The 1,153,433-nt window shown below is 34.1% G+C and overlaps 4 protein-coding genes, 1 long non-coding RNA gene and 1 other non-coding gene across 16 annotated transcripts; 1 reads left to right on the forward strand and 5 right to left on the reverse strand.

The window, feature by feature from the left end:
- Positions 1–57,898: 57,898 nt before the first annotated feature.
- LOC118201316 (uncharacterized) lies at positions 57,899–608,375 on the reverse strand. Of its 4 annotated transcripts, XM_085827080.1 has the most exons (18): positions 608,170–608,374; positions 570,237–570,338; positions 555,873–555,992; positions 542,126–542,224; positions 238,381–238,485; positions 234,600–234,704; positions 114,589–114,687; positions 113,015–113,119; positions 110,332–110,433; positions 107,456–107,557; positions 97,422–97,532; positions 92,574–92,681; positions 87,918–88,031; positions 84,141–84,251; positions 77,810–77,920; positions 71,354–71,464; positions 69,451–69,561; positions 57,899–58,150 (listed from the first exon to the last, which is right to left on the reverse strand). In XM_085827080.1, the coding sequence occupies exons 1-18, from the start codon at positions 608,300–608,302 to the stop codon at positions 58,137–58,139; spliced, it is 1,863 nt and encodes a 620-aa protein (XP_085683206.1). In that variant the 5' UTR covers positions 608,303–608,374; the 3' UTR covers positions 57,899–58,136. The 4 variants fall into 4 exon arrangements, with proteins under 4 accessions (XP_085683206.1, XP_085683208.1, XP_085683210.1 ...); XM_085827082.1 differs by lacking the exon at positions 113,015–113,119 and having other exon boundaries at positions 608,170–608,375; XM_085827084.1 differs by lacking the exons at positions 555,873–555,992; positions 570,237–570,338 and having other exon boundaries at positions 608,170–608,373.
- Positions 608,376–624,933: 16,558 nt separating this feature from the next.
- On the reverse strand, positions 624,934–666,202 carry LOC146994236 (uncharacterized). Of its 3 annotated transcripts, none has more exons than XR_015044091.1 (4): positions 665,689–666,191; positions 645,217–645,318; positions 632,065–632,130; positions 624,934–627,757 (listed from the first exon to the last, which is right to left on the reverse strand). It is a non-coding gene; the product is annotated as an uncharacterized LOC146994236 (long non-coding RNA). The 3 variants fall into 3 exon arrangements; XR_015044090.1 differs by having other exon boundaries at positions 624,934–627,760; XR_015044089.1 differs by lacking the exon at positions 632,065–632,130 and having other exon boundaries at positions 665,689–666,202.
- A 52,964-nt stretch (positions 666,203–719,166) lies between these two features.
- On the forward strand, positions 719,167–774,137 carry LOC118183989 (uncharacterized). Of its 6 annotated transcripts, none has more exons than XM_085827087.1 (7): positions 719,167–719,361; positions 719,891–719,991; positions 734,663–734,723; positions 738,971–739,016; positions 749,108–749,158; positions 754,981–755,504; positions 766,437–774,137. In XM_085827087.1, exons 2-7 carry the CDS (start codon positions 719,899–719,901, stop codon positions 767,546–767,548), a joined length of 1,887 nt encoding a protein of 628 aa, XP_085683213.1. In that variant the 5' UTR covers positions 719,167–719,361; positions 719,891–719,898; the 3' UTR covers positions 767,549–774,137. The 6 variants fall into 6 exon arrangements, with proteins under 6 accessions (XP_085683213.1, XP_035209513.2, XP_085683211.1 ...); XM_085827085.1 differs by having other exon boundaries at positions 719,169–719,361; positions 734,663–734,729; XM_035353620.2 differs by lacking the exon at positions 719,167–719,361 and adding an exon at positions 719,369–719,634 and having other exon boundaries at positions 734,663–734,729.
- Positions 774,138–804,147: 30,010 nt separating this feature from the next.
- Positions 804,148–839,105, reverse strand: LOC118183990 (uncharacterized). The gene is made up of 5 exons (XM_085827088.1): positions 838,951–839,105; positions 822,681–822,788; positions 812,803–813,005; positions 806,891–806,982; positions 804,148–804,376 (listed from the first exon to the last, which is right to left on the reverse strand). Exons 1-5 carry the CDS (start codon positions 839,036–839,038, stop codon positions 804,352–804,354), a joined length of 516 nt encoding a protein of 171 aa, XP_085683214.1. The 5' UTR covers positions 839,039–839,105; the 3' UTR covers positions 804,148–804,351.
- Positions 839,106–1,022,048: 182,943 nt separating this feature from the next.
- LOC146994237 (uncharacterized) lies at positions 1,022,049–1,025,154 on the reverse strand. Its single transcript, XM_085827089.1, has 2 exons — positions 1,024,859–1,025,154; positions 1,022,049–1,022,465 (listed from the first exon to the last, which is right to left on the reverse strand). The coding sequence occupies exons 1-2, from the start codon at positions 1,025,042–1,025,044 to the stop codon at positions 1,022,049–1,022,051; spliced, it is 603 nt and encodes a 200-aa protein (XP_085683215.1). The 5' UTR covers positions 1,025,045–1,025,154.
- A 68,240-nt stretch (positions 1,025,155–1,093,394) lies between these two features.
- LOC146994238 (U5 spliceosomal RNA) lies at positions 1,093,395–1,093,512 on the reverse strand. The gene has a single exon (XR_015044199.1). It is a non-coding gene; the product is annotated as a U5 spliceosomal RNA (small nuclear RNA).
- Positions 1,093,513–1,153,433: the final 59,921 nt, after the last annotated feature.

Here is a 1,153,433-nt window from a genome sequence, read left to right on the forward strand (position 1 = left end):
TTTTAGATAATCCCTTTGAAGGTGGAATCCTACCGGCTTTCTGAAATGTAATTTCTCATACATTATTTGTTTTGTGCAGCCGGGGCAACAGGAATGAGACAAATTTTGGAATATAAAGTGGTAGGTTTATTTTAGCATCCATCTCGTAAGCGTTCTCTTCGTACCTTGAGCAGAAGCCCAATTTATACATATGTGTACGTCACGAGACTCCTCCAATCAGCGATATTAATTGAAATCACGAGGTGACGCTATCTTCTCATCAGGAGTGTTCTTAAGTACTTTATGTAATATGACAGATTTATGAGTTTGGCGATTTGGCGGGCGCCAACAGGTTAATATATTTTATACTAAAGAAAGGATTTCGCCAAAATTTAGGAATAGGGATGCAATTTAGGTAGAGAATCGCCAACACATTATTAAGCAATATTAATAGAATTTAATTTAATCAATTGCTTTAAAAATATCATTACATATATATATAATAGGGCAAGGTTGATTGAACCTTTCATCCCTTGAGCGGGTCTATAAAATGAGTACCAAGCTCGTTTGGGCACTAAACACCGGAGGTCCTGCGACAAACTGGCCATTTGTCCAGGTCATATGCTAATGACCTGGACACTCAAGGTCCGGAGATCAAGGTCAAGAAAGCAGATTTCGTGGCACTACAGGCCGTGGCCCACTAGGGCTGTTGCGTCACTGAGTTTAGTTTATATATATTTGTAATAATAAAATTCCATAATCAAGAATACACTTAAAGTTCTAACTGTATGTTCTTTTCATTTTTTAATGGCGACGTTCTCTTATTTGAAAGCACGTGGAATTAAATGCACAGCCCCGTAGTCAAGTTGTTTTTCCCGCCTTTTCTACACGTACAGTTTTAGAATGTTCTGGAAATATTTAAAGCGAACTGGATTGGCTGACGTCACTTCTTTGCAGCTCCGCCTTTCCAGAGGCTATAAAAGGACTCGCAAAAGGAATATCGGGAGCTTTTCTTAAATGTCACGATGCAGTAAACTTCATACAAAAAGTTATTAGTAATTCTTTTTTATTTACTCCGGAGATCAGATTTTTGTAATTGCTATTTTCTCCTGAAATATAATAAATAGATCTTGTTTTTTAAACTTATCGTCTGATAATTTAATCTACGACTATATCTATATTTCTTCAACAATCTATTTATTCAAGACAAAAGCTGGTACATCACATACATATAGCCAAAAAGAAAGAAATTTAGAAACAAGTACACAAAGACATGAAAGAAATTAAATTCAATGCAATAAAACCCCAAATTCTCTATACATATGTAAAAATGAACCACTAGTAATAAAATATCACCAATAGTCAAACAAAATTCAGCAGCACTTGCGCAGAAATGGTATTGGGATAATTTGTTTTAAAATATGAATTTATGATATTGTTATATTTATATATTTAAATACACTGGATTCTTGAATACGTGGTATTTACTTAGACCGATCTACCATTACTGAGAACAATTTCCTTTTCTCTGATGAAAACATGATTTAATTAAACATAGGTCAACAGATATTATAAGTAAAGCTTTTCGGATGCTTTTTACTTCCTTGTACGAAGTATTGTAATCGTGAAAAGTTTCAGGCAGCGTATTTCAACGAAAATATCCATTCTGACTCCTATCGAATGCAATTTAACGATGTTTTTGTGTGACATCTGTACATAAGGACAGAATAAAAGACTCTTTTCCTCCAAAAAAAGTATAAAACTGCTTTAAAATAAATTCTGAAGAAATGAGAAAAAAAAAAAAAAAAGTAGCCTCAGAAGGTTGAAATTTTGTTTATAGGACTGCTATAACATGTAGATGCGCACCTCGTATTTTGGTTGCAATCGGCAGCACCAAACGTATCTCTTACCCAGCTCAGTAATCTCAGTTTCTTTGCTCTTATATGTTAGTAAATTGTGCATATTTTGCTTTAAAATAGATTGAATTATGTTGTTTTTATCTTCCGGTTAAGGTTTTTATGCCTTTAGTACATCTGCAAGCAATATTTGTTCAATTATCAACAATTTAAAAGCTGTTTAAGTGCGGTTAAGCCTAATTTTTAAATAACATGGCGAATATATTTGTTTACATTTGAAACAACAGAATAGTAGATTTGTTGCCAATCTAGAGAGACTAAGCTTCGCAACAACAAAGATAACTTCTTCATTTATTATTGCGAATTAAATCACGCTTAAACCTTTCTGGAAATTTTTCGAGGAAATAAGTGTTTAAGATTTACTTCGTAATTTTTAATATAGATATTTTGAGTTTTTATGTATTTTTGCTTTGTCACGAAATGAGAATTGAATTAATTGAATGAGAAATACAAAAACGTCTATGAAAAACTGTTTCTTTTTTGTTTTGTTTGCTTAATTTCTTTTATACATCTTTCTATATTTATTACAGTATTTGAATGGAACATGTGGCGACGATTAGATAATTCTTAAAGATATAAATTTTGTGCATTCTGAGTTATAATATGAACGAAATATAACGCTTTTAAGCGAACCTAACGCCAGAGTTTTGCTATCGTAAACAAATATAGTGAATTTTGAAGAGTGCAATAGTTTGTAGTTTATGCGATATCGACGAAGTAGATTTAATTCAATCCAATAAGTTTTTGAAATGCAAGAAAAAATGCTTATTCCGTACAAGGAAGTCATGTGGTACACACAGCAGATTTTTCTTTAATTTTAAAGATTTTTTTTTAAATAAGTGTTATGCATGCTGAGTTAAAAAAATTTCCTTGAAAATATTTTCTAAATCTCTTGTGTAAAAGGAAATTGTTAATTCCACAAAATGTTTTAAAGGAAATTACACTTTTAATCATAAAAATTAGAAATAGGGACTTTTAAATTTAAAATTAATCAATAAAGTAAGTAATTATTGTCATTGATCGGCAAATGGTTGATTTTGAAGGGGAACAAACCAATTCAATTAACAATAATTAATAAATGCGAAGGTGTTTCGTCTTTTACTCAAGTAAGAAGTAGGATGCCAAAATGGTATGTTGAGTTTAATCTAATTAGTGAGATGAAAGTGATATGAATTAAAGTGAAGGACTATAGAATTCATTATGAATATAACAATTCCGTTATGCTCAAGAATTTTTATATATCTTGAGATATTATTGATAAATTGAGTAGTAGTTAAAAAATTTTCTTTGCTAATTTAATTATTAGTAAAAAATGTTTTCTCTTTTATTTGAGTAAAGTGTTTCCCGACACCCTCGCTTTTCTGCATGTTAATTAAAAGTCATTTTTATAAACATAATAAACAGAATGAAATCTTTGCAAAAATTTATGAAATATAATTCAAAGTAATCATTATAAACATAATAAAACATAATAATGCAATTTTTGCAAAATTGACCAAATTTACTTAAGTAAAAGATGAAACACCTTCGCATTTATTAATTGTTGTTAATTGAACAGGAGTTAGTTTGTTCCCCTTTAAAAGTCAACCACTTTCTGATCAATGACAATAATTACTTATTTTATTGATTAATGTTCAATTTAAAAGTTTCGATTTTTATTTTTCATGATTAAAATGGAAATTTCATTAAAAAAATTTTTTTGGGATTAAATTTTAAATGCCTCTAGGTAAATTTTACTAACTTTATAAGGAGATAATACGCTCAATATTCCATTAGTAAATAAATAATTATTTTATTACTTTCAGCTATTGCACAATTATTAGGAAATTTATATCTATATATCAAATGTATTTCAATTATTTAATTAATTTAATCTTTGATACATATATATACTATATATTATTAGAATTTAATTACGGCCTGCTAGGATTAGTATTTCAATATATTGTAACTTAAATAAATTAAATTTAATTAATATACAACTAAACTAATTTAGATTTGTGAGAATAGGCTGATGATTGCCATTAAAAATATTATTAAAGGTTACCCGAACGCACGTATGATACATTAAAAAATTATACAATGAAATGGGTGTTCGAAACCTTTTTACAATAAAACAAAATGTGAAAACGGAAATTAAATTATTGTTTACCTGCCAAAGGAGACGTGACTTTTCAAAGAGAAGTAATTTTCCATTAGTCGATGGACTATATATACATATATATATAAATTAAAAATAAAAGGAATATGGAGTGTTTTATTATGGTATATGGTATATGGTATATTTACGGGGCGCAGCCCCCAGCCCACCTAACCAAGACAAACTTGGACATATGACTGTACACGGGAGCTAGCCCATCCAACAACAAACGACGAGCCAGCGATCCATCTGTGCTCAAAACACTCAACAAGAGAACAAAAAACAAAAAGCAAAATTTACAAGCACCGGGAAACCAAAACATCAGGAACCGAGTACCAAAAAAGTTAGTAAAACGAAAACGAAAAGAAATAATAAATACGACCAGGGAAATTCACTTTATCCCTGGACCTAAGACATTCATACAAACGAACAAAAACAAATAATAATAATAACTGTTAGAAACAAAAATAAGATGACGTAAAACATATAAACACATATACATACAGCATTCACACAAAAATGCCTATGGCTTCTTTTGACGAATTTATAATCCTCATAATCTCTCTAGAATATTCTTGAAGATTCTTATAATTTTTCTTAAAATCACTGTGAAGTTGTTTTCTATATTTAACCCTTGCACTCCCGGTAATACTACAGTTCTCAAAAAAATGCCTTGAGTCTCCCAGATCGTTACAAACTTTGCATTTATCATTATCCTGTAATCCGAATCTTTTTAAGTAAGCTGGAAAACGACCGTGTCCTGTTAGGATCTGATTGACATCAATATCTATATACATTTCCATTTTTTTTCCTAAATATATATTTTTTAACAAACCATAGTTTCTACTAGAGTGTTCCCAGCTGGTTCTCCATTCATACAGAACATGATTAAATAAAGCGGAGGTGGCCCTTCTTTTAGAATATGGTATGTACTTCACAATAACATTCTTATCCAATATCGCAGCTTTTGCCAATTCATCAGCCCTCTCATTCCCATCATAACCAGCATGTGCTTTCACCCAATGAAGTTTAATATTATGTATGTTTTTCAATTGTAAAAATAAATTTTTTATATCAAATACTAAACAATTTTTATTTTCCAGGCTCGAGAGGGATTGCAGTACCGACAAGGCATCGGAATAAATATTTATACAATAACCAACTCTTAAGGTTCTTTTAATCCAATTCAACGCTTCAAATATTGCGTACATCTCAGCTTGATACACAGAATTCATAACATGAAGTTTAAATTTCCAATTATGGATCTCAATGCCATAAAAGAAGACAACAAATGCTCCTCCAATACCACCCTCGAGCCCCGAACCATCTGTATAGATATCCAGTTCTTGATGTTTCAAATAATTACAATCATATAAAATCGAAATTCTATTAGCAGGATGTATATAGCTATCATCAAAACCTCGGAAAGCATCGCTGTTAATACTGCAATTATCAATCTCTGTTTCCTCAACCAAATCATTTAAAAGTAAAAACTTTTGAAAATAAAATCTATATTGGGAAGAGAGGGGAGGAATTCCTGCAAGAATACAGACCACCTCCGTAGAAACAGTCCTGAAGACTCTAGTAATAGCCAGCATCCAGCTCCTCTGCAAAGAACTTAATTTATCTCTTAGTCTGATCAACTCCCCTGCCCTAGCACCCCAAGCACCTATACCATAAAATATTTTCGGTAAAATGACACAATTAAAAATTTTCTTCAATATTGGTGCTTTCTTTTGTAATATCTCCACATTAAAAGTACTCCTATAAAAATGTAAAATCTTATCAGTATCTCTGTGTAAAAGTTTAAAATGTTCAATAAAATTCAATTTTTCGTCAATAACTACACCAAGATATTTAATATTTTTCTGAAATCTAATATTTTTCCCATCAAATTTCAATTTCGGTACTCTAGTCTTGGCACCTCCCCTAGGAAAAAAGAGTCCAAAAGTCTTATCCACATTAAATTGAATGTTTTCACATTGACTCCAATTAAGCATCTGTTTTTCAACTTCAGTAAAAGTATCCTGAATTTTCTCCAAAGAGGTGCCCTTGATAAGAAGCAAGATATCATCAGCGTAGCATATAATTTTTGCATTAAGAACATTAAAACTAGTCAGGAGTGGGTTAACTATAAGGGCCCAGAACAGGGGAGCACTACATGATCCCTGCGGACATCCTTTATACAATTGCAAATTTATATCAATATTTTCTGATACACCCTTAAAAACTATACTTCTATTGTTAAAATAATCTTTGATAAGCATATACAAATTTTTTGTTACCTTTAACTCAATCAATTTATTCAACACGGAGGACCATCGTACAGAGTCGAAGGCAGCTTTGACATCAAAAGAGACAATAGCAACATGTTCAGTGCTTTTCAATTTTCGTATTTCATCCACAACCTTAAAAAGTGCCAAATTAGCTGATCTTCGTTTTCTAAAACCATACTGGCTATCCGCTAGATGATGTTTACCATTCAAAACATATAATAGTCTATTAACAATCAATTTGTCCAAAACTTTGGCAAATACCTTTAGCAAACATATAGGACGATATTTTTCTTCATTTTTTGGTAGCAAAATAAGTTTACCAACTTTCCAAGCATCCGGAAAGACATTTAGGGACAGACACCTATTGTAAAGAATAACAAAAAAAGAAGGGTAATTTACAAAAAGTCTTTTTACTACTCTTGCACGAATCTCATCAAGTCCTGGAGCAGCTTTATCTCTGAGATTTAATATAACTTCTCTGATTTCTTCATACGTAAAATCTACTTCATCCTCCAAACTTTCACTACTAAACTCATTCTCATTATTATCAAATCTATCCATTTCATCTTCCCCAATATTAAGTGTCTCTCTAACAATTCGTCGATATTCTTCTTTAACATCAATATCTGTTTTATTCTCATCATCTCGCAAGATAATCTGCCTCCTAGTTTTATTTGTTGCGATTTTAAATATCCCTTCGTAATATTCTTTATTCTGAATAAAAATCTTATTTTTAAAATCACCCCTAACTTTTTTAATTTTCTTTTTATACAAAGCCAAGCACTTTTTATATTCTACGTTATTTAACACTGCAGAAACACTGCAGAATCTGAGATCACGTCACTAAGCATTTCGCGCCATTCAAGCAAATAGGGCGAAATGCTTAGTACCGGCCTAGTATAACCAGTAAACTCTAACGTCTAACAATGAAGTCACGCATACTAACATGGTGAACAAATGATACATACACTGGAGATTTACCCACCTCGAGTAGTGACTGAGAGTCGCTGATTACTAGGAAAATCGACGGCAAAGAAGTCAAGATCCTGATAACTTTGCTTCATTCAAGCGGAATGACGAATGCAGGAGCATTTATAGAAAGAAAACGTGCTGGATCTCCGGGTCAAGTTTGGTTGATTTAGAAGTAATCTAAGCACCATAATTTGCTTTAGATGCATGCGCTACGGCCACGGCCAGTTATTTTGTAAAAACGCGCCAAGTTGCCTCAAGTGCGGACAGGGCCGCCTGACCTGCACCTGCGAACTTGCTAATGAACTAGAACGTACCTGCGCGAACTGCAAAAAGTTTACTCGCTCTTCTCAGCAGGACTTTTCTCTACGTCGCCTTGCTGATAGCCAGATAGAGTTAACTTTCCGTTTTGTCCCGAAACACGAATTGAGTAATTGAAGAGTTAGGTTTCGAGGCAACTTCCTCTTGATAAATCTGTCTCCTGTTAGTTTAACAATTATTCACTTATGCATATTTATTTGGTAAAACTTTTTTGAGATTAATTTTTGTAAAAATTTAATTTTTCTTGGTTTTAGATATGTTCATTAATTTACATATGCTTTTAGAATTTAAATGATATTTTAAATTATTTCGCAGCAGTAATTAACCTTTTATTTTTTATTTTTGCAATTAAAATTTCTTAATTCAATTTTAAATTTATATTAGCCTTTTACGAATGGAGAATATTTGTTAAATTCAAATTTCATTCCTTGCAGCAATGGCGCAAGAGAATTATTTAAATTTTTATCTAACTTTACTATATTCTTGTGAAACAATATATATATATATATATATATTTAAACAAATTTAAATTTAAATTTTAACAAACACATATAAAAGTAAAAAAGCAAATTTAAAGCCAAAATTCATTTTTTTAAAATATTAAAAATAATTTAAACTTATAAAAGATTTAATTCTCTAACTAATCTACAATATCATTTTAATTCAGAAGCGTAAGCAAATCAAATGCAAAACAAATCAATGAAAATAAATTCACTAATTTAGCAAATTAAAATTAATCCAAACAATTTTTTTTTAAAATGCATAAGTGAATGACTTGTTGAGCAGGCAGGAGACAGACTTATCAAGGAGAAGTTGCCTCCAAACCTAACTCTCCAATCATTGAATTCGTGTTTCGTCATTCATGCAGGCAAGGGTAAAAGTCAAAACCAAAAGTAAAAAGTGAAGAATGCCCAAAAAGAAATACCATTAAAGTGGTACCCTTAGAAATTAGCATTTAAGAATTAAAGTACTAAAAAGAAAATACTAATGAAATATTTTGAGAAACAAGCAAGTAAAGTCAAGTATTAAATTAAACTTTTTTTTTCAAATACTTTTTTCAAATACATGATTTCAAAAAAATTAATATTCAAATTTTGGACATTGTGCCTGAATACAAAATTAGATTATTTCAAGAGTCACTCTACATGCTTAAATTTAAAACACTTTACCCTTATGGACTCAATACATTCAACCAATACATTAAATTAAATTCTGAAATTCCAACTTACAGCCATTTTAAATTATTCAGTAAAAAAACATTACAAGGAACCAGAGCAGGTAAAAAGACCTTATTATTGACTTTTGCAATTATAAGTTCTCTACAAATAACAAATACAATAAATATTACTGCAAAATCAATTTCCTTCAGCCTAACTATGATCATATTCAGTTTAGCAAAATTTTCAGAAAAAGTCAACAACTTTTTCCAACTACTAAAGTACAGATCTCACCAGCTTTCAAGTATCAATTACCTCTTAGTAAATTGCTAATTAACCACCATGAATTAGCCTCTGCAGCCCATTGATACTGCAAAGAGCTTCAATTCAAAGATTTCATAGATAAATTTCTTCAACATATTATTACAGGCAATTTAGCATTAGTTCAAAACCAAAATTTAAGAATTTTAATGGAAAAAGGTACCAAATTTAGACCAGTACTAAAAATTAACAAACCTCACAGTTTTAAAAGTTTCGTAAAAAATATAGACGAATTTATAGTTAAAACTAGTTTCAAATTAAATATTCCAAATTCTACCTTTATGGCTTGGAAACATGCAGTATTAGAAGAATTCAAGCAAAGAATTCGAAGAATTGAATTTAATAGCAATTTACAGTGGAATATTCTCTTTCCTCTTTTACAGGATTTAAAACAAAAGTTCATAATCACCAAAATTGACAAAGCCAATAATAATTTTAGCATAATATGAAAATTTTTTATGTCTCATTAATTAATACTGAACTAAATAATGCTATTACTTACAAACTCACCAATATACAAGAAAATGTTATTGCCAAAAAGCTTAAAGCATTTCATAAGAAACTGCAAATTTCACAACCATCTAGCTACAATTAATTAGCAAATCTATATGCTCTCCCAAAATTTCATAAATCACCACTCAAATTTAGATTTATTGCTAATGGTACAAATAATTATAAAAAGAATACAGATTACATATTTTCAATTATACTTAAAAAAATCTGTAATTTAATCCAACAACTCGTTAACAAACAACACAATTATAGTTGGATTATTTATAATAATGCTCCAGTTCTCAGCAGTTTTAAAAGTTTAACAATCAAGAACATTAATTGCTATGACTTTGAAAACCTTTATACTTCTCTACCATTAGAAGAAATTTCTACTAGTTTAATGCAACTCCCACAACTTTTTCCTGACATAGTTGACATCCTTTGTATTGAAAGATAGAAAAATTATCTGAATTTTGCATTATTTAATAACTACATTAAATTCAATAATAAGATCTTTCAGCAAGTTACTGGAATTCCTATGGAAGCAAACAGTTCTACAGAAATTTGTAACCTATTTCTTTTTACTTTTGAATATAGATTCCAACTAAGTTTAAATAAAAATGAATTAAAGCTATTTGCTCATACTTTTAGATACATAGATGATATTATAACTTTCAATAATAATTCTAATTTTGAGCAATTCAAAATTTACCCAAATAGTTTAACACTTAATAAAACGAATACGAATCAAGATTCTATTGAATACCTAGACCTGCAAATTATTAAACACAGCAAAATTAAATTATATGATAAAAGAAGGAATTTCCATTTTCATACTATTAAACTAATTAATTGGAACTCTAATATCTCTAGAAAAGTAATAGAAAACACGTTTCATAGACAAATAATCAGAATAAAAAATATATGTACTGAAATAGACGATTTAAAGGAAGAAATAATAAAGCTAATTAATGTTCAAGTTGATAACCAAGTACCACCAAAATTTATTAATTTATATATTAAAAAGGCAGGCATTAACTTTACTTTATAATTTTTTGGCTCTTTTTGATATGATAACATTACCTTAAACCTTAGCTGGAGGGTAATGAAGGATAAAGAAGAGTAGAGAAATTATTTGTAAATTTTTACTGTAAATAAATTTGTAAATATGTATATTTAATCAACACTGGATTCTTTCCTTTTACTAATAAAGTGCCAACTATTTTCAAAAGCCTCAATTATAGCCCGAATTGAGTGAAGATTTTAATCTTCTTCTTCTAATTTTCCATACTTATAGTATAGCCAGTATTTAGTTAAGTTTTGATATACCAGTTGAAATCAAGTTAATTAAACTTACAATATTTTCTTTCATTAAATTTAACTTCTTTAAGGAATTTTTGAGAATTTTCTTGGAATTTTTTAGAGCTATTTTAAGGACTTCGTTTCAGAAAATTTTGAAAATTTTTAGACATTTTAAATTTTGCTTTAAAACTTAAATTTTAAAACATTTTATTTTTACTTTAATTATTTGCATTACAATATATACACGATTTTTCAACAGAACACACATTTCACATTACAAACAGTTTACATTTCTTAATTCACAATACCACTTTACACTATTTTACTTCCAGCAACTTGATTGGCTTTACTCCCTAAATTGATCGTTAAAATTAAAACTTGAATTACATACCTTTAGGATTTTTAAGTTTTAATTTTATTTAATTTTTTCTAGATTTATTTTTTTTTTACATTTTAATTAATGTTTGCAAAAAAAATTTTAATATAAAAAAGATACCAGCTTGGCACTCAAATTTATCTACATAAGCGCCATCTATATAATTAATCTGAAGAACACACTTACTTCTCTTTAAAAACACTTTTGCAAACCCCAACGCTCACATAGTAGGTAAGTTAGAATTAAAACTTGCTATTTACTTGCTTTAAGTATTTTTTTAATTTTTTTAATTTTTATGCAGTATTTAAGTATTTTCTAGATATGAAATTATATTTTTAAGTATATATTTGTTTTTAAAAATTGTGAATTAGCTCTTTTTGTTTCTTATTGCTTTATATGGATTATGTATAATTCTTTTTTAGTTTCTTTTTATTGATATGCATATTCGTCTCGGGGAGGTTTCTGTAGACAAGGGTTTCTAAAATATATTGGTTTCTAGATTATTTTTTATAAAAATTAATTTTTTAAAAAATATAATTTAAAAAAAAATGTTTAATTTAATACTTGACTTTACTTGCTTGTTTCTCAAAAGACTTCATTAGTATTTTCTTTTTAGTACTTTAATTCTTTAATGCTAATTTCTAAGGGTACCACTTTAATGGTATTTCTTTTTGGGCATTCTTCACTTTTTACTTTTGGTTTTGACTTTTACCCTTGCCTGCATGAATGACGAAACACGAATTAAATGATTGGAGAGTTAGGTTTGAAGGCAACTTCCCCTTGATAAGTCTCTCTCCTGCCTGCTCAACATGCATTCACTTATGCATTTTTAAAAAAATTGTTTGGATTAATTTTAATTTGCTAAATTAGTGAATTTATTTTCATTGATTGGTTTTGCACTTGATTTGCTTACGCTTCTGAATTAAAATGATATTGTAGATTAGTTCAAGAATTAAATCTTTTATAAGTTTACATTTTTTTTTAAATACTTAAAAAAAATTAAATTTTTTTTTAATTTGCTTTTTTACTTTTATACGTGTTTGTTAAAATTTAAATTTAAATTTGTTTAAATTTAAATTTCATTCCTTGCAGCAATGGCGCAAAGAATTATTTAATTGAATTTGTTTTTAAATTAAATTTAATTAAATTCAATTTCTTCTTATATATATATATATACAGGGTGTCCATAATTAAACTTGAAATTTGGGAGCAGTCTTTAGCAAAAACTATGCAGCAGAATTGCATGAAAATTGTGTAATGGCAGAATGAAATGATGGGAATTTTATCCAGAAAAAAAGAGTTTCAAAAACCACCACTAAATGGCGTTGTGCAATGTAAACTATTGGCATATGCAAATGTGGTAACTAGTAAACCTGTTCGTGCACAACAACCCTTTAAAAATGCGAGAGGCGCACCGCAGTCATACTCCTTTCCAAGTCAAGGAAAATCACCTTGACTCTCCAGGAACGCGCTTTATTAGTCAAATTGTTTTACCGAATTGGAGACTCTGCTACAGAAGCTTTGTGGAAATTTCAGTCTTTGAAGCGGTTACGAAAAAGTCCACTTGTAGTCAATGGCTAATAAACATGATTAGGAAATCTGAAGCAACGGGAACATTGGGGATTCAGCCAGGAAGTGGACGAAAGTGTGTTGTAGCACAGGCAGTGGATACGTCGCTGTTTTTTTTTGCGCGAGTTGAGCTCCAGGATAAATGGCCATGGAAAATTTTATGGACCGACGAGGCCCACTTTCCTATGGAAGGTGCGGTTAACACGCACAATTGCCGTATTTAGTCTGCCCAAGAACCCACATCAATTCCTAAATATTCCATCGCACTCTTAGCATGTAACGGTTTGGTGCGGCTTTACTGCAACCTTCCTTGTGGGTTCGTTTCTTTGGTAGAGCGTGCCGCAGGGCCTGTGACATACACCTTCACCGGTCAACGATACGCTTCATTATTAGATCAGTCCGTTATTCCGGCTTTTCAGGCAAGGTGATGTGACACAACCACAGTGCTTATGCAGGATCGTGCTCCTCCACATATCACCCGTTGTGTGAAATAAGTGCTCCGCCGCCATTTTGGGCGACGACGCAATCATCAGCCGGCAATTTCTACACCTTGGCCTCCTAGATAACCCAACTTGAATCCTTGCGAATTTTGGCTGTGGGGATACCTCAAGGCCATAGTCTACTGTAATGCCATCCCATCTCTATCCGACTTAAAGAAAGCGTTGAACGCCATGTGCGTGAAATTCCCCAGTTCATGTTGCTTTCAACAATCGAACATGTGATTTTACACTTCCAGGTAGCACACAATGGTGGACATCATTCCAAACATTTTTGTAAACTTTTGTAGATTATTTATATGTCCCCAATAAAGCTCTGATACGCCACCTAGGGGTGGTTTTTGAAACTCACTGTTTTTTAACCCCTTACTTAAATTCCCATCATTTCATTCTGCTCTTACCAAATTTTCATGTAATTCCGCTGTATAGTTTTTGCTACAGGCTGCTCGAAAATTTCAAGTTTAATCATGGACACCCTGTATATATATATAATGTTTTTAATACACACACGTGTACACATACACATAAATAAACAAACTATCGCTCTTAACTTTCATTCTGTTGTTCATATGTTATGTGCAACAGCTAATTCACTTAAAACGTTTACTTAATTTAATTAAATCATTATATTATAGTTCTAGAAGTCTGTGATGATTTGAACACTACTTAATCTTACTTCTGCAAGCGTATCCTTTAGGAGCAAATCCCTCAAGACATTTGCAAACTTCTTGCCGGTCAACCAATTCACATGTCCCTCCAAAGCAACGTTTCTCCTTACACTAAATTTCTAAAGTATTTGAAGAAAATAATTCTTTAGAAATCAAACATTTTAAATCGAAATATAGATATTTCAGTGTTTGTACATTCTGAGTATTTTAAATTATATGTAAGAAAATAGCACACATTCAAGGCGGCTACATTGAAGTTTTCTTGTTCAGAGTCCTTAGTTCATCTCAGTCAATATAATACAATAATGAAACCTCCAATTTAGGTTATTTATACCGCGAGGAAAAGAAGCACGAAGAAAGAAAAGTATTTCCAGTTTTTGCTACTAGTGATTCTTAAAAAGTACGCTTCCGCAGAACAAATTTAAAAAATACTCTCCTGTTTAAAAAACGAATCATCATTACTAGAAAATTTACCTATTTACACTAGAATTTCTTTAGAAATGGAAGAACATGCTTTGGTCATCAAGTTACTTCATGATAACAGCAGCAGTTGCTCAACTGCACTGCGAGAATATCATCATTCGGAAGGATCTAAGAGAGCCAATGACAAGACTTAGATTAAGAAAGAGCAAGAAAACGTTTGAGCTGATTGGAGACTTCGGCAGAGCAGCATACCACGATGCAGTTCACCTTTGATACTTCAAAATACTGTTTTTTGTGCCCCTTGATCCGAGTCTTGGAATGAAAATAGATAGCAATAAACAAATAGGTACACGCAGAATCCTTATTTGCATAAGCGTACTCATCTATGAGTTTTATTGAGAATATATATAAATAAGGTAAACGTATGCAAAATAAAATCATAATTTAAATTAGCAACAGCCTCTTAATTCCTCTTTTTAATTTGGCTATTTCCCCTCTCTATTATAAAAGGAGTAATAATTACTTCTGGACTTCGTCATTTCTAGACCAATCCACATCATGTCACTTGCATAAGATTGATAACATAGTCGGAACTTGAACGCAAAATTTCCAGAACCAAAACTTTCTCTTGGTGAGCTTTCATATTGGATAACTACGCACTTTTGCTTCGACCTGTGTTCTCGCTACGATATTATCTCGCTACTCTCTTCCTATCGCAATAGCATCAAAAATTTAAATGCTCTTGAATAGGCACGATTGGAGTGCCAACTGAATTGTGGCTCAAAATGTCAGTTGAAATAAAGATAATATTTAATATGCCTCGAATGCCAAGGTTACTGTTCACTGCGGATTCAACATTGTACGTTGTACGTCATCAATATAGCAAAGCCTTTCTTATTACATATATATATATAATTATGGGCAAAACTGCGCACTATAACTACGCAGATTATTCACAGAATAAAATCAGTTTCAACGAAAACAAACTTCATTATCACCACAGAAAACAATTACGCTTTCATAAACCCCAACTCCATCATCTCCCGCACTTAGTTGGGATTCGATGAAATAACTGAACTACTTATCAAATCCTATGTATCATCGAAAACAATAGTACTAATGTTAATTATAAAGAATGCTCGCAGGAGGTTTTTTTGACATCGAAAAAGCGTTTGACAAAGTCTTGCATCCCGACATTATCTACAAACTTATCAATTATAATTTCTCTCCTTCCGTGATCAAAATTACCACCTTAACAGAAAACTCGTGATTAAAATCAATAATTTTTACTCCTCATCTAAATTAATTCAAGCTGGCCTTCCTCAAGATTCATATTTTTCAACGCTTTCCTTCAGTGTTTCTATCAGTGTTAAGCTCAATATTCTTCGAACTCTACTGGACAAATTCGCTGATGCGACGGTATTAATACGCAAGTCTAGAAATCTTGATATTACGTTTCTTATCTATTAAAGCATCCTGGATGAAGTGGCAAAATTGGTGCATTTATGGCGAGTTAAAACCAACCCTTCCATATCAGTTTCCATCCTTTTCCGATTTTATTAAACCAGACTGCCTGTTAGCTCAATAATACTCAATTGTCAACTCGGTAATACTCAACTGCGTCTCAAACACACTGCATTTCTGCTCCACAGCTCTCTGCGCGTTTCTCTAGACCAGGGACAGTCAACCTGGTCCCTACCGCCCACTAGAGAACGATATGAGTGTTAGTGATGGGCGGTAGAACCTGGTGTCCATTCGATGACGAAAGCGCAATTATCTTTTCTATTTCCATACATTTTTAGGGCCTTTGCCACTTCTCTTAGGTGTTCTTTTTTGACTATACCTCACATAATGGGATTATAACATCTTAAAAAAGTGTGAGGTTAGGAGATATTTTTTCGAAAAACGAACTTCTGCTTTACGTGCCATTGAACGTTCCCTAGCCGAAACAGCTTCGCTAGAACAGATGTCCCGGGTCAGAAATTTTCTGAGAAAGTATGAATAAATGAATAAATTTAGCTATATAATTACTAATCCTCCTTTTGGATACTTCTGTGATTATACTAGGCTTATACTGCATTAAAGTAATACCTTCCAGTAACCGGAGCAAAATCTCCAAAAGACCTGATGGTGAAGAGGAATGAGGTGAATCCCAGAACAGGAGAATATCTGTAGAATATAAGAAGATGCAAGAAAAGCTATGAAAGCAGCGAAGATGCTTTCATGCTTTAGTTGCGTATACTGGTGTTCAGCAGGAAGTTATCCTGTCTTTAACAGAGCTTATCACGGAATCCCATTAGGGGCCTCACACATAACGGCTCTTCATAATTGTTTCATTGTAAAGATGTGAACACTTGACATTAAAAAATTTGACATCTCGTCTCTGCAAACTCCCTGGCCGGTAACAGTATGATCAGCTGAAATGAAAAGTGTGGGGGGGGATGAGTATAAAAAAGTTGACTACCCCTGCTCTAGAGTTAAAATTAGCTTTCAGTAAAGATATAAACAATATCTTCCTCAAAGCGAACAAAGCATTTATGACCATCTGTCGTCTGTTTAAAGAAATTCTCAACCTACCATAGAAAGCAAAGGTTTACGTATCTTAGCATGATCTGCCCCAAATTTTATATACAGCTCCAGCACTGGCCCGAACTTCAAACCGAAACCGAAAGGAATTTACGTATTGTTTCCTATGATTCTTGCTTCCTGCAGAACAATATTATTCACACAGAACTAAAAATTCCAACCGTCGAAAAGAAATTGCAAGACTAGCTGGCAATTGCTTCAATACCATGTTCACCTCTAATATCTCAGAAAATCTCAGAAATACTAAAATATGTTTGACTTAGTTTTGCAGCGGTATAAACGATACTACACTCTGCTTCATGACTCTGCATGAGTCTGGAAGTCAAGTTTTCTCACTGAATTTTCTTTTTTTATTTTTCTTCCTCGTGTATTTACTCAAGATTCTTATCACATATTTAATTAGTATTCTTCGTAATTTTCATCACCTGTACATATATGCATATTTTTATCGCCGCGAATGCTACATTCTGGGTTCTCCATTAACGCGAATTGTTGTTATCCCTCTCTGAGGCGGCTATACTATGCCTCATGAGAAATGTGAGGTTGTCGTCTTCGTGTCTTCGTCTCTGAGCCTAGCGATGCGCTGACACGCGTGAGAAAAAATTGCAAATTTTTAATGATTAATTTACGAAGAAAAAAAAATGCATTTTTGCTTTTGGTTAAGAATGTCCCTTTAGAATCACTTATCAGAAATTAAAATCTGAACTGTGCCGCAAGCTTAATTAAAACTTTGACCTATTCTTCGGTGGTTTGGTGTTTTTAATTATGGCAAAGCACAATAGGGCTATCTGCCTAAGGGGAGGGATGCCTTTCGTGGAGGACGTTCTAAGGGAAACTGGCTCGTATACACATTACACATGGAGAAAACCACGAAAACGCCCATGCAGCCAGCCCGTTCGCGGGATTCGAACCTCAGACCGAACTACCAGTGTTCAGCGTCTTTACTGCTCGGCCGCTGGTGGGCCAGAAATGAAGAAGGAGCCACAAAATAAGTTGCAGTGTTAAATCGATTATCCCATATTTTATTTTTCAAGCCGTTTTGCTTTCTAGATTTTTAAAAGTTTCTGTCTTCTTCCGATATAAGAATCTTCCGGTATACTTTGTCAATATCAACCTTAAATGCTACAGACTGTGTTTTTGTTAAATCTGAAATTCCGTTGTAAAGCTTTCGCTGTATTTTTTGGCAAGAACATTGTTTTTCTTATGTTTATCTTCTATTAATATGTTTCAGCGGCATGTGTTGCCTACGATTTTGTTATTACTTTTATTTTACATTAAGCTTAAATATATTTATTTAAACTAGTAATTTGAACAAGTTTATATCCACTTTAGCAAAAAGTAACGATTTACGACTGTAAGCCAATCGACTGTATTTTCATTTTGGAATACAGAAAACAGAAATTAGCATGGCCAGTATAGATGTGTCACCTAGAAACAAATTCAACAGACAAAATTATTCATAATAGAAATTTCAAATTACTTGTTATTTCAAGGCAAAAGGATTATTTTCTGTTGCCAACGGAATTAAGATGAAATAGAACATTTATTAAAATTAACATAAACGCACAACAAAAGAAACACAAAGAGGTGGCCCGCAGCAAAGTGGATCCTACAGTAAAGCCAGTATTGGGCGTTTTATGGAATTGTAGCTATATAGCCATAACAGTGTGGGTATTTGCTGTGCGTTATCTGAGGCATAAAGTGAAACTTGGATATTTGTAATACCACTAACACCTTAAATTCCCAGCTTGGCATTAGTGTCAGACAAAATTACAGGCACCACTCCCAAGTAACACTCCATTATCAAGTTAACTACCGTGCAGCACACCATGAGATTGTTTTAAAATGCACTGATGGTTGCCGAATTCCATGTGAAAAATTTTTGCAACATTTATTCAGTGTAGTGATTGATTTAATTCCTGTTCATTAGAAATGTGAGTCTGAAATTCACAGATTATATTGTCATACAGACACTGCCAAATCTGTCTCGGGCTGTGTAATGACTACATCAATTTTGATAAAAACCGGAGTTGGCGCGCTACTTGTCTATGGCCTGAAGAGCGTAGGTTTGAGATCCTTCTCTGGCTCCATGTGTGTTTGTAGATTATAACTTTTAATATCATAGCTGGCTGTTTTTCCTCTGATTTCGGACAAAGTCAAACAAGGTCCAAAAGACAGTTGAGCACAAGGAGGGGATTGAAGTAAATATCCTTCCTAGAGAGGCCCAAGCAGCCTAATATGTGCTTGTTACACACCCGATATTCTAGGCACGTGGAGCATGTGGCAAAGGTTTTTATGCCCTCCTTGAAAGAAAGGCTCATAATATGACCTCCGACAATACGTGAGAGCACAGTTCGGGAGCTCCTGTCACACTCAAGGGTTGGAGTCCAATCAGGCTCGACAACAAGTAGCAGAGATGGGTGGGGGCATCAACCACTCTACCATGATTTGTGATGCTTTCAGAGAATATAATTCTAGAAACAGGTAAGGACGGAAGAGGAGGGAGTTAAAAAGCCTCATCCCTCTTTTGCTAGCTTGTCCGACGTTTCGTTGCCATAAAGATCCACATGAGCTGGGATCCAATGGAAATAAATATCACGATGGGCTGAAAAATTAGGCATAGTTTTTGTAGGACAGAGATAGTAGTCTTATCGCCTACGTAAATCCAATTACTAAGATGTTGGAGTGTACTTCGGTTATCACATCAGATCCATAGATATTCAAATTTCTTTCTCTTTAGTATAACCTCGAGTCCGAAATTGATTGTTATCAGTTCACTTCTGAAAACTGAACTGTGACCTGGATTACGTTGACGGAGTGTCATTTTTCCTCGAGAGGTTTCACTATAAATGCTGCTACCTGCATAGCCAGCAATATTGCTGCCGTCTGTGAAGATCTTGGTAGCATATTTGGAGATATCGTCTATTATCTCTTAGGCCAACTGTCTAAGGTGGTAAATAATACAATATTTCTTATTTAGTGCAGTGCAAAAGCTAAAGTGAACTCTGGACAATCCCTACGATAGGTTTAAACAGCATGCAGTGAATGGAGTTTAATATTGCAGAGTAGAGGCACTTGGCATTAATTGAACATAAAAGGGTATTTTTCTTTAGTCTTTGTCAGTTTTCCCTCTTGTTAAGATGAGCAGAAATTTTGTTGTATTTGGCCATAACTAGAGAATTTGTTGAAGTATTTAACAAGACCAGCTTCTAGTCTGAAGAGGTTGTTGATCGGCATCAGAAAGAGCTTTTTCCACCTCTTTTACATCTGTTACTTAAAGGGCTTGTTTTCTTTATAACGCGGTACAAACAATAGCGCTGTAACAATAATGACGTGGAAATACTCAACAAACAACTTAATATCAATGTATACAGACAAAAATTTTCTACGGGAATTATTTAATGTAATGGAGCAACAATAAACCTTAGAAACAATTATGGTAAAATACAAGGCAGCACTGTACAAAATACGGCAAACTCTTGCAAAGTGTGACTTCTCAAACATTATATGCATCAAATTCTAGAAGGCCTGGAATTAGCTATCGTTACTGAAATTTAAATAAATGTGCTAATGAAGCAGGTAGCCCAGTTTAAATCCAGCACAAATTCCCTTCACCGTCCTGAATATATATTTATTTCAATGTACATATATAATAGTCCTACTTGTGATTCTATTCCGTTACCTTCCCCTGGGCACTGATTAACTTTGATTACAGCCTTGCCCTCTTGCTCCACATTATTACCAAAGCCATATTGAGGAAAAGGCCCAATCCAAAGAGGTTCTCCCCTGCTGTGACGTCACGAGCGAGGGCAATCGTAGTAAGGCCATCTCCAAAACAGTGTGAGTGTAAGCAGACCGTACGTACGATTAAAATCTAGAAGGTATGTAGCATTAACTATTCCTTAACTGTAGTAAACTTAACTTTTAGCAAGATGAATCGAAAGTTTATATTTACTAGCTCACTTTAATGTTTTCTTTTAATTAAATCTGTTTGACCTGTACTTTTTAAAGTTAGGTAATGATTCAAAATAAACACTTTTATGAAAAATGAAAGCTATAGAGATCCCCCCATTTTTATTCATGGTCTAATACATATTTATTACATACGCCTTAACACTCATGTTAAATATTATAACAATCTAGTAAATTTCTCTTGTATCTTTCATTTTCAAACTATGCATCAAACGCGAATCTCGTAATGCTTTATTGGAATGATTCCTTCTTCTAAATTAGACAAGAATAATAGTATTAAAAAAAATTCTTGAAAGTTAAAAAATATTGAGCTCGAGTTGGTACATATATTTTGTACAGTCACTAAGCTTTAATAGGAGTGTATTAATAATTATAATCTACAGTATATTTATTATATAGCATTAAACAATTCACTTTAATTCCTTTCCCTTTAGTTATTATTTAATTAAGATGCATCATACAGTGTTAATTGAATTTTTACAGATGCCGCGAAAATGTAGGGTTCCGAGATGCAAGTCAAATTACTATGCAAACGAAGATCATATTACATTTTTAAGTTCCCCGAAGATGATATGCTGTGTAAAACATGGATTAGTAAAATTAATACGAAAGACTTTGTACCGGAATCATGTGCTTATGTATGCATTTAGCATTTTGATAAACGTTTCATCTTAAGAGACGATAGAGCAACACGACCTGATGGGACAGTATTAACAGTTCAAAGAAAAGTGCCAGTTTTATCGAAAGATGCATGTCCTACTATTTTTTACGGTCAACTTAAATATTTATCTTGTCCTTTACCACAAAAGCGAAAGACACCAGAAGACAGGACAAGAGAAATAAACGAATGGCGTGAAAATAATTTTAAAAAATTGTGTGCTGCAGACAAAATAGCCTCCTTTTCAGAATTTTTGAAACTTTACAGCAATAAATTACCAAATACATGGGCAATTCACTTTAATTCCTTTCCCTTTAGTTATTATTTAATTAAGATGCATCATACAGTGTTAATTGAATTTGAATATTGAATTTAATAAAAATATATTGCACAATATATTTTTCTCTTCCTATAAGCATTAGTAACAAAATATACTGAAGAACTGAGTACTAATCTTTTACACTTAGACGACAGGGGTGCATCTAAGGGTACTTTCTAAAATAATATTAATTTTTGCTTGCTAATAGTAACATTTTTTACAATACTATACTTTTGTTACATAACATTATGCGCAGTTTAATAGCATTAAGTACTGCAAAATCAAATAGTTCTACACCGGTTAAAATGGAAAATTATACCAAATTTTTAACCGCAGTGTGAATTGCATTCAAAATTAAATCATAACTAAATATTTTCACTTATTTCCAAGCAATACAAAAAACTATGTTTTTGCTCTCTCATATAAAAAAATTACCCAGAAATTCGAAAGCTTCAAAAATTTATGTTTCAGATTTACTCAAAGGATTGACATTCAACAGAAAGTTATGCTTCTCAGATAAGTTTTCTCATTATTTACATATAATTGTTTATATTATATAATTTTAAGATGAAAACATGTTACTTTTTAATTAATCTGGAAACATAGCAAAATAAATGCATTCCGTTTCTTCATTATAAGAAACAAATTTAATTTAAACATAGATTTTCATTCATATAAAATGAATACAAAATCTGAGGCCATCTTTTAGATGTAACTTCATAATATACAATACACATTATTCTCATTTCTTCAAATTTTGACATTCACAAATGCATGCAGAAATATGCACACACACACATATATATATAATGTTTTCCAGAATCGTAAATATGCGTATATTATGAAACAATTTAAAATCCAATATACTTATTACTTCATACTGAATATCAAAATAAAAACAAATTGTCTGTTTGAAATTTTCCATACAACACATACTGGAATTTTAAATTCTTTAATAAATAATCCGAAAGCTGGATAAAAGTTGTGGTTGTATGTTAATGTTTCTGTGCATGATATGTTTCTCTGGTGAGTCGACCAACAGTTTTTCCGGACTTTTTCCTGTCATCACCATTCCATTTTATCAACCACGTACAAAAATTTTCGAGAAATTTAATTTTATCATCATTAATTGAAAATACTGGTTCACGATTCGGATCAAGTGAAAAATATTGCATGTGATTATATACTTTTTTTGCGTATTGAGATGGAAGATTGTCCATCAGTCACTGTGTCATTTAAAGACGAGCATGATTTAACTGTTTCAGTTTTTCGTGAAGGTTTAAACATAACAAGTATGTTTGAATGGCTTTTGGGAAAAGATCTATTATGTAATAAATGGTTAAAATTTGAAAAACCTTTCAAACCATCTGTACAGTTATGAGAAAACCTCACAAACAGTCGAAGAAATGCTGGATTTGGTAACTGAAACTCTTCAGAAGTGTTCTAAACATACATCAGAACAGATTATGATTTACCGATTAAATGTTTTTTAGGGAACAGATATCATTACTGAAAGCTTTAAACGCCCAACCTACACAGCTGAAATGATGATATGGGCTTGCATATTATATTATAGCAGCCCTACGTGTTATTCTCGAATACGAGAAAGCTCGCCCTTGATTTTACCACATTCTTCCTACTTAAAAAAGTTAGCATTAAATGTTGGGTCGACAATGGGGTTAAATGCAAAGTATTTATCTCATAAATCTTCACAACTACAAAATCATGAAAAGGCTGTGAATCTTTTACTTGATGAGATTTATATTAAACTTAGTGTTGCATATAAGAATGGTAAAATTGAAGGCTTGTCATGTACAAATATATCTCAAGAAGCTTCTACAATTCTAACCTTTATGATTTCTTCAATCTTATCTTCAAATAAAGAAGTTGTTGCAATTTTTCCTGTCCATAATCTCAAGCCAAACGATTTAAAAATTCAAACTTTACAGGTGTTAAAATTTGTTCATGATTGTGGCTTCGAGGTTGTTTCCATAATTTCGGACAACAACTATGTTAACCGAAAAATGTTTGAAATGCTATGCAATGATCATATGGTGTCTGCTATTGAAAATGAATTTCGTTTGGGAAAAAAATTTTTCCCATACGAAATTTTATTATTTGATTCAGTTCATTTACTGAAATGTATAAGGAATAATTGGTTAAACCAAGCTGAAACCAATCAAACCTTTAATATTCCATCTTTTGATGATACAGATAATAAGTTGTACTGTTCAAGTCTATTGCATCTGAAAAAATTATATAACATAGAGCACCAGCATTCTATAAAAATAGCTTCAGCTCTTTCGAAAAAAGTTCTATATCCAACGGCAGAATGTTTCTACTGCCGTTAAACTTTTTGATGAAAAGACTGTTGCAGCATTACATGTCGAAATAAAAGAAAACCAAACAGGATATGGAGAAACTGTTAGAGGAACAAAATATTTCATATAATAATATTATACAATAGTCCTACTTGTGATTCTATTCAGTCATTACCTTCCCCTGGGCACTGATTAACTTTGATTACAGCCTTGCCCTCTTGCTCCACATTATTACCAAGGCCATCTTGAGAAAAAGGCCCAATCCAAAGGGGTTCTCCCCTGCTGTGACGTCACGAGCGAGGGCAATCGTAGTAAGGCCATCTCCAAAACAGTGTCAGAGGCCATCTCCACCATTTCAAAATCATAGAAATAATTTTGAAATGGTGGAGTATTGTCAATGTTAAACATACACGACTACATTTAGCAGATCCGAATCGTGAGCCAGTATTTTCAATTAATGATGATAAATTTAAATTTCTCGAAAATTTTTGTACGTGGTTGACAAAATGGAATGGTGATGACAGGAAAAAGTCCGGAAAAACTGTTGGTTGACTCACCAGAGAAACATAGGATTTTACAGAATTACGCAAATCGGAACCCGGAAGTGTGTTCTACGTCATCACCGGATATGTACCTTTCATATCTCTGTTGGCAACGAAGCTTGGCGAGCATTTGGCGTTATTTTTTTTTTCCTTAAATTTTTCCGCGAGGTCAAGAATTGGCGCCAATTTAGTTGACGTGTTAATTAGAGGGTGTGAGGTGTATATTTTTTGCGCCATTTTTCTCGCTTCAGCTATTTACCTTCTTTTTTTTCTATTAATAATTATTTGTATTTTGTTATATTTTTGATTAGTGTTTGATTTTCATTTAATTTATAGTTGCATTTTATTTACAGCATATATAATTATTACTAAATTATTGATCTGTGTTTCGATTTGTAGTTGTTTGTTTTGCCGATATGCAACCAAAATAGATGAAATTACTTATAATTGGAGTGTAATGACCTTACGGATTAATAAGGCACCATAAGGAAAACGACACCAACCTTTATTAAAAAATTAACTTTCAAAGAATAATAGAAAAAAAATTAACATTTAAAGAATAAAGGCAAACTCGGAGCACTACCTCGCTCCTACAACATAATTAACCTACAACCTGCCTCCTCTGAGGCTAACATGCAACTGGCCTCTCTCACTTGCTGGGCTCTGCCAGGCAGCTGATTGGCTGGCTCACCGCTGCCAGATACATGACACCCCCCCCGGTAAGATTGTGCTACGCCAAAGCGAAGCAGAATCTGAAAACTGAACCAGCAAATACAAACTTAAATTGTATACTCCACATACCAAATTAATTCAAGATATATGAACATGTATACATGATGTAATAACATACTTTGAAATAAATGCAATAAACATTCATCTCACAACAGATGAACAGATGGCTTGATACAATACCGGAGTTCTGTAATAAAACATATATGCAATACTATTTCAAAACACACTATTATAATGCAATATTAAATGGAAACCAGTAATTTGATTTTCAAAACAGATGGAAAGTAGCTCTCGTACAATTCCGGAACGAAAGAAAGTAACTAATGTAAAGTTTTAAAACATATTAGTTCATACTTAGTTCACACCTATTTCATTCACCCACTAGTCTTGAAAGACCATCTGCATTTTTTAATTGTGCACCAGGGCAATGAGAAATATGAATATTATAGCGCTGAAGTGCCATTGCCCACCTCTGTAATTTGGCTGAATGCGGTGCCGACTTATACAAATATAATAATGGATTATGGTCTGTAATCAGCTCGATATTCGATCCAAACACCCAACACTCGAACTTTTTTAATGACCACACAACGGCATAAGCCTCGCGTTCAATAGTTGACCAGTTCTGCTGAGTTTTCGAAAGTTTTTGACTGGCAAAGCTGATAGGGTGCAAACTGCCTTTGCTGTCTCGTTGTGACAAGCAAGCACCAACACCATATGAACTAGCATCACACTGTATGGTGTAAGGTTTTTCTGGTTCTGGAGTGTACAGTTTTGGTGCTTCACACAGTCGACGTTTCAGTTCTTTAAATGCTGATTCCTCAACATCAGTCCATGGAATTATCTCAGGAATTTTCTTTTTTGTAAGCTCCGTCAATGGGCGAGCTATTTCTGCATAATTCTTTATGTAATCACGATAATAGTTGAATAAGCCTAATGCACTCTTTAGAGCAGTCTTTGTTTTAGGACTTTTTATAATTTCAATGGCTTGTAATTTTTCAGGATCAGGTTGATGTCTTCCAGCACCTATTATATGTCCTAAATACTTTATCTCCGAACGTGCAAAAACACATTTCTTCACGTTCACCGTAAACCTGAGATCACTTAATGTAGTTAGCACAGCATCTAAATGTTTGAGATGCGAATTCCAATCTGGTGAAAAGATAGCAATATCATCAATATATGCTTTGCAAAAATCACTATGTTTTCTTAAGGCATCATTCATCACTCGCTGAAAAGTAGAAGCTGCATTTTTTAATCCAAAAGGCATCACTTTCCAACGATATTGGGAACGATGTGTCTTGAATGATGTTAAATCACGACTTTCTTCTTCTAAAGGTATTTCCCAGTAACCTTTCAAAACATCTAAACAGGTGATAACATTCGCGTGTCCAATTTTATTGATTAGATCAGTCACATGCTCCATTGGAAAATCAACAGGCTTGGTTACTTGATTCAACAACCTGAAATCAATACATAACCTCATACTTCCGTCTTTCTTGGCAACACATACGACTGGGTATGCTGTTTCAGCTTCACTTGGCTCAATAAGACCCAAGCTCTCCAATTCCTCGATCTGTTTATCTACTTCAGGTTTCAAAGATTCTGGGATCTTATAAATGTATGGCTTTTTTCTTTCAGCTCCGGGTAACAACCGAATTCTATGTTCACCAACTCTGGCTATTTGGATCTCCCCAGAAAATAACGCGATGTGCTTGAGTAAGAGCTCGTGTAATTCCTTTTGTTTGCTATCCTCTAAATGACTAATATCCACCTCGATGTTCCTTCTAGTTACTGCGCAATCTCCTTTATTTGGAGTGGTATGAATTTCCCCAAACTCAGAATCATCTTCAAATATCACTCCCACAGTTTGTGCTCGAACATAAAATTTTCTTATTTTGTTCACATGAACATGCCTCACACTCCCATCGGGTAATTTAACTTTGTAAGAATGAGGATTCACTCTTTCAACAATTTCACCTGGACCTGTCCACCTAGCATATAGCTTGTTGCTAGAGTCTGGTATAAGTAAATATACTAGATCACCATTTTTAAATTCTTTCAAACTTTTGCGACGGTTAAAATAACATGCATAAGCTTCTTGTTTTTCCGCGGCAGATAAAGAAGCGAGCTCAGATGCTTTCTCCAAATTTATCTTTAATTCTTGTAGATAATCAACTGCTGAATTACTCAGATTAAGAGGTAATGGTATTTCACCGGACCATGATGATTTTAACACAGCTAAGGGACCTCTAGCTTCACGACCGTACATAAGCATAAATGGAGATACACCGGTAGTGCAATTTGGAACTTCACGATACGCAAAAAGTAAATAAGGTATGTGCTTGTCCCAATTAACAGGATCTGTGCGAATTACATGATGCAACATTTGTTTAAATACCCGATTCCATTTTTCCACTGAGCCGTTTAATGCTGGATAACCAGGTGTCGAAAAACGAGGATGAGTTCCTAACCTTTTTTCGAATTCTTGAGTTAATTGTGAGGTAAAATTAGTGCCTTGATCGCTACAAATTATTTCTGGAATACCGGTTCTCATAAAAATATCTAAAAGAGCCTCACAAGTAGCTTTAGCAGAAAGACATTTTAAAGGTATGACTTCTGGCCATTTTGAATGATTATCTATCAAACACAAACAATATTTATGTTTCCTTCCTGAAGGAGGTGAAATTTCACCAATAATATCTATATTTACTGTATGAAAGGGATATGGCGCACAAACAATAGGAGTAATCGGAATTTTATCCGATTGTCTTTCCGGACTTTTTAATTGACATCTTTCGCATGTTCTACAATAATTTTCTACATCTTTGGATATGTTCGGCCAATAAAATGAAAGCTTAATTCTTTCTTTAGTTTTCCTCATACCTAAATGATTTCCGAATATAGAATCATGAGCTAATTGAAGGACTTTATTTCGATAATTCTCGGGCAAAACTAACTGTTGTATGTTTTCCCCACAAATTTTTTCTTTATGAAATAATAATTCGTCCTGTAAAAAGAAATTATTCTTTCCTACTTCTGCATCCTTAAAAGAATTTATTAACGTTTGGCAGTTTCTCTGATCGACCTTAAATTTATTCGATTCCGAATAACTGTTTAGTCTTTCATCATTCTGATTCGCAACTGAGCTATAAAAAAGATTTACATTTGACAGTTCAACGGCGCCAACCTCAAGTTGTTTTTGTTTATGAGTTTCCGGTTTCGTCTCGGGGAAGACTGTTGATTCATTCTCGTCTTCAAATATGCGATCCCATACATCTGGTGTAATTAAACATTGAACATTTAGCTTATCTGTCAACGCGAAAAGAGCTTCTACGCGCGAATATAGACAACTGTTTGGTTTTTTGTAATAAATGGGAATAGTTGCTAACGTTGCCTCTATGACGTCGCCAAATGCGGAACTTAAAATGATTTTACCCTTACTTTCTATTTTTAAATCAGGAATTAATGTAGTGTTCAAAATTGGTATTTCCGTACCTGAATCTTTTATAGCTTCTACTTGCTTCCCTGCAATGTAAATAGTAATCTTTTCCAAGGAATAAAAATTAAGTTTTCCGTCGGAACACTCGGGTTTTTATAAATGTTTAGAATTTACATTTGTAACAACCGCATTGTCCTTCGACTTACTTGAAGTGTTAACTTTCGGTTTGACCGGGAAATTATCGTTCTGTTTATTGGACCTCTCAAATTTATTTCGCCTGTTCGGGCAATCCTTAGCCAAATGTAAACTGCTACTACACACATAACATTCTCGCGGTTTAAACGAATGTTTCTGTTCATTTACCACGAAATCTTTTCTTAGCGCTGGTGGGATATATTTAGAGTTTTTGTTGTATGAATCACGAAAATTAGCGCGTTTTTCACCTATTATGTCATCAAAAGATTTACCTTTCGCGATGAAGTAAGTGTCGCATTCCTTCGCATGTTCTTCTGGACGTAGCCAACTTTCACCTTGTCGAACTGCAACATGGCACGCTAAATCACTATCCAATGTTTGAAAAAGTTTGTCAGAAATTATTAAGTTAATTAAAGACTCAAAATCATTGACGTTTCTACTTTTACAATAATGGATCCAACATGATCTTAAACGAGAGGCGAACTGCAAATGAGTTTCCCCCGTCAACCTTTGAGCTTGGCGAAAATTTTCTAAACATATAATTGGTGATGGTTCATATTCCTTAAGAATTAAAGATTTAATTTTTTCATAATCTTTCAAATCATCATCTTTAATATATACTAGAATATTAGAAGATTTATCACCTATCAGTTTAAGTAAAATTTCAGACTTAAACTCATTTGGTACGTTCTTATGCTTAAAAGCCCTTTCTATGGAATCAAAAAATAAGTTCCATGCTTCACCCTTTTTAGGTACAGAAATCGATAATGCCTGTACAGCTTTCAAAAGCTTATCTAATGAAAGTGTATTTTCTACGTTATTACTAGATTCGTTGCTACTTTCAATTTGCATTAAACGCAATTTCACAATTTCTTCTGACTTTTTCCTTTCTTCAACCGTAGTATTAAGAAATTCAATAACAAAATCTTTATCTTTCAAATATTCTTTAGAACTTAAAAGCTTACCTTTTAATTCTACAACTTTTAAACTAGAATCGGCTTCTTCACCTAGTTCCTTCAACACCGAAATCAAATCACTTTTAACTACTCCTTTAAACATATTTAGAAGAAATTTTCCTTAAAGTTACAACAAAAATTTCTCACCTTTTCTCCAAAATCCAGCCGGCTTCGTTAGCTCTGGTTCTCGAAAAAGAGCGTGCTGTAATGACCTTACGGATTAATAAGGCACCATAAGGAAAACGACACCAACATTTATTAAAAAATTAACTTTCAAAGAATAATAGAAAAAAATTAACATTTAAAGAATAAAGGCAAACTCGGAGCACTACCTCGCTCCTACAACATAATTAACCTACAACCTGCCTCCTCTGAGGCTAACATGCAACTGGCCTCTCTCACTTGCTGGGCTCTGCCAGGCAGCTGATTGGCTGGCTCACCGCTGCCAGATACATGACATGGAGATTCAATGGTTAAATATTTGGATGAATATTTACCGGCTAATCTTCTGAATTATGAAGTAAATTTAAATTCTTTTCCTGGTGCAACGATAGAAAGGTTAAGACGTAAGATATCCTTTTTGGACAACTGATACCGTTTGATTTTGGTACATGTTGGTACCAACAATTCGAATGACAGTGTTGAAGATATTCTTAAAAAGTACGATTGCCTCTTTAAGGATATTAAACGTTTGAACCCGAATATCAATGTTATCATTTCAGATATCCTACCACGTGGTGAAGATTTTTTCACAACTTTAAATCAGCGAATAGCAGCTTTGAACCGTTTACAGGTAATTTATAGAAAGATTGTAGGGCTAAATCGCAGAATAGGCTGCATCAGTCGATGCTGTGTTTACTTCTCTTATGCTTGGACACGCCTTTTTATGACGTAATATTGGTTACGTCTCTTCTTCAAAACAAGTTATAAGTATGCTATAGCTTCGTATTTAAAGAAAACTTATATTATATTTTAACTGAGTTGAAATAGTAGGTTTATAATGTTCTGCGCGAGATTTTTTAAATTGTAAATCTACTTTTGTGTGTTGTGTGGTATTGTTAGCATTTAACGCAACGAATTATCTCTCACAAATGTATTATTAAGATACCAAACGATTGAAAACGATCATTAGCAAACGATTGAAAATATTGAATGCATGAATTAAAAATTATAACCGTAACTTCTGAAAATACAGAAAAGAATTCGAATGTTTTGATTATTCATGAGTGTGTTTAATTCGGTGCTTACTGCAGAATGGATGAGTATTTGAATCTGGATTTCTTTTATCAGTTGGAGCGAAGAGATAAAAAATGTGTTATTGAGTGGTGTATGGAGAAAGGTTTGATTGCAATATCGTATAAGTGACCGATTTGTGGAACAAATATGAAACTAGTAGAGCGAAAAAACCGTATAGACGGTTTTGAGTGGATGTGCAGAGTTACTGGAGGCGAATGTAGGCATCGAATTTCAAGATCAATTCGAAAGAACTCCTGGTTTGCGAAGAGTAAATTGAGCATTTGTGATGTTTTGCGAGTTACTTATATGTGGTTGGGTAAGTGCGGAAATGATTTTATACGAACGGAATTACGTATTGCTAAAAATACGGTGACAGATTGGAAAAGTTTTTGTAGAGAAGTATGCATGGAGTTATGTTTGAAGGAGAATGTTAAATTGGGTGGGGAAGGTGTCATTGTCGAAATCGACGAAAGCAAGTTTGGCAAGCAAAAGTATCATAGAGGGAAAAGAGTCGAAGGAAAATGGGTTTTTGGTTTGGTTGAGAGAGGAACAGATAAATGCGTCTTTAGAGTTGTTGAAAACAGAGGTGCCGAAATATTGCTAGAAATCATTAAAGAGAATGTTCTACCAGGATCGATTATTATATCCGATTGTTGGAAAGCGTACGACTGTCTCGAGTTCGAAGGGTATGCGCACCTGAAAGTCAATCATAGCTTGAGTTTTAAAGATCCAGAAATGTGGTGCGCAATGCCGAGTTTGTGCAATTCTGGGATGTTTTTTTAAGTGAAAATAGGTTGATGTGCACATGGGCAAAGCCAATGTGGTGCGCTATGCCGAGTTTGTGCAATTCTGGGATGTTTTTTTAAGTGAAAATAGATGGATGTGCACATGGGCAAAGCCAATGTGGTGCGCGATGCCGAGTTTGTGCAATTCTGGGATATTTTTTTAAGTGAAAATAGGTCGATGTGCACATGGGCAAATCCAATGTGGTGCGCAATGCCGAGTTTGTGCAACTCTGGGATGTTTTTTTAAGTGAAAATAGATCGATGTGCACATGGGAAAAGCCAATGTGGTGCGCAATGCCGAGTTTGTGCGCGATGCCGAGTTTGTGCAATTCTGGGATGTTTTTTTAAGTGAAAATAGGTCGATGTGCACATGGGCAAATCCAACGTGATGCGCAATGCCGAGTTTGTGCAACTCTGGGATGTTTTTTTAAGTGAAAATAGATCGATGTGCACATGGGAAAAGCCAATGTGGTGCGCAATGCCGAGTTTGTGCGCGATGCCGAGTTTGTGCAATTCTGGGATGTTTTTTTAAGTGAAAATAGATCGATGTGCACATGGGCAAATCCAATGTGGTGCGCAATGCCGAGTTTGTGCAACTCTGGAATGTTTTTTTAAGTGAAAATAGATCGATGTGCACATGGGCAAAGCCAATGTGGTGCGCAATGCCGAGTTTGAGCAATTGTCTGATTTTTCTTTAAGTGAAAATAGATAAATGAGCACAAGGACACCGAGTTTGTAGAATTCTTTAATGTTTTTCGAGCGAATACTGATCGTTGTGTAAAAGGGAAAACGAGGTTGTGCGTGATGTCGAGGAGTAATGTGACTTTATTTATGTGCAATGTTTAACATATCGTTTGTGTATTTTAAATTTGTATTGTTGTTTTAATTGTGAATTATATTTAAGACATAATTTTTCATTTAAACTGTATTTTTAATTTTTTGTTTTTTGATATGTTTATAACGCTTTCCGATTTACGATATATATGGATAGTCCGACGATCGACTCAACAGTAGCAAAACTGTAAACTTTAACGGTTGAAGTAACGTTTACCTCATATTTTAATACGTAGTGTTTGGTATCATAATTGCAAATAATATGTGTGTGTGTGCGTATGTGAAGCATTGCTTAGTGTTCCAAGTTTGTAGTATTTATTTTATTATATTATTTTCTTTCATTCTGAGAAATTAGATTTTTTTATTTATTAATGCGTAGAATTCTAGCATGCCTGCACAGAATATAGCGTGATTTAGGAATTTTAGAAACTGATATGAAAGCTGTGTAATGATGTTCATATGCAATAAAAAATATTCTTTTTTTATTAACGTAAAGTTTAAAATTTTTAGAAATAATGAAAATTGTCTAATTATTGGTATGTAAGGAATTATGTCGTTACGTAGCAAGAAGGTAATTTGTAAAAATGATAAAATTGAAATGTTCCACAATATGAATTTAAATTTAAAAAAAAATAGTTTATTTGTATAAATAAAAAAATTAATAAAAAAAATAATAATTTAATATTGAAGCTCTACAACTATTAGAGACTGCGACGTTGTTTATCGTTTTAATAATTGGTAGAATTCGCTCACTGTATCATGGTAATTTTATAAACGATTTATTATACTTATTATCAGTAACGCCTAAACTTAAATGTTATAAATGTAAATTAAAAGTAAAGAATTTGATATTAATTTACAATAATAAACAATTTATTATTGTTATTTTTAAGAGAAAATAGAAAGTACACGTAGTGTAAATGCGAGACTACATTGTGACGTCATAAGCTTAGTCCCACCCATTTAATGACGTCACGCAGCTCCTCATACTGAACTTTGTTGATGCAGCCTATTCTGCGCTTTTACCGATTGTAGAAATTAATTCTCAACTTGAAAAGTACTGCCAAAATCGAGAAGCTTTTTTTATTTGCAGGTCGTCTCATCATTTTGGAGCTAGGTTATTGGGGCAGTTTTCGGATAATATCAAGATTGTTTTGACTTCAAAGCCAGTTTCTACAAAGGTAAGTCCTTTTGTATTGCCTTGTGTTTCATTTACTGCATTGGATTTTCCACCTCTGAGTGATTCTTTTGTTCCTGCAAGCCCTTCTTATCCTCCCTATTCAACTGTTTTGAAGCATGGTTGTGCTGTAGATGCTACTAAGAAGGCTAATTCTGATTTGAGAAATGATTTGTGATTTTATTTATTTGTGAACCATAGTATAAATTTTCTGGATAGTGTGTCTGGCTGTCATGTAAATACGATAGTGATTACGTGGCGGCATGTTAAAGGCGGTATGAAATTTATATTTCTGCTATTCGAAAACGCATTAATTCATGGTAAGTGCATTTTATTTTATCCTTGTTCTTATTTTGTAGAATGTTATGTTCATTGGTTCTTTAGTATGAATTTCTGTCGTTATTGTTGTTTTTTTAAATTGTTTGAAATCTAATTTAGTTTATTTTGTTGTTTAGTGTCTAGACTGTGCAATTCGTAGATGTTTTTTATAGTTGAAACAGAACGCTGTGTACATGGTATTATTTGAAATTTATTGTTATGTTATTTTATTAAAGCGAGGAGTGCGTAGATCGTAGATTCCGTCCTTGCCTAAATTGTGCAATTCGTAGAATTTTTTTTTAAGTTTAAACAGGATGCTGTGTACATGGTATTCTTTGAAATTTATTGTTGTTATGTTAATTTATTAAAGCGAGGTGTGCGTAGTTTGTAGATTCGTTCGTTGCCTACATTGTGCCATTCGTAGATGTTTTTTTAAGTTAAAACATGTCGCTGTGTACATGGATTCTTGTCAAATATTTTTGGTTAGAAACTTTACGTTTTTGCTATCTAAATTTTTTGTTTTTGGATTTTTAGCTAAATTGTATGTTGAAAACGTAGTTTTTGCATGTGCGAAAACCGAGTTTTTGGAGACATTTTAGGCTAAAAGTTCGAAATGTAGACAAAAAATTTAGATAGTAATATGGCAGAGTGAAGTTTCTCGCCAAAAATATTTGGCGCGAAATTTGGCGACTTGAGGACGCATATCAGAGTAGTTCCTTAATACCCCTCAACAGGATAGCCACAATGATATTTCCTTTTGCCGAACTTCAATTCAACAACTACCATTTTATCTTTCCCTCCCATCTTCTCAGACACAGAGGCGAATCAACGAGCTCCAGCGAAAGATTTTTCAACGTCAACAGGGTTGCCATAGAACACGCAATCGTGCCAAAAACCAGCGCAGAACACATATCGCCGTATTTGGTGAAATTAGGGCGTATATTAGAGTTGTACCGATATGGAAAAATATTCCAGATATGGTTTTTGAATTTTATGATCCACAAAATAAATCATGCGGGCAAGAGTATCAAATTTTAATTCATACATGGTGTGAGGTTTTAGCTAAAATATTTGCTACTAGCACTAAATGGAAAATAATTTGTCCTTCACATATTTTGCAAACTGATAATATGAGCTGTGGTGTTTTAGTATGTTACTATGCTTATCAGAGGATTAAAAATCAAAGTTTAAATACGCCAGTTGATGTAACTGAATTCCGGAAATTGATATATGAGCATATAATTTTAAGTGATTGATATATTTAAAGAAATTTAAATTAAGAAATGTTTTTCAGGACAGCATTCCATTCCTTTGGTAATGCTTGAAAAATATAAAGTATAATGGGCAAAAATTTTGCAATTCATCTGTTGCCATACAGTTTCTAAAAAAAAACTTTTTTTTTTCTGAGTTTGCTTTATTTTGTAATGATGTTATATGCTAATAAACAAATAAAAATGCTTATTTTTGTATGTAACTTGGTAGTATAAGAGAAAATTGTTAAAGTAGGCAATTGAGCCCTTTTGGCCAGGGTGATACCCCCAATTGTGAATAATAGAGAATAGTTCATTTTATGTTACCAATGCATTCTCGGGGACCTACATGCCAATATTTTCTCTTATTTTTAAAGAAAAATCAGAAAATTTGTACTTAACACTTCATCCCATTGACTGTGAAGGATTTCCTCAGGAATGATTGATGGTTCTGCACCAATTTTCATGGCCAATGGGATTGTATGCAAGTACTGCAAATTTTTCTGTTCATAAATAATCTCATAACATATCTGATCATTTTTAATATTTCAGGCTTATGTTTGCAAAATGAATAGTGCATTGTTTTCAGTGATCTTGGCTGTTTCGCAATTGAATTTAGTCTTCTTTATTTTTCAGTAAACGATTGGCAAGAATCTGGTACGTATTTAAAAGTCAAAAGCAAGCTCTGCCAGCAGAATTTTCTGAAACTGAAACTAGTACTCATAAATTTTTAAGTGATATGGTTGAATAATAATAATATTTATACTCTATTCAAGGAATTTTATCTGATATGTCTTTATTTTCAGAAATAAAAGATGAATAAAAACTATGTAAAATAATTATTATGTATTCTGAATAAAGTCTGGGAAAAAATTATCCATTTTTGAATTATTTTTTACTGAAAATTACTCCACATATTAGGAATTAGTCATGTCTATGAAGCATAATATAAGTAGTGTTTCTTACAAGACATGAATAATACATTATCCCAATTCCTTCTTAAATAAAATATATTTTCATCCTTTATTTCATCATCCATGATATCAGTTGATTTTCAATGAGTAAGATTAAAAAACATTATAGTCACTTAAAAATGTGGACATTTTTTTTTCCTGGTTAATAAGAGTACTTGCATATTTGTAAGTTTCAGTACGTAAAGCTGTATACAAATTAAACTTTCACACATTCCAATAGCAAAAGAGGTCCAGCTACCAATAATTAGATATTTAAATTTTTCAACATTCAGAAGCAAAGAAATACAAGTGAACTTGCTGCTAATGGAAAAGATGAATATACTGGTCTTATAATAATTATGAAAAATGAGTGCTAAAGTTACAGCCCATTTTTTAATTTTTAACTATTGCAAAATGAGGCTGAAAAGTTTGTAGCCAGACTTATATTAAAGCATTCAAGGAATTAAATATCTTGTAATTTTAATTCTAGAATAAGTCTTATCATTACTTAATAGTTAGATAATGCCTATTATTATCTCCCGTCATTACAGAAGTACTTGCTGAAATTTATTTCCCATTTGCATATATGGTTTCAAAGAGTTGAATTTTCTGCAGAACTCCAATATCCATAAATTGTTTGACACATTAAAAATAAGTGAATATTTGCTCTAAGCATACACGTGTATTTCATTTAAATTTAATAATAATAGCATATACATAAAATCCAGATTTGATTTAAACATTCATAACTAAAGAACAAACACTGCTTTTACAAAGGCCATGTTTTCTCCCATTTTGCATCAGTTACAATTATTTTCATGCACATGAGTATATTTTGAAGTGTTAAATTAATTATCATTTCTATTCTTGGATGCTCTATGCCTGAGAAAATAAAACTTAATGCTAATCTGTATCCAAAATCTGATATCTAATTATTAATCTACTAAACCAAAATAATGAGGTTTTATAGTGCATGAATAGGGCAAAAGTGGGCAGTTAAATTCAAACTTGTAATATTCTGTAGCAACCATTTAAAGTCACATTTCCTAATGTTTTCATTAAACGGAAAACTTTGCAATTCTAACACATTTATAAATCTCTTAAATTTGTATCATAATATATTAGGAATGATTCTTGGAATTTAAGTTTCCATTAAATTCCAAGAATCATTCCTAATATATTATGATAATATATATGTTTAAATTAATCGTAATTCAATTAATCCTAATATATATGTTTAAATTATTTCATCAATGTTGAACTGTGCTGTTTTTCTCTCATAGCATGAATAAATGTGACTGATTATAACAGCAACTAATATTGTGATATGCAGAATAGGAGTGTAAAAAAGGCCTACAACAAGCAAGTCTAAAAATTGGGTCTAGTTAAGCACTATTACAGATAAAAAGCATCAAAGTGTCAGAAGTATATGGAATAAAACCTGCATTTTTAGAAAATGAGAGGCTTCATAAATGAATACTGTAATGATATACGTAAGGAACCAAAAAATATTTTTTAGATACGAGATACTGTTCTGTATTGGTGTGTATGATTTATACTGAGAAACGTGACACAAAAATTTAGATCATTTCAGATAGGATTTCACCAGAATATTTTGTGTTATGGTACATCATTTGTGTATGTGGAAGTGATCTGTTCAAGATATAACTTTGTATTTTCATGCCAAAGATTACACCTACAAAACATGAAACATATCCTATGAAATTTGCAAGTATGAGCGAAACAAAAATCAGAATTGGTTTTATTGGTGCAAATTAAATGCATTATACAGTATCAAATATTTACCAAACATTTTCCAGATTTTCTAAACTGGTAAGTAAAGACAAGAATACAACCAAGTACAGTTTTAAAATACTACTACATATAAATAAAATTGTTGTGAACTGTTGAAAAAACTACAGAAAAATTTTAGATTTTACTATGTTAAACCACATTGCTGTGTTTATGGAAGTATAAAAATTAACCGTGGCTTCATCACAAACTTAATATATCTATAAAAAAGATTTTGTACTTTTTAAAAACATTACCATAGGTTCAGTGCCATATAAGCTAGTTAAAGTAGTGTTGTATTATACATAACAGCCAAACAGATGTGATTAGGAAACCTAGAAACATTTGTATATACTGGGATATAATTATTATATTCTTGTCTGTATTCATAAAAATGCTACAGTTAATAACATCACTGTTATCTTTAATAAAATTCTGAAATAATTCAAAAGTTTCATATGTGCAGAGGGGTATTTCTAGATCTTCTATTCAGGCATAATAATAGTTGTGTTACCTTTTGGACGTGAGATCCGAAGGCAGGAGTGCAGAATGGATGCATTTAGTACCAAGAATGATAGTTACTGGACGATCAGATTTCTAAAAAATTTTAAAATCAAAGAGAACTTTTTGTACCTTAGGTGCAGTGACTGTTAGAAGCAAACCACGTAGTCTATGAATAGATGTTTCAAATCTTCAGGTAATGTGAGGTTGTTTCCCTGAGAAAGGTAGCCCATACATAATTTATAACATTCGATCCAAAAAAAGGTTAAGGCTTGGTTGTCACTTGTTAACAAACAGATTCACTAGTACAGTGAACTAAATGCACTAAATTTAATGTGAACTTAGTGAACTTTGATTTAATGTGAACTCAGTGAAAACTTAGTGCACTAAATTTAAATAGTATTTTTAATTAAAATTATATGAAGAACATATATGCCTGCCAATGTTGTTGATCGCCAGAGACCTACAAGTTAAAGATCACTGATATGTGATATTGCTGTAAAATTAGATACTTTTTAAAATTAAATCCAAGAATACTTGTACCCATGAAGATCACTACTGGCCTATGAATTGGCAGCCAGTGGAGATGAACGCCTAGCTAGCTTACCAGTGTAAGACAGTGGAAAAAAGACTGAACAGATTTTAAAACTAAACTAAAGAACAGCAGTGCCCATCAAAACTATTGATAGTTATTGGCAATCAGCCAAAAGGTCACTGGTTTCGGACACTACAGATAATTTAATCAGCTACGTGTTATAACGTAACATAACACTCCAAAAATTTTAGAAAGAGTTAATGACTTAAAACAACAAAGTACCAGTTTTTATGAGAAACAGCCAGTCCGAGAAATTTTTGTTTAAAAATTGGAAGGTCTCTCTCTGTAAACGACAATGAACAGATTTTAGAGAACTCCAATTCATACACTTTTTTCTTTGTCACAAAAATATTGACATCAAGTGATTCCTCTTAAAAAAAGCAGAACATAAGCTCTGAACAGAAGTACGTTTTCAGTATTGATCTCCTTTTCTAGAAAACCATTGTGATTAGGAAAGGTATTATCTATCATTTTCTTCTAAATAACGATCAAGGCTGCAGTATGCCCTCCTCCCCCAGAAGTTTGCGTAGGTGGTTCGTTAGTGCAAAATTCTGGCGATTTGTTTGATTGCAGCTAAAAACTCAAGGACTATCTGACTAAAGGGAGGGATGCCTTCTTGGAGGACTCTTTAAAGGAAACTGGCTCGTATATACGCTACACATGGAGAAAATCAAGAAAACAACCATGCAGCCAGCCCATTCTCCGAGATTCGAACCACGCGCCGAACTATCAGTGTTCAGTGATTTTACCGCTCGGCTGCTGATGGGCAAATACACTGGTGTGCAAAAATTAAGCACGAAGTCGAAAAATTAGCAAATCAGCTGAACGAAGAGGCAGAGCGGACAGAAAGACCAATCAGGAGATTAAGTAAGGTGATGTACGGTAGCACATGCGCAGATATGCAGGTAGACGTAATGGGGGAGTGTCTGAGTAGTATAAAGCATGTTGTCGGTGTAAGATCAGTATTTCTGGCAAAGAGATTGCACGCCGTATAGCAGTTAAAATCACACCGAGTTGCTGCCTCAGCGAGAAATGGCGAATAATCTTACCCGAGATCGAATCATTGGGAAGTTGGAGGAAGGCCGCAGTGTGACAAGTGTGGCTGCAGAGTTCGGAATTGCTCACAGCATCGTTTCACGACTTTGGAGACAATTTCAAACTACAGGAACAGCTATCCGGGGGTTTAATAGTGGTCGTCCACGAGGAACCACACCCGCAGATAACCGGTATATTGCCTTACAGGCCAGAAGAAACAGGCGGGAGAAATCGCTAGACACACGACACAGGCGACTGGACGACCGATATCGCGTTTTACAGTGGCCAGAAGACTGCACGGTGGTGGTCTGTTTGCACGACGCCCTGTACGGTGTGTACCTCTAACGCCTGCCCATCGAAGAAGGCGTTCTCTGTGGTGCCGGGAACACCGGAATTGGAGAGACAATGAATGGGGACGAGTACTCTTTACAGATGAGAGCAGATTCAGTCTGAGTAGCGATTCTCATCGCATACTCATCTGGAGAGAGCGGGGAAGCCGCCATCATCCCTCGAACATCATTGAAAGGGACAGGTATGGAGGTGGCGGTGTTCTCGTTTGGGGAGGCATCATGCTTGGTAGTCGTACAGACCTTCACATCTTCGACGCAGGTTCAGTCAACGGGACCCGTTATTGCAACGAGATTCTTCTTCCATATGTGCGTCTTTTTAGAGGCGCTATGGGTCCGCAGTTCCTTTTCATGGACGACAATGCACCATGTCATCGCACAGTAGCTGCCGAACAGCTCTTAGAGAGTGAGGATATTGAACGTATGGATTGGCCGGCACGATCTCCGAATCTCAATCCTATCGAGCATGTATGGGATTTTCTAGGCAGACGCTTGGCAGCTCGTACCTTACCACCAGTAACGATTCCGGAGCTTCGATTGGCGCTGCAAGACGAATGGGCAGCAATGCCTCAACAACTCGTTGACACCCTCATTCTCAGCATGGGCAGACGCTGTGAAACCTGCCTAGCAGTCAGGGGAGATCATATCCCCTATTAAAGACCGGATGTTTCTTGCTGGACACCCATCACAGGGATGTTTCGGCCTTCAGTCGCATTGCGTTCCATGCTACTTTTTCAATAAAGCTTCTTTTTATGCCTCTGATTTCTCTTTTAGTAAGTGTTGCTTACATTACTCATGTCCTTACGTATTGGGGATCTTACGGTATTAAATGTGTTGATTTGGAAAGCTTTTGTACAAAGTTATATTGAAAAAACCGTCTCGTCCTTAATTTCTGCACACCAGTGTATAGTAAAAAGCATCTTTTAATATATAACGGAACATTATTGAAATTCTGGCTTTTCCAAGTTTTGTTTTTTGGATTTCTCTATGCCAAACATTAAATGCCTTGCTACAACCTCTATTACAAAAAGTAAGAAGGGAAACTAATAAAAGACTCAGTCAACGAATGCTTCAGCATGGAATTGCTAATATTATGAGACTAGGGTTTGTCTTATATGTCTTAACTAAAGTTCTCTTCGTAGGGTTCTGTTATGATTTTAGATATGTATCTAGGAAGTCTGTCTGATGGCGTAGGAATACAGATTTGTGGTTTCTGAAAGCCTGGACCACAGATCAGTAACGGCCTGCACAGTATCATCTATTTTTACACACCTTACTTTTTCATTCGTAAGAAAGGCTAGAGATGGAAACAAGGTCAAGTCTCTCACTCTTAAAGAAACCTTGGAATTCTAAATATGTCCGACACTCATATTCCTTTAAAAGACGCAAATATTGGGAAATATTCAGTATTAAATGGATCACGCTAGATTCTAAATGTATAAAATGATAGATGTAATGGCGTACATATAATCAGATCAGTGTTGTGAAGTAGCCTTTTAAGTTGGTAGATATGGGTTTGCTATCGATCGTTATGGAGGCATACGCAGTGACATACTTAGTAGCTCTGTTTACATATTTAATCCTTATCCTTACTTCCTCAAAGAGGATTGTCGTCATTAAAATCATCGGTTAGAACAAATGATGCAGATAAGTGCTATCTACAGCGTTTTCGGTTGATATTATCTAGTCCATTAGAAGGCAGGTAAAATCGATACCAGATATATAATATCAGTCTGTACAGGTTGAAGACAGTAGTGAGCCAAACACATAGATGTTCCAGAAGGAAAGCATTTTTTCGTCGGACATCGAAATGCACAATGTACTGGCAGTCAGCCTGTCCAGTTCTGTAAGAATTGATAGGTAGTGTATCTGTGGAGCCTGCCTTAGCAACCATACAGAATATAGTAAATTTAAAAAAATCGAGAATTTACAATGAATAAAATCCATTTATTTTTCAAATAATTCTTATACCTGAGTAGTACCGTCTTCGCGAGATGTCAGAAGACAGAGAGGGATGGTGAGGATGTCAAAAGGATTTGGAGTAGACACCTCATTTCGGAAACTGCACCACTATGAAATGGAAAGCAAAGGCGATGAACATAGGTCATTGAGAAAAAGGGAGTAGGCAAAGAGGTAATTAGGATACGTGTAAAACGGTACAAAATTCTTAGACTGATCCGTACTACCTTTTGAAAAGCGACCTGCTGTGTCACCCAATCACATGTGATGCTGATGCAGTTCAATTACCTGAGCAGTTTAGGGTAGATAAATACAGATTTCGGAAGCTTTTTGTTGGTCTTATAAGATAGATGAGAATCACATGCAAAACCACATTAAAACCTCTATCTTGGATGATTGGCCAGAAATGACTTCTAGCTTCTAAAACTTAAATTATGGCTGATTCTAAATTGTTATGGACTAATTTGTCTCTTTATGAAAACAAGAGGCATAAAGTAATAATATCAGACGAAACATGTTACTAAGAATTTCACTAAAACAGAGGGCTGGAAATTCGGATGAGGCGACAAAGGTGCTCAGTTCTTTCCACCTGCACTTTGGAGGTTTTATGAGACTTTCACAGGCTGAATGATTAAGACTACTGAATACTAGTAGTATCACCCAAGTTCGAACCCATGTGAACGCTGGTTGTATGATAGGTTTTCACAGTATTTACATCTGCAACATGAATTTGATCCAGTTTTCTTTAGAAAGTCCTCATTTCCCCTCAGCAGATAGGACTAGTATGCTTTCTCGTATTCAAATAAGCTATCCTATTCGTCAGGAGGTCTGTCATCTCTTTTACATTATATAGATGGATCAGTGAATGCTCATGAGTATTTCTGAATACACACAAGTATTTTTCTGTAAGTACATGACCGGACTGACATGTTTATAAGATTACATTTCTGTGGTAGGTAAATAAATATTAATTGTTGCAAATTTCTATAAATATTTAAATTCATTTTATTCTTATATAGATATATTTCTTACATGCAATTGTAGATATTTCAATTCTGAGTTCAAAAATATTTAAACTGTAAAAATAGCTTAAACAGAACATCCTTGAAATATATGCTTGAAAGATTCCTATGCGGCCATTGGTCGTAATTCCTCCCCAAAGCATTAAACCGCGGAAACGGTATATTTCACGGACAAGAGAAGGGCAGTTGTGTGTTCCTTCCTCTTTCCAGATCAACACACTTATTAAGTATGAACAAGTACGCTTCTAACGCGTCTTGCTGCTGGCTTGCTTGATTGCTTTTGAAGCCCTATGACCAAATTTGTTACAGAACTCGTGCTGCACCATATACACTGGTCATCAAAATTAAAGGAAAATGAGGAAAAAATATGCTCACGAATTTAATGTTGCAACTAGTGCCCGATGCTATAATTATTTACGTTAATTAACAGTTGCGTAGCTAAGGTGGGGCAAGGGGGACATCCGTCCCCGGGCGCAGCATCCAGGGGGCGGCAAATTGATGATATACATTTCAGAAAGAAATATTTTCCATTCTTGGAATACAGAAAGGGGCGCAGAATCTTTAGGTGTCCCCGGAAGCTGAAAACCTTAGCTACGCCTCTATTAATTAAATACAATTGAACACAAAATTGCACTTCCGCGCATACGTTAACGCCAGAAATATGCAAATTCGGGGACTGACAATGTGGTGCGCAATGGATGCATGTTGGAATTCCGGTCTGTTGTACTGTTTAAATTAAATATGGTTCCTGAGAGTAATCAGTATTCAATAGTTATGGCTCAAAGCATCATTTAAGTGAAGGTCAAAAGTGGCGAAAAATTGGTATAATCGAGAGAAGTCAAATACAAATGGAAGTCACAAAAGATTTGAATCTGAAGCTGCTTTTTTAAGCAATGAATCGGTTGACAGACAGCCTTGGTCAATGGCGACCAAGAGCAACAAGTGCATCAGAAGAGCGTTTTATATCCTTGTTGGCGCGAAGAAACTGCAAGGAATTTGGTTTTAGAGCTTCATGTTGCCATAGGAACTCGAATTAGCCGTTCTGCTGCTGCACGAAGGCTTAACAACTGTATGCAAGAAAACCAATGGTTTGTGTCCCATTCACTCCATCTTCCAGATAGGCCCGTTTAAACTGGTACCGTCGTCATGTTTAGTGGAGCCAAAACGACTGATCCCAAGTATTGTTTACTGAGAAGTCCACACATAGTCTAAACAGTGATTCTAGACGTGTGTTGATCTGGAAAGAGAAAGGAACACACAACTTCCCTTCTCTTGTCCGTGAAATATACAGTTTCCACGGTTTAATGCTTTGGGGAGGAATTACGACCAATGGCCTCATAGGAATCTTTCAAGCATATCTTTCAAGGAGGTTCTGTAACCGCTCGGAGATATGTTGACGAGCTACTGGAACCCCAAGTTAGACTGTTTAGGAGTGCTATTGGCCCAGAAGTTTTGCTGATGGATGAAATTTTTTGGCCTCGTCGAGTATATGTGGTATAAGAATACTTGTAAACAGAAGATATCACTCAAATGTATTGACCACTTTACTCACCCTACTTGAGCATGTGTGGGATGCCTTAGCACGCCGAATTCGTCCGCGGACCTTCCAAGAGCTGACAAATCCACTTTTAGATCACTGGCGTGCAATTCTACAAGACTTCATCAACACTTTGGTAGAGTCTATGAAATCAAGATGTCAGATATGCAAACTTGCCCTAGGTGACCATACACCATATTAAAGAAAAAATTGTTCTGCAAGAGGGGCTTAATTTTCCCATCAATTTGGTTTTAATTTAATTATTTTGCGAATAATCAACTGCCAAATATTGTAATTTATGTTAACTAATGCTTTTGTACAAATTTCTATTAATAATTTTTCATTAAGTATCAGCTACTTTTATTTCTGTCATTATCCTTAAATTTTGATGACAGTGTAAATACGGCTCTGAAAGACGGGACGAATTAGTTGTTAATCAGCTGTAAGACTTTGAAGTTTAAAATAATGTTAGCGTTTTATAGTTGATTCATGAGTGATTTGGGAATATGTAATATTTCTTATGCACTAAGGGGGATAGTTTAATGTCCACATTCTCCTTCAGCTATTTAATTTCTTGCTGCTCATCTGAAGTTACTGTTTAAAGAGACAACCATATGTATTCATATGTATATGATAAATGAGATTCTCATATGTATTATGGCATATGAGACAGATGAGTATTGCCAAATGTATATGACAAAGATCAGTTTCTTACAGTTGTTTATAGACCAGAAGACTGGCCTGACAAGTAGTTAAAGCCACAAACACTTGTAATTTTTCCTGAAGTTTATTCTGGTAGCTGGAAGAAACTGCTTGCATGCATTTCTGTAGATTTTATCTTGTGTAATGATGTATCAGATAGTTTTTCTTAGAAAAATCTTCACAAAGCCATTCTGCTTGATAAACAAATAACAGTATATTTTGTCATACTAAAAGAAAATTAGACTAATCAGTTCTTTCCTTTCGGACCCAGAAGTAAAAGCTGGGATCATAGTGTTTCCTACATACAACATGAATATGAGACAGTTTCTTTTAGAAATTCCTCCACGAAGGCATCCCTTCATTTAAGCAGATAGCTATAATGTAATTTGCTATATTCGAACAAATAAAACAAACAATTTAATGACTTCTGTTTCTACAGCATCTAGTCCCTCCCAATAGTTAGAATTTGCTGAATATTTTTTCATGATGCATTCAACAGTGTCTCTAGTTTCCTTACAAAGGTCATTTCAAAAATAGACATTGCGCATAGTACCTTTCAGCAATTCGCAGAAAACCATTTAGTTTTTTTTTTTCATATTAATGATGAATTTTGAGATTTTTAGCACATTTTATGCATTAGTCTGAATGAAGCAGGCGGATAGATAATTTATTGTGACAAATTTTATAAAAGATATGCCTTCATGAGAAATTTTTTAAAGACAGTTAGCCTAAATTTCTATAGGAATAAATGCAGCTTTTTTGAAGTAATTTGTATTTTTATGGGAAAGCCATGAAAACCATGTGTTTCCAATCTATTTATCTACTGGTTATTGAATCTGGAACAAACTAATAGCATTCCATGGCTTCAGACAACATTCGACCCATGATGAGCCTTTTTTTCTAATACAGTAAAACATGGGTAATTTTATTAATGGGTAATGGTAAATGATGACCTTTCAGTAAATTTATGAAAATTAATACATGTATGTGTACAGTCGGTTGAATACAAAATGAAGAGCAAAATATTAATGTAATTTATTGTATACCAGACATATACAAAATGTTATAGCTATTTCACAATAAAAAGGAATGGAAAAATTTATTTGAATAAACATTTTAATTTTAAAAATGCATAAGCCAGGCTATTTTCCATATAAACGTTCATAGTACTGAGCAACTAACTGAACTGGGAGACAAGAGTCCATATCTACTTTGTAATATACTTCTGTCACCAGTCTATTGATTGAACAATAAACAAGTGACAATCAAAATCATCCATTATCAGTCAATGATGTGTGCTAATTTAAGTTTGTATTTATATAAAGCGACAACTGCTTGATTTTTACTCACTAGAAATACTCTTTCATGTGAAATTAAATATCAAATTATGGAAGTTTATGAAGTTGACCTGTTAAAAAATCAAAAATGAGACAGTGACATGGAAAGTTCTTGGGTGAAAGAGATGACATGCATGATTAAGAATGTCCTGGAAAGACATCTATTATTTTGAATGAATTATAACATAGAATAGATAAAGTTGAACTTAGTGACTAGCATTACACCATTCATGAATTCCATACACTAATAAGAATCATCTCATATATGTTATATGAGAATAGTGATATAGGAATCATCTCATATGTGTTATATGAGAATAGTTCTATGAGCATTATGTGTTATATGAGAATCATGAATTCCATACACTATTCTCATATATCCATTATGCATGATATCATTGCCTGCCATCTGTTTTAGTGAAAAAGTGTGTGCTAAGTAATAACAATATATGCTTACCAAAGAATATACCAAATGTAAAGTGTGGGGGAGGAACCCCTCATTTAGAGCTGCACTGATATTGGCACAATAAGCAAATAAAGATGATTATTTACTTTCTTATATCATGACTGAGAAAAAAAATCGAGTTGTCTTTTACACCCAAATGCAAACAATGATGTGTAGCACGTTAGATTAAAAAATAACTTATGACATGGCATCATGCACACTATTAATCAAGCCAAAGTGCAGCTAAGCAGATGACCACTGCATTGTGGTACAATAATTGCTCCACTTCTGTTCGTGAAACATTGAATACACTGAGCAGAACCTTTTGAAATTACAAGAAATGCTTCTTGGCTGACAGCATGAACTAAAGGCTAAATTCATAACAGCTACTTCAGAAATTGTGATTACAGGTTTGGGAGCAATTGGTTAATAACCTCAATCTCATCCTCAATATTTACTGTTTTTTCAAAAGTTATTTTGCAACTACAAAGTATTCCAGAAAATAGTATCTTCATTTCTAAATGAGCTGCTAACAAATGTGTATGATTAGCATTACAGAATCTTGTATCCTTGTAAAATAAATATCTCAGTGCCATACATACCTACATGGAATGATGGCCAAATTTACTTTAATATAAGGTGGAGTGGTGTGGTGTATTTAATTATGGCAAAGCACACTAGGGCTATCTGCCCAAGGGGAGGGATGCCTTCGTGGAGGACGTTCTAAGGAAAACTCACTCGTATACACGTTACACATGGGGAAAACCACAAAAACACCCATGCAGCCAGCCCATTCGACTTTAATATAAGATTAGGTGCTTTAAATATAAAAAGATTTTACTAAACTAACAGTCTCTATCTTTTTCTTTTAAATATTTTATTCCTAAATGGATACTGCTTTTTGGATTTTTTTCATGTATTCACGAATAAATATTTTTATGCTTCAGTTTTACATGCTTGGATACTGAGCTGTTATTTTTCAAAGTTAATTAACTAAACCATAATTTTTCATTTTTAGGTATCTGACATATAAAATTTTAGTAAATTAAAAAAAAAAGAAAAACCACCCTAATATTATCATAGATTTGTTTAATGGATAAAGTCATGAACAGGTTTAAGAAATAATTATGTCTATACTTCTCATAGTATATAAAAAAGATAAAAGTCTATTAATCAGACCTTAATATAGAAAATGCATAATTTTTGTAAACTCACCAAAGGTTCTTCACTAGTTGTTAAACAAATAAAATCTGTTCATAATTTTAATTCAAAATTCAGAAAGAAAATTAAATTTTGTGTGGTTTCTGCAAAAATGTGATTCATGCATATTAATGATTCTAACTGAAACTTAAGAAAATCCACCATTAAGAATGCAGTCAAAAGTCGTTAATCCGGACTCGTCGGAACTTCGGCGATTCCGGATTATCGATTTTTCCCGATTATAGATCATCAGTTTAAATCTGGTAAGATGACATGCAGAAATTACAAAATTAAAAATATGAAACCGTAATTTATGAAATAAAGAACAATTATGATCTAAAGGGTATTAAAATTTAGAAAAAAAAGCTTAATATTTATTTGCTTACATTATTAAACATTTCTTTCAATGTAAGTTGTTTAAGTTGCTTCCTTTCATGTGATAATACTTTCTCTTTAATTCTATTAAACAGACATAATTTCTTGTTTAGTTACAAAGTTCCGCTGTTCAAGTTCTATAATTGCTTTAAATCATATCAAAGACGTAGTACATCGACATGAAATATTACATTTAGTAAGGAATTATAAGCCAAATAAAATAAAAACATCTGCCGTGAAGATAAGGATAGTGCTGACAGATCAACTTCCAATTCATTACGCGTCACGGCGTTTCTCCCCCTCCCCCCGCCGCATAGCAGCGTGAAATTGATAAACAGATTTCAGATTTCGAAACATACTTTCGCTTTGTAAATCCTTTACATATTAGTAAATATATATCGGAAATTCTATTTGACATAATCGAAAGTTCAAGCTTACTTTTATAAAATTGCTCTAACAATCTGCAAAAAATAATAAGCTGGATCCAATTCGAAGATTAAGGAACAACGCAATCTGCAACATTAACTGAATTAGATAATTTTAGCTTACCTTTTACCCTCCGTTATACATTAAACGCGCATGCGCACACATATATTTGCAGCTGTAAAGGTCTTACGCGCACGCGTAAACGCCTATGCGCTTGCGTCAAAGCGACGCATGCGCAGAAAGTTTGCAGCTTTGAGGTCCGGATTATAGATCATTCCGGATTATGGGTGTCCGAATTAACGACTTTTGACTGTAATAATGATGAACTTTATCTCTTACAAGAATCTCAAAGATAAATTTTACTATTTTATTACAAAAGTGTTACTTCATAACAGCTGCACATTTAAATAACCCCCATGTTTTCAACAATTTTAGTACAGAAATTATCTTTAAAGTAAGAACCCTGAAATTAATCTCTAAGAATTGGTAATTCAATCCAGGTTAGACTATTGGCGCACAATTTGTCTTCATAATTTTTCCTATGTGCACAGTGAATATGAATGTTACATAATCTTTCATGATGGAAAGATTCCTCTTAAGCAGATAGCTTCATACGCTTTGCCATAAATTGACTAATAAATACAGCTTCGTAAAATAAGTAATTAGGGAAATATGAATAAAATAGCCATCAGTAAATTTTTTAATGAAGTTTTTCTTAAAAAATAATTATATTTTCAATTTTAGGACAAGTACATTTCTGAAAATATTGAATGAACTGAAATATTGTAATGAAGGTTCATTGTGTTCTCAATGAAATTAAATAATGCAGAATTTTTAATCTAATACTATATTGAATGCTTTAAACTCTTTAATTAAGTTAGCATAAAAATATTCAAATTAATTGCATTTTTATTTCAAATTCCAACAAGCAAACTTAAAACTGTAGTTACTTAAACTGTTTTTAAGTATTTTAAAATTTTAAATGCATTTATTCGCAACAAATATTTTAATTGTAGTAATTAGCTTTATAAAATTGAATTTTTATTCTTGTTTTTAATGGAAAATCAAAATCCTTAAAGAAGTATAGAAACAGACATCTATGTATAAATATTTACAGCACTAGAGAAAAGTACTCAAAGAAACTCTGTTTCACATTAAATTTACTGGGAGTTAATAAACAGTAACTAAATTTTGACAAAACAAATAAATTTACATTAATTGATGTAATAAATAAACAGAATATCAGAATGAAATGAGTAACAATGCAAAATTTACGAAAATATGCATATCAATACATGCAAATTATAAAAATAATGAACAGTAAATGAGAAATATATACACTGCATGAATTACAAAAGAGGGAAAAGAAGAAGATGCATGAAATATGCTTTAATTTCTTCCTTTATTTACCTTTACTATTACAGTTTTTCAGTTATACAATGAATATTTAAACAATGTCTGGAAAGAATTAAAAAACTCTAATTATCTGAGCCAAAACTGTTAGTATTGTGACAAGCAATATAAAATTATATAATCAAATTAATAAATCTGAATCAAGATAAGACAAAATATAATAAGAGAATAGATAGAATTACAGGAAAATTAGTTTATTTGAAATATGAAAACAGCCTACAGTATAGCATCACATTAAAACATTAGAAGGGTACCTTGGATTGTAAGAAGTTATTAATATAAATTAGAATATAGAGGAAAGGATGAAATGATAAGACTGGAATTTTAGAAAATTTGTTATTCAGTGACAGATTACATTCTTTTGATAAGATGGACAGAGAACTATTTTGAAGTAAGATCTTATTTGTTCAAAATGTTCTCTAAATCTGGAACACTGCACCATTAAGTAAGGTTTGAGACTGTATATACCAGAAGGAAAATACTACGAGTAATTAAAATGTAACTGAAATAATAATACAGTAATTTTATTATAATTCAATAAATGCACAAAATTGTAAGATAATTACCTCAAAGTACATCAAATTTAGAACTACAGTATACAAAAGTTTGGAATACAAAAGATCCCAAGTGTGAAAAGTGTGAATGAAAAGAGTAACAGCTACACAAAATTCTTTGCTGAACCTAGATGTATACAGACATTTTATAATGAAAAAATGATTTTAAAAACATTCTGACAGAAAAATATGAAACTCTTTGATGAGATCTAATGAAAATATCAACAGAATCAACTTGAAGATGTTTACAAGTTTTTGCAAAACAGTACGTTTTCTATGAAAAATTAAATAATATTTCTTAATTTCTTGTAGAATTTTAACCCATAGAAATAAAAGTCAAATATTATTGTCCCAGCAGTTCGTACATGTGGCATATAAATATTGTTAAGAATTACCTCGATTTTCTATTCCTTTTTGTTCATTACATCAGTTAATGAGAAATAACTGTTTTGCTAATAACTGAAATATGAAATGTACTGTGACCCAAAATGTTTTTCGATGTTTTTTAATTACTTTTTCTTACTGTTATTTATTTCACTTAGAGTGCAAGTAGATGCGTAGCAATACAATAACAACAGTATTCAAATTAAAATTTAATTCAATATAAGTCACAGAGTAATATCACATGTAAATTTTCTGTCAAACATTGTCAATTATATGTAATAGGGAATGTTTACAAACTAAGAACAATATCTGTGAATTTAAAAATATTCTGCCTAAAAAACACTGAAGATGTATAGTTTTCCTATATCCTTAAAGTTCAAATGCATACCATATAACAGCGATAGCAAATTTTTACCGATAACTACTGTGCTTGTTTACGATATTATTTACCTATTGTAATTGCCAAGCAGTGATAAACCAAAGAGTAGGACAACCACTGTTAGAACTATATTAACCCTGCTCGTATGCCATTGGTCAGCAAAGATAATGTAACGATGACGTAGGTACACTTCTGCACAGCCGACTGTATATTATATGTATGTTATAGAGTTGGCTGTGCACTTCTGGTTATGACGTACAACACACTTCCGGGTTCCGATTTGCAGAATTGTAGCTCGTTCAGAAACATATCATGCACAGAAACATTATCATACAACCACAACTTTTATCCAGCTTTCGGATTATTTATTAAAGAATTTAAAATTCCAGTATGTGTTGTATGGAAAATTTCAAACAGACAATTTTTTTTTTTTTATATATATATATTCAGTATGAAATATATAAGTATATTGGATTTTAAATTGTTTCATAATATACGTATATTTACGATTCTGGAAAACATTATATATATATGTATGTGTGTGCATATTTCTGCATGCATTTGTGAATGTCAAAATTTGAAGAAATGAGAATAATGTGTATTGTATATTATGAAGTTACATCTAAAAGAATGGCCTCAGATTTTGTATTCATTTTATATGAATGAAAATCTATGTGTAAATTAAATTTGTTTCTTATAATGAAGAAACGGAATGCATTTATTTTGCTATGTTTCCAGATTAATTAAAAAGTAACATGTTTTCATCTTAAAATTATATAATATAAACAATTATATGTAAATAATGAGAAAACTTATCTGAGAAGCATAACTTTCTGTTGAATGTCAATCCTTTGAGTAAATCTGAAACATAAATTTTTGAAGCTTTCGAATTTCTGGGTAATTTTTTTATATGAGAGAGCAAAAACATAGTTTTTTGTATTGCTTGGAAATAAGTGAAAATATTTAGTTATGATTTAATTTTGAATGCAATTCACACTGCGGTTAAAAATTTGGTATAATTTTCCATTTTAACCGGTGTAGAACTATTTGATTTTGCAGTACTTAATGCTATTAAACTGCGCATAATGTTATGTAACAAAAGTATAGTATTGTAAAAAATGTTACTATTAGCAAGCAAAAATTAATATTATTTTAGAAAGTATCCTTAGATGCACCCCTGTCGTCTAAGTGGAAAAGATTAGTACTCAGTTCTTCAGTATTTTTTGTTACTAATGCTTATAGGAAGAGAAAAATATATTTTTTCTTATATACTATCGGAAAAAAGAAAGCACGCTGATCGAAGATAATCTTGGCTGACCGCCCCTGGCTGTGACGTCATCAAACATTAGCCATGGACCTTATAAGAAATAGACTAACCCACGCGGCTCCCTTACTCACCTACATTTCACAAAATTTGACAAGTTTCGCCTAGTTGGCGCGGCGTAAATCGCCTTAATTAAAAACTTAAGTACCAACGCCTTAGGGCAATTTACCAACAGAGACGGTTAAAGTAGCGGTTGGCTACTAATTGCCGCCTAGCCATTGACTCGATTTCGATTTCGATTTCAATTGCGTTTTTTCCCTTGTCTGGCGCGTTCCCGACTGTCACCTTGATCACATCCGGAGGAGTAGGGACGACTTCCAGAAATTAGCAATGGTTGGCTATTGCAGCGCGTACAATTGTCACGAAAAAGCTGGTGGTAGTGCCTCATTTCACAAGAATTTTTAAATATTTTTTTTTTGACACTGAGATTGCTTTTTAAATACTTAGCATGTTTTTCAAGCATAATTAACGTTCTAAATAATTATAAAGCTGTTGCATGCTTTCAGGCTTGTATATATTTTTAGCTTTTCCTATGATGTAAGCAAATTTGTAACTTCTTCTTTTAGAAAATAATATTTTTAATCTGAATTAACAGAAAAATTCAACTAAGTAATTTTCTCTTACAATTACTAAAACTATAACTAATACTAAACTATAACTAAATACTAAAATGCCTAAAAATGAATTTTTGAAAGTTTTTCTTTAAAATTTATAATTTTTTGCTGCTTTTTTAAATTATAGGTAAATTTTAATTCCTAGCATTATAACTAATCAAAAATAAGAATATTTAAGAACGAAAAGTATAGCGCTAATTACCTGGTTTGTTTCTCTTTTTATTATAAATTTTAAATACAACTCTCTTATTCTAATAGTTTTGTTTTCATTTTAATTAATTCTAATTTTAAACTCGCTCTCTAAATATTTAGTTTAATTAATTTAAATAGTTTAATACAATAGTTCATTTTTTATTAATTAATTTAGTGAATTAATTAGCAATAACATTTAAATTCCCAGTTTTTTAAAATTTTCCTGTCCAAAAATTGAGTTAAGAATTTTTACTTTAAAAATTCACTGAGGTTAGCTCCCTCTTTACTTTTATAATGGCTCGTATCAATCACATAAATTTCCATTGGTTTTGCACTTGATTTGCTTATGCTTCTGAATTTAAATGATATTGTAGATTAGTTCGAGAATTAAATTTTTTATATGTTTACACATTTTTTAAAATTTTTGCTTTAAATTTGCTTTTTTACTTTTATACGTGTTTGTTAAAATTTAAATTTAATTTGTTTAAATTTAAATTTCATTCCTTGCAGCAATGGCGCAAAGAATTATTTAATTAAATTTGTTTTTAAATTTAAATTAAATTTATATAATTAAATTCAATTTCTTCTTATGAACATCTTATATAGCTGGTTTTGTTGTTAAAAGCTTAGCTTATAAAGTAAAATATAATATCTGTTTCTCAGCTTTAGTTTCAACAGAACCATATGCTGGTTTGCTAGGTTTCAAATATTATAAATCTGGATGTAAAGCTTTGAGTTCTCCTTCCAGTGACGTCCGAATGATCTGCAAAAATGCAGAAATAATTTTTAGGCAGACTGAAAAGGAGTTTAAATTGAATGAAAGAAATATTATAAATTTCATGACTCTAAAAGTCTTTAAAAGCATAGGAACACATATATTTCCTTCTCTTCAAGACCATATTTATGATGATGAGCCAGATAAAAACCACCTGATTAAATTAATTAAAGCAGTGATATTTCAATATTTAAAAATCAGAATGCATCATGCAGTTGCATGTTACAATGAATTTAAACAGAGAGAAAATATTCGAAGCAGATTTAATAAATTAATTTTATTTAAGCATCAATAAACCATATATTATCTGTTTCTCTTTCTCTCTCTCTCTCTAAATATATATATATAGGTGCGTGTATTTACATTAATAGATAAATAGATATAATCTTGTTTTCACAAATATTTGAAATAAAAAGTGAAGTAAGCAAATTTTTCAATGCAACAAATATCCTAAATTGTTTACTTTTATACATATGTATTTATGGATGTATAGTCATTCTGCTTAAAGTATTTACAGGTAAATAAAATTACAAGGTTACTTTAGGCGCATTAATAAAAATTTAAGATTGGACATATAATATCTTGTATTTTATAGTAATTATTTTTTAATTAATTTCTAGTTCCGCATAAGATTTTTTTATTTACTGTGAATTGTTTTTAAATTTTTCATTACACTCAGAAAAGTTTATGCTCCGAATTTTATGAGTTATTAATATTGTCATAAATGATCATCTTTTAATACAATAATAATTTTGAAAACAGAAAAATAAATTAAACAGTCCTTGGTTTCTATAAACATTTGAAATGATAAATATTTGCTACTACTACCTGAAAATGTTCATAAAATTAAAAAAAAATTACCAAATCTTGTTTAAATTTACCTTATTTGTTTCATAGCATCATGTACAATCTTACTTAATTTTACTTTATTTGTAGGCAAAAGTAAATTCATAAATTTTTTGTTTAGAGTTTTTAACGTTTTATCAAAGTAATGATGTTTAGACAAGAATTACGCTTATGCTCAAAATGCAGTAAAAAAAATACTCAAAATGCACTAAAAAGTGGTTTCATGAGATATATAAAATCTTATTAGCAAAAACTGTGATTTTTATTATCTCATCATTTATACAATGTATCACATTTAATAATTAAAAAGAGTTATGTGATACAAACGCCATATGTTTCAATGTTACGATAAACTAAATCGTCTCTACTCTCTCTTCTCGACATGTGTGTGACGCACGCCCCGCCCACTGGGTTAGTCTATTTCTTATAAGGTCCATGACATTAGCTCCGGCCCTTTCTTCAAGATGGTCTTAATTATTACGCCGCAGATTGACGTTAAGTGCATAACAGGTAAAACTTTATGATTGGAACTCGATCTGTTTGACGGTAAAATGACTCAAACATTACAGACACACGACATTTTCAAATTGTTGCTGCAAATATTGTGGGCATTCACACTGATGTGGCTGTTTCTGACGATCCTTGAAATACTGTTTTGTATATGTTATTTTGTCTACATGGTTGATCTTATTTGAAAGATTCGTAGTGACAATCATCGAGAAGTTGAGAAACTTCCAGATGATTATTTACTAATGCACTTTTTAATTTATTTTTTGCGCTTTTAGCTAATCAGAGTATCATACAACGTGTAGTTCCACAAAGCGGCCACGTATTAAAAACCGTATAATACTGATAGTTCTGCCTGGTTTGAGATCTATCCCAGATAAACTCGCTGGCTGCATGATTATTTTTTGTGGTTTTACCCATAAAATGGGGATGTGTAACGTGAATATGAGCTTATTTTTCTCAGGGTGTCCTCCACGAAAGTATCCCTCCTGTTAGGCAGATAACCCTCGTGGCTTTGCCAAATTCAAATAAGTTAATCCTAAATCCTGCAACGTGTAATCTATCATTCTTAATACGTAATCAATAAGTGTCATAAAGTTTCGATGAGCGTGTAACCATTCCATGTGGATAAACAGATATAAAGTCGGAAACTTTTTCGACGATGAAATAAAATGAAGAGTTAGCTTTTCTTGTTACAGCAATCAATTTGCCAAATAAGTTTAGTGATTTTAACGACTAGTTCGCCGAAATTCAACTATTTTGCGAAGCGATTATGATTCAATATTTTTTCAGAGAGGCAATGAGAAAATTATTTTTTTCCTGAAAGAGCCGAGTTCTACCGCTTGCTAATGCCATTTATAGAAATATTTTTTTTTATTTACTATTAATATTTAGTTTTTCAGTGTAAGCATACACTGAAAAAACTTTCAGTACATGCTTTAAAAAGAAGAAGTACGACAGGGTTAAAAATATTTATTTTAATTTTATTGAACAGTTACATTGATAGAATTTTAAATTAACAAATAATATTCCTTTTTGTCGTGCGGCATTTATAGAACATGCGGCATTTATAGAACTGTTGTTTCAAACAATCAGGCATCCAAGAGCATGTACTAGAATATTCCTTCATTTTAAGTATCCAAGTTGTAATCAGTCTGATTCCCGTCGTTATGACATGCTTTGAAATGATTTCATTCAGGGATAAATTCCTGAAAGAGAGAAAATTTTTTCATTGTAATATACAGTAAAAGGATTTGCACTTTCTGGAACTCCTTGCATGGGAAAACATGTATGTGTAACGGACATATATTGATTTCTCGAATTAAGTTATGACATAAATTCCTTTATACTGACATGTGAAACTTTTGATAATGATGCTCATCCATATATATATATATATATATATATATATATATATATATATATATATATATATATATATATATATATTTTTTTAATCTGCGTATTTTGTGGTTGGCAATGTGGAAACCATAAAGTTTGTTGAAAGCTTATGAATATAATTTTTGTATACAAATATGCAAGAGTACATATGGCTTTGGATATTAAGTTTTAAGCACATTGGCAGAATACTGAAACTTGTGAAGAATGATTTCTGTTTGCGAGTCATCGAATGGTGTGAATGTTTTGGATAGTTTTAAGAAAGACACTAAAGACGGATTAACAAATGGTCATCCTTTACAAGGAAGTTGCAAACAGTAACTATGCAAAGATCTTAGTTAAAGCGTTGATTGTTTTTTCTTCTTTTAAAACACAGAAAATATTTTTCATCTTGAATCTGAGGAGTAAATCAGTGAGTCTGGCGTTACACAAATGATTACAGATTTCTTAAAAGTCAGAATTTCGTGTTCTCCCACACATACAGTATTCCAACAATGTGTATTTCTATGTGACTACTAGTTATTTCTTATGCTATAACGTCGAATTAAGGATATCATGCTTTTTGGAGAGAAAGAGATGTAAACATTCATTGAACAGAAGCAGATTTCAAGGTATAAGCTCGAGATGTGCTTCAAGGACAACAAGAAGAGGCAGGAATAAAATGTTGCGAAGGATTTTACGTTATAAGGTAATGGGCATAATAGATGTATTTAACGTTCCAGCCTTAGGACATCGAATTTAGTTCCTGAACGCATCAACTTACAGTATGTACTGTAAATTTTCAAAAGTATTTGTAATTACGTTTTGATTGATTGATTTGTATGCTTTTTCGCAGCACTGAGTTTTTTTATTTTTTTTTTTTTATTTTTATTTATTTATTTATTTATTTATTTTTTAAATTCTTTGCTTGTTGCATTTTGTTTGATGATTACTGGGTATTTCATTTAATTTTGAATTTGCGTGTTTCTAGGTGCTTATTTAATATATTACCTTCTAAGACTCACAATTTTCTGTCGATTGATGTTGGAATTGTAAAACTAGAGATAATAAACAGAAGCAAAAATACCTCTACTGGATCTTGGCTGACGGTTTTTGTTGCACAGCTGAATTTTCAACAACTCAGAACATTCTGAAAGCTTCCCTAAATCATAAGAGCGATTTCTTTCTAAGATGCTTGTTTTGGCAGTGTGCTTCTCGTTTGGTGATTGCTATTACTTCCTGCAAAAGCTTTGGTCAGCTGTGACATTCCTTACTTGTTACGAGGAATTTCGCCTTGTCTTGTTTAGAGTGTAAACAATATGACAGTATGTTTGAGAGGTAATGCTACTAATACAGTATGAAAGTAAAATAAAGCACGTCAAAAATATTCCGTCTTATATATCGAGTGTGCTTCAAGGGCTACAAGAAAAGGTAGGAATAAAATGTTGGAAAGAATCTTACGTTATAAGGTAATAAGCATAATAGAGGTATTCAGCGTTTCAGCCTTAGGACATCAAATTTAGTTCCTGAACGCATGAACTTTCAGTACTTACTGTAAATTTTCGAAAGTATTTTCGAAACACACACACACACACATGTATACATATATATATACTATATACAGAAATTAGAAAAACAGGAAAAGTGCAATTCATAAAAGTTACGAAAGAACTAACAAGTTCAAAATTAGCATCTAGTGCTGCTGAATTTTATAAATGAAATTTAAAAGTTTAAGATTAAAATACCTAGTAAAAGCCGTAAGAATATTCGGACTCTACCTATCCCTAAAAACACAAACAAACAAAATTATAAATTTTATAAACAAAATTTTATTTATTTAAAATTTTTCTTTTTGGATGTAACTCGGAAATAGGGATAGGTAGGGACCAAATATTCTTACTGCTTTTACTAGGCATTTTAATCTTAAACTTTTAAAATTCATTTACTTATATATATATAATAGGGCAAGGTTGATTCAACCTTTTTTCAACCCTTGATTGATTCAACCCTTGAATGGACCCATTCAAAATGAGTACCAAGCTCGCTTGGGGACTAAACACCGGAGGTCCTGCGACAAACTGACCATTTGTCCAGAGCATACGCTGATGCCCTGGACGCTCAAGTTCCGGAGATCAAAGTCAAGAAAGCAGATTTCGTGGCACTGCAGGCCGTGGCACACTAGGGCTGTTGCGTCACTGAGTTTAGTTTATATACATATATAGCCAAAAAGAAAGAAATTTAGAACCAAATACACAAAGACATGAAAGAAATTAAATGCAATACAATAAAACCCAAAATTCCCCATACATAAGTAAAAATGAACCAATAGTAATCAAATATCACTAATAGTCAAACAAAATTCAGCAGCACTTGCGCAGAAATGGTATTCGGATAATCTATTTTAAAATATGAATTTATGATATTGTTATATTTATATATTTACATACACTGGATTCTTGAATACGTGGCATTTACCTAAGACCGATCTACCATTACTGAGAACAAATTCCTTTTCTCTGATGAAAACATGATTTAATTAAACATAGGTCAACATATATTAAAAGTGAAGCTTTTGAGATACTTTTTACTTCCTTATACGAAGTAAAAAGGAAATATTGTAATCGCGAAATGTTTCAGGCAGCATATTTCAACGAAATTATGCATTTTGGTCGCTATGGAATGCAATTTAACGATGTTTTTGTGTGACATAAATTTTTTGTGTGAAATTTTGTACGTAAAGACAGAATCAAAGACTCTTCTCCTCCCAAAAAATATAAAACTGCTTTAAAATGAATTCTGAAGAGACAGAAAAAGAGTAGACTCAGAAGGTTGAAATTTTGTATATAGGACTGCTATAACATGTAGATGCGCACCTCGTATTCTGGTTGCAATCGGCATCACCAAACGTATATAAATGTATTTATGTACATACTCAGTGATCGCAGTTTCTTTACTCTTATATGTTCGTAAGTTGTGCATATTTGCTTTAAAAATGATTGAATTATGTTGCTCATTTCTTACGGTTAAGGTTTTTATGCCTTTAGTAAATCTGCAAGTAATATTTGTTCAATTATCAACAATTTAAAAGAAGTGCGGTTAATCATAATTTTTAAATAACATGGCGGACATATTTGTTTACATTTGAAACAACAGAATAGTAGATCTGTTCCCAATCCAGAGACTAAGCTTCGCAACAACTAATTTATTATTGCGAATTAAATTTTGCTTAATCCTTTCTGGAATTTTTTCGAGGAAATAAGTTTTTAGGATTTACTTCGTAATTTTTAATATAGTTATTTTGAGTTTTTATGTATTTTTGCTTTGTCGCGAAGGGAGAATTGAATTGATTGAATGAGAAATAGAAAAACGTCTATGAAAAACTGTTTCTTTTTTATTTTGTTTGCTTAATTTCTTTTACACATCTTTCTAGATTTATTATAGCATTTGAATAAAACATGTGGCGACGATTAGATAATTCTTCAAATGATATAAATTTTGTGCATTCTGAGTTATAATATGAACGAAATATAACGCTTTTAAGTGAACCTAGAGACAGAGTGTTGCTATGGTAAACAAATAGTGTGAATTTTAAAGAGTGCATTTTTTCTATTGTGGTTTATGCGCTATTGACGAAGTAGATTTAATTTAATCCAATAAGTTTAAATGAAATCCATGAAAAAATGCGTACAATTTAATATTCCGTACAAGAAAGTCATGTGGTGCACACATCAGATTTCTTTTAAATAGAATCATTTCGCATGTATGAGTTTGCTTTGAAAGTGTTATGCATGCTGAGTTTAAAAAAAATCTGCTTGAAAATATTTCCTAAATCTCTAGTGTAAAAGGAATGTGTTAATTCGAGAAAAATTTTTAAAGGATATTACACTTTTAATCATGAAAAATAGAAATGGAAACTTTTAAATTGAAAATTAATCAATAAAGTAAGTAATTATTGTCATTGATCGGAAAATGTTTGACTTTTCAAGGGGAATAAACCAATATCTGTTCAATTAACAATAATTAATAAATGCGAAGATGTTTCGTCTTTTATTCAAGTAAGAACTAGGATGCCAAACTGGTAGGTTGAGTTTAAGCCAAACTTGAGTGGAATCTAATTAGTGAGATAAAAGTGATAGGAATTAAAGTGAAAGACTATAGAATTCATTATGAATGTAGCAATTCCGTTATGTTCATGAATTTGTATATATCTTGAGATATTATTGCCAAATTGAGTAGTAGTTAAAAAATTTTCTTTGCTAATTTAATTATTAGTAAAAAATGTTTCCTTTTTTTATTTGAGTAAAGTGTTCCCCGACACCCTCGCTTTCCTGCATGTTAATTAAGTTAAAGTCATCTTTATAAACATAATAAACAGAATGAAATCTTTGCAAAAATTTATGATATATAATTCAAAGTAATCATTATAAACATAATAAAACGTAATAATGCAATCTTTGCAAAATTGACGAAATTTACGATCGCATCGTTACTGGTGACGAAACATGGGTGAAACATGTGAACTGTGAAACGAAATTGCAATCAATGCAGTGGGAGCACACAAGTTCTCCCCAAAAACCCAAGAAATGCATGCAAACAATGTCGGCAAGGAAGATGATGGCGACTGTTTTTTGGGACAGAAAAGGTGTAATTTTGGTGGACTTCCTGGAAAGAGGCACTACAATAAACTCTCAAAGGTATTGCCAAACTCTCCAAAAACTCAGAAGAGCAATTCAAAACAAGCGCAGAGGAATGTTGAGCTCTAAGATCTTGTTGATTCACGACAACGCCCGGCCCCACACGGCAAATGTCACTCGTAAAGTTCTTGAATCTTTTAAGTGGGAGTTGTTTCCTCATCCGCCGTACAGTCCCGACCTGGCACCGAGCGACTTCCACCTATTCCCAGCAATGAAGAAGTGGCTGGCTATGCAGCGTTTTGATGACGACGCACAGCTGCAAGAAGAGGTAACGAAGTGGTTGAAGGCGCAGGCGGCCGAATTTTTCGACGAAGGAATTTCCAAGCTCGTACATCGCTACGATAAATGCCTTAATTTGTATGGTGACTATGTAGAAAAGTAGTATTTGAGTGTGGCTTTCATCTGTATATAATAAAATTTGTTTCCTATACTTTGTTTATTTTTTTATTCCAAAACGTAATCTACTTTCTGGATAGCCCTCGTACTTGAGTAAAACATGAAACACCTTCGCATTTATTAATTGTTGTTAAATGAACGGAAGTTGGTTTGTTTGAAGTTGTTTGATTTATACCCCAATTCCATTTTTAATTCTATTTTTTCCTTTACTATATACGGTCTTTCAGGGTTACTAGACAGCCCAGTCAGTTTTGCATTGACTTCAGATATATTCCCGTTTTTTCTCCTTTTATTTCTGGAAGTTTCACCTCTTGTCTATTACGGCGCGAAGGCGCTATTTATCAGAGGAAGAATACCCTCGTATGGTTAATGAACCATTTACTAACGCAGATGAGAGTGATGATTCTTTTTCTAAAGATTTAAAAAATGATTCTTTTTCTAAGAGTTGGAAAGTGATACTTCTCCGTGATTCGAGATTTACCACACTCAGTCTTCATTTTAAATTTTGTTACTTCTTACTCTAAATAGGCTTTATTGTGTTTTTTTTTTTTTTTTATTAATTTTAGACTGTGTTGATAGATTTTATCAATTAAAACTTTGGAATCATTTGAATAACGCTTCCGAAAATTATTTTACAAAATAAGGAAATTTTTAAGTATATTTTCATGTAAAATAACGAAAAAAAAAACGCTAATAAGTGCTAATTTTAACATATATATGAGTTCAAGTAATAACCTAAAATGATACCAAAAATTACGAGGCTAGAAGTGAAACTTTTTTTTTTTTTTTCTGATTTTTTTTTTTTTATAAAATTAGGCTTAGCGATGCAAAACTTCCGTCCTGTACGGTGACTGCATTCGATTCCCTTCCGTCCCGCACGAGCGTCTTAAACAAAGATGCGCCGTCGCGAAAAGGTTAAAATGCACTGAGGGTTGCCGAATTCCATGCGTAAAATTTTTGCAACATTTATTCAGTGTAGTGATTGATTTAATTCCTGTTCATTAGAAATGTGAGTCTGAAATTCACAGATTATATTTCAAGGAAGATATTTTTTGTGCTTTGTGTTAAAAATGGCTGAAAATATAACATTGAAATTTTCACATATGCATAACAGTTATCGCCAACTAAGTGAAAAGTTATAAACATATAAAACAATTCATGAAATAAATATTGGCTGGTATGTTTTATCTACCACTATTTTCATGCGGAATAAAGTCGAGTGTATAGATTAAGAACTAGAGCGGGAGATATTGGCTGTTCTTCGGTGTCTTGCAGGTGTCCGTGTGTGTTGTCCGCAATGGGCGGCAATTAAAGCGCTGTCACTAACCTGCTGTAAACACTGTGGCGCGGGAGGTACCGCCAAAGAATCTCTAAGGAGAAGAATGAAAGCTTCCATAGACGCAATGTAAACCTGTTTCGCCTCTGCGCCGCTGTACGAAACACCAGCGCAGGGTGAAATTTAAACAACGCAGTTCGAGGAGATAGTAAATTTTTTACTTTAAATAACTCAAGTTTTATTTTCATACATTTCTGAAGTTTTATGAGCAAAAGGATGTTAGTTGGAATTTTGGGCGAATTATACAAATCCTGTCCAATTTTTAATTTGAATTTAAACAATGAGCCATACGAAGACAAAATTTAAATGAAATAAACTTCTTAATTTTTTTCTTCTGTAAACTTAAAAAGGGGGAAAAACACATGCCATACAAAACGTAATAAATTTTTTATGAATCCATAGTTAAAATTTTACAGTGAAATTTTAAAAGCAAAATTTGCAATAACTAACTGAAACAGAAAAAATAATTAAAGGCACCCCTAAATAAATTGAAAACACTGAAATACATTATAATTATCTGACAGCAACTTTAAAAACAAATTACCATGAAAGCTTTTAGACAATTATTTGGAATGACTATTGTGAAAGGCAAGAGCAAAGTTTTCACCCAATACCCAAAACCATTTTACATTACATTTAAAAAGTCTTTAAAAGAATTTCACATAACTAACACCAAGTATATCTGACTACAACAACAAACAACCTTTTCGAACAACGTGGTAAAAGACTGCTAATATGGCCGCCGGCATGCTGCTTTTTTGCCTCCTGATGTTATTTCGCACATGCGCAGTGAGGTACGGAGGGTGATAGCTTTGGGATGGTTTACCCCTTTAAAGTAAGCTTCAGGGATATACATAATGTGTCTCTTCGGTCTGACGGAGCCACATTTGCCTCGGGGAACCTTTACTTCTTCTCCTTAGAGATTCTTTGGTACCGCGGAATGGCCATTTTGCTCCATTTTGAACTGTGTATTTTAGTATTTCATTAATGAAGCCGTTGATAAGTGCTAGATTCAAATAGGACTTTTCCATCATTGACATCTATGGTTCAGCGTAGTTAGTCAGTTTGAGTTGAAGTAAAATAAGCTTAATTATCGCTATCTTCTTCATTTTATTTATGGAAGGCAATTGTCTTTTAACTTGCTATTCTGTAAGGTTAGTGTAGCTTAACTTCTCTTCCTAACAGTGCCGTGTTCTATAGTTTTTAAATACCACTGAATTTCTGGTGGGAAATCTAGTTATTCAATTCAGTTAATTCCAAAAAGAGCAAAATCCCCGACGTGATTTTTTGGAATAGGAGAGTTACGTGATACATACGCCGTAGGTTTCAGTGTTAAAGTAAATCAGATAGTCCCTACTCTTTCTTGGCGATATGTCGGTGACGCGCGCCCCGCCCACTGGGTTAGTCTATCTCTTATAAGGTCCATGGCCGGAACACGTCCTGTTTTCTCGCCCGATAATCGCGGTATACAAGTGGAACAAGGAACAAGGCTCGAGTAGCGACTGAGAATCGCCAGATGGTTGACTTCTAATCACTAAAATAAAATGAAGTCTCGCCTACAATGAAGTCACGCCTACGTGGCGGACAAATGATACATATACTCAAGGAGGTTAGAACTGATGGAGATGCCCTCCACGCAGTCCAAGCCAAAAAAAGGTGGAAAGAATTCCCTTAGTAGTCGTGGCTTAGAAAGATTGACGTACTCTAACCACACCCAATTTTGTTCCCAGTAGTCGTAAAGGATCGCAGATTCTTCACGCCCTCTTTCCGTTACCTTTCTCGCCATTTCATTTTATTTCTACATTATGTAACTGCTATACTTTCTACATTACGTAATTGCAATAATTTCTACATTATGTAATTGCATCCTCTAATCAATCCAGTTTTGAGCACAAAATAAAATGTAGGTAAAAAAGGTAAGACCTTTTTTAGTAATGTAGGTAAAAGGTAGACCTGTAATGTAATCATGATCAGGCATCAAAGTAAACTGTTTTCTTTTCCATGAAGAGCTAGCCACGCCCCCTCTCCTTGTTTACTTATCGTTTTGCCATCACATATAAGTTAATTACGAATATCACTTTTATTATTATTATGAAAAGGTAAATCTGAGAACTATATATGTTTCTTCGTGTACTTTACACAAAGAAAATACTCAAACTCTTTCTTAAAGGCCATTCAAACACACATTTCGATTATTCTACTTTTTTATACACGTTCTAAAACATTATTTTACATGGACATGAAGTCGGAACTGTAGACATTATTTCGCTGTAACAATTCAGTGCCTTTTAGGCCTTTCGCATCTAGGCATACAAAATCAGAAAACACACAGAACTTGAAACCAGCTGGCGTTTTACCTCACTTCGCTTAGTAAGGTAACTGTTTTCTTGCCCTCACTTGGCGTGGCTTCACTTTCTTCGTACTGCAATAGCAGAGACGCCATCTCCATGTATTCTAACCTCCTTGCATATACTGGAGATTTACCCAGCTCGAGTAGCGACACTGCCAGATGGTTGACTTCTAATCACTAAACACTAACTAAAAACTCTGGACGCCTCCATTTGGGAACTGCTCCCTGTGCGGCGGGAACCACATCTTGGGAAACACTGCGCAATCTCGCTCTATTTGTTGGCTCTTCTCGGCAGGACTTCTTTTTTCTCTGCTTCGCCTTGCTGATAGCCACGCAGAGTTTACTTTCCGTTTTGTCCCGAAACACGAATTGAAAAATTGAAGTGTTAGGTTTGGAGGACACTTTACCTTGATAAGTCTGTCTCCTGCCCGTTCAACAATTATTCACACATGCGAAATTATTTGGTCTTAAAAAATTCATTAAAAATTTTTTTGAGATGAATTTTTTAAAATATTATATTTTTTCATGGTTTTAGACATGTGCACTTAATTTACATATGCTTTTAGAATTTAAATGATATTGTAAATTAGTTCGCAGCAATAATTAATCTTTTATTTTTTATTTTTGCAATTAAAATTTTCTTAATTAAATTTTAAATTTATATTAGCTTTTTACGAATAGAGAATATTTGTTAAATTCAAATTTCATTCCTTGCAGCAATGGCGCAAGAGAATTATTTAAATTTTTATCTCTAACTTTACTATATTCTTGTGAAACAATATATATATACAAACAGGGTGTCCAGAATTAAACTTGAAATTTGCAAACAGTCTGTAGCAAAAACTATGCAGCAGAATTGCATGAAAATTGTGTAATGGCAGAATGAAATGATGGGAATTTTATCCAGAAAAAAGGTTTCAAAAACCACCACTAGATGGCGCTGTGCAATGTAAACTATTGGCGTATGCAAATGTGGTAACTATAGTAATCCTGTGCGTGCCGAGCAACCCTATAAAGATGCGAGAGGTGCACCGCAGTCATACTCCAAGTCAAAGATGATTACCATGACTCTCCAAAACGCGCTTTATTAGTGAAATTGTTTTACCGAAACGGAGACTGCTACAGAAGCTTTGCAGAAATTTCAGTCTTTGAATCGGTTACGAAAAAGTCCACTTGTAGTCAAGGACTAACAAACATGATTAAGAAATCTGAAGCAACGGGAACATTACCAATTCGGCCAGGAAGGGGACGAAAGTGTGTTGTAGCACAGGTAGTGGATACGTCGCTGTTTTTTTTTTGCGCGAGTTGAGCTCCAGGATAAATGGCCATGGAAAATTTTATGGACCGACGATGCCCACTTTCATATGGAAGGTCCGGTTAACACGCACAATTGCCGTATTTGGTCTGCCCACGAACCCACATCAATTCCTAAAAATTCCATCACACTCTTAGCATGTAACGGTTTGGTACGGCTTTACTGCAACCTTCCTTGTGGGTTCGTTTCTTTGGTAGAGCGTGCCGCAGGGCCTGTGACATACACCTTCACCGGTCAACGATACGCCTCATTATTAGATCGATCCGTTATTTCGGCTCTTCAGGCAAGGCGATGTGACACAACCACAGTGTTTATGCAGGATCGTGCTCCTCCACATATCGCCCGTTGTGTGCAATAAGTGCTCCGCCGCCATTTCGGTAACGACACAATCATCAGCAGGCAATTTTCTACAGCTTGGCCTCCTAGATCCCCCGACTTGAATCCTTGCCACTTTTGGCTGTGGGATACGTCAAGGCTATAGTCTTCCATAATGCCATCACATCTCAATCCGACCTTAAAAAAAGCGTTGAACGCCGTGTGCGTAAAATTCCCGAGTTCATGTTGCTTTCAACAGTCGAACTTGAGATTTTACGCTTCCAGATAGTAGCAGACAATGGTGGACATCATTTCGAGCATGTCTCTGATACGCCACTTAAGGGTGGTTTCTGAAACTCATTGTTTTTTAATCCCTTACTTAAATTAACATCATTTCATTCTGCTCTTAACAAATTTTCATGTAATTCCACTGTATAGTTTTTGCTACAGACTGCTCGCAAATTTCAAGATTAATCATGGACACCCTGTATATATATATGTATATATATATATATCGATATATATATATATAATGAATATATATATATATACACACATGTACACCTACACATAAATAAACAAATACTATCGCTCTTAACTTTCATCCTTTTGTTCCTATGTTATATACAACAGCTAATTCACTTAAAACGTTTACTTAATTTAATTAAAAGATTAAATCATAGTTCTAGAAGTCTGCGATGCATTTGAACATTACTTAATCTTACCTCTGCAAGCGTCTCCTTTAGGCGCAAATCCTTCAGGACATTTGCAAACTTCTTGTCCGTCAACCAATTCACATGTCCCTCCAAAGCAATGTTTCTCCGTACACCGAACTTCTAAAGTATTTCAAGAAAATAATATTTTAGAAATGAAACATTCTGAATCGAAATATAGATATTTCAGTAATTGTACATTCTGAGTATTTTGAATTATATGTAAGAAAATAGCACAATGCAAGGCGGCTATATTGAAGTTTCCCCGTTCAGAGTCCTTAGCTCAACTCAGTCAATATAATACAATAATGAAACCTCCAATTTAGGTTATTTATACCGCGAGGAAAAGAAGCACGAAGAAGGAAAAGTATTTCCAGTTTTTGTTACTTAGTGATTCTTAAAAAATACGCTTCCGCAGAACAAATTAAAAAATACTCTCCTGTTTAAAAAACGAATCATCATTACTAGAAAATTTATATATTTACACTAGAATTCCTTTAGAAATGGAAGAATATGCTTTGCTCATCAAGTTACTTCATGAGAACAGCAGCAGTTGCTCAACTGCACTGCGAGAATATCATTCGAAAGGATGCGAGAGGGCCAATGACAAGACTTAGATTAAGAAAGACGAAGAAAAAGTTTGAGCTGATTTGGAGACTTCGGCAGAGCAGTATATAACGATGAAGTTCGCCTTTGATACTTCAAAATTCTGTGTGCCTTGATCCGAGTCTTGGAATGAAAATAGAAAGCAATAAACAGATAGTTACACGCAGAAACCTTATTTGCATAAGCGTACTCATCTATGAGTTTTAATGAGAATATATATAAATAAGATAAAAGTATGCAAAATAAAATCATAATTTAAATTAGAAACAGCCTCTTAATTCCTCTTTTTAATTTGTGTATTTCCCCCTCTCTATTCTAAAAGTAGTAATAATTATTCCTGAACTTCGGCATTTCTAGACCAATCCACATCATATGACTTGCAAAAAACTGATAACGTAATCGGAACTTGAACTCAAAATTTCCAGCACTAAAACTTTCTCTTGGTGAGCTTACATATTGGATAACTACGCACTTTTGCTTCGACCTGTGTTCTCGCTACTCTCTTCCTATCGCAATAGCATCAAAAATGTAAATGCTCTTGAATAGGCACGATTGGAGTGCGAACTGAATTGTGGCCCCAAATGTCAATTGAAATGAATACAATATTTAACATGCCTCGAATGCCAAGCTTGCTGTTCATTACGGATTCAACATTCTACGTTGTATGTCATCAATATAGCAAAGCCTTTCTCATTACACACACACATATATAAAAAATCTAATGAAATTGTTTGTAAAAATTTATATGTATTATTTATTATTTACAACTAGTAATGCATTTGTGTTCAATTCAGTGTTTCTTTTTACTTTTATAACAATTCTACAAGAAGTGGCATATTTTTGTTTTCTGATACCGAACTAATAAATAACTCTGGAAAGAAAGCAAGAAATTTGAGGTTCGGAAACTGCGACTGCAGTGAAGTTTGCAATCATTTTAAAGTATTTCTTTTAAACTTAATTTGAGGATTTCTTTAGAAGAGTTTAATGATTTCTTTCTGTTATTTCCCTGAAAAGAAGTTAGGTAAACAGAAATATTGAAAGGTTTCGTAATATGGAACACTTATTAATTAAAAAAAAAACAGGAAATAATAAAAGAGGATGAACACAATGTACCAGTTTAAAGATTTTGTGAAAGTAACTCGAGTACCTTTGAACGTTCCGTATTCCTAGGGTTATTCATATCACAGTTTGATAACCATTTATTAGTCTAAAGCATGAGTTAAATAACATTAAAAACAATTTACCTAGTTAAAAACAGGGTAACAATAATAAGTTATTGCAGCTGCATTAAGAGAAAACTTTTACTGACTTTTACAAGTGTTTCCTTGTAGAACATATCCCTCCAGACAGGTGCAAATCTCTTCGCCATCAATTACACGGCAATGACCACCAAAGCATTTGTTGATTTCGCAGATGGTTTCTATCATGGAAAAAGTATTTCGTCAGTTAAAGAAACAATCATAACACAAAATAAGCTATTTTTTTTAATATTTTTTCATCAGCTATGTAGATTTAGTTGTGTTTTATATGCCCTTGTTATTTAATGAAATACATGCTATGAAACCAGTGACAATCTTAATACTGCTAAGAACCAATCTTTTTGAAGACTCAGGCAGTCACCTAATAATAACTAACTTTTGGCAATTATATTATTATCAAAAGTTAATCACCTTATGTCAAGGATGTAAAGAAAGCTTTACTGTACGCCATGCAGAGGTGTATCCTGAGTTTTCAGAAAGGGCACACTGCTGATCACCAGATTTTAAAAATGTGTATTTATGAATTTAAGGGAAAATTACATGTATTCAAAAGTTGGCTATAATATTTACGTATTAATGTATAGTTACATTGTAAGGATTATGTTAATTTTATTAACAGTTAAATTTTGAGTTAAAAGTTCCCTACCTATCGATTTCTTAACTTCAACTTACATTTCCGGCTAGAACGTAGTTTAGAATTACGTCTGAATACATAATGAGGAAGAACGGTATTTAACCGCGAAGTTCTTCAGTCTTAGGGAGAGAGATGTCAGGTACTCTGGCTGTACGCGTCCGCTTTTATAGGCTACTCTCTGGTAAGCTATTATCATGCTCGGCCGTACTTTAGGCCCTTGATAGCTTCGGAGTCTATTAACATTAAGGGGCCAACTCTGTTAGAATTTTGATAGCCTCGGTTATACCTCTTTAGTGTAGATTAGTTTAGGTTAATACTTAGTATCTTAAGTTCAAGCTGAAGTGTTTGCTTTATTGTACACTCCAAAACGGAGTTTTGTTAAACTTTAGTTGGAATAATAAAGGGTTAGTTTACCCCTCTATCGTGTAGTTTCCTGTCCCACGAACTCAAGCGATTATTTGCTTATCAGTTCTTAAGATTCTTTACTTCCAACAGTAACTTAATTACAAAGTGAGGAACTCTACAGCATATAAAATAATTAAAAATTCATAAGACTTAAGGTATGCTGATATAGAATTTTTTTCATATAAAGTTCGGGAACAGTTTCAGATAAAGTTTGCAAACATAATTCAAATTTTGATTGATTGATGCATGTTGCACAATAATTTATTTCCAATTCCAATAAATAAATTATGTTAATTGATTATTAATTCAGCCTACCGCCAGATAAAAGTTGAACACTAGTACAGTTTATGTTGATACTGACAAGGTCAGTGATTCAGTCTTTTAAATTTCACTTATCATGTTACGAAAACTAATGGTATTTACACATGATTTAAATTTATGTGCAAGGTTATTTTCAGTCCCAAGAGAAAAATAGAGAACATTCAGTTAAAATAATTTGCAAGACTAGTGTTGATATATTAATTAAAAGTTCGTATTACACATTACAGTTTCACAATACAGGTAAGTCTGCCTATTTCTAGGTAGCCAGAGGTAAACTATATGAGGCCTGGAGGAGCATCAGTTTCTGAGTAGTTGGGTAAGAGCTGAATCCGAAGTATTGACATATCCGTGAGAGTTTTGCCTTTTAGATGCGCTTTGCATTACGTTGTAATTAATGCTTTTAGGAGTCTGAAATGTATCTACTGATTGTGGTATGTGATTCTCAGAAGAGCTGTACGAGTATTTGTGTCGAAAGTTCCAGAACTGTAAGGTGTTTCTTTTAAAATAAATTTTATCAATCCATCATCGATTCGAATTTCATTCAATTCGTTATGAAGGCATACGCACGCAACAGTATTTCACGCAGAAAGTTTGCAAATTAATTTCCCTCAAAAGTAATCTAATGAATTTACTATATTAATGGGTAAAACATTATTTGAAATAATATTCAGCTGAATGTGCATGAACATTTTTAAACCAGGGAAAATTATTTTATCCGAGCAATTTCATTAGAGAATTAAGTTATTAGATGCGCGTAGAGTCACCTGTGCATTAGATGCAAGTTTTGATCGGAGGACGTGAGTCACAAGTTATACTGAATAATTTTAAACTCTAACCAACAGCAAATGAAGCGATGGAGTAAATACGGGGGCTGAAGATTGTCAAAATAACTTCCAGGTTTAACGGTTTAAAATGACATGCCGTAACAGTTTAAAATGACATTCCGTAACAGTTTAAAGTGGCATGCTATCAGATAGTGTTTGTGTACAAGAGATAATAGAGATAATACAGCTGCAGGGCAATAATACAGCTGCTGATTGCAGCAAGATTTATCAGGTGTCAGACTGATTCCAACACTGATTTCAGATTAAGTCAACAATGATTTCAGAAATTTCAATTCGGAATACTGACATTTGGTACACAAACCATTCATGTTCTAGACGTTCATCAGTAGCTTTTGAAGACATTCAAGGGAACGTTTTACAAGCTAGAATCTCATTTAACATACCACAAGTTAATAGAAATGTTTTCGGTAAGCAGAACATAATGAAGGATGAATGAGTCATCAAAACATTCGATCATTGTTTTTCACACCAATTATCTGAGAAGCAACGAGATGAGAGAGCAGGTATCTGTGCTGCTTTCACCTTACAGGAACGAGCCATGTTTAGAATGAACTGTAATATCTGGCAAAAACAATAGATATTGTACTGCAATATAGACGATTGGAAGACTGATTGTTTGTCGAGTTACTAAACTACGTCATCAACTTCAGAAAGAAAACTCCATAATAACCAGATTTTGTCAAGTTCATAAAAAGATATAAAAGAATGTTGATGAGATGTAAGCAAACGATAAGCAATTACTCCTGGCATCAATATTGCTCACATTCAGAGAACCAGTAATATTCACTTATTAGCCATAAACGCATTGTCTTTTAAACATTCTTAAATTCGGCTCTGCAGTATTTACACTATTCCTCTGACTTAACCGGAACCGAAATATTATTTCATCCAATCATTGCACACACTTTCAGTCTCCAAATTTTTGAATTGTGAAAAACCACAGCATCTAATTTTTTTAACTCCAAGTCAGAGAGTTTCATTGGTAAGAAATAAACCTGCTAACAGGTAGGGGTCAACAGGTCATATGTAATGCTGGCAGTTTAGTGCAATCATAGCTACTTGTCAGACTTTCTTTTTTGTTTGTTTTTTAACCAAAAAAAAAAAAAAAAAAAAAAAAAAAGGAGAGAGCTTTCACGCACATCTAACAATTAATTAAATATAGCATCTTTAGAATAAAAATTTCATTTTTATATGATAAAGCTGATTGATTGTAACTCATGTATTATTGACGAATTCAGTTATATAGCAAATGATTACTAAGTAATTATGCGTATGATCCGCAGCACCAAATAAAGTGTGACAGCTATTTATGAATTTAAATAGGAAAACCTAAATATATTTATATTAAAGCGCCATATTTTATTAAATTTATATAAAAATAAATAAGCAGATTTAAATTAGCTCGTAATCTGATTTAACGATTCAGTTGAATGAAAATCACAGTTAAACATTCGGATATACAAACGTGGCTAAATTCTGTCAATTTCTTTCTTGCAAGTCATTCAGGGTTGAATTACAGTGAAAAATTAGAGTATTATAGAGAGGAAATTTCATCTTTACGTTATGAAATCCAATAAAATATCTTGAAATTTCGAATCATCCTCTTAATCATCTCTTAAATTTTAGCAAAATCAACTTTTTTTTTTCATTGCAAAGAATGAGTGTTCGGTGAAATTTTAAACTATGACACCCCAATTTATTTAATGCCTATAAAATATTTTGTTTATTTTCAGCAAACGGATTTCGTGTCCTACCAGAATTAAAAATTTTATTACCTGAAAGAATATTTTATGTTCTACATTTTGAATTTCTGGTAAGTTAATTCTTAAACCAGCATCCTAACCGCTTATCTTAAAACTGTTTCAGGCGTTAAATTTAAATCTCCATTCGATATTTCAGGTCCCTTTTTAATTTTATAATACACTAATGCTTGTGAAAAATGCAACACCATGTAGCAACTGTCGGAAATGAATGAAAGTTGCTGATAGATTACACATTACTGATAGTGGTACAAATAAACGAAAAAAATTGCAAGACAAAAAAGAATGTCGGAAATCAATAATTTGTGTGTCCACCACGTTGAGTGATGAGAGCCTGTACGAGTAGTGGCATTGAATCATACAGATTCTGAATGTAATCCTGGGGAATGGAATTTCATATGGCTTCGATCTGACGCCAAAGTTCAGGCTCAGTGTGTGCCCCACCAGCTAGACGAGCACATCACCGACCAATGAAATCTCAGATATTCTCATTGGGCTATGTATCGGGGGAATAAATAGACCATAGATGAAGCGAAACTTGTTGTGTCCTAAAGAAGTCTGAGAAACATGTGCACGGGCATTATCCTGCTGAAGAATCGGTAGGACCTCTGGCTACACACTTCCGATAAGTAGAGCTCACTGTTGAGGTTGCCTACAATGTGCACTAGACCAGTACCTCTTACATACATGATACTATGTAGGAGGTACTAGACGGGATAGAGAGTTACTAGACGGAGGTACTAGACGGGATAGAGAGTTATACACAATAGCTCCCCACATCATGAGGGCAGGCGTTTGCGTGGTATGACGCTGTATAACACACCGCCGGAGCAGACGTTTCTCTATGCAATGTCTGACGCGTACTCTTCCATCATTGTACTCTAGATTGTAGCGAGATTCATCGAAGAAAACAACTTGTTGTCACAAAGCACGCCACGCACTATGTTCCTGGGTCCATTGAAGTCGGAAACGTCTGTGATTCAGCGATAGGGGAATCCTGCGTAGAGGAAACATTGTACGCAGTTCATGATGCAGCAGACTCGACGAACCATGAAGCTACACAAAACACCTGTATCCATGCGCCAAAGTTGTGCTAACACACGAGAGGTCGCTGTACGTTCCGCGGCATATGAGGTGTGTGTCGTCTCGTGTCGTTGTGCTATTGCATGCCCCACTACCAGAATTTTGCCTTGTTTGGTTCTCCTCTGTCCATTTCTTCAAAACATGCATCACTGTTGTAGTATTACGCTGCGTACGACCTGCGATTACTCGATACGAAACTCCATCCTCTCGCATATCAGGACGCGACCTCTTTCGAACTCCGTTAGTTGTTGGCATGACCCCCTCCACTGTTGACGAGGTATACTGACAACTAATTAAACGTTCATTGCAAAGAATGAAGCTGAGTTGAACGCAACTTTACAGTACTTCACGGAACAAGCGGCCGGTTCTCATTCCACGCATGCGCATTCGCTTTGTATTTCTAATTATTTGCATGTCTTACCTCACTTTACTACATTTCCTACAAGTTTGGTTCAAGTTGCATAATCTTTCATGATGTTGCAATTTCCACAAATATTGGTGTATTTTATATTTTTGTTGGAGGACTAGGAACTAAGGAAAGAGTGGGACATCGTTAAATCTGATGAGGTTTCACTTTCATGCTATAACAATCAATTGGCATTTCTGCTGGGAATTACCCCGGGAAGGCGTTCCAAGTGTAGAAGTGGATCAAGCTTTGAAATGAGAATGTGAAACGTCAGAGACATTTAGTCACTTTTCGAAGCATTAAGATAGCTTAAATTCATATGAGAAGTGATCTGCTGTTAAATCTAATAGCACCACATATAACAGTGGTGGTTCTTGGTGCACAATGCCAGGTATGATGATAATCGTCTCCTCGTCTCTCATAGATTCTACGGTGGATTCATTTTCAACCACAATTTTGGTTTAACATAGCCTTGATTCAGCAGATAAGATGATAAGCCGGTAATATCTGGTAGTGCCTTGCTAAGATGTCAGAAGAAATCGAAGCTGTTAACGCACTTATAACCAGAACGTAATAAATATTGGTACTCTGCGGTTGACTACATTAGCAAGCCCATTACCGTTGGTTAATGCTGCGTTAATTCCGTCGAGAACGGTAGCCCAAACCGTCAAAATGAGATGGTAAACTTTCGTTGGACTTGAATAATTATAGTTGCTTAATATAATATCAATATAAACAAATATCAATCGCTTAATACAACAAAATTACATGATGTAACAAAATAAATAATAATATTATATAAAACTGACTATAAAATAAATAAATAAAGTATAATACTGAAATCTAATATTTTTTTCGTACATAAATATTTAACATGACTTTTTTAGAAAGTATTCTTTTGTTGCTGTATTGGTGTACTGACGGTATTAAGATTTGCATTCCCAGTCTTTTTATTAACTCTTTATCGAAAGCTGCATTATAACCTTAAAATATGCATAAAACGTAACCTTAAATTATACATGAAAAGCTTGGCGTAGAATTTCTATACTTGCCTTGGCATCCAACACCTTTCAAGTGAAAGCCCTCCGGACATACACAAACTTTAACTCCATCTTTTAGTTCACATTTGCCTCCGTAGCAAGTTCGAAGTCCACACTCACCCTCTAAAACAAAGTGCAAATTGGAAAGGTTAAAATCATTACTGAATGTTTCCTTCAGTTATTGACAATGATGGCAACCATCTCCTTAGATGATGATCTCTGACAGAGAAAACGGGATTTTTGAGAGCTTAAGTAAATAATGATATCGAACATAGAAGCCTTAAAGAGGTCATCTCCATAGAAGACCAGAACTGCAAGTTTTGTCTTATAGAGGCTTTGTTGTATTTCTAAAGAGATTTCTCTAGGCGTTTAATAATAGAGTTATAATAAAAGACGTATAGTAAGTTACCTGCACATGGGTTGCTTTATTTGGGAGATCAACTGTATGAGAGTCTTCGTAATTAAACAATATTTTTATTTCTATGCAAAATAAATTTAATTTAAATTTATATTATACTTTTAACTTGCCCTAATAGTTTAATAAACTGAATAATGAGCAAATTGAAGAAGCCCTAGTACAGTTTAAAGACTAACTTATTTTGAAAACTGAAACATCACTTTTAGCATACTGTAAGACACGTGATGTCCACGCTCGTGGTGATAGGTTTCATATGAAGCGTAAACTTGTCTTATGACTTTGAATGACTAAAAATGCACGATTTTTAAGCATTTTTCATTAGTTCAAAATGCATAGATTAGACAGTTTCAACATTAACTACCGAATTACACTGAAATAATTTATTGTGGGAAAATTTCTCCTATTATTAGGCAACATTTTCCAACGATTTGCTGAGAAAGATGTGCTAATGTTGCGGACACGCTAACACTTAGTCACTTCCCCAACACAGATTTACCGTGTCTTCAGCGCATTGCCAAAGTGCTTGTATAGAATGATAATTGCGTCTTCTATTGGCTATGTTGAGAAATAAATACCTTACGACATTAATTGCTTCTTGCTCAAAATCCATTATAAAGTACTTCGGTTTTCACCCCACATTTTTCCTATAATAACTGAGAGATTTTATAATGAAGCCATTTCTTTCTGCAGTGCATCCCAGCATGTGCGACAGTTACCATATTATGTTCGTCCACTGAGATATCCAAATCAACGTGAAGGAATATAACTGCGAAAATTATTTGCAACTTCTTTTGAATATTTCAACCACGAAACAATCTCTGCTGTCTTCGTTCTTGAGAGCTAAAGATAAGAACTCTGCCTAGGTCGGTGCTATAGTACAAAAGAAAGCTGGTAAATTTGATAGGAACAGTTAAATCATTAACGCAATTTCGTTCCACTGTGAAATCTTGAGCTTTATTCCTTATTCCATGAAGAGATGACTTGCAATTTTGAAGCACTGGTGTATTGGTTAAAAGTCAGGAACTTTGTCAAACTGTTCATAGATTTCATTGAAAAAATGTTTGGTATCTAGCCATCTTCTTATCTAGCTCGTTTCTAAGCATTCGGCAGGTGGACTTCACCTTTGTCAGACTTACAAATATAGCCTGTAACTTTCAAAAACTACTTCATTTTATGTCGCTATCCACTGTCTGCATCTTACAGTTTCGATTTTAATGCATCTCTCATGTTGTCACTTAATTTGCATTGAAACAAAATTGTTGATACCGAGTGCGCCTGGTTTCCTTTTACACTGCTCGACATTGAAAATGCAACACCAAGAAGGAGTGGTCAGAAATTTAAGCAAATTTTAGAGTAGACGCACGTCACTGAGTTATGCGAATGATGTGAAATGCGCAGCTCTCCGACGCACGTGAAGTAAGATATAAGGGAAGGAACGTGTAGAATGAGCAATATTCGTGTCATTATTTCTGCCAGACGAATTATGGAAAAAAGCTGGGTTTTATCACGGAGGATACGTGTAATAGGAAAGAATGCCAGGCCGCCGCTAACGAAGGCACTTCCAGCAGATAGAAGATTTTACCAAGGGTATAGTGATCAGGGAAAAAAGGGCGGGTTTGTCCGTACGTCAAATCGCAGCTGATACCCACATGGATGCGAGCACGGTGTACCGGCTATGGCGAACATGGTTGGAACGAGGAAATGTGGGAAGGGGTGCAGGTGCAGCCAGAGTGACGCCAGCACGCGTGGATCGACGCATCCGCCGACAAGCTGTGGCGGTCCCGCAAGTCACTTGTACCGCGATTCTGCAGCATGTGCTAGATACCCTAGATGTTCCCGAGTCGACCAGAATCATTTCCCGTCGATTGGTTTAACGTGGCCTGCACTCACGGCATCCGTTAAGAAGACTGCCATTGACCCCACAGCACAGACGCCAACGTTTAGAATGGTGCCGGAGTGGAGCGATGTGGATGACAGAATGGCGAAATGTCGTGTTCTCAGATGAGTCAAGCTTTTGTTTATCCAGTGACAGTGGCCCCATACGTGTGTAGCGCCGACCTGGAGACAGATCTAATCCGGCAGTAACTGTGGAACGCCCCACCGCGCGACAACGTGGCATAATGGTTTCGGGGGCTATTGCCTACGATTCCAGGTCACCTCTAGTTCGTATTCAGGGCACTATGACGGCCCAACGATACTTGGAAAATGTACTGCGGCCGGTGGCAATCCCCTACCTTCAGGGGTTGCCTAATGCAAGTTTTCAGCACGATAACGCCCGACCACACAGTGCTGGCATTTGCCAACATGCTCTGCAAGGTATACAGATGCTTCCCTGGCCACCGTACTCTCCTGACCTGTCACCAATCGAAAATGTGTGGGATGTGATTGGACGCCGTTTGCAGACTCTGCCCCTGCCTCGTTCAAATGATTCGTTCAGAAGACGAACTGTGGCAAATGGTTGAAAGAGAATAGAGAGCAATCCCTCAAGACACCATCCGCACTCTTATTGACTCTATGCGCCTAGACGTGTTTCTTCGTGCATCGCTGTCCTCGGTGGTCCTGCATCCTACTGAGCCGACGCCGTGCTTGCTCTGTATTCTGCCTATCATTTTGAAATAAAAATCACTTATTGCTTTCTCTGTCTTTTTTCCAAATTTCCTCACTTTCTGGTCACTCTTTCTTGGCGTTGCATTTTCAATGTCGAGCAGTGTATATGTGTCAATAAAGGTGAAATTCATTTTAGGTAATGATCTAAAAACAACGCGAGATAATTATCTTCTATTATTAAGCAACATTTTCCAACAATCTGCTGAGAAAGATGTGCTAATGTTGCGGACATGATAACACTTAGTCACTTCCCCAACACAGATTTACCGTGTCTTCAGCGCATCGCTAAAGTGCTTGTATAAGAATGATAATTGCGTCTTCTATTGGCTATGTTGAGAAATAAATACCTTACGACATTAATTGCTTCTTGCTCAAAATCCATTATAAAGTACTTCGGTTTTCACCCCACATTTTTCCTATAATAACTGAGAGATTTTATAATGAAGCCATTTCTTTCTGCAGTGCATCACAGCATGTGCGACAGTTACCATATTATGTTCGTCCATTGAGATATCCAAATCGACGTGAAGGAATATAACTGCGAAAATTATTTGCAACTTCTTTTGAATATTTCAACCACGAAACAATCTCTGCTGTCTTCGTTCTTGAGAGCTAAAGATAAGAACTCTGCCTAGGTCGGTGCTATAGTACAAAAGAAAGCTGGTAAATTTGATAGGAACAGTTAAATCATTAACGCAATTTCGTTCCACTGTGAAATCTTGAGCTTTATTCCTTATTCCATGAAGAGATGACTTGCAATTTTGAAGCACTGGTGTATTGGTTAAAAGTCAGGAACTTTGTCAAACTGTTCATAGATTTCATTGAAAAAATGTTTGGTGTCTAGCCATCTTCTTATCTAGCTCGTTTCTAAGCATTCGGCAGGTGGACTTCACCTTTGTCAGACTTACAAATATAGCCTGTAACTTTCAAAAACTACTTCATTTTATGTCGTTATCCAGTGTCTGTATCTTACAGTTTCGATTCTAATGCATCTCCCATGTTGTCACTTAATTTGCATTGAAACAAAATTGTTGATACCGAGTGCGCCTGGTTTCCTTTTACACTGCTCGACATTGAAAATGCAACACCGAGAAGGAGTGGTCAGAAATTTAAGCAAATTTTAGAGTAGACGCACGTCACTGAGTTATGCGAATGATTTTAATATTGTTAAGAACTAATAATGCAAAAGAAACATTCAGAACATGAATGGACGCTGGCTGCTTTAAAACAAAATATCAATAAACACAGGCTGATTGATTGTTTTTACGTGTAAGCACTTGTTCATGATTGTTGACAGCAATTAGAAAATTTACTGCTTCCCACCAGCGGTGATGAGAGGAAATGCTATTTGAGCGGAAGTGTCACATCTTTCCTATAATCACCAGAACTCCTCCTGTGATTTGTGGTGATGGAGTTCCTTGAAAGATAATTTAGTTAAAGAGATGTGTCCTCCATGTCAATGCTGAAAGGCAGCATAGAGCAAAATGCAACCCGGATATCTCCAAAAATATTCTGTGCAGCAACTGAAAACTCGAAATTAACACTTAATTGCTTGAAAAGCAATGAAAGTTCTCTCGCTGAGCACATAATTTTGCAACTTCATTCTTGGAATAAAATGTTTTTATCTGTCTTACAATTGTCCCTTTACTTGCCGCACACACACACATATATATATATATGGTATAGGCATATAATATTATATGGTATATAATATATATATATATATATATATATTTAAATTTAAATTTTAACAAACACGTATGAAAGTAAAAAAGCAAATTTAAAGCCAAAATAAAGAAAAAAGCCAAAAAAAATTTTTTTATATTAAAAAAAATGTGTAAACATATAAAAGATTTAATTCTCGAACTAATCTACAATATCATTTAAATTCAGGAGCATAAGCAAATCAAGTGCAAAACCAAACCATGAAAATAAATTCACTAATTTAGCAAATTAAATTAAAATTAGACCAAACAAATTTTTATAATGCATAAGTGAATGACTGTTGAGTAGGCAGGAGGCAGACATATCAAGTGGAAGTTGCTTCCAAACCTAACTCTCCAATCATTCAATTCGTGTTTCGTCATTCATCCAGGCAAGGGTAAAAGTCAAAACCAAAAGTGTAAAAAGAAATACCAATAAAGTGGTACCCTTAGAAATTAACATTTAAGAATTAAAGTTCTAAAAGGAAAATACTAATGAAGTCTTTTGAGAAACAAGCAAGTAAAGTCAAGTATTAAATTAAACTTTTTTTTAAATGAAATTTTTTTTTAAATTTTTTATAAAAAATAAAAAATAATCTAGGAACTAATGTATTTTAGAAACCCTTGTCTACAGAAACCTCCCTGACACGAATATGCATATCAATAAAAAGAAACTAAAAAAAAAAGAACTAGACATAATCCATATAAACCAATAAGAAACAAAAAGAACTAATTCACAATTTAAAAAAAAATAAACAAATATATATTTAAAAATATAATTTCCTATTTAGAAAATACTTAAATACTACATAAAAAATTTTTAAAAATACTTAAAGCAAGTAAATAGTAAGTTTTAATTCTAATGTATATATATATATGGTGTCAAATGTTAAACTAGATTTTTTCATGTATATTATTTCTCCATGACACGTACTGGATTTCATTCAAATCGATTGATTAGAGAAGCATATACTAAGCATATACTCTAAATACCATCAGTTTAAGTACTCAATTAAACATAGTGACATCGAGTAGTGGAATCACATATCAGTGCAGCATATATTATCATAATATTGTCACTGTTGGTGCAAGAGTCTTTTGTCTCTATACTACAGGATCAATGTCTTTAGAATAAGTAAATACACATGGGCACTCTGCTGCTCATGCTTTTATTGCAACAGCATGCATACCAGTTTTTTTAAATACAATGGGTATATAGCGCAATTCATTACATCGAATTGGAACAAATAGGATTAAGGAAAATAAACAAATGTTAAAAGTAAATCTTTTCTATTTAGTCATCTGCGTAAGCATTCTTAGTAAGTGATAGATAAAACAATCATTAGAAATGTCTCTCTCTATATAAATGTGTTTAAATTGAAATCTGAAGTAAATTCAATCTATTCATATGATCAGGTTGACTAATATTTCTTGTCTCTTTTTACAGTAACTGGATAGGGAAAGAAAAATTTCAACGCTTTGTTCTTATACATAAACTTTTGCAACAGAAGTAAATTCATTGACTTAAAATGTTACAACAAAATGCGGTCAAAGTTACAAAAATAATAACTGACGCCAACATTCTCGAAATAGGTAAAAGAAAAGATTGCCTTACGCTTGCAAGTATCACCATCAAGAACAAATCCCGGAGGACAGAAGCATTCCAAAGTATTGTCTGACGTTTCTCTGCAAGTTCCACCCTTGCAGCTACTCTTAGTGCATCCATCTGCAAATAAGAAACGTTAGGCGAAATATCACGATTCATTCTTTAAATGATTTATAACACTATGCGCCTAAGATCCAGTTGCTATCAATTGAAACGCCTATTGTCTACACTTGTTACTATATTAATCAACCTTCCTCCAGTTTCTCTCCTTATTATTATATCTTCTATTCAAATCCTAATTGCAGGACACTTAGCAAGTTAAGAAGAAGATGCTGCCCGATTTTTGCATTATGCGTACATTGAATTATTGGCATGTATGTAGCATGTATGAAACTAGGAACTGCTTCGTAGATGTTAATGAATGGTACAAATTATTATGAAGGAGAATATTTATTCTTATGTTTGAATTCGGTATTATTTCGAAATCATTCACTGCACATATTCGTCGAGTCAAGAAGACCCGTCGAGTTAAGCCTAATTTTATATGTTGTTTAGCTTTACAAGCTAGTTCCCACTACCAAGATTTTTGCTAGAATTTCTCAATTACATTTCCTAACAACTTCAGTTCTTTTCAAAATAGTTGATTTTACTCGTATTGTTCTACTAATGTAGCTGGAAAAATTAATAGACATAGCCAATTATTGCTAAATGAACCAAGATAAATGCTTTCATACCATAAGTGTTACCACAGAACATATGGGCTAGAGAACAAGTACAGCATTGTAAACATACTCGGCGAATGAATCATATTCATAACTTCATTGTAAGCGGCTCTTCTCTGTAAGCATTCTAATGTTTAAAGTATTAATTCTTCATAAAAATTAATACTTTAAACATTATTTAATCATTCAAAAGATTCTACCTGCAAAAGCTCAACTCTGTATAGAAAGGAACTTTGGGAAGGTGAAGTTATCCTCTGCATTCACACTCGCATGAGATGCATATAAGTTCTCTTACAAAAAGAGCAATTTGAAACTATAGGTATACGATGCTTACAAAAGCAATTTTCTTATTATTATGAGATTAGAAATTAAAATTGATTAACTTAACGTGTTGTTCTTCCTAGGTCGAGCCAAGTGGAATTGAATGTCATCATAGTGGACAATTTTAATAGAGTGGGGGGGAAAATGAGATATCACTGGTGCGCAAAACTTCAGCAACTTTTTTGATGCTGCCCGTTATTCAGCAAAACATCAACAGGGAGACATAAATTCATACTACAGAAGCACGATGTACTACATAAAGGACGAGGAAAATAGTTGCATAAAATGAATAGGACACATACAGTACGGAGCGAATAGAAAACGGCTTTATTTACAGAATAATGTTGGTACAAAAAACTGTCCAGCTAAGATGATAACAAAACAAAGAGACTTTATAAAAGATATAATCTTCCCTAACTGCAACAGTTGCATTATATCGTCTGTCAATAACAGATTACCTAATAGTTCTTGGGGTAAGTGTTCCCGTCGTTCAAGGAACATCTGTTTCAATTGTGTGGTGTTCTCCGTTCGTGCCGCTAGGGGTCTTCCTAAAGTATCCAACGAGATTGAAATCAGGGAAGCACGTTGCAAAATCCATTCTGTGGATATCATTAATTTCCACAATCTCCTCAACAACATGCGTCTCGTGGGATCGTGCATTGTGATGCATAAAAACAAAGCCGGGACCAACGGCACCCTGGAAAAGACAAAGGATAACTTCATCATGGTAATGATTCTCCGGTAATTGAACTTATGTCGAAAATGCGGAGTTCTGTCCGTCCATTTGCCACAATATTTTCCTATACAAGTACGCCAGGACCACCTCAATGGTCTCTTTCCCTGATGTTCGTGGGAAGGGTGTCTGTAACTCTCTCCATATTAACTGGTGCGGAAAATCATGTATCAGACGGAAACAAATCTCATCGCTAAAGATGGCGTAATTCCATTAAAGAGGTGTCTAGTCTTTATGTTCTATACACCACCGCAAATAGGGCCGCTAACAGGCTGGTGTCAATGGTATGCAGCGTTCAAGCGAGCGAATAAGGCAACCTTTATGAATTCCTCTATGAACCTTTATGAACTGGTACAATTGTCTTTCCGTTTCTGTGTGTTACTGTCCATAGTAATGCTGCCTACTGACTTGTTTAGATCTCTTTTCGCTTGCAGAGCGATGTATCAGTCGTCAGTCACCGTTGACCTTTCTCACAATTGTACCTGTCGTTTGGAAAGCTTCCTAAAGCTCATGAGAAAACACTTTTATCAGCTCCAAGTGCTTGGGTGACATACGTTAAACTATGCCTTCCTCAAGCTTGCCAATCCTTCTACCATGTGCATAAGGCTTCCAAATGTTTTCCTGGTTCCTCCTTGATGTTTAGTCATACTGCACGAACAATCTTACTATTCCTTGCCCACGCGCTGACTCCTTGCGTTTTGCGTGTCCCGAAGTACCCTCGGACGTCATGGCGTTGATTAGTTGTATAACTTTCTAGTGAGTTGGGTTTTCATTGTACTGATCGCAAAAAAAAATCCCTTTTTGACAATTTCATGTTTATATTGCTGAAAAATGAATTTTTTGTTTAAGTCTCGAGCACTAGTGTATATAAATATGCAAAAAATTAATAAGATAGCATGAAAATTACATGCATAGATTCTGCAATGCTTCATAACAACGGCTAAGTTAACGTAATCATCCTTATCAATGATATTAATCTCATGTTAGAGTACTGGCATGATTTACGCATATGATTACGCATAGTTTGAAATACAGCACTATCATACATATTATAGGCATTTATTTCGTCTCAGGATATATATGTATATATAAAGGATTTTCTATAAAATCTGTAAATATTTTTAAAAACTCATAAAAATTGAAAGAATTAGTAGAACTGATTTAAAAACTCATAAATTTGAAAGAATTAGTAGAACTGAAAGAGAAAAAAATTATTCTCATGACGGGGGATTTATTTTTGGTAAAGGCAAAATTAGTTAAAATTTTCGTCGATAGTACAAATGACACATTTCAAGGAAAACTATATTTATTTCCATTCAGGAAAATGTTTAAAGCATATCAGCATATCAGTCTGATTCTGTGTGTCCGCCATCACTACAGATTACAGTTTGCAAACGAGTTACAACACCGTTAACTGCAGCACGTAGCATATCCGAATAAATGCAAGAGATTTCGTGATGAATGGCGTCCCTTAACTGCACCGAAGAAGATTGGGGGTCCTGCAACAAGCTGACCACTTGTCTAGGGTATATGTTAATGCATCCCAGGGCCCAAGCCAAGAAAGCAGATATCAGGGCACTGCAGGCCATGGTTTACTAAGGGTTGCTGCTCTATTGAGTTTACATGAGCTATGACACAATATTTATGATAAATAAAGGAAAACATAATCATACAAAATACATAAAATTAGATAAATGGTGCGTAGGGAGTATTATACATTTATAATTATTTATTTATTAGATAGACACATTTCCTAAAAAGGAGTATTTACTTTGGATGTGAAATTCTTCCATATATGTAAGTACAGTAATTAATGGTTGTTTCAGTTCTAAGCTGTACAACTTTACTGGACAACGTATTCTCTGCCCAAACCGTCCAGCGTTCAGGAGCAAGTAATTTTAAATGGGGATCCCAAATAATTACTACAGTAAAGAGTTCCATGTACACAGATTTTTACTATATAACCAAATTTTAAACTATTTTTTTAATCAATAAAATAATTCAAATCACCTCTTTTGCAAAATTCCCCAATAAGTGTAAAGCCTTCCGGACAAGTACATATTTCCTCATCTTCAACCACTTTGCAAATTCCGCCATAGCAACCTTTATCAACACAGTATCTTTCTGGAAAGAAACAAGAAAAATGTATCCATAAAATGCTCAAACGAAACTGATTGCTTCCTGAATAAAAGCAAAGTGGCTAAAGTAATTATTTAGAACGACATAGTTTTATTTTCTAATGGCACATTAATTGATGCAAGAGTGTTTAAAAATAATTATCAACTGTGATAATTATTTATAAACACTGTTGATTATTTTGTAATAAGACCGGACTCAAAACGTACATTGTATTTGACCATTTTAAATTGAGAAGATTTTCTTGAGCGGTGCACTGCAGTATGATGCAAAAACATCACATTATTCTGCATATTAAAAAGGTTAAAATTAGGAACTCATTGCGAGCACAGTTTAAAACAATAAAAATAAACTGGGACAATGGAATTAGCATTGTCTTTCAAGATGATAAATTCCTTTAATGTTTCATAGGCATTCTCTCTTGGTTTTCTATGATTTATTCAATAATATTTAGTACCATGTCTTCTGTGGTTGATATTGATGATCTTCCCTGCTTATTACCACTAATAAAGTTTGTGTGTCCGTGTTTGAATTGCTGGCACCATATGCTAAAGACTGGACGTGACTTTGTCCCAAACATTATCTTAATTTCATACTGAATTTTCATAATATTCGGAACTTTTCTTCGAAACAATTCTACTACTTCTCGCAACTCAACCTTGGAGTAACTATGCAGTTGACACAACTTTTTGCTTACGTGCTAGAATGTACTTCTTGTAGGTACCGCAGTGAAATTATATCCGTACGAAAGTGTGGCAGATATTTCTGTTCTGTACATGTGACGCTTCTCTTAACGCAATTTTAACAGGTCTTGGTAACAATTGCAACTTACGTTTTGTGTGTCGTGTATAACTTGACCTTTCTTGAAATTATTTTTTTAAAAATTTGAATCGCATTCGATATTTGACAAATGAAAAAAATGAAAAGCAGTTTTAATGGAATCCAAGAAAACACTAAATCTGGTTCGTCAGTAAATTTAATTTTTTCCTGCATTCTACGAATTCTATGTGGAGTATCACTATTTATGAAAAATAAATTCATAGGTATTAAAACTAAACATATAGGCCACTGGCTTGATGCAATGAATCAAAATAAGAGTGACATCCACTAAAAATTGACATTGTTGTGAATAAAGCTGCCTTTATTCAAAGGTGAGAAAAATAGTGAAAGAATAAACTGAAAAAAATTCAAAGAATTAAGAGAAAACAAAATCCTTGGAAAATATATTATGCACCATATCCAGTGTTGCATGTTAGCTATGCTCAAAATATGAGAAGTTGAAAAACTGATGCTATAAGTATTTTATCAAAACGTCATCGACGAAGAAAGCTCTTTTTTTCTATTAAAGTATGCATAAAAACAAAGACCCTCAAAATATTATTCTATGGGGATGGTGGAGCCTGATTGTATGAAGATAAAAATAAAAGCGATAGTTGAAAGAGTTCTATCGAAATCATCTATAACGTATAATGTTTAATATACCTCCCGTTTTTTATTTATTAGTTTCCCATCTTAGATATTAGAAAGAACATATGTCCTAGGTTTCGAAAACTCGAAGAAAAATTGAGGATTGAATCACGAAAGAAAAAAAAACGAGGTTATTTATTTGAAAGTTTCTTCCTCTTATTCAGTTGATGGAAAAGTGATACATGGGCCTGGCTAGAAAAGACAAGATGATTAAATATACATCTTGCACGCAAGAAAAAGGACAGTTTTATATTTCCCGTTCTACTGGGCCGATTGATAAAATTTAACTTGCGCTTTTGATGTATCGAAAGCGCGGCTTAGAATATACAGGGTGATCTTTTTTAAAGTGACAGTGTTTGGAGCGCCCTGTAGCGCGATCTAATAGCCGAAATGGCACCAAACTTGGTATTTAAACTAATCAAGACATACAGTCGTACAGTTAAATTATTAATGTTTATTTACTACATTAACTTCCTCGGTGAGGAATTAGATCACATTCAATGTGAGCACCGTTCTCAGAAATAACACCGTGCATTCTGTGCACAACGTTCTCCACAGCCGTATGTAACATATCACGAGGAATATTCCGCACTGTGTTTGTTATGTTGTCCTTTAGAATAGCTAAATCTGATACTCCACCAACTTAAACTTGAGATTTCAAATAACCCCAGAGCCAAAAATCGCATCGCGTGAGGTCAGGGGAACGAGACGACCATGCAACTGGAAAACTGCAACTTATGACTCTATCATCAGTGAAGTTTTGGCGAAACAGCTGCTTTACCTTATTCCAAATGTGTGGCGTAGCACCATCCTGCATAAAGATTGTCTGTTGGAGACGGTTCTTTTGCTGAAGTTGTGGAATAACAAACGTTTGCAGCATTTCGCGGTGCCTTTCTGCATTTATGGTGCACGTCTGGGGTCCTGTCGGAGTGATGGTCTCAAAAAGGAATGGCCCAATTACAATTCGGCTGTGAAACCACACCAAACAGTGACTTTTGGAGAATTTAATGGGATTTCGTGCACGTTGTGGGGCTGCTCAGAAGCTCAAATTCGGCTATTTTGTGTGTTTACGGACCCATTGAGATAAAAATGGCACTCATCTCCCCACAGAATGTGCCATGGGAAAGCATCATCAATTTATGCCCTGGCAAGAAACGATAGAGCGAATGTCACTCCCTTATCATAATCACTTGGTTTCAGTTCAAGCAAGCGGCTGATTTTGTAGGGGTAAAATCCAATAACGCGCCGCAAAACTCTCCATACCGTGGAATAATTCATGTCCTGTTGTCGAGCTACACCCCGGGCGCTGCTAGTACCAGCAATGGTTCCCTGCGATCCTTCGACAATTGCAGTTGCCACATCAGTTATTAAATCTTCTGGTACTGGTTTGCGTCCTCTCCAGCGCGAATGGTCAATAAGCCCGTTTCCTCGAAGTTCTTAATCGTTTTCTTAAGACGATTCAGCGATAAAGGCCCCTTTCGTAAATTTTTTCTGGTTCGTAAATCCCGAAAAGCTGCGGATACATTACATTGATTCATGTAATACAGCTTCACCAGTAATGCACGTTCCGGTAACGTGAGAGGCATGTCTAGGCATGAGCTCGTTTACTTCAGCTGAGATTATTTATCGGAGCTGTCTACTACTTGCTTTTATAGGCCCTATTATTGGCGCTGTCATCGCACAACATTTGCATTTTTCTTTGATACCCGTGTTTTATGCTAATTCTCGCTATTGTAAGCTACAGCAGCGCCACAAAATGCCCTAGCGGCGATTTTTTGGAACTAAATTGTTTTTCACGGAATCCTTTTTCCCATGTCTTGATTAGTCTAAATACCAAGTTTGGTGCCATTTTGGCTATTAGATCGCGCTACAGGGCGCTCCAAACACTGTCACTTTAAAAAAGACCACACTGTACATTAGATTTATCTATAGCAATTGTTCTAACATATGTATTCTGACACAAAATCGGACATTTTTCAATGTTTTTCCCATATTTTGGTTCTACGATATTATGCCAAAGTGTCAAGTTTTATAAAAATCGCACAAGTAGTTTTTAAAACATTTAGTTTCAACCCAAATAAAATTCGCTGATATTTTATAATTTCTTTTAAAATTTGTATTTTTATAAATTTTTCGAAAATCTTTTTTAATTATAAATTCTTATCATCACCATAAGTACATACACATCTAGGTGTACACGGAAAACATTAGAACGTTTTATTCAAAATTACTAAAAATATACGTGAATATATATATTGAGGCGTTTTGTAATTTGGTATATTTATTATAAGCGATAATAACTCAAATGTGCTTTACGCACTTTGTTAAATTATTTAAAAGCGTGAAAGATACACCTTTTTTTCGTCGTCGCGCTTTCGAGAGATTGTAAAGAGGTTATCACACATGGCTACAGTATCTGCTAGACGGGACTTTTCTGAGAAACGAGATTCTGGTAGCACTGGTTTAAACTGGAGGATTCTTAGAAAAAGAGCCCCACCTAAAGCGAAGTCCCGCCTAGCTACGGAAGCAATGTTGCGGATACGAGGGATTTTTTTCAAACCTCACCGAAAATGTCTCGGGTTCCGAGTAGAGACAAACCAATCAGACGAATGTTCTGCTTCCGAAGGATCACGTGATCCCGATTTGAGCGATAATCGATTACTGTTTAGCCTTCAAGTCTTTGTAGTAAGTGAGAATGGTAACCTAACTAAGTGTGTTTGCTGGAATTCTGCGGGTTCTGAGAATTCTCCCTTTCGACGTCAAGTCCCGCGTAGTCGAAACATAATGTGATTGGGATCTAAAACGCAAGTTAAATTTCGTCTATCGGGCTAGTAGAACGGAAGATATAGAATTGTCACCCCTCCCCCCGTTTTTTAGCAAGGTGTACATCAATATTCGTTTTTTCTTTTCCACTTTAATAAAGGCAACTTTTGCAAATAAAACTTTAGAGATTATATTCAGACTAGCATGAAAATATTGTTGCAAATTAAAAAAAAAACCTCTATTTATAAATAAAATTAAAGTTACTTTAAGGACATACATTACCCTATTTAGGTTACTTACTCGTACATGTTCCGTTTTCCAGCGAGTATCCGGCAGGACAGATACAATATTCCCTGCCATCATAAACTCTGCATTTTCCTCCCCAGCATTCAGTTTCAATACAAGAATCTGAAGTAATAAAACATATATTAAAAGTATAATTTCTACAAAAACGTATTTATGTATTTACGATACGTATTTACAGTTAATACGTATACAAGGATATTTTGCATTTCGTCTTATTATAAGACTTATTTTCCACGAACCTGAATTGCTTGTTGTTGAATTGCTTGTTTTTATGAACTACTGATTTGGTTCCGAAGGGTATCGTATAAAATTCATTCCGCTTAGATTTATCACCTAAATTAACACATTCTCCTTTTTTATGAGTATCAGCGCTTTCTCTCTTTATTCTCTTTGAGCGTCGGAATTAGTGTGGGGTAAGATCAAACTCTCTTAAATTAAGTCAATGATAAAATTTCCTTAGACCTGCGCATCTCCTGCGCTGGTAACAGAGACAAAACTCTTTCTGTGTGACAACACATTTCTTATGATTCGATATGTTTGCTTTGAAGGCATCGAAGAAATGGAGTTATAATCAAAGAATGTAACTTTTTAAATATCTCTATGAAATAAACAAGTACAGAAGGTGGTAGCTGTACGATAGCTTTAGAACGATTTTTGGGCTGTTTAATTAATATTTAAAATATAAAGAGTATTATTTATATATTTGATATGATAATCTTTTTGTTCTGCGCTATAAGTCTGCATCGTGATTTCTGTGATAGAAGAACATTTCGTAAAATTACCATCGCTATTGATTTCCATTACTCATCTACTGTTTCCACAATTCATCGATGGTGGTGGGTTTGGCCTTAGAAAAACCTCTTTTCAAGAGATCAAAGGCATAACAGTCCATGGGGGAAAATCAGAGGACTTCTTCGTAGGAATACGTTGAAAAGTAATATATCAATATTTGATTTTTCAGCATGTCAATCTTCATTTTTGCAAGGAATGCAGCGGTTTTAAGTATGACTTGTTGCTCTGTCTTGATAAAGTTTCACTCTTTTAAAGTCGTTAGGATAAAGAAATGGAATTTCTTCTGTAAATATCGGACTTAAAACTTTCTCTTGGTAGTACGTTGAGTTAATTTTAACATTTTGCCCACTCTACTTAATTTTTATTTCCCACTATAAAAGAACCCTGCGATAATATTAAACCTTTTAATAAAACTTTTTTTTCATTGATGGAGCCAGGTTTGCATATCTTTACTTTTCGTTTTCAATAGCAAATAGATCTTACTTTCAGTCAATTAGGTAAACTCATGCTCCATCAAAGGGTTACGATGTATTTCAGTTTATCTTCTTACTTCCATTTAGTTACCATATTCCGAGTATTCATTTGGAATCTTCTTTTCATGTAGAAGTAATCATTAGTGACTTTTCCCTTTCCGGTTAATAATGTTGCTTATTTTCCACTTAGAAATTTGAGTACCTTGCATTACAGGTTTTTGTGTTATGAAACAGGAATAATTTTCTTCGGAAAGCGTAAAAACCTATTCTTTAATCCACAGCTTGTTTACAAGTGACATTTTGAAAGAAGAATAAAGTTAACATTAGCAGACGATATTTCTAATTTCATATAATAACATGCTGCCAAAATTTTTATTCCAAAACACTTGGTTTTTTTTTCAATTCCTTATCGAAATCGTTCAAAAAATGAGTAAACACCCTGTGTACAAGGCCATCCTATAAGCGTAGAACACTGTCATTTGTACTGTAAAACAATTCAGATATCTATATTTTCACACATTTCAATAATTTAAAGTTAGTACATTATTCACATTTTCGTTAATAAGTTTTTACGTTTTTAACTGCGTCGAGTGAAACGAAAAGAGTTTAAAAAAATGTGAAAGAATTGGATAAGTTTATCTAGACTAAGGCTGCAATCGCCAAAACTGTGGGTTTCCAAAGAATTCACTATGTACACTTATCAATACCTTACAGGAGATTTCTGCTATGAGCCAGGAAGTGCTGTTTCCGAAGGTAGACGAATTTCTAGCTAATAATTCGAGATATAAAAACAAAAATATCCCATCAACAGCCAACTCCTGAGGGGAAGAGGAGTTCCTTTTTACTTCCTTGTACGAAGTAAAAAGGAAGTATTGTTTTATTTAATAATGGGCATGAAAATGTTCAAGAGATTATATAAATGTTTGTCAAATTTCAAGTTGCGAAATGGGTTGAATTTCCATAATCTTAACAGAAAAGATCAAATTGGTATGTTTATCTCTACAACTCTTGAACAGTCTCTACTTTCTGAATACTAGTTTCCCCCAAGGAATGCAAAGGTACCTTCAGTAAAAATGATTTTTAAAAAATTGCCGGTAAAGGACGCAGGAGTGGTCAAAGAACTAAGCAAATTTTTGAAATCTTAATTGGAGTTAAGATTTTAGATTAAATAAAGTTCTTACTTTCATTCATCGGAAAATGCAAAAAGCCAAGAAACATTCTTATCTCTACCCATTACGTTAATAAGATGGACCAATATTTTTTAGAAAAGTAATCTTATATCCATTCAGATTATCATCGGCGAGCCGAGAGCATTGGGCGAGCCGAGAGGGTTAAAATAATTTTTCGAATAACGATTATTGGCGAAGTTAAACAACCAGAAATCAACAACAAACATTACGCTGATTCTTGTTGTTTATCTTCTCCAATAATAATTGCTTAAAAGCTGAGGCACTGTTATGCATATGAACCGTTTTAACTTTATTTCACTCCTCATTTAATAAATTGATCGAAATACCAAATTTAAAGAATTACTTTCGTAACAGTGATTTGACATAGAGCTAATGGCACTTTGTAAGGATTCCTTGTTTCAAGTTGAAAAGGCAGGTAACTTTATGCTGGACTGCAGTTCTGCCGGTTAGGAAGCCTTCAAGTGGGTGCTGAGACCGTTATACACTTCTTGTTCGAGAGATGATAGTGTAGAAAACGTACACGTTCCTGATATTTCACTATAACACGATCCGATCTGAAATTGCCAAAGTTCTCTTTATTTATAAATGCTTTTTATGTCGTTAAATTTTGCTGAAAGACCATAATCGTCGATACTAGCGTAAGATCGCAGTTCCTTACTTATAGAGTTAAATATTCATTACTAAATAACTGATAATTGCATTACTAAATAACTGATACTTCCAATCTATTTTTACTTAGCATAATTAAAAATTATCATAATTATTAGGGTATTATTTCAGTTATTGCACTAGCCAGAAACTATTAGTTCATTGTTTTCCTCATCTTTGAAAAGTTTACTGGATATGTCGACCACTGGAAAGTGCATTTTAGCCTAATAAGTTTAGTTGACAAAGCTATTAAACTATATTGGTGAGAGTCCAAGCATGTGTTTACATACTTCTAGAACTATTTTTTCGTAAAAAGAACTGACGTACATATCTTCTTTTTCAGTTGCATTACAGCCTATTACAGGCCACGGCCGTCTCAATGAACTTCCTGGATCGGATCCGATCAGTCGCTATGGTACCCCACGAATGATTTTTAAAGTCTTTTAAAGTCCAGCACAGTTTATCCATCTTGTGTGAGGTCTTTCTCTTTTCCTGGTGCCCTCTACACTTGCAAAAATCACCTTTTTAAGAAGGATCAAGTTGTCACATCTACAAATACGTCCAAGCCATCTGATACGATAAAATTTGGTAACTCGTACAATATTAGGCTGTTTGTATCTTCTATACATTTAATGGTCAAGCAAAATTCTTCATCTATTACTTTCACTAATTAGATCATATATTTTTCGGAATATTTTTCTTTCAAAGATTATAACTCTTTTTTCATCTGTTTTTGTAAATGACCAGCATTCGCTATTATACAGTGTGAGAGGTGAGTTGTATAAAGATTTATTTTTGTCTTGAAGTTTAATAATTTAGACATTGATACATTCTTTATACCATGATAAGATTCGTATTGGTACCATCCGTATAGGTATGGGACTTCGTTAAATTTATATTAGCTATATATTGCTTTAAGTAATGTTTAAATAAAAATGTATATTTAAGTCTGAAATTTTTACAAATTCTAATTTCTATTTCGGAAGAGTATTTGATTGCATTCGCGGGAGCTCTGGGCGGATATTTCATCAAGAAACGAAATTAGAAAATGAGTGCTAGTTATTAACAGGATAGCACCCTCCTTTCATATATATAAACAAATAAGAGTATTGTAGCTTTTAATTTCGTATAAAAATATTGATTCATTTGCTTTGAGAAATTCAAACTGTTTTTAAAGACGAAAATTTAGTTCCCTACAATACGATAGGTCTAACAAGAGTTGTATAAAGATTTATTTTTGTCTTGAAGTTTAAATAATTTAGACATTAATACATTCTTTAAATACCATGACAACATTTAATAACTCCAAATATTCTATTGTCAATTTCAAGTTTAATGTTCTTATCATTCCTGACGCACGTATGCCTAATGTTATGGAGGAGGATAGTTTGGAAATTTTATTTAGTGAAATCGGTACAGATAACTTTTGTTTGCTTTATCTGTATTATTTTACAGAAACTGAAAGAAAATTAATTGCTTCATCTCCCATCGATTTACCGAAGCTTTCGAAAGAAGCTTCAATAAATCTGCAGGATGCTTGGTAAACAGCAAACGAAATTAATATAATGAAGCAAGATAATCTGTTAGTTATTCCACAAGCGACAAGTGAAAAATTCTGAATTCAAGGCGTTTATTCAAATGTAAAAAATCTGCGACATAAATTTCAGAGACTATTTTTTAGAATGAACTACAAACAGAGAATGTCGCATTATACAGTGTAAGAATGGGAAGTATCTTACTTATTTCGCAATGTCTGCCAGTATATGGATCATCACAGTGACAAAAGAAATCGTGATTCGTGACTTCGCATTTCCCATGAACACATGGATTTGGATCGCAAGGATCTTTCTCTGAAAAAAATGGATGAATAACAATAAACAAAAAATAAAGAAAGAAAAGAAAATCTACAGTGTTGCCACTGCTCGGTTTAAAATTGTTGAGTTTTTTAATCAAAAATTCGTTAAAGTTTTACAAAATATGAAATAGATAATGAAACAAATTCCAAATTTGGATTTCCAGGTGCTCGTATTCGGGTGTAGGACTACATAATTCAAAATTTAGTCAAAACATACATACATTCATGCAGACTCTTCACTATATAATTTCTTTAAATATAATACAAGGCGATAATATTTAGTGGCCGCAATTTAAAAATTGATTCAACGCTTTTAGTCGTTCGATACAAAATGCGGTTTCAAAACTACCATTTGGACTAAAAATGTAATCTGAAACCTTCATATTGCAGCACGCTGAAACGTTTACCATCAAAATATCATAAGATTAAAAATATTTAATAAATTTTAAAATATAAAAATCATAAGATTAAAAAAACTGCAATCTAATCTTGGTAAACAAATTTTACTTTAATATCTAAAATAAAGTTTAACATCTGAAAGTAATTTAACATTTTAAAGCGAAGCACCTGCGATGATATGTCCACTAGCTGAAGAACTATCTACTTGAAATTAAAATTTTTGACATAAAATCGTATGTTTGAAATGATCTGTTTGAAAGAGCAAAATAATTAATAGTAAAAAAGTGGGTGCTTACGCACTATCGTTATCAGGTTCAATGTTCCGTCTTACTTTCTTCGGGAACATGCAAGGACCTGACTCGGAACAGAGAGCTTACTAAAGCTATGTTCAATAACTGTGGGAAGTAGACAGGATACACAAGAAGGGTATACAAAACCCTTTATTTTTCTCTATTTATAATAACTTCCGTACTTCGGAATACAAAGACCCACTACTTGTGGTCTAAACGTAAAAATATAAAAATAAAACTAAACTCTAATTTAACTTTAAAATAATTAACGTGGAAGATTGTCCTTATATTAACAGGAAGCCGTATGTAGTACAGAGAACTGTGAACACTACAATACGTTTGTTATCAAGAGGATTAAACCTCTGGCCTGGAAGGCAACCAGCAACTGAGTAAAACTTCTAAGGTAAGCGGCCTGCTTCGACTAACTGCTTCCTCTCTCTCGCTTGGCAAAAAGCCACAACTTAAGTACTTGGCGTTCGCCAGACAAACTTTGCATAAATACGTTAACGCTTATAATTCTGGCCGGAAGTAGAAAATAAGAAGTGATAGTAAAGATTTAAAATAAAATAAACGTTAGTAAAACTTAAGATCCTTACATACTTCCCGCCAGAGTTAATTAGTTTGAAACTGAGGTCTAAAACGACCTTGTTGAAAACTTTTAGCTCTAGAAGCTAACGCGAGGCCAATCTTTTACAAACATTTTTCGCTAGAAACTAGAAATTTTAAAGAAAGAAATTTTTACAATAGCAGCTCCCAGGACACGCAATTTTTTCATCTGTACTGCATCTAAACAGGACCTTTTATTCAAATCTAGTTCCTTCCAGAGATCTGGAAGGAAAACTAGTTTAATGAAATGTTACACAATGAAATGGCAAGTAACATGTATAATTATATTTCTCTTAACATTCTTATTTCATTCATGACTATTTTAATTATCTCTCCCCGTGCTCTCTGACATGTGTTGTAAAAGAACACCAAACACGAATGTGTTTGTCTATGTGTTCAACACTTCCTCCCACAATCAAAGTACTAACGTGTTAAAAATTCAACATACCAAGACCTCGTAACACACCCTAACTTCAACTCTAAACCCTGAGGTACTATTCTGAAAGTGGCTAACTCTGAAGTGTAGCGTCAGAGAGCCTAACTACATTCATTCAACCTTTAACACATATTCACCATGATTTAGTCTTTTTACAGTCACACGAATAAAAAAAAAATTTTAACATTACTTTCACTTTTACCATAGCACGGTATTTCTTAACATTTGAAATAACAGTTCACATTGTATATAAGAACATATTAACATGCCGTTAATTTTACGCATTTGACAACATACATTAGTAGTACATTGTTAACTTCTATTCTTTTCAAAGCAAATGCCAATTTTTCTACATTGAAATACTAAATTTCAAAAAGTCTTTCAGACTAAAACTTCTTTCTTGCCAGAATGTTTTAAATAAAATTTACACAATAACTTTTACAATATTTAAGTCTTTACACATCGCTATTATACATCAACTTTAGTTTTACACGCGAGTAATTGAAAAACATAATACCAAAATCAGTAACAACTCATTTCTCGCCCTTTTGGCGATAAAGGTAGACCTCGCATGAGGTAAAACTTCTTGAAATCTGCCACTTGCAGTACGAATGAAAGATTAACTTAAGTTTGCAAAGTAACATAAAATTTTACTTATCTTTGTGATATTCGGACATTCTTTTCTGAGCCCAGTCCTGGAAAGTAGCGTAGATTGTTGTTTGATTTATCCTCCTTCGTGTGCGGGCTCGCCCTTCAGTGCCTTCCTCTAGAAGCTTTCTTTTTTTTTCAGTTCAATCACATTTGAATACCTTCTTTTTCGCCTCTGCCTGTTGTCTTGGCCGTTTGATGGCAGCTGGTCTTGGCGGAACCGGGAAACTTCTTTCGTGTTCCTGCTTGGACCTCGTTGCTGGCCGTTCAAATTTTCCTTGTAACTTTTCCTCCGCCGCTGATGGCCCTTCCGCAGTTCGGCGACATTTGCTGCGGAGAGTCCTGTCGGATGAGTAGATCTTCCGTTTTAGAGCCGGGTTATAGTTGCCGTCATTTCTCCTGGCTCTCTTTGCATTCGTCGTCCTTCTCCCTTCTTCATTCTGGGGGTGTTCGTGAGCTCTCTTTTCTGGACGGTGGAACGGCTTCTTTTTCTTCAATTTTCCCGCGGGGAAACTTTCTTTCACTTGCTCCTGCCTCTTAATGGCTTGCCCTTGTACTTGTCGTTGTTCCACCTCTGGAGCTTGTGCCTGCGGTGTCTGCCGTGCCGGATCCTGCAAAAGATCTTTGAAAATTTGCATTTTATTACAATCATAGTAGGGTTTGATTTGATCAATGTTTGCGGAGCAGGTTTCCCCATTTCTGGCTTTTAACACTACTACAGCGTGAGTTATTTTTTCTATGACATATGGTCCTTCAAATCGTGGAAAAAATTTGGCAGTTTTATCTTCTCGTGCTGAAGAAAGTGAATGCTTAATTTTTAATACTTCATCCCCTACTTTATAAGTTACTCCCCGTCGTTTCAAGTCGTAATACAGCTTTTGTTTTCTCTGTGCTACTTCCGTATTCTTTTTTGCTTCTTTAATTAGTTTTTCTATATCACCCATTTTAAATTCTGGGACTCTTTGTTGCACATAAAATAATTTATCTAACGGCGTTGTAATCTTTCTGCCTAAAAATAACTCAGCAGGAGTTTTGCCCGTTGTATCATGTTTTGCGGTCCTAAGGGCGAAAGCAAATTCATTGACATAGTTATCCCAGCTTTTATGAAAATTTTTAACAAAACTACGGATAATTTTCACTATATTTCTATTGACCCGTTCCGCTATATTTGATTGCGGCCGATACGGGACCATTTTTAAATGACGTATGCCCAGTTTTTGGCACATGTCTTCAAATACATTACTTACAAATTGAGGACCATTATCCGATATAACTTTTAGGGGCGCTCCGTATTTTAAAATATATTTATTTAAAATAGAATCAGTAACTAATTTCGCGGAGGCTCGTTTTAAGGGAACAATTTCGGTCAACTTACTAAAATGATCAACCATAACAAGGAGATAGCGACTTTTATTTAACTGACTTTTTGGGAAAGGGCCCAATAAATCGATGCGAATTATTTCATTTGGAAATTCGGATTTATAATATAATTAACTGCTTGACATGTTGGGCAGGACTGGACATACGCCCTTGTTAACTTTTGCAGTTCAGGAAAATAGACTGCCTCGCGTACGCGTTGGATAGTTTTTCGAATACCAGCATGAGAAGCTAATGGGCTGTCGTGTAACTCCTGCAGGATATTTAATCTAAGACTAGCTGGGATAACAGGTCGAAATTCGTTGTTGGAATTCGTAGTTTTTGTATAGAATAATAGACCATCTATTAGTTCGTAATGGGCCGCCCTATTTCTTATCGCCACAATATCTTCGTGGCTAAAATTTTCAGGATCCTTTAAATACTCATAAATGCTTCCAAACTCAGGATCCTTACCCAGTTCGGTTATTACAGTTTCTCGGGAATTTATTGTACATGCTGTGAGCATTGCCACCTCTACGGTATTACCTTCTTCATCTATTTTAATTCTGGATAGGGCATCTGCTACGATATTTTCCTTTCCGGGGGTATGCTTGATTACCAGATTATATTCTTGTAGCTTGAGTGCCCATCTTATTAACCTTGGGGATACGTTTTTCCCTGAATACAATCTAGTTACCGCCGCATGATCAGAGTACACTGTTATTGGCGCCTTTCCAAAATAGACTCTGAACTTTTGCACTGCTAACAGAACTGCAAGTGCTTCTCTCTCGGTCGCGGAATAGTTTCTTTGTGTTTGATTTAAAGTTCGGCTAAAAAATGCCACGGGCTGCTGATTTTGCGAAAGTACCGCTCCTACCGCATAATCCGAAGCATCCGCTGAAATTTCTAAATTCTCATCCTTTTCAGGAAATTTCAACACAGGGGCTTGCGTTAATGCTTGTTTTAATTTTTCGAAAGCACTATTGGCTTCGGCCGTCCACGAGAATCTTGCCTTTTTCCTTTTTAATTTTAACAATGGTTCAGCAATAGCTGCAAAATTTTTTATAAAGGACCTATAATATGAACAAAGTCCTAGAAAAGAAGAGAGCTTCTTCGCCGTGGTTGGAGTCGGATACTTTTGTACAGCAATTATTTTTGATTCGTCTGTCTCGATTCCTTTCTGAGATATTTTGTAACCTAAATATTTTAATACAGGGGCTGCAAATTTGCACTCTTCGACATGAACTTTTAGACCGGCCTCATTTAATAAAGAAAACACCTGTCTTAAATCCTGTACATGTTGGTCGAGATTATCACTAGTAATAATGATATCGTCTAAATAGATAAATGTGGACTTTCCAAGAACAGGTCGTAACACAATGTCCATACATCGCTGAAATGTTGCCGGCGCCCCTGAAAGGCCAAACGGCATACGCAAAAATGCATAAGTGCCAGACTTGGTTATAAAAGCAGTCTTAAGCAGGTCCTCAGGCCTAACCCCTATTTGAAAATAACCAGTCGTTAAGTCTAAAGTCGTCATATATTTGGTGGATGTTATGTTCCTTAGAATTTCTTCAATAATAGGTAACGGATATACCGGATATTTAGTTATGGAGTTTAATTTACGGTAGTCAATTGCGAATCTCCACCTTTTTGGATTTGTCAAAGGATAGTCATTATTTTTCTTACATAAAACCACCGGGCTAGCATAACTACTTGAGATGGGCGTTATGATCTTTTTACGTAGCATATCGGTGATATGCCATTCTGTAATTTTTTCCTTATTCTTATCATACCGGTATGCTTTGTGGCGAACTGGCATTGAATCTCCGGTGTCAATACTATGATTAGTAACTTGAGTAAATCCTGGAATATCACTAAATAACGAAGCAAATTCACTTACCACTTGTCGGATTCTTCGCTGTTCTTCATTAGGCAGGTGGTCAAGATTTAACATCGGCGGTTCAGCCTTTTCTCCACGAACTGGTTTCATTGTCAGCTTAAGGAACGCTTCATTAAAATCCAGCGTTGCTTGTGCCTCTGAAAGAAAATCTATTCCTAAAATAATATGTGCTTGCAGATTCTTTACTATGAAAAACATCACCTTTACTTGTTCGTCCTTGATACGGACATACAGCGGTAATTTACCTATGCACTTACATTTTTCTCCTTGCGCCGCTAACACTGTCGTATTATCCGAATTATATATGCGGTATTTCCGAAAATACTTCCTAAAAAAATCTTCTGCCACACAGGAACACTGCGCGCCTGTATCCAGGAGTGCGGTGGCTGGGATATTATTCACCAACACTTCAATCTTCGGAAGAGTCAAATTTTTCACCATTACTGTATTTAACTTGAAGGAAGAGGGGTTTTCGTGGCCTTCGGATTTCCGCACCCTCCCGTCAGCAGAAATCCGTTTTAGTTTAAATTATTTTTCATTTCCGTGCTTTCCTTCTTTTTCCACTGGCCTTGAGACTTTTTTCCTGGATTGCTATTGAACTGTCGACGTTCGCCGGCTGTTTTTGAATGCTCGGGTTTCCTTGCCCACTGATTCGCTTTGCTTCCGTAGCCGTGTGCTTGAGTTTGCTGTAGTCTTGGCGCACCAAATTGGTTTCGTTGTTGATATTGGCGTCTTCTTTCAATGTCCGCCGTTCTTCTACTTTCAAACTGGATTGCTAGCTCAAATAACTTTTCCAGTGTAGTCGGATTTCTTAATTCAATAAAGTCTTGCACTTGGGGCAGTAACCTCGGCAAAATCACTTGAATTATCTCAGGATACGGACGGTTTCCATACAAGAGTTTGAAGACGTGAATTTTTCTTAAAATAAAGCTTGAGAGATTTCCGTTTCTAATTTCGCACGATCCCTTACAACAGGGAAGGCTTTTAGTAGGGCAGTCTTGAAATTTTCGTAAGTATAGGTGGAACTTCCTGCTTGACCCAAGAGACTTCTGCCTATAGATTTGAACCAATTAAACGCTTGGCCTCCCAAAGCGCTGGTAGCTAAGGTAACTTTTTGAAATTCGTGCACGGGGTAGAGCATGAAGTGGTCATCCAATTTTTCCAAAAAACTGGTTACCGGTGAGTTTCCATTAAATGTTGCTTCTGGTTTCATCGAAGCGCGCATGGTCTGGACGATGTAACAAAATCCTTCCAGGGCGGCAGCTGGCATTTCTGGATTCTGAGCCGCTTCTGCAGGCAGCACAGGTTCTTCTTGAAATTCGGCCATGGTTATTCTTCTTCGTTGGGCGCCACTATCAGGTTCAATGTTCCGTCTTACTTTCTTCGGGAACATGCAAGGACCTGACTCGGAACAGAGAGCTTATTAAAGCTATGTTCAATAACTGTGGGAAGTAGACAGGATACACAAGAAGGGTATACAAAACCCTTTATTTTTCTCTATTTACAATAACTTCCGTACTTCGGAATACAAAGACCCACTACTTGTGGTCTAAACGTAAAAATATAAAAATAAAACTAAACTCTAATTTAACTTTAAAATAATTAACGTGGAAGATTGTCCTTATATTAACAGGAAGCCGTATGTAGTACAGAGAACTGTGAACACTACAATACGTTTGTTATCAAGAGGATTAAACCTCTGGCCTGGAAGGCAACCAGCAACTGAGTAAAACTTCTAAGGTAAGCGGCCTGCTTCGACTAACTGCTTCCTCTCTCTCGCTTGGCAAAAAGCCACAACTTAAGTACTTGGCGTTCGCCAGACAAACTTTGCATAAATACGTTAACGCTTATAATTCTGGCCGGAAGTAGAAAATAAGAAGTGATAGTAAAGATTTAAAATAAAATAAACGTTAGTAAAACTTAAGATCCTTACATCGTAACCACCTTAGTACAAGTAGCCAAAGTTTTAGAAAATTCAGGCAAATTGTTTCACTTTCCAAACTCTGGCAACCATGCTCATAACAATCGTTTCAGTTAAGCAACGTCACCATTTTCATATGCCTTCTATTTTTGTTATACTCCAACAGTTTTTATAGATAAATTGTGATAGATATTTTTTGCCTTAGTTTTAAAATATGAGCTTGTGGAATTCGCCATCAATGGAAGAAACTGCAGTAAAATTTCCGCAGTAATACATAATTTTGCCGAAAATTCTCTAAAGGGAACAACAAGGAAATGCGTTTTCTGTATAGCCGCTGTTGCCGGAGATTGCATGAAGCCGAGTCTCTGCAATTCTCTGATATTTTTTTAAGTGAAAACAGATCGCTGTACACTTCGTGAGAAGAATAACGAAAAAAAAAAAAAAAAAAAAAAAGATTGGAAGAAGAATATGTGTTTTTGTGCATATTTATGATGTTTTGAATCATTTTTATTTATTTATTTATTTTGCATTCTGGCCTCTGGAGTCATTTTAGGTGAGTTACTCAATGTGTTTCAAGTGTTCCTTGTATCTGGAACTACGTTGTAGAGATTACTCTGTGAGGAATATCGGTTATTTGCAACGTTTCTCAAGTGTTAAGGCAACGTTTACTCAACGCAACGTTTCTCAAGTGTTCTCAAGTGTCTTATTTGTGTTATCTCTGCATCCTGTTTTACTCACTTACAGCCATTATTTTGTTGTGTACTGTTATTATTGCAATTAATTTTCGTTTTCATCCTAGTTATTTAGAGTAACAGTTAAAGTGATTTCTAAAAACGCCTGTTTGCAACAGTATGTATCCACTTAAATTTTAAATTGCATTTATATTTTTTCAATTTTAAAACGCATCTCTTAATTCTCATGCGTTGCTTTCAAAACATCGAAGCAAAGGGCTTCTTCTTGTATCACCTCTTCAATTCTACCTCGTATAGAGAACTTTCATCTTCAGACTTCATCATATACAGGCTTAGTCGGGATACTCTGAGGATACTGGCAAGAGCAGGAACGAATCATCCTGCTGAATGCCAGGAAAAACACCAACGTATCAAAGTTAACTTTTAATTTGAATAACAAACCCGAAAAGATACCTAGGTCCTATGCAAATAAAATAAATGAAATAAAAAGCTAAAACTTACTTGGCAAATGTTTTTATAATAGATTTTCATTTATTAACATCACCCACCAGCGGCCGGTCGTTGAACATTGATTGTTTGTTCCGGGTTCGAACTCCGGCGAACGGGCTGGCTGCATGAACATTTTCGTAGTTTTTCCCATGTATATATATGCGAGCCAGTTTCCCTTAAGACCTCCAGGAAGGCACGCCTCCTCTTAGGTAGGTAAACCTCAGGTGGTTTGTCAAATAAACCAAACCAACCAACCATTTATTAACATTAAAACACTTCTTAATATTAATAATTTGAAAAAATGATTATTTCAGAATAGTGAGTTAGATGGAAAAAAATAACTGTGATTTAAATACGCATCCGACTATTAGAGATGTTTATACGGCAGATAAGACATGTCCTGGAATCGAAAAAATATGTTAAACCAAAAAAAAAAAAAAAAAGAAGAAGAAGTAGAAGAAACAAACAAAAAAAACATTGCATATGCTGAAGATTGAGAAAATTAACAGTTTACATTTATCATTAAAAATAATGCTTGAAATTCTTAAGAAAAATAGACGGTGCAGGGCTAGAAACATAATAGGTATCCTTCTACGATTAGCTTAACAATCGGATGAAAGCATAACCGTTATATTCCGGTTATATATTTGTTATATAGTACAAATCAAAGATATGAATTCTCTAAAACTTAACGAATTTAATCATACGTAAAAACTGAGAACACTGCAGGTTCCCATTCATTATTTACAGCATATTATTTATTATATATTTAATCTTTACAATAGTTTTTAACTAAAACCTTATTTCAGAATGAATGATATCTCGCTTTGCTGTTAAATTGAAATGATATATTTGAACAAATTATTTTATTATATTTCAGCGCTTTGAACTTTTGAGATAACACTGTTTGTTTCATAGCGCTTCCTCCTCTGTCAGTTAGGTTTGAAACTTCGACAAATATATTGCTATGCGGCTATTCTGAACAGAAAAGGGCAATATAAATAATGCGGTGAATTAAATCCGAGATAAAGGTGCGTATAAATGAGTGAAGTATAAATAGGGTTTGATTGCATGAGAAAGAAGAGAATTACACTCACAGGTTAAAATTGAAAAGCGAAGAAATTCTGTTAAACAGCGTTCTATTGAGTCTAGAAGTTTAAGTTCATATACGTACTTACTTTCACACTTTCCATATCTCTCGATGTACTGATCTTTGCAAGTGCATAGTTTTTCTTCCTCTTTGAAATCACATCCTACAGAATTCTCTCCACAGTCGCAAACTAAGAAAAATTAAAATGTAGCAGTTATTAATTCCAAAATTGAATAAAGAAAATAAGTGAATATTTGTAACAGATTTGATATAAGAGCAGGAATTAATCGTTTCTTTACAGGGCAGATGAATTAACTGTAGCAGGGTTAAAACTGAAGGAACTTAAAATATATGAACTGTAGTCAAAGCGGAAAGAAATATTATCACATTTATTTTTAAATCTAGGAATATCAAAAATTGGAAAGACCTTGCACGTGAAGTTCGACGATCATATCAACCAAGTTTCAATTAAAACGCATAAAGAATATATAGCAGTTTACCCTCTACTTAAAAGAGACTCCCAGCTCAGTATTGGAAACAAAAAGTTAATCTATTTAAGCATGATCCATCGTGTTATCTTCTACGCTGCCCCAGCAGGGTCGGGACTTCAAATCGAAACAGGAAGAAATTGCAAGTAATTCAAAACAAATTTCTACGTATCATCGCTGATTCATCCTGGTTTCTTCGAAACATTATCCATGCCGACTTGAAGGTCAGGACAACAGGACAGTGGCGTAGCTAGGATTCTAGCGCCCGGGGACAACTGAAGAATTTGCGCCCCTTTCTGTGTGCCAAGAATGGAAAACATTTCATTAAAAAATTTCGTTGCATCAATTTGGCGCCGCCTGGATGCTGCGCCCGGGAACAGATGTCCCCCCTTTCCCCACCCTAGCTACGCCACTGCAACAGAATAGCTCTCAAGATTCTCCAAAAACTGTTTCAACTCCATGCCTCCATCTAACTTTGTGGAAATTTCAGAAATACTCAACTACGATCATACAGTTTTGCAGAAATTTAAAAGACCGTGCACTGTGTTTCACAACCCAGCTTGTAGCCCGAATATCTAACCTGCATTCGGTTTTGTAAATAATGTACATAGCTATTTATCCAAGACTTTTTTTTTTTACCCAAGACATTTTTCTTTTCGAACTGCATTTCCGAATTTCTTCAATGATTTGAAATTATTTCTCAAGATTTCTCATTTTCGAATAGAAAAAGTCCTAAGTGTCAAAATATTCTGTGTGCAAGTCAATCTGGCCATAATTTCTTCCATGTCGAAGTGATGGCCCTTGCTAAGTTCGTTAATGAGACTTAAGCAATGGAAAACTATATTACAATGACTTTCCAGAAAGCCCTGAATGTTAATTATGTGGCACAGATTACCTCAAAACACCTTCGGTAGTTATACGTTGCCGACTTGAGTTTCCTAACTCGAGACACCGTTCTCAATCAGAAGCGTTTCTTGATCAAACAATTTTTTCGTGAAGTGAGGCATTCGTGATCCAAGATTTCACTGGAATGTCGAAATAAACTGAAACCGATACACTGATTATGTTTTATTCAAATATCTCGATGTTATTCTTGATGCTGATGTAAAATTTATCAAGTATGAGGTTTGACATATATAAATATTCTCTCATACGCATCAATGCTAGGCATGTCAACTTCGCAACTCTCGACTCATTTTTCTGCGACCCTCGAATTGCTTAGAGAAAATAACAAAAAAAGTTGTGATTATAAAAGAGTAACAAGAGGGAGCCAAATTTTTATAAAACACTTGCCGAATGAATTTCAGCGTCTAAAGACTGAATTCAAAGAAATGTTTCGCGATATAAAACCTATCGCAGATGAGCTCTTCTGTTTTCTGCCCCTTTTTCAAATGCCGTTGAGACAGTGCCAACCCATTTACAAATGAATCGAAAGAAGTTCGGTGTGACTCAACTCCACAACAAAAATTCAGTTAAATTGACATTCCTGAATTTTACAGATACTTGCCTGCACAACTCCCAAATAACCGCAGATTTACATCGTTTGTGATTTCCGTTTAGATGTTCAGTGACATGTATGAGAGTGAATAATTTCTCTCACTTGTAAAAAATGAACTAGTCCTCAGCTGGATCCAGCTTTACAGACATTTATCTGATCTCTGTTCTGAAAATAGCTAGTTTGACCACTATGTCTCCAGACATCCGAAAGCTGGTTGCAAGAAAAATATGTTTCGGGAAAGAAACAATGTCTCATGCCATTATTTCTTTATGTTCTTTCCCTTTTCTAACAGCTTCATTATTAGATAAAGTTTTATGTGCTTACTAATTTTTTAAATACATTATTATGCACGAAGTGCTTTTTTCTTCTTGCGGCGATGCATTACTGTACACTGGTAACTACTCGGCCCATTTGAGATACTAAGTTTGGCACGTCTAATCTACGCAATTATGCCACAAAAGTAGAAGCTTTCATTAGAAGCAAACATGCTTTATATCTCAATATAATCAATAATCTTCTGTATCTCAATATAATCTTATGTATAAACTGAATGAGAATGCCACAGCAAGAATTTGCTGACCTTACATTCTCCAGGCATCGAAAAAACTCCGAATGACCCGAACACTTGCCCAGTGGATTCAGATACATTTAACCTCATTCATAATTTACATCCAGGCTTTAAACTTTCAAATTAATTCAAATGGAAGTTAAAACTGCCAGTCATAATTCTACTCTAGACTATTATAAAAAGCAAAAAAGTTGTACAAAGCAGCTTTTATAATGGCTGATGGTAATCATAGTTCCCTCTCTTGACACATTTATACGCTTTAATGTTATATGTTTTAAGACCCCGTCTCAGGATTATGTTATACAAGTCACCAGAGAAACTTACCGATGTTTAAAAAACAATAATTTATGATTTAGTAGTTTGAACTGTTGATGAGAAATATTATTACGTTGCGAATTTTTGTTACTTACCTACACAAATCGAATCCAGTTGGGCATATCCTTCCTTACAGATACATTTCTGTAGTCCATTACTGAACCAACAATCTTTGCTATTTTCACCACAGTTGCACTCTAGCACATAAACAAATATATAGAAAATTACGTATAAATGCAACTAGCCGGTACATAAAAGAATATGCAAAACATTAACTAGATTTAATTAAAATATTGGATAAAAAGTGTATTTTAGGAATCTTATCATAAATTTCGAAATTTATGGATTTTCTGTCTAATGTTTATACAGCTAATTCACCACATTTATCCTTTTTAGCAATAGTCTCTAAATGGTAAAAAATAATCAATTATATATATAAATTAAAAATAAAAGCAAGTAGTCATATATTCTTATGAATACAGTCATGTGATTTGTTACCATTTACACTTTTTCTGACTAATGTACATACTAAATTAATTTGGAAATGAAACACAAATGCTCAAAATAAAATTTCGGTTTTTAACATGAGATAATCTTAGGTTTATGAGAATCAAATTATTTCAAACTCAAAACATTGTAGCTATTATAGGTTAATGCATCGAATCTGAATAGACTATTTCTCTTTGTTACTAGTGCTGTCTTTATGTAGACTATGTCTCCCAGGTATTTTGGTGATTTGGAACTCTTATTTATGCCTCCTGTTCCCAGAAATACAATACATTTTCCCAAAATAAACCTCTATACTAGCGGGGTTCCAGGGAAGTACCCATAAAGCTCCATAGCACTGGTTTTCCTATTCCCTAACCATCGCTTCTGTGCTTAGGTAGAGATGCCGATTGTTGTCTCTTGAAATGTTATTACATGACTTATGAATCTAAAGATCCACTGTTAAAACTAAAAAAAGTTGAAAGCTTGCTGCCCAGGACAGATCATGAATGCGTAGCACGGGAGGTATATGACTCATGTTTATCTTACTGAAGTAAAGCATTTTATATATGATGCAGAATGGGTAGTACTGCGAGAAAAATTGCTTAGACGCACCAACATACTTAATCATATATCATAACTTAAACTCTCTATTCAAGAAAACACTCGTCTAAAGTTATATAACGTTGCAGCGAGGTTGATGAAAACTGGCATTCACAGTTTTCAATAAGCATTAGTATGCTTAAATCACATTCACTTTTGAGGATTCAATAAAATAATCCGCCTTTTGTTTGTTCCATCAGTGAGTTATCCGCTAGATTAACACTACATTTAACTAGATTAAAGTAGATTTGATACTGAGCAATTCAACAATAGGAATCTTATAGAGATACACATGCATCCTCTTCTCCTTTAGAATTTGAGTCCGGGCAATTGTTTTGCTTCTGTAATTAAATGGAGATTTTATATTTTATTCCCAACATGATATCTGTCGTGTCCCGGGTAACAAGCTGGCTGCATGGGCGTTTTCGTGGTTTTCCCCATGTGTAACGTGGATGCGAGCCATTTTCCCTTAAAAAGACCTCCACGGGGCATCCCTCCCTTTCCGTGTAGTACCTAAGGGTAGAACACGTAATAATAAAAAAAGGGGGGATGGCTATTTATTCAACTAAAGCTCTTTTTTATATATGGCTCCTCCGGGGGATTGACGGCGGAAAACCGGTGAAACTACTGGCTAGGATCTGTAAACAGCCTCGGCCACGGTGGTATATAATCTCTCTTCACAGGACTAGAACCTCCGTTCATTCGGAGGATGGTTCGGACTCGGCAGAGACCATATGGTACTGTCTTGTCTGCCCCTTGGCTGTGGAGGCGTTACATAGTTTGGTATCGAAGGCTGTGCTTGGGAGTTTGTCTCCCTTTGGTCAACACTGTGGGACAATCGATGTCTAACTATGTTCTTGGTTTTCTACAGTGAATGCGGGCCTTGCCGTCTATCATTGACTTCGTATGTATGTATGTTATGGCTGTGTGAAACAAAAATTGTCTCCCTGGGTTGACCGAGGGGTTAGTCCTCCTTGGATCACCTCTAGGTGATTGGGGCGTTTAACTGTGTTAAAGCAGCCTCGTGCTTTCTAGGTCTTGATGCCTCTTCCTCCTGCATTGTTTGTATATGGCCAGTTTCAGATTCTCCACAAGATTCATTTGTCCCAAACAGATATTCATAATCTTTCCTCTATTTTAAATACTTTTCTACAACTTTCTTAACCACGCTTACCCGTGTCTTATTCTTCGGTTAACATTTCAAAACGCCGATACAGCTTCTATTCGGCATTTTGTTCACGTTCCGCCAAATGAATAGAAGACATATGTATTCGTCACCTAGGCATAGACTTTCAAAAGATAACTGCAAACAGCGAATGACATCAAAGATATTTTACTTCTTCAAAATGTTAGATAATCTAATTCACATCACTTGGTTGTGAGATTTGCTTAAGAGCATTAAAACTTGAATCAAGACATCTATTATTCTACTAGATTTCTCTAGTAAACTTTTGTTTATCTAATTATTTTTTGTATTCCATTTTATAGTTTTCGTCAGTATATTTATTATTTTTATATAATCAGTCTCACATTTTGCAAAGTGTTATTAAATATTTTCCCACATTTATTACTTTTATGATTTGTAAACTTATTATTGAATCTCTGCTTTTCAGTTAATTTTATCTTTCAACTGATATGAATCAAAGCTTCATACTCCAATCTGCTTATCTTTCATAAATATGCACTTACTTCGACATTTTCCAATATTAGCATCGTAACTGTATCCAGTTAAGCAATTGCAGGCCTTCGCACCTTTAATGAAATGACATTCCGAACCTTCGCCACAGTCACATTCTATGGAAATAAATATTGATATGAATATTTAATTGCCATTCAATTATGATCGAATTATAATATACTAAAGTACGGTTGATTGGCTAATTAAAAACTTTGCAAAATAATTTTATCTTAAATAGCACAAACGTCTGGAGGATATGATAGAAGTATGGATTTTTGGATTATATAAATATGTATAAATGACTCAAAATTAACAAATTGAGTGCTGAATCAGCTTTCAAACGCATTGCTTCGTTAAAAAAATTAAAAAGATAATTTACGAAAAGTAATATACTTTTCTCAATCTTTCAGTTTATTCTTTTTAAAATTTTCACCTGCTTTAAAATTTAAATTTAAACCTCCATTTTCTCTCGAACCTTTTTCATTTTAGGGTTCATCTGATCTATTGATATTGACTAAAACTGATAGACTGAAACTACTGATATTGACCAAAGCTTCATTTTCAGACTTCGAAAACATTGCTAGAAACATAGAGCAAAGTTGTAGAAATTGAATAATTGTTTTTCAGCATCGATTTCTGATTAGGGTTGCAACAGCAACTCCATTGTTAAGAATCTGAATAGTGGTTGCAGCCATCCTGAAAATTCGTAGAAAAGAAAATGGTATACCGAAGGCAATATCATTCAGCAAGAAAGCCAATGATTTACTGTTAGAATAAATTAGTATAACTTTTTCATAATGAAACTCGGCAACATCAAAAACAAACGAGCGCCAAACAATACACTGGTTGAAGAGGATTTTGATTTAGTTCAGATGCAGAAGTCTTAAAAATATTTTGTGATAACGTTGCACTTGTAGTTTATTCTTTTCAGCATGTTAGCTTATTTTATGGAATACACTCCGGATAATATTGCCTAATAGGTAATCCTGACGATATATTAAACTTATAAATGAGTATCTTGTAAGTTCTTTACTTTCAACACTTCGATTTAAATGTTTGTAAAGACTGTTAACTTTGATTTGTATTCCATTTGTGTTCTATTTGAGCTAAGCAAACTCTCTAACTTGTTAAATAAAGATTTCGTAGTTATTTTAACTTATGATTCTTTAATAAAACTGTGCTAAATGGAGGATAGTGTACTCAAGAGTCTTAACTGTATTAAATTCACGACATGTCATTTGCATTTCACAGATCTATCAATAAGAGGTCTACTTGAACTGGGAGGTGGCGAGGATGCCAATTCTGAGTCTACAACAATTGGGCTTCGTTGTGTTCTTTCACACAAAAATAGTTAGGTTTTTCTCCTTAAAAATTCTTCCAGCATTGAAGAAAGAAATTTAAATTGTCAGATGAAAAGATAATATATATAATAATCTAAATTCAATTAAATACATTTTCTCAGTCTACATCACCAAACATCGGTACATTTTGTCAATTATTAGCGTTAAAAAAGAGAACAGTTAAATACCTCAGTATATAAAAGTAATGATTTTATAATTAGGTATGTCATGTTTTTCAATTTTACCTGCACATTTTCCAGAATTTTCTGCAAATCCTTCATCACAGATGCATTTTTTAGAATCACTTTCTATAACACACTTTGAAAAAGGTCCACAGTCGCAATCTAGAAATATCAAAGCATTACGTTTACTACAAGAGCAATGTGATAAGTATATAATTAACAATTTAAAAATGCATATTTCTTTGCTTTGTATGACAGTTATAAATCCGAGGCTTACGCAATGAATTAAGAGAGCAATTTAATTATTCGAGAATCTTCTTTTGGAATACAGGTGAAACTCCGATTTAACGTCTGTCAAAGGACTAAAGAATATTTCGACAATTCATTCATGATTTTGCATTTTTTACAAACCATTAGTGTATTTGAAAGCATCAGTTCATATTGTGCAGAAGCCCAGAATAATATCATGACAATCGTTTTCATTTCCATTGTTTTCTTGTTAATCCTGTAGGTAATGTAATATTATTCATCCTCATCTTCTAATACCTGTTATCAAAGTTATTTGCACCGACATTTAATGACATATAAATCTCCCATTTAAACATAATTTAGATTTCTTCCAGTGTTTTCCATAACTTTCTGATTTAACTGGGCTTCGAAGGACAAATAACTGGACATTCAGATGATAGCCTTTCTTATAGGATAAACAATCAGTAACTAAACGTTTAGTTTTTATTTAGATAGTTAATTTCATAATGAAAACTCATTTTGTTATTTTTAGTTTGAAAGTTGTAATGGTTTAAACTTTCTTGTCATTAATTAATTATTAAGTTGGTTCACCTTTTTACATTCAGTTGCTGAGATTGACCAAATTAAGTTTAACAAGTCATCTTCACTATTTTACAATATTTTTGTAAAAGCATACCAAAGTATCATGGCGTCGGGAAGTTAACTTAAACTGGTTCTCATATTTATAGAAATTAGCAAATCAGCTCGTAAACTTGAACGAAACCAAAAATCGGACCTTTTCTTTTCAGTGTAAGAAAGGTCCTAATTGGTAGGTAGAAAATTTCACATGTAAAATTATTTCTCGTTACCCATTCATTTACTTTTCAGAAACAGTCAATGTGCTTATCATTGGCATTTGAAAAACGACTCTTAGTCGTCTCTAATGTACTTTCTGTTAAGGCAACTGAGTGTTATCTCTCGAGCACCAGAAATCAGTATCTGTGTAAAGACAGTTTGCTTAAAATTTCAGTTTCTTTTCTTGCTCTTATAATAAAGAAAGCTAAGTTCTGTTTCAACTTACCCACGCACTTTCCGTGGAGTTCAATGAAGCCATCATTGCAGTAACATACTTTACTTCCATCCTTATCAATTTTACAATTGCCATATTCTCCACAATCGCAAGCTAAAACAATTGTAAACATTATGGTAAACTTTATATCAACATATGTATAAGTTGAAATTATTCTGAAAACCAATTCACTACTTATTTACCAATAAAACACATTCTTTCAAAAATCGGGCAATATTATTTACTTGTAGTAAAACAACATTATGCTGCGCGTAGTCTAGAAAAGAATTTTTAACAAAACAATTCTGTTTGAACAAACTCAAAGGAAAACGTAAAATAAAATGCCATGTAAGCAGAAATCAAGTAACAACTTTCAATATGCAAATGATGAATGGGCGTTTATGATTCTGAATTAAAGAGGGTACTATTAAAAGGGGTTAAAAGGGCAAAACTATGAGTCTGGTGGTCATTTTGAAAACGAGGTACAGTAAGACCCCGCTTAACGAGGGGGATACTTTCCATCGAAGTAGAGCGTAATGCGAAACAGCGCTAAGCGAGGCTATCTTAACATGTAAATAATGGGGTTAGGGGAAGACGGATAAAAAATGGTTATCATTGGCATTTGAAAAACGACTCTTAGTCGTCTCTAATGTACTTTCTGTTAAGGCAACTGAGTGTTATCTCTCGAGCAGCAGAAATCAGTATCTGTGTAAAGACAGTTTGCTTAAAATTTCAGTTTCTTTCTTGCTCTTATAATAAAGAAAGCTAAGTTCTGTTTCAACTTACCCACGCACTTTCCGTGGAGTTCAATGAAGCCATCATTGCAGTAACATACTTTACTTCCATCCTTATCAATTTTACAATTGCCATATTCTCCACAATCGCAAGCTAAAACAATTGTAAACATTATGGTAAAGTTTTTATCAACATATGTATAAGTTGAATGTATTCTGAAAACCAATTCACTACTTATTTACCAATAAAAAACATTCTTTCAAAAATCGTGCAATATTATTTACTTGTAGTAAAACAAAATTATGCTGCGCGTAGTCTAGAAAAGAATTTTTAACAAAACAATTCTGTTTGAACAAATTCAAAGGAAAACGTAAAAAAAAATGCCATGTAAGCAGAAATCAAGTAACAACTTTCAATATGCAAATGATGAATGGGCGTTTATGATTCTGAATTAAAGAGGGTACTATTAAAAGGGTTTAAAAGAGCAAAACTATGAGTCTGGTGGTCATTTTGAAAACGAGGTACAGTAAGACCCCGCTTAACGAGGGGGATACGTTCCATCGAAGTAGAGCGTAATGCGAAACAGCGCTAAGCGAGGCTATCTTAACATGTAAATAATGGGGTTAGGGGAAGACGGATAAAAAATGGTTATCATTGGCATTTGAAAAACGACTCTTAGTCGTCTCTAATGTACTTTCTGTTAAGGCAACTGAGTGTTATCTCTCGAGCAGCAGAAATCAGTATCTGTGTAAAGACAGTTTGCTTAAAATTTCAGTTTCTTTTCTTGCTCTTATAATAAAGAAAGCTAAGTTCTGTTTCAACTTACCCACGCACTTTCCGTGGAGTTCAATGAAGCCATCATTGCAGTAACATACTTTACTTCCATCCTTATCAATTTTACAATTGCCATATTCTCCACAATCGCAAGCTAAAACAATTGTAAACATTATGGTAAAGATTTATCAACATATGTATAAGTTGAATGTATTCTGAAAACCAATTCACTACTTATTTACCAATAAAAAACATTCTTTCAAAAATCGTGCAATATTATTTACTTGTAGTGAAACAAAATTATGCTGCGCGTAGTCTAGAAAAGAATTTTTAACAAAACAATTCTGTTTGAACAAACTCAAAGGAAAACGTAAAATAAAATGCCATGTAAGCAGAAATCAAGTAACAACTTTCAGTATGCAAATCATAAATGGGCGTTTATGATTCTGAATTAAAGAGGGTACTATTAAAAGGGTTTAAAAGGGCAAAACTATGAGTCTGTTGGTCATTTTGAAAACGAGGTACAGTAAGACCCCGCTTAACGCGGGGGATACGTTCCATCGAAGTAGAGCGTAATGCGAAACAGCGCTATTATCTTAACATGTAAATAATGGGGTTAGGGGAAGACGGATAAAAAATGGTTATCATTGGCATTTGAAAAACGACTCTTAGTCGTCTCTAATGTACTTTCTGTTAAGGCAACTGAGTGTTATCTCTCGAGCACCAGAAATCAGTATCTGTAAAAAGACAGTTTGCTTAAAATTTGAGTTTCTTTTCTTGCTCTTATAATAAAGAAAGCTAAGTTCTGTTTCAACTTACCCACGCACTTTCCGTGGAGTTCAATGAAGCCATCATTGCAATAACATACTTTACTTCCATCCTTATCAATTTTACAATTGCCATATTCTCCACAATCGCAAGCTAAAACAATTGTAAACATTATGGTAAACTTTATATCAACATATGTATAAGTTGAAATTATTCTGAAAACCAATTCACTACTTATTTACCAATAAAACACATTCTTTCAAAAATCGGGCAATATTATTTACTTGTAGTAAAACAACATTATGCTGCGCGTAGTCTAGAAAAGAATTTTTAACAAAACAATTCTGTTTGAAAAAACTCAAAGGAAAACGTAAAATAAAATGCCATGTAAGCAGAAATCAAGTAACAACTTTCAATATGCAAATGATGAATGGGCGTTTATGATTCTGAATTAAAGAGGGTACTATTAAAAGGGGTTAAAAGGGCAAAACTATGAGTCTGGTGGTCATTTTGAAAACGAGGTACAGTAAGACCCCGCTTAACGAGGGGGATACTTTCCATCGAAGTAGAGCGTAATGCGAAACAGCGCTAAGCGAGGCTATCTTAACATGTAAATAATGGGGTTAGGGGAAGACGGATAAAAAATGGTTATCATTGGCATTTGAAAAACGACTCTTAGTCGTCTCTAATGTACTTTCTGTTAAGGCAACTGAGTGTTATCTCTCGAGCAGCAGAAATCAGTATCTGTGTAAAGACAGTTTGCTTAAAATTTCAGTTTCTTTCTTGCTCTTATAATAAAGAAAGCTAAGTTCTGTTTCAACTTACCCACGCACTTTCCGTGGAGTTCAATGAAGCCATCATTGCAGTAACATACTTTACTTCCATCCTTATCAATTTTACAATTGCCATATTCTCCACAATCGCAAGCTAAAACAATTGTAAACATTATGGTAAAGTTTTTATCAACATATGTATAAGTTGAATGTATTCTGAAAACCAATTCACTACTTATTTACCAATAAAAAACATTCTTTCAAAAATCGTGCAATATTATTTACTTGTAGTAAAACAAAATTATGCTGCGCGTAGTCTAGAAAAGAATTTTTAACAAAACAATTCTGTTTGAACAAATTCAAAGGAAAACGTAAAATAAAATGCCATGTAAGCAGAAATCAAGTAACAACTTTCAATATGCAAATGATGAATGGGCGTTTATGATTCTGAATTAAAGAGGGTACTATTAAAAGGGTTTAAAAGAGCAAAACTATGAGTCTGGTGGTCATTTTGAAAACGAGGTACAGTAAGACCCCGCTTAACGAGGGGGATACGTTCCATCGAAGTAGAGCGTAATGCGAAACAGCGCTAAGCGAGGCTATCTTAACATGTAAATAATGGGGTTAGGGGAAGACGGATAAAAAATGGTTATCATTGGCATTTGAAAAACGACTCTTAGTCGTCTCTAATGTACTTTCTGTTAAGGCAACTGAGTGTTATCTCTCGAGCAGCAGAAATCAGTATCTGTGTAAAGACAGTTTGCTTAAAATTTCAGTTTCTTTTCTTGCTCTTATAATAAAGAAAGCTAAGTTCTGTTTCAACTTACCCACGCACTTTCCGTGGAGTTCAATGAAGCCATCATTGCAGTAACATACTTTACTTCCATCCTTATCAATTTTACAATTGCCATATTCTCCACAATCGCAAGCTAAAACAATTGTAAACATTATGGTAAAGATTTATCAACATATGTATAAGTTGAATGTATTCTGAAAACCAATTCACTACTTATTTACCAATAAAAAACATTCTTTCAAAAATCGTGCAATATTATTTACTTGTAGTGAAACAAAATTATGCTGCGCGTAGTCTAGAAAAGAATTTTTAACAAAACAATTCTGTTTGAACAAACTCAAAGGAAAACGTAAAATAAAATGCCATGTAAGCAGAAATCACGTAACAACTTTCAGTATGCAAATCATAAATGGGCGTTTATGATTCTGAATTAAAGAGGGTACTATTAAAAGGGTTTAAAAGGGCAAAACTATGAGTCTGGTGGTCATTTTGAAAACGAGGTACAGTAAGACCCCGCTTAACGCGGGGGATACGTTCCATCGAAGTAGAGCGTAATGCGAAACAGCGCTATTATCTTAACATGTAAATAATGGGGTTAGGGGAAGACGGATAAAAAATGGTTATCGTTGGCATTTGAAAAACGAGTCTTAGTCGTCTCTAATGTACTTTCTGTTAAGGCAACTGAGTGTTATCTCTCGAGCACCAGAAATCAGTATCTGTAAAAAGACAGTTTGCTTAAAATTTCAGTTTCTTTTCTTCCTCTTATAATAAAGAAAGCTAAGTTCTGTTTCAACTTACCCACGCACTTTCCGTGGAGTTCAATGAAGCCATCATTGCAATAACATACTTTACTTCCATCCTTATCAATTTTACAATTGCCATATTCTCCACAATCGCAAGCTAAAACAATTGTAAACATTATGGTAAACTTTATATCAACATATGTATAAGTTGAAATTATTCTGAAAACCAATTCACTACTTATTTACCAATAAAACACATTCTTTCAAAAATCGGGCAATATTATTTACTTGTAGTAAAACAACATTATGCTGCGCGTAGTCTAGAAAAGAATTTTTAACAAAACAATTCTGTTTGAACAAACTCAAAGGAAAACGTAAAATAAAATGCCATGTAAGCAGAAATCAAGTAACAACTTTCAATATGCAAATGATGAATGGGCGTTTATGATTCTGAATTAAAGAGGGTACTATTAAAAGGGGTTAAAAGGGCAAAACTATGAGTCTGGTGGTCATTTTGAAAACGAGGTACAGTAAGACCCCGCTTAACGAGGGGGATACTTTCCATCGAAGTAGAGCGTAATGCGAAACAGCGCTAAGCGAGGCTATCTTAACATGTAAATAATGGGGTTAGGGGAAGACGGATAAAAAATGGTTATCATTGGCATTTGAAAAACGACTCTTAGTCGTCTCTAATGTACTTTCTATTAAGGCAACTGAGTGTTATCTCTCGAGCAGCAGAAATCAGTATCTGTGTAAAGACAGTTTGCTTAAAATTTCAGTTTCTTTCTTGCTCTTATAATAAAGAAAGCTAAGTTCTGTTTCAACTTACCCACGCACTTTCCGTGGAGTTCAATGAAGCCATCATTGCAGTAACATACTTTACTTCCATCCTTATCAATTTTACAATTGCCATATTCTCCACAATCGCAAGCTAAAACAATTGTAAACATTATGGTAAAGTTTTTATCAACATATGTATAAGTTGAATGTATTCTGAAAACCAATTCACTACTTATTTACCAATAAAAAACATTCTTTCAAAAATCGTGCAATATTATTTACTTGTAGTAAAACAAAATTATGCTGCGCGTAGTCTAGAAAAGAATTTTTAACAAAACAATTCTGTTTGAACAAATTCAAAGGAAAACGTAAAATAAAATGCCATGTAAGCAGAAATCAAGTAACAACTTTCAATATGCAAATGATGAATGGGCGTTTATGATTCTGAATTAAAGAGGGTACTATTAAAAGGGTTTAAAAGAGCAAAACTATGAGTCTGGTGGTCATTTTGAAAACGAGGTACAGTAAGACCCCGCTTAACGAGGGGGATACGTTCCATCGAAGTAGAGCGTAATGCGAAACAGCGCTAAGCGAGGCTATCTTAACATGTAAATAATGGGGTTAGGGGAAGACGGATAAAAAATGGTTATCATTGGCATTTGAAAAACGACTCTTAGTCGTCTCTAATGTACTTTCTGTTAAGGCAACTGAGTGTTATCTCTCGAGCAGCAGAAATCAGTATCTGTGTAAAGACAGTTTGCTTAAAATTTCAGTTTCTTTTCTTGCTCTTATAATAAAGAAAGCTAAGTTCTGTTTCAACTTACCCACGCACTTTCCGTGGAGTTCAATGAAGCCATCATTGCAGTAACATACTTTACTTCCATCCTTATCAATTTTACAATTGCCATATTCTCCACAATCGCAAGCTAAAACAATTGTAAACATTATGGTAAAGATTTATCAACATATGTATAAGTTGAATGTATTCTGAAAACCAATTCACTACTTATTTACCAATAAAAAACATTCTTTCAAAAATCGTGCAATATTATTTACTTGTAGTGAAACAAAATTATGCTGCGCGTAGTCTAGAAAAGAATTTTTAACAAAACAATTCTGTTTGAACAAACTCAAAGGAAAACGTAAAATAAAATGCCATGTAAGCAGAAATCACGTAACAACTTTCAGTATGCAAATCATAAATGGGCGTTTATGATTCTGAATTAAAGAGGGTACTATTAAAAGGGTTTAAAAGGGCAAAACTATGAGTCTGGTGGTCATTTTGAAAACGAGGTACAGTAAGACCCCGCTTAATGCGGGGGATACGTTCCATCGAAGTAGAGCGTAATGCGAAACAGCGCTATTATCTTAACATGTAAATAATGGGGTTAGGGGAAGACGGATAAAAAATGGTTATCGTTGGCATTTGAAAAACGAGTCTTAGTCGTCTCTAATGTACTTTCTGTTAAGGCAACTGAGTGTTATCTCTCGAGCACCAGAAATCAGTATCTGTAAAAAGACAGTTTGCTTAAAATTTCAGTTTCTTTTCTTCCTCTTATAATAAAGAAAGCTAAGTTCTGTTTCAACTTACCCACGCACTTTCCGTGGAGTTCAATGAAGCCATCATTGCAATAACATACTTTACTTCCATCCTTATCAATTTTACAATTGCCATATTCTCCACAATCGCAAGCTAAAACAATTGTAAACATTATGGTAAACTTTATATCAACATATGTATAAGTTGAAATTATTCTGAAAACCAATTCACTACTTATTTACCAATAAAACACATTCTTTCAAAAATCGGGCAATATTATTTACTTGTAGTAAAACAACATTATGCTGCGCGTAGTCTAGAAAAGAATTTTTAACAAAACAATTCTGTTTGAACAAACTCAAAGGAAAACGTAAAATAAAATGCCATGTAAGCAGAAATCAAGTAACAACTTTCAATATGCAAATGATGAATGGGCGTTTATGATTCTGAATTAAAGAGGGTACTATTAAAAGGGGTTAAAAGGGCAAAACTATGAGTCTGGTGGTCATTTTGAAAACGAGGTACAGTAAGACCCCGCTTAACGAGGGGGATACTTTCCATCGAAGTAGAGCGTAATGCGAAACAGCGCTAAGCGAGGCTATCTTAACATGTAAATAATGGGGTTAGGGGAAGACGGATAAAAAATGGTTATCATTGGCATTTGAAAAACGACTCTTAGTCGTCTCTAATGTACTTTCTATTAAGGCAACTGAGTGTTATCTCTCGAGCAGCAGAAATCAGTATCTGTGTAAAGACAGTTTGCTTAAAATTTCAGTTTCTTTCTTGCTCTTATAATAAAGAAAGCTAAGTTCTGTTTCAACTTACCCACGCACTTTCCGTGGAGTTCAATGAAGCCATCATTGCAGTAACATACTTTACTTCCATCCTTATCAATTTTACAATTGCCATATTCTCCACAATCGCAAGCTAAAACAATTGTAAACATTATGGTAAAGTTTTTATCAACATATGTATAAGTTGAATGTATTCTGAAAACCAATTCACTACTTATTTACCAATAAAAAACATTCTTTCAAAAATCGTGCAATATTATTTACTTGTAGTAAAACAAAATTATGCTGCGCGTAGTCTAGAAAAGAATTTTTAACAAAACAATTCTGTTTGAACAAATTCAAAGGAAAACGTAAAATAAAATGCCATGTAAGCAGAAATCAAGTAACAACTTTCAATATGCAAATGATGAATGGGCGTTTATGATTCTGAATTAAAGAGGGTACTATTAAAAGGGTTTAAAAGAGCAAAACTATGAGTCTGGTGGTCATTTTGAAAACGAGGTACAGTAAGACCCCGCTTAACGAGGGGGATACGTTCCATCGAAGTAGAGCGTAATGCGAAACAGCGCTAAGCGAGGCTATCTTAACATGTAAATAATGGGGTTAGGGGAAGACGGATAAAAAATGGTTATCATTGGCATTTGAAAAACGACTCTTAGTCGTCTCTAATGTACTTTTTGTTAAGGCAACTGAGTGTTATCTCTCGAGCAGCAGAAATCAGTATCTGTGTAAAGACAGTTTGCTTAAAATTTCAGTTTCTTTTCTTGCTCTTATAATAAAGAAAGCTAAGTTCTGTTTCAACTTACCCACGCACTTTCCGTGGAGTTCAATGAAGCCATCATTGCAGTAACATACTTTACTTCCATCCTTATCAATTTTACAATTGCCATATTCTCCACAATCGCAAGCTAAAACAATTGTAAACATTATGGTAAAGATTTATCAACATATGTATAAGTTGAATGTATTCTGAAAACCAATTCACTACTTATTTACCAATAAAAAACATTCTTTCAAAAATCGTGCAATATTATTTACTTGTAGTGAAACAAAATTATGCTGCGCGTAGTCTAGAAAAGAATTTTTAACAAAACAATTCTGTTTGAACAAACTCAAAGGAAAACGTAAAATAAAATGCCATGTAAGCAGAAATCAAGTAACAACTTTCAGTATGCAAATCATAAATGGGCGTTTATGATTCTGAATTAAAGAGGGTACTATTAAAAGGGTTTAAAAGGGCAAAACTATGAGTCTGGTGGTCATTTTGAAAACGAGGTACAGTAAGACCCCGCTTAACGCGGGGGATACTTTCCATCGAAGTAGAGCGTAATGCGAAACAGCGCTAAGCGAGGCTATCTTAACATGTAAATAATGGGGTTAGGGGAAGACGGATAAAAAATGGTTATCATTGGCATTAGAAAAACGACTCTTAGTCGTCTCTAATGTACTTTCTATTAAGGCAACTGAGTGTTATCTCTCGAGCAGCAGAAATCAGTATCTGTGTAAAGACAGTTTGCTTAAAATTTCAGTTTCTTTCTTGCTCTTATAATAAAGAAAGCTAAGTTCTGTTTCAACTTACCCACGCACTTTCCGTGGAGTTCAATGAAGCCATCATTGCAGTAACATACTTTACTTCCATCCTTATCAATTTTACAATTGCCATATTCTCCACAATCGCAAGCTAAAACAATTGTAAACATTATGGTAAAGTTTTTATCAACATATGTATAAGTTGAATGTATTCTGAAAACCAATTCACTACTTATTTACCAATAAAAAACATTCTTTCAAAAATCGTGCAATATTATTTACTTGTAGTAAAACAAAATTATGCTGCGCGTAGTCTAGAAAAGAATTTTTAACAAAACAATTCTGTTTGAACAAATTCAAAGGAAAACGTAAAATAAAATGCCATGTAAGCAGAAATCAAGTAACAACTTTCAATATGCAAATGATGAATGGGCGTTTATGATTCCGAATTAAAGAGGGTACTATTAAAAGGGTTTAAAAGAGCAAAACTATGAGTCTGGTGGTCATTTTGAAAACGAGGTACAGTAAGACCCCGCTTAACGAGGGGGATACGTTCCATCGAAGTAGAGCGTAATGCGAAACAGCGCTAAGCGAGGCTATCTTAACATGTAAATAATGGGGTTAGGGGAAGACGGATAAAAAATGGTTATCATTGGCATTTGAAAAACGACTCTTAGTCGTCTCTAATGTACTTTCTGTTAAGGCAACTGAGTGTTATCTCTCGAGCAGCAGAAATCAGTATCTGTGTAAAGACAGTTTGCTTAAAATTTCAGTTTCTTTTCTTGCTCTTATAATAAAGAAAGCTAAGTTCTGTTTCAACTTACCCACGCACTTTCCGTGGAGTTCAATGAAGCCATCATTGCAGTAACATACTTTACTTCCATCCTTATCAATTTTACAATTACCATATTCTCCACAATCGCAAGCTAAAACAATTGTAAACATTATGGTAAAGATTTATCAACATATGTATAAGTTGAATGTATTCTGAAAACCAATTCACTACTTATTTACCAATAAAAAACATTCTTTCAAAAATCGTGCAATATTATTTACTTGTAGTGAAACAAAATTATGCTGCGCGTAGTCTAGAAAAGAATTTTTAACAAAACAATTCTGTTTGAACAAACTCAAAGGAAAACGTAAAATAAAATGCCATGTAAGCAGAAATCAAGTAACAACTTTCAGTATGCAAATCATAAATGGGCGTTTTGATTCTGAATTAAAGAGGGTACTATTAAAAGGGTTTAAAAGGGCAAAACTATGAGTCTGGTGGTCATTTTGAAAACGAGGTACAGTAAGACCCCGCTTAACGCGGGGGATACGTTCCATCGAAGTAGAGCGTAATGCGAAACAGCGCTATTATCTTAACATGTAAATAATGGGGTTAGGGGAAGACGGAGAAAAAATGGTTATCATTGGCATTTGAAAAACGACTCTTAGTCGTCTCTAATGTACTTTCTGTTAAGGCCCCTGAGTGTTATCTCTCGAGCACCAGAAATCGGTATCTGTGTAAAGACAGTTTGCTTAAAATTTCAGTTTCTTTTCTTCCTCTTATAATAAAGAAAGCTAAGTTCTGTTTCAACTTACCCACGCACTTTCCGTGGAGTTCAATGAAGCCATCATTGCAGTAACATACTTTACTTCCATCCTTATCAATTTTACAATTGCCATATTCTCCACAATCGCAAGCTAAAACAATTGTAAACATTATGGTAAAGTTTTTATCAACATATGTATAAGTTGAATGTATTCTGAAAACCAATTCACTACTTATTTACCAATAAAACACATTCTTTCTAAAATCGTGCAATATTATTTACTTGTAGTAAAACAAAATTATGCTGCGCATAGTCTAGAAAAGAATTTTTAACAAAACAATTCTGTTTGAACAAACTCAAACGAAAACGTAAAATAAAATGCCATGTAAGCAGAAATCAAGTAACAACTTTCAGTATGCAAATGATGAATGGGCGTTTATGATTCTGAATTAAAGAGGGTACTATTAAAAGGGTTTAAAAGGGCAAAACTATGAGTCTGGTGGTCATTTTGAAAACGAGGTACAGTAAGACCCCGCTTAACTAGGGGGATACGTTCCATCGAAGTAGAGCGTAATGCGAAACAGCGCTATTATCTTAACATGTAAATAATGGGGTTAGGGGAAGACGGATAAAAAATGGTTATCATTGGCATTTGAAAAACGACTCTTAGTCGTCTCTAATGTACTTTCTGTTAAGGCAACTGAGTGTTATCTCTCGAGCACCAGAAATCAGTATCTGTAAAAAGACAGTTTGCTTAAAATTTCAGTTTCTGTTCTTCCTCTTATAATAAAGAAAGCTAAGTTCTGTTTCAACTTACCCACGCACTTTCCGTGGAGTTCAATGAAGCCATCATTGCAGTAACATACTTTACTTCCATCCTTATCAATTTTACAATTGCCATATTCTCCACAATCGCAAGCTAAAACAATTGTAAACATTATGGTAAAGGTTTTATCAACATATGTATAAGTTGAATGTATTCTGAAAACCAATTCACTACTTATTTACCAATAAAACACATTCTTTCAAAAATCGTGCAATATTATTTACTTGTAGTAAAACAAAATTATGCTGCGCGTAGTCTAGAAAAGAATTTTTAACAAAACAATTCTGTTTGAAAAAACTCAAAGGAAAACGTAAAATAAAATGCCATGTAAGCAGAAATCAAGTAACAACTTTCAGTATGCAAATGATGAATGGGCGTTTATGATTCTGAATTAAAGAGGGTACTATTAAAAGGGTTTAAAAGGGCAAAACTATGAGTCTGGTGGTCATTTTGAAAACGAGGTACAGTAAGACCCCGCTTAACGCGGGGGATACGTTCCATCGAAGTAGAGCGTAATGCGAAACAGCGCTATTATCTTAACATGTAAATAATGGGGTTAGGGGAAGACGGATAAAAAATGGTTATCGTTGGCATTTGAAAAACGACTCTTAGTCGTCTCTAATGTACTTTCTGTTAAGGCCCCTGAGTGTTATCTCTCGAGCACCAGAAATCAGTATCTGTGTAAAGACAGTTTGCTTAAAATTTCAGTTTCTTTTCTTCCTCTTATAATAAAGAAAGCTAAGTTCTGTTTCAACTTACCCACGCACTTTCCGTGGAGTTCAATGAAGCCATCATTGCAGTAACATACTTTACTTCCATCCTTATCAATTTTACAATTGCCATATTCTCCACAATCGCAAGCTAAAACAATTGTAAACATTATGGTAAAGTTTTTATCAACATATGTATAAGTTGAATGTATTCTGAAAACCAATTCACTACTTATTTACCAATAAAAAACATTCTTTCAAAAATCGTGCAATATTATTTACTTGTAGTAAAACAAAATTATGCTGCGCGTAGTCTAGAAAAGAATTTTTAACAAAACAATTCTGTTTGAACAAATTCAAAGGAAAACGTAAAATAAAATGCCATGTAAGCAGAAATCAAGTAACAACTTTCAATATGCAAATGATGAATGGGCGTTTATGATTCTGAATTAAAGAGGGTAATATTAAAAGGGTTTAAAAGAGCAAAACTATGAGTCTGGTGGTCATTTTGAAAACGAGGGACAGTAAGACCCCGCTTAACGAGGGGGATACGTTCCATCGAAGTAGAGCGTAATGCGAAACAGCGCTAAGCGAGGCTATCTTAACATGTAAATAATGGGGTTAGGGGAAGACGGATAAAAAATGGTTATCATTGGCATTTGAAAAACGACTCTTAGTCGTCTCTAATGTACTTTCTGTTAAGGCAACTGAGTGTTATCTCTCGAGCAGCAGAAATCAGTATCTGTGTAAAGACAGTTTGCTTAAAATTTCAGTTTCTTTTCTTGCTCTTATAATAAAGAAAGCTAAGTTCTGTTTCAACTTACCCACGCACTTTCCGTGGAGTTCAATGAAGCCATCATTGCAGTAACATACTTTACTTCCATCCTTATCAATTTTACAATTGCCATATTCTCCACAATCGCAAGCTAAAACAATTGTAAACATTATGGTAAAGATTTATCAACATATGTATAAGTTGAATGTATTCTGAAAACCAATTCACTACTTATTTACCAATAAAAAACATTCTTTCAAAAATCGTGCAATATTATTTACTTGTAGTGAAACAAAATTATGCTGCGCGTAGTCTAGAAAAGAATTTTTAACAAAACAATTCTGTTTGAACAAACTCAAAGGAAAACGTAAATTAAAATGCCATGTAAGCAGAAATCAAGTAACAACTTTCAGTATGCAAATCATAAATGGGCGTTTTGATTCTGAATTAAAGAGGGTACTATTAAAAGGGTTTAAAAGGGCAAAACTATGAGTCTGGTGGTCATTTTGAAAACGAGGTACAGTAAGACCCCGCTTAACGCGGGGGATACGTTCCATCGAAGTAGAGCGTAATGCGAAACAGCGCTATTATCTTAACATGTAAATAATGGGGTTAGGGGAAGACGGAGAAAAAATGGTTATCATTGGCATTTGAAAAACGACTCTTAGTCGTCTCTAATGTACTTTCTGTTAAGGCCCCTGAGTGTTATCTCTCGAGCACCAGAAATCAGTATCTGTGTAAAGACAGTTTGCTTAAAATTTCAGTTTCTTTTCTTCCTCTTATAATAAAGAAAGCTAAGTTCTGTTTCAACTTACCCACGCACTTTCCGTGGAGTTCAATGAAGCCATCATTGCAGTAACATACTTTACTTCCATCCTTATCAATTTTACAATTGCCATATTCTCCACAATCGCAAGCTAAAACAATTGTAAACATTATGGTAAAGTTTTTATCAACATATGTATAAGTTGAATGTATTCTGAAAACCAATTCACTACTTATTTACCAATAAAACACATTCTTTCTAAAATCGTGCAATATTATTTACTTGTAGTAAAACAAAATTATGCTGCGCATAGTCTAGAAAAGAATTTTTAACAAAACAATTCTGTTTGAACAAACTCAAACGAAAACGTAAAATAAAATGCCATGTAAGCAGAAATCAAGTAACAACTTTCAGTATGCAAATGATGAATGGGCGTTTATGATTCTGAATTAAAGAGGGTACTATTAAAAGGGTTTAAAAGGGCAAAACTATGAGTCTGGTGGTCATTTTGAAAACGAGGTACAGTAAGACCCCGCTTAACGCGGGGGATACGTTCCATCGAAGTAGAGCGTAATGCGAAACAGCGCTATTATCTTAACATGTAAATAATGGGGTTAGGGGAAGACGGATAAAAAATGGTTATCATTGGCATTTGAAAAACGACTCTTAGTCGTCTCTAATGTACTTTCTGTTAAGGCAACTGAGTGTTATCTCTCGAGCACCAGAAATCAGTATCTGTAAAAAGACAGTTTGCTTAAAATTTCAGTTTCTGTTCTTCCTCTTATAATAAAGAAAGCTAAGTTCTGTTTCAACTTACCCACGCACTTTCCGTGGAGTTCAATGAAGCCATCATTGCAGTAACATACTTTACTTCCATCCTTATCAATTTTACAATTGCCATATTCTCCACAATCGCAAGCTAAAACAATTGTAAACATTATGGTAAAGGTTTTATCAACATATGTATAAGTTGAATGTATTCTGAAAACCAATTCACTACTTATTTACCAATAAAACACATTCTTTCAAAAATCGTGCAATATTATTTACTTGTAGTAAAACAAAATTATGCTGCGCGTAGTCTAGAAAAGAATTTTTAACAAAACAATTCTGTTTGAAAAAACTCAAAGGAAAACGTAAAATAAAATGCCATGTAAGCAGAAATCAAGTAACAACTTTCAGTATGCAAATGATGAATGGGCGTTTATGATTCTGAATTAAAGAGGGTACTATTAAAAGGGTTTAAAAGGGCAAAACTATGAGTCTGGTGGTCATTTTGAAAACGAGGTACAGTAAGACCCCGCTTAACGCGGGGGATACGTTCCATCGAAGTAGAGCGTAATGCGAAACAGCGCTATTATCTTAACATGTAAATAATGGGGTTAGGGGAAGACGGATAAAAAATGGTTATCGTTGGCATTTGAAAAACGACTCTTAGTCGTCTCTAATGTACTTTCTGTTAAGGCCCCTGAGTGTTATCTCTCGAGCACCAGAAATCAGTATCTGTGTAAAGACAGTTTGCTTAAAATTTCAGTTTCTTTTCTTCCTCTTATAATAAAGAAAGCTAAGTTCTGTTTCAACTTACCCACGCACTTTCCGTGGAGTTCAATGAAGCCATCATTGCAGTAACATACTTTACTTCCATCCTTATCAATTTTACAATTGCCATATTCTCCACAATCGCAAGCTAAAACAATTGTAAACATTATGGTAAAGTTTTTATCAACATATGTATAAGTTGAATGTATTCTGAAAACCAATTCACTACTTATTTACCAATAAAACACATTCTTTCTAAAATCGTGCAATATTATTTACTTGTAGTAAAACAAAATTATGCTGCGCATAGTCTAGAAAAGAATTTTTAACAAAACAATTCTGTTTGAACAAACTCAAAGGAAAACGTAAAATAAAATGCCATGTAAGCAGAAATCAAGTAACAACTTTCAGTATGCAAATGATGAATGGGCGTTTATGATTCTGAATTAAAGAGGGTACTATTAAAAGGGTTTAAAAGGGCAAAACTATGAGTCTGGTGGTCATTTTGAAAACGAGGTACAGTAAGACCCCGCTTAACGCGGGGGATACGTTCCATCGAAGTAGAGCGTAATGCGAAACAGCGCTATTATCTTAACATGTAAATAATGGGGTTAGGGGAAGACGGATAAAAAATGGTTATCATTGGCATTTGAAAAACGACTCTTAGTCGTCTCTAATGTACTTTCTGTTAAGGCAACTGAGTGTTATCTCTCGAGCACCAGAAATCAGTATCTGTGTAAAGACAGTTTGCTTAAAATTTCAGTTTCTTTCTTCCACTTATAATAAAGAAAGCTAAGTTCTGTTTCAACTTACCCACGCACTTTCCGTGGAGTTCAATGAAGCCATCATTGCAGTAACATACTTTACTTCCATCCTTATCAATTTTACAATTGCCATATTCTCCACAATCGCAAGCTAAAACAATTGTAAACATTATGGTAAAGTTTTTATCAACGTATGTATAAGTTAAATGTATTCTGAAAACCAATTCACTACTTATTTACCATTAAAAAACATTCTTTCAAAAATCGTGCAATATTATTTACTTGTAGTAAAACAAAATTATGCTGCGCGTAGTCTAGAAAAGAATTTTTAACAAAACAATTCTGTTTGAACAAACTCAAAGGAAAACGTAAAATAAAATGCCATGTAAGCAGAAATCAAGTAACAACTTTCAGTATGCAAATGATGAATGGGCGTTTATGATTCTGAATTAAAGAGGGTACTATTAAAAGGGTTTAAAAGGGCAAAACTATGAGTCTGGTGGTCATTTTGAAAACGAGGTACAGTAAGACCCCGCTTAACGCGGGGGATACGTTCCATCGAAGTAGAGCGTAATGCGAAACAGCGCTATTATCTTAACATGTAAATAATGGGGTTAGGGGAAGACGGATAAAAAATGGTTACCGTTGGCATTTGAAAAACGACTCTTAGTCGTCTCTAATGTACTTTCTGTTAAGGCAACTGAGTGTTATCTCTCGAGCACCAGAAATCAGTATCTGTGTAAAGACAGTTTGCTTAAAATTTCAGTTTCTTTTCTTGCTCTTATAATAAAGAAAGCTAAGTTCTGTTTCAACTTACCCACGCACTTTCCGTGGAGTTCAATGAAGCCATCATTGCAGTAACATACTTTACTTCCATCCTTATCAATTTTACAATTGCCATATTCTCCACAATCGCAAGCTAAAACAATTGTAAACATTATGGTAAAGTTTTTATCATCGTATGTATAAGTTAAATGTATTCTGAAAACCAATTCACTACTTATTTACCAATAAAAAACATTCTTTCAAAAATCGTGCAATATTATTTACTTGTAGTAAAAATATATTGTGCTGCGCGTAGTCTAGAAAAGAATTTTTAACAAAACAATTCTGTTTGAACAAACTCAAAGGAAAACGTAAAATAAAATGCCATGTAAGCAGAAATCAAGTAACAACTTTCAGTATGCAAATGATGAATGGGCGTTTATGATTCTGAATTAAAGAGGGTACTATTAAAAGGGTTTAAAAGGGCAAAACTATGAGTCTGGTGGTCATTTTGAAAACGAGGTACAGTAAGACCCCGCTTAACGCGGGGGATACGTTCCATCGAAGTAGAGCGTAATGCGAAACAGCGCTATTATCTTAACATGTAAATAATGGGGTTAGGGGAAGACGGATAAAAAATGGTTATCGTTGGCATTTGAAAAACGACTCTTAGTCGTCTCTAATGTACTTTCTGTTAAGGCAACTGAGTGTTATCTCTCGAGCACCAGAAATCAGTATCTGTAAAAAGACAGTTTGCTTAAAATTTCAGTTTCTGTTCTTCCTCTTATAATAAAGAAAGCTAAGTTCTGTTTCAACTTACCCACGCACTTTCCGTGGAGTTCAATGAAGCCATCATTGCAGTAACATACTTTACTTCCATCCTTATCAATTTTACAATTGCCATATTCTCCACAATCGCAAGCTAAAACAATTGTAAACATTATGGTAAAGTTTTTATCAACGTATGTATAAGTTAAATGTATTCTGAAAACCAATTCACTACTTATTTACCAATAAAAAACATTCTTTCAAAAATCGTGCAATATTATTTACTTGTAGTAAAACAAAATTATGCTGCGCGTAGTCTAGAAAAGAATTTTTAACAAAACAATTCTGTTTGAAAAAACTCAAAGGAAAACGTAAAATAAAATGCCATGTAAGCAGAAATCAAGTAACAACTTTCAGTATGCAAATGATGAATGGGCGTTTATGATTCTGAATTAAAGAGGGTACTATTAAAACGGTTTAAAAGGGAAAAACTATGAGTCTGGTGGTCATTTTGAAAACGAGGTACAGTAAGACCCCGCTTAACGCGGGGGATACGTTCCATCGAAGTAGAGCGTAATGCGAAACAGCGCTATTATCTTAACATGTAAATAATAGGTTTAGGGGAAGACGGATAAAAAATGGTTATCGTTGGCATTTGAAAAACGACTCTTAGTCATCTCTAATGTACTTTCTGTTAAGGCAACTGAGTGTTATCTCTCGAGCACCAGAAATCAGTATCTGTGTAAAGACAGTTTGCTTAAAATTTCAGTTTCTTTTCTTCCTCTTATAATAAAGAAAGCTAAGTTCTGTTTCAACTTACCCACGCACTTTCCGTGGAGTGCAATGAAGCCATCATTGCAGTAACATACTTTACTTCCATCCTTATCAATTTTACAATTGCCATATTCTCCACAATCGCAAGCTAAAACAATTCTAAACATTATGGTAAAGGTTTTATCAACATATGTATAAGTTGAATGTATTCTGAAAACCAATTCACTACTTATTTACCAATAAAACACATTCTTTCAAAAATCGTGCAATATTATTTACTTGTAGTAAAACAAAATTATGCTGCGCGTAGTCTAGAAAAGAATTTTTAACAAAACAATTCTGTTTGAACAAACTCAAAGGAAAACGTAAAATAAAATGCCATGTAAGCAGAAATCAAGTAACAACTTTCAGTATGCAAATGATGAATGGGCGTTTATGATTCTGAATTAAAGAGGGTACTATTAAAAGGGTTTAAAAGGGCAAAACTATGAGTCTGGTGGTCATTTTGAAAACGAGGTACAGTAAGACCCCGCTTAACGCGGGGGATACGTTCCATCGAAGTAGAGCGTAATGCGAAACAGCGCTATTATCTTAACATGTAAATAATGGGGTTAGGGGAAGACGGATAAAAAATGGTTATCGTTGGCATTTGAAAAACGACTCTTAGTCGTCTCTAATGTACTTTCTGTTAAGGCAACTGAGTGTTATCTCTCGAGCACCAGAAATCAGTATCTGTAAAAAGACAGTTTGCTTAAAATTTCAGTTTCTGTTCTTCCTCTTATAATAAAGAAAGCTAAGTTCTGTTTCAACTTACCCACGCACTTTCCGTGGAGTTCAATGAAGCCATCATTGCAGTAACATACTTTACTTCCATCCTTATCAATTTTACAATTGCCATATTCTCCACAATCGCAAGCTAAAACAATTGTAAACATTATGGTAAAGGTTTTACCAACATATGTATAAGTTGAATGTATTCTGAAAACCAATTCACTACTTATTTACCAATAAAACACATTCTTTCAAAAATCGTGCAATATTATTTACTTGTAGTAAAACAAAATTATGCTGCGCGTAGTCTAGAAAAGAATTTTTAACAAAACAATTCTGTTTGAACAAACTCAAAGGAAAACGTAAAATAAAATGCCATGTAAGCAGAAATCAAGTAACAACTTTCAGTATGCAAATGATGAATGGGCGTTTATGATTCTGAATTAAAGAGGGTACTATTAAAAGGGTTTAAAAGGGCAAAACTATGAGTCTGGTGGTCATTTTGAAAACGAGGTACAGTAAGACCCCGCTTAACGCGGGGGATACGTTCCATCGAAGTAGAGCGTAATGCGAAACAGCGCTATTATCTTAACATGTAAATAATGGGGTTAGGGGAAGACGGATAAAAAATGGTTATCGTTGGCATTTGAAAAACGACTCTTAGTCGTCTCTAATGTACTTTCTGTTAAGGCAACTGAGTGTTATCTCTCGAGCACCAGAAATCAGTATCTGTGTAAAGACAGTTTGCTTAAAATTTCAGTTTCTTTTCTTCCTCTTATAATAAAGAAAGCTAAGTTCTGTTTCAACTTACCCACGCACTTTCCGTGGAGTTCAATGAAGCCATCATTGCAGTAACATACTTTACTTCCATCCTTATCAATTTTACAATTGCCATATTCTCCACAATCGCAAGCTAAAACAATTGTAAACATTATGGTAAAGTTTTTATCAACGTATGTATAAGTTAAATGTATTCTGAAAACCAATTCACTACTTATTTACCAATAAAAAACATTCTTTCAAAAATCGTGCAATATTATTTACTTGTAGTAAAACAAAATTATGCTGCGCGTAGTCTAGAAAAGAATTTTTAACAAAACAATTCTGTTTGAACAAACTCAAACGAAAACGTAAAATAAAATGCCATGTAAGCAGAAATCAAGTAACAACTTTCAGTATGCAAATGATGAATGGGCGTTTATGATTCTGAATTAAAGAGGGTACTATTAAAAGGGTTTAAAAGGGCAAAACTATGAGTCTGGTGGTCATTTTGAAAACGAGGTACAGTAAGACCCCGCTTAACGCGGGGGATACGTTCCATCGAAGTAGAGCGTAATGCGAAACAGCGCTATTATCTTAACATGTAAATAATGGGGTTAGGGGAAGACGGATAAAAAATGGTTATCGTTGGCATTTGAAAAACGACTCTTAGTCGTCTCTAATGTACTTTCTGTTAAGGCAACTGAGTGTTATCTCTCGAGCACCAGAAATCAGTATCTGTAAAAAGACAGTTTGCTTAAAATTTCAGTTTCTTTTCTTCCTCTTATAATAAAGAAAGCTAAGTTCTGTTTCAACTTACCCACGCACTTTCCGTGGAGTTCAAAGAAGCCATCATTGCAGTAACATACTTTACTTCCATCCTTCTCAATTTTACAATTGCCATATTCTCCACAATCGCAAGCTAAAACAATTGTAAACATTATGGTAAAGGTTTTACCAACACATGTATAAGTTGAATGTATTCTGAAAACCAATTCACTACTTATTTACCAATAAAACACATTCTTTCAAAAATCGTGCAATATTATTTACTTGTAGTAAAACAAAATTATGCTGCGCGTAGTCTAGAAAAGAATTTTTAACAAAACAATTCTGTTTGAACAAACTCAAAGGAAAACGTAAAATAAAATGCCATGTAAGCAGAAATCAAGTAACAACTTTCAGTATGCAAATGATGAATGGGCGTTTATGATTCTGAATTAAAGAGGGTACTATTAAAAGGGTTTAAAAGGGCAAAACTATGAGTCTGGTGGTCATTTTGAAAACGAGGTACAGTAAGACCCCGCTTAACGCGGGGGATACGTTCCATCGAAGTAGAGCGTAATGCGAAACAGCGCTATTATCTTAACATGTAAATAATGGGGTTAGGGGAAGACGGATAAAAAATGGTTATCGTTGGCATTTGAAAAACGACTCTTAGTCGTCTCTAATGTACTTTCTGTTAAGGCAACTGAGTGTTATCTCTCGAGCACCAGAAATCAGTATCTGTGTAAAGACAGTTTGCTTAAAATTTCAGTTTCTTTTCTTCCTCTTATAATAAAGAAAGCTAAGTTCTGTTTCAACTTACCCACGCACTTTCCGTGGAGTTCAATGAAGCCATCATTGCAGTAACATACTTTACTTCCATCCTTATCAATTTTACAATTGCCATATTCTCCACAATCGCAAGCTAAAACAATTGTAAACATTATGGTAAAGTTTTTATCAACGTATGTATAAGTTAAATGTATTCTGAAAACCAATTCACTACTTATTTACCAATAAAAAACATTCTTTCAAAAATCGTGCAATATTATTTACTTGTAGTAAAACAAAATTATGCTGCGCGTAGTCTAGAAAAGAATTTTTAACAAAACAATTCTGTTTGAACAAACTCAAACGAAAACGTAAAATAAAATGCCATGTAAGCAGAAATCAAGTAACAACTTTCAGTATGCAAATGATGAATGGGCGTTTATGATTCTGAATTAAAGAGGGTACTATTAAAAGGGTTTAAAAGGGCAAAACTATGAGTCTGGTGGTCATTTTGAAAACGAGGTACAGTAAGACCCCGCTTAACGCGGGGGATACGTTCCATCGAAGTAGAGCGTAATGCGAAACAGCGCTATTATCTTAACATGTAAATAATAGGGTTAGGGGAAGACGGATAAAAAATGGTTATCGTTGGCATTTGAAAAACGACTCTTAGTCATCTCTAATGTACTTTCTGTTAAGGCAACTGAGTGTTATCTCTCGAGCACCACAAATCAGTATCTGTGTAAAGACAGTTTGCTTAAAATTTCAGTTTCTTTTCTTCCTCTTATAATAAAGAAAGCTAAGTTCTGTTTCAACTTACCCACGCACTTTCCGTGGAGTGCAATGAAGCCATCATTGCAGTAACATACTTTACTTCCATCCTTATCAATTTTACAATTGCCATATTCTCCACAATCGCAAGCTAAAACAATTCTAAACATTATGGTAAAGGTTTTATCAACATATGTATAAGTTGAATGTATTCTGAAAACCAATTCACTACTTATTTACCAATAAAACACATTCTTTCAAAAATCGTGCAATATTATTTACTTGTAGTAAAACAAAATTATGCTGCGCGTAGTCTAGAAAAGAATTTTTAACAAAACAATTCTGTTTGAACAAACTCAAAGGAAAACGTAAAATAAAATGCCATGTAAGCAGAAATCAAGTAACAACTTTCAGTATGCAAATGATGAATGGGCGTTTATGATTCTGAATTAAAGAGGGTACTATTAAAAGGGTTTAAAAGGGCAAAACTATGAGTCTGGTGGTCATTTTGAAAACGAGGTACAGTAAGACCCCGCTTAACGCGGGGGATACGTTCCATCGAAGTAGAGCGTAATGCGAAACAGCGCTATTATCTTAACATGTAAATAATGGGGTTAGGGGAAGACGGATAAAAAATGGTTATCGTTGGCATTTGAAAAACGACTCTTAGTCGTCTCTAATGTACTTTCTGTTAAGGCAACTGAGTGTTATCTCTCGAGCACCAGAAATCAGTATCTGTGTAAAGACAGTTTGCTTAAAATTTCAGTTTCTTTTCTTGCTCTTATCATAAAGAAAGCTAAGTTCTGTTTCAACTTACCCACGCACTTTCCGTGGAGTTCAAAGAAGCCATCACTGCAGTAACATTCTTTACTTCCATCCTTATCAATTTTACAATTTCCATATTCTCCACAATCGCAAGCTAAAACAATTCTAAACATTATGGTAAAGTTTTTATCAACGTATGTATAAGTTAAATGTATTCTGAAAACCAATTCACTACTTATTTACCAATAAAAAACATTCTTTCAAAAATCGTGCAATATTATTTACTTGTAGTAAAACAAAATTATGCTGCGCGTAGTCTAGTAAAGAATTTTTAACAAAACAATCCTGTTTGAACAAACTCAAAGGAAAACGTAAAATAAAATGCCATGTAAGCAGAAATCAAGTAACAACTTTCAGTATGCAAATGATGAATGGGCGTTTATGATTCTGAATTAAAGAGGGTACTAGTAAAAGGGTTTAAAAGGGCAAAACTATGAGTCTGATGGTCATTTTGAAAACGAGGTACAGTAAGACCCCGCTTAACGCGGAGGATACGTTCCATCGAAGTAGAGCGTAATGCGAAACAGCGCTATTATCTTAACATGTACATAATGGGGTTAGGGGAAGACGGATAAAAAATGGTTATCGTTGGCATTTGAAAAACGATTCTTAGTCGCCTCTAATGTACTTTCTGTTAAGGCAACTGAGTGTTATCTCTCGAGCACCAGAAATCAGTATCTGTGTAATGACAGTTTGCTTAAAATTTCAGTTTCTTTTCTTGCTCTTATCATAAAGAAAGCTAAGTTCTGTTTCAACTTACCCACGCACTTTCCGTGGAGTTCAATGAAGCCATCATTGCAGTAACATACTTTACTTCCATCCTTATCAATTTTACAATTGCCATATTCTCCACAATCGCAAGCTAAAACAATTCTAAACATTATGGTAAAGGTTTTATCAACATATGTATAAGTTAAATGTATTCTGAAAACCAATTCACTACTTATTTACCAATAAAACACATTCTTTCAAAAATCGTGCAATATTATTTACTTGTAGTAAAACAAAATTATGCTGCGCGTAGTCTAGTAAAGAATTTTTAACAAAACAATTCTGTTTGAACAAACTCAAAGGAAAACGTAAAATAAAATGCCATGTAAGCAGAAATCAAGTAACAACTTTCAGTATGCAAATGATGAATGGGCGTTTATGATTCTGAATTAAAGAGGGTACTATTAAAAGGGTTTAAAAGGGCAAAACTATGAGTCTGGTGGTCATTTTGAAAACGAGGTACAGTAAGACCCCGCTTAACGCGGGGGATACGTTCCATCGAAGTAGAGCGTAATGCGAAACAGCGCTATTATCTTAACATGTAAATAATGGGGTTAGGGGAAGACGGATAAAAAATGGTTATCATTGGCATTTGAAAAACGACTCTTAGTCGTCTCTAATGTACTTTCTGTTAAGGCAACTGAGTGTTATCTCTCGAGCACCAGAAATCAGTATCTGTAAAAGACAGTTTGCTTAAAATTTTAGTTTCTTTTCTTCCTCTTATAATAAAGAAAGCTAAGTTCTGTTTCAACTTACCCACGCACTTTCCGTGGATTTCAATGAAGCCATCATTGCAGTAACATACTTTACTTCCATCCTTATCAATTTTACAATTGCCATATTCTCCACAATCGCAAGCTAAAACAATTGTAAACATTATGGTAAAGGTTTTATCAACATATGTATAAGTTGAATGTATTCTGAAAACCAATTCACTACTTATTTACCAATAAAACACATTCTTTCAAAAATCGTGCAATATTATTTACTTGTAGTAAAACAAAATTATGCTGCGCGTAGTCTAGAAAAGAATTTTTAACAAAACAATTCTGTTTGACCAAACTCAAAGGAAAACGTAAAATAAAATGCCATGTAAGCAGAAATCAAGTAACAACTTTCAGTATGCAAATGATGAATGGGCGTTTATGATTCTGAATTAAAGAGGGTACTATTAAAAGTGTTTAAAAGGGCACAACTATGAGTCTGGTGGTCATTTTGAAAACGAGGTACAGTAAGACCCCGCTTAACGCGGGGGATACGTTCCATCGAAGTAGAGCGTAATGCGAAACAGCGCTATTATCTTAACATATAAATAATGGGGTTAGGGGAAGACGGATAAAAAATGGTTATCGTTGGCATTTGAAAAACGACTCTTAGTCGTCTCTAATGTACTTTCTGTTAAGGCAACTGAGTGTTATCTCTCGAGCACCAGAAATCAGTATCTTTGTAAAGACAGTTTGCTTAAAATTTCAGTTTCTTTTCTTCCTCTTATAATAAAGAAAGCTAAGTTCTGTTTCAACTTACCCACGCACTTTCCGTGGAGTTCAATGAAGCCATCATTGCAGTAACATACTTTACTTCCATCCTTATCAATTTTACAATTGCCATATTCTCCACAATCGCAAGCTAAAACAATTCTAAACATTATGGTAAAGGTTTTATCAACATATGTATAAGTTAAATGTATTCTGAAAACCAATTCACTACTTATTTACCAATAAAACACATTCTTTCAAAAATCGTGCAATATTATTTACTTGTAGTAAAACAAAATTATGCTGCGCGTAGTCTAGTAAAGAATTTTTAACAAAACAATCCTGTTTGAACAAACTCAAAGGAAAACGTAAAATAAAATGCCATGTAAGCAGAAATCAAGTAACAACTTTCAGTATGCAAATGATGAATGGGCGTTTATGATTCTGAATTAAAGAGGGTACTAGTAAAAGGGTTTAAAAGGGCAAAACTATGAGTCTGATGGTCATTTTGAAAACGAGGTACAGTAAGACCCCGCTTAACGCGGAGGATACGTTCCATCGAAGTAGAGCGTAATGCGAAACAGCGCTATTATCTTAACATGTACATAATGGGGTTAGGGGAAGACGGATAAAAAATGGTTATCGTTGGCATTTGAAAAACGATTCTTAGTCGTCTCTAATGTACTTTCTGTTAAGGCAACTGAGTGTTATCTCTCGAGCACCAGAAATCAGTATCTGTGTAATGACAGTTTGCTTAAAATTTCAGTTTCTTTTCTTGCTCTTATCATAAAGAAAGCTAAGTTCTGTTTCAACTTACCCACGCACTTTCCGTGGAGTTCAATGAAGCCATCATTGCAGTAACATACTTTACTTCCATCCTTATCAATTTTACAATTGCCATATTCTCCACAATCGCAAGCTAAAACAATTCTAAACATTATGGTAAAGGTTTTATCAACATATGTATAAGTTAAATGTATTCTGAAAACCAATTCACTACTTATTTACCAATAAAACACATTCTTTCAAAAATCGTGCAATAATTTTTACTTGTAGTAAAACAAAATTATGCTGCGCGTAGTCTAGTAAAGAATTTTTAACAAAACAATTCTGTTTGAACAAACTCAAAGGAAAACGTAAAATAAAATGCCATGTAAGCAGAAATCAAGTAACAACTTTCAGTATGCAAATGATGAATGGGCGTTTATGATTCTGAATTAAAGAGGGTACTATTAAAAGGGTTTAAAAGGGCAAAACTATGAGTCTGGTGGTCATTTTGAAAACGAGGTACAGTAAGACCCCGCTTAACGCGGGGGATACGTTCCATCGAAGTAGAGCGTAATGCGAAACAGCGCTATTATCTTAACATGTAAATAATGGGGTTAGGGGAAGACGGATAAAAAATGGTTATCATTGGCATTTGAAAAACGACTCTTAGTCGTCTCTAATGTACTTTCTGTTAAGGCAACTGAGTGTTATCTCTCGAGCACCAGAAATCAGTATCTGTAAAAGACAGTTTGCTTAAAATTTTAGTTTCTTTTCTTCCTCTTATAATAAAGAAAGCTAAGTTCTGTTTAAACTTACCCACGCACTTTCCGTGGATTTCAATGAAGCCATCATTGCAGTAACATACTTTACTTCCATCCTTATCAATTTTACAATTGCCATATTCTCCACAATCGCAAGCTAAAACAATTGTAAACATTATGGTAAAGGTTTTATCAACATATGTATAAGTTGAATGTATTCTGAAAACCAATTCACTACTTATTTACCAATAAAACACATTCTTTCAAAAATCGTGCAATATTATTTACTTGTAGTAAAACAAAATTATGCTGCGCGTAGTCTAGAAAAGAATTTTTAACAAAACAATTCTGTTTGACCAAACTCAAAGGAAAACGTAAAATAAAATGCCATGTAAGCAGAAATCAAGTAACAACTTTCAGTATGCAAATGATGAATGGGCGTTTATGATTCTGAATTAAAGAGGGTACTATTAAAAGTGTTTAAAAGGGCACAACTATGAGTCTGGTGGTCATTTTGAAAACGAGGTACAGGAAGACCCCGCTTAACGCGGGGGATACGTTCCATCGAAGTAGAGCGTAATGCGAAACAGCGCTATTATCTTAACATATAAATAATGGGGTTAGGGGAAGACGGATAAAAAATGGTTATCGTTGGCATTTGAAAAACGACTCTTAGTCGTCTCTAATGTACTTTCTGTTAAGGCAACTGAGTGTTATCTCTCGAGCACCAGAAATCAGTATCTGTGTAAAGACAGTTTGCTTAAAATTTCAGTTTCTTTTCTTCCTCTTATAATAAAGAAAGCTAAGTTCTGTTTCAACTTACCCACGCACTTTCCGTGGAGTTCAATGAAGCCATCATTGCAGTAACATACTTTACTTCCATCCTTATCAATTTTACAATTGCCATATTCTCCACAATCGCAAGCTAAAACAATTGTAAACATTATGGTAAAGTTTTTATCAACGTATGTATAAGTTAAATGTATTCTGAAAACCAATTCACTACTTATTTACCAATAAAAAACATTCTTTCAAAAATCGTGCAATATTATTTACTTGTAGTAAAACAAAATTATGCTGCGCGTAGTCTAGAAAAGAATTTTTAACAAAACAATTCTGTTTGAACAAACTCAAAGGAAAACGTAAAATAAAATGCCATGTAAGCAGAAATCAAGTAACAACTTTCAGTATGCAAATGATGAATGGGCGTTTATGATTCTGAATTAAAGAGGGTACTATTAAAAGGGTTTAAAAGGGCAAAACTATGAGTCTGGTGGTCATTTTGAAAACGAGGTACAGTAAGACCCCGCTTAACGCGGGGGATACGTTCCATCGAAGTAGAGCGTAATGCGAAACAGCGCTATTATCTTAACATGTAAATAATGGGGTTAGGGGAAGACGGATAAAAAATGGTTATCGTTGGCATTTGAAAAACGACTCTTAGTCGTCTCTAATGTACTTTCTGTTAAGGCAACTGAGTGTTATCTCTCGAGCACCAGAAATCAGTATCTGTGTAAAGACAGTTTGCTTAAAATTTCAGTTTCTTTTCTTGCTCTTATCATAAAGAAAGCTAAGTTCTGTTTCAACTTACCCACGCACTTTCCGTGGAGTTCAAAGAAGCCATCATTGCAGTAACATTTTTTACTTCCATCCTTATCAATTTTACAATTTCCATATTCTCCACAATCGCAAGCTAAAACAATTCTAAACATTATGGTAAAGTTTTTATCAACGTATGTATAAGTTAAATGTATTCTGAAAACCAATTCACTACTTATTTACCAATAAAAAACATTCTTTCAAAAATCGTGCAATATTATTTACTTGTAGTAAAACAAAATTATGCTGCGCGTAGTCTAGTAAAGAATTTTTAACAAAACAATCCTGTTTGAACAAACTCAAAGGAAAACGTAAAATAAAATGCCATGTAAGCAGAAATCAAGTAACAACTTTCAGTATGCAAATGATGAATGGGCGTTTATGATTCTGAATTAAAGAGGTTACTAGTAAAAGGGTTTAAAAGGGCAAAACTATGAGTCTGATGGTCATTTTGAAAACGAGGTACAGTAAGACCCCGCTTAACGCGGAGGATACGTTCCATCGAAGTAGAGCGTAATGCGAAACAGCGCTATTATCTTAACATGTACATAATGGGGTTAGGGGAAGACGGATAAAAAATGGTTATCGTTGGCATTTGAAAAACGATTCTTAGTCGCCTCTAATGTACTTTCTGTTAAGGCAACTGAGTGTTATCTCTCGAGCACCAGAAATCAGTATCTGTGTAATGACAGTTTGCTTAAAATTTCAGTTTCTTTTCTTGCTCTTATCATAAAGAAAGCTAAGTTCTGTTTCAACTTACCCACGCACTTTCCGTGGAGTTCAATGAAGCCATCATTGCAGTAACATACTTTACTTCCATCCTTATCAATTTTACAATTGCCATATTCTCCACAATCGCAAGCTAAAACAATTCTAAACATTATGGTAAAGGTTTTATCAACATATGTATAAGTTAAATGTATTCTGAAAACCAATTCACTACTTATTTACCAATAAAACACATTCTTTCAAAAATCGTGCAATATTATTTACTTGTAGTAAAACAAAATTATGCTGCGCGTAGTCTAGTAAAGAATTTTTAACAAAACAATTCTGTTTGAACAAACTCAAAGGAAAACGTAAAATAAAATGCCATGTAAGCAGAAATCAAGTAACAACTTTCAGTATGCAAATGATGAATGGGCGTTTATGATTCTGAATTAAAGAGGGTACTATTAAAAGGGTTTAAAAGGGCAAAACTATGAGTCTGGTGGTCATTTTGAAAACGAGGTACAGTAAGACCCCGCTTAACGCGGGGGATACGTTCCATCGAAGTAGAGCGTAATGCGAAACAGCGCTATTATCTTAACATGTAAATAATGGGGTTAGGGGAAGACGGATAAAAAATGGTTATCATTGGCATTTGAAAAACGACTCTTAGTCGTCTCTAATGTACTTTCTGTTAAGGCAACTGAGTGTTATCTCTCGAGCACCAGAAATCAGTATCTGTAAAAGACAGTTTGCTTAAAATTTTAGTTTCTTTTCTTCCTCTTATAATAAAGAAAGCTAAGTTCTGTTTCAACTTACCCACGCACTTTCCGTGGATTTCAATGAAGCCATCATTGCAGTAACATACTTTACTTCCATCCTTATCAATTTTACAATTGCCATATTCTCCACAATCGCAAGCTAAAACAATTGTAAACATTATGGTAAAGGTTTTATCAACATATGTATAAGTTGAATGTATTCTGAAAACCAATTCACTACTTATTTACCAATAAAACACATTCTTTCAAAAATCGTGCAATATTATTTACTTGTAGTAAAACAAAATTATGCTGCGCGTAGTCTAGAAAAGAATTTTTAACAAAACAATTCTGTTTGACCAAACTCAAAGGAAAACGTAAAATAAAATGCCATGTAAGCAGAAATCAAGTAACAACTTTCAGTATGCAAATGATGAATGGGCGTTTATGATTCTGAATTAAAGAGGGTACTATTAAAAGTGTTTAAAAGGGCACAACTATGAGTCTGGTGGTCATTTTGAAAACGAGGTACAGTAAGACCCCGCTTAACGCGGGGGATACGTTCCATCGAAGTAGAGCGTAATGCGAAACAGCGCTATTATCTTAACATATAAATAATGGGGTTAGGGGAAGACGGATAAAAAATGGTTATCGTTGGCATTTGAAAAACGACTCTTAGTCGTCTCTAATGTACTTTCTGTTAAGGCAACTGAGTGTTATCTCTCGAGCACCAGAAATCAGTATCTTTGTAAAGACAGTTTGCTTAAAATTTCAGTTTCTTTTCTTCCTCTTATAATAAAGAAAGCTAAGTTCTGTTTCAACTTACCCACGCACTTTCCGTGGAGTTCAATGAAGCCATCATTGCAGTAACATACTTTACTTCCATCCTTATCAATTTTACAATTGCCATATTCTCCACAATCGCAAGCTAAAACAATTCTAAACATTATGGTAAAGGTTTTATCAACATATGTATAAGTTAAATGTATTCTGAAAACCAATTCACTACTTATTTACCAATAAAACACATTCTTTCAAAAATCGTGCAATATTATTTACTTGTAGTAAAACAAAATTATGCTGCGCGTAGTCTAGTAAAGAATTTTTAACAAAACAATCCTGTTTGAACAAACTCAAAGGAAAACGTAAAATAAAATGCCATGTAAGCAGAAATCAAGTAACAACTTTCAGTATGCAAATGATGAATGGGCGTTTATGATTCTGAATTAAAGAGGGTACTAGTAAAAGGGTTTAAAAGGGCAAAACTATGAGTCTGATGGTCATTTTGAAAACGAGGTACAGTAAGACCCCGCTTAACGCGGAGGATACGTTCCATCGAAGTAGAGCGTAATGCGAAACAGCGCTATTATCTTAACATGTACATAATGGGGTTAGGGGAAGACGGATAAAAAATGGTTATCGTTGGCATTTGAAAAACGATTCTTAGTCGTCTCTAATGTACTTTCTGTTAAGGCAACTGAGTGTTATCTCTCGAGCACCAGAAATCAGTATCTGTGTAATGACAGTTTGCTTAAAATTTCAGTTTCTTTTCTTGCTCTTATCATAAAGAAAGCTAAGTTCTGTTTCAACTTACCCACGCACTTTCCGTGGAGTTCAATGAAGCCATCATTGCAGTAACATACTTTACTTCCATCCTTATCAATTTTACAATTGCCATATTCTCCACAATCGCAAGCTAAAACAATTCTAAACATTATGGTAAAGGTTTTATCAACATATGTATAAGTTAAATGTATTCTGAAAACCAATTCACTACTTATTTACCAATAAAACACATTCTTTCAAAAATCGTGCAATATTATTTACTTGTAGTAAAACAAAATTATGCTGCGCGTAGTCTAGTAAAGAATTTTTAACAAAACAATTCTGTTTGAACAAACTCAAAGGAAAACGTAAAATAAAATGCCATGTAAGCAGAAATCAAGTAACAACTTTCAGTATGCAAATGATGAATGGGCGTTTATGATTCTGAATTAAAGAGGGTACTATTAAAAGGGTTTAAAAGGGCAAAACTATGAGTCTGGTGGTCATTTTGAAAACGAGGTACAGTAAGACCCCGCTTAACGCGGGGGATACGTTCCATCGAAGTAGAGCGTAATGCGAAACAGCGCTATTATCTTAACATGTAAATAATGGGGTTAGGGGAAGACGGATAAAAAATGGTTATCATTGGCATTTGAAAAACGACTCTTAGTCGTCTCTAATGTACTTTCTGTTAAGGCAACTGAGTGTTATCTCTCGAGCACCAGAAATCAGTATCTGTAAAAGACAGTTTGCTTAAAATTTTAGTTTCTTTTCTTCCTCTTATAATAAAGAAAGCTAAGTTCTGTTTCAACTTACCCACGCACTTTCCGTGGATTTCAATGAAGCCATCATTGCAGTAACATACTTTACTTCCATCCTTATCAATTTTACAATTGCCATATTCTCCACAATCGCAAGCTAAAACAATTGTAAACATTATGGTAAAGGTTTTATCAACATATGTATAAGTTGAATGTATTCTGAAAACCAATTCACTACTTATTTACCAATAAAACACATTCTTTCAAAAATCGTGCAATATTATTTACTTGTAGTAAAACAAAATTATGCTGCGCGTAGTCTAGAAAAGAATTTTTAACAAAACAATTCTGTTTGACCAAACTCAAAGGAAAACGTAAAATAAAATGCCATGTAAGCAGAAATCAAGTAACAACTTTCAGTATGCAAATGATGAATGGGCGTTTATGATTCTGAATTAAAGAGGGTACTATTAAAAGTGTTTAAAAGGGCACAACTATGAGTCTGGTGGTCATTTTGAAAACGAGGTACAGTAAGACCCCGCTTAACGCGGGGGATACGTTCCATCGAAGTAGAGCGTAATGCGAAACAGCGCTATTATCTTAACATATAAATAATGGGGTTAGGGGAAGACGGATAAAAAATGGTTATCGTTGGCATTTGAAAAACGACTCTTAGTCGTCTCTAATGTACTTTCTGTTAAGGCAACTGAGTGTTATCTCTCGAGCACCAGAAATCAGTATCTGTGTAAAGACAGTTTGCTTAAAATTTCAGTTTCTTTTCTTCCTCTTATAATAAAGAAAGCTAAGTTCTGTTTCAACTTACCCACGCACTTTCCGTGGAGATCAATGAAGCCATCATTGCAGTAACATACTTTACTTCCATCCTTATCAATTTTACAATTGCCATATTCTCCACAATCGCAAGCTAAAACAATTGTAAACATTATGGTAAAGTTTTTATCAACGTATGTATAAGTTAAATGTATTCTGAAAACCAATTCACTACTTATTTACCAATAAAAAACATTCTTTCAAAAATCGTGCAATATTATTTACTTGTAGTAAAACAAAATTATGCTGCGCGTAGTCTAGAAAAGAATTTTTAACAAAACAATTCTGTTTGAACAAACTCAAAGGAAAACGTAAAATAAAATGCCATGTAAGCAGAAATCAAGTAACAACTTTCAGTATGCAAATGATGAATGGGCGTTTATGATTCTGAATTAAAGAGGGTACTATTAAAAGGGTTTAAAAGGGCAAAACTATGAGTCTGGTGGTCATTTTGAAAACGAGGTACAGTAAGACCCCGCTTAACGCGGGGGATACGTTCCATCGAAGTAGAGCGTAATGCGAAACAGCGCTATTATCTTAACATGTAAATAATGGGGTTAGGGGAAGACGGATAAAAAATGGTTATCGTTGGCATTTGAAAAACGACTCTTAGTCGTCTCTAATGTACTTTCTGTTAAGGCAACTGAGTGTTATCTCTCGAGCACCAGAAATCAGTATCTGTGTAAAGACAGTTTGCTTAAAATTTCAGTTTCTTTTCTTGCTCTTATCATAAAGAAAGCTAAGTTCTGTTTCAACTTACCCACGCACTTTCCGTGGAGTTCAAAGAAGCCATCATTGCAGTAACATTTTTTACTTCCATCCTTATCAATTTACAATTTCCATATTCTCCACAATCGCAAGCTAAAACAATTCTAAACATTATGGTAAAGTTTTTATCAACGTATGTATAAGTTAAATGTATTCTGAAAACCAATTCACTACTTATTTACCAATAAAAAACATTCTTTCAAAAATCGTGCAATATTATTTACTTGTAGTAAAACAAAATTATGCTGCGCGTAGTCTAGTAAAGAATTTTTTAACAAAACAATCCTGTTTGAACAAACTCAAAGGAAAACGTAAAATAAAATGCCATGTAAGCAGAAATCAAGTAACAACTTTCAGTATGCAAATGATGAATGGGCGTTTATGATTCTGAATTAAAGAGGGTACTAGTAAAAGGGTTTAAAAGGGCAAAACTATGAGTCTGATGGTCATTTTGAAAACGAGGTACAGTAAGACCCCGCTTAACGCGGAGGATACGTTCCATCGAAGTAGAGCGTAATGCGAAACAGCGCTATTATCTTAACATGTACATAATGGGGTTAGGGGAAGACGGATAAAAAATGGTTATCGTTGGCATTTGAAAAACGATTCTTAGTCGTCTCTAATGTACTTTCTGTTAAGGCAACTGAGTGTTATCTCTCGAGCACCAGAAATCAGTATCTGTGTAATGACAGTTTGCTTAAAATTTCAGTTTCTTTTCTTGCTCTTATCATAAAGAAAGCTAAGTTCTGTTTCAACTTACCCACGCACTTTCCGTGGAGTTCAATGAAGCCATCATTGCAGTAACATACTTTACTTCCATCCTTATCAATTTTACAATTGCCATATTCTCCACAATCGCAAGCTAAAACAATTCTAAACATTATGGTAAAGGTTTTATCAACATATGTATAAGTTAAATGTATTCTGAAAACCAATTCACTACTTATTTACCAATAAAACACATTCTTTCAAAAATCGTGCAATATTATTTACTTGTAGTAAAACAAAATTATGCTGCGCGTAGTCTAGTAAAGAATTTTTAACAAAACAATTCTGTTTGAACAAACTCAAAGGAAAACGTAAAATAAAATGCCATGTAAGCAGAAATCAAGTAACAACTTTCAGTATGCAAATGATGAATGGGCGTTTATGATTCTGAATTAAAGAGGGTACTATTAAAAGGGTTTAAAAGGGCAAAACTATGAGTCTGGTGGTCATTTTGAAAACGAGGTACAGTAAGACCCCGCTTAACGCGGGGGATACGTTCCATCGAAGTAGAGCGTAATGCGAAACAGCGCTATTATCTTAACATGTAAATAATGGGGTTAGGGGAAGACGGATAAAAAATGGTTATCATTGGCATTTGAAAAACGACTCTTAGTCGTCTCTAATGTACTTTCTGTTAAGGCAACTGAGTGTTATCTCTCGAGCACCAGAAATCAGTATCTGTAAAAGACAGTTTGCTTAAAATTTTAGTTTCTTTTCTTCCTCTTATAATAAAGAAAGCTAAGTTCTGTTTCAACTTACCCACGCACTTTCCGTGGATTTCAATGAAGCCATCATTGCAGTAACATACTTTACTTCCATCCTTATCAATTTTACAATTGCCATATTCTCCACAATCGCAAGCTAAAACAATTGTAAACATTATGGTAAAGGTTTTATCAACATATGTATAAGCTGAATGTATTCTGAAAACCAATTCACTACTTATTTACCAATAAAACACATTCTTTCAAAAATCGTGCAATATTATTTACTTGTAGTAAAACAAAATTATGCTGCGCGTAGTCTAGAAAAGAATTTTTAACAAAACAATTCTGTTTGACCAAACTCAAAGGAAAACGTAAAATAAAATGCCATGTAAGCAGAAATCAAGCAACAACTTTCAGTATGCAAATGATGAATGGGCGTTTATGATTCTGAATTAAAGAGGGTACTATTAAAAGTGTTTAAAAAGGCACAACTATGAGTCTGGTGGTCATTTTGAAAACGAGGTACAGTAAGACCCCGCTTAACGCGGGGGATACGTTCCATCGAAGTAGAGCGTAATGCGAAACAGCGCTATTATCTTAACATATAAATAATGGGGTTAGGGGAAGACGGATAAAAAATGGTTATCGTTGGCATTTGAAAAACGACTCTTAGTCGTCTCTAATGTACTTTCTGTTAAGGCAACTGAGTGTTATCTCTCGAGCACCAGAAATCAGTATCTGTGTAAAGACAGTTTGCTTAAAATTTCAGTTTCTGTTCTTCCTCTTATAATAAAGAAAGCTAAGTTCTGTTTCAACTTACCCACGCACTTTCCGTGGAGTTCAATGAAGCCATCATTGCAGTAACATACTTTACTTCCATCCTTATCAATTTTACAATTGCCATATTCTCCACAATCGCAAGCTAAAACAATTGTAAACATTATGGTAAAGTTTTTATCAACGTATGTATAAGTTAAATGTATTCTGAAAACCAATTCACTACTTATTTACCAATAAAAAACATTCTTTCAAAAATCGTGCAATATTATTTACTTGTAGTAAAACAAAATTATGCTGCGCGTAGTCTAGAAAAGAATTTTTAACAAAACAATTCTGTTTGAACAAACTCAAAGGAAAACGTAAAATAAAATGCCATGTAAGCAGAAATCAAGTAACAACTTTCAGTATGCAAATGATGAATGGGCGTTTATGATTCTGAATTAAAGAGGGTACTATTAAAAGGGTTTAAAAGGGCAAAACTATGAGTCTGGTGGTCATTTTGAAAACGAGGTACAGTAAGACCCCGCTTAACGCGGGGGATACGTTCCATCGAAGTAGAGCGTAATGCGAAACAGCGCTATTATCTTAACATGTAAATAATGGGGTTAGGGGAAGACGGATAAAAAATGGTTATCGTTGGCATTTGAAAAACGACTCTTGGTCGTCTCTAATGTACTTTCTGTTAAGGCAACTGAGTGTTATCTCTCGAGCACCAGAAATCAGTATCTGTGTAAAGACAGTTTGCTTAAAATTTCAGTTTCTGTTCTTCCTCTTATAATAAAGAAAGCTAAGTTCTGTTTCAACTTACCCACGCACTTTCCGTGGAGTTCAATGAAGCCATCATTGCAGTAACATACTTTACTTCCATCCTTATCAATTTTACAATTGCCATATTCTCCACAATCGCAAGCTAAAACAATTGTAAACATTATGGTAAAGTTTTTATCAACGTATGTATAAGTTAAATGTATTCTGAAAACCAATTAAATACTTATTTACCATTAAAAAACATTCTTTCAAAAATCGTGCAATATTATTTACTTGTAGTAAAACAAAATTATGCTGCGCGTAGTCTAGAAAAGAATTTTTAACAAAACAATTCTGTTTGAACAAACTCAAAGGAAAACGTAAAATAAAATGCCATGTAAGCAGAAATCAAGTAACAACTTTCAGTATGCAAATGATGAATGGGCGTTTATGATTCTGAATTAAAGAGGGTACTATTAAAAGGGTTTAAAAGGGCAAAACTATGAGTCTGGTGGTCATTTTGAAAACGAGGTACAGTAAGACCCCGCTTAACGCGGGGGATACGTTCCATCGAAGTAGAGCGTAATGCGAAACAGCGCTATTATCTTAACATGTAAATAATGGGGTTAGGGGAAGACGGATAAAAAATGGTTATCGTTGGCATTTGAAAAACGACTCTTGGTCGTCTCTAATGTACTTTCTGTTAAGGCAACTGAGTGTTATCTCTCGAGCACCAGAAATCAGTATCTGTGTAAAGACAGTTTGCTTAAAATTTCAGTTTCTTTTCTTCCTCTTATAATAAAGAAAGCTAAGTTCTGTTTCAACTTACCCACGCACTTTCCGTGGAGTTCAATGAAGCCATCATTGCAGTAACATACTTTACTTCCATCCTTATCAATTTTACAATTGCCATATTCTCCACAATCGCAAGCTAAAACAATTGTAAACATTATGGTAAAGTTTTTATCAACGTATGTATAAGTTAAATGTATTCTGAAAACCAATTCACTACTTATTTACCATTAAAAAACATTCTTTCAAAAATCGTGCAATATTATTTACTTGTAGTAAAACAAAATTATGCTGCGCGTAGTCTAGAAAAGAATTTTTAACAAAACAATTCTGTTTGAACAAACTCAAAGGAAAACGTAAAATAAAATGCCATGTAAGCAGAAATCAAGTAACAACTTTCAGTATGCAAATGATGAATGGGCGTTTATGATTCTGAATTAAAGAGGGTACTATTAAAAGGGTTTAAAAGGGCAAAACTATGAGTCTGGTGGTCATTTTGAAAACGAGGTACAGTAAGACCCCGCTTAACGCGGGGGATACGTTCCATCGAAGTAGAGCGTAATGCGAAACAGCGCTATTATCTTAACATGTAAATAATGGGGTTAGGGGAAGACGGATAAAAAATGGTTACCGTTGGCATTTGAAAAACGACTCTTAGTCGTCTCTAATGTACTTTCTGTTAAGGCAACTGAGTGTTATCTCTCGAGCACCAGAAATCAGTATCTGTGTAAAGACAGTTTGCTTAAAATTTCAGTTTCTTTTCTTGCTCTTATAATAAAGAAAGCTAAGTTCTGTTTCAACTTACCCACGCACTTTCCGTGGAGTTCAATGAAGCCATCATTGCAGTAACATACTTTACTTCCATCCTTATCAATTTTACAATTGCCATATTCTCCACAATCGCAAGCTAAAACAATTGTAAACATTATGGTAAAGTTTTTATCATCGTATGTATAAGTTAAATGTATTCTGAAAACCAATTCACTACTTATTTACCAATAAAAACATTCTTTCAAAAATCGTGCAATATTATTTACTTGTAGTAAAAATATATTATGCTGCGCGTAGTCTAGAAAAGAATTTTTAACAAAACAATTCTGTTTGAACAAACTCAAAGGAAAACGTAAAATAAAATGCCATGTAAGCAGAAATCAAGTAACAACTTTCAGTATGCAAATGATGAATGGGCGTTTATGATTCTGAATTAAAGAGGGTACTATTAAAAGGGTTTAAAAGGGCAAAACTATGAGTCTGGTGGTCATTTTGAAAACGAGGTACAGTAAGACCCCGCTTAACGCGGGGGATACGTTCCATCGAAGTAGAGCGTAATGCGAAACAGCGCTATTATCTTAACATGTAAATAATGGGGTTAGGGGAAGACGGATAAAAAATGGTTATCGTTGGCATTTGAAAAACGATTCTTAGTCGTCTCTAATGTACTTTCTGTTAAGGCAACTGATTGTTATCTCTCGAGCACCAGAAATCAGTATCTGTGTAAAGACAGTTTGCTTAAAATTTCAGTTTCTTTTCTTCCTCTTATCATAAAGAAAGCTAAGTTCTGTTTCAACTTACCCACGCACTTTCCGTGGAGTGCAATGAAGCCATCATTGCAGTAACATACTTTACTTCCATCCTTATCAATTTTACAATTGCCATATTCTCCACAATCGCAAGCTAAAACAATTGTAAACATTATGGTAAAGTTTTTATCAACGTATGTATAAGTTAAATGTATTCTGAAAACCAATTCACTACTTATTTACCATTAAAAAACATTCTTTCAAAAATCGTGCAATATTATTTACTTGTAGTAAAACAAAATTATGCTGCGCGTAGTCTAGAAAAGAATTTTTAACAAAACAATTCTGTTTGAACAAACTCAAAGGAAAACGTAAAATAAAATGCCATGTAAGCAGAAATCAAGTAACAACTTTCAGTATGCAAATGATGAATGGGCGTTTATGATTCTGAATTAAAGAGGGTACTATTAAAAGGGTTTAAAAGGGCAAAACTATGAGTCTGGTGGTCATTTTGAAAACGAGGTACAGTAAGACCCCGCTTAACGCGGGGGATACGTTCCATCGAAGTAGAGCGTAATGCGAAACAGCGCTATTATCTTAACATGTAAATAATGGGGTTAGGGGAAGACGGATAAAAAATGGTTACCGTTGGCATTTGAAAAACGACTCTTAGTCGTCTCTAATGTACTTTCTGTTAAGGCAACTGAGTGTTATCTCTCGAGCACCAGAAATCAGTATCTGTGTAAAGACAGTTTGCTTAAAATTTCAGTTTCTTTTCTTGCTCTTATAATAAAGAAAGCTAAGTTCTGTTTCAACTTACCCACGCACTTTCCGTGGAGTTCAATGAAGCCATCATTGCAGTAACATACTTTACTTCCATCCTTATCAATTTTACAATTGCCATATTCTCCACAATCGCAAGCTAAAACAATTGTAAACATTATGGTAAAGTTTTTATCATCGTATGTATAAGTTAAATGTATTCTGAAAACCAATTCACTACTTATTTACCAATAAAAAACATTCTTTCAAAAATCGTGCAATATTATTTACTTGTAGTAAAAATATATTATGCTGCGCGTAGTCTAGAAAAGAATTTTTAACAAAACAATTCTGTTTGAACAAACTCAAAGGAAAACGTAAAATAAAATGCCATGTAAGCAGAAATCAAGTAACAACTTTCAGTATGCAAATGATGAATGGGCGTTTATGATTCTGAATTAAAGAGGGTACTATTAAAAGGGTTTAAAAGGGCAAAACTATGAGTCTGGTGGTCATTTTGAAAACGAGGTACAGTAAGACCCCGCTTAACGCGGGGGATACGTTCCATCGAAGTAGAGCGTAATGCGAAACAGCGCTATTATCTTAACATGTAAATAATGGGGTTAGGGGAAGACGGATAAAAAATGGTTATCGTTGGCATTTGAAAAACGACTCTTAGTCGTCTCTAATGTACTTTCTGTTAAGGCAACTGAGTGTTATCTCTCGAGCACCAGAAATCAGTATCTGTGTAAAGACAGTTTGCTTAAAATTTCAGTTTCTTTTCTTCCTCTTATAATAAAGAAAGCTAAGTTCTGTTTCAACTTACCCACGCACTTTCCGTGGAGTTCAATGAAGCCATCATTGCAGTAACATACTTTACTTCCATCCTTATCAATTTTACAATTGCCATATTCTCCACAATCGCAAGCTAAAACAATTGTAAACATTATGGTAAAGTTTTTATCAACGTATGTATAAGTTAAATGTATTCTGAAAACCAATTCACTACTTATTTACCATTAAAAAACATTCTTTCAAAAATCGTGCAATATTATTTACTTGTAGTAAAACAAAATTATGCTGCGCGTAGTCTAGAAAAGAATTTTTAACAAAACAATTCTGTTTGAACAAACTCAAAGGAAAACGTAAAATAAAATGCCATGTAAGCAGAAATCAAGTAACAACTTTCAGTATGCAAATGATGAATGGGCGTTTATGATTCTGAATTAAAGAGGGTACTATTAAAAGGGTTTAAAAGGGCAAAACTATGAGTCTGGTGGTCATTTTGAAAACGAGGTACAGTAAGACCCCGCTTAACGCGGGGGATACGTTCCATCGAAGTAGAGCGTAATGCGAAACAGCGCTATTATCTTAACATGTAAATAATGGGGTTAGGGGAAGACGGATAAAAAATGGTTACCGTTGGCATTTGAAAAACGACTCTTAGTCGTCTCTAATGTACTTTCTGTTAAGGCAACTGAGTGTTATCTCTCGAGCACCAGAAATCAGTATCTGTGTAAAGACAGTTTGCTTAAAATTTCAGTTTCTTTTCTTGCTCTTATAATAAAGAAAGCTAAGTTCTGTTTCAACTTACCCACGCACTTTCCGTGGAGTTCAATGAAGCCATCATTGCAGTAACATACTTTACTTCCATCCTTATCAATTTTACAATTGCCATATTCTCCACAATCGCAAGCTAAAACAATTGTAAACATTATGGTAAAGTTTTTATCATCGTATGTATAAGTTAAATGTATTCTGAAAACCAATTCACTACTTATTTACCAATAAAAAACATTCTTTCAAAAATCGTGCAATATTATTTACTTGTAGTAAAAATATATTATGCTGCGCGTAGTCTAGAAAAGAATTTTTAACAAAACAGTTCTGTTTGAACAAACTCAAAGGAAAACGTAAAATAAAATGCCATGTAAGCAGAAATCAAGTAACAACTTTCAGTATGCAAATGATGAATGGGCGTTTATGATTCTGAATTAAAGAGGGTACTATTAAAAGGGTTTAAAAGGGCAAAACTATGAGTTTGGTGGTCATTTTGAAAACGAGGTACAGTAAGACCCCGCTTAACGCGGGGGATACGTTCCATCGAAGTAGAGCGTAATGCGAAACAGCGCTATTATCTTAACATGTAAATAATGGGGTTAGGGGAAGACGGATAAAAAATGGTTATCGTTGGCATTTGAAAAACGATTCTTAGTCGTCTCTAATGTACTTTCTGTTAAGGCAACTGATTGTTATCTCTCGAGCACCAGCAATCAGTATCTGTGTAAAGACAGTTTGCTTAAAATTTCAGTTTCTTTTCTTGCTCTTATCATAAAGAAAGCTAAGTTCTGTTTCAACTTACCCACGCACTTTCCGTGGAGTGCAATGAAGCCATCATTGCAGTAACATACTTTACTTCCATCCCTTTCAATTTTACAATTGCCATATTCTCCACAATCGCAAGCTAAAACAATTGTAAACATTATGGTAAAGGTTTTATCAACATATGTATAAGTTGAATGTATTCTGAAAACCAATTCACTACTTATTTACCAATAAAACACATTCTTTCAAAAATCGTGCAATATTATTTACTTGTAGTAAAACAAAATTATGCTGCGCGTAGTCTAGAAAAGAATTTTTAACAAAACAATTCTGTTTGAACAAACTCAAAGGAAAACGTAAAATAAAATGCCATGTAAGCAGAAATCAAGTAACAACTTTCAGTATGCAAATGATGAATGGGCGTTTATGATTCTGAATTAAAGAGGGTACTATTAAAAGGGTTTAAAAGGGCAAAACTATGAGTCTGGTGGTCATTTTGAAAACGAGGTACAGTAAGACCCCGCTTAACGCGGGGGATACGTTCCATCGAAGTAGAGGGTAATGCGAAACAGCGCTATTATCTTAACATGTAAATAATGGGGTTAGGGGAAGACGGATAAAAAATGGTTATCGTTGGCATTTGAAAAACGACTCTTAGTCGTCTCTAATGTACTTTCTGTTAAGGCAACTGAGTGTTATCTCTCGAGCACCAGAAATCAGTATCTGTGTAAAGACAGTTTGCTTAAAATTTCAGTTTCTTTTCTTGCTCTTATAATAAAGAAAGCTAAGTTCTGTTTCAACTTACCCACGCACTTTCCGTGGAGTTCAATGAAGCCATCATTGCAGTAACATACTTTACTTCCATCCTTATCAATTTTACAATTGCCATATTCTCCACAATCGCAAGCTAAAACAATTGTAAACATTATGGTAAAGTTTTTATCATCGTATGTATAAGTTAAATGTATTCTGAAAACCAATTCACTACTTATTTACCAATAAAAAACATTCTTTCAAAAATCGTGCAATATTATTTACTTGTAGTAAAAATATATTATGCTGCGCGTAGTCTAGAAAAGAATTTTTAACAAAACAATTCTGTTTGAACAAACTCAAAGGAAAACGTAAAATAAAATGCCATGTAAGCAGAAATCAAGTAACAACTTTCAGTATGCAAATGATGAATGGGCGTTTATGATTCTGAATTAAAGAGGGTACTATTAAAAGGGTTTAAAAGGGCAAAACTATGAGTCTGGTGGTCATTTTGAAAACGAGGTACAGTAAGACCCCGCTTAACGCGGGGGATACGTTCCATCGAAGTAGAGCGTAATGCGAAACAGCGCTATTATCTTAACATGTAAATAATGGGGTTAGGGGAAGACGGATAAAAAATGGTTATCGTTGGCATTTGAAAAACGACTCTTGGTCGTCTCTAATGTACTTTCTGTTAAGGCAACTGAGTGTTATCTCTCGAGCACCAGAAATCAGTATCTGTGTAAAGACAGTTTGCTTAAAATTTCAGTTTCTTTTCTTCCTCTTATAATAAAGAAAGCTAAGTTCTGTTTCAACTTACCCACGCACTTTCCGTGGAGTTCAATGAAGCCATCATTGCAGTAACATACTTTACTTCCATCCTTATCAATTTTACAATTGCCATATTCTCCACAATCGCAAGCTAAAACAATTGTAAACATTATGGTAAAGTTTTTATCAACGTATGTATAAGTTAAATGTATTCTGAAAACCAATTCACTACTTATTTACCATTAAAAAACATTCTTTCAAAAATCGTGCAATATTATTTACTTGTAGTAAAACAAAATTATGCTGCGCGTAGTCTAGAAAAGAATTTTTAACAAAACAATTCTGTTTGAACAAACTCAAAGGAAAACGTAAAATAAAATGCCATGTAAGCAGAAATCAAGTAACAACTTTCAGTATGCAAATGATGAATGGGCGTTTATGATTCTGAATTAAAGAGGGTACTATTAAAAGGGTTTAAAAGGGCAAAACTATGAGTCTGGTGGTCATTTTGAAAACGAGGTACAGTAAGACCCCGCTTAACGCGGGGGATACGTTCCATCGAAGTAGAGCGTAATGCGAAACAGCGCTATTATCTTAACATGTAAATAATGGGGTTAGGGGAAGACGGATAAAAAATGGTTACCGTTGGCATTTGAAAAACGACTCTTAGTCGTCTCTAATGTACTTTCTGTTAAGGCAACTGAGTGTTATCTCTCGAGCACCAGAAATCAGTATCTGTGTAAAGACAGTTTGCTTAAAATTTCAGTTTCTTTTCTTGCTCTTATAATAAAGAAAGCTAAGTTCTGTTTCAACTTACCCACGCACTTTCCGTGGAGTTCAATGAAGCCATCATTGCAGTAACATACTTTACTTCCATCCTTATCAATTTTACAATTGCCATATTCTCCACAATCGCAAGCTAAAACAATTGTAAACATTATGGTAAAGTTTTTATCATCGTATGTATAAGTTAAATGTATTCTGAAAACCAATTCACTACTTATTTACCAATAAAAAACATTCTTTCAAAAATCGTGCAATATTATTTACTTGTAGTAAAAATATATTATGCTGCGCGTAGTCTAGAAAAGAATTTTTAACAAAACAATTCTGTTTGAACAAACTCAAAGGAAAACGTAAAATAAAATGCCATGTAAGCAGAAATCAAGTAACAACTTTCAGTATGCAAATGATGAATGGGCGTTTATGATTCTGAATTAAAGAGGGTACTATTAAAAGGGTTTAAAAGGGCAAAACTATGAGTCTGGTGGTCATTTTGAAAACGAGGTACAGTAAGACCCCGCTTAACGCGGGGGATACGTTCCATCGAAGTAGAGCGTAATGCGAAACAGCGCTATTATCTTAACATGTAAATAATGGGGTTAGGGGAAGACGGATAAAAAATGGTTATCGTTGGCATTTGAAAAACGACTCTTAGTCGTCTCTAATGTACTTTCTGTTAAGGCAACTGAGTGTTATCTCTCGAGCACCAGAAATCAGTATCTGTGTAAAGACAGTTTGCTTAAAATTTCAGTTTCTTTTCTTCCTCTTATAATAAAGAAAGCTAAGTTCTGTTTCAACTTACCCACGCACTTTCCGTGGAGTTCAATGAAGCCATCATTGCAGTAACATACTTTACTTCCATCCTTATCAATTTTACAATTGCCATATTCTCCACAATCGCAAGCTAAAACAATTGTAAACATTATGGTAAAGTTTTTATCAACGTATGTATAAGTTAAATGTATTCTGAAAACCAATTCACTACTTATTTACCATTAAAAAACATTCTTTCAAAAATCGTGCAATATTATTTACTTGTAGTAAAACAAAATTATGCTGCGCGTAGTCTAGAAAAGAATTTTTAACAAAACAATTCTGTTTGAACAAACTCAAAGGAAAACGTAAAATAAAATGCCATGTAAGCAGAAATCAAGTAACAACTTTCAGTATGCAAATGATGAATGGGCGTTTATGATTCTGAATTAAAGAGGGTACTATTAAAAGGGTTTAAAAGGGCAAAACTATGAGTCTGGTGGTCATTTTGAAAACGAGGTACAGTAAGACCCCGCTTAACGCGGGGGATACGTTCCATCGAAGTAGAGCGTAATGCGAAACAGCGCTATTATCTTAACATGTAAATAATGGGGTTAGGGGAAGACGGATAAAAAATGGTTACCGTTGGCATTTGAAAAACGACTCTTAGTCGTCTCTAATGTACTTTCTGTTAAGGCAACTGAGTGTTATCTCTCGAGCACCAGAAATCAGTATCTGTGTAAAGACAGTTTGCTTAAAATTTCAGTTTCTTTTCTTGCTCTTATAATAAAGAAAGCTAAGTTCTGTTTCAACTTACCCACGCACTTTCCGTGGAGTTCAATGAAGCCATCATTGCAGTAACATACTTTACTTCCATCCTTATCAATTTTACAATTGCCATATTCTCCACAATCGCAAGCTAAAACAATTGTAAACATTATGGTAAAGGTTTTATCAACATATGTATAAGTTGAATGTATTCTGAAAACCAATTCACTACTTATTTACCAATAAAACACATTCTTTCAAAAATCGTGCAATATTATTTACTTGTAGTAAAACAAAATTATGCTGCGCGTAGTCTAGAAAAGAATTTTTAACAAAACAATTCTGTTTGAACAAACTCAAAGGAAAACGTAAAATAAAATGCCATGTAAGCAGAAATCAAGTAACAACTTTCAGTATGCAAATGATGAATGGGCGTTTATGATTCTGAATTAAAGAGGGTACTATTAAAAGGGTTTAAAAGGGCAAAACTATGAGTCTGGTGGTCATTTTGAAAACGAGGTACAGTAAGACCCCGCTTAACGCGGGGGATACGTTCCATCGAAGTAGAGGGTAATGCGAAACAGCGCTATTATCTTAACATGTAAATAATGGGGTTAGGGGAAGACGGATAAAAAATGGTTATCGTTGGCATTTGAAAAACGACTCTTAGTCGTCTCTAATGTACTTTCTGTTAAGGCAACTGAGTGTTATCTCTCGAGCACCAGAAATCAGTATCTGTGTAAAGACAGTTTGCTTAAAATTTCAGTTTCTTTTCTTGCTCTTATAATAAAGAAAGCTAAGTTCTGTTTCAACTTACCCACGCACTTTCCGTGGAGTTCAATGAAGCCATCATTGCAGTAACATACTTTACTTCCATCCTTATCAATTTTACAATTGCCATATTCTCCACAATCGCAAGCTAAAACAATTGTAAACATTATGGTAAAGTTTTTATCATCGTATGTATAAGTTAAATGTATTCTGAAAACCAATTCACTACTTATTTACCAATAAAAAACATTCTTTCAAAAATCGTGCAATATTATTTACTTGTAGTAAAAATATATTATGCTGCGCGTAGTCTAGAAAAGAATTTTTAACAAAACAATTCTGTTTGAACAAACTCAAAGGAAAACGTAAAATAAAATGCCATGTAAGCAGAAATCAAGTAACAACTTTCAGTATGCAAATGATGAATGGGCGTTTATGATTCTGAATTAAAGAGGGTACTATTAAAAGGGTTTAAAAGGGCAAAACTATGAGTCTGGTGGTCATTTTGAAAACGAGGTACAGTAAGACCCCGCTTAACGCGGGGGATACGTTCCATCGAAGTAGAGCGTAATGCGAAACAGCGCTATTATCTTAACATGTAAATAATGGGGTTAGGGGAAGACGGATAAAAAATGGTTATCGTTGGCATTTGAAAAACGACTCTTGGTCGTCTCTAATGTACTTTCTGTTAAGGCAACTGAGTGTTATCTCTCGAGCACCAGAAATCAGTATCTGTGTAAAGACAGTTTGCTTAAAATTTCAGTTTCTTTTCTTCCTCTTATAATAAAGAAAGCTAAGTTCTGTTTCAACTTACCCACGCACTTTCCGTGGAGTTCAATGAAGCCATCATTGCAGTAACATACTTTACTTCCATCCTTATCAATTTTACAATTGCCATATTCTCCACAATCGCAAGCTAAAACAATTGTAAACATTATGGTAAAGTTTTTATCAACGTATGTATAAGTTAAATGTATTCTGAAAACCAATTCACTACTTATTTACCATTAAAAAACATTCTTTCAAAAATCGTGCAATATTATTTACTTGTAGTAAAACAAAATTATGCTGCGCGTAGTCTAGAAAAGAATTTTTAACAAAACAATTCTGTTTGAACAAACTCAAAGGAAAACGTAAAATAAAATGCCATGTAAGCAGAAATCAAGTAACAACTTTCAGTATGCAAATGATGAATGGGCGTTTATGATTCTGAATTAAAGAGGGTACTATTAAAAGGGTTTAAAAGGGCAAAACTATGAGTCTGGTGGTCATTTTGAAAACGAGGTACAGTAAGACCCCGCTTAACGCGGGGGATACGTTCCATCGAAGTAGAGCGTAATGCGAAACAGCGCTATTATCTTAACATGTAAATAATGGGGTTAGGGGAAGACGGATAAAAAATGGTTACCGTTGGCATTTGAAAAACGACTCTTAGTCGTCTCTAATGTACTTTCTGTTAAGGCAACTGAGTGTTATCTCTCGAGCACCAGAAATCAGTATCTGTGTAAAGACAGTTTGCTTAAAATTTCAGTTTCTTTTCTTGCTCTTATAATAAAGAAAGCTAAGTTCTGTTTCAACTTACCCACGCACTTTCCGTGGAGTTCAATGAAGCCATCATTGCAGTAACATACTTTACTTCCATCCTTATCAATTTTACAATTGCCATATTCTCCACAATCGCAAGCTAAAACAATTGTAAACATTATGGTAAAGTTTTTATCATCGTATGTATAAGTTAAATGTATTCTGAAAACCAATTCACTACTTATTTACCAATAAAAAACATTCTTTCAAAAATCGTGCAATATTATTTACTTGTAGTAAAAATATATTATGCTGCGCGTAGTCTAGAAAAGAATTTTTAACAAAACAATTCTGTTTGAACAAACTCAAAGGAAAACGTAAAATAAAATGCCATGTAAGCAGAAATCAAGTAACAACTTTCAGTATGCAAATGATGAATGGGCGTTTATGATTCTGAATTAAAGAGGGTACTATTAAAAGGGTTTAAAAGGGCAAAACTATGAGTCTGGTGGTCATTTTGAAAACGAGGTACAGTAAGACCCCGCTTAACGCGGGGGATACGTTCCATCGAAGTAGAGCGTAATGCGAAACAGCGCTATTATCTTAACATGTAAATAATGGGGTTAGGGGAAGACGGATAAAAAATGGTTATCGTTGGCATTTGAAAAACGACTCTTAGTCGTCTCTAATGTACTTTCTGTTAAGGCAACTGAGTGTTATCTCTCGAGCACCAGAAATCAGTATCTGTGTAAAGACAGTTTGCTTAAAATTTCAGTTTCTTTTCTTCCTCTTATAATAAAGAAAGCTAAGTTCTGTTTCAACTTACCCACGCACTTTCCGTGGAGTTCAATGAAGCCATCATTGCAGTAACATACTTTACTTCCATCCTTATCAATTTTACAATTGCCATATTCTCCACAATCGCAAGCTAAAACAATTGTAAACATTATGGTAAAGTTTTTATCAACGTATGTATAAGTTAAATGTATTCTGAAAACCAATTCACTACTTATTTACCATTAAAAAACATTCTTTCAAAAATCGTGCAATATTATTTACTTGTAGTAAAACAAAATTATGCTGCGCGTAGTCTAGAAAAGAATTTTTAACAAAACAATTCTGTTTGAACAAACTCAAAGGAAAACGTAAAATAAAATGCCATGTAAGCAGAAATCAAGTAACAACTTTCAGTATGCAAATGATGAATGGGCGTTTATGATTCTGAATTAAAGAGGGTACTATTAAAAGGGTTTAAAAGGGCAAAACTATGAGTCTGGTGGTCATTTTGAAAACGAGGTACAGTAAGACCCCGCTTAACGCGGGGGATACGTTCCATCGAAGTAGAGCGTAATGCGAAACAGCGCTATTATCTTAACATGTAAATAATGGGGTTAGGGGAAGACGGATAAAAAATGGTTACCGTTGGCATTTGAAAAACGACTCTTAGTCGTCTCTAATGTACTTTCTGTTAAGGCAACTGAGTGTTATCTCTCGAGCACCAGAAATCAGTATCTGTGTAAAGACAGTTTGCTTAAAATTTCAGTTTCTTTTCTTGCTCTTATAATAAAGAAAGCTAAGTTCTGTTTCAACTTACCCACGCACTTTCCGTGGAGTTCAATGAAGCCATCATTGCAGTAACATACTTTACTTCCATCCTTATCAATTTTACAATTGCCATATTCTCCACAATCGCAAGCTAAAACAATTGTAAACATTATGGTAAAGTTTTTATCATCGTATGTATAAGTTAAATGTATTCTGAAAACCAATTCACTACTTATTTACCAATAAAAAACATTCTTTCAAAAATCGTGCAATATTATTTACTTGTAGTAAAAATATATTATGCTGCGCGTAGTCTAGAAAAGAATTTTTAACAAAACAGTTCTGTTTGAACAAACTCAAAGGAAAACGTAAAATAAAATGCCATGTAAGCAGAAATCAAGTAACAACTTTCAGTATGCAAATGATGAATGGGCGTTTATGATTCTGAATTAAAGAGGGTACTATTAAAAGGGTTTAAAAGGGCAAAACTATGAGTTTGGTGGTCATTTTGAAAACGAGGTACAGTAAGACCCCGCTTAACGCGGGGGATACGTTCCATCGAAGTAGAGCGTAATGCGAAACAGCGCTATTATCTTAACATGTAAATAATGGGGTTAGGGGAAGACGGATAAAAAATGGTTATCGTTGGCATTTGAAAAACGATTCTTAGTCGTCTCTAATGTACTTTCTGTTAAGGCAACTGATTGTTATCTCTCGAGCACCAGCAATCAGTATCTGTGTAAAGACAGTTTGCTTAAAATTTCAGTTTCTTTTCTTGCTCTTATCATAAAGAAAGCTAAGTTCTGTTTCAACTTACCCACGCACTTTCCGTGGAGTGCAATGAAGCCATCATTGCAGTAACATACTTTACTTCCATCCCTTTCAATTTTACAATTGCCATATTCTCCACAATCGCAAGCTAAAACAATTGTAAACATTATGGTAAAGGTTTTATCAACATATGTATAAGTTGAATGTATTCTGAAAACCAATTCACTACTTATTTACCAATAAAACACATTCTTTCAAAAATCGTGCAATATTATTTACTTGTAGTAAAACAAAATTATGCTGCGCGTAGTCTAGAAAAGAATTTTTAACAAAACAATTCTGTTTGAACAAACTCAAAGGAAAACGTAAAATAAAATGCCATGTAAGCAGAAATCAAGTAACAACTTTCAGTATGCAAATGATGAATGGGCGTTTATGATTCTGAATTAAAGAGGGTACTATTAAAAGGGTTTAAAAGGGCAAAACTATGAGTCTGGTGGTCATTTTGAAAACGAGGTACAGTAAGACCCCGCTTAACGCGGGGGATACGTTCCATCGAAGTAGAGGGTAATGCGAAACAGCGCTATTATCTTAACATGTAAATAATGGGGTTAGGGGAAGACGGATAAAAAATGGTTATCGTTGGCATTTGAAAAACGACTCTTAGTCGTCTCTAATGTACTTTCTGTTAAGGCAACTGAGTGTTATCTCTCGAGCACCAGAAATCAGTATCTGTGTAAAGACAGTTTGCTTAAAATTTCAGTTTCTTTTCTTGCTCTTATAATAAAGAAAGCTAAGTTCTGTTTCAACTTACCCACGCACTTTCCGTGGAGTTCAATGAAGCCATCATTGCAGTAACATACTTTACTTCCATCCTTATCAATTTTACAATTGCCATATTCTCCACAATCGCAAGCTAAAACAATTGTAAACATTATGGTAAAGGTTTTATCAACATATGTATAAGTTGAATGTATTCTGAAAACCAATTCACTACTTATTTACCAATAAAACACATTCTTTCAAAAATCGTGCAATATTATTTACTTGTAGTAAAACAAAATTATGCTGCGCATAGTCTAGAAAAGAATTTTTAACAAAACAATTCTGTTTGAACAAACTCAAAGGAAAACGTAAAATAAAATGCCATGTAAGCAGAAATCAAGTAACAACTTTCAGTATGCAAATGATGAATGGGCGTTTATGATTCTGAATTAAAGAGGGTACTATTAAAAGGGTTTAAAAGGGCAAAACTATGAGTCTGGTGGTCATTTAGAAAACGAGGTACAGTAAGACCCCGCTTAACGCGGGGGATACGTTCCATCGAAGTAGAGCGTAATGCGAAACAGCGCTATTATCTTAACATGTAAATAATAGGGTTAGGGGAAGACGGATAAAAAATGGTTATCGTTGGCATTTGAAAAACGACTCTTAGTCATCTCTAATGTCTTTTCTGTTAAGGCAACTGAGTGTTATCTCTCGAGCACCAGAAATCAGTATCTGTGTAAAGACAGTTTGCTTAAAATTTCAGTTTCTTTTCTTCCTCTTATAATAAAGAAAGCTAAGTTCTGTTTCAACTTACCCACGCACTTTCCGTGGAGTGCAATGAAGCCATCATTGCAGTAACATACTTTACTTCCATCCTTATCAATTTTACAATTGCCATATTCTCCACAATCGCAAGCTAAAACAATTCTAAACATTATGGTAAAGGTTTTATCAACATATGTATAAGTTGAATGTATTCTGAAAACCAATTCACTACTTATTTACGAATAAAACACATTCTTTCAAAAATCGTGCAATATTATTTACTTGTAGTAAAACAAAATTATGCTGCGCGTAGTCTAGAAAAGAATTTTTAACAAAACAATTCTGTTTGAACAAACTCAAAGGAAAACGTAAAATAAAATGCCATGTAAGCAGAAATCAAGTAACAACTTTCAGTATGCAAATGATGAATGGGCGTTTATGATTCTGAATTAAAGAGGGTACTATTAAAAGGGTTTAAAAGGGCAAAACTATGAGTCTGGTGGTCATTTTGAAAACGAGGTACAGTAAGACCCCGCTTAACGCGGGGGATACGTTCCATCGAAGTAGAGCGTAATGCGAAACAGCGCTATTATCTTAACATGTAAATAATGGGGTTAGGGGAAGACGGATAAAAAATGGTTATCGTTGGCATTTGAAAAACGACTCTTAGTCGTCTCTAATGTACTTTCTGTTAAGGCAACTGAGTGTTATCTCTCGAGCACCAGAAATCAGTATCTGTAAAAAGACAGTTTGCTTAAAATTTCAGTTTCTGTTCTTCCTCTTATAATAAAGAAAGCTAAGTTCTGTTTCAACTTACCCACGCACTTTCCGTGGAGTTCAATGAAGCCATCATTGCAGTAACATACTTTACTTCCATCCTTATCAATTTTACAATTGCCATATTCTCCACAATCGCAAGCTAAAACAATTGTAAACATTATGGTAAAGGTTTTACCAACATATGTATAAGTTGAATGTATTCTGAAAACCAATTCACTACTTATTTACCAATAAAACACATTCTTTCAAAAATCGTGCAATATTATTTACTTGTAGTAAAACAAAATTATGCTGCGCGTAGTCTAGAAAAGAATTTTTAACAAAACAATTCTGTTTGAACAAACTCAAAGGAAAACGTAAAATAAAATGCCATGTAAGCAGAAATCAAGTAACAACTTTCAGTATGCAAATGATGAATGGGCGTTTATGATTCTGAATTAAAGAGGGTACTATTAAAAGGGTTTAAAAGGGCAATACTATGAGTCTGGTGGTCATTTTGAAAACGAGGTACAGTAAGACCCCGCTTAACGCGGGGGATACGTTCCATCGAAGTAGAGCGTAATGCGAAACAGCGCTATTATCTTAACATGTAAATAATGGGGTTAGGGGAAGACGGATAAAAAATGGTTATCGTTGGCATTTGAAAAACGACTCTTAGTCGTCTCTAATGTACTTTCTGTTAAGGCAACTGAGTGTTATCTCTCGAGCACCAGAAATCAGTATCTGTGTAAAGACAGTTTGCTTAAAATTTCAGTTTCTTTTCTTCCTCTTATAATAAAGAAAGCTAAGTTCTGTTTCAACTTACCCACGCACTTTCCGTGGAGTTCAATGAAGCCATCATTGCAGTAACATACTTTACTTCCATCCTTATCAATTTTACAATTGCCATATTCTCCACAATCGCAAGCTAAAACAATTGTAAACATTATGGTAAAGGTTTTACCAACATATGTATAAGTTGAATGTATTCTGGAAACCAATTCACTACTTATTTACCAATAAAACACATTCTTTCAAAAATCGTGCAATATTATTTACTTGTAGTAAAACAAAATTATGCTGCGCGTAGTCTAGAAAAGAATTTTTAACAAAACAATTCTGTTTGAACAAACTCAAAGGAAAACGTAAAATAAAATGCCATGTAAGCAGAAATCAAGTAACAACTTTCAGTATGCAAATGATGAATGGGCGTTTATGATTCTGAATTAAAGAGGGTACTATTAAAAGGGTTTAAAAGGGCAAAACTATGAGTCTGGTGGTCATTTTGAAAACGAGGTACAGTAAGACCCCGCTTAACGCGGGGGATACGTTCCATCGAAGTAGAGCGTAATGCGAAACAGCGCTATTATCTTAACATGTAAATAATGGGGTTAGGGGAAGACGGATAAAAAATGGTTATCGTTGGCATTTGAAAAACGACTCTTAGTCGTCTCTAATGTACTTTCTGTTAAGGCAACTGAGTGTTATCTCTCGAGCACCAGAAATCAGTATCTGTAAAAAGACAGTTTGCTTAAAATTTCAGTTTCTGTTCTTCCTCTTATAATAAAGAAAGCTAAGTTCTGTTTCAACTTACCCACGCACTTTCCGTGGAGTTCAATGAAGCCATCATTGCAGTAACATACTTTACTTCCATCCTTATCAATTTTACAATTGCCATATTCTCCACAATCGCAAGCTAAAACAATTGTAAACATTATGGTAAAGGTTTTACCAACATATGTATAAGTTGAATGTATTCTGAAAACCAATTCACTACTTATTTACCAATAAAACACATTCTTTCAAAAATCGTGCAATATTATTTACTTGTAGTAAAACAAAATTATGCTGCGCGTAGTCTAGAAAAGAATTTTTAACAAAACAATTCTGTTTGAACAAATCAAAGGAAAACGTAAAATAAAATGCCATGTAAGCAGAAATCAAGTAACAACTTTCAGTATGCAAATGATGAATGGGCGTTTATGATTCTGAATTAAAGAGGGTACTATTAAAAGGGTTTAAAAGGGCAAAACTATGACTCTGGTGGTCATTTTGAAAACGAGGTACAGTAAGACCCCGCTTAACGCGGGGGATACGTTCCATCGAAGTAGAGCGTAATGCGAAACAGCGCTATTATCTTAACATGTAAATAATGGGGTTAGGGGAAGACGGATAAAAAATGGTTATCGTTGGCATTTGAAAAACGACTCTTGGTCGTCTCTAATGTACTTTCTGTTAAGGCAACTGAGTGTTATCTCTCGAGCACCAGAAATCAGTATCTGTGTAAAGACAGTTTGCTTAAAATTTCAGTTTCTTTTCTTCCTCTTATAATAAAGAAAGCTAAGTTCTGTTTCAACTTACCCACGCACTTTCCGTGGAGTTCAATGAAGCCATCATTGCAGTAACATACTTTACTTCCATCCTTATCAATTTTACAATTGCCATATTCTCCACAATCGCAAGCTAAAACAATTCTAAACATTATGGTAAAGGTTTTATCAACATATGTATAAGTTGAATGTATTCTGAAAACCAATTCACTACTTATTTACCAATAAAACACATTCTTTCAAAAATCGTGCAATATTATTTACTTGTAGTAAAACAAAATTATGCTGCGCGTAGTCTAGAAAAGAATTTTTAACAAAACAATTCTGTTTGAACAAACTCAAAGGAAAACGTAAAATAAAATGCCATGTAAGCAGAAATCAAGTAACAACTTTCAGTATGCAAATGTTGAATGGGCGTTTATGATTCTGAATTAAAGAGGGTACTATTAAAAGGGTTTAAAAGGGCAAAACTATGAGTCTGGTGGTCATTTTGAAAACGAGGTACAGTAAGACCCCGCTTAACGCGGGGGATACGTTCCATCGAAGTAGAGCGTAATGCGAAACAGCGCTATTATCTTAACATGTAAATAATGGGGTTAGGGGAAGACGGATAAAAAATGGTTATCGTTGGCATTTGAAAAACGACTCTTAGTCGTCTCTAATGTACTTTCTGTTAAGGCAACTGAGTGTTATCTCTCGAGCACCAGAAATCAGTATCTGTGTAAAGACAGTTTGCTTAAAATTTCAGTTTCTTTTCTTCCTCTTATAATAAAGAAAGCTAAGTTCTGTTTCAACTTACCCACGCACTTTCCGTGGAGTTCAATGAAGCCATCATTGCAGTAACATACTTTACTTCCATCCTTATCAATTTTACAATTGCCATATTCTCCACAATCGCAAGCTAAAACAATTGTAAACATTATGGTAAAGTTTTTATCAACGTATGTATAAGGTAAATGTATTCTGAAAAGCAATTCACTACTTATTTACCAATAAAAAACATTCTTTCAAAAATCGTGCAATATTATTTACTTGTAGTAAAACAAAATTATGCTGCGCGTAGACTAGAAAAGAATTTTTAACAAAACAATTCTGTTTGAACAAACTCAAAGGAAAACGTAAAATAAAATGCCATGTAAGCAGAAATCAAGTAACAACTTTCAGTATGCAAATGATGAATGGGCGTTTATGATTCTGAATTAAAGAGGGTACTATTAAAAGGGTTTAAAAGGGCAAAACTATGAGTCGGATGGTCATTTTAAAAACGAGGTACAGTAAGACCCCGCTTAACGCGGGGGATACGTTCCATCGAAGTAGAGTGTAATGCGAAACAGCGCTATTATCTTAACATGTAAATAATGGGGTTAGGGGAAGACGGATAAAAAATGGTTATCGTTGGCATTTGAAAAACGATTCTTAGTCGTCTCTAATGTACTTTCTGTTAAGGCAACTGAGTGTTATCTCTCGAGCACCAGAAATCAGTATCTGTGTAAAGACAGTTTGCTTAAAATTTCAGTTTCTTTTCTTGTTCTTATCATAAAGAAAGCTAAGTTCTGTTTCAACTTACCCACGCACTTTCCGTGGAGTTCAATGAAGCCATCATTGCAGTAACATACTTTACTTCCATCCTTATCAATTTTACAATTTCCATATTCTCCACAATCGCAAGCTAAAACAATTGTAAACATTATGGTAAAGTTTTTATCAACATATGTATAATTTGAATGTATTCTGAAAACCAATTCACTACTTATTTACCAATAAAACACATTCTTTCAAAAATCGTGCAATATTATTTACTTGTAGTAAAACAAAATTATGCTGCGCGTAGTCTAGTAAAGAATTTTTAACAAAACAATTCTGTTTGAACAAACTCAAAGGAAAACGTAAAATAAAATGCCATGTAAGCAGAAATCAAGTAACAACTTTCAGTATGCAAATGATGAATGGGCGTTTATGATTCTGAATTAAAGAGGGTACTAGTAAAAGGGTTTAAAAGGGCAAAACTATGAGTCTGGTGGTCATTTTGAAAACGAGGTACAGTAAGACCCCGCTTAACGCGGAGGATACGTTCCATCGAAGTAGAGCGTAATGCGAAACAGCGCTATTATCTTAACATGTACATAATGGGGTTAGGGGAAGACGGATAAAAAATGGTTATCGTTGGCATTTGAAAAACGATTCTTAGTCGTCTCTAATGTACTTTCTGTTAAGGCAACTGAGTGTTATCTCTCGAGCACCAGAAATCAGTATCTGTGTAAAGACAGTTTGCTTAAAATTTCAGTTTCTTTTCTTGCTCTTTTCAGAAAGAAAGCTAAGTTCTGTTTCAACTTACCCACGCACTTTCCGTGGAGTTCAATGAAGCCATCATTGCAGTAACATACTTTACTTCCATCCTTATCAATTTTACAATTGCCATATTCTCCACAATCGCAAGCTAAAACAATCGTAAACATTATGGTAAAGTTTTTATCAACATATGTATAAGTTGAATGTATTCTGAAAACCAATTCACTACTTATTTACCAATAAAACACATTCTTTCAAAAATCGTGCAATATTATTTACTTGTAGTAAAACAAAATTATGCTGCGCGTAGTCTAGTAAAGAATTTTTAACAAAACAATTCTGTTTGAACAAACTCAAAGGAAAACGTAAAATAAAATGCTATGTAAGCAGAAATCAAGTAACAACTTTCAGTATGCAAATGATGAATGGGCGTTTATGATTCTGAATTAAAGAGGGTACTAGTAAAAGGGTTTAAAAGGGCAAAACTATGAGTCTGGTGGTCATTTTGAAAACGAGGTACAGTAAGACCCCGCTTAACGCGGAGGATACGTTCCATCGAAGTAGAGCGTAATGCGAAACAGCGCTATTATCTTAACATGTACATAATGGGGTTAGGGGAAGACGGATAAAAAATGGTTATCGTTGGCATTTGAAAAACGACTCTTAGTCGTCTCTAATGTACTTTCTGTTAAGGCAAATGAGTGTTATCTCTCGAGCACCAGAAATCAGTATCTGTGTAAAGACAGTTTGCTTAAAATATCAGTTTCTTTTCTTGCTCTTATCATAAAGAAAGCTAAGTTCTGTTTCAACTTACCCACGCACTTTCCGTGGAGTTCAATGAAGCCATCATTGCAGTAACATACTTTACTTCCATCCTTATCAATTTTACAATTGCCATATTCTCCACAATCGCAAGCTAAAACAATTGTAAACATTATGGTAAAGTTTTTATCAACGTATGTATAAGTTAAATGTATTCTGAAAACCAATTCACTACTTATTTACCAATAAAAAACATTCTTTCAAAAATCGTGCAATATTATTTACTTGTAGTAAAACAAAATTATGCTGCGCGTAGTCTAGAAAAGAATTTTTAACAAAACAATTCTGTTTGAACAAACTCAAAGGAAAACGTAAAATAAAATGCCATGTAAGCAGAAATCAAGTAACAACTTTCAGTATGCAAATGATGAATGGGCGTTTATGATTCTGAATTAAAGAGGGTACTATTAAAAGGGTTTAAAAGGGCAAAACTATGAGTCTGGTGGTCATTTTGAAAACGAGGTACAGTAAGACCCCGCTTAACGCGGGGGATACGTTCCATCGAAGTAGAGCGTAATGCGAAACAGCGCTATTATCTTAACATGTAAATAATGGGGTTAGGGGAAGACGGATAAAAAATGGTTATCGTTGGCATTTGAAAAACGACTCTTAGTCGTCTCTAATGTACTTTCTGTTAAGGCAACTGAGTGTTATCTCTCGAGCACCAGAAATCAGTATCTGTGTAAAGACAGTTTGCTTAAAATTTCAGTTTCTTTTCTTGCTCTTATCATAAAGAAAGCTAAGTTCTGTTTCAACTTACCCACGCACTTTCCGTGGAGTTCAAAGAAGCCATCATTGCAGTAACATTTTTTACTTCCATCCTTATCAATTTACAATTTCCATATTCTCCACAATCGCAAGCTAAAACAATTCTAAACATTATGGTAAAGTTTTTATCAACGTATGTATAAGTTAAATGTATTCTGAAAACCAATTCACTACTTATTTACCAATAAAAAACATTCTTTCAAAAATCGTGCAATATTATTTACTTGTAGTAAAACAAAATTATGCTGCGCGTAGTCTAGTAAAGAATTTTTTAACAAAACAATCCTGTTTGAACAAACTCAAAGGAAAACGTAAAATAAAATGCCATGTAAGCAGAAATCAAGTAACAACTTTCAGTATGCAAATGATGAATGGGCGTTTATGATTCTGAATTAAAGAGGGTACTAGTAAAAGGGTTTAAAAGGGCAAAACTATGAGTCTGATGGTCATTTTGAAAACGAGGTACAGTAAGACCCCGCTTAACGCGGAGGATACGTTCCATCGAAGTAGAGCGTAATGCGAAACAGCGCTATTATCTTAACATGTACATAATGGGGTTAGGGGAAGACGGATAAAAAATGGTTATCGTTGGCATTTGAAAAACGATTCTTAGTCGTCTCTAATGTACTTTCTGTTAAGGCAACTGAGTGTTATCTCTCGAGCACCAGAAATCAGTATCTGTGTAATGACAGTTTGCTTAAAATTTCAGTTTCTTTTCTTGCTCTTATCATAAAGAAAGCTAAGTTCTGTTTCAACTTACCCACGCACTTTCCGTGGAGTTCAATGAAGCCATCATTGCAGTAACATACTTTACTTCCATCCTTATCAATTTTACAATTGCCATATTCTCCACAATCGCAAGCTAAAACAATTCTAAACATTATGGTAAAGGTTTTATCAACATATGTATAAGTTAAATGTATTCTGAAAACCAATTCACTACTTATTTACCAATAAAACACATTCTTTCAAAAATCGTGCAATATTATTTACTTGTAGTAAAACAAAATTATGCTGCGCGTAGTCTAGTAAAGAATTTTTAACAAAACAATTCTGTTTGAACAAACTCAAAGGAAAACGTAAAATAAAATGCCATGTAAGCAGAAATCAAGTAACAACTTTCAGTATGCAAATGATGAATGGGCGTTTATGATTCTGAATTAAAGAGGGTACTATTAAAAGGGTTTAAAAGGGCAAAACTATGAGTCTGGTGGTCATTTTGAAAACGAGGTACAGTAAGACCCCGCTTAACGCGGGGGATACGTTCCATCGAAGTAGAGCGTAATGCGAAACAGCGCTATTATCTTAACATGTAAATAATGGGGTTAGGGGAAGACGGATAAAAAATGGTTATCATTGGCATTTGAAAAACGACTCTTAGTCGTCTCTAATGTACTTTCTGTTAAGGCAACTGAGTGTTATCTCTCGAGCACCAGAAATCAGTATCTGTAAAAGACAGTTTGCTTAAAATTTTAGTTTCTTTTCTTCCTCTTATAATAAAGAAAGCTAAGTTCTGTTTCAACTTACCCACGCACTTTCCGTGGATTTCAATGAAGCCATCATTGCAGTAACATACTTTACTTCCATCCTTATCAATTTTACAATTGCCATATTCTCCACAATCGCAAGCTAAAACAATTGTAAACATTATGGTAAAGGTTTTATCAACATATGTATAAGCTGAATGTATTCTGAAAACCAATTCACTACTTATTTACCAATAAAACACATTCTTTCAAAAATCGTGCAATATTATTTACTTGTAGTAAAACAAAATTATGCTGCGCGTAGTCTAGAAAAGAATTTTTAACAAAACAATTCTGTTTGACCAAACTCAAAGGAAAACGTAAAATAAAATGCCATGTAAGCAGAAATCAAGCAACAACTTTCAGTATGCAAATGATGAATGGGCGTTTATGATTCTGAATTAAAGAGGGTACTATTAAAAGTGTTTAAAAGGGCACAACTATGAGTCTGGTGGTCATTTTGAAAACGAGGTACAGTAAGACCCCGCTTAACGCGGGGGATACGTTCCATCGAAGTAGAGCGTAATGCGAAACAGCGCTATTATCTTAACATATAAATAATGGGGTTAGGGGAAGACGGATAAAAAATGGTTATCGTTGGCATTTGAAAAACGACTCTTAGTCGTCTCTAATGTACTTTCTGTTAAGGCAACTGAGTGTTATCTCTCGAGCACCAGAAATCAGTATCTGTGTAAAGACAGTTTGCTTAAAATTTCAGTTTCTGTTCTTCCTCTTATAATAAAGAAAGCTAAGTTCTGTTTCAACTTACCCACGCACTTTCCGTGGAGTTCAATGAAGCCATCATTGCAGTAACATACTTTACTTCCATCCTTATCAATTTTACAATTGCCATATTCTCCACAATCGCAAGCTAAAACAATTGTAAACATTATGGTAAAGTTTTTATCAACGTATGTATAAGTTAAATGTATTCTGAAAACCAATTCACTACTTATTTACCAATAAAAAACATTCTTTCAAAAATCGTGCAATATTATTTACTTGTAGTAAAACAAAATTATGCTGCGCGTAGTCTAGAAAAGAATTTTTAACAAAACAATTCTGTTTGAACAAACTCAAAGGAAAACGTAAAATAAAATGCCATGTAAGCAGAAATCAAGTAACAACTTTCAGTATGCAAATGATGAATGGGCGTTTATGATTCTGAATTAAAGAGGGTACTATTAAAAGGGTTTAAAAGGGCAAAACTATGAGTCTGGTGGTCATTTTGAAAACGAGGTACAGTAAGACCCCGCTTAACGCGGGGGATACGTTCCATCGAAGTAGAGCGTAATGCGAAACAGCGCTATTATCTTAACATGTAAATAATGGGGTTAGGGGAAGACGGATAAAAAATGGTTATCGTTGGCATTTGAAAAACGACTCTTGGTCGTCTCTAATGTACTTTCTGTTAAGGCAACTGAGTGTTATCTCTCGAGCACCAGAAATCAGTATCTGTGTAAAGACAGTTTGCTTAAAATTTCAGTTTCTGTTCTTCCTCTTATAATAAAGAAAGCTAAGTTCTGTTTCAACTTACCCACGCACTTTCCGTGGAGTTCAATGAAGCCATCATTGCAGTAACATACTTTACTTCCATCCTTATCAATTTTACAATTGCCATATTCTCCACAATCGCAAGCTAAAACAATTGTAAACATTATGGTAAAGTTTTTATCAACGTATGTATAAGTTAAATGTATTCTGAAAACCAATTAAATACTTATTTACCATTAAAAAACATTCTTTCAAAAATCGTGCAATATTATTTACTTGTAGTAAAACAAAATTATGCTGCGCGTAGTCTAGAAAAGAATTTTTAACAAAACAATTCTGTTTGAACAAACTCAAAGGAAAACGTAAAATAAAATGCCATGTAAGCAGAAATCAAGTAACAACTTTCAGTATGCAAATGATGAATGGGCGTTTATGATTCTGAATTAAAGAGGGTACTATTAAAAGGGTTTAAAAGGGCAAAACTATGAGTCTGGTGGTCATTTTGAAAACGAGGTACAGTAAGACCCCGCTTAACGCGGGGGATACGTTCCATCGAAGTAGAGCGTAATGCGAAACAGCGCTATTATCTTAACATGTAAATAATGGGGTTAGGGGAAGACGGATAAAAAATGGTTATCGTTGGCATTTGAAAAACGACTCTTGGTCGTCTCTAATGTACTTTCTGTTAAGGCAACTGAGTGTTATCTCTCGAGCACCAGAAATCAGTATCTGTGTAAAGACAGTTTGCTTAAAATTTCAGTTTCTTTTCTTCCTCTTATAATAAAGAAAGCTAAGTTCTGTTTCAACTTACCCACGCACTTTCCGTGGAGTTCAATGAAGCCATCATTGCAGTAACATACTTTACTTCCATCCTTATCAATTTTACAATTGCCATATTCTCCACAATCGCAAGCTAAAACAATTGTAAACATTATGGTAAAGTTTTTATCAACGTATGTATAAGTTAAATGTATTCTGAAAACCAATTCACTACTTATTTACCATTAAAAAACATTCTTTCAAAAATCGTGCAATATTATTTACTTGTAGTAAAACAAAATTATGCTGCGCGTAGTCTAGAAAAGAATTTTTAACAAAACAATTCTGTTTGAACAAACTCAAAGGAAAACGTAAAATAAAATGCCATGTAAGCAGAAATCAAGTAACAACTTTCAGTATGCAAATGATGAATGGGCGTTTATGATTCTGAATTAAAGAGGGTACTATTAAAAGGGTTTAAAAGGGCAAAACTATGAGTCTGGTGGTCATTTTGAAAACGAGGTACAGTAAGACCCCGCTTAACGCGGGGGATACGTTCCATCGAAGTAGAGCGTAATGCGAAACAGCGCTATTATCTTAACATGTAAATAATGGGGTTAGGGGAAGACGGATAAAAAATGGTTACCGTTGGCATTTGAAAAACGACTCTTAGTCGTCTCTAATGTACTTTCTGTTAAAGCAACTGAGTGTTATCTCTCGAGCACCAGAAATCAGTATCTGTGTAAAGACAGTTTGCTTAAAATTTCAGTTTCTTTTCTTGCTCTTATAATAAAGAAAGCTAAGTTCTGTTTCAACTTACCCACGCACTTTCCGTGGAGTTCAATGAAGCCATCATTGCAGTAACATACTTTACTTCCATCCTTATCAATTTTACAATTGCCATATTCTCCACAATCGCAAGCTAAAACAATTGTAAACATTATGGTAAAGTTTTTATCATCGTATGTATAAGTTAAATGTATTCTGAAAACCAATTCACTACTTATTTACCAATAAAAACATTCTTTCAAAAATCGTGCAATATTATTTACTTGTAGTAAAAATATATTATGCTGCGCGTAGTCTAGAAAAGAATTTTTAACAAAACAATTCTGTTTGAACAAACTCAAAGGAAAACGTAAAATAAAATGCCATGTAAGCAGAAATCAAGTAACAACTTTCAGTATGCAAATGATGAATGGGCGTTTATGATTCTGAATTAAAGAGGGTACTATTAAAAGGGTTTAAAAGGGCAAAACTATGAGTCTGGTGGTCATTTTGAAAACGAGGTACAGTAAGACCCCGCTTAACGCGGGGGATACGTTCCATCGAAGTAGAGCGTAATGCGAAACAGCGCTATTATCTTAACATGTAAATAATGGGGTTAGGGGAAGACGGATAAAAAATGGTTATCGTTGGCATTTGAAAAACGATTCTTAGTCGTCTCTAATGTACTTTCTGTTAAGGCAACTGATTGTTATCTCTCGAGCACCAGAAATCAGTATCTGTGTAAAGACAGTTTGCTTAAAATTTCAGTTTCTTTTCTTCCTCTTATCATAAAGAAAGCTAAGTTCTGTTTCAACTTACCCACGCACTTTCCGTGGAGTGCAATGAAGCCATCATTGCAGTAACATACTTTACTTCCATCCTTATCAATTTTACAATTGCCATATTCTCCACAATCGCAAGCTAAAACAATTGTAAACATTATGGTAAAGTTTTTATCAACGTATGTATAAGTTAAATGTATTCTGAAAACCAATTCACTACTTATTTACCATTAAAAAACATTCTTTCAAAAATCGTGCAATATTATTTACTTGTAGTAAAACAAAATTATGCTGCGCGTAGTCTAGAAAAGAATTTTTAACAAAACAATTCTGTTTGAACAAACTCAAAGGAAAACGTAAAATAAAATGCCATGTAAGCAGAAATCAAGTAACAACTTTCAGTATGCAAATGATGAATGGGCGTTTATGATTCTGAATTAAAGAGGGTACTATTAAAAGGGTTTAAAAGGGCAAAACTATGAGTCTGGTGGTCATTTTGAAAACGAGGTACAGTAAGACCCCGCTTAACGCGGGGGATACGTTCCATCGAAGTAGAGCGTAATGCGAAACAGCGCTATTATCTTAACATGTAAATAATGGGGTTAGGGGAAGACGGATAAAAAATGGTTACCGTTGGCATTTGAAAAACGACTCTTAGTCGTCTCTAATGTACTTTCTGTTAAGGCAACTGAGTGTTATCTCTCGAGCACCAGAAATCAGTATCTGTGTAAAGACAGTTTGCTTAAAATTTCAGTTTCTTTTCTTGCTCTTATAATAAAGAAAGCTAAGTTCTGTTTCAACTTACCCACGCACTTTCCGTGGAGTTCAATGAAGCCATCATTGCAGTAACATACTTTACTTCCATCCTTATCAATTTTACAATTGCCATATTCTCCACAATCGCAAGCTAAAACAATTGTAAACATTATGGTAAAGTTTTTATCATCGTATGTATAAGTTAAATGTATTCTGAAAACCAATTCACTACTTATTTACCAATAAAAAACATTCTTTCAAAAATCGTGCAATATTATTTACTTGTAGTAAAAATATATTATGCTGCGCGTAGTCTAGAAAAGAATTTTTAACAAAACAATTCTGTTTGAACAAACTCAAAGGAAAACGTAAAATAAAATGCCATGTAAGCAGAAATCAAGTAACAACTTTCAGTATGCAAATGATGAATGGGCGTTTATGATTCTGAATTAAAGAGGGTACTATTAAAAGGGTTTAAAAGGGCAAAACTATGAGTCTGGTGGTCATTTTGAAAACGAGGTACAGTAAGACCCCGCTTAACGCGGGGGATACGTTCCATCGAAGTAGAGCGTAATGCGAAACAGCGCTATTATCTTAACATGTAAATAATGGGGTTAGGGGAAGACGGATAAAAAATGGTTATCGTTGGCATTTGAAAAACGACTCTTAGTCGTCTCTAATGTACTTTCTGTTAAGGCAACTGAGTGTTATCTCTCGAGCACCAGAAATCAGTATCTGTGTAAAGACAGTTTGCTTAAAATTTCAGTTTCTTTTCTTCCTCTTATAATAAAGAAAGCTAAGTTCTGTTTCAACTTACCCACGCACTTTCCGTGGAGTTCAATGAAGCCATCATTGCAGTAACATACTTTACTTCCATCCTTATCAATTTTACAATTGCCATATTCTCCACAATCGCAAGCTAAAACAATTGTAAACATTATGGTAAAGTTTTTATCAACGTATGTATAAGTTAAATGTATTCTGAAAACCAATTCACTACTTATTTACCATTAAAAAACATTCTTTCAAAAATCGTGCAATATTATTTACTTGTAGTAAAACAAAATTATGCTGCGCGTAGTCTAGAAAAGAATTTTTAACAAAACAATTCTGTTTGAACAAACTCAAAGGAAAACGTAAAATAAAATGCCATGTAAGCAGAAATCAAGTAACAACTTTCAGTATGCAAATGATGAATGGGCGTTTATGATTCTGAATTAAAGAGGGTACTATTAAAAGGGTTTAAAAGGGCAAAACTATGAGTCTGGTGGTCATTTTGAAAACGAGGTACAGTAAGACCCCGCTTAACGCGGGGGATACGTTCCATCGAAGTAGAGCGTAATGCGAAACAGCGCTATTATCTTAACATGTAAATAATGGGGTTAGGGGAAGACGGATAAAAAATGGTTACCGTTGGCATTTGAAAAACGACTCTTAGTCGTCTCTAATGTACTTTCTGTTAAGGCAACTGAGTGTTATCTCTCGAGCACCAGAAATCAGTATCTGTGTAAAGACAGTTTGCTTAAAATTTCAGTTTCTTTTCTTGCTCTTATAATAAAGAAAGCTAAGTTCTGTTTCAACTTACCCACGCACTTTCCGTGGAGTTCAATGAAGCCATCATTGCAGTAACATACTTTACTTCCATCCTTATCAATTTTACAATTGCCATATTCTCCACAATCGCAAGCTAAAACAATTGTAAACATTATGGTAAAGTTTTTATCATCGTATGTATAAGTTAAATGTATTCTGAAAACCAATTCACTACTTATTTACCAATAAAAAACATTCTTTCAAAAATCGTGCAATATTATTTACTTGTAGTAAAAATATATTATGCTGCGCGTAGTCTAGAAAAGAATTTTTAACAAAACAGTTCTGTTTGAACAAACTCAAAGGAAAACGTAAAATAAAATGCCATGTAAGCAGAAATCAAGTAACAACTTTCAGTATGCAAATGATGAATGGGCGTTTATGATTCTGAATTAAAGAGGGTACTATTAAAAGGGTTTAAAAGGGCAAAACTATGAGTTTGGTGGTCATTTTGAAAACGAGGTACAGTAAGACCCCGCTTAACGCGGGGGATACGTTCCATCGAAGTAGAGCGTAATGCGAAACAGCGCTATTATCTTAACATGTAAATAATGGGGTTAGGGGAAGACGGATAAAAAATGGTTATCGTTGGCATTTGAAAAACGATTCTTAGTCGTCTCTAATGTACTTTCTGTTAAGGCAACTGATTGTTATCTCTCGAGCACCAGCAATCAGTATCTGTGTAAAGACAGTTTGCTTAAAATTTCAGTTTCTTTTCTTGCTCTTATCATAAAGAAAGCTAAGTTCTGTTTCAACTTACCCACGCACTTTCCGTGGAGTGCAATGAAGCCATCATTGCAGTAACATACTTTACTTCCATCCCTTTCAATTTTACAATTGCCATATTCTCCACAATCGCAAGCTAAAACAATTGTAAACATTATGGTAAAGGTTTTATCAACATATGTATAAGTTGAATGTATTCTGAAAACCAATTCACTACTTATTTACCAATAAAACACATTCTTTCAAAAATCGTGCAATATTATTTACTTGTAGTAAAACAAAATTATGCTGCGCGTAGTCTAGAAAAGAATTTTTAACAAAACAATTCTGTTTGAACAAACTCAAAGGAAAACGTAAAATAAAATGCCATGTAAGCAGAAATCAAGTAACAACTTTCAGTATGCAAATGATGAATGGGCGTTTATGATTCTGAATTAAAGAGGGTACTATTAAAAGGGTTTAAAAGGGCAAAACTATGAGTCTGGTGGTCATTTTGAAAACGAGGTACAGTAAGACCCCGCTTAACGCGGGGGATACGTTCCATCGAAGTAGAGGGTAATGCGAAACAGCGCTATTATCTTAACATGTAAATAATGGGGTTAGGGGAAGACGGATAAAAAATGGTTATCGTTGGCATTTGAAAAACGACTCTTAGTCGTCTCTAATGTACTTTCTGTTAAGGCAACTGAGTGTTATCTCTCGAGCACCAGAAATCAGTATCTGTGTAAAGACAGTTTGCTTAAAATTTCAGTTTCTTTTCTTGCTCTTATAATAAAGAAAGCTAAGTTCTGTTTCAACTTACCCACGCACTTTCCGTGGAGTTCAATGAAGCCATCATTGCAGTAACATACTTTACTTCCATCCTTATCAATTTTACAATTGCCATATTCTCCACAATCGCAAGCTAAAACAATTGTAAACATTATGGTAAAGTTTTTATCATCGTATGTATAAGTTAAATGTATTCTGAAAACCAATTCACTACTTATTTACCAATAAAAAACATTCTTTCAAAAATCGTGCAATATTATTTACTTGTAGTAAAAATATATTATGCTGCGCGTAGTCTAGAAAAGAATTTTTAACAAAACAATTCTGTTTGAACAAACTCAAAGGAAAACGTAAAATAAAATGCCATGTAAGCAGAAATCAAGTAACAACTTTCAGTATGCAAATGATGAATGGGCGTTTATGATTCTGAATTAAAGAGGGTACTATTAAAAGGGTTTAAAAGGGCAAAACTATGAGTCTGGTGGTCATTTTGAAAACGAGGTACAGTAAGACCCCGCTTAACGCGGGGGATACGTTCCATCGAAGTAGAGCGTAATGCGAAACAGCGCTATTATCTTAACATGTAAATAATGGGGTTAGGGGAAGACGGATAAAAAATGGTTATCGTTGGCATTTGAAAAACGACTCTTGGTCGTCTCTAATGTACTTTCTGTTAAGGCAACTGAGTGTTATCTCTCGAGCACCAGAAATCAGTATCTGTGTAAAGACAGTTTGCTTAAAATTTCAGTTTCTTTTCTTCCTCTTATAATAAAGAAAGCTAAGTTCTGTTTCAACTTACCCACGCACTTTCCGTGGAGTTCAATGAAGCCATCATTGCAGTAACATACTTTACTTCCATCCTTATCAATTTTACAATTGCCATATTCTCCACAATCGCAAGCTAAAACAATTGTAAACATTATGGTAAAGTTTTTATCAACGTATGTATAAGTTAAATGTATTCTGAAAACCAATTCACTACTTATTTACCATTAAAAAACATTCTTTCAAAAATCGTGCAATATTATTTACTTGTAGTAAAACAAAATTATGCTGCGCGTAGTCTAGAAAAGAATTTTTAACAAAACAATTCTGTTTGAACAAACTCAAAGGAAAACGTAAAATAAAATGCCATGTAAGCAGAAATCAAGTAACAACTTTCAGTATGCAAATGATGAATGGGCGTTTATGATTCTGAATTAAAGAGGGTACTATTAAAAGGGTTTAAAAGGGCAAAACTATGAGTCTGGTGGTCATTTTGAAAACGAGGTACAGTAAGACCCCGCTTAACGCGGGGGATACGTTCCATCGAAGTAGAGCGTAATGCGAAACAGCGCTATTATCTTAACATGTAAATAATGGGGTTAGGGGAAGACGGATAAAAAATGGTTACCGTTGGCATTTGAAAAACGACTCTTAGTCGTCTCTAATGTACTTTCTGTTAAGGCAACTGAGTGTTATCTCTCGAGCACCAGAAATCAGTATCTGTGTAAAGACAGTTTGCTTAAAATTTCAGTTTCTTTTCTTGCTCTTATAATAAAGAAAGCTAAGTTCTGTTTCAACTTACCCACGCACTTTCCGTGGAGTTCAATGAAGCCATCATTGCAGTAACATACTTTACTTCCATCCTTATCAATTTTACAATTGCCATATTCTCCACAATCGCAAGCTAAAACAATTGTAAACATTATGGTAAAGTTTTTATCATCGTATGTATAAGTTAAATGTATTCTGAAAACCAATTCACTACTTATTTACCAATAAAAAACATTCTTTCAAAAATCGTGCAATATTATTTACTTGTAGTAAAAATATATTATGCTGCGCGTAGTCTAGAAAAGAATTTTTAACAAAACAATTCTGTTTGAACAAACTCAAAGGAAAACGTAAAATAAAATGCCATGTAAGCAGAAATCAAGTAACAACTTTCAGTATGCAAATGATGAATGGGCGTTTATGATTCTGAATTAAAGAGGGTACTATTAAAAGGGTTTAAAAGGGCAAAACTATGAGTCTGGTGGTCATTTTGAAAACGAGGTACAGTAAGACCCCGCTTAACGCGGGGGATACGTTCCATCGAAGTAGAGCGTAATGCGAAACAGCGCTATTATCTTAACATGTAAATAATGGGGTTAGGGGAAGACGGATAAAAAATGGTTATCGTTGGCATTTGAAAAACGACTCTTAGTCGTCTCTAATGTACTTTCTGTTAAGGCAACTGAGTGTTATCTCTCGAGCACCAGAAATCAGTATCTGTGTAAAGACAGTTTGCTTAAAATTTCAGTTTCTTTTCTTCCTCTTATAATAAAGAAAGCTAAGTTCTGTTTCAACTTACCCACGCACTTTCCGTGGAGTTCAATGAAGCCATCATTGCAGTAACATACTTTACTTCCATCCTTATCAATTTTACAATTGCCATATTCTCCACAATCGCAAGCTAAAACAATTGTAAACATTATGGTAAAGTTTTTATCAACGTATGTATAAGTTAAATGTATTCTGAAAACCAATTCACTACTTATTTACCATTAAAAAACATTCTTTCAAAAATCGTGCAATATTATTTACTTGTAGTAAAACAAAATTATGCTGCGCGTAGTCTAGAAAAGAATTTTTAACAAAACAATTCTGTTTGAACAAACTCAAAGGAAAACGTAAAATAAAATGCCATGTAAGCAGAAATCAAGTAACAACTTTCAGTATGCAAATGATGAATGGGCGTTTATGATTCTGAATTAAAGAGGGTACTATTAAAAGGGTTTAAAAGGGCAAAACTATGAGTCTGGTGGTCATTTTGAAAACGAGGTACAGTAAGACCCCGCTTAACGCGGGGGATACGTTCCATCGAAGTAGAGCGTAATGCGAAACAGCGCTATTATCTTAACATGTAAATAATGGGGTTAGGGGAAGACGGATAAAAAATGGTTACCGTTGGCATTTGAAAAACGACTCTTAGTCGTCTCTAATGTACTTTCTGTTAAGGCAACTGAGTGTTATCTCTCGAGCACCAGAAATCAGTATCTGTGTAAAGACAGTTTGCTTAAAATTTCAGTTTCTTTTCTTGCTCTTATAATAAAGAAAGCTAAGTTCTGTTTCAACTTACCCACGCACTTTCCGTGGAGTTCAATGAAGCCATCATTGCAGTAACATACTTTACTTCCATCCTTATCAATTTTACAATTGCCATATTCTCCACAATCGCAAGCTAAAACAATTGTAAACATTATGGTAAAGGTTTTATCAACATATGTATAAGTTGAATGTATTCTGAAAACCAATTCACTACTTATTTACCAATAAAACACATTCTTTCAAAAATCGTGCAATATTATTTACTTGTAGTAAAACAAAATTATGCTGCGCGTAGTCTAAAAAGGAATTTTTAACAAAACAATTCTGTTTGAACAAACTCAAAGGAAAACGTAAAATAAAATGCCATGTAAGCAGAAATCAAGTAACAACTTTCAGTATGCAAATGATGAATGGGCGTTTATGATTCTGAATTAAAGAGGGTACTATTAAAAGGGTTTAAAAGGGCAAAACTATGAGTCTGGTGGTCATTTTGAAAACGAGGTACAGTAAGACCCCGCTTAACGCGGGGGATACGTTCCATCGAAGTAGAGGGTAATGCGAAACAGCGCTATTATCTTAACATGTAAATAATGGGGTTAGGGGAAGACGGATAAAAAATGGTTATCGTTGGCATTTGAAAAACGACTCTTAGTCGTCTCTAATGTACTTTCTGTTAAGGCAACTGAGTGTTATCTCTCGAGCACCAGAAATCAGTATCTGTGTAAAGACAGTTTGCTTAAAATTTCAGTTTCTTTTCTTGCTCTTATAATAAAGAAAGCTAAGTTCTGTTTCAACTTACCCACGCACTTTCCGTGGAGTTCAATGAAGCCATCATTGCAGTAACATACTTTACTTCCATCCTTATCAATTTTACAATTGCCATATTCTCCACAATCGCAAGCTAAAACAATTGTAAACATTATGGTAAAGTTTTTATCATCGTATGTATAAGTTAAATGTATTCTGAAAACCAATTCACTACTTATTTACCAATAAAAAACATTCTTTCAAAAATCGTGCAATATTATTTACTTGTAGTAAAAATATATTATGCTGCGCGTAGTCTAGAAAAGAATTTTTAACAAAACAATTCTGTTTGAACAAACTCAAAGGAAAACGTAAAATAAAATGCCATGTAAGCAGAAATCAAGTAACAACTTTCAGTATGCAAATGATGAATGGGCGTTTATGATTCTGAATTAAAGAGGGTACTATTAAAAGGGTTTAAAAGGGCAAAACTATGAGTCTGGTGGTCATTTTGAAAACGAGGTACAGTAAGACCCCGCTTAACGCGGGGGATACGTTCCATCGAAGTAGAGCGTAATGCGAAACAGCGCTATTATCTTAACATGTAAATAATGGGGTTAGGGGAAGACGGATAAAAAATGGTTATCGTTGGCATTTGAAAAACGACTCTTGGTCGTCTCTAATGTACTTTCTGTTAAGGCAACTGAGTGTTATCTCTCGAGCACCAGAAATCAGTATCTGTGTAAAGACAGTTTGCTTAAAATTTCAGTTTGTTTTCTTCCTCTTATAATAAAGAAAGCTAAGTTCTGTTTCAACTTACCCACGCACTTTCCGTGGAGTTCAATGAAGCCATCATTGCAGTAACATACTTTACTTCCATCCTTATCAATTTTACAATTGCCATATTCTCCACAATCGCAAGCTAAAACAATTGTAAACATTATGGTAAAGTTTTTATCAACGTATGTATAAGTTAAATGTATTCTGAAAACCAATTCACTACTTATTTACCATTAAAAAACATTCTTTCAAAAATCGTGCAATATTATTTACTTGTAGTAAAACAAAATTATGCTGCGCGTAGTCTAGAAAAGAATTTTTAACAAAACAATTCTGTTTGAACAAACTCAAAGGAAAACGTAAAATAAAATGCCATGTAAGCAGAAATCAAGTAACAACTTTCAGTATGCAAATGATGAATGGGCGTTTATGATTCTGAATTAAAGAGGGTACTATTAAAAGGGTTTAAAAGGGCAAAACTATGAGTCTGGTGGTCATTTTGAAAACGAGGTACAGTAAGACCCCGCTTAACGCGGGGGATACGTTCCATCGAAGTAGAGCGTAATGCGAAACAGCGCTATTATCTTAACATGTAAATAATGGGGTTAGGGGAAGACGGATAAAAAATGGTTACCGTTGGCATTTGAAAAACGACTCTTAGTCGTCTCTAATGTACTTTCTGTTAAGGCAACTGAGTGTTATCTCTCGAGCACCAGAAATCAGTATCTGTGTAAAGACAGTTTGCTTAAAATTTCAGTTTCTTTTCTTGCTCTTATAATAAAGAAAGCTAAGTTCTGTTTCAACTTACCCACGCACTTTCCGTGGAGTTCAATGAAGCCATCTTTGCAGTAACATACTTTACTTCCATCCTTATCAATTTTACAATTGCCATATTCTCCACAATCGCAAGCTAAAACAATTGTAAACATTATGGTAAAGTTTTTATCATCGTATGTATAAGTTAAATGTATTCTGAAAACCAATTCACTACTTATTTACCAATAAAAAACATTCTTTCAAAAATCGTGCAATATTATTTACTTGTAGTAAAAATATATTATGCTGCGCGTAGTCTAGAAAAGAATTTTTAACAAAACAATTCTGTTTGAACAAACTCAAAGGAAAACGTAAAATAAAATGCCATGTAAGCAGAAATCAAGTAACAACTTTCAGTATGCAAATGATGAATGGGCGTTTATGATTCTGAATTAAAGAGGGTACTATTAAAAGGGTTTAAAAGGGCAAAACTATGAGTCTGGTGGTCATTTTGAAAACGAGGTACAGTAAGACCCCGCTTAACGCGGGGGATACGTTCCATCGAAGTAGAGCGTAATGCGAAACAGCGCTATTATCTTAACATGTAAATAATGGGGTTAGGGGAAGACGGATAAAAAATGGTTATCGTTGGCATTTGAAAAACGACTCTTAGTCGTCTCTAATGTACTTTCTGTTAAGGCAACTGAGTGTTATCTCTCGAGCACCAGAAATCAGTATCTGTGTAAAGACAGTTTGCTTAAAATTTCAGTTTCTTTTCTTCCTCTTATAATAAAGAAAGCTAAGTTCTGTTTCAACTTACCCACGCACTTTCCGTGGAGTTCAATGAAGCCATCATTGCAGTAACATACTTTACTTCCATCCTTATCAATTTTACAATTGCCATATTCTCCACAATCGCAAGCTAAAACAATTGTAAACATTATGGTAAAGTTTTTATCAACGTATGTATAAGTTAAATGTATTCTGAAAACCAATTCACTACTTATTTACCATTAAAAAACATTCTTTCAAAAATCGTGCAATATTATTTACTTGTAGTAAAACAAAATTATGCTGCGCGTAGTCTAGAAAAGAATTTTTAACAAAACAATTCTGTTTGAACAAACTCAAAGGAAAACGTAAAATAAAATGCCATGTAAGCAGAAATCAAGTAACAACTTTCAGTATGCAAATGATGAATGGGCGTTTATGATTCTGAATTAAAGAGGGTACTATTAAAAGGGTTTAAAAGGGCAAAACTATGAGTCTGGTGGTCATTTTGAAAACGAGGTACAGTAAGACCCCGCTTAACGCGGGGGATACGTTCCATCGAAGTAGAGCGTAATGCGAAACAGCGCTATTATCTTAACATGTAAATAATGGGGTTAGGGGAAGACGGATAAAAAATGGTTACCGTTGGCATTTGAAAAACGACTCTTAGTCGTCTCTAATGTACTTTCTGTTAAGGCAACTGAGTGTTATCTCTCGAGCACCAGAAATCAGTATCTGTGTAAAGACAGTTTGCTTAAAATTTCAGTTTCTTTTCTTGCTCTTATAATAAAGAAAGCTAAGTTCTGTTTCAACTTACCCACGCACTTTCCGTGGAGTTCAATGAAGCCATCATTGCAGTAACATACTTTACTTCCATCCTTATCAATTTTACAATTGCCATATTCTCCACAATCGCAAGCTAAAACAATTGTAAACATTATGGTAAAGTTTTTATCATCGTATGTATAAGTTAAATGTATTCTGAAAACCAATTCACTACTTATTTACCAATAAAAAACATTCTTTCAAAAATCGTGCAATATTATTTACTTGTAGTAAAAATATATTATGCTGCGCGTAGTCTAGAAAAGAATTTTTAACAAAACAGTTCTGTTTGAACAAACTCAAAGGAAAACGTAAAATAAAATGCCATGTAAGCAGAAATCAAGTAACAACTTTCAGTATGCAAATGATGAATGGGCGTTTATGATTCTGAATTAAAGAGGGTACTATTAAAAGGGTTTAAAAGGGCAAAACTATGAGTTTGGTGGTCATTTTGAAAACGAGGTACAGTAAGACCCCGCTTAACGCGGGGGATACGTTCCATCGAAGTAGAGCGTAATGCGAAACAGCGCTATTATCTTAACATGTAAATAATGGGGTTAGGGGAAGACGGATAAAAAATGGTTATCGTTGGCATTTGAAAAACGATTCTTAGTCGTCTCTAATGTACTTTCTGTTAAGGCAACTGATTGTTATCTCTCGAGCACCAGCAATCAGTATCTGTGTAAAGACAGTTTGCTTAAAATTTCAGTTTCTTTTCTTGCTCTTATCATAAAGAAAGCTAAGTTCTGTTTCAACTTACCCACGCACTTTCCGTGGAGTGCAATGAAGCCATCATTGCAGTAACATACTTTACTTCCATCCCTTTCAATTTTACAATTGCCATATTCTCCACAATCGCAAGCTAAAACAATTGTAAACATTATGGTAAAGGTTTTATCAACATATGTATAAGTTGAATGTATTCTGAAAACCAATTCACTACTTATTTACCAATAAAACACATTCTTTCAAAAATCGTGCAATATTATTTACTTGTAGTAAAACAAAATTATGCTGCGCGTAGTCTAGAAAAGAATTTTTAACAAAACAATTCTGTTTGAACAAACTCAAAGGAAAACGTAAAATAAAATGCCATGTAAGCAGAAATCAAGTAACAACTTTCAGTATGCAAATGATGAATGGGCGTTTATGATTCTGAATTAAAGAGGGTACTATTAAAAGGGTTTAAAAGGGCAAAACTATGAGTCTGGTGGTCATTTTGAAAACGAGGTACAGTAAGACCCCGCTTAACGCGGGGGATACGTTCCATCGAAGTAGAGGGTAATGCGAAACAGCGCTATTATCTTAACATGTAAATAATGGGGTTAGGGGAAGACGGATAAAAAATGGTTATCGTTGGCATTTGAAAAACGACTCTTAGTCGTCTCTAATGTACTTTCTGTTAAGGCAACTGAGTGTTATCTCTCGAGCACCAGAAATCAGTATCTGTGTAAAGACAGTTTGCTTAAAATTTCAGTTTCTTTTCTTGCTCTTATAATAAAGAAAGCTAAGTTCTGTTTCAACTTACCCACGCACTTTCCGTGGAGTTCAATGAAGCCATCATTGCAGTAACATACTTTACTTCCATCCTTATCAATTTTACAATTGCCATATTCTCCACAATCGCAAGCTAAAACAATTGTAAACATTATGGTAAAGGTTTTATCAACATATGTATAAGTTGAATGTATTCTGAAAACCAATTCACTACTTATTTACCAATAAAACACATTCTTTCAAAAATCGTGCAATATTATTTACTTGTAGTAAAACAAAATTATGCTGCGCATAGTCTAGAAAAGAATTTTTAACAAAACAATTCTGTTTGAACAAACTCAAAGGAAAACGTAAAATAAAATGCCATGTAAGCAGAAATCAAGTAACAACTTTCAGTATGCAAATGATGAATGGGCGTTTATGATTCTGAATTAAAGAGGGTACTATTAAAAGGGTTTAAAAGGGCAAAACTATGAGTCTGGTGGTCATTTAGAAAACGAGGTACAGTAAGACCCCGCTTAACGCGGGGGATACGTTCCATCGAAGTAGAGCGTAATGCGAAACAGCGCTATTATCTTAACATGTAAATAATAGGGTTAGGGGAAGACGGATAAAAAATGGTTATCGTTGGCATTTGAAAAACGACTCTTAGTCATCTCTAATGTCTTTTCTGTTAAGGCAACTGAGTGTTATCTCTCGAGCACCAGAAATCAGTATCTGTGTAAAGACAGTTTGCTTAAAATTTCAGTTTCTTTTCTTCCTCTTATAATAAAGAAAGCTAAGTTCTGTTTCAACTTACCCACGCACTTTCCGTGGAGTGCAATGAAGCCATCATTGCAGTAACATACTTTACTTCCATCCTTATCAATTTTACAATTGCCATATTCTCCACAATCGCAAGCTAAAACAATTCTAAACATTATGGTAAAGGTTTTATCAACATATGTATAAGTTGAATGTATTCTGAAAACCAATTCACTACTTATTTACGAATAAAACACATTCTTTCAAAAATCGTGCAATATTATTTACTTGTAGTAAAACAAAATTATGCTGCGCGTAGTCTAGAAAAGAATTTTTAACAAAACAATTCTGTTTGAACAAACTCAAAGGAAAACGTAAAATAAAATGCCATGTAAGCAGAAATCAAGTAACAACTTTCAGTATGCAAATGATGAATGGGCGTTTATGATTCTGAATTAAAGAGGGTACTATTAAAAGGGTTTAAAAGGGCAAAACTATGAGTCTGGTGGTCATTTTGAAAACGAGGTACAGTAAGACCCCGCTTAACGCGGGGGATACGTTCCATCGAAGTAGAGCGTAATGCGAAACAGCGCTATTATCTTAACATGTAAATAATGGGGTTAGGGGAAGACGGATAAAAAATGGTTATCGTTGGCATTTGAAAAACGACTCTTAGTCGTCTCTAATGTACTTTCTGTTAAGGCAACTGAGTGTTATCTCTCGAGCACCAGAAATCAGTATCTGTAAAAAGACAGTTTGCTTAAAATTTCAGTTTCTGTTCTTCCTCTTATAATAAAGAAAGCTAAGTTCTGTTTCAACTTACCCACGCACTTTCCGTGGAGTTCAATGAAGCCATCATTGCAGTAACATACTTTACTTCCATCCTTATCAATTTTACAATTGCCATATTCTCCACAATCGCAAGCTAAAACAATTGTAAACATTATGGTAAAGGTTTTACCAACATATGTATAAGTTGAATGTATTCTGAAAACCAATTCACTACTTATTTACCAATAAAACACATTCTTTCAAAAATCGTGCAATATTATTTACTTGTAGTAAAACAAAATTATGCTGCGCGTAGTCTAGAAAAGAATTTTTAACAAAACAATTCTGTTTGAACAAACTCAAAGGAAAACGTAAAATAAAATGCCATGTAAGCAGAAATCAAGTAACAACTTTCAGTATGCAAATGATGAATGGGCGTTTATGATTCTGAATTAAAGAGGGTACTATTAAAAGGGTTTAAAAGGGCAATACTATGAGTCTGGTGGTCATTTTGAAAACGAGGTACAGTAAGACCCCGCTTAACGCGGGGGATACGTTCCATCGAAGTAGAGCGTAATGCGAAACAGCGCTATTATCTTAACATGTAAATAATGGGGTTAGGGGAAGACGGATAAAAAATGGTTATCGTTGGCATTTGAAAAACGACTCTTAGTCGTCTCTAATGTACTTTCTGTTAAGGCAACTGAGTGTTATCTCTCGAGCACCAGAAATCAGTATCTGTGTAAAGACAGTTTGCTTAAAATTTCAGTTTCTTTTCTTCCTCTTATAATAAAGAAAGCTAAGTTCTGTTTCAACTTACCCACGCACTTTCCGTGGAGTTCAATGAAGCCATCATTGCAGTAACATACTTTACTTCCATCCTTATCAATTTTACAATTGCCATATTCTCCACAATCGCAAGCTAAAACAATTGTAAACATTATGGTAAAGGTTTTACCAACATATGTATAAGTTGAATGTATTCTGGAAACCAATTCACTACTTATTTACCAATAAAACACATTCTTTCAAAAATCGTGCAATATTATTTACTTGTAGTAAAACAAAATTATGCTGCGCGTAGTCTAGAAAAGAATTTTTAACAAAACAATTCTGTTTGAACAAACTCAAAGGAAAACGTAAAATAAAATGCCATGTAAGCAGAAATCAAGTAACAACTTTCAGTATGCAAATGATGAATGGGCGTTTATGATTCTGAATTAAAGAGGGTACTATTAAAAGGGTTTAAAAGGGCAAAACTATGAGTCTGGTGGTCATTTTGAAAACGAGGTACAGTAAGACCCCGCTTAACGCGGGGGATACGTTCCATCGAAGTAGAGCGTAATGCGAAACAGCGCTATTATCTTAACATGTAAATAATGGGGTTAGGGGAAGACGGATAAAAAATGGTTATCGTTGGCATTTGAAAAACGACTCTTAGTCGTCTCTAATGTACTTTCTGTTAAGGCAACTGAGTGTTATCTCTCGAGCACCAGAAATCAGTATCTGTAAAAAGACAGTTTGCTTAAAATTTCAGTTTCTGTTCTTCCTCTTATAATAAAGAAAGCTAAGTTCTGTTTCAACTTACCCACGCACTTTCCGTGGAGTTCAATGAAGCCATCATTGCAGTAACATACTTTACTTCCATCCTTATCAATTTTACAATTGCCATATTCTCCACAATCGCAAGCTAAAACAATTGTAAACATTATGGTAAAGGTTTTACCAACATATGTATAAGTTGAATGTATTCTGAAAACCAATTCACTACTTATTTACCAATAAAACACATTCTTTCAAAAATCGTGCAATATTATTTACTTGTAGTAAAACAAAATTATGCTGCGCGTAGTCTAGAAAAGAATTTTTAACAAAACAATTCTGTTTGAACAAATCAAAGGAAAACGTAAAATAAAATGCCATGTAAGCAGAAATCAAGTAACAACTTTCAGTATGCAAATGATGAATGGGCGTTTATGATTCTGAATTAAAGAGGGTACTATTAAAAGGGTTTAAAAGGGCAAAACTATGACTCTGGTGGTCATTTTGAAAACGAGGTACAGTAAGACCCCGCTTAACGCGGGGGATACGTTCCATCGAAGTAGAGCGTAATGCGAAACAGCGCTATTATCTTAACATGTAAATAATGGGGTTAGGGGAAGACGGATAAAAAATGGTTATCGTTGGCATTTGAAAAACGACTCTTGGTCGTCTCTAATGTACTTTCTGTTAAGGCAACTGAGTGTTATCTCTCGAGCACCAGAAATCAGTATCTGTGTAAAGACAGTTTGCTTAAAATTTCAGTTTCTTTTCTTCCTCTTATAATAAAGAAAGCTAAGTTCTGTTTCAACTTACCCACGCACTTTCCGTGGAGTTCAATGAAGCCATCATTGCAGTAACATACTTTACTTCCATCCTTATCAATTTTACAATTGCCATATTCTCCACAATCGCAAGCTAAAACAATTCTAAACATTATGGTAAAGGTTTTATCAACATATGTATAAGTTGAATGTATTCTGAAAACCAATTCACTACTTATTTACCAATAAAACACATTCTTTCAAAAATCGTGCAATATTATTTACTTGTAGTAAAACAAAATTATGCTGCGCGTAGTCTAGAAAAGAATTTTTAACAAAACAATTCTGTTTGAACAAACTCAAAGGAAAACGTAAAATAAAATGCCATGTAAGCAGAAATCAAGTAACAACTTTCAGTATGCAAATGTTGAATGGGCGTTTATGATTCTGAATTAAAGAGGGTACTATTAAAAGGGTTTAAAAGGGCAAAACTATGAGTCTGGTGGTCATTTTGAAAACGAGGTACAGTAAGACCCCGCTTAACGCGGGGGATACGTTCCATCGAAGTAGAGCGTAATGCGAAACAGCGCTATTATCTTAACATGTAAATAATGGGGTTAGGGGAAGACGGATAAAAAATGGTTATCGTTGGCATTTGAAAAACGACTCTTAGTCGTCTCTAATGTACTTTCTGTTAAGGCAACTGAGTGTTATCTCTCGAGCACCAGAAATCAGTATCTGTGTAAAGACAGTTTGCTTAAAATTTCAGTTTCTTTTCTTCCTCTTATAATAAAGAAAGCTAAGTTCTGTTTCAACTTACCCACGCACTTTCCGTGGAGTTCAATGAAGCCATCATTGCAGTAACATACTTTACTTCCATCCTTATCAATTTTACAATTGCCATATTCTCCACAATCGCAAGCTAAAACAATTGTAAACATTATGGTAAAGTTTTTATCAACGTATGTATAAGGTAAATGTATTCTGAAAAGCAATTCACTACTTATTTACCAATAAAAAACATTCTTTCAAAAATCGTGCAATATTATTTACTTGTAGTAAAACAAAATTATGCTGCGCGTAGACTAGAAAAGAATTTTTAACAAAACAATTCTGTTTGAACAAACTCAAAGGAAAACGTAAAATAAAATGCCATGTAAGCAGAAATCAAGTAACAACTTTCAGTATGCAAATGATGAATGGGCGTTTATGATTCTGAATTAAAGAGGGTACTATTAAAAGGGTTTAAAAGGGCAAAACTATGAGTCGGATGGTCATTTTAAAAACGAGGTACAGTAAGACCCCGCTTAACGCGGGGGATACGTTCCATCGAAGTAGAGTGTAATGCGAAACAGCGCTATTATCTTAACATGTAAATAATGGGGTTAGGGGAAGACGGATAAAAAATGGTTATCGTTGGCATTTGAAAAACGATTCTTAGTCGTCTCTAATGTACTTTCTGTTAAGGCAACTGAGTGTTATCTCTCGAGCACCAGAAATCAGTATCTGTGTAAAGACAGTTTGCTTAAAATTTCAGTTTCTTTTCTTGTTCTTATCATAAAGAAAGCTAAGTTCTGTTTCAACTTACCCACGCACTTTCCGTGGAGTTCAATGAAGCCATCATTGCAGTAACATACTTTACTTCCATCCTTATCAATTTTACAATTTCCATATTCTCCACAATCGCAAGCTAAAACAATTGTAAACATTATGGTAAAGTTTTTATCAACATATGTATAATTTGAATGTATTCTGAAAACCAATTCACTACTTATTTACCAATAAAACACATTCTTTCAAAAATCGTGCAATATTATTTACTTGTAGTAAAACAAAATTATGCTGCGCGTAGTCTAGTAAAGAATTTTTAACAAAACAATTCTGTTTGAACAAACTCAAAGGAAAACGTAAAATAAAATGCCATGTAAGCAGAAATCAAGTAACAACTTTCAGTATGCAAATGATGAATGGGCGTTTATGATTCTGAATTAAAGAGGGTACTAGTAAAAGGGTTTAAAAGGGCAAAACTATGAGTCTGGTGGTCATTTTGAAAACGAGGTACAGTAAGACCCCGCTTAACGCGGAGGATACGTTCCATCGAAGTAGAGCGTAATGCGAAACAGCGCTATTATCTTAACATGTACATAATGGGGTTAGGGGAAGACGGATAAAAAATGGTTATCGTTGGCATTTGAAAAACGATTCTTAGTCGTCTCTAATGTACTTTCTGTTAAGGCAACTGAGTGTTATCTCTCGAGCACCAGAAATCAGTATCTGTGTAAAGACAGTTTGCTTAAAATTTCAGTTTCTTTTCTTGCTCTTTTCAGAAAGAAAGCTAAGTTCTGTTTCAACTTACCCACGCACTTTCCGTGGAGTTCAATGAAGCCATCATTGCAGTAACATACTTTACTTCCATCCTTATCAATTTTACAATTGCCATATTCTCCACAATCGCAAGCTAAAACAATCGTAAACATTATGGTAAAGTTTTTATCAACATATGTATAAGTTGAATGTATTCTGAAAACCAATTCACTACTTATTTACCAATAAAACACATTCTTTCAAAAATCGTGCAATATTATTTACTTGTAGTAAAACAAAATTATGCTGCGCGTAGTCTAGTAAAGAATTTTTAACAAAACAATTCTGTTTGAACAAACTCAAAGGAAAACGTAAAATAAAATGCTATGTAAGCAGAAATCAAGTAACAACTTTCAGTATGCAAATGATGAATGGGCGTTTATGATTCTGAATTAAAGAGGGTACTAGTAAAAGGGTTTAAAAGGGCAAAACTATGAGTCTGGTGGTCATTTTGAAAACGAGGTACAGTAAGACCCCGCTTAACGCGGAGGATACGTTCCATCGAAGTAGAGCGTAATGCGAAACAGCGCTATTATCTTAACATGTACATAATGGGGTTAGGGGAAGACGGATAAAAAATGGTTATCGTTGGCATTTGAAAAACGACTCTTAGTCGTCTCTAATGTACTTTCTGTTAAGGCAAATGAGTGTTATCTCTCGAGCACCAGAAATCAGTATCTGTGTAAAGACAGTTTGCTTAAAATATCAGTTTCTTTTCTTGCTCTTATCATAAAGAAAGCTAAGTTCTGTTTCAACTTACCCACGCACTTTCCGTGGAGTTCAATGAAGCCATCATTGCAGTAACATACTTTACTTCCATCCTTATCAATTTTACAATTGCCATATTCTCCACAATCGCAAGCTAAAACAATTGTAAACATTATGGTAAAGTTTTTATCAAAGTATGTATAAGTTAAATGTATTCTGAAAACCAATTCACTACTTATTTACCAATAAAAAACATTCTTTCAAAAATCGTGCAATATTATTTACTTGTAGTAAAACAAAATTATGCTGCGCGTAGTCTAGAAAAGAATTTTTAACAAAACAATTCTGTTTGAACAAACTCAAAGGAAAACGTAAAATAAAATGCCATGTAAGCAGAAAACAAGTAACAACTTTCAGTATGCAAATGATGAATGGGCGTTTATGATTCTGAATTAAAGAGGGTACTATTAAAAGGGTTTAAAAGGGCAAAACTATGAGTCTGGTGGTCATTTTGAAGACGAGGTACAGTAAGACACCGCTTAACGCGGGGGATACGTTCCATCGAAGTAGAGCGTAATGCGAAACAGCGCTATTATCTTAACATGTAAATAATGGGGTTAGGGGAAGACGGATAAAAAATGGTTATCGTTGGCATTTGAAAAACGACTCTTAGTCGTCTCTAATGTACTTTCTGTTAAGGCAAATGAGTGTTATCTCTCGAGCACCAGAAATCAGTATCTGTGTAAAGACAGTTTGCTTAAAATATCAGTTTCTTTTCTTGCTCTTATAATAAAGAAAGCTAAGTTCTGTTTCAACATACCCACGCACTTTCCGTGGAGTTCAATGAAGCCATCATTGCAGTAACATACTTTACTTCCATCCTTATCAATTTTACAATTGCCATATTCTCCACAATCGCAAGCTAAAACAATTGTAAACATTATGGTAAAGTTTTTATCAACGTATGTATAAGTTAAATGTATTCTGAAAACCAATTCACTACTTATTTACCAATAAAACACATTCTTTCAAAAATCGTGCAATATTATTTACTTGTAGTAAAACAAAATTATGCTGCGCGTAGTCTAGTAAAGAATTTTTAACAAAACAATTCTGTTTGAACAAACTCAAAGGAAAACGTAAAATAAAATGCCATGTAAGCAGAAAACAAGTAACAACTTTCAGTATGCAAATGATGAATGGGCGTTTATGATTCTGAATTAAAGAGGGTACTATTAAAAGGGTTTAAAAGGGCAAAACTATGAGTCTGGTGGTCATTTTGAAGACGAGGTACAGTAAGACACCGCTTAACGCGGGGGATACGTTCCATCGAAGTAGAGCGTAATGCGAAACAGCGCTATTATCTTAACATGTAAATAATGGGGTTAGGGGAAGACGGATAAAAAATGGTTATCGTTGGCATTTGAAAAACGACTCTTAGTCGTCTCTAATGTACTTTCTGTTAAGGCAACTGAGTGTTATCTCTCGAGCAGCAGAAATCAGTATCTGTGTAAAGACAGTTTGCTTAAAATTTCAGTTTCTTTCCTTGCTCTTATAATAAAGAAAGCTAAGTTCTGTTTCAACTTACCCACGCACTTTCCGTGGAGTTCAATGAAGCCATCATTGCAGTAACATACTTTACTTCCATCCTTATCAATTTTACAATTGCCATATTCTCCACAATCGCAAGCTAAAACAATTGTAAACATTATGGTAAAGTTTTTATCAACGTATGTATAAGTTAAATGTATTCTGAAAACCAATTCACTACTTATTTACCAATAAAAAACATTCTTTCAAAAATCGTGCAATATTATTTACTTGTAGTAAAACAAAATTATGCTGCGCGTAGTCTAGAAAAGAATTTTTAACAAAACAATTCTGTTTGAACAAACTCAAACGAAAACGTAAAATAAAATGCCATGTAAGCAGAAATCAAGTAACAACTTTCAGTATGCAAATGATGAATGGGCGTTTATGATTCTGAATTAAAGAGGGTACTATTAAAAGGGTTTAAAAGGGCAAAACTATGAGTCTGCTGGTCATTTTGAAAACGAGGTACAGTAAGACCCCGCTTAACGCGGGGGATACGTTCCATCGAAGTAGAGCGTAATGCGAAACAGCGCTATTATCTTAACATTTAAATAATGGGGTTAGGGGAAGACGGATAAAAAATGGTTATCGTTGGCATTTGAAAAACGACTCTTAGTCGTCTCTAATGTACTTTCTGTTAAGGCAACTGAGTGTTATCTCTCGAGCACCAGAAATCAGTATCTGTGTAAAGACAGTTTGCTTAAAATTTCAGTTTCTTTTCTTCCTCTTATAATAAAGAAAGCTAAGTTCTGTTGCAACTTACCCACGCACTTTCCGTGGAGTGCAATGAAGCCATCATTGCAGTAACATACTTTACTTCCATCCTTATCAATTTTACAATTGCCATATTCTCCACAATCGCAAGCTAAAACAATTGTAAACATTATGGTAAAGGTTTTATCAACATATGTATAAGTTGAATGTATTCTGAAAACCAATTCACTACTTATTTACCAATAAAACACATTCTTTCAAAAATCGTGCAATATTATTTACTTGTAGTAAAACAAAATTATGCTGCGCGTAGTCTAGAAAAGAATTTTTAACAAAACAATTCTGTTTGAACAAACTCAAAGGAAAACGTAAAATAAAATGCCATGTAAGCAGAAATCAAGTAACAACTTTCAGTATGCAAATGATGAATGGGCGTTTATGATTCTGAATTAAAGAGGGTACTATTAAAAGGGTTTAAAAGGGCAAAACTATGAGTCTGGTGGTCATTTTGAAAACGAGGTACAGTAAGACCCCGCTTAACGCGGGGGATACGTTCCATCGAAGTAGAGCGTAATGCGAAACAGCGCTATTATCTTAACATGTAAATAATGGGGTTACGGGAAGACGGATAAAAAATGGTTATCGTTGGCATTTGAAAAACGACTCTTAGTCGTCTCTAATGTACTTTCTGTTAAGGCAACTGAGTGTTATCTCTCGAGCACCAGAAATCAGTATCTTTGTAAAGACAGTTTGCTTAAAATTTCAGTTTCTTTTCTTCCTCTTATAATAAAGAAAGCTAAGTTCTGTTTCAACTTACCCACGCACTTTCCGTGGAGTTCAATGAAGCCATCATTGCAGTAACATACTTTACTTCCATCCTTATCAATTTTACAATTGCCATATTCTCCACAATCGCAAGCTAAAACAATTGTAAACATTATGGTAAAGTTTTTATCAACGTATGTATAAGTTAAATGTATTCTGAAAACCAATTCACTACTTATTTACCAATAAAAAACATTCTTTCAAAAATCGTGCAATATTATTTACTTGTAGTAAAACAAAATTATGCTGCGCGTAGTCTAGAAAAGAATTTTTAACAAAACAATTCTGTTTGAACAAACTCAAAGGAAAACGTAAACTAAAATGCCATGTAAGCAGAAATCAAGTAACAACTTTCAGTATGCAAATGATGAATGGGCGTTTATGATTCTGAATTAAAGAGGGTACTATTAAAAGGGTTTAAAAGGGCAAAACTATGAGTCTGGTGGTCATTTTGAAAACGAGGTACAGTAAGACCCCGCTTAACGCGGGGGATACGTTCCATCGAAGTAGAGCGTAATGCGAAACAGCGCTATTATCTTAACATGTAAATAATGGGGTTAGGGGAAGACGGATAAAAAATGGTTATCGTTGGCATTTGAAAAACGACTCTTAGTCGTCTCTAATGTACTTTCTGTTAAGGCAACTGAGTGTTATCTCTCGAGCACCAGAAATCAGTATCTGTGTAAAGACAGTTTGCTTAAAATTTCAGTTTCTTTTCTTCCTCTTATAATAAAGAAAGCTAAGTTCTGTTGCAACTTACCCACGCACTTTCCGTGGAGTGCAATGAAGCCATCATTGCAGTAACATACTTTACTTCCATCCTTATCAATTTTACAATTGCCATATTCTCCACAATCGCAAGCTAAAACAATTGTAAACATTATGGTAAAGGTTTTATCAACATATGTATAAGTTGAATGTATTCTGAAAACCAATTCACTACTTATTTACCAATAAAACACATTCTTTCAAAAATCGTGCAATATTATTTACTTGTAGTAAAACAAAATTATGCTGCGCGTAGTCTAGAAAAGAATTTTTAACAAAACAATTCTGTTTGAACAAACTCAAAGGAAAACGTAAAATAAAATGCCATGTAAGCAGAAATCAAGTAACAACTTTCAGTATGCAAATGATGAATGGGCGTTTATGATTCTGAATTAAAGAGGGTACTATTAAAAGGGTTTAAAAGGGCAAAACTATGAGTCTGGTGGTCATTTTGAAAACGAGGTACAGTAAGACCCCGCTTAACGCGGGGGATACGTTCCATCGAAGTAGAGCGTAATGCGAAACAGCGCTATTATCTTAACATGTAAATAATGGGGTTACGGGAAGACGGATAAAAAATGGTTATCGTTGGCATTTGAAAAACGACTCTTAGTCGTCTCTAATGTACTTTCTGTTAAGGCAACTGAGTGTTATCTCTCGAGCACCAGAAATCAGTATCTTTGTAAAGACAGTTTGCTTAAAATTTCAGTTTCTTTTCTTCCTCTTATAATAAAGAAAGCTAAGTTCTGTTTCAACTTACCCACGCACTTTCCGTGGAGTTCAATGAAGCCATCATTGCAGTAACATACTTTACTTCCATCCTTATCAATTTTACAATTGCCATATTCTCCACAATCGCAAGCTAAAACAATTGTAAACATTATGGTAAAGTTTTTATCAACGTATGTATAAGTTAAATGTATTCTGAAAACCAATTCACTACTTATTTACCAATAAAAAACATTCTTTCAAAAATCGTGCAATATTATTTACTTGTAGTAAAACAAAATTATGCTGCGCGTAGTCTAGAAAAGAATTTTTAACAAAACAATTCTGTTTGAACAAACTCAAAGGAAAACGTAAACTAAAATGCCATGTAAGCAGAAATCAAGTAACAACTTTCAGTATGCAAATGATGAATGGGCGTTTATGATTCTGAATTAAAGAGGGTACTATTAAAAGGGTTTAAAAGGGCAAAACTATGAGTCTGGTGGTCATTTTGAAAACGAGGTACAGTAAGACCCCGCTTAACGCGGGGGATACGTTCCATCGAAGTAGAGCGTAATGCGAAACAGCGCTATTATCTTAACATGTAAATAATGGGGTTACGGGAAGACGGATAAAAAATGGTTATCGTTGGCATTTGAAAAACGACTCTTAGTCGTCTCTAATGTACTTTCTGTTAAGGCAACTGAGTGTTATCTCTCGAGCACCAGAAATCAGTATCTTTGTAAAGACAGTTTGCTTAAAATTTCAGTTTCTTTTCTTCCTCTTATAATAAAGAAAGCTAAGTTCTGTTTCAACTTACCCACGCACTTTCCGTGGAGTTCAATGAAGCCATCATTGCAGTAACATACTTTACTTCCATCCTTATCAATTTTACAATTGCCATATTCTCCACAATCGCAAGCTAAAACAATTGTAAACATTATGGTAAAGTTTTTATCAACGTATGTATAAGTTAAATGTATTCTGAAAACCAATTCACTACTTATTTACCAATAAAAAACATTCTTTCAAAAATCGTGCAATATTATTTACTTGTAGTAAAACAAAATTATGCTGCGCGTAGTCTAGAAAAGAATTTTTAACAAAACAATTCTGTTTGAACAAACTCAAACGAAAACGTAAAATAAAATGCCATGTAAGCAGAAATCAAGTAACAACTTTCAGTATGCAAATGATGAATGGGCGTTTATGATTCTGAATTAAAGAGGGTACTATTAAAAGGGTTTAAAAGGGCAAAACTATGAGTCTGCTGGTCATTTTGAAAACGAGGTACAGTAAGACCCCGCTTAACGCGGGGGATACGTTCCATCGAAGTAGAGCGTAATGCGAAACAGCGCTATTATCTTAACATTTAAATAATGGGGTTAGGGGAAGACGGATAAAAAATGGTTATCGTTGGCATTTGAAAAACGACTCTTAGTCGTCTCTAATGTACTTTCTGTTAAGGCAACTGAGTGTTATCTCTCGAGCACCAGAAATCAGTATCTTTGTAAAGACAGTTTGCTTAAAATTTCAGTTTCTTTTCTTCCTCTTATAATAAAGAAAGCTAAGTTCTGTTTCAACTTACCCACGCACTTTCCGTGGAGTTCAATGAAGCCATCATTGCAGTAACATACTTTACTTCCATCCTTATCAATTTTACAATTGCCATATTCTCCACAATCGCAAGCTAAAACAATTGTAAACATTATGGTAAAGTTTTTATCAACGTATGTATAAGTTAAATGTATTCTGAAAACCAATTCACTACTTATTTACCAATAAAAAACATTCTTTCAAAAATCGTGCAATATTATTTACTTGTAGTAAAACAAAATTATGCTGCGCGTAGTCTAGAAAAGAATTTTTAACAAAACAATTCTGTTTGAACAAACTCAAAGGAAAACGTAAAATAAAATGCCATGTAAGCAGAAATCAAGTAACAACTTTCAGTATGCAAATGATGAATGGGCGTTTATGATTCTGAATTAAAGAGGGTACTATTAAAAGGGTTTAAAAGGGCAAAACTATGAGTCTGGTGGTCATTTTGAAAACGAGGTACAGTAAAACCCCGCTTAACGCGGGGGATAATTTCCATCGAAGTAGAGCGTCATGCGAAACAGCGCTATTATCTTAACATGTAAATAATGGGGTTAGGGGAAGACGGATAAAAAATGGTTATCGTTGGCATTTGAAAAACGACTCTTAGTCGTCTCTAATGTACTTTCTGTTAAGGCAACTGAGTGTTATCTCTCGAGCACCACAAATCAGTATCTGTGTAAAGACAGTTTGCTTAAAATTTCAGTTTCTTTTCTTCCTCTTATAATAAAGAAAGCTAAGTTCTGTTTCAACTTACCCACGCACTTTCCGTGGAGTTCAATGAAGCCATCATTGCAGTAACATACTTTACTTCCATCCTTATCAATTTTACAATTGCCATATTCTCCACAATCGCAAGCTAAAACAATTGTAAACATTATGGTAAAGTTTTTATCAACGTATGTATAAGTTAAATGTATTCTGAAAACCAATTCACTACTTATTTACCAATAAAACACATTCTTTCAAAAATCGTGCAATATTATTTACTTGTAGTAAAACAAAATTATGCTGCGCGTAGTCTAGAAAAGAATTTTTAACAAAACAATTCTGTTTGAACAAACTCAAAGGAAAACGTAAAATAAAATGCCATGTAAGCAGAAATCAAGTAACAACTTTCAGTATGCAAATGATGAATGGGCGTTTATGATTCTGAATTAAAGAGGGTACTATTAAAAGGGTTTAAAAGGGCAAAACTATGAGTCTGGTGGTCATTTTGAAGACGAGGTACAGTAAGACACCGCTTAACGCGGGGGATACGTTCCATCGAAGTAGAGCGTAATGCGAAACAGCGCTATTATCTTAACATGTAAATAATGGGATTAGGGGAAGACGGATAAAAAATGGTTATCGTTGGCATTTGAAAAACGACTCTTAGTCGTCTCTAATGTACTTTCTGTTAAGGCAACTGAGTGTTATCTCTCGAGCACCAGAAATCAGTATCTGTGTAAAGACAGTTTGCTTAAAATTTCAGTTTCTTTTCTTGCTCTTATAATAAAGAAAGCTAAGTTCTGTTTCAACTTACCCACGCACTTTCCGTGGAGTTCAATGAAGCCATCATTGCAGTAACATACTTTACTTCCATCCTTATCAATTTTACAATTGCCATATTCTCCACAATCGCAAGCTAAAACAATTGTAAACATTATGGTAAAGTTTTTATCAACGTATGTATAAGTTAAATGTATTCTGAAAACCAATTCACTACTTATTTACCAATAAAAAACATTCTTTCAAAAATCGTGCAATATTATTTACTTGTAGTAAAACAAAATTATGCTGCGCGTAGTCTAGAAAAGAATTTTTAACAAAACAATTCTGTTTGAACAAACTCAAACGAAAACGTAAAATAAAATGCCATGTAAGCAGAAATCAAGTAACAACTTTCAGTATGCAAATGATGAATGGGCGTTTATGATTCTGAATTAAAGAGGGTACTATTAAAAAGGTTTAAAAGGGCAAAACTATGAGTCTGGTGGTCATTTTGAAAACGAGGTACAGTAAGACCCCGCTTAACGCGGGGGATACTTTCCATCGAAGTAGAGCGTAATGCGAAACAGCGCTAAGCGAGGCTATCTTAACATGTAAATAATGGGGTTAGGGGAAGACGGATAAAAAATGGTTATCATTGGCATTTGAAAAACGACTCTTAGTCGTCTCTAATGTACTTTCTGTTAAGGCAACTGAGTGTTATCTCTCGAGCACCAGAAATCAGTATCTGTGTAAAGACAGTTTGCTTAAAATTTCAGTTTCTTTTCTTGCTCTTATAATAAAGAAAGCTAAGTTCTGTTTCAACTTACCCACGCACTTACCGTGGAGTTCAATGAAGCCATCACTGCAGTAACATACTTTACTTCCATCCTTATCAATTTTACAATTGCCATATTCTCAAAAATCCCAAGCTAAAACAATCGTAAACATTATGGTAAAGTTTTTATCAACGTATGTATAAGTTAAATGTATTCTGAAAACCAATTCACTACTTATTTACCAATAAAACACATTCTTTCAAAAATCGTGCAATATTATTTACTGGTAGTAAAAGAAAATTATGCTGCGCGTAGTCTAGAAAAGAATTTTTAACAAAACAATTCTGTTTGAACAAACTCAAAGGAAAACGTAAAATAAAATGCCATGTAAGCAGAAATCAAGTAACAACTTTCAGTATGCAAATGATGAATGCGCGTTTATGATTCTGAATTAAAGAGGGTACCATTAAAAGGGCAAAACTATGAGTCTGGTGGTCATTATGAAAAGGAGGTACAGTAAGACCCCGCTTAACGCGGGGGATACGTTCCATCGAAGTAGAGCGTAATGGGAGACAGCGCTAAGCGAGGCTATCTTAACATGTAAATAATGGGGTTAGGGGAGGACGGATAAAAAATGGTTATCATTGGGATTTGAAAAACGACTCTTAGTCGTCTCTAATGTACTTTCTGTTAAGGCAACTGAGTGTTAAATCTCGAGCACCAGAAATCAGTATCTGTATAAAGACAGTTTGCTTAAAATTTCAGTTTCTTTTCTTGCTCTTATAATAAAGAAAGCTAAGTTCTGTTTCAACGTACCCACGCACTTTCCGTGGAGTTCAATGAAGCCATCATTGCAGTAACATACTTTACTTCCATCCTTATCAATTTTACAATTGCCATATTCTCCACAATCGCAAGCTAAAACAATTGTAAACATTATGGTAAAGTTTTTATCAACGTATGTATAAGTTAAATGTATTCTGAAAACCAATTCACTACTTATTTACCAATAAAAAACATTCTTTCAAAAATCGTGCAATATTTTTTACTTGTAGTAAAACAAAATTATGCTGCGCGTAGTCTAGAAAAGAATTTTTAACAAAACAATTCTGTTTGAACAAACTCAAAGGAAAACGTAAAATAAAATGCCATGTAAGCAGAAATCAAGTAACAACTTTCAGTATGCAAATGATGAATGGGCGTTTATGATTCTGAATTAAAGAGGGTACTATTAAAAGGGTTTAAAAGGGCAAAACTATGAGTCTGGTGGTCATTTTGAAAACGAGGTACAGTAAAACCCCGCTTAAGGCGGGGGATACGTTCCATCGAAGTAGAGCGTAATGCGAAACAGCGCTATTATCTTAACATGTAAATAATGGGGTTAGGGGAAGACGGATAAAAAATGGTTATCGTTTGCATTTGAAAAACGACTCTTAGTCGTCTCTAATGTACTTTCTGTTAAGGCAACTGAGTGTTATCTCTCGAGCACCAGAAATCAGTATCTTTGTAAAGACAGTTTGCTTAAAATTTCAGTTTCTTTTCTTCCTCTTATAATAAAGAAAGCTAAGTTCTGTTTCAACTTACCCACGCACTTTCCGTGGAGTTCAATGAAGCCATCATTGCAGTAACATACTTTACTTCCATCCTTATCAATTTTACAATTGCCATATTCTCCACAATCGCAAGCTAAAACAATTGTAAACATTATGGTAAAGTTTTTATCAACGTATGTATAAGTTAAATGTATTCTGAAAACCAATTCACTACTTATTTACCAATAAAAAACATTCTTTCAAAAATCGTGCAATATTATTTACTTGTAGTAAAACAAAATTATGCTGCGCGTAGTCTAGAAAAGAATTTTTAACAAAACAATTCTGTTTGAACAAACTCAAAGGAAAACGTAAAATAAAATGCCATGTAAGCAGAAATCAAGTAACAACTTTCAGTATGCAAATGATGAATGGGCGTTTATGATTCTGAATTAAAGAGGGTACTATTAAAAGGGTTTAAAAGGGCAAAACTATGAGTATGGTGGTCATTTTGAAAACGAGGTACAGTAAAACCCCGCTTAACGCGGGGGATACGTTCCATCGAAGTAGAGCGTAATGCGAAACAGCGCTATTATCTTAACTTGTAAATAATGGGGTTAGGGGAAGACGGATAAAAAATGGTTATCGTTTGCATTTGAAAAACGACTCTTAGTCGTCTCTAATGTACTTTCTGTTAAGGCAACTGAGTGTTATCTCTCGAGCACCAGAAATCAGTATCTGTGTAAAGACAGTTTGCTTAAAATTTCAGTTTCTTTTCTTGCTCTTATAATAAAGAAAGCTAAGTTCTGTTTCAACTTACCCACGCACTTTCCGTGGAGTTCAATGAAGCCATCATTGCAGTAACATACTTTACTTCCATCCTTATCAATTTTACAATTGCCATATTCTCCACAATCGCAAGCTAAAAAAATTGTAAACATTATGGTAAAGTTTTTATCAACGTATGTATAAGTTAAATGTATTCTGAAAACCAATTCACTACTTATTTACCAATAAAAAACATTCTTTCAAAAATCGTGCAATATTATTTACTTGTAGTAAAACAAAATTATGCTGCGCGTAGTCTAGAAAAGAATTTTTAACAAAACAATTCTGTTTGAACAAACTCAAAGGAAAACGTAAAATAAAATGCCATGTAAGCAGAAATCAAGTAACAACTTTCAGTATGCAAATGATGAATGGGCGTTTATGATTCTGAATTAAAGAGGGTACTATTAAAAAGGTTTAAAAGGGCAAAACTATGAGTCTGGTGGTCATTTTGAAAACGAGGTACAGTAAGACCCCGCTTAACGCGGGGGATACGTTCCATCGAAGTAGAGCGTAATGCGAAACAGCGCTAAGCGAGGCTATCTTAACATGTAAATAATGGGGTTAGGGGAAGACGGATAAAAAATGGTTATCATTGGAATTTGAAAAACGACTCTTAGTCGTCTCTAATGTACTTTCTGTTAAGGCAACTGAGTGTTATCTCTCGAGCAGCAGAAATCAGTATCTGTGTAAAGACAGTTTGCTTAAAATTTCAGTTTCTTTTCTTGCTCTTATAATAAAGAAAGCTAAGTTCTGTTTCAACTTACCCACGCACTTACCGTGGAGTTCAATGAAGCCATCACTGCAGTAACATACTTTACTTCCATCCTTATCAATTTTACAATTGCCATATTCTCAAAAATCGCAAGCTAAAACAATCGTAAACATTATGGTAAAGTTTTTATCAACGTATGTATAAGTTAAATGTATTCTGAAAACCAATTCACTACTTATTTACCAGTAAAAAACATTCTTTCAAAAATCGTGCAATATTATTTACTTGTAGTAAAACAAAATTATGCTGCGCGTAGTCTAGAAAAGAATTTTTAACAAAACAATTCTGTTTGAACAAATTCAAAGTAAAACGTAAAATAAAATGCCATGTAAGCAGAAATCAAGTAACAACTTTCAATATGCAAATGATGAATGGGCGTTTATGATTCTGAATTAAAGAGGGTACTATTAAAACGGTTTAAAAGGGCAAAACTATGAGTCTGGTGGTCATTTTCAAAACGAGGTACAGTAAGACCCCGCTTAACGAGGGGGATACGTTCCATCGAAGTAGAGCGTAATGCGAAACAGCGCTAAGCGAGGCTATCTTAGCATGTAAATAATGGGGTTAGGGGAAGACGGATAAAAAATGGTTATCATTGGCATTTGAAAAACGACTCTTAGTCGTCTCTAATGTACTTTCTGTTAAGGCAACTGAGTGTTATCTCTCGAGCACCAGAAATCAGTATCTGTGTAAAGACAGTTTGCTTAAAATTTCAGTTTCTTTTCTTGCTCTTATCATAAAGAAAGCTAAGTTCTGTTTCAACTTACCCACGCACTTTCCGTGGAGTTCAATGAAGCCATCATTGCAGTAACATACTTTACTTCCATCCTTATCAATTTTACAATTGCCATATTCTCCACAATCGCAAGCTAAAACAATTGTAAACATTATGGTAAAGTTTTTATCAACATATGTATAAGTTGAATGTATTCTGAAAACCAATTCACTACTTATTTACCAATAAAAAACATTCTTTCAAAAATCGTGCAATATTATTTACTTGTAGTGAAACAAAATTTTGCTGCGCGTAGTCTAGAAAAGAATTTTTAACAAAACAATTCTGTTTGAACAAACTCAAAGGAAAACGTAAAATAAAATGTAATGTAAGCAGAATGTGTGCCATGTAAGCAGAAATCAAGTAACAACTTTCAGTATGCAAATGATGAATGGGCGTTTATGATTCTGAATTAAAGAGGCTACTATTAAAAGTGTTTAAAAGGGCAAAACTATGAGTCTGGTGGTCATTTTGAAAACGAGGTACAGTAAGACCACGCTTAACGCGGGGGATACGTTCCGTCGAAGTAGAGCGTAATGCGAAACAGCGCTATTATCTTAACATGTAAATAATGGGGTTAGGGGAAGACGGATAAAAAATGGTTATCGTTGGCATTTGAAAAACGATTCTTAGTCGTCTCTAATGTACTTTCTGTTAAGGCAACTGAGTGTTATCTCTCGAGCACCAGAAATCAGTATCTGTGTAAAGACAGTTTGCTTAAAATTTCAGTTTCTTTTCTTGCTCTTATCATAAAGAAAGCTAAGTTCTGTTTCAACTTACCCACGCACTTTCCGTGGAGTTCAATGAAGCCATCATTGCAGTAACATACTTTACTTCCATCCTTATCAATTTTACAATTGCCATATTCTCCACAATCGCAAGCTAAAACAATTGTAAACATTATGGTAAAGGTTTTATCAACATATGTATAAGTTGAATGTATTCTGAAAACCAATTCACTACTTATTTACCAATAAAACACATTCTTTCAAAAATCGTGCAATATTATTTACTTGTAGTAAAACAAAATTATGCTGCGCGTAGTCTAGAAAAGAATTTTTAACAAAACAATTCTGTTTGAACAAACTCAAAGGAAAACGTAAAATAAAATGCCATGTAAGCAGAAATCAAGTAACAACTTTCAGTATGCAAATGATGAATGCGCGTTTATGATTCTGAATTAAAGAGGGTACCATTAAAAGGGCAAAACTATGAGTCTGGTGGTCATTATGAAAACGAGGTACAGTAAGACCCCGCTTAACGCGGGGCATACGTTCCATCGAAGTAGAGCGTAATGGGAGACAGCGCTAAGCGAGGCTATCTTAACATGTAAATAATGGGGTTAGGGGAGGACGGATAAAAAATGGTTATCATTGGCATTTGAAAAACGACTCTTAGTCGTCTCTAATGTTCTTTCTGTTAAGGCAACTGAGTGTTAACTCTCGAGCACCAGAAATCTGTATCTGTATAAAGACAGTTTGCTTAAAATTTCAGTTTCTTTTCTTGCTCTTATAATAAAGAAAGCTAAGTTCTGTTTCAACGTACCCACGCACTTTCCGGGGAGTTCAATGAAGCCATCATTGCAGTAACATACTTTACTTCCATCCTTATCAATTTTACAATTGCCATATTCTCTACAATCGCAAGCTAAAACAATTGTAAACATTATGGTAAAGGTTTTATCAACATATGTATAAGTTGAATGTATTCTGAAAACCAATTCACTACTTATTTACCAATAAAACACATTCTTTCAAAAATCGTGCAATATTATTTACTTGTAGTAAAACAAAATTATGCTGCGCGTAGTCTAGAAAAGAATTTTTAACAAAACAATTCTGTTTGAACAAACTCAAAGGAAAACGTAAAATAAAATGCCATGTAAGCAGAAATCAAGTAACAACTTTCAGTATGCAAATGATGAATGCGCGTTTATGATTCTGAATTAAAGAGGGTACCATTAAAAGGGCAAAACTATGAGTCTGGTGGTCATTTTGAAAACGAGGTACAGTAAGACCCCGCTTAACGCGGGGGATACGTTCCATCGAAGTAGAGCGTAATGGCAAACAGCGCTAAGCGAGGCTATCTTAACATGTAAATAATGGGGTTAGGGGAAGACGGATAAAAAATGGTTATCATTGGCATTTGAAAAACGACTCTTAGTCGTCTCTAATGTACTTTCTGTTAAGGCAACTGAGTGTTATCTCTCGAGCAGCAGAAATCAGTATCTGTGTAAAGACAGTTTGCTTAAAATTTCAGTTTCTTTTCTTGCTCTTATAATAAAGAAAGCTAAGTTCTGTTTCAACTTACTCACGCACTTACCGTGGAGTTCAATGAAGCCATCACTGCAGTAACATACTTTACTTCCATCCTTATCAATTTTACAATTGCCATATTCTCAAAAATCGCAAGCTAAATCAATCGTAAACATTATGGTAAAGTGTTTATCAACATATGTATAAGTTGAATGTATTCTGAAAACCAATTCACTACTTATTTACCAATAAAACACATTCTTTCAAAAATCGTGCAATAATATTTACTTGTAGTAAAACAAAATTATGCTGCGCGTAGTCTAGAAAAGAATTTTTAACAAAACAATTCTGTTTGAACAAACTCAAAGGAAAACGTAAAATAAAATGCCATGTAAGCAGAAATCAAGTAACAACTTTCAGTATGCAAATGATGAATGGGCGTTTATGATTCTGAATTAAAGAGGGTACTATTAAAAGGGTTTAAAAGGGCAAAACTATGAGTCTGGTGGTCATTTTGAAAACGAGGTACAGTAAGACCCCGCTTGACGCGGGGGATACGTTCCATCGAAGTAGAGCGTAATGCGAAACAGCGCTATTATCTTAACATGTAAATAATGGGGTTAGGGGAAGACGGATAAAAAATGGTTATCATTGGCATTTGAAAAACGACTCTTAGTCGTCTCTAATGTACTTTCTGTTAAGGCAACTGAGTGTTATCTCTCGAGCACAAAAAATCAGTATCTGTGTAAAGACAGTTTGCTTAAAATTTCAGTTTCTTTTCTTGCTCTTATAATAAAGAAAGCTAAGTTCTGTTTCAACTTACCTATGCACTTTCCGTGGAGTTCAATGAAGCCATCATTGCAGTAACATACTTTACTTCCATCCTTATCAATTTTACAATTGCCATATTCTCCACAATCGCAAGCTAAAACAATTGTAAACATTATGGTAAAGGTTTTATCAACATATGTATAAGTTGAATGTATTCTGAAAACCAATTCACTACTTATTTACCAATAAAACACATTCTTTCAAAAATCGTGCAATATTATTTACTTGTAGTAAAACAAAATTATGCTGCGCGTAGTCTAGAAAAGAATTTTTAACAAAACAATTCTGTTTGAACAAACTCAAAGGAAAACGTAAAATAAAATGCCATGTAAGCAGAAATCAAGTAACAACTTTCAGTATGCAAATGATGAATGCGCGTTTATGATTCTGAATTAAAGAGGGTACCATTAAAAGGGCAAAACTATGAGTCTGGTGGTCATTTTGAAAACGAGGTACAGTAAGACCCCGCTTAACGCGGGGGATACGTTCCATCGAAGTAGAGCGTAATCGGAAACAGCGCTAAGCGAGGCTATCTTAACATGTAAATAATGGGGTTACGGGAAGACGGATAAAAAATGGTTATCATTGGCATTTGAAAAACGACTCTTAGTCGTCTCTAATGTACTTTCTGTTAAGGCAACTGAGTGTTATCTCTCGAGCAGCAGAAATCAGTATCTGTGTAAAGACAGTTTGCTTAAAATTTCAGTTTCTTTTCTTGCTCTTATAATAAAGAAAGCTAAGTTCTGTTTCAACTTACCCACGCACTTACCGTGGAGTTCAATGAAGCCATCACTGCAGTAACATACTTTACTTCCATCCTTATCAATTTTACAATTGCCATATTCTCAAAAATCGCAAGCTAAAACAATCGTAAACATTACGGTAAAGTGTTTATCAACATATGTATAAGTTGAATGTATTCTGAAAACCAATTCACTACTTATTTACCAATAAAACACATTCTTTCAAAAATCGTGCAATATTATTTACTTGTAGTAAAACAAAATTATGCTGCGCGTAGTCTAGAAAAGAATTTTTAACAAAACAATTCTGTTTGAACAAACTCAAAGGAAAACGTAAAATAAAATGCCATGTAAGCAGAAATCAAGTAACAACTTTCAGTATGCAAATGATGAATGGGCGTTTATGATTCTGAATTAAAGAGGGTACTATTAAAAGGGTTTAAAAGGGCAAAACTATGAGTCTGGTGGTCATTTTGAAAACGAGGTACAGTAAGACCCCGCTTGACGCGGGGGATACGTTCCATCGAAGTAGAGCGTAATGCGAAACAGCGCTATTATCTTAACATGTAAATAATGGGGTTAGGGGAAGACGGATAAAAAATGGTTATCATTGGCATTTGAAAAACGACTCTTAGTCGTCTCTAATGTACTTTCTGTTAAGGCAACTGAGTGTTATCTCTCGAGCACAAAAAATCAGTATCTGTGTAAAGACAGTTTGCTTAAAATTTCAGTTTCTTTTCTTGCTCTTATAATAAAGAAAGCTAAGTTCTGTTTCAACTTACCTATGCACTTTCCGTGGAGTTCAATGAAGCCATCATTGCAGTAACATACTTTACTTCCATCCTTATCAATTTTACAATTGCCATATTCTCCACAATCGCAAGCTAAAACAATTGTAAACATTATGGTAAAGGTTTTATCAACATATGTATAAGTTGAATGTATTCTGAAAACCAATTCACTACTTATTTACCAATAAAACACATTCTTTCAAAAATCGTGCAATATTATTTACTTGTAGTAAAACAAAATTATGCTGCGCGTAGTCTAGAAAAGAATTTTTAACAAAACAATTCTGTTTGAACAAACTCAAAGGAAAACGTAAAATAAAATGCCATGTAAGCAGAAATCAAGTAACAACTTTCAGTATGCAAATGATGAATGCGCGTTTATGATTCTGAATTAAAGAGGGTACCATTAAAAGGGCAAAACTATGAGTCTGGTGGTCATTTTGAAAACGAGGTACAGTAAGACCCCGCTTAACGCGGGGGATACGTTCCATCGAAGTAGAGCGTAATCGGAAACAGCGCTAAGCGAGGCTATCTTAACATGTAAATAATGGGGTTACGGGAAGACGGATAAAAAATGGTTATCATTGGCATTTGAAAAACGACTCTTAGTCGTCTCTAATGTACTTTCTGTTAAGGCAACTGAGTGTTATCTCTCGAGCAGCAGAAATCAGTATCTGTGTAAAGACAGTTTGCTTAAAATTTCAGTTTCTTTTCTTGCTCTTATAATAAAGAAAGCTAAGTTCTGTTTCAACTTACCCACGCACTTACCGTGGAGTTCAATGAAGCCATCACTGCAGTAACATACTTTACTTCCATCCTTATCAATTTTACAATTGCCATATTCTCAAAAATCGCAAGCTAAAACAATCGTAAACATTACGGTAAAGTGTTTATCAACATATGTATAAGTTGAATGTATTCTGAAAACCAATTCACTACTTATTTACCAATAAAACACATTCTTTCAAAAATCGTGCAATATTATTTACTTGTAGTAAAACAAAATTATGCTGCGCGTAGTCTAGAAAAGAATTTTTAACAAAACAATTCTGTTTGAACAAACTCAAAGGAAAACGTAAAATAAAATGCCATGTAAACAGAAATCAAGTAACAACTTTCAGTATGCAAATGATGAATGGGCGTTTATGATTCTGAATTAAAGAGGGTACTATTAAAAGGGTTTAAAAGGGCAAAACTATGAGTCTGGTGGTCATTTTGAAAACGAGGTACAGTAAGACCCCGCTTGACGCGGGGGATACGTTCCATCGAAGTAGAGCGTAATGCGAAACAGCGCTATTATCTTAACATGTAAATAATGGGGTTAGGGGAAGACGGATAAAAAATGGTTATCATTGGCATTTGAAAAACGACTCTTAGTCGTCTCTAATGTACTTTCTGTTAAGGCAACTGAGTGTTATCTCTCGAGCACCAGAAATCAGTATCTGTGTAAAGACAGTTTGCTTAAAATTTCAGTTTCTTTTCTTGCTCTTATAATAAAGAAAGCTAAGTTCTGTTTCAACTTTCCCACGCACTTTCCGTGAAGTTCAATGAAGCCATCATTGCAGGAACATACTTTACTTCCATCCTTATCAATTTTACAATTGCCATATTCTCCACAATCGCAAGCTAAAACAATTGTAAACATTATGGTAAAGTTTTTGTCAACATATGTATAAGTTGAATGTATTCTGAAAACCAATTCATTACTTATTTACCAATAAAACACATTCTTTCAAAAATCGTGCAATATTATTTACTGGTAGTAAAACAAAATTATGCTGCGCGTAGTCTAGAAAAGAATTTTTAACAAAACAATTCTCTTTGAACAAACTCAAAGGAAAACGTAAAATAAAATGCCATGTAAGCAGAAATCAAGTAACAACTTTCAGTATGCAAATGATGAATGGGCGTTTATGATTCTGAATTAAAGAGGGTACTATTAAAAGGGTTTAAAAGGGCAAAACTATGAGTCTGGTGGTCATTTCGAAAACGAGGTACAGTAAGACCCCGCTTAACGCGGGGGATACGTTCCATCGAAGTAGAGCGTAATGCGAAACAGCGCTATTATCTTAACATGTAAATAATGGGGTTAGGGGAAGACGGATAAAAAATGGTTATCGTTGGCATTTGAAAAACGATTCTTAGTCGTCTCTAATGTACTTTCTGTTAAGGCAACTGAGTGTTATCTCTCGAGCACCAGAAATCAGTATCTGTGTAAAGACAGTTTGCTTAAAATTTCAGTTTCTTTTCTTGCTCTTATAATAAAGAAAGCTAAGTTCTGTTTCAACTTACCTATGCACTTTCCGTGGAGTTCAATGAAGCCATCATTGCAGTAACATACTTTACTTCCATCCTTATCAATTTTACAATTGCCATATTCTCCACAATCGCAAGCTAAAACAATTGTAAACATTATGGTAAAGTTTTTATCAACATATGTATAATTTGAATGTATTCTGAAAACCAATTCACTACTTATTTACCAATAAAACACATTCTTTCAAAAATCGTGCAATATTATTTACTTGTAGTAAAACAAAATTATGCTGCGCGTAATCTAGAAAAGAATTTTTAGCAAAACAATTCTGTTTGAACAAACTCAAAGGAAAACGTAAAATAAAATGCCATGTAAGCAGAAATCAAGTAACAACTTTCAGTATGCAAATGATGAATGGGCGTTTATGATTCTGAATTAAAGAGGGTACTATTAAAAGGGTTTAAAAGGGCAAAACTATGAGTCTGGTGGTCATTTCGAAAACGAGGTACAGTAAGACCCCGCTTAACGCGGGGGATACGTTCCATCGAAGTAGAGCGTAATGCGAAACAGCGCTATTATCTTAACATGTAAATAATGGGGTTAGGGGAAGACGGATAAAAAATGGTTATCATTGGCATTTGAAAAACGACTCTTAGTCGTCTCTAATGTACTTTCTGTTAAGGCAACTGAGTGTTATCTCTCGAGCACCAGAAATCAGTATCTGTGTAAAGACAGTTTGCTTAAAATTTCAGTTTCTTTTCTTGCTCTTATAATAAACAAAGCTAAGTTCTGTTTCAACTTACCCACGCACTTTCCGTGGAGTTCAATGAAGCCATCACTGCAGTAACATACTTTACTTCCATCCTTATCAATTTTACAATTGCCATATTCTCAAAAATCGCAAGCTAGAACAATCGTAAACATTATGGTAAAGTTTTTATCAACATATGTATAAGTTGAATGTATTCTGAAAACGAATTCACTACTTTTTTACCAATAAAACACATTCTTTCAAAAATCGTGCAATATTATTTACTTGTAGTAAAACAAAATTATGCTGCGCGTAGTCTAGAAAAGAATTTTTAACAAAACAATTCTGTTTGAACAAACTCAAACGAAAACGTAAAATAAAATGCCATGTAAGCAGAAATCAAGTAACAACTTTCAGTATGCAAATGATGAATGGGCGTTTATGATTCTGAATTAAAGAGGGTACTATTAAAAGGGTTTAAAAGGGCAAAACTATGAGTCTGGTGGTCATTTTGAAAACGAGGTACAGTAAGACCCCGCTTAACGCGGGGGATACGTTCCATCGAATTAGAGCGTAATGCGAAACAGTGCTAAGCGAGGCTATCTTAACATGTAAATAATGGAGTTAGGGGAAGACGGATAAAAAATGGTTATCATTGGCATTTGAAAAACGACTCTTAGTCGTCTCTAATGTACTTTCTGTTAAGGCAACTGAGTGTTATCTCTCGAGCACCAGAAATCAGTATCTGTGTAAAGACAGTTTGCTTAAAATTTCAGTTTCTTTTCTTGCTCTTATAATAAAGAAAGCTAAGTTCTGTTTCAACTTACCCACGCACTTTCCGTGGAGTTCAATGAAGCCATCATTGCAGTAACATACTTTACTTCCATCCTTATCAATTTTACAATTGCCATATTCTCAAAAATCGCAAGCTAAAACAATCGTAAACATTACGGTAAAGTGTTTATCAACATATGTATAAGTTGAATGTATTCTGAAAACCAATTCACTACTTATTTACCAATAAAACACATTCTTTCAAAAATCGTGCAATATTATTTACTTGTAGTAAAACAAAATTATGCTGCGCGTAGTCTAGAAAAGAATTTTTAACAAAACAATTCTGTTTGAACAAACTCAAAGGAAAACGTAAAATAAAATGCCATGTAAGCAGAAATCAAGTAACAACTTTCAGTATGCAAATGATGAATGGGCGTTTATGATTCTGAATTAAAGAGGGTACTATTAAAAGGGTTTAAAAGGGCAAAACTATGAGTCTGGTGGTCATTTTGAAAACGAGGTACAGTAAGACCCCGCTTGACGCGGGGGATACGTTCCATCGAAGTAGAGCGTAATGCGAAACAGCGCTATTATCTTAACATGTAAATAATGGGGTTAGGGGAAGACGGATAAAAAATGGTTATCATTGGCATTTGAAAAACGACTCTTAGTCGTCTCTAATGTACTTTCTGTTAAGGCAACTGAGTGTTATCTCTCGAGCACCAGAAATCAGTATCTGTGTAAAGACAGTTTGCTTAAAATTTCAGTTTCTTTTCTTGCTCTTATAATAAAGAAAGCTAAGTTCTGTTTCAACTTACCTATGCACTTTCCGTGGAGTTCAATGAAGCCATCATTGCAGTAACATACTTTACTTCCATCCTTATCAATTTTACAATTGCCATATTCTCCACAATCGCAAGCTAAAACAATTGTAAACATTATGGTAAAGTTTTTATCAACATATGTATAATTTGAATGTATTCTGAAAACCAATTCACTACTTATTTACCAATAAAACACATTCTTTCAAAAATCGTGCAATATTATTTACTTGTAGTAAAACAAAATTATGCTGCCCGTAATCTAGAAAAGAATTTTTAGCAAAACAATTCTGTTTGAACAAACTCAAAGGAAAACGTAAAATAAAATGCCATGTAAGCAGAAATCAAGTAACAACTTTCAGTATGCAAATGATGAATGGGCGTTTATGATTCTGAATTAAAAAGGGTACTATCAAAAGGGTTTAAAAGGGCAAAACTATGAGTCTGGTGGTCATTTTGAAAACGAGGTACAGTAAGACCCCGCTTAACGCGTGGGATACGTTCCATCGAAGTAGAGCGTAATGCGAAACAGTGCTAAGCGAGGCTATCTTAACATGTAAATAATGGGGTTAGGGGAAGACGGATAAAAAATGTTTATCATTGGCATTTGAAAAACGACTCTTAGTCGTCTCTAATGTACTTTCTGTTAAGGCAACTGAGTGTTATCTCTCGAGCACCAGAAATCAGTATCTGTGTAAAGACAGTTTGCTTAAAATTTCAGTTTCTTTTCTTGCTCTTATAATAAACAAAGCTAAGTTCTGTTTCAACTTACCCACGCACTTTCCGTGGAGTTCAATGAAGCCATCACTGCAGTAACATACTTTACTTCCATCCTTATCAATTTTACAATTGCCATATTCTCAAAAATCGCAAGCTAGAACAATCGTAAACATTATGGTAAAGTTTTTATCAACATATGTATAAGTTGAATGTATTCTGAAAACCAATTCACTACTTTTTTACCAATAAAACACATTCTTTCAAAAATCGTGCAATATTATTTACTTGTAGTAAAACAAAATTATGCTGCGCGTAGTCTAGAAAAGAATTTTTAACAAAACAATTCTGTTTGAACAAACTCAAACGAAAACGTAAAATAAAATGCCATGTAAGCAGAAATCAAGTAACAACTTTCAGTATGCAAATGATGAATGGGCGTTTATGATTCTGAATTAAAGAGGGTACTATTAAAAGGGTTTAAAAGGGCAAAACTATGAGTCTGGTGGTCATTTTGAAAACGAGGTACAGTAAGACCCCGCTTAACGCGGGGGATACGTTCCATCGAATTAGAGCGTAATGCGAAACAGTGCTAAGCGAGGCTATCTTAACATGTAAATAATGGGGTTAGGGGAAGACGGATAAAAAATGGTTATCATTGGCATTTGAAAAACGACTCTTAGTCGTCTCTAATGTACTTTCTGTTAAGGCAACTGAGTGTTATCTCTCGAGCACCAGAAATCAGTATCTGTGTAAAGACAGTTTGCTTAAAATTTCAGTTTCTTTTCTTGCTCTTATAATAAAGAAAGCTAAGTTCTGTTTCAACTTACCCACGCACTTTCCGTGGAGTTCAATGAAGCCATCATTGCAGTAACATACTTTACTTCCATCCTTATCAATTTTACAATTGCCATATTCTCCACAATCGCAAGCTAAAACAATTGTAAACATTATGGTAAAGTTTTTATCAACATATGTATAAGTTGAATGTATTCTGAAAACCAATTCACTACTTATTTACCAAAAAAACACATTCTTTCAAAAATCGTGCAATATTATTTGCTTGTAGTAAAACAAAATTATGCTGCGCGTAGTCTAGAAAAGAATTTTTAACAAAACAATTCTGTTTGAACACACTCAAAGGAAAACGTAAAATAAAATGCCATGTAAGCAGAAATCAAGTAACAACTTTCAGTATGCAAATGATGAATGGGCGTTTATGATTCTGAATTAAAGAGGGTACTATTAAAAGGGTTTAAAAGGGCAAAACTAAGAGTCTGGTGGTCATTTTGAAAACGAGGTACAGTAAGACCCCGCTTAACGCGTGGGATACGTTCCATCGAAGTAGAGCGTAATGCGAAACAGCGCTAAGCGAGGCTATCTTAACATGTAAATAATGGGGTTAGGGAAAGACGGATAAAAAATGGTTATCATTGGCATTTGAAAAACGACTCTTAGTCGTCTCTAATGTACTTTCTGTTAAGGCAACTGTGTGTTATCTCTCGAGCACCAGAAATCAGTATCTGTGTAAAGACAGTTTGCTTAAAATTTCAGTTTCTTTTCTTGCTCTTATAATAAAGAAAGCTAAGTTCTGTTTCAACTTACCTATGCACTTTCCGTGGAGTTCAATGAAGCCATCATTGCAGTAACATACGTTATTTCCATCCTTATCAATTTTACAATTGCCATATTCTCCACAATCGCAAGCTAAAACAATTGTAAACATTATGGTAAAGTTTTTATCAACATATGTATAAGTTGAATGTATTCTGAAAACCAATTCACTACTTATTTACCAATAAAACACATTCTTTCAAAAATCGTGCAATATTATTTACTTGTAGTAAAACAAAATTATGCTGCGCGTAGTCTAGAAAAGAATTTTTAACAAAACAATTCTGTTTGAACAAACTCAAAGGAAAACGTAAAATAAAATGCCATGTAAGCAGAAATCAAGTAACAACTTTCAGTATGCAAATGATGAATGGGCGTTTATGATTCTGAATTAAAAAGGGTACTATAAAAAGGGTTTAAAAGGGCAAAACTATGAGTCTGGTGGTCATTTTGAAAACGAGGTACAGTAAGACCCCGCTTAACGCGTGGGATACGTTCCATCGAAGTAGAGCGTAATGCGAAACAGTGCTAAGCGAGGCTATCTTAACATGTAAATAATGGGGTTAGGGGAAGACGGATAAAAAATGGTTATCGTTGGCATTTGAAAAACGACTCTTAGTCGTCTCTAATGTACTTTCTGTTAAGGCAACTGAGTGTTATCTCTCGAGCACCAGAAATCAGTATCTGTGTAAAGACAGTTTGCTTAAAATTTCAGTTTCTTTTCTTGCTCTTATAATAAACAAAGCTCAGTTCTGTTTCAACTTACCCACGCACTTTCCGTGGAGTTCAATGAAGCCATCACTGCAGTAACATACTTTACTTCCATCCTTATCAATTTTACAATTGCCATATTCTCAAAAATCGCAAGCTAGAACAATCGTAAACATTATGGTAAAGTTTTTATCAACATATGTATAAGTTGAATGTATTCTGAAAACCAATTCACTACTTTTTTACCAATAAAACACATTCTTTCAAAAATCGTGCAATATTATTTACTTGTAGTAAAACAAAATTATGCTGCGCGTAGTCTAGAAAAGAATTTTTAACAAAACAATTCTGTTTGAACAAACTCAAAGGAAAACGTAAAATAAAATGCCATGTAAGCAGAAATCAAGTAACAACTTTCAGTATGCAAATGATGAATGGGCGTTTATGATTCTGAATTAAAGAGGGTACTATTAAAAGGGTTTAAAAGGGCAAAACTATGAGTCTGGTGGTCATTTTGAAAACGAGGTACAGTAAGACCCCGCTTAACGCGGGGGATACGTTCCATCGAAGTAGGGCGTAATGCGAAACAGCGCTAAGCGAGGCTATCTTAACATGTAAATAATGGGGTTAGGGGAAGACGGATAAAAAATGGTTATCATTGGCATTTGAAAAACGACTCTTAGTCGTCTCTAATGTACTTTCTGTTAAGGCAACTGAGTGTTATCTCTCGAGCACCAGAAATCAGTATCTGTGTAAAGACAGTTTGCTTAAAATTTCAGTTTCTTTTCTTGCTCCTATAATAAAGAAAGAAATTTAGCTCTTGCTCTTATAATAAATAATTAAATTTAATAATGTTTTTTTAATAAAATTAAAATCAAACATTTATTTCTTACAAAAATAAAAACAATATAAACGCATATACTTTTAAAAACAAATAAATTTCTCAGTCAGATCATTCAGTCTATTGTGGGTTTCCAATTTTCTGCCTTTTTGTGAAGAAGGCATTATGATAGATTGGCTTAATGGCATATTGCGTTCAATTTCGTCGTCAATCCATATGGACAGTCGTTTTTCCATTTCCTCTATAATGTTATTTTTAGAACGGGTAATTCTAGTTGCAGAGCTTGACGTAGTTGCAGTTGCCGATGACAGTATTTTTTTCTTTATTCTTAAGAATTGTCCTTATTGTTGAAGTTGCCAAAATCAATGCAGCACTAATTTGAGATTGACGTTCACCAGAATCTAATCTTCTAATCACTTGCATTTGAGTTTCCAGTGAAATGCTTTTTCTGGTTGCTTTCTTTTCTTGTTTTTTATTATCACCCATGATAAAAACTAAAGATCATAATATTTGTCACTGTATTAATCGTTATAGTATTATACAAATTTAAACTTACAATAATGTCAACAAATGTTTCAAATGATAAAAATGCGTCCACCAAGCAAGAAACACAACTACACTGTTTCGGATATGTTATTTGGAAACCTAGCGCGGCGCAGAATTTCGGAGAATCCCCGGGTTGAAATAAAAGAGCGCTAAACTGAAACAGCGCTAAACGAAACAGCGTTAAGCGGGGTCTTACTGTACTAAAGTGGATTGTTTATCATCGATATGTTTTCAAATTCGCGTGACATTAGAGTTACACCTACAAATCAGAAAACATTAATTTTTTGTCTTTTCTACATTATCGCGGATACGTATGTGTAGCAACCGCATTTGGGGATATCTGAGGTGTCGGAAATAGCACGATATCTTTCATGCTTAACGTCGTATCACTAATATGTTTCTTGGTTCGTCGAGTATGGAGCTGTAGTGAAATTCGTGAGTCAGTGCATTTCTGTATCTTTATTATTTGATAAAGGAATTTATGAAGCTTACAAGCGCGTAGCTAACTTAACTAAAAGCAAAAATTATCGTGAGTTACAATTCTGCTGATTGCGCTCAGTTGGAACTTTTTAAATCCATATTAATTAATGTAATGTCTTAAATTTCGGATATTCTTACTAACATTTTTGTAGTTTGTGTAGAGAAAGATATTGATGCTTTTATTGAAGATTAGTAAGATATGCAAGATACTGCTGATGAGTTATTTTTAATAGTAACCAGAGTTAATGTTAAAGCTATGGCTAAATCTTGTGGAGGCTGAATCTTGTGAAATAGCGAGCATTCGCTTAGCTAACTCTTCCTATATTTAACGGTAGTGCTGAAGAATTGTTATCCTTCAGTGACTTATTTAAAACGGCGATAGTGGATATCGATCGGTTATCGTGTGCACAAAAGCTACAACACTTAAAAGGAGCTTCATTAAGGATTGTTCAAGCTTTAACTATTTGCGATAGAAATTTTGAAATTGCATGGAAATCACTGTGTCAAAGATTTTTCACGTAAGAGAGATTTACGTTCATCGTTGTTAAAGAAAATCTTATATTTATCAAATTTACAAACTGAAAATCCTAGTCAAGTTTTGGCGTCCGTAGATAAAGAATATGTATGTTCATTTGAATTTGAGAATTTTGGGTTCAAAGCTGAAGAATTCGTGAATACTATTTTGATGTTAATAGTACAATTTAAATTAGATTCTTTTACGAGAGGATGATAGGAAAGAACGTTAAAGCGAGAAGAAATACCAACCCTTAATGACGTGTTAGAATTCTTAAAATCTCATACAAGAAACTTTGAAGCAGGTAAGCATACTCTGAAAGCAGATAAGCAACAAAGTGTTAAGAAACAAACTGTGAAAGACAACCTCATTGGAAATTCACGCTCAGTGTACGCATTGTAAAGCCAGTCATTCAGTATTAAAATGTAATAAGTTTTTACATCTGAATGTTCAGGAACGTGTTCATGTTGTCAAGAAAATTAATCTGTGTTTTAATTGTTTAGTTTCAAATCATAAGCTTTCGAGAGCAGAAGAATTCGTAAATCTAAAAAGTATTTTAAAAATCATCAGAGATTACATCATTTCTAAAGAGTTCAAAAGGAGCCAAAAACGCCTAAAGGAGTTAAGAACATTTCGAACGAATTATCGGTGACGACCAAGTCATTTTTCCTCGGAACAGAACTTCGTATTCAATCGACTAAGTAGGGAAGGATTTCATGAATCCAGTAATTAAATTGTGTGTATCAGACTTTACTTTTCAACGTAAAGTTTTATTATGCATGGCTGTTATTAAAGTGTTAGATTCATCTGGTGAATACCAATTGTGTAGAGCAAGGATGTCAAACTCGCGGCCCGCGGGCCGCATGCGGCCCACAACAAATATTTTTGCGGCCCCGCCAATATATCGGCAAATAATAATATATAATAATAAAATAACATATCGACGAAGAAAAAAATAAAATCTTTACTGCTAAGTAATTAACGATAATTTATTCAGTGTTGTTAGATTACTCACAGCGAGCTGACACACACACTACTTAAATTACAAATGCGTGTGAGTAGCTTGCTTTCACCTACCTTCGGCTTTTGGGGGACACGTGCACTCAGAACTTGTACGCATGTGCATGCACTTTGCTTTATTATTAATTATTACTTAATTTATATTGTTACGGATTTCATAGTTATTTATTTAGTTAGTTTTTTTTTTAAATTTAGAATTGTAATTAGATTTGCTTCATGTTGCCTTAGCAACGCAGACGATTTTTGAAAAGACAGCTGCGTTGGAAGGTTAAAAATAGAACAGGGCGTGCATTTAATACCTAATAAATAAATATCTCGTAATTGTTGTTGCCATCCACAAAAATACAGATATTTATAGATGTTTCCAGTATATTCGAGAAATTAATTATAAAGCTTATAAAAGCCGAGAACAAACAACTCATCTCAGTAGTAGCTGTAGTTCTAGCGAACTGTTTGTTTACTTAATGCTGTGATTGATTTGTAGCGTTTTCGCTGTGAGATAGAATGAGTTTCTCGGTTTTGAATTGATTTTTGCTAAACGTTTGACATTTTGTGATATTGTTAGAATATTTTTGAAGAAATATTTCAGCATTTTGATTTATCTCTTGTGGAAAGAATAAATTTTTGTTAACTTTTTAACGTTAACCGTGTTTATTCCAGCCCTTTGTATTCAGTATGTCTATATCAAAACCAAGTGGTAGTAAAATTAAACGAAAAATCGCTGACGAACATAGAATATTCCAAGTAAAATGGAAATTAGAATATTTTTGCTGTGAAATAAAAGATAAAATAATCTGCTTGATATGTAATAATACTATTAATGTACCAAAGTTATATAATATTAAACGTCATTACGAACAACACAAATCGAAATATAACAATTACGAAGGATTAATGAGAGAACAAAAGTTGAAAGAGCTCAAGTTAGGAGTGAAAAAGCAACAGTCCATGTTTAGTAAAGTATTGCAAGAAAGTGAAGCGGCGGTACATGCAAGCTACGTCTTGTCCGAGTTGATAGCTAAACATTCGAAGCCTTTTATTGACGGTGATTTCATCAAGGAATGCCTAATGAAAGCTGGAGAAATTGTTTGTCCTGGAAATGTGAAGGCTTTTCAATCAATTTCATTGTCTCCAAATACAGTTGTGGAAAGAGTTAATGATTAAGCCGCGAATTTAAGTGATCAGATCAAAGCCAAATCATCTAGTTTCGAAAGTTTCTCCATTGAATGTGGCAAAGCTCATTAGTGGCAAAGCTCAATTAGCAGTGTTTCTTCGTTCTTGTGACAAGAATTTTAACATTTTTGAGGAATTACTGGAACTAATACCGATGCCTGGTACTACCACAGGAGAAGATATATTTACTTGTGTTTTTGGACTTCTGCAGAAATATAATCTACCTTTGGCAAAATTAAATTCTGTAGCTACAGATGGCGCTCCATCAATGACCGGTAAAAACAAGGGCTTCGTAGCATCACTAAGAAAAAAAACTTAGTGAAATTCACGGTTCAAACATTCATCATATGCATTGTATTATACATCAAGAAGTTCTATGCACGAAAATAATAAATATGGAGAATGTTTTGTCATATATAAAAAAAAGTTATAAATTTTATAAGATCTCGAGGTTTAAATCGGCGTCAATTCACTGCTTTCTTAAGTGAGTTAGATAGTGAATATTCGGGTTTGTCCTACTATACCGAGGTACGTTGGTTATCTTGCTCCAAGATTCTCAAACAATTCTGGGATGTGAAAGAAGAAATATGTCAGTTTTTAAAAACGAAAAGTCAAGACGTAAGTTTGTTTTACGATCCAATATGGATATAAGATTTATCTTTCTTGGTTGATATAACCAAACACTTAACCGATTTAAATTTATCGTTACAAGGAAAAGATCATATCATTACGAACATGTTTGACATAATTAAAGCATTCAAATGTCAACTAGTTCTTTGGGGAAAACAACTTAAAAATGAAGATTTGACGCACTTCCCGACGTGCAGCATGAACAAATCAAGTTTAGATGATACTTGTTCGTATCAAAAATACTCAGAGAAAATTACAAATTTAACAACTGAATTTGAAACGAGGTTTAATGATTTTAGTTCCCTCGAAGACAATTTTTTTTTTGTTGTTTTCTTCGATTTTCTCAATAAGTATTGACTCAGTACCCAGCCATATGCAAATGGAGGTGATCGAGATTCAATGCAACTCAAATTTGAAAGCAAAATTCATTGAAGTGGGCATGCCTGAATTTTACAAATATTTACCAGCCAGGTTTGAAAATACTCGAAAATTCGAATATGAAATTATTTCCATGTTTGGTAGCACTTATCGGTGCGAGCAGTTATTTTCAGTCATGAAAGGTAATAAGTCTCCTATTAGAAACCGTATTAATGATGCTCACCCTTGGATCAGCGTTGAAAGTTATCACTGCAAACAAAATTTCTCCCGAAATAGGAAAGATAATAGCAGAGAAGAGATGTCAAGTATCAGGATGTAAACATTAAATTTTTCTTGTTCTTTTCTATATAAATATATGTTTATTATTGTATTATTCGAAATAAATCTACGTTTCTATAAATATTGCTTTTTTTTTTTTTTTTTTTTTTTTTTTTTTTTTTTGCGGCCCGCCTACAGTTAAACCTTGTTTGTTTGGCCAAGTGTACCTATGAGTTTGACATCCCTGGTGTAGAGCATTGATTGATCCAAGCAGCCAAGCTAGTTTGATTACAGAAAAATGTATACAGAGATTCATTTACACAGAGATACAGATTATGGTTACTGAGAAGAAATGCGAAAGTTTTTCATGTTTAGGAGGGTTGAATATGAAGACTAATGGAATTGCACAAATAAATTTCATCTCGTATTTTCCAGCGAAAGTGTCATTTACAACACCAGTATTTATCATCAATAGAATAATTGGAACATTGCCGCATTTTACATTGAATAAGAACATTGAGGTATATAATGATTTAATGTTGGCGGATCCAATATTCTACTAGAGTGAAGCCTGTTGATATACTTTTAGGCGTAGATATCTCTTTACCTCTTTTGAAGGGGTAAACCAGTAGTTTCTCGTTCTGAACTAGGATGGATTATTTCGGGTAGTGTGAATACTTCAACACAGGTTAAACCCCACTATCTGTGTGAATAACATACAGGTGGAAATGGAGCAGTTGCTGTTTAGTTTTTGGAAATTATAATTCTGTACCTACTTTGATATGGTTAAACAATTCGGAGAGAGCATGTGAAGATTACTTCAAATATACATTTACGAGAGAGGAAAGTGGTGTATATATTGCGAAATTACCGGTTCATTCTTCACCTTCTCAGTTTGGAGATTTGAGACAGTTAGGCTATGCGTAAATTCAAGTCTTTAAGAGAATTCAGTTTTAAAACGGCTTCAGATACATGACAAATATAAGGATTTCATGAGGGAATACCTTGAGCTGTGACATTTGGAAAGAATGCCTGAGAGAGAGATTTTTACTGATTCTGCGTACTACATGCCTCATCATGCTGTCTTGAAGGAATCAAGTACTACTCCTAAGCTGAGAATAGTATTCGATGCTTCAGCTAGAACAACGTCGGGACTTTTATTAAATGTCCATTAAAGTAAATTATTAAAAATTTCATGGTTGTGCCAAGAGTTCAGCAACAGCTGTTTCCAATTCTTCTACGGTTCAGAACTTACAAAGTTGCGGTATGTACCGATGTAGAGAAGATGTTGAGACAAATTCGAGTCACCTAGAAGATATGAATTGGCAACGAATACTATGGAGGGATAGTCCTAGTAAGTCCTTGAGTCATATTCATTCACATTAGTAACAGTTACGTATGGGACTGCCTGTGCACCATATTTGTCTACTAGAGTAATGAAACAACTTGCATTAGATGAAAAAGTCAGATTCCCTTTGCCATCAAGCCCACCAGCGGCAAAGGCGCTGAACACTGGTAGTTCGGTCCGAGGTTCGAATTCCGCGAACGGGCTGGCTGCATGGGCGTTTTCGAGGTTTTCCCCATGTGTAACGTGTATACGAGCCAGTTTCCCTTAGAAAGTCCTCCACGAAGGCATCCCTCCCCTTAGGCAGATAGCCCTCGTGTGCTTTGCTATAATTAAATACACCACACCACCCTTTGCCATTATAAATTGTCCTTCGTGACTTTTATGTAGATGATTTACTTTCAGGAACACGAAGTGAAGAGGAAGGAAAAGTTTTAGTGTAGCAGTTAACTGGAATGACGGGAAGGAATGGATTTCGCTTAAGGAAGTGGATTTCGAATAGTTCAGCTATTTTAGAGAATATTCCTGAGTGGTTCTGAAAACCCAGTACCTCTATGGAAATAAAAGGTGATAAGAAAGAGAAGGTATTGGGCATTAATTGGAATACCTCTAGTGATAAATTTCATCTTTCAGAGTGCATAAATGCTAAGGAGTTCACCAAGATAACTATTTTATCAGAGATAACAAAATTCTTTGATCCAATGGGATGGTTAGCGCTAACAATGATATACGCGAAAATACTATTACAAGAGTAATGAAGTTTACATCTTGGTTGGGATGAAATCGTTGAAAAGAGAATAAGCAAAAAAGTTGAAGCGTTTCTACTTAGAATGACCCTTTTTATCAATCTTGCAAATTCCGAGTTATGAATTGAGTTCGAAGGCAATAATTATAGACATTCCTGTTTTTTGTGAGAATTCATAAAAAGCTAATTGTACAGTCATCTACTTCAGGACAATCAGCTCTTATTCTTCAGTTAAGGTAAGCCAAACTAGAGCTGCTGCCTTAAAAACCCGTCTCTTCCACGACTACAGTTGTATGTTGCGTTACTTTTAACCAAGAATGGTTGGAAGAGATGGAGTCGTGAGTATTTGTCTAGGTGTCATAAGAGACCTAAGTGGTGTAAGTTGCATTAAGATCTGAAAGTTGGCGATATAGTCCTCATTAAGAACGAGAATCCACCTCCACTATGCTGGAAATTAGGTAGAATTGTTAAAGTGTATCCTAGTCTAGATGACAGAGTTTGAATGGTGATTTTACACACTTCCAATTCTGAAATAAAGAGAACTATATCAAAACTATGTCCTTACCCATTTAATTATTGGAATTACAGACTTCAATTTTTTTATTTTTCAGGTCTACTTAGTTTTGATAATTTACAGGTCTATTTAGTTTTGATATTTATTTTTCGAACCCACTTGGGATTTCAAGGCTAGGGTATGTTTGTTGCTTTGCAAATTGTATTTCTAGTCATTGACCTGAAGAGCGGCGCAAATGCAAATTAGTGAAGTTCTTAAGCGTGCGTTGGAGCTTCAAGCGGTTACTCAAGTTCCAACGACGCAGATGTTATCTTGAGACGCACTTTTAAAGCAAACGGTTTGCTGTGTCCTTGAGTCGCTATTCCTCAGCCAACGTAATATTTAGAAAGCCAATAAACGAAATTCGGTCAAGTTATGTAGAGATTTCTTGAGTCCTATTGAAGGCACAATCGCAAGTCAACCTTGTAATCCACTAACCATTAACGACTGATTATATATCTTAGTTTCGTGTATTTCTACAGAAGAAACACAATTTATTTTATTGCATTTCGCTTATGATTAATTAATACATTAAGATTTTATACTTCAACATTATTTTTACACTTCGTTCTATCACGTACTTTATCAGTCCAAAGGACTATCTGGCTATAGCATCTAGGTCGAACACGCCGCGGGGATAACGACGCAAGGAGAAAACTTCGACGTAAAATGCATTATGATGAAAGGAAGATAAAACTTTGCAGATTTAAAACATCGAACATTGTCGTCGCAAATAAATTTGGCAAAATATCGCGCTTTAAATGTATCGTCCTAAAGAAAATTCGCGATAAGAATTTAGGAAAAATCATTTTCTAAAACAATCATTTATTTAAACGTACTGAAATAACTGAACTAAGATGAAAAAAATAATTTTTCGTCTTGGTTAAACGCAAACAATACATTCAACAATAATCTTTACTAAAAAAAACACAAATCTGTATTAGGGGTAATAAAAACATATGACTTCTGTATAAATTTATAGATGTAATGTTTTATATACAAGACAGTTTAATATTTTTGACAGTGCAGCTGAATCAAGCGATTCCCCCCCCTTTTTTTTTGTCTTCCGATATAATTTGAAATACGAAATCAGCACGTTTAAAGCACTTATTTTGAAGTATAATGTTTCTGTTAAACACTGAACTGTACACTCTTCAAATGGACGCGTTAGTGAATAATTTCGATGGCTTAATGTGAATAATCATTAATGCTTTTGAGTGAAGTATCGTTGATACCAAATTTGAATAGGGAAGGGACCTCGCATATTTAAAAGCGTAAAGCAGTCTCAGTGGCTTTGGGGCTAACAGAATACTGGTGGGCTGGAAGTACTTTGCATTGGAAATGAACGTTCCCATTGTTGGACTTGTCAGATCGGTCGCCTGAAACTTGATAAATTTCACCATCATGAGACGGCAATCTGTTATCTTGCTCCTATTCCATTAGAATGTGTTAAACTTCAAGTATTCGTTTATTTCAAATTGCAACATAATTATTTTCAATTTTAAAGCAAAACTGAAGTCGTGACATATTTAATCAGAAGTCAACGGGCAAGATAATGTTTCGGATAGTCAAAAGTAAATTAGAAGTTCAAAGAAATTATATAACCCTATATCGATTCAAAATTAATACCTCTTCCCTGGATTAAACAAAATTAACACAAAAGCATCAATTTAATAAAAAAAAAACTGCAAATTGTTAGAACGAAATTTTAGAATATGAATTTCTAAGAATTACTGCTGATTGAGACAAATGCTACTTGAAATATTTACTCTGCATCCGTCTACTTATTTCATTGGAGCTCGTATATACAGGTTTGCTACTAATATTTCAATTTCTATGTTGAAAAGATATGTAAACTAAGAACACAAAATTGTAAATACTTCAAAAGAATTCCCTACGATGATAGGGAAAGAAAATATTTTTAGCATTCCCTACCTGTACATTTCCCGTCATTATTCACTGAATATCGTTTCGCACAGTCACACTTCTTTTTGTCATTTTTATCAAATGAGCACGTTCCCTTTTCTCCACAGTCACATGCTAAGAGAAAATAAAAATTATTTTATTACACTGCTGAGATTAAAGTTACGCAATATTTTTTATAATTGATATTAAAGACAAGACTGCTATAAAAATGTATAAATATTCTATAAGACAAGAAGCGTTTAAGATAGTATGTGTATTTAAGAACAAAAATTGTGTAAATTTGTTGAAACAATTTATGGAAATATTTTGAGCGATCGTTAACTACAAGGAATCCAGTAATCCTGCTTTTCATAAGGCTATCCAGGCGCAGTATTAATAATGCTGTTTCTGAGAAATGAAAGTTCGCCGCATTTGCCAAATAATCCAATCAATGAAATGCTGTATCTGACATTGCAGATTGTCCATCTTTTTTTTTTTTTTTTTTTTTTTTTTTTTTTTTTTTTTTTTCGGGGGGGGGGGGCACTGCTGAAGGCAAAACTTCTGTTAGAGTTTGGTTTTTCAGGCAAACAAAATCCGCTGTTTCATTTTTTCACAACAGTCCCCTTTCAAACTTTATTTTAATGATCCTTTAAAAAAAAAAAAAAAAAAAACTTTTTTAAAGTGGTTTTCTGAACTTTGATCAGAAACTGAATTGAAAACTCAAATTTAACGGATTCCGACTTCCTTAACTTTAAAACATTAAACGCCTTCTCCAATCCGCCATAAGTACTTAGTTTGACTTATTATAACTTACATGAGATGCAACGGTTCCCTCTATTGCCGCAGTGAATGCTTGAAAGCAAACTAATACCTACACGTACAAAATACTTTAACTTTCATCTCGACACCTTTTTATAGGCACTTGACATACGTCAAACAGTAAATTTCCTTCGTAAGAGTCTTTCTTGTGCTTTAAATATTTCCGTACTAGCACAATTGCATATTTCATGCTCGCTTTAGGCCGTTTACACGTCTATGGTTTCAACTAGTAATTGACAATAATTTATATTTTTATGTCATAAATATTAACCGTTAATGACTCAAAATTATAAATCTATTCTATACTTTCAGAACACGCTATGTGATTTTTACTCTAAATCGCACCTTAATGTCGTCTTTACGCTCTCATGTTGAAAATTATTTTCATACGTTAAAATAATATTTATCTAAATGAAATACTTTATCTACAATGATATGTAATTAAACATGATTTTAAATAGTAAGTTCTAAAGAAAGGACAGATCGGATGCTAGGGAGGGAGATTTGGATAGGTAGAAATCTACATCAAATGAAAAATGTCTAATACAAATAGGACGTTTAAAAAGAAATATAATGTTTCATGTATTTTTCCCAAACACTGCCTGAAATCACAGGCGAATAAGGAATTAAATCTTCGTTTCGTAAATTTCTACAGAAGAAACACAATTTATTTTATGGCATTTCGCTTAAGACTAATTATTAGATTAATATTTTATACTTCATTACATTTACGCCTTGTTTTACCACATATTCTTTCACTCCAAAGGACTGTCTGATGGTAACATCTAGAAACGCAGCCGAAATAACGACGCAAGGACAAAATTTTGACGTAAAATGCATTGTGATAGAAAGGAAGATAAGGAAAGCTTCGCAATTTTAAAACGTAGCTGTACAAATCATCATGGTCGCAAATAAAAACTTCGCAATATATTGTAGTTTAATGTATCGTCATAAAATATTCGCGATAAAAACTTAGGAAAAATTATTATCGAAAACAATCATTTGTTTAAAACTGTTAAAATCATAACTGAACTAATTAGGAAAAAATTATTTTGGTACTTTTCCGTTTTGCCGGCGCAAGCGATAAAGTCGCCAATAATGGTACAACCGATGCCAAACGGAATATTCTCGCTGGTAACCTTTTACGCCTCATTTTCAAAACAAGTCGCAGCTTTTTCGAATCAGATTGATTGTTTCTTTCAATACTGGCATAAAATTACATAGAATTTTTATCAGATATTTCAGTTTTATGTCTAAGGCCATTTTCGGATATTAAGTCAATTAGGATGCAATCACAGCGCTTACACGAAGCCGAAAATATAGAAAAGTCAAGGGTTAAATTCATCAATTCTAATGAGAATACATTAGCGAAGTAAAGCAATGCAGTTTTACATAATTTCTGAGTAAGCTATTCGTACGAATTGAAATATTTCTTGCATTTAAACTTGTGTTCCAAATTAAGATTTAACTTGAAATTAATGTAATGTACAAAAGGTATACATAAGTCACGTGATCTATGAGGTCAGCGGAATGTATCTCATTACTGAGAGCATTAGATTTTTGTAGAGTAGTTTACGTGAGATGAGATCGCTTGGGGTCACGTGATATGAACCAGCGAATCAGGATGTTGAACCATGAAAGCATAGTAAATTCTTAATTTAATGTCTTTTTACAAATTTATTGTCTTTATTTATTGGCTTTTTATAAAATTTTTAGCGATATTAAAATGTTAATGCCTTAAACATTTTACTTCAAAAAAAGAATTCTTAGAAGTAACATTTTTTTAATAATTTTTATGTGTATACTGTATGTTGTCGCCAATAAAGTCTGCTTGGCGAGATTTGCGTCGGCGAAACGGAAAAGTACCATTATTTTTTATGGTTTAATAATAAGAATACATTAAATAATAATCTTTACTAAAAGATCTACAAGTCTGTATCGTGATTAATAGAAACATATGACTTCTGTATAAATTTTTAAAGTAATGTTTTATATTCTTGACAATGCAGCTCAATCATTCGATTTCCCTTTTTGGTCGTTCGACATGATTTGAAATGCGAAATCAGCACGCCTAAAACACTAACTTTTACGTGTAATGTTTCTGTTAAACATTTAGCTTGTAAATCGTCAACTGGACGCTTTAGTGAATAATTTCGATGGCTTAATCAGAATAATCGTTAACACTTCTCCAGTGAAGTATTGAAGTATCGTTGATACCGAATTTGAATAGGTAAGGGGCTCGTATATTTAAAAGCGTATTGAGTCTCAGTGGCTTTTGGGGTAATACAATAAATACTGTTGCAATGGAAGTACCCTGCTTTGGGAATGAATGTTCGCAATGGTGGATTTGTCAGATCGGTCACAAGCAACTTGAAGAAATTTAACCATTATGCGACAGCAATCTGCTTTTTTTGCTCGCACTCTATTAGAATATGTTAAACTTCAAATATTCGTTTATTTCAAATTGCAACATAATTTTTTTTTCCAATTTTAGGCAAGTACTTAAGTCGTGACACATGTAATCAGAAATTAAGTGGGACGAAAATTAGTTTCATAATATTTCGGATCATCAAAAGTGATTTAGATGTTTAAAGAAATTATATAACCGTATATTAATTCTTATAAAATTATTTTAAATATTAAGTATATAACCGTGTATTAATTCCTATCCCCCGAACTAAGGAAAATTATCATAAGAGCATCAATTTGAAAAACGAACTGCAAATTGTTAGAAAACATTTTAGTTTATGAATGTCTAAGAGTTTTTTTTTTTTTTTTTTTTTTTTTTTTTTTTTTTTTTTCTGATTGAGACATATACGGTGTATTTGTGTGCTTGTTTCATTGTAACTCTAAAACACAGCTTTGCTACTCATATTTCAATTTCTATTTTGAAAAGATATCGAAACTAAGAACAAAAAATTGTAAATAATTCAAAACAATTTCCTACTATGATAGGAAAAAGAAAAGGAAAATATTTTTAGCATTTCCCTACCTTCACATTTATTGTCTTTATTCACTGAATACCCTTTCTCACAGTCACAGTTCTTTTTGTCATTTTCGTCGAATGAGCACTTTACCTTATGTCCACAGTCACATGCTAAGAAAAAATAAAAATTAATTTATTATACTAGTTAGAAGTTACTTAATAAAAAGAAAAATTTTTTGGTACTTACTTATTAACGCAACCAGGCCAAAATTCGCATAAATCGCCAAATTTGGCGACCCTACTTACGGCAACCTTATGTTAGTTTATTAAAGCGAGGTGTGCGTAGTTCGTAGATTCGTTCGTTGCCTACATTGTGCCATTCGTAGATGTTTTTTTAAGTTCAAACATGTCGCTGTGTACATGTCTATATTTCGAACTTTAAGCCTAAAATGTCTCCAAAAACGCTGTTTTCGCACATGCAAAAACTACGTTTTGAACACACGATTTAAGCTAAAAATCCGAAACAAAAACAAAAAATTTAGATAGCAAAAACGTAAAGTTTCTAACCAAAAATATTTGACAAGAATCCATGTACACAGCGACATGTTTTAACTTAAACATCTACGAATGGCACAATGTAGGCAACGAACGAATCTACGAACTACGCACACCTCGCTTTAATAAATTAACATAAGGTTGCCGTAATTAGGGTAAACAAATAATATCAAAAACTGAATTAAAAATTATCTGTAATTAATAAATGTACATTTTCTTTCTATTCATACTTTTTTACTCAAACTTACGAATCGCACCAACCTGGTTGCGATAATACGTAAGTACCAATTTTTTAAATAATTTATGTTAATGACAAGTCTGTTACCAAAATATGTAAATATTCTATAAGACAAGAAGAGTTTAAGAAAGTATGTGTATTTATTTACTAAAATTTGTAAGTTTGTTGCAGCAATTTATGAAAATATTTTGATCGATCGTTAGTCACAGGTCAGAGGTGATGTAGGACGTGGACGCTTGATGTGTCCCATGCCCTCCACTGTCTAGTGGCAACAACTCCTAGGGCGTTAATTCAGATCTTAAGTTAAAAAGTGGGTTATATTACCATACAAGTGCGTTAGTTGTTTTACAGATAATTGTGACTTAACAGTGGTGGTTGATTGGCTGCACTGATACAATAAAATGCACAGAAATATAAATATGACACTTGAATATAACATATACAACACATAAATAAATAAATCACATAAATTCAATTATAGACATTTATAGACATAACTTACCAATTATATATAATCATATGAATACAGCACAAGGTACAGGCTAGGACCGGAATACAAAATGGTAAATAAGGAATGCTTAATACATCCTATGGGCTAAGTGCTAAAAAGGTGGCGTTTTTTACAGTATGATAGACGATACAAAATTGTGTTCCTAAATGCAGACACTGATACAATAAAATACACATAAATGAAACATTGATACAATAAAATATGCATAAATACAAATATGACACATAAATATCGCATATATAAATAAGTACAGCGCATAAATACAACTTATTACTAGAATTACGAGCATTTATAGATATAGCTTGCTTAAGATATGTAATCACACGAATATATATTAGAACGTGAGTACGAAATGCTAATTACGGAATACTTAATATTTGCAATATGCTAAGCGCAAAAAGGTTGCGTTATTTACGATATGAAACACAACACAAAACTTGTGCTCTTAAAATGCAGACAATAAAATTCATATAAATACAAATATGACACATGCAACACTGCATAAAAGCAACACATAAATGAAATACGTAAATATAATTACAGACATTATAAACATAACTTTCCTACGAATATAATTACCAAAGAAATATAAATATATGAACACAGTTCGTTGCCTATGTCTAAGCATAAAGTGCATACTAGAATCGGAATACAAAATGCTAAATACGGAATTCTTAATACTTGCTACATGCTAAGTGGTAAAGGCTCATAACAATCCTGTAAAGCTGTTGCTCATAAGAATATCAGACACAGTAGTAATAGCGCAGTTTCTGAAAAATGAAAGTTTGTCCCTATTACAAACGTACCCAATCAATAAAATGCCGTATCTGACATTGCAGACTCTTCCATTGTTTTTTCATTTCCTTCGGCACTGCTGAATGTGAATCTTATGTTCGACTTTGTTATTCAGGCAAACGAAGTCCGCCATTTCACTTTCCAATATTAGTAATCTTTCAAAATTTATTTTAACAATAATTGATAAATCCCATATTTTGAAGTGATTTTCTGAACATTGATCAGAAACAAAATTGAAAACTAAAAAATTAACGGATTCTGACTTAATTAACTTTAAAACATGAAATGCCTTCTCCATTCCGGAAGTAGTTATTTTGACTAGAGTTATCATAACTAGTTATCATCATGGGAGGCAACGGTCCCTATATTGCCGCAATGAATGCTTGAAAGAAAACTAATAACTACAGTTACATACTACTTTAATTTTCATTCCGACATCTTTTCATAGGCCCCTTGAGTTTTGCAAAACTATATATATCCCTGGTAAGAGTCTTTAAATATTTCGGTACTAGCAAAACTGCATATTTTATGGCCGCATACGGCGTTTACCTCGTGCATGCTTTTAACTATTAATTGACAATAATTTATATTTTTTGTCTTAAAGATTAACGTCTAATGACTAAAAATTAAAAATCTACTCTATACTTTCAGAACATGCCATGTGATTTTTACTCTAAATCGCATCTTAATGTTGTCTATACGCTGTCGTATCGAAAATGATTTTCCTACGGTAACGTAATATTTAAATGAAATGTATCCACAATTATATGTAGTTAAATATGATTTAAATAATACATTCAGAAGGAAGGCCAGAGCGAATGCTAGGAACGGAGATTTAGATAGGAAATCTACGTCAAATGAAAAATGTCTAATACAAATAGGACATTTCGAAAAACATTACCTTATTTCCACGTACGAAACTTAATGTTTCGTGTATTTTTCGAAACCACTACCCGAGAACGCAGTCAAAGTACTAAACTAAATCTTCTGCTTGTTGTTATGCAAATTGTGTTTCTAGTCATTGAGCTGATTAGCGATGCAAAATAGTTTAGTTAGTTAAGACACAATAACACGCCGAATAAATACTAATTCAGAAGTCAAACAACAAAAATCAGCGTTATATTTTCAAAATTTTCACAGGACTAGTTTTGATGGTTTTATCGAACCACCATCCTCAGCTGCAAAATTGCAAATGAACAAGATAGGAAATAATGATTAGATAAGATAAGAAAGCCTGGACAGGAATAAGCAAGTGGCGCCATCTGTTGATGAAACCAGAACTAAAACATAATTTCTTTAAAGGCCGAAGGCAAAGATGGATTGGAATTAGGATCGTTAACTAAAACAGAAAGATTTTTTTGAATGTGAAATGCTTCTAGAAGATCCAATTCTCCAATGGAAGGTGTTTTTTGAATAATTTTGGCAGCAGAAAAATTGAAAGTGTGATTTTCGGACCAACAATGTTGAGCAACAGAAGACTTCTGTGTTTCCTTTTTTCTAAAAAAGTTTTAAAAATTAGTGTCTAAAAAAATTAGTTTAGTTAGTGTTTTTAAGCTTGCACTGGGAGCTTCAGGGAGAGTAACTAGAACGTCGCAGGTGTTCCTTAGATCTGCAAGGTAATATTCGAGGTTTTTCGTGTTTGGTGATTCGCCGTTCTTCAGCCAACATGACGTTTAGTAATGAAATAAAGGAGGTTTACAAGGTTACGTTTAGTAATGAAATAAACGAACTGAATGTGGAGACCGCAAGTAAGCATTACAGTCCACTAACCATCAACGACAAATCATGCATCAACCTCGTAGCAAATAGAAAGTATATTAATAATTAATGATATTTCAAGCTATGGAATTTACTGATTTGATATCATTATCAGTCCTTGTTCCAAATTTATCAAACTTAATCCTAGAAATTATCATATATCAAAATTAGATTTTAGAAACAGTTTTAAATTTTTCTGTTGAAAACATCCAACTATTTTAAGTATTGTATTTTACGGTATAGTGGTTAGTATAGTGGTTACGGTATAGTGGTTAGACCGTCGTAGCGATGGGCCCGGGTTCGAATCGTGGCGTAGCTGTCCGTCCCTTCATAGAAGCTGCGTGGCTGTAGCTGTCCGTAGCTGTAGCTGTCAGCTTCATAGAAGCTGCGTGGCTGTAGCTTCATAGAAGCTGCGTGGCTGAAGCTGCGTCCAGCAAAGCGTGGCTGTAGCTGTCCGTCCCTTCATAGAAGGTAACGGTGGCCACATGTTAGCTGTTTCCATAATGAAATGGCCACAATTTTCTGCCCTTGTAGAGGCGCAAAGCTAATAGGTATTAAATAAAGCGTCCGTCTATTAAAAAAATGTATATTTGCGCTGCACGCATATTTATAATTCTTTAGAGCATACTGAGATAAGTGGCATTTTATAAAAGAAACGAAATAAACAATTATAATGCAATAATCACGATTTGCAAAATGTAATTCATAATGGTATTAAAAAAAAGAAATTTAAAAAAAGTTGTGATAATTTTTTACACTTTTATAACTGATAAAAAATATGAACCCTTAAATTTTACTGAGATCCATCAGCTGTCAAGCGGTAAAGAAGAGGGGTAATTCAACCTGGGTTCGATTTCATGCGAACAGGCCTGCTGTATGAGCGCTCTCCTGGATTTCCTCGTGTGTAATATGAGGACATCCATATGTAATATGGGGAAATCCTGACTCCCTTAAAAGGTCCTACACGAAGGCATCCGTCCCCCCTTTGGCAGATAGTCCCGGCGTGCTTTACCATAATGCGATAAATGAATCCAAACCAAATTCTATTAAATATTCATATTATGGTCTGTCCAATGAAGTGCAAAGGATTTTGAAGTCAATTTCGAGAGCAATCAGACACAAGAACCAAGTGATTTTACGTGGAAAATAATAATGAAATCTGTGAAAACTAAGATATTAGAATTTTGAAAGCAGTGAAAAATTAATGGCATTAGCTAAAGTAGAAAAATTTCTGTTAATGTTGTTAATGCGAAAGGGTTCAAGGAAATACAGTTTAATAAAAAAAAAAAAAAAAAAAAAGCTCTATGGGTAATTTTTGTAGATCGAAATTCAAAATCAGAAGAGTGTGCAGATGTGATTTGCTATTAAAAATTTATTTATTTCTCCTTCCAAACACAAGATTCATGTTCTCTGACGAGATACTCAACGATCTTTCAGTTTGAGGATATATATGCCAAATCACATTGACATGACTAAAATTCAACAAGTAGTAAAATCAAAGATAGGGTAAAGGACTGAACATCTAATTTAAAAATGACATCAAAGTTCAAATTATGGAGAATCCGGGCACTTTCTTAATTAATAGAAAGATTAAATAGTATTATGGCAGTTTGTTAAAATTGTTTTTAATCTCGAAATGGGCTTTATGATGACAAGAGGTAATTTTTAGTTGCCTATTACGTACTGTAATTGGCCTTCCCTTTTGTTAACTGCGATGCATTTTTAATATAAATATCTATTAAACCATGTTTTAAAATTTTCTTATTATATGCGAAAGACTCATAACTAACTAACTATACATGCAATTAAAAAATTAAAATAAATGTAATATTTATCAAAACTGTAAATTTTGAACAAATAAATCAAAAACTGTGTATATGTTAGCTATTTTAATCATGCTTGATTTTTAAGACAAATAATTAAGTTAGCTAAATTTATAACAATAAGAATAAAATAAATTTTTAATGTAACTCGTATTTTTTGCAATTAATATATTTTTGGCTTGTTAGAAGCCTGGTAGCTGCAAAATGAAGCTATTTATTTGTTTTAACAAATTGCTCTGCGTTAGCAGCAAAATCTAGCGGACGTAACAGCAGATGAAGTAAAAGCAGGACTCTTTTACTGCAAAATACTCATAAATATAATTTCAAAATTTTCAGAGTTAAACATTCTACTTCGTAGTATTTCCTATACATAGTATGTTATATTTTTCACTTGTAGCACACGCCTCGTAGTTCATTAAATTCATCATGGGTAGAACTGGTCTCATATTTCAGTAAAAAAAATTCCGCAATTTATTACTGAAAGCCCTATTTACATAAGGTCTTAGGAACATTACATTTCATCCGTTAACAGGCATTTTTCGAGCTGACAAACATGGTCGCCATTTACTAGGACAGACAGCTTTCATTTGCATGTAGCGTAAACTGCCAATTCGACTTCTAATGTTTTATATATTGATCGAAATTATTGGTCTAGAACCAAAATTTTTTTTACCGCAAATCTATTTCTGTTTGCTTGCTTCGCCTTTCTAAAATGTTCCTCTTTCTGTCAAAAATCACCTTAAGCTATTAAAAATAATCCTAACAATTTTGTCGTTGTAATGTTTCATGTCAGTTACAAAATTGCTCGGATTCTCCATAAAGTCAGTTTTCAGGTTATGTTTGAAACCATCAATAAACTTGTTCTTCAGTTTTTAAAGATTTCATCACTAATTCAAAATCTTGTGGAATTTTAGGTATCATATCAGTGTGGTCTGACATATCGACCAGACTGAAAGCTTGTTGAAACTGAAGAAGTTGTTGAACAAGAATCGTCTGAAATCTGAAGTCATTATTTAATGACTGGCATCAGCCTTATGAGTTTGATACATTTCGTCTTGTGGATTAAGTACAAAGTGACCCCAAGAGGAGAAAATCGTGAATCATCATAGGAATCATGTGGGATAAACTTGGGAAAGGAAAACAGTAAAAAATTCTGGAATAACATACAAGACTAGAAACATTTAAAGGAGTATAAAAAGTATTCTAAAATTATCTGAATTAATTAGTGCATAAATAAAAAATAATTTTAGAATAAATTAGTTGCGAGCGAGAATCGTAATCTCAAACTAAGCAGACAGAACTCTAGGTCTTATCCACTACAACACTGAGACAACAGGAAGATGAGACGAAAAACACTTTATCTGCCAAAGTCCATAAGCCTGTATTCTATAATGCAAAATCTGAATGATCTCATACTTTTTTAATGCTTTAATGCATTTATCACTATATCTTTATTGGAGAAAATTTGAATGTTTATTACTTCAATTTCTAAACATATTACTGGAACTATTACATGTTCATGTAATTGTGCCGGCTCCAAGACAAATAAGCCTTAGGCATATGACTTTAAAATGTTTCTGGCGTAAGTTTATTACTTAAAAAATGCTTGGAATATATTTATGAAATTTTAATTTTAATAGAGACACATGTTTTCGCCATGTTGAATTTACACATTTTTACCATGATATTTTTTAAGCAGAAATTCGGGTTGTAAACTAAGAATATTTAGTATCAAATTAGAAAAAAGACAAAGTTACAAAGACAGTAAAGATCCTTTAACTATCCAATTTGCTACGTTTTTTATTTTTACGAACTATGAATATTACCATTTAGAAATTTAATTTCACGTTCCTCTAAGAAATAAAAAATTATCATTATCAGAAATATTAAAATTAACTTGAATCAATCAAAGAAGGTGCATTAAAAAAGTATAGAATTTCAATTACAGTACAACTCGGATAATTGGATAGTCAAATAATTATCCGAACTGTGACTATCCGAAGCGCTGATTATCCGAATCGCTTTCAGAATTTATGAAAAAAATTAAGACGGAAACGTACTGCAGTTCGAAAAATATTGATTCTGTCTACGCACGCTATTGTTCTTCTCTCCACGAATATAATTTATTTATCACCACTGAGCAGGCTTCTGACCTACGGTGTATACCAAACACAATAGTACCTGCTCCGCAGAAGATCAGGTACAATCCAGCAGCTGCCACCACCACTGGCTAGGGCTGTACTATTTTTTAACAAAATCAGAGAGTACATATAGTAGCAGTATTTCATAAACAAAAACAACTTACATTCATATGCTATACATAATTCGAAGTTATAAGTTGGTACTTAATATAATAAAAACAAAGTTGCTGATTAAATTTTACAAATACTTAGTATAATAAACAAAACAAAAAATAAAAACCAAAATAAAATAAATGAAGAAAGAAATAACATAAATAAAATGAATAAATATATATAAATAAATAAATGTGAATATAAATAATAAATAAATGAATGAATATATAAAAGAAAGGTTTATACAACGAATTACTTAGCTAGTTGATGAATATGAATATCGCTATGGAATGAGAATTTAGCTAGTTGATGATTATGAATATCTTTCTTTACAGAATTTGTAATATTTTAGTCAGTTTAATAAGAACTCCCTTAGTTTTTAAGAGGTATGAAGTCTATTATTCCAAGTATTGATCAGATGGCTTGGTCAAGTGAAAAGGTTTCGTGAGACAACAGGAAAAGTCTTAATGATCCGGAGCTCTTTGCTGGCCACATTCACAAGTGTTCAGTTCTGTAATATCAAATCAATGAAGATATGTTATGAAAGGTTCATGGCCTGAAAGAAAGTTTGTCAATGCAGAGGGAAATGTAAGCATCTCAGTAGACGCATGGAGACAAAAACCAAAGTCCGTCTTCCTATTTATTGCTATATTCTATTCTAATGCAACAATGAAATCCCGCGAAGATAATGTAGGCGCAGCGCGCACATTATTAAAGATGATGAGTCACCATATTTGATACTTTGATACTTTTGATATGCCTGTTTCAGCAGGAATTATATCCCGCTATTACAGGCACCTCTAATAACCCCGGTTAGAGGAGACATACAGTGCTTCGCAGGAATACCTTGACGAGGAACTGCAGGAAGATTATGTAGATGTGGCCAGGCCAGTGTAAATGAAAATGTCATACTTTGAAACTTCGGAATTGGCTGCAAGAAGTTAAGCTTATTTATGGTGGGGGGCTTCCGATAAATGTGGGTTGTATAGAGCCTTAAATTGATGTCAATTTCTAGGAGTTCGTACTTAAAATTGTCTGAATAATTTACCTCTGCGTTGGTGGTGGCTTTGTTGGAAATTTTTTTATTTAATTTAATGATGAATAACGTCAGACTTTGGAGTTTAAGGTCTCTGTGTAGCTGTTCATTGCCAACGAATCAGGGGGCTCCTGTGATTTTTCGTAAGTAGTTGTTTTGGAAAACTTGTAATTTATTTAATACGGAGGTGGGAACAGAGCACCATGCAGGGGAGGGAGTCACCGTATCACAATACAGTTCTATTTATTGGCTACAGTACTGTCGTCTGTCGCTTGGTGGCCTGTACGGTGCACCTGTTGCTGTTCGTTTTGACTAGTCAGTTAGAGTGTCGTTGACCTGCCACAGTACTGTGAAGGTCTCTTTCGCGTCTGTGCGTTGTTTTGTTTGTGAGTGCGTTTCGTCGTTCACGACGGCTTCTAATAGAAACGTACTGTGTTATCGTTAGCGGATAAACTAAAAATTATAGAGTAATCAGATAATAGAGTTTAGGGTAAAAAGTTGGCTGAGATGTACGGTGTTTGGACGTTCAACGATTTCAGACATTTAAAGGAGCAAACCTACACTTTTAAACTTCGTGTCAATACTTGAAAACGAAGATAGAAGTTCTTCAAGAAAATCAATGAAGGTAGGAACAAACAAAAATTTAGACGCAGACACGGGACCATCAGCTAAGTGAAGCGTTTTCAGGCCTTGAAACTGCGTTGAAGTGGATGGAGCGTCAGGCCGAGTGTGACCACGAGCAACTTCTCATGGTCAAGCAGATGCGTGACTTGGCTTCCTGAAAACGGATGAAGACAGTCAATCAGCTTACTTTGACCGAGATTTTCAGCAAGCAATGACGTTCAGCACTTGTGAATACTGTGCAGTACGCTATATAACATATACGTAAAAGTGCTGCTTTTCATTTTAATTAATTTAAACCTCTTTTTCTTTAAAAATAGTTTCTTTCTCCCATTTTCAACATAATTAATTAAAGTGTACGCAGACCCTTTCTTCGGAAAAAATCCGGATATCCGAACGGGGTCCGGTCCCAATTGGTTCGGATAATTGGAGTTCTTACTGTATATATGCAAGCAAATAAAAGAAACCCTCTTCTTCTTTACATCAATTAAAGGTGTCATAAATTTAAAAAAAAAATCCTTCTTTCAAAAGAAAATGCCTATTCAATAAGTCCTTTAAATAGATTTGAAATTGCAGTAAATATCTGGGATTTTAAGGGAAAGGCGTGTTAACAATTAATTAGTTCCTTTATTCAAAACATTTCCGTCAAACATTACCGTTCAAACATTAATTGTTAGATACTTGCTTTATTCAGAAACATTACCGTCAACATTACTGCTCAAAAACATTACAGTTCAAATGATTACCGTTCTAAAAAAATGTTGTTGCCAATTGGGAAAATGCATTTTAAATAAAATCAATACGTTGCGTTTACATTCAGGCATCCTGACTTCGTTACGACCTCGGAACATTAAGAACTTATACTTAAAAAATTAAATCTGTAATATTAATGTTTATAGTTCGAATGTCATATAGATTCACCGTCGTTTTCTATTCTTTTTCCGTGTCCTAGTTTTAGTAATATGCGGCATGTTGTTATCGTTATCCTCAGTAACACTAATTTCATCACCATCACCATCGTCTTCTTCTGATTCAGCTTGACACTGCCATGATTTTAATTCTAATTTGCTTGAATGATAATTATTTTCTGTTTCTGTTGTTTCTTTACTTACATAATAAACTTAATGCCACTTTCTATCTTCACCCTTTTGCAACAGCATTCCTGCCAGCCCTTTGCTGCTCGCGTCTGTGTGCAGTTCAATCTCTGCTTATCCGGATTATATAACGCTAGTATTGGTTCATTAGTTAAATGATCTTTTAAAGTACTGAATGCTTCTTGCTGATCTTCGTTCCAACGAAATATTTCATCCTTCCTCGTCAGTCTCGTTAGCGGCTCAGCTTTCTCTGCTTATTTCGGTACAAACCTTCTAAAGAAACTTAGTCCTTAGTAAAGTCTTAAAAATTGTTTAACTTCATATTCATTGGTTGGTTTAGGATAGTTTAATGTGGCTCGTACCTTTCTTGGTCCAGGTTGCATACCATTTGATTTTATTAGAAATCCCAAATACTCAACTTCATCTTTTCCAAATTTGCATTTTGTCGGTTTCAATATCAGCATTGCTTCTCTCAATCTACCAAACACTTTTCTAAGTTTTTCCATCATTTCTTCCCAAGATTTAGCCGTAATTAATATGTCGTCCAAATAGCACAATACTTCTTTATTAAGCAATGGACCTAAAACTTGATTTATAAGTCTCTGAAATTCTGCAGGAACATTAGCTAACCCAAAGATCATACGTTCAAATTGACCAGTATCATCTGGAGTGATGAAAGCTGTTTTCAGTTTCGCTTCTTCGGTTAAAGGAATCTGTAAATATCCATGAGCTAAGTCCAATGTAGTGAAAACTTTACACTCACTAAGACATTAAAGAAGATCATCTATCCTAAGGAGTGGAAATTTATCTTTAACAGTTTGCGAATTCAACTTTCTATAATCTATCACTAATCGTAATTCACCTGTTTTTTTCCTTACGAGTAAAACTAGACTAGCATACGGAGATTTTGTTTCAGTAACAATTCCACATTTCTTCCATTCATTTATTATCTTCTTTCTAGAAGCACGCTCTTCGGCATTGGTTTTATACGAATTCATGCAAATAGGCTTACTCCCTTCAATTTCTTTAATATCCATTTTTGTTACGTTTGTCACCCTAATTCCTCTATATTTAATGCAAAACAATCTCGATACTCATTTATCAAATATAAAACTTCTTGTGTTCTCTCTGGCATAATATTGTTATTAACATTAATTTTTTCTAAAGTAATCGGTCTCTTAAACTTCTTAATTTCATTCATTATCATTATTTCCTTTTGACTTGAATTTTCAGTTCTCTGATCTGAACTTGGTTCAACTAATTCTGTTACTTCCGCTCTACCGATACATTGATTCTCTTTCAAAATTAGTTTTCGATCGCTGTAGTTAGTGACTGGTATCACTGTTTCTCCCTGTATTACTTCCAATAATGAGCCCAACTCATCTTCCGATCCACTTATTAAAACATAACCGTTATTTATTTCATCAATTTTAGCTTTCACAAAATTAACCATATTACTTTCGATTTGAGTTTCTTGGGAAGCCTTCAGTTTAATTCGCAGAGTGTTACTATCATTTTGCAACTATGAAAATGGGCAATCATTAGCATAGCGTATGTGCAAGGTATTACCTATTTTGGCGTATGCAATATGTGGTAAACCAATCCATGTTCGACCAACTAATAAGTCGCATGGTTGCGTTTCATCTCCTACAATTAGAACTGTAATGTCCTTTCCTTCCACATTATCAATCTCTAAGTTAACAGTTACTTTTCCCAATGTTCTAGCGGCTGGTTTACTCTGGTTCCCAAAGCTAAACAATTCCTCCAGATCAGGTTTTATAATAAGATTCAGTTTCTTAGCCGCAGACTGTTTCAATAAACACGAACTAGAACCCGTATCTGTGACTGCAGTAATTTCTTCTCCATTATTGATGCGAGCATACTTTAAATATACAGTTGGTGAAACACCTGAGTTCTGGTCCACGGATAAATTATTTTTAACATTTGTCAAGTCTGAACTCTTAGACGTACACTTTTTAAAAGTATGACCCTTTTCATTACATGTCCTGCAAATAATTTCTTTTTTAGGTTGAGGACAATCCGTCGCTATATGTCCATATCATTACAATTGAAGCATTTCGGCTCACCCTTTTCATTGCGGATGCCAGAATTATATTCTCTTTTCCTTTCATCTATTTTATAAAATTTATCTCTCAGATTGTATTTATTATCAAAACTGTTTTTAAAACCCACTTGGAAATTACCATCTGTCTGCATAGAATCGTTAACATTTCTGTGTCTTGAATACTGATTATAGGATCCTTCATAAAATTTAGAACCAAATTTAGGCTTAGAATCATGCCTAAAAGTTTTATTTTCTACTTGAAGTACTTTTATCCCTGCTCGAATATTTTCATATTCATCTAGTTTTTCAGTCAACTCTTCAGGATTAATGAATTTAGACCAATCATCAATGAAATGGTCTCGAATAGCAGCGGGGACCCTTTTCTTTAATTATTCCGTAATAATAAGTTGTTTAAAAGAGTCAAACTCTGTTACATTTAATCCAGCAAGCCACTCTTCAAAATAATTTTTTAATTCAAACCTGAAGTCCTTCCACGTATTTCGCAACGTTTTAATATGATCAACGAACTTTTGCCGAAACTCTTCAGGGCTTAAATTAAATTTTCTCAGTAGCAGTTGTTTAACGTGCTTATAGTCGTTAGCTTTTTCTTCTGATTTACGGGCAATTAATTGAATTATTCCATAAGATAACAGACTCAACAGCTGAGAAACCCAGTTTTGTTCTTCTTACCCAATACGTCGTGCCTGTCTTTCAAATAAAACTAAATAAAAACTTATGTAACCTTCATTCAAATCATACTTATGCATTAATTTACTCATATCACAAATATCACTTCTACTAACATTAGAAGGAATAGAATCATTTACATTACTACTTCTGATTTCCGTTTCTATTTTCAATTTTTCAAGTTCAAAAGTTCTTTGCTTATCTTTTTCTAAAATTTCCATTTCAAATGCTCTTTGCTTTTCTAAAATTTCTAACTTTTCCTTATCTAAACGATCATTTGTAATTCTATCTAGCATTTGCTTAGTAAAGTCTTCGTTATAGTTCTTACTATTCAAAATCGTATCCCTTAAGCCTACAATTTTAATATCAGAAGGGACATCTACATCAAGTTCCAAAGCAAGTTCGTTTAAGTCACATTTCTTGCCTCTTACCAAATGAGCACCTAAGACTTCAATTTTCAAATAATAATACAATAATTATACTTAAGTTATTTCTGTTTAATACTTATACATAAGATAAACAGTTTATAAATTCACGTACCTTTCTACTTTCAGTTTTGGCGAGCTTCCGCATTCAGTTTAGGCTTAACGTACATTAAGGCAATACGTTGTTCAATCTAGATAATATTTCTAGTTAATCCCACTTCTGAAATGTTAGCAATTAATTAGTTCCTTTATTCAAAATATTTCCGTCAAACATTACCGTTCAAACATTAATTGTTAGATACTTGCTTTATTCAGAAACATTACCGTCAACATTACTGCTCAAAAACATTACAGTTCAAATCATTAAAATCTAAAAAAAAAAGATTACAACGACATCTAACGGAAGGTCAAAATTCGATGACCGAACGCAGCCTCGATATTTCTACTATATCTGCCAGTACATTACATTAGGAGCAATGCCAACTTTGGTAAGAGAAAGGTGTGTTAACGACATTTTTGTTCAACACGGCTATCGTTTAAGTTATTACAAAGGAAGGCAAATCTGACACGCTGTTTTCCGTTTGTCTCACGATAAAGATGCCTAAAATGACTACGAAAGTAAAGTCTGTCATGTCAGAGAAATTTTCAAGAGAGAGAGAGAGACAGATATAAAAAAGGGCCCATCAATTTGCCAGAGAGAAGCGACTCCTATGCTGCCTGTTTACAGATGTGTCTTCTCTGTTTTTCACAGCTATTTTAGACGCTAATCTTTGATTCTACTGATTTCTTTTGGTCCAGGATTCATCTCCTTCATTTTCAACAACAGGCCCTTCGGGAATTTCACTTAGGTTACTGGGAAGTACTGCTTAAATGCAGTAGAAATCCAATATAACTACTGTATTCAATGCCAATGATTAAAAATTACAGAGTGCCTATTGTTCAAAATCTCCACGTCAGAAAAATATCGAAGTAGTGCAAGGAGATTAGAATACAACCTCCTTGCGTACCCCAGATAGTACAAGCGTACATAAATATGGGTCTTATAACAGAGGTTTAGAGAATGAATTTGTTTTTAATTGACAGATGACTCTTTCGAGCTAAAAGAGGGTAAAGTTGGGATCTGGCAGCCTTCGTTTTATTCAAAGTATGAACAATGTGAAGGTACCAAAGTAATTTTGAATCAAATAACACATTTAAGTACTTATAAGAATTTGACCAGGGAACATAGTCGTTGAAAAACCTTAAATTAATGGTAGGGTACGGGAGGGGGCCTCGTTTAAAGATCATAGCAGCACATTTAGCAACATTAATTTTGATTTTCCAAGTAATGAGCCAGTGCTCAAGGATTGAGAGATATCTTTGAATGTTGTGAACCAAGTTTTCAAGGTGTTTGTTTTGAGATAGGATGGCTGTATCATCTGCATAAAGTGCTAGAGTGACACCAGGTCATTTTGGTATGTCATTTATAAAAATGTTGAACAAAGTCGGTCCTAGGAGACTACCCTGAGCTACACCGCTGAGGATTGGACGGGGAGCCGAAATGATAGAATTAACTCGTACAGAGAAAGATCTATTGGCAAGATACGAATTAATTATGTAAATTAACTGAGCCGAAAGATCAAGTCGTATGAGCTTGATAATAAATGCCTGAATGATTTTCTCCGAAATCACAACGTACTGATTGATGAACAATTTGGATTTCGAGCAAAACACTGCACCACGCACCAGCTGCTGAGGACAGTGAAGTTCATTCATGAAGGGTTTCGTAGCAAAATGCTTACTGGCGCACTTTTTCTTGATATTGCAAAAGCATTTGCTAGGACTTAGCATATGAGAAAGGAATTATGAAGATGTACTTAACTTCAGCTTCTTATGTAACATGGCATTACTTACAAAATAGTGACCATTTGTGATCAGTCTAAGAATCTTATTTTGCAGTGTCTGCAGCTTATGTAAGTCATTCTTGTTGGCCGTATTCCAGGCGGGTGATGCATAAGTTATAATCGGCCTTATGTTCATGATGTAAACAAGCCGTTTTGTGCGCAGAATATTTGCTCAGCACGGGCTTCAAGCTATTTATTACTGTGAAGGCCTTTTTTCTGACGTTTGTGATATGGTTTTTCTAAGTCAGTTATTAATTATTGATAATGATGGTTTTAAGTTACCTGTAAAAACTGCTAAGCAACAAAAATTAGATAAAGTTCCATTAAATTTAGAAACTGTTAATCGATACTCTGTATTAAATGAAAATTCTAGTAATGAGGAAAATGTTAATGCTGGTAATAACCCAGACGGACAGGCCGTGCAGCAGCAACCGACCAACAGCCAATCACAGGCTATTCCCCCCATAATGGTTAATCCTGGAAAACTGACCCACGAGACTTTTCTCAAGGAATTAGCTCTGCAAACTGAAGCCAAATTTTTGGGAAAGGTTAATGGTGAACTTTTGAAAGTCCTACCACGCACTGCAGACGACCACAGAATCCTGACATCTCTTTTCCTGGAAAAAAAGTTGAGCACTACGTCATCAACGCAAATTAATTATGTAATCAAAGTGGTTCTCAGAGGACTGTCTATAACCACAAAACCGGAGGATATAGCCACTGCCTTATCGGACAAGGGGTTCGGAATAAGTAAAGTCACACAACTTACAAGACGAAGAACCAAAGCTCCCATGCCTTTATTCCTTGTCCAAATCATCAAAAATGAAAAAGTGGACGAGATATATCAAGTCACCGACCTCCTTCTCTTTTCTGTTTCAGTAGAGAAATATATTTCAAATAATCAGGTGCCACAGTGCTATAACTGCCAAAAGTGGCACCACTCTTCTGAAAATTGCCACTTTGCACCACGATGCGTTAAGTGCTCACTGGAACACAAAACCATGGATTGCCCGACCAAAGGAGGGATTGAAGAGCCCAAGTGCGCCAATTGCCTCAAAAACCACGTAGCCTCATACCGTGGGTGTGAGAAATTCCCACGAAATAGACACGAAAACCCAGCAAAAAAAGGACAGCGTTCTCAGAAAAGGCATCTCCTACGCAGATATGGCAAAAAAACATAACAATATGCTTAATGGAAATGCTAATATTTATCCCACAGAATCGGCTACTACTGCACAAAATATGCACTCAATGACAAATGAAAATATTAAGCTCAGTGATCTAAGCAATGCTTTATAAAATCTAAATATGACTAATAGTGATAACCCCAATAGTAAAAGAAAAGAAAATGTTATGGATAGCCAGGAGAAGCCACAAGGCTCTGAATTCCTTAATTTCATGAAAAACATCGCCGAATTTAACAGTATTCTAGGAATCAATAATATTAGATTGATGAATAAAATCTTTAAAAATTATTTACCAAACATGAAAACCTTGTCTGACCCTGTAGATAAGCTATTTATGTTCTACGAAATTGTTAGTGAGATCAACAATCATGTTTCAGAACAACCCTAATATGCCTCTCACTCTTGTCACGTGGAACGAAAATGGATTGCTCTAAAAAGCCTATCAGCTTAAGGAGTTTTTACATGAAGTTTCCCCCGATATTTTACTCCTACAAGAACACATGCTTGGTACCCAAAATTATTTCAGAGCTTCCAATTATATTACGCATCGATGGAATAAGCCTATCGAAGGTAGATTTGCACAAAGAGGAAATGCACGAGGAGGTCTGCTAATCTTAGTTAAGCGCTCCATCCCTCATCATGTCACTCCACTACCACAGCTTTTAGCGGTCGAAGCCCTAGCTATTACACTCACGCCAAACACATCACGACCAATCACTATTATCTCCACCTATTTTCCTATACACTCACCTACTAATTCTGTCAGGACAGATTTGCAAACACTTTTAAATACTAACAATCGAGTCATCATAGGTGGAGATTTCAACGCACACCACCGCGAGTAGAACTGCTGGGATATCAATCAACACGGACGAGTCATACACGACATTGCCCTAGCGGCCAATATTCACCTGGCAGTACCAGATAAACCAACACACTGTGGGATAGGTATACCATCAATTATGGATTTTTTCATTTTAAAAAACATCAAACCCCCGAGTTATGTCGAAAGTCTGACAGAATTGTCTTCAGACCACAATCCGGTGATGATGGAAATATTTACCGATTCCTACAGTACACCACACAAAAGAGCCCTTTTCACAAACTGGGCAGGTTATGCCAAAGCTCTAAACAACACTCAGGACCCCACCACCACGATACACTCAAGGGATGCGTTAGACGCTTACACTAAAGAATTTACAGATGAGCTTCAAGATGCCTTACTCAAAAACAGCAAAGCAATGAGAGCTGATAGAAGATTCAAGAACAGTGCCATCCGGGAGATGATCCGAAACAGAAACCGCATACGAAAGCAATGGCAGCATTTCAGATGTCCCACGGACAAAATTCTACTTAATCAATTAAACGAATAAGTCAGGACTCTACTGAAAAAATATGCACAACTTGACTGGGCCAGACACTTAGAAGCATTATCCACAGATGATAACTCACTGTGGAGTGCTGTATCTAAATTTAAAAGACGCAACACTAATATTCCGCCCATTAATGGCCCCAACGGGATCGCATACACCGATTTTGAGAAAGCTGAGTCTATTGCAGATCACTATGCATCTCAATTTCGCACTCACAACATTTCTAACCCTCATACAGAACATTCGGTTTCGGCACTCATCACACAATTCCAAACAAAAACACACACAAACAACACACCCTTAATTATGCCATCAGAGGTTATTAGATATATCGAGAAGAGAAAGAACCGAAAAAGCCCTGGTATTGACAAGATCAGTAACAAGATAATTAAGGAAATGGGAGCAAAAATGCTATGTAAATTCTCCAAATTCTTGAACGCTATGCTCCGCCTACATCACTTTCCAACCAATTGGAAAACTGCAATCATCGCACCGATCCTGAAACCCGGAAAAGACCCTACGCTGGCTTCCTCCTGCAGGCCGATCAGTTTACTGTCGACCTTAAGCAAAATCGCCTAGGCAGTCATTCTAAATAGGATCCAAGAATTCCTCGAAGAAAATCAAATTCTCATCCCACAGCAATACGGATTCCGGAGCAAACACTCTACTACTCATCAATTGTACAGAGTCACAGAAATGATTGCTGAAGGATTCCAAAAAAGACACATCACTGGAGCACTCTTTCTCGATATTTCGAAAGCCTTTGATTGTGTATGGTTACAGGGCCTCACATACAAGCTAATCACTCTGGGTTTCCCAGATTACATCATTAACATCATTAATTCCTATCTATACGATAGACACTTTGTCGTTCGTTATAACAACACTCACTCTACACGGAAAGTAACCCTTGCGGGCTTACCGCAAGGAAGTTTACTTTCGCCTACATTATTTTCTATTTATACGAACGACATCCCTCACAACCCTCTCACCACACTAGCACTCTATGCAGACGACACTGCGATCCTCTACCAAGCTGCGTCTATGGCCGCAGTCGTACAGGCACTACAAGAACACATCCATGCATTAGAGTCCTGGATGATTAAGTGGAAAATCAAGATAAATGTTGAAAAGTCGGAAGCTGTCTATTTCACGAAGAAAAAGATTTTCGACTTAAGTATCACCCTCAAAATGTACGACATCAGCATTCCCTGGGTCAAGCAAGCCAAATACCTCGGTGTCATTTTAGACCAAAAACTCACTTGGGCCCCACACATAACATTTGTTTTGAACAAGTTTCGGGGTACTAAAGCTTTACTCAACCCCCTAATTGCCCGAAACTCCGTTTTATCTATACAAAACAAAGTTCATGTATATAGATCCATGCTGCGACCTATTATCAACCTATGCCTGCCCAGTGTGGATTTATGTGTGCAAAACTCACATGCTGAAAATTCAGCAAAGTCAAAATGTTATGCTGAGGATTATATCCAATAGTCCTTGGTTCTTCAGGAACACATAACATTTGTTTTGAACAAGTTTCGGGGTACTAAAGCTTTACTCAACCCCCTAATTGCCCGAAACTCCGTTTTATCTATACAAAACAAAGTTCATGTATATAGATCCATGCTGCGACCTATTATCAACCTATGCCTGCCCAGTGTGGATTTATGTGTGCAAAACTCACATGCTGAAAATTCAGCAAAGTCAAAATGTTATGCTGAGGATTATATCCAATAGTCCTTGGTTCTTCAGGAACACATAACATTCAGAACGAGTTAAATATTGAAAGCATTAGCATACACATAGCAAAAATAGCACGGAAATTCTTCAACAACATCGAAAAGATCAACAACAGCTCTATCCCAAGACTAAATTATGATTATACCAGCGAAACTAACAAAAAAAGACCCGGAGCAGTTCTCCGGCACTTAATTTAATTTTTTTCTACTGTTTTAAGTACTGTTTTTATGCATTTCCATTTTTGCTTTATGTTTGCATACCCTCACCCTACATATGCAACTCTTAAAAGCACACGCTCATGTGTCGCCATCTGTCTTGCAGAATAAGAATCACTAATTCATTTCACCAACACCTTGTATGTTACAATCTATCTTATTTTAATACTTAGTCCAGAACGCATTAAAATTAGGCCAACTTATTTCAGTCCAGGATCCCTTTACTTCTCAGTATTGTATTGTATCTTGATAACTTTCCTTTTATTATATCAAATAAATGTACTCAGGATTTCAACCAAGTTTAAACTTTAAAATTCTCCCCCACCAATGCCTGTCGAGCAAGAAAATGCACTCTCTTTCCAGGACTCCCATTGGATCACATGACCAGTAGCTCCTCCCATCCAGCCATGGACCTGCCCTGTTAGCTGTTTCTCACTCATTTGAGCGCCGGATGTCGAAGAAGTAACTGTTACGCCTATCTCTCTTGACGGACGTTCTGACTTTACGATTTGTAGGTACGCAAGGCTCATGAATTGACTATCGCTCGGAATTGCTTATCTTTACCTATGCCATAATACAACAACCACTGAATTATCTTGAGGAAAAATTATTCTTCCTCTGTTATACTCTCCAATATGTTATGCCAGGAGAGATATGCCTATCTACAATGAATTCTGCACAGGATATGGCTGTCCCAGCCTAGGAGCCTGCTGAAGTGCCCAGCACCTGAGCCTTCTGCATTTAACTTGCCTTGCCACTTTCTGACAATGCCCGACGGCCGAGCGGACTTAGCCTACGACAGTTGCTTCTGTTTACGTGATGGACCTCAGTCGATCTCGGAAATGTAACTAAATGGGACGTGTATAGTTTTTCTTCTTAGCTACTTTTCCTTATTATTTTGCGATTTTAGAAAACTTTTTGCATATTTTATATACTTTTCTGAAATTATTGTCACTACTCAAAATAAGGACTTGTGAATTTTGTTATGCATTATTTTAAGATCTCGCTTACTGTTTACTAGATCTGCTAGTGCCTCCAGTACAAAATGCTATTAAAGAGAAATGCTAATATGTAGAAAAGCTAAACTTCTGCAATAATTGCTTATACCATCAAAGTTTGCTCGGCTGATCCGGAATTGTACGAATTACCACAGGTAGCTCAAATGGAAAAGTGAAATAAGGAAGTAAAGGGCGTAGACTTCTGGTACGAATGCCTATCTACCATTAATCATAATTTTTTTGTTCATACCGCAAAATTTTACAATAATTATGAAGCACATTCTGTAAATATCATTAAAAAACTTGGTAACTATGACTACATTGAACGTTTTGAACCTCCTCGTACCATTCATCATGACTCAAATTGGTAACCACTTTCTATACAGTGTATATAGTATTTATTTACTCAAGGTTTATATTTATACAAGATTGTATTTATTCTAGTATACCCAAAGTCTTCTCTGATTTCCACTTGTATTTACTGGTGTATCACGTAATCAGCTTATCCGCGCAGTAACGCACGGGATTGCTACACTTGGAATCCAAAGTTTTAATTCCAAAAATATTGTACTTCAATTTTGAATACTCCTACAGCTCCAGTCTATACACTTTACTTTTATATTTTTGAATCCTAAGGAATTGTAAGAAAATGTGGAAGTTAAGACTCTTCAAAGGCCGATTACTTGCGGGCACATACCAAAATTATAGTAGAGGTAGAACGTGCTATGGCATTTGGGCAGAACTCTAACAGAAAATAAATAATGAATGGAATATAAAGAACTAAACGGAAGTCTATTTAATCTATAATAATGAAGCATTTGGGGGATCCGTTATTAGTAGAGGATACGTTTAACTAAGTGCTCAAGAGCACCCACATAGCTATACAATGAAACCCCGAACAACTAAAATGTTTTGATCCCAGAAAACTGTTATAAAGTTCAAAAAGGACTCCTTGATCTTATAAAAATATACCTATTGCTGCAACAGAACCCTAGAAGCAGAAGGAAAGCGAGGTTTGGTTTCATTTGGTTTATTTGATTACTTCAAAGCATACGAAAGTTATCTGTCTAAGGAAATGGATGCTTTCGTGGAAGATTTCTTCCACCTAGTATAATGACAAAATTCGTTTACCAAAAATAGCGCCGATAGTTTCACTATACTTTTAGTGCAGCACAGAAGGATAGGTATTCTGGAAAGAAGGCATGTTCTAAAGATCTTTAAATGTTCTAAACCAGACTTGATGGGTTTCATGCTTGATTCCCCCCTTTCGACGTATGAGTGACCGAGTGATAAAGTCAATACTGGAAGTTTGATTTCATATGAACGGAGCGGCTGGTTTGGTGATTTCGCTGTTTTCCCAATTTGTAATGCAGGTATGGGCCAGTTTCATTTAAGAAATCTTCCACGAAAGCATCCATTTCCTTAGACAGATAACTTTCGTATGCTTTGAAGTAATCAAATAAACCAAATGAAACCAAACCTTGCTTTCCTTCTGCTTCTAAGGTTCTATTGCAGCAATAGGTATATTTTTATAAGATCAAGGAGTCCTTTTTTAACTTTATAACAGATTTCTGGGATCAAAACATTTTAGTTGTTCGGGGTTTCATTGTATAGCTATGTGGGTGCTCTTGAGCACTTAGTTAAACGTATCCTCTACTAATAACGGATCCCCCAAATGCTTCATTATTATAGATTAAATAGACTTCCGTTTAGTTCTTTATATTCCATTCATTATTTATTTTCTGTTAGAGTTCTGCCCAAATGCTATAGCACGTTCTACCTCTACTATAATTTTTCAAAACGGCATTCTAGTCATGTTATTCTATGAATGTAAAAATTTAACGACTAATAATTTAGATATGAAAATAGATTTCACATGTTTTAATCTAAACAACACTCACAAGTTCTTGAAAAGATAAGCGAAACGCAAATGTGACTGCTATGCTTCGTCTTAACATGTAAGAAAGTTCAATTATTATAATTATATAAAGCATCTTAAATGTTTCTTAGTGGCATACATCTGCTTCAGTAACATTAAAGTGTAAGTTTCAAAAGACCAATGAGCTCATCATGAGTATAACTACTACTTATTTCCTGTGTAATAAATAGCCAAAATCTATCTTTAAAAAGTCTAGAAAGCCACAATTATAAAACCGACAATTTTTTATAGACATAAATATCATAGTCAATAGTACATACAAATACAAAGTCAATAGCTTATCCCTTACAATAATGCGCAGTTTCTGTAAAAAATTGCAACCGTCTTAAAGTTCGCAGGCTCTTCATACCGTGACCAACCGTTCTTCGGAGGAGTTTTATAATTCGTATTGGTAGAAGTTCCGCTACAAGTTTGGTTTGGTTTATTTAACTATGGCAAAGCACACTTGGACTATCTGCCTAAAGGGAGGGATGCCTTCGTGGAGGACTTTCTAAACTGGCTCGTATACACGTTACCCATAGTTCCGCCACAAGATGTGTGCTTTTTGTAACACAGAAGAAATACGATCTTTCTGAGGTTGAAACACTTCATCCACTGAGAAAAATTTATTAACCTATAAAGCTTTCACGAAAAATGAAAATGAAAATCGTCCTTTCATAGTCTAGGTTCAGTGGCGGCTCGTAATAAGCACTGTGGAACTGCAGCACCCCCTATTTCCAGTTATTATTATTTTTAATATTTAATATATCGTGTCCTTTAGTCTATAATTCTTTCTTTATACTTTTACAATACATAATATGCTTAATATGCTCCTTAAGCTTAATGTCAGTAGCCATCCCCCAGTTTGTGAAAAAGGTACGAAAGTCCTTGTTTGAAACTGCGCGCTTCACAGTTCCAGCAACGTGGTGTTTGGCTGTTCTGCGCATGCGCACACAGAAAGCAGCACGAGAGTCGGGTAGAGAGAAGAGCATTGTCGCTCTTGCAGTGCCGAAATTCTGGCATGTTGTTAAAAACGTGATTTCTTTTTATTCCGCGCGTGTGGTATTCCTTCAAAAGGTGGATTTTCATCATACGGACCATAAACAGAGTTCATGAAAATTTGCAACTTTTAAAAAATTGCCTTTCTGAAATTCAGTCAACATCAAATGCAGATCAAACTATTGCAAAAGCAACAAGAATTTTAAAATATCTAAATGATGATAATTTCAAGTTTTGGTTAGAGATTTTTTATCAGATACCGCATGTTGAAATAATATACAACTAAATGCAATGCAGAGAAATTAGTGTGTTTAAAGTTTTCAAAACTGCTATTTTGGAATTAAGAAACTCAAAGTACTATGCGAATTTTTCAAAGACACTGATGGCAGAAGCTAAGCAAATATGCGACTTTATACTATGTATTGATATAATGCACAGATATTCTTCCACTAAACACTTGGCAGCTGCTAAATTGTTTAACAAGAAATGCTTAGTTTTAGGAATGAACATTCTACAGAAGAAATAATACTGACCACTGAAGCATATCCAATGATTGGCAAAGAAAAGCTTAAAACTGAACTGAAAAGTATTCTACTGTAGGTCTCATATCCATGAATACTGCAAATTAATTGAGCTATTGAAATTTATCTTCGAAAATAATCTAGATGATGTTCTTAGTGAAATTACGGAACTGATAAAAATTCTCTTGAGAGTTCCCATTTACTACATCAGAGGCAGAACGCCGCTTTTCAAAATTGAAAAGAATGAAATCTTTTCTAAGAAGCACTAGGAATTCGGAGAGACTAAATGCGATTGCATTGCTTTCAATAAGAAAAATTTCCTCAGTTGTCATCCAGAGATCAAGGAGAAAATTATTGATCTTTTCGCGCAAATTAAAACAAGAGGAATGGATTTCATTTTTAAATGACTAGACAAAGATTGAACAGTAATAATTTTGGTTAAAGTAATTAAGAAATGTTTAATTTTTTTCTTGGAAGATTTCATGAAGTTTCAAAATAAATTTTCTTTTTATACATGTTTGTTTCCTTTTACACAATTTTAAAACAAGGATTAAACTTTTTTGGAACAGCACCCCCACTAATTTTAGCCACGAGCCGCCACTGTCTAGGTTACAACTACATAAGAGATTTAGTCTATAATTCATATAAGGCCGGAGGCCGCTCGCATTTTAAAATTAAGTTCAGTAAGGTGCTGTAGCACAGCGCCTGCAGGCGAAATTCAAGAGGTGGCAAGTCATACGGGGAAGGCATTCGTAATTGTTGAATTAATTCACATTAAAACATCAGTAAATGGTCGTAAAAATTATGCGTAGGTGCTGGAGCAGTTTATCTTAACGAGGAACTTCGTCGACTGAGAATGAGCATGGATTTAAGCTTTCACTACCTTGCAATTCTAAGTAATATGAAAAAAAAAAAAAAATAAATAAATAAATAAAAAAAAAATAAATAAATAAAGTAAGTAACTATTTCAGTAACGACATTATATAATTCGGTAGAAAATGCTCATCTTATCACCTTTACGGAAAATGTATCCCTTAAAGGCATGGTCCTATCAGCATATTTTAATTTTTAGACAGTTTGATAAAAATTATTTTTACTCAGTATCAGTAAAGTCGCCCAAACAGAAATGCTATTGTGAAAATAATCTTTTGTATTTTCGGCAACCCAACATGACCTTCTTACTTACGGCAAGATGGCGCGGCTCTTCTGCTATACTTGGCTTTATTTTACAATCGGCACAAATGTACCAGAAACTAACTTGAAACTTCTAAAAGAGATTAAATTCCTAGCAGACAAATAGTCTGCTTTTCATTTTTAGCAGAAGTATTTTTCGTAAGGAAACAAGTACTTTGAACTTATCCTACTATTTCCAACCTTAAGCAGCTGCTACTTGGCACTTGACCCAAATTTTAATTTCTGTCTTACATTGAAATATCAGATAACTTGATTCGCATTTGCTAGAACTATTTCTTTCACTTAAAGGCAATTTAAAGCATAAATGTTTGAAGATTACTCATATAATAAGAAATTAGCAGACGTCTATAGATCATCTGTGCTATTTCAGGGCAAATTTTTCAAAAGATTTCCATCGTCTGCTGTCAAAACAATTAACTATCGCCCATTAATTATGTAAATAACATATTAATGGATTAGAATCTAAAATCTTTTTTTCCGATTCTAATACATTCTAATACAAAATTCCAAATTAAAGCTGCTTGTTTGTTTAATTAAAATATCGCTTTGGAATGTCTTGTTTCCATTAACAATATTGTATTTGATATGTGTTCAGATTAAAACTATTAGAAATTGATATTGCAGGAACTTACGTTTTGTAACTTTTATACATAAAAACAATTAGAAGAATAATTACATCAATTTTCTACCATTTCAAAATTTACAATTCATCATGGAACAACTTTAAAAGCACAATAATAGTGCGTATCACTCTGAAGTCGGGTCCCTGTAGACTGTCAAGCGTCTTTATAGGCGGGGTTTAAAATATTATGACTTTAAAATTAAGTTCCCTTTTCTAAATACAAGGCATACAGATTTTGTTTTCTCAAAATTTAAAGCTACGATATTAATGATAGCAGTAAAATAATTTTTATTAAATCTAAAGAAGCATTTTATTATACTTTGCTCTTTCAGTATTAATTTTGAAAGTAATACCTTAAGTCAGGAAAAAAGTAAAAGGCGTGTGCGATGTCAACGCATAATCCACTGGTGGTTAGAAGGATTGTATTAAAATGTATGATACAGTCATTCTGTGGGCTAAGCAAGTAAAATACCTAGGTGTTACGTTGGATAGGAGCTTAACATGGAGGCCCCACACTACACAAGTAATTATTAAGTTCCGAGCTGATAAACAAAACTTGCCCCCTTAATTTCTCGGAACTCAGTTTTATCTCTAGACAATAAATTGGTTCTTTACAAAGCGATGTTGTGTTCCATTATTATCTTTACTTGTCCTGTTTGGGGCTTTGCCAATACAGTACACATGAAAAAATTGCAAGTGTTACAGAATGCTACTCTTAGACAGATAACCAAGAGTCACTTACTAATTCAGAAGTCAAACAACAAAAATCAGCGTTATATTTTCAAATTTTCACAGGATTAGTTCCGATGGTTTTACCGAACTACCATCCTCAGCTGCAAAAACGCAAATGGATCAATTAAACCAAGAGTCACTTGCATCACAAAATACTTGTCATTTTCAATCTTAAATATTTATTTTAGGACTTTCATGATTTTCTTGGAATTTAAGTTATGGTACACAAATATAAAAGATATGCACACCACATTACGTTGCTACATACAGGATAGGGAAGTGTCCCAAGAACTTGACTGCGTAACTTCGTCACTTAAACAACGTTAGAAGGATTAATCCATTTTTTTAATTAAATAATATAATATACTTAATTAGTTTCATCCCTCATGAATAAACTTATAAAAATTTCAATAAAATATAGCCTTTAAGTTTACAAGTGCACGTGTAAATTTATTATTATTATTATTTTTTTTTTTTTTTTTTTTTTTTTTTTTTTTTTTTTCAATCTTTGGTGAGGAAAATAAACGAGCGGTAAAAAGAGATAATATGCATATCTGTAGATTAAAAATAGAAAAATGCGATGGCTCCCTTTTACATGACACCTATTGCTAGTATGTATTCAATCATTTATAAGGATGACTCGCAATTATATATTGTATTTTTCAATGATAGTATCAAAATTAGATACGGCTACTTTCTAAGCGCCGACTCCTACGAATATGCTTTTGACCCCTTTTGGCTACACCATAAGATCACTTTGTTCAGGCGGGTTGGGGCGTTCTAGCAAAAACAAAAACAAAACAACCTCGGCATTGCACACCACTCAAAACCGTCTATAAGTTTTTTTCGCTCTAGTATTTTCATATTTGTTCCACAAATTGGGCACTTATACGATATTGCAATCAAGCTTTTCTCTATACACCACTCAATAACGGTCTTTTTACCTCTTCGTTCCAACTGATAGGAAAAAAAAAAAAAAAAAATCCAGATTCAGATACTCATCCGTTCTGCAGTAAGCACCGATTTTGACACACTCATCAATAATCAAAACATTCTTTAAGCAAAAGAATTCTCTTCTGTATTCTGTATTTTCAGAAGTTACGGTTATAATTTTTAACTCATGCATTCAATATTTTCAGTCGTTTGGTAATGATCGTTTTCAATCGTTTGGTATCTTAATAATACATTTGTGAGAGATAATTCGTTGCGTTAAATGCTAACACTACCACACAACACACAAAAGTAGATTTATAATTAAAAAATCACGCCCAGAACATTATAAACCTACCATTTCAACTCAGTTAAAATATAATTTAAGTTTTCTTTAAATACCAAGCTATAGCATACTTATAACCATGGACCTTATAAGGTCCATGGAGACTACATTGTGACGTCACAAGCTTAGTGCCATGGACCTTATAAGAAATAGACTAACCCAATTGCGTTTTCAGTCCAAATACTTAAAGAAAAACAGGTTGAACACCACTCGTACATCCTCCCGGAAGACCGATATTTAAAAGTTGTCCTTCGTGGACTTACTAAACATACTCTGATCGATGACATCAAATCTGAACTTGAACAACTTGATTATCAAATCAAAGATGTTAAACAGATGACAAGACGGCGTAACGGAGAGGTCACCAAGCTTCCCCTGTTTTTAATTTCACTACCTAAAAGTGACAAGTCCAAGGAAATATACAATGAGAGATTTCTGTGTCACATGAAAATTAAGATCAAAGAGTATTTAGGTCGACAAGGACCCCTGCAATGTTTTCGTTGCCAGGGGTTTAATCACACACAAGCGGGCTGCAATTATGCATCCAAATGTGTCAGATGTGGCAAAAGACATTTTGTTAAGGAATGCCCTGATAAAGATAACAATGGCAAGCCTCCAGTCTGTGCCAATTGCGGGGGTTCCCACACTTCTAGTTTCAGGGGGTGTGAGAAGTTCCCCAAAAGAAAATCTGAGAAACCAATCAATTTCCCCAGTAGGGTGATTGAAAATAAATCCTATTCGCAGGCGCTCTCCACAGGCCTTTACTCGGATATATTGAGTGAAGCTAAACAAGTCTTCACGGACCTTGCGGAACTAGTTTCCGTAATAAAAAATGCGGGATTTCAGATCTCGCAACAAGTCAAAGAAATAAAAGATAATAACCAAGAGAAAAATACTTCTACTACTATAGATAATGGGTCAAACTAGACCAACAAAAATTCCCATTTCTATCATGACTTGGAATGCCCGTAGCATTCATTATAAGCTCACTGAACTGTCAAACTTCATCTCGTGTCATAATATTGACGTGGCGCTCATTACTGAAACCTTCGCTACGCCAAGCACCCCGATGAAGATTCCAAATTATTCATGTTATCGATGCGACCGTCTAAGTCACCGAGGTGGGGGTCGCGATTTTTGTACGCAACTCTCTCCAATCTTGTCTGATCTGCGAAGAGCGACATAATGGGCATGAAATTGTGACTGTGTCGGTATTTCTGCCGCATTATGGTAACGTTTACTTCACTTCTATGTACAATCCTCCTCAGAATATGCTTGATATAAATTATCTCGCAAAAATACTTGACATCAATAAACAAATCATCCTTGCAGGGGATTTAAATGCTAAAAGCCAGGAATGGAATTGCAGGAGAACAAATAAAAACGGAAAAAAGCTTTCAGAATTCGTTAATAATCATCCTATTTATTTTCATGTACCAAGTGACTACACGTATTTGCCGAATAATCCCAACACAGGGGACATTTTGGATATTTTCATTTCAACCATCTCCCTCTCTTTCAATCTAGAGGTTATTCAAGATTTAGACTCAGACCACTGCCCGGTCATTGCGACCCTAGGTACAAACAAAGATATTATGGAAGAACAAATTAATTCTACTAACTGGAAAATTTTCAATGAAATTCTCTCAAAATGTAATACTAACAGTACTTTACGCACTCCGGAGGATATTGAGATTGCGACCAAGCATCTTACAAATGACATACAAAGTGCCTACCATGCGGCCACTAGAAAAATTCCTAGAAGACAGGTTACTAATAAACTACCACAAAGGATTAAAAGTCTCATCAGAGATCGAAATAAGCTCAGGAAAAGGTTTCATCTCACGTGCAATCCTGATACCAAAAAAGAGATGAATAGATTTGGTAAAGAGATTAAAAAACAGATAAACTCCCACCGTAAAGAGCTCTGGGATGAGAAAATTGAGAGTTTTAACGAGCCTAGTAGCTCATTCTGGTCGTTTGTAAAACGTCTCAAAAATAAACCCACAGTTAATAGACCGATTTACCATGAGCATGGCATTGCGCTCACAAATATTGAAAAATGCAATACACTCGCTGAGCACTTTGAAAAGCAATTCATCACAAACTCTTATCCATGTAATCAGGATTTTACAACTCATGTGAACTCCACAGTGTCTGAATGGCTTTGCAAAAATAATTTACAAAATCACTTAGAACTTACCTCACCACATGAAATCATGAATATTATTAAAAAGCTCAGGAATAGAAAGGCCCCCGGGCAGGATAATGTTAATAATGTAGCACTAAAATGGCTGCCAATAAATATGATTAATCGACTTACAGGTATTCTGAATGCTTGTCTGTACAATAGTTATTTTCCAAATATATGGAAGTCTGCTAAAATGATTGTGATCCCAAAGCCGGGTAAGAATCTGACGAAAACGGATGGGTACAGGCCCATTAGCCTACTGCCCAGTATGGGAAAAATACTCGAAAGAATTATCCTCAGCAGAATTCAACCACATCTAGATAAATTACCACTTGAACAGTTTGGATTCCGGAAAGCCCTATCCACGACAAAGCAACTGGTTAGACTTAATGAGTTTATAGGTAGTGCACTGCACAACAAAAGATATGTTGCCTTACTCATGTTGCCTCATGCTAGACGTGGCGAAGGCGTTCGACCGCGTCTGGCATGAAGGGTTAATCTATAAATTAATCGGTTTGCAGTTCAGCACCGAGCTAATCAAAATTATTCACTCGTTTCTTTCACATAGAACATTCAGCATTCACATTGATGATAGCACCTCAGATAAAAAGCAAGTGCATGCCGGGGTCCCTCAAGGATCTATTTTAGGGCCCGTGCTCTATTTATTCTACGTGGCAGATCTACCTGCAGAACATCTAGATCCAAATTTCTTCATGAGCTGCTACGCAGACGACACAGCTTTTGCCATCAAGTCTGGGTCACCAAATTTTGCGATTAAGAAACTACAAAAATTTATGCCGAAACTTGAAACCTGGTGTACCAACTGGAAAATTGCAATTAATGCAGATAAATCTAAGCTTATGATTTTTAAAAAGAACAAAATGAATCACCCTTTAACTGTACAACTTTTGTTATTTAATACTGTAGTACCAGTTGTAAAAACTGCTACTTACTTAGGTCTAAAATATAGTACTAATTTCCTTTGGAAAGAGCATGTAAAATGTGTCAGAGGTAAGACTATTGGAGTAATTCAAAGTCTAAAGCTGCTTCTGTCTGCGACCTCCAAATTAGACATCAAGAGGAAAAGACATATTTATAACTCCATCATACGCCCTATTTTTGCGTACGCTTCTCCGGCCTGGGCAACAGTTCAGAAAAAGGAGTTGAACACGCTACAAATTATTCAGAATAAAGTACTTAGAATGATAGCAAATGCGCACTACTATGTCTCAAATCAAACCCTGCACAATGATCTAAAAATGGAAACGGTAGAAACTTATCTACACAAAGCAAATGATAAATTCTTCAATAAAGCACAAGAATGCAATCATATGTCAGATTTAAATGTATTAGATTATGTTATTCTCGAAGAAGATGCTTCACTTAGAGCGCTCGCGGCCCACCTCGCCCGGGACTTAAATTTTCCCACATAAAATTATCTTGATGGGAATGCACAGTGCCTGTATATATATTGTATTTAGTGTATAGTGTATTTTATTTTATTTTACTTCTCATTTATTATATTGTATGCTTTTTGTATGTTCTTTTCACTTGTTTTATATACTTGTGTATGATTATGTTTAATTGTTATGATTTATATGTATTCAGATATAGTGATTGAATCTACTGGATTATGTCTATGATCTCTTATATAATACAACGCAAACATATGATACAGACCCTCACGGCTCCTGCTTTGCATATTTCTTGATGCGCGCGCCACTCATTGTCGTTGCGACTCATGGTCGCCCCCTGTAGCCACCTTTGACCTCCTGTAACTTGTCATGAAAAATTCAAAGTCTTGCGCCCTCCGGGCTTATTTTTCAAGAGCCGGATAAGTTGCGTGCTGCGCGACACTTCGGCAATAACCGTGCAGACTAGACAGACTAGATTGCGTTTTCTTCCTTGTCTGGAGCGTTCCTGGCTGTCACCTTGATCACATCCGGAGGAGTAGGGACGACTTCCAGAAATTAGCAATGGTTGCCTATTGCAGCGCGTACAATTGTCACAAAAAAAAACAGGTGGTAGTGTCTCATTTCACAAGTAAGAATTTTTAAATATTTTTATTTTTGACACTGAGATTGCTTTTTAAATACTTAGCATGTATTTCAAGCATAATTAACGTTCTAAATAATTATAAAGCTGTTGCATGCTTTCAGGCTTGTATATATTTTTAGCTTTTCCTATGATCTAAGCGAATTTGTGACTTCTTCTTTTAGAAAATAATGTTTTAAATCTGAACTAACAGAAAAATTAAACCAAGTAATTTTCTCTTACCATTACTAAAACTATAACTAATACTAAACTATAGCTAAATACTAAAATGCCAAAAAATGAAATTTTGAACGCTTTCTTTAAAATTTATAATTTTTTGCTGCTTTTTTAAATTATAGGTAAATTTTAATTCCTAGCATTATAACTGATCAAAAATAAGAATATTTAAGAACGAAAAGTTATATAGCTTATATAGCTGGTTTTGTTGTTAAAAGCTTAGCTTATAAAGTAAAATGTAATATCTGTTTCTCAGCTTTAGTTTCAACAGAACCATATGATGGTTTACTAGGTTTCAAATATTATAAATCTGGATGTAAAGGTTTGACTTCTCCTTCCAGTGACGTCCGAATGATCTGCAAAAATGCAGAAATAATTTTTAGGCAGACTGAAAAGGAGTTTAAATTGAATAAAAAAAATATTATAAATTTCATGACTCTTAAAGTCTTAAAAAGCATAGGAACACATATATTTCCTTTTCTTCAAGACCATATTTATGATGATGAGCCAGATAAAAACCACCTGATTAAATTAATTAAAGCAGTGATATTTCAATATTTAAAAATCAGAATGCATCATGCAGTTGCATGTTACAATGAATCTAAACAGAGAGAAAATATTCAAAGCAGATTTACTAAATTAATTTTATTTAAGCATCAATAAACCATATTATCTGTTTCTCTTCCTCTCTCTCTCTAAATATAGGTGTGTGTATTTACATTAATAGATAAATAGATATAATCCTGTTTTCACAAATATTTGAAATAAAAAGTGAAGTAAGCGAATTTTTCAATGCAACAAATATCCTAAATTGTTTACTTTCATACATATGTATTTATGGATGTATAGTCATTCTGCTTAAAGTATTTACAGGTACATAAAATTACAAGGCTACTTTAGGCGCATTAATAAAAATTTAAGATTGGACATATAATAACTTGTATTTTATAGTAATTATTTTTTTAATTTATTTCTAGTTCCGCATAAGATTTTTTTTTTTTATTTACTGCGAATTTTTTTTTTAAATTTTTCATTACACTCAGAAAGGTTTATGCTCCGAATTTTATGAGTTATTAATATTGTCATAAATGATCATCTTTTAATACCATAATAATTTTGAAAACAGAAAAATTAAATAAAACAATCCTTGGTTTCTATAAACATTTGAAATGATAAATATTTGCTACTACTGCCTGAAAATGTTCATAAAATTTTTAAAAAATTACAAAATCTTGTTTAATTTTACCTTATTTGTTTCATAGCATCATGTACTATCAATCTTACTTAATCTTACTTTATTTGTAGGCAAAAGTAAATTCATAAATTTTTTGTTTAGAGTTTTTAACGTTTTATCAAAGTAATGATGTTAAGACAAGAATTACGCATATGCTCAAAATGCAGTAAAAAAATACTCAAAATGCACTAAAAAGTGGTTTCATGAGATATATAAAATCTTATTAGCAAAAACTGTGATTTTTATTATCTCATCATTTATACAACGTATCACATTTAATAATTAAAAAGAGTTATGTGATACAAACGCCATATGTTTCAATGTTACGATAAACTAAATCGTCTCTACTCTCTCTTCCCGACATGTGTGTGACGCACACCCCGCCCACTGGGTTAGTCTATTTCTTATAAGGTCCATGCTTAGTGCCACCCATTTAAGGACGTCACACATCTCCGCCTACTGAACTTTGTTGATGCAGCCTATTCTGTGCTTTTACCAATAATGACTAACATGGCATTAATCACAATGAGTTTTATATAAAATTTTAAGCCTGTTAATGATGAATACCAAGTATTTCAATATCACCTACCGCAAATTTACTATCAATCAACAACAACTTTACTTACCAAACTTTCCCTCCTTAAATCAGTTCCAAATTAGTTTCAAAAAATCCAGCTTTAGCACACCCACCAGCAAGAACAGTTCAAAATCCAAATTTGCCAATGATACCAGCAATTTCCAACCAAAAAGCATTGACGAATTTCAGTCTTTTATAACAAATTTATATGAAATTTATGTTAAATTCAACCAAGCTCGGGATATGCCTGCACGACTGAATATGGCTCTAGAAGCCCTTAAGATCTTCTCCCAATACCATAATGTATAATACAAATACAAGAGTTAACAGCAATAATTCCCTTCATCTTTACTATGCAAAGTTCATGTTTTTTAACTGTAACGGCCTCAAAAAACAAGACATAGAAGTCCGAGACTACATAAACAAACATGGAATTGATATTACCTTCCTTAACGAAACCCATCTTAAAACCACTGATAAATTTAAAATGGCAAACTATGACTGTTTCAGGAAAGACTGCACTACCAATAGAGGAGGAGGTACTGCCATTCTCACGAAAAGACATCTAAATTGCACAGAATTTTCACTCCCACCCTTCAAAAGTATTGAAGCCTGCGCCTGCATCCTCAATAGTAACAACACTAATTATCTTCTAATTTTCATCTACAAACCTCCCTCTACACCACTGGATAACCAAGACCTGGATATTATATGTAATTTCAACTACCCTACTCTAATTGCCGGAGATGTAAACTGCAAACACACAAATTGGAACTCCAAAATTAACAATTCTGAGGGGATGACACTTAATAGCTATATTCTCCCCCACAATATCATAGTCCATGCTCCAAATGAACCCACCAGAATTCACTCGACTACCTACGGCTCACCTGATGTTCTAGACATTCTTCTTACAATCAATATCAAGCAAACTCCTTATTTATACGTCAGCAATGACCTTTCGTCGGACCATCTACCTGTCCATTTTACTATGTATGGCCTTCGCCACGGACTCCTTCCACTAAATTTCCGTATTAATTGGAATAAATTTACATCTATTTTAGACTCCAGCATATCTTCAAAACCTCCTCTCCAAAATAGACAAGAAATTAATGAAGCAATAGATAACTTTAACATCAGTATCAAGCATGCACTTGATAATTCGAAATCTGCTATCAACAATGAAACCTTCACGCTACCTCATCACATCCGGCAAAAAATTAACCAAAAGAACCGCCTTCGAAAGGAATTTCAACGCATTCAAAACCCTGCTATTAAATCCAGATTAAATGCTGCCCAACGTGAACTCAGAATTATCATGCAAAATTATCGCAACGAAAACTGGCAAAATTTCATCCTAAGTTTATCACACAAAGACCACTCTGTTTGGAAATTAGCAAAATCCCTGCGCAATAACTTCAATAAAATCGGACCTCTCAAGAAAAATGACATCCTGATTCACAACTCCCAAGAAATCACTGAGATATTCGCCGAAGACTACGAAAATCAATATAAAACTAACAGTGATCCTCAAATCTCTAACCTCACTTACTCCATCTCCGACCATTTGAATAATTTCCTTGACTCCCATCATTTCGTCACCAACAAGCCTGTTTCTCCTAAAGATATCAATAATATAATCCTGAAACTAAACCCCAAAAAATCTGCAGGTTTCGATAACATCTCAAATAAGGCTATTAAAAACCTTCCACGCAAAGGAATTGTACTTCTCACAAATATCATCAATAGCTGCCTTCGACTCTGCATTTTTCCCGATAAATAGAAACATGCATTAATCACAGTCATCAAAAACCAGGGAAAGAAAGCACCATATAAAAAAATTACAGACCCATCAGTCTTCTGCCTACTGCGGCTAAAATCTATGAAAAAATTATTCTCAAACGCATTCAAACATTCATCCAAGAAAATAGCATCCTGAGAGATCACCAGTTTGGTTTCCGTACTGGGTTTTCTACTACCCATCAAATTACAAGACTTACAGAATACATTGGCGAATGTATGAACAAAAAAGAAACTGTCGCTGCACTCTTCATAGACGTAGAAAAAGCATTTGATAAGGTATGGCACGATGCTCTCCTTATCAAACTTATTCAACAAAACTTCCCAGCCGAAATTATCATACTCATAGCAGACTTTCTTAAAAAGCGGACCTTTCAAACCAAAGTTAATAACCATCTCTCCAGCATCCAAAAAATAAACGCAGGAACGCCTCAGGGAGCGAGTCTCTCACCAACCCTCTACAATATTTTCACAAATGACCTGCCAACAATTGATTGTGCACTCACTGCGTGTTACGCAGATGATACTGCTATCCTCTGTAAATCACTCAATCCTAAAGCACTAAGAAAACTTCAAGCTTCTACTGACGCACTTACAAAATGGTTCGAGAAATGGAAAATTTAAATTAACGCAGAAAAACCTTCAGTAATCATCTTTAATCGCAAAAATAATCAAGACAACCTTCAAGACATCAAAATTAACAACACAGTCATCAAAAAAGAACCCCATGTCAAATATCTAGGCGTACATCTGGACAGAAAACTAAATTTTGGATTTCATATCAACTACATTAAACATAAAGCGCAGAAGGCATTTATGTCTCTCTACTCAATAGTACGCAGGAATTCACAGTTAAATTTAACCACAAAAAGGCTAGTTTATCTCCAGACAATCCGTCCAATTATCCTCTATGCAGCACCAGCCTGGGCAGCCACTGCAAAAACTAATCGACTGCTCCTTCAGAAACAAGAAAATATCCATCTAAGAATAATTTCGAATTCCCACTGGTACGTGAGAAATTCAGTCATCCGGAGAAGTATCAGAATTAATCTACTTAACGAAGAAATCCTTAAAACTTCAAAAAATTTCCACCATAAATGTGATCATCACGTCAACCAAGTCATTAGGAATCTTGGAAACTATGACAGCAAAATTATTCAAACATTCAATAGACCTCGCTCCATTTTCCACAATAATAACTGGAATTAACTTCATCTAACTTCAAAATTCATCATGTATATTGTGTATATATTCATTAATCCTGGGCAAGCTGGAATAGACTTTCCGCCTGATCAAGCAGGCATATGGACTTGTTATGCACCAAATTTTTCCTTATCTTCAAAAAAATTACTCATCTATTTAATCACGTATTTAATCAAGAATTTTTTAATCTAGTTTCTTAATCCTTCAAATTGTATTTTATGAAATCGTCCAAGTCCTTTTCCAAAAGTGATCATGTGACCAACGAATAAACTTCTGATTGGCTTTCGTGCTCTCACGAATTCAAATAATTAGAGACTTGTATATATTTTTATTTTACTACTTTTAGCATCCTACAAATGTTTTTATCACTGAGTTTTCCAGTATAATGTGCTATCAACTTTCATCCTCATCTAAAATATGCTTCTTCGATAATTGCTTATCAAATAATTGCTTCAAAAATTGCTTCATTCAACCAACGTTACTCTCAGCGACTACTTGCAGCTTTGCCAAAAGATGGAGCCACCGCACCAGAACCAAGCATCCTCTCTAGAAATTTTCCACTTTAGTTATTTCACCACTAAGACGTACCCCGTAGGGTTACTAAATTCTGAGTCAAAGTCCCGAGGACTATATACTCATCATCACCTCAATTCATGCCAATTAGCACACCCTTTAGTCACGCCCCATTTTTTTAAGGACTCGTCTATCAGTAATCGCATAAAATCTTCAGACTAATTAAAAAATTCAGTGATCTGCCTCGTCTACGCAAGCCTCGCTGCCTTGTCCTCCTCTACGCGAGCGTCAGAAATATTTCCACGAAGGCCTCCCTCACCTTCGGCAGGCAGCCCTAAGCTTTGCCTTAATCACATAAATACGATCTTTCTGAAATACGGGCGGTACCTTTCAAAATGGGGCGTGGCTTAGGAGCGTGCGAACCCTCTAAATTTTCGTCGATAAAATTGTTCCAAAATAAGTGCTAAATTTGTGGAAAGTGAAAACTGAGAATGAAAACCTAATATACAGCGTTACATTCCTTGTAGTACACCTTATAATTTTACTGATGTCCCTCTACTAAACTGCATCGAAAGTTATTTATTACTCCACCTACTTGAAATGTAGCAGCTAGTTTGGGACAAAATTTTCGACCGAAGTGTAGCAACTAGTTTGGGACGAAGGGAATAAAAAATTTGGAGATTAAGTATTTCAATATACAATATTCAATATTCAATTTAAAAAATAAAGCCATATTCTCTAAAACGAAAAGTATTACCTCTATTAATTACATATATGGATTAATTATATATATGGATTCGACATGAATCTCTGTTACTTCAAATGCAACCACAAAACACTCAACCAGGTAGACACAAATTCATGCACAACATATTGATACATCACACTAATTAAAATGAGATATGCGCTTTAAAGTTTTCAAGCTAGTACAGACAGCATTCAAATGTTTCTGGATCAAAGATAACGAATATGGCAGCTAAAAAGTAATAAATTTCGTAAAAAAGCTAACGCAATTAGCATTTCTTATAAAATATATACATGGATGCATTCTTAAATGTTAATGGCATTAAATTCATATATATATATATATATGATAGGTTAAAGTACGATTTATGCAGAAAATAGAGATTATCTCCAGTAGGATAAAAAAAATTTATAATGTTTGTATTTCAGGAAGACGAAAAAATAACATGAAGCTGAATACACGTACACACACATATTAAGAAGCTTGTTTATATGCAAAAGCTGAGCGAAAGAAGCATATCAAAAGAATTTTAAAGCTTTAAAATTTTACGCGATGATGGTTTTTGTTTAAGAAATTTTGTATTATTGTATTAAATCTGTATTACATGAAACTGATGGAAATGCTATTCGTCCAACAGTTACATGTTGGAAATAATTATTTAAATACAATCGTAAACAGTTTTTTAAAAGGAAGAAAACTTTGCAGTATAGCACGCAGCAAAATATAGCATCCTATGTTACTATTAGTTTCAGTGGCACGTTTAAGTGTATTTTATTATACACTTTTTGTTAATAACGAGGCACATTAAAGAACTTATAGCAAAAGTGTAGCAGAATGCGAGCGCCACCTAGTGTTGAATTTTGCGAAAGCCACTGTAAACTGGAATTTCTTTCAGTCTGGCAGGCCTTGAGTATTAACCTAAAGCTTAATATTTATTTGTATGCTTTATTAAACATTTCTTTCAATGTAAGTTGTTTAAGTTTCTTACATAAAAAATAAAAAAAGTCCCCTTTTTATTAACAGTTGCCTTTCCAATGCCATACTCCTCACATAATTTTGAGACAGATATGCCTTTATTCATTCTTTGCAGGAATTCCACTTTTTGCTTAATGGACATCGAAACATGGTTCCGCTTTGTAGATCCTTTGGCAGCTCCAGAACTGGAAACTCTTTTCGATATAATAGTTCAAGCTTAGTTTTTTAAAAAAAAATTGCTGTAATAATGACAATCTGCAAAAAATAATAAGTTGAATCAAATTAGAAGATTAAGGAACAACGCAGTTTGCTACATTAACTGAACTGCCTTACAATCGGTTAAGACTTAGATACTTAATTTGTTTGATACTGGGCTTCTACTGCACTGGGGCAGTACTTCCCAGTAGCATGAAAGAGATCCCGAGGGAACCTGGCATTGATGGGAAATCATGTAGATCCTGAAGCAGGAAGTCTTGAGAGGATGCTAGGGAGAGAAAATGTGATGTGGATTTCAGCATGTGCCGCCATCTGGTGGCGGTGAATGTGGTGACAGAGTCAGAGTATTCTGCACGAGATGTAAATAATTTATTTTGTTGCATTTGTTGCAGTTGAATGTTTTAATTAATGACATAAAAAATATTTTTATTTTATGCGGGTCCTTATAATGTGCGTCCAAGGGTTTCGCGTAAGTTTCGCAAAACGTTTTACGGCTGGGTATCGAACTGCGGACCTCCTAATCAGTAGCTGCGTGCTTTACCACAGGGCTATGCCTTCTGCATGTAAAACAGGTGGGAAATGGAATATCTTCGTGGTTGACGGGGTGATTTCTTGTGAATAAGAGTGTGGTTAGATGTCTGCATTTATCATGTTAATGATGTGTGCAGCATATGGTCGAGTGAAATAATCATCTTCGAATATTTCATAGTCGAGGATGTTTGAAAAGTTTGCATGGGTATTTGCCATAGCTTTTCTGAAGAAGTTTGCATTTAGCTTGTTGATGTAATCCTGTATGTATGCGATGTGTAGATCGTGATGAAGGTTTCTGTTTCTTATGAAAAAGGAGCTCCGGTAATTAAACGGAGAAACTTATTTTGGACGATTTGAAGTTTATCTATTTCCGAACTTTTTGCATTCGCCCATACTGGCGAAGCCTACGTGAGCATGGGACGGATTATTGAAATGTAGATTTTCTTTTTTCTTGCGAGAGTGAGACCTGAAGAATTTGATAGGAGACAGTTGAGTTTTCTGATGATGCCGAAAGTTTTCCTTTTGATTTCATTTATGTGGTTTGACCAAGTGAAGGTTCTATTGAAGATAATGCCAAGGTATTTAGCCTTATTTACGATGGGGATTTGTTGGCCGAAAAGGGAAACAGAGCTGGTGATTCTGTCTTTATGTTTATATTTTCTAATCAGTAAGATTTCAGATTTTTCAGGGTTAATGTTGATTCTCCATTTGGTGCACCATGTTTCAACTGCAGACATTTTTTCTTGAAGTTTGATGATGGCCTGATTTGGGCGGCGTGATCTTTGGATCAGTGCCGTGTCGTCCGCATAACAGGCAAGGAGGAAATTGTGATCTGTGTTGAAGTTCGGGAAATCATGTGCATAAATTAAGTAGAGAATTGGTCCAAGGATGCTGCCTTGTGCTATTCCTCCTCTGATGGGGTAGGAGCCCGAGGTGTAATCACCTTGCTTGACCGAGAAGGTTCTATGATCAAGGAAAGATTTTAAGATGAGAACCAGCTCTCGAGGAATCTGTTGCTGTATGAGTTTGTAAATAAGTCCCTCATGCCAGACGCGGTCAAAAGCTTCGGTTAAGACAGTAATTTTAGACTAGCTTAATAGCGTCCCTTATACATTATTGGCTGTGTATCACAAGATTGGCGACAAAAGCCCTCTGGGGCACGTCACCCGGAGGTTCTGTCCTTCAAAATTGGGGGCGGAACTAAGAAAAGTTGTGCTTTCGCCTACATGGTGCTCAAGCCTCTTGCCAACGATTACAGCAATCGTGCCTCCTTGCATGATGAATTTCATGGACTTGTCCTGAGGTGAGACAAAGAAGTAACTTGCAAGCCATAAAATAAAGTTTAAAATTATAAGAAATAACTTCCAGTAATATTTTAATGAAAAAGGTATCAGTATTTAATTTGTATTTAGTTTGATGTTTTTAGTACTTCTACCCTAACTTTTAAAATTAAAGGCTGTCTCATACCAGGATGAGCCGCCTTTGTTAAAAAGAAGTGTGTGTTCGTCTCAGGCAAAGAAAGAATGTCTAAAGAGAAGTAGTAAAGGTTACCCGGGGCAAATGTGGCTCCGTTAGACCGAAGAAACACATTATGTATATCCCTGAAGCTTACTTTAAAGGGGCAAACCATTCCAAAGCTATCCACCCTCCGTACCTCACTGCGCATGTGCGAAATAACATCAGGAGCAAGGAGGTTAGAACTCATGGAGATGCCCTCCACGCAGTCCAAGTGAAGCCAAAAAAGGGGGGAAGCATGCCCTTAGTAGTCGTCGCTTAGAAAGATTGACGTGCTCTAACCACACCCAATTTTGTTCCTGGTAGTCGTAAAGGATCGCAGATTCTTCACGTCCTGTTTCCCTTACTTTTCTCGCCATTTCCTTTTATTTCTAGATTATGTAATTGCAATAATTTCTACATTATTTAATTGCATCCTGTAATTAATGAATGCTAGCATTAAAAGTATTGTGAACACAGAACAGTAACTATGTACTCAAACTATTATTTGATTATAATTTACTTATTCTATCTATATATAATTCTCAACTTTTTCATGTTATAAATATTACTTATATTACGAAAAAACTTAATTTGAATAAACAATGATAGAAATATGTAAACTTTAAGTTGTTATTTTAAAACTCACACAACAAATGTGACTAAAAATCAAATTTAGTTATTATATATCTTCTTGAGCACAAAATAAAATGTAGTTAAACACCTAAAAGGTAAGACCTGTAAAGTAATTATGATCAGACATTAAAGTAAACTATTTTCTTTCCCATGGAGAGCTAGCCACTCCCCCTCCCTATGTTTACTTATCGTTTTGTTATCACATATAAGTTAATTACGAATATCGCTTTTATTATTATTATGAAAAGGTATATCTGAGAACTATATATGTTTCTTCGTGTACTTTACAATAAGAAAATACTCAAACTCTTTCTTGAAGGCCAATGAAACACAAGTTTCGATTATTCTACTTGTGTATGCAGGTTCTAAAACATTCTTTTACATGGACATGAAGTCGGAAATGTAGACATTATTTCCCTGTAACAATTCAGTGCCTTTTAGGCCTTTTAGATCTACGCATACAAAATCAGAAAACCCACTGAGAACTTGAAACCAGCTGGCGTTTTACCTCACTTCGCTTAGTAAGAAAATCGTTTTGTTGCCCTCACGTGGCGTGGCTTATTTCCTTCGCCCTGGCTTCACTTTCTTCGTAATGCAATAGCAGAGACGCCATCCCCATCTATTCTAACCTCCTTGATCAGGAGGCATCAAAGAATGCAGCATGCCGTCGGCCATGTTAGCAATCTTTTACCACGTTGTTCGAAAACGTTCTTTGTTGTTGTAGTCAGAGGTACTTGGTTTTAGCTATGTGAAATTCTTTTAAAGACTTTTTAAATGTAATGCTGTAAGTGAAATGGTTTTGGCTATTGGGTGAAAACTTTGCTCTTGGTTTTCACAATGGTCATTCCAAATAATTGTCTAAACGTTTTCATGGTAATTTGTTTTTAAAGTTGTTGTCAGATAATTATAATGTATTTCAGTGTTTTCAATTTATTTAGGGGTGCCTTTAATTGTCTTTAAATATTTTTTTCTGTTTCAGTTAGTTATTGCAAATTTTACTTTTAAAATTTCACTGTAAAATTTTAACTATTATTATAATTTAAAAAGTAATAAAAATTTATTACGTTTTGTATGGCATGTGTTTTGCCCTTTTTTAAGTTTACAGAAGAAAAGAATTAAGAAATTTATTTCATTTAAATTTTGTCTTCGTACGGCTTGCTGTTTAAATTGAAAGTAAAAATTGGACAGGATTCCTATAATTCGCCCCAAAATTCCAACTAACAAACTTTTGCTCATAAAACTCCAGAAATGTATGAAAATAAAACATTTTGATTTATTTCAAAGTAAAAAATTTACTATCTCCTCGAACTGCGCTGTTTAAATTTCACCCTGCGCTGGTGTTTCACTGCATAGCCGTGGCTCTTCGATACAGCGGCGCAGAGGCGAAACAGGTTTACATTGCGTCTATGGAAGCTTTCATTCTTCTCCTTAGAGATTCTTTGTCTCAGGCAAACTCGATGAGGTTCGTAAAACGGGTTCCCGGGTGTAGACGCTATCCTGGCGTAATGAATCCTACTTTCGAATATTTGCAATTTCGAACAGTTTATAATTCGTGTGGAAGAAAAATGAAAGTTCAGAACACTTCATAATCTGGGTGAGCATGTAAAAAAGTTCAACAGAAACACACCTGCGGTGCAGGCCATGACGAAGGTAAATGCGCAGATAAGCAATGGTGTGGAAAAAGAAATGCCTTAAGCTCACAGAATTTGAGTCTCTCATGTGTGAAGTTTACATAATAGGAGTAAATAACATAAAATAGCAATGGACATAAAGGCATAGTGAAAAATATAATATATACATTATATACAGGTCAGTATATACAACAAAAGCAGTAACACCAGAAAAACAATCAGTATGAGATGGTGTGTAGATATAATTAAGTTGGGACAAATAGGTGAATGAGTGATTTGAAGGACAGTAGAGCCAGTAATGTTGAGTAGTGTCTGCGTTCTGCGGGCTAACGCTTCACGCATGCGCAGTGATATGATTGGCTAGCATAATAGGCTGGCATCTGTTATACACTATTGGCGATGTACTATCATAAGATTGGCGATTAATGTTTTGTTCCGTTAAATATTGTCACCACTAGAGTTACACCTGACTTATATTTAGTGTGATTATTATTTATAAATTTGAGTCAGATTTTTGTGCTTTGCATATGTAGACTAAAAAGTTCTTCAACATAAACAACACCCATTTTTTTTTTTTTTCTACTTCCAGCTATTGACAGAATACTTGAAATTTTATTTCACAAAAGCATTTTGAAGGGATGATAAAAAAAAATGTATTGAAATGTACTATTTATGGTTTGTACAAGGGCAACTCAAATTATTTAACAAAGCGATGTTGATTATGGAAAGTACAAAAGCAACTGATATTGTCAATGAAATTGGAAAAAATTGTGAAGGAAAATGGATGCAAAATTTCAGTCATTTCAAAGAAAAGACATTTCATTTCAAAGTGCCATTTAAATCATAGAATACACTTTCAAGCATGGATACACACTGGCAGCAATCAAAAGAATATTGTCAATTATGAGCATCATAAAAAATTGTTTGAAGAAAGAGGTAAACTGGCTGATTCAAAAGTAAAAGCTTTATTAATTTGCGAAATTAATAACCATCTAAATTGCAGTGAATGTTTTCGATACTTTTAAAAATAACAAAGTTCACACAAGTGATAAAAACGGTGTGCGGAAAAAATGTCACCCGGAAAAAAAAGAAACGGAAAGAATGTCCCCAGAAAATAAGGAATGGAAAAAATGTCACCCGGAACACGTCAAGAAGCCTTCTTGACGTGCTTTCGTGGTGTAGTGGTCTGTACGCTGGGCGCGTATTCCAGAGCTCCGCGGTTCGATTCCTGGCGAGGGCGTTGCTCATTTTTCAAATCTCCTGCTTCCAAAAAATATCAAATGTCTCTACAATATAAGTAAAGAAATATTCAATATAACTGACATTTAACTTTTTCTTATAATATAAATTTTGCGTGGGAACAGTTTTACATTGAGCTGGAAATACGTTTATGTATTCTGCAGTAAAAATTTAATTCATTCAATTAATTATTTATGTATACTGAAAATTGATTTTTCATTTTATGCAAAATTTATCTGGCGAAATTGAATTTAGAAATGTTCTTCATTGGCTATAATTTTCTTCCTTCTGCAGAGATTGGTATATAAACGAGACATATTTTGTCGAATGCCATAGCACAGTCTCCATTTATTTTATACGATGTTCCAATCATCGCATTTTTTTGTGATCCTTTTGTGCTAATATATTCAAAAACTTAAAGTGCTATTACGTAAATTACAGCATTATATGTTACATGATTAAATTGAATCCAAATTCAAAATATTTACATTTCTTTTCAGTCATATTTCTAGCAATTTTATTTTCATAGGGAAAGTTACCAAACACTGATGATATACGAGTAATAAGATTGACAGTCATTTGTGTTCTATATTCTTAAGCAGAATACATAATGCAGCTCATCAGCGCTCCAGCGGTCGCTTAACACTCATACTTCGACAGGGGCTCAAATCCCAGCAAACAAGCTGGTTGCAAGATAATTTAGTTATTTCTTCATGTGTAAGGTAAATACAATCAAGTTTCCTTTACTCATACTTCGTGAAAACCTCCACGAAGGCATCCCTTCTCTTAGACAGTCAGTTCACGTGCTTTGCCATGATTCAAATAACCAAAGAAGAAATGAGGAGAAAATGCACTAGATATTAGCTATTCAAGGGATAGAACAATTAATAATAGATGTAGAAGAGCATTTTTGAAATCATTTCTTGAGTATCAATTAACTTAACCGCTCGGCCGCTTTTAATTTCCATAAGCTTTACACGTAATTGTAATTAATATAACTACTATGAGTAAAAATTCTTTCTAAGATATCCATCCATGTTTCAGCCTATCAGCGGCCGAGCGGTAAAGACGCTGAACACTGGTAGTTCGATCCGAGGTTCCAATCCCGCGAACGGGCTGGCTGCATGAGCACTTTCGTGGTTTTACCCATGTGTAATATGTATACGAGCCAGTTTCCCTTAGAAAGTTCTCCACGAAGGCATCATTCCCTTTAGGTAGACAGCCCTCGTGCGATTTGCCATCATTGAATAATCCTAATCCATCCATGTTTCTAGTAGATTTTTGGTATTCTGTGAAGATCATTACCCTAGAAAGATGATATTCAGTGCAAGTGTTTGTTTATACCTATAGAAATGCCGGTCACTTTTGGAAGTGATCGTTTTAGGGAGATGGTCGCCAATCGTTTATGGGCTACTAGATGGTCCGCTCTGAGTGGATTACGCATTGATGCATTGTAAAATGTATTAAATCCTCTCTAAGACGATCATCCACGTTTCTGATTATTTTGATCTTTGGTGGAAGTCGTCGTCTTAAAGAGATAATGCTCGGCAAAAGTGTTAATTTCTACTCTGGGAAATTCTTTTGGAAGAGGTCGCCATAAGAGGGGTTCATTGCATATTAAATGTTTAAATCCAGATCACGTGGTTATAGGATCCATTTTAATTAGATTTTAAAATTTTAGTAAAATAAAAAATCTGAAAGGTTTCAGATTTTAAATTTCGTCCAAAGGGGCCTTTTTTTAAACATTTTGCGTGTTACCTTTATTTATTAAATATCATGTTCTTCGCACTTAAACCATAAAATTCAGTTCAAGAGCAGTATCGCAAAATAATTTTAAATTGAGCACATTTTTAGAATTTCCGATTCACAGTCTCACGCTCTGGAGATAAAAATGTTTTTTCTGTCCAACGCTGCCATGGCTCGCTTTGAAATTCTTGAGTTTTTTAATCAAAAATTCGTTAACGTTTTACAAAATATAAAATCGATAATAAAACAAATTCCAAATTTCAAATTTGGGCTTCCGATTGCGCATATTCGCAGTAGGATTACGTCATTCGAAACTCGATGGCTCTAGGTACCTTTGTTTTATCACAATATTTGGTGGCGACAGTTTGAAAAGTGAAACGGACATTCAGATTGATTCAACGCAAAATCGCAAAATGAAAACAATAGTCCCTCAGGGACTAATAATTTTGAAATAAACCTCTTAATTTTAATAACTGTGGTATTCTTGTTTTCAAACTTAAGTGCAAAATTAAACAATTTTTCCCTGTGCAGATACGTTACTTTTAATTAAAATCAAATGAGAAAAAAAATTATGCGAAAATTAATTAGCTAAAAAATTTAGTCCTATTCTTATCGCAAACCGTAACTTGAAATTGCATCTACAACTCCTTCTTATACCAAAGCTCAGGATGAATTCGTTTTCTGTTATGCGTTAATCAATGTTTCACTAACCCGCAGCTTAAGGCTATAACTACATGCGGTGCGAGGAGAGTAATTACTAAAGACCTGACAATGACCGACGCTGGACAACCCGCCTACCTCGTTGGTTTCCATCGCGAAAGCTTCTCCCGCTAAACACCCCTCTATTTTTAACCTTAACAGAAACAGCAGCTGGCAAATCTTCTTGCTTCTACTCGCATATGTTTCCTGTAATCCGAAGTTACGGTTGTTGAGATAAAACTTTTATCACCCAGCTTTGCGATCTTTCTAAACATGCCTTATATTTCCCATTGCAAACGAAGGGTGACATTTTTTCCGTTCCTTATTTTCCGGGGACATTCTTTCCGCTTCCCTTTTTTCCGGGTGACATTTTTTCCTGCAACCAATAAAAACACCAGACACTAATGGTATATACTAATGAATAATATATTGAGTTACTAAAAATTTATTTTAACTGATAGAAGCGTCAGCCCACTTGCAGCTCACACCTTCATGGGAGGAAACGACAATTTTTTCACTTAGCTCCTGAATCGGTAGCAGTTTATACTTTAAATGCATCTGATTTTGACTGAAGTTCTTCTGTAGCTAAAATATTATTCTTGGTGAATTATAAAACTAATGCTGTGAGATTTTTCGCGTTGTGATGATATAGTAGTGTTGTAAATAGGTTGCTTAGGTTGTTGTTGAGTTGCTGTAGTGTATTGCGTTGAATAGTTGTATTAAAATTGTGTTGTATAGTTGTATTATATTTAGCACTATTGATTGAGGTTGTTTAGTTGTATTTGAATTTGTCATTGGAACTATTGCTGTAGTGTATCTTCTCATATTGTTGTCATTGATTTGCATTGTCTTGGGTCCTCCTTAAAAGCTATGATTGCTCGTCACTTTTTGCGAACTTCTCCGATTGGATTGTCTTGCTCCTTTTGGTACTTCTCTTCTTCCCCTTTTCTCCATTTTCTCATCTGAGATTTTCTCCCGGTCCGGATTTCTTTATATCAAGTGCCCTTGGGCTTTAATTCTGGAACCGGCAACATTGCTCATCGTAATAGCTCGGTCAATTATAGAGTCTAAGTCTTATTTTAACTCATTGTTATTTTTTGTTAAGAAATTCTTTATTTAGGCTTTTCAATCTTTCTTTATTTTCCTTTTTTCTTAGTAGTTGGTTTTTCAGGTTTTATTTTCTGTGCGAGTATTTTCTCAAAATTCGTCTGGTTTCAGCAAAAAATATTATGGTAAGCCAGCCATTACAGGATCGATGATAAATAAAGTGTACGCGTTTTAATCAACAAGAAGAAAATATAGATATATAATATAGAAGATATAGATATATAGAAGAAAATATAGATATAAAGATAGATCTAAAAACTGCTTTAGAAAAAAATGGAAAAATGAGTTCCAATTAATTGATTATGGCAAAGCACTCAACAATCATTTAGATGAGAGATGAAAAATATGAATTTAAATAAATTTCAAAAGAAACTTTATAACAGTAAATATACGATGGAATATCAAACAAAAATACATTCGGAAATAAATATAAAATAAGGATAAGTGAAGCGTTACAGAAACCTACAGTATTAATTTAAAGCAATTCAAAAAAATCAGCACGTCAACAAAGAACAACGTAAGCTTCCGCATAAGTTTTTTAGTGCCGAGTAAATAAATTCCACATTTCTACAATGAATTACGGTAGTCTGAAGTATTCGGCCTATCGGCCTTTACTCGAAAAATTACTATCTCTACTGTGCCGTCTTAGTGAAAATCTTAAACAGTACAATTTGTACGTCTTCCTTGGCGAAGCAAATAGATGACGACGAGACTTAGCGAGATTAAATACAACCTAGTGCTTTCTGTTTGATTGAACATGCAGAGTAGTCAAGTGAAAAATAATGACTTTCAATATCATTAAAAATTGTCCGAGTAATAAGGTTTTTGTATTTTTCGTAAGATAAATATTCAAAGTTCATGGAAAAATACCAAAATTTTAAAAAAGATGAAGTCGAATTAATGAAAATAAAAAATTGTGGGCAGAACTTAGCCTTGATCAATGCTATGATGTCCAATAGTCATCTGACGAAAACCATTCTGAGTAACTTCAGCAAAGACTATTTACAATACGATACGGTTTCAATAAAACTTGAACTTCTGGGATAAATATTAGCAATTTGAACTAAAAAGATTTAGCAAAGATTATTTACAACACGTTACGAGTTCTAATTAAACTTGATCTTCTGGGATAGATAGCAGGATAAATAACGAAATTTCTTGAGTAAATATATACAAATGCGTACATAGATGTTTGTCTACTTCCAATTATTATTATAGAAAATTGTCCCAGGACGTTTGAAGGGCTGGTTAATGCGGTGAATTGTGATTAATGTCATATGTCATACATGTTATTATTATATGCTGTAGGTGATATTGAAATACTTGGTATTCATCACTAACAGGCTTAAAATTTTATATAAAATTCATTGTGATTAATGTCATGTATGTCATTGTTATATACTGTCGGTGATATTGAAATGCTTGGTATTATTTCGAATATCTGTAGTGTTACGTTTACACTTCAGAGCTCTTAATCTGCATTATTTAAAATTTTATATTTTAATATTTCCTAAAAATGTATTTTATATTAATTAAAAAAGTGAAAAATTTTCAGTACCTAAAACCAAATTTCTTTTAGAAATACTTTTTCTCTTATGTATTAACAAATTTTAGAACATTATTTATTAATTACATATTTAATAGTGGCTCCAAATTATTTTGTTGCACAGCACAACTGATATTAATACGATGAAAAATTTGCGCTGAAATAGTTTATGTTCTGAAGCTACCTGCTAACTTCATACTCTATAAATAATTTTAAAGTAAAACATGTACCCTAAATTACCCTTAAATTAGAATAGGTGATTCTAATAAGTACAATTAAAAATAGCGTATATCTAGATGGAAGCAGGAATTAAAATCAGAATCAAGTATCCGACGGTTATATATGAAAAAAGAATAATGGGATAACCTGAAATTTCATGCTTTCTTTCTGAATAAAAATATTTTTACTAAAAAGAAATGTATAATTTCTGACTACTACAGATTAATCGTTTTAAAATTTTGCATATATTTATACAATTATTTGACATAATATCTTATAATATTTATTATATAAGACAATTATTCGTCTCTGGTACTATTCTGCTCGTTGTTAAAGCGTAGCGGAATAGTAGCGCCATCTTGCGGTCAGTAGAAAACACAAAAGAATATTTTCACACTGGCAGGCCTTGAGTATAAGTTGGCCTTGAAATGACAGATTTAGTTACCCCTATACTCGGCAGATGGCACAACATTACAGAGACTTCTTTTCATTCACAAAAATGACGTCTAGCTTTCTCTCCGCCCCAAGGAGGTTAGAATAGATGGAGATGGCGTCTCTGCTATTGCATTACGAAGAAAGTGAAGCCAGGGGGAAGGAAATAAGCCACGCCACGTGAGGGCAAGAAAACGATTACCTTACTAAGCGAAGTGAGGTAAAACGCCAGCTGGTTTCAAGTTCTCAGTGGGTTTTCTGATTTTGTATGCGTAGATCTAAAAGGCCTAAAAGGCACTGAATTGTTACAGGGAAATAATGTCTACATTTCCGACTTCATGTCCATGTAAAAGAATGTTTTAGAACCTGCATACACAAGTAGAATAATCGAAACTTGTGTTTCAATGGCCTTGAAGAAAGAGTTTGAGTATTTTCTTATTGTAAAGTACACGAAGAAACATATATAGTTCTCAGATATACCTTTTCATAATAATAATAAAAGCGATATTCGTAATTAACTTATATGTGATAACAAAACGATAAGTAAACATAGGGAGGGGGAGTGGCTAGCTCTCCATGGGAAAGAAAACAGTTTACTTTAATGTCTGATCATAATTACTTTACAGGTCTTACCTTTTAGGTGTTTAACTACATTTTATTTTGTGCTCAAGAAGATATATAATAACTAAATTTGATTTTTAGTCACATTTGTTGTGTGAGTTTTAAAATAACAACTTAAAGTTTACATATTTCTATCATTGTTTATTCAAATTAAGTTTTTTCGTAATATAAGTAATATTTATAACATGAAAAAGTTGAGAATTATATATACATAGAATAAGTAAATTATAATCAAATAATAGTTTGAGTACATAGTTACTGTTCTGTGTTCACAATACTTTTAATGCTAGCATTCATTAATTACAGGATGCAATTAAATAATGTAGAAATTATTGCAATTACATAATCTAGAAATAAAAGGAAATGGCGAGAAAAGTAAGGGAAACAGGACGTGAAGAATCTGCGATCCTTTACGACTACCAGGAACAAAATTGGGTGTGGTTAGAGCACGTCAATCTTTCTAAGCCATGACTACTAAGGGCATGCTTCCCCCCTTTTTTGGCTTCACTTGGACTGCGTGGAGGGCATCTCCATGAGTTCTAACCTCCTTGCTCCGCCCAGTGGTTTCACGCCTTCCTCTGATTATTGCCTAGTTAGATAGCTACGTTTGGAATTCTTCAATTTTACGCGCCTTCACGTTCACAGTACAAACTTTTATATATATAACAAAAAAGCGCATCAATGATTAATCAAATATTTTTATTTATAGCTTTACATATTTTTTTATTTCAAACACCCTGTCGTAAAAACCTTCCTGTGTAAACCTTCTGTTCCTTAGCCTTCATAATATTTAGCTTTAAATGAAAAGGTGACGGTGTTGCTTTATTTCAATTCATTTGCTACATCATTCGATAGGAGAGTACAGTCAGAGGGCTTAATCCTAGTATACGGTGCACATGAGAAAAGGAGATCTTATGACAATTGTCGCCAACACCAAAATGATGCGTTTATGTTTGTAGCCAAATTTTTGGCAACCTCAAAGTAAAGCGTCACCACAAGTTTGAGTTGGCAAAAAAAGTAAACAAAATGATAAATCATAAGATAATAAATCCTAAGCTTACGGTGAGACACAAGAAAAAAAGCAAGCATTTAGAAATTGAAAATAATTTTTAACAGACTTTATAACACATAAAAATATAACTTTCAACATGCATCGCAACAAATACAAAACATTTACATATCAAATATAATAAATTAAATACCATGGCTCAGTGTCACATATGTTTTAGGGTCTATATCATAACTCAAATGCCATGGCCCTCAAACTCGGGTGGCGGATATATTGCTTTTATTGCATATATAAAGTCTTACATTTTTTCGGATGACGATTTATTATTTTTCAGGCGCCGCCACATATATTCCACGAAATAAGAGTCAAACTCTTCGCTTACCTTTTTCGTCCCCTTCATCCCACGCTTAACAGCACTCCACGTTCCTTCCAAATCCTAGTATACGGTGTGCCCATGCCGCGATTTTTAAAATTCGGCAGCAATCCGGCATCTACTGCCCATTGAATTACAGCAAGCTTTCCTTCCAGTTCTAACTTCCAAAAAAAAATTCGTGTTTAAATATTCGCAATTCATAGCACTGCACATCATAATCGAAAGGTAACGTTATCCAACTGTAGAACAAAATACGTTAGCAACTCGAACTGTAGAATAAAAGACGTTATCAAACTAAAATCATATTCAGTATCTGACCAAAAACCGATTAATTAAAAAATATTAACCAATCAGAAACTCAGCGGAACCACTACTATTATTTTAAAAGATACAAAAAATAAAAGATAAATAAATTTTACCTGAACATACGTTATAATTTCTTATTCAGTGCAGCCGAAGACAGATTAACGGAACTTCAAACAATGGTTTGAAATAATTCTTCTCTTCCACCTGCACCAATCAAAACTTCTCATTTTAAAATATTTAATGAGCATGCGCGGAAATGCTCCCAAGTGCACTCTCCTCCAGAGCAGCAAAAATCGGCTTGGTTACCACAATTGGCGCGCTTATTAGTCTCTTAAACCCGAATTTCGCCAACTCTCATGTGCACCGTATACTAGGATTAAGGCAAACAGGGTAGGATAGCACACAATACAAACATTTCTGAGAAAGTATGACTCGCCTAATCGGTTCTCACATTGAAAGAGAGCTAAGACATAACTTAATCAGAGGGACGCTTGTCTTGTCTTTTGAATGGTTAGGAGGCAATTAGCAGCCTCTGCTGCTTTAACCACCGCTTTTGAAAAAAATGCCCTTAGGCGTTGGTATATATAATTGCAAAAAATGGGCGTGTAACGCCGCGCCTACTAGGCGAAGCTGAAGCAAATACAAAGGTATGTAGAGTGAAAAAGCATCTGGGAGCTGTTCGAGCTGTGACGAAAGATATAACTAACTGAAAAGTTTGCTTAATAAAGCATTTGAAAAAATAAACATTAAGTAATTTAAATTAAGTACGCTTTTGAAACAGGTTCAGAATGAAATGGATCGTAATTATACTGGTGGGAGTGGCTCAAATGAGGAATAAGTCAACAGTAACATATTTCTGGTGAATTTCAAGAGTTCTCGTACGAGAAATGTTAAAGTCATATAAATTAACAGTATTCACAAACAGTTCACACTGTACAAAGTTCTGGAATAAACACACTTTTTAAGAAACACTTGTAATTTTAAAAGACACAATATTTCAGCATAAGTCACAGTTTAGAAGGCGGGATGGTGAAACACACATAATTAAGTCAGTTTGTGTGTCCCTAACAAAGTCTTTTTATAGGAACACTAATAAAATATAAAATTCTTGAAAATAATGATATAAAGTAGTAATCCACTGAGCTTTTTTAAGTCCTAAATAAGTTGAAAAAAACACAAAAGTCTCTAGTGGGGAAATATTTACAGTATGTACAGCTATTTACAAGTTTCACCACCTTGGATTATGAAAAATGCTCCTAGGACGCTTAGCAGCATTTTCAAGTGTTGGGTCATAATTGATTAGTTCCTTAATATGATCATATTGAGACTGTTCAATTTCACTATAAAAGTTGTGGCAGGTTGAAATAATTTGGTCAGCAATTGGTCTGATTTTTAATTCTTTGTGTATTTGCAAATTTCTAACGAACCAAGGAGAATTAACTATTTCTCTTAGAATCTTGTTTTGAAAGACTTGTAACTTGTGTCTGTACGTTTTGAACACTGTAGCCCATATGGGAATTGCGTAAAGTAGTGTCGGTCTAATCAGCATCATGTAAACTCTTTTCTTTAATTGAATGTTTAATTTTGACTCTCTTTTGATGAGAGGGTACAGAGCCATTTTTGCGACTGTAGCTTTCCGTAAGGCATATGCAGTCTGTTCCTTAAAGAGGAGTTGTGAATCGAAAATGACACCCAGGTATTTAATACTATTGACGACGGGGAGTGGCTGATCTTCTATCTTTATATTCACGTTTACTGGAGTAAATTTTCTATACCTTCTAAAGAGCAGAATTTGACATTTAGCCGGATTGACTTTAAGTTTCCAAGATTTGAGGTAATATGCGATGATGTTAACTGCTGCTTCTAATTTGTCTACGGCAAACTGTGGTTTTAAAGATTTTGTAAAAATAGCGGTGTCATCTGCATATTTCACAAGTTTTGAATTTAGTGGGATTGGCATATCATTAGTAAAGATATTAAAGAGAATTGGCCCCAAAACACTTCCCTGGGCGACGCCGCTTTTGATTCAGAGGGACGCGGTGCGTCCATCATTTTTAACCTGAAAATAAAGCCTCAACCTCACCTCCTAGGAAGTCTGGAAATTTCTTTTATTGACCACGCCTTCTGCTTAAAATATCTAAAAAAACATTAAGAGAACTAAACTGTTATGTTATAATGCTATTTTAGGCTAAGAAACGATTTTTACCTTATTAATTAAGAATGTAGCTTGAATTTCTACAAAACTTATATTTGTATTCTCAAAGAGAATACGACATCAAAGTCAAGCTACACTTACTTTTATATCTAAGCCCCGCCTACTTACGAAAGTTGAGCGAAGCATTTATAGCAGACAAATTTAAGAATGTTTAAAACTTCAAGCTTAATACTGAGACCAGTATAATATCTTCTACAAGGTAGATAAATTTGTGATATAAACATTAGGAATGACATCAAATTACTAAATTTCAAATAGCTCGTATTTCGTTTAATTATTCTTGTTTTTGTTTAAAAAGAATTAGTGCTCTTTTTTAGTATATTACTAACTACAGCTTACTATTAACTTGGATAGGAGAACGCAAATGAAAAATGTTTGCATAAACTCGTTATAAAATTAATTAAAATTATTTAATGTTGCACATCGAACTTTGAGATTGCACATTTCCACAACGTTATGTATACGCGATACGTTATAAATTTTCAACCAGGCGGTAGGTTATTCAGTTTAATAGCAATTAAGATGGCTTTCTATAATTTTAGAGCAGAAAGGGCTTTTTATAATTTTAGAGCTGAAATAGCTTTTGTGTACTCATTTCATTCATTCTGCTTTTCTACTTTCTTGTTTCTTCGTTTTGTTTTTCTGTCTCATATACACTCAGTTATCTCTCAGTTCTCAGTCTCATATACACTCAGTGTCTCACATACTGTCTCATATATACTCAGTTATACGAAATTTTCACTTATCCAGCATTTCGTCAGCTGTCCGGACAGTTGCACGTTTACCGTAAACAGAGTCGTAGCTAGGGTTTTCAGCGCCCAGGGACAACTGAAGATTTCGCGCCCCCTTCTGCTTGCCAAGGATGGAAAACATTTAATTCTAAAATGTCGTAACATCAGTTTGGCGCCCCTTGGATTCTGCGCCCGGGGACAGATCCCCCCTTGCCCCCCTCTGGCTAGGCTCCTGACCGTAAATAACAATTCCTATGGAATGCACTGATTTTGTATAGTGAAAATACCTAATCAAATATTAAAATGAACTTCGGAAATTTTATGATGAATTTATTTATCGTTTACTTCATAGAGTGTTTGGAACACATTTATTAAATCTTTTATAGAGCCTTTAGTATTTACGTAATATCCCGCAGACCGTTGGCTGGAATTTCAGCCACAGTTGTCGATCGTCAGTCGTTGCTGCGTAATTCTAAAGGCATGGTCATCTATAATTGGTGCTAAATCTCGCTGCTTGGCCGACAAGCAGAATAACACGTAAGTACATAGCTTTTTACAGGCAAATTAAGCCACAGTTTAAGTTTTAAATTAAGAATATTCAGTATCAAATTCAGGAAATGAAAAACTTACAAAAGCAATAAAGATATCTAATTGTACAGTTTCTTCCATTTTTACTTTTTTTGGACAATTTATACATATTGTTAATTATTAGTTTAATATCACTTTTCTCTGCAATATAAAAGATATCATTATCAAAAATATTAAAACTAAAGCGAATTAATCAAAGCAGTAGCAATGAAATATATAGAAGTTGCATTAAAAATTATAGAATTTGAAAAATATATATATGAAAAATATATATATGAAAGACCTCTTCTGTAGAATACTTAAAGGCTAATAAAGTTAAATAAATGTATTCCTTGGAAAAAAAAAAAAAAAAAATCCGTGTAGTGGCTTAAACGAAATCTCAAAGCTTTCAGATTCATATTACGCTCAAAAGGGCGGTTTTTTTTTTTTTTTTTTTTTTTTTTTTTAAAATTTACATACACATACTTAATTCCATACTTCTATAATAATACATCAGCTAAAGCAACTCTGAGCTAAAAATGTTTAAATCCAGCACATCTTTAGAATTTCCGATAGAGTGTCTCGGGCGTTGGAGATAAAAATATTTCATTCCGCACAGTGTTGCCACATTCTCTTTCAAATCCTCGAGATTTTTAATCAAAAATTCATTAGACGTTCACAAAATATGAAATATATAATAATACAAATTCGAAATTCAAAATTAGGCCTTCCAAGTACCCATATTCTGGTAGAGGACTAGGTTTTTGAAAATCTGATGGCTCTGGGTATAGTTGTTAGTCCAAGCCGACAATTTGCCCAGAAAGAGTATAAATTTCGTTTTGCAATGGTTCACTATAAATGTCTCTTCACTTTTCAAATTGTTGCCACCAAATATTAGAGCCCTGTATTATATTTAATGAAATTAAATAATGAAGAATCTGCATAAATGTATGTATGTTTCTCGCATTGTGATAAAACAACGGTACCTACAGTCATCAAATTTGAATATTGAACGTTTCCACGCGCCTATGGGCATCTGAAAGACCAAATTTTGAATTAGTTTTAATATCTATGTCATATTTTGTAACACTTTAAGGAATTTTTGGTTAACAAACTCAACGATTTCAAAGTAAGCAATGGCAACACTGTACAGAAAAAAATAATTTTATCTCCAAAGCACGAGACTGTGTATCGGAAATTCTAAAGCTATGCTCATTTTAAAACTATACTGCGATATTGCTGTGGAACTGAATTTTGTGGTTTAAGTGCGAAGAACATGATATTTAATAAATAAAGGAAAAACACAGACATCGATTAAAAAAACGCTCCCCTTGGGCGTAATGTGAGATCTAAAAGCTTTCAGATTTTATTATTATTATTATTATTATTTGAATATGAATGTGTGCTGCTTAGAGAGGATAGCACTTTTTTTTTTTTTTTTTTTTTCCAGCGAGAGGAACATGCATCAGATGATAATGATTCTTTATTATTTAATATTTTTAGTACAATATAATATAACACCATAATATTACAGGCGATAATGTTATGGTTAAAAACAATCTGAAAACTGAAAAATTTCAGTGATTTGATGCAAAATACTGTTTCGATATGATTTTCTTAGATTTCATTTGCAGAACAAACATTCAAAAGTAACGCATATCACACGTTTTGTGAATTCTCTCACGAACCGCTGGTTCAACATCTGAAATCCTAAGAAATACAAAAATTCCTGTTACAGCATTAGAGTAGCGTCTCCGTTCTGTGGGCCTTATGCTTCACGCACGCGCAATACACATTTTTTAGCACGGCAACCTTCGTCGATTGGCAATAAAAGTAGACTAGACACGCATTATAAATTTCTGCGAAGTGTGTGCTGTGTTAGTAATCCATATACAAAAAATAAATGTTTAAAAGTATTCATATTCCAAAAGATAAATATTCAGTACAGTTTGCATTAAGAATCACTGATTTGTTATTCAGCTAAACCCAACCCAGAAATGTGAACCAGAAGATCAAGTTTAATTAGAGCTCGTAACGTGTTGTAAATAATCTTTGCGAAATCTTTTTAGCTCAAATTGCTAATATTTATCCCAGAAGTTCAAGTTTTATTGAAATCGTATCGTATTGTAAATAATCTTTGCTGAAGTTACTCAGAATGGTTTTCGTCAGATGACTATTGGACATCATAGCATTGATCAAGGCTAAGTTCTGCCCACAGTTTTTTATTTTCATTAATTCGACTTCATCTTATTTAAAATTTTGGTATTTTTCCATGAACTTTGAATATTTATCTTACGAAAAATACAAAAACCTTATTACTCGGACAATTTTTAATGATATTGGAAGTCATTATTCTTCACTTGACTACTCTGCATGTTCAATCAAACAGAAAGCACTAGGTTGTATTTAATCTCGCTAAGTCTCGCCGTCATCTATTTCCTTCGCCAAGGAAGACGTACAAATTGTACTCTTTAAGATTTTCACTAAGACTGCACAGTAGGGATAGTAATTTTTCGAGTAAAGGCCGATAGGCCGAACACTTCAGACTACCGTAATTCATTGTAGAAATGTGGAATTTATTTACTCGGCACTAAAAAAGCTTATGCGGAAGCTTACGTTGTTCTTTGTTGACGTGCTGATTTTTTTGAATTGCTTTAAATTAATACTGTAGGTTTCTGTAACGCTTCATTTATCCTTATTTTATATTTATTTCCGAGTGTATTTTTGTTTGATATTCCATCGTATATTTACTGTTATAAAATTTCTTTTGAAATTTATTTGAATTCATATTTTTCATCTCTCATCTAAATGATTGTTGAGTGCTTTGCCATAATCAATTAATTGGAACTCATTTTTCCATTTTTTTCTAAAGCAGTTTTTAGATCTATCTTTATATCTATATTTTCTTCTATATTATATATCTATATCTTCTATATTATATATCTATATTTTCTTCTTGTTGATTAAAACGCGTACACTTTATTCTTCATCGATCCTGTAATGGCTGGCTTACCATAATATTTTTTGCTGAAACCAGATTTGCATTGTCTTGGGTCCTCCTTAAAAGCTATGATCGCTCGTCACTTTTTGCGAACTTCTCCGATTGGATTGTCTTGCTCCTTTTGGTACTTCTCTTCTTCCCCTTTTCTCCATTTTCTCATCTGAGATTTTCTCCCGGTCCGGATTTCTTTATATCAAGTGCCCTTGGGCTTTAATTCTGGAACCGGCAACATTGCTCATCGTAATAGCTCGGTCAATTATAGAGTCTAAGTCTTATTTTAACTCATTGTTATTTTTTGTTAAGAAATTCTTTATTTAGGCTTTTCAATCTTTCTTTATTTTCCTTTTTTCTTAGTAGTTGGTTTTTCAGGTTTTATTTTCTGTGCGAGTATTTTCTCAAAATTCGTCTGGTTTCAGCAAAAAATATTATGGTAAGCCAGCCATTACAGGATCGATGATAAATAAAGTGTACGCGTTTTAATCAACAAGAAGAAAATATAGATATATAATATAGAAGATATAGATATATAGAAGAAAATATAGATATAAAGATAGATCTAAAAACTGCTTTAGAAAAAAATGGAAAAATGAGTTCCAATTAATTGATTATGGCAAAGCACTCAACAATCATTTAGATGAGAGATGAAAAATATGAATTTAAATAAATTTCAAAAGAAACTTTATAACAGTAAATATACGATGGAATATCAAACAAAAATACATTCGGAAATAAATATAAAATAAGGATAAGTGAAGCGTTACAGAAACCTACAGTATTAATTTAAAGCAATTCAAAAAAATCAGCACGTCAACAAAGAACAACGTAAGCTTCCGCATAAGTTTTTTAGTGCCGAGTAAATAAATTCCACATTTCTACAATGAATTACGGTAGTCTGAAGTATTCGGCCTATCGGCCTTTACTCGAAAAATTACTATCTCTACTGTGCCGTCTTAGTGAAAATCTTAAACAGTACAATTTGTACGTCTTCCTTGGCGAAGCAAATAGATGACGACGAGACTTAGCGAGATTAAATACAACCTAGTGCTTTCTGTTTGATTGAACATGCAGAGTAGTCAAGTGAAAAATAATGACTTTCAATATCATTAAAAATTGTCCGAGTAATAAGGTTTTTGTATTTTTCGTAAGATAAATATTCAAAGTTCATGGAAAAATACCAAAATTTTAAAAAAGATGAAGTCGAATTAATGAAAATAAAAAATTGTGGGCAGAACTTAGCCTTGATCAATGCTATGATGTCCAATAGTCATCTGACGAAAACCATTCTGAGTAACTTCAGCAAAGACTATTTACAATACGATACGGTTTCAATAAAACTTGAACTTCTGGGATAAATATTAGCAATTTGAACTAAAAAGATTTAGCAAAGATTATTTACAACACGTTACGAGTTCTAATTAAACTTGATCTTCTGGGATAGATAGCAGGATAAATAACGAAATTTCTTGAGTAAATATATACAAATGCGTACATAGATGTTTGTCTACTTCCAATTATTATTATAGAAAATTGTCCCAGGACGTTTGAAGGGCTGGTTAATGCGGTGAATTGTGATTAATGTCATATGTCATACATGTTATTATTATATGCTGTAGGTGATATTGAAATACTTGGTATTCATCACTAACAGGCTTAAAATTTTATATAAAATTCATTGTGATTAATGTCATGTATGTCATTGTTATATACTGTCGGTGATATTGAAATGCTTGGTATTATTTCGAATATCTGTAGTGTTACGTTTACACTTCAGAGCTCTTAATCTGCATTATTTAAAATTTTATATTTTAATATTTCCTAAAAATGTATTTTATATTAATTAAAAAAGTGAAAAATTTTCAGTACCTAAAACCAAATTTCTTTTAGAAATACTTTTTCTCTTATGTATTAACAAATTTTAGAACATTATTTATTAATTACATATTTAATAGTGGCTCCAAATTATTTTGTTGCACAGCACAACTGATATTAATACGATGAAAAATTTGCGCTGAAATAGTTTATGTTCTGAAGCTACCTGCTAACTTCATACTCTATAAATAATTTTAAAGTAAAACATGTGCCCTAAATTACCCTTAAATTAGAATAGGTGACTCTAATAAGTACAATTAAAAATAGCGTATATCTAGATGGAAGCAGGAATTAAAATCAGAATCAAGTATCCGACGGTTATATATGAAAAAAGAATAATGGGATAACCTGAAATTTCATGCTTTCTTTCTGAATAAAAATATTTTTACTAAAAAGAAATGTATAATTTCTGACTACTACAGATTAATCGTTTTAAAATTTTGCATATATTTATACAATTATTTGACATAATATCTTATAATATTTATTATAAGACAATTATTCGTCTCTGGTACTATTCTGCTCATTGTTAAAGCGTAGCGGAATAGTAGCGCCATCTTGCGGTCAGTAGAAAACACAAAAGAATATTTTCACACTGGCAGGCCTTGAGTATAAGTTGGCCTTGAAATGACAGATTTAGTTACCCCTATACTCGGCAGATGGCACAACATTACAGAGACTTCTTTTCATTCACAAAAATGACGTCTAGCTTTCTCTCCGCCCCAAGGAGGTTAGAATAGATGGAGATGGCGTCTCTGCTATTGCATTACGAAGAAAGTGAAGCCAGGGGGAAGGAAATAAGCCACGCCACGTGAGGGCAAGAAAACGATTACCTTACTAAGCGAAGTGAGGTAAAACGCCAGCTGGTTTCAAGTTCTCAGTGGGTTTTCTGATTTTGTATGCGTAGATCTAAAAGGCCTAAAAGGCACTGAATTGTTACAGGGAAATAATGTCTACATTTCCGACTTCATGTCCATGTAAAAGAATGTTTTAGAACCTGCATACACAAGTAGAATAATCGAAACTTGTGTTTCAATGGCCTTGAAGAAAGAGTTTGAGTATTTTCTTATTGTAAAGTACACGAAGAAACATATATAGTTCTCAGATATACCTTTTCATAATAATAATAAAAGCGATATTCGTAATTAACTTATATGTGATAACAAAACGATAAGTAAACATAGGGAGGGGGAGTGGCTAGCTCTCCATGGGAAAGAAAACAGTTTACTTTAATGTCTGATCATAATTACTTTACAGGTCTTACCTTTTAGGTGTTTAACTACATTTTATTTTGTGCTCAAGAAGATATATAATAACTAAATTTGATTTTTAGTCACATTTGTTGTGTGAGTTTTAAAATAACAACTTAAAGTTTACATATTTCTATCATTGTTTATTCAAATTAAGTTTTTTCGTAATATAAGTAATATTTATAACATGAAAAAGTTGAGAATTATATATACATAGAATAAGTAAATTATAATCAAATAATAGTTTGAGTACATAGTTACTGTTCTGTGTTCACAATACTTTTAATGCTAGCATTCATTAATTACAGGATGCAATTAAATAATGTAGAAATTATTGCAATTACATAATCTAGAAATAAAAGGAAATGGCGAGAAAAGTAAGGGAAACAGGACGTGAAGAATCTGCGATCCTTTACGACTACCAGGAACAAAATTGGGTGTGGTTAGAGCACGTCAATCTTTCTAAGCCATGACTACTAAGGGCATGCTTCCCCCCTTTTTTGGCTTCACTTGGACTGCGTGGAGGGCATCTCCATGAGTTCTAACCTCCTTGCTCCGCCCAGTGGTTTCACGCCTTCCTCTGATTATTGCCTAGTTAGATAGCTACGTTTGGAATTCTTCAATTTTACGCGCCTTCACGTTCACAGTACAAACTTTTATATATATAACAAAAAAGCGCATCAATGATTAATCAAATATTTTTATTTATAGCTTTACATATTTTTTTATTTCAAACACCCTGTCGTAAAAACCTTCCTGTGTAAACCTTCTGTTCTTCATAATATTTAGCTTTAAATGAAAAGGTGACGGTGTTGCTTTATTTCAATTCATTTGCTACATCATTCGATAGGAGAGTACAGTCAGAGGGCTTAATCCTAGTATACGGTGCACATGAGAAAAGGAGATCTTATGACAATTGTCGCCAACACCAAAATGATGCGTTTATGTTTGTAGCCAAATTTTTGGCAACCTCAAAGTAAAGCGTCACCACAAGTTTGAGTTGGCAAAAAAAGTAAACAAAATGATAAATCATAAGATAATAAATCCTAAGCTTACGGTGAGACACAAGAAAAAAAGCAAGCATTTAGAAATTGAAAATAATTTTTAACAGACTTTATAACACATAAAAATATAACTTTCAACATGCATCGCAACAAATACAAAACATTTACATATCAAATATAATAAATTAAATACCATGGCTCAGTGTCACATATGTTTTAGGGTCTATATCATAACTCAAATGCCATGGCCTTCAAACTCGGGTGGCGGATATATTGCTTTTATTGCATATATAAAGTCTTACATTTTTTCGGATGACGATTTATTATTTTTCAGGCGCCGCCACATATATTCCACGAAATAAGAGTCAAACTCTTCGCTTACCTTTTTCGTCCCCTTCATCCCACGCTTAACAGCACTCCACGTTCCTTCCAAATCCTAGTATACGGTGTGCCCATGGCGCGATTTTTAAAATTCGGCAGCAATCCGGCATCTACTGCCCATTGAATTACAGCAAGCTTTCCTTCCAGTTCTAACTTCCAAAAAAAAATTCGTGTTTAAATATTCGCAATTCATAGCACTGCACATCATAATCGAAAGGTAACGTTATCCAACTGTAGAACAAAATACGTTAGCAACTCGAACTGTAGAATAAAAGACGTTATCAAACTAAAATCATATTCAGTATCTGACCAAAAACCGATTAATTAAAAAATATTAACCAATCAGAAACTCAGCGGAACCACTACTATTATTTTAAAAGATACAAAAAATAAAAGATAAATAAATTTTACCTGAACATACGTTATAATTTCTTATTCAGTGCAGCCGAAGACAGATTAACGGAACTTCAAACAATGGTTTGAAATAATTCTTCTCTTCCATCTGCACCAATCAAAACTTCTCATTTTAAAATATTTAATGAGCATGCGCGGAAATGCTCCCAAGTGCACTCTCCTCCAGAGCAGCAAAAATCGGCTTGGTTACCACAATTGGCGCGCTTATTAGTCTCTTAAACCCGAATTTCGCCAACTCTCATGTGCACCGTATACTAGGATTAAGCCAAACAGGGTAGGATAGCACACAATACAAACATTTCTGAGAAAGTATGACTCGCCTAATCGGTTCTCACATTGAAAGAGAGCTAAGACATAACTTAATCAGAGGGACGCTTGTCTTGTCTTTTGAATGGTTAGGAGGCAATTAGCAGCCTCTGCTGCTTTAACCACCGCTTTTGAAAAAAATGCCCTTAGGCGTTGGTATATATAATTGCAAAAAATGGGCGTGTAACGCCGCGCCTACTAGGCGAAGCTGAAGCAAATACAAAGGTATGTAGAGTGAAAAAGCATCTGGGAGCTGTTCGAGCTGTGACGAAAGATATAACTAACTGAAAAGTTTGCTTAATAAAGCATTTGAAAAAATAAACATTAAGTAATTTAAATTAAGTACGCTTTTGAAACAGGTTCAGAATGAAATGGATCGTAATTATACTGGTGGGAGTGGCTCAAATGAGGAATAAGTCAACAGTAACATATTTCTGGTGAATTTCAAGAGTTCTCGTACGAGAAATGTTAAAGTCATATAAATTAACAGTATTCACAAACAGTTCACACTGTACAAAGTTCTGGAATAAACACACTTTTTAAGAAACACTTGTAATTTTAAAAGACACAATATTTCAGCATAAGTCACAGTTTAGAAGGCGGGATGGTGAAACACACATAATTAAGTCAGTTTGTGTGTCCCTAACAAAGTCTTTTTATAGGAACACTAATAAAATATAAAATTCTTGAAAATAATGATATAAAGTAGTAATCCACTGAGCTTTTTTAAGTCCTAAATAAGTTGAAAAAAACACAAAAGTCTCTAGTGGGGAAATATTTACAGTATGTACAGCTATTTACAAGTTTCACCACCTTGGATTATGAAAAATGCTCCTAGGACGCTTAGCAGCATTTTCAAGTGTTGGGTCATAATTGATTAGTTCCTTAATATGATCATATTGAGACTGTTCAATTTCACTATAAAAGTTGTGGCAGGTTGAAATAATTTGGTCAGCAATTGGTCTGATTTTTAATTCTTTGTGTATTTGCAAATTTCTAACGAACCAAGGAGAATTAACTATTTCTCTTAGAATCTTGTTTTGAAAGACTTGTAACTTGTGTCTGTACGTTTTGAACACTGTAGCCCATATGGGAATTGCGTAAAGTAGTGTCGGTCTAATCAGCATCATGTAAACTCTTTTCTTTAATTGAATGTTTAATTTTGAGTCTCTTTTGATGAGAGGGTACAGAGCCATTTTTGCGACTGTAGCTTTCCGTAAGGCATATGCAGTCTGTTCCTTAAAGAGGAGTTGTGAATCGAAAATGACACCCAGGTATTTAATACTATTGACGACGGGGAGTGGCTGATCTTCTATCTTTATATTCACGTTTACTGGAGTAAATTTTCTATACCTTCTAAAGAGCAGAATTTGACATTTAGCCGGATTGACTTTAAGTTTCCAAGATTTGAGGTAATATGCGATGATGTTAACTGCTGCTTCTAATTTGTCTACGGCAAACTGTGGTTTTAAAGATTTTGTAAAAATAGCGGTGTCATCTGCATATTTCACAAGTTTTGAATTTAGTGGGATTGGCATATCATTAGTAAAGATATTAAAGAGAATTGGCCCCAAAACACTTCCCTGGGCGACGCCGCTTTTGATTCAGAGGGACGCGGTGCGTCCATCATTTTTAACCTGAAAATAAAGCCTCAACCTCACCTCCTAGGAAGTCTGGAAATTTCTTTTATTGACCACGCCTTCTGCTTAAAATATCTAAAAAAACATTAAGAGAACTAAACTGTTATGTTATAATGCTATTTTAGGCTAAGAAACGATTTTTACCTTATTAATTAAGAATGTAGCTTGAATTTCTACAAAACTTATATTTGTATTCTCAAAGAGAATACGACATCAAAGTCAAGCTACACTTACTTTTATATCTAAGCCCCGCCTACTTACGAAAGTTGAGCGAAGCATTTATAGCAGACAAATTTAAGAATGTTTAAAACTTCAAGCTTAATACTGAGACCAGTATAATATCTTCTACAAGGTAGATAAATTTGTGATATAAACATTAGGAATGACATCAAATTACTAAATTTCAAATAGCTCGTATTTCGTTTAATTATTCTTGTTTTTGTTTAAAAAGAATTAGTGCTCTTTTTTAGTATATTACTAACTACAGCTTACTATTAACTTGGATAGGAGAACGCAAATGAAAAATGTTTGCATAAACTCGTTATAAAATTAATTAAAATTATTTAATGTTGCACATCGAACTTTGAGATTGCACATTTCCACAACGTTATGTATACGCGATACGTTATAAATTTTCAACCAGGCGGTAGGTTATTCAGTTTAATAGCAATTAAGATGGCTTTCTATAATTTTAGAGCAGAAAGGGCTTTTTATAATTTTAGAGCTGAAATAGCTTTTGTGTACTCATTTCATTCATTCTGCTTTTCTACTTTCTTGTTTCTTCGTTTTGTTTTTCTGTCTCATATACACTCAGTTATCTCTCAGTTCTCAGTCTCATATACACTCAGTGTCTCACATACTGTCTCATATATACTCAGTTATACGAAATTTTCACTTATCCAGCATTTCGTCAGCTGTCCGGACAGTTGCACGTTTACCGTAAACAGAGTCGTAGCTAGGGTTTTCAGCGCCCAGGGACAACTGAAGATTTCGCGCCCCCTTCTGCTTGCCAAGGATGGAAAACATTTAATTCTAAAATGTCGTAACATCAGTTTGGCGCCCCTTGGATTCTGCGCCCGGGGACAGATCCCCCCTTGCCCCCCTCTGGCTAGGCTCCTGACCGTAAATAACAATTCCTATGGAATGCACTGATTTTGTATAGTGAAAATACCTAATCAAATATTAAAATGAACTTCGGAAATTTTATGATGAATTTATTTATCGTTTACTTCATAGAGTGTTTGGAACACATTTATTAAATCTTTTATAGAGCCTTTAGTATTTACGTAATATCCCGCAGACCGTTGGCTGGAATTTCAGCCACAGTTGTCGATCGTCAGTCGTTGCTGCGTAATTCTAAAGGCATGGTCATCTATAATTGGTGCTAAATCTCGCTGCTTGGCCGACAAGCAGAATAACACGTAAGTACATAGCTTTTTACAGGCAAATTAAGCCACAGTTTAAGTTTTAAATTAAGAATATTCAGTATCAAATTCAGGAAATGAAAAACTTACAAAAGCAATAAAGATATCTAATTGTACAGTTTCTTCCATTTTTACTTTTTTTGGACAATTTATACATATTGTTAATTATTAGTTTAATATCACTTTTCTCTGCAATATAAAAGATATCATTATCAAAAATATTAAAACTAAAGCGAATTAATCAAAGCAGTAGCAATGAAATATATAGAAGTTGCATTAAAAATTATAGAATTTGAAAAATATATATATGAAAAATATATATATGAAAGACCTCTTCTGTAGAATACTTAAAGGCTAATAAAGTTAAATAAATGTATTCCTTGGAAAAAAAAAAAAAAAAAATCCGTGTAGTGGCTTAAACGAAATCTCAAAGCTTTCAGATTCATATTACGCTCAAAAGGGCGGTTTTTTTTTTTTTTTTTTTTTTTTTTTTTTTTAAATTTACATACACATACTTAATTCCATACTTCTATAATAATACATCAGCTAAAGCAACTCTGAGCTAAAAATGTTTAAATCCAGCACATCTTTAGAATTTCCGATAGAGTGTCTCGGGCGTTGGAGATAAAAATATTTCATTCCGCACAGTGTTGCCACATTCTCTTTCAAATCCTCGAGATTTTTAATCAAAAATTCATTAGACGTTCACAAAATATGAAATATATAATAATACAAATTCGAAATTCAAAATTAGGCCTTCCAAGTACCCATATTCTGGTAGAGGACTAGGTTTTTGAAAATCTGATGGCTCTGGGTATAGTTGTTAGTCCAAGCCGACAATTTGCCCAGAAAGAGTATAAATTTCGTTTTGCAATGGTTCACTATAAATGTCTCTTCACTTTTCAAATTGTTGCCACCAAATATTAGAGCCCTGTATTATATTTAATGAAATTAAATAATGAAGAATCTGCATAAATGTATGTATGTTTCTCGCATTGTGATAAAACAACGGTACCTACAGTCATCAAATTTGAATATTGAACGTTTCCACGCGCCTATGGGCATCTGAAAGACCAAATTTTGAATTAGTTTTAATATCTATGTCATATTTTGTAACACTTTAAGGAATTTTTGGTTAACAAACTCAACGATTTCAAAGTAAGCAATGGCAACACTGTACAGAAAAAAATAATTTTATCTCCAAAGCACGAGACTGTGTATCGGAAATTCTAAAGCTATGCTCATTTTAAAACTATACTGCGATATTGCTGTGGAACTGAATTTTGTGGTTTAAGTGCGAAGAACATGATATTTAATAAATAAAGGAAAAACACAGACATCGATTAAAAAAAACGCTCCCCTTGGGCGTAATGTGAGATCTAAAAGCTTTCAGATTTTATTATTATTATTATTATTATTTGAATATGAATGTGTGCTGCTTAGAGAGGATAGCACTTTTTTTTTTTTTTTTTTTTCCAGCGAGAGGAACATGCATCAGATGATAATGATTCTTTATTATTTAATATTTTTAGTACAATATAATATAACACCATAATATTACAGGCGATAATGTTATGGTTAAAAACAATCTGAAAACTGAAAAATTTCAGTGATTTGATGCAAAATACTGTTTCGATATGATTTTCTTAGATTTCATTTGCAGAACAAACATTCAAAAGTAACGCATATCACACGTTTTGTGAATTCTCTCACGAACCGCTGGTTCAACATCTGAAATCCTAAGAAATACAAAAATTCCTGTTACAGCATTAGAGTAGCGTCTCCGTTCTGTGGGCCTTATGCTTCACGCACGCGCAATACACATTTTTTAGCACGGCAACCTTCGTCGATTGGCAATAAAAGTAGACTAGACACGCATTATAAATTTCTGCGAAGTGTGTGCTGTGTTAGTAATCCATATACAAAAAATAAATGTTTAAAAGTATTCATATTCCAAAAGATAAATATTCAGTACAGTTTGCATTAAGAATCACTGATTTGTTATTCAGCTAAACCCAACCCAGAAATGTGAACCAGAAGATCAAGTTTAATTAGAGCTCGTAACGTGTTGTAAATAATCTTTGCGAAATCTTTTTAGCTCAAATTGCTAATATTTATCCCAGAAGTTCAAGTTTTATTGAAATCGTATCGTATTGTAAATAATCTTTGCTGAAGTTACTCAGAATGGTTTTCGTCAGATGACTATTGGACATCATAGCATTGATCAAGGCTAAGTTCTGCCCACAATTTTTTATTTTCATTAATTCGACTTCATCTTATTTAAAATTTTGGTATTTTTTCATGAACTTTGAATATTTATCTTACGAAAAACACAAAAACCTTATTACTCGGACAATTTTTAATGATATTGGAAGTCATTATTCTTCACTTGACTACTCTGCATGTTCAATCAAACAGAAAGCACTAGGTTGTATTTAATCTCGCTAAGTCTCGCCGTCATCTATTTCCTTCGCCAAGGAAGACGTACAAATTGTACTCTTTAAGATTTTCACTAAGACTGCACAGTAGGGATAGTAATTTTTCGAGTAAAGGCCGATAGGCCGAATACTTCAGACTACCGTAATTCATTGTAGAAATGTGGAATTTATTTACTCGGCACTAAAAAAGCTTATGCGGAAGCTTACGTTGTTCTTTGTTGACGTGCTGATTTTTTTGAATTGCTTTAAATTAATACTGTAGGTTTCTGTAACGCTTCACTTATCCTTATTTTATATTTATTTCCGAGTGTATTTTTGTTTGATATTCCATCGTATATTTACTGTTATAAAATTTCTTTTGAAATTTATTTGAATTCATATTTTTCATCTCTCATCTAAATGATTGTTGAGTGCTTTGCCATAATCAATTAATTGGAACTCATTTTTCCATTTTTTTCTAAAGCAGTTTTTAGATCTATCTTTATATCTATATTTTCTTCTATATTATATATCTATATCTTCTATATTATATATCTATATTTTCTTCTTGTTGATTAAAACGCGTACACTTTATTCTTCATCGATCCTGTAATGGCTGGCTTACCATAATATTTTTTGCTGAAACCAGATTTGCATTGTCTTGGGTCCTCCTTAAAAGCTATGATCGCTCGTCACTTTTTGCGAACTTCTCCGATTGGATTGTCTTGCTCCTTTTGGTACTTCTCTTCTTCCCCTTTTCTCCATTTTCTCATCTGAGATTTTCTCCCGGTCCGGATTTCTTTATATCAAGTGCCCTTGGGCTTTAATTCTGGAACCGGCAACATTGCTCATCGTAATAGCTCGGTCAATTATAGAGTCTAAGTCTTATTTTAACTCATTGTTATTTTTTGTTAAGAAATTCTTTATTTAGGCTTTTCAATCTTTCTTTATTTTCCTTTTTTCTTAGTAGTTGGTTTTTCAGGTTTTATTTTCTGTGCGAGTATTTTCTCAAAATTCGTCTGGTTTCAGCAAAAAATATTATGGTAAGCCAGCCATTACAGGATCGATGATAAATAAAGTGTACGCGTTTTAATCAACAAGAAGAAAATATAGATATATAATATAGAAGATATAGATATATAGAAGAAAATATAGATATAAAGATAGATCTAAAAACTGCTTTAGAAAAAAATGGAAAAATGAGTTCCAATTAATTGATTATGGCAAAGCACTCAACAATCATTTAGATGAGAGATGAAAAATATGAATTTAAATAAATTTCAAAAGAAACTTTATAACAGTAAATATACGATGGAATATCAAACAAAAATACATTCGGAAATAAATATAAAATAAGGATAAGTGAAGCGTTACAGAAACCTACAGTATTAATTTAAAGCAATTCAAAAAAATCAGCACGTCAACAAAGAACAACGTAAGCTTCCGCATAAGTTTTTTAGTGCCGAGTAAATAAATTCCACATTTCTACAATGAATTACGGTAGTCTGAAGTATTCGGCCTATCGGCCTTTACTCGAAAAATTACTATCTCTACTGTGCCGTCTTAGTGAAAATCTTAAACAGTACAATTTGTACGTCTTCCTTGGCGAAGCAAATAGATGACGACGAGACTTAGCGAGATTAAATACAACCTAGTGCTTTCTGTTTGATTGAACATGCAGAGTAGTCAAGTGAAAAATAATGACTTTCAATATCATTAAAAATTGTCCGAGTAATAAGGTTTTTGTATTTTTCGTAAGATAAATATTCAAAGTTCATGGAAAAATACCAAAATTTTAAAAAAGATGAAGTCGAATTAATGAAAATAAAAAATTGTGGGCAGAACTTAGCCTTGATCAATGCTATGATGTCCAATAGTCATCTGACGAAAACCATTCTGAGTAACTTCAGCAAAGACTATTTACAATACGATACGGTTTCAATAAAACTTGAACTTCTGGGATAAATATTAGCAATTTGAACTAAAAAGATTTAGCAAAGATTATTTACAACACGTTACGAGTTCTAATTAAACTTGATCTTCTGGGATAGATAGCAGGATAAATAACGAAATTTCTTGAGTAAATATATACAAATGCGTACATAGATGTTTGTCTACTTCCAATTATTATTATAGAAAATTGTCCCAGGACGTTTGAAGGGCTGGTTAATGCGGTGAATTGTGATTAATGTCATATGTCATACATGTTATTATTATATGCTGTAGGTGATATTGAAATACTTGGTATTCATCACTAACAGGCTTAAAATTTTATATAAAATTCATTGTGATTAATGTCATGTATGTCAGTGTTATATACTGTCGGTGATATTGAAATGCTTGGTATTATTTCGAATATCTGTAGTGTTACGTTTACACTTCAGAGCTCTTAATCTGCATTATTTAAAATTTTATATTTTAATATTTCCTAAAAATGTATTTTATATTAATTAAAAAAGTGAAAAATTTTCAGTACCTAAAACCAAATTTCTTTTAGAAATACTTTTTCTCTTATGTATTAACAAATTTTAGAACATTATTTATTAATTACATATTTAATAGTGGCTCCAAATTATTTTGTTGCACAGCACAACTGATATTAATACGATGAAAAATTTGCGCTGAAATAGTTTATGTTCTGAAGCTACCTGCTAACTTCATACTCTATAAATAATTTTAAAGTAAAACATGTGCCCTAAATTACCCTTAAATTAGAATAGGTGACTCTAATAAGTACAATTAAAAATAGCGTATATCTAGATGGAAGCAGGAATTAAAATCAGAATCAAGTATCCGACGGTTATATATGAAAAAAGAATAATGGGATAACCTGAAATTTCATGCTTTCTTTCTGAATAAAAATATTTTTACTAAAAAGAAATGTATAATTTCTGACTACTACAGATTAATCGTTTTAAAATTTTGCATATATTTATACAATTATTTGACATAATATCTTATAATATTTATTATAAGACAATTATTCGTCTCTGGTACTATTCTGCTCATTGTTAAAGCGTAGCGGAATAGTAGCGCCATCTTGCGGTCAGTAGAAAACACAAAAGAATATTTTCACACTGGCAGGCCTTGAGTATAAGTTGGCCTTGAAATGACAGATTTAGTTACCCCTATACTCGGCAGATGGCACAACATTACAGAGACTTCTTTTCATTCACAAAAATGACGTCTAGCTTTCTCTCCGCCCCAAGGAGGTTAGAATAGATGGAGATGGCGTCTCTGCTATTGCATTACGAAGAAAGTGAAGCCAGGGGGAAGGAAATAAGCCACGCCACGTGAGGGCAAGAAAACGATTACCTTACTAAGCGAAGTGAGGTAAAACGCCAGCTGGTTTCAAGTTCTCAGTGGGTTTTCTGATTTTGTATGCGTAGATCTAAAAGGCCTAAAAGGCACTGAATTGTTACAGGGAAATAATGTCTACATTTCCGACTTCATGTCCATGTAAAAGAATGTTTTAGAACCTGCATACACAAGTAGAATAATCGAAACTTGTGTTTCAATGGCCTTGAAGAAAGAGTTTGAGTATTTTCTTAAAGTACACGAAGAAACATATATAGTTCTCAGATATACCTTTTCATAATAATAATAAAAGCGATATTCGTAATTAACTTATATGTGATAACAAAACGATAAGTAAACATAGGGAGGGGGAGTGGCTAGCTCTCCATGGGAAAGAAAACAGTTTACTTTAATGTCTGATCATAATTACTTTACAGGTCTTACCTTTTAGGTGTTTAACTACATTTTATTTTGTGCTCAAGAAGATATATAATAACTAAATTTGATTTTTAGTCACATTTGTTGTGTGAGTTTTAAAATAACAACTTAAAGTTTACATATTTCTATCATTGTTTATTCAAATTAAGTTTTTTCGTAATATAAGTAATATTTATAACATGAAAAAGTTGAGAATTATATATACATAGAATAAGTAAATTATAATCAAATAATAGTTTGAGTACATAGTTACTGTTCTGTGTTCACAATACTTTTAATGCTAGCATTCATTAATTACAGGATGCAATTAAATAATGTAGAAATTATTGCAATTACATAATCTAGAAATAAAAGGAAATGGCGAGAAAAGTAAGGGAAACAGGACGTGAAGAATCTGCGATCCTTTACGACTACCAGGAACAAAATTGGGTGTGGTTAGAGCACGTCAATCTTTCTAAGCCATGACTACTAAGGGCATGCTTCCCCCCTTTTTTGGCTTCACTTGGACTGCGTGGAGGGCATCTCCATGAGTTCTAACCTCCTTGCTCCGCCCAGTGGTTTCACGCCTTCCTCTGATTATTGCCTAGTTAGATAGCTACGTTTGGAATTCTTCAATTTTACGCGCCTTCACGTTCACAGTACAAACTTTTATATATATAACAAAAAAGCGCATCAATGATTAATCAAATATTTTTATTTATAGCTTTACATATTTTTTTATTTCAAACACCCTGTCGTAAAAACCTTCCTGTGTAAACCTTCTGTTCTTCATAATATTTAGCTTTAAATGAAAAGGTGACGGTGTTGCTTTATTTCAATTCATTTGCTACATCATTCGATAGGAGAGTACAGTCAGAGGGCTTAATCCTAGTATACGGTGCACATGAGAAAAGGAGATCTTATGACAATTGTCGCCAACACCAAAATGATGCGTTTATGTTTGTAGCCAAATTTTTGGCAACCTCAAAGTAAAGCGTCACCACAAGTTTGAGTTGGCAAAAAAAGTAAACAAAATGATAAATCATAAGATAATAAATCCTAAGCTTACGGTGAGACACAAGAAAAAAAGCAAGCATTTAGAAATTGAAAATAATTTTTAACAGACTTTATAACACATAAAAATATAACTTTCAACATGCATCGCAACAAATACAAAACATTTACATATCAAATATAATAAATTAAATACCATGGCTCAGTGTCACATATGTTTTAGGGTCTATATCATAACTCAAATGCCATGGCCTTCAAACTCGGGTGGCGGATATATTGCTTTTATTGCATATATAAAGTCTTACATTTTTTCGGATGACGATTTATTATTTTTCAGGCGCCGCCACATATATTCCACGAAATAAGAGTCAAACTCTTCGCTTACCTTTTTCGTCCCCTTCATCCCACGCTTAACAGCACTCCACGTTCCTTCCAAATCCTAGTATACGGTGTGCCCATGGCGCGATTTTTAAAATTCGGCAGCAATCCGGCATCTACTGCCCATTGAATTACAGCAAGCTTTCCTTCCATTTCTAACTTCCAAAAAAAAATTCGTGTTTAAATATTCGCAATTCATAGCACTGCACATCATAATCGAAAGGTAACGTTATCCAACTGTAGAACAAAATACGTTAGCAACTCGAACTGTAGAATAAAAGACGTTATCAAACTAAAATCATATTCAGTATCTGACCAAAAACCGATTAATTAAAAAATATTAACCAATCAGAAACTCAGCGGAACCACTACTATTATTTTAAAAGATACAAAAAATAAAAGATAAATAAATTTTACCTGAACATACGTTATAATTTCTTATTCAGTGCAGCCGAAGACAGATTAACGGAACTTCAAACAATGGTTTGAAATAATTCTTCTCTTCCATCTGCACCAATCAAAACTTCTCATTTTAAAATATTTAATGAGCATGCGCGGAAATGCTCCCAAGTGCACTCTCCTCCAGAGCAGCAAAAATCGGCTTGGTTACCACAATTGGCGCGCTTATTAGTCTCTTAAACCCGAATTTCGCCAACTCTCATGTGCACCGTATACTAGGATTAAGCCAAACAGGGTAGGATAGCACACAATACAAACATTTCTGAGAAAGTATGACTCGCCTAATCGGTTCTCACATTGAAAGAGAGCTAAGACATAACTTAATCAGAGGGACGCTTGTCTTGTCTTTTGAATGGTTAGGAGGCAATTAGCAGCCTCTGCTGCTTTAACCACCGCTTTTGAAAAAAATGCCCTTAGGCGTTGGTATATATAATTGCAAAAAATGGGCGTGTAACGCCGCGCCTACTAGGCGAAGCTGAAGCAAATACAAAGGTATGTAGAGTGAAAAAGCATCTGGGAGCTGTTCGAGCTGTGACGAAAGATATAACTAACTGAAAAGTTTGCTTAATAAAGCATTTGAAAAAATAAACATTAAGTAATTTAAATTAAGTACGCTTTTGAAACAGGTTCAGAATGAAATGGATCGTAATTATACTGGTGGGAGTGGCTCAAATGAGGAATAAGTCAACAGTAACATATTTCTGGTGAATTTCAAGAGTTCTCGTACGAGAAATGTTAAAGTCATATAAATTAACAGTATTCACAAACAGTTCACACTGTACAAAGTTCTGGAATAAACACACTTTTTAAGAAACACTTGTAATTTTAAAAGACACAATATTTCAGCATAAGTCACAGTTTAGAAGGCGGGATGGTGAAACACACATAATTAAGTCAGTTTGTGTGTCCCTAACAAAGTCTTTTTATAGGAACACTAATAAAATATAAAATTCTTGAAAATAATGATATAAAGTAGTAATCCACTGAGCTTTTTTAAGTCCTAAATAAGTTGAAAAAAACACAAAAGTCTCTAGTGGGGAAATATTTACAGTATGTACAGCTATTTACAAGTTTCACCACCTTGGATTATGAAAAATGCTCCTAGGACGCTTAGCAGCATTTTCAAGTGTTGGGTCATAATTGATTAGTTCCTTAATATGATCATATTGAGACTGTTCAATTTCACTATAAAAGTTGTGGCAGGTTGAAATAATTTGGTCAGCAATTGGTCTGATTTTTAATTCTTTGTGTATTTGCAAATTTCTAACGAACCAAGGAGAATTAACTATTTCTCTTAGAATCTTGTTTTGAAAGACTTGTAACTTGTGTCTGTACGTTTTGAACACTGTAGCCCATATGGGAATTGCGTAAAGTAGTGTCGGTCTAATCAGCATCATGTAAACTCTTTTCTTTAATTGAATGTTTAATTTTGAGTCTCTTTTGATGAGAGGGTACAGAGCCATTTTTGCGACTGTAGCTTTCCGTAAGGCATATGCAGTCTGTTCCTTAAAGAGGAGTTGTGAATCGAAAATGACACCCAGGTATTTAATACTATTGACGACGGGGAGTGGCTGATCTTCTATCTTTATATTCACGTTTACTGGAGTAAATTTTCTATACCTTCTAAAGAGCAGAATTTGACATTTAGCCGGATTGACTTTAAGTTTCCAAGACTTGAGGTAATATGCGATGATGTTAACTGCTGCTTCTAATTTGTCTACGGCAAACTGTGGTTTTAAAGATTTTGTAAAAATAGCGGTGTCATCTGCATATTTCACAAGTTTTGAATTTAGTGGGATTGGCATATCATTAGTAAAGATATTAAAGAGAATTGGCCCCAAAACACTTCCCTGGGCGACGCCGCTTTTGATTCAGAGGGACGCGGTGCGTCCATCATTTTTAACCTGAAAATAAAGCCTCAACCTCACCTCCTAGGAAGTCTGGAAATTTCTTTTATTGACCACGCCTTCTGCTTAAAATATCTAAAAAAACATTAAGAGAACTAAACTGTTATGTTATAATGCTATTTTAGGCTAAGAAACGATTTTTACCTTATTAATTAAGAATGTAGCTTGAATTTCTACAAAACTTATATTTGTATTCTCAAAGAGAATACGACATCAAAGTCAAGCTACACTTACTTTTATATCTAAGCCCCGCCTACTTACGAAAGTTGAGCGAAGCATTTATAGCAGACAAATTTAAGAATGTTTAAAACTTCAAGCTTAATACTGAGACCAGTATAATATCTTCAACAAGGTAGATAAATTTGTGATATAAACATTAGGAATGACATCAAATTACTAAATTTCAAATAGCTCGTATTTCGTTTAATTATTCTTGTTTTTGTTTAAAAAGAATTAGTGCTCTTTTTTAGTATATTACTAACTACAGCTTACTATTAACTTGGATAGGAGAACGCAAATGAAAAATGTTTGCATAAACTCGTTATAAAATTAATTAAAATTATTTAATGTTGCACATCGAACTTTGAGATTGCACATTTCCACAACGTTATGTATACGCGATACGTTATAAATTTTCAACCAGGCGGTAGGTTATTCAGTTTAATAGCAATTAAGATGGCTTTCTATAATTTTAGAGCAGAAAGGGCTTTTTATAATTTTAGAGCTGAAATAGCTTTTGTGTACTCATTTCATTCATTCTGCTTTTCTACTTTCTTGTTTCTTCGTTTTGTTTTTCTGTCTCATATACACTCAGTTATCTCTCAGTTCTCAGTCTCATATACACTCAGTGTCTCACATACTGTCTCATATATACTCAGTTATACGAAATTTTCACTTATCCAGCATTTCGTCAGCTGTCCGGACAGTTGCACGTTTACCGTAAACAGAGTCGTAGCTAGGGTTTTCAGCGCCCAGGGACAACTGAAGATTTCGCGCCCCCTTCTGCTTGCCAAGGATGGAAAACATTTAATTCTAAAATGTCGTAACATCAGTTTGGCGCCCCTTGGATTCTGCGCCCGGGGACAGATCCCCCCTTGCCCCCCTCTGGCTAGGCTCCTGACCGTAAATAACAATTCCTATGGAATGCACTGATTTTGTATAGTGAAAATACCTAATCAAATATTAAAATGAACTTCGGAAATTTTATGATGAATTTATTTATCGTTTACTTCATAGAGTGTTTGGAACACATTTATTAAATCTTTTATAGAGCCTTTAGTATTTACGTAATATCCCGCAGACCGTTGGCTGGAATTTCAGCCACAGTTGTCGATCGTCAGTCGTTGCTGCGTAATTCTAAAGGCATGGTCATCTATAATTGGTGCTAAATCTCGCTGCTTGGCCGACAAGCAGAATAACACGTAAGTACATAGCTTTTTACAGGCAAATTAAGCCACAGTTTAAGTTTTAAATTAAGAATATTCAGTATCAAATTCAGGAAATGAAAAACTTACAAAAGCAATAAAGATATCTAATTGTACAGTTTCTTCCATTTTTACTTTTTTTGGACAATTTATACATATTGTTAATTATTAGTTTAATATCACTTTTCTCTGCAATATAAAAGATATCATTATCAAAAATATTAAAACTAAAGCGAATTAATCAAAGCAGTAGCAATGAAATATATAGAAGTTGCATTAAAAATTATAGAATTTGAAAAATATATATATGAAAAATATATATATGAAAGACCTCTTCTGTAGAATACTTAAAGGCTAATAAAGTTAAATAAATGTATTCCTTGGAAAAAAAAAAAAAAAAATCCGTGTAGTGGCTTAAACGAAATCTCAAAGCTTTCAGATTCATATTACGCTCAAAAGGGCGGTTTTTTTTTTTTTTTTTAATTTACATACACATACTTAATTCCATACTTCTATAATAATACATCAGCTAAAGCAACTCTGAGCTAAAAATGTTTAAAACCAGCACATCTTTAGAATTTCCGATAGAGTGTCTCGGGCGTTGGAGATAAAAATATTTCATTCCGCACAGTGTTGCCACATTCTCTTTCAAATCCTCGAGATTTTTAATCAAAAATTCATTAGACGTTCACAAAATATGAAATATATAATAATACAAATTCGAAATTCAAAATTAGGCCTTCCAAGTACCCATATTCTGGTAGAGGACTAGGTTTTTGAAAATCTGATGGCTCTGGGTATAGTTGTTAGTCCAAGCCGACAATTTGCCCAGAAAGAGTATAAATTTCGTTTTGCAATGGTTCACTATAAATGTCTCTTCACTTTTCAAATTGTTGCCACCAAAAATTAGAGCCCTGTATTATATTTAATGAAATTAAATAATGAAGAATCTGCATAAATGTATGTATGTTTCTCGCATTGTGATAAAACAACGGTGCCTACAGTCATCAAATTTGAATATTGAACGTTTCCACGCGCCTATGGGCATCTGAAAGACCAAATTTTGAATTAGTTTTAATATCTATGTCATATTTTGTAACACTTTAAGGAATTTTTGGTTAACAAACTCAACGATTTCAAAGTAAGCAATGGCAACACTGTACAGAAAAAAATAATTTTATCTCCAAAGCACGAGACTGTGTATCGGAAATTCTAAAGCTATGCTCATTTTAAAACTATTCTGCGATATTGCTGTGGAACTGAATTTTGTGGTTTAAGTGCGAAGAACATGATATTTAATAAATAAAGGAAAAACACAGACATCGATTAAAAAAACGCTCCCCTTGGGCGTAATGTGAGATCTAAAAGCTTTCAGATTTTATTATTATTATTATTATTTGAATATGAATGTGTGCTGCTTAGAGAGGATAGCTCTTTTTTTTTTTTTTTTTTTTTTTTTTTTTTTTCCCCAGCGAGAGGAACATGCATCAGATGATAATGATTCTTTATTATTTAATATTTTTAGTACAATATAATATAACACCATAATATTACAGGCGATAATGTTATGGTTAAAAACAATCTGAAAACTGAAAAATTTCAGTGATTTGATGCAAAATACTGTTTCGATATGATTTTCTTAGATTTCATTTGCAGAACAAACATTCAAAAGTAACGCATATCACACGTTTTGTGAATTCTCTCACGAACCGCTGGTTCAACATCTGAAATCCTAAGAAATACAAAAATTCCTGTTACAGCATTAGAGTAGCGTCTCCGTTCTGTGGGCCTTATGCTTCACGCACGCGCAATAACATTTTTTAGCACGGCAACCTTCGTCGATTGGCAATAAAAGTAGACTAGACACGCATTATAAATTTCTGCGAAGTGTGTGCTGTGTTAGTAATCCATATACAAAAAATAAATGTTTAAAAGTATTCATATTCCAAAAGATAAATATTCAGTACAGTTTGCATTAAGAATCACTGATTTGTTATTCAGCTAAACCCAACCCAGAAATGTGAACCAGAAGATCAAGTTTAATTAGAGCTCGTAACGTGTTGTAAATAATCTTTGTGAAATCTTTTTAGCTCAAATTGCTAATATTTATCCCAGAAGTTCAAGTTTTATTGATATCGTATCGTATTGTAAATAATCTTTGCTGAAGTTACTCAGAATGGTTTTCGTCAGATGACTATTGGACATCATAGCATTGATCAAGGCTAAGTTCTGCCCACAATTTTTTATTTTCATTAATTCGACTTCATCTTATTTAAAATTTTGGTATTTTTCCATGAACTTTGAATATTTATCTTACGAAAAATACAAGAACCTTATTACTCGGACAATTTTTAATGATATTGGAAGTCATTATTCTTCACTTGACTACTCTGCATGTTCAATCAAACAGAAGGCACTAGGTTGTATTTAATCTAAGTCTCGCCGTCATCTATTTCCTTCGCCAAGGAAGACGTACAAATTGTACTCTTTAAGATTTTCACTAAGACTGCACAGTAGAGATAGTAATTTTTCGAGTAAAGGCCGATAGGCCGAATACTTCAGACAACCGTAATTCATTGTAGAAATGTGGAATTTATTTACTCGGCACTAAAAAAGCTTATGCGGAAGCTTACGTTGTTCTTTGTTGACGTGCTGATTTTTTTGAATTGCTTCAAATTAATACTGTAGGTTTCTGTAACGCTTCATTTATCCTTATTTTATATTTATTTCCGAGTGTATTTTTGTTTGATATTCCATCGTATATTTACTGTTATAAAATTTCTTTTGAAATTTATTTGAATTCATATTTTTCATCTCTCATCTAAATGATTGTTGAGTGCTTTGCCATAATCAATTAATTGGAACTCATTTTTCCATTTTTTTCTAAAGCAGTTTTTAGATCTATCTTTATATCTATATTTTCTTCTATATTATATATCTATATCTTCTGTATTATATATCTATATTTTCTTCTTGTTGATTAAAACGCGTACACTTTATTCTTCATCGATCCTGTAATGGCTGGCTTACCATAATATTTTTTGCTGAAACCAGATTTGCATTGTCTTTGGTCCTCCTTAAAAGCTATGATCGCTCGTCAGTTTTTGCGAACTTCTCCGATTGGATTGTCTTGCTCCTTTTGGTACTTCTCTTCTTCCCCTTTTCTCCATTTTCTCATCTGAGATTTTCTCCCGGTCCGGATTTCTTTATATCAAGTGCCCTTGGGCTTTAATTCTGGAACCGGCAACATTGCTCATCGTAATAGCTCGGTCAATTATAGAGTCTAAGTCTTATTTTAACTCATTGTTATTTTTTGTTAAGAAATTCTTTATTTAGGCTTTTCAATCTTTCTTTATTTTCCTTTTTTCTTAGTAGTTGGTTTTTCAGGTTTTATTTTCTGTGCGAGTATTTTCTCAAAATTCGTCTGGTTTCAGCAAAAAATATTATGGTAAGCCAGCCATTACAGGATCGATGATAAATAAAGTGTACGCGTTTTAATCAACAAGAAGAAAATATAGATATATAATATAGAAGATATAGATATATAGAAGAAAATATAGATATAAAGATAGATCTAAAAACTGCTTTAGAAAAAAATGGAAAAATGAGTTCCAATTAATTGATTATGGCAAAGCACTCAACAATCATTTAGATGAGAGATGAAAAATATGAATTTAAATAAATTTCAAAAGAAACTTTTCAACAGTAAATATACGATGGAATATCAAACAAAAATACATTCGGAAATAAATATAAAATAAGGATAAGTGAAGCGTTACAGAAACCTACAGTATTAATTTAAAGCAATTCAAAAAAATCAGCACGTCAACAAAGAACAACGTAAGCTTCCGCATAAGTTTTTTAGTGCCGAGTAAATAAATTCCACATTTCTACAATGAATTACGGTAGTCTGAAGTATTCGGCCTATCGGCCTTTACTCGAAAAATTACTATCTCTACTGTGCCGTCTTAGTGAAAATCTTAAACAGTACAATTTGTACGTCTTCCTTGGCGAAGCAAATAGATGACGACGAGACTTAGCGAGATTAAATACAACCTAGTGCTTTCTGTTTGATTGAACATGCAGAGTAGTCAAGTGAAAAATAATGACTTTCAATATCATTAAAAATTGTCCGAGTAATAAGGTTTTTGTATTTTTCGTAAGATAAATATTCAAAGTTCATGGAAAAATACCAAAATTTTAAAAAAGATGAAGTCGAATTAATGAAAATCAAAAATTGTGGGCAGAACTTAGCCTTGATCAATACTATGATGTCCAATAGTCATCTGACGAAAACCATTCTGAGTAACTTCAGCAAAGACTATTTACAATACGATACGGTTTCAATAAAACTTGAACTTTTGGGATAAATATTAGCAATTTCAACTAAAAAGATTTAGCAAAGATTATTTACAACACGTTACGAGTTCTAATTAAACTTGATCTTCTGGGATAGATAGCAGGATAAATAACGAAATTTCTTGAGTAAATATATACAAATGCGTACATAGATGTTTGTCTACTTCCAATTATTATTATAGAAAATTGTCCCAGGACGTTTGAAGGGCTGGTTAATGCGGTGAATTGTGATTAATGTCATATGTCATACATGTTATTATTATATGCTGTAGGTGATATTGAAATACTTGGTATTCATCACTAACAGGCTTAAAATTTTATATAAAATTCATTGTGATTAATGTCATGTATGTCATTGTTATATACTGTCGGTGATATTGAAATGCTTGGTATTATTTCGAATATCTGTAGTGTTACGTTTACACTTCAGAGCTCTTAATCTGCATTATTTAAAATTTTATATTTTAATATTTCCTAAAAATGTATTTTATATTAATTAAAAAAGTGAAAAATTTTCAGTACCTAAAACCAAATTTCTTTTAGAAATACTTTTTCTCTTATGTATTAACAAATTTTAGAACATTATTTATTAATTACATATTTAATAGTGGCTCCAAATTATTTTGTTGCACAGCACAACTGATATTAATACGATGAAAAATTTGCGCTGAAATAGTTTATGTTCTGAAGCTACCTGCTAACTTCATACTCTATAAATAATTTTAAAGTAAAACATGTGCCCTAAATTACCCTTAAATTAGAATAGGTGACTCTAATAAGTACAATTAAAAATAGCGTATATCTAGATGGAAGCAGGAATTAAAATCAGAATCAAGTATCCGACGGTTATATATGAAAAAAGAATAATGGGATAACCTGAAATTTCATGCTTTCTTTCTGAATAAAAATATTTTTACTAAAAAGAAATGTATAATTTCTGACTACTACAGATTAATCGTTTTAAAATTTTGCATATATTTATACAATTATTTGACATAATATCTTATAATATTTATTATAAGACAATTATTCGTCTCTGGTACTATTCTGCTCATTGTTAAAGCGTAGCGGAATAGTAGCGCCATCTTGCGGTCAGTAGAAAACACAAAAGAATATTTTCACACTGGCAGGCCTTGAGTATAAGTTGGCCTTGAAATGACAGATTTAGTTACCCCTATACTCGGCAGATGGCACAACATTACAGAGACTTCTTTTCATTCACAAAAATGACGTCTAGCTTTCTCTCCGCCCCAAGGAGGTTAGAATAGATGGAGATGGCGTCTCTGCTATTGCATTACGAAGAAAGTGAAGCCAGGGGGAAGGAAATAAGCCACGCCACGTGAGGGCAAGAAAACGATTACCTTACTAAGCGAAGTGAGGTAAAACGCCAGCTGGTTTCAAGTTCTCAGTGGGTTTTCTGATTTTGTATGCGTAGATCTAAAAGGCCTAAAAGGCACTGAATTGTTACAGGGAAATAATGTCTACATTTCCGACTTCATGTCCATGTAAAAGAATGTTTTAGAACCTGCATACACAAGTAGAATAATCGAAACTTGTGTTTCAATGGCCTTGAAGAAAGAGTTTGAGTATTTTCTTATTGTAAAGTACACGAAGAAACATATATAGTTCTCAGATATACCTTTTCATAATAATAATAAAAGCGATATTCGTAATTAACATATATGTGATAACAAAACGATAAGTAAACATAGGGAGGGGGAGTGGCTAGCTCTCCATGGGAAAGAAAACAGTTTACTTTAATGTCTGATCATAATTACTTTACAGGTCTTACCTTTTAGGTGTTTAACTACATTTTATTTTGTGCTCAAGAAGATATATAATAACTAAATTTGATTTTTAGTCACATTTGTTGTGTGAGTTTTAAAATAACAACTTAAAGTTTACATATTTCTATCATTGTTTATTCAAATTAAGTTTTTTCGTAATATAAGTAATATTTATAACATGAAAAAGTTGAGAATTATATATACATAGAATAAGTAAATTATAATCAAATAATAGTTTGAGTACATAGTTACTGTTCTGTGTTCACAATACTTTTAATGCTAGCATTCATTAATTACAGGATGCAATTAAATAATGTAGAAATTATTGCAATTACATAATCTAGAAATAAAAGGAAATGGCGAGAAAAGTAAGGGAAACAGGACGTGAAGAATCTGCGATCCTTTACGACTACCAGGAACAAAATTGGGTGTGGTTAGAGCACGTCAATCTTTCTAAGCCATGACTACTAAGGGCATGCTTCCCCCCTTTTTTGGCTTCACTTGGACTGCGTGGAGGGCATCTCCATGAGTTCTAACCTCCTTGCTCCGCCCAGTGGTTTCACGCCTTCCTCTGATTATTGCCTAGTTAGATAGCTACGTTTGGAATTCTTCAATTTTACGCGCCTTCACGTTCACAGTACAAACTTTTATATATATAACAAAAAAGCGCATCAATGATTAATCAAATATTTTTATTTATAGCTTTACATATTTTTTTATTTCAAACACCCTGTCGTAAAAACCTTCCTGTGTAAACCTTCTGTTCTTCATAATATTTAGCTTTAAATGAAAAGGTGACGGTGTTGCTTTATTTCAATTCATTTGCTACATCATTCGATAGGAGAGTACAGTCAGAGGGCTTAATCCTAGTATACGGTGCACATGAGAAAAGGAGATCTTATGACAATTGTCGCCAACACCAAAATGATGCGTTTATGTTTGTAGCCAAATTTTTGGCAACCTCAAAGTAAAGCGTCACCACAAGTTTGAGTTGGCAAAAAAAGTAAACAAAATGATAAATCATAAGATAATAAATCCTAAGCTTACGGTGAGACACAAGAAAAAAAGCAAGCATTTAGAAATTGAAAATAATTTTTAACAGACTTTATAACACATAAAAATATAACTTTCAACATGCATCGCAACAAATACAAAACATTTACATATCAAATATAATAAATTAAATACCATGGCTCAGTGTCACATATGTTTTAGGGTCTATATCATAACTCAAATGCCATGGCCCTCAAACTCGGGTGGCGGATATATTGCTTTTATTGCATATATAAAGTCTTACATTTTTTCGGATGACGATTTATTATTTTTCAGGCGCCGCCACATATATTCCACGAAATAAGAGTCAAACTCTTCGCTTACCTTTTTCGTCCCCTTCATCCCACGCTTAACAGCACTCCACGTTCCTTCCAAATCCTAGTATACGGTGTGCCCATGGCGCGATTTTTAAAATTCGGCAGCAATCCGGCATCTACTGCCCATTGAATTACAGCAAGCTTTCCTTCCAGTTCTAACTTCCAAAAAAAAATTCGTGTTTAAATATTCGCAATTCATAGCACTGCACATCATAATCGAAAGGTAACGTTATCCAACTGTAGAACAAAATACGTTAGCAACTCGAACTGTAGAATAAAAGACGTTATCAAACTAAAATCATATTCAGTATCTGACCAAAAACCGATTAATTAAAAAATATTAACCAATCAGAAACTCAGCGGAACCACTACTATTATTTTAAAAAATACAAAAAATAAAAGATAAATAAATTTTACCTGAACATACGTTATAATTTCTTATTCAGTGCAGCCGAAGACAGATTAACGGAACTTCAAACAATGGTTTGAAATAATTCTTCTCTTCCATCTGCACCAATCAAAACTTCTCATTTTAAAATATTTAATGAGCATGCGCGGAAATGCTCCCAAGTGCACTCTCCTCCAGAGCAGCAAAAATCGGCTTGGTTACCACAATTGGCGCGCTTATTAGTCTCTTAAACCCGAATTTCGCCAACTCTCATGTGCACCGTATACTAGGATTAAGCCAAACAGGGTAGGATAGCACACAATACAAACATTTCTGAGAAAGTATGACTCGCCTAATCGGTTCTCACATTGAAAGAGAGCTAAGACATAACTTAATCAGAGGGACGCTTGTCTTGTCTTTTGAATGGTTAGGAGGCAATTAGCAGCCTCTGCTGCTTTAACCACCGCTTTTGAAAAAAATGCCCTTAGGCGTTGGTATATATAATTGCAAAAAATGGGCGTGTAACGCCGCGCCTACTAGGCGAAGCTGAAGCAAATACAAAGGTATGTAGAGTGAAAAAGCATCTGGGAGCTGTTCGAGCTGTGACGAAAGATATAACTAACTGAAAAGTTTGCTTAATAAAGCATTTGAAAAAATAAACATTAAGTAATTTAAATTAAGTACGCTTTTGAAACAGGTTCAGAATGAAATGGATCGTAATTATACTGGTGGGAGTGGCTCAAATGAGGAATAAGTCAACAGTAACATATTTCTGGTGAATTTCAAGAGTTCTCGTACGAGAAATGTTAAAGTCATATAAATTAACAGTATTCACAAACAGTTCACACTGTACAAAGTTCTGGAATAAACACACTTTTTAAGAAACACTTGTAATTTTAAAAGACACAATATTTCAGCATAAGTCACAGTTTAGAAGGCGGGATGGTGAAACACACATAATTAAGTCAGTTTGTGTGTCCCTAACAAAGTCTTTTTATAGGAACACTAATAAAATATAAAATTCTTGAAAATAATGATATAAAGTAGTAATCCACTGAGCTTTTTTAAGTCCTAAATAAGTTGAAAAAAACACAAAAGTCTCTAGTGGGGAAATATTTACAGTATGTACAGCTATTTACAAGTTTCACCACCTTGGATTATGAAAAATGCTCCTAGGACGCTTAGCAGCATTTTCAAGTGTTGGGTCATAATTGATTAGTTCCTTAATATGATCATATTGAGACTGTTCAATTTCACTATAAAAGTTGTGGCAGGTTGAAATAATTTGGTCAGCAATTGGTCTGATTTTTAATTCTTTGTGTATTTGCAAATTTCTAACGAACCAAGGAGAATTAACTATTTCTCTTAGAATCTTGTTTTGAAAGACTTGTAACTTGTGTCTGTACGTTTTGAACACTGTAGCCCATATGGGAATTGCGTAAAGTAGTGTCGGTCTAATCAGCATCATGTAAACTCTTTTCTTTAATTGAATGTTTAATTTTGAGTCTCTTTTGATGAGAGGGTACAGAGCCATTTTTGCGACTGTAGCTTTCCGTAAGGCATATGCAGTCTGTTCCTTAAAGAGGAGTTGTGAATCGAAAATGACACCCAGGTATTTAATACTATTGACGACGGGGAGTGGCTGATCTTCTATCTTTATATTCACGTTTACTGGAGTAAATTTTCTATACCTTCTAAAGAGCAGAATTTGACATTTAGCCGGATTGACTTTAAGTTTCCAAGATTTGAGGTAATATGCGATGATGTTAACTGCTGCTTCTAATTTGTCTACGGCAAACTGTGGTTTTAAAGATTTTGTAAAAATAGCGGTGTCATCTGCATATTTCACAAGTTTTGAATTTAGTGGGATTGGCATATCATTAGTAAAGATATTAAAGAGAATTGGCCCCAAAACACTTCCCTGGGCGACGCCGCTTTTGATTCAGAGGGACGCGGTGCGTCCATCATTTTTAACCTGAAAATAAAGCCTCAACCTCACCTCCTAGGAAGTCTGGAAATTTCTTTTATTGACCACGCCTTCTGCTTAAAATATCTAAAAAAACATTAAGAGAACTAAACTGTTATGTTATAATGCTATTTTAGGCTAAGAAACGATTTTTACCTTATTAATTAAGAATGTAGCTTGAATTTCTACAAAACTTATATTTGTATTCTCAAAGAGAATACGACATCAAAGTCAAGCTACACTTACTTTTATATCTAAGCCCCGCCTACTTACGAAAGTTGAGCGAAGCATTTATAGCAGACAAATTTAAGAATGTTTAAAACTTCAAGCTTAATACTGAGACCAGTATAATATCTTCAACAAGGTAGATAAATTTGTGATATAAACATTAGGAATGACATCAAATTACTAAATTTCAAATAGCTCGTATTTCGTTTAATTATTCTTGTTTTTGTTTAAAAAGAATTAGTGCTCTTTTTTAGTATATTACTAACTACAGCTTACTATTAACTTGGATAGGAGAACGCAAATGAAAAATGTTTGCATAAACTCGTTATAAAATTAATTAAAATTATTTAATGTTGCACATCGAACTTTGAGATTGCACATTTCCACAACGTTATGTATACGCGATACGTTATAAATTTTCAACCAGGCGGTAGGTTATTCAGTTTAATAGCAATTAAGATGGCTTTCTATAATTTTAGAGCAGAAAGGGCTTTTTATAATTTTAGAGCTGAAATAGCTTTTGTGTACTCATTTCATTCATTCTGCTTTTCTACTTTCTTGTTTCTTCGTTTTGTTTTTCTGTCTCATATACACTCAGTTATCTCTCAGTTCTCAGTCTCATATACACTCAGTGTCTCACATACTGTCTCATATATACTCAGTTATACGAAATTTTCACTTATCCAGCATTTCGTCAGCTGTCCGGACAGTTGCACGTTTACCGTAAACAGAGTCGTAGCTAGGGTTTTCAGCGCCCAGGGACAACTGAAGATTTCGCGCCCCCTTCTGCTTGCCAAGGATGGAAAACATTTAATTCTAAAATGTCGTAACATCAGTTTGGCGCCCCTTGGATTCTGCGCCCGGGGACAGATCCCCCCTTGCCCCCCTCTGGCTAGGCTCCTGACCGTAAATAACAATTCCTATGGAATGCACTGATTTTGTATAGTGAAAATACCTAATCAAATATTAAAATGAACTTCGGAAATTTTATGATGAATTTATTTATCGTTTACTTCATAGAGTGTTTGGAACACATTTATTAAATCTTTTATAGAGCCTTTAGTATTTACGTAATATCCCGCAGACCGTTGGCTGGAATTTCAGCCACAGTTGTCGATCGTCAGTCGTTGCTGCGTAATTCTAAAGGCATGGTCATCTATAATTGGTGCTAAATCTCGCTGCTTGGCCGACAAGCAGAATAACACGTAAGTACATAGCTTTTTACAGGCAAATTAAGCCACAGTTTAAGTTTTAAATTAAGAATATTCAGTATCAAATTCAGGAAATGAAAAACTTACAAAAGCAATAAAGATATCTAATTGTACAGTTTCTTCCATTTTTACTTTTTTTGGACAATTTATACATATTGTTAATTATTAGTTTAATATCACTTTTCTCTGCAATATAAAAGATATCATTATCAAAAATATTAAAACTAAAGCGAATTAATCAAAGCAGTAGCAATGAAATATATAGAAGTTGCATTAAAAATTATAGAATTTGAAAAATATATATATGAAAAATATATATATGAAAGACCTCTTCTGTAGAATACTTAAAGGCTAATAAAGTTAAATAAATGTATTCCTTGGAAAAAAAAAAAAAAAAAATCCGTGTAGTGGCTTAAACGAAATCTCAAAGCTTTCAGATTCATATTACGCTCAAAAGGGCGGTTTTTTTTTTTTTTTTTTTTTTTTTTTTTTTTTTTAAATTTACATACACATACTTAATTCCATACTTCTATAATAATACATCAGCTAAAGCAACTCTGAGCTAAAAATGTTTAAATCCAGCACATCTTTAGAATTTCCGATAGAGTGTCTCGGGCGTTGGAGATAAAAATATTTCATTCCGCACAGTGTTGCCACATTCTCTTTCAAATCCTCGAGATTTTTAATCAAAAATTCATTAGACGTTCACAAAATATGAAATATATAATAATACAAATTCGAAATTCAAAATTAGGCCTTCCAAGTACCCATATTCTGGTAGAGGACTAGGTTTTTGAAAATCTGATGGCTCTGGGTATAGTTGTTAGTCCAAGCCGACAATTTGCCCAGAAAGAGTATAAATTTCGTTTTGCAATGGTTCACTATAAATGTCTCTTCACTTTTCAAATTGTTGCCACCAAATATTAGAGCCCTGTATTATATTTAATGAAATTAAATAATGAAGAATCTGCATAAATGTATGTATGTTTCTCGCATTGTGATAAAACAACGGTACCTACAGTCATCAAATTTGAATATTGAACGTTTCCACGCGCCTATGGGCATCTGAAAGACCAAATTTTGAATTAGTTTTAATATCTATGTCATATTTTGTAACACTTTAAGGAATTTTTGGTTAACAAACTCAACGATTTCAAAGTAAGCAATGGCAACACTGTACAGAAAAAAATAATTTTATCTCCAAAGCACGAGACTGTGTATCGGAAATTCTAAAGCTATGCTCATTTTAAAACTATACTGCGATATTGCTGTGGAACTGAATTTTGTGGTTTAAGTGCGAAGAACATGATATTTAATAAATAAAGGAAAAACACAGACATCGATTAAAAAAACGCTCCCCTTGGGCGTAATGTGAGATCTAAAAGCTTTCAGATTTTATTATTATTATTATTATTATTTGAATATGAATGTGTGCTGCTTAGAGAGGATAGCACTTTTTTTTTTTTTTTTTTTTTTTCCAGCGAGAGGAACATGCATCAGATGATAATGATTCTTTATTATTTAATATTTTTAGTACAATATAATATAACACCATAATATTACAGGCGATAATGTTATGGTTAAAAACAATCTGAAAACTGAAAAATTTCAGTGATTTGATGCAAAATACTGTTTCGATATGATTTTCTTAGATTTCATTTGCAGAACAAACATTCAAAAGTAACGCATATCACACGTTTTGTGAATTCTCTCACGAACCGCTGGTTCAACATCTGAAATCCTAAGAAATACAAAAATTCCTGTTACAGCATTAGAGTAGCGTCTCCGTTCTGTGGGCCTTATGCTTCACGCACGCGCAATACACATTTTTTAGCACGGCAACCTTCGTCGATTGGCAATAAAAGTAGACTAGACACGCATTATAAATTTCTGCGAAGTGTGTGCTGTGTTAGTAATCCATATACAAAAAATAAATGTTTAAAAGTATTCATATTCCAAAAGATAAATATTCAGTACAGTTTGCATTAAGAATCACTGATTTGTTATTCAGCTAAACCCAACCCAGAAATGTGAACCAGAAGATCAAGTTTAATTAGAGCTCGTAACGTGTTGTAAATAATCTTTGCGAAATCTTTTTAGCTCAAATTGCTAATATTTATCCCAGAAGTTCAAGTTTTATTGAAATCGTATCGTATTGTAAATAATCTTTGCTGAAGTTACTCAGAATGGTTTTCGTCAGATGACTATTGGACATCATAGCATTGATCAAGGCTAAGTTCTGCCCACAATTTTTTATTTTCATTAATTCGACTTCATCTTATTTAAAATTTTGGTATTTTTTCATGAACTTTGAATATTTATCTTACGAAAAACACAAAAACCTTATTACTCGGACAATTTTTAATGATATTGGAAGTCATTATTCTTCACTTGACTACTCTGCATGTTCAATCAAACAGAAAGCACTAGGTTGTATTTAATCTCGCTAAGTCTCGCCGTCATCTATTTCCTTCGCCAAGGAAGACGTACAAATTGTACTCTTTAAGATTTTCACTAAGACTGCACAGTAGGGATAGTAATTTTTCGAGTAAAGGCCGATAGGCCGAATACTTCAGACTACCGTAATTCATTGTAGAAATGTGGAATTTATTTACTCGGCACTAAAAAAGCTTATGCGGAAGCTTACGTTGTTCTTTGTTGACGTGCTGATTTTTTTGAATTGCTTTAAATTAATACTGTAGGTTTCTGTAACGCTTCACTTATCCTTATTTTATATTTATTTCCGAGTGTATTTTTGTTTGATATTCCATCGTATATTTACTGTTATAAAATTTCTTTTGAAATTTATTTGAATTCATATTTTTCATCTCTCATCTAAATGATTGTTGAGTGCTTTGCCATAATCAATTAATTGGAACTCATTTTTCCATTTTTTTCTAAAGCAGTTTTTAGATCTATCTTTATATCTATATTTTCTTCTATATTATATATCTATATCTTCTATATTATATATCTATATTTTCTTCTTGTTGATTAAAACGCGTACACTTTATTCTTCATCGATCCTGTAATGGCTGGCTTACCATAATATTTTTTGCTGAAACCAGATTTGCATTGTCTTGGGTCCTCCTTAAAAGCTATGATCGCTCGTCACTTTTTGCGAACTTCTCCGATTGGATTGTCTTGCTCCTTTTGGTACTTCTCTTCTTCCCCTTTTCTCCATTTTCTCATCTGAGATTTTCTCCCGGTCCGGATTTCTTTATATCAAGTGCCCTTGGGCTTTAATTCTGGAACCGGCAACATTGCTCATCGTAATAGCTCGGTCAATTATAGAGTCTAAGTCTTATTTTAACTCATTGTTATTTTTTGTTAAGAAATTCTTTATTTAGGCTTTTCAATCTTTCTTTATTTTCCTTTTTTCTTAGTAGTTGGTTTTTCAGGTTTTATTTTCTGTGCGAGTATTTTCTCAAAATTCGTCTGGTTTCAGCAAAAAATATTATGGTAAGCCAGCCATTACAGGATCGATGATAAATAAAGTGTACGCGTTTTAATCAACAAGAAGAAAATATAGATATATAATATAGAAGATATAGATATATAGAAGAAAATATAGATATAAAGATAGATCTAAAAACTGCTTTAGAAAAAAATGGAAAAATGAGTTCCAATTAATTGATTATGGCAAAGCACTCAACAATCATTTAGATGAGAGATGAAAAATATGAATTTAAATAAATTTCAAAAGAAACTTTATAACAGTAAATATACGATGGAATATCAAACAAAAATACATTCGGAAATAAATATAAAATAAGGATAAGTGAAGCGTTACAGAAACCTACAGTATTAATTTAAAGCAATTCAAAAAAATCAGCACGTCAACAAAGAACAACGTAAGCTTCCGCATAAGTTTTTTAGTGCCGAGTAAATAAATTCCACATTTCTACAATGAATTACGGTAGTCTGAAGTATTCGGCCTATCGGCCTTTACTCGAAAAATTACTATCTCTACTGTGCCGTCTTAGTGAAAATCTTAAACAGTACAATTTGTACGTCTTCCTTGGCGAAGCAAATAGATGACGACGAGACTTAGCGAGATTAAATACAACCTAGTGCTTTCTGTTTGATTGAACATGCAGAGTAGTCAAGTGAAAAATAATGACTTTCAATATCATTAAAAATTGTCCGAGTAATAAGGTTTTTGTATTTTTCGTAAGATAAATATTCAAAGTTCATGGAAAAATACCAAAATTTTAAAAAAGATGAAGTCGAATTAATGAAAATAAAAAATTGTGGGCAGAACTTAGCCTTGATCAATGCTATGATGTCCAATAGTCATCTGACGAAAACCATTCTGAGTAACTTCAGCAAAGACTATTTACAATACGATACGGTTTCAATAAAACTTGAACTTCTGGGATAAATATTAGCAATTTGAACTAAAAAGATTTAGCAAAGATTATTTACAACACGTTACGAGTTCTAATTAAACTTGATCTTCTGGGATAGATAGCAGGATAAATAACGAAATTTCTTGAGTAAATATATACAAATGCGTACATAGATGTTTGTCTACTTCCAATTATTATTATAGAAAATTGTCCCAGGACGTTTGAAGGGCTGGTTAATGCGGTGAATTGTGATTAATGTCATATGTCATACATGTTATTATTATATGCTGTAGGTGATATTGAAATACTTGGTATTCATCACTAACAGGCTTAAAATTTTATATAAAATTCATTGTGATTAATGTCATGTATGTCATTGTTATATACTGTCGGTGATATTGAAATGCTTGGTATTATTTCGAATATCTGTAGTGTTACGTTTACACTTCAGAGCTCTTAATCTGCATTATTTAAAATTTTATATTTTAATATTTCCTAAAAATGTATTTTATATTAATTAAAAAAGTGAAAAATTTTCAGTACCTAAAACCAAATTTCTTTTAGAAATACTTTTTCTCTTATGTATTAACAAATTTTAGAACATTATTTATTAATTACATATTTAATAGTGGCTCCAAATTATTTTGTTGCACAGCACAACTGATATTAATACGATGAAAAATTTGCGCTGAAATAGTTTATGTTCTGAAGCTACCTGCTAACTTCATACTCTATAAATAATTTTAAAGTAAAACATGTGCCCTAAATTACCCTTAAATTAGAATAGGTGACTCTAATAAGTACAATTAAAAATAGCGTATATCTAGATGGAAGCAGGAATTAAAATCAGAATCAAGTATCCGACGGTTATATATGAAAAAAGAATAATGGGATAACCTGAAATTTCATGCTTTCTTTCTGAATAAAAATATTTTTACTAAAAAGAAATGTATAATTTCTGACTACTACAGATTAATCGTTTTAAAATTTTGCATATATTTATACAATTATTTGACATAATATCTTATAATATTTATTATAAGACAATTATTCGTCTCTGGTACTATTCTGCTCATTGTTAAAGCGTAGCGGAATAGTAGCGCCATCTTGCGGTCAGTAGAAAACACAAAAGAATATTTTCACACTGGCAGGCCTTGAGTATAAGTTGGCCTTGAAATGACAGATTTAGTTACCCCTATACTCGGCAGATGGCACAACATTACAGAGACTTCTTTTCATTCACAAAAATGACGTCTAGCTTTCTCTCCGCCCCAAGGAGGTTAGAATAGATGGAGATGGCGTCTCTGCTATTGCATTACGAAGAAAGTGAAGCCAGGGGGAAGGAAATAAGCCACGCCACGTGAGGGCAAGAAAACGATTACCTTACTAAGCGAAGTGAGGTAAAACGCCAGCTGGTTTCAAGTTCTCAGTGGGTTTTCTGATTTTGTATGCGTAGATCTAAAAGGCCTAAAAGGCACTGAATTGTTACAGGGAAATAATGTCTACATTTCCGACTTCATGTCCATGTAAAAGAATGTTTTAGAACCTGCATACACAAGTAGAATAATCGAAACTTGTGTTTCAATGGCCTTGAAGAAAGAGTTTGAGTATTTTCTTATTGTAAAGTACACGAAGAAACATATATAGTTCTCAGATATACCTTTTCATAATAATAATAAAAGCGATATTCGTAATTAACTTATATGTGATAACAAAACGATAAGTAAACATAGGGAGGGGGAGTGGCTAGCTCTCCATGGGAAAGAAAACAGTTTACTTTAATGTCTGATCATAATTACTTTACAGGTCTTACCTTTTAGGTGTTTAACTACATTTTATTTTGTGCTCAAGAAGATATATAATAACTAAATTTGATTTTTAGTCACATTTGTTGTGTGAGTTTTAAAATAACAACTTAAAGTTTACATATTTCTATCATTGTTTATTCAAATTAAGTTTTTTCGTAATATAAGTAATATTTATAACATGAAAAAGTTGAGAATTATATATACATAGAATAAGTAAATTATAATCAAATAATAGTTTGAGTACATAGTTACTGTTCTGTGTTCACAATACTTTTAATGCTAGCATTCATTAATTACAGGATGGAATTAAATAATGTAGAAATTATTGCAATTACATAATCTAGAAATAAAAGGAAATGGCGAGAAAAGTAAGGGAAACAGGACGTGAAGAATCTGCGATCCTTTACGACTACCAGGAACAAAATTGGGTGTGGTTAGAGCACGTCAATCTTTCTAAGCCATGACTACTAAGGGCATGCTTCCCCCCTTTTTTGGCTTCACTTGGACTGCGTGGAGGGCATCTCCATGAGTTCTAACCTCCTTGCTCCGCCCAGTGGTTTCACGCCTTCCTCTGATTATTGCCTAGTTAGATAGCTACGTTTGGAATTCTTCAATTTTACGCGCCTTCACGTTCACAGTACAAACTTTTATATATATAACAAAAAAGCGCATCAATGATTAATCAAATATTTTTATTTATAGCTTTACATATTTTTTTATTTCAAACACCCTGTCGTAAAAACCTTCCTGTGTAAACCTTCTGTTCTTCATAATATTTAGCTTTAAATGAAAAGGTGACGGTGTTGCTTTATTTCAATTCATTTGCTACATCATTCGATAGGAGAGTACAGTCAGAGGGCTTAATCCTAGTATACGGTGCACATGAGAAAAGGAGATCTTATGACAATTGTCGCCAACACCAAAATGATGCGTTTATGTTTGTAGCCAAATTTTTGGCAACCTCAAAGTAAAGCGTCACCACAAGTTTGAGTTGGCAAAAAAAGTAAACAAAATGATAAATCATAAGATAATAAATCCTAAGCTTACGGTGAGACACAAGAAAAAAAGCAAGCATTTAGAAATTGAAAATAATTTTTAACAGACTTTATAACACATAAAAATATAACTTTCAACATGCATCGCAACAAATACAAAACATTTACATATCAAATATAATAAATTAAATACCATGGCTCAGTGTCACATATGTTTTAGGGTCTATATCATAACTCAAATGCCATGGCCTTCAAACTCGGGTGGCGGATATATTGCTTTTATTGCATATATAAAGTCTTACATTTTTTCGGATGACGATTTATTATTTTTCAGGCGCCGCCACATATATTCCACGAAATAAGAGTCAAACTCTTCGCTTACCTTTTTCGTCCCCTTCATCCCACGCTTAACAGCACTCCACGTTCCTTCCAAATCCTAGTATACGGTGTGCCCATGGCGCGATTTTTAAAATTCGGCAGCAATCCGGCATCTACTGCCCATTGAATTACAGCAAGCTTTCCTTCCATTTCTAACTTCCAAAAAAAAATTCGTGTTTAAATATTCGCAATTCATAGCACTGCACATCATAATCGAAAGGTAACGTTATCCAACTGTAGAACAAAATACGTTAGCAACTCGAACTGTAGAATAAAAGACGTTATCAAACTAAAATCATATTCAGTATCTGACCAAAAACCGATTAATTAAAAAATATTAACCAATCAGAAACTCAGCGGAACCACTACTATTATTTTAAAAGATACAAAAAATAAAAGATAAATAAATTTTACCTGAACATACGTTATAATTTCTTATTCAGTGCAGCCGAAGACAGATTAACGGAACTTCAAACAATGGTTTGAAATAATTCTTCTCTTCCATCTGCACCAATCAAAACTTCTCATTTTAAAATATTTAATGAGCATGCGCGGAAATGCTCCCAAGTGCACTCTCCTCCAGAGCAGCAAAAATCGGCTTGGTTACCACAATTGGCGCGCTTATTAGTCTCTTAAACCCGAATTTCGCCAACTCTCATGTGCACCGTATACTAGGATTAAGCCAAACAGGGTAGGATAGCACACAATACAAACATTTCTGAGAAAGTATGACTCGCCTAATCGGTTCTCACATTGAAAGAGAGCTAAGACATAACTTAATCAGAGGGACGCTTGTCTTGTCTTTTGAATGGTTAGGAGGCAATTAGCAGCCTCTGCTGCTTTAACCACCGCTTTTGAAAAAAATGCCCTTAGGCGTTGGTATATATAATTGCAAAAAATGGGCGTGTAACGCCGCGCCTACTAGGCGAAGCTGAAGCAAATACAAAGGTATGTAGAGTGAAAAAGCATCTGGGAGCTGTTCGAGCTGTGACGAAAGATATAACTAACTGAAAAGTTTGCTTAATAAAGCATTTGAAAAAATAAACATTAAGTAATTTAAATTAAGTACGCTTTTGAAACAGGTTCAGAATGAAATGGATCGTAATTATACTGGTGGGAGTGGCTCAAATGAGGAATAAGTCAACAGTAACATATTTCTGGTGAATTTCAAGAGTTCTCGTACGAGAAATGTTAAAGTCATATAAATTAACAGTATTCACAAACAGTTCACACTGTACAAAGTTCTGGAATAAACACACTTTTTAAGAAACACTTGTAATTTTAAAAGACACAATATTTCAGCATAAGTCACAGTTTAGAAGGCGGGATGGTGAAACACACATAATTAAGTCAGTTTGTGTGTCCCTAACAAAGTCTTTTTATAGGAACACTAATAAAATATAAAATTCTTGAAAATAATGATATAAAGTAGTAATCCACTGAGCTTTTTTAAGTCCTAAATAAGTTGAAAAAAACACAAAAGTCTCTAGTGGGGAAATATTTACAGTATGTACAGCTATTTACAAGTTTCACCACCTTGGATTATGAAAAATGCTCCTAGGACGCTTAGCAGCATTTTCAAGTGTTGGGTCATAATTGATTAGTTCCTTAATATGATCATATTGAGACTGTTCAATTTCACTATAAAAGTTGTGGCAGGTTGAAATAATTTGGTCAGCAATTGGTCTGATTTTTAATTCTTTGTGTATTTGCAAATTTCTAACGAACCAAGGAGAATTAACTATTTCTCTTAGAATCTTGTTTTGAAAGACTTGTAACTTGTGTCTGTACGTTTTGAACACTGTAGCCCATATGGGAATTGCGTAAAGTAGTGTCGGTCTAATCAGCATCATGTAAACTCTTTTCTTTAATTGAATGTTTAATTTTGAGTCTCTTTTGATGAGAGGGTACAGAGCCATTTTTGCGACTGTAGCTTTCCGTAAGGCATATGCAGTCTGTTCCTTAAAGAGGAGTTGTGAATCGAAAATGACACCCAGGTATTTAATACTATTGACGACGGGGAGTGGCTGATCTTCTATCTTTATATTCACGTTTACTGGAGTAAATTTTCTATACCTTCTAAAGAGCAGAATTTGACATTTAGCCGGATTGACTTTAAGTTTCCAAGACTTGAGGTAATATGCGATGATGTTAACTGCTGCTTCTAATTTGTCTACGGCAAACTGTGGTTTTAAAGATTTTGTAAAAATAGCGGTGTCATCTGCATATTTCACAAGTTTTGAATTTAGTGGGATTGGCATATCATTAGTAAAGATATTAAAGAGAATTGGCCCCAAAACACTTCCCTGGGCGACGCCGCTTTTGATTCAGAGGGACGCGGTGCGTCCATCATTTTTAACCTGAAAATAAAGCCTCAACCTCACCTCCTAGGAAGTCTGGAAATTTCTTTTATTGACCACGCCTTCTGCTTAAAATATCTAAAAAAACATTAAGAGAACTAAACTGTTATGTTATAATGCTATTTTAGGCTAAGAAACGATTTTTACCTTATTAATTAAGAATGTAGCTTGAATTTCTACAAAACTTATATTTGTATTCTCAAAGAGAATACGACATCAAAGTCAAGCTACACTTACTTTTATATCTAAGCCCCGCCTACTTACGAAAGTTGAGCGAAGCATTTATAGCAGACAAATTTAAGAATGTTTAAAACTTCAAGCTTAATACTGAGACCAGTATAATATCTTCAACAAGGTAGATAAATTTGTGATATAAACATTAGGAATGACATCAAATTACTAAATTTCAAATAGCTCGTATTTCGTTTAATTATTCTTGTTTTTGTTTAAAAAGAATTAGTGCTCTTTTTTAGTATATTACTAACTACAGCTTACTATTAACTTGGATAGGAGAACGCAAATGAAAAATGTTTGCATAAACTCGTTATAAAATTAATTAAAATTATTTAATGTTGCACATCGAACTTTGAGATTGCACATTTCCACAACGTTATGTATACGCGATACGTTATAAATTTTCAACCAGGCGGTAGGTTATTCAGTTTAATAGCAATTAAGATGGCTTTCTATAATTTTAGAGCAGAAAGGGCTTTTTATAATTTTAGAGCTGAAATAGCTTTTGTGTACTCATTTCATTCATTCTGCTTTTCTACTTTCTTGTTTCTTCGTTTTGTTTTTCTGTCTCATATACACTCAGTTATCTCTCAGTTCTCAGTCTCATATACACTCAGTGTCTCACATACTGTCTCATATATACTCAGTTATACGAAATTTTCACTTATCCAGCATTTCGTCAGCTGTCCGGACAGTTGCACGTTTACCGTAAACAGAGTCGTAGCTAGGGTTTTCAGCGCCCAGGGACAACTGAAGATTTCGCGCCCCCTTCTGCTTGCCAAGGATGGAAAACATTTAATTCTAAAATGTCGTAACATCAGTTTGGCGCCCCTTGGATTCTGCGCCCGGGGACAGATCCCCCCTTGCCCCCCTCTGGCTAGGCTCCTGACCGTAAATAACAATTCCTATGGAATGCACTGATTTTGTATAGTGAAAATACCTAATCAAATATTAAAATGAACTTCGGAAATTTTATGATGAATTTATTTATCGTTTACTTCATAGAGTGTTTGGAACACATTTATTAAATCTTTTATAGAGCCTTTAGTATTTACGTAATATCCCGCAGACCGTTGGCTGGAATTTCAGCCACAGTTGTCGATCGTCAGTCGTTGCTGCGTAATTCTAAAGGCATGGTCATCTATAATTGGTGCTAAATCTCGCTGCTTGGCCGACAAGCAGAATAACACGTAAGTACATAGCTTTTTACAGGCAAATTAAGCCACAGTTTAAGTTTTAAATTAAGAATATTCAGTATCAAATTCAGGAAATGAAAAACTTACAAAAGCAATAAAGATATCTAATTGTACAGTTTCTTCCATTTTTACTTTTTTTGGACAATTTATACATATTGTTAATTATTAGTTTAATATCACTTTTCTCTGCAATATAAAAGATATCATTATCAAAAATATTAAAACTAAAGCGAATTAATCAAAGCAGTAGCAATGAAATATATAGAAGTTGCATTAAAAATTATAGAATTTGAAAAATATATATATGAAAAATATATATATGAAAGACCTCTTCTGTAGAATACTTAAAGGCTAATAAAGTTAAATAAATGTATTCCTTGGAAAAAAAAAAAAAAAAAATCCGTGTAGTGGCTTAAACGAAATCTCAAAGCTTTCAGATTCATATTACGCTCAAAAGGGCGGTTTTTTTTTTTTTTTTAATTTACATACACATACTTAATTCCATACTTCTATAATAATACATCAGCTAAAGCAACTCTGAGCTAAAAATGTTTAAAACCAGCACATCTTTAGAATTTCCGATAGAGTGTCTCGGGCGTTGGAGATAAAAATATTTCATTCCGCACAGTGTTGCCACATTCTCTTTCAAATCCTCGAGATTTTTAATCAAAAATTCATTAGACGTTCACAAAATATGAAATATATAATAATACAAATTCGAAATTCAAAATTAGGCCTTCCAAGTACCCATATTCTGGTAGAGGACTAGGTTTTTGAAAATCTGATGGCTCTGGGTATAGTTGTTAGTCCAAGCCGACAATTTGCCCAGAAAGAGTATAAATTTCGTTTTGCAATGGTTCACTATAAATGTCTCTTCACTTTTCAAATTGTTGCCACCAAAAATTAGAGCCCTGTATTATATTTAATGAAATTAAATAATGAAGAATCTGCATAAATGTATGTATGTTTCTCGCATTGTGATAAAACAACGGTGCCTACAGTCATCAAATTTGAATATTGAACGTTTCCACGCGCCTATGGGCATCTGAAAGACCAAATTTTGAATTAGTTTTAATATCTATGTCATATTTTGTAACACTTTAAGGAATTTTTGGTTAACAAACTCAACGATTTCAAAGTAAGCAATGGCAACACTGTACAGAAAAAAATAATTTTATCTCCAAAGCACGAGACTGTGTATCGGAAATTCTAAAGCTATGCTCATTTTAAAACTATTCTGCGATATTGCTGTGGAACTGAATTTTGTGGTTTAAGTGCGAAGAACATGATATTTAATAAATAAAGGAAAAACACAGACATCGATTAAAAAAACGCTCCCCTTGGGCGTAATGTGAGATCTAAAAGCTTTCAGATTTTATTATTATTATTATTATTTGAATATGAATGTGTGCTGCTTAGAGAGGATAGCTCTTTTTTTTTTTTTTTTTTTTTTTTTTTTTTTTTTTTTTCCCCAGCGAGAGGAACATGCATCAGATGATAATGATTCTTTATTATTTAATATTTTTAGTACAATATAATATAACACCATAATATTACAGGCGATAATGTTATGGTTAAAAACAATCTGAAAACTGAAAAATTTCAGTGATTTGATGCAAAATACTGTTTCGATATGATTTTCTTAGATTTCATTTGCAGAACAAACATTCAAAAGTAACGCATATCACACGTTTTGTGAATTCTCTCACGAACCGCTGGTTCAACATCTGAAATCCTAAGAAATACAAAAATTCCTGTTACAGCATTAGAGTAGCGTCTCCGTTCTGTGGGCCTTATGCTTCACGCACGCGCAATAACATTTTTTAGCACGGCAACCTTCGTCGATTGGCAATAAAAGTAGACTAGACACGCATTATAAATTTCTGCGAAGTGTGTGCTGTGTTAGTAATCCATATACAAAAAATAAATGTTTAAAAGTATTCATATTCCAAAAGATAAATATTCAGTACAGTTTGCATTAAGAATCACTGATTTGTTATTCAGCTAAACCCAACCCAGAAATGTGAACCAGAAGATCAAGTTTAATTAGAGCTCGTAACGTGTTGTAAATAATCTTTGTGAAATCTTTTTAGCTCAAATTGCTAATATTTATCCCAGAAGTTCAAGTTTTATTGAAATCGTATCGTATTGTAAATAATCTTTGCTGAAGTTACTCAGAATGGTTTTCGTCAGATGACTATTGGACATCATAGCATTGATCAAGGCTAAGTTCTGCCCACAATTTTTTATTTTCATTAATTCGACTTCATCTTATTTAAAATTTTGGTATTTTTCCATGAACTTTGAATATTTATCTTACGAAAAATACAAGAACCTTATTACTCGGACAATTTTTAATGATATTGGAAGTCATTATTCTTCACTTGACTACTCTGCATGTTCAATCAAACAGAAGGCACTAGGTTGTATTTAATCTAAGTCTCGCCGTCATCTATTTCCTTCGCCAAGGAAGACGTACAAATTGTACTCTTTAAGATTTTCACTAAGACTGCACAGTAGGGATAGTAATTTTTCGAGTAAAGGCCGATAGGCCGAATACTTCAGACAACCGTAATTCATTGTAGAAATGTGGAATTTATTTACTCGACACTAAAAAAGCTTATGCGGAAGCTTACGTTGTTCTTTGTTGACGTGCTGATTTTTTTGAATTGCTTCAAATTAATACTGTAGGTTTCTGTAACGCTTCATTTATCCTTATTTTATATTTATTTCCGAGTGTATTTTTGTTTGATATTCCATCGTATATTTACTGTTATAAAATTTCTTTTGAAATTTATTTGAATTCATATTTTTCATCTCTCATCTAAATGATTGTTGAGTGCTTTGCCATAATCAATTAATTGGAACTCATTTTTCCATTTTTTTCTAAAGCAGTTTTTAGATCTATCTTTATATCTATATTTTCTTCTATATTATATATCTATATCTTCTGTATTATATATCTATATTTTCTTCTTGTTGATTAAAACGCGTACACTTTATTCTTCATCGATCCTGTAATGGCTGGCTTACCATAATATTTTTTGCTGAAACCAGATTTGCATTGTCTTTGGTCCTCCTTAAAAGCTATGATCGCTCGTCAGTTTTTGCGAACTTCTCCGATTGGATTGTCTTGCTCCTTTTGGTACTTCTCTTCTTCCCCTTTTCTCCATTTTCTCATCTGAGATTTTCTCCCGGTCCGGATTTCTTTATATCAAGTGCCCTTGGGCTTTAATTCTGGAACCGGCAACATTGCTCATCGTAATAGCTCGGTCAATTATAGAGTCTAAGTCTTATTTTAACTCATTGTTATTTTTTGTTAAGAAATTCTTTATTTAGGCTTTTCAATCTTTCTTTATTTTCCTTTTTTCTTAGTAGTTGGTTTTTCAGGTTTTATTTTCTGTGCGAGTATTTTCTCAAAATTCGTCTGGTTTCAGCAAAAAATATTATGGTAAGCCAGCCATTACAGGATCGATGATAAATAAAGTGTACGCGTTTTAATCAACAAGAAGAAAATATAGATATATAATATAGAAGATATAGATATATAGAAGAAAATATAGATATAAAGATAGATCTAAAAACTGCTTTAGAAAAAAATGGAAAAATGAGTTCCAATTAATTGATTATGGCAAAGCACTCAACAATCATTTAGATGAGAGATGAAAAATATGAATTTAAATAAATTTCAAAAGAAACTTTTCAACAGTAAATATACGATGGAATATCAAACAAAAATACATTCGGAAATAAATATAAAATAAGGATAAGTGAAGCGTTACAGAAACCTACAGTATTAATTTAAAGCAATTCAAAAAAATCAGCACGTCAACAAAGAACAACGTAAGCTTCCGCATAAGTTTTTTAGTGCCGAGTAAATAAATTCCACATTTCTACAATGAATTACGGTAGTCTGAAGTATTCGGCCTATCGGCCTTTACTCGAAAAATTACTATCTCTACTGTGCCGTCTTAGTGAAAATCTTAAACAGTACAATTTGTACGTCTTCCTTGGCGAAGCAAATAGATGACGACGAGACTTAGCGAGATTAAATACAACCTAGTGCTTTCTGTTTGATTGAACATGCAGAGTAGTCAAGTGAAAAATAATGACTTTCAATATCATTAAAAATTGTCCGAGTAATAAGGTTTTTGTATTTTTCGTAAGATAAATATTCAAAGTTCATGGAAAAATACCAAAATTTTAAAAAAGATGAAGTCGAATTAATGAAAATCAAAAATTGTGGGCAGAACTTAGCCTTGATCAATACTATGATGTCCAATAGTCATCTGACGAAAACCATTCTGAGTAACTTCAGCAAAGACTATTTACAATACGATACGGTTTCAATAAAACTTGAACTTTTGGGATAAATATTAGCAATTTCAACTAAAAAGATTTAGCAAAGATTATTTACAACACGTTACGAGTTCTAATTAAACTTGATCTTCTGGGATAGATAGCAGGATAAATAACGAAATTTCTTGAGTAAATATATACAAATGCGTACATAGATGTTTGTCTACTTCCAATTATTATTATAGAAAATTGTCCCAGGACGTTTGAAGGGCTGGTTAATGCGGTGAATTGTGATTAATGTCATATGTCATACATGTTATTATTATATGCTGTAGGTGATATTGAAATACTTGGTATTCATCACTAACAGGCTTAAAATTTTATATAAAATTCATTGTGATTAATGTCATGTATGTCATTGTTATATACTGTCGGTGATATTGAAATGCTTGGTATTATTTCGAATATCTGTAGTGTTACGTTTACACTTCAGAGCTCTTAATCTGCATTATTTAAAATTTTATATTTTAATATTTCCTAAAAATGTATTTTATATTAATTAAAAAAGTGAAAAATTTTCAGTACCTAAAACCAAATTTCTTTTAGAAATACTTTTTCTCTTATGTATTAACAAATTTTAGAACATTATTTATTAATTACATATTTAATAGTGGCTCCAAATTATTTTGTTGCACAGCACAACTGATATTAATACGATGAAGAATTTGCGCTGAAATAGTTTATGTTCTGAAGCTACCTGCTAACTTCATACTCTATAAATAATTTTAAAGTAAAACATGTGCCCTAAATTACCCTTAAATTAGAATAGGTGACTCTAATAAGTACAATTAAAAATAGCGTATATCTAGATGGAAGCAGGAATTAAAATCAGAATCAAGTATCCGACGGTTATATATGAAAAAAGAATAATGGGATAACCTGAAATTTCATGCTTTCTTTCTGAATAAAAATATTTTTACTAAAAAGAAATGTATAATTTCTGACTACTACAGATTAATCGTTTTAAAATTTTGCATATATTTATACAATTATTTGACATAATATCTTATAATATTTATTATAAGACAATTATTCGTCTCTGGTACTATTCTGCTCATTGTTAAAGCGTAGCGGAATAGTAGCGCCATCTTGCGGTCAGTAGAAAACACAAAAGAATATTTTCACACTGGCAGGCCTTGAGTATAAGTTGGCCTTGAAATGACAGATTTAGTTACCCCTATACTCGGCAGATGGCACAACATTACAGAGACTTCTTTTCATTCACAAAAATGACGTCTAGCTTTCTCTCCGCCCCAAGGAGGTTAGAATAGATGGAGATGGCGTCTCTGCTATTGCATTACGAAGAAAGTGAAGCCAGGGGGAAGGAAATAAGCCACGCCACGTGAGGGCAAGAAAACGATTACCTTACTAAGCGAAGTGAGGTAAAACGCCAGCTGGTTTCAAGTTCTCAGTGGGTTTTCTGATTTTGTATGCGTAGATCTAAAAGGCCTAAAAGGCACTGAATTGTTACAGGGAAATAATGTCTACATTTCCGACTTCATGTCCATGTAAAAGAATGTTTTAGAACCTGCATACACAAGTAGAATAATCGAAACTTGTGTTTCAATGGCCTTGAAGAAAGAGTTTGAGTATTTTCTTATTGTAAAGTACACGAAGAAACATATATAGTTCTCAGATATACCTTTTCATAATAATAATAAAAGCGATATTCGTAATTAACATATATGTGATAACAAAACGATAAGTAAACATAGGGAGGGGGAGTGGCTAGCTCTCCATGGGAAAGAAAACAGTTTACTTTAATGTCTGATCATAATTACTTTACAGGTCTTACCTTTTAGGTGTTTAACTACATTTTATTTTGTGCTCAAGAAGATATATAATAACTAAATTTGATTTTTAGTCACATTTGTTGTGTGAGTTTTAAAATAACAACTTAAAGTTTACATATTTCTATCATTGTTTATTCAAATTAAGTTTTTTCGTAATATAAGTAATATTTATAACATGAAAAAGTTGAGAATTATATATACATAGAATAAGTAAATTATAATCAAATAATAGTTTGAGTACATAGTTACTGTTCTGTGTTCACAATACTTTTAATGCTAGCATTCATTAATTACAGGATGCAATTAAATAATGTAGAAATTATTGCAATTACATAATCTAGAAATAAAAGGAAATGGCGAGAAAAGTAAGGGAAACAGGACGTGAAGAATCTGCGATCCTTTACGACTACCAGGAACAAAATTGGGTGTGGTTAGAGCACGTCAATCTTTCTAAGCCATGACTACTAAGGGCATGCTTCCCCCCTTTTTTGGCTTCACTTGGACTGCGTGGAGGGCATCTCCATGAGTTCTAACCTCCTTGCTCCGCCCAGTGGTTTCACGCCTTCCTCTGATTATTGCCTAGTTAGATAGCTACGTTTGGAATTCTTCAATTTTACGCGCCTTCACGTTCACAGTACAAACTTTTATATATATAACAAAAAAGCGCATCAATGATTAATCAAATATTTTTATTTATAGCTTTACATATTTTTTTATTTCAAACACCCTGTCGTAAAAACCTTCCTGTGTAAACCTTCTGTTCTTCATAATATTTAGCTTTAAATGAAAAGGTGACGGTGTTGCTTTATTTCAATTCATTTGCTACATCATTCGATAGGAGAGTACAGTCAGAGGGCTTAATCCTAGTATACGGTGCACATGAGAAAAGGAGATCTTATGACAATTGTCGCCAACACCAAAATGATGCGTTTATGTTTGTAGCCAAATTTTTGGCAACCTCAAAGTAAAGCGTCACCACAAGTTTGAGTTGGCAAAAAAAGTAAACAAAATGATAAATCATAAGATAATAAATCCTAAGCTTACGGTGAGACACAAGAAAAAAAGCAAGCATTTAGAAATTGAAAATAATTTTTAACAGACTTTATAACACATAAAAATATAACTTTCAACATGCATCGCAACAAATACAAAACATTTACATATCAAATATAATAAATTAAATACCATGGCTCAGTGTCACATATGTTTTAGGGTCTATATCATAACTCAAATGCCATGGCCCTCAAACTCGGGTGGCGGATATATTGCTTTTATTGCATATATAAAGTCTTACATTTTTTCGGATGACGATTTATTATTTTTCAGGCGCCGCCACATATATTCCACGAAATAAGAGTCAAACTCTTCGCTTACCTTTTTCGTCCCCTTCATCCCACGCTTAACAGCACTCCACGTTCCTTCCAAATCCTAGTATACGGTGTGCCCATGGCGCGATTTTTAAAATTCGGCAGCAATCCGGCATCTACTGCCCATTGAATTACAGCAAGCTTTCCTTCCAGTTCTAACTTCCAAAAAAAAATTCGTGTTTAAATATTCGCAATTCATAGCACTGCACATCATAATCGAAAGGTAACGTTATCCAACTGTAGAACAAAATACGTTAGCAACTCGAACTGTAGAATAAAAGACGTTATCAAACTAAAATCATATTCAGTATCTGACCAAAAACCGATTAATTAAAAAATATTAACCAATCAGAAACTCAGCGGAACCACTACTATTATTTTAAAAAATACAAAAAATAAAAGATAAATAAATTTTACCTGAACATACGTTATAATTTCTTATTCAGTGCAGCCGAAGACAGATTAACGGAACTTCAAACAATGGTTTGAAATAATTCTTCTCTTCCATCTGCACCAATCAAAACTTCTCATTTTAAAATATTTAATGAGCATGCGCGGAAATGCTCCCAAGTGCACTCTCCTCCAGAGCAGCAAAAATCGGCTTGGTTACCACAATTGGCGCGCTTATTAGTCTCTTAAACCCGAATTTCGCCAACTCTCATGTGCACCGTATACTAGGATTAAGCCAAACAGGGTAGGATAGCACACAATACAAACATTTCTGAGAAAGTATGACTCGCCTAATCGGTTCTCACATTGAAAGAGAGCTAAGACATAACTTAATCAGAGGGACGCTTGTCTTGTCTTTTGAATGGTTAGGAGGCAATTAGCAGCCTCTGCTGCTTTAACCACCGCTTTTGAAAAAAATGCCCTTAGGCGTTGGTATATATAATTGCAAAAAATGGGCGTGTAACGCCGCGCCTACTAGGCGAAGCTGAAGCAAATACAAAGGTATGTAGAGTGAAAAAGCATCTGGGAGCTGTTCGAGCTGTGACGAAAGATATAACTAACTGAAAAGTTTGCTTAATAAAGCATTTGAAAAAATAAACATTAAGTAATTTAAATTAAGTACGCTTTTGAAACAGGTTCAGAATGAAATGGATCGTAATTATACTGGTGGGAGTGGCTCAAATGAGGAATAAGTCAACAGTAACATATTTCTGGTGAATTTCAAGAGTTCTCGTACGAGAAATGTTAAAGTCATATAAATTAACAGTATTCACAAACAGTTCACACTGTACAAAGTTCTGGAATAAACACACTTTTTAAGAAACACTTGTAATTTTAAAAGACACAATATTTCAGCATAAGTCACAGTTTAGAAGGCGGGATGGTGAAACACACATAATTAAGTCAGTTTGTGTGTCCCTAACAAAGTCTTTTTATAGGAACACTAATAAAATATAAAATTCTTGAAAATAATGATATAAAGTAGTAATCCACTGAGCTTTTTTAAGTCCTAAATAAGTTGAAAAAAACACAAAAGTCTCTAGTGGGGAAATATTTACAGTATGTACAGCTATTTACAAGTTTCACCACCTTGGATTATGAAAAATGCTCCTAGGACGCTTAGCAGCATTTTCAAGTGTTGGGTCATAATTGATTAGTTCCTTAATATGATCATATTGAGACTGTTCAATTTCACTATAAAAGTTGTGGCAGGTTGAAATAATTTGGTCAGCAATTGGTCTGATTTTTAATTCTTTGTGTATTTGCAAATTTCTAACGAACCAAGGAGAATTAACTATTTCTCTTAGAATCTTGTTTTGAAAGACTTGTAACTTGTGTCTGTACGTTTTGAACACTGTAGCCCATATGGGAATTGCGTAAAGTAGTGTCGGTCTAATCAGCATCATGTAAACTCTTTTCTTTAATTGAATGTTTAATTTTGAGTCTCTTTTGATGAGAGGGTACAGAGCCATTTTTGCGACTGTAGCTTTCCGTAAGGCATATGCAGTCTGTTCCTTAAAGAGGAGTTGTGAATCGAAAATGACACCCAGGTATTTAATACTATTGACGACGGGGAGTGGCTGATCTTCTATCTTTATATTCACGTTTACTGGAGTAAATTTTCTATACCTTCTAAAGAGCAGAATTTGACATTTAGCCGGATTGACTTTAAGTTTCCAAGATTTGAGGTAATATGCGATGATGTTAACTGCTGCTTCTAATTTGTCTACGGCAAACTGTGGTTTTAAAGATTTTGTAAAAATAGCGGTGTCATCTGCATATTTCACAAGTTTTGAATTTAGTGGGATTGGCATATCATTAGTAAAGATATTAAAGAGAATTGGCCCCAAAACACTTCCCTGGGCGACGCCGCTTTTGATTCAGAGGGACGCGGTGCGTCCATCATTTTTAACCTGAAAATAAAGCCTCAACCTCACCTCCTAGGAAGTCTGGAAATTTCTTTTATTGACCACGCCTTCTGCTTAAAATATCTAAAAAAACATTAAGAGAACTAAACTGTTATGTTATAATGCTATTTTAGGCTAAGAAACGATTTTTACCTTATTAATTAAGAATGTAGCTTGAATTTCTACAAAACTTATATTTGTATTCTCAAAGAGAATACGACATCAAAGTCAAGCTACACTTACTTTTATATCTAAGCCCCGCCTACTTACGAAAGTTGAGCGAAGCATTTATAGCAGACAAATTTAAGAATGTTTAAAACTTCAAGCTTAATACTGAGACCAGTATAATATCTTCTACAAGGTAGATAAATTTGTGATATAAACATTAGGAATGACATCAAATTACTAAATTTCAAATAGCTCGTATTTCGTTTAATTATTCTTGTTTTTGTTTAAAAAGAATTAGTGCTCTTTTTTAGTATATTACTAACTACAGCTTACTATTAACTTGGATAGGAGAACGCAAATGAAAAATGTTTGCATAAACTCGTTATAAAATTAATTAAAATTATTTAATGTTGCACATCGAACTTTGAGATTGCACATTTCCACAACGTTATGTATACGCGATACGTTATAAATTTTCAACCAGGCGGTAGGTTATTCAGTTTAATAGCAATTAAGATGGCTTTCTATAATTTTAGAGCAGAAAGGGCTTTTTATAATTTTAGAGCTGAAATAGCTTTTGTGTACTCATTTCATTCATTCTGCTTTTCTACTTTCTTGTTTCTTCGTTTTGTTTTTCTGTCTCATATACACTCAGTTATCTCTCAGTTCTCAGTCTCATATACACTCAGTGTCTCACATACTGTCTCATATATACTCAGTTATACGAAATTTTCACTTATCCAGCATTTCGTCAGCTGTCCGGACAGTTGCACGTTTACCGTAAACAGAGTCGTAGCTAGGGTTTTCAGCGCCCAGGGACAACTGAAGATTTCGCGCCCCCTTCTGCTTGCCAAGGATGGAAAACATTTAATTCTAAAATGTCGTAACATCAGTTTGGCGCCCCTTGGATTCTGCGCCCGGGGACAGATCCCCCCTTGCCCCCCTCTGGCTAGGCTCCTGACCGTAAATAACAATTCCTATGGAATGCACTGATTTTGTATAGTGAAAATACCTAATCAAATATTAAAATGAACTTCGGAAATTTTATGATGAATTTATTTATCGTTTACTTCATAGAGTGTTTGGAACACATTTATTAAATCTTTTATAGAGCCTTTAGTATTTACGTAATATCCCGCAGACCGTTGGCTGGAATTTCAGCCACAGTTGTCGATCGTCAGTCGTTGCTGCGTAATTCTAAAGGCATGGTCATCTATAATTGGTGCTAAATCTCGCTGCTTGGCCGACAAGCAGAATAACACGTAAGTACATAGCTTTTTACAGGCAAATTAAGCCACAGTTTAAGTTTTAAATTAAGAATATTCAGTATCAAATTCAGGAAATGAAAAACTTACAAAAGCAATAAAGATATCTAATTGTACAGTTTCTTCCATTTTTACTTTTTTTGGACAATTTATACATATTGTTAATTATTAGTTTAATATCACTTTTCTCTGCAATATAAAAGATATCATTATCAAAAATATTAAAACTAAAGCGAATTAATCAAAGCAGTAGCAATGAAATATATAGAAGTTGCATTAAAAATTATAGAATTTGAAAAATATATATATGAAAAATATATATATGAAAGACCTCTTCTGTAGAATACTTAAAGGCTAATAAAGTTAAATAAATGTATTCCTTGGAAAAAAAAAAAAAAAAAATCCGTGTAGTGGCTTAAACGAAATCTCAAAGCTTTCAGATTCATATTACGCTCAAAAGGGCGGTTTTTTTTTTTTTTTTTTTTTTTTTTTTTTTTTAAATTTACATACACATACTTAATTCCATACTTCTATAATAATACATCAGCTAAAGCAACTCTGAGCTAAAAATGTTTAAATCCAGCACATCTTTAGAATTTCCGATAGAGTGTCTCGGGCGTTGGAGATAAAAATATTTCATTCCGCACAGTGTTGCCACATTCTCTTTCAAATCCTCGAGATTTTTAATCAAAAATTCATTAGACGTTCACAAAATATGAAATATATAATAATACAAATTCGAAATTCAAAATTAGGCCTTCCAAGTACCCATATTCTGGTAGAGGACTAGGTTTTTGAAAATCTGATGGCTCTGGGTATAGTTGTTAGTCCAAGCCGACAATTTGCCCAGAAAGAGTATAAATTTCGTTTTGCAATGGTTCACTATAAATGTCTCTTCACTTTTCAAATTGTTGCCACCAAATATTAGAGCCCTGTATTATATTTAATGAAATTAAATAATGAAGAATCTGCATAAATGTATGTATGTTTCTCGCATTGTGATAAAACAACGGTACCTACAGTCATCAAATTTGAATATTGAACGTTTCCACGCGCCTATGGGCATCTGAAAGACCAAATTTTGAATTAGTTTTAATATCTATGTCATATTTTGTAACACTTTAAGGAATTTTTGGTTAACAAACTCAACGATTTCAAAGTAAGCAATGGCAACACTGTACAGAAAAAAATAATTTTATCTCCAAAGCACGAGACTGTGTATCGGAAATTCTAAAGCTATGCTCATTTTAAAACTATACTGCGATATTGCTGTGGAACTGAATTTTGTGGTTTAAGTGCGAAGAACATGATATTTAATAAATAAAGGAAAAACACAGACATCGATTAAAAAAACGCTCCCCTTGGGCGTAATGTGAGATCTAAAAGCTTTCAGATTTTATTATTATTATTATTATTATTTGAATATGAATGTGTGCTGCTTAGAGAGGATAGCACTTTTTTTTTTTTTTTTTTTTTTTCCAGCGAGAGGAACATGCATCAGATGATAATGATTCTTTATTATTTAATATTTTTAGTACAATATAATATAACACCATAATATTACAGGCGATAATGTTATGGTTAAAAACAATCTGAAAACTGAAAAATTTCAGTGATTTGATGCAAAATACTGTTTCGATATGATTTTCTTAGATTTCATTTGCAGAACAAACATTCAAAAGTAACGCATATCACACGTTTTGTGAATTCTCTCACGAACCGCTGGTTCAACATCTGAAATCCTAAGAAATACAAAAATTCCTGTTACAGCATTAGAGTAGCGTCTCCGTTCTGTGGGCCTTATGCTTCACGCACGCGCAATACACATTTTTTAGCACGGCAACCTTCGTCGATTGGCAATAAAAGTAGACTAGACACGCATTATAAATTTCTGCGAAGTGTGTGCTGTGTTAGTAATCCATATACAAAAAATAAATGTTTAAAAGTATTCATATTCCAAAAGATAAATATTCAGTACAGTTTGCATTAAGAATCACTGATTTGTTATTCAGCTAAACCCAACCCAGAAATGTGAACCAGAAGATCAAGTTTAATTAGAGCTCGTAACGTGTTGTAAATAATCTTTGCGAAATCTTTTTAGCTCAAATTGCTAATATTTATCCCAGAAGTTCAAGTTTTATTGAAATCGTATCGTATTGTAAATAATCTTTGCTGAAGTTACTCAGAATGGTTTTCGTCAGATGACTATTGGACATCATAGCATTGATCAAGGCTAAGTTCTGCCCACAATTTTTTATTTTCATTAATTCGACTTCATCTTATTTAAAATTTTGGTATTTTCCCATGAACTTTGAATATTTATCTTACGAAAAATACAAAAACCTTATTACTCGGACAATTTTTAATGATATTGGAAGTCATTATTCTTCACTTGACTACTCTGCATGTTCAATCAAACAGAAAGCACTAGGTTGTATTTAATCTCGCTAAGTCTCGCCGTCATCTATTTCCTTCGCCAAGGAAGACGTACAAATTGTACTCTTTAAGATTTTCACTAAGACTGCACAGTAGGGATAGTAATTTTTCGAGTAAAGGCCGATAGGCCGAATACTTCAGACTACCGTAATTCATTGTAGAAATGTGGAATTTATTTACTCGGCACTAAAAAAGCTTATGCGGAAGCTTACGTTGTTCTTTGTTGACGTGCTGATTTTTTTGAATTGCTTTAAATTAATACTGTAGGTTTCTGTAACGCTTCATTTATCCTTATTTTATATTTATTTCCGAGTGTATTTTTGTTTGATATTCCATCGTATATTTACTGTTATAAAATTTCTTTTGAAATTTATTTGAATTCATATTTTTCATCTCTCATCTAAATGATTGTTGAGTGCTTTGCCATAATCAATTAATTGGAACTCATTTTTCCATTTTTTTCTAAAGCAGTTTTTAGATCTATCTTTATATCTATATTTTCTTCTATATTATATATCTATATCTTCTATATTATATATCTATATTTTCTTCTTGTTGATTAAAACGCGTACACTTTATTCTTCATCGATCCTGTAATGGCTGGCTTACCATAATATTTTTTGCTGAAACCAGATTTGCATTGTCTTGGGTCCTCCTTAAAAGCTATGATCGCTCGTCACTTTTTGCGAACTTCTCCGATTGGATTGTCTTGCTCCTTTTGGTACTTCTCTTCTTCCCCTTTTCTCCATTTTCTCATCTGAGATTTTCTCCCGGTCCGGATTTCTTTATATCAAGTGCCCTTGGGCTTTAATTCTGGAACCGGCAACATTGCTCATCGTAATAGCTCGGTCAATTATAGAGTCTAAGTCTTATTTTAACTCATTGTTATTTTTTGTTAAGAAATTCTTTATTTAGGCTTTTCAATCTTTCTTTATTTTCCTTTTTTCTTAGTAGTTGGTTTTTCAGGTTTTATTTTCTGTGCGAGTATTTTCTCAAAATTCGTCTGGTTTCAGCAAAAAATATTATGGTAAGCCAGCCATTACAGGATCGATGATAAATAAAGTGTACGCGTTTTAATCAACAAGAAGAAAATATAGATATATAATATAGAAGATATAGATATATAGAAGAAAATATAGATATAAAGATAGATCTAAAAACTGCTTTAGAAAAAAATGGAAAAATGAGTTCCAATTAATTGATTATGGCAAAGCACTCAACAATCATTTAGATGAGAGATGAAAAATATGAATTTAAATAAATTTCAAAAGAAACTTTATAACAGTAAATATACGATGGAATATCAAACAAAAATACATTCGGAAATAAATATAAAATAAGGATAAGTGAAGCGTTACAGAAACCTACAGTATTAATTTAAAGCAATTCAAAAAAATCAGCACGTCAACAAAGAACAACGTAAGCTTCCGCATAAGTTTTTTAGTGCCGAGTAAATAAATTCCACATTTCTACAATGAATTACGGTAGTCTGAAGTATTCGGCCTATCGGCCTTTACTCGAAAAATTACTATCTCTACTGTGCCGTCTTAGTGAAAATCTTAAACAGTACAATTTGTACGTCTTCCTTGGCGAAGCAAATAGATGACGACGAGACTTAGCGAGATTAAATACAACCTAGTGCTTTCTGTTTGATTGAACATGCAGAGTAGTCAAGTGAAAAATAATGACTTTCAATATCATTAAAAATTGTCCGAGTAATAAGGTTTTTGTATTTTTCGTAAGATAAATATTCAAAGTTCATGGAAAAATACCAAAATTTTAAAAAAGATGAAGTCGAATTAATGAAAATAAAAAATTGTGGGCAGAACTTAGCCTTGATCAATGCTATGATGTCCAATAGTCATCTGACGAAAACCATTCTGAGTAACTTCAGCAAAGACTATTTACAATACGATACGGTTTCAATAAAACTTGAACTTCTGGGATAAATATTAGCAATTTGAACTAAAAAGATTTAGCAAAGATTATTTACAACACGTTACGAGTTCTAATTAAACTTGATCTTCTGGGATAGATAGCAGGATAAATAACGAAATTTCTTGAGTAAATATATACAAATGCGTACATAGATGTTTGTCTACTTCCAATTATTATTATAGAAAATTGTCCCAGGACGTTTGAAGGGCTGGTTAATGCGGTGAATTGTGATTAATGTCATATGTCATACATGTTATTATTATATGCTGTAGGTGATATTGAAATACTTGGTATTCATCACTAACAGGCTTAAAATTTTATATAAAATTCATTGTGATTAATGTCATGTATGTCATTGTTATATACTGTCGGTGATATTGAAATGCTTGGTATTATTTCGAATATCTGTAGTGTTACGTTTACACTTCAGAGCTCTTAATCTGCATTATTTAAAATTTTATATTTTAATATTTCCTAAAAATGTATTTTATATTAATTAAAAAAGTGAAAAATTTTCAGTACCTAAAACCAAATTTCTTTTAGAAATACTTTTTCTCTTATGTATTAACAAATTTTAGAACATTATTTATTAATTACATATTTAATAGTGGCTCCAAATTATTTTGTTGCACAGCACAACTGATATTAATACGATGAAAAATTTGCGCTGAAATAGTTTATGTTCTGAAGCTACCTGCTAACTTCATACTCTATAAATAATTTTAAAGTAAAACATGTGCCCTAAATTACCCTTAAATTAGAATAGGTGACTCTAATAAGTACAATTAAAAATAGCGTATATCTAGATGGAAGCAGGAATTAAAATCAGAATCAAGTATCCGACGGTTATATATGAAAAAAGAATAATGGGATAACCTGAAATTTCATGCTTTCTTTCTGAATAAAAATATTTTTACTAAAAAGAAATGTATAATTTCTGACTACTACAGATTAATCGTTTTAAAATTTTGCATATATTTATACAATTATTTGACATAATATCTTATAATATTTATTATAAGACAATTATTCGTCTCTGGTACTATTCTGCTCATTGTTAAAGCGTAGCGGAATAGTAGCGCCATCTTGCGGTCAGTAGAAAACACAAAAGAATATTTTCACACTGGCAGGCCTTGAGTATAAGTTGGCCTTGAAATGACAGATTTAGTTACCCCTATACTCGGCAGATGGCACAACATTACAGAGACTTCTTTTCATTCACAAAAATGACGTCTAGCTTTCTCTCCGCCCCAAGGAGGTTAGAATAGATGGAGATGGCGTCTCTGCTATTGCATTACGAAGAAAGTGAAGCCAGGGGGAAGGAAATAAGCCACGCCACGTGAGGGCAAGAAAACGATTACCTTACTAAGCGAAGTGAGGTAAAACGCCAGCTGGTTTCAAGTTCTCAGTGGGTTTTCTGATTTTGTATGCGTAGATCTAAAAGGCCTAAAAGGCACTGAATTGTTACAGGGAAATAATGTCTACATTTCCGACTTCATGTCCATGTAAAAGAATGTTTTAGAACCTGCATACACAAGTAGAATAATCGAAACTTGTGTTTCAATGGCCTTGAAGAAAGAGTTTGAGTATTTTCTTATTGTAAAGTACACGAAGAAACATATATAGTTCTCAGATATACCTTTTCATAATAATAATAAAAGCGATATTCGTAATTAACTTATATGTGATAACAAAACGATAAGTAAACATAGGGAGGGGGAGTGGCTAGCTCTCCATGGGAAAGAAAACAGTTTACTTTAATGTCTGATCATAATTACTTTACAGGTCTTACCTTTTAGGTGTTTAACTACATTTTATTTTGTGCTCAAGAAGATATATAATAACTAAATTTGATTTTTAGTCACATTTGTTGTGTGAGTTTTAAAATAACAACTTAAAGTTTACATATTTCTATCATTGTTTATTCAAATTAAGTTTTTTCGTAATATAAGTAATATTTATAACATGAAAAAGTTGAGAATTATATATACATAGAATAAGTAAATTATAATCAAATAATAGTTTGAGTACATAGTTACTGTTCTGTGTTCACAATACTTTTAATGCTAGCATTCATTAATTACAGGATGCAATTAAATAATGTAGAAATTATTGCAATTACATAATCTAGAAATAAAAGGAAATGGCGAGAAAAGTAAGGGAAACAGGACGTGAAGAATCTGCGATCCTTTACGACTACCAGGAACAAAATTGGGTGTGGTTAGAGCACGTCAATCTTTCTAAGCCATGACTACTAAGGGCATGCTTCCCCCCTTTTTTGGCTTCACTTGGACTGCGTGGAGGGCATCTCCATGAGTTCTAACCTCCTTGCTCCGCCCAGTGGTTTCACGCCTTCCTCTGATTATTGCCTAGTTAGATAGCTACGTTTGGAATTCTTCAATTTTACGCGCCTTCACGTTCACAGTACAAACTTTTATATATATAACAAAAAAGCGCATCAATGATTAATCAAATATTTTTATTTATAGCTTTACATATTTTTTTATTTCAAACACCCTGTCGTAAAAACCTTCCTGTGTAAACCTTCTGTTCTTCATAATATTTAGCTTTAAATGAAAAGGTGACGGTGTTGCTTTATTTCAATTCATTTGCTACATCATTCGATAGGAGAGTACAGTCAGAGGGCTTAATCCTAGTATACGGTGCACATGAGAAAAGGAGATCTTATGACAATTGTCGCCAACACCAAAATGATGCGTTTATGTTTGTAGCCAAATTTTTGGCAACCTCAAAGTAAAGCGTCACCACAAGTTTGAGTTGGCAAAAAAAGTAAACAAAATGATAAATCATAAGATAATAAATCCTAAGCTTACGGTGAGACACAAGAAAAAAAGCAAGCATTTAGAAATTGAAAATAATTTTTAACAGACTTTATAACACATAAAAATATAACTTTCAACATGCATCGCAACAAATACAAAACATTTACATATCAAATATAATAAATTAAATACCATGGCTCAGTGTCACATATGTTTTAGGGTCTATATCATAACTCAAATGCCATGGCCTTCAAACTCGGGTGGCGGATATATTGCTTTTATTGCATATATAAAGTCTTACATTTTTTCGGATGACGATTTATTATTTTTCAGGCGCCGCCACATATATTCCACGAAATAAGAGTCAAACTCTTCGCTTACCTTTTTCGTCCCCTTCATCCCACGCTTAACAGCACTCCACGTTCCTTCCAAATCCTAGTATACGGTGTGCCCATGGCGCGATTTTTAAAATTCGGCAGCAATCCGGCATCTACTGCCCATTGAATTACAGCAAGCTTTCCTTCCAGTTCTAACTTCCAAAAAAAAATTCGTGTTTAAATATTCGCAATTCATAGCACTGCACATCATAATCGAAAGGTAACGTTATCCAACTGTAGAACAAAATACGTTAGCAACTCGAACTGTAGAATAAAAGACGTTATCAAACTAAAATCATATTCAGTATCTGACCAAAAACCGATTAATTAAAAAATATTAACCAATCAGAAACTCAGCGGAACCACTACTATTATTTTAAAAGATACAAAAAATAAAAGATAAATAAATTTTACCTGAACATACGTTATAATTTCTTATTCAGTGCAGCCGAAGACAGATTAACGGAACTTCAAACAATGGTTTGAAATAATTCTTCTCTTCCATCTGCACCAATCAAAACTTCTCATTTTAAAATATTTAATGAGCATGCGCGGAAATGCTCCCAAGTGCACTCTCCTCCAGAGCAGCAAAAATCGGCTTGGTTACCACAATTGGCGCGCTTATTAGTCTCTTAAACCCGAATTTCGCCAACTCTCATGTGCACCGTATACTAGGATTAAGCCAAACAGGGTAGGATAGCACACAATACAAACATTTCTGAGAAAGTATGACTCGCCTAATCGGTTCTCACATTGAAAGAGAGCTAAGACATAATTTAATCAGAGGGACGCTTGTCTTGTCTTTTGAATGGTTAGGAGGCAATTAGCAGCCTCTGCTGCTTTAACCACCGCTTTTGAAAAAAATGCCCTTAGGCGTTGGTATATATAATTGCAAAAAATGGGCGTGTAACGCCGCGCCTACTAGGCGAAGCTGAAGCAAATACAAAGGTATGTAGAGTGAAAAAGCATCTGGGAGCTGTTCGAGCTGTGACGAAAGATATAACTAACTGAAAAGTTTGCTTAATAAAGCATTTGAAAAAATAAACATTAAGTAATTTAAATTAAGTACGCTTTTGAAACAGGTTCAGAATGAAATGGATCGTAATTATACTGGTGGGAGTGGCTCAAATGAGGAATAAGTCAACAGTAACATATTTCTGGTGAATTTCAAGAGTTCTCGTACGAGAAATGTTAAAGTCATATAAATTAACAGTATTCACAAACAGTTCACACTGTACAAAGTTCTGGAATAAACACACTTTTTAAGAAACACTTGTAATTTTAAAAGACACAATATTTCAGCATAAGTCACAGTTTAGAAGGCGGGATGGTGAAACACACATAATTAAGTCAGTTTGTGTGTCCCTAACAAAGTCTTTTTATAGGAACACTAATAAAATATAAAATTCTTGAAAATAATGATATAAAGTAGTAATCCACTGAGCTTTTTTAAGTCCTAAATAAGTTGAAAAAAACACAAAAGTCTCTAGTGGGGAAATATTTACAGTATGTACAGCTATTTACAAGTTTCACCACCTTGGATTATGAAAAATGCTCCTAGGACGCTTAGCAGCATTTTCAAGTGTTGGGTCATAATTGATTAGTTCCTTAATATGATCATATTGAGACTGTTCAATTTCACTATAAAAGTTGTGGCAGGTTGAAATAATTTGGTCAGCAATTGGTCTGATTTTTAATTCTTTGTGTATTTGCAAATTTCTAACGAACCAAGGAGAATTAACTATTTCTCTTAGAATCTTGTTTTGAAAGACTTGTAACTTGTGTCTGTACGTTTTGAACACTGTAGCCCATATGGGAATTGCGTAAAGTAGTGTCGGTCTAATCAGCATCATGTAAACTCTTTTCTTTAATTGAATGTTTAATTTTGAGTCTCTTTTGATGAGAGGGTACAGAGCCATTTTTGCGACTGTAGCTTTCCGTAAGGCATATGCAGTCTGTTCCTTAAAGAGGAGTTGTGAATCGAAAATGACACCCAGGTATTTAATACTATTGACGACGGGGAGTGGCTGATCTTCTATCTTTATATTCACGTTTACTGGAGTAAATTTTCTATACCTTCTAAAGAGCAGAATTTGACATTTAGCCGGATTGACTTTAAGTTTCCAAGATTTGAGGTAATATGCGATGATGTTAACTGCTGCTTCTAATTTGTCTACGGCAAACTGTGGTTTTAAAGATTTTGTAAAAATAGCGGTGTCATCTGCATATTTCACAAGTTTTGAATTTAGTGGGATTGGCATATCATTAGTAAAGATATTAAAGAGAATTGGCCCCAAAACACTTCCCTGGGCGACGCCGCTTTTGATTCAGAGGGACGCGGTGCGTCCATCATTTTTAACCTGAAAATAAAGCCTCAACCTCACCTCCTAGGAAGTCTGGAAATTTCTTTTATTGACCACGCCTTCTGCTTAAAATATCTAAAAAAACATTAAGAGAACTAAACTGTTATGTTATAATGCTATTTTAGGCTAAGAAACGATTTTTACCTTATTAATTAAGAATGTAGCTTGAATTTCTACAAAACTTATATTTGTATTCTCAAAGAGAATACGACATCAAAGTCAAGCTACACTTACTTTTATATCTAAGCCCCGCCTACTTACGAAAGTTGAGCGAAGCATTTATAGCAGACAAATTTAAGAATGTTTAAAACTTCAAGCTTAATACTGAGACCAGTATAATATCTTCTACAAGGTAGATAAATTTGTGATATAAACATTAGGAATGACATCAAATTACTAAATTTCAAATAGCTCGTATTTCGTTTAATTATTCTTGTTTTTGTTTAAAAAGAATTAGTGCTCTTTTTTAGTATATTACTAACTACAGCTTACTATTAACTTGGATAGGAGAACGCAAATGAAAAATGTTTGCATAAACTCGTTATAAAATTAATTAAAATTATTTAATGTTGCACATCGAACTTTGAGATTGCACATTTCCACAACGTTATGTATACGCGATACGTTATAAATTTTCAACCAGGCGGTAGGTTATTCAGTTTAATAGCAATTAAGATGGCTTTCTATAATTTTAGAGCAGAAAGGGCTTTTTATAATTTTAGAGCTGAAATAGCTTTTGTGTACTCATTTCATTCATTCTGCTTTTCTACTTTCTTGTTTCTTCGTTTTGTTTTTCTGTCTCATATACACTCAGTTATCTCTCAGTTCTCAGTCTCATATACACTCAGTGTCTCACATACTGTCTCATATATACTCAGTTATACGAAATTTTCACTTATCCAGCATTTCGTCAGCTGTCCGGACAGTTGCACGTTTACCGTAAACAGAGTCGTAGCTAGGGTTTTCAGCGCCCAGGGACAACTGAAGATTTCGCGCCCCCTTCTTCTTGCCAAGGATGGAAAACATTTAATTCTAAAATGTCGTAACATCAGTTTGGCGCCCCTTGGATTCTGCGCCCGGGGACAGATCCCCCCTTGCCCCCCTCTGGCTAGGCTCCTGACCGTAAATAACAATTCCTATGGAATGCACTGATTTTGTATAGTGAAAATACCTAATCAAATATTAAAATGAACTTCGGAAATTTTATGATGAATTTATTTATCGTTTACTTCATAGAGTGTTTGGAACACATTTATTAAATCTTTTATAGAGCCTTTAGTATTTACGTAATATCCCGCAGACCGTTGGCTGGAATTTCAGCCACAGTTGTCGATCGTCAGTCGTTGCTGCGTAATTCTAAAGGCATGGTCATCTATAATTGGTGCTAAATCTCGCTGCTTGGCCGACAAGCAGAATAACACGTAAGTACATAGCTTTTTACAGGCAAATTAAGCCACAGTTTAAGTTTTAAATTAAGAATATTCAGTATCAAATTCAGGAAATGAAAAACTTACAAAAGCAATAAAGATATCTAATTGTACAGTTTCTTCCATTTTTACTTTTTTTGGACAATTTATACATATTGTTAATTATTAGTTTAATATCACTTTTCTCTGCAATATAAAAGATATCATTATCAAAAATATTAAAACTAAAGCGAATTAATCAAAGCAGTAGCAATGAAATATATAGAAGTTGCATTAAAAATTATAGAATTTGAAAAATATATATATGAAAAATATATATATGAAAGACCTCTTCTGTAGAATACTTAAAGGCTAATAAAGTTAAATAAATGTATTCCTTGGAAAAAAAAAAAAAAAATCCGTGTAGTGGCTTAAACGAAATCTCAAAGCTTTCAGATTCATATTACGCTCAAAAGGGCGGTTTTTTTTTTTTTTTTTTTTTTTTTTTTTTTTTTTTTTTTTTTAAATTTACATACACATACTTAATTCCATACTTCTATAATAATACATCAGCTAAAGCAACTCTGAGCTAAAAATGTTTAAATCCAGCACATCTTTAGATTTTCCGATAGAGTGTCTCGGGCGTTGGAGATAAAAATATTTCATTCCGCACAGTGTTGCCACATTCTCTTTCAAATCCTCGAGATTTTTAATCAAAAATTCATTAGACGTTCACAAAATATGAAATATATAATAATACAAATTCGAAATTCAAAATTAGGCCTTCCAAGTACCCATATTCTGGTAGAGGACTAGGTTTTTGAAAATCTGATGGCTCTGGGTATAGTTGTTAGTCCAAGCCGACAATTTGCCCAGAAAGAGTATAAATTTCGTTTTGCAATGGTTCACTATAAATGTCTCTTCACTTTTCAAATTGTTGCCACCAAATATTAGAGCCCTGTATTATATTTAATGAAATTAAATAATGAAGAATCTGCATAAATGTATGTATGTTTCTCGCATTGTGATAAAACAACGGTACCTACAGTCATCAAATTTGAATATTGAACGTTTCCACGCGCCTATGGGCATCTGAAAGACCAAATTTTGAATTAGTTTTAATATCTATGTCATATTTTGTAACACTTTAAGGAATTTTTGGTTAACAAACTCAACGATTTCAAAGTAAGCAATGGCAACACTGTACAGAAAAAAATAATTTTATCTCCAAAGCACGAGACTGTGTATCGGAAATTCTAAAGCTATGCTCATTTTAAAACTATACTGCGATATTGCTGTGGAACTGAATTTTGTGGTTTAAGTGCGAAGAACATGATATTTAATAAATAAAGGAAAAACACAGACATCGATTAAAAAAACGCTCCCCTTGGGCGTAATGTGAGATCTAAAAGCTTTCAGATTTTATTATTATTATTATTATTATTTGAATATGAATGTGTGCTGCTTAGAGAGGATAGCACTTTTTTTTTTTTTTTTTTTTTTTCCAGCGAGAGGAACATGCATCAGATGATAATGATTCTTTATTATTTAATATTTTTAGTACAATATAATATAACACCATAATATTACAGGCGATAATGTTATGGTTAAAAACAATCTGAAAACTGAAAAATTTCAGTGATTTGATGCAAAATACTGTTTCGATATGATTTTCTTAGATTTCATTTGCAGAACAAACATTCAAAAGTAACGCATATCACACGTTTTGTGAATTCTCTCACGAACCGCTGGTTCAACATCTGAAATCCTAAGAAATACAAAAATTCCTGTTACAGCATTAGAGTAGCGTCTCCGTTCTGTGGGCCTTATGCTTCACGCACGCGCAATACACATTTTTTAGCACGGCAACCTTCGTCGATTGGCAATAAAAGTAGACTAGACACGCATTATAAATTTCTGCGAAGTGTGTGCTGTGTTAGTAATCCATATACAAAAAATAAATGTTTAAAAGTATTCATATTCCAAAAGATAAATATTCAGTACAGTTTGCATTAAGAATCACTGATTTGTTATTCAGCTAAACCCAACCCAGAAATGTGAACCAGAAGATCAAGTTTAATTAGAGCTCGTAACGTGTTGTAAATAATCTTTGCGAAATCTTTTTAGCTCAAATTGCTAATATTTATCCCAGAAGTTCAAGTTTTATTGAAATCGTATCGTATTGTAAATAATCTTTGCTGAAGTTACTCAGAATGGTTTTCGTCAGATGACTATTGGACATCATAGCATTGATCAAGGCTAAGTTCTGCCCACAATTTTTTATTTTCATTAATTCGACTTCATCTTATTTAAAATTTTGGTATTTTTTCATGAACTTTGAATATTTATCTTACGAAAAACACAAAAACCTTATTACTCGGACAATTTTTAATGATATTGGAAGTCATTATTCTTCACTTGACTACTCTGCATGTTCAATCAAACAGAAAGCACTAGGTTGTATTTAATCTCGCTAAGTCTCGCCGTCATCTATTTCCTTCGCCAAGGAAGACGTACAAATTGTACTCTTTAAGATTTTCACTAAGACTGCACAGTAGGGATAGTAATTTTTCGAGTAAAGGCCGATAGGCCGAATACTTCAGACTACCGTAATTCATTGTAGAAATGTGGAATTTATTTACTCGGCACTAAAAAAGCTTATGCGGAAGCTTACGTTGTTCTTTGTTGACGTGCTGATTTTTTTGAATTGCTTTAAATTAATACTGTAGGTTTCTGTAACGCTTCACTTATCCTTATTTTATATTTATTTCCGAGTGTATTTTTGTTTGATATTCCATCGTATATTTACTGTTATAAAATTTCTTTTGAAATTTATTTGAATTCATATTTTTCATCTCTCATCTAAATGATTGTTGAGTGCTTTGCCATAATCAATTAATTGGAACTCATTTTTCCATTTTTTTCTAAAGCAGTTTTTAGATCTATCTTTATATCTATATTTTCTTCTATATTATATATCTATATCTTCTATATTATATATCTATATTTTCTTCTTGTTGATTAAAACGCGTACACTTTATTCTTCATCGATCCTGTAATGGCTGGCTTACCATAATATTTTTTGCTGAAACCAGATTTGCATTGTCTTGGGTCCTCCTTAAAAGCTATGATCGCTCGTCACTTTTTGCGAACTTCTCCGATTGGATTGTCTTGCTCCTTTTGGTACTTCTCTTCTTCCCCTTTTCTCCATTTTCTCATCTGAGATTTTCTCCCGGTCCGGATTTCTTTATATCAAGTGCCCTTGGGCTTTAATTCTGGAACCGGCAACATTGCTCATCGTAATAGCTCGGTCAATTATAGAGTCTAAGTCTTATTTTAACTCATTGTTATTTTTTGTTAAGAAATTCTTTATTTAGGCTTTTCAATCTTTCTTTATTTTCCTTTTTTCTTAGTAGTTGGTTTTTCAGGTTTTATTTTCTGTGCGAGTATTTTCTCAAAATTCGTCTGGTTTCAGCAAAAAATATTATGGTAAGCCAGCCATTACAGGATCGATGATAAATAAAGTGTACGCGTTTTAATCAACAAGAAGAAAATATAGATATATAATATAGAAGATATAGATATATAGAAGAAAATATAGATATAAAGATAGATCTAAAAACTGCTTTAGAAAAAAATGGAAAAATGAGTTCCAATTAATTGATTATGGCAAAGCACTCAACAATCATTTAGATGAGAGATGAAAAATATGAATTTAAATAAATTTCAAAAGAAACTTTATAACAGTAAATATACGATGGAATATCAAACAAAAATACATTCGGAAATAAATATAAAATAAGGATAAGTGAAGCGTTACAGAAACCTACAGTATTAATTTAAAGCAATTCAAAAAAATCAGCACGTCAACAAAGAACAACGTAAGCTTCCGCATAAGTTTTTTAGTGCCGAGTAAATAAATTCCACATTTCTACAATGAATTACGGTAGTCTGAAGTATTCGGCCTATCGGCCTTTACTCGAAAAATTACTATCTCTACTGTGCCGTCTTAGTGAAAATCTTAAACAGTACAATTTGTACGTCTTCCTTGGCGAAGCAAATAGATGACGACGAGACTTAGCGAGATTAAATACAACCTAGTGCTTTCTGTTTGATTGAACATGCAGAGTAGTCAAGTGAAAAATAATGACTTTCAATATCATTAAAAATTGTCCGAGTAATAAGGTTTTTGTATTTTTCGTAAGATAAATATTCAAAGTTCATGGAAAAATACCAAAATTTTAAAAAAGATGAAGTCGAATTAATGAAAATAAAAAATTGTGGGCAGAACTTAGCCTTGATCAATGCTATGATGTCCAATAGTCATCTGACGAAAACCATTCTGAGTAACTTCAGCAAAGACTATTTACAATACGATACGGTTTCAATAAAACTTGAACTTCTGGGATAAATATTAGCAATTTGAACTAAAAAGATTTAGCAAAGATTATTTACAACACGTTACGAGTTCTAATTAAACTTGATCTTCTGGGATAGATAGCAGGATAAATAACGAAATTTCTTGAGTAAATATATACAAATGCGTACATAGATGTTTGTCTACTTCCAATTATTATTATAGAAAATTGTCCCAGGACGTTTGAAGGGCTGGTTAATGCGGTGAATTGTGATTAATGTCATATGTCATACATGTTATTATTATATGCTGTAGGTGATATTGAAATACTTGGTATTCATCACTAACAGGCTTAAAATTTTATATAAAATTCATTGTGATTAATGTCATGTATGTCAGTGTTATATACTGTCGGTGATATTGAAATGCTTGGTATTATTTCGAATATCTGTAGTGTTACGTTTACACTTCAGAGCTCTTAATCTGCATTATTTAAAATTTTATATTTTAATATTTCCTAAAAATGTATTTTATATTAATTAAAAAAGTGAAAAATTTTCAGTACCTAAAACCAAATTTCTTTTAGAAATACTTTTTCTCTTATGTATTAACAAATTTTAGAACATTATTTATTAATTACATATTTAATAGTGGCTCCAAATTATTTTGTTGCACAGCACAACTGATATTAATACGATGAAAAATTTGCGCTGAAATAGTTTATGTTCTGAAGCTACCTGCTAACTTCATACTCTATAAATAATTTTAAAGTAAAACATGTGCCCTAAATTACCCTTAAATTAGAATAGGTGACTCTAATAAGTACAATTAAAAATAGCGTATATCTAGATGGAAGCAGGAATTAAAATCAGAATCAAGTATCCGACGGTTATATATGAAAAAAGAATAATGGGATAACCTGAAATTTCATGCTTTCTTTCTGAATAAAAATATTTTTACTAAAAAGAAATGTATAATTTCTGACTACTACAGATTAATCGTTTTAAAATTTTGCATATATTTATACAATTATTTGACATAATATCTTATAATATTTATTATAAGACAATTATTCGTCTCTGGTACTATTCTGCTCATTGTTAAAGCGTAGCGGAATAGTAGCGCCATCTTGCGGTCAGTAGAAAACACAAAAGAATATTTTCACACTGGCAGGCCTTGAGTATAAGTTGGCCTTGAAATGACAGATTTAGTTACCCCTATACTCGGCAGATGGCACAACATTACAGAGACTTCTTTTCATTCACAAAAATGACGTCTAGCTTTCTCTCCGCCCCAAGGAGGTTAGAATAGATGGAGATGGCGTCTCTGCTATTGCATTACGAAGAAAGTGAAGCCAGGGGGAAGGAAATAAGCCACGCCACGTGAGGGCAAGAAAACGATTACCTTACTAAGCGAAGTGAGGTAAAACGCCAGCTGGTTTCAAGTTCTCAGTGGGTTTTCTGATTTTGTATGCGTAGATCTAAAAGGCCTAAAAGGCACTGAATTGTTACAGGGAAATAATGTCTACATTTCCGACTTCATGTCCATGTAAAAGAATGTTTTAGAACCTGCATACACAAGTAGAATAATCGAAACTTGTGTTTCAATGGCCTTGAAGAAAGAGTTTGAGTATTTTCTTATTGTAAAGTACACGAAGAAACATATATAGTTCTCAGATATACCTTTTCATAATAATAATAAAAGCGATATTCGTAATTAACTTATATGTGATAACAAAACGATAAGTAAACATAGGGAGGGGGAGTGGCTAGCTCTCCATGGGAAAGAAAACAGTTTACTTTAATGTCTGATCATAATTACTTTACAGGTCTTACCTTTTAGGTGTTTAACTACATTTTATTTTGTGCTCAAGAAGATATATAATAACTAAATTTGATTTTTAGTCACATTTGTTGTGTGAGTTTTAAAATAACAACTTAAAGTTTACATATTTCTATCATTGTTTATTCAAATTAAGTTTTTTCGTAATATAAGTAATATTTATAACATGAAAAAGTTGAGAATTATATATACATAGAATAAGTAAATTATAATCAAATAATAGTTTGAGTACATAGTTACTGTTCTGTGTTCACAATACTTTTAATGCTAGCATTCATTAATTACAGGATGCAATTAAATAATGTAGAAATTATTGCAATTACATAATCTAGAAATAAAAGGAAATGGCGAGAAAAGTAAGGGAAACAGGACGTGAAGAATCTGCGATCCTTTACGACTACCAGGAACAAAATTGGGTGTGGTTAGAGCACGTCAATCTTTCTAAGCCATGACTACTAAGGGCATGCTTCCCCCCTTTTTCGGCTTCACTTGGACTGCGTGGAGGGCATCTCCATGAGTTCTAACCTCCTTGCTCCGCCCAGTGGTTTCACGCCTTCCTCTGATTATTGCCTAGTTAGATAGCTACGTTTGGAATTCTTCAATTTTACGCGCCTTCACGTTCACAGTACAAACTTTTATATATATAACAAAAAAGCGCATCAATGATTAATCAAATATTTTTATTTATAGCTTTACATATTTTTTTATTTCAAACACCCTGTCGTAAAAACCTTCCTGTGTAAACCTTCTGTTCTTCATAATATTTAGCTTTAAATGAAAAGGTGACGGTGTTGCTTTATTTCAATTCATTTGCTACATCATTCGATAGGAGAGTACAGTCAGAGGGCTTAATCCTAGTATACGGTGCACATGAGAAAAGGAGATCTTATGACAATTGTCGCCAACACCAAAATGATGCGTTTATGTTTGTAGCCAAATTTTTGGCAACCTCAAAGTAAAGCGTCACCACAAGTTTGAGTTGGCAAAAAAAGTAAACAAAATGATAAATCATAAGATAATAAATCCTAAGCTTACGGTGAGACACAAGAAAAAAAGCAAGCATTTAGAAATTGAAAATAATTTTTAACAGACTTTATAACACATAAAAATATAACTTTCAACATGCATCGCAACAAATACAAAACATTTACATATCAAATATAATAAATTAAATACCATGGCTCAGTGTCACATATGTTTTAGGGTCTATATCATAACTCAAATGCCATGGCCTTCAAACTCGGGTGGCGGATATATTGCTTTTATTGCATATATAAAGTCTTACATTTTTTCGGATGACGATTTATTATTTTTCAGGCGCCGCCACATATATTCCACGAAATAAGAGTCAAACTCTTCGCTTACCTTTTTCGTCCCCTTCATCCCACGCTTAACAGCACTCCACGTTCCTTCCAAATCCTAGTATACGGTGTGCCCATGGCGCGATTTTTAAAATTCGGCAGCAATCCGGCATCTACAGCCCATTGAATTACAGCAAGCTTTCCTTCCATTTCTAACTTCCAAAAAAAAAATTCGTGTTTAAATATTCGCAATTCATAGCACTGCACATCATAATCGAAAGGTAACGTTATCCAACTGTAGAACAAAATACGTTAGCAACTCGAACTGTAGAATAAAAGACGTTATCAAACTAAAATCATATTCAGTATCTGACCAAAAACCGATTAATTAAAAAATATTAACCAATCAGAAACTCAGCGGAACCACTACTATTATTTTAAAAGATACAAAAAATAAAAGATAAATAAATTTTACCTGAACATACGTTATAATTTCTTATTCAGTGCAGCCGAAGACAGATTAACGGAACTTCAAACAATGGTTTGAAATAATTCTTCTCTTCCATCTGCACCAATCAAAACTTCTCATTTTAAAATATTTAATGAGCATGCGCGGAAATGCTCCCAAGTGCACTCTCCTCCAGAGCAGCAAAAATCGGCTTGGTTACCACAATTGGCGCGCTTATTAGTCTCTTAAACCCGAATTTCGCCAACTCTCATGTGCACCGTATACTAGGATTAAGCCAAACAGGGTAGGATAGCACACAATACAAACATTTCTGAGAAAGTATGACTCGCCTAATCGGTTCTCACATTGAAAGAGAGCTAAGACATAACTTAATCAGAGGGACGCTTGTCTTGTCTTTTGAATGGTTAGGAGGCAATTAGCAGCCTCTGCTGCTTTAACCACCGCTTTTGAAAAAAATGCCCTTAGGCGTTGGTATATATAATTGCAAAAAATGGGCGTGTAACGCCGCGCCTACTAGGCGAAGCTGAAGCAAATACAAAGGTATGTAGAGTGAAAAAGCATCTGGGAGCTGTTCGAGCTGTGACGAAAGATATAACTAACTGAAAAGTTTGCTTAATAAAGCATTTGAAAAAATAAACATTAAGTAATTTAAATTAAGTACGCTTTTGAAACAGGTTCAGAATGAAATGGATCGTAATTATACTGGTGGGAGTGGCTCAAATGAGGAATAAGTCAACAGTAACATATTTCTGGTGAATTTCAAGAGTTCTCGTACGAGAAATGTTAAAGTCATATAAATTAACAGTATTCACAAACAGTTCACACTGTACAAAGTTCTGGAATAAACACACTTTTTAAGAAACACTTGTAATTTTAAAAGACACAATATTTCAGCATAAGTCACAGTTTAGAAGGCGGGATGGTGAAACACACATAATTAAGTCAGTTTGTGTGTCCCTAACAAAGTCTTTTTATAGGAACACTAATAAAATATAAAATTCTTGAAAATAATGATATAAAGTAGTAATCCACTGAGCTTTTTTAAGTCCTAAATAAGTTGAAAAAAACACAAAAGTCTCTAGTGGGGAAATATTTACAGTATGTACAGCTATTTACAAGTTTCACCACCTTGGATTATGAAAAATGCTCCTAGGACGCTTAGCAGCATTTTCAAGTGTTGGGTCATAATTGATTAGTTCCTTAATATGATCATATTGAGACTGTTCAATTTCACTATAAAAGTTGTGGCAGGTTGAAATAATTTGGTCAGCAATTGGTCTGATTTTTAATTCTTTGTGTATTTGCAAATTTCTAACGAACCAAGGAGAATTAACTATTTCTCTTAGAATCTTGTTTTGAAAGACTTGTAACTTGTGTCTGTACGTTTTGAACACTGTAGCCCATATGGGAATTGCGTAAAGTAGTGTCGGTCTAATCAGCATCATGTAAACTCTTTTCTTTAATTGAATGTTTAATTTTGACTCTCTTTTGATGAGAGGGTACAGAGCCATTTTTGCGACTGTAGCTTTCCGTAAGGCATATGCAGTCTGTTCCTTAAAGAGGAGTTGTGAATCGAAAATGACACCCAGGTATTTAATACTATTGACGACGGGGAGTGGCTGATCTTCTATCTTTATATTCACGTTTACTGGAGTAAATTTTCTATACCTTCTAAAGAGCAGAATTTGACATTTAGCCGGATTGACTTTAAGTTTCCAAGACTTGAGGTAATATGCGATGATGTTAACTGCTGCTTCTAATTTGTCTACGGCAAACTGTGGTTTTAAAGATTTTGTAAAAATAGCGGTGTCATCTGCATATTTCACAAGTTTTGAATTTAGTGGGATTGGCATATCATTAGTAAAGATATTAAAGAGAATTGGCCCCAAAACACTTCCCTGGGCGACGCCGCTTTTGATTCAGAGGGACGCGGTGCGTCCATCATTTTTAACCTGAAAATAAAGCCTCAACCTCACCTCCTAGGAAGTCTGGAAATTTCTTTTATTGACCACGCCTTCTGCTTAAAATATCTAAAAAAACATTAAGAGAACTAAACTGTTATGTTATAATGCTATTTTAGGCTAAGAAACGATTTTTACCTTATTAATTAAGAATGTAGCTTGAATTTCTACAAAACTTATATTTGTATTCTCAAAGAGAATACGACATCAAAGTCAAGCTACACTTACTTTTATATCTAAGCCCCGCCTACTTACGAAAGTTGAGCGAAGCATTTATAGCAGACAAATTTAAGAATGTTTAAAACTTCAAGCTTAATACTGAGACCAGTATAATATCTTCAACAAGGTAGATAAATTTGTGATATAAACATTAGGAATGACATCAAATTACTAAATTTCAAATAGCTCGTATTTCGTTTAATTATTCTTGTTTTTGTTTAAAAAGAATTAGTGCTCTTTTTTAGTATATTACTAACTACAGCTTACTATTAACTTGGATAGGAGAACGCAAATGAAAAATGTTTGCATAAACTCGTTATAAAATTAATTAAAATTATTTAATGTTGCACATCGAACTTTGAGATTGCACATTTCCACAACGTTATGTATACGCGATACGTTATAAATTTTCAACCAGGCGGTAGGTTATTCAGTTTAATAGCAATTAAGATGGCTTTCTATAATTTTAGAGCAGAAAGGGCTTTTTATAATTTTAGAGCTGAAATAGCTTTTGTGTACTCATTTCATTCATTCTGCTTTTCTACTTTCTTGTTTCTTCGTTTTGTTTTTCTGTCTCATATACACTCAGTTATCTCTCAGTTCTCAGTCTCATATACACTCAGTGTCTCACATACTGTCTCATATATACTCAGTTATACGAAATTTTCACTTATCCAGCATTTCGTCAGCTGTCCGGACAGTTGCACGTTTACCGTAAACAGAGTCGTAGCTAGGGTTTTCAGCGCCCAGGGACAACTGAAGATTTCGCACCCCCTTCTGCTTGCCAAGGATGGAAAACATTTAATTCTAAAATGTCGTAACATCAGTTTGGCGCCCCTTGGATTCTGCGCCCGGGGACAGATCCCCCCTTGCCCCCCTCTGGCTAGGCTCCTGACCGTAAATAACAATTCCTATGGAATGCACTGATTTTGTATAGTGAAAATACCTAATCAAATATTAAAATGAACTTCGGAAATTTTATGATGAATTTATTTATCGTTTACTTCATAGAGTGTTTGGAACACATTTATTAAATCTTTTATAGAGCCTTTAGTATTTACGTAATATCCCGCAGACCGTTGGCTGGAATTTCAGCCACAGTTGTCGATCGTCAGTCGTTGCTGCGTAATTCTAAAGGCATGGTCATCTATAATTGGTGCTAAATCTCGCTGCTTGGCCGACAAGCAGAATAACACGTAAGTACATAGCTTTTTACAGGCAAATTAAGCCACAGTTTAAGTTTTAAATTAAGAATATTCAGTATCAAATTCAGGAAATGAAAAACTTACAAAAGCAATAAAGATATCTAATTGTACAGTTTCTTCCATTTTTACTTTTTTTGGACAATTTATACATATTGTTAATTATTAGTTTAATATCACTTTTCTCTGCAATATAAAAGATATCATTATCAAAAATATTAAAACTAAAGCGAATTAATCAAAGCAGTAGCAATGAAATATATAGAAGTTGCATTAAAAATTATAGAATTTGAAAAATATATATATGAAAAATATATATATGAAAGACCTCTTCTGTAGAATACTTAAAGGCTAATAAAGTTAAATAAATGTATTCCTTGGAAAAAAAAAAAAAAAAAAAAATCCGTGTAGTGGCTTAAACGAAATCTCAAAGCTTTCAGATTCATATTACGCTCAAAAGGGCGGTTTTTTTTTTTTTTTAATTTACATACACATACTTAATTCCATACTTCTATAATAATACATCAGCTAAAGCAACTCTGAGCTAAAAATGTTTAAAACCAGCACATCTTTAGAATTTCCGATAGAGTGTCTCGGGCGTTGGAGATAAAAATATTTCATTCCGCACAGTGTTGCCACATTCTCTTTCAAATCCTCGAGATTTTTAATCAAAAATTCATTAGACGTTCACAAAATATGAAATATATAATAATACAAATTCGAAATTCAAAATTAGGCCTTCCAAGTACCCATATTCTGGTAGAGGACTAGGTTTTTGAAAATCTGATGGCTCTGGGTATAGTTGTTAGTCCAAGCCGACAATTTGCCCAGAAAGAGTATAAATTTCGTTTTGCAATGGTTCACTATAAATGTCTCTTCACTTTTCAAATTGTTGCCACCAAAAATTAGAGCCCTGTATTATATTTAATGAAATTAAATAATGAAGAATCTGCATAAATGTATGTATGTTTCTCGCATTGTGATAAAACAACGGTGCCTACAGTCATCAAATTTGAATATTGAACGTTTCCACGCGCCTATGGGCATCTGAAAGACCAAATTTTGAATTAGTTTTAATATCTATGTCATATTTTGTAACACTTTAAGGAATTTTTGGTTAACAAACTCAACGATTTCAAAGTAAGCAATGGCAACACTGTACAGAAAAAAATAATTTTATCTCCAAAGCACGAGACTGTGTATCGGAAATTCTAAAGCTATGCTCATTTTAAAACTATTCTGCGATATTGCTGTGGAACTGAATTTTGTGGTTTAAGTGCGAAGAACATGATATTTAATAAATAAAGGAAAAACACAGACATCGATTAAAAAAACGCTCCCCTTGGGCGTAATGTGAGATCTAAAAGCTTTCAGATTTTATTATTATTATTATTATTTGAATATGAATGTGTGCTGCTTAGAGAGGATAGCTCTTTTTTTTTTTTTTTTTTTTTTTTTTTTTTTCCCCAGCGAGAGGAACATGCATCAGATGATAATGATTCTTTATTATTTAATATTTTTAGTACAATATAATATAACACCATAATATTACAGGCGATAATGTTATGGTTAAAAACAATCTGAAAACTGAAAAATTTCAGTGATTTGATGCAAAATACTGTTTCGATATGATTTTCTTAGATTTCATTTGCAGAACAAACATTCAAAAGTAACGCATATCACACGTTTTGTGAATTCTCTCACGAACCGCTGGTTCAACATCTGAAATCCTAAGAAATACAAAAATTCCTGTTACAGCATTAGAGTAGCGTCTCCGTTCTGTGGGCCTTATGCTTCACGCACGCGCAATAACATTTTTTAGCACGGCAACCTTCGTCGATTGGCAATAAAAGTAGACTAGACACGCATTATAAATTTCTGCGAAGTGTGTGCTGTGTTAGTAATCCATATACAAAAAATAAATGTTTAAAAGTATTCATATTCCAAAAGATAAATATTCAGTACAGTTTGCATTAAGAATCACTGATTTGTTATTCAGCTAAACCCAACCCAGAAATGTGAACCAGAAGATCAAGTTTAATTAGAGCTCGTAACGTGTTGTAAATAATCTTTGTGAAATCTTTTTAGCTCAAATTGCTAATATTTATCCCAGAAGTTCAAGTTTTATTGAAATCGTATCGTATTGTAAATAATCTTTGCTGAAGTTACTCAGAATGGTTTTCGTCAGATGACTATTGGACATCATAGCATTGATCAAGGCTAAGTTCTGCCCACAATTTTTTATTTTCATTAATTCGACTTCATCTTATTTAAAATTTTGGTATTTTTCCATGAACTTTGAATATTTATCTTACGAAAAATACAAGAACCTTATTACTCGGACAATTTTTAATGATATTGGAAGTCATTATTCTTCACTTGACTACTCTGCATGTTCAATCAAACAGAAAGCACTAGGTTGTATTTAATCTAAGTCTCGCCGTCATCTATTTCCTTCGCCAAGGAAGACGTACAAATTGTACTCTTTAAGATTTTCACTAAGACTGCACAGTAGGGATAGTAATTTTTCGAGTAAAGGCCGATAGGCCGAATACTTCAGACAACCGTAATTCATTGTAGAAATGTGGAATTTATTTACTCGGCACTAAAAAAGCTTATGCGGAAGCTTACGTTGTTCTTTGTTGACGTGCTGATTTTTTTGAATTGCTTCAAATTAATACTGTAGGTTTCTGTAACGCTTCATTTATCCTTATTTTATATTTATTTCCGAGTGTATTTTTGTTTGATATTCCATCGTATATTTACTGTTATAAAATTTCTTTTGAAATTTATTTGAATTCATATTTTTCATCTCTCATCTAAATGATTGTTGAGTGCTTTGCCATAAACAATTAATTGGAACTCATTTTTCCATTTTTTTCTAAAGCAGTTTTTAGATCTATCTTTATATCTATATTTTCTTCTATATTATATATCTATATCTTCTGTATTATATATCTATATTTTCTTCTTGTTGATTAAAACGCGTACACTTTATTCTTCATCGATCCTGTAATGGCTGGCTTACCATAATATTTTTTGCTGAAACCAGATTTGCATTGTCTTTGGTCCTCCTTAAAAGCTATGATCGCTCGTCAGTTTTTGCGAACTTCTCCGATTGGATTGTCTTGCTCCTTTTGGTACTTCTCTTCTTCCCCTTTTCTCCATTTTCTCATCTGAGATTTTCTCCCGGTCCGGATTTCTTTATATCAAGTGCCCTTGGGCTTTAATTCTGGAACCGGCAACATTGCTCATCGTAATAGCTCGGTCAATTATAGAGTCTAAGTCTTATTTTAACTCATTGTTATTTTTTGTTAAGAAATTCTTTATTTAGGCTTTTCAATCTTTCTTTATTTTCCTTTTTTCTTAGTAGTTGGTTTTTCAGGTTTTATTTTCTGTGCGAGTATTTTCTCAAAATTCGTCTGGTTTCAGCAAAAAATATTATGGTAAGCCAGCCATTACAGGATCGATGATAAATAAAGTGTACGCGTTTTAATCAACAAGAAGAAAATATAGATATATAATATAGAAGATATAGATATATAGAAGAAAATATAGATATAAAGATAGATCTAAAAACTGCTTTAGAAAAAAATGGAAAAATGAGTTCCAATTAATTGATTATGGCAAAGCACTCAACAATCATTTAGATGAGAGATGAAAAATATGAATTTAAATAAATTTCAAAAGAAACTTTTCAACAGTAAATATACGATGGAATATCAAACAAAAATACATTCGGAAATAAATATAAAATAAGGATAAGTGAAGCGTTACAGAAACCTACAGTATTAATTTAAAGCAATTCAAAAAAATCAGCACGTCAACAAAGAACAACGTAAGCTTCCGCATAAGTTTTTTAGTGCCGAGTAAATAAATTCCACATTTCTACAATGAATTACGGTAGTCTGAAGTATTCGGCCTATCGGCCTTTACTCGAAAAATTACTATCTCTACTGTGCCGTCTTAGTGAAAATCTTAAACAGTACAATTTGTACGTCTTCCTTGGCGAAGCAAATAGATGACGACGAGACTTAGCGAGATTAAATACAACCTAGTGCTTTCTGTTTGATTGAACATGCAGAGTAGTCAAGTGAAAAATAATGACTTTCAATATCATTAAAAATTGTCCGAGTAATAAGGTTTTTGTATTTTTCGTAAGATAAATATTCAAAGTTCATGGAAAAATACCAAAATTTTAAAAAAGATGAAGTCGAATTAATGAAAATAAAAAATTGTGGGCAGAACTTAGCCTTGATCAATGCTATGATGTCCAATAGTCATCTGACGAAAACCATTCTGAGTAACTTCAGCAAAGACTATTTACAATACGATACGGTTTCAATAAAACTTGAACTTCTGGGATAAATATTAGCAATTTGAACTAAAAAGATTTAGCAAAGATTATTTACAACACGTTACGAGTTCTAATTAAACTTGATCTTCTGGGATAGATAGCAGGATAAATAACGAAATTTCTTGAGTAAATATATACAAATGCGTACATAGATGTTTGTCTACTTCCAATTATTATTATAGAAAATTGTCCCAGGACGTTTGAAGGGCTGGTTAATGCGGTGAATTGTGATTAATGTCATATGTCATACATGTTATTATTATATGCTGTAGGTGATATTGAAATACTTGGTATTCATCACTAACAGGCTTAAAATTTTATATAAAATTCATTGTGATTAATGTCATGTATGTCATTGTTATATACTGTCGGTGATATTGAAATGCTTGGTATTATTTCGAATATCTGTAGTGTTACGTTTACACTTCAGAGCTCTTAATCTGCATTATTTAAAATTTTATATTTTAATATTTCCTAAAAATGTATTTTATATTAATTAAAAAAGTGAAAAATTTTCAGTACCTAAAACCAAATTTCTTTTAGAAATACTTTTTCTCTTATGTATTAACAAATTTTAGAACATTATTTATTAATTACATATTTAATAGTGGCTCCAAATTATTTTGTTGCACAGCACAACTGATATTAATACGATGAAAAATTTGCGCTGAAATAGTTTATGTTCTGAAGCTACCTGCTAACTTCATACTCTATAAATAATTTTAAAGTAAAACATGTGCCCTAAATTACCCTTAAATTAGAATAGGTGACTCTAATAAGTACAATTAAAAATAGCGTATATCTAGATGGAAGCAGGAATTAAAATCAGAATCAAGTATCCGACGGTTATATATGAAAAAAGAATAATGGGATAACCTGAAATTTCATGCTTTCTTTCTGAATAAAAATATTTTTACTAAAAAGAAATGTATAATTTCTGACTACTACAGATTAATCGTTTTAAAATTTTGCATATATTTATACAATTATTTGACATAATATCTTATAATATTTATTATAAGACAATTATTCGTCTCTGGTACTATTCTGCTCATTGTTAAAGCGTAGCGGAATAGTAGCGCCATCTTGCGGTCAGTAGAAAACACAAAAGAATATTTTCACACTGGCAGGCCTTGAGTATAAGTTGGCCTTGAAATGACAGATTTAGTTACCCCTATACTCGGCAGATGGCACAACATTACAGAGACTTCTTTTCATTCACAAAAATGACGTCTAGCTTTCTCTCCGCCCCAAGGAGGTTAGAATAGATGGAGATGGCGTCTCTGCTATTGCATTACGAAGAAAGTGAAGCCAGGGGGAAGGAAATAAGCCACGCCACGTGAGGGCAAGAAAACGATTACCTTACTAAGCGAAGTGAGGTAAAACGCCAGCTGGTTTCAAGTTCTCAGTGGGTTTTCTGATTTTGTATGCGTAGATCTAAAAGGCCTAAAAGGCACTGAATTGTTACAGGGAAATAATGTCTACATTTCCGACTTCATGTCCATGTAAAAGAATGTTTTAGAACCTGCATACACAAGTAGAATAATCGAAACTTGTGTTTCAATGGCCTTGAAGAAAGAGTTTGAGTATTTTCTTATTGTAAAGTACACGAAGAAACATATATAGTTCTCAGATATACCTTTTCATAATAATAATAAAAGCGATATTCGTAATTAACATATATGTGATAACAAAACGATAAGTAAACATAGGGAGGGGGAGTGGCTAGCTCTCCATGGGAAAGAAAACAGTTTACTTTAATGTCTGATCATAATTACTTTACAGGTCTTACCTTTTAGGTGTTTAACTACATTTTATTTTGTGCTCAAGAAGATATATAATAACTAAATTTGATTTTTAGTCACATTTGTTGTGTGAGTTTTAAAATAACAACTTAAAGTTTACATATTTCTATCATTGTTTATTCAAATTAAGTTTTTTCGTAATATAAGTAATATTTATAACATGAAAAAGTTGAGAATTATATATACATAGAATAAGTAAATTATAATCAAATAATAGTTTGAGTACATAGTTACTGTTCTGTGTTCACAATACTTTTAATGCTAGCATTCATTAATTACAGGATGCAATTAAATAATGTAGAAATTATTGCAATTACATAATCTAGAAATAAAAGGAAATGGCGAGAAAAGTAAGGGAAACAGGACGTGAAGAATCTGCGATCCTTTACGACTACCAGGAACAAAATTGGGTGTGGTTAGAGCACGTCAATCTTTCTAAGCCATGACTACTAAGGGCATGCTTCCCCCCTTTTTTGGCTTCACTTGGACTGCGTGGAGGGCATCTCCATGAGTTCTAACCTCCTTGCTCCGCCCAGTGGTTTCACGCCTTCCTCTGATTATTGCCTAGTTAGATAGCTACGTTTGGAATTCTTCAATTTTACGCGCCTTCACGTTCACAGTACAAACTTTTATATATATAACAAAAAAGCGCATCAATGATTAATCAAATATTTTTATTTATAGCTTTACATATTTTTTTATTTCAAACACCCTGTCGTAAAAACCTTCCTGTGTAAACCTTCTGTTCTTCATAATATTTAGCTTTAAATGAAAAGGTGACGGTGTTGCTTTATTTCAATTCATTTGCTACATCATTCGATAGGAGAGTACAGTCAGAGGGCTTAATCCTAGTATACGGTGCACATGAGAAAAGGAGATCTTATGACAATTGTCGCCAACACCAAAATGATGCGTTTATGTTTGTAGCCAAATTTTTGGCAACCTCAAAGTAAAGCGTCACCACAAGTTTGAGTTGGCAAAAAAAGTAAACAAAATGATAAATCATAAGATAATAAATCCTAAGCTTACGGTGAGACACAAGAAAAAAAGCAAGCATTTAGAAATTGAAAATAATTTTTAACAGACTTTATAACACATAAAAATATAACTTTCAACATGCATCGCAACAAATACAAAACATTTACATATCAAATATAATAAATTAAATACCATGGCTCAGTGTCACATATGTTTTAGGGTCTATATCATAACTCAAATGCCATGGCCCTCAAACTCGGGTGGCGGATATATTGCTTTTATTGCATATATAAAGTCTTACATTTTTTCGGATGACGATTTATTATTTTTCAGGCGCCGCCACATATATTCCACGAAATAAGAGTCAAACTCTTCGCTTACCTTTTTCGTCCCCTTCATCCCACGCTTAACAGCACTCCACGTTCCTTCCAAATCCTAGTATACGGTGTGCCCATGGCGCGATTTTTAAAATTCGGCAGCAATCCGGCATCTACTGCCCATTGAATTACAGCAAGCTTTCCTTCCAGTTCTAACTTCCAAAAAAAAATTCGTGTTTAAATATTCGCAATTCATAGCACTGCACATCATAATCGAAAGGTAACGTTATCCAACTGTAGAACAAAATACGTTAGCAACTCGAACTGTAGAATAAAAGACGTTATCAAACTAAAATCATATTCAGTATCTGACCAAAAACCGATTAATTAAAAAATATTAACCAATCAGAAACTCAGCGGAACCACTACTATTATTTTAAAAAATACAAAAAATAAAAGATAAATAAATTTTACCTGAACATACGTTATAATTTCTTATTCAGTGCAGCCGAAGACAGATTAACGGAACTTCAAACAATGGTTTGAAATAATTCTTCTCTTCCATCTGCACCAATCAAAACTTCTCATTTTAAAATATTTAATGAGCATGCGCGGAAATGCTCCCAAGTGCACTCTCCTCCAGAGCAGCAAAAATCGGCTTGGTTACCACAATTGGCGCGCTTATTAGTCTCTTAAACCCGAATTTCGCCAACTCTCATGTGCACCGTATACTAGGATTAAGCCAAACAGGGTAGGATAGCACACAATACAAACATTTCTGAGAAAGTATGACTCGCCTAATCGGTTCTCACATTGAAAGAGAGCTAAGACATAACTTAATCAGAGGGACGCTTGTCTTGTCTTTTGAATGGTTAGGAGGCAATTAGCAGCCTCTGCTGCTTTAACCACCGCTTTTGAAAAAAATGCCCTTAGGCGTTGGTATATATAATTGCAAAAAATGGGCGTGTAACGCCGCGCCTACTAGGCGAAGCTGAAGCAAATACAAAGGTATGTAGAGTGAAAAAGCATCTGGGAGCTGTTCGAGCTGTGACGAAAGATATAACTAACTGAAAATTTTGCTTAATAAAGCATTTGAAAAAATAAACATTAAGTAATTTAAATTAAGTACGCTTTTGAAACAGGTTCAGAATGAAATGGATCGTAATTATACTGGTGGGAGTGGCTCAAATGAGGAATAAGTCAACAGTAACATATTTCTGGTGAATTTCAAGAGTTCTCGTACGAGAAATGTTAAAGTCATATAAATTAACAGTATTCACAAACAGTTCACACTGTACAAAGTTCTGGAATAAACACACTTTTTAAGAAACACTTGTAATTTTAAAAGACACAATATTTCAGCATAAGTCACAGTTTAGAAGGCGGGATGGTGAAACACACATAATTAAGTCAGTTTGTGTGTCCCTAACAAAGTCTTTTTATAGGAACACTAATAAAATATAAAATTCTTGAAAATAATGATATAAAGTAGTAATCCACTGAGCTTTTTTAAGTCCTAAATAAGTTGAAAAAAACACAAAAGTCTCTAGTGGGGAAATATTTACAGTATGTACAGCTATTTACAAGTTTCACCACCTTGGATTATGAAAAATGCTCCTAGGACGCTTAGCAGCATTTTCAAGTGTTGGGTCATAATTGATTAGTTCCTTAATATGATCATATTGAGACTGTTCAATTTCACTATAAAAGTTGTGGCAGGTTGAAATAATTTGGTCAGCAATTGGTCTGATTTTTAATTCTTTGTGTATTTGCAAATTTCTAACGAACCAAGGAGAATTAACTATTTCTCTTAGAATCTTGTTTTGAAAGACTTGTAACTTGTGTCTGTACGTTTTGAACACTGTAGCCCATATGGGAATTGCGTAAAGTAGTGTCGGTCTAATCAGCATCATGTAAACTCTTTTCTTTAATTGAATGTTTAATTTTGAGTCTCTTTTGATGAGAGGGTACAGAGCCATTTTTGCGACTGTAGCTTTCCGTAAGGCATATGCAGTCTGTTCCTTAAAGAGGAGTTGTGAATCGAAAATGACACCCTGGTATTTAAAACTATTGACGACGGGGAGTGGCTGATCTTCTATCTTTATATTCACGTTTACTGGAGTAAATTTTCTATACCTTCTAAAGAGCAGAATTTGACATTTAGCCGGATTGACTTTAAGTTTCCAAGATTTGAGGTAATATGCGATGATGTTAACTGCTGCTTCTAATTTGTCTACGGCAAACTGTGGTTTTAAAGATTTTGTAAAAATAGCGGTGTCATCTGCATATTTCACAAGTTTTGAATTTAGTGGGATTGGCATATCATTAGTAAAGATATTAAAGAGAATTGGCCCCAAAACACTTCCCTGGGCGACGCCGCTTTTGATTCAGAGGGACGCGGTGCGTCCATCATTTTTAACCTGAAAATAAAGCCTCAACCTCACCTCCTAGGAAGTCTGGAAATTTCTTTTATTGACCACGCCTTCTGCTTAAAATATCTAAAAAAACATTAAGAGAACTAAACTGTTATGTTATAATGCTATTTTAGGCTAAGAAACGATTTTTACCTTATTAATTAAGAATGTAGCTTGAATTTCTACAAAACTTATATTTGTATTCTCAAAGAGAATACGACATCAAAGTCAAGCTACACTTACTTTTATATCTAAGCCCCGCCTACTTACGAAAGTTGAGCGAAGCATTTATAGCAGACAAATTTAAGAATGTTTAAAACTTCAAGCTTAATACTGAGACCAGTATAATATCTTCTACAAGGTAGATAAATTTGTGATATAAACATTAGGAATGACATCAAATTACTAAATTTCAAATAGCTCGTATTTCGTTTAATTATTCTTGTTTTTGTTTAAAAAGAATTAGTGCTCTTTTTTAGTATATTACTAACTACAGCTTACTATTAACTTGGATAGGAGAACGCAAATGAAAAATGTTTGCATAAACTCGTTATAAAATTAATTAAAATTATTTAATGTTGCACATCGAACTTTGAGATTGCACATTTCCACAACGTTATGTATACGCGATACGTTATAAATTTTCAACCAGGCGGTAGGTTATTCAGTTTAATAGCAATTAAGATGGCTTTCTATAATTTTAGAGCAGAAAGGGCTTTTTATAATTTTAGAGCTGAAATAGCTTTTGTGTACTCATTTCATTCATTCTGCTTTTCTACTTTCTTGTTTCTTCGTTTTGTTTTTCTGTCTCATATACACTCAGTTATCTCTCAGTTCTCAGTCTCATATACACTCAGTGTCTCACATACTGTCTCATATATACTCAGTTATACGAAATTTTCACTTATCCAGCATTTCGTCAGCTGTCCGGACAGTTGCACGTTTACCGTAAACAGAGTCGTAGCTAGGGTTTTCAGCGCCCAGGGACAACTGAAGATTTCGCGCCCCCTTCTGCTTGCCAAGGATGGAAAACATTTAATTCTAAAATGTCGTAACATCAGTTTGGCGCCCCTTGGATTCTGCGCCCGGGGACAGATCCCCCCTTGCCCCCCTCTGGCTAGGCTCCTGACCGTAAATAACAATTCCTATGGAATGCACTGATTTTGTATAGTGAAAATACCTAATCAAATATTAAAATGAACTTCGGAAATTTTATGATGAATTTATTTATCGTTTACTTCATAGAGTGTTTGGAACACATTTATTAAATCTTTTATAGAGCCTTTAGTATTTACGTAATATCCCGCAGACCGTTGGCTGGAATTTCAGCCACAGTTGTCGATCGTCAGTCGTTGCTGCGTAATTCTAAAGGCATGGTCATCTATAATTGGTGCTAAATCTCGCTGCTTGGCCGACAAGCAGAATAACACGTAAGTACATAGCTTTTTACAGGCAAATTAAGCCACAGTTTAAGTTTTAAATTAAGAATATTCAGTATCAAATTCAGGAAATGAAAAACTTACAAAAGCAATAAAGATATCTAATTGTACAGTTTCTTCCATTTTTACTTTTTTTGGACAATTTATACATATTGTTAATTATTAGTTTAATATCACTTTTCTCTGCAATATAAAAGATATCATTATCAAAAATATTAAAACTAAAGCGAATTAATCAAAGCAGTAGCAATGAAATATATAGAAGTTGCATTAAAAATTATAGAATTTGAAAAATATATATATGAAAAATATATATATGAAAGACCTCTTCTGTAGAATACTTAAAGGCTAATAAAGTTAAATAAATGTATTCCTTGGGAAAAAAAAAAAAAAAAAATCCGTGTAGTGGCTTAAACGAAATCTCAAAGCTTTCAGATTCATATTACGCTCAAAAGGGCGGTTTTTTTTTTTTTTTTTTTTTTTTTTTTTTTTTTTTTTTTTTTTTAATTTACATACACATACTTAATTCCATACTTCTATAATAATACATCAGCTAAAGCAACTCTGAGCTAAAAATGTTTAAAACCAGCACATCTTTAGAATTTCCGATAGAGTGTCTCGGGCGTTGGAGATAAAAATATTTCATTCCGCACAGTGTTGCCACATTCTCTTTCAAATCCTCGAGATTTTTAATCAAAAATTCATTAGACGTTCACAAAATATGAAATATATAATAATACAAATTCGAAATTCAAAATTAGGCCTTCCAAGTACCCATATTCTGGTAGAGGACTAGGTTTTTGAAAATCTGATGGCTCTGGGTATAGTTGTTAGTCCAAGCCGACAATTTGCCCAGAAAGAGTATTAATTTCGTTTTGCAATGGTTCACTATAAATGTCTCTTCACTTTTCAAATTGTTGCCACCAAATATTAGAGCCCTGTGTTATATTTAATGAAATTAAATAATGAAGAATCTGCATAAATGTATGTATGTTTCTCGCATTGTGATAAAACAACGGTACCTACAGTCATCAAATTTGAATATTGAACGTTTCCACGCGCCTATGGGCATCTGAAAGACCAAATTTTGAATTAGTTTTAATATCTATGTCATATTTTGTAACACTTTAAGGAATTTTTGGTTAACAAACTCAACGATTTCAAAGTAAGCAATGGCAACACTGTACAGAAAAAAATAATTTTATCTCCAAAGCACGAGACTGTGTATCGGAAATTCTAAAGCTATGCTCATTTTAAAACTATTCTGCGATATTGCTGTTGAACTGAATTTTGTGGTTTAAGTGCGAAGAACATGATATTTAATAAATAAAGGAAAAACACAGACATCGATTAAAAAAACGCTCCCCTTGGGCGTAATGTGAGATCTAAAAGCTTTCAGATTTTATTATTATTATTATTATTATTTGAATATGAATGTGTGCTGCTTAGAGAGGATAGCACTTTTTTTTTTTTTTTTTCCAGCGAGAGGAACATGCATCAGATGATAATGATTCTTTATTATTTAATATTTTTAGTACAATATAATATAACACCATAATATTACAGGCGATAATGTTATGGTTAAAAACAATCTGAAAACTGAAAAATTTCAGTGATTTGATGCAAAATACTGTTTCGATATGATTTTCTTAGATTTCATTTGCAGAACAAACATTCAAAAGTAACGCATATCACACGTTTTGTGAATTCTCTCACGAACCGCTGGTTCAACATCTGAAATCCTAAGAAATACAAAAATTCCTGTTACAGCATTAGACTAGCGTCTCCGTTCTGTGTGCCTTATGCTTCACGCACGCGCAATACACATTTTTTAGCACGGCAACCTTCGTCGATTGGCAATAAAAGTAGACTAGACACGCATTATAAATTTCTGCGAAGTGTGTGCTGTGTTAGTAATCCATATACAAAAAATAAATGTTTAAAAGTATTCATATTCCAAAAGATAAATATTCAGTACAGTTTGCATTAAGAATCACTGATTTGTTATTCAGCTAAACCCAACCCAGAAATGTGAACCAGAAGATCAAATTTAATTAGAGCTCGTAACGTGTTGTAAATAATCTTTGTGAAATCTTTTTAGCTCAAATTGCTAATATTTATCCCAGAAGTTCAAGTTTTATTGAAATCGTATCGTATTGTAAATAATCTTTGCTGAAGTTACTCAGAATGGTTTTCGTCAGATGACTATTGGACATCATAGCATTGATCAAGGCTAAGTTCTGCCCACAATTTTTTATTTTCATTAATTCGACTTCATCTTATTTAAAATTTTGGTATTTTTCCATGAACTTTGAATATTTATCTTACGAAAAATACAAAAACCTTATTACTCGGACAATTTTTAATGATATTGGAAGTCATTATTCTTCACTTGACTACTCTGCATGTTCAATCAAACAGAAAGCACTAGGTTGTATTTAATCTAAGTCTCGCCGTCATCTATTTCCTTCGCCAAGGAAGACGTACAAATTGTACTCTTTAAGATTTTCACTAAGACTGCACAGTAGGGATAGTAATTTTTCGAGTAAAGGCCGATAGGCCGAATACTTCAGACTACCGTAATTCTTGTAGAAATGTGGAATTTATTTACTCGGCACTAAAAAAGCTTATGCGGAAGCTTACGTTGTTCTTTGTTGACGTGCTGATTTTTTTGAATTGCTTCAAATTAATACTGTAGGTTTCTGTAACGCTTCATTTATCCTTATTTTATATTTATTTCCGAGTGTATTTTTGTTTGATATTCCATCGTATATTTACTGTTATAAAATTTCTTTTGAAATTTATTTGAATTCATATTTTTCATCTCTCATCTAAATGATTGTTGAGTGCTTTGCCATAATCAATTAATTGGAACTCATTTTTCCATTTTTTTCTAAAGCAGTTTTTAGATCTATCTTTATATCTATATTTTCTTCTATATTATATATCTATATCTTCTGTATTATATATCTATATTTTCTTCTTGTTGATTAAAACGCGTACACTTTATTCTTCATCGATCCTGTAATGGCTGGCTTACCATAATATTTTTTGCTGAAACCAGATTTGCATTGTCTTGGGTCCTCCTTAAAAGCTATGATCGCTCGTCACTTTTTGCGAACTTCTCCGATTGGATTGTCTTGCTCCTTTTGGTACTTCTCTTCTTCCCCTTTTCTCCATTTTCTCATCTGAGATTTTCTCCCGGTTCGGATTTCTTTATATCAAGTGCCCTTGGGCTTTAATTCTGGAACCGGCAACATTGCTCATCGTAATAGCTCGGTCAATTATAGAGTCTAAGTCTTATTTTAACTCATTGTTATTTTTTGTTAAGAAATTCTTTATTTAGGCTTTTCAATCTTTCTTTATTTTCCTTTTTTCTTAGTAGTTGGTTTTTCAGGTTTTATTTTCTGTGTGAGTATTTTCTCAAAATTCGTCTGGTTTCAGCAAAAAATATTATGGTAAGCCAGCCATTACAGGATCGATGATAAATAAAGTGTACGCGTTTTAATCAACAAGAAGAAAATATAGATATATAATATAGAAGATATAGATATATAGAAGAAAATATAGATATAAAGATAGATCTAAAAACTGCTTTAGAAAAAAATGGAAAAATGAGTTCCAATTAATTGATTATGGCAAAGCACTCAACAATCATTTAGATGAGAGATGAAAAATATGAATTTAAATAAATTTCAAAAGAAACTTTATAACAGTAAATATACGATGGAATATCAAACAAAAATACATTCGGAAATAAATATAAAATAAGGATAAGTGAAGCGTTACAGAAACCTACAGTATTAATTTAAAGCAATTCAAAAAAATCAGCACGTCAACAAAGAACAACGTAAGCTTCCGCATAAGTTTTTTAGTGCCGAGTAAATAAATTCCACATTTCTACAATGAATTACGGTAGTCTGAAGTATTCGGCCTATCGGCCTTTACTCGAAAAATTACTATCTCTACTGTGCCGTCTTAGTGAAAATCTTAAACAGTACAATTTGTACGTCTTCCTTGGCGAAGCAAATAGATGACGACGAGACTTAGCGAGATTAAATACAACCTAGTGCTTTCTGTTTGATTGAACATGCAGAGTAGTCAAGTGAAAAATAATGACTTTCAATATCATTAAAAATTGTCCGAGTAATAAGGTTTTTGTATTTTTCGTAAGATAAATATTCAAAGTTCATGGAAAAATACCAAAATTTTAAAAAAGATGAAGTCGAATTAATGAAAATAAAAAATTGTGGGCAGAACTTAGCCTTGATCAATGCTATGATGTCCAATAGTCATCTGACGAAAACCATTCTGAGTAACTTCAGCAAAGACTATTTACAATACGATACGGTTTCAATAAAACTTGAACTTCTGGGATAAATATTAGCAATTTGAACTAAAAAGATTTAGCAAAGATTATTTACAACACGTTACGAGTTCTAATTAAACTTGATCTTCTGGGATAGATAGCAGAATAAATAACGAAATTTCTTGAGTAAATATATACAAATGCGTACATAGATGTTTGTCTACTTCCAATTATTATTATAGAAAATTGTCCCAGGACGTTTGAAGGGCTGGTTAATGCGGTGAATTGTGATTAATGTCATATGTCATACATGTTATTATTATATGCTGTAGGTGATATTGAAATACTTGGTATTCATCACTAACAGGCTTAAAATTTTATATAAAATTCATTGTGATTAATGTCATGTATGTCATTGTTATATACTGTCGGTGATATTGAAATGCTTGGTATTATTTCGAATATCTGTAGTGTTACGTTTACACTTCAGAGCTCTTAATCTGCATTATTTAAAATTTTATATTTTAATATTTCCTAAAAATGTATTTTATATTAATTAAAAAAGTGAAAAATTTTCAGTACCTAAAACCAAATTTCTTTTAGAAATACTTTTTCTCTTATGTATTAACAAATTTTAGAACATTATTTATTAATTACATATTTAATAGTGGCTCCAAATTATTTTGTTGCACAGCACAACTGATATTAATACGATGAAAAATTTGCGCTGAAATAGTTTATGTTCTGAAGCTACCTGCTAACTTCATACTCTATAAATAATTTTAAAGTAAAACATGTGCCCTAAATTACCCTTAAATTAGAATAGGTGACTCTAATAAGTACAATTAAAAATAGCGTATATCTAGATGGAAGCAGGAATTAAAATCAGAATCAAGTATCCGACGGTTATATATGAAAAAAGAATAATGGGATAACCTGAAATTTCATGCTTTCTTTCTGAATAAAAATATTTTTACTAAAAAGAAATGTATAATTTCTGACTACTACAGATTAATCGTTTTAAAATTTTGCATATATTTATACAATTATTTGACATAATATCTTATAATATTTATTATAAGATTTATTATAAGACAATTATTCGTCTCTGGTACTATTCTGCTCATTGTTAAAGCGTAGCGGAATAGTAGCGCCATCTTGCGGTCAGTAGAAAACACAAAAGAATATTTTCACACTGGCAGGCCTTGAGTATAAGTTGGCCTTGAAATGACAGATTTAGTTACCCCTATACTCGGCAGATGGCACAACATTACAGAGACTTCTTTTCATTCACAAAAATGACGTCTAGCTTTCTCTCCGCCCCAAGGAGGTTAGAATAGATGGAGATGGCGTCTCTGCTATTGCATTACGAAGAAAGTGAAGCCAGGGGGAAGGAAATAAGCCACGCCACGTGAGGGCAAGAAAACGATTACCTTACTAAGCGAAGTGAGGTAAAACGCCAGCTGGTTTCAAGTTCTCAGTGGGTTTTCTGATTTTGTATGCGTAGATCTAAAAGGCCTAAAAGGCACTGAATTGTTACAGGGAAATAATGTCTACATTTCCGACTTCATGTCCATGTAAAAGAATGTTTTAGAACCTACATACACAAGTAGAATAATCGAAACTTGTGTTTCAATGGCCTTGAAGAAAGAGTTTGAGTATTTTCTTATTGTAAAGTACACGAAGAAACATATATAGTTCTCAGATATACCTTTTCATAATAATAATAAAAGCGATATTCGTAATTAACATATATGTGATAACAAAACGATAAGTAAACATAGGGAGGGGGAGTGGCTAGCTCTCCATGGGAAAGAAAACAGTTTACTTTAATGTCTGATCATAATTACTTTACAGGTCTTACCTTTTAGGTGTTTAACTACATTTTATTTTGTGCTCAAGAAGATATATAATAACTAAATTTGATTTTTAGTCACATTTGTTGTGTGAGTTTTAAAATAACAACTTAAAGTTTACATATTTCTATCATTGTTAATTAAAATAAATTTTTTTCGTAATATAAGTAATATTTATAACATGAAAAAGTTGAGAATTATATATACATAGAATAAGTAAATTATAATCAAATAATAGTTTGAGTACATAGTTACTGTTCTGTGTTCACAATACTTTTAATGCTAGCATTCATTAATTACAGGATGCAATTAAATAATGTAGAAATTATTGCAATTACATAATCTAGAAATAAAAGGAAATGGCGAGAAAAGTAAGGGAAACAGGACGTGAAGAATCTGCGATCCTTTACGACTACCAGGAACAAAATTGGGTGTGGTTAGAGCACGTCAATCTTTCTAAGACATGACTACTAAGGGCATGCTTCCCCCCTTTTTTGGCTTCACTTGGACTGCGTGGAGGGCATCTCCATGAGTTCTAACCTCCTTGCTCCGCCCAGTGGTTTCACGCCTTCCTCTGATTATTGCCTAGTTAGATAGCTACGTTTGGAATTCTTCAATTTTACGCGCATTCACGTTCACAGTACAAACTTTTATATATATAACAAAAAAGCGCATCAATGATTAATCAAATATTTTTATTTATAGCTTTACATATTTTTTTATTTCAAACACCCTGTCGTAAAAACCTTCCTGTGTAAACCTTCTGTTCCTTAGCCTTCATAATATTTAGCTTTAAATGAAAAGGTGACGGTGTTGCTTTATTTCAATTCATTTGCTACATCATTCGATAGGAGAGTACAGTCAGAGGGCTTAATCCTAGTATACGGTGCACATGAGAAAAGGAGATCTTATGACAATTGTCGCCAACACCAAAATGATGCGTTTATGTTTGTAGCCAAATTTTGGCAACCTCAAAGTAAAGCGTCACCACAAGTTTGAGTTGGCAAAAAAAGTAAACAAAATGATAATCATAAGATAATAAATCCTAAGCTTACGGTGAGACACAAGAAAAAAAGCAAGCATTTAGAAATTGAAAATAATTTTTAACAGACTTTATAACACATAAAAATATAACTTTCAACATGCATCGCAACAAATACAAAACATTTACATATCAAATATAATAAATTAAATACCATGGCTCAGTGTCACATATGTTTTAGGGTCTATATCATAACTCAAATGCCATGGCCCTCAAACTCGGGTGGCGGATATATTGCTTTTATTGCATATATAAAGTCTTACATTTTTTCGGATGACGATTTATTATTTTTCAGGCGCCGCCACATATATTCCACGAAATAAGAGTCAAACTCTTCGCTTACCTTTTTCGTCCCCTTCATCCCACGCTTAACAGCACTCCACGTTCCTTCCAAATCCTAGTATACGGTGTGCCCATGGCGCGATTTTTAAAATTCGGCAGCAATCCGGCATCTACTGCCCATTGAATTACAGCAAGCTTTCCTTCCAGTTCTAACTTCCAAAAAAAATTCGTGTTTAAATATTCGCAATTCATAGCACTGCACATCATAATCGAAAGGTAACGTTATCCAACTGTAGAACAAAATACGTTAGCAACTCGAACTGTAGAATAAAAGACGTTATCAAACTAAAATCATATTCAGTATCTGACCAAAAACCGATTAATTAAAAAATATTAACCAATCAGAAACTCAGCGGAACCACTACTATTATTTTAAAAGATACAAAAAATAAAAGATAAATAAATTTTACCTGAACATACGTTATAATTTCTTATTCAGTGCAGCCGAAGACAGATTAACGGAACTTCAAACAATGGTTTGAAATAATTCTTCTCTTCCATCTGCACCAATCAAAACTTCTCATTTTAAAATATTTAATGAGCATGCGCGGAAATGCTCCCAAGTGCACTCTCCTCCAGAGCAGCAAAAATCGGCTTGGTTACCACAATTGGCGCGCTTATTAGTCTCTTAAACCCGAATTTCGCCAACTCTCATGTGCACCGTATACTAGGATTAAGCCAAACAGGGTAGGATAGCACACAATACAAACATTTCTGAGAAAGTATGACTCGCCTAATCGGTTCTCACATTGAAAGAGAGCTAAGACATAACTTAATCAGAGGGACGCTTGTCTTGTCTTTTGAATGGTTAGGAGGCAATTAGCAGCCTCTGCTGCTTTAACCACCGCTTTTGAAAAAAATGCCCTTAGGCGTTGGTATATATAATTGCAAAAAATGGGCGTGTAACGCCGCGCCTACTAGGCGAAGCTGAAGCAAATACAAAGGTATGTAGAGTGAAAAAGCATCTGGGAGCTGTTCGAGCTGTGACGAAAGATATAACTAACTGAAAAGTTTGCTTAATAAAGCATTTGAAAAAATAAACATTAAGTAATTTAAATTAAGTACGCTTTTGAAACAGGTTCAGAATGAAATGGATCGTAATTATACTGGTGGGAGTGGCTCAAATGAGGAATAAGTCAACAGTAACATATTTCTGGTGAATTTCAAGAGTTCTCGTACGAGAAATGTTAAAGTCATATAAATTAACAGTATTCACAAACAGTTCACACTGTACAAAGTTCTGGAATAAACACACTTTTTAAGAAACACTTGTAATTTTAAAAGACACAATATTTCAGCATAAGTCACAGTTTAGAAGGCGGGATGGTGAAACACACATAATTAAGTCAGTTTGTGTGTCCCTAACAAAGTCTTTTTATAGGAACACTAATAAAATATAAAATTCTTGAAAATAATGATATAAAGTAGTAATCCACTGAGCTTTTTTAAGTCCTAAATAAGTTGAAAAAAACACAAAAGTCTCTAGTGGGGAAATATTTACAGTATGTACAGCTATTTACAAGTTTCACCACCTTGGATTATGAAAAATGCTCCTAGGACGCTTAGCAGCATTTTCAAGTGTTGGGTCATAATTGATTAGTTCCTTAATATGATCATATTGAGACTGTTCAATTTCACTATAAAAGTTGTGGCAGGTTGAAATAATTTGGTCAGCAATTGGTCTGATTTTTAATTCTTTGTGTATTTGCAAATTTCTAACGAACCAAGGAGAATTAACTATTTCTCTTAGAATCTTGTTTTGAAAGACTTGTAACTTGTGTCTGTACGTTTTGAACACTGTAGCCCATATGGGAATTGCGTAAAGTAGTGTCGGTCTAATCAGCATCATGTAAACTCTTTTCTTTAATTGAATGTTTAATTTTGACTCTCTTTTGATGAGAGGGTACAGAGCCATTTTTGCGACTGTAGCTTTCCGTAAGGCATATGCAGTCTGTTCCTTAAAGAGGAGTTGTGAATCGAAAATGACACCCAGGTATTTAATACTATTGACGACGGGGAGTGGCTGATCTTCTATCTTTATATTCACGTTTACTGGAGTAAATTTTCTATACCTTCTAAAGAGCAGAATTTGACATTTAGCCGGATTGACTTTAAGTTTCCAAGACTTGAGGTAATATGCGATGATGTTAACTGCTGCTTCTAATTTGTCTACGGCAAACTGTGGTTTTAAAGATTTTGTAAAAATAGCGGTGTCATCTGCATATTTCACAAGTTTTGAATTTAGTGGGATTGGCATATCATTAGTAAAGATATTAAAGAGAATTGGCCCCAAAACACTTCCCTGGGCGACGCCGCTTTTGATTCAGAGGGACGCGGTGCGTCCATCATTTTTAACCTGAAAATAAAGCCTCAACCTCACCTCCTAGGAAGTCTGGAAATTTCTTTTATTGACCACGCCTTCTGCTTAAAATATCTAAAAAAACATTAAGAGAACTAAACTGTTATGTTATAATGCTATTTTAGGCTAAGAAACGATTTTTACCTTATTAATTAAGAATGTAGCTTGAATTTCTACAAAACTTATATTTGTATTCTCAAAGAGAATACGACATCAAAGTCAAGCTACACTTACTTTTATATCTAAGCCCCGCCTACTTACGAAAGTTGAGCGAAGCATTTATAGCAGACAAATTTAAGAATGTTTAAAACTTCAAGCTTAATACTGAGACCAGTATAATATCTTCAACAAGGTAGATAAATTTGTGATATAAACATTAGGAATGACATCAAATTACTAAATTTCAAATAGCTCGTATTTCGTTTAATTATTCTTGTTTTTGTTTAAAAAGAATTAGTGCTCTTTTTTAGTATATTACTAACTACAGCTTACTATTAACTTGGATAGGAGAACGCAAATGAAAAATGTTTGCATAAACTCGTTATAAAATTAATTAAAATTATTTAATGTTGCACATCGAACTTTGAGATTGCACATTTCCACAACGTTATGTATACGCGATACGTTATAAATTTTCAACCAGGCGGTAGGTTATTCAGTTTAATAGCAATTAAGATGGCTTTCTATAATTTTAGAGCAGAAAGGGCTTTTTATAATTTTAGAGCTGAAATAGCTTTTGTGTACTCATTTCATTCATTCTGCTTTTCTACTTTCTTGTTTCTTCGTTTTGTTTTTCTGTCTCATATACACTCAGTTATCTCTCAGTTCTCAGTCTCATATACACTCAGTGTCTCACATACTGTCTCATATATACTCAGTTATACGAAATTTTCACTTATCCAGCATTTCGTCAGCTGTCCGGACAGTTGCACGTTTACCGTAAACAGAGTCGTAGCTAGGGTTTTCAGCGCCCAGGGACAACTGAAGATTTCGCGCCCCCTTCTGCTTGCCAAGGATGGAAAACATTTAATTATAAAATGTCGTAACATCAGTTTGGCGCCCCTTGGATTCTGCGCCCGGGGACAGATCCCCCCTTGCCCCCCTCTGGCTAGGCTCCTGACCGTAAATAACAATTCCTATGGAATGCACTGATTTTGTATAGTGAAAATACCTAATCAAATATTAAAATGAACTTCGGAAATTTTATGATGAATTTATTTATCGTTTACTTCATAGAGTGTTTGGAACACATTTATTAAATCTTTTATAGAGCCTTTAGTATTTACGTAATATCCCGCAGACCGTTGGCTGGAATTTCAGCCACAGTTGTCGATCGTCAGTCGTTGCTGCGTAATTCTAAAGGCATGGTCATCTATAATTGGTGCTAAATCTCGCTGCTTGGCCGACAAGCAGAATAACACGTAAGTACATAGCTTTTTACAGGCAAATTAAGCCACAGTTTAAGTTTTAAATTAAGAATATTCAGTATCAAATTCAGGAAATGAAAAACTTACAAAAGCAATAAAGATATCTAATTGTACAGTTTCTTCCATTTTTACTTTTTTTGGACAATTTATACATATTGTTAATTATTAGTTTAATATCACTTTTCTCTGCAATATAAAAGATATCATTATCAAAAATATTAAAACTAAAGCGAATTAATCAAAGCAGTAGCAATGAAATATATAGAAGTTGCATTAAAAATTATAGAATTTGAAAAATATATATATGAAAAATATATATATGAAAGACCTCTTCTGTAGAATACTTAAAGGCTAATAAAGTTAAATAAATGTATTCCTTGGAAAAAAAAAAAAAAATCCGTGTAGTGGCTTAAACGAAATCTCAAAGCTTTCAGATTCATATTACGCTCAAAAGGGCGGTTTATTTTTTTTTTTTTTTTTTTAAATTTACATACACATACTTAATTCCATACTTCTATAATAATACATCAGCTAAAGCAACTCTGAGCTAAAAATGTTTAAAACCAGCACATCTTTAGAATTTCCGATAGAGTGTCTCGGGCGTTGGAGATAAAAATATTTCATTCCGCACAGTGTTGCCACATTCTCTTTCAAATCCTCGAGATTTTTAATCAAAAATTCATTAGACGTTCACAAAATATGAAATATATAATAATACAAATTCGAAATTCAAAATTAGGCCTTCCAAGTACCCATATTCTGGTAGAGGACTAGGTTTTTGAAAATCTGATGGCTCTGGGTATAGTTGTTAGTCCAAGCCGACAATTTGCCCAGAAAGAGTATTAATTTCGTTTTGCAATGGTTCACTATAAATGTCTCTTCACTTTTCAAATTGTTGCCACCAAATATTAGAGCCCTGTGTTATATTTAATGAAATTAAATAATGAAGAATCTGCATAAATGTATGTATGTTTCTCGCATTGTGATAAAACAACGGTACCTACAGTCATCAAATTTGAATATTGAACGTTTCCACGCGCCTATGGGCATCTGAAAGACCAAATTTTGAATTAGTTTTAATATCTATGTCATATTTTGTAACACTTTAAGGAATTTTTGGTTAACAAACTCAACGATTTCAAAGTAAGCAATGGCAACACTGTACAGAAAAAAATAATTTTATCTCCAAAGCACGAGACTGTGTATCGGAAATTCTAAAGCTATGCTCATTTTAAAACTATTCTGCGATATTGCTGTTGAACTGAATTTTGTGGTTTAAGTGCGAAGAACATGATATTTAATAAATAAAGGAAAAACACAGACATCGATTAAAGAAACGCTCCCCTTGGGCGTAATGTGAGATCTAAAAGCTTTCAGATTTTATTATTATTATTATTATTATTTGAATATGAATGTGTGCTGCTTAGAGAGGATAGCACTTTTTTTTTTTTTTTTTCCAGCGAGAGGAACATGCATCAGATGATAATGATTCTTTATTATTTAATATTTTTAGTACAATATAATATAACACCATAATATTACAGGCGATAATGTTATGGTTAAAAACAATCTGAAAACTGAAAAATTTCAGTGATTTGATGCAAAATACTGTTTCGATATGATTTTCTTAGATTTCATTTGCAGAACAAACATTCAAAAGTAACGCATATCACACGTTTTGTGAATTCTCTCACGAACCGCTGGTTCAACATCTGAAATCCTAAGAAATACAAAAATTCCTGTTACAGCATTAGACTAGCGTCTCCGTTCTGTGGGCCTTATGCTTCACGCACGCGCAATACACATTTTTTAGCACGGCAACCTTCGTCGATTGGCAATAAAAGTAGACTAGACACGCATTATAAATTTCTGCGAAGTGTGTGCTGTGTTAGTAATCCATATACAAAAAATAAATGTTTAAAAGTATTCATATTCCAAAAGATAAATATTCAGTACAGTTTGCATTAAGAATCACTGATTTGTTATTCAGCTAAACCCAACCCAGAAATGTGAACCAGAAGATCAAGTTTAATTAGAGCTCGTAACGTGTTGTAAATAATCTTTGTGAAATCTTTTTAGCTCAAATTGCTAATATTTATCCCAGAAGTTCAAGTTTTATTGAAATCGTATCGTATTGTAAATAATCTTTGCTGAAGTTACTCAGAATGGTTTTCGTCAGATGACTATTGGACATCATAGCATTGATCAAGGCTAAGTTCTGCCCACAATTTTTTATTTTCATTAATTCGACTTCATCTTATTTAAAATTTTGGTATTTTTCCATGAACTTTGAATATTTATCTTACGAAAAATACAAAAACCTTATTACTCGGACAATTTTTAATGATATTGGAAGTCATTATTCTTCACTTGACTACTCTGCATGTTCAATCAAACAGAAAGCACTAGGTTGTATTTAATCTAAGTCTCGCCGTCATCTATTTCCTTCGCCAAGGAAGACGTACAAATTGTACTCTTTAAGATTTTCACTAAGACTGCACAGTAGGGATAGTAATTTTTCGAGTAAAGGCCGATAGGCCGAATACTTCAGACTACCGTAATTCATTGTAGAAATGTGGAATTTATTTACTCGGCACTAAAAAAGCTTATGCGGAAGCTTACGTTGTTCTTTGTTGACGTGCTGATTTTTTTGAATTGCTTCAAATTAATACTGTAGGTTTCTGTAACGCTTCATTTATCCTTATTTTATATTTATTTCCGAGTGTATTTTTGTTTGATATTCCATCGTATATTTACTGTTATAAAATTTCTTTTGAAATTTATTTGAATTCATATTTTTCATCTCTCATCTAAATGATTGTTGAGTGCTTTGCCATAATCAATTAATTGGAACTCATTTTTCCATTTTTTTCTAAAGCAGTTTTTAGATCTATCTTTATATCTATATTTTCTTCTATATTATATATCTATATCTTCTGTATTATATATCTATATTTTCTTCTTGTTGATTAAAACGCGTACACTTTATTCTTCATCGATCCTGTAATGGCTGGCTTACCATAATATTTTTTGCTGAAACCAGATTTGCATTGTCTTGGGTCCTCCTTAAAAGCTATGATCGCTCGTCAGTTTTTGCGAACTTCTCCGATTGGATTGTCTTGCTCCTTTTGGTACTTCTCTTCTTCCCCTTTTCTCCATTTTCTCATCTGAGATTTTCTCCCGGTCCGGATTTCTTTATATCAAGTGCCCTTGGGCTTTAATTCTGGAACCGGCAACATTGCTCATCGTAATAGCTCGGTCAATTATAGAGTCTAAGTCTTATTTTAACTCATTGTTATTTTTTGTTAAGAAATTCTTTATTTAGGCTTTTCAATCTTTCTTTATTTTCCTTTTTTCTTAGTAGTTGGTTTTTCAGGTTTTATTTTCTGTGTGAGTATTTTCTCAAAATTCGTCTGGTTTCAGCAAAAAATATTATGGTAAGCCAGCCATTACAGGATCGATGATAAATAAAGTGTACGCGTTTTAATCAACAAGAAGAAAATATAGATATATAATATAGAAGATATAGATATATAGAAGAAAATATAGATATAAAGATAGATCTAAAAACTGCTTTAGAAAAAAATGGAAAAATGAGTTCCAATTAATTGATTATGGCAAAGCACTCAACAATCATTTAGATGAGAGATGAAAAATATGAATTTAAATAAATTTCAAAAGAAACTTTATAACAGTAAATATACGATGGAATATCAAACAAAAATACATTCGGAAATAAATATAAAATAAGGATAAGTGAAGCGTTACAGAAACCTACAGTATTAATTTAAAGCAATTCAAAAAAATCAGCACGTCAACAAAGAACAACGTAAGCTTCCGCATAAGTTTTTTAGTGCCGAGTAAATAAATTCCACATTTCTACAATGAATTACGGTAGTCTGAAGTATTCGGCCTATCGGCCTTTACTCGAAAAATTACTATCTCTACTGTGCCGTCTTAGTGAAAATCTTAAACAGTACAATTTGTACGTCTTCCTTGGCGAAGCAAATAGATGACGACGAGACTTAGCGAGATTAAATACAACCTAGTGCTTTCTGTTTGATTGAACATGCAGAGTAGTCAAGTGAAAAATAATGACTTTCAATATCATTAAAAATTGTCCGAGTAATAAGGTTTTTGTATTTTTCGTAAGATAAATATTCAAAGTTCATGGAAAAATACCAAAATTTTAAAAAAGATGAAGTCGAATTAATGAAAATAAAAAATTGTGGGCAGAACTTAGCCTTGATCAATGCTATGATGTCCAATAGTCATCTGACGAAAACCATTCTGAGTAACTTCAGCAAAGACTATTTACAATACGATACGGTTTCAATAAAACTTGAACTTCTGGGATAAATATTAGCAATTTGAACTAAAAAGATTTAGCAAAGATTATTTACAACACGTTACGAGTTCTAATTAAACTTGATCTTCTGGGATAGATAGCAGGATAAATAACGAAATTTCTTGAGTAAATATATACAAATGCGTACATAGATGTTTGTCTACTTCCAATTATTATTATAGAAAATTGTCCCAGGACGTTTGAAGGGCTGGTTAATGCGGTGAATTGTGATTAATGTCATATGTCATACATGTTATTATTATATGCTGTAGGTGATATTGAAATACTTGGTATTCATCACTAACAGGCTTAAAATTTTATATAAAATTCATTGTGATTAATGTCATGTATGTCATTGTTATATACTGTCGGTGATATTGAAATGCTTGGTATTATTTCGAATATCTGTAGTGTTACGTTTACACTTCAGAGCTCTTAATCTGCATTATTTAAAATTTTATATTTTAATATTTCCTAAAAATGTATTTTATATTAATTAAAAAAGTGAAAAATTTTCAGTACCTAAAACCAAATTTCTTTTAGAAATACTTTTTCTCTTATGTATTAACAAATTTTAGAACATTATTTATTAATTACATATTTAATAGTGGCTCCAAATTATTTTGTTGCACAGCACAACTGATATTAATACGATGAAAAATTTGCGCTGAAATAGTTTATGTTCTGAAGCTACCTGCTAACTTCATACTCTATAAATAATTTTAAAGTAAAACATGTGCCCTAAATTACCCTTAAATTAGAATAGGTGACTCTAATAAGTACAATTAAAAATAGCGTATATCTAGATGGAAGCAGGAATTAAAATCAGAATCAAGTATCCGACGGTTATATATGAAAAAAGAATAATGGGATAACCTGAAATTTCATGCTTTCTTTCTGAATAAAAATATTTTTACTAAAAAGAAATGTATAATTTCTGACTACTACAGATTAATCGTTTTAAAATTTTGCATATATTTATACAATTATTTGACATAATATCTTATAATATTTATTATAAGACAATTATTCGTCTCTGGTACTATTCTGCTCATTGTTAAAGCGTAGCGGAATAGTAGCGCCATCTTGCGGTCAGTAGAAAACACAAAAGAATATTTTCACACTGGCAGGCCTTGAGTATAAGTTGGCCTTGAAATGACAGATTTAGTTACCCCTATACTCGGCAGATGGCACAACATTACAGAGACTTCTTTTCATTCACAAAAATGACGTCTAGCTTTCTCTCCGCCCCAAGGAGGTTAGAATAGATGGAGATGGCGTCTCTGCTATTGCATTACGAAGAAAGTGAAGCCAGGGGGAAGGAAATAAGCCACGCCACGTGAGGGCAAGAAAACGATTACCTTACTAAGCGAAGTGAGGTAAAACGCCAGCTGGTTTCAAGTTCTCAGTGGGTTTTCTGATTTTGTATGCGTAGATCTAAAAGGCCTAAAAGGCACTGAATTGTTACAGGGAAATAATGTCTACATTTCCGACTTCATGTCCATGTAAAAGAATGTTTTAGAACCTACATACACAAGTAGAATAATCGAAACTTGTGTTTCAATGGCCTTGAAGAAAGAGTTTGAGTATTTTCTTATTGTAAAGTACACGAAGAAACATATATAGTTCTCAGATATACCTTTTCATAATAATAATAAAAGCGATATTCGTAATTAACATATATGTGATAACAAAACGATAAGTAAACATAGGGAGGGGGAGTGGCTAGCTCTCCATGGGAAAGAAAACAGTTTACTTTAATGTCTGATCATAATTACTTTACAGGTCTTACCTTTTAGGTGTTTAACTACATTTTATTTTGTGCTCAAGAAGATATATAATAACTAAATTTGATTTTTAGTCACATTTGTTGTGTGAGTTTTAAAATAACAACTTAAAGTTTACATATTTCTATCATTGTTTATTCAAATTAAGTTTTTTCGTAATATAAGTAATATTTATAACATGAAAAAGTTGAGAATTATATATACATAGAATAAGTAAATTATAATCAAATAATAGTTTGAGTACATAGTTACTGTTCTGTGTTCACAATACTTTTAATGCTAGCATTCATTAATTACAGGATGCAATTAAATAATGTAGAAATTATTGCAATTACATAATCTAGAAATAAAAGGAAATGGCGAGAAAAGTAAGGGAAACAGGACGTGAAGAATCTGCGATCCTTTACGACTACCAGGAACAAAATTGGGTGTGGTTAGAGCACGTCAATCTTTCTAAGCCATGACTACTAAGGGCATGCTTCCCCCCTTTTTTGGCTTCACTTGGACTGCGTGGAGGGCATCTCCATGAGTTCTAACCTCCTTGCTCCGCCCAGTGGTTTCACGCCTTCCTCTGATTATTGCCTAGTTAGATAGCTACGTTTGGAATTCTTCAATTTTACGCGCCTTCACGTTCACAGTACAAACTTTTATATATATAACAAAAAAGCGCATCAATGATTAATCAAATATTTTTATTTATAGCTTTACATATTTTTTTATTTCAAACACCCTGTCGTAAAAACCTTCCTGTGTAAACCTTCTGTTCCTTAGCCTTCATAATATTTAGCTTTAAATGAAAAGGTGACGGTGTTGCTTTATTTCAATTCATTTGCTACATCATTCGATAGGAGAGTACAGTCAGAGGGCTTAATCCTAGTATACGGTGCACATGAGAAAAGGAGATCTTATGACAATTGTCGCCAACACCAAAATGATGCGTTTATGTTTGTAGCCAAATTTTTGGCAACCTCAAAGTAAAGCGTCACCACAAGTTTGAGTTGGCAAAAAAAGTAAACAAAATGATAATCATAAGATAATAAATCCTAAGCTTACGGTGAGACACAAGAAAAAAAGCAAGCATTTAGAAATTGAAAATAATTTTTAACAGACTTTATAACACATAAAAATATAACTTTCAACATGCATCGCAACAAATACAAAACATTTACATATCAAATATAATAAATTAAATACCATGGCTCAGTGTCACATATGTTTTAGGGTCTATATCATAACTCAAATGCCATGGCCCTCAAACTCGGGTGGCGGATATATTGCTTTTATTGCATATATAAAGTCTTACATTTTTTCGGATGACGATTTATTATTTTTCAGGCGCCGCCACATATATTCCACGAAATAAGAGTCAAACTCTTCGCTTACCTTTTTCGTCCCCTTCATCCCACGCTTAACAGCACTCCACGTTCCTTCCAAATCCTAGTATACGGTGTGCCCATGGCGCGATTTTTAAAATTCGGCAGCAATCCGGCATCTACTGCCCATTGAATTACAGCAAGCTTTCCTTCCAGTTCTAACTTCCAAAAAAAATTCGTGTTTAAATATTCGCAATTCATAGCACTGCACATCATAATCGAAAGGTAACGTTATCCAACTGTAGAACAAAATACGTTAGCAACTCGAACTGTAGAATAAAAGACGTTATCAAACTAAAATCATATTCAGTATCTGACCAAAAACCGATTAATTAAAAAATATTAACCAATCAGAAACTCAGCGGAACCACTACTATTATTTTAAAAGATACAAAAAATAAAAGATAAATAAATTTTACCTGAACATACGTTATAATTTCTTATTCAGTGCAGCCGAAGACAGATTAACGGAACTTCAAACAATGGTTTGAAATAATTCTTCTCTTCCATCTGCACCAATCAAAACTTCTCATTTTAAAATATTTAATGAGCATGCGCGGAAATGCTCCCAAGTGCACTCTCCTCCAGAGCAGCAAAAATCGGCTTGGTTACCACAATTGGCGCGCTTATTAGTCTCTTAAACCCGAATTTCGCCAACTCTCATGTGCACCGTATACTAGGATTAAGCCAAACAGGGTAGGATAGCACACAATACAAACATTTCTGAGAAAGTATGACTCGCCTAATCGGTTCTCACATTGAAAGAGAGCTAAGACATAACTTAATCAGAGGGACGCTTGTCTTGTCTTTTGAATGGTTAGGAGGCAATTAGCAGCCTCTGCTGCTTTAACCACCGCTTTTGAAAAAAATGCCCTTAGGCGTTGGTATATATAATTGCAAAAAATGGGCGTGTAACGCCGCGCCTACTAGGCGAAGCTGAAGCAAATACAAAGGTATGTAGAGTGAAAAAGCATCTGGGAGCTGTTCGAGCTGTGACGAAAGATATAACTAACTGAAAAGTTTGCTTAATAAAGCATTTGAAAAAATAAACATTAAGTAATTTAAATTAAGTACGCTTTTGAAACAGGTTCAGAATGAAATGGATCGTAATTATACTGGTGGGAGTGGCTCAAATGAGGAATAAGTCAACAGTAACATATTTCTGGTGAATTTCAAGAGTTCTCGTACGAGAAATGTTAAAGTCATATAAATTAACAGTATTCACAAACAGTTCACACTGTACAAAGTTCTGGAATAAACACACTTTTTAAGAAACACTTGTAATTTTAAAAGACACAATATTTCAGCATAAGTCACAGTTTAGAAGGCGGGATGGTGAAACACACATAATTAAGTCAGTTTGTGTGTCCCTAACAAAGTCTTTTTATAGGAACACTAATAAAATATAAAATTCTTGAAAATAATGATATAAAGTAGTAATCCACTGAGCTTTTTTAAGTCCTATTAAGTTGAAAAAAACACAAAAGTCTCTAGTGGGGAAATATTTACAGTATGTACAGCTATTTACAAGTTTCACCACCTTGGATTATGAAAAATGCTCCTAGGACGCTTAGCAGCATTTTCAAGTGTTGGGTCATAATTGATTAGTTCCTTAATATGATCATATTGAGACTGTTCAATTTCACTATAAAAGTTGTGGCAGGTTGAAATAATTTGGTCAGCAATTGGTCTGATTTTTAATTCTTTGTGTATTTGCAAATTTCTAACGAACCAAGGAGAATTAACTATTTCTCTTAGAATCTTGTTTTGAAAGACTTGTAACTTGTGTCTGTACGTTTTGAACACTGTAGCCCATATGGGAATTGCGTAAAGTAGTGTCGGTCTAATCAGCATCATGTAAACTCTTTTCTTTAATTGAATGTTTAATTTTGAGTCTCTTTTGATGAGAGGGTACAGAGCCATTTTTGCGACTGTAGCTTTCCGTAAGGCATATGCAGTCTGTTCCTTAAAGAGGAGTTGTGAATCGAAAATGACACCCAGGTATTTAATACTATTGACGACGGGGAGTGGCTGATCTTCTATCTTTATATTCACGTTTACTGGAGTAAATTTTCTATACCTTCTAAAGAGCAGAATTTGACATTTAGCCGGATTGACTTTAAATTTCCAAGATTTGAGGTAATATGCGATGATGTTAACTGCTGCTTCTAATTTGTCTACGGCAAACTGTGGTTTTAAAGATTTTGTAAAAATAGCGGTGTCATCTGCATATTTCACAAGTTTTGAATTTAGTGGGATTGGCATATCATTAGTAAAGATATTAAAGAGAATTGGCCCCAAAACACTTCCCTGGGCGACGCCGCTTTTGATTCAGAGGGACGCGGTGCGTCCATCATTTTTAACCTGAAAATAAAGCCTCAACCTCACCTCCTAGGAAGTCTGGAAATTTCTTTTATTGACCACGCCTTCTGCTTAAAATATCTAAAAAAACATTAAGAGAACTAAACTGTTATGTTATAATGCTATTTTAGGCTAAGAAACGATTTTTACCTTATTAATTAAGAATGTAGCTTGAATTTCTACAAAACTTATATTTGTATTCTCAAAGAGAATACGACATCAAAGTCAAGCTACACTTACTTTTATATCTAAGCCCCGCCTACTTACGAAAGTTGAGCGAAGCATTTATAGCAGACAAATTTAAGAATGTTTAAAACTTCAAGCTTAATACTGAGACCAGTATAATATCTTCAACAAGGTAGATAAATTTGTGATATAAACATTAGGAATGACATCAAATTACTAAATTTCAAATAGCTCGTATTTCGTTTAATTATTCTTGTTTTTGTTTAAAAAGAATTAGTGCTCTTTTTTAGTATATTACTAACTACAGCTTACTATTAACTTGGATAGGAGAACGCAAATGAAAAATGTTTGCATAAACTCGTTATAAAATTAATTAAAATTATTTAATGTTGCACATCGAACTTTGAGATTGCACATTTCCACAACGTTATGTATACGCGATACGTTATAAATTTTCAACCAGGCGGTAGGTTATTCAGTTTAATAGCAATTAAGATGGCTTTCTATAATTTTAGAGCAGAAAGGGCTTTTTATAATTTTAGAGCTGAAATAGCTTTTGTGTACTCATTTCATTCATTCTGCTTTTCTACTTTCTTGTTTCTTCGTTTTGTTTTTCTGTCTCATATACACTCAGTTATCTCTCAGTTCTCAGTCTCATATACACTCAGTGTCTCACATACTGTCTCATATATACTCAGTTATACGAAATTTTCACTTATCCAGCATTTCGTCAGCTGTCCGGACAATTGCACGTTTACCGTAAACAGAGTCGTAGCTAGGGTTTTCAGCGCCCAGGGACAACTGAAGATTTCGCGCCCCCTTCTGCTTGCCAAGGATGGAAAACATTTAATTCTAAAATGTCGTAACATCAGTTTGGCGCCCCTTGGATTCTGCGCCCGGGGACAGATCCCCCCTTGCCCCCCTCTGGCTAGGCTCCTGACCGTAAATAACAATTCCTATGGAATGCACTGATTTTGTATAGTGAAAATACCTAATCAAATATTAAAATGAACTTCGGAAATTTTATGATGAATTTATTTATCGTTTACTTCATAGAGTGTTTGGAACACATTTATTAAATCTTTTATAGAGCCTTTAGTATTTACGTAATATCCCGCAGACCGTTGGCTGGAATTTCAGCCACAGTTGTCGATCGTCAGTCGTTGCTGCGTAATTCTAAAGGCATGGTCATCTATAATTGGTGCTAAATCTCGCTGCTTGGCCGACAAGCAGAATAACACGTAAGTACATAGCTTTTTACAGGCAAATTAAGCCACAGTTTAAGTTTTAAATTAAGAATATTCAGTATCAAATTCAGGAAATGAAAAACTTACAAAAGCAATAAAGATATCTAATTGTACAGTTTCTTCCATTTTTACTTTTTTTGGACAATTTATACATATTGTTAATTATTAGTTTAATATCACTTTTCTCTGCAATATAAAAGATATCATTATCAAAAATATTAAAACTAAAGCGAATTAATCAAAGCAGTAGCAATGAAATATATAGAAGTTGCATTAAAAATTATAGAATTTGAAAAATATATATTAGAAAAATATATATATGAAAGACCTCTTCTGTAGAATACTTAAAGGCTAATAAAGTTAAATAAATGTATTCCTTGGAAAAAAAAAAAAAAAATCCGTGTAGTGGCTTAAACGAAATCTCAAAGCTTTCAGATTCATATTACGCTCAAAAGGGCGGTTTATTTTTTTTTTTTTTTTTTTAAATTTACATACACATACTTAATTCCATACTTCTATAATAATACATCAGCTAAAGCAACTCTGAGCTAAAAATGTTTAAAACCAGCACATCTTTAGAATTTCCGATAGAGTGTCTCGGGCGTTGGAGATAAAAATATTTCATTCCGCACAGTGTTGCCACATTCTCTTTCAAATCCTCGAGATTTTTAATCAAAAATTCATTAGACGTTCACAAAATATGAAATATATAATAATACAAATTCGAAATTCAAAATTAGGCCTTCCAAGTACCCATATTCTGGTAGAGGACTAGGTTTTTGAAAATCTGATGGCTCTGGGTATAGTTGTTAGTCCAAGCCGACAATTTGCCCAGAAAGAGTATTAATTTCGTTTTGCAATGGTTCACTATAAATGTCTCTTCACTTTTCAAATTGTTGCCACCAAATATTAGAGCCCTGTGTTATATTTAATGAAATTAAATAATGAAGAATCTGCATAAATGTATGTATGTTTCTCGCATTGTGATAAAACAACGGTACCTACAGTCATCAAATTTGAATATTGAACGTTTCCACGCGCCTATGGGCATCTGAAAGACCAAATTTTGAATTAGTTTTAATATCTATGTCATATTTTGTAACACTTTAAGGAATTTTTGGTTAACAAACTCAACGATTTCAAAGTAAGCAATGGCAACACTGTACAGAAAAAAATAATTTTATCTCCAAAGCACGAGACTGTGTATCGGAAATTCTAAAGCTATGCTCATTTTAAAACTATTCTGCGATATTGCTGTTGAACTGAATTTTGTGGTTTAAGTGCGAAGAACATGATATTTAATAAATAAAGGAAAAACACAGACATCGATTAAAAAAACGCTCCCCTTGGGCGTAATGTGAGATCTAAAAGCTTTCAGATTTTATTATTATTATTATTATTATTTGAATATGAATGTGTGCTGCTTAGAGAGGATAGCACTTTTTTTTTTTTTTTTTTTTTTTCCAGCGAGAGGAACATGCATCAGATGATAATGATTCTTTATTATTTAATATTTTTAGTACAATATAATATAACACCATAATATTACAGGCGATAATGTTATGGTTAAAAACAATCTGAAAACTGAAAAATTTCAGTGATTTGATGCAAAATACTGTTTCGATATGATTTTCTTAGATTTCATTTGCAGAACAAACATTCAAAAGTAACGCATATCACACGTTTTGTGAATTCTCTCACGAACCGCTGGTTCAACATCTGAAATCCTAAGAAATACAAAAATTCCTGTTACAGCATTAGAGTAGCGTCTCCGTTCTGTGGGCCTTATGCTTCACGCACGCGCAATACACATTTTTTAGCACGGCAACCTTCGTCGATTGGCAATAAAAGTAGACTAGACACGCATTATAAATTTCTGCGAAGTGTGTGCTGTGTTAGTAATCCATATACAAAAAATAAATGTTTAAAAGTATTCATATTCCAAAAGATAAATATTCAGTACAGTTTGCATTAAGAATCACTGATTTGTTATTCAGCTAAACCCAACCCAGAAATGTGAACCAGAAGATCAAGTTTAATTAGAGCTCGTAACGTGTTGTAAATAATCTTTGCGAAATCTTTTTAGCTCAAATTGCTAATATTTATCCCAGAAGTTCAAGTTTTATTGAAATCGTATCGTATTGTAAATAATCTTTGCTGAAGTTACTCAGAATGGTTTTCGTCAGATGACTATTGGACATCATAGCATTGATCAAGGCTAAGTTCTGCCCACAATTTTTTATTTTCATTAATTCGACTTCATCTTATTTAAAATTTTGGTATTTTTCCATGAACTTTGAATATTTATCTTACGAAAAATACAAAAACCTTATTACTCGGACAATTTTTAATGATATTGGAAGTCATTATTCTTCACTTGACTACTCTGCATGTTCAATCAAACAGAAAGCACTAGGTTGTATTTAATCTCGCTAAGTCTCGCCGTCATCTATTTCCTTCGCCAAGGAAGACGTACAAATTGTACTCTTTAAGATTTTCACTAAGACTGCACAGTAGGGATAGTAATTTTTCGAGTAAAGGCCGATAGGCCGAATACTTCAGACTACCGTAATTCATTGTAGAAATGTGGAATTTATTTACTCGGCACTAAAAAAGCTTATGCGGAAGCTTACGTTGTTCTTTGTTGACGTGCTGATTTTTTTGAATTGCTTTAATTTAATACTATAGGTTTCTGTAACGCTTCATTTATCCTTATTTTATATTTATTTCCGAGTGTATTTTTGTTTGATATTCCATCGTATATTTACTGTTATAAAATTTCTTTTGAAATTTATTTGAATTCATATTTTTCATCTCTCATCTAAATGATTGTTGAGTGCTTTGCCATAATCAATTAATTGGAACTCATTTTTCCATTTTTTTCTAAAGCAGTTTTTAGATCTATCTTTATATCTATATTTTCTTCTATATTATATATCTATATCTTCTATATTATATATCTATATTTTCTTCTTGTTGATTAAAACGCGTACACTTTATTCTTCATCGATCCTGTAATGGCTGGCTTACCATAATATTTTTTGCTGAAACCAGATTTGCATTGTCTTGGGTCCTCCTTAAAAGCTATGATCGCTCGTCACTTTTTGCGAACTTCTCCGATTGGATTGTCTTGCTCCTTTTGGTACTTCTCTTCTTCCCCTTTTCTCCATTTTCTCATCTGAGATTTTCTCCCGGTCCGGATTTCTTTATATCAAGTGCCCTTGGGCTTTAATTCTGGAACCGGCAACATTGCTCATCGTAATAGCTCGGTCAATTATAGAGTCTAAGTCTTATTTTAACTCATTGTTATTTTTTGTTAAGAAATTCTTTATTTAGGCTTTTCAATCTTTCTTTATTTTCCTTTTTTCTTAGTAGTTGGTTTTTCAGGTTTTATTTTCTGTGCGAGTATTTTCTCAAAATTCGTCTGGTTTCAGCAAAAAATATTATGGTAAGCCAGCCATTACAGGATCGATGATAAATAAAGTGTACGCGTTTTAATCAACAAGAAGAAAATATAGATATATAATATAGAAGATATAGATATATAGAAGAAAATATAGATATAAAGATAGATCTAAAAACTGCTTTAGAAAAAAATGGAAAAATGAGTTCCAATTAATTGATTATGGCAAAGCACTCAACAATCATTTAGATGAGAGATGAAAAATATGAATTTAAATAAATTTCAAAAGAAACTTTATAACAGTAAATATACGATGGAATATCAAACAAAAATACATTCGGAAATAAATATAAAATAAGGATAAGTGAAGCGTTACAGAAACCTACAGTATTAATTTAAAGCAATTCAAAAAAATCAGCACGTCAACAAAGAACAACGTAAGCTTCCGCATAAGTTTTTTAGTGCCGAGTAAATAAATTCCACATTTCTACAATGAATTACGGTAGTCTGAAGTATTCGGCCTATCGGCCTTTACTCGAAAAATTACTATCTCTACTGTGCCGTCTTAGTGAAAATCTTAAACAGTACAATTTGTACGTCTTCCTTGGCGAAGCAAATAGATGACGACGAGACTTAGCGAGATTAAATACAACCTAGTGCTTTCTGTTTGATTGAACATGCAGAGTAGTCAAGTGAAAAATAATGACTTTCAATATCATTAAAAATTGTCCGAGTAATAAGGTTTTTGTATTTTTCGTAAGATAAATATTCAAAGTTCATGGAAAAATACCAAAATTTTAAAAAAGATGAAGTCGAATTAATGAAAATAAAAAATTGTGGGCAGAACTTAGCCTTGATCAATGCTATGATGTCCAATAGTCATCTGACGAAAACCATTCTGAGTAACTTCAGCAAAGACTATTTACAATACGATACGGTTTCAATAAAACTTGAACTTCTGGGATAAATATTAGCAATTTCAACTAAAAAGATTTAGCAAAGATTATTTACAACACGTTACGAGTTCTAATTAAACTTGATCTTCTGGGATAGATAGCAGGATAAATAACGAAATTTCTTGAGTAAATATATACAAATGCGTACATAGATGTTTGTCTACTTCCAATTATTATTATAGAAAATTGTCCCAGGACGTTTGAAGGGCTGGTTAATGCGGTGAATTGTGATTAATGTCATATGTCATACATGTTATTATTATATGCTGTAGGTGATATTGAAATACTTGGTATTCATCACTAACAGGCTTAAAATTTTATATAAAATTCATTGTGATTAATGTCATGTATGTCATTGTTATATACTGTCGGTGATATTGAAATGCTTGGTATTATTTCGAATATCTGTAGTGTTACGTTTACACTTCAGAGCTCTTAATCTGCATTATTTAAAATTTTATATTTTAATATTTCCTAAAAATGTATTTTATATTAATTAAAAAAGTGAAAAATTTTCAGTACCTAAAACCAAATTTCTTTTAGAAATACTTTTTCTCTTATGTATTAACAAATTTTAGAACATTATTTATTAATTACATATTTAATAGTGGCTCCAAATTATTTTGTTGCACAGCACAACTGATATTAATACGATGAAAAATTTGCGCTGAAATAGTTTATGTTCTGAAGCTACCTGCTAACTTCATACTCTATAAATAATTTTAAAGTAAAACATGTGCCCTAAATTACCCTTAAATTAGAATAGGTGACTCTAATAAGTACAATTAAAAATAGCGTATATCTAGATGGAAGCAGGAATTAAAATCAGAATCAAGTATCCGACGGTTATATATGAAAAAAGAATAATGGGATAACCTGAAATTTCATGCTTTCTTTCTGAATAAAAATATTTTTACTAAAAAGAAATGTATAATTTCTGACTACTACAGATTAATCGTTTTAAAATTTTGCATATATTTATACAATTATTTGACATAATATCTTATAATATTTATTATAAGACAATTATTCGTCTCTGGTACTATTCTGCTCATTGTTAAAGCGTAGCGGAATAGTAGCGCCATCTTGCGGTCAGTAGAAAACACAAAAGAATATTTTCACACTGGCAGGCCTTGAGTATAAGTTGGCCTTGAAATGACAGATTTAGTTACCCCTATACTCGGCAGATGGCACAACATTACAGAGACTTCTTTTCATTCACAAAAATGACGTCTAGCTTTCTCTCCGCCCCAAGGAGGTTAGAATAGATGGAGATGGCGTCTCTGCTATTGCATTACGAAGAAAGTGAAGCCAGGGGGAAGGAAATAAGCCACGCCACGTGAGGGCAAGAAAACGATTACCTTACTAAGCGAAGTGAGGTAAAACGCCAGCTGGTTTCAAGTTCTCAGTGGGTTTTCTGATTTTGTATGCGTAGATCTAAAAGGCCTAAAAGGCACTGAATTGTTACAGGGAAATAATGTCTACATTTCCGACTTCATGTCCATGTAAAAGAATGTTTTAGAACCTGCATACACAAGTAGAATAATCGAAACTTGTGTTTCAATGGCCTTGAAGAAAGAGTTTGAGTATTTTCTTATTGTAAAGTACACGAAGAAACATATATAGTTCTCAGATATACCTTTTCATAATAATAATAAAAGCGATATTCGTAATTAACTTATATGTGATAACAAAACGATAAGTAAACATAGGGAGGGGGAGTGGCTAGCTCTCCATGGGAAAGAAAACAGTTTACTTTAATGTCTGATCATAATTACTTTACAGGTCTTACCTTTTAGGTGTTTAACTACATTTTATTTTGTGCTCAAGAAGATATATAATAACTAAATTTGATTTTTAGTCACATTTGTTGTGTGAGTTTTAAAATAACAACTTAAAGTTTACATATTTCTATCATTGTTTATTCAAATTAAGTTTTTTCGTAATATAAGTAATATTTATAACATGAAAAAGTTGAGAATTATATATACATAGAATAAGTAAATTATAATCAAATAATAGTTTGAGTACATAGTTACTGTTCTGTGTTCACAATACTTTTAATGCTAGCATTCATTAATTACAGGATGCAATTAAATAATGTAGAAATTATTGCAATTACATAATCTAGAAATAAAAGGAAATGGCGAGAAAAGTAAGGGAAACAGGACGTGAAGAATCTGCGATCCTTTACGACTACCAGGAACAAAATTGGGTGTGGTTAGAGCACGTCAATCTTTCTAAGCCATGACTACTAAGGGCATGCTTCCCCCCTTTTTTGGCTTCACTTGGACTGCGTGGAGGGCATCTCCATGAGTTCTAACCTCCTTGCTCCGCCCAGTGGTTTCACGCCTTCCTCTGATTATTGCCTAGTTAGATAGCTACGTTTGGAATTCTTCAATTTTACGCGCCTTCACGTTCACAGTACAAACTTTTATATATATAACAAAAAAGCGCATCAATGATTAATCAAATATTTTTATTTATAGCTTTACATATTTTTTTATTTCAAACACCCTGTCGTAAAAACCTTCCTGTGTAAACCTTCTGTTCTTCATAATATTTAGCTTTAAATGAAAAGGTGACGGTGTTGCTTTATTTCAATTCATTTGCTACATCATTCGATAGGAGAGTACAGTCAGAGGGCTTAATCCTAGTATACGGTGCACATGAGAAAAGGAGATCTTATGACAATTGTCGCCAACACCAAAATGATGCGTTTATGTTTGTAGCCAAATTTTTGGCAACCTCAAAGTAAAGCGTCACCACAAGTTTGAGTTGGCAAAAAAAGTAAACAAAATGATAATCATAAGATAATAAATCCTAAGCTTACGGTGAGACACAAGAAAAAAAGCAAGCATTTAGAAATTGAAAATAATTTTTAACAGACTTTATAACACATAAAAATATAACTTTCAACATGCATCGCAACAAATACAAAACATTTACATATCAAATATAATAAATTAAATACCATGGCTCAGTGTCACATATGTTTTAGGGTCTATATCATAACTCAAATGCCATGGCCCTCAAACTCGGGTGGCGGATATATTGCTTTTATTGCATATATAAAGTCTTACATTTTTTCGGATGACGATTTATTATTTTTCAGGCGCCGCCACATATATTCCACGAAATAAGAGTCAAACTCTTCGCTTACCTTTTTCGTCCCCTTCATCCCACGCTTAACAGCACTCCACGTTCCTTCCAAATCCTAGTATACGGTGTGCCCATGGCGCGATTTTTAAAATTCGGCAGCAATCCGGCATCTACTGCCCATTGAATTACAGCAAGCTTTCCTTCCAGTTCTAACTTCCAAAAAAAAATTCGTGTTTAAATATTCGCAATTCATAGCACTGCACATCATAATCGAAAGGTAACGTTATCCAACTGTAGAACAAAATACGTTAGCAACTCGAACTGTAGAATAAAAGACGTTATCAAACTAAAATCATATTCAGTATCTGACCAAAAACCGATTAATTAAAAAATATTAACCAATCAGAAACTCAGCGGAACCACTACTATTATTTTAAAAGATACAAAAAATAAAAGATAAATAAATTTTACCTGAACATACGTTATAATTTCTTATTCAGTGCAGCCGAAGACAGATTAACGGAACTTGAAACAATGGTTTGAAATAATTCTTCTCTTCCATCTGCACCAATCAAAACTTCTCATTTTAAAATATTTAATGAGCATGCGCGGAAATGCTCCCAAGTGCACTCTCCTCCAGAGCAGCAAAAATCGGCTTGGTTACCACAATTGGCGCGCTTATTAGTCTCTTAAACCCGAATTTCGCCAACTCTCATGTGCACCGTATACTAGGATTAAGCCAAACAGGGTAGGATAGCACACAATACAAACATTTCTGAGAAAGTATGACTCGCCTAATCGGTTCTCACATTGAAAGAGAGCTAAGACATAACTTAATCAGAGGGACGCTTGTCTTGTCTTTTGAATGGTTAGGAGGCAATTAGCAGCCTCTGCTGCTTTAACCACCGCTTTTGAAAAAAATGCCCTTAGGCGTTGGTATATATAATTGCAAAAAATGGGCGTGTAACGCCGCGCCTACTAGGCGAAGCTGAAGCAAATACAAAGGTATGTAGAGTGAAAAAGCATCTGGGAGCTGTTCGAGCTGTGACGAAAGATATAACTAACTGAAAAGTTTGCTTAATAAAGCATTTGAAAAAATAAACATTAAGTAATTTAAATTAAGTACGCTTTTGAAACAGGTTCAGAATGAAATGGATCGTAATTATACTGGTGGGAGTGGCTCAAATGAGGAATAAGTCAACAGTAACATATTTCTGGTGAATTTCAAGAGTTCTCGTACGAGAAAAGTTAAAGTCATATAAATTAACAGTATTCACAAACAGTTCACACTGTACAAAGTTCTGGAATAAACACACTTTTTAAGAAACACTTGTAATTTTAAAAGACACAATATTTCAGCATAAGTCACAGTTTAGAAGGCGGGATGGTGAAACACACATAATTAAGTCAGTTTGTGTGTCCCTAACAAAGTCTTTTTATAGGAACACTAATAAAATATAAAATTCTTGAAAATAATGATATAAAGTAGTAATCCACTGAGCTTTTTTAAGTCCTAAATAAGTTGAAAAAAACACAAAAGTCTCTAGTGGGGAAATATTTACAGTATGTACAGCTATTTACAAGTTTCACCACCTTAGATTATGAAAAATGCTCCTAGGACGCTTAGCAGCATTTTCAAGTGTTGGGTCATAATTGATTAGTTCCTTAATATGATCATATTGAGACTGTTCAATTTCACTATAAAAGTTGTGGCAGGTTGAAATAATTTGGTCAGCAATTGGTCTGATTTTTAATTCTTTGTGTATTTGCAAATTTCTAACGAACCAAGGAGAATTAACTATTTCTCTTAGAATCTTGTTTTGAAAGACTTGTAACTTGTGTCTGTACGTTTTGAACACTGTAGCCCATATGGGAATTGCGTAAAGTAGTGTCGGTCTAATCAGCATCATGTAAACTCTTTTCTTTAATTGAATGTTTAATTTTGAGTCTCTTTTGATGAGAGGGTACAGAGCCATTTTTGCGACTGTAGCTTTCCGTAAGGCATATGCAGTCTGTTCCTTAAAGAGGAGTTGTGAATCGAAAATGACACCCAGGTATTTAATACTATTGACGACGGGGAGTGGCTGATCTTCTATCTTTATATTCACGTTTACTGGAGTAAATTTTCTATACCTTCTAAAGAGCAGAATTTGACATTTAGCCGGATTGACTTTAAATTTCCAAGATTTGAGGTAATATGCGATGATGTTAACTGCTGCTTCTAATTTGTCTACGGCAAACTGTGGTTTTAAAGATTTTGTAAAAATAGCGGTGTCATCTGCATATTTCACAAGTTTTGAATTTAGTGGGATTGGCATATCATTAGTAAAGATATTAAAGAGAATTGGCCCCAAAACACTTCCCTGGGCGACGCCGCTTTTGATTCAGAGGGACGCGGTGCGTCCATCATTTTTAACCTGAAAATAAAGCCTCAACCTCACCTCCTAGGAAGTCTGGAAATTTCTTTTATTGACCACGCCTTCTGCTTAAAATATCTAAAAAAACATTAAGAGAACTAAACTGTTATGTTATAATGCTATTTTAGGCTAAGAAACGATTTTTACCTTATTAATTAAGAATGTAGCTTGAATTTCTACAAAACTTATATTTGTATTCTCAAAGAGAATACGACATCAAAGTCAAGCTACACTTACTTTTATATCTAAGCCCCGCCTACTTACGAAAGTTGAGCGAAGCATTTATAGCAGACAAATTTAAGAATGTTTAAAACTTCAAGCTTAATACTGAGACCAGTATAATATCTTCAACAAGGTAGATAAATTTGTGATATAAACATTAGGAATGACATCAAATTACTAAATTTCAAATAGCTCGTATTTCGTTTAATTATTCTTGTTTTTGTTTAAAAAGAATTAGTGCTCTTTTTTAGTATATTACTAACTACAGCTTACTATTAACTTGGATAGGAGAACGCAAATGAAAAATGTTTGCATAAACTCGTTATAAAATTATTTAATGTTGCACATCGAACTTTGAGATTGCACATTTCCACAACGTTATGTATACGCGATACGTTATAAATTTTCAACCAGGCGGTAGGTTATTCAGTTTAATAGCAATTAAAATGGCTTTCTATAATTTTAGAGCAGAAAGGGCTTTTTATAATTTTAGAGCTGAAATAGCTTTTGTGTACTCATTTCATTCATTCTGCTTTTCTACTTTCTTGTTTCTTCGTTTTGTTTTTCTGTCTCATATACACTCAGTTATCTCTCAGTTCTCAGTCTCATATACACTCAGTGTCTCACATACTGTCTCATATATACTCAGTTATACGAAATTTTCACTTATCCAGCATTTCGTCAGCTGTCCGGACAGTTGCACGTTTACCGTAAACAGAGTCGTAGCTAGGGTTTTCAGCGCCCAAGGACAACTGAAGATTTCGCGCCCCCTTCTGCTTGCCAAGGATGGAAAACATTTAATTCTAAAATGTCGTAACATCAGTTTGGCGCCCCTTGGATTCTGCGCCCGGGGACAGATCCCCCCTTGCCCCCCTCTGGCTGGGCTCCTGACCGTAAATAACAATTCCTATGGAATGCACTGATTTTGTATAGTGAAAATACCTAATCAAATATTAAAATGAACTTCGGAAATTTTATGATGAATTTATTTATCGTTTACTTCATAGAGTGTTTGGAACACATTTATTAAATCTTTTATAGAGCCTTTACTATTTACGTAATATCCCGCAGACCGTTGGCTGGAATTTCAGCCACAGTTGTCGATCGTCAGTCGTTGCTGCGTAATTCTAAAGGCATGGTCATCTATAATTGGTGCTAAATCTCGCTGCTTGGCCGACAAGCAGAATAACACGTAAGTACATAGCTTTTTACAGGCAAATTAAGCCACAGTTTAAGTTTTAAATTAAGAATATTCAGTATCAAATTCAGGAAATGAAAAACTTACAAAAGCAATAAAGATATCTAATTGTACAGTTTCTTCCATTTTTACTTTTTTTGGACAATTTATACATATTGTTAATTATTAGTTTAATATCACTTTTCTCTGCAATATAAAAGATATCATTATCAAAAATATTAAAACTAAAGCGAATTAATCAAAGCAGTAGCAATGAAATATATAGAAGTTGCATTAAAAATTATAGAATTTGAAAAATATATATATGAAAAATATATATATGAAAGACCTCTTCTGTAGAATACTTAAAGGCTAATAAAGTTAAATAAATGTATTCCTTGGAAAAAAAAAAAAAAAATCCGTGTAGTGGCTTAAACGAAATCTCAAAGCTTTCAGATTCATATTACGCTCAAAAGGGCGGTTTATTTTTTTTTTTTTTTTTTTTTTTTTTAAATTTACATACACATACTTAATTCCATACTTCTATAATAATACATCAGCTAAAGCAACTCTGAGCTAAAAATGTTTAAAACCAGCACATCTTTAGAATTTCCGATAGAGTGTCTCGGGCGTTGGAGATAAAAATATTTCATTCCGCACAGTGTTGCCACATTCTCTTTCAAATCCTCGAGATTTTTAATCAAAAATTCATTAGACGTTCACAAAATATGAAATATATAATAATACAAATTCGAAATTCAAAATTAGGCCTTCCAAGTACCCATATTCTGGTAGAGGACTAGGTTTTTGAAAATCTGATGGCTCTGGGTATAGTTGTTAGTCCAAGCCGACAATTTGCCCAGAAAGAGTATTAATTTCGTTTTGCAATGGTTCACTATAAATGTCTCTTCACTTTTCAAATTGTTGCCACCAAATATTAGAGCCCTGTGTTATATTTAATGAAATTAAATAATGAAGAATCTGCATAAATGTATGTATGTTTCTCGCATTGTGATAAAACAACGGTACCTACAGTCATCAAATTTGAATATTGAACGTTTCCACGCGCCTATGGGCATCTGAAAGACCAAATTTTGAATTAGTTTTAATATCTATGTCATATTTTGTAACACTTTAAGGAATTTTTGGTTAACAAACTCAACGATTTCAAAGTAAGCAATGGCAACACTGTACAGAAAAAAATAATTTTATCTCCAAAGCACGAGACTGTGTATCGGAAATTCTAAAGCTATGCTCATTTTAAAACTATTCTGCGATATTGCTGTTGAACTGAATTTTGTGGTTTAAGTGCGAAGAACATGATATTTAATAAATAAAGGAAAAACACAGACATCGATTAAAAAAACGCTCCCCTTGGGCGTAATGTGAGATCTAAAAGCTTTCAGATTTTATTATTATTATTATTATTATTTGAATATGAATGTGTGCTGCTTAGAGAGGAGAGCACTTTTTTTTTTTTTTTTTTTTTTTCCAGCGAGAGGAACATGCATCAGATGATAATGATTCTTTATTATTTAATATTTTTAGTACAATATAATATAACACCATAATATTACAGGCGATAATGTTATGGTTAAAAACAATCTGAAAACTGAAAAATTTCAGTGATTTGATGCAAAATACTGTTTCGATATGATTTTCTTAGATTTCATTTGCAGAACAAACATTCAAAAGTAACGCATATCACACGTTTTGTGAATTCTCTCACGAACCGCTGGTTCAACATCTGAAATCCTAAGAAATACAAAAATTCCTGTTACAGCATTAGAGTAGCGTCTCCGTTCTGTGGGCCTTATGCTTCACGCACGCGCAATACACATTTTTTAGCACGGCAACCTTCGTCGATTGGCAATAAAAGTAGACTAGACACGCATTATAAATTTCTGCGAAGTGTGTGCTGTGTTAGTAATCCATATACAAAAAATAAATGTTTAAAAGTATTCATATTCCAAAAGATAAATATTCAGTACAGTTTGCATTAAGAATCACTGATTTGTTATTCAGCTAAACCCAACCTAGAAATGTGAACCAGAAGATCAAGTTTAATTAGAGCTCGTAACGTGTTGTAAATAATCTTTGCGAAATCTTTTTAGCTCAAATTGCTAATATTTATCCCAGAAGTTCAAGTTTTATTGAAATCGTATCGTATTGTAAATAATCTTTGCTGAAGTTACTCAGAATGGTTTTCGTCAGATGACTATTGGACATCATAGCATTGATCAAGGCTAAGTTCTGCCCACAATTTTTTATTTTCATTAATTCGACTTCATCTTATTTAAAATTTTGGTATTTTTCCATGAACTTTGAATATTTATCTTACGAAAAATACAAAAACCTTATTACTCGGACAATTTTTAATGATATTGGAAGTCATTATTCTTCACTTGACTACTCTGCATGTTCAATCAAACAGAAAGCACTAGGTTGTATTTAATCTAAGTCTCGCCGTCATCTATTTCCTTCGCCAAGGAAGACGTACAAATTGTACTCTGTAAGATTTTCACTAAGACTGCACAGTAGGGATAGTAATTTTTCGAGTAAAGGCCGATAGGCCGAATACTTCAGACTACCGTAATTCATTGTAGAAATGTGGAATTTATTTACTCGGCACTAAAAAAGCTTATGCGGAAGCTTACGTTGTTCTTTGTTGACGTGCTGATTTTTTTGAATTGCTTTAAATTAATACTGTAGGTTTCTGTAACGCTTCATTTATCCTTATTTTATATTTATTTCCGAGTGTATTTTTGTTTGATATTCCATCGTATATTTACTGTTATAAAATTTCTTTTGAAATTTATTTGAATTCATATTTTTCATCTCTCATCTAAATGATTGTTGAGTGCTTTGCCATAATCAATTAATTGGAACTCATTTTTCCATTTTTTTCTAAAGCAGTTTTTAGATCTATCTTTATATCTATATTTTCTTCTATATTATATATCTATATCTTCTATATTATATATCTATATTTTCTTCTTGTTGATTAAAACGCGTACACTTTATTCTTCATCGATCCTGTAATGGCTGGCTTACCATAATATTTTTTGCTGAAACCAGATTTGCATTGTCTTGGGTCCTCCTTAAAAGCTATGATCGCTCGTCACTTTTTGCGAACTTCTCCGATTGGATTGTCTTGCTCCTTTTGGTACTTCTCTTCTTCCCCTTTTCTCCATTTTCTCATCTGAGATTTTCTCCCGGTCCGGATTTCTTTATATCAAGTGCCCTTGGGCTTTAATTCTGGAACCGGCAACATTGCTCATCGTAATAGCTCGGTCAATTATAGAGTCTAAGTCTTATTTTAACTCATTGTTATTTTTTGTTAAGAAATTCTTTATTTAGGCTTTTCAATCTTTCTTTATTTTCCTTTTTTCTTAGTAGTTGGTTTTTCAGGTTTTATTTTCTGTGCGAGTATTTTCTCAAAATTCGTCTGGTTTCAGCAAAAAATATTATGGTAAGCCAGCCATTACAGGATCGATGATAAATAAAGTGTACGCGTTTTAATCAACAAGAAGAAAATATAGATATATAATATAGAAGATATAGATATATAGAAGAAAATATAGATATAAAGATAGATCTAAAAACTGCTTTAGAAAAAAATGGAAAAATGAGTTCCAATTAATTGATTATGGCAAAGCACTCAACAATCATTTAGATGAGAGATGAAAAATATGAATTTAAATAAATTTCAAAAGAAACTTTATAACAGTAAATATACGATGGAATATCAAACAAAAATACATTCGGAAATAAATATAAAATAAGGATAAGTGAAGCGTTACAGAAACCTACAGTATTAATTTAAAGCAATTCAAAAAAATCAGCACGTCAACAAAGAACAACGTAAGCTTCCGCATAAGTTTTTTAGTGCCGAGTAAATAAATTCCACATTTCTACAATGAATTACGGTAGTCTGAAGTATTCGGCCTATCGGCCTTTACTCGAAAAATTACTATCTCTACTGTGCCGTCTTAGTGAAAATCTTAAACAGTACAATTTGTACGTCTTCCTTGGCGAAGCAAATAGATGACGACGAGACTTAGCGAGATTAAATACAACCTAGTGCTTTCTGTTTGATTGAACATGCAGAGTAGTCAAGTGAAAAATAATGACTTTCAATATCATTAAAAATTGTCCGAGTAATAAGGTTTTTGTATTTTTCGTAAGATAAATATTCAAAGTTCATGGAAAAATACCAAAATTTTAAAAAAGATGAAGTCGAATTAATGAAAATAAAAAATTGTGGGCAGAACTTAGCCTTGATCAATGCTATGATGTCCAATAGTCATCTGACGAAAACCATTCTGAGTAACTTCAGCAAAGACTATTTACAATACGATACGGTTTCAATAAAACTTGAACTTCTGGGATAAATATTAGCAATTTGAACTAAAAAGATTTAGCAAAGATTATTTACAACACGTTACGAGTTCTAATTAAACTTGATCTTCTGGGATAGATAGCAGGATAAATAACGAAATTTCTTGAGTAAATATATACAAATGCGTACATAGATGTTTTTCTACTTCCAATTATTATTATAGAAAATTGTCCCAGGACGTTTGAAGGGCTGGTTAATGCGGTGAATTGTGATTAATGTCATATGTCATACATGTTATTATTATATGCTGTAGGTGATATTGAAATACTTGGTATTCATCACTAACAGGCTTAAAATTTTATATAAAATTCATTGTGATTAATGTCATGTATGTCATTGTTATATACTGTCGGTGATATTGAAATGCTTGGTATTATTTCGAATATCTGTAGTGTTACGTTTACACTTCAGAGCTCTTAATCTGCATTATTTAAAATTTTATATTTTAATATTTCCTAAAAATGTATTTTATATTAATTAAAAAAGTGAAAAATTTTCAGTACCTAAAACCAAATTTCTTTTAGAAATACTTTTTCTCTTATGTATTAACAAATTTTAGAACATTATTTATTAATTACATATTTAATAGTGGCTCCAAATTATTTTGTTGCACAGCACAACTGATATTAATACGATGAAAAATTTGCGCTGAAATAGTTTATGTTCTGAAGCTACCTGCTAACTTCATACTCTATAAATAATTTTAAAGTAAAACATGTGCCCTAAATTACCCTTAAATTAGAATAGGTGACTCTAATAAGTACAATTAAAAATAGCGTATATCTAGATGGAAGCAGGAATTAAAATCAGAATCAAGTATCCGACGGTTATATATGAAAAAAGAATAATGGGATAACCTGAAATTTCATGCTTTCTTTCTGAATAAAAATATTTTTACTAAAAAGAAATGTATAATTTCTGACTACTACAGATTAATCGTTTTAAAATTTTGCATATATTTATACAATTATTTGACATAATATCTTATAATATTTATTATAAGACAATTATTCGTCTCTGGTACTATTCTGCTCATTGTTAAAGCGTAGCGGAATAGTAGCGCCATCTTGCGGTCAGTAGAAAACACAAAAGAATATTTTCACACTGGCAGGCCTTGAGTATAAGTTGGCCTTGAAATGACAGATTTAGTTACCCCTACACTCGGCAGATGGCACAACATTACAGAGACTTCTTTTCATTCACAAAAATGACGTCTAGCTTTCTCTCCGCCCCAAGGAGGTTAGAATAGATGGAGATGGCGTCTCTGCTATTGCATTACGAAGAAAGTGAAGCCAGGGGGAAGGAAATAAGCCACGCCACGTGAGGGCAAGAAAACGATTACCTTACTAAGCGAAGTGAGGTAAAACGCCAGCTGGTTTCAAGTTCTCAGTGGGTTTTCTGATTTTGTATGCGTAGATCTAAAAGGCCTAAAAGGCACTGAATTGTTACAGGGAAATAATGTCTACATTTCCGACTTCATGTCCATGTAAAAGAATGTTTTAGAACCTGCATACACAAGTAGAATAATCGAAACTTGTGTTTCAATGGCCTTGAAGAAAGAGTTTGAGTATTTTCTTATTGTAAAGTACACGAAGAAACATATATAGTTCTCAGATATACCTTTTCATAATAATAATAAAAGCGATATTCGTAATTAACTTATATGTGATAACAAAACGATAAGTAAACATAGGGAGGGGGAGTGGCTAGCTCTCCATGGGAAAGAAAACAGTTTACTTTAATGTCTGATCATAATTACTTTACAGGTCTTACCTTTTAGGTGTTTAACTACATTTTATTTTGTGCTCAAGAAGATATATAATAACTAAATTTGATTTTTAGTCACATTTGTTGTGTGAGTTTTAAAATAACAACTTAAAGTTTACATATTTCTATCATTGTTTATTCAAATTAAGTTTTTTCGTAATATAAGTAATATTTATAACATGAAAAAGTTGAGAATTATATATACATAGAATAAGTAAATTATAATCAAATAATAGTTTGAGTACATAGTTACTGTTCTGTGTTCACAATACTTTTAATGCTAGCATTCATTAATTACAGGATGCAATTAAATAATGTAGAAATTATTGCAATTACATAATCTAGAAATAAAAGGAAATGGCGAGAAAAATAAGGGAAACAGGACGTGAAGAATCTGCGATCCTTTACGACTACCAGGAACAAAATTGGGTGTGGTTAGAGCACGTCAATCTTTCTAAGCCATGACTACTAAGGGCATGCTTCCCCCCTTTTTTGGCTTCAATTGGACTGCGTGGAGGGCATCTCCATGAGTTCTAACCTCCTTGCTCCGCCCAGTGGTTTCACGCCTTCCTCTGATTATTGCCTAGTTAGATAGCTACGTTTGGAATTCTTCAATTTTACGCGCCTTCACGTTCACAGTACAAACTTTTATATATATAACAAAAAAGCGCATCAATGATTAATCAAATATTTTTATTTATAGCTTTACATATTTTTTTATTTCAAACACCCTGTCGTAAAAACCTTCCTGTGTAAACCTTCTGTTCTTCATAATATTTAGCTTTAAATGAAAAGGTGACGGTGTTGCTTTATTTCAATTCATTTGCTACATCATTCGATAGGAGAGTACAGTCAGAGGGCTTAATCCTAGTATACGGTGCACATGAGAAAAGGAGATCTTATGACAATTGTCGCCAACACCAAAATGATGCGTTTATGTTTGTAGCCAAATTTTTGGCAACCTCAAAGTAAAGCGTCACCACAAGTTTGAGTTGGCAAAAAAAGTAAACAAAATGATAATCATAAGATAATAAATCCTAAGCTTACGGTGAGACACTAGAAAAAAAGCAAGCATTTAGAAATTGAAAATAATTTTTAACAGACTTTATAACACATAAAAATATAACTTTCAACATGCATCGCAACAAATACAAAACATTTACATATCAAATATAATAAATTAAATACCATGGCTCAGTGTCACATATGTTTTAGGGTCTATATCATAACTCAAATGCCATGGCCCTCAAACTCGGGTGGCGGATATATTGCTTTTATTGCATATATAAAGTCTTACATTTTTTCGGATGACGATTTATTATTTTTCAGGCGCCGCCACATATATTCCACGAAATAAGAGTCAAACTCTTCGCTTACCTTTTTCGTCCCCTTCATCCCACGCTTAACAGCACTCCACGTTCCTTCCAAATCCTAGTATACGGTGTGCCCATGGCGCGATTTTTAAAATTCGGCAGCAATCCGGCATCTACTGCCCATTGAATTACAGCAAGCTTTCCTTCCAGTTCTAACTTCCAAAAAAAAATTCGTGTTTAAATATTCGCAATTCATAGCACTGCACATCATAATCGAAAGGTAACGTTATCCAACTGTAGAACAAAATACGTTAGCAACTCGAACTGTAGAATAAAAGACGTTATCAAACTAAAATCATATTCAGTATCTGACCAAAAACCGATTAATTAAAAAATATTAACCAATCAGAAACTCAGCGGAACCACTACTATTATTTTAAAAGATACAAAAAATAAAAGATAAATAAATTTTACCTGAACATACGTTATAATTTCTTATTCAGTGCAGCCGAAGACAGATTAACGGAACTTCAAACAATGGTTTGAAATAATTCTTCTCTTCCATCTGCACCAATCAAAACTTCTCATTTTAAAATATTTAATGAGCATGCGCGGAAATGCTCCCAAGTGCACTCTCCTCCAGAGCAGCAAAAATCGGCTTGGTTACCACAATTGGCGCGCTTATTAGTCTCTTAAACCCGAATTTCGCCAACTCTCATGTGCACCGTATACTAGGATTAAGCCAAACAGGGTAGGATAGCACACAATACAAACATTTCTGAGAAAGTATGACTCGCCTAATCGGTTCTCACATTGAAAGAGAGCTAAGACATAACTTAATCAGAGGGACGCTTGTCTTGTCTTTTGAATGGTTAGGAGGCAATTAGCAGCCTCTGCTGCTTTAACCACCGCTTTTGAAAAAAATGCCCTTAGGCGTTGGTATATATAATTGCAAAAAATGGGCGTGTAACGCCGCGCCTACTAGGCGAAGCTGAAGCAAATACAAAGGTATGTAGAGTGAAAAAGCATCTGGGAGCTGTTCGAGCTGTGACGAAAGATATAACTAACTGAAAAGTTTGCTTAATAAAGCATTTGAAAAAATAAACATTAAGTAATTTAAATTAAGTACGCTTTTGAAACAGGTTCAGAATGAAATGGATCGTAATTATACTGGTGGGAGTGGCTCAAATGAGGAATAAGTCAACAGTAACATATTTCTGGTGAATTTCAAGAGTTCTCGTACGAGAAAAGTTAAAGTCATATAAATTAACAGTATTCACAAACAGTTCACACTGTACAAAGTTCTGGAATAAACACACTTTTTAAGAAACACTTGTAATTTTAAAAGACACAATATTTCAGCATAAGTCACAGTTTAGAAGGCGGGATGGTGAAACACACATAATTAAGTCAGTTTGTGTGTCCCTAACAAAGTCTTTTTATAGGAACACTAATAAAATATAAAATTCTTGAAAATAATGATATAAAGTAGTAATCCACTGAGCTTTTTTAAGTCCTAAATAAGTTGAAAAAAACACAAAAGTCTCTAGTGGGGAAATATTTACAGTATGTACAGCTATTTACAAGTTTCACCACCTTAGATTATGAAAAATGCTCCTAGGACGCTTAGCAGCATTTTCAAGTGTTGGGTCATAATTGATTAGTTCCTTAATATGATCATATTGAGACTGTTCAATTTCACTATAAAAGTTGTGGCAGGTTGAAATAATTTGGTCAGCAATTGGTCTGATTTTTAATTCTTTGTGTATTTGCAAATTTCTAACGAACCAAGGAGAATTAACTATTTCTCTTAGAATCTTGTTTTGAAAGACTTGTAACTTGTGTCTGTACGTTTTGAACACTGTAGCCCATATGGGAATTGCGTAAAGTAGTGTCGGTCTAATCAGCATCATGTAAACTCTTTTCTTTAATTGAATGTTTAATTTTGAGTCTCTTTTGATGAGAGGGTACAGAGCCATTTTTGCGACTGTAGCTTTCCGTAAGGCATATGCAGTCTGTTCCTTAAAGAGGAGTTGTGAATCGAAAATGACACCCAGGTATTTAATACTATTGACGACGGGGAGTGGCTGATCTTCTATCTTTATATTCACGTTTACTGGAGTAAATTTTCTATACCTTCTAAAGAGCAGAATTTGACATTTAGCCGGATTGACTTTAAATTTCCAAGATTTGAGGTAATATGCGATGATGTTAACTGCTGCTTCTAATTTGTCTACGGCAAACTGTGGTTTTAAAGATTTTGTAAAAATAGCGGTGTCATCTGCATATTTCACAAGTTTTGAATTTAGTGGGATTGGCATATCATTAGTAAAGATATTAAAGAGAATTGGCCCCAAAACACTTCCCTGGGCGACGCCGCTTTTGATTCAGAGGGACGCGGTGCGTCCATCATTTTTAACCTGAAAATAAAGCCTCAACCTCACCTCCTAGGAAGTCTGGAAATTTCTTTTATTGACCACGCCTTCTGCTTAAAATATCTAAAAAAACATTAAGAGAACTAAACTGTTATGTTATAATGCTATTTTAGGCTAAGAAACGATTTTTACCTTATTAATTAAGAATGTAGCTTGAATTTCTACAAAACTTATATTTGTATTCTCAAAGAGAATACGACATCAAAGTCAAGCTACACTTACTTTTATATCTAAGCCCCGCCTACTTACGAAAGTTGAGCGAAGCATTTATAGCAGACAAATTTAAGAATGTTTAAAACTTCAAGCTTAATACTGAGACCAGTATAATATCTTCAACAAGGTAGATAAATTTGTGATATAAACATTAGGAATGACATCAAATTACTAAATTTCAAATAGCTCGTATTTCGTTTAATTATTCTTGTTTTTGTTTAAAAAGAATTAGTGCTCTTTTTTAGTATATTACTAACTACAGCTTACTATTAACTTGGATAGGAGAACGCAAATGAAAAATGTTTGCATAAACTCGTTATAAAATTATTTAATGTTGCACATCGAACTTTGAGATTGCACATTTCCACAACGTTATGTATACGCGATACGTTATAAATTTTCAACCAGGCGGTAGGTTATTCAGTTTAATAGCAATTAAAATGGCTTTCTATAATTTTAGAGCAGAAAGGGCTTTTTATAATTTTAGAGCTGAAATAGCTTTTGTGTACTCATTTCATTCATTCTGCTTTTCTACTTTCTTGTTTCTTCGTTTTGTTTTTCTGTCTCATATACACTCAGTTATCTCTCAGTTCTCAGTCTCATATACACTCAGTGTCTCACATACTGTCTCATATATACTCAGTTATACGAAATTTTCACTTATCCAGCATTTCGTCAGCTGTCCGGACAGTTGCACGTTTACCGTAAACAGAGTCGTAGCTAGGGTTTTCAGCGCCCAAGGACAACTGAAGATTTCGCGCCCCCTTCTGCTTGCCAAGGATGGAAAACATTTAATTCTAAAATGTCGTAACATCAGTTTGGCGCCCCTTGGATTCTGCGCCCGGGGACAGATCCCCCCTTGCCCCCCTCTGGCTGGGCTCCTGACCGTAAATAACAATTCCTATGGAATGCACTGATTTTGTATAGTGAAAATACCTAATCAAATATTAAAATGAACTTCGGAAATTTTATGATGAATTTATTTATCGTTTACTTCATAGAGTGTTTGGAACACATTTATTAAATCTTTTATAGAGCCTTTACTATTTACGTAATATCCCGCAGACCGTTGGCTGGAATTTCAGCCACAGTTGTCGATCGTCAGTCGTTGCTGCGTAATTCTAAAGGCATGGTCATCTATAATTGGTGCTAAATCTCGCTGCTTGGCCGACAAGCAGAATAACACGTAAGTACATAGCTTTTTACAGGCAAATTAAGCCACAGTTTAAGTTTTAAATTAAGAATATTCAGTATCAAATTCAGGAAATGAAAAACTTACAAAAGCAATAAAGATATCTAATTGTACAGTTTCTTCCATTTTTACTTTTTTTGGACAATTTATACATATTGTTAATTATTAGTTTAATATCACTTTTCTCTGCAATATAAAAGATATCATTATCAAAAATATTAAAACTAAAGCGAATTAATCAAAGCAGTAGCAATGAAATATATAGAAGTTGCATTAAAAATTATAGAATTTGAAAAATATATATATGAAAAATATATATATGAAAGACCTCTTCTGTAGAATACTTAAAGGCTAATAAAGTTAAATAAATGTATTCCTTGGAAAAAAAAAAAAAAAAATCCGTGTAGTGGCTTAAACGAAATCTCAAAGCTTTCAGATTCATATTACGCTCAAAAGGGCGGTTTATTTTTTTTTTTTTTTTTTTTTAAATTTACATACACATACTTAATTCCATACTTCTATAATAATACATCAGCTAAAGCAACTCTGAGCTAAAAATGTTTAAAACCAGCACATCTTTAGAATTTCCGATAGAGTGTCTCGGGCGTTGGAGATAAAAATATTTCATTCCGCACAGTGTTGCCACATTCTCTTTCAAATCCTCGAGATTTTTAATCAAAAATTCATTAGACGTTCACAAAATATGAAATATATAATAATACAAATTCGAAATTCAAAATTAGGCCTTCCAAGTACCCATATTCTGGTAGAGGACTAGGTTTTTGAAAATCTGATGGCTCTGGGTATAGTTGTTAGTCCAAGCCGACAATTTGCCCAGAAAGAGTATTAATTTCGTTTTGCAATGGTTCACTATAAATGTCTCTTCACTTTTCAAATTGTTGCCACCAAATATTAGAGCCCTGTGTTATATTTAATGAAATTAAATAATGAAGAATCTGCATAAATGTATGTATGTTTCTCGCATTGTGATAAAACAACGGTACCTACAGTCATCAAATTTGAATATTGAACGTTTCCACGCGCCTATGGGCATCTGAAAGACCAAATTTTGAATTAGTTTTAATATCTATGTCATATTTTGTAACACTTTAAGGAATTTTTGGTTAACAAACTCAACGATTTCAAAGTAAGCAATGGCAACACTGTACAGAAAAAAATAATTTTATCTCCAAAGCACGAGACTGTGTATCGGAAATTCTAAAGCTATGCTCATTTTAAAACTATTCTGCGATATTGCTGTTGAACTGAATTTTGTGGTTTAAGTGCGAAGAACATGATATTTAATAAATAAAGGAAAAACACAGACATCGATTAAAAAAACGCTCCCCTTGGGCGTAATGTGAGATCTAAAAGCTTTCAGATTTTATTATTATTATTATTATTATTTGAATATGAATGTGTGCTGCTTAGAGAGGATAGCTCTTTTTTTTTTTTTTTTTTTTTTTTTTTTCCAGCGAGAGGAACATGCATCAGATGATAATGATTCTTTATTATTTAATATTTTTAGTACAATATAATATAACACCATAATATTACAGGCGATAATGTTATGGTTAAAAACTATCTGAAAACTGAAAAATTTCAGTGATTTGATGCAAAATACTGTTTCGATATGATTTTCTTAGATTTCATTTGCAGAACAAACATTCAAAAGTAACGCATATCACACGTTTTGTGAATTCTCTCACGAACCGCTGGTTCAACATCTGAAATCCTAAGAAATACAAAAATTCCTGTTACAGCATTAGAGTAGCGTCTCCGTTCTGTGGGCCTTATGCTTCACGCACGCGCAATACACATTTTTTAGCACGGCAACCTTCGTCGATTGGCAATAAAAGTAGACTAGACACGCATTATAAATTTCTGCGAAGTGTGTGCTGTGTTAGTAATCCATATACAAAAAATAAATGTTTAAAAGTATTCATATTCCAAAAGATAAATATTCAGTACAGTTTGCATTAAGAATCACTGATTTGTTATTCAGCTAAACCCAACCCAGAAATGTGAACCAGAAGATCAAGTTTAATTAGAGCTCGTAACGTGTTGTAAATAATCTTTGCGAAATCTTTTTAGCTCAAATTGCTAATATTTATCCCAGAAGTTCAAGTTTTATTGAAATCGTATCGTATTGTAAATAATCTTTGCTGAAGTTACTCAGAATGGTTTTCGTCAGATGACTATTGGACATCATAGCATTGATCAAGGCTAAGTTCTGCCCACAATTTTTTATTTTCATTAATTCGACTTCATCTTATTTAAAATTTTGGTATTTTTCCATGAACTTTGAATATTTATCTTACGAAAAATACAAAAACCTTATTACTCGGACAATTTTTAATGATATTGGAAGTCATTATTCTTCACTTGACTACTCTGCATGTTCAATCAAACAGAAAGCACTAGGTTGTATTTAATCTAAGTCTCGCCGTCATCTATTTCCTTCGCCAAGGAAGACGTACAAATTGTACTCTGTAAGATTTTCACTAAGACTGCACAGTAGGGATAGTAATTTTTCGAGTAAAGGCCGATAGGCCGAATACTTCAGACTACCGTAATTCATTGTAGAAATGTGGAATTTATTTACTCGGCACTAAAAAAGCTTATGCGGAAGCTTACGTTGTTCTTTGTTGACGTGCTGATTTTTTTGAATTGCTTTAAATTAATACTGTAGGTTTCTGTAACGCTTCATTTATCCTTATTTTATATTTATTTCCGAGTGTATTTTTGTTTGATATTCCATCGTATATTTACTGTTATAAAATTTCTTTTGAAATTTATTTGAATTCATATTTTTCATCTCTCGTCTAAATGATTGTTGAGTGCTTTGCCATAATCAATTAATTGGAACTCATTTTTCCATTTTTTTCTAAAGCAGTTTTTAGATCTATCTTTATATCTATATTTTCTTCTATATTATATATCTATATCTTCTATATTATATATCTATATTTTCTTCTTGTTGATTAAAACGCGTACACTTTATTCTTCATCGATCCTGTAATGGCTGGCTTACCATAATATTTTTTGCTGAAACCAGATTTGCATTGTCTTGGGTCCTCCTTAAAAGCTATGATCGCTCGTCACTTTTTGCGAACTTCTCCGATTGGATTGTCTTGCTCCTTTTGGTACTTCTCTTCTTCCCCTTTTCTCCATTTTCTCATCTGAGATTTTCTCCCGGTCCGGATTTCTTTATATCAAGTGCCCTTGGGCTTTAATTCTGGAACCGGCAACATTGCTCATCGTAATAGCTCGGTCAATTATAGAGTCTAAGTCTTATTTTAACTCATTGTTATTTTTTGTTAAGAAATTCTTTATTTAGGCTTTTCAATCTTTCTTTATTTTCCTTTTTTCTTAGTAGTTGGTTTTTCAGGTTTTATTTTCTGTGCGAGTATTTTCTCAAAATTCGTCTGGTTTCAGCAAAAAATATTATGGTAAGCCAGCCATTACAGGATCGATGATAAATAAAGTGTACGCGTTTTAATCAACAAGAAGAAAATATAGATATATAATATAGAAGATATAGATATATAGAAGAAAATATAGATATAAAGATAGATCTAAAAACTGCTTTAGAAAAAAATGGAAAAATGAGTTCCAATTAATTGATTATGGCAAAGCACTCAACAATCATTTAGATGAGAGATGAAAAATATGAATTTAAATAAATTTCAAAAGAAACTTTATAACAGTAAATATACGATGGAATATCAAACAAAAATACATTCGGAAATAAATATAAAATAAGGATAAGTGAAGCGTTACAGAAACCTACAGTATTAATTTAAAGCAATTCAAAAAAATCAGCACGTCAACAAAGAACAACGTAAGCTTCCGCATAAGTTTTTTAGTGCCGAGTAAATAAATTCCACATTTCTACAATGAATTACGGTAGTCTGAAGTATTCGGCCTATCGGCCTTTACTCGAAAAATTACTATCTCTACTGTGCCGTCTTAGTGAAAATCTTAAACAGTACAATTTGTACGTCTTCCTTGGCGAAGCAAATAGATGACGACGAGACTTAGCGAGATTAAATACAACCTAGTGCTTTCTGTTTGATTGAACATGCAGAGTAGTCAAGTGAAAAATAATGACTTTCAATATCATTAAAAATTGTCCGAGTAATAAGGTTTTTGTATTTTTCGTAAGATAAATATTCAAAGTTCATGGAAAAATACCAAAATTTTAAAAAAGATGAAGTCGAATTAATGAAAATAAAAAATTGTGGGCAGAACTTAGCCTTGATCAATGCTATGATGTCCAATAGTCATCTGACGAAAACCATTCTGAGTAACTTCAGCAAAGACTATTTACAATACGATACGGTTTCAATAAAACTTGAACTTCTGGGATAAATATTAGCAATTTGAACTAAAAAGATTTAGCAAAGATTATTTACAACACGTTACGAGTTCTAATTAAACTTGATCTTCTGGGATAGATAGCAGGATAAATAACGAAATTTCTTGAGTAAATATATACAAATGCGTACATAGATGTTTGTCTACTTCCAATTATTATTATAGAAAATTGTCCCAGGACGTTTGAAGGGCTGGTTAATGCGGTGAATTGTGATTAATGTCATATGTCATACATGTTATTATTATATGCTGTAGGTGATATTGAAATACTTGGTATTCATCACTAACAGGCTTAAAATTTTATATAAAATTCATTGTGATTAATGTCATGTATGTCATTGTTATATACTGTCGGTGATATTGAAATGCTTGGTATTATTTCGAATATCTGTAGTGTTACGTTTACACTTCAGAGCTCTTAATCTGCATTATTTAAAATTTTATATTTTAATATTTCCTAAAAATGTATTTTATATTAATTAAAAAAGTGAAAAATTTTCAGTACCTAAAACCAAATTTCTTTTAGAAATACTTTTTCTCTTATGTATTAACAAATTTTAGAACATTATTTATTAATTACATATTTAATAGTGGCTCCAAATTATTTTGTTGCACAGCACAACTGATATTAATACGATGAAAAATTTGCGCTGAAATAGTTTATGTTCTGAAGCTACCTGCTAACTTCATACTCTATAAATAATTTTAAAGTAAAACATGTGCCCTAAATTACCCTTAAATTAGAATAGGTGACTCTAATAAGTACAATTAAAAATAGCGTATATCTAGATGGAAGCAGGAATTAAAATCAGAATCAAGTATCCGACGGTTATATATGAAAAAAGAATAATGGGATAACCTGAAATTTCATGCTTTCTTTCTGAATAAAAATATTTTTACTAAAAAGAAATGTATAATTTCTGACTACTACAGATTAATCGTTTTAAAATTTTGCATATATTTATACAATTATTTGACATAATATCTTATAATATTTATTATAAGACAATTATTCGTCTCTGGTACTATTCTGCTCATTGTTAAAGCGTAGCGGAATAGTAGCGCCATCTTGCGGTCAGTAGAAAACACAAAAGAATATTTTCACACTGGCAGGCCTTGAGTATAAGTTGGCCTTGAAATGACAGATTTAGTTACCCCTATACTCGGCAGATGGCACAACATTACAGAGACTTCTTTTCATTCACAAAAATGACGTCTAGCTTTCTCTCCGCCCCAAGGAGGTTAGAATAGATGGAGATGGCGTCTCTGCTATTGCATTACGAAGAAAGTGAAGCCAGGGGGAAGGAAATAAGCCACGCCACGTGAGGGCAAGAAAACGATTACCTTACTAAGCGAAGTGAGGTAAAACGCCAGCTGGTTTCAAGTTCTCAGTGGGTTTTCTGATTTTGTATGCGTAGATCTAAAAGGCCTAAAAGGCACTGAATTGTTACAGGGAAATAATGTCTACATTTCCGACTTCATGTCCATGTAAAAGAATGTTTTAGAACCTGCATACACAAGTAGAATAATCGAAACTTGTGTTTCAATGGCCTTGAAGAAAGAGTTTGAGTATTTTCTTATTGTAAAGTACACGAAGAAACATATATAGTTCTCAGATATACCTTTTCATAATAATAATAAAAGCGATATTCGTAATTAACTTATATGTGATAACAAAACGATAAGTAAACATAGGGAGGGGGAGTGGCTAGCTCTCCATGGGAAAGAAAACAGTTTACTTTAATGTCTGATCATAATTACTTTACAGGTCTTACCTTTTAGGTGTTTAACTACATTTTATTTTGTGCTCAAGAAGATATATAATAACTAAATTTGATTTTTAGTCACATTTGTTGTGTGAGTTTTAAAATAACAACTTAAAGTTTACATATTTCTATCATTGTTTATTCAAATTAAGTTTTTTCGTAATATAAGTAATATTTATAACATGAAAAAGTTGAGAATTATATATACATAGAATAAGTAAATTATAATCAAATAATAGTTTGAGTACATAGTTACTGTTCTGTGTTCACAATACTTTTAATGCTAGCATTCATTAATTACAGGATGCAATTAAATAATGTAGAAATTATTGCAATTACATAATCTAGAAATAAAAGGAAATGGCGAGAAAAGTAAGGGAAACAGGACGTGAAGAATCTGCGATCCTTTACGACTACCAGGAACAAAATTGGGTGTGGTTAGAGCACGTCAATCTTTCTAAGCCATGACTACTAAGGGCATGCTTCCCCCCTTTTTTGGCTTCACTTGGACTGCGTGGAGGGCATCTCCATGAGTTCTAACCTCCTTGCTCCGCCCAGTGGTTTCACGCCTTCCTCTGATTATTGCCTAGTTAGATAGCTACGTTTGGAATTCTTCAATTTTACGCGCCTTCACGTTCACAGTACAAACTTTTATATATATAACAAAAAAGCGCATCAATGATTAATCAAATATTTTTATTTATAGCTTTACATATTTTTTTATTTCAAACACCCTGTCGTAAAAACCTTCCTGTGTAAACCTTCTGTTCTTCATAATATTTAGCTTTAAATGAAAAGGTGACGGTGTTGCTTTATTTCAATTCATTTGCTACATCATTCGATAGGAGAGTACAGTCAGAGGGCTTAATCCTAGTATACGGTGCACATGAGAAAAGGAGATCTTATGACAATTGTCGCCAACACCAAAATGATGCGTTTATGTTTGTAGCCAAATTTTTGGCAACCTCAAAGTAAAGCGTCACCACAAGTTTGAGTTGGCAAAAAAAGTAAACAAAATGATAATCATAAGATAATAAATCCTAAGCTTACGGTGAGACACAAGAAAAAAAGCAAGCATTTAGAAATTGAAAATAATTTTTAACAGACTTTATAACACATAAAAATATAACTTTCAACATGCATCGCAACAAATACAAAACATTTACATATCAAATATAATAAATTAAATACCATGGCTCAGTGTCACATATGTTTTAGGGTCTATATCATAACTCAAATGCCATGGCCCTCAAACTCGGGTGGCGGATATATTGCTTTTATTGCATATATAAAGTCTTACATTTTTTCGGATGACGATTTATTATTTTTCAGGCGCCGCCACATATATTCCACGAAATAAGAGTCAAACTCTTCGCTTACCTTTTTCGTCCCCTTCATCCCACGCTTAACAGCACTCCACGTTCCTTCCAAATCCTAGTATACGGTGTGCCCATGGCGCGATTTTTAAAATTCGGCAGCAATCCGGCATCTACTGCCCATTGAATTACAGCAAGCTTTCCTTCCAGTTCTAACTTCCAAAAAAAAATTCGTGTTTAAATATTCGCAATTCATAGCACTGCACATCATAATCGAAAGGTAACGTTATCCAACTGTAGAACAAAATACGTTAGCAACTCGAACTGTAGAATAAAAGACGTTATCAAACTAAAATCATATTCAGTATCTGACCAAAAACCGATTAATTAAAAAATATTAACCAATCAGAAACTCAGCGGAACCACTACTATTATTTTAAAAAATACAAAAAATAAAAGATAAATAAATTTTACCTGAACATACGTTATAATTTCTTATTCAGTGCAGCCGAAGACAGATTAACGGAACTTCAAACAATGGTTTGAAATAATTCTTCTCTTCCATCTGCACCAATCAAAACTTCTCATTTTAAAATATTTAATGAGCATGCGCGGAAATGCTCCCAAGTGCACTCTCCTCCAGAGCAGCAAAAATCGGCTCGGTTACCACAATTGGCGCGCTTATTAGTCTCTTAAACCCGAATTTCGCCAACTCTCATGTGCACCGTATACTAGGATTAAGCCAAACAGGGTAGGATAGCACACAATACAAACATTTCTGAGAAAGTATGACTCGCCTAATCGGTTCTCACATTGAAAGAGAGCTAAGACATAACTTAATCAGAGGGACGCTTGTCTTGTCTTTTGAATGGTTAGGAGGCAATTAGCAGCCTCTGCTGCTTTAACCACCGCTTTTGAAAAAAATGCCCTTAGGCGTTGGTATATATAATTGCAAAAAATGGGCGTGTAACGCCGCGCCTACTAGGCGAAGCTGAAGCAAATACAAAGGTATGTAGAGTGAAAAAGCATCTGGGAGCTGTTCGAGCTGTGACGAAAGATATAACTAACTGAAAAGTTTGCTTAATAAAGCATTTGAAAAAATAAACATTAAGTAATTTAAATTAAGTACGCTTTTGAAACAGGTTCAGAATGAAATGGATCGTAATTATACTGGTGGGAGTGGCTCAAATGAGGAATAAGTCAACAGTAACATATTTCTGGTGAATTTCAAGAGTTCTCGTACGAGAAATGTTAAAGTCATATAAATTAACAGTATTCACAAACAGTTCACACTGTACAAAGTTCTGGAATAAACACACTTTTTAAGAAACACTTGTAATTTTAAAAGACACAATATTTCAGCATAAGTCACAGTTTAGAAGGCGGGATGGTGAAACACACATAATTAAGTCAGTTTGTGTGTCCCTAACAAAGTCTTTTTATAGGAACACTAATAAAATATAAAATTCTTGAAAATAATGATATAAAGTAGTAATCCACTGAGCTTTTTTAAGTCCTAAATAAGTTGAAAAAAACACAAAAGTCTCTAGTGGGGAAATATTTACAGTATGTACAGCTATTTACAAGTTTCACCACCTTGGATTATGAAAAATGCTCCTAGGACGCTTAGCAGCATTTTCAAGTGTTGGATCATAATTGATTAGTTCCTTAATATGATCATATTGAGACTGTTCAATTTCACTATAAAAGTTGTGGCAGGTTGAAATAATTTGGTCAGCAATTGGTCTGATTTTTAATTCTTTGTGTATTTGCAAATTTCTAACGAACCAAGGAGAATTAACTATTTCTCTTAGAATCTTGTTTTGAAAGACTTGTAACTTGTGTCTGTACGTTTTGAACACTGTAGCCCATATGGGAATTGCGTAAAGTAGTGTCGGTCTAATCAGCATCATGTAAACTCTTTTCTTTAATTGAATGTTTAATTTTGAGTCTCTTTTGATGAGAGGGTACAGAGCCATTTTTGCGACTGTAGCTTTCCGTAAGGCATATGCAGTCTGTTCCTTAAAGAGGAGTTGTGAATCGAAAATGACACCCAGGTATTTAATACTATTGACGACGGGGAGTGGCTGATCTTCTATCTTTATATTCACGTTTACTGGAGTAAATTTTCTATACCTTCTAAAGAGCAGAATTTGACATTTAGCCGGATTGACTTTAAGTTTCCAAGATTTGAGGTAATATGCGTTGATGTTAACTGCTGCTTCTAATTTGTCTACGGCAAACTGTGGTTTTAAAGATTTTGTAAAAATAGCGGTGTCATCTGCATATTTCACAAGTTTTGAATTTAGTGGGATTGGCATATCATTAGTAAAGATATTAAAGAGAATTGGCCCCAAAACACTTCCCTGGGCGACGCCGCTTTTGATTCAGAGGGACGCGGTGCGTCCATCATTTTTAACCTGAAAATAAAGCCTCAACCTCACCTCCTAGGAAGTCTGAAAATTTCTTTTATTGACCACGCCTTCTGCTTAAAATATCTAAAAAAACATTAAGAGAACTAAACTGTTATGTTATAATGCTATTTTAGGCTAAGAAACGATTTTTACCTTATTAATTAAGAATGTAGCTTGAATTTCTACAAAACTTATATTTGTATTCTCAAAGAGAATACGACATCAAAGTCAAGCTACACTTACTTTTATATCTAAGCCCCGCCTACTTACGAAAGTTGAGCGAAGCATTTATAGCAGACAAATTTAAGAATGTTTAAAACTTCAAGCTTAATACTGAGACCAGTATAATATCTTCAACAAGGTAGATAAATTTGTGATATAAACATTAGGAATGACATCAAATTACTAAATTTCAAATAGCTCGTATTTCGTTTAATTATTCTTGTTTTTGTTTAAAAAGAATTAGTGCTCTTTTTTAGTATATTACTAACTACAGCTTACTATTAACTTGGATAGGAGAACGCAAATGAAAAATGTTTGCATAAACTCGTTATAAAATTAATTAAAATTATTTAATGTTGCACATCGAACTTTGAGATTGCACATTTCCACAACGTTATGTATACGCGATACGTTATAAATTTTCAACCAGGCGGTAGGTTATTCAGTTTAATAGCAATTAAGATGGCTTTCTATAATTTTAGAGCAGAAAGGGCTTTTTATAATTTTAGAGCTGAAATAGCTTTTGTGTACTCATTTCATTCATTCTGCTTTTCTACTTTCTTGTTTCTTCGTTTTGTTTTTCTGTCTCATATACACTCAGTTATCTCTCAGTTCTCAGTCTCATATACACTCAGTGTCTCACATACTGTCTCATATATACTCAGTTATACGAAATTTTCACTTATCCAGCATTTCGTCAGCTGTCCGGACAGTTGCACGTTTACCGTAAACAGAGTCGTAGCTAGGGTTTTCAGCGCCCAGGGACAACTGAAGATTTCGCGCCCCCTTCTGCTTGCCAAGGATGGAAAACATTTAATTCTAAAATGTCGTAACATCAGTTTGGCGCCCCTTGGATTCTGCGCCCGGGGACAGATCCCCCCTTGCCCCCCTCTGGCTAGGCTCCTGACCGTAAATAACAATTCCTATGGAATGCACTGATTTTGTATAGTGAAAATACCTAATCAAATATTAAAATGAACTTCGGAAATTTTATGATGAATTTATTTATCGTTTACTTCATAGAGTGTTTGGAACACATTTATTAAATCTTTTATAGAGCCTTTAGTATTTACGTAATATCCCGCAGACCGTTGGCTGGAATTTCAGCCACAGTTGTCGATCGTCAGTCGTTGCTGCGTAATTCTAAAGGCATGGTCATCTATAATTGGTGCTAAATCTCGCTGCTTGGCCGACAAGCAGAATAACACGTAAGTACATAGCTTTTTACAGACAAATTAAGCCACAGTTTAAGTTTTAAATTAAGAATATTCAGTATCAAATTCAGGAAATGAAAAACTTACAAAAGCAATAAAGATATCTAATTGTACAGTTTCTTCCATTTTTACTTTTTTTGGACAATTTATACATATTGTTAATTATTAGTTTAATATCACTTTTCTCTGCAATATAAAAGATATCATTATCAAAAATATTAAAACTAAAGCGAATTAATCAAAGCAGTAGCAATGAAATATATAGAAGTTGCATTAAAAATTATAGAATTTGAAAAATATATATATGAAAGACCTCTTCTGTAGAATACTTAAAGGCTAATAAAGTTAAATAAATGTATTCCTTGGAAAAAAAAAAAAAAAAAAAAAATCCGTGTAGTGGCTTAAACGAAATCTCAAAGCATTCAGATTCATATTACGCTCAAAAGGGCGGTTTTTTTTCTTTTTCTTTTTTTTTTTTTTTTTCTATTTACATACACATACTTAATTCCATACTTCTATAATAATACATCAGCTAAAGCAACTCTGAGCTAAAAATGTTTAAAACCAGCACATCTTTAGAATTTCCGATAGAGTGTCTCGGGCGTTGGAGATAAAAATATTTCATTCCGCACAGTGTTGCCACATTCTCTTTCAAATCCTCGAGATTTTTAATCAAAAATTCATTAGACGTTCACAAAATATGAAATATATAATAATACAAATTCGAAATTCAAAATTAGGCCTTCCAAGTACCCATATTCTGGTAGAGGACTAGGTTTTTGAAAATCTGATGGCTCTGGGTATAGTTGTTAGTCCAAGCCGACAATTTGCCCAGAAAGAGTATTAATTTCGTTTTGCAATGGTTCACTATAAATGTCTCTTCACTTTTCAAATTGTTGCCACCAAATATTAGAGCCCTGTATTATATTTAATGAAATTAAATAATGAAGAATCTGCATAAATGTATGTATGTTTCTCGCATTGTGATAAAACAACGGTACCTACAGTCATCAAATTTGAATATTGAACGTTTCCACGCGCCTATGGGCATCTGAAAGACCAAATTTTGAATTAGTTTTAATATCTATGTCATATTTTGTAACACTTTAAGGAATTTTTGGTTAACAAACTCAACGATTTCAAAGTAAGCAATGGCAACACTGTACAGAAAAAAATAATTTTATCTCCAAAGCACGAGACTGTGTATCGGAAATTCTAAAGCTATGCTCATTTTAAAACTATTCTGCGATATTGCTGTTGAACTGAATTTTGTGGTTTAAGTGCGAAGAACATGATATTTAATAAATAAAGGAAAAACACAGACATCGATTAAAAAAACGCTCCCCTTGGGCGTAATGTGAGATCTAAAAGCTTTCAGATTTTATTATTATTATTATTATTATTTGAATATGAATGTGTGCTGCTTAGAGAGGATAGCTCTTTTTTTTTTTTTTTTTTCCAGCGAGAGGAACATGCATCAGATGATAATGATTCTTTATTATTTAATATTTTTAGTACAATATAATATAACACCATAATATTACAGGCGATAATGTTATGGTTAAAAACTATCTGAAAACTGAAAAATTTCAGTGATTTGATGCAAAATACTGTTTCGATATGATTTTCTTAGATTTCATTTGCAGAACAAACATTCAAAAGTAACGCATATCACACGTTTTGTGAATTCTCTCACGAACCGCTGGTTCAACATCTGAAATCCTAAGAAATACAAAAATTCCTGTTACAGCATTAGAGTAGCGTCTCCGTTCTGTGGGCCTTATGCTTCACGCACGCGCAATACACATTTTTTAGCACGGCAACCTTCGTCGATTGGCAATAAAAGTAGACTAGACACGCATTATAAATTTCTGCGAAGTGTGTGCTGTGTTAGTAATCCATATACAAAAAATAAATGTTTAAAAGTATTCATATTCCAAAAGATAAATATTCAGTACAGTTTGCATTAAGAATCACTGATTTGTTATTCAGCTAAACCCAACCCAGAAATGTGAACCAGAAGATCAAGTTTAATTAGAGCTCGTAACGTGTTGTAAATAATCTTTGCGAAATCTTTTTAGCTCAAATTGCTAATATTTATCCCAGAAGTTCAAGTTTTATTGAAATCGTATCGTATTGTAAATAATCTTTGCTGAAGTTACTCAGAATGGTTTTCGTCAGATGACTATTGGACATCATAGCATTGATCAAGGCTAAGTTCTGCCCACAATTTTTTATTTTCATTAATTCGACTTCATCTTATTTAAAATTTTGGTATTTTTCCATGAACTTTGAATATTTATCTTACGAAAAATACAAAAACCTTATTACTCGGACAATTTTTAATGATATTGGAAGTCATTATTCTTCACTTGACTACTCTGCATGTTCAATCAAACAGAAAGCACTAGGTTGTATTTAATCTCGCTAAGTCTCGCCGTCATCTATTTCCTTCGCCAAGGAAGACGTACAAATTGTACTCTTTAAGATTTTCACTAAGACTGCACAGTAGGGATAGTAATTTTTCGAGTAAAGGCCGATAGGCCGAATACTTCAGACTACCGTAATTCATTGTAGAAATGTGGAATTTATTTACTCGGCACTAAAAAAGCTTATGCGGAAGCTTACGTTGTTCTTTGTTGACGTGCTGATTTTTTTGAATTGCTTTAAATTAATACTGTAGGTTTCTGTAACGCTTCACTTATCCTTATTTTATATTTATTTCCGAGTGTATTTTTGTTTGATATTCCATCGTATATTTACTGTTATAAAATTTCTTTTGAAATTTATTTGAATTCATATTTTTCATCTCTCATCTAAATGATTGTTGAGTGCTTTGCCATAATCAATTAATTGGAACTCATTTTTCCATTTTTTTCTAAAGCAGTTTTTAGATCTATCTTTATATCTATATTTTCTTCTATATATCTATATCTATATCTTCTATATTATATATCTATATTTTCTTCTTGTTGATTAAAACGCGTACACTTTATTCTTCATCGATCCTGTAATGGCTGGCTTACCATAATATTTTTTGCTGAAACCAGATTTGCATTGTCTTGGGTCCTCCTTAAAAGCTATGATCGCTCGTCACTTTTTGCGAACTTTTCCGATTGGATTGTCTTGCTCCTTTTGGTACTTCTCTTCTTCCCCTTTTCTCCATTTTCTCATCTGAGATTTTCTCCCGGTCCGGATTTCTTTATATCAAGTGCCCTTGGGCTTTAATTCTGGAACCGGCAACATTGCTCATCGTAATAGCTCGGTCAATTATAGAGTCTAAGTCTTATTTTAACTCATTGTTATTTTTTGTTAAGAAATTCTTTATTTAGGCTTTTCAATCTTTCTTTATTTTCCTTTTTTCTTAGTAGTTGGTTTTTCAGGTTTTATTTTCTGTGCGAGTATTTTCTCAAAATTCGTCTGGTTTCAGCAAAAAATATTATGGTAAGCCAGCCATTACAGGATCGATGATAAATAAAGTGTACGCGTTTTAATCAACAAGAAGAAAATATAGATATATAATATAGAAGATATAGATATATAGAAGAAAATATAGATATAAAGATAGATCTAAAAACTGCTTTAGAAAAAAATGGAAAAATGAGTTCCAATTAATTGATTATGGCAAAGCACTCAACAATCATTTAGATGAGAGATGAAAAATATGAATTTAAATAAATTTCAAAAGAAACTTTATAACAGTAAATATACGATGGAATATCAAACAAAAATACATTCGGAAATAAATATAAAATAAGGATAAGTGAAGCGTTACAGAAACCTACAGTATTAATTTAAAGCAATTCAAAAAAATCAGCACGTCAATAAAGAACAACGTAAGCTTCCGCATAAGTTTTTTAGTACCGAGTAAATAAATTCCACATTTCTACAATGAATTACGGTAGTCTGAAGTATTCGGCCTATCGGCCTTTACTCGAAAAATTACTATCTCTACTGTGCCGTCTTAGTGAAAATCTTAAACAGTACAATTTGTACGTCTTCCTTGGCGAAGCAAATAGATGACGACGAGACTTAGCGAGATTAAATACAACCTAGTGCTTTCTGTTTGATTGAACATGCAGAGTAGTCAAGTGAAAAATAATGACTTTCAATATCATTAAAAATTGTCCGAGTAATAAGGTTTTTGTATTTTTCGTAAGATAAATATTCAAAGTTCATGGAAAAATACCAAAATTTTAAAAAAGATGAAGTCGAATTAATGAAAATAAAAAATTGTGGGCAGAACTTAGCCTTGATCAATGCTATGATGTCCAATAGTCATCTGACGAAAACCATTCTGAGTAACTTCAGCAAAGACTATTTACAATACGATACGGTTTCAATAAAACTTGAACTTCTGGGATAAATATTAGCAATTTGAACTAAAAAGATTTAGCAAAGATTATTTACAACACGTTACGAGTTCTAATTAAACTTGATCTTCTGGGATAGATAGCAGGATAAATAACGAAATTTCTTGAGTAAATATATACAAATGCGTACATAGATGTTTGTCTACTTCCAATTATTATTATAGAAAATTGTCCCAGGACGTTTGAAGGGCTGGTTAATGCGGTGAATTGTGATTAATGTCATATGTCATACATGTTATTATTATATGCTGTAGGTGATATTGAAATACTTGGTATTCATCACTAACAGGCTTAAAATTTTATATAAAATTCATTGTGATTAATGTCATGTATGTCATTGTTATATACTGTCGGTGATATTGAAATGCTTGGTATTATTTCGAATATCTGTAGTGTTACGTTTACACTTCAGAGCTCTTAATCTGCATTATTTAAAATTTTATATTTTAATATTTCCTAAAAATGTATTTTATATTAATTAAAAAAGTGAAAAATTTTCAGTACCTAAAACCAAATTTCTTTTAGAAATACTTTTTCTCTTATGTATTAACAAATTTTAGAACATTATTTATTAATTACATATTTAATAGTGGCTCCAAATTATTTTGTTGCACAGCACAACTGATATTAATACGATGAAAAATTTGCGCTGAAATAGTTTATGTTCTGAAGCTACCTGCTAACTTCATACTCTATAAATAATTTTAAAGTAAAACATGTGCCCTAAATTACCCTTAAATTAGAATAGGTGACTCTAATAAGTACAATTAAAAATAGCGTATATCTAGATGGAAGCAGGAATTAAAATCAGAATCAAGTATCCGACGGTTATATATGAAAAAAGAATAATGGGATAACCTGAAATTTCATGCTTTCTTTCTGAATAAAAATATTTTTACTAAAAAGAAATGTATAATTTCTGACTACTACAGATTAATCGTTTTAAAATTTTGCATATATTTATACAATTATTTGACATAATATCTTATAATATTTATTATAAGACAATTATTCGTCTCTGGTACTATTCTGCTCATTGTTAAAGCGTAGCGGAATAGTAGCGCCATCTTGCGGTCAGTAGAAAACACAAAAGAATATTTTCACACTGGCAGGCCTTGAGTATAAGTTGGCCTTGAAATGACAGATTTAGTTACCCCTATACTCGGCAGATGGCACAACATTACAGAGACTTCTTTTCATTCACAAAAATGACGTCTAGCTTTCTCTCCGCCCCAAGGAGGTTAGAATAGATGGAGATGGCGTCTCTGCTATTGCATTACGAAGAAAGTGAAGCCAGGGGGAAGGAAATAAGCCACGCCACGTGAGGGCAAGAAAACGATTACCTTACTAAGCGAAGTGAGGTAAAACGCCAGCTGGTTTCAAGTTCTCAGTGGGTTTTCTGATTTTGTATGCGTAGATCTAAAAGGCCTAAAAGGCACTGAATTGTTACAGGGAAATAATGTCTACATTTCCGACTTCATGTCCATGTAAAAGAATGTTTTAGAACCTGCATACACAAGTAGAATAATCGAAACTTGTGTTTCAATGGCCTTGAAGAAAGAGTTTGAGTATTTTCTTATTGTAAAGTACACGAAGAAACATATATAGTTCTCAGATATACCTTTCCATAATAATAATAAAAGCGATATTCGTAATTAACATATATGTGATAACAAAACGCTAAGTAAACATAGGGAGGGGGAGTGGCTAGCTCTCCATGGGAAAGAAAACAGTTTACTTTAATGTCTGATCATAATTACTTTACAGGTCTTACCTTTTAGGTGTTTAACTACATTTTATTTTGTGCTCAAGAAGATATATAATAACTAAATTTGATTTTTAGTCACATTTGTTGTGTGAGTTTTAAAATAACAACTTAAAGTTTACATATTTCTATCATTGTTTATTCAAATTAAGTTTTTTCGTAATATAAGTAATATTTATAACATGAAAAAGTTGAGAATTATATATACATAGAATAAGTAAATTATAATCAAATAATAGTTTGAGTACATAGTTACTGTTCTGTGTTCACAATACTTTTAATGCTAGCATTCATTAATTACAGGATGCAATTAAATAATGTAGAAATTATTGCAATTACATAATCTAGAAATAAAAGGAAATGGCGAGAAAAGTAAGGGAAACAGGACGTGAAGAATCTGCGATCCTTTACGACTACCAGGAACAAAATTGGGTGTGGTTAGAGCACGTCAATCTTTCTAAGCCATGACTACTAAGGGCATGCTTCCCCCCTTTTTTGGCTTCACTTGGACTGCGTGGAGGGCATCTCCATGAGTTCTAACCTCCTTGCTCCGCCCAGTGGTTTCACGCCTTCCTCTGATTATTGCCTAGTTAGATAGCTACGTTTGGAATTCTTCAATTTTACGCGCCTTCACGTTCACAGTACAAACTTTTATATATATAACAAAAAAGCGCATCAATGATTAATCAAATATTTTTATTTATAGCTTTACATATTTTTTTATTTCAAACACCCTGTCGTAAAAACCTTCCTGTGTAAACCTTCTGTTCTTCATAATATTTAGCTTTAAATGAAAAGGTGACGGTGTTGCTTTATTTCAATTCATTTGCTACATCATTCGATAGGAGAGTACAGTCAGAGGGCTTAATCCTAGTATACGGTGCACATGAGAAAAGGAGATCTTATGACAATTGTCGCCAACACCAAAATGATGCGTTTATGTTTGTAGCCAAATTTTTGGCAACCTCAAAGTAAAGCGTCACCACAAGTTTGAGTTGGCAAAAAAAGTAAACAAAATGATAATCATAAGATAATAAATCCTAAGCTTACGGTGAGACACAAGAAAAAAAGCAAGCATTTAGAAATTGAAAATAATTTTTAACAGACTTTATAACACATAAAAATATAACTTTCAACATGCATCGCAACAAATACAAAACATTTACATATCAAATATAATAAATTAAATACCATGGCTCAGTGTCACATATGTTTTAGGGTCTATATCATAACTCAAATGCCATGGCCCTCAAACTCGGGTGGCGGATATATTGCTTTTATTGCATATATAAAGTCTTACATTTTTTCGGATGACGATTTATTATTTTTCAGGCGCCGCCACATATATTCCACGAAATAAGAGTCAAACTCTTCGCTTACCTTTTTCGTCCCCTTCATCCCACGCTTAACAGCACTCCACGTTCCTTCCAAATCCTAGTATACGGTGTGCCCATGGCGCGATTTTTAAAATTCGGCAGCAATCCGGCATCTACTGCCCATTGAATTACAGCAAGCTTTCCTTCCAGTTCTAACTTCCAAAAAAAAATTCGTGTTTAAATATTCGCAATTCATAGCACTGCACATCATAATCGAAAGGTAACGTTATCCAACTGTAGAACAAAATACGTTAGCAACTCGAACTGTAGAATAAAAGACGTTATCAAACTAAAATCATATTCAGTATCTGACCAAAAACCGATTAATTAAAAAATATTAACCAATCAGAAACTCAGCGGAACCACTACTATTATTTTAAAAAATACAAAAAATAAAAGATAAATAAATTTTACCTGAACATACGTTATAATTTCTTATTCAGTGCAGCCGAAGACAGATTAACGGAACTTCAAACAATGGTTTGAAATAATTCTTCTCTTCCATCTGCACCAATCAAAACTTCTCATTTTAAAATATTTAATGAGCATGCGCGGAAATGCTCCCAAGTGCACTCTCCTCCAGAGCAGCAAAAATCGGCTCGGTTACCACAATTGGCGCGCTTATTAGTCTCTTAAACCCGAATTTCGCCAACTCTCATGTGCACCGTATACTAGGATTAAGCCAAACAGGGTAGGATAGCACACAATACAAACATTTCTGAGAAAGTATGACTCGCCTAATCGGTTCTCACATTGAAAGAGAGCTAAGACATAACTTAATCAGAGGGACGCTTGTCTTGTCTTTTGAATGGTTAGGAGGCAATTAGCAGCCTCTGCTGCTTTAACCACCGCTTTTGAAAAAAATGCCCTTAGGCGTTGGTATATATAATTGCAAAAAATGGGCGTGTAACGCCGCGCCTACTAGGCGAAGCTGAAGCAAATACAAAGGTATGTAGAGTGAAAAAGCATCTGGGAGCTGTTCGAGCTGTGACGAAAGATATAACTAACTGAAAAGTTTGCTTAATAAAGCATTTGAAAAAATAAACATTAAGTAATTTAAATTAAGTACGCTTTTGAAACAGGTTCAGAATGAAATGGATCGTAATTATACTGGTGGGAGTGGCTCAAATGAGGAATAAGTCAACAGTAACATATTTCTGGTGAATTTCAAGAGTTCTCGTACGAGAAATGTTAAAGTCATATAAATTAACAGTATTCACAAACAGTTCACACTGTACAAAGTTCTGGAATAAACACACTTTTTAAGAAACACTTGTAATTTTAAAAGACACAATATTTCAGCATAAGTCACAGTTTAGAAGGCGGGATGGTGAAACACACATAATTAAGTCAGTTTGTGTGTCCCTAACAAAGTCTTTTTATAGGAACACTAATAAAATATAAAATTCTTGAAAATAATGATATAAAGTAGTAATCCACTGAGCTTTTTTAAGTCCTAAATAAGTTGAAAAAAACACAAAAGTCTCTAGTGGGGAAATATTTACAGTATGTACAGCTATTTACAAGTTTCACCACCTTGGATTATGAAAAATGCTCCTAGGACGCTTAGCAGCATTTTCAAGTGTTGGATCATAATTGATTAGTTCCTTAATATGATCATATTGAGACTGTTCAATTTCACTATAAAAGTTGTGGCAGGTTGAAATAATTTGGTCAGCAATTGGTCTGATTTTTAATTCTTTGTGTATTTGCAAATTTCTAACGAACCAAGGAGAATTAACTATTTCTCTTAGAATCTTGTTTTGAAAGACTTGTAACTTGTGTCTGTACGTTTTGAACACTGTAGCCCATATGGGAATTGCGTAAAGTAGTGTCGGTCTAATCAGCATCATGTAAACTCTTTTCTTTAATTGAATGTTTAATTTTGAGTCTCTTTTGATGAGAGGGTACAGAGCCATTTTTGCGACTGTAGCTTTCCGTAAGGCATATGCAGTCTGTTCCTTAAAGAGGAGTTGTGAATCGAAAATGACACCCAGGTATTTAATACTATTGACGACGGGGAGTGGCTGATCTTCTATCTTTATATTCACGTTTACTGGAGTAAATTTTCTATACCTTCTAAAGAGCAGAATTTGACATTTAGCCGGATTGACTTTAAGTTTCCAAGATTTGAGGTAATATGCGATGATGTTAACTGCTGCTTCTAATTTGTCTACGGCAAACTGTGGTTTTAAAGATTTTGTAAAAATAGCGGTGTCATCTGCATATTTCACAAGTTTTGAATTTAGTTGGATTGGCATATCATTAGTAAAGATATTAAAGAGAATTGGCCCCAAAACACTTCCCTGGGCGACGCCGCTTTTGATTCAGAGGGACGCGGTGCGTCCATCATTTTTAACCTGAAAATAAAGCCTCAACCTCACCTCCTAGGAAGTCTGGAAATTTCTTTTATTGACCACGCCTTCTGCTTAAAATATCTAAAAAAACATTAAGAGAACTAAACTGTTATGTTATAATGCTATTTTAGGCTAAGAAACGATTTTTACCTTATTAATTAAGAATGTAGCTTGAATTTCTACAAAACTTATATTTGTATTCTCAAAGAGAATACGACATCAAAGTCAAGCTACACTTACTTTTATATCTAAGCCCCGCCTACTTACGAAAGTTGAGCGAAGCATTTATAGCAGACAAATTTAAGAATGTTTAAAACTTCAAGCTTAATACTGAGACCAGTATAATATCTTCAACAAGGTAGATAAATTTGTGATATAAACATTAGGAATGACATCAAATTACTAAATTTCAAATAGCTCGTATTTCGTTTAATTATTCTTGTTTTTGTTTAAAAAGAATTAGTGCTCTTTTTTAGTATATTACTAACTACAGCTTACTATTAACTTGGATAGGAGAACGCAAATGAAAAATGTTTGCATAAACTCGTTATAAAATTAATTAAAATTATTTAATGTTGCACATCGAACTTTGAGATTGCACATTTCCACAACGTTATGTATACGCGATACGTTATAAATTTTCAACCAGGCGGTAGGTTATTCAGTTTAATAGCAATTAAGATGGCTTTCTATAATTTTAGAGCAGAAAGGGCTTTTTATAATTTTAGAGCTGAAATAGCTTTTGTGTACTCATTTCATTCATTCTGCTTTTCTACTTTCTTGTTTCTTCGTTTTGTTTTTCTGTCTCATATACACTCAGTTATCTCTCAGTTCTCAGTCTCATATACACTCAGTGTCTCACATACTGTCTCATATATACTCAGTTATACGAAATTTTCACTTATCCAGCATTTCGTCAGCTGTCCGGACAGTTGCACGTTTACCGTAAACAGAGTCGTAGCTAGGGTTTTCAGCGCCCAGGGACAACTGAAGATTTCGCGCCCCCTTCTGCTTGCCAAGGATGGAAAACATTTAATTCTAAAATGTCGTAACATCAGTTTGGCGCCCCTTGGATTCTGCGCCCGGGGACAGATCCCCCCTTGCCCCCCTCTGGCTAGGCTCCTGACCGTAAATAACAATTCCTATGGAATGCACTGATTTTGTATAGTGAAAATACCTAATCAAATATTAAAATGAACTTCGGAAATTTTATGATGAATTTATTTATCGTTTACTTCATAGAGTGTTTGGAACACATTTATTAAATCTTTTATAGAGCCTTTAGTATTTACGTAATATCCCGCAGACCGTTGGCTGGAATTTCAGCCACAGTTGTCGATCGTCAGTCGTTGCTGCGTAATTCTAAAGGCATGGTCATCTATAATTGGTGCTAAATCTCGCTGCTTGGCCGACAAGCAGAATAACACGTAAGTACATAGCTTTTTACAGACAAATTAAGCCACAGTTTAAGTTTTAAATTAAGAATATTCAGTATCAAATTCAGGAAATGAAAAACTTACAAAAGCAATAAAGATATCTAATTGTACAGTTTCTTCCATTTTTACTTTTTTTGGACAATTTATACATATTGTTAATTATTAGTTTAATATCACTTTTCTCTGCAATATAAAAGATATCATTATCAAAAATATTAAAACTAAAGCGAATTAATCAAAGCAGTAGCAATGAAATATATAGAAGTTGCATTAAAAATTATAGAATTTGAAAAATATATATATGAAAAATATATATATGAAAGACCTCTTCTGTAGAATACTTAAAGGCTAATAAAGTTAAATAAATGTATTCCTTGGAAAAAAAAAAAAAAAAAAAATCCGTGTAGTGGCTTAAACGAAATCTCAAAGCTTTCAGATTCATATTACGCTCAAAAGGGCGGTTTTTTTTTTTTTTTTTTTTTTTTTTTTTTTTTTTTTTTTAAATTTACATACACATACTTAATTCCATACTTCTATAATAATACATCAGCTAAAGCAACTCTGAGCTAAAAATGTTTAAAACCAGCACATCTTTAGAATTTCCGATAGAGTGTCTCGGGCGTTGGAGATAAAAATATTTCATTCCGCACAGTGTTGCCACATTCTCTTTCAAATCCTCGAGATTTTTAATCAAAAATTCATTAGACGTTCACAAAATATGAAATATATAATAATACAAATTCGAAATTCAAAATTAGGCCTTCCAAGTACCCATATTCTGGTAGAGGACTAGGTTTTTGAAAATCTGATGGCTCTGGGTATAGTTGTTAGTCCAAGCCGACAATTTGCCCAGAAAGAGTATTAATTTCGTTTTGCAATGGTTCACTATAAATGTCTCTTCACTTTTCAAATTGTTGCCACCAAATATTAGAGCCCTGTATTATATTTAATGAAATTAAATAATGAAGAATCTGCATAAATGTATGTATGTTTCTCGCATTGTGATAAAACAACGGTACCTACAGTCATCAAATTTGAATATTGAACGTTTCCACGCGCCTATGGGCATCTGAAAGACCAAATTTTGAATTAGTTTTAATATCTATGTCATATTTTGTAACACTTTAAGGAATTTTTGGTTAACAAACTCAACGATTTCAAAGTAAGCAATGGCAACACTGTACAGAAAAAAATAATTTTATCTCCAAAGCACGAGACTGTGTATCGGAAATTCTAAAGCTATGCTCATTTTAAAACTATTCTGCGATATTGCTGTTGAACTGAATTTTGTGGTTTAAGTGCGAAGAACATGATATTTAATAAATAAAGGAAAAACACAGACATCGATTAAAAAGACGCTCCCCTTGGGCGTAATGTGAGATCTAAAAGCTTTCAGATTTTATTATTATTATTATTATTATTTGAATATGAATGTGTGCTGCTTAGAGAGGATAGCACTTTTTTTTTTTTTTTTTTTCCAGCGAGAGGAACATGCATCAGATGATAATGATTCTTTATTATTTAATATTTTTAGTACAATATAATATAACACCATAATATTACAGGCGATAATGTTATGGTTAAAAACTATCTGAAAACTGAAAAATTTCAGTGATTTGATGCAAAATACTGTTTCGATATGATTTTCTTAGATTTCATTTGCAGAACAAACATTCAAAAGTAACGCATATCACACGTTTTGTGAATTCTCTCACGAACCGCTGGTTCAACATCTGAAATCCTAAGAAATACAAAAATTCCTGTTACAGCATTAGAGTAGCGTCTCCGTTCTGTGGGCCTTATGCTTCACGCACGCGCAATACACATTTTTTAGCACGGCAACCTTCGTCGATTGGCAATAAAAGTAGACTAGACACGCATTATAAATTTCTGCGAAGTGTGTGCTGTGTTAGTAATCCATATACAAAAAATAAATGTTTAAAAGTATTCATATTCCAAAAGATAAATATTCAGTACAGTTTGCATTAAGAATCACTGATTTGTTATTCAGCTAAACCCAACCCAGAAATGTGAACCAGAAGATCAAGTTTAATTAGAGCTCGTAACGTGTTGTAAATAATCTTTGCGAAATCTTTTTAGCTCAAATTGCTAATATTTATCCCAGAAGTTCAAGTTTTATTGAAATCGTATCGTATTGTAAATAATCTTTGCTGAAGTTACTCAGAATGGTTTTCGTCAGATGACTATTGGACATCATAGCATTGATCAAGGCTATGTTCTGCCCACAATTTTTTATTTTCATTAATTCGACTTCATCTTATTTAAAATTTTGGTATTTTTCCATGAACTTTGAATATTTATCTTACGAAAAATACAAAAACCTTATTACTCGGACAATTTTTAATGATATTGGAAGTCATTATTCTTCACTTGACTACTCTGCATGTTCAATCAAACAGAAAGCACTAGGTTGTATTTAATCTCGCTAAGTCTCGCCGTCATCTATTTCCTTCGCCAAGGAAGACGTACAAATTGTACTCTTTAAGATTTTCACTAAGACTGCACAGTAGGGATAGTAATTTTTCGAGTAAAGGCCGATAGGCCGAATACTTCAGACTACCGTAATTCATTGTAGAAATGTGGAATTTATTTACTCGGCACTAAAAAAGCTTATGCGGAAGCTTACGTTGTTCTTTGTTGACGTGCTGATTTTTTTGAATTGCTTTAAATTAATACTGTAGGTTTCTGTAACGCTTCACTTATCCTTATTTTATATTTATTTCCGAGTGTATTTTTGTTTGATATTCCATCGTATATTTACTGTTATAAAATTTCTTTTGAAATTTATTTGAATTCATATTTTTCATCTCTCATCTAAATGATTGTTGAGTGCTTTGCCATAATCAATTAATTGGAACTCATTTTTCCATTTTTTTCTAAAGCAGTTTTTAGATCTATCTTTATATCTATATTTTCTTCTATATTATATATCTATATCTTCTATATTATATATCTATATTTTCTTCTTGTTGATTAAAACGCGCACACTTTATTCTTCATCGATCCTGTAATGGCTGGCTTACCATAATATTTTTTGCTGAAACCAGATTTGCATTGTCTTGGGTCCTCCTTAAAAGCTATGATCGCTCGTCACTTTTTGCGAACTTCTCCGATTGGATTGTCTTGCTCCTTTTGGTACTTCTCTTCTTCCCCTTTTCTCCATTTTCTCATCTGAGATTTTCTCCCGGTCCGGATTTCTTTATATCAAGTGCCCTTGGGCTTTAATTCTGGAACCGGCAACATTGCTCATCGTAATAGCTCGGTCAATTATAGAGTCTAAGTCTTATTTTAACTCATTGTTATTTTTTGTTAAGAAATTCTTTATTTAGGCTTTTCAATCTTTCTTTATTTTCCTTTTTTCTTAGTAGTTGGTTTTTCAGGTTTTATTTTCTGTGCGAGTATTTTCTCAAAATTCGTCTGGTTTCAGCAAAAAATATTATGGTAAGCCAGCCATTACAGGATCGATGATAAATAAAGTGTACGCGTTTTAATCAACAAGAAGAAAATATAGATATATAATATAGAAGATATAGATATATAGAAGAAAATATAGATATATAATATAGAAGATATAGATATATAGAAGAAAATATAGATATAAAGATAGATCTAAAAACTGCTTTAGAAAAAAATGGAAAAATGAGTTCCAATTAATTGATTATGGCAAAGCACTCAACAATCATTTAGATGAGAGATGAAAAATATGAATTTAAATAAATTTCAAAAGAAACTTTATAACAGTAAATATACGATGGAATATCAAACAAAAATACATTCGGAAATAAATATAAAATAAGGATAAGTGAAGCGTTACAGAAACCTACAGTATTAATTTAAAGCAATTCAAAAAAATCAGCACGTCAACAAAGAACAACGTAAGCTTCCGCATAAGTTTTTTAGTGCCGAGTAAATAAATTCCACATTTCTACAATGAATTACGGTAGTCTGAAGTATTCGGCCTATCGGCCTTTACTCGAAAAATTACTATCTCTACTGTGCCGTCTTAGTGAAAATCTTAAACAGTACAATTTGTACGTCTTCCTTGGCGAAGCAAATAGATGACGACGAGACTTAGCGAGATTAAATACAACCTAGTGCTTTCTGTTTGATTGAACATGCAGAGTAGTCAAGTGAAAAATAATGACTTTCAATATCATAAAAAATTGTCCGAGTAATAAGGTTTTTGTATTTTTCGTAAGATAAATATTCAAAGTTCATGGAAAAATACCAAAATTTTAAAAAAGATGAAGTCGAATTAATGAAAATAAAAAATTGTGGGCAGAACTTAGCCTTGATCAATGCTATGATGTCCAATAGTCATCTGACGAAAACCATTCTGAGTAACTTCAGCAAAGACTATTTACAATACGATACGGTTTCAATAAAACTTGAACTTCTGGGATAAATATTAGCAATTTGAACTAAAAAGATTTAGCAAAGATTATTTACAACACGTTACGAGTTCTAATTAAACTTGATCTTCTGGGATAGATAGCAGGATAAATAACGAAATTTCTTGAGTAAATATATACAAATGCGTACATAGATGTTTGTCTACTTCCAATTATTATTATAGAAAATTGTCCCAGGACGTTTGAAGGGCTGGTTAATGCGGTGAATTGTGATTAATGTCATATGTCATACATGTTATTATTATATGCTGTAGGTGATATTGAAATACTTGGTATTCATCACTAACAGGCTTAAAATTTTATATAAAATTCATTGTGATTAATGTCATGTATGTCATTGTTATATACTGTCGGTGATATTGAAATGCTTGGTATTATTTCGAATATCTGTAGTGTTACGTTTACACTTCAGAGCTCTTAATCTGCATTATTTAAAATTTTATATTTTAATATTTCCTAAAAATGTATTTTATATTAATTAAAAAAGTGAAAAATTTTCAGTACCTAAAACCAAATTTCTTTTAGAAATACTTTTTCTCTTATGTATTAACAAATTTTAGAACATTATTTATTAATTACATATTTAATAGTGGCTCCAAATTATTTTGTTGCACAGCACAACTGATATTAATACGATGAAAAATTTGCGCTGAAATAGTTTATGTTCTGAAGCTACCTGCTAACTTCATACTCTATAAATAATTTTAAAGTAAAACATGTGCCCTAAATTACCCTTAAATTAGAATAGGTGACTCTAATAAGTACAATTAAAAATAGCGTATATCTAGATGGAAGCAGGAATTAAAATCAGAATCAAGTATCCGACGGTTATATATGAAAAAAGAATAATGGGATAACCTGAAATTTCATGCTTTCTTTCTGAATAAAAATATTTTTACTAAAAAGAAATGTATAATTTCTGACTACTACAGATTAATCGTTTTAAAATTTTGCATATATTTATACAATTATTTGACATAATATCTTATAATATTTATTATAAGACAATTATTCGTCTCTGGTACTATTCTGCTCATTGTTAAAGCGTAGCGGAATAGTAGCGCCATCTTGCGGTCAGTAGAAAACACAAAAGAATATTTTCACACTGGCAGGCCTTGAGTATAAGTTGGCCTTGAAATGACAGATTTAGTTACCCCTATACTCGGCAGATGGCACAACATTACAGAGACTTCTTTTCATTCACAAAAATGACGTCTAGCTTTCTCTCCGCCCCAAGGAGGTTAGAATAGATGGAGATGGCGTCTCTGCTATTGCATTACGAAGAAAGTGAAGCCAGGGGGAAGGAAATAAGCCACGCCACGTGAGGGCAAGAAAACGATTACCTTACTAAGCGAAGTGAGGTAAAACGCCAGCTGGTTTCAAGTTCTCAGTGGGTTTTCTGATTTTGTATGCGTAGATCTAAAAGGCCTAAAAGGCACTGAATTGTTACAGGGAAATAATGTCTACATTTCCGACTTCATGTCCATGTAAAAGAATGTTTTAGAACCTGCATACACAAGTAGAATAATCGAAACTTGTGTTTCAATGGCCTTGAAGAAAGAGTTTGAGTATTTTCTTATTGTAAAGTACACGAAGAAACATATATAGTTCTCAGATATACCTTTTCATAATAATAATAAAAGCGATATTCGTAATTAACTTATATGTGATAACAAAACGATAAGTAAACATAGGGAGGGGGAGTGGCTAGCTCTCCATGGGAAAGAAAACAGTTTACTTTAATGTCTGATCATAATTACTTTACAGGTCTTACCTTTTAGGTGTTTAACTACATTTTATTTTGTGCTCAAGAAGATATATAATAACTAAATTTGATTTTTAGTCACATTTGTTGTGTGAGTTTTAAAATAACAACTTAAAGTTTACATATTTCTATCATTGTTTATTCAAATTAAGTTTTTTCGTAATATAAGTAATATTTATAACATGAAAAAGTTGAGAATTATATATACATAGAATAAGTAAATTATAATCAAATAATAGTTTGAGTACATAGTTACTGTTCTGTGTTCACAATACTTTTAATGCTAGCATTCATTAATTACAGGATGCAATTAAATAATGTAGAAATTATTGCAATTACATAATCTAGAAATAAAAGGAAATGGCGAGAAAAGTAAGGGAAACAGGACGTGAAGAATCTGCGATCCTTTACGACTACCAGGAACAAAATTGGGTGTGGTTAGAGCACGTCAATCTTTCTAAGCCATGACTACTAAGGGCATGCTTCCCCCCTTTTTTGGCTTCACTTGGACTGCGTGGAGGGCATCTCCATGAGTTCTAACCTCCTTGCTCCGCCCAGTGGTTTCACGCCTTCCTCTGATTATTGCCTAGTTAGATAGCTACGTTTGGAATTCTTCAATTTTACGCGCCTTCACGTTCACAGTACAAACTTTTATATATATAACAAAAAAGCGCATCAATGATTAATCAAATATTTTTATTTATAGCTTTACATATTTTTTTATTTCAAACACCCTGTCGTAAAAACCTTCCTGTGTAAACCTTCTGTTCTTCATAATATTTAGCTTTAAATGAAAAGGTGACGGTGTTGCTTTATTTCAATTCATTTGCTACATCATTCGATAGGAGAGTACAGTCAGAGGGCTTAATCCTAGTATACGGTGCACATGAGAAAAGGAGATCTTATGACAATTGTCGCCAACACCAAAATGATGCGTTTATGTTTGTAGCCAAATTTTTGGCAACCTCAAAGTAAAGCGTCACCACAAGTTTGAGTTGGCAAAAAAAGTAAACAAAATGATAATCATAAGATAATAAATCCTAAGCTTACGGTGAGACACAAGAAAAAAAGCAAGCATTTAGAAATTGAAAATAATTTTTAACAGACTTTATAACACATAAAAATATAACTTTCAACATGCATCGCAACAAATACAAAACATTTACATATCAAATATAATAAATTAAATACCATGGCTCAGTGTCACATATGTTTTAGGGTCTATATCATAACTCAAATGCCATGGCCCTCAAACTCGTGTGGCGGATATATTGCTTTTATTGCATATATAAAGTCTTACATTTTTTCGGATGACGATTTATTATTTTTCAGGCGCCGCCACATATATTCCACGAAATAAGAGTCAAACTCTTCGCTTACCTTTTTCGTCCCCTTCATCCCACGCTTAACAGCACTCCACGTTCCTTCCAAATCCTAGTATACGGTGTGCCCATGGCGCGATTTTTAAAATTCGGCAGCAATCCGGCATCTACTGCCCATTGAATTACAGCAAGCTTTCCTTCCAGTTCTAACTTCCAAAAAAAAATTCGTGTTTAAATATTCGCAATTCATAGCACTGCACTTCATAATCGAAAGGTAACGTTATCCAACTGTAGAACAAAATACGTTAGCAACTCGAACTGTAGAATGAAAGACGTTATCAAACTAAAATCATATTCAGTATCTGACCAAAAACCGATTAATTAAAAAATATTAACCAATCAGAAACTCAGCGGAACCACTACTATTATTTTAAAAAATACAAAAAATAAAAGATAAATAAATTTTACCTGAACATACGTTATAATTTCTTATTCAGTGCAGCCGAAGACAGATTAACGGAACTTCAAACAATGGTTTGAAATAATTCTTCTCTTCCATCTGCACCAATCAAAACTTCTCATTTTAAAATATTTAATGAGCATGCGCGGAAATGCTCCCAAGTGCACTCTCCTCCAGAGCAGCAAAAATCGGCTTGGTTACCACAATTGGCGCGCTTATTAGTCTCTTAAACCCGAATTTCGCCAACTCTTATGTGCACCGTATACTAGGATTAAGCCAAACAGGGTAGGATAGCACACAATACAAACATTTCTGAGAAAGTATGACTCGCCTAATCGGTTCTCACATTGAAAGAGAGCTAAGACATAACTTAATCAGAGGGACGCTTGTCTTGTCTTTTGAATGGTTAGGAGGCAATTAGCAGCCTCTGCTGCTTTAACCACCGCTTTTGAAAAAAATGCCCTTAGGTGTTGGTATATATAATTGCAAAAAATGGGCGTGTAACGCCGCGCCTAATAGGTGAAGCTGAAGCAAATACAAAGGTATGTAGAGTGAAAAAGCATCTGGGAGCTGTTCGAGCTGTGACGAAAGATATAACTAACTGAAAAGTTTGCTTAATAAAGCATTTGAAAAAATAAACATTAAGTAATTTAAATTAAGTACGCTTTTGAAACAGGTTCAGAATGAAATGGATCGTAATTATACTGGTGGGAGTGGCTCAAATGAGGAATAAGTCAACAGTAACATATTTCTGGTGAATTTCAAGAGTTCTCGTACGAGAAATGTTAAAGTCATATAAATTAACAGTATTCACAAACAGTTCACACTGTACAAAGTTCTGGAATAAACACACTTTTTAAGAAACACTTGTAATTTTAAAAGACACAATATTTCAGCATAAGTCACAGTTTAGAAGGCGGGATGGTGAAACACACATAATTAAGTCAGTTTGTGTGTCCCTAACAAAGTCTTTTTATAGGAACACTAATAAAATATAAAATTCTTGAAAATAATGATATAAAGTAGTAATCCACTGAGCTTTTTTAAGTCCTAAATAAGTTGAAAAAAACACAAAAGTCTCTAGTGGGGAAATATTTACAGTATGTACAGCTATTTACAAGTTTCACCACCTTGGATTATGAAAAATGCTCCTAGGACGCTTAGCAGCATTTTCAAGTGTTGGGTCATAATTGATTAGTTCCTTAATATGATCATATTGAGACTGTTCAATTTCACTATAAAAGTTGTGGCAGGTTGAAATAATTTGGTCAGCAATTGGTCTGATTTTTAATTCTTTGTGTATTTGCAAATTTCTAACGAACCAAGGAGAATTAACTATTTCTCTTAGAATCTTGTTTTGAAAGACTTGTAACTTGTGTCTGTACGTTTTGAACACTGTAGCCCATATGGGAATTGCGTAAAGTAGTGTCGGTCTAATCAGCATCATGTAAACTCTTTTCTTTAATTGAATGTTTAATTTTGAGTCTCTTTTGATGAGAGGGTACAGAGCCATTTTTGCGACTGTAGCTTTCCGTAAGGCATATGCAGTCTGTTCCTTAAAGAGGAGTTGTGAATCGAAAATGACACCCAGGTATTTAATACTATTGACGACGGGGAGTGGCTGATCTTCTATCTTTATATTCGCGTTTACTGGAGTAAATTTTCTATACCTTCTAAAGAGCAGAATTTGACATTTAGCCGGATTGACTTTAAGTTTCCAAGATTTGAGGTAATATGCGATGATGTTAACTGCTGCTTCTACAATGCCAATGATTTAAAAATTTCGGAGTTCCTATGGTTCAAAACCATCTACCTCCACATCAGAATTAATAGTGGTGTAGTGGTGGTGTATTTAATTATGGCAAAGCACACTAGGGCTATCTGCCTAAGAGGAGGGATGCCTTTCGTGGAGGACTTTCTAAGGGAAACTGGCTCGTATACACGTTACACATGGGGAAAACCACGAAAACACCCATGCAGCCAGCCCGTTCGCGGGATTCGAACCTCGGACCGAACTACCAGTGTTCAGCGACTTTACCGCTCGGCCGCTGGTGGGCCCATCAGAATTAATAAAAGCGAGCAGAAATAAGAAAAATTTGGCATAAGTGATTTACTTGATGCACACTAGAGGGAGCCACAGGCTCGAGAGAGTTTAGGGATAGAGATGAGAAATAAAAACTTAAGTTTCATAATTAAAAATTTTTTTGTATTTTATATTTTATACTTTTTTTGGTTTTTTATAATTTTATATACACAGTACAAACACTAAAGCAAAAAGCGGATAGGAAAGATTTTACGATTAATAGGCTCATTGGCATGTGGCTTGTGTTAGGGAGTGCAAATAATTATAGAGATCGCGATGAAAATATTCTTAGGCAGATTTGAAATCTGCGGGAGATGTGATTCTTAAGTAAACAGATTGATAACTTTGCTTGAAGATCTTGATAGTGGTTGCAGAAGATGTAATAAGCAATGATATGGCAGCTCGCTGAAGAAACGTCCTTCCTTCGTGGCGCGGGAGCTGGAACTGGTGTTGAGAGGGCGTGTCTTGCCCTTTTGGATGGAGGGTAGACGCCGAACTCTCGGCCAATCACTGCTCTCGGTCTCTTCTGTGAGCTGCGAATAGCAGGATCGTATGCAGGAATCCGCTGAAGTGCTCGGTTATCAATCTGTTCAATTTTGAGGAATAAATTTTGACTAAGCTTTTTAATATGGTAATCTACAGGTTTAATATTTAGGTCCGAATGAATCACATCTGTACGGACGTACCAGGCTGCATTCAGGGCCATACGTAGGGTCTTACTTTGAAAGGATTGAAGTTTTTTCACATGAGTTTTTGCAGCAGTACCCCAGATTGTACATGCATACATGAAGACAGGTCTTATAATTGATGTATAGAGAAGAATTTTGTTTTTAATTGACAGTTGGCTCTTCCGAGCTAAAAATGGGTAAAGTTGGGCTCTAGCACCTTTCGCTTTATTGAGAACACTTTCAATGTGAAGGCGCCAGGTTAATTTAGAATCAAGTACAACTCCTAGGTACTTGTAAGAATTTGACCAGGGAACATAGTCGTCAAAGAATTTAATATTAACGGAAGGGTACGAGAGGGGGCTACGTTTGAATATCATAGCAGCACATTTAGCAACATTAATTTTTATTTTCCAAGTGATGAGCCAGTGCTCAAGGCTAGAGAGATAACTCTGAATATTTTGGACTAAGTTTTCCAGGCGTTTGTGTTGAGCTAGGATGGCCGTATCATCTGCATAAAGTGAAAGAGTGATACTTGGTGATTTTGGTATGTCATTTATGAAAATGTTGAACAAAATTGGGCCTAAAAGTGACCCTTGGGGGACGCCGCTTAGTATAGGACGGGGTGTCGAAATGATAGAATTAACTCGTACAGAAAAAGATCTATTAGTGAGGTACGAATTAATTATATGAATTAAATGGGCCGAAACGTCAAGTCGTATGAGCTTGATAATAATTCCTATATGCCAAGTCCTATCAAATGCTTTGGCTATGTCAAGAAATAAAGCGCCAGTAGGCATTTTGTTACGAAACCCTTCGTGAATGAACTCCACTGTCCTCAGCAGCTGGTGCGTGGTGCAGTGTTTTGCTCGAAATCCAAATTGTTCATCAATCAGAACGTTGTGATTTCGGAGAAAATCATTCAGGCGTTTAAGTAACACAAACTCGTATATCTTAGATAACGAGGATAGGAGGCTGATAGGTCGATAATTTTGAGGGTTAGAAAGGCTTTGGCCTGGTTTTGGAATAGGCACAATAAGTGCTTGTTTCCAGCTCTGAGGAAAATAGCAATGCTGTATCATAAAATTTATAAGCATTACTAAGAAAAATAGATAATGGGTGGGTAAATTTTTAATCATACGATTAGAAATAGAGTCCATACCAGGGGCTTTTTTGGGTTTGAGCTTGGTGATGTATTCACTTACCTCGCTCATGGATGTATATTGTATTTCTCTCGCAAAAGGCGAGGAGAGGAAACGTTCAACATCTTGTGGGTAAGAACTTGCGTTGTTCGCAAAAATTCCTTCATTATGTGGTGTAAATTGAGTTTGAAGAGAATCCGCAATTAATTCGGATTTCTCAGCGTCTGTGTGAGCCACCGCTGCGTCCGTAGCTAAGGACGGAATGTTAGATTTGTGTTTGCGTAGGCGGGCTGATGCGCGCCAAAGACTGTTATCATTGGTCGTTAAGGACTGAATGTAATTCGTGTATTGTGATTGGAAGAACTGGTCACATGATGCCTTGATCTCATTTTGGAGAGTACGGAGTTGAATTTTTAAGCCAGGATTTCTATTTCTTTGCCAAAGTCTCCGTACTTTATTCTTTTCTTTAATTTTGAGTTTAATTTCTTGAGGTATTTTACGAAAATTGGGTCTGAGGGTGGGTTTTGATACTTCCTTATAAGTATCAGTTAGGGTGTTCGTTAACTGATCTACTGCTTTGTCAATATCATGGCTGGATTTAATTTCGAGGGAGGGTATGCTTTTAGAATTTAATTTAAAGCGAAAATTGTCCCAATTTGTAGAGACGAGTGCCGGAAAATTTTGAGTAAAAATAGTACAGCTAAGGTCAATAGTTACGGGGTTGTGATCTGATGATAAACAATTTTCAACAGTCACTTGATATCCAAAAGGGATGTTTCTAAAGAGTGCCAAATCTATAAAAGAGGGGGCACCCCGTGAACCATATCTAGTGGGGGAATCCGGCGCAATGATTTTAATTTGGGCGCACTGAGCCCATTTTAGGAGGCCACGACCAGCAGGGTTTGATCTATGGCAACGCCAATGCTGGTGGTGACAATTTAAATCACCAGCTATGATAAGATTATTTGAAAAATTGAGCAGTTTATTAAAATCGACCACAGGAAAATTTCCACCTGGTGGAAGATAGGCAGAGATCAGGACTAGAGATGGTGAATTTTGAATAAAAATTTCGATAATTGTTGCTTCAAGTTTGCTCATATTTGGAGTGTCAATTCTGCGATGCGGGATTGAATTTTTTATGTAGATACAAGTGCCACCATGATAAACATCACGTGTATTCGAAGCTTGCCTGTCATTTTTATAAAGTGCATAATTTACAAGCTTGGGAGCTCTCCCTGGCTGGAGTTTGGTCTCTTGGACAAAAATGATATCAAAATCCTTCTCTTCTACATAGTCTCTAAACTCATGGAATTTGGAAAGAATGCCATTTGCATTCCAGGTGCATAGTTTTAGATTTTTCAACCCTTTCAAGGTATTGAATTTTAATGAATGTGGGAATCAGAGAATTGGAGAGTAATATAACTCTCAAAGATATAGTAGGCCGCGTCAGCACCAGATGGAGCCACTCTGAGCTGCGGTAAGGCGTTTTTGAATGCCAGAAGTAATTTGCTCTGGTCAATGCCAGGCTGATTAGAAATTTGGATTATAGCCAAAAGGATCTCGGTACAATTTAGAGTCGAATTTGCTCCTAAGGGGACCGATAAATTTGGAATAAGTGGGGGTGCAGTCTGTTGCATACCCGTAAGGGCAGCAGAGTAGGATACTCCAGGATGAGTATTATTTGCACTGGGAGTGTGTGCAGCCGGCAGTGTTGGAAATGAGTTATGTTGTATACTAAATTTGTTCGTGTTGCCAACGGTCTGACTGGGTTTTGTACTTGGCTTTGGTGGTTGACGATTTTTGGATCCAGGGAATTTTGGACAGGATCTCCAGTTTGCTGCGTGGCTTCCAGAACAGTTAGCACATTTGTTGGGTTCCTCGAAGGGCTTGATGCATTCCTTCGCCTGATGCGGACCAGCGCATCTGACACATCGTTGAGGTAACGTACAGACCTCCGAAGAATGAAAGAATCCCTGGCAACGCCAGCATTGCGAGGGACCTTTCTGCCCTTTGAAGTGTTCCATCACCACTTCTGTGCCAAGGAGTTCAGTAACTGAATATATTTCTGAAGCTTTGAGGCTGTTATGTATCTGGAGGTAGAAGAGTGGCATTGGCATTTTTGTCTTGAATTTCTTCAGCTGCGATATCTTATGGATTTTAAAACCAAGTACTTCGACCGCAGTCTGCACAACGTTGATCGGAGTGTTGGAGGGTAATCCCCTAATGACCACTTTGAGTGGTCTGTCAGATTTTAGTGTGTGAGACTTAAATTGAATGTTGTTTTCTGTGAGAAATCTGACGACTGTCCGATAGTCTGTTTCATTAGTGGTAGTGAGTCGTAGAAATTCGATGTCTTGTTTGGATTGGACAGTCGTTGCGTGTCTGCGTAGCTGATTCAGTAAAAAGAACCAATCAGCTCGCGGTTTAATGAAGATGGGTGGTGATGTCTGAGTTTTGGGTGTTGTAGTTTCAGCCGGCTGCTGCGTTACGTTTTCTGTGGTTTCTGTGACGTTTTGTATGTTAGTGTAAGAGTTTGTAATTGTAATGTTGTTAGAGTTTTCTTTTGTGTTGGGTGGTTTCTTTGCAATCAAATGTTTAGGGGGGATTGCAAAGCCGTCGCTGTCGACTGGCCTGGATCTTTTTTTGGTATCATTTTGAGAAGTTTCTTTGGGTGGGTTTGAGGATGAGGGTGAGGTAGTTTTTGGATTACTATTTTCAGGTTCAGAGGTTTTGGTGGTTTTTTGGAATTCCTTTATGAATTCGTCTTCAGTAGCTGGTAAAGTGAAGAGGTTAATGTTGAGGCGGGTACAGAGTGCGTGTAAGGAAAATAAAATTTTCTCACCCTCATCCTGTAGTTGTTTCATCATCAGGTCCTTGTTGGGTGTTTCAGATCTCTGCAGACGCTGAATATCGAAGAGAAGATCAGTGTGCCGGGTCTTTAGCGCGTATATTTGAAGTGCACTTTTTGAGAGTTCTTGAGCTGAAGGAGAAGCAGGAGGAGTAGAGTTAGTAATTTCCATGTCTGTAAGAACTTGCAAAGGTTGCGAAGTCGAGTGATTGCCTGCTGGCGGCGCCGTATTCGTGGTATCCTTTTTCGCATGTCGGAGCTCAGAGCTCGAACGTCCATCACTGTTGGCGTCCATGACGCGAAAAAATCTGCTGCTTCTAATGCCAATGATTTGAAAATTACGGAGTTCCTATGGTTCAAAACCATTTACCTCCTCATCAGAATTAATAAAAGCGAGCAGAAATGGGAAAAAATTTTGCATAAGTGAGTTACTTGATGCACACTAGAGGGAGCCACTGGCTCAAGAAAGTTTAGGGATAGAGATGAGATAATAAAAACTTAATAATCATAATATTTTTTTATAAGTTTTTAGGTTTTATAATTTTTTTTTGTATTTAATATTTTATACTTTTTTTGGTTTTTATAAATTTTTGTACACAATACAACACTAAAGCAGAAAGCGGAGAGGAAAGATTTTAAGATTAATAGGCTCATTGGCATGTGGCTTGTGTAGGATAGTGCAAATAATAAATATGAACGCGTTGAATATATTCATGGGCAGATTTTAAAAATCTGCGGGAGATGTGATTCTATGCGAACAGATTGATAACTTTGCTTGAAGATCTTGGTTGCAGGTAAAGATGGTAATAAGCAATTATATGGCAGCTCGCTGAAGAGACTTCCTTCCTTCATGGCGCGGGAGCTGGTACTGATGTAGACGACGAAGATCATATGCTTTGTAATAGTGTCAGAGCGCGAAGCGCTCTTTTACTATGTTTCATATTAAAAATATCAGGAGTTAGAGTTCGTTAATGAGCTGTCCGAGACTGGTGTTTGAGCATAGAATTGAGGTGAGCCGTTCTTCAACCGGCGAGGCGGTGGTGGCGGGGCCACACTAGTCTAGCAGTGACGTGAAAGGTAATGTAGTGCTTTTGTATAGTGGTAGCTGTAGTGACGGTGTCAGTATTAAAGCCTGTGTTATGGGGCAAGTATATGTGCTGGGTACCTGTGTTTTTCAACAGGGATTGGAGTATATCGAAGGTTTGATATTTCTGGATTATGATGAAATTGGACTGATTGAAAGAAGTTGGTGGAGAGTTTGCGTATATATTCTGCAATGGTATTGATATTGAGATCTGTGTGAATGGTGTTATTTGGGATAAACCAAGGTACATTTACAATTTCACGAAGCATTTTGTTTTGAAGAATTTGTAGTTTTTTGATGTGCATTTTTGCCGCTTGTCCCCATATAGGGCAGGCATATAGTAGAGCAGGTCTGAGTATCATTTTGTAAAGTATGACTTTGTTGGATATGGAAAGTACACTGTGTCTGCCTAAGAGAGGCCGCATAGTGGCCGCTGTCATTTTAAATTTTTCTGTGACAGCACTGAAGTGTTGCCTAAAGGTGAGTTTGCTATCCAGAGTGATCCCTAGGTATTTCACCTCGGAGACCCATTCTATATCATCATCAAAAATTTGGGGTGGTGCTGGGGTGTAATTCGAGGTACCTTTACGAAAGATGATTGCTTTTGATTTATTTGTGTTGATTGCTATTCTCCAAAGTGTGAACCAGTGCTCGAGTGCTATGAGGTAATGCTGTAATTGAAGTCGAATGTGATTTGTATGTATTGCCCTCGTGAGAATGGCTGTATCATCAGCGAAGAGTGCTAGTGTGATAGTGTCATCTTTGGGTATGTCATATGTATAGATATTATAGAGTAGGGGGGAAAGAACTGCTCCCTGGGGGACGCCAGCTGTAATGGGTCGTATGGAGGAGTGCGTATTGCGAATTTTGATGGTAAATGTGCGATTACTAAGATATGAAGCTATAAGTCGAATAAGATGATCTGGGAAGTCCAACTTGATAAGTTTGTAGATGAGTCCTTTATGCCATACTCTGTCAAATGCTTTTGACACGTCTAAGAAAATTGCTCCTGTGGGGATTTTGGCATTGTAACCATCTGTAATGTAATTGATGACTCTTAGAAGCTGATGTGTAGTGCTGTGTGAATGACGAAAACCAAACTGTTCTGAGGGTGTGTAATGGCTGACTGGAATGTTTTCGTGAATGAAATACAAAATAATTTTTTCCGTGATTTTAGATAGGCTGCTAAGCAGGCTTATTGGCCTGTAGTTCTGTGGAAATGTATTATTCTGTTTGGGTTTTGGGAATACTATGATAGATGCATTTTTCCAGGCTGATGGGAAATATGAGTATTTGATAATGGCATTGATGAGTTTAGTAATGTATGTAATTCCATTTATGGGGAGATTTTTAATGCCTTATTTGGGATCCTGTCTTGGCCAGAGGCTTTCTTATTTTTAAGTGCACTGATAAATTGTGCAACAAGTGTTGGTGTGGCAAGAAAGGTGAAATTTAGTGGAGCTGGAATGCCAAGATAGCTATCAACCACTGTGTTGACGTGATCAATATGATCATTGTCATAAGGGACTGGATTTGGTGTAAAAGAGTCTTGAATGATATCTGCTATTGTGTTGGCTTTGTCAAGATCAGAGTAAACCATTCCCGACGGTCCATGTAAGGGGAGGATTTGCTTATAAGAGTTTTTGAGTTTACGAGAGATGTCGTACAGTGAGTTATCTTCAGTGGATAGTGTATTTAGAAAATTTGTCCATTTGCTGCTTTTGTACTCCTTGATTGCTCTTTTTATACTGTTTTGGAGTGAATTTAGTCTGCGTCTGGCCTGAGGGTCTCGGGTGTTTTGCCAGAATTTGCGTACTCTATTTTTTATGATAATCTGCTCCCTTATGTTGCGTGGAAGGGGTTGGAAACGTCTGTTGACATAGAATGTATTAGTAGCGTCATTAATGGCTGCTTTGATCTGAGTGGTGAATTGTTCAACTTCCTTATCAATATCCTCTTTATTATTAATGACGGGGTTGCCTGGGACTGTACTGGAAATAATATTAGTAAATTTGGGCCAGTTTGTAACACCAATTGAGCGTAGTAGTGAAGGAGGGCTAGCATTTGTAAAAATTTTCAGTAATACTGGATTGTGATCTGAAGAAAGTGCTGGGATTGAGGTAATTTCATGCTGGTATGGAAAATCCCTTGCGATGAAGAAATCAATAATTGTAGATCTGTTTAGGGAGAAATGCGTGGGTTCTTCTGGTGCTATCAGTGAGTAATGATTTTGATTAATGAGATCAAAAAGTAAGTTGCCGTTTCTGTTTGCTCGTCCAGGATTCCAGCTAGGGTGCTTTGCATTATAGTCACCTCCTGCTATTGATTTGGGGTGTATAGTGATCAGGCTATTGAGTTCTGTAATGTTAAGGTGATTTGTGGGTGGTATGTAAATATTGGTAATTGCAAATGAGGTATTGTCAATTGTGATAATGACGTTGACGTTTTCAAAGCTGTTTGTGAGCACTGGCTTGTGGAAGTGTGAGATACTGCTTTTAACATACGTGATGACCCCGCCGCCTCGTCCTGAGAGTCTATCACATCTGTAGGCAAAGTAATTTGGAAAGAGGACCGTCCTGGCTGGCTTGAGATGAGTTTCCTGCACTAAAATAACATCCGGCTCGAATTCTAATATGAGATCGCTTAATTCATCTTTTCTGGAGTAAAGTCCATTGGCATTCCAAGTGAGAATGCTGTAGTATCTGTTATTATTTGCTGCTGGAGAGTTAAATGTGACTAGTGATTTTTTCAATAATGTCCACTATTATTTCTATTTTGTCAAATATTGAAGTTTTTTGTTTGATTGTTTTTATTCCGTTTTTGATGTCATTCCATATGACTTTTAGCGATTGGAGACTGAAGAGGTCATCAGAGCTTTACATTGTCTCTGAGGTTTCTGTCTGGGCTGCAGCAGCTGGTTCTGTGAGTGGCGGGAAATTTTCTGAATTGCTTGTCCAGGGGTTATTGGCAGGCGGCTGGCTTGGGATGAAATTGTCAGTTTTCCTTTTTGTCTTTGGTATAGCCGGGCAACCGGAAAAGGACGCAGGATGTGGTCCCCCGCAGTGACAGCACCTTGCAGGTTCTTCTGGTTTTAGTTTACATTCGCCGGACGTCGATCGATGTGGGCCCCCACATCTCACACACACCCATTCTCTTGTACATAATAATGAGTTGTGGAAGAACCCCTGGCACCTATAGCACTGTGGAGGTCCTGGTTTTCTTTTAAGTGCCTCTACGGTAACTCTGAGATAGCCAATGTAAGTGAGGTTGTAAATGGTTTTGTTTTGCTCGTTTCTTGGCAAATGCACTAGAAAGAGCGGCATTGGTTTGTTCTCACGTCTATTTCTAAGATTAGATATATAGGTAGCTCCATATCCTTGATTTCTTAATTCTTGTACTATGTACTGATGGTCCATAGTAACAGGAAGTCCTCGTATGACAATTTTTAAAACCTTTTCATCTTGAAGTTGGTAAGTGTGTGATTTTAACTTTTCTCCTTAATGACTTCTCTCACATATCTGTGAGCATCTGCATCAGGGAGAGTCACATGCAATTTGGTGCCTTTTAATTGGCTTGTAATTGTTTTCCCTGTTTGAACACTAAGCTCAGCCAGGAATTTATCAGCTTGAGGGATATCATCTATAATAATTGGCGGGACTCTGATTTTTCTACTGTTCGAGGGCTCAGGGGCCGCCGGATTATGTGTACCCTCACTTTCATTATCCATTTTTTCCTCATTGTTGTTTATATTAATTTCGCTCATTTCTGTTTCTAGTCCACTGTATCTGTTAGCGGTTTTAATGGCAGGTTCAAGTTGTTCTGTGTCGGAGTTTGTAGAAGCCGAAGAACGGCGCCTATGTCTTTTACGTTGCTCCTTATATGGTTCTCCATGTAAGGCGTTCATTAAGTGGTCGACTTTTTGTTCTAATTCTTTAATTTTTTGGTCACGATATTCAATTTCAGTAATTGCTTGGTTTTCTTCTAATACACGTGTTTTGTTTAAGATGCATATTAGGAAGTGTTGCAGTTTATGTGAAGCATGATACGTAATTGTTTCACTAGTTAATATGTCTTGAGCTAGTGCAGAGAGTCTAGCGCATTCCTCAACAGTGGAGAGGATGTGTAATTGTTTTTCCAGATACGTGATGAACTGATCAGTTTCTGCTTCATTTTGGAAAAGCTTTTTTCTTTCTTCCGGATAAGCAATGATCTTTGAAATTGGTGAGCTAGGTGGTGAGTGCGACATTTTTTCTCTATTCTTTTCTGGGCTGATATCTGGTGGAATTGCAGCAGAATTCTTAAAATGATCTGTCATTGTGTATCATGTAATACTCAAAGAGATAATCGACCGCAGGAACAGGAGAAAAAAAAAATCGAAGAGCCACTTTGCCCGCACCGCGCCGGGTGTGCAATAGGTGGAATCTCCGATGAATACAACCAGTGCCTCTGTCAAACGCCGACACGCAAGCCTGGAGGGTACTCTGGTTGCAGAACGACCAAAATTCTAAGATATTTCTTGTTAATCACAAGAAATTATTTGCACAGAGTGATTCTGTGCGATAAGCAAATATGGCACAATTGCTTCGTCGATACCAAAGCTGCCACGTGTTACTCCTAGTAACTCCACGAGACGAGCGAGGGGACGGAGCACCTTCACGCTCGGAAGTCAGGAGACGAATGACCTGATGTTGAGAGGGCGTGTCTTGCCCTTTTGGATGGAGGGTAGATGCCGAACTCTCGGCCAATCACGGCTCTCGGTCTCTTCTGTGAGCTGCGAATAGCAGGATCGTATGCAGGAATTCGCTGAAGTGCTCGGTTATCAATCTGTTCAATTTTGAGGAATAAATTTTGACTAAGCTTTTTAATATGGTAATCTACAGGTTTAATATTTAGGTCCGAATGAATCACATCTGTACGGACGTACCAAGCTGCGTTTAGGGCCATACGTAAGGTTTTACTTTGAAAAGATTGAAGTTTTTTCACATGAGTTTTTGCAGCAGTACCCCAGACTGTACATGCATACATAAAGACAGGTCTTATTATGGAAGTATAGAGAAGGATTTTGTTTTTAATTGACAGATTGCTCTTTCGAGCTAAAAATGGGTAAAGTTGGGCTCTGGCACCTTTTGCTTTGTTGAGAACATTTTCAATGTGAAGGCGCCAGGTTAATTTTGAATCAAGTACAACTCCTAGGTACTTGTAAGAGTTTGACCAGGGAACATAGTCGTCAAAGAATTTAATATTAATGGAAGGGTACGGGAGGGGGCTAGTTTGAATATCATAGCAGCACATTTAGCAACATTAATTTTTATTTTCCAAGTGATGAGCCAGTGCTCAAGGCTAGAGAGATAACTCTGAATGTTTTGGACTAAGTTTTCCAGGCGTTTGTGTTGAGCTAGGATGGCCGTATCATCTGCATAAAGTGCAAGAGTGATACTTGGTGATTTTGGTATGTCATTTATGAAAATGTTGAACAAAATTGGGCCTAAAAGTGACCCTTGGGGGACGCCGCTTAGTATAGGACGGGGTGTCGAAATGATAGAATTAACTCGTACAGAAAAAGATCTATTAGTGAGGTACGAATTAATTATATGAATTAAATGGGCCGAAACGTCAAGTCGTATGAGCTTGATAATAATTCCTATATGCCAAGTCCTATCAAATGCTTTGGCTATGTCAAGAAATAAAGCGCCAGTAGGCATTTTGTTACGAAACCCTTCGTGAATGAACTCCACTGTCCTCAGCAGCTGGTGCGTGGTGCAGTGTTTTGCTCGAAATCCAAATTGTTCATCAATCAGAACGTTGTGATTTCGGAGAAAATCATTCAGGCGTTTAAGTAACACAAACTCGTATATCTTAGATAACGAGGATAGGAGGCTGATAGGTCGATAATTTTGAGGGTTAGAAAGGCTTTGGCCTGGTTTTGGAATAGGCACAATAAGTGCTTGTTTCCAGCTCTGAGGAAAATAGCAATGCTGTATCATAAAATTTATAAGCATTACTAAGAAAAATAGATAGTGGGTGGGTAAATTTTTAATCATACGATTAGAAATAGAGTCCATACCAGGGGCTTTTTTGGGTTTGAGCTTGGTAATGTATTCACTTACCTCGCTCATGGATGTGTATTGTATTTCTCTCGCAAAAGGCGAGGAGAGGAAACGTTCAACATCTTGTGGGAAAGAACTTGCGCTGTTCGCAAAAATTCCTTCATTATGTGGTGTAAATTGAGTTTGAAGAGAATCCGCAATTAATTCGGATTTCTCAGCGTCTGTGTGAGCCACCACTGCGTCCTTAGCTAAGGACGGAATGTTAGATTTGTGTTTGCGTAGGCGGGCTGATGCGCGCCAAAGACTGTTATCATTGGTCGTTAGGGACTGAATGTAATTCGTGTACTGTGATTGGAAGAAATGGTCACATGATGCCTTGATCTCATTTTGGAGAGCACGGAGTTGAATTTTTAAGCCAGGATTTCTATTTCTTTGCCAAAGTCTCCGTACTTTATTCTTTTCTTTAATTTTGAGTTTAATTTCTTGAGGTGATTTACGAAAATTGGGTCTGAGGGTGGGTTTTGATACTTCCTTATAAGTATCTGTTAAAATGGTCGTTAAGTGATCAACTGCCGAGTCTATATCATGGCTGGATTTAATTTCAAGGGAGGGCAAACTTTTACTTTTAAGTTTGAAACTAAAATTGTCCCAGTTTGTAGAGACGAGTGCCGGAGAATTTTGATTAAAGATAGTGCAGTTAAGGTCTATGATTACGGGGTTGTGATCTGAGGATAAACAGTTTTCCACAGTCACGTGATATCCAAAGGGGATGTTTCGAAAAAGTGCCAAATCGATGAATGAAGCGGCACCCCGTGAACCATATCTAGTAGGGGAATCCGGCGCAATAATTTTAACTTGGGCGCACTGAGCCCATTTTAGAAGGCCACGACCAGCAGGGTTTGATCTATGGCAACGCCAATGCTGGTGGTGACAATTTAAATCACCAGCTATGATTAGATTGTTGGAAAAGGTGAGCAATTTGTTAAAATCAACCACAGGTAAATTTCCACCTGGTGGAAGATAGGCAGAGATCATTACAAGGGAGGGCGAATTTTGAATGAAAATTTCGATGATTGTTGCCTCGAGTTTACTCATACTCGGAGTGTCAATTCTTTTGTGTGGTATTGAATTTTTAATATAGACACATGTGCCACCATGATAGACATCACGAGTATTAGAAGCTTGTCTGTCATTTTTATATAATGCATAATTTGCAAGCTTGGGAGCTCTCCCTGGCTGGAGTTTGGTCTCTTGGACAAAAATAATGTCAAAATCCTTCTCTTCCACATAGTCTCGAAACTCATGGAATTTGGATAGAATGCCATTTGCATTCCAAGTGCATAGTTTTAAGTTTTTCAATCCTTTCAAGGTATTGAATTTTACTGTCTGGGGATATCAGAGAATTGGAGAGTAATATAACTCTCAAAGATGTAGTAAGCCGCGTCAGCACCAGATGAAGCCACTCTGAGCTGCGGTAAGGCGTTTTTGAATGCCAAAAGAAGTCTGCTCTGGTCAATACCAGGCTGGTTTGAAATTTGAATGATTGCCAAAAGGATTTCGGTGCAATTTAGCGTCGAATTAGCTCCTAAGGGGACCGATAAATTTGGAATAATTTGGGGTGCAGCTTGTTGCATACCAGTAAGTGCTGCGGAGAAAGAAACTCCAGGGCGAGTTTTATTTGCACTGGGTGTAGGTGCAGCCGACAGTGTTGGGAATTGTGTGTTGTTTTGGATATTAATTTTGTCTGCGTTGGTTTTTTCAGCGGTCAGACTGGGTTTGGTGCTCGGTTTCGAATTTGATCTGTTTTTGGAGCCTGGAAATCTTGGGCAGGAACGCCAGTTTGCTGCATGGTTTCCTGCGCAGTTTGCACATTTGTTGGGTGCTTCAAAAGGTTTCGGACAGTCTTTTGCTTGGTGTGGACCTGCACACTTCACACATTTTCTAGGGAGAGTACACACTTCTGATGAGTGAAAGAACCCTTGACAGCGCCAGCACTGTGAAGGGCCTTTCTGTCCTTTAAAGTGCTCCATGGCAACTTCAGTTCCAAGGAGCTCTGTGATATTGTAAATTTCTTCTGCTTTAAGGCTATTGTAGATCTGGACGTAGAATAGAGGCATCGGCATTTTTGTCTTCCATCTTTTTAGTTGTGATATCTTATGAATCTTGAAACCGAGTACTTCCACCGCAGTCTGCACAACACTGAGTGGTGTATTTGAGGGTAATCCCCTAATAACTATTTTTAGTGGCCTGTCGGATTTAAGGGTGTGTGATTTAAATTCAATAGTGTTGTCTGTTAAAAATCTAACGACAGTCCTGTAGTCGGTTTCATTTGAAGTGGTTAATTTTAAAAAGTCTATGTTCTGTTTTGATTGGACTGTCGGTGCGTGTCTTTTGAGTTGATTTAGGAGGAAGAACCAATCAGCTCTAGGCTTAATAAAAATTGGTGGGGGTGCCTGTACTTTTGGAATTGGAATGTCTGTCGGCTGCTGTGTAGACTGTTCTGTTGTATTTGTTTGGATGACATTAAAAGAATTTGGAGTGGTTATATTATTAGATTCAGTAGAGATGGGTTTGGTTTGTGGTTTTTTTGCAATTAAATGTTTAGGTGGTATTACAAAGCCTTCAGAATCAGTAGGGCGTGTGCGTTTTTTTGGGTCAGATTTAGGAGTTTCTATTGGGGTTTTTGGTTTTTCTGTAGGGGTGGTTTTAGGAGAATTTCGAGTGGTGTGTTCCGAAATAGGGGGTTTTGAAGATTTAGCCTGACACTCTTTAAAAAATTCATCTTCAGTGGCAGGAAGGGTAAAGAGGTTTACTCCGAGGTTTGTGCATAAGGTGTGGAGAGAAAATAAAATGCGCTCACCCTCGTCGGTCATTTGCTTGATCATCTGGTCCTTGGCTGGGTTGTCCGATCGCTGCAGTCGCTGGATATCAAAAAGCAAATCAGTATGTCGATTCTCCAAGGCGTAGATCTGTATTGCGCTTTTCGACAATTCCATCGCTGAGGGAGAGGCAGGTGGAGGAGTAGTCGTGTCCATATCGGTGGAGATCCTTAATTGAGATGAGGCAGCGGTAGAATTACCAGCTGGCGGCGCCGTATTCGGGTTCACATTGCTTTGCAGGAGCTCTGAGCTCTTACGTCCTTCACTCTCCTCGTTCATGACGAGAATAATGAGCAATCTGCTGCTTCTAATTTGTCTACGGCAAACTGTGGTTTTAAAGATTTTGTAAAAATAGCGGTGTCATCTGCATATTTCACAAGTTTTGAATTTAGTGGGATTGGCATATCATTAGTAAAGATATTAAAGAGAATTGGCCCCAAAACACTTCCCTGGGCGACGCCGCTTTTGATTCAGAGGGACGCGGTGCGTCCATCATTTTTAACCTGAAAATAAAGCCTCAACCTCACCTCCTAGGAAGTCTGGAAATTTCTTTTATTGACCACGCCTTCTGCTTAAAATATCTAAAAAAACATTAAGAGAACTAAACTGTTATGTTATAATGCTATTTTAGGCTAAGAAACGATTTTTACCTTATTAATTAAGAATGTAGCTTGAATTTCTACAAAACTTATATTTGTATTCTCAAAGAGAATACGACATCAAAGTCAAGCTACACTTACTTTTATATCTAAGCCCCGCCTACTTACGAAAGTTGAGCGAAGCATTTATAGCAGACAAATTTAAGAATGTTTAAAACTTCAAGCTTAATACTGAGACCAGTATAATATCTTCAACAAGGTAGATAAATTTGTGATATAAACATTAGGAATGACATCAAATTACTAAATTTCAAATAGCTCGTATTTCGTTTAATTATTCTTGTTTTTGTTTAAAAAGAATTAGTGCTCTTTTTTAGTATATTACTAACTACAGCTTACTATTAACTTGGATAGGAGAACGCAAATGAAAAATGTTTGCATAAACTCGTTATAAAATTAATTAAAATTATTTAATGTTGCACATCGAACTTTGAGATTGCACATTTCCACAACGTTATGTATACGCGATACGTTATAAATTTTCAACCAGGCGGTAGGTTATTCAGTTTAATAGCAATTAAGATGGCTTTCTATAATTTTAGAGCAGAAAGGGCTTTTTATAATTTTAGAGCTGAAATAGCTTTTGTGTACTCATTTCATTCATTCTGCTTTTCTACTTTCTTGTTTCTTCGTTTTGTTTTTCTGTCTCATATACACTCAGTTATCTCTCAGTTCTCAGTCTCATATACACTCAGTGTCTCACATACTGTCTCATATATACTCAGTTATACGAAATTTTCACTTATCCAGCATTTCGTCAGCTGTCCGGACAGTTGCACGTTTACCGTAAACAGAGTCGTAGCTAGGGTTTTCAGCGCCCAGGGACAACTGAAGATTTCGCACCCCCTTCTGCTTGCCAAGGATGGAAAACATTTAATTCTAAAATGTCGTAACATCAGTTTGGCGCCCCTTGGATTCTGCGCCCGGGGACAGATCCCCCCTTGCCCCCCTCTGGCTAGGCTCCTGACCGTAAATAACAATTCCTATGGAAGGCACTGATTTTGTATAGTGAAAATACCTAATCAAATATTAAAATGAACTTCGGAAATTTTATGATGAATTTATTTATCGTTTACTTCATAGAGTGTTTGGAACACATTTATTAAATCTTTTATAGAGCCTTTAGTATTTACGTAATATCCCGCAGACCGTTGGCTGGAATTTCAGCCACAGTTGTCGATCGTCAGTCGTTGCTGCGTAATTCTAAAGGCATGGTCATCTATAATTGGTGCTAAATCTCGCTGCTTGGCCGACAAGCAGAATAACACGTAAGTACATAGCTTTTTACAGGCAAATTAAGCCACAGTTTAAGTTTTAAATTAAGAATATTCAGTATCAAATTCAGGAAATGAAAAACTTACAAAAGCAATAAAGATATCTAATTGTACAGTTTCTTCCATTTTTACTTTTTTTGGACAATTTATACATATTGTTAATTATTAGTTTAATATCACTTTTCTCTGCAATATAAAAGATATCATTATCAAAAATATTAAAACTAAAGCGAATTAATCAAAGCAGTAGCAATGAAATATATAGAAGTTGCATTAAAAATTATAGAATTTGAAAAATATATATATGAAAAATATATATATGAAAGACCTCTTCTGTAGAATACTTAAAGGCTAATAAAGTTAAATAAATGTATTCCTTGGAAAAAAAAAAAAAAAAAATCCGTGTAGTGGCTTAAACGAAATCTCAAAGCTTTCAGATTCATATTACGCTCAAAAGGGCGGTTTATTTTTTTTTTATTTTTTTTTATTTTTTTAAATTTACATACACATACTTAATTCCATACTTCTATAATAATACATCAGCTAAAGCAACTCTGAGCTAAAAATGTTTAAAACCAGCACATCTTTAGAATTTCCGATAGAGTGTCTCGGGCGTTGGAGATAAAAATATTTCATTCCGCACAGTGTTGCCACATTCTCTTTCAAATCCTCGAGATTTTTAATCAAAAATTCATTAGACGTTCACAAAATATGAAATATATAATAATACAAATTCGAAATTCAAAATTAGGCCTTCCAAGTACCCATATTCTGGTAGAGGACTAGGTTTTTGAAAATCTGATGGCTCTGGATATAGTTGTTAGTCCAAGCCGACAATTTGCCCAGAAAGAGTATTAATTTCGTTTTGCAATGGTTCACTATAAATGTCTCTTCACTTTTCAAATTGTTGCCACCAAATATTAGAGCCCTGTATTATATTTAATGAAATTAAAGAATGAAGAATCTGCATAAATGTATGTATGTTTCTCGCATTGTGATAAAACAACGGTACCTACAGTCATCAATTTTGAATATTGAACGTTTCCACGCGCCTATGGGCATCTGAAAGACCAAATTTTGAATTAGTTTTAATATCTATGTCATATTTTGTAACACTTTAAGGAATTTTTGGTTAACAAACTCAACGATTTCAAAGTAAGCAATGGCAACACTGTACAGAAAAAAATAATTTTATCTCCAAAGCACGAGACTGTGTATCGGAAATTCTAAAGCTATGCTCATTTTAAAACTATTCTGCGATATTGCTGTTGAACTGAATTTTGTGGTTTAAGTGCGAAGAACATGATATTTAATAAATAAAGGAAAAACACAGACATCGATTAAAAAGACGCTCCCCTTGGGCGTAATGTGAGATCTAAAAGCTTTCAGATTTTATTATTATTATTATTATTATTTGAATATGAATGTGTGCTGCTTAGAGAGGATAGCACTTTTTTTTTTTTTTTTTTTCCAGCGAGAGGAACATGCATCAGATGATAATGATTCTTTATTATTTAATATTTTTAGTACAATATAATATAACACCATAATATTACAGGCGATAATGTTATGGTTAAAAACTATCTGAAAACTGAAAAATTTCAGTGATTTGATGCAAAATACTGTTTCGATATGATTTTCTTAGATTTCATTTGCAGAACAAACATTCAAAAGTAACGCATATCACACGTTTTGTGAATTCTCTCACGAACCGCTGGTTCAACATCTGAAATCCTAAGAAATACAAAAATTCCTGTTACAGCATTAGAGTAGCGTCTCCGTTCTGTGGGCCTTATGCTTCACGCACGCGCAATACACATTTTTTAGCACGGCAACCTTCGTCGATTGGCAATAAAAGTAGACTAGACACGCATTATAAATTTCTGCGAAGTGTGTGCTGTGTTAGTAATCCATATACAAAAAATAAATGTTTAAAAGTATTCATATTCCAAAAGATAAATATTCAGTACAGTTTGCATTAAGAATCACTGATTTGTTATTCAGCTAAACCCAACCCAGAAATGTGAACCAGAAGATCAAGTTTAATTAGAGCTCGTAACGTGTTGTAAATAATCTTTGCGAAATCTTTTTAGCTCAAATTGCTAATATTTATCCCAGAAGTTCAAGTTTTATTGAAATCGTATCGTATTGTAAATAATCTTTGCTGAAGTTACTCAGAATGGTTTTCGTCAGATGACTATTGGACATCATAGCATTGATCAAGGCTAAGTTCTGCCCACAATTTTTTATTTTCATTAATTCGACTTCATCTTATTTAAAATTTTGGTATTTTTCCATGAACTTTGAATATTTATCTTACGAAAAATACAAAAACCTTATTACTCGGACAATTTTTAATGATATTGGAAGTCATTATTCTTCACTTGACTACTCTGCATGTTCAATCAAACAGAAAGCACTAGGTTGTATTTAATCTCGCTAAGTCTCGCCGTCATCTATTTCCTTCGCCAAGGAAGACGTACAAATTGTACTCTTTAAGATTTTCACTAAGACTGCACAGTAGGGATAGTAATTTTTCGAGTAAAGGCCGATAGGCCGAATACTTCAGACTACCGTAATTCATTGTAGAAATGTGGAATTTATTTACTCGGCACTAAAAAAGCTTATGCGGAAGCTTACGTTGTTCTTTGTTGACGTGCTGATTTTTTTGAATTGCTTTAAATTAATACTGTAGGTTTCTGTAACGCTTCACTTATCCTTATTTTATATTTATTTCCGAGTGTATTTTTGTTTGATATTCCATCGTATATTTACTGTTATAAAATTTCTTTTGAAATTTATTTGAATTCATATTTTTCATCTCTCATCTAAATGATTGTTGAGTGCTTTGCCATAATCAATTAATTGGAACTCATTTTTCCATTTTTTTCTAAAGCAGTTTTTAGATCTATCTTTATATCTATATTTTCTTCTATATATCTATATCTATATCTTCTATATTATATATCTATATTTTCTTCTTGTTGATTAAAACGCGTACACTTTATTCTTCATCGATCCTGTAATGGCTGGCTTACCATAATATTTTTTGCTGAAACCAGATTTGCATTGTCTTGGGTCCTCCTTAAAAGCTATGATCGCTCGTCACTTTTTGCGAACTTTTCCGATTGGATTGTCTTGCTCCTTTTGGTACTTCTCTTCTTCCCCTTTTCTCCATTTTCTCATCTGAGATTTTCTCCCGGTCCGGATTTCTTTATATCAAGTGCCCTTGGGCTTTAATTCTGGAACCGGCAACATTGCTCATCGTAATAGCTCGGTCAATTATAGAGTCTAAGTCTTATTTTAACTCATTGTTATTTTTTGTTAAGAAATTCTTTATTTAGGCTTTTCAATCTTTCTTTATTTTCCTTTTTTCTTAGTAGTTGGTTTTTCAGGTTTTATTTTCTGTGCGAGTATTTTCTCAAAATTCGTCTGGTTTCAGCAAAAAATATTATGGTAAGCCAGCCATTACAGGATCGATGATAAATAAAGTGTACGCGTTTTAATCAACAAGAAGAAAATATAGATATATAATATAGAAGATATAGATATATAGAAGAAAATATAGATATAAAGATAGATCTAAAAACTGCTTTAGAAAAAAATGGAAAAATGAGTTCCAATTAATTGATTATGGCAAAGCACTCAACAATCATTTAGATGAGAGATGAAAAATATGAATTTAAATAAATTTCAAAAGAAACTTTATAACAGTAAATATACGATGGAATATCAAACAAAAATACATTCGGAAATAAATATAAAATAAGGATAAGTGAAGCGTTACAGAAACCTACAGTATTAATTTAAAGCAATTCAAAAAAATCAGCACGTCAATAAAGAACAACGTAAGCTTCCGCATAAGTTTTTTAGTACCGAGTAAATAAATTCCACATTTCTACAATGAATTACGGTAGTCTGAAGTATTCGGCCTATCGGCCTTTACTCGAAAAATTACTATCTCTACTGTGCCGTCTTAGTGAAAATCTTAAACAGTACAATTTGTACGTCTTCCTTGGCGAAGCAAATAGATGACGACGAGACTTAGCGAGATTAAATACAACCTAGTGCTTTCTGTTTGATTGAACATGCAGAGTAGTCAAGTGAAAAATAATGACTTTCAATATCATTAAAAATTGTCCGAGTAATAAGGTTTTTGTATTTTTCGTAAGATAAATATTCAAAGTTCATGGAAAAATACCAAAATTTTAAAAAAGATGAAGTCGAATTAATGAAAATAAAAAATTGTGGGCAGAACTTAGCCTTGATCAATGCTATGATGTCCAATAGTCATCTGACGAAAACCATTCTGAGTAACTTCAGCAAAGACTATTTACAATACGATACGGTTTCAATAAAACTTGAACTTCTGGGATAAATATTAGCAATTTGAACTAAAAAGATTTAGCAAAGATTATTTACAACACGTTACGAGTTCTAATTAAACTTGATCTTCTGGGATAGATAGCAGGATAAATAACGAAATTTCTTGAGTAAATATATACAAATGCGTACATAGATGTTTGTCTACTTCCAATTATTATTATAGAAAATTGTCCCAGGACGTTTGAAGGGCTGGTTAATGCGGTGAATTGTGATTAATGTCATATGTCATACATGTTATTATTATATGCTGTAGGTGATATTGAAATACTTGGTATTCATCACTAACAGGCTTAAAATTTTATATAAAATTCATTGTGATTAATGTCATGTATGTCATTGTTATATACTGTCGGTGATATTGAAATGCTTGGTATTATTTCGAATATCTGTAGTGTTACGTTTACACTTCAGAGCTCTTAATCTGCATTATTTAAAATTTTATATTTTAATATTTCCTAAAAATGTATTTTATATTAATTAAAAAAGTGAAAAATTTTCAGTACCTAAAACCAAATTTCTTTTAGAAATACTTTTTCTCTTATGTATTAACAAATTTTAGAACATTATTTATTAATTACATATTTAATAGTGGCTCCAAATTATTTTGTTGCACAGCACAACTGATATTAATACGATGAAAAATTTGCGCTGAAATAGTTTATGTTCTGAAGCTACCTGCTAACTTCATACTCTATAAATAATTTTAAAGTAAAACATGTGCCCTAAATTACCCTTAAATTAGAATAGGTGACTCTAATAAGTACAATTAAAAATAGCGTATATCTAGATGGAAGCAGGAATTAAAATCAGAATCAAGTATCCGACGGTTATATATGAAAAAAGAATAATGGGATAACCTGAAATTTCATGCTTTCTTTCTGAATAAAAATATTTTTACTAAAAAGAAATGTATAATTTCTGACTACTACAGATTAATCGTTTTAAAATTTTGCATATATTTATACAATTATTTGACATAATATCTTATAATATTTATTATAAGACAATTATTCGTCTCTGGTACTATTCTGCTCATTGTTAAAGCGTAGCGGAATAGTAGCGCCATCTTGCGGTCAGTAGAAAACACAAAAGAATATTTTCACACTGGCAGGCCTTGAGTATAAGTTGGCCTTGAAATGACAGATTTAGTTACCCCTATACTCGGCAGATGGCACAACATTACAGAGACTTCTTTTCATTCACAAAAATGACGTCTAGCTTTCTCTCCGCCCCAAGGAGGTTAGAATAGATGGAGATGGCGTCTCTGCTATTGCATTACGAAGAAAGTGAAGCCAGGGGGAAGGAAATAAGCCACGCCACGTGAGGGCAAGAAAACGATTACCTTACTAAGCGAAGTGAGGTAAAACGCCAGCTGGTTTCAAGTTCTCAGTGGGTTTTCTGATTTTGTATGCGTAGATCTAAAAGGCCTAAAAGGCACTGAATTGTTACAGGGAAATAATGTCTACATTTCCGACTTCATGTCCATGTAAAAGAATGTTTTAGAACCTGCATACACAAGTAGAATAATCGAAACTTGTGTTTCAATGGCCTTGAAGAAAGAGTTTGAGTATTTTCTTATTGTAAAGTACACGAAGAAACATATATAGTTCTCAGATATACCTTTCCATAATAATAATAAAAGCGATATTCGTAATTAACATATATGTGATAACAAAACGATAAGTAAACATAGGGAGGGGGAGTGGCTAGCTCTCCATGGGAAAGAAAACAGTTTACTTTAATGTCTGATCATAATTACTTTACAGGTCTTACCTTTTAGGTGTTTAACTACATTTTATTTTGTGCTCAAGAAGATATATAATAACTAAATTTGATTTTTAGTCACATTTGTTGTGTGAGTTTTAAAATAACAACTTAAAGTTTACATATTTCTATCATTGTTTATTCAAATTAAGTTTTTTCGTAATATAAGTAATATTTATAACATGAAAAAGTTGAGAATTATATATACATAGAATAAGTAAATTATAATCAAATAATAGTTTGAGTACATAGTTACTGTTCTGTGTTCACAATACTTTTAATGCTAGCATTCATTAATTACAGGATGCAATTAAATAATGTAGAAATTATTGCAATTACATAATCTAGAAATAAAAGGAAATGGCGAGAAAAGTAAGGGAAACAGGACGTGAAGAATCTGCGATCCTTTACGACTACCAGGAACAAAATTGGGTGTGGTTAGAGCACGTCAATCTTTCTAAGCCATGACTACTAAGGGCATGCTTCCCCCCTTTTTTGGCTTCACTTGGACTGCGTGGAGGGCATCTCCATGAGTTCTAACCTCCTTGCTCCGCCCAGTGGTTTCACGCCTTCCTCTGATTATTGCCTAGTTAGATAGCTACGTTTGGAATTCTTCAATTTTACGCGCCTTCACGTTCACAGTACAAACTTTTATATATATAACAAAAAAGCGCATCAATGATTAATCAAATATTTTTATTTATAGCTTTACATATTTTTTTATTTCAAACACCCTGTCGTAAAAACCTTCCTGTGTAAACCTTCTGTTCTTCATAATATTTAGCTTTAAATGAAAAGGTGACGGTGTTGCTTTATTTCAATTCATTTGCTACATCATTCGATAGGAGAGTACAGTCAGAGGGCTTAATCCTAGTATACGGTGCACATGAGAAAAGGAGATCTTATGACAATTGTCGCCAACACCAAAATGATGCGTTTATGTTTGTAGCCAAATTTTTGGCAACCTCAAAGTAAAGCGTCACCACAAGTTTGAGTTGGCAAAAAAAGTAAACAAAATGATAATCATAAGATAATAAATCCTAAGCTTACGGTGAGACACAAGAAAAAAAGCAAGCATTTAGAAATTGAAAATAATTTTTAACAGACTTTATAACACATAAAAATATAACTTTCAACATGCATCGCAACAAATACAAAACATTTACATATCAAATATAATAAATTAAATACCATGGCTCAGTGTCACATATGTTTTAGGGTCTATATCATAACTCAAATGCCATGGCCCTCAAACTCGGGTGGCGGATATATTGCTTTTATTGCATATATAAAGTCTTACATTTTTTCGGATGACGATTTATTATTTTTCAGGCGCCGCCACATATATTCCACGAAATAAGAGTCAAACTCTTCGCTTACCTTTTTCGTCCCCTTCATCCCACGCTTAACAGCACTCCACGTTCCTTCCAAATCCTAGTATACGGTGTGCCCATGGCGCGATTTTTAAAATTCGGCAGCAATCCGGCATCTACTGCCCATTGAATTACAGCAAGCTTTCCTTCCAGTTCTAACTTCCAAAAAAAAATTCGTGTTTAAATATTCGCAATTCATAGCACTGCACATCATAATCGAAAGGTAACGTTATCCAACTGTAGAACAAAATACGTTAGCAACTCGAACTGTAGAATAAAAGACGTTATCAAACTAAAATCATATTCAGTATCTGACCAAAAACCGATTAATTAAAAAATATTAACCAATCAGAAACTCAGCGGAACCACTACTATTATTTTAAAAAATACAAAAAATAAAAGATAAATAAATTTTACCTGAACATACGTTATAATTTCTTATTCAGTGCAGCCGAAGACAGATTAACGGAACTTCAAACAATGGTTTGAAATAATTCTTCTCTTCCATCTGCACCAATCAAAACTTCTCATTTTAAAATATTTAATGAGCATGCGCGGAAATGCTCCCAAGTGCACTCTCCTCCAGAGCAGCAAAAATCGGCTTGGTTACCACAATTGGCGCGCTTATTAGTCTCTTAAACCCGAATTTCGCCAACTCTCATGTGCACCGTATACTAGGATTAAGCCAAACAGGGTAGGATAGCACACAATACAAACATTTCTGAGAAAGTATGACTCGCCTAATCGGTTCTCACATTGAAAGAGAGCTAAGACATAACTTAATCAGAGGGACGCTTGTCTTGTCTTTTGAATGGTTAGGAGGCAATTAGCAGCCTCTGCTGCTTTAACCACCGCTTTTGAAAAAAATGCCCTTAGGCGTTGGTATATATAATTGCAAAAAATGGGCGTGTAACGCCGCGCCTACTAGGCGAAGCTGAAGCAAATACAAAGGTATGTAGAGTGAAAAAGCATCTGGGAGCTGTTCGAGCTGTGACGAAAGATATAACTAACTGAAAAGTTTGTTTAATAAAGCATTTGAAAAAATAAACATTAAGTAATTTAAATTAAGTACGCTTTTGAAACAGGTTCAGAATGAAATGGATCGTAATTATACTGGTGGGAGTGGCTCAAATGAGGAATAAGTCAACAGTAACATATTTCTGGTGAATTTCAAGAGTTCTCGTACGAGAAATGTTAAAGTCATATAAATTAACAGTATTCACAAACAGTTCACACTGTACAAAGTTCTGGAATAAACACACTTTTTAAGAAACACTTGTAATTTTAAAAGACACAATATTTCAGCATAAGTCACAGTTTAGAAGGCGGGATGGTGAAACACACATAATTAAGTCAGTTTGTGTGTCCCTAACAAAGTCTTTTTATAGGAACACTAATAAAATATAAAATTCTTGAAAATAATGATATAAAGTAGTAATCCACTGAGCTTTTTTAAGTCCTAAATAAGTTGAAAAAAACACAAAAGTCTCTAGTGGGGAAATATTTACAGTATGTACAGCTATTTACAAGTTTCACCACCTTGGATTATGAAAAATGCTCCTAGGACGCTTAGCAGCATTTTCAAGTGTTGGATCATAATTGATTAGTTCCTTAATATGATCATATTGAGACTGTTCAATTTCACTATAAAAGTTGTGGCAGGTTGAAATAATTTGGTCAGCAATTGGTCTGATTTTTAATTCTTTGTGTATTTGCAAATTTCTAACGAACCAAGGAGAATTAACTATTTCTCTTAGAATCTTGTTTTGAAAGACTTGTAACTTGTGTCTGTACGTTTTGAACACTGTAGCCCATATGGGAATTGCGTAAAGTAGTGTCGGTCTAATCAGCATCATGTAAACTCTTTTCTTTAATTGAATGTTTAATTTTGAGTCTCTTTTGATGAGAGGGTACAGAGCCATTTTTGCGACTGTAGCTTTCCGTAAGGCATATGCAGTCTGTTCCTTAAAGAGGAGTTGTGAATCGAAAATGACACCCAGGTATTTAATACTATTGACGACGGGGAGTGGCTGATCTTCTATCTTTATATTCACGTTTACTGGAGTAAATTTTCTATACCTTCTAAAGAGCAGAATTTGACATTTAGCCGGATTGACTTTAAGTTTCCAAGATTTGAGGTAATATGCGATGATGTTAACTGCTGCTTCTAATTTGTCTACGGCAAACTGTGGTTTTAAAGATTTTGTAAAAATAGCGGTGTCATCTGCATATTTCACAAGTTTTGAATTTAGTGGGATTGGCATATCATTAGTAAAGATATTAAAGAGAATTGGCCCCAAAACACTTCCCTGGGCGACGCCGCTTTTGATTCAGAGGGACGCGGTGCGTCCATCATTTTTAACCTGAAAATAAAGCCTCAACCTCACCTCCTAGGAAGTCTGGAAATTTCTTTTATTGACCACGCCTTCTGCTTAAAATATCTAAAAAAACATTAAGAGAACTAAACTGTTATGTTATAATGCTATTTTAGGCTAAGAAACGATTTTTACCTTATTAATTAAGAATGTAGCTTGAATTTCTACAAAACTTATATTTGTATTCTCAAAGAGAATACGACATCAAAGTCAAGCTACACTTACTTTTATATCTAAGCCCCGCCTACTTACGAAAGTTGAGCGAAGCATTTATAGCAGACAAATTTAAGAATGTTTAAAACTTCAAGCTTAATACTGAGACCAGTATAATATCTTCAACAAGGTAGATAAATTTGTGATATAAACATTAGGAATGACATCAAATTACTAAATTTCAAATAGCTCGTATTTCGTTTAATTATTCTTGTTTTTGTTTAAAAAGAATTAGTGCTCTTTTTTAGTATATTACTAACTACAGCTTACTATTAACTTGGATAGGAGAACGCAAATGAAAAATGTTTGCATAAACTCGTTATAAAATTAATTAAAATTATTTAATGTTGCACATCGAACTTTGAGATTGCACATTTCCACAACGTTATGTATACGCGATACGTTATAAATTTTCAACCAGGCGGTAGGTTATTCAGTTTAATAGCAATTAAGATGGCTTTCTATAATTTTAGAGCAGAAAGGGCTTTTTATAATTTTAGAGCTGAAATAGCTTTTGTGTACTCATTTCATTCATTCTGCTTTTCTACTTTCTTGTTTCTTCGTTTTGTTTTTCTGTCTCATATACACTCAGTTATCTCTCAGTTCTCAGTCTCATATACACTCAGTGTCTCACATACTGTCTCATATATACTCAGTTATACGAAATTTTCACTTATCCAGCATTTCGTCAGCTGTCCGGACAGTTGCACGTTTACCGTAAACAGAGTCGTAGCTAGGGTTTTCAGCGCCCAGGGACAACTGAAGATTTCGCGCCCCCTTCTGCTTGCCAAGGATGGAAAACATTTAATTCTAAAATGTCGTAACATCAGTTTGGCGCCCCTTGGATTCTGCGCCCGGGGACAGATCCCCCCTTGCCCCCCTCTGGCTAGGCTCCTGACCGTAAATAACAATTCCTATGGAATGCACTGATTTTGTATAGTGAAAATACCTAATCAAATATTAAAATGAACTTCGGAAATTTTATGATGAATTTATTTATCGTTTACTTCATAGAGTGTTTGGAACACATTTATTAAATCTTTTATAGAGCCTTTAGTATTTACGTAATATCCCGCAGACCGTTGGCTGGAATTTCAGCCACAGTTGTCGATCGTCAGTCGTTGCTGCGTAATTCTAAAGGCATGGTCATCTATAATTGGTGCTAAATCTCGCTGCTTGGCCGACAAGCAGAATAACACGTAAGTACATAGCTTTTTACAGACAAATTAAGCCACAGTTTAAGTTTTAAATTAAGAATATTCAGTATCAAATTCAGGAAATGAAAAACTTACAAAAGCAATAAAGATATCTAATTGTACAGTTTCTTCCATTTTTACTTTTTTTGGACAATTTATACATATTGTTAATTATTAGTTTAATATCACTTTTCTCTGCAATATAAAAGATATCATTATCAAAAATATTAAAACTAAAGCGAATTAATCAAAGCAGTAGCAATGAAATATATAGAAGTTGCATTAAAAATTATAGAATTTGAAAAATATATATATGAAAAATATATATATGAAAGACCTCTTCTGTAGAATACTTAAAGGCTAATAAAGTTAAATAAATGTATTCCTTGGAAAAAAAAAAAAAAAAAAAATCCGTGTAGTGGCTTAAACGAAATCTCAAAGCTTTCAGATTCATATTACGCTCAAAAGGGCGGTTTTTTTTTTTTTTTTTTTTTTTTTTTTTTTTTTTTTTTTTAAATTTACATACACATACTTAATTCCATACTTCTATAATAATACATCAGCTAAAGCAACTCTGAGCTAAAAATGTTTAAAACCAGCACATCTTTAGAATTTCCGATAGAGTGTCTCGGGCGTTGGAGATAAAAATATTTCATTCCGCACAGTGTTGCCACATTCTCTTTCAAATCCTCGAGATTTTTAATCAAAAATTCATTAGACGTTCACAAAATATGAAATATATAATAATACAAATTCGAAATTCAAAATTAGGCCTTCCAAGTACCCATATTCTGGTAGAGGACTAGGTTTTTGAAAATCTGATGGCTCTGGGTATAGTTGTTAGTCCAAGCCGACAATTTGCCCAGAAAGAGTATTAATTTCGTTTTGCAATGGTTCACTATAAATGTCTCTTCACTTTTCAAATTGTTGCCACCAAATATTAGAGCCCTGTATTATATTTAATGAAATTAAATAATGAAGAATCTGCATAAATGTATGTATGTTTCTCGCATTGTGATAAAACAACGGTACCTACAGTCATCAAATTTGAATATTGAACGTTTCCACGCGCCTATGGGCATCTGAAAGACCAAATTTTGAATTAGTTTTAATATCTATGTCATATTTTGTAACACTTTAAGGAATTTTTGGTTAACAAACTCAACGATTTCAAAGTAAGCAATGGCAACACTGTACAGAAAAAAATAATTTTATCTCCAAAGCACGAGACTGTGTATCGGAAATTCTAAAGCTATGCTCATTTTAAAACTATTCTGCGATATTGCTGTTGAACTGAATTTTGTGGTTTAAGTGCGAAGAACATGATATTTAATAAATAAAGGAAAAACACAGACATCGATTAAAAAGACGCTCCCCTTGGGCGTAATGTGAGATCTAAAAGCTTTCAGATTTTATTATTATTATTATTATTATTTGAATATGAATGTGTGCTGCTTAGAGAGGATAGCACTTTTTTTTTTTTTTTTTTTTTCCAGCGAGAGGAACATGCATCAGATGATAATGATTCTTTATTATTTAATATTTTTAGTACAATATAATATAACACCATAATATTACAGGCGATAATGTTATGGTTAAAAACTATCTGAAAACTGAAAAATTTCAGTGATTTGATGCAAAATACTGTTTCGATATGATTTTCTTAGATTTCATTTGCAGAACAAACATTCAAAAGTAACGCATATCACACGTTTTGTGAATTCTCTCACGAACCGCTGGTTCAACATCTGAAATCCTAAGAAATACAAAAATTCCTGTTACAGCATTAGAGTAGCGTCTCCGTTCTGTGGGCCTTATGCTTCACGCACGCGCAATACACATTTTTTAGCACGGCAACCTTCGTCGATTGGCAATAAAAGTAGACTAGACACGCATTATAAATTTCTGCGAAGTGTGTGCTGTGTTAGTAATCCATATACAAAAAATAAATGTTTAAAAGTATTCATATTCCAAAAGATAAATATTCAGTACAGTTTACATTAAGAATCACTGATTTGTTATTCAGCTAAACCCAACCCAGAAATGTGAACCAGAAGATCAAGTTTAATTAGAGCTCGTAACGTGTTGTAAATAATCTTTGCGAAATCTTTTTAGCTCAAATTGCTAATATTTATCCCAGAAGTTCAAGTTTTATTGAAATCGTATCGTATTGTAAATAATCTTTGCTGAAGTTACTCAGAATGGTTTTCGTCAGATGACTATTGGACATCATAGCATTGATCAAGGCTATGTTCTGCCCACAATTTTTTATTTTCATTAATTCGACTTCATCTTATTTAAAATTTTGGTATTTTTCCATGAACTTTGAATATTTATCTTACGAAAAATACAAAAACCTTATTACTCGGACAATTTTTAATGATATTGGAAGTCATTATTCTTCACTTGACTACTCTGCATGTTCAATCAAACAGAAAGCACTAGGTTGTATTTAATCTCGCTAAGTCTCGCCGTCATCTATTTCCTTCGCCAAGGAAGACGTACAAATTGTACTCTTTAAGATTTTCACTAAGACTGCACAGTAGGGATAGTAATTTTTCGAGTAAAGGCCGATAGGCCGAATACTTCAGACTACCGTAATTCATTGTAGAAATGTGGAATTTATTTACTCGGCACTAAAAAAGCTTATGCGGAAGCTTACGTTGTTCTTTGTTGACGTGCTGATTTTTTTGAATTGCTTTAAATTAATACTGTAGGTTTCTGTAACGCTTCACTTATCCTTATTTTATATTTATTTCCGAGTGTATTTTTGTTTGATATTCCATCGTATATTTACTGTTATAAAATTTCTTTTGAAATTTATTTGAATTCATATTTTTCATCTCTCATCTAAATGATTGTTGAGTGCTTTGCCATAATCAATTAATTGGAACTCATTTTTCCATTTTTTTCTAAAGCAGTTTTTAGATCTATCTTTATATCTATATTTTCTTCTATATTATATATCTATATCTTCTATATTATATATCTATATTTTCTTCTTGTTGATTAAAACGCGTACACTTTATTCTTCATCGATCCTGTAATGGCTGGCTTACCATAATATTTTTTGCTGAAACCAGATTTGCATTGTCTTGGGTCCTCCTTAAAAGCTATGATCGCTCGTCACTTTTTGCGAACTTCTCCGATTGGATTGTCTTGCTCCTTTTGGTACTTCTCTTCTTCCCCTTTTCTCCATTTTCTCATCTGAGATTTTCTCCCGGTCCGGATTTCTTTATATCAAGTGCCCTTGGGCTTTAATTCTGGAACCGGCAACATTGCTCATCGTAATAGCTCGGTCAATTATAGAGTCTAAGTCTTATTTTAACTCATTGTTATTTTTTGTTAAGAAATTCTTTATTTAGGCTTTTCAATCTTTCTTTATTTTCCTTTTTTCTTAGTAGTTGGTTTTTCAGGTTTTATTTTCTGTGCGAGTATTTTCTCAAAATTCGTCTGGTTTCAGCAAAAAATATTATGGTAAGCCAGCCATTACAGGATCGATGATAAATAAAGTGTACGCGTTTTAATCAACAAGAAGAAAATATAGATATATAATATAGAAGATATAGATATATAGAAGAAAATATAGATATAAAGATAGATCTAAAAACTGCTTTAGAAAAAAATGGAAAAATGAGTTCCAATTAATTGATTATGGCAAAGCACTCAACAATCATTTAGATGAGAGATGAAAAATATGAATTTAAATAAATTTCAAAAGAAACTTTATAACAGTAAATATACGATGGAATATCAAACAAAAATACATTCGGAAATAAATATAAAATAAGGATAAGTGAAGCGTTACAGAAACCTACAGTATTAATTTAAAGCAATTCAAAAAAATCAGCACGTCAACAAAGAACAACGTAAGCTTCCGCATAAGTTTTTTAGTGCCGAGTAAATAAATTCCACATTTCTACAATGAATTACGGTAGTCTGAAGTATTCGGCCTATCGGCCTTTACTCGAAAAATTACTATCTCTACTGTGCCGTCTTAGTGAAAATCTTAAACAGTACAATTTGTACGTCTTCCTTGGCGAAGCAAATAGATGACGACGAGACTTAGCGAGATTAAATACAACCTAGTGCTTTCTGTTTGATTGAACATGCAGAGTAGTCAAGTGAAAAATAATGACTTTCAATATCATTAAAAATTGTCCGAGTAATAAGGTTTTTGTATTTTTCGTAAGATAAATATTCAAAGTTCATGGAAAAATACCAAAATTTTAAAAAAGATGAAGTCGAATTAATGAAAATAAAAAATTGTGGGCAGAACTTAGCCTTGATCAATGCTATGATGTCCAATAGTCATCTGACGAAAACCATTCTGAGTAACTTCAGCAAAGACTATTTACAATACGATACGGTTTCAATAAAACTTGAACTTCTGGGATAAATATTAGCAATTTGAACTAAAAAGATTTAGCAAAGATTATTTACAACACGTTACGAGTTCTAATTAAACTTGATCTTCTGGGATAGATAGCAGGATAAATAACGAAATTTCTTGAGTAAATATATACAAATGCGTACATAGATGTTTGTCTACTTCCAATTATTATTATAGAAAATTGTCCCAGGACGTTTGAAGGGCTGGTTAATGCGGTGAATTGTGATTAATGTCATATGTCATACATGTTATTATTATATGCTGTAGGTGATATTGAAATACTTGGTATTCATCACTAACAGGCTTAAAATTTTATATAAAATTCATTGTGATTAATGTCATGTATGTCATTGTTATATACTGTCGGTGATATTGAAATGCTTGGTATTATTTCGAATATCTGTAGTGTTACGTTTACACTTCAGAGCTCTTAATCTGCATTATTTAAAATTTTATATTTTAATATTTCCTAAAAATGTATTTTATATTAATTAAAAAAGTGAAAAATTTTCAGTACCTAAAACCAAATTTCTTTTAGAAATACTTTTTCTCTTATGTATTAACAAATTTTAGAACATTATTTATTAATTACATATTTAATAGTGGCTCCAAATTATTTTGTTGCACAGCACAACTGATATTAATACGATGAAAAATTTGCGCTGAAATAGTTTATGTTCTGAAGCTACCTGCTAACTTCATACTCTATAAATAATTTTAAAGTAAAACATGTGCCCTAAATTACCCTTAAATTAGAATAGGTGACTCTAATAAGTACAATTAAAAATAGCGTATATCTAGATGGAAGCAGGAATTAAAATCAGAATCAAGTATCCGACGGTTATATATGAAAAAAGAATAATGGGATAACCTGAAATTTCATGCTTTCTTTCTGAATAAAAATATTTTTACTAAAAAGAAATGTATAATTTCTGACTACTACAGATTAATCGTTTTAAAATTTTGCATATATTTATACAATTATTTGACATAATATCTTATAATATTTATTATAAGACAATTATTCGTCTCTGGTACTATTCTGCTCATTGTTAAAGCGTAGCGGAATAGTAGCGCCATCTTGCGGTCAGTAGAAAACACAAAAGAATATTTTCACACTGGCAGGCCTTGAGTATAAGTTGGCCTTGAAATGACAGATTTAGTTACCCCTATACTCGGCAGATGGCACAACATTACAGAGACTTCTTTTCATTCACAAAAATGACGTCTAGCTTTCTCTCCGCCCCAAGGAGGTTAGAATAGATGGAGATGGCGTCTCTGCTATTGCATTACGAAGAAAGTGAAGCCAGGGGGAAGGAAATAAGCCACGCCACGTGAGGGCAAGAAAACGATTACCTTACTAAGCGAAGTGAGGTAAAACGCCAGCTGGTTTCAAGTTCTCAGTGGGTTTTCTGATTTTGTATGCGTAGATCTAAAAGGCCTAAAAGGCACTGAATTGTTACAGGGAAATAATGTCTACATTTCCGACTTCATGTCCATGTAAAAGAATGTTTTAGAACCTGCATACACAAGTAGAATAATCGAAACTTGTGTTTCAATGGCCTTGAAGAAAGAGTTTGAGTATTTTCTTATTGTAAAGTACACGAAGAAACATATATAGTTCTCAGATATACCTTTTCATAATAATAATAAAAGCGATATTCGTAATTAACTTATATGTGATAACAAAACGATAAGTAAACATAGGGAGGGGGAGTGGCTAGCTCTCCATGGGAAAGAAAACAGTTTACTTTAATGTCTGATCATAATTACTTTACAGGTCTTACCTTTTAGGTGTTTAACTACATTTTATTTTGTGCTCAAGAAGATATATAATAACTAAATTTGATTTTTAGTCACATTTGTTGTGTGAGTTTTAAAATAACAACTTAAAGTTTACATATTTCTATCATTGTTTATTCAAATTAAGTTTTTTCGTAATATAAGTAATATTTATAACATGAAAAAGTTGAGAATTATATATACATAGAATAAGTAAATTATAATCAAATAATAGTTTGAGTACATAGTTACTGTTCTGTGTTCACAATACTTTTAATGCTAGCATTCATTAATTACAGGATGCAATTAAATAATGTAGAAATTATTGCAATTACATAATCTAGAAATAAAAGGAAATGGCGAGAAAAGTAAGGGAAACAGGACGTGAAGAATCTGCGATCCTTTACGACTACCAGGAACAAAATTGGGTGTGGTTAGAGCACGTCAATCTTTCTAAGCCATGACTACTAAGGGCATGCTTCCCCCCTTTTTTGGCTTCACTTGGACTGCGTGGAGGGCATCTCCATGAGTTCTAACCTCCTTGCTCCGCCCAGTGGTTTCACGCCTTCCTCTGATTATTGCCTAGTTAGATAGCTACGTTTGGAATTCTTCAATTTTACGCGCCTTCACGTTCACAGTACAAACTTTTATATATATAACAAAAAAGCGCATCAATGATTAATCAAATATTTTTATTTATAGCTTTACATATTTTTTTATTTCAAACACCCTGTCGTAAAAACCTTCCTGTGTAAACCTTCTGTTCTTCATAATATTTAGCTTTAAATGAAAAGGTGACGGTGTTGCTTTATTTCAATTCATTTGCTACATCATTCGATAGGAGAGTACAGTCAGAGGGCTTAATCCTAGTATACGGTGCACATGAGAAAAGGAGATCTTATGACAATTGTCGCCAACACCAAAATGATGCGTTTATGTTTGTAGCCAAATTTTTGGCAACCTCAAAGTAAAGCGTCACCACAAGTTTGAGTTGGCAAAAAAAGTAAACAAAATGATAATCATAAGATAATAAATCCTAAGCTTACGGTGAGACACAAGAAAAAAAGCAAGCATTTAGAAATTGAAAATAATTTTTAACAGACTTTATAACACATAAAAATATAACTTTCAACATGCATCGCAACAAATACAAAACATTTACATATCAAATATAATAAATTAAATACCATGGCTCAGTGTCACATATGTTTTAGGGTCTATATCATAACTCAAATGCCATGGCCCTCAAACTCGGGTGGCGGATATATTGCTTTTATTGCATATATAAAGTCTTACATTTTTTCGGATGACGATTTATTATTTTTCAGGCGCCGCCACATATATTCCACGAAATAAGAGTCAAACTCTTCGCTTACCTTTTTCGTCCCCTTCATCCCACGCTTAACAGCACTCCACGTTCCTTCCAAATCCTAGTATACGGTGTGCCCATGGCGCGATTTTTAAAATTCGGCAGCAATCCGGCATCTACTGCCCATTGAATTACAGCAAGCTTTCCTTCCAGTTCTAACTTCCAAAAAAAAATTCGTGTTTAAATATTCGCAATTCATAGCACTGCACATCATAATCGAAAGGTAACGTTATCCAACTGTAGAACAAAATACGTTAGCAACTCGAACTGTAGAATAAAAGACGTTATCAAACTAAAATCATATTCAGTATCTGACCAAAAACCGATTAATTAAAAAATATTAACCAATCAGAAACTCAGCGGAACCACTACTATTATTTTAAAAGATACAAAAAATAAAAGATAAATAAATTTTACCTGAACATACGTTATAATTTCTTATTCAGTGCAGCCGAAGACAGATTAACGGAACTTCAAACAATGGTTTGAAATAATTCTTCTCTTCCATCTGCACCAATCAAAACTTCTCATTTTAAAATATTTAATGAGCATGCGCGGAAATGCTCCCAAGTGCACTCTCCTCCAGAGCAGCAAAAATCGGCTTGGTTACCACAATTGGCGCGCTTATTAGTCTCTTAAACCCGAATTTCGCCAACTCTCATGTGCACCGTATACTAGGATTAAGCCAAACAGGGTAGGATAGCACACAATACAAACATTTCTGAGAAAGTATGACTCGCCTAATCGGTTCTCACATTGAAAGAGAGCTAAGACATAACTTAATCAGAGGGACGCTTGTCTTGTCTTTTGAATGGTTAGGAGGCAATTAGCAGCCTCTGCTGCTTTAACCACCGCTTTTGAAAAAAATGCCCTTAGGCGTTGGTATATATAATTGCAAAAAATGGGCGTGTAACGCCGCGCCTACTAGGCGAAGCTGAAGCAAATACAAAGGTATGTAGAGTGAAAAAGCATCTGGGAGCTGTTCGAGCTGTGACGAAAGATATAACTAACTGAAAAGTTTGCTTAATAAAGCATTTGAAAAAATAAACATTAAGTAATTTAAATTAAGTACGCTTTTGAAACAGGTTCAGAATGAAATGGATCGTAATTATACTGGTGGGAGTGGCTCAAATGAGGAATAAGTCAACAGTAACATATTTCTGGTGAATTTCAAGAGTTCTCGTACGAGAAATGTTAAAGTCATATAAATTAACAGTATTCACAAACAGTTCACACTGTACAAAGTTCTGGAATAAACACACTTTTTAAGAAACACTTGTAATTTTAAATGACACAATATTTCAGCATAAGTCACAGTTTAGAAGGCGGGATGGTGAAACACACATAATTAAGTCAGTTTGTGTGTCCCTAACAAAGTCTTTTTATAGGAACACTAATAAAATATAAAATTCTTGAAAATAATGATATAAAGTAGTAACCACTGAGCTTTTTTAAGTCCTAAATAAGTTGAAAAAAACACAAAAGTCTCTAGTGGGGAAATATTTACAGTATGTACAGCTATTTACAAGTTTCACCACCTTGGATTATGAAAAATGCTCCTAGGACGCTTAGCAGCATTTTCAAGTGTTGGGTCATAATTGATTAGTTCCTTAATATGATCATATTGAGACTGTTCAATTTCACTATAAAAGTTGTGGCAGGTTGAAATAATTTGGTCAGCAATTGGTCTGATTTTTAATTCTTTGTGTATTTGCAAATTTCTAACGAACCAAGGAGAATTAACTATTTCTCTTAGAATCTTGTTTTGAAAGACTTGTAACTTGTGTCTGTACGTTTTGAACACTGTAGCCCATATGGGAATTGCGTAAAGTAGTGTCGGTCTAATCAGCATCATGTAAACTCTTTTCTTTAATTGAATGTTTAATTTTGAGTCTCTTTTGATGAGAGGGTACAGAGCCATTTTTGCGACTGTAGCTTTCCGTAAGGCATATGCAGTCTGTTCCTTAAAGAGGAGTTGTGAATCGAAAATGACACCCAGGTATTTAATACTATTGACGACGGGGAGTGGCTGATCTTCTATCTTTATATTCACGTTTACTGGAGTAAATTTTCTATACCTTCTAAAGAGCAGAATTTGACATTTAGCCGGATTGACTTTAAGTTTCCAAGATTTGAGGTAATATGCGATGATGTTAACTGCTGCTTCTAGTTTGTCTACGGCAAACTGTGGTTTTAAAGATGTTGTAAAAATAGCGGTGTCATCTGCATATTTCACAAGTTTTGAATTTAGTGGGATTGGCATATCATTAGTAAAGATATTAAAGAGAATTGGCCCCAAAACACTTCCCTGGGCGACGCCGCTTTTGATTCAGAGGGACGCGGTGCGTCCATCATTTTTAACCTGAAAATAAAGCCTCAACCTCACCTCCTAGGAAGTCTGGAAATTTCTTTTATTGACCACGCCTTCTGCTTAAAATATCTAAAAAAACATTAAGAGAACTAAACTGTTATGTTATAATGCTATTTTAGGCTAAGAAACGATTTTTACCTTATTAATTAAGAATGTAGCTTGAATTTCTACAAAACTTATATTTGTATTCTCAAAGAGAATACGACATCAAAGTCAAGCTACACTTACTTTTATATCTAAGCCCCGCCTACTTACGAAAGTTGAGCGAAGCATTTATAGCAGACAAATTTAAGAATGTTTAAAACTTCAAGCTTAATACTGAGACCAGTATAATATCTTCAACAAGGTAGATAAATTTGTGATATAAACATTAGGAATGACATCAAATTACTAAATTTCAAATAGCTCGTATTTCGTTTAATTATTCTTGTTTTTGTTTAAAAAGAATTAGTGCTATTTTTTAGTATATTACTAACTACAGCTTACTATTAACTTGGATAGGAGAACGCAAATGAAAAATGTTTGCATAAACGCGTTATAAAATTAATTAAAATTATTTAATGTTGCACATCGAACTTTGAGATTGCACATTCCACAACGTTATGTATACGCGATACGTTATAAATTTTCAACCAGGCGGTAGGTTATTCAGTTTAATAGCAATTAAGATGGCTTTCTATAATTTTAGAGCAGAAAGGGCTTTTTATAATTTTAGAGCTGAAATAGCTTTTGTGTACTCATTTCATTCATTCTGCTTTTCTACTTTCTTGTTTCTTCGTTTTGTTTTTCTGTCTCATATACACTCAGTTATCTCTCAGTTCTCAGTCTCATATACACTCAGTGTCTCACATACTGTCTCATATATACTCAGTTATACGAAATTTTCACTTATCCAGCATTTCGTCAGCTGTCCGGACAGTTGCACGTTTACCGTAAACAGAGTCGTAGCTAGGGTTTTCAGCGCCCAGGGACAACTGAAGATTTCGCGCCCCCTTCTGTTTGCCAAGGATGGAAAACATTTAATTCTAAAATGTCGTAACATCAGTTTGGCGCCCCTTGGATTCTGCGCCCGGGGACAGATTCCCCCCTTGCCCCCCTCTGGCTAGGCTCCTGACCGTAAATAACAATTCCTATGGAATGCACTGATTTTGTATAGTGAAAATACCTAATCAAATATTAAAATGAACTTCGGAAATTTTATGATGAATTTATTTATCGTTTACTTCATAGAGTGTTTGGAACACATTTATTAAATCTTTTATAGAGCCTTTAGTATTTACGTAATATCCCGCAGACCGTTGGCTGGAATTTCAGCCACAGTTGTCGATCGTCAGTCGTTGCTGCGTAATTCTAAAGGCATGGTCATCTATAATTGGTGCTAAATCTCGCTGCTTGGCCGACAAGCAGAATAACACGTAAGTACATAGCTTTTTACAGACAAATTAAGCCACAGTTTAAGTTTTAAATTAAGAATATTCAGTATCAAATTCAGGAAATGAAAAACTTACAAAAGCAATAAAGATATCTAATTGTACAGTTTCTTCCATTTTTACTTTTTTTGGACAATTTATACATATTGTTAATTATTAGTTTAATATCACTTTTCTCTGCAATATAAAAGATATCATTATCAAAAATATTAAAACTAAAGCGAATTAATCAAAGCAGTAGCAATGAAATATATAGAAGTTGCATTAAAAATTATAGAATTTGAAAAATATATATATGAAAAATATATATATGAAAGACCTCTTCTGTAGAATACTTAAAGGCTAATAAAGTTAAATAAATGTATTCCTTGGAAAAAAAAAAAAAAAAATCCGTGTAGTGGCTTAAACGAAATCTCAAAGCTTTCAGATTCATATTACGCTCAAAAGGGCGGTTTTTTTTTTTTTTTTTTTTTTTTTTTTTTTTTTTTTTTTTAAATTTACATACACATACTTAATTCCATACTTCTATAATAATACATCAGCTAAAGCAACTCTGAGCTAAAAATGTTTAAAACCAGCACATCTTTAGAATTTCCGATAGAGTGTCTCGGGCGTTGGAGATAAAAATATTTCATTCCGCACAGTGTTGCCACATTCTCTTTCAAATCCTCGAGATTTTTAATCAAAAATTCATTAGACGTTCACAAAATATGAAATATATAATAATACAAATTCGAAATTCAAAATTAGGCCTTCCAAGTACCCATATTCTGGTAGAGGACTAGGTTTTTGAAAATCTGATGGCTCTGGGTATAGTTGTTAGTCCAAGCCGACAATTTGCCCAGAAAGAGTATTAATTTCGTTTTGCAATGGTTCACTATAAATGTCTCTTCACTTTTCAAATTGTTGCCACCAAATATTAGAGCCCTGTATTATATTTAATGAAATTAAATAATGAAGAATCTGCATAAATGTATGTATGTTTCTCGCATTGTGATAAAACAACGGTACCTACAGTCATCAAATTTGAATATTGAACGTTTCCACGCGCCTATGGGTATCTGAAAGACCAAATTTTGAATTAGTTTTAATATCTATGTCATATTTTGTAACACTTTAAGGAATTTTTGGTTAACAAACTCAACGATTTCAAAGTAAGCAATGGCAACACTGTACAGAAAAAAATAATTTTATCTCCAAAGCACGAGACTGTGTATCGGAAATTCTAAAGCTATGCTCATTTTAAAACTATTCTGCGATATTGCTGTTGAACTGAATTTTGTGGTTTAAGTGCGAAGAACATGATATTTAATAAATAAAGGAAAAACACAGACATCGATTAAAAAGACGCTCCCCTTGGGCGTAATGTGAGATCTAAAAGCTTTCAGATTTTATTATTATTATTATTATTATTTGAATATGAATGTGTGCTGCTTAGAGAGGATAGCACTTTTTTTTTTTTTTTTTTTTCCAGCGAGAGGAACATGCATCAGATGATAATGATTCTTTATTATTTAATATTTTTAGTACAATATAATATAACACCATAATATTACAGGCGATAATGTTATGGTTAAAAACTATCTGAAAACTGAAAAATTTCAGTGATTTGATGCAAAATACTGTTTCGATATGATTTTCTTAGATTTCATTTGCAGAACAAACATTCAAAAGTAACGCATATCACACGTTTTGTGAATTCTCTCACGAACCGCTGGTTCAACATCTGAAATCCTAAGAAATACAAAAATTCCTGTTACAGCATTAGAGTAGCGTCTCCGTTCTGTGGGCCTTATGCTTCACGCACGCGCAATACACATTTTTTAGCACGGCAACCTTCGTCGATTGGCAATAAAAGTAGACTAGACACGCATTATAAATTTCTGCGAAGTGTGTGCTGTGTTAGTAATCCATATACAAAAAATAAATGTTTAAAAGTATTCATATTCCAAAAGATAAATATTCAGTACAGTTTGCATTAAGAATCACTGATTTGTTATTCAGCTAAACCCAACCCAGAAATGTGAACCAGAAGATCAAGTTTAATTAGAGCTCGTAACGTGTTGTAAATAATCTTTGCGAAATCTTTTTAGCTCAAATTGCTAATATTTATCCCAGAAGTTCAAGTTTTATTGAAATCGTATCGTATTGTAAATAATCTTTGCTGAAGTTACTCAGAATGGTTTTCGTCAGATGACTATTGGACATCATAGCATTGATCAAGGCTATGTTCTGCCCACAATTTTTTATTTTCATTAATTCGACTTCATCTTATTTAAAATTTTGGTATTTTTCCATGAACTTTGAATATTTATCTTACGAAAAATACAAAAACCTTATTACTCGGACAATTTTTAATGATATTGGAAGTCATTATTCTTCACTTGACTACTCTGCATGTTCAATCAAACAGAAAGCACTAGGTTGTATTTAATCTCGCTAAGTCTCGCCGTCATCTATTTCCTTCGCCAAGGAAGACGTACAAATTGTACTCTTTAAGATTTTCACTAAGACTGCACAGTAGGGATAGTAATTTTTCGAGTAAAGGCCGATAGGCCGAATACTTCAGACTACCGTAATTCATTGTAGAAATGTGGAATTTATTTACTCGGCACTAAAAAAGCTTATGCGGAAGCTTACGTTGTTCTTTGTTGACGTGCTGATTTTTTTGAATTGCTTTAAATTAATACTGTAGGTTTCTGTAACGCTTCACTTATCCTTATTTTATATTTATTTCCGAGTGTATTTTTGTTTGATATTCCATCGTATATTTACTGTTATAAAATTTCTTTTGAAATTTATTTGAATTCATATTTTTCATCTCTCATCTAAATGATTGTTGAGTGCTTTGCCATAATCAATTAATTGGAACTCATTTTTCCATTTTTTTCTAAAGCAGTTTTTAGATCTATCTTTATATCTATATTTTCTTCTATATTATATATCTATATCTTCTATATTATATATCTATATTTTCTTCTTGTTGATTAAAACGCGTACACTTTATTCTTCATCGATCCTGTAATGGCTGGCTTACCATAATATTTTTTGCTGAAACCAGATTTGCATTGTCTTGGGTCCTCCTTAAAAGCTATGATCGCTCGTCACTTTTTGCGAACTTCTCCGATTGGATTGTCTTGCTCCTTTTGGTACTTCTCTTCTTCCCCTTTTCTCCATTTTCTCATCTGAGATTTTCTCCCGGTCCGGATTTCTTTATATCAAGTGCCCTTGGGCTTTAATTCTGGAACCGGCAACATTGCTCATCGTAATAGCTCGGTCAATTATAGAGTCTAAGTCTTATTTTAACTCATTGTTATTTTTTGTTAAGAAATTCTTTATTTAGGCTTTTCAATCTTTCTTTATTTTCCTTTTTTCTTAGTAGTTGGTTTTTCAGGTTTTATTTTCTGTGCGAGTATTTTCTCAAAATTCGTCTGGTTTCAGCAAAAAATATTATGGTAAGCCAGCCATTACAGGATCGATGATAAATAAAGTGTACGCGTTTTAATCAACAAGAAGAAAATATAGATATATAATATAGAAGATATAGATATATAGAAGAAAATATAGATATAAAGATAGATCTAAAAACTGCTTTAGAAAAAAATGGAAAAATGAGTTCCAATTAATTGATTATGGCAAAGCACTCAACAATCATTTAGATGAGAGATGAAAAATATGAATTTAAATAAATTTCAAAAGAAACTTTATAACAGTAAATATACGATGGAATATCAAACAAAAATACATTCGGAAATAAATATAAAATAAGGATAAGTGAAGCGTTACAGAAACCTACAGTATTAATTTAAAGCAATTCAAAAAAATCAGCACGTCAACAAAGAACAACGTAAGCTTCCGCATAAGTTTTTTAGTGCCGAGTAAATAAATTCCACATTTCTACAATGAATTACGGTAGTCTGAAGTATTCGGCCTATCGGCCTTTACTCGAAAAATTACTATCTCTACTGTGCCGTCTTAGTGAAAATCTTAAACAGTACAATTTGTACGTCTTCCTTGGCGAAGCAAATAGATGACGACGAGACTTAGCGAGATTAAATACAACCTAGTGCTTTCTGTTTGATTGAACATGCAGAGTAGTCAAGTGAAAAATAATGACTTTCAATATCATTAAAAATTGTCCGAGTAATAAGGTTTTTGTATTTTTCGTAAGATAAATATTCAAAGTTCATGGAAAAATACCAAAATTTTAAAAAAGATGAAGTCGAATTAATGAAAATAAAAAATTGTGGGCAGAACTTAGCCTTGATCAATGCTATGATGTCCAATAGTCATCTGACGAAAACCATTCTGAGTAACTTCAGCAAAGACTATTTACAATACGATACGGTTTCAATAAAACTTGAACTTCTGGGATAAATATTAGCAATTTGAACTAAAAAGATTTAGCAAAGATTATTTACAACACGTTACGAGTTCTAATTAAACTTGATCTTCTGGGATAGATAGCAGGATAAATAACGAAATTTCTTGAGTAAATATATACAAATGCGTACATAGATGTTTGTCTACTTCCAATTATTATTATAGAAAATTGTCCCAGGACGTTTGAAGGGCTGGTTAATGCGGTGAATTGTGATTAATGTCATATGTCATACATGTTATTATTATATGCTGTAGGTGATATTGAAATACTTGGTATTCATCACTAACAGGCTTAAAATTTTATATAAAATTCATTGTGATTAATGTCATGTATGTCATTGTTATATACTGTCGGTGATATTGAAATGCTTGGTATTATTTCGAATATCTGTAGTGTTACGTTTACACTTCAGAGCTCTTAATCTGCATTATTTAAAATTTTATATTTTAATATTTCCTAAAAATGTATTTTATATTAATTAAAAAAGTGAAAAATTTTCAGTACCTAAAACCAAATTTCTTTTAGAAATACTTTTTCTCTTATGTATTAACAAATTTTAGAACATTATTTATTAATTACATATTTAATAGTGGCTCCAAATTATTTTGTTGCACAGCACAACTGATATTAATACGATGAAAAATTTGCGCTGAAATAGTTTATGTTCTGAAGCTACCTGCTAACTTCATACTCTATAAATAATTTTAAAGTAAAACATGTGCCCTAAATTACCCTTAAATTAGAATAGGTGACTCTAATAAGTACAATTAAAAATAGCGTATATCTAGATGGAAGCAGGAATTAAAATCAGAATCAAGTATCCGACGGTTATATATGAAAAAAGAATAATGGGATAACCTGAAATTTCATGCTTTCTTTCTGAATAAAAATATTTTTACTAAAAAGAAATGTATAATTTCTGACTACTACAGATTAATCGTTTTAAAATTTTGCATATATTTATACAATTATTTGACATAATATCTTATAATATTTATTATAAGACAATTATTCGTCTCTGGTACTATTCTGCTCATTGTTAAAGCGTAGCGGAATAGTAGCGCCATCTTGCGGTCAGTAGAAAACACAAAAGAATATTTTCACACTGGCAGGCCTTGAGTATAAGTTGGCCTTGAAATGACAGATTTAGTTACCCCTATACTCGGCAGATGGCACAACATTACAGAGACTTCTTTTCATTCACAAAAATGACGTCTAGCTTTCTCTCCGCCCCAAGGAGGTTAGAATAGATGGAGATGGCGTCTCTGCTATTGCATTACGAAGAAAGTGAAGCCAGGGGGAAGGAAATAAGCCACGCCACGTGAGGGCAAGAAAACGATTACCTTACTAAGCGAAGTGAGGTAAAACGCCAGCTGGTTTCAAGTTCTCAGTGGGTTTTCTGATTTTGTATGCGTAGATCTAAAAGGCCTAAAAGGCACTGAATTGTTACAGGGAAATAATGTCTACATTTCCGACTTCATGTCCATGTAAAAGAATGTTTTAGAACCTGCATACACAAGTAGAATAATCGAAACTTGTGTTTCAATGGCCTTGAAGAAAGAGTTTGAGTATTTTCTTATTGTAAAGTACACGAAGAAACATATATAGTTCTCAGATATACCTTTTCATAATAATAATAAAAGCGATATTCGTAATTAACTTATATGTGATAACAAAACGATAAGTAAACATAGGGAGGGGGAGTGGCTAGCTCTCCATGGGAAAGAAAACAGTTTACTTTAATGTCTGATCATAATTACTTTACAGGTCTTACCTTTTAGGTGTTTAACTACATTTTATTTTGTGCTCAAGAAGATATATAATAACTAAATTTGATTTTTAGTCACATTTGTTGTGTGAGTTTTAAAATAACAACTTAAAGTTTACATATTTCTATCATTGTTTATTCAAATTAAGTTTTTTCGTAATATAAGTAATATTTATAACATGAAAAAGTTGAGAATTATATATACATAGAATAAGTAAATTATAATCAAATAATAGTTTGAGTACATAGTTACTGTTCTGTGTTCACAATACTTTTAATGCTAGCATTCATTAATTACAGGATGCAATTAAATAATGTAGAAATTATTGCAATTACATAATCTAGAAATAAAAGGAAATGGCGAGAAAAGTAAGGGAAACAGGACGTGAAGAATCTGCGATCCTTTACGACTACCAGGAACAAAATTGGGTGTGGTTAGAGCACGTCAATCTTTCTAAGCCATGACTACTAAGGGCATGCTTCCCCCCTTTTTTGGCTTCACTTGGACTGCGTGGAGGGCATCTCCATGAGTTCTAACCTCCTTGCTCCGCCCAGTGGTTTCACGCCTTCCTCTGATTATTGCCTAGTTAGATAGCTACGTTTGGAATTCTTCAATTTTACGCGCCTTCACGTTCACAGTACAAACTTTTATATATATAACAAAAAAGCGCATCAATGATTAATCAAATATTTTTATTTATAGCTTTACATATTTTTTTATTTCAAACACCCTGTCGTAAAAACCTTCCTGTGTAAACCTTCTGTTCTTCATAATATTTAGCTTTAAATGAAAAGGTGACGGTGTTGCTTTATTTCAATTCATTTGCTACATCATTCGATAGGAGAGTACAGTCAGAGGGCTTAATCCTAGTATACGGTGCACATGAGAAAAGGAGATCTTATGACAATTGTCGCCAACACCAAAATGATGCGTTTATGTTTGTAGCCAAATTTTTGGCAACCTCAAAGTAAAGCGTCACCACAAGTTTGAGTTGGCAAAAAAAGTAAACAAAATGATAATCATAAGATAATAAATCCTAAGCTTACGGTGAGACACAAGAAAAAAAGCAAGCATTTAGAAATTGAAAATAATTTTTAACAGACTTTATAACACATAAAAATATAACTTTCAACATGCATCGCAACAAATACAAAACATTTACATATCAAATATAATAAATTAAATACCATGGCTCAGTGTCACATATGTTTTAGGGTCTATATCATAACTCAAATGCCATGGCCCTCAAACTCGTGTGGCGGATATATTGCTTTTATTGCATATATAAAGTCTTACATTTTTTCGGATGACGATTTATTATTTTTCAGGCGCCGCCACATATATTCCACGAAATAAGAGTCAAACTCTTCGCTTACCTTTTTCGTCCCCTTCATCCCACGCTTAACAGCACTCCACGTTCCTTCCAAATCCTAGTATACGGTGTGCCCATGGCGCGATTTTTAAAATTCGGCAGCAATCCGGCATCTACTGCCCATTGAATTACAGCAAGCTTTCCTTCCAGTTCTAACTTCCAAAAAAAAATTCGTGTTTAAATATTCGCAATTCATAGCACTGCACTTCATAATCGAAAGGTAACGTTATCCAACTGTAGAACAAAATACGTTAGCAACTCGAACTGTAGAATGAAAGACGTTATCAAACTAAAATCATATTCAGTATCTGACCAAAAACCGATTAATTAAAAAATATTAACCAATCAGAAACTCAGCGGAACCACTACTATTATTTTAAAAAATACAAAAAATAAAAGATAAATAAATTTTACCTGAACATACGTTATAATTTCTTATTCAGTGCAGCCGAAGACAGATTAACGGAACTTCAAACAATGGTTTGAAATAATTCTTCTCTTCCATCTGCACCAATCAAAACTTCTCATTTTAAAATATTTAATGAGCATGCGCGGAAATGCTCCCAAGTGCACTCTCCTCCAGAGCAGCAAAAATCGGCTTGGTTACCACAATTGGCGCGCTTATTAGTCTCTTAAACCCGAATTTCGCCAACTCTTATGTGCACCGTATACTAGGATTAAGCCAAACAGGGTAGGATAGCACACAATACAAACATTTCTGAGAAAGTATGACTCGCCTAATCGGTTCTCACATTGAAAGAGAGCTAAGACATAACTTAATCAGAGGGACGCTTGTCTTGTCTTTTGAATGGTTAGGAGGCAATTAGCAGCCTCTGCTGCTTTAACCACCGCTTTTGAAAAAAATGCCCTTAGGTGTTGGTATATATAATTGCAAAAAATGGGCGTGTAACGCCGCGCCTAATAGGTGAAGCTGAAGCAAATACAAAGGTATGTAGAGTGAAAAAGCATCTGGGAGCTGTTCGAGCTGTGACGAAAGATATAACTAACTGAAAAGTTTGCTTAATAAAGCATTTGAAAAAATAAACATTAAGTAATTTAAATTAAGTACGCTTTTGAAACAGGTTCAGAATGAAATGGATCGTAATTATACTGGTGGGAGTGGCTCAAATGAGGAATAAGTCAACAGTAACATATTTCTGGTGAATTTCAAGAGTTCTCGTACGAGAAATGTTAAAGTCATATAAATTAACAGTATTCACAAACAGTTCACACTGTACAAAGTTCTGGAATAAACACACTTTTTAAGAAACACTTGTAATTTTAAAAGACACAATATTTCAGCATAAGTCACAGTTTAGAAGGCGGGATGGTGAAACACACATAATTAAGTCAGTTTGTGTGTCCCTAACAAAGTCTTTTTATAGGAACACTAATAAAATATAAAATTCTTGAAAATAATGATATAAAGTAGTAATCCACTGAGCTTTTTTAAGTCCTAAATAAGTTGAAAAAAACACAAAAGTCTCTAGTGGGGAAATATTTACAGTATGTACAGCTATTTACAAGTTTCACCACCTTGGATTATGAAAAATGCTCCTAGGACGCTTAGCAGCATTTTCAAGTGTTGGGTCATAATTGATTAGTTCCTTAATATGATCATATTGAGACTGTTCAATTTCACTATAAAAGTTGTGGCAGGTTGAAATAATTTGGTCAGCAATTGGTCTGATTTTTAATTCTTTGTGTATTTGCAAATTTCTAACGAACCAAGGAGAATTAACTATTTCTCTTAGAATCTTGTTTTGAAAGACTTGTAACTTGTGTCTGTACGTTTTGAACACTGTAGCCCATATGGGAATTGCGTAAAGTAGTGTCGGTCTAATCAGCATCATGTAAACTCTTTTCTTTAATTGAATGTTTAATTTTGAGTCTCTTTTGATGAGAGGGTACAGAGCCATTTTTGCGACTGTAGCTTTCCGTAAGGCATATGCAGTCTGTTCCTTAAAGAGGAGTTGTGAATCGAAAATGACACCCAGGTATTTAATACTATTGACGACGGGGAGTGGCTGATCTTCTATCTTTATATTCGCGTTTACTGGAGTAAATTTTCTATACCTTCTAAAGAGCAGAATTTGACATTTAGCCGGATTGACTTTAAGTTTCCAAGATTTGAGGTAATATGCGATGATGTTAACTGCTGCTTCTACAATGCCAATGATTTAAAAATTTCGGAGTTCCTATGGTTCAAAACCATCTACCTCCACATCAGAATTAATAGTGGTGTAGTGGTGGTGTATTTAATTATGGCAAAGCACACTAGGGCTATCTGCCTAAGAGGAGGGATGCCTTTCGTGGAGGACTTTCTAAGGGAAACTGGCTCGTATACACGTTACACATGGGGAAAACCACGAAAACACCCATGCAGCCAGCCCGTTCGCGGGATTCGAACCTCGGACCGAACTACCAGTGTTCAGCGACTTTACCGCTCGGCCGCTGGTGGGCCCATCAGAATTAATAAAAGCGAGCAGAAATAAGAAAAATTTGGCATAAGTGATTTACTTGATGCACACTAGAGGGAGCCACAGGCTCGAGAGAGTTTAGGGATAGAGATGAGAAATAAAAACTTAAGTTTCATAATTAAAAATTTTTTTGTATTTTATATTTTATACTTTTTTTGGTTTTTTATAATTTTATATACACAGTACAAACACTAAAGCAAAAAGCGGATAGGAAAGATTTTACGATTAATAGGCTCATTGGCATGTGGCTTGTGTTAGGGAGTGCAAATAATTATAGAGATCGCGATGAAAATATTCTTAGGCAGATTTGAAATCTGCGGGAGATGTGATTCTTAAGTAAACAGATTGATAACTTTGCTTGAAGATCTTGATAGTGGTTGCAGAAGATGTAATAAGCAATGATATGGCAGCTCGCTGAAGAAACGTCCTTCCTTCGTGGCGCGGGAGCTGGAACTGGTGTTGAGAGGGCGTGTCTTGCCCTTTTGGATGGAGGGTAGACGCCGAACTCTCGGCCAATCACTGCTCTCGGTCTCTTCTGTGAGCTGCGAATAGCAGGATCGTATGCAGGAATCCGCTGAAGTGCTCGGTTATCAATCTGTTCAATTTTGAGGAATAAATTTTGACTAAGCTTTTTAATATGGTAATCTACAGGTTTAATATTTAGGTCCGAATGAATCACATCTGTACGGACGTACCAGGCTGCATTCAGGGCCATACGTAGGGTCTTACTTTGAAAGGATTGAAGTTTTTTCACATGAGTTTTTGCAGCAGTACCCCAGATTGTACATGCATACATGAAGACAGGTCTTATAATTGATGTATAGAGAAGAATTTTGTTTTTAATTGACAGTTGGCTCTTCCGAGCTAAAAATGGGTAAAGTTGGGCTCTAGCACCTTTCGCTTTATTGAGAACACTTTCAATGTGAAGGCGCCAGGTTAATTTAGAATCAAGTACAACTCCTAGGTACTTGTAAGAATTTGACCAGGGAACATAGTCGTCAAAGAATTTAATATTAACGGAAGGGTACGAGAGGGGGCTACGTTTGAATATCATAGCAGCACATTTAGCAACATTAATTTTTATTTTCCAAGTGATGAGCCAGTGCTCAAGGCTAGAGAGATAACTCTGAATATTTTGGACTAAGTTTTCCAGGCGTTTGTGTTGAGCTAGGATGGCCGTATCATCTGCATAAAGTGAAAGAGTGATACTTGGTGATTTTGGTATGTCATTTATGAAAATGTTGAACAAAATTGGGCCTAAAAGTGACCCTTGGGGGACGCCGCTTAGTATAGGACGGGGTGTCGAAATGATAGAATTAACTCGTACAGAAAAAGATCTATTAGTGAGGTACGAATTAATTATATGAATTAAATGGGCCGAAACGTCAAGTCGTATGAGCTTGATAATAATTCCTATATGCCAAGTCCTATCAAATGCTTTGGCTATGTCAAGAAATAAAGCGCCAGTAGGCATTTTGTTACGAAACCCTTCGTGAATGAACTCCACTGTCCTCAGCAGCTGGTGCGTGGTGCAGTGTTTTGCTCGAAATCCAAATTGTTCATCAATCAGAACGTTGTGATTTCGGAGAAAATCATTCAGGCGTTTAAGTAACACAAACTCGTATATCTTAGATAACGAGGATAGGAGGCTGATAGGTCGATAATTTTGAGGGTTAGAAAGGCTTTGGCCTGGTTTTGGAATAGGCACAATAAGTGCTTGTTTCCAGCTCTGAGGAAAATAGCAATGCTGTATCATAAAATTTATAAGCATTACTAAGAAAAATAGATAATGGGTGGGTAAATTTTTAATCATACGATTAGAAATAGAGTCCATACCAGGGGCTTTTTTGGGTTTGAGCTTGGTGATGTATTCACTTACCTCGCTCATGGATGTATATTGTATTTCTCTCGCAAAAGGCGAGGAGAGGAAACGTTCAACATCTTGTGGGTAAGAACTTGCGTTGTTCGCAAAAATTCCTTCATTATGTGGTGTAAATTGAGTTTGAAGAGAATCCGCAATTAATTCGGATTTCTCAGCGTCTGTGTGAGCCACCGCTGCGTCCGTAGCTAAGGACGGAATGTTAGATTTGTGTTTGCGTAGGCGGGCTGATGCGCGCCAAAGACTGTTATCATTGGTCGTTAAGGACTGAATGTAATTCGTGTATTGTGATTGGAAGAACTGGTCACATGATGCCTTGATCTCATTTTGGAGAGTACGGAGTTGAATTTTTAAGCCAGGATTTCTATTTCTTTGCCAAAGTCTCCGTACTTTATTCTTTTCTTTAATTTTGAGTTTAATTTCTTGAGGTATTTTACGAAAATTGGGTCTGAGGGTGGGTTTTGATACTTCCTTATAAGTATCAGTTAGGGTGTTCGTTAACTGATCTACTGCTTTGTCAATATCATGGCTGGATTTAATTTCGAGGGAGGGTATGCTTTTAGAATTTAATTTAAAGCGAAAATTGTCCCAATTTGTAGAGACGAGTGCCGGAAAATTTTGAGTAAAAATAGTACAGCTAAGGTCAATAGTTACGGGGTTGTGATCTGATGATAAACAATTTTCAACAGTCACTTGATATCCAAAAGGGATGTTTCTAAAGAGTGCCAAATCTATAAAAGAGGGGGCACCCCGTGAACCATATCTAGTGGGGGAATCCGGCGCAATGATTTTAATTTGGGCGCACTGAGCCCATTTTAGGAGGCCACGACCAGCAGGGTTTGATCTATGGCAACGCCAATGCTGGTGGTGACAATTTAAATCACCAGCTATGATAAGATTATTTGAAAAATTGAGCAGTTTATTAAAATCGACCACAGGAAAATTTCCACCTGGTGGAAGATAGGCAGAGATCAGGACTAGAGATGGTGAATTTTGAATAAAAATTTCGATAATTGTTGCTTCAAGTTTGCTCATATTTGGAGTGTCAATTCTGCGATGCGGGATTGAATTTTTTATGTAGATACAAGTGCCACCATGATAAACATCACGTGTATTCGAAGCTTGCCTGTCATTTTTATAAAGTGCATAATTTACAAGCTTGGGAGCTCTCCCTGGCTGGAGTTTGGTCTCTTGGACAAAAATGATATCAAAATCCTTCTCTTCTACATAGTCTCTAAACTCATGGAATTTGGAAAGAATGCCATTTGCATTCCAGGTGCATAGTTTTAGATTTTTCAACCCTTTCAAGGTATTGAATTTTAATGAATGTGGGAATCAGAGAATTGGAGAGTAATATAACTCTCAAAGATATAGTAGGCCGCGTCAGCACCAGATGGAGCCACTCTGAGCTGCGGTAAGGCGTTTTTGAATGCCAGAAGTAATTTGCTCTGGTCAATGCCAGGCTGATTAGAAATTTGGATTATAGCCAAAAGGATCTCGGTACAATTTAGAGTCGAATTTGCTCCTAAGGGGACCGATAAATTTGGAATAAGTGGGGGTGCAGTCTGTTGCATACCCGTAAGGGCAGCAGAGTAGGATACTCCAGGATGAGTATTATTTGCACTGGGAGTGTGTGCAGCCGGCAGTGTTGGAAATGAGTTATGTTGTATACTAAATTTGTTCGTGTTGCCAACGGTCTGACTGGGTTTTGTACTTGGCTTTGGTGGTTGACGATTTTTGGATCCAGGGAATTTTGGACAGGATCTCCAGTTTGCTGCGTGGCTTCCAGAACAGTTAGCACATTTGTTGGGTTCCTCGAAGGGCTTGATGCATTCCTTCGCCTGATGCGGACCAGCGCATCTGACACATCGTTGAGGTAACGTACAGACCTCCGAAGAATGAAAGAATCCCTGGCAACGCCAGCATTGCGAGGGACCTTTCTGCCCTTTGAAGTGTTCCATCACCACTTCTGTGCCAAGGAGTTCAGTAACTGAATATATTTCTGAAGCTTTGAGGCTGTTATGTATCTGGAGGTAGAAGAGTGGCATTGGCATTTTTGTCTTGAATTTCTTCAGCTGCGATATCTTATGGATTTTAAAACCAAGTACTTCGACCGCAGTCTGCACAACGTTGATCGGAGTGTTGGAGGGTAATCCCCTAATGACCACTTTGAGTGGTCTGTCAGATTTTAGTGTGTGAGACTTAAATTGAATGTTGTTTTCTGTGAGAAATCTGACGACTGTCCGATAGTCTGTTTCATTAGTGGTAGTGAGTCGTAGAAATTCGATGTCTTGTTTGGATTGGACAGTCGTTGCGTGTCTGCGTAGCTGATTCAGTAAAAAGAACCAATCAGCTCGCGGTTTAATGAAGATGGGTGGTGATGTCTGAGTTTTGGGTGTTGTAGTTTCAGCCGGCTGCTGCGTTACGTTTTCTGTGGTTTCTGTGACGTTTTGTATGTTAGTGTAAGAGTTTGTAATTGTAATGTTGTTAGAGTTTTCTTTTGTGTTGGGTGGTTTCTTTGCAATCAAATGTTTAGGGGGGATTGCAAAGCCGTCGCTGTCGACTGGCCTGGATCTTTTTTTGGTATCATTTTGAGAAGTTTCTTTGGGTGGGTTTGAGGATGAGGGTGAGGTAGTTTTTGGATTACTATTTTCAGGTTCAGAGGTTTTGGTGGTTTTTTGGAATTCCTTTATGAATTCGTCTTCAGTAGCTGGTAAAGTGAAGAGGTTAATGTTGAGGCGGGTACAGAGTGCGTGTAAGGAAAATAAAATTTTCTCACCCTCATCCTGTAGTTGTTTCATCATCAGGTCCTTGTTGGGTGTTTCAGATCTCTGCAGACGCTGAATATCGAAGAGAAGATCAGTGTGCCGGGTCTTTAGCGCGTATATTTGAAGTGCACTTTTTGAGAGTTCTTGAGCTGAAGGAGAAGCAGGAGGAGTAGAGTTAGTAATTTCCATGTCTGTAAGAACTTGCAAAGGTTGCGAAGTCGAGTGATTGCCTGCTGGCGGCGCCGTATTCGTGGTATCCTTTTTCGCATGTCGGAGCTCAGAGCTCGAACGTCCATCACTGTTGGCGTCCATGACGCGAAAAAATCTGCTGCTTCTAATGCCAATGATTTGAAAATTACGGAGTTCCTATGGTTCAAAACCATTTACCTCCTCATCAGAATTAATAAAAGCGAGCAGAAATGGGAAAAAATTTTGCATAAGTGAGTTACTTGATGCACACTAGAGGGAGCCACTGGCTCAAGAAAGTTTAGGGATAGAGATGAGATAATAAAAACTTAATAATCATAATATTTTTTTATAAGTTTTTAGGTTTTATAATTTTTTTTTGTATTTAATATTTTATACTTTTTTTGGTTTTTATAAATTTTTGTACACAATACAACACTAAAGCAGAAAGCGGAGAGGAAAGATTTTAAGATTAATAGGCTCATTGGCATGTGGCTTGTGTAGGATAGTGCAAATAATAAATATGAACGCGTTGAATATATTCATGGGCAGATTTTAAAAATCTGCGGGAGATGTGATTCTATGCGAACAGATTGATAACTTTGCTTGAAGATCTTGGTTGCAGGTAAAGATGGTAATAAGCAATTATATGGCAGCTCGCTGAAGAGACTTCCTTCCTTCATGGCGCGGGAGCTGGTACTGATGTAGACGACGAAGATCATATGCTTTGTAATAGTGTCAGAGCGCGAAGCGCTCTTTTACTATGTTTCATATTAAAAATATCAGGAGTTAGAGTTCGTTAATGAGCTGTCCGAGACTGGTGTTTGAGCATAGAATTGAGGTGAGCCGTTCTTCAACCGGCGAGGCGGTGGTGGCGGGGCCACACTAGTCTAGCAGTGACGTGAAAGGTAATGTAGTGCTTTTGTATAGTGGTAGCTGTAGTGACGGTGTCAGTATTAAAGCCTGTGTTATGGGGCAAGTATATGTGCTGGGTACCTGTGTTTTTCAACAGGGATTGGAGTATATCGAAGGTTTGATATTTCTGGATTATGATGAAATTGGACTGATTGAAAGAAGTTGGTGGAGAGTTTGCGTATATATTCTGCAATGGTATTGATATTGAGATCTGTGTGAATGGTGTTATTTGGGATAAACCAAGGTACATTTACAATTTCACGAAGCATTTTGTTTTGAAGAATTTGTAGTTTTTTGATGTGCATTTTTGCCGCTTGTCCCCATATAGGGCAGGCATATAGTAGAGCAGGTCTGAGTATCATTTTGTAAAGTATGACTTTGTTGGATATGGAAAGTACACTGTGTCTGCCTAAGAGAGGCCGCATAGTGGCCGCTGTCATTTTAAATTTTTCTGTGACAGCACTGAAGTGTTGCCTAAAGGTGAGTTTGCTATCCAGAGTGATCCCTAGGTATTTCACCTCGGAGACCCATTCTATATCATCATCAAAAATTTGGGGTGGTGCTGGGGTGTAATTCGAGGTACCTTTACGAAAGATGATTGCTTTTGATTTATTTGTGTTGATTGCTATTCTCCAAAGTGTGAACCAGTGCTCGAGTGCTATGAGGTAATGCTGTAATTGAAGTCGAATGTGATTTGTATGTATTGCCCTCGTGAGAATGGCTGTATCATCAGCGAAGAGTGCTAGTGTGATAGTGTCATCTTTGGGTATGTCATATGTATAGATATTATAGAGTAGGGGGGAAAGAACTGCTCCCTGGGGGACGCCAGCTGTAATGGGTCGTATGGAGGAGTGCGTATTGCGAATTTTGATGGTAAATGTGCGATTACTAAGATATGAAGCTATAAGTCGAATAAGATGATCTGGGAAGTCCAACTTGATAAGTTTGTAGATGAGTCCTTTATGCCATACTCTGTCAAATGCTTTTGACACGTCTAAGAAAATTGCTCCTGTGGGGATTTTGGCATTGTAACCATCTGTAATGTAATTGATGACTCTTAGAAGCTGATGTGTAGTGCTGTGTGAATGACGAAAACCAAACTGTTCTGAGGGTGTGTAATGGCTGACTGGAATGTTTTCGTGAATGAAATACAAAATAATTTTTTCCGTGATTTTAGATAGGCTGCTAAGCAGGCTTATTGGCCTGTAGTTCTGTGGAAATGTATTATTCTGTTTGGGTTTTGGGAATACTATGATAGATGCATTTTTCCAGGCTGATGGGAAATATGAGTATTTGATAATGGCATTGATGAGTTTAGTAATGTATGTAATTCCATTTATGGGGAGATTTTTAATGCCTTATTTGGGATCCTGTCTTGGCCAGAGGCTTTCTTATTTTTAAGTGCACTGATAAATTGTGCAACAAGTGTTGGTGTGGCAAGAAAGGTGAAATTTAGTGGAGCTGGAATGCCAAGATAGCTATCAACCACTGTGTTGACGTGATCAATATGATCATTGTCATAAGGGACTGGATTTGGTGTAAAAGAGTCTTGAATGATATCTGCTATTGTGTTGGCTTTGTCAAGATCAGAGTAAACCATTCCCGACGGTCCATGTAAGGGGAGGATTTGCTTATAAGAGTTTTTGAGTTTACGAGAGATGTCGTACAGTGAGTTATCTTCAGTGGATAGTGTATTTAGAAAATTTGTCCATTTGCTGCTTTTGTACTCCTTGATTGCTCTTTTTATACTGTTTTGGAGTGAATTTAGTCTGCGTCTGGCCTGAGGGTCTCGGGTGTTTTGCCAGAATTTGCGTACTCTATTTTTTATGATAATCTGCTCCCTTATGTTGCGTGGAAGGGGTTGGAAACGTCTGTTGACATAGAATGTATTAGTAGCGTCATTAATGGCTGCTTTGATCTGAGTGGTGAATTGTTCAACTTCCTTATCAATATCCTCTTTATTATTAATGACGGGGTTGCCTGGGACTGTACTGGAAATAATATTAGTAAATTTGGGCCAGTTTGTAACACCAATTGAGCGTAGTAGTGAAGGAGGGCTAGCATTTGTAAAAATTTTCAGTAATACTGGATTGTGATCTGAAGAAAGTGCTGGGATTGAGGTAATTTCATGCTGGTATGGAAAATCCCTTGCGATGAAGAAATCAATAATTGTAGATCTGTTTAGGGAGAAATGCGTGGGTTCTTCTGGTGCTATCAGTGAGTAATGATTTTGATTAATGAGATCAAAAAGTAAGTTGCCGTTTCTGTTTGCTCGTCCAGGATTCCAGCTAGGGTGCTTTGCATTATAGTCACCTCCTGCTATTGATTTGGGGTGTATAGTGATCAGGCTATTGAGTTCTGTAATGTTAAGGTGATTTGTGGGTGGTATGTAAATATTGGTAATTGCAAATGAGGTATTGTCAATTGTGATAATGACGTTGACGTTTTCAAAGCTGTTTGTGAGCACTGGCTTGTGGAAGTGTGAGATACTGCTTTTAACATACGTGATGACCCCGCCGCCTCGTCCTGAGAGTCTATCACATCTGTAGGCAAAGTAATTTGGAAAGAGGACCGTCCTGGCTGGCTTGAGATGAGTTTCCTGCACTAAAATAACATCCGGCTCGAATTCTAATATGAGATCGCTTAATTCATCTTTTCTGGAGTAAAGTCCATTGGCATTCCAAGTGAGAATGCTGTAGTATCTGTTATTATTTGCTGCTGGAGAGTTAAATGTGACTAGTGATTTTTTCAATAATGTCCACTATTATTTCTATTTTGTCAAATATTGAAGTTTTTTGTTTGATTGTTTTTATTCCGTTTTTGATGTCATTCCATATGACTTTTAGCGATTGGAGACTGAAGAGGTCATCAGAGCTTTACATTGTCTCTGAGGTTTCTGTCTGGGCTGCAGCAGCTGGTTCTGTGAGTGGCGGGAAATTTTCTGAATTGCTTGTCCAGGGGTTATTGGCAGGCGGCTGGCTTGGGATGAAATTGTCAGTTTTCCTTTTTGTCTTTGGTATAGCCGGGCAACCGGAAAAGGACGCAGGATGTGGTCCCCCGCAGTGACAGCACCTTGCAGGTTCTTCTGGTTTTAGTTTACATTCGCCGGACGTCGATCGATGTGGGCCCCCACATCTCACACACACCCATTCTCTTGTACATAATAATGAGTTGTGGAAGAACCCCTGGCACCTATAGCACTGTGGAGGTCCTGGTTTTCTTTTAAGTGCCTCTACGGTAACTCTGAGATAGCCAATGTAAGTGAGGTTGTAAATGGTTTTGTTTTGCTCGTTTCTTGGCAAATGCACTAGAAAGAGCGGCATTGGTTTGTTCTCACGTCTATTTCTAAGATTAGATATATAGGTAGCTCCATATCCTTGATTTCTTAATTCTTGTACTATGTACTGATGGTCCATAGTAACAGGAAGTCCTCGTATGACAATTTTTAAAACCTTTTCATCTTGAAGTTGGTAAGTGTGTGATTTTAACTTTTCTCCTTAATGACTTCTCTCACATATCTGTGAGCATCTGCATCAGGGAGAGTCACATGCAATTTGGTGCCTTTTAATTGGCTTGTAATTGTTTTCCCTGTTTGAACACTAAGCTCAGCCAGGAATTTATCAGCTTGAGGGATATCATCTATAATAATTGGCGGGACTCTGATTTTTCTACTGTTCGAGGGCTCAGGGGCCGCCGGATTATGTGTACCCTCACTTTCATTATCCATTTTTTCCTCATTGTTGTTTATATTAATTTCGCTCATTTCTGTTTCTAGTCCACTGTATCTGTTAGCGGTTTTAATGGCAGGTTCAAGTTGTTCTGTGTCGGAGTTTGTAGAAGCCGAAGAACGGCGCCTATGTCTTTTACGTTGCTCCTTATATGGTTCTCCATGTAAGGCGTTCATTAAGTGGTCGACTTTTTGTTCTAATTCTTTAATTTTTTGGTCACGATATTCAATTTCAGTAATTGCTTGGTTTTCTTCTAATACACGTGTTTTGTTTAAGATGCATATTAGGAAGTGTTGCAGTTTATGTGAAGCATGATACGTAATTGTTTCACTAGTTAATATGTCTTGAGCTAGTGCAGAGAGTCTAGCGCATTCCTCAACAGTGGAGAGGATGTGTAATTGTTTTTCCAGATACGTGATGAACTGATCAGTTTCTGCTTCATTTTGGAAAAGCTTTTTTCTTTCTTCCGGATAAGCAATGATCTTTGAAATTGGTGAGCTAGGTGGTGAGTGCGACATTTTTTCTCTATTCTTTTCTGGGCTGATATCTGGTGGAATTGCAGCAGAATTCTTAAAATGATCTGTCATTGTGTATCATGTAATACTCAAAGAGATAATCGACCGCAGGAACAGGAGAAAAAAAAAATCGAAGAGCCACTTTGCCCGCACCGCGCCGGGTGTGCAATAGGTGGAATCTCCGATGAATACAACCAGTGCCTCTGTCAAACGCCGACACGCAAGCCTGGAGGGTACTCTGGTTGCAGAACGACCAAAATTCTAAGATATTTCTTGTTAATCACAAGAAATTATTTGCACAGAGTGATTCTGTGCGATAAGCAAATATGGCACAATTGCTTCGTCGATACCAAAGCTGCCACGTGTTACTCCTAGTAACTCCACGAGACGAGCGAGGGGACGGAGCACCTTCACGCTCGGAAGTCAGGAGACGAATGACCTGATGTTGAGAGGGCGTGTCTTGCCCTTTTGGATGGAGGGTAGATGCCGAACTCTCGGCCAATCACGGCTCTCGGTCTCTTCTGTGAGCTGCGAATAGCAGGATCGTATGCAGGAATTCGCTGAAGTGCTCGGTTATCAATCTGTTCAATTTTGAGGAATAAATTTTGACTAAGCTTTTTAATATGGTAATCTACAGGTTTAATATTTAGGTCCGAATGAATCACATCTGTACGGACGTACCAAGCTGCGTTTAGGGCCATACGTAAGGTTTTACTTTGAAAAGATTGAAGTTTTTTCACATGAGTTTTTGCAGCAGTACCCCAGACTGTACATGCATACATAAAGACAGGTCTTATTATGGAAGTATAGAGAAGGATTTTGTTTTTAATTGACAGATTGCTCTTTCGAGCTAAAAATGGGTAAAGTTGGGCTCTGGCACCTTTTGCTTTGTTGAGAACATTTTCAATGTGAAGGCGCCAGGTTAATTTTGAATCAAGTACAACTCCTAGGTACTTGTAAGAGTTTGACCAGGGAACATAGTCGTCAAAGAATTTAATATTAATGGAAGGGTACGGGAGGGGGCTAGTTTGAATATCATAGCAGCACATTTAGCAACATTAATTTTTATTTTCCAAGTGATGAGCCAGTGCTCAAGGCTAGAGAGATAACTCTGAATGTTTTGGACTAAGTTTTCCAGGCGTTTGTGTTGAGCTAGGATGGCCGTATCATCTGCATAAAGTGCAAGAGTGATACTTGGTGATTTTGGTATGTCATTTATGAAAATGTTGAACAAAATTGGGCCTAAAAGTGACCCTTGGGGGACGCCGCTTAGTATAGGACGGGGTGTCGAAATGATAGAATTAACTCGTACAGAAAAAGATCTATTAGTGAGGTACGAATTAATTATATGAATTAAATGGGCCGAAACGTCAAGTCGTATGAGCTTGATAATAATTCCTATATGCCAAGTCCTATCAAATGCTTTGGCTATGTCAAGAAATAAAGCGCCAGTAGGCATTTTGTTACGAAACCCTTCGTGAATGAACTCCACTGTCCTCAGCAGCTGGTGCGTGGTGCAGTGTTTTGCTCGAAATCCAAATTGTTCATCAATCAGAACGTTGTGATTTCGGAGAAAATCATTCAGGCGTTTAAGTAACACAAACTCGTATATCTTAGATAACGAGGATAGGAGGCTGATAGGTCGATAATTTTGAGGGTTAGAAAGGCTTTGGCCTGGTTTTGGAATAGGCACAATAAGTGCTTGTTTCCAGCTCTGAGGAAAATAGCAATGCTGTATCATAAAATTTATAAGCATTACTAAGAAAAATAGATAGTGGGTGGGTAAATTTTTAATCATACGATTAGAAATAGAGTCCATACCAGGGGCTTTTTTGGGTTTGAGCTTGGTAATGTATTCACTTACCTCGCTCATGGATGTGTATTGTATTTCTCTCGCAAAAGGCGAGGAGAGGAAACGTTCAACATCTTGTGGGAAAGAACTTGCGCTGTTCGCAAAAATTCCTTCATTATGTGGTGTAAATTGAGTTTGAAGAGAATCCGCAATTAATTCGGATTTCTCAGCGTCTGTGTGAGCCACCACTGCGTCCTTAGCTAAGGACGGAATGTTAGATTTGTGTTTGCGTAGGCGGGCTGATGCGCGCCAAAGACTGTTATCATTGGTCGTTAGGGACTGAATGTAATTCGTGTACTGTGATTGGAAGAAATGGTCACATGATGCCTTGATCTCATTTTGGAGAGCACGGAGTTGAATTTTTAAGCCAGGATTTCTATTTCTTTGCCAAAGTCTCCGTACTTTATTCTTTTCTTTAATTTTGAGTTTAATTTCTTGAGGTGATTTACGAAAATTGGGTCTGAGGGTGGGTTTTGATACTTCCTTATAAGTATCTGTTAAAATGGTCGTTAAGTGATCAACTGCCGAGTCTATATCATGGCTGGATTTAATTTCAAGGGAGGGCAAACTTTTACTTTTAAGTTTGAAACTAAAATTGTCCCAGTTTGTAGAGACGAGTGCCGGAGAATTTTGATTAAAGATAGTGCAGTTAAGGTCTATGATTACGGGGTTGTGATCTGAGGATAAACAGTTTTCCACAGTCACGTGATATCCAAAGGGGATGTTTCGAAAAAGTGCCAAATCGATGAATGAAGCGGCACCCCGTGAACCATATCTAGTAGGGGAATCCGGCGCAATAATTTTAACTTGGGCGCACTGAGCCCATTTTAGAAGGCCACGACCAGCAGGGTTTGATCTATGGCAACGCCAATGCTGGTGGTGACAATTTAAATCACCAGCTATGATTAGATTGTTGGAAAAGGTGAGCAATTTGTTAAAATCAACCACAGGTAAATTTCCACCTGGTGGAAGATAGGCAGAGATCATTACAAGGGAGGGCGAATTTTGAATGAAAATTTCGATGATTGTTGCCTCGAGTTTACTCATACTCGGAGTGTCAATTCTTTTGTGTGGTATTGAATTTTTAATATAGACACATGTGCCACCATGATAGACATCACGAGTATTAGAAGCTTGTCTGTCATTTTTATATAATGCATAATTTGCAAGCTTGGGAGCTCTCCCTGGCTGGAGTTTGGTCTCTTGGACAAAAATAATGTCAAAATCCTTCTCTTCCACATAGTCTCGAAACTCATGGAATTTGGATAGAATGCCATTTGCATTCCAAGTGCATAGTTTTAAGTTTTTCAATCCTTTCAAGGTATTGAATTTTACTGTCTGGGGATATCAGAGAATTGGAGAGTAATATAACTCTCAAAGATGTAGTAAGCCGCGTCAGCACCAGATGAAGCCACTCTGAGCTGCGGTAAGGCGTTTTTGAATGCCAAAAGAAGTCTGCTCTGGTCAATACCAGGCTGGTTTGAAATTTGAATGATTGCCAAAAGGATTTCGGTGCAATTTAGCGTCGAATTAGCTCCTAAGGGGACCGATAAATTTGGAATAATTTGGGGTGCAGCTTGTTGCATACCAGTAAGTGCTGCGGAGAAAGAAACTCCAGGGCGAGTTTTATTTGCACTGGGTGTAGGTGCAGCCGACAGTGTTGGGAATTGTGTGTTGTTTTGGATATTAATTTTGTCTGCGTTGGTTTTTTCAGCGGTCAGACTGGGTTTGGTGCTCGGTTTCGAATTTGATCTGTTTTTGGAGCCTGGAAATCTTGGGCAGGAACGCCAGTTTGCTGCATGGTTTCCTGCGCAGTTTGCACATTTGTTGGGTGCTTCAAAAGGTTTCGGACAGTCTTTTGCTTGGTGTGGACCTGCACACTTCACACATTTTCTAGGGAGAGTACACACTTCTGATGAGTGAAAGAACCCTTGACAGCGCCAGCACTGTGAAGGGCCTTTCTGTCCTTTAAAGTGCTCCATGGCAACTTCAGTTCCAAGGAGCTCTGTGATATTGTAAATTTCTTCTGCTTTAAGGCTATTGTAGATCTGGACGTAGAATAGAGGCATCGGCATTTTTGTCTTCCATCTTTTTAGTTGTGATATCTTATGAATCTTGAAACCGAGTACTTCCACCGCAGTCTGCACAACACTGAGTGGTGTATTTGAGGGTAATCCCCTAATAACTATTTTTAGTGGCCTGTCGGATTTAAGGGTGTGTGATTTAAATTCAATAGTGTTGTCTGTTAAAAATCTAACGACAGTCCTGTAGTCGGTTTCATTTGAAGTGGTTAATTTTAAAAAGTCTATGTTCTGTTTTGATTGGACTGTCGGTGCGTGTCTTTTGAGTTGATTTAGGAGGAAGAACCAATCAGCTCTAGGCTTAATAAAAATTGGTGGGGGTGCCTGTACTTTTGGAATTGGAATGTCTGTCGGCTGCTGTGTAGACTGTTCTGTTGTATTTGTTTGGATGACATTAAAAGAATTTGGAGTGGTTATATTATTAGATTCAGTAGAGATGGGTTTGGTTTGTGGTTTTTTTGCAATTAAATGTTTAGGTGGTATTACAAAGCCTTCAGAATCAGTAGGGCGTGTGCGTTTTTTTGGGTCAGATTTAGGAGTTTCTATTGGGGTTTTTGGTTTTTCTGTAGGGGTGGTTTTAGGAGAATTTCGAGTGGTGTGTTCCGAAATAGGGGGTTTTGAAGATTTAGCCTGACACTCTTTAAAAAATTCATCTTCAGTGGCAGGAAGGGTAAAGAGGTTTACTCCGAGGTTTGTGCATAAGGTGTGGAGAGAAAATAAAATGCGCTCACCCTCGTCGGTCATTTGCTTGATCATCTGGTCCTTGGCTGGGTTGTCCGATCGCTGCAGTCGCTGGATATCAAAAAGCAAATCAGTATGTCGATTCTCCAAGGCGTAGATCTGTATTGCGCTTTTCGACAATTCCATCGCTGAGGGAGAGGCAGGTGGAGGAGTAGTCGTGTCCATATCGGTGGAGATCCTTAATTGAGATGAGGCAGCGGTAGAATTACCAGCTGGCGGCGCCGTATTCGGGTTCACATTGCTTTGCAGGAGCTCTGAGCTCTTACGTCCTTCACTCTCCTCGTTCATGACGAGAATAATGAGCAATCTGCTGCTTCTAATTTGTCTACGGCAAACTGTGGTTTTAAAGATTTTGTAAAAATAGCGGTGTCATCTGCATATTTCACAAGTTTTGAATTTAGTGGGATTGGCATATCATTAGTAAAGATATTAAAGAGAATTGGCCCCAAAACACTTCCCTGGGCGACGCCGCTTTTGATTCAGAGGGACGCGGTGCGTCCATCATTTTTAACCTGAAAATAAAGCCTCAACCTCACCTCCTAGGAAGTCTGGAAATTTCTTTTATTGACCACGCCTTCTGCTTAAAATATCTAAAAAAACATTAAGAGAACTAAACTGTTATGTTATAATGCTATTTTAGGCTAAGAAACGATTTTTACCTTATTAATTAAGAATGTAGCTTGAATTTCTACAAAACTTATATTTGTATTCTCAAAGAGAATACGACATCAAAGTCAAGCTACACTTACTTTTATATCTAAGCCCCGCCTACTTACGAAAGTTGAGCGAAGCATTTATAGCAGACAAATTTAAGAATGTTTAAAACTTCAAGCTTAATACTGAGACCAGTATAATATCTTCAACAAGGTAGATAAATTTGTGATATAAACATTAGGAATGACATCAAATTACTAAATTTCAAATAGCTCGTATTTCGTTTAATTATTCTTGTTTTTGTTTAAAAAGAATTAGTGCTCTTTTTTAGTATATTACTAACTACAGCTTACTATTAACTTGGATAGGAGAACGCAAATGAAAAATGTTTGCATAAACTCGTTATAAAATTAATTAAAATTATTTAATGTTGCACATCGAACTTTGAGATTGCACATTTCCACAACGTTATGTATACGCGATACGTTATAAATTTTCAACCAGGCGGTAGGTTATTCAGTTTAATAGCAATTAAGATGGCTTTCTATAATTTTAGAGCAGAAAGGGCTTTTTATAATTTTAGAGCTGAAATAGCTTTTGTGTACTCATTTCATTCATTCTGCTTTTCTACTTTCTTGTTTCTTCGTTTTGTTTTTCTGTCTCATATACACTCAGTTATCTCTCAGTTCTCAGTCTCATATACACTCAGTGTCTCACATACTGTCTCATATATACTCAGTTATACGAAATTTTCACTTATCCAGCATTTCGTCAGCTGTCCGGACAGTTGCACGTTTACCGTAAACAGAGTCGTAGCTAGGGTTTTCAGCGCCCAGGGACAACTGAAGATTTCGCACCCCCTTCTGCTTGCCAAGGATGGAAAACATTTAATTCTAAAATGTCGTAACATCAGTTTGGCGCCCCTTGGATTCTGCGCCCGGGGACAGATCCCCCCTTGCCCCCCTCTGGCTAGGCTCCTGACCGTAAATAACAATTCCTATGGAAGGCACTGATTTTGTATAGTGAAAATACCTAATCAAATATTAAAATGAACTTCGGAAATTTTATGATGAATTTATTTATCGTTTACTTCATAGAGTGTTTGGAACACATTTATTAAATCTTTTATAGAGCCTTTAGTATTTACGTAATATCCCGCAGACCGTTGGCTGGAATTTCAGCCACAGTTGTCGATCGTCAGTCGTTGCTGCGTAATTCTAAAGGCATGGTCATCTATAATTGGTGCTAAATCTCGCTGCTTGGCCGACAAGCAGAATAACACGTAAGTACATAGCTTTTTACAGGCAAATTAAGCCACAGTTTAAGTTTTAAATTAAGAATATTCAGTATCAAATTCAGGAAATGAAAAACTTACAAAAGCAATAAAGATATCTAATTGTACAGTTTCTTCCATTTTTACTTTTTTTGGACAATTTATACATATTGTTAATTATTAGTTTAATATCACTTTTCTCTGCAATATAAAAGATATCATTATCAAAAATATTAAAACTAAAGCGAATTAATCAAAGCAGTAGCAATGAAATATATAGAAGTTGCATTAAAAATTATAGAATTTGAAAAATATATATATGAAAAATATATATATGAAAGACCTCTTCTGTAGAATACTTAAAGGCTAATAAAGTTAAATAAATGTATTCCTTGGAAAAAAAAAAAAAAAAAATCCGTGTAGTGGCTTAAACGAAATCTCAAAGCTTTCAGATTCATATTACGCTCAAAAGGGCGGTTTATTTTTTTTTTATTTTTTTTTATTTTTTTAAATTTACATACACATACTTAATTCCATACTTCTATAATAATACATCAGCTAAAGCAACTCTGAGCTAAAAATGTTTAAAACCAGCACATCTTTAGAATTTCCGATAGAGTGTCTCGGGCGTTGGAGATAAAAATATTTCATTCCGCACAGTGTTGCCACATTCTCTTTCAAATCCTCGAGATTTTTAATCAAAAATTCATTAGACGTTCACAAAATATGAAATATATAATAATACAAATTCGAAATTCAAAATTAGGCCTTCCAAGTACCCATATTCTGGTAGAGGACTAGGTTTTTGAAAATCTGATGGCTCTGGGTATAGTTGTTAGTCCAAGCCGACAATTTGCCCAGAAAGAGTATTAATTTCGTTTTGCAATGGTTCACTATAAATGTCTCTTCACTTTTCAAATTGTTGCCACCAAATATTAGAGCCCTGTATTATATTTAATGAAATTAAAGAATGAAGAATCTGCATAAATGTATGTATGTTTCTCGCATTGTGATAAAACAACGGTACCTACAGTCATCAATTTTGAATATTGAACGTTTCCACGCGCCTATGGGCATCTGAAAGACCAAATTTTGAATTAGTTTTAATATCTATGTCATATTTTGTAACACTTTAAGGAATTTTTGGTTAACAAACTCAACGATTTCAAAGTAAGCAATGGCAACACTGTACAGAAAAAAATAATTTTATCTCCAAAGCACGAGACTGTGTATCGGAAATTCTAAAGCTATGCTCATTTTAAAACTATTCTGCGATATTGCTGTTGAACTGAATTTTGTGGTTTAAGTGCGAAGAACATGATATTTAATAAATAAAGGAAAAACACAGACATCGATTAAAAAAACGCTCCCCTTGGGCGTAATGTGAGATCTAAAAGCTTTCAGATTTTATTATTATTATTATTATTTGAATATGAATGTATGCTGCTTAGAGCGGATAGCTCTTTTTTTTTTTTTTTTTTTTTTTTTTTTTTCCAGCGAGAGGAACATGCATCAGATGATAATGATTCTTTATTATTTAATATTTTTAGTACAATATAATATAACACCATAATATTACAGGCGATAATGTTATGGTTAAAAACAATCTGAAAACTGAAAAATTTTAGTGATTTGATGCAAAATACTGTTTCGATATGATTTTCTTAGATTTCATTTGCAGAACAAACATTCAAAAGTAACGCATATCACACGTTTTGTGAATTCTCTCACGAACCGCTGGTTCAACATCTGAAATCCTAAGAAATACAAAAATTCCTGTTACAGCATTAGAGTAGCGTCTCCGTTCTGTGGGCCTTATGCTTCACGCACGCGCAATACACATTTTTTAGCACGGCAACCTTCGTCGATTGGCAATAAAAGTAGACTAGACACGCATTATAAATTTCTGCGAAGTGTGTGCTGTGTTAGTAATCCATATACAAAAAATAAATGTTTAAAAGTATTCATATTCCAAAAGATAAATATTCAGTACAGTTTGCATTAAGAATCACTGATTTGTTATTCAGCTAAACCCAACCCAGAAATGTGAACCAGAAGATCAAGTTTAATTAGAGCTCGTAACGTGTTGTAAATAATCTTTGCGAAATCTTTTTAGCTCAAATTGCTAATATTTATCCCAGAAGTTCAAGTTTTATTGAAATCGTATCGTATTGTAAATAATCTTTGCTGAAGTTACTCAGAATGGTTTTCGTCAGATGACTATTGGACATCATAGCATTGATCAAGGCTAAGTTCTGCCCACAATTTTTTATTTTCATTAATTCGACTTCATCTTATTTAAAATTTTGGTATTTTTCCATGAACTTTGAATATTTATCTTACGAAAAATACAAAAACCTTATTACTCGGACAATTTTTAATGATATTGGAAGTCATTATTCTTCACTTGACTACTCTGCATGTTCAATCAAACAGAAAGCACTAGGTTGTATTTAATCTCGCTAAGTCTCGCCGTCATCTATTTGCTTCGCCAAGGAAGACGTACAAATTGTACTCTTTAAGATTTTCACTAAGACTGCACAGTAGGGATAGTAATTTTTCGAGTAAAGGCCGATAGGCCGAATACTTCAGACTACCGTAATTCATTGTAGAAATGTGGAATTTATTTACTCGGCACTAAAAAAGCTTATGCGGAAGCTTACGTTGTTCTTTGTTGACGTGCTGATTTTTTTGAATTGCTTTAAATTAATACTGTAGGTTTCTGTAACGCTTCACTTATCCTTATTTTATATTTATTTCCGAGTGTATTTTTGTTTGATATTCCATCGTATATTTACTGTTATAAAATTTCTTTTGAAATTTATTTGAATTCATATTTTTCATCTCTCATCTAAATGATTGTTGAGTGCTTTGCCATAATCAATTAATTGGAACTCATTTTTCCATTATTTTCTAAAGCAGTTTTTAGATCTATCTTTATATCTATATTTTCTTCTATATTATATATCTATATCTTCTATATTATATATCTATATTTTCTTCTTGTTGATTAAAACGCGTACACTTTATTCTTCATCGATCCTGTAATGGCTGGCTTACCATAATATTTTTTGCTGAAACCAGATTTGCATTGTCTTGGGTCCTCCTTAAAAGCTATGATCACTCGTCACTTTTTGCGAACTTCTCCGATTGGATTGTCTTGCTCCTTTTGGTACTTCTCTTCTTCCCCTTTTCTCCATTTTCTCATCTGAGATTTTCTCCCGGTCCGGATTTCTTTATATCAAGTGCCCTTGGGCTTTAATTCTGGAACCGGCAACATTGCTCATCGTAATAGCTCGGTCAATTATAGAGTCTAAGTCTTATTTTAACTCATTGTTATTTTTTGTTAAGAAATTCTTTATTTAGGCTTTTCAATCTTTCTTTATTTTCCTTTTTTCTTAGTAGTTGGTTTTTCAGGTTTTATTTTCTGTGCGAGTATTTTCTCAAAATTCGTCTGGTTTCAGCAAAAAATATTATGGTAAGCCAGCCATTACAGGATCGATGATAAATAAAGTGTACGCGTTTTAATCAACAAGAAGAAAATATAGATATATAATATAGAAGATATAGATATATAGAAGAAAATATAGATATAAAGATAGATCTAAAAACTGCTTTAGAAAAAAATGGAAAAATGAGTTCCAATTAATTGATTATGGCAAAGCACTCAACAATCATTTAGATGAGAGATGAAAAATATGAATTCAAATAAATTTCAAAAGAAATTTTATAACAGTAAATATACGATGGAATATCAAACAAAAATACATTCGGAAATAAATATAAAATAAGGATAAGTGAAGCGTTACAGAAACCTACAGTATTAATTTAAAGCAATTCAAAAAATTCAGCACGTCAACAAAGAACAACGTAAGCTTCCGCATAAGCTTTTTTAGTGCCGAGTAAATAAATTCCACATTTCTACAATGAATTACGGTAGTCTGAAGTAATCGGCCTATCGGCCTTTACTCGAAAAATTACTATCCCTACTGTGCAGTCTTAGTGAAAATCTTAAAGAGTACAATTTGTACGTCTTCCTTGGCGAAGCAAATAGATGACGGCGAGACTTAGCGAGATTAAGTACAACATAGTGCTTTCGGTTTGATTGAACATGCAGAGTAGTCAAGTGAAAAATAATAACTTCCAATATCATTAAAAATAACGAGTAATAAGGTTTTTGTATTTTTCGTAAGATAAATATTCAAAGTTCATGGAAAAATACCAAAATTTTAAAAAAGATGAAGTCGAATTAATGAAAATAAAAAATTGTGGGCAGAACTTAGCCTTGATCAATGCTATGATGTCCAATAGTCATCTGATGAAAACCATTCTGAGTAACTTCAGCAAAGATTATTTACAATACGATACGATTTCAATAAAACTTGAACTTCTGGGATAAATTTTAGCAATTTGAGCTAAAAAGATTTAGCAAAGATTATTTACAACACGTTACGAGCTCTAATTAAACTTGATCTTCTGGTCCACATTTCTGGGTTGGGTTTAGCTGAATAACAAATCAGTGATTCTTAATGCAAAGTGTACTGAATATTTATCTTTTGGAATATGAATACTTTTAAACATTTATTTTTTGTATATGGATTACTAACACAGCACACACTTCGCAGAAATTTATAATGTGTGTCTAGTCTACTTTTATTGCCAATCGACGAATGTTGCCGTGCTAAAAAATGTGTATTGCGCGTGCGTGAAGCATAAAGCCCACAGAACGGAGACGCTACTCTAATGCTGTAACAGGAATTTTTGTATTCCTTAGGATTTCAGATGTTGAACCAGCGGTTCGTGAGAGAATTCACAAAACGTGTGATATGCGTTACTTTTGAATGTTTGTTCTGCAAATGAAATCTAAGAAAATCATATCGAAACAGTATTTTGCATCAAATCACTAAAATTTTTAAGTTTTCAGATTGTTTTTAACCATAATATTATCGCCTGTAATATTATGGTGTTATATTATATTGTACTAAAAATATTAAATAATAAAGAATCATTATCATCTGATGCATGTTCCTCTCGCTGAAAAAAAAAAAAAAAAAAATAGCTATCCTCTCTAAGCAGCACATATTCATATTCAAATAATAATAATAATAATAAAATCTGAAAGCTTTTAGATCTCACATTACGCCCAAGGGGAGCGTTTTTTTAATCGATGTCTGTGTTTTTCCTTTATTTATTAAATATCATGTTCTTCGCACTTAAACCACAAAATTCAGTTCAACAGGAATATCGCAGAATAGTTTTAAAATGAGCATAGCTTTAGAATTTCCGATACACAGTCTCGTGCTTTGGAGATAAAATTATTTTTTTCTGTACAGTGTTGCCATTGCTTACTTTGAAATCGTTGAGTTTGTTAACCAAAAATTCCTTAAAGTGTTACAAAATATGACATAGATATTAAAACTAATTCAAAATTTGGTCTTTCAGATGCCCATAGGCGCGTGGAAACGTTCAATATTCAAAATTGATGACTGTAGGTACCGTTGTTTTATCACAATGCGAGAAACATACATACATTTATGCAGATTCTTCATTATTTAATTTCATTAAATATAATACAGGGCTCTAATATTTGGTGGCAACAATTTGAAAAGTGAAGAGACATTTATAGTGAACCATTGCAAAACGAAATTAATACTCTTTCTGGGCAAATTGTCGGCTTGGACTAACAACTATACCCAGAGCCATCAGATTTTCAAAAACCTAGTCCTCTACCAGAATATGGGTACTTGGAAGCCCTAATTTTGAATTTCGAATTTGTATTATTATATATTTCATATTTTGTGAACGTCTAATGAATTTTTGATTAAAAATCTCGACGATTTGAAAGAGAATGTGGCAACACTGTGCGGAATGAAATATTTTTATCTCCAATGCGCGAGACACTCTATCGGAAATACTAAAGATGTGCTAGTTTTAAACATTTTTAGCCCAGAGTTGCGTTAGCTGATATATTATTATAGAAGTATGGAATTATGTATGTGTATGTAAATGAAAAAAAAAACCGCCCTTTTGAGCGTAATATGAATCTGAAAGCTTTGAGATTTCGTTTAAGCCACTAGACGGATTTTTTTTTTTTTTTTTTTTTTTTTTTTTTTTTTTTTTTTCAAGGAATACATTTATTTAATTTTATTAGCCTTTAAGTATTCTACAGAAGAGGTCTTTCATATATATATTTTTTAAATTCTATAATTTTTAATGCAACTTCTATATATTTCATTGCTACTTCTTTGATTAATTCACTTTAGTTTTAATATTTTTGATAATGATATCTTTTATATCGCAGAGAAAAGTGATATTAAATTAATGTAGTTTCGCTTCAGTTCCGTTAAGTTTCTAATTAAATTTAGTTAAAGCGGAATGGCAACACCTTCTAGTCTCCGCGAAGAACGAAGTAAACAAACTTCGAGTTTTTGTCACGCGATGCTACGTGCATGTAAAATGTAAATAAATCTTATGAATAAGAATCTATAAGTTCGTAAGGAATAAAATATTGGTTCCACTGGAGTCAGAGAAGTGTTATTTTCCTGCATTTGCACACCAGACACTTCACTGGTGTATCCCGGCGTGATCGAATTCTACAATGGCTGACGAAGACGAAACCGAAATTAAAGCAACAACCCCATCTGTCGCCAAGGTAAGCGTTAAAATTCCTCCTTTTTGGAAGCCAGATCCTAAAATATGGTTTATTCAACTAGAAGCACAATTTAGAAATGCAAAAATAAATGCAGATCAAACAAAATATGATTATGTTATAAGGTCCATTGAACCCGATATTTTGTCACAGGTATCTGATATTTTGCTAAGTTCACCACAAGATAATAAATATGAGGCAATTAAAAATAGACTAATTTCATAATATGCTGATTCAGAGACTCAAAAAACCCAAAAATTACTGAGTTAGAACTGGGTGACAAAAAGCCATCTCAATTGCTATTTGAGATGCGTAATTTGGCTGGCGATAAAGTAACAAATACTTTCCTAAAAACATTGTGGCTACAACGTTTACCCGTTAATATGCGTAGCATTATATCTGTTAGTAGTGAAGATTTGTCAAAAGTGGCTACAATGGCCGATAAGATTTGGGAATTAAACCCTGTTACTCCCCAAATAGCTGCTGCATCATCCATAACGGTAAAAACGGAAGTGATCGAAAGTTTATAAAAACAGGTTAGTGAACTTAGCTTACAAGTTTCTGCTTTAAACAAGCAACGCCGCAGTCGTCCCTATTGTCGTAACCGATCCAAATCACGAGATAGGAGTTACAGTGGTAACAGATCTAGTGATATTTGTTACTATCATAAAAAATTCGGTGATAAGTCATTTAAGTGTAAACAACCCTGCAACTACTCATCAACATCACAGACAAATAGTCCGGAAAACCAGCTCCCGGTCTCTCATTGACGACGGAGGGACAAGGGGTGCAGCTGAGTCGTCTTTTCATCAGCGACAAAGAATCGGCTACCCAATTTTTAATAGATACTGGGGCAGAAATTTCTGTCATTCCTCCCTTGCCTGCAAATAAAAAAAAACATCTCAAAATTAGAACTCTTTGCTGCAAATGGTACGAAAATTAAAACATATGGCCAAAAATTACTCAAGCTTGATCTTGGGACTCAGACGATCAATCACATGGCCTTTTGTAATTGCGGACGTAAACAAACCGATAATAGGCATGGATTTTCTTGCAAATTTTAACCGTTTGGTAGATTCTAAAAATCGCAAGTTGATTGATGGTACTACATTCTTAACAACCAATGGAACTCCTTGTTTTCAAAATAACAATAATAATATTCCGATTTTAAATGCCGTAAATGATCCATATAAACGTATCATTAATGACTTTCCGGATTTCTTAAAACTGAATGTAGTTAATAATAAAGTTAAAAATCATAACATCGAACATTATATCGAAACCAGAGGTCCACCAGTTTTCGCTAAAGCCAGGAGACTATCAGCTGAGAAACTTAAAGCGGCTAAAAAGAGTTTGAATTTATGTTCCAAATGGGTTTATGCAGGCCATCCAAAAGTAACTGGTCGAGCCCACTACATCTCGCTATGAAGAAATCAGGTGATTGGATACCTTGAGGAGACTATGCTTAACGTTGGTACTAGTTTGAAATGTAAGTACTGATTGTACTTTGCTATAATAAGAAGAACTGTACAAGTACTTTGTGGAATGTTTCAGAACTGTAAAGTGTTTCTTTGCGGAAAATAAATTGTATCAAGTTATCGTCGTAATTTTATCAAGTATGTGTGGTTTCAATCTATTGAAAATACGTTCGAACGCAACAATATGTATGCACACAGATTTAAAATGACATATTGTTACGAAATGCTCAGCCGCGGTTTTAGGGTTACCAGAAGAAGGCAGGGTTCCCATATTTGGCACGAAATCGCCTGTTTGGCGGTAAAATTGACGATATGCCATGGACGGATGGAGAATATTTTAGAATGAATTCTTACCGGTTTGGCTCAGAAAGCTCTCGAAAGTAAGCTATATAAACCTTGCCGGTACGCGGAGTAAGAGTCGATCGCGAGTATCTTGAGTGTGTTTCGGAGTCTAGTTGAGTTGATCGTCAACTTAGTGTCGAGTTGGTCATCGAGTGTATTGCGAGTTAGTGCATCGCGAGAGTGACTCGTCAGTGTATCGTGAGTTGGTGCATCTAAACCGTTCATTGCTGAGGCTATCGAGTGCATCGCGAGTTGTAGCGTGGAGAGTCTCGAGAGTATGTAGAGTTCCGACAACGACCGAGACGAGTCGGGAGCTGTACTCTGGTGCATTGCCATGATCACCGTTATAGCCTGACGCCCGTGTTGCTGATTGTTTCAGCGTGTTTGTCACAGTTTTTCGACGACTGTAAACGTGTTTTTGGAGCTGCTCCGAGTAATACTGTCTAAAAATTACGTTTACATGCTCCGTCAAGTGCTGTTGTCATTATTCACTCCAAATCCAGAACCTGTTCAGAAACGCAACAATATATTTGTCTCTCTTTATTAGTAGTATAAAGAGAATAATGTGCATTTACAAGATTTCAAGGTACTTTTAACCTAAGGTTTCTGAAAACCTTAAATAATCTGTTTGCGTGAATGATTTCTCTTAAACCGTTGATCATACCCTCAATTTTGATCCAATGTATAGATCCTCTTATGGATTTAAAATCACTAGCTATTATGCTTCTCACACTAAACTCCTTAGAAAGTGCGTTTAAGAGTATATTAAAAAACAGTCGAATTTGGTTTCTCAAATTAAAATGTTTCTTTTTTAAGAAAATATGAATCGATTATTTTTAAAGTAGGTCATTTTAATTATACATTGTTTTTCTAACTAGGAAAAAATGTAACTAAAAATTTAGTGGTTTATTTATCTATAATGATATCCATTTTATGCTTTAATTTTATGTAACGTATTTTAATGGCCGGAACATAAGATAAAACTAGCAAATGCAATATAAGAGATATCAAAATATGTACACAAAAACTCCGATTATAACCCAGTTATAAAGATATAAAGATATTGAGCTTAAGTGTGTGAAAACGTTTGGCATAGTTTGGTATTTTAAAGATACTGACTTCTTAAAAATGTTGACAACAACCGTTAATGGAGGAAAAGTTAAATGATTAGAAAAAATTACAATGGATGAAAGACAGAACTGCAGCTTTGATTTATGTGCAGATCCGTCACAAAAGATTTACATGTGACTATATTGCGTTAGTGCTCAAGCCAAGTCTTGATAAGCACGCTTAAAGAAGAGAAAGAGATCTGAGTTCATAGGATAACACAAAGCGCATTCGTTCACATGTGGGAAAAAATATAGGCTGTTGCAATGTGAACAACTCACAATGCAACTGAAGAAGTTGTTTAAGTACTCATCGTTGGGTGTCATATTAAACTCCACTGCATCTTGAACGTGAAAAGAAATTTCTTTACTTCGAACTCGAGCGAGCTATCATTACAATTGGTTCGGCAAGTATAATTAACCCGAAGCTAATTTTATAAAGCTAACATTTACTGTAAAACGTTAAAGTGGTTAAAATGAACAATCCGAATAGGTTTCTTCTGAGACTGTGACGTATTGTGCCAAACAATACACTTTCCTGAGGCATATAAAGATGCTAAGCTTTTCATTGGATTTTAATTTACTTAATGCAAAGTAAATTTATTGCGCAGTAAACTTTAATATCCTGGAAAAAGTTAGCTAGTCAGAATGTCTGGCCGAAGTCAGTGGAACTTCGACTTAAATACTGCTCGTACTCATTTGCATTAATCGCGATTCTAAAACCACATTCTGGTAGGAAATTGTAAGCTGAAATTAAGAAGGATAGGAAAGCAGCTTAAACTAAAGATAACTGTTAAAAACTTAAGGTAAACCTTGCAAGTCTTTTATAGGACTTTAATTCCCGTTAATATAAAGCTTGACATTTATTACGAAATGAACTTTAATATCCTGTCTCCCCTTTACATTCTAGGCCATATATAATCTTGAAAACTGAATAAAAAATTCCTCAGGCACATGCAACTAGCGCTTTTATAGTTGTATCCCGAGAATAGGAAAAAACTTAGATTTTTGTAACTCTACTTATTTACACTCATGTTCATAAATTAAGGATAATTCGGAGTCACGCGGAAATCAAACTCTAAAATAAATATATCACCTGTAAAATCACTACACACATCTTCAAGAATCATATGCAAATTTCAGGAAAGAACCAGATCACAACGATGGTACGTCACAATGACGAGAGTGTAAGAGAGTGACATGTAAGGAATACAGGCAAAGAAGTAAAATTGTTCGCAGGCGCTTTATAAGCATTTCATTGCAATAACCGAATAGTTATGACACAAAGGACGCATTTGGATGATTTTTTACGTGGTAGAATTATCGACAGTCTGGAATGTGGGCGTACCCAACTGGAAGTATCAGACCAACTTGGAATTGCCCAGAGTGTCAACGATTCCAAGATAATGGTAATGTGAGTAGACGTTACAGCACAGGTCGCCCCAGAGTTTCAACGCTGAATAAGGACCGGTATTTGGCAGTTACTGCCAAAAGAAACAGGCGGAGCACAGCCTCAGACCTGTCTCGTCAGCTCTCTTCAGCCACTGGTACGACAATTTCAAGGCAGACTGTGTACAGACGCTTAGGGCAGATTGGTGTATATGCTCGTAGACCTGTCAGATGCGTTCCACTTACTGCAACTCACTGTCGCCTGCGGTTAGCCTGGAGTAGAGAGCATGCATTGTGGACACCGCAACAGTGGGCTTGTGTGATGTTTTTCGACTAGTCCAGATTTAGCTTGCAGTCTGATTCTCCCCGGACTTTCATATGGAGAGCTCCAGGTACCCGTTACCACCAAGAAAACAATATTGAACGACACGGTTACGGTGGTGCAGGAGTGCTTGTTTGGGGTGGAATTATTCTGGGTTCCAGAACTGACCTGCATGTTCAAATTGGAACCATGACAAGCCAAATCTATCGGAACGTCATTCTGGAACAACATGTAGGTTTGTTTCGGGGCGCCATGGACGCACAATTTGTGTTTATGGATAAAAACGCCCGTCCTCACCGTGCAAACATCGTAAGCAAATGCCTTCAATCGTAGGATATCACCCGTATGGACTGGCCAGCATTCTCACCGGACTTGTATCCAGTAGAGCACGTGTGGGACATGCTTGGCCGACGAGTTTCAGCCCGTCAACCTCCTCCTACATGTCTACCGCAACTTCGGAGAGCACTGCTTTTTGAGTGGTGTAATATCCCCCAAGATCAGATCGATAATTTGATACTCAGCATGCCTAGGCGTCGTACGGACAGTATTGCATCGTCTGGGAGACATACAATGTATTAACAATCATACCAACCATGTAATATTGGTTTTTTTTATAAATAGGATTTTTTTTTTTTTTTTGTAATTTGCTCCAGGGAGAAAAAGTCGGTAATTTTTTTAATAATATCAAACATATAGCATCTTTTTTTTTTCTCTTTACCTTTTCTTTAATAAATAAGCTTTACAAATAAGTCATATTTGTTTTGCTTCTAACTCTTCCTTTGCCTGATTTTGTATTATCCTTAATTTATGGAAATGAGTGTATTTATGAAACCATTAAAGGAGAAAGAATTGCTACCACTTACGTTTGCATTCACGTTCTCCTTGGGGTGCATATCCTCGTTTGCACATACATTTTCTGTTAGCTCGGGAGTCAAGTACCCATCGACCGTTTTTACAACCACCTGAAATGTAAGAAATGCTTTGATTATAAAAGATAATCATAAGTAAGCTAAAAAGCTCTTAAAAATCAAGATGTTTGCAGTAAATTTCTGTAATTTATAAATCTATACGGAAATTTGCAATTTAATGTCGAAAATATGCATATAGTACAATACAGTAAGGGTAGCCATAGCGCGGCGCGCAAGTTGCTTTAGAAGGCGAGTGGTGCGGGTCTTATGTAAATAAAATATGGTTAACTGTATGGTTAATATGGTACTATAAACTGTTTGGTAAATATGGTTATGTATGAAATATGGTAAACTGAAACTACTCAATGCCAAAAAGAAATTCATTTCTTTCATATCTTTCTAGAAAGTTATTAATAAACTCAAACTGATCAATGTCCAAACGTATGCCGCGCGGACGCACAATTCATAAGTGCACATCAGTATCGCCACTGAGGGGTTTCAAAAATGGACCAATGAGCTTCTATTGCTGTTGTGACGCTGAATCCTTCAAACTGAGTATATGAGCCGCATGGCTGTTTGCGTTTTGTTTTACATTTGTTTCGCAGTTATAAATATATCGTGTATAAATACTGCTATCATTTTAGTAGAAAATCTCGTAGTCCTTTTCTTTTACAAGTTTATTTAATCGTCAGCATTTCACTTTCGCAAAGCTTATTATACACTGAAATTCGGATTAGTGTTCGTGGCATATAATCGCTTTTTATATTGAGATAATGACTCAAGCTACAATTAGCCTCGAATATTATGAATTTATTAACACATGCGTATTAAAACAATTCATGTGTATAATTTTTTTACTGAAGTGTTTCAACGAATCTAGTATTTTCTTATCTCAATTTTTTTATTCCTTTGATTTTGGAAGATATTTGTAAGATTCAAAATATATATTGTGAATGATCTAATTATATCTATTGTTATTATTAAACGTTATATATGAATAAATTAAATATATTCTTTTGGAATAAGATAAATTCATCATGTTTGAAGGGTATTTCTTGTGCAGGCAATACATTTAAGCAGAAACAATTATTAATGTGAAATTTAGCACACTAAATGTGTAGGAATGCAAATTAAAGTTCACTTTGAATAAACTGTGCATTGGCTATTATTATAGAATATTTTTTTCATACTGACTGCAGTAAAAAATGCTAAGACATCTACTGTATAGCCCATTAGTCAATTCTAGAAGCCGCTCCTTTCGTGGCGATAGAGATGTACACTTAAGAAATATGCAAACAGAACATTCCAACCTGATTTATAACACACAAACCTCCCTTGTCAGACTCAGAGCCGCCTAAATTGATAGATCAGAAACAGATGCGGAAAACTATCAGGAATTCTATTATTGAGGTTTACAAGGAAGGCACGCTCTTGCAAACAGTTCGAGCAAATATTAGATTAACAGTAAGAACTCCATTTAGGAAATGCGCATATCAGTCGACTGGACCTTGGACTGCAAAAGAGTTTCATCAAAGAAAATCGTTTCCCAAAGAAGGCATTTGCCGATTATAGGTAGTAAATTTATGACTATTTATGCCTTCATAAACCACAAACAGAAAAAAAGAAATCAGTTTCCTTTTTGGCTCACCCTATTAAATACGAGAATAAAAAATATAGAAGCTTTAGAAACAGAAATAGTTAGTGACACTACAGTGCCAATACCTAATAAAAAGACTGCAGATCTATATAGAAATAAAGGGTTACAATTAACAGATATACTTCATATTTAATAGGACAAATGAATTTTCATTACGTTTTGAGTCAGTTATGTATTGGAAGATTGTGACAGGCATTATCTGCTGAATTTCTGAATGATTGTTAGAGGTAGAAACTAAATTGGGATTGCCTGTGAACGAATCAGAAAACTCATGTAGTACATCAGGAGCATGCAATATCATACAGAATTTGGTACAAATTAAAGATAATTTAGAAGTTGATTCGACGTCCGAATCGATTAGATTTTCACAGCAGTTAGAAGCTTTGGAATTTCTAATAAATCTAATGAGTCACGGCTTAGAAGACAATGTTATCTTTAGAAAATTTCGAGTGAAGTTTTGAGAGAGGTATCCCCGGATACTAAAAATTCATGGGAAGCAATTTTCACCATTCTCAGCTTCGTACGACTTTAATCAGCGGATGTTATTACAATTAACTCATCTAACTTCCGCTTATCTAGGTTACATTACTTAATTTGCCTTTTTACTTCCTTGTACGAAGTAAAAGGAAGAATTGTAATCGCGAAAAGTTTCAGGCAACATATTTCAACGAAAATATCCATTTTGACCGCTATCGAATGCAATTTAACAATGTTTTTGCGTGATATCTGTACGTAAGGACAGAATAAAAGACTATTTTCCTCCAAAAAAAAGTTATAAAACTGCTTTAAAATGAATTCTGAAGAGAATTTTTCCTAGCGTCTGTACGAACGTATGTACGTATGTACGTATCTCGCATAACTCAAAAACGAGTAGCCTCAGAACGTTGAAATTTTGTATATAGGACTGCTATAACATGTAGATGTGCATCTCGTATTTTGGTTGCAATCGACCGCACCAAACGTATATAAATATATTTGTATATATATCCACTCTGTTACCCGGCTCAGTGATCTCAGTTTCTTTACTCTTATATGTTTGTAAATTGTACATTTTTTGCTTTAAAAATGATTGAATTATGTTGTTTTTATCTTCCGGTTAAGGGTTTTATGCCTTTCGTAATTCTGGAAGCAATATTTGTACAATTATGAACAATTTAAAAGCTGTTTAAGTGCCGTTAAGTTTTATATAACATGGCGGACATATTTGTTTAGATTTGAAACAGCAGGATTGTAGATTTGTTGCCAATCTAGAGAGACTAAGCTTCGCAACACAAAAATAACGCCTGCATTTATCATTGCGAATTAAATCATGCTTAATCCTTTCTGGAATTTCTTCGAGGAAATAAGTGTTTAAGATTTACTTCGTAATTTTTAATGCAGATATTTTGAGTTTTTATGTATTTTTGCCTTGTCGCGAAGTGAGAACTGAATTAATGGAATGAGAAATACTAAATAGCCTGTGAAAAACTGTTTGTTTTCTGTTTTGTTTGCTTTATTTCTTTCATACGTCGTTTTAGCTTTATTATAGTATTTGAATAGAACATGTGGCAACGATAATTCTTCAAATGATATAAATTTTGTGCATTCAGAGTGTCGTTATAGTAAACAAATATAGTGAATTTTAAAGAGTGCATTTATTCTATTGTGGTTTATGCGCTGTCGACGAAGTAGATTTAATTCAATCCAATCAATTTAAATGAAATTCAAGAAAATAATCCGTATAATTTACTATTCCGTACAAGGATGTCATGTGGTGTACACATCAGATGTTTTTCTTTTCGTTTCTTTTTTTTAACACTACTTTTGTTTCAAAAATCAGCAAAATAATTTCTTTTCACATTTTTAGAAATACTGTAAAAGTTTGATTATCCGACGTGCAATGGTTCCGGCGCATCCGATAATTCTGCATCCCTCTCATGAATGCTTCTACTGCAGATGACCTTCTGCAGTCCGTTACTTTAAAATAGGCAATTAAGGGAATAACGATGACTCGGAACATTTTGAATTCTTTTGTTTTATTTAAGAACTTTCATCTATTTTTGGTGAATATTATCAAATGTTTTGTGAGACCAAATTCTATTAAGCTGAGAACAATGTTTTCGTTTGTGTTCTTTTTTGAATTAAAACTTTTTGATGAAAAATTTAACAATTAAAATATCTTTCTTCTGCAGTTTTTAATTTTTCTCCCCGAATTTTTTATTGTATATATTGCAATGTTCTTAATAACTTTAAGAATCGATTTTGAAATTAATGATTTAGTTTCTGAGAAAACAACAAAAAATACTTTTTATGTAAAACATTTGAAAAAGTATGATCTCAGTTACATTTTTACTTCAAACGTTTTCTTTACAGTATTTTCCAAAACCCATCTTTGTTTCTATTAAGTATATAATTTTAAACAAGCAGTAAAAATATTAAATAATTTAGTCCATATATGTATAATAAGTTTTAGGACTTTAAGTAAATAAATTTATCGAAAAAATTCAAACTGGGAAAAGCGCAGTTTAAAGAATGTAAACAGTCTAAATGGTCATTAAACCATTTCAAATTTCTTTAAAATGTTACTACTGAATTCCAGTACATGTATATCAAAAATAAAACCTATTATAATTCAATTCGTTAACCTAAACATAAATTGCAGCTTTTATTTAAAACCTTATATGGCCCGAAATATTGCAAGAAAAATCCTAAAATGCAAATAGAGTTTTCCTTTACCTGTTTTTGGCTTGTAAAACACGTCAAAAATATTTTGTAATGTGAATTAATTATAATATATTATCTAAATTATTTATAATCAGTAATATTAGTTTGTCATTTTATTCCTTTTTTCAAAAGCAAAATTTGAAATTCGAACAGCCGTAAAACATTTTATTTAACCGTTAGCCTGTCGAGTGATTTTCTGCGAATCCCTTTAAAACTGTCGCTAGTTTTGGACCGAACCTCCCGTAAAATTTCGCGAAAATAGCCCTAAACCTCTGAAAATTGTCAAGCAGTTCTTTTGTTATTTCCCATCCCTCCCAGAATTTTACTTCAATGAATCCGCTAAGTGAGATTGATTACTATATATACTGTGAGCTCTCAAGAGAATTGCAAAAGGCTAGACACTCCGTGATGATCGTCTTAATGCCGCAGGCTACAGCTGCAAAACTTGAAAGTTTCCTTCCCTTAAACAATCTTATCTCTACATATCTTCTCTACATATAATAAAAGAAAGAGTCTGTCTGTGTGTGTTCGCCTTTCGTTCGCGCTGCGCGTAAGCTAATAGACCCACGGCTACGAAATTTGGTACATAGGTACATCTACACAAGAGCCAGTGCACTTCGAAGCGATTTTTTCGAAATTCGAATTCGAATTTTTTTTATTTCATGTTTTGTGACGAAATTGTGTCATTTTGAAACATAATGGGCTATAGGAAAGCGAGATTTTACTCTACACACTCCATTTTCACATCGTCATGAAACGTAGGCACGTAGCTATTTTACGAACTTAAAATAAATTTTGTGTTTCAATAAATCGATTAAATACGAATTTATTTAACAAAGGGAGCATAACACTTTTTCAATGGGATTTTTTTCTAAAAAAGTTTATTTTTAAAAATGTACAGTTTATTTTATTTTTTTTTTATTTTTTTTTTATTTTTATTTATTTGTTTATTTATTTATTTATTTTTTTTTTTTTTTTTTTTTTTTTATACATTTGTGCACGTTAAACTTTCATCCTTGCGAATGCTTTTACAAAAAGAATTTTGGAAAAATGATAATTTATTTTGTATTTTTAAAAGATTTTTTAAATGAAGCTTCCGAGTACATTTCTCACATCTAACATCCTTAAAAATGTGATTTTGGCAACAATTTTCCTGTCTTATTGTTGTTGATAGATTTTTTATGAAATCGCATCATTTTGAATAGTTTCATTCTTTTAGAAATATGGGTTTGGCAACAATTTTTCATCGTATTTCTTATGTCACTGTTTTTAAGAGATTGGCATATTTCATTGTCATTTTTATATAAATATAATATATTTTTATTGATTTTTTTTTTTTTTTTTTTTTTTTTTTTTTTTTTTTTTGATAAAGTTGTTCTGTGGAGTAAAATTCTGCTCGGAATTTTATGTTTTTTGAGTTGCTTTCATGTTATTTTTTTTGCTTATTTCACTGTATATAAGATATTGAAAGGTTTTGCATGATTTTTGTTCTTCTACGGAAAGTTGGTTAATTTTTTAATTAGGATAATAAATATTTGTATTAAGAGATATAGCTTATTTCATTGTAATTTTTTTCTCTTGAACATATAAGATAAAATATCATTAATCATAATTTGCTTTTCAGAATTTTTTGTTTTTTGCATTCCTTTATTTTATTTATTGCTCATTTCACTGTTTTTAAGATATTGAAAAGTTTTGACTGATTTTTTTTAGGAAACAAAGTTCTTGACCTCCTTTATACCATTTGAGTTCTTAAGATTTTGCAAAGGGAATTTGGTTAATTTATTTATTAGGATAATTAATATTTGTATTAAGGGACATTCCTTATTTCATTGTAATTTTGTTATACATAATAACTTTTTTTATGAAGTTGTTCTGTAGAGTAAAATCCTACGCAGTTTTTAAATTTAACGTTTGGAGTTCCCTTCAGCCATTTTTCCGGTACATTTAAAAGCCAGACGAAGGCTCGCAGCGAAGCTGCTAGTTTTCAAATAAATTGGTTTTAAAATTTACCCGGTTAAATTTTAAATTATTAAGCATTTTTAACCTAAGTAACCTAAATCTGTATGTCACTGATTATCACCGGAATTTCAATGCAGACTGATTAAACTGCTATCACTAAAATTATATTCTAACAAATATCTGGTGCAACTTTCATTCCTTCTGAGATATTGCTGAAACATTTCGTATTATTTCCGATTTTCTGTATTTTTGTCATTAATTAAAAATCTTTAAAACCTTCAGCATTTTCCTATATTCTTCAACTGCAGGCAACTAATAATTATTTTAAATAATTTCTTTTTTCCTTATTTATTAGGTAGTTTTAAGAGAGTAATAAACGAAATATTTGGGTGTTTTTAAGGGTGATAATATTAATATTAAATTTGCATTTTACTTTTTCATATACATTCAAGATATTCAGAAAGGGAATTATAACATGAAACCGTTTTCAGTGTATCATAAATTTATTGATTCAAATTAAAAACTCTTGCTTTCCTGTCCAAGAAACACTAGTAAATTTTATCTGAAATAGGAAAGTTGAGACATATTAATAACAAACAAAGCAATTAATTTGGAAGTCAAAGAACAAAAATCAGCGTTATATTTTCAAATTTTCACAGGACTAGTTTCGATGGTTTTACCGAACCATCATCTTCAGCTGCAAAAGCGAAAATGAACGAGATAAGATATAATGAAAATTCGATTGTGAAAATTTGAAAATATAACGCTGATTTTTGTTGTTTGACTTCCAATTTAATGTTTGTTCGGCTTCTTATTGTATCTTAATTAAACAAAGCAATGTTGTTACTTATTAGCTTACAATATAATTTATTCAATATGGTATTTTTGTAAAGAAAGAGTGTTGCTGTACATTTGGTAAAGTATAAATAAGTATTTAATTTAATAATTATAAAAGTTATTAATTATTTAATAATTAATCATAAGAATATGAATAATTAAATATTTTTTCGGAGATATATTTTCCGGCGATATTTTTTTTCTAGGGATCCCAGCATACATTTTTGAAGCATTATGCTCTAAATATATGTCTCGTTTAAAAATAGCATTTATTGTTGACAAATCTCCAACCAAAGGAAATACCTTACTAGGAAGGATATTCAAACAAAAATTTTTATTAGAATAAATATTTTCGTTATTTTAATACTACTAATAATATACAAACATTAGTTTAAGTTCACTATAGTTGAGTGAATAAGATTGCTGGATGTTGGTATTTTGTTGTTGGCAACCGAACAGTTTAGCTGCTTGTGGTCTTTATGATTTTCCCGATGCGTAACGTGAATTCAAGCCAATTTTATTTAAAAAATTCCCCACGAAGGTGTTCTCTTAAAGCAGATAACCCATTAAAAACTGTAAAATATAATCTGTGGATATTTCCGTTATAGAATAACACGAAGAAAATGATTTACTATACGAAACATATCAGCGCTGTTATTGCCCGCCGTTTAATTAAATGCATCCATCTTATTCCTTACAATTAATTTTCCTTTTTCAAAGAAAGTTTGATTTCAGTAAAATGTACTATTTACAATGTGTCATTTTATTTTGCTCGTTTTTTATGCAAGTATTCAAATTCGGATAGGTATTGCGTAAGTTCAGAAAGCCAACTAGTCTCCAAGCTGTAAGATAGCTGAGCACCGGTAAATTCTAGCGGCTGCATGGGGGTTTAGGGGTTTTTCATACGTACAATTGATTGTGAATTAACAGTTTGTTTCCCACAAAAAAAATCTACCCTGAAGACTTCCTTTCCCTTAGACAAATAGGTCCTGTGTGCTTTATCATAATCCAAAATCTTAAGCGTAAAAATCTTTCATCATAGTCGATGATGACGATAAAATATTTTCTATCTGATGTGTCAAGTTACCATAATTGTATATTTCTAACGAAAATTGTTTGGCTCATGTTACCCTATAATGAAAAAAAGATTCAAATCAGTTTTTAGCTTAAACAGTATTTTCATTATTAATTATATCACGAATTTTATCAATAGTATTCTTAGTATTAATTGCAGGCATGTATTCAAGAATATAATATACACAAAGCTGTGTCTAATGATTACGGCTAATTTTTATATAAAATTTTATATTATAAAAATTTAGGTTCATAGGTCAGCCATATTTGAAAGAGTACTTGTGTATTATAAAATAAGGGAGAGAGAAATTTAAGAATAAAAAAATTTACCACGAAGTAATATAAAAATGCAATAGAATACAAAAGAGTACAATACTATTTCATGTTTTGTGGATATACTTGAAGACAGAAACATGTTTCAGCTATATTCGTTCATCGGAGAAAAAATTTTCATATGAAGCTATTTTTTTTTTTCAAATCTTTCACTATACAAGTAATACAAAAGCAGTATAGGAATTTCTCTTCTTAATACCCAACCGAAGAGCTGAGGGGACGTACAATGATTAACATACAATAGGTGCCTTGAATTATTTTGCTTTACATGCAGTTTTCTTATATATTTAAAACAAAATAAATTTTCACCCATTCCAAGATTTCAAGAACTCACAGAGAGAGAGAGAAATATCTACAACAAATTTTATTGCTGTTTGAATGATTGCTTCGGGAACAATAAGTCTTGAAACTCAAGCTTTCAAGCTTCAAGCTATTCAAATACGAACGCTTTTCAGCAAATCAGCTTTGGGGGTAAAATCATCCACTTCATCGGGTTTTTCAAACAAAGCAGTCAGTGGTCCTGTTACAACCTGCTGACCTAGAGAAATTTCTCAGAAACTTTTGTTCAAAAAATAAACGAGTTTTATATTTTTAAGAATTTCCATTCTGACAGCAAGATTCTGTTATTTTTCATATATAGATGAAAAGAAACTACTTTGTTTTTAATAAAGAAGAAAACAAAAATTAATAAGCTTATTTAAATTTTTTACACAGCACCGAGTAAGGAGACGAAATTTAATTTTCTTTATAAATATTTTTCTCAGACAATACTTTAGTGTTTTTCAAATTACGGGAATAGCGCGTTAGTGCATGCATTTTCAAACCAGATTTATTTAATTAATATATATGGATATGCCGAACAAGCACACTTTCGCACACATACACTGTATATTAGTACATACATAAAAATGAAATAAAATTTGAAAACAAGCAATTTAAAAACTACTGTATTGAAAAATTATTGAAAATTTGTTTTTACCTAATTTTTTTCGTTATATACATTTACTACATTTTTTTATATGCATTTACTTAATTTTATTTTCTTATATGCATTTACTTAATTTTATTTTGTTATATGCACCTGTTAGTGTTTTTGAAAAATTTTTAGATATTTTGAGTATGGCAAAGAAAACGAGATCTATCAGCCGAAGGCAATGAATGTCTCCATGGACGACTTTCTAAGTAAAACGTACTCATGTTCATGTTACACATAGGGGGAATCACAAAATTCAACCAGTTCGTGTGTTTGGGTTCGAATAGGAGTCGAAATAGCGATAATCAGATATCTTAGCCAGGAGGGCATTGATTGGGTTTGACAGATTTGGAAACCTAATAAATAGTATTTAATAAATATAATATTATTAAAGAATCGAATTTTTATAAACCAAATAAAATTCTTATATCGAACACAACTAAAACTCGATATAACTTACACTGATAAATTGATGTGTAATTACACTGATAAATTGATGTGTAATAACACTGATAAATTGAAATACTAAACGGAATATACATTAATTCTACATAGATAATTTTTTGTAATGTATTTCGCTGGGAATGTCTGGCCGCAAAATCCTGATTATATATATATACCCTTATTTTAAGGTTATCACATATCTGATGGTTTGACTTTTACCTCAAAACACAAAGAATCCACAAAATTCAGTAAAATTAATAACTTTATTTCCCTGTTGAAAATTCTCTGAATCTTTTCAAATATAAAAGCACACGCGCCAAACAGTTTGCTTTAAATAAATACATGCAGCAACGAGAAGATGCGCTTTTGACAGCAACTCGTTTCGAAAATCGAAAATTTTTCTAAATGTAAGAGATTTGTCGCTTAAATTAATTTTTCATTAAACAAAAAAACAAAATAGAATCTCATATTATTAAAAGAATTTTATTGATAACTCAGATTCTGAAAACAAGAACCTTGTTGTTATAAAAAAACAAAGAAAAAATAAACAACATATTTCATTCAACGGGGGCCAAATTTGGCGCATGAACTTTTCAACATAAAAATATTTGAAGCATGTTATGGATAAAGGTTTATTTGATTATGGCAAAGTACTCGATGGTTATTTGCCTAAGGTGAAGGATGCCTTCGTTCGAGGATTGCCTAACGGAAATTGGCTTGCATACATGTTACACATATGGAAAACTAAGAATATCATCCTGGCAACCAGCCCGTTTGCCGGGATTCGAACCCCGGACAGAACCACCAGTTGTTCCGTTAGACTCCGCTCAGTCGCTGGTGGGCTGTCCGATAACGGAAAAGTTCAAAATTTCAAATTAGAGAAAAAGTGGTAGCATAGTATAATTCGAAGTTATTGCCATTTCAGTAATGTGAAGAGATTTCAAGAATGTTTAATTATTTTATTTAGCTTATGACAAACTAAATAAAATAATTAAATATTCTTGAAATCGCTTCTCTTAACATAGTGGTAGTTTGACCTGCATTCAAACCCCGTGAACAAGCTGATTGCATGGGCGTTTTTATGGTTTTAACTTTTTGTAGTTCGAGATTGTGTCCCTTAGAAAATCTGTCACGAGAGCATACCTCTCCTTAGACAGATCGCCTTCACGTGCTTAATAATTTAACAAGCCAAACCAAACACAACCCGAGCGAGGACTCGTAGTCAAGGCACGTCATCATTAAAAGCTAACTAAAATTGGCTCATATTCACGTTAAACATGGGCAGCAAACATTCGCTAAAACTGGTATGCAGGCAATCCATTCGTCAGGATTTGAACCCGCTTCAAACTATTAGTATTCAACGATTTTACCGCTACTTCGTTGGCGGACTTTTGTAGTACCTATAAGAAAAATAATCGCAAAGACACAATCATTGCATACCGACGGATGAATTAAGTTCGGAATTTAAAGAATAACTTTCATTCGTGCTATTGCTGTTAGCATTGACATTTGGACAGATGTTAATTTATTTTAAATTCTTTTAATGTAATTAATTTATATCTTTAAATAATTGATCTTCTGACTGTAAATTTTTGTGCGGAGTAGATCTAACCCTTACGTACACTAACTGTTTTAATTAATTTACACTTTATTTCGATAGATTTCTTTCTAAAAATGTTTCAAGGATTACATATTTTTTTCTTTAGATTTCAAAAGATTTTGGATTTAAAGTCTTAATAATAAAATTTTTAAAACAAATATTTCTAGAAATTCCTTTGGCGTATTCATTTATTTCATTTAGTTGAAGTTTCGAGTAGAATATCTTCCTTTCAACATTCATACAATTTTTATATGTCAGTTCGCCATTTCTAAGGAGCATAGAGCCACACATACGAGTACAAAACTCAGGCATGCTGAAAGCACAGTTTTAACATTTAAGGATGTAAAAAGAAGAATATACCATTATAATAACGCGCTTTTGAAATACAAAGGCAAACAAGAAAACTGGTTGCTACATTTTATATTTTTTTCCTGACGAATCAGAAATTGTAATCATTTTTCAGTACAAAAATAAAATATTTGATTCTATAACATATAGGCATAAAGGCGTCCTCCGTTACAATTCTTATTTTTTCTTGTTTCTACTAAAATTCGGCAATGTACTATAACAACATCGGATCCTGTTTGACTTTCATTTGTATAAAGTACCACAAGGCAAACAGTTGTAAAACGATTTATCTTCTTTCGCAAACTTTTAGTCGGCACACAGATAATACATACCTGCTGTCTGACAAAGATATTTCACTCTAAGGACTTTCTCCTAAAGTGCTCTTTTCAAAGACACTTCACACCATATTAAGACCTTTGTGTCAACTGACAGCCGCCTGCAGAAAGGTAGGGGAAGGAAGACCAGATCGCGTCGTCTAAACACATCTTAAGCAATCTTCGCGAAATTCGGGCTTCGTGTATACACGTCTTAAGCATTTTTCGTGCGATTTGAAATTCGTGTAAAGACGTCTTAAGCATTTTTAAAGAAATTCCAAAAACGTTTAAACACGTCTTAAGCAGTTAAAGGGTTAAAACCGCTCAGCAGATGCCATTTCTTCTCTTCGTTTAGCCATTTGGTCCCGTATATATATATATATATGAGCCACAGCTCCTGGTAACGTTTTGGCGAGCTCACTATAATATATCTTCTTATTATATATATATATATATATATATATATATATATATGTATATATGGGGATTAAAAAAACTGCAAGTTCAAAGGTGAAAAAAACTGTTTTCCCCCAACCTCACTTAGTATCTAAAATAAATCAATTTATACATATAAAAAGAGTTTTCTGATATTTTAAGTCATATTTAATTATATTTCTCTTCTTTTAGACTGATTTTTAGAAAGTTACTGAAACAATTAAAAAATAAAGCACATAAATACCAAAGGGGGAGCATTTTAAGGTCTGTGAAAAATTTTAAAAGCCTTTTTAAACCATTTATTATCGTCAAATCCGTTTCAAAATTTCTCTTTAGTGCGGTAAGGGTATTAAGGTAATCCTTTAGCAAAATTTTAAAAATCGGTAATTTCATATATTTTTAGATACCAAGTCCCCTTATCTCTTTAATGACGATAGTAATGTGTGTCGCCGTCATCGCACAGAGCGAATTTGGAGGTTTTAGCAAATAATAGGATTTGACGTTTTTTCCGAGATAGACGTTGCTATAATTATGTATGGTTTGGGAAATATCCGGCAAGGCTCAGTAGTCTCTTTACATCTTTTTGCCATTTTCAGTTAGCCCTTTTGATAAAAAATTTAGTTTTACGTATCATTTATTTACATATAATGTATTTTAAACTGGATAAAAATATTAACAAAATAATAAAACAGGAAAATGTGACTTTAATAATTCACCTAACGCTGGATATTATTAATCAACTCAAAAGCGAAAATAGAAGTAATGGAAGGGGGCATTCTATACTTTTTATCAACTGGAAATTTTATAGCCTTCCTTTCTGCTTTTCTACTTCTAAAAGTACTGATACGTTTGTCAAACTGAGTAAAAAAACAGATAATTATCGTATTCTATGGAGTGATTTAAAAAAAAAAATCTTGAACGATTTCAGATTTTAAGACTGCCGAAAAGGCCCGAAAAATTTTTGCTCTTGTTGAATTGAATGTTTGAATTCTGAAATTGAATGTTTGAAACATTGAACTTACTTATGCAATCGCCATCTTTCTCAGCAAATCCCTTGTCGCAAATGCATTTCTTCTTATAACCATCGTCTTGCAAAGCGGTTTCGATGAAAATACATTTTCCTCTCCTGCCACAGTTGCAAGCTAACACAAAAAAGACAAAAAAAGCTATTGTACTATAAAAAAAACATTATTTTATGCAAGCAAGTAATTTTATTCAGTATGCATTTATTATATTTACTTCTAATAAAGGCATCATTTCAAAAACATGTACATATCATACACATGTAAGCAGTAGAGTAGCAAGCATAACTGGGGCCTGGGGCAAATTATTTTTTGGACTCCCCCCCCGAAAGAAAAACACAGTGATATGATGAAAATCTTGTTTGGAGACCATTTGACGCCCATCTGCGAGCGGCACCGGGGCATCATAAACCCCCTTGCCCCCCTCGCTACGCCACTGCATGTACGGACACACATATGATACAGAGGTGCACAAAAACATGCACAGCAGTACATATCATACACATGTACAGCACACCTTCACTTACAATACTCTGATATCAATATATATTTTAGAAAGAGATGGGTGGGAATATTATTTATATAGCCTTCATTTAACAAGCAATAAAACTCACAAAAGAGTAGAGAAATAAAAGGGATTGCTTTAAAGACGTTTTGAGAACCACTTAAAATAAAAACAAAATGCTACCGTTTCATAGCCTGAAGGACCACGAATAGAGACAAGATGAATATGTACTACCAGTTTTACAAAATTTCACGAATTTTGAGGAGAATTTTAAACCAAAAATGAAGAATTAGATATTCTTCATTTTTGAAAGAATAGATAATGAACACTCATCATGAATAAAATGAAAGTTTATATTATTTATCAGAGAGAAGAAAGATCAAACACAACTGATAAAGGGTACACTGTACTCATAATCTTAATTCAAATTATTATTCAAATTATTAGTGAACTGAAATTATTGATTCAAATTATTAGAGAACATTATTAAGTGTTCTTTAGTAGATTTTAGAACAACTGCGCAAGAAAATTTAACATTATTTAAAAATTTATGAACACCAAAAACGCAAAACAAGTTGTTAATTTTTTTGTAATAATGTGTTTGACGAAACAATTGATATAGGATATGACATACGGTATGTATCATGGGAGTATGTTTTTGGGCAAAAAATTACGAGTTTTTGCTCATCTAAAATTCTTATCAAAGCTGTGGATAAAAAGCAAAGCTTTTCGTACTGGAAATGTAATCACTGGATTATATGCTCAAATGCGTAACATCAATGCTTTATCGAACGTGCTATTGTATTTTATAACTGTGTTTTAATCCTTATTCATGCTTAAAATAAAATTAATTTTTCTTAAGCCTTATGCTTGACAAATATACACGAGTTAACCTTACTGAGGCGGATTTACACCTACCACCAAATTAGGAATTACATTCCATGAATGAATGAGAGATAGTTTGGTTTGATTTATTTGGCAAACTACTCAATCTGCCTAAGCTGAAGGATGCCTTCGTGGAGGTCTTCCGAAGAGAAAGTACATTGTAATCATGTTACATATGTGGAAAACTACGGAAACTCCCATGCAGTATGTTCGTTAATTTTACTCTAAATCGGATCGAAGTTCAGCCACTTTACAGCTCGGCCAATGGTGTGCCTGAATGGAATGTAGAGAAGTAATTTGTGCGAAAAGGGAAGGATGCCATCACATCGTGCGGAATGGTCAATCAGGAAATAGCATGCCAGAGAACAGAAACTGACAAATGGTCGATGGTGTGAGAATAAAGAGAAGTGGAAAATCACGCAAAACATGTGTAAGAAAATATAAATTAACAACTCAACAGCACAGAAACTGATACTCTCTTCTGTCTTGCATAGTTTTGCCCCAGCCGCCGAGAAATCTCTAAGTTATAGTTGTACAGGGACTGAACCTAAATGTCCCCAAATGGTCAAGTTTGGCATCTTTTGTCGATTTTTCGCCAAAACCCATCGCCAGCTTGGCAATACTTCGCCATTTTGGCGAGATAGCCATTTACCTTAATATTAATTAGGCTTGCAACTGTAATGTTAACTGTAATATTATTTTTGCGACACAGCTTCATCTCTTTCAAGCATTTCATGTTACATTATACAAAAAAAAAAAAAAAAAAAAAAAAAAAAAAAAAAAACACTGCAATTTCACATATTTTACTAAACTTATTTACATATATGCAAAATTCGTAACATTCATATTAATAATGCGCTTACAAGATTCCAAGGTAATTTCGTTTGCAATATAAGATTTCATAGAAATCTGATATTCCTGATGCGTGTATGAGTTCTCTTAAATAGCTGAATAAACTTTCAAACAATTTTAATGAATTATATGAATTTCATATTTGTACAAAATTACTAATTATTATGCTCCGACATACGAACTTTTAATACTCTTATTCAATTCGAAATTGTGTGAAAATTTTGATGAGTCACTTTGCTTGTCTCAAAAAAAAAAAAAATATGGTAATGGTGTATGCAATGTTGTTTAAATATGCAATTAATGTTACGGATTTTGTATTTACGTAAATAACTTAAGTGAAATTACATGTGAAAATGTAGTATATTTTGCATAATGTAATATGAAATGCTTAAAAGAGACAATGCTCAGCCGCAAAAATAAGATTACATGGGCCAAGGCTATTTAACATTAAGTAAATGGCTATCTTGCTAAATTAGCGAGAAATCCCCCATTTGGCGACAAAATTGGCGCTATGCCATGGACGGATGGAGACCTTCTGGAACGAATTCTTACCGGTTTAGCCCAGAATGTCCTTGAACATAAGCCGAAAGCTATATAAACCCTACTGGTCCGCAGTCAGTCAGTGTGTGCCTCGTCTAGCGAGCTGATAGTCAGTCATTGAGCGAGTGTCTCGAAATCTAGCGCAGAGTTGGTCGTCGAGTGCATCGAAGAGTCTCTTAGTGTATCGCGGTTAGTGCCTCGTCGAGAGAGTGTGTTGAGCTCCAGGAACGACTGAACCGAAGAGTCGGGAGCTGTGCTCTGCTTGTCGTCGAGTGCATCGCGAGTTGTAGCGTCGAGAGTCTCGAGAGTACGTGGGGTTCCGAGAACGACCGAGCAGAGTCGGGAGCTGTACTCTGGTGCTTTGCAGTGAAGCTGTCTCCACCGTTATAGCTTGATAGCGTGAAGGCTGTGTCGCTGATTGTGTCAGCGTATTTATAGTACTTCTTCGACGACTGTAACGTGATGTTGGAGCTGTCCTGATTAACATTGGCTAAATAAAGTGTGTTTCGATATTTCATCAAGCAGTGTCGTCATTATTCACTCCAAATCGATACAAATTCCGTGTGAACGTGAAGGAAGAAAAAATCGTAACAGTATCCTGTTTGTTAGTTCAGAGCTGAATTCGGAGTGTTGAGATATCCGTGAGAGCTTCGCTTTTTAGATGTGCTTTGCATTGCACTATGCTTAACGTTGGTACTAGTTTGAAGTGTAAGTACTGATTGTACTTTGCTATAATAAGAAGAACTGTACAAGTACTTTTGTGGAATGTTTCAGAACTGTAAAGTGTTTCTTTGCGGAAAATAAATTGTATCAAGTTATCGTCGTAATTTTATCAAGTATGTGTGGTTTCAATCTATTGAAAATACGTTCGAACGCAACAATATGTATGCGCACAGATTTAAAATGACATATTGTTACGAAATGCTCAGCCGCGGTTTTAGGGTTACCAGAAGAAGGCAGGGTTGCCATATTTGGCACGAAATCGCCTGTTTGGCGGTAAAATTGACGATATGCCATGGACGGATGGAGAATGTTCTAGAATGAATTCTTACCGGTTTGGCTCAGAAAGTTCTCGAAAGTAAGCTATATAAACCTTGCCGGTACGCGGAGTAAGAGTCGATCGCGAGTATCTTGAGTGTGTTTCGGAGTCTAGTTGAGTTGATCATCAACTTAGTGTCGAGTTGGTCATCGAGTGTATTGCGAGTTAGTGCATCGCGAGAGTGACTCGTCAGTGTATCGTGAGTTGGTGCATCTAAACCGTTCATTGTTGAGGCTATCGAGTGCATCGCGAGTTGTAGCGTGGAGAGTCTCGAGAGTATGTAGAGTTCCGACAACGACCGAGCCGAGTCGGGAGCTGTACTCTGGTGCTTTGCCATGAAGCTATCTTCACCGTTATAGCCTGACGTCCGTGTTGCTGATTGTTTCAGCGTGTTTGTCACAGTTTTTCGACGACTGTAAACGTGTTTTTGGAGCTGCTCCGAGTAATACTGTCTAAAAATTGCGTTTTCGTGCTTCGTCAAGTGCTGTTGTCATTATTCACTCCAAATCCAGAACCTGTTCAGAAACGCAACAATATATTTGTCTCTCTTTATTAGTAGTATTAAGAGAATAATGCGCATTTACAAGATTTCAAGGTATTTTTAACCTAAGGTTTCTGAAAACCTTAAATAATCTGTTTGCGTGAATGATTTCTCTTAAACCGTTGATCATACGCTCAATTTTGATCCAATGTATAGATTCTCTTATGGATTTAAAATCACTAGCTATTATGCTTCTCACAGTAAACTACTTAGAAAGTGCGTTTAAGAGTATATTAAAAAACAGTCGAATTTGGTTTCTCAAATTAAAATGTTTCTTTTTTAAGAAAATATGAATCGATTATTTTTAAAGTAGGTCATTTTAATTATACATTGTTTTTCTAACTAGGAAAAAATGTAACTAAAAATTTAGTGGTTTATTTATCTATAATGATATCCATTTTATGCTTTAACTTTATGTAACATATTTTAATGGCCGGAACATAAAATAAAACTAGCAAATGCAATATAAGAGATATCAAAATATGTACACAAAAACTCCGATTATAACCCAGCTATAAAGATATAAAGATATTGAGCTTAAGTGTGTGAAAACGTTTGGCATAGTTTGGTATTTTAAAGATACTGACTTCTTAAAAATGTTGACAACAACCGTTAATGGAGGAAAAGTTAAATGATTAGAAAAAATTACAATGGATGAAAGACAGAACTGCAGCTTTGATTTATGTGCAGATCCGTCACAAAAGATTTACATGTGACTATATTGCGTTAGTGCTCAAGCCAAGTCTTGATAAGCACGCTTAAAGAAGAGAAAGAGATCTGAGTTCATAGGATAACACAAAGCGCATTCGTTCACATGTGGGAAAAAATATAGGCTGTTGCAATGTGTACAACTCACAATGCAACTGAAGAAGTTGTCTAAGTACTCATCGTTGGGTGTCATATTAAACTCCACTGCATCTTGAACGTGAAAAGAAATTTCTTTACTTCGAACTCGAGCGAGCTATCATTACAATTGGTTCGGCAAGTATAATTAACCCGAAGCTAATTTTATAAAGCTAACATTTACTGTAAAACGTTAAAGTGGTTAAAATGAACAATCCGAATAGGTTTCTTCTGAGACTGTGACGTATTGTGCCAAACAATACACTTTCCTGAGGCATATAAAGATGCTAAGCTTTTCATTGGATTTTAATTTACTTAATGCAAAGTAAATTTATTGCGCAGTAAACTTTAATATCCTGGAAAAAGTTAGCTAGTCAAAATGTCTGGCCGAAGTCAGTGGAACTTCGACTTAAATACCGCTCGTACTCATTTGCATTAATCGCGATTCTAAAACCACATTCTGGTAGGAAATTGTAAGCTGAAATTAAGAAGGATAGGAAAGCAGCTTAAACTAAAGATAACTGTTAAAAACTTAAGGTAAACCTTGCAAGTCTTTTATAGGACTTTAATTCCCGTTAATATAAAGCTTGACATTTATTACGAAATGAACTTTAATATCCTGTCTCCCCTTTACATTCTAGGCCATATATAATCTTGAAAACTGAATAAAAAATTCCTCAGGCACATGCAACTAGCGCTTTTATAGTTGTATCCCGAGAATAGGAAAAAACTTAGATTTTTGTAACTCTACTTATTTACACTCATGTTCATAAATTAAGGATAATTCGGAGTCACGCGGAAATCAAACTCTAAAATAAATACATCACCTGTAAAATCACTACACACATCTTCAAGAATCATATGCAAATTTCAGGAAAGAACCAGATCACAACGATGGTACGTCACAATGACGAGAGTGTAAGAGAGTGACATGTAAGGAATACAGGCAAAGAAGTAAAATTGTTCGCAGGCGCTTTATAAGCATTTCATTGCAATAACCGAATAGTTATGACACAAAGGACGCATTTGGATGATTTTTTACGTGGTAGAATTATCGACAGTCTGGAATGTGGGCGTACCCAACTGGAAGTATCAGACGAACTTGGAATTGCCCAGAGTGTCAACGATTCCTTTGGCAACGATTCCAAGATAATGGTAATGTGAGTAAACGTTACAGCACAGGTCGCCCCAGAGTTATAACGCTGAATAAGGACCGGTATTTGGCAGTTACTGCCAAAAGAAACAGGCGGAGCACAGCCTCAGACCTGTCTCGTCAGCTCTCTTCAGCCACTGGTACGACAATTTCAAGGCAGACTGTGTACAGACGCTTAGGGCAGATTGGTCTATATGCTCGTAGACCTGTCAGATGCGTTCCACTTACTGCAACTCACTGTCGCCTGCGGTTAGCCTGGAGTAGAGAGCATGCATTGTGGACACCGCAACAGTGGGCTTGTGTGATGTTTTTCAACTAGTCCAGATTTAGCTTGTAGTCTGATTCTCCCCGGACTTTCATATGGAGAGCTCCAGGTACCCGTTACCACCAAGAAAACAATATTGAACGACACGGTTACGGTGGTGCAGGAGTGCTTGTTTGGGGTGGAATTATTCTGGGTTCCAGAACTGACCTGCATGTTCAAATTGGAACCATGACAAGCCAAATCTATCGGGACGTCATTCTGGAACAACATGTAGGTTTGTTTCGGGGCGCCATGGACGCACAATTTGTGTTTATGGATAAAAACGCCCGTCCTCACCGTGCAAACATCGTAAGCAAATGCCTTCAATCGTAGGATATCACCCGTATGGACTGGCCAGCATTCTCACTGGACTTGTATCCAGTAGAACACGTGTGGGACATGCTTGGCCGACGAGTTTCAGCCCGTCAACCTGTAACGTTGCGCGCCTCCAACTTGCACGCAACCAAGAGGTGACTGTGAAAACTGGATAAAATACAGTCTTGTGAAGGGTTTAAGTCCCTTTTTATTCAACGTAATAAATTACAATTGCGTGCTCTTGACGCTCACAGACTGCGCCTACTCGGCGGTCAAATAAAAATAATAACCTGAAAAGAAACTAAAGAGAAGACTCTAACTACGAGGCTCTCTAAAATAACTAACTCACCGCGTTTCACAATACCGCTGCTAATTCAGCAGACTTGAAGCTCACTTGAACGATTAACACTACTTCCCGCCAAGCACATAGGCCGAAACGCGGGGTTCTTCAATTTCTCGCTAACTACCTCCGCGCTCGTGAAGTAAGAATATCACACACCGAACTCGTTTCCCTTCTATTTAAATCATAATACTTCCGCTGATAATTTGAATCCTTGCGCGTTCTACTAAAATTTACATATTCTGGCATTGGCAGTTCCAGGGGAAAGTAAGGCTTGACAGGAAAGATAGTTTAAACTTATAATAAATGTTAGTTAAAATAAATATAAACCCTACATTTGCCGCTGCCAGAATTTGGAAAACTTGGAAGCAGGTCCTACAAACGACCTGTTGTAAGTTTCTCTAATTCTGAACTAACTGGCGAGAACCTCGTTTACACAAAAAAATCTTATGTAACAATTTGTATACTATAATTCTGTTGATCGTTATAAAGCTCTCTTCTCACAGCAACTTTTCTGGACTTCATCAATCAATCTTGGTCTTTCCTTCCAGCATCTGGAAGGTATAAGTATCAGTATCTTTCTAAATACATTATAATTTACACTTTCTTGACACAATAAATTTTTGTTTTTAAAGATTCGTTTTTCTTAGTTATTGCTTACTTCACATTCATTCAATTTTTTCAAGCATTAATTTAACTTTACCCTGGCTCTCCACCGTGTGTGGTGTCAAACGGGAATATTCGTGTTCTAGTCTTACAACACTTCCCCTAACCACCATGATTTGTTAGAATTCAACGACCAAATAGACACACCTTACTCGACATTCTACAACTCAATGAGCTACTTTAATATTCTTAAAAATTCAAATGTAGGTGGAGAACCCTACAAAACACATTCATTCTAACTTCCCCCTCATTCATCTTTAAACATGCAGGCTTTTGCTCTAAAGCATGACTTTATCTACAATTTAATACTTAAATTTTGATTTCATTGCTTTTAAGCATTCACTTTTAGCATCTACAATTTTATGCTTCTAGACTAAATTCTACTTTTACATAACATTCAAGTATTTACGTACATTTACAAAATTTTAATACATATGATTTTTACAATTTACCATAAAATGAATAAGAGAAAATAAATTTTTACTTTACTCATTCTTCGCCAAGCTGGCGGCATTGAAACTAAAATTCTTATTAATACAAGAATACGAAGTTATTTTTATCTTCGGCCAAATTTTGGCTTAACATAACAGAATTAGTCTTTCGACCAACAGAAAATGCTTGTTTTTAGCTTTTACACTTAAAGAAAATAATACTTTTGCCTTAGGTAAATAAAGTAACACAAAACTAAGTCTCAACCGAGACATATTGACTTTCGTCAAAACATAGAACTTCGTACTTATGCATAACATTTCGGAACAAAAGAGAAAAAAAATTTATAGAAGGTTTTAACTTATCTTTGAGTTTTCGATGCTTGAAACTCCGTCATTCGTTTTTGGCAAAATTGGTCCCAAGTTAGAGGTTTCATGGATGTTAATCTTCTCCTTACTGACCTCCGAGTGTCGTCCACATTACTTTTTCTTTTGCGTCCTCTACATGCTGGCCTCTTGGCGGAGTAATCGTCTGGTGGTTGGCATTTCCGTTTTTCCTTGGGACGGCTGGTCTTGACGTCCTCCGGTCTGGAGTCCTTCTTGAATTTCTTCTGTTCCTCGTATTTTTGTGCCTCCTGTTGCCGTTTCAGTTTCCGGAACGGCGGCCTTGCTGGCACCTGACTCTGTGGCCGTGTGCGCGTTCTCCTTGATGTATAATTTTTCCTGCAATCCTTTGTAGGTGGTGCTTTTCTCTTTACCACGGTTTCTTTACCCGGTGCATCTGTATTTTTGTTTTTCTTAAATGCTGAAGTCTGAAAATTATTTTTTCTTTTTGATACCGACGTCCGGGTTGTACAAGGGCTAGGTCTCTCTTCAGTTCTCTGTTTCTTGGGTGGTGGAATAGTTGTTGTTATCTCTGGACCTTCTATTTCGTTTAGACTTGAGTCCTGCAAGAAACTTTTAAGGATTTCAAAATCATTTGGATTATAGTATTTTTTCACCTGGTCGGGACTTGCTTTACAGATTTCCCCTCTCTCGTTCTTAAGATATAATACTACTCCTTTGATTTCCTGAATTACATAGGGTCCTTCAAACTTTGTAGCTAGCTTTGCCGTAAAATTGTCTGGGGCACTTGATAAAGAAAATTTCCGCTTCAATACTTTATCCCCAACTTTAAAATCTGCTTCACGGCGTTTTCTATCATAATATATTTTCTGCCTATTTCTTGCCGTATCCGAGCTTTTAAGCGCCTGATCAATCAGCTTTTGCACATCTTTTTGTTTAAACTCCTGCTCTCTTTGTTGCACAAAGAATAATTTATCTAAAGGCGTAATTAACTTTCTGCCTAAAAATAATTCTGCTGGAGTTTTTCCCGTAGTATCATGATTTGCCGTTCTTAAAGCATAAGCTAATTCATTTATGTAGCCATCCCAGCGCTTGTGATGTGTGCTCACGTAACTGCGAATTATTTTTACTATGTTTTTATTAACTCTTTCTGCTATGTTAGCCTGTGGTCTATACGGAACCATTTTGATATGGAATATGCCAAGTCCATTGCATATGTTTTCAAATATTTGACTAATGAATTGTTTTCCGTTATCGCTAATGACTTTTATCGGTGCACCGTATTTTAAAATGTATCTGTGTAAGAATGCATCTGCGACTGTTTTGGCTGACGCGCGTTTAAGTGGAACAATTTCTGTCCATTTTGAAAAATGATCTACTATTACTAAAAGAAAACGATTTTTATTTAACTCGCTCTGGGGGAAGGGACCAAGAAGATCTATGCCTAAAATTTCATTCGGAAATGTAGCGCGAATGCTATTTAAGTACCCGGCCGGGCTATGATTAATATCATTTATTAACTGACATTGATATCAGGACCTGACATACGCCGTTACTATTTTGTATAATTGCGGGAAATATACCGCCTCGCGTACCCTTTTTAAAGTCTTTCTGACCCCTAAATGGCCCGCTGTTTTTGCTTCGTGTAATTCCTTCAAAATGCTTAATCGAAGCGAGGCTGGGATGACTGGTTTATACTCAAGATTTTCGTTTGTTGTTTTCGTATAGAATAATAAATTATCTATTATTTCATAGTTTTTTGCTCTATTCCTTATCGCATCGATATCTGTGTGCTCAAAGCTTTCGGGGTCTTTCAAATAAGCATAGATATTTCCAAATTCAGGATCAGCTTTCAGTTCAGTAATAACCGTATCTCTAGAATCTAAAATTTTTGAAGTCAACACAGCGCATTTAAGTTCATTTCCTTCATCGTCCAGTTTTATACGAGAAAGTGCGTCAGCTACATTGTTTTCCTTACCCGGTTTATATTTTATTGTGATATTATATTCTTGGAGTTTTAAAGCCCATCTTATTAACCTGGGCGTTAGGTTTTTCCCCGAGTAAAGTCTACCAACAGCCGCATGATCCGAAAAGACTGTTACTGGCGATTTGCCGAAATAAACTCGAAATTTGTGTACAGCCATTAATACGGCTAATGTTTCTCTTTCTGTAGCTGTATAATTCCTTTGTGTCTGATTCAATGTTTTACTAAAAAATGCCAGAGGATGGTTATTTTGCATAAGAACCGAACCCACCGCATAGTCTGATGCATCTGCCGCAATTTCCAGGTTTTCGTCCCCCTCCGGGAATTTTAAAACAGGGGCATTAATGAGCGCTTCTTTTAATCTTTCAAATGCTGTGTTAGCTTCCGCTGTCCACGTAAATTTACCCCTTTTTCTTTTGATTACTAAGAGTGGTTCAACAATATTAGCGAAATCTTTTATAAAAGATCGATAGTAAGAACATAATCCAAGGAAAGAAGAAAGTTTCTTGGCGGTGTTGGGCGGTGGGAAATTCTTAATAGCTTTTATTTTTGAATCTTGCGTTTCTATACCCTTTTGCGAAATTTTATAACCGAGATATTTAAGTTCTTTAGTTGCGAACTTGCATTTTGAGGCGTTAATTGTAAGACCGGCCTCTTTTAATAATTTAAAAACTTGTTCTAGATCATTAATGTGTTGTTCCAACGTACTACTCGTTATAATTATATCATCTAGATAAATTAAAGTTGATTTTCCTAGGACAGGCTTTAGAACAATGTCCATAGCTCTCTGGAATGTTGATGGGGCCCCACACAACCCAAAAGGCATGCGTAAAAATGCATAAGTGCCCGATTTTGTTATAAACGCGGTTTTATGTATATCTTCGGGTCTCATAGCTATTTGATAGTAGCCAGACGTTAAGTCCAAAGTAGACATATATCTTGTCGATTTGATCTGTCTAATGATCTCGTCTATAACCGGCAAAGGGTAAACTGGAAATTTGGTAATACTATTTAGTTTTCTGTAATCAATAGCAGACCTCCAAGCCCTTTTATCCGAAGGAGGAAACTCGTTCTTTTTCCTACATAGTACGACTGGACTCGCGTACTCACTATTTATGGGCGTTATTATTTTATTCTTTAAAATCTCCTGAATATGTTCTTCGATGATTAAGTCTTTTTGTTTGTCATAACGGTATGGTTTAGTCCTACAAGGTTTTTCGGCATTTAATTGAATCTTGTGCGTCACTATTTGGCAGTTTCCTGGTTTTTCTGAAAACAAATGAGAAAAATTACTCACCACTTGCTGTATTGCTTTCCTTTCATGGTCATTCAGATGGCTAAGGTCCACTTGAGGTGTCTCCACAGGTTCCACCACCCTCTGGTCCATCTCCAACACCACGGAACTATCTTGAAAATTTAATTTGGCCCTCGCGGCCCTTAAAAACTCCATACCTAAAATAAGAGAATTTTGCAGGTCTTTCACTACAAAAATTAATACTTTGAGACTTTCCTCTTTTACCTGTAAGTTTAATGATAATTTTCCGATGCAGTGATATGTTTTTCCTTGCGCCGCTATAATTTCCGTATTTTTGGTTTTAAATAATCGTACCCTATAAAAATTCTTTTTGAAGAAATTTTCACTCATAAAATTTCCTTCTGCTCCTGTATCGATGAGGGCTTCTACTGGTACATCGCCAACCAGGACTTGTATAATTGGTAGCTGTGAGTTTTTTACGATGACCGTATTTAAATGTCTATTTGAGGGTTTTTTTAAAACTTCCGGGGTCTGGACCCTCCCTTTCACAGGCCCCTCTACTCGTTTAAAGCTTTCCTTTCAATCTGTGCCTTCTGGGTACGCGGATGTTTATTTTCAAATTTTCTTTTTGGGCCTTGACCTTCGAGTTTCGATGAGTTAGCTTGATAGCTCTTTCCCCCATAAGAGCGATTTCCATTTCTGGTTTCCTCATTTGAAGATTTCCTTCGGGTACTTTGAGAATACGTTGAACCTCTCGCTTTTTCCGCTATTCTGCGATTTTGAAACTTCACCGCCAATTCGAAGAGTTCCTGCAATGTGCTTGGGTTTCTAATTTCAAAGTAGTCTTGAACAGCGGGTAACAATCTTGGTAATATTATTTCAATAATCTCCGCATCGGGTTTCTTTCCATACAGCATATCCGTTAGCTTAATTTTTCCTAGAATAAAGTCCGTCAATTCTGCTATATCCCGTGGATAGAAACTATATAGTTCGGCTTCCAGCCGTGCGCGATCGTTCACTATGGGGAAGGCCTTTACTAACGATTTTTTGAAATTTTCAAATGTATATGTCTGGCTTCCAAATTCCCCTAATAAAAATTTGCCTATATTTTCCACCATAGCGCGGCCTGTCCTCTTAGTGCTGATGTGGCGATAGCAACTTTTTGTCTTTCAGGACCAGGGTAGAGCTGAAAGTGGTTTTCTAGACCTTCTAGAAATACCGCTACCGAATTTTTTCCGTCGAAATGGACGTTTGGCTTGATTGACGCTCTCAAAGTCTGGACCAGGTATCCAAATCCTTCCAACTGATTTGTCATTTCTTGGTGTTGTCCAGCGGCCTCCATCCAATTTTCGGCCATTTCAGTTCGATAAGTGTTCCGGCGCCAATGTAACGTTGCGCGCCTCCAACTTGCACGCAACCAAGAGGTGACTGTGAAAACTGGATAAAATACAGAGTCTTGTGAAGGGTTTAAGTCCCTTTTTATTCAACGTAATAAATTACAATTGCGTGCTCTTGACGCTCACAGACTGCGCCTACTCGGCGGTCAAATAAAAATAATAACCTGAAAAGAAACTAAAGACAAGACTCTCTAAAATAACTAACTCACCGCGTTTCACAATACCGCTGCTAATTCAGCAGACTTGAAGCTCACTTGAACGATTAACACTACTTCCCGCCAAGCACATAGGCCGAAACGCGGGGTTCTTCAATTTCTCGCTAACTACCTCCGCGCTCGTGAAGTAAAAATATCACACACCGAACTCGTTTCCCTTCTATTTAAATCATAATACTTCCGCTGATAATTTGAATCCTTGCGCGTTCTACTAAAATTTACATATTCTGGCATTGGCAGTTCCAGGGGAAAGTAAGGCTTGACAGGAAAGATAGTTTAAACTTAAAATAAATGTTAGTTAAAATAAATATAAACCCTACAAACCTCCTCCTACATGTCTACCGGAACTTCGGAGAGCATTGCTTTTTGAGTGGTGTAATATCCCCCAAGATCAGATCGATAATTTGATACTCAGCATGCCTAGGCGTCGTACGGACTGTATTGCATCGTCTGGGAGACATACAATGTATTAACAATCATACCAACCATGTAATATTGGTTTTTTTTATAAATAGGATTTTTTTTTTTTTTTTGTAATTTGCTCCAGGGAGAAAAAGTCGGTAATTTTTTTAATAATATCAAACATATAGCATCTTTTTTTTTTCTCTTTACCTTTTCTTTAATAAATAAGCTTTACAAATAAGTCATATTTGTTTTGCTTCTAACTCTTCCTTTGCCTGATTTTGTATTATCCTTAATTTATGGAAATGAGTGTATTTATGAAACCATTAAAGGAGAAAGAATTGCTACCACTTACGTTTGCATTCACGTTCTCCTTGGGGTGCATATCCTCGTTTGCACATACATTTTCTGTTAGCTCGGGAGTCAAGTACCCATCGACCGTTTTTACAACCTCTACCTGAAATGTAAGAAATGCTTTGATTATAAAAGATAATCATAAGTAAGCTAAAAAGCTCTTAAAAATCAAGATGTTTGCAGTAAATTTCTGTAATTTATAAATCTATACGGAAATTTGCAATTTAATGACGAAAATATGCATATAGTACAATACAGTAAGGGTAGCCATAGCGCGGCGCGCAAGTTGCTTTAGAAGGCGAGTGGTGCGGGTCTTATGTAAATAAAATATGGTTAACTGTATGGTTAATATGGTACTATAAACTGTTTGGTAAATATGGTTATGTATGAAATATGGTAAACTGAAACTACTCAATGCCAAAAAGAAATTCATTTCTTTCATATCTTTCTAGAAAGTTATTAATAAACTCAAACTGATCAATGTCCAAACGTATGCCGCGCGGACGCACAATTCATAAGTGCACATCAGTATCGCCGCTTAGGGGTTTCAAAAATGGACCAATGAGCTTCTATTGCTGTTGTGACGCTGAATCCTTCAAACTCAGTATATGAGCGCATGGCTGTTTGCGTTTTGTTTTACATTTGTTTCGCAGTTATAAATATATCGTGTATAAATACTGCTATCATTTTAGTAGAAAATCTCGTAGTCCTTTTCTTTTACAAGTTTATTTAATCGTCAGCATTTCACTTTCGCAAAGCTTATTATACACTGAAATTCGGATTAGTGTTCGTGGCATATAATCGCTTTTTATATTGAGATAATGACTCAAGCTACAATTAGCCTCGAATATTATGAATTTATTAGCACATGCGGATTCAAACAATTCATGTGTATATTATTTTACTGAAGTGTTTCAACGAATCTAGTATTTTCTTATCTCAATTTTTTTATTCCTTTGATTTTGGAAGATATTTGTAAGATTCAAAATATATATTGTGAATGATCTAATTATATCTATTGTTATTATTAAACGTTATATATGAATAAATTAAATATATTCTTTGTGAATAAGATAAATTCATCATGTTTGAAGGGTATTTCTTGTGCAGGCAATACATTTAAGCAGAAACAATTATTAATGTGAAATTTAGCACACTAAATGTGTAGGAATGCAAATTAAAGTTCACTTTGAATAAACTGCGCATTGGCTATTATTAAAGAATATTTTTTTTTATACTGACTGCAGTAAAAAATGCTAAGACATCTACTATATAGCCCATTAGTCAATTCTAGAAGCCGCTCCTTTCGTGGCGATAGAGATGTGCACTTAAGAAAAATGCAAACAGAACATTCCAACCTGATTTATAACACAGAAACCTCCCTTGTCAGACTCAGAGCCGCCTAAATTGATAGATCAGAAACAGATGCGGAAAACTATCAGGAATTCTATTATTGAGGTTTACAAGGAAGGCACGCTCTTGCAAACAGTTCGAGCAAATATTAGATTAACAGTAAGAACTCCATTTAGGAAATGCGCATATCAGTCGACTGGACCTTGGACTGCAAAAGAGTTTCATCAAAGAAAATCGTTTCCCAAAGAAGGCATTTGCCGATTATCGGTAGTAAATTTATGACTATTTATGCCTTCATAAACCACAAACAGAAAAAAAGAAATCAGTTTCCTTTTTGGCTCACCCTATTAAATACGAGAATAAAAAATAGCTTTAGAAACATAAATAGTTAGTGACACTACAGTGCCAATACCTAATAAAAAGACTGCAGATCTATATAGAAATAAAGGGTTACAATTAACAGATATATTTCATATTTAATAGGACAAATGAATTTTCATTACGTTTTGAGTCAGTTATGTATTGGAAGATTGTGACAGGCATTATCTGCTGAATTTCTGAATGATTGTTAGAGGTAGAAACTAAATTGGGATTGCCTGTGAACGAATCAGAAAACTCATGTAGTACATCAGGAGCATGCAATATCATACAGAATTTGGTACAAATTAAAAATAATTTAGAAGTTGATTCGACGTCCGAATCGATTAGATTTTCACAGCAGTTAGAAGCTTTGGAAATTCTAATAAATCTAATGAGTCACGGCTTAGAAGACAATGTTATCTTTAGAAAATTTCGAGTGAAGTTTTGAGAGAGGTATCCCCGGATACTAAAAATTCATGGGAAGCAATTTTCACCATTCTCAGCTTCGTACGACTTTAATCAGCGGATGTTATTACAATTTAATTAACTCATCTAACTTCCGCTTATCTAGGTTACATTACTTAATTTGCCTTTTTACTTCCTTGTACGAAGTAAAAGGAAGTATTGTAATCGCGAAAAGTTTCAGGCAACATATTTCAACGAAAATATCCATTTTGACCGTTATCGAATGCAATTTAACGATGTTTTTGCGTGATATCTGTACGTAAGGACAGAATAAAAGACTATTTTCCTCCCAAAAAAATTATAAAACTGCTTTAAAATGAATTCTGAAGAGAATTTTTCCTAGCGTCTGTACGAACGTATGTACGTATGTACGTATCTCGCATAACTCAAAAACGAGTAGCCTCAGAACGTTGAAATTTTGTATATAGGACTGCTATAACATGTAGATGTGCATCTCGTATTTTGGTTGCAATCGACCGCACCAAACGTATATAAATATATTTGTATATATATCCACTCTGTTACCCGGCTCAGTGATCTCAGTTTCTTTACTCTTATATGTTTGTAAATTGTACATTTTTTGCTTTAAAAATGATTGAATTATGTTGTTTTTATCTTCCGGTTAAGGGTTTTATGCCTTTCGTAATTCTGGAAGCAATATTTGTACAATTATGAACAATTTAAAAGCTGTTTAAGTGCCGTTAAGTTTTATATAACATGGCGGACATATTTGTTTAGATTTGAAACAGCAGGATTGTAGATTTGTTGCCAATCTAGAGAGACTAAGCTTCGCAACACAAAAATAACGCCTGCATTTATCATTGCGAATTAAATCATGCTTAATGCTTTCTGGAATTTCTTCGAGGAAATAAGTGTTTAAGATTTACTTCGTAATTTTTAATGCAGATATTTTGAGTTTTTATGTATTTTTGCCTTGTCGCGAAGTGAGAACTGAATTAATAGAATGATAAATACTAAATAGCCTGTGAAAAACTGTTTCTTTTCTGTTTTGTTTGCTTTATTTCTTTCATACGTCGTTTTAGCTTTATTATAGTATTTGAATAGAACATGTGGCAACGATAATTCTTCAAATGATATAAATTTTGTGCATTCAGAGTGTCGTTATAGTAAACAAATATAGTGAATTTTAAAGAGTGCATTTATTCTATTGTGGTTTATGCGCTGTCGACGAAGTAGATTTAATTCAATCCAATCAATTTAAATGAAATTCAAGAAAATAATCCGTATAATTTACTATTCCGTACAAGGATGTCATGTGGTGTACACATCAGATGTTTTTCTTTTCGTTTCTTTTTTTAACACTACTTTTGTTTCAAAAATCAGCAAAATAATTTCTTTTCACATTTTTAGAAATACTGTAAAAGTTTGATTATCCGACGTGCAATGGTTCCGGCGCATCCGATAATTCTGCATCCCTCTCATGAATGCTTCTACTGCAGATGACCTTCTGCAGTCCGTTACTTTAAAATAGGCAATTAAGGGAATAACGATGACTCGGCACATTTTGAATTCTTTTGTTTTATTTAAGAACTTTCATCTATTTTTGGTGAATATTATCAAATGTTTTGTGAGACCAAATTCTATTAAGCTGAGAACAATGTTTTCGTTTGTGTTCTTTTTTGAATTAAAACTTTTTGATGAAAAATTTAACAATTAAAATATCTTTCTTCTGCAGTTTTTAATTTTTCTCCCCGAATTTTTTATTGTATATATTGCAATGTTCTTAATAACTTTAAGAATCGATTTTGAAATTAATGATTTAGTTTCTGAGAAAACAACAAAAAATACTTTTTATGTAAAACATTTGAAAAAGTATGATCTCAGTTACATTTTTACTTCAAACGTTTTCTTTACAGTATTTTCCAAAACCCATCTTTGTTTCTATTAAGTATATAATTTTAAACAAGCAGTAAAAATATTAAATAATTTAGTCCATATATGTATAATAAGTTTTAGGACTTTAAGTAAATAAATTTATCGAAAAAATTCAAACTGGGAAAAGCGCAGTTTAAAGAATGTAAACAGTCTAAATGGTCATTAAACCATTTCAAATTTCTTTAAAATGTTACTACTGAATTCCAGTACATGTATATCAAAAATAAAACCTATTATAATTCAATTCGTTAACCTAAACATAAATTGCAGCTTTTATTTAAAACCTTATATGGCCCGAAATATTGCAAGAAAAATCCTAAAATGCAAATAGAGTTTTCCTTTACCTGTTTTTGGCTTGTAAAACACGTCAAAAATATTTTGTAATGTGAATTAATTATAATATATTATCTAAATTATTTATAATCAGTAATATTAGTTTGTCATTTTATTCCTTTTTTCAAAAGCAAAATTTGAAATTCGAACAGCCGTAAAATATTTTATTTAAAACCGCTCAACAGATGCCATTTCTTCTCTTCGTTTAGCCATTTGGTCCCATATATATATATATATGAGCCACAGCTCCTGGTAACGTTTTGGCGAGCTCACTATAATATATCTTCTTATTATATATATATATATGTATATATGGGGATTAAAAAAACTGCAAGTTCAAAGGTGAAAAAAATTGTTTTCCCCCAACCTCACTTAGTATCTAAAATAAATCAATTTATACATATAAAAAGAGTTTTCTGATATTTAAGGTCATATTTAATTATATTTCTCTTCTTTTAGACTGATTTTTAGAAAGTTACTGAAACAATTAAAAAATAAAGCACATAAATACCAAGGGGGGGAGCATTTTAAGGTCTGTCAAAAATTTTAAAAGCCTTTTTAAACCATTTATTATCGTCAAATCCGTTTCAAAATTTCTCTTTAGTGCGGTAAGGGTATTAAGGTAATCCTTTAGCAAAATTTTAAAAATCGGTAATTTCATATATTTTTAGATACCAAGTCCCCTTATCTCTTTAATGACGATAGTAATGTGTGTCGCCGTCATCGCACAGAGCGAATTTGGAGGTTTTAGCAAATAATAGGATTTGACGTTTTTTTCCGAGATAGACGTTGCTATAACTATGTATGGTTTGGGAAATATCCGGCAAGGCTCAGTAGTCTCTTTACATCTTTTTGCCATTTTCAGTTAGCCCTTTTGATAAAAACTTTATTTTTACGTATCATTTATTTACATATAATGTATTTAAAACTGGATAAAAATATTAACAAAATAATAAAACAGGAAAATGTGACTTTAATAATTCACCAAACGCTGGATATTATTAATCAACTCAAAAGCGAAAATAGAAGTAATGGAAGGGGGCATTCTATTCTTTTTATCAACTGGAAATTTTATAGCCTTCCTTTCTGCTTTTCTTTTTCTACTTCTAAAAGTACTGATACGTTTGTCAAACTGAGTAAAAAAACAGATAATTATCGTATTCTATGGAGTGATTTTAAAAAAAAAAATCTTGAACGATTTCAGATTTTAAGACTGCCGAAAAAGGCTCTTTAAAGTTTAACGTGGTTTATCAATAGAGATTATCTAGACATATCCAAGGTGGACCAGCGAAACATTTTGCTGGATAATAAATGAATATACATTTAGGCCTACATGGGAAGGTTATATATCTTTTGTACATTTGAAAAACGAAAAAATATGTAACGTAATTCTATATTAATTTTTAACGATTTTAATTAGATAAATTATGAATTAACTGCGTTTTAATTTAAATCAGCCAGAATAATATTCTTAGAAATTACATTTATTGCTTTTAAAGAGCTTAGTTCGTCAATAAATAACAGACAGATTAAATTTAAAAGATAAACATTTTGCTGCGTGTTAACAACCTCGAATGAAAAATGAAAATGCGCTTTTACAGAGGCCTACGCGAAATCGCGTTTCGAAACTAACAGACCTTTTGAACTAAAAATAGCAGATCATATGAAGCCTTTACTGGAATTTTCGAACTTAATCATTGGAACTTTCGAAAAGACTTCTTGGAATGGCAATAATAATGTATTCAAACCAAAAACTGATTAAATACAGTTAAACTATGAGTCAATTTATTCATTAATAGTTTTTTTTTTTTATTATTATTAATGCGGTTGAAGAATTATTCTGAAGAACTGAAATGAAGTCACAACAAATTTGTTTTTCAATATTTAATTAGCACAGAGTGGCAACCGTAAGATAATTTCAGAGAATGCAAAATAACTTGAGATTATAATTTTGACTTTTAGAAACGAAATTAAAGTGACATTTTATGTATATTCTTATTTTCTAAAGTACAAAAATAAAGCTGATTGTACATTTAGCTGCCTATTAATTGGCTTCCAATCCGTAATTACTATATGAAATTTTTTCATGTATCAGTAGCGCCAAAAAATCATATAGCAGTGAAATATATAATTTTATTCCAATAATATGGCGTAAATCATAATTTGACATAGCTAGAATTCCGAAGTGTCAAACTGACGTATTCTTATTTCGGTTCAGCAATAAAGTAATGTGATAAGAAACTGTCTTCTTATCTCAATAGAGTGTAAAATGCATTTTTGTGCATATCACTTCCCTACTAAAAATGCCCCATAGAAACCAGTAAAACTTTTTATGGGTACCCACAAGATTTTATGGGTTTCTATTGACTTTTACTGGTTTCTGTTGGTCTCTGTGGGTTTTTTTTACTGGTTTCAAAATGACCCATAGAAACCAGTAAAACTTTCTACTCGTACCTATAGAATTTTTGATGGTCTCTATTGACTTTTACTGGTTTCTATTGATCTCTGTGGGTTTTTCTTACTGGTATCAATTGACACCCATACAACCAACATCAATGGCAGAACTTTGTACTGGTTTGTATAGGTTTATATTGACTTTTACTGGTTTTCTTACTGGTATCAATATAATAATAAATCTTCTGTTGGTTTATATGGGTTTATGCTATTTTTTTATCTGACGTTAATATACTTCTTGTAAACAATAAAATTAACAGAATGAAAATATGATCTCTTTAAGACCACCAGAGTAACCTGGAAATGCAGGTGGTCGTTTTAGAGAGGGTTTTTTACTAAATATGCTTATTTATTTGATTTAATTTTTTTTCGGAAACAATAACAGCAATCATATACACCACACACAACGAGGTCTCTCCAAGGCGACCAGCCGCAAATAAAAATTCATATTTGCAAGTGGTCGCCTTAGAGAGGTGATGCTCAATACCAATAGATACTCACGTTCTCAGAGATACGTTTATCTTTTAGAAGTGATCGTCTTAGGGAGATTGCATCTACGGAATGAATCTCTCTAAGGCGACCAGACACACTTGCAGAATTTTCTTTGTGAATGGTCGCCTTACAGAGTCAATATTCAATACCAAAGTATACTTATGTTTTCAGAAATACTGGTTTCTTTCAGAGGCGGTCGTCTTAGGAAGGTGGTTTTTGTTACGAGTTGGTTCTCTGAATACACACACATAAGCACTTACATTTCTGATATTACAAATAAACACCGGTATCAACCAACATCTCTTTAACGCGAACAAGTTCATTCACAATCGCAAAACTTTTCCCCCTGTTTAACGCATGGAGGTAGGAAGAAAAAATTCCCCCTCCCTTCCCCACTCTCAGAAGTTTCCCAAACAAGCAATATGGCGCCGCTCTAGTTATTGTTGTGCGATGGTGGTGTTATTTTCTTCGTGGTTGTAGTAATGCAATATATTATTTACTAGGATTTACTGTATTACAAATTTTACTATGTTTTACTGTTTAGAAATTAGTAATAAATAATAAAATACCAGCACTGACTATGAATATACAACTAAAGCGATGCACGTGTAATCGTGTCTAATGTTTGAGAGAACGTTGCTGATAACTGACTAGTTGTGAAATGGAGTTTCTGAGCGTGAAATTGATTTTCCATCTTTACTTTTATCCTGAAAAACAATGTGCTTAAAGACTGAAAAGTGATAATTTCAGGCTTGATAATTTGTTTCAGTGTGCAGATGCAGAAATGTAGTTTTTGCATTCTACTGAAACTGTATTTTGGAAAATTTATTTTTTTAATTACAGTTTAGAAATACTTTTTTAAAGCTTGTTCATGTAGATTGCTTTATCATTTGAATATTATGTACTAATAAATTTGAGCATACCTTACTTAAAAATGATCTTGCATGATTGAATTTTCGATTTTTCGACTAATGTGATGTGGCCGAGCAAAAAGAATGTTTTTTTATGTTTTAAAAAATGTACTAATTATATTTCGCGAGCAAAAAAGGTAAGTTTTATTAATGAAATAAACATTGAAGTATTTAATGTGTTTATTACTTATTGAATGGGGTAGACAAGACATACGAGCTTAAGAAATCTTTTTTCCACTACTAAAATTATGTGAAAATTTAGATGATCATAGTAGCTTACATTGTTTTTTCTTTTTGGTCTATTTTTCTTTACAAGTATGAGATTAGAACCACATTTTTACATTAAATATTTTGTGCTATTTTGTTAAAACACATATAATCATTTTTATGCATACTTTAATTTTCATCATTATTAGTTTGATGAAGAAAATTTCAAATGTGTTTTTCATAAATTAATTTTGAAATAGAAATAGATTTGTGAATAAGATTTATGTAATATTAAATGTACTAGTCTTAGGAGTATAAAAAGTGAATTATTTATTTGAAAAAAATTACATTAAGTTGAAACCTCATATAGTGGTTATTTTCTTAAATGACCACCTCTGATAATGGCACATTTGTCAGGACAATAATTAAATAACAGGACTTAAAAATCATTCATAGTTTTGTCAGGCTACAGGAAACTGGCATTATCTCGAATTGTGGAGTTGATTGTTTTAGGAACGTTTTGCTGTATAATCAATTGACTTCGGTGTGGGAATTTTTACGTGGGTATGAATTTTGCAGAAGTAATTAAAAGTTTTTACGAGACATTTAAAACCAAAGCTTTTCGGATCATGAGAATTATAAGGACACTGTTATAGCATTGCTTTCAAATATAGTTAGAGTAATATTTAAACATTATTTTCGGAAGCACTTCCACAGGGAATCCGGTTGTTCTCTGCGGATGAAAACCCATATAAATAAATCTTCTGTACAGCCTTATACAAATGCAGTTAAAATTACTGTCATTACAATTAAGCGAATATAGCTACATTTGTTTACAAAAAGTTATTATTGCTAAATACTGCACTATATCAATTTTATTTAGCATTGTAATATCAGAAAATGCTCAGCATGAGGTATTTTTATATTATATAATCTACTGTCAAAAACAATAGCTACCTTTTCAGTACTTTAAATTTTACTATTGAGAATTTTTATGGTTCAAAATAATATTTCTATACATTATTTCAAGTATTCTTTCTACAATAGAAATCTAAATAACTTGCACCTAAACCACTGACTCAAATTTATTCCAATAATGCATCGCTTTAATTAAATATATGTTCCTTTGAAATGATATATGAAAAACCTTGTGTAATAATAAATTATTAATATATATAGGTAAATGGTATTTTTATATATTTTTTCGGGTAAAGTGCAGAATCGCCCACTTATTTATTTGGCACTTTGTACAAAAGTAAAGGAATTGGATTTTTGTGAATTTTCTTTTGACTTTTTAAGTGAAAATAGGTTGATGTGTACATGAATAAAGTCAAAGGAGTGCACAATCGCATTTTTGTGCAATTCTTAGATGTTTTTTAAGTGAAAATAGGTCTATGTGTACATGGATTCCGAGTATGTGCAATTCTTAAAAACACGCCAAGCAGTGGGCGATTCTACACTTTCCCCATTTTTCTATAGGAATTTAGTTTCATTAAATTAGTTATTTAGTATAATTATGTGTATATGAGTATATTCATACTTATTCACATAGATGGAATTTTTACAGTACGAAAGTTGATCTTTTTTACATCAAGAACTACATATACTATAAATACCCATTATGTTATAGATTTTATTTATATAAAATCTGTGGAAGATTATATAGCACTAAAAGTGAGATACGGAATAAAACATTATACGCTATGAGATATTTTCTTAATTCCCGAACTGTGCGTTGAGAATTGGTATTTGTTGAAACTTGTAATTTTTTTTAAATTCATTTTGTTACAATATAATTTATTGTATTTTGGGTACTATTAAGTTTATTATATGTTATCTTCATGTTTCATTTATCTTTTGAGAGATACAGGTAACATTCAAAGTATTGTAATAAGGGGTCGACACAGTGTTTGTATATTATTATTTCTTCACTACATTATATTCTTGGATTCATCCTTTCCTCCACGCAAAACATCTTTGTGTATGCATGTCATAATAAGCTGCAGGGTGTTACTATCATTGGTAAGCGAGCTTTAAGGGAATAGCAAGTATGCTAAATTTGAACTCTATGTTAAGTTTCTAATTTGCAAGTCCCGTATTCTTTTTGCTTGCTTGTTAATAATGTTTCTCTTCCTGAAAATTTGGGTTTCTTCTAGTTTTGTTTTTTAATTTGGTTTAGTGCATTGTAGGTAACTTAAAATTTAAGCAAATGCTAGAAAGTACCATCCTTCGGCAATACATTTCTCATTAGGTATCAAATTGTTAAACAAGCTGATGTGATTAAATAGAATTGTTCGATTTCCCAATTAAAGAACTGAAATACAAATATATGCAGTGAGGTACAGTACTATATGTATATATTTATAATGAAATCAATAATATATATACAGTCAAAGTAATGATCCGCAACCATCAAATGAAATGATATTATATATATATGTAATAGATTCTGTAGTCGAATACAAGCAGCTGAATCCCTAATGAACAGCAAGAATTTTGATGGCTTAGAGATGTTGAAACTCCAATCCGCAATGAATAAGAAATTTGGCAGTCGAGGTAGATTTAATTCAACTTTTCTTTCAGAAAATATGTTGCAGCCACAAACAAGTTGGCACATTATTTATGCCTATTCCAAAAATTAACATTTTTGATAAATGTGTAGTAAGAAACAAGGAGCAGACAGACTGCAATCCAGCTAATACAAAGCGTAAAAAGCAAATGCGTTATGTTAAGGGTGAAATCTAAATTCAGACCGAGTTAATTTTGGTTCTCGATGCATTTTTACTCGTCTTTGATAGTTAATACTGCTGTAAAATTACTATTGGCTGTTTGAGTTTTAGTTTCTTTTACAACATCAAATTATGTAAGAGTCATATGACATGAATTAATCTCGAAATGATGCAGTGCAGAAAGATTACTGTTTTTAGAATAGAGAAGGAAAATTAATTTTACACTGCTAATTTAATCTTTTGCATATTCCTTATTTTTCTTACATATATATATGTACATATATCATTCGATGGTTGTGAATCATGACTTTGGTTATTATCTTTCTATTCATTTTATTTTCAGAATTATATAAAGGTAGTTTAAAATTTTGTAAAGAGAATTTATACAAATATTTTGTAATATGTTTATAGATATTGACGTGCATTAAGAAGGACGGGCTTGTAGGCTTCTAGATATTTTAAAATTTTTATTTATTCGCATTGAGTTTTATTTAAAATTACTTTACATGCTTTCTCCGCAATTTAGTTCTGTATATTTCATCAGTGCTAATTATGTACTTCTGCTGGTTTATGTTTTTATGGAAATTTTATTTACAGTTCTATTTTTGTGTATTGTTTTTTATAGGGATTCTGTATATGGATATCCGTTCTATGTACGGTTCTATGTATGGATACTCCACTATGGTATAATGCTATTGGTTCTGTTTATGGGTTTTGTGCAGCAATTTTTCCAAGAGGCACCTTTATTGGTCTGTGGATTTTTGTGTAGTGGTTTTTACAGGATTTGGCATATGGGTGCCTGTATAGGTGTACATGCTTTTGTTTACTGGTTTTTACAAGGCATAGACCTACGGAATATCCATTTTATTAATGGAAATTTGGCCAATGGATATGCATATAAAGTTTTGATTTTTGGCTATGGGTTTTTACTGGGATTTTGTTTATAGTGCCTACAGTTCTACAGAGATTTGGCCTACTCCTATCCATACAGTCATACGGGTTTCTGTTTACAGGTTTTTTATAGGTATTTGGCCTACAGGTACTTATACAGCCGTGCAGGTTTCTTTCTGTGGGTTTTTACGGGTATTCGGCCTTTGGGTACCTGTACAATCGTACTGGTTTCTTTTTATGGGTTTTTACGGGAATTAGGCGTATGGGTACCCGTACAACCGTACAGGTTTCTTTCTATGGGTTTTTACGGGGATTTGGCCTACGGGTACCCGTACAGTTGTACGGGTTTCTGTCTGTGGGTTTTTACGGGGATTTGGAACTGTACGGGTTTCTTTCTATGGGTTTTTACGGGGATTTGGCCTACGGGTACCCGCAGAGCTGTACGGGTACCCGTAGGCCAATTCCCCGTAAAAAATTTTATGGGTTTCTACGGGGCATTTTTAGATATTTGTCTCATATCTAAGCTTATAACAATGATAAGTTGATTTCTTAAGTATCCATATGAAAATAATAATTTTATCTTTTGTTATCACTTATTTGTGTCATTCATTCAATTTCATCAATTTTCCTCTTCCTAGCTTTCAAAATTTTTTCTGCTTTTTTATTATTCTGTCATTTGTATTTTTTCTAAGTTTTACTTTCGATTGCACTCTTTCCCTTGCTTGCAGATAACATAAAAAGCACTCCGGATAAGAATGAGACATACTGATCAAGTACGAGCTAAAAAAGATAATTATGCTTGTTTTTCGAGTTACTATGGTTCCAGCGTTTCAATTTTTCCAACAATGGCATTTTTAGTTAAATTCCAGAAACATTTATAAAACGGCACGTCATAACAAAAGCTAATAGAACTTTGCGCTTTTCTTTGTAATTGAGATGCCAAAAGAAGTAAAATTGCTGTCCTGTACAGAAATAATCAAATTTCTAACGATTTATCGAATTTTAAAACAATATGAAGAGCATGAGCAATTTAATATAAATGAATTTTTTTTTTTTAAATTCCAGAAAAGAAGCAAGAAAGGAATCTGAATAGTTAAACGTAACTTTGTCAAGAAACTGGAAATTTGCATCCCTCTAATCGCTCAAAATTTGAAGCCGAAAAACTCAACTGTTGCTTGAATGAAAGAAGAGAGCGGTGTTTGAAATCTTAGATCAGGACTGCTGCTGTAAAATACACATTAGATCACGAAACGTGAGCAAATATACTGCCTTGAAAATTCTAAATAGTTGATGCTATCAGGATGGGCCCAAAAACTAAACATATATAGATGGTGAATCAAATTTTAAGTTTAATCTTAACCTGAATGTTGGTACTAAATATCATCAATGAAGCTTTACTAATTACCTTTGTACTTAAGCTTGAAGCCTTTAGAGAAATTCCTTTAGAAATCATCATCTATATCTTCAAGGTCTACGTAATTAAGGAACGTTATTATACTACTGATGCATTTTCTAGAGTGAGTGGCCGCCTACTTGGGTCATGTTCTTGCACACATAGAAACGTATCTGTATCTAGAAAATTAACTGTATGGCACTGAACACACTAAGAGAACAATGTTTGTAAGATAATCGTTTTTTAGCAAACTGTAAAAGGCTCCTCTATTTACTCAAATCAGTGCATTAAAAAGTGAATAATTCCTTTCATCAAAGAACATCACCAAAGTAAAGATATTTCGTTAGCTACCAGCCATTACAAGAAAGATATTACCAATTAGTTGAATAGTCAGAAAGTGGATTTAGTATCTAAACAAAAAAACGCCCCCCCCCAACGCACCCCAGTCTAGAAGTTTGAAACATCTGGGGGCATTATTTAAAGTAAGCACTCCAGTGAAAGAAATAATCTAAACGCTTAATTTTTAAGAGAATTTATATTGGATACTTTTCATGACCGGTCTGTTATATCCGGCATACTCTAAACGCGACGCATGGGCTTAGTACACTTGCAGCAACAATACTCAAAGTATATGCCACGCATAGAGTATAAGAAAAAGTTCTTCACACGGAGTAAAGTGTATTTTATATTCTATCTTTCGTGGACTGTCATAAATGAAAAATTTAAGCAATTGATTAACTGTAACATTACTTACAAAAAAATAGATGAACCAGGCAAGTTGTTACATCCAGAAGATTTTTAATTCCATCTGAAATTTCTGATTGAAATGTTAATATGTCTGTCAGCTTTTGTTAACTTTAAGATGGAGTATTAAAATCTGAAAACTGCCATGTAGTGAACAAGGCTGATTTGGAAAGCTTTGATGAAAATGAATCATATATACGCTCAGCACATCGAAGGCAATTTGATGTACTGGGGAGAATCTGAAACAACTGATAATGTCAACAGTGTTAACGTAGTAACTCGTGGAATTCATCAATGGCGTATTGTTTACCGAATAGTTACGCCGCTATGAGGGAGTTAAATTTAGTGTGATAGTGTACTTGTTAAATTTACTGAAATTACGGTCAAATTTACTGTGATAATAAATATAGTGTACTTGAAGAGAGCTATAACAAATATTCACATGATAGGCCAGAAAATAATTTATGCAGCAATTAAATTGTGCACACAGCGAAATAATTAGTGTGTATATTGTAAAAGAACATATTCTAGTGTAAGTTTTAATTTTGCTTGAATAAGATTTATAACTTTAAAAATTCTCGAATTTGTGTTATTAATATTCAAAACGTTCTTCCAATCCTGGAAACTAAGGAATCTCTTAAAATAAGCACATTCATTGCTGACATTAAATTACAAAAATATCATAAAAATACTTGTACAGCTGTATCGTCATAAGCAACTGTATCGTCATGAAGACTTAGCAGCTTAGTTGCTTATTACGTTGCTTATTGCCGCTGTTTATTATAAATTTTTCAATATTTACATGATAAGGACAATATTGCACAATTTAGTTGCATAATAGTATCGGTGATATATCAATAGCATAGGAATTGCATAATAGTTATTTTTGGTAACATTTTGGTAATATAACAATTAATTTTGATTAAGTAAATACATAATAATATTTTATTTCGTAATTATATCATATAGTATTTATGCTACCTTCAAATTGTCGCAGTTTATTGATAAATAGTTTATTAGATTTTGGAGCTTTAGTGTAAGGATGTTACTTTTTAGTAGTTGTTTGAACCATAATTTGGCATTTTCTGATGTGTATAGTGGTTGGCATAGGTAAAAGTATGGGCGACACCAGCGATGTACCGTGGGTCAGCTGGTCATGCCTTCCCATACTAACTAACTCAAAAACAAATGCTTGCTTTATAAAAATTTACAAAGAAAGTTTGAATGAATGGGAAGCTGAAACTTTCCAAATGATCTAGAATAGCGATTCTCAACAAGGGTACGCATACCACTGGTGGTACGGAAGAAAAAAATAGGTCGTACTCAAAGAAACAAAGTATTTTTAAATATTAAATTCAAACAAAGTATTTTTAAATATTAAATTCAAACAAAGTATTTTTAAATATTAAATTCAAACATTAAATACCCCAACATCCTGTTGAAGGTTTTTCTCTAATACTCGGAAATTTATGCGATCTGAGCTTTGTTCAAGGTCATTAGCCACTCATTGACATCAGCAAAATAATCCGTTTTTATTTTCACGAATATTCTTTCAGCCATATACATTACAAAATTTGCCATGAAAGGTTATTTAAAAGGAGTAATAAAATGGATTTTGTATTTAATAGAAAATAAAAATACGTTTCTAAAAAACATAATAGTATCTCAATAATTATTTTAGAGTTGATCGTTTTATTAGCATGTCTGCATTTTATACGCCACCATTTCCAGGCTCACATTGCTCTATTTTCAATGAGAATAATTTTTTACGTCGATTTTCTGTCTCTAACAGCAGGTAATTTCATTTCTTTTTGAAGGAATCGTAATATATTGTGCATTTAAATATTTGTGAAAAAGTAATGAAACTAACCTAGACTTTTAAAATGGAAAAATGGCTAAGATTATCTAAGTGGAAAAGTAGTTCACAGGAGGTGGATCCAGAGCAATCTACTAGCACTAAGATTATTGAAAGGAAAAGAAAAATTGTTTCTAGAAAATTTAATGAAAGTTATTTATCATTTTGGGTTTATTTAGAATGGAAATGAAAAGGACTCTGAACCTCAATGTGTTGTTTGCGGTGAACTGTTATCCAGTCAAAGTATGAAACCATCGTTTCTTAAAAGACATCTTGAATCTAAGCATGTCACTTTAAAGGATAAATCTGAAGAATATTTTAAGAGGAAATCGGAGTTCTCAAATTGTAAACAAATAATGAAAGGTGTTGTTACTTCAAGTGAAAAAGCTTTGGAAACTAGTCACCTAATAAGCCTAAGAATTGCCAAGACTGGGCAGGTTCACGCTATGGAAGAAAAACCTTTTATTATCAGCAGCTAAAGATTACGCTTTAGCAACAAATTCCATAAAAGAGACACTTATTCCAAAAATAAAACACAGTGAGTATTTCGCATTGCAATTCGATGAAAGTACTCATATAACGAACTGAGCCGCAGCAAGCTTCGAGAGAGTGAAGGTTGTATTTTTTTTTAGCTCCGCCGATTCAGTCTATAACTACGGAAATAATTATCCTGCAGTCTTAAAAGTAGTTGATTTAGATAACAGAAGCAGCAAGGATTACGGTGATACAAGATTTTCGGCTGTATGACAATTAGGCATTTAATAACGGAATTTTTCAAGATTTTACTAATTGTGTTAGCATTACAGTGCCATTTTCACCGTCCTGACCAGCTTTGTGGACCGCTACAAAACAACTGCAAGTCGGATCAGCTCATTTTTAATACCATCGAATAGCCCAGGTTTTTCACTTTAATTTGGAATAAGTTTAACGTCATTTGGTTAAGTAGTAATTTAAATATGAATTAATTACTGTTTTCAAATAGTGTATTTGAAGCAGCTTCAACGCTAGCGACCGTTAGAATACCGTTGGGTGATTCACCACCCAAAGGAATTCGCATCCCACTGAAAAAGGAGGTAGTGGCCTAATTACCACCATCTGCCTAATTAGACTCCTAATTACTGGATCAACTTAATTCCAACAGCAAACGTCCTTTCTACTAATAAGAAGTAAAGGTTCCAAATTTCATAAAATTCGACCAATTAGAACCAAAGTTACTAATTTGAGGCATTAATTATTGGACTTACAAAAATTCAAGAAGTTAGTATGAAAAACTGAAGAAGATAAGCGTCTAATATATACACAGAAGATAAGCGTCCAAGTGCAGTGTGAGTTGTGTTTGTGCAAGTGCTATTCTGGTTCATTAGTGCTAATTGGATTACTGTTCCTGCTTTACAGATGAAAAACAGAGAAGATAGCAGCCAAGGTAGGACAGCCTGACATTATAATTAATTTATTAATCGCAGATTAACCAACAGGTTGGCTTCAGCCAATACTTGACACTATTTACTACTCAAAATAGGTGTCTAGTATCCTCAGGTTTTACACCGGAAACTCGATTAATTATAAAGGTGTTTACGTAAATATGTGTTAATTAATGATGTATTGTTATTCACATGCTGATTAATTACCGCTAAATTTTTCATAACTTTGCACAAATTGTGCGATTTTAATAATTCTCAAATTGCCTAGAAGGCTCTTGTTAACCATCCCATTGACTTGACTGTGTATTTAAGTATAGTGCTTAAATTGGTAATTGCGTTAATTACCGGTATAGTCTTATTGCACCCTTGTATTTGATAATTTTATAGGCTTCTGTATAGACAGCAGCACTTTAATTGTACTCTAGGTCCCCGGCACCTTTGAACAATGTTAATTGCAATTAATCTAATTACCATATTTTAAGTCTTTAATTATTGATTTAATTAAGTTATTTATAATTTGTATACATTTCACTGCTAATTTGATTAATGTCCTTTATACAACTTAAAAGGCTTCTTCAAATGTTTATTAGTAAGTGTAAATTAGTGTGCAAAGTAGTGCTAGTAGTGACTGTGTTCAATTCAGTGATCAGCATTCTCAACAGGCCTCAACACCACCACCAACTGCCACCCGACCGACATTTGCTGAGATCGTCAGGAAAACAAAGACACAAAGCCTTTTCATATGGCCGAAACCCGACATTACAGAAGCGGAACTAAGAACGCAGCTCAACGCCAAAGTACCCCTCACGAAGATTCAGGTTGGAATAGACAAGATTATCAGAAGTAAAAAAGGCGGCATTGAAGTAATCTGTAACACCAGCGACGATGCCACAGCTCTCGAGCAGCACATCAAGCAAAAAGAAATCCCGGCGGAAATCAGTAGACCTCGGAAGCGCAAGCCAAGATGTGCAATTCACGACCTGCCAGAGTCTACAAAACCCGAGGAAGTGCTTGAGGAAATCAGCGCTGCTACAAACATGCCCAATAACACCTTCAAGCCCCTCCACCGTCTCAGAGAACGACGTAAAGGAAAAGTCAAGTGGGTATTCGAATGTGAGCCCACAAGCTTTAGTGCCATTATGCAGCAAAGGAAGATCTTCTTGGGATGGCAGGCCCACAAAGTCACGGAGTACTCTGGCATCAAGAGATGCTACAGATGTCAGCAGTACGGGCATACGCAGGCAGACTGCAAAAGCCAAAAGCAATACTGTTCATTCTGCGCTGGAGAACATGGGGTTTGGGAATGCAATGCACATCAACCGCAGTGCATTAACTGCGGGGACGCAAACTCACGCTATGGATCAAGACATAATTTTACCCACTCAGCCTACCACCCCGACTGTCCGCAGTACCAGCGAAGAGTGCAGACCATCAGAGACAGTACAGAGTACTAGAAGCCTGCCAGCGCCTTTAATGCGCTCAACAGCAACCTCACGTCCCGACGAAAGTTTTCAAAAAATAAATACGGCTAATATAGCACAGAGCCCAATTGCATTCCTACAGATAAATTTACAGAGGGCACAAGCAGCGACAAATAGAGCAGTAGCATTTGCCATCGAGCACAGTATAGACTTCATTCTAGCACAAGAACCGTACACACGAAATGGCCAAGCAGTGGGATTCCCACTTAAATGGACGATATATCAGCAGCAAGAGAAGACGCAACCGCCCCGTGCTATCCTAGTACGTTGTCAACCTAACTGGACTCCTCTGATTATTGAGCAGCAAAGAGACTTAAGTGCAGTCCTTCTTCAAGCCAGCAACTTCTCACTTCTTCTCATTTCGCAATATGCTTCCCCAGCTGAGGATTTAGAAACCACGATTGAACTAGCACAGTCAGTTCTCCAACGAACCAAGCTGTCAAACGTCATCATAGCTGCAGATTACAACGCTCATCATACCAACTGGGGCTACAACAGTACTGACACCAGAGGAAGACAACTTGAGGATTTCATATCAACACATAATCTCATTCTCCATAATTCCATAGATTCTCCACCAACCTTTGACAGAATTTTTGCTGTTGGCTGGCCGGATTTGACCCTCTCTACGGTGCCGATAGCACAGCATGTGCAGGACTGGAAAGTAGAAGAAGCTGATAGCTTATCAGACCACAAATTTATCACCTTCAAAATCAATAGCCTACCACAAATAGAAATTATTAAACGTTATAACATGCCATCAAATAAGAAGCGACAGTTCTCTCCGAAAATTGATCAAAGATTAAGCAATCTAACCCCAGTCCTAAAAAATGCCAATACACAAAGTGATATGGAATCGCTAACCGACGACATCATGAAAATTCTTCATGACACCTGCGAAGAGCTCTTATCAACAAGATCCAAAAAGAAATTAAACGCCACTAACTGGTGGAACACAGAGCTCACCATCCAATGGAAAAAATGCCGTGCGCTCAGACGCAGATTAAAGCACGAACGGCGTAATGAAATCCAGAGTACTACCCTACCTATCTTTCAAAGAGAGCGAGCATTATATAAACGACTAATAATCAAGGCCAAGATCCATTCCTGGCAAAAATTTTGTACTGAAACGGAAGGAATTTACGGGCTGCACCACAAAATAGCCACTAACAAGCTCTTTAAACCCGTGCGTCTTCAATTCATACCATCAGAGCAATCACTAATTACGGAAGAATCCACCAAAAATACGCTAGAAAATATCCTGGACCATGTCTTTCGTCAAGATGACAATTCTGACGACTGGGAATATCATAAATCTCTACGCAGTAACAAATCTACTCCGTCTACTGCAGACGATCCAGACTTCACCATGCAGGAAGTTTCACAAGTCCTGAAACTCCTTCCCAATAACAAGGCACCGGGACCAGACGGGATAAGCTATCAAATCATCAAAACAGCAATAAGAGCATCTTTGCCACTTTTTATAGCCTTCTTTAATAAGCTGCTACAAACAGGTACGTTCCCAAAAGCATTCAAGGTCGGCCAGGTCGTATTATTCCTAAAAAAGGATCGCGACCCTTCAGATCCATCCTCGTACCGACCGATCTGCTTACTTTCGGCTCTCGGAAAAGTATATGAGAAGCTTCTAATGAATCGCTTACGACACCACTTAGAAAGAGGCGAATATGGATTTCGAACAGGGTCATCAACACTGTATGCACTCCACGATATACATTCAGCTATACACGATAATCGCAACCACGGCTATCATACTGCACTAATCAGTATAGACCTGAAAAGTGCATTTGATATGCTGTGGTGGCCCTCAATTTTAGAAGCACTCAGAACAGTTCAATGTCCATGCAATATTTTCCTTACTTTGCGACATTACCTAACGGACCGTTGCCTTCTAATAGTGCACGACAGTGGGATTATCAAGCGTACCCAAACCAGAGGATGTCCACAGGGGTCCTGTGCAGGCCCCCATTTGTGGAACACAACCTTCAACTCAGTCCTAAAATTCACACTGCCAACGCATTCCTCCATATTCGCATATGCAGACGATGTTGCTCTACTTGTCCGAGGACGTACTAGAGCAGAATTGGAGGCCAACTCAAACGAAGTTTGCAATCTATTCTACCAGCAATGCAACAGACAAAAACTCCAAGTAGCAGAGCACAAATGTCAAATTCTACTAATCGCAAAGAAGGGAGGATCACTGACTAGAAGACCGACAATCCGCATCAACAATCGTCGAATTAAAATTGTCCGTGTCCTGAGATACCTCGGTCTATACATAGATGAAAAACTGACATGGATGCCGCACATACTTAATTTAAGGAAGCGTACAGCAATCATAGCACAGCATTTCAGAATGCAACGCGGATTTCATTGGGGGATTAATTCTCGCATACAAAATGCGTTATATCTTACTGTCGTCGAGAAGATGGTGTCCTATGGAGCGGCCATTTGGGCCTTCCCTATGCAGGGAAGGAAAATCCGGCACCTGTCTGCACTACAGAGGCCCTTCCTACTCTCAATTACAAGAGCCTTCAGGACAACATCTACTGATGCACTAAACATCTTGGCAGGAGTGCTACCACTTCATCTACGCATAGAAGAAGAAGCGGTGACACAACAGGTTCAGCAGTTAAGACTTTCACTTACTTATGATTACGTTACCTTCTCTCAAGAATAGTTTGAGAATAAGACCTCACAACTTCATATACATCCAGCAATCAAGGGTATTGGAATTCACCTCACGAAGAACCCAGCATATGTGGCACCATCCGGCTACATCTCCATCTACACAGATGGTTCTCGTATTGACGAAAAGGTAGGCAGCGCCTTTGTCGTGCTCAGTGAACAACAACAACCCCTTCACCAATGGCAGATGCAGCTCAGCACTGAAAACAGCGTTTTCCAGAGTGAAGCACTCGTCATTCACGAGGCCATACGCTATCTAACGAATAATAAAATCTCCAAAGCCTTAATACATACAGATAGCCTGTCTTCTATGCAAGCAATTGCCAATTCAGAACATACCTCCCCGCAAATAGCAGGCATTCAAAAAAGTCTACGTGAAAATGCTCACAATCATTACGTCATAAAATGGATTAAAGCGCACACAGGTATTTATGGCAATGAACTTGCAGACGGCCTGGCAAAAGATGACGCCACTGGGAACAACATTACTACAGTACAGATCCCATGGCCTACCTCATATCTAAAAAAGACCTTACGGCAAATTGTTTGCAATAAATGGCAGCAGGAGTGGACGAACAGCTTAACCGGCAGAAGAACTTTTTACTTCAAGCCAAAAGTAGATTTACAAAGACTTATCGCCAGTCCCCTCTTGGTACGTTACATATCCGGTCATGGCCCCTTCCCACAGTACTATCATCGACACGCTATCACCAGCACTGACGAATGCATCTGTGGCGAAGAGGGCACAGCAGACCATTACATCACTGCATGTCCCCTTACAGAGGACCACCATATTGCCATTCCTATAACGGATAGGCAGGCCTTCTGCAGGTTCCTCGTTATGCATAAGCCAACAATACGCCAAATCACTGCCGTCATGTCAAAGCTAATGACACTTGGCACAGAATTGTGTCAAACTGCTTAATGTAACTTATGGTGTCAAGCAGCATAGTGACTACTACATAGGAATCACAAATTTATGCATGTACTATGTCTATTTTTCACATCAGACTATTTATATACAGACTGCAACCCAATCTGCAGATTACCTTTACTTGTGCAATTAGTAATGTTACAATATTTCAACATAGTGACTTTTTCTGCATGTATATTACATGCAAATTAATATAACCTGCATTATATAATGTGTGTAGTATGTGAAATGCAGGTTTGTAATATGCACTATGTAAAACTTGGCACAGAATTGTAAGAAACTGCTTAATGTATCTTTCAGTAATTGTAAACTGTACTACTTAATGTGTGTAATATGTACCATGCTAATATTGTAGTAATATGTACCATGCTAATATTATTATAATATGTACCATGCTAATATACTAAGTAATTGTAAACTGTAAATGCGTGTAATATGTACCATGTCTCAGTAATTGTGTGTAATATGTACCATGCTAACACTCTCAGTACTTAAACTTAAGTACTATTCAATCTCTCACTAAATGTTAAATGTACTATGAAATGTGTGTTATATGTACCATGCAAGTATTAATTAATATTATTAACTATTAATGAACTTCTTAGTAAATGTAATCAGTCTTATGTAATGTATGCACTATCTATCATGCAAGCCTGTAAATAATAATGAATGCATAATGTTAACCTAAGTACTTAATTAAGTATGATTACGTAAATATGAACTCAACGGATGCAACGTACCTTAAACATAAGTTATATTCAATTTCCAGGTAAACGCAATATGTAGTATGTAATGTGTAAAATATATACCATGCAATATGAATGTTTATGTATCATACAAGCCTGGATTTGCAAGTCTGAACGTATTAAGTACTTTAAAGACAAGTATTCATCAATCACTCAATAAATGTAAACTGTACTATAATAAGCAAGTAATATGCACCATGCAAGTATTAATTAATATCATTAACTAATTTCTTAGTAAATGTAATCAATATTATGTAATGTGTGTACTATGTACCATGCAAGTCTGTAAACAATAATGAATGCATAATTATGTTTAATTAATATTAAAATATTGAACCTTGCGGATGCAACATACCTTAAACATAAGTAAAAACAATTTCTGAGTAAATGCAATATATAGTATGTAACGTGTGAGAATATGTACCATGCAATATGAATGTATATGCATCAAGCAAGTTTGAATAGGGTATAGAACATATAATAGTCATGCAAGTCAGAATATGGTAATAGGTAAATGCAATTCTGCAAGTCTGAACATAACGAAATTAAGTACTATTAAATTTCTCAGTAATTGTAATCTGTACTATTTAATGTGTGCAACATGTACCATGTTAATATTATTGTAATATGTAACATGCTAATATTCTCAGCAATTGTATTTTTCTTTTTTTTTTTTGTAACTGTAAATTGTAAATGTGTGTAATATGTACCATGCAAATATACCCCATGTCTCAGTAATTGTGTGTAATATGTACCATGTCAATATTCACAGTACTATTTAATGTGTATAATATGTACCATTCTAATTAATTAGCATGCACTATTTAATGTGTGTAATATGTACCAATGTATGTAATATGTACTATGCAAACTGTAAATAATAATTAATGCGTAAAGCCAACTTATGTGCTAACCTAAGAACCCAACTATACATACTTATAGTAAGAATTGAATCAAACAGGTGTAAAGTACCTTAAACATAAATATTAAGTACCCTAAACAAAAGTATTAATCAATCTGTCAGTAAATGTAAACTGCACTATGAAATGTGTATGATATGTACCATGCAAGTATTAATTAATATTATTAATTAATAATTAAATTCTTAGAAATGTAATTTGTATTATGTAATACGTGAACTATGTACAATGCAAGTCTTCTCAGTAAATATAAGCTGTACTATGTAATGTATATAATATGCACCATGCAAACCTGTAAACAATAATGAATGCGTAGTGTTAAACTATGTGTTAACCTAAATACCTAAGATGTAAAGTACCTTTAACATAAGTATTAATCAATCTCTCTGTGTGTAATATGTACCATGCAAGTCTGTAAATAATAATGAATGCATAGAGTTAACCTAAGTATCTAATCATGTATAATTAACATAAATATTGAACCTTACGGATGCAAAGAACCTTAAACATAAGTCATAATCAATTTCCCAGTAAATGTAATGTGTAATATGAAATGTGTGAAATATGTACCATGCAATATGAATGTAAATGCACCATGCAAGTATGAATAAGCAAGTCCGAATATGGTACGGCATGTGTAATAGTCGTGCAAGTCAGAGTATGGCAATATGTACCATGCAAGTCTGAATGGGTAGCGATAACCTAAGTACCCAATTATGTCATTCTAGATAAGGGCGGGCGTGGTGCTCATACCAATTAACCGTAACGGTAGAGGGATGGTGCCCACGTCCTCCGTCACTCACTCACTCATATAACGAACTTTATTAGTTTACATACGTTAGTTCAGTTACTACTTTATTAGTTCAATTATTAGTTTACATACGTTTTTGAAGAAGATAAACGAATTGCCGAAGAATATTTATTTTGTGAATCTTTTCATGATACAGCAACTGTAAATGAGAATTTTAAAGTAATTGACAATTATATGTCTAAGAATAACGTTCCTTGGAATAAGTGCCTTGTATATGCAGTTACTGAGCTCGGGCTTTGACAGGAAAACATTCCGTTGCTGCTGCTCAAATAAAAAAATCGCACCTATAAAACTAAATTTACTCATTGCTCTATTCATCGTGAAGCTTTAGTAGCCCAAACAATCCCCGAAAACCTGAAAATCGTTTTCAATTAAACTGTGAAAATTAATAATTTTATTTAAATCCGAACTTTAAATTCAGGAATATTTATGATTTTATGCCAAGAGATGGGCAGTGAACATGAAACGCTTTTGCTACGTTTCCGAAGTAAGGTGGTTATCCAGAGGAAAAGTTTTAAATCGTCTCTTTGAACTTGGATGAGATATTCAAATTTTCCTCTGTGATTCAAAATTTGAATTGCAAAAATGCTTATTTGGTGAATTATGTTTGGCGCATTTAGCATATTTAGCTGATATTTTTAGAAATTTAAATGAATTAAATTTTAATATTACAAGAACAAAGCGTGAATCTTCGAATTATAGTAACTTGGTGATTTTTTGGCAAAAATTTGGTGACCAACCCTGCTACAGCAACCTGCTAGTTCTTTTTTTGGACGCCATTTTGTTTTCACAAAGCATGAGCTTTTTTTTTTTTTAACTCAACATTTTTTCGAACAATCTGCTAGCCGAATCACGCTTATGCTAGAACTTTTATGGAATACTAGCTGTACCCGCCCGGCGTTGCCCGTGCATTTAGAAAATGCAGATAAGTGAATAGCGCAGGAATAGTAGTGTAGGACATGTAGACTGTCTCTCTCTCTTCCCCCCCCCCACAAGCTACAAAAAAGAAATGAATTGTAATTAATCGATTTAATGTATCGTCAAAACAGCAAACTAACGCTAGAATAAAGAAATCAATTGTTACAATCGAACGTTATTTGAAAACAAATAATAATATCAGTGAGTCAAAAAAACCGTGAATTAATTATAAATAATTTTTTTAAAATTTTTCTAATTCAAAAATCGAAAATCGGGCTTCGAGGTCTGGTGGCCAGCCCCTTTGTGCTTCTGTATAAAAAATTCCAGGTCCCTGCGTGCGATAGATTTGGCTGGAGAGCTCGGTCAGACAGATAATTATAAATAATTTTTTTAAAATTTTTCTAATTCAAAAATCGAAAATCGGGCTTCGAGGTCGGGTGGCCAGTGCTTCCGTATAAAAAATTCCAGGTCCCTGCGTGCGATAGATTTGGCTGGAGAGCTCGGTCAGACAGACAGACAGACACATTACACTTGCTTTTATTATTATAGAAAAGTGCTTAATCATGACGAAGATCAGGTGCGAAATTGGGAGAAAGTGCAGAATCGCCCACTGCTTCGCGCGTTTTTAAGAATTGCACATACGCGGTATCCATGTACACGTCGACCTATTTTCACTTAAACTGAAAACATCCCAGAATTGCACAAAAATGGCATTGCGCACACGCTTGACTTTATCTATATACACATCGACCTATTTTCACTTAAAAATCAAAGAAAATTGACAAAAATCCATTTCTTCTTACTCCTGTAAAAAGCGCCAAACAAATAAGTGGACGATTCTGCACTTTAGCAGCGAAATTGTTTCTAAGTGTGCTTATTAGCTAAAATCACGATCGGAATTTTCCAGAAAATGTCACATGACATGTCTCACGATCTCTCATTTCTCTGAGACAAATTAATCTGTGATTCGAACTGTGTACTTCTCAGATTATTGCTAAAGTCCTACCTAGTAACCTTTATCACCTTACCAAAATGTCGCCAAACTACCTGTTACCATATTCCAAAGATTAGCTGAACAAAGTGTTAATTTGCTTACCATTAGAGATAAAATAAATGCAATGATAAAAAAACTCGAGCTAATTATCAAAGAATTGGTTATTGAAAATAACATAAGAATTAGCATCCGATTAAAATCATTGTTTTTCATTGACAAATAATTTCAACTTGTATTTTCCTGAAGATTATGGAAAAGAAAATTCGATTGAAAATCCATATTGCTCATATGTACCTGAAATTTTATATCGTGAAGTAAAACAACAATTGATAAAAAGAATTTAAAGGTATTTCAAATAAAGCTATTAAATTTTTATTGCCTTTTTTCAAACTTATTTGTGTAAACAAGGATTGTCTTCCATTGTTATATTTGAAAAATAAATACAGACCAAAATTAAAATGATCCTAATTTACGGTTAAATCTAAGTGAAATAAGACCAGGCATAAAGAAATAGATCTCTCTTAAACAGGTGCAAATTTCGCACCAAATTTTAGAATTAAAAGTATTATAACTTAAATTTTGATGATTAACATGGTAACCAATTTTTTATCTAATATTTTTATGTGTGCATATTTAACGGAAATAGCCAATAGATTATGCAAAAAGCAATGGATATATATAATATTTCTAATGAGAAATTGAAAAATAATTATTGTAAAATGTAGTGGTGGTACTAAAGTTTTTCAATTTTTGTTTAGATGGTAAGTATTAGTCAAAAGGTTGAGAACTGCTGATCTAGAGTTTACCTATTATGGTACATCGCGCAATCCCACCCTAGGTCGCCCATCCAGTGTTTATTAAAAATAATGATCTAGGGCACAGAGATATTACAATATAGTCTCAATACAATCTGAAATTCACAAATTAAATTGAACAACTACTTTGGGGTAATAAAATAACAGATAAACGTAATTAGTATACAGATAAACATAATGAGAAAACTGAAATAAATATTGAGAGCACAATGTTATAATGAACTGTAATAATAATAATACTAAGGACGTAGGTGTTCGTGATGTTATTTCAGTTATAAAAAGTTATTGCAGTTTAATTGTTCACAAGTTGAGTCATTTTGCCATATTCATAGGATGTTAAAAATGCACTAAATTTCTGCAGCATGAGATCTTATACTTGACAAAGATCTAGGCCGTAGGAAGAGAGCTCCGTTGCATAATTTTTTGAAACTTCGGATGCTGATGTTTATCTTTAATTAGAAATCTTAGCCTCAGAACGTTCAGTATTTTTATTCTTTTACGTTGGTAAATTGTGTATTTTTTGCTTTAAAAATGATTAAATTATTTTGTTCTTACCTTCTGGTTGGGGATTTTATGCCTTTAGTTAATCTGTATGCAGTAGTTGTGGAATTATCAACAATTTAAAAGTTGTTTAAGTGGGGCTAAGCCTACTTTTTTTACCATAGCAGCTATATTTCTTTGCATTTGAAATTAGCAGAATTTTGAATTAAGTCAGCTTCTGCACCTTCATTGTCTTTTTGCCGAGTAGGACCGAAAGTAAACTTTTAGTTTTGTGCACCGAAAATTCTGCCTTCTTGCCCGTTGGCCGAATAGCATGTTTTTTAATATAAACTCCAATTTTAATTCTACAAATTGTTTTTAATCATTTTTAACTGCATTTGAAGTTTTATATTCTTCTATATTTTTCAATTTTCAATAAAGATATTTTGAGTTTTATGTATTTTTGCCTTGCCGCGAAGTGAGAACTGAATTAATTGAATGAAAAATATATCTTTAATGAAATTCGAGGAAATAAGTTTAAGTGAAATGCAGGAAAAAATGTGCATAATGTAGTATTCCATACAATTAAGTCATGTCGTGTACACATCAGATTTTTAACTTTGTTTTCCTCTTTTCCGAAGGTTTAATGCACTTAATTTTATTTACATTTCTCACATTAAGCTTAACAAAACTACATAAACGCCGTTTTCTCACCAAATGTTTTGGCGATAACTTTTTGTTAACGAGTGCATCTGGCACATCTGTTCCTAAGAATGCACACAAAATCAAATAATTAAAATGATCTGTTCAAAATAACAGTGCCAAATGATAAGGAAAAATGCTTGCTCTGATCTTGTTCCATCCTAAATTAATGCAAAAGAGGACTTCTCTAATAATAAAACAATTATTCGGGGTTTAGATGTGAAGTATTTAACTGTATCACTTGCATACAAAGCTGCTAACAAATATTTTCGACACCTGAAATGGCAAGAATTTATATTTTCCCAGGATAAATGCTTCATATTAGGAGAACAGTAACACTTTCTTCGATATGTTAACAACAACAGACTCTTCGAGATGATATTCTTCCATTAAAGAAAACGTTGAAAAACAGAGTAATAAAATATTACATGTCTTTAAAAAGTGCATATCTACTTATAAGATTTGTTTGAAATTTTTGCTGAATGCAGCAATAAAGACCTAACCATAACTTTTGAATGAAATTGTACTTAAGTATAAGAAACTTAAGCAAATCTTTGCAATTTTTAACATGTTGAAAGGCAGCGTAATAAAATATTCAGCGACATTAAAATGTGCATGTTTAATTATAGGATTTCTGAAATTCATGCATAATACAGGACAAATAATAACCAAAACTTTTCCAAAAAAAGTTTCCTAGTTAATAAGAAAGTTACATAAAATATACAAAATCCTTAAGAAACGTTACGAGCAAATTAATTTAGAGAAACAGTTAAAATACATTATTAAGGGAAAATAATCATATTTGTTCATTAGAACAAAAATGAACAAATATAGTAAGTATACATAGTAGTATTTAGCAAACATCCCTGCTAAAAATGCCCCGTAGAAACCCATAAAATTTTTTTACGGGGAATTGGCCTACGGGTACCCGTACAGCTCTGCGGGTACCCGTAGGCCAAATCCCCGTAAAAACCCACAGACAGAAACCCGTACAGCTGTACGGGTATCCGTAGGCCAAATCCCCGTAAAAACCCATAGAAAGAAACCCGTACGGGTACCCGTAGGCCAAATCCCCGTAAAAACCCATAGAAAGAAACCCGTACGGGTACCCATAGGCCAAATACCCGTAAAAACCCATAAAAAGAAACCTGTACGTTTGTACGGGTACCCATAGGCCGAATACCGTAGAAACCCATAGAAAGAAACCTGCACGGCTTTATAGGTACCTGTATGCGAAATACCCGTAAAAAACTTGTAAACGGAAACCCGTACGACTGTGCGGTTACGAGTAGGCCAAATCTCTGTAGAACTGTAGGCACTATAAACAAAATCCCAGTTAAAACCCATAGCCAAAAATCAAAACTTTATATGCATATCCATTGGCCAAATTTCCATTAAAAAAATGGATATTCCGTAGGTCTATGCCTTGTAAAAACCAGTAAACAAAAGCATGTACACCTATACAGGCACCCATACGCCAAATCCTGTAAAAACCACTACACAAAAATCCACAGACCAATAAAGGTACCTCTTGGAAAAATCGCTGCACAAAACCCATAAACAGAACCAATAGCATTATACCATAGTGGAGTATCCATGCATAGAACCGTACATAGAACGGATATCCATATACAGAATCCCTATAAAAAACAATACACAAAAATAGAACTGTAAATAAAATTTCCATAAAAACATAAACCAGCAGAAGTACATAATTAGCACTGATGAAATATACAGAACTAAATTGCGGAGAAAGCATGTAAAGTAATTTTAAATAAAACTCAATGCGAATAAATAAAAATTTTAAAATATCTAGAAGCCTACAAGCCCGTCCTTCTTAATGCACGTCAATATCTATAAACATATTACAAAATATTTGTATAAATTCTCTTTACAAAATTTTAAACTACCTTTATATAATTCTGAAAATAAAATGAATAGAAAGATAATAACCAAAGTCATGATTCACAACCATCGAATGATATATGTACATATATATATGTAAGAAAAATAAGGAATATGCAAAAGATTAAATTAGCAGTGTAAAATTAATTTTCCTTCTCTATTCTAAAAACAGTAATCTTTCTGCACTGCATCATTTCGAGATTAATTCATGTCATATGACTCTTACATAATTTGATGTTGTAAAAGAAACTAAAACTCAAACAGCCAATAGTAATTTTACAGCAGTATTAACTATCAAAGACGAGTAAAAATGCATCGAGAACCAAAATTAACTCGGTCTGAATTTAGATTTCACCCTTAACATAACGCATTTGCTTTTTACGCTTTGTATTAGCTGGATTGCAGTCTGTCTGCTCCTTGTTTCTTACTACACATTTATCAAAAATGTTAATTTTTGGAATAGGCATAAATAATGTGCCAACTTGTTTGTGGCTGCAACATATTTTCTGAAAGAAAAGTTGAATTAAATCTACCTCGACTGCCAAATTTCTTATTCATTGCGGATTGGAGTTTCAACATCTCTAAGCCATCAAAATTCTTGCTGTTCATTAGGGATTCAGCTGCTTGTATTCGACTACAGAATCTATTACATATATATATAATATCATTTCATTTGATGGTTGCGGATCATTACTTTGACTGTATATATATTATTGATTTCATTATAAATATATACATATAGTACTGTACCTCACTGCATATATTTGTATTTCAGTTCTTTAATTGGGAAATCGAACAATTCTATTTAATCACATCAGCTTGTTTAACAATTTGATACCTAATGAGAAATGTATTGCCGAAGGATGGTACTTTCTAGCATTTGCTTAAATTTTAAGTTACCTACAATGCACTAAACCAAATTAAAAAACAAAACTAGAAGAAACCCAAATTTTCAGGAAGAGAAACATTATTAACAAGCAAGCAAAAAGAATACGGGACTTGCAAATTAGAAACTTAACATAGAGTTCAAATTTAGCATACTTGCTATTCCCTTAAAGCTCGCTTACCAATGATAGTAACACCCTGCAGCTTATTATGACATGCATACACAAAGATGTTTTGCGTGGAGGAAAGGATGAATCCAAGAATATAATGTAGTGAAGAAATAATAATATACAAACACTGTGTCGACCCCTTATTACAATACTTTGAATGTTACCTGTATCTCTCAAAAGATAAATGAAACATGAAGATAACATATAATAAACTTAATAGTACCCAAAATACAATAAATTATATTGTAACAAAATGAATTTAAAAAAAATTACAAGTTTCAACAAATACCAATTCTCAACGCACAGTTCGGGAATTAAGAAAATATCTCATAGCGTATAATGTTTTATTCCGTATCTCACTTTTAGTGCTATATAATCTTCCACAGATTTTATATAAATAAAATCTATAACATAATGGGTATTTATAGTATATGTAGTTCTTGATGTAAAAAAGATCAACTTTCGTACTGTAAAAATTCCATCTATGTGAATAAGTATGAATATACTCATATACACATAATTATACTAAATAACTAATTTAATGAAACTAAATTCCTATAGAAAAATGGGGAAAGTGTAGAATCGCCCACTGCTTGGCGTGTTTTTAAGAATTGCACATACTCGGAATCCATGTACACATAGACCTATTTTCACTTAAAAAACATCTAAGAATTGCACAAAAATGCGATTGTGCACTCCTTTGACTTTATTCATGTACACATCAACCTATTTTCACTTAAAAAGTCAAAAGAAAATTCACAAAAATCCAATTCCTTTTACTTTTGTACAAAGTGCCAAATAAATAAGTGGGCGATTCTGCACTTTACCCGAAAAAATATATAAAAATACTATTTACCTATATATATTAATAATTTATTATTACACAAGGTTTTTTGTATATCATCTCAAGGGAACATAAATTTAATTAAAGCGATGCATTATTGGAATAAATTTGAGTCAGTGTTTTAGGTGCAAGTTATTTAGATTTCTATTGTAGAAAGAATACTTGAAATAATGTATAGAAATATTATTTTGAACCATAAAAATTCTCAATAGTAAAATTTAAAGTACTGAAAAGGTAGCTATTGTTTTTGACAGTAGATTATATAATATAAAAATACCTCATGCTGAGCATTTTCTGAAATTACAATGCTAAATGAAATTGATATAGTGCAGTATTTAGCAATAATAACTTTTTGTAAACAAATGTGGCTATATTCGCTTAATTGTAATGACAGTAATTTTAACTGCATTTGTATAAGGCTGTACAGAAGATTTATTTATATGGGTTTTCATCCGCAGAGAACAACCGGATTCCCTGTGGAAGTGCTTCCGAAAATAATGTTTAAATATTACTCTAACTATATTTGAAAGCAATGCTATAACAGTGCCCTTATAATTCTCATGATCCGAAAAGCTTTGGTTTAAAATGTCTCGTAAACACTTTCAATTACTTCTGCAAAATTCATACCCACGTAAAAATTCCCACACCGAAGTCAATTGATTATACAGCAAAACGTTCCTAAAACAATCAACTCCACAATTCGAGATAATGCCAGTTTCCTGTAGCCTGACAAAACTATGAATGATTTTTAAGTCCTGTTATTTAATTATTGTCCTGACAAATGTGCCATTATCAGAGGTGGTCATTTAAGAAAATAACCACTATATGAGGTTTCAACTAAATGTAATTTTTTTCAAATAAATAATTCACTTTTTATACTCCCAAGACTAGTACATTTAATATTACATAAATCTTATTCAAAAATCTACTTCTATTTCAAAAGCAATTTATGAAAAACACATTTGAAATTTTCTTCATCAAACTAATAATGATGAAAATTAAAGTATGCATAAAAATGATTACATGTGTTTTAACAAAATAGCACAAAATATTTAATGTAAAAATGTGGTTCTAGTCTCATACTTGTAAAGAAAAATAGACCAAAAAGAAAAAACAATGTAAGCTACTATGATCATCTAAATTTTCACATAATTTTAGTAGTGGAAAAAAGATTCCTTAAGCTTGTATGTCTTGTCTACCCCATTCAATAAGTAATAAACACATTAAATACTTCAATGTTTATTTCATTAATAAAACTTACCTTTTTTGCTCGCGAAATATAATTAGTACATTTTTTTAAAACATAAAAAAACATTCTTTTTGCTCGGCCACATCCCATTAGTCGAAAAATTCAAAATTGAATCATGCAAGATCATTTTTAAGTAAGGTATGCTCAAATTTATTAGTACATAATATTCAAATGATAAAGCATCTACATGAACAAGCTTTAAGAAAGTATTTCTAAACTGTAATCAAAAAAATAAATTTTCCAAAATACAGTTTCAGTAGAATGCAAAAACTACATTTCTGCATCTGCACACTGAAACAAATTATCAAGCCTGAAATTATCACTTTTCAGTCTTTAAGCACATTGTTTTTTAGAATAAAAGTAAAGATGGAAAATCAATTTCACGCTCAGAAACTCCATTTCACAAATAGTCAGTTATCAGCAACGTTCTCTCAAACATTAGACACAATTACACGTGCATGGCTTTAGTGGTATATTCATAGTCAGTGCTGGTATTTTATTATTTATTACTAATTTCTAAACAGTAAAACATAGTAAAATTTGTAATACAGTAAATCCTAGTAAATAATATATTGCATTACTACAACCACGAAGAAAATAACTCCACCATCGCACAACAATAACTAGAGCGGCGCCATATTGCTTGTTTGGGAAACTTCTGAGAGTGGGGGAGGGAGGGGAATTTTTTCCTCTCGTCAGCGTTAACAGGGAGAAAAGTTTTGCGATTCTGAATGAACTTGTTCGCGTTAAAGAGATGTTGGTTGATACCGGTATTTATTTGTAATTCAGAAATGTAAGTGCTTATGTGTGTGTATTCAGAGAATCAACTCGTAGCAAAAACCACCTCCCTAAGACGGCCGCCTCTGAAAGAGACCAGTATTTCTGAAAACATAAGTATACTTTGGTATTGAATATTCCCTCTGTAAGGCGACCATTTACAAAGAAAATTCTGCAAGTGTGTCTGGTCGCCTTAGAGAGATTCATTCCGTAGATGCAATCTCCCTAAGACCTCTAAAAGATAAACGTATCTCTGAGAACGTGAGTATCTATTGGTATTGAGTATCAACTCTCTAAGGCGACCACTTGCAAAGATGAATTTTTATTTGCGGCTGGTCGCCTTGGAGAGACCTCGTTGTGTGTGGTGTATATGATTACTGTTATTGTTTCCGAAAAAAAAATTTAAATAAAAAAAATAGCATATTTAGTAAAAACCCTCTCTAAAACGACCACCTGCGTTTACAGGTTACTCTGGTGGTCTTAAAGAGATCATATTTTCATAATTTTATTGTTTACAAGAAGTATATTAACGTCAGATAAAAAAATAGCACAAACCCATATAAACCAACAGAAGATTTATTATTATATTGATACCAGTAAGAAAACCAGCAAAAGTCAATATAAACCTATACAAACCAGTACAAAGTTCTGCCATTGAATGTTGGTTGTATGGGTGTCAATTGATACCAGTAAGAAAAACCCAGAGATCAATAGAAACCAGTAAAAGTCAATAGAGACCATCAAAAATTCTATAGGTACCAGTAGAAAGTTTTACTGGTTTCTATGGGTCATTTTGAAACCAGTAAAAAAACCCCACAGAGACCAACAGAAACCAGTAAAAGTCAATAAAAAACCCATAAAATCTTATGGGTACCCATAAAAAGTTTTACTGGTTTCTATGGGGCATTTTTAGTAGGATAGTATTTTACTAACAAATATAGTAGTATTTTTCCATTAGAACAAAATGTGTAAACCATAGTAAGTTATGCTGAGACATATGTATATATTTTGTGTGGTTGACATGTGATTAACTTTCTGCTTAATAAGTAAAATACTGAAGTGAACATTTAAACTAGTAGTTTGATTAATTTCAGCATCTGATAATGTTACTTTTAACTATTCAAATAAATGAATTAAAAGAAATCATTGTTTTTACTTCTTTGTACGAAGTAAAAAGGAAGTATTGTAATCGCGAAAAGTTTCAGGCAGCATATTTCAACGAAAATATCCATTCTGACTGCTATCGAATGCAATTTAACGATGTTTTTGCGTGATATCTGTACGTAAGGACAGAATAAAATACTCTTTTCCTTCACAAAAATTATAAAACTGCTTTAAAATTAATTCTGAAGAGAATTTTTCGTGGTGTCTGTAGGAACGTATGTACGTATCTCGCATAACTCAAAAACGAGTAGCCTCAGGACGTTGAAATTTTGTATATACGACTGCTATAACATGTAGATGTGCACCTCGTATTTTGGTTGCAATCGGCCGCACCAAACGTATATAAATATATTTATATATATATCCACTCTGTTACCCGGCTCAGTGATCTCAGTTTCTTTACTCTTATATGTTTGTAAATTGTTCATTTTTTGCTTTAAAAATGATTGAATTATGTTGTTTTTATCTTCCGGTTAAGGATTTTATGCCTTTAGTAAATCTGTGTGCAATATTTTTAGAATTATCAGCAATTTTAAAGTTGTTTAATTGCCGCTAAGCCTGTTTTTATTGGCGGCCATTGATGTTTACATTTGAAACAGGAGACTAGTGGATTTGTTGCCAATCTAGGGAAACTTAGCTTCGCAACAACAAAGACAACGCATTCATTTATTATTGCCAATTAAATCATGCTTAATTCTTTCTGGAATTTTTTCGAGGAAATAAGAGTTTGAGATTTACTTCGTAATTTTTAATATAGATATTTTGAGTTTTTATGTATTTTTGCTTTCTCGCGAAGTGAGAACTGAATTAATTAAATCAGAAATACTCAATCGTCTGTGAAAAACTGTTTCTTTTTTTTTTTTTTTTTTTTTTTTTTTTGCTTAATTTCTTTTATACATATTTCTAGCTTTATTATAGTATTTGAATAGAACATGTGGCAACTGTTAGATAATTCTTTAAATGATATACATTTTGTGCATTCTGAGTTATAATATGAACGAAATATAAGACTGTTAAGTAAACCTAGCGCCAGAGTGTCGCTATGGTAAAGAAAGTGAATATTAAACAATGTATTTATTCTATAGTGGTTTATGCGCTGTCGGCGGAGTAGGTTTAATTCAATCTAATAAGTTTAAATAAAATGCAAGAAAAAATGCGTATAATTTAATATTGTTTTATACATAGTTCTAGCTCTATTATAGTATTTGAATAGAATATGTGGCAACGATTAGATAATTCTTTAAATGATATACATTTTGTGCATTCTGAGTTATAATATGAATGAAATAAAATACTGCTAATTAAACCTAGCGCCAGAGTGTCGCTATGGTAAACAAAGTGAATTTTAAAGAATTCATTTATTCTATTGTGGTTTATGCGCTGTCGGCGAAGTGGGTTTAATTCAATCTAATAAGTTTAAATAAAATGCAAGAAAAAATGCGTATAATTTAATATTCCGTACAAGGAAGTCATGTGGTGTACTCATCAGATTTTTTATTTTTAAGAAATGCTCATTTCACAAACAAAAACATAATTTTAATTGTGTGTATTAGTTTATTATACTAGCTATTAACAAAAAATAACTACATACTACATTATAATTTACATGCTCTTCTTATTAGGTATTTATAATTTTCAAAAGACATATTTTTATAATTTTTAATTGATACTTCCTTTCTATTTTTACAATCTTAATTAACGCTGGCATAATTATACTGCCGTATAATTGTCTATTTATATCTACGTAAGGAAATATTTTACAGTTTCTATTCATCGCAAAATGTTTTCTTTCGATTAAATTAAACATAAGTAAATTAGTTTAGTTAAAGACATAAAATTTTCAAATTAGTGAGCTGCTCTGGTCAGAGACTGGCGAATTTCTGATGATGTGTATAATAGCGAAACACGAAAGTGGTATTTAAAGCTTACCCGCATAATTGAAGCCATCTTCCAGAACATCATGAGGTTGGATTTCAAACGTTTGAGGAATGACATCTTTTTGGACAATGGTAAAAGCACAAACGGAGAATGTTAACACAAAGAACTGCAAAGTGAAATACATCTTTTACGGTACGCCTATAGCATGGTTTAAGAGCTAGCGCAAGAAATGCTTTTAAATGTTCGTTGCCGTGGTTTCCAAAGCGAAAATGGTTTGAACATCCACTAAATGATTGCTGCGGTATGAAAAATGAGATAAAAAAGAGAACTCTTGAAAGGCTGATAAAATCTTGAAATCTTTTGAAGGAAATTGATTCTAATGGTCGAGTGCTTTTACTGTTTGTTGATAAAACTAACCCCTTTGTCTTATGGAGAAATATTCGAAGTACTTAGATTCTTTATGCTCTTTTATTCCACAATCTACCAGTTTCTAATCTCAAACTGCATTATTTTACTTTACAGCTAATGGAAATCAGGGGTTTTCCACGATGCGGATAATATTTTGTTGTGCGTCTCCGAATTTGTTTACGTGTCTTGAGAAAGTTGCAATATATTCGTCTAGAGCATCTCTGTCAAAAAACAATTTTTTTTTGGCGCATAAGTATGATTTTCAGGCTAAAATTTCAATCGTTTTGGGGAATTAATTCCAGTTACTTTGAAAGAAATTTTGGTTCAAAGTTTTTAAAGTTTTTCTTCTGTACCCTACATTTATACAGCATTAATTAAACCATCTCGCCTGTAACTTGTTATTTTTTATATCTGCAACCACTTTTGAGGTAGAAACAGTTAATTTAACTTCCAGTTCTGAGAGTCGTCTCCAATTTTGCAACAGAGGTCTTTTAATTTATCTTTCAAATTACAAACGCGCATTGCATTTCAGTGCATTACACAATGTATCCGTTTCTGACAGATGTCTCCAATTTTGTAACAGAAGACTTTTAATTTATCTTTCAAATTACAAAAGTGCGTTGCAGTTTACTACAGTACACGGAGAAATTTTAAAATCAGTATATGTTTTTCACGTATTTTTGCCTTTATATCATTTCTGAATGATCAGTTTAATATTTTAATCATAGTAGTAAATTTGTGTTTGTTAACCTTACTGATAAATTTAACCTTACTGATAAATTTTGGCTTGAACACCATCAAAGTAACTAATAGAAAACAGTGCAAATTACGTAAATCACTACAGAATGGAAGATTTCGTATCTCCAAGGAAGGAGTTTGCTAGAGTTTAGAATTTATTTAGTTAAAATTTTAGCTTTACTTCATTGTTTCTTATTTTTAATAAATGCTCATTTCCCAAATAAAAACATAATTTTAATTGTGTTTATTAGTTTAATACTAGCTGTTAACAAAGAATAACTATATACTACATTATAATTTGCATGCTCTTCTTATCAGATACTTATGTTTAAATGATATATTTTTATAATTTTTAATTGATACTTCATTTCTATTCTTACAGTTTTAATTAACACGGTCATAATTATACTGTCGTATAATTTGCCTATTTATATCTACGTAAGGAAATATTTACAGTTTTTATTTATCGCAAAATGTTTTCTTTCGGTTAAATTAAACATAAGTAAGCTAATAATGTAGACAATCTTATAAGCTTTGAAAATAATATTTGAAACCTAATAGTTCTGAATAAATATATATTATCCTCTGCAACAGAGATTTGAGTTCAAAAACACATTATTATTGAATATTTCAGACAGTTTATAAGGTATTTCCCCTCCTTTCCGCATGTCCTGCTGGTGTAACTGGAAGCACATTCGAAGTGTACATGGTAGGTCTGGAGTTGGAATCTCGGCGAGAGAATTGTACATAAGTCTAGCATTTTCTGATTTTATAAAATCACAGAAAATCAGTAATTTAATTCGAATTTTAACCGTCATCAGAATGGGCATTGTCGTAGAGAATTTATCTTTATTTTCTTCGTTTATGATGGGGATACAAGTCACTTTCCCTGAGAAAATCTTCCACGAAGCCATTTGTCGTATTGCAGATGTAGCTCAAAGTTCAATGTCTACTATAATTTGCTTTAATACTACAGCTTGAGTATATTTTATATAGCATCATAATTATTCCTTAAAATGTTGGGAAGTCGTCATTGAAAGATTTTTCAAGTCAGTTACAAGAATGTATAATGCTTGGAATCGATACGCATAGAGGAATCGCTATGCAAAATCGGTTTTCATCATTAACTTAATTAAATTTTATTTTGAATATGTTACTTTCCCTATTCTATTTATTCTTCATACAGAGGGCGTTATATTGATAGTAGGTGCCATGCTTTTATCAACTATTCAGTCAAAATTTAATATATATTGTATGCAATCACGCAAATTCGTTTCTGTTTTGCATTCTAAAAACTCTATGTTCATGAAAAATATTAATTTATTATCATTCGATGCTTATAATTTGTTTGCTCTTTTTACCAAACCAGCAAGTCTTAAAATGTCAAAGTACATCTCAACCTTTACTTACAACTCAAATTTTCACTATAATGCAAATTATTTTCACATTATTTTCACTTCTGTGTCACAGTATTTAATTGGTATATCTATTTACAAAATTCGTAACTTTTCCCCTTCCCAATGACAGCACGTCCCGGACAGTACAAACCGTAGCTAGAAAGCCATAACTACAACTCAATCACACAAGAAAATCATTGCAATACTAATAAACTCAGTAAATAATATAAAACAAATCAAATAATGAGAGCATAAATTTAGATGTAAATAAGACCGTGCTCTTAGTATCATATTTACATTATATCCACTAGGGGCATTACGTACTATGACCATAGTAAGAAAGTGAACGACTTAGAATTTGAGGATTTACGGATACGAACTAATATAACGTCGTTCAGCCTATTAAGGACCGCGTAAAAGCCGTCCCAAGGTAACTGTTTGGAAGAGCGTCCTTTCCGTTGAATTGTATTCCATAATTACACCTTGTCATCTTCGCAAATCAATGTGCTGTATCTCTCGTGTCGTATCGGGTCTTCTTCTTCTCCGTTGTCACGCTGACTCACTCTCGTGCAAAATTGTACATCATTTCAAATCGCATCTGGAGATCTCGGATGCAGTCCTCAGGCAAAGGAGCATTCCGAAGGCGACCAAACAAAAGATCACAAGGCAGACGAAAGTCAAGACGACATATGCGATAAAGAGTAGCTGGTAGTCTTGTGGACAGCGCTGGAATACGCTAATAGGAAGAGTGGTAACTTCTTGTCCCAGTCCTGTTGGTTTCTGGAAACCACCCGCGAGACGTTATTAAGCATGGTTCGATTAAACCTCTCTAGCATTCCGTCTGACTGGGGATGCAAAGGTGTCGCTTGGGTTTTGTTGATGCCGAGTTGCCTGCAGAATTCTTTAATTACAGCCGAGGTAAAATTTCTTCCCTGATTAGAATATAACTCAAGAGACACTCCTAATCTGGAAATCCAGTGTATCATTCCAGTGATGAATCCAATCGCACGACAGGTTACAACTTCAACATCAGCTGATCCAGACTTATGGAGTGATGAAGAAGTCAGGAACGACCAGTTGGCAGACGGTGACATTAAACCCATACTTGATTTAACGAAACGTTACCATGACACCTCTTGATCCGAAATAGGATACGTTTCAGGACACGTTTTGAAGTAATCAATGACAACGAGGATGCAGTTCGTGGCAGAGGCCCCAGGATATAAAAGACGATACATTCAGGCGCTCTTACAGTGTATTGTTGCAGCTTCCCTCAGCTGCGTTTTTTCTTCTCTTACCGACACAAACATCGTATGATTGGCACAAATTTTGCACATCAGTTCTTGCATCATTGTAGTAGAAGAGCTCTCTATGCAAAGTCTTCATTATTCCGAAGTAGTCTCCGGTAGTACTGCTGTGCAATTATTTAAGGACCTCCAGTATTCGGAGTCTTGGGAGTATCAGCTGCCATCGGAATGCCTTTCCATCATCCGATTCAATCTTCCGGTGCAAGACGCCGTTTTGAATATGGAGTGAGTCCCGGAGAACACAATATTGTTTGTCGTAGGACTCTAAATCGTAGTTTCCTGCTAGGTATGTTTTAGTTTGAAGACTTCATTTAAAACAATTATGGCGTTAATGTCGCTGCCTTTCATTTGGTCTTTCCTGATATCTTCGTTACTCCATGGATCTGGGCCAGACGATATTGCATTCGTAACTTGACGTGCAACCGGACTAAGCAGCTCGTATTGAGCTTTGACCCTAGGATAATACCGCCAACTTTAACGGAACAGCCTCCTAAAAAGGCATATGGAAGTGTCTTGAAATGGAAGAAAAGTTATTCACAAATCTGCTATAGTAAATGCAAAGCCCTAGGAAACTTCTCAACAAATGAATATTTTCGAGGCATCTCCAGTCTTTAACGTACTTTATTTGGATTCATATCGACACCTACGGCAGAGATGACACCTTTAATTGGATTTATATCGACACCTTCGCAGAGATGATATGTCCGAGGTAATTCACTTCCTGTTTGGACAATTTACTGTTTGCAGGACTTAATTTTAGATCGGCTTCTTTCAATTTCTGAAGCACCTTCAGAATATGTTTTTCTTGAAAACTTCTCCCGACGATGATGATGTCATCGACATGTACCAGACAGGCTTTGTAAGAAAGACCTTCTAACACGGTCTTCATGAGGCTTTTGAATGTTGCCAGCGCGTTATATAATCCTAAAAACATCACCTTGAACTGGCAAAGTCCTTGTCCTGTAGTAAATGCCGTCTTTTCTCAGTCATCTGAGTCTATATCTACCTCTAAATCATAATATCTACTCTTTAAATCAAGCGTCGAAAACCACTTATTTTCAGAAAATGTCTCCAGAATGTTGTCAGACGAGGGTAGCTCTCTTCCTTCATAACCTCGTTCAACGACAACAGTCAAGTCAAATTCTAGTTGAACCACTGTCGTTCCGACCAGGACGATGGGAGACGGCCCATGGACATCTGAATGCTCGATCACGTCGCTTTCTTGCATGTCCTTTATAAGTTCTCTTTCCATTCAGCAATATGTAGATGTCTCGGACGTTGCTTGTTTGGTGGATAATCCCCGGTATCAATTCTGTGCTATGCCAAACTGGTTTCACCTACGTCAAAAGACAAGCAATAAAAAAAGTCTCGAAATTCTTTGAATGACACGTTCGACAACACTCCTCTCTTCAACGCTTAGTTGTACATTCTGCAATAATTCCGATGTTAGCTCTCTGAAGACGCGGATTCTGGAGGATCTGGTTGTGCTTAACGCAGGTCATTGGAGCACATTCTGCAACCACTTCATCTTTGCTAATGACTTTCGCCCTATCAGTTACATAAGCAACTTTCCTCAAGACAACGGTCCTCGATAGGTCGACCAGTGCAAAGGTTACTAGTACTGTTCGTGGGGTGTTACAATTCTTAGGCTGTTCCTTATACCATACTGGAAATTTCTGTTTTTTGCTATGGATGTAGGAAGTAAAATTTCTGTTCTTGCTGCTACTGTGATATCGGCTATGACATAGCTGACATATTTTACACCTTCATCATTTATTCCGAATAGAGTTATGACCCCAAAGGCATGATGCAGTTTTCTATATTTTTCAATGCCAAAATCTTCCAAGGAAAAATTGTATTTCCGTAGAAAGTATAGTCCGAGTATGCAAGGACCTGTTATATCTGCCACATATGACGTGTGATGATAGGCGGCAGTTCCAAACGTGATGTTAATGTTTAAGTTTTTCTCGAATGTAGATCTTCTCTCCGGACACAGTCTGGAGAGTAACGCAGATCCGTTTGCTTCCAGTTGCGCTTTAAAATCGCGCTTCTCATTTTCTTTCAATCTTCCCTCCGAGAGATGGCCACTAATTTGTTTCTTGTCTCCTTGCTGCGGAGCGGCCTTATTTTTCATGCCCTGGGGTGTTCTCGGGTTCCTTCGTACATTGCCTTTAACACCGCAATTCTAGTACTTTAGAGTCGATTTCTCGTCACTCTTATGCCTGTAAAGGAATTGCTTGAATTTCAGCAGCTTTGATTGCGTGCTAGTCTCTGATTGGGTGTACCAGATACTTCTGATTGGGCTGCCTAAAGACCACGTAGAATGAAACTGCAGAAAACTCCAGGGCACGGAAATGTAAGACCACTCCTCACCAACGACGCAGGCAAGAACTTAATGGCCATATCGCATGCGGTATTTGAAAGATACTTAGAAGCCCCTTTTTGAAAGAGCTCCAGATAGCTGCAGTTCGTGTCGGCAGTAATGGACTCGTCAGCATGGGGCATATCAATGGAGTTCTCTACAATATATACAGAGGTCAACGTTTTATCTCAACAGTTTAAAGATGAACTCATCTGAACGCCATTCTGTTGTATCTTCCTGATTATGTTCTGGTGATAAAATCAAAATTTGTGGGAAGTTAAACATGAACGTCACGTTTGGAAGTTGCTCCTATCATCTCACGGCATATGTAGTAGATGTTACGGATCGTTGCATACTCGGATTGGACTTTCTAAGGAAATAAAAATTTGCCTTGGACTTCAAATACAAGGAACTGCATTCAGACTCCGAGGACATAACTATCCGTAATCCGAAGGAATCCTCACCTGGAAACGCCGACGCCTTTGTCTAGAAGACCCTGCCCATAATGCTGCTGATATTGTACCAGGGTCGAAGCGAAATTCGAGCTGATGGATCCAATCGCACGACAGGTTACAACTTCAACATCGGCTGATCCAGACTTATGGAGTGATGAAGAAGTCAGGAACGACCAGTTGGCAGACGGTGACATTAAACCTATACTTGATTTAACGAAATGTTCGAATAGAAAACCAACCTGGCAGGACATTTCGAGCTATAGTCCTACGGCAAAATAATACTGGCTTCTCTCCCAGGCAGCACGCCTCCAAAAATATACGTATAATTTTGTTGAAATAAGGTAACGGTATTTTTTGCAAGCTATTTTTACGAAATTTATACGAATAAAAAAGATGAAAATACTGTCGACTCTTTTTCGTATTTTTCACACGTTATTTTTACGAAAATTATACGAAACCAAACGTACTGAAAAAGAACTCCCGCATTCATAGTATATTTCATTCGAATATTATACGAATTCCAAAAATTGAAAATAAAGTTTATGAATTCAAAATATCTGGTGTTTTTCTGGCATTTTACTTTGTTTTCCTTTTTTCCTGAACTCGAAAAAAGGGGTATGCAAATATGTTTTTTCAACAGCATTTTAATAAATTACGAAAATTATTTCTGCGTTTAAATTGTTTTTAAGTTTAAAATTAATTTTCCTCTGGTTAAGAACCTCTAGGAATTTGAAAACAATTTTGGTATTTTACCTAAATTTAAGTTATTTTAATCATTATTCTAACATTCATATATGAAGCTAAAATTTGTAATGAACTTTAACAGGCGAACTAAATTTTTATATACATTTGCAAAAAAAATATATTTACTTAGTTTAAAGATTTTCAAAATAACTTTATTTTCTTACATCAAATTTGTCGTTTTCATTCATATTAGCACTATCGTTTCAATTCAGTAAAAAACAGATCATTCAAAATTCTAGATAAGCAAATGAAGAAAGGTTGCTTACCTTTATGATCCGCGTTCTTCGATTCTGGTCCGCCGCTTTTGTAGACTCCGATTTGGTTTCATACTCATCTAAAATTGGCACTGTTTTGTATGAATCACTTTATTTGACATTTTACATAAAAGGGGAAAAATATCTAAATCATTACACTATCGAAAATCACTTCTAACTACTTAGCATCATTGTTCTACATATCTAACAGCGTCATTAGTCTACTGCGTCACTGTTCTAAAAGCATACACTATCGTTGCCAGTTCCCAAAAAAAAACAAACTTTCTTTTTCAATTCTCGTCGGTCTGGAGGCTCAATCCGTTCCCCAAAAGCGGAGCGTGCGTCGTTCGCGACACACTCCCCCCGATGAGTTTCACCAAGTTGAAACTCAGCCACAGTCTGGTTGAAAGTTCATGAGGTTTAATCGTTCAGGAGTTCGAATCACTCGTCCACATCTGGTTGTTTTGAGGGGATTCTGATTGAGTTCATCTGACTGATCTTTGTCAGTGGCACGAAACTCTGTAGATCCAATAGAAATTGTAGGCTTATCACACATTTTTTGATCAGAATGCTTCTTTCTCAAACAGTCTCCTATATTATCCGTTTGTAAATGGACTTCCAACGGATAAATTCGTTGTATGGGTCGAAGGATTTCGCCACTTTTGGTGCGTAATTTTACTAAACGAACTACACCATCATTTCCTGGGATGAGTGTTATAATTTTTCCTAGAGGCCACTTAATTCTTTTCTCAGGTGTTTCTATTAACACAATGTCTCCAACCGATAGTTTAACATATTTCTCTGTTTTTAAAATATGGTTTTTCAGTTGTCCTAAGTATTCAGTTCTGAACCGTTTTCTTAGATCTTCTCTAACCTTCATCTGATATGCATACCTTTTTTGTAAGTATTTGGCATCAATAATATCTAGATCTGGAACGCCACTTTCTTTTAGATCACGAAAAAACATTGCAGGTGTCAAGGGTTCCAGTTCCAAGTCCTCGGAAATATAAGTTAATGGTCTGCAATTTAAGATATTTTCGCAATCACAGAGGATCGTATAGAGTTCTTCATATTTCAGTGAGGCATTACCTAAAACTTTTCTGAGAATGTTTTTCATCAGGCCAATCATTCTTTCCCAAAATCCACCCCACCAGGGAGAAGCTGGTGGGATAAATTTCCACTTAATGCGGTTGACAACATGATTTTTAATAAGTTTATCCCAGTCAATCATTTTTAAGAGCGAATTTGTACCAATAAAATTACTACCGTTATCAGTGTAGACAATTTCAGGTCTTCCTCTGCGTGCTATAAAACGTCGGAAAGCCAATAAAAAGTTATCTGTTGACAAAGATGTTAAAAGTTCAAGATGAATTGCCCTGTATACAGCACATGTAAATAAAACGATCCACGTTTTCGATCCCTTTTTTAAAAACAAAGGGCCAGCTAAGTCGATACCTGTCACTTCAAAAATAGAAGAATCTTTAATACGGTCCTTTGGCAAAGGTGCGGATTGTACCGTGGAGGGTCTCGAATCAAATCTTCTACATTTAGTGCAGTTTTTCAACACTTTACGAATAGTTTTACGACTTTTCAAAATCCAGAAATTTTCTCGTAGCATTGCCATTAAAGTCTGAGTTCCGCAATGCATTTGTTGTTCATGTTTTTCCATAATCAGTTTAGAGACAACTGGATGTTCAGAAGGTAGGATTACAGGTGTTCTAAAATTTTCGAAGTCTTGTCTCATTAATATTCTTGACTTTACTCTTAAAAGACCAGATGAATCAACAAATGGTTTTAAATTTCGTAAGCGTTTATCCTTTTCTGTTTTAAAGGAGACCCTTTGCACAATTTTCCAAACAAGAACTTCAGCTGCATTCAATTCTTCGATTTCTAAGTTCTTTGACGTTGTTCTGTTTTTATCTCTGCAGTTATCAATATACCTTTTTATCCAAGCTGTAACTCTAATTATTTTCTCAAAAGAAGAAATTCGTGAGAAATGCGAAAATTCTTCATCTACATTTGTTAACGAGGATACAACTGTTTTTCTTCTTTCTCGATCAATCATATCTTTGTCAGGAGAAATATCACAAGTAGGCCAACAGTCTGGATTCAACTTCAACCATGCTGGACCTTCATGCCATCTTTTGGCTTTAATAGTTTCAACAGAACATCCTCTTGACGGAATATCCGCCGGATTCAAGTTGCCAGGAACATAATTCCATGCATCAGGATTAGTAAGAGCTCGTATTTCTTTCACTCTATTCATAACAAATACACCCCAATTTTCTTCATTCTTAATCCAGTACAATGTGTTCCTTGAATCTGTCCAATAAAACGTAGGTATATTTTCTTCCTTCAAATCTTGTTTTATAGATTTCATTAATCTTGCACCAACAACACAAGCTAATAATTCTAGTCTACAAATTGATGTGGGTTTTAGAGGAGCAACTCTAGATCGTGCTTGAACTAAATGACACGAAACTTTATTTTCATTTTCATTTCTTAAATAAACGCAGGTTGCATATGCCATTCGGGATGCATCACAAAATATATGAAAGGATAATTTCAATTCAGAATCAATATTAAGCATCATCTGTCGAGGAATTTTTATTTCCGTTAAACGATTTGCATCATTTTTCCATTTCATGTATTTCCTTTGAATTTCTTCAGGAAGAGCTTCATCCCAAGTTACTTTTAATTCCCAGCAGTTTTGTAACAGAATTTTAGGAATTAAAATTATAGGGCAGGTGAATCCAATAGGGTCATAAATTTTATGAATTTCAGACAAAATTGTTCTTTTAGTAACAGGTTTGTTTTTTGATTCATTTAATCCCTTAATATCACAACTTAATGTGTCATCATGCAAATTCCAAAGAAGTCCCAAAATGTTGACCGTTTTAGCTTCACAAGGATCATCGAAAAACTCATTCTCATTTAATTTATCAAGCTTCGACTGTTCTAAGATGGGTTCAACAACAAATGCATCCGTTTTATTTCGAGGATAGTTATATGCCCACTCTTGTAATTCAAATTTAGCACTTGCCAAAATTTCAGTGGCATCATTTTTTAACTTCTTTAACTCTGATTCATCATTCACACTTGTAACTAAATTATCAACGTACCAGGATTCTACTAATTTATTAGCACTCGCACGATAATTTTCTGGTACTTCATTCATTAATTTCGTTAGTGTTGCATTTAAGAGAAATGGACTGCTGGTTATTCCAAAGACCACTCTTCTATGCCTGTATATTTTCAAACGCTCAGAATTTCCCTGTTCCCACCATAAAAATCTTAAATAATCTCTGTCTTTAGGATTAAGTGCTATCTGCAGAAAAGCCTTCTTAATATCAGCGCTAACGCCAATTTTTCCCAGTCGAAATCTATTTATTATAGCTGGAACAGTATCAATCAAATTTGGACCCTTTTCCAAACAGTCATTTACGGAGGGTGATCCTTTAGTTCTTACGGATCCATCGAAAACCGGTCTTATTTTTGTCGTGGTGGAATTCATTCGAATAACAGCACGATGGGGTAAATAGTGAGAGGGGTTATTAACTTCTTCCTCAGGAACAATCTCTATTATTTTATCATCTTCCCAAGATTTAAAAATTGCGTTGTAATCTTCTAAAAATCCCCCATCCCTTAAATTCTTCACTGTACTCTTTAATCTCTTTTCTGCTATTTCTCGATAGTTTGGAAGTAGGGAACGATTTTCAATCCAAGGTAAACAAACTTGAAACCTTCCTTCTTCATCTCTTTTCACATTGGAAAGAAAATGTGTCATTGTTTGTTTTTCTAATTCCCTTTTAGTTTGACTTTCTGAAGGGTCTAATATCCCAAGAGTATCAAGTTTCCATAAATCAGAAATTTTACTATCTGATACTAACATAGAAAATGCATAAGAACAATCATATTTATTTTCTATTTCTACGGGAATTTTCCCCATGATACTCCAGCCTAAATAAGTTTCAATGCAAACTAATCCACATTCTAACTTCTTTATTTTCCCTGTAAGCAATTTTCCCGCTATGTCTGCGCCTATGAGGATATGAATTTCAGAAGGAGAATGCTCGAACAACAATTTTTTATGCCTACCTTCAACATCATTCAAAAATATGTTATGGGTTTTTAACTCATTTAAATAAGGCTTGATGTTCAATTGTGGAATATCAGAACAAATATTCGCTTGATCAAAAGCTTTGAAGTTACAATGATAATCGTTTTTGATACTACTTAAACGTACAACGAACTGTTTATGAGTTTCAACCACTTCAGTTCCTCCGAACAGACTATGAATCACACTGCTTTCGTTAATACATTCGTACTGCATAGCATTAGCTAAGAATTTAGATACATAGCTTCGTTGACTCCCAGAATCAATTAAACAGCGGCAGTATTTTTCTGGACCATTGCCACGCACTCTTACAACTAAAGTTTGTAATAAAACTTTCTCTAAACATGATTTGTTCGTCAAATTGAGATCCTTCTTATTTGATTTTTTCTCATCTAAACTATTTCTGTCACAGATTAAACTGTTGTGTTTCCACCCACATGAATCACACTTTATCTTCGAAAAGCAATTTTTTGCCAAATGGTTACCCCTTTTAAGGCATAAATAACACATTCCGAGTTTCCGAAGTGACGCCTTTCTGTCTGTTACAGACTTCGGGCAAGCTTCGGAAGTATGTTTTTCTTTTTCTGAATCCTCGCAAAATATGCAGCTGTTAATTGAAACCTTTAACACAGCAGCCGTTGGAATAGAAATTTTATTTATTCTTTTTTCTTTAGGAAAGTGGCTCGAATTATGGTTGTTTATTTTATCTTGAATTTGTAGCATGGATTCGCGGCACTCAATTTCCGTTTTCAAGAACTCTAATAATTCGTTTACATCAAAATTATCTTTCGATTTCCTTTTTCTTTGGAAATCAAGATTCAGTTCATTCGGAATTAATTTTAATAAAACTGGTGTCAATAACGTGCCATATGTGCCAGAAGTTACATTAAGTGATTTTAAACTTCTTATCTGTATTTCGATATCATCATACAACTTACGTAATGCAAATATGTTGTTAGCATTCCTAACAGGTTCTAAATTTAACAGTTTTCCCATATGTGCATTTATAATTAAATCTGTTCGACCAAAGCGTGTTTTAAGTAACTCGATTGCGGCAAAATAATTTTCACTTGATAATGAAAAACCACTAACAGCATTACAAGCAGCACCTGATAAAAATGATATCAAATAATTAAATTTGTCTGTATCTGTTAAATCACTATTCTGATGTATCGCATTGTCAAACTGGTTCCAAAATGATAACCAATTAACAGGATCGCCATTAAATTTATTGATCGATAATTTAGGCAATTTAATTTTTGAATGAGATACAGAAATATTTGAAATATCATTATTCACAATATTACCAATTGTATTCGAAACAGGAATTTCAGGTTTCCTATTCTCTTTTAACATAAATGTTAGTTTTGATTTCATGGAAATTATTTTCTCGGAATAAACTTCACAAGTTTCAAATTCCGATTCATATTCAGTAGCCTCAATTAATTCTTGTATTTGTTTATCTAATTCTTTTAGGCTGTTATATTTTGAATCTAATAAATCAATATTTTCATTAAGAATACACAAATCGTGTTCTGTTTCTTGGAGGTATTCTTTACAATTATTTATCAACTTTGTTGTCATACTCCTAACTACAGTTCGTCTTTTCTTTAATTCTTCTATTTTAGTAGACATGTTTAAATATTTCAGACAGAAAATATTTCAAATTAAAAATCAGTACTCTCAAATCATAAATAAACTTCTCAAATCAAAAGGAGATATTTTTTAAACATTCCTAAATCTTTCACTTCAAGATAGTCTACATCGGCGGTCCCTGTTCGGGCGCCAAAAAATTTTATATCGTTTCAATTCAGTAAAAAACAGATCATTCAAAATTCTAGATAAGCAAATGAAGAAAGGTTGCTTACCTTTATGATCCGCGTTCTTCGATTCTGGTCCGCCGCTTTTGTAGACTCCGATTTGGTTTCATACTCATCTAAAATTGGCACTGTTTTGTATGAATCACTTTATTTGACATTTTACATAAAAGGGGAAAAATATCTAAATCATTACACTATCGAAAATCACTTCTAACTACTTAGCATCATTGTTCTACATATCTAACAGCGTCATTAGTCTACTGCGTCACTGTTCTAAAAGCATACACTATCGTTGCCAGTTCCCAAAAAAAAACAAACTTTCTTTTTCAATTCTCGTCGGTCTGGAGGCTCAATCCGTTCCCCAAAAGCGGAGCGTGCGTCGTTCGCGACAAGCACTTACAATCAATCAATAATAATTCAATCAATTCATATCAATAAGTTAGTCTTACATTAACTTGCACACAATTCTCTTATGAAAATCTCATTACTCATTTAACTAGAATAAACTGTATTATTTACTGCATTTGGTATAATATTGGCCTTACTTCATTAAGTAAATGTTGGCAATTAAATTGGAACAAGACTTCAGCAAGTCGATGCTTGAAAATTTTAACTTCTTGAACAATAGTTTAATGTAGACCAAACAGATATGCTTCGGATCGTTAATTGTAATCAAAGTTGATGCTGTTTAGGTACGCATAAAAGTAATCTTTTAATTTATTTACCTAAACTCATTTTCGAAGTGCTCTGAGAGAATTTTTTTCTGCCCGCAAAATTTCACTTTTCATAAGGCTCATTTAGATGACTTATTTTCGGAAATAAGTCATGTTTTACTCTATAGTTTGCATGTTTTACTCTATAGTTTGCATGCGAATCCAAATGTTGGAAGTGTCCGCGTACAAAAAAGTACTGTGGCCTTTCTCAAAATTGCTTAGGGACATTGTGGTGGCAAATGCTAATCTTTGGACACTTTGTTTCCGACAAAACAAACTTTTCTCAACTATCCTTGCGTTAACGGTTATTTCACTTTCACTCGGTCTCGGGAACAGTAATGCTTTTATGCACTGTTAAAAGAAAGCAGCAACCAGGCAATCCATAAAACATCAGTTTTTCATTTTAACAACGGATTTCGTTGGTGCAAGATTTCTACTACATTTCAGTTAATCTGAAGATCTTTCATTCTTTTCTATGATTATATTTATTTAAGCTCTTTATTATTATAATTTTTAACATTATACTAGAACTCCAATTATCTAGACTATGAAACCTAATTGTTTTCCTCTAAACCAAAATGTTTGGTTTCGGTTTTAAAGAAAGAAAACTTTATGATCTCTTATGAAATAAAATTAGGATAAGTAAAAAAATTTCTTCACATACTGATGAGCAAACGTATTTAGCCTACAGAAAAATGATTAAAAGAATTATTTGGATTTTGTTATAGTACGGTTTTGGCGTTAGTCTAGATTCTTTGTCCAGTTTGTCCCCAAGAGTTCTAATACAGTTTCGTGCAAAATGTTACAGACTTCTGAAATATATATTGCTAAAGTATGTATTGCTAGGATAAAGAATGATTTTTTATACATTAATTACAGTTAATGATCTTTCCAAATGAATTTTCGCATTTTAAGCAATTTTAATAATTTCAGTTCTTAATATAAGGTTCTTTGGCTTTTAATAATTTTTTCGAGAATTCCTTTTATCAACGACTGCAGTGCTTCAGTAGTCTTCCCATAATAATCCCATATTCCCCGGGCTCTTTGAATTAGTTTATGTAGCTTTCCTATATCTTCTTCGTATATTTTATGTTTGAAAATTTTCCATATTACTTCAGTGGGACTCCTTTCAGGACTATTTCCAAGCCAAGCTAGAATCTGAAGTTTTTAGATGTAAAGTAATTTATCAAGATCCTAGATGTGTCACTCATCAGATTTGTCTTTAAGTAGTTGGGCTGAAGTGTCATTAAGGAGAGGGAATAAAAGATAAAAGAATAAAATAAAAAAGTTTTTTTTTTTTTTTTTTTTTTTTTTAAATGAGCTCTGACTTAAAACTTTTAAAATAATTACTGAACTAAAAGACAAAAACTAATTTGTCATATAGTTTAGTAAGAACTAAGGATTAAGTAATTGTTTTCGCAAAATTCATCTACAGTTCTAGAACACAAACAATAAAAGCATGAGGCGTCCTTGATAAAATTTTTAAAGATAACGGCTGATATGCTCGACAATTAATTAGATTAATAGATTCCGTTATATAGACATCAGTACTATATTATTATAGTACTTGCTGCTCTCCTTTTTTGAGAAAATGTTTAGCTGCTAAAGAATAGGGATGCGCTTCTGATTTCACTTGAAATTAACAGTTTTGTGTTTTGTTGAATATCTACGCCAAAAGAAGAAGGTCGCTGTTTTGCCCAATTTTGAGTATGCAGACCATAATATAGAAGTGAAATCCCTACTTGCACAAAACTGTACTTGATAAAGATCAATAACTAGTTTCATGCATAATAAGAGTAAAATGTTCTTTTCATGTGCTAATTTTGAAGTGTTATTTGTAAAACCCATAGTCAGAAATATTACTTTTCAAATGTGCATGTACTGTCTTGTTCAATGACTAAAATTTAAAATGCCAGCAAAATGAATTAAGTGATTAGAAGAAAAGGAACAATATCTTTTTGGTAACGTGATAGATGCATTTAAAAAAAGTCTGTTCTCTGTTTAGATAAACTAACTAAAGTAATGATTGCTCAGCAGCTTAATTAATGTTAAATCATTGTGTATTACCTTTGTAGAACTTTATTTAGAACTAATTAAAATTTAGAGGAACATTTTCTAAAAACATTTATTGCTGAAAGATTAACGTAATAAATGTAAAAAATTTAGAAAAATTGGAAAAATAAACTGATATTTAAATGGTACATAACATTTTTAATTTTTAATCACGTGCAGAGAAAAACTTCAAATAAATATTCAAAAACTACTATGTTAAGTTAAAAAAATCCTCTTTCGACTATTTTAAATTACTGCACAATAGTTCTATATGCATACACATATCAATATTCATAAACCAATTAAAAATTTCTGAGCAATTGTTTTATTATAAAAATTATAATTTTATTTTAAGAAATCTAATCTCCTCCTAAAAATTGCAATTTAACATCTAATGCGAGTTTGCAAAACAGAAGTTTCCAAAGTGCGATTAATCAGGAGACAAATGTTGAACAATTTTTTATTTTTATTTCGCTACAATAGTGATACATAGCTATTCACAATTATTAATTTATTTATAAAAGGCAACTGACTTGTTAATAGTTTTGCACATTTATTTATTAGTACAGCATTTTGTTCTCTTTCTCATTCTTCCTCAGTTTCTCAATTTTCGTGGGGTGCCATGCTAAAACGTTTGGGAACCACTGACATAGAAAATGCTAATCTTGATGTTCCTACATGCCAGTCTTAGGTAGGAATTTTAGAAATTTTGCAGCCGAGCTAATGTAATATGTGACTACAGAAGACGTCTTTTATCTTATTATGACAAAGAAAGGTCTGCTATACTAAACGTATAAGAACCAATCTTCATAAAAATTAACACACTGACAACCTTTTCACAAATAATAATGAAAACTGTGTACCAAATGTTCTGTTAATCTTGCAACTACTGCAGAGCATGAAAATAAATTAAATTATTTACGATACTTTAACTGACATATTTTTATACTGATATATACATTTTCTTAATTTGGGAGATTAAAGAGCTATATGAATCAGATAAATCAGAAACCACATTCTTGGACATTATTAGAATATCCTGAAGGTATAGCGTTACTCTTAATTCGATGTTAGGTCGGAGGTTGAAATTCAAATCAAAATTTTATAATAGCGAAGCCAAATTTAATAGGTAATTTCTTGTTGAGAATGCTGAAAAGTCTTTCCTATTAATACAATTAAGAATTACTACTCTCATTTGTTCTTTCGTTTTTCTTTAATGTTATCGATTATTTTTAAATTTGTTTCTTATTTTGGATTTTTTTATTCTGTTTATCATCTTTCTACGTGTACACAATTAAAAGAATATAACAATGACTGTTTAAGATAGATTACAGCACTATTAACGCTGATATTTTAAGAGATGGAAAGAAATAGTTTTCTTGGATTCAAATAATTATCATTCAAAATAACTTTAGGTACAACGTTCAACTCAGAAAGATTTAAATATGTGCTATGAAAAAGGAAAAGCTTAAAAATCTGAATTGTGAGTGCATAATGGAAATAAAAAATTTCAATACAAAAATAGAATACTTTCATGTTACTCGATTTCACTGCTGTCAGGAATTAAAAATAAATGATAGGATTTGCTTGTCTTATTGTGTGTGTTAAAAAAATAAGATATGCGTGCCAATCACAATATTTACTTAATGTTAGTTGGCAACAGTAGTGTTGTTATCACGTTGTCCTTATCTGGTGTGCATTGCTGTGGTTGCTTGTTTTCATGTAACCAAAATATTCTCAATTTATTTGATTGTTCAACCTGGACTATGTCATTTCTTTACCCACGAATAATTTAAATTTTAACAGTGTGCCTCTCATATTTAATCTATATTTTTAATGAGCTATAATACTGTCAAATGGATAGAAATAAAATTTCATAACTGTTAAAAATGTGGCAGATTTTAGTCAATAAATAAAAGTCATCTCCAAAGCTTCCAGTTACGTTAATAAACTAGCAATGCCTTTCAAATAATGCAGTCGCTCAATTAATCACAGCAGCAAGTTCTTCATATGAACAGAATGCGACGTGCACTGAATTCATGAGTAAAGTTAATGATTTTATTCTGACTTGTCAGTATATAAGTTCTATCCTTATTCAGAATTTAAGATCAGGATGCCTTAGCTAAAAGTCGATATCTAATTTTTAAGCAAAAGTTATGCATTGTGAAAAGTTTAGCTTCACAGATTCAATTTGATAGAAAAAAAATTCTTCTCAGGTTAACTAAAAAAAATTAAACATATTTTAAATCTTTAAACAATGAAAAGATTATTAAGCTTATAAATTTAATATTCTTTTAAAACCTTTTTGAAATTTTTAGAAGTTGACTCATTAATGAAGTTAAAACAAAGTTCTAAAATCAAGAATAGGCATATGTGAATACAATAATTTAAAAGCTATTTTATACTTTCTTGTGTTTTAATATGAACAGGAAAAGTTTCTTTTTATTTATTGATACGCTTTATGTTCATTTTCAAACTGAATTTCGATATTATTCCTCGATAGGCTGATTTTATTTTATTTCATTTTAGCATGTTCTCTGTTCTAAAATTCTAACTCCGCAAATGTAACCCTTGTATGTGTTGCCGTAAACAACTGCAATAATATATCCTAATGCATTCTTTACCTATTTTTCGTTTTCTTACGTATTGGGAAATATTTAATTAGAATTTAAAGCACTAATTTTTTTAATATATATTTTAAGTAAACAGGTAAACTGCTCATTGTCTTTCATAATTCATAAAAAAGTACGATTAATGTAATTACAAACTAAGCTAAGAAACTGAAATTCTATTGCATTAATATTGAGAGAGGGAATATATGTAAAATGATAAATAATATTATTAAAATAATAAGGAAAAATAATACATTTAAGAATATAAAAGATTTTCACTAGACTCATATTATAGGAAACGAAAGGTTATAATAAGTAGCAGACTTTTACACCAGCTAGCCTCTATTTGCAGTTTTATTCGTAAATTATCTTTGTTTCAAATTATATCTCAGTTCTCAGTCTTCTGTGAATTTTTTAGCTTTAGTAGCTTCTGCACATTTGTGTTAATGCAAAATTTAATGTGACATATTTTTCACATTTTCAAGAAATTATTTAAGAAATTCGCAGAAATAAAAAATATAGAAGAAGAAAACAATGGGCGTCTAAAACAAGTTATGTTTCCGGAATGCAGACCGCAAAGAGAGCAGGATTTGTCACAAGATATTCCTCAGCTTCCATTAAATTCTGTATCGGCTGTTGCTGAATTAGAGATGCGGCTTTCTGCTAAAGGAAATAAACAGTGATTAATAAGTAATAATATTTTTTAATAAATAACATTTTAGAATAATTGACTGAGCTGCTGCAGACCAAAAAATATTAAATGAAATAAATAATTTTAAAATATCACTGAGTAATAAGATTTTTTACTGAGAATATGTATCTTTACAGGAGAAGTATTGGGCTGGTAGAGAGAAAATTTGCTTTTTTCTCAACTGAAACTGAAAGACGTAGTGTTAGGTACGTATGACGAAACTAGAAATTCTGTTTTCAGAAATAAAAAGAAAATAGAAATTCTGCCTGTTTTTAAGTACAGAATATTTTAAAATGAAGAGATTGGAATGTTAAATGGTGCAATGAAAGTCATAGTCATAAACTATCTTACTATAAATCAAAATCAATATCTTACCAGAAATTTATCAAGTATGTGTTATTTAAATATTAAACAGAATAAATTACTGCATTTTAGAAACAATAATTTACAGACTTGCAGAACGCGTCGAATTCCCTTTTGTTTCAGGATACTTCATATAGATGTTGTGATAGACATTTTGTTGTCTTATATGAAGGGAATGGTTCTTCTAATATGCTTTGATACGAACGTGATTATGCAGGGTTTCTACTGCGGCAATAGTACTTCCCTGCAACCTGAGATGTTTCCACGATGGGCATGGTGATGAGGTTTACATGAGTACATCCCAAGATGGGGTATCAGCATTCAAAAGAAAGAAAACGGCCCACAAACATGGCTTGGGGAAGCGAAGAATCTGCTGGAGATCTTGAAGGGAATTTCAGAGTTACATATTAGTGATTAGGATGAATATAGTTGAAAAGACCAGTGTACGCCGATACGTATAATTAAGATAAGTACACTTAACTTAAAACTACTGAATAATATTTGATTATTTTCAGTATTAGAATTTTAATTGATACTAAGTTTTGAAAAATGTGTGAATTGTAAGTAATGTGAGGCAGTAGTACTTATAACCAATTATTGCGAAGTTGATTTCTTTTGTATGATCCCAAGTGCTTCAAATTATCAATGATATCTAAGAACTGAAGGACGAATTTAAATACATTTAAAATTCAAACAAGTATAAAATTAGAACATTAAGCTTTTACAGTCATAGTTTGAACTTTAACTGAGTCTTTGCGATAGTGTTTAAATTTCGCAAAAAGACAAAATTTCCTTTTTGGTTAAGGGGAGATAAGAAGATTTAAAGCTTCTTGCCCTTGAACTGGAGTCGGTCGTGACAGGCAATCTAAAGGTAATACGATTAAAAGAACTCATAACAAAATACGATAATTATGATGAAGAATTAGTGAAACATATGTTGACTAATATAATACAAGAAATACTTGAGAAAGAGAAACAAGCTGAATTAGAACTGATTGCTCAAGAAGAAGCTGCTAAAGAAGAGAAAATAACCAAAGAAAACGAAGCAGAGCGAGCTTATGAATTGGAACGCTTGAAACTTCAACTTGAAGTTCAGAAGACATCCCTCTCCACTACATCAAGTCCTGTTGTTCAAGTTGAAAAAAGCAACTGGGATCTTGAGAGAATTTTACCTAAATATGATCTTAAGGATAGGATAATGATATGGCCTTGTTCCTAAATCTTTTCGAGAAACAAATGAAGTTTTTAAAGGTAAAAGAAGAAACTTGGGTTCCGTATTTAATGGGATCGTTATCAAGGAAAACTGATTGCTAGTGAAGCAGAAGAGTAATCAAGAGATTACTAAAAGATGAAGGAAATGCTCCTGAAAAGGTATAAGCTTACCGTTGATAAATTCCGACATTTGTTCGCTCTACATCAGAGGAAAGCAGAAAGTGCTTAACGTGATTTCTACTTTGAACTGACCAGTTATTTTGAAAATTGGCTTAGGGAATTAAATATTACAAAACTTGATTATTTAAAGACGCTCATTACAGCTGACGAGATGAAAAAAAGAGTTTCTCGAGAAATAAAGAGATCACTCTTTAGATGTTTGGTCGAACTTAAACTCCCTTGCAGAAATAGCAGAAACGTTGGACACTTACGATTGTTTACATAATAATCAAAGCAAAGTTGCAATCTCACAAACTCCAAAGAAAATTTCCAGTTCTGAAAGTAGTATCCCAAACTCCACGCCAGTGAGGAATACATATACCAATGTAAGAGACAATCCAACCCTCTTTTACTGTGGTTGTGACAAAGCTGGATTTTCTGAATCAAAATAGCCAGATTGTCAGCACTCCACAAGTTCCACCTCCGCTCGTTTTGACAATATTTGTATACAAAAGTTAGGTAACACTAAGACAACTGCAATGATGAACATTTCCACCAATGAAATATATGGCAGAGCTTGTGTGGATAGTAGATCAAGGTCATTCAATCGCTAACGAAAAACTGTACCAAATCTTGAAAGAAGATGGGGTAAAATTCGAGATATCCTCTTGAAATGTTTGGCTCACTGATGGCAGCCAAACAACGAAAAACGTTTGCACAACTTGTGTGAAACTTGACCTCGAAGGACGGACCTTCCCTTTGACACCGACAGCTGTTCCTGATGCTACAGGTAATCGAACACTGTTTGGAGAAAACTCCCTAAAGTTCTCCAACTCCAACTTGCTTTATTTGCCGCGATTAACCTGCGAAATCGCAGGTTGTGTTCCGGCTATCGAACTTTGGTGCTTCTAGGAGCGCTGCAGGTAAGGAAATGCCGAACGTAGTTCTCGTGGAGACAGGATAGCAGATGCAGGGGGTATTCCCTAAAGGTAGTTGGAGTAGTTTTAAATATTCGACAGCAAAAGTGGTTTTCTGGTGACAATCCAAATTATTATTTTCCATTTACTGAAACAGTTCAAGTCCAAACCTGTGACCATGTTAACAAATATTTACCTACTACGTCTAGACGAAGGTGAAAATCTAACTGAAGAGCAACGAAAACGATTGAATGACTTATTCGAAAAATACGAAACTACGTTCTCTCCGGGGGGGGGAACCAACTCCTTACATCCAGCACCGAATCGATACAGGTTATTCACCTCCAGTAGCTACAACCCCCTACAGGCTCTCCAGCAAGAAAGGAGATTTCGAAGAAAGAAATCGATGCACTTCTTACATTAGGCATAATCGAAGAGCGCTGATCCGCAGCACCCGTTGTTTTAGTTCCCAAGCCGAACGGTGAGTTTCGATTATGTATTGATTACAGGAAACTGGATTCTGTGACTAAGTCTGATCCATACCCGCTGTCTCGTATGGATGAACTTCTTCACAATGCAAAGCAAACTTGATATACATCTAACATAGACTTAAAACTAGGGTATTATCAAGTTAAGATGTTCTCTCTGGACAAAGACCAAACTGCCTTTGTGTGTCAGTTTGGAGTCTATAGATTCACAAGGAAGTCTTTTGGATTGAAGACGGCACCAGCCACTTTCCGAAGATTAATAGATATATTTTCTGGAATGCGTTAAAAGTAATAAGTAAAAGGTCAACACTTTTACTTATCTCGACGATATTATTGTGATGTCTTCTACTGAGGAGCATCTCGAAAACTTTCGCTTAGTATTTGATCGATTCTTGAAATTCAAACTTCTTGCCAATCGAAACAAATGTCATTTTGCTTGTTCTAAAGTGAAATATGTCAAACATTATATCACAAGTTCTGGAATTGAAGTAAACTCTGCCAAAGTAAAAGTCGTTCAACAAATTCTCCAACCAAAGAATGTGAAGCAAGTGCAAAGTTTCCTTCAGACTTGCAGCTGGTATCGACGCTACATTCCTAATTTTGAACAGATCTCAAGACCGTTGAGTAATTTCACGAAGAAGCACTCCACTTGGAAATGGAGACCAAGAAAGTACATTTCTATGAATGCTGCGCAAAAGAACCAGGCACACAATTCTTCCTCTGGCTACACACCGAGACGTCTTCGTAGCCAGGGGGAAGACTGCAATGAATGAACATCGTTGGCAACGCCCTCTAACGACAATATAGAGAAAATACTCAATTCAGTGCACGCGAGCTGCAGAAGTGAGATGTTATTGTTTGCAATTCAGTGCACGCGAGCTGCAGAAGTGAGATGTTATTGTTTGAACTCACGCCCTAAACTTTAAACTATTTTATGTAATTCCATTTCCCGTTTATCGTTTTCTGTATGTTATTGTTTGAACTCACGCCCTAAACTTTAAACTATTTTATGTAATTCCATTTTCTGTTTATCGTTTTTTGTATGTTATTGTTAGGTGTTAATACAACGCTATTTCAGATTAACTCCTCATTGATTTTTAAGCGTTAATACAGCTGTAAGAATGGAAAGTATCTTACTTATTTGGTAATGTCTCCCAGAATATGGATTATTACAATGTCAATTTGGATCGCACGGTTCTTTCTCTGAAAAAAAAAAAAATCAATGAATAAAAATAAAGAAAAAAAAATAAAAAAAGCTTTGGGATTTTATATTACTCCCAAACGGGCATTTTTTTTCTTTTACAAACACATACACATATTTCGAGAGCATTTTGGCTAAAAATGTTTAAAAACAGCATATCTTTAGAATTTCCGATAGGCAGTCTCGCGCGCTAGAGATAAAAAGGTTTTTAAATTGTTGAGTATTTTAATCAAAAGTTTGCTGAAGTTTTACATAATATGAAACAGATAATAAAAGAAATTCCAGATTTTAAATTCGAGCTTCCAGGTGCTCATATTCGGGTGGAGAACTATATTATTCAAAATTTTATGACTCAATAAATACTTATTGAATCAAAAATTATTTATGAAGTTTCCCCCGGCAAGGAAATAAAATCTAATGTTCTAATTTTAATTCCTGTTTCTGGATCAAAAAGTCTAAAGATTTTGGGAAATAATTTTAAATATTTGTGGTTGGAAGCATCATAATATATGGATATAAATGTGCATTTAATCTAATTCTTTATGCAATTGCGAAAACGAATATAGTGAAAAAGCATTACAAATAATTGCTTCGGTTTTTGTCCTTGCACATGCAAATTTTTTGTAGTACAGTGTTTTGATCATTTGTGACGTACAATCAATTGATCTGAAACTTTGATTGTGGTTTATGGTGTGGAAAGCAAATAGCCCTTCAGCTAATGCTAGCTGTTCCCTCCTTAATAATACATATTCCTTGACGAGACGTAACGGCAATGATCGAACACCACCGAGTAAATCTAACTCGTTACATCGCCTAATTTAGTTTACTTTGCATGTATTTTATGTGTTTTTATTAATGTATTTTTATTTATTTATATTTACTATAGTAATTAATAAATAATAGGTAATATATTTTTACAGTACATTTAAAATAAGAAATGCAGATGTTTTCTAAAAAGCGGGACATTTTTAAAAATCAGCTGCACGCGGGAAAGTCCTCCAAAAAACGGGATTGTCCGCCAAAATCGGGACGTGTGGTCGTTTTAAGTAAAGCCTCTTTAAGTTATTATGACGCAAAGAACCACTGCCAATCCATTGTAGCTAAGTCATCCTCTTACATACATATATGTAAATGATGATTTGGTTGTGAACGAGAAAAGCACTCATTAACTTTTTTTTCACGGCCGAAATTGTGATAAAAATGACAGACATACGGATTCCTTATTAGATGCATGGAACTTCAGAAACACAACTAGCTGGATAGTCACAACATGACTTTTCCTATTTATTTGACAAATAATTTTTGGACATATCTTAAGACATCTCTTCTTGGCGTACACAACACTCCACAAATTTATATAGTGCTATGAACATTCCACGAATTTATGTACGCGTATCACGTCTTTAAACAATACAGGAAAGCAGCAAAGCGATTAATTACATACTTGCGAATTGGGGGGGGATAATGGATAAACGTAATGCGTATTTGACAGCTGGGATATTTATAAACTCGGCTTCTTCGTTTCAATTCTGAATGGTGATTGGACGAGAGTTCTACAGTGCGGATCATTGCAGATAAAATAATGGCGTATGAATTAAATGAGAAAAACTATGACTCATGCCTTGAACTTTTAAAACAAAGATTTGGTAGAACTGACTCTATTATAAATTCTTTCATAACAAAATTATTAAACTTAGCGCCCGTGAAAAGTTCCAATGTTAAAAGTTATCGTAAATTATGCTATTAAATAGAAGTTAATGTAAGAAATTTACGTTCATTAAATATATTGGAGAGTTCATATGGGCATCTAATGGAATCCAATATTATTAATTAACTAATGGAATTCAATATTATATCGCTACTACAAGATTTAGTTTTAGATTTTCAACAAAAACGAAATAGGAAAGTGAATTGTGAAGTTTCAAACATTGCTACGTTTTTTAGAAATGAACTGGAATCTAGGGATTTTGCCGAAAGTGTGATGAGTCCTTCCAAGAGTAACAAAATGAAACGATCCTTTTCTCAAAATTACCAAAACGGTCAAACTTATCAAAATAACTATTCAAAACCTAAAACTGTATCAACTGCTTCAACATTAAATACACAAATAAAACATTTTTGCTAATTGTAGTTTTTGTTTATTCATAAAAAAAATTTTCTGAAAAAGGTTGCATGTAGAACAAATAAATAAGATAGAGATTGAAGATAAGTGCTGGTATTTTAGAAAACATTACGTCTCGCGAATATAAAGCAAAAGTTGCCTGAAAAAATTGTGTTACCAAATAACATTACGAGTCAGTTTTTCGAAAAAAATAATCCCGTTAATACTACAATGAGAGGTTTTTGAGACGCAAAAAAGGGCGAAATTGTAAAAAAAATATCCCAGCCTTGGATGGCACATTGCGAGAAGCAAGCGAAACGGTTTTGAATGACTAACAATCTAAAACTAATCAAAATTCCGAGAATATTTCTCTAATCAAAATTCCGAGAATATTTCTCTGTCTCATGGTAATATTGATACCAAAAATAAGGCATTCTTTCAAACTTGTACAGCTTTAGCCTGTTAGAATAAAGAATCGGTTTTAACTAACGTTATTTTAGACAACGGCAGTCATCGAAGTTTTATTTTATCTCGATTAATTAAAGAATTAAAACGGATAGCCATTTTGGGTTTCGGAGACAAAATAGTACATCAGAAGTATACGATATTCTTTCATTGACGTTGCGCAATGGGGATCAAAGTTCGATGTCGTATGAATTAGAGGGTGTATGTAATTTGTCCTTGAAAATTCCAGATGTAACTTTTCGGAATGCGTTCCCAAAAGGAAAAAAAAAAAAAAAAAAAAGGATTACTTTAGGCTGATTCATATTCGGGCGACTATCAGCCGGATATACTCGTAGAATGTTTTGAGACGTTGTTTATGATGAAAGGGTGAATGAAGTTAAATGAAAACATTACCGCGATAAATTCTTGCTTCTCTTGTTAGTGGGTGTAGATGGAAGTAATAAATTAACTGCTAATTAGAAAATGTATGTTTATTTATAGATCCTTTTTTCATTTTATGCAATTCGAAAAAAAAAAATGTAGACATAGAATTCCAGTCAGAAAAAAGAAATTCATTTTATGCAGTTTGGAAGAAAAAAAAATGTACACATAGAAGAATTCCAGTCAGAGAAAAGAACTTTTTTGAAATTAATTGTTTGAAAAATTTAAAAATTCCGTGGAATTTAATTGGGAAAGGTACGTTTGCAGATTGATGTGGAAAGAAAACATGGGACCCGCACTTAGGTTCAAATCTTAGATTACACGTATGAGGTTGCGAAAAAACATTACAAGTCAAGGCACAAACTAAATAAAATCAGGAAATTTATGATCAATATAAACAAATTACATCGAATCAATTAAAATGTAAGATTCTTGGGAAATGTGTTAGTGAAGATAAAAACTTAAAGACATTATATGTCACCCAGAGCTATAATTAGAGATGAAAAGGAAATAACTGGAGTTGCAATTGTTTATGACTATAGCAGTAAGGTAAATGAAAATAATAAATCTCTAAATGAATCTCTAAATCGGTAGTTTATCTTTGCGCAAATTTATTGGTTACAATTCTTGAATTTCGGAAAAATCAAATTGCATTGTGCTCTGTTGCCGTAGTTTTGGGAAAGCTTTTCTTATGATAGACATTTCAGAGAAAGCTAGAAAATATCTTTAAATTTTTGTAGTTTAAAGAGGGTGTAAGGGAGTCAACCCAAACTAAGGCAAACTAACAAATTAAGGCAAATTAAATCATCTCCCGTTTGATTTAACAAATCGTCTATTTTTCTTGGCTTGTGTTTTGAAATTTCATATAAGAAATTTATCGGAAATGTTAAATTATTTTCTTTATGTTTTTTTTTTTTTTTTTTTTTTTTTTTTTTTTTAATGTTGGCAATATGTGTTATGGAGCTAGTACGGCTTAGGATGCCTAACAATTAAGCTCTACGGCAACAGAGGTATTCAAAGCAGCGGGATTTCATTTGAGGAAATTTAAAACTAGATAATTGTTCGGAACTGTATAAACTTTGAAATGAAAACAGATATTAGTACAATACAGATTTCGGGCAAGAGACAGGTTTCTTAGGATTGAAGTGGGATCCGACTGAGAATAAAATTAAATTAGATTTGAGCGATGTTAGGTATTTCATTGACAATCGCCATACGGACCTTTCCGAGAGTTTTTTCAAAGATTCCTTGCAGAATGATTAGTTTCTTTGTGAACGCAGTGAAAATTCTCTTACAGGAGATGTGGGAAAGTGGTCTAAAATGGGACGAAGATTTGCTAAATGATATCTAAACTTTGTGAACTTGAATCAATGTCTATGGAAGGAAAACTTTTTTATGCGTTCCAAAGCTACGTAGAATGCAATGTCCAAATAAAGGCGAGCTTTATCATGTCAAAGAGTAAGTTTTCTGCTTTAAATAGTTAACTTGCAAGATTAGAATTTATGTCAGCACGTTGCACGTTTAGGAAATTATTTACAAGGCCTTTTTCCCGATTTCGTGAAACACATTTTCTTATATGGAATGACTCTCAAATCGTCCTTCATTGGTTGAATATATTATACAAACAATGGAAACAATTTGTCGCGAACTGAGTGGCTCAAGTGCAGTCACTAACTTTACCAGAAGCTTGCAATCATTGCAGTGCTCTGACAATCCTGCGAACTTTACTACAAGAGGAAAATCGGCCAGAAGGATCCTGACGAGTTCTCTCTGGTGTTCAAGCCCTAACTGGTTACCTAGATCGCTTCACTCGCGGCCTAGTGAAGAATCGCTACATATTCTTAATGTCATTTGTGACAAAGCTACTACAGTAAAACAGCGACGGATTGCGGCGGTTAATTCAATGGTCACCAATTTAGGTGGTGGAAACTTACCTCTGTCGTTAGTGAACTTGTAGAGACATTAGGTATTTTGGAAGCAGGCAAGGTAAAAAAGGAGTAACGCCTTCGCCGGGAATCGAACCACGGACCTTTGGAATACGCGCCCAGCGTGCAGGCCACTACACCACGAAGGCACGCTAGGAAGGCAGGAGAAATACCTTACAAACTTAAATGACTTCAGTGAACTAGGTAGTTGCAGCGTACATTAAAAGGTTTGTGCACAATTCTAAACCTAATTCTGCAAAATTAAATGGACCTATATGTGCTTCAGAATTTAAATAAACTTTGCGTTTTTTGGATAAAGCCACTCAGTTCAAAAATTATGGTCAGAGGTTATCCAACTTCTTTCTAAAGGTACTATCAACAAGAATTCAATCCTGAACTTGATGACAATGACTTACTCTGTTTGAAGGGACTTTGACAGTTCTCATGTAACGATATGAGAGCCAAGCATCCTTAGCTTCTTCCATCTAATGATACATTTGTTGAGCTACTTATCCATGATTCTCATGCTGAAATGTGCCATTCAGGTGTCGATACAACTTGAGTGCGTTTACGAAAACAATTATGGATTCTCAAAAGTTGTCAGTAGATGAAAAAAGTGCTAAAACGGTCTAATTTGAGGACGATTCAAAGTGAAGCGAACACTGGTGGTTGCCAGTTTACCACCTGATACAGTTTCAGAGTATGCCCCATTTGATATAAGTGATGTTTATTTCGCCGGACCTTTTTTTGTACATGGTTTTAATTCAAAGTATTATTTACTTACATTCAGCTGTGCAGTGACAAGAGCTTTCCACTTAGAATTATTTCTCAGCGTAAGTGCTGGCACTTTTTTCCTAGGATTCCGACGGTTTGTTTCTCGTCGAGGATTCTTTCCAATATATATTTTGATGATGCCAAAGTTTCAAAAAAAGGCAATTTTAAATTCAGAAAATGGCGGAATCAGATAGATAATAATCGAGTTAAAAATATGTCTGTTTCCAAAGGTATAGCTTGGGATTTTATAGTTGAAAAAATTACATGGTGAGGCGGTTTCTGGGAGAGAGATACGAACAGTTGAAACGTGCTTAAAGAAAATATTTGGATGATTATCTCTTTCCTTGAAAGAACTGAACACTTTTCCTTGAGACTAAAGCCATTGTTAATTCCAGGTCTATCAGGTATCTGTACAACGAACGCTCTGCACTCATCTCATTTTCTCATTGGCAAAAGTTTAGTGTCTTTACCTGTAACAAAGAATGAAACAAGAATGAAACTGAAGATTTAAATGTCGGGTTTTCATCCGCAGAGAACCCGTTGGCGCCGTTGCATTTTTCCTCGCCAAGCTCGCCGTTCATCGACGATGAGCCGTGATATTTTGTAAACGTGATTTTTAGTGCATGTAAATTCAAATTAGCAGACAAAACAATATATTAAGCATATGGTAGTAAAAATTCACAGATAATAAGCATGTAGATGTAAAACTAACCGGTTAAACGTGATATACGAAAATAAATTTGTATTAAATTCAAATTAGCACAGAAAAGAATATAGCACAGAAAAGAATATATTAAGCATAAGACAATATATAAGAATATATAACGGAAATAAAAGTTCATTTAAAAAATATAAATTAACCGGTTAAGCGTGATATACGAAAAAAAATTGTCTTAAACTCCAGTTAACATAGAAAACAATATATTCCTTACACCAACAGTGGTTTGCCAATTTTGATCATGGTGATGCCGAACTATTCTGTCATCTTAGATAATCAATGATATTTTTTATTTCAATTTAATCATCTACTTATTTCATACCTGCCATCCTCTGAAAGGTTATTGTTAGAAAAAAATTAACAATATATTACCTTGTTAAGATTTTGCGCCATAAAAACTGATTTATTCTCATAATTTTAGATGACAATAACCAATAATAAAAATAAAAGCATTTCTTAATTATTTAAAATGCACATGCACATTTTTGCGGCCTACGAAATTATTTTAGAGGTTGGAAACCTCATGGTTCTTAAAGCTGTTAATAATTAAGAACACAACGTGAACAGCCGTGTTACAAATTAGCATTCACCCCTCCCGCCGTATTTTCTTCCTTTCATCGAGAACCGGCATATAACTACGAAAATATTTCTAGAACCGGCATATATCTACGAAAATATTTCTATCTATTCGTTGTTAAAAAATTCAGAAAAAATAATAATAAATAAGAGAAGAATAATATAAATCTGCAAATGTGAACAACGACAGTGATAATTCAACAAAATGAACGCATGAGGAATGGTTGCAAATTTCGAACAAGCGAATAGATAAATCCGATGGGTTACCAGGTTTGAACTGTTATAGCCAAAGTTGGCGATGTTTACATTTACCGGGTTCTCTGCGGAAGTGCTTCCTAAATGTCAATAGAAATTCTTTGGTAAAGAAATAATAAATATCAGTTAACTCTTTCAAATCGCTCATGGAAACTGGTACAGGAACGAGTATCAGCCTACATTTTTCCTCAACCAGGTAAAATAGTTTCATTTAAAGTAGGAGTCTTCAACCTTTCACGCCCGAGGGCCACAACATCAATAAATTCACAAAGATCCGCGGGCCACAAGTCTGTCAAAAAACCAGTGTAGTCAAAAAATTTATATAAAAACGGGGAGCTTCTTTTGCAAGACTACAAATAATTCTAAGCGAAGAGATAGTGTTACAAATTTGTATATACATACACTGGTTCTAAAAAGTCAAACGGAAATAGAATTAAAATGTTTTGCAACTTTTTTTAACTATGGAGAAAAGTATAAAGATGATTGTACAGAACGATGTTACAAAATACAAAAAAAAAAAAAAAAAAAAAAAAAAAAAAACTTATATTATTGTCTGGAGATGGTAGTTACTTTAGTTTTACTGCGAAATTTAACATTGTTTTTGCCTGATTAAAGCTTCAATATCTGGATTAATCTCTGTTGTTGCAATTCGTAAAATTTCCTCCAAATATGTCTGTCTGTCAGCCATGTTCTTGTTTTTGATTTTAGGATTTTCATTTTACTAAAAAGCTGTTCCCATACGTAGGTACTGCTAAAGATAGAAGAACATGAAGAGTGCATGTTTACAAATTTCTGGATACTTGTCTTCGGTCACGTACTTCGAATAAAAATCAATTAATGTAGAATTTTCAAGAAACTTGCATTTTACTACAGAGTCACACTGTAAATCTATAAATTCTAGCTGAAGTTCGGGTGGAACACTTCCAACATCTACTGAAAATGGCAAGGAGAACATTCTCATATTTCATTTTCACGAAAATCGGAAAATTTGTTTTTGAATTTATCTTCCAAATTTGAAATGCCTTGTACATAATTACTCTAATTCCATGTTGTAGAGTTCTTCATAACTTCATCAATTTTGAAATGTGAATGGAATTCTTATTTAGCAACTGAATTCCCCACAAGATTAATTTTGTCTCAAAAGCTTTCATAAAGTAATAAAGATTATGAATATGTTGATCTTTTCCCAGTAAGCGGTAGTTGAAATCACTGAGATGACCTATAATATCGACAGAATTTGCAAAGCCTCTCAACCATTTCTCAACACTGAAACCATGAATAGATTTCTCTTCAAATTCCATGAATTGCTGAACTTCGCTCTTCAAAGAAAACAGGCGCTGAAGCATCTTTCCTCGGCTCAACCAACATTCTTCAGCGTAATACGTAACATGACCATCTTCAGCTTCTAAATCACTCAAGAACTATTGAAATTGCCCGTGATCAAGTCCTTTAGACCGAATGAAATTAACCACTTTTACAACATTCATCACATGTTCAAAGCTTGAGAAGGACTTCTTACACAAATTTTCTTAGTGAATGTTGCAGTGGAAAGTCATCATACTATTATTTCCGCTTGCCTTCACATCCGATTTGAACAATGTTATTACTCCTATTTTCTCTCCAGTCATAGATTTAGTACTATCCGTTGTTATAGCAGATAACTCACATTTATCCGAAGTTTGCGTTAGACTCGAATATACGTCTGTTCCTCGTGTTGTACCTTTAAGTGCAACGACATTGGTTAATTCCTCTATCATTGTGAAGTCTGTATCAACGCCAGGAATAAAAATTACTACTTATACAGTATCTGTTGCATCTGTTGATCCATCCATCGCTACAGAATAAAACCTTCTTTTTTTTTTTTTTTTTTTTTTTTTTTTTTTTCTCCCCATTTGGATTTTAATTTACTGAAGATATCTGTTGAGAGATCCTCTACGCTATTTTAGCGTGAGTAACCTAGCTTAAATTCAACTGTAGAAAATCTCCTTATCATCAAATCAAACAGGATGTTTACGATCACCTTTCCCTTTGACAATTGATTGCACCATTAGGTGTTGGTGTTGGTGTATTTAATTATGGCAAAGCACACGAGGGCTATCTGCCTAAGGGGAGGGATGCCTTTCGTGGAGGACTTTCTAAGGGAAACTGGCTCGTATACACGTTACACATGGGGAAAACCACGAAAACGCCCATGCAGCCAGCCCTATTGCACCATTAGGAGAAATAGAATTCTGTTAATTTATTCCCTCTCTGCTCTATAGTAGCGGCACGCTCAAGGTCACCTTTGGCGATGTATTGACGAAAGATTAACATCTGTTAGAGATAAGAATCTACCCTTTTTATGGAATGGAGATTTTATGCATAGTCAAATTTTTTTAGTTTTAAAATTACAGAAGATAAAGTGAAATTTTTGAAAAATTCGTAATTTTCAGAAAATTTGATCGCAAATAGTATCACGCATGTAAATAAAATGTTTTAAATATGAAGAATAACAGAAAAAAAAAAGTTTTTTTACAACAAAAAGCTGACAAGGCAATTTTTCTTAAAATCAAAATTTCTTAAAAGTCTTCAATTTTTCTTCAAATTCGCCACTAAAATGCCTTCAGCGGGTCATTCGTGGTCCGCTGAAGACCCCTAATTTAAAGTAAATTATATTGTTTTGATTAATGATGAGCGTTATCCAAGAAATATGTGCATGATGGAAACGATTTTAGACCTGTATCCAGGACGAGATGGAAAAATTCGTTCTCTTCTTATTCAAAAGCCTAAAAGAACTATAAAACGTTCAGCACAACTTGTGTATAACTTGGAAATTAATCCTTAAATTATATTAGTTCAGTTTGAAGTGTAAGACTATTAATTTTCTTTCTGTGTATTAATGATTATAGTACTTTTGCTTATATTTTTAAAGCCTGGTTAATTTTATTTAGAAGTTAAAAAACGTAATTTGTGTTTGTATATCAAGTGATTGTGAACAATTTTGATGCTTTGTATGTGATGTTGTAGAGTCATTAGGTTTATTGCGGAAGCAGGAGAAATGAAAAATATCTAACGCCTTCACCGGGAATCGAACCGCGGAGCTCTGGAGTACGCGACCAACGTGTAGACCACCACACCACGAAGGCATGCCAAGAAGGCGAGAGAACTACCTTAACCTGTAATATTCTATTTGTGTTTTTTCTTCATGAACTTTAAATGCCTGCTGAGCGTAAATTTTGTTGGAATCAATGGTAAGTGAACTCAAGTAGTCTTATGTTGAATCCACTAGAATGGAAAGTACTTGTACACATACTGTGCTAAAATTCAGATATTTTTAATCAAGTGAGTTCACGTGGGGAGTGTTATATAATTCCCGCGCTACTCGGCTAGAAGGCGTTACAAACGTTACAATAGCCGGTGGCAAGCAGGATACAAAAGATATACGACGCGGAAGGCCTAATAATATATCTTCAACTGTTTCATTTTTTTGTATATTTTTCTTGTAAATAAAGTTTGTTGCTATTTTCGAAAGCCTCTTTGGTGCACGATTAGACACACTGTACCATCAGATGCAAGTTTCAGAACGTTTCCCAAACTTTTGGCCACTGATGTGTCATTGTTTATTGCGAAATTCCGTAGGATTTGGTTAATGATGAAGTAAAGGGAAAATTATTGCACTGGTAACAGGAAAATTAGACCTCACCATTTATATCAGCCTGAAGATTAACACAGTTCAATTTTCAATATTTCATGATTGTTAAACATTTTCTACTTAAAATTTAATTCAGTTTTAGTGTAGGGAATAATGAAATACCAATTATGTTTTTTATACTCAAATAGCTATGTGGAAACTTCTTCAGTTCCGGTGGCAAATATATCTTAATGTTTCGATGACAAGAGCAAATCTGCATAAAGCTCTTTTTATTCTTATGAAAACTTATCGTCACATTCCCAAAAATTACAAAGAAAAGCCTTTCATCCTTATCTATCTTTTCTATGCCTACTCGGATGCGTCTTGCAACCGTGAGTTCACATAAAGTGCTTTGTGCTGTCTTATCAGATGAAATTTAAAAAGGCATTAGGTGATGAAACACGATGAATAATTGCTTCCATGACAGGCAATCGGATACTGCATAGAAGCTTTAGAATTCAGCATGCAAATAAAGACAAGTCCCAATCACATTATGTTTCGGCTACGCGGGACTTGACGTCAAAAGGGACAATTCTCAGAATCCGCACAATTCCACGAAAACCACGTAGCTACGTTACCATTTTCGCTTACTGCAATACGTGAAACCTAATCGATCAGATTGGCATCACGTGAGGCTTCAGAAGCAAAACTTTCATCTGATTGGTTGTCTCTACCCGGGACTGAGGTCCAGCCGAGATATTTTCGATGAGATTTGAAAAAATCCCGCGTTGCCGCGACATTGTCTCCGTAGCTAGGCGGGACTTCGCTTCAGGCGGGGCTCTTTTTTCTAGGAATCCTCCCGTTTAAACCAATGCTAACAGAATCTCGTTTTTCAGACAAGTCCCGTCTAGCAGGGACTGTAGCCATGTGTGATAACCTCTTAAGAAGAAAATGAGGCCAGACCCCTGCACGATACTTCATAAAAGTTGGATCTCATTAAACAGCTTTATGTATGTACATGGAGATATATATATACACGCGTGAAGCCTCGCTTAATTGAAACGCACGAAGATGAAACTGTGACGAAAATTTGAACTGAGCCAAGTGGGTTTGAAAAATAGCTACCTCTATGTTCTTTAGAAACAGTTTTCTTTATTTAATTTTTTTGGTGAAATAAATATTTCATAAATGATTAAATGAAAAACCATTGTGAACGTAAAAGATTAAACAAAATTACAGAAAAAGTTTATACCAAGTAAACTTCTGCGAACACAGGCCAATTTCATTAAGAAGTCCTTCATCCCTCGCTTGAGATATCTCTCAACTTACCGTAGTTAAGTCAATGGAGAACCAATTTTCTCCATTATTTAAAAATATTTGTCTATTAACACTATTATCACTCCTGACAGAAGATTTTTCAAGCTAGAAGCTTACGATTATTCACGAGGTGTAATGAGACTTCTTTTACTTTCACATTTTTTAAAAACTGCGATTTTTGGAAACATTCGTGTACTCATCTTTAATGGTCTTAAAATTTTTTTTTATCATGTTTTTTTTTTTTTTTTTTTTTTTTTTTCGTCGTCAAAGACACCCCAGATGGTACTGTGGCTAGCAAATGCAGATTCTTCCCCACTGAGGTTAGAATCCCAAGTGCAGTATGAAGAATATCATAAGTGTGGTGCCTCTTTGAGGTATAGAGAGATTTAAACTGCGTCGAACTGAAAGTTATCTCAAGGAGTAACAGTAGCTGAAGCTTGATACGAGGTTATCCGATTCCATTCCCTTTATGTTCTCAATCATAATTCGCAGAGCTTAAACTGGCAACATTTAAATGCTTTACTTAAATTAATTAATATGATCCAGTCAGTTTCCCTATATAATCCTTGACACATTTCAATCTTTTAAAAATTATGGACAAAAATGCTACTAAAAATTTAATTTTTTTTATTTATTCAGTTCTTCACTTATTTTTCTTTTTGGTAATATGTTATTTCCTAAGCTAGGACTTTAATTCCCGTTAATATAAAGCTTGACATTTATTACGAAATAAACTTTAATATCCTGTCTCCTGTTTACATTCTAGTGCATATATAATCTTGAAAACTGAATAAAAATTTCCTCCAGCACATGCAGCTAGCGCTTTTATTGGTATGTCCCAAACATAGGAGAAACTTAGATCTGTGTAACTCTGTTACTTATTTTATTTATATAGCCTTTAAAGGAAAAAGAGTAACTACTACTTACGTTTGCATTCACGTTCTCCCTGGGGTGCATATCCTGGTTTACACATGCACTTTTTATAACCTCTGGAGTCGGTTACCCATCGACCATTTTTACAGTCACTACCTGAAATGTAAGAAATACTTTCATTATAAAAATCAATCACTAGGTAAGCTAAAAACCACATAAAAATCATGATGTTTGCAGTAAATGGCTGTAATTTATAAAATCTATATGAAATTTTGCCATTTGGTGAAGAAAATGTATATATAATACAATATAGCATGGGTAGACATACCGCGGCTCACTAGTTGCGTGCGGCTGTCATTGGCGAGTGGTGCGGTTGTTATGTAAATAAAATTTATATATGAAATATGGTAAACTAGAACTACTCAATGCCAAAAAGAAATTAATTAATTAATTTAATTTCTTTTTACAAAGTTATTAGTAAACTTAAACTGATTCATGTCCAAACGTATTGTTACGAAATGTACAGGCGCGGTAAGATGGCTTCCCCGCAAAGCAATTTTAGGGTTGCCATAAAATGACAAGGGAAGGCATGATTGCCACATATGGCGAGAAATCTCTCATTTGGCGACACTTGGCAACAAAACTGGCGATATACCATGGAGGGTTGGAGAACCTTCTGGAACGAATTCTTACCGGTTTAGTCCAGAATGTTCCAGAACACAAGCCGAAAGCTATATAAACCGTGCTGGTCTGCAGTCAGTAAGTGTGTGTCTCTCATCGAGAGTGTGTGTGCCTCGTCTAGCGAGCTGATAGTCAGTCATTGAGTGAGTGTCTCGAAGTCTAGCGTCGAGTGCATCGAGAGAGTCTTTTAGTGCATCGTCGCGTTTCGTCATAGACTGTGCTGAGTCGAGAGCTATACTCTTCTGTATCGTCGAGTGCATCGTGTGGAGAGTCTCGAGAGTACGTGGAGTTCCGAGAACAACCAAGCAGAGTTGGGAGCTGTACTCGGGTGCTTTGCAGTGAAGCTGTCTCCACCGTTATTGCCTGACAGTGTGAAGGCTGTGTCACTGATTGTTCCAACGTGTTCATAGTACATCTCCGACGACTGTAAAAAGTGTTTTTAGAGCTGACATGATTAACATTGGCTAAATAAAGTGTGTTTCGATACATCATAAAGTGTCGTCGTTATTCACTCCAAATCTACACGAACCCCGTATGAACGTGAAGGAAGAAAATAACGTAACAATTGGTGTCAGAAGTAGAAGTAAGAATAACAGTATGCCGCCATTCGGTATAGTGGTTAAGAAGGTGTACTGCGATACCGAAGAGCCCAGGTTTGAACCCGAGGAAAGGCATAGATGATCCTAACTGTATAGTGTCCGTACGGCATAGGGGCACTATAAAAATATGCGGCGCGCCCAAAATCCTCTCAAGAGTTTGGTAATAGGGTGAGAGGGGTGGGAGACACTCAGACCCATTCCCCCGGTGTGCTTTCCTTCAAATTTGAGGACGGAACTGAGCGAAGTCGTACTGTCGTCTTGATGAATTTCGTGGGCTTATTCAGGTGTAACTGTCAGACAAGTGAGATAAGTCACAACATATGTCCAAACGTAATTATTTTATTTCTTGTTAGGTAAGAAACTTAGTAATGTTATCAGGTTCAATGTTTCTTCTAACCTTCTTCGGAAACATACAATGACCTGACTAGAACAGAGAGCTTAATAAAGCTATGTTCACTAATTGTAGTAAGTAGACAGGATACAGACGAAGGGTATACAAAACCCTTTATTTTTTCTTTATATACAATGACTTCCGTACTTCGGAATACAATGACCCTCCACTCGGGGTCTAACGTAAAAGATATCAAAATAAAACTAAACTCTAATTTAACTTTAGAATAAGATTGGCCTTATAATAACAGGAAGCGTATGTAGCACAGAGACTGTGAACACTACAATACGTTTAATTTATCAAGAGGATTAATACCTCTGGCCTGGAAGGCAAATAGCAACTGCGTAACTTCTAAGGTAAGCGGCCTGCTTCGAACTCACTGCTTCCTCTCTCTCTCGCTTGGCAAAAAGGCCACACTTAAATACTTGGCGTTCGCCAGACAAACTTTGCATAAAATCCTTCACGCTTATAATTCTGGCCGGAAGTAGAAAATAAGAAGTGATAGTAAAGATTTAAAATAAAATAAACGTTAGTAAAACTTAAGATCCTTACATACTTCCCGCCAGAGTTAATTAGTTTGAAACTGAGGTCTAAAACGACCTTGTTGAAAACTTTTAGCTCTAGAATATAACGCGAGGCCAACCTTTTACAATCATAACTTCGTTAGAAACTAGAAAATTTAAAAGAAAGAAATTTGTTACAATAGCAGCTCCCAGGATCTACAACAATCTTTTTTTTTCATCTGTACTGCATCTAAACAGGAGCTTTATTCAATTCTGGTTCCTTCCAGAGATCTGGAAGGAAAACTAGTTTAATGAAATGTTACACAATGAAATGGCAAGTAACATGTATAATTATATTTCTCTTAACATTCTTATTTCATTCATGACTATTTTAATTATCTCTCCCCGTGCTCTCTGACATGTGTTGTAAAAGAACACCAACCACGAATGTGTTTCTGTCTACGTGTGCCACTCTTCCTCCTACAATCAAAACACTAACGTGTTAAAATTCAACATAACCAGACCTCTTAACACACCCTACTTTCAACTCTAAACCCTGAGGTACTATTCTAAAAGTGGCTAACTCTAAAGTGTAGCGTCAGAGAGCCTAACTACATCATTCAACCTTTACCACATATTCACCATGATTTAATCTTTACAGTCACACGAATAACAAATTTTTAACATTACTTTCACTTTTACCATATCACGGTATTTCTTAACATTTAAAATAACAGTTCACATGTATATAAGAACATATCAACCTGCCGTTAATTTTACACATTTGAAAACATACATTAGTAGTACATTGTTAACTTCTATTCTTTTCAAAGCAAGTGCCAATTCTTTCTACATTGAAATAATACTACATTTCAAAAAGTCTTTCAGACTAAAACTTCTTTCTTGCTAGAATGTTTTAAATAAAATTTATACAATAACTTTTTACAATATTTAAGTCTTTACACAACGCTATTATACATCAACTTTAGTTTTACGCGCGAGTAATTGAAAAACATAATAAGAAAATCGGTCACAACTCATTTCTCGCTCTTTTGGCGATAAAGGTAGACCTCGCATGAGGTAAAACTTCTTGAAATCTGCCACTTGCAGCAAGAATGAAAGATTAACTTACGTTTGCAAAGTAACATAAAATTTTACTTATCTTTGTAATATTCGGACATCCTTTTCTGGGCCCAGTCTTTAAAGGTACTGCAGACCGTAGCCTGGTTTATCCTCCTTCTTGTACGGGCTCGCCCTTCAGTGCTTTCCTCTGGAAGCTTCCGTTTTTCACCAGTACGGCCACCCTTGAACACCTTCCTTTTCCCCTCTGCTTGTGGTCTTGGCCGTTTGAAGGCAGCTGGTCTTGGTGGAACCGGGAAACTTCTGTCGTGATCCTGCTTGGACCTCGTTGTTGGCCGTTCAAATTTTTCTTGTACTTTTTCCTCCGCCGCTGATGGCCCTTCCGCAGTTCGGCGACTTTTGCTGCGGAGAGTTCTGTCGGATGAGTCGATCCTCCGTTTTAAAGCCGGGTTATAGTTGCCGTCATTTCTCCTGGTCCTCTTCACATACGTCGTCCTTCTCCCTTCTTCATTCTGGGGGTGTTCGTGAACTCTGTTTTCTGGACGGTGGAACGGCTTCTTTTTCTTTTTACCTTCAATTTTTCCGCGGGGCAATTTTCTTTTCACTTGCTTCTGTCTCTCATTGGCTTGCCCTTGTACTTGTCGTTTTCCCACCTCTGGAACTTGTACCTGCGGTGTCTGCCGTGCCGGATCCTGCAAAAGATCTGAAAAGATTTGCATTTTATTACGATCGAAGTAGGGCTTGATTTGATCAATGTTTGCGGAACAGGTTTCACCATTTCTGGCTTTTAACACTACAACAGCGTGAGTTATTTTTTCTATAACATATGGTCCTTCAAATCGTGGAAAAAATTTGGCAATTTTATCTTCTGGTGCTGAAGAAAGTGAATGCTTAATTTTTAAAACTTCATCCCCTACTTTATAAATTACTCCCCGTCGTTTCAAATCATAATATAATTTCTGTTTTCTCTGTGCTACTTCAGTATTCTTCTTTGCCTCCTTAATTAGTTTTTCTATATCACCCATTTTAAATTCTGGGGCTCTTTGTTGCACATAAAATAATTTATCTAACGGTGTTATAATCTTTCTGCCTAGAAATAACTCAGCAGGAGTTTTGCCCGTTGTATCATGTTTTGCGGTCCTAAGGGCGAAAGCAAATTCATTGACATAGTTATCCCAGCTTTTATGAAAATTTTTAACATAAATACGGATAATTTTCACTATATTTCTGCTGACCCGTTCCGCTATATTTGATTGCGGCCGATACGGGACCATTTTTAAATGACGTATGCCCAGTTTTTGGCACATGTCTTCAAATATATTACTTACAAATTGAGGACCTTTATCCGATATAACTTTTAGGGGCGCCCCGTATTTTAAAATATATTTATTTAAAATGGAATCGGTAACTAATTTCGCGGAGCCTCGTTTTAAGGGAACAATTTCGGTCCATTTACTAAAATGATCAACCATAACAAGGAGATAGCGACTTTTGTTTAACTGACTTTTTGGGAAAGGGCCCAATAAATCGATTCCGATTATTTCATTTGGAAATTCGGATTTAATACTATTTAGAAACCCTGCCGGGCGGAAATTAATATAATTAACGGCTTGACATGTTGGGCAGGACTGGACATACGCCCTTGTTAACTTTTGCAGTTCAGGAAAGTAGACTGCCTCGCGTACGCGTTGGATAGTTTTTCGAATACCAGCATGAGAAGCTAAAGGGCTGTCATGGAGCTCTTGCAGGATATTTAATCTAAGACTAGCTGGGATAACAGGTCGAAATTCGTTGTTGGAATTCGTAGTTTTTGTATAAAATAATAGACCATCTATTAGTTCGTAATGGGCCGCCCTATTTCTTATCGCCACAATATCTTAGTGGCTAAAATTTTCAGTATCCTTCAAATACTCATAAATACTTCCAAACTCAGGATCCTTACCCAGTTCGGTTATTACAGTTTCTCGGGAATTTATTGTACACGCTGTCAGCATTGCAACTTTTACGGTATTACCCTGTTCATCTAATTTAATTCGTGATAGGGCATCTGCTACGATATTTTCCTTTCCTGGGGTATGCTTGATTACCAGATTATATTCTTGCAGCTTGAGTGCCCATCTTATTAACCTTGGGGATAAATTTTTCCCTGAGTACAATCTAGTTACCGCCGCATGATCAGAATATACTGTTATCGGCGCCTTTCCAAAATAGACTCGGAACTTTTGCACTGCTAACAGAACTGCAAGTGCCTCTCTCTCGGTCGCGGAATAGTTTCTTTGTGTTTGATTTAAAGTTCGGCTAAAAAATGCCACGGGCTGCTGATTTTGCGAAAGTACCGCTCCTACCGCATAATCCGAAGCATCCGCTGAAATTTCTAAATTTTCATCCTTTTCAGGAAATTTCAACACAGGGGCTTGCGTTAATGCTTGTTTTAATTTTTCGAAAGCACTATTGGCTTCGGCCGTCCACGAGAATCTTGCCTTTTTCCTTTTTAATTTTAACAATGGCTCAGCGATAGCCGCAAAATCTTTTATAAAGGACCTATAATATGAACAAAGTCCTAGAAAAGAAGAGAGCTTCTTTGCCGTGTTTGGAGTCGGATACTTTTGTACAGCGATTATTTTTGATTCATCTGTCTCGATCCCTTTTTGCGATATTTTGTAACCTAAATATTTTAATTCAGGGGCTGCAAATTTGCACTTTTCGACATTAACTTTTAGACCGGCCTCATTTAATAAAGAAAACACCTGTCTTAAATCCTGTATATGTTGGTCGAGATTATCACTAGTAATAATGATATCATCTAAATAGATAAATGTGGACTTTCCAAGAACAGGTCTTAACACAATGTCCATGCTTCGCTGAAATGTTGCTGGGGCGCCTGAAAGGCCAAACGGCATACGCAAAAATGCATAAGTGCCAGACTTGGTTATAAAAGCAGTCTTAGGCACGTCCTCAGGCCTCACCCCTATTTGAAAATAACCATTCGTTAAGTCTAAAGTCGTCATAAATTTGGTTGATTTTATGTTCCTTAAAATTTCTTCTATGATCGGTAACGGATATACCGGATATTTCGTTATGGAATTTAATTTACGGTAATCAATAGCGAATCTCCACCTTTTTGGATGCTCCAAAGGATAATCATTATTTTTCTTACATAAAACCACCGGGCTAGCATAACTACTTGAGATGGGCGTTATGATCTTTTTACGTAGCATATCGGTAATATGCCATTCTATAATTTTTTCCTTATTCTTATCATACCGGTATGGTTTTTGACGAACCGGCAATGCATCTCCGGTGTCAATACTATGGTTAGTAACCTGAGTAAATCCTGGAATATCACTAAATAAGGAAGCAAATTCACTTACCACTTGTCGGATTCTATCTTGCTCGTCATTAGGCAGGTGGTCAAGATTTAACCTTGGCGGTTCAACCTTTTCTACACGCACTGGTTTCTTTGTCAGCCTAAGGGACGCTTCATTAAAATCCAGTGTAGCTAGTGCGTCTGAAAGGAAGTCTATTCCTAGGATTAAATGTGCTTGCAAATTCTTTACTATAAAAAACATCACCTTTACTTGTTCGTCCTTGATACGGATATATAAAGGTACTTTACCTACGCACTTACATTCTTCTCCTTGCGCCGCTAATACTGTCGTATTATCCGCATTATATATGCGGTATTTGCGAAAATACTTTCTAAAAAAGACTTCTGCCACACAGGAACACTGCGCGCCGGTATCCAGGAGTGCGGTGGCCGGGATATTATTTACCAAGACTTCAATCTTCGGAAGAGTTAAATTTTTCACCATTACTGTATTTAACTTGTAGGAAGAGGGATTTTCGTGGCCTTCGGATTTCCGCACCCTCTCGTCAGCAGAAATCCGTTTTAGTTTAAATTATTTTTCCTTTCCGTGCTTTCCTTCTTTCTCCACTGGCCTTGAGACTTTTTTCCTGGGTTGCTATTGAACTGTCGACGTTCGCCGGCTGTTTTTGAATGCTCGGGTTTCCTTGCCCACTGATTCGCTTTTTCTCCGTAGCCATGTGCTTGAGTTTGCTGTAGTCTTGGCGTACCAAATTGGTTTCGCTGTTGATATTGGCGTCTTCTTTCGACGTCCGCCGTTCTTCTACTTTCAAACTGGATTGCTAGCTCAAATAACTTTTCCAGTGTAGTCGGATTTCGTAATTCAATAAAGTCTTGCACTTGGGGTAGTAACCTCGGCAAAATCACTTGAATTATTTCAGGATCCGGACGGTTTCCATACAAGAGCTTGAAAACGTGAATTTTTCTTAAAATAAAGCTCGAGAGGTTTTCCATTCTTTGTTGATATATACTGAAAAGTTCTGTTTCTAATTTCGCACGATCCCTTACAACAGGGAAGGCTTTTAGTAGGGCAGTCTTGAAATTTTCGTAAGTATAGGTGGGACTTCCTGCTTGACCCAAGAGACTTCTGCCGATACATTTGAACCAGTTAAGCGCTTGGCCCCTCAAAGCGCTGGTAGCTAAGGTAACTTTTTGAAACTCGTGCACGGGGTAGAGCATGAAGTGGTCATCCAATTTTTCCAAAAAACTGGTTACCGGTGAGTTTCCATTAAATGTTGCTTCTGGTTTCATCGAAGCGCGCATGGTCTGGACGATGTACCCAAATCCTTCCAGGGCGGCAGCTGGCATTTCTGGATTCTGAGCCGTTTCTGCAGGCAGCACAGGTTCTTCTTGAAACTCGGCCATGGTTATTCTTCTACGTTGGGCGCCACTATCAGGTTGGTTCAATGTTTTTTCTAACCTTCTTTGGAAACATACAATGACCTGACTAGAACAGAGAGCTTACTAAAGCTATGTTCACTAATTGTAGTAAGTAGACAGGATACAGACGAAGGGTATACAAAACCCTTTATTTTTTCTTTATATACAATGACTTCCGTACTTCGGAATACAATGACCCTCCACTCGGGGTCTAACGTAAAAGATATCAAAATAAAACTAAACTCTAATTTAACTTTAGAATAAGATTGGCCTTATAATAACAGGAAGCGTATGTAGCACAGAGACTGTGAACATTACAATACGTTTAATTTATCAAGAGGATTAATACCTCTGGCCTGGAAGGCAAATAGCAACTGCGTAACTTCTAAGGTAAGCGGCCTGCTTCGAACTCACTGCTTCCTCTCTCTCTCGCTTGGCAAAAAGGCCACACTTAAATACTTGGCGTTCGCCAGACAAACTTTGCATAAAATCCTTCACGCTTATAATTCTGGCCGGAAGTAGAAAATAAGAAGTGATAGTAAAGATTTAAAATAAAATAAACGTTAGTAAAACTTAAGATCCTTACAATGTTACTCAAAAACATAAAAAATCAAAATATTGTAAGGATTCCCTCACATAAATTTGTAAAGAAAAATTCTAAGAGTATTTGCTTGTGACTAATGATGCCTGTCCCTAGCTGCCGAAAGTTTGGTTGATGACTTGTTAGGGCTGTCCCCACAAGCTCAGTTAAATGTTGATTAGTTAAAACAATACATAAGTTGTGTTGAATACAAAGACTTAACAACAGTACGAAGTAGGGAAAACTGGGTGTAGTCTTAACGCATACTCTTTGAATTTAGAATAATTTCCTCCCGGAGCTTATTTCTAAACCTCAGTAGCTGACCCACTGCTTTATTTTACATGTTTCAATCTTTTATCTTCTTGAAGCTCCAGCAGCTCCAATTTTACAGCCTTAATTCCCCAGTATTTGGCGGTGAAACAGGTCAGCTATTCTTCAAAATGTCAACAAGAAAAGGGTTTTCTAAAATTGAGAATGATGGCTTCAGTACTCTTAAATCACTAAGAATACTTTCCAAGTACAGTAATATCTTCAACCACTCTGCAGCTTTCATACCCAAGTAAACTTTCCAATCTTTTAGGGAGACAGAAGAAGTGAGTTAAGGTTCAAGGAACCATGCCTTTCTCGAAGAATGTAATTATGGTAGATGAAGACATTCTGAGCTAATCAAAAATGAGTTTATCATATCCTTGCAGTGATAAATATAACGATTGTGAGTATATCACTGCATCTGTTAAACCAATTGGCATCCTGCTGCTCTGAGAAAAATGTCCCTTTTTCAGTGGTGAACTGCTTGATTAGTTCTAGCAAATTAAAGAATTTTGTTGGCACAGATACACCTTACTTGACAAAATCACGATGCCTCGTCTGGAAGCTCATCGTTTTCTGTTTCTTCTTGTATGAGGGCTTTGAACTTTCTATAAGTTTCGGCGCTTGGCCACGTAGCTAGTAGATTTTAAAACTGCAATTATTAATGTGAACATAAGTAAAACATTTAGCTACTAGGTTTTGGCTATGAACAATACAATGGACAGCGATAAAATTAAGACACAATGCGGCGGTATTTAAAATTACCTAAAGTCCTTTAATAGGACCTCTCACTGCTGGAGCGCAGTGAGCTGCTACCTTTTCATTCGGTACAGAATACTTTCCAAGTACAGCATAAAAGGCGCTTTTTTTAAATCTGTACCTTAAGTTACTTTAGTGCAGTGGTGCCCAACCTTTGGCCTATCCCGAGCACATTTTGGCCTATCGCGAGCACATTTCCAAAACATCAAGATTTTTGTTAAGCATATTTGCAATCGTATGTGATACATCTGAACTATTAATTTCAGCAAATGGGTTTGAGATGAATAATAATATTGGTTGAACTTTATGGAAATCAGAGAAGCGGAGTTCAAAATTATTTTTCAGTGCATTTAGGTTTTCCGAATATTTCTCTGTTTCAATTGCCTTGTGGTTATTAATATGGCTTGATAAATGCTAAAAATGCGTGAAATTTTTTCTTTCATCTGATTTATCCACAAATTTAAAGCAATTACAGACCCAGTCAGTTGAAAAAGGTTTTTTTTCCTTTTCCCTGGAGATATTCGTTCAGTTTAGCTGTTATGTCCGTGAGAAAATACAGATCGGATAACCAATTATTATCATCCAATTCTTTATAACCTTCGTTTCCGAATTCCAAAATTTTAGTAAACTTAAATATTGCTTTATTGGCGAAAGAAGTTCTACAAATCGTTGAAGTACTTTACCCCTGCTGAGCCATCTGACATCGGAACGAAGCGATAAGATTCCATATTCGCTATCAAGTTCATCAGTCAGCAATCAATTACTTTATAACGTCTTGCAAGATATCTCTTATGATTATAAATGCTTACCATATTTTAACAATTAAGAAATATAAATGAATGGTTATTTTTAAAATATTTTTTGGTCATAGTAAATAATCCGGCTGGTGAGCACAAGTAAAACGATCGGCGAGCACAAGGTTGGCCATCACTGCTTTAGTGCAATAAAGTCTAATAAATCTTCTTTCACTTCTCAGTTATTTACTCTTTTTACTGTTGCATCATGTTTTTTTATTTTGAATCCATTTATTGCATTTTCCTGAATATACTTGTATCTGAAGTTACACCACCCCACGATGACATTTTCTTTTCAGTGGCAAAGTGCCACCTCTCTTTTTAAATTTTTCACATCTTGTCACTGTGACATGTTTTACGACTCTTTTACTTCCAGGTCCCCATAAAGGATGACAACTGGCAAAAAGCCTGCAGTTCCACGCAGGCTAGACCCAGTATAATAGCGGTAAATGGAATGGAATTATTTACTACGTAAGGAAGAAATATAGATACTTGTGGTTTACCTCCAAATTTCGTAGTAGTAAAGAAATATAGATACTTGTGGTTTACCTCCAAATTTCGTAGTAGTAAAGAAATATAGATACTTGTGGTTTACCTCCAAATTTCGTAGTAGTAAAGAAATATAGATACTTGTGGTTTACCTCCAAATTTCGTAGTAGTAAAGAAATATAGATACTTGTGGTTTACCTCCAAATTTCGTAGTAGTAAAGAAATATAGATACTTGTGGTTTACCTCCAAATTTCGTAGTAGTAAAGAAATATAGATACTTGTGGTTTACCTCCAAATTTCGTAGTAGTAAAGAAATATAGATACTTGTGGTTTACCTCCAAATTTCGTAGTAGTAAAGAAATATAGATACTTGTGGTTTACCTCCAAATTTCGTAGTAGTAAAGAAATATAGATACTTGTGGTTTACCTCCAAATTTCGTAGTAGTAAAGAAATATAGATACTTGTGGTTTACCTCCAAATTTCGTAGTAGTAAAGAAATATAGATACTTGTGGTTTACCTCCAAATTTCGTAGTAGTAAAGTATCTAAAGTAGATTCGTTTAAGGCTAGACTTCGTGCTGAGCTGTTCTCCAAATCGTTTCGCAAGTTACTTATGACATCATCAGAAGTGACAGCAATTCGTCTTTCTATAGAATGATTAGATGAAGGCATCTGTTCTATTAATTTCAGCCATTTTTTTTTTATTTTCCGATTTTAAAGCGGGTGTTACCTCCGTAATATTTCTTTTCATGAGCTCTGTTTCAGGCCAAGGGCGTTTTGCCTGAGCAATATCCAACCCCAGTTCTTACATCTGGCTCTTTAAGGCTCATATCACACGGCGTTTGTTTCACACGAACAACTGTTTCGGACAACTTTCTGCCTTGTTTACTATTGAAAGAAAGACGTGTGACTTTTTCCTTCCGTTCCAAAAAAATTGCAAGTTGTTCGTTTTCAACCCATCAGCTATCAGCTTCGAATGTTATCAGCTTGTTTGTAATAGGGAACCAGTTTCCCCTGTGCGAACCCCAAAGCGATCTATGGTGATTGGCTGTGGTGACAAAGCAGAAAAATTGTTCCAAACAGTTGTTCTTCCGAAACAAACCGACGTGTGATAGCAGCCTAAGAAACACTGACATAACCTTCATTTGGTTATTATAATTTTTCTTTTAAATACAATATTTTAGTTCACCCTAAGTATCAAGAAGTAGGAAATTATTGGTTCAAGGAACTACGACAATGTTACTAGAAGTAAGACACACCCATTTTCTCCCCTATAACCACACTCTTCCCACTCCGCGTAATTATTCTGTTCTCCTTTTCAGATTTATGATTTCCAGAGAGCATAATTACTTACTTTAAATGAAATATTACACAAAAACTTCTAATTTTGTTTTCACGAACTTACGTACGCTCCGAATGTTTACTTTTGTTCCCACTGAGCAAAACGACACTGAATTTAGTACACGAACTGAGTAATTATCTATTCTACTACTAAGAGTTTCAAATGTAAACAAATGGCGACGTCGTCAGGTTAACACCTATTTTAAATTGTTCATATTGCATGCAGATTGACTAAAGCCTTAACAGAAACATAACAATCACATAATTCAATTATTTTTAAAAGGAAAAAAAATGCACAATTTACCAACATAGAATAATAATAATAATAATAATAAAAAAAAAAAAAAAACTGAGCTCACCTAGCCGGGAGTGCGTATAGAACGTTTGGAGAGGCCAATTGAATCGAAAATGGGAGTTGCGCAACTACACAGAAGTCCCATATACCAAATTTCAACGTTGAAATGCTACTCTTCTTTGATTTATGCGAGACACATATGTATGTATGTACAGACGTCACGAAAAAAAAATCTCTTCGGAATCCATTTTAAATTCCAGCTTTAGGGAAAAAATAGTCCCTTACTCTTTCCGTACGTATAAATGTCACGCAAAACCATCCTTTAAATGGATTTGAGAGCGATCAAAATGGATATTTTCGTTGAAATATGATACCCAAAAGTTTTCGCGATTAAAGTACTCCATTCATTAAGGAAGTAAAAAAGAGTAAACAGAGGCTTTGTCCTTGCCACTGTATGCTTGTACGCCAGGTTACATAATTAGGATAGGATGTAAGAATTTCTCACGTTGGTATAGTAGGTAAATTTAGTTTGCCAAGTTGCTTCAATATTCCGGAAATACCATTTTCCCGTTTAAGTAATTTATTTAGTGGTTAGTTCAACACACTGAAATTATCTGAACTTACAGTGAGTTCCAAATTTTATATTTAGCTGTAAAGACGTTTGAATTAAAAATTATAACCAAATAAGCATTTCTTGCTAGACCAACTTTTAGATTTTGAGATAGAAAATAAATTTTAATTAGAATGTTTTCCCCTTTGTGCTATTATTATTATTATTATTATTTATGTATGTTTTGATAAACCCTCGGTAACTGAAATTAAAAAAGCAATATCCTATAAAAAAAGCTTTAACATTAAAAAAAAAAAATTTAAAAGAATTTTGTTAAAAAAAGTATATTCTGGCCAGTCAGCTTCTTTCAAATCGCGTATTCAGCAAACATGCTATTTAAGACCACTAAATTACGTCATCTGCGGAGAAAACCGGAATGAATTGCAATAATTGTCAAGGCAAATTCTGGATATTGTGATGAAGAGCATGGCAAGTAAGTTCAAAACGTAACGGCAGATGTTTTTATGCCTTCAGAAATATAGAAGTTTAGTTATGTACAACAACAGATCAAAGAAGCGATGCTTAATATATAAACGGAAACATTCCAGCCTGATTTATGACCTCGAAACTTCCTGTGCCAGACTGAGAGCCGCCTATATTGATGGATCATAAACAGATGTGGAAAACTGTTATGAATTCTATTAATGAGGCTCTCTTATAAACAGTTCCAGTAAATATTAAAAACAACAGCAAAAAAAAAAAAAAAAAAATCCATTTCCGTAATACGCGTATTAGGCGACTGTACCGTCGATTGCAAAAAATGTTTCATCAAGAGAAGAGTTTCCAAAAGAATGCTAATCATCCACAGTGAATTTGTGACGCTTATGCATTCAATCAGGTAAATCACAAACAGAAAAAAAAAAAAAAAAAATCAGTTTCCTTTTTGACTCACTAATTAAATACGAGTATAAAAATTAGAAGCTTTAAAAAAAGAAAAAGTTAGTGGCATTACAATACCAATGCCCAATAAAAAGACTGCAGATCTATGTATAAATAAAGGGTTTCAGTTAACGAAATACTTCATTTTTAATAAAACAAATTAATTTTCATAACTTCTTGAGTCTTATGTATTGGAAGATTGTGACAGGAAGGATCTGCTGAATTTCTAAATCATTGGTAGCAGTAGAAACTAAATTGGTGTTGTCTGAGAAGGAATCCAGAAAATGCATGTAATCAACCCTCAGTTGCTGTGTTTCATTCATAGTTTGACATTGTAAGAGTGGTAACCTTCTGGTCTTTGTGTTAGTTTGTTGTTGCCTTACAGATTTGAAAAATAAACATATCATTTGTCTTACAACGTATTATTTGGTAAGTTATGTTTTACATTTTTATCGTAATTAATTTAAGATGATTTGTACTATTAGTTATTATTATTATTATTATTTATCCGACCACTTTCATCAAAATTTCCAGTTAAGTCCTAGGCTGCAAAAAGTTATGCGATTTTGATTTTTGATCGCATTTGATATATCAGATATTGCATTCCCTTCCATAGAATCAACCATCAGCATTTATGACTATTTATGAAATATTTCTTTAAAGCTAAAAATACGAGATCATTATTCCAAATATCAAATTTCTCTCCCAAATATCATGCCCACTTAATGTTGCACATGATATTTGGGAGAAATTTTTATAACGGTTCCGAAAATACACTTTTTTCATGAAATTGTTATTTGAGTTATTAATAAAATTTACGTTTTGATAAACCATCATTTATTCAATGCAACTGTCGCTATGTCAGTATTTTATATTTTGAATGTTATACTATTTTGTGGTATATTTCGAATGTTAAAAATTTAAATGTGATAAGCCATCGTTTATCCCATGTACTTGATAGTACTACTATATATCTAAAAATTTATGATAAATTATCTATAAATAAATGTATTTAAAAGTCCAAAACATTAAAAAAATTAAATGATAAATTACTTTTTTGTACGAAATTTCCATAGTGCTTTAGTTTTTTTCGTTTTGCGTCAAATTTTTTCAAATAAAATAATGTTAGAAAGAATAAATGCAATCCATTAGAAAACAGTACTTTCGTGGTAACAGGATTTGAACCTGTAGCTTCATGTTAGTTGAACCGTGCGATGCCACCGTATTATTCAGGGCGCACTGGCGAACAGAAAATTAAAATTACATAATTTTTGCTTTCTTTGATTTTTACTTCTTTGCACGAACTATAAGAAGCGTTGTAATCGCAAAACAGTTCAAGTATCATATTTCATCGAAAATATCGATTTTGACTACTCTCAAATCCATTTGACATTTGTACATCTGTACGTACGGACGTGACATCTGGACGTACGGGCAAAATAAAAGACTCTTTTTTTCTAAAACGAATTTTAAAATGGATTCGGAAGAAATTTTTTCTTGACGCTTGTACTTATGCATAACTCAAAAGCCGTAGAACATTGAAATTTTGTATATGTAATGTATTTTGTCACTAATATCTAGTTTTGCACTTCCCTTTTTCATTGGAATCGGTCGAAGCAAACGTATATATGTCTTCCCACTCAGGGGACGTCACACTGTGAACATCACTGAGCTTGGTGAGTTCAGTGCTTTTTGTTCTTATATGTTGGTAAATTATGCAATTTTTGCTTTAAGAGTGATTGAATTATGTTGCCCTTATGTTCTGGTTAAGGTTTTTATGCCTTTAGTTAATCTCCATGCGATAGTTGTAGATTTATCAACAATTTAAAAGTTTAAGCGGCGCTAAGCCTAGCGAGGCAGCTATTTGTTTACATTTGAAACTCTTAGTGGAACGAAGAATCACGTCAGTTGGTGCGCGATGTCAGTGTCTTTTTGTGAGTAGGACCAAGAGTTAATTTTCAATTTTGTGCACCAATAATTTTGTCTTCCTGCTTTCTGGCCGAATTGCTTGTTTTTTCTTCGAAATTCTAATATTAAGTACAAAAATTATTTTTTAACTATTTTTAACTGTATTTGGTGTTTTAGGTTTTTCTGTAGTTTGCAATTTTTAATGAAGCTGTTTTCAATTTTTATATATTGCCTTGCCGAGAAGTGATAACTGAATTAATAGAATAAGGAATATATCTGTAATGAAATTCGATGAAATGTGTTTGAATGAAATGCAGAGGATAAGTACATATAATTTAATAGGTTGTATAGGGTCATGTGGTGTTTAGGTCAGATATTTTTTGTGCATTTTGAGAAAAGCGCCTTTTCTCTTTGCGCGCGAATTTATTTTAAGTTCCTCGACATGTAGAATTCAGGAGAAATCGGCAAGACCAAAGCCACGGACTGTTCTTGTTAGATTTTTTTTTTTTTTTTCCGTGATTATATGTCTACGCCGGTATTGTTATAATTAAGGAATAATTTTATTACGCTGAAGAAAGGGAAAATTTAGATGGACGATCATTGCGTAAGTAGTGATTTTTCGCGAAACTTTCGCAGTTTAGGATTTACACTAACAATATCTCGAAACGTTTTGCAAGTGCCACTAATACTGATATTTTACGGAAAGAGGCGATGTCTGCCAAAAAGAAAACAGTAACACAAATAACTAGTACTCGTACCTATCTAAATAAGCATAACATTATACTTTTGAAATTTAGGATTATAATTAAGTTCAGCTCTGAAAACGTATTCAGCATCGATATTTTCTATCCAGGTTATCATTTAATTAGACTATGACATTATACCAGAGGTGGCCTTTCTTTATGGGAAGAGTGCCACAATCTGAAAAACAAAAAATCTGTCCTCTGCCACTTCCAACCTCTCCAACATACTAAAATATTAAAAGATTAAAAAAATATTTATAAGCTGGTTATTACATTTATTAGGTTGTCATTTAATTAGACGATGACATTATACCAGGGGTGGCCAGCCTTTTGGGGAAGAGTGCCACCATTTGAAAAACAAAAACACTATGCCGCTTCCAACCTCTTCAACATACTAAAATATTAAAAGATTAAAAAAAATATTTATAAGCTGGTTATTAGATTTATTATGTTATCATTTAATTAGACGATGACATTATACCAGGGTTGGCCACCCTTTTTGAGAAGAGTGCCACGATCTAAAAAAAAGCTATGCTCTGCCACGTCCAAACTTTCCAACATACTAAAATATAAAAAGATTTTAAAAAATTATTTATAAGCTGGTTATTGGATTTATTAGGTTATCATTTAATTAGACGATGACATTATACCAGGGGTGGCCACCCTTTTTGGGAAGAGTGCCACGATCTAAAAAAAAGCTATGCTCTGCCACGTCCAAACTTTCCAACATACTAAAATATAAAAAGATTTTAAAAAATTATTTATAAGCTGGTTATTGTATTTATTAGGTTATCATTTAATTAGACGATGACATTATACCAGGGGTGGCCAGCCTTTTGGGGAAGAGTGCCACCATATGAAAAACAAAAAAACTATGCCGGTTCCAACCTCTTCAACGTACTAAAATATTAAAAGATTAAAAAAAAATTATTTATAAGCTGGTTATTAGATTTATTAGGTTATCGTTTAATTAGACGATGACATTATACCAGGGTTGGCCACCGTTTTTGGGAAGAGTGCCACGATCTAAAAAAAGCTATGCTCTGCCACGTCCAAACTTTCCAACATACTAAAAATATAAAAAGATAAAAAAAAATATTATTTATAGGCTGATTATTAGAATTTTTATGCAAATAGCGCCTTTTATTGTGTAAAGTCAGAGCAGAGCCGTGCCAATATATTTTTGGCTGATCTTGAATGGCTTGAATATGGTAACTGGTAGTTTGGCGACATTTTGGAGGCGATAAAGGTTACTTACTACCTGGGACTTTGGTAATAATGTGAGCAGTACTCAGTTCCGATTACGCATTATTTTGTGTGAGGGAAATGAGTAATCATGGGATATGTCATGTGATATTAATGGACGAATTACGGTTCTTTAATCGGAAAAGGGGGGAAATCGGGAAAAAATCTGGAAAATGTGTATTTGGCTTTATTCTGTGTTGTGTGAAACAGTGTTCGTTAATTTTTGGATCCCACGGCCCTAACTAAAGTGAATTCGAAATGGGTATTTAGTGGGATTGAAAGGTACCCCTTTCAATAATAAGTGTTTCTTTAAGTTTGTGCGAGATAGAAGTAAAGATGTTTTATTAAGTTATTTATTTTACTTGGTACCTTGGTGTGAACTATAAGTATGATTTTAAAGATCCTGAAAAAGAAATAAGAAAAGTTTATCGGACATGTAATCAAGATTCTGAAGAAGAATAGGTAAGTTAGTATTTTTAATTATTTGAGGATATTATTTTTATGCATTGTTCTAAATGTAAGGTGGAAGTAAAGTAATTTGCGTAAACGTGCATGGAAATAATTTAAATATTTGACACTAAGTATTTATAATGTTTGCGGTATAAATTAGTTAGTGACGTTTGTAATATAATAGATAATGTAGAGGTAAAAGTTTTTGGGTATTTTATTTATTTTATACGGGGAAATGTTCATATTTGGAAAGGGTATAAACTTTTTCGCGATCAGGTAATTTCATACATGTTCTTTTTACCGGGTTTAATTTTCGTGAAATTTTTCTAATTTATGAGAAAAAAGCAGTGTTCATGGATATAGTGTGCGCAATGCCATTTTTGTGTAATTCTGGGATGTTTCTTTAAGTAAAAAAAGTCGGCGTGTACATGGTTTATGTGTATGTGTTATTTTGAAAAACGCGTAAGGAGTATGGTATTGTGCACTTTTTCCCAATTTTGCAGAGAATATTTGTCATGATTAAGCAGTTTTGTTAGATAAAATTTCTAGCATAAGTGTAATTCGGCTAGTAGATTGTTGCAAGAAGTGTTCAGTAGATAAAAAGAAAAGAAACATGTCTTTACTTCGTGAAGACAAAATGGCGCCGGGAAAAAACAAATAGAGGGTTGCTGTAGGAGAGTTGGTCGCCAAATTTTCGCCAAAAAAACGCCAAGTTACCATAATGTAAAGATCAACCATATTTTTTCACTCGAGGGCAAAAAGGTAAATGCGCGCTCCTATATATATATGTATATAAATCAAAATATAATTCTTATAACGTAATTATACCATAATTCTTAAAGTATTTTTAATCGTAGCTTTATAAATTCAGAAAAATAATATAATCAATTATTTATAACTTTCAAATGAAAATGTTCAAAAATTATTTTTTGATAAATAAGAAATAACACGGAAATGCACAATTTGCAGGTTTTTCTTGCAATTCTGCCTATTATTTTATTAATTTAAAGTTCCCGAAGCTTATTTCCCCTAATAATAACCGAAAAATTTAAAAACATTATTAAAAATAATTTTCGATTTCATATTGCCAATTTGGCGCCCCTTCTAGTGATGCACCTGAGGCAAGTGCAGCACTTGCCTCGCCCTTGTCCCAGCTCTGAGTCTGAGTAGTGAACATTTAAACGATAATATAATAAGTAAATCAAACGAATAAACTAGTTTTTTTTATTAATAAGCATTTTAAAGGGTCAGTCAGTTAGGTAATATATAAAATAAAAATTAATAATTTGAAACATTTAACTGTAAATAACTATTAAACTACTTTTTTTCCACGGTTCAAGCTTCATATAAGGAGAATAGTAACATTTTCTTCGTTATGTTAATAACATAGTCTTCTGGATAATATTGTTGCATTAAAGAAAACGTTGAAAAACATAGTATTAAAATACACGTCGTTAAAAAATGCAAATCTGATTATAAGATTTGTTAAATTTTGCTGAATGCGGCAATAAAAACCTAACCATAACATTTGAATAAAATTGCTCTTAATTATAAAAACTTAAGCAAATGTTTGCATTTTTAAAAATTTTGACAGGAAGCGTAATAAAATATTCAGCGACGTTAAAATGTACAGATCTAATTATAGGATTTCTTAAATTCTTGCATAATACAGCACTGAAACTATAATCAAAACTTTTGCATAAAACTGTTCTTAGTTAATCAGAAAGTTATATAAAATATACAAAAATTCTCAAATAACGTTAGGAGTAAGTTAATTTAGAGAAGCAGTTAAAATATGTTATTAAAGAAAAATTATCTTATTTGTTCAGTAGAACAAAAAAAGGAAAACGTGGTAAGTTATGCTCAAATTTAAATTCGCATATTTGAAATATTATGCAATGGGCATATAATTAGCTTTCTACTTAATAAGTAAAATACTAAAGTGAACATTTAAACTAGTATTTTGATTAATTGCAGCATCTAACAATGTTACTTTTTATTCATTAAAATGAATGAATACAAAGAAATGTAAAATTTTCAGGTTAGCGAGATGGTCTGACGAGAGACTGGCGAATTTCTGATGTTGTCTAGAATAGCAAAACACGAAAGTGGTGTTAAAGCTTACTTGCATAATGGAAGTCATCTTTCAGAACATCATGAGGTTGGATTTCAAAAGTTTGACGACTGCCATCTTTTTGGACAACGGTAAAAGCACAAGAGGAGAATATTAATGCAAAGAACTGCAAACTGAAATAGTACATCTTTTACAGTACTGTCATAGAACAGTTTTAGAGCTAGCGCAAGAAATGCATTTATATTTTCATTGTGTGGATATTCCAAAGCGAAAATGGTTTAAACATCAACTAAATTATAGCTGTGGAATAAAAAATCCGATAAAAAAAGAAAGACCTCTCGAGAAAGTGATAAAATCTTGAATTCTTTTGAAGTAAACTGATTCTAATGATGGAGTTCCTTTGCTTGTTTGTTCATAAAACCAACCCTTTTGTCTTACGCAGAAATATTCCAAGTACGTTCTTTGTTGTGCTCCTTTATGCCACAGTCAACCGGTTCCCTAATCTCAAACTGCATTATCTTTAGGTTACAGCTGATGGAAATCAGAGGGTTTCCATGGTACGGATAATATTCTGTTGTACGGTTTCGAGTTTGTTTACATATTTTGAGAAAGTAGTAAATTTATATTTGTTATTTTTTACCTTACTGATAACAGGGCCCTTCCTAGGTCATTGACTGCCAGTGTACTTTCCTAACATTGCCGCTCCCCCCAAAAGTGCTCAATGATTAATAAAACTTTTATTTCATATTCACTAAGTACTTACATATGACAAACTGCAGCAAAAGTACTTACATATAACAAGTACGTACAATGAGCTCAAAACATTTGGGAATTGTATCGCGAGAGTACTTTAACGCACAGCACCCCCGCTAGGAACTGCGGTAAATGTTGGGAAAAATTTATACCATCACTGTAACTAACAGAAAACACTATATATTATTACGAATTTTCTATTTAGATAGATAATTTTAGTAGAATGATAATTAAAATTGCTGTATTCCCCATGCAAAGCATGTTGGAAAAGTAAAAATAGTAAAAATACAGGTAAACAGGTACATTTAACACTGAAAAAATAGAATTGAATAAATGGCCATCTCGGCAATTTGTATTGAAACTGAATAAATGTAATTGCCCACTATGTTAGCTGTAACCGTAATTACATCCTTTTATTACTTTCCAGAAATCTCGAGAAGCAGAAATTACTAGAAATTTCTCGCGACCGATTGAAAGCTATAAAAAGCCAAAGAGTGAACATCTCAGCTCAGTTGTTTAGTTAATTGCTTAGTTATTTTTATTGTGATTTAATTAGTTAGTTCCGCATGAACTGATATCTATGAATTAACTTTCGCTTTCGATAACATTTTGCATTGCGTTGTATTTTAACGTTTTTAGTAGTTTGAAATATAACTACTGATTACATTGCGTGATATTGCGAACACTTACGAATATCTCTGAGAAAAATTGCAGCGTTTTGTTATATTTTTTTGATAAGAATAAATTTCATTCATCTTTTATCGGACTTGTGCATTCAATCTATTACGAACCCGTACGCACACAAAACTTGTGGGTGTCAGAAGTGCGGTAGAATGCCAGCGACAAGAGCGATGGATGAACAATTAAGGTAGTTGGTCGCAGCCTTTGCTGCGATATCACAATAGTTTTTTCCTTCCTGGATCCATAGCCGAAAATAGAAATTTACGAGACGGCGTCATGAACCAAGAACTGTAACAGCCCGAAATGAGTACTAGTAGCCTCCGCACTCGTCTACCTATCGAAGACCATTATCCCGATAAGAGTTGCTAGTATAACTGACAAGGCGAGAGTACTTAAGAAAGGTGAAGTGCTTGTAGCATGTACTCTAGTAACAGCGTTAAACTAAACAGTAACACCCCAGAATCTGTGTCTTTAGAGCATTGCATCAGAGTTATTGCAGAATACTCAATTAACCGATGAAGAGAGGAATGCTGCGAAACGCGTCATTCATGCAGCTCTGGAATCTCTTTTAGCTCATAGAGCTTTTCCCCCTGAAGCAGAAAGTGAGAAGTGATGACGTAGCCATGATGACACTCAGCGCGCCAATATAATTCACAGCTTGGAAATTAGCGTTTTTGAACCAGCGTTTAAAATGAGCTGTGTGTGAAAGATAGCTATAATTTGGAAGAGGCAATGTTACTGCTTTATGCATTTTAGACTGAACCATTAAAAAATTTAATAATGCTTACTCAATTTTAAAATAATAGATAAAATGTGCTACTCTTTTAACGTTAAGTTCCGAGGTTTTTTTTTTTTTTTTTTTTTTTTTTTTTAATTTTTATTTGCAAGTTTTTTTATTTAATGCACGTTTATTTCTAATCATTTCTTTATTTGCATGCTAACTGAGAGAATTTTTATACTGCTTCTAAGATAACTATAATAGCAGCTATTTAAATTTACTCAAAAAACAACTTTACATTGACATTTAAACATATATGACATATATGGCAACATTTCTGCTAACCTACGTTTGATTTTTTGCCTAATTGTAAATTTTACATTGTTATAATTCTCTTCCGATTCAATATAATAGATATTTTTTAAATAATTTTGTAATTTATACTTATATCTATATTACAATTAAATATATGTATATAAGATTGTTACCTTAATTTTCACAAAATAGCTTTATTCAGAGTACCTAAAACAGTTATTTAATTTTTCAAAAGTGTGAGTAAATGAAGCAGGTCTTTTTATGCCAATTACTTTGATGTTTTATACTATTATATTTTATCTAGAATGCTAATCTAGCACAAAATCTAATCAATAATTAGTTACAAAGGATACATAAGAATAACTTTAACAAGTACTTAACAAAATTAGTTTGTTAAATACTTGTTATTCTCGTTGGTACTATTTTAGTACTATTCATAATACCGAAGATATTATCGATTAACTCATAGAAGTCAGATGCTTTCTGATTTCCTGTGGGGTAGAGTATACCTTTTGCGGTACTTTTTGAAAATAATGTTTTCTCTGGAGCGACTTTTTGTTTCTCGTTTTCCTTGACCATTAAATAATTTGGTTTTAGTTTGTGACACAATTTGATTTCTTCTCAATCTCTATTTAAAACCTCTTTAATAATATCAAAATTTAAAGCAGTTACATCTTCTAAAACAAATCCTCTATCTAAAACGCGGTTTCTCAGTAATTTGAGGCAGAGCGCGAAATGAGACTTCTGATTAAAACAAACTGCACATTTTGAAAGGAACCAACTTAGTCCAGTTTAGAGTCATAGCAGAGTTTTCAATCTATATGCATTTCGTCGAAACTGAGAACGCATATTTTTTCTACAGAATACAAATATTCGCATCTTTCCTTCTTTAGAGTAAGAACATTACTTTGAATTCTTGGACTACACTAAAATTTAGAAAACACTATAAAAAATAAAATAAACACCATTTCTTTAATTTGATAATACTAGGTAAAGTTATTCCAATTTTTTTTTTTTTTTTTTTTCTTAATTTTTTTTCTTTCCAAAAATCATAGCTTTAAGATGACAAGAGCTCTTATGACAATGCAACGTGAAATATTTTCACTAGTCCACCTGATTTTTTTCTTTTTCAGTAATGCATTAATCTGCGTATTTATAAAAATAGACTTTAGACATTTTTCCAAATTCTCCCATTTGTGCTCCCCCCCCCCCAAATTTCGCTATTTGAGATTTTAATTTCTGATACCAATTTCTGTCTAGATGTCGTCCACCTTCTTTGTCGCTGAACAAACATTTTAAAATTTTTCTTTTCTCTATTTTTCGATACTTTAATACAATTTAATACAATTTTCTGAGGATATTATTTTGTTCTTCAAATTATCAATGCATTCTTGTTTATCCTTAAACATTCAGGATGATCTACATTTTCATTTGTGAGTTTTATTTCAAAATCATTAAAATTTGATTTATTATTGTCATCATCAATTTCGATTTATTATTGTCATCATAATTTACTTTCGGCACAGCATTCCATTTCAACAGTTTCTTTTTGTGGCTATCCAAACAAGCGATTTTTCATAGCTCTTCACATTAATAGAATCTTCTTTTGACATTTGTGTATCCATTCTTTCGTCAAAAGCAAACTCTCATTTGGATTCTTTGGTCCTATGAAATAAAATATCTCATCCTTTCATACTTCTGTAAGTGCTACGGCACATTACTGCAGCGCAAAAAGCCATATTACGTAAACGATACTTTACAATATAGAATTTAAAATAAAAACTGACTAAAATTACATATATATAAATTATTTTAAATATATACATTATTAGAAAACAGATATATATATTATTAAAATTAATTTGGGATATGTAACCTCTAGAAAATCGTCTCGCAGCTCAATGAAACTACTGTTTTAAACGCGGGAAATCAGGACAGGTAGCATCACAGTGACGTCAGATTATTGCCTGTTACTTCCCCCCCATTAGGCTCGCGTCGGCGAGGAGTCGAACAAAGAAATGAGCTAACCCTTCTATTTATCCCTGACTTTTACAAACATACATGTCTGTCAGCGTGACACCACATTACATTTCATGTTTTTCAATGTATGTCCTTCGTGGTTATCATCAGCTTATTCAATTGACAGCAATGTATAAAATTTAACTAAACCTGGTTCTTACCGCTCACTGATGGGCTATTTAATCTTTCACGGTAGAGGTTTGTCTGATGCTGAAGATCAAAGATACAGTCGTGAAAGTTTAGTTCTCTACTTGATCATTTCCCCTCGCGCAGCTCTTCTCTATTTACATACATTTATACTGCTTTGCTGTTTCTTAATTAATTTTCTATTTATTATAAATATGCGCAAAGTATAAATAAATGGATAAATTTAACTATATATTAACCTCCACTCAAAAAATGACTTTGCTCTAAATTAAGTGACGGTGGCTCAGTGAGTGGTGAGGAGATCTTACTGCCTACAAAGTGGTAGTAAATATATCAATGGTTTTATGAGAATACAATAGGTATGAGATGGTTGGTTTAATTATTTTACTACGACAAAGTTTTCGAGGCCTTTCATCCTAATAGGAGAGATGCTTTCGTGAAGAATTTTCAAAGAGTATACATGTTACACAAGCTTACGAAAATGCCTATGCAGCCAGCCCATTCTCATGGATTCGAAGCCTGGACCGAACTACCAATGTTTAGAGACTTTACCATTCGGTCGATGGTGGGCTATAAAAAGGTTGACTACCCCTGAACTTACCTTTTCGGTACTTTTCCGTTTGGCTGGCGCAAATCTGGCCAAACAGACTTTATTGGTGACAACATACAGTATACGCATAAAAAGTTATAACAAATGTTAGTTCTAAGATTTTTTTTATTTTGAAGGCATAAACATTTTAATATCGTTTAAAATTTGGTAAAAAGCCAATAAATAAAGACAATAAATTTGTAAAAAGACATTAATTTAAGAATTTACTATGCTTTCATGGTTCAACATCCTGATTCGCCGCTTCATATCAGGTGATTCCAAGTGATCTCATCTCATGTAAACTAATAAAATCTAATTCTCTCAGTGATTGTCTACATTAATTTCAATTAAATCTTAATACAAGTTTAAATGCAAGAATTATTTCAATTCGTACGAATAGCTTACTCAGAAATTATGTAAAACCGCAGTGCGTTATTTTGCTAGTTACTTTACTTACTATTCTCATTAGAATTAATGAATTTAACCCTTGACTGTGCCTTTTCTATATTTTCGCCTTCGGGTGAGCGGTGTGATTGCATTCTAATTGACTTAATTACCATGAATGGCCTTGGGGCATAAAATTGAACTATCTGGTAAAAATTCTATAAAATTGTATGCCAGTATTGAAAGAAACAATCAAATTGATAAGAAATGGCTGCGACTTGTTGAGAAAAAGATGTTTGGTATTAGTTGTACCATTATTGGCGACTTTATCGCCTGCGATGGCAAAACGGAAAAGTACCAACTTTTCTTAGTTATGACTTGAAAACTTCTTTCTGATGATATCAATTTCGAGCTGAAAACATATAATTTCCTTCACTACTGCTCACCGAAACTGGGACACTACCTGCTTATGCATAAAGTAGCTTTAATTCAGGGATTCTCAACCCTTTCCTTGCATTGATCCTCTTTAAATCAATGGTTTTTGTCACTGACCCCCGTATAATTTTATCTATATATTCTACAGCATAGAATATACTCATAATACTAGCATTTGAGCATGAATAACTTAGAGATATAAAGACTGCTGTGGATATTAGCAAAAGTTTAGGGAAAAAAATTGTTTATTTAGATTTATGTTTTTAAGTATTGTTATTATTATTAGTATTAATTTTAAAATATAAACAAGTTTTCAGAAACAAAAATCACAGATTCTAATTGCATAAAAGTTCGATTTTACTTATGTGGCATAAAATCACTTCATTCAAAAACATTCAATTTTTTGTTTTCTGTTCTAATTTTGCATTCTTCATATTTTTTATTGTTTTTTCTTGTTATATCTTTTTATATTGGATTTATTGCATTAAAAATTTATGGATTTTACAAAAATATTATTGATTTAAAAACATGTTAAATAATTTTAGTGCATATTTTCTGTTAAATTAATTTATATGATTTCTTTCGTACTATCACATCATATAGCTTTATATCAATAAACGTTAATTATCAGTTTTATTAATAAATTTTTGGTAGTGAATGGAATCTTGATTATGTCGATCAATTGCCTTGGCATATTCAGTTATTGACCTCTTTAAAAGTTTATCGACCGCCCATGGAGTCAATAGCCAGCCCGCTAAGGGAACACCTGCTTTGAGTGATACTCTTCTAAATTAGCCTACTTATGGCATAATTGGACGGTTCTCTACCAGTAGCAAAGTGAGCGAGTGAATGTATTTTCTCAATGACACAATGCCTTCAGTTCGTCTTCTGAACGCGGCAATGGCAGGGTATGTCTGTACATCTTGCAGCGTTGGATGATGTGAGCAGTGTGTGATCGGACGCTATCTTGCTGATAAAGGAATTGGGCACTCCCTGAAGGTAGGGAAGCGTCACCGGGGGCAGCGCACATCCACGTAATCGTTCATCCGTCATAGTGCCCTGAATACGAACTAGAAGTGAATCGTACGCAATTGCGCCCCAAAACATCATGCCGCGTTGTCGCTCGGTGGAGCGTTCCACATTTGCTGTCGGATTGGAACTCTCTCTACATCGACGCCATACTCGTACACGACGACTATCACTGGAGAAACAGAAGCGTCACTCATCTGAGAAGACGACCATGTACCATTCCGTCGTCCATATTTCTCGAGTCCGGCACTATTGCAACCGTTGGCATCTATGATGTAGGGTCAGTGGCAGTCTTCTTAAAGGACGGCATGAGTGCATGCCATTAGCCAACAGATGGCAAAGTTTCCGGTTGATATGGAAGCATCCATGGTACCTTGAACATGCTGCAGAACGGAGGTAGAAGTGGCCTGCGGGTGCTCCACCGTCTGTCGGAAGCGTCGATCCACGCGTGGTGCCGTCACTCTGGCTACATCGGCTACCCCTCGAACTTGCCACATTTCCTTGTTCCAACCATTGTCGCTACAGCCGATGCACTGTGGAAGTGTCCAGGTGTGTGTCAGCTGAGATTTGCCCTATGGACCAAACTGCCCTTCTTAGTCCGACCTCCATGCCCCTCGTCAAATCGTCTGTCTGCTGGAACTGCCTCCGTTGACGATGGCTTAGCATTCTCTGCTGTTACACACTCTTCTTTACACCTTCACATTTTAAAGATATTACACCAAACAGATGTGTAAAATATATTATCATATGGGGCGGCAATCTGGGCCATTCCAATGACCACCAGGAAGGACCGGATCCTCTACAGTGCGCAGAGGCCTTTTGCACCAGCGATAACAAGAGCCTATTGCACAACTTCGACTGTGTCTGCCTTGGTGCTGGCAGGACTTATTCCACTTCCACTAAGGGCAGTCCAGGAAGCAGTTGTCTCAATAGTGTTGCAGCTCACGGCAAGCATCACACATGGAGATGTAGCCTATGACCCCTTAAACTATGAAATCAAAAGCTCAAGGCCCATCCCAGTATGAATTCACCCATCCCAGTATGGATTGGAAGTAGAAGTTTTCTATAATTCGGTTCTCACTCCAAGTGTTGAACTAATTTTAATCTTTACAGATGGATCGAAGATAGAAGAGGAAATTGGAAGCGCCTTTGTAGCCTACGAAAAAGGTGCAGTCATGGGTACATGGAAAGGCCATCTTAGCCCTGGAAACTTTGACAGCTTATCGGCAATTCAGGCCATAAAAAGTACAACACATCCAGCATCACTAATTAACGGATGTGCAGAATTTGTCAAGGAGTGCAAATACAACAACAATACGCATTTCCTAGGTAAAAGCTCATGCTGGTACCCAGAGCAATGAGAAAGCAGATGCCTTGGCTAAGGAGGCGGCAACAAAGTATCAACACAATCCATATTGCAGTCCCGCTTCCTAAAATCCCATCTGGAAAAAAAAAAAAAAAAAAAAAAAAAAAAAAAAAAAAAAAAAACAGCGAGATCAACAGCACTAAAGATGTGGTAAAAGGACTGGGCAACGACACAGAAAATCCGAGGGATCTACGAATTTGTTCATAAAGTAAGCACAGATCGGCTTATTTCAGCTCCTTTTCTTAGGAGATTCATTACGGGACATGGCTCTTTCCATTCTTACTTTGCGGAAAGTGGTATAAGCAGAACAGATATCTGCATGTGTGGCGACACAGGACTTCCAGACCACTACCTCACCAAGTGCCCTCTCACTAAGGATTGGCACATTAAGTTGCCCACAACCGGAGGTAGCCCTTTTCAAACGCTTCCTGATTAAGCAGCCCCTCATTGCTTAAAAAACTGCATAGTATCATGACGAAGCCAGAGGCCCTGGGGCAGGGCCTTTGTCGTCCAGAATAATAGATAATAATAGTAGTATGTTTGTCTTGGAATTTGCTGACATTCTTGTGTACTAGTGATACCACAAAGTCTTCTAGACACGACCTGTATACATGAAAGCTCTTTCTAACTTTAAAGCAATGTACTATTTCCATTAGTAACAATGTAGATATTAACTCCTAAACAAGTCACCGTACATAATTAGTATAGCTACTCTAAACAGTGCGAAATCTGTATTGTAGTATAATAGTAAAGAATAGTTGCAGGGTTCGGACAACACCCGGGTAGTCTTAGAAAGCCGTCCGGCCCTGCTGTCACCTGTTACACGCTCCTCTGAGACAAATTTTCTACTATGATTTCCCTAGCAGAAATAACGACACGAAAATTGAACATTCTGTAGGTTCCGTCTCTTATATCGTCTTCAACATGCTCTGAAGAGCTGCGCATTTCACATCATTCGCATAACTCGGTGACGTACGTCTACCCTGAAATTTGCTTAATTTTCGGGCTACTCCTTCTTGATGTTGCAATTTCAATGTCGGGTACATTGAAAGCAATCGACCGGATTAGACTTTACACCTGATACCCCTAGTAATAGAAGAAATAAAGACAACACCAAGTCGATAACTTATTTTCAAAGTGATCATCTTCGATCTCCGATGACGTGAGGAAAATATCGTGATTGGAATATATGAATAACATTTGTACTAAAATAAATACGCATCGGGTTCCCATAGCATGACCGTACGGTTCTAAGAAAAGCTTTAGAGTATTTAGATATATATAGTCACTTATTGCTCAACGTTTATTATTTCACCGTTATTACTCAGCACAATTAGAAGCATTTAGATTCTGCTGTAATATAAAAGTAAGAATTCTGCTGTAAGAATGTAAAGGCCCGTGAACATGAAAGTTAGTATTTAAGTACAAGACCTTGATTAAGTACAAAGTATGAAATTTGCAAAAATACAAAAATCTGAGCCAGATTTATAAATTCTTAATGTCTAATCTTTCAACAGAAACCACGCCTTTTTGCTTCTGATTAGATACGCCTGCTTTCAAATTAGATATAGATTTTGAAACACTTTTACTTAATTCATTTGAGATTCCACAAGGTTTGTAAATAATTTGCATCATTATGAAATATATAAAATCTATTATTATGAAACGTATGTAACAAGTAAGAATGTGAATAATTTAGAAAGGATCTATCTCTACTTTGGAAATATTACAGTAATAAAACAGGTCTGTTACAAGACATCGGAATTACTACGTCCACGTCGTATACAGATTTATTGATTAATAGTTATGGATTAATTAATTATTAATTATGGAACTGTCTTTGGAGAATAAAAGGATTAAGTGCATTGTTTTATTTATAATATAAATCTGGATTTAGAACATTCTAATTATTGGTTATTTAAACAGCATACCTTTCCCTTCAGTTTAAAGAAACAACTAACATATCAAAATGAGGTACTTAAGCGATCATGTTGGAAATTAACGTAATTAATTTTCAAAACAATCGCTTAAATTAGACATGGAAATTAAAATAGAATTCATTCCATACGATATGAATTCAAAGATTATTTCGCCCCAACAGCGGCTGAGCGGTAAAATCGCTGAATACTGGTAGTTCGGTCTGAAGTTGAAATCCCGCGAACGGGCTGGTTGCATGGGCTTTTTCGTGTTTTTGTCCATGTGTAACGTGTATACGAGCCAGTTTTCATTAAAAAGTCCTCCACAAAGGCATCTTTCCCTTTAGTCATACACCTTTCGAGTACTTTGCCATAATCAAATAAACTAAACCAAAGATTATTTCTGAACGTTTGCAGCCTGAAAATAATTGCAGGGATATTTAAACTAAATGGTTTTAACAGTTACTTTTCAAAGAATCGAAGTATTGCATATAATTAGATGAAACATTTAGTATTTGCTCTATGTATTTCTTACTGTAAATAAATGCTGAAACACGATTAAAAAATATTTTATGATGAAAGAGAAAAAGTGTGCTAAATAAAACTACAAATATTCTTCATGTTGGAAGAAGAGTTAGGAGTGCCACCAGCGCACAAGCTACTTAGCTGTTGTACGCTCTACGAGGCTCATAGTACTGTGATAGCGAGCTACTGCAACCGTGGGTGGTAACGCTTATCCCTCTACAATTCAAATCATCCAAAATGCTTATCAAGCTGTGTCGATGCTACCTAAGACAACCTGATCTGCTGATATTTTGCCAGTCAAAATCAAGGCAGAACATCTGGATGTCAACTTAAGGGTCTCAAACGGAAATAAAATTTGGACACATTTTAATACAATATGGTCTATGATATGCCAGAACATTATGAGGAAAATCATCGAATCAATACCAATAAAAAGGATTTGGCAATTGCCCAAAATTGAGATTCCACCGTTTAACCCTCTGCGGCACAGTGTGTCCGGTCTGGACACACCTAAAAATTTCCTTCTGTATGCACAGAAAAATTGAATGAAAAGGATTTATAGGTTACTATAGGTTACTCTGAACCTTCTTTGTTTATAGTAGATGGCAGCTCAACACAAACCAGTCCATATATTTTAACCATGTTTAGTTTTTTAAGACCCTCATTTTTCAAAGAAATCTTCCGGATTTCTTTTTAGAGTATAAAAGGAATTGTTTGAAAAGAAATTTCTATGTTATTTTTCTGGCTGTATGCTAATCTCCTTATTCTATATTAGTTTTAAATTTTTAACTTGAAATCTTGCTTAAAACCAAACGGCGAACCCGAGGTGTGCCCAGACCGGGCTCACCGATAACCTAGGACAACTGAGAGTCTGTATTCTTTGGTTCTCCGCATCTCATCGATCAGTTCATTGACAACAATGCCCGTTTCAGCACTCTTTTCGAAGCGCTATTCAATCAGTGTGCCACTTTGGGCACACCCACAGAATTAAAACAGGTGCTATCTTCACAAAATTTGTGTACTCCTCTAGTCCTAAATTGTGTACAAAATTTGTGTACTATCTAATTGGATAGCCTACTTTTTTTTTTTTTAATCAAAACTCCGACTTTAAAAGGTAGCGTGCCGGAAAGGGTTAATGATCATCCTGTATTTTTTAGGTCATCGGAGGATTTGTATGGGAGTGTTAAACCATTTGCTCTGCAGCTGTTTCGCTATTATTCGTGCAGTTTGGTTTGTTCTGCAGCATTTTTTAATGGTGTAGTATTTTTCTAAGTCAGTATGTAATTAGTGATTATAATTAATATTCCTAGAAACTTGCGAAGCTATTATTTATATAATAGTAATAAAAATTCGATTTACAACTAGTTTTTAAATAATATTAAATTAATTATAAGAAATATATTTTATAATATCATAATCTCTTCTTATGGACATCCGTTAAATTATTACAAACGTCGAATGCACTTATCGAAGCTGCAAGCGACAAGTTTTGCATTTTATTCTTGTACTTAATTAATTATATGAGGACAATACAGAAGTGCGGGAAGATGTAGCTTACGGTAAAGGATATTTTAATGCTATTTTTGTTTTTTCCGTGATTGGCTGTTTTGTTTTAGGTTTTCAAGTTCGTGAATGCCAGAAAAGTAAAATTTCGAAGTTAAACTTATGAATATTTCTGCTATACATTGTAAATAACATAAAATCGCTAAGTAGCTAGTACATTCATCAGCTGTTCCAACTTCGCAATATTCAGAGCTTTCGTGAATACTATATTATTTTTAATTTTACTGTTAAGTTTTAAAATTAATAATTAATAGGATCATAAATTAGCACATATTTTGTCACCTATCAAAGTGGTTTCATATCAAAATTTGAGAATACAGTAAAGACGTTTCCTATTAAAATAAAACAATGTATTTTGGTTCATAAGTGCTCATTTAACTAATTGTTTCAGGATTTTCTGTATTTTGATTTCAGTTGAAATAAAAAATGGTTTAGCATTTTTTTTTCATATTTCCTGTAATTTCCTTTACTTTTTTATACTACGAAAATATTCATTGCAAATCAATTTGCATTTTAGTTTCAGGTTTTTCAAAAGAGAGGAACACCTTCCTTATTAAACGTGTTTACAATACTTTTAGTTATTATCCATTACTTTTATCCACCACATTTATTAAAACTAAAAATCATAGATTGCACTGGGTTGCAAACATTCAACCTGACAAATATAAATTAATAATTAATCAAGGTACAATTAATTTTAAATGATTTAGAATTTCTATAAAAGAATATCTCAGTGTTGTGAGATGTTTTAAATTTCAAGAATTTTGTCATTTTCATAAAAAATGCACGAAAGAATTAACATGTGCTGGATTGTAAAAATAATCCTGAATGTATTAATTGTACTCTAGCGAACAACAGATATAAAATTGGGTTTGGACACTAAACACTCAAGCCTAGGTAAGAATTGTGTATGTTTGAAAAGGCAATATGATCAGATGATGTTAATCAGAAGAACCAATTATAGTTAATAGTTCTTTTCAAGAATTACGAGGCATTCAAATTAATCTTCATCATGCTAGAACTGCGGTGTCCCAGCTTCAACAAAGATCGATTGAGCAAAGTTATTTTTTTTGCTCTTCTGCAAAAGCCTTAATTGTGTAAATAATAAAGTTAAAGGATTTTCTTCCCAATTTCGTGTTTTTCAATGGAATCCAGGTATTTACCTAGCGGGAATTACTATATTTGATAACACTATATCTGTAACAGAAACTATTGTTTCAGAATCAGTTGTGGCACTGAAGATTAATTTTCGTCAAAAAGACTAACTTTTAATTTCAGCTTATTGTTCTCCTCATGCTGAAATTAATGAATGTTTACTTCAGATAGCAAGAATTGTGATACAATAACACGCTGAACAAGTGTTAATTTAGAAGTCAAACAAAAAAAAAAAAAAAAAAAAAAAAAAAAAAAAAAATCAGCGTTATATTTTCAAATTTTCACAGGACTAGTTTCGATGGTTTTACCGAACCATCATCCTCAGCTGCAAAAGCGCAAACGAACGAGGTAAGATATAATGATTAGATAAGATAAGAAAGCCTGGTCAGGAGATAAGCTGTTGGCGCCATCTGTTGATGAACCAGAACTAAAACATAATTTCTTTAAAGGCTGAAGGCAAAGATGGATTGCAATTAGGGTCGATAACTAGAACAGAACGATTTTTTTTAATGTGAAATGCCTCTAGAAAATCCAATTCACCAATGGAAGATGTTTTTTGAATAATTTTGGCAGCAGAAAAATTGAAAGTGTGATTTTCGGACCAACAATGTTGGGAAACAAAAGATTTCTGTGTTTCCTTTTGAGCTTGTCTCCTGTCCAGGCTTTCTTATCTTATCTAATCATTATATCTTATCTCGTTCATTTGCGCTTGTGCAGCTGAGGATGATGATTCAGTAAAACCATCGGAACTAGTCCTGTGAAAATTTGAAAATATAACGCTGATTTTTGTTGTTTGACTTCTAAATCAAGAATTGTGCTAGATGAAAATTTAGAGATTTTTATTGCAGCTGATTTTAAAGCAAAAAGTGATATTTAAGGAATGAAGAAGACGATTCTAGACGAAAACATGTTATTGAATTTTTAAATTCCCATTGTTTAACTTTATTGAATAATCTAGATTCCCCACCAACCTTTGAGGATGTGCGGGGGTGTTCTTGGATTGATCTGACTATTGCAAGGATCGACATTTCTACAGAATGGAAAGTAATAACTGACATTTCATGTAGTGTTCATAATTATATTGAACTATTTTTGCGAATATTAAAAGTGCTATTATTGGAATAAAGAAGTTTAGTTTGAAAGACTTAACTTGTTTAGACATAACTAAATTTTGTTTTTGAAAACGTCAAACTTTGTTTTTGAAAGACTTGTTAAAAAAGATTTTCTCTATTTCTAGAAGATTTTAAGAATAAAGATTTGAATGCTTCTAATATTGAAGAGAATATGGACTTATTAAAAGAATTTAATTAGTATTTGTGAAAAAATAAGATCAAGAAAGTTTCCTTACAGAGTAGTAAAAATACTGTTTGGTGGAATTCCAAATTAGCATTGTTAAAAGCGAAATTAAAAATTGTTAAGAGAACGTATTCACAGTGCGTGCATAATGAAAATGATAAAAACATTCTTTAACTAAGTTATAAGAAATTGAGAGCTTCTGGATTGTATGCACTCATAACCAATGATAGCCTGATAAAATTTATTTTACCAGAAGAAATACTTTACAGTCTGGAACTTTCCACAAAAATACTCTTACCGTTCTTCTCAGAATCACACAACTCAATCAGTAGTTACACTTCCGACTACCAAGAACGTTAAACACAACACAATGCAAAGGCATGCAAACCTCACACGGAGATATCTCAGAACTCCGAAGTGTAGTCTTAATTGAAAAACTGAGAACTGAAGCTCTCTCGGGAGTTGTATAGTTTTACACCGGCCACCGAGAAATCTCTACTGCGGTTAAAGTTACATACAAGGTCCGAATATGGTTACAGTTACACATAGGGATCAATTAGAGTTATTAAACTACAGTACTAATTAGGGACTGGACGAAAATGGCGCCAAATGGTCCCCTATGTTGCGACTTTCGGCAATCTTTCGCCAAATTTGGCGGTAAAATTTAGTCGCCGAAACCATTGCCAGCTTGATCAAGTCATCGCCAACCATTTACTCAATGTTAAATAGGCTTGCTCCTGTAATCATATTTTACCTACAAAGCTTCGCTGCTTCAAACTTTACATTATATAAAATGTTACATTATATAAAATTCAATAACAATGTAATACAATGTAACAGTAAACGTTGACCAAAATGGTTTGATTCTCTACAAGAGATTCAGCGTGAGTGCTTGCTGATGGCTGTGGGATGTTTAAATATAACTGACATAAAAACCCTTCGTCTCTTATACTGGGATTTTAGTATAGTATATTAAAAAACAAGTTGGTATTTAATTTTTGTTGTCATAAAATTCTTTATAGTATCTACTTGTAAAAAATAAATGTACGAAAAATCATAATTCATGTTAAAATGAATCACTTTTTCAATCAAATTATGTCTTAGAAATTTAGTAAATGTAGTTTTACATTACAGTAATAATTTTAAGAAAAATATTTCGTTAAAAGGAAGCCAAATAGAGAGAATGAATCAAATTTGGAAGCAGAATGTGATATTTTAAGTATAAAACTTTTGAATACATCTATTAATAACTGAACATGATCACGACACATTTCAAAATTTTATAACTAATTCTCATTCCATTTAATATCATTTGAATTAGTTTCATTGGCATTATGCCTTTTATTAAGACATATGAAATTAAAATGGAAGACCCCACAGCTTTCTCTAATACTAACATATTTATCTTATGGGCAAATGTACATTAGCGAACTGAATTATGAATTCAACAATGGTTAATACGGTTGCTGGCACTTACTTCTGAAAAGCCTCCGTCCTGGTTTAAAAAGGGTTTGAAAAGGTTTAAGAGGTTTGAACTGCGCTGAAACATTCCATTACTCTGTTATATGAGAAAATAAAAATAATTCTATTGAAAAAAATTGCATTTTTTCATAATGTGAGAGCCTTTAAAGTTTTAATTCACTTCAATCTTAAAATAATTAAATACATAGAATTCGAATTTTTAAATAATAAACTTATCGTTAAAATAATTCAAAATATTATTTCAAAGGTATTTAAACAATAAGGCAAAAATAGATTAATCATGTTAATGACTTTCCCTAAATAAAATCTTAAAATTCTTTACTCTGTTAAACATAATTAGGAAAATTCGATTTCCTAAAACCATATAATTTTTAATCTTTATTTTTCATAAAACTATTCTGCACTTTCCAATATACGAAGACACAGCATTATGTAATCAGATTTTCAGTTTAATAATAATGGTTAGCAATTTTATATGATATTTCTAGTTGCAATATTTTTAAAACCTTACATTTTTTTTTTTTTTTTTTTTTTTAAATCCATGGTATAAAACTCAGAAATAAAATGCACATGAACAAACGGCGCGAGAAAAATAATCACAATTTTTTACTGAGCTGAGGGGAAAAAAATCATTTTGAACTTTCTTTGAATGAAGAAGATTGCTGAAGCATAATTTTTCTACGACGGAATAGCTGTAGTAATGAATTATTCACCAGAAAGGGCGATAACCTTGATAACCACTAGACTGCGTAGTTGAAATTGACTCGGGTTGTTCGTACGCATTAATTCACTTTCATTTCGGTAGATTTGTTTTCGAAGAATGGATTTCATTTCACCTTAAATGCTTACACTTGTTTTAGATTTTTCTTTTCACCTTAAATGCTTGCACTTGTTTTAGAAACACTATTCGATGACAAGAAATGTGGCGAGGCACAATGATTTTGCTGGTGGAAATATTATTCGACGGCTTGTAATCACAAAAAGACCATTACCCTTGATTCACGGTATCAACACACATTTCGCTGACGTCGAATTTTCGCATTTCTATTTTTGGATCGGGGTCATTGCTTAACAGAAAGATATGACCTACATTGAGTTATAACCAGTTCATCTCAAGTTTTGCCTTAGGGCTACTTCACCACCATCCCCGTAGGCGAGTATGCAAGGAAAAGTCAAGTTTGGAATAAGTAAAAATTTGGCAAGTTTTTACACGGACGAATTAGGATTTAAATATAAGCTACACAGGGGCGCAGCTAGAGTTTCCAGCCCCCGGGGACAACTGAACATTTGAGCCCCTTTCTGTGTGCCAAGAATGAAAAACATTTCATTAAACAATTTCGTAGCATCAATTTGGCGCCCCTTGGATGCTGCGCCCGGGGACAGATGTCCCCCCTTGCCCCACCCTAGCTACGCCACTGAAGCTACATAAGCTGTAGCGTAGGTCCCCTCCCCAAAAAAATTAAAATATAGTATAGATATAGTGTTAAAATATAGTATAACAGAATTATTAAGGGCCCCATAATCTCAAATAGCTTAGGTCAAATCTCAAATAGGTTATCAAATCTAAATCCGGCTCTGGACGAGTTTGAGACTGACTGGTGCATTTTTGGGCCCCTACTGCGCATAAGCATTTCTTTAGTAGCAATCCAATAGCATTTCTTACATAGATACTGTAAATTTTTTGATTAGATAAATGAATTACACAACATTCGAGTTATTAAATACATAAAGTTCAGATATCTTGAATTAAAACGAATGAGAACAGTGCTTGCGATCATGTAATCACTGAAGTCCAATCGTTAAATTTCTCATAAACATTTTAAGTGAATTTAAGTTGGCTTAAAATGAAGAATTGGTGTACTAAGCAATGAAAACAAAGACCAATTATGGCTTTCCCAGGTAAAATCAAAGTCCTTATTCGGCTTTGTCAGGAGAAATGATAGTAATGAAAAGAACTAATTATGAAGAATAAAATTTGTTGAAAAATTATGAACAACAAAGTCTTGCACTATCTTTGCCAAATAAATCAAAGTCCTTATGCTTTGTCCGGGGTAGTAATCATGAAAAAAAGATTTACATTTAGCAAACATTCTCAGTGACACGCAGTTCTTGATTCCGAGACTCTAAATATAATTAATGCTTTCACTTATGCAATTAATATAATTAATGCTCTAAATCTAATTAATGCTTTCACTTATGCAATTACCACTTAGCATAGTGGTGAACGGTGCGAGGCCGCTTCAATACGTTTCCTATTGTTGAGTCGTAATCAGTGACAGATCGGATTTCAGTATAAATGGAGTGCCCCATTTTAGAGAAAAAATTTCCATCTATTAGTATCTGTTCACGAATAGGGTTAACTTCATGAATTATGGAATTTCTCACGTACGAAGGTGCTTTGACTATTGCTTGAAGTATTTTATTCTGGAGAACGGTTATTTTTTGTCTTTCTGTTTTTAATGCGGTTGTCCTGGCCGGAACTGCATATCTAGTCTTATATGTGAGGTGGTAAATAATTTGTTAACTTGTAAATTAGGCCTTCATGCCAAACCTTGTCGAAAACTTTCTGGAAATCGACAAAGCATGCAGCAACTCCTTCATTACTGGTAAAGGCTTGAGTAATGAATTCAGTTAAGTTCAGAACCTGATGTTTGTGCTGTGTCCTTGCCGAAATTCGAATTGGGAATCTTCAGTTAATTTTAGTCTTTCTGTATGATCGGTAAGTTTATAGTTTACGATTCCACTGGAGTTAGCGGCAGAGATTCATTTCCTGGCTACTTGAAGCTCAGACGATTTACTTAGCTGTGGATAATCTGCTATTAGGTTGACAGCGTGATTCGGAAAGACACCGATGGCGAAGAAAAGTACTGCGTAGTTGGCTAGAAACTGAGGTGTAGTGAGTGGATGGAATTCTGGAAGAAGCACGAGCAGCTTGACTGTTAAACATTATTTATTTTTGGATGACGCACTTCTTAGTACGTATTTTCTTAATTTGTTGAACAATAGGAGTGCTAAATGTGCCCACAATTTTAGATACGCAGTTACATTTTATGTAAGGGAGAAGATCTGGCTGAGGCTAAGCGACAAGTTGCCAGCAGGAATGCGAAGTGATGGTTAGGTTAGGTTATTTAATTACGGCAAAGCCTCGAGGGCTATCTGCCTAAGAGGAGGGGTGCCTTCGTGGAGGACTTTCTAAGGGAAAATGGCTCGTATACACGCGAAGTGATGGATAAGGATGCAGTGTGGAAGTGATGGATAAGGAACTGTACGAGTATTTTTTCGGTGGCATTGAAGGTTGGAAAGGTTTTGTTTTAATTCTTAATAGCGATTGGACAAAAATTTTCAGCATTGCGGATCCTGCAAGGAAACTGCAGATGCCTTGAAGAGGTTGTGCTTTAGTTGAAAATTATTAATTTAAAGGTCTGTTATCAATTTGTTCCAATTAAGTTTCAATTCGTTAATACATTTTTATTCATATTTTGATATCTTACCTACTTTTATATCTTCATATTATTATATCTTGCATATATATATGTATATAATATGTGACTGAATAAATGTAATTGATCTATATATGTAACTGTAACCATATCCGGCTCTCATGCGCCTTTTAGTAATTTCGAAAATATAATTTACTAGAGATGACTCTACGAGCGGGTTAAAACTATATAAGACCAGAGAGAGTTTCTCAATAGTTATTTAGTTCAACGTGAGTTCGGACTACACAAATATCTCCGTGTTAGCTTCACTCTCCAGATGCACTTTGCATTGCGTTGTGTTTAACGGGCTTAGTAGTTTGAAATGTAACTACTCATTGTACTCTGTGGTAATGTAAAGAACTGTACGAGTATTTTTGTGTAAAATTTCAGAGTTGTGAAGAGTTTCTTTTCGTAAAATAAATTTATCAAGTTACGAACCTATACGTACGCAACAATACGACCTATTTTTTCCAGAATTTCTCATAAAAAGCTTGCTATTGATTCATAAAAGAAACTCTTATAATCCTCAAGCGAAATTGTGTTGATCCATATCCTGTCTTATAAACAGCTCTCCTCCGTTTTCGGAAGCAACAATGTAAAGAACAATGTAATGTAAAGAACTGTACGAGTATTTTTGTGTAAAATTTCAGAGTTGTGAAGAGTTTCTTTTCGTAAAATAAATTTATCAAGTTACGAACCTGTACGTACGCAACAATACCGACCTATTTTTTCCAGAATTTCTCATAAAAAGCTTGCTATTGATTCATAAAAGAAACTCTTATAATCCTCAAGCGAAATTGTGTTGATCCATATCCTGTCTTATAAACAGCTCTCCTCCGTTTTCGGAAGCAACAATGTAAAGAACAATGTAATGTAAAGAACTGTACGAGTATTTTTGTGTAAAATTTCAGAGTTGTGAAGAGTTTCTTTTCGTAAAATAAATTTATCAAGTTACGAACCTATACGTACGCAACAATACCGACCTATTTTTTCCAGGATTTATCATAAAAAGCTTGCTATTGATTCATAAAAGAAACTCTTAAAATCCTCAAGCGAAATTGTGTTGATCCATATCCTGTCTTATAAACAGCTCTCCTCCGTTTTCGGAAGCAACAATGTAAAGAACAATGTAATGTAAAGAACTGTACGAGTATTTTTGTGTAAAATTTCAGAGTTGTGAAGAGTTTCTTTTCGTAAAATAAATTTATCAAGTTACGAACCTATACGTACGCAACAATACCGACCTATTTTTTCCAGGATTTCTCATAAAAAGCTTGCTATTGATTCATAAAAGAAACTCTTATAATCCTCAAGCGAAATTGTGTTGATCCATATCCTGTCTTATAAACAGCTCTCCTCCGTTTTCGGAAGCAACAACTTTTGTTTGCCTAAAACTGTCTTAGCAGCTTAAAAAAAAAAAAGTACGCAATGATGGGGAACTTGTCCCCTTTGGCTTATAATAACTGGTGTATTCTTTATCTAGGTATGAAATAGACTTCATTCTTTCTCTATCTATTTATATTTCACAGTAAGATCTAATCTTGCTTTCAGTTTAGTTAGTATTCTGTTATTATAATTAATAGAATTATGCAAAACTTTATTAGATTTAAAAAAAAAAAAAAACACCTCATAGGGAGGGAACTTGTCTTATTTTATTGACAGTAACTAGCGTATTCTTTTTCTAGAAATGGAATAGACATCATTTCTTTTTTTCGGTGTTCTTATTCTACATCAAGGTCTAATCTTGCTTTCCGTTTAGTTAATATAATTATCCTGTTTTTACACTGAGTGCTTTTTTTGTGTGTTTATATGACATGGGACACATTTAGTCCATTGTCCTTAAATCCAAGAGGTTGGGCTAGCTTGGTAAGAGACCCTCGGATTCCATTGAGTTCCCTTATCGTCGATGAAACTTGGGATAGAGTTCATACAGATAGTTCTCAAATCATATCATTTTACATGCACACAGTATAAAATAAAACTGTAATGTACCAGCTTAAATGAAGTTTTTATAAACCCCTTCTTTTTTGGTTGCTTCTGCAACTAAATTTTTATTGAAATTTTAAAAAATGCGAGATCGAAAACATCGAAATCAAAGAAATGAGCGACAAACAGCTCAGCATGGCAACCCAGCTCTACACATTTGATTTATTTGTACTTTTCGGTATTATGTAGCAAAACTCATCAGTGGCCGAGCGGCAAAAAGCTTCTGAAGAGTGGTAGTTCAATCCAGGGTTCGAGTCCCAGCGAATGGGCTGGCTTAATGGCGTTTTCGTGCTTTTCCGCATATGTAACGTAGATACGAACCAGTTTTTCTTAAAATGTCCTCTACAATGTATCCCTTTTTTTCCGTATATTGTCTAATGGCGGAGCACGTAATAAATAAATAAATATTATGTAGAAAATTCATTTTTTCAAAGTAACTGCTGCCATTTATTGCTTCAAAGCAAAAACCATTTCCCTGAAAAATCATTCATAATAGTGGCCCACAAGCGGCCGAGCGGTGGAGTCCCTGAACATCGGAAGTTCGGCTCAGGATTCGGATCCCGCCGAACGGTCCAGCTGCATGGGCATTTTCGTGGTTTTCCCAACATGGTAATTTGTATACGAGCCAGCTTCCCTCAAATCCTCCACGAAGGTATCCTTCCTCTTAAGCATATAGCCCTCGAGTGCTTTGCAATAATCAAATAAACCAAACCGTTCAGAGTACTATAATTTCTCCACCAAAATTTACCATCTCTTATTACACTTCAATACCATCGAGCAGATTTTTAGTTAAAACTTATTTTCTATTCTCCCGTACAAAGTTTTACTTTCGAGCGTATGGAGTATAACAATAAAACAAATGTTGCATATGTCTTTTATAAACAATTTTTGCCCTACGTTCAGAATGTTTAAGTAGTCATATATTCATGAACATATGCTTAAAATATCTTTATTATGATTTTCTAGCATATCCTTTTCCTTCTGTTGAATGATATTCCGCAAGAGAAGAGGAAGAGGGTGGTCAGGTACGCACTGTGTGTAAATTAGTCAATAGCAGATACTATTACACTAAAATTGATTGAGTTTTCGGATTTAGAAATTTAAGCTATTGCGAAAAATTAAAAAGTACCCTTGGAAGTGATTTCTCATTCCTTATGTCACAAGAAGGATTTCTCTTCTTCAAGGAAAAACATGTGAACAATAAATTAAGTGTTAGTGTGCGTTAAGTGTGCAGAAAAGATTAAGTATGAACATCTGTACGAATTTCTGCAGAAAATCAGGTAAGATTTATAAATGTTTCTTATGATTTAATTTCTTAACAATTTAATTAAATCTATAAATTTTTCTTATGATTTAATTTTTCTTATGTATTCTATTCTTCTTTATAAATTGCTTCTTTTATATTCTTGTTTACGCTTACCAGTATTAATAATGTTTACTTTATTAGGAGTTTAAATACATATCAGTTTGTTGAAAAATATTCTTCAGACCTTGTATAATGTTTCCCAATTTTTTAAGTATAATAATATATAATTGTATATCCATAGCTCATTACTAGTTGTTCTAAATTATCGAAGTAATTCATGAAAGATCTGATTAGCTGCAGAAATATAAACACAAGGCCAGATAGTGGCCGCCATCATAAGTAAATATTTATAACAATGGGCTAAGCATCTGCCTAAATCAATATTGTTGCGTGCACACATGTTCGTAATAGATTGAATGCACATAGAAAAGACGATAGCTTGATAAAATAAATTTTACCAAAAGAAACACTTCACAGTTCGGAAACTTTCCACAAAAGCACTCGTACAGCTCTTCTGAGCATCACAGCGCACAATCAGTAGTTACACTTCAAACTACTAAGAACGTTAAACACAAGGCAATGTAAAGCGCATCTACACAGCGAAGCTCACACGGAGATATCTCAGTACTCTCAAGTTGACTCTTAACTAAAAAACTGAGAATTGACTGACTGATAACTTATAACCAGAATACCACTGAGATCAGTAGTTTATCTGGCTCAATCAAATTTATGCCAGATGGGCACAATAACGTAGAACTATCTTCACATAATAGCCGCCGTAAGGAGGAGCAAAGACAGATAAAGAATAGGAAGACAAGCAACGCACTGAGAATTGATGCTCCCTTCGGTCTTATATGTTTTTTCCCCGAATACCTCTAGTACAGCGATTCGCAACCGGTGGTACGCAAAAAGAATAAGTATTTTTAACTATTAAACTCAAAAATTAAATACTGCAACATCCTGTTTAAATTTCTTCTCTAACACTCGTAAATTTGATCTAAGCTTTGTTCAAGGTCAATAGATGCCGCTATTTTTCAAATAAAGTCACACCTGTAACAACGTGTATGTAACAAGGAAAGGTTCATGGACCTTATAAGGTTTCACATACATGGAAAGGTTCCACATGAGGGAAAATTCGACAAGAAAAATTTGGCGGCGGAACTTTGCAGCAAAAATATACCCCTTCCGTGATGTGTACAGAAAATTGGGAAATACGTGTTAAGAAATAAACGTTCTTTGACAAAATGTTTCTTCTTTCACTTTTCGCGATTATTTAAACTCGGATTTTCGCACTTTTTTTTTTTTTTTTTTTTTTTGTTGCTGAAAATAACTAAGCCATTAATTAATTTACTTGCGGGGAAAAAAAAAAAAATTCTTTTCCTTTAAATTTTAAAGAAATTTAAAACTATATTCGTTTTATGAACTCTTGATATAAACGTGACCTTCGAACTTCGACGCAGGCTTCGAGCTTTGGCGACAGATATTTTGCGCATGCGCAGCTATTTCCCTGTACTTTGGCACGGAGCCACTCCTCTCTCTGTTGCGGAGAGGTTTTTCTTCTTATTGCTTATACTTTGTCTGTAATTAAATTTACTCACTGCTACCTTCATCGTGAAGCTTTAGTAGCCAAAACAATCCCCGCAAATACGTGAAATTTCAAACTCACCTAAATTAAAAAAATATTTATGATTTTTATGTCAAGAGATGGACAGTGAACATGAAACGCTTTTGTTGCATTCCGAAGTAACATGGTTTATTCAGAGGCAAAGTTTTTACATCTTCGTTTAGAACTTCGATCATAAATTCAAATTTTCCTCTGTGATTCAAAATTCAAATTGCAAAGTTGTTTATTTAATTAATTATGGTTGGCGCGTTTAGCATATTTAGCTGATTTTTTTTAAAGTTAAATGAATTAGGTGTAAAAGGACAAAGTGTTCATTTGTTTACCATTGGACATAAAATAAATGCAATGAAAAACTCGAGCTAATAATCAAAGAATTGGATAATAACCAACAACATAAACAATAATTGCAATAAGTAACTTAATGAAATACTATGAAATACTAAATACAAATCAAATCAAATGCGAATTTAGAAACAAAAAGCACTATGGTCTTATACTATTTACACATATAAACACTACGTACTGTGGGCATAGTAAAGACCCAACCTGTCGTAATGAACGACTTTAGGCTTAGAGTTCGATGACTTATGGATCCGAACCTGTTTAGGACTGTATATGGACCATCCAAGGTGGCTGTAGTTTCAGACAAAGTCTTTTCCGTCGAGTCGGATTCCACAACCGCAACTTGTCTCCTTCGTTGAATCGAAGCTCTGGTGTTTAATCGAGTCTTCAACTTATCCGTCGCCTAATTGGCTCGCTCATGTACAAAATTGTGCATCATTTTAAATAGGGCCTGCAGATCTTGGATGTATTCCTCAGGGAATGAAGGCGCATCCAGAGGGCGACCAAACAAGAGATCACATGGCAGACGAAGGTCACGACTTATGAGCATCTGGGATGGAGAATAGCCGGTAATCTGGTGTTTCTCTTGCACCTTAGTATGATCTCGGCAGCTTTCTGAGCAGGGTTTTTCAGACAAGGCTTCGGTTTTTTTTTCAGGTGAGGATCCCTTCAGATGATGGATAGTTGCATCCTCTGATGCTGAAAGCAGTTTGTTGTTTTTCAAGTCCAAGGAAAATTTGTATGTCTTTAAAAAGTCCAATTCGAATATGCAAGGATCTGTATAATCTGATCGGCACTTCCAAACGTGATGTTCTCATTTAACTTCCCATCTATGTTGATTTTATCACCAGGTGCAGTCTGGAGGGTAACACAAGATGGCTTCCAAAGGAGTTTATTTTTAAATTCTTGAGCTAAATCTTTCCGAATGATGGTGACATTAGCTCCTATGTTAATGATAATATTACAAGGAACTCCATCGATATGCCCATTGATGACTAGTCCATTACTGTCTCCACTCACTGCAGAAATCTTGAGCGCTTTAAAATGGGGTTTTTCACTTTCGTTCAAACTCCGCTCCGCGATATGGTAATGAATTTGTTTCATACTTCTTTGCTGGAAAATGGTCTTATTTTCCGTGCTCTGAGGTGTTCTGCAGTTCCTTTGCACGTGGCCTTTAGCCCCGCAGTTCCAGCACTTTGGTTTCTTGTGACTTCTTTTCCGTCTTATGGTATTTATGTCTGTTTAAATCGTCTGATTTTCCGTGCTCTGCAGTTCTTTTGTATGTGGCCTTCAGCCCCGCAGTTCCAGCACTTTAGGGTCGGTTTCTTGTAACTAATATTCCGTCTCAAGGCACTGACTTGTCTTGTAAAATAATCTGTTTTATTTTCTTTGCCCTGGGATGTTCTGCAATTCCGCCGTATTAGCCTTCAGTGCTACCTTTCCAACACTTTACAGCCAGTTTGTTCTAACTCCTACTCCGTATCAAAGCATTGACTTGTCTGGATAAATCATCTAAACGAGCCATCAATTTCCATTGTTTCTGTCGGGTACTCCAAAAAGGCGAGATGGGACAGCCTTTCTACATCCGTGGCGAGCTCCTGAAATGTTTCCGTGGGCTTCTGTTGACGGGATTTTAATTGAAGCCTGCTGCAATCTTTTACACATTTCTCGTCAAAGTGCAGCTCCAACGCGCCGGATAAAGCTTCGAAATCTAGCCTTTGGTTCCAGGAAGAGTCTGAAGGATATCCACTGCGTCTGCTCTCAGAGAAGCGCGAGATTTTAGAAAGTTTTAGTTTAGGAATCCCATCCATTCGCATCCGCCACTATAGCAAAATGTGTCTTATATACTTTCCAGGAGGTCTTTCCATCATATGTGGATAATAGCTTCAGAGAGGGACAGGCAGGCATCGGTAAACATTTAAAGCTATCTGCATTGTTTCCTGTTGTTGCTATGAATTTCTTCAAGGTATCAACTTCTTTGGCGACCTCAGAAAACCTGTCATCAGTTTCTCATTCGATTTGTTGTTGGACGGCAGAAACTCTTCCTTCGATTTGTTGTTCCATAACAAAAACTCTCTTCTATTTGTTCTTTGACAGAGGAAACTTGTTCTTCAATTTATCCAACTTTATTTTAAGTTTTGTCTATTTTGCCTTCCATAGCCTCAAATTTATTTTCTATTATGCCGGCAATTTCTCTTTTCATATCTTCTTGCCCTGCTTCAATCTTTTTTGACCAGCTGTCATCTCTGCTTGCCTAGCTTTCATTTCTCCTTGAACAGAATTGACGCCCCTTCTATCTTTTCTTTGAATCAATTATTCTTCCATAGCTTTTGTGATTCGCATTTAATCTCACTCTTGACACCAAACCGTTTTCTCGAGATTTCTGGAAAGTAAAAGAGTAGACTTACGGTCACAACTAACACAGTGGTCAATTACATTGATTCAGTTTAAGTATGAATTACGAGATACGTATTTATTAAATGCGCGTGCCCTGTATTTTTACTTATTTTTTTTGCCGTAGCTTTCTCTTAAAACTCGCCACGCGCTGCATTGCACAGGGAAATAAAACAATTTTAATTACAGTTGTACTCAAAATATCTAACTAAGTACAAAATTCGTAACAATATACTACAAAGCATAGTGTAAAAATAAATATTTGGATTGGAGACAGATCCCAAAGAAGAGGAAATTGTCTGCTGACAATACCGGCATTTTCCTTTCTTATCTAATTTGACAAAATAATACTAAATATCGCTCGAGGTTCTTTTATTTGGTAGGGTCCACATTTTGTTCTACAACCTTGAAAAATACATTAAATGGAAAAATGTATATTTATAAATATATAATAATTTTAAAGACGATTAAAGAGAAATTCACAGTTCTTGATTACAAGACGTTAGTAAAATAAATAAATAAAAATATAATTTTTTATTTTGCATAACTATTGTTTAAAAAAAGGTTATGCCTAATATACATAGCTGTACTTGTAGACACATTAGGTATTTTTGATAGCAGAAGACATGAAAAATTAGCAATGTTCTCGCTGGGACTCGAGCCTCGGACTTCTCGAATACGCGGCGAGTGTGCTCACCATTACATCACGAAGGCATGCTAAGAAGGCGGGAGAAATACCTTATATACTCCCCATTTTAAAGGCCGACTGGGTATTAGGTAATCCAATTGCCAAATGCTGGTGGTGGACAATCACCATACACCACCTTTTTTAATTCGGGCGCCACTGTAGAGACATTAGATATTTTTGATATCAGAAGACATGGAAAATGAGCAATGCTCTTTCCGGGATCACTAAGGCATGCTTAGAAGGCGTGAGAAATACCTTATATACTATGACACAGTATTCAAAGAATCGAAATGAAACTCAGAGGAACAGCTCCGAGAACTGAAAACAGCAAACAATCAAGACTCCACTGGAGCCAGATTTGCGGATAGAGCAGAAGCAATAAAAACAGCAAATAATGAAGACTCATTAGGAATCAGATCCAGTGTTAGAGCAGGAGCGCTGAAAGAGCGAATAATCACGACTCCGAGGGACCCAGATCTGCGACAAGCGCTAGTGCGCTAACAGCTGGGAATCTGCGGACTAGTTCCTATAATCTACGTTAAATAGATCTCTCACTGCCAGATGGGGAGGAACTCCATTCATTTCCAAACAGGGCTGGTCAGTTTCGCTGAGATGCGTCGGTTTATTTAATGTTTTGTTTTTTTAAATCAGAGATGGAACACAAAGGAACCACAAGCATACGTGTATACATAACACACATGCATACATAAAAAATAAGTCAGAGACGTTTCCGGTAAATAATAAAGAAAAGAGTGGTGATGTTTGCATTAAAAGGAATCAAGCATTTTTGGCACGCTTCCCAACAACAGCTGTCGGTGAGCCGGAGCGTGATCATTCGTTCAGTAAAGTGAATCTGTTCCGGAGAGGATCGTTCATCTCTAGTTGAGATTGGAGAGAGTTGTATCGTGGGCTTCGAGAAGCAAGGCCATCCAACTCTCGTGACATCACCATGAGGAGTGCGGAGAAATTTGCCTCTTCGATTGAGAGCAGTTGAACTTACACCGCGCTTACTAATCAGTTGAAGCTACTTTTATATTATTCGAATGTAACGTAAATCGGACATTAGTAATACAATTTTAACATTTGTTACATATCATGCTTCAAGACTTCAAATATTTTAGCTTATTTTTCTTAATGATTGATAAAAATTTTCACCTGAACGATCAATAATTATTTATTTTAATCTTTTTCTATAGCTTCAATAAACCTTCTAACATTACATAACGCGGAAGTGTTACGCTTTCGAGTTACAAACAAAACCTGCATATTTTTTTATGTTGAAACATGAACGCTAGAGAATGAAACTCCAGACCCAGGCATGTTTGAGCAGCCCTTACAAGAGTAACGCTCTACCTCCAAAAGTGATCTAAGGGGCCACGATCCCATTGATCGACCCGGGGAACTAAACCAAAGCCTCCTTGAAAGATGCAAACTGAAATCATTGATCCCCTGGAAGTAAGAACAATATCACGAAGATGGCAGCTCCTCGTAGTGCCCTAATCCAAGACAGCAAACTAATGTCAAAGGCAAACGGAGACATCAAACCTGTTACCTTAAAAACGAAGGAAAAATTGATCTCCTCAACGCCCCCAGAAGAAAAAAGCAAAGCCCAGTATATAATACACAATATCAGGGCAACCACGTGCTAGTTGATCACTATACGCAGTCACAAAGACACATCATACTCCTCGAGTCCACCGATGGGCGCTTTAATATGAAATATGTAGTGTCCTCACAACCAAGGGACAGACAAGACAGTACAAGTACGGTCCTTGCCGAGTGTGAGCTTACCACCGAATAAACGTTGGTTCTAGTCCTATGAAGACTGATTATGTTCCACCTGGCCGAGGCTGCCTAGGTACAGATCCTAATCAGCATACAGGAGGATTACCTCCGTAGACTCCGGGGCAATATAAAAACATAATAACTAGGAATATAAAGACCATTTAACAAGAACCAACGTTTTCTTACAGACATTTTTAAATATTATATAATGTCCATCAATATGGCAATAAAAATAGAAGAATGAGCATTTTTGTTAATACATTTGTCTTTTTGAAACAAAATCTAGTATAAAATATCTTTAATAATGAAATAAATATTAAAAAATCCCTATTTCATTATTTGGTTGGCATAAATATTTTAAAATTTAAATAAATTTCAGTATTATTTTAAACTGCTAAATCAAATGTTGTTATGGAAATAACAATGATATCGTTAAAATAAATATTAAACTTGCAGTGATATATACTCTTATAGAATTTTAAAAAACGGAACTATTTTTAAATTTTGACAGAAAATCATTTGCTTGTCTGTTGTCTACCAACTCATTTTTTACTGTTATAAATTCGTACTATTTTGCTTTACTCTTTTTCGAACTCTTGATATATCCATGTTAGAATTTATGAATATAATAATTAATTTTCGAGCTCTCCAGCTCACATTTATGCTTGTAACTTTGTGTGAACTTTGATTCTTTAGATCACTTATTTGTATACTTAAAGAATACTAAACGGAGAAAAGAAATAATTTTGTGAAAAGTTTATTTATATAACTTTTAAAGGAAACCACCACGGAACTACGCTTTCAGTTTTATGACAATTTACAGGAAACAAAAGCTTATTTTACTGCTTACTTACATTCCCAATGATTTAGTTTACTTTTATACACTCACTTCCAAAAGTTAAGCACGGAGAGGAAAATGCCTTATATACTCCCCATCAGAACCAATCAGAACTGAAGAGGATGCAATTCGCTACAGAGGTAGATGGAAGTATGTAAATATGTTAGGTAACAGCCAATCGCGCATTCATGTCAAGATATATGCAAAAAAAAGGCAGTCTTATAAGAAGCTAGCTTTATGAAGGGTTTAAATGCTTAATTGTAAAGTTATCTCCATCAAACTTCGAAGCTACAAAAATATTCTATAGGGGGTAGAGCCTAGGCTTAGGCACCCCGGTGTAGCAAGCACCATTCCACAGAGAGACATACGTGTTTCTATGATTTCCAGAAGACGAATGGAAGATTCTGAGCGCTAGCGTGCTGTGGAGCGCATTGAAGCAGGACAGTCGATCACAGATGTGCTCTTTTCTTCGACGTTCATCATTCTGTAATTTCACGTTTGTGGAAACAATTCCAAACCACACAGACAGTTGTCCGAAGGCCCGTAGCTGGTCGCCCAAGGGTTACAACCCCTGCGGTATATTGCCAAGCGGAATCACAGAGCGACCTCCACACGTGTGACATCTATGGCTACAGCGTCCATTGGTAAGAATATTTAATTCGCCTACTGTACGCCGAAGATTACATATGAGTGGACTGTATGCCCGGGTATCTCGAGTTTGTGTTCCTCTATTCGTCCAATCAAGAGGGGCACGATTACAGTGGTGCCGGGAACATGACAATTGGAATGTGTCTGACTGGGGCAATGTCATGTTTACTGATGAGTCAAGATTTGCTCTGGAGCCAGATGACAAGCGTATAAGGATATAGCGTGAACAACGAACACACAATCAGTCCCAACACATCACCGAACATCACGCATTCCGAGGCGGAAGCATTATGATGTGGGAATGGGATTTCATTAGGATACCGCACCGACCTGCACATCTTTTAAACGGGGTTCTTTGACGGCTGTCCTGTATCGAGATGAAGTCCTAGAACCCATTGTGAGATTGTACGCTGCAGCAGTTGGCCCTACTTTTGTTTTAATAAACGATAACGCACGTCCCCATAGAGCTGACATCGTCGATGACTATCTGGACAGTGAATGGATTGCTCGTATGGCGTGGCCAGCATATTTGCCCGACCTTAATCCCATCGGCTCTTCTTATCTTAACGTTTCCCACCTCCAGCCACTCTTATAGAGCTGGAAACTGCTCCACAAGAAGAATGGCGATTGCTTAAATCTGCGGTGTGTGACCACCTAATTGAAAATATGGTCACAAGGTGTAAGCTTTGTATACAGATGAGGGGAATCACATACTCTTTTAATGTCCTTTTTTTTTCATTTTATGCTGTTTATTTTCACTATACATAATTCTGTTTAAGTCTCCAGTATGTCATTATCTGATAACTTACAAAAGTTTAATATTGTTTTCATTTCTGTATATAATTATTGATTTTGTTTTATGCATAAATATATATGCTACTTTTCTGCCGAATTTTGTGTCAATCAAAGCAGTATTTGTTGATGTTTTTGCATTTTACATCTTCGTGCTTAATTTTTGGAAGTGAGTGTATTTTACACTAGATTTTCATTGGAAATCATTTTGGCTTTAGGAAATGCATAACAATGAAAACTTAACCTGCTGTTCTTAGTGGGAATAAAGTCTTTTCGGTTTATTGCACTTATCCGCTTTCCTTTCAGATCGGCGTCATTATAAAAAGCGAAAATATGTACTTAAGGTCTAAATTTATAATTTCCATTCTATTGTGGTCCTGAACACATGTAAGCCATTGTATTATTTCTACAACGATAAATAAATTGTAAACCCGCGAAGACGTGTGCGACTTTTAGCTACGCGAGGACTGTCAGCCCAAAGCGTTATTTCTTAACGAAACAAAAATAAAATTGCTTGTGTAATTGAAGAAAAACATTTAAATAATAAAAACAGAGTGGGCCCGTCAATAGCTCAGTAAAACTCATAACTAAATAAATCACTTTACACAAAAACTCAAAAATGGACTGTATACAAAAATTTATTAATTACTCAAAAAGCCGCATAGTTAGTTCACATCTCTCGGCGGCGTCTCAGAACACACTCAAAGCTCAATACAAATGGCCGCCAGGTGACGCTATAAAAAACATCAGCGTCATCGTTTTAGAACACAAATATTACATATTTTTCACAGATGGCGCCTCTGGCGTCAACACAGAGTGTATAAAATATATAGTTTTAATTTAATAAGTCTAATAAAATTGTATTTTAAGACAGTTTTAAGACTGAAATTATTTATAATTAACTACAAAAGTCAAACTCATTTCCTTTTGTGCGCAAATGAAATATAGTACTAATTTATGCAGTATTAAATTTTTACAGGAATAATTTCAAAATAAAACTTACATTTCACATTTTTTTGCAAAACATCGAGCTGTATTTACCGCAAACATTTTTCTGGCACAAATCTGTGATGTTTCTGTCCTTTACGCTAGGACATATATGGTATCTTTTCCTGGAACCTTTTCCTGTTTTTTTGCCGGGTGTCTTTCTCAGTTTTTCCTATACCTGCAATTTAATTTTTAACTCAATTCGCGTAGAAGATTTTGCTGCGAACTTCTTTCTTGAATGTGATCCTTCCAAAGTTCTAATGCAAGTTCTTTGATAAATAAACTTCGTTTCCTATATTGCATTGCTGGCGTCTTCGCAGATAACAATAATATTCTAGCATTTATAACTGCAATGTTGAACATACTGAATAATACTGTCATTGGCCCTTTGTTTCTAATTCTAGCAGTAGTATAAGTGGATTCAATCCAGTACATCTACAGCACCTTTTGTTAAAGCATAAAAAGATTCTTTTTTCTTTTTTGCTTTTCCAGTGGAAACATTGATGGCGCTGTCATTACGCATGGTGGGCAACAGAACAACGCATTTATTTTTGTTTGGTGTGTAGGAAACTAATGTCATATTTCTTTGAAATCCAAATAATGATGAATATACTTCCCTCTTTATGCCCCAAGTAAAATCTTTCGGCAGTTCCTTTTAATTTTTCTTAGTTCCCACGAACATAATTTTCTCTTCAAGGAGATCATTTGCCATGGTATAAGTGGTATACCAGTTGTAAACGGTAAGGTTGAGCTCTGAATTAAAAATAGGTTCCACAAACCTCTTGAGTACTTTATCAGGACCATTTTCTGAGCTATACGGCTCTGTGGGTTCCTGCATAAATTTCAAGATTTGAAGTGTAAAATGTCCTTGCATCAACTAGAACAAAAACTTTAATTCCATATTTTACAGGTTTACTTGGAATGTATTGACGAAAGGAGAATCTTCCCCGAAAGGGTTAACTTTTCGTCAATTGTGACGTATTCGCCAAGACTGTAAACGTTTTTGCAATTTTCAACGAACTTTTCAAAACATTTCTTATCGGAGCCAGTTTATCCATTTCTCTTTTAGAAGGGCGATCTCTTATGCCATCAAATCTCAAACTACTCATTATAATAATAAACGTTTGTAATACATTGTTCGATGAAAAATGTCAAGCCCTGTTCCGCCAGTCGTCCAAAGGTCGCAACAGAAGAAACCTTGTGCAAAATAAAGATAAATGCTCTGATTTCTGTATGTAATATTTATGGGTCGAGCATCTCTCTATCTTCCATTTTTGACGGCTATCTTTGCCAAGGTAACGATTCGCGGACACAGAAATACTGAATTCATTACTAGATTCATCGCTTGAGTCTAATGCCTCTTCAGAATTCGATTGGTGATTCCACAGTTGGTGATTGCTGATTCGATTGGTGGTGGTAAACTGTTCTTCATCAACTATTTCTTCGTCTTCTTCATTAACTAAATCTTCATCAGTCGAAACTTCGGCTAATAGTTTCTGTAATCTTTTCATTTCCTCGTCATAACTCAAATAGCGAGACATTTTTGCAACTGCCTGACCTCTTCCACAATTTTAAAGACAATGCGAGCGCGCGCCTCGGGCCTGAGGAGCCCGGCTACTCAGTTTCTTAGAAAAGATGGAGGATAAATTCCGGAAATGCTTGTGAATGACACGTACATGACCTGCTGAGAAGGTCGATAAATTTCACCAAGGGGTGAAATTTTTTAAACGACCGGGCTTGGCAGGCCCGACGCGCGTCCTCGCGGGTTAAAAATCACAATATGCACCATGATTTTTAAATCAATATTTGCAGTTCAATCTCTTTCGCAGCGTTGGCAAACCTTTGAGAGAGATCTGAACCTCACCTCGAAAGAAGGAATGCACTCTTTGTACTGATTCAATGTCACTATAAGGCGCCTTATTCCCGAAGGCCGTCAATCCTGAAACGGCTGCTTTTGTTAGCTGGGCGAGTTGAATTTACGCAAGTAAAAAGAAAAAGGAAAGGTTTCGGAATGGCTTGCTACGGAAAGAGTGTAGATTACAGTATGACTTTTAGTGAGTAGTAGAGATATACTCGCAGGCTTATTCCTAAACCGTGGAAGGAGTTTCACTGCGTGTTTTCATACTCTGTGTTTTATTTTCACTGCGTATTTTTATGCTCTGTGTTTAAGGACGGATTAAATTTAATCAGATCATGAAACAAAAATTATACTTCGAAGAGAAATACCTATGTGAAATTGTACGCATTGTATGCTTATTTAAAATTTTCTTAAAGCATAACGTTTTGGCGAAATTACATAATCTTGTTTATTCCGACGAAATATTTATTAACGAAATATTTATTGACGAAATATTTATTAGAACTCTTATTTCGGTAAAGTAACTGAGTATTACATGAAGGTACAATAAGTAACTGTATGCTTATTTAAAATTTTCTTAAAGCATAACGTTTTGGCGAAATTACATAATCTTGTTTATTCCAACGAAATCTAATATTTATTATAACTCTTATTTCGGTAAAGTAACTGAGTATTACATGAAGGTACAATAAGTAACTGTAAAGCTTTTATTTACTTGAGGTATTGTAGAAAACTGTAACTGGAAATTTTTTACATCTATAATATTTACTGCTAATACCATAACAACAAAACATAATTATTTAACTTTCTTTTAATCTGCTACACAAAATAAATCATGTGTTTTAGCATGATATATTTTGATGGAGCTTTAAAAGGCCTATCTTTATACGAAAAGAGTATTGTATTCACTTGTGAAAGAACAATTTAGTTTTAATTCCATTTTGTATAAAGAACAAGTATTATTTCTTTCCAGATCTTATTGAAATTTAACGGAGAATTTTTTTTAAATTAGGTAATTAAAATTAAAAAAAAGAGCAGACAATCAATAAGAATAATAAATATTATATTCATACTAAAAGCGTTATCACATACGATATTTGTTGCCGGAACAAAACGTTTGAAGGAACAGTTCTGAGAACCGCTTTTCCGAGAAATCTGGTTACCATCTTCACTGGGTAAACAGGCTGAAAGCCAAACAAGAATCAGTTATCGCTCAGATTGGCGAAAGTGACGTTTCCTTTCAAGTGACGTTTGCTTCTTCGTGTTCTTTATATCACTCACATTCTTGTCGTTTTAAACTTTATTGTTAATTATGGAAAATAACAGAAAGGTGATTGCTATCAAGTTGATCTCCCCCCTGACACTTCAAGTAACAGATAAACATACTTCTGGTTATAGCAATCAATTACATCAGTAATAGCCAAATTCTGTATACACTAAGAATAGTTTAAAACGTGCGCTTGATAAGTCCATTTATCAGATATTACTTATGTGTATTTTCTGATGTCTGCATTCCAATGAAAATTTGATGGCTCACTGTAAAATTTGTGAGCTGGTGAGCATTTTCTTGACTAACTTTATGGCTCATAATTACTGTTCTGTCCATAAATATAAACAAACAAACAGACACCCCCCCCTCAATAAAAAGATCTTCTATGACAAAAATCTATATGGCTGATATTTACATCCTCACAGCCAGCAGATACTATTCAGAGAAACGAAGATTAAATAAAGCATATGAATACATGAGCAATCAAAACATGCACGAGTTGTTTTCTGTCCCATAGAACAGTCAATAATATACCTACAACACATTAATTATACCAACTCTAGAAACTAAAAGGTGCACATCATGAGTTTGTTTTATGTGATTACGGCAAAGCCTCGAGTGATATTTGCCTAACAGGAGGGATCCCTTTGTAGATTTTTTAAAACTGGTTCGTATATTAGTTAAAAATGGGAAAAACGAAGAAAACGCCCATGTAGCCAGCCCCTTCGCGGCATTCTAACCTCAGACAGAACTATCAGTGTTCAACGACGCTTCGGCCACTAGTAGGCCTGTGCACATAATTGGAAAGTACAATTCATTTTATATTCATTTATTCATTCAATAAACTTTTGGCAATGTTCATTTTTGTATTCATACATACATATATTCTAATATTCTATAATATTCCACACATCTAATAAGTCATATATTTACATACAGATAGAGAGATGGGATGGTTTAGAAGTTGTTGATATATATTTATTAGTATTAATGTAATGAATAAGATTTATATTAATGAATATATGTACAAATGTTTTTCATCATGCATAATAATAAACCCTTAAATTTCCAATGCTTCAATATCTAGCATTTACAATAAAAGTGTAGTTTCTAATGTATTTATATAATCCAAAAAGTATTTCATTAATAACATGAAAATAATAGACAAATTTAATGAACATTCTCATTATTACAACTATGCTTTTCTTTTTTATGTATCTTTTATGCTGTTTATCAAATTCTCGCTATCCCTAAACTTTCTCGAGCCATGTGGCTCCCTCTACTGAGCATCAAGTTTACTGCTTATGCAATATTCCTATTTCTGTTCGCTTTTATGTAATTCTGATGAGGAGGTACATGGCTTTGAAAATGGGCGCTCCGCAATTTTTAATCATTGGCATTGGCATTGGCATTGAACGCCTTCTGGGGTACTATCCTGTTCGAAGCTCCAACTCAACTCCTTTGTGTGGATGAAGCCCATCTTCACAATCTTCCTTCTACCCCTACTCTTTACAATGGACTTACCGGATGATTAGGATCAAAGAAGTCTTGTGGTACTGAACAGGATTTATTTGTACTCGCGAATTCGTATTCTGCGGCTGTAAATGTAAAATCTTGAGAATTTGAGTACAGAACGTTAAGAATTTGAGGTATTCTTTTTAAAGAAAATTTCTCATTTATTTCTGTTATCGAAAATTTTTCTTTGCTTATTTTTTAAATGTTATTTAAGATTTTATAATATTCTCCCAGATTAAAGATTTTGTTAACTTGCTTTACTCCCTTTTTAGCATTACATTTTTCAGGTAGTTGTTACTGTTAACGTTTCTTTTTTCTCTTATAGTTTACTCATTTTACTCTTCCTACTTTCTTGTTTTTCAGTGGATTTTTAGTATTTAATATTTGTCGGCAACCATTTATATTTCCTATTTGAGAACATTGATACTTGTTGCCATCTTTATTTTTCTGAATTTTTTTACAACAGCGCTTTGCACATGTGAACTAAAAACTATAAACTTGAAATATCTTGAAACTTGAATATCTTTGTGCAATTTTATAGAAATATTTAGTTACACATGATGGAAAATTTATCTTATATACCCATTGATTCCTTCTTCGGACGCGAACGACAATGAACGTGTGCGTTTGAGCTTTCCAGCAACGACGTGTCTGTACGTTATCGGCGAGTATTTCGAATTGTATTTTGAGATTTTCTTTCGAGCTATATATTTTTCGGCATGGCGTCGAACGGAAAATTTGGATAGTAATGATGAAGATGATACCAATATTTCAGACTTTGATATTTATTATACTCCCTCCGAAATGGATCAAATTCAGACAGGAACTTATTGAATAAGGAACATTATGATCAAGTGGATTTTATAAACGCGCTAAACTTACAGTGGAATCTGCAGGACCATATCGTTTATATTCGGGATGTTTATGATGCTTTCCTGAAGAAAAACCTTCAAGAAGATGAGATCCAGGATGGAACGATATTGGATTTGCAAAATGCTGCCACGCAAGTCAGGATAAAATAATGGTAAGGTAAGTGTGGAATTTTTCGGGCACATAATAAATCTACTATAATTCATGTGTTAACATTCTTAAAGGTGGTGTTAATTAAATAATCTAGTATTATTTTAGTCTTAAGAAAAATTCTGATGTTGTCAATAAGGTTGAAATATCCAATGCTGCATGTTGTAGTAAAAAAATCTAATGTTGAAAATAGGACTAAAAGGCTGATCTTTGGAATATGGTAACAGGTAGTTTGGCGACATTTTGGAGGCGATAAAGGTTACTACCTAGGACTTTGGTAATAATGTGAGAAGTACTCAGTTCCGATTACGCATTATTTTGTGTGAGGGAAATGAGAGATCATGAGATATGTCATGTGACATTAATGGACGAATTACAGTTCTTTAATCAGAAAAGGGGGTAAAAATTTGGAAAAATATCTGTAGTACTATATTATTTTGTATTAAGCTTCATTGTGTGTTGTGTGAAATAGTGTTGATTAATTTTCGGATTGCATGGCGCTATGTAAAGTGAATTCTAAATTTTTAATGCGTTTATCTGATAATAATAATAAGTTGGGATTGTGTGAAAGGAAGGATATTACAGATAAGTTTGAATGTCGGTGCAAGAAATCTGGTGAAAATGGACATTTTGTGAAACGGAGTGTAAGGAAGGGTACGTGGTTTGCTGAAAGTAGTTTGAGTATGGGTGAAATTTTATTAATTTCTTATTACTTGGTGAATGGACTGCCAGTTGACTACTGGATTTCAGATTTAGAAATGAGCAGTAGTACAGCAGCCGATTGGAACTCTTTCTGTAGGGAAGTGTGCGTGCCACGTAATGAAGATTCTGAAGAAGATTTGGTAAGTTAGTATTTTTAATCATTTGAGGATATTATTTTTATGCATTGTTCTAAATGTAAGGAGTAAATAAATTAATATGGTATTATTGGAAAATTGGGAAGCACTTCCGCAGAGAACCCGGTAAATGTAAACATCGCCAACTTTGGCGATAATAGTTCAAACCTGGTAACCCCTCGGATATATCCTATTCGCTTGTTCGAAGTGTGCAACCATTCCTCTTGCTTTTATTTTGCTGAATTATCACAGTGGTTGTTCGCATTTGCAGATTTATATTATTCTTCTCTTATTTATTATTTTTTTTCCTGAATTGTTTAACAACGAATAGATAGAAATATTTTCGAAGATAGATGCCGGTTTTCAATTCAGGATGAAAGGAGGGGTGAATGCTAATTTGTAACACGGCTGTTTACGTTGTGTTCTTAATTAACGGCTCTAAGAACCATGAGGTTTCCAACGTCTAAAATAATTTGTTTTCGTAGACCGCAAAAATGTGGATGTGCATTTTAAATAATTAAGTAATGCTTTTATTTTTATTATTGGTTATTGTCATCTAAAATTCTGAGAATAAATTCATTTTTATCGCGTAAAATTTTAACAAGATAATATATTGTTAATGCTTTTCTAACAATAACCTTTCAGAGGATGGCAGGTGTGACATAAATAGATGATTAAATTGAAATAAAAAAATATTATTCATTATCTAGGATGACAGAATAGTTTGATGCATCACCATGGTCATCAAAATTAGCAAACCACTGCTGGAGTAAGGAATATATTGTTTTCTGTGTTAACTGGAATTTAAGACAAATTTTTTTAGTATATCACCTTTAACCGGTTAATTTCAGTATACTAATACTAATTTATATTTTTAAATGAATTTTTATTTCCGTTATAAATGCTCTTATGCTTAATATATTCTTTTCTGTACTAACTTGAATTTAATACAATTTTCGTATATCACGTTTAACCGGTTAGTTTTACATCTACAAGCTTATTACCTGTGAATTTTTACTACAATATGCTTAATATATTGTTTTATCTGCTAACTTGAATTTACATGCACTAAAAATCACGTTTACGGCTCGCTCGGCTCATCGTCGATGAACCGCAAGCTTGGCGAGTAAAAATGCAACGGCGCCAACGGGTTCTTTCCAGAAGCGCCAACGGGTTCTCTGCGGATGAAAACCCGAAAATTGTTATTAGCAATGATTTAGTTTAAAGTAATTAGGATTGTAATCTAATTTTTATTAATTTAATGTATGTGCTTATTTATATTTTAAGTAGTGTTTTTTAATTTAATTATATTTTAATTTAATGATCGTGATTTTGTGAATTATATGTTTGTAGTATTTTGGAATACGTTTGAGTAGTATACGTTGAGTATTTTCATGCATTTTCGTGAAATTTTTCTAATTTAGGAGAAAAAAGCAGTGTACATGGATATAGTGAAGAGTGTGCGCAATGCCATTTTTGTGCAATTCTGAGATGTTTTATTAAGTAAAAATAAGTCGACGTGTACATGGTTTAGTGGTATTTTAATTAAATGATAGTTATTTTGTGAATTTTATGTTTGTAGCAATTTGGTATACTTTTCAGTTGAAGTAAACGTGTATGGAAATAATTTAAATATTTGACTCTAAGTATCTGTAACTATTTTTAATGTTTGCGGTATAAATTCGTTGGTGACGTTTATCATTCGTTGGTGACGTTTATCAAAAGCTTTTGGATATTTTATTTATTTTATACGTGGAAATGTTCATCCTTGGAAAGGGTATATACTTTTTCGCGATCAGGTAATTTCATATATGTGCTTTTTACCGAGTTTAAAGATTCAGAAAATTTTCCTGCATTTTCGTGCAAATTTTTGTAATTTATGAGAAAATAGCAGTGTAGATGGATAAAGTTAAGAGTGTGTGCAATGCCATTTTTGTGCAATTCTGGGAAGTTTTTTTAAGTAAAAATAAGTCGACGTGTAAATGGTTTATGTGTATGTGCTATTCAAGCATTCCTGTTGATGATAAGAAAGCCGAAATAGGTTGATTTTTACTATACCATACCAGTAGCGTCTCCGTTCTGCTGGCCTTACGCTTTACGCACGCGCAATACACATATTTTCAGCACGGCAACCTTCGTTGATTGGCGACAAATGTAGACTTCACGCACACATTCTAAATTGCTGCGAATTGTGTGTGCTGTGTTTTTTTATCCATATACACATTTATGCGGAAACCTACGTTATTCTTTGTTGACGTGTTGATGGTTTTGAAATGCTTTAAATTAATAATGTAGGTTTCTGTAATGCTTAATACTTCCTTATTCACTTACCTTACTTAACCGTATTTCATATTTATTTCCTAATGTATTTTTGTTTGATATTCCATCCTATATTTGCCCACCAGCGGCCGAGGAGTAAAGTCGCTGAACACTGATAGTTCGGTCCGAGGTTCGAATCCCGCGAACGGGCTGGCTGCATGGGTGTTTTCGTGGTTTTCCCCATGTGTAACGTGTATACGAGCCAGTTTCCCTTAGAAAGTCCTCCACGAAGGCGTCCCACCCCTTAGGCAGATAGCCCTAGTGTGCTTTGCCGTAATTAAATACACCACACCATTCTATATTTAACGTTACAAAATTTGTTTTGAAATTTATTTGAATTCATATTTTTCACAAAGGCATCTCTCATCCAAATAATTGTTGAGTGCTTTGCCATAATCAATTAATTGAAACTCATTTTTCAATTTTTCTAATGCAGTTTTTATATCTATCTATATAGCTTTATTTTCTTTTATATTATACATCTATATTTTCTTGTTGTTGATTAAAAGAGATACGCTTTATTCTTCATCGAAGTTCTAATGACTAGGCTTACCATAATATATTTGCTCAAACCAGAAGAATTTTGAGAAAATACTCGCACAGAAAATAAAACCTGAAAAAGCAACTACTAAGGAAAATAAAGAAGGATTGACAAGCCTAAATAAAGAAGTTATTAACAAAAAATGAGTTAAAATAAATTTTTAGTAACTCAATATATTATTCATTAGTATTTATCATAAGTGTCTAGAGTTGACAGTAGTGTTTTTATCGCTAGTGTGAACTTTTTTTTAAACATTCTTTGTAATTTTTAACAGTACCGAAAAATTCACTGCAGTTAAGTTGGCTATTAATTTTGCAGCTTCGTAATGCGTTTACTATTGATTCAGCCAGTTTACCTCTTTCTACAGTTGAAATACATATGTCATAAAAGTTTTTGAAATTGTTCAGTAATTATGTCTTTGTAGATGTAAAATCACACAACGGGCACTTCTGCTTGCATTTGTAACTTTTACTATCTTCTGCGAGTTCAGGTGCATTATTTTTACCATGTCCTGTGCGTTCATGTGCTCGAAGCAGGTTTTGTTTTGAAAAAATTTTCTGACAATCGTCACATGTAAATTCGCGAGCAGTACTTAATGTATGAGCTAATTCCTCTAGTTTCGCAGGATGGCACTTAATAATATGCGCTCGTAGATTTCATCAATGAATAGGACTTCGAACATTCCAAACACAAAAATGTTTCTTCCATAATAATCACACTAAATATAAGACACAAGTAAACCACTAAGTCAGGGTTAACCCTAGGGTGACAATATTTAACGGAACAACATCAATCGGCAATAACTTTAATCGCCAATCTTATGATACATCGCCAATAGTCTAGATGCCAGCCCATTAGTCTAGCGAATCATATCACTGCGCATGCGTAAAGCGTTAGCCCCGCAGAACGAAACGCTACTTACAATACTTTATGTGTGAAAAATTCGCCAAGTGGTATTATCTGTTCGTACAATCTGGAAGCCGGCTGCGTGAAATAGGTCTTTCGGTTGTAGTTGATAATGTTAGCGAAACTAGCCTTTGGGAAAATTGTGCGAATATCGCCAAATGTGTTGTGATAAATTGACATTTTAGGTATTTTTTGTAATAGGACCGGGTTTTTTTATTCTTAACATTATTTTCAACTGCTCTGTTATTTGCACGTGCATAATGTTTTATGAAAGTGGTGCCTAAAAGGTCGTCTGAAAGTTTGCTTAGTGTTATTAAATGAGTATATTCTTCAGGATACGACTATAATTTCTGACTGCTGGAACGAAGAATATGCATTGTTAAGGTGAAAAGCTTCTCCGCAACAGGAGTGGCACCGTCCCAACCTAGAGGGATACAGCCAAAGAAAGTCTATGTAAAGAAGGAAAGGCTCCATAGACGTAATGTAAACCAGTTTGTCTTCTACGCCGCTAGAAAGAAGAGGGACAATTCGCCAAGGGATTTGGCGACGGAACCTGTTGGCGAGAATTTGCCCCTTTGTGATGTACCTGGCCAAGATTTTCCACCTCCGCCACGTGTACAGGAAATTGAGGAACACGGGTTAAGATGAATCGTTCTTTGACTTTTCGCGATAATTTAAACTCGAATTTTCGTGCTTTTTTGCTTTACTAGTTGAACTTGTATTATCCATATCGCCGTTTGATGTCTGATTTTATATCTGTCAATATGTAGGGGGGAAAATGGAGTCACATAGCTTTAAACTCTTGATAAACGTGACCGTCGAACCTGTTCGAACTTCGACATCAGCTTTGGCGCTTTTTGACGACAGATATTTCACACATGCGCAGTTTTGCCCCTTTTCGTTTGGAGGGAGCCACTCCTGCTTCTGCGAAGCTTTCCTTCTTAACAATACATATTCTTTGATACAGCTCCACATGCGCGAAATATGTGTCGCCAAAGCTCGAAGCCGCGTGGAAGTTCGAAGGTCAGATTTATAAAACGAATATCGTTTTAAATTTCTTTAAACTTTAAAGAGGAAAAAAAAACATTTTTTCCCGCAAGTAAATTCATTAATGGATTAGTTATTTTAATAAAAAAAGTATGAAAATCCAAGTTATCGCGAAAAGTCAAGAAAAGAAACGTTTTGTCAAAGAACGTTTCTTAGCACGTGCTGCTCAATTTCCTGTACACATCGCGGAGTGGGAAATCCTCGCCGTCAGATTCCGTCGGCAAATCCCTTAGCGAATTTTCCTTCCTCTTTCCAGCAGCGTAATAGCAAACTGGTTTACATTACGTCTATGGAACCTTTCCTTCTTTAGACACACGGCCCACCAGCGGCCGAGTGGTAACGTCACTGATCATTGGTAGTTCGGTCAAAGGTTCGAATCCCGCGAATGGACTGACTGCATGGGCGTTTTCGTGGTTTTCCCCATGTGTAATGTATATACGAGCCAGTTTCCCTTAGAAAGCCCTCCACGAAGGCATCCCTCACTTAAGGCAGATAGCCGTCGAGTGCTTTGCCGTAATCTAATAAACCAAAACCAAACCTTCTTTAGATACATGTTCTTTGGCTGCAAGACGTACGATTGCCTTTCAGATGAAGGCTTTGGTGACGGGGTGACTGAGCGGGGAACGTATGCACGTGAAAAAAGGTATGTTAAAAAATTGACGTTTCAGTTATTTATTCGTCTCTGTGTGTTAACTTTTGTTAAGAGGCTTGTTGTTTAATGTAAAGAAATGTGTATTTTTGGTTATTTATTACTCTCTGTTTGTATATGTTTGGTTAATTGTTCGTCTCTGTGTGATGAGACAGGAGCGAAATTTTTCTGGTTAACATGATAGTTTTAACTTCGCTTTAGCTTCCTGATTTTGTTTAAGTGAAAATAGATTGATGTGTACATGGACAAAGTTTAGGCAGTGCGCAATGACTAGTTTGTGCAATGTTCGGATATTTTTAAGTTAAAATAGGTCGATGTGTACATGGACACCGAGTTTGTGTAAGTCTCTGACTTCTGTTGGTTTGTGCAATAGCACTGAAGGCGTAATGTGCAATAGCACTGAAGGCGTAATGTGCAATAGCACTGAAGGCGTTTCCTCAAGCACAGAATTAAAAAATCATAAGTCAAAAATTTTAACTACGAAATCTTTATTTAATAAAGTAGGATAATTCTGCTTAACTTAAGCATAACAATAAAGTAATAATCTTCACGCACATTAAAACACTGAAGTATTGAAAAGAATAACTTACAGAGAATCTTCATCAGTCCTAAATATCATCAGGCTTACCTATTTTAGGCAGTAAGAAAAAGAAACACGAACATACTCTGCCATCGTACCTGAAAGAGAAGAAAGTACTACTGGATTAGACCTTTGGCCCAAGTACAAGTAGCTAGGGTGAAAAACGAATATACTGCATTGCACACGAACTTTACTTTCTCTCGCCAATATATATCTTGGCGCACGTTCGTTTCGTATGCCTTTCGAGTTTCATTATGCAAAATACCTAAATTTATGCTAACAACTTCTTATTTTGTTTTTGTGTAGCGGGCGGAAGGATGGGCACTATCTTGAAATTGGTGCCGTCCTTCCTTGCGCCGATCTTGGCGTCAAAAAAGAGGCGATTCGCCAAGTGGTCCCGTAGAGTAAATTTTAACCCCGAATTGAAAGGTGTTAATGATTAAGTAAAGAGCACTAGTTGCCATTGAACTGTTCCATGTTCAGCTGGTTGAAGATCCTGGAATAGAAACAAAATCTGTTGTGTTTTTATGTCTCTGTAGAAAGTTATCATCTTGAAGGTGATGTCTCACAATGTCATAACTGAGAGCATTTCCTTCACTTCTCAGCAGAATGTAAACTCTTGCCAAGGTATGTAAAGTGTGCTGGCGGCTATAAAACTTTCCAGTGGGAGAGTAAGGGAATAAAACATCTTAAATGCTGTAATTGTAATTTTGATCACGCAGCTGGTTTCAAGGAATGACCTCAAAACACTATGAATCTGAAAAATAGAGCTTCTCAAAAATCTGAATTGCAGCACGTGCCAAGTTCCGCTGTGAGCCGCGAATAGCTGGCTGTAATGCCAACTGTATTCCGGCTGTCATAAGGTAGACGCTTCTTCGAGTACATCAGGTGAGGAAATACATGACTGTTACTGACTGACTGATTAGGTTTCTCCGGCTGAATCAATTTATTGCCACATGGGCGCATCACGTTAGACTGTGAGTATATTAAACCCGTAGGTAATAAGGAGGTAGGTAAAAGTGCATGACTGCGAGTCCAGAGGACGGTTTTGTAGGTATAGGGGGAGTGACCAATTGTCACCTGAGAGATTTGAGGACAGTAGTTCAAGGCAAGTAACTGAGAATACAGGCTTTGCACAAAATTATATAGGATAAACAATAAAAAATATAAGAAAAGTAATAAAGTCCTTGATACTATGTACCATATATACGTATTTACATGCTAGCAAAATGTGTAAGCGATAGGACGGGACGTAGTCAGGAGTCAGTAATCATGTGATAGTCACGTAAGAGGGTTACCCTCCCCGTTTGTGACTCATGGAGATGCTGCTTGAAAAGTAACAAACAGTTCATTACTGCTAATGAGCATTCACAATCGAAATTATCAGAGCTAGGTGGGGAAGACTTGGTTTTTGCTTAACTTAAATGCCGCAAAAGATTAAAGGTGTTTGGCTTCTATCAATATCTCATAATGAAATAAATTGAAAGCATTGAGATGATCACATTCTTCTGCATTTTTGTAGAACTTCTCGTTTAGTTTTCGTAAATAGTCCTTGATCGTGTGAATCTTGAGGTCTTGGTGGAGGCGTTTATTTCTTGCATAGTATTGAGCGTTTGTCATAGTCCGTAAATATTTATTTTGCAAGATTTGCAATTTATTTAGATCTGAGTCCGTGGCGGCGGCCCAGGCTGGAGCAGCATAGGTTATGATGGGGCGAATAGTGTAGAGATAAATGAGTCTTTTTTTTAATAAATCCAATCTAGAGTATTTGCCTAAGAGCGGGTATAGGGATTTCATCACTGCAGTTGCTTTCTTGCAGATATGGGTAATGTGCGTTTTCCATGTGAGTCTGTCGTTTAGTATAACACCCAAATATGTTGCATATGGGACTATAGGAACTGGTTCGTTGAAAAGGATCAGATCCTTCTTGACTCGAATGTGTCGTTTCTTCTTTCTTATAAGAAGTTGTGATTTTGCAGGGTTAATTTGAACTTTCCAATTTCTACACCAGTCTTTTATGAGTGCGATGTTGTCTTGAAGCTTCTTAATTGCGTGATTTCCATTTGCAGACTTTATTGCCAGAGCAGTATCGTCTGCATAACAAGCTAGAAGGGAGCTGCCGTGAAGCTGAAGATCGGAAATCTGAGGAAAATCGGCGCCATAGAACAAGAAAAGAATCGGACTGATCCCTGTAGAATGCCACTATGGATACTACCTTCATAGGAACTTGTTGGGTAAACAGAGACTGTGAATTTCCAGTTTGTTAGAAAGGAGAAGAGTTCACTTTCAAATTTCATCTGGATGAGTTTGTAGATAAGAACCTTATGCCAGACGCGGTCAAAAGCTTTCGACACGTTTAACATGAGGATCGCAACTATTTGTTTACAATTCAGGGCAGCTCCTGCAAACTCTGTCAGCCGTACAAGTTGCTTCGTAGTTGACAAATTTGCCCGGCATCCAAATTGTTCGGGTGGGAGTAGGTTGAGATATATTTTCATTCTGTCAAAAAGAATTCTTTCGAAGATCTTACCAAATCCCGATAGTAAATTTATCGGGCGATAGCCATCTGGATTTGTGTGGTCTTTTCCTTGTTTGGGCATCATGATGATTTTAGCGAAGTTCCACTTGTCTGGGAAATAGGCAGAGACAAAACATGCATTCAGGATGTTAGCACGTGCCAGGTGTGTATAAGGAAATTTATCCTGTGTCATTCTTTCTTAAGGGAAAGACTACAAAATTCTGAAAAGCCAATTGAAAAAACTAGAGGCCAAATTCCTCATGATGAAAATGATGAAAAGCGTAAAGAAAATTTTATAAAATCCACAAAAACTAAAAATAGGCTTGAAAACATGTTAACGGACAACATAAAAATTCGAAAAATATCTCAGGGGCTTTTTCTGATTTCTCTGAAATAACCAAAAAGGTAAACAATATGTTTGTTGTTTTTCATTTTTAGATATCATTCGCACAATAGCTGGTAGAATGTCAGAGGTCAAGGACGCTCTGTTGATAAGAAGTTCGTATTCTCTATCTTTGAGGAAATTTCTAGTACAAATGCGTTTGTGCACGCAAATGAAGTCTAGTTTTCGCGTTTGTTATCTTATTGTGTATGATATTAATTTCGGATTTTTAGTGTAATTTTCGATGTAACATTTTTGTATGTTTTGGTATACTTTTCTTTACGTGGTATATTTTGCTCTTCGGTCGTACTTTGTAATGTAGATTATTAATGTGCCCTTGAAGTTTCATACTAATCTTTTACCATTTAAATTTCCTGTAATTTTCTTTTTCTGTTGCACCAGCTCGGGAGCGTGTCCTTTTATGTTACGAAGGATTTTAAATGTGCTGCTGTGTGATAGTAATACTTTTGTAAATCTATGGAGCTTTTAGCATCACTTATTTCTGACCCTCTGGGACATATTACTCTGGGACTACCTTTGGATCAACAAAATTGTATCGATGATTCACATTAAAATGTTCAAAACCGGCAGCAATGAGCTTCTCTGTTTGATATCCAGGCCATGAATCTGACATTATTGTTGAGCCTTCAGCAATATTAGTTTGGATTTCATGCATTAATGTTGTTGCCTTCCGGTCTGGAACTCCTAGAAAGAACTAGACTAGAATGTTTCTTTTGTCAACCGGCAAGTTCCACCAAAGACTTCGCAAGATACGACCTTCATTATTCTTTCGACGCGTAAAAAGGCTTTCGTCAATTTCGACAATCGTTCCGGGCCCTCCAGTTTTATTATTTCGGTTATCCTCCAAATCCTTCACACACACTTCACGTATATAATTATCCCAATCAATAACAGTCTTATTGGATAAATACAACTGATGTTTGCGCCATTTAATGGACGACTGTTCATACGACTGTTTTCAAACCACGTACCAGTTCGGACACCAAACTTTTGTTGACAATTTTTGACATTCATTCTCCAATAAAATCATGAATTATAAAACTTGGCAATCATGGCCGTTTTTACAAACGCATTTTTGGGTAAAATTCCAGCCTCTCTGAAAAATTCTATCGCTTTTTCTTCATTTGAAGGAAGTTGGAAAATGTTGATATCCATTGGGAAAAAAATAATCACAAAAAGTTTCACGTATTAACCTAAACTTAATAACCAGTGTAAATGTAACAAAAAAAGGTGTGATAATAGCAAGTGCGCGATAGTACTCTTTATTTTAGCGTCCTCTATAACCTACGTTAGGGTTAACCTGTATAACCTACAAGGGACCAGTTTTGGCGTGATATCTATGTTGTCATAGTACGTAAGTACCATTTTTCATTAAAAATTTCCATTATTTTTTATTAAGGAGATATACTGTAAAAGCAAATTTTTCGCTAGGTTTTAATTTTCGTGTGAAAATATAAGTCTCGCGAAATACTTTTTCTTTCGCCTCACGCAATAATAATAAAATCAGAAATTTTTCACTTACCAAATTTCGCGAAACCACTGATATCTTCATTTTCTCGAAAATTACGGCCTTGATTACGCGTGTAATCAAAGTTACACCAAACCCAGCGTGTTTGAAGAAGACTTCCAGTTTTGGCGAAAAATCATAGTTGGCGTCTTTTCTTTAATAGGCAAAAATGGTCGACGGGATTTTCCGTAAGTACCGCGCTTGCGTTTTAATATGTATAAATCTTCACTGATTAAAATGATTTTATTATTTATGATCATTGATTCGCTGAATTTAGTTTATTGGTTCGCTGATTGGTTGCAAGATATCTGTGCATTACCGCCCTGTTTTAGATATTTTATTCAGTTATCCGTACACATCCGTTTTAGGGTTTGTTTTACTCTCGATTTTATTCGATATTTAGATAACAGTGGCTTCCTCAAGTTAACTTATGAATGTCGTTATTGATAATTATCATAAATTATTAGTATCAGAATCTAATAATTCTCATTTGAAACCGATGTTTCTACATCTTGACACTCGAGAATAAAATACGATCTGTGTTATTTTCGCAAACATGGCTTTCCAAATGCAAAGGTACATTTATTGCTTTTTCCCTGGGCTTCCGAATCTTAAAAAGAATACCCCTATTATTGCAAATATTTTTTTTTTATTTTTTAGAGTTTTTTTTTAATCTTCATGATCCATTAATTTGGCTATAAATTCTTTTATCTATTTATAAAGTTTTTAATTTTTTTTTATTCCTGCCTTGCCTTTTCATTATTCAAATGTTTTTGATTGAAATCTAAATTGATTCCAACTTCTTAATCGTGGTAATTACCAATGTGTGCTTAAATGATATTAGACACTCGACAAAATCGTAAGTACATATTTTTCTATTAATTTTATATGTATAATTTTTTTATGTAAAAGAATCCATTATTTTCAGCAATGGCTCAGCTATTTTTTGTTGCCACAGATGTTTTATGCTTAAATAACTATTACAGTACGACGTCTTTAATCCGGACTCGTCGGGAATTCGGAGATTCCAGATTAGGGGCTTTTCCAGATTATAGATCATCAATTTAAATCTGGTAAGATGCCATGCAGAAATTATACAATTAAAAATATGAAACCGTAATTTCTGAAATAAAAAGCAATTATGATCTAAAGGATATCAAAATTTACAAAAAAAAAGCTTAATATTTATTTGTTTACTTTATTAAACATTTCTTTCAATGTAAGTTGTTTAAGTTGCTTCATTTTTTGTGCTAATACTTTCTCTTTAATTCTATAAACAGACATAATTTTTTTGTTCAGTTACAAAGTTCCACTGTTCAAGTCCTGTAACTGCTGTGTCGAGAATACGGACTGATTTGTCAATCGAATTTTTTTCGTTTTCAATAACCTCTCTGTGACTTTCTTCACTATCGGAAGCGGTATGTCGTATACTTTTGACTCTGTAATGTTATACTCCTGGCATAATTTTGAGACGGATATGCCTTTATCCATTTTTTGCAGCAATTCCACTTTTTGTTTGAAAACACATGGAAACGTGCTTTCGCTTTGTAGATCCTTTGACAGCTCTAGAATCGGAAACGCTTTTTGACATAATCGAAAGTTCAAGCTTACTTTTTATAAAATTGCTCTAACAGTCTGCAAAAAATAATAAGCCGGATCCAGTTAGAAGATTAAGGAACAGCGCAATCTGCAATATTAACTGAAATAGATAATTTTAGCCTAGGTTATACCGTCCGTTATACATTAAACGAGTAAATGTGTTATGCGCATGCGCATACGTAAAGGTATTAGGCATAAACGCGCATGCGCATGCGAAACGCATTATTCGTTATGCGTTTGCATTATGCGTTCAACACGTTGTGCGTTTACGCATGCGCAGAAAGTTTGTAGCTTTGAGATCCGGATTATAGATCATTCCGGATTATGGACGTCCTGATTAAAGACCTTGTATATAAAATTACTTAGTTTAATCCTAGTGAGTATTTGGTATATACGGGATGAGCAGTAAAAGGGTCACTTTGCTGTTGGCGACAGTTTTCAAAATCGCGACAACGCCGTACCGTATAATAGGATTTTACCAATTACTCTATTGTGAAATATTTCAAGTACTATTTTAATCTTATTAAACGTTGGCGCTATGTTTTTAAAGCGGTGTTTTTATTTCATTTCTTTGCTATAAAAGTAATAATTTAACCTTACTTTGATATATTTGATATTTCTTAGTAAATGTATTTATTTACATTCGGCTGCCATCTTGAAAAACGATGTTTTCAACGAAAAGTTAATACATTATTTACAACCATATCGCATATTTTTAAAGTTTAGAATATTTTGCTATGTTTAAAGAACCTTTTTCAATATGGTGGGCGATTTTAAAAACCGCGCCAAAAAACCATGCGCCCTCTACCAACTTAGCACCAATTAAAATAATAAAATAACTTTCTCTTGCCATTCCATGTTCATCCAGGTAAAGAAGTCACCCTCCCTGATGTCACCTTTTCTGATAACAGGTCGGGATGCGCAGATATTACAAAAAGTATCTCTACGCAACTAGACGGGCATCTGCCATTTCCCATGTGGGTCACCCACGGAGTCATTATACTTGGTGGGGTCAACTAACCATTCAACGTCGGACGGCTACACCCAGCCATTATGGAGGGGAGGAGGCAAATATTTGAACGATAACGATTATTTCGCGTATAAATGTCACACAAAAATAATTGTACACGTATTGTAATACGCATACTGTTTTGCTAATTAATATTAGTGAGAACATAATATCAAGGTACTTTGTTTTCAATGAAAAATATAGTGAAATATTTTGTCTTTGAAATTCCATTTTAAATATTCCGAGGGCTCGTTCTTCAATGATTAGAATACAAAGCTTAGTGTATTTTTTTCCTTATCAAATCCAGTTTTCGAAGATAACTTTTCCGTAATTTATTTTAAACTTTAGTTTATTCATAAAATTGCAATCTAAATTTCGTTTTCTCTTCTTCTGCGGGTACTTAAGCCAAAGAATAGAGGTTCTTTGCTTAAGCCACCGTTACTGTAGCTGTATCCAATCTGTAGACCATCAGCGCAAAACGGTTCTGAATATTAATAATTAAGTTAAATTCGTCAGATATGTATTGTTTGAATTTCTAAGAAGTATGTTTTTCTTACTTTTCAAAAATGTATAAATATTTATATTTATGACAGTGTAAAAATATGAAACTTTTTAAATCATTAAATAGAATGCAAACTCTTAACTGTGGCGGACATAGAATTTAAAAAAAAAAAAAAAATATTTTTTTTAATTGTGATTTTGGAAATATATTTTTTGTTTAAATTTTATATCTGTATGTATGAGCTTATTTCTTAAAATTCTATTACAATAACATTTCTCTAATGCAAGGTAGCAATAAAAATTTAGGTTAATATATTTGACGTCATTTCCGTTTTATATACAAAATCGGATCTTTGGAATTGGACAACTGTAACGAACGCGTACTACTAGTTCCAGGTTTAAATGTAATTGTTTTTTTGGATAATGAAAGAAATTCTTCCTTCCAATGTATACTTATTCGAAATCCTTACTGTTTGTTTAGTATCACGCGTTATTTCAGCTTGTTTGGTTTCAGACAGTGGATAAAACACTGAAGCATATACTTTTTGAAATAATAATGGTGTTTTGAAGAAGTTTGTGATCACTTTGAATTTGAGATTTTTAAATGTATTGTAGATTTTAAATTTGTTTTCACTTTCGATAACTGAAAATTGATTCTAATGGTTATTTGAACTTAGGTACAGTAATAGTATCAGTAATATAGTATGATTTCATAACGTAATTATTTGCTTTTTATGTGCAAAATTGCTCATTTATTATCATTTGATGCATTTTCTTGATAACATCAAAAGTATAAAAGTCTTGCTACAAATGAAATGATGATTTCTTTTCTGTACGTATGAGGCATTTTAAAGCTATCCTTTATATGTTTTCAAATATGTAAAGTTTTCAAAAGTCTTCAGTAAAATTCTGAAGAAAATTTCTTTCTCTTAGAAAAAGATATGTTTAGAATTCAAGAAAACCAAGATGGAACTACTAGTATACTTTGTAAAAGCACAGGAAGTATAATTTGTACAATCAATGGCCAATCAGTGGTATGTATTTTCTTTGTATTCAGTAATGTGCTATCTTTAATATAATTTCACTGTATGTGTTTAACCATTATGTGAAATACCTTTTATTCAGCTTTGAAATCTGTATTGATTGTCTTGTTAGCTTGCTTTGTAAACTGTTTTATTATCTTAATTTTCTGTAATAATTTAAATGTTAGTCTGTAGATTTCTTGATATGTAGCTTTCTTTACAAGAATATAAAATATTTCGCATAACTGTGCAGTAAAGTGCTTTATGATTAATCATTATTAATAGTCTCTTGGGTTAACTTATTTTATGGTATATTGCTGATAGTTTTTATAAACTTTTAATGTTTAAATTTGTTTTAGTATGTAAATAATAGACTATCATTTATTATAAGTACATAAATTTTTGCATTTCTAATCTCTTTTAAATTTTTTGATATGAAGACCTTAGATAAAATTGCCTCGCTAGTAATTGAGTAGTGAAGACCACTGAATACTGGAAGTGTGATCCCAGGCAAACAGGTTGGCGGCTGTATTAGTTTTTGCAGTTTTCCTCGTGTAATTTCAATACAAACCTATTTGCCTTAGAAAATCCCTCTGAAAGCATCCTCCCCTTTAGATAGATAGCTCTCTAACACTTTGTAACATTCCGGCATTCCAACCATATTTGCATACATACAAACATTTCTAAATCTGATTCCGATAACAGAACAGTACTGAAAGCTCTAAGGGAAACTGTCTATTTATTATTCACATTACATATATGGTAAAAAGTATATTTTAGGGTACCCCTTGGTGATTTTTGGCAGTACATGGGTACCGACTTTGTTCAATTCTTTGACTTATTATTTTGGCTTGCATAACGGCAATTTTTGCACCAAAAATCGCCACTACACAAGGCCAAAATAACAAGATGAAGAATTGCACAAACTCGGTATCCATGTACACATCGACCTATTTTCACTTTAAAAAAATCCCTGAAATGCACAAAAATGGCATTGCGCACTGCCTTGACTTTATCCATGTACATGTTGACCTATTTTCACTTTAAAAAATCCAAGAGTTGCACAAACTTGCATCGTGCACTTCCTTCTCTTTCTCCATGTACACATCAATATATTTTCACTTAAAAAGTCAAAGGAGCACTCAATTCTATAATACAGGTAAACAAAAAATACATAATCTCAATAAACTACATTTTAAACCAAACAATAAAATAACATAAAAAAGGAAAAAAATGTTATGCATTTAAGCACTACAAAAAGCAAATATCGACTTAGCCTATTTAGAAGTTCCTTTGTCTTTAGTCTGTGGCACACAAAATTCCTTAACAGCATCCAAAAACTTTCTAAAATTATCTGAACTCGAATCCGTATATCGGCGTCACCACATCTGAACTGTTCTTCTTACAAACCCATTCAAACCCATCTAAATGGTTTTTATGGTTGATTAGACGCATACCCTTCTTACATACAGGACATTTATAATGGCTACTAAGTGAACCTTCATTTACACACCAGTCAATTAACACTCTTTTTCCCTTTCATTCCAAATTGTACAGAAACTTAAAATTAATCTTACTATGTTCAGCCATTGTACCGTCTAAACAATAAAACCAACACACACCACAAAAGCACTTACAAAACATCTCATGATTCAAAATTTCCCAGAATCATGCACCCGATTACGTCACAATAGGGTTTTCATAACATTCAACTGCTCAGGCTACCATAAATGAAATGACAACTTTGCCATAATATAAGGAGTACCTTAAAATCTACTCTAACTCATATATCAAAAACCGACCAGTCAGTTAGCTCCTGTGCCAGGGTTTAGACCCTTATTAAACTACCAGCATTTAGCCATCTTTATCACTTGACTATTGGTGAGATCAAAGATGAAGGGCAATAAAATTTTAAATGCAGGTGAACAATGAATGCTAAATCTTATATGCTTAGCTCCTGTGCTAAAATCCTAGTATACGGTTACCGCCTTTGTGTGATTTTTTAAAATTGTTGCCAGCGCCAAAAATGACTCCTTTACTGCTCATCATAAATACCACGTTTACTGCACATAATAATGTTGCCAAATCCCATGTGTTCCATAAACTAGGATTAAACTGCTCGTGTTTTGATTCAAATTGCTTTTTTCAGGAGAGTTTAGTTGGAGACTTGAAAATAAAAATTTAGATTTGAGCTGGGAGTATCATTGTAAATAATGTTAAAGATGGCATAGTAAAGTGACACTGCTTACGTATTATATATCTACATGACTTGTATAATTAATCACTTGCTCAGCTAATTCATTTCTTGGACTCTTTAACACAAGCCATTTATTACAAAATCTTTCTTGGATTCTAAGCTATTTGGCAAATTTGCATCTGGCATGGCTGGTGTATCATATACTATCTAACACAGCTAAGAGTACTATCTAACATTGCTTGTATAGTTAGCAGCTTGACTGTTAGTTATAAGTTGTATACCCGTGATCAAATAAAAATGCGCTGAAGGTTAATTAGTTTTTTTTTTTTTTTTTTTTAAAATCGTGAGTGAGTTGCTGAAGTATTATCCCTTCCTTAAAGTATTAACACAGTATGTAAATTCAAGATACAAATGTCATTGAGGCATCTGTAAATTTATAACTTACTGTAATAAAGGATTTGTGTGAATTGTCATGGCATCTTGCATTAAAGGCCTTAAGGTGTCGCAGTGTAAACAAGAATGTCATGTTGTTATGGCATAATTGTCATTGGAGTGTTACTGCACAAAACAGCTCTTTTGTGGAATCATATCAGAACAATTTGCTCACTGAAATGAATCACTTCTTTTTTATAACTTTCCGCTCACTAACAGGAAGGTTGATGAAAAAGTTCCATAATGAGGGTTGAGTCAAGAGCGATTAGTAGAGATGAAGCAAAGAGTGGAAAGAATTGGGCAAACAGTAAAGTCAGGACCGATTAAAAATAGGTTTAAGCAAATAGCGAGAAGAACTGAACAAGGAGCAAGATCAGAAGGATTGGCTCAATCGAAAGCTAACTCTTTGAACAGATTTCTTTCAACTGTAGTTTTGAAAGTTTTCCTAAAACCTACTTTCTACAAAGAACTAGCTGTAAAATTCTAAGGTAATTTTTTTTTTCAAAAAGTTAGGAAATGATGAAAATTAAACTCACTGTAAACATGGGAAGATAAATATCCCATTCTCCCCTAAAATAAAAATGGAACTTAACTGGCATGCTGTCAACAAGAGCTTTGTTCTTTCTTTTTTAGCTTTCTATTCCTCTACTCTTTGAAGTCTTATAGTGATTGTCACAAGGAGATCTGATAGCTTTCATTGTAATTGACTGTGATAGGAAATTTCTAAAAGCAGAGCCTTTCTTCTTAGCTGACAAAAGTTATTTTCTTTCATGTAATTTAATAACTCACTGTCCACTGTTTCGATTGAGTTATGGTATGGTGGATCCGTGTTACTTCAATAGTAACAAATCAGTGTGAAATGTCATGCGCATTGCAGTAACATATCACCTAATGCTATTTTAAAATCTTCTTTTGGTTGTGTTTTTGATTGATAAACAAATGATTGTGACACTCATGCTGCACATGCCTTTTTCATCTATAATCAAGGTTGGATTTAGACTTAATAAGGCACTAAGCTATTTGAGATATGGGGCCCTTTATAAGTCAAAATATTATATGTCGGTGCCAAGTGTGATTTTCGGATACCTAGAGGGTTAAACTGAAATGCAATTAAGAAGTATATAAGTAGTGAAATAATAATTCCTTAACTTAAAATCATTTTTTATTCATAGCAAGCTTAAAATTGCAAACTTTGGTAAAAAGAAACAAAAGTCCTTTTAAAAGGCACAATTTAGAAAGGCTTATTATCTAATCTCTTGAAACTTGTTATACGGGTTAAGGAATTTAATATAATTCATTAATAAAATATTTTCTTTCTTGCCTTTGCCGAGCAAAGTCACTGATGACATCATCAAATGATAAACTGCGTAGTTTTCACTTTATATGCACACGAGGCTTAGGGAACATAATTTATCTTGAGTCATTCTAAATTAATTTTTTATCCTCTTCAGCTGAGAAAAAGATTTTCATCCAGAGCAATTTACTACCATCATATTAAGAAATAATCTCAAAATTGCTTCTGCATTAAGAAATGCTGTTTGGACATGATCATTAAACATTACCCTATATGGATATTGATGTATCAGCATCACTTGTATTATCAGTATGTTAGGCATATGCTTGACTATGTTTAACATTCTGATGAAAATGCTTGACTTCTACAAGATTCATGTCCAATCTTCAGGATATATTTGGCATAAAGCATCAACTCCTTCACGAATCTCTTCTTTTGTAGCTTCTAATTTTCTTAAGAATGAAAACTGTTTTTGTAACATCATTGTGTACAGAGGCCCTCTGTGCTAGACTTGTCTCTAATGCATCCATCACAAGTATAAATGTTTTGATTCTGAACTTGGCTTAACAAAGCTGTAAAGCATCATCTTGATCACCATTGATATGCCTTCTTCTGTATCTGCTTTTCTTGTAATCAACATCAGGCAATTTTTCCTTTGCTTTTTCTTCAAAATAATTGAACATATCCATGGGACGGTTAACAAAATCCGAAAGTGAAGCATACATTTTACTGCATACATCTAGACTTTTTGGGGGGTGGGTCTTGCAATGATTGACTAATCTTGTGAAATCCATCCAGCAAGTAACTCCACAAATATAACATTACCATAAATTCAAACTCCTCCATTTTATTCAGAATATTTATGTCTTGATTTCTTGTTTCACCTTTCTCTGTAGTATTGATATGTGGCTGATGCAATGCAGATATTATTCCATCATATCCATCAAGTATTGCATTTGTTGCCATTGAATGTGCTTCCTATCTAGTCTTGGACAATGACTTCGGAACTTTTGAATCATCTTTGAAGAATGGCAGTAGTACTGCCCATCTATGTTTAGGTGATGAAAAGAAATTGTATATTTCTTGAGCAATTTCTGAAAAGTACTGCATCTAAACAACAGTCAACTGCTGCTATATCAACAAGATTCAAGGAATGACCAGCACATGAAATACACATAGCATATTTGTTAGTCTTCAGTATTATTTCTTGCATACCCTTGTATTTGCCAGACATATTGGCTGCATTATCATGTTACTGTCCTCGACACTTAACTAAAATCTATTTTGCACTCATTTGTGAGGTAGTTGTAGACCATCTTAGCCATACTTTTCCCTGTGTGACCCATCTCTAGGAAAGTTAGAAAATGTTCAATAGGGAGCCAGTGATCTGGTGAAACATACCTCAGAATAACAGTGAGCTGATCAATATGGGACCGGTCTGGAGTGGGATCTACAGATAAATTGAAGCATCCTGCAGTTCTTAAATCATCCAAGATTGAGTCTCTTACTTTATGTGCCATAATTTGGATAAATTCATCATACATTGTTTTAGAAAGATAAAATGTGACACCTGATCCTTTATTCCAAATTTTTTTAATGGTTTGCTAGAAAAGGATCAGATTTTGCTATAAATTTGAGTAATCCGAGGAAATTGCCATTGTGAGGAGAATCCTTATCTCCTCTGAAAGGTAAACCACACTCTGCCATAGTAATTATGACTACCACAACTTGTTCAAGAACATTTTTCCAGTGCTGCCGTATGTTATTTTAAATAAATAATTATTATTATTTTAAGAAATAAATGGACAATTTTGTGGCAAGTGGGCTAAGTTATAGTAGCTTGTGTAGCTTATACATAAATCCTGCACTGTCTATAATTTGCCCTGCAGGATATTCTGCAACATTCATTTGTGATGCATTCAATTTATGCATTGTAATGGCATTTCAGCTAAATGTCGTCCATGGATTTAATGACATATCAGTCATGGTGACTTCATTTGGATCTCCATAATGTGCTTTATCATCAGTATATATTCAGTGATATTTAAACTGATTTATCCAGAAGTAGGTGCTCTTCAATTCTGCTCTTTCATTTGTAAGTTTTCCATGGATTTAATAAAGGATGTCATCATGAAGACTTAATTTGGATCCTCAGAACATACTTCTCCTTCATTGTATATTCAATCATGTTTAAACTTATTTATCCAGAAATAAGCAGTCTTAAAATCTGACCTTTTATATGCAATATGGTTATCACATCTAGTGATGCTAGAAGAAACTTTCCTGAGAAACGACATGCTCCTTCTTCTACCATTGGACAGTTCCTTGCTGAAACAGTCTTGTTAAACCGATAGTCTGTTCCTCATAGAATTGATTTTTGTTTCAGTCAGTGAAATATCCCAGAAGCGAAGTTTCTTGGAAATGTTTCTTTCAATGTGCTGTTGAGGGTAGCTAGTAGATGTGATACTGGTGCCATGGCTTTAATAATGATTGATGACTTCATTTGGGTCCCCAGAACATATTACATCATCAGTACATACATAATCAATGACATTTAAACTTGTTTATCCAGAAGGAAGGAAGGTACAGAATCCTTAAACTGCAATAACTCTGCTTTGATCTAAGCAGCCATACACACTTTTCCCTTTGTATTTTAAGGTGCTGTCTCTACACAAACTCTTCCAGTTTCCCTCCATTTTTTGTTTCATTGCATCAGTGCTTGGTACAGTCATCTGTAGAACTTGAATAATTTGTTGAAATCTTTTTCTAAATAACTGAATGCTGTGTAGTCAAAATTCAGCAACAGATTGTGTGAAGTATTTTTCTTAGGTCACATAAAACATAAGCAGGACTATACTTACAGAAAATATTATTTTTAATGTTAAAATCTGTGCGTGTCTGTCTGTCTGCCTGCCTGCCCCCCCCTTTTTTTTTTTTTTTTTAACATCATCTCCTCTGGAACGGCGGGTAATTGAATTTCAAGCTAGGTACCCACGGATTCCAAAAATTTGCAAAGCCATTTTGACCATTATTATCATATGACTTTAATCAGCTGAGATATTAAATAAAAACTCTAAAAGTGCTAATTTTTTCCTACATTTTCCCAAGTGCCAAGAGTCTCGCACCCTGGAGATAAAAAATCTGCTTCATTTCAAAAAGTGTTGCCGCTGCTCGCTTTCAAATCATAGAGTTTGTTAATAAAAATTTGTAAGTTTTACTTGTTTTAGATTAAGATAATTGACATAGTATGTTACTGCTACATTAATTCTGTTACTGATATTAAGAAAAAGTTGTTATATTACATTAAATTTTGACAGCTTATGCAGAATTATTAACCTGAAGTGTCCAAAGTTTTTGTTTCCTGGTTTTGCAACAAAGAAATTATTTGAGAATTAGATGTTACTTGGAAAGAATGAAACGACTTAATTCATATTGAAATATTTTATGCACTCTCTTTTCAGGTGTACGTAGAACTTATAAATTTTGTTTTATGCATAGCTAGCAACTTTAAACTACTGTATAACAGTACATTAAATGAATAGTTAATTTTATTTTCAGTTTTTCAGTACATAGAACTTATAAATATTGCTTTGGCTGTAGGCCTGTAGGCCACTCATTTGGCGGGATTGCCCACTAGTAAGAGTTTATAACGTACAGTTGAAAGAATTTTTATTTTCATAACTTTATGGTCATGACAATGATTTGTTGTTCTCTAAAGGCAGTGAGATTGTAATATATTTATAAAAATAACATGCATAAAATGAATCTTGTGACTATGAAAATCGGTTAATCACTGAGAAGTTTACTGAAAATTTAATTTTATTAATAACTCTTTTGAGCATTAAGTCATTTCTTGTAAAATCATCAGTTATGCTGTATTTTACCTATGCACCCTAAGTAAATTTGTTAAGTAAGTAGTTATTAGCCCCTCGCACTAACTAGAAAACTAACTATATTCTGGCATCATTCCTCAAGTCTTGATGGAAATTGCAACTCCAGCCAACACTATAAGTACTGCCACCACCGGCTGCATCAGTACCACTCATAACCTTTCAGCATTAAATTAGCTCAAGTAAGATGGATTACATTGCATGATATACATTGCAATATACATAGTTGTGCAGTTTTTATGTTTTAATTTTTTCCTTTTTTGAAATGGGTGTGGCCTGCTATGACCACGAGACCAACTTGTTTGGTTAGGTGGGTCAGGCTGTACCCTTTACTGATACTGATACATAGTTGTGCAGGTGCATATTTGAAGATGTTATCTATTGTAGTGGGTACAGGCAACATGTTTCAGGACATTATATATTGCAGTACAAACAGGTGTGATGTTCCCACATTAAAAATAAATTTTGTAAACATGATCTGTTTACGTCAGTGTTTACTATCAGAATTAAGTAAGAACTAAAAAATTGTTTTCAAAGCTTACGTTTAAGTACTAATGTAAAGTTGTGCTGAAACTTTAGCAGTTCAATTTTGACGATTTATTATGTGCTGTAATGTATGTTTTTGTGATAATTGATTTTCAGAAATTACGTTATTATCTAGCAGTACATTGTTACGTACATGTAAAGATTGATTATGATATTATAAATTGTGGTGGCTAGAAGCAACTTATTTCTAGTTTATGGGTCATGTCTACAATCATAACTTGTTCACATCATTATTTACGATCGGCAGTCAAAATTAGAAAAGAATATAAAATAATAATAAAAAGGGCATAAATGAATAAGTTTGAAAACAGAAGGAAAAAAATAGCTTCATCTGCATACTTATGTGTACTGCGAACTTATAGATAGATCTGCATACATATGCTGATACATTGCCAACTTATTTTTGTCAGTTCATTGCATGCAATTTCATATGATAATAATTAGTTTACATGTATTTTACCTAGTATTTGTTATTTAAGTTTATTAAGGAAATTTTGCTGATTATTTTCAAACTCCTTAATTTTTATACCATACTGCAGCAAATGGCTTATGCAGGCTTATAGTATGGGGGCACTTAAAAATGTGTAGAGCCAAAACTCTTCTTGAGAAATTGATAGTAGAGAAAGGGAGATTCTCAGATACCTTTTCTGAGGATTAGATCTAAATTACAATGGAGCTCACCTCACCTCCCCTCCCTCCCCCCCAAAAAAACATGCTGTCTTAAATTAAGTAATCTTGTCCAATCTATTTTGTATTATTAAAATACATAAAAGAACAAACCATTGTGTGAAATAAGGTAATGTTTACAAAGTGAAAACAGATATGAGTTTATAAATATGTCTGGTGATGTTTTGTCATCTTTTGACTCCATCAGAAAATCATTTGAAAGGCTTGGGAATCACAAACTTCAGCTAATAGTTTAAATTAACTTTTAGTAAATGGAAAGCACATCTTGCGAGAGGCTGAATATTTAAACATTAATGCGCACACGAGCCAACAGCAGATGTCGTCAATGTATGGGCAAAATAAGGTGAGAAGTAAGTAATAAGATAAGTCGTGGTGAAAAAGGTCAAGTTTTTAATCCTTGTGCTATGGCAAACACATATACAGATTGTGCAGCAAAGATAAATGATGCCACTTACTGCAATGAGGATTTCTGCCATAGTTCTCCCACCACATGGAAACCCAAAAGGTCATAGATACCTCGGATTAAACTTGAAACTTCTGCCGAAATGAATAGTATACAGAATGAGTGGTAGTTTTTGGTTGGTTGGTACCGGTTTTGAGGTCCTCATTTTAGATCATTCCGGATATTGGACGTCTGGGTTTGGACTTTGTACTGTATAAGTACATCATTATTTAACAGAGCAGAGTATGTTTGTTTGAGCTTCAGCCAGGGCTGTGGAGTTTGTAGGGAAAATGACCGACTCCTGGAATTTTAATGACTCTGACTCCCTCATGTATATGAGGAGTATATATATATATATATATACACACACACACGGGATACAGCTTTTTTTTTTTTTTTTTAAAGTATAAAAGAAGTAATAATAGATGCTGCAGAAGAAAAATTGATGGTGTAACAAATTATTTATTTAAAATAGAATTTATTATGAAATGAAAAAACTGGCATTAGTTATTTCTAAGAAACAGTATAGCTTCAGCAAGATCTTTGTTGGAGGGCCATTGATCCGATTTGATAAACTTCAGAGCTGAGAAGAGTCTTGCCACACTAACTTGAGTAGAAGGAAGAGCTGCTACTGTTAGGGCTACTTCTAAAAGAGGTGTCTTGCACACATAATCATATTTCTCTATTTCTTCAAAGGCTGTGTAGTAATCTTGTTTGTATTTTTTCATTTTTATGTCTAAAGGATCTATTTTTTATTTTCATTTGCTTTGCCTTAGCCTTTTCAATATTATCCAAAAATATTTCTCAAAATCTAATTCATCAATGGAAAAGGATGATAGAGACTCAATTGCAATGTCTGCAGTTTGATTGTCCTGATTCGAATTCTCCAATTGTTCTGAGAATAATTTCATTCTTAATGAAAGTTTATAGATGACTTTCTTTGCCTTTTTAATTTGTTCGTCATCCAAGAAAATTCGGTGTTTTTCTGATTTCCATATATTAAACCTAGCAAGATCTCATTGTCTAGCAAACTAGTTCCTCTTTACATCCCATTCTTGCCTCCTGTCAGTTCTTCAGATTACAGCTTTTTTGTGGCTATATATGGTATAGAAATAAGAGTTTCCAATTCTGCAAGATTCCACAGTCTTTCTGTCAGTGAAACATTAGGGTTATCTACATCTCCTAAAAAAGTTCTGAATTCTAAAAATCTCTATCATCAAATATGTACTTCCTTATCGCATTGCTTGATCAATAATTGCTCCTTTTCCTGCTCGCTTCCTAAGAATGGCATCAATTTTAGGAATTCTTGCTGCTATTGCTGCTTACCTAAATTTATCAGCGAGATTGGTAACTAAATGAATTAGTTTAATCACTAATGGCAAATATCACATTCATCCTCCTCCCTTATATTTATTAATAGGTCAATAAAATAGAAAGTAACTATTTATTAATGTTTACAGTCAAAATAAAAATAATAACTCAGCTTGTCATTAATTTTTTCAATTCATTTTAATTTCATTTCAAATTCAAACTGTCCAACGGAAAGTGGAGTTCGGAGTCAAGTTGTTTTTAACGACTCCAGCTCCGACTCCTTTTACCCCAAAATCTGCCCAACTCTGATTCCGGCTCCACATTCCGGTTTCAGCATGTGATTCTTTGTTGAAAATCTCTGTAGAAGCTAAAAGCACCTCCTTTAGTAACATCAAAAGAGGGCCTGCTCTCTAAAAAAATAATACTTTGTGTATAGTGAGATAACTGAAGAATTAGATGTTATGAACTGTTGCCACCAAATCTGACAATAAATTCAGGAAAATGCTGATCATGGCAGTTTTAAAAGCAGAAATTGAAATGAAACACACAGAGCGGACCAGTCATCCAGAAGTTGTCTTTTATTGTGGCAATACTCAGGTCCACATTTTGATGAATGTCAGACAGAGACTTATTGAGTATGAATGGTATGTTTTGTGTCACCATCTATATTCACCAAGTCTTACCCCGTCGGATTTTCATCTGTGTAAGTCACTTCAAAATTCTTTGAATGACTTGGAGTTTACATCTTTGGAAATTGTCAAGCAGCACCTTGATAACTTTATATCTGTGAAAAAGGGGGGCTGAGTTTTCTGTCTGCTAAAGAGATGGCTGAAAGTCATAGAAGAAAATGGTGTTTGTGTGATTCAGTGAAGGCTTTTTACATTTTGGTACTGCTTTTGTACTTATCATCAATAAACTGCAGAACTTTTCAGTTGGCCTATTATTTTCATGCTTTATTTCGCATTTTACAGGAATGTAAGTTAATATCCATTAAAATCTCTTTCATGAAGACATTCTTCTTTTTTAGCAGACAGCCCTTCTTCAGAGCTTTACTGCCATAAATTTTGTAATCTAATTGAAGTTTTATTTTCTATGAAAGATACTTTTATTTTCTACTCATTTTGTATAACTGTGAACATTAGACAGTTCCTTGTGAATGTGATTTCTATCAATATGTCAGTCTAAATTGACTAATTGAAACATCGATGATCACTTGAAAAACAAGTGATTTTTGGTATTCAATTGAAACACCAGTTGAACTTGTAGGGGGTTGCCGGAGGTTATTTGATGTGTGCTGCTGTTTATCACATGGTCGGAAGTTGTGTCGTTTTCGAAGTAATCAATGATAGAACTCCAATCATTTTATTTTAATTCCTTTATGAAAATAACAAAGATACATTCCATTCACACAAATCACATTAACGTGAAAAATTTAGGTCACATAAGTTTCGTATGCATACTGAGGAAAAAAGTGATTCAAAAGACGTTTTAATGCAAAAGAAAAATATACACTATAGGCTCTATTAACAACTCAAAAAATATAATGTTAATGTATTCTAAGGAAAATTATATACTTCATAATGATATAAATTAAATATATATAATAAATACATAAAACTGTAATAAGTAATGTTCATAACTATATAATAAATGCCAACACGCATTGCATCATGGTACATAGCAGTGCTATGAAAGGAAGGATATTTGATTAGAAATATACCTTTTGTCTTTATTTGATAATACAGGGGAGTAAAACATAAAAATGACAAGAAGTTATGAAAACAAGTTGTGCAACTTAAGAAATGGTAAGAAGCCCTGTAAGTTATTGCCATATCATAAGACGTTGAATAAATATCATTTTTTCATTCTTTTACATCAGTATTAAGTTTTTCATTAAAACTTTTGGCAGTGAGTGCCAAAACAGATTTATTATGGGTGCCTTTGATGCAAGGTCACATAAAAATAAGCTTGATTTAGCAAATTTCTGAAAACATTAAAATCAAATGCATTAAACTACAGTAACATATATTATTAAATTATTTTAATTACACATTAAGAAAGCAGTTGTCTGATAAATTTTAATTCTGATATGAAAACTGAATTAAATTATGAATGAGTGACTAAGCTTGCACAGTATTTTAAAACACATTTCATGTTCATACATTGGAAATAAATTGACAGGAATTGCAGTTAAATGAAAGAGCTGGAAATATAGTCTACATGATGTATAAAATGCAGTCAAAATTATTCGTTAAATTCTTAAGTTGATGCTTACCTTTTTCAAAATGAATATAAATACGATATATTTTTGTTACTTTAAAGGAAACATTATATAATGCATAATTATAATCATATTATCTGATGTGTACATTTTTTATTACATTAGGGACAACTGACAGATTTGGCGGCAATGTAACAAGTTAAAAAAATAACATACGATATTAAACCATCCCACATTAAAATTTAAATAAAAAGTGCTCTCATAGGTATAATCACGCGCAAAATTGAGATCAAATGTAAAATATAATTCTTTAATCTTTATCTGTTCGCAATAATACCAATAAAAAAAATCACATAGGCATTGACTCGATAAGTCGGTATCTGTAAATTGACTATACAGACGCATTCTGCAGTTCATTTTATACATATAAATCCATTTGTCATTAATTAGCAATACTTGAATGAAAATACACATTTTGCTGAAACGTGAACACTTATTTTTTTAACACTTACAAAAGCATACAAAGCTGATCTTACTTCAAAAGCACAGGCTCCTGTGCTCGGAATTCATTCCAGTCCACGAAAATTAATTTTCCATTTTCTTCGTATTTCTTAATTTCTTGGGAAACAGAACATACTAAAGTTATTTCTGGAACAATATGAATAATTTGATGCAGCACATCCATCCATATTTCTTGGATTTAGGTTGCAATACGAATGTAAACAACACAAATAATTGTTCACTACTAATGAATTCAATGAATTCATCTGCAAATTGTTCAGCAGCTTCAGTATCAGCCGAAGCTTTTTCACCTGAAATTTTTAATTGTCTTGTACCATGGCGATTTTTAAATTTGGTTAACCAACCTTTCGAATATGTGCACCCAGTGTTTAAGTTAATTTCTTCATGAAATATTTTGGCTTGTACCATTAGCATCGGAACCGTCAATGGCACAGCCTCGCTGCGATGCTGTCTGGCCCATTCAATCATCACTTTGTCAGGATCATCACTTTTAGCATGACAAACCCCTTTTTTTGTTATTCATTGCAAGTGGGGTTTCGGAATCCACAAAAAATTCAAAAAGTTCTTTTTTCTTTTTCCTTATGTCATATCCAGTTTTGTTTATATATTTCCAATGTCATACTCCTTGCATAATTTTGAGACGGATATGCCTTTATCCATTTTTTGCAGCAATTCCACTTTTTGTTTGATGGGCATCGAAACATGCTTTCGCTTTGTAGATCCTTTGGCAGCTCCAGCATTAGAAACTCTTTTTGACATAATCGAAAGTTCAAGCTTAATTTTTATAAAATTGCTCTAACAGTCTGCAAAAAATAATAAGCCGGATCAAATTAGAAGATTAAGGAACAGCGACATTAACTGAAATGCAACATTAACTGAAATAGCCTAGAATCAGTAAAGATAATTTTAGCCTAGCTTATACCATCCGTTATACATTAAATGCGCATCCGTAAAGCATACAAAAAAAAAAAAAGTTTGTGGCTTTGAGGTCCGGATTATAGATCATTCCGGATAATGGACGTCTAGATTATGGACTTTGTACTGTATCACCCTTTATAGTGGAAATGTATTTATTGTGCATTATAATGTTTGATTATTAATTGTATGTAAGAAGTACTAAAATATATGAATGAATATTTAGGGCAGTTGCAGACCTCGTCCTGTGAATGTAGTAGAACCACGTGTGCATGTGGATGCATCAAGTAATGGTAACAGTTTACACATTTTTTAATGTGTATAATTAATTAATTTATTAATTTAGTGAATGTTAATGAAGTAATTATACTCTGTATAATGTTCTTTTTTTTTTTGTTTATTTATAGTTGCAGTTTGCAAATGCTGATAAAATTGTGCATATATTTTATGTGATCCTCCCCCTAAATATTTTTTATTCAGTAGTAGTATTTTTTATCCTGTTTAGTTTAAGAATAAAGGGCTTTCTTTGATACAGTTTATTGGAATAAATGATGATTTACTGCTTGTAAAAAGAATTATTGATTTTTTTATAAGTACATATTTTAAAAATCTGACAGTGTAACACTCATAAGACATAAACAGACTGATGGCATGATGTCATCTGATACTGAGAACATTCCCAAAGTGTCCATGGCGTAATTACCTTTAATGTTATTGTGATCCCACTTTGCGAAACTGATTTTCATAATTTTATTCAATTTTAGAATAATACAAAACAATTTAAGCCAGTATGTTTATTTTTATGTGTGTTGGCAACTTCTCTTGTGGCTACAATTATATTTATTATACACTTGCAAGGCAGTATTGCGGCTAAATAAAATCTTAATATTTGCAGTAACTTAAGCTATTTCACCTACATCCATGTGGTTCAACTATTAAGCACATTTTCATAGCGTTTAAAACTTGGATTATATTTTAACCATTATCTGGTAAATAGTGTAATGATTAATATTGTGGCACTATTGCTTCATTTCTGTGCATGTGATACTGCCATAGACTATATATAGCTGGAAGTGTAGTTTTCTGTAAGCAATTGTAAAAGTAAGATTGTGCTGAAAACGTGTGATTTAAATGCCTTCAATCCAGGACATATAGTAAGTTCTTGATGTATGAGTGATTCATCTTCAGTAGTAGTTTAAGAAATAGGTTTTTCTCATTTTACAAGTATTCCACAGTGTAAGTTTCTCATTCTGCGGTATGAAAAAGGTGTGTTAAGGGTGCATGGATTGCGGAAAAAGAACAATCACAAGCTTTTTGAAGACTCGGCTGCATTGCATCTAGTGCTGCATTGCAAGTAGCTAGTGCCACTAAACTTTACGACAGGTTGACCATCTAACAGAACTAAAGGTCCAACCAGACAATCGATGTACCATGCAATGCTCATTTCGTCACATGGGCTTCAGAAGCTAAAGATCCACAAGAGTACCACTCGCTGTGTATCACCGTGCCTAACATCTTTCTTGGGCCACAAAGCATTATGACTATATCATCAATGATTAGAAGTGAGTAGCATGGAAAAACAAATCTTGATTTCATCATGTTGATGATAGGCTAAAAATGCTAATCTTATGAAGCCAGCAAGCCAGGTTGAAATGTATGAGGTTTGGCCACCTCGTTGATACTTTGGAGGGTTTTCTGTTGGCAATATTTGAAACCTTTGTTACTTGTACCAAGCACTCTAACTGCTTCCATGTATGTAGATCTATTGGTTGATTGCTTACATCTACTCATGCTTTTCTGTTATCCAAAAGGAAATGAAAGAATACCAGCCAGACAGTTGCTGCTGTCGCAAATTTCAATTGACTACTTCCTGGTTCAAGTAGCATTTCACTGAATTTTCCCTCCTGCAGTCACCACTTTGAAGCCCATACTTAAATTCTATTGAATAGCTTTTGGATATTCTGGAAAAAGGTGTGCAAGCATGTTATTCACTTCCAGTGTCTTTAACTGATTTACAGGGAGGGAGAAATGTTTAGCAGACTGTACCTGTGAAATACTTCTGTGGATTTATTCAGTCTGTGTTTTATCATATGGCAGCCAGCCATTATCAAGACCAGAAAAGCGCCAGCACGTTATTGATAAAAGTATTTGTAATTCTGTGGTGCTACAGTATAATAGTGTATGATTAATAATTTTAGTGTTAAATGATAACCACTGTTTTCTGTTTCATGTATGTAAATCTAAACTGATTCAGGCCTTATGTGATTGCAAATACAGTTGATGACTTGCTATTGTAAGCCTCACGTTTGTGTTTTGTATTGCGAAAACTCGAAAAAAGAAATATTAATTTGAATAAATGTGGCAACAGCAGTTTGTTATTCGTTTGTTGTTAGAAAAATAAAATAATGTGCATTCATATAGTCTTCGCTTGGGTTTTAATAAATAAGTTCTAAACTTCATATCTGAATTCCGTTATCATTTTAGAAATCCCGTATGTGGTGCAGATTTTTCGCTTGCCTAAAGAAGAAAACCCTAGTAAGGAGACAAAATTTGTAGTAGTGATTATAAAGACAATGTGAGAACAAACTTTAATCACTTATCAGACATATGGACACACACACACACATACAAAAAAAAAAAACCCTCTCTTCACAATTTACAGCTATGTTACTGGTGGCCAAATATGCGAAAGGACTGTGAAATATATGTCCAAAGATTTCAGTAATGTCAAATTGTGAACCATCAAACTGCTAATGTGTACGACTTATTGCAGCACTTGCCGATTGTAACAACACCATGGGAAATTGTATCTGCTAATCTGTTTGCTATAAACTAAAACCAGTATGCTTGTTCAGATTGACCACGCCACACACCATGTGGTTGCAGCGCCTTCTGCATCTCTTGCCGCATACACAGTGACCGATGCCCTGTATCAAAACATCATTATTTCATATGGGCCGCCGTGTATGTATTTATCAGATAGAGAAACAGTAGAGAAGCATACAATCAATGACACTGCCTTATTTGGCACAGGATAACAGCATCATAGAATAGGCTGATGGCATCATTGCTTCAACTTTGAGAAAAATTATTAACAAAAATTCAAATAACTGGATTGTATGAGTGCCAAACACATTGCTGGTCATTAATACCACGAGACCAAATTCCATCATGAAATTCCGCATTTTATTTCTTTCATGGATATGAGCCCTGCCTTATCCATGAACCTCACATTGGGAGCTTTGTAGATGACATGCCAAATAATGATTGACCTTTTATCTTTGGCCAGGGCCGAAGTTGCAAATTTTCTGTGTATGAACTACATTTAGCGAATATATGCAGATTTGATCTCCATTGCAGATCTCATTCATTTAAGATAAAAGATCTCGTATTATAAGAATGGCCGAAACAAGGAGATCACAGTCTCTCCCAAAAATTCAATCAACAGTTTGTTATTGGTCATCCAGTCTGGGCTGTGTGCTATGAGATCAAATCTATGACACCAGAGAACAAATTTTTGAAAGTTGTGCATCTGCAGCATTATTATCCTTACTTCAATTAAAGATGTGCCAAAGTTAACAGCTCGGAGGAAGATGCTTAAAACTAATTTGCATTTGTTTTGTATATTTGTTGATATGTTTGTTTTAATATGTGCCTTCTACATAAATTAAGCTAAAAATAAAAGAATTATGTAACTCCTTTATGTATTACTGTCATGATCTGCCTCGTACACACTTTAACTTAATCGTAAAAATAAATGATTGGATTTAATTTTGAATACATGACGGTAAAAACCGGTGAATATTTTTGTGAAGCAATGCACATCATTTGCAGTTACTTTTGACAGTAACGGTATGGTTTCAGAAAACTGAAAACTAAAACTTTTTTTTTTGTATCACTTTAAAAACCTTCATCTCACGGCTTTGAACATCAGGAATATCTAAAAATCACTCATTTCAAGGTCATTTGAAGCAAAATCAGCTAATATGGTGAATGATCAAGAGCTTCAGCTATTTTGTAGGCTATAAACTGCTTCACAGTGAAGACTGAATTTGGCTGGGCATTATCATCAGACTTATGCTTTCATTCAGCATAATGCATGAACTCAATTTGCTTTCTCAAAGAATTAATTAAATTGGTATTTAAATTCAATTTATTCTTTTGAAACAATTTTGTATTTAATAAATATATTATTCTTGGACTTTTCAGGAGATTTGAGTGTTTAACTATATTTCTTTCACTTCTTTTAAAATTTCTCACATACACACATATAAATTTGTGTGTATAAATTTCATTTTTGTTATTATTTGGATGAAAAACAAGTGTCTGCAAAATGCATTGTGGTTATTATATTAATAACATTCACTGAATTTAAAGTTTAATCGTGTGCCACCTTTTTTTGGTGTACATATACTGTAAAAAAAAGTTTTTAAAATAAAAGTATAATAAAGGTTTATGTAAAGCTGTAGGTAAATGAACTTGATTACTTATAGTTTACAGATTTGAAGTATTTATCAAAGAAATTCTTTTTTAGAATCTCCATCCTTCTTAGCTGAACAAGATGAAAAAAATAGTTCCAGGTAATACTGTACCTAAATATGTAAAGTGTGCATTTTGATTATCATAACATATTTAATTTTTTCTAAGTTTCTTGACAGCAGTATGTTAATGATCATTATTGAATTCAGAAATAATTGGGTGGTTACTAATATTAAATTATCTGGATTATTTTTCTGATGTTGTACATTGATTGAATGTTTTGTCTTTATTTAAACATGCACATAATAGCATAATATTGCATTTTTAACATTGTACCAAAAGTTTTATCAATGAGCAAAATTATATTTCAATTTATAAATTAGTTATGCACATTTAAAATATGATGTCCAGTGAGCTTGCTTATGCTAGGGCTATATTTTATTTTGTAAACATATTAGCAATTTTGAAACAGTCTTGAATTTTTCATATGTAGTATTGATAAGAGTTAGTATGGTGTAAAATTCAGCAAGAGGTACTTTTTATCACCTTTTACCTGGTGAAAGGAAGGCTTGTGCGTGTGTGACTTTTGAAGAAAAAAAGAAGTGTCTTACACTCAGCAAAAGAGGTGTAATAAATTAACATGGATGCTCTTTTACATCTGTTGTGGGCTGCTCAGATGGGATAGTGCTTAGTGACGCTGACTTCTGTACCGAAGGGCCCGGGTTTGAATCCAGAGAAGGCATGGATGTTTTTAAGTATATGGTATCTGGTGGCACTGGGCAAATCAAAATACGTGACAATCCAAAATCCTCTTGATAGGTTGGTGATTGGGGGGGGAAAGTAGGAAACCTTGGACTGCCCCTTTTTTGCCATCTCGCCAGGTGTGTTCTTCCTTGGAATTCCATCTGGGACAAAGGCTTAGCAGTTATTAAACGCGGCAGGTTCAATCCGTACCTGTACACCTATTACAGTATTTCTCATATGAAAAACTTAACTGACTAAAACTCTCATATGTGTATACATGAATAAAATGAGCGAAAGTTACTTAATGTGCATACATGAATAAAATGACATTTTTACTTGTCTTTAAATTGTCAGAATATAACATTAGAAGATAGTCAAAAGGAAAAGAAAGAAAGAAAATCTGAATTATGTCAGATTAATATTTTAAATAACGTCCAAAAAGGCCTTTTTTTTTTTTTTAAAACATATTTGTCTGTTACTTTTATTTATTAAATATCATGTTCTTCACACTTAAACCATAAAATTCAGTTCAATATCAATGTCACAGAATAATTTAAAATGGGTATATCTTTTAGCATTTCCTATACACGGTTCAGCGCGCTGGAGGTAAAAATGCTTTTTTTCTGCACAACGTAGCCATTCTTGCTCTGAAATCCTTGAGTTTGTTAATCTAAAATTTGTTAAAAGGTTTACAAAATATGAAATTGATTATAAAACAAATTTCAAATTTGGTCTTCCACAACATGCCCATATTCGCAGTAAGATTACATCATTGAAAATTCGATGGCTCTATGTACAGTTGTTTTAACACAGTGCAAGAAATATACACACATTTATGCAGATTTTTCATTTATTTCTTCAAATGTAATGCAGTACTCTTAACATTTGGTGGCAACAGTTTGAAAAGTGAAACTGACATTTATAGTGAGCCAATGCAAAATTGCAAAACGAAAACAATAGTCCTTACAGAGACAAAACCCCTTTGGACTAAAAAAAATTCTTATCAAATTGATTCACTTGATCAATTCTTACTAAGTATTTCGGGTTAAAAATGCATTTGGTTGTTTGAGTTATTTTGCCGATCATAATGAGCCTTCACATAGAAGCCTATTGAGTGGGTAAAATATCTGAATATTCGAAGTTTATCTTAGTTGATGGTACTAGCAACTGAATAAGCTAGTTGCATGAGATTTTCATGTTAATGTAAACCAGTTCCTCTTAAAAAGTTGCTCCGGACAAATACTCTTTACCTTAGCCAAAATGAAAAAAAAAAGCCAAAGTCAAGTTCATTTGTCTTCGGCTAAGGTTTTTTTTATTTGGGGCTAAGGTTCATTTTGGGAATGTTTCCTTGAAAAAAATTAATTCAATAAAATATACATTATACATAGACTCCAACTACTACGGATTCTCCGTAGTTTCTACGGAAATTCATGAAAAACTACGAGCTACGAAAAGTATGGAAAAAACTACGGATTTTACAGAAACAAGAGCAGGAGAACCAGTACGCAAAACGGAACCAACTAATTCATCTGATGATTGGCTGAATACTCGTGTTATCATATATCACGTGTTGAGTGCGTTCCTAGTTTTGAAGAATTAGCCAATCGTAGATCAGTAACTCCAACCGTTAACGACTTATCAATAGTTCCACCCAATTGTCTGTCTCCCAGGTTCCTCGCTGATGCGTGTTTAGGCTGCATTCGGCTGCATTGTGTAGTTTACGGCGAGAGCTTAGCGTGTGTCTTGTGAACTGTGAATCAGGTGAAAGATTTTTAATCATAATGCTGCCTCGAACGAAGAAGCCAAAATTATCAAAGCAGAAGTTTAAAGATTCATATTCTTCAGAATTTCCATGCATTAAAGCGTCCGAAATTTCTGTGAATCACGCACACTGCAGTGTATGCAACAAAGACTTCTCAGTTGCTCATGGCGGAAAAGATGACTGTAAACGGCATGTGTTTTCTCAAAAGCATATAGAACTTGGCACCGTAAAATCTAAAGAAATAACAAATTTCTTAATAAAAGATGATGAAACAGATCCTATAAAAGCCGAATGCTATTTTGTTCGTTTTTTAATTGAACATAATCTACCGCTTTCTGTTTCGGATCATTCCAAAGAGCTTTTCAAAGCAATGTTTCCGGATTCTGCCATAGCAAAAAAATTTAGCTGCGGTCATACCAAAACTGCTGCTATTGTGAAAACGCTTGCAGAAAATACTGTTGCTGATATTATAAAATCAGTGTGCAGTACATCATTTTCTCTAAGTACTGATGGAAGTAATGATAACAATGATAACAAACTGTACCCATTGGTTATAACATACTACAGTAAAGAAAAGGGAGTGATAATTACTTCATTGATTTCTATTTTAGAATGCACGAATAATACAGGAGAAGGTATTTTTAATTGTATAAATGAAAATTTTAAAAACAAAGGTTTAGAATGGAAAAATTGCTTATCATTTTCTTCAGATAATGCTAGTAATATGATTGGAAAGTTTAAAGGTGTAGCATCATTTATCAAAATGCATCAACCAAGTATAATCACCCTAGGTTGTCCGTGCCACCTCTTGCATATAGCTGCAAAAAAAGCTACTGAAAAATTAATTGGCTCAGAAATTGAAATGTTGATAATAGATATATATTTTTACTTGGAGAAAAGTTCGAAACGGAAGCATAGCTTCAAAGTTGCTCAACAAATTTTGGGACAGAATGCAAAATCTCATAAAATTTTGAAATATTGCAGTACGAGATGGTTGTCTCTTTTAGAATCTATAACAAGGATTTTGGAACAGTGGGATGCTGTGATAAATTTTTTTGGAGATAAACCAGATAACAGTGAGAATGAAGGAAAGAGATTGCAAAACATTAAAAAAATTTTACAGTCACCGACCACCAAATTGTACTTGTTATTTTTGAAAAATACTTTGCCTTTGTTTATAACAGTAAATATTAATTTGCAACAAGCTCCTTATATACATAAATTGAGAAGAGAACTTTTTGAACTTTTAATGAATTTACTTGTTAGATTCGTAAAACCATCAGTAATTTCTAAAGAAAATGAAGATGTTACTCTAACGTCTATTCCATTTCAGAAGTATAGTAAACAAAAAGAAAATGAAAATTTAGTGATTGGTGCGGAAACAAGACTATATTTAAAAAATGCCAAGTTGAATGAAAGTGAAGGGAAATCATTTTTCAATTCTGTGTGAGCTTTTTTTGTAACTGCATGTTCATATATAATTGATAAATTTCCACCGAGTGATCCATTTCTAAAACATGCTGAAGTTGCTGACATCAACTTGAGAACTGAAGTCTCATTTTCATCTGTTCTTTACTTGATGAATACTTTTCCATCCATTATTGATGAAAAATGTCTTAATCAAGTAGAAATTGAATTTTCCATGTATCAAGTAGATGATTTGAAAGAAATTGTAGATTTGCGTATTGATATAGCATGGGGAGAAATTGCCAAATTAAAAAATATGAATGGGTGTATTAAATACAAAGTATTGCCTTCTGTAATGCTTGCTGTCTTAATAATACCTCATTAAAATGCAACTTGCGAAAGAATTTTTTCTATTGTTAAAAAAAATCAGACAGAATTTCGACCAAATTTAGGTCTTAAAACTCTTGAAGCAGTTTTGATTGAAAAAATAAATATGCAGGCAAATGAAGAACTGTGTTATAAAAAAACATTCTCAAAATCAGAACTTAAGCTTGCTAAGCATGCTACATATAAATCTTTGCATTCATAAATTATGCACATTTTGTTTAATACTTATATGTATCATTCTTGGTTATTTAAATTTTATTTCCCTGTAGAAATCATATCCAGAATAAAGATATGATTTATAGCTTCTGATTTTTTCTATGATTAGTAGTGATTTGAAGTACTTTTTATTAGTGAATGCTTGAGGAGTTAAAAGAAAAATTCTAATTAAATGTGCATATAATTTACAAGGTATATTTTTAATTATTCTGTTTTATATGTATATGGATTTTAAATGTAATAAAATTGATTACAATTAATTATTAATTTAAAATTAATGAATGGTTAATTACAACATATGCTACGCTCACATTTTCAAAGTTGTAAAAATGTCGTTCGCGCGTTGACTACTGACAAGGTTTGCTGAAGGTTGGAGTCTATGCATTATAGTGGACATTATAAAGTTTAATATATATTGGTACCCTCTCCTATCCAATTTAAACAGCATTCTAATTTGTTAACAGTAAGTTGCTTATTTACAAAATTATGTAGTGTACAGTCAGATATCTAAAATTATTGGGACGCTAGCAATTCTGAATTCAGAAAATTTCCCAATTTTATACTTCAGTTTAAATTTAGGAAGATTGACAAGGCAACAGAGCAGGTGCAGTTACGCAGCCACAACTATGTGTCAGAATTTAAAGATAACATAAGTTTTAGAATTTAGAAGAATGCCAAGAACAAAAATTAGGGATGGCTGAATTTTTAGAATTTAGGAGAGGTACTGTGCAATAGAATTTAAGGGTGGTGCAATTTTTAGAATTTTGCAGCAATTGCATGGAGTGGCAAAATGCACGATCCCCTACCCAAGTGATGGCAAACCTATGGCACACATGCCACAGTCGGCATGCAGAGCCTCATCAGCCAGCATGCGACTAAAATATTACTTTCTTAGTCAATAATCATAATAATTTTATATTATGTAATTTAATTGTTTTAGTCTGTTCTTGAACGTTTCCACATAATACTTAACCACCTAATGCCACTGGCATAAGGCCTATGCCTAGATATAAGATTTTCATATACAGTCAAAAGTCGTTAATTCGGACACCCATAATTCGGAATACAAACTTTCTGCGCATGCACGTAAGACTTTTACGGCTGCGAATATGCGTGTGCGTAATACGTTTACGCTTGCACGTTTAATGTGTAACGGACAGTATAAGCTAAGCTAAAATTTTCTAATAATGTTGCAGATTGTGTTGTTCCTGAATCTTCGAATTGGATCCGGCTTATTATTTTCTGCAGACTGTTAGAGCAATTTCATAAAAAGTAAGCTTGAACTTTCGATTATGTCAAATAGAATTTCCGATATGTATTTACTAATATGTAAAGGATCTACAAAGCGAAAGTATGTTTAGAAGTCCATTACACAAAAAGTGGAATTGCTGCAAAAAATGGATAAAGGCATATCCTTCGTTTCTCAAACCATTCCGAAATCTGTTTATCAATTCCACGCTGCTCTGCGGCCGGGGGGGGGGGAAACGCCGCGGCGCGCAATGAATTCGAAGTTAATCTGTCAGCGCTATCCTTATCTTCCAGGCTGATGTTTTTATTTTACTTTCCTTATAATTCCTTACTAAATGTAGTATTTCACCTCGATGTACTCCGTCTTTGATATGATTTAAATCAAATTCCTTGTCATTATAATTCGCTTCCGATAAAGAAGAAAGTGATACAGAGGCTATTGAAAATGAAAAAATTTCGATTGACAAATTAGTGGAACATTGTAACTGAAGAAGAAATTATGTCTGTTTAGAGAATTAAAGAGAAAGTATTATCACATAAAACGAAGCAACTTAAACAACTTACATTGAAAGAAATGTTTAATAAAGTAAACAAATAAATATTAAGCTTTTTTTTTTGATACCCTTTAGATCATAATTGTTCTTTATTTCATAAATTACAGTTTCATATTTTTAATTTTATAATTTCTGCATGCCATCTTACCAGATTTAAACTGATGATCTATAATCCGGAATTGCCGAAGTCCCGATGAGTCTGGATTAACGAGTTTTGACTGTATCATCATAGCCTTGCATGGTTATTTATATCTGTGCTTTCATCCAAGTACATTGAGTAACAGGCTGCCTTTTGTAAATCATTGATGAGGTGCTGACTAGTATCACTTGTCATCCGCTTTAACTGTATTCCTGCTAAGTGGCATCTCGGCGATGCGTTGTTTAATTTTTTGCTTATTTGGAAAGACATGAAAAAGGGAATTACTCCCAGACAACATGACCTCTTTGATTAAATCCGTGCACAGTTTGAAAGCAGTTTATCATGTTTTGCCAGTCACAGTGAAATTTGAAAGCTGGCCGTTGTTAGATGGTTTGTTTTAGAAAGATAATTGCAAAAACCAGCTTTCTCGTAATTTAATCCCTCAATTTCCCTTCGGTAAGCACCTCCAGTTCAGCAACAATCTTGTGGTGTTAAAGTGCCGTCTTGACACTAGATGTGCGACACACAACACTTTCCCCTCACAGAATGCATAAATGCTTTCCTTGATCTTTGACTATCAGTGCTTAATTTTGCCTTTTTTTTTGCTGGAGTTGTTTGTGAGGGTTCAAGATCTGGAGTATAGAAAAGCACAAAATTTAAAAATGAAGCATTAAATACAAATCAATCACGTACTAAAAAAAGTAAACTTTGTTAGCCAATACTAAGGAACTGGATTTTCAACAATCTGTGTCTGTGGATTCAAATATGAACAGGGGCAGCAGTAACCGTTAAGTCGGAGATCTCTTTGCTAAACTTTAGATTTTTATATGCTCATTTTCGGCTTTATTGGGCTTATTTTGGCTCAGTGCATGTGAATAAGTTTTGTTTTTCTACTAAGCTTTCATGTTTTGCTATATTATCTAATTGCATGTTTTTACATTATATTTGTACATTCTGTTTAAGATATTAAATTAGACTTATTCATAAGTTACCTCAAAATGCTTAGATCTGAAAACTGGAATCTATATAACAGTGAAAGTATTAAAACTCACTGGCAGTCTGCAATAAATTTGAATTCGTTTAGGAAGCATTAACTGCTTCAACTTTGGCATATTCTTTGCCATGTAACAAGTAATATGATTGTCCCAAACAATTGAAACATCATAAATTTGGTCAATAAATATGTATATCATTTCTATGGTGATATATGAAAATCTTATATCTAGGCTTAAACCCGATGCCAGTAGCATTATGTGATAGGTAAGTAAGTGAAACTTTCAAGAACAGACTAAAACACTTATTTAAATTACATAGTATCATTTTATTGTGATTATTAATTCAGGAAGAAATATTCTAGTCGCATGCCGGCTTATGAGGCTCTGCGTGTCGACTGTGGCACACATGGCATAGGTTCGCCATCACTTGGTTAGGCTATAAAACGTTTGCAGATGTTGTCATGTTTAAGTCGATGTTTCTGGCTGTACTAATGACAGTCTCTTTAGTTGAACGTGTGTTATTGGTGAAGCTGTTTTACGAAAACGGGGAATCCTTCAGCTGCAATCCGTGAATTTTTCGTAAAAAGAACCTACGCCGTGGACCATTATCTACTAAAGGTATGCGGGCTGTGGTGATTAGGAGATTTGACGAGACGGGGAAATAAGGAGTTCAGCCTAGAAGAGGCCGTAAACATGTCACACGAGCACTTGTTGATGCTGACAAGACAGCTGTTGACACACAGTCACAGCCGTCAGAGTTCAGGGGCTGTACTGTGCATGTAGTTTTCCGACAGACAGGCTATTCTTCAGCACCATCTGAAAAGTACTCAGAATCATAATGCACTACTTCCCATACAAGATCCACCATACCCAGGAGCTGCTTGATAGGGGCAACCCACAACGTCTCTCATTTACAGTCAGTTTTCTCAACAGAATGACTGTTGATCTGTCATGGCCTTGGAATGTTCTGTAGAGTGACGAGGCTCATTTCTACCTCAATGGGACAGTCAACACACTGAATTGTTGTATTTGGGCTAAGAAAAATCTGCGGATCCACACTGAAATTTCCCTACAATCTCCAAAGTTAGATGTCTGTTGTGGATTCACAGCGACAATCATCATTGGGCCATTCTTCTTTGAGGAAATCGATGAACGTGAGCCTGTCACATGCTTCATTATGGGCTGTCGGTACCAGGACATGCTGCAGACGCTTATTGTGTCACAGCCACAGCAAAGGCAGGTCCTTACATCAAACATTTTCATGCAGGATGGTGTGCTCCCACATATCCATAGGTCCGTGAAGCGCTATTGCCCCAACATTTCACATAGGAATGTATTATTAGTCGCTGCTTTCCTAATCCATGGCCATCACGTTCGCTGGATCTAACTTCGTGCTGCAATTTCTGTTTATGGAGCTATTTAAAAGTCTGGTGTATCGTGGAAGTATTGCGACATTGAATGTCTTAAAGAACTCCATAACACTTCATGTGCAAAGCCTGACAACTGATCGGTTAGGATCTGCTGTTGAACACACTGTCTATCGACTTGACATTTTGCAGGTGAATGAGGGTGGTCATGTACAGCACCTTTCCCTACATCGCCCTGAACACAATTAACAACTGCTGCTTTTGTGCACTTTCGTCCTAATCTGTTTTTGTTTTTTCCATTACCTTTACTTAATGTGGTTCGATGACAAGGTGATCAGAAACTTGTCAATATTGTTTCTGTATTCCATTTTGGTCATTTATTATGTTAAATTTTATGTTTTTCCCGAAAAGGTACCCTCTAGTGGAAATTTTGGAACTAAAATGTTTTTTCGAAATTCCGTGTGCGCATCTTGTGTATAGCCCTTATACAAAACGTCATTGCATTCCGTTCACCCATTTGCGGTGTAGGATGACGTTTATAGGGGAAGTTCAATTATAACCACTCAGTATATTCCCCACCCACAAATGCAATATATATATATATATTTTAAATCTAATATACAGGTTTATGTTAGGAGAGTTGGTAAAATAAGCTGTAGAGCTGTTGATGTCTTCTAATAGACTTTGACAACCATTTTTCCGGCAGAAATTTAATGTATTTCATTTTGAGAAACTACTTCTAGAAATCATTTTTTAAGTATGTGATTGAATGTTTTGTAGTAATCAATCATTTCGCACGTTATTTCTACATTAGCTAGCTTTTTAGTTGTATTCTTTGGAATATATTCTAGAATGAAGTAAGAATAGCTAATCTAAAATTAGAAAAAATATGAAACCAGCTGACTATGCTGGAGCTTATTTTTCAGAAATTTGAAAACTACCTCAGACAGTTGCTGAGTGCTGTACATTTCTGTCTGGTGATCACATCTGTGAGCAAACATGAATATATGTTTTTGTTTAACGTAAATTTACTTAACATGTACTTTTTGAATTTACTTAACATGTTGATGAGTATGTTTCACGAGAAGCCAACATTTTATCTGTCTTTAATGCCTAAGAGTTTAAGAAATTAGTAATTATTTGATAGCAGATACATAAAAAATCAGAAGTATTATTAATAAATCATGCTGATTTTTGTTAAAATTTTCTTTGGTTGATGTGTCTACACGCACACACACACACACACACACACACACCAAAAAAAACTGGAATCTGTCACTTTTTGACATATAAATTATGGCAGTTAATATTCAATACAAGAATGTGAAGTTTACTTAGTAAAAACATATTTATAATATGTTTTTTTTTTGTAGAACTCCACTGCTGATCACAGGAAATATTAAAGAGGACTCGGCGTACTTCCCGTGAGTACATGGCAAATATGCATCACAATATTGCTTTTGCTGCCATCTGGCTTTATGCCAGATATGTTTAAGAAAGTACTTAATCTAATTTTTGCTTCATCAGCATTGCTTTCTTTTCCCATTAGTTTCTTGTTCATGCTTTCTTTTACAAAATTAACTCGCATGTACACATACACCTTCTGAATACTACTAATATGTTAGATCGCAGAATGCTAGTAGTTTACCTTGGCTTTATTTTCAGTGAATGCTGATGAGTGATTAGCTGAATGAGCTACTTTCATGTGGATTTTTGTACTTATTTTCCTATGTAATTTAAATGTAAGCCTGTTTCCTTTATTGTTATTCATAAAGATATACCTATTATTATATTTTTTGTAAAGGTAAGCAGCTGTGAAATGATCTTTTGTATTTAAATGATCTAGTAGCTGCTGTGGAAACTATCTAAACTGTAATTGCTGTATTATTTTCAAATACAGCATGTTCACTGTCTCTGAAAGCATGGAATGAATGTATTGTTGAATAGCATCTCGGAAAGGTCAAGTGGAGTTTAAAGGCAAGAAAAAAGTGTGCCTTATGATCAGGAACTTGTATGAGTGTTATTTGAATTTTTCCTGTATATAGTGATCAAATAAGGTGATATTTTATTTTGATAAAGCAAACTGCCTGCCTTTACCTGAATTTGTCAATGTTTGTTCATGATCAGCTAGAGCAGTGTAGTAGCATGCTGCGCATATCTTCTTAAAGGTATGCAATATATTCCAGAAAAAAAAAAAAAAAAATTACTCACATCATCATAGACTTGCCAATGTCTAGAAAGAAACAGTTTTAGGGAATGGGTGTTCTTTCATGTGGTCATTGCTGTGCTACAGGAAATTGAATTCGCCTGGCTACATTATTTGTTTCCATTCTAAATAGTTCCTAATTTCAACTAAAATATATAATTGCTAATTTTTAGGGAACGGGTGTTCTTTCATGTCGTCATTGCTGCAGTCTTATTTTCTCATAACATTGCAGCAGGAAACTGAATTCACCTGGTCACATTATTTGTTTCCGTTCTGAATAGTTCCTATTTTGGTATTGCCACCAGAATGTATAATTTTGCTGTTAAACACACATTTTATGTAACAGTCAATTCAGGTAGTTGCATTTCCAATTTTTACTGTAACAAAAAATAATTTTATGAGAAACAGGAGTTGATCATTTCCTAACCATCAATATTATCCTTTCTCAACACTGTGTAATTTATCATATAACTTTGATTTGATGTTGTTATGCAGTGTACTTTATATGATTCTTTACATTCCTGAAGAGTTGATATAATTTTTTTTTTTGTTTTTTTGTTTCCTGTGTGTTAATTTCCTTAACCATAGTAAAGAATATTAATATATCACAAGTCAATATTTGCATGCCAAACAGTTCATTTCTATTTTTAATGATATTGCAATCAGTTGTGTTTATTTTTAGGTTTAGTGTGTATATGAATGTTAAATGTTACTCGTTAAGGACTAATTAAGAGGAAGGCATTCTTGAAATGTTTGTCAGTGCCTCTGCTTTTAAGAAATAGAAAGAATTTGCCTGGAGGAAGGAAAATCTCTGACTGTTCTTTAACTGAAGTTTGTTAATTTTGTAGATAATTTAATTCATTAATTTATGAAAAATAAGGTTGTTAATTTTCTACTTTAAATTCAGACTGCTTTCTAAAGAGATGTTTAATAAAAGACAAATAAGCTGACTTTAGTGGATAAATATTTTAATAACCAGCAAAAGCTTTTGAAGTCGGTAAACATATTTATAATATTAAGATATTCTTTGTGAGATCTACTTTCTGCATGTTAAAACTTTATTCGCTGAACAAGTAAGTGTTTGAACTAATGATTTTACTCTAGTAGAAGCTCAGAAAAGAACAACTGTAGTTGCATATGTCCACTTTTAAAATTAACATATTCTCTAGAAGGTCATACATAGAAAACAAGTGATTCCAAACCCAAAATGATATGACCTCTTCCTCCCCCTTTTGCATACACAGGCTATTCTCTGAAATTTATAGATACAAGTTCTTAGGTAATAAATATCATAAAATTTTGAAGGAAAGGAATACATACATTATCTGAATGTTATATGCTACCACACTGATGCAAAGTGGCTTCACATTTATTAGCTGAGCATGTCACAACTTATTGTATTACTGAAACGTGCAGATGTTATATGTCTTGAGGCTGTTAACTATAGTATTTTATGGGTATGAGATTAACATATCTTGTTACTGACTTGTTACTAAATTAAACTTTTGCTCACACGTATTAAGCATTTAATTGCATTTATTAAATGTATAAAGAAAAATATAAGTTTTGAAATTTTCTGTATTTAATGTATAATGGATTTCCCTTATATAATGGAGAATTTATTTATATTTATTATTTGCTAATAATTAAAACAATTCACAGACCTATCAAATCATCTTTCCATTTAGAAGTCATTTTTATTGAGTTTTATAAAAAGATTAGAGATTACTTGCTTGTAATTTTCTTATTATGAAATGGAAAAGTTTATATTTATGGTATATAGGCAATGGAGAGTATGACTTACTTTAATTGGCATAGTGGAATATTTTGAAAGCCATTTTTATTTATTATCTTTCAAAGGCAGAAGAGAACTAACTAAGCATTGGCAGTTTCTTTTTAATTACAAGTTTTTAAAAGTCAAGATAGACAAGTATGAAGTTTAATAAGTGTGATCCCCCCTTTAAAAAAAAAGAGCAGATTAAGCAGAGTTTTTTTTTTTTTAAAATTTATTTAATTCTAACATTTGGTTCAATCTATAAAGTTTAAAATTTTTTCATCTTGTTGGGAGAAAAAATACTTTGTTTAAAGGAAGTAAAAAATGCATTGATAGCAACGGTGATATCCTCATTTGAAAAGACTTGTTTCCACTGACCCAAAATTAGGTATGTGGATAAGAAGGCATCATTTGTGCACAAACCTGTAGAGTGTAATGATGAAGAATCAGATTAAAATGTATTTTGTGCAATTTTGAAATTATGGTTGTTGATTTGTAGAACAGTGTGTTGGCAAAAGAGCTGTTTTGTTGACCATTCTGGTCATTTCTGTTTCAGTTCTTTTGAATGGTTTGATAATGTTTCTCAATATGCTGCTGTTGCTGTTTTCTCTAAGTAATTGATAATTTCCTCAAAATTCTAAAAAACTTTGTCTTCCCATTTGAAAAAAAAGTTCTTTGTCATCGTCGGTGTACTTTTTATTAAAATGCCACGTTTCAAAGTAATGAATTGGAAGGAAAAGATCTTAAAAAAAATCACTGAATATTTATTTTTAAAACTTGTGCATTGTATTTGTTAAAAGTCATGGCATTCATTTTTTTTTTCAGCTTTTATGTTTGTAATTTTTCATGTGGGCTGTATTAGGCTTTTATTGTTCATTTGAGATGCTTATGTGACATTTAAATTCATGCCGATTTCAACTATGTGTCAGGAGCAAGCCTCTTTTTCATTGCTTCTTCACTGATGTTTAAAATCATTTATCCGGAAATAAATCATCTTCAAGTATGGTACAGAATTCCCATATACTTCATCAAACTCTTATGCTGATCTGAGTAGTCATCCATTTCTTGAAATGAAAATACAGAACTTTTCCTGTCCCGTTTTCATTTCAAATGTCTATGATGCTTGATACAAACATTTGAAAGATGTGACTATGTCACTATTGGCCAATCTGAAGAATGGCACATGCCAGCTATACCATTGCAAAATGACTTACATTGCCAGCTCAAAATTCAGAAAACTTAGCCCATGGCTCTTATCTATCAAGATAAATGTGCAAAATTTATTTTATCTTCCATATTTTTTTCAGTTTATTAACAGATTTTCTTTCTTTATTCCAGCTTTTCATACTTCAAAATTGCATGTTATTTTTAAATGAATCTTAGCTCCATTAAGTCACATATCCTTGTTTCATTTCCAGTAATTAGACTTGAAAATACATAATGTAATGTAGCCTCTTCATGTTATGTGTAAAATTGGCATAATTGAATTCCTTAGTACAGACATAACAGCAGAATCTGCTGTGAAATTGTCTAGTTGACTCTATATTAACCCCTTAACTGCCGCGGGCGTATATATATGCCTTGCTCAGCCGATGCGTTAACTGCCCCAGGCGTATATATACGTCCTTCCAAACTGCTATCATTTGCTTTGCGCTGCTACACCTAAAATTATTCGCAAAGTTAACGCATCGGCTGCGCATCTGGGGCAGTTAACGCATCGGCTGAGCAAGGCGTATATATACGCCCGTGGCAGTTAAGGGGTTAAAATGATTATGAAAGGTAAATTGTTGAACAAGTGGCAATTACTGTGGGACATACAAATATATAACCCAAGAAAGATAAAACCTTGAGGAGAGTATCAAGAGGTGAACAAATCGAAAGGAAAAATTCCTTTTAATGTGCCTGAATATTGATCATTTTTTAATCACAAATATTTACTTTTTAACAGCCAAGTATGAATCTGTATGTTCTAATTGCAATACTATTCTGGTGTGACATTTTCACAGAATGCCCATATTTCAACAGTCTTTGTGTAAAGTATATTAATGGTTTCACGTCTCATTCTTTGTTTCAGTAATTAACCTTCTAAAACCTGGCTTAAATTTTCATAATATAACTTTTAGGACAACAGGATCCAAAACACGTTCCCCTCCCCTCCTTTGCTTTTCCCTAATGAGAAAAGTCATTAGGGTGATCATTTGTCCCCTCCATCGATGCAATACAATTTACATGTTTGTCGGATGCTGGACAATAGTCTAGAATAGGTTACCATATATGCGACCTTTTTCGAGGTTTGTTTTGATTTAGTTTAAACTAAATTTATTTATTTATTAAGCGCAAAATGTATACAATGTTTATATAGCATTTACTGTTTCTGATCAATCTCGTAAATAATTTGTGAATTTTATGTCTTTGCTTTTACTAGAAATTAAGAAACGAGAAAAGAACTTGATAAAATAAAACAAATATGAATTAGCTTTATATGCCTGCAGGTCGGAATGCAATACTTGATAATCTATTTTCATTAGTAAAATAATAGTAATGAAATAATAATAATAAAGAATTCATTACTATTAGATGATTAGAATATGATTCATTATTATTAGATTTTGATATGAACTTCTAGCAATTATAAAGCTTTAAATCTAGTAATTGTGTTATTGTAATATAAAAAAGAAAATCGAAGATAAATCAGTTGTATTTGATTATTCAACTGTAACATATATAACTTTGGACTACCGTGCAAAGGAAGCATATCTGTAGAAAGAATTTTTTTGGGTCACGAGGAAAGGGATATTAAAGAGACCAAGAAAATTAAAGTGTGCAGTATTTGGGGGTGGAGGGATAAAAAACTGTCATAAACTTTTGATATCACAAAGTTTCAAGCCTCCCCTCCCTTTTTTTTTTACTTAACAGCAGAATCTGCTGTGGAATTGTCTAGTTGACTCTATATTAAAATGATTGTGAAAGGTAAATTGTTGAACAAGTGGCAATTACTGTGGGACATACGAATATATAACCCAAGAAAGATGGGTCCAACTTGGGAAAATACAGGATCTTTTATTTTTAGCAAAGGCATTCTTCTGTTATGTCATGATACATTTGTTTACTGAAGTATCAATATTGTATTTGTTCTTAATGCTGTTCATATAAGAAATCTATCCTTAATTCTGTTAAATTAAAAATGCTAACTGAATGGCATAAAGTCGGTAGTATATTTTTTTTTATATGCATTTGTAATGATAAATGTATTTTATTGCTTTCAGAGAGAGCGTATGCTGCATATCACCTATTCCTATTTTTTTCGAAAAAGAGGTGACAGAAGATTATCACGATGACTGTATTACTCAAGATGAATTTTATAGGTGTCTCAACATTGTTTCAAAAGAAAAACTTGCAGCAGAAGGTATTGAAAAGTTACATTCAGAATTCCCACTCAGACTTTTATCCAGGACAAAAGCATTTGAAGCTGCAGTGGATTTGCAAGATACAAAACTTCCAGATGATACGCCTTTGAGTTCATGTCTAGGCATAAAAATACTAAAATTAAATTCTCATAAAAATTTTATTGATGAGCAAGCCATAATGATGTCAATACAAAAATATGATAGTTTTTGTCGTTTCCCATTTAATTCTACAAAACTGTCGTGCAATTTTCCCAAGTTGAGGTGTCGGGAGAAAAAGGATTACCCTGCATTTCTACCTCAAAAAATTTTAAAACAGGACTCAACTCATGTGTATTCATATGGACGCAGACAACGAAAAGAAAGAATGATAACAATTAGAGAAGGTAAGCATTAAGTATTTATTCTTGAATGATTGTATTTAAAAATGCATTATTGGTATGTGCTAGTATTAGCTGAAATGTATTCTCTTTAATTGAGTTATCTTATGGGCAATCTGAAATGAATAGTTGTAACATTCTTCTAGTATAAATGAAATGGCATTGATGTGCATAGATTAAAGGGAGTTTAATTTCCCAAATATAGTTTTTGTGTAAAAAAATGCTATAAATTCTAAAATGGCAATTTGTTAGTTACATGTCTCATTCTTTATTACATGAAACATATTGAAATAACTTGCATTCGTGAGTATAAATATAATAATTTATTTGTTCAATAATTCCATTGATCATATATGGCCATGAATTCTGTACTTAGTATGAATAACTTCTTGATGATTCTCATGTGTCATATTAAATACTGTCATGTGAAGATCTTCATGAATGCTGATTTGATGTGACTTTACAGTATTATCATATGCCACTGCTAGTTATTTAAATATAATGTGAGGATTAACTTTTGATGTCATGTCTTCAAATTTCTTTGGGAACTTCTGAAGTTATCGAATCTAACGACACGCGAAGCGAAAAGAAAAGCCAAAATATGTTTTACTGAAACCTCTCTCTTTATATATATATATATATATATATATATATAAAACATTTGACATGAAAATGCTCTGCTTAAAAGCTTTGTCATAGATTTTCCCCAAAGAACTGGTTTTCATTCAGTTCACCCACGAATCAAATATTCAAATATGTTAGTTAACCTGTCGGATATTCCAAAAGCTAAAATTCTGGGAAATTTTTCTTTCAACTCACTGTTGAAGATAGGTAGCAGATGTTATACTGGTTACTGAATTAGCATGTTAGATTGTTGATAAGTCTTTTTTAAATTTCATTTCTGTTTTGGAAATCATATTTTGAATTATAGCAGCAACCATTACTATTTCCTGTTCTTCTGCTTCTGCATTTACTTCTGTAATATATATTCTGAATAAGCAGTTAGCTAATTTGTTTTGTATGGTATTTCATAATTAAATTCAAGCAATCTGCCTGACCATTTAACAGTTCTCATTTGTACATGACCATTTCCTTTTGTAGATAATAATGTTGGTAGAGTGTGTTGATCTGTATGTATATTACTTTCTTCCTTAATGCCACTGATGCTATTCATGCTTTATTTATGCATTTGTTAATGGTATTCTCTGAAATACTCGTATTGAAAGCATTAATGTTTTTTTGAACATAAATAATGTAAAGACAGATTTGCTCATCTTAACTAGTTCCTCGTTCATCTGAACTTGATTATTCTTTCATTAATAGTCCTTTATGCGCAGATTAACCTTTTGATAGTAATGAATGAACTTAGGTTGCATTTTAGTTATGCACTGCACTACAGTGAGCACAAATGAACAACCGACAGATATCGCATATATATTGGAATGAAAAATTTGTTTAATTTTGCACCCACCGAAGGATTAAGACAAAGATATTAGATTTGTCATTAGAGCTGGTCATTTGCATGTCTATTAATTTTAAATTAGGATATTTAAATGCAGCTACAAAAATTCTGATCCCCCCCCCAAGAGCTTCATTGCTCATGACCTGATTTATGGGTATAATATATTTTAGCAACATGAAAGCCATGCTTTTACAGACAAGAGAGAAGTTTAACAATATAATTGTGGGGATATATAGCTTTGGATGTATTTAGGATACAAAACTTCTAATTCTGTTTCAAGGTGCCATTTAAAATGTTTCTTCTGTGCACTTTACATAATCATGAGTATACTGGTTGGCTTTATACTGCAGCAATATCCATTTTCTTCCTGTTGTTATCAACAGTTCAGATGAGCTTTATCAATGTGATGTTTTTTTACTTTGTACGCTCATTTTAGACCTTGTTCCGAAACATAAGCTTCAGAAAGAGAATGTAATTTAACACGGTGGTAGAAAAGTGTAATTTAAAAGCGAAAATATTTAATAAAAAGAATATTTTTTATTAAATAGACCAATCAATGAATGCATATATGTGTGTGTGAGAGCATTTTATAGTAGTAAAATTTTTCTAGTAAAGACTAATATGCATGCTCAAAATCATTGTAAAGTAATTTTTTTTTTATTTATATTTTTTATCTGATGGCAAGAGGTAATGTCAGTTCAAAAAGTGTCCATTCTATGGAGAAAATGGGACCTAAGCAAGAAAATGGGACTTTGAAAATGTACACTGTGCAAAAAAGGAGGGACAGTTCTATATCTCCTCTTCTACTGGTCCAATTGACAAAGTTCAACTTAAATTTTTCATGTCTCGAAAGCATGACTTAGGATATGTATTACATTTATATATAGCATTGTTCTGCTATAAGTATTTTGACACAAAATTGGATGTTTTCTGAAGTGACATGCCATTCTTTTTTCCATATTTCGATTCCATGATTCAAATTATGCCAAAGTGCTAAGTTTTGTAAAAAATCACCCTAGTAGTTTTTTAAAAAATTAACTCTCAAGATTTTAGCTCCTCAGTGTTAATTGAATTTGATATATATTTATTAATATCTCTTTTTTTATTATTAAACTTACTTGATTCTTCCTTTCCTATTTTAAAATTTAGGTTCATTTCAAACAAAATTCCCCAATTTTTTGTGATTTATTTTTAAAATTTGTATTTTTAAATAATTTTTATAAATTTTTTGGAAAAAAAACTTGAATTATAACCTATACAATTTTTGCCAGTAGATGTATTTCTAAGCTTACCTGCAAAAAATTACAGTTTTTTATTCAAAATTTCCTAAGTTATATGTGAATTTATATTTTGGTGCGTTTTGAAATTTGGCATATTTATTATAAGCGATAATAATAAAAATGTGGTGTATGCACCTTGTTAAAATTATTTGAAAGTATGGACGGTAACCTCATGCACAAAGAAAAATGGCAAAGGAAAATAGGTTGCTATAAATTAAGAAGTTTGCCAAGTGATTTATTCTTGGCACAAACTGAAAAAATTCGCCAAGATTGATTTTTTAATTTCTCACCAAAAATTACAAAATTTAATATCTAGGCATAATTTGAGTTGTAGAATCGAAATATGGGAAACAAATTTATGTTATTTCAGAAAAAGTCTTTCTGATTTTGTGTCAGAATACCTGTGTTAGAACAATGCTTTATATAAATCTAATATATACCCTAAATCGCACTTTGTGGGAAACGTAATGTGAGTTTCGTTAATCGGCCCAGTAGAACAGAAGACACAGAACTGTCCCCTCCCTTTTTTTTTTTGTGCAGTGTACATATGTTTTGGGAGGTGGAGAAAAGGCATATAAAATGTTTACTTACCCAAAACATATATAATCAAAAAGAAACTGAATTTTTACTACATTTTTAACGCTTAGTGTACAACATTTTAAACACTGTCTCCTCTACTGGTAATACATCATTCCAATGGTTTCTTCCATACTTAGAAATCCACCTGGAACACATTTTCTGGGATGGAGCACAGATATCATGTCACATTGTCCTGAATGTCGTATGGGATTTGGAAATGACTTTTTTTCAAAATGGTTTTCAGTTTGGGAAACAGGAAAATGTCTGCTGTGGCTTGGTCCATCGAATACAGTGGATGCTGGAGTGTGATGTTTTGCTAGATAGGGAGCTGCATACAAAGAGACATGTGTGAGCTGGCTCACTGTAATGATCTGACATCCTTTTTTTTCCCCACAATTCTTCCTGTACATAGCATCTCTCAAACACACTAGAATTTTCAGATGCACATTGTTTACTATCTGACCATATGGTACAAATTCCTAATGGAGATTGCAGTGAAAAGACAACCAACATCACCTTAATCTCTGACCAACTCATGCATGCTTTTTTTGGAAGAGGAGAGACCCTCTGACCACCCACTGTGATGACAGCACCTTCATTTCAATATCATAGGTATAAACCCATGTCTCAACATCTGTTATGTTATTCCTTCAAAAGTTTTCATTGTCATTGATAGTGGCAAGCAGTTCCTGGCTGCTGATCATCAGTCGGTAAATGCAGCGTGAATTTTGCATTAACACAGCACATTTTAATTTTGCAACTCATATGATCTTAGGCTGATATCCTCTTCATCAACAACTTCTTAAACAGTTAAATGATGATTTCCACGAATCACGGCACAAATTCTATTAATGTGGAGGGTTGTTCTCTCAACAAGATCATCATCTATTAATGTGGAGGGTCGTTCCGCCATGGGGTTGTTGATGACGTACATTCTGCTGCATTCGGAATGCTTATACCACTCGTAGCTCTGTGTGTGACTCGTAAAGTTCTCCTCATATGTTTGGCTAAGCAACTGAAATGTCTGTGAAAGTTTTGCCAGTTTTATAGCAACATTGAACAGCTTCTGCATGTGCTTACTTCAGCAGCTGTAGCTTGCCGACTGATGATCAGAGCAAAATGCATTAAATGGCAATTTGTTCTTTAAACCTGCCACTATATGCTTTCAATAGCTGTATCATGTTCCCTCTGTCAGTTGGCACATTATTCAAAAGTTTGGTTACATTTTAACTCGTCAGTTTTCAGCAGCATATCACATGGAAAATACTTGGAATAATTTTGTTTTTAAATAAAAAATTTTTGATTCTACATATATGTATGCTTTAAGCACATATGCAGTCATGCAGACTTACTCATGCAGTCATACTGCGTGAGACCATTCGGCATATTTTAATAGACTAAATTTAATAGGAGTTAAAGTATATGGAATATGTAAAATTCAGCTGCTGCCAACTCTATTGGTTTTCCCGAAAAACTTCTGGTTTTTAATTTTTAGCATCTTATTTTGCCATGACCCATGCAGTCCTTTCACCCATAACACCATGGCGGTTGTAGAAAGTGAAAAATGATTGTGTCATTGATAAACTACAAGCAAAGTTTTATGAGTGCTGAAATTTCCTCCCGAAATTTTACAAGAGAAATGTATGGATAAGCAGTGGGTTTTGAAAATACTATGAGGATGTAATTTTGAAAAAAGGCTATGGCAACAATATTGTAATTTTGCAGCAATATCTGCAACATTAACTGAATTAGATAATTTTAGCTTATATGATATTGTTCATTATACATTAAACGTGCATGCGTAAACATATTATGCACATGCGCACACGCATATTCGCAGCCGTAAAGGTCTTACGCGACGCATGCGCAGAAAGTTTGTAGCTTTGAGGTCCGAATTATAGATCATTCCGGATTATGGGTGTCCGAATTAACGACTTTTGACTGTACTATGTATTATCTTATCGACCATAAAAATTGGCTACGATCAAAGCATCAAACTGGTGGAGATCCCATCAAACTTGCAGCAGTCATTCCAAGAATTTTGAAGGAATGGATGCCTATTTATTAATCAGCAATCAGTATTTGTCCCGCTTTGTTTTTTTTTTTTTTATCTGTTTTATTATTATTATCTTTTTATTATTTTATTTTTTTTATCTGTTTTATTATTATAATATTTATCTGTTTACTTTATTAAACATTTCTTTCAACGTAAGTTGTTTAAGTTGCTTCGTTTTTTATATGATAATACATTCTCTTTAATTCCATAAACAGACATAATTTCTTGTTCAGTTACAAAGTTCCGCTGTTCAAGTCCTATAATTGCTGTGTCGAGAATACTGACTAATTTGTCAATCGAAATTTTTTCGTTTTCAATAACCTCTCTTACATTCTTCGCTATCGGAAGCGAATTATAATGACGAGGCATTTGATTTAAATCATATCAAAGACGTACATCGAGAGGAAATACCACATTTAGTAAGCAATTATAAGCCAAATAAAATAAAAACATCTGCCCTTAAGATAAGGATAGTGTTGAGAGATCAACTTCCAATTCATTGCGCTCCACTGCGTTAAAGATAAACAAAGTTTAGATAAACAAACGTTAAAGTTTAGATAAACAAAGGATATGCCTTTATCCATTTTTTGCAGCAATTCCACTTTTTGTTTAATGGACTCCAAAAGATACTTTCGATTTGTATATCCTTTACATATTAGTAAATATATATCGGAAATTCTATTTGAAATAATCGAAAGTTCAAGCTTACTTTTATAAAATTGCTCTAACAGTCTGCAAAAAATAATAAGCCGTATCCAATTCGAAGATTAAGGAACAACGCAATCTGCAACATTAACTGAAATAGATAATTAGATAATTTTAGCTTAGCTAATTACCGTCCGTTATACATTAAACGCGCATTCGTAAACGTATTTTGCGCACGCGCTCACGCAAATTCGCAGCCGTAAAGGTCTTGCATGCCGTAAAGGTCTTGTCAACACGACGCATGCGCAGAAAGTTTGTAGCTTTGAGGTCCGGATTATGGGTGTCCGAATTAACGACTTTTGACTGTATTCAGTTTTTTACAACAGGATTCTGCTTACCTTTTTTTTTTAATATTGGAGAAGTTAGAAGAGAATATTTACCATTATGAAAAAAAGCATAAAGTGTGAATAACATTTTGGTGCTTTTTCTGCAGCAGTTGCAGGAACGAAAAGCTGTTCTTTTTTTCATCTCCCCTGAAGTTTGTGCCTCTTAAGAAACCATACGATAGAAAAATGCTTAAATCTAGTACTGTCAAAAGTCGTTAATTTGGACACCCATTATCCAGACCTCAAAGCTACAAACTTTCTGCGCATGTGTCGCGTTGACGCATACGCATAGGCGTTTACGCATGCACGTAAGACCTTTATGGCTGCGCATATGCGTGTGCGCATGCACATAATACGTTTACACATGTGCGTTTAATGTGTAACGAACGGTATAAGCTAAAATTATCTAATTATCTATTTCAGTTAATGTTGCAGATTGTGTTGTTCCTTAATCTTCGAATTGGATCTGGCTTATTATTTTTTCAGACTGTTAGAGCAATTTTATAAAAGTAAGCTTGAACTTTCGATTATGTCAAATAGAATTTCCGATGCTGGAGCTTCCAAAGGATCTACAAAGCGAAAGTATGTTTGGATGTCAATCAAACAAAAAGTGGAATTGCTGCAAAAAATGGATAAAGGCATATCCTTTGTTTCTCTAACCATTCCGAAATCTGTTTATCAATTTCACGCTGCTCTGCGGCAAGGGGGGGAAACGCCACGGCGCACAATGAATTGGAAGTTGATCTGTCAGCACTATCCTTATCTTCAGGGCAGATGTTTTTATTTTATTTTGCTTATAATTCCTTACTAAATGTAGTATTTCATCTCGATATACTCAGTCTTTGATATGATTTAAATCAAATTCCTCGTCATTGTAATTCGCTTCCGATAGTGAAGATGGTGATACGGAGGTTATTGAGAGCGAAAAAATTTCGATTGACAAATTAGTCAATATTCTCGACACAGCAATTATAGGACTTGAACAGCGGAACTGTGTAACCGAACAAGAAATTAAATTTGTTTATAGAATTAAAGAGAAAGTATTATCACATTAAACGAAGCAACTTAAACTACTTACATTGAAAGCAATGTTTAATAAAGTAAACAAATAAATATTAAGCTCTTTTTTTTTTTTTTGTAAATTTTGATACTCTTTAGATCATAATTTATTTCAGAAATTACGGTTTCATATTTTTAATTTTATAATTTCTGCGTGCGATCTTACCAGATTTAAACTGATGATGTATAATCCGAAGTCCCGACGAGTCCGGATTAACGACTTTTGACTGTATCAACTGTACTGTCATATTTCAAGGTTATTTGCTATCCTGAATGATAAAACTAGATTTGCCTGCATTACTGGTCCCAAACTGGTGGCCCGCGTGTGGCACTCGGTAATTTTCCACATCCTGCTAATAAATTTCCTGTAAACTAAGTAGCATTATCATGGCATTGATTATTATGAACCACAATTCGAAAGGTTTATGATTTTAATGATATTGAATCCAAATTTATATTATTTTCATTATGATTAAAAAAATATGATTAATGATCCAGAAAATCTACATGGAGTTAATTATTTGCACAGTGATGTAAAGCTTTTTCGAAGATTTGAAGATCAAAATTTTATTTGTTTATTTATTTTGTACTTGCTGAAAGATAAGTACACTCAGTAACAAATTATTCTATCAAATATTTTATCAATTAATAACTGATATATGAACATAATTTTTTTCAGTTGTAAATTAAGTTCTAAAAAGAAACCAGAAAATCCATAAGTATTTATAATTCATGATTAAGGTAGTTTCTGGTAATTTTCACCAAAATTGCAAACTTTATCAAAATCAAAACTTCATGTGGTGGTGGTGTAAATATGTGCATTTTTCCTGCATGCACCCAAGAAAATTTTTATAAATAAGTTTTGTTCCTTTTAGAATTTTTCATAATTCGTTCATTTTTAGTTTAAATTAGAAGTTATTTAGTGCTTTATTCAACATATTAGAATTATTTGAAGCAAATGTCATTTGGAAAAGTATCGTATGTTTAGTATTTAGATATCGGTATAACTTTCAGAAATGTTTTACAGGCGTACCTTTAGATTTCAATCAAAAAATAAATAGAAATTACAACTTTTCCATTAGTGCCATTATTATTACAATTCATGTATAATTTACTACATATTTAGGGGAGAAAACTAATATAGTTAGTTTCATTATAAAAATTTTTCATTTTAGATTTAAAAAAGGGGGCTGATCAGCTCTTTTCATTTGCAATTTGAATTTGAAATCACTGTCCTACATTCTCATTTTTATACACTAAACCTTTATTATTTATTCATTTCTACTTTTATTATGCATTGTTTTGGATATTTGTTATATAATTAAGACACAATAACACGCCGAATAAATACTGATTCAGAAGTCAAACAACAAAAATCAGCGTTAATTCACAAAATTTTAATTTTGTGAATTAACGCTGATTTTTGTTGTTTGACTTCTGAATCAGTATTTGTTATATGTTAGATGTGATTTTCATAGGTTACATTGGAATGTGGCTATAGTTAAAAAAACAGTATGTTCATTAATGGTAATTGCTTCTTTGCTTTATCCTGTTTTAGGATACAAAAGATTTTTTAGAGTTTACTTTTGAACAATGGGAAAGAGCTGCTTAATATTTTATATATCTCCATTTTACTTTCTTTTACAAAGTAAAGGAAGTATTGTAATTGCTAAAAATTCGTATTTAAATGAAAAGATCCATTTTAACCGCTCTCAAATTCATTTGAACAGTGTTTTGGGGTGACATCTGTACGTACTGATAGAATAAAGAACTTTTTTCCAAAATGGATTATAAAATGGATTCAGGAGACATTTTTTCATAACATCTGTCTGTCAAATTTATTTGAACAATGTTTTGGGGTGACATCTGTACAACTTTTTTTCCAAAATGGATTCAGAAGAAATTTTTTCATAACATCTGTCTGTTATATATACGAGGGCTATCCAGAAAGTAGATTACGTTTTGGAATAAAAAAATAAACAAAGTATAGGAAACAAATTTTATTATATACAGATGAAAGCCACACTCAAATACTACTTTTCTACATAGTCACCATACAAATTAAGGCATTTATCGTAGCGATGTACGAGCTTGGAAATTCCTTCGTCGAAAAATTCGGCCGCCTGCGCCTTCAACCACTTCGTTACCTCTTCTTGCCTTCCATCTTGCACAAAACTTGTGGTAACCAAGCTTTTCGCTGATGATTTCGTGCAACAAACTTCGCGAAATTTGTGGAAAACTCAAAGAAAGTTCCGTTATTGTGAAATTTCGATTTTCACGGACTTTAGCATCGACTTTTTCGAGAAGTTCGGCGGTCACTATGCTGGGTCTCCCACTTCGATCTTCGTCGTGAACATTGGTTCGGCCATTTTGAAATCTTATGACCCACTGACGCACTCCACCTTCAGTGATAATGTTGTCCCCATACACTTCACGAAGCTGCCGATAGATTTCTATCGGTTTACAGTTTTTTGCAGTCAGAAACCTTATTACTGAGCGCAGCTCGCGGGATTTTCAATTAACGCAGACATTTCAAACCGTCACGGTATCTGAACAGAGCACAGCACGAACCTCTCACTAGCACGGCTAGATGCAGACTGAGCTGTGCAACGCTCTGACCCCAAGATGGCCGCGCTAGCCCCGCCCCTAGCGGACACAGACGGAAACGTAATCTACTTCCCGGATGGCCCTCGTATATATATATATCCACTCTGTTACTCGGCCTGGTGAGCTCAATTTTTTATTATTATATGTTGGTAAGTTGTGCATTTTTTGCTTTAAAAAGATTGAATTGTGTTCTTATGTTCTGGTTAAGATTTTTATGGTTTAGTTAATCTGCATGCAATAGTTGTAGAATTATCAACAATTTAAAAGTTGTTTAAGTGAATTTAAGCCTAATGAAGCCGCCATTGTGTACACTTGGATCTCTTGGTAGAAATAGCAAATTAAATCAGTTTTTGGCACCAACTTCAGTGTTTTTTTTTAGGGAGTGGGACCAAAAGTAAACTCTATTTTGTGCACCAAAAAATCTGTTTTCCTGCCCGCTGGCCAAATTGCTTGTTTTTGCATAGAAACTCTTAATTTAAATTGTAAAAATTGATTATTTTAACTATGTTTTGTGTTTTATGTTTCGCCGTACTTTTGAATTTTTAATGAAGATGTTTTTAAATTTATGTGTTTTTGCCTTGCTATGAAGTGAGAACTGAATTGAAATGAGAAATATATCTCTAATAAAATTCAAGGAAATAAGTTTAAATGAAATGTAGCAAAAATGTGTATAATGTGATAGGCCATACAGGGGATTGTGTGTGTATCAGATTTTTTTTTATTATGATTTTATTGTGAATGTGACTGTTTAATTTTTTAATCTGATGATTGGTTTTTTAAACATTTGTGTGTATATATTAATCTGCTTATCAAAACAGATTTTTAAATCAAACAAAAATTTTAAAATATTTGTTCTGTTTGTAGGTCTTGATAAACGAAGTCGAAGATTGAGGGATTTGTGCGAAGCAAAAAAGTTGTTTGTTCGCATAAAAAGACTTACTAAGGAAGAAATTAAAACATTGACTGCAAGGAAGCCAGTGCCAATTCCTCCTATTAGTGAACCTGATTCTGATGAGATATGTATATTATCTGAAATAAAAAATTCTAATTTCACAGAAAGAAAACCATCTGTGGTTGGCGGTATAAAAACACATTCGGCAGCTTCTGAAGATAGGACTAGTTACCATTCTATGCTTTCAAGTAATGCTAGAAACTCTTCACAATCAAGAATTTCTTCTGTGCCTCTGAGATATCAATCTCATTTTTCAAATAGTTATTGCAAGCCAGGTTCCAAACTTTCTGTGATTCAGATACTTCAGAAGAAAAATAATTGTGTTGACTGTAAAGTACTTTTGAGGGATGTGAACCAATTTATGATAGAATACCATGGTGATTATTATGTAAAAGGTACAAATATCCATGTTCCTTTTTATTCTGATTTTTTACATACATTGAAGTCAAATAAATTAACTCTTAGACGATATGAAAACAGAAAGAAAAGTGTGTCTTCTACAGGAATAAAAAATGATCATGCCTATCATCTTCTACCTTCAGGAGTTACATCTTCAAAGTGTGAATTTGTACGAGAATCACATAGTTTTCGTTTAAATGAAAGTACAAAAGGGGGGAAAAGTAATGCAACTGAATATTATCCAATAAATAAAACTTTGAATTCTGCATCAGTGTCACATACAAATTTGCTTTATAGCTCATCTCCAACTTCACCTGCATTAAAAGAAAGAACGAAAAATGCGAAAGCTGGTATTTCTTTGAAAACAGATGATCCTGCATCTGAGAATATACCAGTGGTGAAAGAAAGATACATTGTCTCTCGATGGGTTTTTCATTGCTTTGGATGTGGCCACAAATGCATCTTCTACAAAAAGTGTTTTATGGATACAGCTGTTACTGAACATATGCAAATATTTCATTCTGTTTCTGATCCTGAATCTTTCCTTTCATCTTATCTGGATAGTGTCAACCAATGCTGTATTATAGAAGCATTTCCAGGTTATAAAGGTAGTTTCATCGGTTAATTTTTTGTTTACTATGTTTTTATATGGATGAGTTGAGATGATTGAAATATGTATGAGAATGAAAAATGTTGAAAAGAATTTGAAAAACGTTTCCACATGTATGTTATTTTGAAAGCTGCAAAGTAGTGTTGGCTTATATTTAGATTTCAGTGTGAAAGACCAAAATTTTTATATCTGCAGTTTTTTATTATTATTAATGTGAGAATATATATCAGAACAAAGTTTGAAATTTTCTAATATTTAAGTACAAAGTTAGTATTTGTATAGAATATTATAGTTTCATATATATTTATTTGTGTGTTATTTAGAAAAAATATTACTTTCGAGTTTCTGAATAGTGATATCACTTTGAAATACGCATCTCAACAAATATATTCAGAAATAAAATCCAAGCTTAATATGGCTTCTGAAAAAAAATTAAAAAGGCTAATTCCCATTACCTGAATTTTACTAATATTAGTCAAAGAATTCATTTAATGGGAGATACTGGTGTAATATATATATATATAAATCAGTAAAATAATTCATTATATGAACTAATTTTCTAATGTTAATTTTAATTAAAAGAAATAATCTTAAAGCTGTACTATTGCAGCAGATGTACGATAAGCTGTTATGGAAATGCAGAGCTGCTTATATGTCTGTAACCTATTATAGTGGCTTTCAACATATATTTCTCTAGTACAGAGCCCTCAACCAGGAGGAATGTGGTCAGTCATTTATTTACTCGTCAGGTGTAGTTTATGAATGTATAAAACTACTTTTATTCAAGTTTTGGTATTTATTCACATTTTCTTGTATAATTTATAAAACACAATGAAAAGTAATCTAAATTTAAATAAATGTATGGAAAGAAGGGGGAATGAATGATAAGAGAGGGCAGTGGTAAAAGGTGCCTGTTGCAAAAAAAGGTTGAGACCACTGGTATAGTGAGATGGGAGGTATAATCTCAAGCACAAAGTACTTCAGTTATAGTGTACTTCGATAGCATATTGTTACTTGAAGTTATTTCTGTATATAAACAGCTTTTCATTTTTACTATACAGAATTAATGCATTCAGCACATTCAAAAGCATGATTTTTAACTCCAACTTTTTGGTATATATACTGTTCTATATGTTTTGTGAATATCTTGTGTAAAATTAATTGATGCATTAATTTTTATAGCTAAAATAACATCTTTTATTAAAACTTAACACAGTCGACATCCAATTTTAATTGTTCACTCCACTCCTTTTTCAAATTATGTTCTTCTGATGTTTCTCGCAATATATTTAAAAGTCCCCTTTTTTTCAGATTGTGTAATTTATTTATGGCATCCAAATGAGGTTTTTTTCTTCTTCTTCTTCTTTTTTTTTTTTTTTTTTTTTTTTTTTTTTTATCTTTAGGTGACATTTTATAGAATCTAATTTCCATTCATCCTATTTTCGTTCTGCACTAAATTCGTTGGAAATTTTTGCTTCAGCACAGGAATATGAACTTTCATTTCCTTCATTGTATTTTAAAAATATTTCCCAATTGAATATTTTCTTTTTTATTTGAAGGTGGAGTTTCACATTCACTAACTTTGAAAGTCATTCTTTTTTAAATTACGTGCAGGATTTTTTACTTTTAATATTTTCGTCATCATTTAATTTTTGTTTGAACATGTTTCATTTAACAATTTGCTTTAAATCTTCAATATTTGTATTTCGAAAGAAACTATAAAACAAGAAAAGTATACAACTGGAGGCTAGTTATATGTTACGCTCGATGGCATTACAATGTGATTGCGACCAGGCACACTGTGCTGTACCCATACTAACACAAAAATGAACTCCTCTCTCAACATAAAGCAAACCAAACAACCGCTCAATGACGTAGTTGATGTAAAGGAAAGAGATTTCATTTGACGTTTAAATGTTCCTAGTATATGGTACAGCTTTGGCGCAGTTTTGAAAAATGTTGGCAAAACCAAAATGTTGTGTTTATGTTTGTCATCAAATTTTTGGCAATCGCAAAATGAAGCATTACCATAAGTTTGTATTGACAGAAACTAAACTAAATGATAGTCTGAAAATGAGAAAACTGGAAGTACACAGTGAGATTCAAGAACAAAAGCAAGTATTTAGAAATTTAAAGTAATTTTTAACATACTGCAGAACAAATAAAAAACAAAACTTACTTTGGTAGTAAAGTTGCATCTATTATCCATTGAAGCATGGCACATTATCGTTCTAGCTTCAACTTGCAAAAAAATTTCATGTTTAAATATTGATATCCAATACACTGCCCATCATGAACAAAAAATACGCTTCCAAGGGTAAAAAGTCCTTATAAATCAATGGAACTAAAATTTTTTGTGCTCACTATTTCGCTAAATCTCATATGCACTGTATAAAAGTTGCTATAAATCGATAAAACTAAAATCATTCATGGGCCCGAATGCAAAATAGCTATATAATCAACAACTTGACAAAAAATAACAGTTACCCATTATTTTTACTGTAAGTAGAAACCCATCTAAAAACTCACTAAAATCGCTGTCACAGAATGTAAACTTTATCGCATTCTGAACTTCGCCAAGTCTCGTGTGTGGTGTATACTAGGTTTAAACCCTCAATTAAAAAAATTTTTTTTTACCCTTTAAATTTTACTTTTATTTGGAGGGAGGGGGAGAAATTTGAATTTTTGCCATTTTAGATGCAATTCTTTTATGAAATAAAATTTTAATAAAGTGAACAAGTCCATTGAGTTTATCAAACAAGTCCAAAAACAGCTGCGTAACTTTAAAAAAATTAATGCGCGGCCGAGGGAACTTTATTCATAGTAGTATTAACTAATACTATTAATATTTGTGCATAATCCCTGAAATCATGTTTTTTACTATTAAAGATAAAAGTAAATTTCTATTATTACTTTAAAGCCTTTCCTATGTCTTTAATAGAAAATTTAGGTAAAATTATGTCTCATCTAGGATTGTATTAATATTTTAGATTCAATAAAAATTAGAGTTGCTTCTACATCACTTAACATGGAATTCTCATATATCTGCATTTCCATATTTGCTTGTTAAAAAAGGGGCCGGAAAAGAACACTACATGCATAAAATTCATATTCTTTCATTTTTGTGCTAATTAGCATGTTTTTTATGCATTGAAGTAGATTAAAACATGCAATATTTAAATTTGTGAAAATTGTGCATCGTTTACTTTTATGTATAATCAAAGTGTATATATTTTTAAAGTTTATTTTTATTGTTTGCTGTGTTTTAAGTTATTTCTGCAAATCTTATTAATGAATTCTTTCATGTATTGTGAAGTGAGCCTGCTTGATTTGTGACTTTAGTTTTTCTCTGTCTGCTTAATGTATTGTAATTTATTATCTGTACTAGTATTTTGCCTGTAATATGCTAATGTTTTCAGTTATATTTAACTGTATTTTAAACATATTTAATTTCAAATAATGAAGCAAAATGTTGGTAATGGATGAGTTAAATAAGTAACTCTACCATATAAATTTCTGTATATATATGGTAAAAAGATTTCAAAAACCCACTATATTTCAGAAGCTCTTAATAAAACAGCGTATAATAGTATAAGGAATTCATGAGTCATGCAGAATGTGAAGCTTCTGCATGTTATAAGAAGTGTTTCCTGTGTGGTTAGATGAATTTTTTAAAGAAAGTGTTCAAAATGGTTTAAAATATATTTGTATTGTGGAAAATTATACTTAAACAGAGTAAAAGTCTAGTTTTTAATTTATTTCTTAGCTGAAGATGTTTATTTTTAATACCACTTGTATTGTTAAATATGTGCATAAATTGCTTTAATATGATTAAAGGGGGAAATATGAGAATTATAGACACTCTTCTGAATTAGAAGAAATTCATTTATGTCTTTTAATATATTTTTTAATAACTGTACTAATAATTCATAACAATATCATAATTATATCTGTCCCTAGAGAGCCCTTATATGTTCATGATATAATATATCAATTTGGTGTTTAATTTGGCAATAAAGCAATTGTACCAATGAAGTAATCCCAGGAAATATAAAAAAATTAGTGTATAAAGAAATATATTTAGGTTAAGTTATTTCATGAAAGTAGAAACAGAAGTCATACTCTGTTTTTTGTTTTTTGATGAATCAGATGACTTATGTATTGACATAAATTTCTTCCATTGCATGTTGTATAGGTAGCCTAATGAAATTTCTGAACAGAAATGTAGTTTTTAATGCTCTTGATTGTAGTAGGAAAAAAATAGACATGAAGAACTATACTTAATATATAAATTAAATAATTTTAGCTCATGAGAAGTTTAAATCATTGACTCATAACACAAAGTGTTTTGAAATCCCAAGGAGGTATGGTTTATTGGCATCACTGCTGTGTAGAGAATAAACTAGTTAAGGGCTATCCTTTTTACAAAAATTTCGATCTTATTACATACAAAGGGCTGCATATCATTGTTGAAGCCTATTGTGAAATTAACTTGCAACAGGATAAAAAAAAAATAAAATAAAACATGTAAAGAATAATAACAAAATTTTTTATTCTCCCTTACTCTTCATATTGAGAAGCTATGTGACAAAAACAGAAGAGTACAAAACCTGTAACTCCATTTCCTGGGATGCTTTTAGTCAAAATTGGGATTTAGCTGAGCATATTATGTGCTTTACTTTTTTTATGTAATCCAGTCTTATTTAGTTTTTTTTATTTGCTGTTTCTTTAACTTCTAAATATTTCTGTATCTATTGCTTGGAAATTTATCTATTTTGTTTTAAATAGTTTTACTTTATCTATTACTCTTTAATTTTAATACCTCTGAAATATATATTAATAATTTTAATTCTTTATAAAACAAAATGAATTTTGTTAGAACTAAGAAATATATCACTTAAATAGATATTTAAGATAATAAGATGTAAGTGAGGTGCAGGTGAACATTGAGAAGGGCTGCCAAACTATGAAATTATTCATGGAATCTCTTTTTTTCTCAATATTGTATGTACAGATGCAAGTTTAACTTTTTAGTTCTAATAACAAATTACCAAAGATAAGCCTCTTCCAGGCAACACCATGTTGCATTTTCATGCAGGGCAGTGCCTTGCCATATAAAATATCAAGGTGGTTATATGCTTAGCATGATCCTTAAATCAACGTCATAATGAAGATGAAGTGAGAACTTTGGTTAATACCATGTGATATGTTGTGTCCAGAACAGATTTTGAAGATGTGTTGAATCAAGTCTAGTTAATGTTTTATTTTTATTGTCCAAAATGCTTGGCTTGCTCCAACTATTCAGATGGTGAAGTATGTGAGCTTTTGCTTCAGATGTAAAATTAAAGTGTGAAAAATGAAATATTAATTTGAAAATATTTAGAAATATATATATTGGGCACAATTTTAAGATCTGCTTCATATAAAAATCTGTCAATATGGTTCTGATTAGAATCATTTAATAGTTTATAAATCAGGGGGTACAAAAAATTGTATTAATTCAATTCATATTTATTTTGAAAGATAATGTTGTGCATGCTATATATAAAGAATTTACAGACTAAAAAGTAAAATATGCTCATATTTAACATTTTGTTGTTGTTTGATATGAATCGTGAATTATTTTATTTATATACATCTTAAATTCGGTATACTGTGTTGCTAGAATGTAACGTGGAAATAAATTTGCACTATTGATAACTATTTCAGCTTCTGGTGCTATAAGACCGTTGGTGTCTCAATAATTAGCAGTCCAGTATTTGAATGCTTATTTGATGGAATTGAACATTATAGTGGGTTTAAGATGTATTCCATGGGATTATATTGATATGTTTTTTAATTCATGTTGCTGCGTGTTTGAAACTGCCGTTATATTAAAGATCGATAAATATATATGGGATTTGATGAACATTGTTTTAATATATCAAATTGTGTACATATTACATGCTGTCATAATGTTTTCATACTTGTTCAGATAGTTCCATTGCAGCTCATTGTAAATTCATTTTTGTGAATAGTCATTCATCTCAGAAATAAAATTGTACTTTTAACATACATTCATGTAAAAAAAAAAAAAAAAATCTTTTAATTTGAATAAATCTTCCATTTGGTACAATTCTGTTTCAGTTTTTACAGTTTTAGTTAAATCTGTTTAAAATGTGCTGTTGTGCATGTAAAAACTTACTGAATATAATATACTGGATAAGCTTTTATCTGCTGTATTTGAGGAATTTTAAATACTTAGATACAAATTCTCTGAAAATAATGAGTTCCTTCTGTTCTAATTCCTGCTACAAATAGGCAGAATTATTAAGCAAGATTTAAAATATTTGCTACTGCATATTTTTAAATTCATTACCTTCAGCATTTGAGAGGCAACTGTTGGTCACCTTTTATTGTATTGTAGCAGTTCAGGGTTAGAGTACTGACTGAGAAATGGCATTATGAATTACTTAAGTTATTTGCTTTCAAGTGCAAGAGATTAAAATCAAAGGAGTATATATAGCATTCATTAAACATAGATATGCATCAATAAATGTTATATTTAATTTTAAACTAGTGAGAAAAGAATAACTGAAGAACTGTTATTATTTGAATATATTTTATATTAAAGTTCTTTATAATACATTATGATTATCTCAGTTTTTCATCAAGTTATTTATTATTTATTGCAGAAAATTTAAATTGGTGAAATGGGAAGGGCGAAGTAAGGTTTATACACAAATTCTTTAACTTTTATATTTAATGTTATATTAATAACATGTATTCATCTATTATCAAATCATATTCACCTCTATCAGCATCAGCTATCAAATGTTCCAGGACTAGTGTAACTGTACAAGAACCGTAAATCCCCAGAACGCAGTAATACTTGTATTTGGAAGGTCGTTTATATGTTGTTGCTTATGCTCACTTGTCTGACATAGTCAGCCCAAGCCCACGAAATTCCTTGTAGCAAGGAGCACTAGATTACGCCTGCCGTTGGTAACAGCTTTGAGCACCATTCAGGTGACAGTGCGATTTAGCTCAGTTCGTCCCCAATTTTGATGGAAACCATGCCAGGGGGGGATGGTTCTGAGGGTCTTCAACTTTTCACCCCTTCCACCAAACCACACAAGAGGACTTGCTCCGCATATTTAGAGTGCCAGGCTAATCTTTGGAATATGGTAACAGGTAATTTGGCGACATTTTGGTAAGGCAATAAAGGTTACTAGCTAGGACTTTAGCAGTGTACATGGATAAAGCCAAGAGTGTGTGCAATGCCATTTTTGTGCAATTCTGGGATGTTTTTTTAAGTGAAAATAGGTCGACTTGTACATGGATGATACCGTGTATGTGCAATTTTTAAAAACGTGGCAAGCAGTGGGCGATTCTGCACTTTCTCCCAATTTTGCACCTAATCTTCGTCATGATTAAGCACTTTTGTTCTATAAAAGTTCTAGCATAAGCGTAATTCGGCTAACAGGTTGTCGAAAAAAAATGTTGAGTTTTAAAAAAAAAAAAACGACTTTACTTCGTGAAAACAAAATGGCACCCAAAAAAAAACTAGCAGGGTTGGTTGCCAAGTTTTCGCCAAAAAATCGCCAAGTTACCATAATCCGAAGATTAACGAGTGCCACACCAACACTATACATTTACAAACATCCGTGCCTTCTCCTGGCCCTAAGGCATGGCAGTCAGCGACACATACCACTATACAGGTCGTTTATATACTCATGTCCCTTGAAGTCGGCATTATTTAGAAGTAAGTGGTTGTCCTTGAAACACGCTATAAAGCGTAGCTGTTAAATTTTTGTTGATATGGAGCAGAGCATTAAAAATTCTGCTTCAAAACAGGCACGGAAACACACGAAATATTGAAACAAGTATATGTTGAGGAATCAGTAACTTGTTTACGCGCTTTTTGAGTGGTTTAGCCGTTTTCGCGACGGCTGTGAAAAAGTCGATGACTTGCGCACTAGACAGCCCTAATCCGTGCACACGCCAGACACTACTGAGAAAGTTCGTGAGTTTTTGACTTCGAATTGCCAATGAACTAAGCATTTCCAGGAGTTTGTTTGGAAGATTTTGGCACAAGACCTAGGAAAACGCAAGATTTGTTCCAAATTTCGTACTCACTGTTTATCCAAGGAACAAAAGTAATTCGGAATGGACTTGTGCATTGAGCTTATTGACAACACTACGCTGGCTCTACGTTCCTCGATCGAATAGTAACGTGAGACGAGTCTGGTGTTGCCAATATGACCCTGAAAGTAAGTGAAAGTCGTGTCATCTGCGTTAGCTAAACATCTTTTCCTGTGTTACATCTGCTCGTCTCTACTGAGAGTACCGCTACTGCTGTTTTCTACTTTCATTGGCCGTCTGCTGCTGTGCTGTATGTCGTTTGCTTACCAAAACCGAAAACACTTCGATTTCCAAAATCAAGTGAACGTTAATCGCTTTCTTCGGTAGCAAAAGACTTGTCGGGGGCACATCATGAATTTGTGCCCCCAACAAGACGGTTTTACGTAGACTTGGTCAAAGCACTGTCAGTGGACAATTTTCGCAAGGAGTTCAAAAGTAAGACCTCATTTTCAACAGAATGAGAGATGGCTGTTTTTGCATAACAATGCCTGGCATCACATTTCTTTACCTGAGAAGTAGTTTTTGGTCCATCATGGTCATGAAGATGCAGCATCCTAAGTTCCAGACTTAGCACGGGCAGACTTCTTGCTTCCAAAACTGAAAAATTTACTGTAAGGAAAACAATTTGAGGATGCTGAAGCCATCAAGAAAAAGGTGACGCCCACATTAAAGTCCCTTCCGAAAGGTGACTGTAAAAGTTGTTTCCAAAACTTGCACAGCCAAGCACAGAGGTGCATTACGTATGTATTTTATGTCACATTTTGTGGAATTATTAGATCAGGTCTGGAAATAAATGGTCTCACCTTTTATGCTGTTATATTTTTTTAGTTGAAGATGTTTGAAACTTAGCACCTGTAACTATAGTATACTCAGTTTCAGTTTTATCATAGTGGGATTACATTCTAATGAACTTTAAATAATTTTGGAAGAAAAACTCTTTCCATTTAAATGAACAAGATTCACTATAAAAGGGGAGATAAGTATTTATCGCTTCAGATAACCGATGCATTTTGCTAAATGACTTGTCTGGTGAATATTGCTCTATGCAAGGTGCCCACCAAAGGAGTCTCAGATTTCAAAATTAAAAATCTTGAAAACTAAGACCGGTAGAGGAATACAATAAATGGTATATTTATTGTGAAAGCTGTAAGAATATTTTACAGAAGTTTCGACATGATAGTTACAAGAGCTGCCAACAGATGGTGCTGTAATTGCAATATATAGTGCATATAAATAGCGTTCCAAAATACGTAAGCGCGATCCCCCTCATCTGATCTACAAGAACCAACCATTAAGCTCATTTAGCAAAGTGTTGCTTCTCTTGGCTGAAGCAGACAAGGTTTTCTAGTCAGATACTTGCGTATGAGCACTACCCCAGTAGAAAAGCATTAAACAATTTTCTATCACGTATGAAGTTCTCGCAATTAGCATGTGGTGGAACTGGTTGATCCAGGCTATTTAGGGAATTATATGATATAGCATATCTTAACAGAAGGATACTTGAGCATTACATCATCTTCAGGACAGGATGAAGAATGGCAACAGCCGACAGAGAGAGGGACGCAAAGCCAAACTACCGCTAACCAAACAGGGCTAAAAGAAAAACTGCAAGGAATAAATGCAGAGTGCATGTGGTGAATCTCAAGTAGAGTTAACGAAAGAAAGAAATGTCAGTATCATAAAAAGTGTGTTTACAATAAAATGTACATAAATAGCAGATGCAGCCCAGATGCATACTACAAGAAGATATTAAATATGAGCAGTAACACACACATATATAAAATATATATAAATACATATATATATATAAAGAAGGCATGACGTGAGACATCTGAGGACCTCAAGCGGCCTTTTACAATTAACATGACTATTGTAGTCATAATGCAGGACAGGAATTGTGGGATTTTGAACATTAGAAATTGAATGAAAGAGAAACTCAGCCAATTTAGCCATGCAGTTTTGAATTTCTTGTATTTTAAGTTCATGGTGAATCGTCGAGTTCCTGATGAACCATCATCAACCCATCACTTCACAAAGTGTAACATTTTGAGAAATTTGCAATCTTTTCACTGAGGTATTACAGGCAAATGTGAGTATAGGACTTTACATGGTTTTGTAAATATGTAATTTATTATCAGTGGAAAGAATGCTGTTTCAAGCAATTAAGCAATTGGATGTCAAGTGTAAATTTACGCACAAGGAACTTGGCTAGAATACGTGTGGTGTAAGGAGGACTTATTTGGGACAGTGATCTAAAATAACACCTAGATATCGGGCTTGCTTAGTCCGGGGGACTGTAGTGCGTAGTCCAGAGGAATGGAGCATTGAGGACCCTTTCCCCCCGATTCTGTTCACCTAATTTTGATGGGTGTTGTCCATCAAAATTAGGTGATGAACTGTGCAAAGTCATTCTGTCACCTGTATGGTACCCAGGGCTCTTGCCACGATGAATTTTGTGGGCTTGTTCTGATTTTACTAACAGACAAATGAGATAAGTCACAACAAAACACACGCAAAAATTGTATGTAGAGAACAAGGTAGAATAAAATTTTCGAATATAAATAATAGCAAAACTAATTCTCAAATAGCTGATTTATGCTTCACACTTCTCTAGAATTTAAAGTGCAATGAATTTCGCCAACATCCTGGGTGTTTGCTTCACTTCATATTCGCTTCAATTCGAAAGTCACCTGAGACGAGCGAGTCTGATTTGCATTACGTCTACGAGAGCTTGCCTTCTTCTCCCATCCATATTCTTTGATTACACCTTCAGAGTCAAACTTCAATCAAAACCCAGATGTCTTAGACTTATTCCTTGCTCCTAGAAACTTCCATCTCACCACTGGTCATCAATGATATATAATCAAAAATTATATGAAAATTTTAAAAACAAATAAGCCATATAGTAGCCAAAATTATATACTACTTTTATTGAAATATATTTATTTGATAAGAAAGCATGAAAATTCAGGTAATCAGCTTTTCATATGTTAATATTGGTTACTTAATCCCAGTTTTAATTCTTGCCTTCTATCCAAGTATCGCCTATTTTCAGTTGTATTTACCATAAATATTTACCTTATTGAAAGATGCATCTAATTTACGTAAAAATTACTTTTTTTTTCATAAATTAAATGGTTCATCCAGGCTATTTAGGAAATTATACGATATAGCATTCCATTACCAGACAACTGTAGAACATACACTGTTTCAATTTTTATTCAGTTTTCAGCTGTCCTATATAAAAGACAAACATTATTCTACTTACTTAATTATTTAAAAAAAAAAAAAGTACTCTTCTGTTATTAGAACCAGATTAAAAAAAATGTATGTAAGTGGTGGTTCTGGCAGCAGCGGAGTGATGGGGGTACCTATTTCAGGCCCTCTCGAAGCCTAACCTGTACTTTTGAGAGAAAAGGGGAAACAGATTCATGCTGATTTAAAAATAGAGGAGCTTAATGTAAATGAACAGTATAATATAATCAGTTTATATATGTAATAATAATTTAATGCATATAATTAATTATTGTATTAATGTATATAATAATTTAATTAAATGTACCTAATACACCTTATTTATTTTGCACTTTTAGTCTGAATATTACCTTTTCTGTCCTGAAATCCGCAAAATCCTAAAATCTGCACAACCTGTGGTCCCAAGCGTTGCGGATTTCTGGACTTCTACTGTACTATCCAGGGCAGGTGCTTTCTTAGGTTTAAGATTTCTGATAACATCAGAGATCTCGGACATTGTTGTGGTGATGGGTTCCTCGGGGTGATTATCCGGGGAGAGAAACTCTTCAACTTTGGTGTTGGACTTCATGCGTGCGAGGCACAGGCAAAGAATCTCTAAGCACTCATTTACAAAATACATAATCTGGGATTCCCAGGTTACATCACTAACATCACAAAGTCCTACCTAACAGGTAGAAATTTTGTCGTTAATGTCTCTGGTACAAATTCCACCAAACATCCCATTAGGGCTGGGGTCCCTACTTCAACATTTACGTTAACGACATCCCTACAACACACAACACAACAATTGCTATGTATGCAGATGATACAGCAATCCTCACTCAAAGTGTGTTTGCTGGTTCAGCTATCCAACACTTACAAAATTACATACATGCACTAGAGACTTGGCTAATAAAATGGAAAATTCAAGTCAACCTCAACAAGATGCAAGCCATACTCTTCACTAGAAAACAAAAGTTCAAAAAGAACCTTCTTTTTTATGGCAACTTGATTCCCTGGGCCAAGCAAGTCCCTTACCTTGGGGTGATCCTCAGTAAAACACTGTCATGGAACCCACACATCACGGAAATTATCAAGAAGTTTCGAGCACGTAAAGCTAGACTCTTCCCCTTAATTGCTCGAAACAGTATTTTATCCATAGATAACAAGTTACTCATTTATAAATCCATTACTATGCTATGCATGCCCTGTATGGGCCTATTCATGTAATCGTTACAGAGGTAAGCTGCAAATTGCACAAAATTCTACTCTAAGACAGATCACCAATGCATCCTGGTATATACATAATAATAAAATACATGAGGAACTGGGTGTTCGCCCCCTCAAATCCTTTTACTATAGAATTGCAAAAAGATTTCACAACAAGCAGCTCACGATCAACAACCCTGTTTAAAAATCAAAAAGAGTGTTGATCACAATTCTGATGGAACTTGGTTGCTATTTTCTGTATTTTGTCGTTGACAGCATTTATTTTGAAGCTATTGTGAATGACAGTCCTGCCATCAAAATAGCTCCATATGACCATTATGACTTAAATAATAAAAACAGACCACTGGCCATTCTCAATGAATGGATTATGGAATTTTCATCTTTTCTTTTGTAAACATAGCATAGTAATGAATTCCTTTTTATGTTCTGTATTATGTTGTATATTCTATTGACTATTGCACTATCTTTGTTATTAACTTTACTTCTGCACTGAATAATAATTCCATATGTAAACAGATTACCTTTCTACCAGCATCCTCTCTATGCTGCTCTGATCAAGGGCACTTATAATACTTTGCATTTGCTTGTACTTTAACACTCGCTTTTCAGCTTACTGTCACCAGCTCGATGGCTTTCTGATCTTTACAGCTACACAAAATAATAATAATAATAATTATTATTATAAAAATTTTTAAAAAATTAATTAGAAGCATATATGCAAATGTGTAACAATGCTATTAGCTATCTACCAATCTACTTATTATAGGCTAACAACTAATAATTAATTAATTATAAAATTTAAAAAATTATTACTAGAACTAAATTAATTATTACATCTTATTAAGAGGATACCTGAACCATTATTCGCACTTTCTAATCTTTCTACAAGGGGTAGGACCTTCGGCCCAGGTACCCTGGTGTACCAAAGCACCGTTCTACCAGGACACAAAGAATCTCTAAGTGGAAGAATAAAAGCAAGGCCAACTTATAAAAGTTGATAAAAGCTTTCATAGACGCAATGTAAACCTGTTTCGCCGTTGTGCGTACCGAGGAGCCACGGCTATGCAGTGAAATAGCAGCACAGGGTGGAATTTAAGTAGCTTAGTCCGATAAGAGATGGTAACTTTTTTACTTTGAAATAACTCGAAATGTTTTTGTTTTCATACATTTCCCGAATTTTCTGAGCAAATTAATGTTAATTAATCTCGTTTCAAAAGGCGTACTGAAATTTTTAATGAAAAATTATAAACTGGAATTTTGAGCGAATTATAGAAATTCCATCCAATTCTTTACCTTCAGTTTAAACAGCGAGCCATGCCTAAGACAACTTCTCTAGCATTAAATAAAATTCATTAAATAAAATAAATTTCATAATACTTATCAGGATTCAGAAATTTTTATTTTAGATAAATTAATGTAGTTGATCTTTTATCTTCTAATCTTTAACTGTCTAGTTGTTTCGCATGGAACATCTTGATGTTCAATTGCAAAGTAAATTAAAAAAAAAAAAAAGAATAAATTTTATTATTTTTATATATTCCTTATTTTTCCCTTCAACCCTTCTTTCTGTAAATCCACATAATTGTTTTTCATCTGATATAATATCCAGCATTAATTTATAATTAACATCAGAATTAATAGAAAACAAAATTAACTACTGCTGTTATGCTAAATGTCTAACAAATCAGCAATTAATTATATAAATAATGCTATTTTGTAATTCTTTTCATATCAAGCATATTATTAAATTTTAAAATAAAGAATTACACATTTTAAGTAAACAATGATATTTATTGACATTTCTCATGTTTAAGAATATACATATACAAAATAATTTTAAGCATCTTCATGAATAACAAGAAATTTTTTAGACAATTATTTGGAATGACCTTTATGAAAATCGTGAGCAAAGTTTGCAACTAAGAGTCAAAAGCATTTCACTTAAATTAACAAATACAAAATTACACTTAAAAGGTCTTTTAAAGAATTTTACATAAATTATTATAAAAATAACTGATTTCATTCTTTTGGCTTCATAAAATATTCAATACTTCTTACATTTCTTAATATAAGATAAAATACTTGACCTTGAAAATCAAACTTATAGGTATTATTAAAATCTGGGAAGAAATTTTGTAAATAATTCACTGAATGAAATAAATATTGTTATAGCTCATTGGGACAAGAATTATTTCAAATTATGAAATTAGGAATACATTTTTTAAAATAAAAAATAAAAAAATTACTGTTTTCCACCTTTGCTATACAAGTAATAATTCTAAAATTGCTGTATGCCTGGGTTTTACATAATTTTAAATTTGCAAAATATCTATTTAATCCAGAATTATTCGACAAATGAGTACATTTAATTCTGTAAGCTTAAAAAAGAAAAACACACATACCATACAATACATAATGAATCGATATTTTAAAATTTTCCACTGAAAATTTTACAAGAAAATATATGCATATAACTAACTGAAACAGAAAAAATAATTAAAGACAATTAAAAGCACCTGTAAATAAATTGGAAACACTGAAATATATTAAAATTATCTGACCACAACTTTTAAAAAACTAATTTATGAATCAATGTTTTAAATTTTACAAGCAAAATTTGCATATAACAAACTGAAACACAAAAAATAATTAGACACAATTAAAAGTACTCCTAATAAATTGAAAACACTGAAATACATTATATTGGGTAAGTGCAAAAGTTCTAACCATTTTCATTACCTATAAAGAAGAGCAAATAAATGCAAAATGAACAGTACATATTATTGTGTATAATGTCTATTGTTATCTGTGACCTCTTGCCATCTTTCTGGTAGGAGATAAATCCCATGGTGTTAAAATTCCGGCCGTTTCAAGTAAAAAAAAGTCTTAGATGGCAGTTTTCACAGCATCAAAGATTTTCTGACTGAAGGAAATGTTGAAGCACGAAATAGGTGATACTCAGTTGGTGCCAAGTCAGGAGAATAGGGAGGATGGGGTACCTCTCAACCGAAGCCGAGTAACTTTTGGCGAGTGATGCAGTCTGGCGTTATTATGTTGAAGGATAAGACAGCGACGATGACTTGGCCGCTTTGCTACCAAATTTGAATGCAGCCTGTCTAACTGCAGACAGTAGAAGGCAGTAGTAATGGTTTTGGTTCCCACCACACACTCAATAACACCTTCTTGGAATGAAGTTGATGCAGGCAGATCAGAAGGGCGACACACACACTTACGATGCTTTATGTTACGGTACATAACCCACTTTTCATGTCCTGTCACAATTTGTGTCAAGAATGGGTCGTTTTTGTACCGGGAAATCAAGGAAACACAGGTGACAATTCGGTCATCTCGTTGATTAGCTGTCAGGCTATGTGGAACCCAACAATCCAACTTTCTCGTAAAACCCAACTTAACCAGCCGTTTCTCGACCGTTGTCCGGTGTATGTTGAAGTTCTCTGCTAATTCTTGCACGGCTGGGTTCGGGTTGTTCCTTATGACTCTCTCAATATCGTCCAGTGGCCGTCCACTTTTAGTTTGATCTTGACAGTTTCTGTCTCCTTCCCTAAATTTACGAATTTTGTTGGCACTGCACAGGAATGTAAATATCGCATCTTCGATGAACAGTAATCATCATCTTGAAATGTGATGAACATATTCTAGCGATTTTGAACAAGTCAATAAGCTATTTATTTACCAAGTAAGCCTTCATTATTGCATGCGGCAACCCATTGTTTTGATCTATGAGAATGAAAAACATTAATTTTATTTTTTGAGTTTCAATAAATCCATTTTCAGTGTTAGTAGAAAAATAGTGTGTTCATTTTCAGTGTTAGTAAAAAATTCCTTCTACATTAGTTACATAACCTCGAGAAGGGTTACATATTAAGAACAAACATTAAATTATAATTTCAGAAAAAACTCATGTATAACACAATAAACTTAATATGGTTTATTACATTTCTCACATATTTATACTAATTCTCTATTATTACAAAAAACAGTTTTATTTTCTTTAACACTGGAAATCTGCAAAATTATTGGTTTTCGTAGATCAAAATAAAATTAGAGGAAATGAAATCATTTCAGGATTTGTCAGTAATGGAAAAGAAAAATTTTAATGAGGCTAAATTTCTAGTAACACTGAAAAGGGATTCTTTGAATTAAATTGTAGTTACGGGTCATAGTATCTGGTTAAACATTTCAGCATTTTTTTGTACAGTGATGTCAACGATATGATTAAAAAAGCGTATGGCACTAATAAAAATTTTAAAATGCACATTATTCATAAACCGTGTCTTTAAAATGTTTCTTTCATTATTCACAACAATATATAGTGGCTCCCTAAAATGTTCGTACACTTATGAGTTTCAGTGAAATATTGCTATGAGAATCTGCGCATTTGATTCCCCCTGTCCGCGAATAATAAAACATCTGGGGAATCTTAATTTCACTTCAACACTAAATAACTAATTCCTTGTTATTGAAGAAACAATCATTTTAGCATAAATTTGTATGTTCAATAATTTGGCTCCGTTGCTGCATATCTGCTAGGCTCACATCTGAAACCGAAACATTCCACATAGATACATCGTTGATCTGACACCAACCCGGCGAATTATTATTTATTATACTTTCCTTTCATCATCGCATGTTTATCAAAACATAACAACTTAAGTAATGACTCATGTAGCGATGAACGAACAATATTTTATGTTAGTAATTGAATAATAAAGGAGTATGGTAACTTTTTATGTTGACATTACGCTTGGCGATGAGTGCAGATTTAAGTTAAATGCACCAAAAAATGTTGATGAAGAAAAATTTACCAAAACTTTCTTTCCATATGCTAAAAATAGATTTTGTTGATACTCATAGACTCAAAGAATACATTTAAGGCTATTTTTAAATAAAGCCAAATCTATGATAGAAGGAGCACCAATACTCCACAGGAAACTGAAAATGGGTAGGTGTGTACCGCGCAATAATTTGGATATGAGCGTCCTGAGCCCAGAGTTTTAATTTATCGCCATAGTTGTTGGCAGTGATACAATTCCAATTTCTATGACGGGCATTTAAATTTCCTGCAATAATCAGGTTATTTGAGATTCCGCTAAATTTTCTGAGATCAGAGATAAATACAGGTCCCTTTCTCAAGGGCATATAGCAGGACGCTACTGCTACTGGGCAATTTGGAATATAAATTTGGATAATAGTCGCTTCTAGAGCCTCCAGTTGCGTTGTAGGAATTCTTGAGTGTTTAAGCGAGCGTTTTACATGAATGCAAGCACCGGCACTAGCAGGAACAGTGTCACTGATGCAGTCCCGCACTATCATTATGGTAGCAGAATAAAGTAGAAGGAGATCAAGAGGCTGTCATCACTTGTTTGACGATTAAACGTAAGGCTTTCAGTTGAGGAGGCCGCAGTATGCCTCGTAGATGTAAAATGATCTCTCAGGCCCCGAGGAGACATTTCGAAGCATGGGGAGAGCGTTTCTGAATGCAATAGTGTACTGTGTTCTATTCCAAATTCAGAGGAAATTTGAAACACACTACACAGGGTGTCAGTACAACTGCCATCATCAGTAGCTGGGGCTAGAGGCTGGGCTGGTGGTGCTGGTTGTGGAGCAGGTCACAGGATTGGGGCTTGCTTCAGTGCAGGCGCTTGCTTTGGTGCAGGGGCTTGCTTCTGATGAGGAGCTAGTCCGAGATTTTTACGTCCGAAAGCAACTGAACTAAAAATATTGTCCGTGCTGCTAAGGGGAGCAGGATTCGGAGCCGGTACAAATTTTGACTTCCTGTTATCCTTTTGAATCAGGGGTTGTTTATTTTGTTTATTTTATTAGCTGGTTGTCTGGGGCAGAGATACCAGTTTTCGGCGTGACTGCCAAAGGCAGTTCGCGCAGGTGTTTGCTTCTTCAGGGTCCTTTGTGCACATCGGAGACACTTTACAGGCAGTGCACACACTGCGGAACTGTGGAAGAAACCTTGGCAGCGCCAGCATTGACCGAGCCTCTTCTTTCCAATGTGCTTTTCAATTTGGATCTCAATACCAAACATCAACGTCTCCTCAAAGATATCATAAACATTGAGAGAGGGGTTGAGTTGGATTAAATTGAATAACGGGATTTGTGTCTTCTGAGTGACACTGATAACACTATATCCAAGAAGTTGTAGTTCAGATTTAATCTTTTCTGCTTTAGCATTATTTGGAAGACCTCTTAAAATGGCTTTTACGGGCCTATCCTGTTCGAGGTTAAATGATTTGTACTCAGCCCCCTGATTTGTAAGAATCTGAGCGACTGAGCGGTAGTTATTCTCATTCTGCCTTTCTACGCGTAAATATAGCATTCATTCTGCAAATAGCAGAGCGAACAGTTGCTTGCACTGTCGAAGTAAGAAATTCAAAGTTTTTAGGATACTTCTGTTAGAGCTTTCAGTGTGTGTGTGTGGGGGGGGGAAGCAGAACTGTTTTCGCTCTGCTTCTCGTTGAGAACTTCTTTCTCCCCCTGCTGATGGGGTTATCGAGGTCATTAGCCTGGGGGGGCTCCTCGCAGCGATCACTCCAAAATGGAGGAAGACCTTGAGGAATAACTGGGTTAGGCATGTTTTCAGTCTGGTTGTTTCGCTCCTCGCGAAATAAGATGGCGAGGAGGCTGCTGCAAACCATCGTTGTCTATTTTTCGAGCTTGTTTTTGCTTCGGGGAGAGTTATGGTTGCTATGTCGTTGATTTAAAGATAATTTTTGTATTTTTTTGCTTGTACTGGCTATTAATTTTTCTGCTTCTAACTTTGCAGGTTTGTTTTTTAGATGGAGAATTTGGATTAATTCCTAAATTAGGCGAAAGTGATTTTTTAGGAGAATTTTGAGTATTTTGAGCTGGTTTAGAATTAGATTTTGCATCGCTGATACTTTTGGATTGGGTATCACCTTTTGCAACTAGTAGGAGTTTCTGAATACATTCTTCCTCCGTTAGAGATATGCTAAATATTGGCAAATTCAAGCGTTTGGCAAGAGTGGTGAGAGAAGAAAGCGTTACTTGCGATTCCTGCTGGACACACTTCATGTCATGGCTCTTCTTGCTCTGCGCAGGGTCTGCTCAAGTTCCGTAAAATGGCTTTTCGGCTGCTAGAGTTGTTTGACATGAATAAGAAAGCTATCAGGATCGATGAGAGATGAGTTTGATGATTGAAGTGAAGCTGATGATTGGATGATAAAGAGACAGGGACAGATGATGAATCCGTAGGAATCGTCGTATCCATGTCAGTCACGTTGAGAGGAGCGTCGGGCATTTCTTCCGGCATCGTATTGATCCATGGAGGTAGGAAGTAAGATGGAGTGGCCCTAACTGGTTTTCCCAATACCCTGCTTTGATTGCTACGATCGGTTGTAAATATTTTGTAATTACGTCGTAAATATAAATATACATGTATATATTTTCTTTTTCTACAGTACTTCAGAGTCCTAAGTATATGAAAAGAATACATTTTTAAACAACATTTCATTCTGAACGGAATTAAATACTATACGTTTCACAGAACAGTTAGCTCAGAATAGTTTAATTTGAAATATTTTCACAAGCTTTTGTTAATTACATTAGAAAAAAAATTTAAGGTAATTCGATTTGATTCGGTTAAGGATTACAAAAATTAAGATCAAAGTTTATTGTATTATTAAAATTATGCATTATTTCTTTTCTATTTATAGAGCTTCTTCCTAAAATACTTTCTCAAATATGACGCGATTTTTTAGCTTCTAAGGTATCTTTTAAATCGAAAACTATAAGTCAGTTTATAATTAATGTTCTATTTGGTCCATTTCAAATTAGAGCACCTTTTATTTTAATAGCGAAATACTTTAAGTAGTACTTAACTTTCTTTGAATATTTCTGAAAGAGAATAAAATAAGGATTTTTTTTTATATTATTTAAAACTTGTAACTGAGTTATTATAAAATGTAAGGGGAATAATTCTTTTAATTACACTTATCAGATGTTTTTACCCTTAATTTCAACAAATACATATTCCAAAACTCTTCTTCAAAACTTTCTTAAGTACTCATCTCATAGAATTTGCTTTACAATACCTATTAGCAGATTGCTTTCCAGTAGGAACAATTCTTGCTCAAGAGTTTTATAACGTATTTGTCAACAGGATTTCAAACGACCGCACCTGGTACTTCCTCCGAATTTGCAAATGTATCCGTCTTCTGTTCCACACATTTGTGTAAAACTGTACATAATTTTACACAAATGTGTGGTTACAAATAAAGGAAAAGTTAACTTATCCGCATATATGTGTGTGTATATTTTATTAATTTAAATAAACGTGTAAGTTTTAGTAAAACGTGTAAGCCCAAAGTGATTATTTTTCAGATATATAAAAATAAAATGATGAGTTTAAAATGAGCAACAGTAAAGCCTCTTCTCTAAAAAATTTTAGAAAGTACATGTTACAATAATATGTGGATGTGAAAAAAAATTATTTAAATCATACTCTATCAAAGGTATCGAAAGATGTATACAATTTTAAAGGTACCGTCAGGTTTTTTTTTTTTTTTTTTTTTTTTTTTTTTTTTTTTTTTATCATTCTTTAAGCATACCATTTTTGCTAAAATCTACATTTTTGTAGTTCAACAGCTTTGAATTTTATAAAACAAATTCATAATCAAAATTGCTGTTATTAGTTATCGAAAAATAACCAAGATGTGATTTTTGCGTAAACTATACAAATTGCTATTATCCATCACACTATGAATGTTTTATTATTATTATTATTATTATTATTTTCGGAAGTGACCCGTTTTTTTTATTTGTATGGAACTGTCGTGTGTCGAAATACTATCAGAGCGCTGTCAAGCGAGCTTCTGAATGTAAACAAAAAATGCCCCATCTGGTGACCGAAGCTTCGGAGCAGTGCTTCACTTCTAGTGCCGGTTTGGCCACTCCTTCCTTTCTTACCTCCACCTATTGATCGGTGGTGTAGAGGCAGGTGGGGAGCTAATTCTCCGCAAGTCTTACTCTTTGTCTTACCTGTTCGAAAGTCACCCTCCGAATTTTGTTTATCGGAAATTATAAAAATGCTGTTTTTAAATATTTAAAGGGGTGTCACTCCAAATCTTGTCGAAATATGTATGTATATGTAAATGACAAACACACACCTTTGGGCGAAATATAAAACCCGGAAGTTCCCAGAACTGTTTTTTTATAAAATATACTCTTTTTTGTTATAACTAAACAACATAAGAAACGGCCATTGATAGCATATCGTGAGTGTCACATCGGAAAAGGAACGCAAGGTTAAGCAATGCTGCTATCCGGATTTATAGTTATGACCTTATACAGTCAAAAGTCTTTAATCCGGACTCGTCGGGACTTCGGCGATTCCGGATTATCGATTTTTCCAGATTACAGATCATCAGTTTAAATCTGGTAAGATGGCATGCAGAAATTAAAAATATGAAACCGGAAGCGAATCTATCACTATCGGAATCTTCACTATCGGAAGCGAATTATAATGACGAAGAACTTGATTTAAATCATATCAAAGACAGAGTTCATCGAGATGAAATACTACATTTAGCAGGGAAATATAAGCCACATAAAATAAAAACGTCTGCCCGGAAGATAAGGATAGTGCTGACAGATTAACTTCCGATTCATTGCGCGCCTCGGCTTCCCCTCCCCCGCAGAACAGCGTGAAATTGATAAACAGATTTCGGAATGGTGAGAGAAACAAATATTTATCCATTTTTTGCAGCAATTCCACTTTTTGTTTAATGGACTTAACATACTTTCGCTTTGTAGATCCTTTACATGATCATTTACTGAAACATACTTTCGCTTTGTAGATCCTTTACATATTAGTAAATATATATCAGAAATTCGACATGATCGAAAGTTCAAGCTTACTTTTATAAAATTGCTCTAACAGTCTGCAAAAAACAATAAGCCGGATCCAATTCGAAGATTAAGGAACAACGCAATTTGCAACATTAACTGAATTAGATAATTTTAGCTTAGCTTATACCGTCCGTTATACATTAAACGCGCATGCGTAAACGTATTTTGCGCACGCGCTCACGCAAATTCGCAGCCGTAAAGGTCTTGCATGCCGTAAAGGTCTTGTCAACACGACGCATGCGCAGAAAGTTTGTAGCTTTGAGGTCCGGATTATGGGTGTCCGAATTAACGACTTTTGACTGTATTCAGTTTTTTACAACAGGATTCTGCTTACCTTTTTTTTTTAATATTGGAGAAGTTAGAAGAGAATATTTACCATCATGCGCACACGCATATTCGCAGCATTAAAGGTCTTACGCGCACGCTTAAACACCTATGTACATGCGCGCAGAAAGTTTGTAGCTTTGAGATCCGGATTATGGGTGTCCGAATTAACGACTTTTGACTGTATAAAACATATTAATAGAGACCTTCGGTCGACCTATTTTACTGGAGAACTCAATACATGGTTCATTTGTTAAGCAACGGTACAACACAATTTTTGATACGTCTCTTACCTTATAACTATAGCGGTGATCTGAAATAAAAAAACTCCTTTCAAGAATAAGGTTTCTAATAAAGACAATTTTCTACGAGTCAGCTCATCGAAGGTAACTTACCTAATTTTGCGGATATTTTTCGAAGTTTTTACCCTAAGAATTATAAATGTTTGTACTTTTCATTTTTCACTTTGCTATTATGTATTACTGATTTGATGTCATACAGATATGTTCTATTCCAGCGTTTCTCAACTGGATTTACTCCAGGAACCGGTAAAATATTTTGGTAAATTCTCGCGGACCGGTAAGTTTAATAATTCGACCCATTGGCACAATTTTTTCACATAAATAAATCATCTGCGATCACATTATTTTCTAAACTAGTAAACTATTGTTATTGTAATCTAGTTGCTGTTGTAATATCGGTTGTCGTCCGATGACACTTTGGATTTTGGACAGATAGCTGTATATTTCGCGGAGAGGCAAAATTTTTTTTGGACCGGCGATTGAGAAACACTGTTCTATTCCATATTGGAGTTCTGTATCTTTTCTTCATCGTCAGCAAGAGCCTTCTGTGACAGCCCAGCGTACTTATGAAAGATATTTATATTACTATATTTTTTTCAAAGCGCACAATTAACTGAATTAAGAAATATATTACAGTAACAACATCCTCATTAACTGTTATTTAATGTAATTATCGTAACAGACTCTTACAGCATATCATTTTTTCTTTAGATTATGGTGGAAACTACAACATTACTCAGCGGACAGATGTAAATGATCTATATATGCACCATGGGATGCTGTTAAAGAAACCACAATTAGCAACTCTTTCGTCAAGCTAAATTCATGCACACGAAGAGAACAATAATATCGAAGACTGTGAAGATATTGATACAGCTTTTCCTGAATAATAAAAAAATGTAAATATTATAATAATGCTGCTTTATCTGATTATATAAGGGTTGAAGACTTGGAGTCTATGAAAAACTGAGTGACGATGACATAATAAAAACTGCCCGAAAAGATGAAAATGGAAAAGAAGAGACCTTATTGGATTCAGAAGAGAATGCAGAGACTGTTGTGCTTCCTTATGATCAAGCCATAATGGACTTTATAAAATATCACATCAGCTTCAGGCTGTGAAAAATAAATTTTTACGTACAATGACTGATTCAGACTATCTTGTTCGCAATGGACTCCTCTACAGAGGAAACTGAATACTATATAAAAAGGATTAACGATAAATTTTTCAACAAGGCTATTTCTAGTGATTGTAAATTTCTCGATGATGAGATTCTTCGAGAAGATATTAACCATCAAACCTCTTGCTCATATTATAAGGTATTTCTCCTGCCTTCTTAGCACGCCTTCATAGTATAGTGGTTTGCACGCTGGTCGCATACTCCACAGGTCCGTGGTTCAATTCCTGGCGAACGCGTTGCTAAATTTTCATCACTCCTGCTTTAAAAATGACTCTATAGTGGCGCCCGAAACTAAAAGGGTGGTGGAACTAAAAGGGGATGGATAATAGATGATGATTCTCCACACCCAGGATTTGAGGACTGGATCCCTTAAAAACCCCAGTCGCCCTTTAAAAGAGGGAGTATATAAGGTATTTCTCCCGCCTGCTTAGCATACTTTAATCTCAAATGTTCACATTTTAATGGTGAAACAATTATGAAGAGCCATTTTGTGAGGCCCCTAGTGGGATTAAGCGATAAGCTCTGGTAAGAGCAGGATAAATTCCTGCTGAACACCAGAATACGCAATTAAAGCATCAAAGCATGTTAGCATGGCTTCGTAGTGTAGTGGTTTGCATGCTGGGCGCGTATTCTAGAAGTCCGTGGTTCGATTCCCAGCGAAGGTGTTGCAAATATTTAATGACTTTTTAATGAAATTTCAAGAGACTTAATATCTCTACAATATTATCACAGATTGTATGACAACTGATACAAATATATTGAAAAATTTGCACTGAAATTTTACAGTATGATCTGTAGCTATCCGCAAATTTCTTACTAGTATATAAAAATTTTTTTAAAATCTAATTTATGCATTAAATTACTTTTAAAAGAAAACAAATAGCGGTAGTACTAGAGCGCGCAAAATTTTTCATTTGGAAACTCATGTCAAGGGCTTCGTATGCAGATTTTCTTTTTAGTCCAAAGAGGCAATTTGCCCAAAGGGACTATTAATTTCATTTTCGCAATTTGCATTGATTTACTACAAGTGTTAATTCACTTATCAAATTGTTGCCACCAAATATTATCGTCCTTTATTATATTTAAAGAAATTAAATAATGAAGAAGAATTGTACATAAAAAATCATTTACACTGAAGAATTACGCTCATTATTACCAATTTGTAATTTGCAGTATATTATTGAATTTCTCTAAAACCGCAAACGAGGTGCGTAGGCGACGGCTTTCCCAAGCCGAAAGCCATTGATTCCTGGTCAGAAGCATGGACCTTATAAGAAATAGACTAACCCAAACGGGTTTTCTCCCTCGTCTGAGGCGTTGCCGACTGTCACCTTGATAACATCCGGAGGAGTAGGGACGACTTGCAGTAATTTAACATTAATTGCCTATTGCAGCGTGTATAATTGTCAAGAAAACGCTGGTTGTAGCACCTCATTTCACAAATTAGAATTTCTACATATTTTTATTTTTGAAATTTAGATTGATTTTAAAAAACTTAGCATATTTATCAAGCATGATTAACGTTCCAAATAATTATAAAGCTATTGCATGCTTTCAGAGCTGGATATTTTTTTAGCTTTTCTTATGCTGTAAGGAAATCTGTAACTACTTCTTTTAGAAAATAATATTTTAAATCTGAACTAATAGAAAATTTCAAACAAACAATTTTCTCTTGCAATTTTTATGCTTTTTATTGGTGTAAATAAGTAAAAAATACTAAAATATTTAAAAACGAATTTTCGAAAGTTTTGTTTAAAATTCTAAATTCTGCTGCTTTTTTTAAAAATTATAGATGATTATTACAGCACAATTTCTGTAAAGGAATTTTATTTCAATTATATTTCATAATACATCATAGTGATAAACACTTTTAACTCCTTAAACATTTTTATACATTTAATTCTAATATTAAAATTGTATTTAACCGTAATAATTAATTTTGCTTGTGTTTTATAGTGATTATTTTTTTTAATTTTTTTTTAGATTTTTAAAATTTTCTGTTGATTTAATTTATTAGCCTAAAGGGGCGGTAGCCTAGAAAGGCAGTTAGTTTCGAAGCGGCATTTTGCGCTGTTTTACTATAAATGTCGGTGTCTACTTGCAAATTGTTGTTACCAAATATTATTGCCCTGTATTATATGTGAGGAAATTAAATAATGAAGAATCTGCATGAATACATGTATGTTTCTCGCATTGTGACAAAAACGACAGTACCTAGAGACATCAAATTCTGAATAATGTAATCCTCCACCCGAACATGGGTATCTGGACGGTCGAATTTCGAATTTGTTTTAATCTATTTCATATTTTGTAAAATTTTAACGAATTTTTGAATAACAAACTCAACGAGTTCAGAGTGAGCACTATACGGAAAATAATAGTTTTATCTCCAGTGCGGAAATTCTAAAGATATGCTGTTTTCAAATGTATGTGGTTTACGGGCGAAGAACATGATATTCAATAAATATAGGTAACACACAAGACTTTAAAAAAAAGGTTCCTTTTGGGCGTAATATAAAATCTGAGTGCTTCTAGATTTTATCTTTTTTTTTTTTTTTTTTTTTCCCTTCATTTCGCTCAGAAAATTTTATGCTCCGAATTTTATGAATTATTAAAATAACTAATCCACTTTAATGTTAATAATTTAATGATCATATAATCAAATAAATATGATCGTTTTGTAATGTTATTATAGTTTGAGAAATCACTGCCTGAAAATTTTCATTAAATTAAAAAAAAATTATCAGACCTTGTTTAATTTTACCTTATTTATTTCAAAGCATTGCGTACTATCAATCTTATTTAATTTTACTTTATTTTTACGCAAAATTAAGTTCATAAATTTTGTGCTTAGAATTTTTACCGTTTTACCCAAATTAAAGATGTTTGTACAAGATTACGCGTGAAAAAAAATGCGCGAAATACAGTAAAAAGTGCGTTAATGAGATATATTAAATCCTATTTGGAAAAAACTGTGGCTTTCATAATCTCATCCCTATACAACGTATCACATTTAATAATTAAAAAGATTATGTGATACAAACGCCATAGGTTTCAGTGTTAAAGTAAACCAGATCGTCCCTACTCTTTCTTGCCGACATGTCAGTGACGTGCATCCCGCCCACTGGGTTAGTCTATCTTTTATAAGGTTCACGTTAATGACAAACGCACACTACTTTGTCTCTAATGGCACGCTTCACAGAGATCTAAAAATTGAGCCTGTTGACAAATTTCTTCACCGCACCAACAGCAGATAGAGCTGTCAATTGCCCGTACCTTGCTCAATTCAACACGTTTGATTATATACCTCTGCAAGAGGACTACAAAATAAGACCGTACGCTGCACATATCACGAGGAATGCAATTTTCCCTACTTGATTATGATAGCGCACGAACACTTTGTACATATGTAAATATTTATTTTAATTGGATTTATTTTGTACCTTATTTGTGTATTTATGTACCCTGTAAATAATTTTATTTTATTTTTACTTTCTGCGTATTGTTTTATACATGTATATGTCACGAACAGACACTTGTCAGATTGCGCGACACCAGCCTGTGCTTGGTATTTCTCCCCCTTGTGACGCATGGTTACCTCCTCTCACCTACCTCCGATGCCTCCTTGCCCCGTCCTGTTTTTACCGTCATGTGCCCATACGCCTAATTCTATCATTGAGCAGGACACGTCACGCTCCACGCGATATCTCTGCAATACCGGTATGACTAACTGACTGGAAAGATTTATCAAGAGCAGGTCGCTACAGCGGTTGTAGCACCGGTTCTACTAAAAGTTATGCTATAAGATATTCCGAGTTATGTAAAGATATGCCTACTGTTTTCAAAATGGCTTATGCTACTATACGCTGCATCGGAAATCTCCAGCACTTACAGTGTATAGGTATGCTCCATTTATTGGATTTCATTTCTTCATTTTTAAGACTCCTACATGGAGCAAATATAGAAAGACAAAGACCTCCGAGTCGTGTACCTTTTCAACGAGTGATGATCTAAGGTATATGTTAAACATTTGTCACTATTTAGTTCTAAGGAATTGAAATTAAAGTTTCGGTTTATTGTTCTGTTTTCATTATTTTTAACAAAATAATTATATATTTGGCTTCTGAAAACCAAGGTGGGCAGAATACCTTGATACACTCTTACTGCTACCACAGAAAGTATCCAGAAAGAAGAGAAAACGTAGTTCTTAATAAACGGGGTTTAGGAAATGGCGATACCTAGTTGTGCAAGTATCATTGGCACAGACAATACGAAATTGACAGTTACCGTTTTAAATGCTTCTAGTATTCGCGATCGAATAACAGAGAGCTGAAACATTTTTCATTTTTAATTCACAGAATAAGAATCTAAAAAAAGAAATCTTTGGAAATATCACGTAATTTTCCGCGTCAAAGATAAATATTCATTTCAAGCGCTCACTTGCAAATTTTAGGGTGTATTTTAATTGAAATTTTTTATAAAGAATAAAGATAATTAAATATGTTGCATTAATTAATTAAAAAAAGACGTATACATCCTCTCCGGAGGGTTGGATTCGGACGCGCCTTTATGTTGTATTCTTTTATTGACTTCCTTAAGCAATTACTTTCGAAGCCGGTATTGAAGGAACAAAACAGTTACGTAATCCTAATTTAAAATTAAAAAAAAAAAAGAGATTTGTGTTGTTTTCGTTGAGATTGTAACTTGAAATGTTTTTTAAAACAAAATCTACATGCCTTGCATTCACAAAAGGAGGCTGTACCCTTAAATCTATAGTATATTTAAGCACCGCCTATTTTGTGACCTTGCGGGCTACACGACGCAGGGACCTTATAAGAAATAGACTAACCCAGTGGGCGGGGCGTGCATCACCGACATGTCCGCAAGAAAGAGTAGGGACGATCTGGTTTACTTTAACATTGAAACCTATGGCGTTTGTATCACATAACTGTTTTTAATTATTAAATGTGATACGTTGTATAGTGATGATATTATTTACCGTTTTACCAAAGTAAAGATGTTTGTACAAGAGTTACGCGTAAAAAAAAATGGGCGAACTGTAGTAAAAAGTGCTTTAATGAGATATATTAAATCCTATTTGGAAAAAATTGTGGCTTTCATAATCTCATCACTATATAACGTATCACATTTAATAATTAAAAACAGTTATGTGATACAAACGCCATAGGTTTCAGTGTGAAAGTAAACCAGTTCGTCCCTACTCTTTCTTGCCGACATGTCGGTGACGCGCGTCCCGCCCACTGGGTTAGTCTAAGTCTTATAAGGTCCATGATTTCAAGTAGTTGGCGTCATAAATAACTTTCGATGCAGTTTAGTAGATGGACATCAGTAAAATTATAAGGTGTACTACAAGGAATGTAACGCTGCATACTAGGTTTTCCTTCTCAGTTTTTACTTTCCACAAATGTAGCACTTATTTTGGGACAATTTTGTCGTAAAAAATTTAGAGGGTTTCGCAGGCTCTTAAGCCATGCCTCATTTTGTTAGGACTACACCGCCCGTATTTTAGAAAGATCGTGTTTATGTGATTAAGGCGAAGCCTCGAGGGCTGTCTGCCTAAGGTAAGGGATGCTTTCTCGGAAGAATTTCTAAGGCAAACTGGATCGTATAGACAAGACAGATAATTGAATTTATATTTAATTAACCTGAAGATTTTAGTGAGTGAGTGAGTTTTTTGGCGCAAAAACCAATGATTATTATCATGCGCCACCTGAAGATTTTAAGCGATTATTGATGGTAGAGTCCTTACAAAATTGGGCGTGGCTAAAAGGTGTGCGAAAGCTGTATTTTTGACACTAATTTGGTACTGATTTAAGGAGAGAATGCTTGGTAGGTAAAGTAGTTGTTGATAATATGCAAACAAAATGATAAAATCTTCAATATCAATAATCAGTACTCAAATGTAGAACTGATTTGGGACAGAGGGATTCATTGTAATTAATGTCATGTATGTCATTATTATATGCTGTCGGTGATATTGAAATATTTGGTATTATTTTGAATATGTGTAGTGTTGCGCTTATTCTTCAGAGCTCTAAATCTGCATTATTAAAAAAAAAGAAAAAAAATTTAATATTTCCTAAAAAAGTATTTTATATTAATTAAAAAAGAGAAAAAATCTTCAGTACCTAAAACCAAGTCTCTTTTAGAAATACTTTTTCTCTTATGCATTAACAAATTTTATATCATCATTTGTTAATTTCTTAATTACATATTTAATAGTGGCTCCAAATTATTTTGATTGGTGTAAGCACAGGACAACTGATATTAATACAATGAAAATTTTGGCTGAAATAGTTTATGTTCTGAAGCTACCTGCTAACTTCGTACTATACAAATAGTTTAAAAGTAAAATATGTGCTCTAAATTACTCTTAAATTAGAGTAGGTAACGTAACTCTAATAAGTACAGTTAAAAATAGCGTATATCTAGATGCAAACATTAATTAAAATCAGAATCAAGTAGTTGAGGGTTATATATGAAAAAAGAAAAATTGGATAACTTGAAATTTCATGCTTTCTTTCTAAATAAAAATATTTTTATTAAAAAGAAATGTATAATTTCTGACCACTACATATTAATCGTTTTTAAATTTTGCATATAACAAGACAATTAATTAGTCTTGAGTACCATCCTGCTAATTGTTAAAGTCGCAAAGCGTAGCGGAATAGTAACGCCATCTTGCGGTCAGTAGAAATTTCACGGAGGCCACCGAAAACACAAAATATTTTCACACTGGCAGGCCTTGAGTATAAGTTGATCTTCGTATAAACAACGCCAACTTATACTCAAGGCCTGTCACACAGGACGAAATTCCGGTTCCCAGTTTCCAGTGGGTTCGCAAAATTAATCACTAGGTGACGCTCGCGAACCGCTATAATTTGGCTACGCATTCAACGTTTGTAACCTAGCTCATTAATAACAAAAATTGTATTTTATTAAAAAGTATCGCTGTTGGCTAATAGTAATACAGGAGGGTATATTGTTGCATGCCATACTGCAAAGGTTTCTTCCTTGAAACAATTTTTTTACAGTTGAATTTAAATAATTATTCGCAACAATAGCATTTCCATCAGGTACATGTTATACAGATTTAATACAAATGCGTAATACAAATGCATAATACACATGCATAATACACAATTTCTTAAACAAAAACGATCATCATGTAACATTTTAAAGCTTAAAAATTCTTTTGAAATAAGTTTTTCCCCTCAGCTTTTCCATATAAAGAAGTTCTTAATATATGCGTGTTCAGCTTAATACTTCTCATCTTACAGTTATTGTAGTATATCTCAAAATCTGTTTGTCAACTTCGAATTTGTTTGATAGGCAATTTATATTTTATGGACCTGTTTTTTAATGTATTTCATTTCATGCATGATACTGCTCCCTATTTCTAGTGTACCCTCACAATCCTCATGGAATACACGAATCTGTCGGTAACAGCTTCTAAATCACTGTATACTTAGCTCATGTGAATTAAATCTAAAGGAATTCAAAGAATAGAAATATTTGTGTAAGTTTTTATTCTGGTTTGCACCGTAAACTTCTGTGATGTGTACTTAGTTTACGTTCAGATACTTGCATGCTAAGTGTACATTCAGTGTACTGAAATCTCAGACAATGAGTACGCCTATAGTTTATGAGCACTGATTATTGATTATATTGCACCATTTATTATGTTTCTTATTTTTTTTTTTAATTTTCGAAATATGATTACGTTAACCATAACCACAATACGTGTTCAAATCGCTGATTATCCTGGAAGAAATCGATGTTTTTCTGCAGTTTCTTTCCAAGACTATCTTGTATACTAGCGAAGAATTGCGGATGCAGTTCTCCCTTCTTTAAACATTTCATTAAGAAATTAACACAAGATTTATTACCTGTTTTCATGTACAGGCATTAAACCTCACACTGGCATGTGTCTGTCTTGAGATAACATATAAAATACTATATTGACGAATACATATAAAATACTATACTAAGATATAGATTATCTTTTAATAATAGTTAGATTACCTTTTATATCTTATTTCTTGAGATAAATACTATATTGATATATATATATATGTCAATATAGTATATAACATATAATATTCTATATTGCTATATAAAATACTATATTGACAAATGTATAAGATGTTGCTAGATTGTTGGTTTTTATATGTAATCAATTATATTTTACTAAATAGTGGATGTAGTGGACATTATTTTTTAATTTTACATAAAAGTGATTCGCAAGATAAGGCTGTTAGATAAAGCTCACAATTTTTTTTTTAATAAATAACAATTGGTAAAAATTTGATGTGGTCACCACATGACTTCATTGTATGGCCTATTAAATTGTATACATTTTTTTTTGTACTTATTTTAAAACTATTTCCTGGAATTTCACTCGCGATTTCTTATTCAATGAAATCAGTTCTGATTTCGGGGCAAGGCAAAAATACATAAAAGCTCAAAATATTTCCCTTCAAAATTGTAAAATACAGAAAAACTTTGAAAATCCAATAAGGCTTAAAACAGTTTCTGAAATTAGAACTAGAATTTCTTAGCGAAAGCAAGCAGTTCAGGCAACGGGCAGAAAGACCAAATTTTCGGTGCATAAAAATTAGTTAACATTTGGTCGCACTGGGCAAAAAGACACTGACGTTGGTGTACCAATGACATAATTGACTATACTACTAAAGGTTTCAGATGTAAACAACCAGCCTCCACTTAGGTCTAGCCGCCACTTATAATTTTAAATTCTTGATAATTCTACAACTGTTGCATGCACATTAATTAACTCAAGGCATAAAACTTTATCTAGAGCTAGACCAATATAATTCAATCACTTCTGAATTATATTGGTCTAGCTCTTCTGAATTACATTGGTCTTCAATTCATAAACGCACAATTTATCAACATATAGGAATATAATCACAGCGCTTACGAAGTTAGGTAAGAGGGTATATATATATATATATATATATCTATTGTGACGATAACAATGAAGAATCAAAACACAATTTTTCGTCAGTACTTCACAGGAGAGATAAAAGATACGTTTACAGCTCTCGAAAATCTACGATAAAGATGCTGAAACAATCAGCAACACAGCCTGCATGCTACAACGGTGAAGACAGCTTCACAGCAAGGTATTGTTGTACACCGCCCTACTCGGTTCGGTAGCTCTTAAGCTAATCTTTGAACACAAATCGCTATACTGAGCTCAACATATTGCTCATCACAATGAACTCAAGACATACTTCACGATAAAACTCAAACTACAGTTGATACTCTCACGAGACACCGTTACTCCGCGTACAGGTAGGGTGTTTATATCTTTTGACCTGCCTTCGGGAACATTCTCAGGAAAACCGGTAAGAATTCGTTCTGAAATTGTTCTCGATTCGTCTATGGCACATCGCTTATTTTGTGGCAAAATGGGTATTTTGCGCGAAATCTGGGAGCACTAATTTTTCTTGCCATTTTCTGGAAACCCTAAGCCCACTTTGTTGGGAAGCTATCTTATCTCGGGGTATTTCGTAACTATATATATATATATATATATATATATATATATATATATGCGTTTGGCGCAGTAGATTGCAACATAAAAAGGAGATGCATCACTACATGTTATAGCAATTCCATACACAAAATTTCAACTTTCTAGAGCTAATCGTTAAAAAGAGTCCTTTATTCTCTCCTTAGGTACATATGTTATGCAAAAAATCATTCAAATGGCTTCCAGAGGGATTAAAATGTAAATTTTCGTTAATATATATCCGAAATTCTTCCTTTACTACATACAAGGAAGTAAAACTCTGATGACAAGGAAGTAAAACTCTGATGACAAGGAAGTAAAACACAACGTGACTTCCCTGTGCGATCACACAGGCCACACAGGGTTATACACATTTTTTTGTTACATTTCATTTAAACCTATTTCCTTGAATTATTTTAATTTCATTTTCTGATCTCTCAAGGCAAGTTAAAGTTGCAATTTTTGAAGTTAAAACATCCCAGTCAATTTTTTGGTAAAGAAGTCAAAGATCTTCTAATTTTATTTCTTCATAATAAAATCTTAAACTTATCCAAATGTAAGTATACTGAGGTGGAAAACACATTAAAAGTTAGATTTCATACTTGTCAAAAAGCAGTTTTTAAAGGCCAAGTAACGACATCTAAGCTAGGTAGGGGGTGGGTGCATATATATATGTATATGTATATATATATATATATACATGTTTGGTATATTGCAATAAAAAAAAGGATATGTACATATAGGTGTTAGAGCGATTCCAAATACTAAATTTTAACATTTTACGTATAATCGGTTTTGATTTATGCGAGATACATACATTCGTATGTATATAAGTACAGGTGTCACGAAAAATGTCTTTTGAAACCATTTTAAATCCATTTTGGAAAAAAAAATTCAGTTCAGACAGTTCGTTTTAGAAAAAATAGTCCTTTATTCTGTCCATACTTACGGACGTCACGAAAAAAAAAATTGTCCAAATGGATTCGGGGATGGTCAAAATAGATATTTTGATACCCGAAAATTTTCGGAAATACAATTCTTCTTTTATTTCGTACAAGGAAGTAAAAATATTTGTTTAATATTTAAAATTTTCATTAAAGCACAGTTTCCAATTTAGTTATGAAACACACACTTAAAAATACAGTTTTTGAAATTATTATATTTGATAAGAAGACACGTATAAAGTTTAATGAACAGCGCAAAAAATTAAATCTCTTGAATCTTGAGATTCGTTTTATCAATACAACATTTCAAATCTTGAAGTACAAAATGGATGGAGGAGAGGAGGATTATTTCGAGAATTTGCATAGATAAACATTAAGCATGGAACGCTAGCTTATCTCCAAAAAATTAAAACCGTGGCTCTCAAGTCCTCCAGGAGGGATGTTAGTACTCCTAAATCCACAAAAATTGGAAGCAAAGAAACAGACGCTTCTTTTGGATGATAATAAAATTCCTCTTTTCACCTTTTCAAGTTAATTTTTTTTTTTCACTTCCTTGTACGAAGGAAAGGAATTATTGTAAACGCAAGAAATTTCGGGTATCATATTTCAATGAAAATATCCATTGCAATCGCTCTAGAAACGATTTATTTGAACGACGTTTTGTGTGACATCTATACGTACGGACAGAATAAAAGACTATTTTTGCCGAAAAGTATTGTAAAATGGATTTAAAACGGATTCAGAGGAGATTTTTTCTTGACGTCTGTACGTACGTATGTATGTATCTCTCATAACACATTAACGAGCAGTCGTAGAACGTTTCAATTTTGTGTATAAGGCTACAATAGCATGTAATGTGCACCTCCCTTTTTGGCTGCAATCAGCTACACCAATCGTATATAAAATTATAAGCTAGGTTGTAAGTACAATACTAATAAGATCAATTTTTGTCAAAATATTTTGCGCAATATGCTGCAAAATTAAGGAAATGAGAAGAGAAATTGTAGTTAGCTCACCAAAAAGTTACCAGGAGCTGTGGCTCCAAGAAAAAGTTCAAGACAGTTTTTTTAAAAAAAATGAAAAACTGATCACATTGAAGAGTGAAATATTAGGCTACATGCGAAATAAAATGTAAATTATAAAACACAGTAAAATACTAATCGTTGGAAACAAGTTAAAGCCAAAAAATAAAACATAGTAAAAAACCAATCGACGGAACAATTAAAACATATAAAAATCAATTGATGGAACAAGTTAAAACATATAAAAATTAAAAAGCGGAAAATAGTAAATTAGCTCAATTCGAGGTCCACCCTGGCATTTCAAGGGAAATTTCTGGTTGAACGTCGAACCAAGCTAACTCCATTACGCGTTTCACCGAAACAGACAATTAAAACTTTGCGTTACGAAATTTTTTAATTAATTAGATAAATTGTCCTAAAAATTTTTTAGTCTCAATTCTCTGTCCATATATAAATATATATATAAACTTAAAGCATCTAAATTTATTATTAAATTAGAAATTCAAGATAATTTCCTGTATAATATAGTTAATTGCAACCGTGTATAAGAGGTATAACACAATATAAAAAAAATCCAATTTAAAGAAAGAATTCATAGTAGAACAAACTCAAAAAATAAAAATGCGAAAGGAAAAATATACAAAATTACACAAATAAAAATTAATCTCTTTTTATTGAAACTCTAATTCAGAACTCAGCAGGGGAAAATGAATTAAAGCTTCAAAAACGTCGATTAATATGTCCGTCTAGTAATAGAAGAGAGTAGTGTTATGTTCAAGTAAACTAGTCAAGAGGAAAACTATCAAAGAATTTAATAAAAGACAAACTATTTAAAATAAAATCGATTTCATTGCGTTTAAAGTACTAAAAAAAATTGTATGTTTTACATAAGACATGCAACAATTTTACAGGACAAACAGGATAAACAAAAAAACATAAGTTTTATGAATAATATAAATTCACTGATGTTTTCAGAAATTTGCTTAGGACTGTGAATCTTATACTTCATTGTCTTCCGCTTTCCTGAAAGAGAAGAATGTAAGAATAAGAGGAAAAAATCAGAAGTCACTTATTACGTCACAAATAATAGTCATTTTGCCATTTTTCATAGTCATTTTTTGTTATAAGTAATTTTTTATCTATATTTATATGATGTTTAAACACAGATTTTTGAAGAACTAAAAACTTCAGTCTTTTGTTGCCCCGTAAAAATATTCATTCTTTTATTTAAGCTATTTAGTATATTTGATGGAGACAAACTAATTCCAATAAAATTTTTAATTAGGAAACTTTAATAACAAGTGAGGCATTTATCAAACTTTAAATCACTTATTTTTAGTAAAAACTAGGAAAATGTTATTGCTTTAAATACATGAATTTCATGTGTCTGCATATTTTGAATAACTCCTTTTAAATATCTTATTCTATGCGTTTTATTTATTATTTCATAGTATTAAATCACGACAGGATTTAGATTTGATGAGATCTTAAGCTATTTAACATATGGAGCCCTTTATGATGGATATAAGACTTTTTTTTTTCTTAATACGGGATGTAAGAACATTTTTAAATGTGGCCCGGGAGACCTAAGCTCTAGCTTGTGCAGCTTATACGCAAATGCGGCACTGTATTAATTCTTTAACTAGTAGATGTATCGTAACTGTTACGGTGCAACCATGTTTGTAAGTGGTGGCATTTATATTTGCTAGATAGAACGAATTGCTGCTGAAGATTTCAGCTTCAGTTGTTGATGTTTATCTCCACATGAATGTAGATCGAAATTCATTTATGCTCCATTAGTATCAAGCCCGATTCTGGGTCTATTTTGGCAGATGATACGATCAAGCTAAAAGTACACATTGAATTCACGGTCTGTTCACAATCCCATATCTTTCTTTAGGAGCGAAGTCGCTGCATGTTGAACTTAAATTTAATGAAAAACTACTTTTGAGGCTTTTATTTTACAGACTGTTTTTTTTTTTTTTTTTCAATGTATGAAAGCATATAAAATTGTTTTCGCTTCCTCCAAAAGTTTTCACCACACAAATTTGCATCCTGTCAAAATTGGAAGTGTAGCCAGGTTACGTACTACAATACTTGTGGTGGTCTCCGTCTTTTCGGATTAAAGATGTATCAACCTGCATATTGCTGCTGCCCTGATAGCTGACCGCCTAGTAGTGGTGGGGTGAGCTGACCATTAAAGCTTGGTCCAGCTTCGAATTCCGGCGAAAGCAAGCTATACATATTCGTAAGTGTATAGTTTATTTACGGCATAGGGCACACAAAATACTGTCACGTTATTTTCTTCCTTCACGTTCGTACGGGGTTCGTAGATTTGGAGTGAATAACGACGACACTTGATAAAGTATCGAAACACACTTTATTAAGCAATATTAATCAGGACAGATCCAATAACACGTTTTATAGTCGTCGAAGAACTACTATAAACATGCTGGAACAATCAGCGACACAGCCTTCAGTTATCAGGTTATCACGGTGAAGATAGCTTTACTGCAAAGCACCAGAGTGCAGCTCCCGACTCTGCTCGGTCATTCACGGAATTCCACGTACTCTCGAGACTCTCCACGCTACAACTCACGATGCACTCGACGACACACAGAGTACAGCTCCCGACCCATCGGTTCAGACGTTCCCGGAGCTCAACACACTCGACGATGCACTAACCGCGATACACTAAGAGACTCTTTCGATGCACTGGAAGACCCACTCGGCATTCGCTGCCCAGCTGTTAACTCGTTCGACTCCGCATGGACTGACTAACTCGAGACTAACTATCTCGCATTAGACGAGACTCTTAACTAAATCTAATCTAATGATGCTTGCTTGGGCTGCCTTTAGTCGGTCTCCGACTTTTACTGCCTATCTTGGATATTGCCCATAGGGCTTGGCAAATAATAATAATACGAAGGAGATACCTCCAGACCTAAAAATGTGAAGCTGGTACTTTTACTCTTGGAAAGATGTAAAATTTAGAAAGCATCTGGGCAGCGCGGAAAAGCCAGGTGGGCGGAGTTAGCCGACGATCGGTCGAGTGATGGTGAAAAGATGTGATTCGTTGGGGCCATGGGTAGTCACGCTCCCAAGTACTGACCCCGTTAGACGATGCTTGAAAACTGAGTTAAAGATGAGCATGAAAAAGAATTTTTCTTGATAAGTCCCTTCATCTTGAATTTCGGCAATTTCCATCAGATACTGTATAGCTTGAAAACCTAGCATGAGTTTTTCTGTCATGGTTTTAGAGTTCCTTAATTTTTGAATAAGTATCATAAGCTTTTTCATATACGTAAGAACTCCTGAATTTTGGGAGATTGTGTGAAGAGTCTGAAAGTTATTTCCTTTATTTTCTTCTTCGGCGTTATTCTGTAGGATGCTGCTAAAACTAGGTCTTCTATGATCTTGAGTGACTTTAGGTTTCGGGAAATTTTCACCGTTTTTCTCGACACATTTTGCAACAGTTAGGAATTTTTTCAAGTACAAAGCACGCTCTGTTTTTACAAAACCAAAAACCTTACTTACACAATTTGAACTGGAACTTCGAAGCAAATGATAGTATTTCCGGTTGTTGGACGCGATCCTGTGAAATACTCGACTCGAGCCTTCATCGCCATCTGTAACAAAATAGATATTGTTATAATCGATACAAGATATGCTTTTTAAATGAACCTATAGTCAGAGCATAGTACAACAGATCTTATAAAAAATAAAAGTCGACATCAATGAAAAAGTATTTATTAGCAATTTATTGACAGGATTTTTAAGAGTGACTAAGTTTTACTGCTATAAATAAATTATTTCACTTTAATTTAAATATTCCTTACGTAAAATTAATTATCAACACCTCCTAATGTAATTAATTGTTGATTGATAAGTACATCACATCTAAAAATGTTTAAACTGTAAACAAGACTTCCTGTAAATATATACTTTTGAGAGGAAGGGAAGCTGCACCGGGTTGGTTTGGTTAATTACAGCGAAATTTCGAGGGCTATCTAAGGGAAGGAATGCCTTCGTGGAGGACCTTCTAAGGGAAACCAGCTCGTATATATGTTACACATGGAGAAAACACGAAAATGCCTATGCATACAGCTCGTTCGCGGAATTCGAACCTCTGACCGAACTACCGGTGTTCAGCGTAGCCTAAAACATGATGTTTAGTAATATGATGTAAATAAATTGCACTTATGACTGCGAGAACTACGTCAAAAGGCAGAGGTTAACTCGCCAACTTGTTTTGTGAGTTACGACCTGAAGTTCGAAACGAGTTTTAGCAGTTTCACTTGGTTCAGGGGTCACGATAGCCGTATTTAGCTAAGAGCGAGATGCGAGTTCAGTAAATGCTATTAGCGACCGTAGCCAATGCACTCAAATCATCTTCATTTGAGAGCATCCAAAATATATTGCGTAATACTGGACAGCCTTGCAAGCTACAAAGATCTTAACAAGAGTTCACCTGCTGTATCACCTGCTAAAACGTACATAAGAGTCAACAACTGAGAAGGGCGCTGGTCGCCTAGCTCAAAACTTTACAACAGAGTACGAATTTTTGAAGCTTCGCTTTCAGAATGTATTGCAATCCATCTCTGTTTTAGGATATCATATTTTTCAGTAAATTATTATTCAGCGAAATAATATTGCTTACTTGGATACTTATGTATTTTATACAAGCATTCTACTGCATTAGACAGTACAATATTGCTTATGCTTATGCTTTACTTTCACTACAGGAGCCCACCAGCGGCCGAGCGGTAACGTCGCTGAACACTGGTAGTTTGGTCCGAGGTTCGAATCCCGCGAACGGGCTGGCTGCATGGGTGTTTTCGTGGTTTTCCCCATGTGTAACGTGTATACGAGCCAGTTTCCCTTAAAAAGTCCTCCACGAAGGCATCCCTCCCTTAAGGCAGATAGCCCTCGAGTGCTTTGCCGTAATCTAATAAACCAAACCAAACCTACTTTCACTACAGGCATCAACTTCTTAGAGTTTAAACCTGATCGTTCTAACTTGCCATACGGCCATTCATGGTTGTAGAAAAACTTTAGAAGGCTATCACGCTACTCACCCGAAGGCGAAAATAAGAGTCAATTAGGCAATCAGGGGAGATTTAAGGTGGCATGTCAAAGTGGCGTACACTAATATAATAGCAAAAATTTCAATTTTTAATTTTGAATTTAAAATGAAAATCAATTGAGTCCTGATTGGAGAACATAAAACTGCTTAGTGAGAGATTCGAGAGAATATTATCTAATTCTTGAGAATTCAGGGTAGGAGTATCACGGGACCGGTACTAGCCAATACGGTTAGATCCACTGTGGTAGGCATGGTGAGTTCAATTATTTATACTTTGTACAAATAACACTAAAAGTCTTTGCCTGTCCAGGCACTAAGTCCATATTCTTAGTAGTAAACACAAATGCACAAACATGAAATAAATCTTGGTTAAATACTTGGATAAATACTAGGATTAAATGCTTGTTTAAATACTTGAATAAAATAAGTTGGATAAAACTATATACATATTTACAGCTACCACTTTACATTGTGGTGAATTGACCTAGGTCGTTTCACGACGCTTTCCACAGTGGGATCATAGTTCGTAAGTTCTCTCAAAGTATTGACTGGCGAATTCTCCATTTTTTCAAAAACGTTGTGAGCATCCATTAGGATCTGCTCCGGTATTGGTTTAATTTTTAAATCTTCATAAATGATCGTATTTCTAACATACCAAGGCGCATTAACCATCGCTCTTAGTATTATATTTTGCAGGAGGTTAACTATCCTTCGTTCAGTCCTGAACGCGGTACCCCAGGCCGGGGCTGCATAAAGCAAAATTGGTCTAACAAGTGCTAAATACAGAGTACGTTTAATTTTTAAGGCTAAGTTTAGATTTCCGTCCTATGAGATTTTAGAGAGACATGTAAGCTCTATTTGCTTTGGTAACTTGGTTAATTACGTGGTCTTTAAAGCTAAGTCGTTCATCAAGAATCACTCCGAGATTTTACAGTATCGCTTAGCTTAAATGCTAATTGCTTATGCTTATATTAGCCCAGTTGGGCTTTAATAAGCTATATTGATCTCACCCCCTAAGGACAATCAGAATGTCAACTATCAGCTAGTTCCCAGCCGGGAAATCGGAGCGGGTAAGGAAAAGAGGGCCTATCGGCCAAAGTGACAAAGTCCAATCATCAAAGTAACTTAACTCTCACCCCTGGATATTGCTTAGCTAAAATAATTATTATTTTAAAGCCTACAGCTATAAAATAATATCGCTGGCTAATAGAATTAAGTACATCAATGTTATTCTGGTGATTACTAGAAAAATTTCCTTTTATGTAATTATTTCTGCAATTTTGTAAATTTAGTGTTTTCTTCAGCATTTCTAACCTGAAATCTCGCAACGTATCTACGACTGGCTTCGCACCTCACGTGACAAGGTAGTCACGCCCTCCCAAAATCCAGCGGCGCATTTAGCAGAACTAGGCATTTAGAATTAAGTACATCAGATTTCACAGCAGTAACATCGTGATTAAATTTTGTTAAAGCCGAAGTTATATTGGAAAGGAAAAACTGCCATTCCAATCTAACAAATCATAATGCAGGGCTTGTTTTCTAAAAAGGAAGTAATTTTACTGAAACATGCGATACCTGCGTAGCTGCTATATTTTCAACTGGAAACTCACCAGCAGAGTTTTCATTATACGACATGAATATTACATTTAGTTATAATGTAATATTGTATTTAGTTATAATGTAATAGTATCCGGTTCTAATTGCAAACACAAGAAAAATAAAAAGATAGAAGACCTATCATGCATCTATAACCATTAGGAATACACACGAGAATGAAAAATACATGAACATTAACAAAATACAAAACAGTCACCTTGCAAAAATATATTGTACACACTACCAATAAGAAAAAACAGACTCCAGTCAATGCCAAAAATGCGCGATAAAAATATTCTGTTTTAAAAACTACATTTTAAAGATATTCTAAAAATCTTTAAAAAAATCCAATAAAATTATCAATTATTATTATTATTATTTTGAAAAACACTTACTCTTAAATTCCCCCACCCCAAAAAAAATCACACAAGAAATAATTTAATCCAACCTGCATTAAAAAAGCCATAATTTAAAAGAGTAATCCAGTTTCAGCACCGACACACATTGATGAAAACCTTCAGCAAAATATTCTTGAGAATCAATTGTACAGACAAAATACCGACTTAAAAATCCATCTGTGTTGCTCAAAAAATGACCCTAGTAGTACGTAAACTGCAGCTTACTTCATTCGGGTAATTTCTGGTGCACAAGATTAAACCTCTTCCCTACAAATAAATGGACGAAATTCCAACCAATTTTCAAGGCAAGTGCAACGTATGGTGAACCAGTTCTTACTGTAGGTTACCAAATATGGCGATGCTTTATCGCTGGTAGACTCGAGCAGAAGATCATTAGAAAGGCCTAAGAATTACAGTTAATACCAACTTTATTTAAAAACCAACCTTTACTAAAACCAACTTTATTTACGAACATCTCGCAAGAAGCTAAATATTTAAACCTTAACACACACACGAGCCGACGCTATACATTGGCAATGAACAGGCAAAAAAAGGGAAAATTAAAGTTTCGGCGTGGATTTGTGAATCCTTGGTGGTGCTTAGGCATACAACTTCAATGAGCTTTGACTTTATCGTTGGGTTTGCTCCGGCGGTAATATGCACAAAGCGTCACATAAAAATAAAAAATTTTGTGCGAAAACAAATTGTGTTATCAAAATACGACATGAAAATCGCAGGAAAACAAGCCGTCGACTTAGGGACCAAGGCGATGGCTTTCGGAGTACCTTTGCTGAAAACAGCAATTACCTCCACATCTTCGTTAAGAAAGACTGAATAATTAAGAGTTAAGCATGTCTAAAGTAAAAGGAACGAGAACCGTTAAGGGTTTAAAGGAACTGGAGATCGATTAGGAGTCCACACAATGGGACGAAAACTTCTCAAAACTCCTAACTTCGCTTAGGTAAGGGTCAAAGACCTCCCGCCGCAGCAATTGAGGAGAGAAAGAGGTGATAGTTGAGGCGATTTCCTGCACGCGTCGCGTGAATGGAATCGAAAACAGGTCGAAAGAATATGGAACGGGAAAGGTTGTCATGGCAACTCGAAGAGCCGCGGAGTTCGCTAATGCCTTGGCAATGGTCAGGGGGAGGGGGAAAGATGTCGAGTGACCTAAAGAACTGGTACTGTAAGAGGAGCGAACAGCGCGAGGAGAAACTAAGGGGTGCAAACCACGAGTAGAAACGTAGGCAGTGGTGTTCCTGGCGCCTTCTTGCTGAGCATTCGATGAATAGTAATGTAGAGGAAATCTATAAAGTTATCTTTGCAAAGAGCAATTTTACGGCAAATCAAGGTCCAAAGAGGTGTAAAATGTAAAAGTTCAGTTTTGCGATTCGAACTCGCAATCTTGAGTATGGCCTTGCGTTTTACAGCTCGGCTTAAAGTTCAAGTTTTCATCCTCGCGCCATTGGCGAGGGCATATGCATATTTCGCAACAATGTTGCCCCTCACTGCAATGAGGATTTCCGCCATAGAAATGTACTAACTGTCGCATTAACGATAAGGCTTTGAATCATCTTCATTTTAATTACCTTGCTTAGACAGAAATCATGCAGTATTTTCTCATTGATCAGTGTGCAACGTGGCTAAAACATGTTTAAAATTCACAGCATAATTGTAAATATTCAAAGTTTTGCTCATATACGTATATGCAGATTACTACTAGACTGTTTTAATTATTTCACTGCGAAGGTTCCTGCAAATTCACACAGTTTCTTATACTTACCTCTTTTTGCTTAATTTTTATTGCGAGTTACAGAAATATGCCAGAACACGCTCTGCACAAGAATAAAATAGCAAAGCTTTATTTTCCAACGTTATTATGGAAATGAAACTGAAGATAATATAATAGAGGCGGGCACGTTTATTCTAATTGGTTATGTTTTAGTGCTATGACATCAAATTCGTTATTTTTAATGACTTTCCTAAAATTTACAATCTTGAAAAATCAAACCAGAGCATAATAATAATAATATCTCAATAATTTAGAAAGTATAAGAGAACTTTTAAGTCAATTCAATATAAAAACACCTGAGGCTTTTCAAAGCTCTGTTAGAAACAGCTGTTCACTATTGTTTAAGTAGAATATATTTAATTTTAAACAAAAATTCGAAGTGGCTTAGAAATAAGTTGAGCTTGTCACTTTTTTTATTTAATAAATTTGGTGGTAGGGTATAGAATGTAAAGTATGTGATAGTTGCATTACTAAAAAAATATCCTCATGTTTTTTGCACTCAAAATGTCCTGTAGATATATACACTATATAAATTTTAAGTATCAAATCTTCAACAATACCTTTCTATCTTGGTACATACCTCTGGATACATATTCCGTACTGGGAATTCTTTAATATGTGTGTAGGGTACACCAGCTAGAAGACCAACAGTAGAATCGCAGTTTTCTCCGTCTTCTGTTATAGCTTCTGGGCAGACAGCTCTGTGACCCATATATGGCATTTTTACTCGCCCCATTACACCCAGTGTCCGCATATTTAATCTTTGGACATCTTCTAATAGAGCTGAGGAAAAATATTTAGTGTTAAAGGTTATAAAATTTGAATTTAATAATTATTTTTGTAAAAAAATAATGCATTGATTTTATCTAGAATAAATAAAGAATTTGACTTCGTTTTTCACCGAAATATACAAAAACAGATTGAGTTTTTAGTGAACATTTTATCTATTAATTGCAATTTGTTTGTGTAAAGGAATTGGTACTTACAGAAACAATTTAGTAATTAGTTTAATCAGTTTTCTAAAAGAATCAGACCTTAACTCTTCTAAAGCCATCGCCACTCGTATGAAATTCCTCTTTCTAGCAATGATTTAATAACAGTTAATATATTTGATAGATAGTTTGTCGTAAGCAAAGGAAAATTTAGTTGCTCAAAGTAAACAATTCTTATCCTCAAATGTAAAATAATTATACGTAGAAGCAGTAAATTTATTAAAATTTTAAATAACAGCGAAAACTAAAAGAAACAATCTGTAGAAGGGGAAACATTTGTAGCCATTTGATAAGTATTTCACCAACAAAAGGGAAATTTCTAGTAATTCTTGTTTTTAGAATTTATTTTTAATATTGTCGAAATCTGCGGGGTTGTGGATTACGAGCAATTGATGATAACACTTGATGAAAAATCAAAACTCAATTTATTTGCCAGTAAACACTATTACACAGGACAGTTCGAGAGACAGTTTAACAGTTGTCAAAAAACTACGATAAACACGTTGAAACAATCAGCAACACAGCCTTCAGGCTTCAGGGTAAAGGCAGCTTCACGGCAAACCACTAAAGTGCAGCTCCCGACTCGGTTGATCGCTCCAATGCGTCGACCAAGCGTCCAAGCGATCGCTCTGAACTCAAGACACTACACACTTTCTTTCAGGGCAGGCAGGGCATATGTAGCTTTAAATTACCTTCGAGAATATTCCCGAGAAAACAACTAAGAATGTGTTCTAGAATGTTCTCGCTCCATCTATGGCATATCGCCGATTTTGACGGCAAATTAGAGATTTCGTGTTAAATCTGGCAACCCTGCCTTTCCCTGTCACTTTCTGGCAAATCTAACACCGCTTTGCGGGGAAGCTATCTTGCCGCAGCTGGGCATTTCGCAACCATATTTTATTTTCTAAAATTTTATTGGCTAATTCTTGTTCTTCAGTCATAATAAAGCAAATTGCTACCTTGTATTTAGCTCTCATTTTTCTCAAATATTGTACTACTAAAATGTATTTCTTACTGCATGGTAACTCTTTATTTATAGCGTTAAAAATTGGTCTCGTAAATATAACAATTTCGAAAATAAATATTTCAATTACTTATACAGATAATCTCAAAGCACGATGGTCTTTAACCCAAATATATAGGTTCACTAACAAATTACCTAACAGCCCTTTTATCCCAAATAAATAGATTCATGAATACATTATATAACTGGCCTTTCATCCCAAATAAATAGGTTCACGGACAAATTATCTAATAGGCCCATTATCCCAAATAAATAGGTTCGCGGACAAATTATCTAACAAAACATATCACAGGTGATGAGCAGTATATTTCAAGTTAAGAATATTCGAGTCGGCAACAAATGATTTTTCAAAGTTGTTTTAAGGTAACCTCGCAATATAGAATTATCCCTCAGGTACTTCTGGAAATATAATTTTAATATTTTTGGTTTTCTTAAATCTCATGAAAAAAAACTTGACAGTGAGTAATTTGCAAAACTATGAATTCGACCGAGAGGAAATTATGGCCTGACATTATTTGAGGACTTTGACGTTAAGGATGTTTCATTATATATGACACTGTGTCTTTAAGTAAATCCAACCTTGGAAGTTAACAATGAAGGCGTGAAAGATTTACTAGATCATCATAAAAGTCAATTTAATATGAAAGATTTGGAGCAAGCAGCCTGAGAAGCCGCTACAAAAGGCGATTGAGGAGGAAATGTCTTCAGAAAAGACGGAAGATGATCCTAACTCTTTGGTTCACGAAATATGTAATAAATGAAATAAGATGAGAAGTTTTCACGCAGCCCTAATATGATAAAACAGCAGCATCTACAGTATAAGCATCAAAAGCAATGATGTTTTCACGTTAGAAATATACTAAAACTTCGACAAAAACAAATAATTAACAAATATTGAGTGAAATAGCATCCAAATAAATGTCAAGCAATGCCGAATGAACCTCAAAGACAAATAAATAAATAAAAAAAAAAAAAAAAAAAAATCTGATGTGTACACCACATGACTTCCTTGTACGGAATATTAAATTATAAGCATTTTTTCTTGCATTTTATTTAAACTTATTAGAATGAAGTAAACCTACTTCGCCGCCAGCGCATAAACCACAATAGAATAAATGCATTCTTTAAAATTCACTTTGTTTACCATAGCGACACTCTGGCGCTAGGTTTACTTAACAGTATTATATTTCATTCATATTATAACTCAGAATGCACTAAATGTATATCATTTAAAGAATTATCTAATCGTTGCCACATGTTCTATTCAAATACTATAATAAAGCTAGAACTATGTATAAAAGAAATTAAACAAACAAAACAAAACAGAAACAGTTTTTCACAGATGATTGAGTATTTCTCATTCAATTAATTCAGTTCTCACTTCGCGAGAAGGTAAAAATACATAAAAACTCAAAATATCTATATTAAAAATTACGAAGTAAATCTCAAACGCTTATTTCCTCGAAAAAATTCCAAAAAGAATTAAGCATGATTTAATTAGCAATAATAAATGAATGCGTTATATTTGTTGTTGCGAAGCTAAGTTTCTCTAGATTGGCAACAAATCCACTAGTCTCATGTTTCAAATGTAAACATCAATGGCCGCCATTAAAAACAGGCTTAGCGGCACTTAAACAACTTTAAAATTGCTGATAATTCTAAAAATATTGCACACAGATTTACTAAAGGCATAAAATCCTTAACCGGAAGATAATAACAACATAATTCAATCATTTTTAAAGCAAAAAATGTACAATTTACAAACATATAAGAGTAAAGAAACTGAGATCACTGAGCCCGGTAACAGAGTGGATATATATATATATAATTATATTTATATACGTTTGGTGCGGCCGATTGCAACCAAAATGCGAGGTGCACATCTACATGTTATAGCAGTCCTATATACAAAATTTCAACGTTCTGAGGCTACTCGTTTTTTAGTTATGCGAGATACGTACGTACATACTTTCGTACAGATGCCACGAAAAATTCTCTTCATAATTAATTTTAAAGCAGTTTTATAATTTTTTTGAAGGAAAAGAGTATTTATTCTGTCCTTACGTACAGATATGATGCAAAAAATCGTTAAATTGCATTCGATAGCGGTCAAAATGGATATTTTCGTTGAAATATGCTGCCTGAAACTTTTCGCGATTACAATACTCCCTTTTTACTTCGTACAAGGAAGTAAAAAGAACACGCCTAAAGAAAACAGTTGCCAGATGTTTTTACAGTAACGGGGAAGAGGAACTTTTCATCCAAACAATGTCACTCTTTCCTTTCTTTCTGCTTATCACATTCCAGTTATACTTGCCTTTCTCCTTGGAAAAGTACTATAAATGAAGTTTTCATCATCTTTTATGTGCTTAATATCAAGTTTATCTTTCCTGGTCTTAACAATTTTCATTGATATTGTGTTATAAACTTGTGCACAAAGTACTACTGTAAAGTTTAAATAACCAATAACCTGTATATGAACGGATAAATCCATTCCTAAGGGGAAAACTATTTCAATTTATAATACTTCCGAGGAAGAACAACTTTTATTAACGAATTTAATTTGCGAATCAAGGTTTCAATGTGTACTTATTTTACAAACCTTTGCTTTGCTTTTGATAAAATGCATTATTTATGCTTTTTCTCTATGAAGAATTCATTTGTCTCTCTTCAAGGTTTAGTTACAAATAATGTCTATGTTTTTGTCTTCATGTGTTCACGTAGAAAAGCAGCTTCAAGTATTCAGGCACAAACCGCAATACTCGGCGCGTCAAATGCATAAAAATGGTATTTGCTTGATCTGCAGCCTTCATGTGTTAAAATTTACTTTATTTTACTTACGGAAACGAATCTATATACATCTCTAAGCACTTAGAGAATTTGTAGAATTTTGCTCTGTTTGTCACCAGGCTAAATGGCATACCAGATGAACAAAATTTATTTGTACAGTGCACCCTCGATTATCTGGTTGCGGATTATCCAATTTGAGAATTATCCGTTCATACACTCAAAGCTATGAGCGAGAATGTGAAAAAAAAAATTGCACAAGTCCGAGCATGCTCTAAAACCGCTAAATTTCGTTTAGTTTCAATGATTACCTCATACCAATTGGTTTTGCATCTGCATAGTTGAAACCATCACTTTTGGTTAAAAGTGTGGGATGTTTTTGTTTCGTTAGTATTTTCTTCTTATTCTTTTAAAAACTGATTTAAAATTTAAGAACAAAAAACTATAATAAATAATAAAGAATGCTTTTCAATTACTAAACGTAAAAAAGTTGTTTTATCATTAAAAAAAAAAAAAAAAAAAAAAAACTTGTAATTGTAATTGAAAGATTTGAAGACGGCTAACATACAGTAAAGCAAAGCTTGCCGAAGAATATGGAGAATGCAATGACAAAATAACTCCTCGAAAAATACGCAGTGAAATTTGACATATATCTAAACGTCCTCAAAAATGAAATAAAATTTATAATTTTCTTTTTAGTCCAAAGGAGATTTGTCCCTGAAGGACTATTGTTTTCGTTTTGCGATTTTGCCACCAAATGTTAGAGTCCTGCATTATGTTCGAAGAAATTAAATAATGAAAAATCTGCATAAATGTATGTACAACGGTACACAGAGCCTTCGAATTTTGAATGACGTCATCCTACTGGGAATATGGGCATGTGGAAACCGAAATTTGGAATTTGTTTTATTACCGATTTCATATTTTGTAAATCTTTAACGAATTTTTGATTAACAAACTCAAGGATTTTAAAGCGAATAATGGCAACGTTGAACAGAAAAAACATTATTTATCTCCAGCGCGTTAGAATGCGTATCGGAAATTCTAAAGATATGCTCAATTTAAAACTATTTTGCGATATTGCTCTTGAAATGAATTTTATGGTTTAAGTGCGAAGAACGTGATATTTAATAAATAAAGGAACAGACAAAATGTTAAATAAACGCCCCTTTAAACATAATTTAAAATGATAGTTTGGATTAGCCGTGCTTTTCTACTACCTGTTGTTGTTGTTGCAAGGGGTGAAACCCCGGCCCCCCAGGTCGGAACAAGTTCAGCCATCAGACCATAACAGGGGCTAACCTGTCAAATAATGACGCAGAACAGAAATCTACTATCGGTGATCTACTTCTCCGGCAATGGCCTGAATAATCGAAAGTACAGTCACTGTATTTCAGATAGTTTATTGATATTTAAGAAAAAAATCTGATGCGGATCTCATGACTTTATTTCCTCGAATTTCATTAGAGATAGATTTCTCATTCAATTAATTCATTTGTCACTTCGTGGCATGGCAAAAATACACAAAACTTAAAAATATCTTCATTAAAAATTGAAAAATATAGAAAAACATAAAAACAATTAAAAAACAAAACAACTAAAACAATTTAAAAAAAATTGCAATTAAATTTAGAGTTTCTACGCAAAAACAAGCAATTCGGCTAGCAAGCAAGAAGGCAGATTTTTCGGTGCACAAAACTAAAGATTTTGTTTTGGTCCCACTCGGCAAAAAGACACTGATGGTGCAGAACATACATAATTCAATATTCTGCTAAGTCTCAAATGCAAACAAATATGGTTGCTATGGTAAAAAAAAGGCTTACCCGTACTTAAAAAAACTTTTAAACTGTTGCTAATTCTACAAATATTGCATGCAGATTAACTAAAGGCATAAAACCTTAACCGGAAGATAAGAACAACATAGTTCCATCATTTTTAAAGCAAAAAATGCACAATTTACCAACCTATAATAATAATAATAAAAAAAAAAAAAACTGAGCTCACTAAGCCGAGTAACTGAGTAGGTATATATGTATATTTATATACTTTTGGTGGGGCCGATTGCAAACAAAAAGGGTGGTGCACAACTACATACTATTATAGCAGTCCTATATACAAAATTTAAACGTTCTGAGACTAATCATTTTTGAGTTATGGGAGATACATTTATACATACGTAAGCACAAACATCACGAAAATTCACTTCTGAATCCATTTTAAATTAATTTTATAATATATAAAATTATAAATTATATTATTATAATTTTAAAATTATAATAATATAATTTATAATTTTATATGGAAAAAGAATTCTTTATTTTGTCCCTATGCACACTTGCTTCCCAAAAAACATCGTTATATTGCATTCGATAACGGTCAAAATGGATATTTTCGTTGAAATATGAAATCGGAATTTTTCGTGATTGCAATACTTCTTTACTTCGTACAAGGAAATAAAAATTATGCATTTTGGACAAAAGTGCAAGAATTTTCTTAAGATGTATAAGCCCTTAAAATTAGTGTAACAACAGTGGCAAGATTATTATTACAATTCCTCATACCATCAAATATCATTCGAAATGCCGTAAGCCTGTATCAGGTTAAGTCTTCCAAGTAGAAATGCGACATTAGAACATTCGAATCCCATGGAAATTGACAAGAATTAGAAATTCAAAATCTCAAACCTTCGAGAGTTTTTTTTATAAATCGAATCTGTGGAATCCTAAACTGAAACCAGTGTTACGTATTTTAACTTAGAAAATATAATTTTTATTGAATTTCAATAGAAGCATTCATTAAAAAAGAGCGCGGTTTTTGCTATTTCAGTGGACCTTGTAACGATCTTGACTGCCATATTCTTAATATTCTGCACAGTACCAAGCGTTTAATGTTTAGCCCTTGAAATTATCATACCAGTCAGGCCTTGAAAGTTTCATACACGCTCATTATTTTTTTGATTTAAAACAAACCTAGCAAAGCGTAAAATATTTGTACTGATTCTCAAGTATTTTGCCAAATTATGTTGAGGCTGGACTGGTTTACTTATTATAGCAAAGCACAAATGTGTTTTCTGCTTAAGAGCAGGAACACCATCGTGGAGGGCTTTTTAAGGCAAACTGGACGGAACTCAGGATAACCACGAAGAATGCTACGAAAACTCCCATGCAGTCTGTCTGTTCTTCCAGATTCAAAGTCAGGTTGAACTACCGATATATAGCACTTTCATCGTTCCACTTCTACTGGGCTTTAAACTGCAATGAGAAAACGGACATTTAGAAACGGACAAAAGAACTACTTCATTTGCATTCATTTTGTGTCTAACATCCATTTGTATCCTTTAAATACGTATTTCTAAAAATGTATTTTTTTAATTTGTTTCTTAAAGCAGATTTCATATTTTTACATTAATTAAACACCTTTGTATCAAATGTAAATTCTCTTCATTTTTTACTTCCTTCAACGAAGTAAAGGAAGTATCGTAATCGCTAAATATTTCGCGTATCATATTTCAACCAAAATATCCATTTTGACAGCTCTCGTATTCATCTGAACGATGTTTTTGCGCGACATCTGTACGTACGGACAGAATAAAAAACTCTTTTTTTTCAAACAGATTAAAAAATGGATTTAAAATGGATTCACAAGGAACTTTTTTCATGACGTTTGTATATACGTACGTATGTATATATATCTTGCATAACTCAAAAGCCTTAGAACGTTGAAATTTTGCAATGGGTATTTTGTTATAAACCATATAGTTGGGCATCTCCCTTTCTCGTTTCAATCGACCGCACCAAACGAATATATATATATATATATATATATATATATATATACCCCACTCTGTTACCTGGCTCGGCGAGCTTAGCTTTTTTATTCTTATATGTTGGTAAATTTGTATTTTTTGCTTAAAAAGTGATTGAATTATGTTCTTTTGTTCCGGTTAAAAATTGCACGCCTTTACTTAATCTGCATGTAATAGCTGTAGATTTATTAACAGTTTAAAGGGGGTTTTTTTTAGTGGAACTAAGCCTAACGAGGCGTTTATTTGCTTACCTTTGAAACTCTTAGTAGAATAGTGAATTAAGTCAGTTTCTGCACCAACTTCCTGTCTTTTTGCCGAGTGGGACCAAAAGTAAACTTTCATTTCGTGCACTTAAAATTTTGTTTTCTCGCCTGCTGGCCAAATGACCTGTTTTCGCGTAGAAACTTTAATATAAATTTTCTTACCTGCTTTTAACTGTGTTTGGAATAGTACGTTTTTCTGTATTTTACAATTTTTTCTGTATTTTTGCCTTGCTACGAAGTGAGGACTAAATTAATTGAATGAGAAATATATCTCTAATGAAATTCGAGGAAATAAGTTTAAGTGAAATGCAACAAAAAACGTATATAATTTAATAGGTCGTACAAGGAAATCATAAGGTGTCCGTAACAGATCCTTTTCTTACTGTTATTCTTATTCAAAGAGTTTTGGGAATCGGAAATTCGAGAACCTTTAATTCTGTTTGAGAAAATTTTGGATTCACCCGAAATCTTTTTTACGTTCAAATCTCTGTTGTTGTCTTTCCACTTTACTCTCTATTTTTCTATCTGTTTCAAATTATACGCTGCAATAATTGAGATTTAGATGCACATGTTGCCTAAGAGTAATCGCTTCCTTCCCAAAATAGTTATTTGATTAATTAATTATTATCGAAAAACACGGAAATGCTAGTTCCCTAACGTCATATTCTAAGGTTGGAAAATTGTTCATCAATATCTTCAGAGTTAGTCAAAATAAACCAAAGAGCTCAACTATAATACAACATTATAGAAGCTGAAAAAAACGTTTGGGAAAAGGGGTATGGAAGTTTTACGTTAATTTGACGTACATATTTGTTACTCTTAACTGTTAAGAACACGTTTTGGTTTATCTTTTCATGAAGAAATAATTCTAAGCACATTTTAACAGGAGATGGTGATTCTATTTATGAATGGACTGTTATGACTAAGGCAGAATAATCCAGGGCAAGGGGCGGGCTGAATGGGTGTTTTTGTGATTTTCCGAATATGTAAGGTGTATGCAGTACCTTATGAATGCATAATACATGTATAAACCGGTTAAAACCGCCAGAAACTGGTAGTTCGGTCCTACTTTCGAATAAGGCGAAATTTAACATGGAAATTCTTTTAAAAAGGAACAATGATAAGCGGGCTTCAGCCCGCTCAGCTGGCGGGCTTGTCCGCTAGTCATTTATAAAGCATGTAATAAGGGAAATACGAAGATCTAAAAGCTTTATGTGAGTTTAAGTGAACTATTTCACAATGTTGAGTTAATATTAAAAATTATGAAGGAAACTTGCATTCATTTATTCTGCACGTGCAAATATTTGTTGTTGTTTTATTTTATTCAGTGACTGAATACTCAACTCCTAAAATAAAATGAAAGCGAAGGGATTCACTGTTGTTAAAAAACGAAACAGGGAGCTTAAAATTACATTTAAGGATATTTTCAACTGAATTATTATTATCAAATACTTCTTATTTTCAGATATTTAGTATACAGTCATAAATGATTAATAATTTTATCAGAATCTTTAACTTTCATTAAAACTACACATAACATCATTTTCAGATTTGAAAGCCACAAAAAGCAATTTTTTAAAAACTTACTGAATTTGGTTTTCAAGTGATATGTATTTCCTTTAACCAAAGTGCAATTTGTACCAGTTTCACAATCAGAAACGTCAACTGTGATATCGGTTGCTCTGTTTTCAATACCTAAAAATTAAAACAATTATTATTATTATTATTATTATTTTGTTCAAAGTAAAGTGTAATAAATTTTTGGATAAAATGTTAATAAAGCTGAAACAAAAACAAAGCTAGTCGTTAGTTCAAAATATAACAGATTTTTGTGTGAAATACACTAAAACCAAGCATTTTTATATAATTATGATCTTCCCCAAATGTCAAGTAAGAGAGCTTGGGGGGGTTGTAATACTTCTTCAAAACAAATTTATATTTTTAAATGTATTGGGGATTCCTTGATTATCATTACTTTTTTTATAATGTAACTATTCCTTCATCATATTCACAAAACAAAACATTCGGAAATTATGTTGATTTCAACCCAAGAAGTATTGATACTTTTCCGTTTTGAAGGCGCAACCAATAAAATCGCCAATAATAATACAACTGACGCCAAACGGAATATGCTCGCTTGTAACCTTTTACGTCTCATTTTCAAAACATTCGCAGACATTTCTTATCAGATTGATTGTTTCTTTCAATACTGGCATACAATTATATAGAATTTTTATCAGAGAGTACAGTTTTATGCCCTAAAGCCATTCGCGGTAATTAAAATACAATCACACCGCTCACTCGAAGTCGAAAATACAGAAAAGGCAAAGTCAAGGGCTAAATTCATCAATTCTAATGAGAATGCACTAGTGAAGTAAAGTACTGTGGTTTTACATAATTTCTGAATAAGCTATTCGTACGAATTGAAATAATTCTTGCATTTAAACTTATATTCCAAATTAAGATTTAACTTGAAATTAATGTAGATAATTACTGAGAGAATTAGATTTTTGTAGCGTAGTTTACGTGAGATGAGATCACTTGGGGATCACGTGATATGAACCGGAGAATCAGCTTGTGGTACCATGACAACCATAATAAATTCTTAAATTAATTTTTCTTTACAAATTTATTGTCTTTATTTATTGGCTTTTTACAAAATGTTAAATGATATTAAAATGTGTATGCCTTCAAAATAAAAATTTCTTAGAACTAACATTTGTTAACATTTTTTATGTGTATACTGTATGTTGTCGCCAATAAAGTCTGCTTGGTGAGATTTGCGCCGGCGAAACGGAAAAGTACCGAAGTATTTTATCAAAGCTATTCGCCTGTTACGACTTTTCCTGGACTTCGGAACTTGAAATAAATTGCAACAGATCTCGGGCATAGATTAACAATGAAAACGACAATATTCTAAGAACATTTGATGATTATTATTATTTGGTTATAATGACAAATAATGATATCAAATGGATTACAGCAGAAGAAATTTCTTTTTATTGTAATTTAACTCTTTTGCCAATTTTGAATTTGATTTAATACGGGTCATACGTAAACATGGACGGAAAAACAAAAACACTTTTATGAACTCTATCAGAATAAACGTTTACTCCAAGTATCTCCAAGTTCTCTAATCTCTTCGCTATCATCTTCCGAGTTCCACTTATGCGGCGAGTAATATGCGTTTCGTATGTTTTGTTCCGTCTGTCATGATTTAGTTGCTATAGGCGCTGCAGATGAAATGAATACTGGAGCTGTGACCCGGAGGACAACACTGGAGATGGACTATGATCTTACTTCTAGTCACTGGGCTAACTGCAAGGAAACATCCGTGGTTCTCTCCATGTGTAATTTGAGCATTCATGTAGAGAGAACAGCTGCATCATCTTTTACAAATATAAGATATTTGAAACTGCATTTATTCGAAATTTGAAAAGCTGTAATGACATTCAATATCCCAAAATCAAATTATAGTTTTCTAATCAAATATGATTAAAGAAGGGTCAAATAATCAACGACTCGAAAACGGAACAAAATTGTTTGGAATGATGAGAAGTTCAATGGTAATAGTGGCTGGACTACTGCTGATCTGCGAGAAGATTTTATAATCTAAGTACCAAAAACAGGAGACGATTCTATCCATCTGGAAAGAGAAGGGAGTTTAACGTGAGTGGTTAAACATTATTTATCACTTATCTTTACAACAAAATGTCTTTGCGCTTTAATGACCTGTTCTGCAACTTTGGAATCAATAATTTTGTACTGTACCAATTTCGTATCATTTTTACGATTCTTTAGCTAACTAATTACCTTACTTTCGATAGAATAATATTTTAATTATCAATGCAAGTTCGTCATAGGACATAGAAGGACCTTATATTATCCAGCTGTGGATCCTTCGAGAAGTATCTCAGCAACAATAGCAAGGAAAAGGGTCAGCATTACAACAGTTTCATAAAATTTAACAGCGAAATTTCCGAACCTTGAGAAAATATTTCACGGCGACATTATCAATCTTGTCAAAACAGTACTAAAATATAATTTGGGAATCATTAAGAAAACTGATTTATGTCAAAACGTTGTTATTCATTTATTAATGCAATCACAAATGGTTCTACTATTCTGATATGCGTTCGAATTAAACTATAAATTTTCATATACGTACGAAAGGAGAGTTTTTATAGTTTACTGTGTCTTTTGCAGCATATTTCTCTGAAGAATTTCACTCTAAATAAAATAAATGAAGAATCTTTCTCTGATATGTAATGACCCTAATGCTAAAGCTGAAGAAAGTTGCATATGAAAAGCTTTATATTCATAAATAATTTCCTTTGAATAAACAGGTATTGATGTTTATTAAAAACTTAATGTGGTGCTACTACTTTGGCGAGCAACTTAAATATTATTACTTTATACTAACAAACACTTAAAAAAATATTAATAAACCACCCTAGTATTAAGAAGTAGGTTATGTTGGTGTATGTACAAATTATTATGCCAACCGAAAAACATAAAATATTTATTTGCGAAACGCTGGAAAAATATAAAAATTAAGATTAAGTATATGTATTTTCTATTTATCTTTGGTGAAAAATCTTTTAATGAAAAATTAGTGAAAAGTTTTATAAATTTTCATTAAATACAAATTGTAGCTGTTTCACGTTGTAGCAGTTCTTTAAGTTTATATCTATTTATTTTTATAACCATTATTTAAGTTTATAAAATTATTTATTTTTATAACCATTATTTAAATATAATAAGTCTAGAAACTTCTGATGCAGCAACATGTATTATGTAGCTTTTTAAAAAAATCCACCTGCATATAAGTCAGTTTCTATATGAACTTTGTATAAATTGTTTAAGTGACAAACATAAGCTTGCATTATGCAAATCGAAATATCCCTTGTGTCAAGGAAAGCCCAGTTAATTATTGTGTTGTTTTGAAAATGATAGTTCCTTGTGTGGAAAGTCACCACTCCAGGAAATCTCGCCAGGCTCTCAGTCAAAGATGCTTTCGTTTATTTGATTGTGGCAAACCACTCGAGGGCTCTCTGCCTAAAGGAAGGTATGCCTTCGTGGAGACCTTTCTAAGGGAAACTTGCTCGTATCCATGTTACATATAGGGAAAATCACAAAACCAAAGGGCCTATGCAGCCAGCCTGTTTGCTGGGTAAACTACCAGTGTGCAGGAACTTTACCTCTCGGTTGCTGTTGGGCCTGTCACTCGGAGAACCTCCCATTTCAGATGCATTAGCTACTCATGATACTCAAAGATGAATCAATCCGATTCCAAAGCAAAACAGCCATTACTTGCCATTGTTAAGATTTGGTCACAGCAACTGCTAAGGTTGCCAGCCATTCTTTTAGCCATGGTTAAGGTTTGTGTCATCGATGCTGAATGATTATGATAGCAGAAGAGCGATACTTGGCAGTGCATGTCAGTCGCATTTCATGACCCTGCACTTCTCTTATGCACTTGGTCTTATCAGAGATAATATAAACATTCCTGTTAGTGTTTAAGTGGAAATGCGATAAGTATCAAATGGAAAATACATGACTCTCTGACTAGCAATAATGATTCTTTTATTTTAGTAAGAGACTTTCTCTTTGTATCTAAAATTACACATTTTGTTCTTTCAATGGGTCCTGATCCTGAAGCTGAAAATTTAAGTCTGCCAAATCGCTTTATATTAACCGACCGAAGTTTTCATACTTCTGGAAAGGAAATATAGATATGATTTTAGGGTCTGAATGTTTCTATCAAATAATAAAAGATGGTAGAACATTTGTAAATTTAACGTTTATAAATTCCCTGTTAGGCTTGATTGCCAGGAAATCAATTGTTTTAAACACCCGTAAATAAAGTTATTATTTAACTACTAATACAGAAACCACTGATGACATTTCAAGAAAATTTTGGGAAATAGAAAAATTTTCAGCGCAGAAGAAAATTTTGTGAAAATTATTTTCAAAAGCCGCACAAACGGGGTTGTACAGGTAGATTCTTTGTTGAAATGCCTACCAAGGCTCACCAGCGGCCGACTATTAAAAGCCACTGAATACTGGTAGTTCACTCAGGGATTCGAGTCCCGGCGAACAGGCTGGCTGCATTGACGTTTTCGTGGGTTTCCCCATGTGTAACGTGGATAGAAGTCAGTTTCTTATAAAAAGACTTCCAAGGGGCATCGCTTACTTTCAGTGTAGTGCCTAGGGGCGAAGCATATAATAAGTAACAAAAACGCCTACCAAGAAAATGGAATTAAATACTCTAAGTAATTTACGAATTTTAATGGAAATAATACTGCAACAAAGAGGTAGAAGATTGAACTATTAAGCGTTTGTTCAAGAATATGAATTGCTAAGTTATATGCAAAAATTAACCAAGGATTGCCCGATTCTCATAATTCACTATTTGCCCCATCATGGCGTCTTTAGATGTCATAAAACTTCTACCAAACTTCGGGTTGTCAACGATTCCACCCCCACGATTTCTGGTCAAAATTTGAATATTTTTCTTTTTGGAAAAGTACAGGAAGAAGTTTTTAACATTATGCTAAGAATTCGAAAGCATAAAAGAATATTAACAGCTGGTAATTAGACACATGTTTAGGCAAACAGAACGAACCCAGAGGATTTTCTGAAAACCACAGAACGTGACACTCGTACAGAGTGCAAATTGAATACAGTGACTTTGGCCTCTACGCTACTAGATTTATAAAACGATTAGCTTTAAGCGAATCTGCGAAGTTTCCATTAGCTTCGGAAGTTGTACTACTATTATCGTAATTGCGAGGCTAGCATCGGCCTGGCGGCTACAACCAGATTCGTCGTATAAATAATGCGTAAGGCATCTTGGCTTTCTAACCCATGCATGTGATATCATGTTATACAGATAATATAAATAGCGGTAGGCAAGATATCGAAACTTGAAAAATTCAAAAGTAAATTGTTTCAGTTATGTGGCATATGTCTGCATAAATGGAATTCTAACTGTGATGAGTCCCCCACCAGCGGCCGAGGAGTAAAGTCCCTGAACACTGATAGTTCGGTCCGAAGTTCGAATCCGACGAACGGGTTGACTGCATAGGCGTTTCCGTGGTTTTCCCCATGCGTAACCTGTTAATACAAGCCAGCCTTTCTTAGAAAGTCCTCCATGAAAGCGTTCCTCCCTTCCATGTAGTGACTTAGGGCGAAACACGTAAATAATAATAATAAATCTGATGAGTTCCTAGGTTTGGAACGGCAAAACTCAGAAGGATATTTACTTGCCTAAACTGAAGAATGTTCAGTTAAAACACTGGGTATAGTGTGGAATTCGAAAGACGATACATTCGTTCTTAAGAGTTTCAGTAAAACTGCAAGGTGTTTGTACCAACGAGAAGTTTTATCAACTACTGCTAAATTGTATGACTCATTTGTATTCATTGGATATGTTATAACTAAACCCAGGATATTTCTCCGGAAGCTTTTACTAAAGAAAATTAACTAGTACGATAAACTTACTGATCAACTGACACATGAGTGGATCCGTTTTTGCTCGCACCTCAAAAGAAATTAAAAACATTAGCACTGACTGATACATCTTGAGTGTCGTTTTTCAACTTATTGTTTTAGACTCATTTGCCTTTATTGGATCTGTTGTAGCTAAACCTAAGATATTTCTGCAGAAACTTTGGATAGAGAAACTTAATAACTGCGACGATAAACTTATTAATCAACTGAGAAATGAATGGATCCATTTTTGCTCGCACCTTAAAGGAAATTGAAAACATTAGTCCTGACAGATAGATCTTGAGTGTTGATCCTCAGTTGTTTTACTCGGTTTTTGTCGTGCTTCCATTTCTGCATATGGGGCAGTTGTTGATCTTAGAAGTTGTAATGAAAACTCTTTTCGGTACTTTTCCGTTTCGCCGGCGCAAATCTCGCCAAGCAGACTTTATTGGCGACAACATACAGTATACACATAAAAAATATTTAAAAATTTTTAGTTCTAAGACTTTTTTATTTTGAAGGCATAAACATTTTAATATCGCTTAAAATTTTATAAAAGACAATAAATTAGTAAAAAGACATTAATTTAAGAATTTACTATGCTTTCATGGTTCGACATCTTGATTCGCCGGTTCATATCACGTGACCCCAAGCGATCTCATCTCACACAAACTATTGTACAAAAATTTAATGCTCTCAGTAATTATCTACATTAATTTCAAGTTAAATCTTAATTTGGAACACAAGTTTAAATGCAAGAAATATTTCAATGCGTACGAATACCTTACTCAGAAATTATGTAAAACTGCAGTGCTTTACTTCGCTAATGCATTTTCATTAGAATTGATGAATTTAATCTTTGACTTTACCTTTTCTATATTTTCGGCTTCGGGTAAGCGCTGTGATTGCATCCTAATTGACATAATTATCGAAAATGGCCTTAGACATAAAACTGAACTATCTGATAAAAATTCTATGTAATTATATGCCAGTACTGAAAGAAACAATCAATCTGATAAGAAAAAGCTGCGACTTGTTTTGAAAATGAGGCGTAAAAGGTTACCAGCGAGAATATTCCGTTTGGCATCGGTTGTACCATTATTGGCGACTTTATCGCTTGCGCCGGCAAAACGGAAAAGTACCGTCTTTTCCAACAACTTTGCTTGCCAGCAAGTCAAGTGTTTCGTCTTTAAAGAAATCTCAGTTCCTCGGTTGGAACTGTTTTCTTGTTTATTACTCTCATAACCTGTCATCAAAATCATCCTTTCCTTAGAAAGGAACATTGACTGTTCTGTTGTTTTCGAACTCAACTATACTTCTCCCTTAAATAAATTCCCTCCCTCATAAAGTCAAACTCTTGTAGGAAACCAAGTGTTTAAAATTCAATCTCTTAATGAAATTATCAGAAGAAACACATCTTATCCAGGTAAAACCCTACTGATCTAACATCTCGTGTGGTCTTGATCCCTCTGGTCTCGAGTACCCGAACCTTTGGCGGTCAGGACCACCTATTGCTGCTGAAAACACTATCTGGCCTCAGGTATCTGAATCTTTTGTGGTCAGGAGCACCTGCTGCGGACAATTGCAGCACAAAACAAATGATCTCCATCGAAACGAATTATATTTGACTGAAAACAATTATCTAACACTGTCTTAGTTCTTTCTATGACAAGTGACTTTATTAAGCAATTTCTCAGTAAGTCAAGTAATAATTTCCATAAATTAATACGAATTCCTAGTAATAGTTTTAAGTTAACATGTAACTGCAGAAACAAAAAAGATACTTTATTCTATAACTATTGAAGAATTTCAAAAGTAGGTCAAAAGGCGTTAATTATAGCCGTACGGGTAAAGGTATTCCATACAGAAATTAATGCTTTTAAGAAAAAAAATTAAGGGATCTGATGTAAGTACCTTAAATATTTCTTTTTTGATGATGATCTTATTCATGTCGAAGATAGACGTGTTCATTTTGATTTGTCGTTTGACCAGAAACATCCTCGAAATCGCAAACTCACATTATAACTAACTAAAAACATAAAACATTTTCACATCAGCTTTTAATTTATCGCACAAAAAATGAATCTACACTTATACCATCAGACCCCTTCTCACTCATGCCTGATCATATTGGGCTAGTTCTGCAAGTAAAGGCATCAATCAGCTGCAAATCATTCAGAACAATTATTCAGATTAATTACTGGTATGCCGTATTTTACATTCTTGATACTGACTATGTGGAGGACTATCTGAACTACATTAGTAATAATTTATCCTCAAAAGAAGATAATTATGATTATGGTAAACATTTAAAGTAAACTTCGGTATGAATTACCTCCGAAGACTTTCATCTATGACCTCATACAACATGCATCCTCAGGAACTATGTTTTTCATCTTACAAATTCTTTTTCATTTCTTCATTTTCAGAAGCTTTGTGAGAGGTCAGCGACTACCGTAAGAGTAAACAAGCGACATCTCTACTGATTCACTAAGTTGTTCAATTATCTTCCCACTGCTTCTTTTTTCGGGTATGGCTCTTTTAGTCCAGGATGCTTTCTGCGAGATTTTCGGAGATCATATGCCTCTTCTTTTCTCACCCCATTTACAGTGTGGCTCATTGGACTTAGTGAAAGTTCACAGTTTTTCTCCTTGCATTTTCTATATTGAAATACTTCATAGTTTATTGGAAAACCTTTTATCTGGTATTCCAATATAATCAAAGATGTGTCAACGAGTTTCAATAAAATTTTAAAAAATTTCCATTATCACATGTGTCTTCACCTCTGTCTTAAATTTTTGTATTTTATGAACAGGATTTAAAAACTTAAAGTGTCTTTAAGAAACTGATTTAACCTTCTCCACTTGAAGATGAGGGTAACTAATTTTTAGCTGTTAAAAGATAACAATTTCAAGTCTTGGGCTCCTCATTCATGTGCTAGTTTACATTTAACGATAAATTTTCGTAAAATATTCAGATTCTGCTTTCTTGATATCAGAGTATGTTGTAACTTCGTACGCAAGTACTTGCGAGTCATCAAGTACATGGATCTTTTTTACCTTGTTATCAATCTCACGATGGCTTCTCTTTCAACACTGTGCAAAATCTACTTATGTTCGGCATTTTCCGTAAACATTTCATGCACAGCTTCCTATGTTTATCAGATTGGAAAATGCAAGAGCAAAGTTCTATTATCGACTTCTCTTTTATTAAAGAAATCCTTCTTGTAAGCCTATGTAATCACTTCCTACTGTATCTTTAAAAAAATATTGAAAGGAAAAGAATAGGTAGTTGCGTAACCAGTAAATATTTGAAGTTATATTCATTAGTTTGGAAACACTGCATAAAGTTCCTAAACTTGAAGCTTTCTTTCTGAATTTTTCTGGTAATGTACCAAGCAGTACATCACGAAAATTAAATATTAAATGAGATACTGTGTGACATTTCAATTTAATCACTTATATTACGGTATAAACTGCAATCAGTACTCCTTTTTATTAAAAGGCCAAAATTTCTCCATCTTTGAATAGTAAGAAGAATCGGGAAATGTGGTTTCTAAGAATTCTGATGTGAACACCCATGACTTCCTCGTATGGCCTATTAAATTATACGCATTTTTTGTTCCATTTCATTTAAACTTAACTTTTAAACTTTATCATTGCGATATACTATTTCTCATTCAATTAATTCCCTTCTCAATTTGCGACAAGGCATAAAAATAAAAACATGTTCATTTAAAAAAATTTAAAACTTCAAATACAGTTAAAGACAATTTAAAAAAAAAATTACAATTAAAATTAGAGTTTCTAAGCAAAAACAAACATTTCATTCAACGGGCGAAAAGATCAAACTTTCGCTGCACAAAATCGAAAGCTAACTTTTGGTCCCACTAGGCAAAGATTGGACTTGGCTCACAAACTTGCTTAATTCATTATTCTACTGAGCATTTCCAATGCAAACAAATGGCGGCTTCGTTAGGCTTAGTACCACTTAAACAGCTTTTAAATTCTTGATGATTCTATGACTTTTGCATGCAGATTAACTAAAGACATAAAAACCTTAATCGGAGCATAAGAACACATAATTCAATCACTTTCATAGCAAAAATGCATAATTTACCAACATGTAAGAATAAAAAACTCGGCTTACCGAGCCGGACAACAAAACCATGGGTATGTACACTGAAATGACAAAAGTCATGGGATACCTCCTAATATTTTGTCGGTCCTCCTTTTGCGCGGCGAAGTGTAGCAACTCGACTGGCATGGATTCAACAAGTCGTTGGAAGTCCCTTGCAGGAATATTGAGCCATGCTGCCTTTATAAACGCCCATAATTGTGAAAGTGTTGACGGTGCAGGGTTTTGGGCACGAACTGACCTCTCGATGATGTCCCATAAATGTTCGATGGGATTCATGTCGGGCGATATAGGTGGCCAGATCATTCGCTGGAACTGTCCAGAATTTTCTTCTAACCAATCGCGAACAATTGTGGCCCGGTGACATGGCGCATTGTCATCCATAACAATCCCATCGTTGTTTGAGTACGTGAAGTCCATGAATGGCTGTAAGTGATCTCCAAGTAGCTGTAGGTATCCATTTCCAGTCAATGATCGGTTCAGTTGCACCAGAGGACCGAGTCCATGCCATGTAAAAACAGCCCAGACCATTATGGAACCACCGCCAGCTTGAACAGTGCCTTGTTGACAACTTGGGTCCATGGCTTCGTGGGGTCTGCGCCACACTCGAACCCTACCACCAGCTCTTACCAACTGAAATCGTGACTCATCTGACCAAGTCACGGTTTTCCATTCCTTTAGGGACCAACCGATATGCTCACGAGCCCACGAGAGTCGCTTCAGGCGATGTCGTGCTGTCAGTAAAGGCACTCGAGTCGGTCTTCTGCTGGCATAGCCCAAGGAAGACAAATTTTGCCGCACTGTCCTATCGGACACGTCCCTCATACGTCTCACATTGATTTCTGCGGTTATTTGACGCAGTGTTGCTTGTCTGTGAACATTGACAACTCTACGCAGACGTCGCTAGTCTCGGTCGTTAAGTGCAGGTGGTCGGCCACTGCGCTGTCCATGGTGTTATATTATGCCTGAAATTAGATACTCCCGGCACTTTACACGGTTTAAAAATTAACGGATTTCAAAAACTTGGCAAAAATGTATATTCGGCTGCATATACAGAAATACATATATTTGAAGTCATTTTTGAATCTCATTCCTTTGGTAACACTGGTGGCAACAACAAGGATGGGGATTCCCCGTGTTGTAAAAGGAGAATCTCCGTAGTATGTACATGTATTTCACACAACAGTAAAGCTATTTAGTTCATGTGAACTAGTGCACTATCAGTATTTTAGCAGCAAAGGTTATATCAGTTTTATCTACCTATTTCAATGTTTACTAGTAAGTTTTCAACATTTATATTTTATGTGGCATTTTTATAATTTACATAATTTTTTTAAGGTTTTATAAGGCCAAAAGGCTTATAAAATATTTGTTTTTTATTAAAATATTTATTTTTTAAGGCCAAAAGATTTGAAAAAAATCAAATAAAAAGAAAAGTTATTTCTTTAGAAACAAAATTAAAATATTAGATCGTCTACGTAATCGAGAAAGAATAACAGATGTTGCTAAATTTTACTCCATGAATGAAGCCACAATAAGAACAATTGTAAAAATTAAGAGTCTATTAGAAAAAGTGTAGCAGCTGGAAACTTGCAGTAGTAAGAGCACAATTTCGTATGTAAGAGATGATTTACAATGGAAAATATGGAAAAGTCATTAGTGATATGGATAGAAGACCAAAATCAAAAACGGATTCCTATTGATACTAACGGTATTAAAAATAAGGCTTTAAGGATTTATAACGCACGTAAGAATCAGTCACCATTGACTTTGTCAGATGAAAAAAAGGTATCTATTTCCGCAGGTCATGGTTGGTTTGAGAGATTTAAACAAAGACATTCCTTATAGAATCTACGACTGAAAGGAGAAAATGCATCTCCTGATTCGGATGCAGCATAACAACATCCAGCAAAATTTGCTGAAATCATTGCAGCGAACTCCTACACTTCTGGTCAGACCTTCAATTCTGACGAGTCAGGGCTGTTTGTGGGAAAATGCCTGAAAGAACCTATTTAGCTGAAGTTTGCAAATCAGCTAGTGGCCATAAGGCAGCGAAAAGTCGTAGAATAATTCTGTTGCAACGCTTCAGGCGATTATATAATGAAACCATTGGTTCTTAACAAATCAAAAACACCACGCTCATTTAAAGGAATAAAATAACCTTCCCGTTTATTGGATGGCAATAAGAAAAAATGGGTCACAGCCATAGCTTTCAACGAATGGTTTCATAACATGTTTGTCCCAGATGTCAAAAATTATTTAAGTAAAACGGGACTGTCTTTCAAGGCTCTTCTATTAAATGATAATGCATCTGGTCATCCTCAAGATTTACAACACGAAAACGTAGAAGATGTCTTTTTACCAAAGAATACAATTTCCTTATCACTGTATATTAAACAAACCTTCAGGTACATTTTATAACAAAGGAGAATGGTGAATCTCTTACTATTATGGATGGTTGGAAGACATTTCCAATCTTAGACTTTATTAAGCATGTTGGACTGTCATATACAGTCAAAAGTCATTAATTCGGACACCCATAATCCGGACCTCAAAGCTACAAACTTTCTGCGCATAGGCGTTTACGCTTGCGCGTAAGACCTTTCCGGCTGCGAATATGCATGTGCGCATGCGCATAATACGTTTACGCACGCGCGTTTAATATATAATGGACGGTATAAGCTAAGCTAAAATTATTTAATTCAGTTAATGTTGCAGATTGCGTTGCTCCTTAATCTTCGAATTGGATCCGGCTTATTATTTTTTGCAGACTGTTAGAGCAATTTTATAAAAGTAAGCTTGAACTTTCGATTATGTCAAATAGAATTTCCGGTATGTATTTACTAATATGTAAAGGATCTTACAAAGCGAAAGTATGTTTCGAAATCCGAAATCTGTTTATTAATTTCACGCTGCTCTGCGGCGGAGGGGGGGGGGAAACGCCGCGGCGTGCAATGAATTGGAAGTTGATCTGTCAGCACTATCCTTATCTTCAGAGCAGATGTTTTTATTTTATTTCGCTTATAATTTCTTACTAAATGTAGTATTTCATCTCGATGTACTCCCGTCTTTGATATGATTTAAATCGAGTTCCTCGTCATTATAATTCGCTTCCGATAGTGAAGAAAGTGACACAGAGGTTATTGAAAATGAAAAAATTTCGATTGACAAATTAGTCGGTATTCTCGACACAGCAATTATAGGACTTGAACAGAGGAACTTTGTAACTAAACAAGAAATTATGTCTGTTTAATAGAATTAAAATGAGAGTATTATCACATGAAACGAAGCAACTTAAACAACTTACATTGAAAGAAATGTTTAATAAAGTAAACAAATAAATATTAAGCTTTTTCTTTTTGTAAATTTTGATACCCTTTAGATCATAATTGTTCTTTATTTCATAAATTACGGTTTCATATTTTTAATTTTGTAATTTCTGCATGCCATCTTACCAGATTTAAACTGATGATCTATAATCCGGAAAAATCGATAATCCGGAATCGCCGAAGTCCCGACGAGTCCGGATTAACGACTTTTGACTGTACTCAGATTAAACAATCAACGCTCAACGCAAGCTGGAAAGCAATATGGCTGGATGATGATAAAGTTCAGAATGATAGATTATCAGTACAGCATGAATATTCTCAGCTCACTAAATTGGCGTTTTGAGGATTTAGCTCAGGCAGATATATAAGAAATAATGGCTGATGAAGAACTAAATAAGGATGAGTTAGTTAACATGATTCATGAAACAAATAAACATGATGAAGACAATGATTCTGATGAAAAGCAGGCTGAACCAGTTGTGTTTACAGCAAGAGTCATCAACGTAGGAGTTTGAATTGGGAAGAAAATTAGGTAATAATTTTTTACAATATGGCCCGAATATTGAACGAGCTCCCCGATTCGAACAGGAACTTAGTAAGTGCTTAAATCAATATGAGAATGTTCAAGATTTAGGAGAAAAAAAAAAAAAAAAAAAAAAAAAAAAAAAAAAACTAGGCAATCGTTAAATTACGGATTTCACTACAAAGTCTTGTCTATCTGAGATCTTCCCTAATTCGAGAACCATTGAAGCAGAATCTCAAGAACGTTCAAGTAATGAAATTGACATTATACCAATCAAGAAAAAAAACTAATAGTTCATAAAAGTGATCACAGTGATTAAACTTATAATAATTTTTTCAATCATCTTATATTTTCCTAAAGTAAAATAAATTAAATATGAACTTCTATTACCTACATATATTTGTTATTTTATGAACGAAGTATAATTTTATTTATTTTAAGACATCTTACTTCTGTTTTATGTAAATAAATACCTAAATTATGCGCATTAAGTGTGTTTTTTGTTTTATACGGTTTTTCGTAGCAAAATCCAAGATTTCGATTTATACGGTTTTGTGAGGAGCCATGTTCCGTGTAAATCGAGGGATAGGTGCACACATATATATATATATATCGATTGCACCCAAAAAGGGAGGTACACAACTACATGTTATAGCGGTTCCAAGTACGAAATGTTAACGTTCTGAAGCTACTGATTTTTGAATTATGTGACATATATACGTATGTGCAGACGTCACGAAAGAAGTATCTTCTGAATCCATTTTAAATCCATTTTACAATCCGTTTTGAAAAAAAGAAAAAAAAATTAGTCCTTTATTCTGTCCGTACGTACAGATGCCACCCAAAAACATCGTTCAAATGGATGTTTAAATGAAGCTGAATATTTTTCATCGATTCAGAAGTAAGTTTATTTGAATAAATAGTCCATCTGGTTTTAAAAATAATTCGTAAATATCACTAGAAAAGAAATCTAATCAAAGAAACTGGTATCCAGTATTCTAATTATCAAAACACAAATGTATAGAAAATGCGGGGAAAAGTGCAGAATCGTCCACTGCTTGGCGCATTTTTATGAATTGCACATACTTCGGTATCCATGTACACATCGACCTATTTTCCACTTAAAAAAACATCCCAGAATTGCACAAAAATGGCATTGCGCACTCCCTTGACTTTATCCATGTACACATTGACCGATTTTCGCTTAAAAAGGTCAAAGAAAATTGACAAAAATCCAATTCTTCTTACTCTTTAAAAAGCGACAAACAAACGCCAATCAAATAAGTGGGCGATTCTGCACTTTAGCCAAAATGCATTCCTTATTGTCTCTTTCTTAAGGCAAGATTTTATTGAACATTTTATGCGTTTACAATTTCTTGCGTTGTCATTCAGCAGAGTCGAACATTATCTATTCAGGTCGGAACAGCGAGCAATTAATGCAGCACTCCTGAAGGAGTTTGATTTGGAAACGTAATAAGTATATTTTAATGATATTTATTTTATGATTTATTCAAAAGCAAATTATACATGACTAGGTAAATTAAACTACAAAAATAAAGCTATAAAAAGTGATTACATTGTAATTAATATCAGCTTAATTATCATTTTAGATCCTCATGACAAGTTCCTAATCATAAAACTTAAAACGTTCTTATTAACCATTTACTCACCAAATAAATTTACATACAAAAATGTCCACTTTTTAATTACCAAAGCTATAAAAAAATGTACCTATTACAATGAAAAACAATTTTAGGTAGCATTATAGCATTTTTTATGGTGAGTTTCAATTTGCACTCATGTCCTATTTCTGCAACTGAAATTATTCGCAGTGCAAACTGTTAAATCTAATTTATATAACTTCCTTCTGTTAAAAAATAGTAATAATATTTTTTAATTTTAATTCAAATAATTCCATAGTTTTGATTTTCAATTCAAAAAATGTACAACAGATCAGCATTTCGAAACCATAATAAATAACAATTTTAGAATCTTTTCCATTCCTGTAGAAAATGAAATAAATAGATTACTATTTAAAATCAGGAAATTAATAAAATTATTTTATAAATATTTTTTCCTAGACTTCGGTGCATCAAAATAAAAGCGAGCGTTTATTTCGTTATTTTTTTAATTCAAATATAATTTTTCCTAATGACATTCGTTAAAAACGCAACAGCGAACCAAAATATTAAATAAAAATATATATGCATTTTTCATGAAAAAATTGAAATCAAAGAGCATTTCTTATTTTGCATTTTGGACTACAGAGAGGGCTTCCGATCTAAGGTCATACCTAACGGAAAAGCATAATTCATTTAAAATGTTTTTAATCAAAACTAGAATCTTTGAATCACAATTATAATTAATAACATACCTTCGCAATCCTGTACAGCTATTATAGCAGCGTTAGCCACAGCAAAAAGAGTTAAAAACAACGCGGTAAAATAAACTATACGCTGCATTTTCGTATGTGTTAAAACTCAATTCTGTGCTCAACTGACCGATATTTTGCCGATAAAAGCATTCATATTCTGATGAAAAAAATGAAAAATAAATTGTGGGCGGGGCTTTTCAGCTTCTGCGATGACGTCCGGAACAAGCGATAAAAGAGTTATGGACAGAATAATAAACTCTTCGAAAGACACGTTGCAGATGTCGATAAAAAAAACTCCAAATTTAGAATGGAGAAAGGATGGATGGGAAATTTCGAATTAGTTTTAATGAAAAATAGTGCTTCTTCGCTTCGATTTCATATCCTCTATAGCAGGGGTACTCCATCGGAAGGAGAGAGGAATTTCTTAATTTCAGAGGGAAATTCGATCGCTATTTTATTTATCCACTAAGGATTTATTTATGATTTAGTAATTATTTATTTTAGTAGTTTAGTATTAATTTATGAGTGCAAAAAAAACTACTTTATTCAAGTTCTAGTATTATTGGGTTTTCTTTAAAGCGCAAAGGGGCAGTTTACCAAGAAGGGCTGTTAATTTAATTTTGGCATTATGCATTGGATCACTATAAACTTTGGTTCACTTTTCAAAGTGCTATTACCAAATATTATAGCCCTGTATTGTATTTAAGGAAATTAAATCATTAAGAATCTGCATGAATGTATACATGTTTCACGCACTGTGAAAACACAATGGTAACTGGAGACATCAAATTTTGAATAATGTAGTCCTCATGTCGAATATGGCCATCTGGAAGCCGAAATTTGGAATTGTTTTATTATCTACTTCATATTTTGGAAAACTTTAACGAATTTTTGATTAAGAAATTTAATTATTTCAAAGCGAGCAATAGCAACACTGTACGGGGGGGGGGAATACATTTTAATCTCCAGCGCGCGAGATTCTGTTTCGGAAAATCTAAAGATATGCTCTTTTTAAATTATTTTGCTATATTGCTGTTGAAGTAAATTTTATGATTTAAGTGCGAAGAACAGGATATTTAGTAAATAAAGGAGAAAATCTGAAAACTTTCAGTTTTTTTTCGGGGGAGGGGGGAAGCAGGAGACGTGAAAAAAGTGCAATGCCCTATCTGGGACTCGAACCTGGAACTCTCAAATACGCGTCAAGTATACTACCGATAGAAGGAGTGAGAAAATACCTTATAAAATTTTGGTATTTTCCACAATTTTTCTTGCTTAGTTTATAAGGTACATTCAAAATAATCCGAATTTAAATAAATATACATATATTTTTCGAGCTTGGTATTGGAGGGGGGGGAAATGATCGTTTAGCAATGGTGAAAGGGTTGCACAAAATCACTGTACTATATTGTCAGCCATAAGTTGCTAATTACCATTTTCCTTTTTTTTTTTTTTTTTTTTTTTGAATGGGAACTTAAAGCGTAATTTTGGACAAAATCAACTGATGCACTCTCGAATCAATTCTAACATTGGATGCATGCTATGTGAGTCTTTCTTCAACCTTTTACACAATTTCAAGCGTAGTTCTAGCTTTCTAATATCAAACTGGAATAGAGCCCCGCCAATCAGACACGCGTCTCTCTTCTTCAGGAGCAAAAACAATTCGCAATTTTTATTATTATTATTATTATTTATTTATTCTGAAGAAGAAGGACCTGTATCTGGTAGCTCTCGAAATCATGAAGGTTTCATTCAAAATCTATGACAAAGTCATACTGCTAGTTTGTCTAATTTTAAATTTTAACTTTTAATAATTGGTATTTAAAACCTCAGTGATGATCAGACTAAGCAAATATGTATTCGAACCTTTAAAATCTAATAACGTTAGTAAAACTCTATACGAAATAGATAGATAAAATGTGAAAACGATATAAAATATTTTATTTTAGCATTTATTTGCGTAAATACTTCCCATAAAATTAGCATATTAAGCCTAATTAATACATTAAGTTTACGTTAACATTATACTTAATTAATACATTAAGACTAATTCCTCTGATGGTGACCTGTATAATAATCTTAATCCAGCATTACTATAGTCATTTGGCTAACCTATGATTTACATCGTAATTAGAAAAAAGAGAACACTTTTATAAATGTAGAGTTTTCGTTAATTGTAGTTAATTCATGAACAATATTAAATATGCTGGTCGAAATATGATCGGAATCTTAAATTATTATTTAGGAATCAACTTGCCCTTCAGAAATGAAAAGATATCTGTTGATAGTGTTTTAATTTGAAAACACTTCTGTAAATGACGTCACTAATGTCCCTGAGGATTATGTTTTCGATATTATTGGCTAAGATATTGCAGAGTTTATTTCTTGGCTAAATGTTGTTTCCAGGAGGAACCAAATCTTTTAAAACCTAAATAAAGTTCGCTGTTTGTGCATTGTACTTCTAATTTTTTTTTTTTTTAACCCCAAAGGGCGTTAGCCCAGAAGGGCTATCAATTTCGTTTTGGCATTTTGCGTTGAATTCAAATTTTTCCCACCTCATATTATCACCCTGTGTTATATTTAAAAAAATTAAATAATGAAGAATCTGCATATATGTATATATCTTTCTTGCACTCTGATAAAACAACGACACCTAAAGCCATCAAATTTTGAAAAACTCAATGAACCGAATATGGGCATTTGGAAGCCCTAATTTGGAATGTGGAATTTGTTTTATTATCTATTTCATATTTTTTAACACTTTAACAAATTTTTGAATAACAAACTCCATGATTTCAAATCAATTTCATGAGCAATGGCAACACTATACGAAAAAAAAAAAATTATCTCCAAATGAGCGAGACTGTATATCGGAAATTCTAAAGGTACGCTCATTTTAAAATTATTTTGCGATATTTCAGTTGAATTAAATTTTATGGTTTAAGTGCGAAGAACGTGATATTTAATAAATAAAGGTAACACACAAAATGTTTAAAAAAACGCCCCTTTGGGCGTAATGTAAAATTGGAAAGTTTTTAGATTTCCCCCTTTTCTTTTTTTTTATATATTATTATTATTTATTTATGCGCTAAAGAAAAATATTTCTGTTATTTAAATCATTATAGCATATCAGTTTCATTAATTATAATGTAGAGTTCAATACCATAAAAGTATTGCATAGAACTCGATATTTAGAATATCTGTTCAGAATATTCTACAGGAATTTTAAAAGAAAAACTGATATATACAAGATTCTTAGATTTCAAAGAAAAATTTCATAGAATTTCGGTAAATTAGTGGGAAACGCTTTACTGCCTTTTTATGATGGCATGGGGGATAAAATACTCCTTCCGATTTTCTTTTATAAAGGAATTCAGGTTTATTCTTTCATATTTAGTGATTCATAAAAATTTACCATATGTTCGAACATAGCAGAAGACCTACACAGCTGACAGAGACCACGGGAACGGAAAAAATCAAAAACTTTTATTCCTGAATTTGGCATCAAAGCATTTGTAAGAACCGCTTCATACTGACTAATAAAAATTAGTAAAATAAGAGTATCATTTTATTTTCATATAAAAGTACTGATCCGATCCGAAGAGGTATGGCTGGAGTAGCGCACGAAGCTACTCCAGCCATACTCCAGCCATACATACTTCTCCTCATGAGCTGTTTCCAGCTCATGAGGAGAGCCAGTAGGCACATGACGGTAGGAAGTCTGACGTGGTAGGAGTTAAGAGAATGAGGTGAGGCAGAAGGAGGGCGAGCAAGATGCCGCAAGCCTAGGAATTAGGCCAGACAAGAAGACGCGTAGTGCAAGGTAAAGCAATCATAAGTTTTTATGATAAGATACTGTGAGAGTATACTACATAACAGAACGAGTTTGTAAGAATACAAACACTCAAAGCATACATTTGCAAATATAGAGTTACAGTGACAAAAATGCAGTTTGGAAGATCAGATATCATATAGAAGTTTCGATGAAAGAATGAGAAAAGTATTCATAAAAGCTATATACAATATGTACAACTATATACAGGAATATTCTACTTTATGTAGGAAAGTTCAGATCTCTGGCTAGGTGGGCTGCCAGCGGTTGTAACTCTTTATCTTCCGATAGTGGAATGTAGTCAAATACATGTAATTTTGTCATGTGAGGGCATGTAAATGCTTTCTGGAAAAAGCTGGAGTTTAAGCGATGAAGATGCTCTATGACAGTTTCAATTTTCAAATCCTTGTGTAAAGTCCTATTAGATACAAAATAATGCGCATTCGTGAAGGTGCGCAGCAACTTGTTCTGTGTAATTTGTAATTTAGATATGTCCCTGTCTCTAACGCAGGGGATGCATACGTGAAGATTGGCCGTATAACAGAGATGTATAAGTGCCGTTTTCTTCTTAAGTCCAGTTTAAAGTGCTCGTTAATAAGTGGGTTAAGCCTCTGAATGAGTCCTAGTGTTTTTCCTCTGACATGAGTCAGGTGATCCTTCCAGGAAAATTTATCATTAATAATAACGCCAAGGTAATTCGCCTTGCGTACCCTAGGAACTTCTGTATCAAATAGTTTAAGCTTTTCCGTGGCAGAGTTCTTCTTTCGGATAATGAGCAGTTTGGATTTATCTGCGTTAATTGAAATACGCCATTTGGTACACCAAAATTCTATTTGCGGCATGACTTTTTGAAGTTTCCTGACAGCTTGATTAGGACACATAGATTTTACAGCAAGCGCCGTATCATCTGCATAACAGCCAATGAAGTAATTGTAGTTAAAGCCTGTTTTAGGGAAGTCAGTCACAAAGAAAAGATATAAGATCGGACCCAAAATTGACCCTTGCGGTACGCCGGCGTGAACTCTTTTGACTTCAGAAATCTCATTTCCAATAGAAACATGAAAACTTCTGCCTTTCAGGAATGAGTAGATGAGACACGTTAAAGTTTTGGTGAAGCCAAGAAGACGGAGCTTGAAAATTAGACCCTCGTGCCAGACGCGGTCAAAAGCTTTGGCCACGTCTAGCATGAGTAAAGGCACATTTTGTCTTTTATGTCATGCACTGCCGATGAACTCAGAAAGTCTGACCAATTGTTTCGTGGTGGAAAGCGTTTTTCGGAAACCAAACTGTTCTTCTGGTAGTTTCTCTAAGTATGGATGGATTCTATGATAAATGATGCGTTCAAAAATTTTCCCCAAAACGGGAAGCAAACTGATAGGTCTAAATCCTTCTGGGCGAGTGGTAACCTTGCCGGCTTTAGGTAAGACAATCATTTTGGCTCTTTTCCAGGCAAGCGGAAAGTATCTGATAGTTAAGCAAGCATTTAAAATACTGGCATATCTTGCAATACAATTTTTCGGTAAGTTCTTGATCGCTAGGTTGGTTATTGCATCATAGCCCGGTGCCTTCCTGTTTTTTAGTTTCCTTATGATTTCTTGGATTTCATGTGGAGAGGTGAGTTCCAGATTATCTTCTAAGTCCTCCTGTGAGGTAAACCAGTCATTAATGCAGTATCTTACATCATAAGCGAAGTCTATGTCACAAGGACTCTCATTCGGTTTAAACTGATTTTCAAAATGTTCTGCAAAGGCGTTTGCTTTTTCTTTATTAGTGAGAGCCACGCTATTATTGAAGTGAAGTGGTTTGTTCGATACAGCCTTTCCTTTTAGATTTCTGACAAATGACCAGAATGCATTGTCTGGTTGATTAAAATTCATGATTTTCTCGTCCCAAAGGTCATTTCTGAGCTGAAGAATTGATTGCTTGATGTCACGATTCAGTCTATTAATTTCCGTTTTAGTACTCGGGTTCCATGTTCGATTCCAGGCTTTCCTTAATCTATTTCTTTCTCTGATTTTATCTTTGATGTGGGGGGGAAGTCTGCCAGATGTCTGTTTAATGGAAATGTTCTTGGTGGCAGTATTGACTGCATTAATGATACTGTTAGTAAACAGGTGCACAGCTAAGTCTATGCCCTGCTTGGTTCTTAAAGCTGTGTTCAGGAAGGTACTATTACTTAAGATCAGATTTTACTGCTTCCAGTCTGTAATCTTTTTCTCCTGCGTCATTTTGTCTTTTAGGATTCCAAGTGTGGCCATTACAGGTAAAATGATCCGAGCTTAGATCATTAACAACTTCAAGATATACTGGAATTGAAGTGGAGGTAAGTAGTAGATCAAGAATGTCCCGTCTGTTCGGGTCGTGTGCAAGATAAGTGTATTCCTCAGGCGCAAAGAAATAAACAGGTTCGTTGTTTATAAATTCAAAGTGTTGTTCTCCATTTGGGTTTGTTTTACGACAGTTCCATTTCTCATGTTTCGTATTAAAAATATAACAGGAAGTTTTGTGAATAATATGTCCTTTAATAATTCAGCTTCTAAAGGGTATCTGGGTGGGTTATAGAAGGCTGTGAAATATGTGTTTCCATAACCTGGAAGAAACACGGAGACAGTGACATACTCTTGCCCATTATTTCTGTACTGCTTAATCATGCATGATTGGAGAGAGTTCTTTACGCATATCGCTACCCTCCCACCACTGTGACTAAGTCTATCTGTGCGATAGCATCTGAAATTCATTATGTTAATACTAACACCAGGATTTGCATGTGTCTCTGTTACCATAGCAGTGTCAACATCATTATTTTGAATAAAATCGGTGAGTTCCAATAATTTTCCATGAATGCTACAAGCATTCCATATCATCACATTTAAAGGCGCTTTTAAATTCCTATTTTTTCTCATGTTAGAAGATTTGGAGGGAATGTTTTCTTGACTTATTTGCGATAACTGTTTGACCTGTTGAGTAAGTTGAAAGCCTGCGCTTTTGATGACGGTCACCAATTCCGCCAGATCAGCGAAGACTTTTTTAGCCTCGGTGAGTTGTTCTTGATAGATTTCAGCTGAGAGAGTCTTAGCATAAGATTTATTTTCTACAACTCTATTGCTGAAGACTTTCTCCTTGACTATTTTTGGTTTAAGGAACCTTTCGCATCCGCGAAAACTTGAAGTGTGTTCTTTTCCGCAGTTTACGCAGCATAATGGTACATCTGGTTTTCCTTCATCAGGACAATCTCTAGAGAAATGATCGGACACATTTTGGAGGATACTTGCAGCCTTCCTGAGTATGATGAAAGCCTTGACATCGGAAGCACTGCAAGGGCCCCTGACGTCCTTTATACTCTTGGATTTTAATTTTCATGTCACAAAGAAATTGATCATGATAATTCTTCTTTGAGTCTTCCGACTTAGGCAACGTGATAATGAACAGAGGTAGTTTTGTGACAATACCCTCCCTTCGGCGGGTCATCTGTTTAACATCCTCTACTTTGTAGTGTAATTCTACCAGGTCTCTTTTAATATCCTCAATTGGAGTTCTGTAAGTTAGTCCTCTAACTTCAACTTTTAAGTTGCGTTCTTCTGGCAATTTAAATGAGTGATGTTCAACTCCTAGATCATTTAAGATTTTTACCATACCCCTGTAATCATCGGGGGATTCTGCAATAACTTTAATTCCATCTGGAATTTGCCGACCAAAAAATTTTAATTTATTTCTGTGAAAAACTTTACTAATTTCTCCCCAGTTCCAATGTCTCCCTGAGAGTAATGGGTGGGATTTTAGTACGAGATGAATTTACACTATTATTTGAGGTTTTAGCAATATTTCTAGTGTCATTTTGAACAATATCTGCATTTGTGCCCATATCATGATTATCTGAGTTTTGTTAATTTGTTCTGTGATTTTTCGTAACTGAGCTATCTGTGCTTGATTGTGCACTTTTATCTGAAGCAGTGGTGACATTGGACGTGATAACTTGACTATCACTTATCTTTTGCTTTTTATACTGCACTCTGTGATTTCTAGTCCTTACAGTTTGATCTCCTCTACGCCTGTTTTGTGTTTCGTCTTCTGAACTAGTTTCTTGATCAAGCGTTTTTTCATTATCTGAGTTTAGGTGTGAGAAATCATTAATCTTGATTGGGCTTCTGCCCCTATCATTATCCTCTAAAGATTGACTCGTATTTCTAATACCCACTAAGGTATTAGTGTTTTCGTTAGTGTTTCCTTTTTCATGATTAATTTGTTCATTAAACACTTTCAACATATCAACAAGACTATGCAAGAATGTGTAGAGTTTGCCTTCTGTGTCAGTGAATTCTCTATTTTGCTCTTTGACATGGTCGAGCTCACTAATCTGCGCTTTCACTGCACCTAGCACTGCATCCATCTTCGCACCGAAAATCAAAATCCTGCGCCCTGAATATAGGAGTCCAACACCCCGGAATTAGGCCCACTCGATGGTGTCCTAACAGGCGGATGTGTTGGCGAAAATTCCCGCTAGGCCCCTGACAATCACTTGAAGCGAAAGCTTGTGGGTAACTATGCGGGAATATGCAATCCAAAATCCAGACAAATCACTGAGTCTTTAAGTTAGAAAATCCTGGAAAAGACGAAATTAATTACTTAAATTACTTACTAAAAATAAATTTAATAAGCAATCATATCGGGAAAATCAATCATTCACCAAAACCAACAATTAATGGCATGTGATAAGACAATTATAGGCAATCGCGGCGAAACCCAAAGTAGGCTTAACCAGAAGCACGAGGCACACGAGTTAGACTCCGCCTACCTCGTAATCGGACGAACACGGAAACCTGATTGAAGAGCGAAATAAGACCCGACCTTCACTCACCACGGTCCCCCTGCGATATGAATAAAGTACCTTATCCTTATCCTGTTCCTCTTTGATTGGTATTCGGCCCTAAGAAGGGGAATAAAGTACCATCATCATCATCATCGATATTGCCGGCATATTGCAGTTTTTACGCAATGTTTCCGGCTCATGACACATAGGCCCAAAGGGCGCATGACGGTAGAAAGCAATGACGATTGAAAGGAGGCGTCAGTAGTGCGAAGAGGGGGTGACAGCATGACATCACAAGTCCAGTTAAACACACAGACGATCAGAACCAGGAGAGGCAAAGACAGGGTGAAAATCAGACTTGTTCTGTTGTTCATGATAGGTACATGTCATAATAAAGTTATACAAATAAGCTGAAACAATACAATTTATTAGAATAATAAAATACATGCAAATAAACTGAAAAGAGTATGAAATAAAATACGGCAAAAAAGTTTATATACATATATACAGCGACGTTGCACTCGTGATAAAGTTATGTAGGGAAGTTCGAATCTCGAGCGGTGAAGGCCGCAAGCGGTCGAATACGTGCGTCTTCTGCAAAAATCTGGTAATCAAATACTTTGAAGTGTTTCATATGAGGACAATTTTTTTGCTTTTTCAAAGAATTTTCTATTAGTTTTATGAAGGAACTCTTCAACTCTGTCTATACGTAGGTCTCTATGTACGGTCTCATTTGAAACATAAAAGTGCGCATTAGTAATTATTCTGAGAAGTTTGTTTTGCGTAATTTGGAGTTTTTTCATGTCACTTTGAGTGTATGTCGCCCAGGCAGGTGATGCGTAACAGAAAATTGGTCTGATAATTGCAGTATAGATGTGTCTTTTCCTTTTTCCTTTTGAGATCAAGTCTAGAGTTTTTACCTATTAGAGGGAGGAGATTTTTGATAGTATAGGAGGTCTTCCATTTAATACTGTGAATATGGTCTTTCCAGGTAAATCTGTGATTCAAAACTATTCCAAGATAAGTAGCCTTTTTAACAAGTGGCACTTCTTCATTAAAGATATTAATTTTTCTGTCCAAAGGGATTCTGGAATGTTTTTTACCGATGATTATCAATTGGGATTTTTGTCCGTTAATCGCAATTCTCCATTTAGCTCACCATTCTTCTATGGCTGGAATTTTTTCTTGAAGTTTTATCAGTGCATGCTCTTGACTATGTGACTTCACGGCAAGGGCGGTATCATCTGCATAACATCCGAGGTACGTATTGAGATCGGCACTATTGGGTAGATCATAAACATAAAAGAGATACAAAATTGGGCCAAGAATAGATCCTTGAGCTACCCCGGCTTTCAGATATTTGGTCTCAGAGTGTTCATATCCAAAGTTTACAAAGAATTTGCGGTTTCGTATGAAAGAGTTGATAAGTAAGATGAGGTCTCTACTGAAATCAAGTGTGATGAGCTTGAAAATGAGCCCCTCATGCCAGACGCGGTCGAAAGCTTTCGCCACGTCTAGCATGAGTAAGGCGACACTTTGATGCCTAAATAAAGCGGATCCAATGAATTCACACAGACGAACAAGTTGTTTTGTCGTTGAGAGATTTTTACGGAAACCAAATTGTTCCATTGGGAGCTTATCCATATGCGGTTCAATTCTTTTATAGATGACCCGTTCGAAAATCTTACCAAGTCCTGGAAGTAGACTTATCGGACGGTATCCTTCCGGTTTGGTGGCATCTTTTCCCGGCTTTGGTAGAAGAATGACTTTGGCCTTTTTCCAATTTTCGGGAAAGTAGTTATTTTCCAGGCAGGCATTGAGAATGCTGACATATCGTGTGACAGTATTAAGTGGCATATTTTTAATTGCAACATTCGTAATTTCATCATAGCCAGGTGCTTTCCGGTTTTTCAGGTTTCTGATAATGTTACTAACCTCTGTCGGGGATGTATATTCAGTGCGATTTTTGGCCCCTGGTCCTTCGAGCCAGTCTTTGATAAATTGTCGAGTGTAAGATGAGAAAAGAGGGTCACAGGGATCTTGATTCGGTACAAATTGTTGTTCTAAGTGCTCTGCCATAATGGCGGCTTTTTCCTTATAAGTAAGTGCAATTCTGTTATTACTATAAATTGGTTTATTGCAAGGGGGCTTGCGCCTAAGGTTTTTTGCGAAAGACCAGAAATCATTTCCAGATTCATTAAAACTCTCAATTTTATTATTCCAGACCTCATCCCGATGTTTCCGAATCTTGCAACTGATTATATTATTAAGTCTGTTAAGTTCTTTCTTAACCCCTGGATTCCAAGAGATATGCCACCTTTTTCTCAAACGGTTTCTCTGTTTAATCATATCTCTAATTTCTCTGGGTAAACGGAAATTGTCTTTATCAATAGGGATTTTTTTGGTAGCAGTGTTGTATGCACTGAGGATACTATTGTTGAGAATTTCGATCGCATTATCAATATCCTCTTTATTCTTGAGTGAGCTAATAATTGGAGGGGTTTCTAACAGTTGTGTGTAATAATGCTGCCAGTCAGTGATGTTTTTAAATTTGTTTTCTTCGCATTTGGTAGTGCCCAAAATAGCGATAACCGGCACGTGGTCGGAGGTTAATTCAACTTTAACATCCAAATACATTGGAATGTCAGTATTTGTGAGCACAATGTCTAAAATATCTCCTCTTCTAGGGTTTTCTGGGAGGTACGTATAAACTGAAGGTGCATAGAAATAAATAGCATAGTTATTGATAAACTCGATTAGGACTTCGCCATTATTGTTGGTTCTTCGGCAGCCCCATTCAGTATGTTTTGAGTTCAGGTCTCCAGCCAGGATGATTTGTTTATTATTTGGGAGAAGTTCAGCTAATTTGTCGATATCCAATACATTGTTCGGTGGATTATAAATTGCGATAAAATAGACAACTCCATAAAATGGGAGTAAAACTGAGGCAGTAACTGCTTCATATCCGTTATCACGATCTTCGCTGATGAGGCAAGATTGCAGGGTGTTTTTCACAAAAATCGCGGCCCCACCACCTCTATGGCTTAGTCTGTCACATCTATAACATCTATAGTTTGCGATGTTCAAATTGTAGCAGGGAGTCGCAAACGTTTCTGTGATGAGTGCAACGTCAATATCGTACACAAGTAAAAAGTTATGAAGTTCCGTAATTTTATTCTGGACGCTATGTGCGTTCCAGGTCATGAACTGAATAGGGGCCCGACTATTTCTGTATTGACCCATTATCTAAAGTCTGTGTTTTGGCAGTTTCTGGATTGGTTTGAATAGTCTGATTTGTTTGTTGTGTTAATTGTAAAAAGCCAGCGCCTTTAATGATTTTTACTAGTTCTGCTAGATTAGCAAAAACTGTTTTTGCTTCATTGATAGTTTCTGAATACAGTCCTGATGATATGGCTTGTGCATAACTTTTTCTTTCTATGATACGGTTTGAGAATGTTTTGTTTTTGACAGTGTTATTTGTGCTATTATTGTTCTTGGGATACTTTTCACAACCCTTAAAACTGGATGTGTGAGGTCCCCCGCAGTTCGCACAGACTAGGGGCTTATCAGGATTTTTTCTGTCAGGGCATTCTTTAATTGAAACGGCCTCCGCCGCATTGGACACATTTTGGAGCATAATTGCATCCGGCTTGGGTGTGATTGAAGCCCTGACAGCGAAAACACTGTATGGGCCCCTGTCTGCCTCTATACTCCACTACTTTGATTTTCATATCGCAGAGTTTGTATTCATTATAGATTCGTTTCGAATCGTCAGTTTTTGGTAGCGTAACAAGAAATAATGGGAGTGGAATGACTTCCCCCCCCCTCGTCGTCGTGACATTTGTTTAATTTCGATAATTTTGTAATTCAATTCCTCTAATTCAGTTTTAATTTCCTCTATATCAGAAGTAGTAGTGAGGCCATTTATGACCACTTTTAAATTTTTATCTTGAGGCAGTATGTATGAGTGGTGCTCAACTTTGAGCTCTTTGAGCACTTTAACCATGCCCCTATAACTTTCAGCATCTCCAGCAATGACCTTTATGCTATCATTCCTCAGATTTTGTCCAATAAATGAGAATTTTTTGGTGTGAAATATTTTCTTGATATTTCCCCAAGTCATGACATTTTCCTTAAGAATTAGTGGTGGGAGTTTTCTTTGCGTATTAGTCTCTGAATTTTGTGTATTACTTTCAGTGCGGTCATTATTTGTTATCGTCTGATTACTTATGTTATCCTGATTTACTGTTTCGCTAACGTTAGTATCCATATTATTATCAGTTTCGTTATCTTGATTATGTTCAACCTGTGTTTGCACACTATTAATCGGCGTATGATCATTCATGCTATTACTAGCTTGATTAGCTGTAATGATCGGTGAGATTATTTGTGTGTGCGTACTGAGTTTCACTTTTTTAGCAATGGGTTTGTGAATTTTTGTTCTCACGGTCTGGTCGCCTCTGCGGCATTTAATTGGTTCCTCATCTGAACTTGTGTCTTGATTGAGTGCTTTTTCCTCAGTACTGTTGATTGGATCATCATGGAGTGTTATAGGACTTCTGGCCCTGCTATTTTCATCTAAGTTTTTAGCGGTGTTAGGTGTAGGTGTTTTATCAATGACACTATTATTTTGTTCTTTCAAAGCATTTACAATCTCAAGTGAGCTAAGCAGAAAGTTGTAAAAAGTGTTTTCAATGTCTGATAATTTTCCATCATTTTTGTCTCTGATTTTATCTAACTCCTTAATCTGATTTGTGTAAATTTCCACGAGCCTCTCCATGGTCCGCTACGCAGAAATAAACGCAAAAAAATCCAAAATCCAGCGCCCATAAAATGGAGTCCTGCACCCCGGGACGGAGCCTGGCCCGATAGCCTTCTCCACAGACGGATGTGCAGGCGAAGAACACACGAGGCCCCTGACAATCACCTGAAGCGAGAGCTTGGGGGTAACTACGTGTGTTATCCGATCCAAAAATCCAAAATCAAACGCGCAAAAATTAAATAATCCGATTAAATATTAAAACGCGCAAATAGTCTTAATGATAAGCAATATGGCATGTAAAAGTCGTAAAACCAGCAATCAGGCAATTTTGGCAAAACACGTGGTGGTGAAAATCAAAATTTTGCGAAATAATCCTAAAATAAAATAATCAAATAAAATAGTGAAAGCATATAAGCGTTCACAAAAAAAAAAAAAAAAAAAAAAAAAAAAAAAAAAAAAAAAACTAACCGCAAAATAGCATTGAAAAATGCTAATGCAATTAGATTCGTACGAGCACGTGGTCTCACAGTGAAACCACACGAGACGGGCGTACTTGCTAACCGGATCTGAGAGGCAGGCACAATCTCCGACGGTGAACCTTCATCCACCTAATCCCCGCTCCGAATGAAAGTACCATTTATTTTGTAAAAATAAGTACCATTTTATTTTCTAAATAAATTGGTACTTATTTATATTTATAAATTGGTATCATTATTTTCAAAAAAAGAGCTTAAGTTTATGATTTGCAAAAGACATTAATAATATTATTATATTATTGTGTGTGTGGGTTTGTAATAGACTGACTGCACAAGTCTGATAAAAAGTTAATAAAATCGCAAGAAATAAAACAAAATGCTGAAATGTTTCAGAGATATTCGTACAATATCACACAGTAGTTATATTTTAAACAACTAAAACGTTAAACAGAACGCAATCCAAAGCGCAGAGAAAGCTAATCCGATCTCAGAATTACAGCAGCTAAGTAAACAACAACAACTGAGTAAACAACTGAACTGAGATGTTTTTCTCCGGCTTTTTAATCCTGCACGAGAACATTCTGGTAATTTCTGTTTTTTCTATATTTTTACTTTTCCGGCTTAGTTTTCTCTTAAAATTAGTCTCGTGCTGCATTGCAAGTGGATATAAAACAATTTTAATTAATTCCACTAAAAATATCAAACTAAATACAAAATCCGTAACAATATGTTTATTAACAAATAATGAAAATTCTGTATCTGTATATGATCGTCACACTGAAAACCCGTGACACCTAGAGCCAGAGGCATGTCTAGGAATTTTTTCACCTGACTAAAAAGCAAACACACACTCCTACATAATCAAATTAAGTTTGTAAACTTTAATATTCAACAGCGATAATTTTTCAGAATCAGGCTATAACTCTCATAACATTTTAATATAAATTTATGCAGTCAAAACACTCACACAAGTAAATTATTTATAAATTTCAAATTAAGATGTACCTTTCTGATTTACTTCAAAGTATTTTGAGAAAATTGCTTTGAAGTAATACAGTTAATACTATAATTAATATAAATAGCATAGGATTCATACTATGCTTTTTATAAAATATATACTATGCTATGCTACTTTAAAGCTCTTTTTACTTCTCTGTACGAAGTAAAGGAAATATTGTGATCACGAAAAATTTCGGGTATCATATTTCAATGGAAATATCCATTTTGAACATTTTCGAATCCATTTGGACGAATGTTTTGCGTGATGTCTGTATGTATAAGCAGAATCCATTTTGAACTTTTTCAAAACGGATTGTAAATGGATTCAAAAGGGATTTTCCTCGTGATACAGACGTACGTACCTACGTACATTTTGAGTTACGTATCTCATAATTCAAACATGTTTTAGCCGTAGAACGTAGAAATTTTATATATGGGCCAGCTATAATATCTAGTTGTTCACATACCTTTATTATTGCAATCGACAGTACCAAACGTGTGTACAAGTCTATATACCCCCTTACCCGACTTAAAAGTTCTTATCTGGGCTTTTTCGCAATCGTTGGTTGTAGATACATATTTCAACTTTAGAAGTGTATTAAATGACGAAAATATTAATGTTTTGCAATGCTAAATTAAAAATAACAATAATAATGTTCAACAAGTAGCGAAATGTAACTTTCAGTGCGGTTTCCAGGTTCCTATACGTTATATCTGAGAAAGTTTTATATTCGTTATGAAAAAGTAAAATTATAAGAAGTTTGACGGTCGTAGGCCAAAACTTTTATTTTATATTTAATTTCAAAATTCTAAAGTTTTGATGAAATTTTCAGCTTGCCTTGAGGGATCAGCTAACTAAGTTAGAATGATTCGAGGAAATAAGTTTAAATGGAGTGAAGCAAAAAACGTGTTCACATCAGATTTTTTAATTCAATTTTTCTTGCTTTTAACAAAGTAAAATCTGCAATAACTAATTGTAAATTCTGCTTGATTATTTAATTCGTGTTCTGTAGAAAAAATAGTAATACCTGGAGGTGTTTTTTATAACCATGAAAGATTTTGGCCAACTTTGTTATAATTATTTTAAGATTTTCTGAAGCTTTCTTTCACAATAACAATTGGAAAACGTTAAAAATATTCTTAACCCAAATCCTCAATTTGTATATGATCGAACTAAGGTGAATTTTTGAATTATCTCAAAAATACCTCCTCCTTCTCTAGTGACCAAAATTATTAAAATAGTATATGTTTTTAAAATTAGATATTTCTGATACAGTATCTAGAACATTTATATCATGTGAATACTTAAATGCTAAGCTATAATCTGCTTCTTTCAAAATACCTGAATTCAATGGCATTAACTTTTACCAGTTAGATACATTAAATCGAAATCTACCTCTTTTTACTTCCTTGTACGAAGTAGAAAGGAAGTATTGTAATCGCGAAACGTTTCAGGCAGCATATTTCAACGAAAATATCCATTATGACTGCTATCGAATGCAATTTAACGACGTTTTTGCGTGATATCTGTACGTAAGGACAGAATAAAATACTCTTTTCTTTCAAAAAATTTATAAAACTGATTTAAAATTAATTCTGAAGAGAATTTTTCGTGGCGTCTGTACGAACGTATGTATGTACGTACGTGCCTGCATACGTACGTATCTCCCATAACTCAAAAACGAGTAGCCTCAAAAACGTTGAAATTTTGTATATAGGACTGCTATAACATGTAGATGTGCACCTCGTATTCTGGTTGCAATCGGCCGCACCAAACGTATATAAATATATTTATATATATATCCACTCTGTTACCCGGCTCAGTGTGATCTCAGTTTCTTTACTCTTATATGTTTGTAAATTGTACATTTTTTGCCTTAAAAATGATTGAATTAAGTTGTTCTTATCTTCCGGTTAAGGGTTTTATGCCTTTCGTAATTCTGGAAGCAATATTTGTACAATTATCAACAATTTAAAAGCTGTTTAAGTGCAGTTAAGTTTTAAATAACATGGCGGATATATTTGTTTACATTTGAAACAGCAGAATTGTAGATTTGTTGCCAATCTAGAGAGACTAAGCTTCGCAACAACAAAAATAACGCATTCATTTATTATTGCTAATTAAATCATGCTTAATTCTTTTTGGAATTTTTTCGAGGAAATAAGCGTTTGAGATTTACTTCGTAATTTTTAATATAGATATTTTGAGTTTTTATGTATTTTTGCCTTCTCGCGAAGTGAGAACTGAATTAATTGAATGAGAAATACTCAATCGTCTGTGAAAAACTGTTTCTTTTTTGTTTTGTTTGCTTAATTTCTTTTATACATAGTTCTAGCTTTATTATAATATTCGAATAGAACATGTGGCAACGATTAGATAATTCTTTAAATGATATACATTTAGTGCATTCTGAGTTATAATATGAATGAAATATAATACTGTTAAGTAAACCTAGCGCCAGAGTGTCGCTATGGTAAACAAAGTGAATTTTAAAGAATGCATTTATTCTATTGTGGTTTATGCGCTGTCTGCGAAGTAGGTTTAATTCAATCTAATAAGTTTAAATAAAATGCAAGAAAAAATGCGTATAATTTAATATCCGTACAAGGAAGTCATGTGGTGTACACATCAGATTTTTTTTTTTAGTAGCTGGACTCAAAAAATTGCATTAATTATTCTAATTAAAGATACTACCTATTTTCCTTTTTTTTTTTTTTTTAATGATAAATATTTTACTGACCTACTTCAGTAAGCGGTTAGTAGATTCAAATGACTATATTTTTTCAACTTTAAGGTACCTTTTTTTTCACCATATTAAAGTCTCTAGAAATGGGTGATGCGTCACCAATATTTTAAATGGTTGAAGCTAATCTAAACTTCTATATTAGTTGGAGGAACACCGAAATTCTTGATGGATATGTTATAAAATAAAGAAAATATACAGTCCAAATGAGAAGTATTAAAAAGAAAAAGATTATAATCCTGAAAGAGCTTCTGATGTTAGGATGCAGGTATCTATGGATGAACAATATGTTATTATGATATTGAAATGGTAAGTAATGAAACAACAAGTGATGAAATTATTTGTGTGTTAATAAATTGTATTCCGTTATACTAGACTAGCTGTTACCCGGCATGCGTTGTGGTGTTAAAGGTGGTGTGGTGGTGGTGGTGCATTTAATTATGGCAAAGCACACTAGGGCTATCTGCCTAAGAGGAGGGATGCCTTTCGTGGAGGACTTTCTAAGGGAAACTGGCTCGTTTACACGTTACACATGGGAAAAACCACGAAAACACCCATGCAACCAGCCCGTTCGCGGGATTCGAACCTCGGACCGAACTACCAGTGTTCAGCGACTTTACTGCTCGGCCACTGGTACGCCTCCTTGGATGAGGACTGTAATCATAATTAGCATTGTAATGAAATGCATCAAGATTTAAATCAGGGTGCAGTGTTCGTTTAAACCGAGCAGTGCGTACTCGAATATTTTCTAATCTTGCTTCCCGTTCCTCGTTTGTTTCATAAGAATGGACTTGAGCAGTACGTTCTCGAACATTTTACAGTCCTGCTTATCGTTGCCAGTTTGTTTCTGAAGCTTGTGATACCCTTTTGTTTTTATCGTGCTTAAGATGCACACCGATCAACCGATTTAGTGGCATAATTTATTTTACAGCAAAAGTAACGCTTTGCGACGCTATTACAAATTCACTTTCAAAAGCAAAGAAAATGTATATGATGCAATACCACGCATGCTGATGTGTGCGTGATATTCCGTGAAAAATTAAATATTTTAAGCTTTGCTGAACGGTTACACACTTTGAAATATTTTAAGGAGGCTCATACAGCTTAAACCCTTTATGACCTTCGAATATGTGACTTTTGCAAGAATTGAGATATTTTATTAACCCGCGAGCACACGCACCGATCCGACGAACACGAGAACACGCGCCGGGTATGTCATACCCGAATAAAAAAATTGTAATTAAAAATTTGTCAAAAAAATTAATCGTTTTTTAAAAGAAATTAAATGTAAAACCAAGTTAATACTTCATTTTAGACAAAATAGGAAACAATAAGGAGAGGAAAAATTATTTACTTACTTCTTGAACATTGTTTACAAAATGAGGTCATATGTTCTATACATATACTTTTGCTACAATTTTCACAAATGAATCTAGTCTTTCTATCTTTTTTCTTGGAGCACTCTGTACACCTCTTGTAAGTCATTTTAGGTTTTTTAGGAGACAGTTCATTGTTAACATGTTCATCGGTGGTCAGTGTTTGTCCAGAATCAGGAACCACAGATGCTCGCCGTCGTTCATTTTGAACATTTTCTATTAGCTGCATCCCTAAGGCTTTGAGAAAAGTACTCATCCCGTTTACGAGTAAAATTTTCTCGTATGGAATCAATATAAATATTTGTATTGTCAACTACACGTTTTAACATATCTTCATCGATAAGCAGTGACAAGGAATCTAAAGGTGTTGAGAAGTCTTTATGATACTTTGTATTTCCAGGGAGTTTAGTTATAATACTTTTGGCGTCAATCCTAACATTAGTCCGGAATTTATTTTTGTTCCATTTTTTCCAACATAAAAATTCATTGCTACATTCTAGAGTTTCATTTTCTGTTTCTGTATCTGAATCACTACTCTCTATGGGTGAATCATGATTACTATTATATTCTTCGTCATCAACATCTTCCTCTTCTTCACTAAATGAATCCTCATCAGAAGAAACTGTTTCAAGGAGATTTCTCAATCTTTTCATCTCTTCATCGTAAGGAATATACGGCGCCATGCTTACAACTCAAGAAAAACCTATACTAAAAGCTTGAAAACGAGAAGTGCGAAGTGACTCACTGAGAAACTCTAGTACACGCACGGGTATGACATGCCCGAACAATGCTGTTCCTAAAAAACCGTTGCACTTGCCACCTCAGGAATTTCCCCCATTTATGTATGCGACCCTGAACTCAGCTACACCAAGTTTCGACCTTTTATGAAATAATGGGCGAGAAATATACAAAAAGAAAAATGCACATGGGTATGACATACCCGCCGCGTGTGCAATTACTTCCAACTTTCTACAGCTGACTACAAAATATAGCTTCTTTAGAAACTAGTAACCAGAAAGTTTGTGTTGCCACAAATAGTTTTGTACTTTAACTGCACAAATAGTTTGTTTGTGTAATAGCTTTGTGACAAAATTTCTCGTCATGTTTCCACCTTGCGCGCATGATATTTTAAAAATGGCTAACGGTACATTCTTGAAATTTGATGGAATTCTTTATATGGGCACTATATTTTCTAACTGAACCAAAAATCTGATGAATATTTTAGAATTAAAAAAAAAAATTATGCACGAAAATATTACAGATTTTTTTAATAAAATAAATTTTATAAACTCAACTCCAAATAAAATAAAAATTTAACATGAAATTCTTAGAATTTTTGGTTCACAGAAGTTTCCAAATGCTATAAAAATTATATATTAAATATGGAATTAAATTATACAACAGAATGTTTTAAACTGTGCGCGCAATGTAGAAACATGACGAAAACGTTTGTCACAAAGCGGATTAAATTTTAAAAATATTTGTGGCAACAGAAACTTTCTGATTACTATATATATATATATATATATATATATATGACTAAAAATAAGAGATAATAAGAAAAATAACACTTTCCGAAAATAAGAGACTGGTTGGTTTGGTATTTGGAAACAAAATGTGTCCACGAAATACAGAGACAAGCTAAAGAACTGAGCAACCTGTCTGGTGCTGGATCGTTTCTGATGATTTTACGCCACAGAAAAACCCGATGTACAATTAGAAAATAGCATCCATATTACTTTTTACTTCCTTGTACGAAGTAAAAAGGAAGTATTGTAATCGCGAAAAGTTTCAGGCAGCATATTTCAACGAAAATATCCATTTTGACCGCTATCGAATGCAATATAACGATGTTTTTGCGTGATATCTGTACGTAAGGACAGAATAAAAGACTCGTTTCCTCCAAAAAAATTATAAAACTGCTTTAAAATTAATTCTGAAAAGAATTTTTCGTGGCGTCTGTACGAACGTATGTACGTACGTACGTATATCGCATAACTCAAAAACGAGTAGCCTCAGAACGTTGAAATTTTGTATATAGGACTGCTATAACATGTAGATGTGCAACTCGTATTTTGGTTGCAATCGGCCGCACCAAACGTATATAAATATATTTATATATATATCCACTCTGTTACCGGACTCAGTGATCTCAGTTTCTTTACTCTTATATGTTTGTAAATTGTACATTTTTTGCCTTAAAAATGATTGAATTAAGTTGTTCTTATCTTCCGGTTAAGGGTTTTATGCCTTTCGTAATTCTGGAAGCAATATTTGTACAATTATCAACAATTTAAAAGCTGTTTAAGTGCAGTTAAGTTTTAAATAACATGGCGGATATATTTGTTTACATTTGAAACAGCAGAATTGTAGATTTGTTGCCAATCTAGAGAGACTAAGCTTCGCAACAACAAAAATAACGCCTTCATTTATTATTGCGAATTAAATCATGCTTAATCCTTTCTGGAATTTTTTTGAGGAAATAAATGTTTAAGATTTACTTAATTTTTAATAATTAGTAATTTTTAATACAGATATTTTGAGCTTTTATTTATTTTTGTCTCGTCGCGAAGTGAAAACTGAATTAATTAAATGAGAAATACTCAAATGTGAAAAACTGTTTCTTTTTTGTTTTGTTTGCTTAATTTCTTTTTTACATCGTTCTAGCTTTATTATAGTATTTGAAAAGAACATGTGGCAACGATTAGATAATTCTTTAAATGATATACATTTTGTGCATTCTGAGTTATAATATGAAGGAAATATAATACTGTTAAGTGAACCTAGTGCCAGAGTGTCGCTATGTTAAACAAACAGAGTGAATTTTAAAGAATGCCTTTATTCTATTGTGGTTTATGCGCTGTCGGCGAAGTAGATTTAATTAAATCCAATAAGTTTAAAAGAAATGCAAGAAACAAATGCGTATAATTTAATATTCCGTACAAGGAAGTCATGTGGTGTACACATCAGATTTTTTATTTAAGTTGTCTTTTCGGTTATTGTCAGTAGTCTCATTTGTTCAGCAGAAGACCACAACACACGACATTCATCGGAGCAAATGCGTCTGTCGTTGCCAAGAGTCTTGAGTACCATATAGGTGACAACCCGATTTTAGCTGAGTTCTGCTCCCATTTGTGAGAAAGTGCGGCCCGGAAGCACGAGTCCGAGAGTTCTCTCAACCCTCTTCTCCTACCACCAACCTCTCGAGAGGACTTTCCATTCGCCCGATATTTAGAGTGCCCCTATGCCGCACAGACACTGTATATTTACAAACATCCATGCCTTCTCTGGTATTCAAACTCGGGCACTTCAATCCGTAGTTAACCACGATCAGCGTAGTTAACTACTATCCCGGAAGAAACAATTGTTGCAAAAGAAATGCCAAAAATACTGCCTTTAAAGGCAAACAAATGAAAAAAATAGCACACCAACTTGGAACAGAGGAATTCTGCCTTTATTTGACTTTAGCGACTATCAAACTGTTCTCAATGTATTTCGAAAAGAAGAGCTTTGAATTAGCTAGCCAAACATTAGGAAAAACATTCTTGGCCTTGTTTAGATCATCTTGGAATCTTAAGTAGTTCCACAGTAAGCACAAACGAAAACATTTTTTTTAATGCCAAAAGAACTTTTTAAAATTAGAAAGAAAAAAGCAAGTGCAAATAAATACTTACTTCTTGAAAAATTACATGCGTAAATTAAATTCCTTTGAATGTGGAAAGACTCAGAATCTAAAAAAAAACTAAGGGTAAAGACCCCCCCCCCCAAAAAAAATAACAGTATAATAAAAAAATCTAAAAGGTTTCAGATTTTAAATTACGTCCAAAGGGGCGTTTTTTTAACGTTTTGTGTGTTACCTTTATTTATTAAATATGATGTTCTTCGCACTTAAACCGTAAATTTCAGTTCAATAGCAATATCGCAAAATAATTTTTAAATGAGCCTATCTTTAGAATTTCCGATACAGAGTTCCGCGCGCTGGAGATAAAAATGTTCCACCCCCCCCCCCCACCCGTTGATTATTGCCATTGCTCGCTTTCAAATTGTTGAGTTTGTTACTCACAAATTCGCTAAAGTTTTACAAAATATGAAAACAATAAAAAAACAAATTCCAAATTTAAAATTTGGGCTTCCACATGCCCATATTCGCAGTAGGATTGTAAGGATCTTAAGTTTTACTAACGTTTATTTTATTTTAAATCTTTACTATCACATCTTATTTTCTACTTCCGGCCAGAATTATAAGCGTGAAGGTTTTTATGCAAAGTTTGTCTGGCGAACTCCAAGTACTTAAGTTGTGGCTTTTTGCCAAGCAAGAGAAGAGAGGAAGAAGTGAGTTCGAAGCAGGCCGCTTACCATAGAAGTTACGCAGTTGCTATTTGCCTTCCAGGCCAGAGGTTTTAATCCTCTTGATAAATTAAACGTATTGTAGTGTTCACAGTCTCTGTGCTACATACGCTTCCTGTTATTATAAGGCCAATCTTCCACGTGTATTATTCTAAAGTTAAATTAGAGTTTAGTTTTATTTTTATACTTTTTTACGTTAGACCCCGAGTGGAGGGTCAGTGTATTCCGAAGTACGGAAGTTATTGTATATAGAGAAAAATAAAGGGTTTTGTATACCCTTCGTCTGTATCCTGTCTACTTACCACAATTAGTGAACATAGCTTTAGTAAGCTCTCTGTTCCGAGTCAGGTCCTTGTATGTTCCCGAAGAAGGTTAGAAGGAACATTGAACCTGATAGTGGCGCCCAACGAAGAAGAATAACCATGGCCGAGTTTCAAGAAGAACCTGTGCTGCCTGCAGAAACGGCTCAGAATCCAGAAATGCCAGCTGCCGCCCTGGAAGGATTCGGTTACATCGTCCAGACCATGCGCGCTTCGATGAAACCAGAAGCAACGTTTAACGGAAACTCACCGGTAACCAGTTTTTTGGAAAAATTGGATGACCACTTCATACTCTACCCCGTGCACGAGTTTCAAAAAGTTACCTTAGCTACCAGCGCTTTGAGGGGCCAAGCGCTTAACTGGTTCAAATGTATCGGCAGAAGTCTCTTGGGTCAAGCAGGAAGTCCCACCTATACTTACGAAAATTTCAAGACTGCCCTACTAAAAGCCTTCCCTGTTGTAAGGGATCGTGTGAAATTAGAAACGGAACTTTTTAGTATATATCAACAAAGAATCGAAAACCTCTCGAGCTTTATTTTAAGAAAAATTCACGTTTTCAAGCTCTTGTATGGAAACCGTCCGGATCCTGAAATAATTCAGGTGATTTTACCGAGGTTACTACCCCAAGTGCAAGACTTTATTGAATTAAGAAATCCGACTACACTGGAAAAGTTATTTGAGCTAGCAATCCAGTTTGAAAGTAGAAGAACGGCGGACGTCGAAAGAAGACGCCAATATCAACAGCGAAACCAATTTGGTACGCCAAGACTACAGCAAACTCAAGCACATGGCTACGGAGAAAAAGCGAATCAGTGGGCAAGGAAACCCGAGCATTCAAAAACAGCCGGCGAACGTCGACAGTTCAATAGCAACCCAGGAAAAAAGTCTCAAGGCCAGGGGAAAAAGAAGGAAAGCACGGAAAGGAAAAATAATTTAAACTAAAACGGATTTCTGCTGACGAGAGGGTGCGGAAATCCGAAGGCCACGAAAACCCCTCTTCCTACAAGTTAAATACAGTAATGGTGAAAAATTTGACTCTTCCGAAGATTGAAGTCTTGGTGAATAATATCCCGGCCACCGCACTCCTGGATACCGGCGCGCATGTTCCTGTGTGGCAGAAGTCTTTTTTAGAAAGTATTTTCGCAAATACCGCATATATAATGCGGATAATACGACAGTATTAGCGGCGCAAGGAGAACAATGTAAGTGCGTAGGTAAAGTACCTTTGTATATCCGTATCAAGGACGAACAAGTAAAGGTGATGTTTTTTATAGTAAAGAATTTGCAAGCACATTTGATCTTAGGAATAGACTTTCTTTCAGGCGCACAAGCTACACTGGATTTTAATGAAGCGTCCCTTAAGCTGACAATGAAACCAGTGCGTGTAGAAAAGGTTGAACCGCCAAGGTTAAATCTTGACCACCTGCCTAATGACGAGCAAGATAGAATCCGACAAGTGGTAAGTGAATTTGCTTCGTTATTTAGTGATATTCCAGGATTTACTCAGGTTACTAACCATAGTATTGACACCGGAGATGCATTGCCAGTTCGTCAAAAACCATACCGGTATGATAAGAATAAGGAAAAAATTATAGAATGGCATATTACCGATATGCTACGTAAAAGGATCATAACGCCCATCTCAAGTAGTTATGCTTGCCCGGTGGTTTTATGTAAGAAAAATAATGATTATCCTTTGGAGCATCCAAAAAGGTGGAGATTCGCTATTGATTACCGTAAATTAAATTCCATAACGAAATATCCGGTATATCCGTTGCCGATCATAGAAGAAATTTTAAGGAACATAAAATCAACCAAATTTATGACGACTTTAGACTTAACGACAGGTTATTTTCAAATAGGGGTGAGGCCTGAGGACGTGCCTAAGACTGCTTTTATAACCAAGTCTGGCACTTATGCATTTTTGCGTATGCCGTTTGGCCTTTCAGGCGCCCCGGCAACATTTCAGCGATGCATGGACATTGTGTTAAGACCTGTTCTTGGAAAGTCCACATTTATCTATTTAGACGATATCATTATTACTAGTGATAATCTCGACCAACATATACAGGATTTAAGACAGGTGTTTTCTTTATTAAATGAGGCCGGTCTAAAAGTTAATGTCGAAAAGTGCAAATTTGCAGCCCCTGAATTAAAATATTTAGGTTACAAAATATCGCAAAAAGGGATCGAGACAGATGAATCAAAAATAATCGCTGTACAAAAGTATCCGACTCCAAACACGGCAAAGAAGCTCTCTTCTTTTCTAGGACTTTGTTCATATTATAGGTCCTTTATAAAAGATTTTGCGGCTATCGCTGAGCCATTGTTAAAATTAAAAAGGAAAAAGGCAAGATTCTCGTGGACGGCCGAAGCCAATAGTGCTTTCGAAAAATTAAAACAAGCATTAACGCAAGCCCCTGTGTTAAAATTTCCTGAAAAGGATGAAAATTTAGAAATTTCAGCGGATGCTTCGGATTATGCGGTAGGAGCGGTACTTTCGCAAAATCAGCAGCCCGTGGCATTTTTTAGCCGAACTTTAAATCAAACACAAAGAAACTATTCCGCGACCGAGAGAGAGGCACTTGCAGTTCTGTTAGCAGTGCAAAAGTTCCGAGTCTATTTTGGAAAGGCGCCGATAACAGTATACTCTGATCATGCGGCGGTAACTAGATTGTACTCAAGGAAAAATTTATCCCCAAGGTTAATAAGATGGGCACTCAAGCTGCAAGAATATAATCTGGTAATCAAGCATACCCCCGGAAAGGAAAATATCGTAGCAGATGCCCTATCACGAATTAAATTAGATGAACAGGGTAATACCGTAAAAGTTGCAATGCTTACAGCGTGTACAATAAATTCCCGAGAAACTGTAATAACAGAACTGGGTAAGGATCCTGAGCTTGGAAGTATTTATGAGTATTTGAAGGATCCTGAAAATTTTAGCCACCAAGATATTGTGGCGATAAGAAATAGGGCGGCCCATTACGAACTAATAGATGGTCTATTATTCTACACAAAAACTACGAATTCCAACAACGAATTTCGACCTGTTATCCCAGCTAGTCTTAGATTAAATATCCTGCATGAGCTCCATGACAGCCCTTTAGCTTCTCATGCTGGTATTCGAAAAACTATCCAACGCGTACGCGAGGCAGTCTACTTTCCTGAACTGCAAAAGTTAACAAGGGCGTATGTCCAGTCCTGCCCAACATGTCAAGCCGTTAATTATATTAATTTCCGCCCGGCCGGGTTTCTAAGTAGTATTAAATCCGAATTTCCAAATGAAATAATTGGCATCGATTTATTGGGCCCTTTCTCAAAAAGTCAGTTAAATAAAAGTCGCTATCTCCTTGTTATGGTTGATCATTTTAGTAAATGGACCGAAATTGTTCCCTTAAAACGAGCCTCCGCGAAATTGGTTACCGATTCTATTTTAAATAAATATATTTTAAAATACGGGGCGCCCCTAAAAGTTATATCGGATAATGGTCCTCAATTTGTAAGTAATATATTTGAAGACGTGCCAAAAACTGGGCATACGTCATTTAAAAATGGTCCCGTATCGGCCGCAATCAAATATAGCGGAACGGGTCAACAGAAATATAGTGAAAATTATCCGTAGTTATGTTAAAAATTTTCATAAAAGCTGGGATAACTATGTCAATGAATTTGCCTTCGCCCTTAGGACCGCAAAACATGATACAACGGGCAAAACTCCTGCTGAGTTATTTCTAGGCAGAAAGATTATAACACCGTTAGATAAACTATTTTATGTGCAACAAAGAGCCCCAGAATTTAAAATGGGTGATATAGAAAAACTAATAAAAGAAGCAAAAAAGAATACGGAAGTAGCACAAAGAAAACAGAAATTATATTATGATTTGAAACGACGGGGAGTAACTTATAAAGTAGGGGATGAAGTTTTAAAAATTAAGCATTCACTTTCTTCGGCACCAGAAGATAAAACTGCCAAATTTTTTCCACGATTTGAAGGACCATATGTTATAGAAAAAATAACTCACGCTGTTGTAGGGTTAAAAGCCAGAAATGGTGAAACCTGTTCCGCAAACATTGATCAAATCAAGCCCTACTTCGATCGTAATAAAATGCAAATCTTTTCAGATCTTTTGCAGGATCCGGCACGGCAGACACCGCAGGTACAAGTTCCAGAGGTGAAAAAACGACAAGTACAAGGGCAAGCCAATGAGAGACAGAAGCAAGTGAAAAGAAAATTGCCCCGCGGAAAAATGGAAGGTAACAAGAAAAAGAAGCCGTTCCACCGTCCAGAAAACAGAGTTCACGAACACCCCCAGAATGAAGAAGGGAGAAGGATGACGTATGTGAAGAGGACCAGGAGAAATGACGGCAACTATAACCCGGCTTTAAAACGGAAGATCTACTCATCCGACAGAACTCTCCGCAGCAAAAGTCGCCGAACTGCGGAAGGGCCATCAGCGGCGGAGGAAAAAGTACAAGAAAAATTTGAACGGCCAACAACGAGGTCCAAGCAGGATCACGACAGAAGTTTCCCGGTTCCTCCAAGACCAGCTGCCATCAAACGGCAAAGACCACAAGCAGAGGAGAAAAGGAAAGTATTCAAGGGTGGCCGTACTGGTGAGAAAAGGAAGCTTCCAGAGGAAAGCACTGAAGGGCGAGCCCGTACAAGAAGGAGGATAAACCAAGCTACTATCTGCTGTACCTTTAAAGACTGGGCCCAGAAAAGGATGTCCGAATATTACAAAGATAAGTAAAATTTTATGTTACTTTGCAAACTTAAGTTAATCTTTCATTCTTACTGCAAGTGGCAGATTTCAAGAAGTTTTACCTCATGCGAGGTCTACCTTTATCGCCAAAAGGGCGAGAAATGAGTTGTGTGTGTGTGTGTGATTATGGCAAAGCCTCGAGGGCTATCTGCCTAAGAGGAGGGATGCCTTCGTGGAGGACTTTCTAAGGGAAACTGGCTCGTATACACGTTACACATGGGGAAAACCACGAAAACGCCCATGCAGCCAGCCCGTTCGCGGGATTCGAACCTCGGACCGAACTACCAGTGTTCAGCGACTTTACCGCTCGGCCGCTGGTGGGCCCAGAAATGAGTTGTGACCGATTTTCTTATTATGTTTTTCAATTACTCGCGCGTAAAACTAAAGTTGATGTATAATAGCGTTGTGTAAAGACTTAAATATTGTAAAAAGTTATTGTATAAATTTTATTTAAAACATTCTAGCAAGAAAGAAGTTTTAGTCTGAAAGACTTTTTGAAATGTAGTATTATTTCAATGTAGAAAGAACTGGCACTTGCTTTTTGAAAAGAATAGAAGTTAACAATGTACTACTAATGTATGCTTTCAAATGTGTAAAATTAACGGCATGTTGATATGTTCTTATATACATGTGAACTGTTATTTTAAATGTTAAGAAATACCGTGATATGGTAAAAGTGAAAGTAATGTTAAAAATTTGTTATTCGTGTGACTGTAAAGATTAAATCATGGCGAATATGTGGTAAAGGTTGAATGATGTAGTTAGGCTCTCTGACGCTACACTTTAGAGTTAGCCACTTTTAGAATAGTACCTCAGGGTTTAGAGTTGAAAGTAGGGTGTGTTAAGAGGTCTCGTTATGTTGAATTTTAACACGTTAGTGTTTTGATTGTAGGAGGAAGTGTGGCACACGTAGACAGAAACACATTCGTGTTTGGTGTTTTTTTACAACACATGTCAGAGAGCACGGGGAGAGATAATTAAAATAGTCATGAATGAAATAAGAATGTTAAGAGCAGTATATTCTATATGTTATTTGCAATGTCATTGTGTAACATTTCATTAAACTAGATCTCTGGAAGGAACCAGAATTGAATAAAGCTCCTGTTTAGATGCAGTACAGATGAAAAAAAAAAGATTGTTGTATATCCTGGGAGCTGCTATTGTAACAAATTTCTTTCTTTTAAATTTTCTAGTTTCTAGAGAAGTTATGGTTGTAAAAGGTTGGCCTCGCGTTAGATTCTAGAGCTAAAAGTTTTCAACAAGGTCGTTTTAGACCTCAGTTTCAAACTAATTAACTCTGGCGGGAAGTATGTAAGGATCTTAAGTTTTACTAACGTTTATTTTATTTTAAATCTTTACTCTCACTTCTTATTTTCTACTTCCGGCCAGAATTATAAGCGTGAAGGTTTTTATGCAAAGTTTGTCTGGCGAACGCCAAGTACTTAAGTTGTGGCTTTTTGCCAAGCAAGAGAAGAGAGGAAGAAGTGAGTTCGAAGCAGGCCGCTTACCTTAGAAGTTACGCAGTTGCTATTTGCCTTCCAGGCCAGAGGTTTTAATCCTCTTGATAAATTAAACGTATTGTAGTGTTCACAGTCTCTGTGCTACATACGCTTCCTGTTATTATAAGGCCAATCTTCCACGTGTATTATTCTAAAGTTAAATTAGAGTTTAGTTTTATTTTTATACTTTTTTACGTTAGACCCCGAGTGGAGGGTCAGTGTATTCCGAAGTACGGAAGTTATTGTATATAGAGAAAAATAAAGGGTTTTGTATACCCTTCGTCTTTATCCTGTCTACTTATCACAATTAGTGAACATAGCTTTAGTAAGCTCTCTGTTCCGAGTCAGGTCCTTGTATGTTCCCGAAGAAGGTTAGAAGGAACATTGAACCTGATAGGATTACGTCCTTCAAAATTCGATGGCTCTGTGTACCGTTGTTTTATCACAAGGCAAGAAATATACATACGTTTATGCAGATTTTTCATTATTTAATTTTTACAAATATAATGCAGAAACTCTAACATTTGGTGGCAACAGTTTGAAAAGTGAAACGGACATTTATAGTGATTTAACGCAAAATCGCAAAACGAAAAAACTGTCCTCCAGGGACAAAGCCCTTTTTACTAAAAAAAGGAACTTTCGTTTTCCATTTCGAAATATATATTTTAAGTTTACTTTATCTTCTTCTTAATAATAATTTGAATTTACACATATTAATTTAAAAGACTTATTTTTTAGATTCCTCGACGTAAAGACTTATTCTTTAACTTCCTGGACTTATGCGCACACTGCTCTTCAAGATAGATCACAAAGCATTAAACTTTCGTTCTTCTTTTCATTCTAAGAATACATGCAAGCTTCTTACTTAAAGTTTCCGAATTGGTTCCGCCATAGTGTTTCCAATTTCTTTTAACACGTTCTGTACGAAGTTATTTCTCTCTGAAAGTCCTCGCTTATTTGTCATGATAAAAATTACCCGACTTAAATTTATCTTTCTGTCACTTATATGAATAAAATACAAAAGCTATATAAAAGATAAAAAGGATTCTAATTGTTAATTTCAGTTAAGCTTATAAAAAGCTAATTGTTAATTACATTAATAATGCTTATAGGAAGCTCAGAAAATCATGCATCCGGTTTTAAGAAATATTCCTAAGAAACGTTGCTCCAATAATTACTGCAGACGTAAGCGAATTCACTTTGTGCATTTAGGTTACGTGTTTTTTCAAAATACTTGAGTCTAAACACTTATTACCATATACAAGGTGTTCAGCTAAAAGAAACAGATTTCACGTACTCAAAAATTTGTTAATTCTTGCCGCACAGAACTAGTGCCATGTGCCACTTGATAGAGAAAACGAGAGAGAATTCTCTCATGAAATTTTTAACTTTCACGAGTGATTGAAATAACGATTGCTTTACTTTCTGGCTGTTTGCTGTCCACAAACTTTAATTCATCTATGAAATTAATAAAATTATTGCATTAAATTGAGACAATGTTAAGAGATTTTACATGAGAAATCAAAAAACGGCCTGATAAGAAAATTGCAATTTTCGTGGAAAATATGCAGCTTTTATGATACACTTTGGGAATTTTTTTAAGTACTTATGACGATAAATGTGTAAAAATGATTGCTCATTAGTAACGCAATCAGTTCAAAGGCTAAAATTATAGCTACGGCCTTGAGAAATAATTTCAGACTGTTATCCAAATAAAGGTAGTTTTACGTTCTGCTGGGTTATTTATATGCTTCTATAGTTCATTGTCCACAACTTTAATTCATACCAAAAATCATTAAAAATATTAAACTAAATTATCCTCGAACTAAATCTGTGAACTATACATGATGCATGAAAAATTTCAGGCTTAGAATCTGTTACCAAAATATCACAATATGGATGTTAAGAACATTAAAAGTATTTGAAATGCTTCTAATCCTAACATAATGTATAAAGGATGTTATATTTTTCGAGATATTTTTTCTAAAACAATTTTTGTTACGGCCTCTTTCCAGTCATCTCTGACATCATTTTTGGTAATGTTTTTAAAATATGTACAAATAATTAAGAATCTGTATGTATGTAGTATATTTGGGTAAAGAGTGAGACACTTTTATTTCAATTTAAATAAACAAACTCGGTTATTTAAAAGCAATCTGTTGAAACTGCCGGAAACAAAATATTTTTATCTTCCACGCGCCAGTGTTTTGCCATTAGGAAAAGCTTAAGATATATAATTTTCATATTTAATAATATTAAAAATTAAGATAAGTTTTAGATTTATTGATTTTTTTTCCTTGTCACAACTGTTTCCATTCTTACTACATTCAGTGTGTCAATGAGAGCTTTCGTTGTTCATTTTTAATGTTATGTATCATTACAAATAAATAACTCAATGAAATAAAATTTAAAACATTTTGAAAGGTTTTAGATTTTAACTGTCGCCAAAAGAGTCTATTAAGGTTTTTATACGCTATCGCTGAGCTCTCAGTCTACCGGTCTGCACTCACTCCTATTATCCCCCCTTTTTTTTGTCTTTTTAGCTGTATTGTTAGCATAATTTTATTCGCACTTACACTATATACAGTTCGACAGCAAAATTACAAAAATTCTATAAAGCAGCATAGCAGTACACGTTTAGAATTCTCAATGCAGCGTTAAGTGCTGAAATATCTTTTTCTGTTTATTTCAGTCTTTTTTCACATCATCATATCAATACTAAGTTTTCTTACGAAGATGGTTTCACAAAACTCTTTTTTTTTTCGGGGGGGGGGTCTTTTTATTATTAACTTTTTGCTGTTTACTTTATTTATGAAATATCACGTGCTTGGCGCTTTCCACATAAAATTCGACTCAACAACAAAATTACAAAATATTTAAAACCAGCATATCTTTAGAATTTCCGAAAAACAGTCTCGTGCGCTGCAGATAAAAATGTTTTATTCCGTATGGTGTTGCCACTGCTGGCTCTAAAATAGTTGAATTTATTCATAAAAATTTCATTAAAGTTTTACAAAATAACAATAAAACAAATTCGAAATTCAAAATTCAGGCTTCCAGGGGCCCATGTTCGGATGCAAGAAAATGTTATTCAAAATTTGATGGCTCCAAGCACCTTTTTTTCCACAATGTGAGAAACATACCTACTTTCATACAGATTCTTCATTATTTAATTCCTTTAAATATAATACAGGGTGATAATGTTCGATGGTAAAAATTTGAAAAGTCATACAACGCAAGTGTTTCAACGCAAAATGCCGTTTCGAGACTAATATCCCATTCGGGACTAGCGTCCCTTTTGGGCTAAAAATTCATCATAGTGTGCAAGTAATATAGCATTCAGTCGATCATCTTTGCATTTCAAATCAATATTTATGTACAATTTAAATGCAGATTTTAATTTTCTCAAATTCATATTGTGAAAAGCGTAGGTTATGTAAGAAACACAAAACGCATAAACAAAAATCACCATGAAAAGTGGAAAGACTCCATTTCATGATCATGATGCATGAGAAACATTAAAAATCAAAATATGTCCTACATATTATGCAGAATAACATATATATAATGACAACATACTTTTAGATATGTATTCAGTTTCACGCCCTCAATTCGATGATAAACCCGGAATTTAAATTTCAAATATACTCTTCTACCAATTCGCACTAAGTTGCTCAACCTGAATAAACTCCACACGCATTTCTATGACTAATACTGTTATATGAATCTGAATTGCAAATGCCAACATATATATATATTCCTTATTGTGTATAAACTGCTAATTCGTTCAGTGTTAAACTGATTTGTGGAGGAAATACTAAACAATCGGAAACAGAGCGCTCGCAGCAGTTTTCTCTATGTTTTCGAAATGCGACAAGATTTATTACACCGCAAATTTTTATTTCCTTTTCAGTTAAAAAAGAGCGGATGTTTTTTCTCCATTGAACCCAAATACTTTTTTTTTTTTGGTTCTCATACTGCTGAAAAGATTTTTTTTTTTTTTTTGTTGTTTTGTTTTAATTTAATCAATTGAGAAAACGAGAAGAGGCCATGATTCGGTAATTGAAAAGTCGTCATGATAACAAGCATTGAATGTTATCAAAAGGCTCATCACTGTTTAAAATAATGATGTTTATATTAAAAGTTGAGTAATCGAAGTTCAATCACTAGATATCGTTTCTCATCGCAAGAACGTGTTTGTAAACAGCAAATTTACAGCCGTACTAAGCTGTTACGTACTATTCTAAGCGGTATTTCTGTATTAAGTGGTCACTTGAACTTCAACTACTGTCAAACCGCGTTATAACAAACCTCAAGCGGTCGGAAGTTTGGTTCGCTATATCTGGATTCAGTTAAGGAAACAATATTATTGTTGCCGCTAACGTGCGAAAGTCGTTAATGTGCACCTTACCTAGCTAATGTGCAGATTAACCAATTTGCTCCATTAAAGTGCGGATTCAAGACTTTTCACATTTTATCTAGATAATGTGCACATTAACGGTTTCCGCATCGTTAAATTTCAAAAGTTTGCTTCTCTCATTTCCTTTCCTTCTCCCTCCACTTTGCATGTTACCCACTAGACATTCGCTAATCTGTACATTGCCTAGGCGCTCGTTAAATTGAAAATAAGATTTTTTTTTCTGAAACAACAGCAACGTTTCTGTACGTTTAAATTAAGATAATGTTATTTATTTTTTAATTTTTTCGTTAAAACCTGCAGAAATTCTGGAAAAATAGAAAGAAATTTAACTTAAGTTTTTTATATTCTTTGTTATATCCGATTTTCAGGCCTTTAGAGGTCCGCTAAAGCAGCATAAAATAACATCAGGTGTATGGGAAATAGACTAAAAGGTTAAAAAAATAGGGCTAAAAGCTTCGTTCGTTATATCCGGGGATTCGTTGCAGCGGGACTCAACTGTATTAGGACAAAATGTGATTGAAAAATGTAATAGTAACTAAACTAATTAGCATATCAGTTATTAGAAAGATACTTCAAATAGCAGAATTTTTTATTATTACTTTTTGAACTAATCATGACTGCCTTGCAGATGGAATCATCAATAGGCAATAGTTGTGTAAAAAGGAATTGTTTTCAAACATGCAGCAGACAATGTTAAAGCAACAAATAATAAATAAAAATAAGCAATGTAACGTAATTTTTTATTTTTTCTTTAACCCTTTGCGGCACAGTTTGCCCGGTCTGGACGCGCCTAAAAATTTCAATCTGGAATGAAAAAGGATTTATAGGTTACTCTGAACCCTCTTTATTTATAGTTTATTTATGGCAGCTCAACACAAACCAGCCCATATATTTTAGTAATGTTTAGTTTTTTAAGACCCTCAGTTTTCAAAGAAATCTTCCAGATTTTTTTTAGGGTATAAAAGGAATTGTTTGAAAATAAATTTCTATGTTATTTTTTTGGCTGTATGCTAATCTCCTTATTCTATATTAATTTTAAATTTTTAAGTTGAAATCTTGCCTAAAATAAAAAAGCGAACCCTAGGTGTGCCCAGACCGGGCTCACCGATAATCTAGGACAACTGAGAGTCTGTATTCTTTGTTTCTTTGTTTCTCCGCATCTCATCGGTCAGTTCATTGACAACAATGCTCGTTTCAGCAGTCTTTTCGAAGCTCTATTCAATCAGTGTGCCACTTCGGGCACACTCACAGAATTAAAACGATAAGTTCACAAAATTTTACTTGTGTACTCCTATAGGACTAATTAGACTGCCTACCTTTTTTGTTATCAAAACTCCGACTTAGGTAGCGTGCCGGAAAGGGTTAAAACGAAGGAAGGTTTTTGTTCTTTTGGACCCAAAAATTGTTTACAAGTTTGTGCACAAAGTTGTAGCACTAGCCATCGCCGATTTAACACTCTTTGATTAAATATTCTTAAAACTAAATAGACACAGTTCAATTGGCGCAAAACCTGTACTCTTCTTCAACAGTTACATTCCTGCTTTCGCATCTTTATAACACTACAGTACATATTTTTACTGTAGTGTTATAAAGTGTTATGAAAATTTGTTTCGCATTCTTCTTTACTTCCTTGTACGAAGCAAAGGAAGTATTGTAAGCGCGAAAAATTTCAAGCGTCATACTTCAACCAAAATATCCATTTTGATCGCTCTGGAATTTGTTAGACGCTTTTTTGCGTGACATCTACACTTACGGAAAAGACTCTTTTCTCGAAAACGGATTGCAAAAGAGATTTATTCAGAAGAGAATTGTTTGTGATTGTCTATCCATACATACGTAGGCATGTATCTCACATAACTCAAAAACGGTTACCCGTAAAACGTTGATTGATTGGTTTATTAGACGGCAAAGCACCGGAAGGACGACTTTCTAACGGAAACTCCCTCGTATGCACGTTACACATGGGGGGAAGGAAACGAACAACTAGAATTTTGAGTGTTTACAGCTCGACCGCTGAGGGGCTTTTTGTAGAATGTTGAAATTTTGTATATGGGACTGCTATAACATATATTTGTGAACCTCTCTTTTTTTGCAATCCGGCAGTACCAAACGTATATATATACCCGCTCTCTTAACCGGCTCAGTGAGCTCTATGTTTTCATTCTTATATGTTCGTAAATTGTGTATCTTTTGCTTTAAATGTCAATGAATTACGTTATTATGAACCGATTAAGGATTTTATGCCTATAGCTTATCTGCATGCAATAGTTGTAGAATTGTCAAGAATTTAAGAAAGTAGCGGCTTGGCCTAATGTCTCAGCTGTTTGTTTACATTTGAAACTCTTTGTAGTATAATGAATTAAGTTAGATGGTGCATCAACTTGTGTGTCTTTTTGCCGAGTGGGAACGAAAGTCATCTCTAAATTTTGAGCACCGGAAGTTTTGTTTTCCTGCTCGTTGTCCGATTTGCTTGTTTTGGCGTAAAAGCTCCAACTTTTATTGCAGATATTTTAAACTGTTTGTATGTACAAGAATATAAAATATGAAATAATTTTTAGCGAAGCTGTGCTAACGACAGAACAGTGTCTTTTCTTTGTCAGTCTTTCCTTAGTCTCTTTCCTGAGTTAAAGAAAGCTATTGAGTATTTCAATTGAGTTAACTAACCTAAACTTTCTGTTAATACTAATTTAGAAAAAAAATCTTTTAAAAAATGCCGTACCTTTTTCGTCACAGTTATAGAAGAATCTCTGTTCCTGAATGCCTCATTTCACAAAAAATTCGATTATTGAACAAATAACGCTTAGATCAATGAACAAGGGCCCGCGTTACGAACACTAAATTACGGTTTTCAAATGTGTTTTGAGGTAATTTATTCCAATAATATTTAACACGCAGGTGACAGCTGGAACCACCTAATTTAATATTTCCCATTGAAAGGCTGGAAACAACTACTTTACAGGATCATGAATTCGACCTAGAGGAAAATACCCATACATTCTTAAATTGCACGAGGTGGAAATGAAGGTGTTGATTTTTCCGTTAAATCCTATGTGATATATCTGACTTCGAATCTAAAATTTTCTGAAGAATACAAAAACCTTGTCTAAAACTTAAAGGTTTATTTAACTGGAACTTCAACACTGATGAAAACTTAACATCATAAACGAAAACTTAACATCTTGGGTGGAAAACATTCAAAGTGCTTTAAAGTAACAGCTATGCCGGCACGGTGAAGAACACTTTCTTTTAAAAGACAGAATCCATCTAGCCCTTTCGGCATATATCTCCATTCGCTGGATTCAGACTTCTGCTCCTACGTGTTTTGAACTTAAACGGCCAGACTGGAACTGGAACTGGACTGGATCAGGACCGGAACAGGACGGGAACCGGAACAGGACGGGATCCGGAACAAGACGGGAACCGGAACAGGACGGAAACCGGAAACTCTCATCCCCTGGCTTCTCCCCCGGGCAGGTCTATTCTGGCTCGAACTAAAATGAACTGCGGTGCCACTAAGGAAAGCACCTCCTTTTATTGACGGCGGTTGCAGTTACTACAGGCGATTATGCAAATATTTAACATTTATTATATATCATAATAGATCATTATCTCTTTCACTGCAACCTTACTAAAGATTATCACCTTAAAGCATACAATTTAATTTCTGCTCAGTTATGGTTTCAACAGTCACTAAAAAGTAATATTCTAAAAAATCATCTTCATAATATAATAAATTATATCTCCGCAAACATCGATAATCTTAAAGGAACTTGAAATCATTATTCTTTGTTCATTTACCTTACTTAGTACGCCATTCTTTCTACTACCTCATTTTAATGCTTTCATTCAAGACTATCTTTATTTAAGTACACCTTCAAGATCTCTCAAGCTCAATCAAGAATTTAAGGATATTTTCTAACTCCATCTCTTTAATAGTATATTAATAAAGTCTCAACTCAAGATTTTTAGTCAAGTCGTTTACTCAAGAATGACTCTCTATCAAGAATTTCCACAAACTTTTCATTCAGGTCATCCTAATTTATTCAAATACTATTTCTCATCAACTTTTATTCAATTACTGCTCTTCATTCTCCATAATGATATATTTTACTCTTTACATATCTTACATTCTCAGCCTCTACTATTCTCATACATTATGTTGTTCATTTTCAAAATTTGTAATGATCTTCTTAAGTATTTACTTATGTATTTATGTTTCATTTACTTTCATATTTATTTAGGTATTATGTTTTTATATATTTAATTTCTTCAATTTTTATTATATAATTCTCAAAATTCTGATACTTTATTTGACTTCATATATAACAACATTGTATTTATCTTATTCTAAATTTTTAACTTTTATTTATTGTATCTATTTATGTTTATTATTTATTGAATTATTTGTATATTTATTTCTTGATATTTAATTTTTATTATGTAATTATCAAAATTCTATAATTTTATTGTATTTTATACAACAACACAGTTGGTAGATGATTCCATCAGTTGAGCGTAAAAGCTGAATGTCTTAAAGGCGGTGCAGCTGCTCATCTGATGGTAAATAAATAAATAACTACAAACATGCGGTTCTTTGCAGAAAATGCAGGTGGGTTTTTTTTCTTCTTTTAACGTGCAAAACTTGCTTCTGTGCAGTCCACCGCATTTACAACATTTTTTCTGGATTTGTGCATAGGTGCTGGGAGTGTCCTCACTCCTGACACCTATAACACTGCGTAGATCTTTTCTTAGGGTTCCATTTTTCGATGCTGATATTTATGCTGAACATATTATTGAGGTTATAAATCGCTTGTCCATTTGTATTTTTCTTTAGTTTTAACAGCCAGATTGGAAGTTTTTCGAAGTTGTTTTTACGGGATCTGCAAAATTGTTTAACTTTTATAATTGGAAATTGTCTTCTTTGTAAATCTTCAAAGATGGACTCTTTGAAGGTTTTATCCAGTAAATTTTTTAGTACCACTTTTATTGGTTTTTCCCAGCTTTGTTGTTAGGTGTGAAAAGATACCCCTCGTTTATTGAGCATTTCTGTAATTGCCCGATACTCATCTGGATCTTTCAATTGTACGAAAATAGCCTGTCCCTTCATTTGAGCTCCGAATTCTTCTATGCAGTTTTCTCGGAGATATCCTTCAACTTTAATCCAGTTGCCTTTGGACGCGAAAAATGGCACGAAATGTTTGCGATTTTTCTAACGGCAAACTGGTTAATAAAAAATAATTAAACTAGTGAAACTGTATTAATAATTGAATTCCAAATATTCGAACAGACTGGACCAAGATAACGCCAAAACCTTACTACAACAAAAACCAAATCATTCTTTTAATCATTTTCGTGTCGTCTAAATTCGTTTACCTCTTCAGTAAGTGAAGAAATTTTTTTCTTATCCTTATTTTATTTCATAAAAGATCATAAAGTTTAACGTAAAGTTTTCTTTATTTAAAACCAAATACCAAACATGTTGACTTAGACGTTGAAGTTTCATGCAATCCAGATAACTGGAGTTCTAACGTAATAATAATAATAAATAGCCTAAATAAGTATAATTATAGGAAAGTATGAAAGTGCATTTACTTCAGATCAACTGAAATGTAGCAGAAATCTTGCACTGATGAAATCCGCTCTTAAAATGAGAAATTGATGTTCTTTAGACGACCTTATTGCTAGCCAGTCCATAAGAACTTCCAACCGTTATTTTCTTACACTGCTTCCGACCAAGGGTTGTACTGCCCGGGACGTGCAGTCTTTGGGAAGGGGCAATGTAAGAAAATAACGTAACAACTGGTGTCAGAAAAGAAAAACGCAACAATTGGTGTCAGAAATGGGATTTAAGGGTGAATGCCAGTGAAAATAACGTAACAACTGGCGTCAGAAAAGAAAAACGTAACAATTGGTGTCAGAAATGGGATTTAAGGGTGAATGCCAGTGACAAGAACAATGGAAGATCTATTAAGACAGCTCGTGACTGCCTTTGCTGAATTCCTAGAAAAGATAGAAGCCGGACAGCAGAAGTTGAAAGCCGGATACGCTGAGATGATAGCCGGATATGCTGAGATAAAAGCCGGATGTGCTGAGATAAAAGCCGGATATGATGAGATAAAAGCCGGATATAAAGAGATAAAAGCTGGATATAAAGAGATGACAGCTGAGATCAAAGCCGGTCTAGAAGAGAAGAAAGGCCGACGAGAAGACATAAATGGCGGCCAAGAAAATGTGCGAGAGCAACTCCAACAGCTGAAAGTGGAGCTTACAGATGAAACTGGAGGCATAAAAGACGATGTGGAAATGAGAGAAGTGGCATCTGAAGAATCAAAGGATGAAGAATTGAAGGGAGTAGCTATCGAACTGCATGAGAAAGATCAAGAGATGCAGGATGAAATATCTAACGAGATTAAAGACAGAGATCGAAAAGATGAAAAAATGAAAGACGGGAAAGAAGCTTTTGATTTTCAAGCGCCTGAAGTGGAAGGGGAAGAAAGTGAAAATGCGACTGTTAAGTCCTTCGAAACTGATAGTGAAGTTATGAAAACGCAGTTAGCAAGTGTTGAATCATCTGAAAGTTCATGTGATCTTGAGATTGAAGAAGTTGATGTGCAGCTTAAGCAGTGTGCACCAGTATTGCAAGAAACTTCACCCACTTTTGCAAACTATGTGTGCGTCTCATAATGCAGATTTTGCAGACAAGGACTTGATTCTAAACCAGGATACGTGCGTTTGTAAGGTATTGGGCTCCGTTCATGACTCTATTGCAGAATTTGAAGTTGGTTACCAGGAAACGGAGGAAAATGTGCATGTACCAGCTACTGAAAATACCGATGTGAACTGTACACATGATGCGAACAAACTACAGAGTAGTGAACGAACTGCTTTAGATCTTCCAGTGGATGAAAAGTCTGAAAGGACTGAATTTGCAGACTGTGATATGAAAAACGGAAATGCATCTGAGAATTGCAGTGGAAAAGTATTTGACCCGGGTATAAATAATGAAAAGACTGAGACTGAAATTCATTCTTAAATTTAACTTGTATAATTTAAAATTGTGATGTGTTTAATTTGTGTATGTAACTTGTACATAGTGTAAATATCTGTTCCTTTAGTTATGCTAATTTTTATATCTTATGTTTGTTTCATTACGATTTGTTTGTATTGAATTAGGCTTCTGACCAAGGGTTGTTCTGCCCGGGACGTGCAGTCCTTGGGAGGGGGCAGTGTTACGAAATGTAGGGGCGCGGTGAGATAGCTTCCCCACAAAGCAGTTTCGGGTTGCCGTAAAATAGCGAGAAGGCAGGGTTGGCCCATTTGGCGATAAATCACCCATGTGGCGATAATTGGCGACATACCATGAACGGGTGGAGAACCTTCTGGAACGAATTCTTACCGGTTCAGCCCAGAACGTTCCCGAACACAAGCCGAAAGCTATATAAAACCTGCTGGTCCGCAGCCTGTTAGTGTGTCTCAATGTGTGTGCCTTGTCTAGCGAGCTGATAATCAGTCACTGAGTGAGTGTCTCGAAATCTAGCGCCGAGTTGGTCGTCGAGTGCATCGAGAGAGTCTTTTAGTTCATCGCGAATTAGTGCATCGTCGAGTTTTGTCTTAGACTGTGATGAGTCGAGAGCTATACTCTTGTGTATCGTCGACTGCATCGTGTGGAGAGTCTCGAGAGTACTTGGAGTTCCGAGAACGACCAAACAGAGTCGGAAGCTGTACTCTGGTGCTTTGCAGTGCAGCTGTCTCCACCGTTATTGCCTGACAGTGTGAAGGCTGTGTCCCTGAATGTGTCAGCTTGTTTATAACAGTTCGACGACTGTAAAAGTGATTTTGGAGCTGTCCTGAGAATATTGGTAACTAAAGTGTGTTTCGATACTTCATCAAGTGTCGTCGTTATTCACTCCAAATCTACGTACCCCGTACGAACGTGAAGGAAGGAAGAAAATAACGTAACAATACAAAAATTTAGCTCACATGTTAAAATTCATTGAAAAATTTTAGCCTCATATATGAATGTTAGAATAATCATTAAAGCAATTTAAATTTATACAAGATATGGAGATTTTTCTTCAAATTCTGTAGAAGTTTTAAACCAGAGGAAAATTAATTTTAAACGTAAAGACGATTAAAACGCAAATATAATTTTGATGGCGCATTAAAATGCTGCTGGAAAAAAATATTTACATACCCTCTTTTCCATGTTCGGGGGGGAAAAGAAAAACAAAGTAAAATGCCAGAAATACACTAAATATTTTGAACTAATAAACTTCATTTTCAATCTTTTTAGAATTCGTATAATATCCGTAAAAGTGACGAATGAAATATACCATAACGGCAGTAGTTTTTTTCAATACATTCTGATTCGTATAATATCCGTAAAAGTGAGGAATGAAATATACCATAAAGGCGGTAGTTTTTCAGTACATTCGGATTTGTATAATTTTCGTAAAAATAACATGTGGAAAATAACGATAAAGAGTCAATAGTATCTTCAGCCATTTTTATTCGTATAAATTTCGTAAAAGTAACGTGCAAAATATACCATACCCTTATTTCACCAAAATTTTTATACGTATATTTTTGGAGACGTGCTGTCTAGATATGTCCAGATTTTGTCATAGTCAAAGCTCTTAGACAGTTAGAGTTTTTTTTTTTTTTTTTTTTTTTTTTTTTCTAATTGCTATCTGTGATAGTGTGTGTCTAGACAAAACTATGCGCTAGGTCGTTAACCATGAAGACCTGAGGAAGTTATTAGACTGTCAGGAAAATGAGCTCAACAAGAAAAAAATGCAACAACTGCAGTAAGAAAAGGCGCCTGCGGAAAAAATGTCTTCGGAAGAGTACGAAAAAAACATGATCCTAATTTCTCTGATCCCCTAAATTGTGTACATGCGCTAAAAGGCAAATTTTTTACATAATGAATTTTCGCCGGCGTAAATTCGCATTAGGCAGAGGACGGAAAACTAAGTTCGCTCATGCTCAGCCTTTTTCGCCCGCGACGTGAACGAACAGCCAGTAGCTGACTGAAATCTTATCACGTGTCATAAGTCGGAAAAACTTCTTGTTTACACTTTTCAATATGGCATCGGAACCACATACCGATGAGGTTTTTCTCAAAGAGATCGTAATTGTCCACAGGAATAAAATCTCCAGCACTGTTTACAACATCCTCAATTCTCTCAAACCACATAGATTGGTATAAATTTCAAATTCTGACCGATCCGACCAGTATATCCATATGCTTCACCTGTATGTAACACCGTAACCTAAATAAATTACAGTTTTTACGAAATCAAATTTTATGCCTTACAAAATTTTCCTTAATTATTACAAATATTCGTTATTTCATGTGTAACAAGAAGCTCTATAAGTATTCCAATATTAAATGCACCAAACACTAACTTCAACAATATAACAATTTTTTCAAGCAGTCGAGTAGGAAAGCGTATTCAATAAAATACAGTTACGAAATTTTCGAGGCAGTTACAACTTCAGTCATACAGCACTTATTTATTGAACATTAATTAAATTACCTTTGCGGTGACTTCTACTTGTTACATTGTTTTTGGTACAAACTGATATCACTGATAGTTGGGTGGTGAACGCCCTGGCCTGCAAAGGGGATGATTGCAGATTGGAAAATCACCCGTAGCAACGGTTGTAAATTAAAGTAAGATTTTCGCTTTTTAAAACCTGCTTCTTATATTTAATCATGAATCATTTTATTTTATCTACTTATTATTATTGTTTTCTATTTATTATTATTATTGTTTTCATTTCTTATTTTACCTATTATTATTTTCAGTTTAGTAATCTGAAAGGTTTCAGATTGATTTTAAATTACGTCCAAATAGGCGTTTTTTTTTTTCAACGTTTTATGTGTTACCTTTCTTTATTAAATATCATGTTCTTCTCACTTAAACCATAAAATTAAGTTCAACAGCCGTGTCTCAAAATAATTTTAAATTTGAGCATATCTTTAGAATTTTCGATACACAGTCTCACACACTGCAGATAAAAATGTATTTTTCTGTACAACGTTGCCATTGCTCTCTTTGAAACCCTTGAGCTTGTTAATCAAAAATTTGTTACAGTTTTACGAAATATGAAATCGATAATAAAACAAATTCCAAATTTCAAATTTAGGCTTTCAGATTCGCATATTCGCAGTAGGTTTACGTCATTGAAAATTTGATGTCTCTAGGTACCGTTGTTTTATCGCAATGCGAGAAACATACATAGATGTATGCAGATTCTTCATTAGTTAATATCTTCAAATATAATACAGAACAACATAATATTTGGTGGCAACAATTCGAAAAGTGATACTACAGCATTTTAAAGGTTTCGATGCAAAAGACCAAAAGGAAAACAATAGTTCCTCCAGGACAGAGCCCCTTAGGACTAAAAATCTAAAAGCTTTCAGATTTTATATTACTACCAAACATTTTTTTTCGCATTAACCGGCACATACGCGTTTTGATAGCATTTGGACTAACGTCACATTGTGCTAAAACATTTAAAAACAGCATATCTTTAGAAATTTTATTGGATGAACCTTTTTCTTCTGATTTATTTGTGTAATAATATATGAAAGAATGATCAAATTATAGAACACTTTCCTTATTACACAGATTCCCTTACACGTACTTTCATACCACACATATCACGTGATTGATAAACAAGCAAGCGAAGCGAGGGGGAAGATTAAAAAATACGAAGCTGATTTTATTATATGGTGGATGGTGTTTCAAGTCGTTTAATTCTCTTTATATACTGTTTTTATAACTTTTATAAATTAAAATTTTTTACAATTTTATAAATCTCAATTTGCATAAAAAATGATTTGTGCGTATAATAACTGTTTAATCTTACTATCCGAATTGTTAAATTGCTTAATAAAATTTCACTATAAAACGAACCGAATGTGGTATTCTGACCAGACTGCGAAACAGAAGATTAAACACTAAAATTGCAGCCTTCCATGAGTGTCACGTGATTTTTCCCTTCAATAATTCTATTGGCTAAACGCAGACTTCGCTCGCGTCCTCGTTTTGAACGACGTTTCCCCGGCGACGTCCGTTTCTTTGTGTCACTTAACGTCGCTAGCGTTGATGCTTTAATGCTAAATGCGTATGCTTATTTATCCCAGGTCGGCTTTAATAAGCTATATGATATATATTCAATGAATATACATATATATATATAATTGTTTCATAAGAATAAATTGAGTTTAATTAAAAGAATTAAATTTAAATACATATTTAATTAAATATTCTTTGCGCCATTGCTGCAAGGAATGAAATTTAAATTTAAACAAATTCAAATTCTTAACAAATACGTATAAAAGTAAAAAAGTAAAAAAGCAAATTTAAATTCTAAAAAAGGAAAAAAGCCAAAATAATTTAAAATAATTTTAAAATATGCAAACATGTAAATGATTTAATTCTCGAACTAATCTACAATATCATTTAAATTCAGAAGCACAAGCAAATCAAGCGCAAAATCTATCCATGAAAATAAATCTACTAATTCAATAAATTAAAATTAAATTAAACAATTTTTTTTTAAAAAATGCATATGTGAATGATCGTAGAATAGGCAGGAGACAGACTTATCAAGGGGAAGTTGCCTCCAAACCTAATTCTCCAATCATTCAATTCGTGTTTCGTCATTCATGCAGGCAAGGGTAAAAGTCAAAACCAAAAGTAATTCCAATAAAGTGGTACCCTTAGAAATTAACATTTAAGTATTCACATTTAAGAATTAAAGTTCAAAATGGAAAATACTAATTAAGTCTTTTGAGAAACAAGCAAGTAAAGTCAAGAATTAAACTTTTTCTTAAAAAATTAATTTTTTTTAAAAATTAATTTTTATAAAATAATAAAAAAATCTAGAAACCAATGTATTTTAGAAATCCTTGTCTACAGAAACTTCCCCTACACAAATATGCATATCAATAAAATGAAACTATAAAAGAACTATACATAATCCATATAAACCAATAAGAAATAAAAAAACAAAAAGAAACAAAAAGAACTAATTCACAATTTTTAAAATAAATATATATTTAAAAATATAATTTCATATTTAGAAAATACTTAGATATTACATAAATTAAAAAAAAAATACTTAAAGCAAGTAAATAGTAAGTTTTAATTTTAACTTACCTACTATATGAGTGCTGGGGTCTGCAAAAGTGTTGTGAAAGAGAAGTACGTGTGTTCTTCCAATTATATAGATGGCGCTTATGTAGGTAAAGTTGAGTGTCAAGCTGCTATCTTTGTTATAGTAAAAAAATTTTTGTAAATATTAATGAATGACGAAACACGAATTGAATGATTGGAGAGTTAGGTTTGGAGGCAACTTCCCCTTGATAAGTCTGTCTCCTGCCTACTCTACGATCATTCACATATGCATTTTTTAAAAAAATTGTTTAATTTAATTTTAATTTATTGAATTAGTAGATTTATTTTCATGGATAGATTTTGCGCTTGATTTGCTTGTGCTTCTGAATTTAAATGATATTGTAGATTAGTTCGAGAATTAAATCTTTTACATGTTTGCATATTTTTAAATTATTTTAAATTATTTTGGCTTTTTTCCTTTTTTAGAATTTAAATTTGCTTTTTTACTTTTTTACTTTTATACGTATTTGTTAAGAATTTGAATTTGTTTAAATATATATATATCGCGTATGCGAATATTAACTAACCCCTAGGGCGTTCAGAGTGGGAACTATCAACTAACTCCCAACGGGAACTCAGAGTAGGTAAGGAAATCGGCCATAGCGAACAAGTGTCCTATCATCAGAAGTATCCTGACTCTCACTCTTAAGAGAGACGAGTTAAGCTGTGGGAATGGAGCAAGTGAAGGTGCAATATAACATAAGATATACAAAGTACGTATCAAGAATCAAAATAAGAAAGAAACATATTGCTAAAAATTAAAGCTGAAATAAACGAACACAAAAAAATGATGTTATTTACAATATGCACAAACGTATGGGCTATGTAACAAAGTTATGATCCTTCATTCTATGAGCCATAAATGGCCTGATATTGAAATCTTCAGGAATGAAGGCATAATTCAAGGCAGCATTGAAATTACCCTTGCTGCAAATCCTACCCTTATTGAAAAATTTGCTCTTAAACCTTTGCAAATATTTCTCAACATAATCTATTTGCAAATCATCATGAATTTGTTTATTCCTTACATAGAAGTGCGCCCCTGTGATATGGTGCATAAGATTTTGTTTCGTGTCAACTGCAGTTTGTTCAGATCCGATTTAGTGGCAACCGCCCAAGCTGTGGACGCAGAGCATACACAGGGTGATCAGTGAATAAGCCCTGATTTCAAAATTAAATATCTCTACAACAAAGATCGATAGAATTATGCGGTAAACTGTACGTCTATTAGCAAAACTGTAAAAATGGTGTACAAAAGTTTATAAAATTTAGTTATGAAACTCACTAACAGATGGCGCTCTAATCGCAATGACCTATCAATAGCCTTTAAAATGTGCTTCGAAATCAAAAGTGATCAGTACAAGTGTTGGCTAGTGAAAAGAGGCTAGCGTAGAAAGCGAAATAATGTATTCATTGAACAACGTGTATTTTGGTTCTGGAATTTCACCAATTAGAACACAGTCCTACGGCAACACGTCGCAGTTTATCAAAACAGATTCATTGTTCCAGTTGGACCCGATGCGAAAACCATTCGCATCCTCTTCGCGAAATTTGAATGGACTGGCAGCGTGGCTGATGATCGAAAGGAAAATGTTGGGCCTAAGCAAACTATAGTCACTCCTGAAAATGCAGCCAAAGTTTCTGGATTTGTTCAGTAAAATTCTAGAAAAAGCATCCGACGAATTGCATCAGAGACAGTTTTGAAGTACACGAGCGCACAAAAAATATTTAAAAATAGCCTACTGCTGTTTCCATACAAAATCCAAAATCATCAGGCCATAACTCATGAAAGCTGTGCAACAAAGGGTTGACTTTGCGAATCAGATTCTAATAATGATCGACAACGACAGATTTGATGCGACATGCATCTGGTTCACAGATGAAGCACATTTTCATTTGAATGGAATCGATAATAAACAAAACTGGAGATTTTGGAGTACCAAAAATCCTCATTTGTGTGAAGAAAAAGCACTGCATTCGCCTAAAGTTATGGCATGGACTACGGTATGCGCCAGAGGCATTATCGGACCCTTTTTCGTACGAGAAACGATAACTACTGAACGTTATGTTACAATTTTGGAACAATTTGTCAGCACTCAACTAGCGTTGGAGGATCGATCAGGTATCGACTGGTTCCTGCAAGATGGGGCTCGACCACATCGAACAAATAAAGTTTTTCACTTTCTTCATGAATACTTTGGGAATAAAGTAATTGCGTTAGATTATCCTCAATTTACTGACACAGGAATAGCTTGGCATCCATATTCTCCCGATCTGAGTCCTTGTGACTTCTTTCTGTGGGGCGCATTGAAAGACGCTGTCTATCGAAACATTCCTGCTACTCTAGATGAGCTTGAATCGTTGATTGGTGTTGCATGTGATTCCATTTCTGTCGAGACATTGCAAGACATAATGTCAAATTTCATTGTTTGTTTACGCCATTTCATTGTTTCGAACGGTGAACATTTTGAAAAAATTGTATTTTGATTGCAAAGGCTGCTTCACTTTATTTTTTTAATTAATTTTTTTCCGACTCCTTTTAGAGACAGAGTTTTCAGTGCACAGCGCCATCTGTTAACGATTTTCGTAATTAAATTTTCTAAACTTTTGTACACCATTTTTACAGTTTTGCTAATAAATGTACAGTTTACCGCATAATTCTATCGATTTTTATTGCAGATATATTTAATTTTGAAATCAGGGCTTATTTGCTGATCACTCTGTAATTGGTCTTAGTATAGATATATAGATCTGTCTTTTCGTTCTTAAGTGTAATTGGGAACTGCGTCTAAACAGTACTTGTAGTTGCTGTAATACCTCTTGTTTTATTTTCAATATAATTTACGTGAGTATTCCACGGGATTCATTGATTTATGTAAACTCCTAAGTAGTTGACCTTGTTAACCATTGGAACACGTTGGCGAAATAGGTACGGATATCGAGAAATGTGTTGGACACCCATTGTTTAACCATTGAGGCCAAATAGGCAAAATGGCTGAACTGTGACCTTGATTTTCCTTCCTTCTAATTAAGAGTAGCTGCAATTTAGACGCATTAATAGAAACCTTCCAATTGGCACACCAATCCTCAATGTCGAAAATAATATCTTGTAGAATATTGATTGCTCTATTTGTTAGAATCAATCTAAATTCTACCTGGTGTCGCCCGCGTAGCAGGCGAGTATAATGTTCCTAATTAACATTTACTCACGGGAAATCCGCCCCATAAAAGAGATAGAAGACTGGTCCAAGACAGGATCCCTGGGGGGGACACCTGCAGAGATTGCTCTGTATCCAGAATGACTTTGCTTACAACTTACTTTGAAGTATCGAATTGTAATATAGGAATAGGTAATCAGAATTAATTCCCTATAGATTCATTTTGATCAATTTATAGATTAATCTCTCATGACAGACCCGGTCAAAGGCTTTAGCCACGTCCAGCATGAGCAGTGCAGTACAACTCTTATGATGTAGAGCTGAGCCATTGAATTCTACGAGCCTAATAAGATGATTTGAAGTGGAGAGTTCTCTCCTGAACCCTATTGTTCGTCCGTAATTTGTTTATAAATATGGTTGAAATTTGTGTAGAATATTTCGTTCGAATATTTTCCCGACATTTGAGAGCAAGCTTATCGGTCTGTGGTATTCCGCCTTTGTGATGTCTTTCGCATTCTTGGGAAGTAAGAAGATTTTAGCATGCTTCCAACACTCGGGGAAATAACATTGCGTGATGCAAACATTGAAAATTTTGGTGAGTCTTGCAATCCCACTGCGAGGTAGATTCCTAAGCATAAGATGATTTATCACCCCATCGATGCCAGAGGCTTTCTTAGAATTCAGTTTGGCAATAATATATGTAACTTCCTTTGGCTCTGTCAACTCATTAGCGTTGAGTGCCGTGGGAGCATCTAGTCATCTTTTTACCTTCATTCTGATCTGAATTTCAAAACAAGTATTATAGGCCGACTGATTAGGTGAAAACTGCCTTTCTAAGTGAGATGCGAAAACCTAGTATTTGTCCGTGTCTTAATACGCAGTCATGCCATTGGCGTATCACTTTGATGTGTCCCCTTCAACATTTTTATAAATGCCAGAAGGCATCATTGCCCAATTTAAACTCAGCCATTTTGTCATTTCAAGTCTCACTCTTAAATTTCTGTATCTCAAAGTCTTATTTGCTTGCTAATTCTATGTAACTCTGTTTTTGTAATTAGATCCTAAGTGATGTTGTACCTCTACAAAGCCTGTCTCTTTCGGCCATAAGAGATTTAATATACCTGGGGAACTTAGTGAGTTTGCTAGACCTTTGAGTAATTTTCGTGGCCTCATAATATAAGGCTTTGAGACATGTTGCGAGCACTTTAATTTCCTTGTCAATTTCAGATGGACTTTTCAAAACCCCTAATCCGGAGAGTCTCTTTTTCACAACATTGTAACACATCCTCCAGCCAGTAAATGTCTTAATATGAGAGTAATTAATACTGGTGACCCAGTGCAGGTACAACAAGGTATAACCCCAGTGCAGGTACAACAGGAGTATGGTTTAGCTCAAGTCCTTATGAACTCCCAATACCAGGTTGATTTCAGTATTCGACAAAATGATGTCCAAGATATCTGGCCTGTGTTATGCGGTCTGAACGTAGGTACATAAGGTGCAAAAATACCAGTTGGGTGATTTCCTATAAATTCCCTCAGTATTTTACCGTTACGATTTGTGCTGCGACAACCCCAGTCTTAACGTTTACTATTAAAATCCTCACCTACAAACATCTTTGAGGAATCAGGAATATTTTCTAACATTTCCTGAGTCAGCTTATTAGACGGAGAGGTGTAAATTTCTGCGAGTAAGACATCTCGAATCTTTGGCAAGTGAATAGAAGCTACCACAATTTCATAGACTTTGTCTCTGTCCATGGAAATTAAACATGAAGAATATTTACAATGAACGTAAATTATTGCATCTCCTCCTCTGTGATGTAACCGATCTCATCGGTACGTCCTATAGTTATTGATGCTATCAACATTTTGTTTTAGATGTTTAGATTTTGTTTTAGATTTATAGTTTTTGATACAATGTTATCAGCATTTAACTAATAGTGGTTCTGAGCTTTCATTCTATCAGATTTTAAAGTGATTCCGCCTTCCTTATGATTATTTCCTGTATTTCGACCAAGAGTACTTAGCATCTTTGACAATAATCGGAGGAGCTTTATTGCTCACTTTATTGGGATAGATCCTATCCATATTCTGTTCATTAATTTCAGCCGATTCCGCGGCCTTATTACTTATGTTTAGAGTGGGGGCGTGGCCCTGTGGTTGTGAACTACTCTCGTTGGTGTTCGCTTCAGTATGCCTCTCCTCCGTAGTAACTCGTGCCTCATTGGTTGCTTTTGCATTTTGGGCGTTCAGTGTAACATCCAAACTATCTTGAACATTGTCACTTTATTTTGACTTACATTTAGCACATCATTATTCTTCAGTGGTGTGGTGGGTGTTAGATGAATGCTTTCATGTGTAACCCTGATATCAGGCACAGTTTTCGTTCTTTTAGGTTTGGATTTAATTCCATCATTAGCTATGTCTGTAAATCCCGCAGTTGTATACCGTGTTGTGAGTTCATTGATGTTACCATTGTTTCTAATAACGAATGATAGTAATCTTTCCCTAAGCTGTATTTGCGAGGTAGTTGCGCGATTATCTCTAATTAACTCGTCTATCGATCTCACTTTTTAACCTGCTAAAAGCAGAAATATCTCCTTATCTCCAATCAAATCCATATCATGTCCTTAATCCATATCAGGTCCCTAATCCATATCAGGTCCTAGGCCCTGGTCGAAGCACAAAATCTAGTCGGCACGAGATCATTAATGAGAACGCTTCCCCTCCAGCTGAGACGCGTACCACTACCATTAATTCGCCAGCTTCGAGAATCGAGACCATCAATCATCTCAGCGATCAGCTACATTCATTTTAATGCAAGCAAGAGACAGCCGCAAATTCAACGTGAGCGACAAGAAACTGCTAAGTTCATTAACTATTTCTATCCGCAATACTTTTGCAGAGCAAGAAGTGTACTGTGCAAGTCTGCAAGGACACATTCAGATGCTGCAACAGCAACTTAGCGTAAATGATAACCGTTCTTTAACAGCTCCGGCCTCACCAGAAGACCTTCCAGAAGAGACGAAGACAAAAGAAACTCCATTTACCGAAGTCAAAAAGAGAAAGAGAAAAGCAACGTACCAGAGCACGTCCTCCTTTTAAAAGCAAAAGAAAAAGACAGAACTCCACAGCAAGTCAGCACACAATTGACAACTTGGTGCCAGGGAACTGGGCATTACTGTTGAAGCAGTGCGGGCCACACGCTACAGCGTACGAACTTTTAATTAGGTGCAGCCACAGAAAAAATATAGAAACACTCAGGAAAGCGATTGAGGAAAAGCTCTCACTCTCAGCAGCGGTCACGCTCAGAGAGCTCTCTTTCAGGAAGTCCGCAATAAATGTCTTTGGTACCTTTACATCCGCAACAGCAGACGACATACGTGAGGCTTTTGTGAGCCTATTGCCCTCAGCAAGTGAAGAACAAATACATCCCAGGAATCCTATTCGCACAACTACCGACCTCACTTAAATCGTTGATCTACAGCAGAATACGTGCCAGAATATTAAAAGCCTTAAAAGAACAGTTGGAAGGGTCTTATGGTCAGATTGCCATCACCAGCGTGATTCCGAATAGGATTAAGATAACAGCTGGCTCTTGTGATTTCAGAAAACACTTTCAAATTGCAAGGTTTATTAATTGTCAGCAGCTGGGACACTTGGGCCACTCTTGTAAAGCGGCGTTGAAATGTTCAAACTGTGGACAAGCTCATAGCCAGGATAATTGCAAAGCAAAGACTCCACACTGCGTCAATTGTGCAACTCACAATAAATCCAGAAAGGCTAGCTTCGATACCACACATCCTTCAAGTGCAAGACAATGTCAAGCCTTCAAGGCAGAACTGCTCAGAACAGGCGCATTGATAGATGAACAGCAGGCTATTGCGTATTCAAGAACAGTTCATGGTTTTGCAGCTGTTCAAGGCAACTTGCAGCGCTGTCAAGCCGCGACGGTTCATGCAGCACAGGTTATTCTATAAAACAATGTACATCTAGCCGCACTACAAGAGTATAATTTCACTAACAACAGGATCACAGGATTCAGCAACTTTGAAACTTACCATTCCGTAGGCAATCAAGCAGCCATCGCCTGCAACACTCACGCCCCTGCTAGTGCATAAAGGAGATTACAAAGTTACTGCATACGCCCCTGCTAATGCATAAAGGAGATCACATAGTACAGTTGGAAGGGCCTTATGGTCAGATTGCCATCACCAGCGTGATTCCTAGCCACCACTGGTATGCTTAATAATATTCACAATTGGAAGGTTAGTGGAACCCCCTCGTTCAGTGACCATCGCTACATCGAATTCAGAATTGATTCGGAATACCAATTTATTTCAAAAGAACAGATGGAAAACGAAGTACATAAAGTTCAACAAATTTAAAGATGCGCTGTTAACCCATATTGAAAGTCTCGTCTCACAATGCGACAGTTGAAACAGTAGAAAAGACATCGACGCTATGCAGGTAGATCTTAGAAACTGCTCACAGTGTGTGAAAAAGTCTTAAAAAGGTAAAATTACGTTGCCCCAAAATGCACCCCTTGCTGGAGCTCCACGCTAATGCAGAACGCAGCAAAGTCCGTGCCCTAAGGCGCAGAATGCAAGCATGCAAGCACACAATCTAATTTTTTGAAAGCACAGAGCTGCTAACAAAAGACAGATTGCAAAAGCGAAGTTCTCATCCTGAAAAGAGTACTGTACAAACACTGTGAATAAGTTCGGAACTATCATCCGTATTGCGTATGATATGGAATATCCGTATCTTCCGTCTCGCACATGATAAGATGTTCACACCTTCTAATCTTACGGCCACAATAAGCTACGGAGCAGCAACTAGCACAGATGTAGTCGCGCACATTCTGGACAATATCGTCAGACCTGAAAACACAGATACAGATAATCCCGCACAAAGAAATATCAGAGCCAGTGTTGAGTAGTATTACAAAACCAAGAATACAGATTTAGAACTGCTGCCAACCGCCAAAGAAATGAGCGACATTGTTAAAGCATTAAACACCAGTAAAGCCCCCCAGGTTCTGATGAGATAGATAATTGCATTCTGCAAGCCATTAACAGTACGCCTCCGGTGTTACTGCCTGCCTACATAACTGCGTGTTGGCGCAACAGATATTTCCCAGCCGGCACGAAACTTGGTGAGGTGGTGCTCTTCCTGAAAGCGAACAAAGACCCTAATGAACCAACGTCTTATTGTCCTATTTGCCTTCTTCCTACCTTGGGTAAAGCATTAGAGAGAGTCGTCCTTTAGAGACTTAAACACTATATCCTGTCTGGATAAAGTATAAGCGAAAAACAATACGTTTTCATTCTTGACAACCCGGTGGATAAAGCGCTGCAACACTTACGAAAAATGATAGCAAATAACAGAATAAATAACCAGCACAGTCTCATTATCTCTGTGGGCATACAAGGCGCCTTCGATTCGTTGTGGTGGACCGACGTACTCAAGAGAGGTTGCCCTAACATCCTCTTTGACCTTATTTACAGCTACCTAAGCGATCGCCGCTTACAAGCCACTACGAACCTAGAAGTGCGCTCACGATCCACGAATAGAGGCTGTCCTCAAGGATCCTATCTGGTTCCACTGGTTTGGAATCTTGTAGTCTACATAGCGCTGAATCTCTAACACACATCCTCACTCGGAAATTCTGGCTTATGCCGATGATTTTTGCTGGTGACCAAATGGAACAGCCGCAACGCATATGAGATTAGGGCGCAAGAAGCAACGGACAAGATGGCCAAATGAGCCAATGATCATAAGTTATTTATTGCCAATTCAAAAACCCAAGGTATGCCTATTTGCCCAGTTAAACGCCATCGAAGAACCCCGTGCATGAACCTTCATGGCAAAAATATTAAAATAGGTAGAAACTTGAGATTCCTTGGGGTTGTAATTGACGGCACATTCACTTGGATGCCACATTTAAAGGTCAAGAGACGGCTTCGCAGTATATTTCATTCCACGCTCAGGACAGCAGCACCAGCATGGGGAGTTTCTTCGAAGATGCTTAAGACGTGGTACTCTGTAGTTGCTGAGCGTATTGCACTGTATAGGGTTTCCAGGCGGGGCATAACGATCGCTACTAAAAAGGAGAATCTGCTACGCTCAGCACAAAGACCATTCCTCCTAAGCATTTCCCGAGAATATAAAACCTTGCTTACTAATGCTCTAAACGTGATTTCAGGACTGCAGCCTCTGCATCTCTTAGCTCAGCGCGAGTTCTGCGACTCAAATAGATAATAAGTTTATGGAATAGGATTTATGTTTATATTTACTATGAGCAAAGCTTTCCCGAGCCACCTTGTCACCCGGCCGAATTCAACATTTCGACTAACTGCAGGTCACCAATGTGGTTTAAAGCCACTGCAATCTATACCGATGGTTCCAAAGGACAATGTGGCACCGGTAGCAGATATTGTGTTATACATGGGAACCAGATTTTAAAGATCTGAGAAAGAAAGCTTAGGCACCACAACTCAGTTTTTCAGGCTGAACTGGTTGCATTAAAAGCTGCACTTGCCTATGCACTATAAAATAACTATTCCAGTATTTATTTAGACTCAGCCTCTAACCTTCAGGTAATCCAAGGCACATGCAGTAAAAATCTACTCGTCAGGACCATACAGAAACTCTTAATAAGAACACCAAAATACTATAGGCCTGAACTCCACTGGGTACCTGCCGACACCGGAATACTGTGTAATGAAATTGCAGATGCAATAACCAAAAGAGAAGCAACTGACCCCCACGTTCGCACACTTGACGTGCCTCTCCGGGGCTCGTTCTTAAAAGCTAAGCTCGAGAGAGAGAGAGAATCACTGAATCGTTGGCAACATCCGTGGGGGACAGAGACCATCGGCAGAAGAGCTGACAGTTTTTTTTTCCAAAAGTCTGCCGACTTCTAAAAAGTGGTTCGCCTCACTTCACTCAGTTTCTAACAGGGCCATGGTCCCTTCATAACTTACCTTCATCACTTTAGAAGACGCGAAAATGACCATTGCTCATGCGGGATGGCAGGAGATCCGGACCACTATGTGTTCGTTTGCAGAGACACTGCCGAACATCATCTTAGGCAGCCAATAGCGTACCACATCCAAGCATGGACAGAAGCTACTTCGAAAAATCGCATATGCATTGAAACGCATATGCGATTGCGTAAATATTGCACGTAAAATCTCAGACAGGCTGGAGTAACTCTCAGCTGCCATCCTCGTCAACAGCACATCCCCAGTATGCTCTGTACTTGTAGAGAATTTATTTTATCTGAAGTTAGCTTTTTCTGCTTTTTTTTTTTTTCTGTTTATACTTATCTCCTTGAACTGTAAATCCTGAATTGTGAACCTTGAATATCTTTTTTGACTTATTTCATGTATTATTTTCACTGTTTTGCTTTTTAGTATTTTTAGTATTGCTATTTAGTATTTTGCTTTATTTTAGATGTTATTTTTACTGCTTTATCAGTGTGTTAATTGCTCATATATTGCACTGTACTCATTTATTGTTTACGTTGTGGATGCCTATTGTAACCACCTATCCATAACTCTGTAAAATGTAACTGAAATTGTTCTCCTCACTCGTAAGGCACCCTTCTTCCATCACTACACTATCATCTCGCCCAGCATTTTTTTGCACCGCCCTCAGCACTTGTCTTGAGCACAATATGTACCCAAGTGTGTCATGTGGACTAAGTTAATTCCGTCAGAGGGGCTATATGGCCGATATACTAACTGCCCCAATGGATCGGCTTCCTCGCTGTCGGTGGTGTGGCAGTCTGATGTTCAACTGCTTGCGCAGCCAGTCCACGTCATATTGTGTTTGTAAAAACTGCTAGCGCGGCAGTGAACTCGCCCACTTCGCCCTTAGCTCGAGCGTAGGATATACGAATTTTAGTTTAGTAGTTTTGTATTAGAGTAAGACCCCGCTTAACGCGGCGAATACGTTCCATCGAAGTAGAGCGTAATGCGAAACAGCGCTAAGCGAGGCTATCTTAACATGTAAATAATGGGGTTAGGGGAAGACGGATAAAAAATGGTTAGGCATTAAATTTAATAATGTTTTTTTAATAAAAATAAAATCAAACATTTATTTCTTACAAAAATAAAAACAATATAAACGCATATACTTTTAAAAACAAATAAAATTCTCAGTCAGATCATTCAGTCTATTCTGGGTTTCCAATTTTCTGCCTTTTTGTTAAGAAGGCATTATGATAGATTGGCTTAATGGCATATTGCGTTCAATTTCGTCGTCAATCCATATAGACAGTCGTTTTCCCATTTCCTCTATAATGTTATTTCTAGAACGGGTAATTCTAGAAATAACATTATATTATATCTTCAGAGCTTGACGTAGTTGCAGTTGCCGATGACAGTATTTTTTCTTTATTCTTAAGAATTGTCCTTATTGTTGAAGTTGCCAAAATCAATGCAGCGCTAATTTGAGATTGACGTTCACCAGAATCTAATCTTCTAATCACTTGCATTTGAGTTTCCAGTGAAATGCTTTTTCTGGTTGCTTTCTTTTCTTGTTTTTTATTATCACCCATGATAAAAACTAAAGATCATAATATTTGTCACTGTATTAATCGTTATAGTATTATACAAATTTAAACTTACAATAATGTCAACAAATGTTTCAAATGATAAAAATGCGTCCACCAAGCAAGAAACACAACTACACTGTTTCGGATATGTTATTAGGAAACCTAGCGCTGCGCACAATTCCGGAGAATCCCCGGGTTGAAATAAAAGAGCGCTAAACCGAAACAGCGCTAAACGAAACAGCGTTAAGCGGGGTCTTACTGTATGTTATTTCGTTACGTTATATTAGTTGTGTTTAAAATTATAGTGTGTAAGTATAAAGTTATGTTTAACGAAATGGAGTCATGTCTTTGAAGGATATATACCAAGCCTTAACCTCCACGCATCATAAAATGGTGACCCGGCTATTTGTATAAAGCTGCGTTCTGGTTGTTTGTTCAAGAGCTTGGTTCCAGGACTTGGACTTTCGTGTTTTTCCCTTCAGCTACTGTCACGGAGGAGTCTGCTGCCGTTAAGATAACAATTTACAATTCTGTTGACCAGACATTGCGGTTTGCTATGTGCGAATCAACGTTTGCTTTAGCCGCACCCAAGCCTGTTACGGAGTCAAAGACGAAATTAAACTACTGCATCGCTCATTTGCCGCTGGAAATTGATGCGTTGGTTCGAGATGTCATACTCCGGGAACGCACAGATTCTTCTTACGAAAACCGCAAAGCTGCCATTGCGGAACGCTGTGGCGAAAGTAGTACCAGTGAAATTCGGATATTACTCGCCGGCGAACAACTTAGAGACTTAGACTCGTCAGAAGACAAACTATGCGGAGAATAGAATGACTGCGAAATATCTATCTGCTACGCCCAAGGAACATACTGATGAAGATGGATGGGAGAAGCCCTCCAAAACTTTCAAATCTACCGCTTGAATCAAGTAACTGGGCAGTTAAGGATACTCCTGCCCCGGCAGCTGCTCCTGAGGTTCCTCTTACGCTTGGACACGCATTTTTATGACGTAATATTGGTTACGCCTCTTCTTAAAAACAAGTTATAAGTATGCTATTTGAAGAAAACTTAAATTATATTTTAACTGAGTGGAAATGGTAGGTTTATAATGTTCTGCCTGAGATTTTTTTAATTATAAATCTACTCTTGTGTGTTGTGTGGTAGTGTTAGCATTTAATGCAACGAATTTTCTCTCACAAATTTATTATTAAGATACCAAACGATTGAAAACGATCATTACCAAACGATTGAAAATATTGAATGCATGGGTTAAAAATTATAACGGTAACTTCTGAAAATACAGAAGAGAATTCTTTTGCTTAAAGAATGTTTTTTATATTTGATGAGTGTGTCAAAATCGGTGCTTACTGCAAAATGGATGAGTATCTGAATCTGGATTTTTTTTCATCAGTTGGAGCGAAGAGGTAAAAAGAGCGTTATTGAGTGGTGTATGGAGAAAAGTTTGATTGCAATATCATATAAGTGCCCAATTTGTGGTACAAATATGAAACTAATATAGCGAAAACACCGTATAGACGGATTTGAGTGGTGCGCAATGCCGAGTTTGTACAATTCTGGGATTTTTTTTAAGTGAAAATAGATCGATGTGCACATGGGCAAAGCCAATGTGGTGCGCAATGCCAAGTTTGTGCAGTTCTGGGATGTTTCTTAAGTGAAAATAGATCGATGTGCACATGGGCAAAGCCAATGCGGTGCGCAATGCCGAGGTTGTGCGCGATGCCGAGTTTGTGCAATTCTGGGATGTTTTTTTAAGAGAAAATAGATCGATGTGCACATGGGCAAAGCCAATGTGGTGCGCAATGCCGAGGTTGCGCGCGATGACTAGTTTGTGCAATTTTGGGATTTTTAAGTGAAAATAGATCGATGTGCATATGGGCAAAGCCAATGTGGTGCGCAATGCCGAGTTTGTGCAATTCTGGGATGTTTTTTTAAGTAAAAGTTGATCCATGTGCACATGGGCAGAGCACTACAGACCAGGCTTCCGGCCTCAGGTATAACCAATCGGAATAGTGCCTGACCTGTAGAAATCATCTACTATCTACTTCCGCCACTGCCAGGGCGAGCCCCGCAAACCAGCGGCATTTATAAAGTTAAGTCAGAAGTTACCGATTCACAGTAATGGTTGTTACAATGGCACCTTTGCAGACGTTGTCTGCTACATGAAAAGATGTAAGTGCTGTACTGAGCTGAGTATTATTCATACGCGCGTGTAATTACAATTGCTCTGATTGTGTAATGTTCCATCGGCAGTAATGGGTTAAGAGCACTGCATGAAATTTAGTACATTGAGTTAGTAAGGTGTCTGGACTTCACTACAAATCGTTATTGGTGAACTTGGCTTAATCTATGCTGCGTATCTGTCCGTGTCACATACTAAAGACATACTGTACATACATACATACATAGCATGATGATATGCATAGCATGAAGATTACGTACATAGTATGAAGATTATACATAGCACTAAAAATTACACATAGCATTAAAAAAATATACATAGTATCAAACATTATTACTGTTTTGCTCAATGAACAAATTATATAACTTACTATCCGCACAAATATTGTACTCATTAGTAGCTGTGCACACAGAATATTATAAACATTAAATAGGTCCTAGCAGCTACACGTTATTTACATATTACATAATATATGCGTTTCATAATATGCGCTTACATAATATATAGGATTATAAGATAAATAATTAAATACTCGAATGCAGAACATTGCAAATTTGAATAGGTAAGTAAATTAATGATACTGAGATACATTAATAACGATTAATAGTGAGTAACTAAAGAATAGTATTTAATACTAAAGCTCATAAGTGCATAACAAAGTTCGCAAATAGTACTATAAGTTTCAAAATTTCTTAATTTAATGCAAAACATACAGCTGTGTTTCAGGAATTTTGTGCGGAAATCGAAATGATGCAACTATCTTATAACTATTAATACTAAGTAAGCGCATGATAAATTCTAGATTAGATATGCTTGCTTAGTAGGTTACACGATTTGCAATAAGGCATAATTACATAGCAGTAAAATAATAAAGAATATAGGGAAGTGCTATGGCTGACATGACTTAGTGCGCATTTTGATTACATGACACTTCTTGGTAATATGCAATAAAAACATAAGAGATAAAAATGGCAACATACTGAGATGAATGAGTACTAAGAATGAAGTTTCTGAGTACAGTAAGCAAAGCACAGAATACCATGGTACAATGATTAAACAAGCATGGAATTTTGTACAACTGGCAACACATATTATTGATACGCATACAGGATCTTGCTTACATTACTTATGGCAATGCTTAAATATACATAATATAATACATTCTTAAGATAATTTGCTTATGAAACATACTTATAAGAGTGTCAGTTCATTACTTAATGCTGATGGAAATCCACTTACATATATATACGTTGGATTATGTATTTACTACATTTAATTTAAGTGGAAGGCATAAGATTACGATTATAATGATTAAATTAATATATTAGACACGTTAATGTGTTGACAACATATACTGTAGTTACAAAATTCAGATTAAAATGAAAGCATATGATATCAATTATAATAATTAAGTTAATACTATAAACACATCGAGGATGATTATTACAGTCAAGTAAAAGTCACATAAAGTGTAGTATTTAAGGTAATACGTTAAATGCATCTAACGAATAGGATAAGAGTATGATGAAAATAATATGGACATAACAGTAGCAAACAGATATTACTTATCTGGTAGCAGGGTTATGCGCTGGGAGGTATTAGGTGACAAATGAAAAGTGTACCCTGCAGAACTTGATGATCTTGTGGAGCTTAAAGCACGCACCCCTCCGTTCTAGTAGCACTTTTGTCCATTCCCTCCAATATCTATCTGAAGGAGGACGCATGTGGTGCGCCTCTGTCAATCTGCATGTAAATGCATAATGGTCTGGCGTTCCGATTAGTCCACATTCACAGAGATCACAGTCTCTAAGTCCAAATCTGTGTAGGTAATCAGGAAACGGGCCGTGCCCAGAGAGGAACGTAGTCAATGAAGATGAGTTGGAGAAGACAAGGTCTCTAACTTTTGGGATAAATTTATACGTCCTTCGACCTGTCCGGGAAGTATCCCATCTCTGCTGCCATTCTGCGTAAAGGTCGCCGCGTGTAATCTTTTTGAGATAAGAGGAAGGCAGAGGTAGAGCATGTTCTGGCAGGAAGATACCCGAAGCCGCTTGTTTTGCCTGTTCATCCGCCAGCTCGTTGCCGACTACACCTGTGTGCGCTGGTACCCAGCTAATGATGGGACGATAATTGAGTGGGAGGTTGACTAATGCCCTTTGTATGTTGAGTTCGAAGGGGTCTCGGCTGGCTGGTCCTTCTATGGCGGCTATGCTCGACAGTGAGTCACTATAGATATAGACAGTTTCTTGGTGACCATATGAGAGATCGATTGCTTTTTTAATAGCTAACAATTCAGCTTGGTAGACTGTGTTGTTCGGATTGAGTCTACGTTTCCAGCGGTATTTGATTTCTCCATCGATCATTGTGCATAAGCCGCATCCAGTGCCATCCTTTGTTTTGGAACCATCCGTGTAGATGGCTATTGAGTTCTGCCGACAGAGAAGTGTCTGCGTGTATATATTTTCCGCGAGGTTATGCTGGGCTGGGTGGCAGGGATAGTCAAAGATCTTGTGCATATATTCCGAGGTATGCAAGTTCCTGTTCCAGAGTTTATAGTCTTTCCCAAGTCGGAGAGTATTGGAGATGGCCGCCTCTCGCTCTGCCACCAAGTCTACTGGTGGTATCCCTGTTAGGATTTGCAGTGCCGCTGTTGAAGTTGTCCTGTATCATCTGCTTATTTGCAAAAGGTGTGGGCGTTGGAGTGAGTTAAGTAGGCGCCTCTCTTGTACCGTTAGATGTTTTGCCCAAATGCCGGATCCGTATAAAACTATGGCCTGAGTAACGGTGAGATACCAATGTTTTAGCAGTTTCGATGAAATGCCCCAGGTTGGAGCCGCTGTTCTCTGCATGTAATTTTTAAGACTGTCTGTTTTTATTTTTAGATACTGAAGATACGGAAGCCAGGATAACCTTGAGTCAATGATTAAGCCCAAGTATTTGAGTTGTTTAACTATCTTGATGGGGTTGCCATAAAGTTTGATGGATGGATTCCTTTTGAGAGGTCTTTTGGCGCCTATGAGCAAAGCTTGGGATTTTGAGGCAGAGATCGTGATCTTGTGGTCCCTTGCCCAGAAGCTAAACTTGTCGAGGTAGAATTGCGCTGTCATTTCTAATTTGGATCTTCCATGGACTATAATCAAGAAGTCGTCCGCGTAGGACAGTATCTCACAGTCCTGGCAATTGTCATCAAATTCCTTGAAGATTGAGTTGGCAACTATCGACCAAAGTACTGGTCCAAGGCATGAGCCCTGGGGGCATCCTTTCTTTAGGTGATGTCTGACTATACCATCGTTCGCTGTATACTGGAGTGTGCGATCGCTGAGATAAATATGAATTAGCTCTTGTAGTTCTGCCGGGCAGTTCATCTGAGATAAAGCCTGTATAACGTCTGGCCACCACAGGGAGTCAAATGCTCCCTGGATGTCCAGACTAATGATCAAGGAGTGGTGCCCCTTGTTTCTGTTGCACTCTATCAAGTTCATTAACTTGGAGATGGCGTGTTCTGTAGAAAGTCCTCCTCGGAAGCCAAATTGCCTGGGTGTGCACATGGGCAAAGCCAATGTGGTGCGCAATGCCGAGGTTGTGGGCGATGCCGAGTTCGTGCAGTTCTGGGATGATTCTTTAAGTGAAAACAGATCGATGTGCACATGGGCAAAGCCAATGTGGTGCACAATGCCGAGGTTGTGCGCGATGCCGAGTTCGTGCAATTCTGGGATTTTTTTAAGTGAAAACAGATCGATGTGCACATGGGCAAAGCCAATATGGTGCGCAAAGCCAAGTTTGTGCAACTCTGGGATGTTTTTAAGTGAATATAGATCGATGTGCACATGGGCAAAGCCAATGTGGTGCGCAATGCGCGATGCCGAGTTCGTGCAATTCTGGGATTTTTTTAAAGTGAAAATAGATCGATCTGCACATGGGAAAAGTCAATGTGGTGCGCAATGCCAAGTTTGTGCAAGTCTGGGATGTTTTTTAAGTGAAAATATATTGATGTGGACATGGGCAAAGCCAATGGAGTGCGCAATGCCGAGGTTGTGCGCGATGCCGAGTTTGTGCAGTTCTGGGATTTTTTTTCAGTGAAAATATATCGATGTGCACATGGGCAAAGCCAATGTGGTGCGCAATGCCGAGGTTGTGCGCGATGCCGAATTTATGCAATTCTGGGATGTTTTTAAGTGAAAATTGATCGGTGTGCACATGGGCAAAGCCAATGTGGTGCGCAATGCCGAGTCTGTACAATACTGGGATGTTTTTAAGTGAAAATAGATCGATGTGCGCATGGGCAAAGTCAATGTGGTGCGCAGTGCCGAGTTTGAGAATTATCTGATTTTTCTTTAAGTGAAAATAGATGGATGAGCACATGGACACCGAGTTTGTGGAATTCTTTGATGTTTTTCGAGTGAATACTGATCGTTGTGTAAAAGGGAAAACGAGGTTGTGTGTGATGCCGAGCAGTAATGTAACTTTATTTATGTGCAATGTTTAACATGTTGTTTATGTATTTTAAATTTGTATTGTTGTTTTTATTGTGAATTATATTTAACACATAATTTTTCATTTAAATTATATTTTTAATTTTTTGGTTTTGATATGTTTATAACGCTTTCCGACTTACAATATATATCAATAGCCCGACGATCTACTCAACAGTATTAAAACTGTCTTGAAGTCATATTTACGTAGTGTTTGGTATCGTAATTGCACTTGATAATATCAGTTCATTGATAATATGCGTGTGTGTGCGTATGAAAAGCATTGCTTAGTGTTCCTAGTTTGTAGTATTTATTTTATTATATAATTTTCTTTCATTCTGAGAAATTAGATTTTTTTTACTTATTAATGCGTAGAATTCTAGTATCCCTACAGAGAATATGGCGTGATTTAGGAATTTTCGAAACTGATATGAAATTTGTGTAATGATGTTCACATGCAATAAAAAATATTCTTCTTTTTTATTAATGTAATGTTTAAAATTTTTAGAAAATAATGAAAATTGTCTAATTATTGGTATGTAAGAAATTATATCATTACGTAGCAAGAAGGTAATTTGTAAAAATGATAAAATTGAAATGTTTCACAATATGAATTTAAATCTAAAAAAATATTTTTATATTTGTATATAAATGCTTTAATAAAAATCTTTGAAAATATTGAAGATCTACAAGTATTAGAGACCGCGATGTTGTTTATCGCTTTAGTAATTGGTAGAATTCAAGGAACCTCCTTGGTAGAATTCGCTCACTGTATCACGGTAATTTTAAATATAAACAATTTATTATACTTATTATCAGTAACGTCTAAGCTTAAATGTTATAAATGTAAATTAAAAATAAAGAATTTATATTAATTTACGATAATAAACAATTAATTATTGTTATTTTTATGAGAAAATAAAAAGTACGCTTAGTGTATATGCGAGACTGGATCCTTTTTCCCACTATTGCCGTGTGTAGCTTGCTGATAGCAAGCTGTATACCGGCTGTCATGAATTAAAAAGTACATTGCAGGTATAGCAAATGCATGAGTGTGTCCGGAGGACAGGATGCAAAATGAAAGAAGGTGTCACGTGAGGCTATAGCGGTGTCTGGTAGGCTGGAGAGATGCTGGTCCAAGTTGCAGGTACAGTGTGCATTTTTACAAATATTCAGTGCATAAACTCATCAAAGTGCATTTTTCTCACAACTAGAAAGACTATATACAAAAGTAAAATTACGCAGAGAGTCCAGCAGAAGCAGTCAAAGATATCTCTTAGTAGAGGTCTTTTGATTGGCTGTTGAGACGTGTATGCGAAAATCATGAGAATTTGCTATTTACAAAATATTCAATTGCAGACACATAAAAACATACTTTCCAGTAAACTAAAAGTTAAATTAAATAAAATAAAAGAAATTTGAAACCAATAGGAGCAGTGAGAGATCTGCAGTAAGCAGTAGAAGACTTTAGTTCGTAGTCCCGTGGGAGGTCACCCTCCCGTGCCTTGACCCCGATAGTGGCTGCTTAACTTTAAGCATTTCAGTTTTCCAAGTAAACACAGGGTAAAAACTTAGGTTGGAAAGTTCTGATTTTCATTGAGGATAAATGCAGTAAATGGTCTAAGGTGCCTGTCTTCGTGCAATATTTCATATTCATTGACGCATATGATTGCAGTCCTGGGCTTCTCTGAAGAAATTCCGATTTTGCTTTGCGATGAACTTATCTAAGAGGTCGATCTTGAGGTCATCTTGTAGACACTTATTTGTCACGAAATAATGAGCATTCGTAATAATCCTGAGATAGCGGTTCTGCACAACACATAATTTATTGAGGTCAGTTTTGGTCAGGGCGGCCCACGCTGGGGAGGCGTAAGTCATGATCGGTCTGATCGCAGACGCGTAGATGAGCCTCTTTTTTCCCAGGTCGAGAGTCGAGTATTTACCAATAATTGGGAAGAGACATTCGATAATTTGTAAGGCCTTATCCCTGACGTAATTTATATGGTTAGTCCACGTTAAATGATCATTTATAATCACTCCGAGGTACTTGGCATGGGGAACAATTGGAACAATTTCGTTAAATAGATAAAGTCCTCTTTTAACAGGTGTGTTCCTTTTATTTCTGCGTATGAGGAGAAGTTGAGATTTGGCTGCGTTTATTTGGACTTTCCATTGAGCGCACCATCGTTCAATGCTAGGAATGACATCTTGTAGTTTTTTGATGGCGTGATTCATATTAACAGACTTTACTGCCAGGGCAGTGTCGTCTGCATAACAGGCCAAAATAGCGTTATTTTGAGATGCTTGAGGAAAGTCAGCAGCATAAAATAGATACATATAAGGTCCTAGAACTGACCCTTGCGGAATACCGCTATGGATATTTCTAGACGAGGAGATAGCACCGTTCACACAAACACAAAAAGTAAATGGAAAGTAGCAGAGCGAGACTGGAGACTACCATGGACCTTATAAGAGACAGACTAACCCAGTGGGCGGGGCGCGCGTCACCGACATGTGGGCATGGTCCTTATAAGAGATAGACTAACCAAGTGTGCGCAGCGCGCGTCTACGACATGTCGGCAAGAAAGAGTAGGGACAATCTGGTTTACTTTAACACTGAAACCTATGGCGTTTGTATCACATAACTCTTTTTAATTATTAAATGTGATACGTTGTATAGTGATGAGGTTATGAAAGCCACAGTTTTTTCCAAATAGGATTTAATATATCTCATTAAAGCACTTTTTAGTGCATTTCGCGCAATTTTTTCACGCGTAATTCTTGTACAAACATCTTTACTTTGGTGAAACGGTAAAAACTCTAGGCACAAAATTTATGAACTTAATTTTGCGTACAAATAACTTAAAATTAAATAAGATTGATAGTACGTGATGCTTTGAAATAAATAAGCTAAAATTAAACAAGATCTGATAACATTTTTTTTTTTAATTTGATGACCATTTCAGACAGTGATTTTCAAAACTATAATAACATTATCAAACGATCATTTATTTGATTATATCATCATTAACATATTAACATTAAAGTGGAATATTTATTTTAGTAATTTATAAAATTCGGAGCATAAATATTTTCTGAGTGTACTGAAGGGGTGTGGGGTAATGTAAAATAAAATCTAGAAGCAATCAGATTTTATATTACGCCCAAAAGGAACCTTTTTTTAACGTTTTGTATGTTACCTATATTTTCTGATTATCATGTTCTTCGCCCGAAAACCACATACATTTGAAAACAGCTTATCTTTTGAATTTCCGCTATGGAGATAAAACTGTTATTTTCCTTACAGTGCTCGCTCTGAACTCGATGAGTTTGTTAATCAAAAATTCGTTAAAGTTTTACAAAATAGGAAATAGATTAAAACAAATTCGAAATTCGGCCGTCCCCATGCCCATGTTCGAGTGGAGGATTACATTATTCAAAATTTGATCGCTCTAGATACTGTCGTTTTTGTTACAGTGCGAGAAACATACATGTATTCATGCAGATTCTTCATTATTTAATTTCTTTATGTATAATACAGGGCGATAATATTTGATAACAACAATTTGCAAGGAGACAAGGACCTTTATAGTAAAACAGCTCAAAATGCCGCTTCGAAACTAACAGCCTTTCTAGGCCCTTTAGGCTAATAAATTAAATCAACAGTAAATTAAAAAAATCTTATACAGAACTAAAAATAAATTTAAAAAAATAATCACTATAAGACACAAGCAAAATTAATTATTATGGTTAAATACAATTTTAATATTAGAATTAAATGTATAAAAATGTTTAAGGAGTTAAAAGTGTTTATCACTATGATGTATTATGAAATATAATTGAAATAAAATTCCTTTATAGAAATTGTGCTATAATGCTCATATATAATTTTAAAAAAGCAGCACAATTTAGAATTTTAAACAAAACTTTCAAAAATTCGTTTTTAAATATTTTAGTATTTTTTACTTATTTGCACCAATAAAAAGCATAAAAATTGCAAGAGAAAATTGCTTGTTTGAAATTTCCTTATAGCAAGGAAAAGCTAAAAAAATATCCAGCCCTGAAAGCATGCAATATCTTTATAATTAATTTGGAACGTTAATTATGTTTGATAAATATGCTAAAATTTTTAAAAATCAATCTCAGTTTCAAAAATAAAAATATGGAGAAATTCTAATTTGTGAAATGAGGCGCTAAAACCAGCTTTTTCGTGACAATTATACACGCTGCAATAGGCAACCAATGTTAAATTTCTGCATGTCGTCCCTACTCCTCGGATGTGATCTAGGCCCAAGGCCCAAGGCGATGTTTTCCGGAGTACCTTTGCAACTTAATGCAATTACCTCCACAACTTCGTTAAGGAGAACTGAGGTGATTAAGACAAAGCACTGGCTGAAGGGTAATGAAGGAGACCATTAAGGGTTTACAGGGAAGGAAGTGAAGAAGGAGTCCACACTATGGACGATAAATTCTTTCTGCTTTCAACCTGTTTTACTAGGTTGAAAGAGAGAGAGGTGATGAATAAAGGCGAATTCCTGAATGCGCTGCATTAATGGAATCGGAAAGATTGGAAGACAATCAGCCGGGAAACATAATTTTCCAGGGCTTGGGAAAGGATAAAGGTCGCGCGTCTTTCTTTCAATAGTAAACCAGGCAGAAAAATTGTCCGTGACAGTTGTTTGTGTGAAGCAAACGCCGTGTGATATGGGCCTTAGGGTGCCTTAGCACCGCGCCCGCAGGCGAAAATGTCTAGAAGGCAAATCATACGGAGAAGCTATTCTTTATATTTGAATTAAATCGCAGCTCCAGAGACGATCTGGTTCGCTAGAAGCTAAAATGCAAATGCTTAGAAGATTAGATAGTGGTGAACGTCAATGTTAAATTGGTGTTCTATTGTATTTGTCAATTTCGACAATAAGGACAATTCTCAAGAATGAACAAAAAATAGTGTCATCAGCAACTAATCTTTAATTCTGCTACAGTGTACTAGAAGATAAGTAGAATTACCGGCGCTATTTTTGGCAATCGAATTTTTAATTTCAGCTAGATGGCGCTGTGACCGCATGTGCTCGACACGTCCAAGATATTTCCGACTATTTCTCTTCGGTATTAATACAGTAGGTGATCTGCTTATTAATTTATTAGTTATTTAGTTAGTTACTGGCGCAGAATTTGAGAAGCTATTGATAACTACGAATACAGCTCTTCTCCATATATTAGTTATTTAGTATTGAGCATTTTGAGTATTTACCAAAATTCAATGGTTCTAAAAATATAATATAATTGTTAATTCATGTAATACTGTGTATTACGTTTTGCAAGTCGTGAGGTGTATTTATCTATATAATCAGTTATATCATTTTTTTTATCTTTTTGCGATATGTTTTAGAATTTATGAATATTCATGCCGTTTAACACCCAAAATATGTTCTCAAAATAAACAAGGTTAAGCATTTGCAACAGACAAATTTAAAATTGGTAGGACAAGCTTGATTTTGAGCTAATTTCTTTTGTTAAGTTTGATAAAATTGTGACAAAAAATAACATTGTAATGTTCAAAATTAAGAAAGAAAAACAACAAAAATTAGAATGAAATCATCATTTATCACTTATTTATGTAATCATTGGTTAACCAAGGAATCATTCGTTACTGAAGGACGTAAGTATTTCAGGGATGTGAATTCGAATTAATTAATTTATTTTATTTAGGACATTTAATTTTTATCTGGTTAATATTTTTTTCATTTTGTCGGAAAATTTTGATTTGTTCAGTTTCAATTGCAGCTTGCTCTTCACTGTTATGGTAAGTGCCCGTGATACCAGTCTCAAGAGTAGTGTCATCAGCATAGACAGAATTTAAAAATTTTAAATAGAAAATTTAGAATTAGAAAATTTTATCAATAATTTTTATCACTTTTTAGGGCATATTTTATAGATAGTACACCTTCAAGCATAGGCCGCTTCGTTTTATTTCGATGTTTTCATTTCACTATATCTATTCTGCTAAGTGACCCTTCCACTTTTCAATTTAATCGGCTAAATTAAGATATTCATTGCAAATGCTCCAATATTCCAAAAAGGATTTTCACTACTATCAACAATCTAAATTACTGATGATAGTATTAAGGTTTTTGTATTTAGTTTGCGATTTTAGTAGAATTGTAATTAAATTGTTTCATTTTCTCGTCCAATGCTGCGCGCGACGAGTTTTAAGAAAAGCTACGCCGAAGAAGTAAAAATACAGGAGTGCGCGAGTTTAACATTTAATAAATAGATATCTCGTAGTTGTACTGTTTTGCTCTCCAAAAAAATTGAGAAAATAGAAATTTCCAGAATGTTCTCGTGCGCGATTAGAAAGCTTTAAAAAGCCGGACAGAAACATCTCAAATCAGTTGTTTACTTAGTTCTTGCTGTTGATTGTAGCGAATTCACGGTGAGTTCGGATTAGCTTTCTCTGCTTTGAATTGAGTTCTATTTAACGTTTTAGTATATATATATATATATATATATATATATATATTGTGATATCGTACGAATATCTCTGAGGAAATTTCAGCATTTTGTTTTATTTATTGGATAAGAATAAATTTTATTAACTTGTCCATTCAATCCATTGTGAACCCACACGCACGCAACACGTTTTGGTGTGAGAAGTGGGACTTGAATGCCAATAACTAGAGCAATGGAAGAACAATTGAAGCAGTTGATAACTGCATTTGCTGCATTTCAAGAAAAGATGTAAACTGGCCAAACATCCTTTAAAGAAGCGATTAAAGCCGGTCAAGGATCAGTTAAAGAATATATGAAACCTAGCCAACAATTCTCTTAAAAACCAGATGAAAGATGTTAAAGCAGAAATAAACGTGAGCAAAGCGGAAATGAAAAGAAAAATCACCTGCATAATGGAAACCAAATTTGAAGCTATGGAAGACAGAATTGACACGGTTGAAAACAGATTTGGACACAATGAAGAAAGAGTTTCTTCTGTGAAAGAATAAATAGCAGGGAGAGTTCTGCCGTCCAACAACAAATTAATGACAGGGTTTCAGCAGTTGCGAAAGAAGTTGATACTTTGAAGAAATTCGTAGCGACGGCAGGGCGAAATACAGAGGGCTTTAAATTTCTACCCATGGCTACTCGTCCCTCACTGAAGCTATCCACATATGATGGGAAGACTTCTTAGCAAGTGTATTAAACACAATTTTCTATAGTGGAAGAAGGGAATGGATCGGATTTCCAAGCTAAGGCTTGCCGCTTCTCTGAGAGATGGAAGAACAATTGAGGCAGTTGATAACTGCATATGCTGCATCCAAGAAAAGATGGAAGCTGGCAAAGCATCCTTTAAAGAAAACATTACAGCCGGTCAGGAATCAGTTTCATGAAAGATGAGGTGATGAAAGCTGGCCAACAGTTCCCTTAAAGATGAGATAAAAGCTGTTAAAGAATGAAATGAAAGTGGGCCACGCGAAAATGAAAATTACTTGTATAAACGAAAACAAATTTGAGGCTATGGAAGGCAAAGAGACGCTGTTGAAAATAAAGTTGGGAAAATTCAAGAAAGCGTTTCTTCTGGGAAAGAACAAATAAAAAAAGAGAGTTTCTTCTGTGGAGCGACGAATCGAAGGAAGAGTTTCGGCCGTCCAACAGCGAATCGAACAACAAATTGAAAAAAAAAAGTTTCTGTCGTCCAAGGACATATTGAACAACAAAGTTGCCAAAGAGTTCTGGAGTTGCCAAAGAAGTTGATAATTTAAAGAAATTCGTAGCGACGGCAGGGAGCAATTAGGATGGTTTTAAATTTTTATCCATGCCTGTTCGTCCCTCACTGAAGGTATCCACGTATGATGGGAAGACCTCCTGCCAAGTATATAAGACATAATTTTTTAAAGTGGCGAATACGAATGGATGGGATTCCCAAGCTAAGCCCTGTCATCTCGCCGCTTCTGTGAGAGCATACGCTGCGGATAGTCTTCAAACTCGTCCAGAAAATTAGAGACTAGACTTTGAAGCTTTATCCGACAGAAGTGTTTAAAAGAGCACAGCAGGCTTCAATTAAAATCTCGCCAACAGAAGCCCCAGGAAACACTTTAAGAACTTGCCACGGATGTCGAAAGGCTGCCTCAACTCGCCTTTCCCGAATGCCCGTCAGAGAAAAAGAAATCCTGTCCTTGCAGTACTTCATCGACGGCATCATGGATCCTGAATTACAGAAAGTGCTGCGAATGGCGGATGTCAAGGATTTAAAATGCGCTCTGGCGTACGCTAAGAAATTCGAGGTAGCCCAGCAAGCACCTCGCTGAGATCACCACCCAATCAGAGCTCTTCGAGTACAAGAGCCAGTGAATGAACCGACTGCTCGTCTACTGGACTTAAAAGAGAAGGGTTAGCTCATAGAGATTTTCCCCCTGAAGCAGCAAGTGAGAAGTGATGACGTACTCATTATGACACTGACAATTCACAACATAGAAATTAGCGTTTTAAATTTGAAGAACCAGCGTTTCAAATGAGCTGTGTATGAAAGATAGCCATAATTTGGAAGAGACAATGTTACTGCTGTATGCATTTTACATTGAACATTAAAACATTTAATAATACTTACTCAGTTTTAAAATAGTAGATAAAATGCGCTACTCTTTTAACATAAAATTTCGTTTATTTTTTATTTATTTATTTAATTTTTTTTATTTAATTTTTTTATGCGCGTTTATTTATAATCATTTCTTTATCTGCAAGCTACTAACTCAGAGAATTCTTATACTGCTTCTAAGATAACTATAATAACAGCCATTTAAAATTTATCAAAAAACAACCTTAGACAACATGCTTTTAAACATAGGACATATATGGCAAAATTTCTGCTAATCTAAGGTTAATTTTCTTTGCTTAATCGAAAATTTTATATTGGCATGTTTTTTTTTTTTTTTTTTTTTTTTTTTTTTTTTTTTTTTTTTAAGATTCAACATAATAATAGGTATTTTTTAACTAATTGTGTTACTTACATCTATATTACATTTAAATAAACAGTCGTTTACATTTCTGAACATTGAGCTCTTTGAGACTAGTTCGGAAATTTTTTGCTCCTGCTCTCTACTTGATTTTACTGTAAGTATGCATTACGTTAAACGACATCCACGCTGACATGTCTAAGGCACAATGTGTTGGAATTGACAACGCGGGCAAATGCCTCAATAAACCTAAATTACAAACGACGAATCAGGAAATAGCTGAATTAATAGATAAAGTATCCGAACTTCGTGATGCGGTCGAAGAAATTGATAATTTGCCAGACTCTCCCGAAAGTAATCAAATCAACAAACTAGTTCAAGCAGAACTAATTACAAAAGAAGCATTTTTAAGACAAGTTATGCCTAAATATCAAATTGAACGTATTTTAGGAGCTTCAAACGTTGATGAACAAGAAATTGATCAGGCTCTCGCGGCATCTGAAATAAATCAACCCACCAGCTCTCAAAATAGTGATAAATTTTAAAAAAATGCCGCCCAAAGCCAAAGCTGTTAAACAAAAAGTCCAAGATATTGAAGACTCTGATTGGACAACGGTAAAAAAATCCAAAAGATCTAGGCGCGATAGCGGCTCTTCTTCAGCCTCACAAGCTATCAGTACCAGTTTGCGCTATAGCGCCCTTAACGATGAACAACACCTGGACGACGGAGAAAAGAAAGATGCAAATAATGACACGCAAAATCCTACGCAAAATTCTAACACATTCCAAGTTAAAAAGATCCCTCCTATTTAAATCACTGACACAAATTGCAGCTGGCTCCAAATCAGAAAAGAGATCAAAGAAGTACTAAAAGTAGACAAGTTAGAAACTAAGATTGAGGATGATCTACTAAAATTGCAACTATTTAATGAACACGACTACAGGAACGTCACATCCAAATTCAAGAAAGAAAAAAAATCCCTTTTCGTACATTCCTATTAAAAAAAAGAAAAGAATCTTAAAACAGTCATTAAAGGTCTCACAATTGACACGCCCGTTGACGAATTAAAAGCAGAAATAGAAAGCTACGGCATCAAAATCTTAAAATGTTACCAACTCACACGTATGAGGAATGAAATCCCCACGTGACTGCTTGTCTTTTATATTGAAACTTCAAGAGATTCCGAAGGAAAGAAGATATTTAATATAACACATATCTCTGACATGAGAGTAAGAATTAAATCTTACAAAAGCCAACCGGGACCAGTGCAATGTTTTAAATGCTAGCGTTACGGACACACACAAATTGCATGTCACAACGCACCAAGAAGTGTCAGATGCCTCGCTCCACATCAGTCATACGAATGTCCATTAAAAGGCAAAATGGATATCCAAGTCAAATGTGTGCTTTGCCTAGGGCCTCACGAGTTCCGATTGTCCAAAACGACCTGAGAATTTGGGGAAACAGAAAAATAAGCAAACAACCATCAGCCCTCCTACCCTAGATAAAGATTTTCCTGAACTTATCAAAAACAGCAAACCAGCAGACGAAACCAACCAAAAAAGTAACTCTACAAAACTAGCCAGGAAATCTCACTAAAAGATCTGAACCCTCAAACTTCGAAGAATTTAAAATCTTAATACTGAAACTAAAGGATCTCTACGATCGGTTCTCTACCATAAACAACGAAAAAAGCAAAATTGAATTCGCCTTGAAAGCACTCGAATTGTTTATCTAGATCAGCAGTGTTCAGTAGCTGAGCGGGCTAAGTCTTGTCCTTTGCGACGAGAAACGAGATAGCAATTTCGACCGTTGGTCGAACATTTTTCAAAAATTAAACTGAAGTAAATGTCCTTTCGGGACAGAACTCTTATTAAATGCTTCCTGATTCGATTGGATTTAAATAAACATATGTAAGATTGTTATTTTAATTTTGAGAAAACAGTTTTACTCACAGTACCTAAATCAGTTATTTAATTTTTCAAAAATGAGAATTAAGGAAGCAGGTCATTTTATGCCAATGTGCGCTATTAATCTGGGTCTTTGCAAAAATAGGCTTTTTCCAAATTCACCGATCTGTGCTGCTTTTTTTTTTTTTTTTTTTTTTCCTAAATTTATCTATTTGAGATTTTAATTTCTGATATTCTGATACAAATTTCTTTTTAGGTGTCTTCCACCTTTTTTGTCTCTGAGCAAACGTTCTAAAATTTTTCTTTTCTTTATGTTTTAATATTTTAATACAATTTCCTAAGGATATTATTTTGTTCTTCAATTATCAATTTATTCTTGTTTATCTTTATACTTAGAACACTCATGGATATTTACTCTGTCTGTTATGAGTTTTATTTCAAAATCATTCACATTTGAGTTATTATTGTCATCATCAGTTTCGTCTTCGGTCTCAAAATGAATTCTTTTTCTTAATTCGTAAAATGTTTCAAAAGCGCTCTGCATTAGTTTTCTTTTCAAATGTCTCCGATTTCTTGGTGTTATTTCGTTTACTGTACACGGTAAATTTACTTTCGGCACAGCACTATTTATTTTTCAACAGTTTCTTTTGTGGCTATCCAAACAAGCGATTTTCCATATCATCTTCATAAACACTGTATAGAAAATGTTCGCTGCGAATTCTACCCCTCTTCACATTGATAGAATCTTGTCTTTGACATTTACGTATCCATTCCTTTATCAAAAGCAAATTATCCTTTGGGAAAGCATGAAATACAATATCTCTTCCTTTCGTATTTCTATTACGGCACGTTGCTACAGCGCACAAAGCCATATTACATAAACGATATTTTACGATATAAGAATTTAAAAGGTAAACTGACTAAAACTATATACAGTGAAACCTCGTTACAACAATATTTTAGGAACCAAATAAATATATTGTTGTAGAGAGGCATATTGTAGAGGGCCTACATATTTTGAGCATATAATAAGAGTTTATTATTATTATTATTAGTTTAAGGTGCATAACATACTACTTTTAAGTCTATATTTAGAAGAAATTAATTTGTAAAATCCTAATAATAGTGGTTTAAATACTAAAAAAATAAATAAATAAGATAAATTCAGAAAATAAGCACAGAAATATTCATATACCTGAAAACACTTTTTATTGAAAATAATCCAATATTTTTGTTTGTTTATTGATTTTTTTAACTGTTAAGTTCACCAATACTGTATGCATTGAGTCTAGTGCACGAAAATGTTCTTCATTTGTCGACGGAAGGCTTGAAAAAAATGTCCGTAGAGAATTCACATATTGAAGAGCTTCCTGAGATGACAATAAGGACTGCGATAGACCTGTATTATCATCATCATCAATATCATCATCATCTTCATCATTGTTTCCTATCTCATCAGTAATTTCAGAGAGAATATCTTCATCAGTAACTCCTGCGAAAACCATAAGATCATCATCTGCTGTTAAATAGTCTTCTATACTAATTCCAAACTTTTTACTGCTTGTTTCCTCAAGTTGGGATACGGATTTTTTGATGTGCAAAACACATTCTTGATCATCTGAGAGATCATTGTCTATGGAATTTTCATCATTATCAGATTTCTTATCTTCCATAACACAAAGACCGGTCTTTTTCCAGCAATTCCAAATGTTTTTTTTTTTCTGTTACTTCCCACCAACTTCCAGCAATATTGTCACACGCTTCCTTGACATTTACAGCTTTGAAAGGGTCTTCTACTTTATTTTCAAAGTTTACAAGTATGGAGTCCACCAACCGTTTTCTGTAATATTCTTTGAAGCACTTAATTATGCCCATATCAAGAGGCTGTAAAATTGAAGTGCTATTGGCAGGGAAAAAAGCGATTTCGATATTTTGTAGCTTTGGAAATGACGTGTGAGCACCGCAGTTATCTATCAACAAAACAATTTTTTTCTTTCTCTTCTTCATTTCATTGTCTAACTTCTGTAGCCATTCGTAAAAAAATTTAGACGTCATCCAAGCCTTCTTATTTGCTTTATACTCCGCGGGAAGACTTTTCACGTTCTTAAAGCACCTTGGCTTCAACGATTTACCAATGACGAGAGGTTGTATTCTATGCGTTCATGTGCTATTTGTACACAGAAGAACAGTCAGTCTCTGCTTTGATTTCTTCCCTCCATAACACTTTTCACCCTTGAATGCCAATGTTCGATCGGGTAGGAGTTGGAAAAACAGCCCAGCTTCATCTGCATTATAAATGTCTTCTGGAGCATACTTTTCTAAGATTTCTTTCATCTTGTTTTGCCGCCATTCATTTGCGTCGTTTATCGGGGCTGACTTTTTCTCTCCGTGAACTTCTTGGAAAGTTATTCCATGACGATCTCGAAAACGCATTAACCAACCATTGCTAACTTTGAAAGTTTCGTTATCTAGCATTGCTGCAAATTTCCGTGCTTTTGCACATAATAAAGGTCCATTTATTGGGACATTTGTTGCTCTCATCTCTTGAAACCATTTTAAAACAGCAGCATCAATATTTTCATTTGTCGTAACTTTCAGTCGTTTTCGCTCTGGGTTAATTTCATTTGAAGTTACAGCATCTTCGATTTGCTTTTTCTTCTTTAGGAACGTTGCAACTGTAGATTGCGATAATCCATGTTTCTTAGCCGCATCAATCTGCTTCATTCCCTCATCAATATCATTCAGTTTAAAAGAAAAGTTTAAACCAAATGTTTCACGTAGAACTCAAAATCGTTAAAGACTATAAAACAACCTTTGAACTCACTTTTCAGTACATCACTTAACAACACCCCGCCTCCATCTCCCCCTGTTCCTCTAACAAAGTGCACTTGTTCTGTGACAAGGTGACCAGACATGTCTAGATGTCCTTAAACCTTATCAGAATTCCAAAGCTTATTGGGAAATGAGACTAGGCATACATTTACACTTCACCCCCCCTCACCCACTCCAATTCCCAAAAGGGTGGTCTTCATCTGTTTTGAAATCTGAACAAAGCTATTTATTCAGGGATAAGTTGAACATCCACAATGGGTCTTAAAAGACGGAAAATATAACAAAAGAAAACGAAAAAAAAAAAGCATTTGAAAATCAAAATATTATTATAAAGGGAGAAAATAAGGTGCATCCATGGACCTTATGGGAAATATATAATAACAGGATATGATTTTAGTCACATTTGTTGTCTGAGTTTTCAAAATAAAAATGAAGAAATTACATATTTTTTTATCATTGTTTATTCAAGTTACAACTTTAAAAACATACGCATTATTTATAACATGAAAATTTTGAGAAGTATATATCTTTGGAACAACTAAGTTTGTGGTTTAAGTACTTAGTTATGGTTTTTTCTGTTCACAATACTTTTAATGCTAGCATTCATTAATGATAGCATACAATTACATAACGTAGCAAATGTAAAAATAAAATAAAATGGCGCGAAAAGGAAAAAGGGCACGAAGAATCTGCGGTCTTTAATTACGACTGCCAGAACGAAATTGAGTGTGGTTAGGGCAGGTCAGTCTTTCTAAGGCCACAACTACTAAGGACATGCTTTCCCCTTCTTTTTTGGCTTCACTTGGGCTTCGAGGAGGGCATCTTCATGTATTCTAACCTCCTTGCTCTGGTAAGAGCGGAATTAATTCCCGCGGTAAACCAGAATACTCAACCAAAGCATCAAAAATTGTTTTAGTTTTCATTGTCGATACAGATATTTTTAATATTCTGCATAATACTTCACTATAGCAAAAGGATTTTTTTTTTTTTCTTTTCTTTTTCTTTCCTGTTTTCTGACAGAAAGTGAACAAAATAAAAAAATCTCACTACGTATTTCGTTGACAAAAATTAATGGCTAGCCAGTTTCAAATTACGCATAATAAATAAATTTGGATTTACCTTCTGGATAAAAAGGGCGGTTCTAATAAACCTCGCCCCCGTAGTTCAAGGGAACGTCTTTTTTGACAATTAGACCACATATTCCCGCATGCAAGGAAATTAACAGCATAAAAATTGTACAAGGCGATCATGTATTTTACAAGGAAGAGATTCAATCTTTTATTTATAATAACAGTTATAATTATTTGAAATGCGAAGAATTCGTTATGTTAGGGAATAAAAATAATATAATTTACTTTATTAATATCAGGCAGTTATTGTAGATGCTGAAGGTTTCTAGGATGGTTGAAGCTGATTTTAATAAGCTGGCAAAATTTGACCTGAATATCCGCTAAAAACTGTTATAAAAGTGGAAATTTAAATTCTATTTCTATTAATGGTCCACATGATGTACCTTAGATCAGGGGTGAAAACAAGTGAATCGCAAGTAATATTAAAAACAAACAATGATTATACGGCATGATAAAAAAAGAACCAAGTTATTACAATTAGAATGACATTAGGCGTTTTGTTTACAATGCACTAGAAAAGGGATGTAAATGAATCTGTAACTACACTTATTATACAAAGGAATCCATGGTTTTGGTACATACAGAACTCTGGTAGGTGGGGAAACTTCACATACATAATCACATGAGTGTTCCTTAAGGAAAATCTTTAATTGAAGAGTAAAATGAGGCTCCATCCTCTTGGGTTGGCGAAAATGTGGCAGCCAAGGCAAAAAAAAAAGCAAGGTATGAGGCCTATTGAGGTGGCATCATCTGTTGAAGAAAATCAACGTCAAAGAGGTAGCAGAAAGCCTAAATTTGTAAATTCAGGACCAGGGAGAAGCAGCTTTAGTGGTCATTACTGGACTTTTGGAACTTTGTGTCTATACTGGCCATCAGCAGGAAAATAATATCCTGTTCTTGTCAGTTCCTGATGTAGTCCCGTGTAGGGCCTGACAGTAAATAAACTTGGATGGAATTTTCTCTCGTAGAGGTGGAAATGTGTGGTGGGAAAGAGAAAAAAGAATTTTTATCAGGCTTATAAGGCTTTTATAATTTAATAATGTAACATATTCATTGGCTATTCGTAAGAAATAAGATTTAAAAAATCCAATGGAAACTAACATTATATTTAGCAAATACCTTGATTTATTTTCAAATTTTGGATAATATATGGCTGACACAGGAAACTAGGTGCACTTTTTTAAGTTCATCAATTTATACATTCGAATTGGCAAACTGCACTGTCTGCCCTAGGTTTCGTATCTAGTCAAACATTTATAAAGATTTTTGCTTAATTGTCTTGCAAAAAAGTAGATTGAGCTTAAAGAGCTAATTTAAGCTTAAAGACTATTTATTATATCATTTAAGATCCAGAATCAAAGTATTCCATGGATCTTATAAGAAACAGACTAACCCAATTGCGTTTTCTCCCTTGTCTGGCGCATTCCCGGCTGTCACCTTGATCACATCCGGACGACTTCCAAAAATTACCAATATTTGGCTATTGCAGCGCGTACAATTGTCACGAAAAAGCTGGTGGTAGTGCCTCATTTCACAAGTAAGAATTTTTAAATATTTTTATTTTTGACACTGAGATTGCTTTTTAAATACTTAGCATGTTTTTCAAGCATAATTAACGTTCTAAATAATTATAAAGCTGTTGCATGCTTTCAGGCTTGTATATATTTTTAGCTTCTCCTATGATGTAAGCGAATTTGTAACTTCTTCTTTTAGAAAATAATATTTTAAATCTGAACTAACAGAAAAATTCAACCAAGTAATTTTCTCTTACAATTACTAAAACTATAACTAATACTAAACTATAGCTAAATACTAAAATGCCTATAAATGAATTTTTGAACGTTTTTCTTTAAAATTTAGAATTTTTTGCTGCTTTTTTAAATTATAGGTAAATTTTAATTCCTAGCATTATAACTAATCAAAAATAAGAATATTTAAGAACGAAAAGTATACATCTTATATAGCTGGTTTTGTTGTTAAAAGCTTAGCTTATAAAGTAAAATGTAATATCTATTTCTCAGCTTTAGTTTCAACAGAACCATGTGTTGGTTTGCTAGGTTTCAAATATTATAAATCTGGATGTAAAGGTTTGACTTCTCCTTCCAGTGACGTCCGAATGATCTGCAAAAATGCAGAAATAATTTTTAGGCAGACTGAAAAGGAGTTTAAATTGAATAATAAAAAAAAAATATATTATAAATTTCATGACTCTAAAAGTCTTAAAAAGCGTAGGAACACATATATTTCCTTCTCTTCAAGACCATATTTATGATGATGAGCCAGATAAAAACCACCTGATTAAATTAATTAAAGCAGTGATATTTCAATATTTAAAAATCAGAATGCATCATGCAGTTGCATGTTACAATGAATCTAAGCAGAGAGAAAATATTCGAAGCAGATTTACTAAATTAATTTTATTTAAGCATCAATAAACCATATTATCTGTTTCTCTTTCTCTTCCTCTCTCTCTCTAAATATATATATATATATATATAGGTGTGTGTATTTACATTAATAGATAAATAGATATAATCTTGTTTTCAGAAATATTTGAAATAAAAAGTGAAGTAAGCGAATTTTTCAATGCAACAAATATCCTAAATTGTTTACTTTCATACATATGTATTTATGGATGTATAGTCATTCTGCTTAAAGTATTTACAGGTATATTAAAATTACAAGGTTACTTTAGGCACATTAATAAAAATTTAAGATTGGACATATAATATCTTGTATTTTATAGTAATTAATTTTTATATTTATTTCTAGTTCCGCATAAGATTTTTTTATTTACTGCGAATTTTTTAAAAATTTTTCATTACACTCAGAAAAGTTTATGCTTCGAATTTTATGAGTTATTAATATTGTCATAAATGATCATCTTTTAATACCATAATAATTTTGAAAACAGAAAAAATAAATAAAACAATCCTTGGTTTCTTCATTTGAAATGATAAATATTTGCTACTACTGCCTGAAAATGTTCATAAAATTTAAAAAAAAATTACCAAATCTTGTTTAATTTTACCTTATTTGTTTCATAACATCATGTACTTTCAATCTTACTTAATTTTACTTTATTTGTAGGCAAAAGTAAATTCATAAATTTTTTGTTTAGAGTTTTTACCGTTTTATCAAGGTAATGATGTTTAGACAAGAATTACGCTTATGCTCAAAATTCAGTAAAAAAAATACTCAAAATGCACTAAAAAGTGGTTTCATGAGATATATAAAATCTTGTTAGCAAAAACTATGATTTTTACTATCTCATCATTTATACAACGTGTCACATTTAATAATTAAAAAGAGTTATGTGATACAAACTCCATATGTTTCAATGTTACGATAAACTAAATCGTCCCTACTCTCTGTTCCCGACATGTGTGTGACGCACGCCCCGCCCACTGGGTTAGTCTTTTTCTTATAAGGCCCATGAAATATTCAAGATTCAAGACAATTAAAGGTAGTGGTATATTTAAAAATGCAAAATGACTGCAAGTCACGCTTACTAAAGGCATGCTTAGCCACTCCCTTTTTGGCTGCACTTCGACTGCAAGGGCTTCTCTGAGTATTCTATCTAACCTCCTGGTTTGAATGGGTTATGGGTTATTCAGTTATTGCAAAGCACACGAAGGCTATGTGCCTAAAGGGAGGGATGCCTTCGTGGAGGACTTTCTAAGGTCGTTACACATTACACATGGACATGGGAAAATACACGTTACACATGGGAAAAACCACGAAAACGCCCATGCAGCCAGCCCGTTCGCGGGATTCGAAACTCGGACCGAACAACCAGTGTTCGGCGTCTTTACCGCTCGGCCGCTGGTGGATTCCTAGTTTGAATGAAATCAGTAGAATGACTCTGTGGGCGTGTATCTGTTGAGAAGGAAACTATGATAGTAACTAATGTGGAATTCAAAATAACTGCTCTATTTGGTTTCATTATGAAAGCTCTAATTAAATAATTTCTAATCATTTATTTAATACTTGTTTGCATTTATGATTTAATAAAAGAAAATGTTGCGGAATCGGTGACATTATTTTACACGATGCTTTGAAATGAGAAACAACAACAACAACATAAAAAAAAAAAAAAAATTACCGACACGTCACTCAATGATAAAAATGTTGCCTATCCATACTATATTAATCAAATGAGTGTTTTGATTCGATTTTCTTATCGGATTGAAAGTTTGAGGAAAAAATTGTAAGCTTTTGCAGGATGTATGTGAAAAGCATATTTAAGCTAATAAAAGAGTTTACCTACACTATTAGGATACAAAATTCGAAATGAAATGAAAAATAAAAATTGTATTCGAAATGAAAATTCACTTTTACACTTCTCTATCTGGAGAAGATAGAAATTTTAATAGATTTTTTAAACCTTACATAGATGAAAATCAATTTTTTTTTATGAAGTAATATCCACCAGTTGTTTGAAACTGTATAATTTTAATAGTATTTCAAGTTAGGATGATCTTTGTTGCTCGTTACAAAGTCTCTCTTAAAGTAAAGCTACGTACTGCTATGCAAGAAGCGTAGCTGCTAAACATGCAATGTGCAAAAGAACCGTGCTACTAGAATGATTTGAACTTAACCTCCTTGGATTTGAGCAATTTGGTGAAGCAATTTTATCCATATTTCTCATAATTAGGCCAGAATCGATTAACAAATTTGAATTTAATTTGAAAGAGATCCTAAGAATAAAATCGAGTCATCTAAATTATATACCTAGCAATCGGTGTTTAGTTGGTCAGCCTTAGTTTAATATTATTATTTATTTTTAAAAATGAAGTATTTAAGAAATGTGCAGAAAGTAGGGAAAATAATAAAATAACTAATATAAATGCTTTGTATTTTTCTTTCCTAAATTTTATTTTGACACGCGGAACCCCAACACGATTTCAAGAGTACTGCTATAAGAGTTGAAGTGACGTGGACTGAAAGTTAAATATAAATAAAATATGATGTCCGTAATATAAATGTTTGACACTTTAAAATAAACTATGTTTAACCATATTCTTCCCAGTTTGCAATTTTATAAGAGTTGTTTGTTTGTTATATGTTTCTTTGTATATTTTACACGGAAAATACGTTCAGAAGCCAATCTGAAGGGTTTTCATCCGCAGAGAACCCGTTGGCGCTTCGGGAAAGAACCCGTTGGCGCCGTTGCATTTGTACTCGCCAAGCTCGCGGTTCATCGGCGATGAGCCGAGCCGCAAACGTGATATTTTGTAAACGTGATTTTTAGTGCATGTAAATTCAAGTTAGCAGACAAAACAATATATTAAGCATATGGTAGTAGAAATTCACAGATAATAAGCATGTAGATGTAAAACTAACCTGTTAAACGTGATATACGAAAATTATATTAAATTCAATTTAGCACAGAAAAGAATATATTAAGTATAAGACAATATATAAGCATTTACAACGGAAATAAAAATTCATTTGAAAAATATAAATTAGTATTAATGTACTGAAATTAACCTGTTAAACGTGATAAACAAAAACAAACAAAAAAAAAATTGTTTTAAATTCCAGTTAACACAGAAAACAATATATTCCTTACACCAGCAGTGGTTTGCAAATTTTGATGACCATGGTGATGCATCAAACTATTCTGTCATGTTAGATAATCAATATTTTTTATTTCAATTTAATCATCTATTTATGTCACACTTGCCATCCTCTGAAAGGTTAATGTTAGAAAAGCTTTAACAATATATTATCTTGTTAAAATTTTACGCCAGAAAATTGATTTATTCTCATAATTTTAGATGACAATAGCCAATAATAAAAATAAAAGCATTACTTAGTAATTTAAATTGCTGGTTCTTAGAGCTGTTAATAATTAAGAACACAACGTGAACGTATTTCGGGTAGAGGAGACATTAAGGTACCCCTTGTATTATGGCGAAGTTGTTGTTTGCTTTATCGCCAAGTTGTTGTTTCATTTATGGTAGCCTGAATACTTGAATGTTATGGAAACCCTATTGTGACATAATCGGGTGCATGCATGATTCTGGGAAATTTTTAATCATGGGATGTTTTGTAAGCGTTTTTGTGGTGTGTGTTTAGACGGTAGAATGGCCAAATGTAGTAAGATTACTGTTTATGTATGATTTGGAGCAAAAGGGGAAAAGAGCTTTAATTGACTGGTGAGTAAATGAAGGTTTACTTAGTAGCCATTATAAGTGTCCTGTACGTACAGGGTGATCAGCGAATAAGCCCTGATTTCAAAATTAAATATCTCTACAACAAAAATTGATAGAATTATGCGGTAAACTTTACTTTTATTAGCAAAACTGTAAAAATGGTGTACAAAAGTTTAGAAAATTTAGTTACGAAAATTGTTAACAGATGGCACTCTGGACTAATAATTCTTTCTGAAAGGAGTCAAAAAATAATTAAAAAAATAAAGCAGCCCTTGCAATCAAAATACAATTTTTTCAAAATGTTCACCATTTGAAACAATGAGGTGGCGTAAATGAACTATGAAATTTGACATCACGTCTCGCAATGTCTCGATGGAAATGGAATAACATGCAACACTAATGAATGATACAAGCTCATCTAGAGTAGCAGGATTTTTCGATAGACAGCGGGTTTCAATGCGCCCCACAGAAATAAGTCACATGGACTCAGATCGGGAGAATATGGAGGCCAAGCTATTCCTGTGTCAGTAAATTTAGGATAATCTAACGCAATTACTCTATTCTCAAAGTATTCATGAAGAAAGTGAAAAACTTTATTTGTTCGATGTGGTCGAGCCCCATTTTGCAGGAACCAGTCGATAACCTGGTCGACCCTCCAACGCTAGTTGAGTGCTGACAAATTGTTCTAAAATTGTAACGTAACGTTCAGTAGTTATCGTTTCTCATACGAAAAAGGGTCCGATAATGCCTCTGGCGCATACTGCAGCCCATGTTATAACTTTAGGCGAATGCAGTGCTTTTTCTTCACACAAATGAGGATTTTCAGTACACCAAAAGCTCCAGTTTTGTTTATAAACAATTCCATTCAAATGAAAATGTGCTTCATCTGTGAACCAGATGCATGTCGCATCAAATCTGTCGTTGTCGATCATTGTTAGAATCTGATTCGCAAAGTAAATAAACCCTTTGTTGCACAACTTTCATGGGTATGGCCTGATAACTTTGGATTTTGTATGGAAACATTTTAAATATTTTTTTGTGTGCCCGTTCAAACCTGTCTCTGATGCTTTTCCTAGGATTTTGCTCAGTGCCGCCCTAACCACAGGGCTAAATGGGCTATAGCCCCAGGGCGCAAGCCTTTTGAGGCGGCAATTTTTTATTTGCGATATAGTAAAAATTTATTTTTCATTTTATTAGTTTTTACTTATTTTTAAATTAAAACACTTCTTAAAATATTAAACTGATTTTTATTTCTTCCAAATGAGCTGAAAAACGATAGATAGAGAAGGGCAACGCGAAATAGGAGTAAAACCCTACCGATCGTACTTTTGTTTCAGTCGCATTTGAACTGTCGGAGCTGTACTGGAGTTAATATAAGACCACCTACGTATACTCACCGCATCGCCAGGGCATATTCATTTATCTAAACGTAAATTGTATTATTTTAACAATCCTGATAAAAGATTAAAAGATAGGAACATAAAGGGGTCATTGATGCGTACCTTAATATAGATTGCACGACAAAAGTAAAATTGGTATAATTTTAGTATTTGTCGACTGAATAAGGTGAATTAAAAATTGAAAATTAAGTGGAAATTATTAAATTATATTATTATCTTCCTAAGGTAAGTGCTTTTCCTTTTACATACACTAGTGGACAAAAAAAAAAAAAAAACGCATAATAAAAAAAATGGCATTTAGCAAGATAATATTTATTAATTTTAAAAGGTTAAAAAATAAATTGGTTTTTTTTTCTCATTTTATATTTAAAAATATATTTACTTTAAGGTATAAAGAAATTAGGTAGTATATTGAACAGTTTATAAAAATCAAAGTGGACCAAAAAAAAAAAAAAAAAAAAAAAAAAAAAAAAAAAAAAATGCATATTGAAAAAAATTGCCTTTTCCTGCCAAAAAACATAAAAAAATTCTATGATTCAGTGCATCCATGTCAAAGCAATTATCAATTGAAGGCAAGGCTCAAATTGTAGCTTTCCACGAGTCTGGAATGAGCCAAATGGAGTTAGCAAAAAAATACTCCGTAAATCAATCAACAATTTCCAAAATTGTTTAAAAATATATTATAAGAGGGTTTTCATCTCGAAAACCGGGATCTGGCCGAAAGTTGTCACTCTCATCAGGTGATTTAACTTTTTTGAAGCAAAATATCTCAAAAGATCCTAAATTAGGATCTAAATTGAAAAATATATTAAATGACAGAAAAAGAAAATGTGTTTCATCTAGAACAATTCGTCGTGGATTGTGTTCTATAGGTTTGCCTGGCAGAGTTGCCTGTTCTAAACCATATTTAAGTCCTGAAAATGTTTTAAGCAGATATGAGCATGCTAAGAAATGGGTTTATTACACTCAAGAGCATTGGAATAGCATAATCTGGTCAGATGAGACCAAGATAAACTTGTTTGGATCAGATGGACGAAGATATGTGCATCGTAAGGTAGGGGAAAGATATAATTTGAAAAATTTAAAGCCTACTGTTAAACATGGCGGAGGGCATATTATGGTTTGGGGTTGTTTTAGCTCTAATGGCACTGGAATGTTAATGATCATTGAGGGAAATATGGATAATCGACTCTTGTCTTGCATTGTCAGCTTCAAAAATGGGTCTTAATGGATATGAATTCCAACAAGATAACGATCCAAAGCATCGTTCAATGCATTCAAGAGAATATTTCAGAGATAAGAAGATTATTGTGCTAAGCTGGCTATCCCAATCACCAGATATGAATCCAATAGAACATCTCTGGACTCACCTGAAAACAAGAATAAGGGAAAGACAGCCAAAAAACATTGATGAGTTAAAAAGGATAACGCATGAAGAATGGGACAGGATTGATCCGGATTTCTGCAAAAAGTTGGTCGAAAGTATGCCAGATCGAGCTGAAGCACTTTATAAAGCAAAGGGCAGGCATACAAGGTATTAATTAAACAATATGCATTTTTTTTGTCCACTTTGATTTTTATAAACCGTTCAATATACTACCTAATTTCTTTATACCTTAAAGTAAATATATTTTTAAATATAAAATGAGAAAAAAAACCAATTTATTTTTTAACCTTTTAAAATTAATAAATATTATCTTGCTAAATGCCATTTTTTTGATTATGCGTTTTTTTTGTCCACTAGTGTATATGTTAACTAAAAATTAATTAATAATGATATATACATATTTAATAATTTTATAACAATTTTTTATTCCATTATGTAGGAAGACTAACCATGGAACATAAACGAAAAAAATTATCTGATTCTGCCAACCGTAAATTAAAAGAAGAGAAAGAGGCGAGGCAAAAAGCTCTCTTGGAAAAAATGCCTACATTAACAAATTTCTTTTAAAAAGGCGAAACACTTTCTATGGATATTACAGAGGATGAGCAACACAAAGAGGGAAAAGAAAAAAATCAACAACAGTATGACAATAATGCCCAGCAATCAAATGTGACAGAAAAAGAAGAGGACCAGAAACATCAAAACATGGAACAGCCACAGCCAGAAGATCAAGAAAGAGAATATTTAGATGAAGATGAACTTAGTAATATGTTGAGTGTTAATTATACTGATCCAGCATTATGGGGAAGATTAAGCGAAGATAAAATTATAGATATAATGAAGAACATATCTAACGTAGAGGTAGATATTCAAGAACTAGACTTTTCTGCATCTAAAGTGGTCTACAAATCACAGAGCAGGTATGCTACAAAAATGATATTTTATAGACGTTTACAAAACGGAAAACAACAAAAAAGAAACTGGCTTTTATACTCAAATACTTCAGGAAAAGTATATTGCATCCCTTGCAAACTGTTTGGTAGTGCCAATAATCCATTTAGTGCAGGTTTTAACGATTGGAAACACAGTGAAAAAATTTCGGACCATGAAAATTCAGCCCTTCATAAAGAAAACACCCATATAATTGTGAACAGATCTACAGAAAAATGGGAATATTTCAAAAATTATTCTATTATATCAATGGAAAAAAATACGAATTACTGGAAAAATATTTTAGAACGTATCATCGAAGTCATAAAATTTTTAAGTTCAAGGGGTTTGGCTTTTAGGGGAGAAAATCAAACTATTGGTGATAAACATAATGGGAATCATTTAGGGTGCTTAGAACTTTTAGCAAAATTTGACCCTATTTTGCAACAACATATATTTAATTTTGCAAATAAAGGTACTGGGAATATTTCTTATTTATCTGCAAATATTTGTGATGAGTTTCTAAAAATATTGGGCAGAAATGTTAGATGTTTTATTATCACGGAACTAAAAGAGGCAAAATATTACTCTATTATAGTAGATTCGACGCCCGATATTTCCCATATGGATCAATTAACCATTGTCGTAAGATATGTCAATAAAAATGGAACACCCGTTGAAAGGTTTTTAAAATTTTTGGAGAATACTTGCCATAAGAGCTCAGAAATGCAAGACTGTATTTTAAAGTTATTATCTGATTTAGATATTAGTTTGGAAGATTGTAGAGGACAATCTTATGATAATGCCTCTAATATGTCGGGTATATATAACGGCCTCCAAGCACGCATTAAATCTAGAAATAATCTCGCCATTTACGTGCCCTGTGCGGCACATTCTTTAAATTTAATTGGACAATCGGCAGCTGAATGCTGCATACAAGCAACTAAATTGTTTTTGTTTCTACAAAACTTATACAATTTCTTTGCCGCATCAACATCAAGATGGGAAATTTTAAAAAATACGCTAACAGCAAAAAATAAAGTTCCCAAAAAATTAAGTGACACTCGTTGGTCAGCAAGAGCTGATTCAGTGAAAGTAGTGGTTTCGGGCTATGAAAATTTTAAAAATGCTTTAACTAAACTTTACGAAGATAATTTTCAAAAGCCTGCAACAAAAGTTGAAGCCCAGGGGTTGTTAAATGAGTTCAACTCATTGGAAACTGCTATTATGAGAGCATTTTGGAGTGAAATATTGGAAACCATCGATAAAACTAATACATCGCTTCAAAAAGTTGATATTACAATTGAATGCATTGTTTCATTATATGCTTCTTTAGAAAAATTTGTACAATCGAAACGAAATATAGATTCGTTTAACCTTTACAAATCAGAAGGTATAAAATTATCTGGCTGATATGAATACAAACGGTTACGGAAAAGAAAAAGACAGTTCGACGAAAATACGTTGGAAGAAGTGCAACTTGATGCAAATGACGAATTCCGCATAAAAACATATTATGCTATTATTGATAAAATTCTAGCAGAAGTACAAAAGAGAAAATGTGCATATGTTGACATTTATTCAACATTTGGGTTTCTAGTTAATTTAAAAAATATAAATGAAGACATAATTAGAAATAATGCTGCAAAGTTGTGCGAAATATATCAGAATGATTTAGAAAACAACTTTATTGAAGAATGCCTACATTTTAAACATGTGAATTTATTGGAAAATACCGAAAATATATCTATCGCAGAACTAAGCTTAAAGACAATAATCGAGTTAAAAATTGAATCTACATTTCCAAACGTAACCACAGCACTGCGCATATTTTTAAATATCGCCACAACAAACTGCAGTGGCGAGAGATCATTTTCAGAATCAAAAGAATAAAAAATTACTTACGATCTTCTTTGGGACAGAGTAAACTCAATGATTTAAGTATTTTGTCTATTGAAAGAGATTTATTTGAAAATTTAAATACTAGTGATATTATTGATCAGTTTGCCAAAGAAAAAGCTAGGAAAGTAAATATATAAGTTACATTTGTTTAGATTAAGGTGTGTTTTTGTTCTTAAATGGTTTTTTATTTAATTAAATTTTATTTTTGTTTATGTTATGCACTGATGGAGAATCATATAATAGTTCCAATCAAGTTCTAAGGATTAGACTAAAAACTGATCGGAACTGTCATTATTGAGATAATCCCCTCAAATCTGGGTAAACATTTATACCCATCTTTTAAATAAGTGACTTTAAAGAAAAGTTACAATAAAGATAACAGTTTATTATAAAAGTAATAAATAGTTTTTTTTCTAGTTCTGACACCTTTGTTTTGTATAACTTTTCCGACTCCCATTTGCCATTCTGTGTATTTTCTTAGGAAGAAGGGCGCATTATTTTTAGTAGCCCATGCACGCCGAATTCCTTAAGACGGCCCTGATTTTGCTGAACAAATCCAGAAGTTTTGGTTGCATTTTCAGGAGTGACTATAGTTTGCTTAGGCCCAACATTTCCCTTTCGATCATCAGCCATGCTGCCAGTCCATTTGAATTTCGTGAAGAGCATGAGAATGGTTTTCGCATCGGGTCCAACTGGAACATTGAATCGGTTTTGAAATCTGCGACGTGTTGCCATAGGACTGTGTTCTAATTGGCGAAATTCCAGAACCAAAATACACATTGTTCAATGAAATACATTATTTCACTTTCTACGCGAGCCTCTTTTCAGTAGCCAACAGTTGTACTGATCACTTTCGACTTCAAAGTACATTTTAAAGGCTATTGTTAGGTCATTGCAATTACAGTGCCATCTGTTAGCGATTTTCATAACTAAATTTTATAAACTTTTGTACACCATTTTTACAGTTTTTCTAATAAACGTACAGTTTACCGCATAATTCTATCAATCTTTGTTGTAGAGATATTTAATTTTGAAATCAGGGCTTATTCGCTGATCACCCTGTAGGAAGGATATGCGTCTAGTCGAACGTAAACACCGCTTAGATGGATGTTAATGAGTTTGTAGGAAGAAAGGTTCAGATGGTCACTATGTGAAGCGTTCGATCAGAAAGAGTACTTGGTTTGAAAAAAGTCATTTGAGTATGATTGATATTTTGATTTTTACATGGCTCTGGGTGTACGAAGCGAATTCGAAAATCATGGTAAGTGAATATTTGCTTTTGGTAGTGCTTAAATGTATAACATGTCTTTCCTTTTTTATGTTATTTTATTGTTTGGTTTAAAATGTATTTTATTGAGATTATGTCTTTTTTGTTTGCCTATATTGTAGAATTTGGTATTCCTTTGACTTTTTAAGTGAAAATATATCGACGTGTACATGGACAAAGTAAAGGGAGAGCGCAATGCAAGTTTGTGCAATTCTGGGATTTTTTATTAAGTGAAAATAGGTCGATGTGTACATGGATAAAGTTAAAAGAGTGCGAAATGCCATTTTTGAGCAATTCGGGGAAATTTTTTTAAGTGAAAATAGGTCAACGTGTATATGGATAAAGTCAAACGAGTGGAGTGCGCAATGCCATTTTTATGCAATTCAGGGATTTTTTTTAAGTGAAAATAAGTCGATGTGTACATGGATACCGAGTTTGTACAATAGTTTGTCTTGTTATTTTTGGCAAAAATCGCCGCTTCGCAAGTCAAAATTAACGAGTCAAAGAATTCCACAAAATCGGTATCCATGTACCAGCGAAAATCGCCGAGGAGCACCCTAAAATATACTTTTACCTGTATTTCTTGTGCATTTAACATATCATATATTATCTAGTTGTACTGGTGCTGATTTTAGAATCCTGTCTAACACATCACATTGTTTGTCAGATTTTAACGAATCTACTTATTCTAAACATGTTTGATTTAGTTCATTTTTTGTGTTCCAGTGAGAGGGTCTGTGATTTTTTTTTGGGGGGTACTTAATTCAAAATTCATTTTTATCATCTATAATAAGTGGATAATTCATTATGTATTGTAGTTGTAGTATAAGTAGCAGTATTTCTAGTGTGCTGATGTCAGTACTGTATTTAACAAGTAGCAGTATTTATAACTTATAAGGTATTTCTCCCGCCTTCTTGGAGTGGTGATCTGCACACTGGGCGCATATTCCAGAGGTCCGCAGTTCGATTCCCGGCGAAGGCATTGCTAATTTTTCATTCTCTCTTGCTTCCAATGTAAAATTCTAATGTCTGTACAGTGGCGCCCGAACTAAAAGGGTGTTAGATGATTGTTCTCCACACCCAGGATTTGGCGATTAGGTCCCCTAAAAACCTCAGTCGCCCTTTAAAAGGAGGAGTATATAAAGTATTTCTCCCACCTTCTCGGCATGGCTTCATGGTGTGATGTGTATCCAGAGGTCCGTGGTTTGATTCCTGGCAAAGGCATTGCATATTTTTCATCTTGCCTGCTTCCAAAAAAATACCTAATGTCTCTACAAACTGATGAATCAATACAGCTGCATATATATCAATGAATGCATATCAGTGCACTGTAGGTGACATGTACAAGTTTTGTTACTTTTATGTATAGTGTATATTTCTGTATGTGTTGATGAAACAGACCACCCATTCTTATTCTCTATTACTTATAAACATAGTGTTTCATTTGTTTTATGTCTGATTCTTAAAACCCAAATGTTACTTGTTAATTTACCTTTATTTGCTGTAATTAAGCGATTAATCATTTTCTCTTACAAATCTCATAATACCATGTATACTGTTATCCAATCTCTTAAAATTTTTTCCATGAAGGTAAATATATTTTAATGTTCGGTGCATTCGTTCGATGTGCATGTTTGTGTTAACACCGTGAAGTCTATAACAGTATGCCCAGCTGGATCTATTTTGTAAATAATATGTTTCAAAGCAATTTGCAAATTCAATAATGTCCGGATCTTCTTTAAGTAATTTTATTGCTGCTTCTTTCAGTGTATGAAAAGTATGAATGTCTTGTTCTTCTAAGTGAGACCTACCGTATTTGACGGCATATAAAACGCACTTTTTTTCCTAAATTTGGTCTCTAAAAAGTTACCTGCGTCTTATACGTGAACGACACAGTCATATATGTGAAGGTAATTGTATTCAATAATTGTTTATTTGGCTTTTATGAAACGTGAGAACTAAAAGAAACCACGCTATTGAAACTTTTCTTCCTTGTGTGTGGCCGTGTAAATAAGGGTGCGTCTTATATGCCATCAAATACAGTAATAATTTTATATGTTTTTGCCTGTTTTTCAACACCATTGATTTTTTTTAAAATTGTTTCTCCAGGTTCTATCAATATGCCATGCACAAAAAAGATGTTTCTGTAGTAAACCCATTTCAGACTTCCAAGCATTAAAAAAAGATTCAGCAATATCAGACATAAATATTTGTGGTTGTATTTGCCCAATTTTTTCTTTAACCTTTTGAAGACGGGATGTCCATTATAGTGGCCATAGCTTCCTCTCTTTGAAAAGACGGGGTTGTTAACTTTAGTGGCTATGTCTTTTTCCCCCATTTTCCAGGCTAAAAAGTGGGGTGAAATGTCAAATTTGACGTCCCTGGGTTTTTAACCACTTATCTCTTTCAAAGGTCTTCCTTTTGCGACATAGATGCACCCCTCTGAGAATCCATTAAACTACATACAAGAATCTTTGTTGCAAATTCTTAAAAGAAGGAAAGTATTCCGTTCAAGATTCCCCGTCCTTTGGTAGCTTTTACTGCTACCAAAGCCCGGCCTCAAAAGGTTAATGCATGAAAAAAAAAATTGATAGCACAGGTTAGTCACATCAATTAGAAATTAAAAATGCACACAGGAATCCTTGGTGCAAATCATTTATTGTAAGTAAAGTTATGAGTTCAAATCTGTATGCATTAACCCCATGTGTACCATCAATACATATATAAGTCAGAACTAAATTTTTTCACTATCTCTCTTTGTGCTTTTGTCATCATTATCAAAAAATCATTTCCTTTTAGAAATTAATATTGTGTACAATATTCATTCATATATGTTGATCCCTGGGTTCTAGAAAATGAAATGCATTGATGTTCAGAATTTTGCATTTCAGGTACCCATGTATCTACACAAACCCAATCATTTTCATGTTTAACAGAATTAGAAGACAAATTGAAAGATTTTTTGATGTTATGTAAATCTTGTTTTGTAAGTAAAGGAAACCTCTCAAGCCGGGCATCTCATAGAGAATTTTTAATTTCATCTAAAATATTATCCAGAGAAATTTTTGCTGCTATCTTTGATGCAATATTTTTTATTTCATCTCTTGTTAAAAATAGGCAACCTAAATCATTCCAATGCCCAGTATGTATTTTCTGATATGACACTACACATTTGCCATCTGTATGTTCTGTTACTTTTAATGCAGCTGCACAATACGTATTTATTTTATTGCTACCAAGGATTTTTAAGTGACACAAACCTTTACTTTCTGATATAAAATTTCCTGAACAGTGGCATTACACCATGTATATTAAATATGCTTACTCCATAAGAAATTTTGACTTCGTATTATTTTCAATTTCTGTCTTCCATGCCAAAAAATCATTAAATGAATTAAATTATAGTTCAGTATGATTCAACTCAACATTATGAACATTATTGAAATGAAATATTATTTCTCGCTTTTAAAAATTAGCATAACATACAGGACACACATAATTACCTGTTAGAAGTATGAATTTTATTTTGATGATATTTCCAATTTTTTAGGTCACTAAATTTTAGATGGCAGTCCTCACATTTGTAGCTTAATGATTGACCACTTTTTAAAGAATCAATAATGTAGTATTATTACAGTGTAATGTGTTGGTATGGCGTTTCAAACTGCATTTATTATGGTACGTTTTTAAGCAATCAGAACATACAAAATTACTCTCAGCCACATTAAAATTATTTGCACAATCAACCATACTATTAGAACTTAGTTTTCAGAGACTCAATTAATGTAGAAATTTATATGCATGGCGTTTCAAATTGTATCTATAGTTGAAAGTTTTAAACAATCACGGCAAACAAAATCACTCTCAGCTATACTAAAATCATTTGCACAATGAACCATATCACGCACAACACAATCAGAATTATCACACACGATTACACCTTCCTGATTTTGATTCGATTTAGAATCAAAAATACCTTCTGGGGAAACAGAAGTACTTGGCCATGAAATGGGCAGTTTTTCTTGATTTCATGCAGAAGATATAATAATCGAAGCAAAATAAAAAAAAGAGAACTGTATCATCAATCACACTTTACCACAGCAGTGCAAAGAGTAGGAGTATAAATAACAGTAAATACGACGCGCCTTCAGGGAAATGACGACATGCGCAGTAATCTGCGCTAGCGTCTGAGACGGGCGGGAACTGAAGAAATTCAACCAATCAGAATAAGCTACCGCCGGAGACTGTTTTTGGCGACCAATTTTTATGCCAGCAATTGAAGGGTTTGTTTTGGATTTATTTTCCGCTCATATTCCTCTTTTCGTATCTTTTGATTACGTCTTTTTCGCATCAATTTATAATAGTTTTCTAACTTTTATTGCTATAAAAGACAATGTAGTGAATACGGAAAATTCAGTGCATTATCACGTGAAATGTGTAATAAAATTTCTAGCCTGTTCCCGCAAAAGGTGTACGGTGTTGTATCGCAAAAGTTTTATGCTAAATTGTACATTTCACTTTATTTTGTGGCACTGAAAATTACAGAAAGAGCTTATTTTTTTATCATCAAGAAAAAAATGCACATGAAAAAGGCTTATTAATTTGGCCTGTGCAGAAGATGTGTTGCTTTTTTCTTTCTTAATATATATATATAAATATTTATTAGGTACTCAAATTTAGCCAACAAAACCACATGCAGAACATATATATATGTATATGTATTAGAAGATTCCTAAATAATAATAAATAATTTGATTGAACTTTTTCTAAAATGCATTACGTTTTTGTGTGATATTTGATTTTTAAGAAATGTAGCATGTTGAATAAATTGATAGTAAAAATCTCAAATGTACAGTATTTTTGAAAAGGTTAATATGAAATTTTATTAAATTGTTTTGTTTATCTAATAAAATCTGGAATTCTTTCCCAATTTCAAAAGAAGGATGTGTGAAGGATTAATGCATGTAACAAATAGATTTTTAGAAAAATTGTCATTAGCATAACATGAGGAGTTTAAAATGGGAAGATCTTTATAATGTAATATAATGCAGTTGATAATCATCTGAAAAAGATGGTAAGTGAATGGTAAGACTACTGAACACTGATAGTTAGGCTTATATCCTAACTATATATTTGGACACTTTTTGCTTAGCTTATCTGGTCTGATGATCTGTATAAAATGGTAAATGAAAAACAAAGTACAGGGTGATTATAATTAAAGTTTAAGTTTAAAAACGCTATAAAAAAAGAACCGCTCATGAAAATGACGTCAAATTTGAAAGGAATATTATTGAAGAAGGCGGAAAGCGTATGGCAGAAGAAAAAATTTAGTTTCAAAAGTTAGCAACAGATGGCGCTGCAAGCGGAAGAAGACGTAATTTAAAATGTTAGTTAAATTTCAGTGTTATAAAACTGCCAGGTACCAGGCTGTTCCTCAGTTCGCGTCTCAGACGTTCGCCGTGGGTGTTTCACTGCAGGACCGCGCTCTGCTGGTAAAGTTGTATTACAAGAATGATGATTGTGCAAGAGTAGCTCTGCAAAAATTCAGGACACTGAAGGGTATAAAAGAAGGCGTTGGTCTAATGAGTGTCGTAGGTCTAAAGAAAATGATGCAAAAATTCGAAACGACAGGTTCGTTTGATGTGCAATCTGTTAGAGGGAGAAAACGAGTGCATTCGACGGTAGTTGAAGAAGTGGCCACAGCATTACAGGAGGGGTCGGCCGGTGGTGTGCAACCGTGCAGTGCACGAGGAATTGCTCGAGCATTGGACAGGCCTACGAGCACGGTGCTGAAAATTGTACGAAACATCCTGCAATGCTATCCGTACAAAATTAGCCATGTGCAGGAGTTGCTTCCGTCTGACCTGACAGCTAGGGAGACGTTTGCGTTAGAATTCCTGGCTCGCATGGAAGTGGATAGATGGATTTTGTGGACAGATGAAGCTCATTTCCATCTGACAGGATACATGAATACCCAGCATTGTCGAATATGGGCAACAGAAAATCCACTGGCAACGCACCCCGTACCACTTCATCCTGAAAAGGTCACAGTATGGTGTGGTTTTACGGCATCAATTATCCTACAACCATATTTTTTCGAGCAGACGGGTGCTTCCGGTCCTGTTACCGCAACCGTCACTGGTCAGAGGTATGCGTCTCTTTTGCGCAACCACGTGATTCCAGCTCTGCAACAGCGTGGATGTGTGGATGAAATCATTTTTATGCAAGATGGCACTCCTCCGCACATTGCACATCCCGTGAAGCAGCTGCTGAGGCGCCATTTCGGAAATGCTCGAATTATCAGCCGTCATTTCCCTACAGCCTGGCCGTCCCGATCGCCTGATCTTACTCCGTGTGATTTCTGGCTGTGGGGATATCTGAAGGATGTTATGTTCCGTGCTCCAATTGCAAATTCAGCGGAATTAAAGGCACGCATTTCGCAACACATTCTGAACATCACCCTGGAGACACTGCGATCCGTTGTGGAACATGCTGTTTTTCGCTTTCAACTTGTTGCACACAACGGTGGACACCATACTGAACATGTTTTGCGCCAGTCTCGCGACAGTTCCGAACTTCTTTGATGAATGGTTCTTATGCGGTATGTCGCCGCAAAACTCTTGAAACCGATTTGTCCCTTTCGATGTGATATGTACAGTCATGCAAATAAAAGTATTCAACAATTTTAATTTATCAATGTGTTTTAATGTGTAACTTCCACCTTAGCCGTTTTTTTACGAATAATTTCTCGTTTCTCGTCGTGATTCTGCCGCTTTCAGCGCCATCTGTTGCTAACTTTTGAAACTAAATTTTTTCTTCTGCCATAACCTTTCCGCCTTCTTCAATAACATTCCTTTCAAATTTCACATCATTTTCATCAGTGGTTCTTTTTTTATAGCGTTTTTAAACTTAAACTTTAATTATAATCACCCTGTATTTGTACCTAATATTAAGTCTGATCTGCAAACAAGATTACTGTGGCTGCGGAAACCGACATGCCAGTGAAATATATGTGTCATGTAGATATTACACAAAATACATCAGCTAGAGTACTCTTATCAAGCAGTATGGGGACAGGTACCATATAACCAAATATGTACATATCAAACATTTGTAATTATGTATTTTAAAGTTATAGGCTTCCAATACAATTAGAATTTATATTTCTGTAATACTTATGAGTCTTCTCTGAAACATACTTATTTTGCTTAAATCTACTTCCAAAGTACTTTATTTTGATACAACCCATGGTTTAGAAAAATTAATGTTTCTGACATTCAAGAGCAGATAAAAGTCATACTTAACTGACAAAAACATATAAAATTAAAGTAAGGCAAAAATAGCAGCTTAACATAAAATCTTGTGTCAGTTTTAAGAAATATCTCACGTAGGTCCCTCTTCTTCAATAAAAATGAAAAAAGGTTTTTATTCCTGGCCTTTTGAAGAACAGGTATCAGATAACACTCAAAATTAATAAGAATTATACAAATTCTGCATCATTCTAAGCCTTCTTGATTTATTTTAATCTTGAAATTCATGACCTGACACATTTTGTGACAACTATATATTTTTGAGAAACTGGGACCACAGGTGGATTTGTTCGAACAGCATTCCATGTTCTTCGATTACATGCTCGAAATGACTCTGCATGAAAAATTTACAAGTTAAATTCGTCAAAAGTGAAATCTAATGCACTCAGTAAATTTGTTTTTTCTGTGTGAGGAAATCAGCTTTTTCATTACCATCAGTTCTACAATGGAAATGAGCCTGCTTGGCAATTAGTCCGAGTTGAAAGTGTCTTGAAATTTCTAAAGATGTCTGCAAATATAGCTTTGATATATATACAAGTGAAATCTATTTAGCCTATTCTTAGTATCAGTAATATTAGGTGTTTTCAACATTAAATGGGGTACAAAAAGTCCATTATGATATCTTCAGTGATGAGATGTACGAAGTTTGCACGCGTCCTTTGCTCAATTTGTCCTTTGTTCTTTTTGTTTGCTTATTCCAGGGGAAAACGTCTTGCATGTTGTAACCGTACTTTAACATAAGTTAAATTTTACATTAAAACATGAAATATAAATAAATTATTTTAGGATTTCCATTGAGATGGTTTTTAACATGAAAACTGCATAATAGAATTCCTAATAGTGTAAAGGAAGGTATAGTTATTATAAAGACTATTAGTATTAATAGAGGTGAAGCTAAGCAGGCTTTAAGCTTAACGAAAAGTGTTTCCACAATAAGACCTTCTTTGACTCACATGAAGTTTTAGATTTAAAGACAATGCTAAATGGGGAAACCTTTAGCAGAATAGAAAATTTTTGAAAAATCTCTGCTGGTTCTTAAAACCTTACAAATGATCAACTGATGTGAGAAGAAGAGTGAGGGGCAACTTCTGGCACAAATTGTGCACATCATGAAATTTATTTGCTATTTTATGTAATTTCCATGATATTTCTTATTTAATTTTTTTTCATACACAGTTACTATTTGTTTTCCGTTTTTGTAAAAATTAAAACATTTAAAAATTAAACATAATTTGGTATTTTGAATTTTATAAAATAAAGTGTGTGCTCTTTGTTAATATTTTAATAGCTCACCACTAGATATTTTAATCAAAATTTTATCTAGGTTGATAAATTACAATTTAATATATATTGCTCAAAATATCAGATTATGTAGCATAATATGAATATTTTTTAATAAATTTTTAAACTCTGTAAATTTTCTTTTTTAATACTATATTTTAAAATATTTTTTGCGCATGGATCATATGGATAACCACAAAATATAACTTGAAGTTCAAAATTTCAAGTGTTTGTTTTCTATGTATAAGTAAGTTGTTTTTATCAATTTAACACTTCAGCAGTCATTTCTTAACATATTAAATATAGCATTGGTCCCTAGGAAAAAACCTTAAACCAAGCAAAATAGAATTGTTATTTAACATGTTAGATATTAGGAAAACATAGCATTAATGTAAACCATTGTAAAACAACAAATGATTATTACTAATTATTGTAACTAAATGCACACTTATACTCAGATACCACCCATTTGTCTTTTTGTCAAGTCGTTTTTGACTCTTATACAACACTGGTATAATAAACTGAATGATGTTAATTTATTAAATCTGCTTGGAGAATAACAATTATAAACAGACTCCTTTGTGTGCAGTTATTCTGCTACTAAGAACAATTATTCCAGATGAAAAAAAAAAAAGTTCCCCAATCAGTTTCAATATAAAGAATAAATTATGATATATCATGTAATGATAACTTCATCCGAAGATTCTGGAGCAGACTACAGTGAGAAATTTTCTATAAAATGGTCACAAAATTTTCACACTGAGAAAAATTATAACTATCTTCCATAATTAGTATTCATGCCAATGCCAATGATTTAATAATTTCGGAGTTCCTATGGTTCAAAACCATCTACCTCCACATCAGAATTATTAAAAGCGAGCAGAAATAAGAAAAATTTGGCATAAGTGATTTACTTGATGCACACTAGAGGGAGCCACAGGCTCTAGAAAGTTTAGGGATAGAGATGAGTAAAATAAAAACTTAAGTTTCATAATTTTTTTATTAATTTATTAGTATTAATAGAGGTGAAGCTAAGCAGGCTTTAAGCTTAACGAAAAGTGTTTCCACAATAAGACCTTCTTTGACTCACATGAAGTTTTAGATTTAAAGACAATGCTAAATGGGGAAACCTTTAGCAGAATAGAAAATTTTTGAAAATGTTATTTCTCTTGTGCCGCATGAACAGAAGTCATATTCTTTTAAACATATACTTCATGAAAGTCTTCTACCCTTAAGAAGATACTGTTTTCCTGCTTTGTAATAATGAATTAAATAAATTACTACCATTGATACAGAACTTTTTTTAAAAAAGAAAGAAAACACTTATACAATCTCTTACCAATTGAAATATTTTTATGCGTGCTCTAATATGCATAATACAGAATTGTGAAAATTCACCACAATTCCACAATCAGAAATGATAGCAAATTATAGGAACATAGGCAGCAGATGTGTAGACTACAATATACAATTTGTTGCTCTTTACAAAATAAAAATTAGAAGCATCCAATGGTGATAGCTGTTGTTGGAATATTTTATTTGTACAGAAAAAGAAAATGCTTTGGATTTCAAGAAAACTTATACAGAATTTCTGCTAGGGATTAATACATGACATCTGAAATCATAAGCAAGTGGAAATAAAATTGCAGCTTAAAGACAGTGTGATTTCCTAAAATATAATTACAAACTCTGGAGACTAATGAAGGTGATAAATTACTGCATATTATTCAGAAAAGTCTTGGCAATGAAAGAAAATAATGTACATACTAACACATACGGTGTAATATAAAGTGTAAAATACCCCACAGATTCATCATGAATAAAAATTACTTGATTGTGCTAATGTTCCAAGACTTTAAAAATTACATCTTTATTTTTACATAACACAATGAAATGAAACAGAATTATTTCGATGGAGAATAATGCATAAACAAGTTTCATGTTAATTTTTTCAATTTTTTTTTTTTCTTTTGGGAGTTACTGGGTTATTTTATGAGTTATCCCACATCAGCATTTTAATATACAGATTCTCTGAATAATCATTGTATTTTCTATATTTCAGTAGGAGCTTTTGTTAATGTGATTTTTGCCTATGGAAAAATATACAAAAGAGAAATTTCTAAAAGTTTTAAAAGTACGCCCAATTTCGCAAAATACAGAACGAGATAAGGACTGAAACCCGTCTCTTCAAACAGACGGAGTGGAAACACTACATTGAGCCCCTAACGACTGAAGACAATTCGATTTGGCGGGCTGCCGCTCGAATACGCAAACAATCCAGACACATTCCGCCGCTCCAAACGGCCGATGACGCACGGATGGCTTACACTGAAAAGGCAGAAGTCTTAGCCGATAGCCTTGCTACTCAATTCACTCCTAATAACGACGCCTACTGTAACCGCCCGTTTACTCAAGGGCGCATACATTCACGTGTTGAAGAGTTTTTAACACAACCTTTCACGCCTGAACTTAGGCCCACTGATCCTAAAGAGGTGATGGAATACATCAATAGACTGAAACCCAACAAGGCTCCAGGCATGGATTCTATCTCTAATCGCATGATTAAAAATTTCCCTGTAATGTTTATTGTTTGGATTACGGTCCTTATTAATTTTATGCTAAGGAGAAGCTACTTCCCCGACCGCTGGAAAATTGCAACGGTCTTCCCCATTCCAAAACCGGTGCAAAATCTAAACTTACCCGTCAACTACAGACCAATTAGTCTGCTTTCCTCACTCTCAAAAGTATATGAATATGTCTTACTTAATCGCCTGAATGAATTCTGTCTAGATCAAAACTTAATCATTCCGGAACAATTCGGCTTCCGACCTAAACACTCTACGGTACACCAGTTACTACTTGTAGGGAAATTCCTTCATGAAGGCTTTCGTAAGCGAGAGAATACTGGAATTGTCTATCTTGACATAGCTAAAGCCTTTGACAGGGTTTGGCATGACGGACTTATTTACAAGCTCATGCGACTTGGATTTCCGGCTCACATCATTAAAATTATTAGCTCGTACTTAGCCGGACGAAGCTTCCGCGTACGAGTTAACCACGAACTCTCCTCTCCCCGCCCGATCCATGCTGGATGTCCTCAGGGCAGTCTTGTCTCACCTCTGCTCTTCAATATCTATGTCAACGACGTGCCTAAGGCACCTAGTATCGATTTAGCTTTATATGCAGACGATACGGCCATCCTAACTCAACATACCAACATCACCACTGTAATCTCTACATTACAGAGTTACCTTTCAGCCTTAGAACTCTGGCTCGGACTGTATAAAATCAAAATTAATGTCGCTAAATGTGCTGCCACTTTATTAATCCGAAGAAACATCCCTCGTTTAGATAATCTAATTTTCTTCGGTGAACCTATTCCCTGGGTTACTACTTACAAATACCTTGGTGTTCTACTAGACTCAAAATTAACTTGGCAACTTCACATTCAAAAAATTATTGCGAATGCGGAAGCTGTCAAAGCCAACCTGCGCCCCTTTTTCGCTAAAAATAGCGACCTGTCACTTGATAACAAGATCTTGCTTTATAAATCTATCATAAGGCCTATTCTCACTTACGCGAGTCCCATCTGGGGCTCAGCTGCTCTGACTAACCGTAAACACGTCCAAATTTTTCAATCAAAATTTTTACGGCAGATATTAAACGCTCCATGGTTCATAAGGAACGATGACATTCATAACGACCTCAAAATTATGCCCATTAATCGCTTTATACAGCGACTTTCGGAAAGATTTTTCAAAAACATCCATCTTGTTGGAAATCCAGTATTACATACCCTGCCGGTATATGATCCTGCGGTTGCCTCTTCTAAAAAGTGACCCAGAGCAATCTTACAACCTGATTATGCTCAACTACCTTTTAAACGGCGTCGGTATTGAAATACAGATGCCCAAGTGGATGCTTACCTCTTGTTCCTAAACCCCAACCGCCCCCGCGTTAACAATGCGTAAGGGCATTGACCGGAGGAATCCTGTTCTTTAACTCTTTAAGAAGAGCCTTCTAACGTTTCTTTAACAAGGGACAACCTATCTCCGCAGCCGCACGCGACTGCACTTAATTTCTCAATAGCTTCTTAAAAGCTTCTTCTCCACCCGCTAAACGGGTTGCTTTCGACCCCCTAAGGGGACCTTTTAACGTCGCACTAAATAGCGACCAATAATTTTCTTCTTCTCCTTCAGTGTATCACACTGAACTGCTACTAGAACCCGCCCAACGGGTTTCGCCCCCAGGCCTTTTTGCCCAACTCTCCGGATTGCTTGTCCTAAGGATTTTATTTTGCTGTTGATATCAAGAATCAAGGAAATGTATTGCACCTTTTTATTCTTTTCAAAACTTTTTGAATGTTGACTCCTCTCTCAAAATTTATTCCTGGCCCTTTTTAAACACAAAATTTAATTTAAAGAATTTCTAAGAGTTTTCCTTTTTTTCTCATGCGGAAGGCATTATCTGAAAAGCTTTTATTTTTATAATTAGGCTTCAAAATCTTCCCTTATTAGATGAACCCCTCTTTTGATGTAATTATTCTATCTCTGATGATGTGGAGTTAAAGGCCTAGCCTAGCGCACTCCGTAAATTAACTTCCTTGATCCTTGATCCTTGATCCAGTTCCCGGCGGGTTTTAGCCGCCCGTGCGTCTGAGGGGCTAGAAGCTTGTGTCATTCTTCGCCATGGAGGTTACCTCCATGTTCTTCGCTGACGGGGCGGTGGGTAGATACCGTAGTTCGGAACAATGATGGCTCTTTCGTGATCTGCAAATAGCTGGGTCGTACTCTGGTAGTTGTTGCAATTCTCGGTTATCACTTTGTTCAATTTTGATGAATAAATTTTGACTAAGTGTTTTTAAGAACATAATCCACAGGTTTAATATTTAAGTCCGAATGAATCACATCTATACGAACAGTGCTTAAATTGCACCGAAGCCCCTCAATTTTTAAGATAAATTACAATTCTAGGCGGAGCGCACCGGAGCCCTAAATAAGATGAGCTCCGGTACTTCTTTTTATAAAACTGAATCACAATTTCAAGGAAAAAAATTAGAATTTCTAACGTTTTAGTTTAACAATAAGCAGACTTTGCAATAATCTATTTCCCTTGAAATACGAACTCATGAGACGTTCAAGTAAAGTCCCCTCACTCACATGCAGAAACTTTTCCCTTTCAGAAGGGCAATAAATTTGAGAGAATTTGTTTAGGAACGCTTAAATTTCTAGCCATGCCATCGTATATAGTGTATTGTTATCGATGGTTAGTTATCCTCCCAGGAAAGAAAATTTGTGTTCTTAAATGTGCATTAAGTGACAGCGAATACAGTAAGAGTGAAATGCTGAGATAAACTGCTCAAGCACGTCCTATACATTGTCTTCCCACAGTACCCACTAATGTAACCAAACACGGCGGGGGGGGGACAAAAAGTGTAACCAAGAACTTTACATTCATCCTTAGAGTCAGATACCGGACTTATTTTACCTCTGACAGACATCCGCTTGATGGCTATAATTATATCAGCAGAGAGCCGCGGTCAAAGAGAACGTTCTGTCTTACCAAGATTCCCCTCATTTTTTGATTCTACCCACTCATACCCTCATGCCTTCATTCTATTTCGCCCTGTTATTAGCATTATCATAATTTTCATCAGCTATACTTTAAGTGTATTTAATTTTTGTGATGATTTTCCCATACGATCAGAGCTTAAATTAGGCCAGAATTCACCGGATCCCGGCTTCGATGCTTCTTAGTTTTTTGTTGTAAATCATAATTCTAGCCGGAGCGTACCGGAGCCCTAAATAAGAAGGCTGCGGCCCTGCATTTGTATAATTGAATAACAATTTCAGTAGAAATTTTATCTCGAAAATGTTATTTTTAGCAATAAAATTATATTAAAAATTCGCTTATTAAATTTTAATTATTTAATTACTTTTATCTTTAATTATTTCAATAAATAATAATTAATTATCTAATAATTATCAATCGAGTTATAATTAAGTATCTAATAATTATTGATTCAATAACAGTTTATAAACATTAATTAAATAGCTATTAATTAATTTCATAATAATTAACTATTTAATTTTAAAATTTTAATGAGTTTAATAGTTATTTTATTTATTTATTTACTCTTGTTCCTCTTTGCTGACAGTCTTCCATAGGGCTCCGGCACTTCTAATTTCAGAAATTAAGCCCTGTGTACGGACGTACCAGGCTGCGTTCAGGGCCATTCGTAGTGTGTTACTCCGAAAGGATTGATGTTTTTTCACATGAGTTTTGTCAGCTGCACCGCAGATAGTACAAGCATACATAAACATGGGTCTTAATAACAGAGGTATAGAGAAGGATTTTGTTTTTAATTGACAGATGACTCTTTCGAGCTAAAAGGGGGTAAAGTTGGGATCTCGCAGCCTTCCCTTTATTCAAAGTATGATCAATGTGAAGTTGCCAAAGTAATTTTGAATCAAGTAAAACATCTAGGTACTTGTAAGAATTTGACCAGGGAACATAGTCATTGAAAAACCTTAAATTAATGGTAGGGTACCGGAGGAGGCCTCGTTTAAAGATGATAGCAGCACATTTAGAAACATTAATTTTGATTTTCCAAGTAATGAGCCAGTGCTCAAGGCTTGAGAGATATCTCTGAATGTTGTGAACCAAGTTTTCAAGGTGTTTGTTTTAAGATAGGATGGCTGTATCATCTGCATAAAGTGCTAGAGTGATACCAGGTGATTTTGGTATGTCATTTATAAAAATGTTGAACACAGTCGGTCCTAGGAGACTACCCTGAGCTACACCGCTGAGGATTGGACGGGGAGCCGAAATGATAGAATTAACTCGTACAGAGAAAGATCTATTAGCAAGATACGAATTAATTATGTGAATTAACTGAGCCGGAAGATCAAGTCGTATGAGCTTGATAATAAGTCCTATCAAATGCTTTGGCAATATCAAGAAAAAGTGCGCCAGTAAGCATTTTACTACAAAACCCTTCATGAATGAACACCACTGTCCTCAGTAGCTGGTGCGTGGTGCAGTGTTTTGCTCGAAATCCAAATTGTTCATCAATCAGAACGTTGTGATTTCGGAGAAAATCATTCAGGCGTTTAAGTAACACAAACTCGTATATCTTAGATAACGAGGATAGGAGGCTGATAGGTCTGTAATTTTGAGGATTAGAATGGCTCTGGCCAGGTTTTGCAATAGGCACGATAAGTGCTTTCTTCTAGCTTTGAGGAAAATAGCAATGCATGAGCATATAATTTATAAGCATTACTAAGAAAAATAGATAATTGGAGGGCAGGTATTTAATCATACAATTCGAGATAGAGTCCAATCCAGGTGCTTTTTTGGGTTTGAGCTTGGTAATATATTTACTTACTTCGCTCATGGTTGTGTACTGTATATCTCTCGTAAAAGGAGAGGAAAGGAAACGTTCAACATCTTGTTGGAAAAAATTAGCGTGTGCTTGGGATATTGAACAGACAGTTAACGCTGAAAAAAACTGAACTGGTATATAAACCTAATTTAGATTTAAAAAATATTATGTAGAACAAAGTTTGAATTTTTACAACATCTTAATTCAAATTCTCACTTCTAGCTACACCTTCTTTTATTTCTAAACCTTGTCATCTATGTACTGAGTTGTGTAGCGCATTTGTAGCGCCGCTGTACCGAAGAGCCACGGCTATGCAGTGAAACACCAGCGCAGGGTGAAATTTAAACAGCGCAGTTCGAGGAGATAGTAAATTTTTTACTTTGAAATAACTCAAGTTTTATTTTCATACATTTCTGGAGTTTTGTGAGCAAAAGGATGTTAGTTGGAATTTTGGGCGAATTATACAAATCCTGTCCAATTTTTAATTTGAATTTAAACAGCGAGCCATACGAAGACAAAATTTAAATGAAATAAATTTCTTAATTCTTTTCTTCTGTAAACTTAAAAAGGGGAAAAACACATGCCATACAAAACGTAATAAATTTTTATGAATCCATAGCTAAAATTTTACAGTGAAATTTTAAAAGCAAAATTTGCAATAACTAACTGAAACAGAAAAAATAATTAAAGACAATTAAAGGCACCCCTAAATAAATTGAAAACACTGAAATACATTATAATTATCCGACAACAACTTTAAAAACAAATTACCATGAAAGCTTTTAGACAATTATTTGGAATGACTATTATGAAAACCAAGAGCAAAGTTTTCACCCAATACCCAAAACCACTTTACATTACATTTAAAAAGTCTTTAAAAGAATTTCACATAACACCAAGTATCTCTGACTACAACAACAAACAACCTTTTCGAACAACGTGGTAAAAGATTGCTAATGTGGCAGACGGCATGCTGCTTTGTTGCCTCCTGTTGTTATTTCGCACATGCGCAGTGAGGTACGGAGGGTGGATAGCTTTGGGATGGTTTGCCCCTTTAAAGTAAGCTTCAGGGATATACATAATGTGTCTCTTCGGTCTGACGGAGCCACATTTGCCTCGGGGAACCTTTACTTCTCCTTAGAGATTCTTTGTGCTAGCATTAAAAGTATTGTGAACACAGAACAGTAAATATGTACTCAAACTATTATTTGATTATAATTTACTTATTCTAAGTATATATAATTCTCAACTTTTCATGTTATAAATATTACTTATGTTTCGAAAAAACTTAATTTGAATAAACAATGATAGAAATATGTAAACTTTACGTTGTTATTTTAAAACTCACACAACAAATGTGACTAAAAATCAAATCGAGTTATTATATATCTACTTGAGCACAAAATAAAATGTAGTTAAACACATAAAAGGTAAGACCTGTAATGTAATTATGATCAGACATTAAAGTAAACTGTTTTCTTTTCCACGGAGAGCTAGCCACTCCCCTCCCTTGTTTACTTATCGTTTTGCCATCACATATAAGTTAATTACGAATATCACTTTTATTATTATTATGAATTATTACATTTTTCGAATATTATGATAGTGCTTCTGAGAACAAAATAAGAGAAATTCCTGTCATAAAAATAAATGTTTTGGGTGCTAGTTTCCCTAAGAAAGGTCCTCCATGGAAGCATCTTTTCTCTTAGGCAGATAATCCATATGAAGTTAACCTAACTTGAAAGTAATAATTTTATTATGGATTGATTTGAAGACATCTTTAACAAACTAAAAAAAAAAAAAAAAAAAAAAACTGCAAATTTCAGAATTTTTTCTCTAATAACCATAATCATATTTATTTAGTTTTGGAATAATTATTTGAGAATTTTCCCTTCATATATAACTTTAATTCTCATGTAGATTACAAAAAAATATTTTCCTAAATTTTAAAATGTTCTATGGGAATCAAAGCTAACATTTAAAGCTAAAACATTTAAAGAGGTTTGCTAGTTTAATTAAGAATGATGAAATGTGTGCTAGCTACCTAACAGAAGGAATACCTTCACTGAGAACTAAGGGATTAGGATTATTTGGATTATGGAAAAATATTTTACAGATATCTGCCTTAAGGAGGGATGCCTCACGACCAACAATAGAAACTTCCACAGAAGCTCTAGGGTTATACCAGAATCTCCTTCTAAACAAACCTTTCAACTTCATGACTGAAATTCATCGTTGCATAACATAATAAAATTAACTTTCTTACATCAGATTTCAACCGCTTTATATACCTATTATGCAGTCATTTTATTTCTATCGTTATATTATTTATGCCCCATTTTAGAGAATTTTAAAAATGCAAATTAAAAAAAAATAATGAAATAGTAGCAATATATGTTTACTGACTTTCGTAAATGTTTCTCTTATGTAGTGTGATTAATTAAGTATGACGTACTTCTTCATTTATGCTTTCATCACCTATAAATTTAGATTTTAGAAGTATTAAATGTTTAAACATTATTTGTAATAAGATGTTCTTAAACGAGTTTTGTAGTTTTTAAACAAGTTTTGTGATTTCATAAAGTAAGAAAATTGCACAAATCAAAAATAAATTTTTATTTTACTAAAAAATTAATTATACTGCAGGAAAATTTCATATAGTATTCTAACACTTGAAAAATAAGGAAATGTAAGAACTCAATAACAAGTTTTAATAGAATGGTATAAAGAAAAGTACATAATAAATTACAAAAAGGGAAAAAAGAAAATTATCTTGCAGTTTCAATTACAAAAATTTTATCATAAAATGTTTTTACTCGATTTTTGAGCTACACCGCATACTAATAGTAGTAGCCAGTAATAAATTTCTTCAGTTTCATTTCCAAATAAACTGACTTAAATCAAACATCTGAATGTTAGACACATAATTTGAAAAGATTCTCTTTTTTTTTTTTTTTTTTTTTTTTTTTTTGGCATATAACCATAACGTGATTTAATGCTGAGAACAAAAGATCTAAATTATATACCCTAACTTGTTATACGATTACACTTAGATAACGCAAACTTTGTAATACTAAAGACATAGTTTTTAAGGTTTGAAATAATTTTCAAAGCAAAAACTTCAAACATTCAACTTCTAACGCAAATGTGAAACACTTTATATTAGCTCTACATACAATAGTAATAAATAATTACCTAAGTTTGAAATATTTTTTTCATGAATATAAATAAACAGGTATTTAATGTTCTGATGTCATTTTCAGGAACAACATGTATGAATAGATTCACATAAACTCTACATTAAATAATAGCTACATTATTTGAAAGAGTATTAATGCTATTAGTCAATATCCAAAACACTTTCTTCAAAATTAGAAACACTCCATCTATTTGAATCAAACTTCTGATTAAATTCACATCAATTATGCATTTGGACATGGCAGATACAAACTGAAAAGAGCCTAATTGATTTAAGTGAATAACCGCAGCCTTGTGTCAAATGATATAAAAACCCTTTACATTCAAATTTTGTCAGAATCATACAACATTTTTTATAATAATTCTATTTACATCAGAGTTCCATTATTACCTACATTTGAAATTACCAACATATTTATAAATAAGGAGGATAACAGTTTTCTGATTTTATTCTCAGAAACATAATGTGCATGAATAGATTCATATACGGCGAATCTTGAACACACTAATTTAAAGAACCTTAATGCCATTAACTAATTTCCAAAAAATTTTCTTCAATACAGCAAAAAATCATGAAACACTCAGATCAAAGCAGAATCAAATTTGTGATTGAATTCACATAAATCATGCATTTGAACATGGCACATACAATTTGAAAAGAAACGACATTGTTTCGACTGCTATAAAGGCCCTTATATCCAGATTTTACCCGAATCATGAAACATTTTTCAAAAGTTATTATTACTTGTAATAGAAATATATCTTCATGAATATAAATAAGCAAGCAATCTTTTTTTTTTTTTTTTTTTTTTTTTTTCTTCACTCTTAGAAACATCATGTAAATAAATAAATTTTTATTAACAAACATTTTAAACTATAAATGTACTACTTTGAGGGATTTTTAATTCTATAAAGTTATAACAAAAGTACTCTTTTTCAGTAGCGAAAAGCATTTTAAACACCACGATTTTACAATAATTATATATATTGTAACGTCGTCAGCTATTTTCCCACGGACTCCCACGAAGTGTGGGAAAAGGAGACTTCAAATGGGCGCCAGATGACCACCCTGATGACACTTACGAATTCTTGAGGTCGAACGTGACCCCCAACAAAATGCGGAAAGCATATTGTTTTTACGAAAGGAGAAAACTTTCATACAAGTTCTCACGGGTTGTGGAGTGTCCATTGTGTGTATGCGAGTATGCGATAGACTGTCGCCAACTGCCTGTTTCTCGAAATAATTTAGATAGACCTCCCAAAAAGACGTTCTGAATTTTCCCACGAAAAATTTCAGTTTCTCAGGCTGTCAAGACAGTATCTGAGAACAAATCAGCGCCTGTTAACCAATGGAGAAATGCTCCGAAAAAGACGTTTAGCGAATCACTGCAGCAGACGCACAAGACACGCCCAGAAAACTTGGACATAAAAACAGTGAGTGAAAATAATTAGAGAGATTAGTCTGAAGAATACGCAGTCGTTGCGTGGAGAAGAGAGAGCCTTTCTCTTGTATTTTACGGCTCTTCCCGAGTCGCTAGTAAGCTTTAGAGAGTCCCTTTCTCTCTTGTGTATTTTACGGCTCGTCTCGAGTCACTACTAAGCTCTGTCAAGAGCGGAAAAAGAAACTCTCAAAGAAGCGTAGCCGGACTTTTTCTCCGCTACCTCTGTTTGGACTTTGTTTGAACTCAAGTGATTATCGTATCCTATGTAAACGGACTATTTTGCTAAGCAAACTACTTTGTTATGATAAGCAGTTGAACTTACCTTAAAATTCAACTTGTGTAATTTAACACCTATCCTTCAGTAAAAAAAAATATTTTATTTACGCTACCCAAAATAAAAATCTGACTGTTCTCAAATCGCTACAATATGATTAAGTTGACATTAACTAATTATTTTAAATTAGACATAAACTTTTGAAAAGGGCCTTATGACTTAAGTAAATAACTGCAGTATGTATTTTTATAGATACAAAGGACTTAAATAACTAGATTTTCATTTAAAAATACGGTACAATTCCGTTATAGGGACCGCAAAAAATCGCCAAAACTATTGTTGATGCCAAAATAATTATGGTAACCTTAACTCAAGAAAAGCATAATAATAAAAAATAACTATTTAAGAGTATTATTTTAATTTAGATGAAAGTTTACTTTCATATAATACACTTTATTATTATAATTTAATATGAACAAACGGCTAATTGTAACTGTAAGAAAGCATTATTGTAATTAACTATCTAAGATTATTAATTTAAGTTGATGGAAGGTTAACTTCATATATTACACCTTTTTGTTAATTTAATTTATTAAAAAAAAGGATTAAAAATAAGTGAAATTAAACGGGAGGCATAAAATTTTTAAGATGCTGCAACATCGCAGAAAAAATTTCAGTTTTTTTTTTTTTTTTTTTTTTTTTTGTGTAAATGTCTATACATAAACTCGGACAAATAAGAATTGAAATGTGCCCCGATGGTGTTTATTACGCCATTTAGCACTGCCCCACAGTCGCTGTATTGTTTGCGTATGGTCCCCGTTTCGGGGTACACAAAATTCTAGTTGTGGTTGACAGTAAAATGTTCAATGCCGGCATATTGCAGTTCATCCGACTTATATGATTTCTAGCAGTCAGTATAAATAATGCTTCCTTCTGTGACATTTTCCTTTATGATGTTCGAACATCAGTGGCCGAGCGATAAAGTCGCTGAACACTGGTAGTTCAGTCTGAGGTTTGTATCCCGCGAACGGGCTGGCTGTATGGACAATTTAATGGTTTTCTCTATGTGTAACGTGTATACAAGCCAGTTTCCCTTAGAAAGTCCTCCACGTAGGCCTCTCTTCCCTTAGGAAGATAGCCCTCGAGGCTTTGCTCTAATCACATAAAACCAAACCTTTATGATGTTCCATAAGGTTTTCACCGATCGATCTGGAATAGCGACTAAAACATTCTTTTGATTCTCTACACAATCCACCGAAAACCCATTGTGGCAGAAGAACACGTCCAATGTTATTCTTGCTTCTACTGAAAAGGCTTTCGTCTGCTTCATAATTTTTTCCACATCCGCCGAATTTCAACTTAGGCTGAGAAATTAAAGGTATGGCACACACCTCACGCATATCTTTCAGTCTACAGTTGTATTGTGGTTCATCTTCAGTTGGAGTTCACAAAATTCAATAGATGTCATCTCTTGATACCAAAAATTGGTGAGCCTGCCTATCAGTTATAAGGAAGGGGATTTTCGTTCCTTCGATCCAATATCTGACTTCTTAATCCTTTCTTCAGAATACAGGTTCATTCCTGCACCTCCATTTCGCTATTGAGTTACCGCTAAAGCATAATTTCATCTCGTGGTTTTTCGATCATAATATTCTATAATGAATGATGTCTTTTCTTTGGAAAAATTCTATTGCAGACATTTTGGCATTGGGCAATTCTCAAATTGTTAGATCCATATCATTATCAAAAGAGAATTAAAAAAATAAACCAGTATTTCAATGGCGACTTACAAATATTCCCCCCCCCCAACGGCGGGCCTTCAGCTTGGCCACAACTAAGGCCAGGTGGTGGTCACTTTATAATGGAGGCACCTAATAAACCAATAGGGGTGTGCGGAAAAATCTATGAAGGAACCAGCAGTTATAACCATGCCTTCTCCGGAATTCGAGCCCAGGCCTTGTAGTATCGCAGTCAGCTTCCCTAATCAATATATCGTGTGGGCGGTGACTTACAAATATAGAACTATTTAAATTTACGTGGTGTGAAATCGTCGCTTTCACTAGATTTTGCGCATATATTTTTGCTGCAATTTGCTACGGTCCCTATAATGGAATTATACCACAAAATTGTACTTTTATTTGAATTGTGATGTTTTATACGATAAATAACCCCAACATTGAAAAATTCTTAAGCATACAAGTCTTGCACAATGAAAATATTTAAAATACCTTTACAAACCTAACTTAACATACTATGTCACTTTATGTTTCTCTTTATATAAGTAATGTACAATGACAAATTTTCATTACTTATAATATAATAAATTATGTTAATTTAGGGCCACTTTAACCCTGCAAGAACTATAAATGTATACTTAAAACAAACAGTTTAAGAAATTGTGATTTTAAACCAAGGAGGTTAGTTCTAACCTCTTTGTTTTAAACATAGCGTTAAAATAATATCATCCAAATATAAAAAAAGTTGCTTTTTACTGATTCTTGAATTTTTTCAGTTTCGTTTCCTCATTTCTTTCAAGTGAATTTGAAGGAATGTTTTGTACATAATTGTTCAAACATATATTTAGAAATCCTGACAACACTCATGTTTATTATCTTGTACAGCAAATTACATTCACAGCATCTTTTACTAATACGAACATATTATATTACAAAAATAACTGAGATAAGCCTCAGTTATTTTTGTAAGAAGCTGATGGTGTAGATGAAATGCTTTTCGTACTTTTCAGATATAATAGCCTGGAAAAGTAAATATGCAACTGATATCAATGCCACCATATTTTCTGCTGGGTCTTTGAAACCTCCCAAATTTTACAGTACCAATATATACATAATTTGTTTCCACTAATGTTCCATTTTTTTCCACCAAGATGCAGAAATCTATGCAAGTACTTTAGTTAGTTTCAATATTACTTGCACAATAAACAGCAATTGTATGTGAAAACTTCTGCAACAGTGTCTGAAAGTGCAACCAATTTCACTGACCATTAAAATAATTTCATTGAACAATACTTTTATGAACTTCTTTTACATCTGAAACTTCTGTAATAAACTGTTTTAGAGAGATGTATCGATAGGAATTAGAATGAAGCTGAAGAATAGACTTCAATTAATTTTTTTTTCTTTTATATTCCAGGATTTGCTGTACTGAAATATAGTAACTGCCTTCAGACATCTGATGAAAATCTGTACTCAAATTTGTGAGTTTGAAATTTACACGTTAAAATTAATTTTGACCTAATTACTAAAAGTTCTTGAATTCTATCGATGATAGGATATATAGTGTGAAAAAAGAGCAAAAAATATTTCCTTGCGTAAACATTTGAAATGACTTTTTTTTATTATCGTTGTTATTAATCTCACTGACAACACCTACGCTAACTCAAATGAAACGCGAAACGCTGGCGAGAAATTACAATAGGTTTACCATCATTTGTTGGCGATAAAAAGAAAATGCGCATGCGCAGTTCGTTCAAAAGATTTTCTCATAGGGAGCTGTTCACAGCCATCCCTGTTTTGAGACGCTAGTGTGTACTTTACACAAAGAAAATATTCAAACTCATTCTTGAAGGCCATTGAAACACACATTTCGAATATTCCACTTTTTTATGCACGTTCTAAAACATTCTTTTACATAGACATGAAGCCATTATTTCGCTGTAACAATTCAGTGCCTTTCACATCTACGCATACAAAATCAGAAAACACACTGAGAACTTGAAACCAGCTGGCGTTTTAACTCACTTCGCTTAGTAAGGTAATCGTTTTTTTGCCCTCACGTGGGGTGGCTTATTTCCTTCCCCTGGCTTCACTTTCTTCGCACTGCAATAGCAGAGACGTCATCTCCATGTATTCTAACCTCCTTGCTTTCGAGTGTGTTCGGGCCTCAGGTGATGGCGCCACCGTCCAGACTTTGCGTTCCTGCTCTGGTTTACAGTCACGCCTACTCATGACGACTGACATCTCTCTACGCCATGCTGTATGCCATGCTTTGGGCTCCTCCCTCTGCAGCTCAGGATTTCCGGCATTTCTAAAGTCATGTGCCTTTTAAGCTTTGTTTGTCGTCGAGCCAGAGACGTTGCACTTTGCGCGATATTTCGACTATAACTGTGCGGATGCGAATGTTTTCTTTCAATACTGTTAAAGACGCCTTTCAATTTATTGTCATTAATTCAGAAACATCATCACAACATTATTTTAAAAGACACCCCCCCCCCAAAGTATTAAAAATAGTAAAGCACATTTAGACGCGGTTTTACAGAGAGGCTGGAAAGACATTTAGCTTAGGAATTTAGCACATTTAGCTTAGAAAAATTTAAGCAACTTTGCCTTTCACTTTCTGAACCTAACTCCTTTTTGCTTCATTTTGACTGCAAGAAGGGCAGCTCCATGTAATGCCAACACTTAACGCTGCATAGGGAATTCTAAATGTATACTCCTATGTTGCTTTTAAACTTTTTGTAATTTTGTTGTTGGATTATATGTGAAGTAAGTGTAAAGAAAATGCTTAATAATAAAGCAAAAAAAGGGAAAATAAAGGTTAGTAGGAGGGAATGCAACTGCAGATTGGTAGACTGCAAGGCTCAGAAACAGCGTAAAAAACCTTAACAAACTCTTTTAAGCGACTGGTTAAAACCTCAAAAATTTTCCGAATTATTTTTATTTATTTATTATTAAACCAACATTTTATTTCCTATGCTGCCAAATTATGTATCGTTCTAGTGAGTTAAAATTGCCCCTTCGGCTCACATGTGCTGCAGTAAACACCGTGGAAGAGCTTTGTAAGGGGTGCAGTTCGTTATTACCCGCATTAACAATACACGTCTAATCTTTGAAGTATCGTATGGGAGGTTATTCTGGGGCGTCACATGAGATGCAAGTAATAGCGTGACAATTATTTTTTACGAAACTTCCATTTACGAAGTTCGGCTTGGGCTACCAAGTAGCATGAAACAAGCTCCTGGACATGGACCTGTCCCATGTGAAACAAGTTTATGTTAACAATAGCATTTTCTGTGATTAATGTTGTGATACGTGGTGTTTCCACCTTTGAATTCAGATTTTCGCATGCACGCACGGAGTGAACTGAAAGGAAAAGAGTATGTAAGTTTTCACCGCGCGGCTCGAGGAGTTATGATGTAATATACAAGTATATTCTTTTTGTTAGTTAAAAGATTTTTAAGAAAACTTGTGTGCAGCTTAAATATAATAGAAAAAGCTGATTATGAACTCTTGATGTTTTACGTAGTATGAACAATTTCCACAAACACTTTAGATAATCCGAAAGTAAGCAACTCTCATAGAAACGCATTTACACGCATAGCTAATGGACTTGAGAGCAGTGTTGACAGCGAAAATAAAAATATTGAAGAGATTGAAATTTCATTTGCAAAGTTAGAAGAAAAATGGAGCGAACTTAAGGAAAGGGAACTACAAGATCTTCTTCTAAAAAATGAAAATTGTTCTCAAGCGGATTTTGATAAAGAATATGAAGGTTTTAGTTTGTATGAAGAGCGATTTGTCAGATTAAGGGCAAAAGTGCACAAAGTTTTTAAAAAATGTTAAAACTGAAAATGATTCTCAAATAGCTAAAGATTCATTGAAACGGAAGTTTAAGCTTCCTAAGATAGACTTTAAGTTGTTCACTGGTGATATCAAAGAATGGTTGTAATTTCGGTCACAATTTAAGAAGATACATAACGATAATGAAATAGCGAATTAGGGTAAATATCAATATTTATTACAAACGAGTTTAAAGGGTTCAAGGGCGCAAGAACATGTTGAATCATTTCCGGCCTCAGCTGATAGTTATGAAAGCGTAACTCTATGTTTAAAGGCGAGATTTGGCCGAATTGACATGTTAATCGAAGTGTATATTAGAGAAGTTCTTTTATTGATGATGAATAGCGCAATTGGTAAAGGTCCTAAAATGCTTCTTTTTAAAGTGTACGATAAGATTGAAACTCATTTAAGATCTTTCAATATGTTGTGTTTCCAAAGCAAATTATTCTTCAATTTTGTGTCCATTGATTGAATCTTTCTGCCTGTCAACATATTGAGAGATTGGGAAAGGAATTTGAATTCCATATCCCTAAAATCTAAAGAAAAACCGTTGAAACGTTAGATAACCGGATGAAATTTTTATGTCATGCGATTGAAAGCGAAGAAGAAAATACGTCTAACATGTACTGGCTTTAACCGTGAAACCGAAATCGTAAGCAAAACTATTTCACCTGCGTCAGCACGAGAGGATAGATTTACTCCGACAGCCGCAGAGTTATGTAACACTTCGGAAATTAAAAAAGAAACTTGTATATTTTGTGACACATTTAAGTAGCCAGTGTAGTATGCTAATAATTTGCCTTGCAAATATTATTAATAAAGGGCACATGTTTCCAAAAATAAGATCCGCGGTAAGGATCATTTTAAATTAATGTGTACTGAAAAATGTAATCTTAAAAATTCACACCGATCACTCCAGGTTGAGAGGAAAGAAACCGAAAGGAAAGACTCCGCTCTATCCAACAAAAAAACTCGTCTTAGAGTTCTCTTGCAAACACTTATTGTTCGTCTTAGGAAGAAAAATAAAACGAAATACATAAGTTAATTGGCCAATAATACTAATTGGCTCAGACAGCAATATATCTTACTTATCAAATTTCGTAATAACGGAAATAGGATATGAATGTATTGGTGAAGAAATTTTGACACATAGTTTATTCGACGGTATAAAAACCATAGAAACACATCAGATATTTCATTCGACTTAGTGACTTTTCAGATAACTATCGATGTAATTTCCAGGTGTTACGTTAAGAACAAATTTGTTGCGCAATTCCGAAAATACCGCGTGGGAAATTTATCGCAAATTAAGAAATGCTAAATTCTCCTGTCTGATTTAAATGATAAAGTGGACCTATTGTATCGATTCTTCCCTGACGAGATTCATCGACTCGGGGGCTGATGTCACAGGTAAACTGTGTACCGGAAACATAAAACAGTTAGACTCAGGTCTAGTTTTGATGGAAAGGAGGCTTGAATGGACACTTTAATGGGTAAGGATGATACGATCGAAACTTTAGATAGCACGAATAGCGTTATGGGGCTACATGTAAACATTTCAGACTTATGGCGACTTGATACACTTGGAATTTTGAACCTTGGAGAGAAGGGAAGTCGACAAGAGCTTGAGATAGCAGCTGAAGAACATTTTAACAAAAATGTGAAATTAGGTGATGATGGAAGGTACGTTGTAAGCCTCCTGCGGATACAAGGCCATCCTCCTTTGCCCACTTGCAGAAATATTGCAGAAGGAAGGCTAAAAGGCTGCACTGATTCATTGACGGGGGGAAACTTAGAAGCATACGAAGAAGTGTTTAGAGAGTGGCTTCGAGAAGACGAAGTTAAAAACTTCTGTAACGAAGAAAGCTAACACTACTTCCCTCACAGGGCTGTAGCAAAGAAAGTCTATGTAAAGAAGGAAAGGCTCCATAGACGTAATGTAAACCAGTTAGTCTTCTACGCCGCTAGAAAGAAAAGGGACAATTAGCGAAGGGATTTGGCGACGGAACCTGTTGGCGAGAATTTCCCCCTTTGGGATGTACCTGGCCGAGATCTTCCACCTCCGCCACGTGTACAGGAAATTGAGGAACACTGGTTAAGATGAATCGTTCTTTGACTTTTCGCGCTAATTTAAACTCGAATTTTCGTGCTTTTTTGCTTTACTAGTTGAAGTTGTATTATCCATATCGCAGACTGATGTCTGATTTTATATATGTCAATATGTCATATATATATGTCAATATGTAAGGAAAAAAATTGGAATCACACAGCTTTAAACTCTTGATAAACGTCGCCGTCGAACCTGTTCGAACTCCGACATCAGCTTCGAGCTTTGGCGCTTTTTGGTTAGAGATATTTCACGCATGCGCAGTTGTGTCCCTTTTCGTTCGTAGGGAGCCACTCAAAGCTGCGAAGCTTTTCTTCTTAACAATACATATTCTTTGGATGTAGTAAAATAAAATTCCATTGAGTGATCGATCATAGCGGAAGTTTATTCTGCGAAGCCTAATGTTTTCCAGAATAGACGGGTTATGTTCGGACTTTCTTGTTCCCCTTATCTTTCGGAGCAATCATTACATTTCATTTACAATACTCCTCACAGTTTTGAAAAAACAGACACCAAGCTGTTGGAATCTTTCACGTGGATAACTGTGCTCCTAGTGTGGAAAATCCCGACGAGCTTGAGAAATTTATTGAGTAATCCAAACTGATTCTTAGTACTGCCGAATTTGAACTTCAAGGGAGGAAACACATTTATAGTAATCAAGAATCTGAAGACCATTTTCGAAAATTGAAAAAATATTCCAGTTCAAGGCCTTATATATAAATTAAAGAATGATGCTTTGACGGTAGATTTACAAGAAAATGTTGAAGGTGATACAGCCGCGATCATGAGAAAAATCCTGCCCGACGTACATAAAATCTTTGACCCCTTCGCTTCACCTATCCTGTTACTTTGGGACCAAAAGTCCTTCTTCGAGAGTGCTGGAAATTGAAAGTATCATAGGATACTGAACTTCCTACCCCCATTGCAAAGAGGTTTGAGAAATGAGGACAGGAACTTTCTAAGCTGAAAGAAATAGAAATTCCTCAATGTCTTATTCCCAGTTGTGACTGCAACATTGAAGCTAATCTAGTTTCAGAGTGTTGCAGACAATGTTGCAGGAATGAGTGTGACTAATGACCTAAAAATGGTAAGTGTGCCAAAGTTTTTCTGGGATTACTCTGCAAACGCTTTGTATTGGACCAAGGAAAACGAAAATTGAGCTCCCTTCCCTAACAAATCCTGAAGACTGGCATCACGTCCCAAGTCCACTAAATCCAACACATCTTCCATCCCGTGGGTGCGATGCCGAACGATTACGAAAATCTCGATGGCGGGAAGGACCGTCCTGGTTGAAAAAACCAATAGAACCATGGCCAAATTCTTGCGTAGTTCCTGATTTCGATATAATAAATTTAGAAAAAAAAAAGACAATTGTTAACATAGTTAATCAGGAAGAGTCATCTCAGGGAAAATATTATGACCGATTCTCTTCGTGCAACCAACTTCTTAGAGTCACTGCTTGGATGCATCGATTTTTTACCAATTGTAAGGTTGAAACGTCTAGTTGAATTTCTGGAATCTTGACACTAGAAGAAATAAATAAGGCTGAGAACGCGTTGTTAAAAGTTGTACAGAAAGAATCATGATAAACGCTTGAAAACGATTCGGTGTTACGTTGATTCTAATGGTATTTTGAAAGTTAAGACTCGAATCTTAATGAGAAAAGGTACAAGAAATTTCTGATATCCGACAATACTACCCTGTAATCATCCAGTTACAGAAAAAATCATCTGAACCCGACACACGCAATTGTACCATGCAGGAGTTCAACTCCTGATGGGCAATTTAAATGAAGATTTCTGGATTCCTAAATGCAGGAAGACAGTAAGAAATGTAATTAGGACTCGTGTAAGATGTATTGCTGCCTAAACCGATCATTGAAGCTCCTCTCCCAGAAGATCGCATAAAGGAAGGCGCAAATTTCTAAGTCTCAGGAATGGGTTACACTTTCTCAATAACTCTAAGAAATGGCTAGTAACCTTGGATTGTTATTGGAACCTTGGACCTGTGCCATTTACCGATCTGTACATCTGGAGTTAACTACATCTTTATTGACAGACCATTTCTTGCAAACTCTTAGAAGTTTCATTGCTCGAAGGAGTCGACTTTTTATCTTTTACTGTGACAATTGTTCTAATTTTTCAGGAGCTGAGAATTTGCTGAAGAAAATTGATTGGGATGTCATTTCCCAATACAGTGGATCTCAAAAGATCATTTGGAAATTTAATCTCCCATCTGCCTTATGGTGGGTTGGGGGATGGGACCGTTTGATAGGTATAATAAAAGGAATTCTACGAAAGGCTCTAGGAAATTTACTGAATTTTAAGTTTACTGAATTTACTGGTAAGTTTACTGAATTTAGAAGGAATGAACACCTTTATTTGTGACATTGAAGGTGTAATTAATCATTAACCTTTAACCTATATTTCAGAAGATGTTGATGATTTAACTCTACTCCCCCCCTCTATGTTTTTGCAGGATCTTAAAGAAGCAGGAATCCTAGATCTTGATGTTATGGATTTATCGTTCTCTAAATGAAAGGCATGTTTACCGATAACGTGTGAAACAAGATTTACGAAAACGCTTTAGTACTGAGTATTTGGGCCATTTACGCCAATCATCGAAATGTTCTAAAAATTCGAAATCCATCCAAATTGGTACTTTTGCTCTGGTTTCTAGTGACAACGTCAAGAAAACTGAATGGCCTCTGGCCAGGGTGATCGAACTCTATCCTTCTAAAGATGGACAAGTTCGCCTGGTAAAACTAAAGATGAAAAGCAGATAATTTCTTCGCCCAGTGCTTAGGCGAAGTGAGCACTGGGCGGACACATTTTGAAGTGACTTGAGGAGTTATGATGTAATGTATGTTATTTTTGTTAGTTTAAAAACGTTTAAGAAAATGGATGTCCAGTTGTGATACTTTTTATACCGTTTCTGTGAAACTTAACAGAATGCAGATTAAATGTAACAGAAAAAGCTGGTTCTGGGCTCTTGATGTTATACCTTGTATGATCAATTTCCTCGAACACTTTAGATAATTCGGAAATAAACAACTGACGTATCCCAATGATTCAGGTAAGCGCTGTTTTACTTACCTCCCATCTGAATACTTTCACCCCAGATAAAGTATATTAATATTGCCTTGGGAAACGATAATTAACATAGGATTAGGATGGAAAGTAAGAAATGGTACGCAATTCTTCTAAATGAAAAAACTGAGCAGGGAACACAACGATCATCGTCGAAACATGCTGGGGAGGATAACTCGCGCATTATTGATTGACTGCGCTGCTTCAAAAGCTTGTAGGAAGTTAATAATGCAACCACTACTTTGAACTACATTACAGTAAAATCTATAATTTCTGCTGTTCTTCTTCGTCTGGACAAATATTGTCGCGATATCGTGCAATGCGTAATATTTCCTCCTCTTTAAAATAATGGCAGAAAGATGGATAACGTGAAACATTATGACGCGTGGAAATCAGGACGCCTAAGAGGGTAATGAAGGCCTAAGGGGTGACCAGATGTCACCAGGCTTGCAAAACCAAGCAAAACATAGAAGGCAATGGGGAGGCATGACCGCGCGGAGTGGTGAGTCATAATAATATAAGTGTAGCAATACAGTGGAATCTAAACTTGCAATCTACTAGCTGTGTGTAACAATCTGTGCTAGAATTGGTAAAATAAAGAAAGTACACATAATACCCATAATACATATATATACTAATATATACAGCATATGTATACAAAATACAAAGAATATTAAAATACAATCCACAAAGTACATATTATGAAAACACTATAACATATATACGAGTAATACGCAAAATATATGTACAAATGCTCAGCTCAAAGATCAAGTCGGAAATTGGCATATCAGGTCAGGTGAGACGCATATGGTCGTACAGTACTATCCTCATCGAGAATCTGACAATCAAAACAGTTGAAAGTTACTAAGGTGGACACATTTTAGCGCTTTCGTAAAAAGTTTTCATTTGTTCTCTGGAGAAAAATCATCTTCGCTCAGAATGAGATCTTTATGCTACGTATCTTTTCGGATAAACAATTGGGCGTCTGTAATAACACTAAAAAGTTTAACCTGGTTGATTTGTAGTTTGGTTATATCACTTTTAGCAGTAGCCGACGAGTTGGACGCAAAGGAGAAAATAAGCTTTATCATGGCAATGTATACAGCAGCCTTTCTGTAGTAGTAGTAGTCAAACAAGTAATACGTATTGTGCATAAGTAGCCTTATGCACAATACGTATTACTTGTTTGAAGAAATAGTTTTTTGGAAAATGGGGTGTAAGTACACCTATCACGAATAATTAAACGTTGCAACTTGCGCATTTAATTGCAGTTCTCCAATTTTGGCACCACTTTTCGAGATTAGGCAAAATTTCTTGTCATTTTTGTATCGCATGATTCAGCTTTCTTGATTTAACAGATAGAGCTCCATCATCTGCAGAACAGTCTAAGAACTGCTTTGTGAATGAATGGTATGCGACTTTGAAAAATTTACAACATACAATGAATATAAAATCGGACCTAATCCACCACCCATGGAGACGCCAACTATTAGTTATTTCCTATCCGAACTTTTCTAATAGTTAACTAAAAGCTGATGTTCGTAAGAAAAGACTGGATTAATAGAATCATTTCTCGACTAAAGTTCAACTGAATGAGTTAAAAATTAGGCCCTCATGCAAGACGCGGGGGAAAGCTTTCGCCATATCTAATATAAGTAAGGCGACACTTAGATTATTGGAGAGCACTTCCAATCAACTCCGTCAGTCTTACTAGGTGTTTGTAAGTAGAAAGCGAACGTCAAAATTCAAATTGCTCCGCAGCGACGTGTCGAAGTAATTCTGCAGTCCTATAAAAAAAATTGTTTCCTAAATTTCCGGTATACTCACAAGACTAATGGGCCTGTAACACTCCGGCTTAGTTAAGTCCAGGCTTCGGCAGTAAAATTACCTTTCAATCTTACCATGCAAGCGGAAAGTAAGAAATTTTCCCAAGCAGGCGTTTAGTATGCTAGCATCGTGGTCAGGGCTTTCGGATTCTTAAGGCGTTTTGTAACATTCTTAATTTCATTTGGCGATGTGAAATCAGACTTGCTTCTGGCAGTGGGTACTTCGAGCTATTCCTTAATAAAATAATACACATTGTAAACCAAATTAAAGTTTTTTGTTTGGCTTTCGTTACAAACTTCTAGTGGATGATTAGAAGGAATCCTTTGTTTCTTTAAAATTGAGAATTTTTTCCTCCCATTTTGTTTCCTTCTGTAAATAATGTTGTCGTTTTTAATTGCTCTGTTCAGTGCATTTAAGTCCCTTTTTCAATTGGGGTCCCAGGTGAGGCCCCCAACGTTTCCTAAATCTATTGCATGTTTTAATTTTTTTGCCTCGCATCGTTCGGGATTAAGTGCATTAAAAATTCCCCAATTTGTAATTTTCTTCACCTCTTGTTCAGTGTTTTTTGTTGTTTTTAAAGTAACCAGAACTGGAATATGATCTGAAGTCATTTCCTGTTTTACTTCCAAGATCATAGGAATCGACATTGTAGTTAAAATTAAATCAAGAATATAAGCTTCCTGAGGACAGCTTGGGAAATAAGTGAATTTTCGCGGAAGCCTATAATATGACAGGATCAGTAGTAATAAAATTCACTAATTTTTATTTGTGCATCTGCAGTCCCATAGCGCTTTCTTTATTTTCAAAACTCTTCCTACGATAGTCGGTTTGTCCTCAGGAACAAAATCCGAAAGAACAGTATCATCTAATACAATTTGTGGTGGGTTATAAAGACGCTCAAGCAAACATTTCCATAGTTCGGAAGTAAAACCAAAACTGTGACAAGTTCGTGACCATCTCTATAATCATCTTAATTCAAGCATGAGTGCAGCCAGGTTGTGTACGTAAATAGCTGCTCCGCCACCTAATGACTCAAGTCTATCACACCGATAGCACCTATAACTGGGCATATTATTATTGCAGCATGGTGTTGCACGAGTCTCTGATAAAGAAAGCAATGTCTATCTCATACATGAGGAAGAAATTGTGGAGCTGTTGCATTTTATTTAGAACGCTGTGTGCGTTCCAAACAACTAACTGTATAGGAGCTTTACTAATGGTGTATCCACGCATTATTTGCATCCTTTGTATCCTTTTGATTCGTTAGGGTGATTTGTCTCATCAGGTAAGGGGAATACTAACGTATTTAATAAAAGAGATAAGCTCGCTGAGTCAGAGAAGACTTTCTTTGCTTCAATGATCATATCTATCTATAGTCTGGCAAAACGTGCTTACGTATAAGTCTTGTTTTTCTACTACAAGACATGAGAAAAGCTTTGGTTTATTTTCTTTCTTTTGGGGGAATTTTTCATACCTTCTAAAACTGAGGTTTAAAACTAAAATATTTAAGTACCTTAACCATTAAATCTGTAATTTTCAGCAAAACTTCTACAGTAACTTTAATTTCTGTAGATACTTTCTGAAATTAAATTTGTAATCTGTTTCCATTAAAATAATAGGAAGTATACGAGTGCTAACATGAGTGCTATTGTCAATGTTTTTTGCACCTTTAGTCACAATTTAAATTTTACGTTTTCTCAGTGCAGCTAGTATCCATATTCGTAAATTTGGTGTGAGTGTTTGTCACTTTGGTTTGGTCATCGTTAACTGCAGGGATAGTAGTGTGTTCCGATGATAATTTTTGTCGCACATTTCATTGCATTTTTGTTCGTATTCTTTGGTCTCTTCTTCGAAGAGCTAATTCTTCATCACAGCTGGTGTCGAGTGGAATTTCATCATATAATTTAACAAGACTACTAACTGTATCGTTGTCGTCAAATGATTTACATGTCCTTGGTACCGGCGTGTCATCAGTAATTCGTTAGGTGTTAGAATTATAGGGTTGACTTACCTGAGAAATCAAAGTCTTAATCATTTCTAACATAGTTTGCAACAAAAGAGTGCAATTTACCTTCTGTATCAGTGAAAGAACCTTTTTCCTCTCTAACCTTTTCGATTTCGCAAGTTTGCAACTTTACCGACCCTATCAGCCTCTCCATATTGGAACCTGACTAGAATTGGAGCCCTGGAATAGAATGGGCTCTCGATGGTCCTTTCTGCAGACAGATGAGGAGGTGAAAGCTTACAAGGCATTTACAATTGCCTGAGAGCAAGAGCTTGAGGGTAGCAATGTAAGCTGACAATCCAAAGAAATAAAAATAAAAATAAAATAAAATTAATTAATTAAATTCAGAAATTAAACTATATAGCAATCAATACTATAAGCAATATAAGTCAGCAAGCATTCAACCACGGTGATGCGAAAGCTAATCAAGGAGCCAGAGTTAGCACGTAGTCTTGAGAGGTCATGTATAAAACCGCAGATCCGTAAAATATTGTGATTTTTTGGCATATTAGACTTTACATGCCACCGCTCAGCCAAGCAATCTCCGGCCCCCAGTAGTAGCCTGAAAAGTCACAGCCATTTCATAGCTGTTCTTAAAAGAACATTTCTTCACCATGTAAATAGTGTACATAGTCTGAATATTTCATATAATTATTTTGTATTATATGCATATATCTTTTCAATTATTACAGTAGTTGGCAAGCCACGCCACTTATGACATTAGATTCGCTGCGTTAGGCCACGTGACCAGCTCAACAGTATCTGACCACAGCCTATTCTACAGCTCCATCCAGTCTTGACATTTTCTCGCAGGAAGCAAATGTGCTTCGAAGTTTTTCCCACCTTAGCTTATACCTCATCTGGAGAATACCATTTCCGAACCTTTTCAGACGTAAGTCCCAACTCGGGATTCACTCAGGAATCTGGAAAGAATAGGGATAGGAATTCCTTGCTACAAAATGCCAGAATAATAACAATAGTATCAAAGTGAAGTGCCTGGAGGTCGTCAGAGAGCGATGAAAGAAAACTTTCTGCTGTCGAATGCTTTAATGCGATGTGCTGAAATGCGATATGCTTTTGCAGCCAAGATAGGTTTTTATATGTTATGCTGATCCAACCCCTAAGGCAGTCAGATTACAAAGTACAGTAAGACCCCGCTTAACGCTGTTTCGTTTAGCGCTGTTTCGGTTTAGCGCTCTTTTACTTCAACCCGGGGATTCCACGAAATCGCTCGCAGCATACGGGGATTCCACGAAATATTATGCAGCGATAGGTTTCAAATACATATCCGAAAGAGTGTACTTGTATTTCTTGTTTGGTGCGGTATTGTACAGACATATTTTGAAGGGGTAAATGTGGAAGATGTCGAAGAAATAATTCAAGAAGCAGCGGCTAGTCTTTCTAATGATGAGCTCAAGGAATTAACTGAACAAGAAGAAAACAAAAATGTTGACAGCAGTGATTCAAAAGAAGAGCAAAAAGAACTTTCGATGGCGTTTGTAAAAAGGAGTTTGTCTACCATAACTGAAATAATGGATCAATTCATTGAAAATGATCCGAATTTTGACAGGAGCTCTAGAGATGCTCTATCCGTTTTGAAGAACTTTTAAGAGAACAACGCAAAAGAAAAAGGCAAACAACATTAGATGCTTTTGTCACAAAAAGGCGGAACTGAAAACGCGGAAGAACGCGGAAGGCTAACTAAATATGACTGAGAATTTTATTTGTTATTTTTTAAGAATATTCTTTTTGTTATTTATATTTTGTTTTTATTTTTGCAAGAAATAATAATGTGGTATTAATTTGGGCTTTGAGAAATAAATGTTTGGTTTTATTGTTATTAAAAAAACATACTTTTTAAATTTAATACCTAACCAATTTCCTAGCCATCTTTCCCTAACCCCAATATTTACGTGTAAAGATAGCCTCGTTTAGCGCTGTTTCGCATTACGCTCTACTTTGATGGAACGTATCCCCCGCGTTAAGCGGGGTCTTACTGTATTAACAAGGTCCCAGCCGGGAAATCAGAGTAAGGTAGGAAAGAGGGCCCAGGTCGGCCATAGCGGACAAAGTCGTATCAGCAGATGAACTCACCCACTCACCCCCAAGCAGACAAGTGAATTATTTCAGGAGATGAACAATTACACAAATGTATATGAACAAGTAATAAAGTGTAATACATCAAATATGAAAATAGCATACCGTATATACAATAGATACTGAAATGTACAAACATATAAATATGTAATGATATGCGAATCGGACTAAATAACGAAATTGTGGTCTTTCATTCTGTGTGCGGTGAAAGGTCTGAAATTGACATCACCTGGGACACAGATATAGTTTAATGCAGTATTGAAGTCTCCCATACTGCATTTTAGCCCTTTGTCGAAGAATTTGCTATTAAGCCTCTGCAGATATTTATCAATATATATAATTTGCATAATAATATAAATCATCATGCAGTAATTTATTATTTAGTTTATATTTATGTAGTAGTGTGCACGGGTGATAGTGCGCAGTTATCTTGTTCTGAGTTACTTGTAGCTTATTGAGATCTATGCTGAAAGCTGCCGCCCAAACTGGGGATGCGTAACACATGCCTTAATACAGGTATACAGAGTTATCTTTTTATTGGTACGTCCAACTTCGAACTACGACGAAGGAGAACTTGCAGTTGTTGCGCTATTTCTCTCGTCTTATTTGAGACATAATGTGTATATTCCACGTGAGTCGTTCGTTGATATAGATATTCAAGTACTTGGCTTTGTCAATCACTAGAACTCTGTTACCAAATAGGTAAAGTGGCTGCACAGTGACTTTTTACTTATTTCTGCGTATCAAAAGCAGTGGCGATTTAACCTCTTTCTGCTGTACCTTGGATACATTTGTGATTATACTGGAGTTCTACTGCATTAAAGCAGTATTTCCCAGTAACCTGAGCGAAATCCCCGAAGGACCTGATGGTTAAGAGGCATGAGAGGAATTCTAGTATAGTAGAACAACGGAAGAATACAAAAGGAGGCAAACTTAACCCTTTTTAATAATTTTGTGCATCTCCAAATCAGATGATGGTGGTTCAGTGGGTTTACTAATTTTAACACTTTTACATTTTAAACAATATTTTAATTACTATATACAGAGCGTATTCTTAGGCCGCCGCCTTCAACATGAACAAACTTTATTCTCTTACAACTAAGCGAGCAACAGCGCCCTCTAGCCCTTTTCTTCAAATTACACAACACTCCCCACCTGAACTCGGTGGAGAGTTCATCTTTCAATAATATATTCTAGAATATTCAATTAATATTTCGACAATAAATCCTGGAGAAATGGTTAATATAACACACATGCATACATAATTATAAGCACAAAAAATTTTACAAAACATTAAATGATACCTATCAGCAAGGTCAGGAGAATCAAACCTAAAAATACAAAATACAAACATTAGTTAAGTTCCATATTATATAACAATTGTATAGGCCTTTTTAAGGTACCAGTAGGTGTTTTAATTATGCAAGATCTTATTTTACCATCTCTGCCTGGCATTAATTCCAAAATTTTACCTATTGTCCAAAGATTTCTGGGATGTTTGCCGTCATGAATCAAGACAATATCGTTGATTTTAAACTGAGATGCGTTAGAGTGTGGAGGACAAATATTGGCAGATCTCAGATTAAAAAGATACTCTGATCTCCAACGCTTCCAAAAATGATTTAAAATATCTTGATGGTATTTATATCGTTTAATAATTGAATTTCTTGACCCAGTCAAATTATTTGATGTTATTTTATTAGCAGGCAGAGATAGCAATCGTCTACCAACCAGAAAATGAGAGGGTGTTAGTGGAGAAGGTCCATTGGGATCGGTAAACACGTAGGTAATTGGTCTACAATTAATCATTGCCTCGATTTCAATGAGCACTGTTTCAAGCTCTTTCACAGTAAGGGATGATCGACCAATAATTTTTCGCAAGCTGGATTTTATGGTTCGTACCATATGCTCCCAAAACCCTCCCCACCATGGACCCCTCTCAATAATAAATTTCCAATTTATGCCTCTAGCAGAAAATAATTCTTTCACAGATGAATCACTCAAAGTTTTAAAAATATGTTTTAGTTCTTTATCAGCTCTTTTAAAAGTCTTGGCATTATCGGAGTACACGGTGGTACACAGTCCTCGGCGAGCTAAAAATCTTCGGAAAGCAAGCAAAAAACTTTCAGTGCTGAGATCAGTTACTATCTCTATATGTAAGGCACGAGTGACCGCACACGTTAACAACAGCATGTAAACTTTACCTTGCCTGTCTTTCGTAAAAAATGGACCGGCGAAGTCCAACCCGGTCACAGCAAATGGAGGCGCCTCTTGGATTCTGTCTGGAGGAAGTGCAGCGATATCCTGTACCCCAGGACGAGCACTATATCGTTTGCATATCACACATTTGCTGATGATAGTCTTAACACGCTGTCTTCCCTTAATGATCCAATATTTGTCTCTGATCTGAGTTAGTGTCGAATTAACTCCAGCATGGAATACCCTTTCATGCGAGTCCGTGATGATCAACTCGGTAAACTTGCATTTTGAGGGTAATAGAATAGGATGTTTTAAATTCTCGTGACAGTCTGCAAATTGAATGCGACCTTTCAACCGAAGAATTCCCTCCTCATCAAGCCTTGGATTAAGGGAGTAGATGGAAGAATCGAGAATTGATTTTTTATTTGATAACTTAATTATTTCCGCTTGATACGATTCTCGTTGCGTACCCAATAATGTTCAGCTGCTTTAATCTCAAAAGCACTTAAAGGTCCATTCTCTGTAGACCTTTTCCGAAGCCTCCCAATAAATCTAAATACATAGGCAGTAATTCGAAGTAATTTTCCTAAAGAACTGAATTTTTCTATATGCAAAATTGGGGATTCATTGTTAATTACAGGTACAGTCAGAATAATACTTTTCCTTAACTCCAACGATTCTGAATTTGGTTGTAATTTCTTTTGTTTCGGAAAACTTTCAGTAGGAAAACGTAACCAGTGTGGCCCATGCCACCACAGATCATTCTTAACTAGTGACTGAGCACTAATTCCTCGAGTTAGTAAATCGGAAGGATTTTGTTTCCCTTCGCAATGGTTCCACAATTTTTTGTTGCATATACTCTGTATTTCTGTAACACGATTGGCGATAAATGGTTTCCAATTATTTGGCGAACCTTTAATCCAAGTAATGGCGATTTCGGAATCACTCCAAAAATAAACATCCTCAATTAAATCACCAAACAATTTTTTCAAATATTTATACATTCGAGCAGCCACGAGTGCTCCCATTAACTCTAAACGAGGAAGCGTGATTGATCTTAAAGGTGCAACTCTGCATTTCGACATGATAAAGGAAGTTTTAATTTTAGAATCACTCGTACAATATCTGAAATATGCGATGGCCCTATATGCTTTAGGACTAGCGTCCGAAAATAGGTGAAGGCTTATATTCATTGGATTATTATCAAAGAAATTTCGCTGTATCGATATTTCAGTTAAATCATTAAGTTCCTCCCGCCAAATGTTGAATTTGTCCTTAATCTTTGCAGGAAGGACCTCATCCCAGTCAGAACCGGAACACCAGATTTCTTGCATAATAATTTTCGCCCGAATAACAAAGGGTGCAATAAATCCAAATGGATCGTATATTTGGGCGATACTTTGCAAAAGTTTCCTTTTTGTAGCAAAATCGTTTCCAGTAGAAAAGTCAATTAAATTTTTTAAATTTAACTTTATATCGTCTTCAATGGAATTCCAAATCATGCCTAAGAAATTCGATTCACTAGTTAATTTGTTGTCTGATTCCTTAATCCCATCTGAGACCCATAAATCGTTTAATGCTTTAGAATTAGTTCTTAATTTTCTGAAATTCATCCCAACATCCTTAAATATATTAACCGCATCTACGGATAACCGATATGCATCTTCAACCGTTCCTGCTCCAAAATATAGGTCATCGACATAGACAGAAGAATTTAACATTTGGAAACTGTCCGGCATTTTATCTTTATATTTTCGAATGTGATATTTTATAGTGGCGGCCAAAATGAAAGGAGATATAGTCAAGCCGAAAGCTACGCGACACATTTGCATAATCTTAAAGGAGTCATTATTTTCATTAAACCAAATAAATTTTAGAAATTTTCTATCACCTTCAGCAATTCCTATCATCAAAAAGGCTTTTTCAACGTCTCCACAAAACGCTGTCTTAAACTTACGAAAATTTAACATAATGTCTAGTATATTTGGATTTAGATTAGGTCCCGATTCAAGGCAGTCATTTAACGAATTCGTGTCCTCTGTCCTTGAGCTAGCATCGTACACAATTCTTACCTTAGTAGTTTCACTAGGTCGTATCACTGCTCGGTGAGGCATAAAATATCCCAAATTTGTATCATTATTTGGACATTCCTCCACAATTCCTTCTAATATCTGGTTCTCAATTATATTTTTATATTCCCGAAAAATCTCCGGAGTTTTACTTAGTTTATTGTGAAGGTTTGCGAATCGTTTCTTAGCTACCTCAAAATTATTTCCTAAATTATTTGGACTATATTTCCAGATTAAATTTGCCTCATATCTTCCGTTTTTAAACTGCAAATTTCTTTCAAACTGGTCTACTATTTCGCAGTCAATATCGGAATAATCATCAGAATCATTAATTCCCATATGTTCTAATTCCCAAAAACCTTTTAAATCACTCAACACAACAGTGTTTGTCATTACCGCTAAATTTTCAGAACAATTTTTGTTTGTTTTATTTTTCTCGATTCCTGCGGCAACCCAACCAAACACGGAACTGACTACGTACAACCCTTCAGATATTTTAATTCTTTCAGAATAAACTACATTCCAGAATTCATCCCCTCCAATTAATATCTCAACATCTATGTTATTTTTTCTTGCGCAATCGGCGATCTGCAACCCCATATGCTCCATGAAGTCTGCAATTTGTTTACTAGGCACACTGATGGACGCCGAGGAAATAACATCCGAGATCAAACATTCAATTTTTATTTTATTATTTTGTTTCCAATTCTGAATTTCGATTTCAACAACCGGATAGAAATGATTCATTGCCTTCGTCGCACCAAATGAATAAACAGAAAGTCTTTCATAACGGATTTGAGTAAGTTTTAAATGGTCGGCCAATTTTTTCGTTATAAAGGATCTGTGATTGCCTTGATCAAGAATTAATCTAGTTAATTTTGATTTATATTTAGAACAAGCATAAACTGTACAAGTTTGTAATAATATTTCCCTGGCATTACAGTCATTATTATTATCACCTTGAGGAACAGAAGCAATCAATTTTAAGTTTTGAACTTTATTTCTTTCGTCAGAATTCAAAGTCAGAGATTCAGTTTCATTTTTGGAATAACCTTGTTCCGACTTCTTGTTTACAAGGGATTTATTAGTACAAATCGATTCATTGTGATACATACCGCCACATTTATTACATTTAGTTTTATTTCTGCACCTTTCTGATGTATGGAATTTTTTAAAACAAGAAAAGCAGCGGTTTTCGGATTTTAGTTTCTTTAATTTATCAGAAACATTCACTTCGCATTTAAATGACTCGTGCAAATTATCACAAAAGATGCATTTTCGGTTAACTGCAGTATGAAATGCAGCCGTGGGTGTATTTTTTACATATTTTCTAGTTTCATATTTTGATTGATCGACTCGCGGAGGCACAGGATTTTTCCTTTCGCTTAATACTAGATTTGAAACTTCCCTGCATTCTATTTCCGTTTTAATAAATTGTGTTAATTCCGAAACTTCAACTTTATCTTTCGATCCTCTTTGCCGATTAAATTCCAAAACTAAATCGTCCGGAATTAATTTTAATAATATTGGAATTAATAAATGTCCATATGAGCCAGAAGTTACTTCTAAAGTTTCCAAATTACGAATCGAAACTTCTAATTCGTCATATAATTTACGTAAAGCCTTTACGTTAGCAGAATTTTTAACGGCTTCTAAATTGAGAATTTTATTCATGAATGAATTAATGATCAGGTCTTTTCGACCATATCTGTCCTTTAGTAATGCTACACAACTATCATAATTACTTTCTGTTAACTCAAAGCCTGATACAACATTCGAAGCTTGTCCCGTTAAGAATGTTTTTAAGTATACAAATTTTTGTATTTTTGAAAGCGTTTCGTTTTTATGTATCGAATTTTCGAAACTATTCCAAAATTCATTCCATTGTTTGGGGTCTCCCCAAAATTTATCAATCATTAATTTTGGTAATTTCAGCGTACTACTCCCACTAGAACTGGAACTTACATGCAAAATTCCATTACCACTAGACTGGTTTAAATCAGAACTTTGGGGATTCCTCGCTGGCGGTACTGCGGTAACCGTACCTAGAAACTGCTTAATTTGACTACAAGCAATTATACATTTGTCATTGTATTCTTCGCTTATACTACAATCTTCTTCAATTAAGTTAACATCAATTAACTCTTGTATTTCATCATCAAGCGTTCTTAAATTATTTTTCTTTTCGGTTAATAATTCAAACAATTCTCGTAATTCTTTAATCAAATTTTCCTCCCCTTCAATTTTTAATTTATCTTCAATCACTTTAATTAACCTAGTAACAGACGATCTCAATGTGGAACGTTTACATTTCAATCTATCTAACTTCTCTTCCATTTTATTTAATTTAAATACACCCACGACAGCAATAATAAATACTTACTAATGTACTACAAATAATCACTAAATAATTAATTTAAGATTTCCCTACCTTTATTTGGAATTCCATTGTCACTTGAATATGAAATATCTATTGAAATCGAAACACTTGGATTGAACACCTAAAATCTTCACAAAGCCTTAATTCCTTACACCGATGCACCATTTAATAATTTTGTGCATCTCCAAATCAGATGATGGTGGTTTAGTGGGTTTACTAATTTTAACACTTTTACATTTTAAACAATATTTTAATTACTATATACAGAGCGTATTCTTAGGCCGCCGCCTTCAACATGAACAAACTTTATTCTCTTACAACTAAGCGAGCAACAGCGCCCTCTAGCCCTTTTCTTCAAATTACACAACACCCTTAGAAAAGCAGCGAAAAATCATAAGCAGGCGCCAATGAGCCTATTAATCTGCAAACTCTTTCCTTTCCGCTTTTTGCTTTAATGTTGTATTTTTGTGGGTAAAAGTTTACAATTGGGTGCCCCTTGTGTTTTGGCGATTCTTTTTTGACGCCAAGATCGGAGCCAGGAAGACACAATTTCAAGATGGCCGCTACACAAAACCAAAATAAAAAGTCAAAGAATTGCATAAACTCTGTGTCCATGTACACATCGATCTGTTTTCACTTAAAAAACATCCCAGAACTGCACAAAATAGGCATTGCGCACTGTTTAAATTTGTCCATGTACACATCAATCTATTTTTATTTAAAAAAAATCAGGAGGCTGAAAGCAAAGTTACACTATCATGGTAATCAGAAATAAGATTTCACCGCCAAAATTTTACAAAAAATTGCCGCTAATCGAAGGGGCACCCAATTCTACACTAGAGCCCTTTTGGGTACTTACGTATTATCACAACCAGGTTGGTGCTATTTGTAAGTTTGAGTAAAAAAGTATGAATAGAAAGAAAATGTACATTTATTAATTACAGATAATTTTTAATACAATTTTTTATATTATTTTGTTTTAAAATATAAAATAGCAATTAAACCCTTCCGGTTTCGAATTTGAATAACTTGCAGAATTTTTTTTTCGGCGGAAATTTTTTGGCTATTGCTTTTAGCACTGATTGAAAACCGTATTCGCCATAACCATGTACACGTCGACTTATTTTTACTTAAAAAAACATCCCAGAATTGCACAAAAATGGCATTGCGCACACTCTTGATTTTATCTATGTACACTGCTATTTTCTCATAAATTACAAAAATTTGCACGAAAATGCAGGAAAATTTTGTGAATCTCCACATGCTCTTTTTACAAAACTACGTATAACACGTAGGGTTGCCGTAAGTAGGGTCGCCAAATTTCGCAATTTATGCGAATTTTGTCCTGGTTGCGTTAATGCGTAAGTACCCCTTTTTGTTTAAAATTTTAAAAATACCAAAAATATATGTAAAATTACAACATACAAAAAAGTTTAAAACCATAAAACTTCCAAATCCCTAAACTTTCTCGATGTAATGTGGCTCCATCTAGTTGTACATCATGATAACCAATTATGCAATTTTCCTATTTCTGCTCAGATATTTTTCTGATGTGGAGGTACAGGGTTTTGAACCATAGGCAATCTGAAATTTATAATCATTGGCATTGGCAGAAAGCAGGCGGCATAGGCGTTGTCATCTGGTGGTGGTCAGCGAAGTGAGAGGACGATAGTTATGATACAGAAAAAAAAAAGCAAAATAGAATTTATGCTTGCCTGATTGGATAGGAAGCATTAGGGGCGAATAAATAAGTCTTGTAAGATGATTATATAATCTAGTATGTTGGCGAAGTTTGCGGTCTTGTTTGCAGCGGTTTTCTTGAAGACTTTCGTATTGAGTTTGAATAAAAAGTGCTTCATGTACTCAATCTTCAGACCATGGTGCAGATTTTCATTACTAATGAAATATGGGACGTTCGTAATTGTTCTCAGAAATTTATTTAGGATAACCTGTAGTTTTTGAATGTCTCCGTTGCTATTATTTGCCCACGTTGGAAAAGCGTATGTGATAGTAGGCTTAATGATAGCTGTGTAAATCCGACGCTTTTTCGTGAGGCTGAGGCCAGAGTCTTTTGCAAGTAACAGATAATCTTTTCATTATGCCATAGGCTTTTCCACACACATTTTTAATATGATTAGTCCAGGTAAAAGTCCTGTTGAGCGTAACTCCGAGGTATTTCTCCTTTGTTACTATGGAAAATGGTTTTACGAACATGGTAACTCTGATGGTACGCGGTTCTTGGGTCTTGTATTTTCAAATAACCAGAAATTAAGATTTTTCTGGGTTTATCTTTACTTTCCATCGTCGACACCATTCTTCTATCTCAGGGACTGTTTGTTGTAATTTTTCTAATGCATGGTTGGGTCTTCTTGATTTGACGAAGATAGCGGTGTCGTCCGCATAGGATGCTAAAGTGATGTTGGGATTTTATCTGAAACAAGGAAACTCGTTAGCATAGGGGGTCACTTGGAAGAATGTAATGGGGTTTTGAGCAGTAGTCTCTATGTTTCACGGAGAAAGTTTTTTTCAACTCCAAACTCTATGTTTGACGGATTTTGAGGTATGACATGAGCATGAGGGTGATTTCCATGGGGAGATTCATTTTTATGATTTTATAGATTAGCTCTTTATTCCGGACGCTGTCAAAGGCCTTAGCCAAGTCTAGCATAAGGATGGCTACGCTATTTTTGCTGTGGATTGCCACTCCGATGCCTTCAGTGATACTAATAAGCTGCGCGGAAGCCGTGTTGCTCGTCTGCAATAGTGTCGATGTGAGATTTAATTCTGTTTAGTATGAGCCTTTCAAGGAGTTTTTCGAATGTCGATAAAAGACTGATCCGTCTGTAACTTACAGTTTCCTTCGGTGGCTTGCCTGGCTCTTGAATTAGGAAAATGCTGGCATGTTTCTAAGGTGTTGAGCAATCTGAGTGCGAAAGGAATGAGTTATAGATGGCAGACGGTTTTGTGATCAGGCTAATGAGAGAGAATTTTCAGTATTTTGTTAGTAATCATGTCACTCCCTGGAGCTTTACTTGGACTTGCTTGTTTGATGGTTTCTTTGATTTCATGAGGAGTAGCTAGCTATGTAATTTTACAGGGAGAGGGTGAGTCTAGCCAATTTTTCACTACGTCTTCAATCTCAGGGTCATTACTATTGGAAATTACATTCCGCATGAATTGCTCGCTAAGGTGTTTTGCAAAGGTGTCGGATTTTTCTTTATTGGAGAAGGCGAAGTCATTCTCTGTCCTGATTGGTCGAGAGTAATAAAAGTCCTTTTTCATGTTTTTGGTGAATTTCCAAAATGAGCCATCATCCAGATTTAAATTGTCAATATTGTTGTTCCAGATTTCATCTGTGTTTACTGATAAGGCTTTTAATCTGATGTGTGAGCCTATTGATGATCGTTTTGGTGGCCAGATTCCACTCTCTGCTGTAATGTTTCCGTACTCCTGTTCTTTCTATCAAGTTTCAATAAGCTGGATTCTGCACAATTCGGCTTCCTTAGAGGGAAATCCACCGATCATGCATCTCTCGGCTAATCTCAGTGGTTCGATCCAACAGAGCCAGCAATTTACACTCGCTAATCATTAGCTTCGATATCCAAGGCGCCTTCGACTCTCTGTAATGAACAGATGTCATAGACACCCTGGTCACCATGGGCTTTCCGAGCACTTTGACTGATATAATTCAGATCTACCTACAGAATCACACAGTCCAAGTCACCTTAGACTCTTCATTACAAGGAAGCTTTCTAAAGGATGTCCACAAGGCTCATATCTAGGACCTATCTTTTGAACTGTAATTGCAAATGCAATACTCAAAGAACTTAATCTCCTTGTTGTAAAGGGAAAGTCGAAACTGGAGTAAACTGCCCAATATTTCATCGATTTATTCAGTGATTGGATGAGGAATCATAAAATCGAAATTTCAGCTTCCAAAACGCAGGCCATGTTAATTGTTGAGGCAAAACCTCTCAAAAGAAAACCTGTAATTAACCCTCTGAGCGTTATGACCGGGTTTAGGCTGTCAAGACGGCCTACCTCGAAAGCGTTACGGACGCTTCTAAGCGGTCACTGGAAAAGTGTTCGAAAGCGTTACTGACGGTTCTAGGCGGTCAGTGGTGAAGACCTCGAAAGCGTTATGACCGCCTTAAAGCGGCCGTGCAGATGTCTCTTGCCCCCTTTATTTCTGGAACCCTGGAGATCTCTAAATGACTGTTCTCAGTAGGAGGCAAAGAGGGTTGCTCTTTTTCGTTTTAGACCGCTATGTTTGATCGCCAAGAAAACGCTTGAGCATGTAGTGGTTTATAAACAACAAACAAAAGTGGACATTCTTCGCGAAATAAAAAAGTAGCATGTAAGCATGTTTTTTCAATACTCTCTTTAAACAGATAACATTTTCATAAAATATCCTTTAGTTTTTAAATTGAATGTTCAGAAATATGCGAAATGCTCGTGAATTCAATTAAAAAATAGCATTAGGAAATATTTAAACAAATTTACTTATGGATATATAGATACATAATTAAAACTGACAAGTTATAAGTTTTAATTATTCGAGCGAAACGAATAGCGCATTTAATTTAATACTGCATTTAATATGAGTTATATATAATTACATGTAAAGAATAACATAATTAAGCAATAATTCAAATAAAAATTAGCCATCAACAGTAATTTATAATAAGCGTATTTTGAACGGGTTTATGAAGCATAATCTAATTTGATAGTAAAAATAATAATGGCGAATTATTTATTCCTTTTGGAACAGTATTCGTGCTTATACTGGTTTGATGAAGTTCTGTTCAAATTCATTTCAAATATTCCAAATCTTTTATGTACATTGATTTCAATGCGATTTTTATTAGAAAAAAATTCAATGAGTTTGATTTTCTTACATAATTGTAATTACATTGTTCAACACAAAATAACTACAAGCAGAAAGGCAAAGGTGCGTTAAAATTTCTGTATTTTGCTATATAAATTATTAAAATAACCAACCTACAGCCTTAACAACTGAATGTCCGAAATATAAACCGCAACTTTTCTAAAAGTAACAAATTTCAGTTAAAAAAAACCGCAATAAATAAATAAAACGAAATACTAATAAGAAAAGAAGCACAAAAATTTACATTTTTATGTTTGCTTACTTTATTTTTTAGTCCAAAGGGACAGTTTGCCCTGAAGGACTTTTAATTTCGCTTTGGCATTTTTCATTGAAAACTATAAACGGCGAATCACTTTTCAAATTGTAGCCACTAAATATTATCACTCTGTATTATACTTAAAGAAATTAAATCATGAAGAATCTGCATGAATGTAAGTATGTTTCTCGCATTGTGATAAAACAACGGTACATAGAGCTATCAAAATTTAAATAACGTAATCTTCCATACAATATGGGCATGTGGAAGCCCTAATTTGAATTTGAAATTTATTTTATTATCGATTTCATATTTTATAACACTTCAACGAATTTTTGATTAAAAAACTAAACGATTTCAAAGCGAGTAATGTCAACACCGTACGAAAAAAAATCCCATTTTTATCTCCAGCGCGAGAGACTCTAAGATACGCTCATTTTAAAATAATTTTGAGATATTGCTGTTGACCCGAACTTTATTGTGTGAGTACGTAGAACATGATATTTAATGAGGTAACACACAAAACGTTAAAAACGCTCCTTTGGACGTAGTTTAAAATCTGAAACCTTTCATATTTTTATTTATTAGTCCAAAGGGGCGTATTAGTATTTAAAACAATAGTCCTTGAGAGACTATTTTAAATACTAATACTGTTTTCGTTTTTGCGATTTTGCGTTGAACCATTATAAACGGCGAATCACTTTTCAGACTGTTGCCACCAAATGTTAGAGTCCCGCATTACATTTGAAGTAATTAAATAATGAAAATTTGCGTAAATGTATGTATATTTCTCGCATTGTGATAAAAAAAAAAAGATTTGAAAAAAGGCCATCCAAGTTTGAATGACGTAATCTTCCTATGAATATGGGCATGTGGAAGATCAATTTTGAAATTTGGAATTTCTTTTATTATCTATTTCATACTTTATGAAACTTTAACGAATTTTTGAGTAACAAACTCAACGATTTCAAAGCGAGCAATAGCAACACTCTACGGGGGTGGAAACCTTTTTATCTCTAGCGCGCGGAATTGTGTACCGGAAATTCTAAATATATGCTCATTTTAAAATTAATTATCGACATTGCTATTGAACTGAATTTTATGGTGTAAGTGCAAAGAACATGATATTTAATAAATAAAGGTATCACACAAAACTTTAAAGAAATGTCCTTTTGGACGTAATTTAAAATCTGAAACCTGTCAGATTTTTTTAAAAATTTTTTTTATTGTTTTTTGAATGTATGTTGTTGGCGAATGACGCAGTAGTCGTGTATAATCTGAATATATAATAATTATTTGTGCTATTTTTTATTTGAAATGCATAGAATTCTCTAAAATAGTAGCATTCTTAGATTGAATATTGTCTAAGCAGGTGCAATGATATTTTAACTTCATTACCATATCAAATGCAGTTTCTTTTTAATTTAAAAACTTTGCCAGCGGTCTGAAGCACCTTTTTGAATCATAGGATGAGTTTTAATAAAATTTGTAGTAGTCCGAATTTTTATAAGTATTCAGAATTACTGAAATAAAAAAAGCTAAACTTTTTAGAATTTCTTTATCAAAGTATTACATCTTAGGCCGGCAAGACCTGATTAGTAAAATCTGGGAAAGTATCTATGATTGTTTAGTAAGAAGTAAAAAAAAAGTACTCTAGGTCTAAGAAGTAAAAAAAGCTTGTCCCTCTATCGAAAATTTTCACGTATGTTAGAAAAGATTTTGCAAGACATTAATACTTTAGCTCAAACATGATTTTTTTTAATTTAGTCTCTTGTTTTAGAGATGGTGTTCAAACATTTTACCATAATTTTATTTTCTCATGTGCAGAATTTTTATATTTTTTACTGATCGCTGTATTTTTAATTTCCATAGCATAAATTAAAGAAATACACATAGCAACTTCAGCCATAAACAGATGACTTAAGAAAAAATTTGTTTTGAGATATTATGCGAAAGACTAAATAAATATTAAATGTGTTTGCATTTATGTTACATGACAGTAATTAGAAAACAATAACTGCAGATGTGCAAAAAACCTGTACTTATAACTTTCTGTATTTTTAAAGAAAGTACAAAATAGTTCAGAATAGCAGATGGCTTTGAGATCATTCAGTAATGTCATCGTAAGTATATTCTCTTCACATTTCGGTAGAACTGCAGCAGTTCAGATTTGTCGTAAAAAGAGTAATTACACCCCTGGGAATTGGCGTACTTACGGAACGGAAAAACAAGCTTTGAAACATACTCATACAAAAGTCCTACCTTTTATTAGACAGATAAATGACAGATGTGATAATTTGAACACATGCTTTCAATCAATTGTTTCCTTCTAACAAAGCGTCTTGCGCGGCTAACAGGATCCTAGCAAAGTCTTGTAATAGTCTCTTGTTTTAAATATGCTGTGTTCGAACTCAAATTCAAAGACAGGCATTTAAAGATTTTATTAATGCTTTTTTTTTACATTCGACGATTCAATATTTGTTTAAAAAATAAACACATAAATAAACTTGCATAGCAGATCAAAATTATGTTGCTCTGGAAATGTTTCATCAACAGTTATTAGTAGTTATAACAGCATAACTAAATAAGCCCATTTCGAAATATGGATGATATTGCATTCATTATTTTTAATCTGAAACAATATCAAGTTGTTATTACTAGATAAAATGGCTTAAAATAAGCTGACACATTATAAGAAAAAATTTTTAAAATGAAAATTGGATTCACTTTCTTTCACATAATTTCTGACCAGTTCTTCCAAAATATTTTAAAGCTTACTTTACTACATAATAGAAATGTCTCCACGTTCGTTGTTTTCAGTTAGTAATTTTAATTGGGACTGTTATATAAGAAGGCTATTTATCGTTGTTGTTGTGTTATAGTACTTATTTTATTGTATGATGCAAATTTTGATGAATTGGTTAATTTTATTTTATAATGTATAGAGGAACTTCAAAAAGAACAAAAGTAATTTCCACCGTTATAATATGTCCTTAAATGGTTCCCAATAAAAACATAGTTAATTAAGTAGTATACTACATTATATTAATTAATTTACTAACCAAATAGCAAAAACATTTCAAATTCGAAATCCATCTTTTTACTAAGTACTTTTTGCAAAGTAACAAAAATTCTAATCCATTTGTTGTTTAATTTAAAGATAAACAAATTTTTTTTTTTTTTTTTTTTTTTTTTTTTTTTTTTTTCCCATGAAATGTTAAGTTTATGTTATTTGATAAAAACTGGGAAGTGCAAAATCAAAATCCTGGCGAAATATATATACTTATGAATTAACACAGCACACAAACATTTCTTCACCCTAAGCACGAACACAAATAATATTTTAAACAGCTTAAAATGAATCCACTTCCAAAGTATTTAATTTGTGATAGATAATGACAGCTGAAAACATTTTCCAATATTACAAGATAAAATGAGGTTATTTCTCAGATAGTTTCACAAATAAACTCACAAAATAAAGAACGCTTTTTTAAATTTTTAATTTGCAATATGTTAGATGCTTTATTGAAGAATTTGCAATAATATCGTTCCGATTTTCATTTTATCCAAGATTGTCATTATGTTTCACTGATGAGCAACTTGCTAATTATTAGTCCAAATTAAAGTCCTCCTTATGTTTTCTCATAAAATCGCCTTTGTAAATTTAGAGTTTAATTTAGCAAAACGTTTTCCACCTAAGTGGTAAAATGTCTTCGTAAAGGATTCCCTAAAGAAATCTGCCTTGTATTTATGTTGCATTTAAGGATATTTTCAAAAACATACGCTGCTGATTGTTATTTTTAATAGGTGAACAAAAGAAATATTTTTTTAAGAAAGAATATAATTTAACTGCAAGCTATATCTTATTCCTAGATAGCGAAGCTTGATTACAAACTCAATTTTTAAAATACATTTAAATATCTTTATGCTTTAAAAAATGCCTTGTCTGGTAATTGTAAATGCATAAATCACTTGTTTTTTAAAACTAAGTGATCCACTCTAAGTTGAATAATTACAAATAGCATAATGTGAACGATTAATGAAGCTAGACCCGCCAGTTTATTCTTATGTAATTAATAAAAATTTCATTGTTTCAGCATCCTAGTATCTTTCTTCTTCCATACTAAAGCTCACATTTAAGCTTTAGAAAATAATCATATTTCTTTCAATTACCATCCCTCAGTCGAAACTGATGAATAAGAGTTTTCATGCATAACAAAGATGTTTTACTGGGTATTCGGATAGAAAAAAAAATTCTCGAATAATCTGAGTTGTTAATATATTTTTGGATAACATCCTGAGAGGAATTCATTAATAATAGTAATATATAAAGCAATGAAACAGGTAAACTCCAAACGTCCTTGGAAGGATCAAAATCATGATCGATTCAGTTATTTAAATAACGTAAAGCTGCGAGGGCTACCTGCCTATGAGGAAGGATGCCTTCGTGGAGGACATTCTGAGAGAAACTAGCATATTATACAGGGGGAAAACCACAAGAACCAACCATGCAGTCGGTCAGTTCGTTTGTGATCGAACCCAAACCAGGTCGAACTGCTAGTATTCAGAGGTGTATCTTAACCACTGATGAGGCTTGGATCACAATCATGAATTTTCAAACTTATTCATCTAGACGTGCTGTCAATTTACCTTACAAGGGCACCCCCCCCCCCCAAAAAAAAGATCATTCCTTATATTCTCTACTACTTGCACCACCACAGGACGCAAGGTAAACCAGTAAGTCTTTATAAATGTACTAGCACGACAGCATTATATGAATTGTTGAGCATTTTAACTTCGAAAATTACATAGAATAGTATTTGAAAATGAATATTATGTTCAATTATTTTTAAGTTTGTTTGCAAACTTATCGTTGCCTTTCCAATTCAAAAAAATTTCGAATCATATCTAGATGCTAGATATATCATTAAAACATTTACTTGATTTGGCCACCCACTTAACTTACACGTTGACCATTTAAATAGAGCACTACCAAATGACACATTGAAAATGATCATATTCATCTCAGTGAGATGGATATGATTCGCATCTCTTTTCTGTTTCGCATCTCTTTCTCGGAAACAAATCTACCTCTGTAGTAGATTAATGTATAGGTAGCAGACATTCTGTCACTGTCAGCCGAGCGGTAAAGTCGCTGAATAGTCGCAGAATACCGAGTTCTGATTTAAGTTCGATCCTAGGAGAACGGGCTGGCTGCAAGGGCGTTTTCATAGTTTTCCGCATATATAACATATATACGAGCAGTTTCTTTAACACATTGACTGCTTATCACGCGCTTGCGCGTTGCGTGGCGCTATCGGCGAAAAGCCAATCACGCGCCAGCGCGTGATGTGGGGTGATGTCTCAGTAGCCAGTCACGCGCTGGCGCGGGAAAATCCACTTCTGATTATTCATTCTCTAGTTCATTTGGCATTGCTTTCAGGGTATTTCTGCTGGTATTGGCATGTAGTTATGATTAGAAACTATCTGTAAATAATCGTGGTTTCGAATTTAATATTTAATTTTTGATTGAAAAAATAATCTTGTGATATGAGTTATACAGATGATAATTGTGCAGGGCTTTCGCGCCCCAAAAGGGCCCACCAGCGGCCGAGCGGTAAAGTCGCTGAACACTGGTAGTTCGGTCCGAGGTTCGAATCCCGCGAACGGGCTGGCTGCATGGGCGTTTTCGTGGTTTTCCCCATGTGTAACGTGTATACGAGCCAGTTTCCCTTAGAAAGTCCTCCACGAAAGGCATTCCTCCCCTTAGGAAGATAGCCCTAGTGTGCTTTGCCATAATTAAATACACCAACACCAACTTCGCGCCCCAAAAAAAGAAAAGTTCAAAATAATAAGAATTTAACGGATGATGAAATTGCAAATTTGTTGTCTGAGCTATCGGACGAGTACCCGAGTGATTATAGTTACGACGGCTACGACAGTGACAGTGACGAAGAATTCGTTCCTCCCAATGATGCCCATGATATTTCGGATTCTGAAGATGAAGATGATGAACAAATCGTTCAAGGTGCAACATGTCAGCGCGATAATTCCGCTATAATGGAAAATTTAACTTGGGAAAACGATTCAACATCCATGAAGCAGTTTTCTTTCATAAAATCCGAGTGTTTGCTCCAAACTGTTTCAGGTAACAATCCTAGAGATTACTTTCGGCATTTTTTCACCGACGGTATCTTGGAGGAAGTAGTTGCTGAAACTAATGATTATGCTCATAAAGTACTTTTTCACCGTGAAAAAAAGAAACATTCACGAATCAATGCCTGGAAAGACACTACAAAAGAGGAACTTTTGACATTTGTGGGATTGATCTTACATATGGGAACTATACGAATCAACCGCATACAAGATTATTGGAAAACCGATTCACTGTTTGGTTTACATGTTTTTTCTGAAAACATGAGCAGCAATCGGTTTTTATTATTACTGAGGGCATTGCACTTCGCAAAAATTCCAGAGCAGAATACAGAAATTCCAAAGGATCGATTATATAAAATAAGAAGTATGGTAAATTTGTTCAACGCACGAGTATCTGAAATATATTACCTAGGACGAGAGATTAGTTTAGATGAGTCGATGGTATTATGGCGTGGACGACTTATATTTAGACAGTATATACCAAATAAACGTCACAAATATGGTATCAAGCTGTACATGATCACAACCCCTGATGGTATGGTTCTCAAATTTATGGTATATACAGGTATGTTGGATGATTCTGGTGGAAAAGGACATGCACAGAAAGTCGTAATGAATTTACTTGAGGGAATGTTGGATGTAGGGCATAGCGTATTTATGGACAATTATTATAACAGCTATGAACTGGCAAAATGTCTTTCTGATAGAAAAACTCATTGTACTGGGACAATTAGAAACAACAGGAAGACATTTCCGAAAGAGGTAAAAGAAAAAAAAAAACTGAAGAAAGGGCAAACTGTAGCAAAATATACTAATGGTGTGATGATTGCTAAGTGGAAGGATAAGAGAGACGTCACTTATATTTCCAATGAATATAAAAATGATATGGTGGAAAAAACAAACAAAAGAGGTGAAGTTAAAACAAAACCACTACCTGTAATTAAGACACAATAACACGCCGAATAAATTTTGCGGTTTTGCAGCTGAAGATGATGGTTCGGTAAAACCATCGAAACTAGTCCTGTGAAAATTTTGTGAATTAACGCTGATTTTTGTTGTTTGACTTCTGAATCAGCACTACCTGTAATTCAGTATAATAAATTTATGGCAGGTATTGATAAGCAAGACCAGATGCTTGCTTATTATCCTTGTGAAAGAAAAACGATTAGGTGGCCCACGAAAATTTTTGTGCATATTTTGCAAATAATGATGTCCATTTCCAACTTTATCTACAACAAGTATTCCAATAGAAATATGTCACTTTATGACTATCGTCTATCCGTGATAAGATGCTTATTGAAACAGCCATCTGTTCATCGTGCTTCTGTGTGTCATCCATCTGAATCGGAGCATGTACTAAAAACGCGGGAAGAGAAAGAAGGTGGAAAAATACTGCGAAAGCGGTGTAAAAGCTGTTATTCGGAAGGAAAACGAAAAGATACCATATATGTGTGCAAAGTTTGCGAAGGATCTCCCGGATACTGCCTAGATTGTTCTAAGATTACACACAAATAACACTCTAAAATGTAAGTTTATTAATAATACCATTATAATTATCATGTAATAAATTCATTTGTAATATATATGTTTGTAATAGAGATTTATATAAAAATAATGCATACTGTCACTTATTTTACTTATTTTGTGATAGTAACTTAAGGCCCAAGACTTAAGACCCCCAGTTAGACTTAAGGCCCCAGTTGCGCTGGGTTTCAGCGCACCTGGCATCATCGGTAACGTATTGCAGACGAACTTGCTAAGGAAGCAGCAATGAGTATTTACCTACATGAACATCCACAATTATTCCCAAATTCCTATCTCAAGAAGACTACTACATATGCACAGCTAATTTTCAAATGGCAAACCAAATGGAATGAATTAACCACCGGAAGACGTACTTTTCATTTCCTGCCGCACGTTTCCACAGATGTATCATCGTTTTCACCAGCGCTAACTACCTTCCTCACTGGCCAAGGCCCATTCCCGACGTATCTGCATCGTTTTGGAATCACTGAAAGCGACACATGCGAGTGTGGACAGCAAGGCAATCCTGACCACTGCACATTCACCTGCGAATTTACAAAGAGATACCACTTATCCAAGCCTTCAGAATCGTTGTATACCTTCAGAATCATACTGGAAAGAGTGGACATTGCACTTAATGAGGCATACATGTGCACTCAGTAAATTAATCAATGTATTTCAGTACTGCAGTACACACTACTGTTAATATACACTTGCAGGAGTGTATATTCTGAATAGTTCATTCAGTTTTCATCCTGCAATCGTTAGAACTTACTATTTTAAAATTATTATTGTATTTTTTGATTTTTTTTTCATTATGCCGTGTTTAATAGTATTGATAATGCTGATTACATACAACCATCAGTACTTATATTCTGCTTATGTACTGTTTTTATACTAGGCATACCGAATGTGTATATTGCTATACTATATATTGTTCGTATACTATACAATTATGTTCAAACATGTCTGCATTTAGATACTTAAGTTCATACTTTAGCTTAAGTCTTCTATTTTCTGTTATAACCTAAAGTATCATTGAGGCTACTCATTTTTATTTGTTAATAACTGTGCAAGGTATCCCCATGGAAAGGCCATTGATAATGCATGCAGTATATGTACAGTAACCGTGTTATATTATACGAAGTCAGTATTTAGGTACTAGATTTAAGTCTTCTTATGTGGTGTCTTATACTATGTATACCGAATGTGTGTATAGTTAAACTATATACTGCTCTTACACTATGCAGTTATGTTCACATATGTCGGTACTTAGATATTCAGTGTAAGTCTTCTACTATCTATTATAATCTAAAGTATTACTGAGGCTATCCGTATTAACTTGTTAATAACTGTGGCATGTATCCCCATTTGGAAAGGCCATTGATAATGTGAATAATCTATGTGCAGTAACTACGTTATGTTATAGCTATGCATAATAGCATAACGGTTTAGTAACGTCTGACCATTGTGCATTATTCTCAGGAATAATTCCACGGAAATATCCACAAAGGCATGATGGTGATTTCCTAGAACTTTAGTCTCTCCACTTCTGCTTTTACTGTGACTATGGACTCATTTAGTGATTCAAACACGAACATATTATTGTCTAAAGTTATCCTCCCCCCATGAATAATCGTAGCATTCCTATACAAGATGACTAAGCAACAATAACCTATCCTGTCCATGAAACTCTTCTGTGACAACGAATAAATTTACGTCTGTCGGTCCTACCCTGATTTTCTTCCACCGAACAGGCATCATTCCGCATGGATTTCAAAGACGGAAGCCTGCTCCGTGGCGTACAGTGTGAATTCTGTTTATGGTAGAGTTAGCATTTTGCAGAGACTTGTAGTTTTGTAGTAAATTACTGGACTGCCTAATCTAGGTCAGTCTCTGCTCTGAATGGGCCTGTGCTGAAGGGTGATGTGGTCTGACGATAAATCAGTGATTGTCTGAAGAGATATGAGAAAATTCTCTGTGCGAAGAAAAAAGTCCAGAAAACCGAGTCTCCTTCTCTGGATGATGGGGCAGTATGTAGATTCGATTGGGACGAAAATCTGGACGTCTGGATGATTAATAACATAGTTTTGAATAGTTTTCTAGTTTTTGTTGGAGCTGTGACAGCCCCAATCAGTATGCTTTGAATTCTAATCTCCCCAGACTATGCAGTTCTTGACTAGACAGTTCGTTTAGATTATCTGTAGTCAGGGGATTGTCTGGAGGATTGTATACAGAGCAAAAATTTATTTTCCTTAGTTTTGGGAGTTTACTTGCACTTTCACCATCTCGCATGCTTTAGAATTATCCATGTTTGGAAGGTAGGCATCATAGAATCTTTTTACATAGCGCCACCACTCCTGTGGCGCCATCTGTCACATCTGAATAAAGTAAAATTTGGCATGTTGAGATATTTATTCAAGTCATAGAAGAGCATGGGTAGCATGAGTTTATATTATGAGACAGATGTCCACATCCTCTCTTCTGATGAAATTTTGAAGTTCGTGGATTTTCGTGGTTCTGCAGTCTTTCTACGGAATTTGTTTCTTGCTTGTTTAGAATACGAAATGAGTTTCAGCGCACGGTAGCGCACTTTTACTCTGCATCATATATAAGAATAATCAGGAACAACAAAAAGGATGGGAGGGGGAGGTAGTAGGATCAAAGAGGTGGAGAAAAATTTTCACTTAGCCGCCATCAGTTGGCGGAAGAAAAATGTAAGTTCAGTGGAATTGAAAACGTTTATTGTGTGAAGAAGTAACGATTAATAAAGTAGTGCATCAAATAAGAATCAAAATGTAAAGTATTGGGAATATTGGAAGGATATTTATGAATGTCTCTTGGAAAAGGTGTGCATTGTAAAGAATTGATACAGCTATTTTAAAATTGAAAGGAAAAAAAAAATTCTAGAAATTTTTTTATGTAGTTTTGCATAGTATCAATTTAGAGGTATCTATGAATATAAGAATTTGGAATAAACTAGGGTGCATTAATGATTTCACGAAAAGTTTTATTTTGGATGACTTGAATTTTTTATGTGTGTTTTTGCAGCATGTCCCCAGACTGGACTGGCATAAAGAAGTGTTGGTCTTAGGATAGATTTGTATAATATGAGTTTATTGCTAATGGCCAGATAACTATGTCTGCTGAGGATGGGTCGCATAGTTGCTATTGAAATATTGAATTTTCTGACGGTTTCATGTAAATGTTGCCCGGAACATTATTTTTTTATCAAGAGTGACTCCGAGGTACTTCACTTGATCAGCTCACTGAATTTCGTCATAAAAGAGACGGGTTTTGGAGATAGAAAACTGGTTTGTCCTTTTCAGAAAATAATTTCTTTCGTTTTGTCAATATTTACGGCAATTCTCCAAGCAGTTGTCCAATTTTAAAGAGATCCAAATAATTTTGAAGAAAGAGTTGAACAGTATTGATTTTGGAGGCTTGCGTAAGAAATGCAGTATCGTCTGCAAATAAAGCTATTGTAATGTGCGGATCTTTGGGAACGTTTTGAGTGTAGACATTGTACAAAAATGGAGAAAGACCAGAGCTTTGAGGGATACCCGCAATAATGTTTCTTATAGTTGAAAGGGTACTGCCAATTCTGAAAGCAAAGTTTCGATTTCTGAGGTAAGAGGCAATAATTCGAATAAAGTCATCCGGAAAATTTAACTTGATTAATTTGAATATAAGTCGTTGGTGCCCCACTCTGTCAAAAGCTTTTGCAATATCTAGGAATATTGTGCCGGTTGGGAATTTATAATTTTGAATGCATCAGTAATATAATTGATAACAAGGAGAAGCTGGTGATTAGTGTTGTGGAGGTTCCTAAATCCAAATTGTTCTTCAGGAGTATGAGAGTTCGGAGATATGACGAGATTTATGTAAAAAAGAATAATGTTTTCGTCAATTTTGGAAATTTAACTAAATAAACTGATTGAGCGATAATTTTTAGGATGCGTCTTTAGAAAGACAACAACAATTGCATGTTTCCATACTTTCGGGAAGTAGGAAAGCTTGATAACCAAGTTGATTATTTTAGTTAAATAAGTAATAGCATTGATTGGAAAATGTTTGAGTGCTTTGAAGGAAAAAAGATAACATTCAACTGCTTTCTTACTTTTTAACGAGTTGATAAATTCCGCAACAATCCTCGGTGAAGTAAAAACGGTGAAATTAAGTGGTCCAGGGCTATTAAGAGATGAAGATACTGTCCTATTGACTTAGTATGATCATAAGGAGAGGCATTTGGAGTGAAAGTTTCTTCAAGAATGTTAGCAAGAGTATTGGTTTTACCTTCGTCAGAAAAAACAAGCCCATTATTGCCATGAAGTGGAGGAATATGCTTAAAAGGTTTTTTTTTTTTTTTTTTTTTTAATTTTCGAGTAATGTCATAGAAAGAATTGTCTTAAGTGGCAAGGGTATTTAAGAAGTTGCTCCACCATTGAGATTTAAATTCCTTGATTATTTTTAATGTTCGTTAAAAGAGTATTAAGGTGAGCTTTTACTCTTGAGTCTCTTGTTGATTGCCATAATTTTCGGGTGCGATTTTTATATTTATTATTTTTTCTTATATTATTCGGAAGAGGAAGAAGTAAAATAGTTAGTAAAATTTTGGACTTCAGTATCTAAATCTTCATTATTGCGAATGCATGGGTTTCCAGGAATAGTTTCATTCAGAATTTGAGAATATTTGTCCCAAATTGTAATTCCAATCCTGCCGCCTAATGAAGGGGGTAACAGTTGATATTAATTTCGAGAAGGATAGGACTGTGATCAGAAGATAACGCTGGAATAACAGTAATTTGGCAATCGTAACTGAGGTTACTTGAAGGAAAAAAGGTCAATGATGCCCATTGACAATACCTATAGTAGCTAAAGTGTGTTGGTTCATCAAGAGCATGAATAACGTAATTTTTATCTTGAATCAAATTGAAAATTTCTGTAACTTTTCTATTGCTTGCACCCAGAGTTCCAACATTGATGTTTTGTATTAAAGTCCCTGCAGACGAAGGAGGGATAATTAGAGTCAAGAAGATGTTCAGTTTCTGACATAATTAGTCTATTGTTTAATTAACATAATTGGTCTATTGTTCATAATTGACATAATTGGTCTATTGTCTATTGAGGAATATATGTTTTGTTTTTGCTAGAACGCCCCAATCCGCCTGATCACAAAGTGATCTTATGGTCCAAAAAGGGGGCGTCCCATTCACACCACATTCCGAGTAACTAAAAATGTTAGTATAATCAACTAAAGAAAACAATAATTATACATCCAGCAAGGTTGCCATATGACTATATAATTTTTTTATTTATTTATTTATTTTTTTTTTCTTTTCTTTTTTTTTTTTTTTAATGGCTGGATCAACGACACAACAGGAAAGAAGAAAACCAAAAATAACTAAATCGAGAAAACTGTATTAGTAAAAATGAAAGCATAAAATAAGGAAGGAAAACACACTTAAAACACACAACGAAAATATGACATACAGTCACACATATCATCAAAACACGACGAAAAGGACATCCTAAAATAAACACATTGAAAATAAAATGAACTTAGTTAAAAACCCCAATCGCATTTCTATTGCCATTAATAAAGGCCATCAATTCTCTTGCATATAATTTCAAATGTTTAAAATCAAAATTCAATAAATCAAAATGTATATAACAAAAACTTCGTGTAATAAAATCTGTCAATTGGCAGTCCAGCACGAAGTGTTTGGCATCACCCAAAACATTACAATTTGGACATAGATCATTATCTTTTTAAATAATGAGGAAATCTACCATGTCCGGTGATAATCTGATTCATATCAATGTCATCATAGATTAAAACTTTATCTGTAATTTCAATATTAATCAACAAATTATTTTTCCTTGTTGAACTTTTCCACACATCTTTCCATATATTTATATAACATTTCTTCATACTCGTAATGGCAATTTGTCTAGAACCAGAAATTTCCACAATGGGTGCATTAGTTGAAATACATGCCTCCTTGGCCAGACGGTCAGCCCTCTCATTACCAAAAAAAACCCACATGGGCTTTAATCCAATGAAAAGAAATCGTAGAACTGATAGATTGCAACAGAAATTTAATATCGATAATAATACAGTTAACATTATCGGGGCAAGAGAGCGACTGGAGCAAAGAAAGACAATCAGTATACAAATTTATAGTAACACATGTTTTAATATTCATTTTAATCCATTTCAAGGCCTTCAAAACAGCAGTACATTCCGCTTGAAATACTGAATTATAAGAATTCAATCTATATAAACCATAATCAATTTCAACATCATAGAAATATACAACAAAAGCAGCTCCAGTACACCCTCCTAACCCCGAACCATCCGTATAAATATCATGTATTCCAATTTTTGGAATTTCTCTATCAAACCCATAACTGATTCTATTTACGGGTGTAATAAATGTACATTAAATTTTTCAAAAACATATTTAGTAATAATATTAGAATCAAAACAAATCATATCAATATATCCAGAACGTAAAAGATATTTCTTGTAAAAAAATTCGTAATAAACTGAGAGGGGAGGCAATCTAGCCAATACACAAACCACTTCCGTGGGGACTGTCCTAAAGCAGCGAGTAATTGCAAGACCCTAAGCTCTCTGTATAGAATCCAACTTCATCCGAAGCCTCACCAGCTCCCCAGCTCTGGAACCCCAGGCGCCAATTCCATACACCACAATAGGTAATACAACGGCTTTATATAGAACCAATAGTATACCAGATCTCTCAGCAAAAATATCGCCTGCAAAGTTCCTTCTGTAGGCAAGTAAAAGCTGATCTGTTCTTCGCTGCACGTTCTTAAAGTGTTCAACAAAAGTGAGCTTACAGTCCAACACAACACCTAAATATTTCATATTTTCTGTAAATCTAATTCTCCTATTATGATACCGAATTCGAGGAGGTCTCACCACAAGTCCTCCCCTCGGGAAAAACATAGCTTGTGTCTTATCCATATTAAAATTCAATTTTCCCCATTACTCCAATTATCAAAAATTGCACAGGTCTCATCAAACAATTTTTCTAGTTTTTCAAGTGAGTCCCCTCCTAAACAATGCAACGACGTCATCAGCATAAGCAACAAGTTCCACATATTCATAATCACGTTCCAGAACAGAGGAGCGCTGCAGGAACCCTGCGGGCAGCCTTTACCAATTTTAAAATTGGACCCATATTTACTTTCCGAAAAGCAATTAAAATACACTCTTCTACTCTTAAAATAATCCAAAATCAAATAAAAAATATTTCTGGGCATATACAAATCAGGAAGAGTCCGCAATAAAGAAACCCAATCCACGTTATCAAATGCAGAAGCGATGTCAAAAGAGACAAGAAGAACAACGGGCTGGTTAACCCTATGTTCTCTAATATATGAGATAACTCGAAAAAGAGCATCATCGGTACTTCGACCAGGAACAAAACCATATTGACTATCATAGAAAGGATTATATTTAAAAATATAATGCATCATCCTATTAGTTATCAGTTTATCAAGAACCTTTCCAAATATCTTTAATAAAGCAATTGGCCTTGATTTTCCTTCGGTCTTAGGAATCAATATGATTTTACTTATCTTCCATGTGCCTGGAAATATGGCATATTTTAAACATGCATTATACAAAGTATTAAAAAGTTCAGGATATAAATCAAATAAAGTCTTAACAATCACAGAATGAATGCCGTCAATTCCAGGTGCAGCTTTGTCTCTAAGACGTCGAATCACTCCAGCAATTTCATCACGAGTAAAACAAAAATCATCATCTTTTAACTTGGAATCATCAATATTCGAAATATCAAACAAAAAATCATCATCTAAATCAAAATAAACTTTAGCATGAGCTTTATTCACTTCTTCAAAATTTCCAGCAACGCCCTCCGGTCTCTTGACAATAACTTTATGTCTACTCTTTCCAGCTGCAATCTTATAGAAACCATCAAAATGATTCACACAATCCAAAAAATATTTAATCTTACTATTCTTTCTTGCTTCTCTAATAGAACGTTTATAAATAGCTAGTTCTTTCTTATATCTAATTTTCCTTCTTAATCTAGTAACATCATCAATATTCTTTACCTGAAAACTCTTCCTAAAAGCCCGTACTCTTCTCTTTTGTCTTTCAAGACCAACGTTCCACCAAATAATTTTATTACCAACTTTTCTTTTAACCCTTAATTTAGTAACAATCTTTTTAACCAAATAAGTCTCAATTTCAGAGACTATACAATCAATTTCTTCGTAACACCCAGCATTTCTTATTTTCTGAATAAAATCCTCAATGACAACATTTACTTTTTTACACAATTTGTAAACTTTAGGAACACTTCTACTTATAAAGTTTCCACTCCCATTCTGGAGACAAACACCTTCCATGTCAAAGAGAATATATCTGTGGTCGCTGAGAGATTCTTCTTGACAAACCTCATACTTATAATCATTAATATCCAATGATCTTGAACCTAACACAAGGTCCGTCCAACCCTGTCCAACTGAAGATGAAAAAGTTGGGGTAAAATCTTGAATATTAAAAAGCACCAAAGTCTTAGATGTAATACAATCAAATAATAAAATCCCACGTGCATCTGTATAACCAGCCCCCCAACTTAAATGCTTACAATTAAAATCACCAAAAACTATAAATTTATCATAAGTATCTAAAACATTTTCCAATTTATACGAATTAATAGAAATATCTTCAGCTGGAGAGAAATAAATAGACACCAATCCATATTCTTGATCACCCAGCACAGCAGAAATACTGGTAACAACGTCAGTCTCGAAATCTACAACAAAATCTATATCTTGATTGACGACAATAATGGCAGTCCTTCCCCCATAACAAGCAACGACTCTCCAATTTTTATTAACATAGGCCACTCTACCCCTAATTAAATATGGCTCCTGCAGCAAGATGACATCAGGCAAGACTCCCACAACTTCCTGGATAACAGAGAGCTGGGCAGCAGCGATGGCACAATGATTCAAATTAATACTAATCACATGCATTAAGATAAATACTTCAATAAACAATTTCAGTATAAAAACTATAAATATTAAAAGCAACAGATAAGACACACAAAAACAGAACCGCAAATCACAAGATAAAATAAGCCTATTTACAAAAACACATAGATCCAAGTTAAAAACAATTTAAAATCAAATACAATTACTATAATCAATATCCAAATGATTTTTAATAAAGTTCACTTCTCTGATATATGTTGGACAGTTTTTATCCATTGCATGATGCGAGACATTAAGATCTAAAACAAATTTTTTATTACAAGAAAAATAGTTAATACATTTGAATCCCTCACTCTTTCTATCACAAGAAGCTGCTAAATGATTTCCAGTGCATATTTCACAGCATACTTTCGAGTTACAAAACTTTCTTGAATGACCATAGGATAAACACAAAGAACATTGTCTAGGTCGCAAAAATAATTTCACTGAGTGCGATTTCCAACCCAAATAAAGTCTCTGTTCCTCCAAAAATTCTCCCTGACACAACGAATTGATGGAGAAAACTCTATGTGAAGATCCCTTAGATCCTTTAACAGGAATATCAAATAAAGACTTAACACATTCAATATTACAATTACAATCGCGTTTAAAAGCATCTATTACACTTTCATTCGTTACTGAAGAGCCAACACCATAAACAATTACACGTGGTTTAATAAAACGTCTACGTCTCGGCTTAATAAATTTTCTAAGACTCTCTTTTTTCTCAATAGCACACTCAAGTCTTTGCACCTCTTCACGACTACCCAATTTAAGTAAAAAATCACTATTTTCTCTCCTGATAGACATTTTAATCTTGATTTTAAGATCTTCCGGTCTAATCATACTGCTAATTTCGTTGAAGGCATCAATGTTTTCATCAATTGGTTTTAAAATAATTTCATCCAGATCATCAACTTTCGCAATCGGTTCCGTAACACGATCAGAGACAACATTATTTCTATTACAGCAAGATCTTTTCACAATCATATCTTTAAGATCAGCAATTTCCTCTCTAACGTACTTAAGTTCTTGTCTGTTATTACGAAGAGCATCAGCCTCGACTAAATGAACCGCCTGAGCAGATGCAAGCAAAAGAATCCTGTCTAACCCGGCAGTAAGTCTATCAGGCAACGTAACCGCGATCTTCTTTTGACTTCTAATTTTATCCACTATTCCATGTAACTCTCGCACAATAGTCATAATATCATTAGCTCCATCTATAAAAATTTCTGATATATCCTCTTCTCGAGGATGAGCACCAATAGAGCTAGGAACAGATTCTGACTCATGCATCCTACAACGGTATCAGTTCTTTAACATACAAACAAAATTCCTTCCCAAACAATTCACCAAATATACCAGAGTTATAATACTTACAAAATACATTAAAATATCAATACATGCGGTCTGTTTTCATACAAATACTTAATTACACATAATAAGAACACAAAATATTTACAATAAAATATCTTAAAATTCAATAAGAACAGTTAAAATAGATATTTACAAAAGTTCTGCACAATACCAGCAAAATACAATTAAAAGTCACCCCAAAAACTTTCAAAAATTTCTATAAAATCAAATAAACACAATATCACAAAACAAGCCAGCCAAATAGTCTTAAAATAATTTTTAAAGTTTTTCCCACAATTTTATCTGGAAAATTGAACAATTTGTCCAACGGGCGAAGATGAAAATTTCCGGTGCACCAAAAATTTCGCACATCATTCTTTCGGCAGGCAGAAAGACTCATAAAACCAGTGCATCATATGACTTTAGTCACTTTAACACTAAGATGTTCAACTATCAACAAATATCCTCCTCATTAGGCCTAGCTACACTCAAAAAGTTTAAGTTCAAATAGCTAATAAAATATGCATCCAAACACTATGCTTTTAAATATACAGGTAAAACAAGTTATAAAGAGTCAAAATCAATCATCAAAAGTAATTTGCACAATATATGTATAAAGATAGAGACCAAAAAGTATTTATCGTATGCAAATGAGGTAGCAATTCAACATCAAACTTTAAAATCTTCACATCTTGCAAAATAAAGCTTCAAATTCAAAAATAATCACTAAAACACAAACCGGAATACATATAGCCGGAACACATAGAAACACATAGAAACAAAGCCGGAACACATAGAAACAAAGCACCTTCGTTCACTAATCTCACAAATTAACCAAGATATAAACGTTTGAATAGCGAGCTCACCAAACACCACACAACATGGATGCCAGCCACTTAGGTCGCCCTAATTATTGCCCTAATTAATAATTATTTATTGAGGAATATATGCATTGGAAATAATGAATTTGACATGTTCAATTTCGATTTAAGTAGGATTACTTTCAAAAGACGTAGACTGGTTTTTCTTAAGTTGACGCTGCATGCATCTTTTAACATAAATAATAACTTCACCTCCTCTTCCTGTAGTAAGATCAGTTTGGAAAGTAGCATAATTTGTATATAAGACATTGTTTGCAGTTTGCAAATGACTTTCTTGAATTAAAATAACGTCAGGTTCTAATTCAAGAATAAGATCACCAAATTCATCCTTTTTGTTGTTTAAGCCATTTGCATTCCAGGAAATAATTTTAATGCTTCTTATATTGACACTGTGTAGCATATTAAATGTAGCTGCAGACTTTATCAATAATGTTAACTAAGATGCTGATTTTGTCAATAGGAGATTTTTGTTTTTTCATTTCTTTTAGGCCCTCAGTTATTGTTGTCCATAAAGTTTTTAATGTACCAAAGTTGCAAATTTCGGAGAGTGAATTATTTGCTTCTTGGAGTTCAGTGCTGGGCGCATTTTCAATGACTTTTGAATATTGACTTTCTGATTCTGTGATGAGGGGAGGGAAATCTTCTTTTTGCCTACTCCATGGATTTCTGATTAGTGGTTGGCTGGGAATAAATTTTGATTTATTTTGTTGTGCTCTTGCTGGGCATTGAGAGAAATTTGCAGGATGAGAGCCTTTGCAATGGAAGCACGTTTCAGGTTGATGTTTATCGACTAGACAGTTTTTGGGTACGTGATTTCCTCCGCAGCGTACGCAAACCTAATCTCTTGTACACAAAAGCGAACTATGAAAAAAAGTGCTGACATCGGTAGAACTGCAGAGGTCCAGGCTTCCGTTTAAAATTTTCCGCAGAAACATTCATTTGTCCAATGTGTTTTACGTCAAAGATTTTTATGGCAGAGTCAGTTTTGGGTATGTTAATTAAGAAGAGAAGCATTGGTTTGTTGCCTTTTCAGTTACGCATTATGATGATATAGTTTACTTTAAATCCTTGGTTATTTAATTCTTGAACGATGCCGTTAGTGTTCATCGCAATTGCTAAGCCTCGAATTACCACTTTCAGCATTTTTCGCCAGGCAAAAAAAGTGTGCGCTTTTAATTTTTTTCTCAATAATTTTGCGAACATAGCGATGTGTGACTACACCCGGAAGTTCAATATGTAATTTTTCATCTTTCAGGGTTCCCATAATTTTTTAACAGTTTGTTTAAATTAGCAAGTAATTCATCTGCTTTATTAACATTATCCACAACAATGGCTGGAACTTCATTGCTGTTATGAGATTTACTTTCTGCTGTTGGCCTCTGAGGGTTTCTTTTATTTATTTTAGATGTAGAGGCACTTTTAGCTTGTTGGCTAGTAGATCGTTCAACATTACCTTGTTCTTTAAGTTGCATGATATCATCACTTGGTTCTAAATGTTAGAATTTGTTTTTGATTTTAATATTACTATCTTCAATTTTACTGTCTGAAGAGTCAGTAGATCGTTTATGATGTCGCTTTCTTTGTTTGGAAAAAGCTCGTCCATTTTGTATCGATTTCCAGAATTGTTTTGGGTCTTGAATTTGTTTCTAAAGTTGATCATTATTAATCTTAAGCTCGTTGATAGTTTGAGCAATTTCTTGCTCTGAGTTGATTGATTGCTTTCGACAACAGCAGATGCAATTCATTAGTTATTTCTGCTGGGAATTCAGAAGATGCTTTATTTAGGGGATTTTCGATATCAATGACAATTTTTCTAATTGATGTGGCATAGTTAGACAGATTAATTTTATTACTCAATATATGAATAAGTTGTGGTTCGGAAGATGCAGTTGTAGAATTATTATTAGGTGTGTCAGGTGATGTAGTGGAAGTGTTCATGTTCGCTGTATGCGCAGTCGCAGAATCTAACTGAAAAGTAGACCTGACATCCCTAGATGTCATGCGCACATAGGAAAAAGAGAGAAATAAAAGAAGTTGTAAGCTACTAAAAGACCCAAAACAAACTGGACATATAACTAGAAATCTTACAAAACCTCTGACCATGGATAAAAGGTAAAAACTCAGGAGGTCTTACGTAATAAATTTTGAGTCGAAAATAAGAACCAAAACAATTTAGAATGGGGAAATCAGCATCGAATAATTTTTATTAGAAAATATAAAAGCAGTATTTCCTTGACTCCTTGATTGGGGTTGTCAACAAAACATAGTGGAGGAACCTACAGGGGCAAGTTAATAACCTCGCCGAGTCTTCTAGGCTGGGAGGAGGGAGGGGGGACTCGCCTACGAGTTGCTAGTATAACGCAATGATGCAATTGACCGAGAAAAACAAACAATGGGGTTTCGTTTTCTCCCGCTATTCATGCGGTCTTTGAAGGCCAAGCGATTGACACCCCGTAGTGGGGTGAGTAAAGGTAGTAGCAATGAGAGGGGTTGAAAGAGACTATTGTCTCAGTAATTTAAGTCAAATTAAGTCAAATTAGATCGATTGCAAAGTTAAGTGGATTTGGAAGCTTTTTCTTAAAGAAGCGAAAGAGTTGTTCCTCTAGTCAATGCACTATGTATTCACGACTGGAGAGGCGGGGGGGGGGGAGAACGAGAGGTATTTGTCAACACGGCTGTCCGTGATATCATACCGAGTCATTTTAAATGGCAATGCAGCGTAATCCGGGTTCAGAACCGATCTCGTTCTTTTCCTGGATTAAGCGATTGCAGGATCGTATACAAGTAGAGTATATAGCACTGGATTTGCAACATGTTTAAACACCTTTGAAGAAGTTTTCCGAAAGTCGCTGTAAAAAGCGATTAATGGGCATGATTTTCAAATCGTTCTGGATCTCTCCATTGCTTATAAACCACGGAGCGTTGAGAATTTGCCTTAGCAATTTAGGCTGAAGTATTTGAACTTGTTTTATGTTAGTCAGGCTGCAGGACCCCAAATGCGACAAGCATGGGTCAGTACAAGTCTTATCATGGACTTGTGGAGCAAAATCTTTTTATCAGCAGAGAGATCGCTATTCCTAGTGAAAAAGGGGCGCAGGGTGGATTTGTTAGCATTCTCATTCGTAATTATTTTTTGAATGTGAGGATACCATGATGATTTTGAGTCAAGAAATACACCTAGATAGTTGTATGAAGTAATCCAGGGAATGGGTTCACCGCAGAGTATAAGACTATCTAAACTTGCGATATTTCTTCGGATGAACAAAGTGGCGGCACATTTTGGGACGTTGATTTTGATTTTATACATTCCGAGCCAATTATTTATTATTATTACCAGAAATTGCCAATGGTTGGTAATTTCTGGTGCTCCGAGAAAAGTGCTTATTTTTCGATAATTATTGTGTTATTCCTTCTGCAAGTGTATTATGAAGATTTTGAAGTTCCGAAGTGTGTATTTCTACTTGGAATTAGATAACAAGCGGTATTTTTGAAGAAAAGACAATACTTTAAGTCGATGAACACGGAATGGCTCATTAGCATATTCTAAGCGAGTCTTTGCTTTTTTCTCTTTACATCGACTATATACATTGAATTTGACTTTTAAATACGATTACTTACTTGCTTATTTATCTCTATACCAAATTTCAGTGAAGTATTGGTTGTATTTTTAGAGATATTTGAAATTTACTTTCCGAAGTGACTTTAGGGTTGGTGGTGGACACTTGTTTACATTTGATACTGCCGGGTTTTGCAATTCATGTTTTTGACTTTTGGCCCTATTGTTAAAATTATAAAAGTGTTTTATTCTTTACTAGAAAGAAGTAATAGATATTTTGGAACACATTTTCAGTAAGTTTTTCTGTCCGCCGGCCGATTCATTGGATTATGCGTAGAATTTTTGCCTTTGAATGTCTTTTAGTGTTTTATATGTATATAAGAATTTTAAAGCGATTTTCTGCTTGTTTAATTTGGTTTAACGATAATTGAGAATTATAGTGGTGCTCTTGAGAGTTAAAACATTTGAAAATTGGAATTTTTTGAGGTGAATCTTTGTGAAAATTATTTCTTACTGAAGATAAGAGGAGCTCATTTGAAATAACTACTTGGTGAGGTATTACAGATTTTGTATAAATAAGAAGATTTTATTTGTGCAAATAAGAAGAATTGTATTTGTTTGTAAGCACTGCGAATGGCGGATGTTGAAGATTTAAGAAGCGTTCTGTTGTACGTGAAGTTCGAGGCAGCCCAGCAAGCAACTCGTAGAGATCGCTACCCAGTCAAAGCTGTGCGAGTCCACGAGCCAGTGGATCAACTGATGGCTGGTTTAGATGATTTAGCTACAGAAGTTAATGCTTTGATACGGAGTAGGAGTGAGAAAAAAGTGGCTCTAAGGCGTTGGAAATGTGGTATTGAAAAGCACATACGACGGCATTGCAGAACACCTCAGGGCACGGATAATAAAATGAATGATTTGACAAGACCAGTGAATGCCTTGAGACGGAATATTGGTCCGAAAAACCCAACCCTAAATTGCTGGAACTGCGGTGTTGAAGGCCAAATACGAAGGAACTGCAGAACACCCCAGAGCACGGAAAATAAGACAGATGAATTGAACAGGCAATTAAATCCCATAGGACGAATAAGGAGTGACAAGAAACAAAGTGCTGGAACTATGGAGCTGAAGACCACGTACAAAAGAACTACAAAACATCCCAGGGTAAGGAAATTGAAACCATTTCTCAGCAACGACGCAGAGAACAAATTAATGACCATATCGAGTTACAGAGGTTGCCAGATAATGAAAAACTTTGTTTTAAAGAGCTCAAGATTTTTACATTAAATGGCAACAAGATTTTTACATTAAATGGACTTCTATCAATGGGCATATCGATGGAGTTCCTTGCAATATGATCATTGACTCAGGATCTAATGTTACCATCATTCGGAGAGATTTAGCTCAACAGTTTAAAGATAAACTTACTTGGACGCCATCCTGTGTTACCCTTGAGACTGCATCTGGTGATACGATCAACATAGCTGAGAAGTTAAACGTGAACATCACGTTTGGAAGTGCCGCCTACCATCACACGGCATATGTGGCAGATATTACAGATACATGCATACTCGGATTGGACTTTTTAAGAAAATACAATTTTTCCTTAGATTTCAAAAACCAACAAACTGCTTTCAGCATCTGAGGACATGACTATCCATCCTGACTATCCATTAAAATTAAATTGTGTTATTAGAAGAAATCTTCACCAGGAAACGCCGACGCCTTGTCTGAAAGACCCAGCTCGGAAAGCTGTCGAAATCATATTAGGATCGAAAAGAAAAGCAAGACTACCGGCTATTCTCTATCCCAGATACTCTTCGGTCGAGACCTTCGTCTGCCTTGTGAAAGCCTGTTTGTTCGCCCTACGGTTGCACCTTCATCGCCTGAGGGATACATCCAAGATGCCCAGGCCCGGTTTGAAGAGATGCACCGTTTCGCACGAAAGCGAGTCAAATTGGCGACGAAGAGAGAAGAGAGAAGTGAAGAGAGATGCGACACGAGAGCTACTGGACACAGATTGAAAGAAGGAGACAAGGTGTGGTTGTGGAACCCAATTCGACGAAAAGGACTCTGTCCGAAATTACAGTCACCTTGGGATGGTTCGGACAGAGTCCTAAACAGACTGAATGACCCTGTGGTTCGGATCCGTGTTTTCGAACTCTGAATCTAAAGTCGTTCTTAACGACAGGTTAGGTTAGCTCATTACTATGATCATAGTACGTAATATAAATACTTGTAAATAGTGTAAGATCATGGTCCTTTTTGTTTTTAAATGTGTATTTGATTTGTATTTAGTATTTGATAGGATTTGATTTGTATATAGCATTTGATTTGTTTAAAATTATTGCATTTTATTGTTCATGTTCTTTGTTATTGCAATGTAACATTTATTATTGCATTTATATCTTAGTTGTAAGTTTGGCTTACTGTCCAGGGATTGTACTGCCCAGGAAGTGCAGTCCTTGGGAAGGGGCAGTGTTACAGATTAGGCATTTAAATAGCTAATGTTGGTAGAATTAAAAATTAAATTGTGTTATTCCCCGTGCAGTGCAGCGCGTGACGAATATTAAAGGAAAGCTAAGCCGGAAAATTAAAATTACAAGAGCACGTGCATTTACCATTTAATAAATAAATATCTCTTTTTGATTTCGAGAAAATACCAGAAAATTCTCGCGCATTTAAAAAGCTTATATAAGCGGCATGAAAACCTCTCAGTTTGTTGTTAGTTAGTTTGTTGTTGTTGTAAGAGTTTGTTTAGAAAACTGCTCTTGTTGACTGTAACGAAGTCCCGGATTAGCTTCTTTAGCTGTTTTAAATTAAGTTCTGTTGAACGTTTGAGTAGTTAAAAGATATCTACTGTGAGATATTGTAATACTGTACGAGTATCTGAGGAAATTTAAGAATTTTGATTTATTTGTTGTGATAATAAGCAGTGCTTAAATTGCGCCGGAGCCCACCGGAGCCCGGCTCCGGTACTTCTCAATTTCTAAGATAAAATTACAATTTTAGCCGGAGTGAACCGGAGCCCTAAATAATATGAGCTCCGGTACTTCTTTTTATAAAACTGAACCACAATTTAAAGGGAAAAAAAATTAGAATTCTTAACGCTTTAGTTTAACAATAAACAGACTTTGCAATACTCTATTTCCCTAGAAATACGAACTCATGAGAACGTGAGACGTTCAAGTAAAGTCCCCTCACTCACATGCGGAAATCTTTCCCTTTAAGAAGGGCAATAAATTTTGGGGAGTTTGTTTAGGAACGCGTAAATTTCTCGCTATGCCATCGTATCTAGTGTATTGTTATCGATGCTTGCTGTTAGTTATCCTCGCAGGAAGGAAAATTTGTGTTCTTAAATGTGCGTTAAGTGACAGCGAGTATAATTAAGAGTGAAATACTTAGATAAACTGCTCAAGCAGTTCCTACACATCGTCTTCCCACAGTATCCACTAATGGGGGGAAGCGTAACCAGCAACTTTGCTTTCATTCTTATGAGTCAAATTCAGGACTCATTTTACCCCTGACACACATCTGCTTGACGGCTATAATTATATCAGCAGAGAGCCGCGGCCAAAAAAAAAGTTCTTTCTCACCAAGATTCCCCTCATTTTTTGTTTCCACCCACTCATACCCTCATTCTGTTTCGCCCTGGAATTTTCATCAGCTATACTTCAAGTATATTTAATTTTTGTGATGATAAAAGAACTTCCCTCCTTACGATCAGAGCTTAAATTGGGACGGAGCCCAACGGATTTCGGCTCCGGTGCTTCTTAGTTTTTGTAATAAATCATAATTCTAGCCGGAACGCACTGGAGCCCTGAATAAGCCTGCGGCACTTCTTTTATGTAACTGAATAACAATTTCAGTAGAAATTTGATCTTGAAAATTTTATTTTAACAATAAAATTATATTAAAAATTGGTTATAAAATTTCACTTTATCTCTTTACATTTTATTTAATTTTAATTATTTAATTACTTCAATCTTTAATTATTTCAATAAATAATAATTAATTATCTAATAATAATAAATTAAATTATAGTTATTTATATAATAATTATTGATTAAATAGCAATTTATAAATATTAATTAAATACCTATTAATTAATTTTATAATAATTAACTATTTCATTTTAAAATTATTAATGAGTTTAATGGTCATTTTATTTATTTCTTTACTCTTGTTCCTCTTTGCTGACGGTCTTCCATAGGGATCGGGCACTTCTAATCTTAGAAATTAAGCCCTGATAATAATAAAGTTTGTTCATTTTTCATGGGACTTGTGCATTCAATTCCTAACGAACCCGTACGCGCGCAACAATATGTTCATGCAAATTCTTCATTATTTTGCTTCAAATATAATAGAAGCATATTTTATTTAATTTTAATTATTTAATTACTTCAATCTTTAATTATTTCAATAAATAATAATTAATTATCTAATAATAATAAATTAAATTATAGTTATTTATATAATAATTATTGATTAAATAGCAATTTATAAATATTAATTAAATACCTATTAATTAATTTTATAATAATTAACTATTTCATATAGAAATATTTGGTGGCAACAGTTAGAAAAGTGATACGCCGTTTATAATTAACAGACGCAAAATGCCGTTTCGGGAATATAATAGCTCTTTTGGGCTAATGATGACGCAGTTTGTTAAAAGATGCATTATTGCATCTTTTAACAAAACTTTTATATACTGCAGTTCAAAATTCATATTAAAAATGCGTCTTTCCATGAATATTCATATACAGAAATTCTGAAGGAAAGATTTATTGAATTCTCAAACGTCTTGAACCCTTCATGTCTAGACTCCCACCCGAACAATTCGGGTTCAGAAAAGGCCTCTCGACTACGAATCAACTTGTTCGGCTTATGGAATTCACAGGTGACTCCCTGCACAAGACAAAAACGACAGTATCTAGAGCCATCAAATTTTGAATAATGTAATCCGACACCCGAACATAGGCATCTAGACGGCCGAATTTCGAATTTGTTTTAATCTATTTCATATTTTGTAAAACTTTAACGAATTTTTGACGAGTTCAGAGCGAGCACTGTACGGAAAATAACAGTTTTATCTCCAGTACGGAAATTCTAAAGATATGCTGTTTTCAAATGTATGTAGTTTACGGGCGAAGAACATGATATTCAATAAATATAGGTAACACACAAAACTTTAAAAAAAGAGTGCTTCTAGAGTTATTATTTTATCTTTTTTTTTTTTTTTTCTTCTTCATTACGCTCAGAAAATTTTATGCTCCGAATTTCATAAATTATTAAAATAACTAATCCACTTTGTTAATAATTTAATGATCATATAATCAAATAACTATGATCGTTTTGTAATGTTATTATAGTTTAGAAAATCACTGCCTGAAAATGTTCATTAAATTAAAAAAAATTTATCAGATCTTGTTTAATTTTACCTTATTTATTTCAAAGCATCGCGTACTATCAACCTTAATTAATTTTACTTTATTTTTACGCAAAATTAAGTTCATAAATTTTGTGCTTAGAGTTTTTACCGTTTTACCAAAGTAAAGATGTTTGTACAAGAATTACGAGTGAAAAAAAAAATGCGCGAAATGCAGTAAAAGTGCTTTAATGAGATATATTAAATCCTATTTGGAAAAAACTGTGGCTTTCATAATCTCATCACTATACAATGTATCACATTTAATAATTAAAAAGCGTTATGTGATACAAACGCCACAGGTTTCAGTGCTAAAGGTAAACCAGATCGTCCCTACTCTTTCTTGGGGACATGTCGGTTAGTCTGTTTCATATAAGGTCCATGGCTACATGTATGGACCTTATAAGAAATAGACTAACCTTAATGGGTTTTTCCCTCGTCTGAGGCGTTCCCGGTTGTCACCTTGATCACATCCGGAGGAGTAGGGACCACTTCCAGAAATTTAACAGTGGTTCCTATTACAGCGTGTATAATTGTCAAGAAAAAGCTGGTTGTAGCGCCTCATTTCACAAATTAGAATTTCTACGTATTTTTATTTTTGAAATTGAGATTGATTTTTTAAATTTAGCATATTTATCAAGCATAGTTAATGTTCCAAATAATTATAAAGCTATTCCATGCTTTCAGGGCTGAATATTTTTTTAGTATTCCCTATTCTGTAAGGAAATTTGTAACTACTTCTTTTAGAAGATAATATTTTAAATCTGAACTAATAGAAAATTTCAAACAAGCAATTTTTCTCTTAGAATTTTTATGCTTTTTATTGGTGTAAATAAGTAAAAAATACTAAAATATTTAAAAACGAATTTTTGAAAGTTTTGTTTAAAATTCTAAATTGTGCTGCTTTGTTAAAATTATCGATGAGTATTATAGAACAATTTCTATAAAGGAATTTTATTTCAATTATATTTCATTATACATCGTAATGATAAATACTTTTGACTCCTTATAAGCTTTTATACATTTAATTCTAATATTAAAATTGTGTTTAACCGTAATAATTAATTTTGCTTGTATTTTATAGTGATTATTTTTTTAAATTTATTTTTAGTTCTGCATAAGATTTTTTTATTTACTGTGAATTTAATTTATTAGCCCAAAGCGGCGGTAGCCTAGAAAGCCTGTTAGTTTCAAAGCGGCATTTTGCGCTGTTTTACTCTAAATGTCCGTGTCTCCTTGCAAATTGTTGTTATCAAATATTATCGCCTTGTATCGCCTCTTTCTTGCCGACATGTCGGTGACGTGCGCCCCGCCCACTGGGTTAGTCTATAACAACGAGGTTAGAATAGAGTTCTTGGTCTATAAGGTCCATAGTCGCTGTCACCTCCCTTTTTCCACCTCCTGACTCCTCACCCACCCAGTCACGACAAGCCATAGTATTTGGTAACAACAATTTGCAAGGTCACATGGACATTTATAGTAAAACAGCGCAAAATGCCGCTTCGAAACTAACAGCCTTTCTAGGCTACCGCCCCTTTGGGCTAATAAATTAAATTAACAGTAAATAAAAAAAATCTTATGCAGAACTAAAAATAAATTAAAAATATAATCACTATAAAATACAAGCAAAATTAATTACTACGGTTAAATACAATTTTAATATTAGAATTAAATGTATAAAAATTTTTAAGGAGTCAAACGTGTTATCACTATGATGTATTATGAAATATAATTGAAATAAAATTCCTTTATAGAAATCGTGCTATAATACTCATCTATAATTTTAAAAAAGCAGCACAATTTAGAATTTTAAACAAAACTTTACAAATTCGTTTTTAAATATTTTAGTATTTTTTGACTTATTTACACCAATAAAAAGCATAAAAATTGCAAGAGAAAATTGCTTGTTTGAAATTTTCTATTAGTTCAGATTTAAAATATTATTTTCTAAAAGAAGTACTTACAAATTTCCTTATAGAATAGGGAATACTAAAAAAATATCCCGCCCCGAAAGTATGCAATAGCTTTATAATTATTTGGAATGTTAACTATGCTTGATAAATATGCTAAATTTTTAAAAATCAATCTCAATTTCAAAAATAAAAATACGTAGAAATTCTAATTTGTGAAATGAGGCGCTACAACCAGCTTTATCTTGACAATTATACACACTGCAATAGGCAACCACTGTTAAATTTCTGGAAGTGGTCCCTACTCCTCCGGATGTGATCAAGGTGACAGCCGGCAACGCCTCAGACGAAGGAGAAAACCTGTTTGGGTTAGTCTATTTCTTATAAGGTCCATGCATGTATCCATGGGCCTTATATGAAACACTAGACTAACCCACATGTCCCCAAGAAAGAGTAGGCACGATCTGCTTTACTTTAACACTGAAACCTGTGGCGTTTGTATCACATAATTCTTTTTAATTATTAAATGTGATACTCTGTAGAAGTGATGAAATTATGAAAGTCACAGTTTTTTTCAAATAGGATTTAATATATCTCGTTAAAGCATTTTTTTCACGCGTAATTCTTGTATAAACATCTTTACTTTGGTAAAATAGTAAAAACACTAAACACAACATTTATGAACTTACGTTTGAGTACAAATAAAGTAAAATTAAATAAGACTGATAGATAGTACATAAAGCTGTGAAACAAACAACGCAAAATTAAACAAGATCTGATATATATATTTTTAAATTTTATGAACATTTTGAGGCAGTGGTTTATAAAATTATTATAACATTACAAGACGACCATTTATTTGATCATATGATTATTAGTCCAAAGGGGCTTTGTCCCTGAAGGACTATTGTTTTCGTTTTGCGATTTTGCGTCGGACTCATAAACGTCGGTTCACTTTTCAAACTGTTGCCACAAAATGTTAGAGTCCTGCATTATATTTGAAGAAATTAAATAATGAAAAATCTGCATAAATGATTGTCTATTTCTTGCATTGTGATAAAACAATGGTACATAGAGACATCGAATTTTGAATGACGAAATCCTACTGCGAATATGGGCATCTGAAATCCCAAATTTGGAATTTGTTTTATTATAGATTTTATATTTTGTAAAACTTTAACAAATTTTTGATTTACAAACTCAATGCTTTAAAAGCGAGAAATGGCAACGTTATATAGAAAAAAAAATACTTTTATCTCCAGCTCGCGAGACTGTGTATATCGGAAATTCTAAAGATATGCTTAATTTAACATTATTTTGCGATATTGCTCTTGAACTGAATTTTATGGTTTAAGTGCAAAGAAAATGATATTTAATAAATAAAGGTAACACTCAAAACGGTAAAAAAACGCCCCTTTGGACGTAATTTAAAATCTGAAACATTTCAGATTTTTTTCTTTTAATTATTAACATCATATGATGATTATTTATTTTAATAATTCATAAAATTCGGAGCATAAACTTTTCTCAGTGTAATGAAAATTAATAAATAAATAAAATCTGGAGGCACGCAGATTTTATGTTAGAGACTTTTTTACCTTTTTGTGTGTTACCTCTATTTATTGAATATCATGTTCTTCGCACGTAAACTCTACAAAATTTAGTTCAACAGCAGTATCACAAAATATTTGAAAATAGCCATATTTTTAGAATTTCCGCACTGGAGATAAAAACGTTATTTCTCGTACAGTGTTGCCATTGCTCGCTTTGAACTCGTTGAGTTTCTTAATCAAAAATTCATTAAAGTTTTACAAAATATGAAATGGATTAAAACAAATTCGAAATTTGGCTGTTCAGGTGGAGGATTACGTTGTTCAAAATTTGATGACTGGATACCGTCGTTTTTTCACGATGCGAGAAATATACATGTATTCATGCAGATTATTTATTATTAAATTTCTTTAAATATAATACAAGGCGATAATATTTGGTGGCAACAATTTGCAAAGTGAAACGGACGTTTATAATGAAACAGAGCAAAATGCAGTTTCGAAATTAATAGCATTTCTCAACTACCGCCCCTTTGGGCTAATAAATTAAACTTACAGTAAATAAAAAAATCTTATGCAGAACTAAAATTAAATTAAAAAATTAACCACTATAAAATATTAGCACAATCCATTATTACAATTTACAGTTTTGACATTAGAATAAATGTATAAAAATTATCAAGGTGTTAAAAGTGTTTATCACTATGATGTACTGTGAAATATAATTGAAAAAACTCCTTTATAAAAATTATGCTATAATATTCACCTATAATCTTAAATAGCAGCACAACTTAGAATTTTAAGCAAAAACTTTCACAAATTCATTTTTAGGTATTTCAGTATTTTTTACTTATTTACACCAATAAAAAGCATAAAAATTATAAGAGAAAATTCTTTGTTTGAAATTTTTTATTAGTTCAGATTTAAAATATTATTTTCTAAAAGAAGTAGTTACAAATTTCCTTAAAGCGTAGGAAAAGCGAAAAAAATAGCCAGGCCTGAAAGTATTCAACAGCTTTATAATTATTTGGAACCGTAATTATGCTTGATAAATATGCTAAATTTTTAAAAATCAATCTCCGTTTCAAAAATAAAAATATCTAGAAATTCTAATTTGTGAAAAAAGGTGCTACAATCATTTTTTTTTTTTTTTTTCCCCCCTTGACAATTATATACACTGCAATAGTCAACCATTGTAAGTTTCCGCAAGTCGTCCCTACTCCTCCGGATGTGATCAAGGTGACAGCCGGTAATGCATCAGAAGAGGGAGAAAAGCCATTTGGGTTGGTCTATTTCTTATAAGGTCCATAATTTGAGTATTTTAGTGTTGATTGGGTGCGGGAAATCATTGATATAAACATTATAGAGCCGGGGGGAAAGAGCGGATCCTTGCGGTACCCCGCTATGAATTCTTTTTCTGACAGATAAGGCGTCACCGCAGCGAACTTGAAAAGTCTTGTTTTTCAGATAGAAACTAATGAGTTTTACGAAACTGTTTGGAAGCATAAAATTCAATTTATGCAGGAGGCCTGCATGCCACACTCTATCAAATGTCTTTTCGAAGTCGAGATAGCATGCAGCCACCCCGTTTTTCTTAGTAAAGGCTTGCGAAACAAATTCCACCAAGTTGAGAATTTGATGAGTCGTGCAGTGTCCACTGCGGAAGCCGAATTGCAGATCATCTATTAAATTGAGTCTTTCGAGATGGTTAGTGAGCCTTGAGCAGAGGATTTTCTCAAATACTTTTCCTAATGAAGGTAAAAGACTGATAGGTCTGTAGGAAGTGACGAGCTTAGGATCTTTCTTCGGTTTTAAAATATTGACTATTATTGAGTTTTTCCATTGCTGAGGGAAATAATTATTTCGGATGCAGGCATTAAAAATATTGACTATGTTAGTAATACAACGTCTAGGAAAGGCTTTAAGTGCTTCATTGCTAATTTGATCATAGCCTTTGGCTTTCCTTGGCTTGAGTTTGTGAATAATTTCTCTTACTTCTCTTGGTGAAGTAATGGGAATGAAATTTGTTATAGGATAATTGTTAATACTGTCAATGGTAAAATTAACTTCTTCTTCTTGGGAGTTATTCTCAGGCGGATGAGGTTGAAAGATTCTCTCTAATTCATTAGCCATTATATTAGCAATCTCATCCTCAGATTAATAGGAGATTCCCATGTGATGAATTGCATGAGTTTGATTTGGTCTGCTATTTCTTAGAGATTTAGCAATTTTCCATACTGTTTGATCTTGAGGATCCAGGTTTGATAGGAGAAAGTCCCATTTTTGTTTCTGAATTCCATAATTTCATGCTTGATTTTCCTGTTTAAAATGTTGATGTGCCTTTAGCATGAGGGTCTCCGGACCGCTGCCATTCCTTATGTTTTCTATTCTTCTCTGCAATAGTATCTTTTATATATTTAGGTTAGGTTAGGTTATTTAATTATGGCAAAGCCTCGAGGGCTATCTGCCTAAGGGGAGGGATGCCTTCGTGGAGGACTTTCTAAGGGTAACTGGCTCGTATACACGTTACACATGGGGAAAACCACGAAAACACCCATGCAGGCAGCCCGTTCGCGGGATTCGAACCTCGGACCGAACTACCAGTGTTCAGCGACTTTACCGCTCGGCCGCTGGTGGGCCTATATATTTAGGAAGGGAGAGAAAATTAGTGCTTTTGCATTATTGATTGCATCTTTCATTTTAGTGGTGAATTTATAAATTTCATCTTCGATATCACCGCAATGATTATAATTATTTCTGCAATTATAGTCTTTCATAGTATCAGAGAATTGGGTCCAATTTATCTTAGTTGTGTGTCTCTTTAACGGGGGATAAAAGCCATAAAAGTCGAAGTTCACTGGAAGATGATCAGAATTTAAGTCCGTTATTACTTCTAAGAGAGGGGTATGAGGAATATTTTTAAGAAGTACAATGTCCAAAACTTCGCTGTTCCCGTTAGCACCAAATCTTGTTGGAGAAGTGGGAGCAGCAAAATTGAGGTCGTTGCTAATTAAATAGTTATGTAAAATGTTTCTATTGCTGTTAGATCCTCTAGAATTCCAGGCATTATGCTTTGCGTTCAAGTCCCCTGCGATGATAGTCTGGAAGTTGGTAGAGGTTAAGATATCCAGGTCATTATTAGTCATCAGATTATTAGGAGGATTGTAAATAGAAATAAATAGGTAGGCTTCGTTTAAAGCAGTATAAATGATAGCTGAAGTAAATTCGAGCAGACTACTGTGAGGAAAATCATATTCAGTATGCTTTAAGTGATTTTTAATGGTAATTGCAGTACCACCCCATCTACTTCCGGTTCTGTCTTTCCTTATAATATTGTAGCCGTTAATTTTAAATTTATCGCAAGCTTTAAGGTGAGTTTCACCTATCATCATGACATCAATGTTGTACTTATCCAAGTAATCTTTAATTTCTTGATATTGTTTTATGACACCGTTCGCATTGAAATAGGAAATTTTTAAGAAGCTATTGGTAGCTGAAATCATCGCGTTTATATTGCTATGAGGTTTAAAAGTCATAGTCTAAACAAGTGAAATATTCAACTGCGGCCATTCCGACCTCTAGTTTACCCATGATGTTTTTTGCTTTTTTAAATTCTGTAAAGAATTCTTTCGCTTTTAGGAGTTGGGTTTTTATCCACTCAAAAAATGAAACTTCTTTAGTTTCGTTTTCTTGTTTATTTTTGTTTTCCTTTTGAGTTGTCCAGCTTGGTTGATTTTTAGTATTTTTGTTTTCCGTAGCTCCAGGGAGAGTAGGAAAATCTTCTTTATTTAATTGAAATTGTTCTTGTTCATGCTTTTTCTCGTTTTGGTTGCTTTTATTGAAGACTCTTTTGGGTAGGTTATCCGGATGGTATTTACATTCCTTCGAGTTACTCGGGTGGCAATCGCTGCATTGAACGCAGAGCGCTGGTAGTTCGTCCTTGTTCTTCTTACAGGTGTAAGTTTCGTGCGGTTCGGCGCATTTAAGACACCTAGGTTTGTAATGACATAGATCTCGAGTATGTCCGTATCTCTGGCACCTGTGGCATTGCACAGGGCCAGGTCTGGATTTGTAAGCACGGACTATGACGTCTAATCCACGAAGTTGCTTTATTTGGTAGATTTGTTTACCCTTTTCGTTTCTTTTGACCTGGACTAAGAATATAGGTAGTTTAACAATTTTTCCTTCTCGGAATCTTTCGAGCTGACGTATCTTTTCTACAGGAATTCCGTATTCAGTGAGTTCTTTGTGAATTATTTCCACGTTTGAGTTTCTAGGCAGCTTCTTAATTACTACTTTGATTGGTTTTTCGGAATTAATTTTGTATATGTGGAATTGCACACCTCGTTTGGCCAGAAACTCCGTGATTGCGCGATAGTCATCTTTATCCCAGACTTTGATGTTGAGTGTATCTCCTGTGAGATTGCCTTTGACTTTTTTTACTCCTAAATTTTCGATTTCCTCTTTTAACGTATCCCAGTTGGCTGTAAAATTTGAGATAACAATTGGGGGAATATGTCCAGTGCATTTTTTGGTGAGAGTAAATCCTGAGAACTCTAAGTTCGATTTCTGCTCCATGCGGTCATCGTCCTGTAGGTCATTGAACTTATTTTTCTGTACGGATAGGTCAGCTTCCGATGAATTTGAATGCGTTCGTATATGCGTGATACGGGGGGTTTTAAACCCGTCGCTGTGAGTAGGAATTTTCTTTTTCTTATTTTTAGGTATAGTCGGACGCTCTATATTTTTTGCATCGCTTTTTTGTGTTTTATTAGATGCTTTTTCCTTTGACATAGCATCCCTTTCGTTATTATTTTCCATAACGGAATTGTTTGTTTGATTTTTATGCATGACGGCCAGATTTAAGAATGCGTCGTAATCCTGAATGATGCGTTCAAGTTCCGCTATACGTTTGAGATCATCGCTAGTTTTGTTTTCAACTGAGTTGAATTTAAGGAGATCAGCAATAGCTTGCTTTTTTAGGGTTGTGTAAAGGCCCGTCTACACGTACCGATTTTATCGGCCGACTTTCTCGTACGATTTTATCTGCGAGAGCTTGCTTGTCCACACGCAACGATTTTGTCGTCGGTACAGGAAATGCCTTAACCAATCACTGTCCTAGGAAGAATTCCCGCCCTATGTAGCGTCACACTATCAACAACTGTGAAAACATAACTGTGCGGGAGTGAATTTAGGCGACAATAATAAAAATGGATGAAGATTTCCCGTTAATTGCTACTGTAGCAACATCTGCGATTTTGATCTTCGCTGCTGCTGCTGCAGAAGAAGAAAAAAGAAAGCGTATTTGGACGAGAAATTGGGTGAAACGCATAGAAATTCATGGAGCCCATAATACCCTGTTCGAAGAGCTGCGTTTTGAAGACAGAGTGGAATTTGGAAAGTATTTGCGAATGATGCCGTGCGATTTTGATTATTTATTAAACTTAGTGAGCAGCAAAATTAAAAAACAGGATACGATTATGCGTTGTGCAATTTCACCATCTGAGAGGCTGCATGTTACTTTACGCTTTCTAGCTGGTGGTAAGTTAATTTTTATTTTATTGAAAAAAAAATCAATTAATTTTTATAAAATTAATAAATCAAATTCACAAAAATTGAAATACAAATTCAAACAATAATTTTAACCACAATTTTTTAAATTTTGAGAAATTTATAATGAATAAATATAATAATTATATCACTACATCATTTTTAATAAATTTATTAAGTTTTTTATTATGTTACAGGGTGTTCCTATTCAAATTTACAGTATTTGTTTAGAATAACTAAACAAACATTGTCAAGAGTGATACCAGAAGTATTGGATGCTTTATGGGAATGCATGCAAGATTACATAAAGGTGAGTTAAAACTTAATATATCAATGTTACATATGAGGTCTTATAATTCACAACAACATCATGACCTTTTAATTTAAAAAAAAAAAAAAAAAAATGTTCATTTTTACAGGATCAGGTTACTAATGTTAAGTTGAATTTTTCTCAAATTTGTAGTATTGAATTAACTTCAGAGCTTGTTTTCCTTGAAATGTGATTCATTTAAAAAGAGTATTACAGGAGTGCAATGTATAATTTTCTATTTAGAATTAAGAGCCCCACCAATGGTTGAGTGGTTAAGACAACTGAATACTGGTAGTTCGACCTGGCTTGGGTTCCGTCCCAGGCGAACAGGTTGGCTGCATGGTTGGTTTTTGTGGTTACCCCATGTGTAACATAAATATGAGCTAGTTTCCCTTAGAAAGGCCTCTACGAAGGTATCCCTCCTCTTACGCAGATAGTCCTCGAGGCTTTGCGATATTTAAATTTAAGTAACCTATTTACAATTAAAGTCATAAAATAATAATTGCATTGGGGTATCTGGATAACGGATAACTTTGAGTTTTTTCTTTGTAAGTACTAGCAGAGAGAGATTTAGTATAGCAATTGGAATTTCATTACTCATGTAACATTCTCTTGAAAATGTTATGCAAACACCGTACTGATGAAATGTCTCTCCAAGTTATATTTTACACTAACCATTATACTTCAGTTGCATAAGCATGCACTTTTTACCATGTAATAAATCAGGGCTTTTTAAACTTTTTTGATTGACACTTTTTATTTTATGGTGGTTAGAGATGAAAATGTCTCTCACTAATATGTTGCAGAAAAAGGTAAAAGTTTATGGCAGTTTCAGAAATTGTTGGAAATCTTTTACAATTGCTAGCCAAAAATCTTCTGAAGACTTCGTATGAAAGATAAAGTTTCAATCCCGAATTATTTGATAAATCAACAAGTTCTTGTGATTTTAATGCCAAATGAGTAATATTTTCCACATTAATTCTAAATAGTTTCACAATCCATATTAGTTCTTTGACACTAAAATTTGAAGGGAAATATTTCTTAAAGTTTTTCTCAAGACATCGAAGATGTTCATTTATCACTTTTTTCAACAAGTCATCTTTTTGATTTATCTATTTCATCATTTTCATTTAAAAATTCAGTTGTTGCGACAAACATTTCTAACAAACCCTTTTCCATCATAGTTTTCCATATGGTCATTTTCTTAATAAAGCATCAATTTTTAATTTGAATATGACTATGTTGCAACCTTTTTCTTGAAACGACAAATTTAGATCATTTAGTTTTTCAAATATGTCACTGAAATAACGCAGCTTTTGTAGCCATAACTTATTATGAATTAAATTCGCAAAATCAGATTTTTGTTCAGTTAGAAAGAGAACTTTATGTATTGCCTTATCTTTATCTATTTTCAGATACATTGTGTAAAAATATTTCGTAATTGTAAAATTATTGGAATAAGTTAAAGGATTATCAAAAACTGCTAAAATGTTTTGGCGACCTCCAATGAGGGTCGCGACCAATAGTTTAAGAAAATAATTTTAAGTTATAAATGAAATTGTTTTTCCCACTCAACATTAAAATATCTCGTCAGCTTCTTAAAATTTTAAAATTGTTTTGCAGGCACCAGTTTGTTGGTCCATGCTCTAGATTATAATTTAACTCAAATTCTAGAATGAACCATTTTCAATGGGAATGTTAGTCTGTCGTAATGTTGTTTATGCTTTTCAGTATATTTAAATAAAATTTTAATTTATAAGAAGACATATGATTATTTGATTTTGGAAAAATCATAATAAACATTTAATGAACATAATAAACATTGTTTTATAATTAGGAAGGCATCTAGCAATAGAATGTAGGAACTGCAGAGATTGCAATGGACAGCAAATTGACAACCTAGTATCAACCCTGTATAAAACACATAATGAATTTGCTAAATTGACCACCTATGGGTTCATCCAAAATTCTTCAATAGACACTTTCAGTTTTGAGTTTTCTTCAAATTAAGAAGCATATATATTCAGTTATAAAATGTTTAAACATGTTGTTTAAATGAAAATTCTGTTTCTGAGTACAAACAAGCAGAACCCCTTTTTGTTTATTGTATTATTGTTTGTACAACAACAGCTTATTTTTTAATCATTCATTTTCCAAAAATTATCAGTTTTTCTGTCTGTATGGGTATTGTGATCAAAAACATTCATTTACCCACAGTCACTTAGCTTTAATTCCATTTATTGTATCTGACACATTCATTACTTTAAAAACTTTAAATAGAATCTATGGTGTAGCTTAATCAAAAACAAGAGAGAAAAAAATGGGGAAAAATTAGATAAAAAGTGAAGCATAGGAACACAACCAAAATATATAAGCACATTTTTTTATCTATTTCTCTGATGTGAATTTTATTATAACAAATGAGTAGCTAATATTCGTTGATAAAATATTTGATTTTACTATTTGCCAATATTCAAATAGCATTTTCTGCATTAATATTTTGTATTCGCATCCTTTTTTTTTTTTTTTTGTAAATGTGATCGTGTTTCTGTTTTTTGTTTGAAGTTGTAGTGTTTGATGTGTGTCTTTTTAGCTGTGGTAGTGTTTGTGTATGACATAGTTCTCTCTGTGTCTCTTCAGTGTTTCATAATTAATACTTATTTTCTCATTTCGTAGACACCAAACACTGCTCAGGAGTGGCAAGCCATAGAAGAAGCTTTTGCTGAAAAGTGGAACCTGCCACACTGTGTTGGTGCCATCAATGGAAAACACGTTATGATAAAAGCACCAGCAGGGGGTGGCAGCACTTTTTACAATTATAAAAGTTTCAACAGCATTGTGCTGATGGCATCAGTTGATGCAGATTATAAATTTACATTTATTGATGTTGGATGTAATGGACAAATATCAGACGGAGGAGTTTTTGCCCAAACATGCGATTTTTTCGATGCTAGACAATAACTTGCTTGATCTGCCCAGCCCAACACCTTTGATTCCAGGTAGTGAGCCTGTAAATTATTTTATGGTTGCAGATGAGGCGTTTCCTTTGAAATGTTATCTCATGAGGCCATATCCTGGTAAAAATCTCTCTCCTTAGCAAAGGATTTTCAATTATCGACTGTCCAGAGCAAGGGGTGTTGTTGAAAATGCATTCGGGATATTATCAAATAGATTTCGTATCTTGATGCAACCAATACAGCTACCTCCTGCGACAGTTGGTAAAATTGTTTCTGTATGTTGCTGTTTGCATAACTTTCTACGAGAAAGACCGTCCAGGCAATTGTATACACCAAGAGAACTAATCGATCATGAAGATGAGGACTTTAATTTTATACCTGGATCATGGCGAAATGAGGAATCACTAAGTAAGATGAAATCCCTGTGTAAACAAAATGGTTATAACACAGGGTCTGCTGAAGCAAGGCTAATGCGAGAAAAAAATTGTGATTATGTAAATAATGAAGGAAAAGTTGCATGGCAAGATAAACATATAAAATATTATTAATTTCTCAATATATGTTATTCAATTTATGTTCCCTGATTTCTCAATATATGTTATAATAAAAGATAAAGAAATAAAGATTATTTATAAGTATTTTTATTTTACGTTACAAAATAATGTGGTAAGTAATAAATATATCTAAGTTTCTTATTTATTCTGTGTTGTTCATGGAATCTAATACATTTTGTTCTGTCTGTGTATCTGTGAGAATTTGGTATATTTTATATTTTGTGTCTGTGAGGAGTTGAGGGTCACGGATTAGACTTAGTTCGGAACCAACAAAGGAACCGAACTGAGTAAATGTATTTGGAGTAGTGTTTTTTGATTTTAATATTGTAGAAATTTCTTCAAGTGTTGTTGTGGCTGCTGTGTAAATGTGATCGTGTTTCTGTTTTTTGTTTGAAGTTGTAGTGTTTGATGTGTGTCTTTTTAGCTGTGGTAGTGTTTGTGTATGACATAGTTCTCTCTGTGTCTCTTCAGTGTCTTCAAAATCGTTGATGTCAAACAACTCCTCAGAATGTCTGGTAACTTCTGCACTTCTTTCTTGTGTACTAGTATCATTAAAATCCTGAAAATTAAAATAACACTTTAATTTTTACTATTACAGCTATCATTCATTCATATATAACAAATCATAATTAACAAGCTATGGGAAAACATGCAGAAATAAATAGTTATAAGGATAATGAATATATTTCCTAAGCTTGATTTTTCAAGAGATATCAAAGTTGAATAGTCAAATATCTTGAATAAGAATACGAAAAAACCTCGTAATTCTGTTGTCTAAGTTGTAGCGTATTTGGTATCAATAAAAACATGCAATACATATATTTAAAAGAAAATATATAAGAAGTTAATGCTTATGTTTAAGTATGTTAAAAGTAACAAAATATTAACTAACTTATGTCTGATTTAGCTGTGAATATAAGTTTATCATTGAAATTAGTATATATATATATAATTTACAAATATATATATATATATATATATATATATATATATTTGTTTGTTTCTTCTCAGTTTATATATATATAAACTGAGAAGAAAGCAAAGCTAATAATTACTACATTAAAAAGAAATAATTTGAGTGTTTTTAAAAGAACAGTATCTGTGCATGCACATCCCATATTTTTATAACTTTTCAATGTGAAGCGGGGTTGGACTTTATTTACTTGTAAAAACTTGAACAATATGAGTAAGATTTTGATAGTAATAATTACTTAAAATGCAATAAGAATTCATGTTTCTCTATTAATATTTTAAAATTAGAGGTAGTCACATGTTATCTCAACCACCTTAATAAAAATTGCCATACTCTGCACATAAAAATTTCACAGGCAACCTTGTTCATAAAAATCCTTCAGTCAAGCAATGTTTCAATTGTTTATTTTTGTTGTATTTGGAATTCTAATGATTTTGACAGACATTGTAATTTTTTGGGGGGAGTTGGGAACCTTTAACTTACTTTTAAAATATCACTTGTGGAATCTGCCAGCAATGGAAGAAACTGCAGTAAAAATTCTGCAGAATATAGTATTTTGTCACAAAACCGTTAACGCAAACAGCGATGAGATGTGTTTGGTAAACAGTTGATGTGCAGTACAAGTTTATGCAATTTATTGGTTTTTTAAGTGAAAACAGATCACTGTGTACATGGAGAAAAGAATAACGCTAAAAGTTAGAGAAGTATTTTGCAAATTCATAAGTGTTTTATTTTTTAGTACTTAACATATTAGCGTAACCACCTCAAGTTTGGCAAATTTTTATAAATGAAAAAGAATGAGGGTAATGTTGCTTGACTGAAGGAATGTTTATGAGCATGGTTGCCTAAAGTATTGTTATGCTCATGGTCGACAGATTTTAGCACATTCTGGAAATTTAAAAGAGCTTGTACTAAAGTGCTTGTGATAACATGTAAGAACCTATTTTTTAATGTATCATATATTTTTTACTTAATAATTAAAATCATATTTAGATTTCTTTTTTCGGTAGGTCGATAATACTTTGCTGACTTACTATCAGATATTTGGGAATGGTTTTTTTAAAAAAAAAAGTTATAAAAACCACTAACTTGTACCAGTAAGTAATTTTTACCTTTACATTTATAAAGACCACCAAATATGTGACAAGGTGGTTGTGTTATACATGAGTACCAAAATAGACTTACGAAGAGAAATTTAAGTACCTTAACTCTCATTTAAAAATAAATTACATATGCTTTTCTGGATGTTAGACTAATTGATTAAGACAACGCAATTCAAGGACTATCTGCCTATAGAGAGGGATGCTTCATAGAAGAATTTTTAGGGAAAAACGGCTCGTATCCATGTTTTGCATAGGAAAAAACAAAAACCAACCTTACAGTCAGCTTATTTACTGGCATTCGAACACTGGTCAAATTACCAGTTATTTAGCAGTTTTACTGCTCAGCTATTTTGGAAATTATCAATAGAATATCATTCATTGGAAAAAAGATTAGGTCTTCATATAAATTCAAAATATAACTTCTACTAACTCTGACACTTCTGATTTTAGAAATTAAGCCCTGGTCCTATCCACTTTTACCTATACTTTAATGGGTATTGCACCTATACTTGTATTATTGTATTTTTTTAAGTAAATGAGCTTAAGAATAGTCTTTAAATATAAAGATTTCATTTAAGAAATTAAATAGCATACATAGTTGTAAAAGGATAAATAAAATAATACTTTTGTACTGAAGTTATATAGAAATTGCTGTGAAGTGTGAGCTTTTGCAGATGACCCATGTGCTGCATGAGCTTGAAGATTTGGCTAATATAATTTACACAGCTAAGTATGTATAACAATATTATTTTATTTATCACAAAAACTGTTAAAGTTTTGCCTATATTAAAAACAATTCTATAAATTTTCAAATAGTAAAGGGAAATTATTTACTTTATAAGCCAAATTATATAAATTTAAAAAGTAATCACTTACCAAAGAAGTTACAGTATTCCTTAAGGACACGACATCACTTAAAAATTGTAACGATGTGTAAAACTGCCATGCCGATTTGTACTGCATTGCAGTGCTTGCACCAGATGTATAATTTTTTCTCTCTTTATGTTTCTCCTTTGTAAATTGAGTACGCTGATTACTCCATTTTTTTTTTTTTAATTTCATTTTCTGGAACGCATGTTTGTGTGCTTAAGTCCTGAAATGTTAAAATAACCATGCTTCAGAAAAAGTAAATAACTACTGTGCTTTAAATGATAACCTTTACTATTAAATAAATAGACAATAATGTTATGAAAACCGCAACAATATGAGTAAAAAGTTCTAATAAAGAATAAAGATTACTATAGTAGAAAGGAATAGTGTAATTTCAATACAAAAATTTCAAATAAGAATATAAATATGCAAAATCTTAAAATAGCATATCATACTGAATATTAAAAAATACGATCGGTATAGTTTAATAACTAATACAGATCTGAAAACTGTAATCATATTGCTATATCAGTTAATCAGCTAATAAAATTGAGCAATATTGTATTAAATTGAGCTGTAATTTGTTTAACCAACATAAAATAATTTTCATCACGAATAAAAAAATATTTGATGATAAAGTAACGGGAAGATAACTTATCAAAATAAGGGAATTCTTTAACTTTTTATTGTTATAATTTATGTTATTTGTGTCCCACAACACAGCATGGTCTCTATAAAAATCAATCAATTGAAAAATTTGATTTTCGCTCCAACGAAAAAGCGCCATGTTTCCAAAATGAGAGAGAAAAGCACGTGATCTCTGGATACAAATCAATGATTAGGCCAGTTCTTACGTATGCGTGTCCCGTATGGGGCCCATGTGCACTGACTAACAGAAAAAATGTCCAAATTTTTCAATCTAAAATGCTTCGGCAAATTCTAAAAGCTCCGTGGTTTGTACGGAACGAAGAGATTCATAACGACCTCAAAATTATGCCCATTAATCGCTATATACAGCGACTTTGGGAAAAATTTTTCAAAAATATTCAACGTGTTGCAAATCCTGTGCTTCATATGCTACCCGTATACGATCCTGCTGTTGCTTCTTCCCGAAAAAGACCCAGAGCGGTTCTTAACAGGGAATATTCAGCTCTGCCATTTAAACGGGCTAGATATGAGCACACTGATAGCCACATGAATAACTACCTCTCCTTCCTTAACCCCCCCCCCCCGCCTCTAAAGTTCTTTAATGCACACGGCATTAACTCGAGGAACCTCCTTAACGTTTCTTTAATAAGAAACATCACAGTCAAATAGGACTGATTTAAAATACTTTAACCTATCAAATGAAATAAAACTGAAAAAGATTGTTAAATTATAGCTTCTCTCTTCCTTTAAAAAGGAACTTTCCTAGGCGCTTAACAGCGTCCTTTTTGGCCTTTAAAAACCGCATTGAATAGCGGTCAAAAATGAAACTTCTCCCTGCCAGCTGATCACTGGCAGAACTACTTTTTCGACCTGTAAGCAGGTTCCCCCCTCCCTCCCACCTCGAAGAACGCGCATCGGAATTCCCCTGCGTATTCTTCATCTGACGTATGCAAAGAAAATGATTATCAAGGTTCAAGGAAACATCACCTTTTATTTTTCTAGTCAAAATTTTTATGGCTGCCCCTATCTAAATTATTCTGGCCCTTTTCGGCGCAAAATTAAGACCTTCTGAGTTTTTTGCCTTTTTTTGACTCGGTGTGAAGGCACTTACTCCAAGTCATTCGGCTTATCAAAATTTTACCCTATTTGACAATCCCCTCTTTCGGATGACTTAATTTCCTTTGAAGATGTGGAGGTAAAGGCGTAATTGCCTATGAACTCCGTAAATTGCACTTCCTGGATCCTTGATCCTTGTCGGCTAGTGAGCGGTGAACACTAGCTCTGAAATCGTCGCAGAAAACATGACATATTTTTAGCGCATGCGCACATCCTGAAAATTGTTCCTCTGCGAGAAAGTCGGTCGATAAAATCGGTACGTGTAGACGGGCCTATTTAAGAGTTAACATTGGGTGGGAGATTAGCTCTCTCTAAGTGTATATTAATTCGACCGAAGGCTTGTTCGGCGGATGAGATTTACCATTACTCATATTTCACCGAGGTAAAGCATAGCGAGGGAATCAAAAAGCGAAAATATCTTACCTAAATCCAGAGCAGCAGCTTCGGTGAAATACCGGAAGGCGTACTCCAAAGAAAAGCAAAAATATCCAAATGGATGCGCAGACGATGCGTTGAAAAACCCGATCTGGACGCGATTAAAAAGTCAACTAGCTCAAAGTAAATTCCAACTCAGAATAATGATATTATAACTCAGAATGCACAAAATTTATATCATTTAAAAGACAACCCTTGAGGCTTTGCCCAGTGGCGTAGCGAGCATAACTGGCGCCCGGGGCAAAATACCTTTTTGACGCCCCCCCACACAAAAAACTTTCAGTATATAATGTATAGAATATATTCGTAAAAAGAAAATAATGTAAATAATAATAAAATGCTGAATCTGCCATAAAATACTCAAAAATATATTAAGAATAGTCACTACCTAACTACACAAGACTTCGATTCGGAAATGCATCTGTGTCGGCGAAAAAAATCAGACATACGATGATCTAGAATTTGTTAAAAAGGTGTTATTTTTTTTACATATTTATATAAGTGTTTTTAAAAAGTACAATTTTTAAACAATTAAAAGTTTAATATACGTTATAGATAAATAGATATGTGGCAACTTGCCTATTACAACTCAACTCTGCCAGTCTGGTAACCCATATAGCAACCAAAAATAAAATAATATTTTTCCTATTCAATTGTTATAACTATTTAACGATCTGTCTCAAAAAAATTGTACTACCGTAATTGGTGACCCGTATTTATTAAGAATAGCAACCTTCAATGTTGCACGAATAAGGCGTTTATAGTATGTCAAAATTCTGAGCACCAGTAAGTTATCCAGTGTGATGAGATGCAAGTAACACATTTCACCCATGATTTCAAGCGTTCTGCCGCATTCCGATGAGTCAACATATTTCTGTCATAATTTCAGCAGATATATGTATCGTCTGCTGCATTTTTCAAGTACCAAGAAACTGTGTCACTATATACATATTGATTATTTTTCCGTACATATTATTACTGTGCATATTTGATTGATCTAAAGTTGTTGACAACGATGCTGCTTCACAATTGGCGCGAGTGGCAGTTAAGCCACCACCTTTTTGTCGCCGAGACCTATCGTTATGGTTCATTCAATTGGATAAATTGATTCACATTACTGCCGACGAAACTCAATGTTATACAGCGATCGCCGCGTTAGAGTCAGAGGTACTGCAATCAGCTCGTGAAATAATTTTGAATTCACCGGCAACGGACAAATACAAATCTTTAAAAAAAATTAATTTCTGTTTATGAAGAATCCGAGACGTTTAAAATCAAGCAGCTGTTGCACGATTTATAGCCGTGTGATATAAGGCCTTCTCAATTGCTATCTAAAATGTCAGACTTAGCCGCCGGAAACCTAACGAATAACATTCTTAAAACATTATCGATGAATGGACTCCCATCTTACATACAAACCATTTTAGCGGCCAGTAGCGAGCCACTTAAATCTTCCCGAAATTGCTGATAAAATTCACGAGCTGGCCATTTCTGCTCAAATACACGCAGTGCAGGCTCCTATGCAGGTTCAAATACACGCAGTCCAGGTATTTTGGCGTTACAGGCTCAAATTGATGATTTGTTCAAACAGGCTGCTCAGTTAGTAGCCATCCAAGATGAACCTTTGCAGTGCAACCGCTCCACATCACGTGGTCGAAATACACGTCGTAGCCCACTGAGGAAACGTTATGAAAACCCTCCTCCGGTTATTTGTTTTTGACCACCACAAATTTGGAAACAAGGCAAACAAATGCCACCCACCGTGTGTCGTTATAACGACCAGGGAAACGAGAAGGGCCGTTGCTCGAAGTCGTGAATGACAACGGCCGGAATTTTGCACACCTTTTCGTCATCGAAAAGAATTCAGGCTTAAAGCTTCTTGTAGACACCGGGGCTGATGTTTCTGTCCTTCCACCACATTTTCACGAACAAAAGCGCCTTACCAAGTTACAACTTTATGTAGCAAATGGAACTCCTATTCAAACATTTGGTGAACGTCTGATATCTGTTGATTTAGGATTGCGCCGCAACTTCCAATGACCATTCATAATTGCTACTGTCCTATTATTGGTGCTGACTTTTTACAAAAATTTTCTTTGCTTGTCGATCTTAAGAATCACCGTTTGATAGATTCCACAACCAACTTAACTTATCCGGGAGTAATTCGCAATAGTCAAGATTTGAGCATTAAACTGATTTCGGGTAACTCCCCATGACATCAACTTCTCAGAGAATTCCCTACAATCACGCGCCCAGTTACTGGTATTTCTGAACCCAAGCACGATGTACTACATTATATTGAAATGAACGGACCTCCAATTGCCGAGACGCTTTCCTCCGGACAAGCTTAAAGCCGTCAAAGAGGAATTTCAATACATGATGGAACAGGGAATTTGCCGTCCTTCAAAAAGTTCATGGGCCAGTCCTCTCCATCTAGTTCGGAAACGGAATGTTAAGTGGCGATTATCGCCAGTTAATTGCACCTGCAATTTCTGATCGTTACCCAGTCCTGAACATTCAAGACTGTATGCAAGTTTTAAAGGGTAAAGCTATTTTTACAACCCTTGATCTTGAGCGGGCGTATCACCAAGTGCCCGTTAACCCAGCTGATATTTCCACCTGTTAACCCAGCTGAAACTGCGGTTATTACGCCTTCTGTTCTATTTGAGTTTTCGGTCATGGCTTTCGGCTTATGCAGTGCTGCTCAAATGTTTCAACGCTACATGAATCAGGTGTTAATCGGTCTCGAATTTCGTGTACCTTATTTTGATGACGTCTTAATCGCCTCCTCTTCAGAGCAAGAACACCTATCATATTTGAGAACAGTTTTGAATGTTTTCAAAGGTACGGTGTCAGTCTTAATCCTTCCAAATGCGTTTTTGGCCAATCAAGAGTATCCTTTCTTGGTCATAAAATTTTCGCTGATGGCGTTCGATCCCTTCCAGAGTCACCGCTATCCGCGATATGCCCGAAACATCTACAGTGATGTACAAGAAGATTTCTTGCTATGCTAAATTTTTATCGACGTTTCTGACCTCATGCAACAACCATACAATCACCTTAAAATTCTTTTTTGGTTGGAAGCAAGAAAAACGATAAACGTGTTATAACCTGGACCACAGAATCTTGCGAAGCGTTCTAAAAATGCAAAAATGATTTAATTTCGGCAACAAATTTTCAGTATCCTTCCGCATCTAAACCATTATCACTCTACGTTTATAAGGTATTTCTCCCGCTTTCCTAGCGTGCCTTCGTGGCGTAATGGTTCTGCAAGCTGGGCCAATACTCCAGAGGTCCGCGGTTCGATTCCCGGCAAAGGCGGTTGCTAATTTTTCCATCTCTCTTGTTTCCAAATATCCTAATGTCTCTACTGTGGCGCCCGAACTAAAAGGGGGTTTTGGATGAAGAATCCCTACACCCAGGATTTGGCGATTGGGTCCCCTAAAAACCCCAGTCGCCCTTTAAAAAGGGGAGTATATAAGGTATTTCTCCCGCTTTCCCAGTCTATCTTCGTGGTGTAGTGGTTCTTCACGCTGGGCCGGTACTCCAGAGGTCCGTGGTTCGATTCCCGGCGAAGGCGTTGCATATTTTTCATCTCTTCTGCTTCCAAAAAATAACCTAATGTCTCTACACGATGACGTATCAACAACAGGTATAGGAGCAGTTTTACAACAAAAGATCCCAGAATTATAGAGACTCATATTTTTCTAAGAAACTCTCACCAGCACAAACCAGATGCAGCACTTACGATCGCAAATTATTAGGAATTTATGAAGCTGTCAAATATTTTCGACATATGCTAAAGGGACGCATTTTCATGATCTTCACAGATCACAACCTATGCTTTTCAACAGGATAAAACTTCCCCTCGTCAGATGAGACACCTAGACTTCATAGGGCAATTTTCAACAGCTATCCATTATATTGAGGGTTCGCAGGATATTGCTGCAGACAGCTTGTCTCGTATTGAAGAACTAGCCGTTCCTTCGCCACTAAAGTTTGCTGTCCTTGCGGATGAACAACACCGGGGTTCAGAACTACAAACCTTCTTGAAAAGCAAATCTTCCACCAATCTCAACTTGCAGCCTATGCAGCTGTCACCTGGAAAATCACTTTATTGTGATGTTCAGAGGATTTTTCGACCTTATGTTCCCTCCGGATTTCGCCATGCCATTTTTAGTCAGTTACATCGTCTGTCATATCCTGGCATCAAGGCTTCGAGGAAACTGCGACAGCAACGTTTCGTATAGCCTAGCATGCAAAAGGACATAGCCAACTGGACACGATCGTGCTTGGAGTGCCAAAGATCGAAAATTGTCAGACACACCACCAGCCAACTTAAAAATTTTAATTTGCCCTTGCTTCAATCTAATTCTTGCTTCAATCACGTGCACCTCGACTTGGTCGGGCACTTATATTTATTAATAATAATATAATACATGAATACAATTAATTACTATGTATACATTTTTCTTACCTTGGATGAAGCAAATTTATTGTTTACTTCATCAAAGTCGACACTTTCAAATTTTTCTCTTTTCACACTTAAAAATACTAGATGACATGGATCTTGTCTCATCGTTGATTGTAAATATGTGAAATTTTATTTTAAATTCCTGAACGAACGTTCATAGTTAGCATTTGATAATGAAATAGTAAGTAGTATTTGAATTGCGACTCTTAGGTTTGGAAAAACATTTCCTCTATAGATTTGTAGTGGAGTTTTAGGTTCCGTTTCTTTTCTACTGCGGAGTAACGTCAAGCAGTCACATTCGCTGCTCAAAACAGTTAGGGGATATTGTGGGTTCGGTATGAAATAACCATATAATCGACAACCTTTTTGAACAAAAGGAAATAGAAGAGATTATAAAGGAAAATTATAACGTTTACAAAGATGGGAATATGCAAATTTTGTCAGTGACGTCGAAAACTAAGATAGATAAGGAGTAAGGAGCGACCTGCGGTATTCGTTTTGTAATAGGAGTTTAAAAGTAGGCGCTCAATCCGGAACGAATTTTATTGTTTGCTGGAAGAGTCCAAGATTTGTAGGTATGGTGCGTGAAAGTAGGGATGAGCTAAGAGGAGAAAGGAAAAGGGATTTTGAGTATAGGGAATTTCAGTCGTTCCGTGATTGAGTGCCTGCTATGAACGGGCTACTGCTTTGTGAGGTAAGCTAGCGTTTCGTTAGTAAGTGTATTATTTAGTATTCTTATTGATTGTCTGCCCTTTTTATTTTTTTTTACAGTTACAATTTTCTACAATACCTTAAGTAAATAAAAACTTTACAGTTACGTATTGTAACTTCATGTAATACTCTGTTACTTTACCGTAATAAGAGTTCTAATAAATATTAAATTTCGTTGGAATAAACAAAAGGTACTTTTCTGTTTTGCCGGCGCAAACGATAAAGTCGCCAATAATGTATCTTCGCTGGTAACCTTTTACGCCTCATTTTCAAAACAAGTCGCTACCTTATCTTATCAGATTGATTGTTTCTTTCAATACTGGCATACAATTACATAGAATTTTTACAAGATAGTTAAATTTTATGCCCTAAAACAATTCGCGGTAATTAATTAGAATGCAATCACACCGCTCACCTGAAAGCGAAAATATAGAAAAAGGCAAAATCAAGAGTTAAATTCATCTATTCTAATGAGAACGCATTAATGAAATAAAGCACTGCGGTTTTACATAATTTCTGAGTAAGCTTTTCGTACGAATTGAAATAATTCTTGCATTCAAACTTGTATTCCAAATTAAGCTTTAACTTGAAATTAATGTAGGTAATTACTGAGAGAATCAGATTTTTGTAGCGTAGTTTACGTGAAATGAGATCACTTGGGGTCACGTGATACGAACCGGCGAATCAAGATGTTGTACCATGATAGCATAGTAAATTCTTAAATTAATGTCTTTTTACAAAATTTTAAACCATATTAAAATGTTTATGGCTTGAAAATAAAAAATTCTTAGAACTAACATTCGTTAACATTTTTTATGTGTATACTGTATGTTGTCGCCAACAAAGTCTGCTTGGCGAACTTTGCGCCGGCGAAACGGAAAAGTACCAAACAAAATTAGGTAATTTCGCCAAAACGTTATTTTAAATAAGCATACAATTTTACATTGGAAACGCGTATTTCTCTACGAAATATTTTTTTTTGTTTCATAAATTGATAAAAATTAATCTGTCTTTAAACAAAATGTTCAATAAAACATGGAGCATAAAAATAAGCAGTGAAACTCCTTCCACGGTTCAAGAATAAGTCAGCGAGTATATCCCTTTTTTCCCTAGTACCCACTGAAAGCCATTCCACGATCTAATTATTATTTCCGTTGGAAACCATTCCGGAAACTTTCCTTTCTATTTCTCTCACCTGCGTATATTGAACTCCAGGGGAGGCCCAAGAGCGATGCGCAGTGCAGGGAGAAAGTTATGCCACATACGCATGACGTCATGCGGGTGACAGCGTTAGTTCTTGGCGTTTGTTTACTTTCGTTGCATCAACAGTTTGATTTGATTTCTGTTGTTAATTTGCTATTATACCTAGGCGGAAGTGGCAAATTGTGCTATAGCGTTGTGTCAGAATTATACACGTTAATACGTTATATGGCGGAAAACACTCTTTACAACCAGATAAAATAACTATTTTTTTAATGAATTTATGTAGTTTTCATACATAACTGTGATGTAATTTTACATTTATTTTTCATTTTACTGCTATTTTACATTTAAATTGAAAAATTTCTCATTTTAAATCATTTTTTATCATAATCTTCATTTTGTGTATGAGACTTACATCGTAGTGAGATATTTAAACTCAATGTCATGTTTACCAATACTGAGTACCTGAATGATTAGTTAATAAATTCGCGTACCCAACTTCATTGACATGTTTTGGTTACTTTCTTTACATCCCAAACGTAATTCTATGTATTGAAGCAGCGTCTGGGTTAAGCTTTGCGAACTAAGTAAACTGATACATGCCTCACCGTGAGGAAAGAACAATTTCTCGACCACACTATGATGCAAACATCGAATGAGTGAGTGACATATTTCCTTCAGTGTTATTTAACTGATGCATACAGGTATGTGTGATGTAATTTAATTGATATAACTTACACATGCTTGAACCTGAAGGAAAACAAATCTATGTATAATGCTAGAATACAAATAGCGAAAGAGTAAGATATTCTGTTTAGTGTTATTTAACTGCTGCATATGTTTTAATTTTGATTCCATATAACTTGTTTTTAATTATAAGAGAAAGAAAAATAATTCAATATTGAACACATATTTCGAGTATAACAAAAGTATTTTAAGAAACAACCTGATAAAAATACATTAGTAATTAAAAATATTTAATTTGTGTACAGGCTGAATTGAAATTAAGATGTGGTGGTGTATTTAATTATGGCAAAGTACACTAGGGTTATCTGCGTAATAGGTGTGATGTCTTCGTGGAGGACTTTCTCAGGGAAACTGGCTCGTATACACGTTACGCATGAGGAAAACCACGAAAACACCCATGCAGCCAGCCCGTTCGCGGGATTCGGACCGAACTACCAGTGTTCAGCGACTTTACCGCTCAGCCGCTGGTGGGCCGAAACTAAGATGTAGGGCAAGTTTATTATAATTATTATTGTGCGTATATGTGTAAGAAAATGTATTTTAATTGTTCCATTTTTAATGTATGGAAGGAAGAATAGAATGCCAATATCGAAGATTATTTACTATAACAAATAATCACGTCAGGATAAATGTTATATAGAAATCTTGGCAGTGTAAGGGATTATAAGAGTACTTCTAGATTATACTGAAAATATACGCACTTCTGCTAAAATCTGAAGTGAATCAGTATGAAGTGACTTTTCACTTTATAATGAATGCGATAAGTATACTATTTAAATGTATAAATGACGGATATTAAGAAATTTGTAGAATTTTATGGTATTTAAATATGAATTTGTTAAGTCAAATCTTTTTATATATACTTTTGCTTGAGATATGTAATTTAAACTGAAAATGACGATCATATATTTCTCATGGAATGTCAAAGTTCATTTGTATTAAAAAAAGTGCATGAGCAATGAAAATAAATAGAATAATACTTTTTGATTATGTTTTTACCATGGTCTTAGCAGTTATGCCATCATGTGTTCTGTTCAACAAGATTTATTTAATGCAAACAATACTACGAAAAAATATTGAAAAATACCTTGTTTTACAATATTTATTTCCCTTAATTAACTTAAATATCGTTTTTCATTTTCTAATACTTTCCTTTACGAAAAGAATTTAATGTTTACAATTATTTTCAGCATTCGTACGAATTCTGTGCATAAAATAAACATTTTCTTTAACAAAATACTTAATCGGAAAGTATATACCCGGTATTTCCGGTGTATCTACCACATATAAAATGATCATTTTGCTTTAGTTTACATTTTTTCCATTACCAAAATCATGTAGCAGACGCGTCGGCCGATGTTTCTTGTCTCCCGGGTGACGTCACTACCAGCAACCAATGGCACGCTTTTTCCGTTCCTGGCCTAACCTTAGTATATTAAAGAACCTTGATTGAACTCGCCCAGCTAACAATAGCAGGCGTTCCGAGAATGACGGTCTAGTGAGATTAAATACAATTGACATGCGTTGAATGCTTCGTAGCAGTGAATATACGATGTCTCAGCAAGATGACTTAGTTGAATCGGTAGCCAGGAAGGCCATTAGTCGTTTACAGGAGAGTCAAACGCAATCCATTGTAGCGGAAGCGTTAGGATTTTCCCAAAATGTCATTTCCAGATTATGGAATCGGATTTTCGAAACTGGATCGGGACAAGGTCGTGTTTTCGTTTTAAAACAAAAAGCGGGAGATATACGTGTATTTCGTTTAAAAAAATAAAAATATATCTCTGCTTTGAAGAAATAAAGTGCTCACGAAGAACGTTTTGATTGATGTACTGCAAACATTTTATTACAATTTTATCAGACAAATCAAGAAAATAAATAAAAAATTATATTACAATTGTTATTAATTTTAAATATATTTTCCAAAAATCGATCAAAATAAAAACTGAAATTTTCCGGAAACTCTTGTTTGGAGAACATTTGGCGCCCCTCTATGAGCGGCTCCCGGGGCATCATGCACCCCTTGCCCCCCTTCTTTACGCCACTGGCTTTGCCTTATTCACATAAACACTATCCTTCTAAAATACGATCGGTATACATGAACCTTATAAGAAATAGACTAACATAAACAGGCTTTCTCCCTCGTCTGAGGCGTTGCCGACTGTTACCTTGATCGCATCCGGAGGAGAAGGAATGAATTGCAGAAATTTAACATTGGTTGACTATTACAGCGTGTATAATTGTCAAGAAAAAGTTGGTTGTAGCGCGTCATTTCACAAATTAGAATCTCTACATATTTGTATTTTTGAAATTCAGATTGATTTTTAAAAATTTAGCATGTTTATCAAGTATAATTAACGTTCCAAATAATTATAAAGCTATTTCATGCTTTCAGGGCTGGATATTTTTTTAGCTTTTCCTAGGCTGTAAGGAAATTTGTAACTACTTCTTTTAGAAAATAATATTTTAACTGTGAACTCATAGAAAATTTCAAACAAGCAATTTTCTCTTGCAATTTTATGCTTTTTATTGGCGTAAATAAGTAAAAAGTACTAATATATTTAAAAACTAATTTTTAAAAGTTTTGTTTTAAAATTCTAAATTGTGCCGCTTTTCTAAAATTATAGATGAGTATTATAGCACAATTTCAATAAAGGAATTTTATTTCAATTACATTTCATAATACATCATAGTGATAAACACTTTTGACTCCATAAAATTTTTATACATTTAATTCAAATATTAAAATTGTATTTAACAGTAATAATTAATTTTGCTTGTATTTTATAGTGATTATTTTTTAATTTATTTTTAGTTCTGCATAAGATTTTTTTAATTTATTGTTAATTTAATTTATTAGACTAAAGCGGCGGTAGTTGAGAAAAGCTGTTAGTTTCGAAGCAACATTTTGCGCTGTTTTACTATAAGTGTCTGTGTCTCCTTGCAAATTGTTGTTACCAAATATTATCGCCCTGTATTATATGTAAAGAAATTAAATAATCATGAACTGCATGAATACATGTATGTTTCTTGCACTATGACAAAAACGACAGCATTTAGAGCCATCAAAATTTGAATAATGTAATCCTCCACCCGAACATGGGCATCTGGACGGCCGAATTTCAACTTTGTTTTAATCTATTTCATATTTTATAAAACTTTAACGAATTTTTGCTTAACAAACTCAACGAGTTCAGAGCGAGCAGTGTACAGAAAATAACAGTTTTATCTCCAGTGCGGAAATTCTAAAGATATGCTGTTTCCAAATGTTTGTGGTTTTCGGGGGAAGAACATGATATTCAATAAACATAGGTAACACACAAAACTTTAAAAAAAGGTCCCTTTTGGGCGTAATCTAAAATCTGAGTGCTTCTAGATTTTATTTTACCTTTTTTTTTCCCATTCATCACTCTCAGAAAATTTTATGCTCCGAATTTTATGAACTATTCAAATACCTAATCCACTTTAATGTTAATAATTTAATGATCATATAATCAAAAAAATATGATCGTTTTTAAATGTTATAGTTTGGAAAATCACTGCCTCAAAATGCTCATTCAATTTTTAAAAAAAATTATCAGATCTTGTTTAATTTTACCTTATTTATTTCAAAGCATCGCTTACTATCAATCTTATTTAATTTTACGCAAAATTAAGTTCATAAATTTTGTGCTTAGAGTTTTTACAGTTTTACTAAATTAAAGATGCTTGTACAAGAAATACGCGTGAAAAAAGATTCGCCAAATGCAGTAAAAAGTGCTTTAATGAGATACATTAAATCCTATTTGGAAAAAACTGTGGCTTTCATAATCTCATCGCTATACAACGTATCACATTTAATAATTAAAAAGAGTCATGTGATACAAACGCCGTAGGTTTCGGTGTTAAAGTAAACCAGACCATTCCTACTCTTTCCATAGACCTTATAAAAAAGGTCTATAACTCTTTCTTGCTGACATGACGGTGACGCTCGCCCCGCCCACTGGGTTGGTCTATCTCTTATAAGGTCCATGGCAGTATAGCCGTTAGAAAATGGGACGTGGCTTACGAACATGCGAACCCTCTACATTTCCGTCGATAAAATTGTCCCAAAATAAGTGCTAATAATTGGAAAGTAAAAACTCAGAATGAAAAGCTAGTATGCAGCATTACATGCCTTGTAGTACACCTTATAATTTTAGTGATTTCCATCTACTAAATTGCATCGAAAGTTATTTATGTTTCCACCTACTTGAAATGTAGCACCTAATTTGGGAGAAAATTTTCGACCTAAGTTTAGTAACTAGTTTGGGACGGAAGGAATATAAAATTTTGAGACTGGTAGTGTTGAATACCAAGTATTTCAATATCATTGACAGCATATTTTAAAAAATAAATCCATATTCTTTAAAACAAAAAGTATAACCTCTATTAATTATATATATATATATATATATATATAATTTATTTCCTAAACAGTATTGATTAATTGATTATATTATCTCCTAAGTTTAATTAAAGTAGAATTATTTTAAAAGTGTGCATCCATACTGGTAAGTTATATTTTGAAAGATGTTTTGAAGTAATTTGAAAGCAAAATGTTAATAATGTTTTAATGGGGACTGGAGTTAAATCATCACGAGGAATAATATTACAATTGTAAAAGTAAAAATTAAAACATGTAATTATTGTCATTGATCGGAAATTAGTTGACTTTTCAAGGGGAACAAACCAACTCCCGTTCAATGATCAATAATTGATAAAAATACGTAAATATGAAAGTGTTTCGTCTTTACTCGAGTTATAAGTTAAAGCCAAACCGGCAATTCTAGTCAGGCCAAATATTTCCGCGAATAGTTGTTACTCAAAGAACTGATTCTCATGAAGCATTTTAGTCAATTCAATTTGGAGTAAAAATCAATTACTGTAGAGAAATCTTGTAAAACTCGAGTAATCGTCCCCGACACTATCATCTTTATGTATTTGAGTACTATATTATTTGTAGAAATTAAACATTGGAAATTGTCATTATGAAATCGAAATCAAAGTAAAGTTGAAATAAACATAGAAGATTATAAAAAAGATAAATAATGCAAACTTTGCAAAAACAAATCAAAGAGAACATAAAAATAATATAAAAATAAAATAGAAAATAATATAAATAAGATCAGTGAATGTACATGAAGATATAAAGGCCAGAAAGGTATTAAGTAACTTACATTCTTTCTAGTGGGGGAGTTGGCAGTGTGTTCTCTTCGTGTCTGACTCAGAAGTGTAGGGTGTCCGAAAATTCTTAGCGGCAGTAGGGGCTTTGAATTATATCAGTCGGTAAGACTTGGTTGAAGAAATTTATGGTAGTGGGTGGGACTTTGAATTCTTGAGGGATGTATTTTTTTTTTTTTTTTTTTGGAGTTCTTATCTGAGAGAGACCATCTGTTAAGATTTTTTTAAAAATACTAGTGAATGGAAATTAATTAATTTCTGGCTAATTGTCGTGTCGCAATGATTAAGAATTTAAGAAAGGAAAAAGGCATTTTCGCTATCCAAGAGCTAGTAGACAGTCTAAAGGCAGGAAATAGGCCCATTTTTTTAGTAACAGTATATGTCTGAAGACAATTAGCTTTTTACAATATATACAATTGAGTAATTACACTATATACAAATCTTTCAACTGACAGTCATCCAACTTATACTGCCTTCTCAGGTTTAGGAATAAATTATCATATCCCTATCAGTTAAATGATTTAGAGTGAGTATTTAACGCCTGCTCTTTTAAGGCAATGGTTGATAAATTGAAAGGGAATTAGATTATTTTTGAGAATTTTGATAAGGATCAAAATTTCGCGTTGTAAATCTATTGTATCTGTGCATATAGTTTTAATTCGTTGTATTTGATTAATTGTAGTATTGTTAATTACTTTTTTGGATATGTTGGAGTTCCAATTTATTAATTTGTTAGTATTGAAATTGAAGTTTCTTGTTTTGTCAAAAAGTAAAATTTTTTTGTAGTTAATGATTTGAAGATCTAGAAAGTCTATGCTATTTTGTGAATTATTAGTTTTATTAAGTTTAAGACAATTCGGATAAATGTCGGAGTTTTCAATTTTACCAAAATTATTAATTGTAATAAGGTCATCAATAAATCTGTAGGTGTGTTTGTAGTAATTTAACTCTTGTGGTTGTAGATTTTTTTGGAAGTTAAATTCTTTGACAAATAAAAAGATATTACAGATCGAGGTGCTGGAATGTAAGCCCATTGGCAATCCTCTGACTTGTTTAAAAAGTTGATTTTGAAACTTGATGTAGTTATGAAAAAGTGTGCATTTAAGGTAGGTTTTCCATTTGTCAAGAGTCATGATATTGAGTATATTAGGGAAAAGTTTTGGTAGATCAAGTAGACTGGTATAGATTTCTTCTAGAGGAAGTGAGGTATATAAGTTTTCAAAATCATAGCAGTTAATGTTTTGGATGTTAATGGTATGAATGGTATTAATGACAGGAGTGTTATTATGAATGATCCAGCAATAGTTATGATTAGTGTTACAATCATTGAAAATAAATTTACAGATTTTATTAAGTTGAATTGAAAAATAATAGTCTATATTTTTCTTGTAATTATTAGTTCCATTAGCTATAAATCTAAATTTTAATGGTGTTTTATGGAATTTGGGAATCGCATAAAGATTAGTAAATCTGTTGTAGTTTGCATTGAAAGTAATATTGAGTTTCTTATGAATAGTTTTAATCCTGTTTATTATAGATGTTTCTGTAAGGTTGGCTGATTGATAAGTAGTTGCGTTGAGAAGTTCTTTATGAATAATCTCAGTGTAGAATTGTTTTCATATAATACTAAAGTTATTAGTTGCTTTATCTATTTTTGTAATAGTAAAAAGCTGTTTTAATTTACTAATATCAGATGTAAGTTGCGACCAGTTCAGTGTACTTTTAAATTTGAGGTGACTGATTTCTGTGGATATGCGTTGAAGAATTTTAGCTTTCCATTTTAAGAAGGTATCTATGGGAAAATTCAGTTGATAGCTTGCTTTAACTATAAATTCGTTGATGTTGTTTTCGAAAGTCTTGTAACAGTAATTTGTAGTCATGTTTCTGACTGGTCTAAATTTTGTACCATAACTCATTAGTGTTTTTAGTTGATGGTTTTGTATGATATTCAGGTTGCCAGTAATTATGTGCTGGTGATGAGAATCTACGTAATTGCTGTAAATTGGTGTCTTACAATGTCATTCTGCAGTTTCATCTATTTCATGGTGGTTAGTAAGCAAGTTGCTTAAGGTCCTTTGATATTTAAATGCAATCATTGGTATAGTGTCAACTGCGGGGAAGTAATCTTTACAATCTCTGATGATTCTTGAGAAATGAATATTGTCAAACTGCGGATGCAGAAAATTGACTTTAAAATAAATTTTGCGTTGAGTGAGACTATTAGAGAGTCTGAAAAGACTAAAATCAAGAATCATGTCTTTAATGATTTGTATGTCGTCGTAGCTTTCTTGAATGAATTTTTTTAGTTTGATAAGGAATTTATTAGTACAGGAGTGTAACCAGTTGAGAAGTTTCTTGGGAAAACAGTCTGAGTCAAAAAAACATTTCAATTGTTTTTTCAATGCAAGTGTATCCAAAGTGGATAAAAATCTCGCATTATTTTTTATTTTGCTTCCTCTATTTCCTCTCTGCGTTTTGATGCTGTAGAGTTTAAATTGGCTGAAAATAGACTTCTTAGAAGTATCTCTATGACTATGTATATAAGTGTTAAGTCCATATGGATAAAGTGAACGTTGTTTTAGTATATAGAGAGATTCCTGAAAAATTCGTGTTTTGTGATTGGGTATTATATCTAGAATCTGAAGTTGAATAGAGTTGAAGTCATGGTGTTTAAAGTGTTCTAATTCTGCTGTATTAAGTTGTGATGGTGTACTTATTTTAATGTTATTTTTTTGTGCGTTGAATTTTTTGATTTGAGCTCTATGGTTATTGATTCGAAAGTTAAGATTGTTTTTAGTCTGTCCTATATATTTAATATGTCAAGTACCGCATGTAATCATGTAAATACAGTTAAATGTTTTTCATAGAAATTGTTTTTTGGGTTTACCTGTAGCAGGCATGGCGTTAAATTTTCAAGTTTGTCATCTAGTGGAATGACATTTAGTGATTTCAATATGAGTTAAACTAGCAAGATATAAAAGTAAGGAGGCTGCTAACCTTCAATACAGAAAAGTTTTTGTATAAGAACTTTAAAACTTAAAAAGGTTGGAGATAATATATAAAGTGGGTACATTAGGTAAGAGATAAATAGCGTTAATAGCTGCTATTTAGCATATCAAATGTTGTATGAACTTAAATTCATTTAGTGCGAATACAAGTTATTATTACTTGCGCAATTGCTGCAAAGTTAGTTAATAATAATTTATTTCCTAAACAGTATTGATTAATTGATTATATTATCTCCTAAGTTTAATTAAAGTAGAATTATTTTAAAAGTGTGCATCCATACTGGTAAGTTATATTTTGAAAGATGTTTTGAAGTAATTTGAAAGCAAAATGTTAATAATGTTTTAATGGGGACTGGAGTTAAATCATCACGAGGAATAATATTACAATTGTAAAAGTAAAAATTAAAACATGTAATTATTGTCATTGATCGGAAATTAGTTGACTTTTCAAGGGGAACAAACCAACTCCCGTTCAATGATCAATAATTGATAAAAATACGTAAATATGAAAGTGTTTCGTCTTTACTCGAGTTATAAGTTAAAGCCAAACCGGCAATTCTAGTCAGGCCAAATATTTCCGCGAATAGTTGTTACTCAAAGAACTGATTCTCATGAAGCATTTTAGTCAATTCAATTTGGAGTAAAAATCAATTACTGTAGAGAAATCTTGTAAAACTCGAGTAATCGTCCCCAACACTATCATCTTTATGTATTTGAGTACTATATTATTTGTAGAAATTAAACATTGGAAATTGTCATTATGAAATCGAAATCAAAGTAAAGTTGAAATAAACATAGAAGATTATAAAAAAGATAAATAATGCAAACTTTGCAAAAACAAATCAAAGAGAACATAAAAATAATATAAAAATAATATAAAAATAAAATAGAAAATAATATAAATAAGATCAGTGAATGTACATGAAGATATAAAGGCCAGAAAGGTATTAAGTAACTTACATTCTTTCTAGTGGGGGAGTTGGCAGTGTGTTCTCTTCGTGTCTGACTCAGAAGTGTAGGGTGTCCGAAAATTCTTAGCGGCAGTAGGGGCTTTGAATTATATCAGTCGGTAAGACTTGGTTGAAGAAATTTATGGTAGTGGGTGGGACTTTGAATTCTTGAGGGATGTATTTTTTTTTTTTTTTTTTTTTTTTTTTTGGAGTTCTTATCTGAGAGAGACCATCTGTTAAGATTTTTTTAAAAATACTAGTGAATGGAAATTAATTAATTTCTGGCTAATTGTCGTGTCGCAATGATTAAGAATTTAAGAAAGGAAAAAGGCATTTTCGCTATCCAAGAGCTAGTAGACAGTCTAAAGGCAGGAAATAGGCCCATTTTTTTAGTAACAGTATATGTCTGAAGACAATTAGCTTTTTACAATATATACAATTGAGTAATTACACTATATACAAATCTTTCAACTGACAGTCATCCAACTTATACCGCCTTCTCAGGTTTAGGAATAAATTATCATATCCCTATCAGTTAAATGATTTAGAGTGAGTATTTAACGCCTGCTCTTTTAAGGCAATGGTTGATAAATTGAAAGGGAATTAGATTATTTTTGAGAATTTTGATAAGGATCAAAATTTCGCGTTGTAAATCTATTGTATCTGTGCATATAGTTTTAATTCGTTGTATTTGATTAATTGTAGTATTGTTAATTACTTTTTTGGATATATTAATTATAATTAAAAATATATGGATTCGACATGAATCTCTGTTACTTCAAGTGCAACCACAAAACACTCAACTAGGTAGACACAAATTCGTGCGTAGGACACTGATACATCACACTAATTTAAATGAGATATTCACTTTAAATTTTGAAGGTAGTACAGACAGCATTCAAATGTTTCTGAATCAAAGATAATAAATAGAGCTAAAAACGAATAAATAAGCTAACGCAATTAGCCTTCCTTATGAAATATATACGTGGATGCATTCTGAAATTTTAATTACATTAAATATATATATATATATATATATGATAGGTCATGCGGAGAACAGAGATTATCTCCAGTATGATAAAAAAAATTATGATATTTTTTTTCTGGAAGACGAAAAAATGACATGAAGCTGAACACACGTAGACACACATGTTAAGAAGCTTGTTTATATACAAAAGCTGAGGAATCTTTGGAATACGGTAACAGGGAGTTTGGTGACATTTTGGTAAGGCGATAAAAGTTACTAGCTAGGACTTTAGTAGTGTACATGGATAAAGTCAAGAGTGTGCGCAATGCCATTTTTGTGCAATTCTGGGATGTTTTTTTAAGTGAAAATAGGTCGACGTGTACATGAATGATATCGTGTATGTGCAATTCTTAAAAACGCGGCAAGCAGTTTGCAATTCTGCACTTTCTCCCAATTTCGCGCATAATCTTCGTCATGGTTAAGTATTTTTGTTCCATAAAAGTTCCAGTATAACCGTTATTTGGCTAGCAGATTGTTGGAAAAAAATGTTGAGTAAAAAAAAAAAAAAAAAAAAAAAAAAAAACATGGCTTTACTTCGTGAAAACAAAATGGCGTCCAAAACAAAACTAGCAGTGTTGATTGCCAAATTTTCTCCAAAAAATCGCCAAGTTACCATAATCCAAAGATTAAACTTTTTTTTTTTTTTTTTTTTAAAAGGAGAAAACCTTTGCAGTATAGCACGCAGTATCCTATGTTACTATTAGTTACAACGGCCCGTTTTAATAAAATACACTTTTTGTTAATAACGAACCATATTACAAATAAAGAACGTATAGCAAAATTGTAGCAGAATGCGAGCGCCACCTTGTGTCGCGATGACATTCGCGAAAGCCACTGAGAACTGGGAACCGCATCTTATCTTATGTCATTCATTGCCTTCGGCAGCCTTTAGTAGTCTCTACTACTTTTACTGCCAAACATGGTACATTGTCATACCGGTCAGTCATACCGGTCAGTCATACCGGTATCGCAGAGATATCGCGCGGAGCGCGACGTTTCCTGCTCAATGATAGAATTAGTCGTATGGGCACATGACGGTAAAAACAGGACGGGCCAAGGAGGCATCGGAGGTAGGTGAGAGGAGGTGACCATGCGTCACAAGGGGAGAAATACCAAGGAGTGGCTTGAACAATATTTTCACTCTTATATTTTTGTTGTATATATATATATATATATATATATATATATATATATGTAAGATAAAAATATATGAATCAAAATTATAGATTAAACTATAAAACATTAATTCTTCCTCTCTATTCTAAAATCGTAATAACTTCTTTGCATTGCGTCATTTCTAGATCACTCTATGATCGGCGCAGCTCTGATGACGTAATCTGATGGAACTGAAACTGTCCTTGTAAACCAAAACTTTTCTCCTCGCGTGCCCCCATCTTGCATAACTACGCACTTCGGCTTTTGCTCGCTACTGTGCTAAGATGTAATTTCGCTGGCTTGCTTTCTATCCCAACACTATCAAAAATGTAAATTTTCTGTGGAAAGGCACGACTAGAGTGCCAAGTGATTGTGGCCACAAATATCAATTGGAAATAAAAATGGAATTAAAACTGCCTCGACTGTTAAGTTCTTTAAATACTACGCAATCAAAATGCTTTTTCAATATGGATCTAAGCACGCATCTACAGTGTTCCGTCTTTTCCTTTTGCTCATATTATGACATATATATATATATATATATATATATATATATATATATATATATTTGTAACTGCAGCTTCTGAGTAATATTACACGAGCTTCAAGCAGATATAATCGTTTTCTTTACTCTACAGGTTTTTTTATTCATTGTCTATTCCTATTATTATTATCTAAGTTTTGTAACAGTTTGTGTTTTCAGAGAATGGCAACATACTATGATGTTGTTCTTTTTTAGAGAGTTAAGTGTAACTTTTGTTTTCATCATTTGAGAGTATGAGTAAAGGAATTATTTAATTATTGTAGAGTCATAAATAGCTAATGAGATATAGATAGTTATTTCCGAGTAATAAATAGTTCTTGAGGTAACAAATTTGATGAGAATTTTTGAACATTTGGTGTCCGCTGATTGGACTGTTATCTGTAAGTGGAATTCTTTCGTTTATTTATAATGGATGTTTTGAAGTGCAAACGATCTCAATTTAGGAGATTGTTTACAAAAGTTTAAAGGATTTTGAGAAGAATCAAAATGATTTATCTTAGATGGAAAAATTTCGAAACTTAAATTAGTTGAGGGCAAAGCAAAACCTATGATTGAAATAGAACAGACTTATAGAGAAGAATTGATTAAAATTGAAAAAGATGAAACTGTGGTAAATAACGAGTTTGATTAGTCGGAATGCTATATTGATAAGTGGAGAATGGTAGAAAGTAAATTAGTTTCGCTTCTAGCTGAAAAGGAAAACGGTTCTGTTGTTAATGAAAGCTTAACTCAAAATGCCACTACTATACGTTATCCTAAGCTTAAACTTCCGATTTTTGATGGGAATATTAAAAGCTGGTTAGGATTTTGGGACCAGTTTAAAAAGATTGATAATGATCCCAATTTAGATGATCATGATAATTTTGCATATTTATTGCAGTCTATAGAAAAAGGGTCATCTGCTGAAGAGTTAATCAAAAGCTTTCCGCCCGGTGGCGAAAGTTATAGTAAAGCTTTAGAACAACTGCAATCGCGTTTTGGGAAAGAAGACCTTCTTATAGAAGTCTATGTTGGAGATTTACTTCCGTTAGTATTATTAAAAAACTCTCAGCAGAAATTTTCATTACGAAAACTCTATGATAACTTAGAATCGAAACTAAGAGCGTTAGAAGTTCTGGGTGTTGCTAGAGATAACTACGCGGCGATGGTATATCCTCTAGTCGAATCGTCATTGCCGGATGATACATTAAGAGCATAGCAGAGATTTCGAGTTATTATTCGCAGTCAGAGAGAATCTGAAAGTAGTTAGCAAAAAGAGAAAAATGCGTCAAAACATCGCATGAATTTAGATGGTTTGCTTTCATTTTTGCTCGATGAAATTGAAGGTGAAGTGAGAGTATCTATAGCTACTCAGTGCTTTACTAAATATCAGACACCTAAGCCTGGAAATGCTAAACACTTTGGTTTCAAAAACCGTGGAGAATTTTCCAAAACACCTTCTGCTTCTTTTCTAATAGCAACATTTGAAGAAAATTCAACTAGATGTATTTTTTGTGCTGGAAATCATGCACCTGGTGATTGCGTTAAAGCAAGAAAGATGACGTCTGAGGAAAGGCAAAAAGCAGCTCTAAATAGTCGCAGTTGCTTTTTATGTTTAGACAGAAAACATGTAATAGCTAAATGTAAAAAACGAACATCGTGTGTGATTTGTGGGAAGAAACACCACATACTTTTATGTAGAAATATCCAAGCTGAATCAAAATCTCCAGTTCCTGTTAGCACGAATAAGGATGAAAATACGGATGCAGTACCTGAATGAAATGAAACCCTCGCCAGTTTGGCGAGAACAACAAATGTGTTTTTTCAAACTTTAACGGTTACATTGAAAGGGCGAGATAGAAAGCACCAGGCCCGTGCTATTATCGATTCAGCTTCACAGAGATCTTATATTTTAAAAAGCACTGCAGATGAAATGAAATTTGAGAGTACATCTAAAGAAAGATTGGGCCATTCATTATTTCGCGGGTCATGTACTGATGTCATAAACCACGATGTTTTTACAGTGTTCTTGTCTAAAACGGATGGAACTTATCATTGTAACTTCAAAGCTCTTAGCCAAAATATTATTTGTGGAAGTATACCACCAGTTGCTAATGGCGAGTGGATTCAAGAGCTTAAAGAGAACAATATATCCGTATGCGACGATAGTGATGGACCAATAGAAATACTTATTTGCGCTGACATTGCAGGCAAGTTGATGACCGGAGGATTTAAATTGCTTACTTCAGGCCTTGCTGCTATAGAAACAAAACTTGGTTGGACTCTTTTCGGGAAAAATGGTATGCGTGAGATCTCGGACAATTCCGCACTGCTCGTCACATCCATGTTGAATAAGGAAATATTGATATCTGATCTATGGTCTCTAGACTCATTTGGAATTCTAGATCCATCTATTCCAGAGAAGAATTCCAGAGAAGAAAAGTAAACTGGAACTTCAAGAAGAAGCAAGAGATCATTTCTTGTCTACTGTAAAGGTGAACGAAGAGGGGCGTTTTCAAGTCAGCTTGCCATGGCTTGATAACCATCTACCGTTAAAAGATAACTATGACTTAGCTGTAAAGAGATTAGCTTCTACAGTAAAACGACTAAAAGCTGAGAAACTTTATGACGCTTATGGAGAAGTTTTTAGTGAATGGGAACAAGAAGGCGTCATAGAAGAAGTACCAAAATGCGAAATTGATGTAACATGCCATTATCTACCACATCGACACGTAGTAAAAGAAAACAGTACTACGCGAATCTGGCCAGTGTTTGATGCCTCGGCCAAACAAAAAGGATCCCCTAGTCTCAATGATTGTCTAGAAAAAGGTCAGAACCTTATCGAACTGATTCCTTCAATTCTTCATAGATTCCGAATGAACAGAATAGGAGTTTCTGCAGATATACGAAAAGCATTCTTACAAATAAGTCTCAATCCTAAGGATAAAGACTATCTAAGATTCTTATGCTATAGGACTGATGGAAAACTGAAGTATTATAGGCATTGTAGGGTAGTATTTGGAATTACAAGCAGCCCTTTCTTGCTAGTTTCTGTAATTTACCATCTTCTAGAATCCACTTTGAAACAACTAAATGGAAACCCAAAGTATAAAGTGGATATTATTGAGCAATTGAAGAAGAGCTTTTATGTAGATAATTGTTTAGCCAGCGTGAAAAATGATTTAGAATTGCAACAATTCATACAAGTTGCTTCAGATACTTTAGCTACAAGAAGGCTAGAATTACGTGGTTGGGAATATAGTGACCCAACAGATAATTGCTCTAGTACCACAAATGTATTAAGAATGATTTGGGAACGATGTGGAGATTACCTCTGCCTTAATATTACTAACATCACGTACAGTCTACCAGAAATTTTGTCTGAAAGAGAGATTTTAGCTACTACACACAAAATATTCGACCCTTTAGGAATAGCCTGCCCCGTAACTCTTGTGCCGAGACTTTTACTTCAGCACCTACGGGAAGTTAAGTTATCTTGGGACCAAGAAGTTGATTCAAATTCAAAATCACAATTTTGTAAATGGTTGAATGATTTTCAGTGTCTGGAAAGAATGAGAATACCAAGATGGTTAAACTGTGATCGTGAGAGTGAAAGTATCTCACTTCATTTCTTCAGTGATGCGAGTAAACTTGCGTATTCAGCTGTGGCCTTTGTTCGAGTACAAACAAGAGATTCGGTTCAAGTTCATTTGGTGCAAGCTAAAGCGAGAGTTGCGCCCAGCGGAAGGAAAAAGCCAACAATAGCTCGATTGGAACTTCTTGGAGCTACAATATGTGCACGTTTAGCATCCAGCATAATACCTGAATTTCAAGCTGATGATATTTGTTTTTGGACAGATTCGTCTACTGTGCTAGTTTGGATACAGAGAAATGAAGTATGGGACGTATTTGTTCACAACAGAATTAAGGAAATAAAGCAACTGACTTCTATTGAATCCTGGAGACACGTACCAGGATCACTGAATCCTGCTGATTTGCCCAGTAGAGGATTCTCTGCTTCTTATTTAATTAAATCCAGATGGTGTGAAGGACCTAAATGGCTATATTTATCACCTGAAAAATGGCCAAAAGAAGATTTGAGTGCTGATGAAGAAGAAATAGCTCTTGAGAAAAAGGAAAGGATTAGTTCGTCCTTAATAAATCTTAATGCTAGTGAAATAGTTGCTACTAGATTCTCAAGTTATCGTAAGACAATCAGACTGGTAGCGTGGATGTGTCGTTTTGTTTACAACTGTAAACATCAAAACAAGAAAAAGGATGAACTTACTGTATCTGAGTTAAATGAAGCAGAGAATATCTTGATTCGTTTAATACAAAATGAGTCCTTTAATGGAACAGAAGATAAACGGATTTTAAGTCTTAATCCATTCATTGATTGTGGGATCATCAGAACTAAAACAGCAATATTTCAAAGAGAAGATACATCTGAGTTCAGAACTCCTGCTATTTTGCCAAGTGATCATCCTCTTATAAGAAGTGCAAAATAGAGAAGTCATAAGAGCTGCACAAAATCTTTATCCTTTGGAATTATCGACTGCCGAGGAACTTCCATCGAAATTCAGCGGAAGTCAACCATGCGAAAATATTTCGGTAGAGCAAACTCCAATTGATGATGAACCTGTAGAAACAAATAGAATAATTCATACTCATTTAAAATCGCCCACGATAGCCAAATCAGAAAGGACAATTAGAGTTCCTCATCGATTGGACTTGTGAGAATAATGTTTAATTTTTTATTATTTTGCAATACTCAATCCCGAATTTCATATTGCAAGGTGGGAGGATGAACAATATTTTGACTCTAATATTTTTGTTTATATATATATATATATATATATATATGTATATATTTGTAACTGCAGCTTCTGAGTAATATTGCACGAGCTTCAAGCAGGTGCAATAGTTTTCTTTACTCTATATAGGTTTTTTTATTCATTGTCTATTCATATTATTATTATCTATGTTTTGTAACAGTTTATGTTTTCAGAGAATGGCAACATACTATGATGTTGTTCTTTTTTAGAGAGTTAAGTCTAACTTTTGTTTTCATCATTTGAGAGTATGAATAAAAGAACTGTTTAATTATTGTAGAGTCTTAAATAACTAAAGAGATATAGATAGTTATTTTCGAATAATAAATACTTCTTGAGGTAACAAATTTGGTGAGAATTTTAGAACAAGGCTGGTGTCGCGCAATTTGACAAGTGTCTGTTCGTGACATATACATGTATAAAATAATACACAGAAAGTAAAAATAAAATAAAATTATTTACAGGGTACATAAATACACAAATACGATACAAAATAAAATACAAATCCAATTAAAATAAATATTTACATATGTACAAAGTGTTCGTGTGCTATCATAATTAAGTAGGGAACTTTGCATTCCTCGTGGATATATGCAGCATACGGTCTTATTTTGTAGTCATAATCAAACGTGTTGAGTTGAGAAAGGTACGGGCAACTGACAGCTCTATCGAAGAAACTGCTGTTGGTGCGGTGAAGAAATTTGTCAACAGGTTCAATTTTTAGGTCTCTGTGAAGCGTGTTATTAGAGACAAAGTAGTGTGCGTTTCTCATTAAACGCAGGGCTTTGTTTTGGAGAATTTGCAATTTATTTAAATCTCTATGTGTGGCCGCTGCCCACGCCGGGGACGCGTACGAGAAAATGGGACGGATAACCGCCGTATATAAATGTCACTTTTTAGAGAGGTTTAACTTTTAGTTTTTGCCCATAATGGAAGAAATACTAGTAAGTGCAGCCATGGTCACATGGTCTTTCCAAATGAGTTTATTATTCATGACGACACCAAGATAAACAGCCTTATTTACAATAGGCACATCTATGTCAAAAAGTTTTAAAGTCACATTTAAAGGGGTTCTAGGCATGGACCTTATAAGAGATAGACTAACCCAGTGGGCGGGGTGCGCGTCACCGACATGTCGAAACGAAAGAGTAGGGACGATCTGGTTTACTTTAACACTGAAACCTATGGCGTTTGTATCACATAACTCTTTTTAATTATTAAATGTGATATGTTGTATAGTGATGAAATTATGAAAGCCACAGTTTTTTCCAAATAGGATTTAATATATCTCATTAAGGCACTTTTTACTGCATTTCGCGCATTTTTTTCACGCGTAATTCTTGTACAAACATCTTTACTTTGGTAAAACACTAAAAACATCTAAGCACAAAATTTATGAGCTTAATTTTGCTTAAAAATAAAGTAAAATTAAATGAGATTGATAGTACGCGATGCTTTGAGATAAATAAGGTAAAATTAAACAAGGTCTGGTTTTTTTTTTTTTTTTTTTTTAATTTAATGAACATTTTCAGGCAGTGATTTCCCAAACTATAACATTACAAAACGATCATATTTATTTGATTATATGATCATTAAATTATTAACTTTAAAGTGGATTAGTTATTTTAATAATTCATAAAATTCGGAGCATAAAATTTTCTGAGCGTAATGAAGGAAAAAAAATATAAAATAAAATGTAGGAGCACTTTTTTTAAAGTTTTGTATGTTACCTATATTTATTGAATATCATGTTCTTCGCCCGTAAACCACATACATTTGAAAACAGCATATCCGTACAGTGCTCGCTCTGAACTCGCTGAGTTTGTTAATCAAAAATTCTTTAAAAGTTTACAAAATGTGAAATAGATTAAAACAAATTCGAAATTCGGCCGCTCAGAAGCCTATGTTCGGGTGGAGGATTACATTATTCAGAATTCGATGGCTCTAGATACTGTCTTTTTTGTCACAGTGCGAGAAACATACATGTATTCATGCATGGGCTAATAAATTAAATTAACAATAAATAAAAAAATCGTATGCAGAACTGAAAATAAATTTTAAAAAATAATCATTATAAAATACAAGCAAAATTAATTATTACGGTTAAATACAATTTTAATATTAGAATTAAATGCATAAAAATTATTAAGGAGTCAAAAGTGTTTATCACTATGATGTATTATAAAATATAATTGAAATAAAATTTGCAAGAGAAAATTTCTTGTTTGAAATTTTCTATTAGTTAGATTTAAAATATTATTTTCTAAAAGAAGTAGTTACAAATTTCCTTACAGCATAGGAAAAGCTAAAAAAATATCCAGTCCTGAAAGCATGCAATAGCTTTATAATTATTTGGAATGCTAATTATGCTCGATAAATATGCTACATTTTTAAAAATCAATCTCAATTTCAAAAATAAAAACATGTAGAAATTCTAATTTGTGAAATGAGGCGCTACAACCAGCTTTTTCTTGACAATTATACACGCTGCAATAGGCAATCAATGTAAATTTCTGGAAGTCGTCCCTACTCCTCCGGATGTTATGAAGGTGATAGCCGGCAACGCCTCAGACAAGGGAGAAAACCCGTTTGGGTTAGTCTATTACTTATAAGGTCCATGGCTACAACCAGCTTTCTCTTGACAATTGTACACGCTACAATAGGCAACCACTGTTAAATTTCTGCAAGTCGTCCCTACTCCTTCGGATGTGATCAAGGTGACAGCCGGGAACGCCTCAGACGAGGGAGAAAACTCATTTGGTTAGTCTATTTCTTATAAGGTTCATAGTTGCTATACTTAAGTCGAAAGTTTTGTCCCAAATTAGTTGCTACATTTTAAGTAGGTGGAGTCATAAGTAACTTCCGATGCAGTTTAGTAGATCGACGTCAGTAAAATTACACAGTGTACTACAGTGAATGTAACGTTGCGTACTAGGCTTTCATTCTCAGTTTTTACTTTCCACAAATGTAGCACTTATTTTGGGACAATTTTAACGGCGCAAATTTAGAGGGTTCCCACGCACTAAAGCCACGCCCCAATTTCTAAGGACTATACCATCCGTATTTCAAAAAGATCGTGTTTATGTGATTAAGGCAAAGCATCGAGGGCTGTCTGCCTAAGGTGAGTGACGCCTTCGTGGAAGAATTTCTAAGACGAACTGGCTCGTATAGACGAGACAGATCATTTCATTTATATTTTATTAGCCTGCAGATTTCTAGCGCTTACTGATGGAAGAGTCCTTACAAAACAGGGCGTTGCTTAACGATGTGCGAAAGCTGGATTTTTGAAACTAATTTAGTACCGATTTAAGGAGGGAATGCCTTGTAAGTAAAGTTGTTGTTGACAGATAATGCAGCACCCTGAAATTTCTGGAAAATGCGTAAACGAAATCAAAATCTTGAGTATCAATAATCAGTACTCAACTAGTTTGAGACAGAGGGAGTATATGATTCATTGTGATTAATATCATGTATGTCATTATTAGTATATGCTGTGGATGATATTGAAATACTTGGTATTATTTTGAATATCTGTAGTGTTGCGTTTACTCTTCAGAGCTCTAAATCTGCGTTATTTAAAATTTTATTTTTTAATATTTCCTTAAAAGATATTTTATATTAATTAAAAAAGAGAAAAAATCTTCAGTACCTAAAACCAAATCTCTTTTAGAAGTACTTTTTCTCTTATGTATTAACAAATTTTAGATCATCATTTATTAATTTCTTAATTACATATTTAATAGTGGCTCCAAATTATTTTGTTGCACAGGACAACTGATATTAATACGATGAAAATTTTGCGCTGAAATAGTTTATGTTCTGAAGCTACCTGCTAACTTTATAAATAATTTAAAAGTAAAACTTGCGCTCTAAATTACTCTTAAATTAGAATAGGCAACTTTAATAAGTGCAATTAAAAATAGCGTATATCTAGATGCAAGCAGGAATTAAAATCAGAATGAAGAAGCTGATGAAGAAAAGAAAAATGGGATAACTTGAAATTTCATGCTTTCTTTCTAAATAAAAATATTTTTATTAAAAAGCGACGTATAATTTCTGGGTAAAGTGCACAATCGGCTACTTATTTGTTTGGCGCTTTTTACAGAAGTAAGAATTGAATTTTTGTCAATTTTCTTTGACTTTTTAAATGAAAATTGATCGATGTGTACATGGATAAAGTCAAGGGAGTGCGCAATGCCATTTTTGTGCAATTCTGTTTTTTTTTTTTTTTTTTCTTTAAGTGAAATAGGTCGATGTGTAATTGCATACCGAGTATGTGTAATTCTTAAAAACGCGCCAAGCATTTGGTGGTTCTGCACTTTCTCCGCATTTCTGACTACTACAGATTAATAGTTTTTAAATTTTGAATATAAAAAGAAAATTATTTGTATCGGGTACAATTCTGCTCATTGTTAACGTCGCAAAGCGTAGCGGAATAGTAGCGCCATCTTGCGGTCAGTAGAAAATTCACGAAGGCAACTGAAAACACAAAGGAATATTTTCACACTGGCAGGCCTTGAGTATAAGTTGGCCTTTGTCATGCAGATAGAAAATATTATGTACTATTTTTTGAAAGTCGCGATGTGTAATTTTCAGTATAATATGTTATATTAATGTTTTCTTATAAAATATAACTTTTCGCAATATCTGTTAAAATGTATAAATTTTCTTTTCATTTTTCATTATTATTATTATTATTATTATTTTCCCTCTTGCATTCCTTCTCTTTCTAGTTTTTGGTTTAGCTTTATTCACATTATTTATTATTTTATGTTTTGGTTAGCAGCACATATGAGATGTTTAAGAATCGAAAAATGAATTTTACTCATAGGTGAAAAAATGGCTTAAATATTGAACATATGGAGTAGTCGAGAAATTTTGTAATTGATAGTTTAAATAATTTTGGGGTACGTGTCAGTTAAACGTCACTGTCGGCTTATTAACCTGTTGACTAAATGTTTTGACAGTTAAGTGTCCCGTACTCTCTGTGTCGTCAAATGTCCTGTCGGCTAATTGTCCGTGTCTTCCAAATGTCCTGTCGGCTAAGTGTCCTTGTCGGCTAAATGTCTTGTTGGCTAACTGTCCGTGTCGCCTAATTGACTTGTCGGCTAACTGTCCGTGTCGGCTAAATGTCCTGTCGGCTAAGTGTCCGTGTCGGCTAAGTGTAATGTCGACTAAATGTCCTGTTGGTTAACTGGTGTCGGTTAAGTTTCCCGTCGGCTAAGTGTCACGGACCAGATTGGAACGAGGATAACTCTAATTATTTGGTACTTCGATTTCACCCAGTTATTGGAAGTTGAAGAATAAGATTTTTAAATATTTCATTTACCACTTATTGTTAACGGAAACCGTTAATGATTCGATAGGAACCTCAAATCATTTAGATTTTCGAATTATTCCGTTACTCTTTGCTGATTGTTGAAATTTTTTATTCACTGCTTATGGATTGAGGAAATCCCTCGTCAGTTCAAACCGTTTGTTTGTTTCTTATCCATAATTGAAATGATTTCGTTCTTCAAATTATTTTCCCATTTTTTTTTATTTTGAGACATATTATTCATATTACGAGCTGTATGTTATATTATTCTAATAAGGATCCCCTAGACATAAAGTCCTAATGAATATGTGAGTACTACATGTATACAATATAGTCAAACTTATGACTACAAAATGAAGATTTAGATGTTCGCTGAAATGAACCTATGACAGGTGTGTTTAAGTTCTAAAATGTAACAGAATGGAATATTTAGGAAGTCACGCATTTCGCTACATATTTCTTTGCACGTTAAGAATGTATTGGCTGCGTCTCATTTGCTGTTATCAAAAGTAAATATTATCTGCTTCTTTTTTATGATGTAAATTGTCGGATATGCTCTCAATTCATTGGAAAATAGACCCAGCTCATGAAGTAACATTACATCTCTAAGCATACATCAGTTTGCTGGGCCTAGCAGAAAACACAAAGATTGTGCAACTTTATACATGAGGTTCGGGATCCTATGTCTGCCAGGGCAATATTAAATCGAGGAATCCATGAGGCTTTCTTATCTACATTCTGAACGCCATGCTGTACCTCAACGGACGCGGGCCAATAACGCCGGAGAATATAAACATTTTCTTCTCTCCCGCTTCCGGGAGCAAACACTTAAGTCACGTTCCCAGAATCAGGAACATGACTCGGACGAAAGGCGTCCCCTGAAATAAGATAATATCCACAGCACAAGTTGGTAGTGATTAAGACGAACTTTGTTGCGGCTTCCCTTGCCACCGCAGAGAGAGGTGCCACTGTAGTTACTGCGCCGACTGATGACACTGGACAGACGAGTGGCACCACGTTTGTCTTATTAGAGGAAAACGAGCATTTCCAGCTTGTATTCATCGTCATCGCACGAATCCAGCACCTAGGTGTTGAGTAGCTTCTGAATTTAAGTACACATTCCGATCACCACTTCTTGACATGGTCAGTAATATGGACAGCCCCCATTACGCTTCGGGCGTATTAAAAAGCCTTATCTTTGAAGCCCGTATGAAGCCATCTTTCAGAAACATAATACATTACTTGTTTCTCGTGTTGTCCTTCACTTCCCACATAAGAAGAGCCTTGGACTGGTTTGCAGGACATCACTTTCTCTAGATCTCCTACCCTTTGCATATGGAATAGTCGAGGGACTGAAACACAACACCACTTGTCGTGACTAGGATTGATGAACAGTGTCATTAAGTTGAGGCCACATGGAATGAAGTACCCGTGTCTATCATCCAAGCTTAGTTTGACTCGTTGCCCAACTGGATTAGAGCTGTTGGTACTTCCGGAGGTGACAACTCTGTATACTGAACTTTCACGGTAGGTAAACAATCAATCTCCAAATTTAATAATATTTTCATAAAACTGAATCAGTTAATAACATTCTGCTAGTTTCTTTCCTTTCTGGTATAAAAATTTTAATAAACAACAGTGTATTTCTGCTCTTAAAAAGATTTTAAAAGTATAAATCATTTTTATCTTAAAAATATCTCACCTGCCATTTCTATAGATTAAAACTTTGAAATCATGGTACATGTGCCTTTAGCACTCTCATTTTGTTAGTGTTATAAATTTTAAGCAAAAGATTGAAACGAATGTTATATATGAATGCAACTTGACGCCAATTTCGGTACATATATTAGCCGACGATCGTGTGTTTTGGATTTTAATTTATGTAAAACAGAATTTAAAATTTAAGAGCCCACTTAGCACTACACTGGATTTTTCTTTTTCCGTGGTAATGCCTGTCTTTATATAAAGGCTGGTAAGCAGATCCTGTTAACACATTGCAGAAATAGTTTGATTATGCTACCTCGATCAGAAAAGAGATTCTCAATGGAGTCGGTTTTGATCCCCTGGATTTCGATGAAATTTTCAAGGGTATTTATGATGATTAAGCGGTCGCCTGGGGATTTATAGCGAAATAGCAATGACAGTTTATCGTCTAAAACAAGGTATACCATTGATAGTAAAATAGTTGTTCATAAAATTCAAAATTTTATGAATATAAAATTTAGAGTTTTATGGATATAAAGCTATACCATGTAAAATAAATATAAGGGACAAACACAACAAGATCTATTTATTAAACTTTAAAAATAAATATTTCTAATCAAACATAAGAGTATTAAGAAATGTGTAAAATATAAGAAACGAAAACATGGGGAACAAGACAACAGAATAAAAAGATTACGCAGACAAAAAAAAAAAAAAAAAAAAAAAAAAAAAAAGGCCAAACACAGAAAACCCTAAGCCTTCTCTTTACCCCTACTAGCTTCTGGAAATTGTTAAGACAAGCTCTGAGCAACTACGTCAAAATATTGTGAAGGCAATTACGTCATCAATCCGCGTAACATTTGCACCCTGTTACCACGTGTTTCGGGGAAAGTGCTGCTCAACAAAAGTACACAGTGGGAAGAATGCCAGGCAACATAAAAAAGGGATAAATTCATATTCATAGTGTATTTGCAGTTTGCGGGTGTTGTTACCCGAGTTTATTATAAGGAACTTGGTGTTTTTTTATAGGCATGTCATAAGAAAATTTTAATAATTCTTTTTTAATTTGGACCTGGAGCTTTATGGCTTCTTAAAATTAACGGTATCACATGGAAAAAAATCCTCACAGTATTCTCAAGGATATTTAATAACTGGCTTTATTCTTTCAGAAGTAAACTCTTGATTATCTTTATGTCTCCTTTGTGAAAAACAATTAAGATCGGTACTATGAAACCGTAAAGAATAAAAGAAAGTTTAACAAAAATGAATGGAAAAAAAAACACTGGAGTTTCCTTAAATTTCTCAAATACAAATGTCTAATGAGCTGAAAGACATGAATTAAATCATTTTTGATATCTTCGAGAGCTAAGAATTAGGGAGAAGGATTTGAAGATTGATGTAAGATTTCTCCTTTAACTACAAAAAGAAATTTATTATTACGGTGAGTACTAGAAGAATAACTAAGTTCGGATCCTGTTTTATGCCCTCTAAGTACACAGTATGCAGATAGACGTTTCCATAATCAAATGAAACAACAAAAATCTAATATTTCCCTAGGAAACAAAATTAGAGATTAAATATTGAAAGGTGATTTCGGTAAAGGTGATTCAAAAAGTGCTAGTTAAATGTTACCTCAAATCCAAAACGCGTGAATCAGTTGATGTAGATTGGGGGTGAAAGTCACTGTTGTTTATGATTCAAGAACATCTGCTTGCAATATAATGATAGATGAAACAAGCAACATATTTGAAAATAAAGGGGTTGTCAGTGTTTATTCGATATCTGATGAACAGTTGACAGTCCGTGAGGGATTTCTAGGACTTTTTTTAATTAAATGCAGCGATGCCAACTATACTACAGTAAGTGAAATAGAAGACACTATCTCCCAAAATAGAAGACATTATCCGAGTAAATGTGTTGGACAGGTTTGCGATGGATCTTCAAGCATGGCAGGGATTACTAACGCTGCTCAGATCTTTCTGTAAAAATACAAAAAAAGGCCTTGTTTTTTCATTTGTGCCTGTGGAAAGCATAAATTTAGTTGTGAACGATTTTAAGTATGTATCGGATATCAGAAACATTATTGCTACTGTAAAAGATATAATAAACGTTTTTGTTTTTGTAAATCTGTTCTACAAAGAATATATATAGTCATTATTTCAACTTTTTGTAGGACACGCTGGTTTCAGATATACAAACATAGCAGCATATTCAAATAATATTTTATAAATATAGTTCAGGGATTGGAAGACTTTGGAAGCCCAATACAAAAGAACAAATTAGACTGGATTTGAAATTAGATTGGAGGTTGGAAGTCCAATACAAAGGAACAAATGAGTAAATATTTTATGCCAGGACATTCTGTCTTTCACGAGGTCTATGAGTGAAAACGTTGACACTGAATCTCAAGTTTAGGCAAATTACAAATTACAAATGGGCAACAATTTCCCAAATCCTGCATCATTTGCAACCGATGAATGTTGGAAAAAATATCTCATTATGCCTTATCTTGATTTTCTAATTTTGTCACTGCAGGGTAGGGTAGAGAAAGATTTTACCTCATTTTATTCATTGTTATTGCATCCTCTGTCTACCTTAGAGATGCCAGTGGGCGATTTTACTAAAAAAGTGCACTTCTTTTGTGATTCTTATAATCTGGAAAAGTTTGATCGGAGAATAGATCTTTGGTATAATTTCTGAAAAACGATCAGCAACAATGGAATGCTGGGCAACAGAAATAACGACATTTGTTTTTTACACAAGCGAAACATGCTTTACTCACGCTTTGTCTAAACCGTGTATTATGAGCTCTCTTGAGCTCCATGCGCCGAATAGAAACTTGGTTGCGCTTAACAGTGGCAAAAAACGCTTCAATAGGCTATGTATGTCAAATCTACATCGAAAGCTTTCATAAGAAGGAAGAATAAAAAAAGAAGGCCAGTTCTAGAAAGATGTAGTTCAGATAGATTATTGTAAATTATTGTAATATAAAGTCAAGACTAAGTAAAAAAAATCAGAAATTTCTTTATTACTGTTGCGCATACAATTAAAATTTGCTTAATCTAATATATCCCTTATTTATTTTCTCACTTATTTGACAGCAGCAGAGCATGTGGGGAAAAGTGGAGAATTTTGTGTGGGAGACAATTTTGTATACACGTCATGATGCACGAGAAAGGCCTGGGAAGCACTCATGCATTAATAAATTCGCTCTTATTGACACACAAATTCGAGATATATCTGTGCTTCGTTTTCTCCGTAAGAGACCATTTGCGTTCTTTAGCTCGAATTCTAGCAACGAATCCATAAAAGAAATCGATTTGAACTTTCAAAACGAACTTCAATTACAGGAAACTTATGGATAGTTGTGTCGTACTCGACAGAAACATCACGTAGATAAATTCCAGAATTCGATTATCAAATAGGGGATATTATCACTTTTCTTTTCATTAGGCACAAATAACGTAGACCCTAATTTAGCGCAATCGTAGGTAGCCAGCTTCCGAAGCAAACGCTTTATTTCACCGTATTGCGGTACTCATACATTACGAATCACCGCTTTTTAAAATGGTTAACCATTTCGAAATTCAGAACGCTTTTAACAGTGCCAATAATTATAATTTACGGAGTGCCTATGGTTCAAAACCATGTACTTCCACACCAGAAAACTATCTAAGTAGTGAGCAGAAATTGGAAAATTGCATAATTGTTTACCATGGTGCACACTAGGGGGAGCTACAGTAGCTTTTAATCAATCAATCAATAAATGCAACTTATGCCGGAATGTCGCAGTGAGCACGCATTCTCAATTAGACTACAATTCAGATTAAAAGTAATGTAAGAATTATGTTAATTTTATTAACAGTTAAATTTTGAGTTAAACTTCCTTTCCTATCGATTCCTATTGCAAGTTACCAGTTCCGGCCAGAACGTAGTTTTAGAATGACGTCTGAATAATAATGAGGAAGAGCGGTTTATAACCGTGAAGTTCTACAGTCTTAGGGAAACAGATACTAGATACTCTGGCTGCACTCGTCTGCCTTTTTAGACTTCTCTCTCGTAAGCTATTATTACGCTCGGCCGTACTTTAGGCCCTGATAGCTTCGCAGTCAATTAGCGTTAAGGGCCAACTCTGTTAGAATTTTGATAGCTTCTGCTATATCTCTTTAGTTAAGATGACTTTAGTATAATTCTTAGTCTCTTAAGTTCAACCCCAAGTGTTGGCTTTATCGTACTACTCCAAGCCGGAGATTTGTTAAACTTTAATTGGAATAATAAAGAGTTATTTTACCCTTCTATTTTGTTGTTTCCTGTCACACGAACTCAAGCGATTATTCGCTTACCATTTCTTAAGATTCTGCACTTCCAACAGTAACTTAGAATTACACAGTGGGGAATCCTACAGGAATAAAAAAGAAGCAAATTTTCCTTAAGTTTCTCTGTCATTATTTCACACAATTTTCTCTTTCATTTTTGAAACATAGAGCATAATACTTTAAGTAGATTGTGGAATTTCACTTGATCTGAAATGTTAATTATTCCAGACATCCTAACAGACATGAACAGATTATCTCTATGTCTGAAGTAACTACGTAAGCTGTGAGGAGGTTTGAAATAACCTGTATATTTAAACCGAATTTAGAGCGTAAACGCATTCTCTTCTACTATTAAAAACAACCACAGCTCGTGGTATTGCAAACAAATAGAAAAGTCAACCCTTTTCTTAGACAGATTGCCCTCGAGTGCTTTCTCACAACTAAAAAAATTGAACCATACTCAGCATTTGTAGAAGATATCAGCTCTTTGTATCCTACCCTGGTTGTTTGTGGAAGACCAATACCAGAGTTAGATTAATCATTAATATGTAAGCACGTGCTTAAGGCATCAGGGAAAAGGGGCACTACAAAAAGGTACTTAAAGATTCGTGGAAAGAAGTCCCGTCCAGTCCATATCGATATTGCCTCTCTATCGCTGAAGGCTCGCGATGTTTCCATGTCCTGACGCATATGCCCGAAGGGCGCCTTACATGGAAGAGTTCGAACCGATGAAAGAAATGTCTAAGATGGTAAGAGGAGGCGATGACCACTTGTCACAAGGCAGAATAACCAAATCTAAACTAAAGCTGCACACCAGGAGGGGCAAGTGTTGGTCTGAAGCACGTCATGACTGTTTGTGAGGTAAGCAGATAAAACAAGATACAATATGAATACAAAATACACAGTACAGTTAAATACAAAGAAAATATAATAAAAAGTAAATGTACACCATATTACAAGCTGCATCAACTACGTAGGGAATTTGGAATCGCAAATGTGGGATGCAAATAGCCTGATATTTTGATCTTCTGTGAGTATAGTGTAGTCGAAAACTTTGAAGTTATCCATGTGTGGGCAGTTTAAAGCCTTTTTAAAGAAATTTTATTTAACTTTGTATAGGAAAATAAATGTGTGTGACATGTGGACTTGCGGATTCAAGCATGGAACCGGTAACCCGGTATCATACCTGCAGGTGGCACAACGAAGTATAAGCAACCTCTCGCCAGTTCACCCTCTGAATGCAACAATTAGCTTTTGTACTTCTTGGAAGAGTTTGAGGTATTAAATTCTTAGTCGTTATTAAAGTGCTTTCCTAGAAATCTTAATTAATGTTTCGTCTCTCAGTGTAAATAACACTTCGAAATTTACCAAGTTTATTTAAAAGAAGTATCGTTTCTTGCTTTGTTGAGAGAAAAGTGTACAGTCAAAAGTCGTTAATTCGGACACCCATAATCCGGAACGATCTATAATCCGGACCTCAAAGATACAAACTTTCTGCGCATGCGTCGCGTTGACGCATGCGCATAGGCGTTTACGCATTCGCATAATACGTTTACGCGTGCGCGTTTAATGTATAACAGACGGTATAAGCTAGGCTAAAATTATCTATTTCAGTTAATATTGCAGATTGCGCTGTTCCTTAATCTTCTAACTGGATACAGCTTATTCTTTTTTGCAGACTGTTAGAGCAATTTTATAAAAAATAAGCTTGAACTTTCTATTAAGACAAATAGATTTTCCGATGCTGGAGCTCCCAAAAAGGATCTACAAAGCGAAAGTATGTTTCGATGTCCATCAAACAAAAAGTGGAATAGCTGCAAAAAATGGATAAAGTCATATCCTTTGTTTCTCCAACCATTCCGAAATCTGTTTATCAAGTTCACGCTGCTCTGCGGCGGGGGGGGGAGAGGGAAACGCCACGGCGCGCAATGAATTGGAGGTTGATCTGTCAGCACTATCCTTACCTTCTGGTCAGATGTTTTTATTTTATTTGGCTTATAATTCCTTACGAAATGTAGTATTTCATCTCGATGTACTCCGTCTTTGATATGATTTTAAATCAAATTCCTCGTCATCATAATTCGCTTCCGATAGTGAATAAGAAAGTGTCACAGAGGTTATTGAAAATGAAAAAATTGCGATTGACAAATTAGTCGATATTCTCGACACTGCAATTATAGGACTTGAACAGCGGAACTTTGTAACTGAACAAGAAATTATATCTGTTTATAGAATTAAAGAGAAAGTATTATCACATAAAACGAAGCAACTTAAACAACTTACATTGAAAGAAATGTTTAATAAAGTAAACAAATAAATATTAAGCTTTTTTTTTTTTTTTTTTTTTGTAAATTTCGATACCCTTTAGATCATAATTGTTCTTTATTTCATAAATTAGGGTTTCATATTTTTAATTTTACAATTTCTGCATGCCATCTTACCAGATTTAAACATTTAAACTGATGATCTATATTCCGGAAAAATCGATAATCCGGAATCGCCGCAGTCCCGACGAGTCCAGATTAACGACTTTTGTCTGTATACTTTTACACAGAAGTAGGCAAAACGGGAGAAATCACGGGGATTTTTGTAATCATATCATTTCTGCAATCGTAAATATTGTGACATTTCTGATTTGCGTTTTACTGTGTCATCTGCGTATTTGAAAATGGTAGAATGTAAAGGTACTGGCATATCATTAATATATAAAATATAAAGTGAAAGGACGAGAACACTGCTCTGTGCTACACCACTTTTACAAATTTTTCGTCTTGAGAGGGCTGAACTCGTGCCACACCTTGTCGAAAGCTTTTCCAAAATCAATAAAACATGTGGCAACACTATTCTTTTTGGTAAAGGAATCAGCAATGTATTCAGTAAAATTTAGTAATTGGTGAACAGTAGTGTGGCCAGAGCGGAAACCCTGTTGCTCTTGAGTGATGATATTGTTGTTTTCAAAAAATTGAAGCCTTTTTTTATTACTCTTTCAAAAATTTTGTAAACTTATCTAAGGTTTTCAGCGCCCAGGAACACCTAAAGATTTTGTGCACCTTTCTGTCTACCAAGAATGGAAAACATTTTATTCTGAAATGTGTATCATCAATTTGGCGCCCCCTGGATCCTGCACTCGGGCACTGATGTGCCCCTTTGCCCCACCCTAGCTACGCCACTGTTATTGGCCTATATGAGTTAAGTTCTTTTGAATTTTTGCCAGTTTTCAAAAAGTTATAATGATAGAATGTTTACATTGCTGGGGGTAGTAGTTGAGCCGAAGGCAGGCATTAATGATATTGGTAATAAGCACAATGTAATGACGAGGAAGTTCCTTGAGGTATTTTCGAATTAAATGATACTTTGTTGTTTTTCCTGGCATTCAGCAGGATGATTCGTTCCTGCTCTTGCCCGTATCCGCAGAGAATCCCGACTGGGCCTAGCATATGATGAAGTTCGAAAATGAGAGTTCTCCATACGAAGTAGAATTGAAAAGGTGATACAAGGAGAAGCTTCTTTGCTCCGATATTTTGAAAGCTACGCATGAGACTGCTCACGTGGTGGTGGCGAGTCCAAAACTCCTAACTTGCCAACTACTGTACAAAGTAAAACATACAGGTAACAAACAGTAAAAAGAAGAATCAAGTAAAAGTGAGTTTACATTATATACAATAGACAATCAGCTCTTAAAGAGCGGGAATAAGTATCTGCGAATTTGCAGGCATATGGGGGCCAGATGCCTGCAAATAGCTAAGGTTTACCTAGCCGATCAGCGCTAGTTGCAAAGTCCAGAGTTCGAAAAGACAGAAATAGCATTTCGCACATGAATAGTGGAAGAAACATCCAAAATATAGAAAGTAACCACTCATGTTTATAAAAATTCGTTCTCTGTGTTGGTTACATCAGAAGTATTCCATTAATTTTAGTTGTAAATTCATTGACGGATTCTGATTTTAATTCGGAATGGAGGCTTCTATTTCTAATGAAGTAATGCTCACCAGTTATAATTCTGAGAAACTAGTTCTAGAAGACTTGAAGTCTCTTGTAGTCCTTTTCATTTGCATTAGTCCAGGCGAGAGAAGCAAAACAGCTCAAAGATGATTCTGTATGCCTTTCCACAAACCTGTGCAATATGAATTTTCCATGTAAAATGATTAAGTGTGACTCCAAGATAATTTGCCTTGCTAACTCTTGGGACAGGACGACCGAAGAGTGTGGCCTAAGTCTTGATTTTCGCTCTTTTACGATACTTCCTGATGGAAGTGTGCCTTACCTCATGCGGGGACTCTTGGTTTCGTGGGCTGTATGCTGGTTTTCCAGCGGTTACACCAATCTTCAATAATTGGAATCTTTTCTTGGAGTTTGACCAATGCATGGTTAGGGCAACGTAACTTGCAAACATGAGCCGTGTCGTCCGCGTAACTGGCCATGAGAGAAATCAATACCATTTTGAAAGTTGGAGAAATCGTTCACATAAATGATATAACATATCGGACCAATAATACTACCTTAGGGGCACCAGCAAGGATGTTTCTGATGCTTGACGTCGCGCTGCCGTGCCCGACAGAGAAAGTACGATTTTTCAAGAATGAGTCAGTTTTTTTCAAGGTCAGTTTCCGTGACGAATTGAGCCTTATGAGTTTGTAGATCAGGCCTGGATGCCAGACGCGATCAAAAGCTTTTGCCACGTCTAGCATCAGGATCGCGACACTCATTTTATTAATTATCGCTGAGCCGATGAACTCGTTAAGTCGGACCAGCTGGGTAGATGTAAAAAGATTCTTCCTAAAACCGTGCTGATAATCAACGAAGCATTGAAAGCAGTCAACCATTCTATTATAAATCAGCCGCTCTAGAATTTTGCTCACCGATGACAGGAGACTAATGGGACGATAATTTGATGGACTGTCTTTCGATTTCCCTGGTTTTGGTTTCAGAAGAACATTAACGTGTTTCCACGCTTGAGGAATGTAGCTGTGAAAAAGACATGCATTAAGAATGCATGTAGGCTTACTGATTGTTTTGAAATACAGGTTTTTTTTAACATCAGATTATTAATCTCGTCGGCACCTGAGGCCTGTTTTAATTTGAGCGCTCTGATGATTTTGTTAACTTCATGCGGGGTGGCAAGGTTCGTAACATTTTGTACACTGGGCCCTTCAAGCCAAGATTTCACAAAATCAGTAATTTGCTGATCGGAAGCACTATCAGAAGGGCGGTGTTTGGAACAAATTGCCCAGCTAGATGCTCTGCGAAAAGTTAAGATTTTTAATCATCAAAATAAACAAAGCCATTCTGGCCTCTGATCGGCTTATTGATGGTACTGGTACTTTTCAACCTTTTCACATAGTTCCAAAATGAACCGCTATCTAGATTAAGATTCTCAACCCAGGAACGATTGAATTCCATACGGAGCCTGTTTCGGGACACTATGACCTCCCTGATATTAGCAGGAAGTTGAAATTCATACTTATTGCTATCAACACTTTTTGTAGCTTGTAGTCTTGCATTCTGTAGGTGCTCAGTGAAGTTTTTGACAGCCCGATCAATATCAGAAGTTGATTTAAGAGTTCCAATATCCAGATTGGAAGTGATAAGTATGTTGCGATACAATTCCCAGTCAGTGATTTGGAACGGGGGTGTGTCCTTTAGCGTGCTTACTCCCAGATAAGCTATTATTGGCACATAATGACAGCTCATTCATCACGGATATTGATATCGGAACATTGATAGTGGAAATGAACAATTCCAAAATATCGTACCTTCTATTTAACATGTTTGGTCTGTAAGTTAGTTCCTCCGGAACGTGAAGGAAGACTGGGTTTTATGTAATCATGGAGAATACGGCCGCCGCGGTTAGTTCTGTTGCAACTCCAATCACAATGCTTTGCGTTAAGGTCGCCAACGAGAATAGTAGGGTAGTCAATATCCAGAAGATTATCCAGTTGCTCCGCAGTAAGACGGTTATCCGGTTTGTTATACACGGCAGAAAACGTGATAAGTCCAAGTTTTGGTAGTTTAACATTTGCTTTGACGGCTTCATAGCTCCCCGGGTTATTTGCACTTACAAAACAGGATTCAAGAGATCTCTTGACATAAATGAGTGTAAGCACGATTGTAAATTATTTAATTGTTATTATACAAAATATCTATTGAGAAAATGGCAACAGCTAATTTCTGGATGTCGTTCTATAATTTTTAAGAACGATATTCAGATCATGTACGCTTGAAATGTTTAATGGTACGATGCAGTAAATATCTTTGTTATGTTATGTACGTTTACGAAAACGTTACGTATAGGTTATTAAGATTTATCTTTAAATAAATGTTTGTCTTTTACAACCATCCCACTTCTGATTTATGTTAACTTCCTTTTGTAGTTAGATTTCAAACGATTATAAAGAAGTTAAAAGGATCTTATTAAAACGGTACAAGGTGATACCTGAAAAATTTCGCTAAAAATTTTTTACGCACAATAAGAGTGTAGGAAACACATGGAAGAATTTTGCGTATGAGTTAAGAAATTTTTTTAATGAATGGATCTTTTCTAGTTGTGATATTCTATAAGTGTCGCCCGGAAGTACTTCTGTCACAACCATTGGATCACAATACTTAGGTTGAGTTTTGTTTGGTTCTCCTGGTGTAGATTTTGAATTTCTTTTAATTACTACTATTTCTCCTTGCTCAAATGATAGAGATCCCGATTTCTTCTTGTCATAATAAGTATTCATTTTTTCTTGTTCTCTAACAATCATTATATTTTTGTTGTTGTTTCTTTGTCGTTTTAATGTATGACAAGATTTGGTTCAATTGAGGACAATTGAAAAGTCAAGATGGTCGAATGTAAGCACGATTGTAAATTATTTAATTGTTATTAGACAAAATATCTATTGAGAAAATGGCAACAGCTAATTTCTGGATGTCGTTCTATTTTATAATTTTTTAAAAAAGATATTCAGATGATGTACGCTTGAAATGTTTAATGGTACGATGCAGTAAGTACGTTTGTTATGTTATGTACGTTTTCGAATACGTTACGAGCAAGTTATTAAGATTTATGTTTAAATAAATGTTTGTTTGTCTTTTACAACCATTTTTGAGTGATTAATTTAACTACAAAAGGAAGTTAACATGAGTGCCCCGCCGCCTCTGGGTGGAGTCTGTCGCTTCGATATTTATTATATTTCGATATTAGCAAGTTTTAGGTGATGAGTTTCAGAAATGAAACAAATGTCCACATTATTTTGCAGAAGAAAGTCAAATTCTGTCAAAATCATATTAGTCAAATTCTGCGCATTCCACAGTAGGATCTTAATAGGAGAACAATGTGAATTGTAATTATCCATGGTGTTCCTGTGTTAGCTTGCCTGAAGGTTTCCTTGTTCTCAATGATCGTAATGTCGTCACCTTCGTCTGGAAGCACGGTGTATCTATTGCTGTTAGGTGAAGAGTAGGAACTAAGTGGCCTTCGTCATTTATTTCGAACAAATCAGAAATCCATGTTCTCATTATCGGTTTTGCAGCTTGAAGCGGGGTTTTCCTGAGAAGAGGAGGTACAAAGCTCCGGGGACATGTCCTGGTATTTCGGTAACTCATCAGCAATCAGCTTGGCAAATTTCTGTGTCAAACGAAGGAATGTATGCTCTCCTTTTTCAAAGGAGTTGCTTTTCTGACGAGTCTTAAGATCCATCCAGAGACGTTCAAGATCAAGATCATCCTTTTCATTTTCTAGGTTGCTACTACATAAGAGTTTTTGCCTATAGTTCAAGTAAGGCTGAAGGCCGCTCACTTTAAATTAAATATCAGTTAGACTGCTATCACACGTCGGTTTGTTACGGAAGAACAACTGTTTGGAACAATTTTTCTGCTTTGTCACAACAGCCAATCAACACAGATCGCTTTGGGGTTAACGCAGGGGAAACTGGTTCCCCATTACAGGTGACAGGTGACGGAAAACGGGGACGCCTGGTGTTTAACAGTGGTAAACAGGCATGTGTCCCACGCCTTCCCCTGTGTAGAAGCAGCAACTTTATTTAAAGTAATAAAAGTATTTACAGTGCAACAAGAGCAGATGAGTGATTGTGTTACATTGCAGTTCAGGATACATTAGCATGTCATAAATAGTCAAGGTGCAAAACATAAAGAGAAAGGGTCTTAAATTTAAAAAAAAAACAGCGAAAACAACACATTAATCACATAAACATAAGGCGTAATTAGATACCAATACTCTTCACTCAATACATAAACTTAAGAATATTGCCAATCCGTGATAGTGTTGTATATTTGGAATACTGAGGTATCTAGAGATTCTATACTTACTACAGGGTGTACAGACAGTGCACAAAAGCTTAGTAAAAGCATGATACTTGATAAAATACAGGTCAAAATACATGCAATGCATTGATACAATACATGAGACACGGAATACATTGATAAAATACAAGAGACATGAAATACATTGATAAAATACATGAAACATGATGCAACTTTAGAAATAGTACGCAACACTAAAAATGTGATATACAGAGCGGAATACGTACACAAAGGTATTAACAGAATACAAAACAGAAGATAGTGCATTAAAGATTTAAGTACAATGGATATATACATAATGCGCAGATGCTATTGCAAAGATAATTTGAGTATTATAGAATTTGCGCAGTTCGTATAAATTACAGGAACAAATGTTATAATGAATGCAGATGCATTGTTTACATGTGCAAGTACTAATACTTGAAGGAAGTATGCGCTCAGACACTGATGGACGCTGATAGAACTGAGAAACTGAGGGATTGGTGCACTACTGGGTACTGATGGTAAAATACATTTATTGGTGTATTAATGACGAATGAGAGGCGATTGGCGGATTCAGTGAGGAGAGCAGATGTTCTGACCCATCGCCCTAGTGATGCTGACAATTTGACAAATTTTGGATATTGCAGGCTTATGTGAAATAATAAATCTATTAAAAGCTTCTCTATTGGAGGTTTGGCTGGGGAGATGATGAGCAGTTGTCAATTCACATTCATAGAGGTAGTGATCCGGGGTGCCGTGACCTCCGCAGACGCATTGGTCAGTTAGAGATATGTTGCGTTGAAAGAAGTAGCTGGGAAATGGGCCATGACCTGTTATGAATTGTGTAAGGGGTGCAATGATGAAGTGCCTTTCTGTGCTGACTTTGGGTATAAAGTCAAAGGTGCGTCTTCCTGTGGGGCTGAGGTTCCACTCTCTCTGCCATAGCTGAAGACTCTATTTTCTTAGAATACTTTTCAGATGTGAGGGTGGTGCTGGAAGGCTGTTGAATTGGGCGTCTGAGTCTGTGACCGCTTGCTTGGCTAAGCGATCCGCAGCCTCATTGCCCTCGTTGTCCGCGTGGGCCTTTATCCATTTCAGTTGCAAGTTAATGTGTGCATGCCGTTGTAGAAGATGCTGTAGTGAGATAATTAGATGTGAAGTGTGCTGATGGTTTAGTAGTGCCTGCAGTGTTGAGAAGCTGTCCGTGTGCGTGATGTCTTGATGGCTGATGTGTTGAGTTGCTGCCGTGATAGCAAGAACCTCAGCCTGGAAAACGCTGTTCTGTAGTTGTAGGCGACCCTGCCATTCTTGTCGATGTTGTCCGTCCTGGTAGTATACATAGGCACAACCTACGCCGTCCTCCTGCTTGGACCCATCCGAGTAAACGTGGGAACCTTGCGTGGGAACTTGGGTTTCATTAGCATTCGAATGACGTGAAAGGTCTATCTTGACACCTTTACCTTTGACATCGGATGAGTATGTAGGAGATGGCCAAGAGTTTCATACTGTATGGGGCAATATGTTGTGTTGGAAAGTGAGGAGTCCTTTCGCAAGTGTATTACTTTTGTGTAGACTGCCTCCATTTCCACTATGATGTGTAGTGGAATTAGTCCTGCAAGTACAGTCGCTGAGCTGGTGGCGGTGGTCCGATAGGCACGGGTGAGATTGAGGGCAAATGGTCTTTGTAGGCTTGTTAGCAGCTTGATTTTCCGGACGCTCATTGGCTGGGCCCATGTGGCAGCAACATAAGTAGCTATTTTTTCAGCTACAGTATGGTAGAGTAGCTGTTGAATATGGTGACTTTGCCCCCAATTCTTCCCCTGGAATGTGAGTGCTTTTCTTGCAATAATTGAGGTTTTATGCCTCAGCTCTTGTACATGTGGGAGCCAGGTGAGGCTAGAGTCCCAGGTGAGGCCCAGATACTTCAATGTCTTGACAAATTTAATGTTTTTCCCCTGTAGTTTGATGCAGGGGCGTCTCGATGGGTTGGTGCCTGCTTTTGGAATAAAGAGGGCTGTGGTTTTTTCTGTAGAGATTTTGAGCTTTAAGGCAGAGCATGCATTGTCAAAGATAGAACACGTTGTAGTGCTGTTACTCTCCAGCTCCTTCCGCGTACGGCCTTTGACCAGCAGAGCAGCGTCATGGGCGTATGCCACAACGGAGGTGTGTTGTGGCCAGTCTGACTCCAGAACAGCATTGAATGTTAAGTTCCAGAGAACCGGTCCGGCACAGGAGCCCTGAAGGCATCCTCTTTCCTGGCGTTTGATGGTAGTGCCGTTGTCATTGACTATCAGGAAGCTCCGGTTCTCTAGATAGCTGCAGAAGATGTTGAAGAGATTTGCCGGGCAGAGTGCTTTCCGAAGTGCTTGTTTTATGGCGGCCCACCAGACTGTATCGAACGCACTCTGCAGGTAATGGAAATAAATGCAGTATGGTAATCTGCTGTGCGGTTAGCTTGTATTATGTCTTTGATGGTGCAGAGGGCATGTGTTGTGGAGAGTCTGGGACGGAATCCGAACTGCTTTGGACTGAGGAAGTTAGTTGAATAAAGATGATACGAGAGCCTTTGGACAAGTAGTTTCTCATAAATTTTCCCCATCGTAGATAATAAGCAGATAGGGCGATAGGAGCGCGGGTCTTGTGGGCTCTTATTTTTCTTCAAGAAGAGAACCACTTGTCCTTGCTTGAATGCCTGAGGGAAGATCTGAAGGGATAGAAGTCTGTTGAAAAAGAGGCGGAAGAAGGAAGGTCTTGCTTTATGGGCTATTTTGATGATTGCGTAGTCCAAGCCGTCCGGACCACGTACTTTTTTATTGGGTAAGATTCTGAAGATGTGTCGAATTTCTTTGTCCTGGAATGGTACATCATATGGCGTATTAGGGGTGCTGATGTTGTCTCTGATCCGACGCTGAGCAGGCGTATCATCTTCAATGTTATCATCTGGGAAGATGGCGTCCAGGATGTAGATAGCTGTGTGCTCGGCTGTAGTGATGTCAGCGGCTGGAGGTGGTGTCTGTATGTGTATCTGAGCCGGGCGGAAGACTTTGCCTGTAGTGAGCTTATGAAGTATCCCATATGGGTTAGTGTTGGTCGAACAGGAGTTAAGCCAGCTGTTGATTTTTGCTGCCAGGATATTGTTTTTGTAGATGGCCCTCTATCTTAGGTAACTCAGCAGGATTCGTTGTTTTTCATTATCATCTGTGGTGCTGCGTATCCGGCGTCTAAGAGCTCTGAACTTTTGCCGCTGTGCGCGGAGGTCTTTTGTCCACCATGTTAATCCTTGAAGTTTTTTGGCTGAGCGGGTGGGTAAGAACCTGCTGCATGCTTCTTTTAAGGTTGAAAGCAGATTGTCTGTATAGATTTCCATTTCTTCTCGAGCGTTAAGGCTATTGATAGTGTCTTCTTCGTTACGGAGGATAGTAGAGAAGCTAGAGGAGAGGCGACGAATTTTGCTCCCTGGGAGTTTGAATCTGGTTATGAGTGGAATGGTCGTGTCACAAAGTACAGTGAAGTGTATAAATTTATGATCGGAACTGCTCTCGTCTTCGCTGACAGTCCAGCCCGGTATTGTTCGTACTATGTTAGTTGTGCAAAAGATAATGTCTGGCCAACCAATGTTGTATGAGTTGTCATATGTGGGTGGTGCATCTGGGGTGTTGAGGAGGTGGAGGTTGTGGGAGGCTAAAAAGTCTTCCAAAGTACGGCCCTTTTCATTAGTGTCTGCGTAGCCCCAAATGCTGTTGTGGGCGTTGAAGTCGCCCCCAGCAGCAATTGGAATTGTGGGACTGCGGCATAGGATGCCATGTAGTGTGATAAGTAGATTGGCGGCGTCGTCCGAAGGAGAAGAGTAGGCTGAAATGAAAATTAATTGGGTGTTCTTGAAGGCCAACAGGATGGCTACTACGTCTCGCTCCTGATGGATAACCAGAGGGCCCCAGGTGGGGTTGCTGCATGCAATGGCCTCTCTTGGAGCTTGGTCTTGTGGGTCTGCTTTCTTTTGATAAAGTTTCCAACCTATGGGGAGATTGGCGACTTCGCCCTCCCTGGTGTAGGGCTCTTGGATAAGTAAGATGTCTGTATCGTGGGTGATAACATGTTGAATTAGTTGTGAGGTGGCTGCTTGGGCCCTTTGTAGATTGATTTGAATGCAATTTATTTTATCACCAAGACGTGTGTTGTGGCCTGCTGCGTCAGTGGGGTAGTTGGCCGGAGTATTATTCATACTTGATTCTTGCGACATATCTTCCGTATGTGGGGCATGTGAACTCATATGCAGGGTGTGCGCATGGGGTCCTGGCATGATTGCGGTAGTTCCAGTCGGCACAATTGATACAAGTTGCCTGTCGGGCACTGCAGTCCTTGACTGTTAACCAGAGAACAGGGGCTCCATTACCTAGCTGACATGATGTCTGCCTTACACGGATTAAAGCCCCTGCCTCTAGAAGCTATTTATTATGACTAAGCATAATAAGTTTACAGTGGCATACAAGGCCTTCAAGAACACAAGAACATAAGTAACATAGTCATAAAAGACCCTAAAGAAAGCATGCTACAAGTAGTACCTATAGCATTCAAACAATAAACCGAGTATACTTTCATAATTTGTACTGAAAATACGAAATACTTTCAAAACTGAGTCCAACTAATTTAAATAAAAACTATAGTACAAACAAAATATAATATCCATTACTGCACTATACACAATTAATATCAATTAGATTCCCAATTTCAAGAAGAACCATTCAATTTAGGAAAAAAAAATGCATAAAGATAAACTAAGACAATAATAAACTGCCAAATAAAATTTTTTTTCATATGAATTCAGAATTAAGAACCAATAACTTTGATACCTGAACAATATTATCATAAAATACACTGAACCTCAGATATTATTACAATGCAAAACATAAGTTTGGTTTAAAAACGAAACCACTCCAAGTAATATAAAAACTCTACATCAGGTTTGCTGCCAACGCGATAGAAATAGAGTACAAGAATAATGCCAACATAAATATATGAAAAATTCCGATTCCAAAAACCACATACATTCAAAAATAAGTCAAACATTCAAAAATAAGTCAAAGAAAATTATTATAAAATACTGCCTTAAATGCACATTTTACAATAGAGAACTTAAGTAAAACCAATAAAATTCACAAAAACAGGTCAACTATTCAATTCAGAAAAGTGCAAAAAGGTATACAAAATAATTATTCTAGATTAGGTTTGCTGGCATCGCTAAGACAAATGCAAAACTAGAAAAATGCCGACACAAAATTTTACAGAATTTCAAAATCAAAAACAAAATGCATTCAAGATTAAAGTAAAGAAAATTAATATAAAATAACTATCATGAATTCAAATTTTTATAATAGAATGCACAATTAATGCCTATCAAATTCACCAAAGTGAATCAATTCAATTACAAAAGAACGCATTAAAATATGCAAAATAATAAAATTGTCACAAAAATTTTCTGTTAAATTTAATTAACAATTACAAAACTAATAGGCTACAAGTAACCGTTACAATTTATAAGAGCATAGATGCATTCAATGTCAGATACGTCTGTTCTACGTAAAACCATTTCTAATTTTAAATCAGTAACATAAGTAGTGGAAACAACAAAACTGAACAATAATAAGCATCAAACACACAAAGTTAAACAATTACCATTATACAGTAAAAGTCTAACAGTCGCTGAAAGTCAATTACTCACTCCCAATAGAGATGATCTGAGAGAATTATTTACAGAAAAATTTAATTCCTGACAGAAAAGCATAATTTCCTTAAATTTCTTACTCTCACTAGAGTTTTTTTAATATCATTTCAGCCCATTTTGGCCTGTGTTGATCTAAAGGTTTATTCAAGTGAAGGTTTTTAGTAAATGGACAGTGAAAGATAAAGTGTTCAGGGTCTCCCAACTCCCCGCAAGAACAAAGCTCAGTCGTACGTAGTCCATCGAAAGAGATATGTATTAAAAGGTCCATGACCAGTGAAAAATTGAGTATAAAAATTCGATGTGCTTCTTTGACGGAGTGAAACTTTTGGAAAGAAAGAGAAGACTCGCCTTCCTGTGGAGTCATTAGTCCATCTTTCCTGCCATTTCACAAGCAGTGTATTTAAAGTCTCGCTCTTCAAGTGTGAAAAAGGCAATTTCGTTGGATTTTCAATTCCGTTGATATCATTAGCAGCCCATTTAGCTAAAGTATCTGCTTCTTCGTTGCCCAGTATGCCAACATGAGCTGGCACCCAGGTAAGAAGTGGTCTTTCAGATGAATTAAATCTTAGCAATTTCTCTTGAATAACTTGTACAATCGGATTTCTATTCGTAATGTCTGAGATAGCCTGCAGACTAGATAATGAATCACTGAAGATCTTAGTCTTGCCCGATAGATTTCTTTTAACATAAGTGAGAGCAGCGTTTATCGCTAAAAGTTCTGCCTGAAAAACAGTATTTCTGTTATCAAGCCTTCGAGTCCATGTATATACCTTTTGAGTATTGTTAAATAAACAAAATGTTCCACGTTCAGTTTTAGAACCATCTGTAAATAGAGCAATGTCATTGGCTACTGGAGCCGTATAGTATAAATTGACTGCAGATTTGAGTTTTAAAGAGGCAGGATGGCCAAGATTAGATGGAACCCGTAGTTCATAATCATTTACTAGGTGATGTTGGTTCCATAAATCCCCATTCAATCGTAATCGTAGGATCCGTCCTAAGAAAGAGTCTCTTTGAGCCTGCAGATCTAATGGAGGTATACCCGCCAAAATCTGCAGTGAGGCTGTCGAGGTTGTTCTATAACCTTTGGAAATAAGTAATGGCTGATGCCTCTGTATTGAATTCAGTAAGCCACTCATAGTTTTGTTCATATCAAATCCCCAAATGGAGACTCCGTACAAAAGAACTCTTTCAGTGATTGTTTTATACCACAGCCGCAAGATTTTTGGGGAAGTACCCCAATTGAGGCCCATAGTCTTTGTCATGCCATTCGTAAGAACGGCACATCTCTGTTTAAGATGTTTCACATGTGGAAACCAAGACAGCGTATTGCTGATAACAAAGCCTAAATATTTCAAGGTGTTTGCACATTTTATTGTCCTTCCATGGATTTTTATAGACGGATTTCGACGCATTTTTCTTTTCCTACCGATAAACAACATAGTAGTTTTTAATTCGGAAATTCTTAATTTATGCATGTCTGCCCACTCTACAAACTTATTAATCGCTTGTTGAGCTCTTACTTCAATGTCCTTTACGCCTGAGATAATCAACAGAAAATCGTCGGCATAAGCTTGCAAAGTTACTTGTTCAGTATTTTCAAACATACCAAAGGCCGAATTAGCGACTAAGTTCCACAGGGTTGGTCCTAAACAGGAACCCTGTGGACAGCCTCTTTGCAAATCTTTTATTAAAATTTCATTATCCAGGGTTAATTGAATTTTGCGTTGTTCCAAATAATTTCGAATTAAATTCAAAATTTCTACAGGGCAGTTTGCGCTATCCAATGCATCAATTATGTCAGGCCACCAGACCGTGTCAAATGCACCACGTATATCAATGGAGATGATTAACGTGTGCCTGTTACCATCCCTGTTGCGTTTTACTGTGTTTAGCAGATTAAAAACAGCCATTTCAGTTGAAACCCCCTTTTTAAATCAAAATTGAAAGTCGCTGATCACTTTATTTTCAGTTAGAAAATAATTTAGTCTGTTCAATATTAATTTTTCAAAGAGTTTATTTAAAGAAGAAAGAAGACTCACTGGTTTATAAGAAGACAAAATAGCAGGATCTTTACCTTTTTTGCCAAATAAAACTATTTCGGTAATTTTCATCTGCCGTGGAAATAAAGCCAATTTCCAACATGCTCGATATAAAGATAACAACAATTGGGGGAATTCTTTGAAAAGTATCTTTATGATAATATTATCAAGACCGTCTGGTCCGGGGGCCTTAGACGGTAGAGAACGAATTGTATTTTCTAACTCCTCAAGCTCCAGGAGGGCAGAGTCACTTAAAGTAGAATTCCAAGTTTGATTTTTAAATTTTTCTCGCATTACTTTATGTAAATCCATATCGTCAATCTCCAAATCCAATGGAAATAACTCATCTAAAATTTTTTTATATTTCTCTCCAGAGAAGTACAGTCCGGAGCTACCTCTACTGGCAGCTGAAGAGGTTTGACTGTATGACTGCCTGTGCGTACTGCACAGTACGCTACTACTGTGCGTACTGCACAGTAGGTCTTATTACGGCAGTTCTGCTGTGTGTGCCCGAATTCTTGGCATCTGTAGCAACGCCGGGTATTGAAGAATTCAAATATCCGGTGGGCTCACCATCCGAGATATAGCAGTCTTGATTGCATAAGTTGGTGGTAGGTGGTGGGGGGCACATTCCAGGACCCATTTGACCCCATTGCCCCGGTCCTTGAGTCTGTACAATACCTTAAACGTGCTATTGCTCAAATGGAGTTCTGAGCCTGTCTTTTCTATCGTGTCCTGTGAGACGTCTGGTGAGATGTCGTGTATAGCAACTTTGGGTAGTCTAGTAAGAGGAAGTTTGGTGGTAACTAGTTGCTTGCCCTGTGTGCTTTGCAGTTTTATGTTAAGCTTCTCCACGTCTTCTGGGGTGGCAAGTCAACAGCCAAGCCTTCGTTTTGGATGGGTCGGAGTGTTGTGATCTTTACCCCTAATGTAGGGAGCGGGAATTCTGCACTCAGACGATCCTTGAGTTCTTTGCGTGTGAGGTTCGTGCTCTCCTTTGGGTACAGAAGGAGTGTATGCTTGGGCAACGATTTAGTTGCCTGTGCATAGGTTCTTGTACTTGCAGAGGGCAAGTTAGAGATGGCAGAGGCAGAAGGTGCAGATACTGTACTGAGTACAGAGTCAGTATTGGTAGCTGTGCTGGTGGTGTGAGGCGGAGTGATGTCTGTTGGGCCTCTTCCCGCTCGGTCCTTGAATGCTTCCAGGATATTTAGCAATTGCTCCCTCAGTTCTAATGTAAGCAAGTGTCTGCCTCTTTTATAGGAGACTGCAATTTCTGAAGCTTCTGCGTAGAATGAGTTGATCTTTTCTTCGTAACTTAAGTCCTCTGAGTTGAGGATTGAAATTGCGTCAAATTTACGTTGGTAAGCTGGCGTGGCTGCATCAATAGACATCATGAAGTGTACACTGATGGCGGTGCACTGTTAATAGTGCAATACGAGCACTGTTGGTGATGCACTAGGATATGTGCGCAGCAAATAAATGATGCTGGACAGCGCTAAGAGATAGGACTGAGTGGTAGGGACACGTAGGGAGAAGTGGATACCAACTGGTTACAAGGTCACGGTACGTACATTAATCAAACATATAACAGTTATAATACAATATGAGTATGCTATGGCAAGTGACATATATTCTTCAGTTTGAGTAGACTTTGACAATACTGCAGTGGCAAAGTATGAAAGTGAGAATACCAGTAATATTGAGACAACTGGTATGATCTCACTGGAGACACTAATAACACTATTATCACACTTGTATATCACTCTTGCTTAACTTTCACTTTTAATATCACACTTGGCTTAGCACTCACTGTAGAAACACAGATCACTTCTTTAGAAAACCCTCTACTAAGGCACTTATCGGTATGTAACACTGTATGCCAACACTAATATCACCGCGCTAAGACAATTTGTGTAAAATATAAGCACATAACACAATTCACACTAGCACGCTGAGAATTAAAAATGTTACATATACTAATATTAAACAATAATTACATAAGACTTAATTAACCAGAAAAATAATTACTTAAATCAAAGCAAAATGTGACACGTAACAGCACTTCTTAATTATTGTTGTAAACTATCAATTACTACCTACGCAGCGTAGTAAACCACAGGAGCTGCGTCACATACAACTGCAATTTAATTTAATTGAGAAACGTAATTAAAAAAAAACAGAACATAGTAATAATACTGTAAATTGAAAGATTAGAGTCTCTACCGTAACTTTAACACTGTACTTTACGCTATTGTAATTGTACTACATGGAAATTAGAAATTAAAAATAAATTAGGAAATTAATTAATTAAAATATTAGGTGTGATGGAACCAGTAAATTAGTAGCTTACTGTCTTTATAAATATAGCTGTCAAAATACCAACAAAATGTCCTTGACCAAGTCAGAATAAAGGGCACACTTCGAAAGGGAAAGTGCCTGCCAATTAGCTGACCTCACTACTAATTAAATCTCGAAATAAAACAATAAGTGCCTACCTTGGCCGTTAAATCATCATCTGTTCCTCTTCTGTGCTTGTCAGGAACGGCGTAATCCAGATTAAGATGCAGACACTTATTTAAAAAAAAAAACTCGCACATAAACACAAACCGTTGAATAAACAGAATCTAAGTCCTAATTAACGCGAAATTAATAACTCCAGAAATAATCATCCGTAAATTACAAAAATTATATCGCCGTGATCCTTGTCACTAGTAGATGCTAAAACTAAAGGTCCCAAAGAGGTACACTAATTAGATGCGTAATTAGCAATTTGTGCTTCTTATCTGCAGTCCTTCTTTCTTCCTTTGTTCGGTGAAAGGGAATCACCGTCGACGGGGGGTCGCTGGAATGCGGCGACCGTTGAACAGGCTGGAAAGGTCAGAGGTCACCGGACCTCGTGGCTGGAAGATTAATTAACTTTAAAAATTAATTTATCGCGTGCTTTTAATCGGACTGACCTGTAACTGGTGTCTATTTAAAGCTGAAAAAGTCCTCTCTCTGATGATATAAGTTTCTAAAGGTGGCGAGCTTCGACGGCTGCACGGCGATTACACAAAGCACATCTGCTGGGCGCAACCACGTTGTTCACTGTACACAAATACTAATTAGTCCGTAACTAATCAACCGATGATTACAATCACATAAAAATGGTATCCATGTGTCCGCACGAGTATCCTCTATCCGATACAACAGAAAATGGTACCTAGAATAAAGAATTCCCTCTGCTAAAGTTGTAAAAACACGGAACGCGAAAACACACGACCTGCTACAATCGCGCCACCTATCGCATGGTTCCCCATTACAGACAACCTGATAGCATTCGAAGCTGATAGCTGATTGATTGAAAACGAACAACAATGCAATTTTTTGGAAAGGAAGGGTATATTGGGTAATACGGAAAACCGCAATAGTTGCTAATGCCTTGGGGATGGGCTGGGGGGGGAGAGTCTTACGACTAAAGCTCGGAGCAAGGGATGGTGGAACGAAAAGAAGGGGGGAAAAGGATTCGAGAGGCGAAAAAGTTCTCCTACCGCCCGTGGCGAGAGAAGAATAGGAGCAACTTTTGAAGCGGAAAGAACCGTGAAGAAAGTTAACAGTAGAAAAGACGGAGAAATTTTAGGATAGTTAAAGGGAAGGCAAGCGAGGAAAGGTGGATTAAAAAGGGGGAAAGAAATAAAAATAGAGACAGGATTAATCTGAATTACCTGAATGCAGATGATGACTGAAGATATGCAAGCTTGTACATTTGTGCAGTTTGCTGAAATCAAAATTTCATATATAAAAGTGTTTGGAGTAGCATATGGGGGAGTTAGCTTCGAATGATTTGATTATTAATTTAAATTTTAATAATAAAACAGTTTAAATTAAATAATTTAGTTAGATGATAAAATAATAAAGAAACGTTGAAACTATTGCAAATCTGATTTTTAATTGTCTGGACCGTGTTTTATGAAAAGATGAGGTCTTGGCAAGTGGAGGAGCATGTTACCTATAGCAGCACGGATGTAAAACCGAGAAACGAGGCCGGATTAGGTCCGGCGGGCATGTGGAAATATAGAAATAGTTAAGGGTCGCCGGGTTAGGCCCGTGAAGTGCTTGTTAATTTAAAAAATATTTAGAAAGGATTCCTAGTCAAGCAGACACCTCCGCTTTGGCTTCCTAGGAAAGATGTTAAAAGTTCTATCAAGAACGCTCCTAGGTCGCTTAGCTGAGCTAGGCTCAGCTGGATCATAAGCAGGAAGTGAATGCAAGACTGGGTTTTCGATCTGCGTTAATCTATTAAAGAATTTGGCCGAATTTTGCCGGAAAAAGGCATCCAGGGGTAGAATTTTGAGATCGTTATGAAGCACTTCATTACGGACGAAATAATGAGCATTTGTCAGAATACGAAGCGTGACGCTCTGGAATACTTGGATTTTCTTTAGATGGCTATTGGCAGCAGTTGACCAGACGACAGCAGCGTACGTCAGGATCGGTAGAATGGTACTCTTGTATAAAAGGATCTTATTGTTGAGGGAGAGGTTGCTGGTTCTTTTGAGGAGAGACATCAGTTGGGTTCTTGTAGTTCTTGCTTTTGAGATGGCATAATTGATGTGGGTATTCCAGAGCAGCTTCGCATCTAGATAAACTCCCAGATATTTATAGGATTCCACCCAGGGTACATTTTCATCAAATAATCTGAGTGGAGGGAGTTGACTATGGACATTCCTCTTTCTGGAAAAGAAAACTGTGGCGGCACTTTTTGCGACATTAATTTTGATTTTCCAGGTAATGAGCCAGGACTCCAAGTCTGTTAAATACAGCTGTAGGTGATTGAGAGTGGCATGTAATGTTGAGTGCTGTGAAATGATGGCTGTGTCGTCTGCATAGAGTGCTAGATCGACACTTGGTGTTTGTGGTATGTCATTTACATACAAGTTGAAGAGTGTGGCGCTAAGAATTCCTCTCTGAGGCACCCCAGCCAAGATAGGGCGAGGAGAAGAGACAGAATATTTTACTTTGACAGAAAAGGTACGATTAGTGAGGTAAGAGTGCATTATGTGCACAAAATTAGCCGAAATTTCAAGTCGCATGAGCTTGAATAAAATTCCGATATGCCAACATCTGTCGAAAGCCTTTGCTACGTCTAAATAAACAATAGCTGTAGGCTTTCCACTGCGAGATCCTGTATGAATGATTTCAACTACCCTCAGTAGCTGGGCCTGAGTTGAGTGTTTAGCACGAAAGCCGAATTGCTGAGGAATAATAATATTTCGGTTTCGGCAGAAATCATTCAGGTATCTAAGCAGTATAGCTTCGTAAATTTTACTAAGTGAAGACAGAAGGCTGATCGGCCTATAATTTTGAGGGACCTTTGGGTCCATTCCAGGTTTTAGAATAGGAATGACTAATGCATTTTTCCAGCTATGTGGATAATATTTTAGCCTTAGCATTGAATTTATCAAAACTGCTAGGTAAAATATGAATTTAACTGGTAAATTTTTAATCATGCGATTAGAAATCCTATCCAGGCCAGGTGCTTTTGCAGGGGTGAGATTTTTGATAAAAGCAGAAATCTCAGTCATTGTTGTGGTGATGGGTTCCTCGGAATTTGTATCTGAGGAGAGAAATTCTTCAACTTGGTGTTGGACTTCATGCGTGTGCTCTGCACAGGAATCGAACATGAGTCCAGTGTTAGGTGAAAATTGTGTTTGAAGGCTGTCTGCTATGCGTTCAGCCTTTTCGGTGTCTGTTAATGCCATCCGGTCATTGACCGTGCCCATTAGGGTGGGGAATGTCGTGTTTTGGTTTGCGAAGCCGTGCGCTAGCAACCCAGAGGCTATTATCAGAAGTCTTTAAGGACTTAAGATAGTTTGCGTATTTTTCGTCTGTGTATTTCTTAATGTCAGACTTGATCTCATTCTGGATCCTTCGCAGTTGCACTCGAAAGTTTTCCAAGCGTGTATTTTGCCAATCTCTGCGAAGGCGATTTTTAATTTTGATTTTATCTTTAATGTGATCAGGTAATTTATAATAATTTTGCCTGAATTTGGGTTTGGAAGCGGCTGTAAATGCGCTTCCTAGGGTTTGGTTGAGCCTGTCAATGGCAAAATCAACCTCCTGATTATCGTGAATTTTGATAGGGGGGAGAATACCATTTTCCAAGACATACCGAAAGTTGTCCCAATTTGTGGAGACTTGCGCCGGTAAATTTTGGTTAATTTTAGATGTTTTAAGGGTGAGGTGAACCGGATAATGGTCAGAGGACAATTCCGGAATCACTTCGATCGAATAATCTACTGGGATATTTTTAAATAAGGCCAGATCAATAATGGAAGGAGCACCTAACCCCCCAGGAAACTGGTAATGGGTAGGTGTGTTTGGCGCAATAATTTGGATACGGGCGTCCTGAGCCCAAATTTTGAGTTTATCGCCATAGTTGTTGGCAGTGACACAATCCCAACTTCTATGACGGGCATTTAAATCTCCTGCGATAATCAGGTTATTTGCTACACCACTTAGTTTTCTGAGATCAGAGATAAATGCGGGTCCCTGTCTCGGAGGCATATAGCAGGACGCTACTGCTATTGGGGGACAATTTGGAATATGAATTTGTACTATAGTCGCTTCTAAGGCCTCCAGTGGTGGCGTGGGTATCCTAGAATGCTTTAGGGAGCGTTTTACATAAATGCTAGTACCGCCACTAGCACGAACAGTATCACTGATGCATACCTCTCTGTCATTTCGGTAGCAGAAATAATTCGCGATGTTCGCGCTAAGTCCCTCAACCAGATGTGTCTCCTGAACGAGGAAGAGGTCCATGTGATGCTCATTAATAAAATCCCGGACTTCGTGAATCTTGTTCTTGATTCCGTTAGCGTTCCAGTAGGAGATCAGGAGAGAATCTTCACTAGTTGCACAGTTGAACTTGAGGCCTTTAGTTTAAGAGGCCACAGTATGCCTCATAAATATAAAATGCTCTCTCAGGCCCCGTGGAGACATTTCGGAGCCTAGGGAGAGCATTTCTAAAAGCCTCGAGGAGGATCTTATGTTCTATACCGAATTCCGAGGCGATTTGGAAGACGCTCCGGAGGGTATCTGTGCAGCTCCCATCATCTACGGTCGGGGCTGGAGCCTGGGCCGGTGGAGTTGGCTGGAGGAGAGGACTCTGCTTCGGCGCTTGCTTCGTAGCTTGCTTCATCGCAGGAGCTTTCTTCGGTTCCTTAGTAGATGATGGTAGTCCGGGATTTTTCCGTCCGGAAACGACATCACTAAATGAGGGATCCGTGCTGCTAATTGGAGCTTTTACCGGAGCCGGTACAAATTTTGAATTCCCGCTATCCGATCTAATAGGGGGGTTTTATTTTTATTGGCTGGGTTTCGGGGTCAGTGAAACCAGTTGGCTGCGTGCCGCCCAAGGCAGTTCGCGCAGGTGTTGGCTTCCTCCGGGTCTTTGGTGCATTGGTACGCGTACCGGCATTGGTGGCCGGCGCACCTCAGACACCGGATTGGCAGTGTGCACACTGCGGAACTATGGAAGAAGCCTTGGCAGCGCCAACACTGGCTCGGCCCCTTCTTCCCAATATGCTTTTCGAATTTAATTTCAATGCCAAACATCGTGGTTTCTTCAAATATGCCATAGACATTTAAGGCAGGATTTAATTGGACTAAAAATAATGGCATTGGATAGCGGGTCCTGTGCCTACGGAGTTGGGTTACAGATATGACAGAATAACCTAGTAGTTGTAACTCAGCCTTGATTTTATCTGCTTTTGCGGAGTTGGGTAAGCCGCGTAATATTGCCTTTACGGGCCGATCCTGCTTAAGATTAAACGACTTATATTCGGCGCCCTGATTGTTTAAAATTTGGGCTACCGAACGATAATCTTCTTCGGTCTGCATTTCAATGCGGAGAAACTTACCCTTCATCCTACAGATGGCCGTAGGCACAGTAGCTTGCACTAAGGACGTAAGAAATTCAAAGTCTTTTGGCTCTACAAAGAAGAAAGGAATTTTTCTCTTTGAATTCTTAGAGCTTTCAGTAGGGGGGGGAGTACCGTCTCCGGGTTGCTCCTCGAGATCGTTTTTCTCTTCCACCCTAACCGCAGGTTGGGTGGGAGGCAATTCCTCCTCTGGTTGTTCGCTCCAAAATGGAGGCAGGCTATTGTTTGCTTGCGGTTTCGAAGGGGAATTTGGCGCACCACGTGCTACAAGATGGCGAGGAGGCCGCTGAAATTCTTCATCGTCAACTTTTCTAATTTTCTTATTTTTAGGCAAATCGTTAATATCTCTTGAATTTAAAGTTAATTTTTGAATCTTTTTGGCACTATGGAGGATTTTTTCTGCGTTTAACTTTGCAGGTTTTAGGATTGGGCTATTGGATTGATTTTTATTTAAATTTTGAGTTTTATCAGAATTAGCGTTATTTTTTCCCGAGATAACATCTTTAGTTAGTTCTTTAGCCGATTTGAGTAATTTCTTTATACATTCGTCCTCAGTTGGGGGGATGGCAAAGAGAGGCAGATTTAGGCGTTTAGCAAGAGTGGTAAGATTAAAAAGTGTTACCTTAGATTCTTGTTCCACGCACTTGAGATCAAAGCTTGCAAGAGGAGTAGATCTTCGGGCCCTGGACAGATTCTGTTCCAATTCTGTGAATTTAGCCTTGAGAAGGTACAGTTGTTTGATCTGGATGAGTAAATCGTCCGGATTCACCTCTGGAGCTGGTTCGGTGTCGGAGACAGGGACGGTCGTGTCCATCTCGGCGCTGGTATCCGTGGGGTTGCCGGCCATAATTTCCGGCGTCACGTCGCTGCAGGTGGCTTGTGGGGAGCTCATTGTTATGCGTCCGCACTCTACGAGAGACACCCTGCTAATGTGATCTAGGTGACAGCTGGGAACGCCTCAGATGAGGGAGAAATTCCGTTTAGGTTAGTCTATTTCTTCAAGGAGGTTAGAATACATGGAGATGGCGTCTCTGCTATTGCAGTAGGAAGAAACTGAAGCCAGGGGAAGGAAATAAGCCACGCCACGTGTGGGCAAGGAAACGATTACCTTACTAAGCGAAGTGAGGTAAAACGCCAGTTGGTTTCAAGTTCTCAGTGTGTTTTCTGATTTTGTACGCGTAGATGTGAAAGGCCTAAAAGGTACTGAATTGTTACAGCGAAATAATGTCTACATTTCCGACTTCTGTGTAAAAGAATGTTTTAGAACGTGCATAAAAAAGTAGAATAATCGAAATGTGTGTTTTAATGGCCTTCAAGAAAGAGTTTGAGTATTTTCTTTGTGTAAAGTACTCGAAGAAACATATATAGTTCTCAGATTTACCTTTTCATAATAATAATAATAAAAGCGATATTGGTAATTAACTTATATGTGATGGCAAAACGATAAGTAAACAAGGGGAGGGGGCGTGGCTAGCTCTCAATGGAAAAGAAGACAGTTTGCTTTAATGTCTGATCATAATTACATTACAGGTCTTATCTTTTATGAGTTTAACTACATTTTATTTTGTGCTCAAGTAAATATACGAGATAATAAGTGAACTTGATTTTTAGTCATATTTGTTGTGTGAGTTTTAAAATAACAACGTAAAATTTACATATTTCTATCATTGTTTATTAAATTAAGTTTTTCCGAAACATAAGTAATATTTATAACATGACAAAATTTTAGAATTATATATACTTAGAATAAGTAAAGTATAATCAAATTATAGTTTGAGTACATAGTTACTGTTTTTGTTCACAATACTTTTAATGCTAGCATTCATTAATTACAGGATGCAATTACATAATGTAGAAATTATAGCAATTACATAATGTAGAAATAAAATGAAATGGCGAGAAAAGTAAAGAGGGCGTGAAGAATCTGCGATCCTCTGCGACTACCGGGAACAAAATTGGGTGTGGTTAGAGTACGTCAATCTTTCTAAGCCACGACTACTAAGGGCATGCTTCCCCCCTTTTTTGGCTTCACTTGGACTGTGTGGAGGGCATGTCCATGAGTTCTAACCTCCTTGTATTTCTTATAAGGTCCATGGAGACTACATTGTGACGTCACAAGCTTAGTTCCACCTATTTAAGTACGTCACACAGTTCCTCCTACTGAACTTTGTTGATGCAGCCTATTCTGTGCTTTTAGCCAATAATTTCGAAGTCCTGAACGTTTTGCCGCAAGAGACTGATGTCATAGACTGCACGAATGAACGCACGTTAGATGAACAACAAGAGACTTCCACTGATCCCTTGCCAGGGCAGATAAAAGAGCGAGTGCCTCCCATTATTTGCCCTAGGCAGGAGGTTGGGTGTAATGAATTACGAGATTTGTTCGCAAGAAATAGTTCGCAGAATTATACTGGAGTACTGAGCAAGGAAAGAATCACGATTCTTATTGAGTCAGCGGATTCTAGAGATCGAGCATCGAGCACTTGGGGTGCTTTTGAAAAATGAGATAGCGTTTAGCACCTTCTGTACTAAGGAAGAGACACCACTGAGTGTAGTGGACTTACCGACTAGTCATCGGTTGATGAGATCAAAGGTGAGTTAAGTAAAGTAGGGTACACGTTGATTAAAGTTACGCAGTTCGCTAGGAGATCTCAAGGAAAGGAAGTTAAGCTACCTGTTTTATTTTTTTTTTTTTTTAAATTTTTTTTCTTTTTTGTGTCGCTAAAGCGTACAGATGCAGGAAGAGCTATCTATAAGAAGAAAAAGCTGCTCGGTTTTCGAGTTACGATTCGTAAGTACAGGAGTAACCGAAACAAGATGATGTGCTTCTGCTGTCAACGGTTCGGACATGGCCAGATTTTCTGCGATAACCAGCCAAAATGCATGAAGTGCGGGCAGAATCACCTGACCTATACTTGTACCTTCCCAAGAAAAAAGAAAACGACTTATATAAACTACAAATTGGATGACGTGGCATCACTTAATATTTGCGAATCTCACCACTTGTAGACTGAACGAAATACCGGTTCCCAATTTTCAGTGGCTTTCGCAAAATTCATCACTAGGTGGCGCTCGCATTCTGCTACACGTTCTCTACAGGGAGCCATGGTTCTCTATTTGTAATATGGCTTGTTGTCACTAAAAAGATTATTTTATTAAAACGTGCTGCTGTAACTAATAGTAACATAGAATAGTATATTGTTGCGTGCTATACTGCAAAGTTTTCTTCCTTTTAAAAAAATGTTTACGATTGTATTTAAATAATTATTGCCAACATATAACTATTGGACGACTAGCATTTCCATCAGTTTCATGTAATACAGATTTAATACAAATACATAATACAAAATTTCTTAAACAAAAGCCATCATGACGTAAAATTTCAAAGCTTTAAAATTCTTTTGATTTGATTCTTAAGCTTTAAATTTCTTTCCCTCAGCTTTTGTATCGAAAGAAGCTTCTGAATATGTGTGTACGTGTGTTCAGCTTCATCTAATTTTTTCGTCTTCCTGAAGTAAAAATGTCATAATTTTTTTTTTTTATCATACTGGAGATAATCTCTGTTTTCTGCATAAATTATATTTTACCTATCTAATATGTGTATATATATATATATATAATTGCATTAAATTAATATATATCTATATACATATGAATTTAAATGCATTAAATATATATATATATATATATATTATTATTACTTTTTAGCTCTCGTATTTGTTATCTTTGATCCAAAAAATTTGAATGCTGTCTGTACTAGCTTACTAGCTTCAAAATTTTAAAGCGTATATCTCATTTTAATTAGTGTGATGTATCAATATGCTGTGCATGAATTTGTGTCTACCTGGCTGAGTGTTTTGTGGTTGCGCTTGAAGCAATAGAGATTCATATTGAATCCGTATATATATATATATATATAATTAATAGAATTTTATTTTAGGGACATTTTGTTTTAGGGAATATGGCTTTATTTTTTAAAATATGCAGTCAATGATATTGAAATATTTAGTATTCAACACTAGCAGTCTCAAAATATTATATTCCCTCCTTATTGATGGATGAGTCCGAAACTAGTTGCTACATTTCAAGTAGTTTGAGTCAAAATAACGTTCGATGCAGTTTAGCAGATCAACATCAATAAGATTACACAATGTGTTATAAGGAATGTAACGCTGTATACTAGATTTTCATTCTCAGTTTTGACTTTCCACAAATGTAGCACTTATTTTGGGACGATTTTATAGACGCAAATGTAGAGGGTTCACATACTGTTAAGCCACGCCCCCTTTTGTAAGGACTTTATATACCGCCCGTATTTCAGAAAGATCGTGATTATGTGATTAAGGCAAAGCCTCGAGGGCTGTCTGCCTAAGGTGAAGGATGCCTTTGTGGAAAAATTTCTGAGGCAACTGCCTCTTATAGGCGAGGCAGATCATTGAATTTACATTTAATTAGCCTGCAGATTTTAAGCGATTACTGATGAATGAGTCCTTACAAAATGGGGCGTGGCTTAAGGGTGTGCGAAAGCTGGATTTTTGAAGCTAATTTGGTACTGATTTAAGGAGGGAATGCTTTGTAAGTAATGCTGTTGCTGATTGATAACGTAGCACCCTGAAAATTCTGGAAAATGTGCAAACAGAATCATAAAATCTTCAGTATCAATAATGAGTACTCAAATGTAGCAACAAATTTGGGACAGAGGGAGTATATGATTCATTGTGATTAATGTCATACATGTTATTATTGTATGCTGTAGGTAATATTGATATACTTGTTATTCATCACTAACAGGCTTAAAATTTTATATAAGATTCATGGTAATTAATGTCATGTATGTCATTATTATATGTTGTAGGTGATATTGAAGTATTATTTTGAAAGTCTGTAGTGCTGTGTTTACTCTTCGGAGCTCCAAATCTGCATTATTTAAAATTTTACTTTTTTAATATTTCCTAAAATAAGTATTTTATATTAATTAAAAAAGTGAAAAAAATCTTCAGTACCTAAAACCTAATCTCTTTTAGAAATACTTTTTCTCTTATGTATTAAAAAATTTTTGATCATCATTTATTAATTTCTTAATTACATATTAATAGTGGCTTCAAATTATTTTGTTGCACAGGACAACTGATATTAATACGATGAAAATTTTACGCTGAAATAGTTTATGTTCTGAAGCTACCTGCTAACTTCGTACTATATAAATAATTTAAAAGTAAAACATGTGCTCCAACTTACCCTTAAATTAGAATAGGTAACTCAAATAAGTACAATTAAAAATAGCGTATATCTAGATGCAAGCAGGAATTAAAATCAGAATCAAGTAGCTGAAGTGTTATATACGAAAAAAAAGGGGTAACTTGAAATTTCATACTTTCTTTCTAAATAAAAATATTTTATTAAAAAGAAATGTACAATTTCTGGCTACTACAGATTAATCGTTATTAAATTTTGCATATAACTAAACAATTATTTCTTTGAGGTACCATTCTGCTCATTATTAACGTAGCAAAGCGTACGGGATAGTAGCACCCTCTTGCGGCCAGTAGAAATTTCATTGAGGCCACCGAAAACACAAAGAATATTTACACAATGGCAGGCCTTGATTATAAGTTGGCCTTGATTCAGGTGAAGCCGAAGGCCGATCGCATTTAGTTAAATAATCAATGGTGCCATGGAGGTAGGAAGTAAGCCCTTTCTTACCTCCATGAATGGTGCATTTATTAGCAGCGCGCCCGCACGTGGAAGAGTCGTGGTCATGAAGGCAAATGCCTCGAAGTCAAGCAAGACGTTTCTTCTCCTCTGTGTAGGCTCCTCCTCTCTGAGTGTTGAAAATTGATTTGTCGTTGACCACATCTAGGATCTAGGATCGTATATTTTCTTCTGGCGTCAACTTCTAGGAGTTCTAACTAGTAGTTAAGCATTTTACCAAAGGCCCTTAGTAATCATAATAAAATAAGAGGTGTATTGCACAGTACACGACACGCGAAGGCAAGATCGAAGTCATGAGATAAACTCAGTAGATAGTAATTTTTAAATGCAATTAAATGGCATGTCATTAGCAGCGGTCGGTGCAAAATAAGTTCTAAGTTTCATAAAATTGCTGAATAAAACGTAAAATAAGACTGTAGAAGTAACACCACGTGATGCGAGATGGCCGTAGAGAGTGAAGGACTCATAAGACCATGAACTAAAATTTTTCCCTGTAAGCAAAGTCTTTGGTATAAAACACTTTACAGTACTAAAGAAATTCTTGGTTAAATAGAAATAATAAGTAAAATAAGTAAGTAATATAAGTTGCAATCAAAGTCCATAAGCTTTGTCATAGCATAGTCGAAAACATAAGCAAAACTTGATTAAATGAAGAGTATTAAAATACGTGAAATAAGTAGAATAAAATATATATACTGTACACTACCACCATAATGCATTATGATGGATAGTTCGCGGTCTTTTTACTACATGTTCCTCTGTGGGATCATAGTTTGTGAGTTCTTTAATAGCCGGGTATTGCGAGTTTTTCATTTTTTCAAAGAAGTTGTGTGCAGTAGTTAGTAATTGATCGTGAATTGGCAGAATCTTTAAATTCTTATGAATTTGCGCGTTACGCACAAACCAAGGTGCTTTGGTAATGCTTCGAAGAATCATATTCTGTAAGACGTTTATTTTCTGGCGTTTAGTTCCGCTGTTCAAGTCCTATAATTGCTGTGTATACCGACTAATTTGTAAATTGAAATTTTTTCGTTTTCAATAACCTCTGTCACTTTCTTCGCTATCGGAAGCGAATTATAATGACGAGGAATTTGATTTAAATCATATCAAAGACGGAGTACATCGTGATGAAATACTACATTTAGTAAGGTATTATAAGCCAAATAAAATAAAAACATCTGCCCTGAAGATAAGGATAATGCTGAAAGATCAACTTCGAATTCATTGCGCGGCGTTAAAGATAAACAAACGTTAAAGTTTAGATAAATAAGGATATGCCTTTACCCATTTTTTGCAGCAATTCCACTTTTTGTTTAATGAACTTCGAAATATACTTTCGCTTTGTAGATCCTTTACATATTAATAAATATATATCAGAAGTTCTATTTGACATAATCGAAAGTTCCAGCTTTCTACGTGAAAGCTGCACAAAACTTGCGGTTAAAAGGCATACCTCCCATTTGCTACGTTCTGTCTTTGAATACACCCACCCGTTAGATCGGATTCCAAAAAATTCAGATTAAGCTCATTGTAATGTTCCTCTCCACGGTAATCTTTAATAAAAGGCGAAAGATTAGCTAGAGTGATGAAGAGAAACCAAAGCATAGGAAACACATTGTGTTGGAAACATACTACAGAAATAAGAGAAAGAAAATAGTGGTGGTCAATAAATTAAATGCTATTATGTATTATATAGTATGTCATTGCGTGTTGTACTATCATTACATAATACGGTGTGTATATTTTCTATAAACCAAACAACGAAAGTGACATTCATGTTTTAACGTTCCTTCGCTAAGGGCCGCTCACACTTGATTTTATTAGCTAACCCACCATCTAGAGCCGCTATCGGAGATCATTATTCGTTCGGCATGCGAAGGCCTTTTCTAGCGCAATAACATTGTCGCGGAGGTAGAATGGCAAAGAGGAGGCTTAGCCATTGGCACGTTCAAGGAATACCTCCTTGCTGCGCAATAATTCTCTTCTTGCCTCGAGTCATCCAGCTACAGGTTAAAACCACGGTTGCATGCAGGACCGATCCTAGCAGGGAAGGGGGGCGGTCACAGTCACAGCACATGGGCGGCAAAATGATCAACAAACATATTTCTTTATTTAATTTGTACATGGGCGGCTGACGGTCTAGGATCGGTACTGGTTTGTACGCCTGTCCTACCACTCAAATAACGGTAATGGTTACAAATTTATCAAATCTGATTAATGGGATTGCCATAAAATTGAGCTTGTTTAATGTAACCATGCATTTGAGCAAATTTAGATTTACCTGTTCAAATTCTGAACTTTAAAAAGGCCTTTTTTTTTTTAATTATTAGGCTGCATGCATAAATATTTAGCACATGATAAGAAATTAATACATGTGAAAATAATATTATGATTATATTGGCAAAATGCATCGCAATTTTAGAAAAATAATGCATAATGATACGTAAAAATCAACCAGAAGGAAGAAAATATGCCTCTTTCTAATTTTCTAATAATTTAAGAAATATATACGATTGAATTTCAGTACAAGTTCGTAAACACAACGTAGTGCCTGACATAGAAAGGCGGGGGTATCGTAAACACAGAGCAGTGCCTGTCTTTGAAGGCGGGGCACAGAAATAAGGCGTGACTAAAGTGTGATGATATAGCCCTTTTTTGCAAAGAACGCAGTTTTACATTTTGCAAAAACTGAATCTATGGGGTAATATAAACAATGAAAAAGAAAAACTTTTTAATTAATATTGTATGAGAGGTTAATTCTTTCACCTCTAACAATTTAAGTAATATCTGACGCAGAAAAATGTCACAGATAGGACGGCTCTGATTGCAAGATTTTCTGTCCCATCGTGAGAAGGCGTATCTGCAACATACTTATCTTTTTATGGCGATGACTAAGTTTAGCAATTTGTTTTTAATTGTGACTAATTAATACACCGTTTACTCGGGAAACGGTTCCTGGATTTCCCACTCTGTAGATTAAAATTGACAAATTGCACTGGCTCTTTATTATTGTTATTATAGTGATCTTTACTGTTAACCAAGATTATAATGCAGAAGGTGTATTTAACCGCTACCCAAACATTTATAATGGCATCACTTTGACTATTCCTTTTCCCTGACGTTCGTCCTGTCGATTGCGCCACTTAGGTTAAAGTAAAAGTAGATTCTTGCGTTTACGGAATAGAGATTATTTTGTGTTAATTGAGCTTTCTCTACTTTTAGATGTAGGTGGTATATAAACTACAGTTCCCAAACAAAAGCCACAAAAAAAAAAAAAAAAAAAAAAGAAAGCCCACCTGATAAATGCCCACGTTGAGAAAAGCCCACATAGATATAAGCGCACGCTGATAAACGTGCACAAAATCAAAAGGGACTTATGCTTTTTTATTACTAAACCGTGTATTTATAATTTTAATTATAATAAATGGAGTATTCAGATCTGAGTTTTAATGTCTCAAATATGTCTGTTTGTATATTTTATCACTACTTTATTTGTTTAATTTATTAGATTGAAAGCAATCTTTCTAAGTTATGATTAAGTAAGATCCCATCAGCAGCTATTCCACAAAATAACAGATTTGAAACTTTTGACGAAAATGACGATGGAAGTTACAGATGAAACGCAGATGACTACAACACTGAATAAAGCAGAAAATAAAACGAAAATTTCCCCATTAGTCATTCCAGAAAACGATGTTGATTGGCCTGAAATTGAGAAAATGCTCAGAGAGATACGTTAAAACGAATTTGAAGTTACAATCAAAGCCACACAGATTTTCCTTTACACTACCACCGAAGCCGATTATAAAGCTACAGTTGATAAATTCAAGAAAGCGCAGATTAGTTTTCATACGTACCAAATTTCCTCAGCCTCTTCAATTAAAGTTATACTTAAGAATATCCCAAGATCCTACACAGAACAAGCTATTCACGCAGACTTAGAACACAGAAGCTTCCCTATAATTAAAGTAAAGCAATTCACGAAGAAAGCAGAAGACCAAATTATCCATTTACCTATATTTTTCCTTGAACTAAAAAGAAATTCTGCAGGAGAGAAAATTCATCAATTGAACAACATGTTCGAATTCAATATCACAATAGAAAAATATCAGCCCAGAAAATGCCCAATTCAATGTTTCAATTGCCAGGAGTTCGGGCACTCCCAAAATAACTGCTTTTAAAAGGTCAGGTGCTGTAAGTGCGGACAAAATCACAGATCCAATACCTGTAAATTAAAACCAGATGAAAAACCAACTTGCATTTACTGTCAAGAAAATCATGTTTCTTCTTATCGTGGTTGTAAGGTATACAGAAAAAGATTCAATCATTTAGAGACGATAGAAAAACCACAAGAAATTCCTACTAAAGATGACTTCCCCGAATTTATTCAAGCTTCAGGCCAAACTAATCAAGAAATGCCTAAAAACCTTTACAGTGAAAAAGTTAAGCAGAAAAACCCGCAGGAAAATTTAGCAGAAATCATTAACATTTTCAAAGATCAGGAAACCCTTTTTCTCATGAAATCAATAACCACAATAGTTCAGAGAATTAAATCAGCTAAATCAAATATGCAGAAACTTTGCCTAGCTTTTCAAGCCATTGAGATGATTCTGAACTGTGCAGATAAATATTAATTCGCAGCTTCTCTCAAGACAAGCATAGCTGAGCGGCAGAAATTCTCAAGTTACAGATCCTCACATCGTGGGGCCACATTTACTTCTCTTCTAGAGACTCTGCACTAGGTGCAAAAAGTACATGCCATCTTACTGGATTCAACTCATCATTAAAGACACCCTACTTATAATATATTGGTAAAGGCCGCACTAGGCTGATTGCCTCGTAATTGTGTTATGACATAGACATAGACATCTGATTAAGTAAATATCCTCTTCTCAAGAAATTTTCCACTTTGAATTGCTAAAGTGGACTTATTTCATCACTAAGACGTACCCCGTAGGGTAAATAACTTCTGAGTCAAAGTCCCTAGGACTAAATACTCATCCATACTTCAATTCATGCCATGATTAGCTATAACATTTTGATGATAAATCAGAAATTGCATTTTATTATTTATTTACTTATTTAACTTTGTATGTGAAAATGAAAAATATCATTGTGGAGTTTCTCGCATGCTATTTAAGGCAATATGGCTGAGATTAAATATAATTATGTTTCATTATTAAAACTATTAACTTTTTAATTAAAAACACTTGAAATTTATTTTATTTCTTTTTTGTTTTTCCTATAGTTTCTTTTTAGTTTAAGAATATTAAAACAGTTAAGCACAATGAAAACTTGGCTAAGAGATATTTTATTCTTTACTTTAGACTGAGCTTATTATCAAAGTTTAAACATATTTCTCATTGAAAGCTGTTTTGAATGTAACAATTATAATTTGGCGACTTTGAATGTAACAATTATAATTTGGCGAGACATTTTCTTTTAGATTTCTTAATAAATTGAAACTGTCAACTGACACTCTGTCAGAAAATGAATTCCAAATGTAACCTTTTAATCTTTCAACTACAGTAATTTGTAATAGTGTTTTTAATTTTCATTTTATTTATCTATTCATTAATTTTTTTGGAAGGGGGGATGGAACAACTGTTAGAAGTCAACATATCTACTAATTTAAGTACAATCACCTCAAACTATACTAATAAATATGTAGCATTTTATTAGAGATTGTGAAGATTACAAAGAACTGTGCATATAATAACATCTAATAAAATTTTGTAACTATATAAATATATATTTATAGAGTAATCAGATTCAAAGTTCATCGTTTTTAGATTCTAAGTATACATATTATATAAATTCATCATTCATTAATAGTATTCTGTATAGTAATAGAAAATTAGAATTAATGTTTCAAATTGTAAAATTTTATTAATTTGTCTTGCATTTGCTGTATATTTGTTCAAGAGATATAGATATCAGTTATATAACATGAAACATACACAGAAAGAAGCTAATCTTATATCATCATCATCATCATCGATTATGCCGGGATATTGCTGTTATAACGCAATTTTAAGAAATTAAATAATAAAAAATCTACATGAATACATGAATGTTTCTCGCACTGTAACAAAAACGGCAGTATCTAGAGCCATCAAATTTTGAATAATGTAATCCTCCACCCGAACATGGGCATCTGGACGGCCGAATTTCGAATTTCTTTTAATCTGTTTCATATTTTGTAAAACTTTAACGAATTTTTCATTAACAAACTCAACGAGTTCAGAGCGAGCACTATACGGAAAATAACAGTTTTACCTCCAGTGCGGAAATTCTAAAAATATGCTGTTTTCAAATGTATGTGGTTTACGGGCGAAGAACATGATATTCAATAAATATAGGTAAGACACAAAACGTTAAAAAAAGGTTCCTTTTGGGCGTAATATAAAAGCTGAGTGCTTCTAGATTTGATTTTACCTTTCCCCCCTTCATTACTCTCAGAAAATTGTATACTCCGAATTTTATAAATTACTAAAATAAATATTCCACTTTAATGTTAATAAGTTAATGATGATGTAATGAAATAAATAATTGTTTTGTAATGTTATTATAGTTTTGAAAATCCTGAATTTTCCTGAATTTTGTTGACATCAGTATTTGGGTTGAGTTACTTAACAGGACAGCGATAGCTGTATCGTCAGCATAGCATCCGAGAAAATTATTGACTCCTTTTTGATGTTAGGAAAATCGGAAACGTAGAATAGATATAGGATCGGTCCTAAAATGGACTCCTATGCAACGGTCGCTCTTATTATTCTTTTATCTGATTTTTCTTTACCAAAAGATACGTAAAAATTTCTATTTTTGATGAATGAGCAGATCAGCTGTGCCATTTCTCTGGAGAAGTTACTATTTGAGATTAATTTCAAAATGAGCCCCTCATGCCAGTCGCAGTCGAAAGCTTTCTCCACGTCTAGCAGGAGTAAGACGACTTTTTGATTATTGTGAAGAGCAGCATCGATAAATTCGGTAAGTCGGACAAGTTGGTTGGTAATAAACAGGGTTTTTCTAAATCCAAATTGCTCGGGAGGAAGTCGATTGATGTAGTCCTTCATTCTGTTGATAATGACTCTCTCAAAGATCTTGCCAAGCCGGGCAGTAGTCTTATTGGGCGATATCCCTCAGGGGTCGTCAGATCTCTACTGGTTTAGGGATCAGTATAATTTTTGCAGTTTTCCAGTAAATTGGGAAACATGACTTGTCTAGACAGGAGTTTATGATGCTGGTATACTTAGTGATAATACTGAGTGGAAGATGCTTAATGGCGTAATAAACACCATCGAGGCACATTTCAATTCTTATTTGTCCGAGTTTATGTATAGACATTTGCACAAAAAGAAAAAAAAGAAAAAAAAAAACTGAAATTTTTTATGCGATGTTGCAGGATCTTAAAAATTTTATGCCTCCCGTTTAATTTCACTTATTTTTAACCCTTTTTTTAATAAATTAAATTAACAAAAAAGTGTAATATATGAAGTTAACTTTCCATCAACTTAAATTAATAATCTTAGATAGTTAATTACAATAATGCTTTCTTACAGTTACAATTAGCCGTTTGTTCATATTAAATTATAATAATAAAGTGTATTATATGAAAGTAAACTTTCATCTAAATTAAAATAATACTCTTAGATAGTTATTTTTTATTATTATGCTTTTCTTGAGTTAAGGTTACCATAATTATTTTGGCATCAACAATAGTTTTGGCGATTTTTTGCGGTCCCTATAACGGAATTGTACCGTATTTTTAAATGAAAATCTAGTTATTTAAGTCCTTTGTATCTATAAAAATACATACTGCAGTTATTTACTCAAGTCATAAGGCCCTTTTCAAAAGTTTATGTCTAATTTAAAATAATTAGTTAATGTCAACTTAATCATATATATAATTATTGTAAAATCGTGGTGTTTAAAATGCTTTTCGCTACTGTAAAAGAGTACTTTTGTTATAACTTTATAGAATTAAAAATCCCTCAAAGTAGTACATTTATAGTTTAAAATGTTTGTTAATAAAAATTTATGGTACTTTTCCGTTTCGCCGGCGCAAATATCGCCAAGCAGACTTTATTGGCGACAGCATACAGTATACACATAAAAAATATTAAAAAACTACTCTACAAAAATCTAATGCTCTCAGTAATTATCTACATTAATTTCAAGTTAAATCTTAATTTGGAACTCAAGTTTAAATGCAAGAAATATTTCAATTCGTACGAATAGCTTACTCAGAAATTATGTAAAACTGTAGTGCTTTACTTCGCTAATGCATTCTCATTAAGAATTGATGAATTTAACCCTTGACTACCTTTTCTAAATTTTCGGCTTCGCGTAAGCGCTGTGATTGCATCCTAATTGACTTAATTACCGAAAATGGCCTTAGACATAAAACTGAACTATCTGATAAAAATTCTATGTAATTATATGCCAGTATTGAAAGAAACAATCAATCTGATAAGAAAAGGCTGCGACTTGTTTTGAAAATGAGGCGTAAAAGGTTACCAGCGAGGATATTCCGTTTGGCATCGGTTGTACCATTATTGGCGACCTTTATCGCTTGCGCCGACAAAACGGAAAAGTACCAAATTTATTTATTTACATGATGTTTCTAAGAGTGAAGTAAAAAAAAAAAAAAATCTGAAATGTTTCAGATTTTAAATTACGTCCAAAGGGGCGTTTTTTAACATTTTGTGTGTTACCTTTCTTTATTAAATATCATGTTCCTCGCACTTAAACCATAAGATCCAGTGCAACAGCAATATCGCAAAATAGTTTTAAAACGAGCATATCTTTAGAATTTCCGATACAGAGACTCACGCGCTGGAGATAAAAATGTTTTTTCTGCACAACGTTGCCATTGCTCGCTTTGAAATCCTTGAGTTTGTTAATCAAAAATTCGTCTAAGTTTTAAAAATAGGAAATCGATCATAAAACAAATTTCAAATTTCAAATTTGGTCTTCCACATGCTCATATTCGTTGGAGGATTACGTTATTCAAAATTCGATGACTCTATGTACCGTTGTTTTATCACAATACGAGAAATATACATACATTTATGCAGATTTTTCATTATTTAATTTCTTCAAATATAATGCAGGACTCTAACATTTTGTGGCAACAGTTTGAAAAGTGAACCGACATTTATGAGTCCGAAGCAAAATGCCAAAACGAAACTAATAGTCCTTCGGGATTCAAATCCCTTTGGACTAAAAAAAAAAAAAGATTGCTTGCTTATTTATATTCATGAAGATATATTTCTAATACAAGTAATAATAACTTTTGAAAAATGTTTCATGATTCGGGTAAAATCTGGATATAAGGGCCTTTATAGCAGTCGAAACAATGTCGTTTCTTTTCAAATTGTATGTGCCATGTTCAAATGCATGATTTATGTGAATTCAATCACAAATTTGATTCTGCTTTGATTTGAGTGTTTCATGATTTTTTGCTGTATTGAAGAAAATTTTTTGGAAATTAGTTAATGGCATTAAGGTTCTTTAAATTAATGTGTTCAAGATTCGGCGTATATGAATCTATTCATGCACATTTTGTTTCTGAGAATAAAATCAGAAAACTGTTATCCTCCTTATTTATAAATATGTTGGTAATTTCAAATGTAGGTAATAATGGAACTCTGATGTAAATAGAATTATTATAAAAAATGTTGTATGATTCTGACAAAATTTGAATGTAAAGGGGTTTTATATCATTTGACACAAGGCTGCGGTTATTCACTTAAATCAATTAGGCTCTTTTCAGTTTGTATCTGCCATGTCCAAATGCATAATTAATGTGAATTTAATCAGAAGTTTGATTCAAATAGATGGAGTGTTTCTAATTTTGAAGAAAGTGTTTTGGATATTGACTAATAGCATTAATACTCTTTCAAATAATGTAGCTATTATTTAATGTAGAGTTTATGTGAATCTATTCATACATGTTGTTCCTGAAAATGACATCAGAACATTAAATACCTGTTTATTTATATTCATGAAAAAAATATTTCAAACTTAGGTAATTATTTATTACTATTGTATGTAGAGCTAATATAAAGTGTTTCACATTTGCGTTAGAAGTTGAATGTTTGAAGTTTTTGCTTTGAAAATTATTTCAAACCTTAAAAACTATGTCTTTAGTATTACAAAGTTTGCGTTATCTAAGTGTAATCGTATAACAAGTTAGGGTATATAATTTAGATCTTTTGTTCTCAGCATTAAATCACGTTATGGTTATATGCCAAAAAAAAAAAAAAAAAAAAAAAAAAAAAAAAGAGTCTTTTCAAATTATGTGTCTAACATTCAGATGTTTGATTCAAGTCAGTTTATTTGGAAATGAAACTGAAGAAATTTATTACTGGCTACTATTATTAGTATGCGGTGTAGCTGAAAAATCGAGTAAAAACATTTTATGATAAAATTTTTGTATCTGAAACTGCAAGATAATTTTCTTTTTTCCCTTTTTGTAATTTATTATGTACTTTTCTTTATACCATTCTATTAAAACTTGTTATTGAGTTCTTACATTTCCTTATTTTTCAAGTGTTAGAATACTATATGAAATTTTCCTGCAGTATAATTGATTTTTTAGTAAAATAAAAATTTATTTTTGATTTGTGCAATTTTCTTACTTTATGAAATCCCAAAACTTGTTTAAAAACTACAAAACTCGTTTAAGAACATCTCATTACAAATAATGTTTAAACATTTAATACTTCTAAAATCTAAATTTATAGGTGATGAAAGCATAAATAAAGAAGTACGTCATACTTAATTAATCACACTACATAAGAGAAACATTTACGAAAGTCAGTAAACATGTATTGCCACTATTTCATTATTTTTTATTTTCATTTGCATTTTTAAAATTCTCTAAAATGGGGCATAAATAATATAATGATAGAAATAAAATGACTGCATAATAGGTATATAAAGCAGTTGAAATCTGATGTAAGAAAGTTAATTTTATTATATTATGCAACGATGAATTTTAGTCATGAAGTTGGAAGGTTTGTTTAGAAGGAGATTCTGATATAACCCTAGAGCTTCTGTGGAAGTTTCTATTGTTGGTCGTGAGGCATCCCTCCTTAAGGCAGATATCTGTAAAATATTTTTCCATAATCCTAATCCCTTAGTTCTCAGTGAAGGTATTCCTTCTGTTAGGTAGCTAGCACACATTTCATCATTCTCAATTAAACTAGCAAACCTCTTTAAATGTAATAGCTTTGATTCCCATAGAACATTTTAAAATTTAGGAAAATATTTTTTTGTAATCTACATGAGCATTAAAGTTATATATGAATGGAAAATACTCAAATAATTATTCCAAAACTAAATAAATATGATTATGCTTATTAGAGAAAAAATTCTGAAATTTGTAGGTTTTTTTTTTTTTTTTTTTTTAGTTTGTTAAAGATGTCTTCAAATCAATCCATAATAAAATTATTACTTTCAGGTTAGGTTAACTTCATATGGACTATTTGCCTAAGGGAAGGGATGCTTCCATGGAGGACCTTTTTTAGGGAAACTAGCACCCAAAATATTTATTTTTATGACAGGAATTTCTCTTATTTTGTTCTCAGAAGCACTATCATAATATTCGAAAAATGTCTCTTCTGCCTAGTGATGGCTCGGAAGCTGAACGTGAATGTTTTCACGGAAAGAATTTTAATATTTAACTGTTCAGTTTTCATTGTTCGCAATGAACTCTGTCTAAATAGAAGATCTTTCATTTTCAGCATTTAAAACAGTTATCATATGCGTGAAAAATATTATTTATATATAAAGTGAAAAAGGAACCACTCTCACATTCGAATTTTCCGATAATTGATAGAAACAACGCCAAGTGGCGCATAATAGCCAAATGTAGTAGCCCAATGATCATTTGAAAATTAATACATTTCACGATGTCCGTGAGCATGCGCATAACAGGCCTTCCGTAAGGAGCCGCTCACAGCCATCCCTGTTTTGAGCCGCTAGTAAAGTACACGAAGAAACATATATAGTTCTCAGATTTACCTTTTCATAATAATAATAAAAGCGATATCCGTAATTAACTTATATGTGATAGCAAAACGATAAGTAAACAAGGGGAGGGGGAGTGGCTAGCTCTCCATGGAAAAGAAAACAGTTTACTTTAATGTCTGATCATTATTACATTACAGGTCTTACCTTTTATGTGTTTAACTACATTTTATTTTGTGCTCAAGTAGATATATAATAACTGGATTTGATTTTTAGTCACATTTTTTGTGTGAGTTTTAAAATAACAACGTAAAGTTTACATATTTCTATCATTGTTTATTCAAATTAAGTTTTTTGGAAACATAAGTAATATTTATAACATGAAAAGTTGAGAATTATATATACTTAGAATAAGTAAATTATAAGCAAATAATAGTTTGAGTACATATTTACTGTTCTGTGTTCACAATACTTTTAATGTATTGTGAACACAGAACTTAACAAAGAATCTCTAAAGATTCTTTGGCTAGCATTCATTAATTACAGGATGCAATTACATAATGTAGAAATTATTGCAATTACATAATGTAGAAATAAAATGAAATGGCGAGAAAAGTAAGGCAAAGATCACGTGAAAAACTGCGATCCTTTACGACTACCAGGAACAAAATTGGGTGTGGTTAGAGCATGTCAATCTTCCTAAGCCACAACTACTAAGGGCATGCTTCCCCCCTTTTTTGGCTTCACTTGGCCTGCGTGGAGGGCATTTCCATGAGTTCTAACCTCCTTGCTAGTTCATCATACAGCGGAAGTAGGAGAAATTTATAAGTCCATTTTCATCATCTGTTCGACCTAGACGGTGCAGTTTGCCAGTTTTAATATATACATAAGCAAACTCAGAAAACTGCACCTAGTTGCCAGAGCCAACAATATTTTACCTGAAAGGTAAACCTGGGCCATTTGCTAAATAATGTTAATGTTATATTCTATGGTAGTTTTATATGTTATTTCCAGAGCCCAGCAATATTTTACCAACCTTGGCATTTGCTAAATTGAATGTTATACTCTATGGTATTTTTTTATGTTATTTCTAATGAAAAAAGAAAATTCGATACATTACATTATAAATTTTAAAAAGCTTATAAATATGAATGAGACATTCCTCCTCACCTCTTTGAAATAGGATTATAAAGTCTTACAACCAGTCTTCTGCGCCACTATTTTACTGACCACGCCTCTACTATCAAACATTATTATAAAAAAGCGTTGAAAGAACTGAATTCTTATATTTTATTATATAAAGATTATTTCATTGTTTTCCCTAACACTGTGCTTAAATCCTTGCGAAATCTAAGTCCGTAACATCTCTGTTGCGAATAAAGGGGCTATAACATCAAGCTTTAGAGACGTCTTATTTCCAAGCACCGCTTACTATAAAACCAGCTGCGTTTTGCATAAATTGTTTTGAATTTTTAATTGAAATTCGATTATGAATATTTTGTAAATTTAGAAAATAGGCAGAACATTTCTTATTCCTAATTGTTCTTTACGTATTAAAATGCATTGCTTTTTGAAATGGAGATGCATTTATTTGATTATAATCATTTATTAATACGCAACATTTCTAATATTTCTACAGATATATGCAGCGGTATAATGTAAGAAAATCATTTTTAAAATTTCCAAATTTAAATATAGAAATCTAAAGTTCCTCAAGTAATGGCTTCAAAACACAAGGTTAATTCTACGATAATTCCTGTTACAAATTTATTAAGTTTAATAAATTTCTAACAGATGTCAAGATAAAATGAGATCATTTAATTTATATAGCTAGTGTTTAGTTTATAAGTAAATACCCTTAACTACAAATAAGATATGACCTTCGTACCATAAATAGTGAAATTTCAACGATATTCTTCTGCCTTTTCAAGTTTTTTGTCCCTGAAGGACTATTGATTTCGTTTTGCAATTTTCTGTTGATTCAGTATTCAAACTGTTGCCAGCAAATTTTAGAATCCTGCATTATATTTGAAGAATTTATCTGAAGAATCGGAATTAGACAGAAAGACAAAGTAGACAGATGTCTTTTGTTGCACCTGCTAAGTCTTTCTGCATCGATGGGCGAAAAATCAAGCATAGGTGCGAAGGAAAGGTATATAGAAAGAGGGGCAATTTCGTATTTCAGAGGAGAGTAAAAAGGAATTTCGTATATTTTATACGAGTTCGAAAGGCCAGGAAGAAAAGATGGGACAAAATAAAGTAAAAAATAAATGTCACAAAAGTAATGAAGAGAGAAAAAAATTATATTTATAATTTAAAAAAAAGGGGGGGCCTATAGAAAGAAAAGGAAAGTAAGTAAGAGAAATTTGTTAAAAAAAAAATACTTCCAGGTGTGTGTAATGACTGTGTTTTGTAAAGCTGAATAGATGTAAAGATGGGGGAAAATTAATAACAAACAATGGGGAAAATTAATAACAATGTGACTGGATGGGAAACAATATGTTAGCCTCTACCTTGAGACACAGTAACAGAAGACACATAAGATCAAGATACATATAATATCATGGAAAATTATACATTAACTTAAGTAACATAATCTATTGCGGTTTCCAACATATTCATATACTCAGAAAACACCATCAGATAAAATCACAAATCTAAAACAAGACGAGAACACATCAGCAAAAATAAATAAGTAAATAAATTACAGAGTTTTTTAAATTTTAATATTAATTAATTAAAAAAAGAGCATTTTATTTATTTATTAAGTTAATGGTCATAATTTATTTTATGTGTGCTATTTTATCAATTTGAGGGACACTGTATTAATATATGCTTTTAATTTAAACAGATAGGTAATATAGATTAAAGGAGCAAAACTAACAAATCCATACATTCATTGAGGCCCAAGATCGTGTTTTTTGCCTCTCGAGATATTCCTCAAAGGGGCCCCAATGGGTAACGCTAACGGACTACACTACTGATAAGAGCTACTGATAAGGATAGCGTCCCTACGAAATGGTAACAAAAAAAAAAAAAAAAAAAAAAAAGAACCACATGATTTAAAGCAATTACTAAGTATTTAATGCCAGAACATAATAAAATGAGCATAATAATAATGATCATAATAAATAAATGAATTTAAAGGTACTTTAGTGACAGATATTTGATTTAGCTTAGAGAAAAGAAGTTCTACTTATCTGAATGTTCCGTCTTGGTTTTGTAAAAGATTGCAAGGAAGATAAGACCTTTAGGTACAGGAGAACTTTCGGTTTTGAGAACGAGACAATGTAGAGGATATTCGCGAAAATTTTTCTTAAATAAATGAACGTTTTTCTGAAAAAAACCTTTGAAAATTTAGGAGCTCTTATAAGATCCTGCCTCCATCGTACTCCATCCTCTCAGAATCGGAATTTCTCGAAACCAAAAGATGATGGAATTACGGTTACAGCTAACACAGTAGTCAATTACGTTTCTACAATTTCAGCGCATATTAAAGGGATATCCATTTGTTCACTGTTAAATGCACGTGCTGTTATATTTTTACGTTTCCGGCGTAGCAGCTTTCTGTTTAAATTTACCTCGCGCTGCACTGCAAGCGGAAATTTAAAAATTTTAATTATTATTCTACTAAAAATATGTAGCTAAATCCTCACGGACTGTAAATATTGTACACAATATTAATTTCTAAAAGGAAATGATTTTGTTTTGATAATGATGACAGAAGCACAAAGAGAGATAGTGAAAATATTTAGTTCTGACTTGCATATGTATTAATGGTACACATGGGGTTAATGCATACAGATTTGAACTCATAACTTTACTTACAATAAATGATTTGCACCAAGGATTCCTGTGTGCATTTTTAATTTCTAATTGATGTGATTAACCTGTGCTATCAATTTTTTTTTTTTTTTTTTCCATGCATTAACCTTTTGAGACCGGGCTTTGGTAGCAGTAAAAGCTACCAAAGGGGAATCTTGAACCGAATGCTTTCCTTCTTTTAAGAAAATCACCTCCTATTTGCAACAAAGATTCTTGTATGTAGTTTAATGGATTCTCAGAGGGGTGCATCTATGTCGCAAAAGGAAGACCTTTGAAAGAGATAAGTGGTTAAAACCCCAGGGACGTCAAATTTGACATTTCACCCCACTTTTTAGCCTGGAAAATGGGGGAAAAAGACATAGCCACTAAAGTTAACAACCCCGTCTTTTCAAAGAGAGGAAGCTATGGCTACTATAATGGACATCCCGTCTTCAAAAGGTTAAAGAAAAAATTGGGCAAATACAAACACAAACATTTATGTCTGATATGACTGAATCTTTTTTTAATGCTTGGAAGTCTGAAATGGGTTTACTACAGAAACATCTTTTTTGTGCATGGCATATTGATAGAACATGGAGAAACAGTTTAAAAAAAAATCAATGGTGTTGAAAAAAAGGCAAAAACATATAAAATTATTACTGTATTTGATGGCATATAAGACGCACCCTTATTTACACGGCCACACACAAGGAAGAAAAGTTTTGAATAGCGTGGTTTCTTTTAGTTCTCACGTTTCATAAAAGCCAAATAAACAATTATTGAATACAATTACCTTCACATATATGACTGTGTCCTTCACGTATAAGACGCAGGTAACTTTTTAGAGACCAAATTTAGGAAAAAAAGTGCGTTTTATATGCCGCCAAATACGGTAGGTCTCACTTAGAAGAACAAGACATTCATACTTTTCATACACTGAAAGAAGCAGCAATAAAATTACTTAAAGAAGATCCGGACATTATTGAATTTGCAAACTACTTTGAAACATATTATTTACAAAATAGATCCAGCTGGGCATACTTTTATAGACTTCACAGTGGTGTTAACACAAACATGCACATCGAACGAATGCACCGAACATTAAAATATATTTATCTTCATGGAAAAAATATTAAGAGATTGGATAACACTATACATGGTATTATGAGATTTGTAAGAGAAAATGATTAATCGCTTAATTACAGCAAATAAAGGTAAATTAACAAGTAAGATTTGGAATTTAAGAATCAAACATAAAACAAATGAAACACTGTTTATATGTAGTTGAGAATGGGTGGTCTGTTTCATCAAAACATAATACAGAAATATACACTATACATGAAAGTAACAAAACTTGTACATGTCACATACAGTGCACTGATATGCATTCATTGATATATATGCAGCTGTATTGATTCATCAGTTTGTAGAGACGTTAGGTATTTTTTGGGAAGCAGGCAAGATGAAAAATATGCAATGCCTTTGCCAGGAATCAAACCACGGACCTCTGGATACACATCACACCATGAAGCCGTGCCGAGAAGGTGGGAGAAATACTTTATATACTCCTCCTTTTAAAGGGCGACTGAGGTTTTTAGGGGACCTAATCGCCAAATCCTGGGTGTGGAGAACAATCATCTAACACCCTTTTGTTCGGGCGCCACTGTACAGACATTAGAATTTTACATTGAAAGCAAGAGAGAATGAAAAATTAGCAATGCCTTCGTCGGGAATCGAACTGCGGACCTCTGGAATATGCGCCCAGTGTGCAGATCACCACTCCAAGAAGGCGGGCGAAATACCTTATAAGTTATGTAGAGTATGTGCAAGCACACTAGAAATACTGCTACTTGTTAAATACATTACTGACATTAGCACACTAGAAATACTGCTACTTATACTACAACTACAATACATAATGAATTATTCACTTATTATAGATGATAAAAATGAATTTTGAATTAAATACCCAAAAAAAAAAAAAATCACAGACCCTCTCACTGGAACACAAAGAATGAACTAAATTAAACATGTTTAGAATAAGTAGATTCATTAAAATCTGACAAACAATGTGATGTGTTAGACAGGATTCTAAAATCAGCACCAGTACAACTAGATAATATATGATATGTTAAATGCACAAGAAATACAGGTAAAAGTATATTTTAGGGTGCCCCTCGGCGATTTTTGCTGGTACATGGATACCGATTTTGTGCAATTCTTGGACTCGTTAATTTTGACTTGCAAAGCGGCGATTTTTGCCGAAAATAACAAGACAAACAATTGTACAAACTCGGTATCCATGTACACATCGACTTATTTTCACTTTAAAAAAATCCCTGAATTGCATAAAAATGGCATTGCGCACTCCACTCCTTTGACTTTATCCATATACACGTTGACCTATTTTCACTTTAAAAAAATTCCCCGAATTGCTCAAAAATGGCATTTTGCACTCTTTTATCTTTATCCATGTACACATCGACCTATTTTCACTTAATAAAAAATCCCAGAATTGCACAAACTTGCATTGCGCTCTCCCTTTACTTTGTCCATGTACGCATCGATATATTTTCACTTAAAAAGTCAAAGGTGTACCAAATTCTACAATATAGGCAAACAAAAAAGACATAATCTCAATAAAATACATTTTAAACCAAACAATAAACTAACATAAAAAAGGAAAAACATGTTATACATTTAAGCACTACCAAAAGCAAATATTCACTTACCATGATTTTCGAATTCGCTTCGTACAACCAGAGCCACGTAAAAATCAAAATATCAATCATACTCAAATGACTTTTTTCAAACCAAGTACTCTTTCTGATCGAACGTTTCACATAGTGACCATCTGAACCTTTCTTCCTACAAACTCATTGACATCCATCTAAGCGGTGTTTACGTTCGACTAGACGCATATCCTTCCTACAGGGTGATCAGCGAATAAGCCCTAATTTCAAAATTAAATATCTCTACAACAAAGATATGCGGCAAACTGTACGTCTATTAGAAAAACTGTAAAAATGGTGTACAAAAGTTTATAAAATTTAGTTATGAAAATCGCTAACAGATGGCGCTGTAATTGCAATGACCTAACAATAGCCTTTAAAATGTGCTTCGAAGTCGAAAGTGATCAGTACAACTGTTGGCTAGTGAAAAGAAGCTAGTGTAGAAAGTGAAATAATGTATTTCATTGAACAATGTGTACTTTGGTTTTCGAATTTCGCCGATTAGAACACAGTCCTATGGCAACACGTCGCAGATTTCAAAACCGATTCAATGTTCCAGTTGGACCCAATACGAAAACAATTCTCATGCTCTTCACGAAATTCAAATGGACTGGCAGCATGGCTGATGATCGAAAGGGAAATGTTGGGCCTAAGCAAACTATAGTCACTCCTCAAAATGCAACCAAAACTTCTGGATTTGTTCAGCAAAATCTTAGGAAAAGCATCAGAGACAGGTTTGAACGGGCACACAAAAAAATATTTAATACAAATCCAAAGTCATCAGGCCATACCCATGAAAGTTGTGCAACAAAGGGTTTACTTTGCGAATCAGATTCTAACAATGATCGACAACGACAGATTTGAGGGGAGCTGCATCTGGTTCACAGATGAAGCACATTTTCATTTGAATGGAATCGTTAATAAACAAAACTGGAGCTTTTGGTGTATTGAAAATCCTCATTTGTGTGAAGAAAAAGCACTGCATTCGCCTAAAGTTATAACATGGGCTGCAGTATGCGCCAGAGGCATTATCGGACCCTTTTTCGTATGAGAAACGATAACTACTGAACGTTACGTTACAATTTTAGAACAATTTGTCAGCACTCAACTAGTGTTGGAGTGTCGACCAGGTATCGACTGGTTCCTGCAAAATGGGGCTCGACCACATCGAACAAATAAAGTTTTTCACTTTCTTCATGAATACTTTGAGAATAGAGTAATTGCGTTAGATTATCCTCAGCTTACTGACACAGGAATAGCTTGGCCTCCATATTCTCCCGATCTGAGTCCATGTGACTTCTTTCTGTGGGGCACATTGAAAACCGCTGTCTATCGAAAAATCCTGCTACTCTAGATGAGCTTGTATCGTTCATTAGTGTTGCATGTTATTCCATTTCCGTCGAGACATTGCAAGACGTGATGTCAAATTTCATAGTTCATTTACGCCACCTCATTGTTTCAAATGGTGAACATTTTGAAAAAATTGTATTTTGATTGCAAGGGCTGCTTTATTTTTTTAATTATTTTTTTGACTCCTATCTCTTTCTCATTCTTTAGAACTTCTCTTTAATAATAAGATAATTCCAACTCTAATCCTTAAAATGATCAGGAACAGATGTAGAAGGTCAGAACAGGGTTTTGAACCTTTATCTCAGGTCCTCGTGATAGGCTGATATATTCTGTGATTAATGAATAAGTCTATTTTTGTTCATTCTCCTTGTATTACTGTCTTCCTTCTCCTCCCCCCCCCCAAGTCCAACAATACCAAATATTGTCCATACAATCAATCATTCATTGACTTTTATACTGTTCAGTCAATAGATTATTACCAAACATTTTAATGTCGATAAATATATTTTGGTGAAACTGAGTCAATCCCAAATTTGAACGGTAAGCAATATTTTCTACTATTCAATACTTGCTATTTAATATTTGTCAATTTTTTTATTTTCTAATTATTCAACCCCATGTTCATTCACATGTTGTGCACTGGCCATTTTATTATGTGTAGAATTGTTTAAAACTAATTGAACATGGTAACAAACTTATAACAGTTTTGTGAATTGCCACGTGCTGCTACATTTTTATTTTGGAGTTTTAATTATTAATAACATTAAATAATCGAAACCTGAATTTTTTTAATACTAACTAGCTTTACATATCTGGTGTGCACCTTTAATAAGGCTTACTTGTATATTATGTAAACTTGTATTTTATGCCAATCAGTCCCTCTCCCCATACATGTTGATGTCAGCATTTATTTGTATTCCTTACATTTTACAGCAATAATTCATAAGTGTGTCTTATGGATATCTGAGGTATGAAGGCCCCTTTCGGGGCCGAATTTTGAAAACGTTTGAAATTGGTTTTTATGTATTCATATTCCATACATTTTAAAGCAAGAATCTAATGTACATCTGTTTCTTCCTTATACGAAAAAACATAAAAACATGTTTTGCACGCCGAATCTTAAAATATCGCTTCTTAAATGACATCTTCGATACAAAAGTAATAAGCTCTTAAGTTTTGATATCTGTATCTCTAATAGCTTCGGGCGATGATCTGTGGGTGAATAAATGAATAAATCAGGAATTCTTCCTTTATGTACAGATTTATAATAAAACATCTGAACAAATAAATATATATACCAATTAAAAAGAAAACTATTTCAGAAAAACTAATAAAATTAATTAATTTACATTCAGTAATGCGCACCAAGCTCGTAACGTTTTAAAAAAATCGGCTTTCACCACGCCCAGCTCCTTGGAGTAAACACGCTGCGCGTGAATCTGCGCAAACGATCAGGGAGAGGAAACTAGCATCTGAGGGGCTAGACGCTTGTAAGAATGACCCCTCAGCAAAGAATCTGTCTAATCTTAACCCTCAGCGGGCCGCCACGTTGTTGCTTATTTTGCCAAACTTCACCATCATTTTTTCCTGCAACCTGAGCAGTGATCATTATGCAAAGTTATCATTCTGTTTCCTGTAGAATCCCATCTCTCGCAAAATTTAATTCTGCCTTGAATATTTTCTCGCGTTAACTTTATTATTTGCACTCCACTCCACATGCCAAGTATAACTTGATTATTTGCACTTCACTCCACATGCCAATGCGCCTATTAATCGTAAAATCTTTCCTTTCCGCTTTATGCTTTTGTGTTGTATCGTATTTATTTATAGAAAAAATTATAAAATACCAAAAAAATTATAAAAAACAAAATAAAAAAAATGATTAAAAATTTAAAAACTTACCAAAAAATTATGCATTTTTAAGTTTTATAAATTCTCGCTATCCCTAAACTTTCTCGAGCCATGTGGCTCCCTCTATTGAGCGTCAAGTTTACTACTAATGCAATTTTCCTATTTCTGCTCGCTTTTATGTAATTCTGATGAAGAGGGTATATGGTTCTAAAGAGGTACAGTATTTAAGCAGTGAAGAGGGTACATTTCTTAAATAGTCTCTGGACGTTCATGCGTAACTTGAAAAGGCAGCGTACATGCAATAAGCCGATGTATACTGAAAACTCTGTTGCTCTCAACAATAAAGACAAATCGACGGTCCTTGCGGACCATTTAGAAGAGCAGTTCAGACCTAAAATGACGCCCATAGACATTAATTTTGTCAATGAGCCATGCTACTTTGTTAGGGATTGGTTTAATGCCCACACTGCTAAGAGGTACATGGCCACTGCTACTCCCAGTGAGATCAAAGAAATCACAAAGAAGCTTAAAGTCAAAAAGGCCCCTGGCATAGACGGTATTAATAATCACGCACTTAGAAATCTGCCCTGCAATGTTGTGACAAAATTCACGAGTATTATCAATGCGTGTCTTAGTCAATGCTATTTTCCCACAAAATGGAAAATCGCAAAAGTTATTTTATTGCCTAAGACTGGCAAGGATAACACTAAGCCAGATGGGTACAGGCCCATTAGCTTGCTTCCGGGACTAGGAAAGGTCTTTGAGAGATTAATCTACAGCAGATTGAAACACTATATTGAATTACTGCCTCCGGAACAATTTGGTTTCCGGAGAAAGCTTTCAACAACGAAGCAGCTGGTTCGGCTCGTCGAGTTTTGTGGGGATGCGCTTCACAAGAAACAAAATATCGCCTTACTCATGCTAGACGTGGCGAAGAGCATTCGACCGCGTCTGGCATGAGGGGCTTATTTATAAACTTATAAATCTCCCTATGGATAGAGAGCTGATTCAGCTAATTATGTCTTTCATCACTAATAGGAAATTCACTGTGGCTATTGGAAAGGACATCTCCAGTTTACGCACCATGAATGCAGGCGTCCCACAGGGGTCCATTTTAGGGCCCGTCCTATATTTATTTTATGTTCATGACTTCCCTAGGGCTCACATTGGCAGAAATTACTTTCTTGGTTGCTATGCGGACGATACGGCATTAGCCGTAAAGTCCGCAAACGCACTCCATGCAATCAAGAAATTACAGGAGCTTCTACCAGTGGTAGAAAAGTGGTGTAAGACTTGGAGAATTGCTATTAATGCCAGCAAGTCGCAATTATTATTGATAAGGAGGAAAAATACACAGTTGACTATTAACAGTAAGCTCTTCTTATTCTCTGAAGAGATTCCTAGAGTTAGTAAGGCGAAATATTTAGGAGTAATGCTAAATGAAAGATTAAAATGGGGAGATCATATAACAGAGGTCAGAAGAAAAATTTTCACTGTTGTAAATAATCTCATCCCTATATTGGGTAATTATTCTAGCTTAGACCTCAGGAAAAAGAGGCTAGTTTATATCACGGCAATTAGGCCATTGATGACTTATGCGTCGCCGGCTTGGTGCACGGCTACCAAGGAGGATATAAAAAGACTTCAAATCATGCAAAACAAAGTCTTAAGGCTTATCACCCATGCTCACTTTTTTGTGAGCAATGCTACACTACACTGTGACTTAAAACTGGACACTCTAGAAGAGCACTTGAATAAGATCAACAGGAAATTCTTCACGAAAGCTCTGAACTGTGACCATATGAGAAATTTTGATATCTTTACCTACGAAATATTGAATGAGGACGCCAAACTGCGCCCACTTGCGGCCCACCTTATCAGGGACCCAAACTTTCCCACCTAGTGCCCACCTGTAAATGATGTACCCAATGTGTTTATTAGCATTCTTAATTTTGTATTTTTTACTCATTTATTGTACTGTGTATTTCTTAAATTCTCTAGTTTTATTCACATTCTACACTCATTTTATGACTCCCACTTAGTCACGCCTTTACCGGGCCGGTTACTTGCTTGTGAGCTCTTGCGTTGCTGGTCTTCCTATTCTTTATCCGTCTTTCTCCTCCTTACTGCGGACATTATGTGAAGATAGTTCTATGTTATTGTGCCCATCCGGCATAAATTTGATTGAGCCAGATAAACTACTGATCTCAGTGGTACTCTGGCTATAAGTTATCAGTCAGTCAGTCATTTCTTAAATACTGAACCATAGGCACTTCGCAATTTTTAATCATTGGCATTGGAGGCGCGGTCAATAGAAAAGTAATAGAGAGACATCTGCAAATACAAGACTTACAAAGCCAATTATATACTCAAGACAAGGAGATTAGAATATATGGAGATGTCTGGTCTGCTGTCGCTCTGTTAGGAACGTGAAGCCGAGGGAAGCAAATAGTCTTGCCAAGAGAGGGCATAAGAGCCTTGTCTTTAATAATGAGAGTCCAAAACAAAGAACTTCTCAAACTGCAGTGTGTTTCCGCAAATTTAAGACGAGATTAAGACACGGCTAATAATTCAAAAATTCTTGTAGCAAAATAAAATGAAAAGTTCAAATTTTATTTTACTGCAAACGAAAATTTTTTAAGATGAAAAAATAATGTGGATAGCATTCAGATTGGCTTCTGAACGTATTTTCCGTGTAAAATATACAAAGAAACATATAACAAACAAACAACTCTTATAAAATTGCAAACCGGGAAGAATATGGTTAAACATAGTTTATTTTAAAGTGTCAAACATTTATATTACGGACATCATATTTTATTTATATTTAACTTTCAGTCCATGTCACTTCAACTCTTATAGCAGTACTTTTGAAATCGTGTTGGGGTTCCGCGTGTCAAAATAAAATTTAGGAAAGAAAAATACAAAGCATTTATACTAGTTATTTTATTATTTTCCCTACTTTCTGCACATTTCTTAAATACTTCATTTTTTAAAAATAAATAATAATATTAAACTAAGGCTGACCAATTAAACAACCGATTGCTAGGTATATAATTTAGATGACTTGATTTTATTCTTAGGATCTCTTTCAAATTAAATTCAAATTTGTTAGTTAGCAAGTGGGCGCAGTTTGGCGTCCTCATTCAATATTTCGTAGGTAAAGATATCAAAATTGTTAATCGATTCTGACCTAATTATGAGAAATATGGATAAAATTGCTTCACCAAATTGCTCAAATCCAAGGAGGTTAAGTTCAAATCATTCTAGTAGCACGGTTCTTTTCCATATTGGCCGAGCGGTAAAGTCGCTGAACACTGGTAGTTCGGTCCGAGGTTCGAATCCCGCGAACGGGCTGTCTGCATGGGCGTTTTCGTGGTTTTCCCCATGTGTAACGTATATACGAGCCAGTTTCGCTTAGAAGGTCCTCCACGAAAGGAGTGCCTCCCTTAGGCAGATAGCCCTAGTGTGCTTTTCCTTAATTAAATAAACCACACCACACTTTTCCACATTTTATGTTTAGCAGCTACGCTTCTTGCATAGCAGTACGTAGCTTTACTTTAAGAGAGAAATATAATTATACATAAAGAATATCGTAACTTGAAATACTATTAAAATTATATAGTTTCAAACAACTGGTGGATAATACTTCATAAAAAAATTGATTTTCATCTATGTAAGGTTTAAAAAATCTATTAAAATTTCTATCTTCTGCAGATAGAGAAGTGTAAAAGTGAATTTTCATTTCGAATACAATTTTTATTTTTCATTTCATTTCGAATTTTGTATCCTAATAGTGTAAGTAAACTCTTTTATTAGCTTAAATATGCTTTTCACATACATCCTGCAAAAGCTTACAATTTTTTCCTCAAACTTTCAATCCGATAAGAAAATTGAATCCAAACACTCATTTGAGTAATATAGTATGGATAGACAACATTTTTATCATTTGATGATAAAAATTGAGTGATGTGTCGGTAATTTTTTTTTTTTTTTTTTTTTGTTGTTGTTTCTCATTTCGTAGCATCGTGTAAAATAATGTCACCGATTCCGCAACATTTTCTTTTATTAAATCATAAATGCAAACAAGTATTAAATAAATGATTAGAAATTATTTAATTAGAGCTTTCATAATGAAACCAAGTAGAGCAGTTATTTTGAATTCCACAGTAGTTACTCTCATAGTTTCCTTCTCAACAGATACACGCCCACAGAGTCATTCTACTGATTTCATTCAAACTAGGAATCCACCAGCGGCCGAGCGGTAAAGACGCCGAACACTGGTTGTTCGGTCCGAGTTTCGAATCCCGCGAACGGGCTGGCTGCATGGGCGTTTTCGTGGTTTTTCCCATGTGTAACGTGTATTTTCCCATGTCCATGTGTATTGTGTAACGACCTTAGAAAGTCCTCCACGAAGGCATCCCTCCCTTTAGGCAGATAGCCTTCGTGTGCTTTGCAATAATTGAATAACCCATAACCCATTCAAACCAGGAGGTTAGATAGAATACACAGAGAAGCCCTTGCAGTCGAAGTGCAGCTAAAAAGGGAGTGGCAAAGCATGCCTTTAGTAGGCGGGACTTGAAGTCATTTTGCATTTTTAAATATACCATTACCTTTAATTGTCTTGAATCTTGAATACTTCATGGACCTTATAAGAAATAGACTAACCCAGTGGGCGGGGCGTGCGTCAAACACATGTCGGGAAGCGAGAGTAGAGACGATTTAGTTTATCGTAACATTGAAACATATGGCGTTTGTATCACATAACTCTTTTTAATTATTAAATGTGACACGTTGTATAAATGATGAGATAATAAAAATCACAGTTTTTGCTAACAAGATTTTATATATCTCATGAAACCACTTTTTAGTGCATTTTGAGTATTTTTTTTACTGAATTTTGAGCGTAAGGGTAATTCTTGTCTAAACATCATTACCTTGATAAAACGGTAAAAACTCTAAACAAAAAATTTATGAATTTACTTTTGCCTACAAATAAAGTAAAATTAAGTAAGATTGATAGTACATGATGCTATGAAACAAATAAGGTAAAATTAAATAAGATTTGATAATTTTTTTTTTAATTTTATGAACATTTTCAGGCAGTAGTAGCAAATATTTATCATTTCAAATGTAGAAACCAAGGATTGTTTTATTTATTTTTTCTGTTTTCAAAATTATTATGGTATTAAAAGATGATAATTTATGACAATATTAATAACTCATAAAATTCGGAGCATAAACTTTTCTGAGTGTAATGAAAAATTTTTAAAAAATTCTCAGTAAATAAAAAAATCTTATACGGAACTAGAAATAAATTTAAAAATTAATTACTATAAAATACAAGATATTATATGTCCAATCTTAAATTTTTATTAATGCGCCTAAAGTAACCTTGTAATTTTAATATACCTGTAAATACTTTAAGCAGAATGACTATACATCCATAAATACATATGTATGAAAGTAAACAATTTAGGATATTTGTTGCATTGAAAAATTCGCTTACTTCACTTTTTATTTCAAATATTTGTGAAAACAAGATTATATCTATTTATGTATTAATGTAAATATACCTATATATATGTATTTAGAGAGAGAGAGGAAGAGAAAGAGAAACAGATAATATGGTTTATTGATGCTTAAATAAAATTAATTTAGTAAATCTGCTTCGAATATTTTCTCTCTGCTTAGATTCATTGTAACATGCAACTGCATGATGCATTCTGATTTTTAAATATTGAAATATCACTGCTTTAATTAATTTAATCAGGTGGTTTTTATCTGGCTCATCATCATAAATATGGTCTTGAAGAGAAGGAAATATATGTGTTCCTACGCTTTTTAAGACTTTTAGAGTCATGAAATTTATAATATTTTTTTTTTATTCAATTTAAACTCCTTTTCAGTCTGCCTAAAAATTATTTCTGCATTTTTGCAGATCACTCGGACGTCACTGGAAGGAGAAGTCAAACCTTTACATCCAGATTTATAATATTTGAAACCTAGCAAACCAACACATGGTTCTGTTGAAACTAAAGCTGAGAAACAGATATTACATTTTACTTTATAAGCTAAGCTTTTAACAACAAAACCAGCTATATAAAATGTATACTTTTCGTTCTTAAATATTCTTATTTTTGATTAGTTATAATGCTAGGAATTAAAATTTACTTATAATTTAAAAAAGCAGCAAAAAATTCTAAATTTTAAAGAAGAACTTTCAAAAATTCATTTTTAGGCATTTTAGTATTTAGCTATAGTTTAGTATTAGTTATAGTTTTAGTAATTGTAAGAGAAATTTACTTGGTTGAATTTTTCTGTTAGTTCAGATTTAAAATATTATTTTCTAAAAGAAGAAGTTACAAATTCGCTTACATCATAGGAAAAGCTAAAAACATATAAAAGCCTGAAAGCATGCAACAGCTTTATAATTATTTAGAACGTTAATTATGCTTGAAAAACATGCTAAGTATTTAGAAAGCAATCTCAGTGTCAAAAATAAAAATATTTACAAATTCTTACTTGTGAAATGAGGCACTACCACCAGCTTTTTCGTGACAATTGTACGCGCTGCAATAGCCAACCATTGCTAATTTCTGGAGGTCGTCCCTACTCCTCCGGATGTGATCAAGGTGACAGCCGGGAACGCGCCAGACAAGGGAGAAAACGCAATTGGGTTAGTCTGTTTTTTATAAGGTCCATGGAATACTTTGATTCTGGATCTTAAATGATATAATAAATAATCTTTAAGCTTAAATTAGCTCTTTAAGCTCAATCTACTTTTTTGCAAGACAATTAAGCAAAAATCTTTATAAATGTTTGACTAGATACGAAACCTAGGGCAGACGGTGCAGTTTGCCAATTCGAATGTATAAATTAAAGAACTTAAAAAAGTGCACCTAGTTTCCTGTGTCAGCCATATATTATCCAAAATTTGAAAATAAATCAAGGTATTTGCTAAATATAATGTTAGTTTCCATTGGATTTTTTAAATCTTATTTCTTACGAATAGCCAATGAATATGTTACATTATTAAATTATAAAAGCCTTATAAGCCTGATAAAAATTCTTTTTTCTCTTTCCCACCACACATTTCCACCTCTACGAGAGAAAATTCCATCCAAGTTTATTTACTGTCAGGCCCTACACGGGACTACATCAGGAACTGACAAGAACAGGATATTATTTTCCTGCTGATGGCCAGTATAGACACAAAGTTCCAAAAGTCCAGTAATGACCACTAAAGCCTCTTCTCCCTGGTCCTGAATTTACAAATTTAGGCTTTCTGCTACCTCTTTGACGTTGATTTTCTTCAACAGATGATGCCACCTCAATAGGCCTCATACCTTGTTTTTTTTTTTTTTGCCTTGGCTGCCACTTTTTCGCCAACCCAAGAGGATGGAGCCTCATTTTACTCTTCAATTAAAGATTTTCCTTAAGGAACACTCATGTGATTATGCATGTGAAGTTTCCCCACCTACCAGAGTTCTGTATGTACCAAAACCATGGATTCCTTTGTATAATAAGTGTAGTTACAGATTCATTTACATCCCTTTTCTAGTGCATTGTAAACAAAACGCCTAATGTCATTCTAATTGTAATAACTTGGTTCTTTTTTTATCATGCCGTATAATCATTGTTTGTTTTTAATATTACTTGCGATTCACTTGTTTTCACCCCTGATCTAAAGTACATCATGTGGACCATTAATAGAAATAGAATTTAAATTTCCACTTTTATAACAGTTTTTAGCGGATATTCAGGTCAAATTTTGCCAGCTTATTAAAATCAGCTTCAACCACCTTAGAAACCTCCAGCATCTACAATAACTGCCTGATATTAATAAAGTAAATTATATTATTTTTATTCCCGATCATAACGAATTCTTCGCATTTCAAATAATCATAACTGTTATTATAAATAAAAGATTGAATCTCTTCCTTGTAAAATATATGCTCGCCTTGTACAATTTTTATGCTATTAATTTCCTTGCATGCGGAAATATGTGGTCTAATTGTCAAAAAAGACGTTCCCTTGAACTACGGGGGCGAGGTTTATTAGAACCGACCTTTTTATCCAGAAGGTAAATCCAAATTTATTTATTATGCGTAATTTGAAACTGGCTAGCCATTAATTTTTGTCAACGAAATACGTAGTGAGATTTTTTATTTTGTTCACTTTCTGTCAGAAAACAGAAAAGAAAAAGAAAAAGAGAAAAAAAAAAAAAACCTTCAGCTATAGTGAAGTATTATGCAGAATATTAAAAATATCAGTATCGACAATGAAAACTAAAACAATTTTTGATGCTTTGGTTGAGTATTCTGGTTTACCGCGGGAATTAATTCCGCTCTTACCAGAGCAGGGAGGTTAGAATACATGCAGATGCTCTCCTCGAAGCCCAAGTGAAACCAAAAAAGAAGGGGAAAGCATGTCCTTAGTAGTTGTGGCCTTAGAAAGACTGACCTGCCCTAACCACACTCAATTTCGTTCTGGCAGTCGTAATTAAAGACCGCAGATTCTTCGTGCCCTTTTTCCTTTTCGCGCCATTTCATTTTATTTTTACATTTGCTACGTTATGTAATTGTATGCTATCATTAATGAATGCTAGCATTAAAAGTATTGTGAACAGAAAAAACCATAACTAAGTACTTAAACCACAAACTTAGTTGTTCCAAAGATATATACTTCTCAAAATTTTCATGTTATAAATAATGCGTATGTTTTTAAAGTTGTAACTTGAATAAACAATGATAAAAAAATATGTAATTTCTTCATTTTTATTTTGAAAACTCAGACAACAAATGTGACTAAAATCATATCCTGTTATTATATATTTCCCATAAGGTCCATGGATGCACCTGCTCCGATTTCGCGTGTTTAAAACTGTAGTTTCATAAAGCTGCGAGGCGATTTTCTGAGGTCGCATATCCCCAAAAAATTTTAATCATATATATTTGTTTCCTAACAATGTAAATATTAAAAATAATTTATATGTACAGTAAACTTTCGCTACAACGATACCTGATACAACAATAACTCTCTCTACTACGATAATGTTTTGTGGTCCCGGTGATTTTGCATATAAACTAATGGTAATCTCCCCTCGATATTGCTATATTCTCTAGAACAATAAACTTCTGTAAAACGATTTTTTCAATCTAAATTTCAGTACTATTTTCTCCCTTTATAATAATATTTTAATTTTCAAATGCTTTTTTTTTTTCGTTTTCTTTTGTTATTTTTTCCGTCTATTAAGACCCATTGTGGATATTCAACTTATCCCTGAATAAATAGCTATTGTTCAGATTTCAAAACAGATGAAGACCACCCTTTTGGGAATTGGAGTGGGTGAGGGGTGTGAAGTGTAAATGTATGCCTAGTCTCATTTCCCAGTAAGAGCTTTGGAATTCTGATAAGGTTTAAGGACATCTAGACCTGTCTGGTCACCTTGTCACAGAACAAGTGCCCTTTGTTAGAGGAACAGGGGGAGATGGAGGCGGGGTGTTGTTAAGTGATGTACTGAAAAGTGAGTTCAAAGGTTGTTTTATAGTCTTTAACGATTTTGAGTTCTACGCGAAACATTTGGTTTAAACTTTTCTTTTAAACTGAATGATATTGATGAAGAAATGAAGCAGATTGATGCGGCTAAGAAACAATGATTATCGCAATCTACAGTTGCAACGTTCCTAAAGCAGAGAAAGCAAATCGAAGATGCTGTAACTTCAAATGAAATTAACCCAGAGCGAAAACGACTGAAAGTTGCGACAAAGGAAAACATTGATGCTGCTGTTTTAAAATGGTTTCAAGAGATGAGAGCAACAAATGTCCCAATAAATGGACCTTTATTAGGTGCAAAAGCACGGAAATTTGCAGCAATGCTAGGGAACGAAACTTTCAAAGCTAGCAATGGTTGGTTAATGCGTTTTCGAGATCGTCATGGAATAACTTTCCAAGAAGTTCACGGAGAGGAAAGGTCAGCCCCGATAAACGACGCAAATGAATGGCGGCAAAACAAGATGAAGGAAATCTTAGAAAAGTATGCTCCAGAAGACATTTATAATGCAGATGAAGCTGGGCTGTTTTTCCAACTCCTACCCGATCGAACATTGGCATTCAAGGGTGAAAAGTGTTATGGAGGGAAGAAATCAAAGCAGAGACTGACTGTACTTCTGTGTACAAATAGCACAGGAACGCATAGAATACAACCTCTCGTCACTGGTAAATCATTGAAGCCAAGGTGCTTTAAGAACGTGAAAAGTCTTCCCGCGGAGTATAAAGCAAATAAGAAGGCTTGGATGACGTCTAAATTTTTTTACGAATGGCTACAGAAGTTAGACAATGAAATGAAGAAGAGAAAGAAAAAAATCGTTTTGTTGATAGATAACTGCGGTGCTCACACGTCATTTCCAAAGCTACAAAATATCGAAATCGCTTTTTTCCTTGCCAATAGCACTTCAATTTTACAGCCTCTTGATATGGGCATAATTAAGTGCTTCAAAGGATATTACAGAAAACGGTTAGTGGACTCCATACTTGTAAACTTTGAAAATAAAGTAGAAGACCCTTTCAAAGCTGTAAATGTCAAGGAAGTGTGTGACAATATTGCTGGAAGTTGGTGGGAAGTAACAGAAAAAAAACATTTGGAATTGCTGGAAAAAGACCGGTCTTTGTGTTATGGAAGATAAGAAATCTGATAATAATGAAAATTCCATAGACAATGATCTCTCAGATGATCAAGAATGTGTTTTGCACATCAAAAAATCCGTATCCCAACTTGAGGAAACAAGCGGTAAAAAGTTTGGAATTAGTATAGAAGACTATTTAACAGCAGATGATGATCTTATGGTTTTCGCAGGAGTTACTGATGAAGATATTCTCTCTGAAATTACTGATGAGATAGGAAACAATGATGAAGATGATGATGATATTGATGATGATGATAATACAGGTCTATCGCAGTCCTTATTGTCATCTCAGGAAGCTCTTCAATCTGTGAATTCTCTACGGACATTTTTTTCAAGCCTTCCGTCGACAAATGAAGAACATTTTCGTGCACTAGACTCAATGCATACAGTATTGGTGAACTTAACAGTTAAAAAAATCAATAAACAAACAAAAATATTGGATTATTTTCAATAAAAAGTGTTTTCAGGTATGTGAATATTTCTGTGCTTATTTTCTGAATTTATCTTATTTATTTATTTTTTTAGTATTTAAACCACTATTATTAGTATTTTACAAATTAATTTCTTCTAAATATAGACTTAAAAGTAGTATGTTATGCACCTTAAACTAATAATAATAATAAAAAACTCTTATATTCTCAAAATATGTGGGCCCTCTACAATATGCCTCTCTACAACAATATATTTATTTGGTTCCTAAAATATTGTTGTAACGAGGTTTCACTGTATATAGTTTTAGTCAGTTTACCTTTTAAATTCTTATATCGTAAAATATCGTTTATGTAATATGGCTTTGTGCGCTGTAGCGACGTGCCGTAACACTTATAGAAATACGAAAGGAAGAGATATTGTATTTCATGCTTTCCCAAAGGATAATTTGCTTTTGATAAAAGAATGGATACGTAAATGTCAAAGACAAGATTCTATCAATGTGAAGAGGGGTAGAATTCGCAGCGAACATTTTCTATACAGTGTTTATGAAGATGATATGGAAAATCGCTTGTTTGGATAGCCACAAAAGAAACTGTTGAAAAATAAATAGTACTGTTCCGAAAGTAAATTTACCGTGTACAGAAAACGAAATAACACCAAGAAATCGGAGACATTTGAAAAGAAAACTAATGCAGAGCGCTTTTGAGACATTTTCGAATTAAGAAAAAGAATTCATTTTGAGACCGAAGACGAAATTGATGATGACAATAATAACTCAAATGTGAATGATTTTGAAATAAAACTCATAACAGACAGAGTAAATATCCATGAATGCTCTAAGTATAAAGATAAACAAGAATAAATTGATAATTGAAGAACAAAATAATATCCTTAGGAAATTGTATTAAAATATTAAAACATTAAGAAAAGAAAAATTTTAGAAAGAAATTTGTATCAGATATCAGAAATTAAAATCTCAAATAGATAAATTTAGAAAAAAAAAAAAAAAAAAAAAAAAAAAAAAAAAAGCAGCAGCACAGATCCGTGAATTTGGAAAAAGCCTATTTTTACAAAGATCCAGATTAATAGCGCACATTGGCATAAAATGACCTGCTTCCTTAATTCTCATTTTTGAAAAATTCTAAGCTATCTAATTCTATTCTATCTAATCTTCTAAGCATTTGCATTTTAGCTTCTAGCGAACCAGATCGTCTCTGGAGCTGCGATTTAATTCAAATATAAAGAATAGCTTCCCCGTATGATTTGCCTCCTAGACATTTTCGCCTGCGGGCGCGGTGCTAAGGCACCCTAAGGCCCATATCACACGGCGTTTGCTTCACACGAACAACTGTCACGGACAATTTTTCTGCCTGGTTTACTATTGAAAGAAAGACGCGCGACTTTTTCCTTCCTTTCCAAAAAAATTGCAGGTTGTTCTTTTTCAACCAATCAGCTATCAGCTTCGAATGCTATCAGGTTGTCTGTAATGGGGAACCAGTTTCCCCTGCGTTAACCCCAAAGCGATCTGTGTTGATTGGCTGTTGTGACAAAGCAGAAAAATTGTTCCAAACAGTTGTTCTTCCGTAACAAACCGACGTGTGATAGCAGTCTAACTGATATTTAATTTAAAGTGAGCGGCCTTCAGCCTTACTTGAACTATAGGCAAAAACTCTTATGTAGTAGCAACCTAGAAAATGAAAAGGATGATCTTGATCTTGAACGTCTCTGGATGGATCTTAAGACTCGTCAGAAAAGCAACTCCTTTGAAAAAGGAGAGCATACATTCCTTCGTTTGACACAGAAATTTGCCAAGCTGATTGCTGATGAGTTACCGAAATACCAGGACATGTCCCCGGAGCTTTGTACCTCCTCTTCTCAGGAAAACGCCGCTTCAAGCTGCAAAACCGATAATGAGAACATGGATTTCTGATTTGTTCGAAATAAATGACGAAGGCCACTTAGTTCCTCCTCTTCACCTAACAGCAATAGATACACCGTGCTTCCAGACGAAGGTGACGACATTACGATCATTGAGAACAAGGAAACCTTCAGCCAAGCTAACACAGGAACACCATGGATAATTACAATTCACATTGTTCTCCTATTAAGATCCTACTGTGGAATGCGCAGAATTTGACTAACATGATTTTGACAGAATTTGACTTTCTCGTGCAAAATGATGTGGACATTTGTTTAATTTCTGAAACTCATCACATAAAACTTGCTAACTACTGTATATATCGAAGCGACAGACTCCACCCAGAGGCGGCGGGGCACTCATGTTAACTTCCTTTTGTAGTTAAATTAATCACTCAAAAATGGTTATAAAAGACAAACAAACATTTATTTAAACATAAATCTCAATAACTTACTCGTAACGTATTCGTAAACGTACATAACATAAGAAACGTATTTACTGCATCGTACCATTAAACATTTCAAGCGTACATCATCTGAATATCGTTCTTAAAAATTATAGAACGACATCCAGAAATTAGCTGTTGCCATTTTCTCAATAGATATTTTGTATAAGAACAATTAAATAATTTACAATCGTGCTTACACTCATTTATGTCAAGAGATCTCTTGAATCCTGTTTTGTAAGTGTAAATAACCCGGGGAGCTATGAAGCCGTCAAAGCAAATGTTAAACTACGAAAACTTGGACTTATCACGTTTTCTGCCGTGTATAACAAACCGGATAACCGTCTTACTGCGGAGCAACTGTATAATCTTCTGGATATTGACTACCCTACTATTCTCGTTGGCGACCTTAACGCAAAGCATTGTGATTGGAGTTGCAACAGAACTAACCGCGGCGGCCGTATTCTCCATGATTACATAAAACCTAGTCTCCGGAACCTAGTCGTTCCGGAGGAACTAACTTACAGACCAAACATGTTAAATAGAAGGTACGATATTTTGGAATTGTTCATTTCCACTATCAATGTTCCGATATCAATATCCGTGATGAATGAGCTGTCATTATGTGCCAATAATTGCTTATCTGGGAGTAAGCATGCTAAAGGATACACCCCCGCTCCAAATCACTGACTGGGAATTGTATCGCAACATACTTATCACTTCCAATCTGGATATTGGAACTCTTAAATCAACTTCTGATATTGATCGGGCTGTCAAAAGCTTCACTGAGCACCTACAGAATGCAAGACTACAAGCTACAAAAAGTGTTGATAGGAATAAGTATGAATTTCAACTTCCTGCTAATATCAGGGAGGTCATAGTGTCCCGAAACAGGCTCCGTATGGAATTCAATCTTTCCTGGGTTGAGAATCTTAATCTAGATAGCGGTTCATTTTGGAACTATGTGAAAAGGTTGAAAAGTACCAGTACCATCAATAAGCCGATCAGAGGCCAGAATGGCTTTGTTTATTTTGATGATTAAAAATCTTAACTTTTCGCAGAGCATCTAGCTGGGCAATTTGTTCCAAACACCGCCCTTCTGATAGTGCTTCCGATCAGCAAATTACTGATTTTGTGAAATCTTGGCTTGAAGGGCCCAGTGTACAAAACGTTACGAACCTTGCCACCCCGCATGAAGTTAACAAAATCATCAGAGCGCTCAAATTAAAACAGGCCTCAGGGGCCGACGAGATTAATAATCTGATGTTAAAAAAAACCTGTATTTCAAAACAATCAGTAAGCCTACCTGCATTCTTAATGCATGTCTTTTTCACAGCTACATTCCTCAAGCGTGGAAACACGTTAATGTTCTTCTCATACCAAAACCAGGGAAATCGCAAGACAGTCCAGCAAATTATCGTTCCATTAGTCTCCTGTCATCGGTGAGCAAAATTCTAGAGCGGCTGATTTATAATAGAATGGTTGACTGCTTTCAATGCTTCGCTGATTATCAGCACGGTTTTAGGAAGAATCTTTTTACATCTACCCAGGTGGTCCGACCTAACGAGTTCATCTGCTCAGCGATACTTAATAAAATGAGTGTCGCGATCCTGATGCTAGACGTGGCAAAAGCTTTTGATCGCGTCTGGCATCCAGGCCTCATCTACAAACTCATAAGGCTCAATCCGCCACGAAAACTGACCTTGATTATCACGTCATTCTTGAAAAATCGTACTTTCTCTGTCGGGCACGGCAGCACGACGTCAAGCATCAGAAACATCCTTGCTGGTGTCCCTAAGGTAGTATTATTGGTCCGATATGTTATATCATTTATGTGAACGATTTCTCCAACTTTCAAGATGGTATTGATTTCCTTCATGGCCAGTTACGCGGACGACACGGCTCATGTTTGCAAGTTACATTGCCCTAACCATGCATTGGTCAAACTCCAAGAAAAGATTCCAATTATTGAGGATTGGTGTAACCGCTGGAAAACCAGCATACAGCCCACCAAACCAAGAGTCCCCGCATGCAGAAAGGCGCACTTCCATCAGGAAGTATCGTAAAAGAGCGAAAATCAAGACTCAGGCCACACTCTTCGGTCGTCCTGTCCCAAGAATTAGCAAGGCAAATTATCTTGGAGTCACATTTAATCATTTTACATGGAAAATTCATATTGCACAGGTTTGTGAAAAGGCATGCAGAGAAATAGAAGCCTCCATTCCGAATTAAAATCAGAATCCGTCAATGAATTTACAACTAGAATTGATGGAATACTTCTGATGTAACCAACACAGAGAACGAATTTTTATAAACATGAGTGGTTACTTTCTATATTTTGGATGTTTCTTCCACTATTCATGTGCGAAATGCTATTTCTGTCTTTTCGAACTCTGGACTTTGCAACTAGCGCTGATCGGCTAGGTAAACCTTAGCTATTTGCAGGCATCTGGCCCCCATATGCCTGCAAATTCGCAGATACTTATTCCCGCTCTTTAAGAGCTGATTGTCTATTGTATATAATGTAAACTCACTTTTACTTGATTCTTCTTTTTACTGTTTGTTACCTGTATGTTTTACTTTGTACAGTAGTTGGCAAGTTAGGAGTTTTGGACTCGCCACCACCACGTGAGCAGTCTCATGCGTAGCTTTCAAAATATCGGAGCAAAGAAGCTTCTCCTTGTATCACCTTTTCAATTCTACTTCGTATGGAGAACTCTCATTTTCGAACTTCATCATATGCTAGGCCCAGTCGGGATTCTCTGCGGATTCGGGCAAGAGCAGGAACGAATCATCCTGCTGAATGCCAGGAAAAACAACAAAGTATCATTTAATTCGAAAATACCTCAAGGAACTTCCTCGTCATTACATTGTGCTTATTACCAATATCATTAATGCCTGCCTTCGGCTCAACTACTACCCCCAGCAATGTAAACATTCTATCATTATAACTTTTTGAAAACTGGCAAAAATTCAAAAGAACTTAATTCATATAGGCCAATAACAGTGGCGTAGCTAGGGTGGGGCAAAGGGGCACATCCGTGCCCGAGCGCAGAATCCAGGGGGCGCCAAATTGATGATACACATTTCAGAATAAAATGTTTTCCATTCTTGGTAGACAGAAAGGTGCACAAAATCTTTAGCTGTCCCTGGGCGCTGAAAACCTTAGATAAGTTTACAAAATTTTTGAAAGAGTAATAAAAAAAGGCTTCTTCAATTTTTAGAAACAACAATATCATCACTCAAGAGCAACAGTGTTTCCGCTCTGGCCACACTACTGTTCACCAATTACTAAATTTTACTGAATACAATGCTGATTCCTTTACCAAAAAGAATAGTGTTGCCACATGTTTTATTGATTTTGGAAAAGCTTTCGACAAGGTGTGGCACGAGTTCAGCCATCTCAAGACGAAAAATTTGTAAAAGTGGTGTAGCACAGAGCAGTGTTCTCGTCCTTTCACTTTATATTTTATATATTAATGATATGCCAGTACCTTTACATTCTACCATTTTCAAATACGCAGATGACACAGTAAAACGCAAATCAGAAATGTCACAATATTTACGATTGCAGAAATGATATGATTACAAAAATCCCCGTGATTTCTCCCGTTTTGCCTACTTCTGTGTAAAAGTATACAGACAAAAGTCGTTAATCTGGACTCGTCGGGACTGCGGCGATTCCGGATTATCGATTTTTCCGGAATATAGATCATCAGTTTAAATGTTTAAATCTGGTAAGATGGCATGCAGAAATTGTAAAATTAAAAATATGAAACCCTAATTTATGAAATAAAGAACAATTATGATCTAAAGGGTATCGAAATTTACAAAAAAAAAAAAAAAAAAAAAAAAGCTTAATATTTATTTGTTTACTTTATTAAACATTTCTTTCAATGTAAGTTGTTTAAGTTGCTTCGTTTTATGTGATAATACTTTCTCTTTAATTCTATAAACAGATATAATTTCTTGTTCAGTTACAAAGTTCCGCTGTTCAAGTCCTATAATTGCTGTGTCGAGAATATCGACTAATTTGGCAATCGCAATTTTTTTCATTTTCAATAACCTCTGTGTCACTTTCTTATTCACTATCGGAAGCGAATTATAATGACGAGGAATTTGATTTAAAATCATATCAAAGACGGAGTACATCGAGATGAAATACTACATTTAGTAAGGAATTATAAGCCAAATAAAATAAAAACATCTGACCTGAAGGTAAGGATAGTGCTGACAGATGAACTTCCAATTCATTGCGCGCCGCGGCGTTTCCCTCCCCCCCCCGCCGTAGAGCAGCGTGAATTTGATAAACAGATTTCGGAATGGTTGGAGAAACAAAGGATATGCCTTTATCCATTTTTTGCAGCAATTCCACTTTTTCTTTGATGGACATCGAAACATACTTTCGCTTTGTAGATCCTTTTTGGAAGCTCCAGCATTGGAAATTCTATTTGTCTAATAAGTCGGATCTAGTTAGAAGATTAAGGAACAGCGCAATCTGCAATATTAACTGAAATAGATAATTTTAGCCTAGCTTATACCGTCTGTTATACATAAAATGCGCATGCGTAAACGTATTATGTGAATGCGTAAACGCCTATGCGCATTCGTCAACGCGACGCATGCGCAGAAATTTTGTAGCTTTGAGGTCCGGATTATAGATCGTTCCGGATTATGGGTGTCCGAATTAACGACTTTTGACTGTACACTTTTCTCTCAACAAAGCAAGAAACGATACTTCTTTTAAATAAACTTGGTAAATTTCGAAGTGTTATTTACACTGAGAGACGAAACATTAATTAAGATTTCTAGGAAAGCACTTTAATAACGACTAAGAATTTAATACCTCAAACTCTTCCAAGAAGTACAAAAGCTAATTGTTGCATTCAGAGGGTGAACTGGCGAGAGGTTGCTTATACTTCGTTGTGCCACCTGCAGGTATGATACCGGGTTACCGGTTCCATGCTTGAATCCGCAAGTCCACATGTCACACACATTTATTTTCCTATACAAAGTTAAATAAAATTTCTTTAAAAAGGCTTTAAACTGCCCACACATGGATAACTTCAAAGTTTTCGACTACACTATACTCACAGAAGATCGAAATATCAGGCTATTTGCATCCCACATTTGCGATTCCAAATTCCCTACGTAGTTGATGCAGCTTGTAATATGGTGTACATTTACTTTTTATTATATTTTCTTTGTATTTAACTGTACTGTGTATTTTGTATTCATATTGTATCTTGTTTTATCTGCTTACCTCACAAACAGTCATGACGTGCTTCAGACCAACACTTGCCCCTCCTGGTGTGCAGCTTTAGTTTAGATTTGGTTATTCTGCCTTGTGACAAGTGGTCATCGCCTCCTCTTACCATCTTAGACTTTTCTTTCATCGGTTCGAACTCTTCCATGTTAGGCGCCCTTCGGGCATATGCGTCAGGACATGGAAACATCGCGAGGCTTCAGCGATAGAGAGGCAATATCGATATGGACTGGACGGGACTTCTTTCCACGAATCTTTAAGTACCTTTTTGTAGTGCCCCTTTTCCCTGATGCCCTAAGCACGTGCTTACATATTAATGATTAATCTAACTCTGGTATTGGTCTTCCACAAAAAACCAGGGTAGGATACAAAGAGCTGATATCTTCTACTGATGCTGAGTATGGTTCAATATTTTTAGTTGTGAGAAAGCACTCGAGGGCAATCTGTCTAAGAAAAGGGTTGACTTTTCTATTTGTTTGCAATACCACGAGCTGTGGTTGTTTTTAATAGTAGAAGAGAATGCGTTTACGCTCTAAATTCGGTTTAAATATACAGGTTATTTCAAACCTCCTCACAGCTTACGTAGTTACTTCAGACATAGAGATAATCTGTTCATGTCTGTTAGGATGTCTGGAATAATTAACATTTCAGATCAAGTGAAATTCCACAATCTACTTAAAGTATTATGCTCTATGTTTCAAAAATAAAAGAGCATAATGTGTGAAATAATGACAGAGAAACTTAAGGAAAATTTACTTCTTTTTTATTCCTGTAGGTTTCCCCACTGTGTAATTCCAAGTTACTGTTGGAAGTGCAGAATCTTAAGAAATGGTAAGCGAATAATCGATTCAGTTCGTGTGACAGGAAACAACAAGATAGAAGGCTAAAATAACCCTTTATTATTCCAATTAAAGTTTAACAAATCTCCGGCTTGGAGTAGTACGATAAAGCCGACACTTGGGCTTGAACTTAAGAGCCTAAGAATTACACTAAACTCATCTTAACTAAAGAGATATAGCAGAAGCTATCAAAATTCTAACAGAGTTGGCCCTTAACGCTAATTGACTGCGAAGCTATCAGGGCCTAAAGTACGGCCGAGCGTAATAATAGCTTACGAGAGAGAAGTCTAAAAAGGCAGACGCGTGCAGCCAGAATATCTAGTATCTGTTTTCCTAAGACTGTAGAACTTCACGGTTATAAACCGCTCTTCCTCATTATTATTCAGACGTGATTCTAAAACTACGTTCTGGCCGGAACTGGTAACTTGAAATAAGAATCGATAAGAAAGGAAGTTTAACTCAAAATTTAACTGTTAATAAAATTAACATAATACTTACATTACTTATAATCTGAATTGTATTCTAATTGAGAAAGCGTGCTCACTGCGACATTCCGGCATAAGTTGCATTTATTGATTGATTGATTAATAGCTACTCTAGCTCCCTCTAGTGTGCACCATGATAAACAATTATACAATTTTCCTATTTTTGCTCACTACTTAGATAGTTTTCTGGTGTGGAAGTGCATGGTTTTGAACCATAGGCACTCCGTAAATTATAATTATTGGCACTGGTAAAAGCGTTCTGAATTTCGAAATGGTTAACCAATTTAAAAAGCGGTGATTCGTAATGTATGAGTACCGCAATACGGTGAAATAAAGCGTTTGCTTCGGAAGCTGGCTACCTACGATTGCGCTAAATTAGGGTCTACGTTATTTGTGCCTAATGAAAAGAAAAGTGATAATATCCCCTATTTGATAATCGAATTCTGGAATTTATCTACGTGATGTTTCTGTCGAGTACGACACAACTATCCATAAGTTTCCTGTAATTGAAGTTCGTTTTGAAAGTTCAAATCGATTTTTTTTATGGATTCGTTGCTAGAATTCGAGCTAAAGAAAGCAAATGGTCTCTTACGGAGAAAACGAAGCACAGATATATCTCGAATTTGTGTGTCAATAAGAGCTAATTTATTAATGCATGAGTGTTTCCCAGGCCTTTCTCGTGCATCATGACGTGTATACAAAATTGTCTCCCACACAAAATTCTCCACTTTTCCCCACATGCTCTGCTGCTGTCAAATAAGTGAGAAAATAAATAAGGGATATATTAGATTAAGCAAATTTTAATTGTATGCGCAACAGTAATAAAGAAATTTCTGATTTTATTTACTTAGTTTTGAATTTATATTACAATAATTTACAATAATCTATCTGAACTGCATCTTTCTAGAACTGGCCTTCTTTTTTTTATTCTTCCTTCTTATGAAAGCTTTCGATGTAGATCTGACATACATAGCCTATTGAAGCGTTTTTTGCCACTGTTAAGCGCAACCAAGTTTCTATTCGGCGCATGGAGCTCAAGAAAGCTCATAATACACGGTTTAGACAAAGCGTGAGTAAAGCATGTTTCGCTTGTGTAAAAAACAAATGTCGTTATTTCTGTTGCCCAGCATTCCATTGTTGCTGATCGTTTTTCAGAAATTATACCAAAGATCTATTCTCCAATCAAACTTTTCCAGATTATAAGAATCACAAAAGAAGTGCACTTTTTTAGTAAAATCGCCCACTGGCATCTCTAAGGTAGACAGAGGATGCAATAACAATGAATAAAATGAGGTAAAATCTTTCTCTACCCTACCCTGCAGTGACAAAATTAGAAAATCAAGATAAGGCATAATGAGATATTTTTTCCAACATTCATCGGTTGCAGATGCTGCAGGATTTGGGAAATTGTTGCCCATTTGTAATTTGTAATTTGCCTAAACTTGAGATTCAGTGTCAACGTTTTCACTCATAGACCTCGTGAAAGACAGAATGTCCTGGCATAAAATATTTACTCATTTGTTCCTTTGTATTGGACTTCCAACCTCCAATCTAATTTCAAATCCAGTCTAATTTGTTCTTTTTTATTGGGCTTCCAAAGTCTTCCAATCCCTGAACTATATTTATAAAATGTTATTTGAATATGCTGCTATGTTTGTATATCTGAAACCAGCTTGTCCTACAAAAAGTTGATATAATGACTACATATTTTCTTTGTAGAACAGATTTACAAAACCAAAAACGTTTATCATATCTTTTACAGTAGCAAGAATGTTTCTGATATCCGATACATACTTAAAATCGTTCACAACTAAATTTAGGTTTTCCCCAGGCACAAATGAAAAAAACAAGGCCTTTTTTGTACTTTTACAGAAAGATCTGAGCAGCGTTAGTAATCCCTGCCATGCTTGAAGATCCATCGCAAACCTGTCCAACACATTTACTCGGATAATGTCTTCTATTTTGGGAGATAATGTCTTCTATTTCACTTACTGTAGTATAGTTGGCATCGCTGCATTTAATTAAAAAAAGTCCTAGAAATCCCTCACGGACTGTCAACTGTTCATCAGATATCGAATAAACACTGACAACCCCTTTATTTTCAAATATGTTGCTTGTTTCATCTGTCATTATATTGCAAGCAGATGTTCTTGAATCATAAACAACAGTGACTTTCACCCCCAATCTACATCAACTGATTCACGCGTTTTGGATTTGAGGTAACATTTAACTAGCACTTTTTGAATCACCTTTACCGAAATCACCTTTCAATATTTAATCTCTAATTTTGTTTCCTAGGGAAATATTAGATTTTTGTTGTTTCATTTGATTATGGAAAAGTCTATCTGCATACTGTGTACTTAGAGGGCATAAAACAGGATCCGAACTTAGTTATTCTTCTAGTACTCACTGTAATAATAAATTTCTTTTTGTAGTTAAAGGAGAAATCTTACATCAATCTTCAAATCCTTCTCCCTAATTCTTAGCTCTCGAAGATATCAAAAATGATTTAATTCATGTCTTTCAGGTCTTTAAACATTTGTATTTGAGAAATTTAAGGAAACTCCAGTGTTTTTTTTCCATTCATTTTTGTTAAACTTTCTTTTATTCTTTACGGTTTCATAGTACCGATCTTAATTGTTTTTCACAAAGGAGACAAAGATAATCAAGAGTTTACTTCTGAAAGAATAAAGCCAGTTATTAAGTATCCTTGAGAATACTGTGAGGATTTTTTTCCATGTGATACCGTTAATTTTAAGAAGATTTTCTTATGAGAGGCCTATAAAAAACACCAAGTTCCTTATAATAAACTCCAAGTTCGGGTAACAAACCCGCAAACTGCAAATACACTATGAATATGAATTTATCCCTTTTTTATGTTGCCTGGCATTCTTCCCACTGTGTACTTTTCTTGAGCAGCACTTTCCCCGAAACACGTGGTAACAGGGTGCAAATGTTACGCGGATTGATGACGTAATTGCCTTCACAATATTTTGACGTAGTTACTCAGAGCTTGTCTTAACAATTTCCAGAAGCTAGTAGGGGTAAAGAGAAGGCTTAGGGTTTTCTGTGTTTGGCCTTTTTTTTTTTTTTTTTTTTGTCTGCGTAATTCTTTTATTCTGTTGTCTTGTTTCCCATGTTTTCGTTTCTTATATTTTACACATTGCTTAATACTCTTATGTTTGATTAGAAATATTATTTATTTTTAAAGTTTAATAAATAGATCTTGTTGTGTTCGTCCCTTATATTTATTTTACATGGTATAGCTTTATATCCATAAAACTCTAAATTTTATATCCGTAAAATTCTGAATATTATGAACAACTATTTTACTATCAATGGTATACCTTGTTTTAGACGATAAACTGTCATTGCTATTTCGCTATAAATCGCCAGGCGACCGCTTAATCATCATAAATCCCCTTGAAAAGTTCATCGAAATCCAGGGGATCAAAACCGACTCCATTGAGAATCTCTTTTCTGATCGAGGTCGCATAATCAAACTATTTCTGCAATGTGTTAACAGGATCTGCTTACCAGCCTTTATATAAAGACAGGCATTACCACGGAAAAAGAAAAATCCAGTGTAGTGCTAAGTGGGCTCTTAAATTTTAAATTCTGTTTTACATAAATTAAAATCCAAAACACACGATCGTCGGCTAATATATGTACCGAAATTGGCGTCAAGTTGCATTCATATATAACATTCGTTTCAATCTTTTGCTTAAAATTTATAACACTAACAAAATGAGAGTGCTAAAGGCACATGTACCATGATTTCAAAGTTTTAATCTATAGAAATGGCAGGTGAGATATTTTTAAGATAAAAATGATTTATACTTTTAAAATCTTTTTAAGAGCAGAAATACACTGTTGTTTATTAAAATTTTTATACCAGAAAGGAAAGAAACTAGCAGAATGTTATTAACTGATTCAGTTTTATGAAAATATTATTAAATTTGGAGATTGATTGTTTACCTACCGTGAAAGTTCAGTATACAGAGTTGTCACCTCCGGAAGTACCAACAGCTCTAATCCAGTTGGGCAACGAGTCAAACTAAGCTTGGATGATAGACACGGGTACTTCATTCCATGTGGCCTCAACTTAATGACACTGTTCATCAATCCTAGTCACGACAAGTGGTGTTGTGTTTCAGTCCCTCGACTATTCCATATGCAAAGGGCAGGAGATCTAGAGAAAGTGATGTCCTGCAAACCAGTCCAAGGCTCTTCTTATGTGGGAAGTGAAGGACAACACGAGAAACAAGTAATGTATTATGTTTCTGAAAGATGGCTTCATACGGGCTTCAAAGATAAGGCTTTTTAATACGCCCGAAGCGTAATGGGGGCTGTCCATATTACTGACCATGTCAAGAAGTGGTGATCGGAATGTGTACTTAAATTCAGAAGCTACTCAACACCTAGGTGCTGGATTCGTGCGATGACGATGAATACAAGCTGGAAATGCTCGTTTTCCTCTAATAAGACAAACGTGGTGCCACTCGTCTGTCCAGTGTCATCAGTCGGCGCAGTAACTACAGTGGCACCTCTCTCTGCGGTGGCAAGGGAAGCCGCAACAAAGTTCGTCTTAATCACTACCAACTTGTGCTGTGGATATTATCTTATTTCAGGGGACGCCTTTCGTCCGAGTCATGTTCCTGATTCTGGGAACGTGACTTAAGTGTTTGCTCCCGGAAGCGGGAGAGAAGAAAATGTTTATATTCTCCGGCGTTATTGGCCCGCGTCCGTTGAGGTACAGCATGGCGTTCAGAATGTAGATAAGAAAGCCTCATGGATTCCTCGATTTAATATTGCCCTGGCAGACATAGGATCCCGAACCTCATGTATAAAGTTGCACAATCTTTGTGTTTTCTGCTAGGCCCAGCAAACTGATGTATGCTTAGAGATGTAATGTTACTTCATGAGCTGGGTCTATTTTCCAATGAATTGAGAGCATATCCGACAATTTACATCATAAAAAAGAAGCAGATAATATTTACTTTTGATAACAGCAAATGAGACGCAGCCAATACATTCTTAACGTGCAAAGAAATATGTAGCGAAATGCGTGACTTCCTAAATATTCCATTCTGTTACATTTTAGAACTTAAACACACCTGTCATAGGTCCATTTCAGCGAACATCTAAATCTTCATTTTGTAATCATAAGTTTGACTATATTGTATACATGTAGTACTCACATATTCATTAGGACTTTATGTCTAGGGGATCCTTATTAGAATAATATAACATACAGCTCGTAATATGAATAATATGTCTCAAAATAAAAAAAAAATGGGAAAATAATTTGAAGAACGAAATTATTTCAATTATGGATAAGAAACAAACAAACGGTTTGAACTGACGAGGGATTTCCTCAATCCATAAGCAGTGAATAAAAAATTTCAACAATCAGCAAAGAGTAACGGAATAATTCGAAAATCTAAATGATTTGAGGTTCCTATCGAATCATTAACGGTTTCCGTTAACAATAAGTGGTAAATGAAATATTTAAAAATCTTAAATCTTCAACTTCCAATAACTGGGTGAAATCGAAGTACCAAATAATTAGAGTTATCCTCGTTCCAATCTGGTCCGTGACACTTAGCCGACGGGAAACTTAACCGACACCAGTTAACCAACAGGACATTTAGTCGACATTACACTTAGCCGACACGGACACTTAGCCGACAGGACATTTAGCCGACACGGACAGTTAGCCGACAAGTCAATTAGGCGACACGGACAGTTAGCCAACAAGACATTTAGCCGACAAGGACACTTAGCCGACAAGACATTTGGAAGACACGGACAATTAGCCGACAGGACATTTGACGACACAGAGAGTACGGGACACTTAACTGTCAAAACATTTAGTCAACAGGTTAATAAGCCGACAGTGACGTTTAACTGACACGTACCCCAAAATTATTAAAACTATCAATTACAAAATTTCTCGACTACTCCATATGTTCAATATTTAAGCCATTTTTTCACCTATGAGTAAAATTCATTTTTCGATTCTTAAAGATATCATATGTGCTATTAATTATTGTGTTAATTAGTATTGTTTGATATGTATCTTGCTGTTTGGTGTACATTGGCCAAATTGAAAAAGCGCTGAAATTTCTCGTCAGGGAATATGAATTAAATTTCGAAAGGAAAAAACTAAGTACGGCGGCCACTTACTCACATTTTACATGATTTTCAAAAATTATCCGTAAAGCTAAACCATAAACTAGAAAAAGAAGGAATGCAAGAGGGGAAAATAATAATAATAATAATAATAATAATGAAATATGAAAAGAAAATTTATACATTTTAACAGATATTGCGAAAAGTTATATTTTATAAGAAAACATTAATATAACATATTATACTGAAAATTACACATCGCGACTTCCAAAACATAGTACATAATATTTTCTATTTGCATGACTAAGGCCAACTTATACTCAAGGCCTGCCAGTGTAAAATAATTCCTTTGTGTTTTCAGTTGCCTTCGTGAATTTTCTACTGACCGCAAGATGGCGCTACTATTCCGCTACGCTTTGCGACGTTAACAATGAGCAGAATTGTACCCGATACAAATAATTTTCTTTTTATATTCAAAATTTAAAAACTATTAATCTGTAGTAGTCAGAAATGCGGAGAAAGTGCAGAACCACCAAATGCTTGGCGCGTTTTTAAGAATTACACATACTCGGTATGCAATTACACATCGACCTATTTCACTTAAAGAAAAAAAAAAAAAAAAAAAAAAAACAGAATTGCACAAAAATGGCATTGCGCACTCCCTTGACTTTATCCATGTACACATCGATCAATTTTCATTTAAAAAGTCAAAGGAAATTGACAAAAATTCAATTCTTACTCCTGTAAAAAGCGCCAAACAAATAAGTAGCCGATTGTGCACTTTACCCAGAAATTATACGTCGCTTTTTAATAAAAATATTTTTATTTAGAAAGAAAGCATGAAATTTCAAGTTATCCCATTTTTCGGTACTTTTCCGTTTTGCCGGCGCAACCGATGAAGTCGCCAATAATGGTACAACCGATGCCAAACGGAATATTCTCGCTGGTAACCTTTTACGCCTCATTTTCAAAACAAGTCGCCGCTTTGTCTTATCAGATTGATTGTTTCTTTCAATACTAGCATATAATTACATAGAATTTTTATCAGATACTAGTTTAGTTTTATGTTTAAGGCCATTTTCGGTAATTAAGTCAATCAGGATGCAATCACAGCGCTTACCCGAAGCCGAAAATATAGAAAAGGTAAAGTCAAGGGTTAAATTCATCAATTCTAATGAGAATGCATTAACGAAGTAAAGCACTGCAGTTTTACATAATTTCTGTGTAAGCTATTCTTACGAATTAAAATATTTCTTGCATTTAAATTTGTGTTCCAAATTAAGATTTAACTTGAAATTAATGTAGCTAATTACTGAGAGCATTAGATTTTTGTAGAGTAGTTTACGTGAGATGAGATCGTTTGGGTTCACGTGATATGAACCGGCGAATCAGGATGTTGAACCATGAAAGCATAGTAAATTCTTAAATTGTCTTTTTACAAATTTATTGTCTTTATTTATTGGTTTTTTATAAAATTTTAAGCGATATTAAAATGTTTATGCCTTCAAAAAAAGAATTCTTAGAACTAACATTTTTTAAATATTTTTTATGTGTATACCGTATGTTGTCGCCAATAAAGTCTGCTTGGCCAGATTTGCGCCGGCGAAACGGAAAAGTACCCATTTTTCTTTTCTTCATCAGCTTCTTCATTCTGATTTTAATTCCTGCTTGCATCTAGATATATGCTATTTTTAATTGCACTTATTAAAGAATTTAAGAGTAATTTAGAGCGCATGTTTTACTTTTAAATTATTTATAAAGTTAGCAGGTAGCTTCAGAACATAAACTATTTCAGCGCAAAATTTTCATCGTATTAACATCAGTTGTCCTGTGCAACAAAATAATTTGGAGCCACTATTAAATATGTAATTAAGAAATTAATAAATGATGATCTAAAATTTGTTAATACATAAGAGAAAAAGTACTTCTAAAAGAGATTTGGTTTTAGGTACTGAAGATTTTTTCTCTTTTTCAATTAATATAAAATATCTTTTAAGGAAATATTAAAAAATAAAATTTTAAATAACGCAGATTTAGAGCTCTGAAGAGTAAACGCAACGCTACAGATATTCAAAATAATACCAAGTATTTCAATATCATCGACAGCATATACTAATAATGACATACATGATATTAATCACAATGAATCATATACTCCCTCTGTCTCAAACTAGTTGAGTACTGATTATTGATACTCAAGATTTTGATTTCGTTTACGCATTTTCCAGAAATTTCAGGGTGCTGCATTATCTGTCAACAACAACTTTACTTACAAGGCATTCCCTCCTTAAATCGGTACTAAATTAGTTTCAAAAATCCAGCTTTCGCACATCGTTAAGCAACGCCCTGTTTTGTAAGGACTCTTCCATCGGTAATCGCTAGAAATCTGCAGGCTAATAAAATATAAATGAAATGATCTGTCTCGTCTATTCCAGTTCTAGCCAGTTCGCCTTAGATCCACGAAGGCATCACTCACCTTAGGCGGACAGCCCTCGATGCTTTGCCTTAATCATATAAACACGATCTTTTTGAAATACGGATGGTATAGTCCTTAGAAATTGGGGCGTGGCTTTAGTGCGTGGGAACCCTCTAAATTTGCGCCGTTAAAATTGTCCCAAAATAAGTGCTACATTTGTGGAAAGTAAAAACTGAGTATGAAAGCCTAGTACGCAACGTTACATTCACTGTAGTATACTGTGTAATTTTACTGACGTCGATCTACTAAACTGCATCGGAAGTTACTTATGACTCCACCTACTTGAAATGTAGCAACTAATTTGGGACAAAACTTTCGACTTAAGTATAGCAACTATGAACCTTATAAGAAATAGACTAAACCAAATGAGTTTTCTCCCTCGTCTGAGGCGTTCCCGGCTGTCACCTTGATCACATCCGAGGGAGTAGGGACGACTTGCAGAAATTTAACAGTGGTTGCCTATTGTAGCGTGTACAATTGTCAAGAGAAAGCTGGTTGTAGCCATGGACCTCATAAGAAATAAACTAACCCAAACGGGTTTTCTCCCTTGTCTGAGGGATTGCCGGCTGTCACCTTCATCACATCCGGAGGAGTAGGGACGACTTCCAGAAATTTACATTGGTTGCCTATTGCAGCGTGTATAATTGTCAAGAAAAAGCTGGTTGTAGCGCCTCATTTCACAAATTAGAATTTCTACATGTTTTTATTTTTGAAATTGAGATTGATTTTTAAAAATGTAGCATATTTATCGAGCATAATTAGCATTCCAAATAATTATAAAGCTATTGCATGCTTTCAGGACTGGATATTTTTTTTAGCTTTTCCTATGCTGTAAGGAAATTTGTAACTACTTCTTTTTAGAAAATAATATTTTAAATCTAACTAATAGAAAATTTCAAACAAGAAATTTTCTCTTGCAAATTTTATTTCAATTATATTTCATAATACATCATAGTGATAAACACTTTTGAATACTTAATAAGTTTTATACATTTAATTCTAATATTAAAATTGTATTTAACCGTAATAATTAATTTTGCTTGTATTTTATAATGATTATTTTTTTTAATTTATTGTTAATTTAATTTATTAGCCCATGCATGAATACATGTATGTTTCTCTCACTGTGACAAAAACGACAGTATCTAGAGCCATCGAATTTTGAATGTAATCCTCCACCCGAACACAGGCTTCTGGGCGGCCGAATTCCGAATTTGTTTTAATCTATTTCACATTTTGTAAACTTTTAACGAATTTTTGATTAACAAACTCAGCGAGTTCAGAGCGAGCACTGTACGGATATGCTGTTTTCAAATGTATGTGGTTTACGGGCGAAGAACATGATATTCAATAAATATAGGTAACACAGAAAACTTTAAAAAAAGTGCTCCTACATTTTATTTTATCTTTTTTTTTTCCTTCATTACGCTCAGAAAATTTTATGCTCCGAATTTAATGAATTATTAAAATAAGTAATCCACTTTAATGTTAAAAATTTAATGATCATATAATCAAATAAATATGATCGTTTGTAATGTTATAGTTTGGAAAATCACTGGCTGAAAATGCTCATTAAATTTAAAAAAAAAAAAAAAAATATCAGATCTTGTTTAATTTTACCTTATTTACCTCAAAGCATCGCGAACTATCAATCTCATTTAATTTTACTTTATTTTTAAGCAAAATTAAGCTCATAAATTTTGTGCTTAGAGTTTTTAGCGTTTTACCAAAGTAAAGATGTTTGTACAAGAATTACGCGTGAAAAAAATGCGCGAAATGCAGTAAAAAGTGCCTTAATGAGATATATTAAATCCTATTTGGAAAAAACTGTGGCTTTCATAATCTCATCACTATACAACATATCACATTTAATAATTAAAAAGAGTTATGTGATACAAACGCCATAGGTTTCAGTGTTAAAGTAAACCAGATCGTCCCTACTCTTTCTTTTCGACATGTCGGTGACGCGCGCTCCGCCCACTGGCTTAGTCTGTCTATTATAAGGTCCATGCCTAGAACCCCTTTAAATGTGACTTTAAAACTTTTTAACATAGATGTGCCTATTGTAAATAAGGCTGTTTATCTTGGTGTCGTCATGAATAATAAACTCTGTTGGAAAGACCATGTGACCATGGCTGCACTTACTAGTATTTCTTCCATTATGGGCAAAAACTCAAAGTTAAACCTCTCTAAAAAGAGACATTTATATACGGCGGTTATCCGTCCCATTTTCTCGTACGCGTCCCCGGCGTGGGCAGCGGCCACACATAGAGATTTAAATAAATTGCAAATTCTCCAAAACAAAGCCCTGCGTTTAATGACAAACGCACACTACTTTGTCTCTAATAACACACTTCACAGAGACCTAAAAATTGAACCTGTTGACAAATTTCTTCACCGCACCAACAGCAGTTTCTTCGATAGAGCTGTCAGTTGCCCGTACCTTTCTCAATTCAACACGTTTGATTATGACTACAAAATAAGACCGTACGCTGCATATATCCACGAGGAATGCAAATTTCCCTACTTAATTATGATAGCGCACGAACACTTTGTATATATGTAAATATTTATTTTAATTGGATTTGTATTTTATTTTGTATCGTATTTGTGTATTTATGTACCCTGTAAATAATTTTATTTTATTTTTACTTTCTGTGTATTGTTTTATACATGTATATGTCACGAACAGACACTTGTCAAATTGCGCGACACCAGCCTTGTTCAAAAATTCTCACCAAATTTGTTACCTCAAGAAGTATTTATTATTCGAAAATAACTATCTATATCTCTTTAGTTATTTAAGACTCTACAATAATTAAACAGTTCTTTTATTCATACTCTCAAATGATGAAAACAAAAGTTAGACTTAACTCTCTAAAAAAGAACAACATCATAGTATGTTGCCATTCTCTGAAAACATAAACTGTTACAAAACATAGATAATAATAATATGAATAGACAATGAATAAAAAAACCTATATAGAGTAAAGAAAACTATTGCACCTGCTTGAAGCTCGTGCAATATTACTCAGAAGCTGCAGTTACAAAAAAAAAAATATATATATATATATATATATATAAATTGTAGAAAGCTCGCCTAAAAGTTTTCTTGACCAAAATTGTTATTACTGCTTTGCTTGATAAATTATATATATATATATATATATATATATATATATATATATATATATATATAAACAAAAATATTAGAGTCAAAATATTGTTCATCCTCCCACCTTGCAATATGAAATTCGGGATTGAGTATTGCAAAATAATAAAAAATTAAACATTATTCTCACAAGTCCAATCGATGAGGAACTCTAATTGTCCTTTCTGATTTGGCTATCGTGGGCGATTTTAAATGAGTATGAATTATTCTATTTGTTTCTACAGGTACATCATCAATTGGAGTTTGCTCTACCGAAATATTTTCGCATGGTTGACTTCCGCTGAATTTCGATGGAAGTTCCTCGGCAGTCGATAATTCCAAAGGATAAAGATTTTGTACAGCTCTTATGACTTCTCCATTTTGCACTTCTTATAAGAGGATGATCAGTTGGCAAAATAGCAGGAGTTCTGAACTCAGATGTATCTTCTCTTTGAAATATTTCTGTTTTAGTTCTGATGATCCCACAATCAATGAATGGATTAAGACTTAAAATCCGTTTATCTTCTGTTCCATTAAAGGACTCATTTTGTATTAAACGAATCAAGATATTCTCTGCTTCATTTAACTCAGATACAGTAAGTTCATCCTTTTTCTTGTTTTGATGTTTACAGTTGTAAACAAAACGACACATCCACGCTACCAGTCTGATTGTCTTACGATAACTTGAGAATCTAGTAGCAACTATTTCACTAGCATTAAGATTTATTAAGGACGAACTAATCCTTTCCTTTTTCTCAAGAGCTATTTCTTCTTCATCAGCACTAAAATCTTCTTTTGGCCATTTTTCAGGTGATAAATATAGCCATTTAGGTCCTTCCCACCATCTGGATTTAATTAAATAAGAAGCAGATTATCCTCTACTGGGCAAATCAGCAGGATTTACTGATCCTGGTACGTGTCTCCAGGATTCAATAGAAGTCAGTTGCTTTATTTCCTTAATTCTGTTGTGAACAAATACGTCCCATACTTCATTTCTCTGTATCCAAGCTAGCACAGTAGACGAATCTGTCCAAAAACAAATATCATCAGCTTGAAATTCAGGTATTATGCTGGATGCTAAACGTGCACATATTGTAGCTCCAAGAAGTTCCAATCGAGCTATTGTTGGCTTTTTCCTTCCGCTGGGTGCAACTCTCGCTTTAGCTTGCACCAAATGAACTTGAACCGAATCCTTGTTTGTACTCGAACAAAAAGGCCACAGCTGAATACGCAAGTTTACTCGCATCACTGAAGAAATGAAGTGAGATACTTTCACTCTCACGATCACAGTTTAACCATCTTGGTATTCTCATTCTTTCCAGACACTGCAAATCATTCAACCATTTACAAAATTGTGATTTTGAATTTGAATCAACTTCTTGGTCCTAAGATAACTTCCCATAGGTGCTGAAGTAAAAGTCTCGGCACAAGAGTTACGGGGCAAGCTATTCCTAAAGGGTCGAATATTTTGTGTGTAGTAGCTAAAATCTCTCTTTCAGACAAAATTTCTGGTAGACTGTAGGTGATGTTAGTAATATTAAGGCAGAGGTAATCTCCACATCGTTCCCAAATCATTCCTAATACATTTGTGGTACTAGAGCAATTATCTGTTGGGTCACTATATTCCCAACCACGTAATTCTAGCCTTCTTGTAGCTAAAGTATCTGAAGCAACTTGTATGAATTGTTGCAATTCTGAATCATTTTTCACGCTGGCTAAACAATTATCTACATAAAAGCTCTTCTTCAATTGCTCAATAATATCCACTTTATACTTTGGGTTTCCATTTAGTTGTTTCAAAGTGGATTCTAGAAGATGGTGAATTACAGAAACTAGCAAGAAAGGGCTGCTTGTAACTCCAAATACTACCCTACAATGCCTATAATACTTCAGTTTTCCATCAGTCCTATAGCATAAGAATCTTAGATAGTCTTTATCCTTAGGATTGAGACTTATTTGTAAGAATGCTTTTCGTATATCTGCAGAAACTCCTATTCTGTTCATTCGGAATCTATGAAGAATTGAAGGAATCAGTTCGATAAGGTTCTGACCTTTTTCTAGACAATCATTGAGACTAGGGGATCCTTTTTGTTTGGCCGAGGCATCAAACACTGGCCAGATTCGTGTAGTACTGTTTTCTTTTACTACGTGTCGATGTGGTAGATAATGGCATGTTACATCAATTTCGCTTTTTGGTACTTCTTCTATGATGCTTTCTTGTTCCCATTCACTAAAAACTTCTCCATAAGCATCATAAAGTTTCTCAGCTTTTAGTCGTTTTACTGTAGAAGCTAATCTCTTTACAGCTAAGTCATAGTTATCTTTTAACGGTAGATGGTTATCAAGCCATGGCAAGCTGACTTGAAAACGCCCCTCTTCGTTCACCTTTACAGTAGACAAGAAATGATCTGTTGCTTCTTCTTGAAGTTCCAGTTTACTTTTCTTCTCTGATGGATCTAGAATTCCAAATGAGTCTAGAGACCATAGATCGGATATCAATATTTCCTTATTCAACATGGATGTGACGAGCAGTGCGGAATTGTCCGAGATCTCACGCATACCATTTTTCCCGAAAGGAGTCCAACCAAGTTTTGTTTCTGTAGCAGCAAGGCCTGAAGTAAGCAATTTAAATCCTCCGGTCATCAACTTGCCTGCAATGTCAGCGCAAATAAGTATTTCTATTGGTCCATCACTATCGTCGCATACGGATATATTGTTCTCTTTAAGCTCTTGAATCCACTCGCCATTAGCAACTGGTGGTATACTTCCACAAATAATATTTTGGCTAAGAGCTTTGAAGTTACAATGATAAGTTCTATCCGTTTTAGACAAGAACACTGTAAAAACATCATGGTTTATGACATTACTACATGACCCGCGAAATAATGAATGGCCCAATCTTTCTTTAGATGTACTCTCAAATTTCATTTCATCTGCAGTGCTTTTTAAAATATAAGATCTCTGTGAAGCTGAATCGATAATAGCACGGGCCTGGCGCTTTCTATCTCGCCCTTTCAATGTAACCGTTAAAGTTTGAAAAAACACATTTGTTGTTCTCGCCAAACTGGCGAGTGTTTCATCTCGTTCAGGTACTGCATCCGTATTTTCATCCTTATTCGTGCTAACAGGAACTGGAGATTTTGATTCAGCTTGGATATTTCTAAATAAAAGTATGTGGTGTTTCTTCCCACAAATCATACACGATGTTCGTTTTTTACATTTAGCTATTACATGTTTTCTGTCTAAACATAAAAAGCAACTGCGACTATTTAGAACTGCTTTTTACCTTTCCTCAGACGTCATCTTTCTTGCCTTAACGCAATCACCAGATGCATGATTTCCAGCACAAAAAATACATCTAGTTGAATTTTCTTCAGATGTTGCTATTAGAGTAGAAGCAGAAGGTGTTTTGGAAAATTCTCCACGGTTTTTGAAACCAAAGTGTTTAGCATTTCCAGGCTTAGGTGTCTGATATTTAGTAAAGCACTGAGTAGCTATAGATACTCTCTCTTCACCTTCAATTTCATCGAGCAAAAATGAAAGCAAACCATCTAAATTCATGCGATGTTTTGACGCATTTTTCTCTTTTTGCTCACTACTTTCAGATTCTCTCTCACTGCGATTAATAACTCAAAATCTTTGCCATGCTCTTAATGTATCATCCGGCAATGACGATTCGACTAGAGGATATAACATCGCCGAATAGTTATCTCTAGCAACACCCAGAACTTCTAACGCTCTTAGTTTCGATTCTAAGTTATCATAGAGTTTTCGTAATGAAAATTTCTGCTGAGAGTTTTTTAATAATACTAACGAAAGTAAATCTCTAACATAGACTTCTATAAGAAGGTCTTCTTTCCCAAAACGCGACTGCAGTTGTTCTAAAGCTTTACTATAACTTTCGCCACCGGGCGGAAAGCTTTTGATTAACTCTTCAGCAGATGACCCTTTTTCCATAGACTGCAATAAATATGCAAAATTATCATGATCATCTAAATTGGGATCATTAACAATCTTTTTAAACTGGTCCCAAAATCCTAACCAGCTTTTAATATTCCCATCAAAAATCGGAAGTTTAAGCTTAGGATAACGTATAGTAGTGGCATTTTGAGTTAAGCTTTCATTAACAACAGAACCGTTTCCCTTTTCAGCTAGAAGCGAAACTAATTTACTTTCTACCATTCTCCACTTATCAATATAGCATTCCGACTAATCAAACTCGTTATTTACCACAGTTTCATCTTTTTCAATTTTAATCAATTCTTCTCTATAAGTCTGTTCTATTTCAATCATAGGTTTTGCTTTGTCCTCAACTAATTTAAGTTTCGAAATTTTTCCGTCTAAAGATAAATCATTTTGATTCTTCTCAAAATCATTTAAAGCTTTTGTAAACAATCTCCTAAATTGAGATCGTTTGCACTTCAAAACATCCATTATAAATAAACGAAAGAATTCTACTTACAGATAACAGTCCAGTCAACGGACGCCAAATGTACAAACATTCTCACCAAATTTGTTACCTCAAGAATTATTTTTTATTCGAAAATAACTATCTATATCTCTTTAGTTATTTAAGACTCTACAATAATTAAACAGTTCTTTTATTCATACTCTCAAATGATGAAAACAAAAGTTAGACTTAACTCTCTAAAAAGAACAACATCATATTATGTTGCCATTCTCTGAAAACATAAACTGTTACAAAACATAGGTAATAATAATATGAATAGACAATGAATAAAAAAACCTATAGAGTAAAGAAAACGATTACATCTGCTTGAAGCTCGTGCAATATTACTCAGAAGCTGCAGTTACAAATATATATATATATATATATATAAACAAAAATATAAGAGTCAAAATATTGTTCAAGCCACTCCTTGGTATTTCTCCCCTTGTGACGCATGGTCACCTCCTCTCACCTACCTCCGATGCCTCCTTGGCCCGTCCTGTTTTTACCGTCATGTGCCCATACGACTAATTCTATCATTGAGCAGGAAACGTCGCGCTCCGCGCGATATCTCTGCGATACCGGTATGACTGACTGACTGACAATGTACCATGTTTGGCAGTAAAAGTAATAGAGACTACTTAAGGCTGCCTAAGGCAATGAATGACATAAGATAAGATGCGGTTCCCAGTTCTCAGTGGCTTTCGCGAATGTCATCGCGACACAAGGTGGCCTTCGCATTCTGCTACAATTTTGCTATACGTTCTTTATTTGTAATATGGTTCGTTATTAACAAAAAGTGTATTTTATTAAAACGGGCCGTTGTAACTAATAGTAACATAGGATAGTGCGTGCTATACTGCAAAGGTTTTCTCCTTTAAAAAAAAAAAAAAAAAAAAAAAAAAAAAAAAAAAAAAAAAGGTTAATCTTTGGATTATGGTAACTTGGCGATTTTTTGGAGAAAATTTGGCAATCAACACTGCTAGTTTTGTTTTGGACGCCATTTTGTTTTCACGAAGTAAAGCCATGTTTTTTTTTTTTTTTACTCAACATTTTTTCCAACAATCTGCTAGCCAAATAACGGTTATACTGGAACTTTTATGGAACAAAAATACTTAACCATGACGAAGATTATGTGCGAAATTGGGAGAAAGTGCAGAATCGCCGCCCAACCGGTATAGTGGTTAGCGTTGCTGACTACCGTGCCGAAGGGTGCGGGTTCGAATCCCGGAGAAGGCATGGATGTTTGTATATGTTTAATAAAAATTTGTAAAAACGTTTGTTGTTAATTTCAATATTAACCCTCACGGCTTGGAGGAAACGGCGTTTGCCAAAGTCCTCATCTTCTTTCTTCTTGTTTAAAAAGCAAGATTGATACTGATACTGATACTGGTGCAGAATCGCAAACTGCTTGCCGCGTTTTTAAGAATTGCACATACACAGTATCATTCATGTACACGTCGACCTATTTTCACTTAAAAAAACATCCCAGAATTGCACAAAAATGGCATTGCGCACACTCTTGACTTTATCCATGTACACTACTAAAGTCCTAGCTAGTAACTTTTATCGCCTTACCAAAATGTCACCAAACTCCCTGTTACCATATTCCAAAGATTCCTCAGCTTTTGTATATAAACAAGCTTCTTAACATGTGTGTCTACGTGTGTTCAGCTTCATGTCATTTCTTCGTCTTCCTGAAAAAAAATATCATAATTTTTTTATCATACTGGAGATAATCTCTGTTCTCCGCATGACCTATCATATATATATATATATATTTAATGCAATTAAATATATATATATCAATTAAAATTTCAGATTGCATCCACGTATATATTTCATAAGGAAGGCTAATTGCGTTAGCTTATTTATTCGTTTTTAGCTCTATTTATTATCTTTGATTCAGAAACATTTGAATGCTGTCTGTACTAGCTTCAAAATTTTAAATTGAATATCTCATTTAAATTAGTGTGATGTATCAGTGTCCTATGCACGAATTTGTGTCTACCTAGTTGAGTGTTTTGTGGTTGCACTTGAAGTAACAGAGATTCATGTCGAATCCATATATTTTTAATTATAATTAATATATATATATATATATATATATATATATATATAATTAATAGAGGTTATACTTTTTGTTTTAAAGAATATGGATTTATTTTTTAAAATATGCTGTCAATGATATTGAAATACTTGGTATTCAACACTACCAGTCTCAAAATTTTATATTCCCTCCGTCCCAAACTAGTTACTAAACTTAGGTCGAAAATTTTCTCCCAAATTAGGTGCTACATTTCAAGTAGGTGGAAACATAAATAACTTTCGATGCAATTTAGTAGATGGAAATCACTAAAATTATAAGGTGTACTACAAGGCATGTAATGCTGCATACTAGCTTTTCATTCTGAGGTTTTACTTTCCAATTATTAGCACTTATTTTGGGACAATTTTATCGACGGAAATGTAGAGGGTTCGCATGTTCGTAAGCCACGTCCCATTTTCTAACGGCTATACTGCCATGGACCTTATAAGAGATAGACCAACCCAGTGGGCGGGGCGAGCGTCACCGTCATGTCAGCAAGAAAGAGTTATAGACCTTTTTTATAAGGTCTATGGAAACAGTAGGAACGATCTGGTTTACTTTAACACCGAAACCTACGGCGTTTGTATCACATGACTCTTTTTAATTATTAAATGTGATACGTTGTATAGCGATGAGATTATGAAAGCCACAGTTTTTTCCAAATAGGATTTAATATATCTCATTAAAGCACTTTTTACTGCATTTGGCGCATCTTTTTTCACGCGTAATTCTTGTACAAACATCTTTAATTTAGTAAAACTGTAAAAACTCTAAGCACAAAATTTATGAACTTAACTTTGCGTAAAATTAAATAAGATTCATAGTAAGCGATGCTTTGAAATAAATAAGGTAAAATTAAACAAGATTTGATAATTTTTTTAAAAATTTAATGAGCATTTTGAGGCAGTGATTTTCCAAACTATAACATTTAAAAACGATCATATTTATTTGATTATATGATCATTAAATTATTAACATTAAAGTGGATTAGGTATTTTAATAATTCATAAAATTCGGAGCATAAAATTTTCTGAGAGTGATGAATGGGAAAAAAAAAAGTTAAAATAAAATCTAGAAGCACTCAGATTTTATATTACGCCCAAAAGGGACCTTTTTTTAAAGTTTTGTGTGTTACCTACGTTTATTGAATATCATGTTCTTCGCCCGAAAACCACAAACATTTGAAAACAGCATATCTTTAGAATTTCCCCACTGGAGATAAAACTGTTATTTTCTGTACACTGCTCGCTCTGAACTCGTTGAGTCTGTTAATCAAAAATTCGTTAAAGTTTTATAAAATATGAAATAGATTAAAACAAATTTGAAATTCGGCCGTCCAGATGCCCATGTTCGGGTGGAGGATTACATTATTCAAAATTTGATGGCTCTAAATGCTGTCGTTTTTGTCATAGTGCAAGAAACATACATGTATTCAT

The sequence above is a fragment of the Stegodyphus dumicola genome, chromosome 11, assembly GCF_044657685.1.
Source record: "Stegodyphus dumicola isolate Sdum_Otavi_A_Nest chromosome 11, ASM4465768v1".
NCBI classification, from domain to species: Eukaryota; Metazoa; Arthropoda; class Arachnida; order Araneae; family Eresidae; genus Stegodyphus; species Stegodyphus dumicola.

Excerpts from the sequence above, each read along its gene's own strand:
- LOC118201316 (XM_085827080.1), bottom strand. The coding sequence starts at position 608,302 with ATGTATTTCACTTTGCAGTTCTTTGTGTTAACATTCTCCGTTTGTGCT. Across the intron at positions 555,993-570,236 it reads AGGAGAACGTGAATGCAAAC|CTTGCAACTGTGGCAGGAGA; the intron begins GTAAGTGGTAGC and ends TTTTTGTGTTAG. Across the intron at positions 114,688-234,599 it reads TAATGACGGGAAATGTACAG|ATTGCGACTGTGGACCTTTT; the intron begins GTAGGGAATGCT and ends TGATATTTCTAG.
- LOC118183989 (XM_085827085.1), top strand. The coding sequence starts at position 719,899 with ATGTTTAGAATTCAAGAAAACCAAGATGGAACTACTAGTATACTTTGT. Across the intron at positions 719,992-734,662 it reads CAATCAATGGCCAATCAGTG|GGCAGTTGCAGACCTCGTCC; the intron begins GTATGTATTTTC and ends ATGAATATTTAG. Across the intron at positions 749,159-754,980 it reads GAGGACTCGGCGTACTTCCC|AGAGAGCGTATGCTGCATAT; the intron begins GTGAGTACATGG and ends TATTGCTTTCAG.
- LOC118183990 (XM_085827088.1), bottom strand. The coding sequence starts at position 839,038 with ATGCAGCGTATAGTTTATTTTACCGCGTTGTTTTTAACTCTTTTTGCT. Across the intron at positions 822,789-838,950 it reads AGCTGTACAGGATTGCGAAG|GTATTGAAAACAGAGCAACC; the intron begins GTATGTTATTAA and ends TTTAATTTTTAG. Across the intron at positions 804,377-806,890 it reads GAAGTTCCAGTTCAAATTGT|GAAAGCGGAAGACAATGAAG; the intron begins GTAAGTAAGGTT and ends CTTCTCTTTCAG.
- LOC146994237 (XM_085827089.1), bottom strand. The coding sequence starts at position 1,025,044 with ATGAAATTAAAAAAAAAAAAATGGAGTAATCAGCGTACTCAATTTACA. Across the intron at positions 1,022,466-1,024,858 it reads GGAATACTGTAACTTCTTTG|GATTTTAATGATACTAGTAC; the intron begins GTAAGTGATTAC and ends TTTAATTTTCAG.